Source organism: Podarcis vaucheri (genome assembly GCF_965113315.1).
Source record: "Podarcis vaucheri genome assembly, chromosome: 1".
NCBI classification, from domain to species: domain Eukaryota; kingdom Metazoa; phylum Chordata; class Lepidosauria; order Squamata; family Lacertidae; genus Podarcis; species Podarcis vaucheri.
In genome coordinates this window covers 97,282,454-98,369,488 of record NC_138759.1, presented here as the reverse complement: position 1 = coordinate 98,369,488, position 1,087,035 = coordinate 97,282,454, and the positions used below count along the sequence as shown (strand labels likewise).

The window sequence follows — 1,087,035 nt, the reverse complement described above, 5'->3', positions numbered from 1 at the left end:
ACAGTGATTGGATAGTTAAAGAAAGTGGTTACTGTTGCGTTCTAGTGGAGCTCTATATAAGCAGGCTGGCTGAACCCTTCAGTTCAGTTATGTTCTGGCCTGTGAATAAACAAGAGCTGTTTGAAGAATCGCTGTGTTGTCTGATATGTTCACCCACAACTTAACATTCAGGTTCTAGTGTAGAAAAGCACAATCCTATCCTTGAGTTACATGTGCTAGGTTGGAAAGGGTCAGTCCAAAAACTCTTCTGCCAGCATAGCAGGACCATAAGACGTTGGATGGTTAAATTAGGGTAAAAATTACATTTCATCTTTGGGCCTTTTCATACCTTCATATAGAAGCAATCAAAACAGTAGTATAATTTTAATTCCATTTTCTGTACCTTTTGAGAGATTTAGAAAAGTATACAACAGAGAACTACATTAATTGAAGCATCTCTCATAGCTTTTTAAGACCAAACGTTATCCCATAAAACAACTTTCCCCCTAATATTCTCCTGGAAAAGGAAAGCTTTTACCCTCTTCCAAAACATTTGAAATATTTGCATGAAGTCAGGCAGCTTTCATGTGGTTGGGTTGGGAAACAGGACTATGAAAGTCCTGCCTGTACTCTTACAGGGTAGATGAAAACCAGAGTAAGGCCTCATATGTCTGAAACAGCATCTCATTTTGGACAAACATTGGGCAAAACAAAAAAAGCTGAACAACTTTTGTGTCCAGATTTTAATTTTTTGAAATATGGCAACCCTACTTAGCACACCCGGATACCCATTTTTAGTTTGATGTAAACCCTAGGTATAGCTTCCTTTCTAAACAAGTACCGGTATTCTTATAGGGTTCCAGTCTTATGGAACTGACTAGTAATAATACACATATAGTTGTTAGACAACAGATTATCAAACAATAGCCACAGTGGAGCTGTCTATTTTCAGTCATGGAAGTCTCCTCAAATAAAGGGCACTTCTTCAATGTACAACTTCAAAACATGCATGCACAAGCTAAATTTATAAATATACAGAAGCCACTGGGGGAAGTTATCCAGAGGTTTGGATAAAGGAATTACATCAGCACTCAATGACACATTTCTCTTCTTGTTTCCATCTTTTATTTTCGAATCTGGTTCTGCTTGCACACTTTCCATAGGCATCTAGTTGGCCACTGTGAGAACAAGATGCTAGATGGGCCTTTGTTCTGATCCAGCAGCTCTCTTCTTACATATCTTATTATGTATGAGTCCTAAAGAGCATGTCTGGGCAATTTTAGGGTGGATGGGAGCAAACAAACAGACATTTAATCCATGTAAGAGATGGCAGCACTGTGGGTGGGAAAATCTGAACAGCCAGGCGGTATGTACTCGAGGCGGTTATACTTCCCCTGAAATACCAAGTCAGTAGCTTGGGAGTCCTGCATTCAGTGCTGCTGATGGAGATGCAGGTGGCACTGGATATGAGTAGCGGTTTTATCAGATTTGGCTGATTCGCCAGCTATGACGCTATCTAGACAAAGAGGACTTTGCCTCAGTAATTCATGTCCTGGTTACATCTAGATTAGTCTACTTGCAATCACTAGAGTGGGACTGCCTTTAAAGGCAGCTTGGAAGCTAGAAGTACCGTAGAATGTAGCTTCCTGGCTGCTAGAGGTGGCCAAGCAGATAACACATTTTACACATAGCCTGTTAGCTATATTGGCTGCTGATGCATCTGGGCCCACTTTAAAGTGCTAGTGGTTACGTCTAAAGCCCTGAATTGTTTGAGATGAAATTATCTGAAGGATTGCTTGCACTCATTTGAACTTGCCCAGACCTAACATCAGCCGCAGAGGTCCTGCTCGCAGCTCCACCATCCAAGCTGTTTAGATTGGCAGGCCAAGAGTTGAGGCCTTTAACAGCTATCACATTATTTTATTAGGTGGATAAAAAATACATTATATCTGCAATATAACAGATAGTTTTGTGGTGCCTGTATTCTTTTCATATGTACTGGCATGATATTTGGGAAGGAGTGTAATTATTATTAATTATTATTTTATTAATTTATGAATACCCAGCCTTTTTCTCAGAACTGGGGTAATGTTTGTCTGTTTCCCTCATTCAAGCGGTCCACACCCCCTCTCCCGTCCCCAGTAACCAGGAGAGACAAGATTGGCAGCTTGTTCCTTGACAGAGCTTCTGTGCTTGGCTAGTAGTCAAAAAATCTATCTGGCGAAGCGTTTCCCCTGTCACTTCTCCCCTATGCTGTGAAAACGCTCAGCTGTTGCATTTCTGTTTGCCGTGCGTTTTGCAGAACCCGAGCCCTGCCAGAACTTCTTAAAAGAAATCGCTAGGGCCGCCAGAGCTGGAACCTACGGCCCTCCAACAGGGTCTCCTGGACTGCAATTCCCATGATCCTCGGCTGCTGGCCGCGCTGGCTGGGCATGATGGGAAGCGCAGTCCAGCAAAAGAAAACAAAATCTGGAGGGACACGTTCCCGCGCCGCTGTCAACCGGGTCGGGATTTAAAAGAGGATCCTACGGGGGCGAGGAGGCGTGATAAAATCGGCAATGCCACTTTTTTGGGAGCGAGCATTAAGATCACGAGGACGCGGGGGAGGGGGTGTGAGAAAGCGACCTGTGCTCTCTTGACGCTGTAAGTCACTTGGAGAGGAGCCTTTCTTATAAAAGAGAGAGCGCGCGCAAGCAAGCAAGCGCAGGCGAGGAGAAATATATATATATATATATTTCGGCAGCCCGCCCGCTCCACTTCTTCGCACCCACTCGCTTCCTGAACAGCGCACGTCACCGAAAGCTTCGGTTTGACGCGCCCGCCCTCGCCTTCCTCCTGGGCGTCCCTTCCTTCCCTCGTCGGCTTTGGGTGCCGAGAGGGAGGGACGGAAGAGGCGGCCATCTTGGGCTCCGCTCGCTCGCTCGCTCGCCGGCGCTGTGCGCGTGTGTGTGAGAGGTGGGGGCGGGAGCGAGGCAGCGTCTGGGGCAGGGAGGGGCTGGCTGGCCGGGCTCCCTTTTGCGGAAGTGGGTGGCTTCGCTCCCCCAGAGTGGAAGGAAGGAGAGAGCGCGAGCCCAGCGGGGTCCTCCGCACCTTTCCCCCAGCGCCGTCTCGACCCGAAGGAGGATGGCAGGGCGGCTCCCGGCCTGCGTGGTGGACTGTGGCACAGGGTGAGCGGCGGCGAGGAGAGATTGAATGGGCGCCTTGCGTTGCTACTGCTCTTATTCTTATTTTCTTTGCATTTCTTTGCATTTCTTCTTTCTGCTGCTGATTTTTCTGCTGCTGACAGTTTTGGAGAGGGCGGGGAAGGGAGCCATTGAGATTAGCCTTGCGATTCCCTTTCATTCGGGGCTGTGAATGCGGGTGGGAGTGGTAGCTTGCCTTTTCATTTTAAAAAAGGGAGGGGGCGGCGGGGGCGGAAGGGACGTCGGTTCCAGCCCCCCCGCACCCCAGCGCCAGGCATCTTTTATCTGTCCTCCTCCCCACGCATGTCTCCCCCTCCTCTCTCCCACCCACCCCCAGCCCTTCCCCTCTTACTCATGCCTATATTAGCCTTCAACTTGTGAAAATATTAAGGGGAGAAAGGGTCATGTGCAGGAAGGAATGGGAGTGGGGAAGAGGTGGGGTCCCCCCTTCATTTTCCTCTGACTGGCCTTTTCTGAGCAGGTTGCCCAATGGCCCTCCTTCCTGCTTTTTTAAGCATCCAGAACTGTGTGCCTTTGTGGGAGGGAGTGGGGAGTCACACCCTAAACAGCACAGCTTCCCTCACCTTCCCGTTTTTTAAATATGTGGGATTGGCCCTTACTCATTCCTTTAGAGGCGTCGGCCTTCTGTGGAAGTGGGGGTTGCATTGTCTTTACCATCATAAAGTCGTTGAGGCTGCAATTCGCCAGAGGTTTTTTTTAAAAAGAAAAATATTATTCAATGTGTTGGTTGCAGCAGGGCGACCAAATATATTGGCTCTCTTCTTCCAGACTGGGAACAGGCTAGCTTCTGAAAATGGGCACTTATATATCCTAAGATCAGGATTTTTAAATTTTTTACCCTCTTTGCTTCAGAGAGAACTCATCCACCGTCAGTTCATTTCAACGGCCTGGTTAGCTCTTTCAGGAAGCAGTGCTGCTTCATTTCTTTCTGAAAAAGGAAAATGCACTTAGGCGCAGAGTCAAGATCAGCATAGATTCTAATCCTTATTTCTTTTAAATCCAGGCTGAGTGATCTGTAATTGTCTCCAAATCTGAATATGCATTTATACTATGTGGATTATTTAGAGTGGCAGTTTTGTTCAGCAGTGCCATGATTTTTCCATATGTGTCATTTATTCAGCCTTACTTCTCTCTCTGTGGGTGAAAAAAAAAAGTCCACCCTCTCTTGTGAGCAAGCGCAGAGGAACTTCCTTAGTTTTGTCAAAGGCTCTTCCTTCTTTCAGGCTTTTATACCTTATAAGGCAGTTTTCAGTGTCAAACCTGAACCAAATCTTTTTTAGAAACCGCTTTTCTTATTTAGCAATTGCCGGTTGGTGATAAGAGAGAAAATAGTAATGCTTAATACTTAATGTGTGCCTGTAGAAAAGAGCTTTATGGGATAGTTGCAGAGATTCTTTCTGCTGCTCTTTCCAGGAGGTGGTGAACAAAGCGTTGGAAGTACAACTGTAGGAAGCAAAGGCTTCCTCAAATAGATACTTTGTAGCCTTCGTGCCAGTGCCTAGGGAACTGGGTTTGACGGAAGTTCTCTTTTTGACCACCATTTTCAAATAACTGGAATGGGGGCGGGGAACTGAGATACTTTAGTGTGCAGATCATATATGCAGCCTCCAACACAGAAACTGTAACTTAACATGACTTATTGTACAGTTTTTATGTAGAATCAGTTGTCATTCCACCAACTGTTTAAAAAAGATGCCAGTTACAAATTTCCTTCATTGTTTCGAAAAACAGATTCTAGAATTTGATCAAAAGTGCAGTTACATAATCTTTTAAAATTGTGACCTTGTCTTTCAATTTTAAAAAAGAAAAAGGTTGTGGGGGGGAGGGGGAGGGCAGAACAACCCACATTTGATTATGGGTCATTCATATAAATGGAGCAGAGTATGTAAGATTGACAGCAACACATATTTGACAGTTTTTAAATTAAATATGTTATAAACGCCTTGAAATGCATTTTGTACTCATTGCATTTGAGCTGTCACACTTACCTAGAACATATCTGGAGGTGTGATAAATCTGTAATGCTTCTACAAAATGCAATACTTAAAATGACATGTAGGTTGCAGGTTCTGCTCTGAAAACTGTTTTCTGAAGCTTTCATTTTGTACTTGTAGAGGAGACCTCTTTGGGGCCTTGCTGGCAACTATAGGCATTCTTGAGTGTGAGTGAAATAAATGAGGATAACTGCAAGAGGACAAGGGGACGTAAGTCCAGATTCTACAAGGGGCCCTGAAAATGAACACATAACTGCCTCTTTGATTGCAGAGCACATTCTCTCTTAATTGGTAGCTAGCTATTCCTTCCATTTTTATGTTGTGATGTTTTACCGTGCGCAAACAATTTGTGCCCTCTTCACCCCTCCCACAGGGAGGTAACAAACCATTACCCCAGGTTTGGCATTGTGTCTGAACCAGGGACTGTGGTTTGTTTTGCTCACAGTACGATGGATCAATCAAGCACAACCTTAGATTATTGTGACAGGTGTAGAGAGAAACAAACCACAATCCCTGGTTCAAATGTAGCACGGAGCTAGAAATTGTGATTGGTTTCCGCTTGTACTAGTGAGGAGGAGCTAAGAGTACAATTTCAATCCTATACAGTAAGCCATGGGGGCTTACCATGATGTGCAAATGTGGCCAATAGGTTTGCAAAATTCAGACTTCTAGGTGCCACCTTGAAGAAATGTGGAAAGCTCTGAAAGTTTAATGGGATTTCCAAGTGTTCTTTAGTTGGTATCACACTCTTTCACTAATGCTGCTTTAATAACAGTATTGAAGAGTAACCTTGTCAAGGACAACACAATATTAATTTTTCTTCAAGGCCTTACGTGCCACATGTGAAGATGTGAAAGTCAAGGTGCACCCGATGCATTCTGCTCTTCCGTACTGTATTATATATGAGATACCTCACTCTGCATCTGTCTGCACTGTAAACATGGATGGGTTCCAGCCAGTTGGAGGCTCGAATGGTGGGAGGAGTGGAGATCTCATTCATTTTGCTTATGTGCAGTGCTTTGATAGAGTCATAGAATTGTAGAGTTGGAAAGTACCCTAGGATAATAGAGTCTAACCCCCCTGCAATGCAGGAATATTCAGCTGTCCCATATGGGGACCTGCAACCTTGGCGTTATCAGCACCATACTGTATCCAACTGAGCTATGCAGGCTGAAATCTAAAAGTTTGCAGAAAACTTCCTATAACATATGAATGGTTCCTGGTCCTGGTTCCAGCTGTAAAGTGCTGTGCGCTGACTAGTACAGCTGCAGTTTAAGGTGACTCATAGTATCACGGATGTACAGTGCATCAGTGTGATTCCCCCCAAAAACTTTCAGATGCGCACAGGGGACATACAGAAGTCCAATTATGCACTGGACATTTACTACAGACTTGAAATCTGGTTTCTGTTTATTTGATGCTCCTGGATGTTTGGGGACACACATTTTCCCTTTACTATTTACTGCAGCAAAAGATGGTGCTCCAAGTTGTAGGCATTGGGGTCCTAGTCAGCTAAGTAAGTGTGTATGCAAGTTCTTAAAAAACTTGAAGCTTTATTGTGTGACAGAAGTTAGAATCCTGCTGACCTGATGCATGTGATGAGTTATGAATGAACTTGGCTCAGTTCAGATATCACACCAAACAACAATTTGTACTAACTATGGTTTGAGGTTTCAAAGCTATGGTTTAAATTTGCTTGTCTGCTCTTGTTTTTCATTTCTTCGTGCCAAATTATATTTAGCATAAACCATGGTTTCTGATTATGGCTTATTGCAAAAGCATGACCTGTCAATTCAGACATCTTGGTAAACCATAACCAATATTTTTTTTCACTGAAGCATGCATAATTTGGAAAACCATACATCTCTAAGTACAACACAGGTGCTTAGGTAATCAGTTTTGATTTGTGCAATAACATGTATTTGTATGGTCCATCAGGATGTTTTTTGCACACCACATTAGTTCAGCTACTTACTCATAGCATGCTTAGGTCATTATACTGTGTGTTTTTATTCTCATTTTGCCTTTAGTATTTGCATTTGCAAATGGAAGCATCCCATCAGCTGTATTGTTAAATGTAGTTAGCATCAAATTGCTATTAAATGTTTCAGATAGCAAGCCTAACCATGTCTACTTAGAAGTAAGTCACATTGAATTCAGTGGGGCATACTCTTAGGTAAGTGGGCTTAGGATTGCTGCCTTAGTTACTATGCTGATGTGTTTGGGACTATGGGTTGTTGTTTTTGTGTGGAAGATTTCAGAAGTTGTAGCTTTTTCAGCAAGCCTTGTTATTTTGCTTATTAAAACATTTTATAAATTGAGTTAAATAAGCTGCAGCATAGTCCTGCACCCTTCTACTGATGCATGAGTCCTACTGATCTCAGTATCACTCAAGTGCATGTAAATGAAACAGAATTGTGACCTTTATTATTAAACATGACAGAGAATGTTTTTGCTGCAGAATAATGGGTTTGGGGTATACATTTTAACTCTAAAAGGGCTGCTTGTTCTATGCCTCTCCAAAGACCAGTTTTCCATATACAGTAGTAGTGAGTGTTGTGCTCCACCCAGCTTTAAATTTGAATTCATACAACTCAGGATGATACTTTGCAGCTAGGAGGATCTTACTTTTTACGAGTGTATGTGAAGTCTCAGAAAGAACAATCCTACATTTTGTCCATGCTTTAGGTTTTTGTAAAGAAGTATACAGTAAGCTACCATAGGAAAGGTTTTCATTTTTAGGCCTTGCAGTTATATTTCAAGCAGCAATGTAATTATATAGAGTCTATTCCTAACAGGTGATATTGAATTGCTAGATCAGGGCTCAGAGAGAAGGTCAGGTATTGATTTTCAGACAGAAGTTTCCCCATAGTCAATTCTAAACGAGCACAAGTGCAAACTTCTGTGTTTGAAATTCTGTAGCTTAATTGACACTCAGGCAAGAAAACACTGCTTTATTTTTGTAGTCTCATATACTAAAAAATGCATACAGCATGTAAAACAAATATTAAAATGTTGGACACATTAGACTTCTGTTTATCTCCCTTCCCTGAAACTCATAATTTTAGCCCAATTCTTTACTGGAAACTTTTTTTAAAAAGCCACTCGTATGCATCTCGAGGGTGAACAAACTATTCTCCAAGTCATGTTGAATATTTATATTGAATGGGTTTAACCATTACTTTCGTAGCTACGCTGAAATTTATTCCAATGCTGAATATCATTTTGCTCTGTAGTAAGAGCTGACCTTATTGCTGAACTTTGTTTCTTCATGTTTGTTATGAATAACTGTTCTAGTCTATGCCAGGCTTTTGTTTTTGGGAGTACTCATGGTAGCATAGTTTGACAGAAGGCCTTGGACACTTGTGAGGTGTGTTAGATTATATTGATTTATAAGCTGTCTTCAGTATTTTTAAAAAAATGTCTCAAGAGTTCTGTAAATAAAGTAAAAATTAAATTTTCTTGCTTTTGTGTTGATATGGACAGTGTGTTTGGCTTGCTAAGGGTTTGTTTTTTTAAAACTTACTCTGCCAAGGAATATTTATAGTTTTCTATAAAGTTGTAAGCTGACACAAGTTACTGTAACAGAATAATGGTCTTGGTTTTCTTCTAAAAATACAAATGTTTCAAACTGGTATTTTGAGTATAAAAGAAAAAGTAATCATGTATCACCACCATAGAAGTAAAAAACAATCAATCAATCACCCACTTTAGTTACTGGAATGACTCCAGCTTTAAAGTGCATTAAAAACAATGTGCTCAAGTGGAAAAATAAATTTAGTGGGTATAGTTATTCTATACCTATGGTATATCTGTATATTTACTTGGATGATATGCCCATAAATGACAGTCAGTATCTTTTGTGGTGTTCACCTGACAAGGCAGGTTCTCCTTTAGTAGTGTGTGGTGCTGTGGGTTAAACCACAGAGCCGAGGGCTTGCCAATCAGAAGGTCAGCAGTTCGAATCCCCGCGACGGGGTGAGCTCCCGTTGCTCAGTCCCTGCTCCTGCCAACCTAGCAGTTCGAAAGCACGTCAAAGTGCAAGTAGATAAATAGGTACTGCTCCGGCGGGAAGGTAAACAGCATTTCCGTGTGCTGCTCTGGTTCGCCAGAGGCGGCTTAGTCATGCTGGCCACATGACCCGGAAGCTGTACGCTGGCTCCCTCGGCCAATAAAGCGAGATGAGCGCCCCAACCCCAGAGTTGGCCATGACTGGACCTAATGGTCAGGGGTCCCTTTACCTTTTATGTTGCCATTTCCTGTCTGGAACTGTTATTTTAATCTCTTGCTTAGTAGTTTCCATTTTGGTATGATTAGTTATACAACATTTAACAAGTACAGATCTCAAGGGATTTTGATTAAGAACTGAAAGTGGGCTTCACACATTACACAGCTGGTGTATGACTCTCATGTTCTCTTTATGCATGACTTGGGTAACATCAAAAGCAAAACTCAGCATTGCTTCTGTGGGTTATGACTGAGGTTGATGACTGTCATGTCCACAGAGAGGAAATACAAGTTGCTTGCACTTCCTCTTGTACATTTCACAGAAATGAGGGCAAAGTTATTCTAAGAGAAATTAACCAATTGTATTCTCAAGTACATTTTCAATCTATCTGTATGTCTAGTTTTCCCCCCTTTTCAGTTTGTAGTTAACAACTTGACAGCAGCAAGAATAATAATCACTTGTCATTGGAAGAGTTCTGAAATCCTTTCAGTAGGGGTAGGTGATAGGAATGTGTGGGAGGTTGTCGTTATAGTGAAGCTGGCAAGTCATGGGAGCTTCAAGGGGAAGGAGAAATTAATTCAGAGAGATATTGATAACCCATACAGAATTTTGGAACACCAGAGGAACAGTCATGATTAATGAGGATACAGAATTTTCCAAAAGATAAGAAAATAGAATTGAATATCTCTCCTATATGTAATAGTATGTAGGAAGGCAATGTGGAAATGAAGGTTGTTGGAGGGTTAGCTGGGATAACAGTGGAATACTGATGATGATGATAGGGTTACTCAAAGACTTATCAAAATTGTTCTTGTGGAGTATTATAATATAACCTTGGAAGTCAATATTTAAAAAGTATAATTCAAAACCGAACTGTCTACCAGATTTTTCTAGATTCACATTTATTTAAAGTTTGCATACAAGAAGCATTTGGTGTGAAATGTAGAAGTGAAATTCAGTTTGTGTAGGTTTTGTAAGATTATTTCACAGTTACCTGAAGTTTTTTTTCTTTTCAGACCATGGCTGAGCACCAGTCCTACCCCTCTCTGGTCTTCTTTCACACTCTCCATGTGCATTTTTGCTTGGCTCTTGATGCTCGATAATGACTTGCCTCAATGAAGGAAAGAGGTGTATGCAGACATTAGTCCGTAGTATAAAGATAAAATTGGCATACACTGCTCCACCCACTTTTACCTATGTCCCCTACCTACCAGTAGTATATGGCCCTCATAAGGGTTCCCAGAAAGGAATGTGGCCCTTGGGGGGGGGGTTCTCAGCCTCTGTACATAGTTGATGTCTGGTAGTTGACTTACATAGTCTGGTTATGTTGTATAGTTGTTTTGAGAAGGTTGTGCTCTAGTAAATAGCACTAGGTGTTATTAGTGACATAAGTCCCGAGCAACTAACCTTCTATTCTTAGAAATTCTAAGATATAATACAAGTTTTATCTCATTTTGCTTTATGAAGAATTTCTGAAGGTGCTAAGTGTTTTCAGGTCCCTGAAAATACACACAGGTCCTGCTTTACAAACACAAATTCACTTATCCAAACACAAGGAAATAGTACCCAAACCTTGCTATTCCTTTCTCAGGAACGCATTTGAAATTTCCCCATAGGAAAAAATGGAAATCATTGATTCATTATGTGAACACTTGCCTAACTTGCCATTTCCAGGGAACACTCGCCATTTCCAGGGAATATGTTGTGTCCATAAAACAGGACCTGCGTACAAAACTGAAAGCAGGCTCTTTGAGTTAGATCTTAACATATGGGCAGGACTATATGGGTGCAACCAGAAGAAGAGATCTTAAAATGTGCAGTTTAGTTATGAATTGTGAGGATACTTAAGAGTGGTAAAGGCACTGAAAATAAGATGAATTTAAGAAACTGGAAGAGTGATGTAATGAGCGACGTCTTGAATAACAACTTGGTTTCTAATTTCTGCTTGGCTACCTCTTGGGGGAGCTTGGACCCAGTCACTCTCTCAGCCTAACATACCTCACAGGGTTCATGTGAGCACAGAAGTGAGGAATGGAGAGAAAACAGTGGAAGCTTCTATTAATCTTGCTGGCTGAGTCTGATGGGAATTGTAGTCCAAAAGCATCTGGAGGCCACAAGGTTGGTAAAGGCTAGCATATATCATAAAGAAGTCACCCTTCCAAAGGTCTGCTGTAGTAGTAAGTGATATTGAGGGTAACTGAAGTACTTAACACCTTTTAGGGACAGCTTTGTTTGCAAGAAGCATTGAAAACAAACTGGAGTAGTTTTGTACCCCAATTGTTTACACTCAGCCTATGCAAATATTAATTTCTTCCCTGGAGTGTATTTTTATTTGCAGAATGTAAATGGTAAGTTGTGTGTTGCTATACTTTGTTTATCCAACTAACAGATGACAGTGTATTAAAGTACAAAGTTACAGAACCAATCCCTCACAAATTCTTGCAAGAGATATGCCCCAATGCAATTGCTGTCTGTGTCAAAATTTAAGAAGTAAACAAATCACCAATGCATTCTAACACACAGTAGCATTTTTTTGTATTGACAGTTGCCAATTTGTTATGATAACCTTTATTTCTGTATATATAGAAACTTGAGTCTAATGGTTCCACATGTATTTCAGTTGAGGACCCTATTTCCGTATGTGGAAATGTATGCATGTTGCCTTCTTTGAACTATTTGGAGAAAATGTAGTATACAAATACAATGGAATTACAGTGGTACCTCTGGTTACGTACTTAATTCGTTCCAGAGGTCTGTTCTTAACCTGAAACTGTTCTTAACCTGAAGCACCACTTTAGCTAATGGGACCTCCCGCCGCCGCCGCACGATTTCTGTTCTCATCCTGAAGCAAAGTTCTTAACCTGAGGTACTATTTCTGGGTTAGTGTAGTCTGTAACCTGAAGCGTATGTAACCCGAGGTACCACTGTATTTTTATGGCTGGAACTATCTAAGCTCTGTAAATGTTGTTTTCATGATCCATTTTCAACCTTTTTTCAGAGTTACTACAGAGTACTCCAGAATCCTTAATTTTAGTTGGGTTTTTAAAATGTGTATGCCTTTTCCTTGTGATGGGATTACAGTGAAATTGAGTGAGCAATAGTTTCATTTTACATTTGCCACCCACATTTAGTGTTATTTATGTCATTAAATATTTTTGCCCCCAATGTTTTCTTCTAAAGACCTATGACAGTAGTACAACTCAGGATAGTAATACATTCACATTTGGGTAGTACAGTATTTATTTTTCACAGAAAAACTGAATAGATTTTGAGAACTCTACCATTTTAGCATTAGTGTGTGCAAATGGTAATAGGATTTCAGCCTCAATGAATTTTCAGGAAACTATCATTGCAGGTCTCACTGTAAGGACAATTATGTTTTCACACAGCTATTAGTTAACAAAGTATGTGCCAAACAATGACTCCTTAAACTACAAATTTGTACTGTGAAATATGACTACCCTGAACTCTATTAGTTTCAGAATTCTTTAGAAAAAACAAGTGTTGCTTCTCCCAGTGCAAGTTACTTGATTCTTCACTCTTTAAAAGAGTGTGTTCACATTAACAAATTGATGATTGTTAAAGTATATTGAAGGGGAAACACCCACAATATGATTTCTCCTGTTTTGCATGCTCCTGGCTGTTAGGATACTGTGACAGTGGCTTTTCTACTATCTGAGTCAGCTTGAGTGTGTGAAGAGAAAATAGCTACAATGCATCCCATATGTGCTTTAGCTGCTCAGTGTTTGCTGCACTTATAACATGTGAGCAGTTAAAAAACAACCCTCTTGAACAGGGGTCAGCCAACTTTTTCAGCAGGGGGCCGGTCCACTGTCCCTCAGACCTTGTGGGGGGGGGGCCAGACTATATTTTGAAGAAAAAAATGAACGAATTCCTATGCCCCACAAATAATCCAGAGATGCATTTTAAATAAAAGCACACATTCTACTCATGTAAAAACCCGCTGGTTCCCGGACCATCTGTGGGCTGGAATTAGAAGGCGATTGGGCCGGATCCAGCCCCTGGTCCTTAGTTTGCCTACCCATGGTTTAAGATAATGGCAATTAGCTATGTTATAGGACAGAAATTAACCTAATTATGATTGCCTTGTTCAGATTATTATTTATGCCCATCAACAGTTTAGGAAAGTGATTTCTAAGTTTATATTTTTCATATATATAATGTTTCACCAGGTATTCATTACATCACTGGAAATATTTATAATAAAGATAGCCAAGGGCCTATCAGCATAAACAACAGCAAATACTGTTAAAACATTTCAGTGCTGAGTCTTGTATTCCCCACCTGTTTCCCCAACAATTGCTTTTCCTTTCTGCCTCCATTCCCTTTGCTTATCGTGCTTCTTATTGACACTGTCTGATCCATGTAGGCATGAGTTTCTCTTCAAAGGGAGTCAGCTGCATGATTTGGAAGGCCCTTTGCTAATCAGAGCAGCTGATCAATGGCAGCCAGAAACGCTATCGGCAAGAGACACAGTGCTAGTAATGGTGACAGAATGACAATCAGGAGTCAAATTCAACCAACAGAAGACCTGTCATACTGAGGGTCATAAGCTAGTTATAAAATATATGTGTTTAAAAGAAGCAAAGCAAATATCTACTGCCACAATAATTACTGGGCTGAGTGAACTGGCCTGTGGGCTGTCTGCCTAGAGTTTCCTCTATTCCCTGTTCCTTTTATAGACTAACAAAGGATTTTTTGTCTGCAACTTTGAAGTATCAGTGTCTTTCTCCAGCTTCAACACTACTGACAAATGGCAATTCAAACAGTTTTAGTTCCTTGCTGTTTTCAGGCATCACGGTTTAGCTATTCTTTCAACTTCAAGAGGAAAAGTGCAGGTACAAAAACTGAAAGTTGATATTGATCAACATGTGCCATGGCCAAAATAAGGGGAAAGTTAAGGGCTGCAATACCATTTCTATTAAGATCATAAGAAGAGTTCTGCTTTGGCCTTCTGCCAAAGGCCCATCTAATCTAGCATCCTGTTCACAGTTTTCTTGACCTGGTGAATTAGACTAGCTTGCTCTGTGTATGCACTTCATGCAGAAGCATGCCAGTTTTTCCTCCTAGCGATTCTTGGATAATAAACATTTGATTTTTAATCATATTGGCTTGTATCCAACAAAACAGTATTAGGAGTGTATTAATTAAAGTTTATTAATTGGAATGGGTCTACTTAATTGCATATATCCCATTCATTTTAACTCACTTCATCCTATAGCATTTGTGCTATCAAATCTTCATTACATTTTGTTCTACCTTTACAGCCAGAATTAAATTAGTCACTATTCTCCAGTATAGTCATCTAATTGCTTGTTTAATGTGTTAACTCCCTACTGTATAGAGAGCAAGAGCCATATTTTAAGCACATATTTTCCCAACAGGAATGACCTGACTCTCTTTCTTTTTGGAACTTGAAAAGGTTAGCAAGACTATAAACAGGAATTGGTAGCTAGCATAATTTCATTGTCTGGTTCATGAATGATTTCTCTTCCATTTTGTGTCAGTAGGTTTAATACTGATTTGTATGTACCAATCTCATATTGCAGAAGGGTACTGGAGATACCTTATTTGTGAAAATAACTCTTGTCTCAGAGTGGGCTGAATAGTATACAACAAACATCCCTCTGTAGGCTTCAAAGGACTATGCAAATATAAATATAATCATTTTACTTGGTATGTCTTATAGTAATTATGAATTCATCTAAAAGTTAGAGAATCTGGAATTGGTGATACTGCTAACACCAAGGTCTGCTAAATAATAATTACTGTTTCCTACTGTAAACTGAAATGAAATTGGGGTGTGTCTCATTATTCCCTGAGTCATGAATGAGTTGCATCTTGCTTTGCATTCTTTGTATTACTGCATTCCTAAACTAGGTTTGCCTACATTGTTACTGAATAAAAATACTTAGAGTAGGTTTGATACAGTTTGAGATTTTCTCCCCACTGTTTAAACATGGAATTAGAAATCTTTTAAAGTATCAAGATTTGTTTATTTCCCCCCTTGTTATATTTGTCCTTGTTTCGCACTATGAACTGATGACCCACCTTGTTATTGTGGTATTGAAATTACCCTGCTGAAGATGAGATTTAGCTCTTCGAACAAGAATTAGAGTAGTAGTGTAGGCTCAGAAGTGAATGGCCAGAGTGCCTGCCAATTATCTTATTTATTTTCATGACTCATTCTTCTGCATTTTTGCTAAAGTTGCAATGAATATTTTTAGATTTGCTGAGTTGTACTGTTTGAGCTTAGACTTACTGGAAGTACATCTTAGTATTTTCCTTCCAGTCAGGATGTGTTTTTATGCTGTGGATCATTGCCTACATAAGCTATTAAGCACTCTTTTACATCTTGGTCTTCTGTTTTTGGTTTTCCTGAGCTTACGTTTTTAAAATGCTAAGTTATTGCTTCACCTATGTGCTTTTGTTGAATTCTGTACTCTTGCACTAACAGGCTAATCCTGTGCATGGTTCCTTGTATATAGGCTCTGTTTTGTTCAATGGCACTTTTCCCCAAATAGAGGACTATATCCGAAATGTACAGTGTCTTAGAATATGTTCAAAACTTATTCTTAGTAAGAATGTACATAGATTATTCTTTTGTGAGTGGCTTTGGAATCAGAAGGCATTTGTTTTATTGGAAGTTATTTTATTGCTCAATACAAAGTATGACACATCACAGTAGTGCTAAAACAATGAACGGCATTAAGGTCTTTCTACTCCCAATCTGTCATTTATGAGCTTCTGTACTTGGAAATGTGTTTGGGATGCTGTGCCCTGAAAATGCGGCAAGAAATAGCAATTTTAATAGGACCTTAATGCTAGTTCTTCTCAAAGGGATCACTCATGGGAGATGTTTCAGAAAGTCTGCATGAGAAAGAAATGAGACAGAAATTGGTTGGATGATCATTTTGCATGTGCTTTCTCATAAAAGGGCTATAAAATGCTTCATCTGCAGCATTTTTGGTTATCAGAGGCTGGTTATGAAAATCCAGTATTAATCCACAAACGTCTGATGTTCCAGATCACTACAGCACAAGCATATGAAAATTGGAAGAAATGGCTGTTGCTCAGCTTTATCTATGCATTTATTAAGATAAAGGGTGGAGAAGCCATTTTGTTATTTTCCATGTTGTTGCTGAGCAAGAGAAAGCTGGGGAGACCTGCGAAATCCCCTCTACACCAACAAATGAATGGCCCTATTTCTTCCTGTTATCTTGACCCATAAAGCACTTCCTTCTTTTGGCCTTATAATCACTATTCTCTTGTGTCCCATATCTCTTACGTGTAACCACCTGCCCATATCATAGTCTCATATAATGCCCCTCATAACCCTTCCCTATTTGCCTTGTTCCCTATTGTCATTCAGCGTACTTTATCTTTTGGCCCCTAGACAATTCTTGTCATTCTCTTCCCCTACATCTCAGTCCTAGGAAATCTCATGTTCTATTTTTTCACCTCTGTACTCCCACGCAGAATGTACTCAAACTGTATTTCAAATTCTGGCTGTCTTGGAGAAAACTGTTAATTTGTATTCATTTTGATCAGTTTTCCAGACTGGTTACAGAACTGAAACAGCCTTGGTCACCCTGGCGGATGACATGCTGAGAATGGATTGGGGATGTGGAGGGTGACCCTCTTGGGCTCTTGGTGGCTTTCCGTACCATAGACCAGAGGTTTTCAACCTTTCTGAGTCCATGGCTCCCTTGACCAACTACATTCTTTCAGAGGCACCCCTGTGGGACTCAGGAGCCCAGTTATGTCATCTCTCACTCTTTTTCAAACGTGCTCCCTTATGGATGCTTCCTTCAGCCGCCTCTCCCCTCTCCTAGGGAGTCCTCTGGGCAGCCACACTGGTTGCCCCTGGTCTCTCAGCCCCCACACCTCCCCCAAAGGGAGGTGGCTCCTCACGCTGCCCACAGGGGCCTGGGAAGCACCTGCTGGCCAGCCCCAGAAGCACCATTCACCTGGGGAGCTTATAGCCAGGGCTGCTGCAACAAACATCTGTGCAGGCCTTTGGGAGGCAGGGACACAAGAGGGCATCAGAGGAGGGAGGGAAGGAAGGAAGGAGGGACAGAGGCCAGTGTTGCCCCAGGGTGCCATGACACACAGGTTGAAATCCACTGTCATAGACCTTGTATTCTTTTGTGTCTTGCTGGGCTGGGCTTGGATGGCAGTTTTGATCTGGCTTCAGTCCATTCTGATCAGATATTCTCAGCTGGTGTTGCTGTTGTGACTTTTGCAACACCTCATACCTTTGGACTCCTGTGGTGCTGCAGTGTTCCATTCTGCCCCCATGCATCTTATCTTTTGAGTTAAACTTCTAGGTGAAGTCATCCATAAACAATTTTCTATAACGTTTTATTTTTGAAAAAGTTTATCTCAGTTGAATTACAGCAGAGACTCAACTGTCTCACATTTTACCTACTAATCCTAGAAAGTTTGTAGAACTCTTGAGCAGGTATCTGGAGACATTTTTGATACAGATGACTGTGAACAAACTAAAATTTAATCCATTCTATTCTATTCTTAATGTTGGTAGGAGCTTTTTGTGTTAAAAGCTATGCACTCTTGCTTCTTAGATAGGAAGATGGGTCAGATGTCTTAAAGAATATCTCAAAATTTTACTTTTTAACCTGTTGCATCCTTAACTCTACATGACAGGGTCCATGCACTAGAAATGATTTTTCTAAAACTTGAGTAATGCCTGCCATGAGCTTGTTGCAGTGACTACAGTACAATGAAGTTCATTTTCTTGTCTGGCTGTTGCAGAATTTATCATTCCTGTTAAGCAGCACCCATTCTAATTTGGACTTGGGCCAGTCTGGAGCACAGACTTTTGTTTGGTCTAAGCTGTATTTCTTCCTCTGTCTAAAAGTAAATAAGGTGAAAAGGGAGTAAAGCTCCTTTTCGTTAGTGTGAATGTATCTAAAGAAAAATATTTCCAAGATCTTAGCATGTGAAATCTTGTCAGTTTTAACATATAATCTGGCAAATATTGGTGTGGTTCAGACACACTCACAGTGTAGTCTATTCGTGGAGGCAGAACAAGACACCTTCCCAACTAATAGCTGTGTTTAACCTCTTGACCTGCAAGGCACCCACACCTTAGGTACTGTATTCATAGAGACTGTACTTGGAAAGTCCTTTGCACTTGGCCTCAATCATGGTAATTGTTAACCCTCACCTGGATTGAGTTGTTCACATATGTTGGTTATGAAGATAAATTTGGTCTAAATCATGGACCATCATTTGAGCTTCAGTCTGGCTTACCATGTGACCAGTTTGATTTATGTGATGCTTGGCGACATCTGCTGTAGTTTTCTGATACTTATGCAGGTTATTTGGGGATAGAGATAATAATATTAAGAGTAAGTAAGTAGGGCTGTGGGATAAAGGCAGAGTAGCATAAGGAGAACATAAACATGAACATAAGCCAGTTACATTAATTCACGGAGCTGGAGTAATGCTTTATGAGACCTTGACCTGGACAGCTTTGGGGGCAAATTCCATGTTGTTTTAGAGTCATGTTTGTAATAAAGCTCCTGTGGCTCTTCTGCTGGGAGTACAAGCAGCTGAATTGATAGTTCTTCTCTTCTCCCACTCCATTTCCTTGTGAATGCCTTCTGTGCTGGATGCACTGCAATGGACTTTGTTGGACTACAGGTATCTGTTACTTACCAAAAAGTGACAACCAACTAGTAGTTGGACTACCTGTATTGAAGTCCCATATCTGTGACGAATTCATAATGTGAGTCTAGGTGAGTCATAGAGTCATATAATTGTACAGCTGGAAGGGACCCTCAAGGGTCATCTAGTCCAACACCCTTCAATGGAGGAATCTCAACACACGGTCCTACATCTAATTTGAAACCATACCGGACCCTGATCAGCTTTGCAAATATGCTATAGCAGAGGCTCAGTATCCATTCCCATATATAAAAATGCACATTAGCAGCAGCTTTTCTCATGGTGCTTTTGTGAACTGGACCAAGAAAAGTGTTGCAAGGCTTTAGCTGAATTAAAATGATCATAGCAATGTCTAATAATTGCTACATTCATTTTTTAAAAATCTAGTATTGAAACATTCTCTAAATCACAAGCATTGTTTGCTTGAGTTAATATTGTATGTTTCTTACTAATGTTTATGATGAGCTTATGGGTTATTTCCCAGGTTACTAAATCCTATAAATATTCCACTAGGTTTGCATCACGATGCTTAAAATTGAATTTTAACAAATTTGATGGAGAAGTATGAGTTACCTGAGTTAAACATAATTGAATAGCATTTTTGAAAACAGGATTTTTATTTAGAAGCAGTTTCTGTGCACTGCCTGGAGTAAATGGCACATACTTAAAAACACTAGGGAATCCTGTTGTGATTTTTATTCTATTTTATTTTTTACATAGCAGACAACATGTGTGATCCTGTTGTAGATTATCTTCTTTCTCCATTGCTAAGGTCCAGTTCTCCACTCTGGACTGGTGCTGTGCTGATATTTTAAGCAGTCAGTGGTGCTGTGTGTAGCACAGTTGTTCCCCAAAAGGATATTTTGGGTGTTCCAACAGTAACAAAGCTCCCGCTTGCATTATTTGAAGGACTAAAAGCTATAGTAGGTACTATATTTTAAAAATAAACAGCAATTTATAATCTAAGAAAGTATAGGATATGGAGAAGAGGAAAAGAAGCAAGGCGTAAAGTACATGTCATTGATTGCCAGATGGTGAAGGCAAATTGGATTCTGGTAAGTGCAATGCAAGGAGGCATTTTAAAGACCTTTAAAAAGCCTTTGCCTTTGATAGGAAATAAAGGCAAATGTGTGAAGGAAAAGCAATTAGTTGTGCACCATTTGCAAAAGAGCAAAAGTGAAAAATTTAGAGAGCTGAGGTTTGATGCAGAGACGAGAGACAGAGGGAGAACAAGTTGTTAAATTTGTGCATGGTTGCCAGGCATTGCTTTGCTGTATGTTAAAGTACTAAGTACAGTGTGATCACTTAGATGTGAGCACATGAAGTGGCTATGATTCAGTAAAATATGGTTAATTGCTTATGATCTACAATAGCTCATTCCACATACACTTCTTTACAGCACGCACCACCTAAGTCCTGTGAAATGCTAAAAAAGGTATTTTAAGATCAAGGAAGCCTTATTGTCTTATAAGCCAACATTGTCTTATAAATATGGACACTGAAACCCTTGACTTGAATGGTGATATTTGTTCTTCATGGGAGGCAAGATAATTGCATTCCTTAATTAACAGAGTAAAGCTGCAGTTCTAGAAATGTGCATAGATCTAGATGGGTTTTGAAACTTGGAGCTAAGCTGATCACCTCATTTAGCAAGGGAAGCAAATTCTAAATGAAGAAGCTGCTAACCTTTTCAGCTACTTTACTAGCTGCAGCAAAACTCATAAAAACATGGTGGTTTTGTATGCATGTATCTTGAACCTTTGCCTTTGCTGTTTAGGATTTCTGCCTAGAACAATAATATTGCATTGAGCAGTCAATCTTCATAATTCATGTGGATTAAGGGTTGAATAATATAGCTTTGGCATCATGGTAATCAAGAAAGCAGTTATGTTTCAGGTATTCAAATCCTCAAATTGGTCTGGTGTTTTAAAATTCACAATGTCATCAGTGATGGGATATCAGTGGGAATATTTTTGTGAATCAGTATTTGTTTTTATGACAAATAAGTGTTGCCTTTCGTTTGGTGACTGGTAACGTAACCTATTACTGTTTCTTGGCCTTTACAGGTATACCAAACTGGGATATGCTGGTAATACAGAGCCACAGTTCATCATTCCATCATGTAAGTTTTATGTTTTTGATCAGTTTATATTTGTGTTCAAAGATATATCCAGTTCTTAGTTTCAAGAATAGGTGTATATTTTTAAATGCTTTTTTCCTCACAGTAAACATTGCAGCCACTTTGTTTCTTCCGTAGTCATTCTGCTACTGTGCTACGTGGAGCTAAGCCATGGTTATATCTGAATAGCCTCATCCACAAACTATGAGATGTAAGTTTTTAATGTTCTGGGTAGAATGGCAGCAAGACAACCAAGAAAGGAGTGAAATGGTTGTGATGTTTACTATGAGTACCTACACACTTGCATATTAATGTTTAGCCATGGTGTGGTTTAGCATTATGTATACAACTGATACAATGTCTGATGCAAATTACTGTGTAGTTTTCAAATCATTCTTGAAGAACAAACTCCAGAATAGCTAAAGATATTCTAATTAGACTCTAGCACTGCAGTGCTGAGTTTGGGAGGATCTTTCCCCAGCTGTTCTGTTTCTTGGCTGCCCTAGATTAGCAAGTGCTGCTGGCTCCTCTTGCTTTGTGTGCCTTATTCTTTCTATGTGTCCTGGGAAATTCACGTCTACTCATGGTAAAACTGTTACGGAACTCTCATATGATCAGTAGATGCCCTTTTTCAACTTTGGGTCTGCAGATGTTGCTTGGGATGATGGGAGTTGCAGTCCAACAACATCTGGGGACCCGAGGTTGAGAGAGGCTGCTCTCAAGAAAGAAAACTCACACCAATTTATTATTTCTGTCTGAAAGGAACTGCTGCTCAAGGGGCTATAATATCAGCTGATGAAATGAAAACATCTATTGCTCTTCCATCCCCAAAGGCCAAGTTCATGAATAATTATACTAAGTGCAATTGCTTGTTGTAATTCATGCTCCAGAATAGGATTATCTTTATTAGAAAAGTACTGATTTTTAATACTAATTTAAACAATCCCGGGCTGCTTTGAAAATGAGAATATAAACTTGTTCTCATCATTTTTCTGTATCGCACGAGAAGGCTTGTGGAACCTAGTCTTTCGGCAGGACCGATGGAGAGGCCTTGTATTATCTTTTCTCCTTTGATAGCCTGGTTGGAATGGCTGCTGATAGTTAGAAATAAAAACCTGGGGATTGGGTGGAAGGAGTCCTTTATTTAGTATATTTATATGCTGCCCATCTAGTCAAGTTCTTCATGTTCGTTATAGCTTGTAGTATCCTGAAGGGTGGCATTGCTGTCATCCTTCATAAGGAATGATGGTGCACACTGCAACTTGTAACATCTACATTAAACATGTAGTTTTGCATAAATATCTCACATAATTGTGGATTATTTTTTTTACTGCAGAGACAGGCTTTTTAACAGGTAGAAGGAGGTTGAGAAATTTAGCTATGCCTTTTCTTGCTTTCTTTGCTAACGCTGGAGGAAACTATTAGTCATATTTATATTCAGCCCCCCCCCCAATTTGTGATGGTGCGATATGGCTCAAAATGCCATTGATTGATTGATCTTTACAGTACTGAACATACTTGCAGTTGTGAATGAACTATTCCGAAGAAGTTATCACTGAATTTTCTTTTAAAGATTTTAAACTAGAGACTTAATCAGTGTGCACACTAATGCCCAATGCAGTACAAACACAACTTTATTTGTTATTAAAGCGTTTTATTCTTGCAGCACACAAATCCAAGACAACCACTTTCTTGCTGGCACAAGTCCCATCTTTTTCTTCTACCCCGACGTAATTTCCAGGGCACTGCTTTTCTAGGGCGCTGTTTTTCTTCTTTTATTATTTCTCTGAAGTTGCCCAAAATAATTCCACTACATCTTAAATTTGGACAAGGGCAAAATTATTCAGTGGAGTTTGGAAAGGCTTTTTGCATTGTTTCCCACCCCATCCCCTACCCAAGATCTGTTGCTTCTTCAAGTTGTGACGGTGATATCTTATAAAACTGAATTGAAATGACTGAAGGATACCTAAAAGCAAAAAGCAAACAAACAAATAAAACTTTCTGGCCAGGGCTATTGGCCCAGTACCTCAATTTTGTATTATAACACTTCTGCTTATTCAGTAAAAATGTGCGTTTAGAACTAAAATGAGAGATTTGTAGAGGAATATGCTGAGAGATTAATGCTATGTGGTAGAAAAGGAGGCCATGAGAAACCAAATGAGAAAAGGGATGAGAAACTAAATGAGAAAAGGGAAGCTGCAGAAATGTAATAAAATTCCAGTAACTTATAGAATTGGAGAGTTCCTGATAGATTTATGTGGCAGAAGCACACTGCACCTACAGATTACTTTCCTTGTGGGTGTCTTGAAGTCTATTCCTCGAAGTCATTTGAAATGTATCTATTTAGAAAGTTAGATTGTGTACCCACTAAATGAATAACCTCCTCCTTGGCAGTACTTGCAACAAAATGAATATCGCTTTGAAAGTTTAGGATACAAATCTGTCTCGGCTGACTGCAACTCTCTCTCTGCCCCCCCCCTACATTTAAGGTATCGCTATCAAGGAATCTGCCAAGGTTGTCGATCAAGCACAGAGAAGGGTTATGAAAGGTGTGGATGACCTAGACTTCTTTATTGGGGATGAAGCAATAGAAAAACCAACATATGCAACAAAGGTATTTACAGCTAGAACTTTTGCTACTTTTTAATAAAAAAAGAAACCACACAACCAATTTACCCTGCCCTAGAGATTTGCCTGCTCATTACAGAGGTTGTTTTATAGAATGATAATGCATAAAGTACCATAAAACAGTGATAATGTTGCAACTCGCAAGTCTCTGGTTGGAATGAATAAAATATTTTGTGGTTATAAGATTGCAAGTTTATTTAATACATTTCTGTCCTGGTAGTTGAGCCAATATCTCAGAGCAATATTTTAGAGAATGAAGAAGGTTGTGTTATACTCAGGAATGTACAGTGGTACCTCGGGTTAAGTACTTAATTTGTTCTGGAGGTCCGTACTTAACCTGAAACAGTTCTTAACCTGAAGCACCACTTTAGCTAATGGGGCCTCCTGATGCTGTCGTGCCACCGGAGCACAATTTCTGTTCTCATCCTGAAGCAAAGTTCTTAACCTGAAGCACTATTTCTGGGTTAGCAGAGTCTGTAACCTGAAGCGTATGTAACCCGAGGTACCACTGTAATTCTAAAGTTTGGAAGTCACAGCAGAGAAGGGCCATCACTTAGGTCACAGCCATCTTGCTGAAGAAATGGTCCCCTGGTCACATTCTGTGACTAAACGGCCACATTTGTGTGCAAGTCACTTGAAAAAAACTTAGCCAAATGTCATAACTCAGAACCAGCATGAAACATTACCAAACAAAATGGTTATCTCCCACTTGGACTACTGCAGTGTGCTCTATATGGGCCTACCTTTGATCATCCAGCTCTCTTTGAATTAAAAGAGGAACAAATGATCTTAATGTGAAAGATCCTTTTAGGCAGTGAAATAGCATAAATCAACATGAAGAAGATGAGTTGGGTCACTATTTTTTTTGGTGGGGCTCTTCACCTAAATAGTTTTGTGCTTGTCCTCCTCATTTAAGGAATCCAGGGTTTGGTTTTTTCAAAACTGTATAGTAAAAGTTACGTTGTATCTTAGTTACATCAACACTGCATCCAGAAACTAAATAATTATCAGTGGAATTTGGCCGTTACATTTCATTGTGAGTTTCCCAGAGGTTGCTAATGGGGGTGAGTGAGATGCTAGATTAAATGGACCCTTACTTGGATCCAACAGGGCAGGTCTTATGATTCTTTGTTAAGTTGATATTCAGCTGAGCAACATATCTGTGTAAAACATAGTTGGGATATAGAGTACTGTTGTTTTTATCTAGGATGTTTGAAAAGACTGAGATGTAGTCCTTAAATCCTACACACAAGAATAAGTATGTCGAACAATTTATACGCTGAGCAAATACCTTGCAGACTAGTTCTTTTGATCTTCATACAGAATTATATTTATGTAGCTCTAACATAACTTAAAATGCCTTAAAAAAACCCCTCTTTTAATTGCAACATTTTCAACAGTGGCCCATCCGTCATGGAATAGTTGAAGATTGGGATTTGATGGAGAGGTTTATGGAACAAGTAATCTTTAAATATTTAAGGGCAGAACCTGAAGATCATTATTTTCTGTTGGTGAGTACAGCCTATCTTCTATTTTTTAAGCATTCACAACCTCTTCTCAGCACATAGTGTAGAATAAATTTTAACTTGCAAGAGAGTTGAGGCAGAAGTAGCAGCTTGAACACATGCACGGTAGCAGTTACTGATTAAAGGAGTTTTTCTTTTTGGAGTGTTAAAAGCCACAGAGCTTCTGAATTTTGGATGACTGCTTCGGTTTCTGTTTCTTTTAACTTGCACCAGCACTTTCTAGAGCTGAATAATGGTGTCCTGGCAACTGCATTTTACATAAGTATTTCTCCAGTGATGCAACAGGGGTATATCTGGTGTTTGAGTAGAATTAAGACTGCTAAAACAGCTGCTGTTGCTTAGAGACAAGCATTAGTCAGTGACATTTGGTTTCTTCAACTTTTTTCTGCTGGGATTCTTAGAAAATAGGCCTTACGTGGCCTCAAACTCACATGAGAACATTTTTTATTTTAACAATGGGCCCAGGATCTATATGGCCCCTATGTCATATTTCAGAATTGGATGCAAATTAGCTTGTTAAATTTCTCTATTTTTATATAAAATGGTAAATGGAAAAATGAACACACAGGTACATTATTATAACAGAAGTATTGTTACATTAAACATACTTTGCTTAATGTAGTATAGTCAACTCTAAGTATAGGCATAAGTTCTAGGCATGAGACTTATTATCCAAAACAGCAAATGAGATGCTAAACCTGTATTTTGACTAGAAATGCCAGATTAATTTGTTCTTTGTGAATTCCGATATGAATTGGTCTAACTGACCAGTCCTTCTGGAACCAGAATGTGGATTGAAACACAGTTATTATTTGGATTTGTCATGCTTCTGAATTTGTGATATAGTTCATGCTCAAACACATCAAAATGTGTATAGGAATGGGTATTTTAAGACAAAGTAAGTTTGGTAGCCATTTTGCTTAGAAATATATATTTTTGGATAATTTGTTGCAAAATATTTAAATATTTAATATTTGCCAATGTTATATAAAATAGAATATTAATGTAGAAATGGGGCGGAATGGATGAACATAAGTGAAACTGACATGGGTTAGAAATGCACTGATCTGTTGGTCCTTAGTTTTGACTGTATGTATTCAGACTGCAAGTGAGGATTTCTATCAGCCTTCACCAACCTATACATGATACATGTATGGTGGGGTATACATACATTCTTCCCACTAGTTCATCCCCTCTGTCTTCAAGCAGCCTCTTACTTCTGCGGAGGAAGAAACCATAAACCATGTGCTGTGAAGCTCAAGACGTACTCTAATGGTGTTCAGGCCACATGAGATATTGAAATACCTTGCTATTCTTTCTTGTCATTCTTCTGTTGTTGTTTTTCTACAAGTACAACTCAACTGTAAAAAGCTGTGTTTCAATTGAGCTGACTGGATGATTTTGCTTTACAGACTGAACCCCCTCTAAATACTCCAGAAAACAGGGAATATACTGCAGAAATCATGTTTGAGTCCTTCAATGTTCCCGGACTTTACATTGCTGTTCAGGTGAAACATCATTTAGTTTACAGTTGAGAGAAATGTTTTAAGTAACGTTCCTTAAGAGGAGAATATGCAAACTGTTGTGCAGAAATTGGGATTGGCACCAGATTTGGAACCTATCATGTGGACTCTGACCCAAATGATCAAAAACTAATTTCTGGTTTAATCCTGCTAAAGGACAAGAACAATTCACCTTGTTCTTGGGGCAAAACTGGATGCCACATTGCGATAACCATGTTTAGAATTAAGTCTGCTGCCAAATTTCTTTACTTTTTGCATGGTTGGATTGGTGTGGGAGCTGAATCTTACACCATCTGAACTATTCTGCCCCCTAGCTTTTTATGCTGTTTTTCTCCCATGGGTGTTCTGGCACACATTATTTCCAGTCACAGAGAGTGGCTGCTTTTAAAAAAGTGATATTTGGTGGGGAAATATGAGCAGGTTGATTTCCCCACCAGCCAGTGCTATGCTTTAAATCAATCCCCGCCTGTCCTGTTTGTCAGCTGGCACAAGGTTGTAAGCTGTTGCCATCATGTCCAATTGTGATCCCAATTGTTGTATTGCAAAGAAATACATGAGCAAATAACAACAAGCTGTAATTATTCCACAAAAGGAGTACAAAAAACCGTGTTCACGCACTAGAAGATATGATTATGATTATGAATGTCTTAATCCTTTGAAGATACATCTCTCTGTTTCTGTTGGCTCTTCGAATTATGACACTACACTTGTGTGGATTTCCTGAACTTGCAATAAGGCTCTCTGTTAAAGCAAAGAGATATAAATAAATTTATAAACATCTATTCTAAGCAAGAAATGTCCCTTTGTAGACCTTAAAACAGAGGGTAATATTTAAAATTCATTAAGAAAAGTATTCATACCAGTGAAAATTCAATGTCAGACACATAAAGTTGTTCTGAAATTTTGTTTTGAAAAACAGATTATGTATTTCATAAACATACATTGCCCCACATTTAATCTCTGAATAGTACTTTCCTCAGGTTTCTTTTAAAATGCAACACAAAAGTTCATATGTGCATGTACAGCTGTTTAGATTTAGAGCAGTGTTGCCTTCTTTCAAAGGGGAGACAGCAGCAAAATTGTCACAGGAAGAATAGTTCTGTGTCTTAGTTTGATCTATGGAATAAGATGCATTTTGCCTCTTAAGAGAAAAGTCAGATAATGATTCAGAGACTTCACCATTCAGATCTGCATATATAGTTTACTGTAAAAGCTAATCTTTTCAACCTACTTCCAGAAAACAGCTATCGTCTTGTGTAGGCTTGTGAGGATGTGGATCCTTAACCTTTCTGTTTTTGAGTGTCTACATTAGTGTTTTAGTTCCTCCTCATTATGTTCTGTTGAATGCATGACTCTTCATTGCACTCCTTACTTTTATTGGCTGTGCCTAAATCCTTCTGCAGAAGATCTGCAGCAATAATATGACATTTCTTTGCTATAAACTGTTGAATTTAATATAATATTAGCTTAAAGAAAAGCTTTTCAGAAACACAATAATATTTTAGTACCCATAATATCCTTGGTACCAACACAGGAAAGATAAAGCCCACAGTAATTGATTGAGTATATGCGAAAATGGCTCCCTTGTCAGCTCCTGAAAAAGGGGTGCAATTTCTATGGGAAGCTCCTTTCAGAAGCCAGATCTTCTGCTGTTGCCTTCATGGTAACAGAAAGGAGCTGTGCTGCAGTGATCCCTATGTTACAAGGTAATGTGAGAAAGGGCCCTGAGTTTTTAGACTGTTTAAAACTAGTGTGGCTTCAGCTATATAGTTAGGTAGTTCCTATATATATCAATGCATATTTAGATTTTCCCAAAGCTTGAATTACAATAAATTTCCATTTTTCTGGTTAACTTTTGGGTGCTGCTGCAATTATAGAAAGTAAAGTCTACCAATTTTTGAATACCATTTTTAGGGTTTTTATTTCCAGTTCCTTTGTTCTGTTTTCTTACTTCTTGTTTTCTTCTGCTGCATGGTGCAATGTAACTATGTTAAATGGTTTTTGTCTGATGTGGCAATCTTTGCTTGAAGACTAGGCCTTTAGGCTTGTTGTGAGATACTAAATCTCAAATTGTTTCCTTGGATAAGGCCGTCCTTGCCTTAGCTGCATCTTGGACATCAAGACAAGTAGGAGAGCGAACACTGACTGGAACGGTTATAGACAGTGGGGATGGTGTCACTCACGTCATTCCTGTGGTAAGTACACATAAATATGGGTGTGGTTTGTGGAACACCACTGCTTCTAAAGCTATCACTATTATGGGAAGGATAGTCTTGGCAGCTCTGTTCAGCATTTTCCCACTGAACTAGGTGTTATATATCACACAAGATTGTGCTAAAATTAGCATTTAGGAACATATTCTTATTTTTATTTTGGAGACAGAAGTTAGAGAAAATCTGCTTTTTTTTTTTTTGCTTTAGGTTTATAATTGAACTTTGTAGCTTGTTGAAAGTTTTTAATAATTAAATCTGCAATGCTCCCAGTATAATATATGAAGGTATCCTTCAGCTAAATCTGAAAATTTTGTGGGGTTCGTTGCTTTTAAGGAAGACATGGCGATCTCTTTGGAAGTGATGCTGCCACCCCCACATTAAACAAAAATCATGCGGGCAGAAACTAAGCTTCCTGCCCTTCATCCAGTGTAGATTTACTTCCCTTATTTTCTTCCTCCTCCTCTGTCTTACAAGCTGGTGAAAGAGGAAGGCTATACTGTACCAGACTGATGATCCCCTTATATATCTCTGTCTACCATTATCTGTTTACACTATGTTAAAGACACACACCGTGTGTGTGTGTGTGTGTGTGAGAGAGAGAGAGAGAGAGAGAGAGAGAGAGAGAGAGAGATCTTCAGAATTATTTTAAGTTTGGATCCTTTAGTTGCAGTAGTGATAAATAGCTACCAAATTTCCCCTCTTTTCCCACAAAAATAGAAGAGCTTTAATACTTCCAGGATTCATTTCATTAGGAATCAGAGTGGAGAGATTGCTTTGTGTTGTTGTAGATGATGCTTTAATTAAGTGCTGGTATAAGTTATGGCATGTAGAAAATCCACCATTATCTGTTCTGTAAAGGGAAATATCCATGCAACAGAAAGTGTGCAATTTGAGATGATAATAGAGAGATGGAAACATGGGACTTGCTTGTCTTATTCAAGTGTTCACAAATATGTCTCTAAAGTTTGTATTTGGGATTAAGTTCATTGAAGGATTTTTTTATTATTATTATTTACTTTCAGGCTGAAGGTTATGTGATTGGCAGCTGTATCAAACATATTCCAATTGCAGGACGAGATATAACTTACTTTATTCAACAATTGCTAAGAGAACGAGAAGTAGGAATCCCTCCTGAACAATCATTGGAAACTGCTAAAGCGGTGAAGGTAATGTATATTTTAAAAAGCAAATAGATACTTAACGATTGGCTCAGTAAGACTCAAAAACTGACACAGCATATATATGTTCTTTGCCACTACTGGTATTAACTTTAACAATTCAGATCAGGTGACTTATATATTGGAAATCAAGATGCTATCTTGGTGGTAACAAATTGCCAGTAATCTAGTTAATTCTCTGGGCTAGGAGGGTATTCTAATACTAAAAAGTACTTAGTTTTGCATAATGAAAAGTCATAATTACTTTTCTTGAGACTTTTCATGATTTATTTTTTTTAGCAGCTCTATTATTACTGATGGATTTTAAATTCTAAAGTGTATGATGGTATGGTATGTAACCATGGCAATAGTACATTTGAGCATGCATTTTCTGGAGTTAGCATCTCCCAACTAAAAACCCCCCACCTAAGATAGTTTAGGCTGTCAGGTCCTAAGAATTTTTGCCTAGTGGTGCATAGAATTGTGTCTAGCGCTGAGTGCTAATTATCTTAAATGTATGCAGTTAATACTAACTGAACAATTCTCTGGTGTTTTCATTTGTTTTTGTTTTTTTAAAGGAAGTTTCATTCCTGTTCCATTTAAACTGATCAAATATAAAACCCTAGTAGATTTTTGGGAATTTCTTTTGTAACTGTCTGCATCTGATTTCCAGGAACGCTTTAGTTATGTCTGCCCTGATTTAGTAAAAGAATTTAACAAGTATGACGCAGATGGTACCAAGTGGATCAAACAATATACTGGAATCAACGCAATCTCAAAGAAAGAATTTACCATTGATGTTGGCTATGAGAGATTCTTGGGGCCAGAGATCTTCTTTCATCCTGAGGTAAACTGGTGCAGATCTTCATAACGCACACAGAAGTATACTTTCAGTTTTATCTTTAAATCTTTAAATACTGTTGTGCTTGAATGAGTCTTGTTCCCTTGTAAGTGTGACTTATGATTGCAGCTTTCATTTCATAATGTAGGGCAGGTAGTGCCTTTCAAAGTTGGAATTAAAAGCCAGCGTACTTCCACCCCCCTTTTAAAAATAACCTTAGAACCCAATTTCTTGGTGCTGTTAATTATGTTGGTTTTAATGTTCAACTGAATCTGTTTTTAACTTTTGAGGATTGTGAAGCTTTAAGGCATTTTCCCCTGCTTCTTAAATGATACTCAGCTGAAGAAGAATCTGAGGCTGGAGGTGGGAGGGGAGATCTAGCTGTTATCACTAAAAGCCACACAACATGCTTTGTATAATAGTTTCTCTCTTCCCACTTCAAATTTGAAACCACCAATCTGGCTTCTGTGGTGAGCTGAGGGAACAGGAATAAATATTTCTTCCAGCTGATTCCCATTTTTTCATGCTGAATAAAACTGTTTGATTCAGTGCTTAGCATCTGAGATGTGTAGGCGGTCTCCAAAGTGTTCAGTACAATGCAACAGCAGGGAGAATGGAAAGGGTAAAGGGATTGGATGGCTTACATTTTCCTGAATTCCTGTTCTTCAGTATCTGTATGTGGTTGTACTTGGTTTTTTACCCTTTCATTTTTTTATTAGTTTCAAATGACCTTTATTATTATAACATAGGACCTTTGAGAATAAGTGGTACTTTACAGAGGTACATAAGCAGGCAGATGCTGCCTCAAACCTACAGTGTAAAATAGCCATTGGGGAAGACTGTAGAGGCTGGTGAGGGAGAGACGAGAACAAAGATTATTTTTCAGAGTAAATGCTGAGTCTATTTTTTGAATTAGAATTTACCTTCAATTAAACTAGTGCTTCTTTTTCCATAGTGTTTCTCACATTGTTGTGTCTTAGTTTTTTCCATCTTGCTAAATTCATCTCATCTAGCTTTCTTAATGCTTTCTTTAGAAATCTGCAATAATCTACACTTGCCTCTAATATGTTAAAGAGAAGGCTGATGCTTCAGTATTATGTATGGAAAATGAAACCTGCTTGTATTTGTTTTTTTAAATGCTGCATTAAGCAATAAAATTACTTGTAAAGTAATCATCTCTTTGCTGATACATACTTCTGTTTTCAGTTTGCTAATCCAGACTTCACACAGCCTATCTCAGAAGTAGTAGACGAGGTAATTCAGAACTGTCCCATTGATGTTAGACGTCCGCTATATAAGGTTAGTAAAGCTAAATAATGTTTGTGTGTATGTGTGAGAAAGAGAGAGAGAGAGGTTTTTTCAGAATATATCTCTGCCTACTTGCTAAAGAGATCTCAGTTTTTCCGTTGAAAGCACAATAATGGGCTATGTTACAAGTGTAAGAAGCTGCCTTATGCAGTCTGACAAGTGATCCACCTAGCTTAGGGTCTACACTGACTGGTAGTGGCTTTCCAGGGTTTGTGGCAGGGTGGTCCAAATTTTCATACCGAGTGGGCCTTGGGACACGGGAGGTGCTGTGGTCTAAACCACTGAGCCTCTTGGGCTTGCCGATCAGAAGGTCGGTGGTTCGAATCCCCATGACGGGGCGAGCTCCTGTTGCTCTGTCCCTGCTCTTGCCAACCTAGCAGTTTGAAAGCACATCAGTGCAAGTAGATAAATAGGTACCGCTGTGGTGGGAAGGTAAATGGCGTTTCCGTGCACTCTGGTTTCCATCAAAGTGTTCTGCTGCACCAGAAGGAGTTTAGCCATGCTGGCCAGATGACCTGGAAAGCTCTCTGTGGACAAACGTCAGCTCCCTTGGCCTGAAAGTGAGATGAGCACTGCAACCCCATAGTTGCCTTTGACCGGACTTAACCATCCAGGGGTCCTTTATCTTACCTTTACCTTTTACCTTACCAAGTGGGCCACAATAATACTTAGACATGGAACCCCCAGACTGCACACTGCCATGTCACACAGGGGTTGGGGAATGAGGCTAAAAGTTGGTGCCCCCTCTCCAGTCCTTGTGCTGCCTTCCCAAAGCTAGGTAAGGGAGATGTGAGGCTCTGCTAGGGTCCTAGAGATCTCCCACCTCCTTCTCGAAATCTGGGAAAGCACTAACTAGGCTTTAGGAAGCAGGCTGGAGGACTCTGGGACTATGTCAGAGCCCTCATAGCTCCATTCCCAAGCCCAAAGCCTCACCCATCTTTGAGAAGGCAGTGCGAGGGCTGGGTGGGCATCAAATGTTGCCGTGGGCCACCAGAAAAGACATTGAGGGCCGCATGCTGGACCACCCTGGTTTGGGTCGAGAGTCTTCTCCAGGTTTACTAGAAGGTGCCAAGGACTGAACTTAGACCCTTTTGTGTGCTAAGCATGTGCACATTTATCCTGAGTAGCCCTTCACTAATGTATATTCAAGTGGATATTGTAAATAATGGAATTAATGGAATGAAATATATTGCTAAACTATAACTAGAAATAAAATATGAAAGGGTTAGGTTGTATCCCCTGCCGCTGTTCCACTATTATAAGCAAACTTCTGCTTGTGCAACAGAACTTCTCCTTCCCCTCCTACTCTCTGGTTGGAAGACCCTCTGGAGGAGGTTTTGAGGGGAAGAAGAGTAGTTGCATGGAATGAATTCTGGCATGATCATTTAGGAACCTTTGTTGTGTTGCATAGCTTTTAAAATTGGGCTGACTCAGAACAAACATATTAAACAAGTTATTTAATAAATTTCTAGATTGAAGAAAGTGCACTTTAAGTATCTAAACATCTGTAGTAATTTGTAATCTAGCCTTTCTTTCATGGGGTGCTCAGCTTAACACTGATTGTAAAGCCATAAAATTCTCAGGCTATCTGTAAAATTCCTATTTGTGAAATAATTTGTCTCAGTCTCTTAAATTGAGCATGCATGGCTCAAGCATTGGCCCTGTTCCTTGCTATGACTGTTTTGTAGTCATTACAGCTGCCTTCACTCCTTATTTTCAGAAACTGATTGCTAACATCCAGTGTTGTTAAGTAATACAACTTTTGTGTGTACAATTTAGAATATTGTCCTCTCTGGTGGCTCCACAATGTTCAGGGACTTTGGTCGCCGTTTACAACGAGACTTGAAAAGAACTGTTGATGCCAGACTGAAACTCAGCGAGGAACTGAGTGGTGGCAGACTGAAGGTTTGTTTCTTTAGTTAAGATGTTTCACTTGTATGTGTAGTTCGTTGTGCTAGTTTACATCACATCTCTAAATGGAATCCCATAAGAAAGCCATTAAATTGTGTCATCCTCATTTTGAACTGTACCAATCTCTTCATCTTTAATTACTGTATATACTCGAGTATAAGCCAATTCTTTCAGCACATTTTTTATGCTGAAAAAGCGCTCCTTGGCTCATACTTGAGTGAGGCGCGCCGTGGCGGCGGAGGGACGAGCAGCCCAAAAGGAGCCCTTTTGGGCTGCTTCTTGTTCTTCCGCCGCTGCTGCCACCACCAGGTTTGTGCTGTGGTGTACCTGCTTATACTCGAGTCAATAAGTTTTTCCAGTTTTTTGTGCTAAAATTAGGTGCCTCGGCTTATACAGTGTTACCTTGGGTTACATATGCTGCAGGTTGCAGACTCCGCTAACCCAGAAATAGTACCTCGGGTTCAGAATTTTGCTTCAAGATGAGAACAGAAATCGTGCTCCGGCGGCGCAGCGGCTGCAGGAGGCCCCATTAGCTAAAGTAGTGCTTCAGGTTAAGAACAGTTTCAGGTTAAGAACAGACCTCTGGAACGAATTAAGTACTTAACCTGAGGTACCACTGTATTTGGGTCTGCTTATACTCGAGTATATACGGTACTTTCCACATTTGTGAAGGTTTCATTATGATTGCTACAGGCACTTATCCTGTCCATGATCTTGAAAACTAGTAGTGGTTTTGGAGAAGCAGCTGTTGCCACTTTTGTGGAGAGTGGATACTCCTGCTTCAGTGTTTATTGCAACAGATGGATAACAAATAGAATTTGCCAGTTTCCTCAGAAAAATAAGAAGAAGCATTTATTTCAAGTCTGCTGGCCACATGAGGCTTATTAAATTATAGAACTGCTTTCAGTACTGTGTATTGTTTTTGGTTGGTGAAGAAGTGCTTATATTGGAAACTACCTTTGGTTACATAAGAAGAGCCTGCAAGATCAGGCCCGTGGCCCAGTTGGTTCAAGATCCTGTTCTCACAGTGGCCAGCCAGCCTGAAAGCAGGATTTGAGTGCTTTACTGGCCTGACCACTTCAACTTTACTGCCCTGTACTTTCCCTCTGGCACAACAGATTGGAAATGGCAAGAGGCGTGTTATAGTGGCTTCTGTGAGAGGAGGGAGAAATATATTGAGGGGTTTTTTAGGACTTTAGTACCTGGGGAATAAGTGATTTCTAGATTCTGCCTGTTTTCAGCCATGTAAACCCACAAGAAGTATCTTGTCGCATTTTGGGGAGAAAGGGAAAAGTTGACACTTGTAATATAGAGAACATTAATGGCTGACAATGATTTCCCAGGATTTCAGGTAGAGATTTTTCTTTTCACATATGACCCAGTCATTTTAGATAAAAATATTGGGGCTGGGACCTTCTGCATGCAAAGTCATGTGCTCTTCCATTGTGCTGAGAAAACATATATATATCTTGGAACTTATTCAGATTAGTGCATTTGAGAGAATTTGATTAAAAACTGTTTTGCCTGACAGTTAAATATTCTTAAAACTGGGGTTTTGCTACAGCCAGTGAAAAAAAATAAGTGTCTGTAATGGCATTTTATTTAAAACAGTACTCTGTACTGATTTTATTTTCTCTTGTAGCCCAAACCTATTGATGTACAAGTTATCACACACCATATGCAAAGATATGCTGTCTGGTTTGGAGGATCAATGTTGGCTTCCACGGTAAGTTGACAAAAGGAAAAAGAAATCTGAAGAGAACTTTTCTCACATATATTTTGACCTGTATTCACTGTCCATGGTATATGTTTATAGGACAAGCCCAATCATGGTGCTTTAAAAAGTGCTCCTATTTTTTTTTTTGGGGGGGGGATACTGCCTGGAACCTTTTATAAATAGACTTTCCAAAATGTTTGTAACTTATGAGGAGCTTCCTTGAAAAATGTAAATGCATGGGGGAAGAGCTTTTCGCACTGTCTATTGTTTATCTGTTCCTAATTTTTTTCAGAAACATCTTTTTAAGGCAGTGTTGTCTTGTGTTACATAAGCTATAATACAGGCACAAAACTGAGACAGGTGCTTTAATAACAAGTTTTAATATATCGCAAGTTTAACCTAAAAGTGACAAAAATATATTTTTAGTGAAAATATTCCCTTTTATCTTCTTTTCCCCCAGCCTGAGTTCTACCAAGTATGCCACACCAAAAAAGACTATGAAGAAATTGGTCCTAGCATCTGTCGTCACAACCCAGTTTTTGGAGTTATGTCTTAAATCCGACCTGCCATGAGTCGGATCTAGGGAGGCTGTGAGATGGAGGGTCTTTCTCAATACATGTTTGTCTGGATGGCCGGTATTAAGATAACAAAACATGACTTGAAAATAAGAAAAAAAAGACCAAACACAATTAAACAGGAATATTTTAATAAGTGTCTCAACATGCAGATGTAGTGGGAAGCCAAAATGATTCCAAGTGTTTTTTTTCCTTTCGATTGAATATTTGATCCTGTGCATAAACAAAACAAAAGAAGTGGGTTTTTGTTCTTTCTGTGCCCTCATATTTTGTATATTAATGGAATATCCAAGATTTGATGGGATTTGATGGTGTGTAGATAGTCAGCTCTATAATTCTTCAATTGTACTCTTACACGTGTACAATGAGAGAGCTTGTTTATATTTCATACTTTTTTATACGTTGAGAAAAATATCAGTGAATGAAAGAAATGTAATATTTGACAAGAGAAATACCAGTGACCAATTTGAGATGAATAAAAATAATAATAATGCCCACATGAAGCTTAATCATGTGAATCTCTAGTAACTTCAAATTATGACCAATCCTAAAACTTGGGTTCCACACACAGTGCAACTTGGCAAGTGCTTTTGGAACTAAGGAGCTAGAATCTTGGATTAACCGATGCCTGCTAGTGCTTTCTGATTACTCGGTGCATTTTCATTCTATTTCTTGCTTTGGGGGTGGGGGGGAAGTAAAGACAAGACTGTTGGACCAGTATTGCAGTTCTGTAGTGTCATTTCTAATTACAACCAAATATTCAAGTTATCAAAATAGGTGTATTCCACCATTCCAATAAAGACACAAAAATTCTTTTTAATGTTTGTCTGAGGCCTTTCAGTCTCATTGCTTGATCGTTTGAAGGTCTCTCTCTCTCTCTAGTTTGCCATGGCAATTATTAAATCAGTAATTTTAAGGAGACGAAAATGGAACAGGTATTGTGACACAAATATGAAAGTGGTGCATGTGTCTGTGATTTTAGTTTCTATTCAGCAGCATACAGAAGTGAAAATGAAAATTTAGCTTTCATTAACATTTTCTCATTATGTTTTGGTAAATAATGCTGCTGCATTTTGGGGGTATTGTTGATTTGCTACTGTAGGATCCAGGGGGTGAATTATATGGCTTCTGTATATACTGTTATCTAACAAGGAGCTGGTATGGCATGGCTGACTATACAAATATTTAGAACAAAATATGTTGGCCTTTGTGGAGCAAACGTAGCTGCTGATCAGTGTATTGCCAACTTAGTTTTAGCCCTGCTCATTCACCTTTTGATCAACTTGAGGCCATGGGTCCTGAGTGAGAAGGGAGATTGAAAAATTGGAATGTTCCCAAAAAATTAAATTGGATTTTTAAAGAGTTTTGAAATTTCTGTTAAGTGTGTGTTGGATCCAGGCTTCACAGAGGCTGATTTCTGCTGATGAGACAGTCACTTCATGGCAGGTGGGGAAGGCAAATTTCATTAGTATAACTTCATTTGCAACACCTGTGTTCCCTGAAAAGTTCTTTCTGCAAGATAGGAGACCTCCTGCAACAGCATGGGAGGTGGTTCTGGGAGTTGCAGAGGAAGGTGTAATATATGAAAATCACACACGCCCTTCCTGCAGCATGAGTCTCCACAGGATACAGGGGCTGTGGTGTGAGAGAGAATCACCAGAAATCAGGTGAAGGATACTTTACACAAGCAAAGCTCCCTTCTCAGGTGATTTCCATTTGTCCCACTGCCCCCTCATACAACATACTCCACACTGTTCAGAGGGCCCCAGACTCACTGGATAGGCTTTCCAAGAGCCACAGCGACTGCAGAGGGAAAGAAGGCCAGGGGGAAATGTGAAGTGCCTTCTGCTCAGGTAACTACCGAATATAATCTCTACTAAACAACAGGTGCAATGAACTACTTGAATAGCATTTCTGCATATGTTCTAGAAAGCTATTCCATTGGTTTGAACACTTTTACTGCATTTTCAAGTCTACAAACGAAGATGTGTGGATTTCTTCTACTGAAATGTACTTTAATGAATAATGACGTGAATATCCTATGTGTTACGTACCAGTAGTAAAGGATGACAGTGGAATCAGCTTTGAAAAACATTAATATAATTTTACAACTAATAAAATGTTGCATACAGATACTCAATATATAAGATTATTCATAATGCAAACTATTTAAACAACCAGGATATCAAATTGATTCCTCAGTAACGGTTGTTTCTTGCTTCCCGCAAGGAAGCTGTCAGCTAAGAGGAAACTATGAACCTTTTTTTAGGCAGAGTCCCTAGACTTCAGCATCTAAAGAGTTACCAGTTGGCCTTCATGCTTGTAGACCAGCACCTTGATCTCTTCTGTCATTTTGTGTATAAAAAATACTCAACCTTAATGCATTTTATGTGGATTTGTCATATTTGCATGCCCCCTGGGGCAGGAACACTTTAAAAAAATCATGGGAATGATCTGAAAACTTAATAAGGTACAAGTAGAAAGGAAGGTTCTGCCATGGCATGGCTGTACTGTACTGAATCTCTGCTAATAAGTTGTTTCTTAAGGGTGATATCTAAGTCATATTCAGACTCATTGAAATCAGTGGGATTAAGTTACTTTGTGTATGACTAATGTTGACTATCACCCAACATTATGCTAGTTTTCTGTTAATCCTGCAATTTTTTTTAAAAAAAGACAGGTAGAATTATTAACTACAGACTTTTTGTTATGAAAGGGTATTGACCCACTAGAAAAACATCAGTCAAGGACTGCAGTCTCTGGCTGGGTGAAGTCAGATTCAAAAGCATGTGGAGTTTGCAGCATTGCACAGTTGCTTTGTAGCATTTACCTTTGCCCCACCCCATCTCTGTGTATGTACCAACCCTTCTCTTCCTCATGCTGTGAGTCACCCTCTTTCTCAACACTGTGTTAAATTAGGCTGAGAGTAGTAGCTTCCTAACCAGGAGCTAAACTGTCAATGGATATATTGCCTAGTTAGAAGCCCATGGGAAGCTTGAATATTTCCATTGAAAACAAAACAAAAAATTGATTTCCCAGTGCCTTAATCAAATATCAATATTGTGCAGTATTCAGTTATCAAAAATGTGTGTACCTAAATTATGAAGCTAAATTGTTTTAATACATTTGATCATTTGGGCTCTGACTATCTCACAACTGTAGTGGATATGGAAGCAGAGTTTCAGGTGCTAGGTAATTGCTAGGAATTGGTATAGGAGAACAAATGTGATGGTCTGCGTGCCTATTGTGGTGCGAGAGAACCCCAAGCTTAAGTGATACAGTGATTTAACTAAATCCTTGTATGGGAAACTCATTTTCCTATAATAGGAAGGGAAGGAATCGTGTAGGTTTACACATGATTCGAAGGAGATTGTTGTGTATGTATAAAAATGCATATAATTTTTATTAAAGAATACATTATTATTTAATTACCTGCCCTTCATGCTAAGGTCCCAGGGTAGGGATTACAACATTCAAACACAATAGTAAAAACAAATTACAATCACAAGAATAAAGTGGGTCCTAAAAATACACACCTAAAGTGTCAAAAGTCAGGGTGAAGAGATGCATCTTCATTGGAAGCTGTATAATGAAGGTGTTTGATGCGACACAGGTGCACGACTTAGGGGCTACCACAGAGAATGCCCTAGGCTGCGTTGTGTGAGTTGTCTCTGTATACACACCATTGCTTAAGCTTTTGTACTTGTCAGTTTGAGATACAAAGAAGTAGCTTGAAAATGTGTGTGAGAGAAAGCGCACATTCTATATGCTTCCTGAATATTTATATATGACATAATCTCAAACATTCAAGTCTTGTGGTTATCTGGGACATGTTTGCATTCTTATGGACAAGTCCTAACATTGTGTGGCTGTCAGTGGCAACTTCAGCAAAACTGTTAGTGAAACTTCAGTCTTCCCTGCTTAAGAAAGTGAATAACACATCATACAGTTGTCATAAGGCATCATATGATGATGACAATAGGTGGGGTTATAGAATACGGCAGATAAGATCAGCACAGGCTGCCCATAGAATCAAAGGTATATATTGTTATTAGAGGGTTTTATTATGCTGAAAGGAATAACCCTTATGAAGATCTGTCTCTGTTTAGTTTCACTTGTGTATTCCAAATAAATGCAGACAAGATTTGGATCCTACTGACCAAACCTGTCACTTAAAGCTTAACTGGTTGTGTGTTGCAGAGGGTAGCTGATACTTTATTAATCGGCTTTTGTTTCCTGAGGCAAATCAAAATTCCATTGGTTTTTGCTTATATAGACTTTTTCTATAATACTGACATGTCCTATTAGTAAGGTCTGTGAAGAACAGTGATTACAAACCAAGTTTCTGTGCTAGAACATCAAAGTCTATGCCGAAAATACCTAATCCAAAACTATTCTTTGTTTCCTTAACTCTGTTAATTAAATTAGTGGGCATAAAGATCTGCCATATCACAATGGTACAAATATGCTGCTGTGTAATAAAATCTTGCTGCTCTCTGCTACAGGTAATCTTAACATTCATTTTTGTTGTTCATTTAATGGCTGTTTGAGCAGTGAACAAAAACTCACATGTGACCAAATCTAACACTGTAAAAAGCACCTATGATACAGTAATTAACAGTACATTAGAAACTTGATGTGGCTCAATAGACTTCTTTGAATGTCCTTAGTGTTTCCAAGGATACTAGATAATCACAGGTGTTAGAAAAACATTGTTTCAAGTCCCTACTGCTTTCGCTGAAAGTTTTAATTACCTAGTGGTATTTTAACAATCTATTTTCTTCTCCTCTCTACTTTAGGAATACTGACTTTTCCATTGTCTATAAAGAAAAAGGTTATGTTCATACTAGAACATTGCACACTGCTATCTTATCTGTACATATTTTGTAATATCTGCTGTGACTTTACATCCCAGCTGAAACTAGAAAATCTTGTCTGCAATTTTTAACCTCCTTCTAGCTTGAGGCCCGGTAAATGCAAAACTCTTGGCAATCTCAGTGAAGTTGTCTGTGCTTGTAGGCGAGATTGGTTCATCATGTTTCTCCTGAACATCCATATCTTCAAATCTATTAAATACCACTCCTTATGTCAATAGTGAGACCATCTGATTGTGTGATGCCACTTTTGGCTGACATTTTAACTGGTATAAAAAAAAAAAAGAAAATTGATAAGTCTTCCGTGTCTAAAAGGGTTTGGCATTCAAAGAAGGATACTGAAATGATGCTTCAATAATAAGCCTGAAATATTATACAAACTATTGACATTCACATTCTATTATACATCATGTAGCCCCTACCAGAGGTATATACCGTGTACTGTGTGGTAGCTTAAGGGTTTGGTTTTTCTCAACATGGATTTCATAGTTGTAGGTGTACATGCCCTGTCTCCCACCTCATTCTGTACATCTGGGGTGGGGAATCTCCAGATATTGGACACCAACTCCCATCAGCCGCTGCCATAATGGTCAATGGTCTGAGAAGATGGGAGTTGTCATCCAGCAACATCTAGAGGCCCACAGATACTCTGTCCTTGCAATGCATGGTTGGAGTAGGATGCTAAGACACTTGCCTCCGCACTGCATGCACGGTCTACAGGCTGGCTCACTGCGAGAACCCTCTCTTGACTTTCAACTCCATTTTCTCTTTTTCAGTTGCATTTCTCTAAAGCTACCAAGCTAACTTGTTTAATGTCTTGTGCAAAGCTCTCTTCTAATTTTTGGAAGGAATAGCTAAGCCTATCCTTACCTGTATGACTAAAAAGTACAATGTAAGGTGTGGGAAGACAAGCCATTAAGACCTGAGGTTTGTGTGTAGCCTTGTTTTGTCTGCTAAAACACTTAGGAAATAATGATCTGGCTATGTCACTGGTGCGTCTTCTGCAGGACAGGTTTCAAATATTTGTTATCCGTACCCTTGGATGTGTAAAGTGGCTTATCGTGGATTACCTTGTTCATTAAAAGAGCACTCCTTTCCTATCCTGGTTTAAAACATTTTTGTTGAGGGCCATTTCTCAGGAATTGCATGCTTGCAATAAGCAGAGGCAAAACTAGGTGGATTTTTCATCACTGCAGTATTACGTGGCACTCCATGTGCACATTCTAGCCCTACTCTATCCATTATCCCCTTCCCTCTATCCATTTTTGTCTCCTCTCCATTTCCCCCTTTCCAGTGACACAAATTGGAACTGACCACTACAGACAGCTCTCCCTACTTCCAACTCTCTGTCCGTTTCTGGTCTCCACCACTACATGTCGTCTTCTCCTTCCAGCCCCATTCCTGGGCTCACCACATGGCAGACCCATTTTCTTTTCTTTACCCCCTCCTTACACAGTGGCATGTAATGAAGAAGTGATAGCAGTTATCAAAGGGCTGGTCTGGAGAGCAAGAATGGGCCTGCAGCATTCAAAGGGTCACATAGTGGTCCCTGGACTGCATGTTCCCACTACTGTTTAACATAGACAGTACAATATTCATCATCATCTTCATCATCATCATCTTACGTATTTGTATGCCACCTTTCCAATAGTTAAAACCATGCTCAAGGGAGCTTACAACATGAAATAATTTACACAATTACAAAAGTTGTCAAACAAATAAAAGACATCTGAAAGTACACAACAAAATTGAAAAACTTCCACATACATTTTAAACCATAATAGGATCTAGAAATAAAGATACAAAGAATTAAATTAAATTAAATAACAAACCTCCCCACAACAAAACCCCCAGTCCAGGAGTCTGTTCAGCAGCCTCAGCTTTTATGGCTGGAGTCAGTCAGGGGCCTGCCCTCACAAGTCAGGAGGAAAAAGGCCTGCAAAGTTGGGAGCAGGCCTTCCAGGACTCGCAGCCAAACTTGTCTCAAACCTGTACATCTGGGGTGAGGATTTGGCCACTTAAAAAAACCTATTGGGTGCAGGTTTGTATCAGTTTTCCTAAGCCTCTGCTTCTGCAATCATATTAATTTACAATCTGAAAATTCCTGGATGTAGTTAAAATGCTAACTGTCCAAAATCACTTCAACATTATCATGCTTCACAGCGAAGGCTTTGATCTGTCCTCAGTTATGCACAGAACTCCAACCCTACCAAACATTCATTATTCATACCCCATTTCCAGTTACACCCTTAACCTGGGAGTAAACCCTATTCAACACAGGCTCTATTCAAGCATGGAGTGAGAAAATGGGGATGAGCCAGCATTCTTCACAAGTTGGAGGGATAACTTCTGAAACTGGGAGCCTTTTCTACTTGTGTAAGCTCCCCACATGATTTAGGGTTCTAAGTTGTATGAGGAACCTAAATGAACAGAGTGGGCTTCTCATGACAGACAGTCCTCATTGCCGTCATTATGAGTAATTCCAACCAATTGGGTACCATATTACCCAAATATGGTAAGAGAGTTACTTCCAGGGCACACATGCCCAGGATTGCATTTAGTGTGTGTTAACATCATTTCCTATTCTTTTACATTTTCAGTATTTCAGTATTTATTTTACTAAGGTTGGGAATTATTGTCTTGTGTAAGATGTTTCATTGCACATTGCCTTGGTGTCTCTGAGGTAGACTTTTGTTTACTTGGATGAAATGGACATAAGCCTCTCCACACAAGTGTTGAAGAGCCTGCCAAGAAATGTGTAAGAGGTTTACAAGCATTATAGCCCTATGTGGATTACCATCATGCAGAAGCGACTAAACAGTATAGGTATGAATTGAGGGATAGGTCTCCGTACCATAGCTACAGCACCAGTAACTAGGAGAGGAGGAATGGCAACTAAAAACTAACACAAAGCTTGTCTTGGTTGTTTGCATTGCTGAACTTCCCCATAAAGGTAAAAGGTAAAGGGACCCCTGACCATTAGGTCCAGTCGTGGCCGATTCCGGGGTTGCAGCGCTCATCTCGCTTTATTGGCCGAGGGAGCCAGCGTACAGTTTCCGGGTCATGTGGCCAGCATGAGTAAGCCGCTTCTGGAGAACCAGAAGCATTTACCTTCCCACCGGAGCGGTACCTATTTATCTACATGCACTCTGATGTGCTTTTGAACTGCTAGGTTGGCAGGAGCAGGGACCGAGCAACAGGAGCTCACCCCATCGTGGGGATTCGAACCACCGACCTTCCGATCGGCAAGTCCTATGCTCTGTGGTTTAACCCACAGTGCCACCTGCGTCCCTTGGACTTCCCCATAATTATCACTAAATAAGATGGCCAGTTGTATTCACCCACGGTGATCAAGATTAGTCAATGGCCTTATTCCCAAGTGGGCTTGTGTCTTGTGAGAATGCCCACCTTTTATCTGCTAATAAGCAGTCTGTGGCTTTGGTAGTTTTAAGGTCCTCTTTTGTGGAAAGTGGCAGAGAGGCACTCTGTTCTGTAAATTTAGTACTGAGCAAGTCTTTGGATGTTGCTGTGAATTTCTACCTGAACCTTGAAATATCCTTGTCTCCCCCACCTCCCAAAATCAGTCTAGAAGAGCTAATATTTCTAAAGATAGAAATTAGGAATTTTATTCTCATAAGTCTAAGAATAACGATGAACACCTCAAATCAAACACCAGTATCATGTCAAGGGAAATGGTAAATAGAAACCACTTAAAAATAGCAAAAGCATGTCCTGGAATAGTAATTAGTACTGCACAGGAAGGAGTTATGAATATATAGGCATAAGCTTTCCTTCACACACAGTTTAAGATAACGACACCTAGCTATGTTATAGGACAGAAATTAACCTAATTATGTTTGCCTTGTTCAGATTATTATTTCAACAGTTTAGGAAAGTGATTTCTAAGTTGATATTTTTCATATATATAATGTTTCACCAGCTATTCATTACATCACTGGAAATACAAATGCATCCTGGTCCAGATCTGTTAATTTTCTTATGGTATTTGCAAAGTAATCGCACTCAGAGATGTTAAAAGACTCCCTCCATCTCATCTTTCATTTCAGCAAGACCAGTGCTGCAATATCAGCAGCAAAGTACCTTGTGCTGTCTTCCTAGGAGGGAACATGATCCTGTGGTGGCTACAGTCCATTCTACAAGGATAGACCTGGAATGTAGTTCTGAAGGTCTTCTGTTCTCTCTCCTTGACCTTTGGGTTGCCCAATGTGGGGAAGGTTTTAATGAAAAAATGCCCTTTTTAAAACCAATGAAGTCAAATATCCAAGAGGGGAAGAAAGGGGAGAAGGAACAAGAAGGAAATTATATATGTGATGTCTGACCCTCCGTGCTTCCGATGAAGTGGACTTTTAGTTCATAAAAGCAACATGTCATAATAAAATTTGTTACATCTTTAAGGCATGGCATGACTCTTCATTGTTATTACTACCCATTGAATTCTCACCTCTCCTGAAAACTCATGGAAAATCCTAAGAGGTCAGTGGCTCTACTGTCAGAAGTACAGTCCTTAGGTTTCCTTTAGAAGAGAAAATGCTAGTTAAACCAGATAATCCTATAGTGAAGGAATGTTCTAAATTTATCTGCTTTGCAGAAAGCAAAACCTTCCTACAAAGAACAAAATTTGAGTAGATGGAATGCAAGTTCATGTTGAAATACTTGAAATACTCTGAAATACTTGAATACTCAATCCTATTTATAGTAAGGTTAAAACACTCTTCCAGGCACTTACCAAATCAGTAGCTAAAAAGATAGATGACACAATTAAAATATACCAGAATAGATAGACACCAGAATAGAGAGAGTGGCTGGAATGATGTCACATTAAATTATGATTAAGGATGGAAATTAACAAAGTTAGACAAAATGGCATAATTTGAATTTGAAATAAATCCATCAGTTCAAGTTGATACTTAATTATAATATTTACATATCATCCAATATCAAAAGTTCTCTGGCCCATTTTGTAAGTTAAAAAATGAAGAACAAAAAGTATTTTTAAACACCTTAAAAATGCAAAATCTAAAACACAATAAAACGGGCATAATAAAGCCAAAGTAAAAACCAGTGCAAGGGGCTCAAAACAAATTCTATCTATTGTCAAAAAGGCAAGCTTTAAAAACTCTCCCTTTGTCCATTGTAAGTGCTGTAACTTGATGGCTAGTCTCTTCTTGCTGCTTGGAACCACATCACAGAAACTGCCTTTCAATATTGGCGGAAATAAGCCTCGGTTTAGCTCTCTTTCACTAAAAAGATTGTGTGATATATGAAAATGCCTTCCTGCATAGCAGTGAAATGCTCTTCATGCTTACTCAGAATTGGGGCCTTCTGCATTTAGTAACAGTTCACAAGTACCGGTACATGTGCACAGGAGTGCTACTTTGGAAAGTTTTCATCACCATTCTAAATTTGGAGAGAATCCTGCAGGACAGGCTTGGGAAACACAGGCCCTTCAAATGTTGTACGACAGCTCCCATCAGCTGAAGCCAACACACAATAATCTTTACAATAACCCTGCACATAAGGCTACACACACATTTCAGAGAGAAGGGTGAGATTGAGAGAGAGCATATTGGGTTTACATAAAGCCTGTGCCTAAACTGAAATTTAAACTGGGATTTCTAAGGCACATAGGAAGGTCCTGTGCTATTAGCCATTTATTTATATAGGCTGCAATCCTAACTGCACTAATCTGGCAGCAAGCCCCATAGAATTCACAGGTCTTACTTCTGAGTAGACATAGTTAGTCTTGGACTGTTGTTTATTAAACCTGTATTCCGCCCAAAGGTTCCTAGGGCTGTACAAGCACCATAAAGCCCCAAAATAATAAACCAAATCTATAAATCCCCCCAACACACACATTAAAAAATCCTGCAGCATCTCTCTCTTACATCACCCAAATCCATAAACTGCTGAAAATAATCCCATCTTAACCAGATAGATGGTAAAAGGCGTATCTGGATCTCTACAGGGTGGTAGTTCTATGTCCAGGGAGCCACAACAATGGTGAGGGTCTTGTTTTGCGTTGCCACACCACAAGCTATGAATGTTGATGGAACAACAACTTTCCCATGGAATTTAAGGCATAGGAGAGCATGTAACAGGGGAGGTGATCCTTCGGGTGGAGCTGTATTGAACTTTGTAGACTGAAGTCTACAAAGCACCTTGAATTGGGCCTGGGAGCAAATAAGAAGACATGGGATAGATATTGCATGATCCCGTTTCAAACTGCCTGTCAGGAACCTAGCTGCCACATTTTGCACCAGCTGCAGCTTCTGGGTCATCTTGAAGGGCGCAATGGCAATAGTTAAATCAATAGGTCACCAGAACATGTAACGCCATAGCAAAGCGATCTTGGTCCAGAGAGGGCCCTAGTTGGCTAACCAGCCAGAGCTGGGCATAGGTGTCTATTGCCACTGAGGTCACCTCACCTGTGGCTTAAGCGACAGTGGTGCCTCCAAGGACACCCCCAAGTTACAAACACACTCCTTTAGGGGAAACACAACTCCATCCAGAACGGGACATTTTCCCCACTCCAGTGGGGGGAATTCAGTATTCCACCGTTCTGATCAAGCAACACAAGCATTTCTACTTACCAGACAGAATGATCTGCTTCTCCTCCCTCATGTATTGTTCTCCTGATTCCCCAGAGCAGATCTGGGGGAGGTGTGTGGGGTGCATGTGGGGAGGAGTGGGGTGAAGCCCTATTGTGCTAATGGGAGTCCTTGCTTCCACTAGCATGCTGGGTTAGTTGACTCTGACCCCACATTTCTGCCGCATCAGTTTTCAGCTTTGGTTGACTGGTCACCATCTGATGCACTGCTGTCTCCAGGCATTAGCACAATATCCGCAATGGCACTCCTGATGACAACATGTTCTAAATCTCCAACTGACAGCTCTCAGTGGCTTCACATATATATTGAAGAGTAACAGGGGCAGAGTGGTGCCCTGTGGGACCCCACAGCACAAGTGTCAGAGGAAAGAGCAAAAAATCTCCCAGTGCCACTCTTTGGCAGAACCATTGTAATACAGTAGCCCCAACCCACAGAACTGACACCATGATGGATGGCACTGAAGGCCACAGAAAGATGAAGGAGAACCAGCAGGGTCGTATTCCATCTCCCAAGAAATGTCACCCATCAGGGTGTCCCAGACCATTTCAATACCAAAGCCAGACCAAAGCCAGACTGAAGTGGGCCTAGGTCAGTGGTTCTCAACCTTTTTTTGGCCATGCCCCACCTAAGCATCTCTAAAATCTGATCCCACCCCCCACATATAATTTTTAATATTCAAAAAGTGAACTATTCATGTGGAGGAAGTCTAAAAGGGCATTAACTGTTAATAACTCATTCTCGAATTGCTCCCCTATGAGGCGTGTGTCCCACGTTGGGAACCACAGGTCTAGATAATCAGTTTCAACTCAATGTATTTAGAGTTGGCTGGTCACCACCCTCTTCAATCAACCCACCTCACCCCAAGAAGGGGACATTTACAACCAGACAGTAGTTACCTAGTACCTTAAGGCCCCGGGACAACCATGTGAAAAGGGGTCTCACCACTGCCACCTTCAGGAGTTGGGAGTCTCCCCTCTCTTAGCTGCCAATGACCTAGAGAGAACTAGACACTGCTACTTCAAGTGCTTATGTACCCCTATCCACCATAACACAGTAAGCTGTCAGATCTAATTTATATTAACAGAATGCTTTGCCGCTTTGCCACAAGGAATCCATAGCTAGGTTACAAACCCATGGAACCAGACACTTAGAGTACATGGTCCCTTGGAGCTGAGTCCCACTGTGTACAGTGGAGCTTACTCCTAGATAGATAGGCAAGAAGCTGCAGCCTTAGGCCAAGTTCTCAGGCCTAGTTTAGTTCTATTTAGTTCTGCTATTTAACTATATCCCGCCTGTCTTCCATTAAGGGACCCAATATATTAAAACTATATATATCTGCACTGTCCTCTACTGCCCATTTCACATACCGGTAGTTAAGGAATGCCCTCCAGGTCTCCAGAGATACTTGTGGGGAGGACACAAGTGACAGAAATGGAAAGGAGTGGATGGGAAACTTGCCTTCCTTGAACTGATACCGAAATCCAAGCCAAAGTGTTTAAAGCTCTAGCATTTCTTTTGTTTGTCTTGGGATATTTCTTAGGAATTTCTCTATTCTTCTCATTCAAGTTGTTCTTATTTGTTTTGCGTGGCAAGATAAAACTACCTGTCAGCATCAGTGAATTAGAACAGCCTCTGATTTTCTGTGTTTCTTTTGGCTTGAATGGCCTTTTCATTTAACAAAGGAGGAATCGGTTTTGCACACACTTTATAATCAAGCACTGCCTAGATTGTTGTGTTTTCTTTCGAAGAAAGATAGCTTTGGCCCTTGAAGCAAATTTGCACCGCACCAAATTTTAGTGAAGGAACAATAAAATATTTTACCAACGTTTTAACTGGTAGTGTTTGGGGCATGTCACCAGATCTGAAGAGACAAAGCATAGTATTCTACACTTCAAATCACTCTTCTAGATTTTGTATGCAGTGTATATAGTTCACATATAGGCCAGAAAATTGAGTTCTTCTTTGCCAGTAGCAGTAAGATAACATAAAAGTGGTTTCATTTTGCTTGTTTGGAAACAAAATTCCCTGAATGTATTTTTAATAAAAAAGGCTTATGTTGCAGATTGCCACAAAGGATAACAGACTGTTCTATCATGTATTTCTTTAAGGTTGTGTTTTACTGCTGCTATTATCTTATGGGTACCTTCGAATATTTTTTAAAAAAAATTGTGCCCACAATGTAGGTACTTTTTCTTACGATTTGCTGTCAAGTCAATAAATATTTGTGGAGCTCCATACAGATATTTGTATACAATGCTCCTTCTGAGCTCTGCAGTTGTAAAACCCATAATGCTAGATGTCACCAACCATATTATAGAACCTGATTATGTGTGATCATTCTGTGAAGCAAAAGAAACAGGACAGTGTCTGCCAAACAGAGTGGATTCTGAGAGCACAGAAGCTGGATTGTAGTTGTTTGCCTAACATAAAAAAAATGGTTGATCATATATGTTTTTAAGTTATTCTGAACCCTTTGATTGGAATACATCCCAAAACTCATTAATATAGCCCGGGAAAGATAGTGCATATTTTATGGCTTGATCAAACAGAGCTTTGTGTGTGTGTCCCAATTAGATGCAGGCCCAAAAGACCACATTATGCCCTTGAAATGTCATCTTTGCTGATAATAGGAGATGTATGAATAGATAATTTCTTGCCAGGCTCTTCCCTATTAATAATAAGACCACTGTCATATCAGTTTCCAAGACCGATGACTGATTTTACGTGCCAGACAAGGCTTTTAGAGGATGGCAAACACTTTTTATGAGGCAAGTACTCTGTATTATCCTTGCTCAAGATCTTGAAAACAAACATTAATAGTGTATCAAATTTCCTGCAGTGAAGGAGAAAAAGAGTTCTGTAGAAGCGTAGAACCTCGGCTTACGTTACCCTCGGGTAACATAAACTTCAGGTTGCAAAGACGGCAAACCCAGAAGTATTTTTCCGGGTTTTTCCGCGAACGCATGCACAGAAGCCCTATATTGTGCTGCGAGCATGCACATAACAGGCACCTCTGGTTGCAGAAACTTCAGGATTCAACCGGAACTCCGGAATGGATCCTATCCACAACCGGAGGTACCACTGTAGTAGGGTTGGCTAACTTGTCATTCTCCAGATGATGACAGACTACAACAGATGGTCACAGGTCAGCCATCCCTGGTGTAGAGATCCTTAAAAAATACGTTAAGAACTGTTCTGCACTGGTCTTGTAATCAGTATTCAAGAACTAAAGCTCAAGCCACATCTGGTAGAGAAAGGAAAGTCATTATAGGATATGCCAAGTGATTTGTGTAGAACATTCTAAGAGAGTTTTACAAAATAAACCATGAACTTAAAAAAACACACCATACTTTTATTTACAGTCAATTACAGTGTGCATTATATCTTTGTCTCAAAAAAGATAGACATAAGAAAATGGCACCCCCCACCGTACTTTGGTGTGCTCTGGTATCCCCTATCTGCAGAATAATCAACACATTTTGATCATTAATTGTAGCATTGTGGCGCTGTGGGCTAAAGCCTCAGCGCCTAGGGCTTGCCGATCGAAAGGTCGGCAGTTCGAATCCCCGCGGCGGGGTGCGCTCCCGCTGCTCGGTCCCAGCGCCTGCCCACCTAGCAGTTCGAAAGCACCCCCGGGGGCAAGTAGATAAATAGGTACCGCTTACCAGCGGGAAGGTAAACGGCGTTCCGTGTGCGGCTCTGGCTCGCCAGAGCAGCGTTGTCACGCTGGCCACGTGACCCGGAAGTGTCTTCGGACAGCGCTGGCCCCCGGCCAATAGATGTGAGATGGGCGCACAAACCCCAGAGTCTGTCAAGACTGGCCCGTTCGGGCAGGGGTACCTTTACCTTTACCTTTAACATACTTGGAATTGCAGCTGGTTGGAGCCCAATCCAATACCATGAAGTATCAGAATTCTTTGTGTTTGTTGCTTCTGGTTATTTATGAATAAAAGCAGTGATGTTGTTTGAGAGGAATTATTTGATGGTTTCCACTGTGAAGGGATCTCCAGTGTTGGAGGACAGATTTCATCTTGAGAGTATCCCTTTTAATATGCCTGCTGTCTTTAGTTACTTGGGGAAAAACAAAAGAGAAAACTTTTTAAAATGCACCAATTTTTGATGGCTCTCCCTTCTCCTTCAGCCAGCTCATGTTCTGAAGGACAGTTAGGAGTTTGGCACTGCTTCAGAGCGGCTTTTGAGTATGCTGGGAATTCAGCTATCAGTTTGGTGTTTCGTTTTGAATGCCTCTGTATCTCCCTGCTCTATCACCAGGGTTATGGGTGGCAACTAATGCTGCTAATGCACAAGTGCAATGGGCTTCAGTTTGTGCAACAGGACACCATTCTCCTCTCTTCCACCCTGTACCCCCTGCATGTCCTGAAAATTTGCTTGCTCTGGAATGTTATGGGACTCTATAGAGAAGATTGGGGGCATATAGAGGGCTGCAGGGGTGAGGAGAGGAAAGGGGAGTCTTCTGCTGGTACAGTGTTCAGTACTGCCATATATTTTCACATGGCCCCAAAAGTCATGTTTTGTTCAATATCACCCACTAGACAAATGTTTTTTTCTGGCAAATAAACTGCTTCATCCCTTGAATGAAGTGGAAGGGATTAAGCCCCCTTACATGTGATTCTTACAGCACAGTTGTTTTATCATGCTCACCCTGTGTTTTGAATCTGAAGTCCACATAAAAAGTGTTGCTTATATTGTGGCTTTTTTTGCCATTAAGTTGGATGGAAGGCCAAAGACGTTCAAGTGTACATGAGTGTACATTTTCATTGAGCCACATGTGTTTTGAACGGAATTCTTCCTCAGAGACACTATGGATATGAAATGCATAAAACCATACTACAAAACATTTGTGCACATTTTCAATACAGCCAGTTAAAAAAAGGAAAACCAAATCATACCTGTTTTTGTTGATAAAACAAAGTTATACAAGAGGACAACTGAATCATTCACCATTTTGATACAAAATGTTGGTGCAATTATAATTGTTTTATTTTGCACATTTATTTGCCTCCAAGAAGCTCAAGGTGGTGTAGGCTGTTCTTCTCACCCACATTTAATCCTTACAAGAACTCCATGAGGTAGCTTAGGTTGAGAGCTGGTGACTGACCCAGTAAATTTCACGCCAAGTGGGGATTTGAACCTGGATGTCCCAGGTCCTAGTCTAGGGGCAGGCAACCTAAGGCCCATGGGCTGGATGCGGCCCAATCACCTTCTCTCTTTTTTTTTATTATAAATGTTTATTGGATTTTCACAGATTATAGAAACACACAATACACAAAACAAACATACACAAAAACAAACATGTATAATTTCGAATCCTTCTTTTCTTATAACTTACTTCCCCGACTTCCCCATACCTCCCCTTTCTGTATCCCAATTCCCAAATTTGTTTCAGCAAATCCTCCCCCTTAATTTTATCTAACTTTTCCTTATTCTTTTCTTTTACTTATCTTTTACAGCTGTAATCCCCTATTTTTTATAACCGCAACATTTTAACACTCATTAATTTTACAATATTTCTTAAGATAAATTTTAAATTTCATCCAATCTTCTTCTGCCGTCTCTTTCCCCTGGTCTCGAATTCTGCCAGTCATTTCAGCCAGTCCCATGTAGTCTATCACCTTCGTCTGCCATTCCTCCAGAGTGGGTAGATCTTGTGTCTTCCAATACTTTGCAATAAGTATTCTAGCTGCTGTTGTAACATACATTAAAAAGTTCTATCTTTCTTTTGCACCAATTGGCCGACAATGCCCAGGAGAAAGGCCTCTGGTTTCTTAGGGAAAGTACATTTAAGTACCTTTTTCATTTCATTATATACACCTTCTCAATCCAGCCTGCGGACGGTCTGGGAATCAGCATGTTTTTACATGAGTAGAATGTGTCCTTTTATTTAAAATGCATCTCTGGGTTATTTGTGGAGCCTTCCTGGTGTTCTTACATGAGTAGAATGCGTGCTTTTGTTTAAAATGCATCTCTGGGTTGTTTGTGGGGCATAGGAATTTGTTCCCCCCCCCAAAAAAAAAGTCCGGCTCACCACATGGTCTGAGGGATGGTGGACTGGCCCATGGCTGAATACTTATACATGTATAGCCACTATCCATGGCAAAAATAAAATACAAATTTGAAAAAACAAAACATTGAAAAGGGCGTGGGGGAGTTTCCTCTGATTTCACTCCTTGAGGCTCCAGTGCCGCACAAATATCTGCGCTGGAGGAGTGGGGAACCGTCTGAAATAGTGTGAAAAGTTAGCTCAGGGAACTTCTGCTGCAAATGGAAGGACACCTTATAATGCAAGGCAGCACTTCTTTCAGGGGAGAACTTCTGAAGAACAGATCAACTGACCTGTGATGAGGGGCAAGAGTAAAATATTGGCAAAAAAATCTGTATAGAATATACCTACAGCTCTTCTAATTTACTTTGTTTTGAATGGCAATGTAGCATTAAATATTTCTGAATGGCATTATGCATTTTTTGGAATGAATCCTTGCAAGTATCAGGATGCGTTCTTCTCAGTTGGAATGAAAGCAGGTTTCGGGACAAATGCATCAAAACACAGAATTTCATAAGAAATGACAGGGCAGATATGGTTTGCAGCCGAGATCATGCGCACGCTACTTCCCAAACCAGCTGTGGGTGTGCACTGGATGCAGAGTAAACAGGAATGTGTACACAGCTTATGCCTTTGCCAGCACACCTATTTCAGAGCTATAGGGAACTGTTTGCGCCAGAGCATTTACAAGGAGAGGCACCAAATGGAGGCATAGTGTTGCTTGTTCCCAAGCAACGGTATATGCTGCATAAGCAATTAAGACTGAAATCCTAAACACACTTACCTAAGAGTAAGTCCCATTGAACTTCTAAGCAAGTGTGCATAGGAATGGAACTATACAAATGAGTTCTGATTCCATCCATGCAGACTGATTCACAAGCTGTTATATTACAATTTGCATTTCTTGTGTCATAGATTCCTAGAATTGTAGAGTTGGAAGGGACCACGAGGGTCATTAAGTCCCAACAACGCGCAATGCAGGAATCTTTTGCCCAACATGGGACTCAAATTCACCACCTGAGATTTAGAATCTCAATCTGTACTGACTGAGCTATCCCAGTGTTGTTACCTTTCTGCTGAAAAATTAAATAAAGATAATTTTTTAAAAAACAAGGATTTAGGAATCTGGTGTAAAGGGAATCCTTATGGCATTTTCCATGTGAATGGGAAAATTTACTGACCAGGTGTTTCTGTAGAGGATATTAAATTGTCTTTCTAAAGTTGAAATACCAGCACTTTTCAAAATATCCACTAGATGGTACTTTCCTACAAGAAATCTAATTTTAAGAATGTAAGCTGTGCAAAAGCGCTCTGGTGAGAGGAACAGACAACATCTCCATGTGACCAAAAATTGTAGAAATTTCAAAGAAGATTGAAAGATTCTTTCAATTTATTAAGGGTTGCTTTAATACTATACTATAAGGGTCAGTGCTTCTGAAATCACATGCCTACTCTGGATGGGCTATCTCCAGTCCAGCACAGAATTATGCACTTAAGCTCATTGATTTTAGAATGCCCATGATTTAGATTTTAGAATACCTATGTGAAGTTTTTGGCCAAGGATGATGTGAAACGAATTTAAAGGACAGAGGCTGACTATTTTGTGTATAGCATGGCTTCATATACTGCTGATATTTTTTATTATAAATAGCCCTAGGAATTATGTGAAAAACCTGGATGGTTAGGGTTATGAACGGTGTTTCTGAATATACAAATTTACCAACAAGTAGAACAATATGTCAATATCCCAGTAGCTCTAGGAGTCATAGTAGAATTGTCTTCACACACACACACACACACACACACACACACACACACACACACACACAGAGGCAACTCCCCATTTATGTGGGTGTTACTTTCTGAGGCACCATGTGTTTAAGTGAAATCACGTATATTGGGAACACCATTGGAAAAGCTCCCTCCAAACTCCTGCTCTCCACAGGCCTCAATGTTCAGTGCAAGGGCTTGTGGGATTGCACTTCCAAAGGCTTGTGGGATTGCTAGACACTCTTTTAGGGCCTTTTTTTTTGCCAATTTCAAAGTCACTTCCGGTTCGGCGCAATGCATGAGTGCACAGTCACTTGGACGTGCGTAAATTAGTTATTGCCTGTATATGACATGTTAAGGTTGTTGTCACGCTGGAGTTGGCATGGCCACCAACTGTTCTGAAGGATCTCCTGGCACCACCACCCCAGAGCTAAATTGGGCTGTGTATAAAGCAGGTACCATAAAGAAGGCTGATCGCCGAAGAATTGATGCTTTTGAATTATGGTGCTGGAGGAGACTCTTGAGAGTCCCATGGACTGCAAGAAGATCAAACACATCCATTCTTAAAGAAATTAGCCCTGAGTGCTCACTCGAAGGACAGATCGTGAAGCTGAGGCTCCAATACTTTGGCCACCTCATGAGAAGAGAAGACTCCCTGGAAAAGACCCTGATGTTGGGAAAGATGGAGGGCACAAGGAGAAGGGGACGACAGAGGACAAGATGGTTGGACGGTGTTCTCGAAGCTACAAACATGAGTCTGACCAAACTGCGGGAGACAGTGGAAGACAGAAGTGCCTGGCGTGCTCTGGTCCATGGGGTCACGAAGAGTCGGACACGACTGAATGACTAAGCAACAACAACATGAAGCAGGTGGGAGAAGAGGAAAAAGCAGAAGTCCTTGTGCAGAGTTTCTGCTGACGGGACTCAATAGTTTTCCCCTCGTCAGCATTTCAGTGTAAATTTCTCCAAATTTACACATTTGTATGCATTTCTGCCTAAGGGACGTTTTTGCAAATATAATCAATTTTTGTATGTTATTTTCAGTAATATATGCATTCTTATGCACATTTTACCAAAAAGTGTATTCATTCTTGGTACACATTACTTGGCTGGAGAGCTGCATCGCAAAATTCAGAGAAGTTCAAATTTCAAAGGATGGCTGTGTTTCAGTTTGTATGTTGTTTTGGAAAATGCAGGTGAGTTTGGTTTGTCTTTAAATGTGCACAGGGGAGGCAGCAGTGCCAGGCTAGGGCCCAGGTTGCTTCCTGGCTTAGGTGACCCATTCCCATCTTCTTTCTATACTTGGTAGGAAACAAGGTGGATGCATGCCCAACAATGGCAATGGAGACTACATCAGAGTTTGGGGGAATGTGCCCCTTGTACCAACAGCTGCCCCAGTTGGTGAGGTTTGTGCCATGCTTTAGAACGGCCTGTTTCTGTCTCCTGGGTTGGATAGTACCAGGAATTGAAACTCCTTCCCCCATCGCAGCATGGAGAATAACTAAAAATCAAGTTCATTTGATGCTAGGTCCCCAGCTGAGGATCGGTACCATTGAAAGCACATTCCCCGGTACTTCCTCTCCTGCCTTTTGTAGGAGGGGAAGGCTGCATGTGTGCTGTGCAACAGGAAAATAAGTGAAGGAATTGCGAATAGAACAGGCAGGAGCATTTAATTGCTTTGTTTTCATAATAGATTAAAAGGATAGTGCAATTTCCAGGTCATAACCAGACAATCCTTAACTTAAGGTTGCCAATGGAAAGGCAGAACATGACTACAGTGGTATCTCGGGTTATGAACTTAATTCATTCTGGAGGTCCATTCGTAACCCGAAACCGTTCTTAACCTGAGGTGTGTTTTTACTAATGAGGCCTCCTGCTGCTGGTGCACTGCCAGCATGCAATTTCCATTCTCATCCTGGGGCAAAGTTCATAACCTGAGGTACTACGGTACATCTGGGTTAGCAGAGCATTTGTAACCTGAGGTGTTTGTAACCAGAGGTACCACTGTAATGTGAAATAGTTCCCTTTTGTGTACAATAAAGTACTGGCCCTCCGGGACTAGAACTTGCTAGCATTTTGCATGAAGCATCAAAGTCTTGCGGTATTGCCTTCTAATCCCTTTTGGCATTTTTCATATTAGAATGTCAGGTGGATCAACGCAGCAGTTTCAACTGCAAAGCCATAGACTTTCTGTTCAGAAGGTTGTTTGGCAGCCATCAGTTTTCAATCTCTTTCTTTTTTTATTTGGGGGCCTTTGACAACTTTGAAAGATAGGAACTTAATAGCTGTCCTTCGTACTATGGAATGTAGATCACTTGTCATTTCAACTACAGGAAGATTATAAACCTCAGTACATTTTATCAGTGGAGTGGTCCTTGATACGTCAGGCTCTGGATAAAGAGGCAGCACCACAAAATGGCATATAGAACACATAAAACAAACTGAATTAAGTTTTATATAGTGACATTTTATTTATCTTAATAAAAACTCAAAATTGCCTGAGAAGCAGAGCTTGGAACTAAACAAAGCACATAAAATCGCCCTTTTAAAGTCTGTAAACTTTAAATTATTTTGAACTTGTAAGCAAGGAAAATTCACACAAAATGAAAGGCAAGCTTCCTTGTTGATAGCACTGTGAAGCACTGTGGTCTGTGTAATTATCAAGCCAGAGGCTACAATGATTCTGATAATCACTTAACTTTCCTATTAAATTACAGCACTGCAATTTTATGGCAAGCATTAAAAGTCAAGTGTTCACCTGTTGACCATGCTTTTGAATGATTGGATAATTAATCTCATTATACAGTGCTGTTTCGCCATTGTCCCTGCCTTTCAGATATTCTCCACTGGTGGCAAGAGATGTACTCCGATTGTCGTCAGGGACACATGCAAACTGAAAATTAGGTCCAGACCAAAAAACTAAACAAACCCAAACACATCCTCTTCCCCTCTACTATAGATAGGGTTTTATGCAAAGGCCTGTCATGATTAAATTATACTAAACTTGATTTGTTAATGCCTTTTAAAAACAATCCAATTGAGTAAATCCTATGATCAGCCTTTGGAGGAATATGATCGAAATTAAAGATGCAGGATAGTTTGGCTGCAGCCCAACAGAGTTGATAGGCATTTAAACCAATTGAAACCAGTGGTCTTAAGCTTGCTAAACTCTTCATTGGATTGAAATGTAGAATATGGTAAATCTTCCTTGATATTCAACCCAGTATGTGGGGCAAACCCCCCACTAGATGATTTTTGTATTTGTGAATTAAAAAAGAAATATATTTTCTAAAAGGCCTTCTGGTTACTACTCTAGTTGTATTCTCAGGACGGTTGTTTCAGTATTTGCATTGCCATCCAACTGTGTTTGCTTCAAGCTAAATGAAATTGAAGAAGAAAACATCTTTTGCAGCAGCTGTTATAGGGAACCACCAGTTGCGCCCCTTGATCCAATAAATCACTTTAAAAAACACACATGCTGCGCTCAGCTCTGTATGTATCTAAGCATTAGATACATTATTTACGCACCTTACCATTGACCAGAAATGATGCCACATGTACCTGTAGATACGTTGATTACGTCTTCTTGACAAATTTACTAAAGGGGCCCGGTCATTTCTAAACAAGGGTATTGTGCTGTAATCTACAACAGTATGGCAGCATTAGAAGGGCTCAAAAATAGATAGACGCTGGAAGCCAACTTTCCTTTGGTGTCCCATTTATCTTAGCCATAGTGGCGCTTTTCAAAAGTATGTGTCAAAGAGAGAGAGAAAAAATGGCCTTTTGAATTCTGGTCTGAGCCAAGCATTCATCTCTCCCATCTTCTTCGTGTACATTGTCATGTTTTGAGTATACTGCTTTAGGCTCTTTCCTAATGAAAATTCCTGCTGCTATCAGCATGTTAAGTCACTTCCAGGCAATGAGTTACCAAAGAGAGATAAGTTGTGTTGCCCACTCTCTTAATGCGGGTATTGAATTGTGGGCTATGCCTACAACTGAGGTGGATAGTGAGTATTTCACTAGTAGATAGGTTGGTCTCAAAGTACTTGAATTCCAGATGAACACTGGGGTTCCATTGAAAGCCTTCACATTCCATGGGAAAAATGCTTTTGAGAGCTGGATGACTTTTTCAGAATGGTACACAATTTCAGCGGATGGGTGGAATGCAGCTGCCTTCTCTTTGTACAATGGGGTCTTTAGATTCTGGCTAGTACTCTTAGTATTGGTGGTTTCTATTTCGCAGTTGGTGAAATTAAATGAATTAAAATTAATTAAAATGTTGCCGTGATCATACAAAGTGATATTGACAAGGCTCTCTCTCTTTTTTAAAGTAATCTACATTAGGGATTGTCAACCTGTGGCTCCAACTCCCATCAACACCCCTCAGGGCCAGTGGACAAGGATGATAGGAGTTGTAGTCTAGCAACACCTGGAGGAACACAGGTTCCCCATCCCTGTTCTCATTATTGTGTATTATTTATTAAATTTATATACTGCTGTTCAACAAGAGAGCCCAGGGCGGTTCGCAGAGACATGCACTATTAGTGTTCTAGAGAAATTCACACAATTCTATCGGTCCTGACATTTCCCACTCTTAACGGGCTACATACATATTTTACAATCAGGTATGTATACCTGCAGACAAAATTAGCATATTACATTTTAATATTGTACAAAGCATTACTGATACCAATGCCACCGTAGGAAATTTATCCAGTAGGACTCACGGCGTGCTGGTAAAGTAGTAAATTTTAAAGTGTATGCATGTTATTGTAAATCTCCTTCTAATCTGACAGGATGTCATAGCCTTCTGTTTCTGTAATATAATGGGGCAGATGACGTGGCTGAGCGATGTAGAGAGGAATGTGTCCGTTAAGCAAGGAAGGAGTGGGGAGGAAGCACATTGATCAGTTCCATTTATCAGGCTCCTTGTAGCCGCCAACCATTTGATTAAAGGAATAATAAAATAAATGGCAATGGAAAGACGTTCTGCTTGGTGCTTGTCATCTGGCCACCACAGAGTATAAGAAAACAACCCATAATGCATTTTATCAGCAAATCCCCTTATCAGCAGTATGCAGTTGCCAAATTGGATGAGAGCTCCTTTTTTTGTGAGTTCCCTAAGGCACGGGGAAAAATTAATAACTCACAAGAAGGAGGGATCTACTAAGTGAAACAATTTTATTTGGGGGCTTGCATATCCCAGCTGTTGCTCACCACAGGTCCATCGGCTGTAGGTGGTGCTCAGTGCAGTTCTAATGATAAGGTGCTCTGCGGGGGCATTTTATCTGAAAGGTACGGGGAGCGTGACACACATCTTGTTAATTATTTCTCACAACATCCCAATGGGGTAGGAACGATTTCATTTTCTCAATGCTGAGTATGAGTTAAACTGAGTCACGCAGAAAGAGAGTTATTTATGCAAAGTTATACTCAGGGCGGGAAGCTAGTTGTGCTTTCATCTCAGGACCAAAGAAGTAAGCCACCCCATGTATATTTGTGTGTGAAAGTTCCACTCTCTCATGTTGCCATAAAACTACTGTTAGGATGTACTTTTAATTGATAGTGTTATGAAGAAGAATCCATTGTTTCTATTCTAATGACAAATCTGAGAAAAGAGTAACATTTTGTTAAATAGCATAGTTCCATAATTTGCATAATAGGACAGTTTCCAACATGTCATCGGCCTAACACATGTGGCAGCCATACTCTGGACCTTGTTTTCTCAACTGGGCAGCAGGAGGGTAATCTGAAAGTGGGGTGGTGGTGGTATTGACATCAGTCCCTTGTCATGATCAGATCAGTTCCTGTTAAGATTTAGGCTTTCAGCACCTTCCCCCTCTATTAGGAACTATTAGGATGGTCTGCCCTTGGAGGCTGATGGATCCAATGGGTTTCCAAATGGCTCTGGAGGATTTTCCTGCTGATAGGACTGGTGCTTCTGTTGACGTCCTGGCTGACCTCTGGAATATTGGAATGGCTCAGGTCATTGACATGGTTGCTTTACTTTGTGGAGCCTGCTTGGCTCCCTGGTATACTCTAGACTAGAGCTTAAGGGGAGGAAACAAGCTGTGAGACAGCTTGAACATTGAGTTGAGGAAAACTCCAGTAAAATACTGGTGAGGGTATAGTGGCAGTGAAGGCAGCATAGAAGGAATACTTTGATGTTTCCAATGCTATTTTCTGGGGGGGGGGGAGAGAGGTGCCTTAACTCACCATGAAAGCCTCCCTTGTTCTCTAATAATGGCAATGGCACCCACTTGAGTTCCATTAAGTTCTGGCTGAACAGAAGCCCTGGCTATCTCCATAGCATCTTCATTGTGCTATCCAGAAGAGCCTTTCTGGGAAGTGTGGGGCCTTTTATAGTCTTGCCCAAAGGAGGTGAAAGAACTGGCGGTAGCTCTCAGTGACTTGTTTGCAAAGCATCTGCTGGGACCTTGACTCCACTGTTACAGCAGATGAATCTCGAGAGGTGTCTAGAGCATGGTCTAGTCATGCTATGTTGGATGAGTTTCAGTTAGTAAGGCTCGAGGACAAGGACAAGGTGTCTGGATCGGTCAAGGCAACCCCTTGCCCTCTGGACCCTTGCCCCTCTTGGCTGATATAATAAGCAGGGAAGGGACAGCTAGCTAGGAGGAAGGCGAAAGTTAATAGCTGCATTGGTGCAAACGTAATATATAACTCATAGTGAGGGCATGATTCTTTTTGTTTTGTTTTTTGTTCTTATAGAGGTATGCTAACTCAGTAAGCAGTGGCACCTTCATCTCTAAATATAATCAACTGCTATGCAGTGATTTATTTGAAAGTAAGGAACCTGATAAGGCATCCTGGGAATGACAGAATGGGATGCAGTAATTAGCTAGGAGTTATTGTTTTACTATCTTTGATACTGCCTTATCTGTTCATTTCAATGGTGCCTGGGTGGAAAGGTTAATAAATAAGCAGGCGTTGAAATATTTTCGATATTCTGATGGCACTTCTATCTCTATTTCATCTAACTTAGTGGAATTTTGCTTTCAGGCTTTTTGAAATGAATGGTGTACGGGATATTAGACAGTGAGCGGGATATAGTTTGAGGCACTGTGCTAAGCACTTTTAACTACTTTGACCGCTCTCATACTGATTCCAGAGGGCTTGATTCCAAAAGCCTCATCTCACTGTGTATTTTTGGGCATCAGTTCATACAGAGGCACAGCCTGCCTTGCCTGCCTTGTATCTTTAATACCAAAGCAAAGTAAAAAAATTACAATGGGCGGAAAGATGATATTTGATTAGATCACCTAGCCTAACCTGTCGTCCTGGAGCAAGATCTTCCACGATCAAATCTTCTTAAAAGATTAGACCATATCATGCTGATAATGTGTCTCACAAACAGATAGAAGAGGGAACAAGGTCCACAGTGTCAAAGGCCCTCACAGAGAAAATATAATTGAGTAAACAGATGCCTCAAGCTGAAAGAGATGAAAATCCCTTTGGGTAATTGGTCAGTCTGACAAGGAAGGAAAATTCTTTTCCTACACAAATGTGGCAGTGATTTAGACCCAACTGCCAAGACTTTTTAATGGAAAATATCATTAGTGCCCTACCATTAAATCCCCTTTTGCTGTTATCTGAGCTTTTCAGAAGAGGAAGAAAAAAGTCAGCCAGAAAAGAAGATTCTCCCAGACCTGAATAAGCTATTACTGCATTTCCACCTCCCGATGGCCACCTTTTGCAGCTAAATTCATTCAAGCAATTTTAGTACTTTGATATCAGGCTCACCATCAAGTGTCCTTTTAATTTAAACATTAAGTATGCTGGCACTTATAATTAAGTTGATTTCAGGCACAGTAGACTGCAGGGAAAAGTGTTCAGCAATGCATTTACACTTTATCCAAACATGTCCAAGACGTTTGACGATCTATTATATCATCAAAGCATATCTGAAGATCAGAGTAAGTACCTGAAGCAGAAAGTGGCACCAGTGATGCATCTTTTCTTTAATGAAAGACATTGAATGGAAATGCCTTGAAGTGGAAAATACATGCATAAATCTGTTAAATAGAACTGGTCTTCAAAAATAAATTAAAAGTAGAAAAAGAAAAAGAATTGCATTTTATGTACATGCTTCTTCCAGTCAAAGGAACATAGGAAGCCTCTGGAAGAGGCAAGTGTTGCCAACATTTCACAAATATACTGAATGCTGTACAGATTCACCTTTTCCACTGAAGTTTTCATCAACAGATAGTGGAGTAAAGTATTGAGTTACCAAGTACTGAGATACAATCTCCTATCCAAGCAGCAGGTGGAATAGTGTGTAGTTCTGCTCTCATGTGGCTCCTATCCATTTTCAATAATTATTGAGCTGGACACATTCCTTATGAACTGTGTCCTTAAAGAACAGCAACTCCATTGTTGGAATCTTCCATCACAAGGTACCACTGCAGTGACAGGTCTATTAAAGCTTAACTGGCCCTGTTAAAAGGCCAGTGCTTGTGTCTGAAAATGTCATATTGAACATAAATTTCAGAAGCAAGGACGTTTATTTATTGTATTGAATTTCCTTGCTTATCCAACCCCAAGAGTTTGGGGGTGGGCAATAATTTCAAAGCACTTTGGATCATATCTCTTCTGTACCAGCTTAGCACAGGTCATGAAAAGCCAAATCAAATGTCTCGTAAAGTGATGTGGGAAGGGTGCGATATAGCTTGGGGTTTCTTGTGCTAGGTTCACATCTTTCCAAAGGCGTATGTGGTTATGAGCAGAAAGGCCAAGGCTCAGTGGTTCAGTAGGGTAATTTTGGACACTGGCCCTTAAAGGGGATACCCTCATTTTAGATGGCAATGTGAATGACAAATAGTAAAGCCTAAAGACTTTATGGCTTTCAAATAATCTAGGATTAAGAGTGAAATGAAACCTGTGCACAACCAACAACAATCTTTAAATCTGATTAACAGAAACCTGAGCTGTACCTCCACACTGGTTTTGCTGTGCCTCTATGCTGTTAGGTAAATGTAAAGGGACCTCTGACCATTAAGTCCAGTCACGGACGACTCTGGGGTTGCGGCGCTCATCTCGCTTTACTGGCCGAAGGAGCTGACATTTGTCGGCAGACAGTTTTTCCGGGTCATGTGGCCATCATGACTAAGCCGCTTCTGGCGAACCAGAGCTGCACACAGAAACACTGTTTACCTTCCCACCGGAGCGGTACCTATTTATCTACTTGCACTTGATGTGCTTTCGGACTGCTAGGTTGGCAGCTGCCTGGTAATCTCTGCAGAATTTTGGTTCCTCCCTGCTTTGGTTTACAATGCATTATTATTATTATTATTATTATTATTATTATTATTATTATTATTATTAATTTCATCAACCTGCAGAAGAAATAAGGAGCTAATTTCTATCCACATCAATTGGGGAGGAGTTGTTCAAAAACTGAGAAGGCAGAAATGCTTCCTCTTTAGCTGACTAGATGACCCAGAGGTGGAGACATTTGAATTGAAAATCAATTCCAGTAAGAGCCATGGAAAAAGATAGTGTCCTCATCCAGGAAACAAATTAAAAAGGGGGGAAAGGTGGCGAGAGCCTTCAGAAGTCTTAAAACTGTCAGAAATATGTGTTTTGTGGTCATAGAATACAAATGACCAGTCGTTTAATGAAAGGGGATGAGCAAAAAAGAGTAGCAGTCTATGTCTCTCCAGATATCACTAGTCTGTATTGTCAAAGTTATTTAGCAATTTTACAGTAAGGATTTCTCAAGTGGAGCACTCTTTCTCAGCCATTTTATCTATTTCCTATGCACTAAAAGCCATTGCAGTGGGACACTTTCACCCTAACTCAAGTAGGGAAAATTATCATCACTTAACTGAAACAAAGAATTAAAAGACAGTACTTTAGTTGCTATCCAAATCAGAGTGTTTGAGAGACTTCATTTCCTGGTGCTATGAAGCATATGAAGGATATGTATAAGATGCATGTGTATATTAATTATTCAGATTTCAAAATGTTTCCTCTAACACTTTTTTGTACATTATTTTCACTAATGCATGCATTCATGGACATTTTACTGTACATTTCTCGCCAGGTGATCTGCACTGCAAAGTTTGGAGAGCTGCAAATTTTGAAGGATGGCTGTGTTCTAGTTCTCAGATTGTTTCAAAGAATTAAGTAGTCACACCTTTAAATGTGAATCCCCCCCCACCACATCCCCAGTGTTCACATGACATTGCGGCACAAAAATGTCATTCCGCCCTGCCTCCATTTAAACTGAATTTACCATTGCTAAGGGAAATCCAATGATTTAAAACAAAACAAAACAAGCTGTTAGAAACCTGTCTGCAATATCATAATGGTCCAGTTGCAGTATTAAGATCCCATCTGGAAGCTCTCTTACTTCTATATAATTTTCTTATCATCAAATATAGAACATTAGGCATTTATCTAGACAACACTTTAAAAAAAGCAGCAATGGATGGTTCAAGTTTCAGGTTATAACACAAGAATAACCTTTCACTTCCCTTGCTTTGAAATTCACTGTCTCTACCTTGTTATAATACTAACCTGCTTGAACTTTAGAAATAATTCTTTCTTGTTTTTGTTAATTAGCTAGCATCGTTGCCAACTTCAGTCTTATCTGAGCCATTGTTCTGCTCTATTAATCCTTTCAAGAGAGAAAGATAGAGACTGGAGTGGGCACCTCTAATCTTGTTAAGGCTTCAAAACACTAAATCAAAAAGTAAATAGATAGCTTAGAGGACAGGGGTGAAAAAGTCAGCAGGTTTCTAAATGATAAGTTTACAGCATAAAACGGAAAGAACAAATCTACCAGAATAAAAATGAGTTCACCTAACATTTTAATCGTTTCCCTCTTAATATCAATCCACATCCGTGTGATATTTCCTTTTTGCAAACTTTTATTATTATACAGTATATATTAAAGAAGGCTGATCGCCGAAGAATTGATGCTTTTGAATTATGGTGCTGGAGGAGACTCTTGAGAGTCCCATGGACTGCAAGAAGATCAAACCTATCCATTCTTAAGGAAATTAGCCCTGAGAGCTCACTGGAAGGACAGATCGTGAAGCTGAGGCTCCAATACTTTGGCCACCTCAGGAGAAGAGAATACTCCCTGGAAAAGAACCTGATGTTGGGAAAGATGGGAGGGCACAAGGAGAAGGGGACAACAGAGGACGAGGTGGTTGGACAGTGTTCTCGAAGCTACTAGCATTAGTTTGACCAAACTGTGGGAGGTAGCAGAAGACAGGAGTGCCTGGTGTGCTCTGGTCCATGGGGTCACGAAGAGTCGGACATGACTAAACAACTAAACAACAACAATATAATAATAATATGATGTTATTATATTACATTTGATTATAACGTGAAAATTCTAGTTAGTCAGCAAAATCTCATACCCTGTAGCATTTGTCTGACGAAAATAGTGATAATTCCATAGTGATAATTTTACTATTTATACCTCACACATTTTATTGGATTGCCCCAGCCACTCGTACAGCTTCCGACATATATAAAAACATAATAAAACATTAAACCTGAAAAAACCTTCAGATGGCTTGTAGGTTGGATAACTCCATACCCTCCAACATTTCTCCAATGGAAACAGGGACATCCTAAGAAAAAGTGGGACATTCCAGGATCAATTCAGAAACTCAGGCGGCTTCTCTAAATCAGGGACATCCCTGGAAAATAGGGACACTTGGAGGGTCTGAAATCTAACTGAATATGGAGAGAGGAAGGGGAAGGACTCTCTAAGGCAGAGGAATCTCTCCTTCCCAACCCGTACAAGAGGGGGTGGATTTTTCCTCCTCACTCCCAACTTCTCTTTCTCTCTTTTTAAAAAAAGTTTCTATATTCATTTCTCTTTTGGTTTCAATGGGAAGGTTCTGGCATAGTTTTTCCCCATTGTCATGTTCAGTTAGGATAACCTGGACACCCAAAGCCTTCCTTGTCTCACCCACCAATATATCTTTTTCATACCTTTCCATACCTTCTTGCTGTCAGCACTTGCAGTGGTGGAGAAATAGCAGTGAAACTGCTGCTGTCGCCACAAGGGTGTCTCTATGCCAGATCTCGTTCTCTTTTTAATTGGTGGAGAGGAGGAGACACCAGATCCAAAGCCCATCACTCACATTTCCTGGATCTTAAGATTTCTCCCTAATATCATTTTTATTCTACATTATTAAAAGGAATGCACTGTGGATTAGATCCCGTCTAACAATGACTGAGGAGCTGCTCATGGGATACTCGCACAAGTGGAAATGAGGATGCATTTTTTGCTGATTCCTCCTCCCCCCTGCAGGTGACCTATATCTCCAGAAAAGCATCTCTAGAGAGTTGGGTGACCATTTCCTCAAGTGGAAACCTCTGCTGCATATCCATTCTTTCTGTAAATGAAAGGAGCCCCTCCATTCACAAATGTGCTTTCTGGATCCAACTGTATGAATATTAATCTTCTTCTTCTTCTTCTTCTTCTTCTTCTTCCTCCTCCTCCTCCTCCTCTTCTTCTTTTTCTGTACCATATGGAGAACAATTATCCATTCTGATCAAAAGGAATGCATCTGGAAAGCAATTTTTTTTCAATTTAGTGTGCAATTTAAAAGCAATAATCGGCAAAATCTCATTTTCCCTCTTTCCTCGCACCAGAATTCTGAAGTGTTTTTGCATTACTATAGAAGAAATAAAGTCTTGAAACATTAAATCACAGCAGGGGTTGCCCCAGTTTTAGATTAACTCATCTCAAAGCAATCTAATTTATAACAAAGAAAATATGCAAAAAGTGATTCTTCATGGTGCCAACAAAACTCTGTTTGAAAATTAAAGGCCTTCTCCTTATGTAGAAATTGGATCTAAAGTTTCAAGCGCGGTAGACATGAGCAATGATCAGATTCAAAATTATAGTGGACATTTAAGGGCAATGGAAGTTGCCCACCCATAGTTTCAGGAAGAGATCTTTATCAGTCGTGCTACCTTTTTGCCATAAATAGGTGCAGTTTGTCACTGAATTGCAGTCCTTTAATGTCAACATTAAAAAGCCATTGCAGGAATGGAGCAGTGGTACAGTTAGGTGATTTTAGACTCTAGGTTTAATGTTCTCATTTCCCTTCTACCCCTTTACAGAGTAATGTGTAATTTCAAAATGCGATAAACCAGCCACGGGGGCCATCTTTCTCATTCTGTTGAACTGGGCCATGGACTTTTCGAGCACAATTCAAGGTGTTGGTGCTGACCTTTAAAGCCTCAGCCCTGTATACCTGAAGGAGCACCTCCACCCCCATCGTTCAGCCCAGACACTGAGGTCCTGCGCCAAGGACCTTCTGGCGGTTCCCTCACTGCGAGAAGTGAGGTTACAGGGAACCAAGCAGAGGGCCTTCTTGGTAGTGGCACCCACCCCCTGGAACGCCCTCCCATCAGATGTCAAGAAAATAAACAACTGACTTTTAGAAGACATCTGAAGGCAGCCCTGTTTAGGGAAGTTTTAAATGTTTGAAGTTTTATTCTGCTTTTAGTGTTCTGTTGGGAGCCACCCAGAGTGGCTGGGGTATAAATAATAAACTTATGAATATGATTTATTTATTAAAGTTCTATTAATGACACCACTGCAGTGGAGACCAGTTGCTTCTTCTGGAGAGCTGCAGTATTTATATCCATCTTATAGACATGACTTGATCTCCTGTTAAGACATTCTGCCAATGCATGGTTGGATTCAGCTTCTATCCTGATTGTTTGTTCATCACAATCTCATAAGGAGTCAATATGATTGCACATTGGTATTCAAAGACAGCCTGCACCACTGACTGGTATGTTTATAAAAATGTGAGATTTTCTTTTACACTGGTGGAACAATCCCTTTAAAGAAAAATGCTGCCACGCATGAAACCAGCCACCAACCATGGCTGGAAGAGATACTTAGGCTCCATCCAAACAGCAGCTTCCTGAGCTATTGGGTTTGTTATTATCAATATTTGTTCATTTATATACCACTTAGTGCCAAAATACATCTCTAAGCAGCTTGCAAGTATGAAAACCCATTATACCAGTATTTAAATAGAAACATCAATAATTAACACAATGAAACAATCCCACTGAAACAATACGGTAATTAAAGTCAGAGATTTGGGTTGAGAGATCAAGGGAATGCCTGTGTAAACAGGTGCATCTTCAAAAGCCAGCAATATTTTAATGATAAAGCTGAAACATCAGAAGGTTTATTTAAATGGCAACCATCTTTTAGTGCATTTGATAGAGGAAATCTGTTCCTGCAGGCTGCATGGCTGGTGCTATGTGCTGTGTTCATTATGCAGTTTCCTTTCTGCTGCCTACCTTTCTACATGCAAAAGGATTTGCCTTGTTGTTTAGGCTACTGGATCAGGGGAGACTTTCTACCAGAACAAAAAGGCACCTAGCATCTCAAGTGGCTGGACACTATTAGAGGGGACGGCTAGTGGCTGTGCATATAAAGAAGACCTGGAAATTCCCAGCGGAGACTAAAATTATAGTGGAGAATATGGCAGGCATCCTACCAGGCCACAAGCAGCCCTAGAACTCATAATGTGTATATAATAAAGGGAAAGGGCTGGACAGAGTCCTAGTGAGGTCAGATTCAGTTTTCATTTAAAGGCGAGTATATCTAATTCACACTTTCTGAACCAATATACAAACCGAAATTAAGACATGTTTCAAAATTTGCTCTTCAAATTTTGCAGTGCAATTCTCCGACCAAGCAATGTGTACAAAAACTCTCACACCAGTATGCATATAAATGCATGCATTCATAAAAGTAACATACAAAATTGCATATTGAGGGAAAATGCATACAAGGCAAAACTACACAGAAGAATGCATATGTTAGGAGACATTGGCATGGGACCACAATTTAAGGTGTTTTGTGAAGTCAAATTTTGTTAAGTAAAACTGTATATCTATATCTATATATCTATATATCTATATATATCTATATATATGAACAGTTATACTTTTTTTTAAAAATGGACATCCTATATGCATAATTCTTCAAATCAGAAAATATTATATCTACATTTACAGACTGGATGCGCCCTCATACCACTCCCTTGGCATCTGTTGACCCTACACACCCTCTAACCACCCACAAAAATCAGATGGCCTGCAACCCCCTTCCACACCACCTCACAGAGTTCTCTCCTTCAAACTGCACAGTGGTAGCAATATCAGGATAATCTCACAGTTGTACACTTTGATTCTTAACTTGCCTTCCAGAAGGGCTTGAGAATCAGTGGATTGTATTCTTTTATAGTCATGGGCCCTGGTGCCATTATTCCAACTTTACTATGCATAATCTGGTCTTGCCCAACAGTTCTGGTCATGACCTTGCTGTTGCAGCACTGCCAGCTTATTTGTATTAGAATACGTTCCACTGAGGTATGTTCTATAGCAGGAGTGGGGAATCCACATCCTACAACTGTCCCGATTTTCCCGAGACATCCCAGAATTACAACTTCTGATTGGATCTCAAAATATCCCATTTTCTACCTCTGGTGCTGTCATCAAGCTTGGGGTGGAGGATGAGCTTGCAACCAGCATTGGTGCTTGCTGTGGTACCATGCTTTCATGTGAGTCAGCTGACTCCCATGAGAGCGTGGCAGTGAAAGACACGCGTCCCAATTTTCTTCAGTTGGAGCGTATGGAAATCTGTGGTTCTCTTGATCTTGTTGGAGTCCAGATCCCATCAGCCCCAACTCTAAAGCTGCTATAGGAACTGTGGGACTCTAAAGCTGCTATAGGAACTGTGGGAAAACAAATTCAATCTCTTCTTGCATGAAGACCATGTAGCTTTGCAACAGTTGGTAAAAAAGAGTACAGAATAATCTACTGGTTTTCTCCTTTCCTCCCCCACAATTTGAACATACTGTTCCTCAGTGGCTGCATGGAACCACTTTTCAGCAGAGGCAAGATTGCAATTACAGATGAGGGTAGCACAGTGTCAGCTATCTTAACAGATCCAGTGTTGAAGTTGTAGTAAAGCCCACATTACACAGCCGAAAGACTTAACAGGCTGTAAAAAGAGGTGCATTGTCTATAAAGATTTAGGATTATGGACTGGAGCTTTCCTAAGTGTATTTCAGGATAAAATAAGTGGCTATTAATTATGGCAGTCTGTGTACATTATCTAGTGAGGATGTTCCTAAAACTACACCTATCAAAACTGGAAGGAGATGATAAGAGCTAGAGTGTTCAACTGATGCCCTGTGCTCTTAAACACTTCTCTTAAGACACTGGGAACTGCCCACCATTGCAAAAATGATGCTGACTTGAGTGGACCATCAGTTTGAGTGAATTGGCTCATTAAATACCTACAAAGCTTCTATGGCTGTCATGTTAGTTCTGCCAATGGCTTATAAAAGGGCTTGTAAAATATGAGCTCCATTCCTGTCTGTTCTGTAAGCTATCCATAGTGCACGTCTTACCAAACAACAGGCAATAAAGTTTTGGAACCAAGTTTAGGTTATTTAACTTACCGTATTTTTTGCTCTATAAGACTCACTTTTTCCCTCCTAAAAAGTAAGGGGAAATGTGTGTGCGTCTTATGGAGCGAATGGAGGCTGCGAAGCTATCCCAGAAGCCAGAACAGGAAGAGGGATCACTGCTTTCACTGGGCAGCAATCCCTCTTGCTGTTCTGGCTTCTGAGATTCAGAATATTTTCTTTCTTGTTTTTCTCCTCCAAAAACTAGGTGCATCTTATGGTCTGGTGCGTCTTATAGAGCGAAAAATACGGTAGATCAATTCACATAGGTAGTAGCTGATGCAGAGGGGTATGGTAATTGGATTTTGAAGATGAAAGCAGTGTACTGGTATGAAGAGAGGTAGTAAAAAAAAAAGGTGTATATTAATGAAGATAAAGGGGGAAGAGCCTTCCCCCTAACTGCTCTTTAATAATGCTTTGATGTAGACGAGGGATTATAATGTAAGGCCAGCAATTCTTGAATATCAGTTTGTGTCTGGATAGCAAACCACCCCAAACAGCTCCATTAGTTTCCATGAGACCTGTGCTTGTTTTCTTTTCCAGCCTTTTCTCCCTATGAATTCATTTATAATTTAATGCATAATATGCATGTCTAGAAGCCCCTCTGAACCCACAGGTAAATCGAATGCAATAGATCAGTGGTTCTTAATTGGTGATCCACGGACCTTAGGGGCTCTGTGTAACCCACCCAGGGGTCCATGGCACATATCTGTCAATTCTCTGGGACATCCCATTTTTGGAGCCATGCTATAGCCCATGTGTAGGCAAACTAAGGCCTGGGGGCTGGATCTGGCCCAATTGCTTTCTAAATCTGGCTCGCGGACGGTCCGGGAATCAGTGTGTTTTTACATGAGTAGAATGTGTCCTTTTATTTAAAATGCATCTCTGGGTTATTTGTGGGGCATAGGAATTTGTTCATCCCCCCCCCCAATATATAGTCTGCCCCCCCCCACAAGGTTTGAGGGACAGTGGACCGGCCCCCTGCTGAAAAAGTTTGCTGACCCCTGCTATAGCCTCTCAAAAGTAGGGGGCCCATGGTTTGGCCTTTGAAAAAACAGGGGGTCCTCAGTACTTAGGTAATTGGGAACCACTGCTTTAGATAGCTCCCCTCCCTTCCAAACTGTGAAAAGTCCCCGAAACACACTGTTTGCAATGTGTTTTATGACACTACGACTTTCTGTTCCAGTTTATTTCAGCTCAGCTCAGTGAAACTAAAAATACACATTGAATTGAGTTTAGAACAGTCTGACTGACCAGAGGATAATCCCTTCTACACGTTTTGCTATATATTATTCTTCTGAAAAGGATTAGTTGGGATGTTTCTCATAGCATGAGAAGATGAGGTGGTATTTGCCATCAATCAATAGCATTTTGCGGTGAAGTTGCCATTTTTTATTTTAAGAGAAGTGTTTTTAGAAAGTTTAGATAAATGTTCTACGCAGGAGGGTTTAAAAACCAAAATGCCACAGGTGAGGAACAGAATACAGTAATCTAATAACATCAATTTTAGCAACCTACATAAAGCTCCCAAACACTGATTACAAAATGAGAAATTACATGATTGAATTATGCACTTGATGTAATTGGGGAACAGAGGCTGTTTCCAGTCCATGAAGGCTTGACTTTGATTCTAATGCAATGCATGTATGGCAGTAGCTTCATTGTTCTGCTTAGAAACGTTCAAATGACCAAAGTTTTATGTGAAAACTTGTATGCATGAGGCAGTATTCCATTTCCAGTGGGGCTTTTATAATGGTAGACATGCCCGGTTAGAAGGTTATTGCCTTGGATCCAGACAAGCTTGCGGAAACAGTGCCCCTGGGACTCTCCCATTGGAAGAAAGGAAAAAAGGCAATCTTTTCCTCCAGTTGCTGCTCTGGAACAGTTTGTGTGTTGGCGTGGGGAAGCTGCAGGGGAAATATTGCCTCCCCCTTTCCTCCAGTGGGATGTCTAGATGTCTTCCCATCTCTTCTGAGAATGGAAGCAGGGCTTTCTATCTGTGGAAGGGGATCAGACTTGATAGCTCAGCTGGTTAGTGTATGGTGCTGATAATGCCAAGGTTGCAGGTTCTAATTCCCATATGGGATAATAGCATATTCCTGCATTTTGGGAACTCCCTTCCAACTCTCTGATTTTATTATTCTATAAAACTCTGAACGCAACCATTATGTTTATGGTTCTGTACCATCTACTTTTCTGTATTCTTTATGCTTTGTGAAAGCTCCTGCACAATAGTGATACATTTATTGTTCAGGAATTATTATTTTTTAAATAAGACAAAAGTCAAACTGGATCAGGCCAAAGGCCAACTTCCTGTTACCATAATGGCCAAGCTTGAAAGCAGGACCTGGGTGTCTTTTCCAAAGAACGGAGCACCAGCAGTTGTGGCAGTGAGGATTATTTACTAGTATTAGAGCCAAGGAATAAAGTGCTGTAAATCAGAAGTGTATGAAATTCAAGGCTTTCTTGCATTATAAAGATCTTATTTTCAAATCTATTTTATTACCCATGGTACTTAGTGATAGAATTCTGCCTTCAGACATGCTGTTAACCAATGCCATAGGCTTAATATATGGGTGTCTTTTTCAAACAAAATCCATCTTAGCTTCTGAACATGTCCATCCTCTCTAATTCTCTAATAGCCTTTTACTGTACAGCTATCCAGATTAACTCAAATACATGATATCTTCAGACCCCATTATGTTTAATTGTATCCGATATGCATTCATCTATTGAAATGCAAGGTACAATGCTACATCCCTGCAAGAAAAGGCTAAGAGCCTAGAGAACAGATGAATTTCAAATTCTAATGGATGCAAATTGATTTAGATGTCACTACAAAGATACTCAAGGCTAATAAAAAAATTACAGAGGATTGGAGAATGACATCCTTGTATATTTTTAAAATGCTGATTTTTTTTTCTTGCGCAAAATCTGGAATGCCAGTTATATCCTTTGCCAGAGGGAAGTCAATGCAATTGGTGGCATGACTTTTACAGTTTTTGCAAAAAGCTATTTATCATTAAAATGACTTGCTGCCACTTTTCCTTTTCACTTACACTTGTAGTATATTTATTTATTAAATTTGTATATCACCCTTCCTCCGAAGATAGGGCTGCCATACATCAATCAACAACTTTTGGGGTGTCCTGGTTTTTACTTTTTGAAATATGGCAAGCACATCCAAAGGCGATTCACAACCTGAAAATACATACATAATAAAAACAAGAACAAAAATAAGCCAATAACCCTCCCCCCAAACACATTTAAAATGACATGAATGTTAATCACCCCAAGCCAAAGGCCTGGTAAAAGAGAAATGTTTTCACCTGGCGCCTTAAGATATGTAACGAAGGAACCTGGCAAACTTTCCACATATAGGGAGCCACCACAAAAAAGGCTCTTTCTTGGGTTGCCACCCTCCTGAATTCTTGTGGAGGAGGCACATGAAGAAGCATCTTAGGTAATAATTGCAGGCTTCAGTTCTGATTTACTCTTTTTCTTATTTTCTAACCCATGCTTTAAGGACGTTTGCTGCTCCTTAAACACATACATTCAAGAACATTGGCTGTTTTGTTGGGCTTAAGAAAAGAAAGAAAAAGAAAGAATCCAAGCCATTTTTTAAGGTAACTTGAAAAACTGCTTTTAAGACATTATGGAGAAGTTGCTTCATGATTTCACAAGGACTTGCCAATCTTCAAATTACTCTTCACCTGCAAACACCAAGAATTAGTTCTCCCTCTAAGAGAATAGATATTATAGTGCCTCTGGTGTACCAGATATATGGTGATGCGGATATGCTTGATTAAGGCTCAGAAACCAAAGGTGGAGAGGGAGTATTTATGGGGGCAGTCATCCTTCACCCCACTTTTGCCATCTAATTCCCAATTAGGTTTCCAGGTAGTAATTTTTATAGAAAGCCATCTCTAAGTTCTGCCTGACAGTAGTATTTATTCTTTGTAGGTAGGTGTCATGGGTGCCTAAGGCTCACTTTGCCCATCATAGTAAACCATAGTTTGAAACAAAACATGGAGACCCTTTCCTGACTCCTGCTGCACTCCAGACAAAACTAGAAGAAGAAGAAGAAGAGTTTGGATTTGATATCGCGCCTTTCACTCACCTTCAGGAGTCTCAAAGCGGCTAACATTCTCCTTTCCCTTCCTCCCCCACAACAAACACTCTGTGAGGTGAGTGGGGCTGAGAGACTTCAAAGAAGTGTGACTGGCCCAAGGTCACCCAGCAGCTGCATGTGGAGGAGCGGAGACGCGAACCCGGTTCCCCAGATTACAAGACTACCGCTCTTAACCACTATACCACACTAGCTAGAATCATGTCATCTGAATTTAGGCTAGTGGTCTGTTTACCCAATACAAACTATGGGCGGTGAGCCAAGAACAAATCTTGGTTACTACTGCTCAGGATTTGTTTGGGAGAAGCAAACAAAAAGCCTGTGTTCAAATTATTCAAGAAACCAAATTATGGCTTGCTTTGAATGTGGTGTGGCAGCAGGAGTGCAGGAGAAGGGATGTGCAAACATGAACTAGCACTCAGCAGCGGAGCAAGCCAATTGGGTGCCTGGGGCCAGCTGCCCACCTGTCGGGGCGGGACCAGCCATCCATGGGGCAAGGCCAGCCAGGGGCAGGGCTAGCTGGGGCAGGACGCTCCACGGGGCCTCCAGAGTCTGCCTACCTCCTCCCACTCAGCAGCCCTACAGCTGAGGGGGAGGCAGCGGGCAAACTGTTTGGGGCAGCGCGGATCCTGTGAGCACTCAAGCCACGCGTCACTCCCAGGAGAGATGCGTGGCTCAGCCGCGCTGCAGGCCCCGTAGTGAGTACCGCCTGGCATTTTGTCATCCACCTCAGTGGTAACACCTAGGGTGGACCACTCCCACTGCCCCCTTCCTCTGCCCCTGCTAGCACTCTGCTTGTTCATATTAAAACCTAGCTTGGTTTTAAACTATGGTTTGGTGTGATTATTTAATGTGTCATTAAAACAGTGAGAAAAGTTCAGTCATAATATTTTAAGTATTAGCACATTAGCACTTTTTTTTTAAAAAAAACCCCTTCTTCCCTTCTGAAATTCATCTTCTGTCATAGCTTTGAACCTATTCCTTCTAGCCTGAATTAGGGAACAGGGGACGCTTTTACTGCTTCAATTATACAAATTTTATTTTCAAGCAACAGCTGTGTGAAATCATCTAGAGAGAGATTGCTTTGACTTGGAAATAACACCGTTTACATTATTACAGAAGAAATATTCTAGAAAGCCCTTTACAAAAATAAAAGAAATGCAATGCAACGTAAAATATTTAAAATCTCTGTAGGGCATGCACGGCAACTTTGATGCAGTTTCATGTTAATTGGAAATAGCCTCTCAAAATCCTCCACCCTTTTAGCGGATGCCAAAATGGTTGGGTGGAACCATTTCAATGAATATTCTCCAGGAGGAAGAAGAATTCTCGAAGATTTCCTTGACGGGCAGGGCTTATCATTCGCGGCGGCAGCAACACACCTTTCCTTGCTGTTCTCTCAGTTCATCTGATTTCTGTCATTCTATGGCATTCTGTTTGTATGTAGTGTTAATACATAGAAGATAGAAGTTGAAGTGGTGAAAACCTAGACACCAATCTTCTTACAAATACACAAATGAGTCGGGATACAAATCTTCTGAGTTTGCATCAAGAATAAGGATATTTCGGGGCTCCTCCTGAACAGCAGGAGCTGCCTTATACTGCCTCAGTCCTCCCTGCTTCTCCTAGTGGAACCTTCTACTCAGTCAGGAACCTTCTGTAGATGAAAGTAGCCCACCTATGCACAGAAGGCAAAGTCTGGTTCTAACCCATAGTGCTCTTTGCTTCTCACAATTGGTACACATCCTTGGGATCTTTTGCTTCTTTTGCTGCTCCAGTTTCACCATCAAGCTTTCATTTTCTCCTGCCACTAGGTATTCATGCGGAAAGTTTATTGAGTATGTAAGTGTCACTTTTAACTAAGTCGGTGCTGTGGCCACAGCAGACCCAGGGGATTGAACTGCTATGTGTAAAAATGCCTGTATAATCTCCTTTTCACAGGAGTTACAGATTCTCTTCAAGGACATTAAGCATTTAAGTGAAACCATGCAACGCTTGGCACATACACTTTAGTAATCTTCTGTTATATGATAGATGACTCCAGTAATGTCAGGTCACTGAACTTTATATAGCGTATGCACATTTGCGATTAAAATAAGTAAGTAATCACTGTGGATATGGAATTATCCACGGGCAAGGATAATTTCTTGCATGGGAGAAGCAGGCCTACTGAGTGCTGCAACAGGCATTAATGGGGATGTAATTCTGTTAGTTCTTTGCTGTGTGAATTAATTTGGCAAGAAGACTTGGGAAGAAAACACTCACCTTGTGTAAAGAAGAGCTCCAATTTGACAAGGCCCTGCAATAAATATTTAGTACACATAATCCACTGTGTCTCATTCCTTTTGCTTTAATTGGCGGCAAGAAATATGTTGCTTGTTGTGGTTTATTGCTGCTGTGATATTTTACTATGTCGCTTCTTACTGCTTAACTGTCTTCATTTTAGTAATAAGAGATGCAATTCAGCCAAGGTTAAGCACTTCAGTGGGAGAAATCCAAGCATGCACCTTACTTTTCCTTTGCAACCAGGGAGATCTAAGAACACTTAACTGTGACCTGATTATTCCAAGATTGTGACACTACCTGGCCCAACGATGGATAGGGGAGAAATTTGAGTCAGTTCTCTTTTAGAAATGACCTTTACTGAATTTGTACTTTTTGAATCAGTAAGCAAACTGAAACCCAGCCATTCTTTGAAATGCACAGTTTTCTGAATTTTGCAATGCATTTCTGCAGCCAAGTAACAAGAAACTTAGTTGGTCTCTAAGGTGCTACTGGAAGGAATTTTTTTATTTTGTTTCGACTACGGCAGACCAAGACTGCTACCTACCTGTAACTATCAGTGTGTATATCAGTGAAAATAGCGCATACAATAATGCACAATGTATCATATTATATCTGTATATCATCTAGTGATATCTTATGTGAAAGTGTAGTTTATAAATATTTGAATACATAAGTAAAGGCTATTAGGGGAAATTGTTTTGCAAAAAATATCTTTATTAGGAAAAACTGCATACAAAAATATGTATGCTGGAATAAATTCACACTAATATACTGCTGAATTTTCATGAGGACTTTTTAAAAAATGCAAACTGATATAGAAATGTGGAAAACCAAATATTTATTACTATTATTACTATTATTTATTGAATTTATACACCACCCTATACCCAGAGGTCTCAGGGCGGTTCACAAAAAAGATCAACATAAAAAAACCACAATATATATAATCAAAATAAAAACTACCCAATAACACCCTCCCAAAAAAGAACCACATTTTAAAAGGTTATAGGACATCAATCAGATCAACCAAAGATTGTGTTGAATATAAGTTTGGGAAAAGGAGAAGCAGAAGCAGAAATTGATTGATTTGCCCTTCCCTATGCCCCTGCCTTGATGTTCTAGAGAAGCATTGGAATAGACCTTGAAGCAAATACTTAAATGGTCTGCAACAGAATAACAGATTACACAAACTCTCTCCACACTAAAGCCATTTTGTGTTGCTGAGGTATGGCTATGGCATACGAGCTGCAGTTCCACACAGGATTTAACTCTGGCTCCATACAACATTTAGTATATACCCATTTTAATTGCATTATGCAAGAGTAACCAAGGTGGTGTCTTCCTGATGTTGATGGGCCAGTTTCCAACAGTCCCAGCCCCCAGAACCAATAGCCAGGGATGGTGGGAGCTGCAATGCTTGTCCTCACAGCAGTGGCAAGGTGTACCACCAACCTTGCTCTTGAATTAATCCTTTCCCGAAATGGTTTCACACACCTTTTACTGGATTGCCTTTCAATTATCACAACTTTTATTTATATATTTTATTTTAAAAAACTACACATTTCTGTGCGGATTGTTAAGGATTTCCCCTTTAACATCTACACAGGAACAGTCTGGTACAGACTTAGTCCCATCCCTGTCTAGAACTGAGATGGACCAGATTTCAACAGGTCCGTCCATCCCTATTTGAGAGGTGTGGTTCAGGCAACTTCAGACAGTAAATCTGCAAAGTTCAAATTCCCTGCAGCTTGTCAGCTCTGGGGTCAGTTGTATGGCATGTCACAGAAAGAAAGGCAGCCATAAATGCTTTGCAGCATGTCAGCTCTTAAAAGATATGAGCTATAACATTTCTGTGCTGCTGAAAGCTTGGGGAAATAATAAAAATATAAAGATTTAATCTTAAAATATATTTGCCAAGCAGACAGATCTTCCTACTTGCAATGCCAACTCCAGACTGAGAGCCTGATGTCTTACTATTGTTGGAAGCAGTTTTTGTGTGTGTGCCAGCTGGAGAGAGACAGAGAACTAGAGCCACCTGCCCTGATCTTCTTATTACTATTCGGAGGGGACAGCTTTGAAAAATGTCCTGAGGTTGGGGCAGAGCTTCTAGATATTTAAAATAAAATAATAATATAGGACCATCATAATAATCATAATTGAAACCAGAATAAGATAAACTGGTATGTTTAGAGCAGGATTGGCCCTCTAGATAATGTTGGTCTACAGTTCTTACTGAGATGCGGTTGGCGCTGTGGTCTAAACCACTGAGCCTCTAAAGCTTGCTGATCAGAGGGTTGGCGTTTCGAATCCGTGTGATGGGGTGAGCTCCTGTTGCTCTGCCCCAGCTTCTGCCAACCTAGCAGTTCAAAAGCACGTCAGTGCAAGTGGATAACTAGGTACCGCTGTGGCAGGAAGGTAAACAACGTTTCTGTGCACCCTGGCTTCTGTCCCGGTGTCCCGTTGCACCAAAAGCGGTTTAGTCATGCTGGCCACATGACCTGGAAAGCTGTCTGTGGACAAACGCTGGCTCCCTCGGCCTGAAAATGAGATGAGCGCAGCAACCTCATAGTCGCCTTTGACTGGACTTAACCGTCCAGGGGTCCTTTACCCTTTTTTTTTTACTTTACACTTCTTATCACCCCTAACCAATGGCCTTGCTGGTTGAAGCTAATGGGATTTATGAGCCAACAATAGATAGAGATCTCCATATGAGCTACCCTTCATTTCAGAGGCTATTTAAAATAAGTTTTATTTATTAGAATGATTTATATCCCAACTTCCAGCTTACCAGAAGAGCACTCAAAGTGGCTAACAACAGCCAAAGAATCAGGGATTTTTTTCTGCCCGAACTCACTGGAACTCAGTTATGGAACCTCTCTCTTATAATGCCATTGGCATTATAAGATTACAAGGGAGCAGATCATGGTGAGTTCCAGCACCTCTTTTTCTAGAAAAATAGCACTGTAAAGAAAGAAAAGCTCACATGAAGAAAATTATCTAGACTTGGCAGTGAAGGTAAGGAGAGAGAGAGAGAGAGAGAGAGAGAGAGAGAGAGAGAGAGAGGAGATCATTTGAGGAACTTCCATAACTGGGGTACAGCTTCAGAAAGGCATTTCATATGCCTTGACTAAATATGGGCTAACTTGACAATTTTGATTTCTCTCAGTTTCTCATTTTTCAAATTCAGTTTTCCAAAGCTTTTATGAAAATTCATTTGTATTTTAGTGTGAATTTACCCTAATATACACATTGTATGCATTTTTACTGAATACAAACAATTTCCCCTAATGTAATGCATTTTAATATGTTATTTTCATGAATATCTGCACCCTAAAATATGCAGGGTCTCTCTCTGTGTTACACATTGCTTGTCTTGAGAACTGCACTGCAAAATTCTGAGAAGTTGCAGCTATAAGACATTTCCATACTTAGGCTGCATTCAGATGACCCTTCCACCCATCTTCTCAATGTTTCCTTACCTGTCAATTTTTGCATTTTATATGACTTTTCACATGACATGAAAGCCATTCTGGAAATCTAATGGAATCTAGCAGACGTTTAGTGCTCATGTTTTTCCATAAAAGAATCCATTTGCGTTAACTGTGGAAATCATGGAAGTTCTGGGTTGCAATTTCTCCACAATTTTCATGATCATGCCACCACTAACATGATGAAATTTGGGGTAGTTTTTGTCCACTGTTTAAAATTTAGTACGGCATAGTGGTTATAGCAATCAAAATGCCATAGTTCCATCAGGACAGAAGCACTAACATTTATAACTAATGCAATAACACCGCCCCTCGTCTGAATGCAGCCTCAGAAAGAGATCCAGAATATCTAAAGAATATGCAGTACAATCCTATTCAGGAATGTGCCATACTATTTTCCTTAGGACTTACTCCCTAGTAAAAGTATTTCAGATTTCAGCCAAAAGATGCTTTGGCGGTTGACTGACTCCAGCTATTAGGAATAAGCAGGGCCCCTATCCATCTTGGTTCTACCATTGCTTCACAGCACACTGGGGGAGGGATCACTTTGTGGTAGTCCAATCACCCGTGTCTCATTTTGTAAATGTTGCTGAAACTTATTGGCTCAAGGCCTCCTTCCTTCTCCCCCCTTTCCCCTTTTCTCTTATTCCCTCCTGTTTGAAAACTGGAGGCTTGCCCAGCGCTTGCAGGCCCTTTGAACAATTCCATAAATCACGAGGAGATGCTTCACGGCCTGGGGCAGCATTTGCAGCATGGTTAATTCAATATTCGAAACCAGTTCTACATCACGGAAAATTCAATCTATCCATTCCTTGCAGCTTGCAAGTAAAACATGGTGTGGGGGCATCACTAGAATTTTATTCAAGGGACATATTCCCATTAACATTTTCCCACAGAGGAAGAAAGAATTTGGCTTGAATGCTGCTCATCTTCATTAAGTAATAAAAGGCGTGGGGGGAATAAAACAAAGCCCACAAAAGAATATATCAGATGCCTAATATCCACCTGTAATTCAAACAATGAAATCTGGCAGGGTTGGGGATTAATAATAATAATAATAATGTGTGTTAATTTGGAACGCCATTACAGTGGTACCTCGGGATGTGAACGGGATCCGTTTCGGAACCCCGTTCGCATCCAGAAGCAAACATTACTAGTGACAGCACATCTGCGCATACGCGCATTGCTTTTCGCTGCTTCTGTGCATGCAAGTGATATCATTTTGAGCATCTGCGCATGTGTGAGTGGCGAAACCCAAAAGTAATGCGCTCCGTTACTTCCAGGTTGCTGCAGAGCGCAACTCGAACGCGCTCAACATGAAGCATATTCAACCCGAGGTATGACTGTATTTTTTGTCCTGTGAAACCTTCTGGGGAGAAACACTTCAGGTTTTGATAGACCTCAGGTCAATCACATCCGTCTAATTCAAGAGTGAGGAACCTATGGAACTCTAGATATGTTTGGACTGCAACTCCCATCATGGCTGACTGTGCTGGCTGGGATCGATGGGAGGTGTAGTTCAGCAACATCTTTAAAGCCCCACAATGGCTACTCCTGACGCAAGACATCAATTTGCTGTTCAGCTTCATCATCAGCTTGATGTCTGTGTTCTACGAAAATGTATTATTTTCTCCCTACATTCATAGATACGTCCAATGAAATACATCAGCAGTTCTAGTTATGTGTATTAGCTCCTTTGGGATCAATATGGCAGCAACACTCTGAACTTCCAAAGTATTATACATTTGTCAAAGCTGCAGCACTCAGGCTTTGCAAAGTATATTCTTCTTGACCATATTCAACTGCGAATTTGTTTTAATAGCTGTATGGTTTAGCTGAGCAATTTTCATTATTTTACAGAAATGCTGAGCACAGCAAACAGTTTCCTAGTCTATCATTTGATCATTATTTACTCAAGGTAGTACTTTTTTCAGGATTAATGTCACTGCCAATTGCAGAAATAATAGATTGTCCTCAAAATGAGCAAGTGGGCTACATATTCATCTCATGAAGAGGAACAGAGGAATCTCATAGAAGTTAGCAAATGGGATGGATTACATTGATTTATTGATAATTCATGGGTGCAATCTTAGCTTCTGAAGCAGGCAGCAGTGCTAATACCAAGCACCCTATCTGGTTAAATGAGCATGTGCTTTTTGTGAAATATATACTCCATGTTTGAAAGGCACAGTGTCCTGCATTTCCAAAAGACTTCCAATTCCCCCTCCACACAGCATACACAGGTGGAAAATGTGGTAGAGGTGGTGGTGGAGGAGGCGGCGGAGGAGAGGGCCTTCATCAACAGTACAGTCTCTCTCTACTTTTTCCTCCAAACAGCAAGGGACACTAAACTCTCATTAACCAACAACTATGTAATGCCCACTCACTAAAAGGGGGGGGGGGGACACAATGACAGCAGAAAACAGTGCACACAGGTGCTCTGACACTGATCAGGGCTTGAAGTTTGCTAGATGAAGGTAAGCAAGAAGCAACCTGGTAAAAGCCCCAACGGTATGGATTTTGGATCTCTTTTTTCGTGGACAGGGCGAAGTTAGCTTTCTCTCACACACCAAACTAATTGTGAGAGGCAGAGCTCTTTGGATTTGGCATGCCACGTTTGAGCCAAAGGCAAGTTTCTGCAATGGTCTCAGAATTGAAAAGGAGAGGGTGCAATGTTATCACATCCTTTGCTCCCAAACCCATTGTGGGGACCTAGCGGGGGTGGGGTGGGTGGGTCTGAAAGTGTTGTTCTCTGGGTATGGCACTGGCTTCCCTTGCCAGTTAGGTACCATTGACCCTTTGGTGTTCATTCGTTTAAAAGGGATTGTGAAGGGTTATTGTTTTATCCTTCTGAAACCCTGTTTATACAGTGCCTTCCTGTCAAAAACAGGTGATGTTGAAATTGTGTTATGAGGAACTTTCTTCAGGTGTTATATTTTTGAGGGGGCAAATGTGTTCCTTCCCTTACTACTAGCTCGTCTCCAGTCACCCTCTCAGAGTTGGAGGGCAGACATCTTATGTAAACATGTGAAGTGGGGACCACTGGGGATGAGAACACTGGCTCCTTTCCATCATTATTTGTATCCCCTTCTCTGAGTTGGAGGGTGAACTTCTGAAGCAGGAAGCCTCATAGGTTTTCTAAAATGTGCTGGGAGCCTCCATGAGTATTAGAGGATCTCATCTTCAGAAGTTTGCCTTCCAATTTTTGGAGGACAACTGAATCAGAAATGGAGGTCTAAATTTGCATGGTCACCCAGCTGCTGTCCTCACATGTTTACTTAACATGAACACCTGAAGATAGTTTGGGAATTCCTGGAAATCTTGCATTTCCCCACGCTGTAGCATTTTTTAAGCACATGAATAAAGTTGGGAGACAATTTCTTTTTGTAATATGGGCTTTTCTCTTATTATGAAGTTGTCAAATCCATATGTAACCCATGCTGATGAAGGGCACATGGACAGCAGGCTTGCTATCAGTAGTTACGGTAGTTTCCTATAAAACCTGTTTCCTATAAAACAGGAAAACTGGTTGTTGGCAAATAGGAGATAGTGCCAACATTTTCTTTTGGGTTTGTTGAACCATTAACAGTTGTGAAGAAGATTGATTATTTCTAGCTTGCTAGTGCATTTGGAGTATTTTTATGCTACACTAAGTGGGTGTTGCTTGATACCAAATTGCATTTGAAATATTATAGCAACACCTTACTCAGAAATCAATCTGATTTCTGTCAGATTGTTGTGGGTGTTCCCCCACCACAGAACATTTTATTTTATTCCCTGATGTAAAAACTCTGTGGCATGTTATGTTTCTGAGGGGATTTATTGTGTGGTGCTCTGCAAATTGTATCTCTATGAGGGGAATGGAGAATGATGGGAGTTAAAGTTCAGTAACATCTGGAGGGCCCAGTTTTAGCAACTGTGGTAGTTAGAGGGTTCAACTAGATGCAAACTCAGGTTCATAATCATCACTTGGCCTGGAAGCTGAACTTGGGTGCCTAGGCCAACCCACTTTGCAGATGTTTTTGGAGAATAAAATGGGAGGGACAACATATAATACATTTGATTCATGTTCCCAAAGACACATGATTTTTCCTTGCCATTGTTCAAGGGTGGTACTGAATAACTCCTTTTGCATTGTAGTATAGACAATATACTACAATATACTATAGTGTTCTTGAAGCTACTAACATGAGTTTGACCAAACTGCGGGAGGCAGTGGAAGACAGGAGGGCCTGGCGTGCTCTGATCTATAGGGTCATGAAGAGTCAGACACGACTAAACGACTAAACAACAACAACAACATAGACAATATAAATAATTCAAATCATGATAAGGTCCCCCTTTTTTGTAATAGTAACAACTAAATAGTACCATTTTCTTTCTGACTTGCCTGCTGGGAAAATTAGAAGGTATTCCTATGAATTATGTGCTTTACATTTGCTGACCACTTTCATACATGGGTGAAGAAGGCTGGCTCCAAACTGTGCTTAACTGTCACCTCTCTCAGTCATTATATACATTAGTAACATCCCTTATCTGATGTGACATCACATTACTCACTTGGTAATACAGAAATATCAGGAAAGCATGAAGAGAGGCAGCATAAAGAGCAGGTCACACTTTAGTATGCCCGGACAGGTTGTTGTCTTATTTGTATGTCCTAAAGATGTGCCTGCAATGATGGGGCTGTCAAACACATCTGCTAATACATCTTCCCTCCTTTGATGCTTGATGTACAATGAAATAATGGTGCTAACACCTAGAATGTGAGGTGTGCAAGTGCCTTAAGTCTTCCTGTGTGACATGGACCCAGCTTCCACATGCAGTGCCATCTTGAAATGGCACAAGCCTGACACAAATCCATGTTTGATTGGCACATGTGCACACAACAGTTTCTGTTGCTGGTGTATATTACACAAACTGAGTTCTCTGTAATCAAAACAGATGATAAGAGACAAAGAGTGTTGCTTGTATCAAAGCTAGTTGTATGCTGTTGTTGTTTAGCTATTGTTGGCAGACCAGAAACAGAACAACTCCCTTACATTTGAAGAAAATCGGCCCTGTATAAGAGTATGTGCAGATATGACAAATGAATATTTTGGGTTCTTTCTGCATCCATAATTCTACAGAGATTGATTTCTTGCACAAATGTGGGAGATAAGACTTCCCATTAAGTCCACTATCTCACTCCAAATTGTCTTAGGAAAAGTCCCCAATGCAGACCAAAGGGATACTGTTTAAAGACTAAGGACCTTTGTTCAATTCACAGTGGCTACATCTTGGATAGGAAAAACCTGTTTTATCCTTTAGACCAGACTTTCTCAACCTTGGATCCCCAGATGTTCTTGAACTACAACTCCTATCATCCCTGACCACTAGCCAGGCTGGCTAGGAATGATAGGAGTTGCAACATCTTGTGACCCAAGGTTGAAAACAGACAGACCATTGGCCCACCTGTCTCAGAATGGTTTACTACACAGATTGACAGTGACTCTCTAGACAGCTGTCAAAAGAAGAGGCGCAAAACCATTATAGGCTGAGTTTCACATTACAACTGGTTTGCTATCTGGCACTGACTTAAGAGTCTAAGATTGCCTCTCACCCATTTGAGTGTGCCATACTGGATTAAGTATTGCACCGGAACTGGAGAGACATGAACTATTTAGCTGTGGAACTCACCTAATGATCTTGGGCACTAAGAGCTTGGGCCTAATCTACCTCACAAGCTGTTGTGAGACTAAAGTTGAATAATCCTCACAAAGACCTGGAATTCCTTAGAGAAAAGGAAAAATATAAATTAATCTAATAAATAAACAAGGCAAGGTTTGAAACAACAGAAAATAAGAAAAAATATATAGTAGTAGCTCTGTTTAGTTAAAATACAATAGAAATCTCTGAAAACTATAAGCGTTGAGAAAGCTGTGTGCCCATCACTCCTGTTGTGTCACCAGCTGTTTAAAGGTTTATGAAAATGTGTTGTTGCCCTCTCTGCCTTGATTCTTGTTATTTCTGTGTAAATGACTTCACCCAATTAAAATCTAATGTTCTGATTTTACTACCTGATGGCTCCTTGCTGTTAATGCTTAAGCAGCTACTGCAGCCTCTGGAAAATTATAACTGTTCAAAGGCATCAAAGTGTGATGCTTCGTTCAAATGAATGGAGCAAGATAAAGTGCTTTCTCAATGGTTATGAAGAGAACATGTAGAGTTTTCCCATAAGTACTTTGAAGCACCCAAGAAATAAATGTACCAATGATGTCATTGACCCTGTGATACTCCAGAATGCCCAGATCATGTGTAGTGAGGCCTAGTGCGGCTTGCAGGACATTAATTGCTTTTGCTTATTATCGGTACATCTTAGGTGTGATCTGTATCTATCTGTGATAAGGTAAAGGTGACATTTTTGTATTTGAACTGAAAACCTAAGTGTGAAATCCCTAATAACGCAGCCAAGGCTGGCCCAATACATTTTGCCACCTGAAATGAAGGACGAGATGGTGTGTCCTCCCTTCATCACATAAAGAATAAGAGTGGCTTGGCAGTTGAATGTTATATCAACACTGGTGATGGCATAACACCCTCTACCACACCTGAGGCAACAGGCCAGATTAGGTCATATGTCAGCAACGGAAGGGAATGGAGGAACAGCTGGAGGCTGCTGCTGACCCCCAGCACCTACTGTTTCACTCTGTCTAATGGTAGGGCTGGCTCTGAACACAGTCCCTCCAAGTGTCACTATTTTCCAGGGACAGTCTTAAATTTACAGAAGCCCTCCTGGTTTCTGATTTGATCCTGGAATGTCTCGCTTTTCCTTAGGTCCCTATTTTCATCGGATAAATGTTGGAGGGTATGTGAACACAACACAAAAAAGCACTCATAGGGAATAAACTGTATGTATAGGAAATAAAGCATGTATATGAATCACGCTTTACCTTCCCGCGGGTGGCGCTGTGGGTATAAACTGTATGTATAGGAAATAAAGCATGTATATGAATCACGCTTTACCTTCCCGTGGGTGGCGCTGTGGGTAAAACCTCAGTGCCTAGGACTTGCTGATCGCAAGGTCAGTGGTTCGAATCCACGTGGCGGGGTGAGCTCCCGTCGTTCGGTCCCAGCTCCTGCCCACCTAGCAGTTCGAAAGCACCCCTAAGTGCAAGTAGATAAATAGGTACCGCTGTGTGTGGTGCCGGCTCGCCAGATGCCGCTTAGTCACGCTGGCCACGTGACCCGGAAGTGTCTCCGGACAGCGCTGGCTCCTGGCTTCTTGAGCGAGATGAGCGCGCAACCCTAGAGTCGGACACGACTGGCCCGTACGGGCAGGGGTACATTTACCTTTTTATGAACCTGAAAATCCAGCTTTGAAGTAACAGAAGGGGATGGGATAGAGAGGAGTGGAGGGACACGCAGGAGTATAATACATAAACAGATTTACCCCTCCCTTGACAGGTCTACACTTTTTGTCCACATTTTGCGTAGATCTACATGTGTTTCTAGTATAATCCTTCTGGGTGATTAGTTTAAAAGGCCATTAAATTAGGTCAAGTCATTCGAGAGAGTGCTGTACGAAGCAGCTAATTTATTATATCAGCTCTATAAAGCCCGCTTCAAGGATGTGAAAGTATCATTACTCTTAATGACGAAGCAATGGCTTTGGATGAGATGATGAAGTCAAGGATGTTTTGTGTCTTTCCTTGCCCTCTTTAATCTTATGGGGCCAATTCGTGCAAAAGACAAATTGGTGTCTGGGTCGGTTTCCCTGGCCCTGGATTGCTGCATTTTCATGGCAGGCAGGGTTCCATTGCAGGAAAAGATTGTAAGAAGGCTCACCACGACAAACTCACTTTGGAAAAGTTTACAGTAAAATTATTGTGGAACCCACAAAATAAGAAACAGCTGCAATTCAACTCCAGCCCAAAGCAGACAGGCAAATATTCAGTAGTCATAAATATCCTGTGGTGGGTGGAAATGAAAAACAACATTAAACAACATTAAAACATTATTTTGAAATGATAATTAGTGAAAATTAGCTTGTAAGAACAGAAGAAAACCCCTGCTGGATCATAAAGGCCCATCTAGTCCAGGCATCCTGTTCTCACAGTGGCCAACAAGATGCCTATGGGAAGCCCACAACAGGACCTGAGTACAATGATGCTCTTCCCACCTGTAATTTCCAGCAACATGCTGCCTCCAAACCCGCTAAAAGAAAAAAGAAAGCAACCACAGTTTGTTTGCAGATTTCAGCAGATCATACATTACTGCCTCTTCCCTACTTTCTAACATCTTGCAAAAGCACAGGAAGATATGTGCATGGCTGCTGCAGCCAAGGCTGCTCACTCAGGAAACAGAAAGTGGAGCCAGCTTGGTGCTGATTCCCTGAAAAGCCTGTTAACAAACACAAGACTAACCTTGGAACCCCTGAGGAAGGATGACACATAATTTTGTTTTATTAGCACCTGGGAAGAACTAAGCAGATTTGGCCCATGAAGTTAAGTGGTGGTGCCATCTTGATAATGGTGGATGTGAGCATTTGGAGCCGAAATCCTACCAAAGATTTTGGGACTTGCTACCATTAAAACATTTGAATTATGGTGCTGGAGGAGACTCTTGAGAGTCCCATGGACTGCAAGAAGATCAAACCTATCCATGAGTTTGACCAAACTGCCGGAGGCAGTGGAAGACAGGAGTGCCTGGTGTGCTCTGGTCCATGGGGTCACGAAGAGTCGGACACGACTAAACGACAAAACTACAACAACCATTGAAACAAGCCTTGATTGAGAAAAGATCCGTGGACACTTATAGCTGGCTTCGCTCTTGTCTATTTATGGGTGATAACTTATAGCAGCTTCTGCAAAGCAATTGCTGTTTCTGGTTTATTTCTGTATGGTGATGTTTTTCATTCTGTATAGAGCGAGCTACGTTTCTGTGAGTAAAGCAGATGCTGTTTTCACTTAAGCCAGGGATGGGGAACTTTTGGCTTTCCCGTTGTTGTTGAACTACAACCACCATCAACCACAGCAAGCATGGCCAATGGCCAGGGATGGTGGGAGTGGCAGTTCAGCAATATCTGGAGGTCAAAAGGTTCCTCACACCTGATTTAAGCCATGAATATTGGCAGGGAACACTGCTCAGCAACATTTGCAAGTCTTCGTGCTATTTTTAATAATTAGGCTGCAACCATACATATGCTTAGATGGGAGTAGGTTATTCTGAACTTATTTATGCTCAAATGTGGAGAAGCCCTTACTGTGAAAAATGGCTTCTGTATATTTATGCTCCCTAGCAAAATCGGAGCGGGTGGCTCTTTGCAGCTAGGAAACTTCCTTGGAGACAATGCCTCAATTGTTTTCTTCTCCCAAATTGCCTTATCTGGTGGCTGGATTTATTTTCTGTGTCTCCTAAACTGAACTTGCTCCCCAGCTTTCTGCAGGGATGAATTTTGCTGCTGACAAGTGAGTTGCAAGTTTTCTGGATGGCCATATAGATAAAAGAGTTTAAAGAATGGCATATTAGGTATTTGATGTATGTGGGCTATAATTAATATGTCATCCGTTGTTTCCCTGGTAGGCATTTATCCTTGGAAATTACCATTAGGTAAAACCAATCCTTTTGTATAAACTGACCATGTCTTCTGAAAATGGTTAAGCTTTCATGGTATTATGAATCATCTGCTCATAATTTTAAAAATTCAACGGTATTGTTACAAATGGAGATTGAAGTCTATATTATTCTCCTCAGCTCTTTATTCATTTGCAAATCCAAGTCTCTCTCTTTTTTGCCCCTGTGTAGCTTGATGGCTTATCATAGCCATATGTTAGGAAGCTGTAATGCAGTAGTGATATGAGACCTTTATTTTCTGAAGCTTGAGACCTTTTTTTATTAAAGCCACTGAATAAAGCGAAGTAACATTCAAAACACGGCATATTTGGGAGATTCCTTCCCCTGCAGCCTCAGAATAATGCAAGCACATATTTCCTTCACAATGCAGGCAGAGATGGTAGCTTTGATTCACCCTGTATGCAAGATTCAAACAAGAAGAACCTTGGTGAGTGACTTTCATAGATTGTTCACCTTGAAAGAAGAGCCAAGAGAAGCCCTTCTGCTCCATCCCACTGCTGTTGGACAGTATTCGGTAATCTAAAGCCTCCAGGACCCAAGTCCCTTTCCATGGGATTTATCCAGTCCTACCCACTTAGGGCAAACCAATTAAAATTAATGTATTTAATTAAGTTAGTCAGGTCCATTAATCTTAATAGGTCCCATGGCTCTTTTACCTCAGAGGAGGAAGACCTCCCTTCCTCCACCCAACTGTTTTCCTCCCAGTGTCCCTTACTCAGCATGAGGGCAGATTCTGATGCTGCCAGGAGTATAGCATTGGTATAGCATGGCCAGGAGTAGGCATTGGTAAGTGAGTGGGTACTGGGCAGGTTTTGGCACTGAGGTCCACCTGAAAGTGCACTGAGTCCCACTGGTGGTCCCCAGCCCACTGTTTTGTTTTGTCCCCCCCCCTGCAATTTCTGGAGAATTTGGGAAATTGGATGCCAGATTCCAGCTGATTTCCATGGGAGGCTTTCACTTCTATCCCTGGATAATATCTCTCTCTCTCTCTCTCTCTCTCTCTCTCTCTCTCTCTCTCTCTCACAGAGTTGTGAACTATTCATACAATGAGGTGGTTACCATTCCATTCCCCCTCCAGCTAGCTTTCAGGCTTTCCCCCAATAGTCAAGTGAGCATTTATTTAAACATTTATTTACCACCCTCCATCAAAAGATGCTAGGATGGTGTACAAAAATGTGCATAAAATACGCACAACCTAAAGCTACTGTTTAAAACCAGCAAGTAAACATAGCAAAATACAAGAAGGCAAAACAGAAACAGAAGGAAACACCGTTTAAGAAATGCATTTACAATCCAAATGCAAATAGGAGGGGCTTTGCAGGTGCCACGAAGCTTGTAATGTCAGCGCTGAAGGAGGGCATTCCAAAGTCTAGTTGGCACCATGGGAAACACCCTCTCCTTGTGTATCTTTACTAAAGCAGTACTTGGAGCAGGGACTCTCCAGGAGTTCTTAATGCCAGGGTAGGCAGGGGTCTGTTGACACTGGGCATGTACAGTCCTCATTTGGCTGTTTTGGAGGGTATCACCCCCAGGGTTTTTCTCTGCCCCTGAAGATTTATTGTATTGTCTTCAAACCTTCTAGTTTGCTCATACCTCCCTCTTGCGGCTGTGGCCATTTTTGCAACAGCAGTCAAAAGAATTGAATCATCATTACCACGGTGCTTTAGTATAAGGCTGCCCGCTTGCTGATTTCCTAGATTAAGTGGTTGTTTATATTCTCAGTATGGCTATCTTGATTTCATTTCAAGGCATTAAGCTCTTTTGTTCATGGTCCCCCACCACCCTGAGCTGCAGCAAATTACTCAGCAATAAAACTGAACTAAGAAATTAGTGGAACCAATATAGTCCAGCTAGAGCTGATACCCATGAATACTGGTGCAGCAGGGACAGTTTACAAATCCCTAAGGAGGCATGTTTGGCTCCAACATTACAAGCTTTTCCACACCAGATGAAGACTTTTCAATTTGCAAAGGCATTTAAGCATTTTAGATATAGGTATTTAAGATATTCAATTATTTTTTATTTTTCCGATGCAGCTTTTTTGTTTGCTTTTGTTTTACAGGGCTTTTATTTGCTTGCCTGTTATTGTATTTTATTACATTTCTTTGTTGGTTTTCAAACTGCATTTCCATGTTGGGCATGGATTACTGTTTATTCACACTTTTGGACACCCTCCCTGGCATCTTTTGTGAACCGGCAGTTAAGAAATACTTTAAATCAATCATAGAATGATAAAATTGTAGAGCTGGAAGAGACCCCAAGAGTCTTATACTCCAACCCAGTACAATGCATTAGCAAAAGCATCCATGACAGATGGCCATCCAACTTTTGCTTACAAACCTCCGTGGAAAGAGAGTCCAATCCAGCCAAAGACATAGTGAATGTGGATTAAATGTCTTTGGCTGCATTGAGACAGCACTTTATACCATTTCCCCCATATTTGCTTACCTGATAAATTTATGTGCTTTTTGTGACCTTTCACACACTATAAAAGCCACTTCTGGAAATCTAGTGGATTCTAACAGAAATTTAGTGTCCATTTCTGTGTTAATTGTTTTCATTAAAGCTACATTTGCAACCCTGCTAGAAAACGGTGGTAATTTTGCATTGTAATTTCCCCATGATTTCCATGGATCACACCATGTGATGAAAGTTGTGTGTGTGTGTAATCAGACTTCTATAGCTGATGCATTAAATTATTAAAATACACAGAATATATACACCTATATACCTGCATAGCAGTGCTGTTTTTCTAGAAAAATAGGTGCAGGAACTCACCATGAATGCCTCTCTCTTTATCTTAGAATGGCAATGGCACCCACCTGAGAGATGCTGGAACTCACCTGAGAGGTGCCAGAACTGAGTTCCGGAGAGTTCCCCCTGAAAAAGCCCTGCTGTATAGTTATGGATCCGCGTATGCTACTCATCTCCTGTTCCTTCTAGTAAATGCAGATTGTAACATATTTTGAACCAAGTTTAGTCGAGATTGTGGGGATGCATGACTATGCGTCTCATGTCAGCTGCTTAGATCTTCTTCCAGTGGTTACAGCCAAGAGATCATCTGACTAATTTGTTATGAGTGGCTGCGCACACCATTCAGCCTGTTCTGAGGAGCGTGTTTGGTGGGGGTGCACAACAGCAGCTTGTGGTAAATGAATCAGTGAAAAGGACAATCACTTCCATTGGCTTTCGGTGAGCCATTGTGTGAATAAGTCCCTCCCACCCCTTGTCTATCACTTTGTGTTCCTCTGGAGTTTCTTGATGGATTGAGTTTGTTGACAACATTTAGTTATCAAGTCTCAATCTTGCCCTTTGCAATCTTGCTCAAGAAAACCAAATGTGGAAATATTTCCACCTTTTGTGTAGTGCCCTTGAGCTGCGCTGGGAAGCATAAGTAACTCCATCCAGTTAGAGCGGCACATCAAAAGCTAGAGAGAAAATCTTCATCCTATAACCGGCTTGTGTGCCCTGAGATTGCTGTAGGTTTGTAGGATCAGGCCTGCTATTTCTATGATGAGAATATAATGTCACAAATGTTAAGAAATTAGGAGTCCTGCTTCTCCGCTTTCCATGTCTTAAATGCTTTGGCCCGAGATCAAAGTTTTATAGAAGTATTTGTGACTAAGTAGACTTTCCCTTTTTTGCTTTCTGGCTTACAGAACCTTTGTAGTTTAGATTATAGCAAACGGGAGCTAATGCTGCAAGATCTGTTTTTCTGTAAGATGTTTCTGGGTCTATTCCCCTCCTGCTTTTTCCAAAGAGGAAAAACACTGAGAATTTGAAACAGCCTTGAAATGTTTCCCTTTCCATCAAGAAACACAACATGTCCCTTCAAAGCTTAATTGAGCAGCACAAAGCTAATTAGCTGTCCGAAGACATGCCATTTAATTCACAATCCAGCATTAATTTGTTCTACTGAATGAGCTTATCTAATATATAAACGCCTTTGCCCTCTGGCTTCCAAGGCAGCTGCAATGCACGAGGCAGGCAGATAATTCTTTCATTTCGCCATTGCTTGTTTCCTTGAGCATAAAACAATTGGCACATCAGTGGTAAGTAAAAAAAGTTTCAGTGCTCAGGGGGTGGGGCTGGGGGGCTGGGGAGAAGCTGCTTTGATAGCTGTATTTTTATACCTCAGTCTTAGCCATTAAAGTGTGCATTCTTCACTAGATGTTTCAGGATAAGATGATCACTTACAACCTGCTAATCTAAATTGTAACTTGAATGGTATGTCGAGCAAATGATTTCAAAGCCTTCCATAGATAGCAGCTAATTGCCTTATACTCTTTCATTTTACAAGGCAAAAAAATCCAGAGTATTTTTTTATTAAGTCTTTTATAACACAGGAGAATTGCTGCAGCTAATATGAAAGAGTGTTTTTTTTCAAAAATCATAATATGTTGTTAATCTTTGAAGCATGCAACAGTATTTTAGAAACTGCTAAATGAATTGACTGTGGCCCATCTATAGGAAGCCATTTCACTGTAATGTTATATAATATAAACACTGAGATTTGTACCTCAGAGTGTAAAATCCTTTACCAGAATCATCTTCTGCTAAAACTAATGGTGTTAATGAGTCTCTGTACTCTTTATGCTCAATCACGTGCTCTGAGTAGATTGCCACCGTTTGCAAAATTTCCTTCAGCTAATACAGTGGTACCTCAGGTTAAGTACTTAATTTGTTCCAGAGGCCCGTTCCTAACCTGAAACTGTTCTTAACCTGAAGCACCACTTTAGCTAATGGGGCCTCCCACTGCTGCCGTGCTGCCGGAGCCCGATTTCTGTTCTCATCCTGAAGCAAAGTTCTTAACCTGAAGCATTATTTCTGGGTTAGAAGAGTCTGTAACCTGAAGCGTATGTAACCTGAAGCGTATGTAACCCGAGGTACCACTGTAATCTATTCTTCTGACCTCAGTGTATTAGAGATGCATGGGCCCCTAGGGATGTGGGTGGCGCTGTGGTGTAAACCACTGAGCCTCTTGGGCTTGCCGATCAGAAGATCAGTGGTTCGAATCCCTGCAACGGGGTGAGCTCCCGTTGCTCTGTCCCAGCTCTTGCCAACCAAGCAGTTTGAAAGCACGTCAAAGTGCAAGTAGATAAATAGGTACTGCTGCGGTGGGAAGGTAAACGGCGTTTCCGTGCACTCCGGTTTCTGTCACAGTGTTCCGTTGCACCAGAAGCAGTTTAGTCATGCTGACCACATGACACAGAAAGCTGTCTGTGGACAAATGCCGGCTCCCTCGGCCTGAAAGAGAGATGAGCGCCGCAACCCCAGAGTCACCTTTGACTGGACTTAACCGTCCAGGTGTCCTTTACCTTTTATTTTGCATGGGCCCCTACCCTCATGCAAGCGACAAACTGCTTTAGCTGATGAGCAGAGGTGGTCAGTTCTGTAGTCTGGGTTCAATCCAGGTTCGCTCTGGGGCATTTGTGAGAATTCGCTGCAGTTCCTAAAGTTTCTTGGGATTGAATGTTAATCCATTCTGAATGTTGTGGTTCTAAAATTGGATCGGGGTCTCCTAACAACTCTCAGCACTTTTTACAAACTACAGCCCCCAGGATCCTTTTGGAGTTGTTATAAATGTTTAAATTGTTATGATACTTTTTAAAATGTATAGTGTGGATGGAGTCTGAGCCGTTGTGTTGTTATGATGTGTTGTGTGTTTATGCTATGCAAATTATACCAGAAACAGATGTGGAGGATTAATATTTCTTGTTGTGGATTCCCTAGAGAAGGGATGAGGTTTTGTTTTGTTTTATAACCTGAGGCCACATTTCCCTTGGCATAATCTGTTGTGGGTAATTGAGGCCAGAACCAGCAACAGCCAGCTGTGGGTAGGCCATCCCTTTCTTCCCCTTTTCTGCCAGTGTCTTTCCCCTCTTCCTCTTGTCAATTCAACAATAGGCCTATAGACCTTAAGCAATCTGTGAGGTCTTAATTTTCCAGGGCTTTCTCCCCAGATTCAGTATGTATAACACAGGGACCGTGCAACCCATTTCGCTGCCCGAGGTGAAACAAGAAATGCTGTCCTGCTCTGCCACCTCTGAAGAAGTGGTGCCATCATTGCACCAGTTTTCCATGAGAGCTTGCCGATTTTGGGCGAAATCATAGAACCTTAGAGTTGGAAGGGACTCAAGGGTCATCTAGTCCAACCCCCTGCAATGCAGGAATCTCAGCTAAAGCATCCATGACAGAAGGCCATCCAACCTCTGTTTAAAAACCTCCAAGGAAGGAGAGTCCATCATCTTTCGTGGGAGTCTGTTCCACTGTCGAACAGCTCTTACTGTCAGAAAGTTTTTCCAAATGTTTAGTCAGAATCTCCTTTCTTGTAACTTGAAGCCATGGGTTTGAGTCCTACCCTCCAGAGCAGGAGAAAATAAGCATGCTCCTTCTTCCATGTGACAGCCCTTAAGATATTTGAAAATGGCTATCATATCTCCTCTCAGTCTCCTCTTTTCCAGGCTAAACATACATACTCTGCTCCTTCAAGCCCTCCTCATAAGGCTTAGTTTCCAGATCTCACATGCTCCACAAGTTCTCACATGATTTGGGCAATATCTTGCTGGAAATCAGCAAATTCTTGCTTGAAGTCAGCACTTATGCCATGAGCTTGGGAGCTTCCACCTGCTGAGATGGCAACCTCACAACACTTAATGGTTGCGTCAGCCCTGGTATAGGAATGATCCCAGGGTTACCTTTGCTTCCAAACTGCTAACAGGGATCTTCTGCTCCACTTCTTGAGTCCTCATCTGTGCTTCCCTCCTTTGCTTTAGGAAGACAACCATCCTTCTTAAGTCAAAGACATAGGTCATCAGAATGTTTTCTGGCAGGGCCACTTTGGCTATTAATCTCCCACTAAGTTGTTATTAAGATTTAACAAATTATTAAAATCTAATTTTAGTGTTTTGGCCTTAAGTTTTATGGCTCCAACTCCCATGAGCTCCAGAAAGTACAGCCAATGGTCAGGGATGATGGGATTTGTGGTCCAACAATATCTGGGGTGGGGTAAGTTAGTCACACCTGCTATTGTATATATCCCTCTAATATCACAGGTACTGTATATCACATTGTACATTACTGAAATCAGACAGGGAGTAGAGGATACCTTTAATTGAAACAGTGGGATAAATATAACAAGGAGTCTTGTAGCATCCTAAAAACAGATTTCTGTATTTCATACAGAACAAGCTTGTGTAGACTCAAATTCATTTCACCAGAAGCATGAAATGTCACTCTGAACTGGCTGGTATGTATAAACATATATAGGAAGAATGGGGGGGGGGGGAGCAGTGAGGCCAGAGAGAAACAAAATGCAAGAAAAGGAGACATTTATCACTGTGTTAAATGTGTATAAAATAATTACAGTGACCATTCACAAAGAAGTGTTGATAAATATCCTGGTATTGTTAATTTAACCATCTGCTGTTGTGGGATACAAAGAACCTGTTGAGTAAGTACTTCCCAAAGTCAGGCCATTGTGTGAAATGACCCATATACAGTCTCTGGTCATATTGATATGTTTTTGATATCAATCGATATTGTTTACTCCATTTTTCTCTGAAATAGTTACTACACTTGGGAATAGGGTTGAGTCTCAATAAGTATCTGCTTCACAGTTATTAAGGTCAGAATGTTTTATTGTTGAAGTTGTTGTCAGGCGCTGCTCATGATTTTTTAAAAACAGGAACTGAAGCTAAAACTGTAGCCTTATGAGGCTTATGAGGCTCGGGTGGGAAAAATATTGTGCCCGGGAAAGGGAAGTGGTAGTCAACAGACACTCAAGGAATAGTTTCAGAGAAAAAGCTTTATTTCTACCATCCATGAACTGGTAGAAGGAGCAAGTGTGATAACTCACAAAAAGCATGCACGGGTTCACAGTCATGTGCACAGAGCATATATACCCCTTCCAGTTCCCTCCCCCTTTCTCCTCCTTCTTCCAGAGTCCTGCCCATGAGTTCCTCTGAGCATGAACAGAAAGCTGTCTTGGGACTCTTGGACTCTTGGCACCCTTCCCAGGAAAGGGGAGTGAGAGCCAAGGCGTCGAGGAGCCCTGGTGGTTCAGCATGTTGCAACCAGAATGAGATAAGATTCGTTTCTCAGGCCTGAGTATTCTTGGCATTGACAGAGCCTATTCATTAGCCTTTTAAAAAAAACATTTTGCCTATGCACAGCATCGTGTGATAGAGCAGAGGAAAGCTTTAGCTGTTTTGGATTTTTAGAAGACAAAAGGAATTTTGGGCAGTTTTGAAGCCTGGGGTGATTTTCACAGACAGGATTTGGGTATCTTGTCCCTTCAAAACAAAACTCTTTTATTAGTGAAACCTGAATTAAAATTGCATAGCTATGCCTTTTAGATATTTAATATTGAACACAACTGCAACATTCTTCAGAAAACACTGAGATCCCTTGTTCTTCCCAGGAAGGAAGAGTATTCTGTGGTGTACAGTTTTAATGTGAAATTTATGGAGGTTTTCTGTTCTGTACTTCACAGCTTTGAGATAATTTTTATTATGAAAGGTAGGCTATATTTTACTAAGGCCCTTCAGTAAGTTAGTTGGTGAGCCAATAATCAGCAGCATCCAGTTAATACCCTTAACCATTACGTTACGCCACTAAAGGATTACAGGGAGATTTTCCAATTTTATTTCAATTCCCTCCCCCCCTCCCCCAAAAAAAACTTTGTCGCATTTGAAAGATGAATAAAAGGGAATGATAAGATTATTGAAATGGTGTGATTTTTCATAGAAATTGCTTATAGAATATCCATTTTGCAACATCTAAGTAAGATTTTTTAAAATAAAAAATGCTATCCTATTTTCACCTATACAAATAACTTCCCTGCTCACTCTGCCTTCTGATAATCCCTCATTTTGTCATTAGCTTTAATAAATATTGTGTTTATTTTTATCTCTTATGTCCCTTATGAGAGTCAAGAGGGACTTTTTATTTATTAAATAGCCACATTTATTGCTGATGGATGATAATTTACAACTGCACTACTAGGAAAAGAAGAAATAAACCTTTGTTTTATTATGCTCCCAGAACTGATTACTGGAATAAAAAGGAATAAAATAACTCATACATCTGAGAGAGATTATTGCACTATCAGGCAATACAGCTGCCCAACTGATGAATAGGACTCATGAGCGGAGTTAATAAAAGCCTGAAGTTATTTGAAGCTCAAACATAGTAGGACAAAGCAGTGAAAATGTAGTTCATGATGATGTCGCCATCATAATAGAAAATCTGAAGACTTAGCAGGGCATTATGGAAAATAGCACCGCTCTATTAAACCCATTATAGTCATTCAACTTTTTGGATCTAATGGTTTTCATGCTGGTTTTGAGCGTAATAAAAAAGGTAATTATTTTAATACACACTTTTGATTAAAAGTATATAGTTTATGCTTAAACAGATGTAAAAACGCAACAGAAATGGGTAGCTTAGATGGAAGAATGTATGCAAATCAAAAATAAAGATGTAGCCGAGTGGACAAAGCTGCAATTCGGCAGTGAGCAGGCAGGCAGGCAGGTGGGTGAGCAATTGGTGGCGACAAAAAGCTAAACAACTTTGGGTAACTCCCCTCTAAAAAGCTCAACTCCTCTACAAAAAAGCTTGACAACTCAATAAATAATTGATTTATTAATTTGGAGTTCAAAAAAATAGGGATCGTCATAAAAATACGGTAACACCTCCCTACCTGTGATAGGTCGCCTCATGCTGTGCCTAGCGAATCAGAACACTGGCACTTTGGCAGCAGGGATTGCTTGCCTGCCTGCCAGCTACCAGCCAATATCATTGGAGGGTTTTAGAATCCCCTCTGCCTTTTGTTATGCAGGTGAAACCCCTGAGCTTCAGGAGGCCTTAAGGCCTAGGCTTGCAATGGCATGCATACAGCCTGGCTTCGGTCTACAGTGCCTGCATACGTAACAGGCATGTCCCCGACCTACCATACAATGCTGTCCTGATGCAGCATGTCAAACTTGAATTGGGCTACCCTTCTGTTTATGAAGGGTGTGGAAAGAGGCATTGTGTGCTGCCAGGTTTTCCAGGGAGAGTGCCGTGTACATCCTTAGCCAATTGAAATCCCTTGTGAGACCCCTTTCAGTTCAAGCTGATTCACTGAATTTTGAAGAGGCAGATTTTGCACTCGGGGTCAGCCCACCTGTGAGGCGTGAGGCAGTCAGCTCAGGCAGCAGAGCTGGCCTCCTCAAGCCTGGGTGCCCCCTTCACACCTGCCACCCTCCTCTGCATGCTTGGTTGAATGTCCCCCTGCTGTGTCAAAGGCTTGAGGTAAGGAAGACAAAACCTCTCTTGTTTATTTTTCTTCATATTGTACCCTGCTTTTGTTCAGTATCCACAGAAAAAAAAATGTTGTCAGGATTCCTTTTCCTGCTATATAAGTGGTTTTGCCAGCACTTATATGCCTTGGCACCTCTTCATATTAGAGGGTGGCAGCTGTGGCGGAGCAAACCACAGATCTTGTAGGCGTGGCCAGTTCCTCCACAAACATTTGGCTTTGTGTGCCAGGCTGAACCCCTCAAGACGGCTCATGTGTACTTGTGGTAAAGCTGCTCTGAGGCCTTGGGCAACAATTTCCCCTCAGTTCTGTTTCCTCCCATGCATAAATAAATAAATAAATAAGCTGTAACCTTGTGCCGTAGGCCTTACGGGAGAAAGCAGTCTCTGTGGCAGTTGTGGAATTCTTCCCTCACAGACATGTGTCCGTCACCTTCATTGCAGTTTCTGGTGAATGCTACTAATGCACCTCTTTACCCTGGCTTTTGCCTATTTTTACGACCCACCTTATTTCTGTGATTGTTTTATAGTGTTTTAAATAATGCTTTAATTGTTGTAACCTACTGTGGGACCTTAGAGTGAAGGGTGGGTAATTAATAGTAGTAGTAGTAATAGTAATAGTAATGACTCTTGTCTCCTCATACTACTTCAGACTAAGCCTTTTACTCACTCTAAACTCCATATCTGGGTCCCCAACTGTTGTTTTTCTTCCTCTTCCTGTTATTTTCTCTCAGCTGTTTCATCTCTGCCTGTGCTATATATGACTCAGTACACAAGAGAGTCATCTGTCTCCTTTCATCCTTAAAAATGAGCACTCTGCTTTCTAATGGAAGCCTGCCATCCCCTTTCTCCATTTTTGTTGTTGTTGCTAGCCTGGGGACATCAAAGGCACTAGGAAATGCTTAGCTTTTCAAAAGAAACATACTTCCACTAATCAATCAGGAACCATTTCAAGACCGCCCCCCCGCCCCCGCACTGAAAGGCCAAAATGAATCTCGGGGGGGGGGGCATTATGCGGGAAATGGACAAACATTAAGGTGCTGATGACAACATGCATATTGTACATGAATAGTTGACATTTTTGGTTTTGTTTATGGCAGGTGAGGTGGGGGTGGGGAATGCCCTTACTTTAACTTTTCCTGTTTTGTTTAATGTAAACATCAGCATTAGCATCAGGTCTTGAAATTTACAGTAGCAGATCCTCAGAGACTTGACCTGACCAGCCGACCAGCACCACCTCAGGATGCCTCCACTGTGGCAAACCAGTTAACAAATAATTAGAATTAGTTCCTTGGTACTTAAGGGTTTTCTAAAGCAACCTTGAGGTACTTTAGAGAAAAGAGAAGTAACGGGTTTGTGCTAAATTTTTTAGAAGAGGCACCTGAATAAAATGCCATATAATTAACACACACTTCCTTTAAGAAAAATCAAATCTGTCTTTGCATAGCTATGAATCTGTTCAAAAAGATCTGCGGTTATTTAAGTAAAGCGATTAAAAAAAAAAAAAGGCACGTAAGAGCTTTCTCTCTTTGTCTCAGTTTAAATCATTATCTTCATGGAGATATTAAAGTAATTCTTTTAAAAGGCACTTTTGCAAAAGAGGCTTTTTCTGTGACCATTACCTTGTAACGTCTTGACAAATGAGCTTTTGTTTTATACTTAATACATGATTAATATGAAATGACCTTTTCGCTCATCGGGCAAGAAATTGTCTTCCCTGTTGTTCCAGAATGTTAATAGCAGCAATGATGTCTTTTCATTTGACATTTTACCTAATGCATTATACAGAACACACTTTACAGACACACACCCCTCCAAAGCAATCCAGGAAAAAGTTAACGGTGAGAAGGAAAGATTACTTATGAATATGCTGAAGTAATTTTAAGCAGCGTCAGTAAGTCAGGTATGGAGAATCTTTGGTCTGCCACATGTTGCTGAACTGCAACACCCATCATCCACAGCGATTAGCCATGCTTGCAGGGGTTGATGGGAGATGTAGTTCAGCTGTAAGTAATTTGGAACTGGTTATCAATAAGTTGGGTCCAATAATTAAATTTACAGTTAATCACTAGAGCCTTATTTTGGCTGACTGGCACATCTTGAAAAATAGTTTTATAGACAGTTCCACAAAATGGCTGCCATGAACATATGGCTAGTGAGAAATATTTTTGGGATGTGTATGTGTATGCTCAGGTAAAAAAATGTCAAATGAGAAGGAGTCTTAACTCAAGAAACTGATAACACATTTTTACAGCCGTTGCCATTTATTATTACAGACATTTCTATGCCACCCTTCAAGAGAAATTCCCAGGGCAGTGTATATAATCATGGCTCAAATGTAACTTGAGGGTACATGGGACAATTCCCTCTGTTTGATTACTCTGATTGGTGTATCTTAGAACAAGGATGGAAAAACTGGCTCTCCAAATGTTAGTAATGGGTCCCATCATCCCTAACTATTAGCCATGCTGACTGGGCCTGACAAAATTTTGTTTATTTAACACTATTTATTTATTTCAGACATTTATACTCTGCCTTTTAGCCAAAAAGCCTTTCAGAGCAGCTTACAAAACTCAGTACTAAGGTGGTTCCAGTTTTCAGCTCATAATCTGAAAAGGGGGCACGCAAGGAAAAAGAAATGGGAGGAAAAAGGGAGAAGTAAGCTCAAGCACAAGTTCTTCTAGACAATAGTCAGATGTGGGGTTTCTTGCATTAGTTTCCCTGGTTATAATGCTAGCACTTATAGATGTCCTGATTTCTAATGCACCGTTTACATTGCAATACCTGTTGTGTTATGGAACTGGCTTTTTTATTGCTGTATCGCCATGTCATGCTAAATTTTCAGTGGCAGGACAGTAGTAGTAGTAGTAGTAGTAGTAGTAGTAATAATAATAATAATAATAATAATAATAATAATATAATTTGTTATTTGTACCCTGCCCATTTGGCTGGGTTTCCCCAGCCATTCTGGGTGGCTCACAATAGAATATTAAGAACATGATAAGACATCAAACATTAAAAACTTCCCTAAACAGGGAAATTACAGTGTGAAATTCCAGTGATTTTCCAAGTTCATGGGTTGCAAATGAATCCCCACCGCACCACGGAATCTACACATAAATGAGTGCCAAATTTCCACTAGATACATAGAAGTAGCTTTTTACATCTCATGAAAGAACACATAAAATGTCAAAATTATCAGGTCAGGAAATGTTGGGAAAATAGAGCTATATAATTCTGCCTGTACAGCAAGTTCTCACTAGTGTCAATGGTGTTCTGGCTGTGTTCACGAGGGCCAGAACACCAGTGTCAAGGGTGTTCTTGCCCTTCCCAGAAGCACTATTGCTTTCCCACTCAAATCCAGGATCAAAGCAGGTGACAATGTCCAGGCCAAGATGACAGGGCAGCTCCTGCCCCACTTATAAGATGATTCCCACAGACAGTCTGTGCAGCACCCATAGCTACTTATAACGTGTCAATAGGTGCCAACAAATTCTCAACTAGTTCAAAGATGCCTGCAGGATCCCTGATGGGAAATCTCTTGCCAGGCTCTTAAAACTGGAAAATAACTTGCCACATTTATGGGAATTACTCAGGTCATAGAAACTGACTGAGGTTAGTCACAATGCTGTTGTTGTTGCTGCACCTCTTGCAAAGTTGTCCATCTTTTGCTCTGAGAAGGAAAAAAAGAGAGTCTGTGGGTCCTCTGCCATCCCCCTATTTCACACACCTCTTCATTTACTTGTGTCAATGGAGGGAAAGCAAGCCCTCATCTTCCTTCCTACTTCCAACACCTAATGTGCGTCTGCACCAACAATAGAAAGGGGGGAAAGGAGAGAGACAGCTGCCAGGAGAAGGGAGAGGGAAGTGGAAGTCAAATGTGCAGTGTCCCTTAAATGCACAATCTAAAGGTCTTCCTTTAGGTTGTTATCAGAAAAAGGTACCGGAAAAAAAGAGTGCTCATGGAAGAAGAAGAAGAAGAAGAAGAAGAAGAAGAAGAAGAAGAAGAAGAAGAAGAAGATGCCGCCCAGGAGGGGGTCATTTGAATAGGAAAAGCTTTATGCATCCTGCCCCTTAAGGGCAGCTCTTCCACTGAGATGGAGATCACACAGCCACGCTGAATCATCTCTCACAAATCACAACAGCCTTCCTGGGCAGAGTGAGAGTCAACAACATCTAGAGGGCCACAGGTTCCCCATTCCTGTCTTAGAATTCTCTGCTCAGAGTTGTTCTTAATGAGAATGCAGATATAATATAAAAAAGAAGATGCCCAGCGTGTTCTTCAGTCAAGCTGTGATGCTGCCTTCAAACGGTTATCAGACCAGTTGCAGAATGTTAACTTTTTCCACCCAGTGGAAAGCAGCAGGAGCAAGTTACCAGGAGGGTCACAACTTGTTGATGTGAACCAGTTTTTGATACGCTGGTCTTAGAGGTCACTTGTGCAGAAAGGCTTAGAGTGCATCTGAAGAACACTCAAGATCTTTCTTTCTTTCTTTCTTTCTTTCTTTCTTTCTTTCTTTCTTTCTTTCTTTCTTTCTTTCTTTCCCTCTCCCTTTCCCTCTTTTAGAAGATTCCCTTTGGAGTGAAATTGATTGGACAAAAAAAGCTGTTTACAACCCAGTCTATTCAATTTTACCACTCTATTAGTTTGTGTGGGATAAGACGAAGCAGCTATAATGAGGAAAACAGACTGAACCGGCCATTCCTCTGCAGTGCAGCAAGGTTTCCCCATGCCATTACATTTGTGCAGTTATCAAGCTACCAATGGTGGAACTGAGCTAGTGCAGCAGTGCTCTTGTTGCTCTACCGACATAATAATCTGTATACAGCCTTAGGTTAATAGAATTGTGTCCATTTTGTGATGCGAGAGCAGAAAAGAGAGTCTTGCAGTGGAACAAAAAATGAGATGGGAATCTTTCACCAGGCCTGCTTGCCTCAGCACAATGCTACATTATTTAATGCAGTGGCACACAAGGCCAGCCTCAGGTGATTAGTAATGGCTCTGCTGCTGCTGCTTAAAATCAGTACATGCAAATTCTGGAACCACATATAAGTGTATGAAAGGTCTTACACTTGCAAAACCTTTAATGAGTTCAGTTTGCCACTCTAAATATGGAAATCCTATAGTCCTGCTACACTGAGCAGCTCTTCTGGTAGGGCTAATGCTAGCACAAATGTAGTCAACAGTCCTAATCTCAACCAGAAGCAGAGATTATGTACAAGATAATTTCTTGTACAGCAATGAGATGGACATCCTTATAGCATTCCAGGCCATTCTCCTGCCACCATTCATCAGCCCCTGCATTTGGCCACAAAGAAGGTACCAATTAAACCCCAATGTCCTCACCCAAACAAGAACACTCAGTGTGCAACTAGGACATCCACAATGTGACTACACCACCCAGTCCAGTCCATCATGATGTAATGGACAGGCACACAGAAGTTGTCCTAAACTCCATATCTCCTTGCACATGGTTTTGTATTGGAACATGCAGTTCCCAGATTGTTTGTGTGGGAGGAGGGGAAAGTTACGGCTATTTAAAGTGGTGTGGTACAGCTTTAAATGTATAGGGCAGATGTGAAATAAGTACAGTGGTACCCCGCAAGACGAATGCCTCGCTAAACGAAAAACCCGCAAGACGAAAGGGTTTTCCGATTTTTAGAGGCTTCGCAAGACGAATTTCCCTATGGGCTTGCTTCGCAAGACGAAAGCCCATAGGGAAATCTCCTGGGACAGCGGGGAAACGCAGCGCACCTTCTCCTCTGTTCCCAGACCTGTCCTGAAGGCTTGTGGTGGGAGGTCCGGGAACGGAGGAGAAGGCGCGCAGCCTTCCCGGGGCTTGCGGTGGGAGGAGGGTTTTTCCTCCCCACCGCCAACATTCAGAACAGAGCGCCCTTCGCGCGGGGCAGACATCTGCAGCCTGGGGAGCCCTGCAGGACTTCCCCGCAGGGCTCTCCAAGCTGCGGATAGCAGCCTGCTGCCCCGCACGAGGGGCGCTCTTTAGCAGAGCGCCCCTCGCGCGGGGCAGACATTCACAGCTTGGGGAGCCCTGCAGGACTTCCCCGCGCAGCTTGGAGAGCCCTGCGGGGAAGTCCTGCAGGGCTCCCCAGGCTGCAGATGTCTGCCCCGCGCGAGGGGCGCTCTGCTAAAGAGCGCCCCTCGTGCGGGGCAGCAGGCTGCTATCCGCAGCTTGGAGAGCCCTGCGGGGAACTCCTTCTTCCCCCGCCAGCCTTCAGAAAAGGTCTGGGGACAGACTGTCCCCGGACCTGGTCTGAAGGCGGTTTCCCTAGGAACGCATTAATTGATTTTCAATGCATTCCTATGGGAAACCGTGCTTCGCAAGACGAAAAACTCGCAAGAAGAAAAAACTTGCGGAACGCATTAATTTCGTCTTGCGAGGCACCACTGTAAATGGCTTGCTTCAAAAGTGTGAACATTTTTGCTTATAAATATTGTTTTATCCTTGCCTTAGAGCTTTTCAATGTGCTGCACAGGGGGGAATCCATATTCACTCTGATAATCAAAGAGAACTTGTTTTCACACAAGTCCCCTTTGAGTTCATGCTTATGTGTGAATTAGTCATTTAAAGATAATTCTGTGCATCCCCAGAGGTGTATCTCTCACTGCCTGGGAAGAAGATTGTTTCAATCTTTATGGGCTTATGTCCACAGAGTATTTCAAAGACAAAGAATAAATTAATAATTTAACAATCAGTGCAGCATTAAGGGAGACTATTGCAGCACCACTGAGGTCTCTGATGGAGTATCTTCAATGCCACTTGAGTCTTCACTAGTCATTGTAAACCACTGATTTCCATTTTCCTTTCTCTTTGTTTCTCAACCCCACGCCACCCTTTCTCTGCCTAGTACATATCATTATAAGCCTCTTTTAAGTATTAGTCAGGACAAATCCTCACTTAATAAATGAAGATATGTGAAGTTGCACACAGTGCCATTGCGCCACCCTTTGTGCAAGCAGAGATACAAATCAGGAAGTCTTGTTAGTTGTCACTTCCTGCTATGTGCAAACTGGGAACAATGGTTAATGGCTTCCAAACAAATCAACATGCACTTGTTACAACATACTGACATTATGCCAGAACCCATATGCATTCCCTGGGGCCAAGCAGGAATCCCAAGTCAGTCATGGGAGATTTTGCCATTCTCATGGCAATGAATCAAAATGGAGCTGTAGGACTTCCCCATAGTGATTGCTTTGGAAGACAGAGAAATGGACTCAGAAGCATGGGACCAAAGGGGGCATGTGTGGTCTTGGAACTCAGTTGTTTTCTCTCCCTGCAACTGCTTCAAGTTTAAAGCAACCATTGGGTATAGATGACCCATCAAAGGGTGTGCTGTTTCTAAACCCCAGCAAAAACACTTTGAAGGCTTGAGTCAGGACTGGAGCTTCTGCAATGTGTTCTGATAGGAAAGAGACTTATTAAGGATGGTGTAAGAGTGCATTTCTTAGATCAGCCTTCCCCAACCTGGCACCTTCCAGTTGCTTTGGACTACAATTCTCATCAGCCCTAGCCAGCATAGCCAATGTTCAGGGATGATGGAAGCTGTAGCACATGATATCTTAAGGGACTCAGGCTGGGAAAGGCTGAACTAGATGATTTTCAGGATGAAAATGATTCTAGAATGCTAAGAAAGTTCCTAGAGGCATGAAGGAAGGCAGTATATGCAACCTGCATATGGAAGTGGTTTGGAGATAGGCAGGTATCAATCAGACTCCATCTTTTCCTGATGGAAAAAATGAGGTTTCTCGCAATGGTAGAGCAGCAAAGATCCTATTCTGCCAATCTCCCACATCATTCCCTTCGAATGTCCAACACTTCAGTTTGGGGGAGCCCTGCCGGATGCTTACTTTAATGTCCTTTTGGTATCAAGCAAAGGTCTTTTTATTTCCACAGAACTTAAATCTTGATATAGCCTTTCATGCAGCATTGAATTTTATAGTGTAATCCTGTTTACTCAGAAGGAAGTCCCATTGAACTTAGTGGATCTTACTTCCCAGTACATGTGCTTGCAATTGCAGGCTTATTGCATTTCTCTTTTAATTGCTTTTGTTTCTAACTCAGTGGGTTATATTCTGAAAACAACATTGAGAACTGTTTTTAGAAGACAGCCTTTATATTGTAGTAATATTGGCCATTCAACTAATAATTCAGTTAATAATTACATGAGCAGAGCAACTTTGGCTTGTGTAATGGGACTTTCCTTCCTTGTCCCTCACTCCACTATACCACTTGTACCATCCCGAAATCTGCTCTGAAAGTTTGCGGGCATCCCTAGAAGAGATTTAGGGGGTGAGCAGGAAGAAAGTCTCATTGCACATGTGGAAATCCATTTGTACAAGGAGCTCTTTGGTGCTACCTTGAATACAACCATCAATCAATCAATCAATCAATCAATCAATCAATCAGTCAGTCAATCCCCATCCATCCCTACCCACCCCTCTATCCCAGTTTAGACCCTTGGAATGACTGCATATGGACATGCCATTACAAATATTGATAGCAATAATGTAGACTGTAAGCTCTCTAGTAGGGACAGCATCGCCTGTGCCCTGGAGATTGTGCCAAGGACCACAGCTGGCTAGCCATTTATTTGTGTTGCCATTTACATTCATTTTCCAGGAAGGGTAGGCTAAACAGATAATCACAGGTTAAAGGCTAAGAGAACTGCTGTAGTTTTTGTCTGATTCTTGGAGTGTCTCAGCGGCAGAAAAAGAGCCCTGGGCTTTCAAAGCAATGTCTCTAAATTATTAACTAGAAATTGCATTAAGCCATACCCAAAGTTTGCGAAAAAGAGCCATCGAAATGCCATTTAGTGTAGTTGCCCCAGATGGGCTTATTTGTTAACATCTTTCCACTTACCCCCGGCCATCTGCATTTCTACAGGGTTGTTTTAAATAACTTTCCTTGATAGTAAACCTGACTTTGAGCCCACCATAAGATTCAACATAATTTTTAGTTATTGAGGTTTTGATATTGCATGCATCTCTGTTGAATTGCACTCTGTGCGACAGAAGGCTCAAGCACCCATATTTTCTATAATTAGATGTATATGCTAGACCAGCAGCTTTTTAAAATGTGAAGGAAAAAAATTGGATGGTCTTTTTTTAAAGACTTCATGGAGGCTATGTCTGTGTTATTCCTCTGCTGTTGGAAGCAGCATGCTTCCATTTAACTATTGCTTGGAATTGTAAGTTGGGAGAGTTCTGTTGTACTCAGATCCTGCTTATGCAAAACTGGGACATCCCAGTTTTTCCCACAAGAGCATGGCGGGCATTTTGGGCACTATGATTGCATGCAGGTCACGTGACTTGCGAGGGAGCATGGCCAGGAAGATGCACCTCCTGGTTTGGGGATTCAAGATGTTGGAGGATATGGCTTCCCATAGGCATCTGGTTGGCCACTGTGAGAACAGGATTCTGGACTAGATGAGCTTTGGCCTATTGCAGCAGGGCTCTTCTAATGTTCTTATATTTTGTAAGCCAACTCGAGAAGTTCCCTTATAAGAACTGTAAAAGTGGGATAACATTTTTAAAGCCAGCAAAGGTAAAAGAAATATAAACACACACAATATGTTTCTTGTTGCTTTTCTGCATAAACATTATAAAAGTAAAAAAGTGCATAAAATAATGCTCTGCTGAAAGACGCTGTCAGGGAACTGACATCGGAGGAAAGGGAAGTGGTAAGGCTCCCAGAGACTGGGAGAGAGTCAACAGCCAAAGCAGGGACCAGCAGGGGGAGCGCGGGGTCTCTGGAGGAGGATCTCAGTAATGCTGAGAGAGACGCAGCAGCCCAGGCAGGAAGCAGCAGGGGAGAGAAAGGGGTGAGAGACACTTCGAGCGAAAATAGCGGGGAGGTGTCAGAAGCAACTGCAGGGAGACCCATGCTGCGCCGGAAGCTGCCACGTCGTGAGTCCAGGAGACGCGTTTCCGTTAAGGAACTTCTTTGCTGGAAGCGCTTCCGCAGACAGCCACTGTCAGACTCTACTAGTGACTAGAGCAGACATGTCTGAGGAGCTCTGTCACACACAGAGGTTTGTGGGGTCGCACAAACTCTGAAGGGGCACAATTTTAAGCACAAGCAGCTAACCATCCCCTGACAGCAGTCTGACAGTCTCTGTACGCTGCCTGTGCAGGAGAAAGCATCATGAGCAACCCAGCCGGAACCGGAGACGCAGGGGTTGGAGCTGGTCCAAGCTTGGAAGAAAGATACCGAGCGTTGGAGGTCCAACTTGCGCTGCAGACGGCGAGGCTCGAGGAGAGAAGGGCTCAGGATGCTGACAAAAAGGGGAGAACCACTCAGTTCCCCAGAAAGGTACCAGGATTGGTGCAGAAGTTTGGGGGGGGGACCCCAAGGATTACCATGCCTTTAGGACTGAGATGCAATATGCTCTGAATGTGCAGTTTGATGAGTTCCCTGATGAGGAATCGCGAGTTGCGTTCGTAATTGGGCATCTTGAGAAGGGGGCGCGGGACTGGGTTCGACCCCTGATGGCAACGCACAACGATATCCTAAAGGACACTATGAAATTCTTTCGTGCAATGGATATCATGTTTTCCAGCGATATTGAGGAAGGGTTGGTACGCAGACAGCTAATGGCTTGCAAGCAGGGAAGCAGATCTGTCCGTGAGTACTGGACTGAATTTACCATGCTGATTCACAGATTGGGGTGGGATTTATCGGCGGCACCCATTCAGATGCTATTTGAAGAAGGTCTTTCTTCAGCTGTGAAAGACGAGCTGGCCAGGAGCCCCAGGGCGGGGTCTATGGATCAGCTGACCAAATCTGCGCTGACCATTGGAGCGCGCCAGGAGGCAAGAGCCTTGGAGAGGCGGGAAGGGAGAGGGGAACGTTGGAAGGAGTTACGCATTCCAGACATTCCTGAGCCAGCTTTCCCGCCGGCAGAGCCGATGGAAATCGGAACAGCCCGCGCGCGCGCAGTTTCAAAGCCCAGTGAGGGGGCGAAGAAGGAGGGAAAGGGAGCCCGGAAATGCTATCTCTGCCAACAGCCAGGCCACTTTGCCAGAGTCTGCCCCCAGAGGAAGGAATGGCAAGGGATGGTGGGAGCTGTTGAGGGGGAAGAGCAGGGAGAAACGGAGCAGGTAAAAGCCAACGCCTGGTTGCCAGCAGGGCACTGCAGCCAGGCCAAAGAGCAGTGAAAGTGCCCCTTCCCCAAGTGCCAGTGCCAGAAGCTCCTCGACCTGCTCTAGTGATTGAAGTGTCACTAGAGCTGCAAAATGGACACCCCCTAAAAATAAAGGCGCTGTTGGACTCAGGCAGCTCCTGCAATTTCATGAGCAAGGAGTTTGCTGCTGAACACCAGATACAGACTATCCCTTTAAGCAACCCCCTGCAGGTGACCACGATTGATGGCAGGGAACTGTTGGGAGGAGGCGTCAGCTTGCAGACCGTCCCAATGATAATGAGGGTGGCAAGGCACACAGAACTGATAGCGTTTAATGTGGCCACCTTGGGAGGCGCTCCCATTATTTTGGGAATGAGCTGGCTAGCCCTACATGATCCGCTGGTGGGCTGGCATCAAAGAGTGGTTTCCTTCGGTTCCGCACACTGCTTAGAACACTGCAGGGCGGAAAAGGGGTCAGCAGGGGCCCAAGCCACCCTAGCAGGGACGGAAGTGATGGAGAAGGGGAAGGTGCCACCACAGTATGCTGATCTCAGCGACGTGTTCAGCGAGAAGGAAGCGGACCAACTACCCCCGCATAGGCCCTTTGATTGCCAGATCAATTTACTCCCTGGAGCACAGCTTCCTGTAGGCAAGTTGTATGCCATGTCAGACAGGGAGATGCAGGAGTTGCGAGCGTTCATTGACAAGAACCTGAAGAGAGGCTTCATCAGAGAGTCCAAGGCAGCGGGGGGTAGCCCAGTGTTTTTTGTGGATAAAAAAAACACGGACAAGCCGAGGCTGGTATGTGACTTTCGGGCCCTAAATGCAGTGACAGAGCCGGCGGCTTTTCCTATGCCCAGGATTGATGATATTTTGACCAGGGTGCGAAAAGGAAAGATTTTTACAAAGCTGGACCTAAGGGGGGCGTACAACCTGATACGTATAAGGAAAGGGGATGAATGGAAGACCACCATGTTCACCCCTTTGGGGGCATTTGAATACCTCGTTATGCCTTTTGGATTACAAACAGGCTCCGCGTGTTTTCAAGCCTTTATGAACCATGTACTGGGGCCTTTGCTCTACAAGAATTGCGTGGCCTTCTTAGATGACGTGTTGGTGTATTCGGAGAATGAGGAGCAACATGTGAGAGACGTCAGAGAAGTGTTGAGCAGGCTGCAAGCCAACAGACTGTGGGTGAAACTGGAAAAGTGTCAGTTTCATACCAAGGAGGTGGAATTCCTGGGGTACCGCTTGTCAGACAAGGGGTTGGCCATGGACCCCGGCAAGGTTCAAGCGGTGCTGGAATGGAAAACACCCAAGACCAAGAAGGATGTGCAGAGGTTCCTAGGGTTTGGAAACTTTTATCGTAAGTTCATCCGAAACTTCGCCCACCTGACGGCGCCCATCACGGACTGTCTCAGCAGCAAAAAGAAGTTTGTTTGGACGGGGGAGGCGGAGCGAGCGTTTGAGGAACTGAAAAGGGCCTTCGCCTCTGACGAACAACTTCTACATGTGGATTTACAAAAAAAGCTGAGGGTCGAAACAGACGCTTCGGACAGAGCCATAGGGGCGGTGCTTCTTCTGCAGCCGGGGAAGGAGGGGTCAGAGTGGCGACCGTGTGCCTTCTTTTCGCGAAAGCTGAACAAATCTGAGAGAAACTACATGGTGCACGACCGGGAACTTCTTGCGATTTATGAGGCCTTCCGGAGATGGAGGCATCTACTAATTGGTGCACAACAGAAGGTGCAAGTGTGCACGGACCATAAGAATCTAGAGTATTGGAGAACTGCGCGAGTGCTCAACCAAAGGCAGTTGAGATGGGCCCAGGAGTTCTCCAAATTTAACTTTGAGATTTGTTACGTACCAGGCCCGGAGAACGTTAGGGCGGACGCTCTCTCACGCAAACCTGAATATTTGGAGGGAGAGGGTGCACCCGAAGAGACCCATGTTATTCCCGAGGACCGCTGGGTGTGTGGGGCGGCTTTGGTGGGGCAAAGGGAACTGGTAGAGGGAACGGTGCAGGATGAATACGCCCAGGACAAACTCAGGGGTCTCAGGAGGGAGGGAGACAAACCCGGGGGTTTTGAGGAGAGAAACGGGGCGTTGTACTACAAGGGAGCGTTATACATACCTGAAGGGGAATTGAGGGAAAAGGTACTCAAGCAACTGCACGATAGCCCCACAGCAGGGCATTTTGGGCAACACAAAACCATGTGGCTGGTTACCAGGGAATTCTGGTGGCCCAAGGTCAGGGAAGATGTGCGTGAATATGTGAGAGGGTGTGACCGATGTCAACGAGCCAAGGGGGAGAGGCGGGCACCGGCAGGTTTATTAGAACCACTACCCACGCCGGAAAGACCATGGGAGGCAGTGGCAATAGATTTCATGACTGATCTGCCCAGGTCCAAAGGGAAGACAGCCATTATGGTTGTGGTAGACCTGTTAACCAAGATGGCCCACTTTATAGCCTGCTCACATGCGGTCACAGCAGAAGAAACCGCTAAATTGTTTGTGGAAAATGTGTTTAGGTTGCATGGTGCCCCCTTGAGGGTGGTTTCGGACCGAGGGAAACAATTTACTTCCAGGTTCTGGAGGAAGCTCATGAGCTTATTGCATGTAGAGGTAAATTTTTCCACTGCCCGTCATCCAGAAACCAATGGGCAGGCGGAAAGAGCTAATGGTGTCCTCCAGCAATATTTGAGGTGTTATGTGAATGACAGAGAGAATGATTGGGTGGAGAAGCTGGCGTTGGCAGAATTTGCCTATAACAATGCAGAGAACGTGTCCACGGGGATGAGCCCTTTTTTGGCCAATCACGGGTGTCATCCCCGAGCCTTCCCAGGGGGGGAGGGGGAGAACTGGAGCGTTCCTGCCGCAGAACAGTTCGTTGAAGAAATGGAAGCGATCCATCGCCAGCTCCAACTTAATTTAAACAGGGCGAAGGAGGAATATAAGAGGCAGGCAGACAAAACCAGAAGGGAAGGGGAAAGCATTAGGGTGGGGGACCAGGTGTGGCTGTCCACCCAAGGGTTACCATTTAAAGGAGGTTGTAAGAAGTTAAGACCCAAAAGACTGGGCCCATTTGAAGTCACGCAACAGGTCAACCCAGTGGCTTTCAGACTCCGGTTACCGAACCACATGAAGTTGCACCCAGTGTTCCACAGATCATTGCTGTCACCGTATATAGGGGACAGAGAGGGGAGGGTCAATAGGGGACCAGCTATGGAAGAAAAAGAACACAGCTACCATGTAGCGGAGATTCTCGATTCCAGGTGGAGGGGAGAGCAAGTAGAGTATTTGGTAATGTGGGAAGGGGAGCCGGAGTCGGAAAACACCTGGGTCAGGGCAGAGGAGGTAGATGACGAGGTTTTGATTGAAACTTTTCATCAGAGATTCCCTAGAAAACCCCAGCCAGTGGCGAGGTTCCGGAGGGAATACTTCGCCACCACCGACGACGAAGAAGAGTTGGAGGGGTTCGCTGATTCCGAGGTGGAGGAGGATTCAGCGAGTCGGAACGAAGACCGATGGAGGGAATTGTTCGAGACGTCTGAAGATGAAGAGGATGCTTTTAGGGGTTTCAGCTCCTCACCGCCCAGAGGAGAAAGTAGGGGCGGGGGAGAGGGGGGCCCTGGAGGGGAGGTGGATGTCAGGGAACTGACATCGGAGGAAAGGGAAGTGGTAAGGCTCCCAGAGACTGGGAGAGAGTCAACAGCCAAAGCAGGGACCAGCAGGGGGAGCGCGGGGTCTCTGGAGGAGGATCTCAGTAATGCTGAGAGAGACGCAGCAGCCCAGGCAGGAAGCAGCAGGGGAGAGAAAGGGGTGAGAGACACTTCGAGCGAAAATAGCGGGGAGGTGTCAGAAGCAACTGCAGGGAGACCCATGCTGCGCCGGAAGCTGCCACGTCGTGAGTCCAGGAGACGCGTTTCCGTTAAGGAACTTCTTTGCTGGAAGCGCTTCCGCAGACAGCCACTGTCAGACTCTACTAGTGACTAGAGCAGACATGTCTGAGGAGCTCTGTCACACACAGAGGTTTGTGGGGTCGCACAAACTCTGAAGGGGCACAATTTTAAGCACAAGCAGCTAACCATCCCCTGACAGACGCCATACTTTCTTAAAAAGCTCCTTGAAAGTTTTTGCTGTGGCTGTGCCAAGATTTGAACTGGCTGGTTTTTTTTGAAGTTTTTTTTTAATATTATATATAAAAAAGAAAATTGATAAATGTAGTGTCAGAACCAAAGCTGCAATGGGGACCCAATCCCAGGTGGAAATTGGTTTGCAGAATTGGAAAAATATGAGAGGAGGAAAGGAAGGCTGGCAGGGGAAAAAAATGATGATAAAAGAAGAGAGTGGACGTGAATAAGAGAAAGCAAATAAAGGAGTGTATAAAACCTCATAATTTATTATTGCTCTGCCAAAGGAGGCTGAAATGTATGACATAAACGTAAAAGAAGAAAACAAATCTCCTTTGCCTTTGCTGGGAGAAAAGTTTAATGGGCAGCATTCCTCAGAATGGCTCTTCTGAGTGCCCTGCACAGCAATATATATATATATAAAATTCGAACCATCATAACCATGGGAGTAAATAGAGAAGTGGTAATACATAAGGCAATAACGTGCTGGGAGTCTCCAGTCTTGCACTACTGTAATCATTTAACAATATTAGAGCTGGTCTTTGAGCATCAACTGACTTGTATATTTCATGTTGTGCATGTGGTCTGTGTATCATTTCACCCCTGCATCTGACAACGCCAAGCCCCAGTAGGTGGGGTGCAACATGATGGGATGTGTGTGTGTGTGTATCAGGATGTAATTTTCTGTATGAAATTTGCAAACCATACAAACACAGTTCAAAGCATACGTGGATGCCTTACCTGCAGTGTCCACACAGTGTGAGAAGCAGTGCCCAAGCTACCGAGTCGACACTGTTTCCCGCCCACACCATCCTGCAAGATTCAGATCTTCCCTAGGCAAGTTCCACCTATTAATTATTTATTTTGGAGGTGCTCCAATCATAGAAATTGCATTGGGAGTGAATCTGAGGAACACAATGTTATTTAATATATACCTTTCGTCACACACTGTCTGTCCTTGTAGAGGTCAGGTGTGATCATATAAAGGTCATTTGCTTGTATGATCAGATGCAAATTCCCGATCTGAGCACATGTTGTTCAGATTTATTAGTAGAAAGAAGAGCTACCAATGCTACATATGTAGAGATTGATTAATGGTTTCTATCTTGTGCTTCTACCATTGAAGGCAGTAGATGTGGGGTTTCCCAAGAGCCAAGCCCAATTAGCTCCAGCAAGGTTGCTTCGTCATATCTTCGGATCACATGCTGGGGTTATCTTAATTTTAGAAAAATTGCACATCAGAAAAGGACTTGGCATACACTAATCCAACAATATCAATCTCTCATAGATTAATTTGTTTACTTGAGATTATAGTATGAAACAAACTGAGAAATGGTTCTATATTTGATAAGTACCAGTGTTAGGGATGAAGAAACCACAGCTCTCCACAGGGCTTTTTTCCAGCCAGAATTCACCGAAACTCAGTTCCAGCATCTTTCAGGTGGGCGCCATTGCCATCATAAGAGAACAAGGGAGACATTCATGGTGAGTTCCAGCACCTCTTTTTCTAGAAAAAAATAGTACGGGCTTTCCAGATGTTGTCGTACTCCACCTCCAATCAGCCCAACCAGAATGGCAAATAAGCAGGAACTATGGGAGTTGTAGAACTACAACTTCTGAAGTGGCACATACTCCCTATCCCTGAGTGAGGGATAAAGTGAGAAGAATACAATAATACCATGCAGATAGGTAGCTCAAGCTAGTAAGCCATCCTGTAGTTCTACAGAATTGCTAAAGAGACGGTTTTCTATAATATAATCCAAAGGTTGTATTCATATGAAGTTAAGTTACTTGTATGTGTTTGGATTGTAAGGATAATGCTAGTTCCAAGACCAGCAGAATGCAAGTGCCGCTGCAAGTCTCTTTAGACATTAAAATAAGTCTGGTGTAACAAGATTAATTAAATTGCTAATCGTGTGGTGGTGGCTTTTAAATACTCAGCATGTTCACATTGGAAACGTTCTGTCGTTTGCCATTATGTGCCTCCCAAGGATCACCCAGTTCATCTTTCTCTTCCCCGCAGTAATGAATCACAGAGATTCATAACCAGGCCCTTGTGCTTGTTCATTAGCCAACTCTGAGGTTACAAATGTGATAGGAAATATTGAACTGCAGGGCTGACCTTCAACTGTTTGCCTTGAAATAATAATACTTGACATAAATACATTGCAATCCATGGATATTGGAAATCTGTACAATTGGCATTAGGGTTGCAGTGCAACCTCTGAGTGTCCTACGCACAGTATTATTAATGACACCCCAACTCATTGATTCCCACGTAATTTTTAAAGTGTTCCATCTCTTTCAGCTAACACGTGCCCCTGGACTTTATTACTAATAGGATCTTGCCCTGTTATGGACTCCACTCCTGTCTCAATTTGGGACTGCTTCCATCAAAGCCTTTGCTCTTGCTATCCCCTCTTGCCTTTGCCACTTTTCAAAGCTGATATTTTCTCATTTTCTGAACACCCAGCTCTCACAGCATACCCCCTGACCCAATGGGCAGCTAGATGATTCAGTAGGCATTTTTCAGTCGCTGAAGCACAAGTTGTGACTTTTATTGCTGCAGCGGCCACATTAGCCTGTGTCATAGAAATGGACACGACTGCCGTAATTCTAAGAATGTTCTGTTTCTTCCTTTTAATTTTAGCTTTGCTAACATGGTGATGGCCTCTGTTGCTTCTAGGACATAGTGACATATTTCATGGAATAAAATGAGTTGAGAAGATCTCCCTTTAGATGTTGGGGGGGGGGGTTTCCCTGCCATGGGCTGAACTCTGAGTACCTGGTTCTGATGATGACATGTCCTTTTCCCCTTGCCCCAAAAGACAGCTTTTGGGCTTTTCTCAAGTCATCATCTTTGTCTAGTTAAATCTTTAACTGCACAGCCAGCCTTTAAAAGATGCAATTGCTCCTGGGATGATTCCTTTTGCAAAACTGGGTGTGAGTCCAAAAAAAGCTTGACGAAGAAGAGGATCTGTATAGTTAAAGCTATGGTTTTCCCAGTAGTGATCTATGGAAGTGAGAGCTGGACCATAAAGAAGGCTGATCGCCGAAGAATTGATGCTTTTGAATTATGGTGCTGGAGGAGACTCTTGAGAGTCCTATGGACTGCAAGAAGATCAAACCTATCCATTCTGAAGGAAATCAGCCCTGAGTGCTCACTGGAAGGACAGATCCTGAAGCTGAGGCTCTAATACTTTGGCCACCTCATGAGAAGAGAAGACTCCCTGGAAAATACCCTGATGTTGGGAAAGATTGAGGGCACAAGGAGAAGGGGACGACAGAGGACAAGATGGTTGGACAGTGTTTTCGAAGTTACCAACATGAGTTTGACCAAACTCTGGGAGGCTGTGGAAGACAGGAGTGCCTGGTGTGCTCTGGTCCATGGGGTCACGAAGTCAGACACGACTAAACGACTAAACAACAGCAACAAAGAAGAGGATCTATAGAAGGTTTACCTCTCAAAGATAAGCTTCAGAGTGATTTCCAAATAACTGTTTGTATACAACTATAGAGTTGGAAGTCATTCAATACAAACCCTTCCTTTGAAACATCTGCCAATTGGCTATGCAGTTCAGACCACAGTGTTTAGGGCCACAAGCAGGGAGCAGAGAGGCTCCACAGGTATTAGTAGCACCTTTGGCTTTGGATGAGTGACTCTTGTAAGTGAACCACACCACCACATGCTGTGTAGGGGAGCCCAGAAAAAGCATCGCCTGAAGTTTCTTAATAGCTCGGTTAAGAGATGGCTGAGATGTTGAAGTTGTATATTTAATGTAATAAAAAATGCGTTTGGCAATGTTTGGTGAAAAAGATAGTAGATAGTGCTTAAAGAGTTAATGTGCTTAAAATTGCTGAGGCTGTCACAGTAATTAATGTTCCCAATAAACATGCTAATTAGTTGACATGGAGAGAAATCTTCCAGGGAATGTGTTGGACCCTTTCATATTATCCTGAATGCAAACACTACCTTATCATATCCTTGCCATTGAACATTACCTTTACATCATTTCTTGGGTTTAGACACTTGTTATTGACTATTCACAGAACAGCAAAAAGACTTAATAAAATCTGACAGTAGGCTGCTTTTCCTGCCTGCATAGATTAAGTGTGTACCGTGTTTGCATTTCAATTAGCTAAAACTAATTGAATAAATATTTTACTTTTTAGCACCTTATTTGGAAACTAGCTTGGAGGATGAAATAAATCTCTGACCTGGAATTACGCCCTGCTTTTAAAATAGATTATCACAAGTTTATTCTGTTACATATGTGATTTTTTTAAAATGTTATGCATGTGTGTGTGTGTATTTATTTATTTGAAAATATTTTAAAAATATTTACTAACCTAGAAAAATACAGTTTTGCATTACCTATTTGCTTTCGAGTTTTTTAATATTATAAAGAGCATCAATTTTATTTTTATTTTTCAAGTGCTCAAAATGGGTGCCATGTATCTTTCTCTCACCACCCTCCCCATATCTACTTGATTTCCCATTCTGGTTTTTATTGTTTCTTTTGACATGTCCATCCATTCTTGCCTAAGACTGTGATTGTTTTGAAGCAATGGCTTAAGCAAAAATATAATACCCCACAAATCAGTATAATTACAGAGGTGGCTTCTTACATTCTTTGATCCCCACCTCCTCCTTGTTGCCTCACCTCACTGTTCCTAATTTGTAAAGAAAAATACTGGGATGACAGAGTCACAGCTTGTAATTAGCTGTTTTTTAAGAAGCATTGACAATTCCTTCAAGGCATCTGTGGTGCCAGATTCATTGCTCTGGCCAACCTGAGCCACATCAGTATGTGCTTCTCCGATGGAAGTGTATTTACTGTGGTACCTTGGGTTAAGTACTTAATTTGTTCCGGAGGTCCATTCTTAACCTGAAACTGTTCTTAACCTGAAGCACCACTTTAGCTAATGGGGCCTCCTGCTGCTGCCGCGCTGCCGGAACACGATTTCTGTTCTTATCCTGAAGCAAAGTTCTTAACCTGAAGCACTATTTCTGGGTTAGCGGAGTCTGTAACCTGAAGCGTATGTAACCTGAAGCATCTGTAACCTGAAGCGTATGTAACCCGAGGTACCACTGTACATCATTCTTAAAATCTGTACAGATTGTATTTCTATTTTATGTCTCTTGACAAATGAGGAAGCCAAGGATGGTCTGTAGTGGTTTGTGGGGTGGTGGTGTTCATCTGGCTTCGCAAAGCCATGCCTCATGGCAGGTTACCAAGTGGGAAGGACAAGGCAGCGGGGAGCTTGGTGCAGCATTGGATTGCTCTGCTGCTACACCTGCCCTGTGCCAGACTTCTTGCTTCCTCGCTTCCGCACTTCCTCGCTTCCTCACAGCCACCATAACAAGCAGTGGCATACAGCATTGGGAAGGCAGGTGAGCAACACCATCCCACCTGCAAAGGTCTGACAGCCACTAAGAATTATTGTATTAAATTCCCAATTAGAGATGGAGAAAAAAATACAGTGGTACCTCTGGTTATGGACTTGATTCGTTCCGGAGGTCTGTTCTTAACCTGAAACTGTTGGTAACCTGAGGTACCACTTTAGTTAATGGGGCCTCCCGCTGCTGCTGCGCTGCTGGCACACAATTTCTTTTCTCATCCTGAGGTAAAGTTCTTAACCCAAGGTACTCCTTGAGTCTGTAACCTGAAGCGTCTGTAACCCGAGGTGTTTGTAACCTGAGGTACCACTGTAATTCTTTTCACATTTTTATGAGAACCCTGCCCAATTTGTACTTTCTAAACCATTATAGGAACTGAAACACAGCTCTTCTCTAAATTTTGCAAAGTAGTTCTCTGTCCAAAGAATTCCTATAGAAATGCTTACTTACGATGTGAAATGTGCTCTAGAAGATGTGTATATTCATGAAAGTAATGTACAAAAATGCACTTTATTAGCCCCAGCATGGAGTGCATTTGCAGTAATCCAGGCTTGAGGAGAAATGCCCAGGAAAACACGTATCAATTTTGACGCAGACTTTCATTTAAAAATAAAATAAAATAAAGCAAATGTATGTTGACATGTGGCAAGCCAAATTTAAGACTGGAGAAAGACAAAACACAGAAAACCTTAAAATTATAGCTTCATTCTTCCCATCCCAAATTTATTTCTTTGTTCTAGGCAAGCTAATTGGCCTACACATAAATGACCTGTTACCAGTGCTTTTTTCTAAAAAAAAAAAAAAAGGTTAGGGGTACTGTCATTTTCCTGCTCAGATTGAATTACTGCCCTTCAATGAGGCCAAACTTAGATTCACAAAATGTTTAGGAGTATGCATACCCCTGCGTTCCCCCAGAAAAAAGCACTGCCTGTTACCTTTGCTTGTCAGCATGTGGAAGGGAAATGAATAATTTGAATCTGTTAGACCCATTCACTGATGAAAAAATGAATTGTACATAATTTCTTTGGACTTTCCTGCCTCACTTTGACGTGCTTTGAAGAAATTCCACTTTGGCTTGAACAAGCCCAAATTTCTCAGAACGGCCCTGCTTTGGTACTTGATTTGGGATTCATCCAAATCTTTTGCACATTCCTAATTTATAGAGCTTTAGCATTTGCTCTGTCACCCAGAACACTACTGCACCTTTCTTTAAACAGAACTACTTAAAAATATTTATAGGAAGGTCAGCAGGGGTATAAATGTTATTTTATCCTCACTCCCAGAAAGCATATGTTGAGATGTATCCGGCGTCTAATATCTTATTTCAAGAGTTTTAATGGGAAAGGTAAAAGCAGTTTATTTTAACCCCTTGCACCGATATGTCAATGCAATGGAAAATATTTGTAGCATTAAAATGTAAATTTGCTTGATGGTACTTGTTATGGATTTCCGACTTGTTCAGAAGTAATTATTCTGGAATACCTGCAATGTAATCAATACCTAGTGGTCTGAAAATAGGAGTGATGACAGTGATTTGGTTTTGCTGCATTTGACAGGACTGCAGTCTATTCTCATACCTTTTAAAAAACATCATTTCTGAGATAGCAGTAGTGGTAATAGTCATATGGGCAGAATAACAAGTGGCGGAAGGTTAACGAATCTCTGTGAACCAATAAAGTATTCTGATGAGCTGATAAATCGAATGAATAACAGAATTCTCTGGAAGCTAGCCCCTAACTTGGAAATTACTTGTCATGGCAACAGGCAGGTATCACTGCTGAGATTACAACCTTGGAGCAAAGAGATTGATCTAATTTGCACAATGAATGAGTCTTACTTATAGGAAATCTATAGGCAGTTGGCAGTGGTGAATGGTTAAGAAATATAACTAGTTCAGACCTGGCAAATCTTTTTCAATTCTAAATTAAGAAGTAAGGACATTGTTTCCAGAAAATGCAGTGTGTGGCAATGTAAAGGTCAAAATATATTTTGCTTCTCTTTGGGGAGGCTTTTATATAATTACCTGTCCCCTTCATTAAACTGCACGTGAGGCCATTCAAGAGTTATCTGTCCTGATTTTTAGAGAGGACGTGACCTTCCTTATGGTGGAGCAAGGTACCATGGGAAGGAGCACAATTACCTATTCTAGTCATGTTCAAATGAAGACCATTAAAAGAACGTTTTATTCCTTTTAATTCTTATTTCTGTGAGCATGAAACAGGGCTTAAAGCAAGGAAAGGACCATCTGAAAAACTAGAAAAAATGATTAAATATAGAAATAGATTGTGCTTGTTTGTTTATGCTTGATATTTTTACTCCACTTTTCAGACTATCATCGTCTCCCAAAGCAGATCATGCAAGAAAAGGAAATTAGACAGGCCCTGCCATGAGACTTGATACTGAAAAAAGACACACAAGAAAAGGGAAGATAGCAAGGGGAACACATATTCTGATCAAGGGTCCACAAATTGTTTCTTTACAAAGCTCTTTGCTGACCATTCTCCACCTCTGGCAATCATCCTTTTGTCCATTTGCAAATGTATTCAGAACTTCCAGTGCAGTAAAGGAGAGGAATCTTCCTTCCAGGTAAGGCTACCTAATTCAGCTTCTATTGACTTTTTCCATAGTACACCATTTAAGTAGACACGTAGCTTTGCTAATATAAAAACCCCCATCACATTTCTTTCCACTGTTTTCTCTATTATTATACCTAATATATTAAATTATTTTGGAGCTCTTCATAATTCCTTTTGGATTTTGTCACCCTGAGCAACTTGGTGTCATCAGCAAACTTGGCTCCCTCACTACTCAGCCTAAATCCTACCATCATCATTCCTCAGCTTTTGCCATATGCTGAAGACACACCTTTTTATCTTGTCCATTGTCAGCTGAGGTAGTTTGTTTTATGGGACCCATCTCTTTTATTGAACTTGGACTGTTCTGTTCCATCTGGAATGGTTTTACTTGTTTCATAATTGTAATAGTTTTATCTTGTTTGTTTTTTTAAAAAAGATTCCGTATTATAGTGTTGTAAACCACCCTGGATTGTTGCAGTGAAGGGTGGGTGAGAAATCTTATAAATAAAAATAAATAAGATTAGAATAGCACATTCCAAAGCTGAGGTGCTATAAAGGTTGAGTTTGTCCTGCTGGCGATATTTATATAACATATTTTATTCATACATATACAAACACACATCACAAAGAATTGCAGCTGCAGGACTTTTATTAAACAGCAGCAAAACAGGAGTTAACAGAGATTGATGACCTTTCTGAAAACAAAGCAAACACAAAATGTAATGAATATTCTTTGGAAAATGTTGCAATCTCTCACATGAAGTAGCATGAATTGAGCAGGTCCAGAACTGTTTCCGAATAGAATAATTTACTATAGAAATATGCTAAACAAGATCAGTCCTAAAGTAAGAGATCCATAATTCTGTTTGGGCCTCTTCATTCACTATACAGATAGAAACAAAAAATGTACTATTTATTTAATTAAAGCATTATCATCCTCCATCTTGTTGAAAAGATTCCCATAATAGTAGGACTGATGGACCTGTCCATTCCATTTGCCCAGTGTTCCTTCCTGCACCTAATATTGACCAATTCCCTCCCGCTCCTGGGACTGTAGGCTTATATGATATAGTTTACATTGTTCAATAGAACACCATGTTACCCTTGGGAGAGACTTTTTGGAGGCTAGAGGGGCTGCAGGGCAGGATGGGTTGCCCGAGTTGTTTTCCACTTGCATAACCATTGGATACAAGCTAGGTGACTTTCAAGATGGCTGCAGAGAACTTCTAGCAGACTTACCACCTTATGCTGTAATTGTATACTATTTATTGTACATCTGCTGTGGGGAACAATTTTTGGCTCACTGACCAAGCCTGTGTAGACATCACTGAGACAGACATGAAAATATTGCTGGGAATGTGGGCTTGGGAGAGCACATCTTTGTTTGAGACTCTGTCCTGCCATTCCCAAAATCTCCCTGATACAGTGCATATGGAAGGTATTGAGGTGTCACTGCTGATGAGTGTAAGTTGCCCACAAGTCACTTCCATAAAGCAATGTGCTCAACACACAAGCCTGGCAGACCTTCATCTTGATATTGGTCACTAGCATCACATTTCTCCCATAGCATTTTGGAGAGGCAAGCCATTGCCATAGCTGCCTTGCCAATATGCATGTGAAGCTCAGTGTCGATGGAGAGATTGCTGGTTATTGTGGAGTCCAGGTAGACAGCACCATTTACCACCTCAATGCTGGTGCATGGGGTGCTGGCAACATCCTGACTCAGGATGTTGATCTTCATCAGGATGGTGGTAAGACCGAATTCCCTGCAGGTTTGGGCAAAATGGTTGATGAGTCTTGGAGTGCACTGTCAGGGCAGCATCATTTTCAAACAACATCTCTTGGATAAAAACCCATTGCACTTTGTTCTTGGTGTGGAGATGTCCCAGGTTGATCAGACCCCTGTTTCTCCTTGAATGGAGGTACATACCATCTTTGGTCAAACTGAAACCATAGGAGAGCAACAGAGAGAAGAATATGCTGCAAGAGAGTTGCTGCAAGAATGCAGCCCTGCTTCACACTGCTGTTTATTGGGAAGATGTCCGAGGATGAACCATCGTACTGGATGGTGCCATGCCTGTTCTCATGAAAAATTTACATATTTGGCTCTTTCAAGACCAGATGTCATTAGGGGTTTTGTGCATCAATCTCCATTCCGCTTTCATTTATGACATTGCTTTTTGTGCTTGTAACATCAACAGAACGGCTTTGTTTTCTGCAGTGTCATTGCATTTCCAAAGGGACAGAACCAATTCTCTGAGGGATTCTTATGTAGAAAGAAGACACATACATTCATTTTTCTTCATGAAGTACTGATTTGCAGAGCGGGAGATAGAGAGATGGCATACAATATGCAGCTGTGTCTGAAATGAACATAGCTTTCTTGGCTTGTGATTGATAATGGAGTAACACTGTAATCTAATTGGAGCAGAGAATGACTTTGGTGAAAGAGCACTATTGGTTCTGTAAGATCTAAAACCTGGCAGCTGAAATTGTTGGGGGTGCTATATGTTACTCAGCTGGATTCATTGGAAGAAAGTCGAACAACATCACTACAGAGTTCCTTGAAGTTTTACAAATACCCCCAACAAACACTAGGCTAAAAGATATTCATGAGATACCAATTCAGAAACTTGTCAGTCCATAAGATCTCAACCTAAGAGATTCTCCTGTTGCGCAATCTACCACCTCTCTCTGATGATTAGCTCTGAAAACAGAGATTGCTCCTCACACCTCTGCTCCAGTATGCCTCAAAAGGATGGGTAAATTGAAACTTACTTTCAAGTGAAAGCAAAGGAATTAGATGCAGTAGATATATCAAGCACTCTGCAAGGCAAACTAAAAACTGTATATGTTGTATACTATTCTGAAGAGAGCTGAACACAGAATGATAAAAGGCACAGGCAAGGGTTGGTAGACAGGCTATTAAAGTTTTGGGATATGTAGCAATGAGGGCTTAAAACAGGGGTGGGGACTCTTTTCCTGCCTGTGGTTCACATTCCCTCCTAGGCAGCCTTCAAAGACTCACATGCAATTGATGGACAGAGGCAAAAGTGGGTGGAGCAATGAATTCATTTTTTACCTTTGCACAGTGGGCTACTTTCTACACACACACCCGTAGAAAGTCCTTAATCCTGTTTTATTTTTTTTAAAGTCTGCATACTTTGTTGGGTGCACACTCAGAATTCCTCCAAAGTATGGCAACTTCAAAAATCAATCAGAGTTTGATCATTGGTGATAAATTTGCCTAACAAACATCCTGTCCCTTCTGTCTCCCTATACCTGCAACTATAGGGGATGCAATCAAATTATTTGCAGGTGCCAAAGTATGGCTGAGTTTAGTTTGGTGGGTTACAAATTGTGCAGCCTTCGTTTAAGATAAGGCCAAAAGTATACTGGGTGGCATTTAACTAATGTTTACTCAGTGGAGACCCATTGAAATCAATGGACCTAACGTAATCATGTTCATTAATTTCAGCGAGTTTACTCTGAGTAAAACTTAGTTGAATACCATTCACTCAGCTTGTAAAAACTGACAATATACATATATATTGTGGCAGGTGGAAAGCATTTGATGCCTAAACTTAAAGTTTAATTCTCCCTATTCTGAAGAATGAGTATGTTACAGTAGGGTCATGATATAGGAAGTATATATAGGAAAGTGTGCATAACTTTTTCATTCTACGGAAATGTATGTGAAAGTTGTCATAAGGTGGTCCAGTTGTCCAGATGGTACATGATTCCAGAAAGACTACATCAGATAAGCAGAAATTATAAATGCTGGAAATGTGAGCCAAGTCTTGGAAGCGACTTCAATAGCTGGCAGTTGTGCACAAGGCAAAACAGTATTGATTTCCGATTGAGAATATAAGAGAGAAACAAAAGCACCACTAGATTTAGAACATGCTTTATTTTTACTGACAAATATATATACATACAGCAACAAGAATAAATATATAGCCATAAGAACAGGTTAACAAAATTCAAGGCCAACAATAATCAGTAATAGCCCAAGCTTAAGAGGTTTAAAAGTAAAAGAAAGAAAGCAGAAATGTAATAGATTTGCACAGAATTGGAGTTTTATTTATTGACTAGTGGAACAAAAAGAAGAAGAAGAAGAAGAAGAGTTTGGATTTGATATCCCGCCTTTCACTCCTCTTCAGGAGTCTCAAAGCGGCTAACATTCTCCTTTCCCTTCCTCCCCCACAACAAACACTCTGTGAGGTGAGTGGGGCTGAGAGACTTCAAAGAAGTGTGACTGGCCCAAGGTCACCCAGCAGCTGCATGTGGAGGAGCAGAGACGCGAACCCGGTTCCCCAGATTACAAGACTACCGCTCTTAACCACTACACCACACAAGGTGAAGGACACCTTCATCACGTGATCAGTTTCGAATCTTCCATTCCTGGGTAAGGTGATTGAGAGAGCGGTTGCTGAACAGCTTGGTAGGTTTCTGGATGAAACATCGGCTCTGGATCCATTCCAGTCCGGCTTCCGCGCTGGTCATGGGACCGAGACGGCTCTGGTCGCCCTAACAGATGATCTTCGTAGACAGCTGGATCGAGGCGGGTCGGGGCTGCTGATTCTTCTAGATCTGTCAGCAGCTTTCGACATGGTCGATCACGAACTTCTGGACCACCGCCTCGCCGACGTGGGGATCCAGGGCACAGTCCTTCAATGGCTGCGCTCGTTTCTCTCTGGTCGGGGACAGAGGGTGGCGCTTGGGGGAGAACTGTCATCCCGCCACTCCTTGGTATGTGGAGTGCCTCAGGGTGCGATTCTCTCCCCGATGCTTTTTAACATCTTTATGCGCCCCCTCGCCCAGCTTGTCCGGAGTTTTGGGCTGGGTTGCCATCAGTATGCTGATGACACCCAACTCTATCTGTTGATGGATGGCCATCCTGACTCGGCCCCAGACACACTGATCAGATGCTTGGAAGCTGTGGCTGGATGGTTACGTGGGAGCCGGTTGAAGTTAAATCCTTCGAAGACAGAGGTCCTCTGGCTGGGACGGGACGATATGGGATTGAGGGGGCAACTCCCATCTCTTGCGGGGGTGCAATTAGTGCCAGCACCGTCCGTCAAGAGTTTGGGTGTAATCTTCGATACCTCCCTCTCTATGGAGGCGCAGATTACAGCTATAACAAAGGCGGCATTTTTTCATCTCCGCCAAGCTAAGCAGTTGGCCCCTTACCTCTCTCGCCCTGACCTAGCCACTGTGATCCATGCGACGGTCACCTCCAGACTGGATTATTGTAACTCGCTCTACGTGGGGCTGCCCTTGAGACTGACCCAGAAACTCCAGCGGGTGCAGAATGCCGCAGCGAGACTCCTTACGGGGTCCTCGCTGCGAGATCACATTCATCCGGTGCTATACCAGCTGCACTGGCTCCCGGTGGAGTACAGGATCAGGTTTAAGGTGCTGGTTTTAACCTTCAAAGCCCTATACGGCCTAGGACCCTCGTATCTACGGGACCGCCTCTCCTGGTATGCCCCACAGAGGAACTTACGGTCCTCAAATAAAAACATATTGAAGGTCCCAGGCCTCAGAGAGGTTAGGCTGGCCTCAACTAGAGCCAGGGCTTTTTCGGCTGCGGCTCCAACCTGGTGGAACGCTCTGTCACAAGAGACAAGGGCCCTGCAGGACTTGACATCTTTCCGCAGGGCCTGCAAGACAGAGCTGTTCCACCAGGCCTTTGGTTAGGGCACAGCCTGACTCCCTCCTTTGGCAATCCTTACAATACTTTAGTTTATGGTTGCCATCAATTCTGATTTTAATTAATTCTTATGATGTTTTTATAATGTTGCACTATTTTAGTGTTGTTAGCTGCCCTGAGCCCGGCTTCGGCTGGGGAGGGCGGGATATAAATAAATTTTATTATTATTATTATTATTATTATTATTATTATTATTATTATTATTATTATTATTATTATCATAGGTACTTACTTGATATATTATGTTTGGTTTTGCTGAGACTATAATATTCAATGTAATAGCACAGCTGTAAAGTATATTCCCTATTCAGGGAAGCTTTTAATGTATGATATTTTAGTGTTTTTTGGTTTCTGTGGAAGCCGCCCAGAGTGGCTGGGGAAACCCAGCCAGATGGGCGGGGTACAAATAATAAATTATTATTATTATTATTATTATATGTGTACAATTATTTATATATTGTTTATATTTAGTAAGGTTGAAATAATAACATTAGCAGCTTAATTCCAAAATCTAAGTTTGGGTAACTGTTGCATTTTTAAAATGTAGAGATCAGCCAATGCTTCTTTTCCCTATACTTCTAGAGGGTAACCTGACACCTGCTTAAAACCAGCAGAGACTAATCCAATTAAGTGTGCAATCTGCTCCTCATTCTGTTTTGAGACTACCTCCTCAAGTGATTTTTTTAATATCCCCCCACTTTTAGCCATACCCTCTTACTCCTAACCCTTAGCATTCAACCTGATTAAGAGGTGTGATGAACATAAAATCTTGCTCTGTATTTTGTGACATTTTGGTTTACCCTAATTAAAGTATTGCCCAAGTGTAAATTGCTCAAGGTGATTTTCTCTGTTGACAATAAACAGTGTCTTTTTTCTTTTAAAAATTATTATTAGAGCAAGATCCCCTTCCACTTAGGGCAGCTTAGGGCATATAAAATCATATTTTCATTAAACTGTAAGAAACAATTACAAAAGAGGCAGGGTTGGCAGTTTTAGCTTAAAGCAGGTTAAACACATGTAAAATAAAATACCACAACTTAAACAGTACTTTTGTTAAAAAATCTTATTGTGCGGCAAGCATAAATCTGAGTTTGTGCTGTCAGCATACATGTCTATTGCACAACTAATCCATCTTAAAAATTTGTGATGAGTGCACAAATTTTATTATTCTCCTTTTAATGCCCTAGTTCAGCTCATTAATTTTATATCTTTGATGACTGGCTAATGCTTACATTTGTCCTTCTAAATATGTAAATATATGACATTAAGTATGGAAAGTGGTGGGCATTTACATTTAAGGTATGAATAATGGTAGCATGTAATTTCTTTTGATGACCAATGGTTTCTAACAAATAAATTTGACTGACTGACTGGTTGACATAACTGATTAGTCATTTATTAATTGATTCAAAGTCAAGAAAGCAGTCCTAGTGACCTTAGGAAAAAAATTCTTTCCTTTTTTTGTGTGAGTCCTCTACTTGTAATGTAAATATTTATAGGTATCCCTAAGAGGTTGGCTAGGTTGAGAGATGGTGACTGGTCTCAACTTAGTGACCTGACTGTATATTCATACTCTGATATCCCAGGTCCTACTCCAGCACTCTGACCACTGCACCACACAACCTCTCCTGCGTGCTTGTTCTTCCAGTTAAAGGCTCATTTTGTCCTTTGATATGTCACCATTCTCAGTCATTCAAAATGAGCCTGAATTGATTCAGCATGTGAAATGTGAGGCTATGTATGATGTGTGGTGCCTTAATTTTAATGCATATGCACTGGGCTCATGGTGGTTAAGTATAGTATCCTGTGAGCAAGGAGAAGTGTGTGTGTTTTAAAGCATGACATTCAATGGTGTTTATCCATCAGTGAAATATACATAGTTGATGGAACAGGTTACCCCTTTTTCCTGCAGCCTCTGTGCACCTTCCAAACCTGCTCCAAAATTGGGGTGGGGGGAGGGCAGCACAGTAGGCTATAGATTTCATGTGGCTGAAACCATAAGCATGGCAACTCCAGTGCCCAACTGAGCATATTGACAATTTTTAAGGCCTAAAGCCCCTCTAAAAGTCAAAATAGGAGGAACATTAGGAGAGTGCTTTACTAGGGGATAAATCACAGGAATGAATGATTTCCTTCTCTCTTGCTAAAATGTAAGAAATTAATCTGGGAAAGCTGAATTGGGAAAAGGTTCTGGGAGCTCTTTCAGCTGCATCAAAGGAAAGTAGTATCTTGCTATGACAGGAGGGGATGATTTTCCTTTTTTTAAAAAAAATAATAGCGGTGGGGAATGCTTACTTTTTGAACATGCCAAGTAAGCATTAATTGGTCTGTGAATAATCGGCTTTTTAAGGGGTAGACTCCTCAGCACATCGTGGGTCATTCAAGCGTGCAAAAGATGTGAGGCAGTTTAATATTATTAATTGCTAGCTAGCTGATTAGATTTACACAGAATTGTCAGTCCTTACAGGCCCAAATAATCATTCCTCGCAAAATAAAATTTACAATGCTATTAAATTTATCCCTAGCAGGTTTTCCAAAGTGAAATCTCCCAACAGCAATAAACTTTTATTGCATGTTTAATTTATTTCTCCCTGAAGTCAGGAAATGTCTCAAAGACGTATGTTGGTGCTCATTGGTATTATTCCTTAAATATACATAAACATATTTAATCTATTTCTTTCATTTTGCTGCATCTCTTGAGATTAAGGCAGCTTCCAGATGTTGCTCCTAGGAGTGATGTAAGTGGGGGAAATTGCTCTGGTATTAAAAAATGCCTAATGATCTGCTTCTTCTTGAAGAACTTTGGAGCTACCTTGGCTGCTTATATGTGATGATATTTCCTTTTACTCCAACCTCTTTGTGTGAATGTGTAATTGCAAACTGTGGTGAGAGTGCTCATCATTTAAAAATTGCAGACTGGGAGTGCCTCTAAATTTCTTATTAATAGAGGGAGATATCAAATATTGGTCATACTCAGAACATGCCCATTTAAATCAATAGGCTTTAAGTTGCTTAAGTCCATTAAATTCAGTGGGTCTACTCTGAGTATGTCTTATCATCCATAGTAAGTGTTGGACTCTACTTGGGTTTTAAATTATTATTATTATTATTATTATTATTATTATTATTATTATTTGAATTTATATACAGCCCTATACCTGGAGGTCTTAGGGCAGTTCACAGAATAAAATTGTGTCACCCAAGTTAGCAAAAGCTAGAATGCAGAACAAATATTGCTGAACTGAATTCTCATCCAGCTACAGTGATATACACCATGCTTTAAGTAAATGTCCTGCATGTTTACTCAAGACCAAGAAGGCTTTGTTTTTGGCAAATTTGTATCAACAACAATTAAGAATTCTTGCAGAATCTGATTTCTCACAATGTTTTTAAAGCTCTGCTCCAATTTGCCTCCTGTAATTTCACCAAATTCCATAATATTAGGTGCAGCATAGAGCAAAATAAGCATTCATGTGATAAATACATTCATGAGATTGCACCTGAGAGTAGAACTGCATGCACAAATACATCTGGTGCTTTAAATTTAAGTGAACAGTGACAACTTGTATGTCCGTGAGTTCTAGTGTTGTGAGAGATGGAGAAAAGCAATGAAGCTGAATTTTGAAAGATTCAGGACAGAGACAATAAAGCATTTCTTAATGCAGCACATAGTTAAACTATGGAACTCAGTCCCACAGGAGGCAGTGATGGCCACCAACTTGGGTGGCTTTAAAAGAGGAGTAGACAGATTCATGGAGAAGGCTGCTGATGGCTGTGCTCTGCCTCCACAGCTGGAGGCAGTCATGCTGTTGAAAACCACAGAGGAGAAAGTGTTGTGATCGGATCCTGCTTGTGAGTTTCCCACAGGCTCCTCATTGGACTAGATGGGACACGGGCCTGATCCAGCAGGAGTCTTCCTATGTTCATCTCACTTAGCTGCCTTATACTGAGTCCATTGGTCCATTGGTCCATTCTAGCTCACTATAGCCTGCACTGACTGGCATTGTCTCTTCAGGGTTTCCGGCAAGGACTTTCCTAGTCCTACTTGAAGATGCTGGGGATTGAACCTGGGACCTTCTGCATGCAAGGCAGATGTTCTGCCACTGAGCCACTTGAACTTAAATGCATGTCTCTTGTCTCGCTTATATTAAATTGCATATCTCCTTGTTGGGCAGAGGGCTAGAATTGCAGAGCTGGAGGGGACCCCTGGGGTCATCGGATCCACTAGTAATTTTATGCCCACATCATTCTGCTTGCGATCCTGTAAATGTCTCAAGATTAGTGCAGGCTAGATAATAATAAGCTAGATATCTACCAAGATGTGATTTGGGAGGCATTCCCACTTCGCCATGAAGTGTGTCATCTTTTAAAATGGACTCTATTACTAATCTAATCGCTAAACTGAATGCTAAATTGAAACATAAAAATCAGCGGAGGTTCCCCCCCCCTTTGAGTGAGGGAATTAATTAGAAAATTATCAGTCAGAATGAACTGAAGTACAAATTGCTGAATTATGTTTGTTATCTCAGTCTTAAGACTGTTTTAACAGAAAAGATAAAATTAAATGAAGGCAGCAACCCAGTGAAAATCATGTTAGGAAAAGGACGCATGCTAATAGATTTCTTTATACCACAACACAGCTTTTAAAGAACTATTGAAGAAGGCAGAATTATCATCTGAGTAAAGAGCAGCTTTGAAGAGATGCTATCTATGTGGGCTTGCCAACAGACCAGAAGACAAAACCCTGGATTGGTCCAATGTCTTGTTTGGTTTGGTGGGCACATGCCAGAAAAGTGAGAAGGTTGGTCTTGCATCTCACGGCTTTACAACTAGTGTTTCCCCCCCTTGTGGTATGCACTGGTATGCAGAACCAATAACTCCCCTCCCCCCAAGACACTCAGCCTCATGGGGAGCCATGGCATGAACAGAGCCCTGCTTGGGCCCAACCACTGCTGCTGCCTCCCAGGGCTGGTAGAATGTATGAGTGCCACCCCCTGAGCAAGAGTGGGCAGCACAGCATCTGATGTGCTTCCCCTATCAGGCTCTGCTTCCTGCTGCTGGCCGTGTGCACCCTGGTTGCCTCGCTGGTGGTGCTCGTGATAGAGTACCGGCACCTTTTTTCTAGGAAAAGACCACCACCATTTACAGCTATGGGCAGCTTTCATGCTGGGAGTTGATTACAAACTTGGGGTTGGGGGGAGTGGTAGACCAGATCCAGCACAGATTCAATTCCTGGAATAGCCATGCTAGCTTCCTGGTGAGGTAATGGCCCTCTGAGTAGGAGCCAGTAAGGTAACAAAGAAGTGGCTCTGTGCAGGATGACAAATGGGTGGGTCACCCTTCCTCAACTCGCTGGTTGTTAGAAAGACAAAGGCTAGAGAGTTTGAGTTACGTGAGCTCGAAGGTAGAAGCAAGGCTGCAGGCTGGGCAGCTGGTAGACAAAGCAATATACCTGATTTCTGAGGGATTCCAAGGCCATGGCTGTTGGGGAAGCAAGACCCTCTCGCAATGCCAGGGACTTGGAGCCATGATCTAGGAACCTCAGGAGCTTCGTTAGGCTTGATATTAGCCTAGTGAACAACCATTGGATTGCAGCATCCCACCTCAGATATGGAAAGGAGAAGAGTGCAGCATTGACCTGTAACTGGCAGGCATTGTGAGTCTCTTGTGGCTGGACTCCTTGATAGTATGAGTATCCATCTCAATAAAGCAGATCCTTCTAGCAGTAAGCTGCTTTTCAGAGCCTGGGCCAACAACGGATCTCAGGGATGTTAGGCTTGAATTCATGTGTGGTTAATCCTGGGTGTAACCAGTAAAAGGACAATGATGGACTAGAGGGACCAGTGGTATAAAGCAGCTTCCCTTAGTGTTCTGGATCATTTAATGGTAAAAAAACACACTAAACTATGTTCCCTAGGTTGCTGACTTGCAGAAGAACAAACAAGACATAGAGCCATAAGCATGATGCTATAATGCAAGCTTGACTGGTGTGTGTGTGTGTGTGTGTGTGTACATTTGCCCCATAGTTTTTTGAGGAAGAGGGGGAAGGTTGTTACTGTTTTTGTTGAAGAGAAGGCACATGGCACAGCATTAAAGAGTTATGTATATTCTGAGCCATTGAACCATTCTTATGTGCCAGAACTCTCAGACAGTTGTACATCCTGAAAATTCCAGGTTACAGGAAGGAGTTGATGATTTTATAACAAATCACATCCACCATGAGTGTGGTGTGTATGGAGAGACAAGTGTTTGCTGAAGGTAATACGTTATAAGCCTCTTTTAATCAAACTGTGTTTCTACCAAAGGCACAGGTAATCTGACAAGCATATTATCTTTGCTGGCAGAAGCAGCAACATAGAAAACAGCTCTCATCAACTGAGAGCAAGGAGAGAAATGAGCAGGAAGCAGAATAAATCTTCCATATCTCTTAATATAAGATTCATTTTTTTTATTTTTTATTTTACTTTAGTTTGCAGTTGGAGCTATTTAGTACCTTGGAATTTCCTTGTCCTATTTGTCAGAGTTGAAGTATGAATGGCCCTGAACTTTTTTCTCCAGATTTGAACAACCGTTTGTGAGATAGAAAGCAGTTGGCAGCTAAGTGGCAATTCCGTCTTTATTGAGTGGCTTGGCTCATAACTGGCTATTCCTTATTGAATTTCCTGTTAACAAACACAACATGAAAGCACAGCCTCTGAGAGTGTAGATGTAAACTCATTCTCCTATAAAGCTGAGAGGACAATTTACAGCATGCAAAAATAATTTCTGGCATTTTAAAATTTTTGTATTCTTTATGCCTATTTTTGGCACAAGGGGGAGGTCAAAAGGAATTATCTAATGATTGTAGAAGTAGAAAAGAAATCACAAGTTATTGTCCCCACTCATTTTATAGAATTCCTCTAGATTACTTGTTTATTCAGCATTTATCCTTATTTGCTTACAGAAATCTTACAGGCTGCTTAGATTGAGTTCATTTTTTTATTGAGCACGTTCAGCTAAGTTCTACTTAGAGTTGACCCATTGAAATTAAGGAATCTTAGTCATGTCCACTGACTTCTGTGGCTCTGCTCTGAGTAGAATTAGCATTGAAATATTGTTCAGTGCACTTCCTTGTCATTTTCCTAAATGAAAAAAAGATCTGGTTTTGTATGGGTGGGTGTGGATTTGTGCAGTAGGGCAAAAAGGCACTTTTTGTTGTTTTTGTTGTTTAGTCATTTAGTCGTGTCCAACTCTTTGTGACCCCATGGACCAGAGCACGCCAGGCACTTCTGTCTTCCACTGCCTCCCACAGTTTGGTCAAACTCATGCTGGTAGCTTCGAGAACACTATCCAACCATCTCGTCCTCTGTTGTCCCCTTCTCCTTGTGCCCTCCATCTTTCCCAACATCAGGGTCTTTTCCAGGGAGTCTTCTCTTCTCATGAGGTGGCCAAAGTATTGGAAGAAGGCACTTTAATACACTCTAATTTGTTGTTTAGTCATTTAGTCGTGTCCAACTCTTTGTGACCCCATGGACCAGAGCACGCCAGGCACTTCTGTCTTCCACTGCCTCCCACAGTTTGGTCAAACTCATGCTGGTAGCTTCGAGAACACTATCCAACCATCTCGTCCTCTGTTGTCCCCTTCTCCTTGTGCCCTCCATCTTTCCCAACATCAGGGTCTTTTCCAGGGAGTCTTCTCTTCTCATGAGGTGGCCAAAGTATTGGAAGAAGGCACTTTAATACACTCTAATTGCAAATGCATTATCCCATTTAGGGACTGCCTCTTTAATGTCCTGGTAAATATGGGAAAGAGCAACGATGGAATTATACACCAATTCTCTTCATAGTCTCCATGCAGTCCTGCATATGGGTTTTGTGCCTGGGCAAAGCAACATTTAGCTCTAGAGCTAAACCACTTGGGCATGGACAGTACTTTCCCATTTAGCTTCTGACTGCAGCTGCAGTATGGCATGGAGCAATGACAGTGTCCCACACTTCTCCTAGGCTTCTCACTTTAGGCAGCTGAAAAGTAGGCAAGAATCTTGTGCACAGGAACATGACTAGGAAGCTGTTTTATATGGAATAAGACTGCTGGTCCATTTCATTCAGTATTGTCTACACTGACTTGCAGTGGCTCTCCAGGGTTTCAGGCAGGGAGGCATTTTCAGCCCTACTTGAAGATGCCAGCCATTGAACCTGGGATCTTCTGCATACAAATCAGATGCTTTGCAACTAAGCTACATATTTCTATTAATTTTCTTTTTATTTAAGAAACATACAATAAAAGCTTTAGTCTGTTTGTAGTGATCATCTTCCTTAAAATACACAATTTACCCCTTTAAGCATCCTTTCAGACAACCATAATATCTAAGGGGGGGTGGGGATTTTGCCACAACATCATGTAGACATGAAAGATCCATGCTGAACAAGCAGAATCTTGTGTGGGCAGAACTGCATTGGTCAGGTTTCATGGAGTGGAGAGCATAACCATTTTGAGGGAGAAAAGCATCAACTGCTAGTGAAAAACGGACTTTTTAAAACAACAAAAATAAAGATGCCATTTATCAAATGGAAACGGTCATGCCATAAATTAAAAAGTATTTTTAAAAAGCTAGCTTTCTTTAAAATAAGTAAATCAGTGCTCTAGATGGGATAGTGTATCACTGGCTAGAGCCCTGGTAAAATAGCATCAACCCTTGAGACTCAACATTTTTTCTTTGGACATCTGCCTAATAAAATCATTGCCTTGTGCTGAGTTATCTAGTGTCTTCCCTCCTCACTGGCACTTCCATCTGTGATCCACAGGACACCCCCACCACCACCATTTGTGCATGTCTTATTATTATTATTTGTTTATTATGTTTTCAAGACTTCTTCCTCGCAGTGATCATTAAATTGCTCTTTAAACTTCCTTGGATTGCCAAATAAGTGTAGCAATTTGATGCTTGAGCCATTTCAAGAGGAAAATTAGGGGCTAATTGGCATGCATGAACTGACACAATTTTTTTTCCTAAATAACTCTCATGCTAAATTATATATATATATTCAGTTAGGGCAGATGCACACGAAGTTCCTTGATCCTGGCTTTTAAGCTTATGTTTAATTCCTTGTTTAGATAATGCTCAAGCATTTCAGTACTGAGGACAGTCCTACAAATGTGGTTCTTGTCTTTATGTTGGCGTTCTATCTTCTACTCACTAGTCTTATGCTAGGGCCAACTGGTCTTGGCTCTGACTTAACAGCTTAACCTACTTGTTCACCCTATTCCAATGGCTCTTGGGACACATTACCTGCTATGACCTTGGCTAGCTATACACAGTCTTGGCTCTGACTGATTCTGATGCAACAAGTTGCCACTTCCACACATATCCTAGATAAGCAGTTTCATCACTCTTTCCTCTTTGATAGCCCAGTTCCCCTTGAGTATCTGAAAGTGTTCATAAGATAGCTATCACAGAGAGACATATGGGACAATGTGGAATCCTACCCATGCTTGGGAGTGAAAATGTGCTTTCTGCCCAGCAGCTAGGACATCTGCCCTTCATTGCAACACACTGGGTGTATTGTACTTATTTGTATGCTGCCTTTCCACAGTGAACTATGCTCACGGTGGTTCACAACACCAGAAAATTTGTATGCTTCACTAACAGTTACAAATTGACAAATCAGTTACAAATTGAAATAATCATAAAAATAGGCACGCGCGTGCGCGCACACACGTATGTAATATTCTTAAATGCAGAATCCAAAATACACAGCCCTAGATTTCACCCTTCATATTGCACCCTATGTGTGTCTGATTTTATGCATATACACCTTATTAAAAAATATGTTCAAAGTGTAGATAGATGGCCAGTTGTACTGGAGATGAGGCAGGCTTGCTTGGAAAGAGAGGAAACATGCTTTTGCTCTACATCTAGGACAGAATTGCGCATGTGGGCAAGAGTTTAGCCAATCTATTTTACAGAGGCTTCGGAATCATACTGCTAACAGATTAACTTGTGTGCAAGTGCCTGAGTATTTAAAAGCAAATTGCAGTTCTTAATCATTTGGAGCTTACAGTAATGCAATGAAGCTTCTTTATTTCTGTGGTAAGATTTAGTGCTCCTTGGGTCTCTATAATTTCCAGACTACCTTGAGATTTCGCAGTTCTGGATAGTCTGGTGCATCAAACATAGTATAATTTTCACAGTCTGGTTTATAAGACATCAGTGGAATAAATCACAAGTGCTGGATGCAGAGATGTCTGGCTGAAATGGAACAAAAAGTCAGAAGACACATCAAGACAGTGTGCAAACTGTGGGGGATGTAATGAGAATCACTCTCCTAGATAGACTATGGAAACATTCAAATGAATTTGACCTTGCACTTCAGACTTGTTTGGAGTAATCCAGAGTGGCAATGGGGTCGTAGCTGTGTGGATGCACTAGCAGAAATGCACTTGAACTACTTCTAGTTGCCCTGTCCCATCCAGGCAGGCCATGCACAGGGTGGGGCAGCCAGGTAAACTCGCCCTGGGTCTTGGAGGGAAAAGCTGGACGGGGAGCCCTGCCAGAGGCTGGCTGCATTTTTGTTTGAATTTATAACTTTATTCTAACAGGACTCCTGCCCTGGACCTCATGCAAGCTCTGCACAAGCCTGCACCCAGGTAAGCTGCAGAGATGCTGGGGTCTCTAGCTCTCTCCCACCACACTACCTGCCTCCGCAAGTAAGCATGAATGCACTTTCCAAATGCCATGAGAAGTAAAGATGGGCAGTGTTAGAGACTGGACCACCCCCTCTTGAGATAGCTATGTGTTTCATTCAAAATGTGGTAAGCCAGTTCTGCTTTAGGTGAATGCAGTCAAAGGCCTGCCCTGACAGCTGGACTGTTGCGAGGTATGTGCTGGTGTGCTAAACTATGCTCCTGTGGTCCAGCCTGATTTGCCAACCATTGCTAATTCTCATCATTAACCCCCACCCCCCAGGACTTGCCAGCTCTGCTTCCCTCCAACTTCCTATTGTATTGTTGTCTTGCTGTTATACTACATTTGTTCAGGAAGCCCACCATTTTTCTCAGCACTGCTGCCCATCTGCTGAATGAATGGGCACAAGCTTCTCCGGTTTGTCAGGACAAAGTGAAGGATGCCTCATAACTGTGTCATCTCTCCTGAGGTAGTGGAGTGGTTATAAATGAGCTAGCCAGTAAAAGGAGAGTCAACCCCATTTACACTTGTTCCCTACCTCATTAGGTGCTACTTTGAGAGCTTGTTTTTGTAACAATAGCTGTCAGGCAACAACAGGATGACTTTGGTTTAAATGTCTGTGTGAAGAACTTACGGGTGGGGGGAAAGTTGTGTTGAGAAGCTGCTCTTGATGTATTGAGACTGCTGAAAAGTTGTGAGGTGAGAAGTACATGAGGATGGCAAATGTGTGGTGTCAAAATTATTGATTAACTATGTGGGGTGTGTATGAATCTCTATCTCTCTCATGCTCTCAGACACGTATGAATGGTAATCCTTGTGCTAGAGCACATAAGGTGAATTACAACTAGGGAATAAGTCACACCTTAGAAGTGGAAGGTATTTAATGAAGTGACTTGTTACATTTATTTATTTTTTCACACCATCCCTATAACACTGTGTTGTTCCTAATGGTCTCAAGGCACTTTAGCTTGGTCAGCCAAGAGTTAAGGGAATTTGCTAAATCCACAGCAGCAACAAAGAAAAGTGTAGAAAAATTATTAGTGGCTATTATGGGATATAATATAGGGTACCTAGCAAAATGCAGCCTGATTTAATTGACAAAAAGTGTCAGTGAATAAAGAATGCAGATCAATAATTAATTTTACCTTCATTTTAATATTTTAGCCCTAGACAGATTTAGTGCAGGCTGAATGTAGTAAAAGCCTGATTTAAATTCTCTTTCTTTGAAGTGTTATGATGGGACTGTAAGAGATGCTTCTCTCCCTCTCCATATCTCCAAATTCCAATCCATATAAAAACCTCAGAAAACAGTCCATCTGGAAAGAGGCAGATATAACCCTGAACACAGACATTTAGTTCTGCATCTGTCATTGCCTGGATGTCTAAATAAAATGGGGAAGCTGCATATAGCTGAACAACCTTGTCAAAAATTAACATGGGGACATGAGCAGATTTTAGATGACTTTTAAATAAGAAGGTGATGTGTGACGGACCTTTTGGCTGCTAAATACAGAACTAGACACCAGGCAGTTTAAACAGAAGGAAATAACTGATGCAGGAGGACAGAATAATGTTTGGTGGTCATTATAACAGGTTCTGAAGCAACCTATTATGTCAGATTTGTGACCTGTATTGGCCAGGCTACCATCTGAGATGATGAGAGTGTTAAGTCTTTGGGGGGCATCTTCAGCCTTGGGGGAGGGCACCAACCTTCTTTAGGCCCAGGGACACACTTAGATTTTTGAGTGACCATCAGCCTCTCTGTTCACTTTCCCCCTTCCTCCCCTGGATCAAGCCCTTTCTTCTCTTCACTTTTCCAAGGAATCTGGGTAGCAGTCAGATCCAGCAGAACAAACCTGTGCCTTGGAAAACACAGAGGTGAAAAAAGGTGGAAATGAGCACCATTCTTACAACTTCCTCTTCTAGCTCTACGTTTTCCCCAGTGAGAATAGGGTAACCACCCTCACCATCTCATGACAAAGGGGACAGTGAGTGGGAGGGCTCAGAGTCTTTCTGGGTGACAGGGAAAGACACTGAGGGTGACATTGCACTCACAGCCACCATGTTAGTGACACCTGCCTTGGGATAGATGTTTTGATGTTATCTGTGGCAACAGAAGAACCCCATCACTCCTCCTTCCTCAGTGTGCACCTCTAAAGGGAAACCCATGCAACTCTTTTGTGATGCATGTGGAAGCTCAGCAAACTTTCACTTTGCATGTTACCCATAAAGTGTGAAAAGTTGACATGGAAGGGATCTCTTGCTATTGTGTGTAACACCTGAAACTGGATTTCAAAACTGTGGACCCTGTGCCTAGAGATAAGAGTGAGCATCTGCACAAACAGCAGACCTGCACCACCAAGCCAACCATAGCATACCAGCCACATATATGGTATGGAGCCAACACTGCCCCCCCCCGGGTTTGCAGGGCAAACAAACAAAAATAACTATAAAGCCTGTAATCTCTATGCATAGTTACCTGGAAGTAAGTGCCATTGAACAGTGAGAAATACTTCTAAGTAAACATGCTGGGAATGCACTGCAATCCATAGATGGACCACATGTTGCATTTTGTAGGCCATATGTTGTACAGGCCTCATCAAAGCAACACTATGCTGACGCTAGAAAGCATCTAGAAAGCATCAACTTCCTGACAGTAAGAGCTGTTCGACAGTGGAATTTGCTGCCAAGGAGTGTGGTGGAGTCTCCTTCTTTGGAGGTCTTTAAGCAGAGGCTTGACAACCATATGTCAGGAGTGCTCTGATGGTGTTTCCTGCTTGGCAGGGGGTTGGACTCGATGGCCCTTGTGGTCTCTTCCAACTCTATGATTCTATGATCTAGAAATGGTGTACCAAACACTCAGGAGTTGTTTTGTCCCTGCACTCTCCTGTTGGACTGATCAGTTCAGCAGAGAACATTGATCAACTGTACTACAGAACGCCAAATTACAGGGTGGGAAATTCAGCTTGCAAAATTTATGTCTTCCTGGATTAGTTTCCCCACCCTGCTCTTTAACGGATACGATGTGATATATATTGTGCCTTACACCTCAGGTTTTGCCTTCTGTTGCATTCTGCAATATTCATCCCAAAGATACTCAGAATGCCATTAAAGATATGCAAGAATCCCAGTAGGGAGTTGAGCTAAAAGTGCCCTGGCTGTAATTGCAGATTGGAAATATTCTCAAGCCTGCTTTGCATAATAGTTCAAACCATCTCTGGGCCTTTGAGTTTTGATGCAAACAGAGCATTAGTTTACACCAAGGCAGAGGCTCATGCTGCAAAAGAGCCTGACAGGTACATTTGGGCTAGGTTGTAATGACTGCACAGAATTGAATTTTAGTGCTTGCATTGTGTTTATGTATATGAGCATGATGATTTAGAGCACCAACATCCTGTATTTGTCTTATTATGAGTGTGAATATGAGCTTTGGCTTTTTATGCAGATGAAAAATAATCACCTGTCTTGTGCACCTTGAATAAATCATCCAACCAGAACTGCTATTGATGTTACATTGTCTTGCGGTTGTTTTGAATGTCAAAGTGAAGTTAGTATGAAAACAATTTTTATTCCACCCATTACCATTTACCTTAATTCCTTATCATAGTAAAAATATTCTCTTCAAGCTCCCTGCTCCCCAATGTCACTTGTGGATTTGTCAACAAAGAGCCATCACTTTACTTCCTGTTACAGTGGTACCTCTGGTTACAAACGCTTTGGGTTACAAACGCTTCAGGTTACAGACTCTGCTAACCCAGAAGTAGTACCTTGGGTTAAGAACTTTACTTCAGGATGAGAACAGAAATCGCGCCGTGGCGGCAGCGGGAGGCTCCATTAGCTAAAGTAGTACCTCAACTTAAGAACAGTTTCAGGTTAAGAACAGACCTCCAGAACGAATTAAGTTCTTAACCAGAGGTACCACTGTATATGCAATAGAAATAGATGAATTTTTGCCATTTTTCATTTCCTTTTTAGTTATTGTGTGGTCATTGTTGGTGGCCTAAATACTCACATGTGATGAGGAAAATCTACTTGCTGAGCAGCTTTCAAAGGTTAAAACTCATGTCCAGAGTCATTGCCATGCAGAATAATTTTCTGACAGGACCCTCATGTGAAAACTATTCCTGAAAATCATGGTCAAGAGAGTACAACAGATATAATAGGTGCTGGATCCAGACTTCATTCTGCTTCTCCCCCTCTTCGGATCCCCTTGTAACCTCTTTCTAGGGATGAAATAATTTGTCAATTTCAGTCTCATTTTTCTAAACTTAAATTCAGTTCTCTACATTTCACCAGCAATTTGTGATTTTTTTTTAGAAAAAATACTCACGAAAATTCTGCAGCATTTTAGTGTGAATTTCTCCTGCTAAATACATTTACGTATACAGCTTTGACTAATGTACAATTATTTGCAAGCAATTCCTCATAATATAATGCATTTTAGTATGCTATCTTCACTAACATATTGATATGCAGTTTCTCCAACACAGTGGTACCTCTGGATATGCACACCCCCGGTTGCGTATCTTCAGGATGTGAACGCGGCAAACCCAGAAGTATTTTTATGGGTTTCGCTGTGTATGCATGCACAGAATCGGTCCCTCCAGTTGTGCAAACCTCGGGATCTGACTGGAGCCCCGGAATGGATCCCGTCCACAACCGGAGGTACCACTGTATATGCATTTTTGTATATATTCTTTCTTTGGAGAACTGCATCGTAAAATTCAGTCATGTGGGAATTTTGAACAATGTGCTAATATGGCTTTAACTGTGAACTGAATTGAATTTCTTCTCAGTCCCTACCTCTCGCACAGTGTCCTGGATGAATGGAGGACCCTTCATGTCCCCAGTATGGGATGTGGAGGTGTCAGCTGCAGAGGGAGGGAGTACTCAGCACGATTTGCTCCTTCCTACTAGTGGGATTTTGCCACTGGATCAAAAGACTCCTGTGGACAAAGGAAGCCTTGAATCTGATCTAGTATCTGTTGTAGTTAAAATGGGCTGAATAGAAAATGTGCATAAAACACCATGTCGTGTGCACAAATGTACAGCATAAGCAGGGAAGTATGGTTTTACATAAATATTCCTAGCTTTCAAACAGTATTGGGGACTTTGCATGCATGTTCATTCATTTTGGTTGCATATGCACACCCTGCAGTTAATATGGGAAATGCTCACAACCATGCAGGCACGTGGCTGTCTGTATCATTTTTAAGAGTTACCACCAGTGCAGGTTGCTAATGTCAGCAGCGGGAACTCCCAGCCAATCAACAGACAGCCTGCATGTTGTGAGCATTTTACACATTCATGCTACTAATGTCACACTGGGGACTCATAGTGAGTCAGCAGCTGCACACTCAAATGATGCCAACTCTGGTGATCCTCTGTGTTGGCATATAATCTCAACTAATAAAGTACTGGGGTTCCTCTCCTCTTCAGTCTCCATTCTGCAATGGTGGCCTCTTCCTAGCCCTTCTTATCCATCACACCACCTTCCAGGCCAACACTGCATTTTAATTCTTTGCATTATTTGGATTACCAGCCCATAACAAGACGTTCAGTATTGATCAATGATCAGCCATTGCAGTTTAATTTGTCTAATGGTCAGCAAGAGCCATCTTGGTATATTGCCGGCTGAATTTGATTATATTTCAGACAGTATTAAATGAAACGCCTTTTGATCAATAAAGCAGGTGAAGAGCTTCAAGTTAGTCAAGCTTTGATTATATAGGCATGTACCACATATCTTACTGGAAGCTTATTTTACTAGGGTCTGGAAGTCTAGGTCAGTCCAGTCAATGCTAAAGATAAGTTGCTATGCAAGGGAACTCTAGCTTGGGAGCTACGGTGAAACTGCCTTAAAAGAGTGCAGATTGAATGTAAACATTTCTTAAAAACACTGTTGAAAGTACCTTCTTGGTTTAGATTTTCAGGCTTGTTGGGTTGCACCTCTAGTCCATATTTGATCACAAAGCAGGTAAGATGGCTCTGCATTAATCATGTGAAGCCACAGCACACGCCAGAATTTCCTGCCTCTCATTGGCCTTGCCTATCATCCCTCAGGACCAAGGATGGGGAACATGTGGCCTTCCATATGTTGGGCAACAAAGCTCCCCTTATCAATGACCATCAGCAATACTGGCTGGGACTGATGTGAGCTGAAGCCCCCAAACATCTGGAGGGCTGCAGATTCCCACACTCCTGCTATGACACTTAAGGGAATTTCCTTCCTGGGCACAGCATTGGATTACAAAAAGGTGGAGCTGGCATACACCAAATTTGTGATTAGATAGAAGAGTCATAATGCAGGTACCCAAGAGGTTCTTCTATGTTTCAAGCAGTGGAGAAATAAACACTACCTAGCATTTATGTAGTGCTTTTAGAGTTTTAAGTGCTTTCCTCATCTAAATCCATCCTTCTGTACATCATTTCCATCAGAAATTGAAGATACTTTTGTTTGAATTGGCTTTTAGCGTATGATATCATTTAGTTGCTGCTGGTCCCCCCCCCCTTTAAGAGTAGAACACCATTTTAGCCTCTGTACTATTGGTTTTCTTCATATTGGTTATTCAGTAAATCAATCAATCAATCAATCAATCAATCAATGTCATTTGTACATTTAGGATTATACTGTACTGTTTTTATCCATATTCTGGAAGCTACTTAGGGTCCAATAGCTGAAAGTCGCATATAAATTAAGTTATTATTATTAAAACACACCAATTGTTTTACATTTCCTTTATGAACAATCCTGTAAGGTAAGCAAAAAATGTGAATGGATGAATGACTTATGTACTTGTTCTTCCTGCTGTCTTGTAAACATGCAAATTTGCTTGGTGACAGTCTTAATTAATAGCACATTCTTGTCTGATAACAATGAATCACCTTAGGTTGGTGGAAAAGTACATCCTTTACATGCAGAAGATACCTGTTTCAATTCCCAGTACATCTTAATAGGGCTGAGAATGTCTCCTAAATGGAGACCCACTGTCTGTCATTGTAGAGAATACTGAGTTATGTCGACAACCAGTAGCTCCCATGCCCTTGTGCTTTAAATTGGTAGCAGACTTAGCAGCAGAGCTAACAGGAATGGATTTCTCACCTACAGTTTGTTATGAGCTGTTTGTCTCTTGCACCATGGTTCCGGCTGCAGATTTGTTATGCTATATTAGTAAATGTGACCTAGTTCACCCATCCTCTTTACCTTGCCTCTCAGTTTCCCTGCATAGTCTCAATGAGTTGCCCAAGAGATGATCTAGTTGAGATGAACATGCAGGGGGTGTTCAGCCGGCATGTCTGCAATGTTAAATACTGCATTTATAGCCTCACTCGGCAGCCAGTATAATTAGGATACTAGCAAAACATATGTTTTTTTTTACAGGAAATACTTTGAGGAGAATTACTGGGTTGTACAGATAAAAAAATGTTGATCTCAAGTGAGGTTTATAACATACATGATGGTGGCAGGGAGGAATCTAGCATGTGTTTTAATGTTATTTTGTGATCTCTGGAAAATCCCCAGAATCCAGGTGATTTGCTTTGTAACTGAAGTGTATATCTAAGGAGAACAGTGGGCTGTGAATATTTTGCTTCCTTTGTTTTGTGGGAGGGAAATACAGCTTTTGTGAACTGCATGAAATGTAAGGTTTTATTTCTACACTTAGTTCACCTTGTTCCTAGGAACAGAAAATACCACAATTTTACGATGGAAACATTCTGCTACAGGATACAAGTCAAACTTTAACACTGGATTCCCCACCCACCCCTTAACTTGCAGATTGTTTTGTTTTAGTAATTGGATCTAGTAGGGTGAACTGAGGAAGGGACAGTTCATGCATGCAAGTTAATCATGTACAAATAAAAGCAAGTTGTGACTTACATGGATGTGTGAATGCACCACCACAAATTACAGACCACAAGTAGAGTGTAGTGTTGTTTCATTCACACATTCAACTTTCATAAAATGTGGAGTGATGAGACAACTCATAGGCTTGGTTTAGACATAGACTAATTCATACCTATTCATAATAATTTATAGGAATGAAAGGCAATTTATAAACCAACTGATAGGTCCAGTTCAGACATAGCTGGCATCCATGGTTTCCCACAACATGAATAGTAATTTCCAGTAAATAAATAAAATGTTCAGTCTTTGAGCTTGCACACTCCTCTCCCCACCCTCCCTCTTTTACATGCCAGACGAGACAGATGAAAACTTCCATTTCACTTTTAACAACCACAGTTCCCTACAGTTATTTATTTAAGCTGTGGTTTGAGAACAAGTCAGAATCTGAAATAACAATTTGATCCTGGACTGTATCTAATGATAGTTTAAAACAAACTACAGTTAATAGGAGAACTATGATTTGTTTAAAAGTTGTTTCAACGGGTCAGTGCTTCTGGCTGTTAGCCAGAAGGTTGGTGGTTTAAGCCCACCCAGAGACGGCTGTGGGCAAGATTCCTGCATTGCAGTGGATTGGACCAGGGTCCCTTCTAACTACAATTCTATGATTATATAAAGTGGAAGCTATTGATCTCTTTCAGTAGAGGCTTGTCTCTATAGCAGGGAAATATGTCTACGTATTATGGCTAAACTGGACCACAGAGTGCCTCCTTAGGACTCAGTGGAGTTGAACCATGTTGATCAGATCTAGAAACATCCAGAAGTGGTGACCTGATTCATTAAGTTCTGCTCTGTGGATAGCCGCTACAAATGATCAAGAGGGAAAAATGATGACTAGTACTTTATAGGAATTGCTTTTCAATCGAAAGTGGTTGCCACTATCCCACCGAAGCTGGAAGAGATCCTTTCAGAAGTCTCCCATGATAATGAATTGAGCTAAGTAGAAGCAGTTGAATAAAAATTGTATGTAGCCTAAATTCACTTTGACATTCAAAACAACCAAAAGTAAATGTAACATTAATAGTAGTTCTGGTTGAATGATTTATTCAAAGATGTACAAGGCAGGTGATTATTTTTAGTCTGCATAAGCCAAAGCTCATATATATGCAATGAGGCAAGTACAGGTTGCTGGTGCCCTAAATCATTCTGCTCATATACGCAAACACAACACAGGTATCAAGATTCTATTCTATGCAGTCATTATAATATTGCCCAAATGCTGCTTCACAAGAACCTCTGCCTCAGTGTACATAAATGCTTTATTTGCATCAAAATTCACAGGCACTTCTACAGTCTAGAAATGGCCAGCACTATTATGCAAAGCAGGGATTTAGGATATTTCCAATCTGTAATTACAGCTGGGGCAGTTTTAACTCGACTCCCTACTGGATTTCTTGTATTTCTTTAATAGCATTCTGAGTATCTTTGGGATGAATATTGCTGCTTGCAGCAGAAGGCAAAATCTGAGGTGTAGGACACATTATAGATCACAACATATCCATTAAACAGAAAAACACCCCTTGCCCCCATGGTCATAAATTTTGCAAACCAGTTTCCCACCCTATAAACTATACATTATAAATGACTAGAAAACAACTTTTTTCAGCAGAACTTATCTCCTGGAAGGCATGGAGGCCTCCCCTCCCCTTTTTAGGGTGGAAACAAGATCTAGTGAACAGTTTCGCAGTTCTTGCCAATATCCCACTCTCATTTAAACCTAAGCAATCCCAAAGCTATGAGGTTGATGTGTTTAAGTTTCAAGTTCTAAAGCTGATTAAATGCATTTAGATACATACTGTCCACATGAGGTTCTTGTAAAAGTTCAAAACAGAATCCTTGCCTTCAAAGGATAGTTTTCCTCCTTTGCATCTCAATTGCTCATTTTTGTAAACCTGTAGATTATAAATATGGGTTTGATTTTTATTGAGGCTGAAGAGTGTGCTTTAAACATGATGCTTCTTTGGTGCTTGCTCCAGTACTACCAATAAATAATGCCACCAAGTGGCTGCATTCCGACATCATATTTTTAATTCTCCATGGCTCCTTCCTTCATACTTCCTGGCATGGTCATTCAGTGTGCTTTAAGTTATGTTTGAACTGTAAAACAATTATTTGAGTGAGCCCTCAACAAGGGATGGCAGACCAGGATCAAACTGTGGTTTGCAATCTTGGTTTGGAGGGCTTGCTCAAATCATAATACACACACAACAGTAAACTATGCTTTGATCAAACCAGTAAGTGATACAGTATGTTAAATTGCACACATGCAGGGAGAAGCTCAGAAGAGAGAAGTGGAAGGAACTTGTGAGCAGAGGGCTTCTTGATCCTTCACATCATGGTTTTGAGGATTGGAAATGTGAAATCTGAATGCAGAGAGTAATAACATAACAATTTAAAGGTGTATGGGTTAGGCACCAATCTTAGGCAGACATTGTCCCATTACCTCATCTTAGGAAAGGTGTATCAATGTCTTCCCTCTGAATTATATACGGAATATGTAAAAATGGATTACATTTGTGCATATCTAGGAATCTTTGTACTTTGTTTCTGGTACTATTTAACAGACAATAAGTATTAGGATAAGAAAGAGGCACACAGCCTAGGATAAAAGTCTCTTTTTGTTAAGCACTGCAATGCAGTGAACAGCAGTTTACCAGGTGTTTCACTACTGATAGTGCTTTTTTTCCTGGGGTGTGTGTGCAGGGGGCGCATACCCCTAAACATTTTGTGAATCTAAGTTTGACCTCATTGAGGGGCAGTATTTCAATATGAGTAGGAAAATGAGAGTACTCCTAAACATTTTTTTAAAGAAAAAAAGCACTGACTACTGATATCACAAAACTACATCTATATCAGCCTTTGAGAATCTGTGTCTGTTTCCTTTTTTCTTCCCTTGGTACTGTACTTCAAACCTGAGATGTCATCCAGAGTGTGGCATATTTGTGATGGAGTGTCACTATTACCAGCTCATTCTTTAATTAGAGGTCAGATATGCTGGCAGAATCTCTAGTGACTCTAACCCAATAACCAATGGCAAGTTTGATCTATGAGAGAGTCAATCAATATTCTCTGGGCCACCACACATTGGAATCCGATATCTGGTTTGTTTGCCAGTCTCTTCTCATTTGTCACTCAGAGAAGGCTACTTAACAAGTGTTTACATTTAATTCCTCTTTAGAACAGAAATACATTTAATATGTAAAAGTTGCTCATTTAGCTGGTATAGTGTGGATTGAGAAGTCCCTAGTTCAAATCTTGGAGAACAACTCAGCCTCAACCTATCCTCCCTAGTCAGCAATCTGCTACAATCATAGTAACTTACTTTGGTAGTATGATATTACTGGCCTATTCATTGCTGCTGCTACTTGATTGATTATAATCCTAAGGATGAATATTGGACGACTTCACATTTCTACTTAGCATGCCAGAAGTCTATAGGTTTAGGTTGGGGTGTGTGATACTTCTCATCACGCATAAAAACAACTATAATCAGAGTAATCAGTGTGGTGCCTGCAGATAACAGTGTCCCCACCAGTACTTCCTATGGCACCCACAAAAGTAACTATTTCCTCAAAATTTCGTGTTCATAGTCAGTTGCTGTTTACACGGGTTCAGCCTCTCCTACATTGAAGACACTATCCCAACAGTAGCGATTTTGGGTCATTCCATATCCCATGGCAGCCGTTTCCTACATTATTTCCTCCATGGTAGCTATTTTGTGATATGCTATGCCCCAATGGCAAATGGCAGCCATTTTATGACTGGAGCCCACAGCACCCCCCAAAATTCCAAATGTGCCCACTCGTCCAAAAAGTTTGAACAATATGAAGTACCTATTTTGTTTAGGAAGCATGTTGCTGAAACAAGGCTGTGTGTGATGGATAGTATACCAATTGTACTTGAAATTCCTGGACCATGATGTAAGTAGACATGCAGCCTCCTTAGCATGAAATACTGAAGTTTGGATACTATGATTAAAATGTGAACCTTAGCTCTAGAGGTCAAATGCTTGGTACAAAGTAGAGCACTTGACCCTGAGATAAGTATTTTAATTTTATGTCTACAGCCATTAGTTACTGTTCATAATAGCTACTATCTACTCTCTGACTTTTTATTTCAATAGGTGCTATCTGACAATTGAGGCATGAGCTAATGATAAGAGAATTTACATAGTCAATACGAATGCATCAAATAAATTAGAGGCTGTGCATTCATTGTGGAGATTTGAGTTAAAAGCCAGGAAACAATTGCTTATGCGGGAGTGAATGGGTGCTTTTTCTGATTTGACTGGATTTTATTATACTTTGGAGCCCTCAGCTGATGTATAAAGGTTCTGGACTGTGGGAGAAGAAAGTTTTAAAACACATCTGAGAGTGAAGCTAAGGCACCAGAGCACTTAATTCTCCTCATGGCCTGCTCATTGATGTCCTTCTTTGAATAATTGAGAGTAGCTTCAAACTCTGTGTTCTTTTTACTCTGTAGTCATTATCAAATAATATTAGGTAATTCAGAGAATGTTAGTTATGCTAAGGCAGCAGGCTTATACTTACCTGGAAGTAACTCATGGACATACTGAGTGAGAATGCATTAGACTACATTGTAAGTCTCATTGAACTCAACAGGGTGAAGTAGTTACAACTTGCATATATCCCACTGTTTCCTTGGGGTGGCGGTTATAATAGGATACACAGAGTGATCCTGCATAACCTGGAAAAAAATTCAATAAAAACCCATTCATTCCCATGCAACTGTATTACAGCATGGAGATTCCTGACCTTACATCAAGCACCAAACAATTCCAATTTCCATTCAGAATTGCCATACTACCACTGAAATACCTGGTGTCAGAATTAAGCAATTTCCCTCCTTGGATTTTGCTTCTTTGAAAAAATGATATACAAATCAAAACTGACATTGAAAAATACTATTTTAATATTTGCACATTTTATGATTTGTGCACATGAAACTTTTTGAGAAAACTAAGTGCTCTTTCTTTGGCTGCTAGGATTTAAAAAGCTCTGCTCCCTGTAGAGAGCTACAGTTTCCACAGTGGTTCAACCATCAGTCCCTCTTCACAGGAAAATATGTGAATTGCACCTCTCTGTGGGGCATAAGGGGTCTCCTAACAACTCTCAACACTTTTAGCAAGCTACAGATCCCAAGATTCTTTGGGGAAAACCATGGCTGCTTAAAGTGATATAATAGTGTCTTAAATGTATGGGGTGAATGCAGGTTGGACCCTGCCAAGGGTGCAGGCACAGGGGGGCACAAAACTGGCTCAGAGTGGCTAGGAACCAGTCTATCCATTCCCTGGGCCGCTTCTTCGTTGCTCAGTTGAGAAATCCAGTTGCTGTCATGGGCTGTCCTAGCAGCCCTGCAGCAGCTCCTCCCAGTGCTGTGAGAAGTGTGAGCAGAGTGCTCAGTAGGGCTCGAAGGGAAGAAGATAGAGAGAGTGGGTGAGAGTTGCAGGAGGAGGCAAAAGGAAGGAAGGGAGTAAGGAGACAGAAGGGAAAGCAGCAAGTGGAAGCAGGCAGGCAGATAGACTGACAGAGGAGGAGGGGGAGGAGCAGAGCAGACCTGACCTGACCCAACCCTGGTGGCTGCTATCTAGGAAGTCACTGGTGGAGCATGAAAGGTGACGAAAAGCAAACTTTCTGGTCCATGGTTTCTCCTGCTTTGGAGGTGCCAATACCTCTCTTTGCCAAGGGAGCAAGGGAACCTAGGTATGTTTGGCCTTAGAAAAACCCTGTAGACCTTTGCAATAAATATGCAAAGGTCTGATCTGCAGCCTGTACACTCAAATGTCTAAACATGGCTTATGCATTGCACTATACTTATGACTAAATCCATTCCTGACAGAGAAAGCATTATTTCCAAAAGCTGTTTCATACTTATGACATATACACATCCACCTGCATAATCCACATTCAAAAGTTTAGGAGGATTCTCTCAAATGATAGACAGAAAATCTGTACATGCCTGGAGTCATATTGGAGAGAAAGTGGGAATGTTTTTTCCTTTCAGATTTTGCGCTTGCTCCCACAAGCAGGGAGTCAAAAATATATAGCTTGAGTAAGCTAAGACATGGGAAGAGAGACTCCCTGCCAAGATAGTCAGAAAAGAGACTTAATGTTTAAATAAGGTCTGGTTTACACATTGCTTTGGATTCAGACTAAGTTAGCAATCAGGCTGAGCATGACTGGATTTCCATGATCTCTGTGCCAATTACAGCTGATGGCTTTGTTCCGAACTTCAGCCTTCTGACTTCTTTTGGAGGAAAGGGACTTTTAGTGTTTCCCACGGTATGGCACATGTCTCCCATGGAACTGGAGAACTGTAGCTCTGCTATTTCCTTTCAAGCAGAGAATATCATTGGCACAGTGACAACAAACTGTATTCTGCCAAAAGCAGCTGAATTGCCTATATAGCTCTGCTGGGTTGCTGGTCCCCTGGTGGATGAGTAAAGCTCTTTATTTTCCATTGGGGGATGTTCACAAAAATAGAATAGACACACACTCTTGAGGTACAGTACAGGACCTTACAAAGCAACTCCCACAATTTACCAGTGGTTGCAGTTTAATGCTAAAAAGTTATTTTGTACTCTCCTTGTGAGACGAGATCAAAATACTTGGGGGCAGCTATGATAACAGCATGAAAACACACCACATGTTTAGACCAAGGCATACAACAGAGGCATTTAACCCAATGCCAACAGAACATATTCATGTGAGTGAATGGCACAAAACAGAATGTGATTTTTGCCACTTCTCTTTCCTCCTATAGCCCCATCACCACAACTCTCCAGACCAGGGATGAGGGAGAAATTTCAGTTCACATTTAAAAGTAAATCAACTTGATTCACACATTCTGTAACAATACACAAACCGAAACATAGCCACCTTTTGAAATTCACATTTCTTTAAATTGTAGTTCTTCAGCTAAGCATTGTGTACACAATGTTTATATTAAGGTAAAATGTGTATACACATGCATATTTTGGAGAAAACATACAAAAATGCATTCTATTAGGGAAAATTGCTTTGCAGAAACATGTATGAATGCGAACTGATGTGGAAATTAACTACAATTGGAAAAATGAAAAGCTGAAATTCACCTATTCCTGATTAAGACCACCAAAAAGTCACAAAATCATGGTAGCCTTTTGAGTTCTCCAGAACTCTTCATCAGCCAAGATATTACAGAAAACAGGGAGTGGGGGGAAAGCAGGAAAATCTTACTGAAAGAAATGAAACTGACAGATTGACCCATCCTTACTCCAAAGCAGTTATTTTAGGGGACTACAAAATGGGGTACAGGAAGAGGAAAGAATTACAAAAAACACGCCCTCCTTGTTCCTCCAGCCAGATTTCTTCCCTGGACTAGAAAGCCTGCTGTAGACAGAATGACTCCTTTGCTTCATGGGAGGCAAAGTCTGGATCCTAGCCATGTGTCCAGTTAGCCAGAGGTTAGAAGAGAACATTTTCCAAATGGAAAAAAAGATGAGAGGCCAGTGGTTTCTTCTCAACTTTTATTTGCACTGTAGAACCAATGGGAATTTATATACCTATGATTATATGTGGCCATTTATTCTTTTCTGCACATTTTTGTGGAAGCCTTCATTCAGTGACCTCTATTTATATGGAGAGGAAATGCAATTGACTTAATGGAGTCACTCTAAAGATAAATTAGACCCCCATGTATCTCTGTTTGGGACTGAAGTCTACTTGGCAAGTACTATGCACATGGAAAATTAAATTCCAAATGGGAGATGTATGACTCATATCAATTTAAAACCCAGGCGAAAGTGGTAATTGCATGAATGATAACATTCTGCAATTACAAGTAATCACTCATAGGTAATTATAGATGTAACAAAGTTTGGATGTCTTTAGAAAACAGAACAGTCTAAATTTTGCATTGGCTTGCCTTGTTCAGACAAGAGAAGTGTGGAAAGAGTGCCGAGGGGGGGATAGATTGCAAAGCGGCTAAATTCTTTGTATCAATTTTCACTGTGGAAGATACTGAAGCAATAACCACATATGAGCAATAGTTTTACATGAAAGCACTTGAGCAGCTATGTCAAGTGGAGAGGAATACTGATGTTTTAGAACTAATTGGCAAAATACAAATTAGCAAATAATTCAGGTTGGATAGCATTCACTTGAGAGTTCCTAAAGAACTCAGATGTGAAATTGCTGATCTTTTAACAAATATATGCAATTTGGCATTAAAAACCAGCATCCTTACCAGAGGAACGGGGAGCAACCAATCTAACATCAATTTTTAAAACAGGGATCCAGAGGGTATCCAGGAAATTAGTGACTTCTTTGCCTACACTTTATCAGCCTAACTTCTGTCCCAGAAGTTTTACTTTCTAAATTGGTAGAAAGCTAATTATTAACAGCTCGCTTATTAAACATGTAAGCCAAAATCCCATACACATATCCAAATGCTTTCATGATTGCTTGGGAAGCTTTCCCCTACTCCAGTTAATGCATACATTCTGCCATTTGGAAGTTACGTTGTTCCTCCTTTAATTGTCACAGCATCAATCGCCACAGCAAATAATGCAGAAGAAGACACTCCCCACACCTACCCTGACATTTTGGGCCATATTTCCTTGTGATTTGATGCAATCCATCACAGTGTGATTCATGACAGCCTTGCTGCATTACTTGACAACACATTTCATCATTATTCCTTTCATCTTTCTGGCCTTTGGCAAAAGTTCTGACAAGGTCAAGGGGAAAGGCTTGTCAATTTCATGGATGACAACTTCCTGCTCTGAAAAGGAAGAGAAGCCTTGTGTATTTCACCCAATCAGAGTTGATTGATTCTGCCTTTCTGCCTGCTTCTCTCTTGACTCTGAAGTTCAGTGAAACTGCAGTGATGGCTAGCAAATTTTGGGAGGGGGAGCACTGTAGAAATAGCATTTGTGTTTTCTGTATTATTTCTGCATCAAGCAAGCACAGCTTTAGCACACCTGTGTATTTTCTTTGTACCTGTACATACTTTTGGACACATTGTTCTTCCCCACAGCCAGTTTGTGAGAGCCTTCTGGCAATACAATCTTGGAATGTCAGAGGGGTAGCACCATCTTTGAGGCCAGAAGGGCTGTGACCCACCAGAGTGCCTTCTTAACCATGTCATAGTGGCTTTGGAACAGCCCTCCAGGTTAGGCTGGCACATCCATCGTTTGGCACTAGCTGAAGATCTACCTTTTCTGCCAGACATTTGACATTGTAGGGCCATCCCATATATGAGCTACATTGGCAGCTTTAGCTGTTGATTGTGTTTGTCTTGTCTTATTGGGTTTTAAATTGTTGATACCCATACTGAGATTTTTTTATGATGAAAGGTCAGTTAGAAATTTTAAGAATAAATAAAATAAAATCCTGTACCACCTTCAGGGATCATCACTACCAAAATTACTAGCTTTTTCAAAAAATAAAAATAAATGTTCTTTGTAAGGTGAAACTGGAATTAATAAACTTATTAGATCAAAAATTTCCTTCCTTCCTTCCTTCTTTTAAGTGTGACCACGTAATTTGATTTTAATTATAGTGTTAATTTTGTAACTATGCTCTACTTTAAGAATCTTTTTGGCTGACAGGCAGACTATAAATTACTAATAAAATAAAATAGCTGCGTTAGCATTGTTTTGGACTTTTCAGGCAGGGAAGTGCATTAATGTATGCACAGTGCATTTCTCTCACTACTTAATAAGGAAGCCAGGTATTCCCTAGCCCTCTGGGGATCATATCTACTGAATCAGTAGTTCAAAATATCACCTGGGATTTTACTTGTAAAGAAATGCAGTTCTCTAAATGTCTTTCTTCAATTATCCCATATATAACTTAAAAATAATAAAAAGGTAAATTCAGAAGTCCTCCTGGGCTCACAGTAAGTGCTGAGCGAAAGAACATCCCAAATGATTTTTCAGTGGCAAAATGTTTTTGGAGTGGTGTAAATTTCAGGTGCATGAGAAGAAATTCACATCAGAACTACATCAGAAGAAATTTGTTTAGGACTGCCCAGCTAGCCATTCCTTACAGTTGAGACAATTAAGAATAGTAAAAAGAAGCAAATTATTCTACTAATTCAGAGCAGCAGAGCCACAATCAGTTAAACTAATAATATTGTGTGTAATTGTAAGTTCATTGAGCTTACAAGCCAACAAACCCATTCCTCTAGGACTGAGTACAGTACAGTCAGCAAAGCATAGTGGTATGAAAGCATGCGTTTCCTAAAAGTGATCTTCAGGTTTTACAAAGTGATCTTTGGGCTTTTCTGCTTCCTGCCAATTCTCTGTTTCCTGTGCTCACACTGTAAATAGTAAAGCTGCAGTTGAAGGGATAGAGACCATTCTATTTAAAGAGGCACCAGGGGAATCCCTCACTGGCATCACTCATGCAGTCATAAAGACCCTGCTCATTGCTCTTGATCCCTTGTGGAGACATCTATCCATATAATTCCAATGCAAATACAGATGAAAGCATGTCCAGTACGTTTTATGTGCTGACTAAAGCTTTAAAAAAACTTTAAAGTTCATCCAGCTCACTGGTTTTTCCTAATGCACAGTTTACAGATATTTAGCTATCATTGACTGGGACTCATTGTAGCTATTCTGGGTAGTTTGCTTATTTATAAGCTTTCTAACCTGGTCTTCATTAAAAATAACATCAGGATGGGGTAACATTTAAAAAAAGCCATAAGTTATAGTCAGCAAATGAAACTTTTAAGGGTGGAATTCAACATTGTGCTATGAATTGGGCATTTCAGCTTGACAGTTAGAACAACCCCCCTTCTCCTCTCCTCATGTGCTGGTTTTTTTTGGGGAGGGGCTGGTTCCCGAACCTCCCTGAGCCAATTTCAGGGTATGCAGGGAGAGGAGACGAAAAGAAAGCTCCATTTTTCAAATCATTGCACAAGTTGTTAGGTACAGGTTGTTAGGTACAGGTTAGGACTTGCGCCCTAAGAGTTGGTGTATTTGCAGCTAGTTCTTGCAATGCAGCCAATCTCTTCTTGCGAGAAGTTGGCAGATGTATTGCCTAAGCCTAGCCAAACCATTCATTTTGCTATACTATTGACACAACTCAATGTGACATGCACAGGATGTGTTGGGCAAAGTAAGCAGGAAAAAACATGCACATAACCACGTACTTATCATGATGAATTCCAACAATCGATAATGTTGGATTTCTTAGCATTAACAAAGTGATTAATAGCAATGGATAAGAGCTTTGCTGTTGCCAATGTCTTAGAATATTTGTTACTAATAAACTCAGCACGGTCATTTCCTAAATCCTGGGTCATTTTTCTGTGTTCATGAGGTGTTCAGTACTCCTCTGTTTTTTAATTTTATTTTTGCAGTTGACACCAAGCTTGGCTCAAGAGTTAATCCCACCCTGAGACAGCCAGATGGGGTCAGGGAGGCTCCTCTGCTTTCATTGTGACAGAAAGTAGCAAGCACATAAAACAAGGTTACTTATACCTGGCACAAGTAAACAATAGCAATATGCATGTGGAAAGAAAATCAAATTGAATCCTGCTGCTCTAGGTGTCTTCACCAAAGCAGAGTGGGTAGGCGAGATATAGGTAAAGGTAAAGGTACCCCTGCCCGTATGGGCCAGTCTTGACAGACTCTAGGGTTGTGCGCTCATCTCACTCTAGAGGCCTGGAGCCAGCGCTGTCCACAGACACTTCCGGGTCACGTGGCCAGCGTGACAAGCTGCATCTGGCGAGCCAGCGCAGCACACGGAAACGCCATTTACCTTCCTGCTAGAAAGCGGTCCCTATTTATCTACTTGCACCCAGGGGTGCTTTCGAACTGCTAGGTTGGCAGGGGCTGGGACCGAACGATGGGAGCGCACCCCGCCACGGGGATTCGAACCGCCAACCATGCGATCGGCAAGTCCTAGGCGCTGAGGTTTTACCCACAGTGCCACCCGCGTCCCACTAGGTGAGATATACCTGGCCTTAAATAAATTCAGAGTCACAAAGCCCTGGTACTGACTGGGCGACTAGTTTTGCAGGGCTGGGAGCCACCAGTATACAGAAAACCCACCACTTGCCTCAGTCACCTTGGATGGGTGACTCCACTCTGGTTCCAAGGATCACACTAGTCAGTACTCTTTGCCTCCACACTTAATTGTATGAGAAGAAAGCCACTAGGGCAGCCCAGAGCAGAGGTAGCCAATGTGATGCTCTCCAGATGTTGTTTGACTACAGCTCCCCTGACCCCTGACTATTGATCATGCTGACTGGGGCTGATGGAAATCACATCTCAAAACATCTGGAGGGCACCACCTATTGCAGCCACTGGTCCAGAGCATTGGGGCCAATTAGGACATCAAAGTGCTAAAGTTCATGCATTTCCATGCTGCTCTCAAGAAGAGCACATAAGAGTTGTGCCCTTCTCATTATTTCTTTCACAATATTTATATAGCACGTGGTTGTAATAAACCCTGAATGCGGTTTACAAAAAGAGAGAGCCCTTCTTTAGGTGAGCCTCCCTTTACCCCTCCAATACATTAGGATACCCTTCATTGTTCTTTCGTGCCTTTTCCCTCCCATTCATCCTGCACAGAAACTCTAGTTTTTCCTGCTTAGGATACAGTGCCACTTCAACCATCTGTCAGTGCAGGGTAGGCCAATAATAATAATAATAATAATAATAATAATAATAATAATAATAATATCTCCCCACCTTTTCAACCAATTGGGGAGCATAGCAAAACCTTTTTTTTTTAAATTGGCCTATATGTGTCAGCTGCCTCATTCAACCCTACTAGAAGGCCAGATGTCATGGCACCAAAGCAGAAGCCCTGGAAGAAGAGTAGCTCTTTAAAAAAGCACCCACACCAGCATCCCATTGGTGGGGGCAGATTCCTCCAGCAGATACCCTAGCCTCTATCCAAAGGATGAGGGAAAAGCTGCTTCCCTCTCTTTCATCCTTCTCCTCACAGGGTAAGCTACGGAGTGCAGCACTTGCATACATTTTGTTTCTCTGACATGGAAAAACATTAATATTTACTGGACAGAATCTTTCCGCCTTTAGTTTGGATACTGGCCACGTTGCAGGCACTGTTTCTACTTGTGCTAGATTTATTCTCAAGAAAACAGCTTCCAAATATTAATTGGCAGGATCTTGTACTGTAGAGCAGTCTGGGTTTGCTTCTGACATGTTGTGCATGATCTCTTTCAATAAATATACACCAGACAGAGCTTATGCAATTGACACAAAATCTTGTGGCAGTCTCCCATTTAGAACTTCACTGTAGATTATTTTTGCACTGTAATTATGATCCGCTTTCTTCACAATCTAGGCATATATTTTATAACCCTTTTCCCACCTCAACTGTCAGAAAGATTTTTCATTTTTTTGAAATAAACAAGCCCATTATCTGCCTCCATTCCTCAAACTCTTTTCCTGCAAAAGTTAGTACAGGCACTGGGATCTGCTCTATACCTTCCACTGTGAAGACAGATGCAAATAATTCATTCAGCTTCTCTGCAATCTCCTTGTCCCTATTTAGCACACTTTTTACTCCTTTGTCATCCAAGGGTCGTACACCCTCACTAGAATGTGTCCTGCTACAAATGTATTTAAATAACTTTCTGTTGTTGGCAGTGCTATTTTTATAGAAAAAGAGGTGCTGGAACTCACCATGAACGTCTCCCTTGTTCTGTTATAATGGCATTGGTTCCCTTGTTCTGTTATAATGGCAACTGAGTTCCGCCGAGTTCCAGCTGAAAAAGAAGCACTGGTTGTTGGTCTTAATGTTTTTAGCATTGCTTACTGTCTGCTTGCACTTTTGTGTGTTCTCTCCATTTGCATGAAGGAAGCATTCTTGCCTCTAATACCATGTTTTACTCTGCTTGTTAAGCACATCAGCATCCTTTCAACTCCTGTGGTACCTTTCCTGATCTGTGCTATACACTCCAATCGAACTTCTAATATTGTGATTTTAAACAACTCCCTGGCAGTTTTGACCATTTTGACTTTGCCTTTCAACTTCCTGTTTGCCATTCCTGTCATTTTAAAGTCAAATGTGACCATGCTGGATTTTCTTGGATATTGGTTGTTTACATGTATGTTTAGTTCAATAGTGCTATGGTCACTGCTCCCAGTTGGCTTAACAACGCTTATATCTCACAGTAGGTGCTTGATTCAGGGTCCTATGATCAACTGTTCCAAGGCGCAGACATTTAGAGTATCTAGAAATTTTACATCTTTGTCATGACTGGAACACATATGTAGCCAGTCTATGTGAGGATAGTTGAAGTCACCCATGACTACAAACAGCGCTTTTTTTCTAAAAAAATGTTTAGGGGTACTCTTATTTTCCTACTCATATTGAAATACTGCCCCTCAATGAGGCCAAACTTAGATTCACAAAATGTTTAGGGGTATGCATACCCCTGAGTCCCCCTAGAAAAAAAGCACTGGCTACAACATTTCCTCTTTTGGATGCTACTTTTGGACCTTGATTTCATTCCTCAGCTCAAGATCTCCCTGAGCATTTTGATCAAAGGGATGAGAACACATCCCCAGAACTAAACTATTACTGGGGTGGTATCACCACCCACAACATGTCTACCCCTTGGGGATTTCTAGCTGACTGCCCAATGCCCTCTTTGATGTACAGAGTGACACCACCTACAGTACAGCTTCCCTATAATGAATATACAGAGATACCTAGCTGTTTCCCACTTGTTCTCTGCATTCCACCAGACATTCAGGTCCCAAGTTAGAGGTTTCCTGCAGTGGACAGTCTATATATCCATCTCCCTCAGACACCTTGTTCTTACTAATTCACCCACTTTATGGTGAAGAGGCAATCTTCTTAGCTGTTTTGCAATGGTATAAAGATGTTTCCTTGGTCCTTTCTTGCCCCTTAACAAAATATGTCAGCAATATCTATAGGTGTTTGTGCACAACTTTGGCACTACTGGTTTAATGAAATGCATAGAATCATAGAATAGAATCATAGAATCATAGAGTTGGAAGAGACCACAAGGGCCATCAAGTCCAACCCCCTGCCAAGCAGGAAACACCATCAGAGCACTCCTGACATATGGTTGTCAAGCCTCTGCTTAAAGACCTCCAAAGTAGGAGACTCCACCACACTCCTTGGCAGCAAATTCCACTGTCGAACAGCTCTTACTGTCAGGAAGTTCTTCCTAATGTTTAGGTGGAATCTTCTTTCTTGTAGTTTGGATCCATTGCTCCGTGTCCGCTTCTCCGGAGCAGCAGAAAACAACCTTTCTCCCTCCTCTATGTGACATCCTTTTATATATTTGAACATGGCTATCATATCACCCCTTAACCTCCTCTTCTCCAGGCTAAACATGCCCAGCTCCCTTAGCCGTTCCTCATAAGGCATCGTTTCCAGGCCTTTGACCATTTTGGTTGCCCTCCTCTGGACACGTTCCAGTTTGTCAGTGTCCTTCTTGAATTGTGGTGCCCAGAACTGGACACAGTACTCCAGGTGTGGTCTGACCAGAGCAGAATACAGTGGCACTATTACTTCCCTTGATCTAGATGCTATACTCCTATTGATGCAGCCCAGAATTGCATTGGCTTTTTTAGCTGCCGCGTCACACTGTTGGCTCATGTCAAGTTTGTGGTCAACCAAGACTCCTAGATCCTTTTCACATGTACTACTCTCAAGCCAGGTGTCACCCATCTTGTATTTGTGCCTCTCATTTTTTTTGCCCAAGTGCAATACTTTACATTTCTCCCTGTTAAAATTCATCTTGTTTATTTTTGCCCAGTTCTCTAATCTGTCAAGGTCGTTTTGAAGTGTGATCCTGTCCTCTGGGGTGTTAGCCACCCCTCCCAGTTTGGTGTCATCTGCAAATTTGATCAGGATGCCCTTGAGTCCATCATCCAAGTCGTTGATAAAGATGTTGAATAAGACCGGGCCCAAGACAGAACCCTGTGGCACCCCACTAGTCACTCTTCTCCAGGATGAAGAGGAACCATTGATGAGCACCCTTTGGGTTCGGTCAGTCAGCCAGTTACAAATCCACTGAGTGGTAGCATAGTCAAGACCGCATTTTACCAGCTTCTTTAGAAGAATATCATGGGGCACCTTGTCAAATGCCTTACTGAAATCAAGGTAGGCTATATCCACTGAGTTCCCTTCATCTACCAGGCTTGTAATTCTGTCAAAAAACGAGATCAGGTTAGTCTGACATGACTTATTTTTCAGAAATCCATGCTGACTATTGGTGATCACAGCATTCCTTTCTAGGTGCTCACAGACTGTTTGCTTAATGATCTGCTCCAGAATCTTCCCTGCTATTGATGTCAGACTGACTGGGCGGTAATTATTTGGGTCCTCTCTTTTCCCCTTTTTGAAAATAGGGACAACATTTGCCCTCCTCCAGTCTGCCGGGACTTCGCCTGTTCTCCAGGAATTCTCAAAGATGACTGCCAGTGGTTCTGAGATCACATCTGCCAGTTCTTTTAATACTCTTGGATGCAGTTCATCTGGCCCTGGAGACTTGAATACATCTAAACTAGCCAAATATTCTTGTACTATCTCCTTAGTGAATGAATTCAACATGAATTCAACAACAACAACAAGAAGAGTTTGGATTTGATATCCCGCCTTTCACTCCCTTTAAGGAGTCTCAAAGCGGCTAACATTCTCCTTTCCCTTCCTCCCCCACAACAAACACTCTGTGAGGTGAGTGGGGCTGAGAGACTTCAAAGAAGTGTGACTGGCCCAAGGTCACCCAGCAGCTGCATGTGGAGGAGCGGAGACGCGAACCCGGTTCCCCAGATTACGAGACTACCGCTCTTAACACACTACACCCAAACCACCCAGTAATTGCAAGAAGAGAGAGTACACATGGATAATGATTGTATAAAGTATTGAATGGGGAGTTGGAAGGGTAAATTATGAAGGGTTCAATAGGATGCAGGTACATGCATGCTTTAGATCAAGAGAGCTCTTAAGACCCGTGTCTTACAATCCTTCAGCACCACTTTTTAAGTGGTTAGGTGGCAAATTTTTAATAATAATAATAATAATAATTTATACCCCGCCCATCTGGCTGGGCTTCTCCAGCCACTCTGGGCAGCTTCCAACAAAATATTAAAATAATGTAATGCATCAAACATTAAAAGCCCCCCTAAACAGGGATTTCCTTGTTGATGCACAAAATCGACAAAAAAATTGTAAGTTGACTACCCAGATATATGAGCTACTTCTTGTGCTAGTTTTCCAAGTGCATGTTCAGAAATACATGGGGTACATGTATTTTGTAAGTTGAGAAATGTTTGGTTTAACTTTGCCCTGGAAACAAGGTGATCAAATGCATACCATTAAGTTAAAATTACAGTTTCTGATCTTCATAATGGATTTGTAGTATGCAAAACTGGTATTAAAAAGTAATGTGTGTATTGGCCTTAAGGCAGGGGCCAACATCAGTATCAAGGCAGTATATGTATCTACCAGAAATTACGGCTTTTAAAAACAAAACAACAACCACAACTCTGCACCAAAGCCTACTTCTGACCATTATTTTGAAAAGTAGCCTGCCATGTGATTCTGAAGGAGGGTGTGCTGTGCCTTTCTCTGGATCATGGACAGAGGTTTTAAAACCTGTGGCTTTTAATCTGGTAGAAAGCAACATCTCAGAGGTTGAATCCATATGACTTATCTTTGAAGTTAAGTGATAACTTTCTGTACTGGACTTACACTGGTACCTCGGGTTAAGTACTTAATTCGTTCCAGAAGTCAGTTCTCAACCTGAAACTGTTCTTAACCTGAAGCACCACTTTAGCTAATGGGACCTCCTGCTGCCGCTGTGCAGCCGCTGCACGATTTCTGTTCTCATCCTGAAGCAAAGTTCTTAACCATTGAGCCATTTGACTCAAGCATTCACCCACATTGTGAAGAGAAGTGTAGCACTATCCTATTTCTCTGATTGAGTGCAGATTTGTAGTATGATTCTCTTCTCTCCATGTGGTTGCATCCTTGAGATGAATGGTGCCACATGTGGATTACATTGCCCATATCACCCCCAGAGAAAGCTATTTGGCTTCTGCTTTACTCAGCCAGGGCCTACTATAGTCTACATTTATTCCCCTGCAGAACACACAGTGTTTACAAGTTTTAACTGATGGAATGTATTAAAATTAAAGTTGTTTTCCCTTCTGTTTTTGATAGATGGAAAACCTGTTTGGCCTAATAAATTGTACGTCTTGTGATTATACAACACCCCAAGCTCTCAATATGGGACTTGTGGTGCATTTGAATAATAAATGAATGCATATGTTATTTCCCTTGACATTCTTGTCTTGCTTTTTTTTTCTGTTGCAGGTAGCTACATGCTAAATTGATCCTCCTTACTTCCTTTTCTTGCAAATTCTCTCATTAAATTAAATAGTCTGAAAGGAGCACCCATTAAACATTCATTCCTTATTAACTAAGTGGTCTAAAATGGAGGCCTCTGAATGCTTCCATAATTAATTGTGTAAAGCTGGAAACCAAGTTAACAGGGAGCAAAACAGTATTATTTGGAAACATTCTACAATTAACTGGAAAGCTATTTACTGAGGACCGCAGAAGCGGAAATATTTTTCCTATTCTGCAAAGGCCATTAAAAGAAAGCCCCAGAGGTGGAAAAAGTATTCCAGGTTCCCCCTGCCCCTTAAAAAAAGTAAACAAAGCCTAAACTTTGGATGTGCCCATTTTGGTTAGCTCATTTGGGGTTAAATATCTATTATATTTAATTAACATAATAACAATTATATATATATATATATATATATATATATATATACACACACACACACACACACACACACACACACACACATAACAATAATATAATAATATAAAATGTTGCAATTTCTTCTGCACTCAGTCTTCACCTCATGGTTTTAAATCAGGAATTTTGCAGTGGTATAACACTGCCCTGCCTCCAGTTTGGACTTAATGACTGATTTCACAGTATGGGAGAACCATCAGGGTTCACATACACACAACAATGGAGCAATACATGAAATGTGTGCTTTTTAAAAAAAACCATTTGTACAATTTCCTACACTTGGCGGATTGTAAAAAATCCTAAACTTGGGGGAAATTAAGGAAAACCTGTAGTAGATACATAAATTTAATATTGTATATTGTTGGGCTGGGTGACATAGCTGTCAACTTTTCTCTTTTATTGGGAGGAATCCTATTCGGAATAAGGGAATTTCCCTTAAGAAAAGGAAAACGTTGACAGCTATGGTGGGTGAAGGCATTAAGGAAAAAACAATTCATGGCAATGAGAGAAAGAAAAAAGCACCATGGAGGCTTCAATCCTATACACCAGAGCAGTGGCGTAGCGTGGGGGGTGCAGGGGGGGCCAGCCGCACCGGGCGCAACATCTGGGGGGGGGGCGCGCTCACACTCTCAGCTCTTTGCCCCTACCTGGCTCACTCACTCTCTCTCACTGCAGTGCTGGCTGTGCGAATCCGATCCGAGCCGCCGGGTCGCCACCCACTGTGGAGGGGAGGGGGGTGCCAGGCGTGTGGTGCGGAGAGAGAGCGAGGGACTATCTGGGGGAGGGACAGTGCAGCGGCCGCCCAGCGCAGCGCTGAGCGCGGGAGAGAACCACACCAGACCAGACCAGGCAGCAGCAAGAAGAAGCTGGCAGCGGCGGCAGGTTAGGGGTTAGGGGGCGCAAATTACTTGCCTTGCCCCGGGTGCTGACAACCCACGCTACGCCACTGCACCAGAGCTTTCCAAACTGTGTGTCATGACACGTTTGTGTTTTGGCTGCAGTGGGGTTGGAAAGGGTTAGTTTAACCTCCAGTTTTCTAGTAAAACTGAATTACTGTGTCACACAATTATGCAAAACTGAATTACTGTGTTGCCAGCTTGAAAAGTTTGGAAAGCTCTGCTATACACATTGCAGCCATAGCTCTGAAGCAAAGGCTTATTGAACTCAGTGGACCTTATGTCTGAGTTACAGAACTTACAGAATTGCAATGTAACAATTCAGAATTATTCAGCAGCAGCCAGAGCACTGTTCCGGGCCACCACCATCAGCCTCCACCAACAGGGAAATTACATATATAAAGCCCTATCCCCACACTTTTCTGTTGACACTTCCATAAATAACAGGGGCCTTGAGAGATATGTATACCGTAACTGATAGGGAGCAGCACGACTGAAGTGTGACAGGAACACAGCTTGGATGGAAGGATTTTCTCTAAAGTCATTATACTTACAGAGTAATGTATCTAAAATTTGCCATCCTATGAGAATGCAGGATGGTCACTGTTTATAGAAGCTGGGCTCTCTTCTCTGGGCACTGCAGATAGTTTTTCCTCATGCAGCAAGTTCTGTAATGCTGTGTGTCAAATACGCTTAGCAAAGTGCAGCCCATCTGCTGAGCACATGGCTAGAAATGAGCCAGCTTGCTCTGAATGGAACCACCAGCATATAGACACGTCTGTAAAAACTCTGACCTCCGAGACAGAGACTATATGCAAATATTGGCATGAGAAATAGCCATTTTATAATTAATTAATTAATTGATTGATTAATGTGAAAAACATTTAGCTTGCTTTTGAGCTAAAAAAGCTCCCAGACACAGCTACAGTCTAGTCAGGGAGATTTCTCAACTTCTGAGGTTGTTTGAGGGGAATTTGTTTGATTAAGGTATTTTATTTAATGTGCATTTCCCCTCTATACTTAATAGAAGGGTAGGAGCCAAGAAGGCTGGGCTGACATCCACTTATTTTGACCAATTTTGATGAAATTTTGGGAAACAGAAAATATTATTAACATTTTTTTAAAATGCTACTTTTAGGAGCAGAAGAAGTGGTCTTGTATCAAGTCAGATCATTGGTCCACCAAGTTCAGTATTGTCTATATCAACTGGCAGTGACTTTCCCCGGTTTCAGGCAGGGAATATTCCCAGCAGTAACTGGAAAAAGCGACCAGTGAGGTGCTGCTGGGTTCTGTCCAAGACCCATTGTTGTTCAACGACTTTATAAATGATGTGGATGAAGGAATTGAGGGGATGTTCATAAAAATTGCAGATGACACTAAATTGGAAAGAGTAGGTATTGCAGAACCAGAATTCAAGATGGCCTTAACAGATTGGAGAACTGGGCCAGAACAAAATGAATTTCAGCAGGGACAAATGTCAGGTTCTACACTTAGCTGCTCAAATATATGATGGGGGACACTGATGTGTGATGGCTCTATTTGATGATGAAGCCATCAAGCAATAGAACATGCATCTGTGAACCAACCCTGTGTGCCACCTGATCATTATCACACTATTCAATAAAATAAAAAGGAAGTTGCCAAATGAACTGAATGCATTTTTCAGTTTTAGTTAGACATTTCCTATGCATTATTTTTTCTGTGGGTAAGCCTAATTTAACTCAATAGGACTTGCATGTAAGCACACTGTCAAAGTAGTATTCACAACCTCAAGGCAAACTTGTATGCATTTCAACTCTAATTTGGAAAAATGACGTTAGGCCAAGGTGGGGTTAGGTAGGGATGAAGTCCACAGGATATGGATTTGGAAGACACATATATTCAGCGTTAATAATGTTCAAAGGAAATACATGCAAAGTAGATTTCATGCCTCTTTCAGCTTGGCGCTTTTAGGCTCAGAGCATAAATTGACTGCTGGTGGTGAAAGCATGTCGTTCTGGATTTTTTTTCTGTGGTTAAGTACTTTTTTATTGACATTAGCCGCTCTTCAGCTGATTCTGCAAACTGGGTATATAGTTCTGCAAAAGTCTCAAATTGCATACATATATGTAGTTCTGGAAGCTGTTACTGATAGTGGCAGGATGCTGCTGAGGAGTCCAAATACTGGTTGGAAATGGCCAGAACTTTACTGAGAACTTTACCATGGTATTGTACCTGTTTGCTGTTCCAGGGTCAGGAGAGAAAGGGGGAGTCATGTTCTGCTCATGGAAGTCCTTTATACACAGTTGGTTATCATTCTTTACGTAGCCAGCAGAATGCTCTGAATTAAAAGTAATACTTGATCAATTTGCTTTTTGATTTTGAAGTGGCACAAACTGCAGGTGCTTTTCAGGTTCACTGTGGAACCAAGATATACTAGGAGTAAAAAAAAAAGTCTGTTGAATTCCGCAAGGTCTCATTACAGCCAGGTTAGGATGACCAGCTTGACTAAGAAATGAAACTTTGTTTTTCATTGAACGTTAAGTTGACAACACTCATATGGCTATCTGAACAGTTAAACAGCCCCAACTATCTATAGAGGAGGGAGAAAGGTTGTTTTCTGCTGCTCCAGAGAAGCGGACACGGAGCAATGGATCCAAACTACAAGAAAGAAGATTCCACCTAAACATTAGGAAGAACTTCCTGACAGTAAGAGCTGTTCGACAGTGGAATTTGCTGCCAAGGAGTGTGGTGGAGTCTCCCACTTTGGAGGTCTTTAAGCAGAGGCTTGACAACCATATGTCAGGAGTGCTCTGATGGTGTTTCCTGCTTGGCAGGGGGTTGGACTCGATGGCCCTTGTGGTCTCTTCCAACTCTATGATTCTATGATTCTATGATTCTATGATCTTGTGTTAAAATGCCAAAGAACTGTGTTGGAAATTGCAATTCACATGAATTGTGGTTTAGCTGACATTTATTGTTTCAGTGAATAACCATATTTTGTCATATTTTTCTTCCCACGAACTTCCATAGAGATTCTTCGTTAAGGTTGCTGAATTAACATATTCTTGTTGTTTTGGTTTTATTTTGCTTTAGGAATGCTAATAATTACATTCCACTTGCATTTAATTGGGCGTTTGGGTTTTAAAGCTAGAGATGGTTTCAATTTGGGGTGGGGAAGTGTTTGCTGTGGCTTTGATTTAAGGTTTTTCATTCTGCTTTTTGAATACTAGTAGGAGGGCAAGGAAGACAGCTTGAACACTTAGAAAATGAGCTTCTGTGGTGTAATTTATCTTGGTCACTGAAACAGAGAGCTTTTGAAAACCTACCTAAGCAGTCTTCAGTCGTTTTGAGTGGTATTTTAGCCACCTAGTTTGCTGAATCATGTTTGTTGAAATGCACACGTTAGTAAGTCTGGTTTGTAGCCAGGATGCAGAAGAGCTATAACAATATGACACTGGTAAGCCAGCCTTGATGTTGACTGACACCATCAAACGCCAATATGTTAAGGGGGCTGGTGTACATTTGTGTGTGGCTGGCAAAACCTACAAATCTGAAGCAACAGCCAGTGTTAATGTAAGTGAAAACTCTGCAGCCATTGGGGTAAATAAACCCACAAGTTTGGTTGAATCACACTTTCCTTGGGTGTCAAGTGTTTGCATAGGTTTATATTGCTAGAGTACTAGAGTACAAGATGAGACGCTTGCAGGAGGTACATGATTACAAATCCACCCATGTTAGCAAATAAAATAGCAATACAGTAATGCTTACATTTGTGTGGTGCTTTTGTAGTGTTCTTTGCACTTATAAGGGAGTAACTGGAAAAAAATATGTCCTTGGAGGACTTTTAGTTTAGAAAAAGCTGCATAGTGGGGTGGTGGTGGTAGATGTGCATAAATTTATGTATGCTGGGAACTTGGTATAATCTATTAAATATGAATTATGTAAAGATTCAGAGCAGAAGAAAGGAAGTACTTTTCCACAGAGATATTGCCCAGGAGCAGCCAATATGGTAGGGCAGTACCGTGGCACCACCTTCCCAGCAGCGGCATTGTGCCACTTACCAACACTGTGCAGAGACAGGGAAGAATGGTGGTGTGGTCAGGAATGGGTGGGGGGCACTGGTAGAGGCAATCCAGTGCTCTTGCCTGTGTGTCCACATTACTATCACAACCTCAGCATCACATAGCCCTTATTTTGCACCATCACAATAAGCAGTGATGGCACTGTTGTTATGTGTCACTGTTCCACTACATTGTCTAGTCCTGGTGATGCCACTATTAGGCTGCATTCCTAACTCAGTTTGCCTGGGAGCAGTGGCGTAGTGTGGGGGGTGCAGGGGGGGGCGGCCACACCGGGTGCAACATCTGGGGGTTAGGGTTAGGGGGCGCAAATCCAAGGGTTAGGGGACGCAAATCCACGGGTTAGGGGGCGCAAATTACTTGCCTTGCCCCGGGTGCTGACAGCCCATGCTACGCCACTGCCTGGGAGCAAGCCCCATTGAATTCAATAGGATGTATAGTTAGGCTTGCACAAATTCAAGGAGGATAAGACCACCAGTGGCAATGAATTATGATTACAATAAGTTACATCCAGACTCAGAGACAGCATTTTGTAGGAGGGAGGGGCAGGGGGGCAGAAAACAGGAAAAAATGATTTCACTCTTCCTTTTCTTGTGGGGCACCTGAAGGCATCTGGCTGATCACTGTAGGAAACATGGTACAGTGGTACCTCGGGTTACATACGCTTCAGGTTACAGACGCTTCAGGTTACATACTACGCTAACCCAGAAACAGTACCTCGGGTTAAGAAATTTGCTTCAGGATGGGAACAGAAATTGTGCTCTGGCGGCGCGGCAGCAGCGGGAGGCCCCATTAGCTAAAGTGGTGCTTCAGGTTAAGAACAGTTTCAGGTTAAGAACGGACCTCCGGAATGAATTAAGTACTTAACCCGAGTTACCACTGTACTGGATCCAGGAGGACTCTTCTAATTCATACATTGGTGTGATAAACCTTATTGACTTGCAAGGTAGTAATTCCATATTTCATCCATTTTACAGATGAAGAGTTAATTATGTCAGTGTTATTTCCTGTGTCATGTGAAGTTCCTCCTAGTTCCTACATAGATCTTTTAAAACTGATATCCAATTCCATTGCAATGCTTTTGGCAGGAAGAGGAAATATTAATATTATCATACTCAAGTGTGGTTCAGTTCAACTTTCTATTTTTGCAACATTTTAGACCCTGTTGACCATTATTACTACCTTTTTTTTTGCTAGTTTTCCAAGCACATTTCTCTTTTTCATATCTTCTCATTCATCTCATTCCTACTGAACTGACAATGAGCTCAGTTGATTGTCTACAGTCTCTGCCTGCCAATTCATAGCACCTTAACTTGAATGTCCTGAAATGTAAATCCACTTTCTTCCAACAGAGCCAAGGGAATTACAAGCCACTTCCTGAATTGTACCTTTCTGTTGTGTCTCAGTGCTCTTTAGCTTGCCTTGTTATATATGCCTATAATGTCTAATCCAATTAAAATTATATTTCTGCCAAAAGAAAACTTCAGTTAGCACTGGCGGTTGCTGCAGGTGACAAATCCTGCAGGTTTCTTTTTCACATTCTGTCTACTGTTTTGTCTGTCAACAAGCTGCAGTCTTTTTTTCTGGAGTCACCGAGATACATGTCCAGTACAATGTATATTGTATTCAGAAGTTAGTGACACTGAGTTTTCTGGGACTGTAGATTTGGCTTTCCCTATTTTCCAATCTTAAATTCAGATCTCTATATTTCTTCAGCATTTTTTTTAAAGCTCCTTGTGAAAATTAATTAGCATCTTAGTGCAAATTTCTCCCAGTAAACACAATTTTTAATGCAGTTTTAACTAATATAAGCATTTTTGCAGTTTTCCCCTAATATTTTGAACTTTTGTATTCCCCTCCCACATGAATATATTCGTTTTAATACACATTCCCCCCTAACATGTGGATTTTTGCATGCATTGGCTGATTAGAGAACTGTAGCACAAAATGTGAAGATGTGTGTGAATTTCAAAGGATAGCTATGTTTTGGTTTGTGTATTGGTTTGGAAAGTGTGAATTAGGTAAAATTCCATTAAAATGCAAACAAAATCAAATTTCTGCCCCATCCTTAACTGGAACTCACTCCCAAATCAGTTGTTTATTGATTGATGACATCAACAGCAATCCAAGGGCATGTTTGTAATGTTTTGCCATATAGTCATCTTTCTGTTTTTCTCTGTAGGGAGACAAGATGCATTTGTGTAGAAGGCCACATCTTTCCAATCTTACATGACACGATAGACCAGATAAAATTCCCCTTTCTATACAAGTATGAAAAGTAAACTACAGTGGTACCTCACAAGACGAATGCCTCGCAAGACGAAAAACGCGCAAGACGAAAGAGTTTTCCGTTTTTTGAGTCGTTCCGCAAGACAAATTTCCCTATGGGCTTGCTTTGCAAGACGAAACGTCTTGCGAGTTCTTGCGAGTTTGTTTCCTTTTTCTTAAAGCCGCTAAGCCGCTAATAGCCGCTAAGCCGCTAATAGCTGTGCTTCGCAAGACGAAAAAACCGCAAGACAAAGAGACTCGCGGAACGGATTAATTTCGTCTTGCGAGGCACCACTGTAGTTCTGTCTTCCTTTGTTTTGGGTCTCTGTGTCTACCCCACTCCTTCAAACAAAATCGAAAGAAATGAAAATGCCATTGAATCTACTGCTTTGACACACCTAAATTTGGGACACTGCCTATTTATGAGTCCCCAACCCACCAATTGAAAACCAGTGAAGAAAACAGGTCAGTGGAAGGACAAACAATTATATTTACTTGTAAAGTAGTGAGATTTTATAATCCTTCCCCCACCTGCCACCCAGGCTTTTCCCTTCAGATTGACTTTCATTTCCCAGCAAAATAAATGGTAAATTTGGAATATAAGGTGTGTTTGCATCTGGATCCCAAATATACCGCTTATGTTTTCTATATATATTGCAAGGGAATACCCTCTTCCCATGCTAACTATAAATACCTGTCATTTTCCCTCTCCCTGTTTATACGACACCGAACATATATCAGAAGGTGTTGACCTGAAATAAAAAATACAACCCACCAGCAAATATTGAAAAAAATGTATTGTAAAGTCAAAGTGGTTGTGGAAAACTCCCAGATAAACTGTTTTATTACATTGGCAGACCAAGGGAACATTTCTCCAGAACTGACTGTAAATATCTGTTTCACTAAAAGCAGAAGAGAAAGAAAGAATCCTGGTTGTATGACCAGCATCCATTAGCAGGTTTCACATTTGTTTTTATTTTTAGGACCACTGGTGAAGACCATTTGAATTAGAAATAGCTAGAGTTGAGTAATATTTCCAGCTTCAGGACATTTACTCCTGTTCCATCTAGCTTGTGGGCTTCCTAACAGCTCTGCAGCTCTGCAAAAGGTTTTCTGGATTTTGTTTGTATGCGTTTCTTAGGAAGAAAAGGGGATTCCCCCCCCCCTCCATTAGTTAAATTGGATAATTTAACTAACAAGTTATACTCCCTTAACAAAACATTGTAGCGTATCCTGGATGTGACTATGTTACATAACAACATAAGAAGAAGTCTGTTGCATCAGGCCATGCATAGGCCCATCTGGCTTGACATTCTGTTCACACAGTGACCAGCCAGGTGCCTTTAGGAAATCCACAAGCAGGACCTGAATGCAATAGCACCCTTCACATTTGGGATTTCTAGCTGCTGGAAATCCCATTAATCAGTCAGTCATGTTATTTGTATGCTGCCTTTCCAAATTTAAAACCATTTGCTGGAATAGTTACTGGAAAATTTGGGCAGCATAATGAGTTGGGTTGGTACCATGATGGGCCTCTACATGCAGCCCTCAACAAAAGATGTAAAATAAATTAACCCTAGTTATCTAACACACTTCCCACTTCTGTTGATTCTCTTCTCCTGTTGCAGCCTCCCATGTCCCATTCCATGACATTCTGGAGAGCACCTTCAAGAGTTAGTTTTATTCAGGCTTTGAGGGTGATGGGGGCTGAAGCGTGAAGGTGGCACTGGCAAAGTAACCTTGCGTAAGGCTAACTCCCCTGGAGATTCTCTGGACATAACCCAGTGTTTGTTTTTAATTAGGCAGCATTTGTATGTTAATATGAACTTGGATATAGGAGGTCTGTTTGTGCTGCACCCTCTGCCATTGTGGTTGCTGATAATGTTTAAAGGCGGAATGGGAGACCTGTGGTCCTCCAGATGTTGCTCAGTGAGAACTTCTATCATTCCTGAACATTGTCCACATTGATGGGGCTGATGGAAAGTGGGGTCTAACCACAGCTAGAGCACCACAAGTTCTCCATGCCTGATCCCTCCCCCCAATTATCTACCCCACTCTTTATACAAAATCTTCCTTTTTTGGGTCCTGTTGCCCTCTTAACAGTCCTTAATGCTGTCTTGATCAATTTTGTTCAGAAAGGTTGGAGAGATGTCTTCTGTGCTAGTTGAGCCCTTCTCTAACTGGCAGTGGAATGGAATGGTGCATGTCTTAAAGGTCCAGAGGTATTGCCTTTCTCAAGGGCCCAATGTTTCTGTCAAAAAGGCAAACTTCATCTTATAATTTTGTAGTTAATCAAAGTTCCTCTGCTGCCTCAGTAGACACTCGAAACTGTCATGGGCTGAGGGTTATACAAACACACTGCCAGAGAAAATCTCTGTCATATAGAACAATGCACACAGGGCTGTAGTCCTTGGTCAGCAAACACTCGCAGCTGAGGTTGGCGAATGGGAGCAAGTGACCTGCCTTGAATCTATCACCAGTGTCCCTTATGTGTAGGGAATGGATGTGACATTCTATGATCATCTCCAAGACCAGCTTGTGCAGTTCTCTCAGGGCTGAAGGAGAAGGGGAGCGAACAACCTGAGGCCCAAGGAAAGGGTTATGGAAAAGGCCAGCATCACACCTTGAGAGCTTTTGGAAAGTTGCATTGTTTTGCTCAGCATTCCCCCACTTACCTTGTAAGGAACATGTGGAAATCAGGAAGGAGGAGAGGAGAAATGACCAAAAATTTCTATACATTATTTCTCTCTTTCTGCCCCACCTGTTTTTTCCATTCATTTTATGGTGGATAAGGAATGCTGCCATGCTACTTAATAATGTGTTGGTCCCATTGTCACCCCTATTAGTTAAATTTAGCTGTTGGAAGAAGTATAGAAAGCTATAAACAGAATGACCTCTTTTGTAATTTTTATATTTTGACCATTCGCGATAGCCTGGAAATGTAGGAGTGCCTTAAATATTGGTAGCAGCTCATCTCTTACATGAAATTTGGTTCATTGTTTTGGATTCTTTTCCACTATGAATGTTCTGTTGCAATGGGTTGAAGAGGCCAGCAATGTGCTGTATGACACAAAGCATGCAGAAGTTAGATTTGTTCAGGTGCTGCAATCCCCCACATGAGTACCACCATGTGTGTAGGAGCACAGATGTGTGTGCTAAGCTGTATCCCATCTCCATCACTCTCTATGAGTTGGAGAATCAACCTCTGAAGCAGAGTGTCTCCTGTGCTGTCAGTAGGGCATTCAGAACCATGCTGATAGTCTCCATAAATACCAGCGGCTCCTCCCACTTCAGACAATCAACTTGTGGATGACAATGTGACCAGGGTGGAGTTTCAGGCATTCACCCCTGCTCTCCCCCTTCAATGCTACTCACCTGGGGAATTATAACACCTGAATAGAGCTATAAAGAAGAATCTAACTATAGGTGATTGGTGTAAATAAGGGTTTGCTGAAATTAAAATAACCTCAAGTGCTTAGATAATGGCATAGCTTCATGATGCCCTAGTGTTTATGAAACACAATTACTAAAAAGCTTAATGTGGAAATGCATAATGTGAGAAAACCTTAGAATTGTACCGAGTACCATGAATATTTTCTGATCAAAGCATCAAACACTTAGTGAGATGTGTGGGTGACAGTATATCTTTTAATATATAATTCTAGTGGGTCAGAGTGCTACATTATTTCCCTCCCCTCAATATTGGTTGAAGTTAAACATCATGAAGCCAATTCTAAGCAACTGGCTCAAATTTATTTTGCTTTTCTTACAAACATAATCTAGTGTATGATCCTATTTATCTATGTGTTTGTTTTTAAAAAAAATAGTAGTCATCTGTTTGTGAGCCACAAGGAAAAGACAAATTAAGAAATTTTACTGAGCTGACACTTTTAAAAAGTACTGTGTTTCCCTGTAGTCACATGTACAAGCAGTCCATCAAATCACAAGGTCATTTGTTTGATAGATAAAAGGCAGAATAACTTAACAGACAGACAAAATAAATGGTCTCTGCATGCTCTTTGTTGTGTTATGGAGAGCTCAGATAAGTGTCATTTTTATAAATCGCTCTTACACCCACTCACACCACTTACCACTGAGACATTCGCCAAGCAGTTTACAAAGTAACATATAAAATATTATATTTTAATTTATTTATTCAATTTCTATCCTGCCTTCTGTATCCTGCCTTCTGTATCCTGCCTTCTGGTGATCTGCCAAGTGTGTGTGTATGTGTGGTAGCCTGTCTTTAACATATCCATTGGGAATAATCTTATTTGTTGTCTTACATATATCCATGGCATGTAAAACTTCATTGCTTTTGCTCTTCTCTTGTGGCATGCTGTCATCTTAGTACTTGTATACTATGGTCTTCTGTTTTTTTGCATGTCACTGTATTTGGGTTATGGAGTATATTGCTCCACTGGTAACAGGGGAGGCTAGATGATGGTCACTTCCATTGCCACTTCTTGTGAGGTACTCCATGATGTGATATGAGCAGAACCAACCTTAAGAACTTTGTGAGTGTTTTAATTTTTTCTTAATTAACACACTTCAACTTTTTTAAAAAAATTATAATTTGGCCTTCCTATTTCCTACTTTACCCTCACATGATTAGAACTGTGAGTCTAGATCTGAAGGAATGTAAAGTGGAAACAATGCCATTTTCTTTTGCCCCCCCCATGTAGGGATGCGGGTGGCGCTGTGGGTAAAACCTCAGCGCCTAGGACTTGCCGATCGCATGGTCGGCAGTTCGAATCCCTGCAGCGGGGTGAGTTCCCGTCATTCGGTCCCAGCTCCTGCCCACCTAGCAGTTCAAAAGCACACTTAAGTGCAAGTAGATAAATAGGTACCGCTTTATAGCGGGAAGGTAAATGGCCTTTCCGTGTGCTGCGCTGGTGCTGGTTCACCGGAGCAGCTTTGTCACGCTGGCCACGTGACCCGGAAGTGTCTGCGGACAGCGCTGGCTCCCGGCCTCTAGAGTGAGATGAGCGCACAACCCTAGAGTCTGTCAAGACTGGCCCGTTCGGGCAGGGGTACCTTTACCTTTACTTTATGTAGGATCAAAACTTGTCCACCCCCCCCCCAATTTCTAACACTAGTCAAGATTCTGAGGTTTTGCTCTTTGCCATTGGACGGGGTTACCAATCACTCAGAAATCTGCCTTGCACTTGTTCATAAAAGCTTATTGCTACCCCTTCTAATTAGAATATGATCAGTTGATATCAGTAGTTGCTAGTGTTTAGTAAGTCCATGGTCCAGCTCACAGAGCGTATAAGAAGCAATAAAAGGAAAAAATACTGCCTGAGAGCATTTTGTCGAAGGAAAGCAAAATAGCAATTGGGATCGTCCCTTGAGTGCTCCTTGCCTCTCAAAACTTTAGTATATTGGTTTGCTCATCTCTTTTGCTATCACATCCATTAGATGCATCATAATTTGAAAAATTTGACTTTGGCAGCGTTGGTAAGGAAGAACATAAGGCTTTGGAAGTAAGGCTGAGGCAAATATGTGTGGCAAGGGAACAATACTGGGAATTAGAGTATTAACAGCAGGGTACTGAGAGATCTGAATAACGATCAAGTGCTGCAGGGAATAGTCTCTCTAATTAGATGGCTGCAATGATGGTATTAGTGTCCTGCAGTTGCTGTTGATGTGTTTTAACTGCAGGGCTTTGAACAACGTAAGTTTTGGTGATGCTGTCCTCTGGACTTATGGGAGTTCTTTAAAGATTTTTCTGTCTTCAAAGGAAGCAGCTTGTTTGATGATTTATTGATCGATTAATTAATTGTATTTCAATTCTGCCCTTCTTCCAGGATGAACGAGCTTCTGTTTGGGAGGTGCCATAGCTCAGTGGTGGAGCAGCTGCCTTGCATGCAGAAGGAACCCAGTTCAATCCCTTGCATCTCCAGGTAGGGCTGGGAGAGAACCCTGCCTGCAGAGCCACTGCTAAATGGACCCAATGGTCTGAGGATATGCAGCTTCCTATGTTCCTGTTAGGGCTGTTGGGAGGAGGAGAGTCATCATTATGATTTCCTCCTCTGTACTGTAATGTGAAATCTAGGCAGCTGTCCATGGCTTTTGTATGCTCTCCAGTACATTTTTGGAATCCACTTTGTTATTTAGTTGCACCCTGAAGCCTATGATACGTTTTTTTCAATCTGTCCTCTTCCTCCTTCTGGAACAAGCCAACGGCAAATATGCACATTAGCAGGCAGCAAGCGAGGTGCAGCGTTAAGAAGAACTGAATTTAGTTAAGCGGCCAGTTACCAAAGAGGATTACAAGCACTATGAAGGATTAAAAGTTGCATTAAAGAAAGAAAGGACTAGAAGTGGATGGCATTTATCCAAAGAGTGAGCGCCACAACAGCCCTGCAGAGAATTTTAGGCAGCGTTTTATGGAATCCCATCCTATTGATTGGAGTTGTCCCTATGATGTTTTATCTTGATAAATGATCCACTTAAAGAGTCATTATCATTCTTGAGACCCCTTGTTAGGCTTATATTATAATTAGGTCAGATAAAATAAGACTGAGAGGTTAATCAGTGAAATTTATGCCTCCTAGGGACAGATAAATTAACATTTTGTAGAAGTCCATCCAAACACAATGCCAGCAAGTTATTGATCACGCTGTATGTCTTTGTCTGCTCCCCCTCCCACTCATCTCTTGTTGTCTAAAGAAGGATTTTATTTGACAGCTTCAAGGTGTCTAATTTAGGTGCCTTTTTGGGGAAATTTGCACAGAAAATTGGTTTTTGCCAAAGCATGAAACAAGACATAAAGACTCCAATAAAGTTCTTATTGGGTCTCATAAAATTCAGTGCATATTTAGTCCTCCTCAAACTCTTAGCAATGAATTTCATTAGCTTCAAATACTGTGTGCCACAGTTTGTTAAATATGAAATGATGTTTTTTCTAGTTCAGGGGAAAAGCATTTAGCCATTATCTCTTCTTGGGGGCAAAGGCAAGGACACGTATGATTAACTTCCTGCAGTTTACTCCATCCATGTCTGCTCACCCTTGGATCTCTCTGTTTGCTCATCCACCTGCCTGGAATTTTCCTCATTGATCCTCAGGACTGGTCAAACCTCTTGCAAATGGACTCATTGGAACTGGGCAGACTTTTGCTCTAGACTGCTCTTCCTGTTAGTACACGTGAAAGTGCCTTTAGGCAGCTCTTCATCCTTGAGCTAGGTTTTCCTGTGGGAACTCTTTTATCAATTCCTCTTGAATCCAGACACAGCCCTGCTTGGACTCATGTTTTCAGGAAATCAGCGTGCTTGTATTATTATTATTATTACTACTACTACTACTTTTCTATACTGTCCTTTACCCGAAGATTGCAGGGTGGCTTACAATACAAAAACACAAAGAATGCATACCATAATAACAAACAAACACTATATAGTATTATCAGCCTGTACTAGTTAAGGTTCCAGCATAGGCACAGCCTCATAGGATGTGACATGTAATTTCTCACAGAAGTGATATGGAAAATGTAGGTTTTGTTTCTCAGGTTGTCTGTTTTTGTATAGGCTACCACAAGCACACGCATTTACACACACAACGGTCCATTCTGCTTTGACATATCTGCCATGTTTAGTGCTGGTATTACAAATGGCAGTAGTGAGTGACATGTTACCAAAGTGAATTATGTCACTTTGCCAGGGAGAAATGCAGCCAAATTCTGTACAAATGGAATCTGCTCCAAAATATACAGTTCATGTTACGGGTGGAATTGAATCATGAGCAGGACATATCAGAATCCATTAACAGATCATTGATTTCTTTAAATTTCTTTTTTAAAAAAAATTCATGAGGTTTCTTTACCACTTGAGTGCAACAAAGCCTCAAAGCAGTTTACAAAAAGCTGATTTCTGTTAAGTTGTGAGGCTATGATAGGTCTTGCCACTTAGAGCTATTAGCGTGGCATGCAATGACATCATCAACTTCCCAAGGCACGGGAGACCTCTGGGCTTTAAAAGCATGGCCACCATGTATATAAACAAAGCTGAGGCTGTTCTGCCACATTTCTTTTGCTCATGACAGAAAAGGGTAATAACATTCAATTTTACTAAATGGGCAACAGAATTTCTTATTTATTCCTACATCTTCACCTGATGATTAGCATGGACAAAATATTTACATCAACATTCCCATTCATTGAATGTCTCATGTATAGATATGGATGGCTGTATGCATAATAGAAAACATTAATATTCAAGATCATCCTTGTAGATGTTGGGTGATAATCTGACTAAGTCATATTCAAAGCAGAGTCTGCTCTGAATATGACTCATATTTCATATCACCCATTGTGATGAGCTGAGCATGTGATATCAAGAAAATAAGTGCATCAAATGAAGGCAACCTCAGTGTATAAAGCAGGAATGAGCTGGTTTACCTGATTTTCATGAAGTTGAAAATAAAGATATTTGACTTGATTTAGCTCAGTGAAGAGCATTACAAGAGAAACAATGTCAACAATAAACTATACTGTCCCTCTCCCTTTGTCTCTGTTTGTCATGTTCATACTTACACCTCAGCATATGTGGCATTGATTGTCATGTCTACAAATATAGCTGCCTCATTTTTGGTGCATTTCTGTGCACCATAGGAACTGTAGAAAATGACCACAAGAAAGTCAGTCATGTTGTTGTAGCCCTTGTAAGAGAAATGGAGAAGTGGGGAGCTACTGCAGGGATTTGATCTGATTCTGCATAGTGTAAGCCTTATACCTACTTGAAAAGGATCAAAGGTATAATATCAGCATCCCGTTTTAACATGAGAACTCTGTAGTAAAATACAGTCCAGGTACTAACCTAATGTCAAGGGATGGGGCCATTTCAACACAGGAATGTGTATGGTGTGACTAAAGAACAGGTGGTTCCTTTCAGATTTTCCAAAAGAGAAAATTAGGAGGGAGTTTTGATGCAAGCATCTGGATGGGATGTCTCATTGTCTGCATATATTTCAGCTACTTTTCCAAGCACCACCTTAGGAAACTGAAATTAATTGATAACACTGAAATTGTGTGTATGTATGTGTCTGTGGTGCGTTGTGTTTGTGCAGTTAGGATTTGAAGGCTAATCTGTAATTACCCCCTGAGTTAGATTAATTTCAAGGAAGGAGAGAGTGTGCTGGGCTGCAGTAAATACTGATACAGTTTGCTGGTATTCTGTTCTTTTCAAAGGGTTGGTGAGTCGAGATCATTGGCTGCGCTGAGGAGCTGTCACATTCTCAGTGCTGGAGAGGTGCAGTGCAAGTGAATGGAAGCAGCATTTGAGCTCTCTGTGTGCAGAGGCTTCAGGAACCTGAAGAACGATGAATCAAATGAATACTCGAGTTTAAGGCTGAGATTCAGACTTGTACAAATCTGACAGCATCCCAGCCTCTAGAGCCATAAGCACTCGTAGGAGGGGAGAGAGAAAGAGAGAGAGAGAGCAACAGCAGAAGTCTGAGCGAGGACGGATTTCTAGCCATTTGCTCCATAACTCATTGTGGAATTGTGCGCTATCCTGGGTGCTGAAACATGAACCAAACTGCAACAGTGTCCCATCACGTCAAATGCCAGTCATCCAAGACGATCAAGGTATGGAAAATTCATTATTGTTGCAAATTGTGTGTGCATCTCTCTCTTTGTGCATATATATAGGAATATGTGGTGTTCATTATTTTGCATATTTAAGAAACTCTGACATATTTGCTTGACTAATTTTGATTGCTTGTGGATTATAAGAAGAGTATTGAATCTTTTGATTCTGGATTTTTTGAATAATGCTTGCATTGTTATTTCTAGTTTTCACTTAGGATAGCTAAGTTGGTGAGCTTCCTAAGTTTAAATATTAGCAATGGGTTATAATGATTAGCAAGTTTGGTAGGCTTGACAGTACTTTCTACAATGAGGGGCAAAACAGCCAAGGAAAACACCACACACACAGTTAGCAACCTGTTTGATTTTTTCCCATTAGTTTCTTGTGTTCTCTGAGTACTGTATGGAATGCTCCAGGCACTGGGATTTTGAATTCTTGTCAATCATTTTAATGGTAAGGTCAGATCAGTTGTATGAATAGATATGTGAGCCAAGTTGAAATGAAATAGAGTATAGTTGGCTTGCTGTTGGCTTGTTAATTGAAAATGTTTTTGGTGGCTGGGATAGCCTAGAGATATTGTGGAAAGCTGAACTTTTATTGATGGCCCTGTCATTCTGTGAACGGTCTTGACTGACGTGGATTGATCTAATAACAACATGAAATAAGCTCTCTCATCATTTTGTGTTCTCCTTACTCTGCATTTGAGCCACATGCATACATATTCGATGTGTGGCAAATGATAGACATTGCTAATATTACAGTGAAAAGGGCCGACAGAAGGACTGCAGTGGTTTCTGTATAAACCTATCTACCCTTTACAGTAAGGTAAATGTATAGCAGTGGAAATAACTTTTCAGGCAAGGCACAGACTTTTTGGTGGTGTAAGGATTTCTTAATCTATTTCCTTTACATTACAATTACATGTGTGTATGGGAGCCCTGCATAATGCTATTTTCTGGGCTGTATTATGGAGTCATTCTATCACAAGCAGGTATTTTATATATTTAGCAATATATATGAAAGACCATATAGAGCACAACATGGAATGCCAAGTTTGAAATTCTGCCAGAAGGGGCATAAAAATGCTATAGCTGCAATCAGGCTCAGTCTTACTTGGAACTACATTCTACTGAATGCAGTGGGACATGGAGTGTAACCCTATGCAATTTGCATTCAGTGATACTTACTCCCAAATAAGTATCTGAAGGACGGTAGCCATACTTGCAGGTAAATGTGCACACAGCTGGGCACCCTGTGATATGGCAAAATCCAGCGGCTTCCTGCATTCTTATGAACAGTGAGGATCTTGGCTCTTTAAAGAAATGAATGATGTAAAGTACGGTTACAATGAAACTTGTTTCTAAAACAAATTTAGCTTTGTTAGTTGTTTTGGACACAATATAGGAAACATGACATAATAAAATCCTATACAGTACAAATCCCAGGTGAATTCACTGGGGCTCACTCCTAGGTAAGTGTGCATAGGATTTCAGCTTTAATCTTTTTGTGTGCGTAAATGGGCTACATTTCCAAAGAGTAATTCGTAAGGTATGTGTTTCTCACAAGATTGTAATGATCAGCCACACAAGTTGTAATGGTATCTATAGAAACTAAATGACCACTTGTTTCATGTTTGTGTATGAAGGTAAGCAAAATCCTATGAATTGCATTTAAACCGATCATACTGCAGTTAAGATAAAGTCACCCTCCACTCATCTTAAGGATCTGCAGTCCTAACCCTGTGAGTACTAAACGAAGGCTGTGCAATGCAGTATGGGACCTGTATCATATCTGCTACAGCTGAAACTATTTTTTTCACTGTTGGCAGCAGTTATTAAATGCACTTGACCACATGCCAGGAAGAAAGCACAAAAATGTTAGTGTCACATTAAAAACCCAGATTGGTCAATATGTGTGTGTGTGTGTGTGTGTGTGAGCGAACGAGCGAGGGGGGGGGGAGAGAAGAAATAACATCAGCGAATTGTGTTTAGCCATGGACCCTTTGTGCTACAGCTGTCATAAGAATAACAACGCCCAAGATAAACCTTTTGATATTTTGCACTCTCTTTATGATGTCAGGTGTATTATGTGCTTTGAAAACATTTCAAGATACTGCAGTGCTAAGGAAATGGTAGCAGAAGCTGACATAAATATGAAGTTGGGATACAATATGCTTCAGTAGTTGAAAAAAACACCAGCTCTTTAGCATGTTTTCTTAGACGTAGTGTTTCTAAAAGAAATTGGGGGTAGGGAGGAAGTGCTAATCCCTTTTTTTCAGCAATCAGCTGGAATGTACTGCGAGACAGTGACAAAAACATTAAAATTGTACATGGAGTAGCTTAATAGTCTAGGCTGCAATCCTAAACACGTCTGTTTGGAAATAAACCTATTGAATTCAAGGGGGCTTACTCCCAGGCAAGCAGGGTTAGGAATGCAGCCTTTGTAGGTGTACAAGCTGGGGTGTCTGGCATGCTACTGGGCACTGTGAAAAGGTTTTGTTGTAGTACCCTTTAATGGAATCAGACTGGGGTACAGCGGGAATTAGGATTGTATCCAAAATGAAACGGAGAGAAGATAGGCATTGGCCATGATGAACATGAATTCTGGGTAGTTTGCTGTCTGTCGGGGCCTGAATTGCTGATGGAACAACTGGATCCACAACAGCATTGGAGCTGAGAGTTAGAAGATGCATGGTGCCTTCTTCCTTTTCCTGTCAGGGTTCTGCCTGCAGTGATTCTGCCCTGGCTCCACCACCTAGTGTTTCTGGAAAAGCTGTACCAAACATGTATGATCATTATTCCTTGTGTATCATGATATGCAGTCATGTGAGATGGATGTCCTGTGCCATTGTGATCCTGAGACTGTCATCATCACAATTTTGTGCATGGTGCCCTGTGTTCTCACCTTTTTCAAGCTCCCAGGTGCAGCCTCCATTCCACACATTCCATCCAACACAGATGGGGAGGATAAAGGGGGCAAAAAGTGGTAGAAAACATGGAAACAGACCATTCAGTGCAAAATCTGGTTGGGGGCTTCTGGCAAACAGTGCATGAGCAAAGGCTGATCAACTTAGGAGGATGGCATGAATTCAAATCTTAAGTTGCCACACTTTCCACAGACAAACCATAGTCAATGTTTCTGAAACACAGTGGTCTTGGAGATCTTTGCATGTTCATTAGCTTCAGTCAACTGTATAGCATCTTCCATTTCATGGAAATAAGAAAAGCAAGAGCAATCTTCCTCCCACAAAAAGGTCATTATTAGAATCTTTGAACTGCAAGTGAAATTTCCGGTTTGATCCATGTTTTATAAGAATAATCATTTCCCCCTGTGTAGCACTATAAAGCAAGTACTAGAACAAGGTGAAGTTTTGCTTTTACTTACGCAGTGCCAAGGCTGGCAGGCAGTTGCATATATTGTTTGAAAGTGCAACATGACACCTAATAAAACTATGGATACATTTTGTTGGGAGGCACCTTGAGACCGGATTATTATATTAACTATATTTTTGTGCAGACAAAACAGACCCTGTATCAGACTGGCAGTGGATTGATTTGCCAATTTTCATGCCTGTGTATTGCAAAAATATGAAACTGTGATCAGTTCTCAAATGGCGGGGCTAGATTTTGGTCCATATTTTGAAAGTAAAAACCTCCACTTTATGCTATTCAACAGCTTTGTAATATATGATTGCTGTTAGTCTGAATAGAAGCCCTTAAAAATGGTGCTGGATGCAGCTGATCTGAGAGTGGTTTGAGCTGTAATTGAACACTACAAGGGCTGAGTGGTTACTAGACGAAAGGGAATATATGCAACCTTGATCAAATATTGCAAGACATTTTGAATGTAATTTGGGGTTATTTTATTTGCATCTCTCACTTAATTTGCACATTTCCCAGTTGTATTTATAATCTGCCATGGTGGTGACTGCTGCTTTGAAGAAACTGACCCATAGCTCTTTTTCAAACTAAAGTACACTTGTTGGAACCTGACTTACAAAGGGCCCATGAGTCAACTCAGCACTTTATATATATAATTTTTGAAGCTTAAACTTAGAAGATGATTCCAAGAAAAATATTTTGCCTCAGTGCCTTTGCTAGACAGGGTAAGCCATGGTGAACCAGCTAGAGCCATTTGCCTGGCTCACTACAAGGCAGAACTATGGGCATTTTTTTTACTTTTTCTAAACATCAATAAATAAAATTCATTTTATTTACATGAAGAATAATGTGTGGCTCTGGGTTTCTTTATTTCTTTTTTAAACAGTCATTTTATGGTAGCATTCTCTTGCCTGGTGCCCTATAGATGTTTTGGATTATAACCTCAGCCAGCATTTCCAATAGTCACGGGTGATAGAAATTGTAGTCCAAAACATTCGGATTCTCTACTCTGTCAGTGAAGTCTCCTTCCAAGGAAAACAGGAGAGAGGATGCAAAAGCATTTCAGCTGACTTTAGATAAAGTTCCCACTCTCCTAATGAAACCCTCTCTTAACTGAGATTCATTTTACTGCATTTTCTGAAACTCTTTCAAATCTTAGAGAGCTAAGCAGCTCTCTGAATTAATGATTTTTCACTTAGATCTGTAATACAGAAAACTTTTTAGAGTCTAGCTGGGAATGCTAAACACCCACCTTATTTCTCTTTCATTACAACCTTGACTTCAGAAGCCACCCCTTGGGCAAATGACTTGTTTTTATTCTTTACACTGTTGGCTCATCTTGTAACACTGAAAGTAAATTAGATCCTGTCGCAGAATTTCACCACTGTTGGGTGTACCGTTATGCTTTACTAATGGCAAAATGGAAAGATTGTGTCACAGAGGGAGAGAACTGCTAAAGCTTTGCTCATCTTGTTAAAAAAAAATTCAATAGCTTGGGCTTGATAAATTCAACAACTTTGAATCTCTTGATAACATAAGTGTGAATATATAACATCTTACAAAGTGTGAACACTGCATAGTAGAAATATTTTCCACCTTGTTTGTGTTAAATTTACCTGGGAAAAAAACACAATGAAGATTTGTGCATTTCATACTTTTGACATTTTCCTGGTGGTGCTTTCTGCCTTACACCTCTTGGTGAATGGATATGACTTGCTGTTACATGCAGGAAAGTGGTCAAAGGGTACCCTGGAATAGGGAGTGCTTAGAGCAATTTACTAAGCTACTTTTCTTGTTTTGGTGTTGGAATCTTTAATTTTGCAGCGCTGGGAGACTTTCCTGTTGTTACTGAACACCATGCATTGTTGTTTCGTCTTTGGTTGGGTAGCTCTTGAGCTCACCCCAAAATGTTCCTTCTTTCAGGAACTGGATGTGTGATTAGTGCTTCATATAAGTCCAGGCATATGAGGAACACTAATCAAGCTGGAATAATGCTAGACTAAGGGGCATGGCATAGAACTGTAGCAGCACATCACAAAATATCCATTGGGAAAGGCGCATGAATTACTTTGAAATACTCACCTGCAGCTGCAAAAAGCCGGTAATGCAGAATCTGCTGTCTGGAGGAGCATTAGAAAGACTACTCTTCCCCCCCAATATATGCCACAAGTTTATGGCTCATGTATGCGTACAAGTTCAGAAAATCTGTACCAAAGTTATTAGCATATTTCTGATAGTAAGAAAGCAAGCAACTGATTGGATTGTAAACCAATTTTATTTTTAAGCAAAACCAGAGTCTGAAGTTCTGGTAGGGCAGCAATTTGGAAGCTTCTTCTCATACCAACACAGCTCAGCAGATGTTATGATAGGATGCACTTTAGATCTGGTCTCTGTCTTTGTGTCAGACTGCAGCACTTCTGCACAGATCTTGCACCTTCATTGTTGTTGTTTAGTTGTTTAGTTGTGTCCGACTCTTCGTGACCCCATGGACCAGAGTACGCCAGGCACTCCTGTCTTCCACTGCCTCCCGCAGTTTGGTCAAACTCATGTTGGTAGCTTCGAGAACACACCACAAAGAAAGTGGGTACATTGTGATTAATAGCAAATGCTAAATATTATTCTTGTGCAATAAATCCACTCCTACCCCAAATAAGTCAGACACTTACGGTAGTGGCCCATTTGGTGGGGTGGAATTGCCGAACTGCCCACACGATACTGCAGCTTTCTTAGGGTGCATTCAGATGTGGATATTATTGCATCATTCAGACCAATGTGGAAATGTGAAGCCCTTAAACCAAGACTGGAAAAAAGAGAAACAAAAACTGACAGATTTACCCATCCCTAGTGTATATATGCATATCTGAAGTGGATGCAGTCTCTCTCCCCCTCTCCCTCTCAGCTCCACAATTCTATTTTATATGCAAAGATTTGCACGAGCAAATCAGTTAAATGTATACAGCATTTTGGAAATACATGACCATTTCCCCCCACTCCAGCTGTTTAATAAACTGGAGCAGACCATTGCCAAAATGTACCGTGCTATAATGTAAGTCAATATCTGAGAAATAGCCTGATTGCTTGGTCCATTAAGAATTATTCTATACAGTGTGTAACAAATGTCACACATCACTAATATGAGCTAATGACATCAAATGGGAAGACTGTCTGAGCGCTTAGCACTCTAATGGCCTTGTATAGGCTTTACCGCTCTATTTTGTCCCAGCAGCGATGCAATTCCCTGTCGGCATTTTCAGCATTGGATAATTAGACTTTTCTTCTACTCAGTGATGCTATCCATAAACCTGACTCTTGCACACTGTAATGTCATTTGTCAGGCAGAATTTTCTGAGAGGTGAGACAATATTGTGAGAGACATGCCGCAATGTGCCTACACGCTTGGGAACACGGAATTTAAGGCTGCTATCCTAGGTGCACTTTCTAAGGGATGAGCACCACTGAACACAGTGCAACTTGCATCCGAGTAAATGCACCTAGGATCATGCTACACAGTCAGAAGAAACAAGCATATAAACACATACATTATTGGATTGACTTGAGCATTCAGTATCGGCAGCCTGCCATTCTCTAACTAAAACGGCTGACTGTGACAATCACCTGCGGTTCTTCCATTTCCCCCACTTGCTCTGTCATTTTGTCTTGCTTATCTCTTGTTGGCATTAACCAGGTCTGGTCAAAACATGCCCATTTATTGCCATGAGCCAGTGGCATTTTATTATTATTTTTATTTTGTTGCTGCCCTTCATCCCATACAATCATAGGGCACTGAACAAAACAACCGAAAACAACATAACAATAAAATTAAGATGTCTATTAATATGCATATTAAACTAGAGGCAGAGATCCTCTGACCAGGTGGGGGAAAATGTGGCTCTCTGGCCTCTCTATCACACCCTAGACCTGTTTCCAAGCCATAGCCTTTGCCATCCCTGCTTTGCACTCCTCTTAAGTGTTTTTGTCTGGCTGGAATGTGTCTTTGATAGCACCCCTTGCTTGCTTGCATAGAGAACAGAGAGGGGTGTGAGAAGGTGTTGAAAAACTAGCCTAGGACACAAAGGTAGAAGTTCTATCCACATTTGCCTCCGGCTCCATTCACCATTGGCATGTGGCTGCCCGGAAAGGAGTGTGGCCCTTAGGTTGAGAAAACTTCCCCATCCCTGCATGAGAATCTTTATATCTTGAGCTCCACATTGGGCAAAAAGGTTGCTACATTGCAGGGTTGGGCTGGATGGCCCTTGTGGTCCCTTCCAACTCTACTATTCTATGATTCTATAACCCTGATTCTAGGATTCTACGACTGCGTTTTAAGCTGATGTCTAAAAATCATCCACGAGGAGGAAACAAATATGGGGGTGCGTGCATGAAAAATGTGGCCACAAAACTGAGCTAGAGTTGAGGAAATGAGTGAATGTCACTCCTTTCACCTTTCTTTTCCTTCACCTTTCCTTCGCCTTTCTCTTTATCCCTTGGCTTCCTTTCCCATCTGCAGCTTCATCTAGCAGCATGAGGGTGGAGAAGGCTGTTGTAGCTACAGGAGTGCCAGATTGGTCATGGCAACTCCCATCTGTGTAACCATGTGATTCCAACCTTACTGCAACCCTGACCCAGCCCAGCCCCATTCAAGTTAGCAGCAGCAGCAGCGGCGGCCATGGTGGGTGGTGGGGGTTGGGAGGCTCAATGTCTCTGCCCCACCACACACACTGCTTGCTGCATCTTTATATCAAGGCTTTCACTACCCTTTGGTCTTTCATTTTCCCTACAGCATCTGCTCTTCCCACATGGACAAGGTGATTCAGGATAAAGGAGGCAGAATTCTAGGCATGTGGGGCACCATCTTAATTTTGTTTTTTTGCTCTAGAGAGCACTGCAGGTTACAAAGCGCTGTAGAAAAGTAATTTTATGGCACTGGGCTTTCCCCGAAGGCTTGCAATCTAAAAATTAAATGGACTCAAAAAAAGAGTTTGGAAAAGAAGGTTGTGATTAGATTCTGGGATGTATTTACATTGTTGTCCATGTCTGACTCTGACATCATTAAAAAAATTCAAAAGAGAAAATGGTAAAACCGTTCTCTATGCAGACACATCCATGCATGAAATCCTTCTATCTTCAAAATGATACAAGTATCTCTTGTATTTTAGAGTTGGACTCGATATAAATAAATAGAGATTATATTGAGTGCTGTGGTCCTTGACTGCATTCAGATGGCAGAGAAACATCACTGGGAACGCAAAAATAGAAATGGTATGTAAAAGTATATGAGACAGGGGACACCTAGAGAAGGGAAAGATGGCCTGTAAATAACTTGAAAGCTTGGCTCACTCCCATCACCTCTCTTTCCAGTGCTATGCTATACCTAATCTACCAGAGATCAATACTGCAATATATTGAACTTCCTACCCTTATCCTATGAATACACTGTAATCTATTTAGCATTTTAAGAGCATGTAAATGGTCCCACTGGCAGTGTAATGTGCTTAAGTGGATCCAAACTGATATAGGATCAAATCCTTATAGATCAACACTAGTTGGACTTTGACAAGGCATTTTTTTGTTTTGTTTTAATCTTCCAGTTGCTATCATGTCATTTGTCAATGTAAAGCTTGAGTATTTTAAACTTTCCTGGCTATTTTTGCAAACATATTTCCAATTTACTTTTTTAAAAAAATGACTAAAGCACTGTGAGCCCCCCTCACCCCTGTCAAATAACTGGAAATTTTTGCGCACTTAAGGATCTTTACTCTGGCCGTGTGCAATTGCTTGTCCTAGGCATGAACTACATGCACTGTGAGCATTGCCCTGGTCATTAATAGCTTTTAGATTAATAGCATTGGTTGAAAAAAAGGCTATTTTGAAGCAGGTAGGCACCAAATGTTTACAAAAGGTGTAACAAACCTTATTTAAAGCAAGGTCAGTAGTTTCTTAGGATGTAATCATAGCTAAATTTGCTTTTCACAAATCCTTGTTACCACTGCGAAAAATTGATACTATGTTCCTGTGTGATTTGTAGAAGCCTAATGTATGAGACTATATATAATTGCCTTTTCTAATGGAACTTATGAAATGACTCTCCAAACACCAGCCGTTCTTCTATTTCAGTCGTCATGGGTTTGGTTCCTCCCAGCCCCACAAAGCTGTTCCGCACATCATGCCTTTAGTGAGCACAAATTACCGATCAGTGTTGCTTATATGTGCCTACATTTTAAATGTATGAGTACATTGCATACCCATGGGCTAAGGAGCTGATGCCAGCCATGTCTACTTGGTGCCTGTGGTCTACAAAGGTGAAAGATGAGCACAATGCCTTAAACACAAGAGGTTTAGCATGCATTATGCAGGTCTGCAACATCTGGTCATATAAAGTTTATGCTGTACTAATACACTCCAATTTCAATTTTTAGACAGAAAATAGGATTTTTGGCATGGTAGAATTTCTACCTCAAACCCACTTGCTTTTGTTCCCTTTCTGGATTAGTCAAATGTGTGATCCCGCTTTGTTAGGGAGCATACAGTACCTCTATTTAGGCATGCATAGGGAGGGGGGCAGGAGTGTATTCACTGGCCATGCCCCCAGTATCCCTAGGTACCCCCAATCCCTACTGCTCCTCCAGCCTTTGAGTGAAGATCTGAAGGAAGATTCTAACATGCTTAGACACTGCAGAAGTTTTCACTCGCTGAGCAAGATCTGTTCATTGCACATGTCGGGAGAGGAGAGGTGGAGCCAGCATGCCAAGGGATGTGGAGAGTTAGGTTAGGGCCATCACATGCACCACAACCAATTGTCAGGCTTGCTATATAGTCTGAGCCCTCATGTAGTCTTTTGAACCCCTGACTAGGACTAATGAACGGGATAATGTTAAAAACACCCCAAAGCCAGTCAGGTTTGGCTATAGGATAACTTCACTATGGGATAGTGATGGCAACATGAATAAATAATCCAATGGTACCACCAGGAGTACTATTTCCCACTATTCAGAAGAGTCAGGAGTTTTTCAGCGCTGTTTTAAATGTTTGCAGAAAACAGAGCAGTTTGAGCATGATTCTATTTAAAATTATAATATGTTAAGTACCCCTTGCAGGGTTCTGTTCTGCCAAGGATGCAGAGCAGTTGCCAGCTGTACAAAAGAGTTATGAAAAAGGTTTAATATTCTTGTTATAGTTCCTCTGAAGGAAGGAACAACAGCAATTACATTAAAATATTATTATTATTTGCTTTCTTCTGTAGGCTAATTCTAATCTTACATTTTTTCCTCTGTAGAGAAATATCATTTGAGAAAACATGTATGAAAACATGTCACAGTGAAAGCTCCACATAGATAGTGCACGACAACAACGGTTTATGTTCATTCCCCTATAGCAAAGAGGGCCCCTAACCTTTATTTCTTTTTAGTCCAAGAGCTGCATCGAGAGCTGGCTAACTCTCTGAAGGCTGCAAGTCAGTGATGGGTAGGGCCAAGTGGGTGCAGACAGCACACCCATAACCATGCACATCCACACACATGCTAGACACACAGTGCACTCACCACATGTATACATCCCACAAAGATAATGCGCATTCACTGCCATGCCCTACATACAGCCACCCCCTTTCTACACATACAGTGCATCCACCCATTCTCATCAACCCTGCTCCTCAGTGCTTGGGCATTTTGGTGACTTTGGTGGTTGACAGCTGGTTAAAGCACTCTGGAGAGAGCCACCGGGAAGGGGGGGGCATCCAGCAGTTGTGAAACACTAGTGTAAGTTAGAGTACCCCAACCAACTCTCACAATGGTAGTGGTTTGCCCAGAGCCACAGTTGGAATCAGTAAAATGGATGAAAACTGGTAAAATCAGTAAATGTTTGTCAGGGGGACTGGCAAGCCATTAAAAATGGGTTGGTAGGCCGGTCTAGGGTGTGGCATCAACATCTCTGCTCTATAGGAATTCCTATGTGGAGCAAAAATGCTTTTGCTGGAACCAGTGCTGGTTTTCAAAGGTGTATATGTTGTGAGGTATATGTTTGAACATGTGTCTACCATGTGTATAGAGCCAGTGCATGCTCTTTTGCATGGAGTCAGGATTTGCACCTATTGTTATATATATATGTGGATTTAGATACATCTCCATTGTTTTGATTCGCAGTTGCCACAGACCTCCATTTTGAGTTAAGTGCCAAGCCAGCTGTGACATGGAGTGTATGAAAGCAAATAACCTGCACTTAAAAAATGCAATAGCTGCTGTTCTGGGGACAGAGTGGGGTCAAGATCATGGTGGATTGGGGAAGAGAGTTCAAGCCTTTGTGCCCTGCCATGGCTACAACAGCCCACACGTCCTGGGCCTTCAAAGCTGGTATTAGCCCTGTGGGGGTGGGAATTCCTATTGGTTCTAATGGAAGCTCCCTCACAGTACTTCAGAGCTTTGGGGCAAGGCAGTCTACAGCATGGGTAAGGAAAGGTTAACTCTCATCTCTACTCCTTATGGTCCCAGTCCTACTCAAGACATCCTCCCACCAAAGGGAGTTTTAAAAATATATTAAACAATGTATATTACTTGTATTCATACAATGAACATTGTGTTTAGTTTGAGTCTTAGTCCATACAATCTGTGCTGCAGAAATGAACTGCAGTGTGATGAAAAGAAAAAAGGGTCAAAATATTAAACAATCTATGGCCTTTTAAACTGTGTGTGTGGGTATTGTTTTTGTTTGTTCCTATGTTATGCATTTTTGTGCTTTTGTAATATAAACTGTCCTGTAAGCCTCAGATGAGGGGCTGTATAGAAATTTAATGAATAATAGTAATAGTAGCAATAGTACTAATAATAGTAACAACAGCAATAAATGAATAGATGCTGATAAGCCCATTTTTAGGGGGAGGGGTAGAGGTGAGATTGGTGGATTTTGCTCCTCTGCAGTATACCACCCTTCTGAGTGGAGCCCAGACCAGCCATCTGCAGATGATCAGAAATGCAGCTATGATCAGAAATGGATCATAGCTGGGACAGTGCAAACTGTGCAAATCAATGTGCGATATTGTTGCTGGGCTTTCTTGCACTACATCATGCCTGCTTCTCTAGGGGATTTCTACATTGGCAGTTGAGGGGGGGGGGAGCAGTAAAAGATGTGCTTCATTTCACTTCTGGTTTCTTGTCCAGAAACTGCAAGGGGATTTTAAAAGGAAAGGTCTACTATTACATCCCACACAGATGCTTGGAACTCGGTGTAATTGACTTTAGACTGGATTAATACAGACTCTTTTCATGGTTGCAGGTACTCTTAGAATTCAGAGGATTCAAAATAACTATGGGGCTAACAGTAATATACCTTGCAAAGGCTAAAACTTGTTTTCAGTTCTCAATATTTCCACGTCCACTTATGAATCAGTTTTTGAACTGCTGACATAGGTACGTGCCTCACATATGGGCAACAAAAGATGCAAAACACAATGAATTTCAACATGTCTACCAGCTTTTATTTTGTACCTGCCTTCTGCTTGAAAATGAAGTGTAGATGGTCTTAGTTTCCAAGGATGAAAATGGGCACATGGCTGGGTCACAGACAAGCGGGCTATAGGGTTCCTTGCTTTCCTGTCTCATAAAACTATGAGATGGATCAAACACCTGCCAGAAATTCTGCAGGAAAATTCTGCAACCACTGTTGTTTATCTCTTCCCATCAGTTCAACTCTCTTAGCAATTTAGTGCGAGCTAATAATGGAGACAGGTTACAGGTCCAGCTGCCATTTCTGTCCTGTGAGGAATGTAGATTGTAGTTGTACCCCCGCTTTCCTCCCATTATTGTCACTAAAGCATCTTGAGAGTCAGATTTATGCTGCAATCCTAAACATGCTTATTTACAGAGGGAAGGCCATAGCTCAGTGGGAAAGCATGTGTTTTGCATGCAAAATGTCCCAGATTCAATCCATGGCAATACAAGGTAGGGCTGGGAAAGACTTCATGGAGAACTACTGCCAGTCAGTTCTAGTTGGATCAGTGGTCTGACTGAGTATAATGCAGCCTCCTGTGTTTCTTGGAAAGACCCCTGCCTGCAGAAGTCAGTGCTTGTTTCCAAGTAAAATATACTTACGGCAGCTCTTTTAGGCACTGATCTAGATTCTCCTTTCGCACACTGCATGTTGAATTAAACAAGCAGTATGTGCAAGTTTGTAAGAAACTGGGAGTCAGAAGCAGGGGAAGAAGAAACTCCTAATTTAGTAGAGCATGGAAATGTGCCAGTTCTTTCCCACAGGGAATGGTGGGGAATATAAAGGAGCCTTAAAACAAAGTTCTGTTCCATATGAGAGAGGAATGGTGTTTTATTTGTCATCTTCACCCTTCAGCTGTTAAGACCCCACCACCTGTACTGTACATTTAAAGCAGTATCATGGTTCCCCCCCCCATGGTTCCCCCCATAAAAAAAATAATCAAAAAAATCCCAAGGGAATAAAAAAAATGATGGGAAGTGTAGTTTGTTAAAGGTACTGAAAGTCATTAGGATATCTCTATTCTCTTCATGAAGGGAAGTGGGTGGCACTGTGGGTTAAACCACAGAGACTAGGGCTTGCCGATCAGAAGGTCAGCGGTTCGAATCCCCATGATGGGCTGAGCTCCTGTTGCTCAGTCCCAGCTCCTGCCAACATAGCAGTTCGAAATCACGAAGTGCAAGTAGATAAATAGGTACCGCTTCAGCGGGAAGGTAAACAACGTTTCTGTGCACTGCTCTGGTACGCCAGAAGTTGCTTATTCATGCTGGCCACATGACCCGGAAGCTGTACGCTGACTCCCTCGCCCAATAAAGTGAGATGAGCACCGCAACCACATCTGCCACGACTGGACCTAATGGTCAGGGGTCCCTTTACCTTTATTCTCTTCTTGGAGCTACAATTCTTAACTCTGGGGAATTGTAGCTTCCTGAGGGGAATAGAGGACTCCCAACAATTTGCAGCACCCTCAACAAGCTACAGTTCCCACCATCCTTTGGGGGAAAGCCATAAAGTGGAATGCTGCCTCTTTAAGTGTATAGTGAATATGGGGTTTCAGTTCCCTTTGTCAGTGGACAGCAGCTGCATTTAAGCCAGGGGTTGGAAACCTCTGGGGGCATTTTTTCTCACTGGCATTGTTCTTCAAGAGCTCTTGCTTAGCCTTGAGCTGTGATAATGTGCTTGCTGATTGCATTGATGTAGAATGGAAAGACCTATGTGGGCATCTCTTGACTTGTGCATGACTGGTCTGCTGAAGACAAGTAGAGGCAAGAGTAGCATACTTGGCTCTACCTATGTACATTTCCCTATGGCTCCACCCACCACAGTCATGCAACCCTTAGAAGTTTCCCCATGAGGGAATTTAGCTCTTGGGTTGAAAAAGCTTCACCACTTCTGACTTAAATGAACTAATTAAATGGCTTAAAAATGGCAGGTTGTCTTGTGTGTTCATGCTGGAGTTTGATGCTCAAGGACAGGTAGTCTTACACTAGATCTAAACAGTTATAAAAAATGCTCTGGAAAAAAACCCGTTGTAAAGCTCGCAATGGAAAATATCAGGGAGTTGCTATTTCAGCTCTACAGCACCATTGGGTGACACAGTGTTATAATGCATTTATAGCGGTGTAATTTGACTAATGTAGTTGAGTCCTTAAACAGTTGGAGCATTTACTTTCGCAGCAAGAAACTATAAGATATTTTGAGTTTGTAGATAGTTTGCTAAGAGGGCACAAATTGAATTTTGAGAATTTCAGTTTATTGCATTTCTTTGCAAGATGCCTAGAACTGATGTTAAGGCAATGAAATATTTTCTTTGCAAATATAGTAAAGCAACACTACAGTGTTTTTGTGGACAGTAATATCAACAGTAATTAATATTGTGTGGAGACTGGTATATTGATCTGGATTCTTTTTGATTGCAATTTTCTTCTTCAAAGCAATATAATCTGCCTTGACTGTGAACTTTTCTATACTGCTGCTCAAGTATCAAATCTGTCCGTTTGCATTGCCTTTGTATCTGACTGTTTACACCTCTAAGTGCTATGGAGCTTCTTAGTGGGTTTTTTTTTGTTATTTCCTAACTCTTAAAGAGATCACTTCAGTAGCAATTAAAAATGTGGCTTTGATCTGTCAGATAAATGCAAAACTGTCACAGGATACAGAGATATTTCACAAACAGTGAATTTGTGAAAGGGATGGAGAAAACATTCTTCCAAACACTTGATTCCAGTAGAGGAAGCTATACACTTTAGCTGTGCATAGATTAACCCATATAACTCAAGCTATAAGGTAGCTGGTACTAGTAGTCATAGATATGTTAAAATACTTATTTACATAGGTACTTAGAGGTGTTTTTTATGCAGATGAATGTGGGTAAGGGATGGATTGTGGGTAAAAATGTACAAAAGTGGCACACTCTGAAAATAGACAGATTTGTTCCTAGAATGCAAAATTATATATTTTTTAGACTTATGACAGTTATTTATATATTAGATGTAAATAGGTCATCATCTGCCTTACTAAGCTGCTATTTTTTATGTCATTTTGGACAGCTTATGATCAAATGTATGTCTGGGCAAATGCTTCTGAACTCATATGTACCTGCTGTAACAAAACAAATTGCATTTGTTCAAACATAACAAAATACATTTTGAAAATATGGTTGCTTCATTGGATGGGAGCTATGGGTACTTCACAAATCCAATAATGCTCTTCTCCAAAGCACACAGTCAGAATCCATGACTTTGAGTTCAATTTGTTTGTTGTTGTTTGCACAGTTCTCTTGGTTACTGCCAAAAATCTTATGTACCCTACCTTTAGGTGATCTGCAGGCTGTGACCAATACTTTTGGAAGGATGTAGTTGTTCTGGCTTGTGGCACTCAGTGATGCTGTAATGCTTAGGGACACTAAGATGTTCTTCCTGACACTTGAGCAAGGATACTATGGAAGAAGGACCAGCGAGCCACACGTGAAGCTGTCTCTGTGCCCTGGAACACCAATTATTCAGTCTTCCAGCACACAGAGAAAACCTACATGTATAGACATTAGGATGCTACCTTATGCCATCTAATTCAATATTTTCTCAACTGCCTAGCAGAGGCTCTCCGGGGATTTACCAGGATTTCCTGCTCTACAAGGGGATATTGGGCATTCAGCCTGGGACATTGTTGTAGACACCACATGTGCTCAGCCACTAAGCTATGGCTCCCCACATAAACTTTGCTTTCCAGGTGTGTGGACAGGAGGTGCAGGGGCAGCGATATACCCCTGCAGTTCTATTCCATGCATGAGTCCCTTTATTGTGATGCACACGTGAAGGGGACTCCATTTTCCAAGTTCTAAATCCCAGCCATCAATGTTGATTAAGTATCTGTTCTATAGGTAATATATGAGGGTTCCCCCCAATGCCTACCATTGTTGAGTATACCTATTGTCTATTTAAGTCACTTGTGCTTCATAGTACTGCACAGGGACAAAGTTATATTATTTTGGCGAACTCTTTGGCTACAAATGAAGAGCAGATTCCTACTGGGGAACAGGAGAGGGAGATTTGGCCCTGTCCCCAACTCTATTTTTGTACAGCTCTTTAATATAATCAATTGCTGAGGTGGGAGGAAGCCTGTCTTCCTGATTAAACCATTTGTATCATGTCTCCTCTGCACAGCAGCTTTTGTGGGAAAGCATAAAAGATTGTTCAGCTGTAAGAAACAAAACAAAACAAAAACCTGGTATTGGCTAGTATAGTAACTCCCAAAAACTCATTTCATGTTGCTGCAGTGATGGCCTTCAAACATAAAAAATCATTTTGTAAAGATAAAAAATGGCCTTTGAATAATTACTTTTGCTATGATATGTGGTAGCAGTTCCCACACTGTTTCTTTTTGTATTTTGAACTGAAGGACACTTGTAAAACCTCAGTGTGTTTTTAAGGTGCTTGAGACTTCTCTGGATGGATAATTCTCAGAAGGAATACTGGATTCTTCTGTTCTGCTGATTTGTGAGACATTAGCCCTGCCTTAGGCTGTATACATCAAGACTAGCCAATGTGGTGCCATCCAGATGTGTTTGGACAGCAACTCTCATCAGCATGTCCAAGGGTAAGGGGTGGTGAGAGTCCAACAACAACTACATGGCATCCTGTTGGGTACTTCTTGGCTACAATTTACAGCCATGATATTGTTGCACCCCATCCAACTCTGAGTGGTGTGAGGTTCCAGGGGTTCTAGGCCTTGGGCTAATGCGGATTGTAGTTCAGCAACATCTGGCGGGCCAAGGGTTCACTGCTCCTAACTAAGAGACAAAAGCCCAGAAAACGTGAGTCATTCCCCTAGAGCTGAAACAAAAACATCTTTGGCCCTCAGGGTGTGTACAAATCATACATTCATAACACATCACTTCCCCAAAAGATTTATGGGAATTACTGTTTCTGCCCACAGAACCACAATTACCAGCACTCTTAACAAACTATTCCCAGGATTTTTTGAGAAAATGAATGTATGGCTTATTCCGTCCCAGTTGCGCTTCCAATGGAAGTGCATTTCATAATCAGGTTTCTATCATAGAGAAGGCTAGCAGAATGTCGGGGGATTCTGGAAGCACCTTACACAAAACCTGCCTGATCTTCCCAGAAGCTTGTTGAACTTTGCTAGATGTCAGATAGGCAAATGAACTTGTCAACAAGCAAGAGGTATGGCTGAAACAGTAAAATAATCAGAGTCAGAAAGAACCATTTGAGGGATTTGATGTTGATACTGAGCAATAAATCAATAATAACTGTACTTTTGTTATGCTACAGATTGTCTGGAAAGACCATAAATTTAATTAAAACTTAATAAGTGCAATCATTATCCAATTTAAATGTTTTTTTTTAAAAGATGGATCTATTGATTTTTTATTGGGGTAGATGAAATCACGTGAGTGATCAGATATGTTATATTTGTTATATTTTCTATCCACAATGAAATACTAAATAGAAATGTGTATCAAGCAATGCTGAAATCACTCTTGAACAGCCAGTAGATATTTTGGAGATTTAGTTTACATCAGTATTTCGAAGAAATACACTGCTCCTTGTGTAGCTGTATTTCTCTGTAAAGTAGAATGAAGCATGTGAAATTATCCTCGTAAGACATTGTCATCTGTGCTACACTGAAGTGATTGATGGGAACTTGACTGCTCGAGAGAGTCTTAAGTCTGTTGCTTTTAAAGTTTTCTCAGTTTATGTTGATAAATGGTCCTGAAGGTCCAGTACCTAAAATGAATTTTAAAATCATTGTTTAAATGTGAATTTTAAAATCACAATGCTTAACCTGCATCCTCGGACGCCTCAAGAGATCTGAGCTCGTGTTTGCTAAAAGTGCCAGATTAATTTCAGATCACCTAGCAATTTAAGCAGTAACAGTGGCAACCTGAAAAACAAAATCACCAAGTCTATAATAGTGAGCACTGCTTTGATCTATATTTTGTGTTTCCCCCATAAAAAAGCACCAAGAAACCCAGCCACAACATAAGAGTAATTTAATAAGGATGCTTCAGTGCCATGCCACATTATTACAGGGTTGGCAGTTTTCTAGATCAAAACTGAATTATTTTATGAGAGAGCCTTAGGGGAGCACATTCCCTCCATTCCCGGCATGCCTATACAGCTTGTAATGTGTTTGTGTGCATATATGGTGTCTGCTCTAAACAAACAGGCTTAAGTGGTTTGTTTTTTTCATTAAAGATGATTTCAGACATTGGCTGGAATTCAAAGAACTATAAAAGGCTCTGTGCCTGTTGCTGCTCTCACAGTCTCATCGCGGAGCCAGTAGAGGGCTGGTTTGCAGAAAAACTGTCACTGTGCCAGTCAGTCTGTTGTTAAGTGGGATGGAAATTGGAGTTGAGAGGAAGTTGGTGCTGGCCCAAGATATCTGGCTGCCTGCAGAAGAAGAGGCCAGTGTCACCCCCACGGCTGTGCTAGGGCAAACATTATAAGAAGTCTTGCCTTCACTTGTCCCACCCTCATGATGATGCCCTAAAGTATGGGTTTCTTGTCTAGCTGGGCTGGTCCTAGGGCAGAGGAGTGTCCTGACTTGAAGAATCTAGAATCAGTCATCTGCTAGGGAAGGGAAGAGAGGGGACACTTCTGAGTTAAGTGCCTCTAGTGCTACCTTGGATTCCTATTGTGGCTGCCTGCGGATCAATACCACCACAGTCACAGCATCAGACTGGGGTGGTGTTTTTGGGTGTGCTGAGATTATGCCCTCAATGAATTCCCAAAGATTAGCATCAGTTTCTGGCAATGGGCATTCTCACCACCGCACTCCATTTTGAGTACCTGGTAAAACTGATCCTTACATCGACCACAACTGTTTTCAATCCAGACCACCTTTTTGTATTGCACTAATGTTAACTCTTGTAAGATTAGCACTACAAATTCATCGCAATCACTTATGTGTTATATTACACGTGATAAAATAGAAAGCAAACCACCCGACAAGAAATCCCAAGATGAGTAAATAGCCAAAAGCTTCTTAGATTTATTTATTTTTAAACCCCCACACACTTAATGACTATCCCTGTGAGTGAATTGTAACACAGCACTGCAGTAACAGTTTATTTCCTGGACATGAAAATGATAGCAAGTGATACGCACCTTACTAAATGGCTTACAACATTTAGATTGTCAGTGGGTTATTTAGCAGTTTGTTTGCCGTAGAGTAATTCTGAATTGCTTTCCTAAATGTTGCATCCAACATACAGGGTGGGCGGAGGAGCTTGTGACAGAGCAGAAGTACTGAAAATGGTTTATTGCAACAGTATATGGCAATAGCTCAAAGGGCAAACCCAACCCCTGGACAATAACAGTTAACTCGCTGTTTACTTCTGGCAGATAATAGAAGCATTTCAGCCCCAGCTGGTGAATAATAAAAAAATAATTAATTTTATTATTTCTACCCAGCCCATTTGACTAGGTTGCCCCAGCCACTCTGGGTGGCTTCATATTTATTCATTTCATTTATATACCACATTTTTCTTCCAAGGATCTCAAGGTGGTGTACATGGTTCCCCTCTCTCCCAATTCATCCTCACAACAATTCTGTGAGGTAGGTTAGGCTAAGAGATGGTGACTGGCCCAAGGTCACCCAGTGGGCTTCATGGATGAGTGGGGATTCAAACCCTGGTCTCCTAGGTCCTAGTCCAACACTCTAGCCATTACATCACACTGACTCTGGAAAGAAAAGCTGCCAGCGATATTGTGATGCCAGTTGGACCACTTAGCTATGAAATTTACTGGATGACCTTAGGCTGTGTACTATCTCTCAGCCTCACCCACCTCACAGGAATGCTGTTAGGGAAAACTGGAGCAAGAGATGCTTCCTTGAGCAGCCTGGAGAAAGGAGAAGATAAAAATGAAACAAATACCCTACTTACCAATCACTGATAATCCTGCTTCATGTGGAAAATAGGAATCTTCCTTCAATCCTAGGCACATCCAGTAAATGCCTTTTAGAAAAACAACCTTGCAGCAAGAGTGTGGCAAGGTTACAGACCAACATTTTTGAAGTCTGGGTTTACTTTACATTGAAAATGATCCAATTATTTTAGGATGCTCTGACTCGATATACATGAGTAATGTGTTTTCCAGGAAACCCACACAATGAAGATGTATGCAGGTAAGAAGGTTGCGGCTGCCAGCTCAATTTCTGATTGAGACTGCCAAAGTTTTGAGGCTTGAATATCCTTGCATTTAGTCACAGCCTTACAGACCGCCCCCCACCCCTGTATTCTCAATGTGCTGAACAGCACGGTTCTCTGTAAAGGTCGTCCTTTCTTGCAGTGTTATGCCTACATTACTACAGTATTTTGGTTGCTCCTTAAATTATGAGAAGAGAAGCAATTATGCGACCACTCCTAAAGAAGACCTCATTGAACCCAGACGTTTACAATAACTACCACCTGCAAAAAATTCCCCTTCTTTGGGCAGGATGTTTTAGGAAGATACTAGTTTTCTGGACCCATTCCAGGTCTGGGCTCAGGCCCAGGTTTAGGTTGGAATTCACCTTGATCACTTGGCAGGTTATGCTTATTGGGAAAGGGACAACACGTTACTCTTGCTTGATTTCTCAGTGACTTTTGACACCATTGTCCATGATGTCCTCCTGCATTGGTTCCTGGGCCAGTTCCAGAGAGTAATATTGGGTAATTGTGCCTCAGACCCCTAGCAGTTACAACCTAGACTGATGCCTGCATGCAGTGGTGGACTGGATAAGGGCCAGTAAACTGAAACTGAATCCTGATAAGAGAGAGGCACTGGGGTGGGTGGTGCCAAGGTCTATGCATTTATGTAATTTGAAACTCTGTTTCCAAGACAAAGTATAGTTTCTTTTATAGCAAAATCTTGGATGTGATCACACACAGAGATTCCAGATCAAAGCTGTATCTTAACCTTGTTCATCAGGGAGGTCAAAAGGAAATTATAAAGCCTTTGAATTTCTCCCTTCTGAGATGCATTACTTTATGTTCCCTGTAAAAGTCCCCTACCCCTCCACCATTTTCATCTAAAATCATTAAAGCATTTTAGAAGCTCGGAAATGACAGACTAATGGCTTTGCTTACTTATTTTATTCAAATATCAATAATTGCGCATGTTGCCCTTTGAATAAAGAGGGCAAGGGGATAAATTGTTTGGAACACTGAAATTAGGGTCGAATCATTTGGCTAACTCACTGTGCCTACCTTCCAGCATCAGTCTGCATGTTCTTGTGTAATCGTAATTAAATTTATGGGGACTTTCTGTTTCATACAGATATTATTTCAGGGGTTGAGAACCTCAGGCCTTGGATTGGATGGGGCCCTCCATGTGTTTCTCTCAGACCTTTGGGACTCTCTCTTAGCTGCTCCCCTTTTGCTCAGGTTACACACCTCACAGACCCTCCTCAGGTGCTTTTCCCTGTCTGGAATATGACAGTGCCTCTTGCTTGCCTGAGTGTGGAGAGAAAGTTGTGTGGGTATGAGTATGCTTGGAAACCTCTTACCTTGGTGTGACTGGGATGTAGCCTACTTTACAGAGGAAAGAATTCAACACAGGTAAGAATATCATCCATTGCTGCCCACTTTGGTTCTGCCTGTCTTTGTTTAAGTTCCCACCCACCACAGACATCCGAGAGCCCCTTGGTATACAGCATTTGGGCTGAAATCCATTCTTTATACTATATACTTTATTCTTTATATGCTATATACTTTATTCTTTATACTGTAGCTGTAAGTCTTTCGAGAATCACATTTACAAACTGCAGGAATGGTAAACCTGCTTGGAAATAGCTTCGTTTCCACCTGAGTGTTTAAAAAAATTGTTTTGCTTCAACCGGACGTCAACAGTTAATTATAGGCATGGATCATAATTTTTCATGCCACCGATCAACCTACTTAGAATTCTAGTATATGAAAAACTGCCTGCTGTGGTTAACCCAAACATCTGACACGAGCAGAAACGCAGGTTGGTTTGGACAAATTCTAAAAGCAATGCAGCCTGTGTGCAGCATCATTATGCATCTGATATAATGTTTGGACAAGGCCTGCATGCCTTGTTTGAGCTATGTGGTTCTTATACTCAGATCCTCCAAGTGTCCCAATTTTCCAGGAACCTCCCTCATTTAGAGAAGCTGTCATGGTTTCTGATTTGATCCTGGGTTGTCCCACTTTCCCTTAGGATGTCCCTATTTTCACTGGAGAAATGTTGGAGGGTATGGAGTTATCTGACGCCCAAGCTGTTTGAATGCAATCCTGTATAGGGAAGTTTTTGTTAATGTTTAATGGTTTATTATGTTTTTATATATATTGAAAACTGCCCAGAGTGGCTGGGGCAACCCAGTAAGATGTGTGGGCTATAAATAGTAAAATGATCATTATGGAATGGGTTGTTCCTATTTTCATCAGAGAAATGTTGGGGAGTATGATATATGGTAACAAACTGTTTAATCCAGGCCTGTGAATGATGAATAATATTTGTGAAGGCCCTGTCTGAGTAATGTCCAAAGAGATGAGCATCTATCTTGGTGGTGGGGCAAGCACATTGGCTAAGCGGCTCGGGCTGCTGCAGTTCCGCCATTATTGTCTTGACATGCCGATCCATTTCATCTGAACTGGTTCTGTACCTAGCCAAACTGAAAAGCTCTTAAGCTCTATTTTCTTTTATTATTTTTTAAAATGCAGGATTAGTCCTACAGTTAGGCAGTGTGAAGCAGCCCGCTTCAGATGGCAGTTCATTATTATAAAAGGATAGCTTATATTCCTGCCTGATCATTGAAGTCTTCAGGGGAGTCAGTGCTAGTTGTCCACTATGGCTCAGATGCAGAGTTCATATCCACCAGTAGCTGTGCATTCAGTATTACAGGTCAAATTCTGTGGAACTGTCTCCTGACTGAGATCAGACAGCTACCCTCCCTCAGAGGCGGAGCTAGTTGCTCCGGCACCCAGAGCGGCGCACGTGTTGTGCACCTGGCGGCAGGGCGAACCGCCAATAGGGGCAGTGATGCCTGTGGTGAGCATCCCAGGGGGGCGTCGTGGCAAGCAGTGAGCATCCCAGGAGGGTTTTGCCCATGGCGATGTCACCCCTCCCCCAGGGATGACACCCAGGGTCCCCCCTTCCTCTGCTAGTGCCCTCCCTTACGAATTTCTGGCACTTGGTGATGACTTATAATTTTATTTTAGTAGCCGTTTTAAGTAAGTTTTTCTGATCTTATGGTTACTTTTAACCAATGTTTATTTAGGCTGTAACCTGTTTAGAAACTACCGTATGAAGCAGTACAGAAATTATTTTTTTAAAAAAATACGTTTGCCACACTTATGTAGGTGTACTTGGACTTCTGCTTCAGGTCTCAGCATTTTGGACCATCACTGAGATCAGGCATGCACTAGTTTAAAATAACAGGCCAAAATGTTATTGAACCACAGATGGGTGGCATAGCGAGAGTGCAGGCCACAAGCTGTTATAGTCTTTTTCTCCCATGAGAGGAAATGGCTCCACGATGCAACCCCCCCACCCCAACTTATGCATGATAAAAAAATTCCTTTATTAAAAGGAATTGCCATTTCTCTCTAATACAGTTTGCACAGTGCCAATCTGCAGTTCATATGAATTCTATGTATGGAATTGGTTATGGATGTTTGCTTCAGTTTTCTTAGCATTTTTTTTTACAAATAATTACACCAGGAGGCTAGTTTTTATTTGCTTTCTCGTTTCATGCCTTCAGTTGTGTGGGGCAGCTGAACAAACAACAACAACAAATTCAACCTTTATTTTTTTATAAGAGCCAACTTTCCTTGGAAAACCTTGGTAATGGTTCTACATTTTATGATTGCCACAAAACTCCCATCAAAATGTGTACAGGGGGGCTGCTATTGCTGTTGCTTTGGGAAGTACATAGCCAGTCTTAGAAACTATTTATGAGTCAACTTAAACCATCTACTGCAAAGGTAGGTGGCATTTGTCATGGTCATTTAAGACTTAGCCCATTTATATCTTTGAACATTAAGTCTCTGCCAAGAGGCTCAAGAACTTTTAGCTGTCTAGGAGCCTGACCTATTTGACAGTGAGGTGGGGCTGTCTAGAGCACACTATCTATTTCTAATGCACTCAGGTCCTGGTGGTATTGATCACAACAGCCAGAATAGAGCTCCCGCAATTAGCTGGCCTCCTCTAGACTGACTCTTACACCTGATTCAGCAGGCAGTTTAATTTAGGACCTGATGCTGTGCAGTAATCTCTCTCTCTCTAAAGTGCACGGTGTAAGTTGTGAAGAGAATACTTGGATCTCAAGGCTGGGGACAAAGTATAGTAGCACTCCTTGGCGGAGGGTGGGTGAGGGTGAAATGAAGGAGAAGATAAGCATAAGAGGCTGAAATAGTATAAGGGAATGTGCTTGCCATGGAAATGAGATTCATTTTTCTTTTGTACACAGAAGGTAGCAGCACACCTTGAAAATTACTGGGAGGGGGCACAGAGGGGGCAAAGTACATGAGTGGGATATTTATTCAGAAAGAGAAAAATAGGATTGCCATGAAAAGTTGGAAAGTTAGAGTGTTAACTGTAAAAAATGTTAAAACTGTCCTTTTCTTACTCTTAGACCCCAGTGTTCATTCTTTCCCCCATGAGTGCTCTTTATTTGACCCACACTTGATATTCTAGAGCAGTGGTTCCCAAACCCTGTCCCCCCCACGAGACCACTTGAAAATTGCTGAGGATCTTGATGGATCACTTTATTATTATTATTCCTGTTGTAGCAATTGTAATGGGCTGTGCTAGATGCATATTTAGTTTTCTTTTAACTGACACACCATGGACCACCTGAATGAAGCTTGTGGACCACAGATGATTTGTTGGTGGAAAAAAGAAGGACAAAAATGTATGAAAATAAGTAGAGATCAACTCTGTTAGGATACAATCCTATATGCACGTGTCTGGGTGTAAGTCCCACAGAACTCAATGGAACTTACTTCTGAATGGACATGTATAGGCTCACAATGCTAGGCATCTTGCCAGGACAAGACTCAAGTCAAGTTAGCAATTTTCAGGGTATAATTGTAAGACCTGATCTATGCTTGGCCCCAGCATATATGAAAAAGACCACCTTTAGTCATGTGCAGAAGGCCTGTCCCCTTTTAACTACAGCCACCTTCCACACCACTAATACCTCAAGGCTAACAATGTGATTTCTAGACAGTATTGAGCCTATTGTCTGTCTCAGTGTATATTACTTCTGAATATCCAAGCTGAATTTTTAGCTTTTGAAAGTACAAAGTGCAGACCATAGGAGCCAACTCCTAGAAGTTGTGGGAGCTTCGTTCCCCCCAATAAAACATTTGAGGGGGCCGCCCCTCCCCAAGGTTGATGGGCACTGCCATTCAGAAGGTATGTGTGCACTGTGTCATGTGATAGATTGTGTGGGGTGGGGCTTACCTGGGCCCCCACAATATTTTATTCAAGTTGGCACCCCGGTGCAGACCAGGAAAACAAAACCTTCCAAATTTTACCATTTAGTTTTGACTAAAGGCTATTGATTATTTGCCGTTGTTGTATCTGCTAGAATATCCAGTATCCAGGCTAGAACTGGATGTGTGAAGATCTCTCTCATGTGGTAAGCTGTGGAACTGAAGGGTGCAGTATCCACCTGAGTAGTATAATATCCCTAGTCTCTGGACTGTCCCTTTCCACCAGTTCTGGCCATTGGGTCTTCGCTTCACAGAAGGTGCTATGAATAGGTCAGTTACCATAACTGAGAACTGGCTGTCCTCAGACTGCCCAACCTTAAGCACTAAAGATAAACATAAGTGTGATGTGGATGAAATGCAAAATGAACAGAAAGGGATGCTTAATTGAGAAAACAAAAAGCACATTTGAGAGTCTAGAAGTTCATGTTTCACTGTTCAACTGTGAGACCCAGGAAACACTTTATGCTCTCATTTGATGAATGTTGCACTCACTGCAAAAACCTGTCTCACAAGATATTGGAAATGTTCCTGCAAACACTGCAGTATTTTTTGACTTTTTAAAATGGTGCAGTTGGTGGTTTTGTTGCTTAAAAACACATTTTTCAAACAGCCCATCTAGAAAGCTTAACTGCTCTAGAAAATAGTACTGCACCTCCATTATTATCTACTCTTTTCTTTTATTCTGCTGCTGTTAAAAATTGAAGCAGGTTTCATTTCAAGCGGTGTGACTAGTAAATCCCAGATATCCATATCTGGCATAGCTTCTGGAGGTTTACTGGAATCCCCACACCCAATGTTTAGATCTCATAGGTACAGTGCAGAGACCTTTGTCATTGCAACATCTATGGCAGCTCCTTACATTAAAAAAGCAATCATGATGGAAATTGGTCTGCTGTCTTTTACTAGCCTAGATTTATGAAACCAAAGAGCAATACCATTTAACTGGGAGAAAGTAACTCATAGTACTTTTCAGCTTTCAAATCCGTTTCTGTTGAGGAGATACTAGCTATGCGTCATATGTTTTGCTCAACAAGGTGAATCTGAAATTGTGGAACCATAATGGGCAAAGTTAAGGAAAAGCTAAGTCCCACTGATATCAGTGGGATGAATTTACACTTGTGCATTAACTCTACCATTCAGCTCACTTTGGTCAGACTCAGGCCTGTGTAGAACTTGTCTGAGGCCCAGGGTGGGAGTCTTGTTCTTAGCATGACAGCATAAGTGCTGGCGGGGGGCCCTAAGCAACTTAGCCCTCCAAGGCCCAGGGCAAGTGCATCTGGCTGCCCACCCCCACTGCATGGGCCTGGTCAGAGTGTGCCAAAGTGTGTGACTACTTGCCAAAGGGGAAATGATCCCAGTAACATTAGTACTTAAGAGACACATCAAATAAACAAAACCGTGCAGATCTAGGGACAGTGATAAACTGAACTAAAGACCAAATCCAGACTGAAGCATGTCAAAAACTTTAAAATCAGTGAACAAGCTGATTGACGGCTGCAGACAAAAAGTAGAAGGTTTTTTGAAATGAGCACGGCAGGGAGATGCTTGTATTATGAGGAAAGATATTGCATGTCATTTATTAAAAATAAAACTTTCCCAGCTTATTTTAACTCTGTAAGGGGGAAAACGTTAGCATATATGCACACCATTTCACGTTTAAGTGTGTATATGCTTATATAAGAGTATGCTTGGTTATAAGTAGTATCCATCCAATTATTTATGTAGTTCTGATAATATATCTAAAATCTATACATGACACTTTTACAAATACTGCAACTAAAATTTTTTTTTTAGCTGGGATGCCTAACTGCCTTTGCATTTCCCAGTGTCACCATTAGATATTAGATAATGTATGTTGGACTTTTCTTTAAATGGCAACTTTGGAGAAGACCCAGATGGCTTTATGCCTAATAGAGTGAACATCCATCCCCAGAAATTTGGCTGATTAAGTCATAGAATGGTTAATCTGAATTCTCTCAAAACAGCAAAATACTGAACATGCATGTGAAAAGCAACCTTTTGCAAGCCTATGGAGCTTGGCAAAGAAGGAAAAGTGGCATTTGAGAGGGCTTGCACAAGTCATTGTCAGCTGAAGAATTCAATTTGTCCCACAGTCTTCCTTGAGAAATTGAATTGAATGCAGCTTTCACATCAATGAAACATGCATGCAGTGGTACCTCGAGTTACAGACACTTCAGGTTACAGACGCTTCAGGTTACAGACTCCGCTAACCCAGAAATAGTACCTCGGGTTAAGAACTTTGCTTCAGGATGATAACAGAAATCGCGCAGCGGCAGCGGGAGGCCCCATTAGGTAAAGTGGTACCTCAGGTTAAGAACAGACCTCCAGAACGAATTAACCACCAGGTTTCTTAGCATATTAGATGGGCTAGTACAAAACAGTGGTCTATGGTGGATCTACCTTGTCTAAATTCTGGCTGCTCGTCGGCACGGATAGCTTCATCAGTTAACCAGCCCACCAACCTATTATGGAGCTGTTTTGCATATAATTCGCTAATTGTAGATAGCCGACTGATTCGATGATAGTTAGCTGGGTCAGATGTTGAACCCCTTTTAAATATAGGGATAATTACAGCTGTGACCTAGACATCAGGCATTATTCCCAAGTAGTCAATTAATGAAAATAACTGCCAACAGTTGTGGACCACCGGTTTGAAATTTACGGCATGTGGTGCTTTATTACTTTTTATTACTTTTTAACTGTGAGATGAGGTTCTTGGCTTGGGTTATGGAAACAAGAGGTCAGTGTGGTAAATATTCTGTTATTTGATTGGCCTCATCATCGTGAACAAAGTAAAGTGAGTAGTAATATTGCATCCATTCCTTGGGTCCGATAGTGCACGGGGTGGGGTGGGGGGCATTATATGCACTCTCTAGAAAATCTGATATTGTGCGCCAGAAAAAGCAAGTGTCCTTATCATAAGAGGCCTTTATTAGAGTTGACTCTTTTATTTATATATTTATTTGTATTAGTTTTTTAATTTGTATATTAGCTCTTTGATTTTTATAGTTGTAAACTTTCAGAACCCATTTTGAGTAGCAACCATCTAGCTATATCTGTATTTTATTGCATTTGAGTCCTTTGCTATGGCTTGTGACTGACACAAATAAAGATTTTAGCTAAAACTATTGATCACTCTCTCCATAGATGTTCATCAGAATCCAGCACTGTGTATCCTACAAGTGTGCTCGATTTAGAATACAGTAAGGAGCGTTAAACAAGCCAAGTGACATATGAACCCAATCTTATTCTTTTGTAAATTACAAAACATAAGCTCTTTGCATAACATTTGCATGCTTTTAAATCAAGATAATTAACATTTAATTTAATAGCAATTTTGTTTATGATGCTACATTCATATCCCATCGTTTCTCCAAGGACCTCAAGGCAGCACATATGATTCTCTCTCTCTCTCTCTCTTTCTCCTCATTTTATCCTCACAACAGCCCTGTGACGTAGGCAAGGCCGACATTCAGAGATGTGCCCACGGTCATCCAGTGAGCTTCATCATAGCTGAGTGGGGATTTGAATCTAGGTCTTCATGGTCTTAATACTACACCACACTGTCTCTTATTTGAGATAGCATGCACCACATATGATTGAACAAACCAAGCATAGACTTACAACCACATATTTGGGGCTACCAGGTGCCTATTCTGTTGTTGTTGTTGTTGTTGATGATGATGATGATGATGATGATGCCTTTGTGAAACTGCCAAAACAGGGGAAATTGGAAGCACCAGCACACCACTACATGTGGTTGGTGGGCTGTACTCAACTCAGTGGGCCACACTGTGGAAGTATTGAGACTTAAAGAGAGCCATTGAGATAGGGCTGCACAGTAGATTAGTTCGCAACATAATTTTTTGAGGATGTTATAAACATTAACAAATTGATTGAACCCTCACAGCATGCATCTGGAGTACGTAGCAGGTGGACAGGCAAGCAATTATATACCTTTATCCCCTTTTTCAAATCATGTAAGGCTAAGCCAAAATCACCCATCCAGTCTATTGTAAATTTCAAAGGATGTGTTATAAGCAGGATTTAAACTTGATCATTACTGTTCTCCACTTCAGTGGCTTGCTGAAATAGGCGTCTGCATTCCATGAATTTGTTCATTAGTTCTAGCAGGGTGCTGTCTCCAAGGCCTCCACAGAATAGTGCCTTTCACAAAGTAAAAGAGAGGAAGGAAATTGCATCAGTAAGGAAAGGTACTTGTGTACTACCTCTGCGCATAATTTGGACTGTTAATTCTTGTTCAGTTTTGAATCAAAGGAAAAAATAGGCTTGTACACTCGGCACTTGTTCATCTGGGACATTTTGCTGTGTGACTAAGGGCCACAGCACAATAACTGCACCATTTCTGCATGGGAGATTTAGATAGACAGATAGATAGATAGATAGATAGATGATAGATAGATAGATAGATGATAGATAGATAGATAGATGATAGATAGATAGATTGATAGATGATAGATAGATAGATAGATAGATAGATAGATAGATAGATAGAGACAAAGGAGAAAGTCACAACTGGAATATTCGCTTTAGCTTCATTGAGATGGACAAGACTTGCAGGAAAGTGGGGCTGCAAATGAATTATTACAGTTGAGAAATCCCAGAGCAATTATGAGCTGACCCAACCCTCTTCTAAATTAATTCTCGTCTTGGCTTGCAAAAGGTTCAGAGCAAGCCCACCCATCTGCCAAGTTCTCTCCCCTTACATTTCCCAAATTTACCAGCTTCTCTGGGGAGGGGAAGGGAGGGCAGAGGTGGAAAAATTTCAGCCAAGCTTAAAACGGAGGGCTACTTTAAAGTCATTTAGACATTGAGAAAGTAAAATCTGACTCATTGTTCACAAGAAGGAGTAATGTATTTTTAAAAATAACACTACTGTTTTACTCTTTAAACCAGTGAGGGTGGTTTTTTTTGTATGTAAAAAAGAAAGATGTGCTGACACTCATATATTGATAGAAGTGCTGTGGGTATCAGTGCAAATGGTTGCCAGGGGCGGGGAGGTGCTGGTAGTTTGCGCTGGTGAACACTGTGACAGAAAAAAGCACTGCGGTAAACTGTTCCTCACTCTGAGATTTCTGAGCATCGTTGGAGCCTTCATTGGCTTCTTGGGGAAGTGTAGTTTCAATAGAACCTGGTGTAGCAGAGCAGTGCGGCAGATCCACCATTCCAATAGTAGTGTCACTGCCGCTTATCAGGGAAAGGTAGCAGTGAGGTCAGGGCTACATGGCCACACTGGTGAAGCCAATTTCCCAACACTGTGTCCACACACCTCCAACCACACCCTACCCTCCACACCTCCCAAGTAAGTGGCAATGAGACCACTGTTGGAAGGGTCGTTGCATGGCACCATCCCAGCATGCTGGCTACTCCTGGTACTTCTTGTTGCTCCTGATTAATTTATTACAGGGGTTGGGAAACCTGCAGCCCTGTAGAAATTGTTGGACTCCATTTCCTATCATTCCTGATCATTGGTTGTGCTGGCTGAGGCTGATAGGAGTTTTAACTACAGCATCTGGTGAGCCATTCCTGATTTACTAGAGAACCATGCCTCCTTTCAGTGCTCATCCCATTTTCCTTCTTTTAAATTTCTGCAGCTGCTGGATTAGTGTCTGATATTTACCTAGTAGTAATATGCTAACATTTATAACTGCTACGAAACTTTTAAACCCCAATACTTAGTGATGGATAAGCTTAGCTTGACTCATTTCTCTGATTTTCTAAGGAGCAGCTTTGTGCTAGTTCCCATTGTACATTCATTCATTCATTCAGGGAGGTAGCAGCACCTCATCTACAACATGAAGCCGGAGAGTGGGAAAGTGCATTTCCCATAGAGCTGGAAACTCCTCCAGGGTGAATGAATAACACACCTTTTAGTGAGGCATATGATTTTATATGTGCATGAAAACAGGAGAGGTTCAGAAATGCTTGATTGTTTAATGCACCCTTTGTTCAGTTGGGGTTGAGTGCATTGGCCTCTGTTTCTTTGCGAAAGGCAAGTGCTTTCAAAACTGAAAGTTTCCCTCCAGTAAAAATAATATTGCCAAACTTGTGGTCAGCTCTCTGTGGAGGAACTCTAGAGCTTCCCTCTCTAGAGGCTTATAGCCCACACATTCTTCTGGTGCTGTGGCACCATGCAAGTGACCCCTAGGCCCATGTGTTCCTTGCGTAGCCCTGTCTGTCAATATCTTTCCCACTCGTGCGTGCTGCCTACTCCCTTCACAGTGGAGGTCATTTGGCAGAGTGGAATGGAAACGCATGAGCTGCGGTTAGCTTTAATTTCCCATGTGGGTTTTCTTGTGGGTTTGTCAGAGAATGATAACACAGAGAGCACTGAGCCACTAAGCAAATTCCACCAGCAGGTGATTCTGTGAATGAAAATAGCCATGGGGTGATGGGGATAGCACTTTAGGCTTAAAAGTCTTTATTATAGTACACTTTGAGCCATGTGGGACATTTTTGCAGATACCCTAATTTAAGCCATGGTGTGACAGAAATTGGAAGTGCCTTCATAACTCAGGTCACATCATGCCTTATTCCAAATCTGAGCCAATGCAAAATGTTGCAGATCAGTAATGGCATGTTGCGTAGCAAACAAATTGTTTCACATTATACTTCCCTGCATGACTCACACTCCCCCCCTCCCCTGCCACAATATTTTTTTATCTGATAGTGACATTTTGCATTGCCAAAGAAAAATGACAGTGGCAATATTTATCACCAAAGCTTTTTTCACACGTCTAAAATGTTAGCTTATCATTATCAGTTTTGAGGGCAAGAGTTAGTTCTTGTGTGTAAAAATACAACTGGTGCAAAAATATATGCAAATGATCTGGATAATTTGCAGTACTCTTTGGTCTTGAGTGAAAAACAAAGTAAGAAGGAGTAAAGAGAAAAATAAGGCATCTAATGGAATTATTTTATATGCCCTACTTTTAGTAGTGGCATTATACACCAGCTGAAGTTTATGAGTGGTTTTCAATGGCAGCCCACATAGATGGTACCCCAGTAGTCAAAGATGCAACTTGGCCAAGCCCAGCTGTACCTGAAATAGGCACAACTAGTGCACCATCCAAAGCTGGACAAAACCTATTAACCCAGTTCCTATGTGGGCTATTGTGCTGATGCACTTGGCGCTGTGTTTCTTTTGAAACTGCATGGTTTTAGGTTGGTATAAATATGATAATCTGTTTGTTCATAAAGCTTCTGTGTCCCCTTTGCAGCAAACTGTTCAAGGCAATAGACAATTAAACTACAAACAAACTGTTCATGACATGTAACAGACGTGGTCTTGAGGGAAGCTGGTAAATACGTTGTTTCTCCAACAGACTGGAACCTGGGCAATGAAGTCCCCACCCCACCCCAAAAGTGAATTTTTCTCCACTCCACTAAATATCAGGTCCCTGTTGACTGCATGGATTATCAGTCACCTTGGCCCATGCAGCTCTTAGAGTGTCATTAAAAAAAAACTGTTTTGAAGTTATGAATACTGCTAAATTATAAATCCTTTGTTCTAAATTCATTTCTTCAGGGGGGTAGATGGTATCAAAGGCAAGCTAGTGAAACGATAACTCTGTCAGATCTTTGTGTTCTTAGATTTGACAATAATAGATTTAACTAATAACATCCTTGAGGGTGATGCCAGCATGGTTGACTGCATTTTTTTTTTTAACGCTGAAGGAATTAGAAGAATGATACAAATACAATTAATGTAAGCTTTGGTCCCACTCTTATCAAATATAGATAGCATCATATTTTAAAGCTGAAGTAATTGTTGAAATGTATTGAAGGTGTGATGCATAATTAATAAATAACGGATAATAGCTATGTGAATGTAGACTTTGTTTTGCATTTAGGACATGAAACAAATAAATTGGCTGGCTATACTGTGCAATGACACTATGGTTCTACTATTTGTTCTGCACTAGTTCACACAGTATTTGAAGATTCCATTCTACTTTTTAATCGATAGATGAAACTTCTCTTGCAGTGAGCCCTTGCTAGTAAGCACCAGAAATGGAAGGAGTTCATTTTATTGCATTCTTCTTTTGGATAGTGTTTTTTTGCTGAAAGGAGGGACTGCAAGCACAGAAGAAGGCTGCCACATTTATTGTCACTTTTCAGTCAGTGCTACCACCCTTTATGATTGCTACTGCTGCTGCAATTTATCACTCACCCTTCACCCTAACTCAATATTATTAATAAAGCACAAGATCACACAATATTTAAAATAGCTTCAAAACAGTTTCAAGCAACATAAAATTTCAAAATTCAGGCAAGTCCTAAAAATATGCACCTCAGTGTCAAAAGCCAAGGTGAACAGGTTGTTTTCAGCATTTGCCAAAAGCTGTATAATGAAGGCACTAGGTGTACCCCTGTGTGGGATGGAGTTGTACAACTTAGAGGTTGCCACAGAGAATGCCCTATGAACTCTGTCCAACAGAGATGGCAAACCAGCTGGAGGCATTCATAGCCACTGAGCCTAAGCCTCCAGTGACAGTGTTGAATCCAGGAGCACCCCCAAAGTATGGGACTGTTTCTTCCAGGGGAGAGCAGTCCTCACTTCCCAGACATGAGGACTTGGAATACATAACACATCTGTCTATTGAGAATCCAGCTTCTTGGCACAACTCCAATCCAGCATCACCTCCAATTACAAGACTTCAGTTGAATAGAGCAAAAAGACACAGCAGCTTCTTTTTCTCTCCCTATCTTTCAGTAATTCTTCCTGGATTGTATAGCATAACATTACTGAAGAGGGCACTGAATACCGTTAGTATTTCTTTTAATCTATAGAAATGTTCATGTTTACCAGCTCAGGAAAACAAATTTTGGTGGCTCATAATGCTCGCCTCAAATACAACATGAGCAGCTGAGTTCTTCTCAAGTTTAGAATAAAATCTCATCCAGATAAACTAAATATTCCTTCTTTCCTCCCACCTTCCTTCCTCCATTTCATCTGCTCTCCTCCTTTTGATCACTCCATCAGTCTACACACCCACTTACCTGCCTTGCAGCCCTGGCAATGGAGGGGAGGAAGGGAGCTCTGCAAAATGGAGTCTGTGATGAGCTGGCTCTGGAACAGCATGGCAGGCATCAGTGGGTGTTGGGGGGGGGAAGAATGACTCCATATTCACTCCATTGCACTGCTAGCCATGTAAGTGAATGAGTGGGAGAGGGTTTGGGGGCCGGGAATTGGCAAAGGGATTAGACTCTGGTGCACTCACAGTGATATCACTGAGGGTGGAACAGAGTTTGATTTGTTTCAGAACTGGACTTGAAATAAGTAAAATCTATTCTCCGAGTTCTAACGAAAATGCTTTGAATCTTTCAGCTAGGTTCCAAGCCTGACTCAATGGGAATTTTCCTGCAGGCTGGTTATCTATTTCTCTGCATAATCTCTACTTATTTTCTGCAGGAAGCAAAAACCTGTACAATAGCTTACTGCATTTATTTGACTTTCAGGTCAAAGGTCAAGTGTTTGCCACAGGTTTTGGATGCCCCAAATATAAGGTTTTGAAATTTCAAACCTTGTATAACCACTTCAGAGGCACACATACGTTTAGCTACAATGACAGGAGGTTAGTAAGAATTACAAGGGAATACACGAGAAGAATAAGAGCCTAGAATTTAGGTACATGGGGACTGAAAGTCAAATAGAATCAAGGTGAATTACCAACTCAGTGACCGTTTTCAGCACCTGTGAGTCAGAATAATGATATTCTGATACAGCAAGATATTCTAGTTGAGTACTTGGGGACTTATTTTCTAGCAGGCTATTCTATGCAATCATAAGAAGGCTATGTACAATTTAAAGTGCAGTTTATTGCTGAGTTGGCACTGTGAATAATTTGGCAGTGCTGTCTGTTATGTATAATGTATTGCTTATGTACTAATATTTTTTGTATTTTATGAATCTTATGTTATGTGCATATATTATGTTATTATGAAACTGTTGTAAAACACCCTGTAGCCTTTCTGACAAATGGCAGCATATAAAAATTTTAAATAAGTAAACAAGAAGGGCAAATGTAAGCATTAACCAGAGTGTTATTTATATATTTAATTATTTTAGGCATTTATACACTTCCCTTTCTGCCAGAAAGGCTCTCAGAGTGGCTTACAAAAACCAGCACTGATGATCTTTTCCTGCAGGGTCACAATCCAGAAAGATAGGGCACACAAAGTTTTGTAGTTTTTTAGAGGACTTGTCATTTAGTGGCTATCTTTGAAGAGTCACGCACACTTCTGTATCAGTCTTCTCCGACTGTGCTACACTTCACACATATGTACAGCATTTGATGAATATGTATGACCTATCAATTGAATCTGTAAATGAGCACCATTAGAAAGCCTTTGCCTTTCAATGATGTATCAACTCCACTTGGATTTCTAGCTGTGATGGGTCACTCGAACACTAAAAGCATCACTTGCTGCTGCAATCATCCAGTGGTGAACACTTGGAAATGTTGTACGAACTGGCATCCGTATTATCACAGGTCCAAACTAGATTTGATGGTAATTCCATGAATGCAATTAGTGTGCACATTTTTGTTGCTGTTATGTAAATAGTAACCATCGGACAGTCTTAGCACTATGGTGGTAGGGTTGTGGAGTTGCAAACTTCCTTTCCCTGTGACAGTCATGATTTTTTTTAAAAAATCATCCTCACCAAAGCTTTTTTGTTATTTTGTTTGTTTTTTTTGCAATTCAAACAGTACTTGTTTGGTGGGGCTACCCTGCTAACCTTACCTCCGTCTGACTGACTCATGGCAGCTACCAGAATGAAGAAGGGGAGAGATGAGGTGCTGGTGAGGTTGGTATGATGCAAAGGCACCAATGGAGCCAATCTGGTGCTCCTGCCAACATATTTACACTGCGCTGATCTACTCAAAACCTTGCCCTTCTTCTCTGGTAACAACTGCAATGACTTCTACAAGCTGCTCCTATAGATGAGACACTGATATTGGTCTATAAGGACCCTGAATTGCTGCTTGGATGCTGCATGTACTATAGAGTGATGGTAGAAGAGGGTTCTTTGAATCTCCCTACCCCCCCTTTCCCCTCAAATTAATTCACTCTAGGAAGCATGGCAAACAAACATCTAAGAAGTGGTTCACATTAGTGTTTCTCCATCACTAAGAAAATGCATTAATAATGCATTTCAAGAGCCTCTGTAATTAGCTCTTTGGAATACAAATGTCCACAACACTGAGACAGAAATGGACCAAATGTTCTGCAGCCTGTAAATGAAAATGCACAACGGCTAAGCAAAAGTAAAAACCAGAACAAACACACATAGCATTTCTTGGTGTGTGTATAGAATATTGCCTCACGAAGAATGTTTAAAATAAATACAAATGTGGATGAATCTCAAGAAACAGTGCTCTTGGAAATGCATTTGGCCCTATCTAAATTTGCAGAAGAAGCTGAACTGAATAGCTTCTGAAAAAAAGCATTTATGCATTGCATTTATGTATGTGTGTATATACACACACATAATGTAAGCCCGAGGCAGTCATAAACTTTGCAAGTACAAGTTCGCTAAAGCATGAGAATAGTTGTAAGGATGCATTAATGTTCTGGGAAAATTCTCTTGGTGAGAATAGAAATCAGGTCACCAAACCAGTCTCTGATAATGGGTGTCCTGCTTGCATGTAAAAGCTACACATGAGAAGGGAGAGTGGGGAGGAACATGCTAAGCTCCTCCCCCCTGCATTGCATCCCCCTGACCCTTGAACCTACAACATTGCTGTGTTATATACAAGTTGTTGCACATGTACATGGGAAACCCCTCTGTGTGTCCACCCCCCCCCCCCAATGCACAATTTTTTGGGAGCAACAACATCTTGTGTGTGGAGTCAAACCTTGCACCGTTCCAAATGTGTCCCTAATCAAATCCTTATATATTCAACAAACACATCCTCACACAGATAGGTTTATTAGGCGAAAAGAATAACAGAACTAACCGCCAGATTAACTAATGTGAATTGACCTTATGGAGATATGCAGGCAGCACTTATAACTAATACATTCACATACACCTAAATCTAAATGAATTAGAGCCCTAATCAACAAAAGGAAACAAAGCGGTTTGAGAATAACCCTTCATCATGGAAACCCAAGAGTATAGTGATAGGAGCAAAGTTTTACTTATGCTGGCTCTCAATAGAGCAATCCTAGCACAATGGAAGATGATAGGACTGGTTCTTGAGAGCAGTGTAACAGGAGCAGGAAATGACTGGAGCTAGCTAAACATTGCAAAAAAACTGATCTTAAAATTTTGCAGATGTGTAGGAACTAAGAAGGAGTCTAAAGATGTCAAATGAAGGGTTTGGTGATGCATAAGTGGATGGGCTCAAAAAAGAAGACAGAACCAAGTGGAAAAATGTAGTTTTTAGGTGGGAAAATCTAGTTTATATCTGAAAGGTCATGACAGCATGTACGTTGAGAGGATTTTATTTCTGAAATAGCCCCTTGAATACATCATCTACTTGTAAACGAAGGTTCAGCATATAGTTTCCTGGTCTGACAGGATACCTGAAATGAACACCTGTTGTTTTGCCCCTCCTTTCAATTTACACCTAGTTGAGATTCCTGTCTAAAGTGAACCCCACGCCTGTAGATCAGTTACATAGAGTGCGTGCATTTAACATTCTTTTGACACTCAAATAGTCACATTATTCTCATTGTTACAACCCAGTTTTCCCAGGTCTGTCCAACAGGTAATGTAAAAGTTCAGAAAAGAAGATAATTGAGAGGTAGGTACCCCTAATGCAACTTTGGTCATTCCGACACAGTTGTGAGCCAAAGTGAAGGCTCGCCAAGGCAATCATACTAGCTGTCTAAACCAGATACCTTAGTTCTTACTTGGAGCTGGTCTAACTTTTGGCTGAAATTGCAGTTTTGTACTGTACATCAGTGCTGCTGCAAGCACCTGATATCGGCAGACCAGTGCCAGGTCGGTGGGGATCCCATCAGTGGTGTCCACCCTGGAGCTGTCCTTCTCTACCTAATATTAATTTTCAAAAAAGAAAGAAACTTGGTCATGTAGGGAAGGGTAGCATGCGGCTGGAAAGCAGGACATATAGGATGGATCCCATCTAATGTTCTACATGTAAATCACAAGGTGTTGTGCACGCAGAAGGAACAGTACTTGTGTAGGTTATTAGATTTAAACTGAGTGCACTATAGCTTTCAATTCAATGCTGGGATCAGATGTGAATGGCTATTTATTTTGTCAGTGTCCTCCTCTCACTGCATATGTTCCCAGATTCTACTTGTGTACACCACTTTCTACTGCTTCTCTGGACTGGGTCCTTTTATCTTTTTGTTAAGCTTGTACATTGTTGAAATACAGGCATTGCATTTGTTCTTTACAGATTCTCTGTGTTCCCCCCTCCCACGGTTGAATGGTGTGCTCCCCACAGAGCCATATCTTTACTCAGTTCTTATGAAAAAGCAATTTCTTTTATCCCAGTGCCTACATGCACAAACAATTAGAATGCTCCGTCGTTTGGCTAATTAAGAAACTACTGAATTCATTCTTAAATCTAATTACATCCATGTTGCTGTGGGGAAAGCTTGAAAGTCACACACACCTCAGATGCAAACGCACTTTCAAAGGAATATACTAATACTTTGTTCAATGACTTTATAGATGAAGAGGAATAGCCTTTAGATTATGAAGTTTAAGAAGAGCCTTCTGGATCAGGTCAATGGCCCATCCAGTCCAGCATCCTGTCCTCTCAGTGGCCAACCATCATTTTACTTGGCCACCTTGATGTATAGATCTTAGAAGATTGCACAATTTTTATTTTTATTTTGTGCTGGGTACTCAAGCTCTGTTCAAAGCAAGGTTGCAGCCCGGTTAATCTCAGTTTATGCATTTTGTTGATGATGACTTTTAAAAATAAATAAAGTGGAAATGTGGAGAAATGAACTTAAGACTGGGGGAAGGAAAACGAAAAGGTAAGAAACCAAAATCGACAGATTCACCTATCCCTAATTGCAGTTTGGTGTTGTCAATATTTTGACATCTAATATCTCTTGGTATTTATGAGGGACCAGTAATAAAAGACAGCAGTTCAACTTCAACCTGTGTGCTGCTCTTCGTACAAAAATCTGGTCACTCCACTGGTGCTTTCTACACAGATGGGTTTATGTTCTGTCTTATAAACTGGGAGGACACAGTAAAACTGAGGTCCAAGTGGATCACGCCTTTACTAGCAGAATGGTGACCTTTTTTTTAGAAAGCAATTTATACTGGAAAAAGAAAGAAGAGAGAGAGCTCACTGTTTTCTGTCACGTTTGGTGTGAATTTTAAACACAAACAGGACTACCAATTAATATGGGGAGTTCTGTTCCTCCAAGATTTCTTTCATAGTTTTTGTTGCTGACTCTTATCAATAGGCAGCACTTGGTATAAGACTTGTATATCAATGAAAAACCAGCAAGTGTTCCTGAGTCAGCACAGAGGCAAGGAAAAACAGAAGACCTTGCAACTTTGATCCCCTTGAGGAAAAACTGGTCTATTAAGATTATTCCTGGAATATACATTACAGTTCTTCTCATGCATGAAAATTCTCTGCCTACCCACCTAGAGTTTGTTGCGGCAGCCAACCACAGCAGGTGATTGTCAAAGCCTCACTACAATGTTGATGTTTTGTTGGATCCAAAATTTCTGCACATGGCACCCCATGCACTGGATGTTCCCACTGAAAAGAAAGTGGGAAGGCAATTTCTACAAATTCCATTTCCCCCTTCTGCAGCCCCCTGTAACTCTAGAAAAATCTGGTCTGGAGGGAACTTCTGGAATAGTGTGGTGGTGTGTAGAGAAGCACATGTGTGTAGGTAATGCACAATGCAAGGAGCTCAGCTTGTGGTACAGGTGGGCATTCCAGAAAATAAGCAAGTCATAAGTTGCCTTGGAAGGAGCACTCAAGAAACTGTTGAATTATTTAGTTCTGTGTACTACATTTTAAAGGCTTTTAAAGACCACTCCCCAAGCTCTGTAGCTTTGTCAGCAGATCATCATTCTCAATAGGATATGAATGGAAAGATCCGCAACAGCAAGCAATGCACTATATGGAAATACATGTTTAAATGGCTTCAGACCTTCCTTTCAGCAGATTTAAAATTAGAGGATTGAGACAATTTTATCTTTTAAGGTGTGACTTATAGGCTCCTCCACAGGTTACTTTTTCCAACAGTGAGATTAATTTCGCTCAGCTGCTTCAAACATAATGGCTTTGTTTGAAGCAGGAACTTTAGGCTTCTCCAGATAAATTTTTGACTTCATTTAATGGAACAATGGAGCCCAGTCCAGTATAACAAACTGCACTAGAAACTTCTCTTAGTTACTAAAGAGGTTTTTCAAGGGGCATCAATAGATTGCTGTTTGAAAAGCTCTGTAAATCCTTTTTTTAATGTACAGTTTTTTAAATTACTGCTCAGATTTATATCATTTTATCCTTTAACTGGTCTGTGCTTTTAAATAATTGTTAATACTGATGCTTTGGTGACTGAATCTGTGCTGTGATTTTAAGAAACGTTAAGCCTCCTTGGTTTTTTTTTTTAATAAATAAAATTATAGCATGATTCTGTGAATTTAGTTTCCCTTTCTTTCCTTTTTTTTTGGCTTTCTCTTCATGAATGTTTTCCCCACTATTAGTGCATGTGTTTGGTTTCCTTATTTGGAATTATTTTTTAAAGAATGTTTTTCCACAAGTGAAGTTTAAACTGGATTTTGTTTTTGTTGTTTTTTCATTTGTATAGTATTCTATGTACTATCATTTTGTTTTAAGTTTGGGTTTCTTTAAAAAAACACACCAAAAAAACCTTCATCTCTTTCCACTGACACTGCAAATACCTCACACTTTGAAAGGAAAAATGTGTGTGAAGGTATAAATTAAAATAAGGCATAGTTTGTGCACACAAATTCAAAGTTTGTCCACATAGAATCACAACATTCTATCAATTCTGTAGAGGTGCTTAGAATCTGTTGGTACATAGTACAACTGCTCCTGAAATGAATTTTATTTATTTATTTTGCAATAATTGCAGATGATATGAATGTAATCAGACTACTGAGTGAAGCTCCACTTATGGAATGCTCCTAGTGGAGAAAGGATGATTTTCACCAATATCCCTGCAGTCACCTGTATTCCCTATAGAGTTGGGGGATTAAGCAACCTAAGACGTGGGAATTGGCAAAAATTAGTTTCCCAAGTCCTTGAATGGGAGTTGCCACTGGGTCTTGGTCCCAATGCAAAAAGAAGAACTATTCCATTCATGGAAGGGTGCCAGTATAGAGCCAGCCACATGAGAACCTTAAGCCTTTGCTTGCTATTGTTGTTTTTAATTGAGATTCGCCTTGGGCCAGATAGACATTCTGACCAGAGTTTCAGTATTAGTAGACTTTGGTGACAGCCCTCAAATCTGCAAATAATTGAATAAGTTGTCTAGGCAGAAATAAGGGTCATGGTGACAATGAGAAGGCATAAGGTACTTTATCAGTTATTGGGTTTCATTGCTGTTAGAAGCCCATTTCAGCACTCTAGACTCCAAGAATATGCTAGTGATGAAGCATTATATTTTTCTGCATTCATGACAGGTACCGCATCTTCCCCACCCTTTTGTAGAGTTGTCACTGCTTGTTATTTAGACAGATAGTCTTGCCATTTAAAAATGAAGCAGGCTAATGGTTTTTAATAACCTATGGTGGCAAATTATATTGCACCACATAATATATGTGCCACCAAGGAGAAGCATAATGAAGAGATTAGTGTGACAGATGAAAGCAACATGTTTGCTTTAATAGAATATTGAGTGACTATTGAGTGGGGACAGGAACACTAATGCAAGTCGCTTATCAATTGCTGAGGTTTGTTGATAATGTACAAATGTTCTCTAGCATGAAATGACTAGTGGGAGTGTGGCCCACAAACAATGTGTCTGGATCCGGGATCATTGGTGAATTGGTGTGTATCACAACTTCTTGGTTTCCAAGTTTGAAGAATATACAGATATTTAGTACAGTACATAGTACAGTAGATATTTAATATATTTAGTACAGTACGTTTTATCCAGCTGAGGCTTTTGTAGAATTTGTAGTTTTTTGTTTTTTTTAAGGTATGTGTCACTTTTCGTTCACAAAAGAATAAATGAATCAGGAAGCGCATTGGGTGCTTGATAACTTCCCTCTTTTGACATTTCCAGACAAGAAGCGAAAATGTGCTTTGTTGAGTCTGTAGTGGCTGGTTCATCGTGGCAAATGAGGCACTGCCCCATCAACCTCAGTCTGCCTTCAGCCAACCCCACCTACCTGCCTTCTTACAACTGGGCCAGAGGGAGGCACTGCCAGTTAGCTGTCTCCTTCTTAGTCTCAGGGTTGCCCTTGTAGAATTCAGCAGGGAGGAGGATGGGCCAAAACTGGCTCTGGCTCAACCTACTCCTAGCCTCCTATCTTACACCCCACCAGTTTGAATCGGCACCAGACACCACTGCTGGTGCAAGCTATGGTACAATCCAGGGAGAGTGGCTTGCAGAAAGACCTGCTAAGCATTCATGGCTCATTCCATACAATCTGAGTGTGTAAACAGATGACCACTTACTCCATTACCACTGCCTGTGTCGCTGTACTAACTTTATTGATGGCTGGTCTAGTGAAGTGGTGAGCTAAATATTAAATGTTCAGCAACTGGGCATATGTTTGTGAGTTGGGGAGAGGGCAGGGGTAGGAATGGCTATTCTCTAAATTTGTCAGGAATTTATGATGAACCAGTTCCTCAGGGGGCTAGATATATCACATGACCTGTCTGTGTAATGTAACCATGCTTATTATCAGCATTGAGCTTTTTTTTGCAATGGGTCCCTCAAGTTACAGTTAAAGACAGTGCCACCAAACCCCCTTACAGCTTGCCAAGTTTGGGAAAGTAGGAAGAGGGAAACTGGAAGGAAAGGGATCAGGTTGTGGAGCAACTTTCCAAGGGAGGGGTTTACAAATTTTATCTCAAAAGTTCTCCAAAATGATTCAAAAACCATCCTATGTTCTGAATCGAGTAAGGGTTTAAAGGTGAGAGCAGCAGGTTGTATTGTTAAGATTGTGATCTTAACAAAACCACTAATGACAGCTGAGATCCTTTATATTGTCCAGTTAGTTCACATGTAGGTCAGTAGTGGACAGCATGGTGGGGCAGATAAACTTACCTGACTTCCTGGCATGTGAATCACTGCTGTTCACCAGAAGAAAGTAGGGAAGGGCTGTGGTGCAGGGATTGTCTCTTCTGATGCATTTTCACACTGTGCCACCCCCACCCCCCACCTCTGTGCCCCATTCTTTCCCAGTAATCAGCAGTAGTTAACCTGCTGGGAGGTCAGGTAAATACCCCTGCCCCACCATGCCATCTGATATTAACATTGGTGTTTGTTTCAATGATGAGACCTTATAACAAGATTTTATTTTTAAAAATATGATAATCCCATTCCACTGATAGCAGAGATTTTCTTTCTAAACCTTGCAACACGGGATGTTTCCATACCTCCTCTCTTCTAGCATACGAAGTGAGCAGGAAGGACCATATTATCACTTGCTTACTAGGTCTTTGAACAGACATCAAAGCTGCTGCTGATGGGCATAAAAATAAAAGCACGCACCACAAAAATAGCCTACTTTAAAAGAGTAGCTCACTATTTGAATTTCCCTGGCAGTAAGTAAAATATTTGCTATTTACTTTTACTCAGATCAAAAGAAAATTTATTTTCTAATACACACCATTTACTATCAGTAAGCTGCAGGCATTTTGTTTTCAGTAACCTGTGACAGTGGTGTGTTTTCTGGGCTTCATGGGATGCACATCAATGTAAATAAGCATGGTCACACTTCTTTATGGTGAAATATGTTGTCATTTTACTTTTTGCCTTAAAAAGGCAAGTATTTAAATTGGCATACAGTATACCCAGGGATATTTTTTAATATTCTGTAATTGTTTTCTTAGAAATATAGCTTGAAGGAACTGAGGGCAAAATTCCTTATTGTGATTTTAGACCCACATGTATGCGTCAGGTTGCCATCACATTCATATAAGACAGTGATTGCCAAACTCGGCCCTCCAGCTGATTTGGGACTACAACTCCCATCATCCCTAGCTAACAGGACCAGTGGTCAGGGATGATGGGAATTGTAGTCCCAAAGCAGCTGGAGGCCCGAGTTTCGCCATCATTGATATAAGAACATAAGAAGAGCCCTGTGGCCCATCTAGTCCAGGCACCTGTTCTCACAGTGGCCAGCTGGATGCCTGTGAAAAGCCCATGAGCAGGACTTGAGAGTGACTGCACACTCCCTACTTGTGATTCCCAGCAATTTGTTTTGAGAGGCATATTTTGAAGCATACATTTATGGATTGTTTTAGTGTTGCAAAAGCCCCCACCCTGGGACTTTTAATTAAGGGTGGGATGTTTTGATATGAATAACTGTGTAATGACTTCCTATTGGGGGCATATGTTGGAAGGTTGAATAGTATTTGAATCTTTCACACCACAGTACAAGGGAATTCCTCTGTTCTGGGTTGGACACACACAAATGGGGATTCCTCCATTCTACTCCACTTCTGACCCGTTATGCCCCCCCACCTCCTTTTGGCATGTGTATCAGTGGGAGCGCAAATGCTGATTGTGCGCAGGTGCCTGTAAGCACTCAACCACCTACCATAAGCCTTGATAGGAAGTCATGGCAATATGATTAACTCATTAGGCTTGCTTATCATGGAACTGAAGCTGTTAAGTTTGGTTTGGTTATTTGCATTGTTTTATATACACTGTGTTGTATATATTGGTGGGCTTTTGGGGTATTTGTTGATAGTATTTATAATTGCTTCTAATCATTTTCAGCTGTAAGCTATTTGAGATGTTGTGAGACACATTGAGCACAGTTTTGTGAAAGAGTGGGCATATGAAATAACAAAAATTGGGATGATGAACTCATTGTCAAGCACTTATCTGCTTACCCCAGCAGAAGTCTTGGTTTATGGAGAATGCATTAGAAAAAACACTAATGTATGTAATTCCTAAAGATGAAAAGAAAAGAAAAAGTAGAGGAAGGAAAGAGAGTGATTGCATTCATTATTTTCTCCTATCAAGACCATAGTGCCCAGTGTGCATAAAAGCTGTCGTTATATCTGAATGTGATTCCCCCCCATTTAAAAACGTTAAAGGAGATATGAAAGATAACTCAGAGGTTTGTACTAGCAGTGAAGAAAATATGTACCAGAAGCAGTGTGTGGGTGTAGAGCAAAAAGTACTTGGAGGGAAATAAATATGTGTTCTTATTTCGAATGCGCCTTTCCCCATTTACCTACAGGGAGTATGCTGTATTCAAAGTGTAAAAAAACACACTCACCAAACCATGAAATGCTTGGATCAATTATTCTGATTCTCCAAGCAGGAGCTTTATATTCACAGGAGAGAGAAATGATACATTTTGAAAAGCACTGTGTACATATCATTTTACAGTGGTACCTCGCAAGACGAATGCATCACAAGACGAAAAATGCGCAAGACGAAAGAGTTTTCCGTTTTTTGTCGTTCCGCAAGACGAATTTCCCTATGGGCTTGCTTCGCAAGACGAAACGTCTTGCGAGTTCTTGCGAGTTTGTTTCCTTTTTCTTAAAGCCGCTAAGCCGTTAATAGCCGCTAAGCCGTTAATAGCCGCTAAGCCGCTAATAGTCGCTAAGCCGCTAATAGCCGTGCTTCGCAAGAAGAAAAAACCGCAAGACGAAGAGACTCGCGGAACGGATTAATTTCGTCTTGCAAGGCACCACTGTACTGGGGTGAATACCTTTACAGTGATCAACTTCACCCAGTGTGATCGCTAATCTTTATGGATGACAGTGGAACAGTAGTACACTACACCATATGCCCATACCAAGTGAGAAATATTACATATAGAGTCCCAGTTCTCTATCCTTTTCTCCTCCCACTTGCAGTTGTGAGAAGTTAACAATATATGCTTTTGGCTCACCTGTGCACTGAACACACAGCATCTTGGAAAGTGTCCTAAAGAGCAACCCAGCACAGTGCTAAGTCACATTGATATCAGTGGGCTTTAAAGTGTACACATCCCTGCACAAAACTGTTCCTATTGCAAAATTATGGTTAAATATGTGAAAAATAATCTTAGGTGATGTGTGAGCATTGCTTTGTTTACTATAACTCTACTACAAGGTCGGTGGATATTAATAAATAATGACTGTCTGCTATGCAAAATCAATTCATTTGTAAATTGTAGATCAAAATTGATTTTACATTTAAGAGAATATTGGACAATTAAGTGTATAAATTGCCTTGATGTCTCAGGTATTTTTTCCATGATGTACTGTGATGAGCTAAGGCTTTGGGCACATTAATAACAAGCAGAAGAGGAGTGAGGGATGGAAATGACCAATTAGTTCATCTAGTCTGTCTCTTTCCAGCCAGGATTGTTTGACTGCCTTTCTAGTCTAATTTTAAATTTGCCAAGTGATGTGACTTCTCATTTCATCTGTGTCGTCACCTGCCTCCTTAGGGGAAATTTGTTCTTTGTGCAAACTTTATGGAGTTATGAAAATAAAAGAAATGAGGCCTTAAGTTGCAGCACTATACAGTATTTCCAGCTTTTCTCTGCAAAGAAACAATGTTGTAGATGAGGTCTGCATCCATTTGTGGTGGATTTAGGGCAGCTGCACCTCTGACTACACAAGCATATTGAAGTATAATAAGGGATATCAAACAATGGAATCAGGATATTTCCAGCCAAATATGGGGGCTTCATGAAAAGCCTGAGGAACCACCATATTTTTAAAGCCAGCTGGCTTATAAGCCTTCATGTTTTGTGTGTAAATCTCTGAAAATATACCCACAGCTTTGCTCAAACTTTAAAACCAACCACCTTTACTCTGCAATATGTTTCTTCTTCTTTTAATCCCTGTAGATCTCAGTTCACTTCTACATGTGCGTACTGAGAAGTAAATTCCACTGTGGAGTTTACCTCTAGGGAAGTGTGTGTAGGATTGCAGCCTATACTACTGGGGCTGGCTCTACCATTAGGCAAAGTGAGGCAACCACCTCAGCAGCAAATGCTGGGAGCAGCCGCCCCCGCTTTGTTGTTCTTCCTAAATTCCCTAGCTAATCCCCTCTGTTGGAGGAGAGAAATATGTGTGCAATATTGTTGCTGTTGCTGACCTGTTTTGTTTTATTCATATACTGGTTGCTTGCGGAAATGGCTTCTAAGCAGTTCACAAGTGTAAAAGCAATCATAGGAAAATATCCACACCTAAGTAAAATACTCAGTAAAGCGATTTCATCAAAAAAATTAATATGTAGTTACAATGTACAATAAAACAAGCACATTAAAACAGCATAACAGCAATTAAAGCAATTAGTTCAGGAGGTTCAGGTCAGGAGATCAGGAGAATGCTTGTCTAAACAGATGTATATACAAGATCCAGTGGAATGCCAATACTGATGGAGCCTCATATTCCATCAGGAAGCACATTCTGCAACACAGGTGCTACCAGTGAAAAAGCCCACATGTGTGTTAGAATGTGTTTTCGGCGCATGCTGTCTTGTGGTGTTTCATATCTTTCGCCTTAGGGCCAAATGGAAAATATGCTAAATGTATTGTATGAAGCTACATTTAGAATTTTCCTAATAAATTACAGGCATGGTGGTATCCCCAATTCTGATTTTTAGACCACAGTATTTTGTAAGGGAAAGTGTATCCCTTTCCTCCCCAACCAGTGAGCCCATGTGCTGTAGTGGTTGGAGTGTCAGACTAGGACCTGGGAGCCCTGAGTTCAAATCCTAACTTGGCCATGAAGCTCACTGGGTGGTATTAGGTCAGTTATTATATCTTGCAGCCTAAACTACGTCCTAGAATTGTTGTGAGAATTAGATGGGAAGAGTGAGAACCATGTGCACCACCTTGAGCTCTTTGAAGAAAAGATGGAATATAAATTTAATGAATGAATGAATGTGAACTGTACAAAGGTTATCCTGCAACATAGCTAAAAGGCTTAAAAATATTCCCATTGGCATCAGTGAAAACATTTTTTCCTACGTCTGTTAGCTGTGTTGGAAGGATTTTTGTCCTGATCTGAAGCCCATGTGCTATGATTGCGATCAAAACTGGGAACTCCAATTTTCTTTTTTCTTTTTTTAATGAAAGTTTAATGTAATGTAAAATTTAGTGCAACGTGTCGTTTGGCCCTGTGTTCGGGTTCTACAAACTCAGTCTCTTGCCGTTCTTGATCTAGCAATGTTTCTTAACCAGCTAGCCAGTGGTTTGGCTACATCTGTAAGCCAGCACCAAATTGCAATGTTGCCATCCGTCACTGGCAATTGAAATAAAAAGCAGGCGAATCTCTTTTTATTTTACAGGTAACTGCATAGTGTGGTTGAAAACCATTATCATACAGACACATGGATGGTTGATTCGAACACAATTTAGCTCTTCCTAATCAGCTTCGAAAGCTCAAAATCGTTATTAGTAATAGCTGTAATAATAAACCTTTCAATTCTTTTCTGTTGAATAATTTTCCTTCTCTTTTCCATATAATGTCCTCAACGTTTTGATTAATCTGCACAAAATTTTATGACAATTTTCTTTAGTCTTTCACAAGTGATCAGCAGCCTTCATCTTTTTGGAGTCATTTAATCCAGCGCTTAAAGCAGAAATCTTTTTGTTGTTGTTCTTTTACCTACTGGACTTAGATCTTAGCTCAGGGCTACACAGCTGCCCAGAAGCCTAAGCGGAATGGCAGATTAAGTTTATAGTTCAGTGCTAATAGAAATGAGAAATTTAGTAACCAATTTGGTGTATTAATCCCCCCCCCCAATCTCTGGATGGAACAAAATTGAAAGTGTGTTCTAATGGCACTCTTATTAAATCTGACTACCTGGGGAAGCATTGCAAAGCAGTGAAGCAAGTAGATTTATTCTGTAAAACACATGGTGCCTCCTGGTGGTTAAACCATGTATTCACAGTTACTATAAACTGAATAGATAATATAGCAGCAAAAGTGGGCAAATTCATTGTAATTAGTCTGCAGGTGGGATGAAAAATGTGCTATGCAGTGCAACATTTTTCACATTCTCACGTAGAGTCGGTTATCTTTGTCTGCTGGGCAGAATATATTGGTCTCTTGCTTTTGGATACATGGAGCACAAGATAATCCTGTCATCTGTCTGGACATGTACTCTGAATATGACAAAAGCATGACCGGCACCACCATGAGAAGTGGTGGATCTGTAAACAAATGATAAATAGCAAAAAACGACAGGACGATACACCACTCTATGGCCCCTGGTGCAATAATAATAATGTAACACCTCAGCACTGCGCCCTCACCCCACCAAAAGCAATTGGGGAACAAGAAAAGAGGAGATGATGATGATGCCACTTCTGCACTGGACTGCACTCCCCCCCCCCCAAACAGCTTTGGAACAATCTCTGCTGCACGATATGCAGCAGAAACAAGAGTTGTCATATCCTCCCCTTAAATTTAACTGAGATCCTTCTCATGCCAGCTGCCTGCTCCAGGTGCCAGCAGGCAGCAAAACAAACACAGCAGCAAGGCAATGAGTCCCATGTTTCTCCCTCCAAGCCCTCCTCCCCTGCATTTTAAAAAAGTCCCTCATGCAGCTGCCAGCCATGTGGCTGACTGGTAGAAAATGACTGATGTGTGATTACTATGATTATCCCCCCTCACTTTTTTTAAAAGTAGCTGCCTGCCTGCTACCCCATGTGTCTGGCAGGCTGCAAAACAAAAGACATGGAGCAGCAAATGGATGGATCCCATGCTTCTCCCTCCACCAGTGCACCCACATACTTTCAAAGGACTCTTCCATTACCAGAGCAGCTGCCTGCTGCTTGCCCCACAAGTCTAGCAGACAGCAAAGCAAAGAGGAGGCAAACAGGCCCCTGTGCTCCTTTCCCCCTTTTAAAGTCTCTGTGGACAAGAAATAACTTCTCCTCCCACTTTTCAAAAGGCTTCCCATGGGCAGTTGTAGAAGGGAAGGCACTTCTTAGCTCTGCCCCCTTTTCAAAAGTCCTTGGTCAGCCAAAGCAGAGGAGATGGAGCAGTCTCAGCCCTTCCTCAGCCACAACATCCTTCAAAACCCCAAAGCAGTGGCAGCTCTCCTACCTCTCCGCTCCTTTGCCTTCTCTCCTCAAAAACAACAGCCCAGGCAAATACTGTCTTCCAGAAATAAGGGGAGGACTTAAGTCATAGCCAAATTCAGTTGGAAGTGGATGGGCCCTTCCAACAGCAATCAATCAATCATTTTATATGAATGCCACCTTTCCAAAATTGAAACCATGCTCAAGGTGGCTTACAAGACATAAAAATTACATCATTACAAACATAACAAAAGTCATAAACAATAAAAACGCCAAAAAGTACACAAGCAAATTGAACAATTCCCACATAAATCATAAGAGAATTGAAAATAAAGACACAAAAAATTAATATCAATAACAGCAACAACCCACCCTAAGCAATACCCCCACCCCAACCAATGGTCTGTACTGCAGAGACAGAAGAATCATTATAATCATCTCTCTGTTTGCGTCAGTTGGCAACTTCTGGTTTCGAAGGTTGCCTGCACATTATAGGCTTCAGAACTTACCTTCTAGAAGAGCTATAGACTTGTTTTTTATTTTTATTTCTAAATGAAAGTTCAGAGTCCAAGATCCCTGCTAGCACGGGGCTTGGTGCACTTACTCCAATGCACTATTATAAATCCTGCTCTGCTAGAATCCCAGGGATTCTTATTGCCTATTGTTCAAACAATTTACTTATCAACCACAGCTCTCCCCCCATCCTCCCTCTTTTCCTCTTCCCCAACCTTATCCTGTATACAACACTAATGTCTCACATCATATGTACTGTAACTGGTATATAGAAAAGACTTTACAACCTGAGAAAAGAGAGAGTGCAGATACTTTTGTAAACCAAGAAAATCTGTATTTATTTTTTTAAAAAAACACAGCTCTGGCTTAATTCATTGGATAAATACACTGTCAGTCAGGAGTAGTCAGGCTGGATCATTTAAAAGAAATCAATTAGATGGGTAGCTGCACATTATATTTCATAACTTTCTTTCTCAATGGGCCAGAGAATTACTTTTGAAGAAAAACAAGAACACAGAGTATGATTTTACACAGCAAGTCTTATTTCTTGCAAATGTATTTGTGATCCACAACTTTGAAAAAATTCCAGCAGTATCCCTGCTGTTTCTGCCACTAGCTCTCTGGTGATGACCATATATAGTATCTAACTAAGTGGCACTCAGAGCAGTAGACACACTGGAGTAAATGGATTTTAAGTCAGTCATGATTAATTTAACTTCATTGGTCTCTGTGGGTCCATGTTGAGTAAGACTCACAGATCACTCCATAAAACTAGTAAACTTTTAAACAGAATAGGAACTGTAAGAAGACCCCTCTAAAAATACCCTACTACTCATTCCCTTCATACACTAGTTTAAAAGCAGGATTTAAAAGCCTTGCAGGAGAATAGGTTTTATGTATGTATTATGCATTCATTAATCATTTCTGAATAGCATCTTTCTCAGAAAACTTACAATTTCCCGTCATCGGAATGAGTCTCACGCTTTCCACACAGTGAATAAATATACGTGTGTTGACCTTGTTAAGTTCCACAGGCATGCCTGGGAGAAAAAAAGATTGAAAATATACTCCAGACAGCTAGAAACTGATGCCAGCTGGGGAAGTGAATGTATAAATGCATTGTTGATGTATTTATTCAATTAAGAAGTCTTGACAGAAGTCTTTCTGTAAACAGAAATTGCTACGTTTCAAATCATTCTGCCAAATAACTGTTTCTGAGTGAATTAAAAATGTCTGTTCGTTCCCTTATAATAAATTACTAAGGGCCAGACTAGAAATCCATAACTTTGTAGTTCCTTTTTTAAAAAAACAACACACAGAATTGCATCATATTTGCTTGATAGTCCTGTTTGGTTGATTCTGAAGTCCTATTCAGTTGGATGCCTGGCAGTTCTCACAATGCAATAAATAATAATAATAATAATAATAATAATAATAATAATAATAATAATAGGTTTGTACCCCACCCATCTGCAAGCATTCACACTGTACCTGTGGACACTGTGTGTGCATGTGTGCACACTATTTAGCACTAGGGTGTTGGGTGCAGGGTGGGGCCTGCTTTCTGCTAATATGTAAGGCTTATAACACATGAATATGGGTACAGGTGCATTGATTCAATGGGGGCTAGCTCACACTTTGAGCGTCTGTACTCATAGAAGCCATTCTGCACGCACAGTGATTTAGTTGGCCACAACCCAAGGTGTGCATAGCTGATCTATTGAACAGAATATGGAAAATCAGTCACATGATCTGGGCCAATGTGTGGTGTGTATTGAAGAGTTATGGCTTTGCACGGATGTTTAGCAATGTCAGAACTGGTGCAAGAATCATTAGTGACTGCAAAGGGCAGGTGTTCTTTGTTCCATGTGGATGGGCTGGATCAGGAAGAGATACCTTTTTTATCTGGTACAATCGGCAGAGCAAACAGAGTGTTAAGAATGAATAGAAAAGGAATTAGAAACAAAATGTCAAATGCTATTACCCAAGTCTCTACTCTCTCTACATTTAAGAAAATTGGTTGTAATTCTAGTTATTCATTTGTGTCTGTGTGTGTAAATATACGCTGAAGTTCCTGAAAAATGCAAAAGAGGAAGGGCTGAAGCTCAGTGGTAGAGCTTCTGTGTTGCATGCAAAAGGTCCCAGGTTCCATCTCCAACATCTCAAGGTAAGGCTGAGTAAAGCTATTGTCTGGAGTCCAGAAGAACTCCTGCCAATCAGTATAGGCAATATTGAGCTGGACAATACTGGTGGACCAAAAGTCTGCATGAGGAGCTTTCCCTATATCCCAAGATGTCACAGAAGAGAAAGACTAACTGTCCAATCCTGTGCATCTCTACACAGAAGTAAGCCCTGTCAATTTCAGCCAGACTTAATCCCATGTAAATGGGTATAGCATTGCAGCAGAAAATGATTAGGAGGTTATAATCCTTATAACGAAAGGATTAAATCTTTATTGGTGGTGGGGAGGGAGGTAGCAATATCTGTAAAGAACCCTGAATATTATGTGGCAGTCTCAGTGATCTGGGATACAGATGTCAGAGTAATGCAGCAAGCAGGTAGGAAGCAGAAAGCACCAGAATATGCAAGTGATGAAGCTAAGGATGCACAGATTGTTAGGACACAAGATGAGCCGGCTGGGTTGGACCAAAGGACCATCTAGCCCAGCATCCTGTTCTCACAGTGGCCATCCAGATGCCTGTGGAAAAGCCCACAAGCAGGTTCTGAGCACAAGAGCACTCTCCCTCCTGTGGCTTCCAGCAACTGGTATGCAGAAGCATCACTGCCTTTAGCAATGTAGGCAGAGCCATCAATAACCTCATCTTCCTAGTAGCCATAGGAGATAGTATACAGAGCTAGACCTCATCTAAGATTCTCATAAGCTCAGGTACTGGTCTTCTTTATTGTCCTATCTGCTGTAGTTACTTACGACCATGCAACTTCTTTGGGGATGAAATTTAAAACATAATTACAGAGAAGAAACTTTAAACATAATTACAGAGTGAAAGACCTATGAGCACAATGGAAACCATGGGCCCTGTTTGATAGCTGTGTATAATGTCCTGCTTTAGAAAGTAATTCAAACTTGAAATTTAGCTTTCCTACTTGGGTCTCTAAGTGTGTTTGCTGTCTTGTCATTTCATTCTGAAGAAGCAATCTTGTTCCTCTAAAGACAATACTTCTCAGTTTGTTCCCAAGGGCTTTAAAACTCATTGCTACAGAGAGGCTAGAATGATTTCAGTTATCTGCTATCCATCATGCTGGAAAGTTTGCTTTCGTTTTCACTTGAGGAAATTTAAAAGTGGCTGCTCTTGCATGCAGCTTGTTATAGAAAAATGGAAAGCAGGTAAGCAACCTTCTCCCCTTGCCATTTATTTAAATGTATAAAACAAAGCCAAAGCTGCAATTATACACCCAGTTAGCTGGGAGTAATACCTGCTGGATTCAATGGGTCTTACTTTTGAGAAGATTGTGCTATAAAAGCATGATCAGGAATAGAGGTACTACACATATTTTTTGGACTACAATTCCCATCAGCCACAGCTTGTGTAGCCAATGGTCTGGGTTGATGGAAGCTATAGTACACAATTCTGCATGGCTACCCTGATCTAGATGGCAAAATTAAGACTTTCTGCATGTTCATCCAGCTGCATGGTATCTGCTTCACAGTGTTCTTGCATCATGCAGCTGCAGTATTTAAGTGCATACCGAGCCACATGGCTGGAACCAATAAGGTGGGTCTTTCCCACTCGACTTGCTTCACCTGTGTAGTAGCAATATTCATACAGCTCTGCAGCTATGTGGGATAGCAACGTTCTGAAGCAGTTCTCATGTGACCATGAGTGAGATTGAATGGGCACTTAATTACATTCTGTATTTGATTTCAGAACAGCAGATTGAAGTGCAACACTGCAAACTGCTTCCAAAAAATTATGAGAATTTCAACAGAGTTAGCAATGCATTGAGTTGCAGTTGCAGTTGTAGTTGTTATTTGGACTTATTAGTCACTTTTTGAATGAAATGTAAACTCAAAGTAATTTACAATATAATACTAAAATTAAAACTGATATAAATCTAAAACAATAAAAGCTTAAAATATTAGTGCATAAAAAAAACAAATCCCACTCACCAAGAGGCCACGGTTTCTAAAGGCCTAAAGCCCAGTTGAATAGAAATGTTTTTGCCTGGTGCCTAAAAGTAGCCAGTGGTAGCTCCTGGCATGTCTCCCGGGGGGGGGGCATTCTATAAGTAGGGAGCCACTATCGAAAAGGCCTGTCCTCATGCTGACACCCTTTGGATCTCCCTCAGAGGAGGACCTTAGACGATGAACACTAGGTCTCGGTTAGCTTGTAAATTCAGTGTGGTTGATTCCTGCCACCCTTTCACTGGGTTATTTCAGGGCTGATCCAACATGAACTGGGAATAAGAGGCATGGGATGAGAGTAGCTACAGGCTCATGGAATCATGGTCTAAAATTTAATTTAAATACGTAAACATAATAAGAAAATCAAATAATATACATTTAAAAACACATTATAGATCACCGAACAGAAAACTGGTCCATAAATATATTCTAAACAGATAGGTCTTCTGTTACAATTGAAAGAGGCTTAAGCCCAGATTCAACATTCTCTGACTGTAGTTCTGGGGCTGGGGCATTAGTGTGAGAATTTTGTTGGTGAAAATCATTCCCTAGCACAACTAGTATAGCACTAAAGGACTTTAATTTAATGTAGCATTGAATTCCTCCCTTAGGATTTACTGAATCATATTGAAAAAATAGCAAAGCTTTTCTGAGCTGAAGAGCAGTCGCTAAGATTGCAGTGATGCCACTTAAGTTCTAAAATAACAGCTGTTTGAGTTTTTTCCCATCCTGTTCATAAGGCATGGATGTATTTCATGGAGAGCTCCATTTCCCTAAATTCTTCCTCTGCTCACAATTTAAACTGAGACTGTTGTGGGTTTTATGTGTGCCAATGGTGTGCCTTCATGAGCTGTATTTATCATAGTAAGCACTAAAAGCTCCAGCTATTGCTGAAGCGTTTTCCATGTAATGTTGATGATACCCTTTAATCTCAGTGAAACTGGTTGAGTTTTGTGCTAGAATTTTTGAAAATGGGAATGCAAATAACAGAACAAGTTACAGTTCTGAACAGTCAATTGCTCTTGGTTTTTCAAGTTTGAAAAGCAAGTTACTCTCCAAGGACGTACATTGTAGCATGAGGAGGTTGATTGGGTGTGGTACTTAGTTGGATCTTATCATAGATAAGCAAGAACCCTGCCCTGCAGTTGGGCAGGATGGCACCAAAGCCCTCAATTGAGGAAGGAAAAGGCCAGGAGAAAAGTTGCTTTGTTTGTTTGTTTGTTTGTTTGATTGATTGCTTTGTTTGTTTGTTTGTCCATGTTATGTGTGTGTAGATGGTTGAGTGGTTGAGAGGGCCTTGGGGTTTGCGACTTTGGTGCTCAATAAATGATGCCCAGTCCTAGTGGCTAGACAGTGTGTTGTATTTTCCCATTCTACCATTGTGAGAACACACATTCTTTAATTCTAAATACATATCCAGGTGATTTCTTCTTTCTTTTTAAAATAACTTTAAAAAGTTCTTCCGGTTCTGTGATCTGAAGCTGAGCAAATCAATTACTGTATTTATTTCAAGCATTACATACAGAAAATAAGGCTTTGAAGAGGATTTCTTGGCTTCTCTTGGCTGCTTCTTGTCAGATCACACAAGAAAACAAACCTCTCAAGAAGAAAAGAACTGAACCATGCTCTGTTGGGAACTCCCTGTCATTTCTGAAAGTGAATAAAATACTGATCGTTACGATAAAACCACTTCATACAGTACACTTGTAGAGTGGCAGAATGCCCTGCTGCCCCTATGTTCTAGACTACAGGAAAAATGATCTGAAGGAATTGGTATATAGCATCTGCTCTGTGTCATTCTTACTTTCTGGGCTACCACTTTAAAAAGTACTCCCTCTGTTTAAATGGGATTTAATAAGAACGTAAGAAGTGTCCCACTGGATCAAGTCAAACACTCATCTAGTCCAGCAGCCTTCTCTCACTGTGGCCATCCAGGTACCCCAAATGGAAGCCCACAACCTGAGGGCAGCAGCACGCTCAGCACCTGCAGTTCCCAGCAAGTGATATTCAGAGGCACACAGCCTTATCCTAAACAATAATGTGGACACTACCACCAGATTAGACATGCTGAAACAAGTACTAATATGAAATACAGAAAAAGTCATCACTGCAACACCAAAAGAGCACCCCTACTGACACACCTTTTCATAGTTTTTCTTGTTTCTTTTCTGTTGGTTTTCATTCAGACAGTTTACAAGGCACATATCTCATTATTCCCCTCCCCATTTCCCCATCTCTTTTGGAAATAGGTGTTGGTATGTTTGTAAGAGGCAGGTCTAGGGGGCAAAATAGGAATGCCAAACATGTAAGCGAATCTAGTTATGTGGGGACAGTGCTGGAAAAAGCCAACTCCCTCCTCTCTTTCAATTTATTGAATTTATACCCCATCCTTCCTCCCCAAGGAGCCTAGGGCAGCAAACAGATAAACAACTTAAAACAAGTACACTCTAAAACAGTTGAAACATTTTGAAAACAATTAGAATTAAAAGTATCTAAAAGCAGTTTCAGTTCAAAACATTTTCAAAGCAATTACTGTTAAAAACATGCTTCCATCCAATGATCACAGGGTTACCAGCAACAATAAGAAAAATGAAATCTAATATTCATTAACAAGTTTTCCACTTTAACAATATACAGTGGTGCCTCGCAAGACGAAAATAATTCGTTCCGCGAGTCTTTTCGTCTTGCGATGTTTTTCGTCTTGCGAAGCACGGTCCGTCGCAACTGCGCCTCTTCAAGCGGCTTTAAGAAAAAAGTGCAAGATGTTTTCGTCTTGCGAATCAAGCCCATAGGGAAATTCGTCTAGCGAAGCAACGCAAAACCGAAAAACCCTTTCGTCTAGCGAGTTTTTCGTCTTGCGAGGCATTCGTCTTGCAGGGCACCACTGTAATAATATAACAATTGTTATAATAATATAACAATTCCTTAAATTTAAGATTGGGCTGAGGAAGCAAGCTGCCATTGTTGTCACTAAAAGCTGGGTGTCTAAAAGAGAATTCTTTATAGCTGTTCATGCAACTTTGAGGGTTTTCTCATTAACTCCTGCAGCATAATGAGATTAAAAAGTGTCCAGCTGTAGTCCAGCATTCTGCTTTTAATAGTGTCCAACCAGATGTCACAAACAGAATACAAGGGCAATATAACTCTTTCCCTGGGTTGTTTCCCAGCAACTGCAATCCAGAGGCACAGGCCTTGCTCTGAGCCTGGAGAGAGGATATCACTTGATTATGATTGGTACCCATTGATAATCTTATGCTACATTAATCAATCCAATACTCTTTTGAAGCCACGTAAATTGGCAGCCATCATCAGTGCCAGATTTATGTATAGGCTAAGTAGGCTGAAGCCTAGGGCCTCTAAATCTAGGGGGCCTCGCCAGCCCACCTGCTCCTCAGCAGGCAGTCTCCCCTCTTCCAAAACTAGAAACCCAAGACTTCATGCGAGGGCAGGGCAACTTGGGCCTCTAAATCTAGGGGGCCTTGCCAGCCTACCTGCTCCCCAGCAGGCAACCTCCCCTCTCCCAAAATTGCAAACCCAAGACTTCATGCAAGGGTAGGGCTACTCAGGCTCAACAACTATGAGACTCCATCTAGATTGCCCTGGTGCGGGGGCTCACTTAGGAGCAACACGCGGGGCCCAATTTGGCCAAATTGCTCCAATTGCCTTAAGGTCAGTCCTGATGAGACTGTGCAGGGGTTGGACTGACAAGCCCTGCACTTTCTAGGTCCCTGGTGTCACTAGAGTACAGACTCAAGGACTTGTTATGGAAATAAAGGAAAGCAGTTTTGTCACCCCCCCCAAAAAAAAACAACAACCCCTGAGACAATGAACCCAGCCACCTTTTATTCACAGTCGCATAAGCACTACACTATAGCATGGCCATAAACCTGTACGTTCAACTGCTGAAATATACACCCAATATGTAGCAATGGAGATTTATGTTACTGCTTTATGAATGAACACTGTGTTTTATGAATGGAGTCTATATTTTGTGAATTACCTAAGAGCCACCAATAGGGAGCTCTAGAATCTGACAGCTAACCAATTGGGTACTACCAAACAGCGACCCCTATTGCTGAAAGCAGGTAACCAGCAGGGAACCCTTCAGCTCTGCCTTTGAACTGTTGACTGAATGCCCCCTGCTGTGCAGATAATGGAGAAAGCTCGCAAATTGCATCCCTTCTGGCATCCTGGCTAACTCTATTACACTGGTGTAAACCCTGGTGCACCAGAAGCCCAGAATAGCAGCAAAGAAAATCCACTCATACGTCAGCAACTGATAAGACTTGTCAACCAGTTCTTCCAAAGCCTTCCTAAATTATAAAGCTCTAAAATACAGCCCAAAAGAGAACAGGTCTGGGAATAACGAGGCATACAATGGGCACCACCAGTGAAAAGGTAGCTCCTGCGCTGTCATTTGATAGGGTGCCCACTTGCCCTCCTTCTTGACATGGAATGCTCTCTATTGGAATCTCCAGGTCCAGTACAAAGACCATAAGAAGGGAGAGCAGGTACCTTGAAGTTCCCAACAGCTGTTACTCAAGCAAGCAAGCACACAGGTCACCTTTGTCACAGTCAGGACGCCTATGTCCGGGCCAGGCCTATGCCCAGTCTTGTTTTTGTACAATCTTGTTCATTCTCAGTAACCAAAACTATATTATCAACATATACAAGCAGAAAAGTTGTTTTCCTTCATTTGCAAGGAATCGTACAAAACAAAGTGGCACTAATAAAGACAAGTTCCAGGGTGGCAACAAAAAGCAAAATAAAAATGTTTTTGCAGTTCATCAAAACTATCCAGCAATATCAAGTTACAGTGGTACCTCAGGTTACATACACTTCAGGTTACAGACTCCGCTAACCTAAAAATAGTGCTTCAGATTAAGAACTTTGCTTCAGGATGAGAACAGAAATTGTGCTCCGGCAGCAGGAGGCCGCATTAGCTAAAGTGGTGCTTCAGGTTAAGTAAGGACCTCCAGAACGAATTAAGTACTTAACCCAATGTACCACTGTATAGGAAAACTGGTGCTATTAACAGTAATCCTTCTAGTTGGTTAATTGGTTCGGCAACTTCCATGCACATGATGTGTGATGCTAATTATTTTCCCAGAGAGTTAAATGATAACTAATCAGAGACAGCTACAGTTGCAAATGGCAACAAAATATATATGTGAAAGGAAGAGGAACAGGTTTGCTCAAGTGTGTTGCAGGTAGAAATACTGCTTGTAATGAAGTGAGAGCAGTAGCGTACTTGCTCGAATTAACAAATAAGAAAGTTTTGAGAATTTAAATTCTAGATTAAAATTGATTACTTAATTGAGGAGGGGATTGTAACAAAAACACTGGGGGCTAATTTGAATAGTAGAGTGATATCCGGTGGGCAATCTCATCCTTTATTTCCAAACTGTGGCTGCAGACCAGATCACCTGTCAGGAGAGTTATGAGATTCAGGTGAGGGTCAGATGCCTTGTCAATCCCAGCAGGTATATAAGAGGACAACCGCCCTGGCCAGGCCTTTGCCTTTGGGTATGCATTTCTTCTTTAATGGATTTGTGTTTATGTTTTGAAATGTGTTGTAAACCGCTTGGATGCTTTTGAGTAACAAGCTGCTAGCAAGTCTAATGGATAACAGCATCAATAATCAGAATACCAGTGCAAAGAATTGTAATTATTTTATCCCATGAGAAATTATCCCATGGAACGGACCACAAAGATAGATTCTTTTCTTAGGGATATTGAATAGTTTTCTTCAGATGCTGTACCTGACTGATAATGCTCAAGGCTCACTGTGAAGGACAAAGTGCTTAGCACTATGCTAAAGAAGTTCCAGTGAGTTGGTGGGGGAATGTTCCTGACAAAGTCGACAAATAAAGCATTGTAAAGGCGACCTTCCTGAGGCTGTGATATCTTTGCTTCTTTGACAGTTTCCAGATGGTCTCCTACTTTTTCATCCTCCCTTGCTACTCCCCTTTAGACCTATCAGGGAGAAGCAGGTGGTAGATTGAAAACCTAAATAAAACATCGTAATAATCTTTCCCAAAAAGCTGTGTGTAAACATGAACCCACAGAGGCAAAAATAAAGCTTTGGCTGCTATCCAGAGGTGACTGGGGAGTAAAAACAAGCCAGCCCATGCAACTTAGAAAGATCCAATCTGCTACTCTGAGAATCCTTACAAATTAGGACATATGATGGCTCAAAATGCTTACAGAGAGGTTATTTGCTAGAAATTATTCAGCAGTAGTATAATGCAGAAAAGTGTCTTGAGCATTTTGCCTTTTTTTTTTTTAAAAAAAACATTAGTAATGCTCAAAATTGTTTTTGAGTGAAACATGAAATCCTTTCCTCCCTTTGCTTCCTGGTACACCATGATATAAGCTGTACTAAAACCTTTAAGATAATATACCTTTGCTGGGAAATATTACCAAAAATCTAATCTAATTCTGTCTTACCTTATTTCCTTCCCCATTTTCTATCTCATTCTAATCTTGTTAGCTGCTACTTTCATTTCCATTCATGCTTTAGTGCATTGTACTTCGCCTGGTGAGTTGCATTTCATCCTAAGGCACTTTGTTTGCAGTATTTTCTTTGTATAGTTTTTTTAAGCGCTCCCCCCCCCAACAAAACAAAAAGAAAATGCAGACATGCAGAGAGGCAGATTAGCCATTAGTCTATTAGACTACATTTGATACTGCCCTTTCATTTAAATTTCTTAGTTGTAGGAGGCTGGATTTAATTTGATCTTTGAATAATGTTGCAGAATCTTATGGCCACTAATGAAGCCTCAGTAGATATATAGAGTTGAAGGCTATTGTTATTTATTCACTTTATAAATCAAGCTTGTTTTGTGAAGCTGAATATAATCCAAACACTGGAAATGAGAAGTAATGATGGCATACATCATTGCTGCATAATTTTATTTCATTTTATAGCCTGGAAAATATGGTGAATTCTATAAAAGTGACAAATGACACAGTGCTGTAATAAATAGCTATAGTTTATGCATCGCAACTTGGCATATGGGTATAGATGGAAATTCTTTACTCCGGCAGAATGAATGGAGAATTAAACCACAGTTTCCTCATACAGAAAATAATCATCTTCTCAGACATTACTAATGTTTGTTATATCACCAGTGGTGTGGCACAGTGAGCTAGTAATCAAACATATGAGACACACTCCAGTTCATCAAGAGCAGAAGCATCTTTAGAGGCATCAGAAAGTCCCCCCCCATTCCCCTGCAGTACATGCATAAGCATCACTTGAGGCCATTTGTTTGTCCCACATGCTACTCTGTCCATTTGATCAAGGCCACAATTGTGTGGAGAAAGGAGAGAGCTGAACATGGATAGGGGAGGGACACAGAAGCCCCCAATTCCCCATAAACAACCTGTGCATCAAGTGCTTTGTTATGCTCTGTGAACATAACCTCTGCATTCAGGTGCTTCAAAGTGAAGTGAATGAAACCCATATTTTTCTTCTTCCAAATGGTGTGTATATTTTGATGCACATCAGCAGCCCTGATCCAACAGCTTGTTGGACCTGCATATGTTGATGTCTGCAGAATGACGTTCAGTTACACCAATCACTTTTGGGGACAGGGTACACAGGAGGAACTAAATCTAGTCTGCCACTTACCCTCTGAATTCCTGATCAGTATGGTTGCAGCTTATTTTACGTATATAACACCCAGGCTGCTGGATTGATCAGTAACCTTATGGGGGGTTCAGTCACCAAGTATATCTTCATGGGAGAACCCTAGCTGGAGCCATACATTACTAGTAATTCTTTATGTATGATTTTAAACACTATTTAGTCTTCCTGAAGTTTCCTTTGTAACAGAAGAAATTATATTATTAGCAGCCTTCTATCATATCCAAAATATTTTAAATCCACAAATCTCACATCCTTTTCTCTGCCTTCCTTTCTTGGAAAAAATGTGCTTTTATCCACAAATTAGACTAAGGACATGCACCAAAAACTAATTATTTCCTGTTCAGCATGAATATTTATATACAAAAATCATTATCTCAGGGGAAGCTAAAGTACCTCTTCTAGCCTAGAATGGTTTTGTAGTGTTCAACCATTTGAATTTGTGCCAAAAATATGCTTGCTTGGGTTTTTAATTGTTTAAAAATCCATTGGCTAAAGTCATTCAGTCAGGTAATTGTTATGAAATTAAATACATTAGAAATTGCCTGGATACATAAACTCTTACATGAGATTAGACATGGTAAAATAGGCCCAGTGACACCTTTTCAACATCCACATTCATGGGACAGGGCTTTGCTAAATTTCAAATCTTGTATCATGTTCACCAATAAAAATTATCCTAATGCCCTTGTCCGCATGCCACAGTAACCCAAACTATCGCTTGCAGGAACTATGCAAAAGTTTCAAGAGAAGGACTTGGAGCTACTTTGCTCACCCTCAGACTTTTTTTTTAAAAAAACTTCTGTGCTGCACTAAACGAAAGTTAGGTTGGCCTGTGCTAGATGAGTTTTAATGTTGCACATCAGAATCCAAAGCAACAGTTGCCTTAGCAAAGGTACTGTAATTGTGCAACAGATTCAACAAAGTTGCAAGCAACCTGCTTGCTTATTCCCTTGCACAACAGTATTGCACAAAACAGTTTGCCAACCAATACATATACAGTATGTACCACTAAGTGACTTTAATTTAGTGCTGCATTGAAGACAGGCCAAAATAGAAACAGACACTTCCACTGCTGGTTTATTAATGTAATCACAACAGTGGACAAAAACGACAGAGGGAAGGCCAGCAACAAATATTAAATGTGAGCACATGTTAATCACATAGACTTTGTAAACCACTTTGAGTTTCTTTGCAAGCAAATGGTATATACATTTTATGAAATAAATTAATTAAATGAATCAACAAATGCTTATGGGAATGGAGCCAAGCGGGTGGGATGTCCAAACTGGTGCTCAGTTTCAGTTACATACAAATCTCAGGTTTCTTCATTGGTTTCTAAAGGCAGCTTTCCCTTCTATCCCTGGGAACATTTAAAAATGCTTCTTTAGTGTAGAACAGGAAATGGCCTGCCCATACAATATGTGGGCACTTTTCTTATATCAATGTGACCCCTTTGCAGCCTTTCCAATATTTTCCCCTCTCACTTTGGCTATTTCCCCTCTTCACAGTTTCCCAGCATTCTGTGCCATTGAACACTTAGAGGGTTGTTTTTGAGGTTTCCCTTTTAGAATTTCCCATGTAAACTCATGCAAACCTCAGGGGTTCACCCAAATCAGTGTGTGTGTGTGTGTGTGTGTGTGTGTGTGTGTGTGTGTGTAGTGCCACTTTGTTTGCATAATGGTGGGCACCCTCTCTTGAAATTCAGAGATAGAATGTAAAATGATGATCATGCTTTGGGGGAGGGAGGTAATTGAAATAGGGTTGCCATATTTCAGAACGTAAAATATACACTCGCACAATTGTCGAGCGAGCTTTTTAAAGGAAACCACCAAAATTATTCAGCTTGGGGGGGGGGGAGCCTCCATCAGAAATAGTGGTTTTAAGCTTTTAGAGCTGTTTTCACTGCTTTTCCCATCATGTTGCCATACATCTGGGTTTTCCATGACACTTTGCCACGTCAGCAAAAATGCCTCCTAACACTATTTTTACACCTGAAAACTAGGACATGTCGGGAATTTTCCTGACAAATGGCAAGACTAATTGAAAATAAAGGAGAAATACATGATCAAAGTGCATTATGAATATAGTATCAGATGTAATTAATTGAAGCTATAATATTTGTGTACCAATCAATAGGCTGTCAATTAACTCAGCAAAACTAAAATTGAGAGTGGAGGTAACTTTCTCACAGGATGTTTGCACAGTGAATTGAGAGAGAGTTGGACTGAGATTTTTTAATAGCTCATGAAAATAATCAAAGTGTTGAAAATCCACTAGCAAGCATGGGATTTAGCTCTGGGCAGCAGTAACAGCAATTATCTTTATTACAGTTCAAGTGCATTATAAAAAACAAAAATTCTATATGACTTTTTGGGGGAGCAGGAACAATCTGGAAGGAGTATAGATGTCTATCACTGATTTATAAAGTCCATAGCCATAACTATCTACATCTGAGCAAAGTAGGGTGTCCTGGTATGCTCAGTAGCTTTCCTCCTATGCCTTTAAAAACAGTTTGATTTGCAGATATTAGAAGAAGAAGAAAACAGTTGGTCTGCATTTCAAAGTGAACTGAGTTAATTGGTTGCAGTCACAAACAGATTATAATGCAGCAACTAGTTGGATTACATACCTCAAGTTTTGTAATGCAGTTTTGGTAAAAACAGTTAATTCCAAAAGTTGCAAAAATGAAAAAAATACATATTTTAGGGAAATAACAAGTTCAAGATGCATAAAAGATATATGCACTTAAATTGCAATTTATGGTTGGTTTTAATCTGCAAAAACAAGCATAAAAGTCACTTAACTATAGACCACTTAACTATCAATATGTCTCAAAGTGCCTTATATTTTAAAAAAGAAAGAATCCAGGTACATAAATATGCAATAAACCCAATACCAGTAATTTAAGGGGGGGTGGAGGAAACCAAAGTACATATACAGCTCATTATCCATACATGTAAAAATCATCATGTCAGTATGGAATTTTTAAAAAAGGAATAACATATAACATGTGTTGTTTCCAAAGAAGTCCCATTTGCTCAATGGAACTTCCCCTCCATCTCCTATCCCTGACCTCCCCCCCCAAAAAAAAATCTGTTCCTGCAAGTTGAGAAACCCCTAGAGCAGATATTTTGCTAGGGGACATGCAGAGGGAGGAAAAGAAGGGGAAGTTCTGTTCTGCAAGCGCAGGTCCTTGTGTGAACTGAACACTTGCAGAACCGACATGGAATGTAAACAGGCTGATTTGCCTATCCCTAATGAATGCTTATCTCTAGGGTGTGAAAATTTTCACTGCTGGTTTCTGCAGGTCAAGCGACTGTTTAGAGCTGATCTAATCCTAATGTCACAGCCAGAGAGAATTGGCAGGTAGAAAGCTCTTTCACACTTGCCTTATATAGTAGCTGTTGTATAGCTCGAGATATGCACCACAGTATCTATAGTATTCTCTGAATCTTTATCTCAGAAATGTTGGACTTAAACTTCTACTTTATTTCTATAATGGCCATGGAATCCATGTTGGCCCATCCTACTTGCAACTTCATTTAGACAGGTGCTTTTGCAAATCCATCTTATCCTTCAAAATTCCCAAACCGTAGGTTTTCTCTCTGTTGGTCTTGCTGCACAGCAATGTGTAGAAAATGGAGACCCATTTTTCTTTCCAGACAGGGATATTGTTATCTAGAGTGAAGTTTCATTTCGCAGCATCTTCCATTGAAACTATCACTTGATAATTATATGAAATGGAAAGTAACCATTAATCAAAAAGGTAATATAACAATTTATCATAGTCATCCTTCTTCTTTCCCAAGTGAAGAACTGCACAGTTAAAATTAATCAGTCAAACTGAACTTCATCATGACATGTTTTTGCCCCTGAATTAAATGTCTAAATGTGTGATGCTCTTATGGCAGAATTATTGAGACCCTAAATTGTTACACTATCTTCTGTCATTATCAGAGATTATTGTAATCTCACTCCCTGCCAATTCAGCACAGTATAAATTTACTGCCAAATTTACATGTCTGATGACCCTTAAATGCACTGTGGGAAAGGTTTGTCAAAGTTAAGTTAGAGTTGGTTCCTAAGTGTCTTTTCCAACCAGATAAAGAAGTTATTTCTGTTTCTGCTTATATAACATTACTTACTGTTCTGCATCTGGCTTTAAAAGCAAATTCACAGGAAACTAACAAGTTCATTTTGAAAACCATCCAGACATTTCAAATGGGCATCTATCACAACTGAAACTATGTGGTGTTTAAAGGGTCCTGAAAATTCTGCATGGATATGCAGGAGCAACTAGCAGGACTGTGCCATTTTGGCTATGCCATAGCCACCTGCCCTGCAAGTGGTCCTGGCTTGTGGGAGAGGGGATATCAGGTTGGGTTGAGCAAAGAAGTCCATCCCGAGGTAAAGGAAAATAAGTAACTAGAGCAGCATTCCTGATATCTGGGAGTGCAGCTCCCTTCAGCCCCAGGCAGAGTGGTCAGGTATGGTGGTAGTTGTAGTCCAACACACCTGGAGGCCACTAGGCTTGGGAAGGCTAAATACAGGGATAGTGCTTAGAGCTCTGGGTCTGGAGTCATAAAGTCTTAGTATATCTCTTTGCCAGAGGATACTAATGATTGGGACTTGCTAAAATTGAAATGATTTAATTTTGCTGAAGAATTAGATGACAAAGCAGACACCTTACATGATAACTTTTGTCTCCTGATGAACACCACATACAGTATCTAAAATATCAAAACAAATTTTCCAGGCATCTGCTATGTAAATAGTCCTCTTTTCATTTCTCATCACATTGCTGCACCAAAAAAATTGTCCTTTTTAAGATTTAAAGCACAATTTTCTACACTTTCATTTTCTTTGTCATTATCAAAGATTGTAATATGTAGTATTCATCTCTTTTATGTATTTTTTTAAGGATAGCATGTTCAATTTTTTTTTAAAATAGTAATCTTTTAAAATGATATCTTCAATTGCTTTAAGACATAGCTGCATTCAGTAAAATCAAAATCACTTTAACAAAATGTATCCGCATATCATATTCATGAAAACGAAGATAAAAGTTTTGTACTCTGCCCTAGCTCTCGAGTTATCAGTAATGGGTATTCTATTCCAAAGATTTCTTCTGTATTATTAATTGTACCATTACTGCATAATTCTCCATTTCAAACTTCTTCTGGAGTTTTAAAATGTTGTGTTTTTTTGGTCATTTCAGTTTATTGCCTTACAACTTTTTTTTGATAAAATATTAACAAAAATTCAATTAAAATCTAGACTAGCAAAACCATCACCACCATCATCACTTCTAATATGTTCCAACCCAAATTTTTAGATCATCTTTGTGTGTGTGTGTTTGTATTCTTGCCTTACTAGTTCATTATTTGGTCCCCCCCCTCTAAATAATAAACAAACAAAAACTCTTGTAAAAGCTAACTATCAGTACTCATATACGGAAGCATATCACCAGGTGGAGTGGAGACACAATGCATGCTTCCTAGCAGGAGGGATACTATTGCTTCCTGTTGCTCCTTGTTGCATTTGCACAGTGCTGACCTCCCCACTTCTGTCGCTTCTTCCTCCTGATAAACAATAGTGACCCATCTGCTGGGAAGCTATTGTAATGGTCTATCCCACCTGATAAGCTATAATGCTCATATTTTATCATAATATATTCTGTGTTTCTAGCTGAGTTGGTCAGGTACTTAAAGGTGACAGAGCAACTAAGATGATCATATCTATGAGACTTAAGGATTCCTGAGGTTTTAAGGGGTCTCTAAGGAAGTTGCCTATTGATGTCCATGCCCTCTCCAAAATCATATTTTAGTTCATAAGTTAATACATATTTAAACATATATATTTTCTCCATATTTTGAGAAAATTTATTGCAACATTTGAATACATGCAAAAATCTAGTGGATATCTAAGTTCTGATTTCCACATTAATTTCAGGGATTAAAATACTGAAACAGAGTTCCAAGTGATGGAATACGTTAAATCCAATTGAGTCTTGCACAAAACCAAGTCTTTAGGGAAAAGATGGAGAATAGCCCTCTGTTGAAGATGCTTTAGCCCTGGATTTCCTGCACTGAGCAGAGGCTGAGCTAGATAGTCTGCAAGACCTTCTCCAGCTCTGTATTTCTAATTGAGTGACTGTCCCTGTATGTGTATTTTTCTACGGCTGCAATTCTTTGAACAGTTAAGTCCACAGAGCATAGTAGGCCTTACGTCTGAGTAAACATGCATAGAATTAGTCTGCATGAAACTTAATAACAGTCTCTATGTTTTTTAAAATAGAACTTATTCAAGTCTTAAATGTCACATTCTTATTTTCTGCTTTGTAAATTCTGTGAAGCTGCTGTCAAAACTTCAAGACACCATACATCAGTAAAATATAGTTCTAATTTGCCTTGTTCCACACTGTTGGCACACTTTTATTTTGAGAATTGATGACAGTATTAAGTTTCAAAATGGAACCTTGATTCTAATGTAAACAAATGGCACCATTATTTTATAGTGTAAAATTTCAGTAACTAGAAGCATAGAACCTAAGAGGCTGTCTTGTTAAAGAAAAGAAAAAATATTTAGACCATTACCTTATGAGACATATATGATGCAGATTTATCACTGTTGAGAGCATTTAGAAATATGTCTACCACCAGATGTTGGAAAAAGAGAAACGGGGAGAAATACTATCAAAGCATTTATATTAAAGTTCTTTTTGCCATGCATTGCTTGTGAACTGCAAGAATAGATTAATTAGCATACATATTTACCAGTACATGCTGAAGTGGCTTGTCAGCTACAGCAGAGCTGCTATGCTAGCTTCCTGGTAGGTGGGTCTCTGTTGATTACATGGAGGGAGAGGCAGCAGTGAGGTCAGCATGGTGCAAACACCGTGTCAGAGCCAATCTGGTGCTCCTGCTGCTGTGTTTGCACCACCTCAACCTCCCTCCCAGTAAGTAACAGTGACCTATCTGCCATCAAGTTACTGTAGTGGCTCTGCCCCACCTGGTGAACTGCTTCTGAATTTATGATTAGAAGATGCCCCCCCACACCTGATGAGTTAATATTTTTATTGATTTACTATGAAAATAAAAATAGCTGACCTTGAGCTAGGGAAGAATGATGTGAATGTGGAAACAGTCATCTGCAAAGTCATTCCCTGGTAGATGTGGACCTGTGTACAAAAATGGCAGTGCATGCATAGTTCCTGGGGATCATTGTGTGCAGCAACGGGAATTCAGTAATGGATTTTGTCAGGGGATGATTAGCTGCTTGTGCTTAAAATAGTGCCCCTTCAGAGTTTGTGCGACCCCACAAACCTCTGTGTGTGACAGAGCTCCTCAGACATGTCTGCTCTAGTCACTTGTAGAGTCCGACAGTGGCTGTCTGCGGAAGCGCTTCCAGCAAAGAAGTTCCTTAACGGAAACGCGTCTCCTGGACTCACGACGTGACAGCTTCCGGCGAAGCATAGGTCTCCCTGCAGTTGCTTCTGACACCTCCCCGCTATTTTCGCTCGAAGTGTCTCTCACCCCTTTCTCTCCCCTTCTGCTTCCTGCCTGGGCTGCTGCGTCTCTCTCAGCATTACTGAGATCCTCCTCCAGAGACCCCGCGCTCCCCCTACTGGTCCCTGCTTTAGCTGTTGACTCTCTCCCAGTCTCTGGGAGCCCTACCACTTCCCTTTCCTCCGATGTCAGTTCCCTGACATCCACCTCCCCTCCAGGGCCCCCCTCTCCCCCGCCCCTACTCTCTCCTCTGGGCGGTGAGGAGCTGAAACCCCTAAAAGAATCCTCCTCATCTTCCGACGTCTCGAACATTTCCCTCCATCGGTCTTCGTTCCGACTCGCTGAATCCTCCTCCACCTCGGAATCAGCGAACCCCTCCAACTCCTCTTCTTCGTCGGTGGTGGCGAAGTATTCCCTCCGGAACCTCGCCACTGGCTGGGGTTTCCGAGGGAATCTCTGATGAAAAGTTTCAATCAAAACCTCGTCATCTACATCCTCTGCCCTGACCCAGGTGTTTTCCGACTCCGGCTCCCCTTCCCACATTACCAAATACTCTACTTGCTCTCCCCTCCACCTGGAATCGAGAATCTCCGCTACATGGTAGCTGTGTTCTTTTTCCTCCATAGCTGGTCCCCTATTGACCCTCCCCTCTCTGTCCCCTATATACGGTGACAGCAATGATCTGTGGAACACTGGGTGCAACTTCATGTGGTTAGGTAACCGGAGTCTGAAAGCCACTGGGTTGACCTGTTGCGTGACTTCAAATGGGCCCAGTCTTTTGGGTCTTAACTTCTTACAACCTCCTTTAAATGGTAACCCTTGGGTGGACAACCACACCTGATCCCCCACCCTAATGCTTTCTCCTTCCCTTCTGGTTTTGTCTGCCTGCCTCTTATATTCCTCCTTCGCCCTGTTTAAATTAAGTTGGAGCTGGCGATGGATCGCTTCCATTTCTTCAACGAACTGTTCTGCGGCTGGAACGCTCCAGTTCTCCCCCTCCCCCCCTGGGAAGGCTCGGGGATGACACCCGTGATTGGCCAAAAAAGGGCTCATTCCCGTGGACACGTTCTCCGCATTGTTATAGGCAAATTCTGCCAACGCCAGCTTCTCCACCCAATCATTCTCTCTGTCATTCACATAACACCTCAAATATTGCTGGAGGACACCATTTGCTCTTTCCGCCTGCCCGTTGGTTTCTGGATGACGGGCAGTTGAGAAATTCACCTCTACATGCAATAAGCTCATGAGCTTCCTCCAGAACCTGGAAGTAAATTGTTTCCCTCGGTCCGAAACCACCCTCAAGGGGGCACCATGCAATCTAAACACATTTTCCACAAACAATTTAGCGGTTTCTTCTGCTGTGACCGCATGTGAGCAGGCTATAAAGTGGGCCATCTTGGTTAACAGGTCTACCACAACCATAATGGCTGTCTTCCCTTTGGACCTGGGCAGATCAGTCATAAAATCTATTGCCACTGCCTCCCATGGTCTTTCCGGCGTGGGTAGTGGTTCTAATAAACCTGCCGGTGCCCGCCTCTCCCCCTTGGCTCGTTGACATCGGTCACACCCTCTCACATACTCCCGCACATCTTCCCTGACCTTGGGCCACCAGAATTCCCTGGTAACCAGCCACATGGTTTTGTGTTGCCCAAAATGCCCTGCTGTGGGGCTATCGTGCAGTTGCTTGAGTACCTTTTCCCTCAATTCTCCTTCAGGTACGTATAACGCTCCCTTGTAGTACAACGCCCCGTTTCTCTCCTCAAAACCCCCGGGTTTGTCTCCCTCCCTCCTGAGACCCCTGAGTTTGTCCTGGGCATATTCATCCTGCACCGTTCCCTCTATCAGTTCCCTTAGCCCCACCAGTGCCGCCCCACACACCCAGCGATCCTCGGGAATGACATGGGTCTCTTCGGGTGCACCCTCTCCCTCCAAATATTCAGGTTTGCGTGATAGAGCGTCCGCCCTAACGTTCTCCTGGCCTGGTACGTAACAAATCTCAAAGTTAAATTTGGAGAACTCCTGGGCCCATCTCAACTGCCGTTGGTTGAGCACTCGCGCAGTTCTCCAATACTCTAGATTCTTATGGTCCGTGCGTACTTGCACCTTCTGTTGTGCACCAATTAGTAGGTGCCTCCATCTCCGGAAGGCCTCATATATCGCAAGAAGTTCCCGGTCATACACCGTGTAGTTTCTCTCCGATTTGTTCAGCTTTCGCGAAAAGAAGGCACACGGTCGCCACTCGGACCCCTCCTTCCCTGGCTGCAGAAGAAGCACCGCCCCTATGGCTCTGTCAGAAGCGTCTGTTTCGACCCTCAGCTTTTTTTGTAAATCCACATGTAGAAGTTGTTCGTCAGAGGCGAAGGCCTTTTTCAGTTCCTCAAACGCTCGCTCCGCCTCCCCCGTCCAAACAAACTTCTTTTTGCTGCTGAGACAGTCCGTGATGGGCGCCGTCAGGTGAGCGAAGTTTCGGATGAACTTACGATAAAAGTTTCCAAACCCTAGGAACCTCTGCACATCCTTCTTAGTCTTGGGGGTTTTCCATTCCAGCACCGCTTGAACCTTGCCGGGGTCCATGGCCAACCCCTTGTCTGACAAGCGGTACCCCAGGAATTCCACCTCCTTGGTATGAAACTGACACTTCTCCAGTTTCACCCACAGTCTGTTGGCATGCAGCCTGCTCAACACTTCTCTGACGTCTCTCACATGTTGCTCCTCATTCTCCGAATACACCAACACGTCATCTAAGAAGGCCACGCAATTCTTGTAGAGCAAAGGCCCCAGTACATGGTTCATAAAGGCTTGAAAACACGCGGAGCCTGCTTGTAATCCAAAAGGCATAACGAGATATTCAAATGCCCCCAAAGGGGTGAACATGGTGGTCTTCCATTCATCCCCTTTCCTTATACGTATCAGGTTGTACGCCCCCCTTAGGTCCAGCTTTGTAAAAATCTTTCCTTTTCGCACCCTGGTCAAAATATCATCAATCCTGGGCATAGGAAAAGCCACCGGCTCTGTCACTGCATTTAGGGCCCGAAAGTCACATACCAGTCTCGGCTTGTCCGTGTTCTTTTTATCCACAAAAAACACTGGGCTACCCCCCGCTGCCTTGGACTCTCTGATGAAGCCTCTCTTCAGGTTCTTGTCAATGAACGCTCGCAACTCCTGCATCTCCCTGTCTGACATGGCATACAACCTGCCTACAGGAAGCTGTGCTCCAGGGAGTAAATTGATCTGGCAATCAAAGGGCCTATGCGGGGGTAGTTGGTCAGCTTCCTTCTCGCTGAACACGTCGCTGAGATCAGCATACTGTGATGGCACCTTCCCCTTCTCCATCACTTCCGTCCCTGCTAGGGTGGCTTGGGCCCCTGCTGACCCCTTTTCCCCCCTGCAGTGTTCTAAGCAATGTGCGGAACCGAAGGAAACCACTCTTTGATGCCAGCCCACCAGCGGATCATGTAGGGCTAGCCAGCTCATTCCCAAAATAATGGGAGCGCCTCCCAAGGTGGCCACATTAAACGCTATCAGTTCTGTGTGCCTTGCCACCCTCATTATCATTGGGATGGTCTGCAAGCTGACGCCTCCTCCCAACAGTTCTCTGCCATCGATCGTGGTCACCTGCAGGGGGTTGCTTAAGGGGATAGTCTGTATCTGGTGTTCAGCCGCAAACTCCTTGCTCATGAAATTGCAGGAGCTGCCTGAGTCCAACAGCGCCTTTATTTTTAGGGGGTGTCCATTTTGCAACTCTAGCGACACTTCAATCACTAGAGCAGGTCGAGGAGCTTCTGGCACTGGCACTTGGGAAAGGGGCACTTTCACTGCTCTTTGGCCTGGCTGCAGTGCCCTGCTGGCAACCAGGCGTTGGCTTTTACCTGCTTCGTTTCTCCCTGCTCTTCCCCCTCAACAGTTCCCACCATCCCTTGCCATTCCTTCCTCTGGGGGCAGACTCTGGCAAAGTGGCCTGGCTGTTGGCAGAGATAGCATTTCCGGGGTCCCTTTCCCTCCTTCTTCGCCCCCTCACTGGGCTTTGAAACTGCGCGCGCGCGGGCTGTTCCGATTTCCATCGGCTCTGCCGGCGGGAAAGCTGGCTCAGGAATGTCTGGAATGCGTAACTCCTTCCAACGTTCCCCTCTCCCTTCCCGCCTCTCCACGGCTCTTGCCTCCTGGCGCGCTCCAATGGTCAGCGCAGATTTGGTCAGCTGATCCATAGACACCGCCCTGGGGCTCCTGGCCAGCTCGTCTTTCACAGCTGAAGAAAGACCTTCTTCAAATAGCATCTGAATGGGTGCTGCCGATAAATCCCACCCCAATCTGTGAATCAGCATGGTAAATTCAGTCCAGTACTCACGGACAGATCTGCTTCCCTGCTTGCAAGCCATTAGCTGTCTGCGCACTCCCCCCTCCTCAATATCGCTGGAGAACATGATATCCATTGCACGAAAGAATTTCATAGCGTCCTTCAGGATATCGTTGTGCGTTGCCATCAGGGGTCGAACCCAGTCCCGCGCCCCCTTCTCAAGATGCCCAATTACGAAAGCAACTCGGGATTCCTCATCAGGGAACTCATCAAACTGCACATTCAGGGCATATTGCATTTCAGTCCTAAAGGCATGGTAATCCTTGGGGTCCCCCCCAAACTTCTGCACTAATCCTGGTACCTTTCTGGGGAACTGAGTGGTTCTCCCCTTCTTGTCTGCATCTTGAGCCCTCCTCTCCTCGAGCCTCGCCGTCTGCAGCGCAAGTTGGACCTCCAATGCTCGGTATCTGTCTTCCAAGCTTGGACCAGCTCCACCCCCTGCGGCTCCGGCTCCTGCTGGGTCGCTCATGATGCCTTCTCCTGCACAGGCAGCGTACAGAGACTGTCGGACTGCTGTCAGGGGATGATTAGCTGCTTGTGCTTAAAATAGTGCCCCTTCAGAGTTTGTGCGACCCCACAAACCTCTGTGTGTGACAGAGCTCCTCAGACATGTCTGCTCTAGTCACTTGTAGAGTCCGACAGTGGCTGTCTGCGGAAGCGCTTCCAGCAAAGAAGTTCCTTAACGGAAACGCGTCTCCTGGACTCACGACGTGACAGCTTCCGGCGAAGCATAGGTCTCCCTGCAGTTGCTTCTGACACCTCCCCGCTATTTTCGCTCGAAGTGTCTCTCACCCCTTTCTCTCCCCTTCTGCTTCCTGCCTGGGCTGCTGCGTCTCTCTCAGCATTACTGAGATCCTCCTCCAGAGACCCCGCGCTCCCCCTACTGGTCCCTGCTTTAGCTGTTGACTCTCTCCCAGTCTCTGGGAGCCCTACCACTTCCCTTTCCTCCGATGTCAGTTCCCTGACAGATTTTCAACTGGTTAGCACTGCCACCTTTGACAGTACCGATTAGTTATTTAGGTGATCATGTCTGTGAGGAGGGGGAAGAATTTCAATTCCGTTTGCATTTTAATAAGAAGCTGCCTAATTTACACTTATATAACCAATATTTGAACTGAATCACGACTAGCCTTTGAAATTTCACTTCTCTGAATTTTGCAGTGCAGGTCTTCAACCAAATAATGCCTATGAAAGTGCCTTATTTTAAGGAGAAAACACATAAAAATGCATTAATTTGAGGAAATGACTTGCAAAAGTGCTTCTGGTTGCAGCATGCCTGTGGTTTCTGGGACCCTCAATAGCAGTGGTCTTTCCACCTCTTGTAATTATTAAATTTAGGATAAAGATGATCCTATTCCAAACAAAGCAAGTCACATCAAGGAGTGCAAGTCCCGACATAGCTGTTCTTACACTGGTCTGGTAACGTCTGAAGGAAGCAGGTTAAGAGGGTGAATATGGTCACTTCCCAGACCAGAATCACCAAGAACAGATTCCCCAATTCCAGGAGAAATAGGAGTTAAACTCACTCCACTATTGCTTCTCTTTTAACAGCAAGTAGCTTGTGTCTTTTGGTAATACTTTGCTTTAAATCTGTGGTGTGTAAGGGTTTGTTTATATTAAAACCTGTATTGGTCTTTGGATATGAGAAGTTCTAATCTGTGCAATTGTGTACAGAAATATTCTTCAAATGAATTCATTATTTACTATAATGGAAAACGTAGCTCCCATATGGTGTCTGCAGAAGTCTACTTTTGAATGCTAATGAGTTAACTGCATGCACTGAACATGTAAGTAAAAAGGTGCACTGGCCAGATTTCCCCACTAGGTTGTACAAACAGTCTATGAAATTTGCAAGTAGTAATGTTAGCTTTATATGCTTTCCGCATACATTACAGTGCACTATGCTATGCTGAATTAATCATTATTCTATAAAGGAAGCAAACAGATGGAGAGAGTGCTGAGTATCTGGCACAGGAAATGCTTAAACAAACTTTAGAAATCTTCGCATTAGGCCTTTGGGGTGTGGTAAAGCGCTGCAACCCCAGAGTCGTTCGCGACTGGACTTAACTGTCAGGAGTCCCTTTACCTTTACCTTTTTAAAGCATATATATCTGATAATATTCACCATGTAAATATCACCTTGAATTTCCAAGTCCTCTGAAATGAAGCTGAATTTCTATTAGAATAGTATTATAAGGCAGGCAACTCTGAAGTCCAATAGTGTATTGCTACCCCATTGAGTAAAGTCCATTCATTTAGGTGGGGCTTACTCCCAGGTAAATGTTCGTATGATTTCAGCCTTAATCACATAATGAAATAATGTGTATCTGAAGAAGTGTGCATGCACACAAAAGCTCATACTTAGTTGGTCTTTAAGGTGCTACTGGAAGGATTTTTTTTATTTTGACTATGGCAGACCAACACGGCTACCTATCTATAATGAAATAATTGAGGATATAACGCCTACCCCAGTTTTCTACATTATGGCCCCCCAAAAGGGGGTGGGAGACTAATGGGAAGGCAAGGCTGGGAATTGCAAGCATAGTGATTTTTGAAAGTGAGCAATTTGAGGATCAAATTTTTAAATGAGTGGTTCTTCAGACCTTTTGAAAATAAGTCCAGTAAGGGTTTATACCTTATCCCTTTATTTCATGTTAATGCCATTGAGTTCTGTAACTAGCTTTTGTTACCATCCCTTAGCATGGAGTTACTATGTCCTTCAAAGAGTGTTCGCTGCAACCTGGTTAGGGTCATGGGTGACTCTATTCATATCCAGACCTGGTTCATGGCTCTTGAGGAAAACTGCAGGAGCTGCAAGCAGTGTGAAGATTTGAGCTGGCATCTGAAGTGCAGCAGGCAGATTGTGGGTTTCTGATAACTTTCAGGCCTTTTCAGAGGCTTCATACTGCCTGCCAATCATGGCGGATGGTGGTGGCTGATGTTGCACTTATAATGTCTACACAGCTAGCTCATCAGACAAGATGCTGTCACTGGTAATACTGACTTTCTTACTGGAGAGATAATAATATTCATAGTACCAAAAGCCTGCTCATATTCTGACATCAATATGATCAAAGGAAGATATTCACATCAGCTAAAAGTGACTTAGGTATTTCTTACAGTCAGCAGTTGCCATATATTCTCAAAAGCATTGCACTAATGTGTCCAGCCTAGACATTTTAATATTTTAGGTAACCCACGGATCTGCTTATCTTCAAAACATAGGTTGCTTTTCCAATTAGTTGCATAAAAAGAAAAACAACCCCTCCATGTTTTGGCAGCTTCTGTTTTGACTCTTCTCATTTTCTTTTCTGGAAGAAATGTGGGACTTTCTTGTAGTAAGCATACAGGCTTTAGTACTGTAGGCTAATTTCTCCCCTCAAATATTGCCCACTGTTCTGGAAAGCTTTGTCATGCTTCAGAAATAGAACTGGTCCCCCACACATTTCAATGTCTTGCTTCTTGGTGAAGAGTGCACCAAAACCCCCTCGCCATGAGACTTCGATAGCCAAAGAGTGACCAGGAGTAAAACAACAGAAGGGAAAGAAATTATCATGGGTGGGTGCAGACTTTCTTTTTATGCATTTACTTTATTTTAGAGTTGGCTGTGAAGTGTTTATGAGTGTCCTTTCTTCCATTCTACAAATCCTTGATTGTTAAACCACTCTGGGAATTGTAACTTTGATAGGGGACTAGAGGGTCTCTGAACAATGCTCAGTTCCCTTAACTACAGCTCCTATAATCTAGAGAGGAAGGCATGGCTGAATAAAGGGGTGTGATAAGTACTTTAAATGTATGGTGTGAACGTGGCCTCAGTCTGTTCGGTGGACAGAGGATGCTCAGTAACTATTGGAGAGGAAACGGAAAATGAGGAACAGAAGCAGGAGGTCCCCATGGCTGGCTGGCTTGAGCAGTGGACAGGAGTCCTCCATGATGCAACATTTTGTTGCCAGCCAAACTTGTAAAAAACAAGCTCAGCATTGCTCAGTTGTGGTAAAGCCATTGGTATGGTGGTATAATCTTACTTCCATTCATTGAAGCATTTGAAGCTAAATGAGTTGAAGGTAAATGTGAAAGTTCTGTCCAATAAAAACCATCCTTACATATTCCTCTCCTCTCTATTTGGTGTCTGCTTTATGCTAATTTAAACAATCTAAAGGAAACCTTACACAGGATTTTAATAGAAAATTTCAGACTTGTTCCTCATATTAACTATTATTTCAGCTTTATAAGCTTGTGAAACAGACAAAGAAGGCATAAGCTATGTGTGGGACTTCATTAGAACAAAACTGAAAAATACATACCCTTAGATGCCAGGGTGGTTGCTTAATCCCCCTTTTAAAGCTGCTTTTTATTATTTCAGGTGGTGATTTAGTTTCAGAGTGTATTATGAGAAATAAAACTGTAGCAAGAGAATCCTAACTAGGTTTGTAAAAAGACCAAAGGCTCTGATATTTCCATATAATGCTTTGCTCTAAAACCTAATTTAGATAAAAGCAGACTGAATCCTTATTTGGCAAAAGAAGAAAAAGAAGAGGCAGCAATAAGTAGGAATGCAATGAAATGCCGATATCAAAGGAAAATGAGAACCGTATACTTTTAAGAATAGATTTTATAGCAAGGTTAGAGACAAGGTTAGAATTTAGAATACAGACTTGTCAAGATCTTAGTACATTTGTGGGTAGATGATCTTGCCTCCTGATCAAAATGAATAAACGTGCAGGCTTTAGTAGAACGATGTGCATAATTAACTAACTGTATTCACAAATACATATTAGCAAAACAGAGCCAACCATGTTCCGTCTTGCAAAAAGTGAGAATCTCTCATTGTGTGCAGTGGCTGGAGAATCCCGTCTATAAACATGCAATACTAGCCATCCTCATGGAGTTGTGGGTACAATCTGAAGTCCAGCCCACATCTTGCTTTTCTGCAAGGAGCAATGCTGTGAGCACAAATAGTGCTGCTTTGGATTTGTGTACCATTTCTTCTAGGGACACTGGCGTTGCCTTATATTACATTACCAGGGCTTCCCAGTTCTCAGGACCTCTGGTGGAAGCTTCTGTACAAGGCCATCCCTACAGTTGGTTATGTTTGAGGAAGGGAAGGGAAGAGGGCAAGCGCTTACCGTGTGCAGCAGGTTTGGCTAACCTTTCATTTGGTCCAAGGACTGCATTGACCCATGGGCAGCCCTCTAGGCAGTAAAAGTGGCTGAGGCTAAAGCATAAAATGGGTGGTACATTTAATAATAATAATGATGATGATGATGATGATGACACGTTTTGGGGGTTGGGGTCAGAAAAACCTTTTGCTGTCACAGAATCAGGAGACGCATTAGAGTGGTCAGTAAAAAGTTTTTAAGAAGTGTGATAGATAGATAGATGTTAGATGCTAGATATAGAGCCACAGAAAACCTTGGGCATCATAGTGACATACCCATGAGGACAATCATTATTTAATTTTTTTAATGGACAAATCTGGGGGCACATGGGGGACAATTTGGGGGGCAACCCCAGAGGAGAGTCAAATTTGGGGAGGGCTTGGAGGAACACATAAAACTACTGGCCATGGCTCAGCCACTCTTTGTGTACAAGCTTTAGAGAGATCTCTTTTGCTCTGGCCTTTGACACCTGAGACAAAGTTTTTAGGACCTACCCTATTCTCTTCATTGTAATCTGTTTTAACTGTTTCAGTACTGTAGTTTTAAATTGGTGTGACCTTTGCATCTCATGGTGAAAGGTGACAAAGAAATCGAATAAGAATATATTCTTTTTCATATAAACCCTGTCAATTTGGAATGCATCTGTTTATTTATTGGGGGAGGGTGGAGACATTCTCTAAATCAATCTGATGATAAAGAGCCAGTTTTAAATGGGGTATGTTTTTAATTATTGTAAGACAGTTTGATTTTATATTGATAAAGAAAAGCATATTGTACATTTCCAAATAAATATAACCTTACTCTTTCCTTCCTGGCATTTATTTCCCACCTTTCTTCCAAGGGGTCTGTTGCTGCTCCCTATTCTATCCTCATAATGACCCTAAGAGACAGTTACTGGCCCAAGGTCACCCTACTTGAACTTCATGGCTAAGTCAAGCCTTCTATCCACCACACAGCACTAGCTCTCAGTGTGACCAACAGAGTCCAACATTGCACCTCTGCATCTCTTGGTTGTACAGTATGTGCAATGCTTGCAGTACACTTACTTGATTGAGCATCTGTGGTAGACGTTGAATTATAATAAGCGATGTGGAATGGCATAATTTGTTCTCCGTGAACATAGTTTCTTGTCTCTTGACTCCTGATGTTTAATGCAGCGGGCTTCCTTAGCGAGGATAGCTTGCTATTATATCACAAATTTATAAAGCAGAACTTGAGGACTGTGTCACCATCAGCTTCTGGTAAGCCTTGCTGCTGCAGTTGAGCTTCTTGTTTATTAGTTGTTTTATTTATCACAAAGCTATAAGACAATTGTGATAATTTGTGTGCGCCACCTAAAGCATTTGAAATACAGGACTGCAAACAAGCCGCCTCTCAAGAAAGAGATGTTGATTATTTATTATTCATGACACATAAAACTACAGAGCATTAGGACAATAAAGACCCACTTTATGGGAAGAAATAAATACCAGTGGTGTAAATTCTTCAGTATGAAAGGACTGATCTCATAAATGCAGATTTGTGGAATGTTTACAGCTTCCACAGTAGACAACATTTATTCAGTTCACTTATCCTCTGAGGGTGATCTAATAGCCATTCAAATCAGCTCCACAACAGCAGTCTTGCTACATGTCTTATTGGACTTCACATTATACCCTGAATATATTTGTCGTCACCAGTGGAAACCCAAGACTGTTTAAGGACAGAGGCTGTTCAGATGTAAGTAAAAGGCTATAGTAGTATGAATACTGTTAAGAGCTTAATCTTATTTTTCTCTCCTTGGCCATCAAATGGTGAGGTACAACTCTTGGTTGAGGGCACAAATGGATGAGGTTTGTGTGCACAAAATCCCAGAGAGAGGATCCAGAAACAGGTGGAGTCTTTTCTGTCACGACAGTCAATAACTGGGTAGTTGCTGGCAGCAGATTACAACCTGATACCTATTGGATAGTGAAGTTTATTTAGAATCCTGTTATGCCAACGTAATTTGGGAAGGCGGAACTCAAAAGTGAATGCATACCCACATGAGCTAACTGCCTTAGTTTGTCATCCTCAAAAATATGACACCCTTTTGAAGGTTCACCATCTGTCCTATGCCAGTTGAATGGTGGAAAACGGGTAATTTCTGATGTGGTCTCTCTATAGCCTTATGCTGGAGAAGATAGGCACCAGGCAACAACCATCCAAATCATTTTTTACTGTAGGTATAAAAGCTCCTGTTTGAAAACTTGGAGAACTGCTGCCAGTCTGTGCAGACAATACTGAGCCAAATGGAACAGTGTTCTGATTTGGTACATGGCGGCTTCTGATGTTCATAAACAGGCAACTGAGCTTCCAGGGTAATCACATTCAGAAGTCCTCCTGGTAGCACTATAAGCATATCTTTAGCTTTACATGTGTGTGGAACCTCATATAGCATACTTGTGGAGCCCCCTGCAGCCATGCAGAATCGTATAAATGCATGCACCAGTATCAACTGATGATGTGCCACCACCATCCAGACGAAACTGGGCAATGCATACCCTTCCTCTGCCTTCTTTGCTCCTCAGCTGCTTTCCCATAGAGGTGTCCAGGCATTGCCAGCGATGCTTTATAGCGTTGGCTGTTACCAAAGAGATTATAGCTACTGTTAAGTTAAACAATTTAGGTTGCTCTTGTGACAACCGAGACAGTTTCCTGCTATGCTCCAGTTGCAGTGGAATTTACTGATAAAACTTTCAGCTAAGCTCCATTATCACTTTTAATGCCATCCGGATGGCACTGTGAGTTTATTTACACATTATGAATGAGCTAAGGCAAGCACTTTTTCCGGATCTGATGAGCTGTTGGTCTTACTTGAAAGCACAGCTGTTGAAGTGGAAGCCTACTTGCACATTGGTATCTCAGAGGAATATGTTCTTTAATTTAACAGTGAAATGGCTTAATAAACTGGCAATGATTGAAATCTAATTGAATTTGGTCAATTAGAAAAAATGCAGTGGGTGTGATGAAAAAAGAAAGGATTGTATTAAATATAGCATAGGAAAATTACGCTTTCATTAGCGATTGTAAATTAGACCTCAAAGAACACTTTAGTTACCACTGTTACACAAAACAAGAGAGTGAGATAAAGCTAAATTACACATATTAGCCATACTAAAAGAGTCACACAAGGATATATGACCCTGTGGCAAAAGGAGGGTAGAAGTCAATAGACAGAAATTGCTGGCAGCTAAAATAACTTCTATTAGTATCTCCTCTCTGTACTTTGCAGAAAATTCCAATAAAATTTACGTTGGTGAAAATGTGCAGGACAATTTTTTAAACAAAATTTGTTCTAACATAGTTATATTCCAATATAAAATTAGTTAATATTATTTATATTCACAGAACAATTCCCCGCCTTTTCTTTTTTAAGCAAGCAATGTTTTCCCCCTGGAATAGTTTCCCCTCCCCCACTTGATTACTTTCTCTGTTAATGGGAAATTTTCCAGCTTTGATTTTCATTTGCTTAAAATGCTGTAAATAACTTTGACTAATTGGTAACCATTATATTATTGTATTGCTAATTTTACGGGGGTTGTGGTGGATTCAGATAGTAGACTATAGGCTTCCTTCTCCTTCTCACCTCCCTGCAAAATTAACACTGATCATAACATGAATGCACTAATTAGATATTGTTGTGAGATATATAATGAAAATTACATTTGATTTCTTGATGTGGTTAGCAAATTAGAGTCATGTTGAGTGAAATGTGCTTCATATTTAGTGGAAGAATACATTATCTAGGCAGTCCATTGATGATACCCCTTGGATTTTTTAAATAGTTTTGCTAGTAGTATTTGCATTTGAACAAACAATCATCTGCACAGAGTATAAGCTTCTAAAGAACTTCACTAAAACACAAAGAATAGCAAGCACGAAGCATTTTTTTTATGCCTTCTGTGTTTGAAAACGAGCATTCTAGCCCAGTTCTGCACATGAAAGCAGGTTTGTGCAGATTGACCACCTAGTGAACAGGATATCTGCACAAACAAAAGGGTGCTGTACTAGAGGAAAACTACGCCCAGTATTTGAAGCCACAATCATAGCAGAGGGAGGGCAATGCTTTCAACCCAAGGAACACATCCCCTTCTGGGCATCCCTCCAGGGATGAGTAGGACCAGAGGCAAAAGTAGGTGGAGCAATAGATTTTGCCTTTGTGCAGTAGTCTAGTCTCTATGTACCCACACATTCCTCTCTGTCCTCCATCCAGCCAAGCAAGAAGCATGATCAGTGTCCAAGGGCACATTTCAGCCAGGCAAAAACATTCCAAGAGGGTGTAAAGTAGGACTGGTAAGGGGTGTGACCTAAGGAGAAGGAATGTGACTGAAGAGGAGATATGGCTTGGGGTAAGTTCTAAGGGTCAGACAAAGAGGTCTGGGGGGGCTGCATTTGGCCCCTGACTATAGGATTGCCATATGTCTTCTTTTTCCACCACACGTCCTCTTTTTCATGGGTAGAGTCCTCATAGTGATCCATAGTTAAAAGTAGAAGTTGGCAAATGTGCCCTCTTTTCCCCCTCTTCAAAATATGGCAACCCTGCCCCTGGGGCTTAAGTACCTTATCCCTGCAGCGTTAGTGGGGTGTGTGGCCTGGGGAAAGTTATGCAAGCTAGATAGAGGGGCCTGGAGGGGCATGCTTGGCCCCCAGGCCTGAGGTCCAGAACCACTGATCCATGCTGCTCTTGATGTTTGGGAGTAAGGCTGAAATCTGGGCATTATTTCCCTCTTTCTGCATCAATAGGTAACCAGCAGTGGCAAGGCTGACAGGGTGAGTCATCTGTTGCACATAGGGATCTGTAGATCAGGACCATAAAATGTTGTCCAAGCAGATATTTTATTAGAAAATGTATCTATTGGTGGTTTCCCCTTAGCAAAGTGTTTCCCTTTGCACATTTCTAAAAGTGGGGAAATTCAATGGTTTGCTCCCTGTATAGTTGAACTCTTAAGGCTGCAACTCTAAGGCTGCTAGAACACAAGCCCCATTTAACACAGTACAGCTTGCTTCTGATAGAATAGGATCTAGCACCTATCATTTTTCTGTCCCTGTCTTAGCTGGAAGATAGTTAGCATTTTGGCTTGTACCTATTGTTCATTCTCGGATACCATGATAACAAAGCAACAAGCAGCTGATTCTTTGGGATCCAGAGTTCATGTGATACAGTGATACAAGTGCCATGTGATACACTTCCATGTTAACCTCTTCAAAGATTTTCAGTGGTGTTCAGATGAGAATACACTTTTTGATAAAATGCTAATTTTATCCTCCTTTATTTTGGCTCCATCCAATAAAGAAGGCATCCCATTCCATGGACATTTGAGCCATCTCTGGAGGGGTACTCCAGCTGTCCACACTGGCAAAGGCAACTGCTGCTACTGCACCTTGCAAGTAATTGCCTAGTGTGCCCTGTGGTTGTTTAGCTCTTAAAGCTTGGCAAGATATGGGTATGGAGCAGTGTGAGAAGAAATTGCCACAGTATCAGGAAGAACAGAAAAGAAAGAATGCAGAGAGGCTCAAGGTAGGTACTGAATCTCAGATAATTTACAAATGGAGATGAATCCCCTTTAAGCCTCCCAAGTCAATTTGTAAGTGTGCAGTGCTGTAACACTACATCCTTTTAGTTTTCAAAAAGAATAAAGTGATCCGTAGCACCTTAAAGACTAACACATTCATCATGACACATGCTTTTGTGGGCTAGAATCTTACTAACCCTCTCTACCTTGAATAGTTTATGTTTTAGCAGGGTGGTTTGATTTTAAATCAGGGCAATTTAATTTTGTTTCCATTAGTATGGCTGTTGATTAAAAAAAAAAAAAACTCCAGTAATTTTTCTCATTTTATGTTTAATATATTTTCTGAAGAAGCAGGCATATTAATTGCCTGCTGTAACACTTACATCACATCGGTTTGTACTTTGAAAGAGTCTTTCTACAACTGCATACAATAATTCAGAACTTTGTCCATGCAGCACACAAACACATGCCCTTTGAAGTGCTGAGTTATCTGCTTAGAGCAGTACTTTTCCTGCCAAGGACCTCTTGCCCATTTAATTGCAAATAGATATCTCCTTGCAATAAACAGTCACAGAAGTGTCATGGGTGCATACTAGATATGCTCAGGGTGTCAGTGAGTCTCAACAAGTCTCGACAAGACTTTGTATAAACTGAGCATGTACTCTGAAAACATTTCTTAGAATCCTTTGCAACGTGTAGGTGCTCTGTGACAAAGCTTTTATAAAACCTATGTATGTCTTTTAACAGAGTGCATTATTTGCTTAGAGCAATTGTTTTAATATCTTCGGAAGCGGGGGGCTTGCTACATTGATTTGTCTGTCAATGAATTCTTTGCACATTTGACAGGGAACCTTTACTGCACATTGCAAGGAGTTCTTAGAAATCTGTCCTTTGCCAGGTTGCAAAAGACCCTGTGCTCATTATTACTGAGCCCCATTGTTTTCTCACATGAACCAAGACTATGGACTCAGCTATACAGCTGCAAATAAACAGTTTTAAGTGTGTTGTAAATGTGACAGTAGATGGCGACAGTGAGCTATGGCAAATTCAATATATTTTTCAAAATGTTTTTTTTTTTTAAAGCATTTTCAAACTGTTTTTTATATGTGTGTAGATTCCATCTAGGGCTAGAATAAATCCCCTGGCTGTTCACTACCAGGGAGTGATGGAAAGGTATATTTCAAGCAAACTTGTCTTGCCTTATTGAACTTGTCATTGAGGACACTTTAGTAAACGTACAGAGATGGGAGCAAATGTGACATGAATTCATGTCTAATTGGCTGTTTACATACAATCTGAGACACACACTGAACTAGTTTCCGTGTATTTCCAATGCTCATATGAAAATCATATTTCATTTCATACTAAGTTACTTTTTTAATGTTGCCCTGAATATGTGTGTAAATATATCTCTGCCCATCCTGCCTTTTATGATGTGATCTTTCCTATTCATCTCTTCTGTGCTTTCCCTACATCTGCTTGGGCTGGCATGTGCGTTATAATTCATAGGCTGAGTCGGATCATTGGTCCATCTAGCTCAGTATTGTCTACACTGACTGGCAGCAGCTCCCCAGAGTTTCAGACAAAGAATTCTGCCTGTCCTATCTGGAGATGCTGGAGAGTGAACCTGGGCCCTTCTGTGTGCAAAGCAGATGCAGGTATTTTTTCTTAGGATCGACATAACCAGCACCAGAACAATGTGCTGTTATGTTCCACAAGACCATCTGGAACTGAAAAGTTTCAGTTGGGAGGGGGTTGACCATAATTGTAATGTTTCTCTCCTGCTCTTATAAATGTGTGTTCATGAGAGAGAGAAAATGTTTCTTCGTTCACTTATTCTAGCATTTCAATTAGTTAAATAAGCAGAGGTTCACTTTTCAGTCCACAGTAAATGCTGTTGAACATTTTTATAGGCTTTCTTGACCGCGGCCAAAGTCTATTTTAAAGTTATTAAAATCTTCTAATGAGGCACCTTTCCAAGCACACCAAGAAAAGTACAATATTCTTTGATGCAGCATAATAATTCAATGAAATTAAGCAAGTAAGTGGTCAATGAAGCAAATGATTAAAAAGAGGAATGAAAAATGAATATTAAAACAGGTAAAATTGTATTTTCTACAACTGTGGCTTTGGAATTCATAATTACCATCTGCTGGACAAAAACATTAAAAATGACCTTTTGAAAATGCATAGGAGGGGCTTGTAATGGTCCTTCCACCTCTACCAGATTCTTTAAGCCTCTTGCTATATATCCCACCATGGATCATGGGAAATAAGATATCACAGCTGATGATTGTGAAATAATTCTGGATTCTGTTCTTGTACAAAATGAACTCTCCCTTAATCCCCCCAATAATAAATAAAACAAATGAATGAGCACATGGTGAGATTGCCATGCCTGCAATGAGCAGATAAGTAATCGTGCAACCCTATGCATATCTACCTGAAAGTTGGTCCCATTGAATTCAATGGGCTTACTTCTAGGTAAGTGAGTGTAGAATATGGCTTATTTTAATAAGCCAAGGGCCAGGAGGAAACTGTTCCTGGAACCAGCTAAGTTGATTTCAGGAATGCCAATGACTGGGAGAAACAGGAATTAATTGAAACCACATCTGGGCTGGCTAAATGCTGCGTTCCTAAGCATACTTTCTAGGATGCAATGGGAATAGCTTCTAAGTAAAGAGGATGCTATGCAGCAGGGCTGGTGCTATGGGGTTGTTGTGGGGAATAATGTTATTTTGCAGGGTTGAATAGAATTGTCATTTTAATTCCGAGTCCAAATAATCGTGGAAGAACAAGGATTGAGCCGTGCTGAACAACCCTAATATGATATTACCTAATGCGGTAATAATGTCAATGTGCACATGTTGTAAGGTATGAAGAATTTGATTTAAATATATTTGGGCATCATTCATACCACTAGATTGGAATCACCTGGGTGACTGCTCCACTGATCATCCCCTCTTAGTATGGCAGATCTGGATCACAGAAACAATTGTACAGCTCTAAAAAGGTATCCTGTAAAGCTAGTGGAGATCCATTGGGCCTTTTGAAATGTTCCAATAAACTTGAGCTGGATGCCTCTTATGAATGTTTCCATATGTGAGGTGCTTGATAAAATACCTTCTGTGTCAAGTGCTTGTGAAAATCATTTTTACGTGAGGGAAAAACTGACTTTTGCAGCTTCAGCCTATGTTCAGCTATAAATTCCTGTCCCTGACAGTCATACTTCGCTTTCTTGTGCTTTAGGATTTCTTTTTCTCTCCAGAAACCAGACAGGACAATTTAAGAATCAAATTAATAATTTTGGAGTGCCAGCTGATGATTTCCACTAACTCATAAGATTATCCAGAGAAAGCAATATAATTTAGGTGTACACATAACCAGTTCATCAGTCAGTCAGGGTTGAAGTTGAATTCTGTGCTTTTCCAGTGTTTAGATTCTGATTTTTAAAGAACCATATGTTAGACGCTTGAGCTATGAAAATTCTGAGACATAACTGTGATTTAAATTTGGGCAACAACAAACATTCTGTGAATAACATTTTCTTTTATAGATAGAGTCTTGGAAATTTAGGAGTAGGAAAAAATGTTCATTCTTATTCCATTAGATAGGTGCCTACGCCACACAAATAGATTGACAGCTACTTTTAAAGAGCTTTGTTGACTGCTTTGGCTAAGGATTTACCTCCTGGAAGTTTAATCTCCTGGTCAATTCTGATTTATTCATTCTTCAGTAGAGGCTTTCCTGCGAATAACAAGGCTATCTCTTGGTGTTTTTCCCTATCACTAAAACCAAGTGTATTAAGTATCAGGAATTCACAGTACATATATGAAATATTGCTATAAATGAAGACAAGAAGCCTCCAACCCAGAGTTTCTGAAACATTTTTTTAAAAATTCCTTCTGCTCAGTAATAAATGCTTCTAGGCTGTTACTATTTTGGGTGAGATTCAACCACTAACCTTCAAATTCAGGTTGTGAAATTAAAGTGGATTGGGTGGGAAGTCTTGTGCAACAAATCCACCTTCCTCCCAAAGATCAGACTTTTTGTGAAAGTACACTGGAAGTGTGACCGAAGCACTCACTTTGATGCATTGCCATCTAACCTCTCTGCAAAGAAACCAGTATGGATGCTCATTAAATAGCCAATGTTGTCTAATCTCCCTGCAAACAAAACAGAGTGACTGCTGAACAACAGAATTATGGCACAGAAGAGGTCGCCAAAGACCCTCATCAATTTCTTTGGCGTGCAGATACTTGAAGGGGGAAATCTGTCCTTGAGAGTCAGTTGTAGTTAGTCCTCTTAAGATCATTTGGTGGTTAGCAGATATTTTTAGTAGTACTGAAGTATCAGGCACAGATCCACTTTCTCCCCCATACTCTTCTCCCCCTTCAGAATTGTAGCACAGATACAGACCCTAGATTTAGTATACCTAGCAGAAATGGAGACTGGCTCTGTAACAGTGCTGCTGGGTAAGGGTGCCATGTGGGTGGGTGCCCATTGTGGTCAGCATGCTCTCCCTGTCTTTAGATTAGCCTGAAGGTAGCTGCTGGGACAAATGAAAAGATAAAATTACTGGTAAATTCTAGCATGTATGCTTTTGTGTGGTATGTGTGGGGAGTCTGATGCAGATACAGCAGCTCTTCAGAAAACAAAAAGGGTGTGTGAGCTTTTAACACCTAGGAACATTTCATATGAAGCACTTAAACAGAGCAACACTTAGAATCATAGAATCATAGAATCATAGAGTTGGAAGAGACCACAAGGGCCATCGAGTCCAACCCCCCGCCAAGCAGGAAACACCATCAGAGCACTCCTGACATATGGTTGTCAAGCCTCTGCTTAAAGACCTCCAAAGTAGGAGACTCCACCACACTCCTTGGCAGCAAATTCCACTGTCGAACAGCTCTTACTGTCAGGAAGTTCTTCCTAATGTTTAGGTGGAATCTTCTTTCTTGTAGTTTGGATCCATTGCTCCGTGTCCGCTTCTCCGGAGCAGCAGAAAACAACCTTTCTCCCTCCTCTATGTGACATCCTTTTATATATTTGAACATGGCTATCATATCACCCCTTAACCTCCTCTTCTCCAGGCTAAACATGCCCAGCTCCCTTAGCCGTTCCTCATAAGGCATCGTTTCCAGGCCTTTGACCATTTTGGTTGCCCTCCTCTGGACACGTTCCAGTTTGTCAGTGTCCTTCTTGAATTGTGGTGCCCAGAACTGGACACAGTACTCCAGGTGTGGTCTGACCAGAGCAGAATACAGTGGCACTATTACTTCCCTTGATCTAGATGCTATACTCCTATTGATGCAGCCCAGAATTGCATTGGCTTTTTTAGCTTGACTGTAATATGAAAGATATTCGAAGAGGCAATGAGTGATGCATACCAAGCATATGTTCAATGACACACACAAACCTTATTTAGATAGACAGGGGGCAGATTTAGGCAGACATAGGGACAGGTGACGTTTGGCCTTCCCCCTGGCATTCTGGTTTGCACATAACTTGCTGGAGGTAACACTGTTAGGAACAAAACTCAGCTCTCTATGGCCTTATCGCACTCTTATAACCTGAGTATCTCTAGACTATCTTACGTTGAGAATTATAAATTGTCAACTCTTTGGAAGCAAGGACCTATCCTCTTGTATGATAAAGTGCCATGCACACTGATAAAACTGGCGCAACTGAACTGGCTCGCTCCATGCAGCCCTTTTATTGGAAAAAGTAGAATCCCCCCCCCACTCATCCCTCATTTTAGATGTGAATGGGACAGCTGCATAAATAAATTCAGCTCACACACAGATTTCAGCATGTCTAGTTCGGCATTAGGTTGCAACACCTTAGACAGCATATATGTGAAAACAAAAGCATTTCAAAATATGTGAAGCAACCTCAGCAGTTCATAAAGCTCACTCTTTTCGTGTATGTGCTCAGATTGATGTAACTCAGCTGCAGGAGCTTTTGAAATGCTGCCATCTGCTGTCTCATACTAGCATTACAAGCTGCATAATAACTGAACCAAAATATTGCAGAGCTCCGTAATGACTGATCCATATTCTGTTCGGATTTATCATGCTGCTTCTTTGTTTATTACATGGTGGTATACAAATAAATTTAAAAATGTAAATACAATGTAAAACAAACATTACAACCATGATGTACAATTAGGATTAATAAAAACTTGTCAGCCAGCTATAAATATCGTAAGGGTGATTCACAGTTACGTTATCAACACAGAGAAGGCCCTCTTTTTTTGTACAGAAATGCTACAAACAGAACATGGAAGAAGGCCTCTTCTGATTATCACAGGCAGGTTAGTATGGAAGTAAGCACTCCTTCAATTATTTGGAGTCAAGCTTTAAAAATAAGCACCAGTGCTTTGATTTAGACTAGATAGTGAATACGGAGCCAATGTAGTTCCTTTAGAAATGACGGAATATGACTCCATCAAAGTATAATAGCCAGAATTCTGGCACCCAAATTTCTTATTTCCAAGAGTCTCAACACTCTGAACGCAACAGTCTCCAACTGTGGAATATATGATGATGATGATGATTTTCAGCATAGAATGTGCTTTTTATTTGGTAGTTTTGCTTTGATCCAGGGTCAGGTAGTAACTGGGATGCTGCATACACCCATTATTGCATAAGTTATGGCATTTTCAAAGCTTTCGGGCTCTTAGAAATATGAATTATATTGGCTCAAGAAGTGTGAATTGTTGCAGACTGAAGGTCCAAGCATTCAGTATATTTTAGAACACTACTTTCAAAATAGCTGAACTTGATATATTATGCAATATTGGCGCAGGCATTTGGTCTAAAGCTCTCAGTTAAAATACAGCATGCTGTATCCATGATATAAATGCTGATTCGTAACTTATCTTCCATGCACTTTCAGAAGTTCAAAGTATCCAGTTATTATAATTAAGTATGATTTTTTCTGGTTACCTTTTATATCCCAGCTTGAGGACCCTGATTGAATCTAATTATTTTTCAATTGAAAAGGAGATATTTTGCAGATAGATGCTGTAGATCAGGGCTCATTATTAAGGCAGCTCATTATTTTTAATGAGCAACTTCGTTATATTTGATTCTGGGGAGAACAAGACATAATTTTGTCGATGCAGGAAAGCTTGTTAAATTTCAGTGGCCAGACATGACTAGCAGCCAGAATTTGGCAACACTGATGATTAGGGTCAAAGAAATTACCTTGTAGGATTGTAGGGTATTTTTCTAGATTATAGATAATGGGGAGGAAAAAATCTTTCTTTCGGGCAATTTATCTTTATGGATTCAAATGCACACTCCCCAATTGCTCATTGAACAGTGATATTTCTAATAGTTGTGGCAAGAACTACTTGCAGCTACTTTGCTTCAGTTTATCCTGGTCTTCTTCTTAAACTTAACCTCTACATGCCTATAACCTCTGGTGGTTGCTACAAGTTCATCTAGTCTGCTAAGGCATTTCCACCAGAGTGGGTCTAGATCAGGAAGTGTAGTCTAGTTTAGCCTGTTTAGTCTACAGGTGGAAACTGCTGGGTCAAAGACCTACCAGTTTCCGTACTATTGAGTGATACCATCCTCATGCAATATTAGGCCATTGCAGACCAATATAGTTCAGATTACAACTGAGTTAGAAAAGCAAGCCACCGAAACAAAACAAAAAACACCAGGAACTAACTTGCGTGTAAAGTAGATTCCTCAAGAAAGTAATCAGTCCAAAACCAGAGGCTACAGGTCACATCACCTTTGATAATACATTATATGAATAAGGAGTTAAGCATGGGAAGGACTATCTAGAAAACATCTATGCAGGTTGGTAATTCAAAGCTTGAGGAATGATAACAGACACTGACAGTTGGGTCACCTTCATTCTGTGAATTGGTCATAATCTGTTCACCCTATTCAGTTCAACCCTGTTGCCTCCACTCCAACCCACTCCATCCAGGGTGGTTGTAAATCACAGGGAGAGCCTTGCATTGCTGGCAATCAATTCCAAAGTTGAGAAACCATCACCAAAGGATTCCCTCTTTTTAGAAGCTTGGTGTACCTCTACTTAAGAAGGTACTTGGAACAGGAGTTCTCCAAGAGATTTAAAAACACAGGGTGGCAGGCATGGGAAGAGGCACTTCTTCAGGTATTTTGGTTTCAATGTGTTTAGGGTTTTAAAGTTAAGCATCAGCTTTAAAGGTGAGTGCCAGCCCTTAAATTGGGTTCAGAAGTGAATAGGCATCCAGTGCAGATCTTTCAAAATAGGTGTAATATGAACAGGTACTGGCTGTACCTGTCAGATCCTATAGTACACTGTTTGCTCCAGTGCACTTCTTGAAACCAAAATACACAACCCAATGATTGCTGGAAATCAAATTGCCTAGAAATTTTGTGCAAGTAAACCATAAAAGCAGAAAAGCTTTACATCAAAGAGATTTGTATGAAAAATAGCATTATTATTATTACTATTACTTTGTTCTGCAAAGGCACTGATCCCTGGGAGACTTACAAATCTGCAGAATGTTCCCCAGTGCTGAATTTTGTTCTTGGATTTCTGAATTAGCTCACAGACCTACAAAATCACATGTAGCTAGATTGCTCTCTGGGGAGTATGCAAAGCTCAGTTTTCCAAGTTAGGTTTATCATTAATTTAAGAACCAGCCCTGATCCCTGAAGGGTTTATGAGATGCATAGTGGGGGAAACTGAGCATTATTCAAATATGAATATATAGGTTGCTGAAACAGTATAAGTATGTAAGGAGATAGCCAAACAGGTTCTGGATGAGGGCAAACTAAGCTCGGTGGGGCAATGACCCATTTCCCCCAGTGGACCAGTTTCCATTGTGCAAATGGAGGTATAGGTATTTCTTGTGTTGCATTCCTTTTTTATATTCCCACTTCCATAAAACAATATAAATCAAGGATGTAGAACTTGTGGCCCACCATCTGTTACTAGATTATCATCCTCATCATCCTTAATCGCTGGCTATGCTGCCTTGGGATGATGGGAGCTGGATCCAACAACATCTTGAGGGCCACAGATTCTCCAGTCCCTGAATGGTCCACTCATAAATGAGTGGTCAGAATTCAGTTTCTAAACAGTGATTGGGGAAGTACATGCTGGCTGCTACTGTAACTCTCATCAGCATAGACATCAGCATCACTGTCCTGGTTAGAGTTAATGGGAGATTCAGTCTGAAAATGTCTGGAGGGCAGCAATTTGTGAAAGGTTTCCATACTGTTGTTGTTGTTGTTTAGTCGTTTAGTCGTGTCCGACTCTTCGTGACTCCATGGACCAGAGCACGCCAGGCACTTCTGTCTTCCATTGCCTCCTGCAGTTTGGTCAAACTCATTAGTAGCTTTGAGAACACTTTCCAACCATCTCATCCTCTGTCGTCCCCTTCTCCTTGTGCCCTCCATCTTTCCCAACATCAGGGTCTTTTCCAGGGAGTCTTCTCTTCTCAAAGTATTGGAGCCTCAGCTTCAGGATCTGTCCTTCCAGTGAGCACTCAGGGCTGATTTCCTTCAGAATGGATAGGTTTGATCTTCTTGCAGTCCATGGGACTCTCAAGAGTCTCCTCCAGCACCATAATTCAAAAGCATCAGTTCTTTGGCCATACTGTAACTAAGTCTAAATGCACATTATAGCACACTCTTTCACTATTTCCCTTGGTTTCACTACATTGCTCTGTTGGCTCCCTTGAGTCATTTAATCGTAATTGTAAGACTCCTGGGGCTGCAACATGTCCTCTCATATTTAATAAAGTCCTAAACATAGATGCCGCTGTATTACTAATTCATTTCCATATCACATGATGAAGATTCAATATTATTATTTTAGGTGGGAATAATGGACTATTAAGAGAGAGACATTTTGGTGGGGGAGCTCTTGCTCTCAAAAGGGGTTGTGTGCATTTGTTGCCTGAAGAAAATCCACTTTTGAGAAGTCCACTATGTACATTTATTTGCTTAAATGTATAAAGCCACCAGCTTGTTCTTTATTTCTTTGCTGCTCAGAAAGAAAATGGAGTCAATGAAGTTTGTGGACTTGTTTCAGTACTTTAGATGCACATTTGATTCCAGCTTCTGTATTCCTGTTTTACATTCAATGAACAGCCATTCCTTAGAAGTGAACAAATCACATTAGAATATATATTCCTAATTATCAATACTTCTGCCCTAAAACCTTATGCATTACTCGTGATAAATGGATTACTCATGGTAAATGGAAATGTCATGTTTCTTGTCTATAGGATTTGTAAGTAATATGCACCGTGGCTATTATCTGTTTTCTTTTCATGGCTGTGCTCATTATTTTTATTTGCCTTGTTAGTGGCATTTGGATAAATTAAATGGCATATTTAACTCTAATAGCAATTAACATTCTACTTATAATCTGGTTTAGACAACGTCTTCTATAAATGAAGAATGTCATGTATCCCCTTCCCCTTCTCCATTCTTGGCAGTGGGTATATGCAATGAAAAACACACATATTGCCGAACCCATTCGCTTTAGTGGTTCAGAGAAACAATCCTTGTGCAATATTTATGGGAAGTGATAAAGGCTTGTTCCTAGACTTGAAATAATAGAAGGCACTTGTGTGAGTTTAAGTACATCAACAATTGCAGTATGGCATTCTGGTTCTCTCATTTTTCCCATCTTAAATTCAGTTCTTCAATTTGAGATTTTTTAAATGAGTAATTCCCATGAAAATTCATTAGAATTTAAGTGCAAATTTCTCCTTAAAACACAGTATTAAGGAGTTATTTTCCATTTGCAAGCCATTCCCCACAACACCATGCATTTTTTTTGTATGTTATCATCATGAATATCTTCTTTCCTATGCACGCTTTCCCCTAATATATCCATTTTTGTAAACATTGCCTTGCAAAATTTGGATAAATGCAAATTTTGAAGGATAAATGTGTTTCAGTTCACATATTGTTTCAGAAAGTGCAAAATCATTTAAAATGCATATGGAATCAAACTTCTCGCTCATCCCTGATGGGCACCTTTGGAAACAGGATGCTGTACTAGTCCCTGCTCTCTCTTGATAAACAGGAGTCTGCTAACTGTCCACAGGAGTCATGTATCTTTTTGGGGGGGGGGTGAGAAGGGAATGCACCATTATTTACTGAGGCACCTATCAGGAACAAAAGGCGCTTGGTAATAAGATTCTGATAAATCAAAATGCTGCGTCTATAGGGTTTCATTGAGTTGCAGATGGTTAACCAGACATATAAATCAAATTACATAGTTCTCTTGTTATTTTTCACAGTCGATCTTTCATACAATACATTCCACTTTCCAAAAACTTTAAATTTGCAAATTTATCTGTTCCCACTAATACTGGAAACAAACTAGCTTCCAGAATGTTTACATTATAGAAAATTTAAATGCCTGGTTGCATCATGGAAGCTATTATTCAGTCTGGCTTTAATTTACATATTCCATTTGTATAATTATGCTATAAAGAGTGATTTTCCTTCATTAGAATCTATAGGTATTTAATTAAGAACAGGTTGGAACTTATTGCTAATTTAAGTGTATATTTGTTAAATTTGGTATGCAGGCAGAGACCCTACCAGCCCGCAGACAGTCTCACCAGAGTGGTAGAGGCTCTGGTTATCTCTCAGTTGGATTACTGCAATGAACTCTACATGGGGCTACCTTTGAAGGTACAACTACAACTTTGAAGAAACTACAACTAATCCAGAATGTGGCAGCTAGACTGATGACTGGGAGTGGCCACCAAGACCATATAAAACCGGTCCTAAAGGATCTTCATTGGCTCCCAGTATGTTTCTGAGCACAGTCCAAAGTGTTGGTACTGACCTCGGCCCAATATACCTGAAGGAGCGTCTCAACCTCCATCATTCAGCCTGGACGCTAAGGTCCACTTCCGAGGGTTTTCTGGCAGTTCCCTCACTGTGAGAAGTTAAGTTACAGGGAACTAGACAGAGGGCCTTCTCGGCAGTGGCACACTCCCTGTGGAATGCCATCCCACCAGATGTTTGAGATACAGAGAATTACATAACTTTTAGGAAACATCTGAAAGCAGCCCTGTTCAGGGAAGTTTTTAATGCCTGACATTTTATATTTTTTAATATTTTGCTGGAAGCTGCCCAGAGTGGCTGGGGAAACACAGCCAGATGGATGGGATATAAACAAAATAATAACTATAATAATAGTTATTGTTATTGTAGGAAAGTACATGTGACCGTTTCTAGAAAGAGTTTTCTTTTGCCAAATTCCTTTAAAAAATTGAGGGTGATCAATATCACCTAAATTACTGATGCAAGGGCAGCTTTTGCATTTTGCCAAACAAAACTGAGGACACAGCTTAGTAATATTAATATCTGGAAAAAATAGTAACATCAACATGTTAGTCATTTTAGCTCATCCTGATTTCTGTAATAGTAACATTACTCTATATAGATATATATTCCTGTATCTTGTGTTTTGACTTGGGGGATTTGATTATATTTTAATATTCTACTATCTGTATATGGTATGTTTATTGTTTTGTTCTACAGTATTTTTAAACAGAAGTCATATATTTTGATGGATATGTTGGATATGTTTGTTGGATATGTGTTTTTGTTTCTGTGGCCTAAAGCTGCGGCAAATGATAGATAAATCCAATCTACTAGAAACAGATGCATTAAGTAAACATATTACTGTACTGGTGATGAATTGTAGCTATTGCATTAAATGTTCTTTTTACTTCCCTGTAGCAGTTTATGATTAAGAATTTTAGTATATCCTATTGCTCATCTAACCAGTTCTGTATTTCAAGAAAACAAGTACTGTATGTATGCTTCCTAAGCAGTGAAGGGTCACTAGATGGCATAGCACTTGGGATTCATATGAACACATGCTTTTATGATCTTTCAGTAAACTTATTGACTTTGTTATGCTCTCTTTATAGTAGAAAAAGGCTGTATTTGGGCTTTGGGTTCAAATCCATGTTCATTTCATGCTTTTACTGTACGAAACCAGTATCATTGTCATAATACCTGCCCTAATCCTTTGACATAGGGTGGTTTATTAGTCAAGGCATTATAACATCCTGGTCTCATGTAACCCTTGAGTGTGTGTGTAGAGGGGGAGGTTTTTCCTCTTAGGCTTATCATACCATTCCCCTTATGCACATACTTGACAATAAGTCCCACTGAAACTTTCTGAATAAATACAGTAGGGCTGGGCTGCATGTCTTCAACTTAGTGTTGCAGTGACTTCATGCAGTTATATGTAACAGCTGTTAGGCTAAAGCATTATAAGGAACTAATAGTTCTACTGTGAATATGGTTGGTGTTAGCTATACAAAAGTGACAGTAACACTGGCCTGTGGGTAGAAGCTCCTCCCTCACAAGGAAACATTTCTGTTTCCCTTCTTCTGATGTTCACAAAGTCCAAAAACTTTGGATTCCCAGTTTTTTGTAGCATTACTTAATGTTTACAGTCATTCAGACAGCAGAATGCCAAGTTTCCCTTGCAACTCAGTATTAAATGACATTTGATAACTGTCTTGTGATGAAGGCTTAAATGTGCTCTGCTGTTCTGGAAATCCTAAAAATAAAATTTCATTATTTAATTGCTTTGGAGAGGGTTGCCCACCATTTCTTTTTAAGTGCCGGACTGTGAGACTCCTTAGCTACAATCCAACACATTGATTTAAGTTCACCTAACTATTCACTGCATATGCCTCAGTCCCCCATATTTCCTTCCCAGCTATCTAGCTGGCAAGTGTTATTTTCTGCTGATCTTTGTCCCCTTGTTTATTGACTGATTTCCAGGCTTTTTAAATAAAATTAGTTCAGAAATTCCATAGGTATCTTCAGCAGAGTTATTCATGTGGCAGAATTATGTCATTACATTGACCTTCGGTTTCTCACACTTTCTGAACTTGGTACGAGACTTTTATTCATCTCTGATGTTGACAGAATAAGCAATAATATTCACAAATGGAAGACATTCTAGCTTCAAACTCTTGAAGATTGATAGGTAGGCATATTTTTTTGCCTTGCCAGGCAGTCACTTCTTGATATATAAGGTAAACTGTGTTTCTGTGCACTCTGGCTACCGTCACGGTGTTCCATTGCACCAGAAGCAGTTTAGTCATGCTGGCCACAGGACCCGGAAAGCTGTGGACAAATGTCGGCTCCCTCGGCCTGCAACGAGATAAGGCGACTGTGGGGTGCAGTGCTTAACTGTCCAGGGGTCCTTTACCTTTTACCTTATTTTTTTCAGCACATCATAAAAACTGAAAAGAAGCACATAGAAAGCATGTACTGCCAGATGTTGCTGAACTACAGCTCCCATCAGCTGTAGCAAACATGACCAATGGTTAGGGACAATAGAAAGCACAACTTCTATATGTGTATGTGCTGGCAAGAGTGTTAGTAAAAATCAATATCAATTTCCCACTATAACCTTATCTTCATCCTTAAGTTTTTAGCAAGTTAATTCATTTTGTTTGTGGGAGAGGATGAGTTCAAAATTCCATTTAAAAACCATTTACTTTGGTTACTTCTGTGCACATGAAGAGAGGCATTTATTTAATATTAATCATACAAGTGCAAACTATGAAGGATTAAAAATGGCTGGGGCAAAACCATCAGGAGACCATATTTTAAAAGGGTAAATACTGTTTAATTATCATATTACTGTGAACTATAATACCAATATTGCATTTACAGCTTGCATAACACTTATCTGCATTAAACCTTATGAAATAAAGTGAGATCTGCTTAGCTGGGTCATCTGAATTATGTGTGTCACTGAGGAGTTTGCTCTGTTTAGTCAAGGAGGTTGCAAGTTGTTAAATTTTTAATTTGTTGCAGACGAACTGTCAGGGGATGATTAGCTGCTTGTGCTTAAAATAGTGCCCCTTCAGAGTTTGTGCGACCCCACAAACCTCTGTGTGTGACAGAGCTCCTCAGACATGTCTGCTCTAGTCACTTGTAGAGTCCGACAGTGGCTGTCTGCGGAAGCGCTTCCAGCAAAGAAGTTCCTTAACGGAAACGCGTCTCCTGGACTCACGACGTGACAGCTTCCGGCGAAGCATAGGTCTCCCTGCAGTTGCTTCTGACACCTCCCCGCTATTTTCGCTCGAAGTGTCTCTCACCCCTTTCTCTCCCCTTCTGCTTCCTGCCTGGGCTGCTGCGTCTCTCTCAGCATTACTGAGATCCTCCTCCAGAGACCCCGCGCTCCCCCTACTGGTCCCTGCTTTAGCTGTTGACTCTCTCCCAGTCTCTGGGAGCCCTACCACTTCCCTTTCCTCCGATGTCAGTTCCCTGACATCCACCTCCCCTCCAGGGCCCCCCTCTCCCCCGCCCCTACTCTCTCCTCTGGGCGGTGAGGAGCTGAAACCCCTAAAAGAATCCTCTTCATCTTCCGACGTCTCGAACATTTCCCTCCATCGGTCTTCGTTCCGACTCGCTGAATCCTCCTCCACCTCGGAATCAGCGAACCCCTCCAACTCTTCTTCTTCGTCGGTGGTGGCGAAGTATTCCCTCCGGAACCTCGCCACTGGCTGGGGTTTCCGAGGGAATCTCTGATGAAAAGTTTCAATCAAAACCTCGTCATCTACATCGTCTGCCCTGACCCAGGTGTTTTCCGACTCCGGCTCCCCTTCCCACATTACCAAATACTCTACTTGCTCTCCCCTCCACCTGGAATCGAGAATCTCCGCTACATGGTAGCTGTGTTCTTTTTCCTCCATAGCTGGTCCCCTATTGACCCTCCCCTCTCTGTCCCCTATATACGGTGACAGCAATGATCTGTGGAACACTGGGTGCAACTTCATGTGGTTAGGTAACCGGAGTCTGAAAGCCACTGGGTTGACCTGTTGCGTGACTTCAAATGGGCCCAGTCTTTTGGGTCTTAACTTCTTACAACCTCCTTTAAATGGTAACCCTTGGGTGGACAACCACACCTGGTCCCCCACCCTAATGCTTTCTCCTTCCCTTCTGGTTTTGTCTGCCTGCCTCTTATATTCCTCCTTCGCCCTGTTTAAATTAAGTTGGAGCTGGCGATGGATCGCTTCCATTTCTTCAACGAACTGTTCTGCGGCTGGAACGCTCCAGTTCTCCCCCTCCCCCCCTGGGAAGGCTCGGGGATGACACCCGTGATTGGCCAAAAAAGGGCTCATTCCCGTGGACACGTTCTCCGCATTGTTATAGGCAAATTCTGCCAACGCCAGCTTCTCCACCCAATCATTCTCTCTGTCATTCACATAACACCTCAAATATTGCTGGAGGACACCATTAGCTCTTTCCGCCTGCCCGTTGGTTTCTGGATGACGGGCAGTTGAGAAATTCACCTCTACATGCAATAAGCTCATGAGCTTCCTCCAGAACCTGGAAGTAAATTGTTTCCCTCGGTCCGAAACCACCCTCAAGGGGGCACCATGCAATCTAAACACATTTTCCACAAACAATTTAGCGGTTTCTTCTGCTGTGACCGCATGTGAGCAGGCTATAAAGTGGGCCATCTTGGTTAACAGGTCTACCACAACCATAATGGCTGTCTTCCCTTTGGACCTGGGCAGATCAGTCATAAAATCTATTGCCACTGCCTCCCATGGTCTTTCCGGCGTGGGTAGTGGTTCTAATAAACCTGCCGGTGCCCGCCTCTCCCCCTTGGCTCGTTGACATCGGTCACACCCTCTCACATACTCCCGCACATCTTCCCTGACCTTGGGCCACCAGAATTCCCTGGTAACCAGCCACATGGTTTTGTGTTGCCCAAAATGCCCTGCTGTGGGGCTATCGTGCAGTTGCTTGAGTACCTTTTCCCTCAATTCTCCTTCAGGTACGTATAACGCTCCCTTGTAGTACAACGCCCCGTTTCTCTCCTCAAAACCCCCGGGTTTGTCTCCCTCCCTCCTGAGACCCCTGAGTTTGTCCTGGGCATATTCATCCTGCACCGTTCCCTCTATCAGTTCCCTTAGCCCCACCAGTGCCGCCCCACACACCCAGCGATCCTCGGGAATGACATGGGTCTCTTCGGGTGCACCCTCTCCCTCCAAATATTCAGGTTTGCGTGATAGAGCGTCCGCCCTAACGTTCTCCTGGCCTGGTACGTAACAAATCTCAAAGTTAAATTTGGAGAACTCCTGGGCCCATCTCAACTGCCGTTGGTTGAGCACTCGCGCAGTTCTCCAATACTCTAGATTCTTATGGTCCGTGCGTACTTGCACCTTCTGTTGTGCACCAATTAGTAGGTGCCTCCATCTCCGGAAGGCCTCATAAATCGCAAGAAGTTCCCGGTCATACACCGTGTAGTTTCTCTCAGATTTGTTCAGCTTTCGCGAAAAGAAGGCACACGGTCGCCACTCGGACCCCTCCTTCCCTGGCTGCAGAAGAAGCACCGCCCCTATGGCTCTGTCAGAAGCGTCTGTTTCGACCCTCAGCTTTTTTTGTAAATCCACATGTAGAAGTTGTTCATCAGAGGCGAAGGCCTTTTTCAGTTCCTCAAACGCTCGCTCCGCCTCCCCCGTCCAAACAAACTTCTTTTTGCTGCTGAGACAGTCCGTGATGGGCGCCGTCAGGTGAGCGAAGTTTCGGATGAACTTACGATAAAAGTTTCCAAACCCTAGGAACCTCTGCACATCCTTCTTAGTCTTGGGGGTTTTCCATTCCAGCACCGCTTGAACCTTGCCGGGGTCCATGGCCAACCCCTTGTCTGACAAGCGGTACCCCAGGAATTCCACCTCCTTGGTATGAAACTGACACTTCTCCAGTTTCACCCACAGTCTGTTGGCTTGCAGCCTGCTCAACACTTCTCTGACGTCTCTCACATGTTGCTCCTCATTCTCCGAATACACCAACACGTCATCTAAGAAGGCCACGCAATTCTTGTAGAGCAAAGGCCCCAGTACATGGTTCATAAAGGCTTGAAAACACGCGGAGCCTGCTTGTAATCCAAAAGGCATAACGAGATATTCAAATGCCCCCAAAGGGGTGAACATGGTGGTCTTCCATTCATCCCCTTTCCTTATACGTATCAGGTTGTACGCCCCCCTTAGGTCCAGCTTTGTAAAAATCTTTCCTTTTCGCACCCTGGTCAAAATATCATCAATCCTGGGCATAGGAAAAGCCACCGGCTCTGTCACTGCATTTAGGGCCCGAAAGTCACATACCAGTCTCGGCTTGTCCGTGTTCTTTTTATCCACAAAAAACACTGGGCTACCCCCCGCTGCCTTGGACTCTCTGATGAAGCCTCTCTTCAGGTTCTTGTCAATGAACGCTCGCAACTCCTGCATCTCCCTGTCTGACATGGCATACAACCTGCCTACAGGAAGCTGTGCTCCAGGGAGTAAATTGATCTGGCAATCAAAGGGCCTATGCGGGGGTAGTTGGTCAGCTTCCTTCTCGCTGAACACGTCGCTGAGATCAGCATACTGTGATGGCACCTTCCCCTTCTCCATCACTTCCGTCCCTGCTAGGGTGGCTTGGGCCCCTGCTGACCCCTTTTCCCCCCTGCAGTGTTCTAAGCAATGTGCGGAACCGAAGGAAACCACTCTTTGATGCCAGCCCACCAGCGGATCATGTAGGGCTAGCCAGCTCATTCCCAAAATAATGGGAGCGCCTCCCAAGGTGGCCACATTAAACGCTATCAGTTCTGTGTGCCTTGCCACCCTCATTATCATTGGGATGGTCTGCAAGCTGACGCCTCCTCCCAACAGTTCTCTGCCATCGATCGTGGTCACCTGCAGGGGGTTGCTTAAGGGGATAGTCTGTATCTGGTGTTCAGCCGCAAACTCCTTGCTCATGAAATTGCAGGAGCTGCCTGAGTCCAACAGCGCCTTTATTTTTAGGGGGTGTCCATTTTGCAACTCTAGCGACACTTCAATCACTAGAGCAGGTCGAGGAGCTTCTGGCACTGGCACTTGGGAAAGGGGCACTTTCACTGCTCTTTGGCCTGGCTGCAGTGCCCTGCTGGCAACCAGGCGTTGGCTTTTACCTGCTCCGTTTCTCCCTGCTCTTCCCCCTCAACAGTTCCCACCATCCCTTGCCATTCCTTCCTCTGGGGGCAGACTCTGGCAAAGTGGCCTGGCTGTTGGCAGAGATAGCATTTCCGGGGTCCCTTTCCCTCCTTCTTCGCCCCCTCACTGGGCTTTGAAACTGCGCGCGCGCGGGCTGTTCCGATTTCCATCGGCTCTGCCGGCGGGAAAGCTGGCTCAGGAATGTCTGGAATGCGTAACTCCTTCCAACGTTCCCCTCTCCCTTCCCGCCTCTCCAAGGCTCTTGCCTCCTGGCGCGCTCCAATGGTCAGCGCAGATTTGGTCAGCTGATCCATAGACACCGCCCTGGGGCTCCTGGCCAGCTCGTCTTTCACAGCTGAAGAAAGACCTTCTTCAAATAGCATCTGAATGGGTGCTGCCGATAAATCCCACCCCAATCTGTGAATCAGCATGGTAAATTCAGTCCAGTACTCACGGACAGATCTGCTTCCCTGCTTGCAAGCCATTAGCTGTCTGCGCACTCCCCCCTCCTCAATATCGCTGGAGAACATGATATCCATTGCACGAAAGAATTTCATAGTGTCCTTCAGGATATCGTTGTGCGTTGCCATCAGGGGTCGAACCCAATCTCGCGCCCCCTTCTCAAGATGCCCAATTACGAAAGCAACTCGGGATTCCTCATCAGGGAACTCATCAAACTGCACATTCAGGGCATATTGCATTTCAGTCCTAAAGGCATGGTAATCCTTGGGGTCCCCCCCAAACTTCTGCACTAATCCTGGTACCTTTCTGGGGAACTGAGTGGTTCTCCCCTTCTTGTCTGCATCTTGAGCCCTCCTCTCCTCGAGCCTCGCCGTCTGCAGCGCAAGTTGGACCTCCAATGCTCGGTATCTGTCTTCCAAGCTTGGACCAGCTCCACCCCCTGCGGCTCCGGCTCCTGCTGGGTCGCTCATGATGCCTTCTCCTGCACAGGCAGCGTACAGAGACTGTCGGACTGCTGTCAGGGGATGATTAGCTGCTTGTGCTTAAAATAGTGCCCCTTCAGAGTTTGTGCGACCCCACAAACCTCTGTGTGTGACAGAGCTCCTCAGACATGTCTGCTCTAGTCACTTGTAGAGTCCGACAGTGGCTGTCTGCGGAAGCGCTTCCAGCAAAGAAGTTCCTTAACGGAAACGCGTCTCCTGGACTCACGACGTGACAGCTTCCGGCGAAGCATAGGTCTCCCTGCAGTTGCTTCTGACACCTCCCCGCTATTTTCGCTCGAAGTGTCTCTCACCCCTTTCTCTCCCCTTCTGCTTCCTGCCTGGGCTGCTGCGTCTCTCTCAGCATTACTGAGATCCTCCTCCAGAGACCCCGCGCTCCCCCTACTGGTCCCTGCTTTAGCTGTTGACTCTCTCCCAGTCTCTGGGAGCCCTACCACTTCCCTTTCCTCCGATGTCAGTTCCCTGACACGAACTATGACACTTTTGAGCATGGCCTTGCTTGTAAAGAAAAAAAGAATTTTTTTAATGATTTGAATTACAAATATCTGAACATCAGACAGAGTTATGAATATTTAAGTATGCCAATTGGAATTAGACATGATCTTTTGAAAATATTCCTATTTGCAAAAAACCACACACACACAAAAACAAACCGTCAGAATTATACAGCCCTGACCTTTAAAATGAAATGAACAGAATTATTGTTGAGCACAGTTACATTCAAAGGAATGTAACTTACTAAAGCTTTCTGGGAAGTATGGAAAATGTTCAAGGTTGTACATTAGTTTATGAATGATTGTAAATAAAAACACATTGCTCTTGTTTTAGACAAGTGTCCAGCAGAGTGACAGCACATTACCAAACCAAACTAGGATGCCGCTATATTAATTTTTATTGCGGAGACTGGGCACAAATGTTTATTTTTTCATCAGTTAATAATACCAATGCAATTTCCAAAACATAAAATAACTAAGTGAAAAGCACATTTTAATAAAATGACAAATAAAACACAAAACATTACTGCAGCAGTCCAGAGATCAGTGAGAATGGTGGCCCCGGTGGTGGAAGCCCATTAAGGTCTCTGCCATCTGCGCTGCCAGGAGAGCCGCAAAAGGGAAGGCCCTATTGTTTGTCTTCATCTACTGGGTTAAGGTTTAGTTGGTTTGTTTTTAAGATCCCATCTAAAATTAAGGGCAAGGTATGGGAATAGAGGATCAAAAAGTGATTGGGGTGGTCTTCTTGTTGACCTTGTAGATTTAGCCACTAACAAGTAATAGCTTTTTGTTATTCAAGCTCCATACCATGCTCTGCATTTGTAGATGGGCTGTCAATAGCAAATTAGCTAAAGATTGGTCTCCAGTCACTCCATGATGGCTCCACAACAGATTTGTTGATACGCCACAACTGGAAAAAAAAATGTTTGAGCGTTGTTACTAATCTAAGACCACTTGTACCTCACATCATTTGCTTCTCCAGGACCTTAAGTGTCTCACATACTCATACTTATGATGGGAAGAGCATGCCTGCTGGGGCTTGAAGAGGAGAAGGCCACTAAACAGCTGAGTGGACCTTACATTATCAGCAATACAAAATGCCTTGCAGTGCATGTGCCACAACAGCAATGTGCACTGATTCTAATGTAAACCATAAAATAATTTTACTTAAGAACATATATATTTCCCAAACACCCAGCTGTTCATTATCCACAGTAACAACAGCAAGCTATCAGTGGGTACCACAAAGCTGTGCTGGTGGTTGAAATGGGCATATATAGAGATGGAGATAGATGGAGAGTTGGAATGGAGGGTAGGAATACTGGAAGGAATATAAGGGATATTAGAAGGAATAGAGATGGAAAAGTTGGAGGCTGCTTTCAACGATATGTTGGACTGTGGAATGCTCCTGTTCAAGGTAGCAGACAGGTAAAGGTAAAGGTAAAGGTACCCCTGCCCGTACGGGCCAGTCTTGCCAGACTCTGGGGTTGTGCGCCCATCTCACTCAAGAGGCTGGGGGCCAGCGCTGTCCGGAGACACTTCCGGGTCACGTGGCCAGCGTGACATCGCTGCTCTGGCGAGCCAGAGCCGCACACGGAAACGCCGTTTACCTTCCCGCTAGAAAGCAGTCCCTATTTATCTAATTACACCCGGGGGTGCTTTCGAACTGCTAGGTTGGCAGGCGCTGGGACCAAACAACGGGAGCGCACCCCGCCGCGGGGATTCGAACCGCCGACCTTTCGATCGGCAAGCCCTAGGTGCTGAGGCTTTTACCCACAGTGCCACCCGCGTCCCCCTAGCAGACAGGTAGGCATGACTATTTTCCAGATATTCCATTGGCCATGATATTTTACTTACATATTTTCAAAAATTAGGATAATTTGCTGGACAAATGCCTATCCATAGCAGCTGAGAATAGAAAACAACAAAGGGTAAGAAGAGCAATAATATGACATTTTCAATATTTGGTTATCTCGATGTGATTTGACTCAATTCTCAGCAGTTCCAATTCAGTTCTATAGTATGTAAATGACAGTCTGAGACACAGTTGCAAAACCTGCCCCACACCCTCTCCACAGCAGTGTTCTCAATTATTTTGTTTCGGTTGTTTTATGGAGTGAATAGCAGGTTGCAAGATAACCCCAGGGTCTAGGGCATGACCTTGACCTCTGGTAACTCAATCCACAGAGACCCTGAAGGAATGTGTGATCTGTGGAGGGCTGGTATAAGACTTTGGCTGTCCAAGGTGGAACACCTCCCCCCCCCCCGCATGCACACAATTAAGATGCATAGCACAGAAGACTCGCCAAGTTATTTTGGCACCTGAACAGAAAATTTCACAAGTACTACCAGGGAGTAATAGTGCATTAAAAACAAATCAAAAGGCAATCATTTGCTGCCCTTTCATAACACCCAAAACTGCTGGCTAAGACATTCGCTTAACTTGGTTCAGTGACCAGCCCTGATTCCATGTCTCTGTGTGCAACCTTCATCTCTGTGCCATATAGGCCTCTCTCTATCCTGACCATAAATGATCGGTGTTTTGCTAGTTTATGTTATAATGCATTGTGATTGTATGGACTGCTGCCATTCTCTCCAATAGTAGTGAATTTTTCATGTTTGCAGCACTGAAAGCCCTGTGCATTCTACAGTCACTGATTCAAGTCTAATCATTCATTATTCTGCTTTTCATCCTATTTTCCAATTCCCTATAGCTATCCATTTTTCTTGAAACATAATGAAGATGATATCTTACTTGAAATATTAACGTGTGTGTGTGTAAGAGAGAGAGAGAGAGAGAGAGAGAGAGAGGGAGGGAGAGACGAATTAATAGAATAGAATACTTCTAATGATAATGAAATCAGAAAGCTACAGAATTCTCAAGTCCTTTATTGAATATTCATGCATGCTCAGTAAATCCCAGTTTGGTTTCTGTTATTCTAAAGTGATAAGCCTCAAACTAGAAATGGGCAAACAATGATGTACATTTCCCCACTTAGAAAGAGTTTGTTTCAGTATTGGTAACAATGGAGACATGAATGTCATGTAGAACTACCGAATGTTTGCTATATTTTTTCCTTTTTTCCTTAGTGTTTAGTGTTCTTTCTTCAGTGTAAAGAACAAAGGAGAAAACATCTCGGGCATATATCTATTGGCTGCATACTTGCTTTGTGTTGTTATCTTATCATTTATCACTATTATGTCATTTCTGCTTAGGAAATTATACATTCCAGATGTATAACCACAGATAATATGAAGCATGGATCTCAGGAATATTTTGTACAGTAAGGGGCTAGATTCCTTTTATTAGAAAGTATCTGGGTTTTTAAGAACGTGTTTTGTTTAATTTTGCTAAGGGACACACTTTCTTAGAAAAAACAGCAGCAGCAGCAGCAGCAGTGTAATACTTCCATCACCAGTAACTGCATCAGGATCAGCACCTACTTCCAGCAATGCACCTTGAAATTTATTATTTCCCTGTCTCCCACTAGTAGGCTTATCTGTTGTAAAGAGCAATTACTTATACCTTGTGAGGTGCTCAAAGAAATTCTTAATTATTTATTATTCTTGGCAGTAGCATCTTTATTTAAACACTGTACTGGAAGAGCAGCTAATAGATAAGAACAAGAATGTAAATTTAAACGAGTACATTAATTACCCCAGTGATACAAGCAGTGACTGACTTTCCTGCAGTAATATAGATTTGGGTGAGAAATGAAATGAATATGCAGCTGGAGAAGAAATTGATGGTATACAGTCCAATCTTGAATTTGCTTATTCACACAAGCAAACACCACAGAGTTTAATGATGCTTAGTTCCAATGAAGTGTGCATAGGATTGCAGCCACAGAAATGATACCAAGCAGATACTGACTGCATGGACAGTTTTAAACTATGGTGGGACAAAATCCTACCCAGGCTGCACTTTTCACTGAAGAATTTGAACAATCACAGACCCGTTGCCTAGACATTGTAGGCAATTGTCACTTGCACAATACTAATCAAGTGACAATCACTCCTCCCCCTTCACTTAGCAGGTTCTGAGAGTGTCCATTCTGTAAGCAAACCTCTTTTCACAGCACCTTAGGAGTCAATCTATTACCTTCAGTGCAGGTTATACAGGGAGTGGGGAAATTGTTGCTCTCCACAGGTTGCTATACTCCCACAACCCCTGGCCTATGACCATTGACTATGCTGTCTAGGGTTAATGACAGCTGTAGTCCAACAAATATTTGTCACATTGACACATTAAACCCTTGGATTAAATTATGAAAGGGCCAGTGATAACTGGGTTTGTCTTTCATAAATTATAATGACTTAGAACAGTTTTAGAAATCTAGTAATGGAAATAAAAATATTCACCCCATGTTCAAAGCACCAGCTGTCTGTTAAAAGAAAGGAAAATAGAATCTATTTACTGAAAGACCTCCTAATCAGAAAGAGAAGTAATGGAAATGTAGAATTATCTTTGGTAGTGGTGATGGAGGGGATGTCTACTTACCTGATGAAAAGGTCAACAGACTCAGCTGTCTTTTGAACACCTGAAAAATTATCTCACATTCACAAACATTCTGACAAATATATTGATCTCCCAGAAGACAAAGTAACAAAAGACTGCAGAGCAGTGATAAAAGGTCAACTCGTCTTTATTTCAGTTTAAAATGCTAGCAAGACATACATCTTGTTAGGTCTCTTTAAAGTTTAATACAGCCTACAATCTTATGTACACTTAACTGAGAGTAAGCCCTGAATGTACCATTAACATCTGAGTAAGCAGGCATAGAATTACAACCACCACCAAATATAATTCAAACGTTTGAGTAAGCAGAGACTGTACTAGTGTTGCGTCTGACTTGTTTTCTAGGGTTGGAAAACAAGACATTTGCTTTCTGTCTAGAGATCCTCTGGGCCATGGCATTTGATTATTCCAACTGCTTCCTTTTCTAAAATGAAAATGCATTCTTTGAATAAACCGACCGGCTAAATATTGAAAAGTTGAGTACTTTAAAATCCTATCCACATTTTTGTTTTCATTTCTTCAAACATAGCTCCAGAACCCAGCCCTCTTTTGACAACTAACAATCAGTCATGTTATGTATGTATACATATCATCATTAATGTTCTTGCCTTCTATTTTGTTATGTGTCCTGCCCTATGGTATCTATGTAGACTTAATGCTCCATGGTTTACTGTAATGGGTTTGCCAATGGGGTAAACAAGTAAGTTTTTACTGCAGCTCAGTTACAGTAGAATGTGGTCCTTTCCTTAATAAAAGGTCAGGGAATCATTTACTTTGCCTCCAGAGCAAAGTGAATAGAAGCCTTATTGTGCTATCTCTTATGAAATAACTCAAAAACCATGGAAGTAAGAAGTGTAGCATTCAGGTCAAAGTCTCTGTGTGTTTGAATAAAGGCAGAAATCCCCATTGGAATTCAGTGGTGTAGCTGGGGCACAATTCCCATAAATGCTTGAAGAACAGTTTAAAATTAATTCAATATAAACTTGCAAAAAAAGAAAAAAGCAGAGGACCACTGTCCAGTGGAGTCCAATGGAGAAGAAACCCTTAGCTATTTTACGTCATTTATTTCGGAGCGTATACCTACATGGGCACATTTAAATGTTTCTAATAATAATCAGTTATTGTGTAAAGCCGTGAGTATCCTAGAAATATATATGCTTCTATGGAATAAGCAAATACAGGGTTAGGTGTGAGGGATGCAGGCCTGGAATCTTCTCTCTGTAGTATTGTTCTCTAAAGCAGGTACATTGCCTGAAACTTCAATGTAATTCAGTGCAATGATGATGACTTTGGGTAGTACTATGGTATATGTCTCATCAATGTAAGCATTGCAGCTTGCCAGACAAAATTATTCCCCATTCTCCACTGCCTGTACACTGGGGTTCTCCCAATACACCTCAGAGCCATTGGGGGGGGGGCATCACAGGGGAGCACCACAGCGGTTGGAGGCAAAAAATTCATTTGCACAAGTGAAAGCCCTTGTGCAAGGCTTCCACTGTTGGGAGTTGTTAGGTAAATCCTGCCCTGTATCTTGTAGACATATCCCATTTAGTACAAGGCACATATTGGACCACATATATTGACCACATAATTGCACATAATATTTGCAGGATCACATAATGATTACAAGACATGTATGACTGCAACTTTGGCTTGTGAGAGTTCATTCACAAAGCTACAAGGCTAAACAAATGTTGCTTTGAAAACCTTGTACAGATATACTCCTATTAGAAGTACTTGTGAATTGCAGCTTGCACATGATGTGGGAGGAAGGCAATTTCATTTTGACATACTAGGCTATAATGTAGCTACAAAGAAAGAAAAGACAGTCTGCTTCTATGCTTCCCTCCATCCAAGGCAGGAATAACGGATAATTGATAAAATGAACTTATGGGATGCTCAATTTTCCTAGGACTTTGGTGATTAGGAAAATCTGGAATTTCTTTTCCCTACTTGTTCAGGTCATTGAGCAGAATTCCCCTACATTCCTCCACAATACTAAATTGATAGGCAAATATATTGAGGAATTGCTGGACATTAAGAAACATTATTTATACAAATGTAGTGAATTTGGTATACATAATTGCAATATTTGATTTGATAACATTCTATTTTATAATATCTGGGGGGGGGGAATGAAAATATGGCATGCTGATTTGGAAAGATTTGGAGAAGGTAATTCTCAATATTGGCTACTCAGCTGTTCATGTGTTGATCCCATATATGATGTTGGCCTCTGTTTAGTAGGGTTATTGACTCAACTTCAGCTGAGATGAATTTTCTCACACTAGCTGAGTCGGCAAAGGTTCCTGACATTATCCCCTTGCTGTCCTCTGCTTTAAAACCTGACAAGGAGTCTGCAGAGTGAAGGGTGGGAACAAGGTGTCGCTTAGACTGAGATACCAGGCTGCAGAAGTATAACAAGAATCCTGCCTCCATTCCCTACCCTATCAGAGAGCCTGAAATTGTGCTACTTGTTCTTGTCTGTTTCTCGTCATGAAAAGTGCAGTCATGCAATGACTATTGAAAGCTCTAATCTCTGACACTTTCCTGCTGAACGGTGCTTTTCAATATCTTGTAGGAATACATGAGGGACTGAAGGTTCAGATCATCGACTTCCCATATAAAGCATTACGCTCTTGGTTCGAGGGCGCCTGTTACTTTTGTTCAATTGATCTCCAGTTTTAACACATTTGTACAACATGCTGCACTTCTGCAGCCAAACATCTTGTAATAGTCCTGAATTAGACTAGAACATGGTCACAAGAGAAATATAATCATGTACAATGTGAATTCATGTTTTACAAGTCATGCAATCTATTACCATACAGCTGAGGTCATTTCTGGAAAGATGGAATAATGAAAAATGGCTCTTTGTAGTAAAGTAAAATGAAACCACCCAACTGATTCTGGGATGTAATGAACGTCCCCAGTATGAGTTTGGATGGGATAATACTAAAACCTGACTTGATTTTAAGGTTTTCCATGTGTTTATATTCACAACAGATCAGCAGTGGTGGTGGGAAATATTGAAACTTTAGTACAAGGCCTTGGTTGGCAACTAATCTAGTTTTATCAGCCAGCCACTTTAGTTGGGAAAAGGAAGTCCCCCCTCACGAACTGGCTCGCTAATATGTCTACCCACTTTTCAGTCCCTCTGTTTGTTACACTAGGGAAGAAGGAAGAGATAGAAAGATAGATACATGTGAAATAGAAGCTTATAAATAAATATAGAGATTGGGGAAGCAGGGCTATATAGGGGCACTTGGGAAGTGGTCTCTTTTTCACACATCTCTTTACTGCTCCCTGCAATTCCTGCTCTTCTTTCTGGGGACAGTCCAGTACATCTAGCCTTTTTAAGACACTGGAGCGACTTGATTAGGAGAGTCAGAAAATGTGAGGTGATTTTAACCTGAATGTCCTTTTTGGCATGTGCTGTTCTTTCCATACACCATCAAATTGGTCCCAAATAATGGATAGATATCCCATACTGGGATACTTTAGTAATGTATGACAAAACCATTTTCATTATTATTTTTTTACACAAATATTGTTAGCCACTGCTTCATAGAATCACAGAGTTGGAAGAGACCACAAGGGCCATCGAGTCCAACGCCCTGCCAAGCATGAAACACCATCAGAGCACTCCTGACATATGGTTGTCAAGCCTCTGCTTAAAGACCGCCAAAGTAGGAGACTCCACCACACTCCTTGGCAGCAAATTCCACTGTCGAACAGCTCTTACTGTCAGGAAGTTCTTCCTAATGTTTAGGTGGAATCTTCTTTCTTGTAGTTTGGATCCATTGCTCCGTGTCCGCTTCTCCGGAGCAGCAGAAAACAACCTTTCTCCCTCCTCTATGTGACATCCTTTTATATATTTGAACATGGCTATCATATCACCCCTTAACCTCCTCTTCTCCAGGCTAAACATGCCCAGCTCCCTTAGCCGTTCCTCATAAGGCATCGTTTCCAGGCCTTTGACCATTTTGGTTGCCCTCCTCTGGACACGTTCCAGTTTGTCAGTGTCCTTCTTGAATTGTGGTGCCCAGAACTGGACACAGTACTCCAGGTGAGGTCTGACCAGAGCAGAATACAGTGGCACTATTACTTCCCTTGATCTAGATGCTATACTCCTATTGATGCAGCCCAGAATTGCATTGGCTTTTTTAGCTGCCGCGTCACACTGTTGGCTCATGTCAAGTTTGTGGTCAACCAAGACTCCTAGATCCTTTTCACATGTACTGCTCTCAAGCCAGGTGTCCCCCATCTTGTATTTATGCCTCTCATTTTTTTTGCCCAAGTGCAATACTTTACATTTCTCCCTGTTAAAATTCATCTTGTTTGTTTTTGCCCAGTTCTCTAATCTGTCAAGGTCGTTTTGAAGTGTGATCCTGTCCTCTGGGGTGTTAGCCACCCCTCCCAGTTTGGTGTCATCTGCAAATTTGATCAGGATGCCCTTGAGTCTATCATCCAAGTCGTTGATAAAGATGTTGAATAAGACCGGGCCCAAGACAGAACCCTGTGGCACCCCACTAGTCACTCTTCTCCAGGATGAAGAGGAACCATTGATGAGCACCCTTTGGGTTCGCTTCAGTTCATCCATAATGAGAATTGTATTTTAACATTACATGTACAGGTGTTAGGCTTGCGTGCTCGCCCTTCCCTCTCCTCTGGCATGATTGTGATGAAGAGATAATTTACCAGCTACCCACTACATCCAAAATCAGGACACTGATCAGTGAAACAAGCCAGGATCATGATCTATGATTGGATCCTAGTTCAAATTAGTTAGAGTTTCTTGTGTTTGGAAATAATGGGGAAATCTGATTCATTTGGACAGCAATCCTAAAGTACCCAAGGATAGGGAGGTCTGAAGGAGCTTCAACTGCCTTATTCTACACCCTGCCAGGCTTGAGCCAACAGGGGAGAAATGAGGCCGGAAAATCTTTGTCATACATTTCTGTGCATATATATTATTACTCTTGAAAACTATAGTAGGGAAAGTGAACATGCTTCTGAGTGTTTCTAAATTATTTCCTGCTTTGAAGGCAGGACTGCCAATCAGGATGGCTTTTAGTCCTTTCGACCCAACTGCTTATGGTCCCTTCCCGGCATATACTTGATATTATACTCTTTTGGCCCTACTGCCTTTGGAGCTCCAACTTATGTTGATACAAAGCATTGGAATGCTTTGCAATGGCAGGGAGTGGATCTGAAATCTGATCTCCTTTTCAGATGTTGGAGAGGGAGATCCAATCTATGCTAACTCAGTTGGTTAGAGTGTGGTGCCAATAACGTCAAGGTCGCAGGCTCACTCCCCATATGGACAGCTGCATATTATTCCTGCATTGCATGGGGTTGAACTAGATGTTCCCCAGGGTCCCTTCCAACTCCCAGGGGCCATAGTATTGCAGCCTTAAAAGTGGGTAGGGGAAGCATTTGAACCTGGGGCCAGTGCAGGTTCTAAATAGAAAGCTAAACTTGATTTAATGTTATGTTCAAAAAGAGCCATTGATAAATGTTTTCCCTTATTCCCTTTCAAATGAAATGCTGCTGTTGTTTTTAAAGTCATTGCCTTGTAGATGGTTTCAATAATGATCACTTTAATTTGCGGGGGGAAGGGTTTGAAACCAAACAAAACTGCTTAATATTAACCTTGAGGGAGTGATTGAGAAACAACTGCTGGAATCATTCATCACTTAACATTTCCAATAGCAAGCCATTAGACATTTCTGCTCTAGACCCTTTATCTTCATTGTTACCAGATGTTGATTGAAGGGGATACTTTCCCACATTCTAATTAAACCATTTTTAACCTCCTGTTCTGTAGACCTGAAAGCTTGGAAAGCAGAATGATTACAGACTTCTGCTGTGGAGGCCTAATCGATAAGCCGTTATTCATTTGTCATTTTTTTTATAATCCAAATGAAATGCTCATTATATATATTACAGAGCAAATAAAACATCTAGTATGTAAAACCGCTACAGTGCAAGGGCACTAGCACTAATGATTGCGGCTGTCATTTTGAGGAAAGATGGGGCAGAGCAGTTTTATTATTCAGTTCTCAAGCATTCAAGTTTTGATATTCAATTATTTTAGTGCAGTATTGCATTATGAAACCCCTAATTTTAATTCTGATATGTTGTAAAAAAGCCATGAGATCAAAATATCAACGTTTAGTTGGGGTGTTAATACTGATGGCAACTTAAATAGTGTACTCCAGCAATTACAACTGAATGAGGTTGGTTTGAGAAAAATGTGGTAGGTCAAACATCTTCCTAAAAGGTCAAGCTTCTGCCACATCAGCAGCTCACCTCTCCAATTATTGCATATGCAGATGGTTGGTGTGAAAAAACCCATTTCTGAGAAGTTATAAATCTTATTGCTTCCATTTTAGTAGTATTTTTGTAAAGTTATATAAGAGTAAGCAAGAGCAAAGGAAGCTGCAAAGGAGACTGAGGTGAAGGAAAACAGATGAGATAAAATGGAAATCCTTGTTAAACTGAGTAGCTGAAATGCTGACAAGGCTTCTGCTGCTGAGAGCTTTGTGCCTAGGAATCCCTCACCCCGCCTGCCGCCGCCCTTACTTCAATTTGGCTTTTTCTAAGATAACTTTCACAATCTAGTATTGCAAAAGAAACCATTTATCAAGTCAAGTAGGCCTTGGAGAGGAAGGTTCTAATTGCTACAAAGTGATTCTGGCCATAATAGTCATGTTTCTCTACTGGCAGACAGTGAGCATGGCTCTAGTTCCAGAACTCTGACTGATTTATGGATATCTTCTCTTGTAGTGTACTGCTGCAGTGGGGGCTGTGAAGGTACAAGGGGTTGGAGAAAGAAGATTGTTAGGATCATAGTTGAGGATTTTTGTTTTTGTTTTAACTGCTGTAAAAGGCAGGTGTCATCCTAAGTGGCAGGAAATAAACCATGTCTAACCAGAAACTATACATACCCAAGAGTTGTACAGAAAGCAGCACCAGCAGAGTCACACTGGTGCAGCAGAACTCTTCCGTCTGTGCACATCCAAAATCTTCGCTAAAGGGTCCCTCAATGCCCTCTGGAGATGATTTTGAGGGTGCACGTGGGTAGAGCCTGCAGGGAACTGTCACAAGTCTCTTGCATAAGTGTAATGGGAGTAGTAGTAGATAGTAGTAGATAATGGGAGTGTTAGATACAGGCCCTAGTTTCTGGCACTATTGGAATCATTCACAGGAAAACATTGTGACAATTCAGCTATATTCGTTATATTCCTCTGGCACAGTCCTGACAAAGCATATGGTAACATGACATGAATTTTAAGGGAGCCTTCTTCAGTCTTGTGCTCTCTAGGAGCTCCTTCAGATGACCTATCTATTCAGGATTCATCCTGATTTGCTTGCACAAAGCTTAAAAAGTGGTTACATTATGCCAGGTCTGTCTTGGCCATACGTTTGATTTGTTTATGGGGTGGTTATATGACAGTGAGCATTCATCCTGCATTCATCTTTATGTCCTTGCAGGGTGTTTACATGTTTTCCTCTTAATCATCCACCCGGTACTTTTTCAATGAATTTCTCCATCACTTTCCCATCTGCAAAATGACTGAGGGTTTTTTCTTTTTTCCCTAAAGTGGAAGTATTCTGGGGCAAAATAGCACTTCAATGCCAGCCTAAGTTGTAGTATACACTTGAATCCCTCCCACAAAATGTTTACAGTCTTGGATGAAAACTCCCATCAGCTGTGCTGACTATGGCTAATGGGAATTGTAGCCCAAATGATTTGGAGGGCACCAGGTGGTGAAAGGCTGTTTTAAGGTGAGTTATAGCCTCATAATGATGTTCCCTGTAATCCCAGCTCCTAGCAATGTCGCAGTAGAGCATAACATATTATGCTTAAGGGGTAGCTGATGATACAGTGTGTGCTGAATTTTGCTGTGCCTTAGTGCAAAGGACCGGTTCTATTAAAAGTACCATGTGTCAATGAGCTTATTTAACACTCAGGTGCTTTAAGTAATATTGAAAAGAAGGTTCAATATCTCCCAGTGGAGCAACAAATGCACAAGCACCTTTTCGCTTTCTTTGATTTTTTCCCCTTAAACATTGTCAATATGTCTTCTATAAGCCAGGAACTCTGTAAGCCTGTACTGAAGTCAATACATTACTGTCTCTCTTGTATTGTGCTGATCTAGTTTTATGGACCTTCCTTACCTGTCTTGTAGATATAGGACTAACTGTACTAGGACAATTAAACTGATCTATCTGTGGAGGACCTTTGACTCACAAGCTATAGTTCATTAACTGCCATTGTGTTTTGTATTGTATTTAATTACAGTTATACTTGGCATATATCAGAGTGTCCAAAGCGTTTCTCATACAATATCCTATTACTAACATTTACAACATTTTTGTAAGTTGCATGAATATTGGCTTATAGCAGCACAAATTCAGCGCAGGAATACCTCGGAGACCACCTCACTTCCAGACCACCACAATAAAGTGAATACCACAATAAAGCAAGCCACCCTTTTTTTGTTTTTATTTCCCAATGCATATAAAAGTTATGTTTACACTAAACTGTAGAAAACCATACAGCTGCAGGGGCAAGATGGGAAAAACCCAGCTCCAGCCCTAGCCAGCTCTACTCCCATGGCCAGAAGAGGGGTGGGAGTGACAGGGGGCTATCTTCCCCTGGAAGAGGCTAGGCTCCTGCAGCTACACCCATGTCCTCATAAGGAGCAATAGCTACAAATGCAAGAAAGTGAAGTGCAATAAAATGAGGTATGCCTGCTTTTATCAGGAGAGAAACACGCCTTAGTGAACCGTTTCCAACCAAAATCAATAGAGCTGGTAAGTCTGTCATAGATCTAGCTGGCATGTAATGGGTTCTTCCCAGTGACATCAGCAGCATAATTTGCATTTCAATGGAAACTTTCAATAGTACTAGCCCATCTCATTCCAGTGTTTGGTTTCTCAATCATTTCCTGTATGATCACTCTTTAGATGCCCTGCAATCTGTTCCATGGCACAGTCTCCATTAAAATGCGTACCTTTATAAAAAAAATCAGCCAGTACTTCGAACCTATATTTTAATTATTAATTCTGAAGTCTTAATTTATCAAACAGAAGCTGTAAGTGGCTTTTGAGCCTAATTAAGAGAAGAGATCCAGGTATTAAAAAGCTATCACATCTATTTAAAAACAGTCTCACGATTATCCCAAGGTAGAGATATTTCAGAGCCTGCACAGCTGCATTCAGGTTAAAGTTAATTACCACAAATACTTCAAGGAATTGTGTTTATAAAACTGGATAGAAAGCAGTCATGAGAAGCCAGCTTTAGCACTAATGGAGCAAATCCAAGCAAGGATATTATTTAAAAGAATAGCTCAATGGGTGATAATAACCAAGTAAATCATACTCAGAGTGGACCCACTAAATCCATTAATTTTAGTTGTTTTATTCTGTAATCTCACTCTAGCTTGAAAGAGAGATAGGAAATTAAAGTGGGAAAGTCAAACTATACTGCTATACCTCCCTACCCCACACTGATCTGTGGGGTGAATTATGCTCATTTCTGTAAGGCTGTGGGGGCTACTTTGCACCTAGGGCGATAGTAGAAAACAAATGGTAGAAGGAACTGTGCAAATACAAAGTATGAATGTGGAGCTGAGAGACATCTTGATGCAGAGGATACACTTCCCTGCCCCCCAATTATTATTATTTTATTAAAGGTACAAAAATAACTAACACAGCATGGGAGAAGCTTGTACAGAACTTCATGGAGTTGTGTTTCATCTTCAGCTCTACCAAAATGACAAGACTTCAACGGTTTAGAGACTGGGAACAGGTTTCCCTTTGCATCCTCTGAGATTTTTGTGAGGGCTCAATCCCTTTGACAGGCATGCAACTTCAAGCAAAATTGCAGATAGCTAAATATAACTGGTACCAGGAGGTACATTTTAAAAAAAGGGAGAAGTGCACATAATATGCATTGGTATTCAACTTAAAGCCTCAGTCCACACATAATGCTAAACCATTGTTAAAAATTAACTATTGTTTTTGCAAGAACGTGTAGCATGCTGGTGTACACTACTCAAAAGAAATGAATTACTTCAAATCTGCTCCTTCCATTTCCACGTGGAGAAAACAAACAAACAAGTGGCCTGTTATATTCAAACCAGTACTCGTGGTTTGTTTTTCTCTCCTTACAAACTACAATGGTAAGCTAAGAACAATGGTTTGTCACTGTGGTTTCTCAGCAGAGAAACAAACAGCCATTGCTGGTTCACGTATGAGAGCAATCCAGCCTCTGACCTGTTTCCTCCCCGGTGCGCTGAAGGAAGGAACAAGGGAGGAGGACTGTGGGGATTTTTGTGCAGTATGCACCAGAATCCTGCACATTCACTTCAGAGCATAGTTTAATGTTATCAAGGCAAGATCTGCTATTGTTAGATCTATTCCAGTATGTTTTGTGCCCTGATTTTTGAATGGGAACTGTCTTGGCTGCCCTGGTGCATGTCCTTTATTGGAGGACAGAAATGGGAAGTGTGACATTGTAGATTCTCTTGGATTTATCTGTAGGATTCATTACTATCGGTCACGGTATCTTTCTGTCATGGCTCACTAGGTGGGAACTTGGGCTCCTTACAGAGGAAGGGCAGTAAATAAAAAACTGGGAGTCCTGATTTGCTCTGGCCCTGGTGCTTTTGGGGGGCAGGCGGGGTAGTGGTCCCAGAAGGTGGTGCTAAAGGAATGCTGTTCGGCCCTGTTGGCCTTTAGGTTATAGGGTGCCATAGGTTCTATCCTGTTTCCCCATGTGCATTGACATCTGTATGAAACTGCTGTTGCCAATGAGCTCCATCTTGCTGCTGCTTCAAGCAAAAGCAAAAGCTCAGGTACAGAGGTGAAAAAATTATATAGTGGTGCCTCGCAAGACGAAATTAATTCGTTCCATGAGTTTTTTCGTCTAGCGAATTTTTCGTCTTGCGAAGCACGAAATCCCATAGAAATGCATTGAAATTCAATTAATGCGTTCCTATGGTCAAAAAAAGTCCAAACAAAGCCAAATTTGGTACAAGAGTTTATTAAGTGCTCTTTAAAGTCACACATACTGTAAAGAGCATTTCGAAAATTGAAGGAACAATAAATCAAGTTTCTAAACATGACAGAAAAACATTTAAAAATCAACAAAGTGTACAGTACATTTTCTAAGACTCTGGGGGACAACTCGAAGAAGGTTCCTCTTCCACTCTTTGCTTCTTGCTGAAGAACCTGTCCATGGTCTGCTGCTTCATCCGCCTTTTCAGCACCTCCCTGAAAGATGACATGACCCTCTTATCAAAAGTGTTCGCAAGGTCACGTGTCAGGTCCTTGTCAGGGTGGTGCCGCTGTGCAAAAGCCTGCACATCTTTCCACTTCTGGCAAATGTCCCTCAGTTCTTTGGAGACCTGCTGTGGAACATAGCCCTCCGTCGTCACAACCTCCAGAAACTCCATTGCAAAGTCTTCAGCCACAGGAACATCAGAACTGGTAGCCTCTCCATGCCTGACCATGCTGTGGATTCCAGATCTTGTCTTGAACCGGTCAAACCAGCCTCTGCTTGCCTTGAAGACTTCTGGCTCGCCTGAGGTTCCTGGCTGTTCCCGGACGAGGCCTGCGTGCAAGGCCTTGGCCTTCTCACAAATGACGGCCTCAGTCACTGTGTCCCCTACACGCTGCTTCTCTTCTAACCAGATGAGCAGCAACTTCTCCACCTCCTCCAGAACAACTGGGCGGTTCTTCACGATCCTGGTGACTCCCTTGGCTGCATCAGTCGCAGGGATCTTCTCCCTCATCTTCAGGATGGTCCTGATGGTCGATAGATTCCTCCCGTACTCCCTGGCAAGGTCTGTCACATGCATTCCACCGTCGTGCTTCCGGATGATCTCCTTCTTCATTTCCAGCGTAACCTTTGCCTTCTTCCCCTCGCTGGCCTCTGCAGCAGCAGTCTTCTTGGGTCCCATGACAGCACAGCTCCTACCTTCGCAACCCCCCCCCAAAAAAAATCAGTGCTTCACATCCAAAAAATTCAAAAGCACCCAGCCACCTACCACACAGAAATTCAAACCCAGAATATTTTTTTAAAAAAACAGCAGAGTGGCCCAATGGTCACAGAAAATCATAAAAATGCAGAACACCAACACCAAGTCCTTGAATTCCAAACACCCCAACCCAAAATCCAACCCCCCCAAAAAAAAAAGTTTTAAAAGTTTAACTTACCAAATGGCTGCAAAAGACGTTTTGGAAAAGCTTCAAAAATCACCAAAGTCTTCAAAAACCTCAAAAAAGGCTACCACACCGCGTGCTATGAGTTGCTCCTCGAAGTCAAGTCGCAACTGCACCTCTTCAAGCAATGCACCCTGGGTATTAACGGTTTTAAGAAAAAGGAAACAAACTTGCAAGACGTTTTCGTCTTGCGAAGCAAGCCCAAAGGGAAATTCGTCTTGCGAAGCAGCTCAAAAAACGCAAAACCCTTTCGTCTAGCGAGTTTTTCATCTTGCGAGGCATTCGTCTTGCGGGGCACCACTGTAGCTGCCATTGGCTGTTCTGTGTATGGTAATCAGCAAAGAGAGCTACTCTCACTAGCTAAGCATTGTGGGTTCAAACAAACAAATTGATAAAATGCTTATATGAATGATTCAACTTTGCTTGCCATTTGTTTTGGCCAGCCTGCAATTTTTGCATTATAATTAATTAATTAATTAATTAATTAATTAATGTATTTATTTATTTATTGACAGATTTCTATTCCACCTTTCAGCAAAAAACATCATAGGGTGATTTGAACCAAAATCATGAAAGAAAAGTTAATAGTAGTAACAGCAGCAACAGCAGGAACAACAGCAGCAACATAATGGTTGTTCTAATTTTAATGATTTTCCAATACATAAAATGAAACTGAGTGGCTAAAGCTTGAAAATGGAAGAAAAGTCACTATTCAGAATTTAAACTGAGCTGCCTGACAGCTATAACATAGGAAAAGATAACATTTCTCATGGCATTGTATATTAGCAACCTGATATCATTTCCAGGTTTTGCCTCTATTTGACTAAAGGGGCAGAATGTGATAAGACATATGAAATGCTGGGGTTTTTTCCTTTGGCATAAAGATAAATATAATTTTCCACCCAGATATTGTAGCTTTTTCTTTTATTTTGCAACCAATCAAATTGGGTCAGCTTATAAAAGGCAAGGGTTGCATCAAAGGCTGCATCTGGGCATGTAGGCTATTTATAATTGCAATTGGACACATTGAATGTGGCATATTTTGGATGTAGTAGCACTTTAGAATTTTGTATTCTACAAAGATGAGAATGAGAAAATCACACGGACAATAACTTTAAGGAATGAAACTCCACAAGATCAAGTACTTAAAAACCAAGTAGTTTTAAAATGGGAAATAAATACCTATTTATCTGAAAAATAATACGCAAGGCAAATATTAAAATGTCTACAGTAGGCTTCCCCAAGCTAGTGCCTTCCAGATGTTTGGACTCCAGCTCTCATCAGTGCCAGCAAGCACAGTCATAGTGATGGGAGATCATGGAAGCTGTAATACAAAACATCTGCAGAGCATCAGGTTGGGGAACGGCAGTTTTTAGTATGTCTGTCCACATCAACTTCTGTAGGCTATAGTGTTTCCTTACAGAAGAATCAAACAGTTTTATGCAATTAACAGTCACTATACAGTGGTACCTGGGGTTACATACGCTTCAGGTTACAGATTCTGCTAATCCAGAAATATTACCGTGGGTTAAGAACTTTGCTTCAGGATGAGAATGAAATCGTGCAGCAGTGGCACAGCAGCAGCACCATTATCTAAAGTGGTGCTTCAGGTTAAGAACAGTTTCAGTTTAAGAACAGACCTCCAGAACGAATTAACCCGAGGTACCACTGTAATTGGAAAATCACAGTCTGATATGAACACAGGAAAATATACACACAAAATTACATACTTTGGTTTGCAGTCCTGGGTTTAAACCCCATTGAATGTAGCCACATACTTTGTCATTTTGAATTGAATAGGACATACTATTACTAAACTTTACTTGGATTGCTCTTTTTCTAATTCTTTTTCTTTTAACTATGTTTCATAGGTTAAATGGAAAGCCTTATTTTCTTTTGATCAGCAGTGCAATTTAAATGTTAGAAATATCACGGATAATTACCGTAATGTGTGGAAATGGGAATGTTATTGTGCAGCCCTCGCTTCCAATCTCCATAGTTTACCAATGCACATACTTAGCACATTCAGGCTCTGCATGCAGGATATGTTAGCTGGCTTTTTGCATGGTATGAGATTACATGGGGAAAGCTTCTGCACATTTAAATGATAGATATGTTGCCTCTGTTCACACCTTCACACGCATGATTTAACACATAATTTTCCATGGTTGCCCAGTATCACACTGTTCACAAAGAGTGAGGCTGTTGCTAAGGCCTGTCAATTTCTAAGCCCTGAAAACAAAATATTACATTATTTGATGACATGATCTTAAGGATAAGATTTATTTATTTATTTGCTGCAAGTCAACTATGAGCTCACACACGTATGCCTGTTAAAGCACACAAGCTACTCTTCGGCCATCTAAACCAGCACTTTGTTGATGTGTCTGGAATATTCATGGCCACGATCATGAATTTTACTCAGACTATTCTGGACTTGGAGAACAAACTGTGGCTGGAACTTCTCTCAAGCCCAGTGACGTCCTGCCCTTGCCCTGCAATATTTTAAATCCTAGCTAAAATAACAGAGCCTGCAGCTCCTTTGATAAACATGAACCAAGCAAGAAAGCAATCTCCAAATACCCAAGGGCCAGCATATGCCACTCTTTTGATTAAACTAGATCTATTTTAAGAGAGAGGAGCATTAGAGCCCTAGCACAAAAATAAACATGCAAAATGTGTTCTTTCTTTCTTAGCTAGTTACTTTTTCTGCCAGAGGTTGGTAATGAAGCCAAGGCTTTGAAGTCGCTGTCAGAATGGGTTCCAAGTTATTGTGGGTCCTTCAGCAACAAAGTATGCCAACAGTGCCCTTCAGCTCTCTATATTGGACAAACAGGCCAAATCCTACGCCAGAGGGTAAATGGACATAAATCTGATATCAGGAATCACAAGACAGAGAAACCAGTAGGAGAACACTTCAGTCTCCCAGGACATTCTATACAAGATTTCAAAGTAGCTGTCTTATTACAAAAGAATTTCAGAGATAGACTGGAAAGAGAAGTTGCTGAATTGCAACTTATTACCAAACTTAAAGCCATGGAGAGACCTGGTCTGAATAGAGACATTGGATTCTTATCTCATTATACATGATAAAGCCATCTCACCCATTGCTTTTTCCTGTAAGACCAATTGCAGTTGTTAACAGTCGTCAACAGGTTTACCACACCTATCAGGCAATCACCCGTTCCCACCACCCTTCTGAGCAATACCCCTCCCCACCCTCTCACTATATATAAGGGTCTGGTGTATCTGAAGAAGTGTGCATGCACACGAAAGCTCATACCAATAACTAACTTAGTTGGTCTCTTAAGGTGCTACTGGAAGGAATTTTTCCCTTTTTTTTCTTTTTTCTTTATTCAAAGTAGGAGTAGGTGAGCTCCCTTTTGCCCTGCTTTCAAAACTAAGGACAGTTTTCACCGTCTGCAGGCAATGCCAAAAACAAAGGATCCTCAAGAATGTCTCTTTCTAATCTGATTAAATTAACCAACTAAGTTAATTTGACTAACTTTCCAGTGGGGACATAATAAAGTTTACAACACGTTTTTCTGAAATACTTTTTTGATGTGTCTAGATCCAGCCTGGGTCTCCTCCAAGTGTTAATCAATCAGATACAAGCCTGCTTTTATTCTGCTTTGCAATTCATATCCTTCCATTTGGCTACACAGCACCCTCTGGGAAGCTTCTTGCACTGTAGAATCATAGAATTGTAGAGTTGGTACCCCCAGGGGTCATCTAGTCCAACCCCTTGCATTGCAGGAAACTCATCTAAAGCATCCACCACAAATGGCCATATCACACGTAAAGTGACAGGAGCAGAATACATCACAATATAAAAACTAAAGTCATCAAAACTACCACCAACAACATAAGACTACATACATACCATTCACTCAAAGCACATTTTATAGCACACCCCCTCAAAAAAAAAAAAACACCCTGGGAAGTATAGTTTACTCCTCCTGGTGCTACAGTTTGCAGCACCTATAGCAAGCTGCAGTTCCCAAGATTCTTGAGTGGGTTTGCTTTAAATGTGCTTTAATTTTATGGTGTGTATGCAGTCTAAAGCAGCAATAAAATGACCTCTGCTTCCAGATATTCTGTAACTGGCATATTAAGATATACCAGGTCATGCTCCTCAACAGAGCTGGCTACCAGCTTCAGGGGGGCCTGGGCGTCTGAAGTGGTCATTTTGATATTCCACAATACTCAAAGAGATTGAGAGGCATGGTGGAAAATTAAAATGGCAGCTCTCAGAACCAGTTTCCTTTTTGGGAGAAGCAGGGTAGGAGTCAAACTTGCATGCTACTATGATGCTGGGATCTTGGCAGCTTCCTAGGATGCCAGATGTTGATGCCAGGCCTGCTCTCAATGCCTACTCGGTAGTTGCACCCGCCATGTGTAACACCCTCCCATCAGATGTGAAGGAAATAAACAACTAACTGTCTTTTATAAACAACTATCTGACTTTTAGAAGACATCTGGAGTCAGCCCTGTTTAGGGAAGTTTTTATTGTTTGATGCTTTATCATGTTTTAAATATTCTGTTGGGAGCTGCCTATGGGTGACATACAAATAATAAAATTATTATTATGGTGATTACTACTGGAGTGTTTAAAAGTTATAATATGTAGGAGGGAAAGGGCTACCCTCATGGACATTTCTTCAGAGGGAGTTTCACAGTGATGGGTGCTGCCCCCAATGAGAAGGCCATGTACCTTATCCCAACCACCAGATAATAAAGGAACACGAAGAAAGGCCTCATATGCCACTCTTAGTTACATGGTGTGAACAGCTCTAACATTTTTTACAATAAAAGAAATCACTCAAGTGTGGTCCAAATAGCCTGTACCCCATGACCCTGGTTGCTTTGCAAGGGGTGGGGCTTCAATGCAAATACAGAATACGGAGTGCCACATCTACTGTTCAGGAAATCTTGAATGCTTGGGCTGTGCTGTACTAGTTCTTGGGATGTTTTACAGCCCTTATTTCAATATGAAATCTAACGCTAACAATCTGCCGAAGAACCAGACCTCTTAGCTTCTTCATTACACTCATTGAACATTTTTGTGTTAAAGAAAAACATCTCCACCATATGTAGTTGGCAGGATGGACTGATGGATAATTGAGCCATGTACGGACTTATCATACAGTGCAAACCCATTATTATTATTTTTACCCATACCATATCATATTTTTGAACCTCACACTTCTGTGGGCTCTTAGCAAAATAATTACTCCTGCCTCAAGAGAGATTATCCTGTCAACATCTTGGGGGGGGGGTAAACATTCCATTTCAAAGTCATCACTGCACAGAATTCTAATTAAGTTATAAGAAGAACAACTAAAGGTTCTCATTGTCCTTTCACATACTGTAACACAGCCATTGCTGGAATGTAACATGACACCAGGCAATGGCAGTATGAAAGGGGTCTTTGAACCTGCTTCTTTTATCCTGCTCTGTTCCTAACAGGGTGTCTCTGCTCTAATTCCAAAGAGAATTTGCTTCAAGGTCCATAATTGCACTGGGGAGCTGAAGCCTCATAAAAATGTAGAGCATCCTCTCTCTTAAGTCAATATGCATTATCTGTGGTAGCAGCAAACTGATATACCAGGAGGGAATACTTAAAAATCGCCCATTTGGAAAGGCATTAAAAAATTGTTATTTCTTACTGAAAACAGAACAAATTTTTAATTACTGGAGTTGTATAGCATTGAGGTTTTTTTCTATCTCTCTCCCTCTGTATCTTCCAGAATATTTTCTTTACATCTGTATCCATAGGAGCAAACTCCAGGGGGCTGTAGGTGCTTGGGCACCCACAAAGTAAATGAACAAAGCTGGCAGGTGGCAGGTGGCAGCAGCGCTGCCTTCAAGAGAGAAGCGGTTCAGATCTGCCCTCTGCAGCTAGCCAGCAAGGCACCCTATTCTAGGGGTGAGGCTCGGACGTGGAGGCAGAGTTCAACCCCCCCCCCCTGTGGAAAAGGGAGCCTCACTGGCTGTGGAGAGGAGGAGTAAGAGGAGTTGTTGCTGCTGGCCCCTGCAATGCATACATGCGACGTAACACTCAGACATGTGCATGTGACATGGGCACCCACAATCCTGAGGCCAAGATGGCACCCTTGTCTGTATCGGTTAAATATCTCCAAGGTTGAAATAAAGCCTACACAATTCATTCACATATACAACATCAACTTCATCATTATCACTTTTTATATGTATTCTGCGGAATTGCCCTGCGGTCTTTTGATGAAGGACGGTGTATAAATTTAATAAATTATATCCTGACTTTCCACTTCTCCTCCTCATGTTACCCCTGAATGAGATCACAATTCCTCTTCCTGGAGGAAGGTGAAAGCTCTGCTACTAATACAGCAACTACAACTGCATTAATAGAGAAATGCCATTTAGTAGATATATCAGCCACCACTGAAATAGCTATCTATGCCAAAATCTTCTGTAGTAATTAAAAGGTGTTTTGCAGCAAAAGAAGCTGTAAAATATGGTGAGTGCTTCATATAGCAACCTTTCCTGCTTTCCACTTAAAGATGCATATTCTTTCAAATCTGCTAATGCTGCTACTTCTTGGGAAATTGCTTTTTAGAGAAGCATAGATTTGGTGGGGGTTGTGAAACAAGAAGTCTAATTCATTCCTTGCTCTTTTAGGAGACCAGTTTTTCGATTGGACTTACTCCCAGGGAAGTGTATATTGGATTGCAGCCTTCTTAATAATTACAAAAGGGGGTTACTGCTAGGGATGTCTGAGGATTACATTCAGTTTAAGTGAACTGCCTTGATACGTACTTTTGGGACTAACAGAGGGATCAGAATGGAGCTATTCTTCAGCTTCCACGTTTCTCCAAATTCTACAGTACAGTTTTTGGTTCTAAAAAACCATACCAAAATGTATATATAATGCATATTTTAGGTTCAAATGTGTATACAAATGCATCTTGTAAAATAAAGAGAAAGCCAGATTTGGTGGGATGGAGCCCTGCTTGGATTGGAGAAGGAAAGCTGGATAGATCCTCCTATGCAGGGGTGCTCTGGCCTTTGGGATCTGGATTTGGGTCAGGGGGAGAGTGGCGCTCTGAAATATCTTTTGGACTTTAGTTCTGACTCTGGAGAATGGGCTGACCTGTTGAGAAGGAATAAAGACATTGTTAGGTTGGAGTTTCCCCGAGAACTACTCCTCAGTGCCAAAGGAAGGAAATTAAGAACAAGATCAGCAGAAGATAAAGTAAAGAGCATGTATAAATACGAAGAAGATCTGCAGAAGGGACATGGAAGAGAGTTAAGAGCCTCGGACAGAAGGTCACCAGGTTGATGGACCATATGGTATTGATAGAAAGGACTGACAGAATCTGAGACCAGGGAGAAGAGACGGTGGAAGAAGATTGAGAAAAAAAAGTTTTAAAAAATTTATTTAGAGAAATGTTGCAAAATTGAGTGTTAGAAAAATGTTGGAATGAAAATATAGGGCTTTAATAGAAATGTTATAAGGAGTTAAGTATAATTTTTTTTTAGGGTTTTAATGGTAAGATAAGGTTAAAATAAATTAAGATAATTAAATGACAGAAAACAGTGAAAGATGGAAAGGATTTGCTGAAATAATTAATAACTAGAACACAAAAAGGGAGGTGTGAGGAGGTCGATGAAACAAGTTAATGAAAGATAAAGATATGGAAATATTGGATGTGTTTTTTAACAGTTTTTGCTTTTGTTTTTGTTTTGATGTATTGTGTCTTTTGTTTTTTATATGTATTGTAATGTATTGATTTGTATTGTTTATTTTTCTCTTTCTTTTTACTTTTTTCTTTAAATCTTAAATTTTTAATAAATATTATTTAAAAAAAATAATAAAAACATAGTGACAGAGAGCCTAATACTAAAAATAATCATTATAATAACAATTCACTTCCCCACACTTTCACAGGCCATAGATTGTTTAATAGCCATAGGCCTGGGTAGAAGGGAATGTTTATGCCTGCCGTGATGGTGCCAGGCAAGGCTCTCTGGGGAGACCATTCCACACTTGGGAAACCACCATGGAAAAGGCCCTTCTCTTGTTGCCACCCTCCAAACCTCTCTGGTATAGAGGACATAGAGAAGGGCCTCAGATGACAGGGTCTGGGTACAACACTGCAGATAATTTTAAGCATCAATGTAGAGGATGCTTGGAGCAGCCATTAAGGGAAAGGTCCATGCTAAAAACTGGTATTCTAAACTCCATTGGCTAAACAAAATGTATATGATAGTAAACAGTAGTGTGGAGGTTTAGGCTCCAATCCTAAACAAACTAAGCAAGTAAGACTGTGTAAACATTAGCAGCTTAAAATGCAATTAGGTTGTTCTTTTCCTCAGTTTGGATCAAAGCTGGTTTGGGGGGAAATGCATGAAAATGCAGCATTTCATAAGAAACAATAGGACAGATACAGGACAGATATAGATTGTGGCTAACATTGTGTGTACACTACTTCACAAACCAGCAGTGTGAGCACATTGGATGGAGAGTAAACACAAGCGTGTACACAGCCTAAGTCTCACTGAACTCAACCCTTTCAGAGGTCATACCATATGCATTTCTGTTCCTTATTTTCTAAAATTCAGATTCTTTCCAACATTATATATATATATATATATCTCTCACACACATACACTCACACATATATACAGCAGATCATCAGGAGGTGGCAGTAGTGTTTGCTGAAAGAGTTTGACAGAAACTGGAAGTGGAAAAGCTCTGCATGAATTCACATAGGCTAGTGTTTTCAAGTTTCCCAAAGCAGATAACAGTAGTCTGAATTACAAAGACTCTGCACTTTAATTGCATCTTTTATTGACTAGTTGGTAAGCTTGGTAAATAATTTATCATTTTAATTCAGGAGTATTAGAAAGCGCTGCATACATTTGTTGAAAATGTATTAAGCATCAAGGTCCTGAAAGATTTTATAGGACAACTGACTAATTTTATCTTTGATTACATTTCTCATCTGTGGGTCTTCAAAGGCTCGAGCTGAAGTCCCTCTCAGGCCTCCTGCTTTGCAAAGATGCCACCTAAATGAATGTGCGTCTTTCTTATATATAAAGCCAGACAATGTGGGTGATTTTGAAATGGTGTCATCATAATATTACTGAAAACTGATGTGAATTTATTTTGAGGTATTGGACTATGTCTCTAGCTATGTATTTAAGTATATCCATTACATGAAAAGGGAAACTCAGTTTAAAGGGGGAGAAGAATCCAAATGTGATCCCTATTTCAACTTACTTAAGTGTCAGGGAACTGACATCGGAGCTAGAGGCGGAGGGAAGGCTCTCAAATGATGCTGGAGAAGGGCCCAGCAGGGAGAGAGGCAGCTCCGCAGATGGGGAAGCAAATCAGCGCAACACCAGGGATATAGAGGGGCTGATGGGGGAATCGGCGAGAGGGCTCCAGGACTCTTCACCGGACACCAGCGGGGAGAGCACGGGTCCTCTGCTACCCACGCCCACCCTGCGCAGAAGACTTCCGTGCAGAGAGAGTAGGAGGAGACTGGGTGTCAAACAACTTTTATGTTGGAAAAGATTTAAGAAACGCCCACTGACGGATCCTGCTAGCGACTGAGGCAGCCACGAAGTGAAGGGCTGCCCAGACTGAAAGGTTTAGCAAGGCAACAAAGCCTGGAGAGGCGGCAACTTAGACACGAGCAACCCATACACATTACATTAAGTCTCATTTTTACATTTACAACATAAGTAATCTGGACCAGACAAATTCATGGAGGGTAAGGCTATGCATGGCTGCTAGCCACGATAGCTATGCTCTACCTCCACATTTGGAGGCAGTAATGTTTCTGACAACCAATTGCTGGAAGTCACAGTATGGGAGAGGGTTTCTGTGCTTGGGTCCTGGTTTCAGGTTACCCACAGGCATCTGGTTGGCCACTGTGAGAACAGGATGCTGGACTAGATGGGCCATTGGCCTGATCCAGAAGAAGCTCTTCTTTATGTTCTTATAGTCTTGAAGGCTTGGCACCGACTCTGCTACAGCTGCTTTCAGCTGAAAGCTTCCCCACCCCCCATGAAGTTTAAGAAAATCACAACCAAGCATGAAAGTTCAGGTATGATTTATTAATGATCTGTGAAACAGCACAATAGAACCCCACACTATAACATATAATCTGAAGTTAATGAATAAGTGAAGAGGTTGGAATACTGTGATTTCGCATACCTTGTAATAAATGAAAGGTATGAAACGAAAAGCCATGTTGAGACTTTAATCTAGACCTAAATGAGTATGTGTGAAAAAGAAGCAGTGTTTTACACTGTTCCCCACCCTACATGGGTTCATTAGAATATATGGAGAACCCTTGGATTTACAGTTCTGTGCTGAGGGCTCTCTCACTGTGAAATTGGCAACTTCACCACTTCTTTACAGACATTATAATAAATGTGCAGTTGTTGTGCACAGGTCAGGAGAGAAGCCTGTTGCAGCAATATCACTCCCTCTCTCAAACTGTCACATAGCTTAAAATACACATTCCCTTTTAGATAATTCTAAATCAGAAAAGATTTTCTTTACCACTAATAGAATGAACTACACACAACTTTTGTTTTTCAACTTCCAATTCAATTTGCAATGCTGCCTGCCAGTATAATTAAGGGAACTTTCATTTTCAATCTGTTCAGGGGAGCATCTACAGTGAAGTAACAGCTGGACAGACACAACAGCTTCGCCAACATCCCCTGTATGCAAGCGATTTCCCTCAGTTGTGTTTCGTTTTTCTCACATAGGCAGAAATACGGTTCAAAATGGCTCCTTTGAACTCCACATGTAGAAGAATCAAAGTATGTCCAGCTTGGGAAGGGACTACATTTAAAACATGGGAGGTTGTTTTCTGTGCAAGTAACAGAGGATATTGTAGTTTGTCCCCACAGCCCTGGAATGAAGGCACTGCCAGACACTGAATGGGTTTCAGCATGTGCCATTTCCCCCTTCATGATCTACATCCTTCTTAACTAGTCCGCCTCCACAAACTCAGTGTGAATATACTTGCTAAGAAGACAAAAGCTTGGAGCTGCCTTATATAACTGTGACTGTTCCCTGCCATTTTCAACCATCAATGTCAGTGAACGGAAAGATGTGCAAATGCCTGATAGGCATGCAGAAGAGATCGCCTGTCAGAAACTTGGCCAGAAAGCCTTGGGTTAAAAGAGGCCACTGAATTATTTCCCCTGTCCCCAAGTGCACAGTTTGATCATTAATTCAACAAGTCACACTATCTGCACACACACACACCACATACAACCTTGCTGAGTAGAGCAGGAAAGTCTGAAAGGGCTCTCAGTCACAGGCTTCTAAGCACCTTCCTGCATCAGTGCAGGATAGTTCCAGCTGAGACTGAAGAAGGTGCATTTGGCACCTTCTCCCCTCCCCAGTTTGAGCCTCTTGCATTATTTCTGAATGCCTGAAGAGGGCAATGGTGTGGCTAAACCTCATTTGGAAATCGTCCAAGTTATATATATATATATATATATATATATATTAATCAACAGATCAAAAGTCATAAGGCAAACATACATTTTTAGTTAAACCAGATCAAAACAGTAGTTTAGTGTATGGTGCTGAGAACTGTAGCTTCTGATATTATGCCATTACTAGTCTCAAAACTTGGTAGCCTAAATTTTACAAAACAGCTGCTCAGTCTCGATAAATTTAACATATCCCAAATGAGCATCTGTTTTCATTTGGAAAGAAACGTGCCTACTGTTTTGTATCTACCCCTTTAGCAATGAAAAATAGATTTTCGTGATTCTTCAGGACATCTTTATTCATCACATCCAGTCACATCTTCAGCCTATTTCTTTCTGCCTATTTTGCTCTGTTTCTCCTGTCTTCCCCCTCCAGCTTCTGGATCTGGTTTGGGACGCACCTTATAAAACACAAACTTATAGCTAATAGAGCAGCACAACACACGGCTTATCTCAAACATAATGCAAGGATTCTGCTACCTTCTTGTAGCAGTGGGACAACATCCTTCATTTTGTATTCTTTCATGCTGTGTCATTGATGTGGTAGATGGTACCCCAGAATAAGTGATAGCAAAAAAGAGAGAGGAAAAGGAGAGGCTTGTTCAGATAGTTGACTGATACAGAAGAGAAGCCATCAGCTTATTCAAGGATCTTCTACATGGCAGACGGGACTCTAGAATAACTGATGCCTTGGTGACTCATACTGGGAAAGGAACAAGGGGAGTGTGACTGTATTTATTCTGCCAGATGGTTCAGTGGTATTAACAGTCCTATCACCCAGGATCTCCCTTTGGAGAGGCTGCCTGAGTTGGGAACTGGAGGCATGGTGTCTCAATGATTCCAATCCAGTCAATTGGACATCGAAGCACAGCATATAAATGTCAAAAATTAATAAAAAATGGAAAGAGAGCAAAAGGAGAGCGTAGATGAGATTCCATGTCCTTCCTTATTGAAGGTGTTACCATTTTAGAGTCTGGGCACCAATTAAGGTCACTGCAGCATAGTTTCTTCTCATGACTCATGTACAGAGCCTTGTGTGTGAATCTATTTTGACATCCCTCTCTTGCAAGTGTTTCCCCTGCCAGTAACAAGCATTCAGATGAGTTGCAAGGGCCATGCCCATGCACCTTGGAACTTTTGACATGAATAAAACTGCTTTTTGGCTCCTGGAACTTTCTCCCAGAACTAGGGTGGACACTTACACACCATGAAAAAATGAGGAAATGTGTCATCAAAAAAGGGACAAAAGAAGATGCAAGTTTATATATTATTCAAATGTGTATATATAGATGCAAATTTAGGAATAATTAGTGTAATTTGAAGCAGAAATACAATAAATCTTGCCATGGTGGGGGAGACTCTGATCAAGTGACTTGTGTATATGCTGTCCAGGTACTCACTGTTGCTGGCAACATCAAGGGCCCTCCTTTCACATGATAGAAAAGGCACTTCTGGAAATCTAGTGGAATCTAACAGAAGTTTAGTGCTCATTACCATGTTAATTGTTTCCAGATAAAAATCAATTTGCTCAGGAAATTGTGAGATTTTTGCATTGTAATTTCCCTGCAGTTTTCATCTTAACACCATCACCACTCATGTGTTGAAAATTAAGGCGGTATCCTGGCATACATTTCTTTGTAGGCATTTAAAATCTAGCATGACATGGAGGTATTTCGATAAAAAACCCAGAGTTTTGTAACACAACAGGTACTGTCAAGGCAATAAGCAACTATTTTACTTTTAAAACCCAACTGAAGGCGGCCATGTTTAGGGAAGTTTTTAATGTTTGATGCTGTATTGTTTTTAATATTCGGTTGGAAGCCACCCAGAGTGGCTGGGTGGGGTATAAATATATTATTATTATTATTATTATTATTATTATTATTATTATTATTTACAAGGAATGTTAGAAATGGGACAAATGCTAGCATTATAACCAGTGCAACTAATGCAATAAACTGCACATCAGAATGCAGCCCCAAGTCCTCTGCTGGAAACTTGCACTGTACTTGCAGATGCATATTTTGATATTTGCACTTCTGCTTGTCTTGTTGTTCCTTTATCTTCTCCATCTATGTCTTTAACTTCCACATATTATCCAAAGGCCTTTTAGAGCCCTAAAATATTGTTTCTAGGGCATGGACCCGATACATTGTTTGTGTTGCCACAGCTTTTTGTGCTTTAGTGAAATAAAACCATTTTAGCTTTTGCAGCATACTTGGCAAATCTTTTCCTCATGACAATTGCACAATATCCCGTCCCTGGGAGAAGGGACAATGGCTGCCGTACTGTTGGCTGCCCTTTTCTTTCAACCTGGCTAGAGATGAGCTTCAGGGCAGAGGACCATGCTGGTTCAGCATCAATTTCTTCCTAGAGCCCACACAGAGAGCCATAGAAATATATTTCCTAATAGGAGTCACTGTGGTTAGAAGAGCACAGGCCATTTATTAGTGAAAGCCACACCAAGCCTGGCCCATTCCGTTTTTGTTCCAGGTGCCTTCAGATCAGTCACTCTGTTGACCTAACCTCATTAGCGAGCTTTTTCCTTTGCTGGTGAAGATGAATCCCATGCAATGCACAGTTTTTAAAAGGAGCTTATAAAGCCATATAAAAGGCATTCCCAGGGCAACAACTAAAATGTTAAATTAGGCTTTGACAGCAGAACATTTTACTCCAGGTAGATTTGAAAACTATGCCACAAATTACCGCTCATAAAATTTTCCCTAGTCCTTATTTGCATTTTATTATGGCACATATGGAATGCACATCCAGGCTTACTTTATTTCAAACTGCAAGGATCTAACACTTTCATGATATTTTTTCATGCTGATGATGAAAAGAGGAATAATTGCAAACGGGCATGGTTTGACTGCAATATTAGTGTTGGAACTTAGTCAAGTTGTGTAGGGCCTGTTTTCCCATACTGACTTGATTGGCAACCAACCATGCCTTTTCTCTCTCCCTCATTTTGGTGGATAAACACTCTGAACTCCAGGAGATAAATTATTTTTACACCTCAAGAGGAGAGGTACATAGCACAGTGCTTCCAATGATTGAATGGCTACATGAATGAATAAAGAATGAGCAACAAACAATACTGTATAATTGACATAGCAATTCTAATCACATCTAAGTTTAGAATGACATTATGAAGCCTAAATAGCATCACTTAACTGCACTCTGAAAGCTGGTATTGAAGAGTGATCTTTAAAGTGAAAAACGTTATAGAAAGTGCTCAAGGAAGGAACCACAACTGATCTACAGCAAGGATTAGTGTCTTTCAGGATTGTTAGTTCTGTTTTGCATTGCTTTAACTGGCTTCTGTTGTGCAGCTTTTAGTCAAATTGAAATGAGCTTGTTATGTACTGAGCTGAATAGGATCCAACATGCAGCAGTCTGATTGGTCCACAGGAGCCACCCAATCCAGCTCCAGGTGGAAGTGAATCTGCAACTTGATTGGCCTGCAGGAGAATCCCGGAATTAGCCAATCACATGGGGCCCATTGTGTAAATAATGTACCATATAAAGCAGACATTCTGGGGGAACTTCCATTCTTCCTCACCACTATGAGCTGAATAAATAAAGAGCATGAAATCCACTCTTGACTCTGAGTATATTTCAGAGCTTATGAATGAAGAACTTGTGAACTCCAGTTTTTGTTGGATTACAACTCCCATCAGCCCCAGCTAGCATGGTCACTGGTCAATGATGATGGGAGTTGCTGTCCAGCAACAATTGGAATGCCAAATGTGAAGTGTTAGGGACTGGTTTTTCAGAGTGGATGTCTCATAAATCTGTTAGATATTCTAAGAGTGCCTTCTTCATCCATTCTGTAAAGGCCAGCCTGCAATATGCATTGGTTACATTAAAACTGTTGGCACTGTGGTCCAAACTACTGAGCTTCTTGGGCTTGCCAATTGGTTCAGATTTGTGCAACGGGGTGAGCTCCTGTTGCTCTGTCCTAGCTTCTGCCAACCTAGCAGTTCGAAAGCATACCAGTGCAAGTATATAAATAGGTACCACTGCAGTGGGAAGGTAAACGGTGTTTCCGTGCACTCTGGCACTCGTCACTGTGTCCCGTTGTGCCAGAAGCCGTTTAGTCATGCTGGCCACATGACTTGGAAAGCTGTCTGTGGACAAACACTGGCTCCCTTGGCCTGAAGCGAGATGAGCGCCGCACCCTATAGGAACATAAGAACTGCCACACTTGAGCAGAGCAAATGTCCATGTAGTCCTTTGTGGCTTCCAGTATGTGTCAGCTAGATATTTATGGGAATCCCACAACTGTCCATGGAGCCTTTAACCTGAGAACCTATGTGACAAATCTTAATGTATAAATAATGGAGTAATAGAAAGGCATGTAGCATTATAACTATGGAATCCAGTTCTTTAAAAACTCACTGAGTGTGAACCACTTTCCAAAGTATTCCAAGACTGTTCTGTTCCTTGTGGCTTTTGTTATAGCCAAGGCATAAGATATCATATGTTGATTGCATATAAAGTTTTTAAGTATGTTCTATATTACACTGATTTTAAAAATGTAACTTACATTTTTATGCAGGCCTAAGAATAAAAGGAGTGAGATAGGAATCCAAGTATGTAAATGATGAATAAATAAATCAGTGTTGAAAGGTTTAGTATTTTAATTTAGTCTATTTTAACATGGCTAGTACATTGGGGAAAAATGACACTCATATTAGTAACAAAACAGTAATCATAATCTTTGTCATTCTGGTTTCAAAGTGGGCTTTCTGAGACACTGACAAAACCTGATTTGATTAACATGATTCTCAAAATCAGCCTCTCACAATAGTAATAATAGGCTGTATTTTGTATTCTTTTGTGTGTGTGTGCTATTAGCTTTCAAGATGTCATTTAAAGTAATCTAAACATTCAGAATATTGAAAGTGAATTCTTCTAACAAGATAATGCAAGGATCTGGCAGCTATAAAGAATTATTTCTTTGGGGTATAGTAAGCACATTCCATCTCTAAACCTCTTGAAAATGTTAATTAGCACCAAATAAAGAACAATGGAAAATGTCTGCATTCTTCCTTGGAGACTAAGATTTGGGACAAGTCATTTTGCACATGACTGGAATACTTAAGTGTATAGAGATTTAAATATCTGATTTTAATAGGTTTCATCCCACTGGGAGAGACACTTTTGATTATCTATGACCTCTACCAATTATCGTGATTCTCCCCATAGGCCAACCATAATTTTAATAACTCATCAAACTAAGCCTGAAGGTTCTCTAAAATGCCAAATATGTACTTGAACTTCTTTTGCTAGTTACAGAGCTAGTAGTTGCTACCTGACCTTTTTTCACTCCAGTTTTTTTTTAAGTAGTCTCTTTCAGCTCATTAAAACATTTAACTTTTGAACAAAGGTAATGTAACAGCTCCAAACTGTATACAGATGTGAGCTTCTTAATCCACAGAAACTCATTAATACAGAAGAATGTTTGAAGACAGATTGTACCAGATAATGTTGAGACTATACAGACAACCAAACTACATTGCTCATTTGTATTATCTTGCCATCTTGGAAGGACAATTTCTGTTTTTGCTATGTAAGTGATTGTGCAGAGCTTCTACTGATGGTCCTCAGCTGAATCCTACCCATGGTTAAATTTAGAAGCAGTTGATAACCAAGATTAACCATGGAGGTGTTTTGCCATTGAGAGACTGTGAGGAGGTTATGATTCAAGAAACTACCATTGTATCTTCTTACCTAGGTGAGAGTTTTATCAGGGGCTGATGCTGTCAGTGCTCTGTGACATTTCTGTTTTGCAATGCATCCAAGGATTTTGGAATGCATCCCCTGGTGGAAGGAAGTAGAAGGGGAAGCTGACTAGGGTTGGATGAATTTATCCCAGCAGAGATCTTGTGAATACTTAGCACTGAGGTGAGTGTTCCAACTAAGACCATCAGGTTCAGAGGCTAAAGTTGCCTAGCTCCAGCATGGAGTGAGTGTAGCAACCTTATGGCCACAAATTCCTGTACCAAATTTTGAGAGCATATTGCAATGAGTCCATGTTTTACAGAAACAGCCACATTAAAACCAGCCAGTACTTGATAGTTCTGTCTTCATAAGATTTCTACTCATAAGATTTGCTTATTAAAATAAAAGTAGGAACTTGTGAAATCCCTTTAGTGTCATGGAGCAAACAGATACAGAACATTTTCTCAACCCTTGGGAGAATAAAGAAGATGGTGCCCACTTAAGGTGTCCTACTTAACAAATCTTCAGTGTTTCTGGGGGAGAACATGGAAAATAATAATTTGTGAACGTGGTCTGGATGCTCCTTTCTTTTCAATGCCCTAGTTACTTTCACCATTATTTCAAAAGGCTTCCAGTGTAAAATATGTAAGTACTAGGAGAAAGGAAGGTAACAGAACATTTTACCAGTTTTGAACTATAGAATTCTTTGAAGGGCTGAGACAGAAGCTTGCTAGCAAGCTTTTTCTTTTTCTTCTTTTTCTTTTTGGTTTGGAAGAAAGATTTTCATGTTGTATGAAAGATTTCATACAATTGCCACCCTTGTTAACCATTTTCACTACTTGCTTATAGTCCTGGCAGAAGCAGTGGTTGCATTCTTTGCTGGACAAAAAATATTGATTTTATTGTTGCTGCTGCTATTTTACAAAAAGCAGCATGTTTCCTGCCCTCACTCAGATTTGGCTTTTGCTGAGATATGGCTATGTGATGATATATGAAGCCTAATTGGAGTGAGGGAAATGCTTCCTGTACCTACTATGGTTTCTTGCTGGTTAAAAGAGGGATGATACCCACCCCCAGTTTGCCATCCCACCATATATCTCAAGAGAGGCCTGCAAATAAGGGCATTTTGATGCAGCCTCAATCCTTTATAATAACAAGTCTTTCTATTTGTACAAGCAGCTTGAGAAAACATATTAAAAAGGCTGCCGTTCCATATAAACCACCTCATTAAATGTGTATATGTGTGCTTATTGCAAGTAGGGTGTGTGCATATGCTGTGAGCACTATCCAATGCAAGTGATTGTTCACTGCACTTTCAAATGATCTGTGTTTTCTCATGCTGTAGCAGGGTGCTTGAAGCATCTCCCTGTCATTTTCATTTCCTTGTGAGTGGTCACTGCTCTTGAATAACTATTTGCCAAACATTCAGCTGCTTGTAAATAGCTCTTTGGCTTGCTCATCTTGCTCATCTTGGCAGACAGAAACAGCCTGTGTTAGAGATATGCAGACACTGAGGCTATGTGCACATTACCATTTACTCCGGGTCCAGTGCAATCCCACCACTGGTATATGAAGCTGCATATGCACGACGTTAACTACAATCCATGGGTATCCTGTATTTTCATGCAAAATACTGCTCTTTGATGTGTTTTTCCTCAAGCCAACTTCTGATTTGAAAACATAAGCCTCGGATAAGTTGAGGTGACATTTCAGTCCCGCATTGCGCATGCACAGACAACAGCTTCATTGAATGGGAGTTGCACCGACTGTTCTGCACATACACACCATTCTTCACACACATGTAGCTCTGCAGAGTGGTCCCCACAAACCTCCTGCGGCAACCTGAGTTCATCACAACAGCAGCACCCATTGGCATTACAAGACTAATACTTGGAAGAGGGGTGTTCTTTTTTTGAACATTTGATGCAATGCACTTCAGCTGTGGAATGCTTTTGAGAAGAGGGCATAGAAGGGGAATAAGAAACGAAGGTGTATGATGCAACCAGGATATGGCCTGCAGGTGCATGAGGTCCCCACCTTCTTGAGACTGAGCAGCTCTGGATCTGATGAGTTCCTTAGAACCACATGTATGCCATATTGGATTACATTATGGATATAAATGTAAGGATGCAATACTCTGCATCATATTGTAAAGCACATGTCTTTAGCACTGTCGTAATGGTGCCCCCAGAGCAAATGGTTTTGGAAGGACAGCGCTTCAGGAATACAGCTCCCTGCAGTGCATCAGCAAAAGTGGTAGCAGAGTTTGTTCATCACTGACTGTTCCGCAGTGTTATTTGAATGGTATCCAGTTTTCCAGTGGCCTTTCCAATAATAGTGGTCAAAGAATACTTTAAAATAGAAACGTCCCCATCTATTGCAATTATCCTCTCCAGAAAGCAGTTATATTTGAGAACACAGGTTAATTTTCTGAGAATCTCCATAGCTTGAGTACAATTATGTTTGTGTCAGTTTGGGTCATTGTCGGGGGAAACCAGGCTTTATTCTTCCTAACTAGTCAGGGCACAAAAACTGAGTGTTAAAATGGCATATTTTTAAAAGGAACTTTGCACTCTGTTTAGCCATTTATTTCATTTGCAATTAGTGAATTTAACTGAAATGTAACTTGTGTATTTTGATTTAGATATATGTAAACATGCATTGTATAAAGAACAAACTGATAAAAATGAAGAGTATATCTGTCCAAAATGAGACAATTTACCAATGATTTTATCAACAGGCTCACAATAAGGAATAGTCGCTTTCTTACCCACCCCATCTCTAGCTCCTGAAATGATATGAATATAAAAAAGTCCTCAGTTTAATTTAAAAGATAGGGTTCTAGCCTCCTGGCTGTGGGGAAACATGAAAACATGACCCCAATTAACCTTAAACTCTCAGACAAGAAAGCTAAAGAAAATGAAATATATATCACGCCCCCCCCAATTATTATATTTAGAAGTCTCATGGATTACTAGGAATCTAATTCATTATTCCTGAAAGTTTCACAATGTAGGAAACCAATCTGTTATCAAAATGGAGCAAAATGCAGACACTGAATATATAATGTTTCTGTTTAAGAATATAAAGGGTACAGTCTTTATATGAGACTTTCTTCTAAGTCTATTTAGTAGGCTTAACCTTAGTTTTAGGCAGCAAAGCTCACTTTACTGAATGTGTGGAAGTGAAAGGTGGTCTATGGCCCCCTGGCTCAAATGCATGTCTTTGCCAGCTATGTCTTCACTTACCACCATACATTCAATGGAATATATGAAGGGGGAGCCAACATGTACGGTATATAGCTGCCTTCATGTACAGCTGCCCATGTGACAGGCAATCCAAACTGGACACACACACCAATATTCTGGAGGATCCTACATTCATACAATTCTATGTAAGTAAGGTCCTCTTTTAGAAAGAAAATGTGCAGAGGCCAGGGATATCACACCTGGAAGAGCCATACCTGCTGAGGGTGGGGCCAGAAGTTGCAGTTCTGTATCTCTCTCAATGTGTTCACTGAAACCAGGGGAGGGGGGAACTTTTGAATCAATTCTATCCATTCTTAAGGAAATCAGCCCTGAGTGCTCACTGGAAGGACAGATCCTGAAGCTATGGCTCCAATACTTTGGCCACCTCATGACCCTGATGTTGGGAAGGATTGAGGGCACAAGGAGAAGGGGACGACAGAGGACGAGATGGTTGGACAGTGTTCTCGAAGCTACCAGCATGAGTTTGACCAAACTGCGGGAGGCGGTGGAAGACAGGAGTGCTTGGCGTGCTCTGGTCCATGGGGTCACGAAGAGTCGGACACGACTAAACGACTAAACAACAACATGGAATAAAAACGAATCAAAAGCTCTTTGGCTTTACAGTGGGGTGACAGTCATAGTGTGGAAGCCGGGGAGAAAGTGCAAAGTATTTGTCCAGATTTCTGTTAAGCATAAAAACATGCCCAATGTTTCAGAGACAGAAGAGATTGCCAGATGTGCACCTTACCTTATTTCTAAATGAAACAATGGCCTGGTTTGCATTTGCTTCGCAAGACTGCGCAGATGTGCCGGGTGCCAGACAGGGGCTCACAACCACTTCACTCTTCCCCTGTCCTTTTATTTGTTGCACCATGTTGTGCAACACCAAGATTTCACTTACCATGTCATACAAACCAGGGTTTGTGGTTAAGTTATCTTCTCACTGACCATTAGCTGTAACCAAGAACTAACCAGGGTTTAGTTGGTATAGTAGCCAGTTCTTGTTCCTAGTGTTTGTTTTTAAGATAGTTAATTTCTTATTCCAGGCTGCATCTTTATTGGAGCTATTTTTAACTCTTTTAATATGTGAAACTGTTTTGAATGGTTTTTACCCTTGTTTTTTGGTTGCAACTGGTTTAGTTGTTTTATAATTGCGTATTTTGTTGTAGCCCACTCTGGGACCTTGTGGTGAAGCGTGGGTAAGAAATCTAATAATACATGCTTAACTGACTGTTCACAGAACCATTCTTGAAGCTGAAATAATTATAAAACCGCTGTTTTAGTGCCACTTGGGACTCTTTTCTTAAGACTGTTTTATCAGCTGAAAATGGAGGGGCTCTGTGAACTGGCTGGATGAATTGTTCCTAAGTTTCCTCCTTGAGGCTCTCTAAACTAAGGCTCGTCTTTAGCCACAGGCAAAGAACAGCAGCCCCTTGCTGCAGTAGGGCGAAGCATTTGTCTATTGCACATAATTCTGACAACTTCCCTTACGTTTTGATACCTTGTTGCAGATGAACGTAGTTCCTGATGCCGTCTGCTCAGTTGGCTCCCACATTTTTCAGCTTTTGTTGGAGGGTGATAGCCAAAAGATTTTGACTTGAGTTATTAGCTATTTTTGGTTGCTAATATAGGGAATGTGGTTGGAATTATTGGCCACAGATAGTTACAGGGTTTCCCCCTTGCATTTTAATTTCATGTAGGTGTGTCATTAGTGTTTTGTGTGGAATTGGGAGTCCTGAGAAAATCCATATTTTGCTTAATGTCTAAGGCTGGCACTCTGCCTTGGATTTTTGCATTCAGTGTGTGGGCTTGATGGCTGCAGCAAACTGACCTTTCTGCAAATACCATGGCCTGCTGAGCTGATCAAAAATCCATCAGTTTGAGAAGGCTTTCAACCAATTTGTCCATATTACTTCCACAACATAGGATAAGAGAGAAAGTAATTTGGAAACGTTAAGAGCAAGCGCACCTATGCTGGAGCAGGTGATAAGATGATGGAGACCTGAGCTGCAATGCAGTTAGGCACGCAATTGGATCTGTCTTCAGCAGATCTTATCTTCGTTTGCCTAATAGCAACCTTTGCCCTCTGCATTAAGAGCCACATGTGAAACTCAGTAGGGTTTCAAAATATAGCTGTAGCAGTATAGTTGGGTGGGGTAGGCAGGAGAAGATAAAACATCCAAACAGCTTCTTTGGCTAGCAAAGGACATCCTAAATTTGATTTTTTGTTTCTTTGAAGAAATTTGTTCCTCCACTCCACTAGGGATGGAAAAGGAATCTGTTTTAAAGAGAATTGTTTTTTATTTCATTTATGAATCACTTCCTGTAAGGCACCTCAAAGTTTATACACAGTCTTTGGCAGATGCAAGCATAGTGATCTTTGCCTGCTTCAGACCAACTATTGCGTCAAGTACCCACTTATCATTTGTGCATTGTTTGAGCCACTTGTTAATTGATTTTTAAAAGCCTACGTATATGCAATTGAAATGTGTGCTATACAAGTAACATGCAGAAAAGGGTCAAGATTCATGTGTAACTGTATTTCTGCAGCATAATTCCCTGTGAGTTCTTACAGAGTTATATGTACTGTTGTATTTATCGGATTACTTTAGGAAACCTGATGCATACATGTACCATTATACATATAATAATGCTTATAACACATGAGAATTGTTTCTATTTTTAGCAGAACTGGATTTTCTAAACTCACTTTTTATCAAGATCAAGGGAATTGGGGGGAAATCCATGTGGATAAGCCTCACATTTTATATTTTCTGAAGCTTCCAGCTCTTTACGCCAGTTATATCATATCTCAAATTGGATTTGAAAATCTCTTCACTTTGAGAAACAGACATTAAGTACACATTTCCATTGGGCAAGTAGAACTAGTTATTGGATTCTTTGGGACCTGCAACCTCAATATACAGCAGTGTGGATTAACAAGTTGTCCATTTGCCAGTTGAGTAGGGTTTTTTGGGGTCGGAGGGTGATTCTCACCAATTTTGTTTGTGTGTGTGTTTACTACTCCACACTGCAAAAGTGTACAGCAATATGGTTTTGCACTTTAGTCTCACTCTAAGTGGATGTATCAACTTACTGCTGATCAGAACTGACAGCTTTGTGTGGGCTGGCTTGGATGTTAAGACAGGCTGCAGTAGTGAGTACTCTGAGGCATATTGACAGTGAAGGGTTGCTTACCCAAGCTATCTCTCATTGCCATCCCACTTTGAGAAGGGAGTTTTTCTAAAGCTGTCCAGGTAGGATGGGATGTAGCAGTCAGATGCCTCTTTTATTCACCTGTAAGGTGAGTCACTGAAACACTGTTCGCAAATCCGTTAAATGACTGATTCAGCATGTGGACTCACTTGGCTAAGGAAGAGAGTAGGAGGTTATTTCAGCTCTCTCTGTAAGTCTGCAGGATGCCCACATGGGTGGAAAAGTTATGTGTAGCTGCTACTTTTGTACCTCCTTATTCGTTAAAAAAAAGCCATGACCTTTTAACCCCTTTTATTGTTTTGTGTCTTCAGTACTGGGAGTGCGGCAAAGCTTCCATTAAACCTAATTGTAGCAAATGAGCAACATAACCAAAGAAAATGTATTCTGTCTAGATTCCAAATAAGACAAATTTCAGCCATAGATGTAGAGCCACTAAATTTGTGGGAGCTGCGGGATGCTGCTCCTATTCCTAATTAACACAGCAAGCTAGCACAATTTGAAATCTGTTCTTATCCAAATATGAAATAGGTCATTTTTTTAGTTCAAAAAGATACAGTGGAACCTAGGTTTTTGAACGCCTCTGTTGATGAACGATTCGGAACTCATACACCGTAAACCTGGAAGTAAATGTTTTCATTTTCAAACGCGCCTTGGAAGTCAAACTTCCAAGTCGGCTTCCGTATTTAGTTTTTCATATTATTTTTTTCGTTTTGAGGCTCCATATTGAGTTTTTGAACATTTTGGAACTTGAACAGTCTTCCGGAATGGATTACGTTCAAAAACCGAGGTTCCACTGTACTGAGACAGAGGGATTGTAAGTAACTGGTCCATGGTTCCTCCAGTGAATTCAGAGCTGAACTGGCAAATCAGGTGGTGGTTTATGGCAGTTAAAGAGGGGGAGGAGAGATAGGCAGGTAGTCTGACAAGTGGAGGGGAGGCGATCAACACAGAGGTAAAGAATATATTTTCCAGTTCCTGTCCCATTTTCAATTTTACCAATACATAATTCTTAGTGTCTGGATGTTCAATACTTACTGCTTCCCCAGCCTCTAGTTCTTCTGCATTCCATCCCTCACTCCGCAGCTTCTGGAAACCCATCATATGTCATTGCCCACTCCTACCTAATCAACATTCATCACCCAGCCCCAAGTTGCTTTTCTATGTTGCTGTTTTTTAAAAAACAACAACAACAATCCATCCATTTATCACTGGCCCCTGGCCCTTTCACCCATTCTTAAATCACAGGCCCTTCACTTAGGCTGCACCCAGATCCCAAAAGTTTGCCTTTCATCAATGCTGGCAACCCTAATTCTGATAGAATGGTGCATTGTTTTCTGCTAGGAGATGGTTTCCAGACTGAGCCCAAGTTGCGAAACCATAAGAAGTCAGAACGCTACATTAACCCTCCACGTAGCACCTGAATGACACAGTAATATACGGTACCTTCCTAAAAGGCATTTACATAATTTTTCCTTTTAAAGTTTGCTGTAGAAGCTTCATGAAGATGTGTTGATTTAAAGTTGTGTCTTAATGTCCCTGATAAATTTGGTGCTTTTTATTACTGACAGGTACTGTGCGTTTAGTTATGTAACAATAAATGTAAGGATGTAAACTTGTTTTTTTCTGAGTATTATTACCTCCACGGCCTAACAATTTCATTCACCTATTCATGTACATTTTGGAGATATAGTTAAAATACTGACAGTGTCGTACACTGTCACCTACCTATGCTTTTCTTATTATTTGGGACTGTATTTCTTAGCCGCATCATGCAATATGAATCAAGATGGAATTTATGTATTAGTTTTCAGCCGGCTCGCCTGCGGGTATGTAAGTAATAAACCAATACGATACATCAGGAAGGGACAGATTCTTATAAGTAACATTTAATCACATTTTAGAGCAGAGTTTATTCAATTGTGAATTGGTTACATAGTGGAGAGCAGTAATGTTAGGTAAATATTTATAGACGGATGAAGGCGATTCGATGGAATGGTAGACACCTCTCTCTCTACATTACGTTAGAAAGAACAGCCCACAATTAAGTTTAAAATATAACAGACATTCCTATCATCCAAGCCTCCTCTAGGGGTTCATGGGGCAGAATAAAGTACTTCTTTGCACAATGGATAATTAATCTATGGAGTTCTGTTCCATACAAACTGATGAAGACTATTAGCTTAGATTGCTTTGAAGGGGAATTCATAGATGCTGGGCATATCACTGACAATTTACATAAAAACGTAATAAGGGTTCTGCCGGATCAGACCAAATAAGCATTTGGTCCAGCATTTTGTTCTCACAGTGCTCAACCACATGCCCATCGGAAGCCCATAAGTACAGCAGCAACGCTACCCACTTGCATGGCTCAGCAACTTGTATTCAGAAGCTTGCTGCTTCCAACAATGGAAATAGCAGCCCATGATAGCCTTGATGGCCGAATTGAATCTACTTGTTCAAAGGCATAGAATACCAGTTGCTGAGAAACAACAGTGGGACAGTGCTATTGTGTTTGTGTGTGCGTTTGGTGAATATATATTGTGTGTGTGTTTAAACAAACAAATGTGTCCATTCATAAAATCCCACAAACTCAAAAGTTTGTCAGGTATTACAAGTCTTGAAGTGCCTCTTATCCCACTGCCTGATTTTTTAAAATGTTACTGGCGAATTTCCCCTCAGATCTGCAACTGGTATGATGAACCTGGGACCACAATGTGATCATTACACATCACAAAGCATGCATACAGCAAATGATGATGATGTGCTCTACACTGAACTTCCCCCCCTTTTGTACTGTATTTCCATTATGTACATGCAATGGAAATTTCATACAGCCACCTCACACATTGTAGCCAGCGTGGTGTGGTGGCTAGAACCCCAGACTAGGACCTGGGAGACCAGGGTTCAGATCCCCCACTCAGCCATGAAGCTCACGGGGTCACCTTGAGTCATCAGAGCCTCTCCCTCAAACCTAACCTCCTAGGGTAGTTGTGAAATCCTTGGGGAAAAGAGGTGAGATATAAATGCAAATAGCAGTAGTAAATTTACTGGGTACAAGCCAGTGCAGACTACTTTTCTCACATCTACTGTAATGAGTTAAGCAGCCCTAAGGGACAAAGCCTAATGGAATGGTTTGTCTAGGATTATTGCCTTTTCTGGTATGAAGGGTCTGCCTTCAAATTGTCAGGCAGGATTTTCATTCCACTCTTCTGCATTAGGAAATGGAGAAACTTTGTTGTTCCTCAGCCCTCTATTATAATTGCATTTAGCGCTACTTCAATGGTTACAAAATAAAATGAAAATATATGATTGTAGGGGAAAGTTATTATACCAATTCAAATATAGTAAATTACCCAAATGTGAGAGCTAGGTAAAAATGTGCACTTTTGCTTACAAAAATGCACTGTGATTATGGCCAGTCAATCCCATTTTCCAGAGCTAATTCATTTAGAATATTTTGAAGGAAAAGCAATAACAGTGGAATATTGAACTACTGAACTTTCATAAACAGTTTTAGCTTCATATGAAATTTATGTTAACTGAGTGAAGGCTGGCAATTCTGAATACCTTAGAAAGATTGTTTTGTCAGATAAGATGATAATAACATCTGAAATAAATATGAACACTTGTGAAATGATAGCAGCTTGATATATGCTGTATTCCAATGTGGGCATCAGTCACTTTCAGCAAGAAGATGCTCCCTCCTGAGAGATACATGCCAGTGAAGGGGATCCAACTGTACCTTATTGCTTTACTCATTAGCTTCTCTGTTGCTGCTCTCAATTTTCTGGCAAAAAGCCTCCTAGGACAGTCCATCATCATAATAACAAATGACTTGATTTGAAACGCAAAGGCAGCTGAGCTATTCATACCGGACCATAGCCACAAGGAGTGGATTTAAATTAAAACGCTGAATGAATACATTGAAGCAAATGATGTTTGCATATTATATTATTGAACTACTTTGCATATATTATGTATTTGCGGGTTTCAGATTTGGCCACAGCATGTTTGCTTAAGTCACAAAGCCAACTCTCAAAGCCTCTCCCAGTGCTAATGGGCTTTCTTCTTGCCCATAACCCCAAAGGCTGGGGTTATTCTGTTGGAATTGGATTTTAGTTGCTGAATATGATGGGAACATTACTCCATTTGGCTGTTAATCAGTCCATGGCCTTTTAAAGTGATGAGTCTGTGTGTTGTTGTTGTTGTTATTGTTGTTGTTGTTGTGTGTTCTATATTGTAACACCCCCCCCCCGTAGTCTCTTGATGAAGGAAGGTACAGTATATAGATTTCATAAATAATAATAAGTCTAGCATTGGGATGAAGGTGGCAGAAAGCAATGAGGATTTAGATAATAACCACTCTGCCAAATAAATTATAAACCCTCCAGATGTTGCTGGACATCCCTGACTTATTGGCATTGTGTTGAAATTCAACAGTGTAGGATGGTCATAGATTAGCCATCCATGTTTTAGCAGAACACTCTAAATAGTGTGAGACATAGTAGGCACAAAGTGGCCAGAGAAACCACAAGGACCTCACTACATCTTGTCTACTACTACTTTTTCCAATGGAAAATGCTTTGTGACTCATTACTTATTTTTATGATCTGTGGAATCAAACCCCAAACACCTGTTGTTTGATTCTACAGGGTCCCTTCCTCGTGGTGTCTATTTATGAACTGTCAGCTTTGAGTTCTTTGGCATTTCTTATGTTGTTAGAGGAAATATCTGGAGCTTTGTGGAAAGCCAAACTCATAATACTTGCTTATAAATGTTGATTGGTATTTTGTAAATTGGATGTTTAGGATCTCAGAGACAATTGGAAAAGGGAGAGTGTTCTGTTCAGCTAAATGGAAAATTGCATTTGCTTCTTTATGTTATGTTTCTTTAGATTTAAAATTGAGAATGGTCCAGCAGATATCAATGCTTCAGGATATCAAAGACTCCACAGTGCCTTTATAGGAAGGAACTGGCTGCTTCAGATGGTGCAAAGATGGCAAACACCATATGTGATATTGAAAAGGATTAAGAGGAAGGAAGGGTGGAAATGACAACCTTTTTCTTTCCCATCCCCAAGGTGTTCCTGAACTGTGCATTAGAGGGCTCAAAAATAAGGCTGGCTGCCAGTCGTGAACATTATTACTATACAGTAGGTGAAGAGCAACTGTGGAGACGCATTCATATTTCTTCTCTTCTCTTCAATGTGTTACAGAGTGCTTCAAGTAACTAATTGCAATGTGTTTTTTGTACTGTTGCTGTCCACCAAAATCAGCCACTATTGTGAAACTATTCAAATAATTTCCCCTTCTAGGTTGGTCCACTGAATCATGTGTGAAGTACCCGTGCCAGTTCTGCACCTTTTAGGAGTCTATTTTATCACAGCTTTCATTTCTGGTGGCAGCACACACCACAACAGGGATGTTTGAATTGGGTCTGGCATACAGATAATTCCCAGTGAATAAATAAGTCCCAAATAATGTATGCTTAGGATCATAGCTTCCATGTATTTGAAAGAGTAAGGGGGAGGGGGAATCCTTAGATCATATCAGCTTGATCTTTGAAAACTGACAGACAGCTCGTCTTTGACTTTCCAGCATCAATATGCTAACATTGACCTTTTGTTTCCGAACAGTACTTTAGAAATGCTTGTGATGACACCCTTCCATTGTTATACAGAATGCCAATATCTCAACGCAGAATTTACCTAGATTCCTCCCTCCGCCCCAGTGAATTGATATTCATTTCTCAGAATGCATGTAACTGTTTATGCTTTTGGTAAATGTGTAAAAGACTAGCAGTCCTGCACAAAATGGATTTTATAATCCTTGTGTCTGTTGCACTCTCACTGCCAAAGAAGACTCAAAAACCAGCATATTGGCACAGTGGTTATGTTTATTGAAAGCCAGTTAATAAGGGAAAGAAGGTTTGTCTATTCATCATATTAAGGGGAGCACCCCTCTTATAATGCCCTGGGCATGTCAGCTGTTGTACTCATTTGATTAAATGAACTTCTCCCTTCTTGCTAGATGAACCTTGGGGTGTGAGGGCTAAGCATGTACACCATGAATCTGCAGCCAGGTGTTCACCCATGTGTACCTGTCCATCCCTGGGAACACTATGGAGAACCCCCCCCCCCAGTCAGTATAAGTGCTGACTGCCCAAAACCCAATATTCCTCATTGACTCGGGGGGCAAAGGATTACATCTTAATTTGCTCATCTGCTCGCACTAAATGTCAATGAGAAGAAATTGATCAAATTCAACTAATTCCAGTGAGACCACATTGAGTGATTTAATTAAGCACGCCAATGCCAATCAAACCAGGTTAACCAAATCAAGGTATGAGAACTTATGCCAATCATATATATTTTTCCTCAGTTCTGTGAGCAATTGCCAATTAGACTAGATAAACCCAACTGAGCAATGGAAATATTGCCAATCAGATGAGATTCACCGATTAAATGCGCTAACAAATACCCTGCAATGTGAAGTAGGTGAAAAAAAGGGAGAGGGATAATTCTCCCCAAACAATTTCTGTGTGGTGCCAGCTAGCCCCAGACCACACTGTACAGGGAGAGTATCACTGAATAGAAAGGGAACAGTGAAGGGTTGGAGCAGCCCAAAATTGTTCCAGCCCACTCTCATATGGCTAGTGACTGCACCACAGGTGACCTCTTCACCCACTCCCCTTGAGAAATTTATTTCAGAGTCTCCTTCAGGTACAAGTGGCAGTGGAGCAAATTCACTGTTTCTGAACACAGTGAGATCTATGGGATGTGGTTCCAAAAAGTTTGCACAGGATTGAGCAGCACCTCCCATTTCTCCATATCAGCCATGATGTTCTGTAGTTCATCCTGAGAGGTTTAGTCCAATGTATCAAAATCCTGAAACTGCTTTAAAGAGTTTAAACATGTTGGGGTTGGGGAATCACCAAAGCATATTTGTAAGTAGAGGGGGGGGGGAGTTATATGGAGCAGCAGAATTACTTAATTGGCTACAACCCAAAGGTTGCCCAGACTATCCCAGCTGAGTTTTGTTTTACTTTCCTTCATCATCCAAGACACGAAAGCTCATCTGTACACATCAAGCAATTGCATCAATTAGCTATATCACATATGTTCTTAACCTGTAGTGTTGAACATATTCAAAATGGGCAATCCCCAAAATCTCTAACAAGTAATTACATTACCTAGCATGCTGTTGGCACAAAACCAATGGTTAGTAGCAGCAGTAAAAAAAAAAAAGAATTGGAGTGAAGACAGAGGCCTATGATTTTTATATGTACTTGATTATTTCTATAAGAAATGTTTCTACAATGAAATGAATAAAGATTTGTATAATCACCACACATGGATGGAATTCAGCCTTTAAATTTTGGATCCTTCATATTAGAATTTGGTAATAAGCAATAAATGTGAACCAAGAAGCCATAAATATTTAATTGACTTTTCTACCATTTGTAAAATGTATCATGGAACACTAGCTATATAGTATGCTATCATCTAGGGAAAAATGGATTTGGCTAAGTCCTTAATGTGTGTTCCTGCAATGTTTCACTTAAGAAATGTATATCATCTTCCAACCAGAACAGTTTAAGTGTTCAAACCGTCCCTTTTCGGTAGAGCATACAGTAAATCAAACTAATTTGTTCCAGTTGGTAGAAGATAACTCAAGCCAGGACTGATCATTAGGATTGTATGGGATATTTTCAGTAATAATAATTACATAGTACTCCTACTCTTTCAAGTCTGATTCAAAGCTTATTAAAGTGTTGGGACATTAAGAATAGAGGCTTGCCGCTAACAGAAGGCCTCACTTCAGTGTCTTCCAATTCTGCAAATTTGAAGGAATTTTGCATTCCCCTTGCCTAGTGTGACAGAACCATACCAAGGAGAAAAGCATGTAAGTGAGAGGGAGAGGTTGATGGGCCCACACACTCTTCCATATTGATCATTAATAAATATCACTATTCCTTCAGAGCAAGGAACACCGGAAGAAATGAGCACCACTCTTCTTTAACATAGGAGGCTATGAAAAGTGGGTAACCTTCCAGTTACAAGATGCTACTTCAGCTGCTGTGTCATGAACTACTGGTTGCCCCATAGCATCTAATGCTGATCCATAGGGTTAGCACATAAATTAGAGTAATGTGCCTCTCTGGATTCCCAGTACGTATTTACATTTTTTATGTGTTGTGATGCTTGGAGACCTTTGGGTAACAACAATGTTCTGTGTGGAAATTGTCTTCAGCTGTACGTAATGATAGCAGGGGTCTTGGCTGCCATATGCATGTCAAAACCCTTCCTTGGCACCAACCAGATTATCTTGCAATATGATCCACTGAAATGCTTTGAGAAATAAAAACTATAGCAAGGTTGTCATGTGCCCATTTCCAAAGGCATGAAAATGTGACTTTGCTCTTGTGATTATGACACATAGTTATATCTTGCTGTGACGTATTGTTACATATTGTTTGCCAGTCCTGTGGTGTCTGATGTGGAAAGAGAGGCATAGAGGCTCACACGCCTTGCTTTGGGGTCAACAGTTTCAACAGAGCTTTCAGAACTACAACAGATGAGTGGACAGTCACTTCAGTTGCTTTAATATATAAAAAAGCAAGTGCAATAATAGTCATACTACTTATGTATGTCAGCCCTAATGTGCAAAAAAATTAGTTTTAAATCAGTTGTTAATATCTTCAGGTTAAAAGTCTAAATCAGCCTTCCCCAACCAATTTCCACTCACTTTAGCACCAGCCAGCATCAGTGATGATGGGTGTTGTCGTCAATCCGTCTGCAGGATTAGGGAATGCAGCTCTAAGTAATAACCTGCAAAACAGCAACAACAATAGCACCATTGCCCCAAATCATGGGTAGCCAACATAGTACTCTCCAGTTGTTGTTGGACTACAACATTCATCATTCCTGACCACTGGCTGTGCTGGTTGTGGCTGATGGGAATTGGACTACAACAGCATTATTAGGGATATGTACATTCTTTCACTATTAAGGTGCAAGGAGAAGAAAGAAACTCCAAAAAAGGAGAAGAAAGAAACTCCATTATATTTCATATTGTAAAACAACAAATCAGTGAAATTTCAACTAACAGTGCATATTTCAAAGCAGGCACAATTTGATGAATTACAAAGTTTGGTCTGCAGAGTTGTTCCAGACTTTATTGAGTTTCTCCAGTGAGAAACTAGAAGGTCGGTTTAATTACGCAAATTGTGCTCAGCTCAAATCTTCCCCCTAAAGTCAGAATCAATTTGTCTCACATTCCCTTGGGAACTGGCAACACACTTATTTGCCAGTCTCACTTCAAGAAACGGTATTTAAATATTGAGCAACATTTCAGCAAAATTATTATCATAAAATGTCACGCTATTCTTAGTATACCAGTGTATTAAATATTCAACTACACAACACATACAAGAAGGTAATGCCATCAGGAATCATTAGCGCATTTATTTCACTGTCATATTCTATTGACTGAAGAAGCTATTCTGGGGTGGGGGAGGAGATCTAGTAATTGAAAGAGTAGCTACATGGAGGGAAAAAATAATAGGTCCACCCATATTGCACACGTCAAAAAAGTAAGTGCAGTTGATCCAAATGAGACACACAATTTGCCTTAAGCCACAACAGTTTTTCCAAGACTATGACCAAATGTTGCTAAAAGCTGCCACTGTTGTTTAACAATATAAAATTAATAGAACGGAACAGGTGGTACCTGCCACCAAATGTTGCATTGGACATGCAGCCTGTGGATGCCCTCCTCCAGGATTTTTCATCCCTTTCTGCTCCTATTTTTTCACACACCTGCTCCGTAATAGGAACTCAGCATTCCATGCTCGCTGAACAGCCTCATTCCTCACTGGGCTGTTTTTTAGGTCTTCCCCTGCTCTTAAGTTTTTCCCTGAATATTTTGCTATCCTACTGCGATTTATTTGGTCACTCTTGTGTATGGATGATCCCACTTTTGCTACATAAGAAGAGTGAGTTCACTGTTTGTATATAAAATTGGATAGGATAATGTAAAGTGCAACAGAATTTACAATCTATATGCACAAAGATGGAGAGAGGAGATAGTACCTACAAAGGAAGAGTGGCAGATGAAAGTAATGGAATACGCAGAATTAGCAAGCTTAACCAGCAAAATTAGAGAGCAAGGAGAGAAAAGTTTTAAAGATGAATGGAAGCCATTTGGAGACTACCTAAAAAAACATTGTAAAAATGTTAGAACTTTAGTCAGTTTGGAGTAAACTCAGCAGTTACAGTTTATGAGTAGAATTGGAATGTTTGAATAGTTAGAAAAAAATAGAATATGCAGCAGGAATGGGAAACTTTGGGGAGCCATGGAAGGATGGATGGGAAGTCGATGGAGTATTATGGATTGATGTAATGTATCTATTTTTCTTTCTTCTATTTCTTTCACTTTTTTGTTTTATTCAGTTCTGTATTTTGTAAATACAGTATTCAGTTCTGTATTTATATTTTATAAATTCACACACACACACACACAATACAGTATTCAGTTCTGTATTTTATAAATTCACACACACACACACAGTCTGTGCCAAGTGCATGCCAGAGCTATTGAGTGGCGATTTGAGAAGATGGCACCTTCTTCCCTTTCGGCTCCTGGTGCTTCCTATTGCTCTATGCAATACACACTAATTTCAGACTCTTCTTGCATCGGTACATGTTTATAAATAGGTTGAAAGATTTGAATCAAAGAAAAATCCTAGTCAGAAATCTACATGTTCTGCCCTGCCACATGCTCATCAGTGCAGATTTCTTTGATCCGATCTGTTTAGAGCACTAACAGCTATCTGCTCCTGGGGACAGGTGGTGGTCTGATGTAACTCAGACTTATGTTCACCTCTAATGCTGTTACCACAACTCCATTGGCATGACTGGACCTGCGTAACAATTCACTGTGCAATATTCTGATGGAAGAAATGAGTGTGTTCAAAGGCTGTTCAAGGAGCAGAGTAGCAGCCGAACATGCCTCATTTTATGTCTGGAGGAATCCCAGACATGGCTTTGTTGCCTCAAATAATTCCGCTGGTGCAGCCACCCAGTTTCACACACTTCTTGAAGCTAGAATCATTGGATAATGTTAGCCTTTCTATTCTGTGTTGAATTTAGCATTATTAAATCAGGCATGTTTTAGTCATAATATGCAAGCAATTTTGTCCAACGATGCATACAGTGGAAAGCATACAGCACAGGCGTGTGTGTCATACTTTTAATTAATGTTGTAAGGGAAGCTCCTCCCACTGAATTGCGCTATAACACCTATGTTACGTGACATTAAGAATGTGCAGTTGCATCATTTTCTCTTTCATTTACCCTAATGCAGTATAGCAGAAGGATTTCAACAATTCATAATACATTAGTGACAATTAAATGCTAATGTGAAGGGATGCAATATTAGCTTGTTTCCACTAAGAGCAAATAATATATTATGGATGTTATAATTCTGGGTTTTTCCTGTTGTTCTTTCCCATTCCTTGTGACTTGGCTCAGAAGTGACAGAACAAGCAGAATTGCACAATTCTTTGATGTGAAATTTGTTCGGGGGAAAAAAAGTAGGCTGGGGAGGGAAGAGTAATGAAGAATAATATTTTCCAAAATATGACAACAAAAATATGCCTGTCTGTTTCACCAGTGCTGCATACATGCATCTAAAGCTTCTTTTAAAAAAACAGATTTTAGGGTAGTTTAAAGGACACCCTTTGTAGAATCTCATTCCTTAAATTATCTTAAATCATTATTTTCTTACTATGTTAGTTTAATTGAGGATAGGCCATTATGCTAATTTATTTTGCTTTCCCACTTTTCTCTTAACAGTTTATAGTTGCTTTATTGAAAAAGTAATTACTGACTTCCAATACAATAACTGGAAAATGGCTTCTTCAAATAACCCAGATTGTCACAGCAGCATCAGCACAGTAAAATCATTTTTGTGCGAGAGAGAGAGAGAGAGAGAGAGAGAGAGAGAGAATTTCTTTGATTTCAGATGGACCTTAAATTACTGCAGAGGATCTATCAGTGTTGAGATAGTTCTGTTGCCATTATTTGACCAACAGCATCCTGGGATTTAGCAGTTTAAGACAAAAGGTCATCACCCAGGGAAATGTATGAGAGGCCACTTCTTTGAAGTTTAAAAATTCTCCTCTGGGGGGGAAAAAGAAAAAGAAAAGAAAAAAGACAGCTCACTGAGATATCTCTCAAAGGAAATGTGCTAGTTACAGATAGGTAGCCGTGTTGATCTGCCATAGTCAAAATAAAAAAATTCCTTCCAGTAGCACCTTAAAGACCAACTAAGTTAGTTCTTGGTATGAGCTTTCGTGTGCATGCACACTTCTTCAGATACACTTCTTCAGAGTGTATCTGAGTGTATCTACAGAGTGTATCAGAGTGTATCTGAAGAAGTGTGCATGCACACGAAAGCTCATACCAAGAACTAACTTAGTTGGTCTTTAAGGTGCTACTGGAAGGTTTTTTTTTATTTAGGAAATGTGCTGTAACTGTTCTCTCCCCACTCCTATTTCATTTTAAAATTTGAGATATGGAATAGTATGAGGTTCTTTCCCTTATTTTTTATCTTAGAACGTTGATATATTTCATCAAGAGAGTTTTAAATATTTGAAAGAGCACTGCTGGGTGAAATGACTTGGTGAAATTGTGCAAGTGCTATATATTAATGACTTAGTGTTTCAAAAATGAGGAAGGCAATGCTTTTCAAATGGGTATCAAAGCAATGTCAGCGTTTCGTTACTGGAGATGTGCACTGTTACAGCTGATGCAAAGCCAATCTCTAAATTGCTCTGCATTTGCAAACTGAGAGGGAGAATAAATAGTAGAGAGAAGAACATTTATGTAGTCTTAAGATGAGTAGAGACTAAGATCTAATTCTTATGTCGCCCTTGCTAAATTCTGTAATTTAGCATAGAGAAGATGAGAATATTTCCAGAAAGCATTTGTGGATCTTCTGCTGCCATTGCACAGTGTACCTGCATCTGCAATCTTTTTCTTTAACATTTCATTTGCTCTGGCACCATCTGTTTCTCCCCTGAGAGCCGACACCATCAGAATGAGCAAGGATTGGATTGATTTATGCATACATACATACCCCACCTTTTCCCTGACAGGGACTCAAAGCAGCTTACAGGTAAAAATAAGAACTGCTGAAAGCCTGGAGTGGGGGACAATCAATCAAATATAACTAAGCATTGATAGAATTAGAACTATATACATATATAAAAACTGTTAAAAACATACCAAGGTATTGTTGACAGAAAAGAAAAGAACCACATGTGGTCAAGGTGGCAACAGTGCACTGACCCCCCAAGGAAGAAAGAGTGCTAAAAGTGCTTTCAGATGTAAATGTTCTCTCCTGTGTGAAAGAGATCTTCCCCTTATGAAGGCCTAAACAGACGGAGAAGAAGATTTATTCTATACATGTAACATTATTACATGTGGGCCTGCAGGCGTTAGCCTCCAACTCCCATCAGCCTCAGTCAGCATGGCCAATTTCTCCCCACATTCTGTGAGTATCAGCTAATTAGCTTTTACTTGGCACAAAGAGTGTGACTTCCTGTCATATTTCTGTCACCTTGTGATGCCATTTCTTTCCTGTCAAGGAAAATGCAGTGTCATTATATGTCTTGGATGAACAACTCTTAAGGAACATGCATTGGATTAGTTGAAGAAGGTGACTTTAACAGTTCCAAGCTGGTGCCTTCATTCCTTTTCTTTCTAAACCGGTGCTTCAGTGCAATTGAGTCCTAAACTAATCCTGACACATAGTTCTTATCCCTGGTTTTGTTTAACCAAAAGCAGTGGATTTGAGCAGAGAAATAGAGGGCAACATACCATTCTCCTCTTATACTTTTATTTTCAAAACTACCACCACTTAAACTCATTCTCTCTCCATGGAAAAAGATATTCACACCATTCTAGGGATAGTGGCAGAATTTGCAACAAGCGGACTGAGCATTGAACTGGCCCATAGTCAACTTGTCAGCTGTCTTTTTCAAAGTATCTATTAGAACTTGGAGAACTGATAAACGTTTGAACTAGGTGTCAAAATCAATACCTCATTGTGCACTAGCAGTTTTTCCAAAACCCTTTACTTTGCTGGCATAAACTACTGAAATTATATTGCAAGCAATATGCATGGAGGTTCAGAATTGTGGCTACGGGCAACATTGATTCTTGATTTCCTTGCACATAACAGTTTTATCGTGGTGGTGCTGAGTTGTGATGGTTCAACTCTTGATTATTGACTTATCTGCACTGATTTAACTGAGTGTGCATTATATGCCACTCTTTTCTGCAACCAAGCAATTTGAATGTACAATGTATCCTATTCCTATATCCTACAGCAGTCAAGCCACTCGCTCCCCCCAGTGAATTGTTACTGGTAAAAGGAAATCAGTAACATTATTTCAAGGGGTCTACTCTTGAGGATGATTAATTTGGCTGCAACAGATCTTTAAGCTGGAGACAATCCCTACTTATTTCAAGTGGTCATAGTGTTTTCTGTGGTTGGTTGTGGCTATTCCGCAGCAAGGAAAGCCAAGAGGCATCCCCAGCTGGATAAATGGGACTTTACCTTGAGTGAATTGTGTTTGTCTTCTTTTAACTGTCTTTATCTAATATGCAGATTATCTTGAGACAGTGGTTTAGAAGGTAATAAATCAATAATAATAATAATAATAATAATAATAATAATAATAATAATAATAATAATAATAGAGAAAGACACATTTTCCTAGGTAGTTTCTATTATTATTTTGTAGCTGAAGCCTGATGCTGCAAAATGGCTTTTAGGGTGCATTCATAATAAGTATTGGCTGAAATGAAGCCTCTCCCAGCAATCTGTAGAATGTGGCTTGAAGAAGCTGCCTCAGCAAGGCTCATGGTAGTGCTAGCCCTGCTGCCTGCAATCTGAACCATTCACAGACGTGCATCATGTCCTGTAGGGCCTTACTTATAGGCAAAACAGCACATAATTAGATTAAATGGTTGGTGCTTTCTTTTTCATTACCAGTCCTGTAAGTAACTCCATGTTTCTCCTGTATTGTTGTAATGGACTTCAAGAATACACTCTGCTCTCAGGTATGCAGACCTTTTTTTAAAAAAAAAAAAAGGCTGAGGGATTGCCACAGTTACTGATGTCCCCGAGGGCTCAGTGAGGTGCACATTTCCAAAGTCTTTTTTCCCACCTACCCAGCTTGCACAGATGGATTTTAAGGATTCTGATCACTTGAAATATCTGGGGAGAATGATTAAGGGGACAGGAGGAAAGCTGCCTTCTTGAATTCTAATCAATCACTCCTCCAAGGATGATTTAAGCTATGAGGAGTATATAGGCTTGAGACCCTGTATGACAGTAAGCCTATCTGTGGCACTGTGGAAGGCTAGACCGCATGAGGGAGGTTGGTGGACGTAACAAGCCATCCAAAATGGAAGTGGGCAGCAAAGGCAGCTAGCAATGGAACTTGCAACCAAAAATGCATTGGCCAATCACGGCACAAAAATTGCATTGGCCAGCCACAGCTCCATTGCTCAGGTGATACTTGCAACTTGCACTGAAAGCTCCTATTGAAATGAATCGTGCCACTCAGCAGTTGCTGATCCAGACTGAAATCAAGGGTGCTTTATGGGGTGCCTGAGAGTACCATTGCACTTGTGTCAATGGGGGGGGCAACGTCCAAATGACTTCACACCAAGTGCTGGAGGGCAAGGGGCGAACTGGAAAGAGGTGGCCCTTTCCCTCCCTTGTCTGAGGCCAGGGGTGGTCAGTAGGAGACTGGATTTCTTTATTACTGGATCCTGAAATTTGTTTGTGCACAGGTGTGTATTGTAGCCTCCTCCAAGGAGCTGTGCAAATAACAGCACATGCAAAATATATCAGCCATAGTGCTAAATTGCTGAAGTACAGGCACTGATGAGCAGAAAGCCTTTCACTATTGGAGATGGAAGTTACCCATTTTCTTCCTCTTCCCCCACCCAATGATTCATCATGGATCTCTGATTTGTTTCAGCTGTGTACTGTAAGTGCAAGAATCAGTACAGTCAAATAAGAGTTGCAGAATTTGCACAACAAAAGCTTGTTTTGATTTTATCGCTTGTGTGGGCTCTGATAGCCTGTAGCCATCTTGCAAAACAAGCAAGGATTTGATGGTGATAAAGCACAGTTACTTGAATTCGTAGCAACCTGGAAGTTATTCCACTATCTGTCACTTTTGTAGAACCAAACTAGATGATACATTAACTAGGTATCTATGCTCTTAAATGCATGGTTCTTTTTTTTTTTACACAAATTGCCAATGCAGGGCCTCTGGCCCAGAATGGGACCTTAGCATGCAGTTTAAGGTATTCTCACCCTTTGCAGTCTCCATCCAGATTGCCCCACTATGCATTGAAATGTGTATTTGAAAGAAACCTCCTTTTGAAATGTGTTGGACTGAGCAGGGGCAGGTGATCAAGACTGAGACCATGGGTAGGACGAAGCAAAGCATTAAAGCCCCATATTCCCTAGGCCAGGGCCCTGATCTGTATTGGTGTCACTGCACTGGAGATTTCTGTAAAGCAAAAAACCTAATCCTGCGTATAAGGACATAGATACTTAGCTATTGTACCATCTAGTTTAGCTTTGAATCATGGGGGAAAGGAACATTCAGCTACGCTGTGTTTGACTTCACCTTCCCAACACAGTTGTTTTCTGGGAAACCTTAGCAATTTATCAACAAACAGGTGGATTTAGAAACATAGGGATAAACTTTAATACAGGGTCTTTTTTCTGCAGAGTAAAAAGAATAAGAAATGCATTTGCTCTTCCAGGTACCAGACTCTCCCACCTTCTCAGTTATTAAGCCCAATGAGGTCTACATATAAAGTTAAGTGGCCACAGATTTTATGTTATTAACTTAATAATTGCATGCTATTCTCTATATCTGTAATTCCCATAAAGTCCATTATATACATAACACAACCAGCCTTTATGGCACCAATATTTTTGTCTTAAGTGCCCAGAAGACAATTATATGGCAGTTATTATCTCTTTCATGGTAACTTATCACTTCAGGAATAATGGCTATCGTAAACTGTAAATATTACAGTTGGTCTTACCAAAAACACAGCTTGAAATAATCTATTTGTCACATGTACAGTGTATATTCTATATGTGAACTATGCAGTTGTTGGTAGCAGTGTAGAATGTACCATGCCTTGTAAGAAAGTCAAAATAAAAAAATTCCTTCCAGTAGCACCTTAAAGACCAACTAAGTTAGTTCTTGGTATGAGCTTTTGTGTGAGAAAGTATTATTTATGCCCTTGAATAGTTGCAGCTGTATTATAATTAAAAAACAAATAATGTAACAGCTTAGAAATATGTTCTGTTTTTGTTTACATTTTTGTTTAAATTGGACATTTGGTAGAATGGGCTAGGACTTTGCCTTCCATGGAAGGAACGACTGCTCCAGCCACAGAAACGTTTTGATCTAGCAGATGAATCCTCTCTATCTGGTCAACACCTTCTGAAGGCCGCACCCGCTCTTTAGGCCATGCCCCAAACTTTGCAACCCCCTCGAGTCCTTTTGTGCTGCTGGAATGCTTCGTTGATGGGAGAGAGCAAGGGAATATCCAGTTTTGCATGACCGGAATGTAGCCCACTGTACAAAGGTAAAAGTCACACCCATATCCCTGCCCACTTTTGTCTCTAGTACCACTCACCACTGCCATGCAGCCAACAAAATTTCCCCATGAGGAAATGTGTCCTTCAGGCTGCAAATGGTTCTCCAGCTTTGCTTTACATATTGAAATATCATTGTCATAAATCTGAAAACTTGTCCATTGTCTTTTGGCATCACTTTAGCATTGAAAAACTGAAATCTAGATGTGTAACCACACCTAGATGGCAAGTGTTAGACTGCATAGCTTTTGTTATATGTTGAAGCTTTTTTTTGCACAAATATTAACATGGCAGAACTAATGTTCTGCAACCTTGTCTTCATTTTTATACTCTTTTCCTAAAGAATGGGGTATTTGGATTTTTATGTCATGAATGAACTGTGAATTATATTGATGTGCTGTATTGCTTTGACCTTTTCTACATAGTTTAATGTGAGTAGCCATTCCACTGTGCTGGCTTTTAACTGCTTTATTATCCTCCTGGGAACAGGTAGTCTGAAAGGCAGGCATTTAAAAAAAAGTCACCCTCATTTCAGCATTAGTTGGCAGCCTTTTTTTATTTCACACAACATTTTTGTCTGAGTTTCACATCTGTTAATTGATATCTAAAAGTGGAAGCCTCTTAGTGGGGGATAAGTTATAAAAGAAGGAACAAAGTATGTAGAAATTTGTCATTGTCATATGATATATATCCTCATCTGATATGTCCTAAAGTGCCACGGTAACTGGGTTCCCATGTGACACAGAATTCATTTGCATATGACAAAGATAACAAAGTGGGAAATGAAATAAAATTTCAATCATTCTCCATTTTGGCCTGGAGATAAGCCATCTTGTAGTGCTGCTCCTTCGCCCTTTATAATGAGAGTATGCCTGATGAAGGAGAGATATTAGGTATTACATTTCTGAAAGGTATAAAAGTCGTGTGATATCATGGATATCTCATCTACAATATAGAGTTTCTGCATTTAAGAAATGTGAGAATAATAATGAATGGTTGGGGGTTTTTTTGCTTGGTATAGTTGGGGAAGGTAGGAGGGGTTAAACAGACTGTTTCAGCTTGAAACCTCTTACTTCAGAAGAGTGCTGGCTGCAGCCCATTGGGACTGGCAGAGCGGGTGACAGAGAGACCAGTTGTAGTGCCAGAGCCAATGACAGTTGTTGTTGTTTAGTTGTGTCCGACTCTTCGTGACCCCATGGACCAAAGCACGCCAGGCACTCCTGTCTTCCACTGCCTCCCGCAGTTTGGTCAAACTCATGTTGGTAGCTTCTAATGACAGTTAGAGCCATCTAATTCTGGTTTTACCTTATCCTCAGTGGCGTAGCGTGGGGGGTGCCAGGGGTGCCGGCCGCACCGGGCGCAACATCTGGGGGGCGCAAGTCCAGAGGGAAGGGACAAATTCCTTCCTCCGCTGGGCTCCCCCCTGCGCCGCCAGCCTTGCGCTCTAGCGCACGCGCCCCCCGCCGCTGCTGCGGCTGCGCTCCACTCACTGCTCGCAGAAGGAGCAGCCGCTGCAGCAGCGCCAACGCCGCCACCGACGCCTGGCCAGGCACAGGCAGCCTCCGCACCCCGCCGCCGCCGCCATCCCCTCGGCCCAGCCACAGGTGGCGGCTACTTCTGCTGACTGGGAGGGAGGAGAGCTCTGAGGGGCCTCGCTGCGCCCTGCGCTCCCCAAAACCCTCCGAGAGGAAGCTGGCGGGCGGGCGAGGATCTCCTGGCAGAAGGGGGCGCCGCTGGCTCCGGCTCTGAGCCGCGGGGGGGGGGGGCGGAGCACGGCTGGAAGCCCCCGGACCCGGCCGGGAGGAGGAGAGGCGCTCGCCAAGCCCGGATCTGGAGCTCCACCTACAGCCCAAGGAGAGGAGGGGGCGGGGAGGCGCCCGAGGGGAGGGGGCTTCGGCTGCCTCGGCCCGCGGGGGCTCCGCAAATAATAAATTTAATAAATCCCTGCTGAGCCCTTGGGGGGGTCCTTCGCTCCTTCGCTCGCCCCCAGCCCCAGTGGCGTAGCATGGGAGGGTGCAGGGGGGCCGGGCGCAACATCGGGGGGGGGCGCTCGCACTCGAGTGCTAAAATCCACGGGTTAGGGGGCGCAAATTACTTGCCTTGCCCCGGGTGCTGACAACCCACGCTACGCCACTGCTTATCCTCCTTCCCTCTGAGGGCATTACACTGTTTTAAAGCAGCATTTAAAGCATCATTTAAAGCAGCATTACACTGTTTTAAAGAGCCATGTCTTCTTAATCAGTTAAGCCTTCTCTCAAAGAATCCTGGGAGCTGTAGTTTATCAAGGGTGCTGGGAGTTATTAGGAGACTACTATTCTAATAATTCTGGCTTCTTCATCTGCTGCATTTATGCACTGTTACATTAATCCCATGTATATATGGAAAGCTTCACATTTTGTCACCCACTTCAGAAATAAAGGTGTCCCTAAGGTGACCAAATCTATGCTGCTCATATACTTCTCATTGCAAAAGATTCATGCAATTTGCACTCCCCACTACCAACCAATAGGATACCTTGCAGTTGTATAAAAACATTGCCATCAGTTAGGATTATAAATTCACAGGAAATCTGTCATGTAAAATATATTTTGATTTAATTGTGCTTTTCATCAATGTTAATATGAAAATGAATGGCTTTAAATGCAGCAGATCTTTCTTGCAAAATATGAGTACCCATCCCATCAACAGATCTTTTGCGAAGCTGGTATCATTAAATGTACATGTTATTACACTGAACATAGAAATATGAAAAAGGAAGGATACTTATTTTAATGACTGCTAGAATTTTTAAATGCATTCATTTTAATGTAAAATCATTCCCTACAGTGTGTGTTATAGATCTCTGTAATGTTTCTGAAAATTCCTCACACAGTTCCTTGACAAATGTAAAAGACTTATGAAAATCGTTCCAGATGTCTTAAGTGGCTTGAAGGCGCCACTGAAATAAAATCTACATTTATTCTCATCATTGCATGCTTTAATTATCTATTTCACATTTGGTCTTCAGAGCAGACCAGAGAGGCTTTTAATTAACATTCTGTCTTTACAATAATTACATATATTTGGTAAGTCTATGTTTAGTGAAGCTTTAACATTATTGGGCTTTAATATCCAGAAAACATATTGCCATCTTCGGTAGATAATAGATCCTCTAAGCAGTATTGTTCTGCTAACTAAATCAACTTGCTGAATTGATTTAATCAGTTTTGACATATATTAAAATAGAACTGTGTTAGATGGTTACAGGTGAAATGGATGGAGCACAAGTGATATTCCAGGTTGTTTTGAGATTATTTAAGCACCACCAAATATTTGGAAGACAGTGGCTACAATCAAATGGCTATAAAAGTGCACATGAAGAGTACGCACACCATTGTCAATGCAACAATGCACATACTCCAGCTACCATCCCTCTAGCACAGTGGTGGCGAACCTTGGCACTCCAGATGTTTTGGAACTACAACTCCCATCATCTCTGACCACTGGTCCTGTTAGCTAGGGATGGTGGGAGTTGTAGTTCCAAAACATCTGGAGTGCCAAGGTTTGCCACCACTGCTCTAGCAGCATTGGGTAAATATGATTATATTATCAGAATACAAATTTGGCCAACACGGAGGTCTCTGTGGCCAACATCATGCTGTATGAATTTGGTTAATACTGGCAAGATAGCAGTTTGGTAGGTGATGGGGTGTTAAAGAAAGAATTGAAAGTGGAAAAAACAAATATGATTAACCTAACAAATACTATCTAAATAAAATTTGACACAAATGTGGTTTTTTAAAGGTAAGAATTATGTTTTTCAACAACAAAAATGAAAGATGTAATGCCACACATACACTTTTTGCATACCCTTGGTAAGTCTTAGGTAGGTTGCTGAAAAGGCCAGGTGTTTATATCCTTTGCTTTGTTATGTTTTATCCCGCCCTGGAACATGTAGGCACATTGGCATTTACTGTACAGCAGACTGCTTATTTTTGTGAACTGCTTTGAACACATAGTTTATTTGGAGGAAATGCAGTGTATAAACAAGTTGACTTAAATTTATTATACATAAATGAATGCAGTGCTGGCCACTGACTTTCCACCACCTGTTTATCATTTTTCTCTCCATGTTGCTTTGTATACCAATAGGATGGCATCTAAAGTGATGCACCAATGTCACCTTTTAATACTGTATGTGTCTGAACATTCCAAAACCGTCCCTGAAACTCTGGGGGACTCTCTTAGTTGTATTTAATGTGCCAGGAGAAGTTACAGCTGGAATGGAAGTGTCCTGGGTGCATATTATGGTATGGGTCAAGGAGGTCATTATACTGTATCTACAGAAGGCCTTGTTTTATTATTATCTTGGGTCATTTTTATGCCAAATATTTCACCCAAAATGATGTGCATTCTCACAGCTGAGCTGGGCAAGAGTGAAGGTTCTGCCATGTATTAAATTATGCAGGTCTAGTTTATCCTCCTGATGATGGTTTTGAAATTTGCCCTTCAGATTTCCCAACTGTAGACATAGCTCCGACTTCTTTAATCAATTCCTAAATGACACAGAAATGCCACATTTTATTTTCAATCCTATTTAGCATGGCACAACATCTAAGAATTCTTTGCAGACTATCAGCTTTAATTGTAGGCTCTATGTTCCTAGGAAAATAGAACAACTGTGTTATTTCTGTGTCTGTTATCATTATGAAAGGCAGAGGAAAAGAAGCCCTAAAGACTATTGGAAAGAAAATTAGATATTCTGCACAAAGGCTTGTTCCTTGGATTCAAGAATATAAGAACTCATCAGAAGACAAAATCAAAATGCTATTTAATGGCAGATGAAATTAAGGCTTAGAAGATTATGAAATAGCTAAAGATCTGAATATTCACATACAGAAGCAGTGGCATATGTTTGTTCTGGTTCAATCCTTAGCATATATGGGGAGGGGGAGCCTAGGAAATCCAACTTAAACCCTAAAAATTCTACCAGTGTAGGAGCTAGGAGGACCAACAGGTTGACTTAGTCTAAGGCACTTTCGCTACAATCAAATCCAGATCATGTAGCTCTTGTCAGATAGCTGGTTGTTCCCATTTGTGTTCTGAACCATGAACATAGGAAGCTGCCTTATGCCTAGTGAAACCTTTCTTCTCTCTACCTCAGTATTGTCCATGTTGACTGGCAACAGCACTTCAGAGTTTCTTTGCTATTTTGCTTTTAATTTAATTTAACATTCAGTCTTAATTGAAGAAGCAGTATAGCTCACTGACAGATCACATGGTGTGCATGCAAAAGCTCCCAGTTTCAGTCCCTGACATCTCCAGAAATACTGAGAAAGGGCTGTGTTTAAAACCCCAAAGTGCTGTTGCTGGTCCATGTGGACCATACTGAGTTAGATGGACCAGTGTCTCACTTGACATAAGGCATAAGCTCAATTTTACGTACTAGGCAACATGTAAAGTTAGTAATTTCAACTAGATGTTGACATTGTCCTTGTTTGGCCCCACTGTCAATTAAAACAGATGGGTGTTTTCAAAACTATCATTCAAAAGGACAAGGATTTCCGCCCTCATATAGTATAGCAGAATAGAGACGTGCTAAATAAGGCTACTGTTTCATGATGACTTTTCTGCTACACTGGTCACATATTTTGACATGCTTGCTCTGCTCACACTGTTGTGTCAATAGAGGAGAACCTTTCTGAGACCCCAGATTAACTGGCACTTGCTCTGGCTCAATGACACTATTCCCAGATCAACTGTTCAAAAATAAATGTATCTCTGAAGCTTCAGTATCTGCTCTATATATCTGTATTGCTGAGAAATAAGAAACATTCACCATGTGATATGGACACTTGCTGAAAAGGGATATAGGATAAAATTATCAAAATAAATTACATACAGAAACTCTGCTACTGTTCAGGAATGTTAAAGAGCCTCTTATAGGCAACATTCAATTCATGACAGCCTAAAGCTTTCCTAGCCAGTATAAATGTTAAAATGGGACGAAGAGATCACAGAATGCCATGATGGCTCCTGATATTAAGGGATGTGAGTAGAATGTGATATAGCATCTGTTGAAGGTTTGAATCCCAAATCAGAACAGTTGTATATGGATCATTTATGTCTGGCAGCCCCTAATCATCCCCTCTGAGAGTGTAGGGGGCCATTGTTCCACTTACAGGCAGAACACATTCAAGGGTAGGTACCAATAATGTATTGCGTATATACAGCATTTTACACCTCTCTTCAGCTTAAAAAGTGCCCAGAACAACTGAGAGCAGTAATGAACAAGTCAACCCCTGTCAGGAGGCATGTAATGTAAAAGACACAACATAAAAAGGATAGGAACAGTGGAGGAAAATAGGCAGATGCAGATGATACTTCTTAATGTTATGAAGTTCTTATAATGACCAGCTTGAATCAAAACACAGAGAAGAGGAACCAAATGGACCTATTCTCTCATCACATAAAGGAGTAGTTTGCCACCCCATCTCTCAGCTGCAGCCAAGCCAGAGGGCTGCTACGAGATAACAATTGATGGAGGGAAGCACCTGGTTGGATCCACACTCTCAGGAGTGCTAATTGAGTGGGCCTCATTTCCCATCTCTCCCTCTGCTACAACCAGGTAGAATTTGTATCAATATGGCTACCATGAAAGGCATAATCACAATGATTATGTACATGTCCAAAATGCATCAAAACCTATTCTTTATATACTGAATATATATTTATGAAATTCAGCAATTACAAACTGCCCTATGTATTACAGAGGCCATAAATCTCAATAGATTTTTCAGAAATATATTCCACTTTTCAGCATAGCATTCACCAGATGCAAGTATGGCAGCTTGCTGTGTTTGATAAACTTGTGGTACATTGCTATCTTGTTGACAACTTGCAATTAGATTGCACTGCATGTCTCATCAAGAGCAGGTGCCTTAGAAATAATAGAAGCAAATTTGACCTTCAGTGTTGGAGATCTTGCAGTTCTAGTTTGTGCAGCTCAGTAGTCAGCCTTGAAACTACTTGAAGGTAGAATCCTGGACTATGGAAATACGCTTCTATTTCTGTCAGGGGCAGTTTTTACAGCAATTTCCCTCATGTTTTGTTTAGTGAATAGCATATTTTTAATCTACTTGCTGGTCTCTCTCTCTCTCTCTCTCTCTCTCTCTCTCTTCCATTGCCAGGTATAAATACTGCCACTCTTTCTTCAGTTCGTTAGTATTTGGCCCACTGAAAATAATTCCCTAACATCCAGACACAATGAAAGGAGCTAGGAGGAAGTCCCGAGGAAGTCACTTCCCGAGGAAGTCACCATTGTACCATCTTCTTTTTCTGCCAAGACATGAAGATAGTATTACCTCTCCTCCAACCCCCAATTCTTTCTGGTCAAATAAAACCATAGAACTGGAGGGGGCTACGGGATATCTACTAATCCAACACCTCCTTAGTGTAGGAATTCCAAGCTAGAGCATCCATGACATTTTTTAAGTCATTGTTTTGTTATACTAAATATATCACAGCATCTCTAGTGGAAAGATGCATCACCACAGTTCTTTTCCTTACTGTGCAGGCTACCTCTGTTCAGCAAAAAATATTTATTTTATGCATCTCTTAAACTGCTGTGTCTAGATAAATATACTGGTAATGTGGAATCACTTCATTATGCTGGTATTCTATAGCCCTCTTCAGGCATTGCTTTAATGTGTTAATACACACAGAAGAGTACAGTCCGAATGAGCACACTAGCCGTTCCCACCATCGCTGCAATTTCCATCCTTTTTAACTCAGCTGAAGCAGGGTAGGCAACATGGTGCCCTCCGGATGTTGCAGGACTACAAGTCCCATCATATCTGATTGTTGGCCATGGTGGTGAGGCATGGGACTAAGGTACATTATAGTTCTACAGTGTTTGGGGAGTATCAGGTCAGCTATCCCTGTTCTAGAGTATACAGTAGGCAGTGGAAGATGCACAATCAGTGTCTTGGTCAGTGCACATGGGAGCTAGAGGTAAAACTTGGTTAAATAGTATGATAAGGAAAGACTGGGAGAGTTTCAGGATGTTACAACCCTAATTCATGCAAACAGGCATTGTATGTGCAAGTAGTGGGACATGATGTGTTCCTGTTGCTCGCAACCCCAGTAGAGTCTGGAAGAACATATATGTGCTTTGGTACAGTTTATTTAATCAATCATGTGATACCTAGGGCAGGGGTCTGCAACCTTTAAGACAAAAAGAGCCACTTGGACCCGTTTCCGAAAAAACAACAACAACTGGGAGCCGCAAAAACATTGCAACATTTAAAACAAATATAACACTACATATATTGTTTCTGGCCTTAATGCTATATATACAGGATCGTGCAGTCAGCTGTCAATCTCAAGAAAAAAGGACAAATTAATAGCTAATTAAAATATTTAATTTACAACCAGGTAACCAGGTTAATGGGACTTTTGCTCCTGAACCTCAGTGCTCAGTGTCTGCACATCAGGGCTGTAAGACGTCACCTTCATTTTCACACAGGCTTGCAAGCTGTCATCTGTGAGGCGTGATCGGTGCTTGTTTTTAATATAGTTCATGTTGGAGAAGACCTGCTCACATACATATGTGGAAGAGACCACAAGGGCCATCGAGTCCAACCCCCTGCCAAGCAGGAAACACCATCAGAGCACTCCTGGCATATGGTTGTCAAGCCTCTGCTTAAAGACCTCCAAAGAAGGAGACTCCACCACACTCCTTGGCAGCAATTCACCAAACTTTCTCCTGCTTAAGTTTAAAAAGGGGCTTCAAGCAACTAAAAAGGGGCTTCAGGCAACTAACTCCACGTGGAATTCCACGCGACCGCGACTGCATAATCAAGGCCACAAAATGCCAAAGAAAATTAACCAGGGCCCCAGTGAACCATAAATCATAATCAGTGCCTGATGTAAATAATAATTAATAATGAGGGCCCAATGTCATCCTCGTCATTATAAAAATAATCCCTCTCTTCGTGCCGCCCAGCCTCCCAAGAAAAAAACCCCACTTCAAACGGTCACAAAGCACAAATTCCACGCGACCGCGACTTGCTATGCCCAATAATCAATGCCCCAAAATGCCATAGAAAATTAATCAGGGCCCCAGTGTACCATAAATCATAATCAGTGCCTGATGTAAATAATAATTAATAATGAGGCATTCGTCATTATAAAAATACCGTATTTTTCGCCCCATAGGACGCTCCGTCCCATAGGACGCACCTAGTTTTTTGGGGGGGAAATAAAGGGGAAAAAAATTCCCTTTATTTCCCCCCCAAAAGCAGGTCGGGGAAACCGAACCAGGTCGAGGAACAGCGGGATGGCGGCGCTGCGCCTCCCTGCTGTCCCCCGAGCTTGTGGGGCTGGCCGATGCCTGCGGGGCGGCAGGCTGCTATCCGCAGCATGGGGAGCCTTGCCGGGAAGTCCGGCAAGGCTCCCCACACTGTGGATGTCTGCCTGGCAAGGGGGGCGCTCTGATTTAGGGCGCCCCGCCCGCCGGGCAGCAGGCTGCTATCCGCAGCGTGGGGAGCCTTGCCGGGACCTCCGGCAAGGCTCCCCACGCTGCGGATGTCTGCCTGGCGAGGGGGGTGCTCTGCTTTAGGGCGCCCCGCCCACCGGGCGGCAGGCTGCTATCCCCACGCTGCGGATGTCTACCTGGCGAGGGGGGCACTCTGCTTTAGGGCGCCCCGCCCACCGGGCGGCAGGCTGCTATCCGCAGCGTGGGGAGCCTTGCCGGGAAGTCCGGCAAGGCTCCCCACGCTGCGGATGTCTGCCTGGCGAGGGGGGCGCTCTGCTTTACGGCGCCCCGCCCGCCGGGCGGCAGGCTGGTCACCTCCGCCCCTCGCCTCCGCCCCTCGCCTCCTCCCCTCGCCACCGCCCCGGAGCCGCAGCAAAGGCTTTAAAGAGCCGCATGCGGCTCTGGAGCCGCAGGTTGCCGACCCCCGACCTAGGGGAAACCATTTGGCAAGGGAAAGAGAATTAGCACCTTCACGGCATGTCACACTTCTACCTCCCAGTAATATTGCAACTAGTTGAAATGTAACCAGGGGTTTGTGATTGAAACCAGTTGATTACAGAGTAAACCAACTGGACAGAGCTAAAATATGTTACTCCACTTCTGCCAAGAAGAGTTAAACAAAAATGCAATCCATTAACATAATCCATCAGCATACATTATTTTTATGGCTATGTATGCCTATAATGGTTAATCATTTTAAAATTATTCCCAACTTTTCAAAGCTTAATTTCTGTACTATTCTTGGATAAATTAGCAAACCTGTTAATAATAGTAAAGTAAGTTTGAACCTTTCATATCTTCTACATCAAAGGATATATCTGCACAATATTAGTCAGTGGATGAAATTTGTGAGTAGGGCTTCTTCTGACTCACAAAGCTAACGGATGATGCTTTTTAAGCACAGGAATGTATCAGTTCAATCACTGTGAAATTCCAGGAGTACATGGTGTAACATCCATTAAATCGCTGGTGTACATGGCTATAGTTAAGTGTAATGCTGAGTAAATACATTGGAAACAGTTGACCAAACACTAAGAAATAGTGGAGTATAAAGAGATGTGCAATTATGTTTGCATCTTAATATGTTTAAGTAGCATTCTGATTCTTTTTGTATTTTCTAGAAGTATACCCACAGATTTTGGTTCTAGGTAAGGAGAGGAAGAAATGGAGGAGGAGGAGTGAGGTGAGGATAAAGGGGAACCAAAGAGGAAAGGAGGAGGAGGAGGGAAAAAGGAGAGAGACTTCAGGTAATAGTTTATAACCGATCTAGACAGATCATGTTAGGACATTGTTGTCCCACCCCCTCTCTCCTTGAAAGAGACTTGATCTCTGAGGGAGAAGAAGAACCCCAAAAGAATGTGTAATTCAGATCTGCATTTAGGACTGCACCACCCCCTCTTCTCCCTCCTATTGCAGCAGCAATGCCCTCCCTCCTCAACTTTACAGTGTGGGTTTTGACTAGTCACCTTCTATGGGCTGAGAAGGAAGCTTGGTGGAGCCCCTGGTTGGGACTGCATTTTCATCTATGTTATACTGCAAGGCACACCTGTGCTCTTTTGGGTCAACTGGCTATCTGAAGTTCAGTGTGGGCAAGTAAAAGAAGGCAAAATCTTATGGCACTGCCACTCTGAAGCATTATTGGGTTAAGGGGCACCTTGAGGTTTCCACCCATAGCGTGAGGCTTCAGGAGTACTTTGGGGTGCACTTACGGTCTGGCTCGAACACCTTAGTGGTGTGCAGGTTGGACTTCACTTACCCAAGGCTCACTTAGCAAGGAGGCAGAATCTTCTCCTACTCCTTGGCTGAGGAGTCAACAATGTGATAGAGTCTGCTTGCCTATACTTAATTCTTTGGTTGAAGTTGCAGAACCTATTGTTCTGTTATATTTAATAATTACAACTTTTTCCTCCAAGACGGTGTGCCAGATCTTTCAGGGGGCAAAGCAAACAGGTTCCCATAGGGTTGCTAAGGTCAAATGCTGCATTTCTGAGGATCAAAGAAGAAATGCAGATAATCCATGGGAAACTGGACAGCCAGTGTTGTGTAGTGGTTAGATTGTCAGACTAAGACCTGGAAGACCAGGATTCACATTCCCACTTGACCATGAAGCTCACTGGGTGACCCTGGGCCAGCTACTGCCTCTCAACCTAAGCTACAACACACGGTTGTTGTGGGGATTAAATGCAAAGGGGGAGAACCATGTATACCACCTAGAGCTCCTTGGAGAAAAAGTGAGATAGAATCATAGAATCATAGAATCATAGAGTTGGAAGAGACCACAAGGGCCATCAAGTCCAACCCCCTGCCAAGCAGGAAACACCATCAGAGCACTCCTGACATATGGTTGTCAAGCCTCTGCTTAAAGACCTCCAAAGAAGGAGACTCCACCACACTCCTTGGCAGCAAATTCCACTGTCGAACAGCTCTTACTGTCAGGAAGTTCTTCCTAATGTTTAGGTGGAATCTTCTTTCTTGTAGTTTGAATCCATTGCTCCGTGTCCGCTTCTCTGGAGCAGCAGAAAACAACCTTTCTCCCTCCTCTATGTGACATCCTTTTATATATTTGAACATGGCTATCATATCACCCCTTAACCTCCTCTTCTCCAGGCTAAACATGCCCAGCTCCCTTAGCCGTTCCTCATAAGGCATCGTTTCCAGGCCTTTGACCATTTTGGTTGCCCTCCTAGATAAAATCACTGAGATTTGGAATAACAGTCTTTTTGCTTAGAGTGAGAAAAACAGGAAACAGCAAGACACAATTATATCAGAGCAATGATTGACCATCCTCTCAAAGCCTTAGCAAATCCTCAGCGAAGAGGCTTTGGTAGACATTTTAATGGATCAGGATGTTAAATACAGTGTTTGCTCTCCAGTAACCTAGGATTTTAAATGAATAGGCATTCTTTTAATTTGTGTTAGAAATACACAGTAAGCAAAATTATGCATATTTATTTTTTGTTGCATCTTTACAATGGAGACATGTAAGCACATGGTTAACTCTGTAATTTAAATCAATGGTATTTAAAAGTATTTAACTTTGGCTTGATTGTGACATATATATTAATAATTCACAAATCATCAATAGTTGCTTTATTTAGGACATATATGTGTCTGGGTGATATGTGTCTGGGTGTCATGGGGAGAGAAGACAGTGATGGGTAGGGTTTTGGTATAAATTCAGATTCAAATATTGTCACAGTCATAAATCATAATGGGTTGTCTTGGAGAAGTCACCATCTTTCACCCTAACCTCCTTTAAAGGCCTAACTATGAATGCAGTTATATAAAATGAATGGTGCAATATGATACTGTTGATTATTAATGCTACAAAAATTTTCAGTTCCCAAAAGGGGGGGGGAGTCAACCCGTGAAACATTCCCAACTTTTGTGGATGCATGGGTCTCCCCACCATCACAAAAAAAGAATCTTAATTATGGATGGCTGTCAATCATATCAATGGAAAACTCTTGTATTACTTTGCAAGGTCATATATGGAGTAAAGTGTCATGCCCCTTTCTTGCCTTTATCTCCTCATTTGGTTACCTTGGAATGTCTTTCCTTCTGGAATTCATCAGAACTTAAACTGACTTTTTATGTTGACCTTTGGCATTCTGAGCAGTTCATCTGCATTTCTTTTCACAGATAGGAAAAATCTGAAGGGTTTTAGAGAGCTCTGCTACCTAATGTGTCCCTCCTACCTTGTTCTTGAACCATCTTCTCTTTGCCTTTGGTACCCTTTTTTGGAATAATGCATTAAGACCTAGCCTTTAAATCAAATTCTAAAAGGAACCAAGCCCTTCTTGATCTCTTGGTACCATGATGACCATTGGCTTACTTGGCAGTTGTGAAAGAAGTAGCAAAGAAAGAGTGGGGTTTGAGAGGCTAATTTAACAGCCGAGCATCTTGATTGCTTCTGTTTCCCCTAGCGTCTTTCAGACTAGTCATCCATATCACTCAACAACTGTGTGAGTATTCAAACCAGATTTTATGCTTTTGAATTATTATGAGTGGATTTATTTATTATGGAAACTGAATCACAGGTAAACAAAGAAGCAATTTGAAAAATTGTATGGAATTAAATGTATTTTGCACATAAAACTGGAAATAGAATATAGCTTTCAACCTATTCTGCTGGTGGATTTTAAGATCTGAACATAAAATATAGTCATTCCATTGTTATTTTAGAAGTAGACTCTCTGATCTTTTTCTATTTCTTTTCCCATCCCATTTAAGAGAGCTGCATGTTAGGCCTTGTTAAACTTCTAAGTAGTAGAGCAAAAGTCCATCAGTGTGAGCACCTTATTCCCTTTTGATGGCAATCAAGGCAGATGCCCCAAAACTAGATAGATTTTGATTGTCCTCTACAGGAGAATCGTTATTTTGTGCCATTGAATCACAAAGCCACAGCTTTCCTCTGGGAAACTAATATACAGGCAAATGGAGAGAGGGGAAATGGCTCAACAGTTCTAAAGAAAATTTCAACCCTATGCCCGAGTAGCTGCCTTCTGCATCTTGTGTCTATGCAGTACATCTGCCTTGCACATTCTTATGGAGTGAGAAGTGGAAAATGAAGGTGAAGAGTTTTGCAGATTGACAACCCAGGCATGTGTGAAGAGATGCTCTTAGATACTGAGAGGTGTGATAGCATAGTAAGTGCTATATTATCAATCATTTTTAAAATGTGTATGGTTTTTCTTAAAAAAAGGTTTGCTTTTATAGTTACACCATGCTGAGAAGGAAGGCTTGTGAGTGTTTGAATGCATGTATGCTACATTTATCGTAATGTAAACCTCTGTGAATGGGAATCAAAGCTACATATTTTGGTACATTTCCTTTTGAAAAATGCACATTAAAGCTGCAAAACTGAATTCATTTAAGACACTTACACACCTTATGGAATCCCAATGAATTGATGTAACGGAAGCCCCTGGGGCATGTCTTTAACATATTCAGTTTCCTTTTCTTTATATGCTATGTATAATAGCAGCATAAGTACACACTTATTACACTGGTTGAATAGATTACTTCCTGCTGGCATTAAAAAAAAAATACAGGGCTTCATTAGGGCAGATCATTATCATAATGTATTAACTATGATACATCTCCTGAATGATGATGATCTGATGGGCTATCAATGAGCTACATCATTATTCTGCATTTGGCTGGTGATGTATTAAAATGATGCTTCATTACTTTGAACCATTTGTTGCCACCACAGTATAATATATCATGGGCGTGACATCACAATAGCAATCTTCTTGGCCATGCTTTGTGAGTTTGTGGCATTAAGCTCAGCAATGCATTCTTATGCGCTTTTTCGCATTCATAGATAATGTTGCTTTAAAAAATTCTCAGTACAGGAATAGAGGAGTGATAGATGGCTGGTCATGGACAAGAGCTGGACTTGTCACTTAACTGAGTCAACTTGACCTAATAGGTAGGAAGGAAAAAAGGAAAGGCTTCCAATTTAAAGGATCTTTTCTAAAAGAGAGCACAAAGTGCTAGGAGTACTTGCACATTTTGTGATACAGTATGTCATTACTAGTTGGCAAAACTCACCACCCACTAGGCTGAATAAGATCTATCAGCCATACATGGTGATTGAATAAGCCTCCTAGTTCTGCTAGCTTGTTTGGACTGGAGTTGTTCAAGCACATGACTGGCCGCAATCTACAATCAGTGGGATGTATTCCACTCAAGAGTCACAAAACATGCAGGGCTGCATTAGTAAGCAAATTTTCCAGACTGTCAGCATCCAGTGATATAAAAGCTGATGTAGTTTACAACATGTAGCCCTTAACAACTTGGGACCAGTTTACCTATGATATCGCCTTATCCCATGTGCCCATTTGACTGCTTCAGTCAGCGGAACTCACACTACTACAGGTGCCACGTAATACCTATTCCACGTTTAGTGTGGCAGCATCTGCACTTTGGAACTTCCTGTCTAATGAGATCAAGCAGGCACCTTCACTGTACTCCTTTCAGTGTCTGCTAAAAACATTCTTGCTTAGATAAGCTTACCCAGATGCTTAGAAAATGGATGTAATGCTTAAGAAGTTGAGATCATTTTAATCTGTTTTAGTATTTTAACTTTTGTATGTTTTAGAGTATGGTTTAGTTAAAGAATGTTTGTCCTTTTTATGTGACCCTTTAGCCCTGGTAGTCAATTTGTTCCTTTTCTTTGCTGAATCTCAGCAAGAAACCTATCAAGATGGAACAAATATATTGGCTAAGTGTACCTTTTTAATATGGCAGCTTTTATCAATTTTGCAATAGAGTATATGGATTCATATTAGACCTTCAATTAGCCTACACATTAACACCAGCACTGCAGCTTTAGATCTTTAATTTAACTCTGCAGGCAAAGGAATATGAATGATTGCAAAATTGCTCCTTCAATGAATATTTCTTTGTTGAAACTTCAGTATTCATTGCCAACAAAACAAAAGAAGGGCAAACATCTTGGATTAAACATCCTGATGAATAGAATATCCCCTATGTGAATAGTGTCTTTATATAGTTTAGTCACTAAGTGACACCGGACAGATTTGTATCTGGGTGGTGTCAGGCATTCCCCGGATCTGTTCTGCTATTGCTTAAGAGAGACAATAGGATTCATATCTGACTTTTTGGCGGGTGCATCCTGTCAGACTTCCTTGGCATCCCTGTTCTACCATAGAATGTATGTGGTATTGCATGCCCATTGATGATCTGTAGAGCTAAACAGTAGCAGTTGTAATGGTTCTCTGAATAATGTGTGAAATCAGCTTATCCGATGCCCTTATTGAAACAGAGATTGTGCTGATCCATGTACTAATCTCTGCTAGTGTACAGAGGATGTCAAAGACCTGAAGAATTTGTGATTCACAAAGCCAAATACCCCAGACCAGGCTTGCATACCATTGGGAAATGTAGAGAATAGTAGTAGAGCACAAGGAAGGGAAACAACTTGGAACAACTTCCTCCTTTTCTGAGTGAACAAGCAGAGATCTTGCCCTGGGTGTGTATTTGTTACACCTGTCTGTAAGAGTGTCAGTAGGTTCTTTTACATTGGTCAGCCACGTGGTGCCCTGAAAATGCATCCAGAAAGGTGTATTGAATCCAATAATTTACACCCACACCAAAAATTGAAGTCAAACCCAAATCATCAATTTATTACTGGAGGGTGGGGGATGAACATTCAGTTATACTTTAAACAACTTGGTGGCAATTCAGTAAGCAATTGATGCAGTAACTGAGCATGGGTATTAATCCATGGGTATGAATGCCTTGAAAACAGAGAATAAGAATGCTTATATGAAAGAAATTGAAAAAGAAGAAGATCTGGAACATGTCTGTTTGGTATGAAAACTCCAGAAAACAGAACAGAGTTCAAAGTTGCCTATGTAGTACTCTGAGGAACATCTTCAGCTGCTAAGTGATGATGATGAATCATAGCTGTCAAGTGTCCCTTATTTGAAGGGACAGTCCCTTATTCCAGCGCCATGTCCCACTGCTGTCCCTTATTGATGGATGTCACTTAAATGATGTCCCTTAAATTTCAAAGGAAGCAGCTCCTCTCCCTCCCTCCCTGCCAGCCAGGAAGGAGGAAGGCTCCAACTGTGTTGCTTGGCTGTGTTGCTCACCCAATAAGAAGTCTAAGAACGACTGGGGGTTGGAGCTTGCATGCCTTGTGTGTGGCTAGTTAATGCAAGCTGAGGGGTTTTTTGAATGCTGGACGCCATTTTGTTGCATGTGCTGCTGCAAACTTTGCAGTGCAAAGCCAGGCCGGGGAGCCATCTTAAGTTGAGGCTGCATAGGCCTTGTGGTGCATGTGATTCAGATTCTATTCAGTTGAACCTCTGGTTACAAAGTTGGTTGGACAGTGTTCTCGAAGCTACCAGCATGAGTTTGACCAGACTGCAGGAGGACAGGAAGACTGGAGTGCCTGGAACAGGTGAGGCTGTAGGTCCCTTATTTTGGCTGCTGGTCCCTTATTTTCAAATCTGTAAGTTGACAGCTATGTGATGAATGTGTGTGAGTATGTGCATGGACATGCAGAATTTCAGAACCAGAAGCTTAGGCTAGGAACTCCATTCCTAAGATGTCTGTTCTGCCCTGCATCCCCTTTGAGTTAAGGTCACAACAAAAGAAAAAGCTTAGTAATAGGATCTCTCACTTCAAGACTTCTCAGCCTGGTGCATTGCACTTGCATGTATCAGTGATGATGATGATGGTGGAGAAAAAGAAAAAAGACTGATGAAAGGACCAAAACCTTCATTTTTTTCTAAGATTTTGCATCTCAGATATGTGTATGGAAGATCTCTGTCCAGTATATGAACCAAATAATAGGCTATCATGGGCTGCCTTGTTACAAGATAATAACAATTTTAGAACAGGATCTCCAACCATAGCTGCTTGTAGCAGTTGTTATGATCAACAGCTGCTACAGACACTCAGAGTCTTCTGTGTATGTGTTTCTTATGAACTGCAGCTCAGAAGTTTGCATGTATATGATTAAATTATCTCTAGGCAGAGGAAGTTGTCATAAACATTATAACTGAACATTATAGAAGCATGCCCAAAACTCTTAGAATATTGCAGCTAAGTGAAATCTACACTTTTTTTAACCTTTTAAAATATTATTGTAGGCAATTAAGTCTTTTTACAGCAATGTAATTATGACAATACAATTACAAGAGGCTATAGATAATCAAGACTTTATAATGTGATTACAGTTTTATGTATCTAAATGTATTGTGGAATATCCAAACTATTTAAATAACCAGACATTCAGATAAAATGGAGTGCTGTCAGTAACTTACACCAATATCCCTTAACCATAGTGAATACACTGTAATTGGCCTGTCATATCTTCAGCATCACTGAGGCTTGGCTTATGGACATGCAACTGTGATGGTCCTACTGCATTAATGTATGACTTCTAAAGTTACTCAGAGACCACACTGGATTATTCTTTCAAATATATTTGTCTATTTATCTTTATAAGTCTTGTTTTGAAAATAATTAAAATCTATGCCTTGGAATGCCTGTATCATTCCTTTAGAGTCTCAGTGTCATCAAAATAAATTAAAATTTATGAGAAATTGAATTTCACTGTATTGCATGGTGTATAGTATTTCTGATTATTTAGATACTTTGTACAGTTATTTTAACTTGCAGTGCTGAACTATATTATTTGTGGCTGTTGTAGGTTCTGAATAATACTACTTTTATTATTTTCTTTGGATCCTCAGTATTGAGCAGGTGGGAAATCTAATTACCCTAACTGTGCAAAATTGCTAATGACGGGATAGCACATTATTATTGTGTGTGTTGTGACAGCAGTTATTGTGTGTCAGAACAAAATTCCATTCCACAATGGAAGACATTTAGGTGCAATAACAGATAAAGCAAAGAGTTTAATTTACTTATTGTTAGTTATAGTACATTGCTTTGGAGCTAATTCAGCCATGGAAAAATAACAAATTCAACAACAATATGTTGCACTAGTTTAGTCCATGATGCAATGTCGGTCAGGATGATAAAAACAAAGTTTTATGATATTTCCTTCCTTCAATTGATTTCTTTGTGTTTATAAACCAACCCTTCATTGTAATGATTTCAGGGATGGTTGCAACATAAAACCTACATAAAACAAATCAAGATCATGTCAAGAGTGTTAATCATTTCCATAAAAATATTTTTAAAATGAAAAATAAGGGCCTTGCCCCACCCTCCGACCCTAGGAGTCTTCATAAGGGAGCTGGTCTGGAGGAAGAACTGTGAGGGGAGAGACTCCATCAGGCAAGGCCTCTTTCCACCTGCCTTGCCCTACCCTCTGCTTCTCAGTTTGTATTGTATTATTTTATGTACTGTGGCTTGCTGTTGTTTTGTTGATTATAGTTTAGAAATTATTTATTATAACTGTTGAGTGGATTTCTGTTTAACTTTTATATGTTATTATTCTTTAATACTATTCTAATGATTTTGAATGTTACTTTTTGATGTAGGTTGCTTATTTTAAAGTTATGTTTTATTATCACATTTTTGTATTTCATTAGATTGTTATAAGGTGTACACTTTTTGTTTCTTCAGCTTGTAAACCGCCTTGGGTATTGTAAGATAGAAAGACAGTATACAAATTAAAAATGGTGATGATGAAATGAAAATGAGTGAAACTATTCAAAATAATACAGGAGACTGTGAGCACAATTAGCAACTGACCACATTATTTCAACCTCATCCAAAAGCCTGGGCAAAGAGCTGCATCTTTAACTGGCACTGAAAGGCAAACAGTAGTGGCACCAGACACATCTCAGAAGGTAGAACATTGAGCAAGAGCGGTGGCACCTAGAGAAGGCCCTTTTCTGTGCCAATACAGCATGTAATTTACTTTGCAGTGGGACAGTAGATAGGTATCCCCTGCTGTTCTTAAAGGTAGTGGATAGCTTATTGGAACTGGGAAGTTGTGCTTTCTTTTACCATGTAAGCATATATCAGGAGGGTTGACATGTTATGTTCTTCTTCCTCTTCTTTTACTGGCCCTGATATAGAGGCTTTCATAGCTGCCCAGCACCAACTATACCAGGAAAATGCCAGACTTGTTAAATGTCTGTGTTTGGGAGAATTGCTGTCTCTCAGCCTTAACCCAGACTTTTATATCTCCTCTTAGAGTGTGAGAAGAGACACCGAGAGTGTCTTCAATCTGTTTCCTCCCTGATTCTACAGGTACCCCACACCCCTTGTCTGCTGTGTGAAGCAGAGCTCTAGATAAGCCACACAAGAGATGGAGGGAAGTGAACCAGAATCAGGAAAGGAACTATTGGGAGGAACAGGGACTGTTTTGCCTCCCATTGCCACCAGAGATTTAAAGGTGTAAGGGTGGTATCCAGGCTGCAAGACAAATCCCATGAGAAAAGGAAAGGAAGACTAGTATAATCAATATTGGAGGTCATATTTGCATTTTCCATCACTTTATTTGATACGTCTGGGAGACTTTTATCTGCTAAAATATTCAGCAACCCTAAGCATTGAACTGACCCAATTAGTCTGATTCTCTTGGGCTAAAAGCTTGGCACTGCTGTTTGTCCTTCTAGAAGTGCCTAGCACACTCTTAAGCACACTGTAGTACAAATACCCCCTTTCCCCAGCTTAAAAAGATACTGTTTATCATGTGAGTTGGGATAAATATACTAGCTACTGTATTAGCAACCAAGGGGGATAGAGCTTTGCTTCAAGGAGCCAAAGACTCTGCAGCTGACACCTGTAATGAAGCTTGTTGACATCCATCACAGCAAGAGCCTTCTTGCTCTTTAAAAGCTAATTGCTTGTAGACACCTGAGCTTCTGCCTCCTCCATCTTTGCATGACCCATGAGATAGATATACACCCAAGAAATCTGCCAAACAGGTGCGTACATGCATATGCCCATAATTCTGTCCATGCCACATTTGTCCAATTAGAATTCCAGCTGATGGCGTTCATTTTCTACTGGGCCATCTATGGCACACTAGAGCCACAGGTAGTTCACCTCAGCAAGCTAACAGTACTGTGTCTCAGATCATTTATTATTGGATCTGAGAAGCTGCCAGAACTGTTAATGTATGTGTGTGTTTAATTCTTTTTTAGAAGCAAAGCCGTCTCATTACTCTGCAAATAAGTCTCTCAATGCATTGTTTCATACATAGCTTACTTTGATCTGAAGTAAACAGCCCGACAGAGCTGTATATGCTTTTGAAAGAGGTTTTGGAATATTTGATCTGGTGCCTCAGCTGTAGGCCATTAGACTCCTGAAGCCTGTTCATCTTTCCCTTTCTGATGCCATAGTACAATATGCTACAGCTGCGTGTTACTGTTGGGTGTTAGTGGGATTTTGGTTTTTTTACTGCTTTCAATTGATAGCTGCATTCAATACTTTTTATTAAAGGAAATATATAGCAGAATTATTTTAAATGAATGAAACTTCTTAAGGCACTGTATGCTTGCACATTCAAAGAAGTAGGAGTGAGTTTCGGTTCCTGGTATTGCACTTCTTCTGTAACACTCAAAGCTAGCTGCCTCCATACAAATTTGGGTTACTGCCTCCTCTTCCTTCAAACTGTGGTATAATAGCCCCCTTTGTTCAGGACAGGTATCTGTCCTTCTGGTGGGAACTTTCAGGAACCATAGGAGTATAAAGAAAATATAAAACTATTGCACAAATTGCCTTCCATTCACGTAACTTTGCACCTGACTTACTGTTTGAACAATCTCCATTTTACATAATGTCACAGCCATCCTTTGCCCATGCATTGGTAATTTGAATGTTGGATTAATACAGTTGTTGTATGTGGGGCTACCCTTCAGAGGCTGCAGCTACTGCAGAATGTGGTGTCTAGGCTGCTTGTGGGTGGGGGCAAACTACAGTCAACACAAAACACTTTTTCTGCAGGATTTGCACTGGCTCCAATCTGCTACTGGGCAAAGTTCAAGGTTTGGGTACTAATGTATATGACCCTTATATAGCTTGGAACCAGGATACTTAAGAGACTGCCTAATCCTTTACAATACCCATTGGGTAACTGCCTTTTGCAGGAGAATCTCTCCTTTGTTCCTAAAACTGCTTTTTAAAACTTTTTATGGCTATTGTCAGCTGCCCTGGACTCCTTTGGAAGGAAGAGCGGGATACCATAACAATTACTTGGTAATAACAATATTTTAGTGATTTAGGAATTACCTTTCACATAAGTTTCAGAGTGATTTGCAATCACACAACAAAAACAACATAAATTGGTTTTCAAGCAATGCAAATAAACATCCAAGACAGAGACCTAAAAATAATTATGCTCTCCACTCTCATCTAGATGCAAAAGCTCGTCAAAGCTAAAACAAAAATAGTGGACACTTGTCATACCTCAGCAGAGATCCTGTTTCACATAATGGAGCTGAAAGCTTTGCTCTGAGTTGCTAAGGAGCAGGCTTTTAATATTTTCTATTGTTTTAGAGGACTTAGGAATACTTATGTGTTCTTGGGGTATATGCAAGGCCCATGAAGGTCACTCAGAGCTGCTAGCTGTAAGGAGTAATAAATCCTGTATCTTCTTCACAATCGTGTATTGTCTTAGCTTGGCTAAGGCTTAGTCAGCATTTCTGTCTCCTCATTCCAGAGATCATTCCAGAGGCAAAGATATTTCTGTCCTCAAGAAAGACATTGAGTGCCTCTTGAGTTTCTTGACCAAAGTTTGCTTCCATTCTGCTTCATAACTCTCTGGCCTATCATCCTCAGCATGTACCCTGGTTCTGCCTCAAAATGACCTGAATGACAAGCAGCAGTCAGACATACTAGATACTTGAGAAAATTGAGTTTTTTCCCCATCATGGAAAAATGTAGCTTCACCTGCTAGGTATCTTTGTACTGAGCTTCCATTAAAGACATAGGAAGGGGGCCAGACCAGAAAAGGTGGTGACCCAAATTATATTGGGTATGTATATATAAGGCATAATATAATCTCATTGCAGGCATACACTCCTGCAACCACAGAGGCACAGCTGTCTATAAGCCATATCACAGCAGGGTCAATAATACTGAGCCCCGTGATGATAGTTTTCTGCTGTTTTCTTCTAGAATTTTACTTCACAGATTTTTATTGACTCTAGCTGAAAAGATCTGAGTTGCATTGTGTAATTACCTAGCAGAACTACGGGAATTGCCTAAAGGGTAAGCTATATATCACATTCATGGCATTTATTACTTTTCCATTCCATTTCTTCTCTGTATTAAATAGGCACAAAAACTCTATTATTTGTCAACAGCAATGAGTTAGCAGCCAGCACAAACCTGAAGTGCACAAGAGATTTCTGATTCCCAGCTTCTTTGAATAATGTTAAAACTCATCATTGCAAAGGTATGGAGTTTCACTGTTTAAATTCAACTGATTGCAATGCTGTGAAGTGTTTCAGAGTAAAGCATCCCTCCAGTCCTACTTGTCATTGCTGGCAGTGCCACTAAAAATACAAGGGACAGTGGAATATAGATAGGAATGCTTTTAATTTTCCGAAGAGTTAAAATGTTTAGAAGAATGGGCGCCTAACAGCTTTTTTCTTTCCCCTGCAATAAAGTGTCTCAGGTCTTGGGTCCTTCTCATTTATCACTTTATTGCTACCTTTTCTTGCTTGTGCTTTAAATGAAGAATGGTGGAGTACCCTTGTAAACACCTATGAAATTGGGCCCTTGACTGCATGAACAGTGAGATTGCTCTGTGACAGCAAATGCTAGAAAAGTACAGAAGCTGCTGAATGTGACTTCAGCACTGGAGATTGGACAGCATCCACCATCACGGCTGAAGGCAATAGCATAGCTATGGAGGCATAAGGATCATCACATGTGCAGCAGAAGAGTGAGTAGAAGAATGTTGGGCAGCAGAAAAGTGTGATGGAATGTTGGGTGGAGCTACTGGAACTCTTATTGGTGTTCTGTATAAAATGACTTGTTCTGGGTATCCCCCCCCCCACTAAATAAATAAATAAATAAATAAATAAATAAATGCTTTTAACTTTCTGTAGAATGATTGCATGGCACACAAAGCTCTGCCACTTTGTACCCTCTAGCATTCACTGCCAGAGCTGGCTGCCTCACGTTCTGCTTAATGGCGTGTTCCTGATAGGAAATACTGCCTCAATTTCCCATTGGTCAAGGAGAAATTGGATGGATAAGTAAACCTGTTCCTAAGCGTCTCCTCCTCAATATGGTGGCCAGAGAGCCAGGAGATGCCCTGGAGAGCCTCTTCCCTTTCTGCTTTAAACAGTCTTCCTTTTCCCCATCAAGGGGACTTAAAGGTTGGGCTGTGTATAGCCCCTACTCCCTGTCAGTATTTCCACTGCCACTATTGCAGAGGGCCACATGAGCGGATGATTTCATTTCTTATCACTGTGTGTGTAAGCAGAAGTCAAGCTGACAAGTTCTCTGTCCAGCTAGAAAGCTAGAGAGGATGTGTGGGAAGGAGCTCACACAGAATGCCATGTTTCTTTTGTTTCTTTTGCTGTAAATAATAAAATACTTGATGTCATAATTCCTACACAATTCTACTTTCACTGACTCTGCTCATGTCTTTTGGATGTGTGCCAATGCTTTATACAGCACTCCACCAAGGGAAACTCCATCCACCCCATGACTCTGATTTTGGGGTATCATGTTGACCCACCCTGCATCATTCTGGGTTCACTGCCTCACCCCAGGTGTGACTTTAAATGCAAATCAGATTTATCCCCAATCCCCACTTAAATTGCAGCATTTAATTGTCCTTCCTGCAAATTGCAGTGAAGTGTTTCTTGGCCTATTCAACAAAGCCTGATTTTAGCAGAGAAGCTGGCTAGCCACAGGCCCTGTAACTGTCCCACTCCCGCAATTGAGTGGTCCATTTTTGCTTAGTCTTCATGTGTAAGACCTTTATGATTACTGTATACTAAAAAAATCAATATTTAGACATATGGTGCCTAAGACTGTAATTCTGTACATGCATACTTGATAATAAGCTATGTTGAACTTAGTGGAACTTAATTCTGAGCAGATATGTATAGGATTGCATTGCACTGTGTGTTGCTTAGTGAGGAGGTAAATGGGAAATCCTTGGATCATATATGGGAAAATGATAATTGAGCATCATTTCTGATTTGTATAAGCCACAAAAACCTCTATATTTCAAATTATAATTGGTTATTTGTTGTACAGATGCCCAGGAATTGACTAGGACTGAAGGTGACCCTGATGAGCTTATAAAAAGACATTATTGTTGTAGTTCTGCCCACTGGATCTGGTTGATTGAAGCTGCTCACCAGAGACAGAAACTGTAATTTTTACCTTCCACTACAAACCTTTTCAATACAGGCTGAGAATAAGAACTTTCTATCCCATACCAATCTTTGAACCTGTTCTGGAAGTGCTTCCCCCACACTTGATCAGAATTCCCGCATTGAGTTGCATTGCTGTTTTCTATAGCTTTGGCATGATCTTAGATGGTTGATTCTTTCTGCCAGACCATTACCCCTTAACTTAATGAAATATTATCCCATAATGGCATTTCTACATACTGAGCTCCAAATTGATTTGTTATATGCCACCTCCTCTGTCATATACCATTTGTAGCAGAGTGGGTTAAAACTGACTTTTTAAGGTGTGTCATGGGCCTTCTTTTTCTAAGCACATTCATTTCCTCACTAATTTGCATTTACAATGCAAGGAGCTGCTGTTCTTTAAGGTACCTGGACACCTTACACTGCATCTATTTTAAGTTGTAGGTTTATTATAAATGACACTGTCAGCATTAGGGGCACTGAAGTTATAATGCTCCCTATGAGGCATATGATTTCATTATAGCATGCATGGAACTATGGAGAATATATGTGGCACTAAGGCTTAAATTCACTTACTTCTGCATACTAATTGGTTTGAGGCAGAATCGGAAATGAATGAATGACAGCCATATTAAAAATGGGCTCTTAGATTTTCATTATTTACTAGCGAACCAGTTTGCCATGAATAAAAGAGAATGAGAAAAATGGATGTTTACTGCTTGGGTAGCTTGCAAAGATGGAAAGCTACATTCATAAGCCAAATGCAAAACTTGATTGAAAATTGGATGGCATTTCACACTATTTATTGAGTCCGATTTTCAAGCCGGATCCAATAAAGAATATGATCCCCCCCAACATAAATTGTAAGAGGAATTAATTACAGATGCTGAAAGTAGATTTCAGATAGTGAAAACCTACACATACATACTCAGAATTAAGTCCCATTGTGTCCAGTGGAGCTTACTCCCCCAAAAGCAGGCTGTGGTCTGCAGCAAGAATTTCTTTTATTTATATTATGTTATTATTTATATTTTAGCTATGTATATTTTATTAGATAACTATCTCTGTTTTGCCTTTGCTAAGGATTTAAGGGGGCCCTTTTTAATGTGTTGAACCTTTGAAGCTTGTAGGTGTCTCCCCAGCTCTTTAGGTGAAGGGCAGATGCATCTTGACTCTACTGTGCATATATCTATATATAGATATAGATGCATAAACATGGACACAAATTGCCAGTGCAACACTTTCATCTCAACCTACTTCCCATAACTGTCTATCCAAACAGTAAATATTTCTGTGATTATTCTATAATACATAAGGTCTTCTGTGAGAATAAACATTCTGATATATATTCTCCTCTCCCCTTCCTTTAAATAATAATAATAATAATAATAATAATAATAATAATAATAATAATATAAAAATAAAGAAATTGTGATGGCCATTTTTGTAACACAGCTTTGCTACAGAATCTAGGCAGGACAGGGTGCTGTGTAATAGATTGATACATTTCACAGCAGGCAGAGAACAGACCAGCAATATGTAGGGAAAGGAGGGTGGATAAGGCAAGTGTTACAAATATTCAAGCAATCCTATTTTAAAAAATTATTATTTTGATATCTCACTACTATATGGGATTTCCAGTTTCCTATTCAAGGACCACAGCTTAGGACTATGGTTGGACGTGGTATAAATTAGGTTCTTGTGGTATGATTAACTTACACAATTTCAACCTTGCACAGTTGAAAGCCGGCTGATTGAAATCATGTGAGTTAATTGCATGCAAGTCAGAGGGTTAAAAGCTCTTTGTAGTGGGTTTTCCCAGTGCAGAAAGAGCTTTTATTCCCTCAGACTTGCTTACCGAGCTCTGGGATTCCCTCACATGAGGTCTGGGATGCCCTGGTAAGATCTTACAGGACCTCGGACGGCCCCACAACATCTCACATGAGCATCCCAGAGCTCAGTAAGCAAGGTGGAGAGTTAAAGGTTCACTGCCTTCCTTGGAAGGTAAGAATGCTCACACAGGGGTGATTAAAACAGGGGCAGTTCAGATATATGTGTTTTTGCATACACACACCAGAACATAGACCCCTGCACAAAATGTCACTGTTCTCTCTCTCTCTCTCTCTCTCTCTCTCTCTCTCTCTCTCTCTCTGTGTGTGTATTTACACACACACACACACACACACACACACTTATAAGTCAGTTTGGCAATCTCAGCCCATGAACTATCTTTAGGGTTAATTAATAGTTTCATCTAATTCATACCAGTAAGTTTAGAGTTTCTACTACAATAATTGGAAGAAAAAAATCACACTTTTTTCCTTACTTCCCTAACTTGCTAACTCTCTAACTTTCATCAAATAAATCAGTTTTATACTTTTAATAAAACACCAACTCCGTTCAAGTTCAAAACAAACCTGTACATTGGTTTAAGAGGTTCTGAGACATGAACATCAGCTCAGCAACTGTAGAGGCTTTATGGCGAGTGATTGTGGTCTCGAGGTTAGGAAGAGTGGATTGCTGTCTGATCTCGTATGAGTTTGATGGATAGCTTTGGCAAAGTAATCCCTGGGCTTTGATTCCCTATTTATAAAATAGGAATATTAATGTCCTACCTCATAGGCTTGTTCTCAGCAAACATACTAAAAATGCCATAGACATGATGAATTGGAATAATATGCAGTTTATTCACCTTCTGACATGCTCAACACATCTTTATTCTCTGTCAGTGTATATCAAGATAAGAGGTAGGGAGCAAGACAGCTTTTGAAGTATATCTGACAGAACATTTAGGGTCAATGTTTTGAATTTTGCCTGATTAAGCCATTGAAAGTGACCAGGAACATTAGTATAAATTAATCTGAGCAAGGAGCTGCAGACTGGAAACTGCCAGTAATCTCTGAGGGCATCATGATATAGAACAGAATCAAACTTCACATTATATAACACATAGTCTGAGCCTACATAGGTGCTTTTCCTTATTCAAAATGAAGTGTGCACACTCCATCTGGACTGAGAGTGCAGTATGTTTTGAGTAGGGGCCTAATCATTCTCTAAAGCTCCCACTTTGTGCAGCTGTTATCAATAATGAAAAGTTCTCAAAAGCTTTTTATTATTTTTATTTTTATTTTTATTATCAGTAGGTAAGTGTTGTGGGCTGTGTGTGTGTGTGTGTGTGTGTGTGTGTAGATAATGTATGGGTAGGGAAGAATTAGCGCCCGCCCCCCCCATGTACTAAAGTTTCAGTCCATGTTACCCACCCTCCATGTTGACTTTTGTATAAGAAAAATGCATTTAAAAACTTGTTCATAATGTGCAGTTTGACCCTCAGAAAGTCACGTCTGCCCTGGTTGTCACTTTAGAACACATTCTGTGATGTCTTTAATCTCATGAGATCCAGTCATAGTAGTCTATGACTACACAGTAAGCCAGACCTAATAATTAATGTTGCCGTTGTTTGATTATGGATAACATGCACAGCAAGAAATATGTAAGAATACAGTGCTGTACATAACACTGTGTTGGGTGACTTTGAAGACTGCTGTTGCATTTCCAAGTGTCTTTCTGCCATGAATTGGGTAGGTGTATTCATAAATAGAAAAGGTGGTGGTGTGTTTTTTATTTTAAAAAATGCATTACCTTTGTGTGTGTTATATTCTGTATAAGAGGTTTTGCATTAAGTTTCTTTAATACCAGCATGTGCTGGTATGCCCTCACCTGCCATCTTTTAGATCCCTGAAATGTTGATATTCTTTTCTAAATTTTTAAAGCCCATCTGATACTTCAGAAGTCGTAAAACAACAGAGTCCAACAGATAACTGGACCTAGTCGAAGAGTATTTATCATGCACACTTTTAATAGTGGCAATAGCTAACTGCTAGAACCTAATGGGAATGATAGATTCTCTGTCAGTTGGAAGTCTTTTTATCAAGATCCGGTGACTTTTATTAAAGAGCTGCTCCATTTCATAGGGCTGATACAGGAATTTTAGGGGACATTTTATGGTCTACATTACTCAAGAGGTCAGACTCAATGATCACAATGGTGCCTGGTGGCTATAAATTCTATGAATAACAATACAGAATAATCTTGTGCTTCAGGTTTGCAACTTTTCTGTAAAGCTGGTTGAGCATTATTATCTTCAGTAACTAGAGCAGAAATAAGTGTCTTTCCCTCAAAGGTACATAAGGGAAGGATTTAGACTTTCAGTAGATGGTAAAGATTCTGGATGCTGCTCCTTAAGGAGCTATAGTAACATCACAAGGACTTCATTTTCACAAAAGGTGTTGAAGTTCACTCAGGGACTGACTTACTCAAAGTGTCCTGCTTCACTTATCTGAAGACCATTTCATATACAGTCTGAATCTTCGCATACTTTCCCTTACTTCAGAAAATCCAAGATCCACTTAGGTACTGTTGTACTCTTTGTTGCTGTTCAAGACAGCTAAATATTCATTTTAAAAAGGAAAGAAAAAGATGTATATTTTTTTTAACACTCACACATATATACTGGCATTTGGAAATTAAATTGAGGCTTATTATACTACTGGGTTAGTTCCTTGGCTGATATCAATAAAATGCTCTACTGTTTTCTATTTTTTGAGGTGGACTTTGCTTTAGCATTTCAGCAAGCCACCCTCATCAATAGGGGGCATATCAGAACTTGAAAGAATGTTAGACAAACTCTCCTCAGTATTATTCAGCAAAAAAGTATTAATTGTGGGTATTTTTAGTTAGTCTTTAGAAATTTAAGAAACCATAGCCCAAATATATTTATATTTGAACATGCAAATGTTTATTTGTATGCATTGGCTAATTCTATCTATATAATTCTGGTTAATCTCTCTAGCACACGTGTTGTATTATGCTAGGAATAGATAATGTGATCACCGCTCCCCAAGGGCATTTGGAGCTCAGCGCAATGATACACATGTGCCCCCACCCCTGTGCAGTCAGAATCTGATGTAAATGACAGAATGTTAAGATATGCTATCTGCTTCCTTTCTTTAATGTACATTGTTAGTACAACTAGAGCAGTTGTTACCTACTAATGACTGTTCAGTTTATATATTAAAATGTCATATACTTAAGAACATGTTACTATGTGAAACACTGGTGTTTCAAACTAATTATAGGTTGTGAAATTTCACCATGGGCAAATGACAGTTGTTCAAACTTGAAAAGTGTGAGCATGAAGACATTGCCACATTGTGCTCAAGCTAAGGTGCACTGTGCTTAAGTCAGGTATAAGTAAACCATGTGATCTTCACCACAACTATAAGAAAAGTCAGTACACCTGCCAACATATCTGGTTCATTTGACAAGCATTGGATTAATAATTGAGAAAGTGTTCTTGACATCCTCCTAAGGCAGATTCATCCATGCGTGTACTTGAGTCAATGAGTCAGCACTCAGTGACCTAAGCTAAATGTGAGGGTTGCAGTTTAAACTGAAAATTGTTGTAGTTGAGGCAATGGATGATTTGAAGCTTCTTTCTGCACTGTTTGGCTGCTTCACAGATGCATTGTCCTCTTGATTCTTGTCCGAGTGACCAGCTTTCCACATGAATTCATCTCAAAAGCATTCTAACACCAAGGAAACTTGTCCCTGGTGGAATCTAATTCTTCAGTACTATAAATTAAAATTATCTCAAATCATCCCTTAATATTTTCTCTCTGTCTCTCTGTCTGTCTGTCTGTGTCTGGGTTAATATAAGCAGTTGTCATTCTGGAGACACTGCCAGTGTCTGCAAAAACTCAAAGGCTGCATTCACATGGCAGTTTATTCTCTAAATATGTGTTCCCTTAACTGTTAATAATACTGGAGCTTCAGGTACAAAAGTGGAATATGGATCACATTTAGCATTCAAGAACACACTTTTTGCAAACAGGTTTTTTTCCCCCCTGGGAGTAAATAACATGGAACTTTGATTCTATTGATACTTAAACAATGCACACATAACCCCAATGCCTGGTGTGCAACAATGGACTTAGGTAGCTAGAATGTCTAAGAGTTAGCAGCTGGTAGTATTTGTTTTCTGATTTTTGAAATCTACTTTCCTGTCCCCCCCCCCATACCTCTCACAGAGCTTTTCATTTTAATTCTATGGTCCTGCATTCTCTTAGTATCTGCACAGCACTGAAAAAAGATTTAGCATCCTTTTTACAAAACTGTTTCTAAAACCTGCCTTCAGCTGGTGTGACTCATTCAGAAATGTAAAAGAAAGGTGGACACATAATTGTCACTTGCCCTATCCCCCCCCCCCCGCTGCCCCCCATCCAACTTTGATCTTCAGGATGAATGAATCAGAAGAGAATTTTAAAGTGGATTAAATGAACTTAGTTTTAATCATTTATTGCAGTATTGTTTTTATGGCATCCCCCCTCCCCCGATAAAGGGTTTATTGTGGTACATCACTTCAGGCGATGGAAATAGCATCTATAGCACCAATGAATAGAAAGTTTTCTTAAGAAATGTTACAGTTAATGGCTGCCATCGGGGGGTCCAAAAATATGGACAGAAATAGTTTTATACTGTTAACTTACTAAAGAGAGTGAATGCTATAAACTGAGAGGAAGATATCACCCAGCTTTTGGTGAGGTTCTTTTGTTTGTGTTTTGTTCCTTGTTGCCAATTAAAAAGTTGAAATTTGGCACATTCAGAGATACAAGAAATATTTTCAGCATGAAGTTCATATATGGCTTTCAGCATGAATGCATCACTATCATCCAGCCACCACTCATTTCTGCTTCACAAATCATTAAAACTGAGACATTGTAAGGACTCAAGCAGCATTGCTCTAAACTTCAAGCAGTGTTGCTCTATTCAGCTTTGCTGTTTGTCGCTGCAGGAAAGTAGAAGCTGTGGTCTGTGCCCTTGTCATTTCTGGCAATGGCTCCCCATTTTGTGACCACTATTAAACAATTGCCTGTCATAAGCACACAGACTTCTGACGGAGAAGACTATATTATTGTCATTCTGTTTACCCCAACGAAGAGCTGCAAGAATCAGGCTTGTAGCCAAGATAGGGCTTACTGGGACCAACTCACCTCTCATATGGCTAAAAGTCCCCCCCCCCGCCTGTTTGGCTGTCATTTAAAAAATGTGGTTCCTGTGCAGCTGGTAGAGATTTGCTAGTATGCAATAGAGGCAAAGCTGCAAGGTAGCAGTGGATGCTGACATGTGATCAGAAAGCTGATCCTAGGAATTGCGCAACATGAACCAATAAGAGAAAGGATAGAGCATGACAAACTGCAAAGGAGCTTCAAAGCTTTTTCTTTCTTTCTTTCAGCATAGCCTGGAAAAGTTGCAGCCTCTGTCTCCTTGCATAGTGCCCCCAGAGGGGTTAAACATTTGCCACTGCTTTCCTGGTGGGAGAAATCTTTTGGCATTGATGTTGTGGGTGTGGTGGTCATCTTGCACTAAGGCAAAAGGAACAGAGTACCATTTTATAGGTTGGATTGTCAAGATTTTTTTTTTTAAAAAAGAATAGGACTTTGGGGAGTAACGTGGGATAATTTGTTCCTATAACCACTTTTTAGATAAGGGTAGTCTTTTTTATCAGTCTTAACAATCATATTTTCTCAATCTGGAGCACAGATTAGTTGGCTTTCCATAATTTCTCTCTTATTTTCTTTTTCTTTTGGAGACTTGAAAATAAGCGTTGTGATGAATGTCTTTATTGCATTTGAACCATACCCTTTCCACTTTGTGCTGCATATTTGAGGTTTTACTCTACATGCCCTCCAAACAACAACATGGGCATCTGGTTAGCTGCTGTGAGAATAGGATGCTAGACTAGATGTACCACTGGCCTGATCTAGCATTATTTTCTTGCGGTCTTATGTTTGTGAAGTGGGTTACGCTAAAAGACAGAGACTTGCCAACAAGCCCACTACTGAGTTTGATTGCTTAATGGGATTTTAAGCCCAAGACTCTTGGCTTTCCAGCATTCTAACTATTGCACAAGGAAAGGATCATAGCCTAGTGATAAGAGCATCTGCTATGCATACAGAAGGTCCCAGGTTCAATTCCCAGTATCTCAAAGTAGGGATGCCCGAAACCATGGAGAGTTGCATCCAGTCATTGTAGAGGATACTGAGCTAAATGGACCAGCTGACAGTGCTCAAAGGACTTAGCCATATAAATAAGACAATTTTTAGATGTGCATGCCCCAAACAATGCTTAATTTCTACCAAAAAGCTATTCTGGATCTTTTCCTTTCTGATCTGGTAGCCTTTAATCACTCGGGTTAAAACCAACCCTAAATGGTTAGACAGACCAGCTGTCTACTCCAACTTTAAGATGGCACACTCCCCACTTTCCTGAGTGGAAAGAAGAGATACCAGGATTGGATTCCATTTGAAGGGAGAGCACTGGAGGCTTATGGTGTTTTTGCAATAGTTACTTGAAAATATATAAGGTACAATTCAACATTATGCTATTAGAAACGTTCAGACTTCACAGTGAGGTCAGGGGAGATCTAGGTTAGTAACCCAGAGCAGTGGCCCTGCATGTGTGTGAAAGTGAAACTTTTGAAAGCAAACTTTAAAAAAAACTTTCATCAAAACCTTTTTACAAACGCATATCATTACTGTAGCAAGCTCTGGAAAGGTTCACATTTTTCCTCTCAAATTTGTTAGGTTTGCCTTTTGCCCTGGATGCTTCACTCTGAATGAGGATCCCATGAGGATCTGCAATTTGATATAATATACTGAGTGACTCACAACATCAGTGGAGACTCATCTTCTTCTTTTGTTAGAGTTCCACCCCTGAACTGTCTGCTAATATTCACTCTGATTAGAGAAGCATCAATCAACCATCCCTTGCTATTAACCAGCAATCTGTCTGCCAATATGCTCAATAAGATAGATATGAAGTGCTGTTGTGATTCAGCTGTGCACTGCACTTATTAGAGAGAGGTCTGTGCTTTTGAGCGGGGATCACGATGTACAATTCAACAACGTGCAGATCACAAAATTCTTGCAATGTGAGCTATTGATTCAGAGCAGCATTGTGAAAATTGCATAATCACTTTATGTGAGCATGTTCCAATAATGAGTGATGCTACTGGGCTCATCAGTCAGCTGCAGGGTGTCTCTGTCAAGGCCAGCACTGAGGACAAATATTCTATTACACAATAAATAGGCCAGTGCTGCTGAATGTCATTAATCACACATACTTCATAATGGTTTATATTGTCAGCATTTAGAATGTGAGAGAAATGGATGGTGATTGTATATAAAAAAAATGATAATTGTGGGGAGGTGGGATGCTTAGAGCTGAGTCTGGATTGGATTGCTGAATTGGATTACATGTCGGGCCACCCTTAAAGGCAATCTGGAAGCTTTAATTGTACTGAACTCAGCTTCTAGAATTTTGACAGGTATAGCCAGACCACGCTGTATCCTACTTTTTTTTTGAAATGTCTGCCTATCTGCTTCTCAGCCAAACATAAGTCAGCATTTATCCTTTAAAGTGCTGCAGGTACCAAATACCTGGAGGAGTCTCTTTTCCCTGTCATCCCTTCTGCCTTCCTGTGTCTTAAGATCTTCTGCAGAGGGTCAGCTCCAAGTAGTCTCTCATGCACAAGGAAGATGGCTGCTGCGGTGCCCCAACCTTGGAATTCTGTCCTCAGGTTGCAGGTTTCAAGTTGAATAAGATGAAAACCAAGGTTCTAGAGAAAAATTTAACTATGAATGAGAGAGAGAAGTTTCAGAAGGACTAACATTGGTAAAAAAAGTGAAATACTTAGGGGTTAACATGACTGCTAAAAATGTGAACTTAATTAAGGACAATTATGAAAAATGTTGGACTGAAGTGAAAAAGGATTTAGAAGTATGGACAATTTTGAAGTTGTCATTGCTAGGCTGAATGTGCTGCCAAGGATGTTATTTTTGTTCCAAACATTGCAAATTTTGGATAAGATGGATTGTTTCAAGAAGTGGCAGAAGGATATTTCTAGATTTGTCTGGCAGGGCAAGAAGCCCCAAATGAAATTTAAGATATTAACGGATGCTAAAGAAAGAGGTGGATTTGCCCTGCCAGACCTTAAACTTTATTATGAATCAGCTGCTTTTTGCTGGCTGAGAGAATGGCTGCTTCTTGAAAATACTGAAGTGTTGGATTTAGAAGGTTTTAACAATGTATTTGGTTGGCATGCATATTTGTGGTATGATAAGGTAAAAGTACATAAAGCATTCAAAAATCATATTGTTAGAAAAGAATTGTTTAATGTTTGGATAAGATATAAGGATTTGTTAGGGGAAAAAAACCCAAGATGGTTGTCGGCCAATTGGTGCCAAAGAAGGACAGAACTTTTTTTATGTATGCAACAACAGCAGCAAGAATACTTATTGCAAAGTATTGGAAGACACAAGATCTACCCACCCTGGAAGAATGGCAGATGAAGGTGATTGACTACATGGAATTGACAGAAATGACTGGCAGAATCCGAGAACAGGGAGAAGAGTTGGTGAAAGAAGATTGGAAGAAATTCAAAGACTACTTACAGAAACATTGTAAAATTAATGAATGTTAGAAGGATGTTGGATAGAAACTAAGCGGTTTCCAGCTGTAATGTTTTAAGAGATATGAAGAAAAAAAAGGTTTCACAAATGGGTAAAAGTTTAATGGTAAGGATTTGCTGAACTAACAAATTGAACTGGAATACAAAGAAGGGAGGTATGAGGAGGTCCGAGGAAATAAGTGTATGGAAGTTATGTTATTGAAAATTAATGTGTGCTTTTAACTGCTTTTTTATTTTGTATGTTTCTTTTTCTTTTTTTGTTATATTTTAAAAACCTTCAATAAATATATATTTTTTAAAAAACCAAGATCGTTGTCACCAATGGAAGTGAAGGCACAGAAAAAACTCAATATGGAGGCCAAATGGCCGAAATATTGGGAAATTCTGGAACAAGATGGAGAGAGAATAAAATTGCAGAGCTTTGAAAAATTGAAAAACAAAGTGCGAGATTGGCTCCATTATTATCAAATAATGGAGGCATACAAATTGGACAAAAAAGTTGGTTTCCAGGTGGAAAAATCAAAATTGGAAACAGAATTGTTAGATCCAAAAACTGAGAATTTGTCAAGAATGTATAACTTGCTGTTGAAATGGAACACTCAGGATGAAACGGTGAAATCAGCTATGATTAAATGGGCACAAGATGTTGGACATAACATAATGATGGCTGACTGGGAACGGTTATGGACCACAGGTATGAAATTTACGGCATGTAATGCCCTAAGAGAAAATTTAATGAAAATGATTTATAGGTGGTACATGACACCAGTTAAGCTTGAAAAAATCTACCATTTGCCTGATAATAAATGTTGGAAATGTAAGGAGACTGAAGGTACATTCTTTCACCTTTGGTGGACGTGCCCAAGGATTAAGACATTCTGGGAGATGATTTATAATGAAATGAAAAAGGTATTTAAATATACCTTTCTGAAGAAACCAGAGCCCTTTCTCCTGGGCATGGTCAGCCAAATGGTGCCAAAGAAGAACTTTTTTCATGTATGCAACAACAGCAGCAAGAATACTTATCGCGAAATATTGGAAGACACAAGATTTACCCACCAGGGAAGAATGGCAGATGAAGTTGATGGACTACATGGAATTGGCGGAAATGACTGGCAGAATCCGAGACCAGGGAGAAGAGTCAGTGGAAGAAGACTGGAAAAAGTTTAAAGACTATTTACAGAAATACTGTAAAATTAATGAATGTTAGAAAAACGTTGGAATGAAGTTATATGGCTTTAGTAGAAATGCTATAAGGAACTAAGTATAAATAGATTAATAGAGTTTTAAAGGGAAGAATATGGTTAGAATGTGTTAAGACAATTATATGATAGAAAACAGAGAAAGGTGGGAAGGAATTGCTGAAACAATTAACAGAAGTGGAATACAAAAAGGGAGGCGTGAGGAGGTCGAGGAAATAAGGAAAAGAAAGACAAGATGTTGAAATTGGATTGTGTTTTAAATGGTTTTTGTTTTGTTTTGTTTGTTTACTTTTATTTTGTATTGTATTGTATTTTTTTCTTTATAGTTTTTTGTAGTGTTGTGTTGAATTTGTTGGAAAACTTTTAAATAATTTTTTTTTTAAAAAAGGAATTCTGTCCCCAAGACATGCCTGGTTTCTCAGTGCTTTGACCAGGCATTTCAGCATTTTAGATCGTTGTTGTTCGTTCTGCGTTACTCTTCAGTTCCTCAGGTTTTGCCTTACCTTGCATTTTGATAGCTTTATTTCCTAACTTTAAAGAGAGTACTCTGTACTGATGGATGCACTCAACATGTTTTAGAACTCTGAACTTCCAGAGTTTTAAACATATGCAGGGGGGCTTCTTGAGTCTCTTTGTTTTAGCACTTTATCCTCCAGCAAACAAGGGGCATTCACACATTACATTCAATGAGTGTACAATCTTGCCTCCCTGTGTACACAAATAGTTAAGTTGGTGACTCATACAGTTATTCACATGTAATATCCAGTCAGTTTACAGGCTGTGTACCTATGCACACTATAGCTGAGTTGCACAAATCAACATATGTACACTTGTCCACATACGTAAACGGTAAAGGTAAAGGGACCCCTGACCATTAGGTCCAGTCGTGACCGGCTCTGGGGTTGCGGCGCTCACCTCGCTTTATTGGCCGAAGGAGCCAGCGTCCAGCTTCCAGGTCATGTGGCCAGCAGGACTAAGCCGCTTCTGGCGAACCAGAGCAGCGCACGGAAAGACCATTTACCTTTCCACCGGAGCGGCTTTCAAACTGCTAGGTTGGCAGGAGCAGGGACCGAGCAACAGGAGCTCACCCCATTGCAGGGATTCGAACTGCCGACCTTCTGACCGGCAAGTCCTAGGCTCTGTGGTTTAACCCACAGCACCACCCGCGTCCCTTGTCCACATATGTAGAGACAGCTTATACATTAGTTCAGAGTAATGTGTGAACAAGCCTAAGGAGGGCTACAAAGAAGGGAACATCGATGTGTTCTCCATTGCATGATTGTCTTACTTTGAGTGAACAGATGCCTGATGTGAACTAAAGCGCTTAGCTACTTTTTCCTTTTGTTGGAAAGTTCCAAAGGACCACATTTAGGGCCTGATATAATTAGCATTTTTCAAGCTTTTTCTCCTTCAAATGATTCCATTTAAAAGCCATAGCTTTAAGGCAAATAATGAAACAAAGGCTTTGTTCCACTTAGATTAGATTTACTGAACATGTTTTCTAACCCTTCAATCTAGGCTTCAATCTTTTCTGACCCACCTTCAACCTCAACCTGTAGTGTGGGAACCATTTTAATTTCTTCCTCCAACCTAATATGTCCCTGCCTGTTCTATTCTCTGTAAAGTATATGTCTCTCTTTGTTTTTGCTTCTTTCCTTTTCTTTCTGCTCTTTCAGTTTGACATGTCCCTGGAAAACCCCCCTCTTAAAATGAGAAATTAAAAAGGAAAACACTAGTAGCCCTGCACCAGATCTTGGGAGCACAATCAACTTGTAGGTTCCACAACGAAGATAGACATTCATTATTATGGACTTCTTCTGCAGCAATCTCTTTTTCTTATACCATCAACTGAAACAGTCCATATGTATTATATTATACGGGTTGTAGTCTAAAGCCAATTTAGCTTTTTGCTTTAACAATTAAAATAAATCAATACGGTTTTGCCTCTGAAGACTATTTTTACAACACTTTGGACACATAATAGGTTGTGATAATTTGTCATTTTGAGCACTGGGCATAGGTGCCCTCCTCTTTTTGTTGTTGTTGCTTCCCTTGATATCCTTCTGCTGGTTGTCTTAATTCCCATTCAGGTATATGCTCCAGTCTTTATGCTTGATGCCTTCTCCAGAATGCAGATCATTCATGGTTCCATGCTATGGGGAATTCTTAGCATGTACAACTATATGCACAAAGGCTTCCTCCCTATAGACATACTCACTGTATATGCAGACTTTGGAAGATAGGTACTGCTTATTCAATACAGGTGTGCAGAATGCACAGATAGAGCTAATGTATTTCCGGAAACCAGGGGTGGGAAACCTGTGGTCCTTCTGATGCTGTTGAGCTGCCCTCAGCCAATGGTTAAGGATGATGGGAGTTATACTTCAACAACAACAGAAGAGCCTCAAGTTCTCCATCCCTGTCATTAGCAATGCTGAAGTAGCTCACCATTGATTGTGTAAGATCCAGTTTTGGATCAGGATTTGATAGGTGGTGTTTCCTTATAAAAACACAATAATCTATGAATGAGCATTCTTTATGTTACTGTTTTGCATCCTGCTCTCCCTCCAAGTTGTTCATGGCTGTATATAAGATTCTCTCCATTTCTATCTGCACAATGAGCCCATGTCTAGTTTGAGAGGCAGTGAATGATTCCATGTAACCTAGTAAGTTTTTGGGTGTTAAGGATAGATTTGAACTTCAGTCTGTTTAGTCTAACCACTGCACCACGCAGAATATATGTCATTTGCTTATGCCGAAAGAACAAGAGCCTTATCTTTGAACATTGCTCTGCTAAATAATGAAATATTCAGTAATGAGTTACTAATGTTTTGGCAGAGTAAAACTCTGTACAGTGATGGGCTTTATTACTGGCAGAGGAAGGAAGTTGCTTGTAATCTAAATAGTTAAATTTAATTACAGTAAGATCAATGTGTTGTGTTTTTTTTTAAAAATGATGCAAGTTAATAAAGTAATAAGGCACAGCATATTTCAGACTGCCATTTTCTGCATATTTGTAGCCTTCTTAAAGGAAAATGAGTCAGAATAAATTTGCAAAACTGCATGACATTTATTTACTGAGAAGTTTTACAGAGTGTGGTTTCAGCTTTTTAAAAATTACTGCATATGAAACATGCTTGCAAAATAAAAATGGTGGATTTTTTAAAAAAAGTTTCAGATACTTTAGATATAACAAGTTTCTGAAAATATAATAATAATGGCTTCCATTAAAATATCCAATAAAACATGGAAATAACATGTTTTAAATACCCTTTCTTGTTTATCACCTATGCTGTTTAACTACATGAAGAATCACTTTAAACACTGATAGAATTTTACTTGTATAATTTAATGTATTCATCAATGACATTTCCATACTGCAGCACCAGCCAAATACTCTCAGCAGTGTATTACAAAACATGCAAATGTAATAAAAACCTTAAAACAATATCAATGTGCGATGGAAACCAACACAAAGCATCGTAAATCCAGCAAGGGGGAAGTGATTGGTTTCTGAAACCCTGGAGAGCCACTGCCAGTCATGGTAGACAATACTGGGCCAGATGGGTCATTGGTCTGACTCAGTATAAAGTAGCTTCATATAAGTTGAATCCAGCTGAATCATTGTACATGCAGAATGACTTCAGCAAGCACAACAGAGCTCTCCTCACCCTGCACTGCCACCAAATGTGCTACAGAGGGTTTGAGTAACTCCCAGAACAGATTTCAGGCCCTAGGCAGCAGGAGAGGGGAGGGAAGTCCCATTGTACTAGCAAAAGTAATTCTGCACATGCAATGATTGCAGCTCTAAGCTTCTGATTGGCTGCACCATTTGTATGATTTGCAATACTGTCCATAAGGTAATGTCTTAAGCTCCAATAGGTGTTAGCTTGCATGTGCCTCCCATCCTACAGAAATGCTCACACTTTGTGTTTATCTTGATACAGTGGTACCTCAAGTTACATACGCTTCAGGTTACATACGCTTCAGGTTACAGACTTGGCTAACCCAGAAATCGTGCTTCAGGTTAAGAAGTTTGCTTCAGGATGAGAACAGAAATCGTGCTCCTGTGGCATCGGCAGCAGGAGGCCCCATTAGCTAAAGTGGTGCTTCAGGTTAAGAACAGTTTCAGGTTAAGTACGGACCTCCAGAACGAATTAAGTACTTAACCTGAGGTACCACTGTATTTCCTATTCACCTGTTCTGCTAGTAGCTGTCATTCTTCCCACAATGCTCATGGGATGATCCATGCCACAAGGTAGAATTGTTCCAAGTGGAGTATTATGGGAGGACATGGCTATTGGGGGGGGGGGGCTGCTGAAGCACCATGTTTGTTGCTTGTAGCCCCCACAAAATAGGTTTGTTTTACAATAAAATAAAAATAGTAAATAAATTAATAAGTCTTCTACCAGTTACTAGCGAATTCTGATCCTGAAGCATGTGAATAATTCAAGCATCCCCAGAAATTTGCAAAGCGGATTTTGGCATTCTCTCTCACTGTTCTTCAACATAATATTTGAACCAAGAAGTTTTCTTTGCGTTCAGTGGCAACTCAGTCGTCCATTTTCATCTAGCACAGATTCAGATGCATTGACTGGATGCAAGTCTCATTTGTATTTTCTATATTAACTGTAATTTATTGGTTATTTATTTTTTACTCTCCTTATAACTTACATGAAACATAAAGTGGATACATGAGGGAGGAAGAGCCCTATGGGTAGAAAGGGAAGGATCAAACTGACTACATATTCTGTGGATGAGAAATGTCACTCATCTGCAAGTTGCCCAGCACATCAAGCATATGTCTTTCTATGAGTAATCCAAATAGCCTGATCAACATTCAGTGATGCCTACAGCAAGCTGAGAGTTCATAAACATACAGCAAAATCAGCTGTCTGTTGGGATGAGTTAAACCCCCTCCAGTATCTTAAGACTAGACATTTAGCAGTCAGCAGGACACTTAGCATCCATTCCTGATGATCAGATTTCATAAGATCAGGATGGGTGCCATCAAGAGTATCTGCCCAACATATATTGCATTATCAAGCACAAAATTGAAAATATATCCACCCCAAGTGAAGTTACCACCAAAGATCCCTACCCTGAGCCTATGTTATGGCTATATTTTCCAGAATTTGAGATAAGTTGTTTCTACGAAGAGATGCATCATGAAGAGGATGCATGAAGAGGATGCACACACCCATACTATAGGAGAGGGGCATGTTGAATTTCAGACCTTCACACACAGAAGGGAATCTTCATAGGCTTAAATGGATCCCCTTTCCCTTCTGGCTGTTGGCTACATGTGAGTAATGCTAGCAGTGATGCCAGCAGCATCTCCCCAAAAGTTACAGGGTGATGAAGCTGAATCATTTAGTAAGCACTCTTAGACATTATGGCAGGAAAGGGGAAAGCTCTCCATGGGGATGCCATTCCTGGCAGCATTCCTGTGGTTGGTTTGCCATGCAGCCCAGTCTAAAGTTCCACAAAATTAAATATTTGTGTCATAAGCTGTTATTTGTCTCATTCCATATTTTCGGGGGGGGGGGGGAGCTTTGGTTGCAAACACATTGCCAGACTTAGCACAGCACTACAGGCATCGCTCTGTCCTACCACAGTTAAATGTGAAATGTAGTTAGTTTGAGAAAGTATTAACAATGGGGGCTTTTAAAAAAAATAACAAGGAATAAATAAATCCAGCCCACGTGTTGCACAGAATGTCTTTAAGTGAGAGAATACAGTTGACATGATGAAACTGTTCTCTTGTTTTGTGAACCATCTGAACAATTGTTTGTGGACCTCTGTTCCAAACAATTTTTTTTAAAAATAGATGTGTCATGTTGCTGAAAGCTAATGCATAACAGGCCACAGACAACAACTGGGAGGCTCATAATAAGGTTTCCTACGGCATGCTGATTTGTGAGCATCACATACTGTTTTGATAGCTTTGAATGCTAAGTAGAAAGAATAGAAGAACCGCACACAGGAGGAAACCAAAGGCAGTTACTGTGTACCACTTGGCTCTCATGAGGATTTGCAGCAGTTAGACATAGAGTAATCAAGAGTGATCGTAGGAACATAGGGAGCTTTGTTCCATTGAATCAGACCATTAGTCCACCTTCCTCGGTATTGTCTACACTGAGTGGCAGCAGCTATCCAAGATTCCAGACAGAGGACAGCCATAGCTGGAGAGCCAGACAAACCTGGTAGAAGGCATTTCTCAGCCATGGATGCCACCTGAGCCTCCTTTGACATAGACAGTTCAAAGAGTACTCCTAGAATAGAAAAAAAATTGTTGCTTGTATCTCACTCATCTTCACAAGAACTCAGCTGATCATGCAGTTTAAGCAAGCAGTGGAGTCCTAAAGGCCTTATAGTTTATAATGCATATTACATTACAAAGCAAAAGGTTATAAGGGGTGCCACAGAGCACAAAACGTAGGACCTTGCAATGGGGATCTCTGATTACACCAGGGCTTCCAGTGATGCGTACGGAAAACCAAGATGCATAGATCCTATTTTTACTTAATGCTGAATGTGTGGAAGTTGGAAGGAGGCACAAAGTCAATGAACACAACCCCTCAATGTTTACACTCTAGGCATTCCCAACATCTGAGAAGAGGGTTAATGTCAGTGTGCTGGATATAGAGATGCTTGAATCACTTGACCTTAACTGAGGTCTTTATCTGCTAGACTAGTTATCCACCTAGACTCAGTTTCCCACCAGCTTTTACAGTTCCTGAATGATTGAGCACAAATGCAATTCTTGCCTGGGAAAAACATATCAGAAATACATTTTGAAATAAGGATTGATTAAAACTAAAATAAAGGTTTTCAGATAAAATGTGTTTTTTAAAATACCATTTCTACAATGTATTTCAGTGTGATTTTTTGGTGCAGGTTAATATAAACCTTACAGATTAATGAAGAAATTGTCTGGAACAGATTTTAAAGTGAACAGGTACAAAGTGTTACAGGCTGGAAGTGGACTGATTTTCCAGTCCCTAAGTTAGAAAACACAACTTTGAATAACCAAGAATGTAGTCCTTTTTATTTATTTATTTTACTTTTATTTTACTTAAAACATTTACATCCAGCCCTTCCATGTGCAAAAGCTTCCTTCAGGGAGGTTCACAACATTTAAAATTATGATTTCTTAAAACAACAATATAAAACAATCAGCTGAGGAGAGACATGAGCAGCAGTTAAAAACAAACATAAAAACATTATCTGCCACAGACAATGAAAGCTCATGGAAATAACATGGACTTTAGTAAGTGACAAAAGCATAATAGCTCACACTGTTTTATACTGATAAAGCAGTTTTTAAAATATGTTTTAATCTCCACAATGAAGGAAATACAAATGAAAAGCTGACTCTGTGCTGAATTGCAGTGAACTCTTTAGAGATCCAGGAAATGGCTGGGGATTTAGAGGAAAATAATTTCACAGAGCCCAAGACATTGTGAATAAGGTGTTTTCTTATAGAAGCATTTCAGTGGAAGAATTCTGCTTTCCAAAATAGTGTTTGGCAATGCAAAATGTCTTCTTAATATGCATGTTCCTTCCCAGAGGCTGGGAGTATGTAGTGGTTTCAGATGAACCCCAGTCTGAAGCAGGGTACTTCAAAGGGTTTTGGGCCTTATGCAAAGTAAAGCAGGTTCTGTGTGAAAACACCCCAAGTTGAATTGGGGATCCTTGAAGAGCTTTGTGGTGCCTTATCTACTTAGATGCCAAAAACAACAAAACTAAAAACATGTCTGCAATAAGTGAAAGCCAAGCCTCTAGCTTCATTATATAAGGAAAATGTGGTGTGTGCATGTGCATAGAGCAAATACCAGAATGGGAAGAGGGAGACCTGTGTTGTGACTGACATGACAAACTTGAAGGTAGATAGAATGGTTTTATCCAATCCTGGTGATTCAGGTGAGGCAAGTGAATGTATTTTCGTTCTGAACCTATTTACCTGTAATTTGGCATGCTGTATTCCCTGTGGAGGGGTTAGTATGCCTGCAAATTCCACTCACTTCTGTCAAAAGTGGAAAGTTACATTTTTTTAAAAAATTCCCAAGCTGAATTAAAGGCGGGATGTGTAGAATAATGTGTCATTTCCCCACAAAGCAGACTTGCATGATGTTTGGGGCACTGTGGTGGCCACAAAATGCAAAAGAGTGGCCATGCTACCAACCTAGCTCCTGTTACTTACTTTCCCCCAGAATTGTTGAAAACAACACAACATCCAAAGTTAGAAAAAAAGAAAAGAATGCATTCTGTACTTGTTTCACAAATTGTAATTTTACTTAAGGTATGCAGGCAACCAACACAGAAACATTGTTTCATTAACAATAGATAAGTTGAAAAAGGGATGGGGATGGAATTTAAACACATTATGATTACTAAGAAGTGAACAACAGAGAGATTTGCGAAGTTACAGGCTGCACACAGCAAACTGTGGTAAATGGTTTCTAGTGTTAACAGAGTAATTACAAGAGTGAAGTTTGACCAGCTTGCAGCCCTTTCAATGTCAATGAATGGGGAAGAGCCATTTTACACAAACAACACTTATTTCTGAGTAAATATGCATAGGGTGGTGTACAGAGGATTCTAGGTGCCAAATCATATTCACGTTCATATGCAGCTGAAGGCTACATTTGACCGGCAATGGACTGTGCAGACAGAACAAAAACTTGCTCCCCATCCATAGAAATCTTTTCTGTTCATTTTCTCTTGCGATATGAACCTAACTTGGTGGGAAAAGATGGTGGTGTCATTATTGTAATGATGTGTAGGGTGAGTGTCTCCTTTGCCTGCCTGCCTTCCCTGAACACCTAGGCACACTTGCACTGCCTTACAATGGATAGGAAAGAAAAACCAGTTGATCAACAACAGCTGTTGTAGAAGATAGATTTCCTGTTCTAATGATGTTGCTCAGATTATTAATTTATTTAATAGAATTCCAAAGGAATTCATCTGTTAGCTGTCAGGATTCCACAGGGCCCGTAGCTTGCTGTAGGCTACCAGCATGCTGGTTGCCTGTTAACAACATCCAAGGGGGCCAGCTGACAAATAGCTTTGTTTATTTGTGTTTGGATTATAGGGTTTAATCTATTACTTGGTTGAAGGGATCCAATATTCTGCTACTGCTACACATTCTTTAAAGATTCAAGAGATGCATTGCTGGCATGATTTTCTTTGTTAGCTTTTTTCAGTTCAAGTTCTTAAATCCCCCGTCTCAATATGTGTCATGGACCAGCTGGATTAAGAGGAATGGTGGGAGCCACCAGCTAGGGACCCCCAAGGGGAAGAAGGCTCAGAGCCTAGGGGATTGGTGATGGGGTGGTGATGAGTGGTCAGAGGGAGAAGAAGGAGCAGCCACACCGGGATGCTATAAAGAGTGGCTTCTGGTGAAGGTGGTGCCAAGTGATACCTTGGAATAAGACATTGCACACAGAACCAGTTTGGAAGAAACTACCCATTTCTCTTGCCTGCTGTGGGGCAGAACTAAAGTCCTGCTGCCTGCAGCAGATGGCAGAAGAGAAGTTAACTGAAAACACTCACAAAGCCACAGGGTGGGAACTTTGAGGCTGTAGAACTTTTAAAAAGGCATCATTGCTGAGTAAAGAGCTGACCCACTCAAATACTTAAACCAGATTAAGAGAATGTGAATGAAGGGGGAGGGAGAATCTAAGGATGACATCAAGGAGCTTATATGCCATCTGTTTTGCTAAGTAAATATTTTAAGTGCTTGCATAGAACAACAGGGAATTAATAGACATAGACTAGTGTGAAATTTTCTTTGCAGTGGATCAGCTTTATGGAAAGTATTTAACTAAAAAGCTCCTATGTTGTTGTTGTTGTTTAGTTGTTTAGTCGTGTCCGACTCTTCGTGACCCCATGGACCAAAGCACGCCAGGCACTTCTGCCTTCCACTGCCTCCCGCAATTTGGTCAAACTCATGCTGGTAGCTTCGAGAACACTATCCAACCATCTCATCCTCTGTCGTCCCCTTCTCCTTGTGCCAACATCAGGGTCTTTTCCAGGGAGTCTTCTCTTCTCATGAGGTGCCCAAAGTATTGGAGCCTCAGCTTCAGGATTTGTCCTTCCAGTGAGCACTGTTTTCCTTAAGAATGGATAAGTTTGATCTTCTTGCAGTCCATGGGACTCTCAAGAGTCTCCTCCAGCACCATAATTCAAAAGCATCAATTCTTCGGCGATCAGCCTTCTTTATGGTCCAGCTTTCACTTCCATACATCACTACTGGGAAAACCATAGCTTTTACCATACGGACCTTTGTTGGCAAGGTGATGTCTCTGCTTTTTAGGATGGTGTCTAGGTTTGTCATTGCTTTAATACAAAGCTATAATACAACTCAAATAACAACTCAGGGCTTCTCCTGTCTAGGTTTGTCATTGCTCCTATAGTTATCCTATAGTTAAAAAGTTTTTAACTCCTACATTTAAAAAGCTCCTATAGTTATCCCTTTATTTTTTCTTATAAATGGATGTTTGGTTCAAATGCCATTTTCTTTGTTTTTCAGAAAACATTGTAGTGGTCAGCAGAGTGGTGCTGTCTGTCACTGTTACTCTGGTATACTTGCAAGCTAATGCCTTAAAAATGGTTTGGGGATTGCAAAGATAAAATTAAATTCAAAATGATGCTTCCTTGGGCAGCTGTTCTATTAAGTTTTGTGGTACATTTAGAGTAATTTGTTCTCAACTCTCTTGATTGCTGCCTGCAACTTGGCGACTGTTGCGTCACCATACCAATTGCATTCAATCCCTCAGTCCTTTTCATTAAAGCTTTCAAATTTTCACCTCCGAGAGTTGAAAGTGTTGCTACTATGTATGTTATGAGAGAATGAAAAGAGTAATTTTGTATTATCTGTAACAACTTCTGTTAGTAAGTGCACTATAGATTCCTTGGACAGCTGCTGACTGTTCTATGCAACAAGGCAGAGCAGGCTGCTCCAAGCAACATAATTTAGTGAGCTGGATGAAGGCAGATGCTGATGTCTGTTGTGCAGCAAAACGTTTTAATGTCAAGTGGGTGGTGCCATTTGGGACACGAAACTATATTGAAGCAGACTTGTTCCTCCATGGTCTTCTAACGATGAGAAAAGTAGAGTTCTTCCATTAATGGAAATAACACTCTGGATCCAGCCCAATGTCAAATAATAAACAAGCAATATTTAATTTGGATGTTAGCTACAGTAAACATAAAACACTCAACTCATTCAAAAAATCAGGTTGAGGTACATGGAGAAACTGCTGCTAAGTAAAATAATAAGCAGGGGGCTTTTAAGGACACTTGGAAACATACCTTAGGGTTTCCCAAGATCATCCTGCTGGTCAACTCTTCTAAAATACAATTACTCTACCTACCAGATAGGTTTAAGTCATACCAAGATATTCTGTTGGCATTATTGAAGTTTGGATAATTTTGATGATGAACATGCTTATGCTTGTGATAGTGGTGGTGGCTTCCATTTATATATTCTGTACATGTGAATACATGGGATACGATAGTAAGACCATTTCTGATGAAGCCTTCCCTAGACCCAGGAGAGCTTAATAACTTCAGATCTGTAGCAAATGTCCCCTTTCTGGGCATGGTCATAGAGAGGATCATTGCCAATCAAATCCAGGTACTCTTGAAGACACAGAGTTTCTAGATCCATTTCAGGTTTCAGGCCTCGTTTTGGTACAGAAACTGCCTTGGTCACCCTGTATGGGAGGGAAATATGCACAGTCTTGAGCATATTTAGTCAGAAGTAAGCCCCACTGTGTTTAGTGGTGCCCACTTCTCTAAGATTGCAGGTATTCCATTGTTTTCAATTACAGATCCTACTAATTGTTGGTGGGCCATGTCCTGAAACTGCTACACAACTCAACACTGTTGCCATCACTTCCAGAAACTAGGCTAATGCACTATATTTTATGTTGGTTATGTTATTTCTTTTTGCTTTCTCTCTACATATGACTAAAAAAATATCCTTGCTTCCAGATATAAACCAAAGGAAATGGCACCACACCATTGGGAACGTGGCTTAGCCTCTAGATCAGGATGCTAGGTATATTTTCATAAACCTGATTCACAGTGCAGTATACTGGAGCTTATTTTAATGTTAATCATTCCAATGTACTGTTTGAAAGACAATGACAAAAATTGGTCTAAGACAAGAGAGAGAGAGAGAGAGAGAGAGAGAGAGAGAGAGAGAGAGAGAGAGATTATCATCTCATTAACAAATCTGGCAGTATTATAGGGACAGCAATCACATACAGAGTCTCTTTGGTAACCTGGGTTTCTAGGCAGCAGGAGAGCTAATGATGTTGGCTTTAAAATGTATGTGAATAGCCGTATCAGTACCATCATATAATTTCAGTAACACTGTTTAGCACAAGGAAGTTTAGTATTAACTATAGATAAAAAGAACAGAACACCAGGGAAGATTAATGTAAATGTCCCCTTAAAAGAAAATGAGCTTGTCGAAACAAAGAAGTGGAATAAAATGTCCCATAGTAGCCTATTAGCAAAGCAATAAATGCTGCTGTTGTTCATTATTGATGTTACATATAATTTTCTCAAGGCAAAAGATCTCCCCCTCCCCGCCTTTTGTTCCTCGCTCTCCAGCAAAACACTTAGGGATAATATGAGTTCTTGAGCCACTTGGAAGGTTTAACTCGCACAAAACACCACCATTGTTTAGCTAGGTTTGCTGTGAATCTTCAGCCTTGTTCTGAGTCCAACTATACATTAAGCATGCTTGGAAGACTCTTGTCAGTCTAGCCAGGTCCTTCCTGCACTCTGCCTTTGCTGCCTTGCTTACGCAGGTGCCATTTCAAGCAGAAACATAGGGAGCTGCCAGGCTATTTACCCATCTGGCAAAATATTGCCAACACTGACTGGTAATGACTCCAGGGTTTCAGGCAGGGGCATTTACCATCCCTACCCGGAGTCAGCAGAGATTGAATCTGAGACCTTCTGCTTGCAAAGCATGTGCTCTACCACTGAGCTGCACATGTTCCTTTCTTGGTAATTGGTCTTTACTATTTAGTCCTTGGAGCAACTGTGTTCCAGAATGAGAACTGTGACTTCTGCGTGGCTTCCAGGTTAGGTCTTTCCAAGTACACCCAGCTAGCTGCTTCCACGGTGGATTCTGGTGCAATGCAAGAAGGTGCTGTCAGGAAAAGGACAAACAAATCTCAATCTGCTTTTGCAATGAGTGTCTCACTGTACCACCAAAGAGGAGAAGGATTTCAAATTCATAAACTGAAAACAGTTCTAGGGCCATATTTATACAGACATCCTCAATCTCTCTTCAAAAGACAAAATAGAGCCAAAATATGTTATATTAGGAAAAGACCTACTAAACAGTGGCAAGTTGGGGTAACTGCATGGAAGAGAAGAGGCGTTTACAGAAGATGCCCAGGTTTGGGAGGAGGCTGAGGCAATATGGCTTCAGTAAGCCCCTCTTTTTGCTGCAACCGTCCACTTGCCCTTCTGCTTCTAATCCCAGTCTTCACCCTTGCTCAGAATCGACAGGCAACTGAGCAGGCTGCTGTTTTTTCTGCTTATTGTTATTGCTTGCTGGAACTTTACATCTCTGGACCAGAGGAAAAGGATAGAAGAGCAGTGGGTAATTGACAGGAGGAGCAGAAACAGGGCCAGGGGTCTCTAATGGTCAGCAGTCGTCTCCCTGCTTCAGCTGGTGCTTGGTGATGCTGACTCCTGATGTCATCCCGGCTGTTAAATAAGAATGACTGAAAAGATAGTTGAGTCCTCTGCTTTGAATACATGATCCCTGAGCATTATATACCTTTGGAAACAAAGGAAGATATATTTTCTTTTTCTGTCTCCATTAGGAGACAGTCTCCATTAGGGCAAAATCCCTTTACTAAACGCACCCTGCTGAAAATCAATTTCCAAACAACATCATAACACTTTTAGGATGCTTTACAAATTAAATTTATTCCCAAAGTGTCATTTTTCAAACATTATTCCAGATGATGGTTGCACGACTACCTTAATCAACAGCTGTAATGCAAGTAGATAACAGTCAAATGTAAACAGCGAGAGCGATATCATATTTGCTCCTGTCAAAGATCAGCTTAATTCATGTTGCTGTACTAATGTCTGAAAGTCAGCTAAGCAAGATAAAACTTAAAAGTATTGAATTTGAATGACTTTTATGTAAATCCCAAGTCACTTTTCAAATCTGCTTTTTTAAGATGCAAGTTTGTGACACAGAATCTTAATCTTGTCTGGCGAAAAAAATATACAATTACAGTTTGATGGTTTTTTGGTTTAGCATTGTCAGCACAATCACGTAATGTTATGTCAATACAACTCATCTTCTGAGTTGACGGCATGCTAGTCTTAATCCAAATTTGCACAAATTAGTTTAGACATCCCATTTATCTGGCATTTCTCCTTTGGGACTCTGTTCCTTCATGGTGTTCTTATTTGGGTTTTCTAAATTTAATTTTATTCCCATTTTCTGTGCCCTTGGACTCTAAGGTCTGCAGCTTATGTTTTGGATGGTACATTCCAATGCTCACACACTTCTCCCCCACTTCCCAAAATCAAGCATTTAAATCAGTTCACTTTGTGAACCCCCACCCTTCTACTCTCCCTTCTGTTTCTCTGTCACCCAGTCTTTGAGGCCTATTCTCAATCAAGGCTACCTGTCTTTCTCTCTCCACTTGCCCTTCTCTTGCCCATGCACCCTATCTGCCTTACATGTGAGATCCATTGCCAACATGTGGCATGACTGCACACATGCCAGTGTTCCTTATTCAATGTGTGTGTGTATACTTGTGTTTCTATTGCTGTTATTTAGTGTACATTAAAATAAAATCCATATTTAAAAATACACTGTGGGAGGTTTTTAGACCCATTTTGGAGAGTTATAGGTATTGCTGCCCATACTGTGAAAGCAGCAAGATCAGTATACCATCTGAAGGCCAATCATTTGAGGCTAGTTTACAAGTTAAGCCTTCCCTACAGATAGGACATGAAAATAAGTGTTCTCTGCTTTGTCCTGCTACAGGACAATAACCAAAGGTGTGGCTGCTTATTTCAAATATCCTCCATCCTTCCTCAGTTATGGAGCTCCTGCCCAGATGCTCTCTCTCCCCCCCCCACCCCCACTGCTTATTGTTTCTCCTGGGCTGTTTCCCAATGGGTGGCTCCTAGTGCTAATAAATCATTGCTCCTCTGCTACAAGTTGCAAGCAGAATCACAATTGGTTTTTTGCACATATTGGGGATATTGTACTATTTATGTATGTTCATCCTTATATATGTTCTGTCCAAACCGGTGGGCATTACATAGGTGCTATGTGTGGGGAATGAAAAGGTCCACACGAGCAGCCATTTGAGAAGAACAAATCTGAGCAATAAAAAAATTATTTATTTAATGCTAAAAACTAAAAAAAAGTGTTTGTCCATTATTACCCACAAAATTGCAAATAATGAAGTGTTTAGCATTTCTTTTAGGCTAGAAGTGTAGACAGAAAGTGTTTCATCAGAGAGGAGAACCCCACTTTGCTAAGATGGCAATGATTGGAAAGGGTCCCCCCCTTTATTCTGGAAAATTATGAGAATTGAAGAACACATGCCAGCCAGGCAAAAACACACAAGGAAGTTGAAAAGCAGGACCAGTGAGGGGCGTGGCCTGTGGAGAATTCCAAGGGCAGACAGAGAGACCAGAAGGAACTTATTTGGCCCCCAGACCTGAGGCTTCTCACCTCTGCTACAATGCACTCTTGGCTGATGCACTCTGGAAAAATGTTTTGTGTGTGTGTGTGTGTGTGTGTGTGTAATTGCAGCAGTTTACACATTTTAAATTTTAGAATTAAATTACATGCCTTTGGTTCTCAAAGAGTTGAACCGTGTCCGGATAAAAATTTATAAAAGAATGATGGATAAGAGACAGACATTTGCTTCCTCAGACAGCTTCCATGTTAGTTAATTAACCAGGAGATGGTCTCAGTCAGTGGCTAGTGTTGGATGCTGAATAAATTTATGAGGTGATTAATATGCAGCACACACAACCCCAAAGATTTTGACACACTTTTGAATCTATTGTGATGTTAAAATACAGATCTTGCCATTTCCCCCCCTTTAGGTCCATACGCTGCAAGCATATCATTAGCATAATTACAATCTGTCACATATAAAAGATAGCACAAAGTTAGTGTTCCACAAATAGTTTGCACTGAGACAGCTGCACTTGAATGGCTTAAGATCTGGGAGGACAATTCCTCCAAGCATCCCTTTAAGAGATGCTAAAACAGACCTCGCACAGAGTGTTCTCTGTGCATTATGGCCTGCCATTTCCTGAGATTCTATACTGATAGCTAGTCTTTATTTCATTTTCTTTTCTAGTGTCTTAGTATTCCAGGGTTGAGGAGAGTGCAAGTTATATCTAGACTGGCAGACTCTTCTATATATAGCCCATTGTTCTTCAGTTCTCTGGGAGTCTGTACTCCATACGTGGCATCTTCTCTCCACATCTTCCAGCACCTTTTGTTTTGAAGTTGACCTTTTAAAGGGAAAAGATTCCACTTCACTCCTATGCAGTATCTTATGCAATTTTTTTTTTTTAAAGAAAGATTGCAAGCTATTGTCACTCTATAAGCTGCTGGCTGGTCTTACTGCTTTCAGATACTTCAGAAGTCTCCTACTCCACTCACCTCAAAGCTGCCCCTGCAAGATTGTACAACCTCCCAATACATGGGATGGTAGGAAACAGTTGTTGCCTTCTCATCAAAGGGCTTCTAAGTGTTTTGGAAAATGTTGCAGTGTGCACAAGTTTTGGGACGATGTCCAAGGCGGCTCATAGGCACAAATGTGATTACCTCTTTGAATACAGAACCTTTTAATGTTAAGTTTAAAGGAGTCCAGTCCAGAGTGATATTGCACACACAAGAGCAATAGTTTGGGAGGGAAAGATTCAGGGTGCTTCCAGGTTGTTGCTATTTTCAGGTCGGATTCAGTCACACACTGGCAAATTTAGGTTGTGCAATTATAGTTGATTGGAAGATATTGCACAATAAACCGACTTCCCCCAAACACTGGGTAATTTGCAATAAGGAAAATGAAGTAGAAAGTGTGGGGCACCACTTGCTTTGGCACAGCATCATCTAGCCTCCCTGGAAACAAATCAGGATGATTGCTGAAACAAAGGGTCATCTGGAAGCATCCTTCATCTTTGCAAATGGAGTGGTGGTGGTGGTGGGGATGATGCAAATAGGAAGAAATTCACTAACACCCCTTTGTTTAACCAGAAAGGGGTCAAAGCTTTGTGCATGCTGCAAGTGAATGCATGCAAGAACCCCCGGAAGGTGGTTGAGAAGCATCTAAAGGTGCCTCAGCCACCTCCTTCTTTCCCTGCCTGCAGGTAAAGAAACTTACTTTGGGGCAGATGAAAGTGAAAGGCAGAGGGGGTACCTGTGGCAAGTGCCCCCCTCCCAGTTGTCTTTTCCCACTACAGCTCTTGATATCATTGGCTGGAAACTGCTACTGTGTACCCCACTTGACACACTTTCCCACTGGATATATTGGGACTTGTAGGCAGGAGAAACAACAACATTCCACTGGGATGCAGAGCGCCTGCAGTTGCCACCATTTCTGTCTTTCCCTTCACCTGACTGCAATTAAGGTGGGGTTTTTTCAACCTTTAGGCAGGGAAATGAGATGTGGTAGCACTAGCAATTTGCAGGATCAGGATAAACATAGCTCTGCACACCCTGCTCATGGTCAGCTGCAAGCATGGTTGCTTTCACTCAAATATTTCTTGCAAGCATTCAGTCAGGCATGCTTGCAGTTGCCATTTCTGAGTGTCATGTTTTAAGAAGGACACTGACTAACTAGAGTATGTGCAGACCAGGATGCTGAAGGGTCTGGAAACCAAGTATAATGAGCAATAGTTGGAAGAAGTGTGTTGAACCTGGAAAAGAAGGCTAACTATAATGGAAACACTGTTACAGAGAAGCTGAAGCACATTACCACCCCCCCCCCCAAAAAAAAAGACAGGGTCAGAACTGATAGGTAAAAATGACATGCAATAAGATTTTAGGTAAACATTCAGAGAAATTTCCTAATTAGCAATCTTGCCAGAACCCAGAAGGCACCAAATCTCCTCCTCCTGTGGTGGTGGGCACCCATAGAAGCACCCCTTGGTTTCTGGCTCTTCAGGCAGCTGCCTCAGTATGTGTCATGGACAGGCCAGCCCAGGTTGCCAGAAATGAACCAGTTTTGAACTGAAATGATTCAACCTGAACCATATTGGTCTGCTCCAGTTGCTATGCAGCGATGTTGTTTTGGGACGATACAGAACCTTCCTATAGTAAGTGATAGCTGAGCATTGGTCTACATATTACATTTAACCATGAGAAGTCATTTCCCTATTATTGGCCCTGCCTACAATTTTCTCTGACTACGCAGAGACTTTCATGCCACTGATTACAGCAACATTTAGAACCAGTGGAATATAATTTCTATGGGTAATCCACATGGCAAGAGATATTAGGGAAATTTTGCCATGTAGAAGTGGCTCATCACAAGAATAAGGAAACATGTAGGGCAAACGTTTGAAATGTCATGATTACTGCACCTTAGAAATATCATAGTGATAAACAGAAATGACTTCTAACTAGTGCTCCTGTAGCTTGTACAGCATGAAAAAAGGATATCATCACTGAGTTAGCTCCCTCTTAATAGTGGGCCTTTTCTGTGGTAATAACATTTCCAGGAACCTCTAGTTAACCCCCTTTACCACCCTCCCAGAATGCCATTTGCTGAAACATGACATTTTGGCTGCTATCTCTGTAGACCAGCTTTCACTTTTATAGAGATTTTAGCGTTCAGGACTAAGCTGCTGCTCCTATCAACCTGCTTTTGCACTTATCACCCACAGACCATCTTGTTTCCAAGAAAATAGAACAAACTACTGCTGATCCCTTTGCAGTATTGGTGCAAGTCTTTCCAGGAACGTGATGAAAGGCATACTACCTGTGTTGCTTTTGTCCTTTCTGAATGTATTCTTGCTTATCATATTTGCAAATGATGTGACCTTTTCTAGTTAAGGTAACAAGAATATAAGATCCAGTTCTTAGAATTCCTTAGCCTTGGTAGCAAGGAGATTCCCTGCACTGCAGATTAAATAGTGTGTCCTTTTGATTGTATCTGGTGATTCCATCCTAGCTAATGCTGCTATCAAACATTTACCATTAGCCATCTTCTTGGCACCTTAGTAGATGCTGGCTTAAAAAAGAATTGAAAAAGGCTTGTATCTTTGTCAGGTCTGATTGAAAACCCCAAGATTGTTTGCTTATGGCAGAGTTTCAGATATTTTATAGATACTGTCACACAGGACCACTCATGCCTTCCTAAAGCACAGAATTTAGACCACAGAGTTACTGCTTCTCTTGCCATACTCAAATTACAAAAGTTCACCCATTGCTCTTCCATAATAGAGCTAAGCTTTACAATTTATCTGAAAGTGGCTTTGGACACCATGAAGAGAGGGCCGTGTTTTTCTTATTTATTTATTTATTTATTTATTTATGAACAAATTTAGAAACAGCTCAACATTCAGAAAATAACCAAGCGGTGCAATTTTGTGCCCCTAACAATTTTGTACCCAGAGAAACTGCCCCTGGGTCTCCCCGCAAGCTACACTGCAGCTTCTCTTCTCTTACTCCAAGTGTTATTTCCTTGCCCAGTCCTCTCCAGCTCACTGCCCAAAGAGAGACAGGGTGAGTGAGCAGGTAGAGCATTCCAGAAGTAAGTAGTGAGCAGCTGGAAACATTGGTGACTTCTGCCTCTGACAACATGCATGCTTGCCTTTTCATTTTGGGAGCGGTAGTGGTCAGCTGCCCATAAATAGAGCTCTAGTAGAGCAATGGTGGGTCTCTCATTCCTCCTTGGGGCACCACCACTGAGATGATTCTCCATCTCCACGATGCAAAGAGAGATGATGTGTTATCTGTTATTACATAAGGGAAAGAAAGTCAGTTTTGCTCATATTTTAGTGCAACCTACCTAATTCAAATGTCCTGAAACAATACACAAACCAAAACGCAGCTCTCATTCAGAATTCTCACTTCTCTGAACTTTGCAATTCAGTTATCTAGCCAACAAAATGTGTACAAAATGCATGTATTAAGGAAATGTGTGCATATAAATATATACTGGCAAAAATAAGATAGAAAAATGCAACATATTGCAAGAAAAATGTGATATACTGCAGGGAACTGCTAGGAACAATGTATATATTGGGCAAAATTTGCATGAAAATGCTGATGAATTTTCATGAGGACCTTTTTCGTTTTTTAAAAAATGCAAACTGATGTGGAAATGTACTTAACATTGGGGGGGGGGAAAGGAAAGTGAGAGAAACAGAAATTGACAGATTAGCCCATCCACATCTATCACTCCATCAGAGTGTTGCAGTCACTTCTTTATCCCATTCAAAGCTAGCACTTTCAAAATTCTGTGACTAGAGAAAATGGCACAATAATGTTTCTTTTACTTGCCAGCTTGACATAAATTTTAGCACAGAATGATAATTTACTTTCCCATATTGTGTGTGATGTGTGCACTCTACCAGCATGCAAGTTTGTGAATTCATCTTTAAAAAGACCAGCCCAAGCACAAAATATATTCAGCACCTTTGCCACCAAGAGGGGGGAAAACAAACATTATATTCGGTGGATAAAATAACTAAAAATGGTATTTCATGAGTGGCTGCCCAAATAGAATTTTGTAAGCCTGTTTTAACTAGAATTCGTTTTTCCTCCCTTGAAATAATAGCACTGTTAGGGTCAGTTCATATTTTATACTCAGAGTGGTTTGTTCTATTTCTGTTTCTAATATAACATATTAGGGCTTCTTGAGCAGTTAATATGCATCACCATATCTGGTCATTAATTCTTCAAGTCTTCCCTAAACCAGCCTTTTGTGTGTTGAAGAATACTAATACTATTTTGTTAGTTCCCTGCGAATCTCTTCTAATGTACTGCAGGAAAAAATGTGCTACATGACTGATTTTGGCATCTGCGGTATTTAAATTGGCTTATTTTTGCCTTACACAGCTAATAATTTTTATGAGATTCCTATACCAAAACAAATGCGTCTCGCTGTATGTTCAGTAAATCAAACCCATTATTCCTTGTCAGCCCCTTTTATCAACCTGCATTTCCACATGTTTCCCTTAGTAAAGCCTCTGTGAGGTGAAGAAAGTTACCAATGCAGTTTGGCATGGTATATTGAAAAGAAAGAAATAATGGGTACCTTTCATATTTAGGAAAATATGGGGGGGAATCCAAGTGTTCATAATTAAAAACTAGATTAAATGATATATGTAATCTAAATGGCCTCGGCCTTATGTACCTGAAAGAGCATCTCCACCTCCATCATCTAGCTTGGACACTGAGGTTCAGCTCTGAGGGCCTTCTGGCAGTTAAATCACTGTGAGAATTGAAACTACAGGGAATCAGGTAGAGGGCCTTCTCAGTAGTGACGTCTGCCCTGTGGAATGCCCTCCAATCAAATAAATAACTATTGGACTTTTAGAAGGCATCTGAAGGCAGCCCTGTTCAGGGAAGTTTTTAATGGTTTATGTTTTACTGTGGTTTTAATATTTTGTTGGGAGCAGCCCAAAGTGACCGGGGCAACCCGGTCAGATAGGCAGCATATAAATAAAATTATTATTATTATTATTATTGGAAGCATATTCTGGTGGTTCATGTATTTTTGAGAATTTATACATGAATTCAGTTGACTATGTGGAGTCCAGGGATATTGTTAGGGAATGGCCTGAGACCCAGGTCTCTGGTACTGGGTCCCAGATATCCTTTACCTCCTTCTTAAAAACTTTATTTAAATCTTGGGTGACAGCAGGGATTCATAATCTGTTGCTAGATTTCAGCTTCAATTATTTCTGCCCATTGACCATGATGGCTTGGGCTGATGGGTACTGGAGAACCCAGGTTCCCCATTCATAACTTACAGAGTTGGGTTGGGTTTGCTGCAAAATGCAGTGCTGGTGAGACCCCACTTAGTATTTTACCATGCGCTGAGACTTACATCTGTTTCTCTAAATATAAATCATGATATGCAAATATTTGCCACAGACCTGTGCCCCAAATCTTTTAGCTTCCTAGTGATGAATCTGGTGGGATCAAAACATCTGTTGTGCTTTTCTGGGCTGAATCAGGCATGCTAAGCTAAGGAAAAGTAAGGATATGCAGCAGCTCATGCCTATTGCAGATGGGATATTTGTGGGATTGAATTCTCATCCCCAAATAGTTAGAAGAATGCATAGTACAGAGAACTTGTGCACTCTGGTGCATTTAATTCAATCTTGAGTCCCAAGGCTGCCATCCTGCTGGAATGCAGTCGGACTTCCTTTTGAGTAAACATGCAGAGAATTGGGCTATCCAACTACAGCCTTCTCTACAAGTACTCATGAATAGGATTGAGCTGGGAATTAATCTTTAAATGCATGGAAGCAAGTGGTGCCTTACACTGGAGAGAAAACAGGGCAGACAGAGGTAGCTGAAAGGTATGCTGTCAAACCATGTAAACCTCAGATTATTTCACCTGCAAGCAATGGAATCTCATAAAGTTGTGAGAAGATGTTAAATGGGTCTTACGAACCCTTCTGAGGATGGCAACCTTTGTTATCCTTCAGGTATTATTGCATGTAAGTAGTTAGTTTATACCATGCTGTTCAGAGCACAGTGTGCAGCTGGCACAATACAAACCATATTAATTTCATGTGCATTTTTACTAGGTTGAGGCTCTTATGCACAAAAGAAGCTACCACCCCAGGCAAAATAAAATCCCCTTTATCTGAAGCTTGGCATCCAAAGGTAAATTGACTTCTCTCAGTGCAGTTCCACGCCATTACCCAATTTCATGTGAATTTCATGTAAGCACTATTTCCATTAAAAGTCTAAATATTATCTTAATATTTTTGGCAGTCCTACAAACTACTCTGGCTATAAATAACATGATGTTGCAGTTTTGTCTCAAAGGATGGGTGTGTGTTTTAAATGCTAGAAAGGACTGAATATACTAAGGGAAGAATTCAAGATAGCACTATGGCAATCATTCCATCAGCACAAGCTTTCCAGCTGGAATGATCCCTCCCTGCCTGCTGCTCTAGGGGTTCTCCTGACACCCCACCCCTGAGAGCCCATTTCAGGGACAGAGCAGCAGGGTGACAGGGCAGCAAGGGGGAAGCCCAATTGTGCTAGCAGAAATCCTTGCACAGGCTTCTACCAGAAAAACTAGTTAGGTGAAATAAAAGTGTTGCATCAAAGGGAAATCCAGACAGCTCTTTCTTCCTCCGTTGATATTTGTTATAAATGTGCTGAAATTTGCGAGGGAAGCAACTAGATACATTAGTCAGCATTTTGTAAAACCCTGTCCTGAATTTATTGCCCCATCTGCAGAAGGTAAATTGGGTGATGGGAACATTTTGGCATCGCCATTTATAGTGGCAGGTTGTTTTTTTTTAATTATTTGTATGTGTCTTGCCATAGCAGATGATGTTGTGGGGAGAAAGGTCTTTTTTGCAGTCAAGAGCAGAACTCCTTTGTGATAATGTAGCATTATTTCAGGGCATTCAGGGGGTCTGCATGGAGCTGACATGGCCTCGTTGCTGTGCTGGCTGTCTCCTACTGATGTCCACTGGTAGAGGTGCTGCATCCTTCCACGCTTCAGTGGTGGTCCATGTTGGAAGCTGATAGTGTGATACCTCTGTATGTAAATAAATACATACATAGAGCTTGGGTAAGAAGTAGTTTCCTTCTAACTACCATACGCCAGCTTTTCCAGCCTCTATATCTAGCAACAGGCTTCAGGAATGGCATATGCATCTTAGATTCAGAGACCACCATTCATAGCTTCTGCCTGGCTCTAACCATATGTATAATCAGTGGAGCACATTTTAGAATGTAGCAGTTTTAAGTAATCTGATTCTTTCTAACAGGCAAGATAGAATTTGTTATCATTAACACTAATTGAGATGTAAATTAGAACAGACCTTTTTTAAAAAACAACAACAATAACCCTCCATCCATCTTGGTTTGCCACACCAGTGGAGATGTATACAGTTGTTTCCAGATGCATACTTGGCCTACTTATAAACCCAAAATGTTTCCCTCAACAGTGAAAGCAGTGTCCCTTCATCAACACATGTCTTTTTTATATGAAAAACGTAGACAGGACCAGTCCATCCGTGAGCCAGGGTGAGCCCCTTGTGTCAGCTGGCAATTGACACAAGATAATATCAACAAGGCAACTATCTGTAAACAAACAGTAAAAGTAGTTTCTTTCTCAAATAAGTTTTATCTTAAACAATTGCAAACACAGTAATAAAGAGTCCACTTGTGGTATACCAGGCATCCGTTTGGTAATCAGATGTTTCCTCGCTTAAGAGCTTAGTCATCAAGCTTTGTAGTAACTAATATACAAGAGAAGAAAGTATGTAAACGACTTCCTGCAGGGGCATATCTGTCCTCATCTGCATGTTTCCATTGGGAGGAGCATAGAAAGAGGACGATGTCCTTCAGTTTGTTAAACAGATCAGGAGTAGTGGCAAATCAGTGCCCCCCCCCAAGCCTCTCTGTTGCTGTTTTTGCCCGTTTTCAGAGCTGCCCACCACCATCTTGTGGACTGCCTGCTACTGTGGTGGCTACTGCATCTGCCACTGCTCCCACCAACTGAGCAGCTGCAACCCCAGCCCAACAGCCACTGCCTAAAATGCTAGGATTACCACTTCCACATTTCCGTTGCAGCAAAGTGACATGCCTAAATGCCTGTCTGGGTTGGCAATGCCTTTATCTGAGGAAGCTCTTTCCTCAGAGCAAGGCATTGTGATTGGGAGAATGCCTATCTGAAGCACTGGCGGGGGAAAAGGGGGGGCTCTCCCCCACCCCACGGCACGATGTCAGCAGGGTGCCATCACTGCTGCCCCCACACACTGGGCACCACACCCCCGCAGGTGGCACACCATGCCCCCGGGACACGCACCATGGCCCTGGGACCCATGCCAGCCACGCCCCTGCCTGCTCTCTGTCACTGATCTGAAGTCACAGTTAACTACTGTGAAACCTTAAATAGCATTTGCTGCTGCAGAGTGTTTCCACGGCCACCCTGCTCACAATGTATTGTTCCATAGAAGACCCAAGGTGTGCCTGCACTGTCACTGCTAGTGGCAAAACCCCCAAAACTAAACTAAAGCAGAAGGAGGCTGCTGAGGTCAGTGCAGGAAGAGGACAAGGCTGGTCTACATCGTCTCAGGCAGAACAATGTTTTGCACTAGCCTTGACTGTAGGAGAGTACAGAAATACAGAGCAAACACTTGTTTTGTGCTTAAAGGTCATCTAAAACATGAGATATTCTGAAGGTAGCAGTTTTGGCTATGCTATGAAAGGAGTTTGATGACAGGAGAAATTCATTGTTATAGAATAAAATTGTCATGCTCTTGTGGCTGTAAAAGTTGCAAATTTTAACCGTTGCAAATGTGCAAACATTTAATGGTACATACCAACAACAACAACGATCTAGAGATGTAATTTAGGCTGCACTCCTGTAGACTGTTATCTGGAAATAGGTTACATTGAATTTACTAGGTTTTCATATCCTTTTACCCCTGGAATGGCAGTCAAAGAAAGCTGGGTGCACCCGATTGAAAAAACAAGGAGATGGATTGTGGAAGATTCACTTGGCTGTCCCATGTTCTTCTAACCTACCAAGGCCACAATCCAGCTAAAATTAAGCACTTTTAAACCAATATTAAGGAAAGTTAAGCACACACTTAAACCTCTCCCATTGAATCTAATGGAATATAGAAGTGGTTACAGTTGGCCAGATTATGCCCAAAATGCTCTTTCTTTTTTAAGATGGGAATATATATACTTATAAGTAGGAAATTTCTGTTTCGTAGCTATTAAACCCCCTGGGTTTTAATTGTTTTACTCCTGATCTTTTGACTAGCAGCAGATGTGTGGTTTTAGGAGTGGAATTATTATTATTCTTTGTAGCATATGTAAAGGTAGAATGAAGTATTTCACTTGTATTAATCAAAATCAAGGTATTTAAATCATCTCCTTTAGATGCTCCAACATAGATTTAGCTCTTGGCTATTCAGTGTGCAGTGTGGAGACATTTTCTGGCCTGGCCATTGGCTTTTGCAACCAGAGACCTTTGCAACTCTATCCTGCCCCCGTATCCCATAAAGAAGGCAGGAGAGTTCATAGTTAGATGTTTGATTGCTTGCTCGTTTATTAATTTTAAATATTTATACCCTACCTTCCCAAAATGGCCATTCTGGCTTACAAATGTAATTAAACATGAGGACTTGGTTCCAATGGCTTTCTTCTATTAGCAGAAAAACTCTTCTGGTCATAAAATGGCTGTTAGGAAACTAGGAAAAGACCAGGGCATCAAAAAAGTGACTGTAAACCAGTGGGTCTTAATGTTTTGTGGGTCACAAACACTTCTGAGAATCTGTTGAAAGCTGTTGACACTCTCTCCAGAAAAAGAGCATCAAGTTCGCATATCCCTTGAAACCTATCAGGTTATAGTTAAGAACCCTTTCCCTCTGTTCATGCAAATTGCACAAATTGTTGAAGCTCTTTCTTGATTTTTGTTTTGGATCACTTTATATAACTCCAGCCTGTATCTTCCTTACTGTAACAGAGCCCCTGATGTTTTGTGATGTGGCAGTGCAATAATTTTCTAGCTACCGCTTGCCCAAGAGTTCACAGAACCACACTAATGTATTTTCTCTTTCAGCTCATGGTTCTTTGGATCCAAGCCAAGCACATTAAAATACAAATGGAAAGAGAACATTAAAAATTTGTGAGGGGGACTACATACGGTAACTTGTCCTAGGTCATGAATTTGGATTGTGATAGAATGGCAGAACCTCTTAAGGACAAAATCTCTTTAGGCAATACTCCACCTCTCTGGCTCTAGAACAGATAAATACTGGTATAATTTTCAAGCCTAGTAGAATGTTGAGAGTACTTACCAAACTCACCTCTACACACTTTATAACAGAGCTCTGCTCAAATGGCCCTAAATATTCTCCACCCTAATTCTGAGTAGAGAATTCTATCCTGGAGGAAATAAAATTCTCTTTCTCTAGAATGGGTCTCATCATTAGAAGTTTTTTTGGTCAGTTTTTTTTTTGCAGCTGATAGCAGAAGAATTCTCCGCAAGGTCTAACACTGAGTTTTACTGTGACATGGCAGTGCTGTTGAGTGGTAGCCACCAGGAAAAAATAGTAGAGAATATCCAGCCAACAAGTGGATTTCCTACCCACCCCCACCCCCTGGAATGGGAGATTTTTATTTTTTATTTTTTTAAAAAAACATGTCTTAAGAGAAATTTCAACTCCATTCTATAAAACAGTGACCCTTTCTCCCCAAAACCAACAAGGTTGTTCCTGTAGTGGGGAGTCACTTAAAGCTTTTCCTCGCAGAAATGGTGGTCCACATTTTAATTCTGTCCTTTTGCATGTGACTATTTGACATATATAGGTGACATTTGTCAAGGTACATGATTCAACATATAAAATTCAAGACTGAAACACTCCCTTTCTGTCTCTGTTACACGTCTGAAGTTCTTACAAGGCAAGACCATTTTACAAACAGGCTACATTGTGTTTGATGTGAAAACCTTTGGAAACATAGAATTATCTTGTAATGTTTTCACTGATACTGTAATCAGCTAAAGGACAGGCACATATTTTATTACAAAAAGAAGCAGTAATTCTGCTCAAGAGTTCAGAGAAAAAGAGAGCAACTTGACAGCCCTGAACTGCGTAAAAGAAAAAGGATAGACTGAAATGGCATTGTACAAAACAAGGCTGTCGGCTTTTGTGGCAGTCACACGAAAATCCCCACAGTTGTTGCAGTTTTTCGATTTCAAATAAGTTTCAGCATTTGGACTTAGGAGACCAATGTCGCTGTAAATCTAGGCAGATTTCTGTAGTATTTGGGGAATATTGGTTAGAAAGAAAAAGTCAAAGACTTCATCATTCATCATTAAACAATGAACTGAAATGAAATGGCGATTAATCCAATATGATAAATATTAAATTTTACGTTAACGTGCTAGACACTTTTAACTGTGCAGATTTATTTCCCTTTGCAAAGTTTTTACCACACTGTTCAAAACTTTATAACTGTAGTTCTTTTCTAAGAGTAAAACTTACTAATGGCACATTCCCCAAGGTATATTTTATTCCCAAGGACAATGCTTGGAGATTTTAAATATTAATGCATATTAAACAGAGACTTTTAAAAATTTAAGCAATATCCACTGATTTTGAAGGGCAAGATCCACAATCACAATTAGCTATTGGATTGATGTTTTTTTATAGCAGCAACTTCCACTGCCAAGCACACATGGATCCTATATTAATTGAATTATTAAAATTATTTAAATCTGCCAACTCATGCTAAAGAAACTCAAGGCGGCTTAAAATGGAAACAAAAACAATCACTGAAGCATAGAATGGCAAAGGAGCAAGACAGAAGCAATGAATAACAAATACAAGCCAGCAGCAGAAGCACATGATTTCCAATACAGTGTCACAAATGGTCCCATATACTCCCAGAAATAAAATTGTCTTAACCAGAAGGTAGTAGTTTGCAATTCTCCAGCTAGGAGTTTGAAAGGCTTGCTAAAGGGACCACCAACTTGGTTCAAATGGTAGGGGATCCTAAAGTAGGAGCTTTGAAGCATATCACCCACACCCACACATATATATGAGAGATTCAGTTCCACTAAGGTGATGTTTATTCTTTTTTTGTCATTTTCTACTAGTGCCTGGTCATTCACTCACTTCCACATGTGTGTGTGTGTGTGCACGCGCACGTACACACACAGAGGATTGGGAGTGGAAAGCTGGGCAAAAGACTGAAGAAGAGGATCATATTATTGTGTTAACAGGTTTATGCATGATGCAGTACACTTCTCTGACAGAACACAACAGATTGAGGCTGCAATACTCAGTGAAGTTTGTGGAACTTACTTTCAGTAGAGATGCATAGGATTGTACTGTAAGGCTGTGTTTCCTGTACCCGTGGACTGGGAAGTGAGGTCTGTTGAACTTAATGGGAGTTAGTGCAGTGTTAAACCAAACAGTCGCTCTAGCACCATGATTGGCCTCTCTTCTCCCCATGCAGTCCCTAAATCAGCTTTGGGGAGGATTTATTCTTGTGCAATGGCACAACCTAACTACTCCTACATGGAATTCAACCCTACTTTGTCTAAAAGAGTTCATGGCACTTTAAGACTTCACAAGTTTCTTGAGGCTAGCAAGAAGGCAGTATCATCTCAGATGGAATTTATTCATTCATTTGCTCACTCTCTGGAATCTCATTCTCTTTGGTATATATCACATGGCTATATATCACAAGAATTTTTGAAAGAAAGGATCCTGTGGTGTTGATGTATTTGGGTTCATGTTGGATCTCAAGGGATATGTTTAGCAGTCTGAAAGAAGTGATTGTGTACCATTTGGCATTATGGAAGTTGAAGAAGATTCAGGATTTTTTTCAAAGCAAGTTAGATGGCTGCAGGATATTTGTTATGGAATTTAGAATGAGTCAAAATTGTCCAGATGATAAATTCTATCATCAATATTCAGTATCTCAGGTGCAACTGAGTATTGTGCTTTCTGTTACTTACCTTCCAGTTTTCCAACATGGTCACAGGGACCATTTTTGCTATCCTAACTATTTGATTTTTTTCCAGCCCAAAGTAAGTCTCTTATCACATTCTTTCCTATTTTAAATTTGCTGTGCTGTAATTGTTTACATAATATTCAGATTCATGTAATGTCCATACTCAATTTGTTTAATGAAGCTATACTTAATCTGATTAATTTTATTCAGTTAGCTTTAATTTATTCACATGTTTAATTACCGAAGAAAACTAAGCAAAATAGTAAAATGATTTCAGGGATTTTTTTTGTTTTGGTAAGTAAGCAAGAAAAGCAGTGGAGACAGCCAAGGTGACAAGGTCTCTGTGTTTTTTCCAGACATGTTTGTGTGTGACCCAGATTAAAGACAAACAACAAATTGAATTGGCAAACAACAAATGAATGAATTCATATCAAAACAACAGAACACTGGCTGAAAGGCCCCCAACAAAAAGAGGCAGACAAGTAAAATTAGGCTACAAGCTATTACATACCCCAGGAATGGGAAACCTGCCCCCTCCCCAGATCTGGTGGACTCCAATCAGCCACATGCAGCATGGACAAAGATCAGGGTTGATGGGAACCATAGTCAAGGAACATGTTTAGGGCCATGCCTGACATACCAACATACCTTTACAGCAAGGACTGTCAGCATGGTACCAGTTGAGCCCACAGAGGCTTTCCCTGGTACCCATCGGCTTTCCCCCCACATTGAAAGTAGGCGTCAAACAAGCATTCTCTTGTAGCCAGTAATATAGCTGTGTTGTGTCTATGGTTATTTGCCCAACGTGGGGGTCGAACCACAACCCAGAGATTAAGAATCTTATGTTCTACTAACTTAGGTAACCCGCAGCATTATCCATATCTGTAAAAAATTATAATCTATTAATAACACCCCATATTTATTTGCATGTGTGTTTGTTGCAGGTGATGATGTTTTTTCCCATCAGTGCTACCGCCTGCCCCTCCCCCGTTTCTGCCGTTATGTTGCATTGCTTACTGATTAAACAATGCATTCATAAGAACAAAGTATAACTAGAATATAGCATGCAACAGTTACACATTTTTCACCTTGAGTGAGAAAATGAAGCCACCAGAATGATGCTAGTCACTTTAACATGGGAGGGGTGGTTGTAAATGGCTTGTGATTACACTGAAGAGCAAAAGTAAATTAAATAGGACTCTAATAGATTACAGGAAGACAGATGTGCGTTCTTTTCCTCCCAAAGCAGGTTCATGGATTGTGCACTTGCTTAGTCTGCCTGACATTTAGATTTTGCACAAATTCAGTGGTTTATAAGAAAAGCATCTGTTGTTGGAATTATAATAGCAGCTGGATGCAATAGGAATGGGGAGAAAAAGCCTTAATTGTTTTCAGGAAGTGTACAAGAATGCCAATGAATGGACTTTCATTCAGTCCATAGGCTGGAATTCATAATATTATTAAATTTTCCTGTTCCTAAGGAAATCTTCTACATTGAGTATTTCAGATGTGCGGCATGAGCTTAATAAAAAAAAAGTGACTTCAGATGTCATAAATCAAGAGATTAAATGTAAGCTACATTCATGGAAAGAATGCAGTATGTATGCCTACTGCCTTAAATTGGCTGTTCTCAATCTCAGAGTCACTGTTCAAGGCAACCAAGTCACTCTGCTGAGGCTTAAGCTGATCCATAGGATGGGCACATAGGCTTACAATTTTTTATTACTGGGCTCAAGTTTTCATTTTTAAATTCTGGCTTGTGTTGGTATCATGCTTGTGGTATATACTTCATGCCACTTATATCCTTGAATATTGCTACACAAAGCAGGCAAGTAAAACACGTTATAATACTGCTATATTTTAACAAGCAAAGCAGGTAAAAGTGAAATTTATAAACAATTGTTCATTATGTTTGCGCCACTTAACCTGTGGACTCTGAAAGGGAAACAGTGATTGATTGAGAACAATCATTGAAAGTAGGTCTATAATTATAATTTGGAATCAATTATATGAAAAACGTGTGCAGTTTTATAGGCAGCACAATTTTAGCCTGTGATAAACATGAGAGAAAAATTGGAAGTTTGAAGTAGTTTCCTGCATTGTTTTCTGCTGTGTCCTGTATTCATTGTGTGCAATACTTTTTTCTGCACTATTGCAGTTCACCTTCCACCAAAAACTACTCCATTAGTCTAAATGATCATTTTGGCAAAATTATGTGGCATAACTAATTTGTTATGTATTGTGCTGTCATTAGGTTACTCCACCACATTCATTTCAATGCACCGACTCGGACCCTGCAATCATCGTCTGAAGCTCTTCTTTGTGTGTTTCCTCCATGTAAGGTGGATAGGGCAGAAACACAACAACGGGCCTTTTCTGCAGTGGCTCCCCACTTTGGAATGCTCTCCTCGGGGACGCTTGCTTGGTACCTTTGTTATATATCTTTAGATGCCAGGCAAAAACATTCCTCTTCTTCCAGACCTTTAGTTACTGAATAATCTATGGCTTTTTAAATTGTGGGGTGGGAGGTATCGTTTTTGTTTGTTGCTATGCTGTGCATTTTTGTGGTTTTATATTGTAAACTGCCCTGTGATCCCTGGTTGAAGGGCAGTATAGAAATTTAATAATAATGCAGCGAAGGAAACTCAAAACAACTGGAGGGGATGTAATAGTTTGCAGACTGAAAGCAGTAACAACAGCAAATACCAATTGTACTTGTTGGATTGATTTGTGTTCCAGACATGGGATGAATAAGCAAACACTGGAAATTTTGCTCCTGTTTCATTGGAATTCTCAGACATCCTTCATACTGTACATCTGAAGGAATTACCACTTTGTCATGTTTAGCTTCTAGCACTGAAGCATCCCTCCTCAAATATCTCTGTTGTGTGCATTTTCTGCTCAGGTCCTTAGACCTATTTGACTGGCTATCAATGTCATACTGTTCACTCATTGCTTAGTTTTACTCCGCCCTCAATTAGACAAACAGAAACAGTTTCACCCTCACCCTAAACTAGATGTTCCCCAGCTCCTATCAGCTTTTCCCTGGGGGGCAGGGGGCAGTTTAAAGCTGCTCCACAACCTTTTTTCCTTTTGTTTAAGTGAGCACCAGTTTCAGCTCAAGTTGAGCCTGTCCCTTTTGTGCAAATCAGGTTTGATGCAAATGTTCCCCCTTGCCTGACAAATCCCAACCCATTTCCCCATCCCCCCCCAACTTGTAATAAGGTTAGGTCACATTTATTGTTTACTATCACTGAACTGTTTTGGGTGAGCCACAATGCCCAGAGCAAGAGGCCTGACAATGCCACACCCTTAAAGCAAGTATTAGACTTTCTCCCCTTTCTTTTTCTGTTTGCCACATTTGAATCCCATCATTCATTAGATCATATGGGAGGTGGGGTTATGCCCACCTCCAAGTGAGAGTGACTGGGGCAAAGATACCCACTGAGTTGCATTTGTCTTGTCCACACCTGGCTATTTTACAGTCTGTGTGAATACATTCACCCATTGCGACGTCTTCCCATGCAGTCGCTGTGAACTTTATTTAACGGGACACAACAAGGAAGGCTTCTGACATTTCCAAGAGTGGACCTTTTGGTTGTCTGATAGCAGCATCCTGTAGTCTTCTCATGCAACACCCATTACAAGCTCTGAGCTTTACTTGCAGAATGGATGCCACGAGATTGATTTAGAAAAGAAGGAAAGATAGCCTTTCCATTTGGTGCATAACTTTTATGTACTCATGAATTTTACACACTTATGCTCAAGTGTATAGAAGTGGCTATTTCTGGGTAAATTATGCAGCACTGAGATTCATTAAACCAGTCCCCAATTCCCTGCCACACTAAACAAGGCCCATTAAACGCCTAATGGTGTTTGTGGCCAACAACATTAAAGCTAGAATGAAGGGAGGAACTCCTCTGCTTCTCGAAGGTCACCGTATATGATAAGGATGGCTGGGGTCAGTTAATTTCAACTATCAGTTTATTGTATCGGGGATTTCAAGCGACAACTTACTGTATTATTCACATAGTATACATTCACCATGGCAACAAGAGCAACCAGTGGCCTGGATGCTGGCTTTAAGATAAGGAATGTGGAAAGAAATAGTGTGAATTTTTAACACTGAACACTGCACTAAATATGAAATTAGATTTGGAACATGGTTTTCCACAAGGAATTAAAATGCACACCAGTGACTGTGGGCAAGTAGCATTCGATATTGGCACAAGCATTCTAAGGTGTTTGTGTTTGTTTGTTTGTGTGTGTGCATGCGTGCGTGCACACACACCCCTTCTCCATAGGCAACTGTAGAGAATGCATCTGTGCCCATGGTATTACAGACTCCATAGGTTCCTAAAATATTTTTTTTTTCACATACAGTTCCTCCAGATGGCCTATTTATTGAGCTTTGTCCTGATCTGCTTATGTGGATGTCAGATTGTATTTAGTCTTCACTGAGCATTTGTTCCGATCTGTTTGTGGGGAGGTTATACAGCAATTAGCATTCATCTTGTGCTCATTTTTATTTGCTTGCAGGGTGTTTATACAACTTCCTATTAATCAGCTGTCCATTCCACACTTGTCAATGCATTTCCCCATCACTTCTCTAATGGCAAAAGGACAGTTTCTTTTTTTAAAGTGGATTTGCTGTGCTAGGGAGGCAATGCGGTTTAATTGTGCAAACAAAGGTTTCCCGTTTTGCACTTGAATCTCTCATCTCTTGCTTTTCTTTCCACCCTTCCATTTTGTCTACCTTCCATTCTCTATTTAAATTTAGATTGTAAGTGCCTTGAAGCAGAGATCTTATCTTTTTATGTTTCTCTGCAAAGTGCCATGTTCAATGACAGTGACTAAACAAGGCAACAAACAAACCCCTTGAGCAAATACAAAGTGTGTGCATGTATTTTCTTTTTTTTATAAGTGGCAAAGCCACTGCTACATAACCAATTTAATCTTAGAGCTATATGCCAGATATGGGAGTTTAAAAAGTGATTTGCAATGAGGGAACTTCCAAGTAGGGAAAATATGTGCATGAATGTAAACTAAAGAGAACCAGGTACATGTCTACATTCCCCTGATGTTTTGAAAATACAGTGGTACCTCGGGTTGAGTACTTAATTCGTTCCGGAGGTCCATTCTTTACTTGAAACTGTTCTTAACCTGAAGCACCACTTTAGCTAATGGGGCCTCCTGCTGCTGCCATGCCGCCGCTGCACGATTTCTGTTCTCATCCTGAAGCAAAGTTCTTAACCCGAGGTACTATTTCTGGGTTAGCGGAGTCTGTAACCCCAAGTGTCTGTAACCTGAAGTGTATGTAAGCCGAGGTACCACTGTACAGCAAAACAGAATGTTGATGGGAAATCTTGATGCCAGTGGTTGAGCACATGCTACGCATGCAAAGGTCCCAGGTTCAATCCCGAGTATCTCCAGACAGGATTTCTGTTTGAATTATGGGGTGCTACTGCTAGGCAGTGTAGATGGTACTTAGCCAGTCTTTGGATGCATTGTGAGTGTGGGGTTGATAAACTCAGGAGCACCCGCCTTCCACACTCTGATTGCTAGTCTGAGTGACAGGGAGACATTTGCCTGAATATGCAAAGCTGAAACTTTGGACAGGGAGCAGAGACACACACATGCATGCTTCACCACCAACAATGTTACACTGACACCAATATTGGGCTTTCCACTGTACACAGTGTTGGAACTTGATTGGCAGAGGTGACAGTTTTAACCATTTTTAATTTTCACTGCTATGGTATCAGACCTCCCATATCTCAGACAGGCTGAAATAGATATATGGGGAAATGCCTTTGGGGGGGAAATGTGAAAAAATGAACTTTTAATAATATTAAATCAAATTTACTGAATGATTCCATTTTTCCATTAAAGTCATTTTAATTAGGGTGCATTTATTGAAATCCTGACATAATTCTTGGTATTTAAGGCTCCATTACATTTAGATGTCATATCGTAAAAACTTAGCTCGCATGTGCATTTATTGATTTCCAAATTTCATTGTATTTAATATTATCTTAGAAGCTAATTAATCTTTGAATCCCTCCTTATGAATAGTGTCTGAACTAATATAACTTTGGATTTGTGACCAGGAATAATAATAAAAAACCTTGGATTAGGAAAGTATTTCGCTGATTACACCATGTGGTATACTCACGCTGTTCAATTTATTTCATTTCAATGTTTTACATATCAAATCTGTACATCAAACATGATGCTGAAATAAGGAGCACATACTTATTTTGCAAATTTCAGCAGTCTGCAACTGTATATGCAAGCCTTCACAGTTTTTTGTTGAATCAGTTAAAATGTACACTCTAACAAACAAGATGGCTGTCATAATATGGTTCAGATGTCTTTGGAAGTAATATGGTTGCAGCATCATGTCTTCAAGATTCTGATTATTTTGCCACTTAAAAAAATGGTTTCCTCTTTCTGGTTGGATGATGGAATTATTTTAAAATTAGTTCTGTATAGTTCTGTGGTAGGGCACATGCTTTGAATGCAAATTATCTTTGTTTCAGTCTTGTGCATCTCTGAGTAGGGCTGGGAAAGGTTCCTGCTGAACCCCTTGAGAGCCATGCCAGCCAGTGTAGACTATAAGGTGCTATGGAAGTCTCCCTGGGAAAGGCTATCGCAGAGCTGGAGTGCCACTACCAAGAAGGCCCTTTCTTTGGTAGCCACCACTCCCAATTCACTTGACAGTGGCACCCAGAGCAGAGATGCAAAATAGAATTTTAAGGCAGGGTCTTAAGGTAGGCATATGTGGGAAGTAATATTTATAGGTTAAAATGAGCACTTTAAATTAGACCAAAGAAGCCAGCACAGCTGTAAAGCAATGATGCAATATAATCAGAATTTACCCTCCGGGTTAACAATCTTGCAGCCCTATTTTGTACTGTTTCCCGTTTCCAGACCATATAATTCTGTAAATTATCTTCATCCAGATATGGCTGCAGCTCCCCAGAGTCGTCCGCGACTGGACCTAACGGTCAGGGGTTCCTTTACCTTTACCATATCAGCTGGCTGATAAAGCCACAAAAGCTACTTGACAATGACAATGTTGGATCCAGAAGCACCATCAAATTGTGAACTGGACCCTTTAGGGGAAATGCAACCCCTTAGAGAACAGGTTGAGTACAATTTACCTGAATGGGTAATCTACTCACCAGCAGTATCTCTAACTTGCCTGGAATGAGTATCAGATTGTTCGCTTTCATCCAGTCCACCCACAAACTCACTTATGTCTGATGGAAATGGGTGTCATCCAGAAACTGGGACAAACCTAAATAATTCATCCCATTTATTTATCAGATTCAGAGTTTCTCTCAAAAAAGAAAAGTCAATTCATAATATATGCTCTCTTTTCCTGGAATTATCATATAAATCCTCACACTTCCAAAACAGAATAGTCACTTCTGAGTCTTGGGTCATAGGCAGTCTTATCCCTTGCATATAAAACAAGGCTTGCGGTGGAATTCGGCCTATATATTTTAAGTTGCCACACAGATGCCAGTGTTTCCTAGCTAAGAATAAAACTGTGGTCTGCGCTGTATAACCTTGCACTCTGTGGGGAACATTTCCACCAGCTGTACAATCATAGCAGCCCAACTGTTTTGATTAGAGCAATGGTAGTTTTGCAGGTGCAAAAGGAAACAAGCAATTTCCTAAATTCTTTCAGCATTGCAGGGCGGGTCATCAGCCCTTAGAATATTGGGTAGATGTATCAACATTATTTTGTTAATATCTAAAGCCTATCCTGTCTTGAAGGTTCTGGAAGGGCTACAGTTCAAAGTCACAAATAAGGCCCTAGTTGCATTTTACATTTATCTAAAGCACTATCACACCACTACACACTTCATCCTGGAAACTGTGGTTTGCAAATATATGTGTATTCATAGTGGAGAACATTGTGTTTTCAAAAGAAGTACAAACGTTTGGCATGGTAAGGTCATGTGCAAAGCTGCCACGAGTATCCTTCTGCAACCTAGTGCTCTGAATATCTTAGGCATGGGCAAGAAATTTGATTCAGTTTGCATGTAAAACTGATTCTATCAGACTTGCACTTTCTGAATCAATATGAGGACTGAAGCACAGCCATCCATTTACACTTTCCTGAATTTTGTGGCGCAGCTCTCCGACCAAACAGTGTTTACAAAATGCAGGCATGGGGAGGGGAGTGTGCATGGAATGAATATATTAATAAAAATGACATGCAAAAATGCATTATGTTAGGATAAAATACTTGCAAAAAATGTATGCATTAGTCAAAACTGCACATAACAATGTATGTATTAGGAGAAATTTGGAAGAAAATGCTGAAATTTTTTCATGAGAATTTTTTTTAAAAAAAGAACAACTGCAGAAATGTACAAAACTGAATTTATGTCCAGAAATTTGAAAAACAGAGAGAACCAAAACTCACATGTCATTTCGCCTCTGGACTCTATACATATTTATTTAGAAATACATCTCATGGAACTCAATGGGCCTTCAAGAGGAACCATAACTCAGTGGTTGAGCACATGATTCGTTTGCAGAAGTTCCAGGTTCAGTCCCTGGGATATACATTTAAAAACACACAGATCGGGTAACAGGCACTTGGAAAGGGCTGTATCTTGGAAAGTCACAGTGGACAATACTGGGCAAGGTAGCAAATAGCCTGATCTGGTGTCATATAGCTTCCTATGTTATACGCAGTGCCATTCTAGACACATTTCCACAGAAAAAAAGTGTCACTATGTTCAACAGGGCTTACTCATAGCTGAATGTGCCTGGGATTGCAGTCTGATGAGTTCCTTGGGAGTAAGCTCCAGTGGACCTATTTGAGAGTAAACATGTTTGTGCTCCCAGTTAGTTACTAAGCATGTTCCGCTATAACAAACTAGCCATCATAAACTCTGCAGGATTTACTTCTGAGTACGCAGGTGTTAGATTGCGCTAAGAAAGTCATAGATGTCTGGCCTAGAAAGTAGGCTGCACTGGGTTTGTATATTTTCAGAGGGATTTAATTTAGTTTGAATATATCACTGATGACTGGAGGCAAGCTGCAATCACCATTCATTCTTTGGTGAAATCATACTCGTTTACTACTAAAATATTTATTGATCTCTTAAGCAGTAAATCATAGTGTACTTGGTTTTTTGCAGGATATATATTTTATGAATATGGTGGTGATATTAAAGATCAGCACAAAGATCTAGTGGATAGAATGTACTTGTTATTTTTAAAAAAAAATATATTCTTAGAAGATTGTACATATTCATCAAACTCTGTGCCTATGCCTTGTTACAGCCTGTGGCATTCCATATTTTGTCAGTTCCCATGAATACATACAGAATAAATAAGATGTTAAAGAAAGGCAAGGACTCCTGGGATGTTTAGTGTGATATTTTTCCTTAATTGGCAAAGAAATAATGTTGTAAAGTTGATGTATTTGGTTTTCACTGGTTCTGTGAACTGTCACAGATTTCTGAGAAGGAGAGCATTCTGTTATGTTTTAGAAACAGAAGAATGCTACCTACTTCAGATGTTTTTAGACATCCTCTCCCTTCAAAAAAGATCCACAGCCTAGGACTAGATTGCAGTGTTTTGCTACTGATTTGCTACTGATTTGGCTGTTCATACATGACTCGTTCCATAGTGCTTAATAATCACAGAGATTTTTTCCCAGGTCTATAGTCAACCAAAATTTTTGAAATTACTCAACTCAGAGCGGCTGTACAGTGGTGCCTTGCAAGACGAAATTAATCCGTTCCGCGAGTCTCTTCGTCTAGCGGTTTTTTCATCTTGCGAAGCAACCCTATTAGTGGCTTAGCGGATTAGCGCTATTAGCAGTTTAGCGGATTAGCGGCTATTAAACGCTTAGCGGCTAAAAGGCTATTAGCGGCTTAGCGGCTTAGAAAAAGGGGGGGAGCGAAAAAAATCGGAACACTCGCAAGACGTTTTCGTCTTGCAAAGCAAGCCCATAGGGAAAATCGTCTTGCGAAGCAGCTCAAAAACGGAAAACCCTTTCGTCTAGCGGGTTTTCCGTCTTGCGATGCATTTGTCTTGCGGGGCACCACTGTACAATGTACATGGTTATTGCATTAGGCACTGCTACCCCAGTACACTCCAGTGTTTCCTATCCATTTTGGAGCTGTTGTACTCACACCTTGCTTGTGGACCTAAGCAGAAGAAGACCAGCTGGATCCAGCTAATGGGCCATCTCGTCCAGCATGCTGTTCTCACGGTGGCCACCCAAATGCCCATGGGAAACCCTCACACTGCACCTGGGAGCAAGAGCCCTGTCCCCTTCTGTGGTTTTCATCAACCAGTTTTCAACAGCATTGCTATCTCCAACTGTGGAGGCAGAGTATAGCCATTATACACGTTCCATGAGCATCTGCTTCGCTACTGTGAGAACAGAATGCTGGATTACATGGGCCTTTGGCCTGATCCAGCACAGCTTATCTTTTGTACTGATCTGCCAATAAATGCTCATTTTCATGCAACCCTTGTCTTGCTAGAAGAATATGAATTAGCTCTCAGTAATGATGCGGTTGATTCTTGCCTCTCACCTTTCCAAGTCCTGTTAAATTTCCCTTGTTTCTATTCTTTTTCAAAACAACCTGTATTTGAAAGTCTTTTTACTTCCCAGTTCCTATCCTCTCCCTCTGCAAAACATAATTCCCTTAGTGCTCCAACTGCAGCCGAACCTCTGTTGTATTGCTTTCCGTTCCCCACACATTTCTCTGCTTTTCTTCTTCCGTAGCTTCACAAATATATTGGTGGCAATGCATGTGGAAGGACAGTATTTGAGGGGAGATAAAAAGGTAAAGGGACCCCTGACCATTAGGTCCAGTAGCGGACAACTCTGGGGTTGCGGCGCTCATCTCGCTTTATTGGCCGAGGGAGCCGGCGTACAGCTTCCAGGTCATGTGGCCAGCATGACTAAGCCGCTTCTGGCGAACCACAGCAGTGCACGGAAACGCCGTTTACCTTCCCGCCGGAGCGGTACCTATTTATCTACTTGCACTTTGACGTGCTTTCGAACTGCTAGGTTGGCAGGAGGGAAGAGATCTGACCATAAAAAGGGCACTAGAGAAACTTGGAATACAATAACCGAAACATCCTTTCCCCCCAAAAGATGAACTATGGAGCATGGTATTAAAAGGGGTGGGAGAAGCTTCTTCTTGCGCCTTCTAACCTTCGAGTTAGTGTCATATATTTCTCAGTGGAAGAAAGACTTGGATTATTCATTGTACCAGAAGACTAGATAGCTTTTCTATATTCTACACCACATATCTAGCAGCATGAGCAAAGCAAAGTCAGGCAGGTCAAACCTAAATATATTTTTGTTCAGCTTTAGGATATTTTGGGTTTGCAGTGGAGAATATGAGCAGACTACAGTTCTAAAATTGTTCTGAGGATCTTGTGGGTATTTCTGCACCAAAATGGTGGTGCCTTCCCTGTTCACAATCAAAGTAATATAGGAGTAATTGAGAGCAGGTTTTACAGGTAAGCTCCAAATTACCTACTCAGTGATTTCACCCATGCTTATACAATTCTGTTATTCGAATGGGGATTTGCTCAAGTGCTGTTGGTGTGTATTATGGGTGCATGTAGGCTTACTCTCTTCCAAAGTAATGAAAATGTCACTGTTAGTAGATACAACTTCATTATGCCATTATTATTATTATTATTATTATTATTATTATTATTATTATTATTATTTCTGCAAACATTACACTAGCAGGGAACTCAGCAGTAGAGGGAGGGAGAGGACAGACTAAGAAAAGGGAGAGAGGTAAGTACAACAGGTGATAGAAATGTACAGATAAACAAATCTGCTTTAACTTTTGCATCTAAAACCATTTGCATTTAATCTAATTGGATGCCATGCTTTTAACAAAGTTGGGGATGGATAAGATACTATATCATCATAGTCTTCCAGAAATTGGTTTCTTTTAATTATTTTTCAAGAAATGAGTATATTATACCCTTCCCCAAATGCAAGGCTGTGCCATGCAGCTTAATAAACAACATACATAATATCCACACCATGCAAAAGTTAAAAGCTAAAAACATTTCTATCAATACATTAATAATAATCATCATCAAATTATTCATAAATTGTTTCAGTCATCCTCATCCCTCCCTCATCTTCAACTAGGTTGCCATTCCACCATACATGGGCAAAAGTCACTCTCCAAAACCCCCAGCACAAATTGAAGATTATCAAAGCACTTACCTAGTGTACATAATTTATGCATTTAAAAAACAACAACACCTTTCCATTTATTAGATTTTACAGATTATTGACAAATGCAGCTTCATTTTTCATTAAATATAATATTAATGAATTCAGTTTGTTCAGTTTATATACTACTGTCTATGTCTGTTAAGAATTTGCCATGTTGCTATGGATAGTATTCAGCTCCTACAGCTTGAGGATGTAGACATCCTGCCTGGAGGTCTGAGACCCACTACTTGTCAACTAAATCTATGACCAACCTGGGTAATAATAATGGCTAGAATGGATTTGAAGAGTTGGATTTTGGAGGTAGTCAGTTCATCCTTGAGAGGGGATGTGGTCGCCACTGTCCTTAAAGAGGTCCCACTTGCTACAGGTCCCACGGGATTATCTTTATTTGCATAACATACTTCTTCAGAGCCAGTGTGGTGTAGTGATTAAGAGCAGTAGACTTGTAATCTGGTGAACTGGGTTCGCGTCTCTGCTCCTCCACATGCAGCTGCTGGGTGACCTTGGGCTAGTCACACTTCTCTGAAGTCTCTCAGCCCCACTCACCTCACAGAGTGTTTGTTGTGGGGGAGGAGGGGAAAGGAGAATGTTAGCCGCTTTGAGACTCCTTTGGGTAGTGATAAAGCGGGATATGAAATCCAAACTCCTCTTCTTCTTCTTCTTCTTCTTCTTCTTCTTCTTCTTCTTTCGAAAAAAAGAAAAAGTGTTTCCATATTTATTCTGGGTGGTTTGTGGTTGGTTTCATTATTGTCTGGGTAAAAAAAATGAAATTGCTACTCCATTCCAAACATTATTGAATGGAAGCGCAACCATACATTTATTCTCTTGGCTGTAACCTAAGGTTTGTATTGATTGCACGTTGATTGCCTCATGCTAACAACTCTGACATTTAATCTTGTGAATATGTGAGTTAGGCTCACATTTGCTAATATTGCATTACAGGGATCCATTTTGGTGCTTAGCTTGGCTGTTCATTAAATTTTTGCCAATATTCTGTTATACTTATATTATTTCTTTTAACTCAAATAAAACAATACGAGTAGAATTAAGTATTGACAACATTGTAATAAGCAGCCAATGCAAGTACCAAAATGAAACTGTTCTTGAATTTTTCATATTAACTCTGCTTGGAAGGACAAACTGTGGATATTTTATCACTGTGTCTAGAAAGACAAATTAATTGGTACGTTTCATTTACATTTTGTACGCGACAGGAAAAGGCATTTTCAAACAGTTTTAAAATGCTCTCTTCCTGATAACTTGATTGGCCATTATGCTTTGATAATTATTGTCTTTCTGAAACGAAACGAAAACCTTTCTACATTTCAGTCAGTAATCATTCAAGTTCGACCTTTTGAAGCTGATTTTTTGTTTAGGTTTTGATAAAGCAGTTTGGAAATGGGGATTCCTGTATTTGTCAGGTTTGCTTTCACACTGTCTTGTGAAAAATGCATTTCTAATATTCACCCAACTCTCATACTATCCAAAATGTTTTTTCTCCTGATTTACATGATTAACTTATTTAATGAGGCAGAAAGAAGGTCCCATCCATTGTACTTAGTCACGAGCAATGTGGCACTGAATAAACAGTAACAGCACATTAATCTCGCTGACTTTTCATTATTATGCACTAACAGGAATAAATTAGTATCTGATTCCATTGTTCCACAGCATTCACCGTGTCTGCTTTAAATAAGCAAGATATGGTGTATTAAGAAATTTGTTCCATTGGTAGATGGCAAGACAAGGGTAGAAATTTACTGAACTTTGCTTTTAGAGTACTTTCTTTTAATTGTATCTAATTTCTTGAAAGAATTTTAATGATCTGTCTGCATCACAAACCCCATTTTGGGTTTGGGGACAGATCAATTTGATGTTTCTTTATATAAAAAATAGATTTCAAACATTTAAAATGGTTTTTGTTTACAAAAAAACTGTAAAGTTTCAAATATAGCTTTTTATGTTTTGTTTTTACAAACACACTTTTTAAATGGAAATCTGAATTTAATACAAAAATTTTTTTAGCATCTACAGTTAAAATGAAATTGAATAATGATGACTATCGGACACTTTATTAAAGGCTGTTTTTGAGGAAAGAAATAATCTGATATTAGTCATACAGCACATCCACTGAAATAATTTCACTTAATTGATTTCAGTAGTAAAACACTGGGTATGGCTTAGCTGAACAGGCCTTGGCTGAGGTAAACATGCCATACCAAATTTCAGAATCTCCCACAAGAAAAAATGCTTTTCTGTAGACCTTTCTTCCGTTCTTCTCTCATATAAATGATGCGCCATTTGCAATCCAGGAGGTTGTAGAGTGCTAATTACTCTCAACTAGATATGACCAGAAAAACAGCTACAGAAGATAGAATATAACAGTGTTATGTTCCAGAAATATTCTGGATATTGCAGAATTACAGTTACTGGTGCTAACTGTGGTTGGTGAAAGGCTGGGGAAGAAAGCCATGATGACTAGTCAATGCATATCAAAAAAATGGAATTAAATCTTAGCGTGTTTCTGCTGACATTAATACTTAATGAGTCATTTAGTGTGCCACTTGTCTAATCACAGGGATGATCTATTAAACAAGGTGTGAGAAAAGTGCAGAACGTGTCAGCTTTTGCAATCAAATTATCATGTAATTGTAGTTCTTAAACTCCATATTTCTGTTCCCCCACAAGATGAAAAACAAATATTTCAAGAATCTTACATTTCTTAACCTTTCCCCTTTCTCTGATTCAGCTACATATATGGCAATTAAAAATCACTCCCCACAAGCATGCACACACTACAGTGCGATAGAAGTAGCCTAGATGGCTTGGATAAACTCATCCTCTTGCATGTAAACTTCATAGGGCACCCTCGGAAAGCACTTGTAGGTGCTCCAAAATGCTTATGGACTTCTAAGTATTTACTGCTTTAAAAATAGATATTACTAGTATTGCTATATGAAGAGAAGCTATTCATATTTCACCTTCATTCCAGTCACAGCTTTCCACTCAGACAGGGGCTACTGTTTTGGGGAGAAATGTCAAAAGTAGCACCTATGTCGTTCCTTCAATTTCATTTTAAATGGCAACTGTTTTGAAGAAAAAAAGAAAACCCTGGGCATGGGTGTTTATAATGATATGTATTTCCATTCTTGACATGTTCAACTGAAGTGAATTGTAGGTCCTTCTGGATACTTGAACAATTTTGGGAACAGTAAATATCCCCACCAAGACACAAATCCTATTTCATTTCCTATTGCCTTCACTAGACATTCTGTCAGCAAAAAAACTTTCAGAATGCTGCCATAGTTGATAATATGATCATTCATTCATTTGTAGAGTATGAAAGATGACAGTAACATTCCATATAGAGTGCCGTAGCTATGATAAATTGCCCGAGGGCAGTAACTGGAGCTTAAGGATGTCTCTTATTAACTTTTAAGACTATTATTGTTAGAAATGACAGGATTTTGAATAACCAGTTTATCTGGCAGAAAAGTTTATTTAAGATGAAACTCTAGCTTTAAGGGCAGCCATAGCTATACTTCTTGAATGACTTCAGAATGGCTCAGCTGGTAAGCAAAGAATTTATTGATGAACAATGTAAAATAATAATGCTGGTCCCCTCCCCAACCCCCCCAACCCTTCAGGTTAATTGATCAACATACAAAAAGTGAAAAATTAATATTATTCTTTTGTGTCACACCTGAAGTAAGCATGTACTTTGTTTATGAAGCGTGGAAACCTTGCTGCTTTTTGAATGCTTGGTTTCCTGGGAGTAGTCTGCGGGTTAGGCCAGGTGCTTTGCTCCTCTCAGTAACCTACATATGCTCACTTTGTCACGGCTAAAAATTGGCCGCTGTTTCTTTAATGCTAAAAGAACTGAGTCAGCATGAGAATGAAACTTGTGATCATTTTTGCATGTTTCTTGCCACACACCACCACTAGAGGCCTAAGCTATAATTGTTGCTGTTTAGTCGTTTAGTCGTGTCCAACTCTTCGTGACCCCATGGACCAGAGCACACCAGGCACTCCTGTCTTCCACTGCCTCCGCAGTTTGGTCAAACTCATGTTGGTAGCTTCGAGAACACTGTCAAACCATTTCATCCTCTGTTGTCCCCTTCTCCTTGTGCCCTCCATCTTTCCCAACATCAGGGTCTTTTCCATGAGGTGGCCAAAGTAGTGGAGCCTCAGCTTCACGATCTGTCCTTCTACTGAGTACTCAGGGCTGATTTCCTTAAGAATGGATAGGTTTGATCTTCTTGTGGTCCATGGGACTCTCAAGAGTCTCCTCCAGCACCATAATTCAAAAGCATCAATTCTTCGGTGATCAGCCTTCTTTATGGTCCAGCTCCCACTTCCATACATCACTACTGGGAAAACCATAGCTTTAACTATGCGGACCTTTGTTGGCAAGGTGATGTCTCTGCTTTTTAGGATTCTGTCTAGGTTTGTCATTGCTTTAATACAAAGCTATAATACAATGCTCAAATAACAACTCAGGGCTTCTCCAACCTGTGTTTCATGTTGCTATCATCTGTCTCTGTATCACCTTTGTATCACCCAACAGCCCGTGAAATAAGCATTGTCTCCTTTGCAATCTACACAGAGCAATGACAAAAAAAGTTTAGAGAAAGACCAAGGTGAACATTTATAAACAATTTTTTCAAAATGGTGTTTTTATGCAGCTTACGTTTCAGAAAAAAGAGCATCTTTGGTCTCAAAGGTAGACTGTATACGTATGTATAAATATCTAAGCAGCATTCTGGCACATTCTCGCATCGTGTTCCTGAGAATTATGAGATTTGCATATTCTATCAAGAGCAGAGTTATAAAAGTAGCATCTATTTACTGAATAATGAAGTTGGCGAAGCTGGCTGTCACTGCAGAGAGGCATTATATCAAAAGGAGCTGGGTAAATTGAGAACCACTGAGGAAAGAAGCTCTATATCATTTCCCTTTAGCTGACAGGTGCATTGCACAGACACTCTCCCAAAGGCAGCTCTTGGGGTTGCTTCCTCATTGCTGTCTGCAATACACGCGTTACCCTTACCAATTAGTTCCACATTCCACTCAAGGTGTGTTTGCGACTGTGATCCATCTCACTTACTTTCCCTCTGGAGTTTTCAAGTCATTGATTAAGGGCACAAAGAAAGAAGATATCCCTCTCCCAGAGTTTATAACCACGAGAAGTGCTGCTGTTTCATTCCTTTGATTACTCATGTTCCCTCCGTGGAGCTTCTCAAAGTGACACGAGCTCTCTTTTTCACTAGCTTGGTTCTGCTCAGTGTTTTGTCACTGCTCTTCCTTGGAGGCTATGTTTTGCTTCTGTGTGTTGGGTTTCCAGTCACATTCCTCCTTGATAGTTACTGCCTTCTCCTGTCTCACCACCACAGGCTCACATGTTTTGCTGTGTGAAATTCTGCGTTTTGAGTCTGCATGGTTTGGCCTTTGGTCTGACCAGCGTGATAGCTCTTTAAAAGACTTATATTAAACAATATTGGAATAGCTATAATAATCTAATGTACAGAGCCCCCTTTTAACTACTGCATAAGAGGGGAAAGATTTTAATAAGAACATAAAGAGTCATGGTAGAGGCATGTGAGATATATCCATGTGCACGTCTCCTTTATTGTTATTATTTTTTCCCCAGTGAAATGAAGCTGCAGGAATTTTTCAGATGTGATTGTAGTTGCAATGGCAGGGTGAGAGTGCCCAATCCTTAATTGTGTCACCTGTCCCCACATTACCACAATTAAAATCATCCCCCCCCATTAGGGTCAATATATAGGCTCCAGATCATTTCACCTGCATGAGACAGAAGAGCTTGGAAAGGGTTGTTTTGATTGTCCTTTTGGGGAAAGGATTAAGTATCTCCTCTTACCGCTTTGCAGCAAACCTGCAACCTTCCTCCTCCCCTGAGCAGTTTGTCCCAGGGGAAGACTAGGGTTAGGCAGGAGGGCTGCTTAGCCCAATTAGGAAGGTGTGGGCTAAGTCACCCATTTGGGAAGTCTGAGTAGGAATTTAATGGGCAACCCCTGACTGGCCTTTAGGATTCCTCTTTTATGCTTACATCACACTGTCAGGTGATCTGGAGTGGCTCCCCACCCCATTTAATTTGCATTAAGTCCAGACAGGAAAGAGAATTTAAGAATCCTTAACCGAGTAATGCCTCAGGTGTCTGTCTAGTTACCTTCCAGCGCCTTTGGCTTGGGGAGTCCTTGGAGTACCATTTAGGCTTGGCATGCACACCAAGGTGAATGCTGGGGAGTGGAGTCAGGTTTACATACCAAGGAGGGATAATCTTTTTCCAATCCTCTCCTGTGTGGCCACATATTGCAGCCATAAACATGCCCAAGAGATGACAGGGAGCAAACCCCTCCTTAATAGATAATTCTTCTGCCTGGACAAATTTGATTTGGCTAATCTGGTTGATTTGTTTTTGCAGGGTTTTCTAATTTGCTATATTTCAAGTTTGTTATATTTCTCTAATTTGTTATATAACAACTCTTCTTCAAGAGTGTGATGGCAATAATCATAACAGTTTCAGGCCCAATCTGTGTGGAACTGCTTTGCCTCATGGTGAGTGGCCTGATGAAGCTGGAAATGGGGGGTGGACGGAATTTTACCTATGTATTAGATCCCATGGGGGTTCCCTCAGTGAAACGTATTACATTCTTTTTTTAGGCTGAATAGCATTGAATGTTTATAGGGTGTATAGGCACAAGGCAGGATCAACATAGTCAAAGGAGCCCCTATGAGGGGCTTGAGGGGAAGATTAGCCATAGAACCTCCCAAGCTCAGGTTCCTGGTTGGAATCCTCACCCTGGTTTCCCAGTGAGACCCTGGAAGCTGGGCTTTCACCACAACATGTTTCAGTACTGGACAATTCCCCATTGTATGGGTTTGGCATGGTTCAATCCCAGAAGATTCCATTCCCAGCAAGGGGCGGGTGGACTGATGAACTGATCCCGGCCCTACTGCCATGCCAGTCCTCCTCGCTGTAGTCAATAAAGCCTATGCCTGACTACTAATTCCAACATCTGGCGTCCTGTCTCACCATTTGCTGCTCTTCAGGGTTATGAAATGCACCTACCAGGGCAGTTACTCTTAAGATTCTAACTAGCATGCTTCAACATCCCCCCACCCCATCTTTAGCACAGTCTTATCTCATACAGAGTACTTGTCTGGCCTATTGTGACTTATAATATCCCTGTTGTGATTTGAGAAGACATCCTAGAAAACATTGTAATATTTCCTGTAAATATTTATTGTCAATTCAGTATAAAGAGGGTGGGTAAGAGTAATATCTTTGTACTAGATGGCTCTTTGTAATTAATATGGATTGCATTGCTTTTTTGACTAAAGCATAAATACACTACACAGATGAAACACTGTAAAACTTCACTATAGAAACTTGAAAGCACGAAGATTGGAATAAGATTGCTCACATGGGTCTTTTCAATAAGCTTGAGAGTGTGTTTTCCTGCCTGCTTGAGGACATAAAATAAATATCTTGCTCTCTGGACACCTTATTTATACTACTCTCAATTAAGCATGTCACAACTCAGACAGCTTTGCCTTAAATCAGTGAATCAATCGCAACTCTTTCCTACTCCACCCCTTTTAAATTCCAAAGATACAAAGTGAAAACATTTTCTGATGGAAGCCTGTGCACTTGACTGAGCTTGTATGTACTTGAAAATATTTGTATTTTTAAGGTATATGTCTATGAGGAGTTTCCCATTCAGTTAAATGGCACATGCTTATATACTTTTATGTTCGGAAACATCTCTTGCTTTTAAGTGGAAGTGGAAGTCTGCACTGTATGTGTACTGAAGAATATATACAACCTATGGTTTAGGAATGATATTCTGCTCCCAGCCACATATCCAACTATCACCTTAGTGTCTCTACACAATCCACTTGAGAAATGATAATTATTGCCTGTGTGAGAAGTAGGTAGAAGTAGATTTTTATGACCACTGCCTGAATTAACTTTTCCATTTCTATAAGCTTGCTGAAAATACAGAGGCAAGTTCTCAATTCTCTTTCTTATTTGAGGTTTGATCTTTCATCTTTTCCTTGCTGTAGTTCAGTATTTCTAACCAATGCATATTTTCATTGGCCACCAGTATGAGCAAAAAAACCTTTGACTATCTGGAGGTTGGGGGGAATTAGTCAAATGATTGTCTATAGCATGCTGCTTACAGAGAATGTAAATATGCTTTCACTTTTTCATATCACCTTCCTTTCATATTGCCTTCCTCTTTCAAGAGAATAATATATTAAAGTTTCACACAATTAGGGATGGGGAAGAAATTGCATTCAGTTTGCATTTTAAGATAAACCTATCTAATTTGAACTTTTCAAAATAATATTTGAACCCAAACTCATCCATCCTTCAAAATTAGCACTTTTCTGAATTTTGTGATGCAGTTCTCCAGCCAAATAATGTATACAAAAGTGTGTATAAAAATGTGTCTAACATACAAATACATATTATACTAGGGGAGGTTGCTTTGTAAAAATGTGTATAAAATTGCATTAAAAATGTGCTTATTAGGATAAATTCTCATTAAAATGTATATTATTACAGTGGTGCCCCACAAGACGAATGCCTCGCAAGACGGAAACCTGCTAGACGAAAGGGTTTTCCATTTTTGAGCTGCTTCGCAAGACGATTTTCCCTATGGGCTTGCTTTGCAAGACGAAAACGTCTTGCAAGTGTTCCGATTTTTCCCCGCTTTCCCCCCCTTTTTCTAAGCCGCTAAGCCGCTAATAGCCTTTTAGCCGCTAATCCGCTACGCCTTTAATAGCCGCTAAGCCTTTAATAGCCGCTAAACCACTAATAGCGCTAATCCGCTAAGCCGCTAATAGGGTTGCTTCGCAAGACAAAAAAACCGCTAGACGAAGAAACTCGCGGAACGGATTAATTTCGTCTTGCGAGGAACCACTGTATTATTATTATTATTAAAAATTATATACTGCCTTTCTTCAAGAGATCCCAAGGCGGTTCAAAGAATAAAATACAAGATAAAACACAAGTAAATAATTAAACCCAAACAACAGTTGATGAATTTCCATGAGGATTTTTTTAAATTTTTTTTTTTACAAAGTATTATGGAAATGTATGGAAATGAAGACTGGGGAAAGGAGATATTGAGGAGAAATTAAATTGTCAGATTTGTCCATTCCTAGCCACAGCCACCAATGGATCCGTGAATATTGGTTCAGGAAAACTCTGGAGTGGACAATCTGGATACATATTTGGGGATTTGGATGAGATTCTTCTTTTGCCTGCTGCATTATGCCACATTTCAATTGCTCTGTGGTTTTTCTTGTTGGTTCTGCCAGAGCATGAAGTGTGTAAATATACAAACTGAGTTACATAGATAAGAACTACCACTACCTTTGAAAGTTGTAGTAGATGTAAGGTTGGAGTAATGGGACAAGCTGTAGATCCTGGGGCCAAGTGTGTGGGTCAGAAATTTCCCCCCGTCCCCTGCTTTACAGTCCTAATTCTAAAAGCTTTGGATTCTAGCCAACAATGTCAAGCCATTTGTGCAAGGGCTTGTGTTTGCACATTGGAACTTCCCCTCTCTTTCCCCCTCCTCCTGCACCTCTCATTCTTTTCCCCAACCCTCTTGTGCAAATGCAAAATGTCCTGCAGTTTCCATGAAATGAAAATGGCATGACAATATATTCAAAATAAAAAGGAAAGGAAAGATGAAAAAAGAAAGGCAAAAGGAAAGAGAAAGGTTGAGTCAAGGTTTTAAGCTGTATGGAAGGTGAATAAGATGAGTATAATCACAGAGATGGAAAAGAAAATGGGTTCTCCCCTCCCCCCAGCAAAGCTCATTAATCAAGTCTCTAGATTTAGATTCTCTTAAACTCTAATGAATACAGTACATACAGACCACTTAGGTGAGTCAGTATCTGGTTATCATAATGAGAGGAAAGAGAACTAATGGTGAAGGTAATCTCCAGAAGAAAAGGCACTGGGCATGTCCAATGATCTCATCTGTTGACATCATGTCCCAGATTCTGGCATTCAACCTGTATATGGGAGGTATGGTACCATGTATTATTCTTATTTGAAGTAAACCCACTAGAAATGGTGGGCTTTAAATAATTCATGTCTACTAATTTCAGTGGGTCTTTGAGTATGACTTAGCTGAATATCACTTAAGAATAACAGACAGAGGTAGGAAATTAAAAGATCCCTATCCTGTTTCAATACAACCACTGTCAGGATGGAAAAGATTGTATATCATGTAATAATCTGAATATGTAACAAAATTCAGTAACAACAAAATGTAGGACATTTCAGGAATGTCAAATATTTACTAACTGAGATGTGTTGCTCTCTAATATTAAATACACAGCTTTGAAATGTAAGAACAACCACATTTCAAACCAAATTTGTTTAGGTGGCTCTCATCACAAGAAGCTTAAAGGTAGTTTATTTCAACCTCTACCCAACCCCGAAAGGTAGCATAGGAGTTAAAGGACACTTGTGCGTCAAGACCCCGAGGCCTCCCAATAAAGAGACTTGGACACAGTATATTAGGTTAATGATTAATGGGCAAACTTTAGGCCACAACTTTATTGGTTACAGAATGTGAGTGGTATTGGCTTAGGCATTGGAATTGAACTGACTATATCTGACTCCTGCCCACCCGGCAGGGAGTCTGGTAAGGGTCAACCACCAATAGGGGGAGCCCTGTCGGTGCACTTCAACTTGAGCTCCCCCAGGGTACCCAATGGGGTTGTGGCATGGCCCTAGCCCCTACCCGGGCTTTGGACAAGATCCACACCCCCAGATCCCTTTAACGGAATACCCTTAAAAATGGAGGGGCAGGTGATGGCCACACCTCCCCTCCCCCAAACCAAGTTATACCAGATCCTAACCGCCAAACCTTACAAAAGTTGTGACGATTGCTATGAAGTAGGTGAAAACCAAATGGCTAGTGCCAATTTGCCAGGTGGAAAAATTCCTACCAGGCCTTTCAACAGCGACCAACCGAGGTCCATAGCAAGGCCAAAGTTGAAGAAGTAAAAAAAAAGGGGGGGGGGGAGATCCGCGAAGCCAAGCCAGAAAGGATGTTCCCTGGTTGTGCTGCAGTTTAAATTGAGTAAGCCATGCCCCCCAGCTGACGGGAATGGTCAGCCGGGGTTCGTGACACAGCCGGGGCTGATCCAGTCCCCTTTGTGAGTGGGAGACCATGTGGCCTGCTTGCAGCACCACCCCACCCAGAAGTGGTGCGGCCTTCTCTCAAATATAGTGTGTCTGTTAGCTCTTTCTAGCTGTGTTTAGTTCAACAGATGTTCTGTATAAAATAAAATTGTATATAGGCTGGGAGTATCTGTTTTTAAAAAAAGATTAATAACTTGAAGGCTAGTACAGTACATTTGATTCCCCTCCAGCATAAAATCTGCATAAAATCCAATTAAAATATATTGCTAATCCTGAATGAAATAGGAGTGTTCATGTAGCATGGGGCTCTGAAAATAATATTGGTTTAAAAGCATTGTAAACTGTCCTATAGCCTCTGGGCTACGTTAAGGTAAATTTGAAAGAAAGAAAGAAAGAAAGAAAGAAAGAAAGAAAGAAAGAAAGAAAGACTTACTATATTCCTATTATATTACATCTGTACATTTTAAATTCATTGTCATTTGTGCAAGTGAATTTACCAAGAGATTATATTCAAAATACAAATGTTTGAATCTTGCATGTTAGTTAATAGAAATTTTAAATGATGGAATATAAAAATCAGGCAGCATTGTAGAACAAATGACATTTTTCTCCTGATTATCAATGAAATGAAAAATTAAATCAACAAATTACCCACAATTCCTTTCCTTGCTTCAGCTCCTCCACTCCAGATGATAGCTTTAATTGCTAGTTTGCATCCTTGGTTCTTTGTATAAATTACATCACTGTTTGTATTGCCTTTGCTTTTGCCTTGGCTTCCTAGGATTTCAGTGTATCAAACACCATTTTATGGCTATTATCACAGACTGAAATGTACAGTAGACACCTGGAGGCATTTTCTTTTCCCACCATCTTTGAGCTTTGTAGAAATAAGGCCATCTGGCCTGTAGGACTAGAAGCATCAACATGTGCTCATTAAATTTGTCTCAGTCCCTCACATTCAAGCTGCTTCATATTTAGGTACGTCAAGAATTTAAGTCATTTTTTCACTCATGGCTTACAAGGAATTTAAAACATGTTCCTAACTTAGGATGACGTCCTATGCATATAAATTTGTGTTTATATTTATGTTACTGCTACTAATCACTCAAAAGCTTTTACAAAAGAGCCATGGTGGATCAGATTCTCTCCTCCACGGGTGGGGAACCTGTGGTCTTCCAGATGTTGCTGGACTGCAACTTACATCATCCCTGGCCATGCTGTCTGCGATTGATAGGAATTGAAGTCCACCAACATTTGGAGGGCGACAGTTTCTCCATTCCTGTTCTAGTGTTTCAAATATTAGTAACGCAGGTGCCTTTGAAAAGCTGACAACCAGAGCATGAAGGGAGAAGCATTCAGATTCTTTTATCTGCTTATATACTGTCATTTGGTTGACTATGCACATATTGATACATGCAAGATTATGTGTTCTTTCAGCCTACAAGGTCAGCTTTTGGCAGCCTTTTTCACATACACTGTGTGTCAGGGAACTGGGGGCTGAGAAGGGGAAATACAGAGAGAAGCCTCCGATCGTAAGCAGCTGCACCTCGTCAGAGGGGGAGGATGAAGAAGGGTTGTCAGGAAGCAATGAATCAGGGAGGGGGGAGCAACTTCCGGGGTTTAGCTCTTCACGTAAAAGAGGAAGGAAGAGGGGAGGGCTCCAGAAATGGTTATGCTGGAGAAAAGCAAAGGAGGGTCCAGTCTCGCCAACTGACACCAAATAAGCCGGACATGCTTTCGAGAGCTCCGTAGTGTAAATAAGATAATGGACTCAATAAATCCTGTAAAGCTGGCTGGAGGCCTGGGCTGTGATCTTTTCTAGCACCCACCAATCATCCCTGACACAGTGTGCTTTCAGTTCCTTACTTATCCCAGGAAATTATTGACATTGCAAAAGCTGAGCATAGTGACTATCCTTTAGGGCTGTGGGAGAGGGTGAATATGGCCCTCCATACCTCTTCATTTGGCCCTCAGAGCTCACCCCAGGCCACACCCCTCACAAACTCTTGCTTTGCACCCCAAGTGTTTTTAGATGGGTGGAATGTGTCTTCAATAACATGTATCTTTTCTGGATGAAGGATAGAAAGGAATGTGTAAGTGTATATACTAAATGGCCTGCTATAAGAAAGGTATCTCCATTGCTCTGCCAATTTTGCCTCTGGCCCCATCTGCTACTCAGAAGGTTGCCAAGAAAGGAACATGACCCTCTGCCACACACAAGAAGTTTCCCCATACCTGTGTTAGAAGAGGGCTGTGGGAATCCAACCTAATAAAGATCACTATGCACCAGATGGATGTGCCACTTTCCCACTCTTCCAGCATTTATTTTTCTTCTAACTACACTCATGTCCAGTAAAGAAAGATCCAAATTCTTATTGGTTTTGATAATATTTGGATTCCATAATATGGTTTCTACTGGCTGTAAGGAATATCTTGGTCCCAATGTTTGGCATTGGCTTCTTTTCCTTATTAAACAAACTCACTATCTTCTGAGGTTTCACAGGGTGGGGGAGGAAATATCTTCTCCTTGCATTGTGATTGTCATCCTTTACCACTCTGCTCTTGTACATGCAATTAACATTTGTGCTTAATACCTACATGCAGCTTTTATTTTTATAACCTATTGTGAAAACCATGAGACTCTTTTAAAAAGACAGCAACGGAGTCTCATGGAAGTGGATAATGAGAAAGACGTTAGCTATTTATACCAGATATTATTTCATGTAAATGTGACATTATCCTTCTGCTCTTTCTTACTATTACTATATGTTCATTGGCTATGCAAATATAATTCACTCATTTTTAATGCTCTTGGGACAGTAGACAGAAATATTAAAATATTGATATTGTTTGCATTTAATTTTGGTTGTACTGTAATAAATCTTATATTCAACTGGAGCTAACTAAATTTAGACCGCAGCCTGACCTTTCATCAGTGTTTAGTGCATAGTGAACTCCAGCACAATCCTTGGAAAGGCCAACAGATTATTTATTCCATTTTCAACCATGTTAAGTAATTCAGATGCGATAAATTGCTGTACAGTACATGATAGTGTTTGATTATTCCTTTCAAATATTATAGATAAAACATGGTTAAGCTTTAATCGAGTATTCCAGTGTTAGAATGATTTTTTAAATATGGTTTCCCCTGTATCATCCAAATACATCTTCTTCAAGAACTTCTATTTGATGGCTTGGGTATACTGAAAGCAACAGCTATGTGCTTGTGTGTGACAGAAGTCCAGGATTCTAGGTCTGCTGCAGAGCCTCAGTCATTTTCAGCTTCCTACAGTGAATATATGAGAAGAACAGATTGATTGACAGGGAATTTCAGGGAATTCCTGCTCCAAACCTACAATGTGTGCCCATGAAAGGATATTGTGTGAAGTGGCCCTAAATTTTCAGTGGGTAATCACATCTCATGAATAATGTTGAAACACTTCAGCTACTTCAAAGTAGGAAAGCAGAATTCTTCCCTGCCACTCAAAGAAGTCCTCTGCAAGTGGTAAAATAGATTTATAGCCATGGTGATCATCTTTGCTTCCTTTACACAGTTTTAACATGACATGCTCTAATCCACATAGCAGCTGCACTGAGCAGGAAGTGCACTAGGTAGGATTAAAAACCTCGTCAATAAACAGAAGTGCTAACCTGAAATGGAATCTAAGATTGTATGCAGTAGCCGGCTTTTAAAATTCAGGATAGATTCACTTTCTTTAAGGGAACAACCTTGGTTTATATTTTATTCATAGAGACATCCTTACCATATTTTCTTGCATGGTTCCTGCTGTGTGCAGATATGAATGCAACGGCTTTGCATCCGCTTGAGTCCACCTGACTCCTGCCATACGTTCTTGAATCAGCAGTCTGCAGTACACTTAACTGTGTTATGGTGGCTATTATTTTCCCAGTGCTTAGTGGGCGGCTACCAACCCTCTGAATCTGAAGTGCTAAATTAACACCTTGCTTTAGAGCGGAGCAACAGGACTGCTGTAAGAAAATGCCGCCATCTCAAATATTTTGTGTGCAGCAGGTGTCAGACACCATTTTCAGTGTCTTAATTGTAGTTGAAATGGCAAGATTATGGCAAGCTTGAGATATGACGGCTTTTGTTGTAAACAGGAAGCAAAATGCCCTATACTTCCCCCTTTTCCCATGCAGAGAGAGGGGCATAGGAAGCTGGTCTATCTACTGAGACAGACCCTTGGGCCATATAACAGGCTGTGAGGTTCTCCAAGGTTGGACCCTTGTCTGAAACCTTGGAGAACTTCACAGCCTGTTATATGGCCCAAGGGTCTGTCTCAGTATATAGCCCTATATGAAGATGCTGGGGATTGATTCTGGACACTTCTGTACAGATCCTGTACCGTTGAGCTATGGTCCTTTTCCATACAGAAGAAGGTAGATGAGCTTTTATTTTGGGTGATATTAAGGAAGTGCAGGAGGGACGTGGGTGGCGCTGTGGTCTAAACCACAGAGCCTAAGGCTTGCCAATCAGAAGGTCAGCAGTTCGAATCCCTGCGATGGGGTGAGCTCCCGTTGCTCGGTCCCTGCTCGTGCCAACCTAGCAGTTTGAAAGCATGTCAAAGTGCAAGTAGATAAATAGTACTGCTCTGGCAGGAAGGTAAACGACGTTTCTGTGCGCTGCTCTGGTTCGCCAGAAGCAGCTTAGTCATGCTCGCAACATGACCCGGAAGCTGTCTGCAGACAAACACCGGCTCCCTTGGCCAATAAAGTGAGATGAGCGCCACATCCCCAGAGTTGTCCGTAACTGGACCTAGCGGTCTGGGGTCCCTTTACCTTTTTAAGGAAGTGCAAGGCCTATGCTTCCTGCTTATCATGCACATTGTGATTTTCTTGTGCACGGCATTTGAATTTCTATGAGAGCATTTGTTGTGAACACTGTACATTTCAGTTTAAGATTTGGCTTCTATTCACCAGTTTTCCATTAATCAGTTACATTTGCTAACAACATGAAGATGAGAATGTGTGAAAATAGGTGCTCCTTGTTAAACAAAGGGCACCAAAGTGAATTAGGTGTAATTCAGAAATGTATCTAATTTTGAGAATCATAGCAAACAGTTTTATCACTTGATAGTCTATAGTTAAGGAGACACTTGTACTGAACTGATTCTACTGGTAGGGGGATGATGCGTTTGTAATACTCTCAGATGATATTCACCCATATGTAATGTTCAATTTGCTATGGTTGGTTCAGAAACATAAGCTATCAGATTTGGAATCATTGCATTATGAGTTCCTGCTGCGCCCCCTCCATTATGGTATTATAGCATGAGAATAATGTGGGGAAATTGGTAATAGATTTATTACCTGTTAAAAAACAATGAGGAAAAAACACACGCTACAGTGAACTCACCTGATCTATGGCTACCAAACTGAGATGTGGATCAGAATGTGGATCAGATGTGGAGAAGAGTGGAAACTGCACTCTTCCGAATTCTGCAAGGTAGTCAAACAACGCATTTAAAAATGTTGTTTTTTCCTTTTCGTACTGCTTGGAGTGGTCAGAAAATGGCTGCTGTTGTGCATGGTGAAAATGGGGTAACAAGTAATGGAGGGATGGGACATCTTGCTGTCCTGTCCCTCTCTGGAAAATTGTACAAGGAAAAGAAAGCCGACCCCAATGGTACATTTAGAAAGTTGGCCCAGTTAACAGAAGATCTTTATTTTTAATAATAGCTTGAAGGTACATTGTCGCCTGCAGCTCAGTTTAAAATCAGAAATGTAGATAAGAAACATGACTTCTCAGCTAAAACTGTACCAGCTAGAAGCTCTGTGCCTCAGACGATAAATGTACTTAAAGGTGAAAGAAGACGCTTGGCCTTAAGAAAGAGCTTGAGCAATTAAGGAATCCTAAACCCACATAGCTGGGAGTCATTTCCATTGAATTCTGCAGGGCTTGCTTCTGAGCCAACCTGCAAAGGTTTGTGCTTTTTAGCTAGATATTCCAAATCTATGTGTTTACAGCTTTTGAATGAGAGGAACAGAAGAGGCAACTTTTTAATTCAGTCAAGATTGCTTTTTCTCTATCTCACAAAAACTAATCATGAATACCACCATTGTCTCTCACTTTGTTTCCTGGCTCAATTAAGAATGCTGGTTTCATCTTCACCCAGTACGTATCCTTTCAATGCACTGAAACAGAGTTATGGAAAGACTAATGATGTTTTTAATTTCTTGACCTTAATTTCTCTATAATAAAGGTCACTTCTGCACAGCATGTTATTGAGGACTCTGTGCTGATCATTCATGCAAGGTTCTCACAGCATCCACATGATGTCATCGTCAACAAAATGCCATCCTATATTCTCCCCCACTCCACCCAATTTAATCAATATTTATTGTGGAAACAGTTAATCCTGTTAATGGTGCTGAACAATATTTGCATGCAAAATAAACTATCAGGTGTAGATATCCAGTGTTCACCCTCAATCATGGAAAGAGGAACATGAAAACTCCATAGGACTGAGATTATACATACCAGGCAATCAGTAAGGATGAAAAATGGTATATGTGCCACTATTTCTGTCTGACAGCTCACATAAGAAATTGTCAATTTCTTCATAGGCTTTAGGCTTCCCCATACTCCTCCTCTCCCCCTCCCTCCCATTTCTTCATTCTCTAATCATTCTTACCATCTGAAAGATGATTAAAGTTTATTAGCTCAGATGTCATAATATGTATCAAAAGAATTGTCTTAAATGAATGTTGCAGACAAATGGAGTGTTAGGAGTGTGGGTGGCATGAAACAGAATCATAAATCAATTCATCTGTCTTATTGCTATTGCCATCTGTCTTTCGCTGTTGCCTGACTCTTTCTACATCTAATATGCAGAAAGAGGAGTTTGGATTTACTGTAACCGATTTGATGAGTTTGATTAATCCAGAACCATTAAACCTTTTTCTGTGCTCTTTTAGTTCATTGTATATCTCAAACCTAGCCAACAGACCACACAGCAGAATGATTAGATGGCAAGAGTTACTAGATCACTTATTATTTTCACATCGTTTATAATTTATATAATAAGCATAATCCAAAGAGTATCTTAAAACATATCACTGTGTTAATTTTAAATTTAAATACATGTTTGCCTTTGAGGTGTAAAACAATTAGCCTAAAATATACAGGAGTGGAATTAGGATATTTGTTTAGGTTACCACTTGCCTAATTATCTAAGCCTATGGGCCGAGGCCTTCCTTGGGGAAACCAGTGAAATGCATGCCAGTATAAAACTGTGTTCATTGGAAACTGCTTGCAAGAAGGAGGAAGGATGCTTATGTTAGATAGCAAGAGGCTACAAATTAAGCAAATGCTTGCTTCTTTTCTTGTCAGCATAGAAACCTGATACAGTGGACCCTCGAGTTACGTACCGCTCTGGATATGTAACTTTCGGGTTGCGAACGCGGCAAACCTGGAAGTGTGTACTTCCGGGTTTTGCCACACACACATGTGCAGAAGTGCTCTGCGCACCGCACACATGTGCAGAAGCGCTCTATTGTGTTGCATGCATGCGCAGAAGCAGCACTTCGAGTTACAAACTTTTCAGGTTAAGTACGGATCCCCAGAACAAATTTAATTCGTATCCAGAGGGTCCACTCTGCACATAGTCAGATAATTGACCCAATATTGTTTCGTATACTCTCCATTGACTGGCAGTGGCTCTTGGGGATTTTGGACAGGGGACATTCCAAGTCCTAACTGGAGATGCGGAGGATTGAACCTGGGATCTTCTGCATACCAAGCAGATGTGCCATCATTGAGCTACTGCCATTCACCTTAGTTCTTACTTATTTATGTCTCCCTCAATCACCTTTGTATCTTTATGAAGGTAACTTCTCATACTGTGTAGATAACTTTGGGACAAAGTTGATTCTTTGTGAGGGGAAGTGGCACTGTGGGTTCCTTAGGACTATTGGATAACTGGGGTGGGGAGAAATATTTCTATATCTATGCTTATTTAATATTTCAGCAGATATATTCTGTCTCTGTTTCAAATGGAAATTTGATGATTCCACTGACATCTACATGTGTCAAGAATAGTGATATCATAAGAGTTTGTTGAGAACATGAACATGAATATGAACAGTTTATAGAGTTCAGATGTATTAGGAAGCAAGTGGCTTCTTCATTGACTCAGAAAGTACGATGAGACTCTGGATATGTGCCTACAAACTAGCATTCAATCTACATCTCAAGTGCATGCACAAAAGTATGTTGCCTAGAAAAGCCTAGGATTTTGCAGAGAAGCTTCCAAGCTTTAAGGAGGAAAAATCTATGCAGTCCTGAGCTTGCCTATCCCAAACATGAAGAAGCTCCAAAATCCTAATAGATACTGTTTATTAGCTTCCGTTTTCTTGACTTCTTTTCCATATGGCTTCTGCCCCTACTTGGAGTTTTGGAGATACAATGGATACTACTCTCCAATGACCAGCATTGGGCACAGCCCTTTTTTCTTTTAATACAAATCCCTCTGAGAACAAAGGGATATCATCTAGTGCCATTGCTCCCAGAGTGACTTTTCTATGCTATTCAAAGTGCAGTAAGAAGACCTACACACTAGCTACTCCAGTTTGTGAGCAGTTAGATGATCTCCAAAGGTTTTTAAGGGGAACAAATAAAACAGACGGAGACAACACTGGAGCAATTGGATCTCTTCATATTGGGACTTTAAATTCTAAACCAGGCTAAAGATGCATATTAAAAAATTGTTTATTAGGAAGAATTCACGCTAACATACTAAAAAATTGCCATGAGGATTCTTTTTAAAAATTACAACTTGCTGGAAAACGTGGAGAACTGAATTTAAGATTAGAAGAACAAAAAATTGAGAGGATAAAAATTGACAGATCCTTCTATCCCTACATGTGACTCTGCTTTGGGAGTTCTGTGGATTCCTCTTCTATCCCTACCCTTTAAAAATGTGTGATTGAAGTAAGTGCTCTTGGAAAATAGTAAACTGTGATAAAAAGCTAGCCTAGTAAGTTAAATCAGAAAGATCCCCGATCTCTCCATCGCTTACCTCTCAAGCTTTGGGTGTTTACCCAATCCACTTAGTATCTTATTCAGCAAGTGGGGAATGGCCAAGTGTCATCCCCCCACTACATAAATATTTTCAACACAACAACCATAATGTCTTTGTAATATGTGAGCAACAGGGGTGGGGAAAACCAATGAGAACAGATGGAGCTTTGTTTGTTGTTTAGCTGCAGAATTCCACTTTCAAAACACTCCTCTGGAATAAAAAGTTCCAAATACACTGTAATGGTTCTAGGGGTTCCTCGTGCGTAAAACGGCGCTACACCTGGCTGGGTTGCCTGAGTGAACCCTTTCTGTCTGGACAGCCACTCGCCCGTGGCTGTCTCAATCGCTGGCAGAATCCGTCAGTGGGCGTTTCTTGAACTTCTTCCAGCAAAGAAGCTCTTTGACGCCTAGTCTCCGCCTAGTCTCCCTGCGCGGAAGCCTTCTGCGCAGGGAGGGTGTGGGCAGCGGAGGACCCGTGCTCTCTCTGCTGGTCCCCGGCGAGGAGTCATGGAGCCTCCTCACCGATTCCCCCATCTGCCCCCCTTCTCCACTGGTGCTACGCTGATTTCCTTCCCCAGAAGATGTGCTGCTTCTCTCCCTCCCGGGACGCTCTCCGGAACCCCTCTGGAGCCCTCCCTCTCCCTCTGGCTCCGATGGCAGTTCCCTGACATACACATATACATGTATCGCTAATTTGGACTCTAGGCAAAATCCTTGAATTTATGGAGCAACAATTTATTTTAGAATGTGAATCTTAAGAGAGGAATAAAGATTTATCTTTTCTCACAGAGTTTTCTGTTTGTGTAAATGTCACATTTATTTTCGCATGCATTCTGTTCTAGTTGAATAATAGTTAATAGGAACGCAAAAGGAACTGTTGTCTTAATTTCGGGTGCATTCACACTTGCATGCACTTTTTAAGCCTCCAGTTTTAAATTAAGGTGCAAAAAAGGTCAGAAGCAAAAATGTGCCAGACTTTCAAGCTATTTTAAAAAGTTCCATTGTAGTAATGAATAATGTTAATTGGGAGTTCTGCAAGTAACTCATTTAATCATTAACTCTTGATATTATGAACATTAGGACATGTGTGTCTCTCTGTTGTTGTTTAGTCGTTTAGTCGTGTCCGACTCTTCGTGACCCCATGGACCAGAGCACGCCAGGCACTCCTGTCCTCCACTGCCTCCCACAGTTTGGTCAGATCCATGTTTGTAGCTTCGAGAACACTATCCAACCATCTCGTCCTCTGTCATCCCCTTCTTCTTGTGCCCTCAATCTTTCCCAACATCAGGGTCTTTCCCAGGGAGTCTTCTCTTCTCATGAGGTGGCCAAAGTATTGGAGCCTCAGCTTCACGATCTGTCCTTCCAGTGAGCACTCAGGGCTGATTTCCTTAAGAATGGATACGTTTGATCTTCTTGCAGTCCATGGGACTCTCAAGAGTCTCCTCCAGCACCATAATTCAAAAGCATCAATTCTTCGGCGATCAGCCTTCTTGATGGTCCAGCTCTCACTTCCATACATCACTACTGGGAAAACCATGGCTTTAACTATACGGACCTTTGTTGGCAAGGTGATGTCTCTGCTTTTTAAGACGCTGTCTAGGTTTGCCATCGCCTTTGTCCCAAGGAGCAGGCGTCTTTTAATTTCATGACTGCTGTTACCGTCTGCAGTGATCATGGAGCCCAAGAAGGTAAAATCTCTCACTGCCCCCATTTCTTCCCCTTCTATTTGCCAGGAGGTGATGGGCCCAGTGGCCATGATCTTCGTTTTTTTTATGTTGAGCTTCAGACCATATTTTGCTCTCTCCTCTTTCACCCTCATTAAAAGATTCTTTAATTCCTCCTCACTTTCTGCCATCAAGGTTGTGTCATCTGCATATCTGAGGTTTTTGATATTTCTTCCGGCGATCTTAATTCCTGCTTGGGATTCATTCAGCCCAGCCTTTCGCATGATGAATTCTGCATATAAGTTAAATAAGCAGGGAAACACTATACAGCCTTGCCGTACTCCTTTCCCAATTTTGAACCAATCAGTTGTTCCATATCCAGTTCTAACTGTAGCTTCTTGTCCCACATAGAGATTTCTCAGGAGACAGATGAGATGATCAGGCACTCCCATTTCTTTAAGAACTTGCCATAGTTTGCTGTGGTCGGCACAGTCAAAGGCTTTTGCATAGTCAATGAAGCAGAAGTAGATGTCTTTCTGGAACTCCCTAGCTTTCTCCATAATCCAGCGCATGCTTGCAATTTGGTCTCTGGTTCCTCTGCCCCTTCGAAGTCCAGCTTGCACTTCTGGGAGTTCTCGGTCCACATACTGCTTAAGCCTGCCTTGTAGAATTTTAAGCATAACCTTGCTAGCGTGTGAAATGAGTGCAATTGTGCAGTAGTTGGAGCATTCTTTGGCACTTCCCTTCTTTGGGATTGCGATGTAGACTGATCTTCTCCAATCCTCTGGCCACTGCTGAGTTTTCCAAATTTGCTGGCATATTGAGTGTAGCACCTTAACAGTATCATCTTTTAAAATTTTAACTAGTTCAGCTGAAATATCATCACTTCCACTGGCCTTGTTATTAGCAGTGCTTTCTAAGGCCCATTTGACTTCACTCTCCAGGATGTCTGGCTCAAGGTCAGCAACCACACTACCTGGGGTATACGAGGCATCCATTTCTTTCTTGTATAGTTCCTCTGTGTATTCTTGCCACCTCTTCTTGATGTCTTCTGCTTCTGTTAGGTCCTTTCCACTTTTGTCTTTTATTATGGTAATCTTTGTATGAAATGTTGCTTTCATATCTCCATTTTCTTGAACAGATCTCTGGTTCTTCCCATTCTGTTGTTTTCCTCTATTTCTTTGCATTGCTTGTTTAAGAAGGCCTTCTTGTCTCTCCTTGCTATTTTTTGCAAATCTGCATTCAATTTCCTGTATCTTTCACTATCTCCCCCGCTATTTGTAAGGCCTCGTTGGACAGCCACTTTGCTTTCTTGCATTTCCTTTTCATTGGGATGGTTTTAGTTGCTGCCTCTTGTATAATGTTACGAGCCTCCATCCATAGTTCTTCAGGCACTCTGTCCAGGTTAAATCCTTAAACCTGTTCCTTACTTCCACTGTGTATTCATAAGGGATTTGACTTAGATTGTATCTTACCGGCCCAGTGTTTTTTCCTACTTTCTTCAGTTTAAGCTTGAATTTTGCTATAAGAAGCTGATGATCTGTGCCACAGTCAGCTCCAGGTCTTGTTTTTGCTGACTGTATAGAGCTTCTCCATCTTTGGCTGCAGAGAATATAATCAATCTGATTTCGATGCTGCCCATCTGGTGATGTCCATGTGCAGAGTCATCTCTTGTGTTGTTGGAAAATAGTGTTTGTGATGACCAGCTTGTTCTCTTGGCAGAATTCTATTAGCCTTTGCCCTGCTTCATTTTGAACTCCAAGGCCAAACTTGCCAGTTGTTCCTTTTATCTCTTGACTCCCTACTTTAGCATTCCAATCCCCTATAATGAGAAGAACATCCTTCTTTGGTGTCATTTCTATAAGGTGTTGTAAGTCGTCATAGAACTGGTCAATTTCAGTTTCTTCAGCACCAGTGGTTGGTGCATAAACTTGGATTACTGTGATGTTAAAAGGTCTGCCTTGGATTCGTATTGAGATCATTCTATCATTTTTGAGATTGCATCCCAGTACAGCTTTCGCCACTCTTTTGTTGACTATGAAGGCCACTCCATTTCTTTTACAGGATTCTTGCCCACAGTAGTAGATGTGATGGTCATCTGAACTGAATTCGCCCATTCCCGTCCAGTGTGGTGCCAGTGTGGTGTAGTGGTTAAGAGCGGTAGTCACGTAATCTGGGAAACCGGGTTCATGTCTCCACTCCTCCACATGCAGCTGCTGGGTGACCTTGGGCCAGTCACACTTCTCTGAAGTCTCTCAGCCCCACTCACCTCACAGAGTGTTTGTTGTGGGGGAGGAAGGGAAAGGAGAATGTTAGCCGCTTTGAGACTCCTGAAGGGAAGTGAAAGGCGGGATATCAAATCCAAACTCTTCTTCTTCTTCTTTTAGTTCACTGATGCCCAGGATGTCAATATTTATTCTTGCCATCTCATTTTTGACCACATCCAACTTACCAAGGTTCATGGTTCTTACATTCCAGGTTCGATGGGAAGGTAAACACCTTTTCTGTGTGCAGCTCTGGTTTCACCAGAAGCAGCTTAGTCATGCTGGCCGCATGACCCGGAAGCTGTCTGTGGACAAACCTCGGCTCTCTCAGCCAGTAAAGTGAGATGAGCGCCGCAACCCCAGAGTCGTTCGTGATTGGACTTAACTACCAGGGGTCCTTTACCTTTACCTTTTTGAGAGAGAGAGAGAGAGAGAGAGAGAGTTAGAATTGTTGCATCTTAAATAAATGCATGGCCAAAACCTCTATCCTGAAACAGCCTCCATTTGTGCTCTATGCAAATGAAATGTGCTCTGAATTGAAATTAATTGTCATTATATAAAGATGAAGAGTCAGATGGGGAAATGGGAGGTGCACATAGACCCCTCCTTCCTTAAACATAAGAAGAGTCTTGCTGAAACAGACTTCAGTCCCATTTGGTTCAGATTCTTTTTCCACAGTGGCCAGCCAGATTTTTATGGCAAACCCACCAGCAGAACATAGAAGCTCAACAGCACTTCCTGGTCATCTTCCCCAGCAGCAAATATTGAGATATCTACTACCTCCAATGGTGGTGGCACTCCACAGTCATTAGTGACAGAGAAGAAATCCATTTTAAATGGATCTATACATGGAATTTGGTAGTTTAGACACAACTGAACTTTCCGCACATTGGGCTGCCTCTTTATCAAGTGCGAACTTACATTCAAGCCATTCATGTGTTAACCTTTTTAAAAAATAAAAAAGCCTGACTAATTATAGGCATTATTATATGCAGACCAATCAAAAACAATATGCATAAAAGAGTCAAGCTCCATGTGATAATGTATTTCTGCAAAATAATTTTATAAGTGTTTTCATATGAGTATTTTTACATGTTTATATGCATTATATTGCTCCTTACCATCCACCACTGAAAGCAGCATAGGAGCCAACTCCAGGGGGCCCTGGGTGCTTGGGCACCCACAAAAACATAATTGTGGGGGCCGGGCACCCACAAAGTCAATGAGCAAAGCCAGGGAGAGGCAGCCACACAACCTCTGCAGTGCTGCCTCCAAGAGTGCAGTTCAGTTTCGCGCTCCACAGCCAGCCAGCAAGTCACTCTTTTTTGAGGGGGGAGCTTATCTGTGTTATGGTGGCAGGCACCCACAATCCTGAGGGCGAGATGGTGCCCCTGGAAAGCAGTCTAGATGGGAGTACATGTGCAGACAAAGCGGAAGTGGGTCGTGAAGTCACTTCCTGTTGCTGAGTGCAGGCATTTGCCAGTGCTTGAGAGGAGATGGGGAGGAGGATAAAAAGAGCAGCTCCCTCTCTTCTCCTCCACCTGTTTATGTGTTGGTAACTTAAGAAAACACAGAGTGTATATGCATATAATATTATGGATATGATAATGTATGTAATAACTGCTCATATTTTGATTGAACCAGTAAAAATGATAACAACTTCTCAGTAAGATCCCTAGTAGTCATCAAGACCTGTAACCACTGATAGCCTAATTAATTTAATCTAATCCCCCTTTAAAATGGCCCAGCCTCTTGCACTGCCTTGGCATCGGTGAGGAGAATACAGTTGAAACAAGTATCTATGAAAATCCTCTGTGTGAAGGTGATTCACTCACATTGAGCACGATCAAATCCTATGTTCTTGTTGTTTTAAGGAAATAGTGTATATTAAACTGGAATAATGAAACACTTTTAGCAGTCATTGATGCCTTGTCTGAGCAGATCCTTTAGAAATGTTTTTAAATCTGAGCAGTAAGTAAATTATAATGCTATGAATCCAAATGCAGCTCCTATGCATAGCCCTACTAGGTGTTGTAAACAAAGAATAGCATTAGAATACAAATCAGATCAAATGAATTGTTCTTTCCTGTTTAACTGGCAATCAAAGAAGCAACCTCTGTGCATGATCTGAAATGAAAACACTTTCTTCAAAGTAAAGAGTCTGCGAATATACTGTGTACTCACTCAGTAGTCACTAATGTGTGCTATACACACAGATGCACAACATTTAACTCAGACACTTCTTATTTAAGTAGGCTTATGCCATTGACAGAGCTGGCAGCGGTGGAATACTTGACACTTCTTTTTTTCTTTTTGTAAAGCAAGAATAGCAGTTCCATATTCTCTATAATCTCAGTAGCCTTACTCAAGCTATGTGCAAAGCAAAATCTCCTCCTTGACTTACCTTTTAATTAAAAGGGTTTAAATGAAATGTCACGTGCTTGTACAATTAAAATTATATGCATATAGATAAATAATACACCCTACATCATTTGCACGACCCCAAAATAAAAACATTCGTAGGGTCACTGGTCACATTATTGGTGTTCAACCCGTGCACTGCCATTGCTTCAGGAATGTTAGTCGTGTAGTCAGTTAACACCAGGATATGCATATGCCTAGCTACTGTTTGTTGCTGTTGTTTTTAGCAGAGCCACCAGGTCGATAGCTACCCTGTCAGAGGTTCCCATACCACCAACAAGGAAAGTAACTGTCCTGCAAGTTCATCTATTAGCTACATTAACCAAGAGTGCTAAAAACACACCAGGGGTTTAATATTGTACATTGGTCATTGAGAGACTGCAAGTGGGTCTTTGGCAACAGTATTTTTCTTATTGGCTCCACCCCCACTTACAAAAAAAGGGGAAATCTGGATTAAGTAGGGACAAAATACAAAGTGACATTTTAAGGACAACAATGTAATGTGGACCCTACAAACAAACTTGCATGCAAGAGAAGTATTGACACCCTGAAACTCCAGACAAGAAAGGCAATAGTGAAACCTTGACCAGTAAAACTGAGGCAATACTATGTGCTTTCAAAGGTCTGGAGTCTGGCTACAGGGGTTGAAAGGAGCAATGGGGGGGGGGAAAGAAGAATTCGAGGTTTTATGAGAGGGGGAGGACTTCTGCTTCTGCACTGGGGTGTTTCCCCTTCCTCTTCACCGGTGCATCTTCTAAATATGTTCTGAGGTCTTCCCCAACCTTCTGGAATAGGTTTGTGGTGGGAGAGGTAGAAGGTAGAAAGTTCCACTGCAAGTGGAAGTTATTCCGCTCATGCCTAAATACCACCCAAATACCACACTGAGAGCCAGTGTGGTGTAGTGGTTAAGAGCGGTAGTCTCGTAATCTGGGGAACTGGGTTCGCGTCTCCACTCCTCCACATGCAGCTGCTGGGTGACCTTGGGCCAGTCACACTTCTCTGAAGTCTCTCAGCCCCACTCACCTCACAGAGTGTTTGTTGTGGGGAAGAAAGGGAAAGGAGAATGTTAGCAGCTTTGAGACTCCTTAAAGGGAGTGAAAGGCGGGATATCAAATCCAAACTACTACTACTACTACTACTACTATTCTTCTTCTTCTTCTTCTTCTTCTTCTTCTTCTTCTTCTTCTTCTTCTTCTTCTTCTTCTTATGTTTCATGTTCCGCTGCAAGTGTTAACTAATGCAGAAAATATAGGGTGCTTATTTATTTCTGTATTTATTTTATTTATATACTTCCCTTTATCAAAAGATCCCAGGGTGGTGTACAACATTAATAAACATATTTTACAGAGCATAATAATAAAACAGAATACAAAACAGAATAATAGACAGCATAATAATAAAATAATCATTAAAACATCCCCCATGACACATTTAAGAGGTCAAATATTATTTAATGGCTGAAGGCCCGGGTAAAGAGCATTCCCCAGAGCATCTGAATGGTCAGTGTGTTAATTTTGCATGAATTGAAACTTTAATTGAATTGTTACATACTGTACTTTTAAAATTTCATTGCCATTTGATCACAATGTTTACCATTTTTTCTTCCCCTGTGTTTGTGGTGTGTGTGTGTGCATGTTTGTACAGAGATATGTTCCATCCAAAAATAACACTTCTTGCATCTGTTAAAGTGAAGTTTAGTCCACAAAAGCTTACACTACAATAAATATGCTGATCTTTTCATTGTTTTGAGTGAATTTCTATCTAACTGTGGAAGTACATCTGGATACAAAACATAACATGTGCATATGTACTTGAGTTCCTTTTGCAGCTGAGAGGAACAGGTGCTGTGCATCTGGAGGTTCTGCTGCACGAATTGCATCTAGGCCAAATGTAGCTACTTAAGTTTCAGGCACTGCCAGGCTGCCAAAGGTGATAAATTAAATTCTCCTTAGGGGTCCAGAAATGAATTGACGGATTGGTCTACAGTCATAAGCTGGGTCAATGAGGATATTTGCTGAGTGGTTGAGAGCTTCCACCTCGTTGGTTCATGGACTATGGTAATGTGAAGATTACCCCATATGCTAAATTCATTCTGTGCAAAAGGGTCAGTGTTAATCCTTCTGGCAAGTGATTTCCATGCTTGTATAGGAGCTTTGATAGTGAGAACATTTTAAGTAGGCAGATTATAGAAGCACTTATTCTTCTAAAGGGAATGGTTGGTCATCTTCTTGTTTGTGTTAAACCTGCCCAGACCATTTTTGAGTGCTTGCTTACAAAAAACCTTCACCAGTCTGGTGTCCTTAAGATGTTCTGGGCTATAAATCATGTGCTGGCCACAGCTCATGAGACTTATAGTCCAGGATATCTGGAGCTTAACAGTTTAGTGAAGATGAATCTACTAGGCCACTTGCTGCTTCCTCTGCCTCTTCCCTTCCCCTGTGCAGAAGGGCAAGAAAGATACCACTTGGAAGGTGATGGGATAGTACTGATAGACGGTTTCTTTCACCCACTTGGAACCAGGCCTGAAACTACATGTTAGGAAGATGCCAGGGAACTACGTCTTTCCCTCCGAAGTGCCCCTCAGGATGATTCATCACTCTTCTGTCCCGAGTCGCTACTGAGACATATATCCAAAGATATATGCACACACAAACATAGCAGGGTTCAAAGGAGAAGCTGGACTTGAGGTGTATAATACTAAGCTAATTTATTATGTACAAGATCAAGTGTTAACAGAACAAAGAAATCATGGCTCCTCTCTCCTTCTCGTCCGAGAGAGAACGGAAAATGCAAAAGCATAACATAACGGAACATTGTAACTGAACTTCCGTTCTCATGACTCCAACAGTGTGGAACGTCAAATCAAATCAAATATCTTTAATACGGTCAGTGACCAGGAAGCAATTTATAAAATATGACATTAAGAGTAGTATTGTGCTACAAGTAGCAGTAAAAATATGGCCAATTCTCAGAATTGGTGCTTATATTTATGACCAGGTTTCGAGTTTTAAGTTTTTAAAATTCAATTCAGGAGTCGCTACTGTTTATTATCGTTCTTTCGATGTTTACAGTTTGAACTCCTTTGTAGACATCATTGCTCGTCTTATTCTTGTTGCAATGTAACAGTACTTTGCCACAGAGCTGTTAATTTCGGGCTCTTTGTCAGCTAAGAGGTGTCTGATATAGGTGTCGTTCTGTACTACGAGGTATTTTCCTCAGAATTGGTTCGATCAGCTCTTTTCTTGAGTCTCGATATAATGGGCAGTATAAGATGACATGCCCAATAGTTTCGATTTCATTGCTGTTACAGGGACATAATCTTTGTTCGATCGGTATTTTATTGTATCTTCCCTCTAGAAGAGCTGAAGGGAGAGCGTTAAAGCGGGCCCTGGAAAATGCCCATTGGTGTTTAGCGTTGTCTAGAACTTTGAGATAGTTTGCTAGATGGGGCCTTTGGGAATTGTACAGTGGTGCCCCGCAAGACGAATGCCTCGCAAGACAAAAAACTCGCTAGACGAAAGGTTTTTTCATTCGCGATTTGCCTCGCAAGACGAATTCCCCTATGCGCTTGCTTCGCAAGACGAAAACGTCTTGCGACTTTGTTAAGCCGTTTAAACCGTGCTTCGCAAGAAGAAAAATTCGTTAGACGGCAAAAATTGCGGAACGAATTAATTTCGTCTTGCGGGGCACCACTGTATAGAAGTTTATAAGTTATCGGAAGTTGGTTAAAGTCATTTTGGGTTTCAATGTCCCTGAGTCTTTCTTTGATTATGTTCTTGGCCCTTCCCCCTTCTAAACTTAATAAATACTCTGGGGAGAGACCATATGTGGCCAGTTTTCTGAGAATGCCCTTCAACCAGCTAGATTGGAATTTGTCAAGAAGCATCAGGGAAAGTAGTCCAACCGGCGAGTTGTTAAGTCTTAGCCAAGTGCATAAGGTTCTTATCCATACTTTGGCTTTAATGCTGTATAAGCCCGCTTCCAGTTGTAGGGTGGCGTTTGGGACGCATTTAGGTGTTTGCAGGAGTGATCTAAGGAAATCTGATTGTATCTTCTCTTTTTTTTAAATATTTATTAGAGTTTCAAAAAAGAAAAATATAAAATACAGAAAAAAGAAATAAAAATAAAAATAAAACCATTATACAACAAATCATATTCCTTTTGAACTTCCATCAACGTCGCTGACATCATTCATAATTATCCTTTTAGTACACATTTCATCTTTTTTTTTTCATATTGCCAATTATTCCACCCCTCCTCATAATCTCTGCTAAACAATATTTATTAGTACTTTACAGAGCCTCTTTAAATCCCACTAGCGTTATTTTTACACCATAATTATTTTCCAGATAACACACAAATTTCTCCCAGTCCTTTATAAATTTTTGGTCCTTAGTATATCTGATTTTCCCTGTTAATTTATCCAATTCAGCATATTCTGTCAATTTTGTTCTCCACTCTTCTACCGTTGGGACTTCTTCCTGCTTCCACTTCTGGGCTAACACAATTCTGGCAGCTGTCACCGCATACTGGAAAAGTCTACAATTGTATCTTCTCATATGGGTCTAGATTAGAGAGAGAGACGAGTGGTGCGCCGTATAGGATTTGTGCTGTTGGTTTTGCAACGAATAGTTTAATTGTAGCAGGAATGAAATTTCCTCCCGTTGTACGATGGAATCTTAGGATTGCCGTTGTACTTTTTTGAGCTGTAAAGGAGCTGTAGTTTATGTGGGCAGTCTTCTTCCTTGATGCTTGGAATATCACTCCTAGATATTTAAAGCATGTCACTTGTTCAATCTCCTGATTGTCTAACACAGACATGTGATGAAAACAATCACGCATCAGCAGTGGGAAGGAATGAAATCCCAACACACCAAAGGATCATCAGTGGGAGGAAATGTTCCATATGTCTATGGGATTGCTCTGTAATGAAGTTCTAGTGCAAAAAAATGGAGGTCTTCCATTTATCCGGTGCAAAAAAATATAGAACTTCCATTTATCTGGACCAGTGTACCCAACCCAGTGTTTTTAAGCTATTGTTTTAAGTAGAACCCTTTAATTAATTGAATCATCTAATTAGATGAGGATGGGTGGGTGGCTTAACATAGTAGTGAGTAAAAAGGAACAAATATACCTAAAGCAAATTGTATTTAGATTTAATATGTGGCATTTTATTCTGATGTTTAATGCCACATATGAATTTGAAAACCTGGACCAGCCTAAAGAAAGACATCTGCTGGGAGATGCCACTGCAAAGTGTTTAATACATGAACATACATATAATTTCCCTCACCTAAAGCTATTTTGGCATCATTGTGATGGCCTACTGTACTTTTGCAAATTGCTTTGTCTTTCTTGCAGCTTCACCATTCTTCTTGTCAATTGCATGTCACTGATAATGTCACTTTTAGCAGTGATGCTGCAAATGCTTAGAATTTCTGATAATTTCACAAGGCACTGTCCTTTAGATAAAGGAGGAAGGAGAGTGTGTGGTTCTTTTTACCTTTGTACAAGTTCCCTAGTGTATGATTTCCTTGAAAATGGTCCTTTTGTGTTAAATACAAGGGCATTCGCCCAGGGAGGGAACTGTGCACTAACATTAGGGAAGCAGAAAATGATTCTGCATCTTGCAATAATAAGGGTGGGGTTGAATTTTTACGTGTGTGTTATTTAGTTATTTTAAAGCTTCCTTCAGAAATGTACCTACTGGAATTTTCTAAAGGTTACAGTGACAATATCTGCCTTATTGCGCTTGCTGCATTGCCTTTCCATTATGCATCAGAAATGATCTACTGTATCCTGTTATATTCTGTTTATACACTACTTTCCATCCAATACTGGCTCCCAAAGTAGCTTACATTTTTTTAAACAACAACAACAAAACTATGGATATATTGTTATGTGTGGGGTAGTTAATGACACAGCCCCACATTATTTCATTGAGGGGTAGGGACAGAAAGATAATGCAAACAATGAAATTAGAAGCTGAACGAGCTGAAGATGCCAACCCATAAAATTTCATCACAGTTCTTTGGTTCTGCACATCATCTAAGAATGCTTAACTTTCACTTGTGGTTGGTCTTTCTAGAGGGTTAAATGAATAATACCCCCTGCTTGTGTTTAATAAATTTTCTGCTTGCTTTTTCTAGAAGGTGGTACTTAAGAGATCAAATTATATGTCTTGAATTGTCTATAGTTCCTTGGGTTATTTACCATGATTCACTCAAAATAACCATTTCTAGATTATCAGTTTCCAGCTAAGGCATACTCAAAGTACACCTATTAAACTCAATGAGCTTATTTTAACCATGTCTATTCTGAGTATGATTTAGCTGGATACAACCAAACGGCTTCTATCATGTTTGTTATCATATTTATTTCTCTCCAAATGTGCTTAATATTTTATTCATTCATCCATCCTTCATTTATCCTGCATTTTCTCAAAGGATCCCAGGGCAGAATACGTAACTCTCCACTCTCTCACAATAACCCAGTAAAATAGGTTAGACTGAAAAATAATGAATGGCCAGAGATCACCCTCTAAACTTCATAGCTGAGTGGAGATTTGAACTGAAAGTCTTTGTGGTCAAAGTCCAACACTCTATCCACTTTACTATAGATTAGTTTCCTGATATGATGCAGATGAAGCTAATTTAGCATAATGGACTATTACAGACAACTACTGGTGTTTCATTTTAAATATAAATTATTTGTATACTAAGGACCAGGAACAGTTCTCATTAGCAGACTTTTTCCAATGTTCATGGTTTTAGGATCCAAGACAATGTCCAATATCGTATAAAGTATTAATAAAATATGCTTGGATTATATTAGCCTAATAAGGCAACTCTGAAGGCTTTTGTTTCCGTATGTTTTAGAGGGTAACCTATGTGATTTAAATGGACAAAATTGTTAATGACTTACCTTACTGTATTATTGATATATATATATATATGCAGGTTTTGGTGTCTTCGGGTGTCTTCCCGTGTAAGAGTCGGGGTGTCTGTGCGACGTTTCGACGAGGTCTCACTCGTCATCTTCAGGCTGGTGCTTTCGGCTTCTTGTTACTGGAACAACAAGCAAATATATATATATTTGCTTTCGTAGATTTTCACGGGTACAGGAATGCAGGTTTTGGTGTCTTCGGGTGTCTTCCCGTGTAAGAGTCGGGGTGTCTGGGCGATGTTTCGACGAGGTCTCACTCGTCATCTTCAGGCTGGTGCTTTCGGCTTCTTGTTACTGGAACAGAGCAGAATCTGGTGTTTGAGTTCCTATAAGTACTGTTGAGGGGTGTGGTGTATAGCCTCCAAAGTTCTAGGCAGAGAGGAAGTTCCTAGATTAGTGTGCCTTTTCTTCTTTTGTTCCTTAATTACTTGAGGGATATCTTGAGTGATTTCATGAGTGATATTCTGAATACCACTGGGTGGGTCATTAAGTGTAGATTAGTTGCTAAAGCTTTCGTGTCTTGACCTCTTGAGCTTGTGAAGAGTTTTTCTGAGAAGATGGCTGTGCTGCATTTAGTTGTGCTCTGGCTTGGCTTCGTGTATAGGGGCGAGCTGTGATTTTGTGCCTTGTGCCAGCCAGATCTGTGTAGGGATTGCAGGGGGGTGCAGCATCCGGAGGTGCCACTATAGTTTGGCTACTGGATGGAGTCTGTAATATGTCTGTGGAGAGGGTCTGGGTTTGGGTCTGGTGTGGTTGATTGGTGACGGCGTTCTGTGTGCCTCTGGTTCTGGTGTCGGTTTTTGTGGGGAGGGCTAATTTCCAGATGTCTGGCAGGCGGGACGTGTCGTCACGCTTGTTCATGTTGTGAGGGTGTTTCTCTATCTCGATGGCTTCCATGATTATTCTCTTGTGGTGATGTTCCATGTTAAAGAGCAATTTGGAATCTGCAAAATTAATTTCGTGTCCTGTTTCTTTCATGTGTTGGAAAAGAGAGGAAGTTTTTTCTTCTTTTTTGACGGCATTCTTGTGTTCTGCGATACGTGCATTTATTCGTCTGTTTGTTTGTCCAATGTACGTGGCTGGGCAGACTTTGCAGGGTATTTCATAGACCCCTTGGTTTTCCAGCTGGATTTTGTCTTTTGGGTTTCTGAGGATATTGGCTATTTTTTGGTTGGTGCAGAAGGCTGTTTTAATATTGTGTTTATGGAGGATTTTGCTAATTTTGTCTGTAGTGCCCTTGATATAAGGAAGGAGGGCCATGCCATTGTTTTCTTCTGTGTCTTGGTTTTTGGGGGGTGTTTCTTTTTGGATTAGCTTCGTAACCTTGTTTTTCTGGTATCCATTGGCGATTAACACATTTGAGAGATTCTGTAACTCAGTTGTCAAGTGGTCTTTGTCAGCCAGGCGTTTGGTTCTGGAGATGAGAGTCTTGGCTACGGAGTTTATTTGTGCAGGGTGGTGGTGTGATTGTGCATGTAAGTAGCGGTTGGTGTGTGTTTTTTTCCGGTAGATAGTGTGTCCTAGGGAGCCATCAGGTTTTTTGTAGATTAGGACGTCAAGAAAGGGGAGTTGGTTGTTGTCTTCTATTTCCATAGTGAATTGTATTTTGGGGTGTAGGCTGTTGAGATGTGTGAGGAAGCTATCTAGTTTTTCTTTCCCGTGTGGCCAAATTACAAAGGTGTCATCAACATATCTGAGCCAGAGTTTGGGTTTGTGTTCTGACTTGTCTAAAGCATTGGTTTCAAAGTGTTCCATGTACAAATTTGCGATGACCGGTGAGAGGGGTGATCCCATAGGTGCTCCTTCTATCTGTTTGTATCTTTGTCCATTGTGGACAAAGAACCAAACGCCTGGCTGACAAAGACCACTTGACAACTGAGTTACAGAATCTCTCAAATGTGTTAATCGCCAATGGATACCAGAAAAACAAGGTTACGAAGCTAATCCAAAAAGAAACACCCCCCAAAAACCAAGACACAGAAGAAAACAATGGCATGGCCCTCCTTCCTTATATCAAGGGCACTACAGACAAAATTAGCAAAATCCTCCATAAACACAATATCAAAACAGCCTTCTGCACCAACCAAAAAATAGCCAATATCCTCAGAAACCCAAAAGACAAAATCCAGCTGGAAAACCAAGGGGTCTATGAAATACCCTGCAAAGTCTGCCCAGCCACGTACATTGGACAAACAAACAGACGAATAAATGCACGTATCGCAGAACACAAGAATGCCGTCAAAAAAGAAGAAAAAACTTCCTCTCTTTTCCAACACATGAAAGAAACAGGACACGAAATTAATTTTGCAGATTCCAAATTGCTCTTTAACATGGAACATCACCACAAGAGAATAATCATGGAAGCCATCGAGATAGAGAAACACCCTCACAACATGAACAAGCGTGACGACACGTCCCGCCTGCCAGACACCTGGAAATTAGCCCTCCCCACAAAAACCGACACCAGAACCAGAGGCACACAGAACGCCGTCACCAATCAACCACACCAGACCCAAACCCAGACCCTCTCCACAGACATATTACAGACTCCATCCAGTAGCCAAACTATAGTGGCACCTCCGGATGCTGCACCCCCCTGCAATCCCTACACAGATCTGGCTGGCACAAGGCACAAAATCACAGCTCGCCCCTATACACGAAGCCAAGCCAGAGCACAACTAAATGCAGCACAGCCATCTTCTCAGAAAAACTCTTCACAAGCTCAAGAGGTCAAGACACGAAAGCTTTAGCAACTAATCTACACTTAATGACCCACCCAGTGGTATTCAGAATATCACTCATGAAATCACTCAAGATATCCCTCAAGTAATTAAGGAACAAAAGAAGAAAAGGCACACTAATCTAGGAACTTCCTCTCTGCCTAGAACTTTGGAGGCTATACACCACACCCCTCAACAGTACTTATAGGAACTCAAACACCAGATTCTGCTCTGTTCCAGTAACAAGAAGCCGAAAGCACCAGCCTGAAGATGACGAGTGAGACCTCGTCGAAACGTCGCACAGACACCCCGACTCTTACACGGGAAGACACCCGAAGACACCAAAACCTGCATATATATATATATATATATACACACACACTATCATACATTTAGACACTGAGCATAGGAGGTTACCTTGTAGCAAGTTATATCATTAGTCTATCTAACTCAGGAATGTCATTGAGAAGACTCTTTGACCAGGTGCCTCTCATTGCTAGCCAGCTCGTGGTTTGCTTGGCCTGATGGTCTTGGTCCCTGGTTCCCTGCCCTGCTTCACACTGTACTGTGGAGAGATGGTGGGGAAATAGTCTCCCTATCAGCTCATCTTTTTGGTGGGTGGCAATTGGAGCTTCTCCCTGTTCTAAAGGGCAAGTCTGGGTTTGAGCCAGGGTGTTGCTGCCCAGACACTGACAGCAAGACTTTTGGCATTTCCTTGTTCTCTGCAAGAATTCAGCCCTCAGGTGTTTAGATCATTGTTGCAGATCTTTCTGTACTATTAATAAAATTGTGACCAATTCTTTTGCTCAGTCTACATTCTGAGGTGTGCAGGCAAAGGCCAGTACCACTTCAGAGAGAATGTCTGTAACCCATTTTAATTGCTCTCCATTGTAAGAAATACCTCATATACAAAGTGAAGTCATGTTAAAAGAGAATTTCTGTTAAAATGGTAATAATGCATGATGTTATTTTAAACTCCCTTTAGATTAATATGCCGTCAAAGAAAAAATAATAATGTCTGGTCTTATGTTCAGCTCAATGCTGAAGCCTAGCTAATACTGTATCCCACCCTGTGTCTTAGGAAGTCTTGTTCTGGACTTTCTAATTATCCTCCTCCTTCTTTCCAAATTAATTTCTCTCTTCTGTAAATATGCAATATGTTTAGTTCACTTTTCTTGTATGAGCACAGCTGCATAAACAATGCAGTTGAATGAGTTTTGGAAGTAATCTAAATGTCATGTATAAAAGCATTCCCTGCGTATGGGCAAGCACCCATCCAACCAGCAGAAACACCAAAGCAGCTAAGCATTTTTTAAAATATCAGTTTGAAATGGACCTGCTTATCAGCTATGAGACAGAAATAATAGCTTCCCCCAGAAAATACTATATATGAGGTAATTATCCTGATATAGTTACTAAGAGAACCTGTTGAATCAGGCCAATAGGTCATATAATCCAGTATACATGCTGCATTGCTCATACTTCTTCTTTTTAATGTGCTTGAAGTGGACACTTTTCTTTTGAAGAAAAAGCCACCAACCCAGATTGGGATCTGTGTTAATTTTCTGCCAAATATTTCTTCCTCCCCAACTAGTTGATCCTTAAAGGGGGGGGGGGAGTCAAAATAAAAGTGGTCAGTTTAAGCAGATTTTTTTTAAAGGTGCGATTTATGTAATATGTAGTTTGACCTTGAGTTACCTCATATAAGTAACCTGTCTCACTTTGGGCATTTGACCAGTCAGAAAAGATCTGGTCAATTGACCAGTCAACTATTGGTCATGGATTTTTAATGTGTTCATTTTGTTAGAACACAAATATGACACTTTCATCACCAACAGGTTTGAGCATATGCTAATTGTAAAAATGCAGGGCAGTTAAGAGTCTCCCTTTTCCTTGCATATCTTTACAATGTCCAAATCAGAAAGTTCAGTTCTGTGACTGATGGGGAGCTTCTGGATTGCAAAGTGGACAATGTCTTGGGTGGGGAGATATAAACATTTGGTAAATTACATAAAATAATACATACATTTTTGTATTCTGTTCTCTTCATTTCTGAACTTTTGAAGATATATTGAACTCTTATATTGAACAACTGCCACTGTTGGAAACAGACATTCCTTTGTTGCACCAAGAATCTTTCCTAGTGACCTAAGATGATGCAGGCTATGCTATAATCAAATTCTTTTTTCCAAGTAATGATATACATTGCAATTGTCTGTGACTTTTGTGTGAACATGGTACATGACTGAATCAAATAATGATCACCCGATACTTGGCTCATCTGACTGCTGTCTGGCTTTGTATCACTTTTTCTTGTCAAAAGATGATATAGTATTGCTTCTGAAAGTATAAATTATTTATTTTAATGAGAGGCAAATGTCATGTTAATGAAGCTGTGACTTCCGAATCCTCCAGTAATAAATTATTCCTTCCAGCGCTTTCCCAAAGACACACAGTCATGTGTGCTGATTATGCATTTAGGGTAAGGACAGCTATTTCCGAACTCTGTCTTAGATGTTTGCATTCATGCTGGAATGTTTGTCAAAGTATTTAATAAGTTTCGTGATTTTCCAGGCTGGGAACCTCTTGTGCATAATGTCTGCACTTAAAAACCCCCACACAAAATAGGCAAGGAGATAAAAAATATAAATTAGCCCACAATTGAAGCTGGAACAAAGCTGGAACAAAATGTGGGATAAGCTTGAATGAAATATGTTCTTGACTAGAGGGAAATGGTTCCCCACCCCATAAGGTCCTTCAACTCTGTAAATCAACCCTTTCCCTCCTTCTACTCTAGGAGTAGGAAACTGTTCCACTGAAACTAGTTGACACAAATTTCAATTATGTAGATAAGCTGGAGTTCTGGGGCAATGATGCACCTTCATGATATTGCATTCACTAGCTTGGAAGTCTGTCTTTCTTGTTTGAATGTTTGTTTGCTATGATGATAGCAAAGCCTGATGGCCTTCCAGGGGTTAGGATAAATGCATATACAGTGGTACCTCAGGTTACATACGCTTCAGGTTACATATGCTCCAGGTTACAGACTCTGCTAACCCAGAATTAGTACCTCAGGTAAGAACTTTGCTTCAAGATGAGAACAGAAATTGTGCTCTGGCGGTGTGGCGGCAGCAGGAGGCCCCATTAGCTAAAGTGGTGCTTCAGGTTTCAGGTTAAGAATGGACCTCCGGAACAAATTAAGTTCTTAACCTGAGGTACCACTGTATCTTTAAAGGGGCAATATGTCATACATGGACTGAAATATGAACATTTGACCTGAAGCAGTGAGCTCAATTAATTTTCATAAATTGTTGTTATAAAACTCAGTTCTTTTATATCAAATGATCATAGGTTGGACACAAAGTTCACACAGGCCAGTGGGAGCATCTCTTGAACATAATTTTACTCATGGGATGAACCTGCTGGTGAAATTAGGAAGTAGGATTTGGTTACTTCCCCTCCCAGTGTGGCCCTTTGCCCCACCTCCCACACTTTTGTGAAGGGTTCCTTAACCCTACAGTGAATAGGCAAGTGGAGATACAGCAAAAGTCACTCTACACCTGCCTGCAGAACTCCTTTGCTAAATCAAGAACCTTCCATTAATGGAAGGAGCCTTTCCATCTACAGAGGTGGTTAGGCTCCGACCCATAGTGTTTTGTAAGGATGGGACGCAGGAATAGGTTTTATTAATCAGATCCCAGTCTCCTCATAGACATTAAAGAAATTCATGGCTAATGCATTTATTAAGAAGAAGAAGAAGAAGAAGAAGAAGAAGAAGAAGAAGAAGAGTTTGGATTTGATATCCCGCCTTTCACTCCCCTTCAGGAGTCTCAAAGCGGCTAACATTCTCCTTTCCCTTCCTTCCCCACAACAAACACTCTGTGAGGTGAGTGGGGCTGAGAGACTTCACAGAAGTGTGACTGGCCCAAGGTCACCCAGCAGCTGCATGTGGAGGAGCGGCTGCATGTGGAGGAGCGGAGACTCGAACCCGGTTTCCCAGATTACGTGACTACTGCTCTTAACCACTATACCACACTGTGATTAACAACAAAAGCTATATAGAAGCTCCACACTGAAAAGAAGCATAAGTCTGAATACCGGATGTGAGTGCACAGGCAACCTGGGAACACCATGCTCTTCAGTCCCTTCTTGAGAGCTTCCTAAGAGCTTCCATTAGCCACTACTGGGAACAGGTTGATATAACAAATGGACTTTTAGACTGATATGTCAGGACTCTTCTATAAAATCAGCCCTCTCCCACCATATATTGAATCTATGCTTGACCATTATTAAATTAATATATATAATGTTAATACGTGAGACTTACTTAAGTCTTGCGGGGGAGCCAGTCTAATTCTTCACTTCTGTGCATGCTTATTTAGGACTGAGCTACCTTGGATTTAGGGTGGTGCAGGCAGTTCCCCTGCATAGGGCACCAAGCTATGAAAAGATCCATTTTGGGCACCAATTTTTGGCCTCACTCCGGGTGCCATATTACCAAAGATTACCAAAGTCGGTTCCTGGACTGAGTCAGTTAATGCAGTGTAGCCCAGGATTAGGCTCTAAATCTATATCTAGAGGATTTGACAGAACTTCTAGATCATGCACTCACCAGGTCATAAGCGGTATATACTGTCCCAACACTTGGACACTATCACCCCTCTTGCTATGATGCTCTCCATAGTCATTGGGTTATGTATTCAGAGCATAAAAACCCTGAAAAATAAACACAGTTATTTTAATCTACACAACCTCACTGGGTCAATGCCTGCTGTGGTTTCCTTTGGGCTGCAGATATATGCAGCAAAACAGATGCATGACAGGGGTACCAACTTGAATAAAATATTTTGGGGGGGGCAGGTAAGCCCCGCCCCACATAATTTATCAACAGACACAGCACATGCACACCATTTGAATGGCATTGCCCGTCAACTCGGGGGGGACGACTGGCTCCCTCAAATATTTTATTGTGGGGGCCGAAGGGACCTCGGTCCCTAGGAGTTGGTTCCTATGATGCATGATAATTGTACATTCATGCAAATTCCTACACGGAATAAACTTCATTTGTATTGTATTGGGAATTTGCTGTGTGTGGTGTCTCTCAAATATCCTTCAGAGTTTTCTTATTTTGAAGCTCATTTATATGCTCTCTTGGATTGTTATGAAAAACGAGACAATGCCATTTAACAGCACATATGCTCAGAAGGAGTTATTTGTAGAAAATACCTCTAGCTTTTTAACAACTCCTACTGAAACATTTAAAAATCATTATTTTTGCTCTGGCAAACAGCTTTAATAACAGACGCCAACATAGTTTTTACAGTTCGAATGCTATAATTTTGCAAGCTTTGCCACCGACAGATTAAAATATTTATGTACAGTTTGGCTACCTGTTTAGTGCTGTAGTGTAAACACATCGTTAGATATGAGGATTTGAATTGAACAGAAGTGCACTTCAGCAGGCCTGCTACATACAATCTGCCACATTCACATGTTAGCAGCAAATTGATCTCTATGGTTAAAAAAGCTATCTTCTAAGCGCAAGGTAAATGCCTTCTGATATGTCGGATAACCTCTAGGTCCCATTCGGCCCTCTCTCCCCCGTCCAGCCCATTACAATTGCTGTGCCCATGAAGATTGTTATTGAGCAGAGTGTACTCTGCTCTCCCCTTCAGCATTTCCATTACTGAGTTGTGTTAAGCAGGTAAAAGTGGGGAAACAATCACAAGTTAGAGCAAAAACAAGCTGGCAGAATGATGGACATTTGAGAAAAGAAGCCACTGGCATATGATAGGGATGCAGGAGTGGGGGCTATTTAGCGCTCATTTATAGGTGAATCTCTCAAAGTCACACTTTCTGAAACAATATGCAGACCAAAACACAGCTATCCTTCAAAATTAACACTGATCTGAATTTTGTGATGCAGTTGTCCAACCAAATAATGTTTACAAAAATGCCTACTTTAGGGGGAAGTGTACATAAATATGAACAGTTAGTGAAAATAACATACACAAATGCATTAGGGAAATTGCTTGCAAAAGTATGTATGTAATAATAATAATAATAATAATAATAATAATAATAATAATAATAATAATATATTATTTATACCCCTCCCATTGGGCTGAGTTTCCCCAGCCACTCTGGGTGGCTCCCAATCGAGTGTTAAAAACAATACAGCATTAAATATTAAAAACTTCCCTAAACAGGGCTGCCTTCAGATGTCTTTTAAAAATAGGATAGCTCCTTATTTCCTTCACATCTGAAAGGAGTGCATTCCACAGGGTGGGCGCCACTACCGAGAAGGCCCTCTGTCTGGTTCCCTGTAACTTAACTTCAAGCAGTGAGGGATCCGCTAGAAAGCCCTTGGCACTGGACCTCAGTGTCTGGGCAGAATGATAGGGGTGGAGACGCTCCTTCAGGTAATCAAGACTGCATACGGAAATGTGATTATTAGGAGAAAACACACTAAGCTGCTGATGAATTTTCATGATGAATATTTAAAACACACACACACACACAAATTGCTGCAGTAATGTGGAGAATTGAATTAAAGATCAGAAAAACGAGAAACTGAATTAACCAAAACTGACAGATCCCTCCATCTCCAGTGCTAAGCATCTCTTTAATCTTGATGCCTAGAGTCTCTTCCCACCCACCTCTCAGAGTTCTAAAGCACTTGCATGACTAGGTTCTTTACAGAGGGGATGGAGAATGATTGGCCCTCCAGATTTGTTGTACCACAATTCCAATCATTCCTCATTGCACATGCTGGCTGGGGAGTTCAATAACATTTGGCGGGCCAAAGCTCAGCCATTCCTACTTCAGAGCTTTTAAATTAAAGCCCTGTGTCTCTTCCCTTCTAGGAACTAGCTCTTTGTTTCTGAGTATTGCATGCATTTTAATACATCACAGGAAAAAAAAGAATGGCCAGTCACCCAGAATATTGCTCTTATTAGCCAGTACAGCATACATGCTATGATACGTGTCACCCTGCCACTTATTTCATCTAGTGTTAACTAAGATAAATGTTGGCACTCGCTGACCAGAAGCAAGTTAATTCTGGCATCTTGTCCAACATGTATGTCTGATAGTGCTTGAGCTACAGTACAAGGAAGAAATATAGGATATCGGCATATAAGTAGACATTCTAAGAGGTACGAAATAAATTCAGACAATAACAGATGCATCAGACGCTGCACTAACGAATAATTGCTTAGCATGTAGCATAATGATGGCAATATTGAACCTTGTGGATTTGTTAGGTGGCTGAGCTGAGCACATCACTTCAGTAGAGCTCTGGTGCATTAGTCTGATGTAGGTGTAAAGGAATTAAAGAAAGTCCTTCTCTGGGGCATCCTAAAGGCAAGGCACCTGTGTTTGCTTCTAATGTCAGGTACAAACCTTTGTAAGTGGAAGCATTCCAAATATCAGTCACCAAGAGCAAGACAGACTTGCCCATTTCCCACTCCACATGCCTACAGCGCAACCATGCTTATCTGTAGTATCCAGGTGCCTACTCACAAATCAATTTAGATGAATGATCTGCTAAATTTCCTTTGCTTTCTTCTCCATCACTGACATGCTTAGGTATAGCACCCCACAGAGTATAATTGCTGGATAACAGAAGAACTATTAAAATGATATTATATTCAAAACCATTTATGAAATAATTGAGTCATTTGTGAATTAAATTATTGTCAGTTGGATAAAATCAACCGCCCATCTATATTATATCCTTATTAAGAGCACACGAATGGTTGCAGCAATCTTGACTGCTGGTTGGAGTCTGCTAGAGAGACAACATGCATTCCATAAATACACCATAGGTGAACTAGTTTAGCCGTTTGTCCTAGGAAGACCCTAAGCTGGTTCACCCCACAGCTGTCAGTTAGCTCAGATCCTAAAAAGGTGCATTATATAAAAGATGTTTTCCATGCTGACACAAATGGATTTTTGGTGGGAGGATAAAACATTTCAACATTGCAAATATATATTTGTGTCATTCATTCCTTTAGCTAGTTATTAAATCTGACTCAAATTCTAAGGAGTATTCCATAACTTTGCTGTAACTAAGCATTTAAATCAATCATTTATATTCTTGAAAGCTAGAAGAAAGTCAAAACCAACTTATATATATGAAATGGATTCTGTTTCAAAGCTGTTCTTTTTGCCAAGAGGGCATCTTAGAGCCTAAAGTTGTCCCAGTTTGTACAAGTGTCTGTTTACATAATCTGAAACACTATTTTGATTCTGTATACTTAACCTAAACAGGTCCAACTACATCCCACCATTACAAAGTTTGAAGTCTTAAAAGTTAATAAAATGGGAACTGTCTGTCCATACTTTCTGAAAGCTGCATGATTTGTCTACATGTTGGAGATGATAGACAGCCACATTTCAGACAGATGCATTGCAAAATGTCTAACATGCAGTAGTTCAAAGGATTTCCTTGTGGGGGCAAAATTTGGCTGTTTATAAAGGTGACTATAGACTTGTTTGTGGCTGGAGCACCTTTGTGTGTGTGCACATTAGAGAAGCTGATGAGGTTACCAGAAATTGCTGGAGAGAAGACTGTAACTACCTTAATATGACATGCAATTTTTTTTCAGGCAACAATATACTTCATTAGATGGAGATGTTGCTCTAACAAGCCAGAATAAAACGACCAAGTACATGTTTGTATCATTTTGACAGGGATTATTTTGTGGATAATAACAGACAAAAATACAATCCCACAATATCCTAAGCAGGGGCGGAGGAAAGGGGGTGCGGTGGGGGTGGGGCGCCCCGGGTGTCACTACTGAAGGGGTTGACAAAATAATGGGTGGCACTCACTGTGGGGCCTGCAGTGCACCTGAGCCATGCAGCTCTCCTGGGAGTGATGCCTTGGGCACCCGCAAGCTCCACGCTGGCCCAAACAGTCTGCCCGCCACCTTCCCCTCAGCGGAGTTTGTAACCCGAAGTGTTTGTAACCCGAGGTGCCACTGTACTACTAAAGTATGTAATTCTTGTAAATCACGTGAAGTGTCAGTCAGTGAGGAATTTAGGGGCACTCTCCAGATGCATATACAGTGGTACCTCAGGTTACAGACGCTTCAGGTTACAAACTCAGCTAACCCAGAAATAGTACCTCGAGTTAAGAACTTTGCTTCAGGGTGAGAACAGAAATCGTGTGATGGCAGCAGCAGCAGGAGGCCCCATTAGCTAAAGTGGTACTTCTGCTTAAGAACAGTTTCAGGTTAAGAATGGACCTCCAGAATGTGGTACTGTACAGTGGTACTGTACTTGACCACCTTAGCTACAAACTTCCTGCTAGCTGTTTATTATTCATTTACTGTATGTGTAGCACATTTAGCACACACAGTCCTTGGCTGTGTGTTTCATTAATCTTGAAAATTAGTGCTATGGATTCACTAAAACATCAAAATCCAATTTTAGAATCAGGGAAATGGAAAGTTAAGAGATGTTGGTTTTCCCAGCTGGACAATCTTTCTAAGTCTGGGAGGCAAAAAATAAGAAATAGAAACAGAAAATAAGTAGTCAGCTTTTAATAAACACGTTTTTTTCATTGAGATATATAGGTAAGGAACAACAAATTGTTTCAGTAACTTTTGTTTCCAAGATACATTGTAGATGGATGGTGTCAGACAAGGGTTTAGGAAACTGAGCTCAACTTTTTCCATAGATATGCTTGGTCTTGGGATACTGGCTTGGGGCTTGACTAAACTCCTGATTATTGCAAGGATATGTGTGGATTAGATTATGCCTAACTGCTCAGTATTCAAGTGCTAAATAATGATTACACAGATATCATTGGTTCAATAGGCACTGAGTATTCAGCAATTTTTAAAACTGACCAGATCAGACCTGCTTCACTTTCGTAGGCTCTTCAGGTGCTGTTGGACTACAACACACATCATTGCTGCCTTTGGCCATGCTATCTGGGCCTGATGGGAGTTGGAACTCATCAACATCTGGGGGCCACCTGAGTTTCTAAAGCATGAATATGACCTTTAGGAAACATATAGGACTTTTATTCTCAAAATAGATTTTGCTTTCAGTGAACCCTATAGTGCACATTTCAAATTAAATTAACTCATGCACATCAGCTAGTCTCTGTTGCTCCTCCCCCTTCAAAGTAGAGACATAGGTGGACACAGGATCTATTTATTTGAAAGAAACTCTGGACAGTAGTCAACTCAGAGAAGGTCAATTGTTGACATTAATGGATCTCACTTAGTCATGGTCATTCATTTTAATGGGTCTACTCTGAGTAAAGCTTAGTTGACTACCACCCTGTTTTCTACTTGTATTGTAAACGTTGGACCCCACCACCCCTCTTTCTCTGTGCAAAAACTATTCCACCTTGCAAAACAATATTTCTATCGACATCAGATGAGAAAAAGCATAAAGAGCCAGCAATGCCGTTGGCACTGTGCAATTCTGTATAAATGGATGACAGTCGGAAACAAAACCTTTCCCTTTCTCAGAAAGGCTACTGGATTGCCGATGAGTCCCCCTGCTTGGAATGTTTCATTTCAGAGACGAGATCAAGGGGCTGATTTGTAACTTAGCCAGTTTGCACGAGCGCGTGCGTTTGTGCATGTCCGCAGAAGTCACACGCCGAAGCATAATAACTTAACAGTTGATGCTCAAGGCAAATCTCCCCTCTCTCCTCTCCCGCCTGCTCCTCTTCCCCACCTTTTCCTTTCGTTCCCCATCAAAGCGCTCGATCCACCCTTGGAGCGAACGCCCTGCCCTGCCCTGCCTGCTACCCCAAGGTGACGGATTTAGCCGCGCGATTGGAGGCGGCATTCTTCAGAAGTCGTGCAAAAACCGGGAAGTGAGAAAGGCGGAGGGGTAGGGGAAAGAGGCGCGCTCTACAGCAGCCAGGTAGGCAGCAGCAGCAGCAGCAGCAGCAGCGTCCCCTATGCCCGGGATTCCGAATGGTCCGCTCCAGCTGAGGAGGGAAAGCGAATGTGCCGTCTGAGGGAGCCGCGCTGTGCTCCTTTCCCCCTGCGTTCTCGCTGTGGCGCCGGGCTGCGGGATCCAGCTGCTGCTGCTGCTGCTGCGAGGGGAAGATAGGGCGAGCGGGGGAGAAGGCGAGCGCGCGCGCGCCCTGGGCTGCTGTTCTCCTCCCTTCTTCCACCTGCCCTTAGGGAAGCACTTCGGACTCTGGGACCACCGGTGCCACAGCCACTCGCCGCTGCCACTGGATCTCCTCCTGCTGCTTTTTTTTTGGGGGGGGGGCATACTGTAGGAATGCCCGACCGTGCCGGTGAGGGGAGCCAACCCGCGTCCCAGGTGGCTGCCGCTTTGGGGCTGCCGTGCGCTCCTTAGTCGCCCGCGCCCTGGCTTTGGAGCTGGCCGCTCCGGTCCTCTTTTGGGGGGCGCGCTTTTTCTCTCTCGCTTCCCTCAGTTCGGCTTGGGCTTGAGGGGGTTGGAATTGCGGTAGCCGGAGGAGGACGAGGCAGGCGGCTGCTTCCCGCGCTGCCCGGTGGGGCTTTCTCCGCCGCCGCGTCCCTCCGCCGGCTTTCTTTCTTTCTTCTTCTTCTTCTCCTTCATCTTCCGCGTCATCTGCTTCTTCGCTCGCGCCGTGGGAAGAGAGCGGGCAGCTTTTGTCATGCCAGCGGGGCCGAGGGAAGCGGCTCTCGGACTACAGGACCAGTGAGAGGAAGTGCCCGCGTGTCTCTCTCTCCCCCCCCCCACTCCTCCCCGACCATGACAGCCATGAAGGAGCAGCAGCAGGCGCCGCCGAACCCGGGCAGCCGGGGGAGCCAGGCTCCCCAGCAAGACCAGGTAGGACTTGGCAGCAACTCCGCCGCCTCAGCCTGTGGGGGGGGGGGGTATCTGTGTGTGCTTTCCTGGGAGGGGGGTGGCTTTCGTCCACCATTTCCTGCCCATTGAGGACCAGCATGGCAGCCCAAGTTGTGGCAAATAATTGGGGGGAGGAAGAAGAAACAGAGATGAGAGTCCGCTTTGGCGCGCGAGCCTCAGCGTCCAGGAAGGCACAATATGGGGCCAGGTGCTGTTGCTTCTGCTGCCGCCGCCTCTTCCCCTGGAAAAGAAGACTTTCCCACTTGGCGGAGACTGTTGCTTATGCGTGCGGAAAGGATCCTTTCAGCCAGGCTGCAAGTGATGTGTGTGTGTGTGTGGGGAGGATTGGCGGGCAATGGCTGGGGGAAGGAGGTGAGGTGGGTGGGGTGGGAAAGGGAGCCATGGCCTGAGAGAGGAGGAAGGGAACCTGCGTGCATCTCCCTCTCGGGCAGGCAAAGTCCTAAAGGGAGCCCCGGAGCCCTGCTTTTAGATGCATCTAATAACAGCACAACCCACTGACCTTTATGGGGCAGAGAAGATTTGGTGGGGGAGGGGAGGGTGCAGTCAAAGGGAAACAGAAGGCTTTTGGCTTCGATGGCGAGAAGGGAAAAGATGCAGAGGTCTGAAGACAAGAGTCCAGTGTTATGCTCCTCTTTGGAAAAGACTATCGGATGAAGTAATAGGTGTGTGCAAGAGAGAGATGATATGGCTGTACAGGTGCAGAGGGGAGGAGAAGACACAGCACTAGGAAATTCAGGGAGATGAGGAAGAATGCAGACCATCATATTCAGAGCCTTCCGTTTTCATCCTAAGGAATGTTTGCTGTTCTCCCTTGGTTTTCTGTCTTTGGTTGTGGGCTTCTTTTTCTCCGCAAGTTGCACTAAACAAAGACAGAAAATGTGCAGGCTTTTTATAGATGCGTTGTGTTTACATCAATTAATGGCCCTCAGAAGAGGCTGCCAGCTATCAGGTCACTGGTTAATAGTGGCATTCTAGAGAGGAGAAAAGGCTGGCTGGTGTTACCAGAGATGGTGCTGTGCGCTCAGTATAGACACAAGGAATCTGTGAAATTCTCTCTGCTTGTCAGTTACTCTGTTGCCAGAAGCAGGGATGAAAGGAGTGAAATAAACTGGTGTGTGTAGAGAGAGATTTGGGAGTGAGATGCAGAAACTTGTGCCAGCCCAATACCCGCAACAAGAAACAGAAGGAAAATGTTATTGATTCTCTAGAGCTCCGTTTGGGGTTTTCATCATTGCTGCTTGTCCTTTGCTCCCGGTTAACACTTGCAAAAGTATTCACTGCCATACTACAGAGATACTGTAGTGGTATTTTATTTTTTTTACTAAACAAAGCAATTACAAAGTATTCAGTTGTCAAAACTGTACTTCATATCATGACTTCTAACTTATACATATTTATCTCCCCCCCCTTTTTTTTTCTGGGACGCTTCATGTTTATATTAGTAATCTTACTGCCTGGAGCACTAAGATGTCTCTACCATTTTTAAGGTGGAAAGGAGCAATTTGGAGCAATTTGCTTCTGAACTGTAAAGTGTGGTCAAGATGGGAATGTCTGTTTACAGATATATCCTTTCAGTATTCACATATCTTAGGTTTCATTACAGTAAGCATCTGTATCTTACAGTAGCTCACGAATCACAGAAACTGTTTCATTAGCTGTCAGTTTTCCTGCGAGTTCTCCATGCACCCCCCACTTCTTTTCATTAACCCGTGACACTACCTCGAAAGGCATTGCAGAGTTTGAGAAAGTGGGAGGAAGAGGGGGAACATATTGGAGATTGACATAGGCACATCTGCTCTAAGCCATGTATGGCTAATAATGACAAGTAAAATGAATGTTTTTCACAAAACATATTTCAACTTGCAATAAGATTTCCCCCCCATTGTATTTGTGAAAACTATTGGACAAGATTTATATATCTCTGTCTCTCTATATAACATTTATTACATATTCAGTATGTTTTATAATGTCAATTTTCTCAGTAGAAGATCTTGCACTGACTACCTATTTAGTTTCTTTTCTGAATTATTCACAAAAAGGTAATGCCCAAGTTAGATTTTAAAGTGTGGCCCTCCATCTCAAATTACATGGCATTGTTTCCTGAAACACTAAACTTAATTAGTAAGTTGCAGCTTTGTTGTGTGAAGTCTTTTAATGTTCTGAGTAAAATCAATGCATTAATTAAACTTGTTTGGGAGAGGGTGATTGGGTTATTTCAGTCAGTACTTAATGCTTATGTGGAGGACAGATTCATGTGGCTTTTTGAAATTTTACAGAGTTCTGTATTGAATAAAATATTACTACTTTTGTTCCTTGTAATTAATTTAATTGGGTTTGCAGCCTGTCCTGCTAAAATCTCATCTTACTCACTGCTGTCCTTGCATTGCTATGTTGGTCACACTTCCATTTTTCAAGCTAAGCAGCTGTCACTTTTGCCTAGGCCATGTAGTGACTAATGCCTAGCTGTGGCAGCATTCGGACACAGGTGTCTCAATGCAATGTGAAGGGCTGTAGTTCATAGTACAGCATTTGCAAAAGGTCCAAGCTTCAATCTCTGGTTGGGCTGGAGGAGGGACCCCTGCTTGAATCCCTGGAGAACCACTGCTGGTGAGTGTCAGATAAGATAGAACAATTGTCTGACTTGGTATAAAGCAGCTTCCTATGTATAACATGCATATAACTTTCAGCTTCTGCAGATCAGTAAACACTCACAACTTGATTCCAGTTACTATTTTGCTGGTAAATCCATGTACAGTGGTACTTTGGGTTACAGACGCTTCAGGTTATAGACTCTGCTAACCCAGAAATAGTACTCAGGTTAAGAACTTTGCTTCAGGATGAGAACAGAAATCGCATGGCAGCGGTGGCAGTGGGAGGCCCCATTAGCTGAAGTAGTACCTCAGGTTAAGAACACTTTCAGGTTAAGAATGGGCCTCTGGAACGAATTAAGTTCTTAACCCGAGGTACCACTGTCTAAACATAAAAACAGCATTACTGCTATTGCTTTCTTCTGTATTAGATAGAAATAGGGAGGATAGGGAGGGAAAATAGTATTCACACTGAAATAACCTGCCTAGTTGGTGATATTATTCAGAAAGGTGAAATCGCAAGCAGAATAGTTGAGTTCCTCAAAGGAGTATCTCCCAGGGCTTTGTAGGAGCCAACTCCCTTTGCTCTCCCAATAAAATATTTGAGGGAGCTGCCACCCCAGTAGATGGGGATTGTCATTAAAATAGTGTGTGCACACCATGTCATGTGACTGATTATGCAGAGTGGGGTTTACCGGCTCCCCCAATATTTTATTCAAGTTGGTACCCCTGCAGGGCTGGGTTAAATATCAGCTGTGATTTACAGTAAATAAATGCAAAATGTAAAGTCCATCACTTTTTATTCCCATAAAATATATATGCTGATGGAAGTCAGATGTTAGACCTGTGCTAGACAACTAACTGAACATACAAAGTCAGTATGTTGTTTCATTAATAAAAAGCTTATTTAGGGCCAAGCTAGACATAGAATCTTAGAATTGTAGAGTTGGAAAGGACCATGATGTTCATCTAGTCCAAACCCCTGCAATGCTGGAATCTTTTGCCCAAGGTGGGATTCAAACCCATAACCCTGTGATCAAGAGTCTCATGCTCTACCAACTGAACTTTTCAGCAGCCAGAGATCCGTGATGAGGATTTTCACTGCTACTTTGAAGAGCAGAAAATTATGCTGTGAAAGCACGTGCTTTCCCAACACCATTTCCATCATTTAAATTGTGCTTTCTCACTCACCAAAGCTGCTGAAGCTACCATTAACTATGCAGGGAAAAACATAAGGTATGTTTCCCCCTGTGAAAGTAATGGCAGCACACTTTAGACTAGGAAAATGGTTAGGCAAGAGAGGTTTAAATACCCATTCCCCATTGCTCTCCAAAGTATCTAAATAGAACTTCTTGCTCTTGACATATTTGGAAAACAATAGTTTACACATCTCATGGAAAGTACAGACAAGAACAACTAAAACGATTAAATGACTCAAACACCCAAGTGTAAAGAGATTTGAGATTTTACTTGGGAGCAGGGAAGATGACTAGGGTTTAGTTAGAAACTTGTAGTGATTCATATGATTATCAATGGTAGAAAGAACCTTTTTTGCTCTCACAGGAGCATGAGAATGTGGAATAACTTAGGTACAAATGATTAGATGTCACACAAATTATTGGATGTGACAGAAGGAGTTATGTGATTACATCTCCTGAAAAGAAAAATAGAGGCAATATTATTGATTGTATCAGTGGCGTGGCCAGTTTGGATCAGGGCAATAGCACTGGGATTGGTTTAATCTTCCTATACACCATTTCTTGGTTCAATCCCAAATACTACTTGTTTCCCCTTGCAGCTTGATCCACCAAGTTAGATTTATGCAAACAGACAGGTTCTCCCTTCTGCATTTGAATTTCACCCCAGGGCTCAAGAAAATTTCTTGGTTTTATTTAGACATGTGACACAATCCTTCCCCAGGTACCGGTAGTTCCAGTTTCCATATATTTGGGGTTCACAAAATTACTCCCCTCTCTCATACCATGCCAGGCCATTACAGAAGATGAGGTATGTGCACACTTCCTATCTAGTAAACTCCTCCTGCTCAGAGTGATAGTGGGATAAGTGGAGTTGGTGAAGATGAAGGATGTGCACACTCATGCCCCCTTTTCCTGAAATGGCACACACAGATGTGCTCGCATTCAGGGAAGTTGGCAAAACTGGCATCTGTTTTGTTCTCTAAATATCCCTTCACATGTCAGTGCTATAACCACGTGTGGAATAACTACTCACATGTATTTTCTTCAAAATCCAATTTTGCTATGACCACAAAGTACAGAGAGGCAAAACTATAGAATCCCAGCAGGGATTTATCCTTTCATCTGTTAAGAATATAAGAAAATGAAAAAAAAATCATAGGGGGAAAAATCACAAACTGTTGAGGCTCCTGAAATATACTTGCAGGTCACTGTCAAACTCAACTGTTTGTTTTTAGCCATCTGCAGACGTGGCTCAAATGAATGCAAGATTTTCTGGCAAACCATAAGAGCAGGAAAGCATGGCTATTGTCCTCTCCTTTCCCCCACCCTCAAATGAAAACTGAGGTTCCTAGGATACCACATTCCATGCCAGATTTAAGACTAAAAAGATACAGAGAATGCATGTAGAGGGGTGTGTGTGTGTGTGTGTGAGAGAGAGAGAGAGAGAGAGAGAGAGAGAGAGAAATGCTGAAAATTGGAGAAAACGCCAATTTTCTGTCCCCCCAGTACACCCACACTCTGGCAATACATCCCAGATGTCACAATAACATTTCACATACACAAAAAGTCAGCTCATCCTGTTTTACATCTCCGACTTTAACGGAATTATTTTTAAAAAACCACAGAATACCTAAATGCTTCTTTCTGAACCTAAATTAACCTTCCTCAAATCTGCTTGAAGAATTCATCAGATGGCCTTTATCCGCCTCTCACTTCTAGCAACTTGCCACAATATATCAAACAATAGCTCCTAATGAGCATAAGAGAAACTACAGCCATTCAATATAATGTACCCATGTGGGGTGCTAGTTGATGAATGCTTCTATTTTGCCACAGATGAGAATACTCACATAATCCCTACAGGTATGAACACTGTGAGAGACTAGTTTGTTTACAAAAAAGCAGTTAAGCGGTACCATCTTGTAGAGGTTATTGCTGTTTATGCAAACTATCTGAAGATTAAAAATAAAAAAGCATTCAGTTCATTGATACGAGTAATCTATTCTAATGGATCCTAATGATAATATCAAATTTGCATACATCTTATACATATTTTAGGCAGATTTCCATAGCATGTGAAATATACATTGTATGTTCTTTGGGCATAGGATTCATTCATAACTCAAGGCTTTCATTCTCTTTCTCCCTTTTTCTTTCTCTTTCTGTCTTTCTCCCTCCCTCCCTCCCTCCCTCCACACACACACACACACACACACACACAGAGTAATTTGTTGTTTAAAAATATCATAATTTTTAATTTCTTTTTAAAAATTCTATCCTGTCTTTCTTTCTTCATGGAACCAATAGAGACATAAGCAAACAACAAATTTCCGTCTGTCTTTCTATAGGCGGAATTCAGTGTTCAGTGGTACCTTGGGTTACATACGCTTCAGGTTACATACGCTTCAGGTTGCAGACTCCGCTAACCCAGAAATAGTACCTCGAGTTAAGAACTTTGCTTCAGGATGAGAAGAGAAATTGTGCTCCGGCAGCGCGGCAGCAGCAGGAGTCCCCATTAGCTAAAGTGGTGCTTCAGGTTAAGAACAGTTTCAGGTTAGGAACAGATCTCCAGAACGAATTAACTACTTAACCCGAGGTACCACTGTAGTGCTAAGCACATAGCTCTATCAGCACATTTCTGCTTGCCTGATGGAACGATTTGCCCTCTCCTCCCTCCCATATACTGTTTTAGGGGTTCTCCTAAACTCTCTACAGTGCTTATACTATGATGATGATGATGATGATGATGATAATAATAATAATAATAATAATAATAATAATAATTATTATTATTATTATTATTATTATTATTATTATTATTATTATTATTAATAATAATAATACCCCGCCCATCTGGCTGGGTTTCCCCAGCCACTCTGGGCGGCTTCCAAAAGAATATTAAAATACTGTGATACATCCCAAATAATTACCGCCCAGTCAGTCTGACATCAATAGCAGGGAAGATTCTGGAGCAGATCATTAAGCAAACAGTCTGTGAGCACCTAGAAAGGAATGCTGTGATCACCAATAGTCAGCATGGATTTCTGAAAAATAAGTCATGTCAGACTAACCTGATCTCGTTTTTTGACAGAATTACAAGCCTGGTAGATGAAGGGAACGCAGTGGATGTAGCCTACCTTGATTTCAGCAAGGCATTTGACAAGGTGCCCCATGATATTCTTGTAAAGAAGCTGGTAAAATGCGGTCTTGACTATGCTACCACTCAGTGGATTTGTAACTGGCTGACTGACCGAACCCAAAGGGTGCTCATCAATGGTTCCTCTTCATCCTGGAGAAGAGTGACTAGTGGGGTGCCACAGGGTTCTGTCTTGGGCCCGGTCTTATTCAACATCTTTATCAACGACTTGGATGATGGACTCAAGGGCATCCTGATCAAATTTGCAGATGACACCAAACTGGGAGGGGTGGCTAACACCCCAGAGGACAGGATCACACTTCAAAACGACCTTGACAGATTAGAGAACTGGGCAAAAATAAACAAGATGAATTTTAACAGGGAGAAATGTAAAGTATTGCACTTGGGCAAAAAAAATGAGAGGCACAAATACAAGATGGGGGACACCTGGCTTGAGAGCAGTACATGTGAAAAGGATCTAGGAGTCTTGGTTGACCACAAACTTGACATGAGCCAACAGTGTGACGCGGCAGCTAAAAAAGCCAATGCAATTCTGGGCTGCATCAATAGGAGTATAGCATCTAGATCAAGGGAAGTAATAGTGCCACTGTATTCTGCTCTGGTCAGACCACACCTGGAGTACTGTGTCCAGTTCTGGGCACCACAATTCAAGAAGGACACTGACAAACTGGAACGTGTCCAGAGGAGGGCAACCAAAATGGTCAAAGGCCTGGAAACGATGCCTTATGAGGAACGGCTAAGGGAGCTGGGCATGTTTAGCCTGGAGAAGAGGAGGTTGAGGGGTGATATGATAGCCATGTTCAAATATATAAAAGGATGTCACATGGAGGAGGGAGAAAGGTTGTTTTCTGCTGCTCCGGAGAAGCGGACACGGAGCAATGGATCCAAACTACAAGAAAGAAGATTCCACCTAAACATTAGGAAGAACTTCCTGACAGTGAGAGCTGTTCGACAGTGGAATTTGCTGCCAAGGAGTGTGGTGGAGTCTCCTACTTTGGAGGTCTTTAAGCAGAGGCTTGACAACCATATGTCAGGAGTGCTCTGATGGTGTTTCCTGCTTGGCAGGGGGTTGGACTCGATGGCCCTTGTGGTCTCTTCCAACTCTATGATTCTATGATTCTATGATTCTATGATTCTATACATCAAACATTAAAAGCTTCCCTAAACAGGGCTGCCTTCAGATGTCTTCTAAAAGCCTGGTAGTTGTTGTTCTCTTTGACATCTGGTGGGAGGGCGTTCCACAGGGAGGGCGCCACTACCGAGAAGGCCCTCTGCCTGGTTCCCTGTAACTTGGCTTCTCGCAGTGAGGGAACCGCCAGAAGGCCCTCGGTGCTGGACCTCAGTGTCCAGATATAACGATGGAGGTGGAGACGCTCCTTCAGGTATACTGGACCGAGGCCGTTTAGGGCTTTAAAGGTCAGCACCAACACTTTAAATTGTGCTTGGAAACGTACTGGGAGCCAATGTAGGTCTTTCAAGACCGGTGTTATATGGTCTTGGCGGCCGCTCCCAGTCACCAGTCTGGCTGCTGCATTCTGGATTAGTTTTAGTTTCCGGGTCACCTTCAAAGTTAGCCCCACATAGGCGCATTGCAGTAGTCCAAGCGGGAGATAACCAGAGCATGCACCACTCTGGCGAGACAGTCCACAGGCAGATAGGGTCTCAGCCTACATACTAGATGGAGCTGGTACACAGCTGCCCTGGACACGGATTTAACCTGTGCCTCCATGGACAGCTGTGAGTCCAAAATGACTCCCAGGCTGCGCACCTGGTCCTTCAGGGGCACAGTTACCCCATTCAGGACCAGGGAATCCTCCACACCTGCCCGCCTCCTGTCCCCCAGAAACAGTACTTCTGTCTTGTCAGGATTCAATCTCAATCTGTTTGCCGCCATCCATCCTCCAACCGCCTCCAGACACTCACACAGGACCGTCACCGCCTTCACTGGTTCTGATTTGAAAGAGAGGTAGAGCTGGGTATCATCCGCATACTGATGAACACCCAGCCCAAACCCCCTGATGATCTCTCCCAGCGGCTGCATGTAGATGTTGAAAAGCATGGGGGAGAGGACAGAACCCTGAGGCACCCCACATGTGAGAGCCCAGGGGTCTGAACACTCATTCCCCACCACCACTTTCTGAACACGGCCCAGGAGGAAGGAGCGGAACCACTGTATGACAGTACCCCCAGCTCCCAGCCCCTCAAGACGGTCCAGAAGGATGTTATGGTCGATGGTATCAAACGCCGCTGAGAGATCCAGCAGAACTAGGAAACAGCTCTCACCTTTGTCCCTAGCCTGCCGGAGATCATCAACCAGTGCGACCAAGGCAGTTTCAGTCCCGTGATGAGGCCTGAATCCTGACTGGAAGGGATCCAAATGGTCCGCTTCTTCCAGGCGTGCCTGGAGTTGTTCAGCAACCACTCGCTCAATCACCTTGCCCAAGAATGGAAGATTTGAGACTGGGCGATAGTTGGCCATTGTGGCCGCATCTAAAGATGGTTTTTTAAGAAGCTGTTTAATAACCGCCTCTATATGGGTAGGATTCATCATGGCTGTTGCATAAATATTCTACCTTTCCCCTCTGCAATATGGCTACTAACTATCTGTTTGGCTTCTCATCACAGCCCTTTTCTGGCAAAAGATACACCCCACTAATTTCTAAAAAACAAACGAGGCAAATAAAATTAATTTCCTTATATACTTTAGAGCTTATATCTGGATGCCTGTGGGTGGTTTAGAGATTTTTGTCTAACTTTCTGTGTGCTTGATGATTCGGTGCAACGTGTCTAAGGATGTGTGGCAGAAATTGCTGATGTACAAGGTGAAAAGATTTTATACTGATAAAGGATGGCATCCAACGGATATCTGCTGACAGAAAGCATCTGTCATAGGAATGGGGGAGTGAGACAATTTTTAGTGATTTTCCCCATGCATTTCCCTTGTATTCACCCTAATTTGCCTCCCTAATTTGAGGGTGAGAAGGAATCACTGAAAATTCTAATTCCACTGACAGATTCATTCCATTAGTGGAACACACACCACTGGCTATCACTCCCCAAATAGTGATAAGGAGAATTGAAGTAGTATCTCAAAGCTATGTACAGCTTGCTTGTGTATATTGTTGTTGACAAAAAAGTGTTTTGAAAGTCCTAATTCTTCTTATTCTCCATTCACAAAAATAACCCCTTGCCTGATTTTTTTATAACTCAGATCTCAGACAAAACCATGTACAGTATCATAATATATGCTGGGTATTATGAAAAATTACTACTGTGTAGTAGGCGATGATTCTTCACACCTTCAAGCTAAAGGTGGTAGCGGTGAATATCCCAATCATGACTAACAGAAGAGGATATGCTGATGTTAGCAGAGAAGCGGGTGGATAGCTTACCAGTTAGTATTTGTGCCTGGTAAAGCATTCATGTACCATGTTGTCCTTGTTCCAGATTTATGCAACATAGGTAGAAACTCTCACAAAATGTGCAAATAATATTTTTGCAGTGGCAAACCTGGTTTTTATTAAAGCTACAATATACAGGGTGACTTTATTGAGTTTTGTGCTTTTGATACTTGGTTGGTTTGTGGTGCCTTTTTGGGCTTTAGTCCTTGCCCATGACTTTTTGACCCTTCATTTACCTACAATTGCCTTCTTTCTCCCAAAAGAAAATTTCAACCCAACTTGCCTAGTCAAAATGCAAAGGAAATAATATCTCATTCTTTTGCTTCTAGCAAATTGACAGTGCTATGCAGAAAGACTCTGCAGAATGAAAGAATCTTTGTGTGTGTGTGTGTGTGTGTGTGTGAGAGAGAGAGAGAGAGAGAGAGAGAGAGAGAGATAAACAAACAGACAGACAGACAGACTGTGATGGAGGGGAATCATAAAAGGGGCACTGCATTTCTTTCTTCAGGTTAAATATAAACAATACCAATTAATAATGAGCATGTGGTTAACACAATGCATTTCCTTCATTATTTCCACATTAAAACGAGTTAATTTAAAATGCCAGTTTGCTCTGTTGGCCAAAATATAATTTATAATATTTAGGAGCACCAAGTATCTTGGAAGTTTAAAGTTGAATAATTATTCTTTGGTTTAAAAAGCATTCCCTTTTCTCTCCCCCTCCCCTTCCCCAATTTTGTATCAATGCTGCAATGGACACTTACTTGATAAGCCTCTTTGGTCTGAGTGGGGCTTGATTCGGAGTAAATATTCATTGGACTGCACTGTAAATTTAACACATTCTTATAATGAATCTGCTGCAGAGGAATAAACATAAGCAATACGTAGACTTTTATAGAATATTGTTGTTTTAAATCCCTAAGGTACTGTTGTTTTGAGTCAAATGTTTAGAAATATAACAGTCATATTTAGATTTGGTATTCAGGTTTTGTTTTTCATTAGTTCCTATCTAATGGGAGTGTTCTCTTTCACACTGTTGCAGCACACCCAACTTTTGTATCTCCCTCTTAAAGTTTGTTTCATATATTTTATTTGCACTGAAGGAGTTTGATAGAAAGTCTGCTACAAATGTTGGAGGTTATGCACTGTTACTCTTTTGAATCCTTGCAAGAGTTGGACATAATGTGATAGCAGATTTCCACTATTAGAAGGTCTGTATTGCTTTTTGGGACTATGCAAGTAACCATGAAACATGAGCTGTCTCAATATCTGTCCCTTTTAACTTTTAAACATGCAGTTCTTTTATGTTCTACTAAGCTAGATCGAATAATATTCATGAATACAAGATAATAAAAAAGAACAATGCTGATGGTGACTGATGATGATAAATTACTGCATTTGTCCATTACAAAAGACAATTGCATGGCCTACTGTCTTAGGAGCTGAAGCTAAGAACTTCCTTAATCATCCTTAACATGATTAAGAAATGGATCATGACAGCTTCTCTGGTACTAATATCTCAGTACATCTGCTAAATTGTTTTTGATACTATTTTTGTGATCAAGGGATAAAGTGAAAACAAAAGAGAACTTAGCGCTTAATATTTTTCAGATAATGTAGTTCAAAATTTCCAGCACATGAAGTGTGTAATATTTCCGGACAAAATTCCATAATAGGGATATTGCCATAGTACAACATCCTCAAGGCATCTCCCATTTCTGTCTTATGGATCCTGCCTAATGCCTACCTGAGACCTACGGGTATAGGGCAGTATATAGAATCATAGAATCATAGAATCATAGAATCATAGAATCATAGAATCATAGAGTTGGAAGAGACCACAAGGGCCATCGAGTCCAACCCCCTGCCAAGCAGGAAATACCATCAGAGCACTCCTGACATATGGTTGTCAAGCCTCTGCTTAAAGACCTCCAAAGTAGGAGACTCCACCACACTCCTTGGCAGCAAATTCCACTGTCGAACAGCTCTTACTGTCAGGAAGTTCTTCCTAATGTTTAGGTGGAATCTTCTTTCTTGTAGTTTGGATCCATTGCTCCGTGTCCGCTTCTCTGGAGCAGCAGAAAACAACCTTTCTCCCTCCTCTATGTGACATCCTTTTATATATTTGAACATGGCTATCATATCACCCCTTAACCTCCTCTTCTCCAGGCTAAACATGCCCAGCTCCCTTAGCCGTTCCTCATAAGGCATCGTTTCCAGGCCTTTGACCATTTTGGTTGCCCTCCTCTGGACACGTTCCAGTTTGTCAGTGTCCTTCTTGAATTGTGGTGCCCAGAACTGGACACAGTACTCCAGGTGTGGTCTGACCAGAGCAGAATACAGTGGCACTATTACTTCCCTTGATCTAGATGCTATACTCCTATTGATGCAGCCCAGAATTGCATTGGCTTTTTTAGCTGCCGCGTCACACTGTTGGCTCATGTCAAGTTTGTGGTCAACCAAGACTCCTAGATCCTTTTCACATGTACTGCTCTCAAGCCAGGTGTCCCCCATCTTGTATTTGTGCCTCTCATTTTTTTTGCCCAAGTGCAATACTTTACATTTCCCCCTGTTAAAATTCATCTTGTTTGTTTTTGCCCAGTTCTCTAATCTGTCAAGGTCGTTTTGAAGTGTGATCCTGTCCTCTGGGGTGTTAGCCACCCCTCCCAGTTTGGTGTCATCTGCAAATTTGATCAGGATGCCCTTGAGTCCATCATCCAAGTCGTTGATAAAGATGTTGAATAAGACCGGGCCCAAGACAGAACCCTGTGGCACCCCACTAGTCACTCTTCTCCAGGATGAAGAGGAACCATTGATGAGCACCCTTTGGGTTCGGTCAGTCAGCCAGTTACAAATCCACTGAGTGGTAGCATAGTCAAGACCGCATTTTACCAGCTTCTTTACAAGAATATTATGGGGCACCTTGTCAAATGCCTTGCTGAAATCAAGGTAGGCTACATCCACTGCGTTCCCTTCATCTACCAGGCTTGTAATTCTGTCAAAAAACGAGATCAGGTTAGTCTGACATGACTTATTTTTCAGAAATCCATGCTGACTATTGGTGATCACAGCATTCCTTTCTAGGTGCTCACAGACTGTTTGCTTAATGATCTGCTCCAGAATCTTCTCTGCTATTGATGTCAGACTGACTGGGCGGTAATTATTTGGGTCCTCTCTTTTCCCCTTTTTGAAAATAGGGACAACATTTGCCCTCCTCCAGTCTGCCGGGACTTCGCCTGTTCTCCAGGAATTCTCAAAGATGACTGCCAGTGGTTCTGAGATCACATCTGCCAGTTCTTTTAATACTCTTGGATGCAGTTCATCTGGCCCTGGAGACTTGAATACATCTAAACTAGCCAAATATTCTTGCACTATCTCCTTAGTTATTCTGGGCTGTGTTTCCTTTCCTGAATCATTTGCTCCAAATTCTTCAGGTCGGGCATTGTTTTCTTTATCGGAGAAGACTGAGGCAAAGAAGGCATTGAGGAGTTCAGCCCTTTCTGTGTCCCCTGTTTGCATTTCACCATCTTCTCCTCTGAGTGAACCCACTGTTTCTTTGTTCTTCCTTTTGCTACGAACATACCCATAAAAGCCTTTTTTGTTGCTTTTAACCTCTCTAGCAAGCCTGAGTTCATTCTGTGCTTTAGCTTTTCTGACTTTGTGTCTACACGTGCTGGCTATTTGTTTGAATTCCTCTTTGGTGGTTTCCCCCCTTTTCCATTTTTTGTACACATCCTTTTTTAATCTTAATTCAGTTAAAAGTTCTTTAGATAGCCACCCTGGCTTCTTTAGGCACCTTCCATGTTTCCGTCTCATTGGTATTGCCTGACGTTGTGCTTTTACTATCTCCCTCTTAACAAACTCCCAGCCATCATGAACTCCCTTTCCTTTTAGTATTGCTGTCCATGGGATCTCACCCAGCACTTCCCTAAGTTTTATGAAGTCGGCTTTCTTAAAGTCAAGAAATTGAGTCCTAGTATGCTTGGCTGCTCCTTTCCGCTGTATAGTAAACTTCAGAAGAGCATGATCACTCGCGCCTAATGATCCTTCCACTTCTACCCCACTAACCAGGTCATCAACATTGGTTAGGACCAGATCTAAAATGGCTGTTCCTCTTGTTGCTTCTCCCACTTTCTGGACAATGAAGTTGTCTGCAAGACCAGTGAGGAATCTGTTTGACCTTATGCTCTTGGCTGAGTTTGACGTCCAACAAATATCTGGGTAATTGAAGTCCCCCATTACTACTATCTCCCTTCCTTTTGCATGCTTGGCCATCTGTTCCAGGAAGGCATCATCTATGTCCTCCGTTTGGCTTGGGGATCTATAGTAAACTCCCACAATGAGGTCTCTGTTATTCTTTTCTCCCTTAATTTTGACCCAAATGCTCTCACTTTGGCTTTGAGGTTCTAAATCTTGGATCTCTTCACAGGTATACACATCCCTGACATATAACTCCACTCCTCCTCCTTTCTTGTCTGGTCTGTTTCTCTGAAATAGATTGTATCCCCCCATTATTACATTCCAATCGTGGGACTTATCCCACCAGGTTTCAGTGATGCCTATTATGTCATATTTAGTTTGCTGTACCAAGAGCTCAAGCTCATCTTGTTTATTTCCCATGCTTTGCGCATTAGTGTACAGACATTGAAGTCCATTAATCATTCCCCCGTGTCTCTTATTTAAGAATTTTTTCCTCCCACCACTAGGTCCGGGTGCTGTTTGCTCCATTTGGTCTATGACATTTGGATGATCATCTTCATTAATTGATAGACTCCTACCTTCAGGAGCACTGTCTCCCTCCCCCACATTAGTCAGTTTAAAACCCTCCTGATGAGGTTTCTGAGATTTTTGGCAAAAACATTTCTCCCAACTGTTGTGAGGTGCAGCCCATCACTTTCCAGAAGTCCATCTTCAAGAAACTGCAGTCCGTGATCTAAGAATCCAAACCGTTCCTGTTTACACCATTTGCGAAGCCAGCTGTTCACTTCCACTATTTTCCCCTCTCTCCCTGGGCAGTATATAAAAGGGCAGTATATAAATTTAATAAATAGTTGGCAACCATTATACATCCAAATCAATGGTTGAGAATTGAGGGTGGAGGAGTGGATGGTGAGGTCAAAGGGTCGTGCCACAGTCCTTGCTCAGCTCTAAAGACATGGTGTAGGGAAGTTCCTTGTGTAGTCCACTTGCCCAGCCCAAACCCCCTGGGTGTCCCTTACTGACTTCTGGCTGCTGCAACCTGGAGCAGGCCACAGCTAAGGCAGGTACAGGGGGACTCCCTCTGCTGCTGCTATTCAGCAGCCCAGAAATAATATCTGCCAAACCCTCCATGCAGTGTAATTGTTAGTTCCATGCTATGGCAAATTATGAACCCCACTAATGTCCCAGAACTATCTACTCACATTGTTCATTCTCTTTAAATAATGATAGTCCTTCACATTGAGCTAGGGATGATTCTGAAAATGAATGCAATGTCAGTATATTTTGCTATTCCATTGTGCTTCCTTCTTTGCTTCCCACCGCATTCTCACTCACTATTTCTCTCAGTTCCCGTGATAAAATATTTAACTAAAGTTAAATTAGTTCTGCTTGCCATCTACTTTATCTGATATTTAATTTACTAAACAAGAGTATTTCAGTTCTAACCAACTGTTACAAGAAAAATAGAAAAGGAAACGGTATGCTATTCATACCTTAATTCAATAGCTATCAAAATCACTATTATGAAGATTAAATATTAGAATATATTCTATAATTTGGAACTTATTTTAAGAATACATTGACACATCATTTCATAATAAATGGCCAAGCATTCTCTCATTAGGAAATTGGCTGAGTAAGTTTTATGTACTAACTTGATAGACATTATTTGACTGTTCAAAATGAAAATTTGGTATTCGTGTTCAGGATACAATTCAACATTTAAATTTTGAATACCATATTGGTGACCAGGGCTTTTTTTCAATGGGAACACAGTTCTGGCACCTCTCAGATGGGCTCCATTGCCATTATAAGAGAACAAGGGAGGCATTCATGGTGAGTTCCAGCTTTTCCTTTTCTAGAAAAATAGCACTGTTGGTGACCACATACATTTTTAAAGTGGGGAAGAAAATTCAAAATACTTAACAATACTTACCATCCTTAAGGACTGATACATTGTGAGCAGGGACTTAGTCTGGGGGATGGGAACAGTGGGATGAATACATGGAAGGCGGACTTTGTAAGATATGGCCAATGTGGTATCCATGTAGCCAATGGAAAGCTAGTTTGAGGAAGGGCAGAAAGAGAGCCCAATTGAAGCTCATGCTAACCAGCGCTTGAATGAAATTAGTTACAATTCTATATTTCATGTTTAAATAACAGCTATTTTAATGAGCCTAGAAAAGATGCAACATACACTTGAATACTAAGTTATCATGCTTATTAATATTAACACTACAGTGGTACCTCGGGTTAAGTACTTAATTAGTTCCGGAGGTCCATTCTTAACCTGAAACTGTTCTTAACCTGAAGCACCACTTTAGCTAATGGGGCCTCCTGCTGCTGCCATGCCACCGTCGCATGATTTCTGTTCTCATCCTGAAGCAAAGTTCTTAACCTGAGGTACTATTTCTGGGTTAGCGGAGTCTGTAACCTGAAGCGTATGTAACCTGAAGCGTATGCAACCCAAGGTACCACTGTATTTTCACTCAGTTTATATATCTGTACTAAGCAGAAAACGTACTGGAAGAAGCTGCCCTATGAGACCATGATTGGATTGAAACTACAGTCAGAACCCTGTAGCCACTCAATTATTCACTGTAAACTGTATTCTGTTTTCCAAATTATTAGGCTACAATTCACTCCAATGTGGGTACTGTTGCTTTGCAGGAAGGATAAGCATGGGCCTCAGTGGAGCTGCCTTCCTGCCCCCCGTTATCAGATTGTGAGACACACTTTCCAATGCCTTCATATATAGAACATTGGGCATTTCTTACATAACAGGGATTTCCTATAATACATCTTGTATACAGTTGTCACTCTGCTCTCAGGTCACAAAGTATTCCTGCTTCAGAACAGCCCTGGATATGCTAAGAAGAAAAGTGCTCTCCATTGATCAAGGTGCTCCCCCTTCAGTATACGTGACGGAGTGTCTCCACCCCCGTCGTTCAGCCCGGACACTGAGGTCCAGCTCCAAGGGCCTTCTGGTGGTTCCTTAATTGTGAGAAGCGAGGGGCAGAGGGCCTTCTTGGTAGTGGAGCCCACCCCGTGGAACGCCCTCCCATCAGATGTCAAGGAAATGAACAACTCTCTGACTTTTAGAAGACCTGAAGGCAGCTCTGTTTAGGGAAGTTGTTAATGTTTGATGTTTTATTGCTGCTGCTGTTGCTTCTTCTTCTTCTTCTTCTTCTTCTTCTTCTTCTTCTTCTTCTTCTTCTGTCAGGAGCCACCTAGAGTGGCTGGGGAAACCCAGCCAGAAGGGCAGGTTATAAATAATAAATTATTATTATTAATTATTATTACCACTACTACTACTCATAGTATTTTTCAGTTAAAATATAGCCAGCTATTTTCTCCATCATGTGAATCCCTAGGCATATTACTTTGAATTGTTGTAACTGAACAATGTATACACAATTTAAACAGTGCCAGAGTTATAAAATATGCAAACAGAGGAATAGACCAATTTATTGATCATTTGGTAAAAGATGAATCCCTCCCCCCACAATGGAACACTGGTCTTATTTTTTAAAGATTTGTTGAAGTTTGTATTATTACTTAAAATACTTGTAAGGCAGAAGTAGTATTGTAAATCACAATTCAATTCCTTTTGAAAAGAAAGTGCACACCAGACAAAACTGAAAAATAATCTTCTCACTGCATGTAATGCATTCATTAGAAGAATATATGTTAGATTTATTTATAGCCGCAGTATTATGTATATACAGTGTATATAACATTAAATATTATGTTTAAAATCTAATCAGTTTAAATACAGTAGAGTTTAGCCACAAGCACTTGGCAGGGATACTTCTCACCTCCCATATAACATGTCAAGTTTCTTATTTAGGAAAAGTGAAAGTTGAACCAGTTTTAAGTGTGTAATTTACTGCAGCTTTTAAGCATTGCTGACTTGACTTGCCAACACATGGCACATCTTTTTATTTTATTTACCCCCAAGTTCAATAAAAAATGTGTGCTTGCCATGGTAACCTAGTATCTTAACAGCACATGTGCCAAGATAACAAACACCCTGTGAAAAAAACACATGGAAAGCAATATATCATGTCAGCATGGGAACATTTTTCAGCATGTAAAAGAAAAAAAAATATCCTTCCCTTCAGAGTATTATTCTCCCAGAGGTTTAGTGGAATTTCTGTTACACTTTCACATTTTGTGGATGCATATAAAATCACACTTTCCCTCAGATTTACAGTGCAACATTTCAAACCCAAGTACTAAAATTGTCAATAATTTGGGGAATATCTTAATTTTTCTCTTACTACTTCCATAGTAATGGAAAAGTAGCTTATAGGTTCACTATAAAGGTACACATTTTGACTGTTTGTTCAGTCCTTAGCCAAATCTTCTTCAACAAATATTTACGGGAGTGGTTGAGTAGGAAGGAAAAGCTGTTTCATATTAAATGTAGTGGAGCATTTACATCCAAGGTACAATTAGTTTAACACTATCAGAGCTGTCTTTCCCATTGGGTTTACTGGCATGTTGTGCCAGGGCGCTGGCCTCTCAGGGGCGCCCCAGCGAGTGGGGGAGCTGCACGGCTTTGCCGGCAGCCTCCCCTTTCCCTCCTGCACACCTGTCAGCTGCACCCCATCAACCATATGGCTGGCGGGCGTGCAGCTTGCCTCCCAAGCCTCCGCGGAGGAGAGCGATCCCCGCAGAAGCTTAGGATGGAAGCTGCGCCCTGCCAACTATATGGCTGGTGGATGTGCAGCTTCCTTACCAAGCCCCCGCGGGAAGAGAGCGATCCCCGCAGAGGCTTGGGAAGAGGTTGACAAATCTGGGAAATGGGGGGTAGGGCACCGGAGGGATCTTTGCAGCACGGCGCCAGATATGCTTAAGACGGCACTGCACTCTATCCATTGCCCTACAGAGGCTTTCTCTGGGTCCTTCCAAGTTAGAAGCTTCATGCGTTATTTCTTTGGCTTGTCTAGATCAGGCATAGGCAAACTCGGCCCTCCAGATGTTTTGGGACTACAACTCCCACCATCCCTGACCACTGGTCCTGTTAGCTAGGGATGATGTGGTCCCAAAACATCTGGAGGGCCGAGTTTATCTATGCCTGGTCTAGATCTTCCACACATAGTGGTTCTGAAGCAATTCCACTTTGCACATGTGTCACTCCATTCTGCTCTTCATTGGCTTTCTCCCACAAAACAATTCAGGAGGCAGCCCAAACCAAATTGCCCCAAAGTTGCAAAAAACAACACACAGAATATATCCTGCTAATCCTTATCCAGAAACACAGCCTCCCTTTCTGGTAAAGTTCCTTGGATAATCGTTCCTTGATTTACCTGCTGCAATCATCTCTTGATGGCTGCATAACTCTCTCTAATCAGATAATCTAGCCTTTGTTGTAACATAAGGTAGTTGTCAAACTACCGTAGTGTGGAAAATATAATAAAATCCCTCTTGTAGATATTGTGGGAGGTGCCTCACCATTCTTTTCCGTTTTCTCATTTGCACAGAAACTATAGCAATGCTTGGAAGGTTTGGGAGCATTGGAGCAAATTATTTGCATATAGAAGGTCCAAAATTCACTTCCTAGAATTTCCAGGTAGTGCTGGGAAAGAATAGCTACCTGAAATGCTGGAAAGTAAGATGGACCAACCGTCTGTATATGTTCGCTTCCCATGTTCCTGTATCTCATTTTATTAAATGGAGCTGTGAACAAGCTTTTCCCCTGTGCATGCCTTTTCTTCACACATCAAGTTGCCACACTGAACTCCTTCGCTCCTTCCTTCACTACACACTGTGGTTAAACCAGGAAGGATTTAATTAAACATAGTTTTCTGTTTTGTCCAAAGATAGTTACGCTAAAATAATTTTGTTAGCCTTTAATGTGCCAAAAGACTCTTCATTGTTTAAATTGGAATGTTTCATACTATCCCCCCCATGGAGGGGGCAAGATTTTAATCTCAATGTTGGTAGTTTTAATATATCCTGAGCTCCCAAAAGGCAATGATTTAGAACTGTGAGTACATTAGGAATAACATTTTTGGTTTGGTTTTTTAATCCATTTTTTTAAGGTAATCTGATGATGTGCTGTCAGACGGAATGATGTGCACATATGATTCTTTTGAATAAAATATTTTTAACTGAAGCTGTATTAAAATAATATTTATTGTTAAGATTTTGGATTTGGCCCACAGATCTAATCTAAAAAGATGTTGCCTATAAGTTTTGCTGAACTTTTTGATATGAATTATTCAGCAAGTGTTTTTTTTAAAGAACGTTTTAAAAACTAATTATAACTTTGGATGTTCCAGTCTTTTATGAATGCTTATTAGAATGGAAGTTGATTAAACTGTGGTGAAGGAAAATTCATTCAGAAACAGCTGACAATATTATCCTGTTAATGATTGATGACGCATCTTTGAGAATTGCTTGCCGTATAGAACTTTGGATGTTTATATTCTAATAGTTTCCCATAATGGCTGTAAGCCTGTAGACAGTAGGAAAATGGAAATATCATATAGAAAAGCCTTCAGTGTGTACTTGCTGAACATTTCTCCTTCTGTTAAATAGATCATTTGAAATGTGTGTTAAAGATATTTAGCTTTGTCATTAATGAATTAATATTACAGAACTCATTATGTTCTCCATGGCAAAGAAGTAGTTCAAAACAGAAGAGTTCTATGTTAAGGGGAATAATACATCATAAATAACAGTTTGGCAACTGAAAATTTTAACACCCATCTCAAAGAATATCAAGATTTTATACACTTTGATATCATTCATAATCCCAGGAAGTAAATCCATGGTTGTTTTTAAGTTATAGCCTTCAGTAGCTGAACTCGTGATATATCCTTAACAGTTTTGAAGTTGGTGGTCTCATTTTCTGATATAGTTTTGTTCATATGTAACTATGTGGTGTCTGATGATAGCTCTAGATCTCTACTCTCTGTGTCTCAGTATTTGCTTCCAATAAAATTTATATCCTAATATAGTGGCACATGTGTGTGCATCATCTGCTAATTTGCCCACAGCTCAGCTCCCTAGCTGGCCAGGTGGGGCTCGCTAGCTCTGGGAGGACTTGTTTGATTCCTTTGCTTGAGTAGGCTTGGAGCAGGTGTCTCATCAAGTCCAGATGCTGCAATCAGTAGGCATAGTATAAAAGGGCAGCAGAGGCGGGGTGTTGTGTCTGCTCAGCTGCCTGTGTTGAAGGACCTCAGCTTGGATGCTCTGTGAAACTGTGCTTCGGTTTGGACTTTGGGCATGTGGCTTGTCCCTGGACTGTCCCTGGACTGTCCCTGGACTTGGCATATTGACTTCCTGTCAGGTAAGCCAGGGGTTCATGACAGTGACCAACATTATGTCTCCTCTTCTCTCTGCTTGTGGATCTTCATCTTTAAGCTGGACTTGGATAACACAGTCTTCAAAGAGAGGATACCTTCAAGCAGAGTACTGTTCTCTGACAGTAGGATTGTCTAAATCCTAAAGAAAGGATTATCCTCTGAAGAGTAGGATACATGGTCAGCTAAGTATCATTTGACTATCCATTCAAATATGAATAAATGGCAGTGAATATTTAACTATACTGAAGCTTATGTGATACTTTCCTGCAAAATCTTACATTTGAAACTTTACTGACACCAGACAAAATGACATCTGGAAAGCAATGCCTTCAGGCATTACCCAAGAAATCAATCTAATATTTTTCAGGATATCTTAAATTATGATAGCAGGGAATTGTCACTAAATGAATCAAAGGTGGGGACAAACCCTTCCGAGAGCTGGAGGGTTTTCACTTCATAAATTTTGAAGTGTGTTTTCTAAACCTCCTTATTCAATCCAGTCAGAGTTGAATGCTTAGAATTAATAGACTGTATCTAGACTGAATGGAAACCAACACACATACTGGGATATGTACCATGGAGACCAGATGTGCAGTGCTTGCCCCTCCTCACTGACTGCTCCTGAATAAAAGTATGCAGATGTGTCTGTGTAATAATGCTCATAGGATATTGTGTCCAACAGTAGCAATACTCAGAATAGACCCATTGAAATTAATGGACATGACTAACTTAGATCCATTCATTTCAGTGGGCTTACTCTGAGCAAAGCTTAGTTGGGTGCAAGCCAGAGTATATCCAAATAAATCATGCTGAGAGCAGACTCATTATAATTAATGGATGTAAGTAACAACAGGGTAGTCCTGCCTCGCAAGCAAGGTGAAGCAACCTGCTTCAGGTGGAACTGTGAGAGGAGGATATATGAAAGCAGGAACTGGTGTTTTTCTGCTGCAGCAAGGAGCAGGGCAGGGAAGAGATTTGAACTCTACTCTAGCAAGCAAAATGTATTGCGCCAGCAGTGTGAAAACAGCAGCAACATTAATTATTTATTCCTTGTAATTATTATTTTTAAGGTGTTGTAATCTCCTACATTAGGGTCTTGTTTTTTCCATCTGTGATGTGTTGTTCACAGAGCAGCTACAGTGATATATTTGAAAACATTAATAAAGCAATTTTGATGCTCAGTCATGAGGTGCTTTACAATTGCTAATGTTTACTCAAAAAATGGGGGGGGGGCATCCTGTATTGGGGAATTGTAATCCTGCAACTGTTAATATTTATTTAAACCTTTGTTTCGCTGTTTGTCGTGGTAAATTCTGTAGGCGACAGTATTGATCCCACCCCGTCTTAGGAGTAAGCAAAGCGTGCTGTTTAGAGAATACGCTTGAGTTTGAAAAGATCCACTTTAAGAAAGATTGATTTTGGGGGTACAATATCTTTTATATAAAATACTGTATTGGTTCATTTAATTAGAGTTCAGCTGAAATTACTAGTGCCATTCAGTTTTGCTGTTGGGCTTTTTAAAGTGGTGTCCATGTTTCATCTCCACCGCCCCTTTCCAAAACTCTGGCAACTTTTATGAAAAAGAGATTTGGAACACTGCATTTGACTATACCTTGAAATGCCATCATTTGCTATGAAAGTCTGGTATAGACACCAAAAAGTTCAGAATTGCATGAACCATTTATTTATATATATTTACATGCCACCTTGCTAAATAAAAAATCCTTCAGGGTGGCTTACATGTCAAAACATAAGTACACAAACTATTACTGAACAAATTAGCCCCTCTTAAAGTCCCAAAGAACAATTCAGTTCACAAGTTCTATAATCAGTAGTAAAAGTTCCCCACAGCTGAATAACATTGATTGGCCTTCTAAAAGCCACCAGAAAATTTTCCCAAAAGTTTGGATATCAATAGGTAAATAAAATAAAAAAGCTTTCTCTCTTGAACCTGCCAATTTCATTGACTCAGGTGGCAAGCAAACAAGGAGGGTTTCTTTTGTAGATCTTAGAATGTAGGCAGAAAAATATAGGTGCAGGTGGACCGTCAGGTAACTCAAACCCAAATCATTTAGGTCAGGCTTCCTCAACCTAAGGCCTCCAGATGTTTTGAGGCTACAATTCCCATCATCCCTGATCACTGATCCTGCTAGCTAGGGACCATGGGAGTTGTAGGCCAAAAACATCTGGAGGGCTGAGTTTGAGGAAGCCTGATTTAAGGCTTTAAAGGTTTAAACCAGAAGCATATTAGTAGCTGCTGCCATTGCCTTATTTTTGAACACAAAACTTACAAAATGTGGAAGTTCAAAATGTCGCCACTAATAAATGCTAACATCTGCAATATTTCAGTGTAAGCTTCAAGCTATAACTACATATTTGTCTTTGAGTGGTTTTATGCACTACCTGCATGGTAAGGGTTGCCAATTGTTCCTTCTAATTAGGTATGGGATAGTCCCAACATTGGTGAATGGGTGATAAATAAAATGTCAAATATAAATGAACGACTAGTATTTTTAATAGCCTTAAATCTGATGGTGGCTGAAAACTCTGTACAACACTAGCTTTTCTCCCAGCTGGCACTCTTTCTGAAACTGTTTTAATTGCTGATTAAAATGTTCAAATCAAATTGTTATGTATATACCTAGCAATGTTTCTTAGAATTCCTGATCTCCACCCTCTCAGGGCTTTGTGTATAATTTTATTATTTCCCCACAGAACTGCTTTCTGTTCCTTTCCAACAGCTTATACAATATTGCTGATCACATCACCCATACCTCTGTTATGCTGTATTTTAGCTGTTATGGTATAGTATAGTTGAGCTCACAGCTATAGTAATTTTGAGGCTTTGGGGAAGAAATGAAGAGAGAGATAAATTGCAATTCTTCTTGAAACATGAGCTGCAGGGTTGACACCTTTTTCTTACTGATTTAATCAAATTGAAATAGCAAGGTAGTGGTATTCAGAAACTCATTCAACCTTCTGTGAAACTTTCAGGATATTTTCCCTCTGAGGGTTGACTGAGGAAGCTTGCAGTAGCTCCTTTAGAGCAGAATCAAGAATGCTGGTTTTAATGTATAAATCCTTAAACAGTTTGAGCTCAGGATACTATATGGATTTCCTTTTCCACATTAACGTGTTAAGATATTCCTTGGAGCTCCTCCTTTGGCTTACAAGCTGTTGGATAAAAACAGAAAATATGTGTTATGGAATATGTGGAAGATTGTGTTATGGGGAGAAAGTGGCATTCAACAGATTACCTCTATGATGCTTTATTCAGGGGCTATATATAATCCTGAACCTGTTAAATTAATATTAATCCATCTAACATGCACTCTTTAAGGAGTTGATTTTGTTTAGAAATGTGTTATGTCATCAGGAGGAACTGTGAGCTTCTGGTAGGACTCAGAGTGTGAGGAAGTACAGTAATTAGGGTGGTGGGATCCCCTTATAGGCCATCAAGATAAAGTGAGCTATCTCCCTTGGCTACTAGCCAGTTCTTTGTTGTTGTTGTTTTAAAATAATATTTATTACTTTTCCAACAATTTAAACACTACAAAAAAGAAGAAAAACAATACAATACCATACAATAAAGAAAAACAATACAATACAATACAAAAACACTACATAACACTAACACATAAAACTAACAAAACAAAACAAAAACCATTTAAGACACATCAAACAATTTCAATATCTTATCTTTCATTCACTTATTTCAACGACCTCCTCACACCTCCCTTTTTGTATTCCACTTCTGTTAATTGTTTCAGCAATTCCTTTCCATCTTCCTCTGTTTTCTATCCTATAATTATCTTAACACATTCTAACCTTATTTTTCCTTTAATACTCTATTAATCTATTTATACTTAGTTCCTTATAGCATTTCTACTAAAGCCATATAACTTCATTCCAACATTTCTCTAACATTCATTAATTTTACAGTATTTCTGTAAATAGTCTTTAAACTTTTTCCAGTCTTCTTCCACCGACTCTTCTCCCTGGTCTCGGATTCTGCCAGTCATTTCCGCCAGTTCCATATAGTCCATCAACTTCATCTGCCATTCTTCCCGGGTGGGTAAATCTTGTGTCTTCCCACTAGCCAGTTCTTTGAAGTCCCATGTTGGTTTTGCAGTCAATAGCTAGGAGAGTAGAAAACTCTAGTGATGTCATTATAAGATGTTGAAAATAGTATATAAACTCCAGTTGTGTCCCTGTATAGTTTCAGATCCTGTCCACAATGCTTATCGTCTTGCCACAGGGTTCTTTTTGGATTCAGGTAAGCAATAAAGGGAACACCAAGCTAGTTAACTGAGCTTTGTTTCCTTACCTGTTATTTGCCTTACCTGCAAATAAGTATGTTAAAGTAACCAGCTTGGTGCTCCCTTCATCACTTACCTAAATCCAAGAAGCATTGCTTGGTCCTTGGCAAGACAACAATCAAATTCTGAAGAAACTGTGCTTATTTTTTTTAAGTGTACACCTTAGCAATGTACAGAAAATGTCTTTCTGTTTAGGAAACATTTATTTGATCTCTCTAGGCTGTTCTTAACACTGCATGTCTTTGACACTTCTCTGCATACTAAGATTGGGCTTGTGACAGGAATTCTTTTTGTTAATCAATTGCAGCCATAAGGGGGCTTGATGCAGGTGGGGCTACCTTTGCTACCTATGGCAAATAGATTCATGAGCAAACGGGTGCTTATTCTCAATACAATTGGAAAACCTGGCATCTAGGAGGCTGTGAATATTTGTTTGGCTGATGATATCAAATCACTAGCTCTTAAGTGACAAGACCACCCAGATTTGTGGATTGTTCCACAGCAACAGACCTCTAGAGACACAAAGCGTAAGCTCCACCTGGGACTTTTTATATACGGTATCTTTGCAGATGTGATGAAATGCATCAGAGAAGTATAATAGTGTAGTTGACAGTGAGCAATTGCATTTGTTCACAAACTTTAGAAATGAAACATTGTTCTAAAATTTAACTTGCAAATTGTTTAAGCTTGGGTTCTGACACCCAGTCAGAATCTGTACATCTGTTAAGATAAAGTTGTTATGAGTACATTTCTCCTTCAAACACTGAATACACTCAAAGGAGAATTTGTACTGATTCAGCCTGTACTACCTGCCAGAGCATCTACTTGAAGACTTGGAGCACAGCTGCTTTTTCTTCTCTGCCCCCAGTCTCCCCCGAGAATAAATGAGGGAGGAATGAAAAGAAAGCTGCAAAATCAAGAAGCTGCATCTGTCAGGCTTTTGTCTGTATTTGTGCTATTTATTGCTTTAGTTTCAGAAAACAATGATGTGCAATCTCTTTGCTGTATGCCGACTGAACACATTATTTTCAAATGTGGTACAGTACTGTGACCCCACCCACCCAAGGTTCAAACAACAGTGATTGATTTGGCTCGCAATAATGAGTTTATTATTAGGAAGCATGAAGATGTTGTATAGCACCCCATTCAGCATGTTCAGGAGGGCTGTGGAAGTCAATTGTTTTGCCAACCCTGTTCTCTGGATCCAGCCTACAAAGTTTTAAGTAGGGAAGGAAGGAAGGCAATAATAACCTGGTACAACGTCTTCCAATTTTCTGTGATGTATATGTAGTATAGTCTTAACCCAACCTGGTGCTGCCAGATGTTTTGGACTACAACACCCATCAGCCTCAGCTTGTCAGCTGTGGTTGATGAGAATTGCAGTATAACACATCTTGAAGGCACCAGGTTGAGGAAGGCTGGTTAATAGACATAGTGATACTTTTAATAGACTGTTAGGAGAGAGTGAAGGGACACGGGTGGCGCTGTGGGTAAAACCTCAGCGCCTAGGACTTGCCAATTGTCAGGTCGGCGGTTCAAATCCCCGCGGCAGGGTGCGCTCCCGTTGCTCAGTCCCAGTGCCTGCCAACCTAACAGTTCGAAAGCACCCCCGGGTGCAAGTAGATAAATAGGGACCGCTTTATAGCGGGAAGGTAAACGGCGTTTCCGTGTGCTGCGCTGGCTCACCAGATGCAGCTTGTCACGCTGGCCACGTGACCCGGAAGTGTCTTCGGACAGCGCTGGCCCCCGGCCTCTTAAGCGAGATGGGCTCGCAACCCCAGAGTCGGACACGACTGGCCCGTACGGTCAGGGGTACCTTTACCTTTAGGAGAGAGTGAAGATGCACCCATATTCAATTTCAGATATCCTTTGTGAGCATCTGCTCAGCAAGAGTTTTGCATGGGGACATACAGTTGTCCAGGTATATTGTGGCCAATTTCATATAACAAATCTCGGGAATTCAAACCACTGCAGTTTTAATACCTACTATAATGATCAAAAAGAATGCATAAATGTTTAACTTTTTGATGGCCCGACCTAACACATATCATAACATCATTCTCCAAGTCATACTGCACCCAGAAGGAACCCTATTTCTAACAAGTTATTCCTACAGTCTCAACTCTTACCGAAAACCTTACACGTTCTGTTACATGAAACATTTACTACCACCTGAATTAGAAGGGGAACAGGTCTGATTTGGGTAATATTCTCACATCCCTGAGCCAGATTGAGCCATTAAAGGCAACTTCAATGTCCTGAAATCCCATTTGATTCCCTTTGTGTGTTAAAAACATAACCCTCCTAGCTTCCGGTTGAATCTCATTTAAAATGTGGAACTAATTAAGTGGCAAAATACATTTTAGTACAGTACTATAATCTTAGCTAATGGCCTGGTTCACATGGCATGGAAAACCAAACTATGGCTTACTGGGACTGTCTGAATGTGTGAGCCCTGGAGGGGAGTTCTTAGTCTGTTTGCTTCTCCTGGTATTTTTATTCCCACACTGCACTGGTTTGGCTTAGCAAATTGTCTGAATCTGGGTACATAGTTAATCTTCCTGCTTGCTAAATGCAAGCTATAGCCAAACTGAGGAGATAGATTGATATTTTCAATAGTTCGTCTTAAAAGGTCATTGAATTCCGTTAGCAGTATACATGTCTCTTCAGAGGTGAAACTCACTGAGTTGAGTGGCGCTTATTCGGAGGAAACTGGGTTTAGGATTATAGCCAAGCATGCAAACTATTTAATACATCTTAGATATTTTTTTCTTTATCACTACATTGTTATGCTGCTATAATTTATTTTTTAAAGACCTTATAATTATGGATATTCCTGTCCTTGTACTTTTGTTGAGCCTTTTTTTTCTCCAAACACTGAATCAGGATATGATGGGGGAAATGGGACTAAGTTGGTGCATGACAGTGCTGGGAATCTGAAATGCTTGGTAAGAGTTGCTTCTGTGATAAAGCTTAATTAAAATGGATGAAGCAAGAACATGTTGAACTCTGTCTGATATCCTGGCACAGACCTGCTTATTTCTCAGCAGCATGCTAGAAATCAGGCAACAAGTTCCAAAGTTTCTTTGATGTCAGTATCTACCTGTCTCAGGGGCCTGAGAAAAAATCATGGTCTGGAACATAACTTTTCCATAAGCATTGTTGCTAAGCCCTTGAGCGCAGCTGCCTTCTCTGTGTGGATTCTATTTTAAAAATCTTAAATTCAGTCCCCATGGCACTTCCTTCACAAAACCAGATTGTGCATCAAAGGATTGCCCAGAGCTTTCTGATAGAACTATTTGTTGAGACTGATTAACACGGTTGAAAGTGCTGCATATGAATAAAGAGCATGGCATAAATACTGTACCTTCAAAGAGTTCACTACAACCCTTTTGTGTTTCCAGAGCAACGAACAGTGAGATATTGGCACCAGCCTTCATTTCATTTCATTTCATATCATTCTGCACTAATTTCATATTTGGATGGGTTGGTTTTGAACCTACTCCAGTTGCTATTGCTGGAAAACTAATGTTGGTTTATTCAGAATAGAAAGAATACCAGTACCATGATAAGTTTCACAGATATAGTATTTTTAGGCTTAAAAACATTTTTAATTTATCATAGAATCTAATAATAGCTTTCCCCCCATTTGGTTGGATATTTAATGAATGTCTTGGAAATATACCCATAATCAGCTTAGGGCCCAAATATCTGAAAGATTGCCTCCTTCCCCACAAATGCTCTTGGGTTTTAAGATCAGTGGAAGGGATACTTTTGGTAGTTATGTTGAATGAGTGGTAATAGTAAATAAATAAGAGTGGGGCCACCACAGAAGAGTCCTTATATATATTAGCCACCCACTGACCCTCTGAAGGTAGGAGGGTACAGAGCAGGTGCCAGATGGTCACCAGAAGAAAAAAATGGAGATATGAATATGGGAGAAGTCAACCTCTCAGACACTCTGATTCCATGTCATTCATCTCTGTCTTCAGCCTGAGAATTTCTATAGTTGATTTTGCATCTTGCATATCTTCAACACTTTTTCAGTCTTCATATGTGTTGATCAAATCACCACATGAAAGGGAATCTACATATGCTTGCACAAGGGCACGAAAATTTCCTTTTGCTCTTATCATTTGACCTATGCATATGCATGCAGGTGTACTTTGCTGGCCTTTAAAGTGTGTCTGTGTCCAAAATTCTCCAAATAATTTGGAAGAATTAGGATGAACAGATTTTTATAAGTAGTCCTATAATGAGTTTTTGGGTGCTAGACACCCTAATATCATGGGTCCAGTAGGTGTTCCCTTTGGCACACCAAGCCTTAATTAAATTATAAACTATGCTAGTCTCCTGTGTGAGTTGATAGCTAGATCATGTGTATTAAGCTGCCCTCTCTAATCTCCTGGAGTCAGCATGTGTTGAAAGCTAATTGAGCAAGGCTAACCCTCATGAGATGCCAGCCTTTGGGTGGGCCATTTAGAAGAACAAAGGATCAAGGGACTCTGTCTGAGATAGCCAAAGAATGGGCCTCATCCCTCCCTCAACAGATCAAGGCACAGAGTTTAGTGAGTTAGGATTAGGAGTTATGTGATGGAGAAGCAGAAAGCAGAAAAGGCAGAGCCATGGCTGATGTCCATTTGAATCCAGGGCTGTCCCTATAGAGGAAGCAAGACCTCACTGGAGCATAATGCTGGGAACCCCTCAGGTTCTATATCTATGGAAATAACCATATATCATAAAGACACCACAACATGAACCCTGGGTAACTGCACCTAGAACTTCTTAGAATTGGGGGTGGTGTCTAACAATATTCACCACATGTTACAGGTCTTCAAATCACCCAATTCCTATCAACCAGAACAGTGGGGGGGTGTTCTTTTTTCTTTTTTAAAAATGCAATTTCTTGCATTTAAATGCAATTTCTTATATTCTTAAGAAGTTTAGGATCATCAATATGTATTAGACATAGTTTTGCTTCGGCAAGCCACTTGGTGTAGACAGCAGTCTCCTAAGGGTGAATAAATTGTTCAAATCACCCAGGGACACCCAGATAAGGTATATTGTCATACAATATTTTTTCTTTTTTGTGAGCAACAAACATTATTTTTTTTTAGTGTGGGTAGGTAATGAACCCCAGTCATATATGTTTACTCAGAAGTAGTTGTCCTGTGCTTTACAGCACAGCCCTATACATATCTACTTTAACGGGACTAAGGTAGCTATGGGACTGTACCTCTTTCATGCAATTTTCATGTCTTGGAAACATTAATGAATGTGTAAGGACTCTTCTCTTAAATGGAAGGCTTTGTAACCCTGTGATATGAGTTACAAAACATTACTGAGTCAGCTGACGGGGTGTTACAACATCTGGTTAGACTTTCCTAGCTTTCCCCCCCTGCCATAGCAAGGCAGGTGGTAAGGAGGAGAACACTCCAAAAGCAGGATCATCCTGCCAAAAAACAAGACATTTAGCCATAATATCCTTTCACTCTTTGCAATGGTGAAACAAACAGATTTTAAACCAATAACTGCATAGTTTCTTGTTGTTGTTGTTTAGGCGTTTAGTCGTGTTCTAGTTTCCTTAAAAAATCATAGTCACACACAATGACATTAAATAGATGGCTAAGTTATGGATGGGTTATTTCAGATATGCATCTGAAAGAATAAGGGTTTTTGAACATGTTTTTCTGTTGCTTCATATGTAGTTAGGGAGAAAATAAATGATTAGAGGAAATTGATTTACATGTTCTGAACACATTGTTTTGTGAAAAGATGGAGGGTCTTAGCCTTCCATGCTTCTGGAAAACAGATGAAAGGCAACACATTTAAAAAACAACCCTTGCCAGATCAGTGTGAGATCTTGATCTTGTTAAAACAAATAGGGAATGTGTCGCTGAATTCACAAGAGCTGTAATTGATATATATCATATTTTCAAATCATTAGAAGTCTGAACTAAATGCCTCAAGGCATTTATCTGTTATCTTTCTCCCCTAAATATGAAATAATAATTTATTGTAAGCTCACATGTGTTGCACTTTTTCATTATTGCAAATGCCATCCTTAATAAAACAGTCAGTGTTCTTATTGTTTGCTTCTAGAGGCAGATGTGTGTTGGATGCATTTTCCCATGCTTTGATCATATTAGGCTGGTATAAAGTCATTGCACTACTGTACTGAACCTTTTGAAAATTGAACTCTGCTCTGCTAAGATAGAGGTCATTTTGATTATTTTTGTTCACTATCTCAGAAACTAGCTACTTGGTACATTTTCTCAAGAATCGTATTTTCAGCTGGCTCCCAGTGACAAAAGTCCATCATTACCTTCTAATCTTACCTGTCACTCAGTGGACACCAAATATGGTCAGTCTCTCACACATACAGTAATAAAGCGTAGTCCAGGTAAAGAAAGAAAAGCAATATTGTGATAAGTATACGTGAAAGATGCACATGAAAGAATGTACTTTGTGTTCAGTTTCTAATAATGGACTTCAATAAACTGATTTATTATCTTATTAACTGGTTCTACTATTATCTAGATAAGTGCCATCCTAGTTACTGATGATAAAGTAAATGCTTTCTTCCACCTCCCTTACTAATTTGCCTTTTGCCAAAATTTAAAAGCAACTTCTCACATCACTTCAGTACCTGGTGATTTTCTAAAGCAGTTTGACTTGGATCAGGTGTCTGTCAGTGCCTTACTGCCTTTGGGTCCCCAAACTTACCACAATGCCTGTAACCCAGCTTTGTTCTGCGATATTGTGGGAAATTAAGAGAGTGGTTAGATGCAGCCACCAAGCAATGTTTGGAGCACTGCCACCACAGTCCACTGACAAAGGAGGGGATAACTAGAAGATACCTAGCGTCCTCTCAAACCTGGAGCAGACCCTCTATGCCAATTGCTTTCCTATTATTGAGTCCAGTTGCATCATGCTATAAACCTATTGTAACAGAAATGCATCATGAAGTCCTTGCCCAAACTTTGGTTTACAGTAACTTCTAACCCATGTTGCTATTTGAGCCTGTGCTGAGATGTTTCACAACGTCATCATTTGCCAATCTGTTGTCTCTGGATGGAGCTGATGGCAGTTGTCATACTCAGGATAGCACCAGGTTGGGAAAGGCTGCTATGCATACTTTCCTGGACATAAGTCCCATTGTACTCAGTGGGTCTTACTTCTGAGTAGACATGTAAGCAGTTGGCAAAATAAAATAAAATAAAGGTTTCAGGTACTGGTTCACATTTGTATTGATGTTTACCTTATAATTCTTTGTTATAGCCAAATTATTGTTTGACCTCATCTTGCCTAACCTTCAGAAGTTGCATTAAATCCTCAAATCAGTTTTAGTGTAAAAATCTGTTTTCATCATGTGAAAATAACTCTGGTCTGAAAGCTGTTTCAGTGCATCATTGATATTATGTCTGCCACAACTTCAGCAGAGCATTTTTATCTTTTTGTGTTCCATAATTTCTGGTAGTCAATAAACTGCAAAGGTTATTGCAGTAGCTTCGGACACCAGTGCGGTTTTATGGAAACTGCTTTTTGCCTAAATTAAGCTACAATATATGTAGAGGAAGCTAAATATACAAATTCTTATGAATATTTAAATAAAGAAGGCTATGGAGATCAATGCTGAAATCAATGCTAGAATGCAAAGAGATGCTTTGAGGCCTTCACAAAAGAAACAGACCTTGAACTAACTAAAAATCAGAATTTGATGTGAAAAAAGGAAAAGCAGAGATTTTGTATAGATGTATAATAATTTCCAGTGCATATCAAGTAGCTACCATTTATGAAGGATTTTCTTTTATGAAATAATATTTCTCAACTGCACAGTCTGCTTCATCTCTCACTTGATAACATAGCTTCCAAAAATGAGAAAATGTTCCAATCATTCACTGAATATCTGACTGTGAATCCTGCAAGATGTAGTACCTTTCTTTTTTCCTGGATTATTCAATTTCACCTAGCTGGGAGGCAAGGGATTCTGACTGATTTAGGGATTGTTGTTTTAGGGTAATATGGTTTTAGTTAAGATGTGGGTTCCCCGCTTTTGTAGTTATTTGGATTATACTCTGGTATTTTAGTGTTAGGACTTAGCATGAATGGTTGAATCCAGTGTTGTACTTATCTCAATCTTTTTTCTCTTTTTTTATAAGATATTTATTGAGATTTTCATAGTGTTACAGAATAAAATAAAAGCAGAAGAAAATACAAAATAAAAATAGTTAACAAAGTAGAAAAAGGAAAAAAAAAACAAATCCCTTCCAAGCATACGAATACAAATTCAAAAATAAGAAAAAGATACAGAAAAAAATACAAAAATACACCACAAACAATTAAGAACATTTAAAAACAAATTCATTATTCTCCAATCCTCAACTGTCATTACCTTCTTTCTTTGACCTCCTCCTCCTCCCTTTCTTTGTATCCTAGTTATTAAATTATCCCAGCAAATCCTTTCCATATTTCATAATATTCTGTCATTACATTACCCTAAACTGTTTTAATCTTATCTTTCTATAGGAAAATAAACCTTAAAGCTTAAAACTTAAATCTTATCCTTACCAACTTCTCATAACCATAATATTCTTTCATAATTCTTTAAACATCTTTACTAAAGCCGAGTAATTTCATTCCAACATTTTTCTAACATTCATCAATTTTATAAAACAGTTCTAATGGTTAAAAAAATAAATATACAAACAGATCCAATCTTCATCCAACGTCCCTTCCTCCTGGTTCCGGGATTTGTCAGTCCTTATTATCCCATCGATCTAGCCCATTAACCTGGCAACCTTATATCCGAGGCCCTCAAGTCTCTTCCATGTCCCTTCCGCAGCTCTTCTTCATATTTGTAACTGTATTTTCCCTTGTCTCCTGCTCGTGGTAACTCCAGCTTGGCAATGTTTTTAACCCTTCTCGACAGATCAGCCCCTTTTCCATATTCAACACTGAATTCCATATGGTATTTAAAAGCATGTTTCAAAGACCCTCCAAAATTAAGAGCCCCCACAATCCCAAACATCTCACGGCCCATTGCCAGATTTGAAAAGTCCAAACATCCCAGCATTGGGGGGGGGGTCAATCCAGCCCCCCATTTCCAAGCCAAACCAAACTTTTTCTTTCCAAATCTGGCTTTTTCCAAGTTCATTTGTCAAATCCGAAAACTCATATTCCTGTTGGGCCTGTTCTGTCAGGACACACTCCTGATTTAATTCCTGGGTGGGCTCCACATATTTTCCCACTGTCTGTTCAAAATTTCCCACTGCCTGTTCAAAATTTCTAGTTGAAGTCGTCATCAAATTCACCTTCTAATGTAACTGTTCCAGTAGGGCATTTGTTTTATAGAAAGCACACAACAAAGCTTCTGAATACATTGTCCTGCAAGGTCAAATGCCTATTCCCCCGATTGTAATCTGTAACAGCTGCCGGCTCCCTGGAGTTGGTTACAGTTTCACAGTCTCCCTCTAGGGGGAAAACTTCTATTTGTTCTTGCAACAAAGTTTCCCTTTTTGAGATACTTTGTCAATATTTATTCCTTTAAAGTGCGAAGGGAAGCAGTGGAATCACTATGTTTCTCTTCTTTTAGCTATCTGTCAAAAACGTTTGTCTCTGGTCAATGAACTTCAAACGTCAGTCCTGACACCCCGCTCCACGATCAGGACGGAGGAAAGTTGCTCTACTTTAAACTCACTTTAAACAGTCCGAAAAAGATCCCCCTTCTCCTCCTGCTGTCGAAGGGGGGTTCCACAATTTTAAATGATGAAATCCAATCCTTTAAAGGCGATTTTCTGAGCTCTAGTTTACGTTGTCTTTGCTTTATTCTGTCTACAAAAGAATGGAAGGCTGACTTCCTGTTTAGACCTTCCCGTTCCGTACCAAATTAAAATAGATTTTAAAGATCCAATTCCTTTCTGCTCACAAGTCCCCTTTTAATGTCCAGTTGTTCAAAGTCTAAGTACTCACGGGTGTTTATTTTAGAGTCCAAATTGTCCCAGGAAAAAGGCAGCGCTCTCCGGCAACGGCTATGCGGCTTTGCTCCGCGGAAATAGCAGTTGACTCACAGCACCGCGCCACTTCCCCCTCTTCACTTCGGAGCCCGTTAGTGGGTTCCTTAGCGAGTTGGGGGGGCGCTAAAGGTGCCTGCCGAGTCCCATGGTCACAGGCTTCATCCACCTGTGATTTTTAAAAGGGTCGTCGCTTCACCGTAGCGGAGAAGACCCGTTTCCCGCGGAGCTAGTCCCTCCAGTTCAGAGGGAGTCCATCATTGCCGATGGCGCCACCCCGGAAGTCCTCAATCTTTTTTCTCTGGGACACACTTTCAGAATCAAATTTGCGCCACACCAAATTTTTTATTGATAAGATTACATAGTCTTCTTAAAAAAAAGATAGCTAATGTTGCTTTCAGAAACAGAATATGGGGCCCAGGATCTAGCTAAGCCCTTTGTAACTTGCAGACTATTTCAAACTTGGATGTGCTTTCTGGTACTTAGCTGAGTACTTTAAATTGTAGACAACTTTGCAGAGGGCACAATATATTATTTTAGGCTTAATCTGGAAATATTGCGACCTTTATTTTATACTGCTGTTAAGCAGCTGCAAGAATTGAACATTTGAAACTATTTTCTGGTCAGGGAAAAAGGTGGGATGTATAATAATAATTTCCTTTAAAGGTAAAGGGATCCCTGACCATTAGGTCCAGTCATGATCGACTCAGGGGTTGCGGCGCTCATCTTGCTTTATTGGCCGAGGGAGCTGGCGTACAGCTTCCGGGTCATGTGGCCAGCATGACTAAGCCACTTCTGGTGAACCAGAGCAGTGCACGGAAACACCGTTTACCTTCCCACCTGAGCAGTACCTATTTATCTACTTGCACTTTGACGTGCTTTCGAACTGCTAGGTTGGCAGGAGCAGGGACCGAGCAACGGGAGCTCACCCCGTCGCAGGGATTCGATCTGCCGACCTTCTGATCGGCAAGTCCTAGGCTCTGTGGTTTAATCCACAGCGCCACCCACATCAATAATTTCCTTTACAGATGCATAAAAGCCTTCCCTTCCTTATATGGAGGGAAATGCCCATGTGCACATTTGGTCCCTGTATTTTCACTGGAAGTTTTTGTGCTTCTTTTCTGCACGTTTTGCCTTCTGGGATTGTTCAAAATGAGGGAGGAGGAGGAGGGCATTTTTTAAAATACTCGTTTGTTTGGGATTATTCAACACAAGGGATATGTAGATGTCACCGTTATAATTGTCCAAGTGTAATGAAAACTCATTTTGCTTTCCACAAAATGTCTGTTTCATAGTAGCTGTTTTAGAAGCCACTCTGAGATGGCAAATTGCTTTACAAATTAAAAGTGTTGTGTAAATGATTAGTGTAGTCGTTTTACTTTTACTTTTAGAAGACATCTGAAGGCAGCCGTGTTTAGGGAAGTTTTTAATGTTTAATGCTGTATTGTGTTTTAAATATTTGGTTGGGAACTGCCCAGAGTGGCTGGGGAAACCCAGCCAGATAGGCGGGGTATAAATTATTATTATTATTATTATTATTATTATTATTATTATTATTATTATTATTATTATTATTATTATATCTTCTTGCAAGCTTTAAAAAGAATTGAGTTATTTATAGAACTTGCTTTTATTTATACAAGACTGCAATGTTTTATTAAAAGGTTACGTTTAAAGATCTTATCCTTGACTGCTTTAATCCATTAAAATTTGAATATTAAAACAGGAAGTAGACAAGACAAGTGAAGCATGTATACTTTAAATTCATGTTTAGTTCAAAAGGGGGGAAAAAAACTATGTCAAAATTATAATTAGAATATGCCCTTGAAATGGCCTTTTTGAGTGTTCTTTATTGAGAGACGAGAAACTTAGTTTAAAATTCCCAACACTAGTTTGGAATTGATCCAGAGGTTTTGCTCCAGTCATGAAGGAGCTTCAGTTCAGAGAAGGACCCCTTCTGTATGTGAAATAACTTTCCTGAATATAAACTCATTCTAGACATGAAATGAAAGCTTAGAAATCCAAACCACTATGTGCAAACTATTCGCAACATTTTGTACCGTATTTTTCGCCCCATAGGACGCACTTTTTCCCCTCCAAAAATGAAGGGGAAATCTGGGTCCATCCTATGGGGCGAATGCAGGCTTTCGCTGAAGCCTGGAGAGTGAGAGGCATCGGTGCGCACCGACCCCTCTCGCTCTCCAGGCTTCAGGAAGCTATCCGCAAGCCTTGCAAGCCCGGTGAGAGTACCCGCGGGCTCACAAGGCTTGCGGGCAGCAGCCTGCAGCCCCCACGAGTGTCTGCAAGCCTCGCGCGCCCGGCAGGAGGTCCCACCGGGTGCGCGAGGCTTGGGGCGGCAGCCTGTTGCCCCGAAGCACGGGGAGCCCTCCGGAGGGCTTCCCCTGCTTCGGGCAGGTGAGCGTAAGGCTTGGGGCGGCAGCCAGGGCTGGGGGGGAAAATATTTTTTTAAAATTCATTTCCCCCCCAAAAAATGAGGTGCGTCCTATGGGCCGGTGCGCCTTATAGGACGAAAAATACGGTATATTGCAATATTGCAATTAATGACATAGTGTGTAGAATGTACCAAAAGAATCTGTTCCCCAAAATAATGGATAGCATTGGTGAAACTGATTCCTGTCCCCTTACAGTTCCCTGCAGGTCCCCAAAGTTTGGAGGGTACCTAAGAGCAGATCTAAGCTGATGTGGGAGTTAGGAAGGGAGGAGAGGAAAGTCTACTGAGTGGAAGTCTACTCTTGTGACAGTGGATGTTACCCATTATGCTGGTACCTCTCACCACTCATCATCTAGCCGGTCCTTGATATATGGCTTCTGCCATGTTTCCTAAGACAATATTTTACTAGGATTATTTCAGGAGCTGAGGTTAAAAGAAAGAAGGAAATTATTCCATTAGCTCCTGATATTTTAAAAAAGCTTAACTTGATGTATCTAGTACTACACCGTAGGTACTACTCTGAAACAGTATGGCAAAAATTATGACTTTCATTAAATGGGGCAGGCAAAGTGGGATAACGTTCATGTGACAAATGCACCTATTCCCAGAAGTCTCGTCTGAAAGGAAGCTGCCTTTGTTCTTTATGTCCAATGTGTGTGTCCTAAAGTTAGCAATTACCTGAGAGCTAAACATAATAATAAAATACCTGTATACTACAGCTTTGTGCAATTCTAATATATAGGGTTGTATCCAATGAAGTTGTCCCATTTGTACAAGGGATATGGTACCTAAATGGTTCTGTTCACTTTCACAAGTAATAAAAAATGGGCCTTTCTAAAGATAGCTGTAAACAGCAATAGGTCAGCACTTTGAACTTTAAAGACAGACTCTTCCCAGGTAGTCCCTGACCAACATAACTAATGCACAATTTCCCAATCATATTAGGCTTAAGTCTTGCATTTAAGTCTCATTGAAATAAATGCAGACAGTTAATCATGACTAATTAAATTCCATTGATTTCAATGGAACCTTAGTGTGACATAACACAATCCTGGTGTTACTGGTTCACCACTCAAGTCTTGAGCAAACATACTATCCTTTTAATACTGATAAATATTCATATTTTATATACAGTGGTACCTTGGGTTAAGAACTTAATTTGTTCTGGAGGTCTGTTCTTAACGTGAAACTGTTCTTAACCTCAAGCACCACTTTAGCTAATGGGGCCTCCTGCTGCCGTTGCACCGCCACTGCACGATTTCTATTCTCATCCTGAAGCAAAGTTCTTAACCTGAGGTAATATTTCTGGGTTAGCGGAGTCTGTAACCTGAAGCGTATGTAACCTGACGCGTATGTAACCCGAGGTACCACTGTATTACCTATTGATTTATGCTTTGGCTAGAGTTTATTTCTGTGCTGCCTTTTGGCAAAAATAAGAAAGGTCCATAAGGTGACTCACAGAGGACAACATGCAAATACAAAATTTAAATCAAAAAAATCTATTTTTTAAAGGCAACCTACCAGAGGTACTACACTCCTCTAACACCCCATAACGCTGAATGTTGCAGAGATTGTTAGTAGGGGTGAAAAGAAGCGTCTTACTCTACAGTCTGGGAACTTGTTTACAACAAGTTCTTACAACTAAATATTTGATGCATTTCAATGAAGAAAGAGAATCAAGTCTGATATTTTGTATGTAGAACCAGTGGTTTTGTTTTGCTATATGTTGGGCACTGGTTCAAAATATTAAATAGAATAAAATTCAAAGTCAGTGGCAACCCCCTCCTTTAATGTGTAGTATCTGCTGCAATCCAGTATCCAGTTATGCATAAATAAGTCCAAGTGACATCAGTGCACTTATGTAACTAGGAGAAATACTGCATTCAGTTTTAGAGTGCCAAAAACTTCCTAACTAAACTGTGATGCAAAATTGCACGTACATAGTGTACTTAGCTGTGCTGTGTAATTTAGTATTTTATATAAGCAACTCTGAGTGAGTGGAAGCATCCTTCTCCCCTAATGGAACAATAAAAAACCCTCAAGTTCAGCATAACAAATTGTCACTGAGAATCTCACTCTTATCTTGTGTATGAAACTACAATTTAGATATAATTGTGAACCACATAAATGTCATTTTTTGCATCGGGAAAGACTTTTAAAATTTATCCAAGGCCCTTTAATATACCGGTAGTTAATTCTGGTGGCAGTGTGTTGTTACAAAATTTTGTCAAAAATGAAATTTCAGAGATAATTTAGAGACATCTAAAGACAAGACAATGGACTGAAAGTTGTTTAAATAAAACTAGCAGTATTTATTATGGGGGAGAGGGTGTTGTGTTTCCTACTTTGCACCACAATTTTGTCCAGTGCTACAGGGTGGTGAGCAGGAACACGGGTTGAGCTGGCTCAGTGTGGTCATCTTGGCTGCATCTTCCCATTTTCCCAGGCCATTTGATGAAGCCTTACATCCCTTGATGAGAGATTTGGTGTAAACTGGAAGGACCATGCCCTCATTGTACACAAACTGTACACAAACTGAAACTTCTGTTTCACTCAGGCGAATGCGTCCTTGCCCAATTGTCTTCACTCCTTTAGTGTTCAAGCTGTCACCTTCTTTACAGGTTGCTTGCTTTGCTATAGGATGGTTGTTCATTGCTAGTTGAATTGGGTTTGTATCTGTGTTCCTGACTAGCTAGTCAGTTCCAGAGTTTTTGCCTTCCTTATAGGAAACATTAATTTTATCATGCTCAGAAAACTAGTTCTGGACTGCCTCTGGGCATCAAACAGGGGCTGCAACCTGGGCTGAACAAGAATGGGCACTTAGCACACCCTTGCCTTGGAGCATCCTTAAAATGTCTTGGGAACAGTGGTTCACTTCGGGTCCATTAGGGGGGCTTGGGTTGGTCATGGTGGCTGGAAAAAGCTATTTCCTTCTCTGTGCTGGCTTTGTTCCCTGTTCATTTGTTCAGTGGTCAGGTTGGGATGTATTATTGGCATCAGGACATCTTCCAAAGTTATTGGATCCCTTTTCTTGGTATGTGAAATATGGATAAGAACCACAATTTAATAAAAAGTAGCAGTTTGAAAGCACATCAAAGTGCAAGTAGATAAATAGGTACCGCTCAGGTGGGAAGGTAAACGGCGTTTCTGTGCGCTGCTCTGGTTCACCAGAAGCGGCTTAGTCATGCTGGCCACATGACCCGGAAGCTGTATGCCGGCTCCCTTGGCCAATAAAGCGAGATGAGTGCCACAACCCCAGAGTCGGTCATGACTGGTCCTAATGGTCAGGGGTCCCTTTACCTTTTCCTTTAGTGGTCTGACAAATATTGTGTGCAGTCTCATATTTCCCGTCCACACAACACTCCTGTGTCTGGGCATAACACATGATGGCAATATTTTATTATTTTACTTTTATTATAGAATTTCCCTTTTTATAGTCTGTATTGGAATATGAAATATTAAGGGTTCAAATAAACACATTTATTGATTGGTATAAAGAATGGGCTGAAAATTGATGGAACAAAGCACTTTGTCCTATGATTTGGGGGGGGCAAGTTTATCTATAGGGACCGATTTATTGATGGTGGCTGGGGTTCTTTTTACTGCTCGGCATTCATTACTTATGGGCACAATGGAGATGGAGATGGAGAGTGTGTGTATATAATAGGAAGCTCCATGGGCAGAGGCTGGTGATGATTTTTTTCACTCAGACCTCTGCCTCATCCAACTCCTCCATCCCCACACATGGTGTGCTGGAATGGGGGCTTGGATTGACACCAAATTTAGCAAGCAAATTATTGCAATATCAGATGCACAATTCCTCCCTTTTATTATTGTGTTCAGTAAGTGCAGATACTTTTTGAGTTTTTATGTATCTGGTAGTTTGAATGTTCTGTCCAAACTCTTGCCCCAACAGGTGATTTTATAACTGTCCAAAGTTCTAGTCTGGTGATTTGCAGAGAAGACTTGTTGTCCAAAAAAAGCTGATAAAATGTTTACACGCTGAAGTTCTTGCTTATTGCATTATTCAGAGAAATTATTCAATAGGGAATTGGTAGCTTATGGTAGTATGAATTGCTCCAAAAAGAAAATAACATAGGGATAAAAGTAAAAAGAAATGTGATAGATGTGGTATTTGGACACAATATTATATTCTTGCTGGCACCTAGAGAGGCGAGAGACTGTGAAATAGTCTAAATGCATTCACTGCCAGTTTGTGACTAATTACCATTTTGGTGTGAAAATGGCTTACTATTCATTATTTTTAGGAATTTCAGAAAGACTTGCTATGTTAAGCATATGCAGTATTAATAGAAATGGGAACTGCAGATGAAGAGAGATGGTCTTTGGCATGAATCTAGGTAACCTGCAAATAGCTTTAGGGAGCAGATGATTAATTAAAAAGATGAAGGTCAGGAGTTCATACAAATATTAGCTGAGTCATTCAGCATTCTTGGCTGTTACTAATCTATTTAGAACAATGAAGTACATTAAAAACATTTTATATTGGTGTAATTCCCTTGATATCATAGAAGGTTAATTTATTACAAGGGATATTTATATATGAAAAATGATTATACAACAGATGTACCTAAAACTGCTTGGTTTAATGTCTTGGCTTCTTCCACCTTCCCCAGTAAGTTACATATTGTATCTGTAAGTACTTTCAGACTATCTGTTATGAAATACGGTATGGAACTATGATAAATAAAACAGCTAGAATTGAAACCACAGCATTTTACCTTTTTGGAAGTACCGTAGTTAATTTTTGTGTAAATTCACAAAAGAGTTGTTTTCAGTATAGCAAGACTAATGGGTTATATCCAGCATTAGTAATACTCGGAAAGTAGACTCATTTAAATCAATGGACTTAAAATAGTTTAGTCCATCAATTTCAATGGGTCTACTCTGCATACAGTTCAAAACTACCTAAAAAGTACTTCTGTGTTAATTTTGGGTGACCACTTGTTATGTAATTGGGAGTGGGTGTGCACTGGTGCAATTTATTCTTCCTTTAAGTTGTAGACTAAAGAGGGAAACTTCAGAGCCAGAAATTAACCAAAAAACTCCCCTATCAGAAAGCCACACCTTTCTAGATCTGAAGTTTGCCCCCCAAATCTCTTTCACACCCATTTAGAATGGCTTTAAGGTTCCTTTTCATAGAAGTGGATGAAATTTACAGCCAGGTCAGCCCCTGTAGAGTCCCAAATATAAATAAATACATCCAGGTATGCTAATGCAGGATGCTTTTAAATGTACAGTGGTACCTCGGGTTAAGTACTTAATTCGTTCTGGAGGTCCGTTCTTAACCTGAAACTGTCCTTAACCTGAAGCACCACTTTAGCTAATGGGGCCTCCTGCTGCTGCCGCACCGCCGGAGCTCGATTTCTGTTCTCATCCTGAAGCAAAGTTCTTAACCCGAGATACTAGTTCTGGATTAGCGGATTTATATACCACTGTATATAAATCGTAATTGGAATTTACAGTCTATAACGTACGCATTTTCAGCTAGAATTGACAGAAAATTTACAAGCATAGCTACCCCTTACGCTGGAAGGAAGCCTGCCAAATTGCGTGGATACAATCAGAGAGGGCAATGGTGGTTCTGGGGGGTGGGGGGAGACAGGAAATTTCCCAAGAAATTTGTGATGGCAGAAATGTAGCTCCTCCCCTAGTAAGGAGACTATGTCCCAGGTCATTGGTGGGGCTGGATTTCTGCCACCTATGGGGATACAGCTTTTTCCTAACCCAGAAACATCTCTCAGTTGACTTGCAAAGAGGAAGGCTGGTAGTCCGGAGTGGAGAGGACCAAGGATTTGCAGGAAATACTGTGGTGGGGAAAATGTCAGTTTCCTAGCAAGGACCTTGTTACCATTACTGGTGGTGGTGAACCTATCCTATGCCCTTCCCCTTGTACAGTTTATTTTTTTTAATTCCTCCTGCAACTGATTGGGATTGGACTGCCCTAGGAACATAATTCACTAAGATTGAAAACTAGATCAATTAATCAACATGAAAGATTCCTTCACTTCTCTCCCCCCCCCCCGCCCATTTGTTTATTGAGCTCTGGGTATTTCCTAAATTAGCTTGGTTTCATTACTCTCAAAAATAAACAAAACCGTTGTACATTTTTCAGTCAGCTGAGACCACTGATTGTCTTAGAAGCTTTGTGAGGCTCTGAACTAACCTGAAATACCTTGTTAATGGTTTGATCCAAATAAGAAATATGAGAATGTTTCCCAAATCACCCAAATCTACCTTTAAATAAATACTCTGTTTTTAATCTGACCATTGTCTGGATTTTTGGCTTTCAGTCCTACAGCAGATGTTTCCAAATTCTCTGTGGTTCTCTCCACCAGTTTGGCACTCAGCTATGGTCTTTGTCTTCAGTCATTGAATAAACAATCATTATCCCATATATTCACTAAATGTATTTTTAACCATCATTCAGACATACATTATATTACTTAATACAAAATCAATTCAGATTTATTTCAATTTACCTATACTAGACCATGTCAGAAGCACTTGCAAAACCACACACAGGGGATGATCCAGTCAGTCACTAATCATTAAGCACACATAGTTGTGTGAAAATTTCAACTTACTTCACATTGTTAATCTGCCAAATATGTTTCTTATGCTGGAAATGCATCCCTCTACTCTAACAGAAAATTGAGGGGGCCCTTAATCTGCTTCTCATATGGTTATACATTGGCCATCATATATAAATGTGGCATATATAAAGAATAATAATAACTTAATTCCAGGAAGATGCATATTATTAGCTTTCTAAGGCTGCAATCCTGTGCAAAAAGCACATTCAATACAATAAAATAAAAGGATAAAACCTTTCTACAGACATACAACCTGAAATATGCTCTTAATTGAATTAGGTTGCCATTATTCACCCTCCCCAAACTGTACAGCTTGACTAAGTGCCTCCGTTTCAGAACTGGAAGGAGATTAAAATATGTACATTAATTTTGATACAGAAGAGATAAGAAGTAGCAAACACCTCTTTCTTATTTTCCATGAAAACTGCTACATTGCCTAATACAGGCACGGCTGCTTGCTCCCTGTGTTTTAGGGGGCTGGCACCGCATAACATGCTCACATCACACGCGCACACGTGTGTTGCATACGTGCCTTGCAGTTTGCGTGCATGACACGGGCATGTCACATGGTGTGTGCAAGTGATGTGAGCATGTTGTGTGGCATACATGCAAAGTGTTTGCACATTGCTATGGGATATTGAAGGAACCTATCCTCCTCCTTGAAAATTTTGGGGGAGCAAGGTCCTTCAGCCCCTGCTAGCTGGTCCCCTGGCCTAATACAAAAGCATGATTTTGAAATGAATTGAGGGCATTTGCTTTTTGCGCTGAGGCAACCCACTAGGTTTGAGGATTTTGGCATAAGATCTTTGTTCAGTGAAATATTCTGACCTTAAGTATTCTGACTTGCATATGATAAACCTATTTCTGGACAACAATAACCAGTTTTTTGTTTATAGTAAGTTATTATCATGCAATTGGTCATGACTTTTAAAAATGAAGGAAATTAATAAAATCTGTCTGTCACTGTGGTTTGCTAGTTTGTGAGAAGTGATTTAATTATCAATTTACTTATTGTTATTTTAGAAAGCTTGTGTCTAAAATTACCTCATATATTATTGTGTTACCAAGTGTAAGCAATAGTTGTTTCTGCAGATCAGTGAGATATTTGTAATGGTTTGGCAAGAAAACTTCCTCCCAAATATATGTTGTGTGCACATCTGTTACATATAAGAGTGTGGGGTGGTCACATCCTTCTATGCCATGTGGCCAACAGAAGGTTGTCTAAGGGTGAATGTAGCCCTTAGACCACAAAAGGTCAATCACCTTGATCGAAAAAGTTTCTTCCAAAAAGTCAATTTTACAAGATGTTTTCCTTCATCATGGACTCAGGAGAAAAGGAAAGAAATATTCTCTTCCTTTGGGTCAATGTGTTTAACCTTTAAATGCACTTGTACTTTACTACTATGGAAGTTTTCTTGCCAGCAGATAGCTTCACTGCCAATCTGCCCCTGCATATTCTTCTAATGGACAAAAGACACTTTTTCTTCAAGTTTGCTCAGTGGAATCCAGCCTTCTTGAGTCTTAATAGTCAGCTTCTGGTGACTGGACATTACTATTCTTGGAGTAAACATTACAGAAAGGAAGGCATGCACAAAGAAACATTTTTATTAGAAATATAATGATTTTTTAAAACCCAGCAAAATAACGTAATAATTTTGAGTGTAACACTGATACAGTAAAATGGTCTTGAGAAAACTCATTATTTGTGATTTTTTTAAATGTGAGAGCTTGTTTGACATATGAGAATAGGCTAAAGGTGGGAGGAACCACTTTGGAGTGATAATTTCATCCCAAAGCATTTGACATCTATATTGACATTGAGTTATACAGGGTTACAACAATTTTAGGATACCCCAAGTTCAATAGTTTTCTTTGCAGATTATTTAATGTGTTTTACCATTCAGATTAATGGAAGGTAAAAAATAACCTTATTGGTTTCTGTTAGTGGCATGCTTCTTGGGAGAGATACTGGGTTGTATCCAACAAAGTCATGCTCAGCGTATCCATGGGCATGACTAAAGTTCATTTTGTGTTGTGCAACATATTTTTTGAGAAACCATAGGTTTTGATACTGTGCTAGCAGCTGCTGCATTGGCAAGTGGTTGCCAGAGCAAGGACAGCCCATCTTTCTATGCTTGTCTCTAGCTTTAAGTTTTGTATGTACAAAGAAAATGAGATTCCATGGGTTTATCGGTATGCATTCTATACACAATGCATACATACACAAACGATACAGAAATCATTTAATAAATAAATTAGGCCAAGAATCAAAAGAACAAGAACACAGTTTATTATATATTCTTTACAAATCACATCAAAATACGCTTATTTAGACATCTCCGAAGCCAATAAAATAGTCAGAGACATTAAAAATGAGTAGCTGGAACCTCTGCTTTATGAAATGGTACTTAAAAATTTGTTCTTCTTGCCCTAACAGTTGGGAGAGTAATGCAGCAACAAGCAATATTAAAAGAATTCATAGTTGCAAACTGAACAACTAACAGTAGAATACACACACAAGAAAAACAAATACATTTAATGAACTTCAAAATTTGCAGCAGTGAAGAGATTCACTGAGTTGCAAATGTAAACACACATGAATTTCAATTAGTCCTTTGCAAAGTTGGGGAAATTATTTTGTTTCAGATTTTTCTTTTCTTCTATATTGGTTACAAATAGTATATAATTTACTGAAATAGAATGGGCCTGATTGAAAGATATTTGTGTTGAATAGCATGATCTTCTGTCCACCCACACTTGCGATTGACGCTTCTCACTATTGATAGTGGACATGACTGGATGTAGACACATCGAAGAAGCGATTCAGTTAAACATGCTGTAAACTCATACAGGGAAATCCGGTAGGGAAAGTGCCATCTGGTGTCAGTGTTATATCACATATATAGCACTTATAAAACACTTTCTTTACCAATCTAGTCCCAGGCCACATTGGCAGTGTGGGGAAGGTTAGCCTGTGCAACCCCATTCTTCAGGCACTGTTTTGATGTGTTGCAGGGGTGTCATCTGAACACCCTACAGTTTCACAGTTATGGCCTCAATTTTACAAAGTGAAAGGCACTGTCTTTGTGTTTTTAAACACATGCAACAAGATCTGTCAATCTCAGTGTCTTTCATTACTTCTTTGGCTTGGTAACTTTCATACACTTCTTTGTAGAACAGGCAAGCTCCCCCTTCACCACCTTTCTAAACTCCGTACACCAAATCAAACTTTAAATCCTTCCCAATGATGTCTTTACAATCATCTTTTTCATCACCTGTTTATGTCTGCATTTGTCAATACTGAATAGAGAACTCCAAGGGAGGTTTTAAGGTGGTATTTATAGTTCTGGGAATCTGCAAGGCCATTGCTGTAAGGCAGCTCTATATCAATGCAAGATCTACAAATCAGTACCAGCTTTTAGATAGGTGATCGTCTCCTCCTTTAAGCATGATAAAAAGGGTTGAATAATGGCCAGTATGTGGGAATGGTGATAACACAACAGTCAGGGATACTAAAATGTTAGCATTAGTGGTAACTTTGTATCTGCTTTCTGATGATTCAGAATTGTAGCATAAATATTTTTGAAAGCATTAGTCCTACTATATTATTAATTCATGTTGAACCTGAATAAAAGCAATGGGGTACCACATTTTTAGGATTGGGACTTAATTAGCAAAGACAATAATGGCCATACTTTCCATAATGGGTGAATTGTGTGATCAGATTTTTCAGTATATAGTTTGTAATGATATGAATGATGCATTATTATGCTGTGTAAGTTCTGTAAAGGAATTGAATATACATAAACATGTTCAGAATTGCAGTTTTGGTGCATTTAATATATTGCTTGTAATCATAACCAATAACTAATTTAAACAAATTTACATATTTTCTATAGCCATGTTTTGTTAATGACATATAAGAGAAAGTATTGTATAGTGTTGGAATATAGTGTTGTTATTGCAGAGTCCTGTGCACAACGGAATGACGAACAGTACGTGCCACATGCTTAAAGTTGCTTTATTTTCAGTTCAGAGTTGAGAAATTACAAACATGCATCTTGCCTCTGCTGGAGCAGAGAAGCAACCGTCCTTCTCCTCGGAATAACGAACACCGAGAGAGCAGTGAAAAAACAGGAAACCAGTGTAACGTCACATCCAGCTTCCCATTCCCGTGGGAAAACCCAACAGTACTCTGACTGTGGAATGTAAACATTGTCTCGTGACAAGCACTTTGCTGCACAGTGAAGAGAGCAGAAACCAACATCCTCCCCCTTTCCGTGAACATCACTGGGCAGCGTGTTCGTACAATATCAGTACAAACCCAACTTCTGTACATAGGTACAGTGTTGATCCCTTGATACAATCTTGGACAATACATCAGCAGGAATTTCATTACCTGGCATATAGGACACCGTTACGAGTCCCTTCTGAATATGTTCCCTAGCATGTTGCACCTTCAATTGCAAGTGCTTCATGCTTTGCTTACAACCTTCCGAATTCAGCAAAGCCAAACATGCTTTGTTGTCCTGGTAAACCTGGATTGGACATTTGACAGGAATTTTCATGTCTTTGCACAATTGTAACAACCATTCACAATCCTTAAGTGAATAAGACAGTGCATTCAGTTCAGCTTCACAAGTACTTAAGCTAATTTTTGCTTGCTTCTTGCATGACCAATCAAATAGACCCTGATTGTACATGTAGCAAACTCCAGACGTACTTTTCCTGTCTGTAGTGTCACTTCCAAAACTTGCATCTGCAAAAATCTCAAGACCACCAGACTTCTGATTGTTAAATCTTAGTCTGTAATGCATAGTGCCTTTCAAATAGCGTGCTACGCGTTTCAGAGCTTTCCAATCCTTAACAGTAGGATTGTTAACTTGTCTGCTTAGCAAATTACAGCTAACAGCAATGTCAGGTCTTGAACATCTGGCAATGAAGTTTAGCTTGCCTAGCACACTTCTGTACAGTGTAGTGTCAGAAAATGCTTCTTCAGTGTCTTCTACCTGATAACCTGTTGTCATCGGTGTGTCTACAGGGTTAGCATCCATCAGGTTCAGTTTGCTTAACACATCAGCAATTTTCCGTGACTGGTGTACTAGAATGTTACCACTTTGATCTTTCTCTATTTCCAGAGATAGGTAGTTGTTTACCTCACCAAGATCTTTCATGTCAAAGTGCTCTTTCAGTTGAGCTAGGGCGTTATTGTACATTGTGACATCTTTCCAAAAGAATAAAATATCATCAACATAAAACAAACAGTACAACTTCTTTTGCCCCTCCTCTTTGACAAACACACATGGATCAGCTTTCCCTTGTTGAAAACCTAGAGAAAACAATGCTTCAGTGAGTTTAGTGTGCCAACACCGTGCACTTTGTTTGAGACCATAAAGGGACTTCTTCAGAGCACAAACAAATCCCTGTTTTACCTGTACGCCATCAGGTGGAAGCATATAAAGTGATTCACCTAGAGATCCGTACAAAAATGCTGTATTCACATCGTGGTGACTAATGTGTAGATTCTCCTCTGCAGCTAGCTTGAGCATAAGCCTTATGCTCTCATATCTCACTGTGGGTGAGTAGGTCTCGTGATAGTCTTCACCTGGTACCTGTGCAAAACCTCTGGCTACCAATCTGGCTTTGTGTCTGACTATCCTGCCATTTTGATCAGTCTTCGCTTTGAAGACCCATTTGCTTCCAAGCAGTTTCATTCCTGGAACTACTGGAACTAGCTCCCAAGTTTTGTTCCTTTCTAAGGAATCAAGCTCAGCCTTCATTGCGTTTAACCATGGCTCAGCTTCCTTAGAATCCAAATCCTGGATTTCTTGGAAATTTGAAGGTTCAAATACCTTCTTGGAGCTTTTAACAGCTGCTACTGCTGTCTTAGCAAATTCATCAGCAAATCTCTTTGGAGGTCTGCCTTTCGTGGCTCTTTGTGACCTACGAATTAGCCTTTGGTCTTCAACACTCTCCTCTTCCTTCTTAGGAGAAAAGTGACCTATTGTGAACAATGGTTCTTCCAATTCCTGATCAGAGCTTTCAGAGGGTCGCATAGAGGCTTTCGCACTCTTGAAATCCTCTGAATCACCCGATTCAGTTTCAGACTCAGAATCAGAACCTTCATCAGTGGGTGTGGGTTGTTGTTGCTTATCCTCAGTCTCATCACTGTCATCAGGATAACATTGAAAAATTCCCACATTCTCCCCCCACTTGGCATTGTACTCAACACTTCTTGTGAGCTTAATTAGTTATATGTCAGGGATGTGTATACCTGTGAAGAGATCCAAGATTTAGAACCTCAAAGCCAAAGTGAGAGCATTTGGGTCAAAATTAAGGGAGAGAAGAATAACAGAGACCTCATTGTGGGAGTTTACTATAGATCCCCAAGCCAAACGGAGGACATAGATGATGCCTTCCTGGAACAGATGGCCAAGCATGCAAAAGGAAGGGAGATAGTAGTAATGGGGGACTTCAATTACCCGGATATTTGTTGGACGTCAAACTCAGCCAAGAGCATAAGGTCAAACAGATTCCTCACTGGCCTTGCAGACAACTTCATTGTCCAGAAAGTGGGAGAAGCAACAAGAGGAACAGCCATTTTAGATCTGGTCCTAACCAATGTTGATGACCTGGTTAGTGGGGTAGAAGTGGAAGGATCATTAGGCGCGAGTGATCATGCTCTTCTGAAGTTTACTATACAGCGGAAAGGAGCAGCCAAGCATACTAGGACTCAATTTCTTGACTTTAAGAAAGCCGACTTCATAAAACTTAGGGAAGTGCTGGGTGAGATCCCATGGACAACAATACTAAAAGGAAAGGGAGTTCATGATGGCTGGGAGTTTGTTAAGAGGGAGATACTAAAAGCACAACGTCAGGCAATACCAATGAGACGGAAACATGGAAGGTGCCTAAAGAAGCCAGGGTGGCTATCTAAAGAACTTTTAACTGAATTAAGATTAAAAAAGGATGTGTACAAAAAATGGAAAAGGGGGGAAACCACCAAAGAGGAATTCAAACAAATAGCCAGCACATGTAGACACAAAGTCAGAAAAGCTAAAGCACAGAATGAACTCAGGCTTGCTAGAGAGGTTAAAAGCAACAAAAAAGGCTTTTATGGGTATGTTCGTAGCAAAAGGAAGAACAAAGAAACTGTGGGGTCACTCAGAGGAGAAGATGGTGAAATGCAAACAGGGGACACAGAAAGGGCTGAACTACTCAATGCCTTCTTTGCCTCAGTCTTCTCCGATAAAGAAAACAATGCCCGACCTGAAGAATTTGGAGCAAATGATTCAGCAAAGGAAACACAGCCCAGAATAACTAAGGAGATAGTACAAGAATATTTGGCTAGTTTAGATGTATTCAAGTCTCCAGGGCCAGATGAACTGCATCCAAGAGTATTAAAAGAACTGGCAGATGTGATCTCAGAACCACTGGCAGTCATCTTTGAGAATTCCTGGAGAACAGGCGAAGTCCCGGCAGACTGGAGGAGGGCAAATGTTGTCCCTATTTTCAAAAAGGGGAAAAGAGAGGACCCAAATAATTACCGCCCAGTCAGTCTGACATCAATACCAGGGAAGATTCTGGAGCAGATCATTAAGCAAACAGTCTGTGAGCACCTAGAAAGGAATGCTGTGATCACCAATAGTCAGCATGGATTTCTGAAAAATAAGTCATGTCAGACTAACCTGATCTCGTTTTTTGACAGAATTACAAGCCTGGTAGATGAAGGGAATGCAGTGGATGTAGCCTACCTTGATTTCAGCAAGGCATTTGACAAGGTGCCCCATGATATTCTTGTAAAGAAGCTGGTAAAATGCGGTCTTGACTATGCTACCACTCAGTGGATTTGTAACTGGCTGACTGACCGAACCCAAAGGGTGCTCATCAATGGTTCCTCTTCATCCTGGAGAAGAGTGACTAGTGGGGTGCCACAGGGTTCTGTCTTGGGCCCGGTCTTATTCAACATCTTTATCAACGACTTGGATGATGGACTCAAGGGCATCCTGATCAAATTTGCAGATGACACCAAACTGGGAGGGGTGGCTAACACCCCAGAGGACAGGATCACACTTCAAAACGACCTTGACAGATTAGAGAACTGGGCAAAAACAAACAAGATGAATTTTAACAGGGAGAAATGTAAAGTATTGCACTTGGGCAAAAAAAATGAGAGGCACAAATACAAGATGGGTGACACCTGGCTTGAGAGCAGTACATGTGAAAAGGATCTAGGAGTCTTGGTTGACCACAAACTTGACATGAGCCAACAGTGTGACGCGGCAGCTAAAAAAGCCAATGCAATTCTGGGCTGCATCAATAGGAGTATAGCATCTAGATCAAGGGAAGTAATAGTGCCACTGTATTCTGCTCTGGTCAGACCACACCTGGAGTACTGTGTCCAGTTCTGGGCACCACAATTCAAGAGGGACACTGACAAACTGGAACGTGTCCAGAGGAGGCCAACCAAAATGGTCAAAGGCCTGGAAAGGATGCCTTATGAGGAACGGCTAAGGGAGCTGGGCATGTTTAGCCTGCAGAAGAGGAGGTTAAGGGGTGATATGATAGCCATGTTCAAATATATAAAAGGATGTCACATAGAGGAGGGAGAAAGGTTGTTTTCTGCTGCTCCAGAGAAGCGGACACGGAGCAATGGATCCAAACTACAAGAAAGAAGATTCCACCTAAACATTAGGAAGAACTTCCTGACAGTAAGAGCTGTTCGACAGTGGAATTTGCTGCCAAGGAGTGTGGTGGAGTCTCCTACTTTAGAGGTCTTTAAGCAGAGGCTTGACAACCATATGTCAGGAGTGCTCTGATGGTGTTTCCTGCTTGGCAGGGAGTTGGACTCGATGGCCCTTGTGGTCTCTTCCAACTCTATGATTCTATGATTCTATGATTAATTGTCTTAGAGTCAGTCATCATTATTCTGTAAGAACCTTTCTGATAACCTAGAAAGATACCATGCAATCCACGTTTGCCTAACTTGGAGCTTTGTGGCGAGTGAATCCACATGTCAGAACCAAAAATTTTCATGTGTTTGATGTATGGTTTCTTGCCAAACATCTTCTCATACGGGGTACAACCAATCGCTGAAGATAACCTGCGATTGTAACTGTAAACAAAACATGAGAGAGATTCGGCCCAATAACTCTCTGGAAGATTTGCATCATGCAGCAAGGTTTTTAACCCTTGAAGCAATGTTTGATTTGCCCTTTCGCAAAGTCCATTCTGCCATGGCGAGCGAGGACTGGACAAATCGTGTTGAATTCCTTTCTCAGTCAGAAAATCTTCAAACTGCTGAGAAGTGAATTCTCCCCCGCGATCTGTGAAAAGAATTTTTATCTTCTTACCATGCACATTTTCCAACCAAGCACAGAATTCCTTGAACCTTGGAAAAGCCTCTGATTTCTGCTTGAGATTGTACACGTAAATATACCTGGAAAATGTATCAATGAGAACCATGAAGAACCTATTGCCACCCAAAGAGGGCGATAGTGGACCGACTAAATCAGCATGAACAATCTGGTATGGTTCTGTAGCTTGCCTACTAGACACCTTACCTTTCGCAGCCATTTTCACCTTGTTTGCTGCGCATGCCTTGCACTTCATGTGGTACTTGCAGGGTTTAATAGTCATACCTTCAACCAAGGCAGGCATTTTAGATACTGCCTCAAAATGCAAATGACCAAATTTCCTGTGAAAATCATGAATACATCCTGCATGCAAACTTTTGTTAGAACCTGCAATGCAACAAGTATCATTCTGCATAACATCATCATAATACAAAACAAACAAACGATCAACACATTCAGCATGCAATACATAATCGTCTTTCTTTGTGATGGTGCATTTCTTGTTCTTGAAGGAAACGTCAATGTTGCGTTCATTCAGCTGCATCACACTTAGAAGATTGTGTGTGGCATCTGGAACGTAAAGTACATCCTGTATTGATAAGTCCAAACTGTGAAGAACAACAGTTCCGTAGCCTTGACTGGGAATCGTGTGGTCATCCGCCTGGTGAATCGCACCTTCCTGCGGTGTAAAAGACACGAACAGTCTCTTATCGTTGCACATGTGGTGGGTAGCTGCTGAATCAACAACGAAGAAAGATCTAGACGTCTTCTGGACCTTTGCGACCTTTGGAGTGAAGCGTGAGACCATTGCCTTGTGCTGCGTTGTCCTGGACACCGGACCTTTGCCTTTGCTTTGGCCTTTTCCACGCGATGAGCTTCCGCTGCGCTGCTCTGTCTTGGCCTTGGGATATCTGCATTCCCTCTTCATATGGCCTAGACGTCCACACGAGTAGCATTTCTCTGCCTTCAAAGCTTTGGCGCCCTCTGGTGGTTCCACTGCACTCTGGGATGACGTCTGTGAAGACTCCCCCATACCCATGCAGCTAGCACCCCGGCGATCTGCTTCATTCTGGATCACGGCAGTAACATAGGCTACTGTGAGCTGAGCAGTTGGTTGAACAGCAATCTGAGTGGCAACGGACTCCCAACTTGGACCCAAAGAATGTAGTATCATGAAGGAATACACAGCCTCTGGAAAGTTGAGTCCTCTCTGTTGCAGCTCATGTCTCAGATTCTGCATCTCCATCAGGTGTATACGCACATCTCCACCTTCAGCAAGAGCCATATCATGCAGCTTGGCATAGTAGTACATTGAGGAACCAGCTTCTGTCCTCAAGTGAGCCTCTCTTAAAGAGTTCCAAATTTCCTTGGCTGTGGTCTTTCCACGCAACAAACAGAGCTCTTCTGGGGATACTATCAATGTAAGCGTTCCCCTTGCTTTGGAATCCTTAGCAGTCCATTCAGCTGTAATTGGAGCTGGGGGGTTGTCTGTAATAACATTAAACAGACCTTCTTTCCGCAGAATTGCCTCTGCATATAGCACCCAGTTCGCGTAATTATTCTTATTGAGCTTAGGAATCCCAAAAGCATCAACCAGCTTTGCATCAGCCATCATTGCTGCTTTAATCGAGCTGCGTCACAGTACTGCAGCTTTTTTCAAAAGCACTTTTAAAAAGTACTTTCGCTTTCTCAGCCATTGCCTTAAACTGTATCGCGGCAAAACGGCTTTAAAAGTTCAAAGTCCAGCCATAAAACCATAAACTAGAAACTGGCAGGCTGCTCGGAGCATGAGCACATACCTTCATCAATCAAACTTGACGCGCAGAGCAGATAACGCGATCCGTTCCTCTGTACCTCTGCCGGCATTCTTCAGTTTGATTTACGTCTTTCTGGGCCCATAACCAAAATGTTGTTATTGCAGAGTCCTGTGCACAACGGAATGACGAACAGTACGTGCCACATGCTTAAAGTTGCTTTATTTTCAGTTCAGAGTTGAGAAATTACAAACATGCATCTTGCCTCTGCTGGAGCAGAGAAGCAACCGTCCTTCTCCTCGGAATAACGAACACCGAGAGAGCAGTGAAAAAACAGGAAACCAGTGTAACGTCACATCCAGCTTCCCATTCCCGTGGGAAAACCCAACAGTACTCTGACTGTGGAATGTAAACATTGTCTCGTGACAAGCACTTTGCTGCACAGTGAAGAGAGCAGAAACCAACATGCAGTATATTAATTTTCCAGCTGGCAGAATTCAGCAGCTAAGTTGCTTATTGGGGCAAGATGAATTGAGCATTTAACACCAATCCTGGTCCAACTGTAGTAGGGTGCCAATTAGAGCTCAATTCAAAGTGCTGGTTTTGACCTATAAAGCCTTAAATGACTCAGAATTGTAATACTCAAGGACTGCCTCTCCTTCTATGAACCCTGCAATCATCATGAGGTCTTTCTTTGTGTGCCTCCTCCGTGAGATGTCTAGAGAGTGGCAACATGAAAATTGGTCTTTTCTGTGGTGGCTCCCCATTTGTGGAATGCTCTCCACAGGGAGACTCTCCTGGCACCTTTGTTACGTGTATTTAGGCACCAGGTAAAAACTTTCTACTTCAATCAGACCTTTGGCTGATTAAACAATTTATGGCCTTTTAAACGTGTTGGTGGGCAGCAGGTAGTATTTTGTGCTTTTATGTTATAAACCACCCTGTGATCTTCGGATGAAAGGTGGTATAACAACAACAACAACAACAACAACAACAACAACAACAACAACAACAACAACAACAAACAATTTAATTAATTGCTTGCAGAAAAAAACCTGCTTTCAACTACATTAACCTAGAAAATCACAGGAGTAAAGTGATGAAATCTTGGATTATTATACTAGCATACTGTCCTGTCTTGCCATTTTCATGCATGAATTATAGTGGAACCGAAGCATGCATGTGCAGAATGGGTGGGGGAGTAGCAACGTCCAATGGTATTCTTTTTTGTGTAACATCATGCCCACTAGTGTGAGTGGAATTTAGTATTACATGCTAGAATATCGAACATTATTTAAATGTCTCCACAGTCTGCTGGCACCAGTGGCATTTAGTTACACTGATGTTGTTTTATCGTGTATGTGCATGCACACACAGTTGGGCCCAATAACAAAATTTGAATCTCCACATTTAGTCAGTAGTTTATCTACTATTTAGTAGGATTAGAAGTGGTGCAGTATACCCCAGGAGACTCCGTCATTGTGCAAGGACCCCTGAAGCAGCGCCGTAGCTAGGGGGTGGTGAGGTGGGCGTCCCCCAAGGGGACAGATGGGGGGGGAATCAGCTAAAAATATGTCCATTAAAATATTGATTATTGTCTCATGAGAAAAGGTTTTAAATAGAGGGTGAATTGAATGGGTGGAGGTTGGGGGAGAGGTGGAAAGAAAAGCTAATTTGTCCATGGCTAGGGGGTGCAATCTGGACCGTTCTGCCAGGGGCACAAGATCACCTAGCTATGCCTCTGCCCTGAAGTATGAAGAACTTTAAACTTTTGCATGCTACTTTCAACCAAGCAGTCCATGTAGGCCCTATGAGTCTGAAAACCACTTGCAAGCTCCATATCAAACTTTTAGGGCTCCAACAGAATTTGCAATTTCCCCCTGTCCTTAGCAAGTCTGCCTCCTTGCTAGCCCCTGTATCATAGCACAGATGATAATTTTAGTTGGTTAATTGGTTCTTTGGTCTATAAGAATGTAACAAAATTTGTGTTAGCTCTTTGTTTTCATAGCATGTTAAAGTGATATAACAATATAAAATCTAGCACAGACTTTCTTATTCTTCTCTTGCTGTCTTTTTATGATAGGCAGAGAGAATTAATTTTATTGCAGGATTTTATTTAGGTCTCTATTGCCTAGTGTGTGTAGGAGTTGGGGCACACACAAATCCTAGAGGAAGCTATATTCTTGGAGTTCTAGAATTGCTACTACATAATAATGTTGATTTTTATGAGTAATACAAGAGCAGCTTATAAAACATATCATGATATAAATAAATGATGTTCAATTTAAAATGGAATGACCAGATCCTCAGGCAACAAATGTTTATTTGGTTCTGAATAGGACATTTAGCACTGCACACTAAAAACCATGTGTATTTAAACCATTATGGCCTACACCACTTCAGGTGGAATTATAGTAAATTGCTGTATTTTATTTCCCTAATTATCTGGTGAAATGCTAGTTCATGTTGTCCTGAAGTTTATCTTCAGTACATTAGATCTCTATTCATATTTTGACAGCACTCTTATACCCTCAATTTGATTATTGTTTTGGTGTGCATGTCTGGGGTTGGTGGGTAGGTGAGATTTATTTGTTATTTAGAATGAATTACACCTCTATAAATAATTAAATTAACTCATGAGAAAGAGCTCTGATAACTGAATCTCATACTGTTTGGTGTGAATTGTGAAATACTGTTTTTCTACCTCCCTCCAGGAACTTGGAAGCAACAGCCCACCACAGAGGAACTGGAAGGGAATAGCAATTGCACTGCTGGTGATCCTAGTCGTATGTTCACTCATCACAATGTCTGTAATTCTTTTAACACCAGGTAGGATTTATTTATCATGTACTTACCCTATTATTGAACCAGATGTATTGTATTTGTTTTGTGGGCCCAAGAACATTGAGCTTGCAGGAGTCAAGGCTGTTGATACAATTAGTAATAGACAGGACAAACCACTTGGGTTGAAATCAACTTTATTTATTACAGATGTCAGAAGATCTTGTCTCTAGGCATTGGGCTTGCATCCCAAATCAGTCAACCTGGTCCACTGGTTGATAGTTATGTTGGGATAGATCTTATATTATGGACCACCCTATGGCGCAAATACTACTGCTCTGGTGAAGAAGGCCCAGCAGAGAATTTATTTCCTCAGACTTTTAAAAAAGAACAATCTGAGTGAGAGACTGCTGGTGTCCTTCTACCGAGGCTCCATAGAGAGCATACTTACATACTGTATTTGTGCTTGGTTCTCCAGTTGTACAGCTAGGGAGAGGAAGGTGCTCCAGAGGGTCATAACCACAGCCCAAAGGATTATTGGTCGCCCTCTCCCACCTTTGGAAGAACTGTACGGTTCCCGTTGCCTTAGGAAAGCAAACAACATCCTGCAGGATCCATCTCACCCGGGATACAGTCTGTTTGCACTACTGCCTTCTGGCAGGAGGTATAGAAACATCAAGTCAAGGACAAATAGACTAAAAAACAGTTTCTATCCAAGAGCTGTGGCCTTTTTGAATGCTGTAACTCGATAGTGAGACCTGGGAGTTTGTGATGGGTGTGGGTGTGGGTGTGGTTGGAAGGTGGTTTGTTTGGTTGTTGCTGTTGTTTTGCTTTTGTTGTTTTTAAGGGATGGCATCCAATTTCGTTGCACTTGTGCAATGTTGCACTAGTGTAATGACAATAAAGAATCTATCTATCTATCTATCTATCTATCTATCTATCTATCTATCTATGATGCACATCTGAGACTCCTGAGAGTCCCGTGGACTGCAAGAAGATCAAACCTCTCCATTCTTAAGGAAATCAGCCCTGAGTGCTCACTGGAAGGACAGATCCTGAAGCTGAGACTCCAATACTTTGGCCACCTCATGAGAAGAGAAGACTTCCTGGAAAAGACCCTGATGTTGGGAAAGATGGAGGGCACAAGGAGAAGGGGACGACAGAGAGAGATGGTTGGACAGTGTTCTCGAAGCTACTAACATGAGTTTGACCAAACTGTGGGAGGCAGCGGAAGACAGGAGTGCCTGGCGTGCTCTGGTCCATGGGGTCACGAAGAGTCGGACACGACTAAACAACAACATGATGCACATCAAATCAAGACAGTGCTTTGAGAAGCCATTAGGTCTCTGTGTGTGGGAGTCTGCAGCATGTCCACCTCCATCTGGTGGTCTGGACAGAGCACCCCTATGCTGGGGGTACCCCAAAACATGGGTTGTGTAGGGGAGGTAGAGTCATGCCTGTCCCTTCCAGCTAGCCCAGGGGTCCAATTCCAATGTCTTCTCTGCCTGAAAGTTCTGGTAGTTGCTATGAAGTAGACAAAACCCCAGACAGGCCCAGTTTATCTGCAGGCAAATTCCTCACTGGCCCTGAATAGCAAGGTCCCTGGAACGTCCTGACCAGGGCAACCATGGAATAAAGGGATGGGAGGATGGGAGTTCAAAAGCCGGCTGCACTGCATAGAGCAGGAGCAACCAGTCTTTGTGCTTGAGCAGCACACCTGACTGGATACACCCAGAGGTGGTCTCCAGTGAGGTGTGCCACCCCAAAACCCACCCTGAGACAGCCCATGTTTGGGCAATTTAAATTTGAAAATTTGATTGACTGTCCCCACGGCTGTTGTGCATTGGCCACATGGACAGAGGGTGCCCCCTCCCTTCTGCTGTGGCTTGCCGCGGCCACACCAGACTGCAACCTCTGCTCCAGGGAAGATAATCTGGCATTTTCTGTCCCTTTACATGATTTTTTCTTTTTGTATATTTTAAATACTGACTTCTTTACATTCAAGCCTATGCATAATATTCACAAAAGAAGCTTGGTGAAAGAAGGTACATAGGATAATGATCTTTTCATTTGTCACAATGCTGCAACAACAACAACAAACAACAGTGTGAAGCTTTATGACTGCAACTAAGAGACAAAACAACGGTAAATTACTTGTTTGGCTACACTTAGTCCTGTTGCATCCTGGATACAATCATCTCTTTAAAAATGAGGAGAAAATCAACGCAGCCTCACAGTATGATTTTGGTGGTGGCGTGTTTAGCAGGTGAAGGTTGAGTGTTTCTTCATTGATTCCTGGAATCTGGTGACCAACAAACATATATAGCACACTTCTTAACTTAAGTGTTGGCGTTAGTATTATTGTAAAGTCAAGGAGAATATTCTGAAGCTGTCTCTCCAGCTCTCACACACACTCTTCAGATATAGTTATGTAGCAATGAGCAGCTAGAGTTCTGATATCCAAGCAAAAGTTACGGGAGCTTGTTTGTGAACAAAATTTTAGAAGAGCAGAAGGAGTAGGGTTCTACTCTGCCTGCCAGTCTCACTATAAGGATGACTTGGTCCCAAACCAAACTGAAATTAGACTGGCACCGTAATAATCAGTCTACAGAAATGTCTGCATTTGTTCCACCTCAACGTTGTCAATCACTTCCCTAGAAAGAAAGTATTTGTGACTGAATGATAGTTGTTACAATGAATTGGATCCAGGACTGGCTTTTTCAGTTGTTGCTGTGCCACTACCTCCTTTAAGGTGACAGGCACCAATCCCTCATGCAAAGAAGCATACTCAACTTTCGGGACCCAACCAATCAAAATAGGTTATTTTGCAGCAGTACACAGAACACATACAACTGGGCCAGTTATAAACAAGAATCTGCACCTGAGGTATGTAGATAATTGGTCTGATTTGGCCAAGTAACTATGGGCTTTGGGTTGTGTGGTCAGAAACTTGTTTGATTGATAGAGGACAACAAAATCTCTTTATAAATATCTCAGTTATAGTGGTTCTAATCCTACCTATGGAACAAAGTCCAGAGATTAGCATTGAGAGAGTGCTTTTTCACAGCCTGGGTTGCTGCAGGGCACTATTTTGATGTTATTTAATATTTACATGAAGCTGCTGGAGATATCAATAAAAGTTTTGGGACAAGGTGCCATCAGTACAGTGATGACATCCAGCTCTATTTCTCCATAACATCTGAATCAGGAGAGGTTGTGCAGGACCTGGACTAAGGCCCGGACACAATGGTGGGATAGGTGAGAGAAAATAAACTGAGCTTGAATACCTGCTAGGTAGAGGCACTGCAGCACAACTTCTTATGATGTGTTGTTAACAGAGGACACCTTTATCAATGGCATCTTTACAGCCCAAACCCTGATTTACAGATTTGAAAGAATTTCGGTGATGGGATGAAGAATGGAAGAAACAGCAGCAGAACAATTGCACTGTTAGGCATAAAGCAAAATAATTATCAAAACTATAACTATCATAGCTTGTGTCTTATCGAATCCCAAGGAGCACCAGTTTGAGGGCCTCAATACAGCATTTACTGGATATAAGTAGTTCACTAGGCCTGCTAAGGTCTGGAAGTCGGCAAGAAGGAATAATAAAACAGATTGCAGGAGAACACTCCAAGTACTCTAGTTGTATGTTTGATGCTCAGTCTTCATGATTGCTTAAGTCAGATTACATGACCACATTCCAGCCCTTGAAATAATGTCTAGCAAATTAGGGATAACTGTAGTGCACACCCAGTGTTTCATGGGCTGTAACAACTGTGGATGAGGGGTATAAACTCTTTCCAAGAAGGACTGGATCATTGTCATGGTGAACATGACTATGAACACTTTCCTGTTGGGCAACATTAGCTAAATCTCCTGCTTAATTTTCTGCAATCATGATTTTGGATTTTGGTGGAGCTTTTAAACAGCTCAGAATTCTATTCTGGCTTGCAATCTATACTCAGTATCTATATCTTCAAATTTTAAAATCTATCAGCCAGTTAATGAATTGGGAAATGTCATACTGTCAATGAATAATTCAGTATAATCTTGAATGGAGATGGAAAATGCATAGCCTATTGTGAAATGTGAGAATAAACATTAAGGAGAAAGGAATATGCTCCAGTAAGAGGCAAGAAATATAAAGTATGCATATGAATTCACAAAGGTATCAAAAGAAAAGTTGCCCTGGTTACAGAATTCAGAAAGTTTTTGCAGTTTGAAGGGGAAATACTTTTACTGCATTGTATAAACTGCACATTGTGAATTTGTGAGATTTCTGAAGCCAGAACAACATTTATTGAAACGTTAGACAAAGGTAGCAACACGGATTTAGTACAAAAAAAATAAAAGGTTGGACAGTGATGTGATGTGAATTTTCCAGCTTACATACAAAAAGATACATCATTTTTCAAGAGAATGTGTGGCTCTCAATACCATCTTCAGTAATGTTATATGGTAAGGTATATTTTCAAAAACATGCAACAAAGCCAGCTTTTCAGAATCTTCAACAAAGCTGCTACATCTGTCTAATGGTTTAAAGGATTCTCCCCCACTCTCAGTGGTTTCATGAGATTCTTTTAGGGTTTTTTAAAAAGTGCCAGTTATATTTAACATTTAGTGATTTTCAAATAAATTTACAGAATCCTGATTTGAAGATGATTATAGCAAAGAAACAGGGAGCTCAGAAAATGTTGCCATAGAGAGGGGGAAAAAAACACCTAATTAATTACATGTATTGTGAATATTAATGCTTCCTAGGGACCAAAACGATCAGGTGGCAGGTAAGAGCTGTTTGGCAGGGGAACAGATTCCCATGAAAGGTGGTGAACTCTCCTTCCTTGGAGGTTTTTAAGCAGAGGTTGGATGGCCATCTGCCATGGATGCTTTAGTTGAGATTCCTGCATTGCAGGTGATTGGACTAGATGACTTTTGGGTCCCTTACAACTCTTAAGATTCTATGATTCTGTGAAATTCCAGTAGACTACTAGCTTCTGCTGTTGACCACTACTAAATGAAGGAGGGAACCCAGTAGCCTTACTGGAGGGCATCCAACCTTACTGGAGGCAGTGGAGGCACATGAGCAGTGTGGTGGCAAATGGCTGCTGACTCAGTAATAGTGCATGGTATCAGCATGGCCACTGCCTCATGACATCCTTTGGAAATTGGGGCCTGCTACCTTTTCTAGCAGCATTCAGTATTGGATTGCTAGTGCATGGTGGAAGGCGTATTAATACTGTTGAAGATGGGATGTAAGGGACAAAACTGCATGTTTTTTTGGGGATTCATAAACTATATTTGGACTGGAATTAAGGCTTTCAAATGAAGAGTTGTTTGCTTCAAAGGAAGTAGGATTAGTGCAAATGCGGATGAAGTGTGGAGTTCAACATTTTTTATATATTGTATTTTAATTTGGTTGTATATCTCTATATATTCTTTCTTTGTTAACTTGTCATCTAAATGTCCAAATATATTGGTAAAGGTAAATGGTATATCATCTCAATTGGGACTTGCCAGTTTCAGCTGTTTTTATCCCCTCTGTAAATTCACAGAGAAACTTAGCAAACTTTCTAATCGTTCTTTTACTCCATTGGGCACCAACCTTTTAGGGCTTGTGGGCCGATTTGCAAACCAGAGGAACCACGCTAGAATGTTTCTTTCGGGCCTAATTTTTTTTGGGGGGGCACCCTGTGGGTACCAGGAAAGACAAGCATGAGCTTGTAGAAAAGGTTGTACTTGTCTGTCTTAAGCTCTTACAGTGAAATGCTGTGACCTGTGTTTTGAATACCATATATCTCTATGTATTCTGCCTTTATGGAGAGAAAAAATAGCTTCAAGGAATAAAATAAAAATAAAAATAGCAATTTCATAAAGGAAAGCTGAGAAGAGAGATCTGCACAGCAAGTATTTAAAGGTGCAGATTACTTAGATTGGTAAAGAAAAAGCGTTTTATATGTGTTGTATATGCAGTATAACACTGTGGCACTAGATGGTGCTGTGGAGTCCCATCTTTCCCTACTGGATTACCCTGTATGGTTTACAACGTGTTTAATTGAATTGCTTCTTTGACGGGTCTAGATCCAGCCTTAGTCTTGCCAAAATGGGGGTGGGGGATAGAACAAGAACCCTGAACAAATTCCAGATGGGGGAAAATGTGCTCAGATTATAAAGTGACAGTGAGATTCAATATTTAATTTGCAAGTTCTCTCTTCTACAATTTACCTAGTAGTCTATGGCTTTAAAATGTCAGGAAAGATGCTCAAGCAAGCAATAATGTCCCCTGGACCACGGCATCACCTGCAGCAGGTGATATGGTTGCAGAACTGGAAGAGGGAACACCGTCACTAGTTTCCTGCCTGCTTTGACCCTGTAGCTGACTGTATCCATCCAGCAACCAAAGGGCTTTCCCACATACCTGTAAATGTAAATCTTGTAGGAAGCTGTGCTTTCCTGGAATTCCACAGAACTCACATATGTATATGTGTGAGATTACAGCCAGCCAAAATTGTATGTGATTCCCCCGCCCCCCAATAATATTTTATCTGGCGCTGTAGGTTAAACCGTAGAGCCTAGGACTTGCCGATCAGAAGGTTGGGGTGAGCTCCCATTACCCGGTCCCTGCTCCTGCCAACCTAGCAGTTCGAAAGCATGTCAAAGTGCAAGTAGATAAATAGGAACCAATCCGGCAGGAAGGTAAACGTTTCTGTGTGCTGCTCTGGTTCCGTGCGCTGCTCTGGTTCGACTTAGTCATGCTGGCCACATGACCCAGAAGCTGTACGCCGGCTCCCTCGGCCAATAAAGCGAAATGAGCGCCACAACCCCAGAGTCAGCCACGACTGGACCTAATAGTCAGGGGTCCCTTTACCTTACTGTTGCTGAAATAAAAATCTGTATTTTTCATGAATGGGAAGGATTCAGCTTTCAAAATAGTCTGGTGTTGTGTGAAGTCTTTGGTAATCTAATCTGGGTTTTCTATATTAAAAAGTGTGATTTGCTGTTTCAATTTTCTTTTTTCTTTTTCTTTAGATGAACTGTCAAATTCATCAGAAAGCAGATTGTCTTTAGAAGACCTCTTCAGAAAAGAATTTATAGTTCACAATCCAGAAGCCAAATGGATCAATGGTATGTTGCACATACTCTTTTTAGTACTATATAGAAAGATCTGGGAATGGGGATATTAGAGGGGAAATCAGTCGTTGTATCAACCCAACTCTTAATGTGATGATGAGGTCTACATGTGAGAATTTTCTTCATATCGATGTTTGGTCTGAAGATCTGAAAAACCTATGATTTATCTTGTTGTGAAACGTCAGGTGCCCAAGTATCCAAATAATTCCAACATAACTGCATCTATACAAGAATTATGAAAAAACTTATTGCATTTTGGTAGTGATTGTTGTCAATAAGCTGATGTATGGCTCAAGAAACTAAACAGCTTGCAGACCATCTTATGTGAGATGGGGAAAAGCTGCGAGTTTGGTTGTGAATAAATCTCCTGGAACAAGTTTGGAACTGGGGGAAGGTCCTGATGTATAAGGAAGATTAGGCACAGGTAGTGCAGAGAAGAGGATGCTGAAAGAAACATATAATTGACTAATAAAAAATTCTCACAAACTGATATGCTTACATGATAACTGTATCTGTTGAAGTTGCCTTTTCTTAACACCTTTCTTAAAGGTGTATTCTTTTGCCTCTGGGTATTGAAATAATGTTAAAAATCAGTACAGCAAAACAAAAACTGTAAAATCACATAACTTTAACCTATGCCATTGCTTTCTTCTCTGAATCCATCCATTACAACCTACAGCAGTGATTGATAACTGGATCTGGTGGGTAAACTTTGATAGCCAGTGTGTTGTAAAGTGCAATATACAAATGTGGCACTAGATGGTGACAGTGAGCTATGGAAGATTCAATTAATTTTTTTTCCAAAACTTTTTTTTAAAAAAACACACACATTTTCACAGCATTTTTTATGTGTATAGATTCTACCCAGATGTCCTTAATGATGCCAAAAGACTTGAGATTTGTCAAATGAGGTCACTGTTATCATTATATAGCCCTTATATCACAATATTTATGCACTAGGCCGTATATACAACTATTACTACTAATAATAATTTATTTATACCCCACCCATCTAGCTGGGTTTTCCTAGCCACTGTATATACTATTGCTTCCTCCTGTCTTACCCACTTGCTTCTTCTATCCCTAGACCACTACAGTGGTGCCCCGCAAGACGAATGCCTCGCAAGACGGAAAACTCGCTAGACGAAAGAGTTTTCCGTTTTGGAGGTGTTTCGCAAAACGAATTTCCTATGGGCTTGCTTCGCAAGACGACAATGTCTTGCGAGTTCCTGCTGGTTTTTCCCCTCCCCCCTTTTTCTAAGCCGCTAAGCCGCTTATCAGCTGATCCAATCAGCAGATAAGCCGCTAAAAGCCACTAATAGCGCTAATCCGCTAATCCTTCAATGGGCTTGCTTCGCAAGATGAAAAAACCGCTAGACGAAGAGAATCACAGAACGGATTCTTTTCGTCTTGCGAGGCACCACTGTATTATATTTTCCTGGTTTCTCACCTTCCTCCTTTCTTTCCTCCTCTCATCTTTTTACTGCATCTATTTTGATTCAGTGGTGAACTGCCAAATTCTGCGGGAGATGTAGTATTGAGTGGTTCCAGGTGTTGCTGCTTAAATTGTTCTCCAGGGCCAGCTACCGAGGCTGTTTCTCATTTGATAGACAAAAAGGTTGGCACTTTTACTATGTTGTCTTTCTTAGGACCTTATGAATAACTGCCTGTAGTGCTCATTAAGTTTGTAGGCAGTATTTTTTGTTGGTAGTTTAAAAAAACAGCAACGGTGTTTAGATGACAAGGGATGCTGTTAATACAATGGAGACCTTGAAATATGGAGTAGACAGATTTGAGTAGTTAAACTTTGAGGATTTTTGTAATTGATTTTGTAGTTGTTTTCTTGTTGTTTGTTAATGCTCCCCCTGAAAAAATATATTTTCAGAATTTATCTTTATGACATATTAGGGTTGGGAACTAATACTAGATTATGTATCAACACTTTGCCTATGCTCGCTCCACCAATAGATACAGAATGGCCTTTGCTTTTATGTTAGCAATAAAAACTAGAACTACGTGTTTTGTAGATTTTGCACATGTTGTATCCATAACAATGGCTGAGATTTATGCAAAATATTGGAAACCTGTTTTTCTAATACTATTGATTTCTGTAAATGAAATTGGGTTGTACCCAATAGTTGCACAACTGAAAGATAGGAGCTGCAGCTCATTGGGAAATATTCACATGAAGCAGGAACTGAGAATGGTTTTCAACAGGGAATGGGAGCATGGGTTAAAGTTAGGGCCAATATATTGCCAAAGCTGTAGTCTGAGGTACATGTGTTCAGAATTACTTATGCAAGCTAACATTCTTCAGGCAGAAAAAGAAAGGTATGATAAAGAAGCCATTCTGAAACACCAATGTATGTTGTAATTCATTGACACGTCAGGATTTCAATAATGTTGTAAAGCAGAACTGTAAGGCTTAAATTAATATTGTTAAAAGGATGAAAGTCCCTTTGGAGACAGCAAACATTAGTATTAAACTAAGTAAAACTGGTCTAAGTGCACTGGCTTAAATATGAATAATCTGAGCTTCAGTTCTAAAGTAAAGAACTCAAATGCACCACACACACACACCTTTGAGCATTTCTCCTAAACCAAACTCATACATGCTATAATTCACACATTGTAGTCAGTAGATGGAAGTGCTTTGGAGAATTGTATATGGATATCGGTTTCTCTGCATCAGTTGCTGTAGGGATGAGAAGGGTTGTCTGTGTGTGATGATATTGTATCTATTAGATATTAGAACAGAAATCTAACATACTAGTATGTGGGCCTTGTATTTGTCTTTTGGATATTATTCTGGTTAGTAAGATTAAATAATAATGTGAGCCTTGTTTCGTAAACATTTCTTTCTAGGCTGTAAATACCATATGCTGGAATATACCCTGATTTAGTCAGGCATGTTGGGAATCGTCTTACGACACTTATTTATGAGAACTGGATGAAGGGTTGACAAGAAAAGTGCAATAATTGGTACACGACTGAGATAATATTTTGTAAATTCAGATTTTGATGTTCATACTTTTTTTTCTGCGCATTCAAATAGTTATGGCAATAACACTTAATTCTTATTAAAAAATAAAGTATACTATCAATTCAGTCACTACCTTGTGGCATATCATCAAGTGATCATGACACTGACATGAAATAAGTTCTCATACTGATAAATTCAGCAAAGTGTTTCTCGGTGAGAGTCTCATATACTAATGAGTACATTATATTTCACAATTCTATATTTAAGACAGCAGCAGCATTCATTCTTTGCAATATCATTTCACTGAGTTTGTAACACTGGTATTTTCACTGTATCTCAGTCACAATTATCTTGGCACGCTAGAACCTCTTACACAAAATGGTATGTTCTTAATTTCTACACAAATTTTATAGCAGATTTTTGAAAGAGCTTCCCTTTCCCACCACCCACAAGTTGGTTACAAGTGCTGATGCCTAATGCACCAAAAGAGAGCTATTGAAAGCCTGGTTCTGCATGAACAATCCCTTGAGAGCATGTAAATGGGCTCTCTGGATTGTGGCCTATGTCTTTTATGCTATAATTAAATTCTATCAGATCAGCCACTGTTCTCTAACATGATTCTGAAAAGAGGTCTAGATGTCTGTCAGGCTTTTGAAGATGTTAAATGAGAGTGCATCTACTTTTAGTAGTATTGATTTTTTAACATTTAATTTTGAAAAAGTGAAAATTTAAAACGCTGCCAGTGAGTGATACAAAATGTGTTAAGATTAAGGGCACATTGAAAGAGAAGTATAGGCTATGCCACAGAAGTAGAAATGGGAGGAAATGGCCTTAATTTGCTTAAACTACACTGCTGCATTGAATTATGAGGTATTAAAATGGTTATCAGATGGTTTGGAATTACAAAAAGGCAAGGCTATTAAAGGAATGCATGAGAATTCAGTTGCAAAAATCTTTGTAAAGTACAGTTAAATTGGCATGGACATGGGGTAGTATTCTTGGGAAAAGTGATGTGTGCTGGATCTTGGGACCCCATAATTCATTCAAGTGTTGGTTCAGTGCATGATCCATCTTAGGGCTCCTCTAATTAATTTGAAAGTGTCAGATCTTTGGAAATCACTACATAACAAGAACAGCGACTCTAACTTCTTAATATATATTTTTACTTTAATAATTGTTTAAGCCATGAAAATTCATCATTGGTTATACTTGTTGAAACACTGTCATATTTATTTTCTACAGGCATATTTATGGTAAGGTTTTCCCCCTAAAAACATACACAAATGCTGCACTATTTGAAAGTCATTTTAACTAGTAATCTCTATACACATTAGTCTCCTATGCCTACAAAGGAAACTGGCCAAACTTCAAGTTCTATTATTATAGTACTGTATCTTTAGCCACCCACAGTACTAGCCTAACCATGTCTACTCAAAAGTAAGCCCAACTTAATTAAATTGGGCTTTCTCTCAAGTAAATTGAGTTAGGATTGTGGCCTGAATGCTTCTTGTACTCAGAAGCTGTTCTTTTGGCCAGGAATATGTATGTGAATGTTTTCATAAGATAGTTAATTGATCAGATAAGGCCACAGGCAAACAAATTGGCTATTTAATCAGCATTCATTCCAATACTGACTAATCTCCCTGTAAACAAATCAGGATGAAGGCTCAGTGAACAAGTCACCAGGAAGTTCCCTATGCACAACAAAGCTGATTGGGCAGGGAAGCAGAGGACAAGAGGCATAACAAGAAATGGACCTCATATATTGCAATTATGGGGTAAACTCAGCTTGATTCTCATCTGAGAACACAACAGAGTGCTTTGCTGTTGTTCTAAATACACTGGAAATCAGTGCCATACTCTTCCACTTGTTTTGTGTAAGCACTGCAGCTTTTCACATGGAATGATCCACCTTCTCCCTTCATACTTTGTTCAGGGGGTCCCTCCTGACCCCCCACCACCATAAACCAAATTTCAGGGGGTTGCACAGGGGGATGAGAGTGGGGACAGCCATGTTGTGCAATTGCGGATTTGCTGATGAAGCTGGATAGGTGAATCACCACCACTAGTTAAACACCACCAATGAATACTATAGGACAGAGCTTTCCAAACACATTTTAGACATGCATAATTTCATAACACAGTAATCCAGTTTTACTAGCAAGCCAGAGGTTAAACTAACCCCTTTCTAGCCTCAAGGAGCTTTCGTGCAACACACCTACTCACTGCAGCTGACACACTAACATGTCGCAACACACACACATTTGGAAAGCTCTGCTATAGGAATTAAGTCTGAGTAAACATGCAGAACTATGCTGGCAACTGCTATACCAAACACATGCTAGAAAGCAAATCCCATTATGCACACTTCTGAGTAAACATGCACTAGATTTGTTTAAACCTCTCATAAATGTTTTAAGCAGACACCGAAAAGACTAAAGTGAAGGCACCTTCATCTTTTAAATGCATGATACTTAATACTTAGTGTAAGCAAGTTTTATTTTTTAATAATTAAAGGGACACTTTTGTGGACTTACACTACTATGTTGATATTTTTGCAGAATGGGAAACTAAAAAAAAAAGGGGGGGGACCTGAATTCAATTATAGCAGCTACCCAGTTTCTTGTTTCTGATTTAATATCATAATTATCATAATTGTTTCTTCTAACAACATATACTATTGCCTAATTTGCAGGTGGCCACTTTGTAGGGATGGGGCTGAAATCTGAAGAAAAAATTCTCAAGTGTTGTAAGCAGAATTCAGTTTAACACAGCCCACCTCAGACAGATCTCCCTTCCTCAGTTCTACTCAGATGTCTGCAAGCTATAAGAGAAAGAAAGAAAGATTAATAACAATAATAATAATAATCATGAAGGTGGAACAGGGTATCAGCCTGTAAAAGACTGACTTGTCCCAGATGGTTTTATGATGTGAAACTTGCTGGGAGGCACCCACCCACTGACAACCCTGAGTCTTTTTTCAGGATGATCTCTCTGCTACACACATGCAGTAGCATTTTTCTCAGGTGCAACACTTCTAAGCAACATGTACACAGATAAAATAATTGAAGGGCTAAACTGTGAAAATTTTCTGCTATGGGCGAAAAACTACTTCGCAAAGGAGGTTGTCGTGCTCCAAGGGTCCTCTTCAGTGGGTGGGCATACCACCCATGGCAACAATTTCACCAAGTGCAGGCAGTAAGGTGTGTTTCCTCTGCCAGTGGTTATCTCCCACCTTTCTAACAAAGGTAAAGCTGTATTATTCCCACGGTTTCCCTCGACTTGCAAAAGGAAGAGAGCCACTGGTGTGTTGTTGGTTTTTTTGCAAGCATTTATTTTAAGTGCTTGCAAAGCCCTTGAGGTTCTGTGCATATTTGAAGGGAATGCTTGCAAAATATTAATGATTTTGGAGGCAATGGGGAGATGCTTTCCCGTCCCTACTTGACTATTAACAGAATTGTCTTGCGTGCAAACAACTGCATTGGAATGTCCTTGGGATGTACTGTATAGGAAGAGAGGAAAAGCAAAAGAAATATGTTGTTTTCCCCTTCATGTCACATTCTACTCACTCTTTCCCATCATTATAACTTTTGCTTGTTATAAATATCTTTAGCCCATGGGTGCATCTTGCTGCACAGCAAGTATTCAAAATTTTATTTACCAAAGTCTGCTCTGCGGAAATGAATTTAGTCCCACTAGAGCAGGCATGGCCAAACTCGGCCCTCCAGATGTTTTGGAACTACAACTCCTATCAACCCTAGCTAACAGGACCAGTGGTCAGGGATGATCGGAAATGTAGTCCCAAAACATCTGGAGGACCAAGTTTGGGGATGCCAGGTCTAGAATGCATGAGAAGAGTGGCTCCACCCCACTCCCGGAATGTCCAGATACTTTGTCTTCTTCCTCATGGCTATATATATTCAGAATTAAAGCCAGATCTATTTCAGAATTAAGAAATCTGGAACCAGCAGGTAAGGCAGCAACAAGAAAGTCAGGGCTAGAAAAAGAATCATAATCACTATCACTTGCTCAGATGTAAGTCTTACTGTGTTTAATGGAGCTTGCATCCAGGAAAATGGGCTTTGATTTAGGGTTAACGTTGTAATTTATTGTTCCTTTAACAGCTGCATGGCAGGCAAAAGTTCAACAAATCAAAGCTTTTCCAGTACAGAAATACAATTCTGGAAAAAGCTTCACTATGACTGTACTGTCTCTAATTTTGTGTTATGCCACACACCTATGGCAACCATTCTGTGACTGGTGCCTACACCATTCTCTCAAAATTCAAAATTAGCCGAGTAGCCTAGAAAACAGACAGGAGTAAGGAGGATTCACAAAGAAGCGTGCTAATCTGCATTTAGTTAGTTATGAGCAAGCAGCTCTAAAATAAACTAAGTATAGTCTGAATACAGGTGCATATTTCTAAGAGTCCCAGCATACAGGGTGGAAAGTTTACAGGAAAAGTAAAATGTTTCCTGATAAACATTAAGGACGCAATTGTTGAAAGCACAGTGAGAAGCATGGAAGAAGTCATGGAGCTAAAAATTATTAATGTGGCATCAGAAGGCTGATCCTGTAGAGCTCTTTGTGACAGTATGTAGAGGATGAGAAAAGCAACAGGAAGGATGATATATTGGCAGGCAAAGAGAGCGAAAGAGAGCTTTTAGAGGATGCAGCAGATCTGTGAGAAATGATTTTGGCTTTGGTGTAGTCAGTAAGCAGACTGTAGCAGGACCTCAGGATGGGAAACCAAAAAGTTGGACTGCAGATAAAAATGTAGGGCAGGGAGCCACAGGGCCAGGTGCACAAGCTTCAGGCCAAGATGGATGGGAGAGCTTGAGTGTTCACTTTACAATGGGAATGAGGAAGGATAACAGGATGCATAGAAGACAAAGCCCAGGGATAAGAGATGGAAACACACGGATCTAGTAGGCAGTCAGAGTACATTTATCTAGTCAGCCAAGCAGCCAGAGCATTCATAAATAAGCACCATAACCTGCCAATTGCTGTGGCATGAAGGAAAACATAGACATTGGTTGTGAAAATTGAAGAATACAGACTTCTAATCCTGGAAAGTTTCCATGAGCCCTTGCAACAAAGCAAAACCATGATCCTCTGTTTAGCGATTAACATTCAGGTCCAAATCTTTTATATCTTGTTTTTGAATATGCCAAAAAACGGACCTCTCTCATACTATCCTGGTTCTGTGTGGATTTTTAAAGCGAAAAAGCTAAACAAATCACACAGAAAATTTTAAGAAACATGTTATAGATCCTACTTATGAGGTTGTCTGAAGGTTGCTTTCTGGTCTCCTTATTTATCAGTGTAAAGCTGAAACACCTTCAGAGCATGGCACCTGCACTGCACTGTCTGAGAAAGCTTTGAAAAAAATGTTCCAGGAACCAGCTGCATGTCAACTTTCATGATAATTGCTTGATTAAAGGAATGTTGATAGCTGCATTAAATACCTTGGTATTCTTCTCCCCAAAGATTTGATGCAATTTAAAAGATGCAAAGCGTGCAAATGGACTTGGTTCGAGCAGATATGAGCAGCAAAAATGAATGTTGTGCCTAAATTTCTACCCCTGTTCCAGAACCTTACATTTTCTATTGAACTACTAAAGGAATAAAGTCAATGGTAAAAACAATAGTCACATTACTAATGGGAAGAACAATGCACACAAATCATAGTGAAGGCAAATTAGGTATACCCAACCTACTGCAGCTGCTGTCGGTCTCCTTCCTTGGGCAGCTGCTGGAGAATGGGCAAGGAGGCTACTGCCAATGGTGCCCAGCCTCATGGGATGTACCAGCTCTGCTTTGAGGTGCAGGCAGAGGACAGGGCTCTGTCCTTTTGGGGAGAACCCCAAAACAGTACACAAGAGCCAGAGAAGGGGGTTATTTCAGTTGGTAAGCTGCAATGCTTGCAGAGACAGAATGAATGTAAGAACTCAATACTGAATTCCTCCCCAATACCCTATCAAATACGCTCAATATGAACAATGGAAAAAATCCAAAGGCCTATATAGGTTACATAATTTGTTTAATAATAATGTATCTTTGAATAGAGTTCAATTGGTGGAGAGAAAAACTGTTTACAAATAAAAACTTTCACTAAACTTCTCCTCAGGACGTAACAGCCAGTTGAGATCCTTAACTTTTAATTAAAGTTTCTGTAAGCCTCTGTAGGTACTCTAGAAGGTTCTGTTTCTATTATTTACAGGGACCTCCTAACATGTGTTATGGGTTCTAATATGAGTTTGAAAGCAGTATGGGACGCTAACAATAATACTGGTACAGCAGAAGATCAAACTTGACAAGCACTGTGGCAAAAGCATCCAATTAGAGTTAGAGATTATATATTTCAGAACTAACTTGTAACAAATTGCTTCATTTGTCTGTTTAGCAATAACAGGCACTAGAAAAACTCAGTTTTAGTTTGCCCATTGAACTATACTGCTCCAAACCAAATTTTAAAACCCTAAGGCTGAATTTCAGTACATAGAATTTGCCTTGGTTGTGGTGAATGTGAGACATAAGTTCTGAAACCAGGCAGAATTTCTTTTGTTAACGCTTGTCTATCCATAAAGGAAAATATAATATAAAGTTAAACACTCTTTAAACAAAAACTTGAGTCTCTGAGGGTCTTAAACAAAAAAGTCAATAATTTCTTCTATAAATTTCTCATTGGGATAGGTGTTAAACTTTTCTTTATGGACACGCAACGATACAAGCCAAGCAATTAAGTAGGTAAATAAATATGGGGACAGCGACAGTTTACTTAGAGAAGGATCTGAAATATTTTCCTTGAAGCTTGAATTTATTTTATTCAAGATTATTTTATTCAATGTTTTAATGTGTTGTAAACCACTCTGAGATTTTTTTCTTTAAAATACAAGGCGGTATAGAAATGTAATGAAAAATAATAATCTTCATCTTCACCCTGTCCAAAGTGCTAAAATCGTTCAATTGTGTATATTATAACTGGGAGGCAAAGAGCTGTGAGGACATTTTATTAGCAGGGAGCTTTTGGTGTGGTCCAAGAGTTCAGTAAGGCCCATGCTGGATATGCCAGATTATTACAGGTGAATTTCTTTGATATGTCTTTTTACCCACAACTCTTACCAAGTAATGGATTGATCCCCAAAGTTTTCAAATTTATAAGGTTCCTGAGTGGAATTGGCATGGCTCAAAAGTTATTTTCTTCAGTGCAGTGTATCTGAGATGAATGTAGTTTCAGCAAACTCCACAGGCTGGTTTTCATTACTGAAATGAGTCCTCGTGTGGTAATAAGATAATCCAAGTACGGAATGTAGATGGACTGCTGGTGGAATTCTTCTGGGATTAGTTAGGGTGAATGACAGTGCTTCCATGCAAATGTGTGCATGGTTGCTTTAGCATTGCTTTGATCTCCATCTGACATGGGGAAACCGTATAGTATAACAACAGCTGCACTCTTCCATTCACAAATCTGGCCAATCATTGTACCAGTATGAGGAAATAGCAGATGTACAGAATGAGAGCATAACAAGCATAGTTTGCCGCTTGTCTGTCCAACTGGCAACAACATTATTTTCAGGTGAGTGGCAGTCTTCTAGATTAAATAATGTTCACTTTTTCAAATGAGGAGGGTGGTATTATTCCATCTGAAATGGATTCAGAGAGCAGTTGGCTGACACAGACTCTAGTTTGTATTGGCAGTCCTGATTTTTGCAACAAATGTCCTTGATGTCTTTCACAAGGCCACAGACTTTGATCCTCTGTTAATGTAATTTTGAATAACCCCCATATTACGTCATAAATTTCTTTTTAAAAATTCTTCAGCTATAGACATACATGGAAAAGATGGGGAAATCACTGAATTGGTTGGGGAAGTTTTTATAGTTGTGTGGTGACCACTTCAGTCCTTACTGCACCATTCTCTTACCATTGCTGATACATAACAGAAGGGAGCGGATGGCACTGTGGTCTAAACCACTGAGCCTCTTGGGCTTGCAGATTGGAAGGCTGGCAGTTCGAGTCCATGTGACGGGGTGAGCTCCCGTTGCTTTGTCCCAGCTGCTGCCAACTTAGCATTTCAAAAGCATAACAGCACAAGTAGATACGGTGGTACCTCGGGTTAAGTACTTAATTCGTTCTGGAGGTCTGTTCTTAAACTGAAACTGTTCTTAACCTAAAACACCACTTTAGCTAATGGGGCCTCCCGCTGCCGCTGCGCCGCTGCTGCACGATTTCTGCTCATATCCTGAAGCAAAGTTCTTAACCCGAAGTACTATTTCTGGGTTAGTGGAGTCTGTAACCTGAAGCGTATGTAACGTGAAGAGTATGTAACCCAAGGTACCACTGTAAATAGGTACTGCTGCAGCAGGAAGGTAAACAGCGTTTCCATGCACTCTGGTACTTGTCACAGAGCCCCATTGTGCCAGAAGCGGTTTAGTCATGCTGGCCACATGACCTGGAAAGCTGTCAGCAGACAAACGCTGGCTCCCTCGGCCTGACGAGAGATGAGTGCCGCACCCAATAATCAAGTCCAACTGGACTCAACCATCCAGGGGTCCTTTACCTTTACCCTCATAATGGTACTTACACTATAGTACAGAAGCTGCTATCACAATCTTAGGGGGCAGGAAGCGGGAGAATTGTGGACATTAAAAGCATATGTCTGGATGAATCCCTAGAGTTTGGGGATATATTTCTGCAAATTACAATGTACTTGTCTCATAGCCAGTTCTGCCTGATATTTGACAGAGAGCTTCTATCACTGCCTTGCAATAATTTTTTTCTGGACACTCCGCTTAGACAAATTGCCTGCAAGAAATGCTGCTTAGGCATTACACCCCACACTTGGGTCTTGGGTACACAGATGCAATTTAACCCTTGGTTTGGAATATGTGCTACAAAAACAAAATAAGTACTATGAGATTTGGTTGATGATGTTTTTGATGGTCTGACTTAATTACATTTTTAATTTACTGCTGCAAAAGTTGGACGTGGTGCACATACCGAGTAACATTAAATTGAACCACTGGCAACTGGTATGTTTTTGTTTATCCCAGTCTGACAAAGTTTCCAGGCAATTTGTGGGATATATTTGCCAACTAGTAATGACTATAGCAGCCATGTCTCTCTTTGCCAAATAAGTAAATGTAGATTGATTTACATCCATTAATGGGGCTACACAAACTCATATTCTCTCTAGTGGGATAATTAAATTCTGGGAACTTTGTTAAAATAAAATTGCTAAACATTGAAATCAAGAGAAAAAACCAATCAGGTTTTGGACTGAGTTGGAGTATTGGTGTTCCACACTGATTGGGCCTTTATTTCTATCCAAAGTGTTTGGTCTCAGTGTTTTGTTCTTGATGGCCTATTATGAGAAAACTTTCAATTTCTAACGTTTTTCAGTTTTAAAACTGGGCTGCTCTCCCAACCTCAGAACTCTCTCTTGCAGTTGCATAATGCTAATGTATACTGTAATGTATGGAATTTCAATTGTCTATGGACTAAAGATTGTATTATTTTATTATTAATGTATACCATTTGGGGATATTTAATTAAAGGAGTTCATAAATTCTATAAAACGAAGAGTGATTCCCAAAATTTTAGTTATTGTTGTCTGATCCTTATGGGCATCCCCCTTTAAACCAATGTAGAACTGAGTGCTCAGAAAAATACAGAATCCATTTACAAAAATCACATTTACAAAATGGAAGTCTTGGCAGTCTCATCTTTCCTTGGTTTGCTCTCCATTAATTCCCCCCACAATACTATTTGATATAAAAAGTCTCAAACTGACTTAACAATATAAAATCCAAATGGATAAAACTAATTAAAAATCAGAAAACTGTACAATACAAAATATCTAAAATACTAATCAAACAACACAATAAAAAGGACAAGTTCTACCTCACCCCACTGTAATAACTACCACAGTAGAAGCTAACCCAACCACCAATGACCTGAGTAGATATAAGTGTCTTAGCCTGCCACCTAAGAACTAGCAGTGATGGAACAGCATAATACAATTACGGGGGGGGGCCGCACAACTGAAAATTATACTTTAAATTATATAAAAGTTTAAATATTTTAAAAATTTTCCCCACATGATTTTTTTTTTTTTACTAGTGCAATAGGGTGGGCTTGTTTCCTACCTTACAGAGGAATCTTTTCTTATTTCTAGAGATTGTGTCCTCCCTCATGGAGAGCACGTGTTGTGGTGAGATCACCTAAACTGCCTCCCTGTTGTGGGGCAGGACCGTTTGGGTAGCCACAATACCCCATTGGTCGCCCCTCGGTTGCTGGGGCAGAAATTTGGCCTGTTGGGTTGTCTATTGGCCACCAAGGGGCGATTTAAGCTTCCCGTCGCTGGGAGTTTTCTCTTTCTTGTAACGTGCATCACCTGCCCTTCCACCCTGTATTTAGGGCTGTTCTTTGGCCTTGCTATGCCTGTCTAGGGGGTCGTCTGTTTTGGAGCAGGGGCCCAGTAGAAATTTTGCCATTTGGCTGATTGGCGGTCGCCATTTGGTTTTTGCCAAATTTGTGTAGCAAATTGCCACAACTTTGTAAGGTTGGCGGTTAGGCATTGGTTCAAAGTTTTGCGGAGGGGAAGTGGTTGGCTGTGCCTGCCCCTCCATTGCTGCTGCTAGGGAATTCCGTTAAAGGAATCCAGGGGCTCACCTTGCTTTTGTCTGATCCGCTTTCAGGGGTTAGGGCCACACCAGAGACCATGGGAACTTATGGGGTGAACTGGAGCCTGTATGTTTTACTGACCTCTAGTGGAGTCCAGTTGTCAGTCCTGCCCTGCCACTGTGCAGGATCAGGTAGTTGGGAACCATTGCCTAGGCAACCACTCACATGCTATAATTCAATAAAGTTGTGGCCAAATTATTGCCAAAAACCTTAAACTAAAATTCTATGTCTATTGTGCATTTATTTTTGGGGTGGTTTTGGGGGTCTTCACACACAACTGTCATTCATCTAGCTGAATATTTTATCATAAGCCTCCCAGATCACTGTGATGATGACAGGCCTTCCTGCTCAAGCCCTTGACTCACAGCCAAGCTCCTCTGTTGCACCTGTCTCACCCTGGGTGATGAAGTGGGGGGATTGATGTTGGGGCGGGGAGAGGAAAGCCATGCCTTGCCTCAAAGGCAATGGCCGTGCATCAAACGGCAGGAGCAGACCAATCCCGCAAGAAGTAGCTCTTGGCTTCATGCCAGGAATCCTTGGTGAGGCAGGCATGTGTGTGTGAGTAGCTGGATTTTCCCAGTCCGCTTTTAAAAGTGCACTGTGTAGGTGTGGCTTAACGTAAGAAAAACTTCATGCTGCTGTGCAGTGTCACCTTGCAGTTGCTGATCCTGGAATCCTCAGCCCAGGAGCTTATCCCTGAACTGTGCTTAGAGGGCACCTTGAAGCTCATCTAATCAAAGTTGTTTTAACCCTTGGCACGTTTCTGGTGCCTAAGTGTGTCTGGACTTATTCCTGCTCCTACCTTGTTGAGTTTGCACCATCTGTCCACTGGAATAGAACTTTGTTTCTTTATGTAAAGGAAAGTACACTTGTTATTGTTCTTGGGTAGGAAAAGGACAAGTGCCCTCTATTTGAGGAGCTGGTCTGTCCAGGTCTAGTTTCAAGATAAAATAATCCAGAAAGAAGAGCAGGAGAGCTGAAGTTGCACATCAGTAATTAGCACCTCAGAAGCAAATTGAGCAAGGCACACAGGTCACCTGATGTATGGTGTATTTGTATTTATGCCATTTATGTCTAAATTTGCATCTATACATATGCCAGCAGGCCTATGTAGTTGTTAAAAGTTTTATTGAGTAGCCTGCCATTTCACTGATAGTTCGGTACTGCTTTGAATTGTTTAATTTATATAGATATATATTGCTATGTACCAGCAATTCTGTGTACCACCATGAAAGGGTGGTATGGAAATACATTTTATGAATAGATAAATAAAAATTAGCATGTGTGAAGTTTCAAAAAATACAAAATGGGCACCTATGGCAGAAATCTATTCATCCACCTGGGAAAACTTGTTATAACAAATATATATTTTTGGTGATGCATAGGAGGCCAAGTTACTGTGGAAGGATGAAATACACATTTTCTATAAATCTGCTCCCCTGTACACACACCCCCCACTCAGCATGGGAGTCTATTCTGAGTGGTGTACTTTCATATATTTTCAATGGGGCATTCCCTAACTTGGGGGAAAGGGTGGTGACTATATGAAAAATACCCCTTAAATCCCTGTTCAGGTGACTGTGTTATTCACATGTGCATCCCCACAGTATATAATATTTCACTGAAACGGTTTCCACACTCTGGTGTGGGTGTAGGTGGGTGTGAAATGGCCCTCACTACTATTGCATCAGAATTATTTTTTATGAGTTGTAGCAAGAAGTTCTGAGTACAGTGGTGCCCCGCAAGACGAATGCCTCGCAAGATGAAAAACTCGCTAGACGAAAGGGTTTTGCGTTTTTTGAGCTGCTTCGCAAGACGAATTTCCCTATGGGCTTGCTTCGCAAGATGAAAACGTCTTGCAAGTTTGTTTCCTTTTTCTTAACACCGTTAATACAGTTGCGACTTGACTTCGAGGAGCAACTCATAGAACGCAGTGTACATAGTAGCCTTTTTTGAGGTTTTTAAAGTCTTTGGTGATTTTTGAAGCTTTTCCAAAACTTTTGCAACCATTTGGTAAGTTAAGCTTTTAAAACTTTTTTTTTGGGGGGGTTGGATTTTGGGTTGGGGTGTTTGGAATTCAAGGACTTGGTGTTGGGAAAGGGTTTGCAAGAATCTGGAAGCTTGTGGTGTTTTTCCTGCATTTTCATGATTTTCTGTGACCATTGGGCCACTCTGCTTTTTTTAAAAAAAATTCTGGATTTGAATTTCTGTGTGCTGAGTGGCTGGGGGAACAGTTGGGGAGGGGTTTGCAAGAATCTGGAAGCTTGTGGTTTTTTTCCTGCATTTTTATGATTTTCTGTGACCATTGGGACACTGCTGTTTTTTTAAAAAAATTCTGGATTTGAATTTCTGTGTGCTGGGTGGCTGGGGGAACAGGTGGGGAGGGGGTTTGCAAGAATCTGGAAGCTTGTGGTTTTTTCCTGCATTTTTACTATTTTCTGTGACCATTGGGCCACTCTGCTTTTTTTAAAAAAAATTATGGGTTTGAATTTTGAAATGCTCTTTACAGTATGTGTGACTTTAAAGAGCACTTAATAAACTCTTGTTGTACCAAATTTGGCTTTATTTGGACTTTTTTTGACCATAGGAATACATTAATTGATTTTCAATGAATTCCTATGGGAAACCGTGCTTCGCAAGACGAAAAATTCGCTAGACGAAAAAATTCACGGAACGAATTAATTTCGTCTTGCGAGGCACCACTGTACAGCCCCTCTCCCACAGATTAGAGCCTTGTGTTCTGGTTCTTCTGTGGTAAATTCACCCTTGATTTTAGAATTAGGAATTATCTGTGTATTAAAAAGTGTGTGGGAGAGAGTCAACTAGGAATAAATGAGTGTGACTCAACCTAAATTAAGGACTTAAAAAGTCCTGTTCATTAAAAGGACTGTAATCGATAGGATTTAAAATGCTGTATTATGGCCAGACTTTCCCCAACATTTTCTTAAATTAACACCCTAATCCTAACTTAATTTACTTAGAAATAAGTAGCATTGATTTAGATGGCATTTACTTCGAAGCAAACATGCTTAGGATGCCTGACCCTCAAGCATTTTAAATAAAACACTTTGTCGGGATTTCTGTTAGAGTTTCAAGGTCAAAAAAGTTAAACATAAAAAGTATTAGAGTTGGGTTTTGTGTGTTGTACTTGCATCTTAGAAATATGGGGCACTTTAACATAAGGAATGACAGAAAACCTTACTTCCAAGAAATTCTGGCTGCTCTTGGCTGTTCAACAGATTTAATGCCCAGTCGTGCTCTCTCTCTCTCTCCCTCTCCCCCCCCCCTCCAATTTTGGGCAACATACAAGATAATTGAAGCTCAACGGAAGCATTTTGGCAGAGTTCAGAGACAAGAGTAACAACACACTTTAGTCAGAAACACAATAAAATACTGTGGGTTAAGAACTATGTGACTCTGGCAATAAGATTTGAGATGAAATTCAGTGCACACAAATGGGAAATGTGATACTTTGAGAAGAATAATATAAATGAAGACAAAAACTGGTCCTAAATTGAGTGAGTGATACATAAAGGTAAAATGTCCTGGTACCATTGCAGACACCACCCTATTGTATTTAGACTAATTAAAACTAAAGTTAATTTATTATAGGAGTTTTATTTGATGATTAAATGCTTACATTTGATTTGCACAATTTTGCATGATGTTGGTCGAGTATGAGCCCAAGTTTCCAGGTTAACAGTTTAAATTAAATCAGTAGTGACTTTAGGTCCATTTTGTTTAGGGTGGCTACTTACCACAAAGAAACAAACAAAATACAAAGGAAATGCATCCAAAAAAGAGAACACAGGATGACCCAGAGTTGCATAAAATTTGTACACATTGATTTATATGTATATTTGGAAATTTAGAAATAATTGTAGAATACAATTTTATGGGTGACCTATGTATCTGCTCAGTTTGCTGCCCAGGTGTTAACTGTTGATACACTACTTATACCACCATCATCCGCTGCTCTCCCTTAGAGTTATTTATCTTTAAACCAGCCTTGGACGAGACAGCTCTTCAAATAGAAGGCTGTTCTCTGACAGCCTTTCAAACAGAGGACTGACGTCTGTAAAACAGAACACATGTCCACCCTAAGTTTGATGGCTTTGGTTTCCCTACCAATTCAGTCTCCCTGCCACCACAAACCCCAGTCATTTAAATGGCCATTGCCAGATTAGAATGTCATTGGAAATTTAACTACAAGTAACAATCACTATGGCTTGATTCAGCCTCTTATATTTTCTTTCTCTTCTTTTTTGGCACTAGCATGGGACTTTGAAGAAACGAATAATGCCCATTTATATTTTTAAAGCTTTATTTTAAAGAAATATACATGTATTTTCCTTAAGAGATCTGGCTGTTGTAAAGAGATTTGGATGCAGTAAAGGCTATGTGACATTTAGGCAGGTAGCAGAAGCAAAATATATCTGATTCTACAGCATCACACTCCCTTGCCTGGGAGTAAGCTCCATTGAACTGCATGGGACATTTGAGGGGGGAGTGCCAATACTGTGTACCTTTGAGTACCCACCCCAAAGCACTTATTGGGGTTATATTCTTGCTTTGTTTTTTAAAGAGAATGGTGAGTAAGTGATGTTTTTTTTAAAAAAATTCTGCTGCCATTACCTGCTGCCATTTATAATAACGTTGTGAGGCTTTGGAATTAATGGGCCTAGGCATAGTCCTTAGTATAACAAAGGAAACAAATGGGTTGGCCCCTTTCTCACCTGGCTATGTAGTGATAAAACCAAAGCGTAAAGTGTGTGAGTGAGCTGGCTAGAAGCAGGCAGAGGCCAGGTAGTGAGAGCCACGCTTGATTTCTGCTTGAATCCAAAGCTGTGACTATGGGAGAAGCAAGATTTTCTGGGATGTTAGTCCTGCTGTGAGCCCATCCATTGTAGGCTTGGGCTTTTTCTATATGTGTATACGTATAGAACTATACAGGCTGGCATTACAAGTGTGCTTGCTTTTTCCTCCCTCCTCTCTATCATTTATAAATCTTCCCTGATAATAAGTCCACTAAACTCAGTTAGACTTACTTGTACTTCAGATACTCATATAGCATGTAGTTTAAAACATGGAATCACAGTGTTTAAATTAGGTTTCTTCCAGCTCAAATTTTCAGGGATTATCTACGCCACTGCATTCTTGTCTTTATTCTATTTTCCTTTGGCTGACAGGTAAATAGCTGTTCCATTAAACTTATCCATTTCATGGCTAACTTGAGATCAGGCTTTTCTTGACAGCAACTAAGATTTTCCCCCCCTTAAAGTATATTGACAAGTTACACCCCCACTGCTGTTCCTTGTTATTTTTTCGGATGATACCATACCTAGGTCTAGGGCGGTGGTGGGTGGGGGTGGGAATAGTTTATGCTTACTGCCCAGACTCTTCCATTTTTGTTCTACATGATTATCGAAAACTACATGGATGAAAGAAAGAAAGAAGGGCTTGGTGTGGATAGGGAACAAGAACAATAAAATGGTATTTGTGGTCAATTTCCACAGGGGTAGCTGCAATAGCCAACCATACAGAAAATTTTCCTCATGTAGTGTCTATGTTTATTCAGTCCAGTAGGCATGCATTATAGTAGATATTGTTATGTTTAACAATATCAAAGATAAGTCGCTGTGTGTTCATGCATGTGCACAGACACACTACTTTTAATCACCATGTTGTTAAGGTGTGTTCTTGCATAGTTGCAGGGAGTGGCAGCTGGTAACATGTTGACTTGGTAGGGCTGCAGTTTTCAGACTTGCTGTTTTCATTGCATTAAGATTTGTAAAGTCCTTAAGTAGGAAACTGTGACATTCTCCTCTCTCCAAAAATTTCAATTATTTTCTGCACATGCTTCTATGTAAGAGGGCCCCAGTATGATTTTCAAACATGATTGACTCTATACATCCATGCCTCTTATTTAGTATTAAGCCATATGACATGAAATAAGTTTTTGAATTCATGATTCCTTCAGCAACACATTCATTGGCACTAACCCACACACAGTTTTTTTTTAAATGTGAGGAAAACATCCTTCCTCTTGTATGCAATTTTTATCCCCTCACAATACAACAGATTTCTCAAACACAATATCTCCAACCAAACATTGGTAATTCAAAAAAATAGTCAAATCCTATTCATTCACCAGCATTAAAGTCTTCTACATAAAAAGGTAGTCATAGCAACATTATTTTTATATATATATATAAGAAAGATAAGACATGGCAAGCAGGTGAAATCCCCTCCCCCCTGCAGAATATTCAAAAAATCATTGGTAATGCCCAGGTTGACATAAGTTCTCTATTTTTGCCACCAATATTCTGTGTAAAGGCAATGAAAATGCTAGGCTTGGAATAAGTTATGCAGCATAGATATGCTTGTATACAGAGCATAATTTGCACAATCTTCTCCAATATTCATATTTTGGGAAGATCTGTGGAAGAAAAAAATAGCCTTTTATAATTTTTGACCCCATATTTTTGGATTTCCATTCACAGTTGTTGTTCTAGATACTTTCATAGAATACCTGGGCACAATTTTTATTACATTTCCCGTGATGGATAGATAAATACTTTCCTACATTGGGTTCCTACTTGTTTCATAAACTATTCCTATCACATGAACATTCCTATCCTATTCATAAACTATTCCTATTACAAACTATTTATTTGTAAATTTTATGGCACAAACTGGATTAATTCATCAGTTTCTAAACAACATTTGCCACATATGGAACATCTGCAGCTGGTTCTGGGAGGCCGTCATCTTCCTGCGTAGCCAGGGGAGGTAACGGTCACCTGGGGCCACCCACCTCAGCCATCTTCATTTGGGGGGCAGGCCTTGCCTACAAGGCCAACTGGGGCAGGGACATGGGGGCTTCTCCCTGCCTGCCCCTGGTGTATTTAAGAGGGCAGGTGCAGGCCACCCTCTTTGCTGATCATTACTACCTCAAGCTATTTGCTCCATAAATATGGTTTGTTTTAGTAACTTGGTGGTTGGGGGTATGGGTTGTTGGGTGCATAGTCCTGTCATGCAGGACTAGAAGTCCTTTTGGCACACTCCAGTGCAGTTTGTGACAGAAGATCCCTAAATCCAATAGTGACAGGATTTTTACTTTTAATTTCTGTATCTTTCTTGATAGCTTTATTTTCAATTGCTTACAAAACAAACATTGTGAGGGACATTACAAGTGTCGTATGTGGAAAACTACTCTGGGATGTGTAAAGGTCTTATCTCCTGGGAAAGCTGCAGAACTGAAATATTATTTTGTCTACAGAGGTGACTATAACACAATAGAATCTTCTATTGAAGCAAGAAAGGAACTGGACGTAAGTCTGTGTCCCTGAATAACAAACCTCTGTAGAGACGTTAAATTTTGGAACAAGAATGTTTTGGCAGCTGAACAAGACAGAAACCTGAGAAACCAAGAAATAAAAGAGTAGATGACTGAATACGACACGGAAAGAATAATGGGAGGAGCAACAAAAGATTAAAGAAAATTAAAGGCCTCTATTAGATTGGATTTTCGGCGTTAAACATCATTAAGACAATCAAATCCGAAGAAAACAGCATGATGGACTGAGATAAATTTGGCTGTGGACTTAAGATCTCCAGGCCGACAACATACAGACAAATGGACATGGGGAATCAAAACCGGGGAAGGGAGGGGGAACCTTAGAATCCAAAGGCTTTGTAACCAACTTTTTGAATTTCTCTATACTTTCTATCTTATATTCTTTATAACTTTGATATTTTACGTTTCTGTTTTTTCTTTTTTTTTAGAAAGGGGGAACTCGTGGAAGAAATGAGAGCGGATCTTGGGGAAAATTTTGTTCTATTATAAGACGAGGAGTGATGCCAAGATGGTGTAAATTTAAATTGGTTTATGAGTATAATATATTAGGTTTAATTGGGGATGAGAACTTGTGGAACCAACTTAGATAAAGGGGAATACAATCGGGAGGGGAAGGAGGAAGTCCCAGAAAGAAGGTTATGAAAAGAAGGGTCTAAGTTAGTTTCTCTTTTTCTTTCTTTCCTTTATCTTTCTTATTTTCCTATTCTGTTATTATTGGAAATTTTAATAAATATGATTATAAAAAAAAAAAAAAACAAACATTGTGAGCCATTGTGTACTGCAGATTGTTGTATTAAAAATGTTGTGTAAATTGTGTCTCTTGCATTTGTAGTTACAAAACAACCTTTTTCAGTCTTGATGGCTTGTATTTCAGATCATACTGTATTTGTACAGACATGATCTAATGCCACAAGGCCATAGTTAAGCTTCTTGTGGCTTTTTTATTCTTATCTAGAGCAGCTTGAAGAGTGCTGCCTTAATAGATTAATTTTATTGGCTCAACTGTACATCTGAGGCTTTTTCCTATTATTTTCCCCAAGGTACTGTTTTATCTGTTGGGGTAGTGATGGAGTTTAAATCAAAAATAAACAAGAAATGTGCCAAAGCTAAGGAAAATCAATAGGAGCTACAGGAGTTTGAAATCCTAACATGTTCTTCAAAGTTGTTTGAACAAACTTTCTAAGCTGTTGAAAACCATTTATGCACAGTTGAAGTATCCAAATGAACTCAGGTTGCAAACAGTACCCAAGAGAGGAAGGTTCCATATAAACTTATACGTGTAATGTTTGATAGTCAGCACTCCAAGGTATCAACATTTCAGTGATTCTAGTGCTCTACAGCAAATACCAGGACCAGGAGTCTGAGTAGCTAGGTAGAAAAGTTTTTAATGTTTTATTATTATTTTTTATGTGCTGGAAGCTGCCCAGAGTAGCTAGGAAAACCCAGCCAGATGGGTGGGGTACAAATATTAGTATTATTATTATTGCTTCCAATTTTAGTGTATATTATTTGCAACATTTTCCACAAGGTTCTGACCAGCAGGAGCGATATGATTAATTGAACTATATTAATCTTCAGTTAATATGAAATTTAGATACATTTTCTGAAAGCTACTTTCAGAAAGCTACGTGCCCTTTATCGGGATTTCTATAGCCTGTCCTGTTTACCCCACCCACCTGAGAAGCACAATAAATGATGTGCACAATAAATTTAAAATGTTGTGCCAAATGTAAATTAGCATGCATTTGTCTGATCTGATTCTACTTTTCTCCTATCTTTTGTGGATCTAGTGTAGTCTTTTGATATTTCTCTCGCTGTCTACTTAATTTGCTGGCTAGGGAGAAGCAAGGTGTGAAATGTTATGAGGATTTAATCAAACTGAAGGCTTTCTGACTATCTGAAACACTCATAGAATAATTCAAGTTGCTGTAAAATTTGGGTTATTCTGTAAGCACACACTGGGTGGCTTATGCAGGCCTGACATAATTTTTGCTTCTGTCATCCTTGTGGTTGGGCCCTCCCAACAGCTTGGTAGCAGCAGGTGAGTAGCAAATAAATCTTGTGCAGGTGCAAGCTCTGCCAGTTTTATTTGGCCCACCATTTTAATATGTTGGGGCCACAAATGCATTTTGGAGGAACTAAAATAGTGGACACCATCTATGGCCACCCAAGCTCTAGTACTGAGTACTGGATCTGTCCATTGTGATAGGGAAAATCTATTCTAAGCACCTTTTACTTAAATTACTTACCTGGATGAAAAATCTAAACTGACCAGGGAAAGAACAAAGGCTGCTGTATCTTAGACCATTGTTGAAAAATATAGACTTCAAAACCAATCCAAGATTTATGCAGCTTTCATAGATTTTTGTGGCACCTTTGGTCGATCATGTGATATTGTGGAAGAAACTTGTAGAGTTATGAATCGATCAACGCTTGGTGATCTTAATACATACTTTATATATTCCTTTAACATCTGTGAAATCAAACTCAATGCCAAAGGTCACCTCTCTTCCGACATCCCTAATATGAAAGGTGTAAAACAAGGGTGTATTCTTGCCCCCTTTCAATATATTTTTATCAGATCTTCCAGTGCACGTTCAAACAATAGAATCACATACCCCCAAAATCAATCAAAACCCGGTCCCAATTTTAATGTATGTGGATGATGCAGCCTTATTATCACTGATGTGGATAGGTCTGAAATGTCTTTTACTCTCCCTGGTTTCCTGTTGTGAAACCAATAAACTTTTAATAAATTATGAGAAGATTCTGGTCTTCTCTAATTCTCAGAAATTAGAGAAATGGAAAATAAGAGGGCAAGAAATCCAGCAAGTAAAGATGCACAGTTATTTCAGAATTTCATTCCAGAGCAATTCATGTTGGTCAAACCACCACACAAGTGCTATAAAAAAGGCTAAGTGAACCTCCTCAGCAATAGCTCACTTTTATTTTCAGAAAGGTAACCAAATTATACCAGCTGCTATTCAGATTTTTGGATGCAAGCATATAATAATGATTTAGATAAGATACACTCTAGTTTCTTGAGACATATCCTGGGGCTCCCAAGTTAAATCAAGTATGAGACGATGTGTGCAGAACTAGGTATACACATGGTGGAATATTGGGTGTGGACTAGCTCTATAAAATCCTGGTTGCATTGCCATTTTTGTTCGTGTCTGCTTTCTGACTTAAGGACTCTTATAATTCCAGATGGTTCCAACTCCTACATAGCAAAATTAGATCTATTGGTATTGACTTGGAATTCTTGTATAATTCAAGTCAGCAATATATTTATCACAATATTCAAACTAGATTAAGGGACATTGAAAAACAAAACATCAAGTCAGCTGTAAACAAAATTTGTGCCCCTAAGTTCTACGGTTTAAATACAACAGATAACAGGATAACTTATATTTCAGAATTAATAATTCCAGTCCAATGCAGGGCCTTTATGTTAGCCTGACTGAACACTGTCCCCTCAGCTTTTGTCAAAGGCACATATTTAAACATCCGCAGAAACAATAGACATTGTGGATGTTCTTTGAATATGCCTGACACTGTTGAACATATTCATTCCTACTGTCCATTGTACAACCAGCTATCTCCTTTTCTGAGTAATTGAACATCACGGCACAATGAAAATATCAGATTCTATCTGTCTGACATTAACCCGGAAGTAACTGCAAGGGTGGTTGAGTTTTTGTTAGTAGTATCTCTTAGAGTGGTGAATTGCACTATTTAGCAGGAAGAAACTCCAATGAAAATCCTCGTTATTGCATATTTTACATGGCTGTTATTGTGTATATTTTAAAATTTTATATATGAATGTTTTATGATGGCCTATATTTGTAATAAATAAACTGTGGGAGGCAGTGGAAGACAGAAGTGCCTGGTGTGCTCTGGTCCATGGGGTCACAAATAGTCGGACACGACTAAACGACTAAACAACAACAACATATTTGTAATGCCTTATAAAGGTTAGGCGAAGGAAGGAAGGTTTGTCCATTTTGAGTTGGCAGCCGGTTAGATGGTGGGCCCATTTGAGGCCATGTTGTTCCTTGATTCTGAGCGTGGTTATATGTTTTCATTTTTTTGTTTGGGTGAGAAACTTGGGAGTTCCTGTACACAATATGCTCTTTTTAAAATATATTCTGGGAAGGAGAAGTAGAAATATGATACAAATATCATAGTAAAAACTTACATAACCACTAACTGAAATTACTAGAGTAAATATCCCTAAGAGAAAACGTTTGCAGTAGCAGTTTCAGTAATTGACAAAATGTTTTTTATTAACCTCAGTGTTAATTCTCCCACCCTACATGTATCAAGCCTGTCAATTTGTCCAGTTTAGCTATGCAGTTAATATTTCAGTGAGATATTTTCAAACATTGCCTGCCATTAGAAACCTGGACAAACCTCAGTTGTATAAAAACCCTCCAAAATAGTAGTTTTATTTGCTCATTATACAGTCTCGTTTAGGCAAATGAATGTAGCAGCTTTCAGGAAATGTTCAGTACAGGTTGCTACCATATTTTGTTGAATGGTATACATGTTCCTAGAGTACTGTTCAATATTATGAAAATGATTCTTTAAAAACAGTTCTTTAAGATCGTATTGTGCACCTAGTGGAAAGTGGCTATAATATTTTACATCTTACCACATGGCCCAATGAGCCCTCAGGGCGGCTTACAAAATCATAATCTGTAAAAAAAGCAATTAAAAACAGTAACATTTAGAGTAAAATAACTCCACAATTACAGCAATAATTAAAATCCACTTAAAACTACAAACAGTAACACGGCTGAATAAAATAAGTACTGTACAGCAGCCCTCTAAGTGCTTGAAGGAATGCTTTTTTTTATGGATATCACCAGTTTTTGCAACATCTGTCCATACAAGCTTCCCTAAGGAAGAAACCCTTGACAGAACACAATCCCTGAGAAAGCTCTATTCCTTAACCCTGCTAGTTAGACCTCAGGAAATTTGGACCTTGGTCTCTTCTGAAGACTCAGTGTAGTGGAAGTAATTTCCTCAGGTAACCTGACACCACTCAAGACAGGACACACATTTCACCAGCTATAACTTCTTTATTGATTTTAAGGCTTCTATATTATAAGCTTTTGTTACTAAGCACTATGTATAAAAATATCAAAAACGGCAACAACCCCCACCACAAAACAACACACCAACCCAAGAGTCTGTTCAACAGTCTGGCTTCTGTAGCTGGAATCAGAGCCCTGCCTTCTCAGACAAGTTGGGGAAAGGCCTGCAAGGCATGGAGCAGGGCTTCCAAGAGTCACAGCAAAGACTTTCTCCCCCCCCCAGTGTTTTGCTATGTTCTCTTTATTGCACATAGTTCTTTTTGTAGAAGAGGCGGGGGGGGGGTGAATAGGGCTTTAATGCATAGCAAGCTTATTTCCCTTACAGCTAGGATTGTCAAGAGCTGGACTTTAATGTTGTGCCCCAAGGCAGTATGCACATATTATTGCACATCTACATCTATTATTGCACACATTGGACACTTGATACACTCCCACCCACCCCCCACATCACAGTGCAATTCTATGTACACATTATTGGAGGTCTGTCCCACTAAATTACATAGGACTTAAGCCCCTTTAGTCCAGCATTCTGTTCTGGCAGGTAACAGGTAGATGAAACACTCCTCCTCACCCTTAGCAGGGTTGGCTGGCCCACAGTTGATTATGAGCTGTCTGTATTCCACGTAATGTTTGCCCACTGCTGGTTCGTTATGTTAAAATAAATAAATGTGGCCCATTCCTTCCGCGTTGTATCTTACCTCCTTTTTTTAGTGTGGTTAACTTTGCTACCATGTTTTCATTTGTTAAATTTTTTTTGTATGTTAATTTTTCTTTCCTATTAAAATTGATTTTTTAAAAATAAATGCCGTTTAAACAAACATAAAAAATTCTCTTTTTAAAGTAGTGTATTTTAAGAGGCTCTGCAGTATTATTTTCCCCTCCTGCAATTGCTCAAAATAACCAGATATATAGCTTCTCATGTGGAGTGATCACATGTGGTCTGAAAAATGTGGTATGATGGATTGCTCTCCCTGTATGGTGCCCTTGATACTAGCTGCTACAATGAAGAAGATCTATGATGTGTTTCTTTGTCTTATTCTCTCTTTTGGGTCTGAATAGAAGGAAAACTCTAGATTAATAAAATAAAATGAAACATGAAAAGAGACATTATCCTGTGAGGAAGAAAAGATCGTTAGCCAATCATTTTGGAACTTTTATCCATTTCTTAGTGAAATATAAATGATACCACGTGGAACAGAGGAAGGAGGAGGCATGCAGCTATAATACTAAAGCACTTCAACAAATTCTTGTAAGCTTCACATCATTTAGGACAGTGCTGTGATTCATGAGCCAACATTACTGCAAAATATACTTTTATATTGATATATTATAAGTGCCCCATGTCTAGTGCTGTGGTACTTCATTTTCCTAGAAAATATCAATTATAATGTATTTTTATACAAAAAATGGCTGCAGTAAAAAAATGGAATTCCATAAATATGGAATAACATTAAAAATTTGAAATTATATAAAATATTAAGGAGAGAAATCAATATAAATTTAGTGGATTTATCTAGAGTACCCCATCCTTCTAATACATACATATTACACAAGGCAACTAACAATAATTGAAAACATAGGAAGATGTCTTAGACTAACTCAGACCTTTGGTCCAAACAAGCATTCCTAGTCCTACCTCAAGGTACTGTGGATTAAATCTGGGACCTGCATGCAAAGTAGATATACTGTAATCAATCAATCAATTTATTGTGTATAGCCAAAGGCCTTTACAATGTACAACAGGGGGCAAGAGCAAAGTTTCCCTCTGAAATCACACAACATAACCTATAAAAAAATTACAGCATAACAAAATTACAGCATATAGTTTTGAAATTATAGTATTAACATATCCAGAATGGAGCTTCTGCAAGAACAGATTTGGTTATCAGGTATGTAGTTTGTGGATCTTTATCAGCTAAGAGTTCGGCCATCACTTCCTGGGGGGATTGGCTTGAGGAACAGTTAAGAGTAGGTGATAAAAATGATTCTCTTTGTTGTCCAAACAAAGTAGCTACAACAACAAAGACATTACAAAGGCAAGCATAATGTGCACAATAAATATTCCTAAAGAAGTAAAAGGAAAAACAACTCCTCAACCTGGTTAAAAGCCTTCTGAAATCCAGAAAATCTCTCCCAATCAGATAAGAATTAACACAAGGAAAGCAGTAAAACTTTTGTTTTGTTTTGTTAACAGTGTAAAAAGGCACTGATTTCCATTCCAACCTATGCTCATCACATGCAGCACAGTTTCTCTTCCACTTCAGCTTGGCTTCTGACAAAAGCTATGTTAGTATGCTGTGGTGAAATTTTACATAAATAACAATATTATGTTTGTGTGATTCCACACCATTCATTTCAATGCAGAGGAAGTGCAGTGCAAATGTGGATGGGGAGATAGGAACGGGGCTTTGGTGAAACTATGTGCCAATTACAAAAAAAAAAAAGCCTTTAAAAGAGGTGAGGTGCACTTTTAAAAGAGGTGAGGTGCACTTTGCTGTAACGGAGGAAAATAAAAGCAAGATCTTTTTTCAGACAATTATATGAATACCTAGAGAGGGAGAGTAGGATCACATATGCACAGCCTCTACCTATTATTTATAAGGCCTGGAAGAGCCTCTTGTGGACAGCTGCAGCTTGTGGTTCTTTGCATGTGATGAGGAATCCTGGTTTTTCAGGACTCCTGAATGTGTGGAAAGAGTTGTCCGTGCAGGTGTATGTGTGAAGGTTCTTTGAGACTTGCTTGAAAACTTGACAATGCAAGTTATTTCTACAATAAAAATATGTGCAAATACAATATTTAAGCCAAGAAGGAAGGAAGGAAGGATAATCTCTGTTTTAAAGGGTTTTGTTGGAATAGAAAGGTATTTAATAGGTACCCAAAAGACTATCCGATATTTGATGGGCAGGAGTTCCAAAGGGCGAGTCCTGACACTTTACTTTTGTAATGAGGTCCAACCTGTTCTCTTACCATAAATTAATACAATATCTGCACAGTGCTAAAAGGTGAGTGCATGCTTTTATTATATCAGCTGGTAAATTTCTATACACTCAAAAGCATTCCCCCTTTAAAATCAGCCCAACAGCTCTACTGAAAAGAATATTTTGAAGTGAAAAAGATTGGGTTCTGCTTTCCCCTAATAGTATGCTGCTGACATTCTGGCTGTGAGAGGCACCACGGAGGAAGAAATTTTCTAAACAGGAGGTGCTTTGTAATTTTAGAAGTGATCTCTGTCATGGTAGGAAAGTAAAGTACATACTACCAATATATCTAGGCATTGAATTTTATGTTCCTTTTAGTTGATCACTGAGATTAATCCCTAGTTTTCCTGCTAACTTGTCCCTGTTGGCTCCTTTTACACAAGCCAGCAGAAACGACACTTATGTGCAATGATTTATTTTGCATCCAGGAACCACATGGGTTGTTCCTTCCAGAAAAGAGACAAGAAGGATGGCCCAAGAGTTTATGCAGATTTCTTCCATACTAATACAGTGGCACCTCAGGTTACAAACAGATTCCGCTAGCCCGGAAGTAGTACCTTGGGTTAAGAACTTTACCTCAGGATGAGAATAGAAATCTCGCCGCGGCAGCACAGCAGCAGCAGGAGGAGGCCCCATTAGCTAAAGTGGTACCTCAGGTTAAGAACGGACCTCAGGAATGAGTTCGTAACCAGAGGTACCACTGTAATTCCAACTGTTATGTCTCAAGCACTGGAGTTTAGTTGGAATCTTGGCCTTGGCCTGAGGAGACTTTGATCCAAATCTCCTCAAAGCTATATATGAATTTTTCTGAGTAGCTGTTTCTAAATTGAATCCCCCTCACAGGACTGTTTTGAACATAAAAGGGTCTAAACCTCATGAATCTTTGGAGGAAGGAGGAAATTGGTGCTTTTTTTTCTTTTAAAAAATGTTTAGAGGTACTCTCATTTTCCTGCTTATACTGAAATACTGCCCCTCAGTGAGATTAATTTAGATTAACAATTGTACTTTAGAGGTATGCATACCCCTGCGTCCCCCCCAGAAAAAAGCACTGGAGGAAATACAAATGTTACAGTGATTCTGACAATAACAACTACATGCAGGTTGCTCACATTTTGATGCCTGCGTTATATTCCTCTTCCTATAAATATAAAACTTGTAGCTTATTTAGAAAAGGGGAAATCTAGATGTTGCTTTAAATGGCACTTGCACATTATCAAAATGTCATACCTTTTAAAAGGCATTTGTTTTGCACACTTCAAATGGAAAAATGCTGCATCCAAGTCTTGCTGGATATTACTTTACTGTTTACGAGATTGCATTTAGCATAGAATTTAGCATAGAATCATTGAAAATAAGAAGTGAAGCATAAATAAAGCGGTAATCGTGTTTCTTTATTAACTTGTATACTATTTTGTAATTTATGCTGAACTTAAAAGCAATAAAATACTTCAATATCTAGGGTTATTAGCACTGGCTGTTGAGATCATTCACCCACAGAGGTTACAGCTGAATCATTTTCCTTCCATCATCATTTCTCAAACAAGGCTATGTCTCATCATTACAAGGAGACTGCAAAAAACTCAGATGAAGGTGAAGCTAGAATGGCAACTTTTAAAAGCAGGATTTTTCAAGCTTTGGGCCCTTCCCCAGAAGATAACAAGTTCTGTGTAATGAAATGAAAGAGTGGTGTTGACACCATTGGACTTGCTAGAAGCAAATACAGAGGAACAATTCTCTTTATACAAAGGCATAAAATGTACAAGGTCTCAATGACTAGATCACCAAAATACAAATGCTTTTTATAAAGTGAAGGAAATTAGGAGTTACTTATTTGCAAAAGAGAAAGATTACCGGTAATCATGATTTTATTATATTTTTAAGTTAAAAAATAACGCTTGGAATTATGCTAGAAGTCTTATTATAAAGCCTAACTGCCATTTAATATGGCCAAGAAAAAATGAATACATGCTATATTAGGAGGCCCTGAAGATTTTTTCCATCCCACAGGCCAGAGACTCATCCCCCATGCCTAAGATAAGAATGCATATTGCTTTATGCTTTTTTAAAAAATGGAGCTGTGCAATATAAATGATGAAATATAGAGATCTTATATACATAAAAGCTGAAGGACTCTTAATTTTAAAAACCAATGTTGAGTCACCCTTATGAAGAGTTTTAAGGTGAGGCACTAAAATTGCAAAAAGAAATATAGTTATTGGTTAGATGCAGCATTCATTTCTTATGTGTTCATTGGAGTAAATTGCATCACTTGTTCAGCGCTTGCAACTGCACAAGGGCTCCTTGCCTACTAGATTTGGCTGCACAGAGCAGCTACTTATGTAAATTACTGGTTAACATCCCCTCAGCTTTAGCTGTTGCATCGTAGTAGGCAGCTGGCTCCATGCTCTAAAGCACTGCATTCTAGGAAGAGAGTGAGGAAGTGGAGACCTTCACAAGGAAGCTACAAGGCAGCGAGCCAAGAATTCTCTGTCAATTTCAATTTGATCAGGAAATGATAAGGCATATTTGGATGCTTTCCTAGCAGCTATTTAACTCCTCCTCCTCCTCTTCAGTGTTCCCACAAACTCATCTTAGCTAACATGGAGCCAGCCATCCTGTAAATTGAAGAGGACTGTGGCAGCAGTAGCTTGCAGGTTTTAAATGTTTCTAAAAATGTGGATGCTAAAAGGCAGCTGTACACATTATGTATGGACATTTTAAGTGGACCTCCTTGGCTGAGGTTTGTACCTTCTGTAACTAAAAGTAAAGTAATGGAGGAAAATTTTTATTGAAATTATTGATGTCCTCAGTGCAATAATTATAGCAAACTGTGAAGTGGGAAGCAATGAAAACTGAGAGCCAGTAAAAAAAGAAACTGAATAAGTCAGGGAATGCTGCCAATAATTTGACGAATGAAGATTCATGAGGGCAGGAGGCCAGATACTTAAAAGCACTCTTTTCTTTCTTTTTCTTTTTTTCTTTTTGAATTGGCAGCACCGAAATCTCAGCCAGAATCTGTGACCTTCCATGCATCCTATGTTCTGGCAAGGTATGGAACACTGTGGAGTCTAATTATTAGGTTATTAGATTCTTCTAAATGATCGTCTTGATTAGATCCTCAGCTGCAGTAATCCACATTTCACTAGCTCATAATGTGTGTTGTAATTCATATTGTAAAAGCTATAGTGGCCTCTGCTACTTTCCAGAAAGGAAAAAAGGTGGAAACAGAAATTGCAAGTACAAGTAAATCTGATTTAAAGATGATTGTAGTAACTGGAATTTTGGAACTTTGGGGTTCGATTCATAAAAAATATATTCCTCTATGAAGATTCTGTGAAGTTTATCATAATTTTCTCTCTGGAGTTGTACTCTTGTTCTTTTTTTATTATTAGATGTGCTTCCCTTCCAATGAAAATTGCCTTTGGGTTACATGCAGAATTCTAAATCATATTCCACTGGCAGCATTCGGTCACTGAAAATGTGAAAAAATAATGAACTGGGTTTTTTTATGCAAGCCAGTGACGCACTGACCACATATGAATTTAGGAAGTTTAGACCTCCTAAACTTGCTTGTGCTGATGGAACAATCTCCTTAGTGCTACATTGAAATCCACCCATAATTTCTATTTTGCCCTTCCTTCCAAAGGAACCCAGGGCAGCCAACAACAAATCAGTATATACAAATAACATAAAAACAAAAGCATATTTAAAATATTTAAAAATTAAAACATCTAAAAACATTTAGAAACAATGATTGTTTTGAACTATTTTTTTATTCAGAGTAGACTCATTGAAATTTATGGTTATGATGAACTTGTGTCCGTTAATTTCAGTGGGTCTACTCTTCATAAAAGGTAGTTGAATACAACCCATTATGAACATTTTAAAACAGTAGCATGCCCTCACAGTTGATCATATTGAAGTTGTCAGGAGCAGTAAAGTTCAGCTATCAAATGCCTGGGTGAACATGATTACTTAAAAATCCCTCTTGAATGTTAACTATGAGGGAGACAGACATACCTCAGACATTACTTAAATCAGGAGCTGCCACCAAGAAGGCCCAGTCATGCCTACTGGATAGCACCCAGTGGCCATCCCATTATATCTGAATCAGGTGAGGTTGTAGATGTGCTAGAACACTGCCTGGAGGTAATGAGAAGCTAGATGAGGACAGATAAACTACAGCTGAATTCCAATGAGATTGTAGTACTGTTGATCGTCCTCCTAGAACTTTGCCACTTCAAAACTCCATTGGCAAATTACATAAATTAATGCCGTATTAAATCTAGGGATGAATGGATCAGTTCTAGTCAGTATCACTTTAAACATTGATATTTTCTTGGTCTGTTATGCCCTGTTTCCCTGTGATTTTTTTCTTTTGTTTTTAACTTCAGCAAAATTGGGAGGACAGAAACAATCACAGTTCTGCATAGTAGTCTGAAAGCAGGACTGCCTTTAGAAATCTTTGAAAATATTTTCCATGCGGGTAGCTGCTACTGCAAGCATGTTAGAAACTGGCGTGCCCTTGTTTGAAAAGTGACAGCAGGTATCTCTGGAAAGGATGGTATATGATGACATGCCATCCTTCAAGAGATCATGCATATGGAAAATAGACGGCTGCTCCCCGTATTCCAAATTAGTGTATTAAAAAAGATTTTTTTAAAAAAAAAAACACCTCTGAAGTAGAGCTGAGAATTTCCTATTCTTTCAGTAGTAAATATTCAATAATACTCAATTAAACATTCACTTTTGGCTTTTTTTTGGTATCTCTTAAGTTGTACATGGTTTTGATAAAATTTTGTATGGAGCTGGACCTCTACTTTGTTCTGAAATTCTTTTCTGTTGGATTTGATTTCTGTTTCTGTACATTGCTTTGAGATTCCTTTGATTATAAAGTGATAAAGAAATTTTATTACAAAATAAAACAAATGTATCCCTATCTCTAATGCATTATCCTACTTACTGATAAGAATTCATCTTTTCTAACACCTCTGCTCTTGGGGTTTATTTTGTTTTTCTTATTTGTTCTTACTTCTCTAGATCTTGCTTTAACCAAGAATGGAAAATCAAGTGTGACAGAAAGTCACAAACTCCTGCTGAAAGTGAATGTTTGGCATTTGGGGAAAGGGAAAGTTTAATTGTTTCTCTTCCTCTCCTAGCGGCTCACACCTTTCAAATGTCACTCCTCACTTCCAATTCACTGGGTTGTATGTTTAGTTTTTATTTTACTCCTCTTGCCACTACCACCTTTCTCTTTTATTCATTTGCTAGAAATGGCACTGTTTAGTTTAAACTACAACATGTATTTGATTTCAAGCCTTGTGAGAAACAGCTAGCATATAGGATGAACAAATTGGAATATTGCTATTTCAAGCATTTTTTTTCAGAGTCACAAAACAATTTGACAATTTAATCTTCGAGTTTATTATTTTTGTAATTTGTCTCTTTAGAGCAGCAGCAGCCAATGTGCTGGACGCCAGATGTTTTGGACTACAACTCCCATAATCCCTGACCATTGGCCATGCTGGTTAGGACTGGTTGGAGCTGTAGTCTACAACATCTGGAGAGCAGATGTTTTGACTACCACCACACCTGCTTTTTTCCAGGAGGTACTCAAGGGCATACAGTACTGTCACCTCTTTTTTGTTGTTGATAAAATGTGGCACTTACTGTAACAACTTCATGGTGAATACCAGCACCTGTTTTTCTAGAAAAAAGCACTGGAGATAACCACTCATTTACAGCAAGGCAATACAGTGGGGCAGTATTTCAGTATAAGTAGGAAAATGAGAGTACAGTGGTACCTCAGGTTAAGAACTTAATTCGTTCTGGCGGTCCATACTTAACCTGAAACTGTTCTTAACCTGAGATACCACTTTAGCTAATGGGGCCTCCCGCTGCCGCTGCCACACGATTTCTGTTCTCATCCTGAAGCAAAGTTCTTAACCCGAGGTACTATTTCTGGGTTAGCGGAGTCTGTAGCCTGAAGCGTCTGTAACCTGAAGCGTCTGTAACCCAAGGTACCACTGTACAAATATGTCTACCAACTAAAGCTTTTGAACTGCAAGGAAAAGAAATGACATTTGCCCCAGCACCAATATCAAGACATGAGTCAATGTAGGGTAAATATGAACCTGATGTTATTAATACAGCCTATCTGCAAGGTGGACTATGGCCCACCAGTAGACCATTGCAAATCTTTAAGGCTCTTGTAAACAGAAGCCACACCCTTGAAAATGACCTGGGCTTTGCAAACATAAGGGTTTGTACAACTTTTTATCCATTTAGGTATTTTCTTCAATGTAGTCAGAATGATTTTTGCCAAGTGCAAAAATTGGATCACTGTGTCATACTATTATTCATACATTTGGAAATTGGAAAACTTAACTATACAGTACTACAAAACTGAGAATGTATGCTATATATGTTCTAAAGATGTGTCAAGAAACTGTTCCTAGAAGGGTTCATACCCACACTTTATGTGCTCAAACACAATTTTGCCATTTGTACTCTTTGACTATTCTGCTTAATGGCAACTATAATCACTTGATTATATCCCTGCATCATGAAAGAAGGTAGATATCACTTTCTAGAATTTAATGTACATTCATTCCTTTTATCTTTTTGCTTTATAGAAATGAAGACAGGAATCAAATTGGTACATTACAGTGGCAGCATTGCTCTTATTCTCACAGCTATGCTCATTTTTTTTCTTGTACCCATGGATAAAGTTCTATCTATATATCTACTATGTGTGTCATGAAAAAAGAGAATCCATTCCAATCCCTTCTGAGAAAAATTACTGTGCTATATATAATTAACAACATTATGCAAATGCCTCTCTCTATAAACCAGGCACTAAACTAGCTTGACTAAATACTGTAGTTTGTTATAAGGTTCCAGATTATATACCCCCAAAATACCAGAGATCAGCTAGACATTGTAATTTTGTACTGTTGTCTGTGGTAACTACTGAGTATGCTTAGGGGGGTTGAGACATGTTTAATTTCCAAGCCATCTGTTTTTCTTTCTTCTTTTGGTAAGCTGTTGTATCCTATACAGCTACATTATAGCTGTAATGCAGTAATTAATAGATTCCAGCAGTGGGAATGGAAACAACTTTTGCCAATTTCTCTTCCCCACTCAACCCCTGCCCACATACAATTTGCCCTGGAAGTTCCTGCAATCCTCCAGAATATGTTTTGAGGCAAATTGGGGAGCTGCAGGGAAGACGATGGATTTTCAACAAAATTCTTCTTTCCCTGTTTTGCTTTTGGGTGCTTTTTGTAAGTAGAGCGAGCTCAGTTGGATTCCACCCATTGTGTTTAAGAAATTTACTGAGCAGTTTAGAATGAGACAAGTGTATTACCTTTGTTCAGATGGCCTTGTGTAATGAGGAGACTCACCAGCCATGTCATTCATGGCATATTAAAAAGACTGGAATGGAGTCTTTAAAGACAAACCTTGTCAAGGGCATGTTATATGGTACAGTTCAAAAATTATTCATATTGAAACTAACACAGTTAAATTCAGTGCAAGGCTAGAAAAGGCCATGTTAAAACACTTCGAATTTGATATGGAAATCCCTTCAGCATTAGTTTCATGTTGTAACTCCATAGTTTCAGTGAGGCTACAGTCAAAACTCTGTTTTCAATCATTTATCAACTCCCCCCCCCCCAAACTATAAGAAGTGTGGAAGAAACTTTTTATGTACTCTAGATCTTGTTCTTGTATACAAAATGCAGTAATTGATTGTGCATGAGTAAATGTTGGTTGTACTGGGAATCCTACTAAATACGGATGCAGAGGTCATTATTAATCATTCATATGTGGCATGAAGTGTTGGCTTGAGAGTACTGCTGTGGAGCACAATATCATCAAAGGAGCAAAGCTAGTGTTGTATGTTCCCACTGGCTAGTTTATGCATTTGGCAGTCACCACTTGAAAAGGGTACATGCCTGAGTAAGGCTTCTGTTAACGGCATACTCAACTTATGTGAACTATGGGAGCTGGCTACAAGACCAATCATCCTTTTGTTTGTGGAGTATATTTTCTATTACACTCAATTCTCTTTACTGTTGCTTGCAAGTGTTTTATGTAGTCCCATCACTCCAGCATCTAAGAGCCTCTCTTGTTTCCTGGTGTGTTGATTTTGTGCAGTGAATGGTTTGATTTCCATATAGCTCCTCACCATGGCAAATGCTATGAATGAAAAATTTATAGTAGGCAATACAATAAGGTGCATGCAGGCACACAGTACCATCCCTGTTCTTTTGAAGTTAGGGAACAGCAGCTTATTGGAGAAGCCAGACTGTTTGATCAGTTAGATCCACCCATGAAGAGCAAAAACATTGCCTTAACTGTAGCTGACTTTCAAGGAAGGAAGTCTATTTATTTGGAGGCTGACAATGTCAGCAGATTGTCATTTGTGGGGTAAATTCAAAGCCGTGTCTGGGGTAAACTCTTAGTAGTACTGCTTCTTTTCTCCCCTATCACCCTTAAGAACATGATACATATAAATCCACACAACACAGAAAATTTAAAACAGAGGAATGCTTAAGTTTTAATTTTTTAAGCAGTACTGTTTGTCAGTAATACAATTCTACAACTATGCATTGGATTGAGAATTAAAAAAAAAAACCACAGCAAATTTCTATTTGAAATTTTCAGTCTGCTGTGTTATTTCAATAATATGTTGTATCTGTTTAGAGTAGCGTGGTTGTGCAACTTTCTAAATAAATAGTGTGTAGATAGCATCATATCACCTGAATAACAGAAGAACATTCAGGTTTCATAGGTCTGGAGTGGGACACACTATTAAAACACTAGTTGACTTTGTGAGTATGTCAACTGAAGGTTAACAAAATATGTTACCCACAGTGGTATGTTTATCGTGGAACATCACTGTACCTTTTGTGATCAATATAAATCTATAAAGATTGGGATCTATAGCATAGTAAATCTTTAGCACTGGCAATTATTGCTACTAGTATAGTAGTTACAAGAATTCATGATATATTAATGGAGATAGTGTGAAAATACATTATAATTGGAGATATCACAGAGTGCAAACATTTGATTTAATTGGGTCAAACTAACAGGGGGCTCTTTATCCTGTCCCCAAGACAGTTGTACTATCTGCATTCAGCTCTGGTTTACAAGCAAATTACAGTGTGTAACAGAATATTGTAAGTTAATTGGTCTCTTCAAAGGTTGTGTGCTGAAACTGTGCTACACCTGGTACTCTGTATCAGGTTTGACTGGAGTTTAAAACAGGCAGCTGTATTAATTTTGCTTCCTAAAATTTCCTCAGTACCTCAAGATTTATTATAACCAAACTATATTACAATCCAGTACAATTAGAATGCTTCATTACACCCCACTGAAATCAATATGATTTCATTTGTTATGTAGGACACCACATTGTTTTAAAAACATTTTCAGAGTCCTAGGAATCTAAGGTAAAATGAGGTTTGCTACTCTCCAGAAAAACACAGATTCATGATGTCTTAGTATTTTAACATTAATGCATATTGGGAATAAGTTGGAAAGGTGCATATTGAAGAGGGATTTGTTTACTTTTATATAAAAATATAAATATTTAGATTTATAGTTGTCCAATCCCAAGGCCTGAGGGCACACAATGAAACATTATAATATCAACATTGAATAACATTGCATCTTTAGCTAAAGGCATTTCTAAAACATGTCTATTATGTCTGGGCTTGCCATTTGTAGTTGGATTTGGGAATACTAAGTGGCAGATTTTTCAAAAATACAGATCATCTTCAGTATCCATTGCTGAAGGAAAGGACACAATTAAAACAAAGTCCTTTATTAGGCACTCAAGATAGAAGAAGAACAACAACAACAACTAGAAGAGCGAAATATAAAGTTAAAACATGTGGTGTACAGTATTCCATGCAGGGGAAAAATCTTTAAATAGTTTTCATATTTTGATTAATAAAAGGATGTTAATAAAATGTGGCATGGTTTTATAAGTATAGAACAAATTGCTTACTTTTGTTTTCATCAATGACATTTTAACATACTCTTGTGTTTACATTTCTTTTAACAGGGATTAACTTCCCTCACTGTAGTTTTGCAGGCCATTAGGGTATTTCACTATGAAAATATTATATATCATAGAAGTCCTCCTAGAAAAGTTAAGAAGGATGGGTCCATAGGATAGGGATTTATGATAAATGGGGCAGGAGGAAATAACTCCAGAAGCAGCATGACATGAAGGTCAAGCACTTTTCAAGCAAGCAGCACTAGCAGAGATAGAAGGGCACAGTACATTACCACAGCATCCCTCCATCAAGGCAATGTAATTGGAGAGCCTTCTTAAATCATGCCTTCTGATTCGAAGCTAGACCTGTCAGTCACAAAAGAGGCCTCCCTCCCCATCCCCATCAGGCTCCTGTTTTGGTTTGAGCTGCTTTAGAGAGATCCTGAATCTTCATTAATTGATACAGTTCAGCTTGGTATTCAGATGAATCTGGTCCACAGCTCTAGAACAGCTTCTCCCTCTTGAAGAGGTAAATTGTAGAGTTACTTATTCCATTGTGGTCCATCAACTTCAGAGCAACAGTGAAAATCACTTTTTATGATATTTAGTAAAGAAGTTCAGAAAAGAATAAGAATAAGAAATGTATGAGCAATTTGATTTCCTTTTATTCTTCTGACTCTACTGCCATGTGTAGGGAACAAGCAGGAAATCTTATTGCACAATGCGTCATTAAAAAAAAAAAGTTGTCCTAAGGCACTTCTTGCTATCAGATGATAAAGGAATTCAGAATTCCTCTTGCAACTGGGAAAGATGTATAGTATATCAGGAATGGAAGCTATACAGTGCTACTCAAAATAGCTCTTGACAGACCTTAATATCCTCCTGATGATTTAATGGCATAGTTCAGTTGTGGAGATATTTCATCATGGTGGAGTTCAATTTTTGCCTTTTATTGCTCTCCCTGAGTGATGATGGCCAACTTCCTGCTGCTGCTAGTCAAAATATGTATTGGTTTCTAAGGGAGCTATGTGTGTGTGCAGGGGGTGATGTTCAGAATTATAGGAATCAACTCTACCTAAATAAGTTCAGTAAATAGGGTAGTTCAGTAGAGAGCTAGAGAAGGGAACAGGAATGGGAACAGGAGGAGAGTGATGCCTTATCATTCAAGTAAAACAGTTTATGGATATTTTATAGCCGTCCTGAAAATGCGTCTAGGTTGTGATCGAGTAAGGCAAAAGTGCTCATGCATGTTTGGGCAACAGTGGTAATTGTTGGAGTGTGGGTGGGGGAGAGCCATTGCCAGCCAAGAACTAACTGCAGAAGGAGACAGTGCTTCCCCTGTGTGGGAGATGCTGCTCTCCATTGTTGGGAAGGACATGTTTTTGAGCAGTATGATGCATGAGAGGAAGAGGCGAAAGTCCCTTTACAAAGGTTAAGTCCTTCTTTGTGACTTCTGTTGATAGAACTCATTAGTTGAATCCTGTCCAGAAAGTTTTATCCTCAGACGACACTGGCTTTTTGCTTCCTGACTAGTCCCAAAGAAAATAACAAACACAGGGTAAAGGCAGGGTAATGGGGGGGGGGGTGTCTCGCGGAAGCTAAACAAGTCTGACTCTCACAGCGACCCCTTGATTGGAACATCTTGGAAAAGAATAGTGTAGAATAGCTTCCTGGCTGCACAAAGTGGGGACTGAAAGTTATATGAAAGAAACTTCCTATCAGGCATTAACTCTTACACAAAAGGCAGTCTTGTTAAGGACAGGCCTAGATAGAAGGGACATTAAATGACAACAAATACAGGTAATAAGCTGTCATCAGACATCACAATATAATTTTTCCACTAGAGAGCAGTCAACTTTCTAAAGTGTTCTGAAAGAATAAAGGTGGAATTGTTTGCCAAGCAATGTAAATCCAACCACCTGGGGAAGGTGTGTGCTGGATGATGCTCATAGTAACATTTCCTGGAGTTAATTAGTATCTAAATAGGAGCATCAAAGTGAATATTTCCATTGGTCTCTGAGTAACAGAAGTCTTTGCAGTATTCACATTTTTCTATGAATGTTCTGGAGGCAGACTGTTGGGTTTTTTTACTGAAAGAATTCCAGCCCTTCAAATACATCAAAATATGCAGTAAAGAAATCATCTTTAATTGTGGGTTGCTGACATGAGATTTTATGCACATGCCTGGCCAAGTCGCATCACACATTCAGCATAACCCTGGAGTGATGGATCTCCTTTAGCAGTGATCAAGAATGTAGTGTCTTCCTCAAGTAAACCTTTCTCGCATAGAGCTGTAAACACACCTCTGGATATGATTATTGGCACCCCTAAACAAAATCAAAGTGACAACTTTTGGGAGGGTTTTGTTTTGTTTTGCACCTTTCTTTGCAATAATTAATCTATGTCCTCTGGAAGAGTGTTAGCTTTTGCGCCAGTGCCAAGCTCGAAAGAACTGGGCTTTCCAGAACAATAACCTTAGCATGCCAGGAGTCAGTAGATGCCTTCTGCTCTGCTCTCTGGCTTGCAAATACTGTACAGTATCTACAAACAGAGCATTCAGGTCCATATCCTGAAGCTCAGTTGTTTGCTTAGCCCTGCACGGTCTTGCAAAGTGATGTTTTCCGCAGCAATAAAAACAAACAGCTCCATGCGCCTGGCAATTCCTGGGTCTGCTCTTTCCGTTTGTGCTGGAGTTTGCAGGAAACTTCCTTACTTTTTGTATTCCTATAACTTTCTTTTTCTCTTGAGCACTGCGTGTGTTTTCCTCTCTGCAGCTCCAAGAGCTTGCCTCTTCTTCTTCAGCTGCATAAATGACAACAGCCTGTCAGCCTGCCAGCCCTCATCTGGTCTGATCTAATATCATAAATAATACAATATCTAATGAGTGAGTCACCCATGCCTCCAAATCACAAGTTTGTAAAGCAGCTTTAATTATGTAACATGGGGATCAATTATTTTCCTCTTCTGTTCCAGCTCTGGTTGCTTGTCACGTTCTTTTTTGGAACACAGTAACAATTGTGATATTCTGCTAGTCAGCCTCTCAGTAAAAGGTTGGGAACTCTAGAAAACCTCCCTAGCTTCTTCTCCAACCACATGCAGAAACAGAAACAGTATGGAATCTTTCATCTTTTGCATCTGCACCACAAACAATGCTATAAACGTCAGTGCCTTGCTTCTGCTTCCTCCTCTTGCTGGCCGTGCTGCCTGGAAACAGCAACTTTCCTAAAGGCACTCTTTCTGCCATAACCACACTGCTCAGATACCAGTGTGGAATAGGCCCAACTCTTGACACCATGTGGCATCCTAGATGGCAACATAGCATTAGAATAGCTCATTGTACAGCAGGCTACTCAAATGATTTCACGCCTCCCTGTTAACCATGCACCCCAGCAGACTTCTGCAGAACTGTTGAACAGTTGCTTTATTAGACAGTTAACAAACAGGAATGGATCTGAGCGTTGTTCCTCCCACCCCTGCAAAACTCAGCTGGTGAAATAAAAGCACAAACACAAATCCCATTCAGTGAGTCATAGGAGAGGTGATTGTTATAGCCAATCTCCTTTAAAACATCTACACACCACATACCATTGATAACTTTATTATCAAGTACAACAAAGATATTATGGCTGTCACATAGGATGTTTTAAGAAAGACTTATGGATGTGCCAAGCAGTGTTCATAATGTATGTGTTGCATACAATCTGAATTACCTGAGCAGATGGACTGTTGCTATATTAGAGATAGCAGTGACCAGAAATGTGTGGCATGGAGATTGTCCTTGTGTTTTGGGCAATCTGTATAATAAACCTAATTCCAAATATTATTTCTTGTGGCATCCTAGATGGCAACATAGCATTAGAATAGCTCATTGTACAGCAGGCTATAGTTAGGAAAAAATAGGGATACTAAGGCACTTCATGATCACAGATAAGCCAGTGTTAGAATTTCTACTGATTTCTAAGATGCTCTCCAGATAACATCTGAACTTGGGTTGGCACTGCCCACTGATGCATTCACTAACAAATGCAGCCACACTCATATGACAGGTTCACATAATGCTACCGTGAGTCTCTCCCCCCCCCCCCGTCCAGAATACATGATTATTCTTGGCAAAACAATTCGTGTCACATCACTACACATTTTCCCATGCTGTGAAACAACCTTTTAAGTCTTTAGAAAAAAGAAAGAGGGTGTCAAATAAGGCATAAAAATCACAAGTCATAATCATTTTTTTGTGAATGGCAGAGCACATCACTTGAGCTACATTCTCACCTATTTAGTTTTCGGGATAGATTATGTGTGTACCATTTGACAAGACCAAATGTGCATGAAGTGTGAATGAGCAAGCATAGTGTTTTCTAAGAAGGCACTAAATATAAATTGGAAACTTCGGATTCCAGAAGTGTACTTTTGGGTATCTCTGTTTTGCTGTCTTCAGTAATGAAATTTAAAATCTTGCCTTTTAAAAGATTTGGTGGTTTTTTGGTATGTTTCAGAAAGAAAGGAGTGTTGAGCCTTCAAGCTGATGTTTGTTGGTTGTTGCTGTCTGCACAGGAAGTCTAAAATTAGTGGGAGGTTTTAAAAGATATAATAAGTATTACCTATTTTTCAGGGACATTTTTACGTCTGCTTATATAATAGGCAAATGACAGAGTTAAAAGCTTTTTTGAACATGTTCATCAAAGTTATTAAAACTTTATTTTTCCCCACATAAATTATATAAATAATAATGCTAAATTCAGTTTATTTCTGAGTCTTTTTGATCAGAATGGCCCCGGCCACTTTCAAAGAGACAGTCATAAGGCCTCTCCTTATCAAAGCGTCTTTTGACCATGAAAACTATTCCAACTATGAGCCAATTGCAAAGATACTCTTTGGGGGCAAGTTGTCTGAGTGAATGGTTGCTAAAAACACTTTTGGATGACATGGATGATCTAGATCCATTTCAGCCAAGTGTCCAGCTCAGTTTTGGCACTGAAATAGCATTAGTCACACTGATGGATGACATGTTGGGAGAAAGGCAAGGCAAATGTGCTTCTTTTAATTCTCTTAGTTTTCTTGGATGCTTTTGATACATACCTTTAGTCACTGTATCCTTATGGACTTGTTACCTGAGGTTGGAACTGGGGGCACTGCTTCATTGGTTCCTTTGGTTCCTTTCATTCCTGGATAGTCGGTTCTAGAAGCAATGCTGGGGGACTACTGCTCTGTCCCAAGACAGCTATGCTATGGGCTTCTTCAGAGCTATATTCTGTCTCCCATGCTGTTCAACTTCTACTTGCCACTGCTGAATGGGGTCATCTGGGGATTTGGGGTGTGGTGTCATCAGTTTGCTGATGACACTCAACTCTATTTCTCCTTTTCATCAAATTCAGGTGATGCTGTCGAAGTGCTGAACCGATGTCTGAGATCAGTAATGGATTGGATGAGGGCCAGTAAGCTGAAGCTCAATCTCGATAAGACGGAGATGCTATTGGTAGGTGGTTTGTATGTTTTGGGAGATGCTGTGTAGCCTGTTCTGCATGGGGTTGTATTGCCCCTTAAGGACCAGGTTCATAGGTTGGGGGTGGCTTTAGACCTGACCGTAACTAGTGGTTTGGTGACACAGAGCGCCTTTCACCAGCTTAATATAGAGATGGTCTAGCCACAGTGATTCTCACTCTGGTAACATCCCTTCAGGACTACTGCAAAGTGCTTTCCATAGGGGTGCCCTTGAAGAATTGTATAAAATTAGAAACTATAGTTAATACAAAATGTGACAGCTAGGGTTACTAACTAGAACCAGACATATGGAAAACATTTCCAAGTCTTGAAACAGCTTCATTGGCTCCCAGTCAATTTATGGGCTCAGTTTAAAGTGTTGGTTTTAACTTTAAGAATTTAGGACTAAAAGTACCTCAAGGATTATCTCTTTCTGCACAAACCTCCCCAGGTATTAAGATCTTTGAGGCATTTTTCAATACTTTGAGCTATTTATAGCAAGGTGGGCTGTGACCTAGGATAGGTACTTTTGTAATGCTTTCAGATAATTTTACAACAAACTGTCATAGTTATATGTTTGTATAACTCTTTTCCAGTGCAGTCCTATTCTCTTCAGCCATACAGATGTAACTCAGGAGATAAGCTAGCCCACAATATTCCCTACTGAAAATGTGTTGGTTTTGTTTTGTATATTATGGACTTCTATACCTGAGAGAACAAAAAGATTGGAAAGATTGATTCCTTTTCATTTTGTTGCATATTGTTTTTGATTTTTGATAGAAGCCTTTTGAGCAGGGGTACCTATGAGGCTAGACATACAGTAGCCCTGTGCCTCTTGATGTTTATCGTTAACAGTGAACACAATTTTAGAGGTGGTGACCCTCATTTGTCATACTGTCACCAAACTGTCATTTCTTCACAGGTTCCCCTATAAGCCTGAGCTGCGCAAAATGAGCAGGACCTCAGGTAGAAAAGCACAGCATCCATAAAGAAACCCTCAATTTTCTAGTTGAGAAAACAAATCATTGCTGATTTTCTGAGAACTTTCTTTTTGAATCAGGCCAAACGGCCTGATGCAGTCCAGTATTCTGTCTTTAGCAGCAGCCAGGCAATTGCCTCTTTGAAATTCACAGATAGGGCCTGAGGATAATGATTTTCTTAGCATGGGTAGCCAACACAATGCCTGTTAGAAGTTGTTGAACTACAATTCCCATCAGCCCCAGCCAATATGACCTATAGGAAGGAATAATGGGGGTTGCATTTTCTTCATTTATTAAATTTGTTATCCTATTTTCATTATAAAGCAATCCTAACATTGTAATCCAGCAACATCTGGAGGGTACAATATTGGCTACCCCTGCCCCTAGTTTGTGTTGAGGAGCCCAAAATCAGGTTCTGGTACTACTGCATCTGAACGTTATTGCTGGTAACATTAATCAGTCAAATCATTTTAAAATCAATCTTGGGTAGTGACCATTACTACATCTTACAGACAGTGGATTCCTTAAATTAATTTATATGCAGTCCAGTAAACAAATGTTTCATTTTGTCTGTCTGAAGGCTGTACATTTTCTTGGCAAGTCACATCTCTTCCTTATGTTCTTATGGTAATACTTAGTCTTAAAATTGTAATGCTAAAGGTTTATTCACATCATATAAGCCAATGAAGCTGAGTGGCAGGGAAACTGTGGCATATTCTTTGGTGTGGGGCTTTGGCAACCATGCAACCTGTGGAGATGTGGGGCTAAGTCAGGCTTCAGCAATCATTGCACTGTGCTAACTGAGCTTAAACCAACCTCCTATCAATTTAATCAATGCTTACACATGCAAACACACTGTGTGCTATGATGCAATGATACACTATATATACATATTCATTACATTGAAGATTGGTGCATGTTGTTAAAATCTTTATTATGCTGTACTGTCATTGTAAATTACATCTGGTTTATATTTATAAGGTCAGCTTTTCATTCTCCCCACAGCTGTCTATAATGCTTTGCATTATGATTCATACTCTCTAAAACCATCACAAATCAGCTCATATTTAGATGAAACTTGTCACGTAAGCTTTTCAAGTCAGTGCATGGGCATAGAATGCCCATGCTTTTAAACATGATTCTTGCCAGTCACACTATGCTGCTCACTGTTAGACAGGTCTCTTTTCCCAGCTAATTAAAGGGCTATTTATTTTTAAATGTTATTTCAAAATAGGTTTGCATTTGAATCAGAAAGAATCCAAATATTTGTAGGGCCTAAGCCCAATATTAGTCACCCTTCATGTTTATTGTTTCAGTTGCACTGTTCCTCAGCATAATTTATCTATAATTCAACAAATGGGAAGATCTCTGGCTTTATGTTTGGAATCAAAGGGGTGGTCAGCTTTAGCTGGCCAGTTAGTGGACATCATAACCCAGATTCAACTAACTAACCCATTGCAATAGCAGAAGCCAGTGCAAGGGTTTTTGCTAGTGCAACAGGGCTCTCCCCCTTTCCCTGCACCGCTCTGAAATCTGCTCTGGAGAGTCAGAGGGGAAGATCAGAAGAATGCAATGCTGAAATCCTCTTCTTATTGACTCATAATTATAGACCAATAAGAGGATGAAATTTCATCCAAGGTTTACGTTTGGGTGTAAAAGGTTGGCTGGTGTAAATACTGGTCAGGGAAAGTACCTGTTGGAGCTCCTCAGTTAGAGTGGAATAGCAAGAGACTTATGAATAGGCTAAGGAGAGGATCAGGGAAGCCTTTTGGAAACCAGGATAGAGAAAGAGGCTGGCATCTGAAGGATAGCTGGAGTTCTAGCCTAGGAGCCAATGTTACTTAGATGTCCACATGTTTCCTGTGTTTTGGCTTAAAGCATGCTTGGATGGGGCTCGGAGAGAACTAGCTACTTGATGCAAATGAGTTGCCACCAAGGGTGTTTATCCCATTGCCAGAAATCATCACTGGGTTGCAGCAGCAGAGGCAGAAGGCTGTACAGTACAAGTATTACAAGTATTATGCCTATGAAAAAGGAGACAGTCTCTTTGAAACAAAAAGGAAAGGAAAGTATCCGTAAGTGTTTAAATACTTGCCAAGTATCATTTCTGGCTACCCTTGCCCACTTCCCTTACTTCCCCCTCTTATTGAAGAAAAAATGCCCATAGTTGCTCTGTAGATTTTTAATTTTTTTTTAATCCATCATTTTGTCAAGTGGCCATAAAATGCTTCCATTATTCTGTCTAGGAAGTGTTCTTTATCACACAAAATGTCATTCATTGGATTGACACTTTAATAGACATTAATAGTGATTGTTCATGATTACTATACTTACTCTCAGCACTTGCTTAGTACTTATGTATATGCACAGCTTTATTTTAGTATCTTCAACACTTCAAGGATTTTTATCTGTTCACACTCACTGCAATGAGGTTTTCTGCTTTATACCGAGGTGACTGTGACACCAGGGTCTCTGTATGACTCTTCAGCAGACATCTTCATTGTTTGCAAACATCATACTTTCGACAATGAAAAAGAATTGACTTTTTGTGTCATTCCATTTTTCTCCTCTAAAACTTTCTATTCAAACATAAGGGGAAATGACAACTACAAAGTAGTTTCTTGAAATACTATAAAAGTTTCTTGAAATAACCAATGGATCTACCCTTTCCTATTCATCTGATTCTAATGTGCAAACATATCAGCTGCATATCTTTTCAGAGTACAAAATGGCAGGTCACCACACCAAGGAGCTTACAATCTATAATTTGACAGAGAGAAAGTAGCGTAGGAAGGCAGGTGGAGGCTGAATTGAACAGGGAAGCAATTAGCAAATGTTCCAGTTGCAATTGCTTAGGCTTGGTTGCAGGCCATCAGGTACAAGGACCAGAACAACTAGACTTCACAGAATACATGGGTTTTGAATGAAGAGAGACAGAAAAATACGCAGCATGTGGCCAGAACACGTGGCAACAATTAATATACATTAACAGAGGTTTTGCGTATTATGTTTCTGCTCAAGAAAATGTTACATCATTGTACTTTTTCTGTAAATTTCTTCCTTCTGCACTGTTTCATTTCCATGGTATGTAAAAAAGGTAAAGGTAAAGGTACCCCTGCCCGTACGGGCCAGTCGTGTCTGACTCTAGGGTTGTGCGCTCATCTCACTCTAGAGGCCAGGAGCCAGTGCTGTCCGGAGACACTTCCGGGTCACGTGGCCAGCGTGACGAAGCTGCTCTGGCGAGCCAGCACCAGCACAGCACACGGAAACGCCATTTACCTTCCCGCTATAAAGCGGTACCTATTTATCTACTTGCACTTAAGAGTGCTTTTGAACTGCTAGGTGGGCAGGAGCTGGGACTGAAGGACAGGAGCTCACCCCGCCGCGGGGATTCGAACCGCCGACCATGCGATCGGCAAGCCCTAGGCACTGAGGTTTTACCCACAGCGCAAGGATTTTAAAAAGCACTAAACCACTATTTATGAAATATGCTAAGGTGGCTTTGTTGAGGTTGAATGATAAAGCCACAGTAAAAGTTTTCTCATGTTTCAGTGTTTTTGTTTTTATTTTAAAAAAAGATGGATAGAAAGATGGATTGAAAATCAGTGTGGCATAATGGTTAAAGTGTTGGGCTAGGACCTGGGAGGCCAGGTTTCAAAATCCCACTTGGCCATGAAGCTCACTGACGGCCTTGGACTAGTTTCTGCCTCCAAGCCTAACCTACTTCTCAAGGTTGTTATAGGTAAACTCCTTGGAGAATTATAGAATTGTAGAGCTGGAAGGGAACTCAAGGGTCATCTAGTCATCTAGTCCAATACCTTGAAATGCAGGAATCTATGGCCCCCATCTAATTTGAAACCATACTGGACCCTGCTTTGTAAATGTACTAGCAGTTTTATTGCTGCACCACTGGGAGAAAAAGGTGGGTTATAAATACAGTCAAACAAACAAACAAACAAACAAACAAATAAAAGCAATGAAATTGTTGGATGTTCTTGTAAATGTTTGGTTACGTAACCATTTTCTCATGCAAGTGCAATCGGAATTCATTCTTGATTAACAGCCATTTAACCAAATAAAGGTTCAAGGGTTAAGACCATATGGCCAATGTTGCTGCTTTTTTTACACAGTACAATTGAACTTGTTTTACACAAAGGAGTAGGATGTGGCTATACTGATTTGATGAAACCACCTCCATTAGCAAGGTCAGAAAGACTAGAAGCACTCAGCATTCCAATTATCTCTGGACAAATCAACAAAATTAGATGCTACTAATGAATTCATTACTTCAACCTAAGCACATTTTAATGTATTGGATGGTCAGTGATGTCTTTTCTTCGTTGAATAGGTCCATTAATTAAGAAGCTATTGCGTGAAATGTTTTGCCTTTGCTGATCCTTAATGTGTTTTTCTATTAACAGATACAGAAGTGGTGTATAAAAGCAGACATGGGCATGTTGTTAAACTGAATGTAGAAACAAATACAAGTACGTTATTGCTGGAAAATGCAACTTTTGTAAGTATTAACTCTTTTTACGATTACTATGGCAACAACAAGTTCTATTATACAGTCACAGACCTAGTAAAATTATTATACTATGTTTGGCAAAGAACCACATATCTTAAATGCATACCAATACAGCTTCTTTTTTTCTCCCCCTCCCCGCCTTCATTTCAAACTCCTGAAGCTTAATTGTACAGATGGTTAGCAATGTGACATGGCGGAACTGCTCACCATACTTGTGGAACATCTTCACCTTCTTTCCAGGCAATTCTAGATATGTAGAGCAGAGCAGATTATGGACACGTAGACACTGGTTTTCCATGATTATAGCATTAATTGATTATTTCTGTCCTTTCTCTGAATAAAACTGCTAGGTTTTCTGCTTATACTCCACTTGAAGATAGTGATGTGATTTTTATAAGCTTTGGCTGCTTTATAAGCTATGCTGTTCCGAGGGTGGTGGGGGAGATGGAATGGCCTAGCCACTATCAAACGTGACCTGATAACTGGTTATATTATTGCAGTCTGCTTAATGTGGGTCTTCCTTACTTGGATCTGTCTTCCATTTGTCTGTAAACAAGATGTGAAAAACGTTATTACCAAGGATGCTAGCTCTTCTTTTAGTGTGGAACACATGCCACCTGTAGAGAACTATGCTGACTACCAGTTAGTTTCCTCAGATAATTCAAAGTGCTGGATTTGGGTTGTGGCTACCTGAAGGACCACCTGCTCCCACAGAAGCCTGGCCTTTGGTAGTCCTAAGCAGGAGTCATCACTCTGTAGTTAGGTTGGTGATGATACAACACAGGGCCTTCTAGTTCTTGTTGCTTCTGAAACTCTCTCCATTGACCGTGTCATTCAGGCTTTATGAATTTTAGAAGACAACTGGAAATGATTATCTTTCTCTTAACTTTTAATGAATTTGATTGGTGCTGCTGATAAAATGAATGTGCTGGTTGTGTTATCTGTTCAGTTTTGTTATGGATTTTTATTCCTAATTTTTAAAACAACGTTTATAATATTAAAACATATATTTATAATGTCTAAAGAATCCTTGTGATTAAGTGGTGCAATACAAATATTTTAAATAAATAATTTTGTTTTCAAGTAGGTTATTAGTAGATACAACAAAGTCTTAGCATCATAGAATTGTGGAGTTGGAAGGGACCATGAGGATCATTTAGTCCAACCCTTTGCATTGTCATATAAAACATATTTACGGTAGTTCAGGACGTGCCCCCAACACGGGTGGGTGGAATCTGTCACTTTGGGTTTCTCTCCTCTTCTAATTTTTCCTGTTTTAAGTACAGGTCTCCACATTGCCACATCAGTTTGTGATTATTATTTTTAGTTCTCAAGAAAATTCACCAGCTCTTAGTGTGAATTTATCCTAATATACCTATGTTTATATGCAGCTTTCCCTAATGCACACATGTGCATTTTTATGTCCCAGGTAAATCTCCTTCCACTATTTGGATGGTGATGACAGGCCATTCGAAAACCCCAGAAAACCATTTCCAGTTGTGCCCTATAAATACTAAAGAAAAAAGATATCACAATAGATTTCCCACAATATAAAAACAACAGTGTCCCATTTCCCAGTTTGTGTTCCTATTTGTTCTCCTCATTTGACAAGATTTCCACTTTCTGAAGGAAGCCTTCTTGTCTGTAATAGCTCCCTTGATTATGATTATTAACTATGATGCTGGTCTGTGACCGTATTAATAAATTCATTCATTCATTCATTCATTCATTCATTATTAACTATACAGACACTCTCATTGATGTATTTCCTGATTTGCATTATACATTCTAGCTGAGCTGGTGTTAACGTACTTTTGAATAATGCCAAATATTCTGGAGATATTTGACTTTCCTCATTTTGACTTTCATCTTCCTTTTTACCAGTCCCCTCATTTTTGGGGACATTTAAAGTAAAATGTAATGGTTGGACTTCCTTACGTGTAAGTTGAATTTGATAGCACTGTGGTCACTTTTCCTAGTCAGTTCAACAACACTTGTATCTCACACCAGGTTCTGGGCACCACATAAGATTAAGTTCAGTGTCTCCTCCCATTGTCAGTTCCATAGCCAGCTATTCTGGGGCACAGTCATTTAGAGTATCTAGAAATCTTACTTCTTTATCATAACTAGAAATTTTACTTCTTTATCTAGAAATCTTACTTCTTTATCATATCATAATTTTATCATAACTTTATCATTTCCCCTGTTTAAAAGATCAAGAGGCTGTTTAGACAGCAGAAATATTACTAAGTTCAGGAAGATGCCTCCCCCCCCACTATAAATTTAGTTTTCTTCATCATTGTAACAAATTCCTTCTCCTAGATGTATAGCCCTGAGCAAAGATGTAGAGGCTGGCTGCTGGGACTAAAATGAATATAGTATGAGGAGCAAAAGTGAAATTTCTGTAATATCCCTGACAGTAATCCAGTGTTGTAGATTGAGGTTAAAGGTAGGTCTTGGTTGAAGGCTACTACACAAATGAATGTATTTTAGAAGTGAGCCATTGTTTCTTAAACAGTGGATGTGGTGCAGTTTCTCTCCCCCCCCCCCATTTCTTATGTTCAGTTGAAAGGGGGGGGGGAGGACACTAACTGTACTTTAAAAGCAATTAAAATTGATGCAGTAGTAGTGCATAGCAAATGAGACTGTTGAGCAAAGATTAAAGGACCAGCCACACAACAACAGCAACACAGGGTATGTATTTAGTCAGGAAGCACAATTACCGGTAAACAAGAAAGGCTGGAGCTAAGTTGTTATTGCAGGCCGATCTGGAAACTAATTCAGTATCTCAGATATTGTAGAAATTTACCACTTAACTTGTGGGAAAATTAAAACAATGTGTCCTTAATTATACTGTTTTTTGGTACATGAGTGTGTGCTTTATTTGCTTGGAAAAGAACAGATACTTTTGGCAAACACAAATGTCAAGAGACATGTTAAAGTTGTTTACTGAAGCGGGGCATGGAAGTTACATTCTTTCTGTTCCCCTCATTTCATTGCATGGTCCTCTAGTCTCAGGGCCACAGTGGACTGATAGATCGTTTCAGAGTACAGAACTACTTTTACTTTCAGCAAAAACTAATGTTTGTATTCCTAGAATACGTGAAACAATAAAGGTTGAGAATGGAGGGGGTGGGAGTCCTTCTTTGTAGTGTTTTATCTTTCTGTCTCCATTTGACTATCACCCCTGTCATCTGTGGTACTGGCAATACTTGTGGTCACGGTTGTCAAGTGCATTCTTGGGCGCAGAGAAGAGGCTGGTGCTGCTTGTCCAAGGAGCATCGCACCCTCATGTATCACTGTCAAGTAGAGAATTAAAACTCAGGTCACGAAAGGCACTTTTTCGAGAAAAGGCAAGAAATTCAATCTGCAACTCGTTTTACACAGTTTTGCCCAGTCCTGCTGTCAGTAGAATGAGAATCCTCTTATCTGAAAAGAACAAACTTTTACTTTTTAAAACGACAACTAATTAAATCTATGATTCCCTTTTCATATTTTTTAATGTAAATAAAATTCTGGGGATACTCCAGATAAGTTGGGAAAGAGTTGTGTTAACAAAACAACAGAATATATACATTAGTTAAAGGAGTAATCACATGTTGTTGTCTTTACATGTTGTTGCCAACAACTCTGTGTTTGATAATCTCCAAAACAATCCCAGATATACTTGATGGAACTACATAATTTTAAAGTCGGTTGATGCAGCCAATCATGCACCACAGAAAGCAAAATCAGACATAATAGATGATTTCCTTTGTTTTTATTTGACCTGCTAGCATATATATCTATATTTGGGGGGGGGGTGTTTGTACTGTAAGAAATGAAGCATTTTGTTGTTTTTATTTGTTTTGTTATTTAAACTGCTCTGTAGTTAATATCCTTAAAACTACTTCTGGACATTGTTCTTGAATTTGCTGCCAATCCACTATATGTTTCAGTTGCCAAATTATTTAATCAGGGATTTGCAAGAGAGCCTAAAACTGAACTAGGCGTACATGGAGAGCTCCCTTCAGGGTTCTATAAATTGTTCACCTTGTGAATTTTGAAAATATTCCAAATATTTATTTGCTGGGATGACTCCAGGCAAATATTTTTATATGTGGGGTGGCATTATCTATTTACTATATATTATATAACAGTAAAATGTACTGTTATATCAGGAAAATCCAGCTCCTTGACACTTGAACTATAAATATATGCACAAAATGATACAAAAACTAGAAAAGTGCTTACTTTCGAGTGACCATGTGGTCCAGGCTTAGTATGAAAAGCTGGTAGATCTCATGAGGCTCCTAGGGCCTCCTGCCCCAGACCTCTCTCCAATATGCACTCTGACGAACATTAAATGCTTTTAATCCATGAAGGAGTTCTATCAAATCATATAAATCCCAGAACTGCTCTTTGCTTCTGTTTTCTTCGAGATTGCTTCCAGCCTGAATTTAAGTATTTGGGAGATCTTTGGTTTAAGCTGGTGTTGATACAGCATTCAATTTGAATACTTGTCCTTTCCAAGTCTCAAAAATGAGCTGTGGGTAGTCCCACAGAGCAGTAGAGTAGTAACTTCACTAAGGTGTGCATGGGGGTCCATATGTAAAGTTTTCATTAGGGACGGTTCTCCTGCTCCAAGTGATGCCCAGTTAGAGCAGCTATGAGTCAGAGATCACAGTTTTACAGCAGTCTAAAGTCCAAACAGAGCAAAAAAAAAACCCCAAGAAGCCAGGCCAAAAAGCAATCCAAAGTCTAAACACAGTGGCAACACAGGACGAAAGATCTAGAAACTGTCTTAGGGTAGCAGTTTTCCCCCTTGTGGAGCAAGCAGCTAGGTGGCAGGCAAAGACAAGTGAGGGGGCTAGTTCAAGGATGTTGTACTAGTCCTCTGTGTTTGGAAAAGGAGACTTTTAAACCTGAGTTTTCAGAGCCCCACTCAGAACACAGCTGCACATTACTTACAGATTTGCTTTGCTCACGAGGAGTAGCTTACTCACAAGTATTCTTTTATTTCCTTATATGTCAAGTCCAGCATCTTGAACTAGCTCCGGAAACAGCTACACTAGAAACACAATGGTACTAAAGATGCTGACAGAATTTATTTATTCAGGGGTGGGGGTGGAATGTAATATGAGAATTCCAACTCCATGATGTTAACAGCCAGGTTGCAATATTCTGCCCAAGCTGAAGTTTCTTGACGATCAATGGACTATCTAGAAGTCACTCAAGTACGAATGACTTTGTCTAGAACTTAGTCTTCCATTCCTATGATTTCATTAACTTTGTTTTATTTGAATTCATTGTCTTAATTTGTGATTTTTTTTTGTCAAATATGATAATGTATTTTAATGTTATCTTGATGCTCCTTTGGAACTTAACAAATCTATGGGACAGTTTTCAGGGGAGGAAGAATCATTTGCAAGAATTAGCAATGGTTTCTTTGTTTTGTTAGGAACAACATATATATGCTTAAATAGATTTGAAAGAGAAGTTACTGAATTACAATTTATTACTAAACTGAAAACTATGGAGATACCTGGTCTAAATAGAGATATTGGATTCTTGTCTCATTACCTATGCTAATGCTATTTTTGGTCATCTGCATACTACCCCTTGTTTTTTCCTGTAAGACTAATTGCACTCGTTAACAGTCGTCAACAGGTTTACCAAACCCATTGAGTCAATCATCCATCTCCTACTTCCCTTCTGAGAAAAACCCCACCCTCCCACTATATATAAAAGGGTCTGGTGACTTCTGTTTCAGTGTATCTGAAGAAGTGTGCATGCACACAGAAGTTTATACCCAGAACAAACTTAGTTGGTCTCCAAGGTGCTGCTGGACAATTTTTAATTTTGACTGCGTCAGACCAACACGGCTACCTGAATATATTTGCTTGTTTAACTTAGTATTATGATTTTTGACAGTTTACTTGCAGCAGTTCACAAAATGTTGTTTAAACACATTAGTAATTCATTGGTAATGCCAACAAATGCTCTATTTTGTGCTAATAAACTCACTGCTGTGTATTCGATATTGCCCATTCCGATGGGACAAAGCTCCTGTCAACCTAGCAGTTTGAAAGCACGTCAAAGTGCAAGTAGATAAATAGGTACCGCTCCGGTGGGAAGGTAAACGGCGTTTCCGTGCGCTGCTCTGGTTCACCAGAAGCGGCTTAGTCATGCTGGCCACATGAACCGGAAGCTGTACGCCGGCTCCCTTGGCCAATAAAGCAAGATGAGCGCCGCAATCCCAAAGTCATCCATGACTGGTCTTAATGATCAGGGGTCCTTTACCTATGGGACAAAGAGGGGCATAAGCTCATGCGCAAGACATTTCCCCACTATACTTTCCATTTTAGTTGTAATATATAATTCAGCTACAGATGAATACTCTTTCCATCTTCCCTGCACTATTGATGTGCCTTGTGCTTGACCTCTTTGTTCTTCAGATGGGAAGTATCTTCATATCCACGTAAAAAGAAATCCCTTCAATGGTTCCATTGCTTCAAGTATGCTCTGGTGCTTCCTCTACATCAGCTCCATTAAATTCTTTCTGACACCACCATTACCTCTTGATTAAATTATAGCCTTGAATTCAATTGGGTGTCATGTATTCTTATCTAGACATAAAGTGTTATTAGTTTGATAATGTTCCCTTCTCCTTTTCCATTTTTGCCACACCACTGAGGATTTTAAATCTTCTGTAAAGCATTTTCTTAAATAAAAAGTAGGTGTTGTGTAAAATGTTTGGACCAGGGGGAAAAAAAATCTCACTGCATGATATATGTATCTGTATTTTTATCAAGAAATCATGCTGCCTTCTTGCTTCTTGCATCAATTGCTTTTAAACTCTCTTGGTGTTTTTAATACTGTACTTTAATACTTGTTATGTTTAATACTTGTTTTATTTTAAGAACATCCCTTTCTCTGGGGTCTTTTAAAATGTAATATATATATACAATGTAATTGAAATGTCTAAGACAAAGCGTTCTTCATGTAACAAACTTACCAACACTGTGTTCTTTTCTTAGGTAACTTTCAAAGCATCAAGATATTCAGTCTCCCCAGATTTAAAATATGTTCTCCTTGCATATGACATCAAACAGGTAAGTTAGCAGTTGGCCAAAAATAAAATTAGAATACATGCTGGTTAGAAGTCTGAGCATAGTAATATGCAGAAAATTATACTTAAAACATCCTCATATATGAAACAATATATATTTAACTCTTTTCATACTGATGACATCCTGTGTTAATAGGATGGATTCAAAGTGTTGGTCCCATTTGCTTTTTGGATTAAGCTTGTTTTGGTTAGAATTTCTTACTACTGACATTTCTGTAAGGTTGTCTTGATGTATTAACAATTCTTTATTACATTTGGATAACTTTTTTTTTTTTACAGTAGTGTAATTCTGTGGGTTAAACCATATGCCATTCCAAAGATCCATAATCAAGATCTATTGCTTTTAAAAAATTATGGGCAATAGGGGGCAATGTCTGGGATGGGGGGAATTGGATCGGGATGAAAACTCTAGGGAGGGCAAGAATGTGTGTATATGCAAGATTGACTTTTCCAAGGGATCTAAACAACTTGGCACCAAATCGCTTATAGACATAGTCAGGTTTTTACGATCAACAGAGGGGGCCCTCTCCACAGAGGCACATCTGGCATCTTCATTATCTAGGTGCCCTTTGACAACTGAGTTATATATTTTTAGGATTCATCCTACTGAAAATTGTTGGAAATTGGTTTTAATATTGTGTTTTTAAATTGATGTGCCCACCCACCCTTGTGTCCTTATGGTTATGGGAGGATAATAAATCAAATAAATAAATATCACCATCATTAGTTAGGTAAAATAATTAATATGAACCTTGAAAAATGCATAGAAACATTAGGAAATGGCATGGTAGAACTGTGCTACTTACCTGACATCTCTCTGGTCTTAGGCTGACAAATAAAGAAAAGAATTAAAATATGAAAATTATGAGTATGCTAAGGTGGAATTGAGGGACGCGGGTGGCGCTGTGGGCTAAAGCCTCAGTGCCTAGGGCTTGCCGATCGAAAGGTCGGCGGTTCGAATCCCCGCGGCGGGGTGCGCTCCCGCTGCTCGGTCCCAGCGCCTGCCCACCTAGCAGTTCGAAAGCACCTCCGGGGGCAAGTAGATAAATAGGTACCGCTTACCAGCGGGAAGGTAAACGGCGTTCCGTGTGCGGCTCTGGCTCGCCAGAGCAGCGTTGTCACGCTGGCCACGTGACCCGGAAGTGTCTTCGGACAGCGCTGGCCCCCGGCCAATAGATGTGAGATGGGCGCACAAACCCCAGAGTCTGTCAAGACTGGCCCGTTCGGGCAGGGGTACCTTTACCTTTACCTTTAAGGTGGAATTAAAGTGTCATTAAGTTAGAGGTCTGTGAGCTGAGCTTTTATTCTTATACATACAATATAGGTAGCAGACCCTTGGATAATGGCCACTCTGTTGAAGATATTTCAACTTGCTTAGACCAATTGCACTTCTTTTGGCCACTTCGGAATGCTACAAGAGATTGCATGTTTGAATAGGCTGTCATGTTTAAAAAAACAAAAGCAAAAACTGAAAACAACTTGCTACCAAATTCTTTGTCAGGTTTTAGCATGTATATGTGTGTTCTTTGAAAAACAGGATGGAACTTAGAACATATACTCTATACCATGATAATAATTTTATACCCCGCCCATCTGGCTGGGCCTCCCCAGCCACTCTGGGCAGCTTCCAAGTGTATATAGCTCATATTGGCCAAGCAAATTCCCTAGAGTGACATGAATGAAATGGTTGTTGCCATTTCACCCCCAGTTTTGCTTATTTCTCCATTTACATGGTTACAGTGGATTGCATGTTAACAAATTACAATGTGTGTCAGCAGCATCACCATTGCTGCTAGCAGGTCAAATTTGCCTTATCATGTTCTGTTGTACCTTTTTTCCAAGAACATCAGAGTGAGTTACAAATCACAGAGTTAGTTTCCTGTCCATAATTGTCATTAAGTGAGGTAATTGTCTTCAAAGTCACACTAGTCTTCAAGAGATGTCATTTGAATATGAAGAATCTTTAGAAAAGGTGGACTTGCTAGAAAATAATATCCCACCTTCCCTTCTTATTTCCTCCTAGTGACAGTTTAGAAATAGAGATTTCTAAATAAAATCTTATAGTTCCTTGGGTAATACACATTACAAAGAGTGGACAGTTTTTACATCAAAACTATTGCATGAAGACGACTGAAAAGTTTAAACAAATTGAATAAAAAAATGAGGACACACGTTCCACCCAACATTTGCCCTGAAATTGTAATTAGAGCCATAGCTATTTTGATGTTTGGATTAAAAATAAATGCAGAGTTAAATTAAATAGTTGAATATTTATTTTTATGTTGTCAGCATTTTCTTTAATCTATTTTCTGCTTGGAAAGTCAAACTTTAATTAAATTTGAAGTTGTTTCAGCACAATTAAGAATATCCTTTATTCATAACGAGATGTAAATTTGCATGAAAATAAGCTTTCTTTGAATACAAAAGTAATAATTGAATGAATCATTTAAATCATGCTGGATACGATAGAATAAGGAAAGTTGTTAGATGCATGCTTTTGCAGTTGTTGTGATGTTGCTCTATAAACTTGGACTATTAAAATAAGTGTATGTTAATTCTTAGTGGGAAAAGTTCACTTCAGCTTTTGTATCCAGAACTGAAGTTATTCCCCCGCCCCCCAATACAGATGTTTAGCTACATTTTCCATTTCAGGAGCATTATGTGACCCAGAAAAGCAGCAAATAAGCAAACAGGACACCAGGTGTTGCTATGAAAAAACTGACCAAATCTTGTATTGACTGGAGCAGGCAGGGTAAGGACTAGCATGGCAGTAGGGTCAGGATCAGTTCTTCATTCCATCCACCCAATGCTGATGGAATAGAATCAGCTGGGATTGAACCATACTAGACTTGTTCCTTGGGAATTGGCCAGTGTTGAACCTTGTTATGGTACAAGTCAAGCTGGCAAGGTCTCGCTGGGTGACCAGGGTGAGCATTCCAGCCAGGCAGAGACCTCACCCTGAACTTGGGTGTACTATGGCCATGTTGATCCTGCCCAATGCCATTTCCACCCCTGTACAAAACAGTGTTCTTCCTTCTAACAAAACAAAGCCATAATTGCAGATCCAATCACAGTGACACAACTCCTGCTGCCCCCAGGGAACAAAGACCTAGTCTAAGATAGATATAAAAAACTGCACAGGACAATGTTCTGGGATTTTAAAATTGGTCACAACTTTATTGATTCTAGATGTAGGTAGGCTTTGGCTCAGACATCAGGTGTATATCTGTTCTCAGCCCGCTGTTGGCGGGGGTCTGACACTTGAGCAGAGTCAAAGTTGGAATGGAAGGACCATCTCAAGGCAAGGGTTTACCTAGGTAGCCCTCTGAGGCTGCTGCTGGAAGCTCTATGGCCCTGAACAAGCCTAATAAAGCCTAAATGTAGACACAGTCACCCTAATTGCTATTATAAGTAAGATCGGCAGTGAAAAGGTGAGATAAAGGATTCAGATTACTGGAGCCCAGTTTATGAATTCTTTAAAAATCATCCCTCATATGTGTTTATGACATTCTGCTTTACTAGTCATGGAATACTTTGATTCTGGTTATAAAAGTTTTCACACATGAGCTACTGATTAATTAAACTGTTCAAGTGACTTTGAGCACGACAGACATCATCCCACAGTCCTTTCCTTTTCAAGGATTTGATATGAAATATTCAGGTATCTAGGAAATATCTCCAATTAGGTAGGGCAGATATATTATTGTGTTTCCATTCTTCAGATTAAGTGTGATAAGATTTCAGGAGTTTTTATCATGTGGTCTGTACACGGATTGGCAAATGAGGCCTCTGAAGCAAGTTGGAAATGGTAGATCTTTGGTTATTAATCCTTTGTTCACTTTCTCTCTTCCCACTGTCAAACCATGAAATAATTTTTTTAGTGACTCATTTCACACATAAAGTTAAGCCAACCTTTGGCTTACAGTTAGCAAGCTAGCATGCTGGTGCACGTTTAGAACAGACTTTGGTTAATGTTCATGGTCTCTTCCACAACTGCAGAATGAAAATAAAATGATGATAAAATACCAGCTGATACTTCACTACAAATTTCAATGTCTGTCAACTTGGGAGTTGTGGCATGATACTTTTGTGGTTGTTCATGGATTAAAGAAGGAATAGGCAGGAGAATTGGAGTTCAATAGCGAGGAAGCTACCTCCTCGGGAGATGTTCTGTACTTCAGTTTTCTACTTTAATATGGCTGCTAGCCTTCCTTTCATACACACCTCAGTAATTTCTGTTTTAATTGCTCAGGTTCTTATAATTACAATTTGAGAAAACAGTTTTCAGGCTGTAACTTGGTTTTAGCTTCTTTTCCCAAACACCCCCCCCCCCGATAGCTACTCGTCATTTGTCAAAGATAATTTTTTACAAAATACATCTATTCACAGTACAAGCATTTGCTTTCAATCATATTGACAGGCTTACTAAACTGCAGAATGCTCTCTGAAGAATCTTTGAGAAAAATACCAAAACCCAGTAATAAATTTCCAATTACGTTGCTCAAGTTCAACCATTTTGGTTGAACCTACTTAAATAGTAGAATAATTTGTTTATAGAAACTATTTATAGCATGCTGATTTTTCCATCCACATAATTCTGTACTGTAATAGGCTCATCAGTTTTAGCAGGTGGCGGTGATGATTGGAAGGCCAGGTGAGCATCACGAGACCATTAGAAGACTTCTGAGCCTTTTTATTCCTTCCACTTCACCTCACCCACTATAGCTGGTATGTGAGCAAGTGGCAATGCTAGACCTAAGGCCTCACTTTGCTTCAATATTGGTAACACTGTGGTTTCAGTGGAGGACTGTCAGACTTTGAGTAGCTAGCCTGAAATCCAAATTAGTCCAAGTCCTGTGCAGACAAGATAGATAGATAGTGCAGACACTATGAAGTATGGCACTTGCTTAGTCTTCACTAAAAAAGAAAAGAAAGTTTCTTGGAGGGCCAGGGGTACATACTAAGGCTTTGCAGAGACAGGTGAACACTTATTTATGGGAGGCATCCAAGTGCAATGGGCAGCAAGCCAGCAGCTCTCTCTTCAGATAAGCTGCTATGCTGGTATAAAATGTAAGGTGCTTAGGTACAAGGTGGCCAATCTACAGCTCAAAATATCTAAAAATTTTCAGACTTTACAGTGGGAGTGGGGAAGGAATGGGATAGTATTTTCTTACCCCATCCTAGCAGAACTGGATTCTATTTTGTAGTTGAGGGGTAGGGCTGGGCCTATCTTCTGCAAGCATTCTAGCAGCAAAACATTTATCAAGAAATGTTTTCCACAGCAACAATGTGACTAAAGCCAGCAGCAATATTGCAAATGCCCAGGTAAGTTAGTTAGACTGGCCTTGTTTGTGAAGGGAAATTTTCCTTCATTCTTGATGCACATCTACTGCTGCCTCTAAGAAGTGGCCAGCTCCTTGCTGTTCTTAACTGGCCATAACAATGGCATGCCAGGCAGAAATCTGAGTCACTCCTTTATCACAAAAGGCAAGTTCAAAAAAGCCATCCATACACTGTCTGTCTTAAAACTAGGTATGCCAGAAGAGGCCAACCTCAGAGCCCTAAAACTTGTCTGGTATTAAGATTCTCAACTGAGATCCTTCTGTATTTTCCTACACCAGAGGTTGACAGAAGGTAGATCAGCATCTAATGGCAGATCTGATGGCTATTGACAATAGTTCAGCAAGGGTTTCTGAATCCCAAGGGAGACGTTCATGGTGAGTTCTGGCACCTCTTTTTCTAGAAAAAGAGGCATTGCCTATGAGTATTCTAGCTAAGACTCTGAAACAATTGCCGAAGATAAGTACAGTGGTGCCTCGCAAGATGAAAAGAATCCGTTCTGTGATTCTCTTCGTCTAGCGGTTTTTTCGTCTTGCGAAGCAAGCCCATTGACGAATTAGCGGCTTTTAGCGGCTTTTAGCGGCTTATCTGCTGATCGGATCAGCTGATAAGCGGCTTAGAAAAAGGGGGGGAAAGGGGAAAAAAACCCGCAGGAACTCGCAAGACATTGTCGTCTTGCGAAGCAAGCCCATAGGAGATTTGTTTTGCGAAGCACCTCCAAAACAGAAAACCCTTTTGTCTAGCGGGTTTTCCGTCTTGCAAGGCATTCGTCTTGCGGGGCACCACTGTACACTATTTGCACATCACAGTAAGTGGCCCAGGCTGAGATCAGTTAACTGGAGAGATGGGATTGCCTCATTTGCTATGGTACTATGACATTTTGTAAACTGCTTGGGAAGGCTGTATACCAGAAAGTGATTTATAAATACTTAGAACTAACCAACTAACCAACTGGGTCTGCCATTAGAGGGACAATTGTTTCCTGTTCCTTTGCCATATTCAACATGTGGCCTAGTTGTTACTATTTAGTCAAACTATCCATATTAGCATAAGTGAGCTATTTCTTGCTTGACTTTCCAATGAAGGAGAAGTGGAGGCTGGTGTCATATTTTTTGAAGTACCAATTAGTTATATAGTGGCCACACTTACCAAGATACAGAAATGTGAAGTACGCAATTACAATGGCTGACTTCCTAAAACTACTAATTGATTCATGGTTTCTCCAGTGTTGTTTTCCTCTTGGTTCTGTAAGCTAAAGCACAAATGCTTACAGATCCTGTATGTCTCTCCCCTGGGGAAACAATAAGTTGAACAATGATTTCGATATTGGACATTCTATCTCCATAGATACCACAGAGATTATCTGAAGTTCTGTCCTTGTTTTGTAAGCCATGTCCTTTGACATGACCTGTTTCTTTCAGTTGTGCAGACAGTTTTGACAATATCAGGTTTCCGGGGAGGACAGAATAATTCAGGGAAGAATGACATTATTAGTGTAATCAGTACTGTAAATCAATTAAATAATAATTTATCAGCCACTAGCCAGTTCAATAAATATGTATACTACCAAAACTTTATGAAAAGTGCCTTTTTTGAAATGCTGATGGATTGCCATCCTATAAATGTCTACAAGAATTAAGTCCATTAAGTTCAGTGACATTTACTTCCGGGTAAGTGGCTGTAAGATGCAGAGTAAAGCTGCAAGTTAATGCTAGAACTAAGTCCATCTTGAATGTTTCAAATTTGCTATTATATTAGCACAAGAGAATAGTAACACTTAAGAATCAAAATTTGAACCCCTGCTATAGTGCATATAGAATGCAGTAGAACCTCTTGCTGTTTGGCTAACTAAGCAAAAAAATAACAAAATGGTGTATGTTAGGCCTGATATTCAAATAACACATTCAGTATCAAAATTGAACTAATAATTCTACTGAATAAACACTTTTGTTGTGTTTCATAGGTGGGTAGTACTGAAAATTTGGGTATTAAAATGTATTTCAAATACTGTACAAACTAAATGGTATTTCTTAACACTCAGAAAATATATTGGTATTTTCTGTGGGAATTACCTTTTAGCCCTGCTGTGTTTTGCATTTGTATACTTTCTCGATGTTTTAGATACAGTGGAGTTGGCTTCTATAGCTGTTCTATAGGGTTTTAGTAGTCTTTTACTGATGGATCATACTGAGTTAAGTTTGGGGAGCTTGGCTCATGCATACATACCACACTCTGGGAGGTCAGATGAACAAAGTCTGCTGATGAATAAATCAGTAATTTACACAGGATATCTACATTGTCATATAGGACTCTGAAAAATGATTTTACACAGTGTGTTTGAAAGCCGTTACGTGATATAATTAGAATTGTACATCCATTGGGAATCTGAAGTCACTCCTTGATCCTCTTGATTTTCAAGAGCACCACGTTGAGAGTCAGGGGAGCTGCTGTTGGTAGGATTCAGTGGCGCCACTGTGCGTGCTAAAGTGTTCTACAAAATCCTTTTCATCAGAGCTCATTTTAACGATCCCCACAAACTCTTTCCCTTTATCTACAGGCACAAAGCCAGGCAATCCTGGAAAATTGCCCTCACTAACAGCAGCATACCTTTCCATTTTAATGTACGAAACATTTTTAGCAAATCCAATTTTTTTAGAAAATGCATTTTAAATTAAATATGTCAATAAATACTGTGTTGTGGTTGAAAATCTGCAGTAGCTTGCTGCAGAGAATGTGGTGTGTACTATGTCTTGTGCATTAAATATTTAAACAATATGCCATTAGTATTGATGAATTTAGCTGCAAGTGAACACTTAATCTTAAAAAAATATTGAATCACAGTATTCAGAATTTCAATCTTACTGACAGCCTATACAGAAGCACCATGGGGTACTAAATAGCAGAGGTGTACCTAGAGGCCCTGGCACCCCCAGCAAAGAGCCCCTTCTCCACAAAAAAATCACAATTCCACAATAGCCACCTTAGCAATTACTCCGTTTTATGTGACCCAAGTCATCAAAGCATCTGGAGTGAGGACAAGGCAAGGATGAGCGAGGACGAGGCTAGGAGGGCAACCACCACCACCACATGCCTTTGTGCCACAGTGCAAGAAGGACAGAAAGCTTCTCTCCCATGTTTGATCTCACGGCAATATCAGTGGTGCGTCGGCACTCACATATATGTCATATATTCAGTAGTCTATAGTCTGATAGGTGAATTTTGCACACACCCACACCCTGGGTGTGCACAGGTTTCACTGACCCATATGTATGCCTCTGCTAAACAAACTTGATAATTTTTGCATTTAAAGAAGAAAAACAACTGTATAGCTTTGCTAACATTCCTTTTTATGCGTACTTTGGTTAGTAGCATTCTTTAATTTTATACAACCATCTAAAATAACTTTTGTATTTTGTATTTATTTAATGTTCTTACTGCATTAAGAAATAATAGTAATATATATCATTTTGTAAATTATCCATACTCTAGTAGTCTCCAGATTAGACAACCATGGGATATGTGAAACAACCTTTGAAGACTGTTGAGAAACAGCAGTTAGTGCCTATACAATGCTAGCTGCACTTTACCAGTCTGTTCTGGACTATTAAGTGAATGACCAGAGTACTTGAAGTACCACCTGCCTTCATCTTTACCTAATCATATAACTTCACTGGAGGGCTTTCTAATGACACCACTGTCATCCATGGTGAGCTGAATGACTGCCAAATAAAAGGTTTTTATGTGTCTGATGGCACCCCAGTCATGTAACACTCTAACCATAGGGGTTATTTTGCTTCAAGTACAAATATGGTTGAGCAGTGATGGTGTAGGTTGGCAGCATGTATCAACATCTAGATTCTAAAACATTAGTTCCTCAAGCCTGCTGCAAAATTTTGTACACACCCTTCTTTTTCTTTTGGAATTCCCACAGCTAAACTGTTTGTGACATAAATTCCACTGGCTTTGTGTAGCAACCTCACTCATTACTTAGAAAGGACCATGTTTACAACAGGATTTGGGGGTATAATAACTACTTAGAGATTTTTGAAATATTAAGTGGCATATAAATGCTTTCAAATAAAGCAATAAAATAAGTGATAAAAGAATTAAAATTAACAGGGCTTGTATAAGTGGAGATTTTATATCTTGCATCAAACATAATAAGCACTCATACAAGGATGGAAAATAGTGTTATTTGCTCATTATAATTTAGTCATAGTAAATCCCCCTGACCATCAAAGGTGAACACAATCAAACAAACTGTTGGCAATATTCTTCCTTAATGAGTAAACTCAGCAGGAGCAGCAACAGCATCAACAGTTGTTAGTAGACTGAAATTATAAGTCTCCAAAAAGGTCAGAAATAAAGTTTGCAGGCAAGATAGAGTGGGTACCAGCTACATTAATTATTGTAAGTGTATAACTGAAGTATAATAACACGTTTTGAGGGTTTAAAGTAGATATTTCATCTCTGAAGAACAAGCATTTTACCTTAACTATGACTGCACTTTTCAGTCATATCTGAGCTCTTGTAACAGACACACTGTTCTTTTCGACTTCTGGCACACTGTCATCAATATGACATGGATTAATTTGTAAGTGTATAATTTGATATACACTTTAACCTAAGCTGATAGAAGGAAGGATATTGTCTAATGATTTTCAAGCAAAGGTACATTGGCTCCCTTCCAGCCCAAATTGGAAATCTATGGAAGAGTGCATATCCTGACTAAAATTCAAGTCAGAGAAGTAAATTTTATGGATAATAGTTACTTTATTTGTTCAAGTTACGTAAGAGATGCTACTCATGGTATTGTAACATGATTGTTTCCCAAGGCTGTGCCTGCCCTTTCCTTTCTCTCTCTGATACACTACACTGAGGGATGATAGATTATAAGGAAGTAGGTGCCCTTTTAAAGCAGTAATGATGATATAATGGATTACACAGGGCAGAGCGTAGCAGAGAAACCACAGTAGATCTTTATTGGATTGATCAGTCATTTCAAGTGTCGTTTATATTTCAAGTGTCACTTATATGCTTTCAGTACACATCCTCAACATCTCATGGACAGGTGCAGATCACATTGCTTATGGAATGAACCTCTGGCCTGCAAACACCTATTCTGGATAGCAGATTTCAATGCCAGAGTTAGGGTCAATCATCACACATGGGACAATTGCACAGGGCACTTTGGTATTGGCAGCGCGAATGAGAATGGACAAAGTCTGCTTGAGTTGTGCTCGTTTCACAGCTTTTGCATCACAAACACATTCTTCTCTGCCAAGGCAAAATGGCAAGTGTCCTGGAGATATCCAAGGTTAGGCCACTGGCACCAGCTGGACTTGATTGTTACGAGGCAATTGGCATTGAACTGTGTTCATGTCACATAGGCTACCACAGTGCTGATTGTGACATGGATCACTCCCTGGTGGTGAGCAAGATCCTTCTCCAGCCAGAGACGGCCTATAGCACAAAGCAGAAAGTGTGGCCTCAAATCAACACTTCCAGAGCAGTCATACTTGAACATTGTGAATGCTCCTCTGGTTCCATCAAACCAGCACTACTGAAGTGCCCTAGAGACAGTGTCAAAATCAGCTGGAAGTACATCAAAGAGGCAACCTATAATACAGCTATGCCCTTTTTCAGCAAAAGATAGCAGCAGATCCTTGACTGGCATTAAAGACATTGAACCTGTTGTCACTGCATAGTGCTAGGCTGCTGCGAACTACAAATGTGTGTCCTGTGAGAGGACACTTGCTGCACTGAGAAAGGCAATGAGCAATGCTCAGCAGATTGCCAGACAATGTGCCAGCGACTACTGGCTTAAGCTGTGTCAGAGTATTCAACTTACTGCTGACTGCACGGTAGAATTCGACATTGCGGTATTACAACAATTTCATCTGCACAAGCATATTAGCTTGCTAGTTGAAGCCATCTCCCTGACACCCCCTGAGCCAATTTTGGAAGGTGGGGAAGAAAGATTGGAAAGGCCCATTGTGCAAGTGGAAGCCCTTGTGCAAGGGCTTCTACTGCTGTGGTTCATTAGGTGAATCTCACTCATAGGATCTGGACAACAGATCTATAGATACAAAAATGCTTGGAAAATTAGGTGGGTTTTTTAAATAGGAATTCATTAAATATTCATTTTCCAAAAGGAAATAGTTGCAGCTCAGTTTCCCTAAAAGAAGCTAGCTCAGTACATGTTCATCCAGATGAACATTTTGGTTCACAAAAAAAGATCACCCATAGCGAAAAGGAAAAAAAGACACCAAAATTAAATATAGTATTGAGAATGTTACAAGCTGCTGTGCTGAAGTGTAGGGGCAAAAGTAAATTAGGGGCCACACAGAAGTAATAAAATTTCTGACAGAAAGAATGCCAAGAGAACTGGAAAAGAACTTACCCAATTTAATATGTGCCAGCCACACAGCTGTTAGACACAGGGCATAATTCATTTTGTTCCTTTACCTGTACTTCTTACTGCAACCTGCTCCTGTTGGAAGAGTGCAAATATCTTCAGCAGGAAAGATACACGAAATGCTTCAGATTTCTTCCCTTGAATTGCTTAGCAACAGTGATTAAGGGACTAATCAGTCTTACTAACAGCAGTACCTATATATCTGCCTCATTATGTTGTTTGCCTGGCACCTAAATATATGTAATGAAGGCACCAGGCAAGCCTCTCTAGGGAAAGCATCCCACAAACGGAAATGGCTTCTTAAGGAGTGGTCTTACCATTGCCTCCTTCAAGCAGGCAGGGACCACCCTATCTTGCAGGGAGCCATCAATCACCTCCCTGACCCAAACACATCCAGTACAACAGCACTAGACAGTGCTCCGGACACCCTTGAAGTTATCTGCTGTAACAGTGGAGTCAAGCTTCCAGTGAATTCAAGCAATTTTACCTTCAAAGTGCTTTGCAAATGAGCAATAGCGAGCTACCATCACTTCTGCAACTTCCTTCAGGCCAGATGTGAAAATGAGCTTGAAATTCTTGAAGCTCTACCCCAAAATGAACCTAATTCATCTTTAGTTGGTCGGGGTGTAGTTCAGATATTGTTGTTGATATTTAACTGAACAAGTTCGTTCTAAGAACTGAGACTCAGGGAAATAATTTTAATTAAATATCCTACACCCACCTCCTTTAGTAGTTGGGCTGCAGCCTGGACTAGGCCCTATTTGATTGCTGGCTCCTAAAGTGCACCTCCCCCATGCTGTGTCTGATGTACACACCAAGTTTTAGGGAGGCAGTTTCAGTATTGCATTCCATTGAATGTGTATAGTTGTCTCATCTGTAGTTGGCTGTGGAATCCCATATGGGTGGCCAAATCATGGGTTGTCTGTTATTTCCCCCGACATTTTCACAAATCAAGATCCACTGTGGCTTTCACAATGATACCCTCAGCCTCAAAGAAAAAGCTTGGAAGTATCTTAAGTACTGTAGCATAAAATAGTAGAGTGATTAAATCCTGGCACTTTTTCCCTCTCCTCTTTTGCTTCATAGACAACAGAATAATAGTTTTACCATGTTTTGGGTCCTGTGAAAAACAGGGATTGTTCTGAAGTTTTTCAAACTCTGCCAAAACAATTTATTGAAAGAAGAAACACCCAAGAGCATTTCCACACTTATATTCATTGTTTATTTCAACCACACACTGCGTAACAGATCACTAGCATAACATGCTGAGATATCCCATGGAGAGGAGTTAATGGAGCTTGATGCAAACAACAATAAAATTCAGATCTTAAGTGCTTCAACACCTTAAAATGTTCAGGCTAGTCATATTTTCTAACATTAAGAGTTCTGTGTTGTAAAGCAAACATTGTGAAATTATTTTGGTACAGGAGGTTTCTCTTATCTTTATTATACAGTGGTACCTCGGGTTACAAACACCTCGGGTTATAAATATTTCAGGTTACAGACTCCACTAACCCGGAAATAGTACCTCGGATCAAGAACTTTACCTCAGAATGATAACAGAAATCGTGTGGTGGTGATGCGGTGGCAGCAGGAGTCCCCATTAGCTAAAGTGGTACCTTAGGTTAAGAACAGTTTCAGGTTAAGAACAGACCTCCGGAACATATTAAGTTCATATCCAGAGGTACCATTGTATGGACTGCTCAGGATTGCCTATTGAATTTGTTTCATGAAATGAAAATCTGATTTCTATTGTATTCTTCTCAAAGATAACTGACAGACCTGTGACATGCCTCAGATTGGCTTGGAACTAAACCTAGCCATTTCCTTGAGATTCTAGGACATTTGCAAGACAGTCTAAATTAGGAGACCGTCTCCATATATCAGTCACAGTTTGTACAAATTTACAAGCCTTTCCAATTCTTGGCTGCTAAATGTTAAGCAGGAGGAGACCTCATGTGAGCTCCGCTGGTCACGTGAAGCTAACCTTCCATGAGTAAGTACTGTGTGTCTGTGGCCTCCATCCTTGACTGTCAAAGCCTAGACTAATGTGTTATCTACTGGCTGTGCAAGTTTGTTTAACAGATCTATGGCCACAGAAGGCATATGGTTCCCTGCAGTTTTGGGGTGTCCTTGTAAGGCAGGCAGTGCTGGTCCACCCATGAGGCGGTGTGAAGCACCTGACTCAGGCAGCAGAGGTACAAGAAGTGGCATCCACCTCACTGCTTTGTTCACCACCGCCTCATGCCATTCTGGCATGTGACATTTCTTTGAGGAACACAATACTTTGAGGAATGCCCTGGTACCTGCTGAGTTCAGCGTAAGGAGGGTATGGCGGTGGTGGGTCTGGTGGTGGGATTTAGAACAGCAAGTGGGGCAGGAGATAGTAATTTCCATTTCTCTTTGGATGATGAAATTGGATGGGCTGCCCCTGAGGGCAGAGATGGAGAACCTCAGAACCAGGAGATGAAGACATCTTCCAGGTCTCTCCGTCTGGCCTTTGGACCACACCCCTCAGCAGCCCTGCTCTACACCCTCCTTGGCTAGCTAGCTAGCTAGCTAGCTAGCTATTGTCTTGTGATTAGAATGTAAACTAATATATAAGGTAAGAATCACATCATTGCTTTATCCAATTTTATCTCTGGTCTTCCACAACTGGTATGTGGTCTAGGTAATTGCCCATGAATGAATAATACCCTCAGGCCAACAAAGGTCCTGGGGGTCTATTATATGGAGAGAATGGGTAAGAGGCCCTCAGCAGGATGGAGGTTGTTTTTGTTCTCCTACTCATTATTTATTCTTAGCATTTCTATGTCTAACACAATGTTCTCTGAGGAGCTAGGAGTTCACAAATGCCACTTTCTGTATCCTATATGAAGTCAAGTGGAACGATGAATAGGGAAAGGATACAAGATCCTTCCCTTCCTGCCAAAAAACCAACACTAGAGATTTTGTCCAATGTCCTGTGTGGCAGGAAGCTGGCCATGTTTTCAGCCAGAGATCACGAGTGCTTGCAAGTTGATCTTGGATTACAAAAGAGTATACCAAGTTTGCAGCTAAGAATTAAAGTAAATTCCAGAATTAAAATACCTAGACTTATTAGAACATAGAAACATATAAGGCTGCCTTGTACTGAATCTAGCCAATGGTCCATATAGCTGAATGTTGCCCACACTGAGTGGCAGTGGCTCTCTGGATTTTTAGATATCTGCTAGCATAGCCAAATGATTTGAGTACCATAGTAGGAAAATACCTTGGAAACTATTTCGTGTTGCTGTGAAATAACTTGCACTAGCACAAATCTTGGGACTTTGTTCAAGAGACCCTGTAGAAAATATTGAGCAATGCTTTGCACAAATGTAAACACACCTCTAAATTTAATTCTGTGTTTTTAACACAAGGCTGTAAAAAAATGCCTTTCTTCTCATGGAAAGGAATATATGGACACCACCTGACATAGATTTTTATTTTCTGAGTTGGATTTGATGGTGAGCTGAAAAAGCTGCTTTCCCCCAGGAGTTAATGACGGGTTACCAAGATCCGTTCTCTTCTTATATTGTCCCTAGGGAACGCTTTGCACCTATGACAATTAGAGCGAAGTATTGTGAAATTGCTGAATTGTACAACTTTTCTCTGTGGTTTCTCTTAAGTTACAGGTGTGCTTTTCTTTATCTGAATGGTTGTTATGTGTATTAAGACTAGTTTTCCAATAAGCTGGATATGAAACGTCTCTTCCTTCACTTTCTCCTTCTCCTGTTTACACAGTAGAGAGCAATAATTGTTTTATTGTTTCACAAAGGAAAATATTTCTATATTGATTCATACCTGACCGATCGATAGAAAAATAAAAATAAAGTTTCCTTCTTCATACCGGGTGGTTTCAAAGGAAGTTATTGACAATATAATAACCATCTCAAAGAAAGCATTACATAGAAAATGTTCAGGTAGTCTTAAATGCTTTTGAATAACAAACAACAATAATCACATTCACACAAGTTTTTCTCCTGTTAAAGGTAAAGGTAAAGGTACCCCTGCCCGTACGGGCCAGTCTTGACAGACTCTAGGGTTGTGCGCCCATCTCACTCAAGAGGCCGGGGGCCAGCGCTGTCCGGAGACACTTCCGGGTCACGTGGCCAGCGTGACATCGCTGCTCTGGCGAGCCAGAGCCGCACACGGAAACGCCGTTTACCTTCCTGCTAGTAAGCGGTCCCTATTTATCTACTTGCACCCAAGGGTGCTTTTGAACTGCTAGGTTGGCAGGCGCTGGGACCGAGCAACGGGAGCGCACCCCGCCGCGGGGATTCGAACCGCCGACCTTTCGATCGGCAAGCCCTAGGCGCTGAGGCTTTTACCCACAGCGCCACCCGCGTCCATTTTCTCCTGTTAGAGAGCATTAATTTTAACCTCAAGGTGCTGGGGACTGAACTTAGGAACTTCTGCATGCAAAGCAGAGCCATAACCCTTCAATTTGAGACAGTTATTATTTCAGAGATGGATATAGGTGGGAAAATTGCCTTTTATGAAGTAAAAAAGGTACTAGGTAATCAGGAAAAATTGAATGCCTAGATACAATAGGCAGAAGTTTAAATGCAAGTGACTTGAGGTTTGGACTATCACTGTAACAAGGAAATAATTACTAGATACAGCCTGAGGGGGTTACTATTCCTGGGAGGTGCCAGGAAGTACTGGTAGTTAAGAGCAAGGTCTACTCTTTCTCATCTAAGGAGAAGGAGGCTGCAGCCAGTAACAGCTTTGTAAAACCTTTATTCAGAGATTAGAATGTTCAGCCAAAAGGCCTAAATGCTGCCTAGAAGCCATCGCTGCAGAAAGGAGGAACATGGAACGAAGGGTTTGTGGGACCCTAAGTATGTATTAAAAAGTTAAACTGAAGTAGCATTGTGTTCCCCTCCCCCTAATAAAATCAGGCCAGACCTACATATCACACATATCCAACAAACATGAGTTCCACAAGGACTGATGCTATCAGTACAAATGGATCCTTTCAGTACAAAAATAAATCTTCTCAACAATTCCTCAACAGTTGAATTATTATTTTAAAAAACAGGATTTTCTTTATTTTATTATTTAATATTTAATATAATTATTATGAAATATTAAGGAAAATTGGGCAAAGATAGGTACTGGAACAGCAGGATCATATAAGTGGTAATATTACGCTTTTCTTTGTGTTCTCTGTTCACAGTAAAAAAGTCTTTGTGATTGGGAAAAGGAGCATTTTTTAACAGGAACCTTTTATGTTGTTGGGATATGAGTACATAATGCAGATACAGAAGGATTTAGCTACAAAGGGGTATGTTGTATTCACCTTTTAGTGGGATCAAAACCAGTTCTTGAGTGTGACATATAAGATGGGGAAAATAATAAATGAAACTATCTGAATTAGTTATAAGAAGGGAGCAGAGAGAGCTGGATCATCATTATTAGCCTTGTCGAGTAGTATAATGGCCTATCGACTACCCACTGTTTATTTGCAGACTGAAAAGAACCCAAACTAAAAACAGGACTTGGAATGGAATATGAAACTATATTTCTAAAAGTATATAACAGCAGGATAAAAAGATAGGATGAGTGGTAGGTATTTTTATTGATTGGAATCCTGCTTTCCTATTGATATACCCTGGAAAACATATTAAGAAAGGAAGCGTTTGATAGGGATGCTATTGCTACCATAAAAAATTACCTTGGGTTGTTTTGCAGAAGTACGTAGTAGAATCTAAGCAAGCTGCTGTGAATAAAAGTAACAGAGAATCCAGTGCATGGTTTCTCTGTATATAAAGTGTGATTTTGTGCTTGCCTGGTGAAATAAGGATGAGAGGGTTTTGCTTCTAGCATGCTGTGAGAATTTCTATCCCAGAGAGAAATACAGGGAAACATATAATTTTATTTAAGGATTTCAAATGCCCACATTAGAGTGTCTTTTTGAGGTGATCTAAGTGAAATGGAAAAATTGCCTGAACTCCCCTTGCATCATGCAAAATCCAGGGAAGAGATATCTGAAAAGAGTAATGGATCGCATGTTGTCTTGGACTCTCGCTTGGAGGCACACTGTTTTATAGCTGTTTCTTTTCATAGCAACGATTATGGTATCTGACTTAAATAGGGCTTCTGCCGTTATATTTCTCTCCCATTATATGCCAGAATAGTTCCAATCAACACAAATAATGGCATTTCATTTTAATTCATAAAATAATGTGGCTAGAAAGTGGTGTTTGGTAAGCATTAGAATACAAATGTGGGAAATTGGTACTTGTATTAAGAACATTTTTCTTTTATTGGGATTGTTTGTTCAAGCCTCCTTGATCTTGCTTGGGATTGAATTAATACATCCAGATCCACCCCCAACTCAGCACAAAAATTGTTCTGTCCTGCTCTACAAATCCAAATCTTTGGTACTCCTAATCACTTGCACTGGCCAATCCTGCCAATTCTCATGCTCCAGTATAGTAGCTCAACTTTAGTTGCTTTTTCAGCACTGCCATATGGGGTCTGTGGATGCCAGCCTGGCAAGAGTATTTCTCCCTTGTCTGCCTGCCTGCCTCTCTATGCCAGTGCCTGCTTGCCCGCCTGCCTGCCTGGTTTCTCTGAAGTAGCAGGGCTGGGTGACTGACCAGAGTTTTTTATATGCTACTTTTCCCCTACAAGGCCTACCGACACAAACAGAAGACAGACTACTAACACACAGAAAACTTAGCACAGATTATATCCCTCCCACCTAAGTACAGTGATTGGAAAGTGTTGACTGAGCTTCTACCCCTGGATTGGAAGCTTTCAATGAGTGAAGTCCAGTTCCCCTACTACCTCTCTCCCCACCCTGACATTCCCCTTATATGGTGGTGTGATTAATAATTGCAACACTTTGGAGACTGTGGGTGATATTCAACTAGGTTTTACTCTAGAACAGTTGAAATTATTGGACCAAAGTCAATCACATTCATTAATTTCAATGGTTCCACTCTGAATTAAATTTAGCCACCCAGTTCAGGAGTCATTCAGGTTGAATAATAAATATTAGGACTGTGCAACCAAAGTCAAATGATATTAATTATGCAATGGTGGCTGTAGAAAAATATAAATGTTGTACACTTGTATTGCTACAGATATTGATGTCTTCTGAGGCAAAGGAGTAGGGTTGAATGGTTGGATCTTACCTATGATGGGTGCAAGTCTCTGTGGAAAAAATGGCATATACTCAATACATGTTTTGGAGTTTTATTATACATTAGCTTCAGATGCCATGCTTGATAATTTTCTAGATGTGCATGTTATTTCTAATTTGAAAATCTAATGGCCTTAGTTGATGTTATCATCTTGAGCATAATGTCCGTTCGATGCAATGAAAAATGTAGTTCATCCAAGTTTAAATTATTTTGAGAGTCAGCTACACATAATGCACAGAGGCAGAAAGCCTTATCTGAAAGGAACACTTACTTTGAAGTTGACATTTCTTTTATGTAGCAGTGATTGCAACTGTAGATATGGAGTAAATGGCATATTATGCAAAGTGAAAGTTTAATTAGAATGAGAAACTTCAATTGAATATTTCTGTTTGATTAATAATCTACCAGCAGATAAAATATCATTTACTCATTTGAAATTTGATGTAAACAGTATGGCTGATATCGGGAGAAAAATACTTTTGACTTCCCACCAATCTTTGACGTGTGTGCGTGTGATATTTGAAGTTTAATGTGTTTAGGAGAGGGATCAGCATTTGCTCTATGGAATCCATCATGAGCAGAGAAGAATTCAAAATTGTAAAGTTAACAATAACAAAGCGTTAAGATTACAAACCGTGATGTCTTGGGCAGCCCTTAGTTTAGTAAAATATCATTAAATATGATGGTTTAATTGTTGAAATGGAAAATAGCTCTGTATGTGTATTGCTAAAAGGGTTTGGAAAATTCCATTGAGCTAAACTAGGAGCTGTCTAAGTGCCACCAGGTTGATAATTAACTTTAAGTATCTCTGCTGGCCCTCCGTGTGTCTAACTTAGATCACATGTTATTCTGTTGCAAATCTCCATTTTCTGGGAGCCTTTTTTTTCTTCAAGCCACAGAAGACAAAGGTGTGGAGAGAAAACAGCCTTTAGGGTAATGGAGTCTCTGGGAGAGAAAGAGCTCTATCAGCTCAGATTATAACAGTACTGTATTTCATATTTGTAAGAAGAAGAACCTGTACCTGGACAAGCATATGATCTTATGCAACTATCTGGATATAGCATAATTATTTTATGTTCTCTTTTGAAGAAAGTTCTGTTAGTAAAGCTTTGAAGCCCTATTTTGGGACTGGACAGTTTTTATTCTAAGAGGAGTCAATTTTTATTAATCCTGTTGCTTCAAGCTGAGCAATATTAATATCTGCAATAAAGATTGACATTGTTGTAAAGGCTGGTAAATTGTATCAATATGTACCTATACTTATGTACCTATATTTGTGCCAAGACAATCATTCCTTCAGGGTAAGCATTTTGGCTCCTAGACCGAATGATTCCTCCTCTCCTCTCCCCTCCATGTGCTGTTCTGGAGACTCTCCTTACACCCCCCCAGAGCCAATTTTAGGGTGTGTGGCAGGAGGAGAGGAGGGTCAAATCCCATTGCATAAGTGACAGTGCTTATGTAGAGTTTCTGCTAATGTGACTCATTAGTTAAATGTTCCCAATGTGTATCAGAACCTTAGAATATTTATATATTTTTTAAACATCATACCTATATTACATCAAATCTATGCTGTTCTTAATGGCAGTAAAAATGAAAATCATTCTGCTACAAATCAAAGTATGTGACTGTATTTGTAGAGAATAGAATGCTTTGCATAATAATTTTGCTGAATGTGCTGAAAAATTGAGGTGTTTAACTCTTCAATAGAGAATTAGATGTATATTTTGGTAGATCATGGGAAATTAGCATTCCATATACTTAGTAAATGGTAGATTTTTACATCATGCTGAAATTGAATATGAACATATTCAGTATTCAACTTTAAGCTCAATAGTGAAGGTTTCTAGAAGTGAAGTGCTTGGCAGGGGGTTGGACTCGATGGCCCTTGTGGTCTCTTCCAACTCTATGATTCTATGATTCTATGATTCTAAATGTTATCAAAGTGAAGAAGTATACTAACTACAACACCACTGAGTATTTCTACTCAAATTATTATATCATGTCTTTTGTTGCTCTTGTGTGTGTGTGTGTTTAAGAAATGTCTTTTGCAACTAATGTTGCCTGAAACCTGATGATGATTCAGCCTCAGCCTTTAATCAGTGTTGAAACATACACCCAACTTTTTAAGCTACAAAATTATCCAAATAGTGCTTTGATTTCCTTAATTTCCTTCTTTGGGCTTCAGAAAGCTGCTGCTGGCAGAACAGATTGTGGGCACTGTAGAGGTGTGAAAATATCTTGTCTCAGCATCTTTGCATCTGTGAAGATTTGATTTACCTCTTAAGTGCTTATCTTTTCGTTTTGCTACTAATTCCCAAGTGTTTCCCCAAAAATGACGCTGCAGCAAACCTTTCAAATTGCTTCCTTCCTTCCCTGAGCTGCATACAAAGACTGTGAGTCCCAGTCTCCAAGCTGCGTCTGTGGACCCAAACACCACACCAACAGACTGGGGAGCGCTGGAGCATGAGTTATTTATATTGTTCTTTCTGGCTGATTATTATTTGTTTTCAGTCTGTACATTTATTTGTTGATTAATGGTGGAGTTGATTTAGCTTGTTGATTGATTGATGAGTGTCATAGGCCTCATCTGGCGACTTCCACCAGTTAAAACACCTCAGAATCCTTACTTTTAAAACTGATCAAAATGCAGAATAGAAACATCTGAAACAAAATTATTTTTCGATTTTATTAATGTAATTGGGCTTTCTTTACCTTTGATATAATCATACTTTTTTAGATTAATCATATCCAGAGATCTACAAATACTTGCTGAGTTTGGCAGCCAGACAAAAAATTGCGATCTCCAGGACTAGAAATCTTTCCCAGTGGGAAGGTCTTGTTCCTGATGTCAAACAATGCAAGGACAGGTACTGCTGTTTCAAGTTTGGTGTGTGTGTGTGTGTGTGTGTGTGTGTGTGTGTGTGTGTGTTCCAGTGTGAGAGGGGACCCAGTGCAATTGTAAAGCCAGACAATATGTTAGTAGAAGTTAACAAAGCCAAGTTAACAGGCCTACACTGGTCCAGAACTGGTCAGCTAGAGGCTTGCTGTGTCTGTGTAGGTTGGTTGTTCTGTGAAGCTATTACAGAGCCAAGGCAACAAACATCTGCTTCCAGACTCACTATTGCCTTTTCAAATGGTTGTCAGATCTTTTCAATTACTTTGCCTTGCTTCTTAATACACTATAGGATCCCCATTTTGGGGGGGGGGGCGATATGTGGCAGGTGTAAGTATAGGTTAGTAGTTGTTTTTTTTTTTTTTAATTTCTTAAAGTCTTTGACCCTGCTGGCTGCATATTGGCTCTGGAAAGGAAGACAGCAGTGACTAGTGCTGCCATACCTCTGGCAGAGCCAGTGCCTTTAACAAGTAAATAAAAGGAGGAGGTGAGAAAAGAAATTCCCCATCACCATTTGATTCCTTTCTTTTCAGCCGAAGTGGCAAGGATTCAGCTCAGAGACAAACTGGAATCCTGTGCTTTAAGACATCTTAGACAAACCAAGTGAAGGGATATATTTCATAAGCCCAGCTGCAGACTCCTGAAAATTCTAAAAATCAAATTGCACATATATTTGGAATGTTGTTTTGTTTTGTTTTTATGACAGTCTCAGTGACTTGGGTCCTGAGAACATTGAGCAGATGGAAGATACTGGAAGATGGCTTTTTTGTCCACAGTTCCCTCTGCAATGTTGTTTATGAAATTCCCGCCTCCTCATCAGTTTCCACATCACATATACCCCATCCTATGATGTTCAGGTCCTCCAAATCATCTAGGGTAGCAATAGCCAGTGTGGTGCCTTCCAGATATTGTTGGAATACAGCTCCCACAAGCCGCAGTCAACCTGGTCAGTGTTCAGGGATAGTGTGAGTTGTTGTCCAACGTTGGGGAGGGGGGACTACATAGGGCACCTCTTCTCTGAATAGACTTTTCCATTTGCTGGGGGAAAGGCAAAGTCTGCTCAGAGCTGCCTTCTGCTTTTATAGCATTTAGATTCCAAGGCAAAAAAATCCTTCACAGTGTTATAATTTATTTTAGGATGAAATGATGTCTTTGCCTTGTCCTTCAGAAATAAAACTAGAGAAAATCAAATTCGTAGAAAAAGGACATGAAACTACAATTAACAGATGAAGCCAAATACTCAGCCACAGAGAAGTCACAAAATGGAAGGAAAGAAACAAAGTGGATATAAATATCAGAAAAGCAAGAAAACAAAGGGAGTCACTCAGACAATACCGACAGATTCTGAAAATTACAAATCACCTACTTTAACCTCGCCATGGGATTTTTCACTGAAGCTGATAATAAAGCAATCAGTCTGCAGGCACCTAGAGGATAACAATATAATAACATGCCCTTATGAGATGTATGTTAGAAGAAGCTGCCTTTTTTGCTACGTGTTTTTGGCTGACAAGTGAAAACTAAGGGACATTTAGATTTCAATGAGAGATTTTGCATCATTCCAAGTAAGAATCTCTTTGAAAACTTGTGTGTGCCCATAACCTCATACAGAAATACAAGCAGAATAATTATTAGTTATCTACCATCAGTTTTTTATCAAACATTACCTCATGGTTTTCAGCTCATTTATTATCTTCAAATATCAAATGTGTTCTCTAATCATTTGTTAAACATATTTGCATGTTGCTTCTTTAGCAACGCTCTCATTTTTTTTTAAATTACAAAAGAAGCAATAACAAAGCATATGTGAAATTAAGGCAAGAAGTTAAAACACCAGCTGTCCAGTTAAAAACATGGGTGCATAATACAGCTTAAATTCTAAAGAAGGTGATATCTGTTCACTGGAAGATGTGTAAATGGATGTGGTTGATGTTCTTACATGGCCTAATAGAATCCGGAGGTCCTGAGTTGGCTTCTGAGTTGGTTAGAGGGCCTAGTTCCTTAGGTTTAGGAAGCTGTCTAATCGTTCCATACTCTCTTATGATTATTGTTAACATGCATATTATCAATTTACATTTTGGGTGGTTTTTTATGAAGTATCAACAAGCTTAGTTCTAAATCAGTCATTCTATTTATCTTCCATAGTTATAAAGATGCAATGTTATCTGGCATTTTGAAAACAATAAAAGGTAACTAAATGCCTAGTTGACAGGTGTAATAACCAAAATGGGTTTCAGCACTTATTCTTTAACAGCCATGTATTTACTGCCTATGCAAAGTAATGATTTTAAATTGTTGAGCAGATCATAATTTCAGTCATTTTTCTAACTGAGGTGGAAAGATATTGAGCAGCCTTCTGGATAGTATATGGAAATAAATGCACTGATCCATTTGTATTGTGATTTTCACAATAAGTGGCACATAAAAAGAATGGTACCTCATAGAAGTGCATTTTTGTGTACATAGGATATTAAAACTACAGTAACATTAATATGTAATCATCTTAAATTTACAGAAAGTAGAAAGACATGTGAGTAACAAACTATAGATTTTTAAAGCAATTGTCACAATTTTAATCCATGCCAAAGCCAATGTAGAATAATGAAAGTCATCAGAGATTTTGGTACAGTAGTATATGCTGCCTATTAGATATATTTAACTGAGCAGTTTGAAATGTGGCATAATATAGGATTCCACGGCAAGACCGCCTTTTCCAAGCACAAACTGCTTCCTAGAGTGGCTGAGATTGATGGAGCAAGGAAATGATTTACTAGTATCTAGGTTTCCTGCTGATCTTGTCATTTCACCTGCTTGCAGTAATATATTTTTCATATTATTTTAGAGAAATATCAGTGGAAACATAAGGGCAGTTCCAGGCAACTTAGAAATACAGTGGTGCCCCGCAAGACGAATGCCTCGCAAGACAGAAAACCCGCTAGACGAAAGGGTTTTCCGTTTTTGAGCTGCTTCGCAAGACGATTTTCCCTATGGGCTTGCTTTGCAAGACGAAAACATCTTGCGAGTGTTCCGATTTTTCCCCGCTTTCCCCCCTTTTTCTAAGCCGCTAATAGCCTTTTAGCCGCTAATCCGCTAAGCCTTTAATAGCTGCTAAACCGCTAATAGCCGCTAAACTGCTAATAGCGCTAATCCGCTAAGCCGCTAATAGGGTTGCTTTGCAAGACGAAAAAAACGCTAGACGAAGAGACTCAAGGAACGGATTAATTTCGTCTTGCGAGGCACCACTGTACAGAATTCCCCCTCCCCTTAACCCTGTTCCTATGCTAACCCAATCACAGCAATATCCCCTCTTTATCCTGCCCCTGTGTAATGAAAGGGGACAGAGAGATAGCATTATTCTGATAACATTTTTTGCATAATCTAACAAAAGTCACCTGAAACTAAGTTCCATTGAAATCAACACAGTCACAAATAAAGCTGCAATCCCACATTTGCTAACTTGCAAGATGTTTCCTTTGTTGATACCATTTGATCACAGTAATCTTATGGAGTGGCTGAGGGATATGGGGGTTGGGGGTCACTTTACTTTAGTGCTTCTTTTCCTACCTCCGGGGAAATTTCCAGAAAGTAGTTCTGAGGTGGGGGAACTGCTTGCCATGAGAGCTTTCCTGTCACATCCTGCAAGGTTCCATTTTGTCTCCCACGTTATTTAACGCCTACATGAAGCCACTGGGAGTAGGCAGCTGGAAATTTGGAGCATCACCCAGCTTTATCTCTCCATTCCATCTGAATCAGGAGAGGCAGCTGAGGTACTAGATAGGTTCTTGGAGGTAGTGATAGGCTGGATATGAGCCAAAAAACTGAAGCTCAGTCCCAAAAAGACAGTGGTGTTATATGTTCCAAGTTCTTGAGTCCTGGAGGTGAGAAGATGGTTACAGGTGAGGTTCTACTTCCCTGGAAGAAGCAGGTTTGTAGCTTGTTTACATAGTAGTATTGGTTATGATTCAGTTGAAGCAATTTCTGAAATACAGGTTCAAAGTATCTATTTTATATAATGTATGTCCCCATTCTTACAGCAGCATATTTAAGAATAAACTGTGAACCAGTTTTGTAGGAAATTTAATTGCACATGGTTCTACATGATACCATCAAATAGTGTTTTTAATAATGTATAATGAATTAGCTTGAACTTACTGAAAAGCATGAGAAGTTTCATTTGATTTGATGAGTAATTTATTTTTATTAAGACTAGGACAAGAAAACAACTGTGAATTAAAGTAATAGTACTTTACCAATTTTACAACTCCCACCAATTAAATTGAATTTTGTAAGGGGCTGATAACATGCATCTCCTCATTACATATATAATTACTTTGGTTTAATCATTTAATTATTCATATTGAAATAATGGATGTGAATTGATTGTCAAATCAGTGCAACCTTCATGAATTTTGTAATGTGTCCCAATCCCCCAAAGCACTGCATTTGCTCAGAGCTCTACATACCCTGTAACAGGAGCCTGTCTTTATTTATTTGGAGAGAGGGGTCATAAAAGGAATGGGGAAATCACATATTTACAGTTATTTCCTTATTGAGCTACTTAGGAATAGAGGGCTCAGATTTGATGTGGCTACAAACTTTGTATACTATATAGCAGGATGGAAAAGGAAATACTCAGGAGAGCTGCAAAGGGAAAGGGATGCTTTCTTTGTCTTAAAATATCCCTGTATAATGCAAACACACACCTCAATCCTAATACTTTCAGTTTTTTACAATATGTAAAATAAGGTATAAGATCTCTCTGCCCTGGCCCCCAAGGTTGAGCTATGAGGAGTTGTCAGATGTAAGTCAGTACTCCCTCAATAGATTGCAGATTCTTTAAGCAGAAGCTGGATGGCCATCTGTCATGGATGCTTTAGCTGTGATTCCTGCATTGCAGAGGGTTGGACAAGATGACCCTTGAGGTCCCTTCCAACTCCCATGACCCTGCAATTCTATGATTCTATGAGGTCCAAATCAATCAAAGCACATCAAAGCTAGGAAGATCTTGTTTCTCAAACAAAATCCCTACCAGGAAACCTTTTATAGCCACCTTCTCCCTAGCCTAGGTGGGTCAGGCTAGCCTAGAGTCAGAGAATACCGTATTTTTCGTCCCATAGGACGCTCCGTCCCATAGGACGCACCTAGTTTTTTGGGGGGGAAATAAAGGAATTCCCCCCCTGTATTCCCCCCCCAAAGCAGGTCAGGGAAACCGAACCAGGTCGAGGAACAGCGGGATGGCGGCACTGCGCCTCCCTGCTGTCCCCCGAGCTTGTGGGGCTGGCCCATGTCTGCCCGGCGCGAGGGGTGCTCTGCATCAGGGCGTCCTGCCCGCCGGGCGGCAGGCTGCTATCCGCAGCGTGGGGAGCTCTGCGGGGAACTCCTGCAAGGCTCCCCACGCTGCGGATGTCTGCCAGGCGCGGGGGGCGCTGTGCTTCAGGGTGCCCCTCGCGCTGGGCGGCAGGCTGCTATCCGCAGCGTGGGGAGCCTTGCGGGGAACTCCTGCAAGGTTCCCCACGCTGCGGGTGTCTGCCCGGCGCGGGGGGCGCTCTGCTTCAGGGTGTACCTCGCGCTGGGCAGCAGGCTGCTATTCGCAGCGTGGGGAGCCTTGCGGGGAACTCCTGCAAGGCTCCCCACGCTGCAGATGTCTGCCGGGCGCGGGGGGCGCTCTGCTTCAGGGCGCCCCTCGCGTTGGGCGGCAGGCTGCTATCCCCAGCCTAGACATCCCCGCGGGACCTCCCGTAGGGCTGCCTAGGCTGCGGATGTGTTCCTGAAGCCTGGAGAGCGAAAGGGGTCGGTGCGCACCGACCCCTCTCGCTCTCCAAGCTTCAGCAAAAGCCTGCATTCGCCCCATAGGACGCACCCAGATTTTCCCTTCATTTTTGGAGGGGAAAAAGTGTGTCCTATAGGGCAAAAAATACGGTACTTCACTGCCATGAAGTTACTCCAAAGTGTAGTTCTTATATGGCAGTGCACGGGGCAACTGCATACAGAATGGAAGATGTTCAGTTCTAGCCTGACCCTCCTGGCATTCTCACACAAGTTGTACAGTTCAGTCCTTTAGGTTCATTTTCTAGGGTCCATCTGTCATATCATTGCACAAATGAACAGATCCACTCCTTGCTTGATCATGGTATTGATCACGCAAAAATACATGAGATGAAAAGGGCTCAGACTATTTCCTATGAGATACTCACTTCACAAGAAAGTCTTTTTTTCTGCCTGGATAAGGGTCAACAAACTCAAACTCACTTCACCATACAGACCCTTTGTCATGTTTAAATTGAGTTTGAATTTATTATTATAAGACTTTTTCAACATGGAGGAAAACATGCTACGGGAAGTCTACCTATCTAGCTAATTTGACCTAGTTCTCAGTGTAAACTTCCCACTGATATCCTAGATGAGATTGTTTATATTCTCCTAGTTCTTCCTCTGTAGGTCCTTTATCTAGTGTTTTTGTTAGACTTGAGATTTAGGGTGAACTCACTCTTTGCTCCTAAAAACTAAATCTGTCAGCAACATTACATTGTTTTACAGTCCTCCTTGCTAAACCTGTTTGCACAGAATGAGGCTGACAGAGCCAGAATGTTTCATTCCCACATTTTGGCAGATGAAATAAATATTGAAAATATCAATAAAATCATTCTGATGTTCATTTTATTGGCAACATTGCAAAATCCAAGGATTAAATGGATTATATATTATTAGTTGTGTTGAAAGTACTTATAGACAGAAATATTGAATGAAAAGTACACTGAATGACCATGTTTGCTGAAAGTCTGCTACCATGTTGGCATAGGAAGTACTAAAGAAGTTAGTATAATTTAGTTAATACAGTATAGTTAATGATAGTTAATGATAATTCTAACAAGAATGATGATGGGATCTGGTGAGTTCAGAGCTTGTGCAATATTGGCTATAGAACATTAATGGCAGCTCTCCTACACATTTGATAAGTGGTTGAATAAAATGTGGCACACACACAAAGCTTCATTGGTTATCTCACTTTTGTTTGCCATTGTACTGAACGGTTACTAAGAAGGCTGAAACTGCTAATAGCAAATTCAATAAATGTATCTCATACTATTTCATCAAAACAAACGAGAAACAAAATTAAATTATTTCTATTAACCAGGCCCTACTACCTGAACTTCATATAAATGAAACTCACTGTCTCACCCTGCAAAGGATTGTGGGTCAATCAACAAAAAATAAATTCAAAGCAATGTCTATTTAAGTTATATTCTGCATCCAGCAGAATAACTTCATTATGTAGCTATAAGCAATGAGTTTATTCAGCCCATCCATTAAAAACTTACAGTTAATATTACTAAGGATTTTCCATACAAATTTAGTGAACTACTTATAATGTTGAAACTGGTTTTTACACACACTGATTTTTCCCCCAGATAGATGATTGCAAATTATTTTTCAAGGGTAATCAACGAAATAGATTTGCTTTATCCTTGAGTGCTTATCAACTCAGTTGGCAGAGTAACCTTGGAATTCCTCTTGGCATTAAACATTATGAAATTGTTATTGGTTATTTAATAAATATAAGTAGTTTAAAACATTCCTGGATACTGTATTGCAAAGTGATAAGTGAAGTAGCCACCAGTGGATTTTGTATGTATTGATAAACATCCTGTGACAATGGAACGCGGCTTCATAAAATAGCACAATAATGTGTTTGGAACCAATCTCACTTGATGGGAACAAGAAACCAGCCTGTTGACAGATGGGAAATTCAGATTCTATAAATACATCAACAAAATTATCAAATGTTGAAAGACAAAGGAACATGAGCAAAATAAAGTTAATTCCCTTGAGCCCCGTATTAATATAGGCTGCACCATCTGCACTATCAATTTGTGCTGAAATACCTATGACCTACACATTTGATATAATGTATTCAGGACCAGCTAACATGAAGGCACAACAAAACATAGACAGTTGTTCTATTCTCTAGAAACTCATGCTCTGAGAGTTTAAATCACCTTTGTCTCTGGCTTGACAAGGCAATAAATAAAGGAAATGAAAAGAGTTGGTGCCTTCACAGATGTTTCAAAAAATATAAGAGGTTCACAGTCTCTAAACATCTTGCATCATACAAACTGTATAAGGTGTAGGTCAGCGATGGCCAACTGGTGTCCATGGACCAGATGCAACTCCAAAGAAATTATTCTGGATGCTGATAGCCATACCAGAATTGTAAAGAGTTACACTCAAAAGTAACAGTTACTTTCTTGGATTTTGTATGTAATATGCAAACATACATATTGATATCTAATTCTATGACTGAGTGTATATGCTCCATAAATATGAAGACCTTGCTGTGAGATGGTGCCATTTTTATTATGGAGTTAGATGCTCTTGGTCCCTAGACAAATGACTGGAGTAGCCTCTGAGATACAGCAGTTTTGACATTTTGAGTGCATACTATGCAGAATTAGTGCACTAGAGCGGAACTGAGCTAAATCAAGTGTCTTCATTCCACCAGAGTTTTCATAGAGAGTCTTTGAGCCAGATATGGAAAAACTGCCCCACCTCCATATTGTTGGATTAAATGTGTGTTTATCCTTGAACATTGGCTAGCAACATCTGGAGGGTCACATACACTAGTATAAATATTTATGCCTCTGGTATAAATTATTCATTCTAGCACACGAAAACTCCAGAATAACACACAGCATGTGAAATACCTTATGTTGCTCACTTTGGGCATATGTTGTTGTTGTTGTTGTTTAGTCGTTTAGTCGTGTCCGACTCTTTGTGACCCCATGGACCAGAGCACGCCAGGCACTGCTGTCTTCCACTGTCTCCTGCAGTTTGGCCAAACTCATGCTGGTAGCTTCGAGAACACTATCCAACCATCGCGTCCTCTGTCGTCCCCTTCTCCTTGTGCCCTCCATCTTTCCCAACATCAGGGGCTTTTCCAGGGAGTCTTCTTTTCTCATGAGGTGGCCAAAGTATTGGAGCCTCAGCTTCATGATCTGTCCTTCCAATGAGCACTCAGGGCTGATTTCCTTAAGAATGGATAGGTTTGATCTTCTTGCAGTCCATGGGACTCTCAAGAGTCTCCTCCAGCACCATAATTCAAAAGCATCAATTCTTCGGCGATCAGCCTTCTTTATGGTCCAGCTCTCACTTCCATACATCACTACTGGGGAAACCATAGCTTTTACTATACGGACCTTTGTTGGCAAGGTGATGCCTCTACTTTTTAAGATGCCTTTTTGGGGGCATATACAAAATAGCATAACTGGCCTCTTTGTGCATGCTCCTGTTTGGAAGTGGTGCTACTCTGTGAGGCCACCTTGCAAGTTCTAAGTCTCCACAAAGCTTGCACAGAGCTGACCTTTTCAACTACTGTTACCCATCTTATTTCATAACAGTGGTACCTCAGGTTACATACGCTTCAGGTTACAGACTCTGCTAACCCAGAAATAGTGCTTCAGGTTAAGAACTTTTCTTCAGGATGAGAACAGTAATCGTGCTCCGGTGGCATGGCGGCAGCAGGAGGCCCCATTAGCTAAAGTTGTGCTTCAGGTTAAGAACAGTTTCAGGTTCAGAAGGGACCTCCAGAACAAATTAAGTACTTAACCCGAGGTACCACTGTATTGCTACTTTGGGATTCTTTAAGTTTGGCAGGGCTGGTTCAACACACCTGATTCCAGCAGGAGTAGCCACTGGGGGAGGTGCAACACCATGGACAAAGCCTCCTGGCAGTGGAGTCACTGCCAAGTACTGGGATGTTAATGGGGAGGAGCAGGCAGGCACACCAGCAGGATACATTCAGCCTTCAGAATGTTATGTGCTCAGTGTTATGAACCAAGAAGGGTAAGGGTCAAGCTCACAAGTGGCAGGCTGCATCTCTCCCAGAACCTTGTCCACATCCTCAGATTGGGTAACTGAAATCTATACAGTTAATTCTTCATTTAACAGAAACTATGGCAGCTTCCTGATGTACTAATTTCTTCTTGGGTGGGTGGGAAAGAATCAAATTATCACGAACCCTTTTGTGGGATGTCCTGCACAACGAAAAAGAGGAAGCAAAATTAAAGACTTCAACAGAGGTTACACTGCTGAACAAAGTTGCTGCAGGCATGGCATTTGAATGTGATTCAGTGGCTCCCTTCCTCCCAATTTCTTTGTAAAAAAATAAGTAATCCTGTCCTGGTGAGCTAGCCCCTTTCTTTCAGATATAGGAAGGCCATGATTGCCTCTTAATGATGGCTGGTTTTATTCTGTTTGCTAGTATAAAAGACTATTCCCAAAACCTGGGGTGGAGGGGGAGCTGCTATACACTTTTATTTCTGCATTTCTAAACACTGCATACCTGAATGTACAAAAGAGACCTGTTGAAAAAGGAACTGTTGAATAGCGGAATCCCAAGAGAATAACAGTTAGCTCCATTTCTGTGCTGTAGATAAACCGAAAATGTTTTTGAAGATTTTCGAAAAAGGACTGAATACTTTGAAATGCAATGCAGAGCCAAGTCCTTTTAAATCAGATCTGCCAGTATAAGAAATGTTTTAAACTATATGCACCAAAGGTAGAGAAAATATGCTATATTAGACAAAGGAGGATGTTTGATTTGTTGGCTATAAGTTGTACTATCTCTAAAATGTCTAAAATGTCTATTGATTTTCTTTAAAAAATAGGCTTTCAGTTAAAAGGGGTTATAAATCTGCCAAGCCCGATACCTTCCTTTAAACATGTTTATTTTGTGTAGGACACAGTCCCATTGTGTGTCATTCACTGGATATAGCTACACATAGACATTAACTATAACGCACATTTCCTTATTTCAAATTGACTCATACCGAGAAACTTCCCATCAGCTGCAAAGTTCTTTGTTCATTCTGAAATGAATATGAAATACTTTTTGACTGCCCTTAGATACCATTCTAGCTTATATTCCAGTAAGTCCTTTTTCATTAAATGGGTCCCTACACTCCAGCATGCTTATTGGGAGATTTGGCATGGCTATGTGGTCATGCAGAGTTCTTAGTTCTTTTGGCTCAGATAACAATTAAGGCTGCCTAAAATAACATCTTTGGATTATGGTAAGCTCTGATTCAAAAATATCAGAAATGGCTGCTGAGCACCAGCCCTCTGCCACTTGGCAAACTCTCTCTGGGATGGGGCTTCAGTCTTCTTCACTCAGTGACCAGCTTACTCCCAGGCAGCAAGATCTGTCATAGCTTAGCACTGACTTCTTTTTCAATATCCTTTCTCCAAGTCGGGTATTTCAGATAATGTCTTTCTATAGTGCCTTTCGAGGAGTGTACTGGGCTCCCTCTCTCTTCTTGCCGGGACATGGGCCCCAGACAAACAGATTTTTCGTTCTTGCCCTTGGACTGGTACCAATAGGCTCTCATCTCTGGCATGGCACAAGCTTTTAAAGTTACATGTAGGAAAGGAGAACAGCCTCAATCAGTTTGAGTCCAGCTGGAATCAAAGAGGTACAGGTCCCTAGAAAACTCATTCCCCTCTAACTTTGGCAAGGCACAAGCGTCTAAAGTGTCGGGATTCAAACCTGCCTTCAGGAGAAACTGGCCACTCTCCAGGCACCCGGCTTGAATCACCAGTGGACTTCCCTGTCTGCATTCCCGGCAAGATCCAGGCAAGGTCGCGATCGGCGATCCTCCTCAAGCGTGAGAAGAACACACCACTCTTTCCTGCCCCCCCCCAGGGGAAGGGGAAAGAGATAGACAGAAACGTATTTACATGCCTTTATTTCTGTCTTTGCAGCGTTACAGAGAAACACGCCTGCTCTCTTCAAACTCCAACAGCAGAGAGACAAACTCCTCCCATACTTTCTGTACAGCTCATATTACACTGTGAGCTAATTCCGGTGCTTCGCACTGTGAAAAGACTGTCCCTTTGTTTCCCACGGAACAGTACCCAACATTCCCATTATGTTTTGCTTCCAAGCTAGCAGCAGCTCATGGCTGCATTGCTTCTTTTCCGTAATCTGAAGGAGAACAGACAGCCCTAGTGAGCTTAATATGTGGAGAATAACTATCACTTGCCATTCTATAATACAAAATTTAGTATTGGAAAACAGAGCACAGGATTTTGTCTCTAGTGAAGTATTGTGCTTTGTTGGTAGGGCAGTATGTTATAATGTGTTTGAGATCATAATGAAGTAATCCCACAGCAAAGGCATAAGCAATGCTTGAAATGAGTAAACCTGCTATCATGACTTTGTATTGCATTATGAAGAATTAAAACACTGTCATTAAATGTGTAAATAGCAACAAAATACTGTTCTAAAAGTGACTAATGTTGACACACAAAACAATAAGAGCAATAAAATGACCCAAGGGTCAATAATCATATCTTAAATTGAAATGACTCAGGCTTGAAACATGGGTGTACCAAAATACACAAGTCTTCTAGACCATCCTAGCATCTTCTCTACATATTTCTTCTCCGGTTTTACTAATGAAATGCAGAATACAACAAGTAAGCCATTCTTGACTGTTGATATATTATTCAGCTACATTTATGTGGTCAATTGCTTTCAGGGCTAATAAGTAGAACACCGAACTTCAGTGCTTAGTTTCAGCAAGAACTGTTAACAGATGCATGTTAAGAACACCTAAAAGAAGAGCTTGCTGGATTAGGCCAATGGCTCATCTAGTGCAGCATCATGTTCTTACAGTAGCCAACCAGAGGTTTGTGTGAAACATACAAGCAGGATCTGAGCACAAGAGCATCCTCCCCTCCTCCATTTACCAGCAACTGGTATTCAGAAGTATGCTGCCTCCATCCAGGGAGAAAGAGTGTAGCCTTTGATAACTTTATCCTCTTTTAAAGCCATCCAAGGTGGTGGCCACCACCGCCTCTTGTGGGAGCAAGTTCCATGCATAAGGAGGTTGTTGTGGTTGTTGTTTTTTGGTCAGTCCTGAATTTTCCAGCATTCAGCTTCATTGAATGTTAAAGGATTCTAGGGTTATGGAGAGGGGTCAAAACTTTTCCCTATCCACTTTCTTCATACCATGTATAATTTTCTAAACTTCTATCATGTCACTTCTTACTCACCTTTTCTCTAAACCAAAAAGTCTCAAATGCTGGAACCTTTTCTTGTAAGGAAGATGCTCCATCCAATTCAGCAATTTGGTTGCCCTTTTCTGAACATTTTCCAACTCCACAAAATCCTTTTTGCAGGTGAGGTGAGCAGAACTGTGCATGGTATCCCAAATGTAGTTGCAGAAGGCATGTATTTTAACAACTAAAACAATCCATATCATTTTAATATTATTATTTAATTTTAGTATAGAAACATTTAATTTAATTCATATTATTGGTTGTGAGATAAGAAGCTCTGGTCTGGAAGCTCCTTAGTATTTCCCAAGAAGCTGGAGTAATTATATTTAAATTAATCTGGAACCACAAAGAGAGTAATATATTGGAAATTAACCCTGGTTCATCTCTAGAAGGGTCATTTTAGAGCTTATTACCAGGAATTAGTCAATAAATATGATCTTAATAATATTTTGAAACTTATAATTTAATCCCTCCGCTATTATGTAAACTGTCATGAAAATAATCTTCATAATGGATAAACCAGAGTCCTGGTTAATGATACCAGCACTATTACAATTTATTCTAAATATATGAGCAATATGCCTGATGTTGATCCTTCTTTGAGCTGGCATGATGGTAATTAGCAAAATCATATTCCCACTTATTCCAGATTAACATAAATGATACATCCGTCTTCTGATTTTACAACCAACCATATGGTTTAATGCTGACGTTTTCATACTTGTCATTATGCAATGCAGGTTAGGCAATCATTAAAACAGCTTTTCCTTACATTAGGCAATTACATTGGGGTTGTTAAAGTATGGTAAAATAGTGTGGAGGAGTTCCTCTCAAAATACCATTGTTATTCAAACTCCTCTGTTAGTGAACAATCCAACCTTCCTCCTCATTAAACCTGGCTTGGGGTGGAGTGTCCTTCCACCCAGTTCTCCTGCCTAAGCGGGCCCTCTGCAGGCTGCTGGTGCAACACTCCCCCTTCCAGCTGTCAAATGGGTGGGTGGACAGGAGTGCTGTTGGCAGAATGCCCACCAGTGATAGCAGATGGCCCTGAAGTGGAGCAATTAAAAGTCTGGTAGAGAGATGGGCAGAGCCAATTTGAAATCCATTAGCTCCTGAGCTGGTCACAGTGCTGTCATGTGACGGCATCAAACCCAATGGTCCTGTTACCCCACTTTCTGTGTGGTCCTGCCACTCCACAGAGCACCGCTGTTGGGAATGGGAAACGATTGTGCTCATAATCTGTACTATGTTTCATTGCCAGGTGTAAGATATTTGAAGACTGTCAATCAAAGGAAGAGGAATAGAGCAAGTTCTTTTCTGGTTCCGCTTCATGCAGTAGTGGATGACATAGTGAGCTCTGGGTGATTCTACCACTACAGCTTACTTGAAAGGGGAAGGGAGGCAACGGGGAGGTTGGTGGGTGCAAATGGACTGGCTGGCTGCTACTGGCTTTCTGACTTTATTCTCTATAGATACAGGATGATGCTCCATGTGCTGCAGGCAGCCTTCTTTCTTGGGATACTGCAGCTTTTTCCTGTGATGTGTGTGCTTCGGTTATCACATCCACATAGCTCCTTCTGCTGCCTCCTACCCTGTAACTCATCCCCTTGAAGTTCTGACCCTTCTCATGCAAGTTGTCACTCGACTTTCCCCCTTCCCTACTATACTTTTCCCTCCCTAGCATATGTGACTCTGGCATCCTCATGCTTTCTCACAACTTGCACTTGTACAGTATCTTCATTTTCTTGCTGCAATCAAACAACTCTGTTTTCTTTATCTATTGAATTTCTAGAGGGAATGCTTGTTGTTTTGCTGCTGCTTTTGTTCCTTATTTTCACTCTATGGGGATTTCTTCCTCTTCCTGCAATTTGTACTCCGTCACATTTTGTGGTAGGGAGGAAAGGAAAGTGATGGTCTAGAATTAGAACCTTTTTTCATTACAATCACTTTAATTAGTGCTACACTGAATGATTAACAAAAGTTGAACTTCTTAAATATGGTCTCAATATTTATCATCATCATCATCAGGTTGTTTCATTGAAAAATTTAGACTGAACAAAATCTCCTCCATCTCTGCTAGAAAGTAATTTGTAATTCACACCTGTGAATGTTGTCATGGGCGGTGCTTCTTATATCACTTGACATTAAACTTATTTCCATATTTTATGGTTTGGTTTTATTTTTCTTGCAGAGACTCCAAAAGAGGCATTTTTTTACAAGATAATGTAGTAAAAGAATTTCCATTGACAGTGATATATGACGCTTTCAAATGTGGTAATGGGAAACATTTTTTGAGTAATTCACTCATCTCAAATGGTTAGGTACTAAAAGAGAAATGATTGAAATATGCATTCAAATGCAGGACTAGGGATCTCAATGCTGGTAGAAATAGTAGCAAGCATAGTTGGGTTTCTCTAAAATAGTATTCATCTGCAGTGTGTATCACATTTGAACTTTTGGTTAGCTACATTGAGTTTAATTGATTGTGAATTAATTAACACTCCAAAGAAGATGACTTTTTTCATGAGATAATTAATCTTAGTGAAAAATGATAAGTAGTGCAGCATAAGCCTAAGCAGATTTTCTAGATGTGCTTTTTCTGTTTAGTCTTGGTTGACAGCCTTTTTTCTTGTTTTTTCTTGTTAGATGAATTAGATGTCTAGAAATCTCCCTCTCTTATATTTATTTTGGCTTGGCAGCATATCGTTGTTATGGTAGCAATATTTCACAGCCAAAAGTGTTAATACTATCCATAAATTCTGTCCAATGATATGCAATAGTTGCCATCAATCATGAGAAGTAATTGATGTTGATTGAATAAAATAAATGTGATGCTTTAGGAGGTTATGACCTTGTCATTTAACTTCATTGTATCTGTTTGGAATCACCTCTCTTACTACTTTTCTTTTCTTTATTTTTCTTTTCGAACTGGTGCTATGCTTTAAGACACCCAATAATGCTTCTGTAGGAACCCACATAACTTTATAAATTCCTGGAAGTGAAGGTAAAAAAACTTCTAGTTTGCACTTTTTAGGCCATCAAATTGAATCAGTAGACAAAATGGCAGAGAAAAGCAAAATAGTCTGTTTCTTGCAGTGTTTTCTCTTTCAATGTTCTTATCCCTGATTTTCTAATTCATATTGATTCTTTTTGCTAGGCTGGGTAACTATTGGCTGGGTGCTATTCATAAGAAGGAATTCTTGAATAGCAAACAATATCAGAAGTGCCACACTCCAACTGATCTGCTAGTAATTCGTACTGATGCCATCTTGTTTTACTCAATGAGATGAATATATTACAGTACTGGCTGATAGTGAACTGGTCCCTTAATAATTTGATCTTCTAATTTCATTCTTATGTTGAAACTTCTAACAGTTTCTAAGAGGATTATTTGTGTGATCTTTGTATTGCAATTCTGAGTGCTGCTTATTAGTAAATGAAATAGTTCTCAAAACAAACAATACTTCAGGGAGAGTACAACCACTTCCAAACCAGGCAGCTGACCAATTATCTGGATTCAGGAATTGAAATTAAATATAAAGCAAGCAGTGTTATATCCAATATGCTATGTAAGGTCATAAGGACATACACGATTTTCCATTATCCATTTTCTCATCACAACAATCTTGTGAGGTAGCGCAGACTGAGAGACATTGACTTCCTCAAGATCACTCCATGAGCTTAGCGATATTTGCTCTGAGCGATATTTGAAGCTCAGTTTCCCTGGATTTAGTTGAACACTCTAGCCCAGAGCTTTCCAAACTTTTCTTTTTTGCCCCTTTAAAAATATATTTTACATAACAAATTTAAATTCAAACAAATCATTCACCTCTTCATTTAGGATTCCCTGAATCCTTTGACTTCCCGCCGCCCTTCCATGGTTACCATTATCAATCTTTTTTTCCAACTGCTTATCATATTTTCTCTAATTTGTTAAAAGAATAGCAATCCATTTTTCCATGTTTTTTCATACATTATAAGCATTACTCAAATACTGTCAGGGTTTTTAGTTGTTTACAGTGTTCTCTTAATTCCCAGAGTTTTCCAAACTTTTCATGTTGGTGACACATTTTTCAGACATGCATCATTTCATGACACAGTAATTCAGTTTTACTAGAAAACCAGAGGTTAAATTGATCCTTTTCCAGCCTTGGGACGAGCTAACACTAACGTGTTGTGACACACAGTTTGGAAAGTTCTGATCTAGCCACTACACCATGGTAGCTCTCTATTTGAAAAAAGGTCCTCAAAACTCTTTTAGTTCATGCATTCTGTTCTAGGTGGATTGAGACAATATAGTATGTAATGGGCTAATGTAGCTAATCACCTCCCCAGTTAGATAAAATAACTTACATTTTATGTTTTTCAGTATAGAAATATGAATGAGACCCTACCTGCAGTACAGTGGAGCCCAATGGGTTGAATCCAGGCTTTGTTCTCCACAAATGGAAGGGCTTTCATCCATGAAAGGCTTTTGATCTGTCTGATAAACTCTATTAGCAGAATGGAGAGGGAGGCTATTTTTGTTGAGTGCCTTCCCAGTAGCTCCCTATATTATTGAATGTCTTCTCCAGAAGATCCTTCTGAAATAGTGTGATGCTGAGGCTGCAGGAGAAAGGGGAAATTGGTGAAACTTCTTCCCCTCTTTCTGTTAAGGGGAGCATCCTGAGTGGAATTCAATTCAGTGAATGTAACACAATGAACTTTTATGTATGCTGCTTTATGTCTATTGTCCAATACAAGAAACTCTGAGTCCTCTGAAAGCTTCCAGTTGGTACAGAAACAAGCAGCTTGAAGACTGGTGAATAAGCCTAATAACAAGACATGCATGGAGCAGTATGTTTGTGACTGTACTCCATGGGAAATTAGGAAATATTAAGGAGCTTCCAGACCAGAGCTTACAGTGGCATTTAAATGCAAGCATCCTATTGAGCACTGCCTACAATTCTAATTTATTGGAAACATGTAAATTATTAGAAACAGGCAAAATAAAGAATGCCAGCTTCAGTTTAGGCCCCATGCATTCTCTCTGGCAAGGTATATGGCATTAAATCTGTTGGTTATCAATTTTAAGTCTTATAACTTCATACATTATTTCTGTGCTGATGAGGGTGCAATATGATTTCAGCATTGAAGAGTCTTGGCACTGGAAACCAATATCCATATGAGAATTCTCAGGTTCACCAAAGGAGTGCTTGTGTGTCATGGTTCTCTCTCTAGAACCCAACATTTGGAGATTCATGGGACTATTTGCCCCAATACCAAGCCAAGGACTGCATCTTATATTGATAATGGTGCTTCAACATAAAATGAATTTAAACTTTATTGATGGTCTTACTAATTTATTTAGTAGATGCACTGTGAACCGGAGTGGAGATTTTCTTCTTACTATCTATCAGTTCTACATTGCCATAGGCAACTGACATGCTGCTACTAATTCCAATTTATTAACTGCATCAGATGTTTTAGTAACGGGAAAGCTACAGTTCTCCCTTAGACAGAACAAGGAAAAAAATAAGTCATTTTTATTGCTGCTTGAAAATTTTCTGGGCAAATTAAGTACTGATTCTATTTTCTTTATACTGCAATCTTAGCAGTGTCAGATATCTATAAGTTAAAGCTGAGTAAGTATAGAATATTGCTTTGTTGTAGGAATGGAATGGGCCAATAAAATTTTGTGGGTGGGTATTTTGTCCATGGTGTAGGAGTCTAGTTTTCTAAGCCAATACCAAAGGGTTTAATTGCCTATTTCATGTTAGACTCAAAATATATCATTAAGAAGTTACTCTTCTTCGTATCATTATAAAAATGGAACAGCATCATATCCTATCAGCACTTATATATGTAGATTTTCAGGTGCAATTCTTTCACCACAGTTATGTGGAAAAATTGATAGTGGAAACTTGAATCAGGGGGGGGGGTGATAATGCTTCCTTTGTGATCATGTGTTTATGTTTGAGTCTGTATTCTGTATAATGATTTCAGATCAGAGGCAGAATTTGCAATCCCACCGAGTCAGGATTAATTGGTACCTTGGCATCTCCTGCAGCTCCATCAATGACATTTGCTGAAACAGGAATGTTTCAACCTGTGCTGAGTTTTATAAAACTGGAGTGCTAGTTTGGAATCCTCTGGGGTCAGGGTGTTTATGAAACTGTAAATTGCTGAGTTTGGGAGAGGTTTCAGATATGCCAGAAGAGTTTGTGGCTAATTTACAATTTCAGCTCTGCCCACCTAACCCAACCCTCTTCCCTATCCTTCATCCTTTTTGTACTGGATTATTCCATTCCCCCACCCCCTCTTCCTAGAATAGTAAAAACAAAAATGGCCATGCATTTACATAACTATATAAACTATAGTTAATTTAAACTTTATTGTTTTTCTTTAAGATGTAGATTATCACTGATTTATTCCCATATACCAGGGGTGGGGAACCTCGGACCCAGAGGTCAGATGCAGCCCTCCAAGCTGTAGCCCACAGCACTCTGCCCAGGCCACACCCCGTCCCCAGCCACACCCCTCATTGGTAATGCTTTGCTCCCTTTTTTTAAGTGTTTTTGCCTGGCTGCAATGCGACCTCGAACTCTGATGATGCCCCTTCCTTGCCTGGGTGGAGGATAGAGAGGGGTATCTTGGCCTTGTGTAGAAAGCAGCTTGCTGTACAAAGATAACATTTACATCAATCATTCCAGCCATTTTTCCTCTGGCCACTGGCATGTGGTTCCTGGATTGCTGCCCGGAAAGAAATACTGCCCTCAGGCTGAAATATGTCCAACACCCCTGTACAAGACACCACCTGATATCTATCTCCCTCCACTTGGCCTTAGGATCTGTTTATTTCTTCCAAGAACCTTGAAATTATTCTTAGGGTTGCTGAGCAGTCGCAAATCTTTTATTTAAGGACTTGCCTGCCAATCAATCAATCAATCTTTCTCTTTCTCTATAATAAATTTGTATATTCTTTTATTCTAAGGTTGTCTGTTGAGGGGTTGCTAATTCCTTTTAGTATGGTATTAGGGAAATGTAATTTGCCCCATTGTGTCCAATGGGATTTACTCCAAAGTTTACAGGATTGTTTCTGTAGACTGCTATGGTTGTCTTCATCCTTGGTACTGCTAGGTGACTGGACAACACGGATGTGTCTGCTACCGGAATGGAATAAGCAAGCGTCAGCTGCATGTCACAAGTCAATGGAGATCAAATAACAGGGAAATTGGATCAGAGGCTAAGCAACAGATATAGAGGATGTGATCAGGGCACTTGAGTTGCCTGGGTAAAGATTAAAGGTGCTTGTAATCGAGTGAAATCAAAGGGTAGAGAAATTGAGAGTGGGTGTCTACTACAAATGTTGAAGTGCCTTAAGATACAGATTTGGTAATCTCTGTTTAACTGACTGAAAATAAAAAAAAAATCATCACAATATATATATATATTAAACAAAACTGCAGGGAAATGTTATAATTCTTTTATTCCTTTTTGCATCAGCAGCTAATAGCTTCTTACTTCTATAACACATATGTCTGTCCATTTTACACCTACTACTAAACCTCTAATTAGATAAACACTCTTTGTATTTAGTGAAGTTATTTGCAAATACAACAGAAAGGTTTGATGCCTTCTCTGTGTGTATCAGTGAAGTACAGAATCATAGAATCTTAGAATTGTAGATCTGGAAGGGACCCCAATGTTCATCTAGTCCAACCCCCTGCAATGCATAGGGTACTGCAACCCTATATTCAGTATGACACCATGAAAAGGAGGCACCTTGACTTAGTTTAATTATTGTAGTAATGCTTTGAAATAAACAACTGTTCACACTGAGAGCTGAAGTGTAATTCTAGGATATCTATAACATCTGCATTTTTTTAGTTTATAAGTGGTACTTTCAGCAAAAGCCTCATAAATATTTAAAAGATTTTTCACTAAACATAAATGCAGATTAATTAAATGGAATATAGAATACCTTACTGCATGTATATAAAATATAATTTATTCTAAAGCACATTTGACAACTAATACTTTTTAAAATATAAGTTGTTGGCAACATAATAGCAGCCTTTTAGAAATACTAAATATAAACATGCAAATGTATGTTATTGTAAATACAGTAAGTTTCTTATTTCCATATTTAAACCTAGAAAGATCACCATATTAAATTATGCATGTAATCTTCCTTTGACTTTAATATTTATATTACTGATGAGACTGTACTAATTACCTGTTAAATCATACCTGCAGTCATCCTTGCAAGTATGGCTGCTTTTCTATGATAGCTGGAGTTGTTTTTCCATGATGTTTTTCCATATGACTTGAGAGTTCATTTGAAAGCCGCAACCGTGTGGGCATGATCAAGTGAGTACACTTGGCCTTTGTCATCGAACCTTTAACTTCCTCCCATGGGAATGCTATTTTGCATTCCATTGACCCAAATGATTGCCCCACCAACATGTTGTCTCATTCGACACTGTGCTCTCCTCACCATGTGGGGACGAACCAGTTTCCACACAGACTGGGGTTCTTATAATGAACATTTACTTAAACTAATCAATTTCAAATTTAGTGGCTTTATGTTGGTATCACACCACTTTAAAGAAGACAATGACTTTAAAGCCTGCCTCAGAATGTCATTGGAACTCCAGTTCGTTAGCATAATTGCATACATAGATAGCTGGCACTGATGCATACTTGAGGTTCCCGACCCCTATGGTTGTAATTTCATGGGCAGTCATTTAATTTTATCCTGATTCTGATTTTTAAGCTGTATTTTAATCAATTGTTTGTGTTTTAATGTATTTGACATTTAATGTTAGCCGCCCTGAGCCCAGTCTTGGCTGGGGAGGGCGGGGTATAAATAAAAATTTACTTACTTTAGTTGTTGGACTGCCAGTTAGAGTGTTGGACCTGGGTTCAAATTCCTACTGAGGCATGAAGCCCACTGGGTGACCTTGGACCAGTCAGTGTTTCTCAGCCAACCAGGATTGTTTGTGAGAATAAAATGGAGGTATGGGGAGAGAAGCATCTATACCACCTTGAGCTCCTGTGTTGATGTTTGCGTGTCCAGAATAGGGTGTCAGAGCAGTAAATGACAGAGGCTTTGATGGGTTGAACAATGTCGCAACTTTTATTTTGGTTACAACAACCATGGCAGAGTGCAAGATCCATTCATTGTGCAGCCCCCTTGCTGTCCAGTGTCCAGGGCCCCTAGCTAGTCCCTAGTCTAGTCCCAGGCAGCTTGGGAGTGCTGCAACCCAGCACAAGGCAACATCCCACTGTCCCTTAAGGCAGTGTTTCCCAAACTTGGGTCTCCAGCTGTTTGGGGACTACAACTCCTACCATCCCTAGCTAGCAGGACCAGTGGTGAGGGATTATGGGACCTGTAGTCTAAAAACAGCTAGAGACCCAAGTTTGAGAAACACTGCCTTTAAGATCTTCCACTGGGGAGTGGGGAGCTGATCCCTTGCTTTACTCAACAATAGATCTTGGCCAATGCCTCTACTGCTAAGGGAAATTGTGAAAGAAAAATATATATCAATATAATATAGCACTGTTGTTGTAAGGAATGCAAAAAGCCCACAGGTAAAAGTAACCAGTGTCTGACTAATACCATAGCACAGTGTATCTTGAGAAACAAGCAAAATAGCAAAATGAACCAGATAAACAAAAACAAAGCACAACCTCTGTAACTAGGGAAGGAGACTGGGGAAGTCTTTATCACACTGGGCTGGGCCTATTTTACTAGACCATGAGCCAACCAGAGAAAAGCTAATCCACTCCCAGGCCTGCCTCCCCTCCCCTGGGAAGCCAATCTGAAGCCAATTACCCACCTGAAGTTGGGCTTGTCCATATTCCAACCCAGCTGTTTCTCGTTGCTGCAGTGGCTATACAGACATGCTTGTTTGAAGTCAAACAGCAGTGTTTCCCACCCTCACTGTGCTTGGGTGCAATTTGGGAATTTCCAGGTAAGGTGGGAAATTGTATCTAGAGTTTCATTCCAGAAATTTGAGTGTCTTCTTTTTTGTAGTTGTTCTGAGCTGTCCATGTATTGCATATATTAGCCTCTATTGTAATTGAATGCTAATACAGTTCTGTGCTTTATTAAATACTGCTTACATATCAACATTCTGGGGAAAATATTTGAAGTACTTAATTTATAATGTGTCTGTAGGTTTGAAAACATCTCATATAGGAATTATTTTTAGTTTGTTGGTCTACAGAAATAGTTTTGATGGAGTATTGTCCTTATTAATTTGTGGTTGTAGTTCCCTGCTTCAGCTGAAATTTAGATTAAGCTTTGGAAAACCTTATTATAATTAGTAAGAATTCAGTGTAACAAATGGGTTTTTTCCCCTGGCCAAATATGTTTGGATAAAATAATTATTCTGAATCAAAAGTACAAGCAGCAGGTTTCCAAGGGCAGTTATTTATCTTTACTGCAGTTTCCAGGCATGATTCATAGTGGTTTTAGAACTAAAAAATGTTTTAAAAGGTAGAATTATGGATGTTAAGATCCCAAGGGTGTTTGTGTTTATTTGTTTGAACTGCACAAACAAGAAAAAAAATCTAGGCTACAATTCAGCACAAAAATCATGTGGTCTCCAGTGACACTTTATCCTGACCATATTCACACACATGCAAGTACCTCTCTTGACTTCTCTTTCCGTGATTATTTAATGCTTCATAACTCACACAGCTGAATGTATGATTCCACTGGGAAGTATTGTGCTCATGATAATGTTTGAAAGTTCAATCTTTAGTATTTGATCTGTGGTGCATATTCAAAGATGCATGTCACTGAATGGTGTTATACTCATTAAGTGACAATAAACATGTACTTGTGAACTGGAACAAAGAGTACTAACAGCTAAAGATAGCACAGCTTAGCGCAGACCAAGCCCACTTATGCAAGCGTGCCATGTCAATTTAGACAATGGGATATCTAACATCATGAATAAAAGTTTTCTTCTCCCCAAGTTTTCCATATGTATCCCATGACGGTGCTCATGTCTACTTTTTCTCCTTGTTTTACAGGTTTTTCATTACTCGTATACGGCTTCATATGTGATATATAACATACGTACGAGGTAAGATGGTGTTATATCGATGCTGTTCTGTGCCATGTAATGGTGCAAATGTGTTCAAGTAAAATGTTTACCTTTTTTCAAGGGAAGTTTGGGAGTTAAACCCTCCGGAGGTAGAGGATTCGGTTTTACAGTATGCAGCATGGGGCGTACAAGGCCAGCAACTGGTAAGACAAATAATTTTCATATTTATCTGCGGTTGTGCTTTAAAGGGGCTGTTAAGTGGGGGGATAGAATATAAAGGAATGATGGTTATTATTATGGATTTCTAAGCATTTAGTCCTTTTATATGTTCTAATCCACTTGAGGTTTCCTTTCAGGATCTACTTGAGTAGACTGCACAAACATTTGAGAATAAGGAGACAAAACACTAGATTTCAGATTAAATAAGAGATACAACTTTATTCATTAATTAACCTGCAGTAGGTTGCGATATATATATATACCTGTCTACCAGCATCCCCATGAACTTGTGATGTAGTTGGTTGAATGGCACCTCTGCCCACACAGTAAGCCACGTATCCTTCACATCTCACATACAGTGACCATCCCTTTGGGCTTATTAGTTTTTCTTGTTGAAGTGGACAAGTCCCTGTCCTTATCCTGAGCTCAGTAGCTCTGAGAGACAAGTCTAGGGATTCCACATTTACTGTCTAAGTGACATCTCTTGAGTGCTCCCAGGGAGGAAAAGCGAGTATAATTGCAAATAAATATAAATACAGGTGAAACTTGGAAAATTAGAATATCGTGGAAAAATTCATTTATTTCAGTAATTCAGCTTAAAAGGTGAAACTAATATATGAGATAGACTCATGCAAAGCAAGATATGCCAAGCCTTTATTTGTTATAATTATGATGATCATGGCATACAGCTGATGAAAACCCCAAATTAACAATCTCAGAAAATTAGAATATTAAATGAAATCAGCAAAACAAGGATTGCAAATAGACCAATATTGGACCTCTGAGAAGTAGAAGCATGCATATGTACTCAGTACTTGGTTTGGACCCCTTTTGCATCAGTTACTGCCTCAATGCGGCGTGGCATGGATGCTATCAGCCTGTGGCACTGCTGAGATGTTATGGAAGACCAGGATGCTTCAATAGCAGCCTTCAGCTCTTCATTGCTCGGTCTCATGTCTCTCATCTGTCTCTTGTTAATGCCCCATAGATTCTCTATGGGGTTCAGGTCAGAAGAGTTTGCTGGCCAATCAAGCACAGTAATCCCATGGGCATTGAACCAGGTTTTGGTACTTTGGGCAGTGTGGGCAGGTGCCAAAGTCCTGCTGGAAAGTGAAGTCAGCAACCCCATAAAGCTTGTCTGCGGAAGGAAGCATGAAGTGCTCCAAAATCTCCTGGTAGACGGCTGTGTTGACCCTGGACTCAATGAAGCACAGTGGACCAACACCAGCTGATGACATGACTCCCCAAATCAACATAGGCTGTGGAAACTTCACACTGGACTTCAAGCATCTGGCATTGTGTGCCTCCCCATTTTTCCTCCAGACTCTGGGTCCTTGGTTTCCAAATGAGATGCAAAAGCTGCTCTCATCAGAAAAGAGATTTGAGGAGCCATGTCATCAGCTGGCCCAATCCCAGCTTTCTTGCCATCCAACAACGTTTTTACAAGTTCTTTTACAGGGCTTGTTGTGAAATGAAGTCCAAATGTTGAAAAGAAAGGAATGCCCATCAGTGGAGGGGGGGTAGGTCAAATACTTTATTGAGGTGGGTCGAAGGGACCTGGGCCCCTAGGAGTTGGTGCAAACACATACATATTCAAAAATGAGTATGTTTTATTGTTGCCTTGGATTGTGATCTTGGAGCTGGGCACACACATGCAGCTTCTGATAAGATACAGAAATTTTCTAATAGTCTATACAGCCAAGCACTTGGTAAGGATATACTGCTTCATGTATCGTTAATCAAGATTGCATGAATGGTGAAAAATGCCTCTGGTTAGGATGCATCACATTAAACAAATAGGGGCAGGAAACAGTGCTGAAGGGAGAAGTAATTGCATCCATCTGGAACATGATTGGTAATGTTTAAATAATTAACTATGCTAATTTATCAATACATCAGAGCATAACGACAAAATTAAATATGTCGGAAATATGAGGAGAGCAGCTGCACTCTTGACAGAAAGGCAGGTAAAAGTACAGAAGACATAAAGGTTTCCCTATATATGCTACAAGATGTTTCCAGGAAGAGTGGGCTTATTTCTTCACACTTGGCTATGTAACACAGGCAACTAACAATATAATGGAACATAACCAAGAACACCCCTTGTGACTGACTGTTGCTTCATCAAATTGCATATCCCTGAAACATTTGAAAAAGTGTGTGTGTGTGTGTGTGTGTGTGTGTGTGTGTGTGTGTGTGTAAAAGCACTGGAAGCAAAGAATGATTTTGTCTAATTGTTATGTATGGAAGGGTAGGGAAGAGAAGTATTTGAACAGATAAACAAGATGGCTGGGAATTAAGATTCCTGTGGAAAAAGGAGGCTAATGTCATGCATTTTGGTTAAAGGTAGACTTGAAATCATAACCTTAAGCAATTGTCTAAGAGGTGCACGGTTGTGTTGATGTAAAATATCAGCTTGTGATACTGTAACAGTGCAGTATGACCTATTTTAAAAATTGTTTGGGTGAATATAAAACTTTAGCAAAATGTGTATCTAAACTAGTTAAGCAGGATTCACCTAACCAGTCCCATCAGCGGAAGTGCCACAGGAGGATGTCCATTTGTACAACGGAGCTTCCTCCTCCCTCTGTGCACCCCAAAATTATTTCTGGTACCTGAATCCTGAGCCAAAACTGAAACCAGATGTTAAGGGTGCTCTGGTAAAGGGGTCCAAGGAAAAACTTTTGTCCAGAGGCCCAGACAGGGGTTAACAGGCTTTAAAATGTCACAAGTGGTGGTGTAGCAGATCTGCCTTCATTTGATCTGAACATGGGAGGATCCTTTAACCCAGAATCAACCCTAAAGGAGCGATCACCCAGCAATTGGGCTAGGACTTACACCTGTGGTCAATAAAGTTGTGGCTATATTTATCTCAAGCTCTTTTCCTACCTTTACTTGTACTCTCACACCGCCTGTCCCCAGTGAACCTGGGCTCACTGCGCCTGGTCTTGCAATCCAGACAACCAGCTTTTATATGTATATGGTGGTAAGTTACCACTTGGCAAATGGTAATGCCACATTAAGCTATGGTGTCTCCATGTTACCTGCTCTTTTTGTCTTTGGTTTTGTTTGCTAGCAAAGGGGAGTGGGGACAACTTAGAAGATGTGTTGCAGAAAGTATTGTCACTTTTTAGGGAACACTAATAGCTCAGTTGTCCCCAAAGCAAGTTTTCAAGGAAACAGTTAGCTTCTTCCAATCTTCACTCCACAGCGCTGAGGCAGTTGATGAGTTACAGGGAAGACAATAGCAAGCCAGGTATGTGCTATTTGCCTTCTATATATTGTCTCAGGAATGGGATCTCTTCCATCCTTCCAATCTTCCTTTATCCTAAAAGGAAAGCATATATTTCTTCTGGTGCGAGTTCTGGCTTCTTCCAAGAGCATTTGTGGTGTCTTAAACATTTCGGTTTTCATTGGTGTTGCATATTTATTTTCTAAACTCTGATTTTGTGAAAAGAATTAATTCTGCCCTTGTTTATTTTTTTAAAAGTTCACTTTTCTATTAAATCAGATCAACACATGCTATATTACAGTCAAACAAAGGATAATAAGAAAGGAATAGCATAAATATAAGACATATATAGTTGAATAGATACAAATACCAGCTTTTCAGGCAGCGGTGGTAATTTAAATTGGGAAAACAACACCGGAGGAAAGGGTTCACTTTTTTAAAAAAAATCCCAATGCAATTGCTCCATTCCAGTTTGGAAAATTGGATTAGAAGAAACACCCAGAAGCAGATATGAATATTTGTCTCTCACAGAGACAAACCACAAGCCTGAGTTTTAATGTACTGTAATGCTAAACCAAATGATGGCTTCGGTCCAGTAGTACAGGAGCAGTTCAGAAGGAGGAGCAAAACAGCCATGAATTTTCCTGTTAGTAACCACATTCTCATGCGCCTATGTTTAGCCATAATTTGACTTAATGTTAGCTGAAAACCAGGTCTACTTCTGTTCACTTTTTAAATCTTTGGAAATTCTCCAAACAACCTGTGTAAAAAGCTTTAGCGTCCCTGATTCTTGCACTTGCTTTCATCCTTAGGAATCATGGTGGAATAGCACTCTGGATAAATCATTTTATTGTAGAAGCTTAAAACCTATTAGTTATATAACATATTCCAACTTTCAAAATATAGTTATCACACAATGCAACACATCTGGTGTGTGTTGTTGGTTTTTTTTGGGGGGGGAGATACTGAGTTACATGTTTATATCACCACAATTAGTATTTAGTACCCTTGGAATTTTTAGAATACTCTGTTGGGATTTTTAAAATTTATTTGCAATGCAAAGAGGGGGAAATATGACAAAGTTCATGAGCCAAGTGGGAAATTAATTAATGATAATGAAGCCTCTTTATAAATAAATATTTTAAAGGTGCTATTTTTATTTGTGGTTGCTTTTTTTCAAAGCCTTTTGCTAAGCTGCTAGATGAAACAGCATTAAATCATGAATAGAACTATCAAAAGATTTCCTGAATACTTATTTTTCATTCTTGTCCTAATGAGACAAATAGTAATAGCAGTGACAGAAAGATAAAATGCTTATTGAATATATTATGAAAACCATGTGTTGATAACTGAGTTGTAATTAGGAATCAACCCCAGGAATTTTTTTTAGTGGATGTGGGTAAAGAGTTTCCAGCCATGCCGCCTAATTGCATTTGTGTGCACTTGTCTTTATATGTGACTTATTGGGGCATCTGAGGGATTATTTGTGAGAAAAATGCATGGTAAGATGACGAAGGCTCATCTAATAAGAACCCTTAAGGAGTCTGCAACTGTTCCTTTCAGATACATCAAAGCCAGTTTGGTGTGAATTCATCATTTACTTACTTAATTACCAGAGCTTCACATTTTAATATAAGCATTGACTTTCACAAGAAAATAACACAAAGCAAGCAGATCCTTGTTGTAGCAGCAGAAATTCTGCAATTCCAGCAATTCCTACTTTGGGAGGCTAAATCTGTATAGCTGCCATTGCAGAGGAAAATCAGCTTTGAATGCGGACTTTGTTGCATTCTTTAGAGACCTGATTTCATTTCTGCATTGATTCTTGCCCCTTCACTGCCTCAATTCTTTCAAACTGTGTCATTAAATACTTCCTAAATTTGGCAGGGTGGGTCACTGAATTCCAATCTAGGTGGGGTTTTTTTCCTGAGCAGCAGAAGTATGTTCAAGCCACAATTAAATGCAAAAAGCTGCATCTGCCTGACTAAACTCAGAGCATCCCCCCATAAACAGTATTTTTTATTTGCTTCAAACTGCATGCCATACATTGTCTCCATAATGATGACTATGTTTTGGCTACAACAACAGTGGCCTGTCTCATATCCAATTCCAAAGATTTGGAGTATATTTACTTGCACAAGCATTTCTGAGACCACCTGGGACCTGTTTTATGTTAGTTCTTGCCACAACTCAGCTTATTCAAAAGTATGTCTGTATGTTGAGGGTGGGGAGAGACATTTCTAGCTGTGTTCTGATGAATATGTGTCATTCCATGTCCCGGATATGTGTAACCAATGAAACACCAATTGAGATGTAATAGTCCTCTAGGTAATGTGCAGTTGTAAAAATTATAATGCTAAAACACAACTGTCAGATAGATAATGGCATTGCTGCAACTCAAGCAGAGCAGAAATAATACAGAGCCCTTTCCCGTTTTCTTAAGATTCTATATGCCACACTTATCCTAGCTACATTTAGGGGTTTTGCCCAATGAGCTGTGATAGACTAATGAGATTCTGAGAAAGAAACAAAGTACCTTTAATGAACCTATCTGAATACACCTCTCCCACTCCCATATATTTTATGCTTCTGTTTTAATTAAGGACTCCCACTGTGACAAGCTGTAATTGTATCATTCACATTGCTTAGAAGAAGTACCTCTGGTGAAAGGGTGAAATAATTGCTGGTATTTATTATGATTGCGCATTGTTATTTGATAGTTGTGTCACTGTCGATGTTACATGTAGGTTTTGAACACAAAACTTACAAGACATGGACAAGTTTTCTGCTATCTCTGTATTTCTGAAGCAAGAGGAAGATTTGATGATCACACTCCTTTTCAAGGTTAACCATTTAGATCACTAGGATTTGATGACATGTTTCAGAAGTTAAAAAGTCCTTCAGGATATTTTTATTTATTCATTTATTTTATTATTATTTGTATCATTTATACCCCACCCAACATCCAGAGATTTTGTGACCGGTGAAAAGAATATCAGTCTTAAAATGTACACTCCCTAATAATTAGGAGCAGAATAAAATGCACCTAACAATTCATCACAGAAACTGTAAAAGAACACTGTCATTCCAGCTGGGCATTATTAACTTTCAAAGGTATGACTGAAGAGCCACATTTTAAGGTACATCTGAGTGAAAACAGAGTAGATACTTGCTAAATTTCAAAAGGGAGAGCATTCCACAATTAAGGTGTCACATTTTTTCCTGTTTATGGTGCCTTTTTATTATTACCAGGAATACTGTGATTATAAGTAAGGATATGATGGGTTGCCCCAAATATACTAAGGATGAATGTCGAGCATTCACTTTGGTCTTAAGATAAAGGTTGTAATTCTGGGGGTATAGGATATAACAAATCCAGATTCAGATTATACACATTCAGATTCAAATCCAGATTCAGAATCTAATTTGATTCAGAATATAGCTTCTTTGGAATTTCAGCTTTAATTGTATCGATGTATGTTTCCAGCCTGGGGCAGAAAAGTTTGAAAGTGCATGTCAAATGATGGCTGAAAGCTTAGTGATGAAAGTTGTGATCTACACAGCCAGCCTTCCTTTGTCTCTTTATCTTTTACTCTCCCTTGTCTAGCATGGCATATGTATTCAGTTAGTGATGCAAGGAGTGAATGTCTGGACTGTGGATGCAGTGGTTGATCAGCAGAGCCTAAGTGGTCACATCAGCAGGTTTGGATTGCTGGCTTAGGCTGTGATTCTATACACATTTTATTAGAAATCTTGTTTCATTGAACTCAGGGGAGTAGCATCTGAGTTTGCATGTCTAGAATTATCTGCACATATTAAATACAGGTGGTGGCCATTTTGTGTGGTGGTTCTCTTCCCAACCCATGTGTGCACCAGCGGAGTGTGCATAAGTGTGACCCACCCCATTATACCCCACCCTGCCCCCTTCTGGGTCCAAAAAGACCTGGTCGTAAGCAATCATGCTTCAATTGGACACACCTAAAATGGTTACCACCTGTATAAAACGTTTGGTCCCTTCTTATTTTGTTACATTGGGTTTATAATTTGATACCCACTTATCTTGGATTAAGCTTCATGGAACTCAAGATGACTTCAGCATACTTCTGAATATATGTGTATAGGATTGCATGGTAAAGAAACATGTTAATAATTATTCCAAACTTCAAAGAAATTCATGTTTTATCTCAATGTTGAGCATTGCATATTGATGACCAGGACAACATGATTCTTGTCCATTTACTTGTGATGGATTAATTTCATCCACTCTTTTTGAGGTTGGCTCAATTATATACACAGGAACAGGGGAAAAAAACAAATGGATATGCAACTAGCTCATATGGGAAAACATCTTGAAGGCTTTAAATCATTCAGCTAATTAGCTGGCAATATCACATCAAGGAGACATGTCATATAGGCTAGACTTTTAATGTAATGGGAGCTGAAGAATTGGATGTTTAGTTATTTGTGTCATGGATGATAGAGAAGCTGATTACCTGAATATAAGCAGGATATCCTGACAACATTTATTCCTGGAAATCAACATGGAGTATATTTCACTTTGTAACCATCCAGTAATTTCAATAATAAAATGATCTTCATCATGTTGCAGTGGACTTCACCATTTAGATTTGCCATGCTCCGCTGACCTTGTTCAGCTCACTTCCTTTTGATGTTTCTATTTGTTCTCCATTTTTAGGAAAATGGAAGAGTCCAAACTAAACAATGAGATCCTTTATTACGTCTTTCAGTATTTACACACTTGAGGTGACAATATTTTTACTGACCCTTTTATATTTTTGAACAATCCACATTCTGTATAAAACTTGATTTTAGTCTGATGGAACCAAAGATTCTGCCGCTTTTATTTTGACTTAATAAATACCCATTTTGTGAACATTTTACCTGCCTGTGAAATGTGCTCCCCTTCAGTGATCTTTTGGGTTGATTTTTCACCACTGTTTGACACACAACTTCTTTTCAGCACTTTGTTTCACTTTTCTGTGGGCCCAGTACTAGTCCTGTCTTACAATATTATATAATACACAAAAGTTAAAAAATATAAGAAATAAGACAATAAAATAAACAAGCACGACTGACAAGAATACAAGATTAATATTCTCAGCAATAAACTATGGTTAGAATATTCCCATATGTTTATTGCAAATCACACAAAAAAGTTTCAGTGAGGTGTGAATTCTTGTGTACTCACTACATCAAGACATCAGACATTTGTTATTATCTATTAGTCTAGAACATTAAGTTTAAGGAGGTTATCAAACCTGGTGTGCAGAGGGTAAATTGTCACAAAACCTACTGATCCTTGAAACGTACAATGAATAATTCCATTATCTTTGATGGTGCATTGTACTTATCCAATTGCAATCCTCTTTTGCCATCAATCAGCTGATAAAATGCTGACACTGACCTTTAAAGCCCTAAATGGCTTGGGTCCAAAGTACCTCAGCAAGAGTCTAAATAGTTTTTACTGCATTTGTGACTTTTGTATTGAAAGCCATTTGGTGGGAGTAATCTAACGGATGGAACAGTGTGATAAAAAATCTTTCTCCTCTGCCATCAACCTAGCTAAATTCACACTTACACTCAGCCTAGGAATCCCAAGGGCCTCTTCTGTGCTTTTGATGCTGTGCAAAAGCCTATGCCTATTCCTCCCTCACTTTCTGCATACCCTCCAACAATTTTCTGATGAAAATAGGGAGATGTCCCATTGCATAATGATAAGTTTACTATTTATACCCCACACATCCTATTGAGTTGACCCTGCACTCTAGGCAGCTTCCTATATTAAAAACATAATAAAACATTAAACATAAAAAACATCCTTATACAGTGGTACCTTGGGTTACATATGCTTCAGGTTACAGACTCCGCTAACCCAGAAATATTACCTCGGGTTAAGAACTTTGCTTCAGGATGAGAACAGAAATCGTGCTCAGGCAGTGCGGCTGCAGCAGGAGGCCCCATTAGCTAAAGTGGTGCTTCAGGTTAAGAACAGTTTCAGTTTAAGAACAGACCTCCAGAACGAATTAACTTCTTAACCTGAGGTACCACTGTATAGGGCTTTCTTCAGACAGCTCAGGTGTTGGATAACTCCATACCCTCCAATATTTCTTCAATGAAAATAGGGGTATCCTAAGGAAAAGCGGGACATTCTGGGATCAATTCAGAAACCGGGATGGCTTTTCTAAATCCCTGGAAAATAGGGACATTTGGCGAGTCTGTCTCTGCTCAACATTTTGCCACCTCCAGTGCCTAAATACAACCTATCTGTATTGACCTCCTGAAAAGGAATATGACTTTCAGCCATTTTTGTCCTTAATTTTGGGTTCAGTCTTGCTCAGTTTGACTGTGTACTGATGTTCCCCTACTGGGAACAGGGACACAAAGCCAAGTGCAGCGTGTGACTGATTGAAAGCCCCTTTGCAAATGGCTCTGCACTACTCTTTGCAGAAGCTGCCTGCCTTTCCTTATCCCCCCACCCCCGCTACCTGATGTCCCATCTTATAACATCCTTAGACTACCCCAGATTGCTTCAGGTTGGCCGGCCCTGAGCTCTATCAACCCGTGCTGGCCAAAGGTGGGATCTACCCAGATTAGCCCAACTCAGTTTTGGATTCGGCTAGATCCCAGTGCACAGTCCTAATTTCTATGTTAGCCTATAACCGAAATGCTCTGGGTAGAGCATGTAAAAATGTAACATGAAATGTAACATATAATGCAAAACCATGGAAACACAGTTACAATACAAAATTTGCCACAGCAAAGATGAACTTCAAGAAGCCTGGGGTTAGGCAATATTTAAAAGCATATGAAAAGCCACAAAAAGGGCTGCTAAGTAAAAATAATTTTGAAGAAATTCTGAGAGAATTTAAAAAGACCTTGTGCAAGAAAGCACAATGCCTGGCACAGATGTAAGTACACCTCTACATTTCAATAGTCTTTCTCTCTTCTTACACAGTGGTCTTGAACAGAGGCAGAAAAAGTTCTTTTGCATGCAGAAGAGGCCTTCAGCTTACAGAAGGGCACCTGCTCATTCAACCAGTTGATTCTTGTGAGTGTGTCTAACATAAACACCATCCCTGAGCGATCTCACCTCATGGCATAAAGCTTATGCAGTACTTTTAGAGAGGAAAAGGCTTGAAGTACATTGTGGCAGAGAATTTCCTTTGTCCTGTATCTGCAAGGGGTGTGTTTGTCAAGAACTTGTGAGGTAACCTGATTGCATAATAATAAGCTTACTGTTCCTAGATGAGTACTGATTGCTTGAGTTTAAGAAGACAATGGAGCCAAAATAGGTTAGAGATATCATGCTATGGTATTCTAGCTCAAACGCCTTATATAGTCTTTTAACTTGCCTTTTTATATTGTCTTTGGAGAGAGAGAGTGAGTGTGTGTGCATGCACATGCTTGGAAATGGTGATGCTATTCTCTTCATTTGATTAATGTTTGCAGTGGGCACTAAGAATTCTTCTCCTTAAAGCAGTGGTTTTCAGCTGGCGACCCACAGCTCACTGGGGAGACTTGAAGAATGTTCAGGGGTGCCACAGCCAACCTTTCTTCCCTCCTCTTCCTCCTTGCCACCGCCATCCCCTTTCCCTTCCTTGTTCCTGCCTACTCTCACCAATCCACACCGCCTTCTCCCAGATATGTCCTAGATTCTTAGTCCTCCCCCCTGTACAATTCTGGTGCGCTATGTAGAAGCTCCTTTCTGTATCATTCCCTCTTCATTTTCCTCCCTGTCTCTCTCTCCATGTGTGTGCACTTACCTCTCACACCCTCTTCTTTAAAAAGCAAACAACCCCTGCCACCCCACATTAAAGATAAAATGTACATGCTTCTGCAGAAACAGTAGCTTCTCTCTCTATTCCCCCTCCTAGCTCTCCTTCTCCACTGCATCAAAGGCAGAGGGGGGTGGGGAGATCCAGACCAAACACAAAAGTGAGGTCAGGCAGGGCACCTTTGCCCCAAAACAAAAATATGCAAAACCACTAAATGGCAAAACAACACAAGTTTTTACCTGGTACAGGGGAATCCTCACTTATGCACAATCAGCATGCACACTCCCACTTACACATTGAAAATGGCACTAGAAAGGGGTGGGGCAGGGACAGAGTAGAGAGGATCCCCACTTACTCTCATCCTGGCGATGTGCACAGCAGTCCAGAATGAAACCCTGCTTGGCAGGGGGTTGGACTCGATGGCCCTTGTGGTCTCTTTCAACTCTGATTCTATGATAAGTGGGGATTCCCAGGGGAGCCACAGAAAGAACGTGGCTGGTCAAGGGAGCCCGGGACTCAAAAAGGTCGAAAACCACTGCCTTGAAGTACCGGATCTCTTGCCAAACCATGAAATCAGCAATTCCATTAATGTCTGTTCAGATAATGGCATGTGAACCAGTAACTGGGTCCCGAAACCTTTGTTTTTATCATCATAGAGATGACAATTACTTTAGCTGGATGATTAACGTTTCATTTTATTATGAAACTATAAATATACAGTATCATGGAGGCTTCCTTACAGAGGTACCATGTTAATGTGACTGCACCCTTAATTCTTCACAGTATCATAAAAATGTGATTATGATAAACTCTTAAGCCCCCTCTAATCCTAATTTCCAAAGATATATTTATTAAATAACAAAATGGTACATGAATGGGACTGCCAAAGGATAAGAGCTCTGTGATGTAACATGGAAATATGCATGTGTGTGCATGTATTTGTGTCCCAGCTTGTAAATATTTCAAATTTACTAATCACTAAATAAATTGCAATCAAAGGTATTAGTCTTCACACAGGGACAGTTAGGAGAAAAGCTTTTTTAAAAAAAGAAAAAAGAAGGATTTTCATGCAAGGTAATATAGCCTGGTTCCACCTCTTGCCTTTTTCAATTTATTTCTTATCTTCATGCCAAAAATCAGGGAAAGCTTTTTAGGCACAAAGCCACCAATAAATTTATGAGAACACACTTGAATCTATATATGATACCATGTAAGCAATTTCTCTTTCAACTATTTTCAGGAGAACTGCAGTTTCAGAATTATGCTATATATCATCATAATATATAGGACTGCACTTAACATTCAGTACTTGCAATATAGTATTGATACAGTGAAAGAAATTACAGAAAAAGAAATATATACCTCACTTTGTTTTGATGCTTTACCCTACAGGGCTGTTGTAAGAATTACAACTTGATAATGTTTGTGAAACACTTTAAAAACCGTGAAAGTGCTATACAGATGTGATATCCCTCTCACACCCACACACCAGAATGAACAAACATGACAACCATATGAGGTTAAAGGGCCATAGCTTTATTAATAACATAGCAAACAACAACTTTGAAGTGCTGGCAGTGCAAATTACACTCAGACTAATTTGGGTAAGGAAAACACAAGAAATTCTTCTAAATATTATATACGACTATAGTGGTGAGCTGACAGTCAGATATCTAAGCTTTGGAAGATGCACAAAATTTATATTGGATTGAGCACTGTGACCTGAATAATACAACTTCCTATACCTATTAGTGACATTTTTGCGTAGTCATCTCATGATTATAAATTATATCATATCAATTAGACCAGTGTTTCCCAAACTTGGGTCTCCAGCTGTTTTTGGACTACAACTTCCATCATTCCTAGCTAGCAAGGCCAGTGGTCAGGAATGATGGGAATTGTAGTCCCATAACAGAGGGCGACTTTAAAAAAAATCCTACTTAGTCTTTGGCTTTAGTTTCTTGGTCAGGTAGCATATTTTTCCTTGTGTTGTGCAGGTTGGCAGTGCAATTCAAGCCAGGTAATATAAATGGATGAGCAGCCAAAAGGGAGCAAATTCAGCTGGCATGGTCCAAGAGTCAGCCATTCTTAGCCTGCTCCCAAAGAGGAGCGAAGTGAGTACACACTCTTCCACCACCACTCATGATTGTGTTTAGGAAGGAGAGACCTTAACCCCACAATCCAGGGTTCAGTCAGACTTTGGCTTAGCTGTTGCAGCATGCTGTCCATGCTAAAAGGACCATGGAGGAGCAAAGTGGGTGCAAGATTCTCTCCAGTAGACAGCATGTTTATGTGGATCTGATAAGCATAGCTAATAGAACTTATAAGTTTATAAGTTTATGAATGCTTTGCATCTTTTCCAAGATGATGCAGGAGTAGAGAAACAGAAAACAATTCTTTCATTGAGCAGATTGGTATCTGAGATTAGTATTAAAAATAAATAATGAATATTATCTTCATTAGCTCTATAAATAACATACAGTACTACTTTTGGGTGCAATTCAACAGTGCCCACCAGTGGAATGGACACAATTGGTGGAATGGATTTCTCATCTTTGGAAGATCTTCCAGGGCAGATTTTGGGGGTACAGTGGGGAAGGAGAGGAAGGTGAAGTCCCACGGCACAGGTAGAGGTCTGCTTACACAACATTCAGTCTTAAACCTGTGAATCTTATACCTTGGGGCTACAATCTAATATACGTAGTAATATTTTTAGAAAGCTAGAGAAACAAGCAACACTTCCATTTCATGCCTGTAGGTTATGTAGCCTTTCATTATTTTAATTATTACTTGAGTTTCACATCTTTCCTAAAACTGGATGCTGTCACTTCTTTTATTTAATATTTGTAGAACTACTGATTTAACAGTCCTCTCATTTATTTAACAGTGCCTCTCATGGATTTATTCAAAAAGTTGAAATCATTTAAAGTCCTTCTAAATACATTCCTCTTGTTTAGAAATTGGGTCATTCTGTACTTTGGGATTAGGATACACTGAGTGCTGTATAGACCTGATTGGCCAGAGAACAATAGATTGATAGAAATGTTCAAATAAAAGTATAAAATGTGTGTGTGAGATAGGAAAGAGTGTATTGCTTTGAGCTTTAGGGGGCATGTTTCTTTAAACCAAAATTGCTTGACATTCTCTGTGGGAGTGCTGTGCCCCAGAAGCCCTGAGTGTTTGAGCTGAAGGAGCAAAGGTCATACTGTTATGTGTAAAGATGAGAAGGTTTTGTGTTCTCCTAAACTGATTATAGTGATAGATACCTATGTATTTTTAAAGTGTCAGAAGTGCATTGTTTTTTACACTATCGCTAGTATGTTCTTTTCTGTTATGCAATTAATTATAAAAAGTAATTAAGTTCTGTGGAAACACAGCTGTTTGTGGCTGCTGTTTACAAGAACATAGGAAAGGGCAACTTTAATGAGTAACTTTGAGTCCAAAAGAGAATAAAATAGTAAGAGACTGTAAAAGATACCTTATACGGTGTTACCTCAGGTTACATACGCTTCAGATTACATACGCTTCAGGTTACAGACTCCGCTAACCCAGAACTAGTGCTTCAGGTTAAGAACTTTGCTTCAGGATGAGAACAGAAATCGTGCTCTGGTGGTGCAGCGGCAGCAGGAGGCCCCATTAGCTAAAGAGGTGCTTCAGGTTAAGTACAGTTTCAGGTTAAGAACGGACCTCAGGAACGAATTAAGTACTTAACCCGAGGTACCACTGTATCAAGTATAAGCTGACCCGAATATAAGCTAAGGCACCTAATTTTAGCAGAAAAAACTGGGAAAACTTACTGACTCAAGTATATGCCGGTTCACCACACCACAAACCTGGTGGTGGCAGCAAAGGCGGTGGAGGAGGAAGGAGCAATCCAAAAGGGCTCCTTTTGGGCTGCTCATCCCTCCGCTGCTGCCTCTGCTGCTCGCAAGAGCAGGCATAGGAGCCGCGGTTGGGAGAGGCACAGTGCAGCGCAGCACCTCTCCCAACCATGGCTCCTGTGCCTGCTCTTGCGAGAGGCGGGCGGCGGTGGCGGGACCAGCGGTGAGAAAGGGCTCCTTTCGGGCTGCTCGTCCCTCCGCCACCGCTGCCACCGGCCTCACTTGAGTATAAGCCATGGGGGGGGGGGGCTTTTTCAGCATTAAAAATGTGCTGAAAAAGTCGGCTTATACTCGAGTATATACAGTAAATGAATAAGGGAAGGAATAAATGTTTTTAAAAACCTAGGAAAAAATAGCCACTTATTAGAGGACCACCATTTTTGGTCTAATGCTGTAACACTTCATGGCCTGTCCATAAGGGATCCAGTATACAACCCTTTGTGTATACTGTGTACACAGTGTCAAATGCCTGTGTGGAACTATAGTTTTTTATTCTGAAATGAGAATTCACAGTTCTGGTTTGGAGTGCTAGTATCCATATTGGAGATATATGCTTATTTCATTTATGATTCTCTTCACACGAGGCATCCCAAAGCGAATTACAATATAATGAAAACATATAAACAGTTACAATATTTCCATAAATACTTTTTTTAAAAGTATACAGAGAGAGAGAGCAAAACAACAAGAACACATGCATCAAATCAATTTATATGCATATGGTGGCTGGTGGACCCTGGAATTAGAATGGTAACTAAAAAGTCATATATGTGGGACCAGTTCTTTTTTCTGGCGGTATGTGCTGGTACACAGTACTGGCACCTTTTTTTCTAGAAAAAAGCACAGGTAGATTAATAAATATAATTATGAATGGATATGTTTACCAGATATCTGGAGAGGAGGAACTGATCTTAAGTGGCAAGGGCAGAGAGGGAAAGCCGAGCACATCATGGGGCGAGGTTAGGAAATGACTGCACATTCTCCCTTCCCTTCCTGTTTCTTGTGGGGCTACACATTTCGCTGCTGGGTCCCTCCACTGGGACGTGGTTGGAGCTGGAGCCCGGCTGCAAGGGAGGGAGAGGCAGAGGGAGCTGCTCTGGTGAGATGGGTTCTGAGGGGATTTGCTGGGCCCAGCTCACAGAGGGGCGGGATATTCAGCAACTAAACTGTAAAGTGCATTAGGTCCACTGTGCACTAACAACTCTCAGCTCCACTAACAGATTGAATATTTATGGTCCAACAATGACAGCAGGACAGCTGACACAGCTGGGTGGCCGTAACACAGGTTGTAGGACTTCCAGAAAACTAGAATATGTAAAAAAAATTTATAAAAAAAACAACTAGAATATAGAGACGATGAAATAGCAAAATAAGCTTTAGCTTGTGGATATCAGCTATGTCCTTCAGTTTCAGTCCTATTTCAGCATACAGCCTACTATCTTGGTCCTTCTCACGAACAGCATGAAGCAAAACAACAATTGCTATGTAGATGAATGAGAATATTTTGGAGTTGTGAGAGGGCCAACAGGGTGAATGTGAATGTGCGTTATTCAGCTTCTATCCATTTCCACATTCTGGTAATGTCTGGAATCTACATCACAATAAAAAGCAGTAAATGGAAGGAAATGGCTGGTGGAAAACTAGAAAGAGTTATCCTTTACAATACAAAATATTATTAAACTGCATATTTTTTCCCCTGCCACTGAACTTGAAAATATTCATTAGCTTCTGCATTAAACCTTTCCCCCTCTTACTTAATTTAGATTTACATTTTTGAAAATAACATCTACTACCAGCCTGATGTAAAGAGTAGCTCATTGCGACTAACATCGTCTGGAAAAGAAGGAATTGTATTTAACGGAATTGCAGACTGGTTATATGAAGGTAAATTGCACAGATGCAACTTTATTAGAAATGCAGAGGACATACATGCATTCAATTTTTCTGAGAACAATCTGTTCATTATAGGACAATGCTGTTGATTTTTCTTTTTAATGTTTTCTTGCAAAATTGTCTGCATTATAACAAAGGGATGCCTATATATAAGCTTTTGTTTGTGATCATTTAAATTGTCAAAATCCTTCTTATTTTCTTGTTTCAAGAAGAAAACTATTGTATGGGGAAGGGAACAGAACAAGAAAATACATTATTTTGCATAACAGCCCTGAAAATTACTCCACCTATTTTTCATTGGCATATTTGCAGGAATTGTATATGATTATGCTCAACTTATAAATATGACTATTAGTTTTGCATTGCATCACAAATATTATACTTTGGTTGCATATAACTATTCTGATGCAAATAAATATAGGGATGCAGAATAATAAGGGACCCAACAGTGCCCTGGAAGTAATCCGTGGTTATAAAGACAAGCATTAAAAATTGTGGTTCATGCAAGGCAGCTAAAAAGCTGTTGGCATTTTACATTTCTTCCTGCAGCATCTCAGTTTATATTTTTCACAAGACTATGGAAGGAGATACAGCCACTTCTATATATATATATATATAGAGAGAGAGAGAGTGTGTCAATGAAATTCTCAGGTGTCTGTTTCTTTCATTCATTAAATCATCCCACCAGTGGTCTTCACTCTGCAGCCTCTCCAGCTTTCCACAGATGAAGACTAGGTAAAGATATCATGAGGTTACTCCTCCAATTGAGTGTTTTCAGATCAGGAAGTGTGAGCAGCTAAGGAGACTGCAGAAAGGTTTACTGGAGAGGAAACAGACACACCACCTTGGGTCAGCTCGAAAGAATAAAGTAAGCTGAAACCCCACAATCACAGAAATTCTAAGTATTCTGAGAATGAGATCTACAAAAAAGGAAAAGAAAAGCCTTTTTGCAGTAAAAAAAAAAATTTTTTTGAGATATTGAAGAACAGATTTCAAAACAGTACTAATCTAGTTGAATATACAAAATCACAGCCTCCTGGCTGTGCTATGGCCTAACTGGTACAAAATTGTCTGTTTGCTCTGTTTGATTTATTTTTAACAGTAGGAAGTTTGCCAACAGCAGCAAAATGTGTATATAAAGCAATCTTCAGTCAGACTTTAGACGACAGTGGAGAAAGTGGTGAAGCTGTTGTGGGCAGCCAGTGGATTGGGATTCTTCCCTCAGATTGGGATCTGAATTATATATGGAAATTGTTAATTTCATGGGTTTTAAGAACATTTTCCCTCCCCTCCCCCAGAGGAGCTCCTTCATTCTCACATAACTCACTGGTGGTCACCTGATGGAGAGAGGCTGGCATTTCTTATGATAAACGACTCATTGGTACCAAACATGGTTATTCCCCGGTTTACTGGATTCCTGTATCCCAGAGGAAAACAGTACCCTTATCCAAAGGTAAGGAAACTTTACATACAATCTTCATTACTTGCATAAGGTACAGTGGTGCCTCGCAAGACGAAAAGAATCCGTTCTGTGATTCTCTTCGTCTAGCGGTTTTTTCGTCTTGTGAAGCAAGCCCATTGACGGATTAGCGGATTAGCGCTATTAGCGGCTTTTAGCGGCTTATCTGCTGATCGGATCAGCTGATAAGCAGCTTAGCAGCTTAGAAAAGGGGGGGGAAGGAAAAAAAACCAGTAGGAACTCGCAAGACATTGTCGTCTTGCGAAGCAAGCCCATAGGAAATTCATTTTGCGAAGCACCTCCAAAACGGAAAACTCTTTCGTCTAGCGAGTTTTCTGTATTGCAAGGCATTCGTCTTGCGGGGCACCACTGTATAGTGTTCAGTGTTACCAAAACAGTTATTTCAAAAAGGAAAGGAAGCCATTTTTTGTTGTCATGGTTTTTACAGAAATTACTGTACACACTGTTTTCTCAAAAAGCTACAAAAGCTTTGTTCTTTTCTGGATTAAAGAACAAAGCAAAAGCTCTTTTGTTTAGTATAGGACAACATAATATATTAATATAACTACATATGATGCACATCAGGAGGGTTTGGGTATTTTTTACAAGCATTTGGATCAGCAAGATTTCAAGGATTTTTTTTTGCTGTGAATATTTGAATTCACCTATCAATATTAGCTAATCATAAATAAAAACTAATATAAACATAACAAGTTAATAATATTATCGTGTAATAGGATCTGTTTGACAGTTACAATTATTCCATTTAACCAAATTAAATTGTTAAATGATATGACAGTGCCTACAACTGAATGGCAACACTATTTTTACTTAATAAATCAGTTGATATCCTGTTTCTTTTCAGTAGCAGGAAAATTAATCTCTAGAATCGCTTTGTTAGTTTTCTTTAGCAATGTCTTATTCTATAGTGCCAAAAGGAAAACAAAATTAAAGACAAGCTGTACAATAAAATTAAGCTTTGGGAAGAGGAAATGAAAGTCTAGTTCCATTTATCACAGGCAATGCAGAATTATGGTAATAAAACCTTTACCTTTATTTAATACTTCTGTTAGCTTTCAATTCACCATAATTAATTATGAAGCTAGTGATCTGGTAATATTGACAAAGGACTTTGTTATTGCAGTACAGTATTCCACTTCATTACTACGGGAATATTTATGACTGCTGCTGAGCCAAAATAGGGTTTCCATGGCACTTTTTACAAATGCTTTCATCCCATACAAAAAGCACCAGTCCTTTTCAGCAACTTTGACATCCCCTTGTGAAAAGTGTTTACAAGGTGATGGGTGTCAGGGAAGACAGAACACATCCCTCTTGTTTAGGCAACATTCCCTCATCCTAATCTCATAATATATGTAGTTGATTCAGTGCAACATTATTGGGATGGCATTACACATTCAAATGGGCATTTCAGTGAAAGGAATGAAATGCATTTGGATGACATCCACATTCAGGTTCTGCCCAAATACTGCCATGCAGCTGGCCATCTATGACTTGAATTATTTCAGTGAAAACACATATGCAATGAGAAAAGAATGCCAGACTGCTTGCTTTCTGCAGCAGTGATGACACATCCATCGCCCATCAGAATAAGGACAATCTGAGAGATTCATTTGCCCTCAGTGGTGTCGTGAAGTGGTCCTGATTGGCTCTCTGATGCCTTGATAATGTAGTCACTATATAATTCCTGATTAGCTAGAATCAGTCAGCGACGAAGAAGATTTAAAAACACACACCAAAGTAACACCATGGCAGCAGGATATTGGGGCTGCAAGCAAGTGATAACTAAGGTTAGGTGTTTTTCTTTCTTTTTACACAGCTTAACTTGATAGCCTGATCTCCACTTTTACAATGTTTTGTGTATGCAGTACACATCTTCCCCAAACTACAAAGACAGGAGTCAGAATAGTCCATCCAGAAAGTAAATGTTTTCAATAATAGTTGTTCTTTCCCCCCCATTTTAGATTAAAATCCATGTTTTTAAATCATTTTATTCTGGATATGTAATACATTCCACCAGGCCTACAGGAATATATTTTTTCTTGTATGCAGTCATTCATGGCCTCATAGCTGGGAGCATAGGGTTGTGCATTCTCAACAATTGGTTAAGACACATGAATTCAACTAATGTATGTATTCGATGACAATTGGTTAGCTATGCTATCCATCTTTTAACATTTTCACATAGAGCTGTGGTTCTTCTCTGTGTCTTTGCAAATACATATCACACTTATTCATCCATTCTTTTCAAAGGCAGGAGAAATGAATCCAACAGTCAAGTTATACGTAGTCAATCTGTATGGACCAACACATACATTGGAACTCATGCCACCAGATGGCTTTATATCAAGGTAAGCAGTATGTCATCTGAAAATTAACTATCTGTGACTCTCTACATGCACAAATAAATTGAAGTTAATCTCGGTTTAAGTTAACAGTCCTGAAACAGTTTTCTGGAAGTAACATGTAGCTGAAAAAAACAGCAGGACTATCAGCTTGGGTTTAAATAGACTGTATCTTTATTATAAGGCTTGTAATGGCCAATGCATTACAATGCAATGGAACTGAAGTACAATCCTTTCTGCATAATAACTTGGTCCAGATTTAGTGGTTGTCATAAACAGCATACTGGGTGTGAGATGCATGGGGCCCATAGGATCTAAGGCAGCTCACAAATACCCTTAAATTTCGAACTGAACGAATTTAAAGTTACTGGTGTTAATTAGATTATTATTCTAATATAGCTTTGTCATGTTAATATTAAATATAAATATGGATCTATGATTTCTACATAGTACATAGTGAAGACACAGACATCATATTTAATTAAACGTCTTCTCTTCATAATCATATTTCACCTCCGATCAGAAGGTATGTAGTTGGATACAGGTATATCATCAAACTCAATTTGGAGCCTCCCCTACAAAAGGAAGAGGATTTTGCACAAGGGACCATTAGAGAGTATGGCCACCTCTGCTCAGGTTCTCTTGACATCATAGCCAACCAGTATCAGGAGACTATAGCCACTAAGTTACAGCTTGCCAGTTTCTGTTCCATCTCTTTTCTTACTTGGAAACACAGATAATTCTTTGCATATTTAATGCCCAAAATTGACACTCTCTTTAAACTGGTAATCCCACTCATAGGCTTGTATTCCAATAAAGTTTTTATAGAATTCCTAGAATATTGATGCTTCCCTTCTCTTTTAAGCACAAAGTTCTTTATAGAAACTGACCAATCCCAGAACTAGAATCTGTAGCCATTACTTTAGTAAAGCCCATCCAGGATTCTTTGAGGGAAGCCAAGCCTGTGAAAGTGGTAGAAATGTGCACATATAGTGTAGATGTGACCTGATTGTACCATACCCAAGACTCAGTCATACCTGGAAATGCTTCTAACTCATCCTTCTGGCTCTGACTATCAAACATGGCTTTCTCTAATCATTTCAACCAAGTGTAGGCACATAAGTAATATCCCACCAGCTGGAAGATTGCAAGAATGCTGCAGATCAAAGTGACAACAGTCTTGTTTTTAAAACTGTGGTTCATACATTCTTACTAAAAGCTCCATGCATTTGATAAATTCTTTTTGAGTTGGAGCTCGTTTAAAAATCCATTCTGCTGTTACTTTACAGAAGCCTTGAGGACCATGTACATTTCTAGGAAAATCCATTTTATCTATGAAATCATGCTCTGGTTACTGAATATTGCTGCTCTAAAGCAGTATAAACCATTCATATATATGGTGTGTGTGTGTGTGTGTGTGTGTGTGTGTGTGTGAGAGAGAGAGAGAGAGAGAGAGAGAGAGATTGTCCAATTTCTATCCTTTCTTCCCCCACTCCACAGAAATTGTGTGTTACTGTATATACATTGAAAACAGTCCTTACTCTAATGACTGTGTATGTTAAGATTTCTTTCTTGGTCTTGCTCTGTGCTGCTGGGGTTTGGATGACCCAGGTTGGATTCTGACAGTTTTTTATTCTAATAAATGTATTAGAATGCATTTTAATACAAACAATTTGAATCATCAAATTAAAAGGGGAAAAGCACCAAAACATACTTTCCCAAAGAGATGGTATGTGATGCATAGAAAGATGACTTGTTAAAGTTCATTGCTAATCAAATAGGAGCTAAACATCAGGTAGAATGGGTAGTAAAACATTCCTAAATGCCACAGATGTCAGGGCATATTCAACTATGAATTCATTCATTCATTCAGCTATGCTGTTCTGAACTGTATCTCTCAGTCTTCAGTCTTTGCATGCACATCTGTAGAAATACGTGTGTGTGTGTGTGTGTGTGTGTGTGTGTGTTTATACCTATATCTATACATAGTGTGATTCATCATTCCTACAGTTTGGAAATATACATATATATATTTCAGTAAAAACAATAATGAATATTTAATCAAAACTACATTAATGTCATGTTATCCATATGCTATGATCTAAAATGTGCTTAGAGTTGCATTCTTGAAGCCACTGTCTTTTGTGTAGCATTGTATAAGATAATAGAGTTTTGCTTCATTCAGTACAGTACTTGAAAATTGCATCCCAGGTTCCTAGAGTAGCTTAAATTAGGGGTGTGATGTTTCTGAGGCTTTTGTGTGGAAGAGAAAGGTGAAAAGTCAACACCCCTGAACATACGGAATTCCCTGTAAAAATGAGAGAAAATGTGAAGATATTCCCTGAAATTTTGGGGTGTGTGGATTGGGAGTGATACTTACCTTAATGTGGTTACAATGATGCATATCCTTCATTTACCTTAACCCCGCCCCCAGTACTAGCACTGAGTGTCGCAGCCTCCTCAACAGCCCACATTTCCCATAGAAGGTCTGGTGGGTAAGGAGTCTGCTCGTAGAGTATGATAGGTGATAGCTGTTTGTCAGTAGCCACAAATAATATACTGAACTGCCTAGACATGACAGATTGTACTAGGTGGTCTTGGTAACAGTTTCATCATGGCAATCTAACAAGGATTTAGAAGGAGAGAGCATTTTTCTGGAGCACTGATAAAACCGATTTAGCTACAAATGTTTGCAGGCAGGCAATCTATTTGGCAATACAGTGCTGGGGATTATTATTATTCTTTTCTTTTTTTCCATGGACGCAAGTATCTGTGCTGCTTTGTCGGCTACCCTTTTTGCACAGAGTGTTTGCAGAATGTCCTTGGCATTTTACATTATTTCTGACTACTTCATATCACTAAAAACACTACTGTTTGTTACAAAACCTAAAGCAAAACTGTAAAACATAAGGCAACTTAAGTTGTTAAGAGCAACATGACAGCCAGTAACCAGTAAACCAATTGTTATGTCAGTTTTGTAAAATACAGTACAGTGTTACCTCAGGTTACATACGCTTCAGGTTACAGACTCTGCTAACCCAGAAATAGTGCCTCTGGTTAAGAACTTTGCTTCAGGATGAGAACAGCGCAGCAGCAGTTGGAGGCCCCATTAGCTAAAGTGGTGCTTCAGGTTAAGAACAGTTTCAGGTTAAAAACGGACCTCCGGAACGAATTAAGTACGTAACCAGAGGTACCACTGTACAGTCACTGTACAATAATTTCACTATGTATGTTTTGCATGTTGAATCTGAATGCGGTCTTGGAATGTGGTTTGTTACCAGTATAATGCTGAGTGGAATAATGAATCAGTGTCCTTTATCGCAGTGCGCAGGATGTAATTTCACAGCTTATGTGGGAACAATATAACCACTGTATTTTTAAATGTGTATCTGCCATAGAGAATATTACATAATGATGGTGAAGTGGGTCAGCAATACTAAAACTGTCGTGCGGTGGTTAAACAGACCTCAGAACCTGTCCATCCTTACAGTGTGCGAGACGACAACTGGTGCTTGTAGCATGGTATGCAATTTATTTTTGTTATCGTTTTCATAGGATAGATTTACAGTTATTGTCCCTGTATGCAGAGCACATGCTTTTGGTCCTTATTTTTAATTTGTTTGCTTGTTTTCCTGCCAGTGCCAGAGGCCAATTTATTTCCATGAGTTAGAATTCACCTTGGGGTTGAAATAATGTGGAACACATTGTTCTGAATGGAAAAACACACAAACACCTGCTCCGCTGCCATGCTTTTACTTCCTCTCAAAAGTTGGGCATGATAATCTAGTAGGGAGGGCTGCTGGGTGTGTGGAGAGGAAGCATGAGTTCCACACAGATTTCTACCTGCCAAAACTCAATACACCGAGGAAACATTTGGATTCTCAGTAGGGTCTTTGGAAGCACTTATCAAACAGCAGCAGCAATAATTGGCCCTTTAGCCAAAGATAAATCTGTGTTCCAGCAGTGTTAGTAACCACAAGAGTACTCTTCATTATCAGAGTTATTGACATAAGTGTGATTTATGTCTAAGCAAAACATTTGAGTTCAACTCTCAGAGTAAGGCTGAGAATCATAAAAAATAGCAGGAGATTTAGAACTTCAGCCTTACTACTGTTTACATGCACTTTAGAAATGTTTCCTAATAACACACTTTTTGTAAATATTATTCAAGCACACATTTGCTCACTTTTTTCACTGAACAGTTAGCTAATCTAAATATTTCCTTTTGATGTATAATTGTTAAGCAAAAGAACCATAAAATAAATATTCAGTCATGATGGGCTGAAATAATTAATAAAATCAAACATTATTTGATATTGTGTGACAGAGCTATGTTAAAAGACACTGTATATAGGTGTATTGTTCATTGTTTGTATGCTTCCGATATACTAACATTGAAATGCTAGCTATCAAAATAACACATTCACTCCCAAACAAATGACATATGTTTTTAAAAGCCTTCCTACTCAAATTAGTGGTGACCAATCCAAAACTTTCCAGGAGTTAAATCAGAGCTGAGTACAGAGTACATGCTATTTAATTTACCTATTCAGTTGTTTATAAGGTATAACAGGCAATTAGAGGAACAGATAAAACAGTTACGGTTATAAAAGCAAGTAAAACCATTATTGCCAGAACAGTACAAAATTAGCAAAAGAAGGTCCCATAAATCAAAACCCCTTAACTGTCAAAAGCCAGGAAAAAGTGATGTTTCTTCATCATACAGCAAAATCTATACAAAGAAGATGCTAGATGCAACTCTATGAAAAGGGAGTTCTGCAATTTAGGGGTTCCACAGTGAAAGCCCTCTTCCAGGCCACTATTCCCTGCGCACAGGGGTAGGAGTGTGTGTGTGTGGGGGGGGAGAGAGAGAGAGAGAGAGAGACAACAAAGAAAGCCCTCCTGCCAGTCTTAGCACCTGAGAGGGTCAGTAGCTAATTTAATCTTCTTTAGGATACCACTTCATTTATTTATTTTAAAATATTTGTATCCTGTCTTTTTTCCGAAGAGCTCAAAGCACCTTCCAAAAGAAAATAAAAACATAAATTATCCAGAAACATGTAAAATTCTTAATTATACTTTACAACCTAACATTGAAACAGCAGCAGGATATAATAACACAATGCATCAATTTTAAAAAATTCAAATATTTACAGTTAATACCAATTCCAGCAGTTTACAGCCATACCCCTTCTAAAAAGGGGATGTTTTTGAAAGGTCACTGCTGAGGAGACAACATGGGTTTCCCTTGGAATCTGGTTTGAAAGCCTAGGTGCAGCTACCAAAAAAAGAGTCCTCCCTCAGTCTCAAATAAGCATATTTCTGGGGATGTTGAGACACACAGGAGAGCTTCCAAAGATTAGCCCAATTGGCTAGCAGACTCCAGCAGGGAAAAGTGGTTCTTCAGCATCCTAAACAAAGGTCAGCAGCAGCACTTTGATGCCTGGAAATAAATCAAAAGGCAGTGTTTCAACAAAGAAATTGCATGCGTGCTCTCTCTAAAAAAGGCCATCTTAATTGCCTGTGTTATAGGAACTATGTGGTTCAAAGTGCAACCTGCTGCTATTCCTGTTTGTGTGGCATTTTAACTAGGTAACAGAGGAAAATGCAAAATGCAATGATTTTCAATTAGCAAGATTTTGTATATGTATTTTATAACTTTATATATATTTCTTTTTAGAAATATGAGTTTACATCTGAAGTGTGGCTTTCTAAACAGGTACTTACATTATTAATTGCTTTGAATGGAAAATGTGTATCATTAATACGTTAGCTGTTAATAAAATGTTGGTAAATGTCCGCATTTTAAACTAGACTATGTCGATCCATTAATCTGAAAAAGAATTAAAGATTAATTTAAGAGAAGCAAACAAAATGGTTTTTAAGCATTGGAGTAACTGCAGAAGTATTACCAATTCTGGAAGTACACTGAACTCGCAAGGGTATTGGGATGGCATTTCAAGCAGATATTCTGGAACAGGTGCATAGGAGCAGTGTCAGGTGTATACAGCTGTCAGATCTTAATTAATAACATTTAATGTACCAGGCAAGGATCACAAGGCTTTTCACATGTATAGTGATGTGATTCCACCTTAGGAGTATTCCTCCCTATTTCTCATCTTAGGGAGTTAGCAAGATGAATGGTAGGTGGGGGCCCATAAGTTATCTTGGACTTAAACCACTTAGGACTTTAAAGGGAGCCACCAATACTATCAATTGTGCCTGGAGGTAAATTGGTAACCTGTGCAGCTACTACAGGATTGGTGTAATATGATCCCTCGGGCAAGCATAGTGCTTAACAGAAAATTACAGAATTCTGATTCTATTTCATTTTTATAGAATGAGGAGCCAGTTTTTTCTAAAGATGGCAATAAATTCTTTATGACAGTTCCTGTTAAGCAAGGTGGTCGTGGTGAATTCCATCATATTGCCATGTTTAATGTTCAGGTAGGTTTATTTCACAATTTCAAGCTCATAATTGCACAAGTCTGTAATTAATTATACCATTGCTTAAATGTCTTATGAAGCGACGTACGATGCCTTGAGTTGCACGCTACTCCGAATATATTCAGATTTTAGTCACTGATTTGTAGGTATTAACAAAAATCGTAATCACAGAACACTTCAAATGATGCATAGTTCTGTCCTCTGAAATGATGAAAAGCATCCTCCCAGCAGGTTGATGTGGTGATTTGATTTGGCAAGAAAGCTGGTGAATGACTAAAGATCCCTTTGCTGTTTCATGAAAGAGCACTTGCAAAGAAGCCAGTGAATGAAGCATTTGGAACCATTTTCAGTATCTCAGGGCATTGTACTCAGTGCTTTTTTTGTTTGTTTGTTTTGTTTGAAAAAAGATGCCAGTACTTTCCATGAAGTTGCTACAGTAAGTGCCACACTTTTAACATGGGGGGGGGGAGGTGGCAGTAGTAGGGTGCAGAAAAAAACACTGGTTGTACTTACTTGGAAGAAACAGAGACCTGGTCTACACATTCAGCAGAATGAGACGGTAGGGTGCAGTGTGTGGTAGTATGGTGAAATGATATATTACTAGTTGGAGATCACATTTTTTATTGCTTCCTTACATTAAAAATGTAGCACAAATAGGAAAACCAGCAAAAAAAAAGGCAGAGAGCTGAGCTATAAGCGTTGTGAGGCATTCACCCTAACATTAAGAAGAATGTTTGATCAGTGCAAGCATTTCTGTTTGCTTGCCAAAATAATCTCCCCTGTCCTCCCCACATGCACTGTTCTGGGAGTCCACCCTCCCCTCCAGAGCAGACTTGGAGAGGGGAGGCCATGGGGCCATATGTGGAGGGTTGTTTTGTTTTGTTTTTGCTTTGTACGAGGTCACTATCAAAAGTGCTATTGGCCACCAGTAGTTTAAAGAACCACCTTCATTCTGCTGCAAGTCTAGACTCAGCCAAAGTCTGTTGGGGAATGTGTCGACTTGACTTTGAAGTGTATGTGCTGGATTTGTATTTTCAGTGTGTTTCCCCACTGCCTGATATGTTGCTCCTATATACCATGCTATTGATCTTGAGATTGTAGATTTTAAAGTGCACATTTATTGTACTTTATACATTTGTACTGACAGAAATATATGACAACTGTCTGTGGCATTTCATTTAATGTTTCTGTAGTAATTAGAGGAACATTCTGTGAAATGTCATGGGATTTAAAAAGCCATGGGAAGCCACAGCGGCTGTACTGAAGCTTTGCGTGATTATTGTGATCTGTCAGTGAATGCTTCTAATGCTTTCCCCTGTGTGTTATACTTTGGATAATGCTGGAACACCTTATTTTCTTTTTATTAAGTTGATTACATTTTTAATAGTAATTAAGAGATATTCTAGCATTCTTTCCATAGGTAGGGTGAATCTCAGTTGTTCAGATCCTATTAACATTTACTGAAATGTTAGTCCTTCTGAATGGAATCTCATAAAAATGTGTATGTATAATGCTTGGAACCAGAGATGTCTTTATAACACAGAGTTGGTCGACCAGCAGGCCTGGTGCCTGAAGCCAGCTACCCATAGAACACCTCACTGGGGATCCTGCCATCTTCCATTCTGTGGACGTGACCAAGCCAGCATAGATGTTGCTGAAGCAAGAGTGTGAACATGCTAGGAATGTGGTCTTGGGAGCATACATCTTTGTTTTAGACTCTGTTCTGCCACAATCCACCTGATAGCTCATTTGGTAGAGCATGGGAATAAGAATAAGCTGCCCATCTGTTTGAGTTGCCCCAGCCACTCTGGGTGGCTCTCAACAAAATATTAAGAACATCAAAAACTTCCCTATACAGGGATGCCTTCAGTTGGCTTCTAAAAGACAAATGGTTGTTTATTCCTTGACATCTGATGAGAGGGTGTTCCACAGGGTGGGTGCCACTACCAGTAAGACCTTCTGCCTGGTTCCCTGTAATTTCACTTCTCACAGTAAGGGAACTACCAGAAGGCCCTTGGAGCTGGATCTCAGTGTCCAGGCTGAACAATGCAGGTGGAGATGCTGAGGCCATTTAGAGCTTTAAAGCAGCAACACTTTGAACTGTGCTCAGGAACATACTGGGAGCAAACGAAGATCCTTTAGGCCCGATGTTATATAGTCCTGGTGGCCATTTCGAGTCACTAGTCTAGCTGCCACATTCTGGATCCAAGTCTCCTTCTTAGCCTCAGGGTCATGGGTTGGAGCCCCACATTAGGCAAAAGATTCCTACATTGCAGGGGATTGGACTAGATGACTTTTGCGGCCCCTTCCAACTCTCCCATTCCATGATTCTGTGGCAGCCCCACCAAATTCTCACAGTTTCTCCATTCCATGTGAGCCTCTCATGGCCCTATCACTTGACATTCCAGGGAGATCTTCAAGAGGAGCAACAGTTTTGAGGGATGCTGGGGGTTGTAGTGATGGAAAACCTCTTTGCATTGCACGACTCATCTATGTCTGGGACTGAGAGAGAGAGGTGGGGTCAAATTGCTATCATAGTTAGACCACTGTTTACCTTTGCTGCACTAAACACTAAGGAAGAAGTAAGAAAACTTTTTTTTCCTGGGTTGATATTACATGATCCTTTTCAAAAGCCACTGACAAAGGAGGTAATTATAATTCCCTTTCAGTAACTACAACACTTTCAAATGGTTTCCCGCCCTAACTAATTCACTGTTGCTGCAATAAGAAATAAGGCTGCTTTAAATAGGACGAGGAACAGTGTTAGTTCGTGCCTTCCACGTGGGGCTTGTATGATAGAATTCCATGCACATAGGTGCCTTATATCTTGGATAGGAAGAGACCAGTAAAGTTTTGGCCCAGGCCTCAGAGAAGCTTTGTGTAGTCCTGATAAAAATTAGCATCATATATTGATTTTATTTGAGATGCATAGGAATTAAAATGTATATGGAATGTATGTATACAGATATTTTAAAAATGTATATGGAATTTAAAATATCTGTATACAATAGAATTCTATTTTCATTAGACTTTTATCACATAGAACTAGGTACAAAAAGAAACATATTCCCAAACCACAAAGTGAGTAGACTTACTTAAGGTTAATTTACAGACCACATTTTCTCTGCTATTTCTTCACTGCTGTCCTCTCACGTTTGCAGTAGTCTCACATGAGTAATGTGAACACCCTGCTGTGTGAACAAGTAGCTCACATGGTGCGGCTGCCTAATTTTCATGATCAGGATAGCACTACAGTATACTTCTCTGGTGCTGGAAATTGCTCTAGTTCCTCTGCATAGGTAGATCACTTTCATGAAGAATAAAAAGAAATGACTGACAAAGTGTAACATTGGTTCAACTGAATCCCACAGGAATAAGCTATTTTAAGGGCACATAGCATTGTGGCTTGTAGCCAGAGTGTCACTGAGGATTGAAGGAAATTAATAGCGAGTCATTTCAGAAAGACACAAGGCTTGAGCATATGTGTCAGTTCTGCAGTTTCCAGTAAATGCATGGTTGTGCATAAAAATAAGTTGCTATTATATCAACACAAGATTATGCCCTTGAATTTTTTCATAAAACATTTTTTTTGCAGCTTGGGTTTTCTGACCATGGTTGGCTTAAGTGTCCTTTTATCCTTTAAGTGACACATTTGGCCCACTTCTCAAACGTGACCAAATGGAATGCATTCTTTCCCAAATCTCTTCAAGAGTCAAGAGGGACAAACCCAAAGATATTACCAGCTCTAAGTCCACTTTCTTCCACAGTTAGTTTGAAGGGAGGAAGGGAAGGACAGGACAGATTTTGAAGCCAATTAATATTCTCCATAGTTGCTTTGGCAGAGAAGGCTTTCCTTCACACCCAGGAGAACATGGGAGACAGGGATTTCCCACTCCTTGTGTACATCAATTGTCAATGAGTGCCATTTCAATTCACTATTTATTTCTTTTGTCTCTCTGTGTACATCTGCTTGTCTTCAAGATACCACAAGCATTTCTCTTCTTTTTACTTTTCTATAAGAACATAGGAAATGTCTTGCTGCATTAGAATAAGACCTGCAAGTTTAGCATTCTTTGAAAGAATGTCAGCTACTGGCAGATCATAGGTAGCCCCCCATAAATTGGTCAGTTCTTTTCTTGCCATTTACCATATCCAGACTTTTATAGATTAAAACCTTGACGAAATGAATTAGCACACCACATGTACACACACACACACTTGAACTTCATATTAGCAGCCTTCAAAAATGCAGCCTGGCTTGTATCCAGGGATGTTTTTCAGGAGCAGATAGAGAACTTGCTCACAGTAGCCCCTCCCCCCATTCCCCTCCCCCAATTTCCACATCTTGCAGCAGTTCCACAATACCCCATGAAATGCTGTTCCCAAAGGTCCTGCCAGAGTAGCATTTTTGCATGCAAGCCAAGAAAGCCCTCATTGCACAAACTGACTTTTGATCATCTATCTCTGGCTCAAGCTAGATATTTATGCTTGGAATGCAGTGCCTTTCATGCACAGGATCATGATCACCGTCTTCCTTATGTGCATTTTGTGTACATTAAACTTGTACATTTGAAAATGCCATTATAATCATATTTACAGGTAATTCAGGAGGCAACAGAAAATCATTTGGGGGGGGAGAGAGGAGTGGGGACATTGACATTGACATACCTATTATTATTTTTGTTTATTTTCTTGCAGACCAAGAGTGAACAATTTAGTATAAGACATCTGACATCAGGAAACTGGGAAGTTATCAAAATCTTGGCATATGACGAATATACGCAAAAGATGTGAGCATTATTTTTCTTTGTCTGTTCAGGTAAAATATATGTGTTATCAAGCTAAAAAACTGTTTTATTGGAAACCACATTAACTATTTCTTTAATTTTCAAGCACTACCATAAGATTTAGCCCTAAATATAAATGGAAACTTAAATTGCAATCCACCCTGCTTTACACTAGGCTGGTGGGGGTGGGGGGGAGATATTGGATTGGGCAAAGGACCCCTCTTTCCAGCCCTGTCAGCCTCCATTAAGCCATGCCAATCCCCAGACAGGGATTGCAGTGCTAATTCATTTCATCTGTCAATGTAGTGAAGAATCTTTCTCAGATAAAGAGCAGAGATAGACTGTGACATCTTCTGGCTGACTACATTGACAGAAATAACAGAAATTAAAATAAAAAATGGGTTTTTCTAGGCTCTAATAAATAAGGAGCATAACTTGAATACAACTTGTAAAGCTAATATATTGGATTACATTCTCAAATCTCCTACAGATTAATTGTGTTCCTTAGAATACTTAGGGATAAATGTCAGATATCGTCAGTAAGGATGAATGTGCTGGGGGTGTTTTGCTTATAAAAGGACTTGTCTGCCACCCTCGCAGTATTATCAAGGGAAAGAAGCATTTTCGAAGGTTGAGTAAGAAATGTTTCTATGATTGTAATTCTTCTATACGGTAGGCAGAGCAATCCAAACTGTAGGAAGCCAGCATAATTTACATGCCTATTTCAAACTCTGTTCAGGGGCAGGGCTGCTGCCAGCTGAGCCTGCCCAAGCCTGGCTGAAGGAAAACAACCCTTTAAAGTGGAGTTTGAATTATACCACCCTTTTTTGCTAGTGTAGCTTCCACCAGGTGGGTAGGTCAAATGAGTCCGAAATAGAGGTGGCCCTGTTTTGCCACCACTATGCTACTAGAGCACCCTTTCTTCAGCAGAGCCGGGATCTAGCTCTTACAAAGGCATATATTATTTGGCTGAGCTGGGATGAGGCACTTTAGCCAGCATATCCCTGGCTGAGCTCAGGCATCCTATCCCTGTTCTACTCTTCCTGGTGGATCTTTGGTTTGGACTGCTCCCTAGGTTTGTGAGATTCCCCCAGGTAATTTTCGAAGAATTTTTATTATGCTGAGGTTTCCACATCATAATATGGCCCTTTATCTGTACCTGATGTGAGAATGAATTAATCTGCCCGGTTAAGAGAACACATTATTTATACATTATACTATACACAGAGAGAGACAGACAATTTTAAGCTAGGTCACATTCTATTCAAAGCAGTTCAGTGCTATTGGCAATAATGTTGCAATCTATCCCTTAATTGTACCAATAGATTTTGAGATAGTTTGTCAAAATAGGAAAATAGGGAAAAAATGCATTTACAAAATATCCTCTACTGCATATATCTGCATATATCTGCAGCTGCAGTTATGATACTCATTTTGTTTATCTTTACAACAAATTACTATTATCTCAGCTAAAGGTATTTAATTTTCTTTTTCATTGCCAGTTATTTTTTAAGTACTGAGAGTTCACCAAGAGGAAGACAGCTACATAGGTAAGCAGAACAACAGCAGCATATTTTCCAACTGATTGACAGGACCTGTGCCTCTTTGTTTATAAAACCTGTTATCCTTAATGTCTGAAGGAATAGCATTCTTATTCATGTGCCATCAGTTACCTGAGAAATAGACAATACGATTCTGTGGTCTTACAAAGGATGTTATTTTATATATGTGATGTATGTTGTGATAAAACGAATGCCACTTTCAGTCTCTCTTCTGATCCTGATACCGACTCTAGTTAATGTTTTGTATACATTGAAACATTTCAGGAAAATAGAAATGGGACTGGGGGAATGAAGTAATTTGTAAAAAGTTTGTACCCTTTAAGCTAGTTTCCTGTGATACTGGTCCTCATAGTCAGTTGTATCCAATGCTAATATTAAAGTAGACCCATTGAAATTAATAGACATGACAAACTTAGGTTCATTAATTTTAATGGGTCTACTCTGATTACACCAGCATTACATACAACCTAATGTATGCTTATGTTGCATGCTATCGTAATGTCTTCTTGTATATATTTGTTAAATGTTGACATGTGCTTTGTCAAGATATGCATATATATTTGCATTTCAGTGTGTCAACGATTGAATTGTTGAATCGCCAATGCCTTTCATGCAACTTCATGAAAGATCAGTGCACATATTTCAATGCAAAGTTTAGCCCATCTATCAAGTATTTCATTCTGCAATGTAAAGGTAAGCCAGCCTCCTCAGTTTGATGTTAGTTGTATTTCAGTTTATTTTAAACACCAACACTTTGCCTTTTTATTGTCCATTTGTCATCTTGCCATAAGCTTCATGCCATCAATCCATGGAAGTTTATGGAATAGAGGTGGGAAGGAGCTGGTGGCAGATGTGGTAGTCACAACTGCACAGCCCAATACTACTCTGTTTATTTAAAGAACTCAGACCTTGCAGAAAATAAATAAAAATATGTGGCATAGGCTAAGAGCATAACTGAGAAGAGAACAAGAGGGAAGGTAGAAGCTATAAAAATGCAGCAGAGTAATTGTATGCATTTTTTCTCAGAAGTGGGTCCCACAATAGTCAATGGAAGTTTATCCCAGGATTGCAGCCATATGCAATTATACAACCAATAGCAACTGGAGTATGATAATATCTGGAGGGCCATAGGTTCCCCCTTCCTGTACAAGAGTATGGACACTCTGCAAGCTCCGTTCCAGACTCATCCAAAATAGTGGTGGATAAGCTCCTTGTAGCTCAGCTCAGAGCTGGTTTATGTAACTAGCTTTCTTGGACAATGCTTTAACATTTTTTATTTCCAATCCCACCCCCAACCCTGCTAAAGCTCAATGACAAGGAGATGGAAAATATGTCTAGAATTATATATAAGTGCATATGTATATGTATTGGTAGAGGAAAGACAACAGTATGTATATGACATTGAAGCCTAAGCCATGGTTACAGGGAGCCACATTTGCTTTCTGATAGCATAGAAGATTTCCCAGTTCTCAACCTGATGCCAAATTTTGTATTTGATAGAAATAAATATTACCAGACTCTACTAAGTCCCTAAAAGATCTAAAATGACATAAGCTCTCTATAGCCCATTTAATACACAAAGCTAAGGCAAACCAAATGTGCAGGTTCTCAAGACTGATGCCCCCTCAGTCCTAATGCTCTACTCAGGCCTAAGCCATGGTTTGGCTTAGCGATATGTCCAAACCCAGGCTCATGGTTTGTGTCACTCCAAGGACACCACAAAGTGTAATCAAGGTTTGTTCTTGGTTTACTGCTCATAGTTTGTCTGGAAGATAAAAAGCACAAGGCTGGGTTCTGATGTACCCAGCAGAGCAGGAGCAGGACTGCGGGAGCAGCAAAGCAGTCTAATCTTTGCTGCTGCCATTTACATGTTTGCTCATTTGCACTAAACCATGGTTTCGCTTAGTATTATGTGAGAACTGGTCCTATAGCCTCAAGTTGCCTTCATTATCAGGAATCTCAGGAAAGTGCATAGGAACTTGCTGCTGATGAAGAGCAGTCCACAGTTGGAAAGAAACAGATTCAGAAGCCAGCTTGACTGTTGGACAGTAGAAATCGCAGCAGCAAGAACATAAATTGAGGTCAGGCTGTCCTTGACTGTGATACTGTTGTCTGGGCCTTGAATCTTGAACTGAGCCTGGGACACATTACTTTTGAGTTATTTCCCTAAATCTCTAACAGCCTCCAAATGACTTTGAAAAGTGCTGAATACTCACTGTTCTCTTTTGAATTTAATAGTAGCTGCAGGTGTTCCATACTTTTTATAATCAGACTATTAATCGCTCTATGTGTCAGTTTCTCAACTGTAAAATTGAGATGATAATAATAATAGTACCTCAAAGTTGTATTATTCGCCATGAGACTATCCTAGTAATGCGCTGGCATTAACGAGACTACTCATGGGTTTAGTGTTGAAGAACATGCATTAATTGTTTGGAGGACTGAGTGCAGAGCTGCTAAAGCGCATCATGAGATGCTTGCTTTCTACTGAAGTGCTGATGCCTCTATATTTTATAATTTTATGTTTAATAATTGTATGTGTATGTTGTCTGATGTTATAGGACCTGGTGTTCCAGTTGTCAGTGTGCATAGTACAAGCAATCCTGAAAGTAAGTCTACACTACTAGTTCATTGTGGATTTTCTCTCTTACTTTTAGACCTTTGCAGAATTAATTTATGAAAACCCATCTTAATTACAGCCTAGCAATAAACATCCCTGTAAGTGATAAGAGTAGAGGAAAATTAATCAAGTGACTATAACATACCAGGGATTTTGCAGACTGATGTTATACTAGATGTATATCTTTTAACTCCTGTTAATGCTTGCGTTAATTAGGTGGCACAATGGCACGATCCCTTTCACTAACTATGCAAATTGAGTTCCTGTTACAGGGACTCGGTTATATGCTTTGAAATACTTTAAAGCTGTAATCCAATTAGTTTGGATTAAGGTGCTGTTTTACGAGTGCTACTTGTCTAATTCAACCTACGTTTATTAAACCAAATTTTGCTTTTCTTAATCTTCTGCAGTATTACAAAACTCTTTAAAAATGTGCAGTGTGTTTCTCCAAAACTGTAAGATATATCCAATAAAAAACCCACCCAGACAAATTCCTGAATATTCTTTCTACTCTAATAACTAATTTCCACAGATGATATAAAAGTACAAGCCCAGTAGGGTTGGGAGTGTGTGAAGTGACAGATTACCTGCCACATCCAAAACCCTGTTGGCTCATCCTGGCCAAAGCAGGAAGTATGGACAAGCTTCCCCAGCTGGATTTTCTTTTTATTTCTTTATCCCATTTGGTTTCAATGTGGGGCCAGGCTAGTGTAGATGTGGGTCCCTATACTGGAACCTCTGCTCTACACTTTTCTATCAGTGAACAGGCACCTGCTCTCCTCCTTAACTTCTTTCAGCCAGCAGAGCTGGGAATTTGCAGTGTTCTCCTTACCTTTTTATTTGAAATCTCAAAAATAAATATCAACATTTCATTAATTTTAGCACTACTGTACTGCTGGCATTTAGTTTGAACATTCTTGGCATTAAATATAATTTAATTTCAAATGTATGGCTGGAAAGACTTCAGTCCATTCCATGCAGCTGTGCATCATTTGGATAATGTAACTAATGCACTTTAATTGATGAAGGCTTGGATCCAGATGATCCCTTGTTCAAGTCTTTTTGATATTTCTCTTTAAAGTACAATATTTTTGTCTATGTTAACTGGACTAGGCAGTTGTCAGCATAATGGTTTGATACTTGTACAAAGAAGCAATGACTGGCTCTGATCCTTTTTAGAGTCTCCATCTGCAAAGGTTCAAAGGAAAGATTTCGTTTGTTCAGAGCATTTTTTAGCAGAAAATTGGATAATGTCTAGAGATCATTGTTTGCCATTTACGATAAAACCAATGACGTATCTAATGCCTGAATGCAAAATTAGATAATCTCTTCTATTAATAAAGCAGAAAATACACGATTGAAGTTTACTTCAATTACTGTATCTGAAACAGTGATTACAATATTTTGGTTGACTGCCCAGAAATTACTTCCTAGCTAGATTATCCCTTGTTGCCCTAAATGAGGAGAGATATAAAAAATGAAAAACGAAGATTGAAGCTGAGAGAAAACCAATCAAATATTTATCCAGATACAGCTGGATTAAAAAAATAATAATTCAAACCATGTTGTAATGTTAAGGTTCTGTGGCATTCTGAATTGAGCACTGGAAAAATGCATTACTAGAGTTTAACTTCTCTTTTCATTCTGGCACGCTGGGCAAGCTATTCCCTGATGTATAACCTTTTCTGCACTGGTTCATTTAATTAAGGACCATAGGAACAAAGGACTTTGCTGTATGCCAAGTCAGACCATTGGTCCACCTGGCTCAGTTTTGCTCACGCTGACTGACAGCAGTTCTGCAAGATTTCAGGAGCCTCTCCCAACCCTACCTGGAGATGTCAGGGATTGAATTCTGGACCTTCTCTGCGCCCCTGAAAATCACCTGCCCTGTCCTGGATTCAACGGATACTTTGTTCCCCCTTAGCCTAATTTGGGATTGAGGTGGGGAGGCTGCAGGGCAGTTCCAAACACACCTCAGCCAGGTCTGGCCGACAGTAGTTTAGTTGTCCATCCATACCCCAGAGAACTGAAAGGTGGAAATAGGAAAATACTCAAGGCAGTCATTTGTGGCCTTACTCAGCTGAACATCCCTTCTCTCTATATTCTATAGATAATATTATTCCTGATCCACCCAAGAACAGGCTCAATTAGGTAACCATCAGTATTTAACAATGGATCAAATTCAGTTGTGTTACAAATTGAGCTAAAGAGTGTTCATAGTGTCCATTATATAAATATGTTTTTAGAACATGCATTTGGTTTGGATTCAGCCTCCTTAAAAATATGGATTGTTATTTTTATACTATACCGATTGACACACGCATATGCGTTTCTTTTTCTTGTCATTTGCTCTTGCAGAATTTTATATACTAGAAAATAATTCTGTATTAAATGAAGCAGTCTTAAAGAAAAGAACATTCAGGACGGAAACTAAAATGCTTCACATTGATGACTATGGTAAATATATCTGAATGCTGTTGAGAACCAAACAGAACATTTTCAAATAATATATTTTTTCATCTTTGAAACTACCAGCCTTTAATGTTTTACTCTTTTCTTAAAAGAACTTCCTTTACAGTTGTCATTTCCAAAGGATTTCACAGAACGGAGTGCATATCCTGTCCTCTTAATAGTGTGAGTATAAATCATTAAAATTAGTTAAACTGATTTATGAAATGATTTGTTTGCATGCTATTCTAGGTCACATGAAATTGTCATTGTATGAAGAGCTTCACTAAACATCCTGTAAATTATTTACCGGTATATATCAATAGATATGACCATCGTTCCATTAGGGCAAATATTTAATCTTGCTGGATGGAATTCCCTCCCTCCTCCCATGTGCTGTTTCAGGGACTCTCCCAACACCCCAGAGCCAAATTTGAAGGAAGTGCAGGGAGAGGAGAAGCTGTTGTACAAGAAGAAGTAATTGAGAAGGCTTCTGGTGACAGCATTCATTAGTTTAATCCTGTCCAAAGATATAGATACAGCTGTCCATAAGAGGAGCTATCTGCTTGGTTCACATCATGCACTCATGCGCACACCACCTTCGGAAGGGATCAGATGTTAAACAAAATAACCACTTGATTATCCCAAGAATAACTTCCCTGAGGTGGATGGTAGATTTTTCACAGAAACTGTACAAATGTTGAGAGAAAACCAAAGGGATCTACACAAGTCACTACTACCACTCAGGATATTGCAGTTTCTCCATTTCTGAGCATGGAAAACATTCCTATACGCTTTGACCATTGCAGAGATTGCACAGGTCCCCCCCCCCCCGTTCATGATAATAATAGCCAGAGCCGTAGCTACAAGGGTTGGGGGGCTATCTGGGTTTTCGAGGCACCATTGAGGCTCGGTCTGTGTTTGTGCGCACACACAAATGTGCACAGGTGTGTGTGTGTGCCAAACTGGGTATTTTACCTGGGTGAAATTTCTTGAAGGAAAGCTTTTCAGGTTAAAAATAATTTGTCCTAGAATCTTTGCAAGAGAGAATGATTTTGATTGTATGTAATAGCTGAAAAATGATACTAGATTTTTAAAATTGTAGTGAGCACATACCACAATAATCTGCTTCTGACTTTTTAAGCATCTGATGCATGTGTGGCAAGTGCCCTCCAGATATTGTTTACCGTATTTTTCGCTCTATAGGACGCACTTTTTCCCCTCCAAAAATGAAGGGGAAATGTGTGTGCATCCTATGGAGCGAATGCAGGCTTTCGCTGAAGCCTGGAGAGTGAGAGGGGTCGGTGTGCACCGACCACTTTCGCTCTCCATGCTTTGGGCGGATATCCGCAAGCCTTGGGAGCTCGGCGGGAGTTCCCGCTGGGCTCCCAAGGCTTGCGGATAGCAGCCTCCAAACCCGACCTGATTTGGAGGCTGGCGGTGGGGAAAAGCAGCGCTTCTCCCCACCACCAGCCCCACAAGCTGGAGGGACAGCGGGGAGGCGGAGCGCCGCCTTCCCGCTGTTCCCCGACCTGGTTTGGAGGCTGGTGGTGGGGGAAAGCAGTGCTCCCCCCCCCACGCCAGCCCCAAAGAGCAGGTTGAAAGGAACCCAAAGCCTCCAGAGCCCAGCGGGAACTCCTTGAACGCACAGAACGCACCTTGACTTAGAGGGGGAGAACAAGAAAAAAAAATTTTTTTTTCTGTTCTCCCCCTCCTATGGTCCGGTGCGTCCTATGGTCCGGTGCATCCAATAGAGCGAAAAATACGGTAACTATTTCCTTGTTTCATAAAAATCATGAATTGTTTGATAGTAAAAAACAAACAAACCTCCAAGCAGTTTACCAAAAGATAAAAGACTAAAACCAAGAATAAAATTACAACTCTACTTTAAAACATGCAGAAGTTAAAATACTAAAGCAAATTAAAATTACACCCACTTTCTCACTAAAGCTCCCACCATCCACAGCCAGCCTAGTCAGTGGTTGGGAGTCATAGTTTAGTAGCACCTGAAGGTCACTGTGCTAATAGAATTCATATATGATCATGGCAGCAGAACTGCACTGGCCATAATAAAAGTGTCTGATTCAAAAGTGTGCAAAGAATTCATTGGGGTAGCTTATATATATTTATCTAAATATATTGTACCATTTCCCCACAAGCTTAAAGTGGTCAATTCTTTAAAAATGCAAAAATTAAACAAGGCAAAATTAAACCATTATCAATCAAAAGATAGATAGAATCCTAATTTCCTTTGAACTCTGCTCTTGCTGGTGGAAAGCAGGAAGGAGAAGATATTTTTTTGCAGATTTCCCTTTCCCCATCCACTTTTCTGTTTCCTCCAAAATGTTGCTCTGGAGCACTGGGAAACCAGAGCCGTGTTGGAAGTGGTATTGGGAGTTGCAGGCAGGGAGGCAGACCACCAGCAGGAGACTCGCTTGGATCAGAGTCCTTACCAGTGGGAAAAGGAAAGGGGAGGGTTCTGTTGTAGTTAAAAATCAGCTGGTTTGTATGAGCTGCTTTTCACACGTGGCCTTCAGTGTGGAGCCGAGGGCCCACCACACAATTACCTTTTTAACACAGATGTGCTATTTGAAGGCTGATATCTTACAGGAAGTAGTGGGAGTGTTATGGAAGGCATCCAAGCTTAAGAGATCTACTTAGTTCAGATGGGGAATTAGAATGGCTTCTCAGACTCCATCCATCATCAATTAATCATTTGTATTTGCATCAAGGATTCCTAACTTACTGTTTGGTTAGATAGTGGCCTGGTTTCATAATTTTGCTTTTAGGGGCAAGTGCTGTAGCTCAGTGGTAGAGCACAGGCTTTGCACGCAGAAGGTTGCACTTCGATTCCTGGCATTTCCAGGAAGGACTGGGAAATACCAACCACCTGAAACCTTGAAGAGTCACTGTCAGTCAGTGTCAACAATATTAGGCTAGGTGGACCAATGGTTTGGTTCAGTATGAGGTTGCTTCTGATCTTCAAGGCTAGAGAAGGCCCTTTTTGGCAATGTTAAACCATGGTTTAATGTTATATCTGAACTGGACCACTTTTCACTTATTATGATATTTTACTTTTACCCTACTAGATGATATGGCTCATGTAGTTATATCTTGGTCTGTATACCTCCTTGCATAAGCCCCATTTGTAACAGCTCGCTGATGACTTGTCATCCTCTTGCTCCAGTGTTGGGAAATGGCAAACAGAGCTGTGTTATACAGTCTTTAGCCCACCTGCCAAATTAGCATTGCTCAGATTGCTAAGTATAGCACATTTGAAATTGAAAACATCGTCATCTAGATTCCTCGGCGTGTCTTTTTCTCATAAAGCTCTCACAGTGCAAAGGAAATTCTGGTTAATGAAACTGGAAGTTGCACATCTAAACTATACATAATGTTACAGAATGTTTTCAGATCCCTCCCCCCTCCCAGTGTAGCAATATGAAAAGAAATAGCAATTAGCAAGGAATCTCATTAGCATGAATGGGAAGTGCACAGAAGAACCTTCAGCATCTGCTAACCTTTGATTATTGATAAGACTGAATTTATCATACTCTCCCCCCACCCCTTTAGAACACCTAAAACTGAAAAGAGCTGTCTGCACTTGTGGGTTGTGCTGCTTTCAGGCAATTTGCCTCATATACGTTTCTCCCAATATTCTGTTTCTGCTGTCCATTTAGTTTTCCTTTTTTCTTACAATATTTAAATTATTGCTAGTACAACTGGGTTGCTACTTAGTATATGTGGGTACTATTTGCTAGTATACTAGTTATGAACTCTTTTAAAAAGCTGAAGAGTTTCTACAGTTGCACATGTCTGCAACATTAAAACACTGTTGAGCAAATTAAGTTACGTCATAAAGTATATGTTAATGTATGGTTACATAAATCGTTTGTATAAGATGAAGCATCCATAATGATTAGTAAGGCAACAAAACTACTCTAGATTTGGGTTGTCATGTGTCCTACTTTAACAGAAGATAGTCCTCTACTTGAAGGACTGTATAGTCCAAGTATAGTTTTAAAACAAAGAATGATAAGAAGGGAGGGCTGGGGCATTGAAATTGTCCACCAACAATTAGTACTTGGGCAGAAGGCTGGTGAGATGTATTGTATTTCTATTTAAAGTATTGCAATTGTTACTAAATTTGAATCTAAATATGCACATTTTAAGAAATCGGTGTTCTCTTTAGTCTTCTGGTGACTATTTTCTGTTCTACTCATTTTATTTATTTCTTGGATTGCTAGTTGCCTTTTGACCTACGGGTCTTCAATTGTAAACCAAAGAGCTACAGTTTGAAACCTCTTCAATCCAGGATGATATTTTAAGACATGCACTGATTTCCAGCAGTGTCGGAAAACCTCTGTTAGTCAGTTCACATGTGACCGTGATATGTAGAATGGGATATAGGAGTGAACTTTGGTTTCACACAAACATATTCCGTCTTCCACTGTGCGTATAATCTTTAATGAGACTCAGTGGCGTAGCGTGGGTTGTCAGCACCCGGGGCAAGGCAAGTAATTTGCGCCCCCTAACCCGTGGATTTGCGCCCCCTAACCCTAACCCCCAGATGTTGCGCCCGGTGCAGCCCGCCCCCCTGCACCCCCCACGCTACGCCACTGATGAGACTGAGCCTTTGTTTGTAATGGCCTAAACAACTAGACCCAACTCGTGCTACTCTGAGGGATGGGGTAGGATGAGTTGTGAGGCTATAGGGTGAAGGGAGGTTTGAGCTAGCTGTGAGGGTGTAGCCAAGGGGGAGAGGAGTTAGCAAAGGGGTTGGTGAATGGAGCAAGCAGGGGTGACAGTATCTAGTGTAACTGTATATGGGTTGTCAAGCAAGAAGAAAGATCTGGGAAATTAATAGTTGAGACAACTGAATTAACAGAAGGGTACTGGAAAAGTGTTAATTCTGAGAGTGCAAGCTTCACACTCCACCCATCTGACTCAATCGTAAAACATGGAAATAGTTATATTTCTGAGGCAGGGGGTTGCTTACATTGTACCCTCAAAATGTTGCTGGACTTTCCACATCTCTGACCATTGGCCAGTCTCACTGGGGCAGATAGGAGTTGTAGTGTAACAAGTTGTGGGAGCCACCATATTGGCCTCCCTGTTCAAATGCAATTATGTTGTGCTCACTGCCAAGGGAAGAAGAAGTGGGGGGAAAGGAACACATTGACACTTCTATGTTGTTCTAACAGTAAACCATTTTTATTTTCTTTCTGCTGAACCCCTTACCTTTTCAGTTATACATTTTCACTGCTGGTGTTAGAGAAGTTATTTTTAGAAATCTCTTCACAATATAATGAAAAGTCAATACTAAAAGTCTGTCAGGAGAGACCTTCTGGGGCTGATTTAATTTGTCTTGGATCTTTCAGAAGAGCAGGAGGTGGTAATCCTCAATCCAATTTGCTGGAACCTCTACCCTGAAAGTGCCGAATTAGTATCCTCTTATAATTAAAGATAAGCCCAAATTGTACCTGAGAATACAGAACTTACTTTGCGGTTCACATGTTGCTTGTATCCAGAATGAATACAGCATTAAGTCCATTGAACTGTGTACAGACTTCAGCAATCTGGTTTGGGGTGGGGGAAATATAGATTGGCACTTAAAAACACCAAAAAAAGGTCCAAAGCAGTGACCTTTTCCTCCTTCTCAACACCAGAAGTACCTGCTCTAAATATATATATATAGTCGATCCTACGTTTATGTAACTCTCTGGTTACGTAAACTTCGGGATGCATGCACGGCAAACCCGGAAGTATTTTACTGGGTTTCACCACATGAGCAGAAGCAGTAGACGGTCTGCGCATGCGCAGAGGCAGTCCTCAGGTTGTGAAAACCTCGGGATCTATCTGCAACCAGAGGTACCACTGTACAGTGGTACCTCATGTTACAAACACTTCGGGTTACAGACTCCACTAACCCGGAAGTAGTACCTTGGGTTAAGAACTTTACCTCAGGATGAGAACATAAATTGCACGCCGGTGGTGTGGCAGCAGTGGGGGGCCCCATTAGCTAAAGTGGTACCTCAGGTTAAGAACGGTTGCAGGTTAAGAACGGACCTCTGAAACGAATTAAGTTTGTAACCCGTGGTACCACTGTACTGCTATTTCAGATGCAGAATCATGTTGTTTCTTTTGGGAAATATCTGGGGAATATAAGTTAATTCTGAAGTCCCTCGTGTAGGAAACAGCAGAAAAAAATGGGTGACTGTCTGAATTCAAAAGTGTGGGGGCCTGACTCACTCTCGGAGCTCCCAACAGAGCTTAAAACAGAAATAAGTGCAGCATTTGCAAAGTGTGGGGAATATGTGTGGTTAAACCTTTATATTCCCCAGTATTAAGCACTTACAATTGTACTCTCCCACCTTGGAGTGAATAGACCACAACCTTAAGTTTAAATGCTTTACTTGTAGTAATGAGAACTCTGTGCCCCAGCAGAAACAGCATGGATAAGGTATTCTTAAGTTACACAATATAAAAAGTATATTCGGACATGGAGTCATTGCTTGGGAGCTCCAGTTTCATGCATCTGGTGAACTGCATGGTTCTAAGAGAAGAACCAGTCCAAAGGAGAGAGGTCATGACCAACCTGAGTCTTTTCTAGCAGTTAAGAACTCTGGGATCCCTAACCCCTTTCTTACTGACAATTATGTATAGATATGTTTGGCTGCATAAATTTCCCACAGTTTCAAGTAGCAGTGATATAGATGCCTTTTATGATGTCAATTATCAAAGCTCTACATTGTGAAAGTGGTAGTTCTACAATTAACATAAGGTCCTATCACACCAGGTCTCTGTGTGCAATCTCTTTTCGTATGATGGTGCACATATGGTAAACAGTTAATTTCCTTTCAGATGATATTGCAGAATGCTTTATTCCTGATTACAAATCAGCGTAGTTCGCACCTTCTTGGATATTGAAGGGCTGGGAGCTTCAGACAGTTGTATCACTCTTCGAAGGTTTAATTTCTTTCAGCAGTCCCCCTTTACAATAACACACCTAACTGAAAGCATTTTCGAAACTCTGCCAATGTTCCTTTTCTACACCGTTTGCAGTTTGATACAGTGCCGCATCTACTGTAGCTTCAATTAATTTAAAGCTCCACGTCTAAATGGGGCATGTTATGAAGGGCTCGGGGCCATTAGATATAAGTGGACAATATTAAGGATCTGTAGCCCTCTTCATGCGTTGCTCACATATAAAGAACATAAAAATATTAGGTGAGCCCTGCTTGGGCCTATTTTATCATTCTGTTACAACAGAGGCCAGATGGATGCTTACGGGAAGCCCACAAGCAGGATAGGAAGTCAAAAGCGTTCTCCTGCTTGTGATCCCAAGCAATCGGTATTCAGAGACATAATGAAAGCATCTTGATTGTATATTTAGCTACACTGAATATAGCTTCTGCAGCAGGGAGCTTTATCTACATACAGAGGCATTCTGTGTGATTTAGAAACCAGAGTAATCCTGGGTAAGGCATGAGGAGGGCTTCCTCCTTTTAGAATGAACACAGTATTGGCAATTATACTTTTATCAGTCTCAAAGAAAAGTCATTTCTGTATCAACTTGTTATTGAAAAAGGCATTTTTTTTGGGGGGGTGGAGTTACCCAAGTGCTCATAAGAATGAGAAGACAGAAGATAGCCAGTAAATGTAAGCATGGCTGAATCTACCCCCTCCATACACTTAGTAATACCTGAGCATCAGTTCAGCCAGTATTATCACCTTCTATTTCTCTTCAGGCAGCAATAGCTACAACATGGATTGCTTGAATATGCCTTATTGGTTGGAAATAAGTCATGAAGTCTTTCTGAAAGGAGGGTGAGGAAGGGCCTGGCTTGAGGCCTGTGTATTGCAAGCCCACAGGGCCAAAGGACATTGTCATACGAGTTTCTGACAATCAGCATGGTGCCTTTGAACGGCTCTTAACTACTTACATGGAAGACATATATGGAAGGCCCATATATTCATGACCTAAAACAAATAGTTGAGTTGTATTTAGAATCATACTATGTTATGCGTATGCACTGCTTTTAAGGCTTTTATGCCAGTATAATAATAGAATCAACACAGATTCAGGTGAGAGAGGTCATAGCAAGGAGCTATGTTGGGATTCCTTTACCAGTCAACCTGGGCTCTAAGATCTGCAGAGGCAGCATTTTGTGCCCTGTGGATGGAGACAGCTCATTGTATGGGGACACAGCATAGAGCTTTCTCTATGGTGGCACCCTGACTATGGAATTCCCTAGGAGGGAATCCATGTTGCACTAATAAAATAATTCAATCAGTGCAAGCATTTCTGCTTGCTAGACAGAACTACCTTCCCTCCCTCACATGCTGTTTGGGGCTTCTCACAATCCTTCAGAGCAAATTTGGGGGGAGGAGAAGAGGGAAGACCAGTTGTGTTAGCAGGAGTCCTTGCACTGCCTTCAGCTAGTGTAGTGGGATACTTGAATCTGACCCCCTACCTTTAGGGGAATGTTAGTGTACATCAATAGACTTCCAGTACCAAGTCAAAACATTGTGTTTTTATATTTATATTTTTATATTATGTTGTAAGCCAACCAGAATAACTACTACTACTACTACTACTACTACTACTATTACTATTATTACTGGTACTGCTACTATATGTTTGCAAGCAGGCTTTCAGTGGTAAAAGGTAAAGGTAAAGGTACCCCTGACCGTTAGGTCCAGTCACGGATGATTCTGGGGTTGCACGATTATCTGGCTCTATAGGCCAAGGGAGCCGGCGTTTGTCCGCAGACAGCTTCCGGGTCATGTGGCCAGCATGACTAAGCTGCTTCTGGTGAACCAGAGCAGCGCACGGAAACGCCGTTTACCTTCCCACCAGAGCGGTACCTATTTATCTACTTGCACTTTTGACGTGCTTTCGAACTGCTAGGTGGGCAGGAACTGGGACCGAGCACTGGGAGCTCACCCCGTTGCGGTGATTCGAACCTCCAACCTTCTGATCAGCAAGCCCTAGGCTCTGTAGTTTAGACCACAGCGCCACCTACGTCCCACTTTCAGTGGTACTGATTAGTATCTCCAAGGTTTCATGATTTGAGCACTATTCTGCCTTTTGCAGTTTTTTTTAATCTACTACTTTATGCTACCTTTTGTCCTTTTTGCTTTATTTATAGTTTATATTTTTATCTGCAGTTGTTGTTGTTTGTAAACTGCCCAGAGATTCATTTGCATGAGAGGTGGTTTAGGAACAATGAATAAATAAAGGAGAAATGATCCCTATATTATTAGTATTAATGTTGTGAAGTCTCGTCCTTTACAACAACTGACTTTCCCAGAAAGGCTTTAGGTTTTTTCTGTCAAGCAAAGTTCAGATTTGTCTTGGCTGACTCCCTCAGCTACTAAAGCCTCTCTTTTTGTTGCAGCTGTTTGATGTGGTTGCTCTGAAGGATGCAGTTTCCATTTGCGTTGGTCCAATAACTCCCTTGGGCCACTTTTAAAGGGTGTAGCATCAGATGTGAATATTCAGTAAAGACCCACCCCCCACCACCTTGAGCCATTCCTCCTTTTTACAGTATAATTTAGTCTACTCCCAGTACACTGATTTTGTGGACTATTTCAACATAAATGGTTTGGATATTTCAAGGAAAGTTGTAAAATGTGTATATATTATATTTCCACTATAGCAGGTTACCCTCTAAATTTACACATATTGCAATTGTCTGTAGTTACACCTCTCTCTCTCTCTCTCTCTCTCTCTCTCTCTCTCTCATTTTGATGCATACACTAAAATTGCTAAGTAGATTGTAAATTGCTAATTCTTCAGTTTGGTCCTCCCATTCTAATATGCTTCATGTTCAGCTTCCTTTAACTACATTATATATACTGTACTCTATAGATTAGAGAGATGTACCATAATTGCCTGGAAGACTGATTATTATCTCTCTTCTATATAATTAGGATCAAAGTTTAACTCTCAGATCTTTGATTTTCCTCATTAATGTCCACCTTATTCATTTAGAGATTTGGAAGATACACTCCCTGGCTGCATAGGAAATAATTAAGTAGAGTGAAGGCAGCAGCATTTAATCTGTATAATAAAAGTGAGAGGTGATCATCATTCTTTTCCTCTCTCTGACACAATTAACCTCTTTCCTTGAAATGTGTAGATAATGCATCTTAAATGGTAGCATCCATTGTTTAATACTGTTTGAAAATTTGGGTTTAGTAGAAGTGAATCAGCACATGTCTCCAGTAATCTTAACGATTAAATCATCAGGATAAGCTACTGTTTCTCTGCAGTAGGTAGAATCCAATTGGTGCCCATCTCATTCACAGTGGAGGCGTCCACTTACGGAAGAGAACGGAGGCAATTTTTGTCAAGCCCACTTTTCCTTTGCAGTCCTCCAACTCTCTGGATATGAGTTTAAGCTGGGGCTGGAGGTAGAGGGGAACTAGTAGGTAATGTAAATTATTTATCCCCCCCCCCTTTCCAGCTCCCTTCCATGAGTACAAGGCCACCCACTGGATTGCACTCTTTTTCGCCTCCCTTATGCCAGGGTTGGGGAACCAGTGGCCTTTTAGGTATTGTTGAATTCCTATTCCTATCAACTCCAGCCAGCATGGCCAGTGATCAGAGATTATTTTAGAATGTCATATTCACTGTGGGTTTTGAAATTTTGAACTGCTTTGGGTAGCCCAAAAGGCAATATATTGTTAATTTTATGATTATGTACCCCAAACCTGCACCCCCAAAACTGGAGGGTCATGGGTTCTCCATCCCTGCTTTATGCAATTGGAAAACAATTCAGATCTGGCATAATTTCAGTCATTGGCTACCAAGCTTCCTATAAAAGATTACTCATCATCATATTGGAATTTTAAAACATGATACAGTGAATTTTAGCTGCATAGAACAGCAGGATAGAATAACGCAGACTATGCTATATTAAATATGAACAGCAGAAAGTTCATAGGAAAGCAGAACTATCCAGCTGCAATTTTACTTTAAATATAGCACTCTTATACTTATTGATTTCCTCTGGTCTGTTTGCCGCAAGGATATTCTTAGCTTTGATCAATATGTGATGCATATGATAATGGAAGAACGCATGGCTCAGTATAAAGTTACAATACATGTGGTATTTTCTATTGCACAAAACTGTATAGTCTGCAATCTAGAAATATCGGTGCATAAAAGAGAACCCACTGTGTACAGTTGGTGTTGTCCTTGGAGGTTTTCTCTAGGAACAGAATGAAGTAATTATTACGTTTTGGATTAACAACATGGCAGGATGGGAGAATCATCTATTTTCATAACTTATTTTAATACATGCAGATTTACATTTTATAATGTCATGCTATTTTTTTTTAAGGCAGAGGTATAACTATGTAGTTGATTAAAAGGAAAGAAGAAAAACTTCTGGGAATGTATATTTGAAAACAAGCCGGACAACCATAATGATGTAACTTACTGCATTTGTAAATGCTGCTTGGAATGGGTTTGCAGGCATGTGTTAAGATTAATATTAATGTCCAGTATTGGAGATATCCTTAGGAGCCACATATGGTCATAAGGGCTGCATGCAATGGGAGGAATGGTAGACTAATCATTACAGGAAAAGCAGGGGTGACTAGGTGGTATTTTCCTTCTCTTCCAGCTCATTTGGTCAATCAGTCCTTGGGGCTGTGGTGGCATCCCTCTTAGTCTGAAGGTGGTTATCTTAGATGGTAGCTCCATAAATAGGAAGGGCCTGGTCATCTAGGACTTGATCCTGGGTGAGGGAGCTGACTTGCTATGCATTACACAGATAAGGTTAGATGAAGTGGGCAGGGTAAATTTGTCCCAGATCTCTCCTCCAGGATTCTCTCTATAGCACCCATCCAGGTGCTAAGGAGGTGGATTGGGAATCAGAGCTGCTGCGGTGTTGAAGTTCCATCAGCACAACCAGGATTCCAATTAAACCATCTGCCTGTTTATACTTGAGGATAGGTGAGGACAGAATGGGAATTCTGCTGGGATATTGGCAGAGCTGGCTCTGCCATGAGGCAGACTAAGGCAGCAGAAGCCCCCAAGTTGGATGCCCCACAGGTGCCGCCCCTGTCCCACCAGTGCAGAAGTGCTGCCAGTATCAGCCGAAATCATGTGAGCTCTCGCCTGAAATTGTGGAAGTAGCAGGCAGGTAGAGAATCTGTACCAGTGGTATGCCAGTGGCAACAGGAGTAGCAGGGCAGGGGAAAGCAGCACTTCCTATTTTGCCTCAATTGGCAAAACAGGATGTGCTGCCCCTGGGTTCAGGTCTCCCCACTGCCCAACAGTCTCCTTGCCTGAGCTAGCTAGAGTAGTATTGAGCACAGTAGTCTCTCTGATTAGTGGTTAAATGACTTCAATGCCCATGTTGATGCCAACCTTTCGTAGACATTCAGAACTTCATGGACTACTTGGCCTCTGTGTGAATTTACCAACTGATATTGGAGCCCATTCATATTGTAGGACAGATTCTTGACTTGGCTTTTTGGTTCTGTATGGGGTGGTGGTGAGCTAGGTATGGACTTGGATTTAGGGTCATAGATTTATTGTCATGTATAGCTTCCTACCTTGTGGGGGTTTAGGCTTAAATAAGCTCCTAAGATCACAGTGGTACAGGACCCATTATAAAGGTCCAAAGATGGATCTAAATCATTTCCTAACTGCTCTGAGTGAGTTTTCTGCTATATCAACCAGTGATTCTGTCAAAGTCTCGGTCTGTCTCTGGGATAGGAAAATGACCTAGGTGGTTGACAGAATTTCACCCAAACTGATGGGTTCAGGCAGCTGATAATGGAGCCAGCTGCCTCCTTGGTTTTTTGGGAACTCAGGGTGATAATGTGGCAGAGACAATTATCTGAGCAACAGTGGGAGGAAAACTCAAGACAACATGACTGGACATGGACTAGAGCCCATGTTGTCCTCTTCTGTGGTGATGAAAAAACCCCCACACTTTTCCTCTACCGAGAGTCACCTAGCTAAACTACGGGTTTTAAAGAGTCTGTTGCATCAAGAATTGAGGGAAAGGATGTGATTTCCGATTTTTACAGTATAGCTAGACATTTTGCAGATAAAGTTGCTCACATCTACTGTGACTTATGTGCCATGTTTGTACCAGATCCTAATTATGTATCTCTGACTCCTGCATGTCTTGTCGTACTTGATTCATTTCATTTGTACAGTCTGAGGAGATGGGCAAGATTAAGTGATCCCTGCCCTTCCTGGCACAGGAAGCTAAGTCTGGTTGAGTGGGCACAGAGAATGGGGACTGTCTATTTGTCTATTTAGCCTTAAGGTGGCTGTCATGAAACTTTTATAGGAAAATCTCTCTGGGTGGGTTGGATAAGTTTCCAGCCAGCCTCTGCTCTACTCTTCTTGGGGAAGATGCTTGAAGGTGTTGTGGCATCTGAGATTCAAGGGTGATTGGATGAAACAGATTTAAATGGGGCTAGACAATCTGTCTTCAGGCCTAGGTTTGGGGTTTCAGGCAGCTTTGGTCCTCTTGGTAGATTATTTGTTCTGGGAATTAGGCAGGTGGAGTTTAGTGAACCTCAGTCCTATCTATGACAGAAGCTTAACAGGCTGTGACAGGAGAGGGGCTATACCCAAACTCTGGAGCACCTTGCTTCATGAAATTTCAAGGGTTTACTCCCTTGACAGCTGTCAGGCAAATAATGCTTTAAGCAAAAGTTTTCAATTATCTCTGTTCTGCCTCCCTCAATTGATTTTTTTAAAAAAATACAACTGCTTTATTGTTAAACTAAGATTTTTAAATGTTTTAAGCTGCCTTGACAGATGCATTTGTGTTAGAAGGCCAGGTTAAAATTCTTATATGAATAAATTAAACAATCTTTGAATTTTTAAATAGTGACATAGTAGATAGTAGTTACACATTTTATTGTCAATCTCTTTTGCATAGCTGTTTCAGGTTCATTTGCATAAGAGTTTATTAAGAGAAAGGAAGATAAATTGAATTGAAATTGCAAGTCTTAGAAGATTGTGTTTTGCTTGTTTTGTTTTGTTGCTTCATTCACTATAGCCTTTTGTATATAGTAGCCTTCTGTATATAGTGATACAGTGTTCAATAGACAAAAGAGGCTGGAAAACTTCATTGCATTCTTGATTGGTACAAAGGTGAAGATGCAGGGTCCAGAACTGTCAGATCTGATACTAATTGTAGTAATTGAGTTCATATTTCCCTCAGAGCTCCAAGCAGAAATTATGGTTTAGTCTTCAGATTTCAAATACCAAGTGATGGGCTGCCATTTCCCCCCTTGAATATCTATTGTGTGAGGGACTGCACTGCTGGAAGTCTGCAAATTACCTGCTGAGGTCCATCATTTTGCTGTGTAATTGGTATCGCCTGTATATTTAAAAGGCACATCAGCTTTGGCAGATGTTCTGAATCATAATACATCCTGCTAACACTGCAAGTTCATAAGATATATATCATTAGTATCTGCAGGCACAGACTTGGTGGGTGTCAACTTTGTAGACCAATGAAGAGTTATAGGACTGCACTGTTGGAGGATATGGCTAATGCAGAAATAAAAACATGGACTTCATAAGGATTAGGGACAAGAGGAAAACTAGTACCTGCCTAAAATCAATGGGTAGAATGCTTGGGTAGAAGTGGTCAATAAAAAATTGGAAGCAAGGGTATCTTCTGCAAATGTCCCTTCAGTGGTTGAACTGTGAAATCTGCAGAAATCTGCATTATCAGTTGAGTGGGAACTATTTTTTGCTGCTCTTTCATTTACTAGAACAGAATGCACTTTTATTTTTGTGGGGATTCGGATGGGATCTGGTTTCTGCATGTGTGTATTTCACTTCTTATTCCTTTATTACTCAGCGCTTGATGAATGGCTGCGAAATATTTGAGCAGCCTCCATGGGGAGAAAATGTAGCATTTGATATAACAACGGGTGATAATATAAGTTCTGTCTGGGTTTTTAAATGCTGAAATCATTGATTGATGAATATGCACAGGACATGGATCAAAAATTTGGAAGGTTTGGAAAGTAAATGCCTGTAGTATCTTTAATCATAACCTCACTGGAGGTAATGGGCTGTTTGTTTGTTTTCCTAAGATTTTATGAGGCCAGGAACTGTTTATGATAGCCTTTTCAGCTAAACAGTGGGGAATCAATTCTAATAGATAGATAGATAGATAGATAGATAGATAGATAGATGATAAATAGATAAGATAGATTAGATATAGTGTTCAGTATTTATATCTCTGTTAGTCCTGTGAAGCCATGTTAAATCCTCCTCAAAAAAAGCAAAGTGTCACATCTTTAGATGCAAAGAACCCTAAAAAATTAAACAAAGAGGTAATAACAACCCAAGATGTTATGTAATGGGTAAGAGATAAAGCTCCTGTAATTCACATAAACAACAGTTTTGTAAACAGTTGTGATCTGGAATTATGTTCATAAATGGAAACTTCTTTATTCTTTGGAAGTAGTTTAAAAGATTATGACCTAGCGGGACTTACTGTCATGACCATGGCATCATGGAATGAAATATGCTTGTCTTGCTGTAAATTGGCAAAGCAACACTGTCAGTGATCTCCTCCATGTTCCCAGAAAGAACAGTGATTGAAGGGAATAGTTGTAATTTTTAGTATGTTCCTCTCTGTCTCTTAAATTTAGACTCCCACAGTGATTATTTTTACTCCACTCTTCAAGAACCCTGAATAGTGAGCTCATAGATACTGTCCAATCTAATTTCCACACAAGGTACAAGCAAATATACATTTATTTTAATTCTACTGGCATATATAGTTTTCACTGACATATACCACTTCTTGATAGATTCTTGGTTTTATGACATGTGTGGCTGGGGGAAAATAACAAACCTTTCTCAAAACTGACATTTCATTGTCATTGGAAAAAAATATGAATAGCAGCAGTGTTGAATGAAAATAGTCAGTAGAAGTGTTTCACCCCATCCTAGAATATTTGTATTTCCAGTCACAAAATAAGTTACAGTCGTTTCTGTATCTTACTAACTTGGAAGGAGAAAAGAGTTTTTCTCAACAGCATTTCCTAAATCTCCTAGAGGTTATTATAAAATCCAATCGGGCATTTGCCTGTCTGGGGAAGACTGTAAATTTAATAAAGAAAAATAAATTATAGTGCAGGAATTTGGCCATTCCATCAGTTTCAGACCTGTGTGGTTATGAATCCTCCAAATAGCTGTTGTACTTATGCCTAGTAAACTCATCAAAACTATGGGAGATTATGTAAGTGGACGGAAGCAAGTGCTGTGAGTTACTCACACATTGTCTTTCTTTGCTTATCGGTTTCCTGTGCTAAAACCTGTACATCTTTTATGGGGAAATCACATATTAACTATCCTGGGTAAGATGCACACGAATTGCGAATGCGCAAGTGGACAAGGAAGGAAGGCACATCTATTATTCACACATAGTATTTTGCTGGTTTTATTTCACATGCACAGCAAATCTGAAAATATGCAACTGGAAATCGGATGGGTTTTTTTTTCTAAAAAAAGAAAGATGGTTCACAGGTGGCTGGTTGTGCAAGTTTAAGTTGATTGTTAGATGTCACCAAATGTACTTTTCCTCCTGCACCACCAGCCACCTGCAAAAGTAGTGTTTGATTGGAAAATGAAAATAAAACTGGCTAAAATGCAGGTAGGCTGCCTTCCCTGAAAACACTGCAGCAAGTAAAACAGTTGGGCTCTAATTGTATCTAAAATGTTTTTGTCCAGGTGGTTTTGTACAGGTTAAGATTAATTCATGCCTTTTCCCTGGCCGCTGTTACCCTCCCACTCCATCATATTCTGCGTTCAGTCTCTTTATTTAAAAGTGTCAGGTTAAGTATCTCTCATGAAACCTTGGGGAGATGTTTTCAAAACGGAGAAGTAGTCTGACATGGTACAAAGCATCTTCGTGTGTGCCTTCCTTCCTGGCTATGAGACGAGTAAACAACGTGTTAATCTTAACAGCTTATTTCTGTACAGTTCAAGCAGTTATTTGTGTTTACTGTTCCCCATAAGTGATAACAGCAGTGGTTAATGTGCTGTTATAGATTAAACTGACAATAATTCAACCGGGTTGCGTAACTCCTAGTGAACTCTGCCATCTAGGTTAAATAAAATATTGAAGAACTTCAAAGTGCATCACATTGTCAATAGCCTTCGTTTCTGTCTGGTATGTTGGTATTTACAGCGATGAAGCTCCAGGCAGCCAGTTGGTTACAGATAAGTTTCACATTGACTGGGATTCTGTGCTTGTCAACTCTGATAATGTCATCGTAGCTCAATTTGATGGAAGAGGGAGTGGATTTCAAGGTCTAAAGATTCTGCAAGAAGTCCACCGTTCTTTAGGATCAGTGGAAGTGAAGGACCAGATAGCAGCTGTAGAGTACGTATGTGCAAAATATTATTCTATTTCCTATATTCTATTCTATTCTATTTGGGTTGATCCAGTGTTTATTTTGGAAATGTATATCTGCTGTAATGGATCAATATAAAAATATTTAATGTTTGATAGCAAGAAAATTAAATAAAATTCACTGAACCATTGTTTTGGGATTTCCTGATAAAGGAAACTTCAAGGTCTAGTCTAACTGGGCTTTTTAATTGACTAATTAAACATCACATAATGGAGAATGGGCTCCATATGTTATGCATAAAAGGTTAAGATGAATCAGACAATTGCAATGTATCCCAGTTATGAAGAGTACAATTCTGCTTATCCCACTTCTGGACTAAGGATCCCGTTTCAGCATAATAAATCAAATTGATTTATCAGATCCCACACTCATTTGACAAAGCTATTTAGGCTGTAATACTATACAGATTTTCCTGCAAGCAATTCACATTGAACAAAATTATCTTAAAATGTAAATTTGTATCCCTAATCAGTGTAATAGCTTAATGAATAATCCTGCTTAAGATATACAAAGTCTGAATGAATGGAAAAATTGTGTTGTGTTATTTACTAATAGCTAAAAACACATCAAATTGTATTACAACAGTATTCTTATGAAGGCCCACCAAGTCTTAGAGGCTATCATATCATGCCATTTTGGGTAAGCCACACCCACCTTCCTAGGGCCTGACACCATATATAATGTCAGGAGTATGGAGGTTTTGGTTGCTTGAATGCTTTTTTTCTTTCCTGGGATCCCACATTTAGGAACAACAAGAATTGTGGCCTAAGCTCACAAAATGTCTTCTTTAATATTTTATCCTGCTGTGAACACTGCAGCTTTTATTTTTATGTTGAAGATTGTTACAACTGCAGTATGTATTATTAATGGAATCAAGGAAAAATGTGGAAGACTTAAACAAAACAAAGCGTAATTTATTTAATATCCTCTTTTGAATTATCTGCAGCACAGTAGTCATAAACACGAACATTCTTCTTCAGGAAATAACTTTAATGAAAAACAACTTTTTTGTAATATGATATAAACTTCCTGTTACAGATACTTGATAAAGCAACCATTCGTTGACTCCAAGAGACTGAGCATATTTGGAAAGGTAACATTCTGGAATGAATATGATGTAGCAACTTGCTCCTAATAGCATTTCGTCGGTTTCTGATTCTTCTATGTTTTAATTTTGTTTTTATTACAAACAATTACTAATAGCCCCCTCTAGGAGTGGTGGTATTATCTAGATTAAATTAAATTTGGTTTCAGGCCTGGAACTCTCACAGACACTGCTTTGATAACCCTGATGAAAAACCTATGCCAGGAGTGGTATGTAGGGGGAGGACTTGGGTAACCTTCTCCATAGACACTCTGCAGTTGGGACAGGTGGGTCTTGGGAGTAGGGGCATTTCCAAGAGGTGATGTAATGAGACTTTTGCTTGGCTTTATATTAGGGGTCCTGCAAGGGTTCCATTATTTCTCCCACTCCTTTTGGCATCTATATGAAGCGGCTGTGGAGGCAGCATCAGTATGGCTATTAAACCCAAGTGTATTTATTTTTCACATCCATGTCAGCTGAAGCACTAGAAGTCTTTAGAGCAGTGCCTATACTTCATGATGGAATGGATAAGGGTCAGTAAACTGAAACTCAGTCCAGCTGATGTTGGGAGATGCAGGGCCATTGTCTCAGGCAGGGTGTGCCTGGATAGTGATAACTACAGTTACCCATGCTGTGAAACCTCCAGGTACGGCTGCTTCCAGGGGGCTACTTTTGAGGATGATTTGGAAAATTCAGCAAGTTCAAAATACAGCTGCAAAGCTTTTGAAAACCAATAGGCTGAACCATATCAGAATGATTCTTAAACTTCTGCATTAATTACAAATGTTTGTGAGCACAAGGCAAATTACTGGTGCTTAACTTTGGAATGGGTAACCTGTTGCCCTACATAGGCTGCTGGACAACCACTCCCATTAGCCATGCTGACTCAGGCTTATGGGAATTGGAGTCCAACAACATTTGGAGAGCCCCAGGTTACCCATTCTTGTTTTAAAGTCCTGCATACTTTGAGATCAGTGTAACTGAAGGAATGTGCATCTGCCAGTCCATGTTCAGACGTCACCACCAGCAGCCCTAGTCCAAATGGCCCCACCATCATGTCAGATAGGTAGTGACTGGGACAGGGCGTCTTAGGATTTCTTTCCCCAAGAGGTTCACCTGAAAGTTTCCCATTATTTTGGTGATTAATACGGGTACCTTTTTATTTGACTTGTTACTGTTTTCATTGTGATATTCTGAGTGCTATAGAGTGCCTGTTTTCGCCCAAGCTGGTGGGCTGCATCTTTCCTCCTGGAGCAACTGACGGCCCGAAGAGGAAAGACGCAGCCAACCTGCTCAGGCAACTTGAGCCAGTATCACAATGTGAACACCATACTATTTCAGACAATAAAATGGATTACTGCCCAGCTCTAATGCCAATTTTAGGTGAAGCTAGGAATGCACCCTTGAGTGCTAACTTCAAAACAGCAAGAGTTAAGTGCTACTGTAATCTGAAAAGGAAAAAAAAGAAACGTTGAAACTAAGCCTGTGGTTTATAACAGAATTCAATATATCCAAAGTTAATTACTTTAAATAATAATAATAATAATAATAATAACAATTTATTATTTATACCCCGCCCATCTGGCTGGGTTTCCCCAGCCACTCTGGGCGGCTTCCAAAAGAATATTTAAATACATCAAACATTAAAAGCTTCCCTAAGTACACTTAGGTTAAGTACATGGTCAATCTGCCTATGGAAATCAATGAGACTTGAAAGTATGAAATTTGACTTCATTGTGCCTTTAATACATAACATTTTCCAATATTTTTGAATCAAACAGTTTCATTTTTATATTTATGTTTTCTGGAGATGCTTGGTTACAGAAGTCATGGTAGAAGTAAAGACTAACTTCCTGCATTTGCAGTCGTTAGCGGTCATCAACAGGTTTACCATACCCATTGAGTCAATCACCCATCTCCTACTTCCCTTCTGAGAAAAACCCCACTCCACCCTCCCGCTATATATAAGGGTCTGGTGACTTCTGTTTCAGTGTATCTGCACTGCACATATATTCAGTGCATGCACACAGAAGCTTATACCTGGAACAAACTTAGTTGGTCTCTTTATTTATTTCGATTGAGTCAGACCAACATGGCTACCTACCTGAATATAGAATCCTGCATTTGAAGTTATCCTGCATTTAATACACATCTTTTTTAAAAAACCTTCCTCCCAAAAATGCAAATAGGGCTTGCTATTACTATCATCATTCCCTTTTTAATACATATTTTACATGCAAACCCATTCACAGCCTATTGTGCTATGAGTAACATCCTTTTTTGTGCCATCTGTTCAAGATATCCTTTGTTAGTCTGTCAGCTGTTGGATGCTATTGCCTCTGGCATTAAATAGAAGAGCCAGACAAATACTTTCACCTTTAGCAAAAAGTTAAATAGATTCTCAACCATCTCTCTTGCTCTGTCTCAAACCGTGTTTAGAACTTAACCACAAAAGAGTTGTAGTTTTCAGATATCGATGTTTGCTTTTTTTTTGGATGCAAGAGATGAAGCAACTCTTTTAAGACATCTACTCTTTGTGCCCTTCCTAGTTGTAAAGCTCATTGTGAATGCTGTAACAATTTGTGACCGCATACACATATACAGTGTACTACAGACTGCACACATTCAGTATCAAATAAAGTATCAATCAGTATCAAATAAAGTATCCATCAGTCATTACTTTAGCAGTCCAGGAAAGTTATATCTTCCCCATTTATTGATGACATTTTATTTATATCTTTAATTATGTGGCCATTAACACACAACCTTCATATCCAAAAGCAAGGTTCCTGCGCTACCACTTCAATCGATGCTTCCCACCCCCTTGTATAACATAAATAGCCCCCCCCCTTTTGCCATCTCTGGTTGGGCTATTTTATAAGCCCATGGCACATTCCTATAACTTTCATTGGTATGCAGCACTCAGCCAAGCTCTGAGACGAGCAGTGCTTTTTTTCTAGAGTAAAAGGTGCCAGAACACACCTCCCTCAGAAGGATATATTCAGGCTGGGGATCTCCTCGTGAACCAGAGGCAGCTTCTGTCAGGCTGCCCATTCCTCAACAGAACAGTTTGCCAAAGCCACACACACCCCGGCACATGTGAGCCAGAAGCAGGATAGGGAATTTGATGAACTGCTCCGCTGAGATGCAGCCAGCCACACGCCCTTGAGTGGAGCAGTTTAAAGAAGCTGCCTGCCCACACAGTCCATCTGCGGTATGAGGGCCAGAGTGTGATGGCTGCTTCACCAGCAGTATATCACTGGTTAAAACTCTGCCACTCCTGAGTCCCCCAGTGCCCTGGTGGCAGAGGGGCTTAGGAGCAGCGACAGTTTCACTCACGATACACTGCCATGTGAAGCCACTATCACGCTCTGGCCCTCATACCAGTCCTGGGTGATGTATCAATACATCGTCCAGGCCTATTGCTGAGGTTGCTTAACTGAGGAGCTTAATGAGGTTCCCCCACGCATCTCTGGCTCACGTGAGCTGGAGCAGGGCTTGCTCAGCTGAGATATGGCTTCCTCACACATCAGCTGGGAGGCCGAAGAGCCTCAGCAAAGCCCCACTGTGCCTCTGCCTCTCCAGAGCCCATAGAGGATATCTCATTTGGGGTCCAGGGAGGGTTCCTCATGAGCCAGAGGTGCAGTGGGGTTTTGCTGACACTGTCAGGTCTCTCCCACTACTTCCAGGGCCGGGCTGAGAGGTGTCAGAATGTTGTTCTAGCTGGAAAAAAGGCCTGGTTATGTGTACATGGAGATAAATATTTAAATTCCTAAGTGTATTTTTATTCATTAAAATGCATTATTAATGTATTTAATGTGAACACTATATCACAAAATTTGGAAAAGTGCAAAATCCAAAAGATAATTATGTTCTGATTTCCACGTTAGTCTGAGAGTGGCAGATCAGATCAATGAAGTAATGAAATGAAGGAATTTCTCCCCAATCTTTTTATTTGTATTTTATAGTTATAAGTAATTTATTTTACAAATCTTGAACTGTGTGCTTTGCATAAACTTTGTTTATCCTGGGTTATATAAGATTTTATTGTAGTTTTCAATTAAATAAATGATGTTATTCTGAAGTAGACATACACAGAGCACAGTGAAAGTCCATATTGTCAAGGACTGAAAAGATCCTCTGCACATAATAATGATTAATAAATTATTATCTGGGTTTAAAAGGGATGGATTTCTTCCCACAGAGTAGGGAATGACACAGGCTTTTTGGAGAAACCTGCTGTTGGTTATATAAGTCTTAAATTGGGATTGCTAGACCTTGAACTCTATCTCTTAGAAGTGTGGAATCAATTGGCAAGCATTTTATACGGAAACAAAACAAGCAGGCTTTGTTTTTTTTAAAAACAAACAAACATCTATTTAAACACAGTTCATCTTCATCCAACAAAGAACAATTTATAAATTTTGAGTGAGGCAGGTGTTGGCCATCATAACCTGCTTTGTGGGCATAATGTTCATTGTGGTGAACATCTGACACTGGAGATAATTTGTGAAGAGCAAACCAGTGCTTACTTTTTAGAGCCTTATTGTATGTTCAAAAATATCATTTGCTACAGCATTCCTGCAACTGCCTGAGTTTTGATAAATTGTTTGATTCCCTCTTGCATCATAAACCCCTTGCACAAAAGCATGTGTTGGGGAGAGATATCTCTCCTTATATGCTATTTTTCTAGATATACTCCTCCCTCCTTAAAAAAAGTAAATAAATTAGATAAATATTTAAACATGAACAGTCTGAGAATCAACCTAAGGTGTTATATGGATTGCCATAGCCACATTCAGTGTGTAGCCAAAAGCCAAATAATTTCTACACACACACACAAAATAGTTCCCCATCACCACTTTGGAAGGCCCATTCCCCTGAAGAAAAGTGGGGAGGGGGTTATATTTGCTTATCATTCACAGGGGAGTGGGACTCTAAGAACTTTCACATGACATACCCTTTTCTTAATTCTTACCTTAATCTGGGGTGACTGATTTTCTCTTCTACTATTGCTTGAATGCCCATTGTGATATAGCCTTATTCCTTAAGGCATTTGCAGAAGGTGGGGTGGCTCTGATCTGCAAAAGAAAACAACAAGGTTCAGCTACCTCATAACCCCCGTGGCTGTTGAGAAATCTTGGATTCCCTCCTAAATATCTCATAAATATTTAGAGTGTATTTTGACCCTGTCCAGCCCATGAAATGCCAAGGAAAGCTGGGACAAGTGCTGTGTCTCATCATTAACATCCACCCCACACCATTTCCACCAATGAATAAATATATCAAATATTTAAGTACATCACACATCTCCTGTAACATTTGATTCTGGACTCCAAATATTTATTCATAAGTAAATAAGAAAAAAACATGACTTAACCTTTGAATAATAGGGCTTATTCACTGCCAGTCACAGTCAACAATACTGAGTTAGAAGGACCAATAGTCTGGCTGTATAAGACATCTTCCTATGCTCCCCAAGTCACCATACTACTGAGAGGAAGTAGGAGGCTAAGATGCCATTTTTACCACTACATATAAACTTTAAATAATTTCAGGGCACTCTGTTGTAGTGAATATTGGCTCAAAACACCTTTTTAAGACAAAAAAATGGCTTAAAACAGGTTTGAGTCTCTCTTTAATTGTCAATTTATAATTCACAGAAGATCAGAAGGCCATAGAAATAGATGTAAATGCTACGGTACTGCATAACAAAAAACCTAGTTTCATTAAGGCAATAATGGGCACATTTTAACTCACATTAGGTTGTTTTGTAGGGCTATGGAGGATACATTGCATCAATGATTCTCAAGTCCAATGAAAAGCTTTTCAAGTGTGGAGCAGTGATTGCACCAATTACAGACATGAGATTGTATGGTGAGTATTTTGTACTATTCAGTTTGTCTACTAGGCAGGTACCCAATTTCCCCTCTGACGGATTAAAAAATAGCAAATTTTTTACACTGGAAGGGATTGTACCCATTCTGCACCCATGAAGCCTTGGGTTTAGTTATGTGTGATTAGGTCCCTAAATGTTAACTCATTTAATCTGGAAACAATTTAACAGAAACAAATAAAAAAGAATCCTGTTTCCCCTGCAGCATCAGCTTTTTCAGAAAGATACCTTGGCCTTCCATCTAAAGAAGAAAATGCTTATCAGGTAAGCAAGTTGTACTTTAGATATTTATGGTGTTGCAGGGGCGCTTGAAATGCAAATCACTCGTAGAGGTGTACAAGTGTGTGTGTTTCTTTCCTAAAGGCATCCAGCGTGCTACACAATATTCACGGCTTTAAAGAAGAAAAGTTGTTAATTGTCCACGGGACAGCTGATAGTAAGTAGACACACAAATAGTTCCATTTACAGTTGTAGCTAGTGACGCAGCTAAGTTCAGTGAAAGAGAGGCGTGTGTGTGTGTTCTTTTGATAATACTGAGCTTTGTCTGTCCCCAGAGAGCCTGTTGTCAGAGTCAATTGACAGTTTTACATCTGAACAGATGACATTTCTTGTAACTGAATATCTGTAACTCTTAGCAGCTGTAGGTACCAATTTGTTTAAATCATATAAAACACCCATGTCATTGGTAGATGGCAACATATATTAATAAATGACAGCATCAATATTTAATCAGCTTTCAAATTATTATTGATTCCACCATTGGCAAAATATAAATGTTGCGGGGGTGGGGGGACTTATAGCATACAATAGATCGTAGTGGATTAATTTCTACAGTGCATTTACAGTGTACTTCCCTTCACTGCTAAGCAATGCATGATTTCTTATATTTATATGGTCAAACGCAGGCTTAACTAGCATGGGAATAATATTTCCAGAGGAGTGGGTTTTCCAACACTGTTTCATGATGTTGGAACACCTTGTCCCAGTTCAATGGATGGGTACAACCATTCTCCCTCATTGGACAACTAAAAAGGCTGTTCATTCAGACAGTCCAGCTGAAGACCTGCATTGTGAAGGCAAAACTAAAATTGAGTGGAGGCAGGATGAAATACATTTTCCTGGAAAAATCAGCTAATTCTAAGAAGTTCAGTTTCACTTAGGAATGGTGAATCAGAATCTAATTTGCCTTTCTTAAACCAATACACAAATAAAAACAAACTATCCTTAAATGTCCATACTACTGTGAATTTTGTGATGCAGTTCACCTATCAATGTGTCTAAAAATGCAGATATTACCCAAACATATTAATAGGTATATCCTATATATAATACATATAAAGGAGTCAAGGCCCATAAAATACATGAATGAATGAATACAACTGAATAAAAATACTTAAATGCAATATAATATTGTGTATATAATATTATACATATAGTATGAAAAATTAGACAAACCAGTAAAAAAATTATTCACTTTTTAGATCAAAGAGTGAAATAGGAAAAATCAAGCCTGGCACTGAGATGTTTCAGAGAATTCTATCCCTAACTACTATGCTATAGCTGTTCTGTTATGAAGAAAGAAGATATTTCTGGAAGTGCTAGGAAAGAATATTCAGCAGAATTACCCACTGTATTTGTGTGTAGGGCACTCACACACAACAGCAACAGAGAAGATGTACTTGTGGCCTCACTGATAGATCCCCGTCATTACAGTGTCCCTGACCTTCACGTGTTAAGTGCAGGAATATAATAAGGTCCTTTGTATGAGCATATTAGATTGAAGCCTGAACAGGATGGCAGCTAATCTGTAAGATCTGATTGACATTAATAATGCTTTTTTGCTAACACATGTTATTGTCCCACAGCTAAAGTTCATTTCCAGCATTCAGCAGAATTAATTAAACATCTAATAAAAGCTGGAGTGAATTATACTATGCAGGTATGTAATGGTCAGATATCTCAATAGTGCATCCTTCAGTATGTTTTAATTATGACCAGTCTTAGAATTTTTATTATTCTTTTCCTTGCAAGTATACAATATATAAGAAAATAGCACCATGTTTGTCTAGACTATGTATAGTTGAATAACTTCAAAAAATGAATCTATGCAAAAATAAAATAAAAAATAGGGAGTTAGATCCAGACTGATTTCTGCACAGAGGACTCTGCACTGCAGGAAGATGGCTTTAGTGGTATCAGAGCTTGAGCATCTTGGCCTCTTTGATACTCTTTTAAGTATTTAGAAACACAATACTATTTCTATAGTGACATTGAAAGATAAGCTCTGACCTCTTATTGATCAAAGCTAATGACTTAATCATACTTCTATGTGCTGTTCATAAGTGCATTATTCCTATCTGTTATAAGGTTAACTTGGAAATTAAAACTCTGCTTTTGCTGGTTAGAAAGGATGAAATGCTCGAAATATTTTAGAACAATATATTTGGAGACACCAGTTAACATGTGTGACTGGTTGTTTAAGTAAAATATGTTCGTTAAACCTTTTAATTATGAAATGAGGTTTGGCAACTGTACAATAATAGTTGCTTTCATTTCCTATCAGCTGTCAGTTAAGTAAAACTGCAAAGGTAGCCCAGCATCATTATCAATACCCAAATATTACCAGTAGCAGCAATATACAACCCCACCCACTATCTGGGCTCCATGTCATTAATATTGCTAGTACAGTAGTACCTTGCTGTGAGTCCGCCCCGTTTAGCGTCCTTTCTGGGTTACTTCGAGGTTTGCTGCTCATGCACGCGCAGAAGCGCTAAATCGTGCTTTGTGCATGCGCAGAAGTGCAAAACCGCTCACGTGTGTACACAAAACAGCACTTTGTGGAGCATCCAGGGCTCCAGAATGGATCCTGGACTCAAAACAAGGTACAGTGGTACCTCGGGTTAAGAACTTAATTCGTTCTGGAACTCTGTTCTTAACCTGAAGCACCACCTTAGTTAATGGGGCCTCCATTTCTGTTCCCATCCTGAAGCAAAGTTTTTAACCCAAGGTACTATTTCTGGGTTAGCGGAGTCTGTAACCTGATGCATTTGTAACCCGAGGTACCACTGTACAATAAACCTTTGGATTAGTTTTGAAGTCATACTAGATCCACATTTTTAGCAGGTTGTATATCAGGCTGATACAATAATTGATAGAAATTAAATATCTATTCCCCCTAAACCATTTTGAAAATCCAAATCAGAAAGGCCATTTTAAATAAATATATGTAAATACTTTTATTGCTAAAGCTTTCAGTGTAGGTGATGAAATGCTGATTTAAAATATCAGGAAAATGAATTTTAGTTTGAATTTTATGAGCTTTCAATGAAGCCATAACATTGCCTAATGCCTAATTCTGTGTTGATGCAAAAGCATTTAAAACAAATCAGAGACCCCTATCATTTGGTTTTTAAAGCCTATTTATTTTTACATTTCCTCACCCAGATCTACCCAGATGAAGGTCATTACATCACAGCAGAGAAGAGTAAATATCACCTTTATAGCACAATTCTCAGCTTCTTTAGTGCTTGTTTAAAGGAGGAAGCGCCAATTTTATCACAGGAACCAGAGGAAGATGAATAAGGAAGCTATTTGTACAGAACTGAGGAGATTTTCAGTGAGGCTCACTGAAACCATAAATAAAAGTGACTGTGAGAGAACAGATTCTACAGAAGCCCAAGGGCAGCTAAAGGATATACCAGTGGAGCAGCACATTTGGTGACAATGAGCTAAGAAACTGGGATTTGAATACAAAAGTCCAAATGTATTACCAAGGGACAAAACGTATACCTTTGTGGAAGGCCAATGGTCAGATGCAGTTTCCTGGAAGAAATTAATTTTGCATAAGAGTAGGGTTAGTGCATGTTGATTCTGTTAAGATTCACTGTTTGTTCTGTACGTAGTTGCTCTGTTTTTATTTAAAATGCACATGATTTCTCAATTTCAGCATAATGCACACCTGACATAAATATTGATATTTGCACAGGAGAGCTGCAGCCTAACCAACTATTGCAACTTTTCAATTAGTGCAATTTTTTCACTGTCAAGCTTCAAAATATTGAGAAAATATCATTTTGTTTCAATTTACATTGGGAAACAATATCAGATTAAGTCTGATAAATACACATATTAGTTTGTTTCCCTTCCCTGTAAAAGTTTTTCAAGCATTCACTATTTTACTGTACCAACTATAATTCAATAAGCAGAAATTTGGTAGTATACGCTTGGACTTTATGTATATACACAAAACTCCTTCCACAGAAAATGTCTGTGTGCTTGAACAATTTTTTCAAGCCATGATTACAGCTATGTTTAAACCAGTATCAACAACTAAAATAGTTTCCCTGGTTAAAAGTTGTATCTTTTCATTTACTAAGAAATATTTGGGTTGTGTTTTTTCGTATTGTTTACAGTAGTCAATAGTTTGCTGGTTACACTCTAATTTTAGAATATGCTACTTTGTCACATGTAAATTAGATACATGAATATTAAATTATAGTTTCAGATAAAGAGATTTTATTAACAATGTAAGCCATTTGAGTACTACTTTGATGAATCATTTGTGAAGCTGGTTCTTGCAGGTGGGCTGAGATTCCATTCTGAACTTCAACACCAACTTGTGATAGCACATCACAGAACAGTCTGTCAGTTTTTATTTGGTGTGTCACAGCTGCCCAGGCTGTTACATGAAGATTTAAATTCAGCCTGGGAAATGATTTGTTTTATTTCTAAAGGAGCCTTCTGATGAATGATTTTAAAATTTTTTATTTTATTCAGGTGAAGTCCCTGAAATGCATCAAATGTATTGTCAAGGTGAATTACAGCCCTACAAATCACACTATGAAATAAACAACCCACTCAACTTTGGCCATCAGAATATTAACTTCTACGATTGAAGTTCTGTATTCTCTTAATTTTAGATATACATTCTAAGATGATGTTTCATCCAAAGAAATTTGCCAATTTGCACAAGGTAATTTGCTTGCACAGCTAAACTTTTGTCTGCCCCTCATGTGGACACTGAAAAGTTGGCCGGGAAAACCCAGCAGAGACTGGGGGACACATGGCGAGGGAGAGGGAGAGGGAGAGGGAGGGAACGTTCCATTGGGCAGGCAGAGGCAACTTGTGCTAACGGGGCAAGTTGGTTAGGTCCAAGCCAAATAATTTTTTGTTGTCCCTAGGAGTTTTGATCCTGAGTATTTCACTTTCGTTTTTAAAAGCACTCTCTATGCACTGGGGGTTGTGTTCCTTGTGGAAGCAGGTTACAAGTGCCATAGCATTGTTTCAACACTCAAGATGCTCTAGCTATATCTTACTGTGCATCAAAAGAAAGCCCACCTTTTAAGTTGTAAAGAAACAAAATTGTAGAGTTTCTTGAGGCAGCAGAGTTGCCTGAAATAATTTCTAGCGCTTTCTCCTCCTGGGGCAAAAATGGCCAATGTGGTATCCATTTCTCCACTCCCAATAAGGTGGTAAAATGGGCCAGCCTGGCTCATCTTTATTAGATGAGCATCTCTTTGACATGCATTATTGTTGTACCAAACACCCTGCATATGAAACCCTCAAAGTGTTAGAAGTTACAACTTCTTGTGGTATACTACTCTAATGTGCTCTTCAAGCTGGTCACAGAGCTGTCTCTTCAGGTCCATATTCTGCTGTTCATGGCATCAAAGAATGGCAAGAACATTCAACCAACGAAAAGAGAAATGTGGTAGATGAATACATGGAAACTAGTCCTATAGCCCTATCCTTTAATTCATTGGGATGATGAGCAAACACAAATTTGTCTCCTTTTTTTCTTCACACAATACATTTACAAGACTGCACTTAAATGCATTAGCTGAATGGCCTTGATAGCTTTTACCACAATGTTGTGCATTTTGTTTCCTTTAATATATATATATATATCCTACTTTCCTTCTTAGAAAAGGAGCTGCTCAAGGCAGCTAACAAACAGCAATAATCCTGCAGCACTCAGATTCAATTCCTTAAGTGTGTCTAGTAATCCACTATATGTGGGGAAATACTTACCGGTACTTGAAAATATCCCACTTTAAAATTTTATTTGTGTCAAAACATTTTACTACCTGACATAAGGGTCATATTTTAGAAATCTGATCTATAGACACAATATTTTAAATAGCTACAATTACTAGATAAGGGATAGTTTGCAAATCAGGTATGCAAATCAGGTATGCCAATATGCATAAATAATCAGCAGATGTCACAGTTTACAGGCTTTCTTCATTAGTATTGTCTCCTGTTTTGAGTACCTTGCAGCATTCACATTACTTTTTTTGTACCTTAGTCCTGTGCAACTTTTGAACTACCAAATCAAACATGGCCTGCTAGCCATAGGTTAGTACCTTGATAATAGTTGCATCTTTGCTTCTTGCCTGGGATGCCAGGGCCCATCATATGAGTTTGGTTTCTAGGCTCATATGATGTACAAGAGTGCGATAATTTCCCCAAGATGCTCCCTAACTCATTTACAGCTTAGATCTGGGAGGTTTCATTGTAGCTCCATGCCCTCAAATCATGAGTTTTACTAGCAATGGAGCAAATACTCCATTAATGCCTTAGGAAGAATAGGCAACAACAAAATAGAAGTGTGTGGGGGGGGAATGAAAATAGGATGGAAGATGGTTTTTGAAAAGGTGTTCCAACCAAAAACAATTGTTGGTTTGTATTGGCATCCTAGTTCCATTGCTCAAAACTAAACAGGCCTGAAGAACGTTCAACATGCTAAGCTGAGTGCACCATGCCAGCTATGTGGAGCAGCCTATTGGGAGGGTGATTCCCAATAAAAAAAGAGGGGGGGGAGTCCTTATCAAGTACCTGGCAGATCACTATAGATGGCTGGAGAGCTACATTGGGTTTTCTCTCTTGTATATGGTTTTGCTAGGGCACCACTCAATAGGAACAGCCATTGATGCCTTCCAAATAGTTTTGTTTCACAAATAGCTTTAGGTTTGAGAGTTTGCTATCGGAGCCAGAGGCAGCCGCTAAGATGAAAAGGGGGAAAAAGCAGGCAGCACAAGATAATTACATACACATTCATCTGGACCTCGACCATAATTTGAAGGTGCAAACAATATAGATACTATCAAGTAAGCAGTGCTGCCATGTATCTATAACACCATTAGGCTTTTCCTATTGATCCAGAGCCTAGTGGAAACCACTGATGAATTCAATTCAGAATGCAAAAGGTTAGGCTATAATATTTGCAAAGGCATGTTATCAATCTTGTCACTGAGGCTACCAGTGGTGGTGAACCTGTCTTATCATGAAGCATGTTCTCTTAGTGAGCTAATTATCCCCACTGTTGACATATTTGCTTATTTATACAATAATTTATCTGCACACCACTGTAACATCTGGATATATTTGCATAAATTAAAACAATATATTAATCATTCTGGAAAGAAGGGGGATGAAGCTATATCCAATTTCTTCTTTTCTCATCTGGGCTGCTCCAATTGTAGGAAGCTGCCTTATACAAAGTAAAAATATTGGCCAGTCTGGCTAAGCAGTGCACCCCAAAACCAGTCCTGGGCAAACCTGTGGACCACGAGTCCTGTTACGGATCCAGTCCCAAAGTCTATTTAGGGTCTAAATAAATACAGCTGGGAGGGTGAAAAGGAAGGGAGAAGGAGGAAGGAAATGTTGCTCTTAAATTTTCCCCTTTCCCAACTGAGAGCAGTGGGGTAAATTCTGTGGGTCCTCCTTTGCAGGTGGCTTCTCTAGCACGATCGGTGCCTCTGCAGAAGAGCTGCTCACCAGACACCTCAATTCTGCTTGGCACATATTGCTCCTTTGCAAGCAATTTCTCTTTAGGGAAGCCATTTGTAATGGAGCATTCTGCACCATGCTGGGAAAGAAAGTCAGGTGGTGGGCTCCTACTTTTTCTGGGTGAGCAGGGTATTTTCAGAGGTTCCCCCCCTCACCCAATGCCTGTCTTTCCTTCCTGCCTGATGCCCCACTCATTGACAGCCGTGGATCATTCTGGGCCAGCCATCCAACCTGACTTGTAGCGAGCCATGGCTGCCTGTACCTGACTTGTCCTGCACCTGACTCCCTCAAAAGGTGCTTGATTTGGCTTGGGTCTCAGCTGAATCCAGGGCATAGCCCTAGTTTATACTGACTGAAAGCAGCTCTTTAGTACCCCGGACCAAGTTCTTTCTCAGTCTTACCTATAATTGCTAGGGATTGAATCTTGTGGCTTCTGTATGCTAACCACATCCCCTGAAATTGAGCTACAGCCCCTCTGCTCATAAAAAGTAACCTTAGCTGTTCATATCTGAGCAAAATGTTTCAAGCCACTATGACAGGTAAGTGATGTTTGTGAAATCAAGAGCAACTGGCCAAGGAGCGGAAAGTGTATAGATCACAAACTTATTTTAGCACAACCTCTCTACAATAATTACAACTTTGATAGATCCTTCTCCTCCTGCATATAAATTTAGTTTTTGAAGATAATGCTTAAATTTGATTGTGTTTTAACTATTTTGGAGTTTAGCCACTATCTTTAAACCATTGCAAGTAATGCAATATAGTAAAAACTGCTATTTCCGACTCCCTGTATTGGCTATTCTATACACAATATGAAGGGTCCTTTCAAAGACTACAATTCCAAAACCAAATGCTGACTTGTCCAGTCCTAAATCTTGCCATACCGGCAATTAAGATACAATTCACAAATTAACATTCATTGCTGCAATCACTGCAGCTCCAAATCATCTACACTACACTGCAAATCATGGTTTCATCACAGCTTCTATGCCACCTTAAATACAAGGGGGTTGTCAACCAACTTTTACTTAGAGCAGTGTCATCAAAATTAACATGACTAAATTGGGCTCATTAAGTGTACTCTCAGTAATGAGTAGGGGACTACAACCACTATCATTTCAAGAGAAGCATTTCCCAAGTTTAGACGAGTCACTAAGTGATAAAATGCCACATGGGTGTGTGAATTTACATATATTTTGATAACTAATATATCCATACTTATGTATACTAATACATTGTAGCCTGTGTATATATAAACTCAAACTATTCAGGGATATGCCTAAAATGTGGAGTGTTAGAAGGAGTTAAATTTAAATAGGTGGGATTTGACTAATGAGTGTAAGTCCCATGAAAGGACTTCTACTTGCACAACAGGCTTCTCCCCTCTTCCCCCCCCCCATGCCCCATGAAATCAGAAGAAGCCCAGGAACTGTGCCTAGGAGGAGGAGAGGGTGGAATCATTGCATCTGACAAGCCACTGAGCCTAGGGCTTGCCAATCAGAAGGCTGGTGGTTCAAATCCCCGTGACAGGGTGAGCTCCCGTTGCTTGGTCCCAGCTCCTGCATCAAAGTGCAAGTAGATAAACAGGTACCACTCTGGCGGGAAGGTAAACAGTGTTTCCGTGCGCTGCTCTGGTTTTGCCAGAAGCGGTTTAGTCATGCTGGCCACATGACCCGGAAAAACTCTGCAGACAAACACCGGCTCCCTTGGCCAGTAAAGCGAGATGAGCGCTGCAACCCCAGAGTCGTCTGCAACTGGACTTAACTGTCAAGGGGTCATTTACCTTTACCTTTTTAATGGAATGGCTAAGAAAGCATGACACTAAATTCCTCCCAGGGTTTTACTCTTTTCAGCATCAGTATTGGCAAGGTTGTGCCTTAGCAAGAATTCAGGAAGGACACTTAACAGAACTGGAGCCGTAGCAGAGAAATCCTGCTCTGTTCTATTATGAATGTGTCATTTGAGGATGATGGCACCCAGTTTGTCTAATCAAAATTGTGCTGAATTTTTATTGTTAATGCATGTCTTCAGTGGCGTAGCGTGGGGGGTGCAGGGGTGCCGGCGGCACCGGGCGCAACATCTGGGGGTTAGGGTTAGGGTGCGCAAATCCACGGATTAGGGGGCGCAAATTACTTGCCTTGCCCCGGGTGCTGACAACCCACGCTACGCCACTGCATGTCTTAGATCCGGGTGTCACATTTGAAATTCAGAATTGTTAGCATTATAGGTATCTCTTGGTTCTGGATCCTGAGTTTATAATATAATATGCAGTTTACAGATATTGAAAACTTAATTGTCCTTGGGTAGAATAATCTCATGACCCTCTTGTGCCCAAAGCTTTTGCAGCTACTTAGGGAATTAAGGGGCCTGGCAAGTAGCTTCAGCATGCAGATACACACAGCTCCAATACTAAGGGAGGAGAGCTGATTTAGCTGAACACCCATGGGCATCATTAAAGGTGAAGTTCAGAGGCTTGCCTTCAGGGCTGGCATGGCTAGGGAGCGCCTTTGGTGCCAACCTGTAACACCTGCCTGGCATTGTGGCGCCCCAGGAGTGGGTGCAGCAGGATGGAATCCCTAGCCCTTCAGTGTTGGCAGAGCTGGCTCATGCACCATAGACCTTTGTTTCCCTATACAGATCCATTTGAGGTTAAATAAATAAATGTGACCCTGTGCACCTAACCTTTCTGTCTTGCCTATTTATTTTCTTGTGTGGTTGCAAAACAAGTTATTCTGTTGGAACAAGATTGCAGCTGTCCATCAATATAATAAATAAAAATCCTAATGTATTTTTTTCCTGAAGTAGATGACTGCAGAAATTGGCAGATGAGCACACAGCTAGGAAACTGAAGAAGCATCTAGCAGTCATATATCAGCTTTGTGCGATGCACTTAGAATGCTGCTCCTGCTCCATCTTTGTCCCAATTAAGCGGCCACCTTAACAAAATGAAGTTTGTTTGCACATTATCATGCATGACCACCCAATGTAGCTGCAGCTGAAATAGTTCAGCAGAAAAAAATTAGGCAATGCTCTCTTTATTGTAGCATTAAATTGATTAACTTGTCATTGAACATAGTTTTAAAATGCATCAAAATGTTTCCAAATAAAATATGCAGCCGGACATTCCCATTTGCCAAGTGGGGAGTAAAAGCTGCAAGCTATTTGTGACATTTAACAGTCGCATTAACATCCCTAATTGTAAATGACAGGGCAATTAAGCTTGAAAAATATCCTAACAAAGTGCCTTGGGCAATTACGAGTCTTCCATCTGATATGTGAAAGACTACATTCTATTCAACATGGAAGCAAAGGTTTCCAATATGGTTTCCAATGGATGTCTGACTGGATTGATGGTTCATTTTCCGTGCCTTTTCTAAGCAGTTGTGTCTAAAAAACACTTTATCTAGTTATTTCATATTGCTGTTTGAAGAGGGTGAGGAAACTCATGTAGGTTCGCCACACACATATATATGTCACATATATATAATGCAAAGGCACACCACTTGTGAGAAACCTACCCTGCCCCCAGAAACCTCAGTTTGTATGTGTGAACTTTTCGAAGTTTTATGACTAGCAGCAGTAGTGTAGTTCCACTATACCAGGCATAGTCAAACTCGGCCCTCCAGATGTTTTGGAACTACTCCCATCATCCTTAGCTAACAGGACCAGTGGTCAGGGGTGATGGGAATTGTAGTCTCAAAACATCTGGAGGGCCGAGTTTGCCTATGCCTGTACTACACAGTGCAGACACAGCAGAAGAGCCCAATTGCTGCTGCCACTGGCCCATTAGTCCAATGCCAACCACCTTGCCCCTTGTGCCTTTCAATAAGCAACAGCAACTCCGCTGATCTGAGGTCAAGCATTGCAACACCCCTGCTGCCCACTACTGGGCTCAGCTTATCCTTTAAGAAAGATGCTTATAGACGGGCAGCTTTGTCTACAAAATGTGTTCACGCGAAGCACTAACGTTAGCAAACTTGCGGGCCATGCCTTTAAACATCCATCAGGGCTGTACCTAGCAGTGGATGTGGTGCTCTGTCAGTTAGCAAACCGACCAATGGAAAGAAGAGAGATTTGCAGATCACCCAATTTCTTCTGAAAAAATGAGAAACAGATTAGATCAAGGGTAGGCAACCTGCAGCCCTCCAGATATTGCGAGTCCACATCTCATTCCTAGCCATTGGCCCTGCTGACTGGAGATGGAGGGAGCTGGGGTCCCAAGAACATCTGGAGGGACACTGGTTCCCAACCCCAGGGATACATGATTCTGAGATGCGTCAAAATTGCAATGCTGTAATGCACCCTGGAACAAATAACCTTAACCTTGCTGACATGAAGCCTTTGTAAAGATGCCAAGGGCAAAGAATGGGTAGAGCAAGGGATGAACAGAATTATGCTTCATTCTAACCCCCTCCTTCTTTTGATACTGCATGTAGAACTGGGTGGAACTTACACCACCCAAAATGCAGGTGTAATTCACCTCAGAGGAATCAATGGAAGCAGAGAAAGCAAACATTTGCACTGCCCTCACACACAGACCTAATGCTGGCCAAAAGCAGGTAGGAATAAGCTTAATTTATCTCTTCCTCACCTGTCGGGCATATCTGTCCACTTAGGATTTCTCTGTTCAGTTGGATTGCTTCTTTTCAGTTGGAAAGGAGAGCCACATACATTGAACTTAACTGCAAAAAAAGTTATCGGGGCATCTGTTTGTGCATTATGGTTGATTTCTAAAGGCTTCCAAAATTATTTATTTATTTAATTAATTTTATTATTATTAATTATTATTATTATTATTGGAAGTTATAGCAAGAGACAACTAATTTACTTGGTGGCCGAAATGTCATCTACATTGTGTTTAAGGACAGGGGTTATACCAGCTAATTTTCTTGGTGCATTTACGTGAATGAAACAACATTTGCAATAGAAAATCATTTTAAAATGCTTACACCATGAAATTACAAAGAACTGCAGGAGTCTGTAAGTAATGAAAACTTCAATAACAGAATTAAGTATAGTGACTGTAAAATAACAGCAGAAAAACAGTATGTCAAATAGTGCAGGAGGGATTAAATCAGAGGGTTAGAACAAGTCGCTTAGCTTGGCTGTAACTGTTATCGAAAGAACCCGTACCAAGAAAGGTGAGTTGTTTTGGCCCTAGAGAGGAATTTCTGTTCAGAAAACTATTCACAGCTACTTCTTTCTGTTGGTTACACACACATACAAGACTTGCTGGATGCAAAGACCCAGGTTTGGTGCAAGTACTCTTTGGTGAAAGAACCCCAGAAGAGATTTAAAATCACAAAATAGGCAGCAAAATAAAGCATAGCAATATGGGTCATTTCAAGTTCCTTCCGAAGCTTCTCTGTTCCCTAGCATTGAAAAAGACCAAACATTTGGTAATTTACTTACAAACTCTTTAGAGGTCAGATTTGTGTGTTTTTCCATACAGCATTCAGGGGGGAAATACACAAGCAGTAAAACTTTGCTTACTGACAAAGTGGTTAAAGTTCCTAAATTATTAATATAAGAACTCAATAATGATTGATGAAAGCTGAGCTGGAGCAATCACCTCAAACCTTTTCACATGCTGAGGTTCTCAGGTAGACTGAGGGAGGTTTAATTACCTAGTTCCTCCCAAGATGAGATGGACATAGCTAATCCTGGCAGGACATCTTAGTCTATGTATTAAGACCTTCATGAATTATATGAGGTCGGTTATCCCACACTTTCTTCTAGGTTTTGTATGTTTGATAAATTCATACTCTAGAACCAAACTGATATTTTTTTAAAAAAAAATCATTTATTTGGTTCCTGTTGGTGCTCTCTTACTAAGACTGCCATATGAATTAATTTCCTTCATTTTTCCTTGCTAATACATAAGCTTTAACTTTTGATTTCTCCATCCGAAATATAAATGGCAATGAGAAATATATTTTCTTGATCAAATACAGTACCTTTCTTTCCACAGTCTAAAGAAAGTTCCCCCACACTGTGTGAAAAGCAATTAGCTCATCTCTGAATATTAGCAAGTAATCCTCACTAGAAATTGAGAACAATTCTTTATCTAATCTGTCCCAGTAGAATACAAGAGCAACACTGATTAAAGATGTAATGCAATGTGTCAATTATTTCAAAAATCCCTCTACATCATGTTAGCACCCACAGAAGGGAAACGGTCCCAAAGGAAGAGAGGAGGGACACACAATGACATTCTTACCCTTACAGGGAAAAATATGCTCAGAAAAGCCTTAGCTGTTCAGTTTTACAACTAGACATATATCACTGCATTCACTTAGCTTCTGTTGCCTTGTTGCTGCTTACTGAAAATAATGCCCTTCTAATGTTCATAGAGACCATAAAATAAACATTTATGAAGGTGAGGTTAATAGCGTATGGCAAAGGGTTCTATGCCAAACCCTCCAGGAATGGTTCCCATTCTAATGGTGATTGTTTTAGAAAAACCCTTGTGACTTTCTCCACCTCATCTACTTTCTATCTGGGTCTTTTGTATTCAAAGCCATATGGCTGAAAACCTTTCCTGCCTCATTTTTTATTTTCATTTCTTACATAGTAGATTTAGTTTGGCTTCCTCATAGGTTTGCTTGTTTCTGCAATGCTGCCTCATCTCACAGAACAGGAGAGGTTTATCCCACCTGCCTATAAGGACCATGTGTTTGCAAAGCACAGATCTGTGCATCTCACAGCTAACTGCTACTTACTTAATTTAAATCCCAGAAGCCCAGGGTGGCAAATATGTCAATACTAAGAGAATATAATTATACAGTGGTACCTCAGGTTAAGAACTTAATTCATTCTGGAGGTCCGTTCTTAACCTGAATCTGCTCTTAATCTGAGGTACCACTTTAGCTAATGGGGCCTTCCACCGCTGCCACCATGCGATTTCTGATCTGATCCTGAAGCAAAGTTCTTAACCCAAGGTACTATTTCAGGGTTAGCAGAGTCTGTAATCTGAAGCGTCTGTAACCTGAGGTACCACTGTACCTTCTGAAAAACAAACTTCCGCAAGCAGCAACAAAAGCACACACAAATTCAGAATTGCCAGGGATAGGACTTTCAGCTATCCAAAGCAGGAATGCGTTTTCAAATTCTCATAAAAGTTAATGATGAGGGAGACAGACACACTTCATTAGGGAGGACATTCCAGAAACAAAGAACCACTAAAATTTGTGAAAATTTAATAAAAATATTATTTAAAAAAAAACAGAAACAAAGAACCACTATTGAGAAGACCCTGGCACACATCACCACCTACTGGGTAACACCAAGTGGCAGCCCCAACAGCAGGGCCTCCCCTGAGTCTCACTCCTGCCAGCAACCATACTGCAGCATTCTGTACTAGCTTCCGGATCAAGTGTGAGTGGTGTCCCATATTGCACTCATTCAACGCATGGCCTGCTGTGGCCAAGCTTTCCCAGTCCATGACTAGTAATAGCTGTCATACCAGCCCAAGCTGGTCAAAAGCACATCTAGCTCCCAGTGACAAAGCTGGACCCAGACGCACCTTGGGACCCCCAACCTACTCTTTTAGTGGGGAAGGGCAGTCAGAATGAATTACTCAGATATGGGAATCACTCACCCACAGTGCCTCCATCTTGCCAGGATTCAAGCTCAGCTTGCTTTTCCTCATCCACCTCACAGCTGCATTAGCTAGTTAACACAGCTGCAGATCTTTATAAGAGGTTACAGGTGGGAGAAGTGCATTTGACTAACAACATATGCCTCTTCACAGGTGAATTCTATTGAATTCAGTGGGGAAGGGATGTCTCCCAGGTAAGTGAGGATAGGCCTGCAGGCTAAATTCAGTCCTAACTTCCCAAGAGTTGTGAGTCATATTGAATTCAATACTTCTAAAGAGATATGATTTGGATTGTGCTGTAACACCATTAAATGCAATGAATTCTTTTTATTATTGCATGCCACATATGACTTTCACAACAAAAGGCTTTAAACCATACACACAATTAAATGTGTGCAATGTGATTTCTTGCCAAATTATTATATACAAATCAAATCAAATCTCTGCATTCTTTGATTTGTGGGTTCCTGTTTTCTTTTATTGTTTTATACAACTGGAATACTCTTTTTGTGTTTAATTTTATTTTCCAGTAAACCCATATTTGGTTTGTTGTCTGATAACTGAAGACATGCCCTTTTGCAGAAGAATAACCTGGAGCCGTATTTAAGGAAAGGGAACTGTGTGCATTGGGGTCGGATTGCTACTCCCACTCTCATTTAAAACAACCAGATTTTGGCTTAATTTTAGGTACAGAGCCATCAATGTTCTTAGGTTAAAGGCTGCATACAGTGATGGCACACACAGCTCGAATTGTGTTGAATTGGAAATAACATCTTTCTTGATTGAGAATTCTTACCTATTGGGACTGACATATCTAATAATGAGATAGTTGAGCTGCATCCCTGCTATGCAGTGCCATGATGATTCCACATGTCGGCTGGTGTTTTTTTCCTCACCACCACCCTGGTTAGTTACTAGAATAGTGGTGGGAGTGCTAATGTACAGCTAGCTTCAGCAGGTGCCTTACTTAAACATTTGGTCTAAAATTTGCTTCTTGGAATACTAACTGCTTCATGCATAGCCATGGCCGTTGTTAGGCATTGAAAGTAGAATGTGTGCATGAACACCCATACCCCTTAGACACTACAGCAAGTTTCTCTTGCAAAGTGGCGTAAGACGTAAGATTTGAGGCTGGAACTGGGCACCTGGCAGAATCTGCCGTCTCTAACCTACAGTGGTGAAGTGGTGGACTTGACTTTCAAGGGGAAACCAAGGAGAGGTGATGATATTGGTGGGTGGTGAATATTTTTGTGGGGAAACAGTTAGGGCCAGAGGCGCCAGATTGGGAGGGCGATGGTGGAGGTCAACATTGCGTGCATGCACAGAAGCTTCCCGAGCTTTGGGGAGGAGGGGCCAAATTTTAATACCTTAATACTCTAATTTACTGGGAACATTTAGGGAGCTAGCCTAGTCAACCCCTAATTCACTGGGTGGTGATTCAATTACCTCAAACACTTTCCCTCTGACTTGGTGTCTAGAAATGTGATTTCTAAGAAGCAGGCAAGACAGAGGAGACCCTTTCTGAACCAAAGTAAGACACTTAGGTGCTGAGCATTTGGATGACTGTACTGCGAAAGTGTCTACTGTTTTCCTACAAGTGAAGAGGATGGGGACCTCACAAGCAGTCACTTCCTAGGCTCCACCTAAGTGACCTAGGCTCTGTCCAGGTTCCGCACCAGGTCTAGCTACCACCAGCTGCCACTAATCCACACTGAAAAGATCACTCCAGCATTTTATTAATTTACTGGACTTTATATTTTTTTGCACACAATATATGCCATCAGTAGGGTGGGGGGCTGACAAAATAGTGTCTATTGTCACAGGTCAACAAATCCTGCTCCTGCCTTGTAATTATCTCTGTGTGCACCATTCCTAAATATAACTAAGGCAAGGTGAGTCTGGAATAACACTTGCTGCATTCTGCTTTCAATATTATTGTTATTATTATTAAAATCCCATCAAGAAAAGCTGTGGGTGAATTGAAATGCCTCTGGCAAAAAACAAAACACAACATTCAACTTACGGTAGGGCTAATGTAATTGAGGCTTCAGGTTCCTGTTGTCTTTGAAATGGTAGCATCGTACCAAAGCGGTTAACTGCATGGCACAGTTCACTAGACTATTGAACACCACAGCTTTGTAAATCAGAAAACAAATTCCAGACCCTGAGATCTCCCTCTGCCACCACATTTTTTGCCACAGAAGGTTTTCTTATTAAGTGCGTATTGGCATGTTTTGACGGATATCAACGAAGTCCACATACCCACACCCGCTTTTTAAATAGCACCTGATAATACACAATGGAGATAAAATGAATTGAGATTAAAATAACAGAGTCTGGACCTGGAGAGCGGCACGGGAAAACTCAGGCACTATCTATCTTTGAATAGACAAAAGAATCAGCTGCGATTGAAGGTTGTGACTTTGCTTTTCATCTTAGAGTGACTCGGGCTCTTTTTTGCTAAAGTGCTTTCCCCTCTCTTAGAAGCCATTAATATTCCTGACAAAGATGTCAAATCCTTCAGTGTGTGTGTTTGACATTTCTCATGCCAGTCCAAGCTCACCAAGTGCTTTTTTTCACTTCTGTCATTTCTGGCCACTATCAATGCCGTGTCAAGGTATTGTCACAATGGTTTTTACACAACGGTGACCGTATGCTTTCTATAGGGACACCTGTTTAAAACTGGTGAAATTATCAAGAATTTTAAAGTTTGATTCTATAGCTTTATAAACTGCTGAGATGTTTCCTTGCAATTGAGTGGTGGATAAATAATTTTGAGAAGTTTCTTCTTTTGTATAGTCAGGGAAATGGGCCTTGAACATCCAGCTGTTTTTAGCCTTAGAGCCAGTCTACAGTTTAAAATGATTTCTTTGTGTGTGTGTGTGTATATATATATATATATATGTTTTGGTGTCTTCGGGTGTCTTCCCGTGTAAGAGTCGGGGTGTCTGTGCGACGTTTCGACGAGGTCTCACTCGTCATCTTCAGGCTGGTGCTTTCGGCTTCTTGTTACTGGAACAGAGCAGAATCTGGTGTTTGAGTTCCTATAAATACTGTTGAGGGGTGTGGTGTATAGCCTCCAACGTTCTGGGCAGAGAGGAAGTTCCTAGATTAGTGTGCCTTTTCTTCTTTTGTTCTTTAATTACTTGAGGGATATCTTGAGTGATTTCATGAGTGATATTCTGAATACCACTGGGTGGGTCATTAAGTGTAGATTAGTTGCTAAAGCTTTCGTGTATTGACCTCTTGAGCTTGTGAAGAGTTTTTCTGAGAAGATGGCTGTGCTGCATTTAGTTGTGCTCTGGCTTGGCTTCGTGTATAGGGGCGAGCTGTGGTTTTGTGCCTTGTGCCAGCCAGATCTGTGTAGGGATTGCAGGGGGGTGCAGCATGCGGAGGTGCCACTATAGTTTGGCTACTGGATGGAGTCTGTAATATGTCTGTGGAGAGGGTCTGGGTTTGGGTCTGGTGTGGTTGATTGGTGATGGCGTTCTGTGTGCCTCTGGTTCTGGTGTCGGTTTTTGTGGGGAGGGCTAATTTCCAGATGTCTGGCAGGCGGGACGTGTCGTCACGCTTGTTCATGTTGTGAGGGTGTTTCTCTATCTCGATGGCTTCCATGATTATTCTCTTGTGGTGATGTTCCATGTTAAAGAGCAATTTGGAATCTGCAAAATTAATTTCGTGTCCTGTTTCTTTCATGTGTTGGAAAAGAGAGGAAGTTTTTTCTTCTTTTTGACGGCATTCTTGTGTTCTGCGATACGTGCATTTATTCGTCTGTTTGTTTGTCCAATGTACGTGGCTGGGCAGACTTTGCAGGGTATTTCATAGACCCCTTGGTTTTCCAGCTGGATTTTGTCTTTTGGGTTTCTGAGGATATTGGCTATTTTTTGGTTGGTGCAGAAGGCTGTTTTGATATTGTGTTTATGGAGGATTTTGCTAATTTTGTCTGTAGTGCCCTTGATATAAGGAAGGAGGGCCATGCCATTGTTTTCTTCTGTGTCTTGGTTTTTGGGGGGTGTTTCTTTTTGGATTAGCTTCGTAACCCTGTTTTTCTGGTATCCATTGGTGATTAACACATTTGAGAGATTCTGTAACTCAGTTGTCAAGTGGTCTTTGTCAGCCAGGCGTTTGGTTCTGGAGATGAGAGTCTTGGCTACGGAGTTTATTTGTGCAGGGTGGTGGTGTGATTGTGCATGTAAGTAGCGGTTGGTGTGTGTTTTTTTCCGGTAGATAGTGTGTCCTAGGGAGCCATCAGGTTTTTTGTAGATTAGGACGTCAAGAAAGGGGAGTTGGTTGTTGTCTTCTATTTCCATAGTGAATTGTATTTTGGGGTGTAGGCTGTTGAGATGTGTGAGGAAGCTATCTAGTTTTTCTTTCCCGTGTGGCCAAATTACAAAGGTGTCGTCAACATATCTGAGCCAAAGTTTGGGTTTGTGTTCTGACTTGTCTAAAGCATTGGTTTCAATGTGTTCCATGTACAAATTTGCGATGACCGGTGAGAGGGGTGATCCCATAGGTGCTCCTTCTATCTGTTTGTATCTTTGTCCATTGTGGATGAAGTACGTGTTGGTTAGGCAGTGGTTGGTCAGGTCCAGGATGTATATTTGGGGGGGTTGTATTTGTTTTGAATGGCTGTCAAGGCTTCATTAATGGGCACTTGAGTGAAGAGAGATACAACATCGAAGCTCACAAGTAGGTCATCGGGATGTAGGTATTGCTTCTTTATTGTTTCTATGAACTGGAAGGAGTTAGTAACGTGTGAAGCGATGGATTCTGCATAGGGCTGAAGTTGCTTAGCGAGAAATTTAGCGAGATTTTGTAGAGGTGAGCCTATGGAGCTGACTATTGGTCTGAGTGGTGTTCCTTCTTTGTGTATCTTGGGGAGACCGTAGAGTTTGGGGCATCTGGATGATTTTTCTCTGGGGATGATTCTTAGCTGGATTTCTTCACTGATAGGAGAGGCTTTTATTTTGGATTTGGTGGTTTTTTCCAGATAGGTGGTGGGATCTGTTTTTATAGGTTGGTAGGTAGGGTCTTGGAGTAGATTTGATAGTTTTGCTTGGTAGTCCGATGTGTTCATCACAACAGTGGCGTTGCCTTTGTCTGCTGGGAGAATGATTATGTTGTTGTCTTTCCTCAGGTTGGTGAGTGCTTTCTGTTCTTCTTTGTGTAAATTGCTTCTGGGTGGTTTGCTGGAGCAGAGGATGTTGGTGACTTCAAGTCTGATTTTATTGGCTTCATCTGGGTCGATTTTGGTCAGGCTAGCTTCGACTCCGCATATGATGTTTTCCGTGGGGATGCGTCTCGGGGCGACTGCAAAGTTGAAACCTTTGGAGAGTACTTTGGTTTCAGTTGGGGTGAGGATCCTGTCTGATATGTTATGTACTGTTTGTTTCATGGGTTGTTGTGGAGGGTGGCTGGGCTTCTGGCGTTTCTCTAGTTTGTAGAGTTTGTTGGTGTGTCTGTCTGTCTTATGTGAGGTCTCAGTTTCAGCTCTCCAGACGGCTAGTTGTTTGCATTTGTCCCAGAGTGCAGGGTGGATTTTGTTACATAGTTTGAGGTGAAGAGTGAGCAGATCTTTGTTGGTTTGGTTTAGTAGGTATCTTTTCTTATGTATTTCGTTTCTGATTAGGGATAGTTCAGTTCGTTTCAGGATCCTTTCGGTAGCTGGGGTTTTAGAGTGGAATTTAAGTTGGAAGCATGTGGGAGTTAAGTTGTTGTCTCGGCAGTTGCGTAGGAACAGGAGATCACATAAGATGGTGGCTCTTCGGATTTCTAGTTTCTCGTAGGTTCTTGTCAGCTGGAAGGTTTCCTCCCCGTAGAGGTGAGATATTTGCTTTCGTAGATTTTCACGGGTACAGGAATGCAGGTTTTGGTGTCTTCGGGTGTCTTCCCGTGTAAGAGTCGGGGTGTCTGTGCGACGTTTCGACGAGGTCTCACTCGTCATCTTCAGGCTGGTGCTTTCGGCTTCTTGTTACTGGAACAGAGCAGAATCTGGTGTTTGAGTTCCTATAAATACTGTTGAGGGGTGTGGTGTATAGCCTCCAACGTTCTGGGCAGAGAGGAAGTTCCTAGATTAGTGTGCCTTTTCTTCTTTTGTTCTTTAATTACTTGAGGGATATCTTGAGTGATTTCATGAGTGATATTCTGAATACCACTGGGTGGGTCATTAAGTGTAGATTAGTTGCTAAAGCTTTCGTGTATTGACCTCTTGAGCTTGTGAAGAGTTTTTCTGAGAAGATGGCTGTGCTGCATTTAGTTGTGCTCTGGCTTGGCTTCGTGTATAGGGGCGAGCTGTGGTTTTGTGCCTTGTGCCAGCCAGATCTGTGTAGGGATTGCAGGGGGGTGCAGCATCCGGAGGTGCCACTATAGTTTGGCTACTGGATGGAGTCTGTAATATGTCTGTGGAGAGGGTCTGGGTTTGGGTCTGGTGTGGTTGATTGGTGACGGCGTTCTGTGTGCCTCTGGTTCTGGTGTCGGTTTTTGTGGGGAGGGCTAATTTCCAGATGTCTGGCAGGCGGGACGTGTCGTCACGCTTGTTCATGTTGTGAGGGTGTTTCTCTATCTCGATGGCTTCCATGATTATTCTCTTGTGGTGATGTTCCATGTTAAAGAGCAATTTGGAATCTGCAAAATTAATTTCGTGTCCTGTTTCTTTCATGTGTTGGAAAAGAGAGGAAGTTTTTTCTTCTTTTTTGACGGCATTCTTGTGTTCTGCGATACGTGCATTTATTCGTCTGTTTGTTTGTCCAATGTACGTGGCTGGGCAGACTTTGCAGGGTATTTCATTAATGAAGCCTTGACAGCCATTCAAAACAAATACAACCCCCCCAAATACATCCTGGACCTGACCAACCACTGCCTAACCAACACGTACTTCATCCACAATGGACAAAGATACAAACAGATAGAAGGAGCACCTATGGGATCACCCCTCTCACCGGTCATCGCAAATTTGTACATGGAACACTTTGAAACCAATGCTTTAGACAAGTCAGAACACAAACCCAAACTTTGGCTCAGATATGTTGACGACACCTTTGTAATTTGGCCACACGGGAAAGAAAAACTAGATAGCTTCCTCACACATCTCAACAGCCTACACCCCAAAATACAATTCACTATGGAAATAGAAGACAACAACCAACTCCCCTTTCTTGACGTCCTAATCTACAAAAAACCTGATGGCTCCCTAGGACACACTATCTACCGGAAAAAAACACACACCAACCGCTACTTACATGCACAATCACACCACCACCCTGCACAAATAAACTCCGTAGCCAAGACTCTCATCTCCAGAACCAAACGCCTGGCTGACAAAGACCACTTGACAACTGAGTTACAGAATCTCTCAAATGTGTTAATCGCCAATGGATACCAGAAAAACAGGGTTACGAAGCTAATCCAAAAAGAAACACCCCCCAAAAACCAAGACACAGAAGAAAACAATGGCATGGCCCTCCTTCCTTATATCAAGGGCACTACAGACAAAATTAGCAAAATCCTCCATAAACACAATATCAAAACAGCCTTCTGCACCAACCAAAAAATAGCCAATATCCTCAGAAACCCAAAAGACAAAATCCAGCTGGAAAACCAAGGGGTCTATGAAATACCCTGCAAAGTCTGCCCAGCCACGTACATTGGACAAACAAACAGACGAATAAATGCACGTATCGCAGAACACAAGAATGCCGTCAAAAAGAAGAAAAAACTTCCTCTCTTTTCCAACACATGAAAGAAACAGGACACGAAATTAATTTTGCAGATTCCAAATTGCTCTTTAACATGGAACATCACCACAAGAGAATAATCATGGAAGCCATCGAGATAGAGAAACACCCTCACAACATGAACAAGCGTGACAACACGTCCCGCCTGCCAGACATCTGGAAATTAGCCCTCCCCACAAAAACCGACACCAGAACCAGAGGCACACAGAACGCCGTCACCAATCAACCACACCAGACCCAAACCCAGACCCTCTCCACAGACATATTACAGACTCCATCCAGTAGCCAAACTATAGTGGCACCTCCGGATGCTGCACCCCCCTGCAATCCCTACACAGATCTGGCTGGCACAAGGCACAAAACCACAGCTCGCCCCTATACACGAAGCCAAGCCAGAGCACAACTAAATGCAGCACAGCCATCTTCTCAGAAAAACTCTTCACAAGCTCAAGAGGTCAATACACGAAAGCTTTAGCAACTAATCTACACTTAATGACCCACCCAGTGGTATTCAGAATATCACTCATGAAATCACTCAAGATATCCCTCAAGTAATTAAAGAACAAAAGAAGAAAAGGCACACTAATCTAGGAACTTCCTCTCTGCCCAGAACGTTGGAGGCTATACACCACACCCCTCAACAGTATTTATAGGAACTCAAACACCAGATTCTGCTCTGTTCCAGTAACAAGAAGCCGAAAGCACCAGCCTGAAGATGACGAGTGAGACCTCGTCGAAACGTCGCACAGACACCCTGACTCTTACACGGGAAGACACCCGAAGACACCAAAACCTATATATATATATATATATATATAATCAGAGAAGGAAACATTTGTTACCCATTTAGAAACTGTGAAGGATAGTTATTCTAACTCCTCTCCGCTGTTGGACAATATAAATGAAGTGTTCTAATGGGTAACTCGTCAAGGTTAATGCAGATGATGTGGCAATGCCTCTTGTTTTTCTTGAATTGATGGGATTTAAGTGCCGATGGGAACTTTTTATTATTAAGCTGTGTGCCTGGTGGGAGTCATGACTGGAAAGGAATAAATCTCCATCCCTGTGTGCTGTGATCCTGATATCTGTCTGTCTTCAGACTAAGTGAAATTTCATCCCTGATACCACTCCATGTAGTGAAAACGCATGCCAAACACACGTGTGGTCATGATCTCACATAACTGCTTCATTGTGTGCTGAAGCCTCGTGTTCTCAAAATATGTGCAGCACATGTACACACACACACTTTCCATGGGGACAGGAATCCTAGCTGACAAGGCTCGCATCCACAACATACACTTGAAGTGCATTTAAAGTGCACACGTTCCTCCACTGAATCCTGAGAACTGTATTTTCTTAAGGGTGCTGGGAATCGTAACTACCATGTATTATCAGGCGTAACGTGCAGTTTAAACTACTTCTGAGTATTGAGGCAAATGCTGCTAAACCTATTAATACATTGTCTGGTATTGGACACCAAAGGGCACCAAAAGCATTTCTTAAAACTAGGCAATAGGCAACAAAATGACAAACGAGGTTCAGTGTGAAAGTGTAAAATCATCACTTGTAGAAGTGGTTCAGGGTAGAAGTACTGAAACATGATTCACAGTGGCACAAAAATAAATAAATAAATCCTAAATTAACACATAAACAGATGGGATCTGAACATGCAGTCAGCAACCAAGAAAGAAATCTTAGGGTGGTGATGGATACAGGTAAGTGAAAAGCATTAACTCAGTGTGTGGTGGCAATGGAAAAGATAAATTGCATGCTAGAGATTGAAAACAAGAATACCAGTATCATAATTCTTTGGAATACCACCTAGTGTTCTGGTCAACCCATCTCAGAAGGATGTTGTGGTGCTTGACACACACTCCCAAGATTCATCTGAAAGCATTTTAAAATACTACTTTTAAATGTGCCTGGGAATTGCACCCTTTTTTAATGAAGACCTCCTAACTTTTTTTTTAAATTGATGTTGTGTGTTAACTGTTTTATTTTGGTGATAAGTATTTATATTTTGGTTTAAACATCTTATGTAAACTGCTTAGGTATCATGTACATCAAGTCACATAAAATAGTATTAATAAATAAATAACTACCCCCAGGGTAGTGGTGGAAAACACACAGTGGGGCAGCTTTGGATCTATGAGACAAAAGGCCTAGGACACCTTATGGCAACCTGAAGCCATATGGGGAAGGGCCATAGCTCAGTGGCAGAGCACATGTAAAAGGTTCCAGGTTCCATCACGGTGCCTCTGGGAAAGGCTCTTGTCTGACACTGTGAAGGACCAATGGTCTGACTTGGGACAAGGCAGCTTCCTATTTTTGCTGACCACCCAAATCCCTGCCAAGCCACGCTGAGGCTGTCATAGTTTTAATAAATGTGATTTATTCACATATTTACACCTAAGTTTAGATGAAGGGAGTTCAGATCTTACAGCATGGTTATCTTAAGAGAGGATTGTTGCCCCCAGCAGTGCAGGGGAGTCCAAAGTATCTCTCCCAGTCTGCCTTCAGCCAGCCTGCCCAAGATGGATATCTGTCTTTTTTCTCGTATTCCAAGCCTTGCGTCAAAGGCCCCAACTTCTTCCAGTGACATCACACCCAGTTACTCTGGCAACCTTCCAACCCCTCAGTCTCTGTTCACACCTCTGGGCAGGGGGGAAGCACAGTTCTCTTGCACTGCCAATAGCCCTAATGGCCTTGTATTGTTTCTTAATGGCCCTAGCTTGGCCAGGTTGGTTTTGCATAGGCTAGCTCAGGAATTCCTCTGCAGCTGGTATTGCCCCATTCATATCCCAAATAACCAAAATCCTATCATTTATCAATTTCTAGAGTTTAGGGGAGTTTTCCCCTAACCCTATGTTTATATATTTCTAACCTTACCCCCCACTGGAACCAATGGGGAAGGTTTTTTTGTTTTTGTTTTTTAAAGATAACCATGCATAAGAAGATGGTTAAGTCCACAACATAGGAGTGTGTGTGCATGCGTGCACACACATGCACACACCCTCCTGTACATCCTATTTGACTACCTAATCCATTTGCAAGAGCTCTGGCAAACATCTGCTTTCATACACCACACAGGCTTTTAACAACTGGATTTAATATCATTACTTAATCAAACAAGCAACTCTTGAAATCTTTCCTTCCATCCTCCCCAGTTCATTTAGATGTTGCTGAAACTTAAGCTACTGGACTGAGAAAATGAATGCATGACCCGAAATCCCAGTAAATCTACTCTCAGTGGCTTTAGTGAGACCACTTTGCATGAGGAATTGTAGGAATATGTCACTTCCCACGAATGCCCGTCAAAGCATCATTCCCTTGTACCATACTTGCTTGCTTCTCCCCATTTTTTTAAGTGCAAAAGCTCACTTACTTAAGGGATTAGTATGCCTTTGAAGGACTTTCTTTCACACAGAGGGATCAGGGGAAGATGAAACAGGTAGACTTTTAAAAGACGCTGCTCATCCTTAAGCTTCTGTCAGTTTCAGCTCCATTATCTCTTTGGTAAACATCTCCTGCTGATGTCTTTTTCCACTGACAGCTGTTTCCCCCTGTCTCGAACACAAAATATTATACAACCTCTGTAATATTTCAAGGCTGTATTTTTCCACCCCAGCTTCTAAAAAAATAAAAACCTGTGGGCATGCCCTAGTCAAAGGTGAGCAGTTTCAAGTCTCTCTCATTTAGTGGGGAACTTATTTCTTTTAACAAAATTTATATTCTACTTAATAATTTAAATAAACCTCTAAGTGGTTTATACAAAAAATATAAAACATTCGTTTAAATAAATACCAATAAAGTCAACAGACAAGTAGATGTAACAGAACCCACCCATTAACATCAGCAGGGCTTAAACTATCTCTCTTGTTCAGGTATCAATGGCAGACAGAGACACAGGTTTCCTCCTCTACTTCCATGTGCTATACCAGTATGACTTAGCTGAAAGTGGGACATTTTTGGAGGGGGAGACTTTACAAATAACAGAAAAGATGTTTGTTGGATCAATGCCAATAAGAAGCAATTTTATATATCTGGTGTGTATTTTGATTAGGGGGCTGAAGCCTTAATCCGGCCTTCTAAAATAGATGGCCACTGAAACTCTTGTTGTAAAAGGTAAAGGGACCCCTGACCATTAGGTCCAGTCGTGACCGACTCTGAGGTTGCGGCGCTCATCTTGCTTTAGTGGCCGAGGGAGCTGGCGTATGACTTCCAGGTCATGTGGCCAGCATGACAAAGCCGCTTCTGGCGAACCAGAGCAGCGCACGGCAACGCCGTTTACCTTCCCGCCGGAGCGGTTCCTATTTATCTACTTGCACTTTGACGTGCTTTTGAACTGCTAGGTTGGCAGGAGCAGGGACCGAGCAATGGGAGTTCACCCTGTCGCGGGGATTCGAACCGCTGACCTTCTGATTGGCAAGTCCTAGGCTCTGTGGTTTAACCCACAGCGCCACCCGCATCCCCCTTGTTGACCAAGCTGCAATTGGCAGGTGAGATGCAGTACAGAAGTTTGCCTATGGCAACCAGGCAAAGTCTGCCAATGGCACAGAGCAGGAAGAAGGAAAGGTGTTGCCTAGGACATGTTCTCCTTTCCCCGTGCTGAGTCCGGAGTATAGTGTGATGGCCCTGTATCGCATGGGCAATCTGCAGCCCTAGGGCCTGACTGAAAACTAGCAAGCATTCCTTCAAGTTGAGGCAAACTTGTGTAGCAGAGAGGTAGATCATCAAGACTCCAAAAGAAATGGAAAACAAGTACAATGAGCCTGGAGGAACATTTTACACCACACAACCCACTACCATCTCACGCTTTTACTTTTTTTTTGGGGGGGGGAGGTTGGTGATATATCAGCCCAGCGACAATTACAACACCTCTGTATTTCATTACTCCAATCCAGCTGTAGTTGTGCACAGCTAGATAACATGCAATCAGTACTAACCTGGGGGGGGGGGGTTGCACGTATTTACCTGCATTAAAAGATGCATCTTGGCAGGCTTGTGAGGCCATAATGAATTTCCTAATGCATCAAGGAGAGATATTAAATGTGTTTGGTATGGAAAGAGGTGGCAGCAGAAAAAGGAAAGGGAAGATGGTGCCCCAAAGCAGTAGCAAACAAGAGCACAGAGGTAGAGGGGGCATTAATGCAACATTTTCTTTTCTATAGGTGTATTGGCAAGATGGGAAGTAAAGGATAAAGCCAAGAGAGAGAAGGATGGAGAGATGAGGGAATAAATTATTTAGCATTATAAACTTGTACTTTTTAATTGTAAGCAAGGATGTATTGGGGGCAGGAAATGATGAAAGTAATTTCACTTGGAATGTCAGCATTTTTAAAAATAATGTACGGTAGGTGTGTGTTGAACTCAAATGAGGGGGAGAATTCCACTCTTCAAGACCCTCGTTTTCAGATTCACATTGATAGACAGCTACTGTGTTTGCTTCCTGAAGTGTACATTTGCATGCACATATAGGGCACCTTCAAAGCTAGAAGAATTTCAGGATAAAACAAATAGCACTAAATGCGGAGAATTGTAGGCAAATGGTGGTAGTATTTGAACAGCTTCCTTGCATTTACAGAACCAAATTAGATCGACTAAAATAGCTAAGCATAGCAAATGTACTGTTCCTGGGGAAGTTGAGAATATTTGCCTGCTTTCAAATTGCATCATTTTATTTTTATAGAACTCCCCAGAAAGCTTAGCCACATAATGTCGAAAGGACTGGGGGTTTTTCTTGGTAAGGAAATTGTATACAAAGGCTTTCTCTCGCCTTAGCCTCTCCTATCCAAATATGTGGATACTTGAGTTCACTTATCTTTTCCATTATGGCTTCCAATGTATCCAGCCATTCCCCCTCTTGCCTCACAATAGAAAGTGTTTTAAGTTGTAAGACTCCAATTGAGAAGATGGATAGCAGTTTTAAGCGTTTTAACTGCGAACAGGCGTGCAGCTCAACCTCAAACGACAAACCAGCTCAAAATCAGATAGTCTAAGAAGTTGTGTGCAAAACGTTTCAATAAGCTCTTGTAAATGGCCATCAAAATGGCTTTGATTTGGATACTAAAAATGAAATCCTATATGAATCTAGTCCGCAGTAAGCCCTGTTGAGTTCAATCGGACTTACTCCCAGGTAAGTGTGTATAGGATTGTATTTTTAGGATAGGGGTTAACTTAAGGAAGACCATGGAAGGAAAGTTTGCTGTCCCCTTTTCCCCACAGCAGATACCTGCACTACCAAGAAGCTTCTCCAGGAGTGAGGTGGTCATGGGACCCTTCTGAATAATGTGGGGTGAAACACAGGTGGTGCTGAGAGTGGTAGCAATTGCATCAAGAACCTAAGAGCCCTGATGTGGATGAGGCCAGAGAACCTTCTAATCCAGCATCCTTTTCTCACAATGGGTATCCAATTGTGTATGGGAAACCTGCAAGCCAGGATCTGAGTGTAACCACACCTGGTATTAAGGCATACTGGCTTCAACAGTAGAAGAAGGGCAAAGCCATCCATATACCAGCCCTAGTTGGTAGCCATGAAATTGCTTCTTCAGCTAATGTACTGCACAATCCTATGCCTTGCTATTTGAGTGTAAGCAGTGCTTTGTTTCTAGAAAAATAGATGCCGGTACTCACCGTGAAGTTGTTACAGTAAGTGTCACACATTTTAACACCAACCAAAAAAATTAGGCGCTGGTACTGCGTACCCTTGAGTACCCCCTGTAAAAAATGCACTAGCTGTAAGTCCTATTGAGTTCAATGAGATTTACTTCCAAGTAACAGTGTATTGGGTTGTAGCATTAGGTGTCAACCAAACCACTCAGCAAAAGCAATATTTCCAGCCTTCTGTAAAACGGAAATACCGTATTTTTCGCTCTATAAGACGCACCAGACCACAAGACGCACCTAGTTTTTGGAGGAGGAAAACAAGAAAAAAAATATTCTGAATCTCAGAAGCCAGAACAGCAAGAGGGATCGCTGCACAGCGAAAGCAGCAATCCCTCTTGCTGTTCTGGCTTCTGGGATAGCCGCGCAGCCTGCATTCGCTCCTTAAGACGCATACACATTTCCCCTTACTTTTTAGGAGGGAAAAAGTGAGTCTTATAGAGCAAAAAATATGGTAATCATGTTTTCATTGTTCAGTGTGAGGATGATTAAGTGATAGTTGCAAGGTACCTACACATTGAAAGATATGTAATAAAAACAACAAATGCAATGGGGGTGGTGGAAGAGATCAACTTTTCTTCCTCCTGATTTGTCAAAATAAATTTGCTCCGAAGAGTCAGTTGGGGGTGTATTCAATCCTTCCTTGGTGGATCTGCTAGATTCCATCTGGTTTTTTCTAAATGCCCCTCCAAGTGTTGCAAGTCTTTGCATCTTGCAGAGTTCGAGGAGCCCAGAAGAAGGTGGGGTCATCGAACCACCAACCTCTACACACTTCTAGAGAAACAACAAAGCAGCAAAATGGCAGCAAGCCAAGCCAGCATTCAAGCCTTGTCTTGCATAAGGAACATTAGAAATAAAAATATATTCCGGGCAAGAGTCAAATGGATCTGCAGAAATGTTCCTTTCTCCAAGAGATGGCAATCACTCAGGTGGTGAGAGATACACCTAATGTTCAGCACTGAAATTCTAGTATCTTGTATTCAGTGGCAGCTGTCCTTGACATAACAGAGCAATGATTGCTACAAATCATATGTAGGGAATCTTCCTTCCCTATGAGCAATAAAACAGGCCAGAACTTACAAACCTAGGTATGCAGAATAGAGTATGGAGGAGCATGCCAACGAACCTCGGACATTCGTGCCCATAACATGTTGTTTAATCTGCCATTCATATGCCCACACAAAATTTACCTTTTTTTTTAGACCAGAGAAAATACACAACTGAGATATACGGTATGTACATAAGTAGCCAGAAACAGAACTTGTGCTGTGGAGCTGTTGAGCTCCAAGCTTGCTGTCAATTATCTTCAAGAGGCCAAAGCAGAAGAGAAATTACTAAGCATTCTTTTGCAGAATTGCCAGTGCTGCTTTGCTATTCCCCCCACCCCACAGTGCCGCAGAAGAAATAGAAGCTAAGTCGTTTATATGCAGCAGTGCTGATGACAACTAAATTTAATTAATCTGAAACTTTAATTAAGTTTATATGAAACAGTAAAAATGGAGGTAATGAAATATTGTTTGGTCCCTTGATTTGTTTGATTTCATTTTATTGATTTGCATGCAGTGATTTATAGGGAATCAGCAGTTCTGGCAAGAAGCTGTACAATAAATCAAAGCCGGATGAGGCAAACGGGAAGTTAATATAACATTAAATAATTGGAAATGTTTCTCATTCTATAAAAAATAGGGCACAAGGATACTGAAGCATGTGACAAAGTGGGTCTTCCATCATGCTGCTACCGGTATGTTACTACATTATCGGAGCAAAAATGTTGATGTTTTCAACACATTACAGAGCAGCGCAAATGTGTTCTGGTGTGATATGTAGCAGGAGGAAAGCACCTTTGTCAAGCAGAAGCCTGTGGTTCAAAACAGTGAAATGTGACTCATGTTACTAATCCTTCTACCCTAGACCTAAGCAAAAACAAATTGGGTATTATGTAAGATTATCACCCTGATTTTCAGCACATTTACCGGTAATTGTATAAGTTCATTTCTGGTGTCAGATGAGAAGAAGCCCCTTGGTATAATAATTGGGGAAATGGCATCCACTCTGGATAGTTCTCTTATTTCGGATTGACTTGTTTGTCTGGGTCAAAAAACAGTTTAAAAATAATCAGCCACAATGAATGTGGCAAATGTATGGGATAAATATTTTAAATTTGAGGTGTGAATGTCCTATTTTGGCAAGAGGGCCATGGTAAGGTGTTGGAGACGAAGGGGGATTGCAGTCTGTTTAATTGGAGGGTGAGCCTGCAATGTTCTAACAGGCAAGACGCTGCTATTGAAAACACCTGTTCTGTGATTTGTTCTCCCCCTTTACTTGTAACACCTGGTAATTTAGCTGTGTGATATGATACCATTACTATACTGCGAGTTTCTCCACCCCTTTGAAGGAAACTCAAAATGTGATGGCATTTGATTGCATAGTGATTTCTTCCCGACATTACAAAGGGGCGCCATTTATAGTGCCATCCCCGAACCTGTTTTTCAGCTGGCTTTTGTTTCTGCATGCATTTTTCAAGGTGACATTAGGGTAATTCCCATGTTGGCAGAGGAAGAAGCTACAGCACGATTCCTCAGTGTGTGACCATGGATTTCTACTCCTATTCAGTTCCTACAACAGGCAGAAACCAAGCTGTAGAGTTCCTAAGCCACAAAAAAGTAACATTGGAATGGTCCTTAAATGTGTCAGATTGTTGGAAAACTGCTCCCCAGACCGCTTCCGTCCCTCGGTCATGGCCGTGCCCCTGCTTTCGCTGTGAGAGAATGAAAACAGTAGAACCAAACCCAGCTGTGATGCCTCCGAAGCCATAACACTGAATCATACTCATCAAAGTGCTTAGGGCTGCAGATGCAAAAGCCAAGCATTCACCTTATATCAAAGGCATTCAGTTGGCAGGTGAATCAATATCCTTTCTAGAGGCAGCGCTGCAGATGAATCAACAGTTTCCCTTCATCTTTGCCATGTGAAAATATTGCCGGTTATCGCTTTCAGTGCACTCCCTATGTAATTATTGACCTTCACCCCTATTTTACTGGCCCAACCCTTCTTCTAAAAATAGCTGAAGTGACCACTAACTCAACTTTATTGTGTTTTGACAGCAGGTTTGTTGACTGAAATTAATCAATGATCACAAACTACCCATTAGTAAGCTTCTTTGATTTGGTGGTTTATTTGGAAGTAAAAACCAGCATCAACACTGACTTCAGGGCTAGAATAACAGGTTGAAATTGAAAAAGACATCCTGGGTCAGATAAGCATGCATGAAGGTAGAGCTGTAGATACAGATACACAGCAAACTGGTTTTGATTTCAGGGAGAATACCTTCATCCACCTGAACATGAAATGTGAAGCTGTATTGACGTGGTTAATGATCCTGGTTTCTGTCTGTATATTTCCTCAGTGTTTCCTATGACATATAAGTATCTCGTTACCTGAAAAGTTGATATTGCCTATCAGCCATGATGATCACTGCAGATGGTGACAGCAGTCACGAAATTAAAAGACGCCTGCTCCTTGGGAGAAAGGCGATGGCAAACCTAGACAGCATATTAAAAAGCAGAGACATCACCTTGCCAACAAAGGTCCGTATAGTAAAAGCTATGGTTTTCCCGGTAGTGATGTATGGAAGTGAGAGCTGGACCATAAAGAAGGCTGATCGCCGAAGAATTGATGCTTTTGAATTATGGTGCTGGAGGAGACTCTTGAGAGTCCCATGGACTGCAAGAAGATCAAACCTATCCATTCTTAAGGAAATCAGCCCTGAGTGCTCACTGGAAGGACAGATCCTGAAGCTGAGGCTCCAATACTTTGGCCTCATGAGAAGAGAAGACTCCCTGGAAAAGACCCTGATGTTGGGAAAGATGGAGGGCACAAGGAGAAGGGGACGACAGAGGACGAGATGGTTGGAGTGTTCTCGAAGCTACAAACATGAGTCTGACCAAACTGCTGGAGGCAGTGGAAGACAGGAGTGCCTGGCATGCTCTGGTCCATGGGGTCGCAAAGAGTCGGACACGACTAAACGACTAAACAACAACAACAAATTAGCCATGATGACTATGGTTGAAGGCAGTAACCCTTCTTGACAGCAGTTGCTGGAAGCCACAGTGAATGGGTGAGTGCTTTGTGTTCCGGTCCTGCTTGCCCGTTTCCCACAGACATCTTGTTGACCAAAGTGAGGATCGGATGCTGGACTAGTTGGACCATTGGCTTCTTCCAGCAGGATCTTCTTATATTCTTATGATTGGCAGTAACTTCCCAGCACAGGTCTTTATCATCACCTGACACATTACCCCTTTTAATTTTATTTTCCTATTTTTGGGGGCTGGAGATATCATGGATGGAACCTGAGACCTTCTGCCTGCCATACATAGGCTCTATCTGTGAGACATGGCCCTTCATTATAGTCTTCCCAAGAGAAGCTACATTGGAAGTTTAATTAAATACTAGCATTACTGATTCCTACTAATCATCCATATGTGCATGTTATAACTGAGTTAGGAATTATAGGCCATGAATATTCCACTGAGAATTAAAGGGGAATGAAGAACAGAGAACAAAATATTGTGTTCCCCCTTTTTCCTCCAGCCCTCCGCCTGCATGTAACACGTCAGATACTGCAGTCAGAAACATGCATACAGGCTTCTGATGAAACCCCAGAGGATTTGCAAGTTCAGTAGCAGCAAATGCTGTTGTTTTCTTCACCATCTCGCTCATTTAAGATACTCCCTCAAGCAGTTAATAGTGTGTGTTTGTTTTGATGATTAACGTTTATGCCATTTAAATTATTTGGTTGGCAGGTAAAAGCTGCTGTCTTTGTGCACTCAAGAGTGCAAAGGCAATAGTACAAATCAAATGAGATGTGGAAAAAGTTTATCTTTTGTTTTGCGAAAATGTTCATTAGCAATGGCTGGATTCCTTTTGCACTTTAATAGAATTTCCTACTCGGTTTTCAAAATGAAACGTAAAACTTTCTTTGCCGTTGAAAATGTACCTCCCATAACACAGATATTATCATAACACAAACAATGCAAAATATGGAAATGATGGGGTGAGGCCTAAACAGCCTTGGTCCTGTATACCTGAAGGAGCATCTCCATCCCCATCGTTCAGCCCGGACACTGAGATCCAGCGCCAAGGGCCTTCTGGCGGTTCCCTCATTGCGAGAAGTGAGGTTACAGGGAACCAGGCAGAGGGCCTTTTCGGTAGTGGCAACTGCCCTGTGGAATGCCCTCCCATCAGATGTCAAAGAAATAAACAACTATCTGGCGTTTAGAAGACACCTGAAGGCAGCCCTCTTTAGGGAAGTTTTTAATATTTAATGCTGTATCGTTTTTAACACTTGATTGGAAGCCGCCCAGAGTGGCTGGGAAAACTCTGGCTGGGGAAACTCAGCCAGATGGGCGGGGTATAAATAATAAATAAATTATTATTATTATTATTATTCACGACCAGGGGACCAAACGTGGCCCTCCAGATCTCTCTGTCCAACCCTTGGGCACATCCCTCACCGGGACCTTGCTTCACACTGGCCGTACATGTTTTGGCTTAGCTGGAATGTGTCCTTGAACGCTGATGATGACTTTTGCCAGGATGGAGATTAGAGAGGGATATGTGTGTGCAGGCACTAGTCTCCTGTACAAGATTAAAATCTTATATTCCCTGCCCCATCCACTTTTGGCTCCATCCACCACTTCCACATGGCACATTGCCCAGTAGGGAATGGAGCCCTGAGGCTGAAAGTGAAAGCTGCACAAAATGCTCTAGTTTTGATATTTCCTTCAAAAGTAGCACATTCAACATGACTTACTGAAAGGCTGACATTCTTTCAGTGCCGCCTGGCACCTTTTTGTTCTTCTGACGGTTGCTTGATTCTTCCTGGCACCATTTTCCTTCTTTGCTTCCACTGTCAGCGGCTTCGCCAAGCTATGTTGCTAGCTAATCTGGATTTTGCTGTGCCAAAATTTGAGTGCGGCGACAGACCTGGATTTTCTTTAAATAACATGTCAGAGGTGGTGTCATCACACAACCTGCAAAACAAGATGGATTTAACCATTATTAATTGATCTTAGCCAAAATGCCAAGCAGTGATTGATTTAATTATTTTTAGTTAACTAATTTATACCCTACTTGCCAGTCAAAGAAAGGCCTCTGTAAACATTAAAAAATAAAGTAGGATACAGGTATCAAAATAATAAGCCAAGTAATAAGATTTGAAACAACCAGTCAGATAAAACAACAGGAAGAAGCGTCATGAAAAGCAGACACTTCCATTAAAACAGGTAATTGAAGCCTTCGGGGGGGGGGGAGGATCCTTTTAAATATTTAATTATATCAGTATATGCAGGTCACTTTCTATGGGATTAGCCCTCCACCTTCCAATGTGACTCACAATGTATTTAAAAATATAAAATTGATCAAACATTTTAAAGCCACAATCTTAATAATCCTGGAAGTGCTACTGCCTAACACCAGGAATATATATTTTGCACTTGGTGTGATGATAGGATAGCTGGGGACAGAAACAATTTCTGAAAATACAGGAAACCTTCCCTCCAATAGCTATACCAGTGGAGGACACATGGGGCACCGCTGCACCAAGTTCAGTCCAAGGGGTTTTTTGTGTAGGCCCCCCCATATAGATAGATAGATAGATAGATAGATAGATAGATAGATAGATAGATAGTAGGTAGATAGATAAAGATACATAGATATATTAGGCTGTCATTAGACTGAGATAATGAAAGCTGTTTGTGTTTCTTTCTAAGCCTTTCAGACATGGGTCCTTCTTTAGCTCAGCCCTTGAAGAATGTAAAAATAAAGTAATTTAAAGTTTACTTTTCTAAATCCCAGAGGATGAGAGATCTTACAGAACCCAGTGCAGAAGGGGGTAGCTTAACAGCTGTGCAATCATGGGAAGATTTCAGTGAGAAATTTTAGAGAAAAGCCTCTTTTTTTTTAAGCCAATGAATACAAATGCCAACGGACAATTTGTGTACGGCTGTGGGGGTAGGGGTGGGAATGAAGGCTATGGACACACATAAATTTGCAAATAAACATTAATAACAACAATCTGACATAGCCAGTTATGTAAGAACTTGAGTAGAACATTGGGTTTCAGGGCATATGCAGACCCGCTTTTAGGAAAGAGGTTGTGAAAGGAGCATCTTTGGATTCCTGTTTTGGGTGGTTCAAAGTGCTGGGATGATGCCTTACAGAGTCATGGGAATCCAAGCCAGCCTCTGACTGGAGATGAATTGTAATTTGGTCCAATGGGGAGAAAATATTCATATCTGATGTAAAGGGTATTGATGGATAGCCAACCAGAAATGTACTTAGTCTTTAACTTTCATTACAGAAGAACTTGCACTTTCAGACCAGTTGAGTTATTGGGGGGGGGGATTGATTAAACTCAGAATATGCATTGGAGGTAAAGACCCAGGGTACTGCTTATTCAGCATGAGTGCCAGATCCAAGATGCTGCAGATGGTACTGTTGTTCTGCATAAAAATATGTAGGGTGGGTTTGTCACAGTAGACCTCTATGTCTCAGGTCCAATCCTTCCTTCATTCAAGATTAAATCTTGATGACTGAGAGAATTTGTATTTTATTGGAATTTTTCGCAACTTACATTGGCCACCTTCAAAGTAATTAACAAGATCTGCTAATCACCTGGTGCAGGTAATTTGGAACAGCCTATCCATAGTTATTAAGTGTCTTTCCTTCCTCCCAGTCCTAATGTCCCCCTTCCCCAATCTGTCAAATATTGATCTTCTGGACTTGTCTTCCTTCTCCTGTGCCAACACATTTTCATTCAATTGTCAGCTATGTGCTCGGTGCAACATCATCAAATTAAATGGCCATGAAGGCAAATGGAGGGCAAATGAAAACAGTGATAGAATGATAGAATTGTAGAGTTGGAAGGACCACAAGGGTCATCTAGTCCAACCCCCTGCAATGCAGGAATCTTTTGCCCAGTATGGGGCTTGAACCCATGATCCCAAGAAGAAGAGTCTTTTGTCCTACAAGCTGATTGCAAAGAAGAGGAAGACTGGGAATAGCAACTCATAGAATAGAATTAAAGCAGTTATCACTTTTTAAGCTCAGCAGACACTTTCCAACACAAGAAAAAACGGGTTGGGAAACAGTTGGGTTTCCCCCCTTTTTCTCAGCCCTATTTTAAACACAGTGACCCCATGATTGCTATTGCTGCTATTGCAGTTTAGTTGTATTACTTAGAGAACTGGTGTAATAGTCTATGACGGACCGGAACTATAAAACCTGAAACTTCCCTATCTGGATTGTTCCAAGACACCTTTCCTGCTGTAATTCAATCAGATAAAGGGAAAAGATAGAAACAAAAACATTGCTTTTTCACACCTCATTTACTTTACGGTTACAGTAGGAGAGCTCATTGACATAAAATGTAAGATGCCCTGTTATCTTCCTCCCTTGCTGGTGTCCTCCCAATGGAACAGAAAACAATGTTCATTAAAAGAGTAGACTGATTCGCCAAGATAATTTTAAATTATTGCTCTCAGCACTTCTTTTATGCTCATAGCCCATCCCCTGTGGGTTGAGGAGATGCTCGCAGGTGGGAGGGGTATAACTCACTCCAGTTTCTGAATGCAAATGATTAATTCTGTTGCTGAAAGAGATGGCATGAACTACTGATGTGCTAATGAAAAATGAAAATCTGCATGGATATGAGAGGCACAAGGAGTATTTGTTTCCTGGGAGCAATGTGTAACCAAGGATGACCTATGGCACTTTGCCTTAGTGAAGTCTGAGCAGAAGAGCTGGTACAAACTCAGAGTGCCAGAAAGTGGTATGTAGGGTTCCAGTTTAAATATGGGATTCTGTAAATACTGATCTGAGCAGACAAGGGTATACAGCAACTAAGCGTTCTGGTTCCTTTGCTTTGTGGTAGATGAAAGAAAATCATTAATAAATTGAACAGTTGTACCTACAGGCAACCTTGTTGTTATCTTAAGGGTGAGGGAAGTGAGTGTAATGGCAAACCTCTGCTTTTGTAGTGAAGACACATCAGACTTTTAAATGACATCTTCAAAGGCAGGGAAGGCAAATCTTGGAGGTATATTTGCAACTTCACTGAAGCCGTCCAGCGCTTTCCTGATCCTGATTTTAGACTGGTTGGTGTTCAGACTCTGACAGCACATGCTTTCTTCGGTGCTCTTTGTGCTTACTCATCAAAGTCAATTTCCTGATTGTGTTTGAATGAAGAATTTATTTGTTTGACCTTGTATTCTTTGGGATCACAGTGTAATCCCTGCTCAACACACTGTTCTGGCTTTGAGCTTCAACTACTGCCAATTGTAAATCATTTACTACTGAGAAAGTTCAGCTTAAATCTGCTTTGATCTGAAGTATTAAAGTCTCTCAAGATTATCATGTTACTGTGCAATAAATTTCCAGTTGCTATAAGGAACCTACACATCTTGTCCCAAGGATTCATGCTGTTAACCTATGTTTTCCATTATACAGGATGCAGCATGGGTCCTTGTCTGCCTAGAGGCAGGCAGAATCACTTATACCATGACCAAATACATGCAGGCTGGGCAGGCCTTGCTCCTCAAAGGCAATGAGCAGCATCAGCAGCCCCAACCTCTCCCTTTCTCTATATGTGAAAGAAATTCTGCTCCTTGGTCACAAGCGGAGAGCCAAGGTTTTGGCTTCAGCATGGCCATTACAAACTTCCTGGCCCAGCTTCTGTAGAAGAGCTGCTTGTTATTGCTATGAACAGAAATTAAGCACTGAACGACAAGGCTGAGCAGGAATTTTACTCATATGTACAACGGAGACTTGGAGTTGTAGAGGTTTTGCTTTCCTAGTAGCAATACTGCAGTTAGGAACTAATGAAGATATAATTTGTCACAACTTCTATTGCAATCAGGGGAGGCTTTGGTCTGCGTCTACAGGGGGGATGGGCACTCAGGGGTATCAGGCTGTTGCATTTGTGGTCTCAACCCCAGTTCGAGAGCTGGTATGGCCATCATATTTCCGGGGAAAGAACAGATTTTATGGGTCTGTCCAGCCCTATTCCTCTCCATGTCCCCAAGCCCCACAGCCTTGGTGAGTGAGTCTCCCAGTGCCTCTGTCCTTCTCCTCAAAGTGCTCACCAGTTCAGTCTCAGGACCAACACGTAGCTTTAAAAGGGGAAAAATATTCTTATGTGGCAAAAAAATAAATATTTGGCAAGCAGAAACCTCTCATGTTGTATCAAGGGTGGAATGACGAGTGCTGGACTGATTGACTGTGTCTAGAGGAGCTGGAGCCTGGCCATAAATAGCTCACTCAACAAAGCTTCTACCATGACACCATATGGCCTTACAGCCAGCCCTGTCCCATCTCTTGGCATGAGGCCAACGGGAGAATTGGTCCTCTCCCACTTTGTTTAAAGAAAGAGAGAAAAAGCAGAAGGGCTGTCCATCTATGGGAAGACTGCTCCTTCTTTCACTGCTACTGCAAGGACATTTTTTTAATGCCACCTGGATGAGTGGGGTTTTTTGAGGTGGGATGGGCAGAAGGGCTTGTTTACGCACACAGCCTGAAAGACCAGAGGCTTGCTTCCAAATGAATGATTTAACAGCTATATCTGGATTGCATATTAACTTTTGCGTGTGTGTGTGTGATTTTAATAGACACGCACATGCCCCCTGGAAACAGCCAGGCTAAACTGTCAAGCAGCCAGTCACTTTCAATCAGCTAGATGGCATCTCACAGCCTCTTGCTCCAGGGAAAGACCTCGTTCAAAACAAGGCACATCTAGTGGGATGCAAAGTGCGCTGAAGAGACTAAGTAAAAGACAGAGCCATGATTGAGCTGCACTTGAGATGGGTTGGTAGGCAATGGATGCGTATGCCCGACATCTCAATTTTTATTAGTTAAGGCAGGCATCTGTTTTGAAAACAGGAATTTTTGTTTTGTGATGTACTAAAACCTCAAATTGCCCTGTGGTGTTTTGCAGAGGGCAGGATGATTCTTACCGATGCTGAGGATGATTAGTTGGGCACATAACTGGCAAACTCTGACAACAGAGGGAGGAGATGATATAAATATACATATTAAGATCTCTGGAGATGGTATATCTGCAAGCATTCTGATAAGGCAACAGGCTGACTGAGTGTTCCTTCTGATGCCAAAATTAGTTTACTGATGTACCTCTCACATTTGTGCCTGCAAAGCATTATGCTGCTGCCTCCAAGGCATGTCACTGGTAGCAACCTCCCGAAAGAAGCAAATTGCACATGATTTTTGAAAAGCGGGAAAGAGGGCAGGTTGATTGTCCCACTGGCATGGTAAAGTAATTAGACCCTAGGTCTGGAATGCTATTGTTTTACTGCAGCAGCAAAGAGAATGCCAACTGTCTTTATCTGTATAGCATAAGAAAACACTATATTTGATTTGGTAAACAGGTTGATCCAGTGATCTCTGTATTTGGCTCCCATAGGTGCAGCACCCTCTCATGACCACAAGGACAACCTCATTCATGTTGACGGATGAAGGGGCTATTTGATTGCAGAGAAAGGCATGAATGGAGCTTCTGCTTCCGTAGAAATGAATGGGAAAACAACACATCCATTGATACTCACTCTCTGCCACTAATTGTGTGAGCATGGGTTTTTGGATTATGGCAACTTTCTTTTTTATCCCTAGAATTTGAAACTCATTCAGAAGCAACTTTTGATTAATTTCATTGATTAAACTGGAGCTAATTCAAATGTAACCCTCCTTCCAAGTAACAAATATTGTAACAAAGTATTTATACTACAATCTGTACCCATTAGGGAAATCATGAATGAAAAGCTAATAAAATTTATATTTATTCACATTTTATGAAAAGCAAGAGCAACTGAAATATGCAATGCCCCAAGTAGTGTTTGACTGTTTGTATTATTATTTTGATCTTACCCTCTTGGGATTTTTATTATTATGATTATAAGTCGTGTTTCATTAATGACATTTCAGGCTTCGCTAAGTCTGTAGGGGAGAACTTAGCAATATAGTAGCTAGCAGATATAAGAAGGAAAGTAAATGGATAAATGAAGATCCCATGTTGTACAATATCTACTGAAAAATGTCCGATCTTTACGAGCACTTTCCAGCTTTATGCAATATAACATTCACCGTATCAAATTAACTAAGAGCATGATCCTAGTGTATTCATGGTGCGTTACATAAAGCGCTATATAAACAGTTTATTTCAATGTTATTTAAAACTTGTTTGCACATTGTGCTTTAATTAGTGCTGCTGCTTGAGTCCATCATGGAATGCCATAATATGTGAATAGTTAAACTGGGATAGTCCGATTACTGCAAATTAGAAGAGGCTACTGATTTCGTTCATTGCCCTACTGTGGTCGCGAATGCCATTCCTAATATAGCTATGGGATCTTGGGAACTGATTAACGCAAAGCACCAATATATTGCAGATGTGTGCCTGGAGGCTTGTTTCGCTACCTCATAGTAATGAAGGAACCTTCTCTTAAGCATTGCAACTAGTGAATCAGCAAACTTGGGTTCAATGGGATTTATTTATGGGTGATCTACAAGTGAAGAAACAAAACCTGGCACAGGCAGTGTTTTCCTTTTCTGGTAAAAAGTCAGGTGCCGGTACATATCTTCATAAAAATGCCATGGGTGCTGGGGGGGGGGAGCAAAAAAGAGGTGACAGTACTGCATACTGGCGAACACCATCACACACAAAAACCACTGGGTATAGGTTTTCTGGGATTGTACTTCTACAGAAGACACAGATGAGTTTTCATAACTGAATAATGTCCATGTATACAATATGTGCAGAACAGTCCATATAAACATAATGCCAAGGTTGCAGGTTTGATCCCCATACGGGACAGCTGTATATTCCTGCATTGCATTGCAGGTTGGACTAGATGATTCTCAGGGTACCTTCCAAATCTACAATTCTATGATAGCACATCATGTACATTGTCCTGAGTACAGCTTTCCCTTTATATACCAATTATTTGGAAGAGTTCTATGTGGCTAGGGAAACAATTCAGTGATGTGGTCCTTTAGCTATTTTCTGAAGTAGTGGCACATGGTCTATGGCTCTTACTCAAAACTTGGACCTTCTGTGCTCTACCCCTGAGCTATGGCCCATTCCCTAAGCCTGGCGTGCCTTATCAAAGTAATATTTGATTTCCAACAACAGTAGTGAGATTTACAAATGTGCCTTGAGACCACAGAATTGCAACAACTGGCATTTATAATGTATTAAGCAGACAAAATGGCAAACAGCTGTTGCCCTAATTTCCCATGTACTGCAATGCAGAGTAGTCCACCCACACGTCCATCATATTTTTGTATAAACCTGCTTTCATTCTACTAAAAAGACACACAACTCAATAGAGTAATGTACAAATATTATAAATGCCAACATGTAAATAATAATCTATGTTCTGGCCACTGAAGAAATGTACACATATCCTTAGTCCTGAATGAAAAACAAAATGGAGCCTCTAACATATATTTTATACCACTTCAACTTTTCTGGCTTCCCTCAAAGAATCCTTGAAATAGTAGTAAGGTGCAGACAATTCTCAGAGATTCCTAACCACCAGCAGTGCTTGCAGAACTACATTTTCCAGGGTTATCTGAGAATTGTAGGCCATGAATTAATAACTGATTCTTAAACTAGTTTAGACCAAACTAAATAATTCAATTTAGCTCATTCCATTTTCATGGTATCAGCCTGTAGCTACCAATGTGAAAAGGTTCTTTGCAAATGCTTTACGGCACTCTCTGCACTAACAATTTTGCAAATTCACAGAACAGCCTTTCTCACAACATAACAGAAATGGCAATATCCAGGGAAAGTGCTTGGAAGGACTGGGAGATATCCTTAAAATATTAGCACATCTGAATGATGCTGAGTGTAGTCATTGAAATAGGTTTGGGGGTTGAGTCCTGTCTAAAAAACCCAAACCCTGTTTATGCATTAAGATAACTTCAGAAATGAAAAGTTTGCAATTAATCTTTCTTTTGTTTACATTGCCGTTTGCTTTCAGAGCTATAGGAACAATTAATGCACTATAACTTTTAACCTTAGTGGATATCTGTATAATTATGGTAAAAATGGATACCAGTCTAGTCGTTGAAATCTGACCTACTTGCTCTAGGTGTGACGTTGGCTCTTGATATTTATAACTCCAATATGAGATGCAGAATTTAATGGTGTTATGCCAAGTTCTACCCACTTAGGAACTGGTCCTTTGAGTACACTGTCATCTAAATCAATCACCATTATTGGACTCATTTACGATGAGCTTGCCCTCAATCTATACTCTTTCGGCAGCAATGTCACACAGAGCAGGCAGAAGACAGAGGGGACCGTTGACATTTTAAAGGGACTGTGCTGTGATGTCCCATCAGATTTCTTCATACACCTGAATCTCATTTTCCATGCACCAGAAGCTCTTTCAATTACAGGCTTAGCAGATGATGTACTGCATTATAATGATGGTCTTCTGGAGTTTAGGGATGTGGGGCAGGAGGGGCTTGGTAACTACAGTGATTTCTTAAAAGGGGGAATCTATGCTGTCAAATAAAGAAGGGAGAAATGTTATGATTTCAACATTGAAAAGGGGTCCTGAATGAGCATAGTAATGTTCACAGTTCATGCATATGGAACAGAACAGAACAAAACAAAACCTAGCCAGAACAGTGACTCTGAAAGTAAAGACTTGGCCCACTTTGTGACACAGAGTAAATCACAAACTCCAGAAACCTCACAAACAGCCATATTGAAGGCTTGCTGAGCCAGAACAAGAGGTTTGTGAACAAGTATACTAGTGCAGCATCACAAAACATGGATCTTTTCAACATTTTCATCATGGTGCCGCAGGCCTCTGTACAGCCACAGAACTGTTCGAATTTTGACAAAACTGGAAGACCCACAGGAAGGCAGAGAACACAACCATTAAAATATTGCTACCTCTTCTGCTGCACTTAGTACTTGTGCTGGTCAATTCTCCCTGCCAGCCATCTCCATAAATTCATGAGAAAAAGAAATTGTTTGAAATAACGTTGAAAGGGAAGAGAAAATTTTGGTGAAAACCTCATGGGTGGGAAAGGGATGCAGAGTTTTTGTTGTGCTTACCATACTTTTGAGGCAACCAAGGGCTGTTTGTGATGTCATTTCTTTCATGCTGAAAATTATCTCATCAATGGTCCACTCTGCCACCTTACGGCATACCTGCACGTCAATCAAAGCCCAGGGCAACACATTGTGACATAAATAATTCCATGGGGCTTTACACAGATATGCACAGCTGGGGAGGCTGCAGAGTGCTGGAGAAGTGTTTACAGCAAAGAAAAACACATGCACCATCCTTGGCAACCTCACAACAATTGCCTAAGCTCATAAACCTGCAGCCACCAAAATTATATATAAATAAGCAAAATGGAAGCCTCTCTTGCAGAGGAATAAATGATCCATGATCAAACCACCTGTCTAAGCAGCCTTATGTATTTTCTGTTTCCGTCATTCAGTTGTCTTGATTTTTTCTCCCTTGAAAATATTTTTATTTTGCTGTTGTATCTCTTCGATATGAAAAGAGAGGTAGTCAATATGGTTCCTTTCTGATGTTGTTGCACAACAGCTTTCATCATTCCTAACCATTGACCATGCTGGCCGAGGCTGATGAAACCAGCAACACCTGGCCAGCACCACCTTCGTTACCCTTGATCTAACCTCCCCACCTGTTCCACAAGTGTGCTTTTCAGAAAAGAGGGTGAATTTCCAGATGCCTTTCTCTCATGGCAGAGAGGAATACAAAAATGATCATGGATGGAGCATAGTCAGCACATATGCGCCATCAATAGAGTCTTTTCAGAACTCTTGGAAGCTGTCAAGCTTTTTTCTGAATACTAGCTAAAGGAAGCTTGTAGATATTGAGCCAATTCCAAATCTAGCCAAGAGGAATTTGCCCATTGATGCCTGGCCCTGGAGTTGCCCATGTATTATGTATCCATTGTATATCAATTCCACGTGAGATCAGGCAAGCCCTATCACTGTAAAATTTTAAACAGGCTTTGAAAACCTCTCTTTTCTCCATTGCTCTTGCGGTTTGACTTTAGCAGAGCAACAGAACAATGGCGTTCCTATTTTCATTTTGCCTATGGTGTGCCCAGTAGAATGCTAAGCTGATGACTGTCTGTATGCTAGCTGTTTTCAAGATTATTAAAAGTACGAGTGAAGGAAGAAGTCATTGAGTCCACTTTTTGCAATGGACTGACCCCATTCAATACGACCAATCTTGCTTGCAGATCAGAATGTAACCTTCAGTCAGATTTATGCTACTCTGGTGTTTTGGTGCACAAAATATGTACTGTATTTTTCCGTGTATAAGACACCCCCATGTATAAGACAATCCCGATTTTTTGAGCCCCAAATTAAGAAAGAATTAATTGCAACATTCTGTGTATAAGATGACCCCCCATTTTAAACTTTAAAAAGTTGGGGAAAAATATAGTCTTATACACAGAAAAATACAGTATATTATACTAGAAATGTGTGCAGATTGCGTAATTTACAAGAAAATGCATTGGAAATGTGTTTTTAATGCAAAAAGTATATAAAAAGGGAATACAATTTAAATGTGGACCTCTCCTGTGTTCTTAAAAAGAAAAAAAATCTACACAAAATTGAGACAAGGTGGACTTAGAAGTCATAGAATCATAGAGTTGGAAGGGACACAGAGGGTCATTTAGTCCAAACCACTGCAGTGCAGGAATCTCACCCATGGTGGGCTTGAACCACCTAACTTCTGATTAACAGCCAGATGTACTGACCCATTGTGCCACCTGACTGTGACTGACTGCCAGTGAAATAGAAATGGGGCAGAAGTAGGCTGCTCAATCCACCCTTATTAGAATACTGCTAAAAAATTAAAACACCATGGGGGGGCAGTTTGATGAGGCATTTGTGAGGTGTCCCCTCCTAAAAAGTGGGACATAAATGCATCAAATCAATTACAAAATATTGAGGACACTCTCATTTCATGAGAGTATGCTTTTGGGGGGTTGGAATCTGTGGCGCACATCTCAAACCAATTGGGAGTGTGGAACAAGATACTTCACTTTTGTGAGGAATTCTTCTCTACCAGAATGCAAGGCAGTAACAAAATATGAGATCTATAGAGTCCCTTTGCATATATGAATTTATCTTAACTTTTCTGCTCTCTAAACAGCAGCTCCTCTTGCATAGGATAATTTTCCAAAATTTGTGGGCATTTTTTCAGTCAGCACAGGAACTTGCTTTTAGGAGGAAAGAGGGTTCTCCTCTGCTTAGGGCAAAGCCCTTTGGACTCTGGCCATAATCTATGAGGTTTCACTAGCCTCGCATGCAGGGAGATAAACCCTTCTAGTGTATGCATATATCTATCACCGTAACTTTATTTATGTCCATGCCAGTCAAGTCCTACCATATTCAAGTGACCCGGTTATAAATACGAGTCAAAGCTGCCACTGTATATTTATATGTAATTAAATTAGGCAAGCTTCTAGCCTGGCAACCTTGACAACATTCTTTCAAGCTGGCCCTTTTTAAGCTTCCAGTTACGTGAGGACTCCTTGCAAAAGGTTGCAGTGATATAAATCAAAATGGTCAGCAGGCCAAGCATGAAGGTGCTCAGAGACCATCTCGCTGTGATTTCTGCGACAAGACCTTCTCTCTCCTGCTCATTTGTCATTTCCCTCTGGTCTGGGAGGGCAAGGCTTCAACTACAGTATAGCGGCTGCTCTTGCCGCTCCAAGTCCCCAGAGGGCACCACTCCATTTGGTGCATCTTAAGGGAACAATCGGTGGTGGTGAAGTTTGAGAGATTAATACACCGTTCCTTTTTTGCCACTGTGATAGGCTTTTAATTGGTTTAAACTGACACGTTTTGGGGTGTTTTCTTGTTTCCTCCTACCGATTATCTACATGATTTGAGTCAGATAATGGAGGGCCTGTTAGCTAAATTTGGAGATTTTTGGTGATACAGTTGTACCTCGGGTTAAGAACTTAATTCGTTCCAGAGGTCCGTTCTTAACCTGAAACTGTTCTTAACCTGAGGTACCACTTTAGCTAATGGGGCCTCCTTGCTGCTGCCACGCCACTGGAGCACAATTTCCGTTCTCATCCTGAAGCAAAGTTATTAATCTGAAACACTATTTCTGGGTTAGCAGAGTCTGTAACTTGAAGCGTCTGTAACCTGAAGCGTATGTAACCCGAGGTACCACTGTAGTCAGGTTTTACCAGGTGCACAGGGAAATTTTAATTCTGAAGGGAGGAATTCCACATTGTGCTTTTCCAATAGTTCCATCAGTGCAAACGTTTCAGCTTGCCCAATGGAACCATATAATTTCCCCCCATGTTGTAATCCGCCTTGAGCCTTGCTGTTTGGGGGGGGTATTGCCTCACCTAGCCTCTTTATGTGTAAAGAAGGGAAAAGTTGGAGAATTTACAGCCTTCTATCGTCATGCAAAGGCATAGCTGTCAACGTTTCCCTTTCTTAAAAGGGATATTCCCTTATTCCGAATAGGATTCCTCGCAAAAAAAGGAAAAAGTTGACAGCTATGCGCAAAGGTCTCCAGCCCCTCCATGCATACTATTTACCCCCTGAAAATAGTGCCAGCATTCAGCCCACTTTGATCCCAATATCACTGAAAATACCTCCACCAAATACTTCAGCCCAACACAAGAAAGGATGCATCTAGGAAATAGTCTGAACATTTCTTGTCACAAGTGGTCCAGGTGTCTTATATATTCACAAGGTATCTGGCAGCAAGCCAGTCTTTACTTTGAAACATACAAAATGACAAGCAGAGCAGATATAAAATAGCTAGCTGACCTCCACTTTGAATGAAGAACGGTATACACCTACACCTATTTTCAATGCAAACTAAAGCAACAACGAAAACATACCTAGCCAATGTGTCACCAGGGGATGAGCAGGCAGGTTCAGGAAAGATGAAAGAAGTACCTTTTTTTAGATGATGCTCAAACATATTCAATATGCTTCTTCACCAACTCACATAGTGTACTTCTCTTTCATTTTGAGATTTAGCACTCCCGCAATCTTATTAGGATGGGAAACAGAACCAGTGTGTGAGAACAGCTTCTCACACTTACCCTGGATCTTCACGAAGCTAATGCTCAGAGGGAGGGTGTGCTAACATTTGAAGGGGAGGCCCATAATACCTGTGAAAATAAGGCCACCATGTTCTTTTCACATTAACTGCATCACCTTTGCAGAAGGGTTTCATGTGCATGGAAATACACGGATAACCAAAGTTTGATGCTACTGTGCAGATTTACTCCTATGTTGTTTCACTTCCCTCAGTGACAGATAGGTAGCCGTGTTGGTCTGCCATAGTCAAAATAAAAAAATTCCTTCCAGTAGCACCTTAAAGACCAACTAAGTTAGTTCTTGGTATGAGCTTTCGTGTGCATGCACACGAAAGCTCATACCAAGAACTAACTTAGTTGGTCTTTAAGGTGCTACTGGAAGGATTTTTTTTATTTTCCCTCAGTGAGTTTTACTTGCACAATCTGGGCTGAATGAAACTGAGCTTTCAACGTGGGTGGCAAACTTCCATGCACCTGCAATCTGCAGCTAGCAGTCAAAAATTAATATTTTTGTACTAAGCTTAGAACACTCTAATAAACTCCCTGGAATCCTTTCAAGCCATCCCTAAAGACTACTTATTTATAGAGTGAAACTGTACATATTTCCCACAAGTTCTCGACAATAAGTAACTACTTGTTTATGTAGAACACAGGGTTTTACCACTACCTCATATCAACATTATGGTTCTCTTTATCTGTTTTTTTCCAAGTAAAAAGTGAACGTACGTCTTTCACACTACAGTGGTACCTCGGTTTATGAACTTAATCTGTTCCGGAAGTCCGTTCTTAAACTGAATCTGTTCTTAAACTGAGGTGCGCTTTCCCTAATGAGGCCTCCCACAGCTGGTGCCCTTCCACCGCTCGGTTTCCATTTGTAGACCGAGGTAAAGTTCACAAACCGGGACACTACTTCTGGTTTTGTGGAGTTCATAAACCAAATCGTTGTAAACAGGACTGTTCTTAAACCGAGGTACCACTACAGTGGTACCTCGCAAGACGAACGCCTCGCAAGACGGAAAACCCGCTAGACGAAAGGGTTTTCCGTTTTGGAGGCGCTTCGCAAGACGAATTTCCCTATGGGCTTGCTTCGCAAGACGACAGCCCATAGGGAAATATCCGGGACGGGTGGGGCGGGAACGCCTCCTCCCGCCGCCGCCGGGCTTCGGAACGCTGCTCCGAAGCCGGGCGGCGGGGCGGGAACACCTTCTGAAGGCGGGCGGGGGGCGAAAGTCTTTGTCCCCCCTGCCTGCCTTCCCAGGGGCTTTTAAATCGCCCCGGACAGCGGAGAAGTCCTCCGCTGTCCCGGGGCGATTTTAAAATGCCGCCCGCCAGCATTTTAAGATCGCCCGGACAGCGGAGAAGTCCTCCACTGTCCCGGGGTTTTTTTAAAATGCTGGGGGTGGGAAGAAAAGCCCTTGTCCCCCCCCAGCCTTCAGAAGAGGTCCGGGGACAGACTGTACCCGGACCTAGTCTGAAGGCGGTTTCCCTAGGAACGCATTAATTGATTTTCAATGCATTCCTATGGGAAACTGTGCATCGCAAGACGAAAATCTCGCAAGACGAAGAGACTTGCGGAACGAATTAATTTCGTCTTGCGAGGCACCACGGTATATACTTTTTCAAGTATTCTTCATGTGTAGAATCTACATGCTTCTTCAAGTGGGGTCTGTGCATTGGCACAGAATTCTGCACAAGGAAAGCTGCTCAGGTGCGGAAGGTTCCTAAGCAAACCTTTCTGCACTGAGATGTTATCTGATAATTTTCTCAGTGTTACTTGATTCTCGTTTTGGGTTCAATATGTAGGCAAGCTAGAGGAAAAGATGTCCATAGTTCATGTGTAGCGTTGCATGTTTTGTATGGAAGGTGTATCAGGTTCATACTCTCCATGCAATGTTGGCAATTGCTCCTCTCCGAAACTCCTGGAAAGTCCCTGCTAGAAAATGTAGATAGTAGGAACACAGTGACAGAGGAAACCACCTTATATTGAGGCAGACCATTGGGCAATCTAGCTCAGTATTGTCTATATTGACCAGCAGTGGCTCTGCAGAATTTCAGAAAGGGGACACTCATAGCCCTACTTGGAGATAGGGATTGTCTGCATGCAAAGCAGATGCTCAGTCTCTGAGCTATCACCCTTCCACGATAACTGAACTAGGCAGTCTAATGGTCTGATTTGGTTTAAGGCAGCTTCCTACTGACCTCATAAAAATATATGAATCTGCTTTATACCAAGTCAGTCACTGGTCCATCTAGCTCAATGCCAGTAACAGCTCTCCAGAATTTGGGATAGGGGTCTTTCTCTGAATTACTTAGAGGTGCTGGGAACTTTTGCATGCAAGTAATTTGTGGCATCCAACTTTGTACTCAAAGTAAAACCACTGAAATTAAAGGGCCTAACTTAGTCATGTCATTAACTTCAGTGGGTCTACTCTGAGTACACCCCATTTGCTCTACCAGTAACACTGAGCTTTAGTCCTTCCCCCAGTTCCTTGCCTTCTCTTCAGTATCTATAATTTTTTGTTTCATACTGTGCCAGTGGTGTGCATTTGGAAATGATGGCATTTGGAGGGATGCTGGAATTACAGTGGTGCTTCTGAATAGCTCCTCATTTTACAGGCATCTTTGCATGCTTAACATGGTCGAAGAAGATCCATTGATTTTCACCAAGTCCATTCACAGTGCATAAGGGTAAGCACAGGAACAAGGATTAAGATCTAATCTCTCAGAATCTGAACATTCAGGTACATTACTCCTGAAGGAGAGTGCCTTTTCCTTTTGACCTCTGAGAGTTTAGCAGCAGCTGCTACCATTGCTAAGTAGCATCTTTATTCCCATCCTCTTATCTCTCTTGTGCTTAAGCTACTTCAGACCTACAATCCATAGCAAAGTTTGCATGTACTGAGGATACTAAGGAACAACTCACACGGGCCTTTTAGTCTGCCAGAAACCGGGTTAGTGTGCTTGTGGGGCACAAGGTGAAAATTGCCACCTGAGAATTTCAAGCTAAGCACAGATTGGAAGCAGTGTGTGCTTCTGGTGGGGATCCTTTCAAGACCCATTTCTCCACAAACTGAGTAACTGAAACAGGTCCTGGTGGGGTCAACTGGGTTCATACCACCCAATCATCTAGACAACATTTGCTGATAAGTCAGTTCCATTATAGCAGCAGGAATCAGTGACCCTCCCATTAGCTCCAACTTGCATGGCTAATGGCTAAGAGTGATGGGAGCTGTGGCATATCAATATCCAGAGGACTACAGGTTCTCCATCACTGATGTACAGGATTATAACCCTAGGCTGCAAACACCAACAAACTTACATGAAGCTAAATTCCACTGAGCACAGTGGGACTTGCTTCCAAGTAAACATACACAGGACTCCATTGTTTGGCTGCACTTACCCAGAAGTAAATCCCATTGAAGTCAATGGGACTTTCTTCTGAGTAGACAAGGTGGTGAATTTGATCTTTTATATGTGTATCCCTATTTTTAATTGGGACTGAAAAATGCATTGCCGTCTCAAAGCTATTGTAATGAAATGATTAATAAACTGAGCCAGAAAAATCTCTGGTTCAAATCTTCCGTCTTGTTTTGAACTCTTAGGAAAAAAACAAGTAGCTGCTTTCTACTGGTTCAGACCACTGGCCCATCTTGATCAGTACTGTCTACTGGCAGTAGTTCTCTAGGGTTTCAGATAGGAGAGTCATCCCCAATCCTCTCTGGAGATGCTGGGGATCAAACCTGGGGCCTTCTGCACGTAAAGCAGCTGCTCTGCCACTGAGCTACAGCCCTTCACCACCGAGCCTATGACTCAGTAGACCCTAAGGCAAGCTCCTGCCTTTCAACTGCAGCCTCCCATCTGCAAAACATGGACAAATGTGGTGACCTACGTCCAAGCCTGTTGTGCAGACTACTCAAGATAATGTATCTGAAGTATACTCAAAAGTGCCACGTAAACATGAAGTTGTGGGTTGTTGTTTTTTGCTTTTTTAATTACTATTCTGGCTGGTGCCTAAAATGTGAAGTCTGTCTCTTTCATGATTACAATATGACAATCCTCCTTTTGTATGGCATTCACTTTGGCACCTCTCACTGCCAATAACTCGACTAGGTACACTGAACAAGGTCTGAGCAATGAACACAGGAGAAAAGGGAAGCATAAAATGTTCTGCTTCTAAATAATCCGGGGAAACTGACGGCGCACTCTAATTGCAGAGACTGGGGCGGGGTTGGAGAGGAAAGTAACACACACACCCCAAATCATCCTTCCAGAAGTCTTAAGCTTCTGGAATGAATTCAGAAACTTCAGTATTAAAATAACTAAATGTCTATTTTATAAGGCATATGTAGCCTCCCTGGGTGGGCATCCACTCAGCTCCATCTCAATTTCCCATAACACTTTCACAGCTGGTACTTCCTAAGACATGCCAGCCTGCCCATTTAGAAAATTGAAGCGAGATGTGCAAACTATGTGAGCCTTTTATATCAACATTAGCTTCATGTGGGCATATTTTTATGGACCTTTTTAGCCAGCCACAGAAAAAAGGGCTTTTTCTGCATTTCTCTTATAGACATTGGTGACAAATAAAAATGCAGCCAGAGAATCATTCTTGCCATTTCTGAATCACAGCTAAGTGGAGATGAGGGAGCCTTGGCGAAGAATTGGATGAGATCAGCTCTGTTTGCAAATGTGGTGTATGTATATGCACATGATCGGGAAGAATTATTGCATAAAGAAGAGCAGCAGCTTTGCAATTTTTAATTAAGAACAAAATGGTATAGCACTTAGTTGTAAATAAAACCTTTAAGTGGTGTTAAAGGGGAATTATTTTATACTGGGGCCCAGACCTGCGGAATCCAAGCTCAACACACACAGAGAAATACAATAACAGTGTAATGCACCACCAAGATCTACTGGGATGAGGGAGTTTAATGTAGCAGATTTGGGGCTTTCCAGGCTGAGCTGGATTCAGCTGGAAATGCATCAGCATTACGTGGGGTTCAGCCAGCAGAACTTATACCAACCTAAGTTCCCAAAAAGGGGCATTCTGAGTGTGGGGCAGGGATTGGACAGGGCAAGGAGAGACTTACACCTATTTCAAACCCCTTTTTTGCTGGGTCACATGACCTAGCAACTCAGCAGAACTTAGCTGGCAAAAAAAGGTGGTTAAGTCAAATTCCTCCTGAATTAAGCTTGGCACGAGGGTAATTTATGCCTGTGCAAATTTTGCTGGCACAGACTTTCTATGATTAGAATTGCTCTTTAAGAGCCCTGAACATAACAGGAGTTACTTCTGACTAAACTTGCATAGGATTGGGTTCAAAACACAACACAAAACAGGAAGCAGAACATCAATTACTGTCAATACCAGCCTAGTGGACTCAAAAGGGTTTCACTTTGTACATAAAATTCTGAAGTAATGGCTTGCCATGTCTTCTGTGAAGAAAGTCCTAGTCCTACAGTTGCAACGCAGAGAAAATTCAGCACCTTCTTGGCCTGCCTCAGTGACACAGGTAGCTTCTTCCAATATGTGATGCCATTGGAGATAGTGAGTGGATGAAGGGGCCGGTCACCTGGGCCTTCCCCAGAAAATCTGTAATCCTTGCCAAGTGCTTATCAGGTGGGAAAGATTCAGGCAACTAGCTGTTATCTCTCTGAGACTAAAGATCTGCCGCCTGTCCAAGTAGATCATGCTGACCTAGATTTACAAATTGTTGTCCTGGTGAGGCATCTTGCTGGATTCTCTGCCTCAGGTTCTGAAATAATTTGGCTGACCTTGGGAACTGTGCATGAGATACAGGGAATTTTGGGAGGAGGACATGTCCAATCTGCCCTTCCATCTCAGAGAGCAAAATGTCCTGGGCTGGCCTTGAACCTGAATGAGCACAGAGCGGCAGTATTATTTGTGACAGTATTCAGAACCATACTGTCTTTTGTTTAATTAGCATAAGTTAAGTAATTTAGAAAATACAAAGCTTGCTAGCTACCCTTTCATAGTTCTTTGAAAATGAAAACTTCCCCCTCCCACATTGTTTAACACAGAGCCCAAATTGGGTTAGCTTAAACTATTGTCTTTCCCCATGACAGGCTGTGATAAGACTGTATTGGTATGCATACTGACCCTTCGCATATTCATTAAACATCTGTGAGATTTGTGCCTCCAGAGATCTCTTTGTTTCTAGACCAAAAGAAAATGGATACTTAAAACATATGCAAATTCTTTATGGACTCAAAATACCAAATGAATTCCCAACTATCTTGTAATGCATTAGAAATCCATAATCATCTTATTACACAGTTGCGTCTCATGGGAAGAAATGTAGACCACAATTAATGAAGCTTTGTCATTCTCCGTGTAAATAAAAACTAGGATATCATACAACCTCCTTATGAATTAGCTATTTCAGAACATGCTCTCCTTTTCCCAATGGGTGTCATCTTTTGGAATCAAAATCTGTTATAAACCCTCTGAAATATTCAGGAGCTAATAGTGGCTAATGAAGTGCTGGAACACATTCCAAAATAATGGCAGAAATGTCCCAGCCCTTTGTAAATGCTCGGATGAGTCCTGTGATGTCGTTCATTAATCATATGTTGAAATTGTGCACTTAGTCTTTCTTCCTGTTGTACAAGTTAACATCACCCATTCAACAAGTATCATTTGTTAAACTAATACCGAAGAACAGTTAATTAAGGAAATTTCTGTGTCACTGCTGTTTACACCATTACCAAGGGGGAGGGGAATGAAACAGAAAGATCAGCAAGGGGGGAGAGGAGATGAACTGGTAAAAATATGATGTTAATTGAGGTTTAGCAACATATGGCATTGTGGAATTACATCTCTGAATTTCTTATTATGAGACATACAAGAAACAGTCCTTGGCTTCTGAAATTTAGGAGCCTCCCATATCCCTCTGAGATGGCAGGTGCCCACTCTCTACATTTAACAAATTAGGATACTGGCAGATCATGTGTTTAAATTAATAAAGTCATGGCTCATCTTTCAATCTACAGTGATACCTTGAGTTACAAACGCCTCAGGTTACAAACGCTTCAGTTACAAACTCCGCTAACCTGGAAGAGTTACCTTGAGTTGAGAACTTTGCCCCAGGATGAGAACGGAAATCGTGTGCCGTTGGCGCAGCAGAAGCAAGAGGCCCCATTAGCGAAAGGACGCCTCTAGTTAAGAACAGTTTCAGGTTAAGAACGGACCTCCGGAATGAATTAAGTTTGTAACTAGAGGTACCACTGTATTTACTGTTATGTGCCTTCATACTTACATTCCAGGTTCCTAGGCAATATTTTTCTTAACAGCATTGGACTTCCCTTTCGCTTCCAGGCATATCCGCAACTGAGCGACCTTTCAGCTCTGAATCTACTTGTACTTGTCCTCTGCTCTTCCTCAGTAGCACGTTGGACACCTTCCAACCTGAGGGGCTCATCTTCCAGCATCATAACTTTTATATGTCTGTTGTCTTTGTCCATGGAGTTTTCTTCAAACCTATCCATTCTGAAGTAAATCAGCCCTGAGTGCTCACTGGAAGCACGGATCCCGAAGTGAGGCTCCAATACTTTGGCCACCTCATAAGAAGAGAAGACTCCCTGGAAAAGACCCTGATGTTGGGAAAGATGGAGAGCACAAGGAGAAGGGGACAACAGAGGACGAGATGGTTGGACAGTGCTCTGGAAGCTACAAACATGAGTTTGACCACGCTGTAGGAGGCAGTGGAAGACTGCCTGGCATGCTCTGGTCCATGGGGTCACGAAGAGTTGGACACGACTAAACGACTAAACAACAGTCTTCATACTGGGATGTATGGGGTAAGATAACTGGAGATGAACTTAAATAACTGTAGATGAAATTGCAAAATGATGTCTAGATCTGCATGGAACAAGCCAATGGCCCAACTAGTCCAACACTCTATTCTCCACAGTGGCCACCCAGATGCTTGTGGAAATCCACAAGCAGGACCCTAGCACAAGAGCCCTCTATCTTCCTGCAGTTTCCAGTAACGGGTATTCAGAAACACTACACTCCCAAATGTGGATGCAGGACACAGCCATCCTGGGTTTTTGTTGTTGTTTAGTCATTTAGTCGTGTCCGACTCTTCGTGACCCCATGGACCAGAGCACACCAGGCACTTCTGTCTTCCACTGCCTCCCGCAGTTTGGTCAAACTCATGCTGGTAGCTTCAAGAACACTATCCAACCATCTCATCCTCTGTCGTCCCCTTCTCCTTGTGCCCTCCATCTTTCCCAACATCAGGGTCTTTTCCAGGGAGTCTCATCTTCTCATGAGGTGGCCAAAGTATTGGAGCCTCAGCTTCACGTTTTGTCCTACCAGTGAGCACTCAGGGCTGATTTCCTTAAGAATGGATAGGATTGATCTTCTTGCAGTCCATGGGACTCTCAAGAGTCTCCTCCAGCACCATAATTCAAAAGCATCAATTCTTCAGCGATCAGCCTTCTTTCTGGTCCAGCTCTCACTTCCATACATCACTACTGGGAAAACCATAGCTTTTGCTATTCGGACCTTTGTTGGCAAGGTGATGTCTCTGCTATCAATAGCCACTGAAGTTGTATCACTCTCTTTCATCTTCAAAACTGCCACATACATGCAGTATGATTGTTCGTGAATGTGGTTATCAGTCCAATCATGGGGTGGTGTGGGATTACATCTCTGTTTTGTTATTATGAAGCAGACATATGCACATGCTAAGAGAATAGTCAACTACATAACTCTTTGGAACATAAACAAATTTATTTGGGCAACAAACAAGATATTTTGCTCCATATAGAGTTGTTTTTTCATCCCTTCATCTGTCTTGAGGCAAGGCCTACATCTCTAAAAACCTTATTGGAAATGAAGATTAACTCTGATGACAGATGTACTACGTATTTATCTCAGCTAATTAGCTATGGAGTATACTTGTTAAAGAAAAGCTGGATGCTCTTTTGCACTGGAAAATGATGAAGTGATGATGTTTCACAGCTTTCTTAGAAATTGCTGCTTTCTTTATTAGTTAGTCATGCATGAAAAGGGAAATATTGCTAATTAATTCCCCAAATGCCAAAATTATGAAAAGACAAATCTCAACATTCAGCGTACCCCCCAAACAGTTTGGTTTTGCCACAGATCTCTTATGTTGGCAATGCTAATGCACATTTCTTTGGTCCAGTGTTATAACAAGTGTTCAGAGAATACACATATGTTGTCTCAGTAATCCACAAGACCCGTCCTACTGTTAGGAAGAGGTAGAAGGCTACATCAGGAAATTTATTTTAGGTATCATGAAAGGACAGCAAACTGTTTTTAAATTTATTATTGTTCTCTTTTTACAAGCCAGTCCTTGGGGGATTTTCTGCATCAATTGCCAAAATAATTTGGCATGCTTTGGATACAGCACAACTTAACTTGTGTGTGGTGGTGGGTTGTTGTTGTTTAAAAAAAAACACATTTCCCACTCCAACTCAGGCAGCAAAATGCCTTGGTCTGGGCCTTTGTTTCTCATTTTAGGTGGAGATCCATGCAATATTATCTCTGCCATTTGTGTCCCAAAAGAAAATCCATATAGTGCACACACAGGAGCCTGAGTGTAATTCCCAGCAAAATGTCACTGTCTCTTTACTGTGCTTCCTAAAATAATAGCAAAATGAGGTCCTGAAAATACACACCAATGGCATTTGGATCATATTTATCAACCTGTGCATGTGGCCGCTTTTGACATTTTAGGGTTATGTGTGTGGAAGGGGAGGGCAGAATAGTCCTGTGAACTATGAGAGGTGCCAAGTTAATCTCTGGTTGCCTAATAAAAGGCAGTGGCTCAGCATCAGCACTGCACTAGGGAGAAGGGAATACACTAGTACTGAAGGTCAATGACATATTAACAGCCGTTCCTGCCACTGTTTTCCTGCTCATTGTGAAAATGAATGTTTATAAGTGGGATGAGGGATGCTCTGAAACCTTCCCCTCTGTCAAAGAAGGGTTTTTTTCTAGAGAAATTTTGATGACACCCATTTCCTACTTTTTAGTGCCTGTCTGTAGTATGACCAGAAGGTGACAGCAGTGGTTGGCATATGGAGGAACCCTACTTAGATCCCATTTTTCATCTTTGATGGCAGGCGATGTAGAACAGCAAACTGAAGTGGGGCAAAGAGCAGTGGCAAAGGGGCACACCTTTTCAACTTCTAGAGAAAATGTGCAATGTCTAGAGCCATCAAAATGAACCTTGAAATTTAGCAGCTAGACTGGTGACTGGGCATAGCCACATAACACCGGTCCTGAAAGACCTACATTGGCTCCCAGTACATTTCCGAGCACAATTCAAAGTGTTGGTGCTGACCTTTAAAGCCCTAAACAGCCTCGGCCCAGTATACCCGAAGGAATGTCTCCACCCGCATCGTTCAGCCCGGACACTGAGGTCCAGCACTGAGGGCCTTTTGGTGTTTCCCTCACTGCAAGACGTGAAGCTACAGGGAACCAGGCAGAGGGCCTTCTCAGTGGTGGTGCCCACCCTGTGGAATGCCCTCCCTTCAGATGTCAAGGAAATAACAACTATCTGACTTTTAGAAGACATCTGAAGTCAGCCCCGTTTAGGGAAGTTTTTAATGTTTTATCATGTTTTTAATATTCTGCTGGGAGCTGTCCAGAGTGGCTGGGGAAACCCAGACAGATGGGTGGGGTATAAACAATTTATTATTATTATTATTATTATTATTATTATTATTATTATTATTATTAGCAGATTTTCTCATCCAAATTTCTGAGCAAGAAATACAAAGGCAAAAATCAAATTTGCAGTTTGAATGTGACATTGTTAAGGATTTGTCCATGATGGACTTATATCTCTCCACTATTGACCTTCCTGTTTAGTGCACTGTCCCAGACTGTGTTTGGAATATACATACAAGGCAGATTTTGGGTATGCTGCAAACCTCTAGAAAGTACCACCTATGTGTGTGCACCCAAGTAGTTACCGTATTTTTCGCTCTATAGGATGCACTTTTCCTCCTCCAAAAATGAAGGGGAAAAGTGTGTACGTCCTATGGAGCGAATGCAGGCTTTTGCTGAAGCCTGGAGAGCAAGAGGGGTCGATGTGCACCAACCCCTCTCGCTCTCCAGGCTTCAGAAAGCTTTCCGCAAGCCTTCGGAGAGCGGCGGGAATTTGGGGAGCGCAGTGCCAACTCCCGCTGCACTCCTTGGGCTTCAGGCAGCTATCCGCAAACCTTCGGAGCACTTCTTCAAAAGCAGTGTGCAGCCTCTCCCGGCTGGAGAGGTTGTGCGTGGCTAAAGAGGAAGCCAAGACAGCCCGCGGGATAGATCCCACTGGCTGTCTTGGCTTTTTTGCTCTTTGGGCCTAGGGGAGGGGATTTTTTTTTCTTTATTGCCCCCCCCCCCAAAAAAAACCCCTAGGTGCGCCCTATGGTCTGGTGCACCCTATGGAGCGAAAAATACGGTAATTATTGTTTGAGAAATGACATTCAGAATTCATGTCTAACACTATTCTTAGTGCATAAAGGATGAATCTTTCCAAATCTTTCTTAATATGCTCCACTGTGTTTGCTCTTTATACCATGTCAGCATTGTGATTCATTAACATCGTCTGTGGTAAAAGGGCATCTTTATTCTCTATAGAGCAGGTCTCCAAGGGCCAGTGTCTTTTAAATGCAATTGCTGTTCACAGCAATGAAAAGTTGCTGGGACATGTTGCCACAAATGGAAGCTTCCTATGAAACCTGGAACGAGTCCCCATTGTAACAATTATACTTTACTCTATGACCAGCTGGCATATTTTCTTAATCTTCTTAAAATGGATAGCTGGCTTTGGTTTCCTGGCGAGGGACGGTTACTGTTGAGGAACTTCATTTTAAAAAAAATCCTCTTTGGTCTTTTGCTTCAAGGTGCTTGCTGCGGCAAATATATTTTTATCACTGTGAAATACGGATTATGAGCATTGCTATCATCTTTAACAGGTTACATTGCACCAGAGGTAACTACAAGTACATTCTATCCGGCCATACAATCCGAGAATGTAGCTTGCATTCATAATAATATCGTGCTTGAATGCCATTGTTTACTCTAGGACAAGCGAGGGAAATATTTTTCAGGAAAAAGGAATTCATCAGAAAAATGCAAATAAGATCAATAAATACACAACTGAACTGAAAGCCCTGCCTTAAAGCTATTCGAAGCTCAAACTTCAAAATCTAGCTGCATCCTCAAAATTGCATGTATGCCATTGTTAACTGCATGGACACCATTTGCAAATTTTTCAAGGAACAGAAGTCTGCCTCTCTGCTGACACAGTTCCCTCTCTGCATTGATCTTCATGCAGCAGGTCTCCTTGCAAATGAAAGAGCTGCAATCTGCATACTGCAATCAAGGTTCTTTCCACACTCAGATGTTCCCTGCTGAACAGGGAGATCCATCACCTTTGGAAAATGGCTATGCCCCCATGACAATCATCAACTGATACATGGCCTGTCATTTTAGTTGGTGAGCTGGCATCCGGGTGGGGGGGGAGTTTTCAGACAAAAATATACAAACACATGCCATGTTCCTGCATACACCCCAACACATTCATGCTTAAGCCATTACACTTCCTCTGTATCAAGGTCATTATGAGATACCATGCAAGGGGAGTAGAAGATAAACCACAGGATGAAAGATGGGAAGAGTTCCAACCTTTGGCGTTTATTCGTATTAGGTTTACATATACTGAATTTATCACTTCCTTCAGCAAAAAGTCCTGATTTCCAACAAGAAAAAAAGAAATAATAAAGATACATGAACATATTTAAAGTATGGTCTGAATAAAATAATTCCCAATCATTGGTGGTGTTCAAATCCTGGGTGGAAAGGGAGTCTTTGCCTGGGATTGAAACAATACACAGTTCCATGCTGTTGTGCTTCCAGGCTCAGTAGATTAGAGGTAAAACTACTCTAATATGCATTAGAGCGGTATTAACTAATACGTGTCCAAAGTACACTTTCCATACAGGTTGACCACTGGGCTTCTAATAAATTATTCTACTGGACTGCCATCTTTCTTTCTTCAAGCATTTATCTCCTTCCAACTTCATTCGGAAGTTCATCTGAGTCTCCCAGTCACATCTCCTTTCCCAGTTTCTGTAGCCCCCCCCACTCCCCACAAGAGGGAAGCCATCCATCATTAGCCTACTTAACATATCTAACTACCAGTACTTTGAATGGTGGGTTTGTAGCATTTGCACACTCCATTTATGTCAGAACAAATCATGAAAACTGAGGTGGGAACACCGCGTTGCATGTCAGCAACCTAGAAGACACTGGAGAATTGGCTCGGCAGATGCTTATTTATGGCAGTGACATACTATTTTCCCATTTATTCTTTTCTGCCAAGGCTAGACATGATTTTGTTTTCAACTCTACCATTATTTTTGATAGAAATATTTAAAAGAGGTATGCAAAAATAAGCAGTTCATTCCTAGCCTAGTTAAAACCTTGTGAACTGGCTGCCTGTAACTCATTTCTTTCTCACTTTTGATTTCCTGAAGTTGCTCTATACCCTCTTCTTCAAATAAAGTTATAAATTGCTAGGAAAATTGTTCATTTTTTAGTTCTGTCCTCGGTGACACGTACAAGTTTTTCTTTTTCCTAGGGCAGTAACAATAAATAAATGTTTGTCACATTTCCTGCAATTCCATCTTTGACTGAAACTTATATATTGCATTATAAATACTGTCTTACATTTGGTCCCAAGTGCATCTCTCCTGTGGAAATGAAACAGATAGTGCAGTCATTATTCAACTTAATTTGCAATGTTTATTATCCTCAGTGGAAATGAATGTGTTAGTTACAACTACAATAAATGACCTCTGGGTTCCTGAAGTATGTGGAGAAAACATTTTAAGCAGTAAATAAGATTCCCCGCCACCTCACCATCTACCCTTCTTTTTAAAACCACTGCAGTCCAATATTTATATACACATGCTTTCCGATGTGGTACTATTTTCAGGTCCCAGGTCATTTGCCATGACTTTCTAATGATGCAGCCCTTTTGGGATATGGTTGGCTTCTTGAGTTAGACTTGGACTCTCGATACACAGAGAAGATTAAGACTTTCCTCTGTGACTAAGCAATTGTGCCTCTAGTCCAGAACTACTAAAGGTAAAGGGACCCCTGACCATTAGGTCCAGTCGTGACTGACTCTGGGGTTGCGGCGCTCATCTCACTTTATTGGCCAAGGGAGCTGGTGTACAGCTTCTGGGTCATGTGGCCAGCATGACTAAGCTGCTTCTGGTGAACCAGAGCAGTGCACGGAAACGGAGCGGTACCTATTTATCTACTTGCACTTTGACATGCTTTCGAACTGCTAGGTTGGCAGGAGTAGGGACCAAGCAATGGGAGCTCACCCCGTCGTGGGGATGCGAACCACCAACCTTCTGATTGGCAAGTCCTAGGCTCTGTGGTTTAACCCACAGCACCACCTGCGTCCCAGAACTACTAGTTGTTACCAAATTCCTGGTTTCCAAACAGTTATCAAGTTATGCAGATTGTCCGTTGCTGACTGTGCATTGCTCCATAGCTGAGTTCATGTCCCAGGCTAAATCCCTGGTATGTCTATAGTTAAAATATGATCACAGGCAGAAGGCCTGGGAAAGAACCTGAATAGGCACTGCCAATGAGAGCCTTTATTGCTGAACTAGCTGGACTGATGGTCTTAGTATATGATGCTTTCATAAACTGTTAATCCAGCCAGAGCCACTCATGCAGCATGAAAACAATCTTCTTGCCATTTCTGATCACTTGACTGGAGTTTCTTTGACTGGAGTTTTATATATAATGGGCTCTGTCCCTGGGCCCATGACAATAACCCAAAAGTTATGTGACATACTATGCCTACCACATACGGGTAATAATGATGATGAATAATTAAGAGGAAGTTTCCCTATATGAACGCTGGAACTTCTCATAGAATCTGAGAGTTGGAAGGGATCCAAGGTTCATCTAGTCCAACCTGCAAGTTCTCATTACTTGCAACAAACTTTTCTTCCTCTTGGGATGAAAAAAGAACTTAAAAATGTAGCACTCAGAACATGAAGTCACTGGATCACAACGCAACACGTGACATTGAGGGTTACAACATGACAATCATTGCCTTGGCTTGGCACTGGTTTCAATTATTTGTTTGATGTCACGGAAATCTGATCAATATGTTAGCCACACATGCTCAATAGCTTACTCTGATCATTTTGTAATACCTGTCATTAGATTACCGATCACTGTACTGATTGCTATTCTTTTAAAAGAGAAGAACTAAATTGTCAGTGTCTTTTTGTCAGGAATGTTTTCCACTCCTTGTATTTAATTTAGTTCTCCAAAGATAAACTCAATCTGGTGTCAATCTAAATAAATCCCTTTGATTTGTCTGTAGGATGTCATCGCTGTTTCACTGTCTGAAAACTACAAAATAACACAATTTTCCTTAATTATCTTTGTTCTTGTTCTGTTTGAAGACAAAGATTTAATCAGACAACTATATACAGTAAGCGGTTCTCTTATCGCTTCTAAATTATATTTCCACACAAAGGGACACAAGAAGCACATAATTAACCTTACTCTGGGTCACTTAATATCAGGCCTTGAGCAGCCTTTCCGAAACTGGTGTGGGTGGTGACTGCTGTCAGGTATCTGTCTGATTCAATCAGCAGAAATCAGTCAGCAGTGCAATGCAAGAACATGAGTTGTGGTAGTGAGTGATCAAAGCAAGCCAAATGTCAGCTACAGGATAGTTTGGCCTTTGGATGTGTTAAAACCTTCCTGCTGTTTGATTCACTGTTGCCTTTTCTCTGTCCGCAATTCCTCTTAGCCATTGGCCGAGTTGCAGTTATGACAGTGTGGTAAAGTGCTGTACAGTGGTACCTCGGGTTAAGAACTTAATTCGTTCTGGAGGTCTGTTCTTAACCTGAAACTGTTCTGAACCTGAGGTAACCACTTTAGCTAATGGGACCTCCCGTTGCCGCAGCTGCACAATTTCTGTTCTCATCCTGAAGCAAAGTTCTTAACCCGAGGTACTATTTCTGGGTTAGCAGAGTCTGTAACCTGAAGCGTCTGTAACCAGAGGTACCACTGTATTAGAATGCTAACAAGACAGTTTGGCTTGCGTAAGAGGAAGTTCTGTAGGGGGAAAAGACAGGACCCCAGGGTATGAATGGCAGTAACCAGCAATAAAGTTTAGGAGGTATGAGAAGCTAGAGGCACTGGTTTTAGATGGGCATGTAATAACTGCACACGGAAATGTGTTTAATAGAAGAAACTCACAGTAAACTACTGTACTGGAGAATTTCCATGAGAATTGCCTTCAGTGCAAATTGCATTACAGAAATGTAGAGAACTGAATTCAAGACTAGAAAAATGAGAAACAGAGAACACAACCATCCCTGCCTCTATCATGTCCTCCCATGCGAGGGACACAGCAAGGAGGAGGCAAGGCATCAAAAGGAGGGGAGGTTCCTATTAGACACTGAAGTGCAAAGAAGCAGGAACCTGAATAGAACCTGAGGGAATATAAAACGTGGAAGAGTCAAAAGCAGAGGAAAGAAAGTGTCAATATGAAACTCCCTCTTGTGGAATTCTGTATATAGGTCTAAGACAGAAGATGACCTGTGTTTTCTTGAAAGGAACTGAGTAGAAACACAAGGTTGTTTGGACAGCAGGGAAACTGAGTTGTAGGGAAACCCAAGAGAGGACATGATGGAGGGGCAGAATAATACCCATTAGCCAGTTTTTCCCTGAATATCTCTTGTTTTCTATATTTTGCAGTCAAGTGTTTTGGGTTGGATGCAGGGACTCATGGTGAAGGCTGAGTATACACTACTCCTCCCTATTTTCTTTCTGTTTTTCTGTTAGCTTATCTATGTCCACTTTAGATGATGAGCACCTTTTAGAGTGGTGCCTCAGTGTTCAAATGTAATCTATTCCGGAAAATCATTTGACTTCTGAAACGTTCGAAAACTGAGGCACAAAGGGTGGTCTGCCAATTCAATAGAGAGAATTGTGAAAAACAACAGATACACACAGCGGAAGCTGTTCAACTTCCGAGGTGCGTTCAAAAACGGAAGCATTCACTTCCAGATTTTCGGTTTTCAAAAACCAAAACAATCAGCAATGGAGATGTCCGAAAACTGAGGTACCACTGTAGTAGCAATCTGTCAAACCTGTTCTTTCTGATGCTCCATGTGCATAGATGGCACTCTAGAAACATAATAATAATAATAATAATAATAATAATAATAATAATAATAATAATAATAATGGAGTAACTGTATGAATCTGTCTTGATATACTTCATAACTCCCAGTGTTATTACACAACAGAAAATCCATGCTGCAGAAGGTAAGGTTTCTCAGATCACATATCTTAATGTCAAGGGCTTTAGATTCCCAACCATCCAATGATTCATTGAGTTGGTAATGAGAAACCGCAAGAATAAAAGCCAATATTGATCCAGGTGCAAATGTTTTGCTATGGCAAGGACAAAACATCATGCATATAAAATCTCCTCACCATTTCACATTGTCGTCAAAACAATTACAATCCCAAATACTACACACATTCAAGGATGAATACTGGGAATTGCTATGGGTGTGCTTCCTTTTGAAAGAAAGGAGAAAGAGCAATAAAGAGAAAAACATTTTTAAAAACTTACTCTTTAATAAATCATAGAAAGAATAGTAATTATGTTGCTCTCCTGGATGGTTGTGTGCACTCTGATTTTTTTTAAAAAAATATTGTTATGAAAGTTTGAAGCTTTTACAAAATTGAGGCTGCAATCCTTTCCCCACTTACCTGGGAATAAATCCCACTGAATTCTGTAGCATGTGCTTTTGAGCAGATAAAGAATCTGGTGTTAGTACACCCAGCTTCTCTCACTTAAGAGCCCTCCTCCTCCAGCTTAGATGTTGTTGTTGATGATGGTGGTGGTGGTGGTGATTATGATGATTCTCCTACCCTTCCTCTAAGGGGCTCAGGGCAGTGTAAGACCCTGGTGTCCTAGTTCCAGAACAACCCTGTGAAGTATGTGAGGCTAAAACAGAGGCTGACATAGGGTCAACCAGTGTGCTTGCTCTGTCAGTGATCTGATATCCTTAGTTTAAGTCCAACTACTACACAAAGAGATGCCTATAAACTCCCCAAAGGAACTGGGAAGTAATGAAGAAGTTAAGTGTGCTGTTCAGCTCATCCTCAGCCCCCCACACTTTAAATGTGGTGGTAGACAATGCTTCTACTTCCTTCATTCTAGTTAGCAGCAGTTCCAGAAGAGGGATTATTGACTCACCACCCACTCCTATTACCTTTCCTTTGTGACAAGGAAGAACATGATTCTCTTCCACTTAAGTAATTAATTCCTCTTTAAAAAACACAACTTCCCTCTGCTCTCCCTCTAACGTTATATTTCAGTTTCTAGCTTTTAGGGTAAGCAAAAACCATTCCCCTGAGAGTAACATTTATGGCAGTTTGACAGCTGTTGCCTAAAACAATTCTTGTTTCCCCCCATAATTATAAATCAAGGACAAAACTGATTGCTATTCCTTTTCTTGGCTTCCATTTTGATGCTTCTATATATATTTAAAGGAAATAGAAGGACAAGGCACACACTCTGTGTGTTTTCTGGTCTGCAATCTTGAAAAAATAAACTCTAATAACTTGGCCAAAGGGAAAAAAAAGTTTGTGTGATTAACTAGTAGTATTTGAAAATCCTCTCTGCCTTGACAAATGTTAAAAGGTAAGTTGCATACCACAACTGGTTTTTTGTTTTTTGTTTTTTACCTATTCTGGGCCTTAATTAATCATATTTTGTTTGTCTTAACATTGCTGTGATATACTGTGAAATAAAATTGTGTGATCTGCATACATGAGCCTTTTAAGTTTCTAAGCTACTAATATTTTTATATTAGCATGCCCTTGTAAAAAGGAGTGGTCCCGCCCTTGAATAAAGAAGCTTTATCACTAGGGCTTTGTTGCTCTAAATGTAAATGATGGATACAATCCAATGGCTTCGTGTACTACTGCCACTGAGTCTCAGACTTACAGGGTGACCTTGAGACAGTCTCTCAGCATTTCCATGGTTCATTTTCTCCCATCTGCTTTATACCTGTTTCACAGGACTGTTGTGAGGCTCAATTACTGCCGGAAGCCCTATTATTTATGTTTGTAAAGGACTTTGAAACCCTCAGATGAAAAGTAACTTCACACAAGCATTATTATTATCATTATCCCAAAACATTTAATACAAATTGATGGCAACACATCATTCACTGAGTGAATAGCGTGCAGTTAATTTCTGTGTTCCTGGGGAGATTAAACTCCTAAAATTCAGCTGCACTCATTTATTATTGGGTTGCTTGTGCTGGTGAAAGGGGGGGGGGTAGAATCCCTAATGTGAAATGTGACCTTTGTATTGCAGGTGAAACAAAAAAAGTCTCTTTAACAAAATCAGATTTCTCTCTACGGATGCAGGCAAATGAGCATTACAGGTGACCTTTGTCTTAATGAGTATATAGTATAATTTTTTCTTTGAGCCTGTGCTCAGCTGGAAACATCTGATTTGGACAAATTAAGGTTATAAGATGGCTGCAGTTTCAGTTGTTGTTGGGTTTTAGCCAGGCCCATTCCTGTAAATGAATTTCTTATAGGCTGGGACAGGCTTTGGGACAAATTCTTTCTGGGCAGCAATTCTTGAGCTGCATCTTATATCTTTGGGCATGTAAAAGTGCACATTCCTTCCAACCGAAGGATAATTTTAAACTGTAGAATTGACAGCAACGCACTCAACTTATTCTTTTTCTCTTGGCTTCTTCTTTTCTGTCACAGAATCATGGAGTTGTAGAGGACCATGAGGGCCATCTAGTTCAACCCCCTGCAATGCAGGCATCTCAGCTAAATCATACATGGTAGATGGCCAACCAACTTCTGCTTAAAAACCTCCAAGGAAGGAGAGTCCACCATCTCTCGTGGGACACAAAGAAACACTCCCTCCACCCTCTCCCCACTCCGATGTTTGCACTCCCTATGGCAGACACAGATACCAACTCAGTCCCCATATCTACTTTTGCAACAGCACAAAACAATGTCATGCACAACAACACGAGGAGTTCGTTCACTTGCTCAACCTTCCAATGGCCACAGTGCCATTATCTGCCAACAGTACTCTTCAGCACAGGAATAATTGGTCAGTCTCTATGCAAAAGCATAAATGGGCATGAATCTGCCACCAGAAATGGCAATATGGTAAAGCAGGGGAGCGGCATTTCAGCCTCCCAGGACACTGTATAACTGGCTTTAAACTGGTTGTACTGGAACAGAGATTAATTTAGCTACCCATCTGGAAATTAATACTGGTCTCCACACACTATTTTTTATACAATTACATATTTTTTTTTACTCCTCCACTACATAGAATGGGCAAAATATCTTAAATAATGCAAATACTCATTATGTCGCTATATTCATGAAGGTGGCTATGGAACTCCAGGGTTAATATTTAAATTTAAATATAATGTAATGTAAGTGAAGGATAACATTTTTAATTAAGAAAGCTGAAAAGGACCTCAGTTGTTTTTGTTTTTAAGACTCACACTTTAAGATATAATGTTGACAAAGGCATGCTAATTAGATATAAGGACCTGTTAAAACAAGATTTTGAGTCACATACCAGAGACTGACAGATTGATAAGATGAAGATGGATAATTAGAATTTTGAAATTGGAACCAATTAACAAGAAAGCAGAACATAAATAAAAGACATTACCTCTAGAAACCAGAATGTGGGGAGTCTCTGGAAATCAATTAAATTGAATTGAATTTGGAATATATAATTGGCGATGATGTATATAATCTGATATGACTTGATTTGATTCGTTAATAATTGGAAAATTTTTATTGGAAAATGAATGATAATTATTTATATATATATAAAAAGATAAAGGGCTACTTTCCACTGATCAAACAATAAAGCCAAAAGTCCTGACAACATTACACTTTTGGGTTATCAAAGGACAAGATGAAAAGTTCTTTTTGGCTCCCAGTATAGGGTTTGCTGACAACTTGCAATAATTTCCCCAAAAGTTCTGGCAGCCTATAAATATATTTTGTCATTTTACAGCCTAATGTGAACAGATGGAAATATATTTTTGAAAGGAAATGGGTTGACCCCAGCCTGCTGCTCATTAAACAGTAAATCCATGAACTCAACTGTCAGAGAAAGTTTTGCATATTCTCTGACTTCATCCACGCAGCTTGAAGATCCTGGGAGGGCAGAAAGATAAGCACTAAAGGTAACTAACTAGGTGGCCCATTATCAGAAGAGAAAAATTGAAAGCTGAATACGTACACTAATTCTGAAAAGATTAGTCTTTGAAGGAAATGCTGCTAATATCACCCTTCAAATCTTTGAATGAAGATAAGCATGAGGTCAATGTTTTCTTTGACTGAGATGGTTGATTATTTTCTTCCTAACAGTGAAGTTTTGTTTTTTTATCTCTAACAAATTAAAACTCCTATAATTTCTTTCTTCTTCTTTTTTTTATAAGGAAATGTCATGGCGTTAGCACCCAAAGATATCTGAAAAGTATTCTGAGGCAGCTTTCCATTTTGTTTAGGTTAAAAATCGATGCAACACTCAAAAATTAGCAGACTGGCAACTTGAATCAGTGCAACTCAGTGACTATAGTCTTGGACATGGAAGGCACCTTAAATTCTCCTGTCAGCTCTGAAGTTTCCTCAGTGACTCAGGGCAAGACTCTGGGCTCTCAGTCTAATCTACATCACAGAGTTATTTGTGAGGCTATTTATGTTGTTGACTGTTAGGTGACTAACACAGAGCAGTCCCTAAGTGAATGTCTGTAAAGTCTAAAGGCAAAGAAAGGATTTCATTGCTAGCACTACAAGGGGTGTGTAGGGGTGTAAAAATGGCAAGACTCTGTCCCATGTGGCCACCCTCTGAGCCTCTCTTGGAAGGTACACACAGAGAAAAGACTCTGGCGATGCCTGTAAGATCCAGTTATTTTCTTGTTGAGATTGGTATTGTGATCCTGAGCCATATTAAGAATCTACAGCAGGGATAGCTAATGGGATAGCAGGAGCAGATTGAGAGAAGCATAACTAGTTCGGTCACACCAGGCACATAGCCTCAGAAGTGCCAGGGCTGGGAGACACCACAGAGGATGCTGCTGAAATTTTAGGCCCCAAGGTCCACCATTTGTGCCGGTCTCTGGATTTTAAACTACAACTCCCATCAGCCTCAGCCAGCTTGGCCAATGCCTGAGTAATGGAAGTTGCCATCCAAAACATCTGCATTGACTGATCAGTACTGACAGCAGAGGTAGATTTAGGGCACTGCAACCAGTTCGCTCATAAGTGCTGGGCTTTGGGGAAAGAGGTGTGTGTGCTCTGATAGGGTCCCAGAATCCTCTTGCCTCCTTCCCAAAGCTTAGTTAGCGCATGCCCAGCTATGGGATGGCAGCAGGAAGGATCTAGTACTCGTGCCTCCTTCCCAAAGCACAACACCTCACTTATACAACTTTGGGAAGGTGGTGCAAGAGCAGGAGGGGGGGCATCAAATATTGGTCTTGCACAGGGCATAGTCCCTGCTGAGAGGGAGCTTCATAGAACAATTGGGAGCGCATGGTAAGCTCCCAGTTGTTCCTTTACATCCGCATCTTTACCACCCATATCTGATGACATAAAAATGACATCAGATGTGGAGCAGGTTGGCATATTTCTGAGGAAAACCACCTCACAGGTAAAATTTGGACCTCCACCCAGGTCTAATTAGCACCATAGGCTGGAGGTTTCCCCCTGCTACACTAAATCATGGTTTAGTATGATGACAATGAGCCACATTGAGCTTTCAGTTTGTGCACTGACTCTCGACCTTTCCTCCTCTGGAGTGGTCACAGGAAGGAATTCAGAAGCTTTCTTTTTCAATTTCAATGAACCACTGTTTATCCACATTTTAAACCATGACTAATGCCAACTATGGTTTATTAATACAAGCCAACTTGTTCAAACCATAGTTAATATTAACCACAGTTTGCATAACACAAGAAGGTACAGTTAATCTAAACCAGGAATGAAAGCTTTCAAGTGCCTTCTCTTCACAGTCATCCTGGAGCAGGAGGGAACATGAAAGCCTACAGTTCACTGTGGCTTATCAGATAAGTCCAATATTTTTATTTCTGTCTTCTCACCAGGCCCTTGCTGACACCTCACATGCATGTCAGCGGGCGTGCTGACGTCACGCCCAAGGGCCCCGGAGCAAAAAATTGTGAGTGCCCCACCCCTTCATAGAGAATGTTGTGGGGGCTGGGGCACCCAGCCCCCCTCCCCATCCCAAACCTATGCTTCCCACTAATGTATACTGTAATTACTCCAGCCTTCATATACAGAAAGTGGTGAGAAGCAGCAGCACAACATACTCCATTTTGGAATTCACAAGATTCAAGAACAGGCTATTCACCTCTTCAACTTTGCTATTAGCTCACAGTTCATATTGAAAGGCACACATTCCTTCAGAACGTAAGACACTTGAACAGGCTGGAATGATCAAATACACCCTGGTGGCTTTTTCTATTGCACATTCGTTGCAAAAGGGAGTGCTATTTTTTTTTTACACACCTAAAAGGTTATTATCCTTTCAGATGCCAAGTCCTGTGAAGTCCTCCCACGACAAATGTTCTGTTATTAATCAAGTTTGGCAATGCTGCAATATGTCTCTCCTAATAATTTCAATGGATTGGACTTTCAGTCATTTATGTAATGTTTAAGTATCCAACAGTGCAATCCTATGCATGCCTAATCAACTGCCATTGATTTCAGTGGGACTTATTCACAGGTAGCTGCGTACAGAACTGCAGCCTATATTTTATAGGCTTTATTTACTGGAAGCAAACATGGTGGAAACTAGTAAGGACCATTAAAATTAATGGGTGGTATTTAACAACATTTTATCCATAGCTGCTAAAATTTATAAACACATTATTTTTATTAATTATAATAATATCTATATCACACCTTTCCAACAGTGTTGCTTAAGGTGGCTAAAGAATTAAAGGAAAATGTACCAAACTGGAAACTAAAACAGATTTAAAAACTCTGTGAAAAACACACACCAAGGAGATAAGCAGCACACATGAAACAAAGAAGAGCACAAGGTGCAGGTACAAGCAGCAGAAAGATTTGCAAAGTTCACCTGCTTTTACAAAAAGAAAAGAATTGGTGTTGGGTGAATCAATACCTTGGCTTTTTCCGAAACAGACAGACCCAGATTAGTAAAAGAGCTAGCATAACTAAGAACTATTATTTTCTATTCTCTGAGTTGACGAGTAGAGCCATTGAAATTGACATCAATAAGCCTTGCCTATTCATTTTAGTGGGCCTACTCTGAGTTGGAGACATGGCCTATTTCCAGAATCTCAGTCATATTCCAATCATATGCATGTTTATTCAGAAGTAAATTCCAATGTATCTGCTTGTATCCACACTCACTGCTTGTTATTTCCAGGGTTGCAGCCTAAAGTATTAGCTCTTTGTAATTAGCTATTCCTTAACATTTCTAACCAGCTTTCCAATCAAGAGGATTCCTAGTGGCTTTCAGACAAACTGAAAGCCGTAAAGCTAAAATACATACAAATAAAAATGAAATGTTATACTCAGTGATTGAATTCAAATCCAACACGTTAAAATAAATTATAATGAAAGAATACAGATATTAGGGTTGCCATATTTCAAAAAGTGAAAATCCGGACACAAAAGTTGTTGAGCATCTTTGGGCAAAGTTGTTGATGGCCAAATCCCAGCAATGTCTGGGAAATTTCAGACGTATGGCAACCCTATCATAGATTACTTTCAGTAACAAAATCTATTTCACATTATTTTGTCACTGAGGCCAGAGTGGGTGGCACTGATTATAAATTTCCCATGCTTTGTCTGTTTTTTTTTTTTTTACAACTAATTTAAAACAGTTAAGTCATGAAATATTGAATGGCTGCATTACCTTAGCAATGAAAACACCATGGGAGATATATATGAAGAAAAGTGACAAGATAGCAAGAAGCTCATTTTAATGGAAGGGTACTCTCCATTGTACGTTGTATATTTTATTTGACAAATCCTTTTGGATTTGTGAAGTCAACAGTTATAGTAGTTGTTATGGCCTAAGGATGCAGACCAGGTCAATGGAGGGCTTCAGTTCATCTCCCATTTGCTATATACACCTAGCAAAAAGGTACTGATTATTGTTAGTTCAGCCTACACTCGAGTAGGACCCAGTAGGACCCAGGAACACAAACATCCTGTAACCATCACTTCCCACTCTGTGGAGTCAAAACATATACTGTCATGTGAAAGACAAAAATCCCATGACTGCAATCATGGAGCAGGAATTCTAACAATTATGTGGGTCCAGGAGGCAATCCCCGCTTCAGGAGAGAGGGGCAGTTCCAGGTGCCTTGAAGGAAGTGCTGGTGCAGCTGCTCCTTAAGAGCGCCTCTCTGGATCCAGAAGATTGCAACAATTACTATCCCGCCACAAATACTCCCCCTTCCTAGACAACAACACTTGAGAGGGTGGTGGCTATTTAACTCCAGGCTCTTGTAGATTAAATGGATTATTTAGCTTCAGACCTGCTGAGGGCACAGAAATAACTTCAGTCAGCCTGATGGAGTGTGACCTTCTGGATTCTCCTTGACTTCAAAGCATGCTATTATGTCTGGGAACAAGACACCAGGAGCACTGCAGAATGGAATTCGCTCAGCATTGCTGGCAGATGTCATGAAAGTACACATAAGAAGAGCCTGCTGGATTAGCCAATGGCCCATCTAGTCCAGCTTCAAGTTCTCACAGTGGCCAGCCAGATGCCTGTGGGAAACCAGCAAGCAGGATTCCAGTACAAGAGCACTCTTCCCTCCTTTGGTTTCCGGCAACCAGTAGTTGGAGGCAATGCTGCCTTCAACAGTGGAGACACAGCAAAGCCATCATGGCTAGTAGCTATCAGTAGCCCTCCCCTTTCGAGAATTTGTTCAGTCCACTTTTTAAAGCCATTTAGTTTGGTGGCCATCACTACCTCTTGGGGGAACAAGTTCTATTGTTTAACTATGTGCTGGGTAAGGAATACTTTATTTTGTCTCTCATAAACCTTTGAATATTTAGTTTCATTGGTTCTAGTGTTATGAGACAGTGAGAAATTATGCTATGCATAATTTCATAAATTTCTATCATGTCACCTCTTACCTTTTCTCTAAAATTTAAAGTTCTTCGTAGGGGAGTCGGTCTAGCAGAGCCATAATCTTGGTTGCCTTTTTCTGAACCGTTTCCAACTCTACAATAACCCTTTAAAGGTGAAAATATGTTGCAATGTGAGTTCTTTCGACAATTGGCCATGTGGCAGAAGAGTTGCTTTAGATTTCATTTTGTGGGATTCATGGGAATTTTTGGGGGGTGGCAGCAGAATTTATACAGGTAAGGCAAATCAAACCATTAATTTCTCTACAAAAAAATTGAGAAGAATGTCTGTACATTTTCTCTCATATCTCAGGTTCTACAAATGTTAGAAACTTCTTATACATTTTAAGATGAAAGCTGGGACTTGGGAGGCTATGGTTCTGATGAAAGAGCAACATCCCACCTCCACCGCATCCTCTGAAGATGGCCATGGCGGGCTTCATGTTTGTATGCATAATATGGCCACCCTGAGCAATGACTTTCCCCCATTATGTTAGGAAAGTGGGAGCTTCAGGTCATTTGCCAGTGAAGATGAGATGGGTACACCGGGCATGAAAACTGCCTAACAATCAGGAGCATGAAAAATACTAAATAATATATATGGATAGAAATCTGGCAGCCCCAGCTTTCCCTTTGCCAAGAACACTGCAAGGTCTTACTTGAAATGCAGTACCTGCAATTCAAACATATAAAATTGATAAGGGTTGTAAAAAGATTCAACAAATTCTTGCCAAGAGTGCCAATAAATATTGGATGTATCATGAAGCATCCACCCCATTGCTAAAGTTTACTCATTAGATTCTGAAGAAAGTTTGTCCCTTTCTATTTTTTTTAAAGTTGATCCAGCCATATTGTGTATTTGCAATTGGCTTCAAGGTTAATGTGAATGAAGATAACTGAATTGCTAAATACCACCTGGAGTGCACTTACTGGGGCTGGAGGCATTGAAAGAGTGTTAGTGGAAGAACAGAAAAATCTTTCCAGATACATGGGAAAACCCCTTCCATCTGCCACTGTCATATGAAGTTGGTGATGGTATATTATGCATTCAAAATTTGAAGTTCTTAAATTGTTTCCCCAATTCCTGCTCTGAGGCCTTCTGTTGATCGACCTGACATTGTGAGGATTGTTGCCCAAGATATGTTATGGAAATTAGACACACAGAGGTTCTTGTGTTGTTGTGCCGCATTTCACAGCATTGTTGTTTTTCTCCCAGTTGGAATCCCACTGTGGATTGCTGTTAGAAATACAAAATCCATCCATACAAGAACATTCATCCTCAGAAGAAAAAGAAAACACCAGCCAATCTGTTCACCCACTATTCAGAAAGCCATTTGGATGCACAAGCAAAATAGTTGTCTCTGGAATTTGAGAAGAATGTGATGATTTAGTTGTCATACAGCTGGTAATGAAATCTACTTCCTTCTGGCTCTCCAGGGGTGGCAACAATTGCTTGAATATTGATGTGTGCCTTTTGACTATTAACTAAACAAATTTACTTGTCTGACATCTAAGTACCAGTAAATACAAATATTGTGTTTTTAATGGGCTTTGATAATGGAGCAGTATTATCTGACACTATGTCTGGATTAAAATATGCACCAAACTGTCTTAGTTGCTATTGTGTCTCTTGAAGGTTATCTTTGCATGTCTACGTTGCATATTGATGTATACAATGTCCAAAAATTCAATGAGAGGGAACATTACATGGTGGAAGCAATACAAGAACCCCTGTGGAAGAAGATCTGAAAGATAACATTTTGGTAATTAGCTCTTAAGAGGAACAATGGAATGCTGGCAGCTCTCCTAGAAGCTAAAATCAAGATTTCATGGTATTTACAGCTAATTAATTGTACAACAAATGCTATTCAGAGAGATTTGCGGGTGTCTCTTGAATAAATGACTGTGTTTGGAGAGAAAGTCAGAATATTTCATGGTAAATTAATTTGGGCATTTACAATGCTATTTATCATCACTGCAGCAACTATTGCACTTAATGATAAGTGGGCTTGTGCATTATCCCGACCTTATCAAGTTGTTTGTACTCATTTCATAGTGATTTACTTTTATGGACTCCATTTTGGCTTCACTGACTAATTGCTTATGTCTCTCTTATTGGAAACTGATGACTCCCTTGTTCCAACTTTTTTGCTTGCTTCTGTGTTTTGAAATTCATGCTGGTCAGTTGCACCCACTGAATTGTCTTCCAGGTCACGAGATATGCAGGGAATGTCATCCTTAGGTTACCGTAACTTCCATCATAGAGCTTCAGTATGCTGATGACAACGTAGTGTGTGCACACTCAGAGGATGACCTCCAAACCATCCTAAATATCTTTGCAGAAGCTTACGAAAAGCTTGGCCTATCACTCAACATCCAAAAAACCAAAGTGCTGCACCAACAAGTACAAAATAATCCCTCTGCAGCACCACAAATCCAACTCAATGGTGTAACATTGGAAAATGTCAATCACTTCTCCTACCTAGGCAGTTATCTTTCCACAAGGGCCAACACTGATGCCGAAATCCAGCATCGCCTGAGCTCTGCGGGTGCGGCTTTCTCCCGATTGAAGTGCAGAATGTTTGATTACCGGGACATTTGCAGGGAAACCAAAATGCTTGTTTACAAAGCTATTGTACTACCAACCTTACGATGTGCTATGGACCACTTATAAACACCATCTCCAACTCCTTGAAAGATTCCACCAATGGTGTCTCCGAAAAATTTTACACATCACTTGGGAAGACAGGTGAACTAATATCAGTGTACTGGAAGAAGCAAAGACCACCAGTGTTGAAGCAATGATTCTTCAACACCAACTTCGTTGGACTGGTCATGTTGTGCGGATGCCTGATGATTGTCTTCCAAAGCAACTACTCTATTCTGAACTTAAAAATGGAAAGCGTAATGCTGGTGGTCAACAAAAGAGATTTAAAGACTGTCTCAAGGCAAATCTAATAAAAAATGTAGCATAAACGCTGCCAACTGGGAAACACTGGCCTGCGAGCGCTCCAGTTGGAGAACAGCCTTTACCAAAGGTGTCATGGGCTTTGAAGACACTCGAACTCAGGTCGCAAGGGAGAAACATGATAGGAGGAAGGCAAATCCACACCGTGATCAACTCCTGCCCAGAAGGACATGTGGATCCAGAATTGGCCTCCACAGTCACTTACGGACTCATTGTTAAAACTGTGTTTATGGAAGACAATTTTAATCGGCTACGAGTGATTGCCAAAGAAGAAGATGATCATCCTTAGGCCTCATTTAACTGTGGCCCCAGTTAATGAAAGAGAAATCACCTATGTGGCATTGCACATGGCTAGCACATTGTTGAAACCAAGCATGAAGTGTTAGCAACCTAAAGCATGGCCACCGCCACATGTAATTGCCCAGGAACAAGTTGAAATGAGATGTTGGCTGCATGCAATGCCACATGGCTGTTTGTTTATTGTCTGCCTGGTGTCGAATTTTTAAACTTCAGTGTCCCCATTGCAGGGAAAAGGTCACATTCTGTGGCAAAGGAAAGGTCTTGTGTGTTATATAATATAATATATATATATTATATATATATAAAATATATAATATGTAAGTTAAAGAATGCTTCCTTATAAACATCAGGCCCAAGGTTTCAGTTTGGAGGCTGGGACAGAGCTCCCATGTGTGTTTCTATAAGATATAATATTTCTGTACTGCTTAATTAAAAGAAATCTCACAAGCAGTTTACCAAAGTAAAAACAAATCTTGAAACAAGTTAAAGCACAGGAACCACACAACAGATAATCGTGCAGAAGGGTACAGTGTCGCTGGACAAGGAAAGTCTGAGCAAACAGGGTTTTTATAAAATGATGAAAGCACCTAACAATCTGTGCCTCCTGAATAACATGGGAGGGCATCCTAGAGTATTGGTGCAAGCACAAAAAAGGCCTCCCTTTCTTTACTGCCAGCAGATGACACTCAGCGAGTCACAGCACTATCCGTAAGCTTCCTCTGACAATCTTAATGATCTGCTGGGAAGACAGTGCATTAAGTAAACTGGCCCTGAGTTGCTCATGGCTTTATAGGTTAATAGCAAGACCTTGAAGATGGCTCAGTAGCTAATACGCAGCCAGTACAGTTCTTTCAACACAGGCATAATGCTTGCCTCCAACCAAGGTGCTGGCTGTTGAATTCTTCACCAGCTGCATCTTCTAGACCAGTCTTAATAGTAGCACATAAAGGGCACTACAGTAATCCAATCAGGTGGTTACCAGTGTTGAAATCACAGTGGCTAAGCTACCCCTATCAAGGGATAAAGGACATGCACTTTGCTTTAGAATGAGCTTTTCTGAATTTGTATAAACGCTTACTTATAACAGAGACCCGATTTGCACTATGCATATAAAGCAGTGACATACCAATTTAAACAGAGCCCCTCATAGAGCTACAATGCACAGAGTGCTTGTTAAACCACTGTAGGTCTGTGAAGAGAATAGGGAGTTTCATAACAACTCTCAGCACCCTTAACTAACTACAGTTCCCAGGATTCTTTGGGAGAAGCCAAACTGTTTAAAGTGGTATAAGAGTGTTTTAAATGTATGTTGTCACCACAGGCATCCGCTATGAAAGTGTCTTGTTCTATGTGGAGGGCAGAAATATGAAACTTGAGCTTTAAAATACAAGGCCCCCGAAGTCTGTTTTTAAAGGAAACTCTGCACACTGAATCATAAACTCCTCTGGTTCTGTAAACTCAAACAGGAAGTCTCATTAGGATGAGATTAGACATCGCTTTTTCACCTCCTCAGCACAACCAGAGAATGTATTGCTCCTCTGGCACCATTTAGGGCAGCAGGAACATTCTTAATGATGCTAAAGCTGAGTATCCTACTATTTTATTCTTTAAATAAATCTGGCAATGGATGCACAGAGAATTGCTTCCAGTATTACACTTTTTGTTGTTAGGGGCAGGCGCTTCTTTTCTAGCTGCTAAAGACCCCAAAGTGATGCTCCAAAGCATCTAGCTGATGGCTAGATTTGTCAGGCAAGACAAATGCCAGTCACTGGCATTGGGTGTCCCCAGAAGGAGCTGTCCTCAACCCTGCTGACACTTGCTTTTCTTTGAATGAATGTAACAGGGATCCCAAAGGAAGGGAAACGGACTACACGGCTCACAGAGCACTTCATATCTCTCAGTACTGTCCACATTCTTTCCTGTATCACTTGTCTTTGCCACCAATAAGGTAAAGGTAAAGGTACCCCTGCCCGAACGGGCCAGTCTTGACAGACTCTGGGGTTTGTGCGCCCATCTCACATCTATTGGCCGGGGGCCAGCGCTGTCCGAAGACACTTCCGGGTCACGTGGCCAGCGTGACAACGCTGCTCTGGCGAGCCAGAGCCGCACACGGAACGCCGTTTACCTTCCCGCTGGTAAGCGGTACCTATTTATCTACTTGCCCCCGGGGGTGCTTTCGAACTGCTAGGTGGGCAGGCGCTGGGACCGAGCAGCGGGAGCGCACCCCGCCGCGGGGATTCGAACCGCCGACCTTTCGATCGGCAAGCCCTAGGCGCTGAGGCTTTAGCCCACAGCGCCACCCGCGTCCCTTTTTGCCACCAATAGGAGGACTAAAATAGTATGTGCATATTCATACAGGTACATGGATTACACACAATTTCCTGACTAATCAAGGGTTTTCAAGATTATAGGGACATGGAATCATGACACTACAGTGGTACCTCGGGTTACATACGCTTCAGGTTACAGACTCCGCTAACCCAGAAATAGTACCTCAGGTTAAGAACTTTGCTTCAGGATGAGAACAGAAATCATGCTGCGGCGGCGCGGCAGCAGGAGGCCCCATTAGCTAAAGTGGTGCTTCAGATTAACAATAGTTTCAGGTTAAGAACAGACCTCTGGAACGAATTAAGTACGTAACCAGAGGTACCACTGTACCAGCATGTGATGGCTAAAAACAGGTATGAACTTACAAGCAGAGGTAAAGGAAGGCTCAAAGAGCCAGGGCAGCCAGGAAACAACAGCAGGAAGGAAGAGGAGGAATTAGATGAAGGAAAAGGAAGTGGAGAGAGAGGGGAGGTAAAAGGTGGGTGGGGGGATGGAGGAGGAGCAGGCAATGACCGTGATCATTTGAGGTGTACTGTGTTGTATTGGCTTTGCGCTCTTGTAGCCATCAAAATGTGGATCACCAAAAACTTGATCATATCCCATTTTGCCGCCTGCTTGCTTGTATGGAGAGATTCCAGGTTCCTTCCCCACAAGTGAGAGGAGAGAGAGCTTGGTATGAATGTTTTCTACTGAGGGTATTTCTGTATTGCTGTTTTCTTTGTTTGGCAATATTTGTCTAGGTTCTTCTAGGTCATATGGTGCAGACATAACAAGTGGATTGTTGGTTAAGGATGTGAGATTGACTTAAAGGGGGGGTTGCGGAGTGTTGATAACGTGATTGGAGAGTGTGCTGGAAGAGTATCTCGCCATATAGTGTTTGCATGCGTTGATTATGGAAGGGTGTGTTTCAGTTGTGCTAATTGTTGTAATTATTTTCTTTTGTCTAGTTGCAAAAAAAGCTGGTAATTATGTTGCTCTAAATTGTGGAGTTGTGATTGGTATGTTTTGCAGTGATTTTCACATTCAGTGTTTTATTCTGATGTTTAAGAAGATGCCGTTTGCTGTTTATTGCGATATTCTAAATTGTTTGCCTTTGTGTGTGTGTTATCTTATCATTTGTTACTATGTTTTAAAATACATTGTAAAGCACATTTTATTTTTCTTTAAAGTTAGTAGTATATAAACTGACTAACTAAATAGTAAGGGACAGTGCTGTTTGCCACTGTGTGAGGACTGTTGCATTTATGAGAAAGGAACCCACAGATGTGTATAATGTCTGTCTTAGTTGATCAATGCTCACCACAAAGAGGGTTCCTGGCACTGCAACATTTCTATGTCTGTAATTGCTAGAGCTGAGTCAAAATTCCTCAGAAGACATTTTTCTGAGGTGATTTCTGAGGGTTGTATCCAAAGTAGCACCAGCAGAGTTCTGCTGTCACAGTGTTATTTCTATTTTCTTTCCTCCCACTGTGCCCTACCCTAAATCTTCTCTGGAGGAAAGAGTTGATGCTCCAGAGTTGATCTTCAGACTGAATAGGGGGCTGCAGGAATGAAGAGAGAAAGGTTCTGTTCCACCAGTGTATTAGTATTATTTATTAAATTTGTATAATGCCCTATACCTACAGATCTCAGGGCGGTTCACAAGATACAACCACAGTGTACGTCCTTGTTCTAGCAAAACAGGCACACTAGATACCACGTGGAGGTTTTCCTTTTCTTCACCCCCTATAAAAGAAGACTACTTTGTAGAATTTTCCCTTCAATGGCACACAATGCCCAGAATGGTGCTTTGTGGAGGTTGCAAAATGGAGTCAAAAGTTGTTATTGCTATCTTCTGCAGAAGCGCGGGGAGGGGAGGGCGGAATGGCAGAAGGAGAAAGAAGCTGTGCTTCTGCCATTTGTAAGGGTCAGCCCCACCTCAGAGAAACTGTTGTAGAAATGTAATCTTTAAATTTCCTGGATAAATTTAATCTTTAAAATTTAATTTTTAAAAAATGCAATTTAAAAAAATCTATCTAAAGCTATCAGTTCCAACAAGCTAGTTCCTAGCAGAGGTGCTAAATGTCCTTCCATAAAATAATTTCTGTCATAGCAGCTTTTTCTGGCTTGTATCTTCCCTTATTTCTCTGCCTGCCAGATTATTTGACAGTGTTTTCCTCTCTTAAACATGGCTGAATGCTCACCTCTGAAAGTAAAGTCTCTATATTATGTGGCAGGAGGCGGCATTTTTTTATTTTTTTCTGAAGCCCCTTTCCACTGGCATTTGTCATCCCAGAAATTTGGTATCCCTTTTTAATAACCACAAAATGTGCTGTGCTTTTAAAATATATTTTAAAGCAGGTCTTGGTGCCAATTGCTGCATGACTGAGTCACAATTTTGTCCCTTTTCTGTGAACTGGCTTTGGCGGGCAGGTTTCCCCCTCTCATTTACTCTTTACTGCACTGTGGGGCAACGCGGTGAGCAAAGGGTGCAGATGGTTGGTATGGATAAATAGGTTGATTTGGTAATATTTTGGCAGGTAGGTATTTGGGAAGGAAGGGTTGTAAGATGAGAGGGTTAACACTCTTTTGGCACTCTTAGGCTAGCCCCTCTGGCTTGTGCAACCTGTGGGGCTAGATACAGAATACTTTTGGGGCTACCCAGTGCCACGTACCCAGAGTTGTGTGCCCCTGGCCTGGAGTCAGGAAGACTTCCTAGTCACCTTAACAGAGAAGCTCAAGTTAAGGGGTTTTGAGCAAGTCATGCCCTAGCCCTGAGCAAATGGGGCTACCTAAGTTTGGTTGAGTGATGGTTGCTCCTGCAATACTGTTGTACCCTCTGCAGAGATCTGGACTAAATAAAACATGACCTCAATTCAACCCTTCATACTTGTATCTTGCTTCTTTTTTTACCTACTAATATGTTGTCGGTGCAAACATTATGGCATTGTTATTCAAGCAGTGCTCACTTGGCTCAGTTACAAATTGTCATATTACTTCTTTCTCCCTCCTCCTCAATATGTGACATACTTTCATGCATTAAGTTCCTGTTGGGAACGAGAACCACGTAGACCTAGTTAAGCAGTTCTGATTGCCGTACATCTGTGGATCCCTCTTCTTACTACTGTTTTAACCAATCCCCTGTGCAATGAGATGCAAAATACATGCACAATATCACCACATCAGCATCTTGAAGGTAGTAACAAAAAGGGCATGTGCAAATTCAGCAAGCCCTGCATGCATTCCGCATATTTGCAGAAGGATGTTGTGGGTGTGAATATGTTCACACAAAAAATGGGGAATGTTCTACATAAATGGTGATAGATTGATAGATTGATAGACTGGCTGCTGGCTGGACTTGAGGCTGAGGCATAAATAATAGAAGACAAGATTTTGCAGATGTAAGCTGAACCCCTTTAATAAGACATGCCCATAAGTTATACACTTGCAGACATCCATATGCTCATTAAAGACAGACTCTGATTATTCTTTTTGCAAATACACATAGTTGATGAAGGTGTTTTGTAAGGGTGCCAGGAGGGCTGTTTTGAAAATGAACACTGAAAGTTGGGGGAAATGGATTGTTTCACTGTACCTTTTACTGAAGGATCATTCAATGCAACATCAGTGGAAATGCACGTTTCATTTTGATATATGTGTCTTTAAAAAACTCTGTCCAACATCCAAGAAGAATCACTTGCCTTAAGTAATGCCCATTCAGGAACATAATGTTCATTTGAGTGTAAAGGATAATGGAGAAAACAATCAAATCCATTTGTTTCATATATAGGGAATTTCTGGATTCATAGAACTACAGATATTCAGTGCTGTGAATTTAATATTTATTCATTTTAGCAACCAAAATTTACAAGGTATCATACTACTATCATGCTACTGTTGAAAGTGAATATTTAAGCATATAAAATAAAGTTGAGGACTTTGGGGACAATCCTATGAACTCTAAGGCTTTCAAACAAATATTTGGAACAGACTTCAACTATTGATAGTGTGCTGGCAGTACAAGCTAATGCACAGTGTTGCGACACTATAACAAGACTGACCTGAAATGGAGGGAATAAGGGGTGGGATACTAACTGGTATAATCTTAACTACTGTGAGACAGAGGGATTTGATCCAGACCTTGCCTTTTGTGAATGGAAAGGGCCTTCTCTCACTTCCATCAATGGGACTGGTCCACTGGATCAAAAACCTTCTATGGCAGGAGGTGACTTTTAATTTTTGTTATTACAGCCTTGCCCACATATACAAGATAGATCAAAATGGAGCCAAAACTCCAGAGAGAAAGAAAGAGATGCAGGAAATGGAGCCCCACCCACCGCAAGCTTGTGGCACAATTCTGTGACCTGACTCTTTGAGTCAGGAAGAGCAGAGTGAGCCAAATGATGTACAATGGCAACAACTTCTTCCTGTATTGGACGTGGTATAGAAACTAATGGACTTCCCAGGTCATAGCTCACACAGTATTAGGCACTACATTACATCTCCAGTTGCTAACAAATCTAGCTGAGGTTATAAGTAGTAAATTATCAGTGCCCAAACGTTCGTAGAGGAAGATGTTTGCAAATGTGTAACAGTATGTCTTCCATACTGTGCAATGGGCTGTGCTGTGGACCTGTCCTGCAAGATATATTGGAAACTCCAAATTTTACACTTAAGTGATTAATAGCTTCATAGCTGCGTTGTCTCCCTAACTGCAGAAGCAAGCTTATGAAGCACACACTATTTTGCACTTTCTACATTTCAGAGTGTGATTATTTCATACATTATTTATGCAAGATTCATGCTGAGTCTTGTAAGGGTCTAATGCTTGGCTCCAGGGTTAATGGGATTTCTCCGCCCTTTCCAGATTACACTTGTTAGCTGGATGTATAGCCATCTGAGCTAAATGCGCAAATATACTTTACATGTGTAGAGCACATGGACTTGAGCAAAGATTATCTGTGAAAGACTAAAGTATAGAGTCTGGACCAAGGGAGTGTGACCAGAAGGTAGATTGGGATCTACAGGTAGATTGATGAGAGAAGATCTGCAAGCATTTCCGTTCAGTTGCAGTTCATCCTCCACCAAAAGCTATGTTATCCATCTCACTTTCCAGTATGGAAAAACTGCATATTTTTTGTTATTTATATAAGTTACATATATTATGTTGTCATTATGTTATGTTATTTCACTCCACTCATTTTAGTGCAAAGGTAATGCATTGAAAATGCGGGGGTGGGGGAGCAAAATCTGTTATGTATCATTTGCAGACTGAAAAGTAACAACAGTTAATACAGATAGTATTTGATAGACTGATTTCTATTCCAGACATAGTGTGAATAAGTAACACCAGCAATTTCTGCTCCCATTTTCATTTTCATCGGAAGTCTCTGACGTCCCTGGTTTTGGTACTGATTGCCAATTTCTAGGCTGAGTGTATACTCAGGTGTATCTTATTCCTTATTCTGTAGCATCTGTTCAGCTGCCTGAGCCACAATTTTGCACGATTTCAGTTGGTAGACCTTGGGGTTCTAAGTAAAAAAGCAAAGTAGATCTCACAAGCCTGAAGTCTCCCCACCAAGCGTCTATAGACCACTAGATTGTAATGTAAGAACTTGTAGAACAAAACTATGTTGCTAGATAACAAGCAGTCTGAGACATAGGTGCTCTTGCTAGCGAGAGAAATCTGTCATTCTGATGCCATTTGACTTGTGTGGGAAAGTCAATGTGAAGTAATGAATAGAGTATTGGACTATTGAGATCTGGCTTCTGAATAACCATGAAGGTCCATGTGGGAGAAAGGAACCCTTATGTGACCCTGGGTCCATAAGGAGCCATCAGCCCCTTCAGAGAGGCTTACAGTTGCATGCAAGATACTAATATGATTAAACATATATCTGGTGGGTGCCCAAAAAGAGTTACAACAAACTGGGATTGATGCAAATCCTCAACAACCTATTGATAGATTGGTCTTCTTCCTTTTGTTACCCTAAGCTGCCCACAGTAAAATAATATCAAATCTGAATAACTTGAAAATCTATGGGTAGGATTGACTCACAATATTTTGCTGAATCTTGGCTTGTTAGTCTTTAAGGTGCCACAAGAGCTTTGTTATTCTTTTCCTTAGGCCATTTGCTCTTTTGAAGCTACAATGCTGGTTCTCTCTCTCTCTCTCTCTCTCTCTCTCTCTCTCTCTCTCTCACACACACACACACACACACACACACACACCACACACTTTTGTGTGCTTAAGATATTAACTTTATCCAGCAAGACGTGACAAGATAACAAAGGAAGATGCAGCAGTATAAAAATTGTTATTAGCTTTTGCCTTCTAGAAGAATCCCAAAAAGAAGAAATATTGCTTTATAGAATTTACATATCTGCAATGCTCTCAGTCACTGAGACAGCTCCGCAATTACTTTTTCTACTCAATTTAAGCTCTGACATTTGGTGCAATGTCTCACAAAGGGATGCAGTAAAATTGGCTTGGCTGAGGAGTAAGAGGGTGGACAAGCAGAATTTAAAACCCAATCAAGCATTGTGTACTTGATATTTTTTGACACCGCTGAATCCTTTTGAGGCCAGAGTGTCGTAACCTAATTATCACTCAGACACTGCCCCTGCCCCCTCACTTGTGCTTATTTCATGAATAGCACCTCTGACTCCACTGGCTGTTTGTCAAGTAATGAAGAAAAATAGGGCTGTCCTGTAAGACTGAAAGAGCAGCTCCATCAGGCTTGATGCGAGACTAGGCTATGTCTCATGCTTTCTAAGTTTCAATCCATTTCAGCACATTTGCTACTAAAACATTCATGATGATGATGATGATGATGATAACACAATTTAAATTGTTATACAACGAACCTATGGCAATCTCTTCGTGACTTAGTCATGTTTAGAAGCATAAGATCTTGTAAAAACAGCCATCAAGATTTAACAAATCAACACATACATAGGAAACAAATGAAAAACTGAATCACCAACTGAGGCAGGGCAAAACAGCCAGTGTTGCTGTATCTGCAGAGAGAAATACATGACTAGAGGTATCAGACCCTGCTGTATACTATAGAGCTTGCCAATTTTCCATGAATGTCTAATACGAAACACAGTGCTAGAAAGCAACCATAACATTTTATTTTCTGTGCACTACGGTGTTGTATTATTGTCATTCCACAATTTTAGTGGCCACATTTATGAACTTTTATTTTCCTTTTGCGGTTAGTAGATATAAAGCTGATCTAAATAATGCCGAATGAACTGTGAAATAATGGCAAAGAACTGCAAAGCTTCAGATGTGTATGATGTGCTTAGCATGCTACGAGAGTCTTACGTTTTGGAGAACTACTGCCTCAAAGTGAAAAGATGAAAAGATTTTGCTGAAAAGTTAGAAGGATAGTCTCCTCCTCTGTGGGAGTAAATGGACTTTCCAGGCTATGATCCTTTCCAAGCAATGTTCCAGCAGCTCTGCTGTACAGTAGCACCCATTCATGGATATCACAAGCAAAGTTATCACCAGCATTTTTGAAGGTTTTTATACAATTGTGCTTAAACTGGGTATCTGACAGGAGCAGAAGAAGAAGTGACACCAGAAGAATGTAGGGTTGCCATGTTTCAAAAAGTGAAAACCAGGGGTGGGGCGCAGAGCTGTTGAGCTTTCTTCTTTTTCAACCAAAGGTGTTGAGCCGTTTTTAAGAAAATTTGGCAAAAACAACACTGCCAACATGGCTTGCCATACGTACAGACATTTCCCCAGACATTTATGCCAATTTCCATCCAGACACTGCTTCCAACTACAGTATTCCAGGTATGTCCAGGAAATTCCGGACTTATGGCAACCCCAGAAGATTGCATATACTACGTACATTGTTGGTGTTACTCTTCCATAACTATAAGCCACCAAGATTATAATTTATAGACAGAGGCAGGACCTTCACCGGAGGATTGAGGGCGCCCACTCATAACACCACCTGACATCCTGACATCACCCCTCTGAACACTGAGGGGCCTGGGCCCCTTCAAAAGAAAGATTGGGGGCCCCAGTGCCCCTGCCTCCAAAAGCTGGCACCCTTATAGCAAGATGTTAAGACAAATACATTACATTGAAGGCATTTTTAAAGCACAGCAAATGATAAAGACAATGCACACTTATAATGGGACTAAGCAGCCACATTATGCAATAGTATAGAATTAGAAATCAGTGGTGAAGAGTGAATGAAGACTCACTTTGCCTGCAGAATTAGCCATGTGTGCTGCATTAAGGTTCAGTAGTACCAGGAATGGCCAGCATGACGGGATGGTGCTGTGGTGCTGCAACCCAGGTAGCTGTGTCACTACTGCAATGAAGAGGGACAACCACGTGGTCAGGGTTATGCAAGCAGCCCCCAGTGAACACCAGATTGGCTCTGCTAGTGCACCCATGCAGCCCTGATCTTGCTGTTGCCATGCTCCCACCTCATCCAGGTAAGCACTGCTGTTGGGAGGCCGATAGCATGCAGGTAAGGTGGTGCTGTGATCTAAACCACTGAGCCTATTGGGCTTGCTGATCAGGTCAGCGGTTTGAATCCGCATGACAGCATGAGCTCTGTTGCTCAGTCCTGCTTCTGCCAACCGAGCAGTTAGAAAGCACACTAGTGCAAGTAGATAACTAGGTCCTGCTGCAGTGGGAAGGGAAACAGTGTTTCCATGCACTCTGGCACTTGTCACAGTTCTCCATGTGCCAGAAGCAGTTTAGTCATGCTGGCCACATGACCTGGAAAGCTGTCTGTGGACAAATGCCAGCTCCCTTGGTCTGAAGAGAGATAAGCGCCACACCCCATAGTCACCTTTCACTGGACTTAACCGTTCAGGGGTCCTTTGCCTTTTTACTTTACCTAGCATGCACTAACCTACTGTGCCACCCACTCCTGCATCGTGCTAGACAATAATAGCAATCAAACAAGTGAGTAGGGAGGCAAAAGACTTACCGTAAATATTAGTATTTGATTCACTTGGGTGCTAGAGAGGGATGCTAATATAAAAACAGAGATTGGAGTACACCTGTGCATCTCCCCTCCCCCCCCCCAAATGATCCAGCCCAGTAGCCTGTTTGGCAGAATCTGTGCATTATGCTGCAGCCAGACACTCTTGTGGGAATTTCCGAGACAAAACAAAGTAATGACATTAACTCTTGGGGTTATTTGTAAACACTGCTGCTGCATGCTTTTCTGCTTGTCCTGTTTGAAAACCAAAGTACCAGGATCTTTAAAACATATAATTTTCCTTGAGTTGCCATAGGGAAATAAAATGACTCCCTGTGATCTAAAGCTAATCTAATGAATCTAGCAAGCTTTGGTTCAGTCTGGCAGCGGACAGTTATTTTCACCCCGCTTGATCATCACTTTTATTCCTTTATTCTCAACAGATGCACTTTCACTTGTTTAGTAGTAGTACTTTTTCCTCCACAATCTAAGCGACGGAAAGAGGGAGCATGTAATCTGACTTTCACTACTAGTATAATTAAGTCACAAAGAAGCATATTTAAAGCTGCATTAAAAGATCCAATTTAAGCTTGCAAAAGAAAAGGGAAATCAATGGGGATATAATGCTGAAAATCTATCCTTAATGCAGCATGCTTCGTCTTCAATACGTCCTGCTGGGCTGAGCTTGAGCAGAGCATTGAAAGGAAATAGTAATGCCAACTGCATATTCATGTTCATCTCCAGCAGCATAATGGGTGCATCCAATTCGTCATGATGCCACAATGAAGATGGCACAGCAGTGGCATGGATTTATGTCACCTTTACTGCCTTCGGAAGTTGGTGCTTCTTGCTGGGTGGTATTTGTCAAATGAAGCTGGCCCTTGAATCACTCCCTGTGGGAAACTTGCAACATGAAAGAACGAAAATATTGCTTACAGAATGTGCATGGGTTGGGAATATACTTCTAGATACTTTGATTCAAGACCCCGATTTACATTGTACTCCATCATCGCCTGCTATTCTACCAATGTTCTACTTGAACATTAAAGCAGCAGTGGGAAGCCTCAAGCCTGTCAGACAAATTAGGCCCAGTCAGGGCCCTAATTTGGCTCATGGTGCCATTTTCCCCAAACTGTGCCCAACCAATGTCAGGTGTGAGGAAAGTGAACAAATGGGAGCCTTTAAGTGTGGTCTAGATTGTCCCTTGGAAAGTGGGGCTTGAATCTGGCAGCAAATAAAAGCCCCACTGAGACTGCTTCCACTTGGGAGCTCCTGAGGGGTGAGGTCTGGGGGTGAAGTCAAACCATGGCATTAGCAGCACCAAAGTGACCTCCCCAGGGCACAAGCCTGGGCAGTGTGTAGGGAGGTCCTGGGCTGCCTAGACAACAAGACCCTCCTCTCAGCCTTGCTGATGTGGTCCAGAGGGAAGCAGAGCAATACATTTGGCACCAACGTGGCTGCAAAAGTTGCTAGAAGGAGGAACACATCATCCAACCATCTTAGGGACCCCACTCTGGATTTGTGTAGGGTTAACTCTTAGCCTTTTCTTTTCCCAAAAGGCAACTGAGGTTTAGGAAGAGTTTTCCTTCTCCTAGATGAGCTACGTTTCCCAGGTTGAGCCCCATTTGTTCCTCACTTCCACCTTTAGCAGATACAGAAACCGCCTTCTTGACCCTTGGACCCACTATTGGTCTCATCTGCTCAATCTGCCAGAGCCTGTCTTCACATGCAGGGAAAGTCCCTAGCTTACTGAAAGTTTGAGACTCATCAGCTTTCCTCAACTAGTTTAGCCAACCTGGGGTGTGGCCGCTGTTGCATGCTGACAGCTTCTAAGAGCCACAGGTGAGAGCTGAGTGCAGGGTGGGGACCAAAGGTGGCCAAACTACTTGAGAAGGAGCATGAAGTGTCCCCTCAGAGGTACTACACCCCATAAACCCCCACCATTCCCTGCCAAAAGTGGGGGGTTGCAATAATTCAACTGAAGACGACAGCAACCACTGCTGGGATTGGCTGCACTCCTGAGTTTCAGATCAGGAGTCCCCGAGTGCAGCCAATCCCTGCTAAAAGTAGGGATCCACTATATATTTTTAAAAATTAAAATAAAATTAAACCCTTGCTGTTCATTGGCAGTGGAAGAAGTTTTGTGTCTAAGTATTGTTGGCCTATAGTAGCATCATATATTTGAAGTGATAATTTGTGGAATGTCTGTCTTAGGGCTGACAGTAGCAGATTCAGACCATTTTGTAGTTGCAGTTGTGATTAAATTTGCCATTAACTACAAGCTATATAAATTCATTAGTATCTATTAATGATCAGAGCCTCTGGCAATATCTGTGTAACTCATTCTCCTGAGACTGAGCACTTTGCCTTCATTACCGCTCTGTTGATATTTTCATACAATATGCTTTTGTCTTATTTATTTATTTATGCTATCTTCTTGATTAATCACATGCCAGAGGGGCATTCCAGAGGGGTAGCTGTGTTGGTCTGTTGCAAAAGAACAAGGAGTCTTATAACTCCTTAAAGACTAACACAACATAAGCAATGCTAAACCCAGGCTTGTTAGACCTCATAAAGGAACATTAGAAAGAGGCAATTGCCGACATCATTTCTAACTCCTCGTGATAACAAAAGACATCACAGTGTGACACTACAACCAGAGGTGGATTTTTGGTATGGTGGGTCCATGAGCTTTATTCAGGCCGCATCTGCACTATACGTTTAAAGCAGTATCATACCACTTTACACAGTTATGTCTTCCCCCAAGGAACTCTTTACACCCCAAAGAAGTGTACTTTGTTAAGGGTGCTGAGAGTTGTTAGGAAACTCCTAAACCACTCACAGAGTGGTTTAAGGATCAATGCCCCCTCCCAGGAAACTGAACAGGATGATGCTGTTGAAACTAATTATGCTACAAATAATAGTCACATTTATATTGCTTCCAAAGAGATTGGGCATATGTGTTTCATCCACTTTACTTCCATGACAACCCTGTGTAACAGGTGCATAAATTAGTTTAGCGAGACTGGCTATCTGGATAAGTTTGTGGGTTTAATCGCTGATCCCCTCAGTCAAAGCCACACATTCTAGTCAGTGTATCACATCACAATGGCTCTTTGAAACATCTGATATCTTACACGCCTGCTAAATGTTTGGTGGGCTGTTAATTGTAACACAATACCAATTCATTCATCCACAATATTTGCATTCTTCCTAAAATATAAAGGTTGTCTCTCTCTATTGTAACATTCTTGCAAATTGAGAAATTTCCTCTCCATAGCCTCTCTTTTCTTCCTTCATGTGATGCTTTCATGTGGGAATACCTTCTTCAACTCTGGCAGCCTCTCAAGTAGAGAGGTGTGTTTCAGGAGAACTGAACATGCCCAATACATATGGGGTGCTAATGGTTCAATTAGACCAGGCATGGCCAAACTCGGCCCTCCAGCTGTTTTTGGACTACAATTCACATCATCCCTGACCACTGTTCCTGTCAGCTAGGGATGATGGGAGTTGTAGTCCCAAAACAGCTGGAGGGCCAAGTTTGGCCATGCCTGAATTAGACACTTTAAACCAGCTAGAGCAGCGGTGGCGTACCTGTGGACCTCCAAATGCTATTAGACTCCAACTCCCATCATTTCTAGCCAGCATGGCCAATGGCCAGAGATTATGGGAGCTAAAGTCTAACAACATCTGGAGGGGAACAGGTTCCCTATCCCTGAGATTGTAGTTTGGAGATAACTACATGGATGCAAATAGGCAAAGGAAGCCGAGCTCATTCCACTTCAAAATTATATATGAAAATCAGTATCCTATCCAACTCAAGAAAGATGTCCAGTGTTTCAACAGTATTTCGAAGCAAAAATGTTCTGTGCTTCCCTTGCCAAGAATAATGGTCAAAGTGATGGATGTGGCAGCTTGCTATAAAAGGTCTCTTCTAGTTATTATCCTTTGTCATGTGAATTATCTGCAAAAAAGAATTTGACTATAATTTTATGTTGTTAAATCCAATTTATCACTATCATTTAAGATTATATGGTAATTTATCATCAAATACTATCAATTGCAACTTGACACGTCATTTGAATTCCCTCTCCAGTCTTTGCCTAAGGATCCTTTGAATATGTCTGCCTTTAAAACAGAAGCAGGGAGGTATGATTGCTCTGTTTTGAAGTAAGAAAAAGGCTTGAAAATGAATGATGATTGTCTATATCTTAAATCCAACAAAGGGAGTGCAGCTCTCAGTGAATTCAGTGTAGGCTTGCTTTCAGCTTTGCAGCCACAGCTAAACTATCAGCACATTCACTTTGACTGATGGCAAGCTGAAGGAAACATGGATCAGCCCATGCTTTCCCGGTGGAACAGGCATCTTCCTGACAGATGAGCTTTTAGGTAGAGCAGGACATTCCTCAAGACTCACCCCTCTGATGTCAGAGCATGAGGATAGACTACTAGCCTTCCTTGCTGTGGTACAATGGCTATAATCCTTGTCAAGCATTCACTACAAAGGATTAACCATCACTGCCTGCCATACCTTCCTATGAAGTCCCTAGCGAGTCCTGCCCTGTGCTGTCCACATGTTATCCTTGGGTGAAACAATGTTCTTGGATGGAACAATGTTCTCCTGAAAGTCCAGAGTTTCCACCCACAGGAAGAGTCTACCCCTGGTGCTACAAGGCAGGCTCCTATGATCAGTTAATACAATTTTCTGGATGTGAGGGGGAACCTCATCCTCATCGTTTTTCCTTGGTTCATATGATGGAAAAGATGCAGCCGCAGGAAGAGCATTTGCTTGAATGTAGAAATTAGATTGCCCACTGAAAGAATCCTAAACTTAAGTTTCAAGTGTTTAAGACTGCACACCTGAAATGGTGGTAGCAACAATGATTTCTTTGATGTGACAATATAATACCAGCAGAAAGCATGATTAGATTTTCAAAGATTAGAAGCTGCAGGGAGATTGGAATTTAATAGCAATATAGTTTGGGAAGCCTCGAGGAATCTCTGTCCTTCATGTTGAAATTCTAATTTGAAATTAGCAAGCTGTTTCATCTGCCAGATGAGAGTAATTGAACTTTGGTGCACTAGACATGCAGAACAGAGAAAAACCTGCCATTTGTTTCCCACGTCACCCATTTTATTACCTTGAAGATCAGAGGCACCAAAAGTTAACACTATTTCATATATGTATGTGTAAAATGTATTTCCTTCAATATTTTCCTTTCCATCTGCCCTCAGAACAAGTTCTGACCATGAGGAAATGCTGGAGTGAGAAAATGTGGCAGGCCACCTGTGGAATAACATGAGCAACCTGAGGACATATCTAAGGTTACGTAGGATAACTAGCAGAGAGGAATATGTGAACCTCAGTCCTTGAAGTGAAATAATATCATCTTAGCTTTTCAAAAATGCTTCCAGAAAAATTTATATTTGCTACACTGTGAAGTGGTGTAATATTAAAATTGGTTTGATCTCTATACAGAAGATAGCTATTTAATGCTAACCCCTGAATCATGCTGAAATGTGTATTTGCTTTTAAACTACCTATATAAAGCCAATTGCACTGTTGGTGCATCATGGGCAGAAGTTATTTAATCAACAGCTAATTCTTGATGAAACTCATTGACGATTGTGAACTACATGACCAGTCCACCAATCAAGCAACTTCTTTCTTGTTGAACATTTTCTCTATTTGGCTTAATCCTTGTGATGGTTTACCGTATTTACTCGAGTCTAATGTGCCATCGAATCTAATGCACACCTCAATTTTCAAAACCTTGAAACCAAAAAAGGATGGGAAATTTAAATGTGCCATCGAATCTAATGCTATGCTGCCCTCCATCATCCCGTACTCATAACTCCCACCAGCACCACCTGAAGCTATCATTTCTCCCAGTAGGAGAGCTCTACAAGCCACATTTTTAACACTGGTGGACCAGGTTATGAGAAAGACATACTTCCCTTCAGTTGTTCAGTAGGGGCATTAAGCTCAACAAATAGAACCCAGTTAGTTCATCGCAGCCTGATGATGACAAGGAGAGGCAGGCTTTTTCTCTGGTGCCACTGGTGTTGTGGAATGTACTCCCTAATTAAATATGGGAGGCCCCATCTGTGCTGGTATTCTGCTGACTTTTGAAGCTGCTTACACATGCATGCCTGTGATATCTTAACCCAAGCCTCCCGTTTTGCTTTAATAAAACAATATTATTACACATTTTAATAATGGTTGTTCATATTTCAATAGGATTGTGTATTTTAATTATGGACTGTTTTTAATGAGTCTGTGTTTTAAGCATTTTATGGAATTGTTGGGCATTAAGTGGTATATTAATTAATTAATTAATTGCAATTATAATAGCAACACCTGAATTAAATTAGAAAAATCAGCAAAAATCAGTCATACTTCTTCCACTTCTCTTTGCTTATTAGTTACATTTAAAAATACAAATTATGGACAGCATATAAGAATTGGGAGACTGATACACAACAAAACAAAGTGATTTAAAACCTACTAATTACAATTATTATTATTTTCCTGCCAAAGACTCCTGCCTACACTTGACAGTATTTTCTTGGCTGGCATAAATGTTTAAAAGACTGAAGATTATTCTGCATATTGATTTTCCTTCATACTCCACAGATAAATCAATAGGATGTGAAGATGAGGCTCCATTAAAATGATTTCTGGTGACATCAGTTTTCTCTGAAAGTTTCCGACAAAATGACCCTTGAATTTCTCTATAAGAGGTCATTTAAACAATAACTACAGTAAAATATTATGGTTCTTTCACTTTTAGATCGTAATTTGTTGTGGGTTTCTTTGGTGGGGGGGGGGATGTTGTTCATACATAATGCCCAAGAAGCATTTGTTCTCTTGAAAACACAAAGCAGTATGCTTAATTAGGAAATATTTAAATAACCAAACTGCCATGCTTTTTTCCAGGTGCATTATTATTTTAGCACACTACATGGATGAGTCTACTGTTAATGATGGTTACTCAGTGGCTGCTTTTTGCCAGAAGAGTCATTCCCCTGCCAAAATGAACTGAGATTTCATAGTGGAGATTGAACAACCCCACATCATAGCTGTCAAGCGTCCCTTATCCCAGCGCCATGTCCCGCTGCTGTCCCTTATTGATGATGTCCCTTAAATTTCCCGGGTTTCAAAGGAAGCAGCTCCTCTCCCTCCCTCCCTGCTGGCCAGGGAGGAGGGAGGCTCCAACTGTGTTGCTTGGCTGCATTGCTCACCCAATAAGAAGTCTAAGAACGACTAGGGGGTGGGGCTTGCATGCCTTGTGCTAATCAAATCACCTGCGTTGCCTGGGGACTTGCCTTTGCTCAGCGCTTCCCAGCGGAGAGGTGACGGTGGTTTTCCTTGAGGCTTGAGGCTTTGTTTGGCTGCTGGCTGGGCTTTCTGCCTTTGGCTCGGAGGGGCTCAGAAGTTGAACATACCTGTGCCCGGGAAATCCCTTATTTTGGCTGCTGATCCCTTTTTTTTTTTTTTTTTGGAGGCTGCTGGTCCCTTATTTTCAAATCTGTAAGTTGACAGCTATGCCCCACATGCTGCAAATTCACCTCCCATTTGGGGTGGTGACATCATCACCACACTTATTCTCAGAGGGGATTTGTGGACTCTGAGCTACTTAGTTCACCCAGTTTTGATGATGTTATAGTGACAGTGGTGGATTTCGTTCCTTCCTCCCTTTCCTTTTTTCTGTCCCTGGAATCACATTCTGTGGGTAGAAAGATTGCCATAATTCTTGCTCCAAGCACCACAGTTTTAGTTTTAAATACAGGTGCCACCTCCTCGACTTTCACAGGTGGTAGCTTTTAAAAAGTATAAGGAAGAAGGGAGGGGAAGTCATTGCTGCTATGACAAGTACCCTCAGAAACCAGAAAACTCAGATAAAGTAGCTCAGGCCACACCAACTTCCCCCACCAAACCATGGGAAATCTAATTGCCCCCTGACCATTGACCCTAGCCATTATATAATCTTCTTAATTTATTATTTTTCTGACTTGTTTTTCTTGTTTGACTTCTTTAAGAAATGTTATTTTGCAAAGTTAAGGGTGGTGAATCTGTGGTTCTCTAGATGTTTGGGGTACTGGTTTACATATCTGCTTGATATCCAGTGGCTTGTGTGCCTGAACAAGCCACCCCAGATGAAACACCACAGAGAAAGTGCTTGTATTCCTTCACCTCATGCCCCAGTGCTTTTAACAGCACCAGCTCTCACATTCAGCTGCCAGTCTAGTGCTGAGGAAATCAAGTAGCATATTGAATGTGCCCAGCTGAACCTACCTTGTGTTGTTAAGTCTAACTCAGAGAAAAGGCCTTGAAAAACCATTGCACAGACTTCATATCCTGCCACCCCAAACAGCTCGTGGCAAAGAATGCTTCCAGAGACAGTGGTAAGACTAACACAACTGACAGCCTGTCAGATGCGATGACACATTGGCACAGACAAAAAAAGCCATGGAAGAGTTGCATTCGGAACATGTTTCCTGAATTCTCAAAAAGTAAATATTTGTTTAGGAAAATAAATATCTATAATGAAGCCTTTCTAGGAGCTGCCTAGAAACAGAGTAAGTGAAATAGGGACTACTTAACGAATCAGTGAATTGTCTGTCCTCAGCTCCACTACACAGGGTCTGGAAGAAGAAATGAAGAGCTCTACTCACCTAAGTACAAAATGGGTGCTTTTTAAGGTAAGCCAGGAAGCACTGATTATACAATTGTGGAAGGAGAACGGGCCCGAGATCAATTAATTAGCTATTTAATAACTTGGATGGATTAGCGCATGATGGTTTGGAGAAAAGTCCATTGGCCTCAGTTTATCGTTTTATCTGCTTCTGCTCAGGCTGCAAATGATTTTGCCATCTGTTTTCCGCTCTGTTGTCTTGCAGTCTACAAGATGTGCCCTTTGGCATTTTATTTTGGGTGGGGAGAAGAAAGTATCAACTCGATTTCTGCTTGTGTGTTGACGCTTGCTGCTAGTCATTGGCAGGAGTTCTTACTGGTTTATGCAACCACAGGGTGTTCAGACAAATGACTTCTGCTTAGCTTTCATTGTCCAAGAAAAATATTGCATACAATTTCCTATAAAATATAACCGGAGTTAACTGCAAAGTCTGGAATGGCTGCCTTGCTTCTACAGCCTGTTACAAGATTGATTCTCCTACTGATTGAAGATATGCTTTCATTCTTATGACATATGGATTTAAATGACCAGGAAAATCTTGTTTTTATGTCCCATATTTTAAAAAATATATAAGGAAGCATAATTTAAATACAACCATCTTGAGTTGTCCTTATTAGTGTTATAAGCTTCAAAATTAGTACTGAACTCTAATGTATTTTAGAACCTAATTTTGTGTAGCCATGGGAGTATAGAGCCATGGGAGTATAGAGCCACGGGAGTATAGAGCCATTGACTGAGAATGAAAGAGGCATGAGTAGTGTGTCATATATGGATCAAGGATTTTTAGCGCCCACTTTCTGTTCCAGATCCCCATGATCCCTGTGATGAACCCCTATATTCTTATTGAATGCAATAACAGCATCTGAACTACCCTGGGATTATGCATCCCCTACAGTGAATCCTAAATAAACAGTTATGAGCTATTTTGTTTCTGTATATCTGTTAAACAAGATGAAAATTGAGAGGATAACGGGCATAATTACTGATCACTGTGCACATTCACCAGGCATCACAAAGAATGTGCAAATAATCATTCCACGAAGAGGGAATTGTGCACATTTACCAGTCAAGGTACACAAATCCCCAACAACCCTTGGGAAATGTGTATATCTCAGCTGAATTTTGTACAATCTCCAGCTGAAACAGACATCAAAATTATTACAAATTTATGAATATTATCCTAAATGACATGCACAAGGCAAATTAAATTAAGATGTTTACACATTTCTACTCTGTGCTTTTTAGCTGTCTTGTAATTCCCATTCAGTGTTTGGGGATTTTCAAGGGCATACAATATTGATTTCTATTAAAATATTGTTGACCTATTTTCCTATTTAGATAATGAAGAACCATCATATGTTACACCATCTGAATATTTAACATTCAATAAAATGAATGATTGACAAAATCGGCCTTGCCATGAGCACTGATTCTGACAAGCCATAGTGTTGGTTTGATTATATGTTCCATTACTTTCTGTTATTAACAGGTTGTTTCCCTTCCCCTTTTCAAATGATCTCTATTATTATTATTATTATTATTAATTATTATTATTATTATTAAAAACTCCTCCTGTTAACATACAACTCATACATGGTACTTTCAGCAGTATTGAGCAATAATGTATTATTGCTGATGGTTGAGTAAACACACACACACACACACACACACACACACACACACACTTAACATAGGATGTCATATTTCATGTATTAAAAGGAACCATTAGGCATTGCACTATTCCAGCACGAAGATAGAGCTGTCATATCTTCCAGGAACTGGTGATATCATGGATCTGACTACAGGGCTGGAGGGCATCAGTGTAGAAAATAAACCCATTTTTTTAAGCATTTGGTTATTAATTGTTTTAAGGTTCTAATAATAACATTTCCCCCCCCCCCCCGGAACAATTTCAGCTAGACTTTGGTACAGAGCTTGAAATACAGTGATATTCACATGAACACCCCGCTGGCAGCACATCCAGTGAGCATGATATTTCAACTGAGGGCATACAATTCCCATTAGAAATGTTGCAGTGAAAAATATACAAAATGGTCCATGATAAAATGCTTTGGTTTGTCTTAATATTTCAGTTGAGCAAGGCAGACAGGCAAAGTCAGCAAGAGAACCTGCTCCAACTGGACTGCTCCCCCCTCCGGCCAATTATACGTTTTTATCATTTGTTTTAGTACTTTACAACTGCAAACCGCTTTGGCAGAAAGGCAGTATATAAATGTGATCAGTCAATCAATGGGAGTCTTTATGGCAACATGACATTCCAAACAGACAATTCCTATGTATCTGTTGATGGGGTTCGTTTGGCTAATATTCTGCACTGCATGATTTTTTAGCAGCAATTGCTGGGCTGGAAGGAGTTGGGCATGTGTAAGTGGGTCTTCTCAGTGGCAGCACCCTAACTGTGGCACTCTTGCCCAACTGCACATTGCCAATAAAAAGGATGAACTAGGACAATGATTTGCATATGTATCACCGCAATGCTTTAGAGGGTTTACAGAAAACAGAGTGGCCGTTGCTCCCCTTCTGAGTTTTCCGCTCTATTGTTACATTAGAAATAATGAGACATCTTAAGTCTTCATTTGTGCTGGGTGTCAGATGAAGCCAAAGAATATTCCTTTTAATCAGGAATCCTGCAGCTTTTTTTATTTATTTCCTTTATTCCAGAGCATGGTGATTTATTTAGAGACTATGGTAAGAGATAACATAGCATCAAAGTGATCCCCCCAATCATCCAGCCAAGACGTTGCATGTTTTCTGTGGCGATATGAATCTTCAGTATTGGATCCATCAGCAACACCCACAGGGAAGAAGAGGTATTCGCGGAGGGTAGCAGAATATCTTACTGTATAGTGTGAAAAGTGGCTAGAGACATTCCAGGTATTTACAGGTTGCCTCCGGCAGTAAAACCCTGGAGCCAGCCTCATCTCTCTGTTCTTACATAGCCAGGCTAGATATCTCAAGCTACAAAGATCACATATGGCGTGCAGAAGAACACAAAGCAAATAGGAACCATCCATCCTGCTTACAGTGAATAAAGGATTTTAGACTGTCAGTTGTCAGAAGGCTCTGATAAACTGTCAGATTCTGCATTGTCAGCACAACTGCTGTTAAGAATCACTGAAATTACTGAAGATTGCCTGCCTATGCCATGCAGGAAACCAAATCCTTGCCTCGTCAAGCAAAGCAAGGTTTACCCACCCCATCCCAAAACAAGTTATTAATTAGGTATTCTCTGCCACCTCACTATCGTCTACTTGTTGCAGTGCCCAAGGGCAAAAATTTCCCCAACAGAGCTCCACTTAACAATTTGTTTGTAGTAAAATGTGTATGCAAGGGAAGCATGTTGCATTGCGTGAGAAGCGTATTCTGTTCAGCGCATTGTGCGGACAGGGTAGAAAAGGCCGAAAAATCAATGGCTGCAGTCGTGCTTTCATGCATCAAGTTATAATGTCTAAGCCAGGGGTCAGCAAACTTTTTCAGTAGGGGGCCGGTCCACTGTCCATCAGACCTTGTGGGGGGCCCGGACTATATTGGGGGGGGGGAGATGAAGGAAATTCCTATGCCCCACAAATAACCCAGAGATGCATTTTAAATAAAAGCACACATTCTACTCATGTAAAAACACCAGGCAGGCCCCACAAATAACCCAGAGATGCATTTAAAATAAAAGGACACATTCTATTAATGTAAAAACACGCTGATTCCATCCGCGGGCCAAATTTAGAAGGCAATTGGGCTGGATCTGGCCTCCGGGCCTTAGTTTGCCTACCCATGGTCTAAGCTTTTAACTCTCAAATATGTGGCATTCTGGAAACAAGAGACCTCAAAGAGACAGATAAAACTTGCATTAGCAAACAAACAAACAAAACAAAACAAAACAAAACAACCTCTCTCTCTCTCTCTCTCTCTCACACACACACAAACTTACACACATGCTAGCTGGGATGAGGCTTTCATGTTTTCCAATTTTCTTTCTGCAAAGTTTCTATAAGGTTGTCTGGGCTTAGTGTCTCTAAGTCAAATGCTACCAACACACATGAAGATGACTCAGAAACCTCAATTAGTCCTAAATGCAGCAGCCAGATTACTGCCTGGAGTTCCCTTCAGATCTCATATAACCCCCGTTTTAAAACAGATGCACTGGTTTCTGGGTCCAGGTCCAGGTGCTCAAAACTTGAAATGACTCAGGCCCCAAATACCTCAAAGACTGCCTCCTTCCCCACAAACCTCTTTCAGGTGCCACCGCCCTCGGAATCTCAGAGGGTAGTGGGCCAGGAGAGGGCATTCTCTGTGGCAGCCCCTGAATTGTGAGCATCCCTCATTATGCAGCTTCTGGCAAATGCTTAAGATGCTCCTCCTTATCCTGGCTCTTGACTCTTAGATGTATATTTTTTAGGACCCACCTTATTTAGGGAATTTGCTTTAAACTGTTTTTTGTTATTATGTTTTAATTGTTGTTACCTACCCCGGAACCTTAGGTTGAAGGGTGGGTCATTAATTGTAATAATAATACTAATAATAATACTTACAAAACTTCATGAATTCGTTAGAATTAAAAAAATGTATTAGAAGTGTCTGCTTGTGACGTAGTTTCCTTCACAGGCCCCTTCCATTGTGCAGTACTATTTCATAATAAACGAATGGAACAGTGCAGCTGTAGTAGCACATTCACTGCACCAGATCCATAGAATCTAAGCACTTCTGCTCTCCAGGAGTACACTACAAGCTTCTTGCCCTCATTACTTATCTCAATGGATCAGCTCCATTCTGCTCCACCCAAGCTGGTTTTAGTTTGCTGGGCCTACAATCCATGGCAAATGAAGATATTCCCCATGGTCCTTCCATACCAAGTGGTAACAAATCAAACAGAGCCCTATGCCATCTAAGCTGCACCAGCCTTTTGGCAGAAAAGTATCATTTTGTTCCGACCGCAGACTTGCTCAGACAGATTGATAGAAGAGCTCATATTCAGAGGCAGCACTAACAGTCACTTCAGCTGAACCAGGGAATTGATGGGGAATGGAGTGGCATGCGGCAGAAACAAGGCTGCACACAAACCAGGCACTTAAAGCATGTTCAAAGCACTTGAGAGCTCCCAGATGATCCCGGGAACTATAGTTTAAGGATGCTGTGAATTGTCGCTCTGAAAGGGTAAACTACAATTTCCAGGATTCATTGATGAAAGCAATTTGCTTTAAGTGCATGGTGTGTACAGAGCCCAGGACACAATACTGTAGCAAAAATACTGTAGCAAATATATTTGGACAGCAGCCCTACTATACAGTGGTACCTCAGGTTAAGTACTTAATTCGTTCCAGAGGTCCGTTCTTAACCTGAAACTGTTCTTAACCTGAAGCACCACTTTAGCTAATGGGGCCTCCTGCTGCTGCCGCGCCGCTGAAGAACGATTTCTGTTCTCATCCTGAAGCAAAGTTCTTAACCCGAGGTACTATTTCTGGGTTAGCAGAGTCTGTAACCTGAAGCGTATGTAACCCAAGGTACCACTGTACCAAATAATATTTATGAATAGTTAATTCAATTTCAAACAGCTGATTATCTGGACCATGTTCATTCCTTTTCATTTATTCACATGACTAGATCTTTTTGTGTTCAAAATTGTTCTGGGAACAAAGTACAAATTCCACAATTGCACAGGAAATCATTCCCTTTAGCGACACATTTGCTTTGGTGCTCTTTATTTATTCATTGTCCCTTTAATGAATAATCATTTACTCAGGTAGAAGAAACGGTATTAAAGGCTACTGATTGACCATCCACAACATCGAATTTGTGCTATATGATTAAGTTCTGAAAGTAAACACTATAATGCATTCATGATTGCTGCATTTAATAGCTTCGATGAAATCTACATAATACAGAAGCTCAAACGTTGTCCTCAGTACTTCTCTAAGTTGTATGGGATAGGGCAGCTTGCTCAGTTTTCCCAAAATGTGACTTAACTATTATGGCTATGACAGCTAGTGAGCTGTTGTTGTTGTTAGAACCTCCAAAAAGAAAAAGAAAAGTTGCCTGACATTCCCAGGCTTAATGCATTTTTAAAATCCTTATAAGATAATTTTGTTCAGGAGTTCTGCGGGCCCCTTCACAACATGTCTCTTTTCTGCTGGTGGTTCTTCCTCTCCCTCCCCAATTGTTAACTTCTCTGCTTCCTCTCCCTCTTGAACTTTGCCTCTCACAATCTCATGGGCTCTTCATTTCTCTTCACTTGTTACATTCTTCCATGCATGAGGCCAGAATTCTGATGGTCAGGGGAGCTGAGCAGCAATGTGGATATGATTTAAATCAAAAGCAAATCAAATTGATTTAAATCACTAGTCAGTAAGACTTGATTTAAATCTCTTTTTTAAAAAACAGAAAGGGATTCCTGCTGGTATAATCTTAATATTTTCAACCAGATGAAGGTTTCATTTTTGGAATAATAAATTTTCAGAGTAGTTTTTACAGTTATATCAAAGATTACTGATAGACAGATAATTATGAAATTATTGTGAGGTTTAATAAGTTAACTGTTTATATTTGGACAACTTTTTTTGCTGTACTTCATTGGAAAGAGAAAAATAATCATTTCCTCAATAACAATTTAAACAATTTATTTAACTAAAACAATAATATTATAGCATATGTATCCATGTTTGTTAACTGATGTGGTTCAACATTTTTAAAAAACAAACCCTTAGTCTGAGTTTCAGCACACATGAAAAACTTAAAACAAATCCTTATTTCCTAATGGCCTTTGGACTATAATGTACCGTATTTTTCGCTCTATAAGATGCACCAGACCACAAGACGCACCTAGTTTTTGAGGAAAAAAATATTCTGAATCTCAGAAGCCAGAATAGCAAGAGGGATCACTGCACAGTGAAAGCAGCAATCCCTCTTGCTGTTCTGGCTTCTGGGATAGCTGTGCAGCCTGCATTCGCTCCATAAGACGCACACACATTTCCTCTTACTTTTTAGGATGGAAAAAGTGAGTCTTATAGAGCAAAAGATATGGTAACTTAAGTAGAAAACTATTTTTGGAAAGATTTTTTCCCTCCAAAAGCATTTTATTTTAAAAATCCAATTTAAATTAAAAAACCAATTTAAATTTAAAAAATCTGATTAAATTTTTAAAAATCTGATTATTATTTTTTAAATCATCGATTTTTATCCACCCCGCTGAGCAGTTACTACAGCCTGAACAGATATCAAATATTAAATAAAGCCCTCCCCTTTTGGGTGCTCAATTTCTTCATAACTTGGGGTTGCACCCAAATTAAAGAATCCTCCTTTTCTAGTTCATTGATGGACTTGTTTCGGCTACAAAGCTATCAGAGGGGAAGTGGGATTGCAGCTACTCTCCCCTTCCACAGCCTCCACTTGTCCATTGTTTCTGTATGCATAGAACTTACGCAGGCAATGTAAGCACATATTCTCCAAGTACACAAAATTGCTAACTCTGGGAATGTAAGGGATAAGGAAGAAGGCATGGGCCCACTTCTCCCTACCTAACATTATACAGCTTCAGGTCTAGAGAAAAGGGATTCCATGCTACCTGTCTAGCATTTGTGCAAAAAAACCCCACAAAAGTTAAGTCCATGTTCCTATGTGATTACTTTCACATAAGTCATAAACATTTCTACTCCTTTCCCTTTTTTAATTTATCCCTTAGTGGTGAAGCTTTTATTGAAATCTTTTTCTTGTGTGTGTCTGAAGCTCCAAGCCTTTGGACTTTATTGTGTCCCCTGTGTGGCTCCATGTCAGTATTACACTGTGAAAACATTCCCATTGATCCAATCCTTTGATTATCTGAGCGTTTCAGATGTCACATAGACTGTACAGATAAATGAATCTGTACTGTAAATGGCACAGACTTTATGTTAGCGCTGAATGATTTGAAGGCTGGCTTGATGAGTAAGATTTGTCTTTCTCCAGATCCAGAGACTGACTGTCTTAAAGTACTCAAAAAATCATAAAAAAGATCTATTCTTGTTGATGTGCAGTATTTGGATTAGAAGCTACAATTATGATATAATGGGGAAAAACTGATTTAAATAAATACAGAATACAGAATATTTGTCACTTAAGTGAAATGTTGAAGCTGCAAAGAGATAGAGGGAAGTCAACTAAAAAGCAGGGATTCAAAGTAGTTTTCCATGCTTTAGGGTATGCCGCTAAAGGAATCCAGGGGTCTGGGTCCTGTCCGAAGCCTACGAAGGGGCTAGGGCCATACCATGACCAGGGGAACCCTGAGGTGCTCAAGTTGGTTCATGGCGGCCAGGCTGCCTCTTCAGGAGTTTACCCTTGCCTGACTTCCAGCAAAGCAGGCAGGAAGTCAGATATACTCTTGCTTGCCAGTGCCTAAGCCAATAGCGCTCACATTCTGTAATCAATAAAGTTGTGGCCTAAATCCTAAGGGAGCTGGGCATGTTTAGCCTGGAGAAGAGGAGGTTAAGGGGTGATATGACAGCCATGTTCAAATATATAAAAGGATGTCACATAGAGGAGGGAGAAAGGTTGTTTTCTGCTGCTCCGGAGAAGCGGACACAGAGCAATGGATCCAAACTACAAGAAAGAAGATTCCACCTAAACATTAGGAAGAACTTCCTGACAGTAAGAGCTGTTCGACAGTGGAATTTGCTGCCAAGGAGTGTGGTGGAGTCTCCTTCTTTGGAGGTCTTTAAGCAGAGGCTTGACAACCATATGTCAGGAGTGCTCTGATGGTGTTTCCTGCTTGGCAGGGGGTTGGACTCGATGGCCCTTGTGGTCTCTTCCAACTCTATGATTCTATGATTCTAATTCACCCACCAACATTAACTTTAATCTCTGTGTCCTTGTGTCTTTATTTCTCAGGAGTGGGCTTGGGGGGCCTCGAAGCTCAACCTGGCGTATAGAATATTCAAATTACTGTTTGTATCCTTTGAACAATTTTGTATACTTGACTAATTCTGTTTCATTTTTTATTATGTATTCCTTTTAGTTTTTTTCTTTTTATATTTTCAGTTTTTTGTATTTTGTATTTTTCAATATTTAGATGTAATGTTTTCATGCTTTTCTGTAATTTTTAAAAATGCAATGAAGATTAAAAAAAAATAGAAGCTACAATTATGCTGCTATTAAATGTCCAGCCAGATGGTTCTCAGAACTATTTATTTCTAAATGATTATTCATTAAAGGTCTCCCCCCCCCTCTAAACCCTCTCATATGAGCATTGCAAATACAGTTGCAGGTTTCGCTGATCTTGTACCATGCATTTTGCCACCCATTCATTGCTATTTTTCATCTAAAATGGGACAGGTTATGGATTGCGTTTCTGGGTCATGGAAAATTTTAATGGCTCGCGATAAACAGGCATGAACAAGTTTGAATTTTAGGGAAATACTTCAGCTACAGGCATTGAGGTGCATGTTAATTGGTTTCATTGCCAAGAAAAATTGCACTGCCAATCATTATTACTAACTAATGGAGGTTGGCATGACACTGTACTAAAATAAATGATTATTCTTGCTAACTAGCAAATATTCTGTTTTGTGGTGCATTATGTAACAAGAGAGGCAAAGTGTAAAGGTACAGGGCACAGAGTGACAGAGGAATTTAACAAACAGTCAAAAAAAGATAAAGATGACAAATAATTAAAAGTGAGTGGATAATTGGAAATCACGACTGCAGAGCATCAGGCTTTTGTCAGCTGCCCCCTTTTTTTCTTTCATAACACTTAGCCCTCATAAATCTTTTCTCATTAATCATTACCACTTCTTTTTAAGCAGTGGGCACAGAACTTGACTCTATTTTGGGGGGGGGGGATCTTAAATGTCTTTCTTTTTTTTTAACCCAACAACTCTCATTCCCCAGTATAATAAAGCCCATTTATTTCAACACAAATGCCTAGGAGTTCAATCCTTTTTCCCAAGGGGAAAACATGTCGCTTCTGTTAATATGTAAAATAATATGTTGCTTCATGTGAAACATCAAGCAGCATACCCTTTCCACCAGGGAAGCTCTGTCCAAAATATATTGGTAAAGCTACCCCTGCCCGTACGGGCCAGTCTTGCCAGACTCTAGGGTTGTGCGTTCATCTCACTCTAGAAGCCGGGAGCCAGCGCTGTCCGCAGACACTTCCGGGTCACGTGGCCAGCGTGACGAAGCTGCTCTGGCGAGCCAGCACCAGCGCAGCACACGGAAACGTCGTTTACCTTCCCACTATAAAGCGGTACCTATTTATCTACTTGCACTTAAGGGTGCTTTTGAACTGCTACGTGGGCAGGAGCTGGGACCGAAAGACGGGAGCTCACCCCGCCGCAGGGATTCGAACTGCTGACCATGCAATCAGCAAGTCCTAGGCACTGAGGTGTTACCCACAGCGCCACCCGCGTCCCCTTATTAGGTCATTAGATATTGCCATTTTCAATTTGACCAGAGCCATTTAATAGTTTAAAGGTAAAGGGACCCCTGACCATTAGGTCCAGTCATGACCGACTCTGGGGTTGCGGCGCTCATCTCGCTTTATTGGCCGAGGGAGCCGGCGTACAGCTTCTGGGTCATGTGGCTAGCATGAATAAGTCGCTTCTGGCAAACCAGAGCAGCGCACGGAAACACCGTTTACCTTCCCGCCGGAGAGGTACCTATTTATCTACTTGCACTTTGACGTGCTTTTGAACTGCTAGGTTGGCAGGAGCAGAGACCCAGCAACGGGAGCTCACCCCATCGTGGGGATTCGAACCGCCGACCTTCTGATCAGCAAATCCTAGACTCTGTGGTTTAACCCACAGCGCCACCCGTGTCCCATTTAATAGTTTACAGTACTGATAAAATATGGGTCAGGTGTTACTCTCCATTCAAAAATACAAGCAACTGAATTTATAGTAGAAATTTTGAATTACTAAATAAAATGCCAGGCTTGGTCTCTCTAATATTCTATAAGTGATGGTTTTATCCAACATTGTCTATCAACAGTGTTTAGCCATCAGTTCCAAGTATAGCTGGTGTCTTTCCCCATCTGTTTATGGCAGCATGGTTGTTGGGTACTACCCAGCTGTGATGTGCCTTGCAGTGCTGAACGAAGAAGTAGCATTGCCATGAGCAAAATAGCTGTTCCACTGGAGAAATATCACTGGGTTTAGTAAGCATATGTCACAGCTGTGAGCGGGTTTCTCAAAAAAGGAAAAGGAAAAAGAAGAAGGGGTGAATTTCCTCAGATGGCATCACTCCTTGTCAGTTAAAACAAGACCTCCCTTGTCCACCAGAAGTACTCTGGCTCACTCTCACTTGGAATAAGAAATCTTCCTGCAGCGACATCCACCATGGAAACAGCAAATGTATTCCAATTCACCCCTCCCATATGATACATGTCAAACATGAGGTGCTGAATTTCAAGTAAAAACAAAGCAAAATCTGTGGTATGGAGATGGAGATGGATGGAGATGGTATATGAGATAAACACCCCAAAATAAGATAATTCCGGTCACAAAAATTAAGGACAGGTAAGCCTGAATCTTGTGACTTAAGACAATTTCAAGCAATATTCATTTCCAAACAAACAGGGAACAGAAACAGCAGGGAAGAGGTTGTCTTCCTTTAATGATTAAATTAAGAGGTGGGGTGGTTTGCAGATAAAACAATGAAAAACCATTCCAAATATAAAAAGCAATGCAAGCATTTAAGTTAAAAATCAGTTCCAGTACAGATGCAGACAGGTATAAAGGTTTTTAGGCTGGTTAACACTAGGTGTTGACAACAACTCTGTTTATTGCTGCTCAGCAGGCACCCAAGAGAGCTGCAGAGCAGTAGGGAGCCACCAACAAGGATGAGAGGCCTTATTTGATGGAGAAAGCAATACAGAGTGGAATACAAACATGATTAGCATGCTCTCCTTGTGGTCTAGTCTTCTGATTTATGCCAGCCCTTCTCATGGAAAGAGCTACTGCTTGAGCTGGTTCATTAATGACAGCTTTAAGAATCATACTGCCTTATGCTGCAAAGCTAAGTAAACTGTTAGACTTATGTGAACTCTAAGTTAGGTGTGGGGAAACTGTGACCTTCTAGATGTTGCTAAACTACAACCCCATCTTTTCTGGTCATTGGCCATGCTTGCTAAGGCTGATAGAATATGCAGTTCAGCAACACCTGGTGGGCCAAATTTTCCCCATTCTTGCTCTAAGACAATAAACTCTTAAGAAGCAACTATACAAAGCAGCCATATTTATATTCTTAATCACGAGACCAGTAGGCATGTTCAGAATAACTTCATATAGCAGGAGTGTGTAAGGGAACGTTTTTCTTTCTCATTTGATTTTGATCTTCCATTTCTTTCTAGAGTGATTATTGATTTTAGGATGTGCACTTGGTCTTTTTCATTCTGTGCTGCAAAGAATACACAGTTTGGGTCCTAGCATTATCTGTATCCCGAGACGGTTCACATCAGGCCGCCATAGCTTAATGCTTGCAGTCTTAATAAGGTGGACTTTTAAATTAAGGGCATTAGGTTGAACATGAATCTCCCATGGGCAAGTTGTTATTAGAAGAAATGGGATAATATCAGATATCCTTTGTACCGCTCACTTCCTACGAACTAAGCAATTATGAAAATATTGAATCAATATTCTATTACTTAACAGTATTATCATGAACTATATTTATATTCTTAATCATAGTTCCTTCAAAAGTGTGGTGATAAGCACTGCAAATGACTTCAGAACAACTTCATATATCTGAATGGCTTGGAAGGCTTCCAGAACACTGCAATCAGCCATGGCTGCTTGAAGAACTCCCAGTTTATCAGTCTTGCTTATCTGAAGCTCCCTAGGCCAGAATACTAAATTTATTTTTATTTCCTTAGGAAGATTTATACAACACTTAGTTTAATAAAACCCTCTAAGCAGTTTGCACAAACTATTTGTTATTAGGGGCTGCCAACCCTGCTGGCTTCGCTCACCAACCCTCCCCCCCCAGCCATCAACCCCTTGGACAACCCCCTCCCCCGCACCAGTCCGACCCACATCCCTTTACACCTCACCCGTTCCATTTCTGTTGGGTAATTTTACATGTAAGCACAACTATTTGGGAGTAAGTTTATTAAGACCAATGAGATTTGCTTTCTAATGAGGCTAGGAAGAAAAGGGGTGTAAGGACCTCTTTATAATGCATTTTAAGGTGTAGATTTAAAAAAAACAACTTAGGTGTGCCTCTAAAATGTAAAGAATAATTGTGGAAAAACAAGTGCATATACCTGTATTATACTGGTACCAAGAGAAGCCAGGTTGGCTGCAACTGCCTCAAGCACACTACAAATGCTACACTGTGGCAAACACTTGGGTAAGTTTTTCCAGGCAGTTGTAGTGCAATAATTTATTTGATATTTGCATTGTGTTTATGTTACTATTTATGTTGTTTCAGTAAGATGTATCATATCATACATTTTTCTGTTAAAGAGGCCTGCCAAGCAAAATGTAAGCCATGATGATATATAAAGTTTCTCATCTCCAGGGTTGGGTTTTCTCCAGGATAAATAAATACTAGAGGAAGTTCAATAAATACTCAGTAAGTGCAGCATGACATAAGGATAGGCTGACTTCCCTTGAGACTTGGTATCTGCTGATGTACTTTCCAAACCATTGTTTGAAATTGCTATCATGCAAGTGGCCACATTTTGCACTACAGTGGTACCTTGCGTTAGATACGCTTCAGATTACATACGCTTCAGGTTACAGACTCCGCTAACCCAGAAATAGTACCTCGGGTTAAGAACTTGGCTTCAGGATGAGAACAGAAATCGTGTGGTGGCAGCGCAGCAGCAGCAGGAGGCTGCATTAGGTAAAGTGGTGCTTCAGGTTAAGAACGGACCTCTGGAATTAATTAAGTACATAACCAGAGGTACTACTGTACTTGTTTTCTGGACACTAGTGGCATTTAGCTGACACGGGTGCTTTTCAGATTTGATTGCATGTTCCAGTTAACCCTTCCCTCTCAGCTCTATTATTTCTTCATTATTTCTCTCACACACATGCAGGCTTTCTGTGAATGGCTCCTGAAAAAAATATGAAAGGATTTCCTCCCACTGTGTGACTCCCATGCCTGCTCAGATTGACTCAGGAGGGTGTCAGGAGAACCTCCAGAACAGCACATGGGGGTCAGAAAGGGGAGGTACGGTAATTCCACCAGGCACAGGAATTATCGCTCCATTTGTGCACATGGAACATACATTTACGCCCCCTAAAATACACGTCTGTGTTTTATGCACATCTTTTCACCAGAAAATCCACCACAAAAATCATAGAAGTGTGTAATCAGGTTGTTAGTTATGTTCCAATCCACATATACTCTAGGACTTGTGAATTATATTAGTTCACTTGAAAATATAAGCTGCATGAATTTCTCCTGCCTCCCTACCTCTGCCTCCAAACATATACCTATGAATGCTTTGATAAAGACCCTCTTTAATTAGTTCAGTCAGCTGAGACAGCCAATATAAATACAGAGATTTGCGATAGTCAGACAAGGAAGATCTTTAAAGCATAAATAGTGCATACAAAATGACTTATATCCACTCCTTCACCACCTGCATCCTCTGAGTGCACATTCATTTGTGTTGCATAAACTGTGACACAGAACATCTGCCTCTGGGGAAGAAAATCCCAACCGTGATATATGCCATTCTCTTTAACTATCTGCTCAGTAGGATGAAGTCTGATTATAAAGAGATTAACTAGGCTTAAGCAGACATACGAAAACAACCATGAGGGATCCAAAAACTTGTTCTCACTAGTGTGTGAAGTAGCCCTATCTAACTAAAGCTGTGTTCTTCTCTCCCCAGCATGCAACGGATATTCTTTCACACAGGATGCCTCAGAATGTTGTGGGATTGCAAAGCCAAATTATTTCCCCGGTTCTCAGACCTGCTCTTTAAGGTGAGTGTTTTACTTTATTTATTTTGGTTTTATTGCACATACAGTTCAGCCTACTTAAAAGAAACATATGAGACAGACAATGACTTTAAATAGCAGGATATAGTTACCAGATTGTACTCCTGGTAGTTATTCCAATTGCTATTATCTGAGGGAAAATGCTGTGATAATTTAAGTGCAATAAAGTAATTCAAGAGAAGGCAGCACATCCAATACTTTATAGTGAGCAGAATCATGATGGAGTTTGCAGAGTGAATGTTAATTCAAGCACCTTATTGTACCTCTGGTTTTCGTTAAAAAAATGATTGTGAGTTAGTTAAGGAACATGGCAAGCATTATAATAAGGTTTTGACTTGCTTATGGAACAGGAATGGGCCAATCCAATGGCATGATTCATTATTAATCAGTGTTTTAGATAACCTAGTTACCTAAAAGCTACATAAATAGTATTATGTTCTTGCCTATAAATTGATCCGTACAGTTTTGTGTGCTACAGTCAATAAGCTACCATCTCTTAATTATGGCATAATTCTGGATAAAGAAGAAATCATTATCTGTTTACTGTGGACATTGCATACAATCAAGATAGAGATTACTCTCCAACATACAAAATGAGACCATCCAGACAAAAGAAAATATTCTGGTTTCCGGTACATACTCAATTCCATTTTGAAACCTATGGCATTTTGCAAAATGCACAGGCCACATCCAGTGATGTCTACCCACTTCTGCATTTGGGCTGCAGGTGGAGTAGATGAAGGAGAAGCCCCATTGTAGCCTGCTTATGCTACACTGGACTTCACGCTGTAACTCTGGCTGGATTGTTTCAAAAAAATTCATGTTACAGGGGCTTAGCTGCCTCCACACCGTAGAATAGTAAATGGGATATTTGAATGACATCATGAACAAAGCACACACACACCTTCTTATTTTCCCTATTGCTTATACCAGGCAGAGGCAAACTCTTTTTTTTTTTTCACCCCATTGCGGGTATTCGAACCGCCGACCTTCTGATCGGAAAGTCCTAGGCTCTGTGGTTTAACCCACAGCGCCACCTTTTCCCTTTACACGCCTGAGTTATCCTTAGACTGAGAGAGAAGACATCTACAGCTGTAGATGCAATATACTTCGAACTAGTCACACATGAGACTGAGGGCTGCTCCGGATGACCTGCTTATTCAGCATTCATCCTGCTTTGCTTGCACAAAATTTACAGAGTGATTAGATGATATCCATACACTCTGATTTGTTTACCGGGCAGTTATATGACAATGAGCATTCATCTTGCATTCGTCCCGATTTGCTTGAGGGGTATTTACTTGCCTTCCTCTCAATCATTCCTGCATCTCATACTTTTCAACGCCTTTCCCCATCACTTTCCAAACCACAAAACATTTTATTTATTTTTATTTTGCGTATTTTTAAATAGGCAAACCTAAAGTTCTGGAAGGCACCTGAATCCCATCTCCCAAAATACTGACAGACTGGTGATCCCCTGAAAGAGAGGGCTCGCCTTTCACACACTTTAAGAACCTTTATATTAGAAGAGAGTATTTTTGCGATAGCTAGGAAAGCTATCAAAACTCTGCAAGCAGAACATAAGAAGTGAATCATTTACAAGTATCTTCAAAACCAGGAAGATTCTGAAATTGTAACACCTCAGGTTGTGATCTTAACAGAAACCACACATTCTTTAGCTAGCTATAGTTTGAGTAGGAGGCCTCATAAGGTAACCTTGTGCACTGCAGGGAATAGTTGCTGCTGAAAGGCTCTGCCATCTGTGTCAGTTCTGTGGTAATTCCCTTGCACACCACTTTTAGCAGATGCTACCTTTTGAATAAGATATAAATTGAAGCCCTGACCAGGCGTAATCTCTAGAATCCCCTTTGGTGTTTGTTGCAGCAGGTATAAGATTATTCTTGCAGTCTGTGCCGTGATAAAAAGAAGTATAATTTGGGCCATCAATATTCACTTCAAACTGCCCCCAGTTTAAACCTTACATATACAGTGGTACCTCAGGTTAAGAACTTAATTCATTCTAGAGGTCCATTCTTAACGTGAAACTGTTCTTAACCTGAGGTACCACTTTAGCTAATGGGGCCTCTCACTGCTGCTGCACTACTGGCATGCGATTTCTGTTCTCATCGTGAGGTAAAGTTCTTAACCCAAGGTACTACTTCGGGGTTACCAGAGTCTGCAACCTCTAGTGTCTGTAACCCGAGGTACCACTGTATAGGGCTTCCTTTCATATTTCCCAGTGGACTGTAGTTGCATCACTGATTTTAGAAGGAAAATTCACCAATATAGTACAGGAGAATCGCCGCAGTAAACTTGCCTCTGCACTTAATCCATCAATAATGTAGTAAGAAGGAACAGTCATATTGTAGCATTATTAAGGGGAGTGCAACCACTCCCCCACCACTTACAAATTTGTCAGAAATTTCACACACAGAGAACAGAAAAATGGTCATATTTTGTTGGTGTTATATGTGTGTATGTATAAAGGAGAATTCCTGGATGCCAAGAACAAAGTCTGGGGCAAGTACTCTTTGGTAACAGAACCCCAGCATAGATTTAAAGTCACAAAATATGCAGCAAAGTGTGGAAATATTGGCTGTTAGATCTTTAAAATATGTGCCCCTCCAAGTGAGTTGCAAAAATGTCCCCTTCAAAGGTTTCCTTCAAAGTTTCCCAGTTCCCTCAGCATGGGAAAAAAGACCACGTGTTTGGCAAATAAAAGAATGGTTTACTTACAAACGCTTCAAAGGTCAGGTTCACGTCCTTCGGAAAAGTTGCACAGGCAGTAGAACTTGGCTTAGTTACAAAGTGGTGAAAGTTCCTAAATTATTGCTGTAAGAGCTCAAGAATTGCTGATGAGAGCCAAGCAGCTCAAACCTCGTCACACAGCTGAGCTTCTCAGGTGGACAGGAGTGCAACAATAAGCTTGATTACCCATTTCCTCTTAAGGTAAGGGGAGTGACGTAGCTAAGCCTAGCTGAACAGCTTGCTCTATGGTATTAACTCCTTCATGCATTAATTAGATTTAAGCATGTTTGTTATATGAGGCTGCTAATCCCCCCCCCAATGTGTGTGTAGAGGTGGGTTCAACAGATTCAACAGACCATGCAAAAGGCAGGCTCCTCAACTTGCAGTCAAAGTAGGTCTTTTTCGACCTGGCCTGGAAGGGCAGGGCCCTGACTGACTCCAGCTGCAGCTGCTAAAGAGGCCAGAGGCCCTCTTGGCTGGGAATCCTGGAAGACATGCTCCCTGCCTTGCAGGCCTTTCCCCACAATTTGTAGAAATTGTTCAGTTTTGTTGCGTACTTTTTATGTTTTATTTATTGTTTATGACTACTTTTGTTTGTAATTATATAAGATGCCTTGAGCATGGTTTTAACTATGCTAAGGTGAAATTCCTATAAAATTATGTATGTATGTATCTATGAGTTTGGGGACTGATACTGCATTCCTGCACCCCAACGCCATAGAATTAATCTGTGGTACAGAACAACAACAACAATTTATTATTTATACCCCACCCAAAAACATGTTGTTCTCTGAAAGGGACCAAGTTGTTGGTTACTGGGGAGAAATGACACTGTTCTCCTCAGGAGACTTACCAGTAATTCTGTAACAAAGACAGATGCATGGGACTGTATATTGGTCAGTCAAGAGAACAAGGGAACAACCAGGGTTATTTAGAAAAGGCTTTGCTACTATAGCAGTGTGATTGCCACTAGCAGCACGCAACTTTGTGCACCCGGACACATACAATCATTTTTTGTTTGTCAAGTGGCATCTTTGTGGTTCAACTGCTGATCGTGTCATTGAAAGAAATAATTTTGCTGGCGCAGTTAAAACTGGATCACAGTTTGGGGCATTTTGCAACAGGCATCAGTGGACAGTGAATCAAATCCTAGGTCCCATAAGCAAACATTCCTGTCATATGGGTAAAATGCCAATAAGGAAGAAAACCCTTCACCATACCATCTTACTGATCCCAGAAATATATATATGGATTTCATGTCACCTGCTTCATTGAGTCAGGCAGATTACAGAGCAGCCCAGGTTGAAAATCCTGCCCTCACCTTCCCCTGCCAATCTATTTGCTATAGCTACACTTCAAACAAAAACAACACAGGCTGCCTCAATTCTAGAATATCATTTCAGAGTAAAATACAGGTGACAACCAATGCCACACAGCACACTGTTGGAAGTGTATCTTTGGTGTGAGTGTGCGCGCACCACCCTAGCATTTGGCTTAAAGGCTTGAAAAATATCAGCAACATTCTACATTGCAAGGTTATTGCAGTGGTGGCCAAACTTGGTCCCCCAGCTGTTTTGGGACTACAACTCCCATCATCCCTAGCTAACAGGACCACTGGTCAGGGATGATGGGAACTGTAGTCCCAAAACAGCTGGAGGGCCAGGTTTGGTCACGTATCTGTTGCCAGCACAGCCCTCCAACCTGCAACTGGGCTCTAACACTGAACTAGATACAGTCATACCTCATGTTACAATTGCTTCGGGTTGTGTTTTCAGGTTGTGTCCCACGGCGACCCGGAAGTACTGGAAAGGGTTACTTCCGGGTTTCGCCGCATGCGCAGACACACAAAATGATGTCACATGCATTCACAGAAGCATCGAGTTGTGACCCACACAGAGGCGGGTTGCATTCTTTTCAGGTTGCGAACAGGGCTCTGGAACGGATCCTGTTCGCAACCAGAGGTACCACTGTATAGCTTCCAGCTGAGAGCCCCATCAAACATAGCTACCAGCTGCCATTGCTGAGGCCATAAGAGGGAGAGGAAGGCTCATTCTTGCACCCCTCTAATGTGCCTGGATAGATACCGCTGCAGCTCAGAGCCACTGCTATGTTTATGGAGACAACTTGTCTTGTATTTGTATGAATCTAATTATTTTTTTATATAAGCTGCCTTGTGGTGTGGAGGGTACTTTGCCCTGAAAGAATGAATGTGATGGATGAAAAATCAAACACACCCACACCCATAGGTTTGTTGCATTCTGCTCTCTCAACCCAACTTTCAATACGGGGATAAAAGCAGTGGATACCACTGCAGGGTTGTTGTAAGCTGTTCAGGGTCTGATCTTGTATTCAGAGCTGAGCTGTCATAAGCCAGCACTTTCCAAATCACAGTTGCTTGAAACCTTCAATGTGGAGAACCCTCTGCTTCGGAATTTACATTCAAATGGAATATTTTAAAAAACGTTTCACACTAGATAAGAAGTGAGAAAGTGCATGGATTCTCTTTGCTGCTATTTGGGGTTGGGGTGCAGATGTTAAACACACTGGTCCCCAATTCTACCTACATTGCATTGCTTCATGGATTTTTTTTCCAGCTTCTGAGTGTGATCCAGGAAGTGACTTATCTGGGCAATGATACTGTTCTGTCTGTACCCTTTTAATCTCTATGCGTTTCTTCCTGCTTCCTTATTTTCCACCTACTTCATTCCATGTGTTGTCAGCCCCCTCCTCAAATCAACATTCTGAATCGTTATGGGGCAGGTTTGCAGGGCTTCCCAACCTAGGCTTCGCCCATAATTACATTGTATTTCTGAAACCCTTGGGGTTCTCCCCAGTTGTCCCCCACTTCTCTCTAGCGTGTAGATGCTGCCATTGTAATTGCATATATGAAGGCACTCTCCTCTAGTCTGGGAAAAATGGGTCCAAAATTGAATCACTATTTTATCACAGAAACCTTGCTTCCAAATGTAAGAACCATATCCTCATTTCATCTAAGCGTGCCAGCTGGATACTCTAGCTATCTATTTTCTGCTTTACAATTTTCAAGAATCGCTCCTGAAGCAGGTGAACTTTTCTAAATGTCAGCTGAAGGTCCACTGAATCCCCAGTTCACTTTCTTCAAAGCTAATATATGTACATGTTATCTTGACCTGATCTTCTATCTAAATGCATCTTGCCATTTCACAGCAAAGTCTCTTGTTCTCTATAATTCTCTGCAGCTCCATTGTTTCTAGGTCATCTTCTGTTGTCTGTTGAAAGCTGACCCTTGACTTAGCCAGAAGCCTAGCAGCAGTATAAAATAAGTATTCCTATAGACTGTGCTCTTTAAAAAGCCACAAACTAAGATGTTCTCTGTGTTCACTGTCAGGTTCTATAATACATATTTGACAAGTACCCTAATTATGCAGCCTTCAGAACACTTGCAACCATGTCGTTGCGTACCGCCCAATAAAATCCTGTTAAGATTTTATCACCTAAAACAGGGAAAGAGAGGGAAGGGGCAGGCAGACACTAAAAAATAGATAAAGGCATCCCAGTATTTAACTGATTCATCCACTTTTAGGTCAAGTTTATTTCAATGGGAGAAACTTAAGCAACATACTGTTATAAATTGTGGGTGCTAGATTTCCCTAAATTCCTGGAGAGTTAAACTGGAAATCAGACTCTTAATAGTTGGCCTCAGCTTCCTGTGTTCAGGTGATTGCCTGAGCCATTAGAAGAGAACAAAGACAGGGGGATGGGACATAAGCAAAGACAGTGTGCCAGCTGGCAAATGGTGGGAGCTGTACCCTGAAATCTAAATCAGCACAGAGTAGAATTTAGGATTGCTGTTGGGGATGATATAGGATGGACAAAAAGTGGCATTCAGTTAAATGCCGCAAGCTACACAGAGTAGGAGCCATGGCTGGGGTCTATTTAGATCCAAGGCTACAGCTATGGAAGAAGCAAGATTCTTTTGAAGTGTAATGATGGGAGGCCCTCCATCACTGGCTCAGATTGTATATATGTGTAAATAAACCATGTATCATAAAGACACCACAGTCTCCGCTGTGCCTTATTTTCCAGAAGGAAACATAGACCTTGGGTAAAGGTAAAGTACCCCTGGACAGTTATGTCCAGTCAAACTGGACTATGGCGATCATCTAGCTTCAGGCCAAGGGAGCTGCCGTTTGTCCACAGACAACTTTCTTGGTCATGTGGGCAGCATGACTAAACCACTTCTGGCGCAATGGGACACTGTGGCGAGTGCCACACCACAAGGGTGCTTGGAACCCCTGGAATCTTGCACGGCTCAGAGACTGGGGTGGCATGCAACAATACTTAATTCTCCCACTAGAAGTGACGTTGTGATGGGAAAATGCTTAACTATTTATCCATAGGGCTTTCTTGGTGGCTTGAAGTATAACGTGAGGCTCTTTTATACCAAAATGTCAGTGAAACACAGTGACAACATTAAACCTATCCTCCAATTTCTCACGTGCTTTCTGCTTCAGAGTACTTCAGAATTTTAGTGGAGCACAGGGCTCAGTTTACCTTACAATTGTGAGGTAGCCAAGGATGGATAAGGGGGGTTGAATCTCTTCGGCTCCCCATACCCTTTAATTCAAGAATTGGATTTCAGACTACTATCAGTGCAATCCTATACAGTACATGTCTGTTCAAAAGTAAGCTGCTTTACTCCCAGGTGTAGGGTGTGTGTGTGTGTGTATGTGTGTGTGTGTAGGATTGCAGCCTGCAGGGTTTTTCGACATGTACTAAAGCTACGGCGCTTACTGCTATATTGCTGTGTTCTCTGAGGACCCTCATCAGCATTTTAACCAGCTGATAGAAGAGTTCTGTCGAAGAAACCTTTTGCAATCAATATTTCATAGGAAACTCTGAATTCTCATTGAGCCCAAATTGCATATCTCAAACAGCCTGAGTTTCTGAGAGCACCAGCAAGGCAATCTGTTCTTATTGCTACAGAGTGAATATGTCATTTTATGCATAGTAGTAATTTTGTGCAGAAAGCTTACCTGATGTCCCAGCTTGTCCCAAGTACTAAAAAAAGAAAAGAAAAAAAGAAGGTATGGTCACAATATCTTTTTATTCCATCTAAACACCTGAGAAATCTCACCATCCTTTAATATAAAACGGAAAGGATACCCAACTACTAGAAAGAAGAACTTTTATAAAAGAAAGAATGTGGAATAGTACGAAAAGAAAGGCATATTCCTTGAGTTAAAAATAAATAAATATTTCTGCAAAAGCATGCAATCATATTTGGTCCCTAAAGCAGCTATTTCTTATATGTTCTTTCTCTGTCACTCCTTTCTCTGTTTCAAGTATTCTAGTGTGGTAATTCTCAGTCGAGCTGTCATAGAATAGGATATAGCCCAGTACGATGCTGAAGCAGCCTTTTTTTTGAGGGGGGGAATTTAATATATTCATAACAGGTTAGGCTTAGCATATATATATATATATATATATATATATATATGCTTTCGTAGATTTTCACGGGTACAGGAATGCAGGTTTTGGTGTCTTCGGGTGTCTTCCCGTGTAAGAGTCGGGGTGTCTGGGCAGACACCCCGACTCTTACACGGGAAGACACCCGAAGACACCAAAACCTGCATATATATATATATATATATATATATATACACACACACACACACACACACACACACACACACACACAGACACATCATGAGTATTAATTACTCATTAGTCACCTGGAATCTCTTTATTTGAAATGTTCATCTGCCATTTCCCCCATTGCAAGGAGTGAGATTACAGGGAACCAAGCAGAGGGCCTTCTTGGTAGTTGTGCCTGCCCTGTGGAACACTTCCCCATCAGATGTCAAGGAAACTACAGTGGACGCTCGGGTTGCGAATGTGATCCGTGTGGGAGGCACGTTCGCAACCCGCAGCGCCACGTTTGCGCACGCACAAGTTGCGATTCAGTGATTCTGCACACGCGTGAGTGCCAAAACCCAGAAGTAACCTGCTCTGGTACTTTCGGGTTCGGCGCAGTGCGCAACCCGAAGCATCTGTAACCCGAGGTATGACTGTATCTGACTTCTAGAAGACGTCTGAAGGCAGGCCTGTATAGGGAAGTTTTTAATGTATCTGATGTTTTACTGTGGTTTTGTAATTTGTTGAAAGCTTCCCAGAGTGGCTGGGGCAACTCAGTCTGATGGGCGGCCGATAAATAATAAATCATTATTGTTATTATTATAAGCATCTGGCCAAAGAACGCCCCCCCCCCAGAAAGATACAGACTAGAAGCTGTTGTCCCTGCTCAGTTGCCTGTCAATGCTGCCTACTTCCCACTCCTTGCCAACTTCTCCAAGCCTCTCCCGTTACATTTCACTCCAAAACCCCATCATTTCCCAGATCCTTTAAGCCCCCCATATTTCCACAGATCATTTGTGTCCCTCCAGCCCTGCTTTATTCAACCCTCTGTTGTTTCGAACTGCCATTTTAAAGCCTGCCTTCTCTTGTGCTCCCCTCCCCAACTTCTTTCAAGTCCGGGACTGTGATGCAGCACCACAAACCCTCCAATCGGAACTGCACATTGAAAACCGTAAATCTGTATGTATATGAGAATGTGTGTTTATGTGTTTACTGTGATCGACAAAACAGAAGGGTTTTGGGTTTTTTTAATGTGGAAAAAGGTTAGGGCTCCTGTCATCATCAGCTGCTCTGATAAAGATTAAATGATGCCATTTCCAAAGTAGCAGTGATAAAGCTTTGAGGATGGAATGCTTTCAGAAGGGCTTTATTCACTGAAGTCAAGCATTGCTCTAGGTTGAGACTAAGGACATATTAACAATGCATGTCTTCAACCTGCCACCTTGGAAATGGCATCATTCTCCTTTTATTAGAGTAGCTGATGAAGGCAGAAACCAGAACATTTTGCAACATTTAAAAATGCTTTGTTTTATTAATCAGAGGAACATAGAGATTATTTTAATGCAAGATCCTGAGTGATTGTGTGTGAAGTACTGTTTGATGCTTTTAATCTATCTATCATCCATCTATCTATCTATCTATCTATCTATCTATCTATCTATCTATCATCTATCTATCATCTATCTATCTATCTATCCCTATCTATCTGTCTATCTATCTATCTATCTATCTATCTATCTATCTATCTATCATCTATCACATTCCACCCAACAATGTGAAAAACTGGAGCACGGTCCAGCCTGTGAGAACAGAACTGTAATACCCACCCTAGTAGGAAGCAGTCAACACAAGAAGGATTATGCAAAAGCTGTAATTGACAACTAATTATTGGCCTGTCTACTTTTAAAAAGTAAGTACAGTTTAACACACACACATACACACAGCTTTTTCAGGAGTTTGTATCTTATATTTTCTAATAGTAAATCTTTTGAAATTTATTAATAAACCAACCCAAAGTGCACATTATTCAAAAATTGTATATATTTAACTCCTAGCATTTGATACTGAATAAATATTCTTTATTAGAAAACTACAAATTGTGTGGGAAATGGCATCTTAAAATCCTTGGATCTTGGTGTGTTGACACTTTTTATATACGCAATAAATTTTCACTGAGCAGAAATAAATCTCCAATCCATGCAGCAATGTAAGGAACCATAGATGCCTAAGGCCTTCTCTCTCAAAAGGCTATAAATTTCTGTCACCTAACTTTTTCTTTAAATAAAAGAAACCCAACAAAAAACCCTCTCTCTATTTCATTTAGACAGAAACATATTGTGGCACGATAACAAAAGGCATCCATATGCTTGGCAAGTTAATTAGTGTGCCAGACATCTCGTGATCATATTCAAATCTTAGTTCATCTAATAAAGATTAAATATATCTTGCTGTTCACTATTTCCGCTAAGCGCCATCTGAACAAATGGTGTGTACTTCGTTAAACACCCACTCACAAAACATTAGTTATCTGAAGCTGATCTAATGCCACCTCTATATCACTCTAATGTCAAGCATTATTCAACAGTTACTTCTTTGCATTCCTAGATGGTAAAATAGCACTTTTTAAATACTTTAAAGAAAATATGTTGCTTCACAACTACTGCTACTGTTCAGCCAGTGCCTTAGGACAACCGTTTTTGCAACTTATACTACAATCCAAAGAGCTAGGAAAGTCGTCTTATACCGAGTCAGACCACTGGTCCAAGTAGCTGAGTATTGTGGTTAACCCATTTTTTTTTCAGGTAGGGGGTACTCCCACAGCCTCCTCAAGATTGAATCTGGGACTTCTTGCATGCAAAGCAGATGATCCACCACTGAGCCATAACTCTTTCCTAGTATCAGAGGCTAAGGCTGAAGCATCTCAGTACAGTAGTACCTCAGGTTACAGATGCTTCCGGTTACAGACTCTGATAACCCAGAAATACTACCTCAGGTTAAGAACTTTGCTTCAGGATGAGAACAGAAATCGTGCTCCGGCGGCATGGCAGCAGCAGGAGGCCCCATTAGCTAAAGTGGTGCTTCAGGTTAAGAACAGTTTCAGGTTAAGAACGGATCTCCGGAATGAATTAAGTTCTTAACCCGAGGTACCACTGTACTGTTGGAAAATATAGCTGTTTTCCTCATGCCTCTACCAGAACTGTATCAAAGCATCAGTAGCCATTGCAATGCCAAAATTGGCTTATACCATAGTGTACAGATACTCTGTAGTGAGAATCCTGTATTAACCATGGGCAATGAGTACATTATGCATAGAGATGTAAGAAGGCAGTGACTTCTATTCCAACTTGTTTTCATCATAATCAGTGATGTTCCCGTTCTTCTGCATTTCAGTTTTTGCCGTAATTTCCATTTCCTTTTCAGTTTTCAGCAGAATTATTCAACCTATTATTATAAATTGATTTTACAAATATATTCCCAAAACTTAATTGCTCATAATTTTCCTTTTGGGAAAATTTTTTGTTCTTCGATGTACACAATCTCTTCTGAAAAGCTTTTAAAAATGCTGATCATTAGGTAATCAATGCAGCCACCTGAGCATTATGATTTACATACACAATTTGATACCTTTCTGCAAATAATAAAATGCTGCACATGAAAATGAGCAATAACAAACTATTTAACTGATAGTTAAATCATTACTCATACCTAGCAGCATATTTAAAAGGCTATTGCAAAATTTTAATTACTGTACAGTAGATCTACCTATCTACTGATGGACTAATATAGAAGCAGACAGAAACCAAATCATTCATAGCTTTGGGTGGATGGCGGAATGACAGAATCCTTCATTTATAGTGGTGGTAGCTCTAACAAGATGTAAGATTGATTGATTCAGTTGTGAGGTTCATATAGTCATTTTTCTCTCTAAGCCAAGGCTAGGGATATTTGAGAACATCTTCAGTAAGCAGCAGATGGGACAGCTTAATAAGGATTTTCAGCTATTTAGAAATGAGAGGATATAATGTAAATATTTATTTTTAGTTTTTCTGTTCTAATGGAATGAGTTCCACAGTGAATAGGCAAGGCAGCTAATGTCTTTGGTCACCTAGGTTTCATTTTCTGCTGCACATTCAATCCATATAGTCTAAGCTCCTAGAGTTCTTTCAGACTGACAAGAGACACTTTGATTGAGGGGATCCTTCCCCTTCTTCTACATTGCTGTACACTGAATTTCTGTACCACTGTTTTGCTATTCTGATGTTGGTGGTGTGTTTTTTTGTGGGGATTTTATTTGGTGATTCTATTGTAAACTGTATTCATTTTAATTGCTATATTTTTTTGTCTATATGCACTGCACAAATTCTGCCCGTGAAGTTCCCTAAGGAATATGCATTCCCCAGTTGTGGACTGTTAGAATTTGTGTCCTATTTAAATATCTACTGGGTGTGTTTAAATTGCATAGAAAGAAGATGTATCACAAAAGAAGATGCAATTTTCTTCTGCAACAGTTTAAAAGAGAGAGGCATAAATACCTTCCATTTAACTAATAGAACATGAAGTTTCTCAAATGGTTTTCTTACTTTTTTAATGGCTTGTTTTCTATAGATAGCTGGTTGAGGATACACTGTCAAAAATGAGATGCTTCAATGCTGCCAAATATTATAAATATTCATATTTATGAATGAAAAATGTATGTCAGTTACTATAGGCTTATGTAATGATTGGCTGAGATCCAGCAGTTAATATGCACACATTGAGACTTCCTCTTCCCTGAGCACAGTAACTCTGTGTATGCAGAGCAGGATATTCCTAAAGGCACATGAAACATTCCCTTATTAAACAGAAACAAAAGAAAGGCCCCTGTACATGCAAAGCTTTGAATTACCCCCATCGTTCAACACCATCTTCAGTAAGTGAAGGAATTTTCTTCTAAGCAATTTTCTTCTACCATGGAAAATGAACAGTACTGCACAGCTAGTTTCGATGGTGGCCTTTGGTGGGTTCTCCCTTGGGTGAAATGAAAGGCTAGTCGCAGCATGAAATAGGATTTTCACTCACAAGCAGTTCAGAGCTTTCCCCCCAGTCTTTTCATAGTACTTTCCTCAGAACTGGTGTCAAATAATTGACCTTTCCCATAACATATGCCAGGTAATATTTTCATCTATGTGAGCACTTATTGAATTCCAAACAACTTCCCAGTCTGCTCTGCTTACACAGTCTACTCCAGATGCCTCCTTATTTTACTAGTCGACTATTCTATGCATGGACTCTACTTCTTCATTATATAGCTTAACCTTGTGCTCATCGGAGACTCATTAGGCAGTAACAGAGAAACCGAATCGCCACATCCAACCTACATCCGGAGCCAGTGTCAAGATACTCAAAGACTAGGTGTTTGCAAAAGATGGACTTCCATTTTCAGTTGCATTAACAGGCACAAACAATGGATTCCACCTATCTGAGACTGAGCCAGTTCTGTCTACACTCCATTTCCTTCATTACTGTTAATGGCTCACTTTGTTTAAAAGATGTAACCATAAGATAATATCTTATTGCTTTTATGAGCACATTTTGGTCAGCCACAGTTCAATGTCTTGTTTTTACTCTCAAAGCTACATACTCATTCTCCAAGTATGCAGCATTTTTCATACATCACTGGGAGTGGGAGGTTGACAGTTCAACAAAAAAAAGTCCACCACAGATGCTGTAATCCCTTATTACATCACAGATGGTGGCATATGAATACAACATTGATGTATATGTATAATGCAAGAAAAAAAATAAGACACATGATTCCTGATCCAGAGCCCTGCATACACTCCTCCACACATACACACAGAAGCCCTAGTACACCACACCTCTCCTCTCATTGTGTTCTAACATTGGAGAAGAAATCCAGGAGGTGACAAGGAGAAAAAGGAGAGAGAAGCTTTTCGAGCCCATGATCATCCCAAAGGTCATAAACCACAGTTTGTGAAGCTGCAAATGAACATCTAAACCAGACCAGAGTTTACCCAGCCATGAGGACATTTTCTTTCCTCCTAACTACTCAACTGAGCTGAATTACTGCAGGCAGGTAAGCTCTGGGAAAGCAAACAGATGTCATAACATTGCAGTGGATCATGTTCCCCCTTCCAGGAAGACTGAGAAAATAAATCTGTTGAAAGTTCAGCTATCTTCTACTCAAAACACAAATACGCATAACACCACAGAAGAGGCAAGGACATTTCAAGATAAACAGAGTTAAGAGCTCAGCAGTGTTTCATATTCAAGGCTACAAGAGCAAAGCAGATGAGTGCGAGGCCTCCATTCAAAATGAATGGATAAATATATGCGAGTAGCTCTCTCAGCGTGGGTTTTTTTTTAAAGCCTAACACAGAATTTTCTGTATGATTCAAGGGCAGCAAATATAAACTAAAGCAACAAATGAAGGGCTAAAATAAATTAGAATATTAATTCTATGGAAAATGGTATCATTCTCCTTAGAGTTGAGGATATATTATTTGTCTGTGGTTACTCAGTTCCATATGCTTGCATGGGAGAGAGTTTCCCCAAGCTAGTTTTTATTTCACTTCTCTCCCCTCCCCCCTCCAGTGGTGCTGGCAACAATCACTGAATATGGTTTGGTGTGTATTTTTATATCTAGCTCGTCAGCAAATATAACCCAGTAACCACTTCTGAAATTGATGGAGTTCTGCTTATATACATCCCAACAGCAGAATAATTGGCCTATAGTTCCTCCTCTCTTCAGCTTTATGTTTGACAATATATAACACTGCCATGACAGCAAACTTTTTTAAGCAGAGTAATCCACATATCTGAAACATAGTAAAAGTTTACATCCTACACTCAAGGGAAATGTAGGACAACCAAAAAAGGACATGTATTTATAAGGGGAAAGCTGCTAAAGAGAATATCACATACAATATGAAAAGGATAAAGTGTTCACAAGCATTTCAGAGAAATCACATCCATTAGAAAAAAATAAATACAAATGCCTTCAGGGCAAGAAAGAAGAAACAAAGGGGCATTTTTTATTATCCTTTATTACATCACAAAAAGGGACATGTATCCCACTCCCTTTTCTGGGTCTCTAAGCTTTTAAGTCCCTCCCTCCTGGAGTATCTGTTTTGACCTTCTTCAGATGCAAATACTGTCTTGGCCTGACCATTGTTGCAAGCTCTAATGCTAATAATCTGCTATCCAGATCTTATTTGAAGACATATAGCTTAAGACAAGCATGGTGGCATCTTGAAAAGGGATGGGAAGTGGAGAGAGAACTGAAGAACGTTTCCTAGATAAAGGTAGGAGGAGAAAGTCATTAAGAGCTCATGTTGGTAAAATTGCAGGTTCCGAGTGGTGGAGAAAGGCAAAAGACAGACTTATCAGAATTTGTCATCATGGCGTTTTACTGAAATTAAGAGAACTTGAAAATCAAAGGAGCCAATTTTAGAGAGGCCATGGAAAAGAGAATCATTTCAGAGGGTAACTTCCTTGTTTTGTAGTGCAAGAGCAGATGCTGTAGTGTCAGAGGGTGAAAGAGGGCAAGGCAAGGAAGGGGTCAAAGAACACTTTTCAGCCACTACAAAGGGGCTTCTGTGCATATTGTACCTAATTCGGAAACTAGCCTATGAATCAAACCAATGGGCTTTTGGTATGTTAACTGTTGTTCTTTAAGAAAGCTTAGAAATATGTTTTAAAAAACTGTCAAATAATTGCCTGCGCATGATTGATGCATTTTATTTCAATAAAATGCAAGAAAATAATATGAAAGCCTCAGGGGACAGTGTCTTTTGGCATATGCTCTTCTTGCACATTTCTAAAAAATGTGGTGGTACACACCATCTCGAGGAGTAAGAAAACCGCTAAGACTAATCGAAACTGTCAGAAATGTGGCACTTCCATTTAAATCATGGAATTTACATTTTGCTGCATTATTACTGCATGATCCTAAGGACATCCCACTGAGTTCAATGGGGTTTACTATTCAGTATGCGTGCTTAGGATTGTGGCTCTTGAACAGATTGACTTGCAAAACATATGCCACCACATTTCCACAAAACTCAAAGGTTTCCATTGGGATTTTTTTTTTAATCAGATGTCAGTTTTCTTACCTTGGTGGCAGTATGATATAGCAAGCCCAAAGTGGTTGTTTTTGCAACCCCTGGAATGAGATCAGGGGGAGATCAGGGGAATGCAAATATCTGTCTGCATGTAATAAAACCTACTAGTGAACTACCATAGTGCACCGTGAGAACAATAAGAAGAGGACAAATAGGGGGTGGGGGTGGGGAGAAGGACCACCTTGGCACTTTAAAGCAAAGAGCTATGAACTGAGAGGAGCAGATGAATTGGAGAACGCAGGGAGTTATGAACAGACACCTGCAATTTAACTCTCCCTCCCCCCCCCCACACCTCACAAAGCCATAATGGATGTGAATACAGCTCAGGACCACAATATCTCAAGGACTCTGCCTTAACAACTTAAGAAAACTGCAGTGATTTGAAAGCAAACTTGAGAAATTTCACTGTTTACTCCACTGTTCCAGGTAGACTTGTCCACTTTTGTTAAGGCCTCTGGAGTTGCGCCTTTGACAGCCATTTCATGTTCAGCCATTATCAGATAATAATGTTATCTGCAAATCAACCTGTAGTTTGAGTCCTAGGAATACCCCAAACTAGTCTGTTTAGTGATCAGTTGGCAACCCAAAATCAAGGCACAACCAAAGTTCTCTGCTTCAAATCTCCCCATGGCTTGACAATTTTATATTGTCACACCTGCTTTGCATGTGTGGAAGATCCCTGATTTATCTCTGGGTAGGGCTGGGAATACTCCCCCCCCACACACACACACCTGAAACCCTGGAGAGCCTCTTCCAGTTAGTGTGGACAGTACTGAAGTAGATGGATGAACAGTCTGAATCAGTATAAAGCAGCTTCCCATTTTGACTATTCGGCAATGAGGCAGCTGCCTAAGGCAGCTGAATTTGAATGTCACCAAAGTGCAGGCAGCAAATGGTTAGTTACTGAATTTATTATTCCTATAATGTTACTGTCAGGAAGAGGAAAGTAGGGATTTTCTGCCTCGGGGGCCAAAATAACTTGCCTGGCCTTTGGTACTATGCATCATAATTGGGACGGGAGTCCCAATTTGCTCTTCACTTCAGACAGCAACACGTTTTCATCAGGCTCTGTGGAAAAGCTTCACTTGATATATTTTTGCCTGTTTTGAAGTCCACACTGTCTTATACAAATTAGGCCATTGGTCCATCTAGCCCAGTAATGTCTACATTGATGTTTCAGACAGAGCAGATATCCAGCCCTATCTGGAGATGCTCACAACTGAACCTGGGACCGTCTGCATGCAAAGGAGATGCTCTCATCACTGAGCGATGGCCCTTCCCTAAGCTCTACTTTCAGTGCCCTCCCATGTGCTGGCTCTGCTTCAGACCTAACTTCAAGCATTTCATGTGGGTTAAAAAAGCGACATTTGTCTTCAGGTCCTGTGCTCAATGTCTCCAGGTGTGGTGTCTACTACCTTTGGTTCTTCAGACTTAATATTCACTTCTCCAGATATCTGCAGCAATCTCCTAAAATCAAATCCTCATGATAGTTGATCAGCATTTTAATGTAAATTTCTCCCAATCAAAATTTTTTTATATGCAGTTCTGACTAATGTACAGATATTTGCAAGAAATTTTTCCTAATGTCCTGCATTTTTAAAGGCTATTTTCACTAATATATGTATTTTTATGCACACTTTTCACTAAAATAAGCTTTTTTTTGCAAACATTGGTTGGTTGGTTGGAGAATTGCATCACATCAGAGAAGTGGAAAAGACTACTGTATTTTAAATTTGTTACAGTCGCTTTTAAATGCAAACTGAATCAAATACCTCTCCCTATATGTAGCTATCCTTTTGAATTATTCTGGCTTTCCAAATCCCAGGGGGAGAAAATACATTCTGTAGGTATTTTATTTATTTATTATTTATTGAATTACTATCCTGCCCTTCATCAAAGGGTCATGGAGCAGTTTACAATATAAAAAACAAAAATACGTAACAAGCTATACATTATTTAAAAGAATCACACCCTATATATATATGAATAGCCAGATTGTAACAAATGACAGCTGTCAATTCTACGGTATGTAAGTTATGGAACTTCAGGCACCAGTGACTTGAAGGGTTGGGAGGTGGAAGGAGCCATGGGCAATGGGGGCCTAATGTTATATGTCCTGTATCACTAACTGTAGTATCGGGTAGTGGGAATGGGGGTGTCATCCACTGTAAAAAATAAACAACAACAGCAACAGAATGCTGAGTCTAAAGAAATTTATGTTATTTTGCTTTTCGATTTCCAGCACCATATAGTTAAGGTCAAGGTTAAGTCTGAAGGGGCAGCGAGGGTATACAAGGGGGCGGCACAAGAGAGATTTCCAATGCAAGAATTATAAATTGCTGGCAGAAACTTAAGAGGGAAGAGCACTACTAACAAGAATATCTCAAGTCTGCTTTTAAATAACTGCAATTCTTTAAAGTTGACAGGGCAGGAGGTTATTTATTGTTATTACTCTTATTTATTTCATTCCTGAATGGCTTCCTATGAAGCATCTCAAAGCAATTTCAGAAGACAATAAAACACATATAAAACAATGGCACTTATAAAAACAGTTAAAGCATTTGCGTATTTAGAAAGAGTTTTGAACCATTGCATCTCTCAAAACACAGTTCCACACATTCTCCTTCATCTCCTCAACAGGAAGAAGAATAAATAAGTGGGAAAGACAAATAAGTCACTGCTTAATCATTTTCATGTCACCAGAATCTTTTTACAGATGAGGATATGCCAAAGAGAAAATGTTCCTCTCCTCCTTAGTGTAACTCTGACTGTAATGAGATCCTTTCAATGGCTGGTGGCGTGAAAATGATAACAAATGCAGAATTTCCATGTCCAAAGCAGTAATAGACATTAAGGAGGAGGAGGAGGAGGAGGAGGAGGAGGAGGAGGAGAGAAAGGGAAGGTTTGTTGTCCATGTATTCATACTAAAAGGACTGTTGAAGCCTCAGTCATTAAAGTGACTAGACATTTCTCTCATTTCCACAGGTGCTAATGAACAGAAGGCTGGAATCTCTGCTTCTTGCCAATAAATCTCTTTCAGTTCGGAGAGATGTGAATCACTTTCATACAAGACAAAGTAGGATGGAAAGAAAATGGAAAGAGAAAACGATTTTTGGGATAAAGGTGCAAAAATACTGAACTCTTTCCCCAGAAACTAGAATGTAATGAAACGAAGTCCTATTGAGTATTGGCTTCCTGATACATTAATGAAGCCTGCAGAACATCTTGAGCTGTCATTCAAGGTGAAATTGGAGACATCTAAGGCTGGTGAAACATCTTCTACGGGAGAAGCCAAATACAAGAAAATATAAGGGGATGGGGTGAAATAACAAGATATTCAAGCAATATTTCAGAAGCTACCTACTAGCCGAGGTGTGTGTATGTCACAGGTACTGTTAGAAACCAGAATCACCATTCTCACCATTGCCAATGTGGCCTTCCAAGAAATGCAACAAGGTGAAATTGTGAAAATAATGGGGAAAGAGTGGTCAGAAGTGATTAAAGAATAGCCACTGAGGAGAGGAGAATGGATGATTGTTAATTTGGGCATGAAATGGGGCTGAGCATTTCTGGTTGTTTCTCTACTAACATAAAACACGATGTATTGTTTTTTAAATGACTACTGTTAAAAGCGCTGGTGTGAAATGTGTAGTTTGAGCCTCAGTCACATCCTGGGTAACCACTAAAAAGGAATACATATACTGTATTCAGTTTTATTAGTCTGCAAAGGAAACATTCTGCTTAAGGTTTAGCTGTTTTGATGGAAAGAAGTTTCTCACACTGAATCCGGGTGCCTTCTTGCAAACTAATGTTGAATACTGATACTTCACTGCCTCTAGGCCTCAGACCAGACTGGAACCTACTGGATCAAAGCAGCAACCATGATGGGACATGGATGGGACACCGAGAATTGTGTTTTTACCTAGTATAAAAGTAAAACCCATCTTATTTTTCCCCCTCTATGCGAATCTTTCCTCTATTTTCTTATGTGAATCTCTTGTTACTCAGCAATGGGGTGAAAGCAATACAGGTTGTTATTTTTTATAGTATCCTGTCTTGCATTCCATGTCACCACACCCGTGGCCTGCATTTTGCAGTGTTCCTGGGTGCTTTGGCATTTTTGGCTGGGCATGGGAAGCTGTTAACAACAGCCAGCAGCCAGGAGCTTTTAAAGAAATCAAGGTGCAATAGGGCCTTTAAAGGGTAAAAGGAAGGACTTCTATAACAAACAAAATAAGTGAGTGCAGAAACCTCAGGTGTGATTAGTAGCTGGTGTCTCTGGCTTCCTGCTGGAGGGGGGGGGGAGACATCATGAGGCAACTTGTCTTGTGGGGCATTCCCAGACAAGGATGTGCAGAATGCTGGACAAATGCTTAATGGAAAGAGAACAACACAATCCACCCTGGGCCAATGAGGTAAGCTCAGTCCATGCACCTTTCAAGATTTCTAATGCAACCTGCAAATGAGGCAGAAAAACAGAAGCCTCTATTATGGGAGAAGGAAGTCGCCTCTTAACTAACCTTAACTAATCCCCTTCCATAACAGATTCTGCTCCTGTAATAAGAAAACACCTGATACAATACATCACATAATTCTGGATTACCCTCTTCTTGACACCCTTTGCAGAGATCTCCTAGTGACTCCCATACAGCTTAAAATACCGATTTAAAAAGAGTCTGTAATCCAGTATTTGTTGAGGGATGATTCTTCTGAAACTACCAGGATTGTTTTGGGGTATTTAGCTGAGATCGTTAAAGCAAAATCTAAAGTTGCCTGATTTATTCATTGGTGGTTATCTAGTCTTTTATATATTGTATGTGTTTGGATCATCAATGTATTTGGATGACTTTGTATGATTTTATTGTTTAAACTTATGCCAATGAAGGCCAATAACAACAAATAACCTGTTTCTAGATTAAAATGTCTGAAAAATTATCCTGCTTTAGGGAGCTGCTCTATCTCCCTGATCATTTTCGTTGCCCTTTTCTATACTCAGTCCTTTTATGAGCTTGAGATTCCTCTCAGCCTTAGAAAACAGAATTCTGGACACTGTCTCATAGTGGTTGCTTCTTGCTGTTTTCATATTTGTAGTTTTGGCATACTTCCCCTGATTAACCAAATGTCCTCTCTCATGACCAACTTGGACAGCCTTCTTAATATATGTTTCAATTTCTCCTTCCCCCTTTCCATAAGGCTGTAAAATGCACAGTGGAGCAATGTGATTGCTCCCTGGTTTCCTAGGTGCCTCACTCCTTTCCATCTTAGCAAGCACAGAAATCTCACTGACCCTTTCTTCTTCAATTTGCTGCTAAGTTTACACATTGTGCTTCCCCGTAATTCTCCCTCAAACAAATGCTTCAGTGCTCAATTTAGTAAATAAAAGATTTATCTGTGAGCGGAAAAACACACGGTGATCAGCAGTCATGATGAGTGGCTGCAGGAGAGGAGAGCTAAAAAGGAATAGACCTGCACATAAACTACAAGGGAAAACAAACAATGTTAAGAGATGGATTTCAGAGCTGGTCTTTCAAAAATACCATTACCAAACAGCAATAATGGCTGTGTGTGTGTGTGTGTGTGTGTGTGTGTGTGTGTGTGTGTGTGTAAAATACTCTGGCAGTCTCTTTATCCTTAAACACCAACTTTCAAATGTACTAGTAGGCATGGAACAGGAATTTAAGCCCAAACAGAAAATGAACTAGATGTGAGTTTATATTTTTAACATATAGACAATATCAGCATCTGATACTCCTATCTCCTGGAGTGAGGTATTCCACTGGGCCCACGCTGGCAATCGTTGAAAGACTTGAGTGAGTTAAAAGCAAATCAAGGAACCCACATGAGGCAAGCCCCAGTTAACTGCAACTCCATTTAATATAGGCACACCAAACAGAGCTGCAATGCTAAAAAGCCAATGCTCTCCCATAACTAGGTTATGGCCTCTGGGACCAAGGCAACTAAAAAAATCTAAGCTACAAGTGTCAAGCAACAGTAGCTGTTACAGGCGTGCGACCTTAAGCAATACATTGTTAAGCTAGCAAAAATTTACCATTTGCCTGACAATAAATGCTGGAAATGTAAGGAAACTGAAGGTACTTTTTATCATCTTTGGTGGACATGCCCGAAGATTAAGGTCTTCTGGGAGATGATATATAATGAAATGAAAAAGGTATTTAAATATACCTTTCTTAAGAAACCAGAGGCCTTTCTCTTGGGCATTGTCGGCCAATTGGTGCAAAAAAAGGATAGAACTTTCTTTATGTACGCAACAACAGCAGCAAGAATATTGATCGCAAAGTATTGGAAGACACAAGATCTACCCACCGTGGAAGAATGGCAGATGAAAGTGATTGACTATATGACATTGGCGGAAATGACGAGCAGAATTCGAGACCAGGGAAAGGAGACTGCGGAAGAAGATTGGAAGAAATTCAAGATTTATCTTAAGGACTACTATAAACTTGATGAAGTTTAGAATGTCGAGATTCTATAGAGAGAAAGGGTTGCAGTAATATAAGATTAGAATAAGAAAGGACTATGACGAATTAGAGTTGGAAAAAACATTTATAAGTTGCTATAAAATTTGGACATGAGGATGCAGAAAGGGGAGGTATGGGGAAGTCCGAGGAAAGAAGTTTATGAAATGATATTATGAAATTATACTTGTTTGTTTGTTTGTTTTCTTTTTTGTGTTTGTCTGTTATAAAAATTTTTGTAAAACTAATAAAAAATATTATAAAAAAAAAAAGCAATACATTGTCTCATGGCACCTTTTCTCAAATCTTGCCCAGGGATTGGCTAGTGAATATGCATAGCAGTAGCAGTCCTATCAATCAGTTCTCTGTCCATTTCTGGCCACTCTTCCACTGAAAACGTAAGGCTTCAAATGAAACAACCACACTGTTGAGGTTCAAATACTCAAGAGGCTCATATGCAGCATAGGTATCACACAATATCCAGCTTCTTGCTCCAGCCTTCAGCATAGGCTACTTCAGTTATAATAGTGATCATTATCAGTAGTGAAGACATATATAGGGGGAAAGCTAGGAGAGCTGGTGAACTCAGCTCTGTGATAAGCAGTGGGCTGGCTATTTGGTTGAAGCGGCATCTCAACCTTGAGTCCCCAGATGTTGTTGGACTACAACTCCCATCATCCCTGACCACTGGTGCTGGTAGCTCGGGATGATGGGAATAATAGTCCAACATCTGGGACCCAAGGCTGAGAAAGTCTGGGTTGAAGGGTCCTGGCAGGAATTGTAGATGGGCTACAGAGAGAATTGCCACATCAGAAGAAGAAGAAGAAATAATAATAATAATAATAATAATAATAATAATAATAATAATAATACTGCATATACTGCCTTTCATTTAAGTAGAAATATCAAGGTGGTTCACAAATAAAAGGCAACATCAAATAAAACAAATAATTAAATAAGCATATTTACTGTCACTGACTTGCCTCATTACATTGCAGGAAGCACTTAAGTCTTTCATGAGACTCTGTTCATTTCCCTCCAATTCTGTTATCAGAATTGGTCAAAGTAACCTGGTATTGCTGAACACAGATTACAACCCCTCCTGAAGGCTGAACCTGTAGATTTATCTCTGTGTAATCACATTGTAACAGAGTTGCACAAATTTCATTTGCACTGTGCTCAACACAAATCAATATAACTACTGTACTCAGTTTCTGTTCCAAAAACTGTAACAGAAGCAACTTCTCCAGGACATCATTTATAGCAGTCAAACCTAGGTTGGCATGCCCTTGTATCTGTGTGTCCTTCTTTGCTCATTTTCATAGCACCGTTGACCACTTCCCCAAAATAAAATGCATCGCTTCTGCTCTTTTACAGCTAGTGTAAGGAAAGGAGAAATCAAAAATCGCTTTCATGTCTTCAAACTCCTGTCCAGGTGCGGAATGAACATGCAAATGGCAGGCAGCGATAGAGTCCACCTCCTGCCATCCACACATTTAAATGCAGGCCTGCAAAATGCATTCACGCATACATTCATACACATGGTGGCATGGCTCCATGTGATCAGGAAACCCAAAAAAGAATAGTTCACTTGATGACTTGCCTACATGAGCACTCTTAAGGCTTGTCTACACTTCCAAGCCTAGAAGGCATGGGTCTGAGTGCTTCTCCACTGGTCTGAACAGTTTTCTGTTAGCCCCACTGGGAAAACCCACTCTTTAGAAATGAAGTGGAATAAATGTCAAACTGCAGAAAACCTGTTTGGCATTTGCTCCAATTCAGTGGTAAAGATAGAGTTTTCCCGCAATGAATTGGCAGGGCAAGCAGAAGTCTGGATGAGCCTTTAATACATATTGCAGAAGTGTGTCTTGATGTATGTAGGGGAGGGAGTGGTGGGCTTCCACCTGCACACTCATCCTATGCATGGAGAGGAGCCCTAATGACTGGATGGGGTAAAAGTATTCTGTGAATAGGATTGTGGAGACAAGCAGTTCTGAGGAACACCAGCAAGGAACTAGCAGCCATCTTAGAATCACCTGAAGGAAGCATTCTAAAGGGTGTATTGTTCCACAGTTCACTCTGCTGTGGCATCATTTTATAAGTCTGCAGAACCAAAGATACACTTAGTTTGAGCCATTATTTCTCATCTTGGCACTCCCTCACCACCCAAAATATTTGCTTCAGGACCCAGCTTGATTATTTGAAAGTGGCCAAAATAATATTCCTCCCAGGAAGGCAACAGATAAACAGGACTTGGCAGTACAATCTGAAGCATGGTCTCAGTTACTCTGGTGTATCATCTGATGCAATTGTTCTTTGATATCTCAAATGTGTTTTGTGGGGACAAGATTGCAGGAAGATACAGACAAATGTGCACATTTAAGCAAAGACCTGGATCGTCCTGTACACAGAAATAACTGTAGCTGTCAACCGGGAATAAAAGATCCTACCCACTAGAGAAAAATAAATAAATCTTCAGCAACTTCCTAATGATGAGTTTAAGCACAATACCTAAGATCTCAGGACTTGTAAAAATCAATCAATCAAAATTCCAACTCAAATGCAAGAGCAAATCTGGACATGATTCTAGGTCTGCCCCCCCAAGTTCTCTGCATGACTTTAGGCTCAGTCCTTTTTTATAAGGAAGGTTTCCAGCAGAAATAGTTGCTGAGCACAAAAATGTTAAAACCCCTTTTTCCAGGTGTTGATTGAAGCACAGTTTAATCTTCTTGGATCTCTGCCCTCTGCATCACCAGACAACTGTAGGTCATGGAATCTCAGCAAGGATTTCCCAGAGCAAAAGTGTTTGCCCAGCCAGACAAAATCAATGCAAAAATAAAAAGGCCTAAAGCTCAATCAAAGGTTTCTGGGCCAAGCACCAAAGTGAGTGAAGGAGGAACAAAAGAGAGAGAAACGTAGGATTACTTTAACCACAAATGCATAGTACGGAGAGTTCAAATTAATCCCAAAACAAGGCTTCTGATCCACTTGCACTGCTGTTGCACACCATCCTAGAATCAATGTGCTACTTGTTTGTCTGCTTTGTATGTCAAGTCAAATACCAGAAAATCCAAACTGCCATCCATTTTTGTATTAGGAACATCCAGTACATACAAACTCATATTCTTTTACTGGCTTTATTTATCTATCTGATTTGTCAGGGGTTACAGAATAGCAGCAGAATAATAGTACCTGTTAATTCAATATTCAAGGCAATACAAATCGCTAACTCCGTAACCCTCTTCTTTGGTGAATCCTGTTGGTTGATGGCTCCTACGTTAGGCTGATTGCTGGTTAATAGTCCATGAAGACTGGCTCCTGTTTCACAGCCCTCAACTGTCCCAATTTTCCTGGGACATTCTGGAATTACAGACACCATCCCAGCTTCTCATTGGATCCTGGAATGTCCCATTTTCTCCCTCCAGCGTTGCTGCCTCTGGCTGGAGCTTGCAAAAGACACACATTTTTTGGTGCTGCGCTCTCGCACAAGTGACACTGGGTATCTCCCATGGATATTTGGAATGAAATGCTGTACCAAACAGTGCTAGGAGAAGTTGAGGCAAGGAAGCAGCGAGACAGCAATATGGTTTGTACGTAACTGGAATTAGCAGAGGCAGAAAAAGTAGGTAGAGAAAGGAGTTTCTAGCTAAAAGCAATAAACAAGAGTGAGGTTTTAGAAGGACCATAGAACACTGGAGTGCATGGCAACAGATTAAGCCTATATAGACTGTGGAGAACCATTTCATCTATATTGTATATATATATACAGCGAGAGAGAGCTATTTGCAACAGAACTATCTGCATCACAATACGTGGGAAAGGAGAAAGGGGGTCGCAAATATGTTCAAAAGGTAACAGGAAGTGGACTGTTGAAATCTCTTTTCAAAATGCAGATACAAATTAAAATTATGAAGCAAGCCCAGAAAAGAAATCAAGTACTTCCACTGCTCAAACTCCTTAGCTTGAAAAACTGTACAGATGTAATCATATAAACTAGCTTTCAAGATGTCAGATTTCATTACTTATTTTAAATATAGGAATTAATGGAGCAGGTTTTCCGCAACCCATCCCATCCCACTTTAATGATCCTTCTAGCGAGCGCCGAGTCTCTCTCTCTCTCTCTGTAATTGAACTGAAGTTTAGAAATCTGCAGTGATTTTATTTACTTATTTATAAACTGAAATTCTTATCCTTATTATCAGAGTGAACAGCCTTGTTATTGATCAGCTGATTCATACATTGCTTGGTAGGAAGAAGATATTGTATGTGAAGACTTAAAAAGGGACACGAAGAACGTAGCAAACCTGCATTTTCAACTGCATGGCTCATCGAAGTGATGCAAGTGATCATACATCTGCACTAGATTTTCTGGCCACAATGCAATAAATGAAAACTTTTTAAATTCTGTATTCTCGAGGAGCTACACCAGCCTTAGTAGGGAGGGAATGTGCACACAGTCTCACATACGAGCTTCACACCATTGCTGAAATTAGGCATTCTTGTGGCACCATGCACTAGTTCTTTAGTAAAAAAAAACCCGCTTCCACTTGAAAGGACTGATTACTTTGGAAGGCATAACTGCTCAATGATGGCTTGTACTTTATTCAATTGCTCTGTTACCTTCTACAGCAAGGAGTCATGCCAAATGCCGCAGAGCAGCTCCCTCTATTGAACCAGGTAAACAGACCACTCTAGGCTTCTGAGAGAAGGTATCTAACGGCTTGGACTCTTTTGAGGACCCTTAAGGAAAAATGAGAGGCACCACAAAAGAAACCAGTGAGTAGTAAGTGCACTTTTCCTGACGGCATCTCCAGACTGCAGCAAGAGCTCAAGTGGTACCCAAGAATTAAATCCATGTGAAGTGGGGAGAATAGCAGTTTTGTCTCTTGTCAAGTTGCACATCCTTAATAACAAGTGGTGATATCTTTGTGCTGGACGAATTCAGAGTACACTTTTGAACCATTTCAACACCACAGTTAGAGAGAGAGAGAAATGTCTGAGCTTACTGAAGTTCAGATGAGAGGGGAAGAGTTTTGGATGCAGAGTACAAACACTGGCAAAAGCTTTCCAAGACATCAACAACAACAACAACTATTTATCTGGATTGGTTATTTTGCAAGTGAAGAAAGCCATTCTAGAAAGCTAGAATGGTTCAACCTTCAACAGCTAAAGAAACAGGAAAAGCTGTTATTTTTCTGAACTTGACCAATAGCTCTGCAGGAGATTGAACCAACTCTTTTACCAACTGAGAAGATAAAGTACATTAGAAAAGACCATAGACTGCTCATTACCACAAATAATCAGAAGTCTTAAAAGGACAGCATTTGTGCTGAAGGATATTATTCTCTTGTGGTGCATTAGAGTATATTGCTTGCTAATCTAATTGACGTTAGATGAAAAGGACACTATCGGGTTATTTGGAAGGCAAATTCTGATGACTCGAGACTTCTTCGGGATTCATCTGCAGCCGACAAAAATCAGGAAATAGACTCATTAGTAATCAAAGCTATTAGAACAGGAAGTGCCATGGCTCATATCTGATTTTGCTTCTACTATTCAGTTACATACCCCAGGAAGGAACATAAAACTGAATGGCATTTGTGCAAAGGAGGCTGGGGGAAAGAGTTGCTTGCTGATTATGATGGGATTTATTTCAAGTTAGTCAGGGGCCCTACAGTCTTGCAAGAAAACAATACCAATCACTAACAGGTGATAGCAGAGATATCCCTGGTGCTGTGTTCCTGCAGTTTACAAGAAGGAAACACTTTTCTCGTTACTGAAGTGCCTGCTGGCCAATAAATTAGTTTAATGCCAGGCAAGTTAAAGATCCATTTTCAACTGGGGCTTCAGGAAAGATTCAAAGTAGTCAAACTGTGATGAAAAGGCTGGGGAAATATCACAGGGCCAAAGGAAAAGGAAAACTGTATATTATTGACAGGGAGACGTGAGCAGGAAAGAAGGCACATGAGGGCTGCTCAGGCCTTACGGTTGCGAGCAGAGGTGGAAGAAAGACCTTGACAACAAAATTGGATTTAAACTGCCTATGACTTTATTAAAGGGCTAATAACAAAGGAGTGGGTCAGTGGGGTCTTAGAAACAGTTGTAGTTATCAAATTCATTTTGCCCTGTTAAATAGAAGCACCATGAGACAGGTGCAAGTACACCCTGCTCCTCAACCGCAAGGCCAAGCTTGACACATGATAGCATAAATGGCTTGCCCCAGACAGCACTGACAGGCAAGGTCAGAGGAACATAGCAAGAGCCAGCTGGAACAGGCCAGTGGCCCATCTAGTCCAGCTTCCTGTTTTCACAGCAACCAGCCAGATGCCTGTGGGAAGCCTGCAAGCTGGACATGGATGCAGCAGCACACAGCCCAACTGTGATTACCAGCAATTGGCATTCAGAGACATGATGCCTCTGACAGTGGAGGCAGAACATAGTCATCATGGCAAGTAGCTGTTAATAGCATATCTTCCACGATACAGACCCACTCATTTTCATTGGCTTATTCATAAGTGATTCTCTATGCTACTGTAATGGTCCTTTAGATTTATGGACTTGTGGATGGGAAAACCCCTTTGTTTCCTATATGGGCTGAAATGTGTATTTATTATTGTTGTGGATTTTATGGGGGTGGGGTGGTTCAATATTTTATTGTTTTTTAAAAAGTGTTTATCTGTTGTGGTGTAAGATGCCTGGCATGATACTGAACAAATAATAGAATATTTCTAAGAGTCATTTGAAGGCCAACTATCCAAATTAGATTCAGAATAAGAGATTCATTGGATGCTTCAAGACTTCATACAACCTGACCTTCCTGCTTATTATCTATCATAGGGTTGCCATATTTCAAAAAGTAAGAATACGGACACAAAAGTTGTTGAGCTATTTTAAAGGAAATTCACCAAAATCTACACGTCCTCATTTCAGCGATTTCCACCTGGACACTGTTTCTAATTGTCGAATCCTGACTATGTCCAGGAAATTCCGGACCTGTGGCAACCCTAATATCACTTTGTGCACTAAAACTCATGCACAGTAGGTCAGTGTAAATTGGAGCCAGTCTTGACTATGGAAAGTCAGCTAAAAATGTATCACATCCCTCAGTAGAGAGCCAGGAGCCACCATAAAGATGCAATTTGGAGATTTGAATTTACAATCCAGAGACAAAGAGAGTGGGGAGGGAGAACCCCAAATTGACCCACCCCTAACTTTGGTGAACTTCATAAGCCAATAAAATGGACTCTAAATACCAAAGTATAACCACTTCGGGAACATGTAGGGACTTTGACATCAAGATAGAAATCAAGGCCAGCCAGGCCACATCCAAATCAACTGTTATCAAAGGGAGTTATCACACACACTTAGGGTGGGAAGCATCAGAAGACATGAAAGCCCTGCAGAGGGACTTCTGCCTGAACAACAGAGCTCTCTCCTCCCCTTGCACACCCCACCAAAATTGGTTCTTGAGAGTTAGGAGAACCCCCAGAACAGCATGCATGGAGAACAAATGAGTGAGGGGGTCTTTTAATCTAGGAAGCTGAAATGGTACATTCAGATGGAACATTCACAACAGCATGGCATTGAATTCCACCCCTGATCTGTACCACACTCTTTTGAGGACAACTCAGAGCAGCTGGGTTGGGACTAGAGAACAAGAAACACTGATGTTACAGCTTACATAGAAATGAAAGGCAATGGCCGCAGCAACTCCAGCAAGTCATTCTCCACCGTCATAACATGAAAACCAAAGAAAACGATCAAGTTTAAAAGAACAGAATTGCCATGACACTTATGGAAGGGTTGCCTTCTGCAGATTTTCTTTTACAAACTGGGATTATTTTTAAAATGCTCCCTATGTTTAAGGGCTAAGCACTACTTCATGCATCCTCTCCTTTGTTCCTCTTGCTTTTGTAACACTTGAAGTGTTCTGACCTGTAAATTACTCATTAAATGGAAGTCCTGAGGTGTTTTTGCTCTTAAGCATTAATCACTATGTTGGAGAAAATAAAAAGATCAGCAGGTTTTCAGTGTTTGATTTTGCCAAGTAGCCATATGAGTGTAGATTTGCTCTCAGTGACTGGATTCCCGACAAGTTCTTGCTTAGGCTAGAAATATTATAATGCTTATAAAATCCCAATGTGGACTCTTCTGTTTTTCTCAGGATGCTGAAATATCAAGTGGTGCTTCAGTGACAGCATTAAATCAGCAAGCCTATTACAAAAAAAATTTGGCATTTTCTGAAATGTAGCAGCGGCATGTTCAAGTATATGGCACTTCAAGATGTCGAAATTAATAAGGGAGGCAAACCAACTTTGTAATGAAAGAGTGGCTTCGGTAGCAAAGGGTTTCCTTAGATAGCTGCGGTTTCATGTTAATTAATGTTGGTTTTTGGATTGTAACAGGTAAGACTGACAAAGACATGCGATAAATTGGTTCCAGGTTTGGGGCATTAGCTTATGTCTCCATATAGTGAATGAGCTAAAGTTCTGATTAAATTCTGTGATGTACTTTTTTTGTTTTTGATTTAAAGAATACATTCTGCAGTGGGAAATTTCTTTCTCCTTCCCCTTCCTCCTCCAGAAAATAGTGCTGTAACTTATTTTTTTCAGTTTAGACCAATGCAAGTGTTAAGGGAGAGAAGTGCATTGTTTGTGAGATACAACCAAAATATGGAGTCTCCCTCTCAATATTCCTTTTTTACAGGCTGATTTACATATATAAAATCCACCCCAATAGCTCTGCAAATATTGCAGATATTGTCCCTCTGCTTGTATCAGCACAACCCAGACAATATATTCTCCTTATTCAAGCAGTAATAATGTTGAAAGTAAACTAAACACAGTGGGTTGTATCCAATGGAATCATCTCATTAGTGCAGTTTTCATGAGGACTGCAGAAAGGAAGGAAAAGATTAAATCGTGGATGGCCATCTGTCATGGATGCTTTAGTTGACTAGACTAGATGACCCTCAGGGTGCCTTCCAACTCTACAATTCTATGATTAAATGCAAACACAGGGTGGGAAGCGTGTGTGTGCATCAGATCTGTGTTAAGATGATTTGGGGCATCTTCCCGCAAATCAAAACATTATAATAGTAGCCCCTGCCCCAAGTAAGGTCAGGGCTCGCATGTCTGCTACTGTCGCTCTGCCCTTCTGCTTCTGGGCTGTATACTGCCCTACATTTTCATTTCTCTAAGTCACTTTGCAAGAAGTGAGGCTATCAAAAATGCTGCCTGCAAAATACCGAATACCTCTTTATGTTGTTTTTGAAGCACAGAAAAGGAGGATCCTTTAAAAAAAAGTTAAAAGCTTTTTCAAAAAGAATCCTACAGTATTCTGCTTTAACAGCAACAACCTCAGCCCCATAGCTCCTCAAAACCCCAAGGTTAGCATTCTAAAGTTTGCGTGTTTAGATCTTTAAACCTCCCCCATAAATAAATTCAGACAAGACTCAAATTTTGGTTTGGTTTTTGGCAGAATTTAGGCCACAACTTTATTGATTACAGCAAGTGAATGGTTGCATAGACTCTGGTTCGACTAGCTCCCTGCACCGTTGCAGGTAGCGCTGACCCAGGGCACCAGCATAGGTCAGCCTAGGGTGAACATCTGGATAAGTGGAAAGCCAGGAACAGGCCATCTCTGCCACCCAAATGCCCCCCTGGACTCAGGCATGGGCACAACCCCCTCACAGAGGTTGACCAAACCAATGAGTCCCTGGATTCCTTTAATGGAATATCCTTCACATAGGGATGGCGAGAGTGTTCTCCCATCCCTATCACCTGAACCAGAGCCTATCCGCAACCTTACAAGTTGTAACGATTTGCTACGCGGCAGACGAAACCCAAATGGCACCAGCCAATCAGCCAAGTGGGGAAAATTCCTGCCGTGCCCTTGTCCCAACGACACATGACACACGGCGGCATATCAATGTCAAGCGCACAACCCCTAAATATAGGGAGAGGTGGGCGGGTGTTCCGATGCACGCACCGAAAGAGGAAGCTCTGGGTCACGTGCGTAGGTATATATAGGTCCCTTGATCCGTTTAGCCTGCATCCCATTGGCCTGATTAAACCCTGCATCAAGGGACCTTCCAATTGGGTGTGGTGGCTATCTAATCATTCCCACCCACAACACAGGGTTTGGTTGCCAGGTCCCACTGTAACACATGCCCTCTTTAAGGCAGGACCCAAACTCTCACACAGTAAGGCCTATCAGAGGCCTATCAAGAGGCTTATAAGGGTTGTTGGAGGAAACAAAGAACCACCAGGGAGAAAGCCCAGTGTGAAGCTGCAAAGTTTTGTTTTTTTTAAAAGCACACACATGAATACACATCACACAACCACCTCTTAATTATTTTCAGGTAAGAAAAAGACAACCCCCTGCTCCTCTCTCTCTTAAAGAATTATGGAGGAAAGTGGATCCCTTTCACTTCTCCCGCAAAACGTCCCCAGACCTATTTGTCTGCAGTTTGACTTAACCCACCACTCTGCCTGTAAATTTAATCTACTTTGGCCACAAGAGCAGAGGGAGTTATACTTTTTCCAATTTCCCATTATTGTGAAAGGGGACACACAGAGCTCTGTCTTACACAGAGCAGCTCAGAATCTGAAAAACATATTGAAGCAGAGAGAGCACCATTCTTGCTGTGGATGCCTGTTCACACCCTTGCAAAAACATATTTAATGTCATGTTCAGTCTGATTCTGAGACTGAAAACAAATCATTGCCATCCATAGCTCATTGCAGTAGCCCATAGTATGCCAGCACCAGAAATTTCTATGGATTTTGCTTGTCCATCGTGTCTTCTCCATCTTTTTACATAATTACAAATAGAGTAGAAGTGAAACACCAATACATGGGACTTGTGATATATGAGTTCAGTATATGTGTAATTGCACCTTGCATTAACAGCTGCTGCTTTACTGCATCTCAAATGATGGAAAGCCTGTAATGCAGTGATCATTGCTTTAAAATAATGATGAAAAATAGCGATGTGCAAGGCATTATCCATATGATTTGGGGTCCAATTTGGTGATCTCAGTCCATCCCCAATTTGGTTCAGTACTCCCACCAACAGTAAAACCAACAATGCAGATTGGAAAGTTCAATCTATAGTGGGCAGGATTTAAATGGTGACCAGGCCTACAAAATGAAGCAATTGGAAGTGTGAAATGCACCACTGGATTTCCCCTGTACTAGTCCTAGATGCTTTGCTTGGATTCCCACCCCCCAGGGAATTCTTTTTTAGAAAGTTCTGTAAAACTAGAGAAACATACTGGATAAGAAGCTGAGTTTCTATTTTATTAAGTGTCAAGTTTAACAAAGAAGGGTGGACGGACAAAAATGGATTAAAAATAAAGAAATTACAGAAAGTGCACACAATAACTATACACATAGTGTCAGCTCACACTGAGAATACAATAGCCATGAATATCCCTTTCTGAAAATAAACAAATAAGTCAATATAAGCCCTCCAGATGTCCAAATAGGTATCCACATGAAATTGGCATTTATTTAAAAAATATGTTCCAATGTAGAAACAGAGCTTGAACCAGGATGCCAAATTTCTCCTCTGGCATGAATTCACCAGGTGACCTTAGGAAAACTGCTCTCTCTCTCTCTCTTTCAACAATAATTCCCTTCTTCTTCTACAATATGGGTATATAAAGAGCCAAAGCACATGCAAACCTGTGTATGTTTCTCAATTATTTCCCCTGAAACAAAAAGCTGTTATAGCCATGTGTAATCTTGGGAAAGTGGAGCATGGGGAAGGGTGCTCAACCTTATCATCTTGGGCAATTTCCCCCTTTAAATTGTACTCCAGACCCTAAGCTACTTGCAACTGCCTGTAGTTCATCTTTAATACTGACCTATACCTTGCAAGACTGTTATACAGATTTCTGAAATGGTGTTTGTGTGTGTGATGTATGCTCTGTACATGCAGTAAATACTATACACATGATTCATATTATTATTTTGTACATGACAGAACCCTTCCTGGAACTAGCATTAATGAGATGCATTAATGCAAACAGCACTTTTGCTATATATATGAGATGAGATCAGCATTCTTTAGTTAAAATGATGCTGCTCTGAAAAAAAAAAAGATATGAAGAACAGGAGTGGATGGGTATAATGCAGTCAAAACAAATTAAATAATGACTTACAGTTATGATAGAGGAAGAGGCCCAGCTGACAGAAAACATGCTTATAATAATTCTAAATGAAATCAGTTGAATGTAGAGAGTTTACTAGCATAAAAAACAGGATGGATGAGGAATGCATCTGTCTGCTTTTTATTATTATTAGTTACTCCATGTTTAAATTTAGGACATTGTCCCTTAAAGCACATAGGGTGAGGGAGACAAGTATGCCAGCCCTCCTAGCTAGCAGTTCTTGCCATCCAAACAATGGTAAAAGGGCACAAACAGGACTTCTGTGAGCCTCTTCTATTATTGTTGTGTGCAGAGTTTCTTGAACTCTCCCAGGACACAATATCCTGGGATGTTGATGTTAAAAACCTGGAAGTCTCCAGAAAATTGTGACATCAGGAGGGTACCTAAGAGCATCTCTTTAAACAAGGGATTTGATGTAGGAGGCTGGGTGATACAAGGGATAATGCCCGAGCAAACTGAACTTAAGTTTTCTTTCCCTGACTCCTAAATTGCATGCATCATTAAAATGACAGGATAAGTGTGATCTGATAGCACTACTAATTTGCTAGTCCAAACACAATGCATTACATGATGCTGCATTAATAAAGAAGACAAACAAACAGCAACAATGATTTTTGCTAATGACTCGTCAGGTTCAAGATAATTGGAACAATGTAGGCTTCAAGATAGGGGAAGAAAAACAATGAACAGACATCCTAAAATGAGAATTGTGTAGTGGCAATAATTTTTCATAATGACAGGTTAGCAGGCTGTCAAGATGGTAGTAGAGAGAGTGGATGCTGACTGTAGTTTCATTAATTAGGGATGAATTAAAGGAGGGTGGATGTTGTCCTGTTGTGGCTGGACAACAATTCCCATATTTCCAGACCATTGAGGAGTTTGGATTTGATATCCCACTTTATCACTACCCTAAGGAGTCTCAAAGCGGCTAACATTCTCCTTTCCCTTCCTCCCTACAACAAACACTCTGTGAGGTGAGTGAGGCTGAGAGACTTCAGAGAAGTGTGACTAGCCCAAGGTCACCCAGCAGCTGCATGTGGAGGAGCGGAGACATGAACCCGGTTCACCAGATTACGAGTCTACCGCTCTTAACCACTACACCACATTGGCTCTCTATTGGCCATGCTTGTTGGGGCTGATGGGATTTCCAGTTGAACAACATATTTTGGGCCATAGGTTCCTCATCCCTGTTCTAAGTTTGAAGAGACATTCATTGCATCCTATTCCAAAAGCATTTTTTCAGGGCCAAGACTGTGTTCAAATTACTTTATCATTCTTAGACCATATGGCTGCCTTCTCTTCACCTACATCAGATTGTTTGGGCTGAATCTTAGCAGGCTTTTCTACCAATGGTTCCACTATTATTTGGACAGATGGCCAATCATTTCCTGTTTTGAATTCAACAGGATTATATTTTGCTTTTGTTGGGATAAACATTTGAATCTATAGTTAAGTACCTCCTCTAGTCTCTCATGTTTCTGGCTCCAGAAAAATCTGGGCACTGAGTTTTTCTGCCTTTGTAAGATAAATTGCTCAATGGCACATTTTTCTGAACCACAACTTCATCTAGGCAATGCTTTGCGTTGTTCATTAGACAGCAATTTCTCCCTTCAGTATTTTAATCTACATTTGTTGGATTCCAGCTTTTACTTTCCCGTCTGTCAGAAGCTGTCCCAGTTTAGGCTATGACAGCATCTGTTTCTTCATGCAATGATCTTTCTTCAGAGCTGATTAGCACCTGTTTTGCTGATGGATCTCCTTGCCAGCTTTAATAGCCTTGCTAATTCCTCTAAGGTAACACGTGCCTTTGAACACATTGATTTAGATTGACATGATAATGACTTTAATCTGCCGATAATTTAATAATGCACTAGACATGTCTGTGTCCTGGGTGATTGTGTTTGTCAATTGGTCATGTCATTTAGCAGCAGTGTGTTAACTGGGAAGAGAAACCAGCAATTCTGCAAGAGCAATGTATTTTAGGCAGCAGCACATAATTCTTATTCATCTGAGCTTGCTCATCAATTTCCATTTTCCCTCTGTTAAATTGCCTACATCAAAAAATTACTAATCTCTGTAGACGGAAGGAGACAGTGTGGTATCTAACTTTCTCTTCAACTGGGGGGGGGGGGGGCTTCTACATACCAAGGATGAAATGTATGATGCAAATATTCCCCAAACTAGCAAAAGTTGTTCACCAAAGGCAAAAACTCATGAGTAAGGTATTGGTAAAACTTATTGGTGTTTCGCAACTTTCTGACTAGTTGCAGGACCTTAGCCAGACCTAGCAGAGTCAACGCAGAATCCACGGAAGCAATTGGTGACTTGGCTGCAGACAGGATAGACGAAGCAGGAACCAGGAAATTGTAGTTAGGTGTTTATTATATACAGTGGACTATTTACAGGAACAGAACACGGATCTTTTGCTAGCTCTCTCTGATACGACTCACAACTCCTACACTGACACTGAACTCTGAACACTGAAATACTGAACTATCAGTTAGTAGGCCATTAATTATCACTCCCTTGAGAGAGAGTGACCAATTAGGGAGCGGTCTCCATGTCTCTGTTATCACCAGGCAGACCTTCAGATTGCCTTCTGGCTGTCTGCCAAACCTTACCTGACTCTGTGTGAGTAGCTGCCCGTACAGAGTTTCCTAACGTAACGTTGGAACCAAGTGTTTCAGTTCTGCAAAGTTTTAGTGTACAGCAGATTGCACTTGGATCTCCTAGTTTTTCTTTGGGTTCCTAAAGATTTTCTAGGTCAGTCTTCTTCAACCTTAGTTTCCAGATGTTGTTGAACTACAATTCTCATCATCTGACCACTAGCTAAGCTGATTGGGAATGATTGGCATTGTAGTCCAACAATATCTGGAAATCCAAGGCTGAAGAACTCAGCTCCAGGAAAGGGATAGGGAACATGTCACTTTTCAGAGGTTGTTGGACTCCAACTCCCATCAGCCAAATCCAAAAATGTACATTCACTCAGAAGTAAATTGTACTGAGTTCAACAGGATCTATTCCCAAGTAACCTGTATAAGGACTACATATTTTCTCAGTATTTATGATCATAAGTTGTGTTTGTTTTATGCTTTGTTGGATTTTATTGCTGCATTGTTCCTGGCTTGGTTTTATTGCTAAATTGCCTTTGTTGTGTTTTTAGTTTTGTTTGTCCTTTTGTATGTCACCTAGAGAATAGTTTTTATTATATGGCTCATAAATGGAAATAATAAATGTGTCCCCCCTTTCTATAATTTTCCACTTCTTTTCTATCTCCATCTGTTACATATACCAAGATTTAAACTGTAGTAGGTGCCAGCTCTATGTGGGAAACAGATATCTGAAAGGTTCATTGTACATTGAAGTATCTTAGTCATAAATACCATTCTGGTGTGCAGTTATTATCTTCCAGTATAAAGATTGTCCACAGATTTGTCTTTGGTAAACTTGACAGTGTTCTGCTTGAGGATAACAACAATTGTGTAATTTACTTATAGTTGCAGACTTCCACACTCAAACACTGGAAGGATTGCTGGAAGTCATCTGTACTATTGATTCACTCAGCACAGGAATACAGTAAGGAATAGCAAACTAAGTGGTAAAAAACCAGTTGCCTTGCATTTGTTTCAGTATATTTCCATGATTTTGGAAGTGGCAAAACAGAAAATCCTGTTTTGAAAAGGGGTGGCTTTGTTTTGTTTTGTCATTTGGTATCACATTGCAGTTTGGAAGATTAAACATTTTCAGAAATGAGTGCTTATTGATTAAGGGGCTGGAAACAGTGTGAACAGTGCTTGAATGAAATTCCAGAGCCCGATAAGAGTAAATAGGACTATATCTCTTAACACAAGGAAGGCAGTTTGAACCGCAACATTAGTCTTTATTTGGTCCCTCCGGCATCATGATTAACTAAAGATTTTAATATTTCCAGTGTTCCATGCACATTAATCGGTTTGCAAAGTTTATGCAATCATTCATTTTAACAGCTCTGCCTTGCCGGTCTCCAAAGTGAGTGTCACCAAGGCAACATGCAAGATGGACTGTGCTAGCAGTTTGTCAAGAGGGGTGGCAAGTCAGCATGCTGCAGGGCCTCTTGCAAATAACTTGAGTTATCATTGCCACTTGGAGCTAATGTGGTCTCTTCAAAATCTACAGCATGGAAAACTTCTGCCCAGAAGAACAAAACTCCAGAAGCAGCAATGTCATTGTAGATATCCATCACTTATTATCACTATATACGAAAGAGCGATGGAAGCATGGGTATTGTCATGTAATTGCTGGTTTATCAGAACCTCAAGAGTTTTGTGATTCTGCAATGATGGATTTTTACAGATTCCACACCAAAGAGAAAGAGGTAAGACTCAGGACTGCAATTTTATCAGCATAAAGGGTGTTGCCTGTGGCTGACCACCATTCCCACTCTCACTCCTCCAGAAGGCAACAGAAAAGAGTATCTTGAAAGTGCCCAGAAATCAATAAATTTATTGATTCAATAGACTTTGTAAGGAGCAGCTTAAAAAACAAGATCTGCTATATATGTTGGAAAGTTGGTTTCTTTCATTATGCATTTGGGCACCTCCTAAGCTATCAAAAGCAAATTTTGAAGGGTGGTGTTTGTCTATGCTTGGATACAGTTGGACGCCATTTTGAAACAAGATGGCAGTCCCAACCTTCCAAAAATGAGCTGTGTGGCTGCCTTGAAAAGATGCCTCATAGGAAATAAATTACTATGAAATTGTGAGTGAATGCATGTATCGCTCTGAAATAAATATCCGGTCTTCTAATGGTCCTGGTTCACTAACATTGCTATGCATGTTTAAGATTTCAGTCATTCTCAGAGTATAATTGTCTTACTTAAATGTCACATGGGTTAGCATAATACATCAGGGATGTATTCTGAACATAAATAGGACACATTATTTTAGAACAAGGGGTGCCAACTCAGTGCCCATGAAGGCTTTCAGTTAGGAAGAGTCTCAAGCCCTCCTAAAATAAACTTCTCCCCTTTGAGGAACCTGTCCCCTACCAGGAAAGTTTGCAGTACTGGGGACTTCTCTAACTTAAAAAGGCAATTAAGAGGTGATACCGTAGAAGTTTAGAAAATAATGCATGGCATAGAAAAAATGGATAAAGAAAAGCTTCACTCCCTCTCTTGTAGCAGATAAAAGAGGTAACAGGAACTACTTGTCCATGCAGCGCAGTTGAACTACAGAGCTCGCTCCCACAGGAGACAGCGATAACCACCAACTTGGATGGGCTTTAGAAAGGATTAGACAAAGTCTATCCATGATGGCTATGCTCTGCCAACCATGTGGGGGGGGGCAGGGGGAGAGTGCGCTTGTGCATGGGTCCTGCTTGCAAGTTTCCCACAGGCATCTGGTTGTCCACTGTAAGAACAGGATGCTGGACTAGAATGGACTATTGGCCTGATCCAACAGGCTCGTCTTATGTTCTTTTGGTTAGGGGGTAAAATGTGCAGATAGCTTCTAGGTGATTGCTGTGGCCACCCTGTATATTTTTCCTGGCACTGGGGAATGGTCCCTGTTGCTATTAAGCAGCAATATCTGTGTGTGAGAGACAAAGAGACAGTGTGTGTGCAAGTGTATAAACACACGTGCATGGATGTGTACATGTGTGTGTATAAAATCAATATTGTGTGATCTCCATAAGAATAAGAAGAAGAGTTTGGATTTGATATCCCACTTTATCACTACCAGAAGGAGTCTCAAAGCGGCTAACATTCTCCTTTCCCTTCCTCCCCCACAACAAACACTCTGTGAGGTGAGTGAGGCTGAGAGACTTCAGAGAAGTGTGACTAGCCCAGGGTTACCCAGCAGCTGCATGTGGAGGAGCGGAGACACGAACCCGGTTCCCCAGATTACGAATCTACTCCTCTTAACCACTACACCACACTGGCTCACACCATAACCAGGACCAGCTGGATATAGCTGACGTCCCATAGTAAGCATAAGGGGGAGAGGAGGGTCCAGTCTCTTTAATTTTGCATTATGCCATACTTATCATGGCAGGCATTTTACACTATGCCATTTTACACTATTTTACACTTCTGTTGCAGAATAATAATGTTTTTCATCTGGTGAGATTTGGTCTTCAGAGCTAGCCTTTGTTAAATAGTTGAATTAATTAAGAAATGGATTTATATTGAAAAACTTCAGTTTTTGACATAACTGCCTGCTAAATTATCAGTCCTTTTTCGGACGGAACAGTAGTTGTTTTTTTCTGTCCTTAATAATTAGCATTCAAGATCATTTATTACAGCTGCACAGTTAAGGCATTTAATGAAAGGCAGATGGGCTGATGCACATCAATTGTCACCTTCACAAGTCTTCACATTAAAATGATTCCTGTACATAGATCCAGTCTATCCTGGGTTCTCTCTCTCTTCCGCCCCCCGCCCTCATCTTCCAAATTTGTTGCCTTCCCCCACTTTCATTTTCCCGTTAATCTCAATGCATTATCTTTTTTCTCCTTTCTTTCCCTGCTTCTCCCCACCAGCACTCTTTCTTAAATTCAGCAGCAGCACACAATATTTTCCCTTTTCTAGTGAAAACTCATTGAAGAGGACATCAGAGGGCTGTGCGGCATGACTGACTGCAACAGAATGAACTGCCTGAAGCCAACTTCATCACAAGCTCCTGAAACAATGGAGAGGAGGAGGAAAGCAGGTAAGGGTTGACAACTGTCCCCTTCTGTGTTGAGACTTTCCTAGTACTTCAGCTCAAAGAGCCTCAAGGGGCTTTCCAAATATGTGATCAAAACATGGGACCTGTTGCCGTCTCTTTAGGGCCCAATACTAGGGCAGGATAAGTAAGTGGGAAAGATGGTGGCTGGGGCAATTATTGGCAGAGTACTTCTTCCTGCCAAGGACAGGAACTAACCTTTTTTTAAATTATTGTAACATTGCTGAATTAAATGTAGTGATGCAAATATAATTCTACCTTTCATCTGCCTGGCAGGCCTTCTTACATTAGGCTGACAGTGTAGGAACTGCTACAGTGCGGCTCCTTCTTAAGCCGCCAAGATAATGCAAGAAGATTGCATCCAACATTAACCATACCAAGACTAAAAAAGACTGTTAGGTCCAGTCACGGACGACTCTCGGGTTGTGGCGCTCATCTCGCTCTATAGGCCAAGGGAGCCAGCATTTGTCTGCAGACAGCTTCCGGGTCATGTGGCCAGCATGACTAAGCCACTTCTGGAGAACCAGAGCAGCACACTGAAATGCCATTTACCTTCCCGCCGGAGCGGTGCCTATTTATCTACTTGCACTTTGGCGTGCTTTTAAACTGCTAGGTGGGCAGGAGCTAGGACCGAACAATGGGAGCTCACCCCATCGCGGGGATTCGAACTGCCGACCTGATGCCCTAGGCTCTCTGGTTTAGACCACAGCACCACCCACATCCCATACCAAGACTAGACCCATTGAAATTAGTAGACATAACTAATTTGGGTCCCATGATTTCAATGGGCCTGCTCTGTGTAGAGCTTAGTTAGATGTTACTCAGGAACCTATGCCACCTGGGATGACCCTAAGCATGCTTCTAAGCATTCTTTTGATGCGAAACCCTAGCATACAGTAGTTTGGAGCAGCAGCATGGACATCTTCATGGCTGAGGTTTTCTTGCCATTTCTCGAGTGGTGCAGTGGTGCTACACTGGCTCCTGCCTAGGGACTGCAAATAGCTACTGAAATCACTCCCTGGGTCTTACGTTGTGCCTGCCTGCCTCACAACAATATGATTACAATGGCATGGCATAGCAAACAAACACAGGTAAAAGTGCTAATTACATAGGTCTGCAATGCAGCACATAGATTATAGCAGTCTGTGCTTACAAAATAGGTTAAGAACCAGACTTGAAAATGTGCCTTTCATTCTTAACTACCATTTCACAATCCGAACCCATACACTGGAACTCCTCTCCCCCCCAACCCCCCCCCCAACCTGAGTGACAAGCACAATAGCTTTCCTTTCTCTTATTGAATTCTCCAGCTCAAAATAACAAAGTAAAAGTTTTATCTAACCTGAACTAATGAACCATAAATCATTTAAAGCATGCAAACCTAGTTTTGAAAAAGGAAAATCAATAGCAACCCATTGAGTTTCCAAAGTAGATTTTTCTGCATGATGTCCTTTGGATCTCATTTCCACAACACAGAGTCCTTTGCAAGAGAGAGGAGATGGGGGGGGGGGAGAAGCCTACTTTCATCAACACGTTGAAAAGGCATCGAGATGAGCACTGAAATCTCAGAAAGGTAATAACAAAATGAGGGCTATATTTTCATACTATATTCCCCGAAGGTGCTACAACACGTAGATGGATGAACATATCAATCAAACCTTTGCACTGTCTGAGAAAATGAAGTTCAACCAGCTTGTACTGGGAGTGGTTGAAGAGGGAGGGAGAGACCCAATGCTACAACCTACACATGATCAATTAGAAAGGAGAGGTGCTTCACCTTTTTAAGGGAGAGCCTCCTCCTTTGGTCCTTTAATCAGAAGTGCCGAACCCCACCCCACCAATCCGTTCCAAAACCCAGCTGTGAGAGATTAACCTGCTCATGACCTGGCTATGGATTTTGTAGGCTGAGGCCGATCTTGCTAGGCTCTCTCCAAAAAGGATGCTAGGGTAATGGCTGCTCTTCTGTGATACACCCTCACCATACGCTGAATTACTTGGTACTAGAAGGTGAGGTATCCTATGAGGAGAATGAGATCTTGGACTAATGGATTACTGAGCCCAATCTAAGGTGTTGATATTAACTGTCTACAAAGCCCTGAAATGCCTGGGACCTAGGTATATCAGCCTGCCCAGGCTCTGAGATGGGTGGAGGGTCTTCCCCATTGTCCCACCAGGCAGCTGTTACTTACTGCAAGGGGAATACAGGCTAAGACAAATTTCAGTTGTGGAACTCCCTTGCCCTGGACTGCAGATGGCTACATCTTTGATGAGTTTCCATCACCAACTTAAAGCACATTTATTCATCCAGGCTTGATTAAGCCTGTTCTGGATCTCAGGTTCGTTTTGTACTTTGGTATGGTCCTAGTTGAATCTACGATGTTTTTAATAGGGTTTTATTGATTTAAATTTAAATGTGTGTTGTATTATTGACCATTCTAAACTGCTTTGTGGCTACACAGTGGTGAAAAGCAGTCTGCAAATGATGCAAATAGATCTATAGTGATATCACATCTATACCCTACAAACAGTGTGTTGTCAATTCATGGGCACTCATTATGCATGAGATCAATCCATACAGTTGTAATCCCTTCCTCTCAATACTTGGAGCCACGAACATATGCCCCTATTACAATAAAGAAACAAAATGCTTACAAAATACTTTAGAGATCAATCACTTAAGATCTCACAAGTTCTCTTGACATTCTCCTAAACACTTTAGCAAAACATCTTTAGCTTCATTGTCTGCTAAGGAGCTTGAACTGTGAATCATGATCTGTCTAACAAATAACAGGAAGAGGTCACGGATCATATACACTGAAGTAAGCCCTATGAGAATAGCTACACTTATGTTAATTAATCTATTTCCTCCATATATAATTATCATGCAAACGGTATTACCTTGCTCAAGGCTTTTTGTAGTATATAAACATCTAGTTGATACAGATGAAGCTTCCTACAGCATAACAATCACTCATGAGGAAATTGCATCCAATAAAATAGACACTTTAAAACAGTAAACCTCCGGGGAGCTAACGCTTAATGGGCCATGTGAAGTGAGGAGTGTACCCAAAATTGATGGGGATATTTGTGAGCCATTTAATTTATGAGCAATTTGGTTAATCAATAAACAGGTATATGTGTACAATCAATCGTAAGGGTGTTTTTTTTGTAAACAAGGTCAGCCCTAGTACATTTCTGCTGTTGCCTTTCTTAATTGCCCTTTAAACAATAACATTTAAACAAAAATCAAATCCACTCTCCCAACTGTTCAGTACTGATAAGCAATAAAAAGTAATAGAACAGATAGCATTAAGCACTCCAAAAAAGGCATTAGATGCTGATGGACTGTGTGCTAATTGAAAAGTGGCATTATAAGTTCCAGTCCACATGACTGCACAATTTTGGAACGTGATGGCTATCATCACATTTTAAAGTCCATTTGCATAAGGAAATAGGCACCATAATGGGGCAAATTTGCTTATAACATCCTTCTGCTCAGAAAATAAAGCCATCACTTAACTTAATTGATAATAATAGTGGTTTTATGAGCATGGCTAATGACAAATGCATGTGATTTGTAGGAGAATTTTTGGATTATATTAAAGATATAAGTGAAGTGAATGTGCACAATCACATCTTTTTACTCATGTCACTGTTCAGTTGCAGTCTTAATATTTCACCAAAGAAAGTTCAAATAATAGGTTCAAATAATGGGTTTTACAAATAATATCACAGAATATCATTAAACCATGCCAGACACATCCTTAAAAAAAAGAAAACCAAACACCAGTACTTTATTTCACAATACAGTACAGTATGATTCCTTATTGCTATTTCCCCTCCCTATAAAATCCCCCCCCCGAAGTGAAGCCCAGTATTTTGGGGCCTTCTTCCTGGCACACTGCTCTGCATTTTGACTTGCCTCATTCCTTTACACAGCCTTTCGAGTTACTCGTTTCATGGTCCATTCAGTGTTATGACTTTGTGACTTATTGTTTTCTTTTACATCTCAATAAAATAACTTTTTTTAAAAAAGTGTCAACATAATACAAAGTGACAAGCTGGCTTCGTCTCTTACTACTCAGTGTCTAAGAACATTTCACATTGAAAATGTAGATCTGCTCCAGAGCAGTTAAAGGTACTCAGCAGCCCTGTTTTGTGAAATTGTAAAAGTATGTGGAGGGTGACAGAGGTAACCGTGAGGGAGCCAATTTACATGTTTGTTTATAAAAGTATATTCCATTCTCTCATAAAATATCAGGGGTAGGGGTAGAGCAATATAAAAACACTTTTTTTGAAAATCAGTACAGAACAATCATTAAAATGACTGGCTACTCAGAAAAGAAATCAAGCAATTGCACAGGGCTGCCGACACAAAGAAAATCTTCAAGTCACACATGAAAGTGAATTTAACAAGGGTGCCTGCACAGTCTCTGAGTCTTCCTCTGGCAACACTGAAGCCGGACTTGTGGTTGAGGCCTGTTGGGCCTCTGTAACATGGGGTACGACTAACAGTGTTTCTCTGGGTCAGGACTCTGGACCTAAGTTGTTCAGGGCTTTGTATATCAACCTAAGAACACTGAACTTCTACTGATGAAACCTCTACACTGGCTGTACATGTGCAAACAGTGGTGTCATATCCTTGTTGGCCATCTGTCCCCATCAGCCGACTGGCTGCTGCTTTTGCTTCCAGTCCAGGACCAGGGGCAGCCCCACATTGAGCACATTTTAGCAATCCTGTCTCAAGGTTACCAATGAATGAGCTACTGTGGCCATGTTATCATACCGTCAGAACTGTAATTGGCCCCTGAGCTTTGTATGTTGTCTCTCGGCCCAGTATACCTGAAGGAGCATCTCCACCCCCATCGTTCTGCCTGGACGCTGAGGTCCAGCGCCAAGAGCCTTCTGGCGGTTCCCTCACTGCGAGAAGCAAAGCTACAGGGAACCAGGCAGAGGGCCTTCTTGGTAGTGGCACCCGCCCTGTGGAACACCCTCCCATCAGATGTCAAAGCGATAAACAATTACCTGACACTTAGAAGTAGCCCATTTAGAAGGCAGCCCTGTTCAGGGAAGTTTTTAATGTGTGACATTTTAATGTATTTTTAATCTTTGTTGGAAACCGCCCAGAGTGGCTGGGGTACAAATAAATTATTATTATTATAATTATAATTATAATTATAATTATAATTATAATTATTATTATTAGACGAGGACAGTTTTAATGTAATATCAAACATGACAAAATAATATGATTTTTTTTAAAAAAAAGCAGGGTGAGGGAGATCCCTCAATCTAAGACAGGGCTCATGGGGGCACATAGAGGCACATGAGGATATCTAACAACTAGGGATACTGCTGCAGACACCATAGACACCACAGAACCAAATGCACACTGCAACCTATGCCATTGGCTACGACAGATAGTTTAATTATGGAATTCACCCACACAGGGGATGTCCTCCAAACTAGATGACTTTAAAAGAGGATTAGACAAATTCATGTAGGAGGGGACTGTCCAATGGATGCTAGCCATGACGGCTACATTCTGCCTCCACAGTCGGATGCAGCAATGAATAGCAGATGCTAGAAACCACGGTAGGGGTGAGTGCCCTTGTGCTGAAACCCACAAGCATCTGGTTAGCCACGGTGATAACAGGATACTGAACTAGATAGACCATTGGCATGCCCAGCAGGCTCTTCTTCTGTTTCAAGCCTAATTTCAGCGAAGGTTGGGACCCTGTGGGAAGGCCTCTGTAAGGCACATTTGTACTCAGGGGCACCACATTGGTGACTCCTGATTTAAGCATCCTCCCACACACAAGGCAAGCCACCATACTGCACATTGTGGCAGTAACATGGAAAATACATCACATCAAATCACATTCTGGATCAGATTGTTATAGGATGCCTTTGTTGTTTCTATTACTTGTAAACCACCTTGTTTGTAGCTGTATATAAATGCAGTATACAATTTAAAAGTGAAACTAAAGAAAACAAAAATCAAAGCTTGTTTCCCCATCTTCCCTAGGATGACATACGGGCCCTTCTTTAGAACAAGTTCATCTGAAATTGTCAAAAGTAAGTTGTTACGGAATCTGGGAGCCACGTTGAGATTAAAATTCACAGAACTGCTTTCTTGGAAAATGTATGTTTGTGAACTAAGCAACACTTAAAATTTTACAGTCTGAGTCCCAGCCTAAACAAAGCTGTCATCTTTCACTTTACAGCTACCATCAAACCACTACATTTCTTTTCCCCCCTTTGATTTAACAGCCCCTTTTCAGAAAGCCCCCCAAGTGGCAATGCATGCAAAATATTTTGCAAAAAAACAAACACCCCTCCACACTCAATAAAACAATAATAACAATAAAAAACCGAACAGCAACAAAGCAAAACAAGCCACACACCTACACATATGCCAGTTTCCTACCTAGTTAAGTGGCAGATTGCTCCAAACTGAAGGCCTGTCTAAATAATGCAGTCTTCCCAACCTGTTTCAGACCACAGCCCCCATCAGTTCCAGCCAGCATGGCCAATGGTCAGGGATGATGGGAGGGAGTGCCATGAGAGCACCAAGGGGGCTATAAACCTCCCCAGGTGACCTTGGACCAATCACCATCTCTCAGCCACCCCAGCTGCACAAAGTTGTTCTTAAAATGGATGCGGGAGGAACAGGTCCTTGGATGCAAGGTGGGATAATAATAATAATAATAATAATAATAATAATAATAATAATAATAATAATACAGAGTAAGGCTCTAATTACCTTGAGAATGCTAGCTTGCCCAACTGGGATGGGATTTTGCCCCGTGGTGGCAGCAGTGGCTTCCTCGCATTTGCTTCCTTATTTTATCTCAAAAGTACCATGCAGTCTTCGAGTTATCAAAAAAATCTCATTTTTGAGAAGTTTTCCATTCATATGGTTTTTCTTGCTCCTGAGAGCTATGTTGCAGCTTCTTCCAGGAAAGAGCACAGAGAAGAAAGGGAGGAAGCAAAGGCTGCTGGGAACCTGCCAAGCTCCACCCACTGGAACCTTGAGCTCAGGGCCCAGGTTAACCCTTCCATGCGCACAGGTGTGAAATAGTAACTGTACAATAAAACACCTCCTAGGAAGGAAGCATGGCAGTGTAAGCAGGGGCACCAGCCAGCAGAGCCAGAAGCAGCTTTTAAACTGAATAGTAAGTGCCCCTGCTTGTGGGAATCAAAATCTGAAAAGTGACCAAAATAGCCCTTCTCCTTTGCCAGTTTTCCAAATGCAGGTGGTGGCATTTGAGGGATTTTATTCCAGCCCAACTTCTAGACAATAGTAGAAAACTGAGCAAGTCCCCCCCCCCCGCCCGCCCGTGGTAGATATCAGTGGGTTAGTAGAATCATATGGAAGTGGGAAGTCCTTTAACCGTGCAATCCTATGCACATCAACTCAAAAGTAAGTCACACTGACTTCAGTGCGGCGTTAAAGATGAAAACTGGCTTTGAATTGGACTCAGACACATCCTGGGAGTCAACGCAGAGTGAATGACAATAGAGTTACATGCTCTGAATAGCTGGGCCCCCGTCATCAGCCTGGCCCCAGCATTTTGCACCAGCTGCAGTTTCTAAAGCCTTTTCAAAGGCAGTGCCACATATAGCGCTTTGCAGTACAGTCATACCTCATGTTACGTTTGCTTCAGGTTGAGCGTTTTCAGGTTGCATCCTGCGGCGACCTGGAAGTACCGGAAAGGGTTACTTCTGGGTTTCGCCGCTCACGCATGTGCAGATGCACAAAATGACGTCTCGCGCATGCACAGAAGTGGCGAATCGCAGACGCGGGTTGCGTTCCTTTCAGGTTGTGAACGAGCCTCCAGAATGGATATCGTTTGCAACTAGAGGTACCACTGTACAGTCATACCTTGGGTTACAGATGCTTCAGGTTGCGTTTTTTCAGGCTATGGGTGCGCCGAAACCTGGAAGTACTGAAATGGGTTACTTTTGAGTTTCGGTGGTCGCGCATGCACAGAAGCACTAAATCGTGCTTTGCGCATGTGCAGAAGCGCCGAATTGCAAACCCGCACATGCGCACACACGGCGTTGCGGGTTGCAAACGTGCTTCCCACACAGATCACATTCGCAACCCGAGTGTCCACAGTTGTTGAAACAGATTGCAACCAAGGTGATGCGATGGTGGTCTTCGAGCCACAGCCATAGCCTGAGCAGTCAGGATCACCCTCAGATTGTGAACCTGCTTCTTCAGAGGGAGTTCCTTAAGTCCACCCTACCCAGAGCAGGCTTTGTCACGAATCAGCATTTTGTGCAAGGACTGTAGTTTCTGCCTTTTCACAAAATGTGCATCTTCTTTGATCCGAGCACCCTCTCCACTGCAGCTTGACGTTTGCAATGTTCGTTCAGAAACAAATCTTCATTCTTGAATCCTCTTGAGATGTATAGTGTCAACTTGGCTTTCTTTAACCCTGTTGTCTCTAATGCTCCACAGCATCTGCTGTTCTTCAGGCACCCAGTAGCTGTGCCCACGTACAGTCTGTCCAAGTCCGCCTGGAGAGTTCGGCAGCACTGAGCAGTTAATAGCGCCTGCAAGGTGGCTGCACTTCTTTATTTATTGAGGAGCTTTTCTTAGTCTCAGCATTAGATGCAGCTCATTTAACCAGCAGAAAATCCAACGATTACCAGATGTTATGTTGTAGGAGTGACTAATTATCAGGAAACATGACAGCCATGGACCTTTTGGGAAGAGTGAAAGAAAAAAATGCTTTCCTAGGAAAAAGTGGCATGTATAATTAAGGGGTAGACTTAAATAATCCTTATAGATTTGGGGGGTATGATAAATCGTGTAATCCACACAATAGGCATTTATTTCAATGGGTTTCATTTGCCTTTTGCTAATTTCCAAACTGATAGGCTGTTGCCTATCAGTGTGGGAAATAATAAGATAGGTGGACCAATAGTCAGATTTGATATAAGGTAGCTTCCTGTGTTCATCTATCAGCTTTCTGTGGAACAGAATATTATATATTTTTCAAGTATGCCTGTCAATATTACCGGTATATTACAAATAATTGCTGATGTTGACTTATATAGGAGGTTACATAAATTACCTTAACACTAACCATTCACCAAATAAGTTGTAGAAATGAAATCTGGCATATTTATAGTTAACCTATGAGCAGTAGTAAGGGGAAACAGCACCTAAATTTCTAATCTCAAACCAAACCAAACCAATCATTGCTCAACAGATTTGGTTTACTGAGTCATATATCACACTTTGGTTTGTCAACTTCGGGGAACGTTAGTCTGGGATAACATTTATGGCATTCAGAAATAAGGAGAATGATGCTCTCTTTTTTTGTAGAGGCAGGAATTGTCTGTTTCCATATGGATAGGATGAAATGTCATTTCTCATTTTGCCATCCCATCGGGGTGCTCCCATTTTGGCAACTTTTTCAGCTGCTGGCAAAATTCAACAAACATTTTTCTTTCAGGAGCCTTTTTCTTTCATCAAACTTTTTAAATTATCTGCAAGAGGCAGAAAGCTGTTTGGGGAGGCAAGTTGCTGGCCACCAATGTTTTCAACCAAAGTGCATTTCTCAAATGATGCTTCTAGCAGTGGCTTGTTGAATATAACTCCTGGCCAGAAAGGATTCAACACAGTTCAGCTTACAGCTGCAGCTCCAAAATTCATTGTTTAGGGGCCCAAACTGATTTGCCCCAAAGCAGTTCATTCCCCAGCTCTTGTTTTCACCCACATTTTCATTGGATTATTTTCAATACTAATAAACCATAACTTAAAAGGAAGGTTGTTTGGGGAAAATTGTTAAATTTGTAGATGTGAAGATACTCAAAATACAAATTTATTGTATTGTCTAATTTGGTTTTACATTATAATTCTTTTCATCTGCTAAAGGTGTGGCTAATAAAATGGATATAAGCTGGCAATCTGTTGTAATTTGCATGCAGCCACGTGTTTCCTGGGCAATTGGACAAATGTTGGTTTCATAAGCAAGCAACAGGGCCACGTATACTTAGGAATTGATATAGAGGAAATAAGTTCTAGAAGTGATCCAAAAAGTAAATGATTTCAAGTGGGAAACCTACTCAGAGGTTTAAGGTGAGGTGAATATGAAATGGCATATTCCCTGATGGACAATTATCTCTGAAGGACAAGAACAGCAGCTGAATATGGAACACTTCAAAAGGGTGGAGGGATAGGAGTTCAAATAGGTTGGACCATTGGAATTGTGGAAAGTCTTATTTTAGTCAGTCGCCATACAGGAGACTGACTTGCAAAAGCCCTGTTAAAATAATAAATAATTGAAATACATAGCTCCCTCACAAGGAAGACAGAAAATTCCTCTTCTAGATCAGGCTAACCTGTCTGAGAAATTTATTTGAGGATCTCTTTTGTGTTCGCAGTAAATACCCTGGCATATCATGAAATGGAAATGAAGACCTTAAAAATGAAATAATACACCAAATAAATAAAGAGAGTGCTGGTGGCTGTGCATGTGATAGCATAAGGTCATATTTAATTCAGTTGGGGTTCAGGGAAGTATGAAAGCCCAACTTGATTAAAATCTTTGGGCTAGATCTCAATCTGGTGTATATCAAGGATAATACTTAGCCCAGTGTCTCTCTCTCTTCATGTAGACAGTCAGATTTGGTGCACAAAGCAGCTTTGGCCCATACACACATTTTATTGCAATATTTCCCTGCATAATACAGTGCTAGAACATCACACATACAACTAGGGAGTGCAGTATTTAAATGAAAGGCAAGAAGAAGGTCATTGACTATTAACTCGTTCATAACCCAAGTTCATAAGATAAACATGACTTCTAGGAATGGTTTTGTTTGTTTGTAAATTTTAAGGATTCCATATATTCTAAGCACATTTTAAGGCCAGCTTCACAAGTAAAAATGTGAGAGGCCCCTCAAATGTGCCCTGAAGCCCAATTGAACTTTTCACATATTCCTGCTGAATGCTCAAAAACTTTGAATGAATTTGCAAGTATAAGAACATAGTAATAGCTCTGCTGGTTCAGGCCAAAGGCCATTAAGTCCAGCTGTTCTCACAGTGGCCAACAAAGATGCCAATGGGAAGCCCACAAAGAGGACCAACAACTGGTATACACAAGAATCATGAAGCTAGGTTTTTTGGTAGTAATTACAGACGTGGGTGGCGCTGTGGGTTAAACCACAGAGCCTAGGACTTGCCAATCAGAAGGTCGGCGGTTCGAATCCCCATGACAGGGTGAGCTCCCGTTGCTCAGTCCCTGCTCCTGCCAACCTAGCAGTTCGAAAGCATGTCAAAGTGCAAGTAGATAAATAGGCACCACTTCGGCGGGAAGGTAAACGGCGTTTCCGTGCGCTGCTCTGGTTCGCCATAAGCGGCTTAGTCATGCTGGCCACATGACCCAGAAGCTGTACGCCGGCTCCGTCAGCTAATAAAGCGAGATAAGCGCCGCAACCCCAGAGTCGGCCACGGCTGGACCTAATGATCAGGGGTCCATTTACCTTTATGGTAGTAATTCTCAAAAAGCACAACATATTGCCATGGCTCTCATCTTCTCTAACAGTCCCAATTCTCCATCTCCCTCCCACAAGAGCCTCACTTTGGGGAGGGGTAGTGGGCTACAGTAGCAGAAAAGTCTCGGAGAGAGCCCTCACCTTTCCTTAGCTGCAATGGAAATTATTCACAGGGCTTAATTCCCAGTTGGGGATCATGAGGTAGTTTTCCTAGCAGAAAATTAAGCTCTGTGTGTCATTTACAGTTCAAATATTAATCACTGCATAAGTGATTAATCATCAAGTGATTTACAAATGAAGCTGCTATGAAAATATCCCAAGGATTTTGGAGCGTCAGCTAATCTTGCCTTTATCCACTGAGAATGCATTGAAGAAGAATGAAACTTTAGTTTGTCCTAAAATGTGTGGGAAAGCGTTTCTGAACAGAACAAGCTGAAAGCCTGGGTTGCTTTCAATGTGGCTGAATTGAGTAGGAATCTTGCAGATACAAGCTGCAGTCTAAAACTTGTGCAGTTAATTAAATAATTCAGTTTAATATTTTTTAAACTTTTAAATAAATTGTACATTTCACCTTTTTGTGTCTGCAGCGCAGGCACAAGATGGCTTAGAGCAAACAGGACAAAGCAATGCAACAGTAAAAAAATAATGAAAAGTTTAATTAGAATTCAAATAAAGCTGATAATGGTACTGTAAAAGCCAATAGAAGCACTAAAACATAACCCTAAAATGTCTTAATTAACAAAAAGTCTGCAAAAACAGCCTTATTAGCTAATTTTAAACATGGGTAATGAGGGAGCTAGATGCATCTTTCTGAGAAGATCACTCCATAATCTGGGTGCTGCATTCAAAAACGCCAGCACTCCTGTTCCTACGATCTAAATACCTACCAGTGTTGGGATAGCAAGAAGTGCTCAAAGTTCTTCAAGCAGATTCGTGTGGAAGGACATGAGTTCTGAGATACCCCATCCTTAAACTGATAAGGGCTTCAAAAGCCAAAAGCCAGCACCTCGAATTCACCCTGGAAACAAATTGATAGCCAGAGAAGCTATAAATTCAGCATAGTATGATCTATCATGCTAGTTCCAAAAAAGAGAGTCTGGCTGCTATATTCTGCACCATATTCCTGACTGTCTTCAAGGGCAGCTCCACACAGATTGCCTTACAGACCAAGGCACCAATAACATCACCAGCTCCAACTTCTTCAGGATCCCATTTTTTCTTGCAGAAGGTGAACCTGGCTGTGCCAAGTAGATCACTGTAATGAACTCTATATAGTGATGGGTCCAGTAGATCTCACTGTTTCATTACAAGTGCAACCCTGTCCAAACAGATGCCTCCTCTGGCACCATCAGAAGCAAAGCCAGCCCGAGATATTTTGCTGCCTCAGGCACCTGCTACCTGAGATGGTCACCTTGATCTGCCCAATGGTAGGGCCAGCTCTAATCAGAAGCCCCAAAAAACCCTTTCCATCTTACTGAGATCATTCTTATTTCATGTACCTAAATAGACTGCAAATAAATTTCTAGAGTGACACCACAAGAAAGAGAAAAGTGTTGCAAGGAATAGATGGAAATTTACCCATCTTTCAACGAAATCTGTTTCTTTGCATCTATATTACCTCTAATAATCTTTAATCCTTTTGCAAGATTTCACATTTCCAAGCTCAGACAAAAATCAACTAGTTGATATTATAATTCCTAACAGAGAGCTATATACCGTATTTTTTGCTCTATAAGACTCACTTTTTCCCTCCTAAAAAGTAAGGGGAAATGTGTGTGCGTCTTATGGAGTGAATGGAGGCTGCGCAGCTATCCCAGAAGCCAGAACAGCAAGAGGGATTGCTGCTTTCACTGCGCAGTGATCCCTCTTGCTGTTCTGGCTTCTGAGATTCAGAATATTTTTTTTCTTGTTTTCCTCCTCCAAAAACTAGGTGCGTCTTGTGGTCTGGTGCGTCTTATAGAGTGAAAAATATGGTATTTGTTTTATCAATAAATAACATTTTGACAGACAGAATTGGTGAGAGATCAGAACACAGAGGAGTGAAAATTAATTGAGAACTGAATCCCACCATTTGCAAATAATGTTCTCACTCACAGGCATAGTTAAGGATACACTTTTGAGTGAGTCACCTTTCTTTTAGGCAGGGGTTGCCAACCTTTTTAGGCCTGTGGATACATTCAGATTTTGGGAATGGGTGCTGTGGGCACTGCCCCCTCTGGTCACTTCTCTTTTTCCATCCCTCCAAATTCCCTTTTCACTGAAATCTAGCTTGCCGAGGAAAAGCCTAGTCTAAAAATGTTCTCCTTGATATTTTCAAGCTGTAAGGATTTTGTTGGTTGATTTGTAGGGCCATTCAGTCCTATTGACACATACACACCAAACACACTGAAGAGGGACCTATTTTCAACTTCATCTATTGTTTGTGAGGACATGGTTAAACCTGTTGCCATTTAGATAGCTGGATCCTACAGTATGTCTGATTCTACTGGCTATCTGCTCAAGGCAAAGCAAGTAAGTGAAAGGCCTCACACTTATGTGTGGCATTCTCATCTTAGTTAAAATGCAGGCAGAACAAAAATCATTACAGCAGAATGCCAAGTGCACAGCAACTTGGGAAATCACGCAGAAGATTAGGGGTGAATATATGTATTCACAATGGCTTTAGGAAGGTTAATCAGGTATTATGGGCTGTACCAAATAAGTCAATTTCACAGTTATAGTAAAAGGGGGACTTTGATAAATGCACTTTAAATGAACTGGAGCACAGGATCAACTTCTTCAGTGGGAAACATTGCACTGAGCAGTACCTTACAATTTCACCGCTGTGAATTTTGTAAAGGCGGCACATCCTTGTCTCTTTTTCCCTTTCTGTAATGATTTAGACTTCCATGTTTTGTCAAAATATGCCATTTTTAATCACACACAGCTCAGTATGGTATTAAGTTACACAGTGTACTGTGCTAAACCTACGAGATAAAATGCAAATAGCACCAGACGGCCACTGTTTAAATCCGCCTATAAGTGAGAACAGATTTTATATGTTTCAGTTTAACTATGTAGTAAATTCTTTCTCTATAACTGTTCACTGGAGTCATATTCGTAATAGGCATTTATGGAGTAAAAGGTAACATGCCAGTTAGAATTGAGATTAATGATAACAAATTCTGTTATACCACTACAACATGCATAATTTACAATACAAGAAGATGTAATTGATGTGACCGTATAGGGAATAATCTTAGGCAACAGCTGGCTAGCCTGACCCGATCCTCCCACCTGTAGCTGCCACATTGCGAGCAAGAGCTTTGCTCAGCAGTAAAAACAGTTGCAGCCTATAATAAAAGGTAAGTGAAAACTACATCCCCCAAGTATTTTCATTTCCATCCCAGCCCCCTTACTACATATTCTTGCTGACTTTGGGGACTTGGAATAAAACCTTAAGAGCCATAAGACCTGCACTGTACACATAGTACTGTCACTATCCTCTCCGACTATCCTCCCTCATCCTTGTCCACAACAGAGACGGGTTTAGGGTCGCATTACTTGTCCCCCCCCCCCACATGGTGCAGGGGCCAAGAGGGTGCCTTCTCGTCTCCTTCCCCAAGCCTATTAAGTGCTGGGCTTTGGGAAGGAGTTGTGAGGGCTCTGACAGGATCCTAGAGTCCTTCTGCCTTCTTCTCAAAGCCTAGTTAGCCCAGCTTTGGGAAGGAGGTGGGAGATCTCTAGGACCCTGCCAGAGCCTCATGCCTCCTTCCCAAAGCCCTGCACTTCCATTACCAAGCTTTGGGGAGGTAGCTTTGGGCTGGGATGTGTGGGTCAAATTTTGGCCTAACACAGGGCATCATATTACCAAGGTCCCTGTCCCCAAGCCTCTTATATGGTACATCCTAATGCAAAGGGATGTCCCTGTCCAGGAGAACTGGCCATCTTTCAGTTCTAGTTCACGGGGACATGCCAGGTATAAGGAGTGTAGTACCTGATCCAAAATTCTGAAAGTTGCACCACAAGCTTTATAGGTGGTGGGGTGGTCAACCAAAGTGGAACAATAGCAAATCAGAATACTGCAGTAAGCAGATTGGTCTTATCTATATAAGTCTTGGTCAGTAGCTTTAAGTGATGCAGAAGGGCATTGTACTGGTTTCAGCTGGGGCCCACATTCATCCAGGATGGTGAAGGTTGGCATGGAAAATTTGGGTACTCTTCTAGCTGGCTTGGCCAGTCCCTCATTTGGAAAGGCATGTGGAATATACACACAGCCACAATTGATGCTCATTCTGTCTTGTGCTTAGAAGCCAGCCTCTTGAGACTGACTTCCTAGCCGGCTACTGTCCCCTTTCCAGCCTTACCATTTGGAGGGATGGTTGAGTAGTGGATGGTTCTTAACCTCATTAACAACTGGATGTTATTAACTTCACGCTCTTCTTTCAGACTGGATTGCTGTCCAAATATGTCATTGAGTCTGAACCTATTGCTGACAATCTTTGGTTTTTTTTAAAAAAAATCAATCATGGTAATTGAACCCTATTGATCCCATCGTGGTCTCTTTACAGCCTTTGATATAGCTGATAATGAAGTGGCACAGTTCTTGAGTTGCCTTGTTTAGCTTCAAAGAAGAAGAATTAATAATCATATCCCCAGGATATTCCCTGTGTTATCGGATAACCCCATAGTTTATTCAATGTGGTTATAAAACGAGTAGGCCACATTGTATGGACACAGAGTTTGATGTCATACAACGTGAGGCAATGGCTTAATAGTGGACACTAGTGTTTAAGTCTGCACGAGCAATAACTCACTCCCATATACTCTTACTGGAGCCTGACAGCAACCTCAGTGTCTGTGAAATAACTGTCTAGGACTGCTGCTATTTACTCCTTCCTCTCACCTTGACATAGTTATGCCTGCAAAAGCCATCATACTACTCTGACTTGGATGATAACAGTATGGGGTCTCCTCCTACATGTACAAATTTCATCCTTCTAGAAGCGAAAATGAAGTTGCACACTGGCCATAAGTGAAAGTGAGGAATAAACAAGGGTTTTCTAAAATGCCAGTCAGTTCTTCTCTACTATAAAATAATACAATCACACTTCGGCTTCAGCGATGCACAGAACTGTGCATGCAATTATGATGCATCCATAATGCATTCCTTGTCGTGTTGTATGTGTTTCATTTTGCGTTTGCTTCATATCGCTGCCTTTTTGTAGGTTATTCAGCAGCAAATCTTTCCCCAGAAGGAAAGCCAGGTTTGAAATCGTATTACATGCTTCAAAAATACATTGTTAGTGTTCAGATGCTGTAAAATACCAAAGCAACATCCAAACAGCTTGAGGTCATTTTGGCACCTGAAAGTAGCTGTGGATCAACTTACAACAGTCAAGAAGAGAGGTTGGGGTTGGCTGTCAAGAATCCCAGATTTCTTTTAGCATGCAGCTAAAAAGGCAAGGGCTGGGGGAAAGTGAGTGTAAACATTTAAACTATGAATACGGAATAATAAAACATTATTCAGAAAATGAATAATTCAATAAAAACAAGTAAGTAAAGATAATAACGATGGAAATGATACAAAAATAAAAGTCAGAGGCTTAATTCTGTCCAGAATTTTGACTTCCATTACTATGATTTCATGAACATGGTTTCAACACAGTCCCAGTGTTGACCCAGCGTAAATACTGATTTTGTAGAGCTGTGCCACTAAAGGTTTGGCACATCCTGTGAAGAAAAATCTCAGCTATCAAGCCACATAAAGCATCTACAAAAGCCCAAGATCAGTTTTGTATCATTTTACTGTTGTTAGCCGCTCTGAGCCCAGCTTCAGCTGGGGAGGGTGGGATATAAATAAAATTTTATTATTATTATTATTATTATTATTATTATTATTATTATTATTATTATTATTATTTTGCCATACAAGTCTGAGTTCTGCATTTGAGCACTATCGCTTCCATGTGTTTTCATCCCTGCTGATAAGATTGAAAACCCAATGCCCATGTTGGAATACCTGTTCTTAAAAGACTAGAATCACTATCAGAGGCTTGGTGGTTTAGCACAACTTGTGGTAATATAGGGCTTACTCATTGGTTGACAGTGAGAGAAGTCAAACGGCCACAGGCAGCCACTGGCAGTGAGAAGAGAGGAAGTTCTAAACCAGGCATAGGCAAACTCAGCCCTCCAGATGTTTTGGGACTACAACTCCTATCATCCCTAGGTCAGGGATGGTCAGGGATGATGGGAGTTGTAGTCCCAAAACATCTGGAGGGCCGAGGTTCCCTATGCCTGCTCTAAACCCTTACAAGCCCTGTGTGCCTGTTGTGGGAGGCAGCTAAATCAGGAGATGGCTCACACAATTCACTTCAGGCATCTAGCCAGCAGCACTACCATGGGATTAATCACTGTATACTAACAATACACTGCACAGTCTTGAATGTCTTAATGGGCCTTTGATCTGATCCAGCAGAGCTTTCCTTATGTTCTTATGAGCTAGCACTGCCTTGGTTGCTTCCAACAGGTGTCTACCAGTAATGGTATGAGTTCCCCTGCTTCTTAGCTGCATCTCAGTGGCAGCCTACTGTTTCACACTCAACCTGAGCTCAGCCTCAGTGACAGAGCATCTGCTTTACATGCAGAAAATCCCAAATTCAATGCCCAGCATCTTCAAGTAGAGTTGAAAGGGAGTTCTGCCTGAAACCTTGGAGAACTGCTGCCAGTCAGTGTAAAAATAATAATAATGCTCAGTTAGATGGACCATCAGATTCCTGCTTCATCAGTTGCCACTGGGTTTACTAATTCTAATGGATATCTGATGCATTTTTGTTTTGGGAGTTCGTTGGTTGGTAAAGGGCGACGACGAAGAATGAGGCCGGGGAAGGCTGGCACTGCAGCAAAAGGCTGCTAAACACGCCCCCTTCGTGGCACCTGATTGGGTGGCCACCGGGGGGGGGCGTGAGCGCCAGCCAGGTGAACTGGAGGCAGGGGGCCACGCCCCCTGCTAGGCGGTGCTCGGGCTCCCGACCACAACCCCTCCCCTCTCAGGGAGGAGAGTCTTTGCTGATTTCTGTCACTGATTGCCATTTTATTTATTTTGCTGGAGAGAAGCGGAAGCAGAGAAGAAAATGGCAGGCATGGTATCGTGGAACATCATCACATGGATACAGAAATAGAAAAACTGATTAAAGAATCTCTTGCAAAAAATGTCCTAAGATGGGGAAATGATCATCACTGGTACATTATGAGAGCAATTGTTATCTTTCTATATGGCAAACAAATGAATTTGATCTTAATAATTTTCCTTGTCCGCTTGTACTGTAAAAATACTGGCCGCTTGCCCAGGCTTTCTTATGCTGCTGTCATTCATACATAATATTTTACAATCTCTTGCTTATCTGTTTTAGAGGGGAATGGGCATTTTGTTCTTTTCTATTTTGTGGCGTATTGTGTCCTTGGCTCCCACTTCTTATGAAGTGGCAAGTTGGTTCCTCTACTTGCATTTTACTTAAGGAGATTTCTTTTCAACTTCAAGCTTAGTGTGTTGTCCTTTTCTATACGCATAGTGCTGCAAGAGTGATTGTCAAGTGTTGTGACATTTCATTTCTGAAAAACAGGAGGGATGCTGTTTTGAAAACAGAGAGAAATGCTTACAAAATGCCTACTGCCGGATGTGGGAATCTGACAAATATAAGGGTATGATTTAAAATATTGGTTTAGCACAGGCAGGGTGTTATGTACTGCTGTTACATATTTCCTTTCTCTGGGGAGCCAAAAACTTGAAAATCATAATGGAACTTCCCTTCCCTGGAAAACAACTGCCGCCTCCTCCTGGTTCTTGCACTATATGAAAGTTAAGAGGCTGGTTTGCATGTATGAACTGGCCCCTCATTGTATATTGCAGTTATTTCAGAGTCACTAACTCTAATTTTTTATAATTTTGGGGAAAAGGAAACTGGATCCAAAGAACTACACTCTAGAAAGCCTGATGTCAATACAAGGCCAAATTCTGTAAGATATTATTAAATGATTAGCATATATGTATCTGGAAAATAATGCAATGGTTAGTGAATGCTAGTATAGTTTTATTGAGAACAAGCTATTCCAGACCAACTTTTTTTGAGGCTTTTTAAAAATAGGTTTGTTCTCTTCTAGTGGATTGTTTCAGCAAAGCATTTGACAAAGTCTTTGATGACACATTTGTTGACAAGATGGTAGTATGTGGGCTGGACCATACTTCCCTCAGATGGATCCCACAGCTGGTTGAGCAACCCAACCCAATTAGTGCTTATCAATGGCTCTGGGTCAAAGCTGAGGGAGGTCTCAAGTAGGGATGTCAGAGAAATTCTCCAAATTCTTCACATTTATGCATTGATATGTGGTGTTTTGACAACCTGAAGTCTGCCTCAGAACAAGCCAATGAATGGAAACTGAAGGGAAGCAGATTTTGTGAGAAACATTGTAATGCAAGTTGTTCAACAGTGGAACAGATTTTCTTGGGAGGTATTAGGCTCTTCTTTGCTGGAGGTGTTTCAGAAGAGGCTGAATAGCTGTTTTTCAGGGATGCTGTAGTTACACTTTGCACTGCAGATTTTTCATTGAACAGGATTTGAACGAGAGGATCTCTAAGATTGTAACTCTTAATTCTGTGATTCGAAATATAGTCCTCTTAGCATGGGGAGATTGAAAAGGCAAAATTAGGGGATGAAAGATACATGGGAAAATATTAGTCATTGTGAGCCAGGATAAAACAAAATAATTGAATAATGAATATGCTTGCCATCTCCCGTAGGAAATGACAAATCACATTCCACTTTAGCTTAATCTAGTTATTGATAATATGAGTTCTAATCATGGATATCTCTTACTAGATAAGACAAAGTGGTATTGGTGTGAGGTAGTGCAAATTTTAATACATGTCTTTTTTTTTTATAAAATTTTTATTGGGTTTTCACATTTTATATAGACAAAGACAAAAACACGAAAAACATAAAAACAAACAAACAGAAAAGTAAAACAACAAACATATATAGTTTCCAAAAAAACTTATTTTCTAACCCTGGTCATTGACTTCCCCCCACCCCCTCCCTTGCATCCCTATTCCCAAATTTGTATCAGCAAATTGGCATTTCCTTATCCATCTTAATATTAGTCCTTTATATATATAAAAAAAGCAAAATTAAATTTATTCTAAGTTGGACCTCAGTTCCCTTCCAACGATTTCCCATTTTGTCTTAAATAATAATCTTGTTAGCTAAATCCCATAGTCTTAAGTGTTGTTGAAACTAGATTCTTCCCTCCCTCCCTTCCCCGGTTTGTGTCCCTTCCGAAAACATGTCCAAAATAGCAATTATTAGCCCGGATTCATTACGTCCGAGGCTCTCAAATCTCTTTCAGTCCCTCTCCGCCGGCCTAGTTGGCAATCCTTTATGTCGGTCTTCACGTCTCGAAAGAGTTCTTTCACAGTCAGTCCAAAATCTCTTCCCATATTTGCAAGCAACTGCTGAGGAATTTCCACAAGGCATGAATTTTGAACATAATCAAAGTCAGAGTCTATGTGGAGGCCCCAATTATATTTCTTTATTTTAAATTCCTTGATTTCATAAATACATGTCATTTTGTCTTTGCATATGAACCCAGTTCAGAAAAGGTACTATTTTTCTTATACATCATTGTTGTCATCTTTCAGTTATATTGAAAGATGTTGGGAAAGTGTACATAAAGGTGTTGCCTACGCTTTAGTGTAACATTGGCAGACCCATGTGATAGTTGGAATATCACTTAATCTAATGTACGGTAATAATAGTAATCTATCTTCTCTATAGCTGCTCTACATAATAGACTATTTTGAGATTACTAAGGTAAATTTCCCTTTCATGTTTGAGGTGATCAAAAGCTTTTGAAAGGGAAGATACTGTTTTGGTGTAATTTGTATTACCAACAATAAAGAGTCTATGAATCTAAGGTGAACAACAAAACTTGTTGAAATCAGAGGGACATTGCCATTTGATATCCAAAGGGGGATAGTCATTGCATTTCAAAACTCAGACACAATGTGCATTTAGCAAAATGGAGGGAATGGAGGACCAAAGTACCAAAAAATAAGAATCTCAAATCTCATTGTAGGAAATACTTACAGAGTTCAGTGTTTCATTGCACTAGGTCATGACATCCTACTATAACCTATCTTTTGATACTGCAGGATTTTCTACCTGCATTGCATTGCATTCTACCTTTTAAAAAAAATTTAAGCAAGTAACATATTTGGGAGTGCATGAATATTCCGCTTATGTAATGTTCCCATCATGCTTCTGGTCCTCTCAGCATACATAGCTCCAAGTGTCTGCAAGGGAATTAAATTCATAGAATAGAGTGGTACCTCAGGTTAAGAATTTAATTCATTCTGGAGGTCCGTTCTTAACATGAAACTGTTCTTCACCTGAGGTACCACTTTAGCTTATGGGGCCTCCTGCTGCCGCCACACTGCTGCCACACAATTTCTGTTCTCATCCTGAAGCAAAGTTCTTAACCCGAGGTACTATTTCTGGGTTAGCGGAGTCTGTAACCTGAAGCGTATGTAACCTGAAGTGTCTGTAACCTGAGGTACCACTGTATCACATTTAGCTATATAAGCCTATGAAGAACAGTAAAGCATGTAGGTTTCAAATAGAGGGAAAAGGTTTCATATTTGTGAGTTAACTAAAAGTATATTAGGATGCTTGAATTTCTCCCCCACCTCAAATTGTATGGTGTGATTAGAGTAATGAGAAGCTACCATGCTTGAGGAAGGCACTTGTGTGAGCAGATTCTGTACATGCTTTAACACCCATGTTTTTCCTTCAATGGTTCATTCCATTGTGGAATAGTGGATGGGCAGGACACAGTCAACTAGAGGCATTCCTAGAGTATTTAGCAAACTGAACCTTAAGAGTGCAATCCAATGCATGGTCAGGCAGGAATTAATTCTTCTGTGCTCAGTGGAGATAGTGTGCTTGTTACCAAGGGCAGTCTAAGAAAAAGGGGACAGTGGTAAACACCTACACTGGCATATGTGTCACCAATGGTTATATTGCTGGACACAAGGTCAAACCGTAAGCCAGATTTTCTACAGTACATTATCATTAACCTTGAAATGGTTGCCAACTTCATGAGGTAATGATGACCCTCACCTTGAAAAGAGATCTTTCTTCTTCTCTGCTAATATTCTGAAAAAGCAATGGCTTTAAAAATGCCCATCCCTCACATAGCAGAAGCACTAAGATCATGAATTCCCTACATTCGGGTCCAGTTGCCTTTGCAGACTCAAGCGCTATCTGAGGTACCTACTCAGTATTCTGCCTGGTGTATTATGCATGGCTATAATTAGGTGAGTGTTCAAACGAGTTTCGCGCAATGACATTTACTGAAAGTGTCTGCAGCACAGAATGTCCTGTCAAGTTGTTAATACAAAATGCTGGTGATTTATATGTTTTATTACCAAGTATTCATCTTGGTAACATGCTGCAGTGAGGACTGAGATGCTCCTTTTATTATCTCTTTTGGGGAAGGGATGAGAGGGAGATTCCCCCACCCTCCAGTATTTTATTTGAAACCCAAACATCTCTGCAAAGAAAAATAACAATGAAAAAGTCAACCATGTTGCAACAAAGTGTAACCTCATTTATCTTGACCTCGGAAGTGCACATTTGTGTTCCTTTTCTATAGATCAGGGGGCGGCAAGGTTTACCTTGCCTGGGCCAGTTCACTCCTGCAGAGATCACTCCGTGGGCTGGATTGTGTCTGCGCATGCGCAGACGCAATTTCCAGCGCCACGGAAGCGAGTCCCTGCTCCGTGCTGTGCCAGTTTAGCGCAGTGCACAGGGACTCATGGAGCAGGCGGCTCGGTTTGGGGGCGGCTCGTGGGCCATTTAAATTACCCCTGTGGGCTGCTTGTGGCCCATGGGCCACAGATTGCTGACCCCTGCTATAGATGTTACATGCTCCCAGATCAGGCTGGAGAGTTCATCAGGCTTTTCTTCCTCTGCCCTTGCCCCTTCCTTGTGATTCCTTAAAGCCCATTGTTAAGTTGTGGGTAGACATAGCAGACGACACAGCGATTCTTCCAAAGCAGCTCTTTATTTGTAAGCTGGAACAGAACTGAACTGAAGGGCTCAGTCAGCCTGCTCCAGTAGCTTGTTACTGTAACAACTTTCTAAAACTATCCAATCACTGAACGTCACTTTCGATCCTTAATTTGCATAACTATCTACAGTATCTATCCAATCACTGAACGTCACTTTCAATCCTTCATTTGCATAACTATCTACAGTATCCCCCTGCTGGCCCAGGGTGAGAACTTCAGTACATAACACCCATTGTACTGCTGTGCTGTGAAGGAGCAAAGCCAGTCACCTTTATCTTATGGATTATTGTTTTATTTTTTTAAAAAATCTACCCTGCCCTTTGCCACAATCAGTCTACAAGGCAGTTCACAATGGGTGGCAATTGACTACATTTTGAATGGTCATCGAAATTAATAAACACGACTAAGTGCGGTTCATTTCAGTGGTTCTACTCTGAGTAAAACCTAGCTGAATACCGTGCAATCCGATTATTTAAAATCCAATAGTTGAAGGCAGGTAGGGGTGGAAGAATGTGCTGCTTTCTCTTCTCCCAGTTTCTCATATTTTTTGAACTTAAATTCAATTTTCTGCATTTCTGCTGCAACCTCTGACCATTGAAAATTCTTTGGCATTTTAGTACAAATTTCTTCTGATAAACACAGTTTCATATACTGTTTTGAATAACGTTAAGTTTCACAAGTAATCAAATATAATGCACCACAAACATATATACATTTTTATGCACACTTCCTATTATTATTATTATTATTTAGTTGGGCTTTACATTCTTTTCTGCTGCTTGTAGCTGTGCCTCACACTCCTCTCTGTTTAAGTACTGTTTGTTTTTTTGTGTGTGAGTTTCATTGTGTATTTTAATATGGTTTAGTTTCTGGTTTGATGCAATTTCCCTTTACTCTTAGCCATCCTGAGCAGTATTCTGTTGGAAAGGTGGAATATAAATATTCTTAATAATTAATAAATGAATGAATAATGTTTTTTATGAATGTTGGTTCAAGAACTACATTGCAATATTTGAATAAGTGTCCATTTTGAAGGATGCCTGTGTTCCAGTTCTCAAACTTTTGGAAAGTGCAAAATTTGATAAATTCCACTTTAAATGCAAATGTCTCCCCATCCCTAAAGAAAACACAGTACTTAAAATTAACAGTAAAAGACATCCGATGCCACATCCAACAATTCCCTGAACACTGTCTCAGGCACAGATGGTAGGGGAAGAAGGTTATTATCCACATCCGACAATTTTTACATATTTCTTGTAAACCACTTGGAGGTTTTGTTACAATAAGGCAGTACAGTATATGCATTTTGTTAAATGAATGAATGAATGCACTCATAATAATTGTTTCCGAGCACAATTTAAAGTGTTGGTGCTGACCTTTAAAGCCTTAAATGGCTTCGGTCCAGTATACCTGAAGGAGCATCTCTGCTCCCATCATTCTGCCCAGACACTGAGGTCCAACTCTGAGGGCCTTCTGGTGGTTCCCTCGCTGCGAGAAGCAAAGTTACAGGGAACCAGGCAGAGGGCCTTCTTGGTAGTGGCACCTGCCCTGTGGAACACCCTCCCACCAGATGTCAAAGAGAACAACAACTACCAGACCTTTAGAAGACATCTGAAGGCAGCCCTGTTTAGGGAAGCTTTTAATGTTTGATGCATTACTGTATTTTAATATTTTGTTGAAAGCCGCCCAGAGTGGCTGGGGAAGCCCAGCCAGATGGGTGGGGTATAAATTATATTATTATTATTATTATTATTATTATTATTATTATTATTATTATTACTATTGCAGCCTTTGACCCACTGGCGGAGGATGGGGTGTGTGGTGGGTGCGGTCCGCCCCGGGTGTCATCCCAAGTTCCCCAGCATTATGCTAAAGGAACAATGTTAAGCAGCAGCAACAAAAAGAGATTGGGGAGGGTGGGAGATGATGCAGATGGACACCATATCTAGTAGCAGAAAATCTCAGGTTGCAGCAAGGCCTAGCACCAGGAAGAAGCAATGATGGTTCTCCCTTTAAAAATGTAGCATTCATCAGTAATTCAGAGCTAACTGAACACACATGACCCTTCTAAAGCAAACAGCAACAGCAAAGAAAAATGTAGTTGTTTACATATTAGCAGAGATAGACATTCATTTTAGGTGTTCCAGTAGAAGAAGAGTCAATAAAAGACAAATCAGGTAATTTCTACACTAGGGACAGTCTAACCTATTCAAGTCTACAGAACACCTTCAACATCTTAAGGCTATTACAGTTGCAGACTTGGCTTTTCCATCATCATGGCCATCAACATTCTTTCTCCCACCCCTTCTTTTTGCTTAACACTCAGCTTAAATAAGAGTTCTGGTAAACTCAAAGCAGCGCTTTGTGATGCTTCACTTGCTCCTAATAAAGGTTTTAGGCCAACATGGCTTCCTGCAATCTTTGCCTTCCTTTCTAGAATATCAAATTTAGCAGTTCAGGCCCAGGAGAAGAATTCTAGACCTGGAGAAAAGTGATTTTGACTGTACCTGTGTTTTTTCAGTAATGGCTGAAAATAAAGGCATGTTGGTGGGTTGAAGTGTGTGAACTGCTTGTATTAACATTAATCAAACCTGCAGAGGAAAACCCAGTACTGCAGGAACCGCCTATGAAATCAAGCCAGAATGGAGAGAAAATATCCCTGAGAAACAACCCCAAAGTCAAGGTAAAACAGCTGCAAATAAAGAATATATTGTATTTTTCAATTCTTAATAAAGTCAACCTACTGACAACCAACCTGCCAACTCCATCCGGCCTAGGGGGCCTGCACTACCACTACAGTTTAGAGGCCTGAGCAGCTACCGTTAGCAATGGACAAAATGGTTTTAAATGTTTTAATTGCTTTTAATTTGCAGCACCTTAAATGGTGGTTGTTGTTTTTTATAATATTATATTATTTCATTATTTTATTTTTGCTTGGGGTGGGATAAGCATTTAGTCAGCGCTATTGTTTCTTGCTTTGTTTTGTTTTGTTTTGTTCTGTTCTGTTTTATTATTATTATTATTATTATTATTCTGTTAAATTATTATATAGTTTGTATTTTGCTTTTTAAGGGGAAGGGTCATGGCTGCCTGGGAGTGGGCCTCAGCCAATAGATTGGGTGGGGCAGGTTCCACAGGGGGGGATGTATTGGGACACCTGATCTCAGTGATCACGGGCAGGAGGAGGAGTTATGCTAAGACCAGACCATGTCATTACCGAGGAGGCAGGTTTAGTCGTTGTTTGAGGACTATCCCTGCCTCCAGGTCTGGTCCTGACCGGAAGGATACAGCAATCAGCAAGGAAAACCCACATGACCTGAAAGTGTTGCTGTGCAATGCCAGGTCAATGATGAATAAAACCACTGCCATCCACGACCTGATTGTGGATGGAGGATTTGACCTGGCATGTGTGACAGAGACCTGGTTGGAGGAAGCAGATGGGCCTGTCCTTGCCGCTGTTTGCCCACCAGGTTTCTCTTACGCACAGGGAGGGGGGGTTGCAGTGATTTTCAGAAAGTCATTAGTCTGCACCAGGCGTCCTATTGGGAAGACCCAGTTTTCTGAGTGCATGTTCTGGAAGTTGGGCAATAGGGGCAGTACAGGATTCCTACTGGTGTACCGACCTCCCCGCTGCACCAAGGATTCCCTGCCTGAGCTGCTTCAGGTCGTGGCGGATATGCTCCTGGAGACACCTAGCTTGGTTGTCCTGGGGGATTTTAACATCCATGCCGACACGACCTTACAAGGGGCTGCTCAGGACTTCGTAGAAAGCATGGCCTCCATGGGGCTGTCCCTGAATAAGTTTGGCCCAACTCATAGCCATGGACATGCCTTAGACTTGGTGTTCACCTCTATGGATGTTGGTGATCTGACACTAACTAAAAGCGAAACAAAAGAAGTGCCATGGTCAGATCACTTCCTGGTGCAACTGGACTTCTCTGCAACCCTTCCCCTCTGCAGGGAGGTGGGACCAATTCGGATGGTCCGCCCCCGCCGCTTAATGGATACAATTGGCTTCCAGAAAGTGGTAGGGGATGCTTTATCCCAAGTTGATGGCCTTTCAGCTGATTCCCTGGTGGCACACTGGAATGCGGAGTTAACCAGGGCTATTGACTGTCTGGCTCCGAAGCGCCCTCTCCGATTGCATAGAGCCCGGACAGCCCCGTGGTTTTCCCCGGAGCTGAGGGTGATGAAACAATCGTTGAGACGGCTAGAGTGCCGGTGGCGGAAAACTCATTCTGAATCAGACCGGACACGGGTTAGAGCTCAACGTCGAGCCTACCAAGTGGCAATGGTGATGGAGAAAAGGGCCTTCTTCGCCGCCTCCATTGCATCTGCAGAAAACAGCAGCAGGTGGCTTTTTCAGGTGGTTCGCAATCTATTGGAACCACCTGTACCACCGGGGCCTGGTAGGGACCCCAAGATCTCCTGCAATGCTTTTGCAAAGTTTTTTGCAGATAAAATCGCTCAGATTCAGAAGGAGGTAGACTCCACCGTGGGAGCAGGGCTAGGGCGGGAGAGTGCTAGAGTTCTGTCTGGTCCTGTTACATGGGATCAATTCCAATCTGTTACCTCCGATGATGTGGACAGGCTGCTTGGACAAGTGAAACCGACCACCTGTCTCCTTGATCCTTGCCCATCCTGGCTGATAAAAGCGAGCCGGGAAGGGCTGGGCGATGGGTTCTGCAGGGTGGTGAATGCTTCCCTCTGTGAGGGAGCCTTCCCAGACCCGCTGAAAGAGGCGGTCATTAAACCGCTTCTTAAAAAAACATCTTTAGACCCGGCCAATTTGGCCAACTATTGCCCAGTCTCAAATCTGCCATTCTTGGGCAAGGTGATTGAGCGGGTGGTTGCTGAACAACTCCAAGCACACCTGGAGGAAATGGACCATTTGGATCCCTTCCAATCGGGATTCAGGCCTCACCATGGGACTTAAACTGCCTTGGTCGCGCTGGTTGATGATCTCCGGCGGGCTAGGGACAAAGGTGAGAGCTGTTTCCTAGTTCTGCTGGATCTCTCAGCGGCCTTTGACACCATCGCCCATAACATCCTTCTGGACCGTCTAGAGGGGCTGGGAGCTGGGGGCACTGTCATACAGTGGTTCCACTCCTTCCTCCTGGGCCGTGTCCAGAAAGTGGTGGTGGGGCATGAGTGTTCAGATCCCTGGGCTCTCACTTGTGGGGTGCCTCAGGGTTCTATCCTCTCCCCCATGCTTTTTAATATCTATATGGAGCCGCTGGGAGAGATCATCAGGGGGTTTGGACTGGGTGTTCATCAGTATGCAGATGACACCCAGCTCTACCTCTCCTTTAAATCAGAACCAGTGAAGGCGGCGAAGGTCCTGTGTGAGTGCCTGGAGGTGGTTGGAGGATGGATGGCGGCTAGACAAGACAGAAGTACTGTTTTGGGGGGACAGGGAGCGGGTTGGTGTGGGGGATTCCCTGGTCTTGAATGGGGTAACTGTGCCCCTGAAGGACCAGGTGCGCAGCCTGGGAGTCATTTTGGACTCACAGCTGTCCATGGAGGTGCAGGTTAACTCTGTGTCCAGGGCAGCTGTCTACCAGCTCCACCTGGTACGCAGGCTAAGACCCTACCTGCCCGCGAACTGTCTCGCCAGAGTGGTGCATGCTCTAGTTATCTCACACTTGGACTACTGCAACGCGCTCTACGTGGGGCTACCTTTGAAGGTGATCCGGAAACTGCAATTAATCCAGAATGCGGCAGCTAGACTGGTGACTGGGAGTGGCCGCCGGGACCACATAACACCGGTTCTGAGAGATCTGCATTGGCTCCCAGTACGTTTCCGAGCACGATTCAAAGTTTTGGTGCTGACCTTTAAAGCCCTAAACGGCCTCGGTCCTGTATACCTGAAGGAGCGTCTCCACCCCCATCATTCAGCCCGGACACTGACATCCAGCGCCGAGGGCCTTCTGGTGGTTCCCTCATTGCGAGAAGTGAGGCTACAGGGAACCAGACAGAAGGCCTTCTCGGTAGTGGCGCCCGCCCTGTGGAACGGCCTCCCATCAGATGTCAAAGAGATAAATAATTACCTGACATTCAGAAGACATCTTAAGGCAGCCCTGTTCAGGGAAGTTTTTAATATGTAACACTGTACTGTTTTTAACACTGATTGGGAGCCGCCCAGAGTGGCTGGGGAAACTCAGCCAGATGGGCGGGGTATAAATAAATTATTATTATTATTATTATTATTATTATTATTATTATTATTATTATTATTATTATTATTTCCAATGCTTATACAAGCATGTGATAAGAATGCATTTGATGCAATATATACGAAGATTATAAACAAAGATACAAAAGGATAAAAGCTTAGTAAATACAACCTTCCACAGAACCTGTTCAATTCAAAAACCTCAGAAGGCTGAATCCATGAAGTATAAGATAGTAATAATAGTCAGATGTAAACATGTATTAAAAACATGGCAGGTTAAGCGTGATCTGTTAAAATAATTAATGTCCTTCAGTGAAGTTCTCTGAATCCTTTGAATGCCAAATGCATTTCAGCCTGGTCAGTGACCCTTAGTGGCACAAGTTCTCATACAGAAGTTCTGTATACATGAGCTCTAAATGCCCATAAAGCAATTTTTAAAAAACATACTTTACCCATATGTCTTCAGTTCCTATGACTTCAAATAATATGCTAACTAATGTCTCAAGATACCACGCTTGCAGATAGCAAGGTGAATAGTCAGCACCTTCAATGTTAAGAACAATTTATAAAACAATATATTAAAAATGTAACCCAAAGGAATGATATAATTATTTGAAATACGTAAACTCACCAACTCATGTATACATTGCGTTTTTGAAAAGTACAGCCCACTTCTCAGTTTTCATAAATGCACACCTTTGTGATGCCATGGAGAGCCTTCTGGTAGTCAGAGTAGACAATACTCTGCTAGTTGGGCTCTTTTTTGAGTTTTCCCCTTATTTTTGCTTAGGAGAGAGAGGGCCTGTGACTGAGTGAGATTTCCTAGCTACAAGTAAGACGGGCGTCCTGAGTTTTGGCTTTTCTCTTTTTAAAATTTAAATGTATATTTCGTGTTTGTTGCAAACTGAAAAGTATAAATAATTGGGAAAAAGAAAGAAAGCTCCGGTCTGAAACCCTGGAGAGCAGTTGCCAATCAGCAAAGGCAATACTGGCCTAGATGGACCAATGATCTGACAAAGTATATGACAGCTGGTTACGTCATATATGTTCAGCTTTTGAATACTGACCAGAGATCGATATTTCACACCAACCTGAACAAATATAAATTAAAATTCCACTATGTTCAAAGATCATTACTCATCAGTACATATTTCAAGAATCATGCGCTTTCAGAATAAAAGGCAGAGACAATAGAGAAATGGTTGTTTCTTATGTGATTCTTGGATTCTTACCATAATAATAATAATTTATTTATTTAATTATGATGTATTATTTATACCCCACCCATCTAGTGGGGTTTCCCCAGCCACTCTGGGCAGCTTCCAACAAAATATTAAAATACAATAGTCTGTCAAACATTAAAAGCTTCCCTAAGCAGGGCTGCCTTCAGATGTACAGAATAACAATTTGACTGTTCTGATTTACATAACTTCTACTTCTGGGGCAGGTTATAATTCATAAGGAGTGGAAACAATCTCAAAAAGTGTCATGATCGATATATTTACACACCCGGTGCTTCTTTTTTTTAAGGGTTTGGCAGAAAATGGGTGGTTAGAAGCACGTTTTACAGTGGAGACACAGATTACTTTTGGATCAGTTTGAAATGAAGTTATTTTGATGTAAATAATAAAATAATAGAACATGATCTTGTAAAGAAGCTGGCCGTAGGATAAATGCATAAAAAAGAAAGCATTTGAAGTTGAAAACAGCATTAAAAAACATTGTTCTGTCACATTCCGTTTGATTACAATAGGCCATCTTTCACTTGTGTTGCACAGCAATCAGGGGAAGGCATTGTGAAACTGCATGTACTGTATGTCAAATAAAATCCCATCTTATTGAATTTCACAGATAGGAATGAGATAATGATATTCAGAAATAGGTTTCATTCTAGGCGACTGACACCTGTTTTTAATAAGCTTGCCTATTCCAAGGTGACATCTCAGAGTAACATGGAGTTTTAAAAACATGGCATTTCTCTATAAGCAGATGTCACCTCAACTTATTAACATAACTGCATCCTCTTTGTTCTATAGGAGTGTCCCCTAGGACGGTATTTTTATTTCCTGAAAACACATCGCATTGGAGCTGCTTTTGAACTTCTCAACATTTTTCAATACCATGAACTATGGCATCTTTCTGGATATGCTGTCTAAATTGGGTGTGGGAGGCACTGCCTGGCAATGGTTCCACTCCTCCTTGGATGGGCAATTCCTGAAGGAGGCCATTGCTCAACACCTCTACAGCTGTGCTATGGGGGCTCCACACAGTTCTATTTTTTTACTCATGTTGTTCAGCATTTATGTGACTGGAAGGACAGATCCTGAAGCTGAGGCACCAATACTTTGGCCACCTCTTGAGAAGAGAAGACTCCCTGGAAAAGACCCAGATGTTGGGAAAGATGGAGGGCACAAGGAGAAGGGGACGACAGAGGACAAGATGGCTGGATACCAGCATGAGTTTGACCAAACTGCAGGAGGCAGTGGAAGACAGGAGTGCCTGGCGTGCTCTGGTCCATGGGGTCACGAAGAGTCGGACACGACTAAACGACTAAACAACAACAACCAGGAGTTCAGTCTGATTTGGTCTGAGGTGTCATCAACGCGAACACATCCAGATTTACCTCTTTTTCATCAGGTGGGATGCTATAGACATTGAGAAATCAGTGCTTGGATGGGATGAGGGTGAAAAACTTGGAACTCAATCCAGACAAGACAGTGGCAGGACCAGGTCTGAAAGGATCAGGTCTGAAATCTGGGTGCTTTTTTTATCAGAGTTGTCGCAGACATTCAAGGAGCCTCTGTGATTTGAAGCACCTTTTATCAGATTCATCTTTGGCGCCCTGATATTTAGACTGCTGCAATGTGTTAGAAATGGAATTGACTTTAAAAGAAATTCAGAAACTGAAGTAGGTTCAAAATGGGACCCATAAGCTTATTAACTGGGGCTGGTTGCTTTGGCCATTTTTCACTTCTGCTGTATGAACAACAGTGCCTCCCGGTTCCAGTATACAGTGGTACCTCGGGTTACAGACGCTTCAGGTTACAGACGCTTCAGGTTACAGACTCCGCTAACCCAGAAATAGTACTTCGGGTTAAGAACTTTGCTTCAGGATGAGAATAGAAATTGTGTGGTGGCAGCATGGCAGCAGCGGGAGGCCCCATTAGCTAAAGTGGTCCCTCAGGTTAAGAACAGTTTCAGGTTAAGAACGGACCTCCAGAATGAATTAAGTTCTTAACCCGAGGTACCACTGTACCATGCTATTTTTATTCTCAAAGATATAGGAGCAAGTTACCAGGTTTGTTTTGTTCTTCTTCTTGTTTTTATTATGTATTTTGTGTTTTTATCTTGTATTTTTATACTGTGAACTGCTCTGAGATCTTCGGATGAAGGGTGGCATACAAATTTAATGAATAAGCAAAAGCAAAATGTCACTTTCTCCTGTAAGTGTCTACCCAATCCTTAAGATCTACTTCAGAAGTCCTCTTCTAAGTGGCCCAGCCAAATGAAGTGAGGGACTTGTCTGGAGAGGCTCTTTTCAATAGGGACACCCTGACTATGAAATAGCATCCCCAAAGAGGTGCTTTCCCCACCTCCTGAAGTGGACTTGGCCTCATACCCTGACACAAATCTGATAGTCTCCCATGAGCTTCAGCCTGAGAGATGTTGTTTTCCAAAGCATTGAATCATTGTCCAGATTGAATCTTCTGCTTAGTGCACACCTCTAATATGTACTGAAGCACTAGTATGTGCTCTCTTTAACCTTTGACATAACTCAAGTATGTGCTTTCTTTGACTTTTCCTTTGTATCATTGTAGGTCATTTCGGTGTGGTCACATAATATTCAGGATATTACCCAAACACCCTTCCCTTTCTCTGTTTCCTATTGTATTCTTGGCCCACTGCACTACAACTCTACTGCACACATCTAAGGTGATTATTCTTATTTCCCTTTCTCTTTCAAAGCCTTGACAACACTCCTGGTGCCATGTCAGAATATAAATTGGGGGCTCAAAAAGCTTCACCTACCGCTATTGTTTAACTTAACAGCTGCCTGACAGCAAGCTCCTTCTCTAAGAGAAAGCAATTTCCTCTCTGCAGTTCAAGAACAATGGACACCAGTGGGGAGGGATCTGACATCTGATGACACTACCAGCCAAGAAAGTGGCTTCAAAGTCAATAATTTAACAATGGGAAAAATAAACATTTTAAACACCACAGTACAAATTGAGAGAACTTCCCCTCCCTGTCAGTCCAGGGCTTTCTTTGATAGGTGCTCTTTTTAAAGTAAGCCTTCAGCAAAGTGAAATGTGGACCCATCGTTTTGTAGTAACCCTGGTAAAACCTGAATGTACTATTTGAAAGAGCAGCACAGAATACGACTCAATTATTTCACAACAGGAATCTTTTAACGGTTGTATGAATGACTGCTTCTATTGAGTCAGCCAGGTGGCATATTATTTTATTTCCTATATGTTTGTGTGTGTGTGTGTGTGTGTGTGTGTGTGTGTGTGTGTGTGAAAAATAAAAAGTTGCTCTCTCTGCTCTTTAATTCCTTTTTTGTGTTTCACAGAGTCCTGTGAATTTTGAAGCATAGCTGTATTTTGGTTTGCATAAGTTCAAAAAAAAAGGTGGAAAATAGGTTGTTTCTCATTAAAATGAAAACAAAATGGCATTTCTCTTCCATCACTGATTACAAGTCAGGCTTCATATTCTCAGAAATGTGGAGTGGCCATTTTTCCCTTGCCCCAGGGTCAGCACAGAACTGAATCCACGAGTGTGCCTTCATCTGAGGTTTTCAGAGATCTATGCACAGGGGTTGGGGGCTGCCAGAACCAGAGAGTCAGAAGGGTAGATTGCTTTCTCAGACTGTCAAATGCAGAGAAGTCTACCTCAGCCCCCTAGCTGTGATACATCTCCCTAATCTCATATCTGACAGTTTTAGATTCAGTCAGTGTACTTGTGTGTGATCATTTATATTTCTTTGTTTTACTCCCTTCACCAGAATGTCTCCTCTGATGCAAAGAAGTGCTCCAAATGGTTTTTGTTTTTTTATGATACCCCATGCCTTCAATTGAAAATGCCAGATGTGAGGGTTGGAGGAAGAGGGAATAGCACACCTAAAAATCTGTTTTAGATCCCTGTAGCATATACTGTATCTCACAGTCTCAGATGCAAGCAGGTAGTAGTCATATTTATTTTGAAGTTTCTGGGAAGGCAGTATGGTAAGGTTTACCTGCATCGGAGGTCACATGCCTATGCTAGACCTCCTGTCCCCCAATCTAGCAGTCTCAAATACAGGATAGTTGTGAAAAAACTGCTACAGATTCCATGACTGACTGTAATTTTGGCAAAGAATGACAAATTAATTCCACACCCTTTGAAAACTGAACCAAGTAAAATTTGATGGTGTCCATCCCAATATTTGTAGTGATCAAATGCCACCTATTGATTTGTGCTGAGTTTCCAACATAATACACTAGCAGCTGAGAATTAGCAGGGACTGTACCAGAATCACAGTCCCTCAGCACCGACAGAGAGACAGAGAATCTGCCTCTGTTTCTAAGAAGCAGCTAGCTGCTTGGATTCCCATTTCATTAAGGACCCAGATGCCCCTAGTCATCCTCATGGTCCCTTGACCTGAGCTCCAGTTCTAGAGTCCCCCAGTGTGGGCATGCAAGGATTGAATTCTTTTTGGCCATGGCATTTCTTATAATCTTCATATTACCATTGACAACCTTGGGTGTTGCTTGGTGCTTTTCTTAAAGCTCTGCTACTAAACTCACGAATCCTTTAGCAACGCATTTCATTTCAGGGTGCTTCTATCCTTCATGTTTATGGAGTGAAACCCTGTGGGGGAAATGATCTAAACATTCCTAAAAGATTCTGAAAGCACCAGTCTTTAAAAGAAAAATAAAGCCCTGGAACATTTTAGCAATTCAGCTTTGATACATAATATCTAGGGACTTGAGTCATGAAGTTTTAAATACACGTGCCATACTGTGTATAGGTTTCTACAGCCACATATTGTGCTCTTTGAAAGATGCAATATAGGGACGCTATTCTGTATATGCATCTTTTGCTATGAAGATTGCATGCTTTTCAAGCATTCCCACAAGACCTTCAGATGTGCAGAGCCATAAAACCCATGTTATAGTCTCCTCCAAAACCTCTCTGGTTCACAGGAAAGAGAAGGTGCTTCAAAATCAGTGCTATGATGTCTCTCCCACCCCTCTCCTACAAATTTCAAGGAATATTCCTTTCAAATCTTCATTCATTCGAATAACCCCATGGATTTTTTAAAGCAGCAATAATATAACAACTTGCTTTAAAGGAGCAACATGCACGAAGGAGGAGAAATACCGTATTTTTTGCTCTATAAGATTCACTTTTTTCCTCCTAAAAAGTAAGGGGAAATGTGTCTGTGTGTGTTATGGAGCGAATGCAGGCTGCTCAGCTATCCCAGAAGCCAGAACAGCAATAGGGATTGCTGCTTTCACTGTGCAGTGATCCCTCTTGCTGTTCTGGCTTCTGAGATTCAGAATATTTTTTTCTTGTTTTCCTCCTCCAAAAACTAGGTGCATCTTGTGGTCTGGTGCGTCTTATAGAGCAAAAAATACGGTAATTCTGGGAGATGCAAGGAGTCTACCTTTACTTAGAGTTGTTATTGAATGTTGATGGTCTAATGCAGGCCAAACATCTGCAGTAAAGTTGAAAGAATTTCATTCAGTTAGAATTGGACACTTATCTGTGGGGAAATGAATTGTACAGGCTCTGCTTTTAACTAATGTGTTTATGCTTGAACTCTGTTGCACCATACCATTATAGTAATCCACCTTATAATTTTGTGTGTGTGACATAGGCTAGCCATGAGCCTCCTTCTTCTAAAACAAATAGGTTTAATAAACAGTGCTGCTCATTTCCCAGTTTGCACATTTGAAATACAAGATGCAATATCAGAAGCACCGTCAACCAAAACAACATAAGATCAGACAGCAGAAAGATTTTAAATATTTTAGACTTCTTCTTGCTCAAATATCTTTAATGTTTTATTCAGGACTGGGAATCCAAGCCACCAAATTTATGAAGTTTTAATTTCTCTCCCCCCCCCACACCCCCACCATGAGAGAGAGTGTCAAACCCATGCTCATTTCTGCCAGAACTCAATGGGACCTGGAAGTACTAAACCTCGGTTACATCATGCAATAATGGTATAAATTCGTAACTGGATACAGTTATAACTGGAATGGCAAAGGCATAGCAAAATAAAAAGTGAGAGAGAGAGATTAGAATTTGATTCTATTGTCAAGGCAAGGTAACCGTGTTAAGAACCTACTAGTCTTCAAGAAACTGGATGGGATCCAGTGTCCCCTTTTGGAACACAAGGGACTGAGATCCAACAGAGGCTCCTACTGGTGGAATATTTATTTTTTTATTTTTTTGCGGGTTGCCTTCTGCTCACATGTAGATAGTGTGGGTGATGGTGGGGAAAAACAGGTGGCACACAATGTAGGATCGGAACAGGAGGCTTAGACTCACCCATGTGTTTTCCTATGAGCCTGGAAATGGCTATTGTTGACTGCAGGAGTTATGGCTATTTCATTCTTACACAGGTGTTGAACAAATGTATTTTAAACCCTGCCTGGCCAAAATTCCTTAAAAATGAAAATGGCTCCGTGTTCTCCATTACTGTATTTTCTCCTGGGAACACAAATCAGACAAGGGCATATGTGTGTGTTTGTGTTTATTTTAAGTATATTTCTCTGTGGAGCTGAACTCACACTGCTGAACTCCATAAAGCTCTACACCTTAAGGTTTAATCCCTGGCTAGTATGATTACATACATAGTCTTCTTGTTCCTGAGTGGTGAGACATTATAGAAGTTAGTCCTCAGGATGAGACCCAGAATAGATGGTGCAGTTGTCATGTGATCATCAACCTAACCAGGGTTTATCTTTAAGAAAAGAATACAAATAGTAGCTGTGAGGAACCATTTCCTGTTAAGATTACGGTGCTTGGTGAGGTGAAGCATGTATACTATTTCCTATCAAAAGCCATTCCACAAATGCTGTTTTCCTGGCATATTTCAGGAGTAAATGGCAGCTTGCAGGGAGGGATTCTCAGGAGGGAAAGGACTTGAGGGAAGAATCAGATTCTCCATCTGTATGTGCCATTGTCCCAATCCATGACTACTATTTCTTTTTCTTACCCTCACCTTGCCCACCCAAGAGCAGAGTGGCATCTATCCTAGGTCTTAGTTTCCTTTTGGATGCTGAAATCTATTGTGTCCTTGCAATATTTGGTTTATTTACAATTGTACAAACAAGGTGCTTTGGGATGCAAACAGATACTCTTAATACAAGCAGCCTGTATCATACTACCAGAGGGAAATTATGAAGTTCTCGGGATTCCCCCAGGCCACATCCTTGGTTTTCAGCCAACTTCAGCTAGAAATTCCCAGCTCTCTCACTTTTTTGTAAATTTGTAAAACAGTCACTCTCTCATGCACATACCCTGCAGATTCATATATATCACTTCTGCAGGTGAATAATCCATTTAAAGAAGCCTCTCCTCACAATTAGCTCCCATTGGAGGAATCTGAACAGATTATCTCTTACTATTGCAAGCAATCGGTTTTTAAAAGGGTGGTCTGTCAGCAGCCATAACAATATTTGACCTTACTAAAAGGTAAATATGATTCTATGATTTAATGTTTCCTCCCAACATTTGTAATGGGGCTATATGAAGTATGTAATGTGGGCAGCTGCCAATATATTATTTTTAAAAATAATAATCGTAGGCTTATGAGACCCAAACGGGGGGGCGGGGGAAGAGTACAGATCATGAGCTTTCACTGATTTGGCAAAGTATGACCCTGTGTTAGTATTTTCATACTTTCTTAGGCAATTGTAAGCACTTGAAAAAAATACGGCCTAGATCCTTTTCCACATGCAAATCCCATTTCTTTTCCTGTAATACTTATCCACCCACTCCCATACTGGCAATAAATCTGTGTAATTTTATGTGTGTAATGTATGCACATCCAGATGCTTGGTTCCCACTAGTGACAGCGTTAGAGCTGGTGACAATCCTTATGCATCATCACTGCCTCCTTCTGCTTTCCCAACCAGTATCCCCAGGTGGAAATATGGAAAGGAGTGACAGACTGCGCTGTGCTAAGGGAAAAGAAGACTTCTTTCCCTCCGGCACAACTTGGCCTCATTCTCATTTCAAATTCTGGAAAAGGGGGAGGGAGGACATGACATCAAGAGGAGCATTCCCCCTATTACTTATATGCTCACACCCAGGAAAGGTCTGTAGGTCAGTGGTAGAGCATCTGTTCTGGATTCAAAAGGTTCAGTCCTTGGCATCTCCAGGTAGGCTTGAGAATGTGCTCTCCCTAAAACCATGCTGCTAGCTAGTGCTGACAGTACTGGACTAAATGAACCAATAGTTTCATTCAGTATAAGACAGCTTCCTTGGATGCTAGTTATTTCCTCTCATATATTTCAGGAAGTTGAGAAGAGAAGGAGGCTTAGAGGAGACTATCACCTGAGGGGGACATATGTTGGTGCTTAAAGGTAAAGGTAAAGGGACCCCTGACCATTAGGTGCAGTCGTGACCGACTCTGGGGTTGCGGCGCTCATCTCGCTTTACTGGCCGAGGGAGCCGGCGTACAGCTTCCGGGTCATGTGGCCAGCATGACTAATCTGCTTCTGGCGAACCAGAGCAGCGCACGGAAACACCGTTTATCTTCCCGCCGGAGCGGTACCTATTCATCTACTTGCACTTTGATGTACTTTCGAACTGCTAGGTGGACAGGAGCAGGGACCAAGCAACGGGAGCTCACCCCGTCGCAGGGATTCGAACCGCCGACCTTCTGATTGGCAAGGCCTAGGCTCTGTGGTTTAACCCACAGCGCCACCCGCGTCCCATCTGTTGGTGCTTACACTGTGCCTAAAGTCAATCCCTGGTATCTCCAGTTTGAAAAGATTCCCAGATTAAAGGGAAATGGCTGAGGCCTTAGATAGCAACTGCCAATCAGGGAATTCATATTGTGAATTACACCATTGGTTCATCTAGCTCAGGGGTTGTCAACCTGGTCCCTACCACCCACTGGTGGGCGTTTCAGGATTCTAGATGGGCAGTAGGGGGTTTTATGGCACAAGCTGAATCCTCCTTCCACCGAGCACTGGTGGGCGGTAAGGAAAATTTACCATCAAGAAAGATGCATTAAAAGGTTGACTACCCCGATCTAGCTCAATATTGTCAGTTCCATATGGAGAACAAGGACCGCAGTTGCATCCCAGACATGGTTCTTATGTAATCTAGAAAAAAACTGTCCCATAATGTATGATATTTAATAAGGAATATATAAGTAAATGTTTAAATGAATAGAGGAAAAAATGAATGAGCAAATGTATGCTGGTTGTATATAACATGAAAATATAAAAATGGGCCTCTGAATCAGTATCAGGAACTCCCAAGTTTTCTTCTTCTGTAGAACAATTTTGCTAGGGGTATGCATTCAGTATAGATGAATTCTGAATTCTGAATCCTGAATGGAAGTGAGATATTTTCAAGAGATTTGGTGGTTGTTTGAAGTGTAGCATTACAGGCATTCCTCTTCTTTAAAATATCAAAATTTAAAGACTGGTTGCATAAAACTGCCTGCACCTTTAGCATGAAATCTGCCAGTCTTCGACCATTCAGAACAAGGTGTTATGCCTGCAACTTTCATCTAAGTACAGCCATTTCCCCTTGTAAGTCAATGGGGAGACATATAAAGCTTCAGGTTTTCTGAAGTGAGATTCTAATTTGGACCCACATCCCCTGAATTGATCTGAGCTAAACCAACCCACTTTCTCAAGTGGGATCTGAACCAAATATTGTCCTCAGAGTACACCCCTAAAAATTATACTCATCATAGCCATTTTTTGCCATTATGCACAACACAAAAAGCGAACTTCCTAAAAACAAATATCTCCCTTCCCCTTAAAAAAAAATCCCTGAATAAAATTATTCACCAATAGCCAAAACTGTGGTAATGAGAAATGTGACACACAGGAATATTTATGACATGCAAAGGCAGAATGTATGAACTTGAAGGAACTGATGCCTTAGGGGAAAGGAAAATCAGTCCACAGATCAAGGTGATAGCTGGGGACTTTGATATAATTTGAAACTCCCACATCACAGGATTCGAAATGCCCCAACATGAATAGCGATCAAAGTAAAATTTCTACCCATTTCAGCTTCAACTCATAACACAAACAGGCCATAAAGAATAAAAACATTGTCACTGGATACCATTATTTGCGTTGGCTTTTTGAAACTTAAGAAACTAATAAGAAAACAAGAAACAGTCCTTTTTTAAGTGAGTGGGGAGTGCAGGCAATATATTGAGGATGCTGTTTTCAGGAGTTCTTTTTTCAGATTATAGTGGGACGGCAGCAGGTGGTGAGGTGATTTCATGAGAAGAACTGCTGACAGCCATTGCCTTTATATCAAAGGAGGAGGGGCATCCCATCCCAACCCTTTAAGCACTGCTGGGAGGAAGAGATGGAGACTGATGCAGGTGCACAGTCGCTTATTGCATACCTGTCAACTGCTCTGGGAAAATAGGGCATCCTGTTTTTGCTCACAAGAAGACAGCAGCCCAAATGACCACTGTGATCTTGTTTGATTACGGGCCTCACTTTTTCCAGCAGGCACCCAAAAACATGTGTTTTGGTGCACTATGCAAGATCACCACCCTGAAAAACTGCTTTTCTGAGACGGTGATCTTGCACAGCACCCCAAAACATGTAGTTTTGGATGCTGTGCCCAGAAAAAGCTCTTCTTGGGTGGCTGCGATCTCGCATGGGTCACATGACTCATGTGGGAGGGGGGTCCCAAAAGATGTTGTCCTGGTTTGGGGCTGCTTCATATCTGAAGGTATGTTATTGAGCAGTTGTCCTGATGTAGACACAGACTGCTAATGCCACCAGGGCAGCCATTCAGCCACCAATTGTGCCCTTGCATGGAGCTGGCTGTGGCATCTCTGTTTGCTTCTGTCAGCACCTCACTGGATTTAAAGCATAGACAGGATTCCCTTTCCCCCTTGATTGCTATACAAAGGCTGTCAGTAGTTTCATCAAGCAAAGTGCTAACTGACTACTGCTGCAGAGGCAGTTTTAGGGTGGCGAGGCCAGTTTGGCTGCATTGGGCACCACACTGCAGGGGACACCACAGCAATGCTATAGAAGGGAGTGAGAGAGGCAGGGGGCTGCCAATTTTTAGTGCCACACAGGGTGCCACTGAAATTTGAGAGCCCCAAATCCCCCACTGACTACTGTACTGGGCTTTGCATGTGGAATGTAATGCAAGGGTCAAAGGCCTACACTGCATCAGACTCAATTGCATATTGCAAAATCACAATGTCACCTGAAAAGGACTTGCTATAGCTGCTTTATATACCTTACATAGAAACGCACCTCTCTGCTCACTCTAAAGGGCTCTTGTTTTGTGTTTCTGAAATTGGAATCTGGATAGTATTAAGCTGATCTATGTCATGCATAGATATATTAACTGGGTGCAGGCGGCTGGTGAACACATGCTGAGCAGAGTGATTTCTGCCAATGCCATCCCTTGATTGCTTTATCTCTTACACATGGCTCCAGGCAGTTTCACATCGAGACCTGCTCAGTATGAATGTCTCATTTGCCTCCAGACTTTTCTCTGGTCTTTCTTCCACAATATACTCTAACCAGTAGTAGTGGTACGATGACTGATACTTTGAAATCTCTCAATGCAACAGGAGTTAAGGCAGTCATAGGCAGTCCTTGCCCATTTCTCCCAACACCCAGACCTGTCATCTCCTCTTCCATGATGTGCTGTAATTGATTAGGGCTCCAGCCTATACCACACAGCAAGCAGTAAGGGTGTGGGTCACATATGTAGGATGAGAATAGACATGTCTTATCTTCTGCTGGATCAGGATATTTAAAAAGAGATTAACAGATGTCTTTTTGAGGAGGTATTGGGCAATGTGGCTTCCATGTGCTCCCTTGCTATCCTGGGGGCCTCACTACTGCCCTCCCTCTCTGCTGCCATGGTGCTTGTTTGCTTGCTATTGTCTTTTTTATATAATAATTTTTATTAACCGGCCAATCAAATCAAATTAAATCACATCACATAAATTCCGAATTACAAAGCCGAATTTTAAATTTTGTTGAGGGGACCCATATTTCAAGATCCGAAGGGGGGTTCTGATCATCTTGCTACTGCGTTAATGTCCAAATCAGTCCAAACAGAGTTCATAATTCTATCCAGTCTTATCTTGCTGTTTCCACATCACATCTTGTTCATATATTTTCTCTTTTTTCTTTATGATCTCTTCTGATAGTCTCCTTAAGCCGATAAACACCAATAATAATCCTGTGTGAATTTTTCCGTTCTTCCAATCCTCAAAACGAGATGGTTTCCATATATCATCACCTTCATAGATAACATCACTCTTTCCATCATTAATTACAGAACTGTGGTTCTTAAGTCCCTCTGAGGAGTTTCACCCACAATATAAAAACAGCTCTATATCTCTATTTCTCCTCTCAGACTTAAGTCCTCCGACAGAACTTCCCAATATGGCGACGGCATTTTTAACTGCGTCATTCCAAAGCCCTTATACATTCCTCGCTTTTCTTAAAACATCCTTTGGTTCAAAAGTTTATCTCCACACAGCCTTAAATCCACAGCTTAGGTCCTTAAAACGACCTTTCTGACTTGTGAGGGGAGGGGATTCTTGTTTAATCACATAAGGAAAGAAAGGAAAGTCCCCCCCCCCACATCAGTCATCAGTCCCTTTGCCATACCGAGTCTTGGCGTATCTTCTCATAATCTATACTTGTTCCTCCAACTCGTCTTGTTTTATCAGAGATCTCTTCTGTTAGCAGTCTTTACTCCCCCTCCTTCCTTGAAATATGTGCATTCGCTTCATCCAAATTGTTTCTTTTGAAGTTCTTGCAGCTAGTGGCGCGGATCAGAGACGGCGTCCAGGAGTGCCGAAATCCCACAGGAGGGCTTTGTGCCTAGTGCCCCCATCCCCACAAATTCGGGGCTGGTATAGGGCACAGCAGGCAAGGCAGTCCCCCCCCCCACCATCCTGGGGGGGGGTAGGGAGGCTAATTACTCCCATCATAGCCTCCAAATTACCTTGTGTGGGTCGGAGAGATGTTATTGTCAGCCATCTTCTGATGCGCCCCTAGTGCCCCCCCCCCCCGTTTGCTTGCTATTGTCAGCAGTGGTGACTGGTGCCCATTGGACTGATAAGTTAGAAGGCAAGGAGACCAAACAGCAGGGGCAACCAGAGCCAATGACAGATAGAGCCAAGTCATTACAATTTTGCACCCAAACTCCTCCCTGCTGGATTCTGCAAGGGCATCACTGACAGGAGGAGAAAGCTGACAGTCAGGGCCCTCTGCCTGGGTTGGTTGTAAGTAGGAAGGTAGGCAGTGGGGTCTGGCAAGGGCAGTCTGAGATTGGTGGGGTGGTGTTCCATGTGCCTTAGTCACCGCTGGTTTTCGGTGCTCTTCTTCCTCCCTCCCTGCCTAGAGAAGTGGGCAAGAGTGGGTGCCTGTATGTGCTGTGAAGCAGAGTGCTCCACCAACCATCTCCAATGCTCCAGTTGCCCTTTGGTTTCCATACGTCAGCTCCTTCACTATTCCTGAGCCCTCGGGGGCTTCATGCTGTTGAAGTTGGTGACGTTTACTGATGTTTTCCAGTGCGTTGCTGCTTCAGGCTCTCTGACCAAATGTTGCAATATGTTGACATAACTCTCTGCTCTTTTTCTTATACTCACCATTAAGGCAGCAATCCTTATCCCACTTAGTTGAAGTAAGCCTCGTGGAATTTAAGAGGACTGGCTTCTGAACAGACATGGTTAGGATTGCAGTCTAAGACTGCATGCACACCATACTGTAGATAGAGTGCTGGGAACTGTAGCTCTGTGGGGGTGAACTACAGTTCCCAGGCTTCTTTGGGGGAAGCCATGCGCTTTAAGTGTACGGTGCATCTGGAGCCAAAGCTTCTTCAAGGTCACATCCATTAAGTCAGGCTTCCTCAACCTGGGACCTCCAGATGTTTTTGGCCTACAACTCCCATGATCCCTAGCTAGCAGGACCAGTGTTCAGGGATGATGGGAACTGTAGCCTCGGGACATCTGGAGGGCCAAGGCTGAGGAAGCCTGCATTAAGTGCTTGCAGGCAGCCCTGCACAAATTACAGCACACCCAGCCACAGCCACACAGAAGAATTTATTTGCTTGCTTGCTTGCTTGCCTGCAACATTCTATATTGTGCATAAACAAAAAAATAATCTACAAAATTGAAGAGGACAGGAATATTCTCTTCCTTTGTAAGTACTTATCAGTACTGTATCTGGCAAGGTTTAAACCTGAGATACAAATTATGTTATACATGGCTAGTTATCCTAAGCACTCCCATCTTTGCTTGTACAGACTCGTCATTCCTAAAAACAGGCTTCTTCATCAGCAGCAGGGGCTGCAATGCTACCCCTCCTATCCTCCAATCCTTGGCCCTTCTGCCAAGTTCGCTCCAAGTGATAACTTTGTCCTTCAGGGGCAGCCTGCAAAATGTGCCTTTTGCACTGCAAACAATGGGGAGAAAAGCTCATTGGAAAATTGTGCCAGATTGGAGACGCTGAGCATCGCCGGTGAGACCCTTTCCCAAAGCTCTTCACATAATGGCTGCCTGTGATTCGTGGCAATTGAAGTGTATGTCTCTCTGTGGGGGTCTTCTGAAATGGAAGAGGCGGCATAGTGCAGGGCAGGCAGGTGTGCTCCCAGGCAGCTCCTCCAGAGTACCTTAAACCTTGACGAGGCCTTCGGTGGAACAAAGACTCCCCGCTGGGTCTAATTTCGTGGCCATTTTGAGATGTGAATTGCAAGTAGCATTATCAAATACACTTGTGTGATCTAAACTGGCATTTAAGACCAGGCCTCTATGGGTGGGTAGACGGTACATTAACCCACCGCCACCAGAAGAATCTCTGTGCTATCTCTTTGCAACGCGGTTCCTAGGGTAAGTCTCATTTCAAAAGCTGTGGGTTCATCTGTTCTGTAAGGTAAAGGGAGTTCACGTCACTTCACTTCACTCAGCAAGTGTTTTGAAGTAGGCAGGCATACTTAAACACATGGCTTAAAAGCTTCTTGTGTTTAAATGCAAAAGAGGAAAAAGAAACACATTTAGTGTTGAGCTGAAACTGGGTAGCTGGGCTGGTATACATTTTGATGAAGATTATTGTCTCTCAGTATGTAATTTCTGATTTTTCTCACCCCTCCTTTTTTACAGTGGGCTGGGTGGAACATGTCCTCATTGCTAAGCCATTTTTGTTTCTTAGAATCCTCATTTTAAAAATACTAATTCACACAGTAAGCAAGAGTGGATACCGCATACAGTTGTATCCACAATTTATTTGACTAGCCAGGACAGGATACGGCTGCATATCCAAACTCACTTTCTGTTGTAAGTGCAGTGCAGATGGTCAATATCTTTTTGTGCATTCAAAAGTTGTCCAACCACACAGCATTGCAGACTGGAGGCGGGCAATTGTTGTCCCAATCAGTGCTGTTTTTCTAGAAAAAGAGGTGCTGGAACTTATCAGGAACACCTCCCTTGTTTTCTTATAATGGCAACGGCATCCACCTGAGAGGTGCTGGAACTGAGTTCTGGTGAGTTCTGGCTGGAAAAAAGCCCTGGCTCCCATTTTCAAAAAGAAGGAAAAAGAAGACCCAGGTAACTAGTTACTGTGAGCTTGTTCAATCATTTGGCAGAAAATTGCTCATCATTGGCAAACAGGTGGATGAAGTTTGTACACTCCTCTGTGGGAGACAACCCAGAACAATTAGACTTTTGCTTGTCTGAAGACTATGAAGTCTTCTAAAAGAAGTGATTCCTTTTTCAGCACTAAATGGTTGGATTTCTTTCCTTATAAATGGGAAGATTGAAGAGGAATAAGATAATTATAGCTGGGTGTTGTTTTTCTCCCTTATTGTTCAGCTCTAGTGCCTATTGAGACTGTATCTTGGCGCAATTCAAGGAATTGAGTTAATCTATAAAACTGTATCAAGTTTGGGCTCCTGGTTATTTTCAGATGGCCTGACAAACTATGTCTCCTCAGGTTATGTTGAGGTCAGCCAAAGAACACTTACTAGCAGTCCCAAGGGGGACTATCTTTAGTTGACTTTTTCTATATCCTTGAACAGTAATTTCTGTTGATCCACATCTGCTGGAAGATGGAGGGAGATGCCAGCGATGGATCCACCAATCCAGAACAAGTATTTGTACTCTATAAACCCAAGGACACTCCAGGATCCACAGTGCTGGAGAGGGCACACAGGGAAAACAATGTTGATGACCCTCTCTGTTTCAACATTCTGTAGTGAGACAAGGAGTGCCAACTGTGTCAATTGTAAGCACCCCCAGAAGATTCAGGAATCCATCTGGTTTCACTGGTCTCTGGGGTCAGACCATCTTCAGGGGTCCCCCACTCCTACAGGAGGAAGATACTGCCCCCAGTCCAAACATCACCAGGAAGTGGTCCACCCATGACAATGGAACTTATTAACTCCTCCAGTTACTGAACCACCACAAGTCTGTACTATATTCATATTTAAAGATAGGATATTCAACATGATAATGTTCATATTTAAGGTCAGGGCATACAGTGTGATAGTTTTATTTAAGGGTGGTATACATGATATAATAGTATTTTTATTTAAATCTTTATATTTTAAGGTGGTGTATATATCTTTGAACAAACAAACAAGAACCCTAATTATGTGATATGATGCATATGCAGCAAGGGCATTTTGGCACTGGTTGCCTTTTAAAAAGCTAAATACAATTAGTTGTTATGATAATTGGCAAAGCAATCATCAACAATGCCAGATTGCAAGGTATGTCACATTTTTTTGTCCTTAAAGGGCAAAACAAAAAACCCACCCCTGAGAAATAGACTTGAGAAAATTTGGATTGCAACTCAAATGAATGATAACAGAAAGAAAACACATCAAACCCTTGGAACAACAACAACAAAATGTATGTCACACCATTTTCCTGTTTCTTCTCAAACAGCATAAGGAAAGTTAATTCACATGTATCTAAGCAATCCCCAAAGAATGGAGGAGTGCTTTTCATAGAACACTTAGATCTGGTGATTGTCAAAGGTAATTTTGCCAATGACTTTAGTAGGAATAGAAGAGGTCGTTAATAGTACAGCAAGTTTAAAAATAAATAAATTATCAGTGTCTTTGTCGGATGACAAAGGAATTGTCTATAAAAGTGTGCTTCATTAGATGTACAACATTAGATATGTCACCATTGCATACTTGACTTTGACATTTTAGCAATTATACCATCATGCTGGCTGTGTAAAACACTGTCCTGTGCTAAATGCAGCCAACTGTCCTATTGATTCTGATGTAAATATGGGCTTGTCTGCCAGAGTTTGGCTTTCTTTATTTGTGTCTGATACATTCAATGGCTCATCTGTTTTTCTAAGATCCCAGATCCCAAATGGTAGATGCAAGATGCAAGGTATTATCTTTTTAAAAAAATAGTAGCTAGGCTGAAATGAAACATTAAAAAAGAGACAAGTGGGCTTAGGCATTAAGCTCTTTATTAATAATAAAATAATAAATGAAGATTCTGTTGCAATAATTTGAGAAATGGAGCACTGTCTGATCAAAAGAATCTTCCACTTTTTATTGCTGAAAAGTGATGGGGGAGGAGGGGAAATAATTATTGGTAATTTGATATGGTCTTGGAGAAAAAAATAAAAATTACACACAGAGATGAAGGAGGAATCCACTTTAAATGGTTTTATATACAGTATATGGAATTTGGCAGTTCTGACTCAGATTAAGATTTGCCACATTGGACCAGTTCTTGTATCAGGCATCTGCTTAGGTCTGAGTTGCTTGTGTATTGTCTAATTACATGCAAATCGATAAAAAATATGTATATTATATGTATCATATGTAAAATTGTTTTATTATTTAGAAAAAATATAGAACAATTAATTTAAAAGACATTTTAAGCTGTGTGCCTGATAAAATTACTGGTAAAGCACACAGGAAATAATTATTAACAAAACAACAAAACAAATCCGTCATGTGCATATAGTTTAGTTATGTATATATATTTAAAATGTTTAAATAAATGTACAAAAGAGACAAATTCTACCCGGTACTATTTTTCTGCTATATTAGTATTAATATATATATGCATGTGTGTGTGTATGTGTGTGTGTGTGTGTGTGTGTAGGTCTATATGGTTATAATAGTACAATATATATTAATACATATAATATACTAAAATTGTTTGTATTATTTGCAGAAACAGTAAAAAACATTAACTCGCTTTCTAGTGAGATCAAGGAATAAGAAGGGAATTAGAAAAAAATCCATGTGGAAAACATGGGGAAGGGTAAGTATCCAAAATCATTCACACACATTCCCAAAACAATATATTTAGTATTGTAGTCCTTGCACAGGTATGTTCAACCTCTTCTTCACCTAGTCTCTTTATCTGGCACTCTGGCACTCCCTTCAAGTTATGCAATGTTCATAAAACTACGCACTTCTCTGTAGCTGCTCCCAGACTTTGGAACTCCCGTCCTAGAGAAGCTAGACTGGCTGCCTCCTTGTTGTTGTTCTGTGGCCATGGGAGTAGCAATACCTTCTTGAGGTATTAATGCTGTGAGCCCCTGAATCATAGGTTCAGGTTGAATATATGTGTAAATAAACCATATATCATAAAGACACCCCAGTCTCAGTTGCCCCTCATTCTGAGGAAACCAAACCCTGGGTAAGCGCCTGGAATCCCTAGAATCTTGCATCATTCCAAGATTGGGGTAGTGTGCAACAATATACAGTGGTACCTTGGTTTACGAACTTAATCCATTCCAGAAGTCCATTCTTAAACCAAAGCATTCTTAAACCAAGGCGTGCTTTCCCATAGCAGCGGGGACTCAATTTACAAATGGAACACACTCAACAGGAAGTGGAACATGTTCTGCTTCCATGGCAAAGTTCACAAACCAAAACACCTACTTACAGGTTTGCAGCTTTCTTAATTCAAGTTGTTCATAAACTAAGCTGTTCTTAAACCAAGGTACTACTGTATTTAACTTCCCTGCATTAAATAAAGCAAGGGTGCCCTAGGCTTTATCAAGACTGTCAAAATCAAAATAAAAGCTTCTGTGCTATGTATTATTAAATAATAAGCCACAATTCATCCATTATGAAAACCTAAATCCAGAAACTCAGTGGGAGCTGTGCTATTGCTTCCTATCAGGACAGGTTGCACCCAGTGGCTGTAGTCTTGTATACAAATTGCACTGACAGACATATGGTATTTTTTGACATTGTGTTCCATGGAGATATTATCTTAGAAGTTGAAACAGTTGAGCTGCCAGATATATTTTCTTGTTGGCTGATAAGGTTTGATAAATATGTAGTGTCACCTCGTTTGGTTTGTTATTCATCAAAAGACACAGATCAATCTTTTTATAATCTATTTCTGTGTTATGAAAGGATTATTTCTTCTTTAAGCAAAGCTTTGAAAAATGATGACATTGTTAAGATGTGCCATTAATGCCTAGGATCTGTCCCTGTCCTCTCACAATCTTTGTTTCCTGTTAACATAGCACTCACTGTTTAGCTGATATTAGAAATGTTAAATCTCAAATTTAATACACCCCCATGCCCTCTATCCATGGCTGTGCAACATAAATATATGTCACACCTAGCCCCGACTTGGTACCAGAAACAGAGTCCTTGGATGATGAAGCAGACACTCCACAGATTGAGGACCTTGAGGAGCAGCAGTGTCCCCTGAAGCTGGTGCCAAGGGGCTCCTTGTAGGACCTTCCAGATTGTGACCAGCTGAAACTATCAGAGGAAGGGGTGGAACCATTCCCCCCAATTCTCAAGAATGCCTGTGCTAAAAGGGTTGGGTCTAGGGTGAAGAGCAGCAACATAGTTTAAGCAAGCTTCCCGCCTCCCAGGTCAGCCATTTAAGGAAGCCTCCATGCCCCTTCAGCTCACATGAGCCAGAGCGGTATGGGGGCTTGCTCAGCTGCAGGGTTGGTCTATGTATTTTGACTGCTTCCTCCTCCCCTAAGGTGGGAAGGAGAAAGCAGTTGAGATACATTCCAGGCATCATGATATCTGCATCACATTTCACAGTATTTAGCTGCTGATCTATCACAATGTTGAAAACGAGATATCGCCCAGCCCTAGTCATGGCATGGTCAGAAAAATTCCCCTTTGATTATCTCTGTGATGGTCCTGGCATATATTGAAGGTTATCTGCTAGATAACCTGGTTCTAGGTTGTACAAGCTTTATATGTTAACTACAAGACATTGAACGGTATGCTGATGACAACGTAGTGTGTGCACGCTCAGAGGATGACCTCCAAACCATCCTAAATATCTTTGCAGAAGCTTACAAAAAGCTTGGCCTATCACTCAACATCCAAAAAGCCAAAGTGCTGCACCAACAAGTACAAAATAACCCCTCTGCAGCGCCACAAATCCAACTCAATGGTGTAACATTGGGAAATGTTGATCACTTCTCCTACTTAGGCAGTTATCTTTCCACAAGGGCCAACATTGATGCCAAAATCCAGCATCGCCTGAGCTCTGCGAGTGCGGGTTTCTCCTGATTGAATTGCAGAGTGTTTGAGGACCAGGACATTCACAGGGAAACCAAAATGCTTGTTTACAAAGCTATTGTACTACCAACCTTATTATATGCTTGTGAAACATGGACCACTTATAAATGCCATCTCCAACTCCTTGAAAGATTTCATCAATGGTGTCTCCAAAATTTTTTACACATCACTTGGGAAGACGGGCGAACTAATATCAGTGTATTGGAAGAAGCAAAGATCACCAGTGTTGAAGCAATGATTCTTCAACATCAACTTTGTTGGACTGGTCATGTTGTGCAGATGCCCGATGATCGTCTTCCAAAGCAACTACTCTATGCTGGTGGTCAACAAAAGAGGTTTAAAGACTGTCTCAAGGCAAATCTAAAAAAATGTAGTATAAACACTGACAACTGGGAAACACTGGCCTGCGAGCAATTGGAAAAAAGCCTTTACCAAAGGTGTCATGGGCTTTGAAGACACTCGAACTCAGGACACAAGGAAGAAACACGCTAAGAGGAAGGCATGCTTGGCAAATCCATACCGTGATCAACTCCCACCCGGAAACCAATGTCCCCACTGTGGAAAGACATGTGGATCCAGAATTGGCCTCCACAGTCACTTACAGATTCATTGTTAAAAACGTGTTTATGGAAGACAATCTTACTCGGCTACAAGTGATCGCCAAGAAGCTTTATATGTTAACTCCAAGACAATGAGCACCAGGTGAGATGTTTGTTTTATGAATCCAAAAGTTTTAAAGTGTTATTTATTGTAAATTACAACAACAACAACAAAAATATTGAGTGTTGATTTGGTTATTTTATAGGGTTTTAAACAGTGTTTCTGGTTCAGGTGTTTAGGCTGTGTTTGGCACTCTGCAGGGGATTCCCACAAAAAGAAGATGGAGAAACCATTAATGACTAGCTTGGGAAAGCAACTGAAGTGTGATTGAATGGAGCTACTTTTCCATCCAAAATTTGTGATTATGACCCCCCTTCAACCTCAAAGCCCTTGGGAACTACAGGTAGAGTCTCAAGAACCTGGTCCTCCAGATATTGTTGGACTTCAGCTTCCATATATTTACGTGAATCAATCCCCCCCCCAATAATATTCTAAAAATGCCTCTCACCCACCCCGCCATCCACTCAATTTCATCACCGACAAATAGTGTGGAGATTTTGCGTGGTTGAATTCTTGAGTGCCTTCTGGACCACAACATTGTCCTCTGTAAATTTGTGCTACTGCATTTGGCATCTAACAGATGCCTACCTACTTAAGTTGCCCCATGAGTATAATACTTTGTGGTTTGTGTTCAGCCATTATTTTGTTTTTAATTCTAGTTGTCCTTCAATCCAGGATGTCTGTGACATGTTTATTTCTCATAGTTTTGATTTATATGGCAGTATTTTTCGCTTGTCTTTCCCTCTTATGAAATTACGTTGCATTGATTTTATAAATGCTGTTGAGATATACAACCCTTACAATTCATGAAATATAAAGCATTTCCCTGTCTACAAGGGCTTTTTCCCCAGGTATCATGGCAAAGGGTACAATAACTGAGAACATTCTTGGGTTTATGGTTTATGCAGTTTGGGTACATTCACCCATTTTGGTGGGAAGAATTGTATAAATGAGAATCTGACTGCAAGGCTGCACAATATGTGCAGTACCTCACTGGGGGCATAATTACTACTGGGGTGCATTGGATTTAGACAAATCTCAATTTCTAAACTGAGGCAGGGTGTCTTGATGGGATCTGTATGAGTTGCACAAGTTGAACCAGGCACTCCTGATGTACTTTCTGGCATGTCAGTGATTTAGACATACAAAAATGCTGTAGACAAGAATCTACTGAAACTGTCTATAAGCTTGCCTTATGAGGAAGATGTTTGTGTGTGAAGGGGTCAGGGTATGAAGTAATAATAATAATAATAATAATAATAATAATAATAATAATAATAATACTTTTTTATCTTGCCATTTCTAAACATGGGGGGAGCAGGGAGTTCCCTAGTTGCCTGGCTTCCTAGCCTTTGCATGAGCAACACAACAACCTGTACTATGGAGCAATGATGCTCGAATAAGCCATCCGCTATTCACGTTTGCAGGAATGAATTGTAGGTTTCCAACCCAATAAAGTGTGAAGCATAAGCCATTGGTTCAAGGCAGCTCCTTTAATTTATTTTAGTACCTGAGAAAAAGTCATTCAAATCGAGCATGGTTTTATATGCTAACATCATTTCTATAAGAAGCTGAATATTCTTCCTTGAATTTTTATATCATCCCCAGGGCTGTAGTGCAAATGTGTGGTTATTGCACTACTAAACCTTTTTGAGTGATCACATACTTATCTTGCTTCCCAGTAGTAGGACTGTGTGATGTTCTCGTAGAGAACTGATATCGTATTTCCCCCCCATCTCTAAACAGTACCTTGGGATAATTAACCATTTCTTTTTACTGTAAGTTGTGGGCCTCTTTCTGATAACACACATAATTTTTACTTTTACATAATTTGGTTCCAACAGGAATTAGCCTTAAATGTGCTCAGTTATCACAGTGTAAGAGTCAAAACAAGCAGGGATTTGAAGTTAGAGTATTTAATCCAGTACTGGGCCAGTATTTCAACCACTGGGGTGGGGGTGAATAGAATATAGAGGTGGAAAGTGAGAATATTCTTCCATGATGAATCTTTTTTTTTTTAAAAAAAAAGAGGTAGTTTCTTTTCTTTTCTTTTCTTAGTAGCAAAGTTCTCTGACCCTTTGCAGTGCTCCATTTTCTCTCTAGCTTTCGGTGTTCAGTCTGCCTACGTGTGTTCTTGTACTCTAAGATCACCCTAAGGGCAATGCAAGTCAGTACCATTTACCTGCATGGTGATCTTTGATCTCATTCTCTCTGTTTTGCTTTTTCATGTCATCATAGGCATAGGAGGTCCCCCCCCCGGGGGGGGGAATGCAGGAAACCACTTTTGCCATACTTGGACTGTATTGTCACCCCCTACAGAACTGACCTGCAGGGTACCTGTGCTCTGCAGGTCATCTCAAACATGGGTGTAATATCTGTGAGTCTTGACATTTGAACTGGGATATGGAAGTACAAGCAGACGATTTTGAAGAGGAACTTAAGAACTAGAGACCATGCAGTTTTCAGAACTTCCAAGTAGGAGCCATCTACCTAATGGACTACAAACTTCCAGTCAGCACCAAATTCAGCCACGTCAGAGATCAGAGACCAGATACCAGCTGATATTATTCTTGTACTAAAAAAAAAAATCCCGCCCCCCATTTCCCATCAGTTAATGAGGAAAGAAAGTTAAATAATCAAAGGGAAGAGAAATGTTGGAGAAATTCTCATGACTAGATTGCCACACTTATCTTACTTTGAGGGGATGTTTGTGAATGTTCTTTCTTCATTTCACTAATAATCTCACCAGTGGTCTGCACTTATCAGCCAGCCTGAATGCTCATGCTTCAGTCAAAGCCCGGATATGGCAGTCAAAAAGAGTCCATATATATAAAAAAATCAGGATAAAGAATACATATCATAATACAGACTTCCAACAGATTTATAGTCCCCCAAAAAACCGAGGTATGGAACCAAATATTATGATATGTATTAACACACTTTAGAATGCATATAATTTATTATATTTATGATTTATGGCATTGAAGCACCTTGATCTACCTTGACATATTATTTGATATTACCAGCTGAAGAAGGCGTTTACTCCGAAACAGGGCCCTGTCCTGGTCACCACTACTGAGTTGTACATCTGATTCACACTCCGGATACTCCGTTTTGGCCCTATTTGATCCTTTATTCTGTATTCTTTATCCTGATTTTTTATATATATATGGACTCTTTTTGACTGCCATTGAGACTTGTATAAAACAATTGTTGTGCACTGGTATTTCATGTACCTTTGTACCATATCACTGTATATTTGAAACTACATTATTTCTGTATTTAAACGTTGTATCCAAACTTACCATCACTTTAAAACCATCGTACTTACATGTTATATTTAAATTTACTACTAGCTTCAAACTGTTATTCTTAGCAGAATATACACGTTTTTCATTTCAACTCTTGAGTAGGAATTATTCCTCAAATTTAAAGTTGTGGCCAGAGTTCTTGGTATATCTTTTTTAGTGCATTTCCAACAAGAACTCCAATTTCTTTAACAATATACACATGTGACACAAGATGGCGACAGTGAGCTATGCAAAATTCAATGTATTTTTCAAAACGTTTTTTAAAAGAAGAATTTTTCACAGCATTTTTTTATATGTGTGTAGATTCCACCTTGGTTTCAAATGCCTTGTCAGCCATGTTGCTCACTGGGTGACTCCTTATCCAAGCCTAACTCACAGGTGGTTGTGAGGATAAAATGGGTGAACTTCAAATCACTCCTGTGGTTGTCTTCTCTTTCTGCTGTTGTATGGAGAAATAAAACAGCCCAGGTTTGCCTGCAAAGCGGCACACCCTCCCTTGAGAGTCAGCCAAATTTAACTTGGTTGGGTCTTGCTTCTAAGTAAAATAGGATCAGGCTGCAAGTTTTCCTATTGAAAGCTTAAAGTTTATGATAGATAGTTGTATTAATATTTTCTTTCTGCATCTATTTTGCTGTTCTGTTTTTAACTGGTGCTGATTTTCCTAACGACTAGTTTTTCTCATCTGTCTTGTTATTTTTGCATTCCTTAAAAAGAACTGTGTAACATAGAAAGTAAGTAACAATACAAAACAAAACAAAAATAAAACAAAACCTCAACCCTAAAAAACCCAAACCCAGATGGAATAACTAAAAAGGCATACAGTATCTTAAAAAACCTTCCTTTCATTTCTATGGTAAATATTTACTAACCTACTGTAGGAGTTATCTACTGTTTCTTGAAGCTGTGAAGAAAAGATTAAAATTTGAAAAGAATTTAATGATCATAAGGTAACTACCAGCCATCTTCAGAGAATGCTGAACATGATTATTGAAAATATGTTGAGTATTTATTTGCAAGATTGCAAGGAATAATAAAAGGACTTCAGAAATTTTGCTTCTTTTAAACAAAATGCCAGATACCATTTGCATGGTAGCCAGGATAGCCAAAGAATTTTTATGTGCCTGAGTCTGTCACTTTCTAGATAATGGTATGGACATTCAGGGTTACAGACACTCCATTCCATTTCCCATCCAACTGGGTTTCCTCCACAAATTTTACCAACTGGCACCCCAGAGAGCTGAGATTAGTAATGGTACATACAAAATATTCAGGACTCACTGCCACTTGCTCCTATCAGCTCCATGCCCAAGAAGTATGCTCAGTCTACGTTTGGCTACTTTTGATGGCTATTTTGGACTTCCTTTTTTGGCAGGGGGAGTAGAGTGTCTTTGATTTTCCGCTGATTTTAATGGGAAATTTTAATTCCATTTTCTGGGAACAGTATTTAAAAATAGGCTGTTTCCTGGTTCCCACCGAAAAGCTACAGGGACAATTAGATTTTTCAGTCTACTCTTTTATACCCATGTATACACCACAAGTGTGGTGTAGTGTTAGGAGCAGTAGATTCGTAATCTGGGGAACCGGGTTCGCGTCTCCGCTCCTCCACATGCAGCTGCTGGGTGACCTTGGGCTAGTCACACTTCTCTGAAGTCTCTCAGCCTCACTCACCTCACAGAGTGTTTGTTGTGGGGGAGGACGGGAAAGGAGAATCTTAGCCGCTTTGAGACTCCTTCGGGTAGTGATAAAGCGGGATATCAAATCCAAACTACTACTACTACTACTACTACTACTACTACTCTTCTTCTTCTTCTTCTTCTTCTTCTTCTTCTTCTTCTATGTGTTGCCATCTTCCTTTTTGAGCCCCACCCTCCTGTCTGTTTTCTTCTTTTCAGTCAGTCAGCATTCTGTGGCCATTAGTCCTTACTGGACTATATAGGGAGATTTCCTCTCTCATTAGCCCCCCCCCCTGTTTTTTATACTTCTGTAGACATCCCAGGTTTGCTGATAACTCTCTTGTGTATGTAGGCTACATCTGCATGGCAGGTGACTTGAATAAAACTACCTTTAAAAAGCTTGTTAATGTTTTCTCCCTGAAAATGCTTTTGTTCATGAATACTTCCAAAAGATTGTTGAAAAGGTTTCAGAATTCTTCATCTTTCCTTTGTTTATGAGTAGTGCTGTGGAAGCTTGCAGTATATCTGATGAATGCTATTCACTATAGTTGTGGGCGATCTTGTTTTTAGAAAGCATGCATTCTTTCCATTTGGCATATTATTTCTTTCCCTTTGATAAATGAAACACACTGATGCCTTCCATACTCTCTGTAGAGTTGTTTTTTTTTTGGGGGGGGGAGGGCCATTTTTGATGATACATAGATAGATGATAGATAGATAAATGAGAGAGAGAGATAATAGATAGATAGATGATAGAGACAGATATAGATAGATAGATGATTTATAGATGAGAGAGAGAGATTATAGATAGATAGATAGATAGATAGAGAGAGAGAGAGAGAGAGAGAGAGAGAGAGAGAGATGATAGATAGATAGATGATAGATAGATAGATAGATAGATAGATAGATAGATAGATAGATAGATGATAGATAGATAGATAGATGATAGATAGATAGACAGATTGATGATAGATGATAGATAGATAGATAAATGAGAGAGAGATATAATAGATAGATAGATGATAGAGACAGATATAGATAGATGATAGATAGATGATAGATGAGAGAGAGAGAGAGAGATTATAGATAGATAGATGATAGATAGATAGATAAATGAGAGAGAGAGATAATAGATAGATAGATGATAGAGACAGATATAGATAGATAGATAGATGATAGATAGATGATAGATGATAGATGGATAGCACCACTGTGATGCTTGCATTGGGAAATCCAAGTTGTCTTCTGCCCCCCCTTTCTTCTTCTATCTTCTTTGTTTCTACTAGCTGATAGGTCTGGGGTGACAATATGTTCTCTTGAGTGGGGAGTTCAGGGTTGGTTGGTTGGTTTTACTTAGTGGCTGATTATGGTCTCTTTGGCCCATACATTCTGTATATGAGCCAGTATTGCCCCTATCATACTACCACCAACTCCCATCATCTCTGAGCTTTGCTGCCTGGGCATGATAGGGAGATAAGTTCCAGCAACATCTTGAGGACACAACATTGGTTACCACTGCCATAAAGTAACTTAGTGCCCTTGGGTATAGTGGAGGAGGATGTCCTTTCCCTAGTGTCAAAGTAAGATCCAGCTGCCAGCTGGTTTCTGCACATGGAATAGGAGTGTGGGTTACCATCTAATCTTTCATTTCAGGCAGCTAAATATCTTCGGTTGGCTCTGCTCACAAACTGTTTTGTTCACATGAGAGGCAAGAACAATTGCATGGAGGGAAGTGAAACTATCATCTCTGTGACCCCCTGTCCCCCTTGCAGACCTGCACGTTGGCATGGGAACCAATTCCTCCTGGTATGATCCTACACTATAGGACATATCAGTGGAATTAATTCAATCACATGGTCAGGTGTCCATTTGTCTTACAATGGACATCCTTGCTCTGGGTAGACTGCTAACTGGATGAGAGAGAACTGTGGGGTGGGTCTTATTCGTGTGGCCTGTCTATGCACACAGGGCTACAGTATTATAAAGCAGCTGATGTGCGAACCTATCCAGCAGTAGGAGGGAAACATTATACAGACTCCCAGAATGATTGAAAAGTAAAGTGGTACCTCGGGTTACATATGCCTCGGGTTACATACGCTTCAGGTTACAGACTCCGCTAACCCAGAAATAGTGCTTCAGGTTAAGAACTTTGCTTCAGGATGAGAACAGAAATCGTGCTTTGGTGGCGCAGCGGCAGCGGGAGGCCCCCATTAGCTAAAGTGGTGGTTCAGGTTAAGAACAGTTTCTGGTTAAGTAAGGACCTCTGGAACGAATTAAGTACTTAACCTGAGGTACCACTGTATACTCATGTATGCATGTGCATACCACACATGCATGCGCACCTGCATGCATGAGTACACTTTTTAAGCATTCTGGGGGCTATATAATCTTTTCTATCCTACTGGATCAAAAATACCCTACCAATGAGTATCAAACATGAGCTGATGGTTCAGGGATCGATAATGTAGATGTTTCTGTGATCCATGAAGCATAGTTTAGAATGTATCAGATACTTTGTTTATGTTAGGATATTTCCGTTCCACCTTAAAAGGGAACAGGCTTTGAGAGTCACAGAGTCTGCGTATTTCCTGTTCACAGGATGTTTATGTTTTGCTATTGCTTTCGTTTCTCTCTCTCGGTGCCTGAACGCTGAAGCAGGCGGTCATGTTTTTTCTCTGTACTGACTAACACAGAATAAACTCTTAAATAATGCTCTCCTGTGTGCATCTTTCGCTGTGCATTATCTGCTGATAAGAGCGTGCATCAGCCCTGGAATGTGGCAAGCTATTTCTGGAGCTCGTGTCGCTAATTGCTGATACTGTGTGTCTACGGGAGATCGATGGACGTCCGGAGGCGACGTGGGGCCATGATGGACTTTGTCTCCCTGGCAGTTTATACATACAGTTCAACCCCAAAGGGTTCTCAGAGTAGCTAACACCTCGCAGGAAATTAAAAATACCCAAAGAGAACCAAAATAAGTGATTGTGTCATTTTAATTTAAAATAGGTTTTATAACTAATACTAGGCCCATGAAAATTTCAACATGTGATAAAACAGCATGTAATAGACCCTGGTCAATAAAAAGTCCTTATTATTTGCATATACCAAAACCAAATACTAGATATTGCTATGTGTTTACCTAATGGCCATTTACAATAAAATACCTTATGGTGTGCCATGAAAAGAGAAGAATGTATTGAAAGGAGGATCCAAGAATTCATATCAAATATCAGTGTAAGAATTGGCAACTTGTGGCCCTCCATATTTTGCTAGACTCCTCTCATCAACCCTGACCATAGGCCATGCTGTGTTGCCTGCCAGTGTCTTGAGGGCCACATGTTACCCATGCTTTTATTAGTGAACATTTGTTTCAGTTCTGTTCCGTATCCTCCTTCTCTTAAAGGAAACATAATGTGCATTTGGTAAATTTACAGAATAATTGAGATGTAAAGTTTTACACATGTTTCTGCACAGGAGTACATCAAGCCTGCTGACGGGACTCAGCAAACATTCAGTAAATAACGCCAGTGGGATTTATTGTATGGAATTAGAGAAATGCAATATATGAATCAATAAATAACAATGTACATATCACATAACCATTTCTGACTGACGGTTCCCAGCTTAATCAAAGGAACTCATAAGGGCCTGAAATAATGCAATAGGAGGAATACTCATTGCCAGGCTTCCCTACTTGGTACATAAATTATAGTGGCAGGAATCATACATCAAAACTGGTAATAGGTCGGTCTGCTTAAAAAGCCTCCTTCCATTCCTAAGCATGGAATATGGCTTTTACTTTTAAAGCACCTTTAAAATGTGGTACTTGGTTTGAGGGCAGGAATTCCTTTTTACTCAGCAAATGTTTTATTTCATGGGTCAGGTTTCCCTACAGTAATTTTGTCATTGAGAGCCTGAAACAACCAATCTCTGAAACACTGTAGAATCCAATTTACTCTAGAACTTCAAGGCACTCACTGGCACTGTCAGTGAGCCCCACTTTCAAAGGAACAATGAGCTCACTTTGAGATCCAAGTTGTTCCTCTGGATCAGTGTCCTCACCTGTCTCATGGCTGACATCAAATATGATGTCAGGTACAGGGGACATGGGAGAGGAGAAAGTGGTCTCCCTGACTGTTTGGGATCCTTGTTGAACCTAAATAGGTCCATGGTCTGGAGGTTCATCTCTTCTAGTCTGTAAGTACATCAAGTAAACAGACTATGGGTAATAGCCAACATTAATCAGCTTTCATTTCAGTTAGTCTGTTGCATATGACTTGGTTGGACATCACCCAAATTGAAGAAACAAAAGAGACATGTGAGGCACTATTGAGATAAGTGCAAATCGAACAACAGTATGGCTTGATACTTTGTAGAACCTCCAGTAATTTCATGGCAGTTCCCATATGGACTCTCAAGAACTGCTAGACAGATCAGGAAATGCCCTTTATATTTACATGCAAAAGTAAGCACCGGCCAAATCTCACTTGTTCCAAATTATACTTAACCAAGAGATGGAGGGAGAATGTTGAAGGATGATCTAACTATATAACAACCTCTTTAACTTTCATTTTGTAATCAGATTTGAGAAACATTTAAAATCAATTTGCATCTACCAAATCAATTATTTGGTTGTACAAGGCAGCTTGTTGAATAAATATTTGGCAAATACTTCCAAACATAGTTACTGGCATGGACGCATAGCTAACAGATGTTAAAATTAAAGTCTGTTGGTTTTGTGGTATAATTAAATGTCTCTTTAGTTATGCTGTCAGAATTGCCACCAAATTCAAAGTGTCCTCAACCCTAGGGTGGGGGGAGAGAAACCAGAAAATCCAAAAAAAGCAAAAAGATAACATGCATGCACCCAGTGACCCCTGCAACAAAACCCATGCCAGCCCCTCAATCAGAAACTGCCCTGGACACAGAATTAACCTGTGCCTCCATAGGCAGCTGTGAGTTCAAAATGACTTCCAGGCAGTGCACCTGGTCCTTCAGGGGCACAATTGCCCCATTCAGGGGAGAGCCACTGAACTCTGATGGGTAGATATGCATCACCACAAGCTGGCTTCTCCCATGTTATTGCCTTTAATTTTTCAAATAATTCTTGCATTTGAAATACTGGAAGTCACATATTTGGACAGGCCGTGTCAACATTCAGAGGAAAACTTACAGTGTGATAATAATGAATATATTATGTGTTCATTGTCATATAAGGTGGAAGAAAGAGGGGGTACACTACATGCACATTTTCCTATGTTCTTCGTCAGGTCCCACAGTGTTTATATGCTCATTTTCAAGGCACTATCATATATCACTATGGTTGTACCAGTTGTCTTCCCAGTGGTGTAGGAGGAAGGTGGATTTGCTATCAGATGCAGCTCTAGGGGAGCGTGACCAGTGCAGTTGCACTGGATATGAAGCTTTTGAGGCGCCACAGTGAATGCCACTACTGTTATGTCCAATGAAAGGCGAGAGGCAAGGGGGCACTGGATTTTAGTGTCATACAGGGCACCATGGAAATTTGTTATGCCAAGGTCCACCACTGTTGCCATGGTTACACTTGTTAGCTATCTAGTTTGAAGAGAATCAGTAGTGTCTAATCACATCAAGGCATCTAAAATCTGGTCAAGTTAAACACAGTTTAAGTCACAGTAGGGAAGGTCAGATTGAGAAGGCAAAGCCTGGACAAGGAAGGAAAAGCCCATGTCACAACATGACATGTTAGGTCAAGACAGGGAAAATGTAACCAAGGTAAGGCAAGTGAGGACAAATGATCTCTTATGCAGAGGGCAGATAAGAACAACGTAGGGACCCATCTTGAAGGGCCCATAGTATAGTACTATATACATTCAGGACCCAAGGAGTTTAAAGGCAACAAGAAAGTTGTTTCTGGGGAAAAGAAATGTGCTTCCTTAAACAAAAACAGTTTTCAAAGATGCCCCATTTCAGTAGAAATACCTTTTCCTAATGCAAATGAAACTTTGTGCACTGAAGTAATTGAGAGTCAAAGTTAGAGTCCCTTTCCCCTGTCTTTTGATCTGAACCTGATCAAGATGTTAGGCATTTCATAGTCTCTCAGCAGGGGAGACCTTGGAAGGGAGGCTCTAGCATGAACTTCAAAAGAGAAATGAGAAGAACCCGCTGCAAGTAAGTCATTTATTCCTAGCTGCTATCTATTTGTTTAACTTTATATTTCAAGGAATTATTGCAGTCTTTCTTTACCCTTTTATGTCTAGCTAAAGAGAAGAAGAAGGAGCATGTGCTTTATGGACTGCGAAAGATTCCAAAAAATATGAATTAGGGGCCATATGGAGGATTTACTAGGAAGTCAAGGCAGATGTACTAAATGAGCCATCTTCACTGCATGCTTAAATCAAAGAAAATGTTAAGAAGGAAGGAAAAGTAAGATGACCCAGGAAGCAATGGTGCAATTACATTTGTCAAACACCTGAAGTTCAGATTATCTTTGGACTGCAAGTGCCAGATAGATAGATAGATAGATAGATAGATAGATAGATAGATAGATGATAGATGAAAGAAAGAAACTCGGGTGGAGGGGAGATAGATTATTTGCCATTGGGCAATTCACTAATGCAGGACATGAACTGCTAATTACAAAGTCTGGCTCATCTTTTGTTTCAACTGAAACAAAGTTAATTAAATTTAATCTCTAAGATGCTGGTTTGAAACAGGAAGGATTCTTCAGGGAAACGAAATAGTAAAAAGTTGTTCTTTCTGATTTCAAGCAAAATATCCAACCAAAGAGCTCCATTTTCTCCTCCTGCGTGCTCTTTTATGGTAGCATGTTCTTCTCGGTTATATTCGCCCTCCACCATTTCCTAAGTATTTGTCCTATTTTCAGATTGAGAGTGTGTCCATTAAATGGATTTATACCAACCTCATACACTTTGCAACTAAGGGATTGGTTTTACAGCACTTAGGAAGAACTTCTGGATGCTTTCCAAGTAGCAGAAAACAAAAACAAACCTGCAGTTTTTTAAAAAATTACCTGCAAAGGCTGTACTTTGGAATGTTCAGTTTTGCTGTCTGGCATGGTTTAAATGAGAAGTTTGGAAGGAAGGGCGAGTAAAAGTCCTTTGCCAGCAGCAGACAACTTTTGAAAAGCAGGGTCAGTTTTTCAAAGCTGGAGCTTCTTCTTGCTCCTTCTTCTCTATGGGTGCACTGTAGCGCAGCAATAGATCAACAGGGCTCCTTTTCCTCTGATGTATTGTTGCAATATATCATAAGAACTGTGTCTGGCAGGAACATGAATTTCAGACATGGACCTATTTTCTGTGCCTTATTTGAGGACAATCTTAAGAAAATCAATGTGTGAGTTTCAGAACTGGCAAGAAGAGCTTAAGAAACTCCGTGATACTTCCAAAATGGTTAAAGGGTTCACAAAATTTTTAATCAACTCTTAAATGTAAGTGGGACATTATAAAGCTCCTATAAAATAATGAATCACTATAAGGTTGACCTTGGGGCTTCACTGTAGCCTCATTGCTTGAGTGTCTGAGGTAGCTGATTAAAAAAGAAAATATCATGCGCCCTCCAAATCTTTTTGGTCAAATCCACACCAAACATTAAAAGTGCTATAACAGTCATGGTGTCCACTAGAGTATCCTAGGAAGTGTAGTTTGTTAAGGGTGCTAAGAATTGTAGCTATGTGTGGGGTGGGTCTTGTAACAACTTTCAGTACTCTTAACAAACTACAGTTTTCTTTCAGGGAAGCTATGGCTATTAAAGGTAAAGGTAAAGGGACCCCTGACCATTAGGTCCAGCCGTGACCGAATCTGGGGTTGCGGCGCTCATCTCACTTTACTGGCCAAGGGAGCTGCCATACAGGTCATGTGGCCAGCATGACTTAGCCGCTTCTGGCAAACCAGAGCAGTGCACGGAAATGCCATTTACCTTCCCGCTGGAGCGGTACCTATTTATCTACTTGCACTTTGACATGCTTTCGAACTGCTAGGTTGGCAGGAGGAGGACTGAGCAACGGGAGCTCACCCCGTCACGGGGATTCGAACCGCCGACCGTCTGATCGGCAAGTCCTAGGCTCTGTGGTTTAACCCACAGCGCCACCTGCATCCCTATAGCTATGGCTATTAAAGTGGTATAAATAAGTGTAGGATGTAGCTGTGACCTTTCCTACCCTCAAATGAATTCTTTGTAGAATAATGAAAATCTAGACATATGCATGGATGCTCATAATCTGATCAGAATTCAAATGTTTCTCCATAGGAAAACGTGCTAGCATGGGACTCCACTAATGAGTCCCATTGGTGGAAGCCCAGAACAAGGACTTCTGCTTATGCAATGGGGCTCCCAGTGCTTTTCTTCTAGAAAAATAGGTGCCAGTACTCACCATGAAGTTGTTACAGTAAATGCCACACCTTTCATCAACAACAAAAAGAGGTGCTGGTACTGTGTACCCTTGAGTAACTCCTGGGGGGTAAAAAAGCACTGGGGCTTCCCCTATGCCCCCGGATTTTTTTTAGGGAGGGTGGTAAGGAGATGTCCTAGAAGAGCACATGGGAGGTGGTGGTGGGGAATCACTCCATATGGCAAGACAAAGTGGTTTTCCTGATGGAGCAATTGCCTTAGAGCAACCTTGAATTCCTTCCTTGACAATGTTGGTCACAACACTAAAAGCCCCTTTCTTGATTAGTGAAGTATAGATCATCTAACTACAGATTAGCTAGCATCATAATGTATGCATAAGAATGTGTGTGTGTGTGTGTGTGTGTGTGTGTGTGTGTACACCCCCCCAAAGGCCCATCTAGTCCAGTATCCTCTTCTCACATTGACCAGGCAGATGCCCATGAGAAGCCTGTATGCAGGACACAAAATCAATACCACTCTCACCACTTGTGATTCCCAGCAGCTAGTGTACAGAGGTATACTGCCTCAGACACTGAAACTGGTACTCGGCCATCATGGTTAGTGGACGTTGATAGCTTTTTGGAGAATCAGCACAATACCTCCATGACATAAAAGTAGCCATAAACAGCTTCTGCATAGGGGATTATTCACACAAGTCCTCTAATACATGTAGGGCAATATTCATAAAGTCAGCAGAAGCTCACAAAGAGCTGCACGGAAGAAGTTATCGCTGTGATTGGCATCTTAATGACAAGATGCCCAGCCAAATGGTGTGTAGATTCAAGGAGCTGTCCGCTTTTGATGTTCTTGGGGCATTATTGTTCTTCAAGGCAAACTGAATGATTGATTGGAAGGTACTAAGCATCAGGTGTGCTGGTGGCTGTATCCAACTCCCCACAGAGTCAGAGTCTTTTGGCAGGGAAGGACAATTCTCTACAGGTGAGTGATGGGGAAGAGGGTCTTTGTTAGTATCACTTCAGATGAGAGATGGGGTGGAAATGAGTGTCAGGTTTTTTGGCTTTTCGCCTATTGTTGGATTGTTCTTATTCACTGGACACATCTACCTCCACATGATTATTGGTTGATAAATGCTTGAGTGTTTTACTGAAGTGAGAGTTGAGTGGATGGAATGCTGTTGTGGGTGCAAATGGAGTGTGATTGTAGAATGATTGAGTATGGCAGCATAGTTCCTGAATTCCAGTTTCTATTTTATGATTCTCAGCAATCGTATTCTGACCGGTGGGGATTCAGACTAATAGAGGTGCCTGGGGAATGTTTTATAAAAGTTCTAGGTCTGCTCTTTTGCTGTAAGTTTGCTTCCACCTGACCCCTATTTTTATTTAATCTCTTTTCTTCTTCAGCCAAGGGTTTTCTTTTTGTTTGAAGCACCTTCCTCCATTCAAAAAGTAGTGCCAGAATACAAAAAGCTGGTCGTGAGCCTCTGAACCTTTGACATTTTTCTTGGCCTGATTGGAAAGAATAAGAGCTTCACTGTAAGTAGAAACTTTCTACAGAACACTCTCTTAAAAGAAATGGGGGTAAGAATAATCAGGATAAAATAACTCCTGACTTAGTTTGCCAGTCCGAACATTTGCAGTGAAGAAGAACTTCTCCCTGCTACCATTAAAGGTCTGTTTTGAGTCATATGTCACTTTGGGCATAGCTGCAAAGTATTTGCCTGGGAGGCAGCACGTTACTTGCCAAACCGGACTATTTTCACAGAAGAGAGCAGTGCAAATGCATGTGAATCTTTCTGACAGTGCCAAATGGTTCCATTTCCTCTGCAATTCTGTGAGAAACAGAGTATCATTTTATACTTCGAAGATTAAACCGTTCAGCTTGTTTTTCTGTAGTAGAAAAAAGGTAAAATGTTGTTTTCTTTTTGCTCTGTCCTTGTTTCATTTTGTTTATCAGATAGCCCTCATTTCATATCACTCGTCTTTAGTCTAAAATATCACTTTTCCTGAGGAACCTTATGGATGCCTCAATTTCAGACCACAGCATCTCTGTAGTGTTCTATAGGCAAACACATTAGCTTATTTGGAGTTGGTTTTTCTCCTCTGGACTTCTTGATATGTGCCAATCCTGTTTCAGGTTTTTCATTGCATATGTGATCATTTATCATCTGTTGGATGTAATTCAATCCAGTACATGGAACGAGTGGCTTTAGGGCTGTGCATTACTTGTAATTCTAAAGAACTACACGTCACTTTCTTCACCCCTAGATGTCTGCAGACATTGCCCCAGGCAAAGCAAAGGTGAAATTCTCTGTTGCATTGTCTGGAATGTTGCTTTGAAGAGCTATCCCCAGAAAAACTGGTCCAGGGAGCAATAGCTCCCTACTTACAGAGCACTCTTTCGGCAAGAGGGTCCCTTGCAGGTTTTGCTGGGGAGGGCACTTCAAAGCAATCCAACCCAATCACTCATAGACAGGGGTGAGCCCAACCATCATTAGTAAAAAGAAATGCATAGCATTGTCACTTAGTGGAGAGGTTGCTGTCTAGCTGCTGGAGATGCAGATGGTACCTGTCAGGGAACTGACATCGGAGGAAAGGGAAGTGGTAGGGCTCCCAGAGACTGGGAGAGAGTCAACAGCTAAAGCAGGGACCAGTAGGGGGAGCGCGGGGTCTCTGGAGGAGGATCTCAGTAATGCTGAGAGGGACGCAGCAGCCCAGGCAGGAAGCAGAAGGGGAGAGAAAGGGGTGAGAGACACTTCGAGCGAAAATAGCGGGGAGGTGTCAGAAGCAACTGCAGGGAGACCTATGCTTCGCCGGAAGCTGTCACGTCGTGAGTCCAGGAGACGCGTTTCCGTTAAGGAACTTCTTTGCTGGAAGCGCTTCCGCAGACAGCCACTGTCGGACTCTACAAGTGACTAGAGCAGACATGTCTGAGGAGCTCTGTCACACACAGAGGTTTGTGGGGTCGCACAAACTCTGAAGGGGCACTATTTTAAGCACAAGCAGCTAATCATCCCCTGACAGCAGTCCGACAGTCTCTGTACGCTGCCTGTGCAGAAGAAGGCATCATGAGCGACCCAGCAGGAGCCGGAGCCGCAGGGGGTGGAGCTGGTCCAAGCTTGGAAGACAGATACCGAGCATTGGAGGTCCAACTTGCGCTGCAGACGGCGAGGCTCGAGGAGAGGAGGGCTCAAGATGCAGACAAGAAGGGGAGAACCACTCAGTTCCCCAGAAAGGTACCAGGATTAGTGCAGAAGTTTGGGGGGGACCCCAAGGATTACCATGCCTTTAGGACTGAAATGCAATATGCCCTGAATGTGCAGTTTGATGAGTTCCCTGATGAGGAATCCCGAGTTGCTTTCGTAATTGGGCATCTTGAGAAGGGGGCGCGGGACTGGGTTCGACCCCTGATGGCAACGCACAACGATATCCTGAAGGACGCTATGAAATTCTTTCGTGCAATGGATATCATGTTCTCCAGCGATATTGAGGAGGGGGGAGTGCGCAGACAGCTAATGGCTTGCAAGCAGGGAAGCAGATCTGTCCGTGAGTACTGGACTGAATTTACCATGCTGATTCACAGATTGGGGTGGGATTTATCGGCAGCACCCATTCAGATGCTATTTGAAGAAGGTCTTTCTTCAGCTGTGAAAGACGAGCTGGCCAGGAGCCCCAGGGCGGTGTCTATGGATCAGCTGACCAAATCTGCGCTGACCATTGGAGCGCGCCAGGAGGCAAGAGCCTTGGAGAGGCGGGAAGGGAGAGGGGAACGTTGGAAGGAGTTACGCATTCCAGACATTCCTGAGCCAGCTTTCCCGCCGGCAGAGCCGATGGAAATCGGAACAGCCCGCGCGCGCGCAGTTTCAAAGCCCAGTGAGGGGGCGAAGAAGGAGGGAAAGGGACCCCGGAAATGCTATCTCTGCCAACAGCCAGGCCACTTTGCCAGAGTCTGCCCCCAGAGGAAGGAATGGCAAGGGATGGTGGGAACTGTTGAGGGGGAAGAGCAGGTAACGGAGAAACGGAGCAGGTAAAAGCCAACGCCTGGTTGCCAGCAGGGCACTGCAGCCAGGCCAAAGAGCAGTGAAAGTGCCCCTTTCCCAAGTGCCAGTGCCAGAAGCTCCTCGACCTGCTCTAGTGATTGAAGTGTCGCTAGAGTTGCAAAATGGACACCCCCTAAAAATAAAGGCGCTGTTGGACTCAGGCAGCTCCTGCAATTTCATGAGCAAGGAGTTTGCGGCTGAACACCAGATACAGACTATCCCCTTAAGCAAACCCCTGCAGGTGACCACGATCGATGGCAGAGAACTGTTGGGAGGAGGCGTCAGCTTGCAGACCATCCCAATGATAATGAGGGTGGCAAGGCACACAGAACTGATAGCGTTTAATGTGGCCACCTTGGGAGGCGCTCCCATTATTTTGGGAATGAGCTGGCTAGCCCTACATGATCCGCTGGTGGGCTGGCATCAAAGAGTGGTTTCCTTCGGTTCCGCACATTGCTTAGAACACTGCAGGGGGGAAAAGGGGTCAGCAGGGGCCCAAGCCACCCTAGCAGGGACGGAAGTGATGGAGAAGGGGAAGGTGCCATCACAGTATGCTGATCTCAGCGACGTGTTCAGCGAGAAGGAAGCTGACCAACTACCCCCGCATAGGCCCTTTGATTGCCAGATCAATTTACTCCCTGGAGCACAGCTTCCTGTAGGCAGGTTGTATGCCATGTCAGACAGGGAGATGCAGGAGTTGCGAGCGTTCATTGACAAGAACCTGAAGAGAGGCTTCATCAGAGAGTCCAAGGCAGCGGGGGGTAGCCCAGTGTTTTTGTGGATAAAAAGAACACGGACAAGCCGAGACTGGTATGTGACTTTCGGGCCCTAAATGCAGTGACAGAGCCGGTGGCTTTTCCTATGCCCAGGATTGATGATATTTTGACCAGGGTGCGAAAAGGAAAGATTTTTACAAAGCTGGACCTAAGGGGGGCGTACAACCTGATACGTATAAGGAAAGGGGATGAATGGAAGACCACCATGTTCACCCCTTTGGGGGCATTTGAATATCTCGTTATGCCTTTTGGATTACAAGCAGGCTCCGCGTGTTTTCAAGCCTTTATGAACCATGTACTGGGGCCTTTGCTCTACAAGAATTGCGTGGCCTTCTTAGATGACGTGTTGGTGTATTCGGAGAATGAGGAGCAACATGTGAGAGACGTCAGAGAAGTGTTGAGCAGGCTGCATGCCAACAGACTGTGGGTGAAACTGGAGAAGTGTCAGTTTCATACCAAGGAGGTGGAATTCCTGGGGTACCGCTTGTCAGACAAGGGGTTGGCCATGGACCCCGGCAAGGTTCAAGCGGTGCTGGAATGGAAAACCCCCAAGACTAAGAAGGATGTGCAGAGGTTCCTAGGGTTTGGAAACTTTTATCGTAAGTTCATCCGAAACTTCGCTCACCTGACGGCGCCCATCACGGACTGTCTCAGCAGCAAAAAGAAGTTTGTTTGGACGGGGGAGGCGGAGCGAGCGTTTGAGGAACTGAAAAAGGCCTTCGCCTCTGACGAACAACTTCTACATGTGGATTTACAAAAAAAGCTGAGGGTCGAAACAGACGCTTCTGACAGAGCCATAGGGGCGGTGCTTCTTCTGCAGCCAGGGAAGCAGGGGTCCGAGTGGCGACCGTGTGCCTTCTTTTCGCGAAAGCTGAACAAATCGGAGAGAAACTACACGGTGTATGACCGGGAACTTCTTGCGATTTATGAGGCCTTCCGGAGATGGAGGCACCTACTAATTGGTGCACAACAGAAGGTGCAAGTACGCACGGACCATAAGAATCTAGAGTATTGGAGAACTGCGCGAGTGCTCAACCAACGGCAGTTGAGATGGGCCCAGGAGTTCTCCAAATTTAACTTTGAGATTTGTTACGTACCAGGCCAGGAGAACGTTAGGGCGGACGCTCTATCACGCAAACCTGAATATTTGGAGGGAGAGGGTGCACCCGAAGAGACCCATGTCATTCCCGAGGATCGCTGGGTGTGTGGGGCGGCACTGGTGGGGCTAAGGGAACTGATAGAGGGAACGGTGCAGGATGAATATGCCCAGGACAAACTCAGGGGTCTCAGGAGGGAGGGAGACAAACCCGGGGGTTTTGAGGAGAGAAACGGGGCGTTGTACTACAAGGGAGCGTTATACGTACCTGAAGGAGAATTGAGGGAAAAGGTACTCAAGCAACTGCACGATAGCCCCACAGCAGGGCATTTTGGGCAACACAAAACCATGTGGCTGGTTACCAGGGAATTCTGGTGGCCCAAGGTCAGGGAAGATGTGCGGGAGTATGTGAGAGGGTGTGACCGATGTCAACGAGCCAAGGGGGAGAGGCGGGCACCGGCAGGTTTATTAGAACCACTACCCACGCCGGAAAGACCATGGGAGGCAGTGGCAATAGATTTTATGACTGATCTGCCCAGGTCCAAAGGGAAGACAGCCATTATGGTTGTGGTAGACCTGTTAACCAAGATGGCCCACTTTATAGCCTGCTCACATGCGGTCACAGCAGAAGAAACCGCTAAATTGTTTGTGGAAAATGTGTTTAGATTGCATGGTGCCCCCTTGAGGGTGGTTTCGGACCGAGGGAAACAATTTACTTCCAGGTTCTGGAGGAAGCTCATGAGCTTATTGCATGTAGAGGTGAATTTCTCAACTGCCCGTCATCCAGAAACCAACGGGCAGGCGGAAAGAGCTAATGGTGTCCTCCAGCAATATTTGAGGTGTTATGTGAATGACAGAGAGAATGATTGGGTGGAGAAGCTGGCGTTGGCAGAATTTGCCTATAACAATGCGGAGAACGTGTCCACGGGAATGAGCCCTTTTTTGGCCAATCACGGGTGTCATCCCCGTGCCTTCCCAGGGGGGGAGGGGGAGAACTGGAGCGTTCCAGCCGCAGAACAGTTCGTTGAAGAAATGGAAGCGATCCATCGCCAGCTCCAACTTAATTTAAACAGGGCGAAGGAGGAATATAAGAGGCAGGCAGACAAAACCAGAAGGGAAGGAGAAAGCATTAGGGTGGGGGATCAGGTGTGGTTGTCCACCCAAGGGTTACCATTTAAAGGAGGTTGTAAGAAGTTAAGACCCAAAAGACTGGGCCCATTTGAAGTCACGCAACAGGTCAACCCAGTGGCTTTCAGACTCCGGTTACCTAACCACATGAAGTTGCACCCAGTGTTCCACAGATCATTGCTGTCACCGTATATAGGGGACAGAGAGGGGAGGGTCAATAGGGGACCAGCTATGGAGGAAAAAGAACACAGCTACCATGTAGCGGAGATTCTCGATTCCAGGTGGAGGGGAGAGCAAGTAGAGTATTTGGTAATGTGGGAAGGGGAGCCGGAGTCGGAAAACACCTGGGTCAGGGCAGAGGATGTAGATGACGAGGTTTTGATTGAAACTTTTCATCAGAGATTCCCTCGGAAACCCCAGCCAGTGGCGAGGTTCCGGAGGGAATACTTCGCCACCACCGACGAAGAAGAGGAGTTGGAGGGGTTCGCTGATTCCGAGGTGGAGGAGGATTCAGCGAGTCGGAACGAAGACCGATGGAGGGAAATGTTCGAGACGTCGGAAGATGAGGAGGATTCTTTTAGGGGTTTCAGCTCCTCACCGCCCAGAGGAGAGAGTAGGGGCGGGGGAGAGGGGGGCCCTGGAGGGGAGGTGGATGTCAGGGAACTGACATCGGAGGAAAGGGAAGTGGTAGGGCTCCCAGAGACTGGGAGAGAGTCAACAGCTAAAGCAGGGACCAGTAGGGGGAGCGCGGGGTCTCTGGAGGAGGATCTCAGTAATGCTGAGAGGGACGCAGCAGCCCAGGCAGGAAGCAGAAGGGGAGAGAAAGGGGTGAGAGACACTTCGAGCGAAAATAGCGGGGAGGTGTCAGAAGCAACTGCAGGGAGACCTATGCTTCGCCGGAAGCTGTCACGTCGTGAGTCCAGGAGACGCGTTTCCGTTAAGGAACTTCTTTGCTGGAAGCGCTTCCGCAGACAGCCACTGTCGGACTCTACAAGTGACTAGAGCAGACATGTCTGAGGAGCTCTGTCACACACAGAGGTTTGTGGGGTCGCACAAACTCTGAAGGGGCACTATTTTAAGCACAAGCAGCTAATCATCCCCTGACAGTACCCATGGATCTTTAAGCATGACATTAAGTCCGTAAGTAACATGTGATGCTAAATCTTCAGGAATTTTGTCAGCATGAAGAACTTCCTAGTCACTATTGAACTGCTATGCAGCTCCAGTCAAGCCATGTTTGCTTGGGAGCAAGCTCAATGGGATATAGCCCCAAAAGTTTAAACGGGACTTCAGCTAGTTAGTTCTTAAGCACTAAAGTCTGAGAAGCTTGTTTTTTTCATCCCTTCAGCATACAAACACATGTTTTGTGCTTGACAAAGGAGAAGACTAACAGGTCCTTTCTCAAAGAAGCATGCAATGTGAGAAATGAAGATAAAAACCGTGGAAAGAACAAAAGAACCTGAGGAAAAGAAAGAGCAGGGAATAAGAATATACAGTCAAACTCAAGATCCTAAATGAAACACTACACCATCATAATGTGTACCATCATAATGTGTTCTAAATTTTGCATGCAGGCAAGAAGAGCACATTTCCTAAGAACAGTCCTCAGCAGTAATTCTTCTGAAAATGCTTACTTGGCAGTTGCCAGCCCTTCAGTGACATAGGAAGACAGTGACATACCCCAAAGGCAATATGACGGAATAGGAAGTTATGCTGCCTTTGCACCTTCAACCACTCACAGCACAGGTGAGGTGGGAATTTATTTCTAGACAAACATCATTTCAGGTATCAGAAAAAATGAATCTATTATGTCTTGAAATTCCACTGAAGAGAGTAGTGAATAAAGCCCCAAATGATCAGGAGCAAGACACTTGATAGATCACCTTTTCCAGTAACTCCCATTGTAGCCTTTAAGATTAGCTGGGGGGACCCTGTAGGTGCAGCAGTGACAAGTGTTGCCTGGTAGACAATGGAATGCAGCAGGACATTCACCATCATGGCATCTCAATAAATGAAACTCCCACCTATTGGACATACAAATAGTTTCCTTTCCTTTCCTCAAGTGTTGATGCATTCCAGCTTTGGAAAGAGCTTGATGTCATATGGGCTATTCAGAATTCATTGTGATGTCTGTTGCTTAGCATGTTTTATGACGTAAAATGTATGGTATTCACTTTTATGTATTAATGCATACTGCTCTATAATCATCTGATGATGTTCTGAAAATAATATGATACTTATAATAATGATAAGACAGTAAGCTTGGAGCTGTTTAAATTACCAAGGAGAATTTGGTTACAATAGATGGGAATGCCTGTTTATAAACAGGCAAGGAAGGGAATGAAGGAACATGAACACAGGAATTTCTTTATCCAATTTCATGTTTTAAGATACATGTTATTTATTCCAAAACATGTGCATGAAAAAAAGCATAACAGTGAGTTATTTTCCATAGATGTCAAGGGTACAGAAGGAAAGGAGACTATTATATTTAGTCATGTGTCATTTGCTCCCTGAATCTGTACGCTTTATTTGGAATTAAATCATTTAAAACCAATGTTCTGTGACTTGCATTTAGGGCTAGGTTGTGAGATAACAGCCGAAGGATGCCTGCTGGATCACAAGATACCTATGCACACATTTGAGTACGACCCAAACAGAGCAAATTGTTTTGGACAGAAGATCTATCATAAGTGTCTTTTGAGTGAGAGTCACATACTGCCATAAAACATCAGATGGTCTAGAGACTTTGGTAGGGTTTTGTTAGTATTTTATATGGGCAAAATAATGCAGTGCACTTGCTTCTGCTGCACGTTTAATCTTGAATCATATTTTGAATTCATAAGGAAAACATAGGACATCAAAACCTGGAGAGCTAATTTGCACGTATTTGGTCATTAATATACTGGACACATTTGGCTGTTTGCAAATGTCAAGACCTCTGGCTATAAAATATGCCAGCTTGATTACTTTGAAATATTCTTGCACCAAAGTCTCTTTGACTGGATGCTGTAAATCACTTTTAAGAGGAACTGTTATAGCTACGGAAAGCTCAGCTTTCATATTGTAACTGGGGGGATGCAAACAAACAACTGCGGAAAAGTGAGGTAAACCAAGAGAGAGCAGGTATAAGCTTACATATCAACATGCCCATCTGTGTACTTGTGGTAAAATAAAATAAAGATCGTTGACATAAGTGACTGGGTACATATATCTTTTCCCCTTAACCTGAAGTTATCTCCATTTTGGTTTTGGAAAAGGGCAACAGAAACGAATAAAGGCATGAAACACCTTCTCTATAAGGAATGACTTAAAACATTTAGAGGTTATCTTGTGTCTATTTTCTCCCCCTCCCCTTCCTTCCTCTTTCCTTGCATACACCGATTCCTACATAGAAATACAGTGGTACCTTGGGTTATAGACACTTCAGGTTACAGACTCCGCTAACCCAGTAATAGTACTTCAGGTTAAGAACTTTGCTACAGGATGAGAACAGAAATTGCGTGGCGGCAGTGGGAGGCCCTATTAGCTAAAGTGGTACCTCAGGTTAAGAACAGTTTCAGGTTAAGAACAGACCTCCAGAACAAATTAAATTCTTAACCCGAGGTATCACTGTATAGGAAGCTCCCTTACACTGCAGCAAATCATCCATCCACCTAGCTCAGTATAATCTATGCTGATTTATGGTGCCTCTCCAGAATTTTAGACAGGGTACATTCTCAATCCTAATTTTGGATGTCAGGGATTGAACATGGTATTGAACCTGCCATGAAGTAGAAGATTCACCACTGAGATATGGCCCTTCCCTCCTTTCCTATTTTGAGGCAAAGTATGATTTGCTGGAGCATTCAAATCAACAAAATATGGATTCTGCTTGCTTGGACAACCAGGTGTCATGGACTGGCAGGACTTCAGGAAGGAGGAAGGGGAGGCAGAGGATCCTGGCATGGGGTGCAGCTGGGAGTGGGTCACACAGGAGCAAGCTGGGGATGGGGAAAGGGAGGGTAGTGCACACAATACTCACAGGGTGGACAAACACAAACCCATGTCTTGCAAAATGTAACAATCAACACAAATGCAAACACAACACGCTGGCTAATAACTGGTAGTAGATATATAATTAATTACAGTGTCATTCAAAATATACTAATACACCACTGTTCACTGTTTCGGAATAAAGTATTCATCAGCTGGAAATGGAATAGAAGGCATTGCTAGCAATGAATGACAACAAAACTGAGCAACCTGCATGTATGTTATACAGTAAAACAAAAAATTATAAAGAGGTACATACCGAATAATTATCAATGGGAAATTTTCATACTAGTGGGAATCTTGCTAGTGGATCAGTACTCACTGCTGATGCTTACAACACAAATGCATAGGACATATAGAGTTGACCACAGGTGTTTCAAATAATAAATTGAAGACAATGTAAAGAAACTTAAAGGGACAGTACATCAATATGGTATCACGATGCAAAGGCAACCCATAAAGTGACAGATTTAAAATGGCACAGATTTTGATAGTATGAAAAATTTTCATACTATGACTTTATTCTGAAACAGTGAACTATTCCGGATACACTGTCCTCTTGAGACTTCCTTTTAAGATTTCTGAGAGACGTCTTCCTTTGAGACTTTTATAGGCCATCTTCTTTTGAGAGACGGCTTGGCGTTCCTCATTATTCATTGACTTGTTTGACTCCTCATTTGACTCATATATATACAACTTACAGTCACTTGTATATTTTGTGAGATGTAATGTAGGATATATACATTATTTTGAAGTGGCGTATTAGTATATTTTGAATACTCACAGGGTTACAGAGGATGATGAAGGGACAGGGGCTAATGCACAGGAAGCCAAGCAGTGGGACCCCTCACCGGAGCCAGAGAGGCCCCCATCCCCATGAACACAGCAGGTCCTAAGAGGTAGGGTCACATGCCTCATCAAGCCCAGATGCTGCAGTCAGCAGACACAGTATAAGAAGGCAGCAGAGCTGAGTTACTGTGTCTGCTCAACTGTCCATGTTGAGGGACCTCGCCTGGGATTCTCCTTGGACCTTCATGGGTTTCTACTTCAAGACTGACTCTGGACCGTATCCTGGCTGCTGAACTTGTCTTACTTGGACTGACCCCGGACTGCATGTCTTGATATTTGGACTTGGCTTGTGTGGATTGGCTCCTGGACTTGGAACTTTGTCGGGCGGATTGGCTTTTGAACTTGGAACTTTATTGTGTGGATTGGTTTCTGGACTTGGAACTTTGTCTTGGCACACTGTCTGCCAGGTAGGCCAGGGGATCAGAACAGCAGGGTCATCTAGGCTTCTAATTTAGACATCTAGGCTTCTAATTTAGACTTCTTAAAAAATGCTCCAATAGAAAGTTACTATGGGGAAATAGATATGTGTGCTTGTGTTAAGTGCAGGTGTGAAAGTCAATCTCTCTCAGTCCCTATGTGTTTGTGCTAAGCTGGGAGGAGAGGCAAATCCAGGGCCCCAAAGAGCGCACCCCCTCAGCCACCACCCACCACTGCTACCTTCAGGCAGCAGCAACAGAGGGAAGGGCAGAAGAGATGGGGGGCAGAGGCAGAGGAGGCAGTGACAGAGGTTGTCATTTTCTGTTTTGCCTCAAAATGTCCTGGGCCAGTCCTGATTGGCTCCACCCGCTTTTGGCATGCAAACCGTTTGGCCAATATAAGGTGTTCCTCATCCTGATAAAACTTCACTGATCTTTTTCTTCTTAGAATTCCCAGGCCATGCTCCATACGTGACTGCTAGTAAGATCGCACTATTCATTAGTTAAAAGCTTAACGGTGATGCAAGAAATATATACTCAAATATACAATTCCTAGCCTTTAAAGCTAATTGTAAGCTATATTCACTTTTGAGGGACTTGCACCAACAAAAAAGTGTGAGGATGTGGTTCAATGAATAATTGATTTTTCGGATTGTCACTCCATAACTACAGCATTGCTTTGGTGATGCATTTCATTCTGTTTGACATTTCAGCACTTATGTAATCTAACACAGATTTGTTAGGTTTCGGCAGGTTTCCTGCCCCTGAGATCAAAATAATACAAGCAACCAGAAGAATTCAAACATTCTTCTTGACAAAAGTAAATTAAGAGCCAGCAGGATTTTATGCTGTAGAATAACAGCCTAAAATGTCTTTTTGGGTTGGAAAAGGATTGCCTAACTACTCTGATTAATGTGCCTGTCAAAATGCTGAATAGATTATTAGCTTAATAATTTTTACTTTATGGGGTTTTATTTTTCTTTTAAGAAAAGCACTAGTTTCTTAATATGCCAAATATCCTAAAGTATATGTAGAAAAACCTGATTTATCTGAACAGTTTTGCATATTCATCAAAGCTATCCAATACTAATCTGCAATGTGGTTAACTGGACAAAAGGAAATGTGATGCATTCAAAAATAATAAGGTTCCTAACATAATATGCAGGTGGAATTCTGAGAAGCAGAAGGTCCAGGTGCTTGTTTGTTTAAAGCCCTTTTAACCTGCCCTTCAACTGATAGGGCTCCCAGAGCCGCTCATGAAAATCAGCGATAAAGGCAATCCCTTTCCACTGGCTGAAAGAAAAAGGAATGGGGAGGGAGGAGAGCAGAAAGCAAGCCAGGGTACCAGTTCTTAAAGTTCTTATAATGACAAGCTGGAAACTGTTTGGGTATTATGACGGAATGGTTGCTGCAGCTGCAGGAGGCTGAGGGCAGCTGGTCTCTAGATGAGCAACTAGCCCTGTTGCTCTTCTCTTCCTGAGCTCTGCTGCTAGGTGACTTTTCTTTTTTTTTTTTTTTTTTTTTTTTTTTATTAAGTTCCTTTTATACACACAGAAAGAAAAAGGACAAATACATTCAACAAAATATCCCGTCACTTAAGTACAGAAAAAAAGAAAAAAAAAAAGAAGAAAGAAAAAAAACAAAATACAAACACATACAACATAAAAACTGTTGACTTCCTTCCCTACTGATTTCGGGTTCTTACTTTCAATAGTTTCTTTTTGCTGCTGGTATTTGTTTTTGGTTTGCAACATCGGAAGTTTTAGATCAAACCTGCTGTATTTGGTAGGTTTTTAAAATTACTATCAAAATACACTATAAACTTGTTCCAGTCCTCTTTTAACTTTGTATTTTTGTAATTTCTGATTTTTTGTGTCAGTCTTGCCAATTCTATAAAGTCGTATAATTTTAGTTGCCAGTCCCTCACTGTTGGGAGATTAGTGCTTTTCCAATTTTGGGCAATTAACATTCTGGCTGCTGCGGTTGAGTATTGAAATAAGGTTTTGTCTTTTTCTTGGATTTCTTTCCCCACCATCCCTAGTAAAAAGGCTTCTGGGTTTTTGGGAAATGTGTATCTAAATATCTTTTTTAGTTCGTTGTATATCTGATCCCAAAATTTTTTAACTTCCTCACATGCCCACCACATATGTATAAAATTACCTTCTTTTGTTCTACATTTCCAGCAAGCCTTGTCTGCAGTTTTGTACATTCTATTCAATTTTTCTGGTGTCAGGTACCATCTGTAAATCATCTTTTCTAGGTTTTCCCTAATTGCCGCGCTCGCCGTAAATTTTAGTCCCTCTTTCCACAATTTTGACCATTTTTCATATTCTATATTATGTCCCAAATCTTTTGCCCATTTAACCATAACTTCCTTGACTTTATCATCTTTAGTCTCCCATTCCAGTAATATATTATACATCTTGGATAATATCTTCGATTTGCTCTCAATTACTTCAATCTGAAATTTGGACTTCTTTTCATTCATTCCTATTTTCTTGTCCTCTGACCATTTTGCATTTATTTGGTGATACAGTAGCCATCCCGATAACTTTTCCTTTAGTTCTTCATAAGGTCTTAGTTTCCAGCTATCTTGAGATCTTACTAATAAATCTTCATATGTCAGTTTTTGCTCTTCCATATTTGGTTTTTTTAATGATAAGATATTTGTTGGGGATAGCCACCAGGGGGTTCTCGCCTCTAACAATTTCTTGTTTCTTTCCCAGACTTCATATAGAGGGCCTCTAATGATGTGGCTAGAAAAACTCTTGTGTACTTTTTCTTTCTTTGACCAGAGGTAGGCATGCCAGCTGAGTCTGTTGTCTGCCCCTTCCAGGTCTAACAAATCTGTGTCCTCTAGGGTTATCCAATCTTTAACCCAGCAGAGACAGGCCGCCTCATAATATACTTTTAAATCTGGTACTGCCAATCCTCCTCTCTCCTTTCGATCTGTTAATAATTTAAATCTGACCCTTGGCCTTCTTCCCTGCCATATGAATCTTGACAGAGTCTTCTGCCAATCCTTAAATATTTTAAGTCCTCTAATGACGGGTATGTTTTGAAATAAGAACAACATCCTAGGGAGAATGTTCATTTTTATTGCTTCCATCCTACCCAGCCATGAAAGCTTCACCCTATTCCAAATGTCCACATCTTTTTTCACTTTGTTCCATGTTGGTATATAGTTGTCTTCAATTAAATTTATGTTTTTGGATGTAAGCCAGATTCCTAAATATTTTATTTTTTTGGTCACTTTGATTCCATATTGTTTCTCTAATCTTTCCTTCACATCGTTTCTCAGGTTCTTTATTAACATTTTTGTTTTAGTCTTGTTCAGCTTGAAGCCCGAAAATTTGCCATATTCCTCCATAATTTCCAATACTTTGCCCATGTTTTCTTGCGGCTCTTCTAGAGATAACATCAAGTCGTCCGCATAAGCTTTTAATTTATACTCTTTAAATCCTATTTTAATCCCTTTTATCTCTGTTTTGGACCTTATTTTGTTCGCCAGGACTTCCAATGCCAAAATGAACAGGAGCGGGGAGAGGGGGCATCCCTGCCTTGTCCCTTTCTCTATTTTAAATTTATTCGTAATACTGTTATTTATGATCAGCTTGGCATGTTGGTTTGAGTATATAGCCTGTATTCCTTTCAGGAATTCCCCTTCGATCCCTGCCTTTTCCATCGATTTTATTAAAAACCCCCAGGAGACGTTATCAAACGCCTTTTCTGCATCTACAAATATCAAGGATGCCGGGATGTTGTTATTAATCTCCAAGTATTCGATTAGATTGATGACGTGCCTCACATTGTCTTTCAGAAATCTATTTGGGAGGAAACCTGCTTGGTCCTTGTGGATTAACCTTGTTAAACATTTCTTCAATCTGTTCGCCATGATGTCTGCGTATATTTTATAATCGTTATTTAATAACGATATTGGCCTGTAATTCTTCATACTTGATTTGTCCATATCAGGTTTAGGGATTAGTGTTATAAAAGCTTCCCTCCACGTCTCGGGTATTTTCCCTCCTTTTAAAATATTATTCATGGTGTCACAGAGTGCTTGTGCTAGTTGACCTCCCAAAACTTTGTAATATTTAGCCGATAACCCGTCCGGTCCTGGTGCCTTCCCCAATTTTGATTTCTTTATCGCATTTTCAATCTCCTCCACACTTATAGGTCTATTTAGTTGGGTTCTTTCTTCTTCCGTAACAGTTTTCCCTGAGCTATTCTCTAAATATTTTTCTATTTGGACTAAGTCTTCTTCTCCTTTCTTGTATAATTCCTCATAAAAATTAAGAAAATTTTTTTGTATTTTTTTTGGGTCAACTATTATTTCTTCATCTACCATTATTTTGTTTATAACATTCTGCTTTTGTCTTTTTCTTAGTTGCCAGGCTAGGAATTTTCCCGTTTTGTTCGCCGATTCGAAATATCTCTGCTTCATTAGCTTAATTTTCCATTCTATTTCCTGGTTCGTTAATATTGAATATTGTCTTTGTAATATTTTTATTGATTGTAGACTTTGTTCGTCCTTCGGATGTTCTGTTAATTTCTTCTCGTACTCCCTTAATTGTTTAAGTATTTCATCCATTTTTTGTTGCCTTATTCTTTTCTTGTAATTACTTTGTTGGATAAAGAAACCTCTTAGGACCGCCTTGCTGGCGTCCCAGACTGTTTCTATGTTTATTCCTATATTGAGATTCCGGTCCCAATACTCTTTTAGTGTAGCTTTGGCTTTTCCAATCACCTCATCATTGTCCAACAGAGAATCGTTCAACCTCCATCTGAAACCTCCATTTACTTCTCCTTTTAGTTCCAAAGTTATTGAGTTATGGTCGGAGAGGGTTCTCGGTTGAATTTCACATTTTCCCACTCTTAGGGTGATTTCTCTTGAGGTCCAAATTTGGTCTATTCTTCCCCAACTTTTATGTACTTCTGAGAAAAAGGTAAACTGTTTTTCTGTTGGGTGCTTGTATCTCCATACATCCGTTAGGTCCATGTTCTCCTCCAAGTCTTGGAATGATTCTGGTAGCTTTCCTTGTTTACGTTTTCTCTTATCTGTCTGTCTGTCCATTTCTAATGTCGGCACTGCATTGAAATCTCCCAATAATATCATCTTATTATTTCCTAGTTCTAATAATATCTGTTCCAATTTTTTGTAGAACTCTGACCTGTTTGTATTGGGGGCATAGATGTTTATCACGTCAATCTTTTCTCCTTGATAATTTATTTGAACCCCTAGTATTCTTCCTTCTTCATCCTTATAGGTCAGTTTGGGTTCCCATTTTTCGTTGACATAAGTTACCACTCCCCTTTTTTTCTCACTCCCGGAGTTTATGAATTCTATTCCTAGGTTCTTATTTATTAATACATGCTTATGCTTTTTGACTACATGGGTCTCTTGTATACAAATGACATCCACTTTTTTCTTCTTCAACACATTTGCAATTTTATTCCTTTTTGTTTTTTCATTCAATCCATTTACGTTCCATGTTAAAATTTTAAGATTCATTTTTACTTTCACTTATTGAAAAGTCAGTAATTTGGTTTAAGTTTTAAGTTTTAACTAACTTAAATTCGAGTGTTTTGGTTCTCTACTTCTTCCTGATCCTCCTCTACCTCTTCTTCCTTCGCTTCTTCCTCTTCATCATCCCCCCCACCCTCTCCCACCCCTCCCTCTTTTCCCCTCCCTCCCCCGGCTCCTCCCTCCCCCTCCCTCCCGCTTCCCCCCCCCATATCTCTCCAACATCCCCCCAAGTTCTTTTTCATATCTGCGAAGGAATTTACTGACTTCCTGAGTCTCTGTTATTTTGAATCTTTTCCCTTTGTAGTAGAATGAGATCCCTTCAGGGAATTCCCATCTATGTTGTATGCCATTTTTTTTCAAAGTGTTGACTAACTGTTTGTAGCCCTCTCTCTTGCGGAGGAGCCTGATTGGTATTTCTTTAAAAATAATAATTGGTTTCCCGTCAATCACTAATTTCCTCTGATAGCTTTCTCTCAAAATTATGTTTCTCATCTCTATCGATCTGAAGATCACTAAGCAATCTCCTGGAGTCCTTTTCTGTTTATCTTGCTTCGGTTTTATTCTTATTCTAAAGGCATTTTCTATGGTTTGTGCAACTTCTTCTTCTCTCAATACTAGCCACCTCGCCAATTCTTTTGTCATTTTCCCTTTTATATCTTCCTCTCTTGCTTCCCCTATTCCTCTAAATTTCAGATTTAACTGCTTTTGCTTCATTTCCATCATGGCTAGATTATCTAACACTTGATCTTGGCTTCTGTTTAATTCTTCAAGGTTTTCCTTAATTTTTTCTACTTCTCTTCTCTGGTCTTTCGTATCTTTCTGTATTTTCCTATTTGAGTCTTCTACAGACTTTGTTCTAACTGTTAAGTCTTTGATTTTGTTTGAAAGTTCCCCCACCACAACCTCTATTTTTTTATCAAAAGACTCCTGCATCTCTCCTAGTTTTTTTTCCATGTGGGTTTCGTTCTGTCTAAATTCCTCTTTTATTTTCAACCATAAAGCGTCTAAATCCCTTATTTCCTCTTGCCTTGAGATTTTCCTCTCTATTGGTGTTCCCACCGGCTTTTTCCCTTCTCTCCCCGCCATCCACCCGGCCTTTACCGTCCCTCCTCCTCAATCTTTAAGGTTAAACCAACTAATGTTTCTTTCTCCTAACCCCTTGGGGTCGCACAATCTAGAAGGAGGCGCACGATCTAAGGGGGATTTCCGTTAGCCTGCTTCTTGGACAGGTCAAAACATTGAAATTCAATAAAAAGGGAAAAGGGAGAAAAAGAGAAATTAAAAGAGGGGAAGGGGAGAAATGGGGAAGAGGCTGAAAAAAGGAGAGAGTCAAAAGAGAGATTATAGGATATACAAAAGCAATCGAGGAAATTTTGAGGTTCTTTCTTCTAATTTAGCTTCGGCCACTTGTTTGACCCACTCCAAAATTCTGATTTTAACGGCAGTCCGATGTTCAAGCTTTGTTCAAATTGGCGTCTCCGTGGGGGTAGCCCGGGCACACCCGGGGGATAGACGGGAAAAGCAGGGGGGAGGGGGAACAAACGCGAGAGACGAAAAAGGGGAAAAAAAAAAAAAGGGCAGGGGGTAGGGCAGTGCTTGGGGTCCTATAAGTATCTCAATCCTTCTACGTTGTTTAAATGGTCTGAGGGGGGAGAAGGAAGTAGCTAGAGTTCAGTCCCAAATTTCAGCTGGAGTGGGATGAGGGACGGAGCTTCCGCCGTCTTCAGAAAAGAGATATTCTCCGAGTTAAACAAAAATCAAGAGACGTCACACCCTCTCGTATTTCTAGTTAGCGTTAAGTCCTGGGCAGTAGTTTAGTTCGTAAAAGTCCAGCCAGGTTTCCAAACCATGTGAGTGAACCAGGTTTCGCAATTTCTGCTTATTCACTGCCCAATAGAAGGTAGGGGCTGGCGTACGTGCACAAACTCACATAGTGCTTCCCCCCCGCGTCCGACAGCGAGGGCTGCGGAAGCTGGCAGGAGCCGAGGAATAACAGAGAGAGAGAACAAAAAAATAATGGTTTGTTGATCAAATGATGAAAACCCAACTGCTTCATGCGGTGATATTCATCTATAGACCACTCCTGGGCCACTGTCTGTCTGGGATCACTGGCTCAGATCGGTGAATCTCTGATGAGTTCTGGAATTTTCACTGAAATGAAAATAGCAATGAAATGATATTCCACAGCAGGCCTTCCAGGCTCCTCAGACCACCAGAGCCCAATTCAGACCAGCAGAGCTCATTGGCCTCATTGCTGCTCCTCTTGCCATTGTCTCCTGCTTGCCCACTCTATCCTACTAGTGTCAGTATGGGGCAGAAGTGATGAAAATGAAGAACAACTTCCACTGGCTGCACAGTCATCTGCCCTGCTTTGGATAGTAATGGGGACTGAGGTCAAAGTCACCGTGAAAGCAAGTGGGTGACTGCATGGAGAAGGAGAGGAAACCACCTGAGGGCATCCTCTAAGCACTTCCCCAAAAATGGAGCTGGCACTGAACCTTATGGTCATTTAGATAGTGTTTGCTCCTTTCTTTCATTGAGGTAGGATGTTTTTGTGGTTTGTTCTGTGTCAGAAATGTAGTTAAGATGCTAACCTGTGAATTTCTGGTTTCCGTTTGACATGGGATGGCGTTCTATTAACACATGCTTTTGTAATTTTGGAATGAAAAGTGGTTCCTCGCTCTTTAAACCAAGATGTACCTTTGGATCCATACTCCTGCCATTCAGAAAGAGAATTGTGCTCATGGGAGGACCCTTACTATCAGGTCATTGGTCCATCTAGCCCGGCAGTGTCTGCACAGATTGGCAGGGTTCAGTCATGGGTCTCATGCAGCCCTACCAGTAGATTGTCAGGGACTGAACATAGGACCATTTGCACACAAGCCAGATGCTCTTTGAATGAGCCATGTCCCTTCCCCTCATGGAAGGACCCGCTCCTAAGAGCACAAGTCCCCTCTTGTGAAAAGAAGTGCCTTCCAAGTCTAGCACATAAGTGGCAGTCTATACAAATGTGAAGAGAATGTATTGAGGAAGCAAACAAGCAGGTGTGGCCTTGTATAGTACAGCAGGTATGGGATCTAACCTCTTTCTATTTCAACCAGGGCTGGTACAACATGGATGTGAGTACATGGTTTACAATACAGAGATGCCCAGGAGGTTCTGAAGGTTCTGGCTCCGGGCATTTTCTTTCTTAGAATGTCAGACATTTCTGAAGCAGAGCACTGAAGCACACAGACAGGCAAAACTCCCTGAGACACATAACATGAAGAGGAGAAGTGTGATCCCTATGTTAAAAGTTGTACTTGTTTTGTAGCTTTGCTTTTATTTTATTCTCATATAGTGCCGTAGGAATGACAGACTTAAAATAGGGAATGACAACACAGATCTGTCTTTCTCTTGGAAAAACCTTCAAACAGGCCTAACACTGGGGAAACTTCTTAACCTTGCGTTAAGGATGCGTCTATCTTCCGAGCTTAAATGATGCATGAAATGGAAACCAAAAAAGGAGGGTGTTAATCCCTCAAGATGCTACTGTGTGAGTGTTGACGTGTTTGGCTATTTACTGAAATAATAAGCACACACAATTCTGAAAGCTCAGAATGATAAAGCCAGAGAAGAAAAACAGAAACTCTTTCCCATTATTTTTTAATTTTATTTGCTAGTATGGGATCCCTAGGCAATCCTTGAAGTTAACTGTTTTGTTTTGGTTTTTTGACAGCAAATGGCTCTTCTCAAGTTATTTTGCTAGCTGCAAAATGATGTTTCCAAAAGAACTATATTGTGGAAATTAATTCATGTTCCTTTTGGGCATTTCCCCTTCAAAAAACATATATTTGTAGAATTATTAGCATTTATTTCTTATGTTAATGTGTATTTATATGGGGTGCTTTTGCTATAGCTATAGCACGTCATTTAGTGCTACAATTTTATCCATTGTTTATTGGATTGCTGAACACCTCTGAATTGCCAAAGCTGAACTGATAACATTAATTTCTAACTGGTGTTCAGATACAGTAATCCAGGTGCTCAAAAAGAATAAAGTCTAACAATTCATATTTTGCTGTTTGTTTTTAATTATATTTTGCATTAAAAGGTCACCAAGGGTGGAACTGAACATCATGCTAATATGATTGCTCCATCAGGCAAGCAGAAATGCTATGTCTGATGGTACACTCTCCCCTCTCCTGCTGTGCACTGTTCTGGGGATACTCCTGACCAGACCCCCCCATCCAAATGGGGCAAGAAGAGGAGGGGCAAGCCCCTTTGCACGAGCAAGAGCTCTTGCACTGGCTTCCACTAGTGCACTGGGTTAACTGAATCTATCCCGCAAAGTATTGTGAAACCATAGTGGACTGAATAAATTAAAATGAAACACCTCCTTGTGTACTTAATTTGGGGAACCAATATAAGAAGTTTAAGCTCTGAAATTATAGAAGCTATAACTGAGCCACCTCTCTCCCAAGTGACCTCTGTGGCCTGTGGTGGTGGTGCTTTTTAATTAGCTTCAGTTGGTAGGCCAGCTGTGATGGTTCTTGGGCTGTGATAGTCTGGCTACATTGGTCCATGAATCAGCAAGACTTGATTACTGTAACACACTTTATGAGGTTCTGCCCTTGTATCTGGCCTGGGAGATTCAATTGGTGCAGAATGCAGCAAAAGCAGACTTCTGGCAACATGTTACTCTGCTGCTGAGAAAGGTGCGCTGGTTGCCCATTTGCTACTGGGCTAGGTTCAAGATTTTTTGGTGTCAATTCACCAAGCCTTAAGCAACTTGGGCCCAACGTGTGTGTGTGTGTGTGTGTGTGTGTGTGTGTGTGTGTCTATGTATTGATTCTTACTAGGCTAGACCTTATCAACAGCCTTGTTAAACTACAGTCCCAGGGAGCCGTTGTTGTTGTTATCTCTTCTTAGTTTTAAAAAAGTCTCAGGTTCACAGGATAAAATATAAACACACGATAACAAAAACCAGACAATTTAAAACTGCGTACCATAAAAAATACCCGGAAGGCCCATCTAATAACACAGTGATGAGGGCAGGTTCTACCCACTCCACTACAAGATGAGCATCACCCTAGAGGCCAACTTAGTTACTTAAAGCCTGATACTAATAGGGCTGTGCCCTGGATTCAGCCAAGGCCTGAGCTAAATTGGGCCAATTTGCATACACACCAGTTCTGCAGAACCAGCAAATCTAACCAGCAAAATAAAAAAACAAGAGGAAAGAGTATTCAATGGAGACTGGAAAATGTTTGTAGAATATATGAAGAATCGCTGTAAATGGGTTAAAACGTTAGCAGGTTTAGAGTAAATTCGGCAGTATGTTTTGTTAAAAATGAGAGAGAGAGGTTAAGGATTGACTACAATATGCAGTAAAAATGGATATTTGGAGGAAACCATGGAAGGGGGGAGGGAAAGGGAAGTCAAAGATCAACGTATAGTTACTTTTATTGTGGAAAATTTGTAAGATGAAAAATGATTTTCTTCTGGCCTTTGTTGAGGTGGGTTGAGACAGCTAGGGATTGCTGATGGTTGGGTTGGATGGTCCAGAGTGATCCGCGACTGTATTTCTCAGGGGAAGGTCGGAGCCTGAGGCTACCTGACTTTGCTTCCTGCCTGATACAACCACACCCTGTAGGATTACTGCCTCTGCCTCCGCTCACTTGCTGGCAGAGAAGCTGTTTGCGAAGGAGCACCCTGCAGAACTGAACCCTCCTGCTTCGGGAGAGGGGGAGGACACAATTTGCAGAGTGGTAGCCTGTTTGTAGTTTGTAGAGTGGTTCTAGCCATTCTATTCAAGCAATCATATTTCATAAATAGGGCATTGTGGTGGACTTTAATAGAATACATCCAGTGACAATGGCTGATGTATTCAGCAACAGCTTGCAATGGAAACATTTTGAATTTATCCACTTTTGTGATTGTGATATAGTGTGCAATGCCAAACCATTTGTCATTGAGTTAATGGGCTGTAGGCTGCATCCTTTAACGGGCAGTGTAAGTTGCAATTTTTTTACACTGAATTGCACTCCTTATTCTAGGTCGGAGGCAAGAAATCAGTGAATAAGATGACATTGTATGCTTCAAATAAAAGCATCATAAATCCTTAATCTGTTTTTAAAAGTAAACATTTGATTCACTCACAAGCAGCTATGGTGAAGCTCTAAAACTTTTTAAAGTCTTGTGCAAACATCCCTCATTTCGAACAACAAAAGTAGTCTGTGCAGAACCTGAAATTACCCTGGAGATACCACAAAGAGCTATTAAAATGCTGCAGCTGCATCAAAACAATTCAAATGTTAAAAATAAAATTCTAACCCTAAAAGGAGCTGTGAAACATATTTTGAAAAGATAAATACAATATGAAGTGTCACTTAATTATTTAGCATTTCTGAAGCACATTTATTCCAGTATGAACAGGAGGTCTGGCATGTTGCAACTATTATTTCTCCTTTTTAAAGGAAAATATATATACATGGTACAAAGATAACATTTCTCTAAGGAATTTCTTTAAAGTTATCTAGTTATTTGCATATCAGGTCATTGGATTAAAGCACATATGTACTTTTCAGTTCAAAGGAAGGAGAAAAAAGCCTATAGGTATCCAGTGCTGATTTCCCTAAAGAAGTCTTTAGCAACCTCAGTATTTCTCTTTTCTTATGTTTGTGACCCACATACAGTGCCTCTGCTTTAATAACAAGCAAGTGCAACATAAGCTACAGGATTCTACAAATTCGCATTATAACTATGGCCACCCAAGACTGGCATATGGTGCACAGGTAACTTTGCTGCATGTGTTCATGGGTGTAGAGTAAAAGCAGCATCTTGTTCCCGGATTGGTGTGCATGCAAGATGCACCTTACCGCACTGAAACTGAGTGTGCAATTCCAGGCCAGCTTGTGCTTTCTGCAGTGCCTTGAGAGCACCAATCACTTGTTTGGGGGGTAGGAAGATTGATTGTTCCTTCACTTTGAATGAAGACGAAAAGCAGGGTTATAGACTGTAATCAGCACCACAAACTTAGATCTGAAACAGGGTGTTATCATCCATCCCCTAGCCATCTCTCAGTGTAGTCACTATCATTAGGGGAAAGTTTGGAGGGATGTTTCTGGCTGACAATCCTGTTTGTACAATACCACCCTGCCTCTAAGGTGGGGTCATCTTTGCTGGCCCCCATTTAGGATAAATGGCATTGAACAGTTGGTGTCTGTTATGCCACCAGGGCCTCAGGTTGCTGTCTTCCCAGATCTGCCTGAGGGGTTAGCTTGAGTAAGTCTTCCTTCACCATAATCCTGCCTCGTAACTAATCCACGTACCCTACCATGACCACCACCCCTCTGCTGTCTCAGCATTGTGCTCCTTTCTCAAGAGGTAGCCAAAACTGTTCTTTGTACATTGTGGCAGAACAAATGGATGGACAGACATGCATGTCCACAAAAACAAACAGGTGACCACTTGCACTGGACTCATAACCCAGTTCTATCACTTTGTGTCCTCCTTTCCTGGCCCCTCTTCCTCAAGGAAAAAAAAATCACCTTAAGGAAGGAGTAACAGGTGCTGAAGACTTCCATCAACAGCAATTGACCCACAAAACATTGTTTTGTGCTAAGGATGACGGGAGCCACATAGTTCTAGAAAGAAAGGATGCCCCACTGAAGAGGAGGCCCCACAGTGACTTTCATGGGGCGGCAAGGCTGCAACATTTAGTAGAATAAAAGTGCCAACATGTATGGCATCGGTGTATATAAAAGCTTCAAGGTTGTGAACCATCACATTATTGTCATGTGTTTTAAAGGCAGTTATGAACATGCCACTGCAGTACAGTTGAGTCTCATGGGTGGTAAAATTTCATGATAATCCATGTAGGTTGTTTTAAAGTATACAGGAACATAAAGGGGATTAACATTCCCTCACTTTATTGATGAAGGGCAGAGATTCTGTGTGATTTATTGGGATGACACAGAACAGAAAAGAAAAGATTTCGCAAATCTGTTTACCTAAAACCATTTCCCCAAAGGCTGGCCACAGAAACATTGTCAAACAAATCACGAGCTGTGATAGAAAGAAAATAACAAACACAAGACTGATAGCCTGACTACATGATTTCTAGGGAAGAATAATTTTTAGTCTCACTACAAAGATGAGTTAATAGATCATGGAAAGACCCAAATGGCAATAGTCTGCCCCCAAACTATCAGCAATTTCCAGACTAAAACTATTACAAATGTTCATGATAACCTATTGCTCCACCACAACTTAAAGCTATGCATTAGAGAAGGTAGTTTTGACCCTGACCTTTCCATTATTAGCCATCAAAATTTCCCTCCTATAGCTATCCATTTTATAGCAGAGTTCTTTATAAAGTGCACCAAATTATCTATTGTGTCATTCCTGAACAGATTCTCTTCTACACTGACAGGCTTGCTGTTTACTCTTAGCAATAAATAGCAGGAAAGTGTATAATGGAGAATGTATACCTATTCCCCGCCCCTGCCCCCGTATATATCCAACATGGCAGATGAATGTACAGCAGTTCTCTCATTCATTATCACCATCACTAAGACTTCTTTAGCAAAGTTGGGCAAACCACAGCCTTTGGGCTGCATGAGACTCTCAGCCTCCATCTACAGTCCCCAGCGCCCTTGCTGTCACTGCCACAATCATCCTCCTGCTGGACAAAGAGAAGGGAGCTGTTTTAGGGGATGCAAAGTGGGGAAGAGAAGGGAGAATGCTCCATCAAAGAAAAATCCTTGTGCTAATGGAACATTCACCTTAGTGCTACGTTGAATGCAGGCCAATGAATGAAAGAGAGAACAAATGGATGGACAATGAATGGGGTCCATGCTTGGATGGGCGGGAGATGCATTTGTGAGAAAGAATTCATCACCACACTCTTCTGATCATTTCATCAATGGAAGCGTTTGTGCTTGCCAGATGGAATGATCTTCTTTTCCTTCCCCTCTGTGCTCTTCCTGTGACCCTTCAGAGAGGATTTGGGGGAGACACAGGAGCACAGAAAAAGAGAAGTCCTCTTGCACTAGCAGGAGTCTTTAAGCTGGCTTCTGTGCTGCAGTGCTGGATTTAGGGTGGAGCAGGTGCTTCCCCAGCCCAGGGCACCAAGCCGAGGGGGCACAAAACTGAGAAAATCCATAATTGGGAAAATCCATTTGGGGACACCAAATTTTGGCTTCACACAGGGCAACATATTTTGAAAGATTACCAAAGTCTGCCCTGCGTGCTGGGTTAGTTGAATCCAAGCAAATAATCTTTGAAGCAGTACAAAACACACACACCAAAAAACCTTAAAATGCCGTACAGTGGTACCTTGGGTTAAGAACTTTATTCGTTTTTAACCTGTTTTTAACCTGAAGCACCACTTTAGCTAATGGGGCCTCCCACTGCTGCTGTGCCACTGCTGCATGATTTCTGTTCTCATCCTGAAGCAAAGTTCTTAACCCGAGGTACTATTTCTGGGTTAGTGGAGTCTGTAACCTGAAGCATCTGTAACCCGAGGTACCACTGTACTAAAAAATGGTAGGAGAAAGCTTGCCAAATGTTAGGTTTCCAGAAAAATAATGTCTTCAGTCTGGTCATTCTTCATCCAAGCTGACTAGCTCAGCCAGTTACCTTATTATTTCCAAGTCTCTTGAAATATACTTTTGAACTGTCTTCAATAACAGTGGAAGTCTGTCCATATGGAAAATAACAAGATCTTTAGCAGAGAGATTTCAATAGTTCTTGTGCCAGGGGTTCATTGTGTAAGAGATCCACTGTTCCCTTTTTCAACAGTGGATTGATAAAGTTTATGTCAAATGCCTGTTTGGATGGTCATCTGTCATGCATGATTTAGCTGAAATTCCTGCATTGGAAGGGGTTGGACTAGATGACCCTTGAGATCCCTTCCAACTCTACAGTTCTGTGATTCCATGAATTCCATCTGTTGTTGATTATTGTGATCAATTAGCCAGGTATGTGATTAAACAACCAGACAAGCTGCTCACCATTTGCGGGAGAAGCAGATGTTCCAACAAGCAATGGCAGAAAGGCATTATAAATCCCATACCACTTTACAATTTCTCCAGTAAGAGGGAACAATAGTTAACAACCCGGCTTAACGAGTGTTTCCTTTAGGACCTCTACTGGTAGACCTTTTTTTTTTTAAGGTGAAATCCAGTTCCCAACAGACTTCCAGTTGAGCAGCATGGCTTCCCCATTCCACTTCTCCCCACAGCCCCTGCATACCTCTCAAACCCACTTCATGGGCTCCCCCATATTTGAAGGATTGCAGGTGGGAGAAAAAGCAGAGTAAGTGCTATGGCACGAGTGGAAGTCTATTCCATTTGTGTTCTGCCACCAATAGATGTCACCCATAGTTTGCCAAATATTGTAAGACTGGTTTTTTTTTAAATGTTTCAAAGGCATAATTTATTAAAAGTAACTTAGTTCTGTGAATACTTTGATGGTACACAAAATCTTCAAAAGAATATGTATACTATGTGAGTAACATTGTGAGACTTTTCATATTGTGCTGTTTACCTTAGTGTCATCTTTTTTTAAAAGAACTTACAAGTTAAACTAAGTGAATTATTAAACTGAATTTCTGAATACAGAAACCGAACCAAGCTGAGGTACAGAAACATGCCTTGGGCAATGAATGGAGTTGGACTTTAAATTTAAAAAACAAAACAACTTTGCCTCTCTAGAGTCTAATACTAAGTTTTGAAATGCTAAATCAATTATTAAATCAAGAACCGCAACCTGTGTGCCTTTTACTCTTATGACAAGCTTTGTAACATTTATTGTCTTTGTTGGGGGAGGGATCATTTTTGGAAAAGAAGAACATAACCCTGAGTGGTTCAGGAAGAGAGAAGGAACGACGGTCAATAGATTTTTGTTTTAATGTGCTATCTTTAGTTTGTTTTTTTCTCTTAGTTTTATTCCCCAAAACATTCTGCAGAAACTACGTGTGACAGTAATAAAGAAGCATTGTCTGCAATGGGGTTCAAAGGTCAGAAATGAGGAGTGAAAGCTGAAACTAAGGGCACTGACTTGCATCGCTGACGTCAACTGAAATTTGATAGATGGCTTTGGTGACAAAAGAGCGGGGGCAAAAGATGAATGAGGGAAATATTAATTGGAAAAAAATATGGTCTGTGGCTTCTTTTAGGATCCTGTCTTGCCAATTAAAGCAAGTAGACAGGAACTGAGGAGTATTTGTGCAATAAAACACAATCTCTGTCCCTTCCTGAAGCCCCTTAAAAATAATATCTTTAAATTATCATTTAATAGTTGCATGAATTCTAGAACGTAGAAGATGTACTCCTTAGGTTTAATCATTTTTCTTACCATTTATTTCTCCATTTAACTTTTAAATTCCCTCTATCTTACTCTCAGATGTTTGAGATAAAGAATCAATAATATAACCTAGGCAGGTTGGCAGTATGAAGCATCTTGGTCTTAGTCACCTTTCTGTAAATCCTCCTGCTGATTAAAGAAGAGGCAGCAGGTAATTTTGGATGGCCATGTAGTTTTCCCATTGCACCATTTGTAGTGCTGATAAGACTCAATTAAGGAGGATAAGATATAAGTGAGGTACACACCCACACCCCAGGTGTACAAAGAAGCTATTCATATTTAAATGCAAACTATAAAGTATATTGTAATGTGATTTCATGGTAGAACATATTTAAAGAAGCCATAGGTTAAGAGAGTGAAAACCCAGAGCAAAAGAATTTTTTTTTTAGAAAGGGAACATTACAGGAGTCTTCAAATTCATTGTTTAAGCAGTGTAGTGCCAGCTCACATGATTGCCCCCACACCACCAGAATGCAATGCAATGCAATGCAATGCAATGCAATGCAATGCAATGCAATGCAATGCAATGCAATGCAATGCAATGTGAGTGACATCTTTATTAAGGCCTCATCTGCACTGTACATTTATAGTAGTATCATGACAAGTTGAGCTTGAATCCTGGCAAGATGGAGGCACTGTGGGTGAGTAAGGAGGTCCTGTGTCCATCAAATTGGTCAGCTGCCTACCCTGGCTGGGGTTGCACTCTCTCTGAAGGAGCAGGTAAAGCTTGAGGGTGCTTCTGGACCCACCTCTTTCACTGGAGGCTCAGGTAGCCTCAGGGGATTGAAGTGCCTTTCCCCAGCTGCAATTGGTTTGACAGCTGTGGCCATTTCTGGACCAGGAAAGCCTTGCTGCAGTGGTTTATGCATTGGTAACTTCAAGACTGGATTACTACAACACACTCTATGTGAGTCTTCCTTCAAGCTTGGTCCAGAAGCTGCAATAAGTGCAGAATGCTGCAATTCAGTTCCTGACAGGAGAGAGGCCTTGTCAGCATATAACACCTGAGCTCAAAGATCTGCAGTGGTTGCTGATTTGCTGCTGGGCAAAGTTTGAGGTGCTACTTTTAGTGTATAAAGTCCTTAACAATTTGGGACCAGTTTACCTACAAGATCGTCTTACCCTATATGTGCCCACTCAACTGCTCCATTCAGCAGAACTGGCGTTACTGCAGGAGGTCTGGGGTGGGGAATAGGGGCCTCCTAACCACTCTCAGAATCCTAAACAGCTGGGTGGGCTTGTGTTCTGCAGGCATAAATGAACTTGAGTTCATGTAAATTCTGCACCATCCTGACTATGAGGAATAGCTTAGTGTAATATTATTATAAGAGGCATAGCCATTGTGGTGCACTCCATATCTTTTGGACTACGATTCCCATCACCTGTTGGCCATGCTGGCTGGGGCCAATAAGCATTTCAGTCCAACAAAATCTGGAGGGTACCATCTTTATAGCAAGATGTGTGGATGTGATATATCTGTCACATCATGGTTATTCTTTTCTCTCCCTTGCTTCACTGATTTCCCAATATCGGGACCAATTTTGCTGATGCTCATAAAGTTTGGCAGTCTCAAGGCTTCCCAACTTTGGAAACGTTTGGGTACAATTTGCTGGCTATGTGCTATCACTGCTGGACAGAGCTGCTGTAAAAGTTCAATCAACAGCTCAGCTAAGCATGAGAGAGAAAGCAGCCCACTTTGAAGTGTGTTTCTTGCCACTCATAACAAGCCAAGACTCCCTCTAATGTTGTTGCCTTGAGCTAATTGCAGATGTTGCTGGACGGATACCTGGAACTAACAAAACTGACTCAACAGGGAGCCAATTTTCTCAGAGTGTTAATTTAAGGATGTGGTTTCCACTTTTTGATCTTAATCTTTTGTTATAAGAGCAACAGTGAAGACAAACAAATAAAAATACATACCCAGTCCCTGAGACAACTGACCACATGAACTAGATCTAAGAGTGATGCACCATCAATTTGCATGAATATATCTAATAAGACTGTGTAATATTATATTAAAGTATTCTAAGAGCTTTGACTTTCAGTGGATTCAAGGGAATTCTTCTTAATTCTGGAATGCACCACAGAAGCTTAAAATGCCCACACGTAACCAAAACAATCCAGTCAAATTTTGGCAGAGAAGCAACCTGCAGTTTTTGTGCCTGCGTTGGCTACAGCTCCTGTGTTACTCTGCAATAGCAATTAAAACTTCATTAATATTTAATCCATTTTGATAAATGACTCTGTAATATAGCTATAATAATGACACTGGGTTTGCCTTGAGCTCTAATTTATAATGTCTGCCTACTCACTTCTTTACTTTGTTAGGAACAGATTGGGAATTAAATTACGTTGTCCAAGTATAATGCACTGTGTGCCTGATGAGCTGTGGCCCCTATTCACATATCCAGCATACTCCAAGAAGTGTTTCGCTGGGGAAATTACATTCTCTGTCACCGCTATATTAATCGGAAAATGCAGTTGGTTCACCTGAGTGCTGTGTGTATGTCTGAGTAAATAGAGTATACAATGAGATGGCAGTTGTGTTCTTCAGGCCCATAAACTAGCACCATCTAGCACTCTCACATTTTCCCTTCGCTTCTGAGTTGCTTGGGGAAAAGCTGGCAAGGAAAGATAGCCTGGTAGGATTTTTCTTTTTCTTCTTTTGCAAACTTTATTGAGAAAGATTCCAAGAGCTTTGGGGTAAATATATTACAAAGCAGGTGTGTGGGCGTGATTTGAATGCTTCAAAGTGCTGAACCAAGTGTTAAGAGCAGCGCCAAACTTCTAGAAACTTGAGGAATTTGTCACTCCACAATGACTGTCCATGAAAGTCACTGCTGTTTCTTTCTTAGAAGCACCCGTCTCTTGAAGTGTGATCAATCTTGACAGTGCCAGGAGCATTAATCGCCAAGTTGCTCTTTAGTTTTCCTGGATAGGATCTATTATTAGACATGACATCACAGCAGCCCTCGTGACACAGCGGAAGGTTCACTCGCAGATCGATGGGAGGATATCTGTCATTGTCTGGAGGTGCCCAAACACAGACATTTGCTGAAGTGCAGCATAGTCCAGCTTTGCCATTAATGCGAAATGAAATTACAGGTACTACATACGGTATGCAAAGTAGTCTTGGAAACCAAACAGCAAAGGTAAAAACTTGCATTGGGGCCCATGTCCATGAGGTAGTTCTTCCACTTCTGTGGAAATCTGTGTGGAGAGCTTTCCAGTGTAAGCCATTGTGGCCTGCCAGTTCCCATGAATAGCCTCAAGTCTATAAGCCAACACGGAGCCTGCACTCATACAACTTAACAGTCAGGTCATTCACACATAGCTAAGCCCTTCCATGCCTCCTTCAGGAAAACTCAGTGGCTTTTTCTATTCTACTCTCCTTGCAGTCTCCACTCTCTCTTCTCCCTGGAATAACTTTGGTTCCCATTTAGAAGCTTCTAGATACTCCTAGGAGGGGTACAGAAAGACCTTGCCTATGGACTGTTGGCATTTAAAGAATTTGTCTTTTAAAATGTCAACAGAATTTCACACAGGGCAAAGCTATATAAAGGTGAGGGTTTCATAACACTCTTACTGTTATGTACTGAGTTGAATAGGGTCCAAAATGCAGCAGTCTGATTGGTCCTAGAACAATAGGATTCAGAATGCAGCAGTCTGACTGGCCCTAGAACAATAGGATTCAGAATGCAGCAGTCTGTGATAGAAAGGACTGACAGAATCCGAGATCAGGGAGAAGAGACGGTGGAGGAAGATTGGAAAAAAGTTTTTTAAAAAATTAATTTTAGAGAAATGTGGTAAAATTAATGAGTATTAGAAAAATGATGGAATGAAATTATATGGCTTTAGTAGAAATGTTATAAGGAGTTAAGTATAAATAAGTTTTAGGGTTTTAATGGTAAGATAAGGTTAAAATTAAATTAAGATAATTAAGTGACAGAAAATAGTGAAAGATGGAAAGGATTTGCTGGAATAATTAATAACTAGAATACAAAAAGGGAGGTGTGAGGAGGTCGATGAAACAGGTTAATGAAAGATAAAGATATGGAAATATTGGATTTGTTTTTAACTGTTTTTGATTTTGTTTTTGTTTTGATGTATTGTGTTTTTTGCTTTTTTGTATGTATTGTAGTGTGTTGATTTGTGCTGTTTGTTTTTCCTCTTTCTTTTTTCTCTTTTTCTTTAATTCTTAAACTTTTAATAAATATTATTTTTAAAAAAACAGAATGCAGCAGTCTGATTGGTCCTCGAACAATAGGATCCAGAAGGCAGCAGTCTGATTGGTCCACAGGAGCCACCCAATCCAGCTCCAGGTGGAAGTGAATCTGCAACCTGACTGGCCTACAGGTGAATCCCGGAATTAGCCAATCACGTGGGGACCTTTGTATAAATAATGTATATAAAGCAGACATCCTGGGGGAACTTCCATTCCTCCTCATCACTATGAGCTGAATAAAGAGCATGAAATCCACTCTCGACTCTGAGTATATTTCACTTACTGTAGGTCTTGAGCCTCCCCCCAGCTCTGACTCCCCCTGACACAATGCTTGGCTCTTCCCTGATAGCTGCTTACAGCTTAACCCGGACAGGGCTGCTTATGAACAATATGTTGAGAAAGTTTGTTATGCATTATAAAATCAGCACCACAGGTACTGAATGCAGCATACTGTAAGCAAAGGCCCTTGTGGGCATCCATCACTGTTCCATAATATTAACAGACCTTCCACTCCATCTGGTTCTGACAGCCTGTTTGCAGAAGTCAGCATGTATTGTATACCAAGAATATCAGAGGACTTTCGCTCTGCTTTTTATGAGACGTTACTTTGTATGCTTGCCTGTGGCTTCCAGATGTTACTTGATTAGCTTTCATTTTGTTACTGCATCAAGTTGACTCATCTCAGTGCTCCTGAGCTGTTAAGCCATTTCCCCCTTTCCTCCCATCTCTGCACCAGGTCCCTGTCACTTTTAAATTACTCTTAAGCTTCTAGTCCTTATGGTTAAAGGTCACCCCTGGCATCTACTCCTTCATTTCCCTATTGTACATACTATTCTCTCCTTTTCCTCTTCACACTTTGCACATTTCCTTTCCACATGTCATGCTTCCACAGTCTCTTTTTCAGAGTCTGGTGAGGACACTCTAAATGTATTTAGGAGCATTTAGGAGCCCCTCTTCCTTCTTAGTGCATCCATTTTCAAACTGCTGTCTGATGGTTGCAAGTGACACTACCACTGTGACTTAGATAGGAGCCGGAGTTGAACAACATATTAAGGGCACCATGTAGGCTACCACTGTCCTAAATCTTAGATTCTTGCTATAGTTTACAAATGATGAATGAAATTAACATGCTCCACCTCACAAGATTGGGCCATGATTGGTAAATACAGAACCAAATATAGTTTTGCATCTTTCCCAATTCTTGTTTCGTGAACATCAGGAAAACAGGTAAATAAATAAATAAATTCCTACCTCATTTTTCACTTATATATTGGCCAAAAAAAATTTTTTTAAGTGCTAATGCACACAGACCAAATCTCATTGCAGTAATTGCAGTGTTCTAAGACTCTCCAATTCTGGTCTGCTTTTAACAGGAAAATGATTGTACCATTCCTTCCTGGTTTTCTTTTTGCCTTTGCCACTGTGATTTACCCATTTCATTAACTGAAAACACAGCTCTGCTGTTTGCTGCTTAAGCCATTTGGAGTATGAAGAGCCTCGGTGGGATTCATCTTTTGACAAAATTATGCTCTTTATTTTTCTCGCCACATTTTCAGTGCAATTTCAATCATTTTAAGTAGCTATGATTAAAAGCTGTTTCTTTGAAAAATCAAGGTACTACTGTAGTTTCAGTTTGATATAGTAATCCTCCCAAGAGCAGCAGGCCCCCAGTTTTTAGAAAGAGAGAGAGAGAGAGAAGGTGGGTGAGTGGCCCTTCCCATTTTGGTCTCTGATCCCACCCACAACTGGCTTCAGCCCCTTCTGTTACTGCCATATAGCTTCTAGCCCATGCCCCCCTGAAACAGTACTATCCAACCTAAATAGAATCTTCAGTGTACCAAATGAGGGATACTATACTGATGCTTAATCCAGACAGCCTGGAAATGTATCTGGCTGAATGGTCCATCTGACTGAGGTGGTAGGATGTTTAAAGTTCTGGATGGGATCGCACACTTTCTTAAGAATGGAGCTCACAGTTCTGAGTGCTGTTTTGGAGTACCTTACTCTGGACACAAAGCACTCTTTGCCAGCTCAGGCTGGTGTTGGCCAGAAGTAGCAGGCTTGACTAACGCAATGTGTCCTACATGGACTGTCCTTGAGGACCTCCTGCAAACTTCACAAGGTTTGAAAGACACCAGTTTGGCTTTCAAATGGTAACTTGCTGAAAAGCTCTACTGGACGTTCCTCTCTATTTCTGAGTAGAATTCAAGGTGCTTATTGGTTGTTAGGAATTGGAGAACTTCTGAGAACATTTAAGCCCCATGCAGGAATATAGGAAAGTGCTTTATACAGAGGCAGACCATTGGTCAATCAAGACAGTTTCCTAATCCTAAAAAACCCCACTCTGAGATGTTAAAACTGTAGTCTGCCCAGGGCACAGAAACTGCAAGTTCCAGTTCTGTTTTCAACTCAGGTTCTCCTGCTGAGGCTTTAAATATTTGGCTGCTGTTCCATGAACTTTAGACTTCAACTAAATACAACAGAACTAAGAAAATAATTACATGTGATAACTGAAACGGCAACCTGGAAGTGTGTTAAGCCAGTATATTGAGCAGAGAAAAGACAAGGAGACAGAGGAGTGAAGACAAGTAGAAATTGAACTGTCAGCATGTTGAACAGTACTAACATTTAAATGTGCAGTGCTATTGTAACTCTTGAAAGCACACAGTGACAAAACAGCGAAGGTTGTTTAACTTACAAAACCTGAGCAGGTGTGCATCCTTCATGAGTGACAAGATGAGTGAAGGCAAGATCTACTCCCATGTTACCCTCTTCAGCAGGGATCACACACGTTCAGGCTTTGATCCTCGAAGGCCGGCCACTGAAGAGCGCTGTGTCTAATGTATGCATATACAAGAGTCCAATTAATTCACGATGCTACTGTGTGCTGCAAACATTTGCAACATGGTAATCTTACAAATGGGATGCGGGTGGCGCTGTGGTCTAAACCACTGAGCCTAGGGCTTGCCGATCGGAAGGTCAGCGGTTCGAATCCCCACGGTGGGGTGAGCTCCTGTTGCTTGGTCCCAGCTCCTGCCAACCTAGCCGTATGAAAGCATGTCAAAGTGCAAGTAGATAAATAGGTACCACTCTGGTGGGAAGGTAAACGGCGTTTCTGTGCACTGCTCTGATTTCACCAGAATTGGCTTAGTCATACTGGCCACATGACCTGGAAAAACTATCTGCGGACAAATGTCAGCTCCCTCAGCCAGTAAAGTGAGATGAGCACCACAACCCCAGAGTCATTTGCCACTGGACTTAACTGTCAGGGGTCCTTTACCTTTACCTAATCTTACAAATGTGTATATGAGATGTTTCTATACCAGGTTCAAAAAGACTGCTCTGGGCAACAGCTCACAAACATTAAAATGTTTATTTATTTTAAAATCATATTTCATAAAAGAGAATTAGGTATATTATTGTCACCTAATACCAAATAGGCTGTTGTTGGTAAAAATAAAAACGATCCATATCACAAATAGAGACATATTTTCTCGGTATTAACATTTGAATTGCAGAAAGCACCCCTTGGTTGTAGTTGTTATTCTTCTAATTAAAAGGAAGAGAATGCAATAAAAATACACACATAAATGGAACCCAGTGTTTGCTTGTTTGTCCGCTTGCTGGATCACTTTCTTTTACTTTTAAAACTAATTGTAAACAAATAAGGCACAGTTCCCGTGAGAGGCTTCATTTTCTAGATGTATCTTGCCTTTAGTGAAATACAAGATCTGTGGATGGTTGAAGATCGTTTACAAAATAAATGCATTCCATTATTGGTCGGTTTTAATCTTAGGGAAGGGGACTGATGGCACAGGCTATAATCTGAACTTGTCTTTATCTTTTAAATTACGAAAAGGTGTACCACTCCTTGCCAGCCTCTACCATGCAAATAGCTATCGCACTGTGAAAGCTGCCAGGACATTAATCAGCCTGATTAGAATTCTGAAAGCAACTGGACACTACCAAATGAAACACAAGGAGGGGGTGCCAAAGGGAGGCACTTTCAGAGCAGCTTTCAGAGCAAACCATACCATTTACTGCTTCATTTTCATTTTTATCTGGATCTTGCTGACCCCTTCTTGTAGAATACTCTGTTCAACCTTTCAAAAAAGAAAGAAAGCAATTAGTTAACAGAGAAGGATTCTACTAAAATAATGATGATGTTGTCCGAAGATTAAATTAAGATACTATTCTCATTAAGGTACAGCACATATGCTTGGGCGAATCATCCATTATGTATCTCATTCCAAGATAATGAAGGCTAACCATTTCTTTTTAGAACTTGCTGCATCGTTAGGTAAATGTTTAGGAAGGAATGTGCCCATTTTTGCCCTAGCAAAAAGAGAAGGAACAGAGGTGTGAGATGTGATCAGTTCTACTGCTGAAACCAAGGAGGTCCGGCCTGAGCAGTGTCTGGATGGGAGACAATCTGGGGATCATAGGTAAACTGGAGGGAAGGCAGGATAGAAGTATAAAGAGCGACTGCAATCATATGGCATCACAACTCATTGCATGCAAGTAGATACTATCAATGGTAACTAGAGACCTGTGGGTATAGGGAGGTATACAAATTTAATAAATAATAATAATTAGATACCAGAATCAGATGCCCAGTTGACCTTGTGTATACAGTATTTTATCAAGGAAGAAATAGACTCCCACTTTGGGACACAGGACCTTTTGGGATACGACTTTGGTCTAGCATATGGATAGAAGAGCATGTGCTCACTTGAAATAGCTAATAAATAGCTGAATATCATTATTAAGTACTTAATATTATTGGAAACCAATTAAAAGCAAGTAGATTAGATAATTTCAGTGCATTTTTTCTTTAAAAAATAATGTTAGGGGTACTCTCATTTTCCTACTTATATTGAAATACTGCCCCTCAAGGAGGCCAAACTTAGATTCACAAATGTTTAGGGGTATGCGTCCCCCTTCGTCCCCCCAGAAAAAAAGCACTGGATAATTCTATGGTTTTTCTCATGTAATTCTGATCACAGATTTTAAGGATCACAAGTAACTTCACAATAGGCATTTAAAAGAGAGAAGAAGGAAACTATGAACCTATGAGTCTGATTATTAAATATCCAAACAGTAAATATCATGCAACAGTATTTCTATATATATATATATATATATATGATTTAGCAATATGTACAAATCAACTTGTTCTTGGAACTGGTTTTTAGTGTATATTCTATATTTTAATAGGCGGGTGTATTCCTGCATGAGTCTTACAACACTTCAAATCATTCAGATGTTAATCTTTCCTTCTGACAGGCATGACAGGTGGCTCAAGAGTGATGGTCATATTTGCTAGCTGATGTTAAAAACAAATAGTCTACCATGGAGCCGACTTTCTAATTGGTATCCATTCCTGCCAGCTGACTCAGAGTAACCTTTGCAAGCACAAGCTGTTAAAAGTGCAGTCAGCTCTATCCATCTTACATTTAGTTCCATAAAAAAAGGTATCAAAGTGACATTCAGCCCAGTCCACAGCCTGGTTAGACTGAAGTACATGGATTAAACCCAGATTAGTTCTGTTGGTATCTTAGAGCTTCTTCCCACATTGCATTTTTCTGTGTGTGTACACATAAGTTTTGCATAAACATGTGCCTAAAATTGTAACAAGGAGCACGTCAGACTCTTGGAAATTAACCAAGTTCTTCTGGTGGTGGTAGTGGGAGCAATATTGCAGCCCATTTTTCCAAGTCAGTCTGAGAGTTCAGAAAAATTACCTCATCTAGCCTTCTCTAGAAGGGTGGGGAAGAGTAAATAAGTTGCAGGAGTGAATTTCAAGGAATTGAGTTTACTAAATTGTGCAAGAAATCATTACTGAGTTTATAAAGCAAAAAAAAAAGCTTGCATCTCATTAAAGCATCAGGAATAATCAAACAAAGGAGAACAAAAAGAGGGAGAAAGAAGAAGAAAGCAAAACAAAACAAAAATTAAAAATGCCCCCAAATTCTGACTCCATTCTATTTGTTCTACTTATTCTACTGCTGTTCACAGAGTTAGCTGAGAATGGCTGGTAATTCCAGGAGTACTGGGGACATGGGTCAACTATGGTCTGTTCCATATACTGGCATATCTTGCTTGGGTCATTGGAACTATCAATTCTTCATTAATAAATTTGATAAAATAAACTTTGTCAACCGCTCTCTACAAAGGAGCTTTTTCTAATACGGCACAAAACCCACTATACCAATACACAATGATAGCATTTTACAAATGTTTCCAATATATTGGTGCAGTACAACTATCTAGAAGTCTTTCATTTACAGTTCTAACACAGCAGTGAAGATCTTCCATCCCACATGCCCAAAGAGGTTAGTTTCCAGCTGTAAACTCTGTAGTGCAGTTTGCTATAAGTTCTCATTGAGAATTGCTGTTTCCTTGGACCTTTTGATTTCAGACGGCATGGGCAAAGGAAGTAAAAAGGGAGATGCTTCCTTTGCCAGCACAATTTGCCAGCACAAACCATGTGGCGGGGGAGGCGAGTCTTCACCTGCCTTCATGAGAGATTGACAGGTGAACAGTTCCACCCACCTGTCAAAGTGACTCTTGAGGATTGGGGGATGTCTAAATCCAGCCCATCAGCCATATCCACTTCTGCACCCAGGTTTTTTAAATCACAGCAGGTAGCTTCGTTTTTGACACCGAGTGCCCCTGCTTCCATGCTGGGTTTGATGCTGGGTTGGAATTGTTTACCTTATTTTAGCTGCTGAATTCTGTATTGATTTTAAGTGTTTGCTGGTTTGCGCTGGGCTTTTTTTGCATAAGTGATTTCTTGGCTTTACCTTTTATTGCGAATTGTATTTTATTGTCAATACGCACCACCCAGAGAACTTGGCTGGGTGGTGAGTATACAAATGTTATCACCATCACCCTCATAATCTTATTGAGAATCAACAAACGATGCTATGGGATTACAAATAACAAATGAGCAAGATAGGGACTAGTTCTGTCTTTTACTGTCTTTTGCTAGAGATGTGCAGAGTGCACAATATAGGAGAAATGGAAATACCTCTAAATTGGGTATTAAAAAGATGTAAAAGAAAGGTGTGTTCTCCCCACCAAAAAAATAAAAAATAAAAAATAATCCACTACCAATAGTATCTACCACCACATAGATTGAGCTAGATTTATCATTAACACAGTAGCAGATTTTAAACATATATTTTGGAAATGTCCAATATTCCGCACAATATGGAACCTGGTTAGGGAAATGGCAAGATATTTGCTACCATTAGACATTTTCCTTTTGGGTTACTTAAAGAATTCAATTACAGATGTCAATTTGGTGGTTAATCTTTTTGCTGCTGGCAAGATCTGTATAGCAACAGATTGGAGAAAAAATAATCCTCCATCTCAGAAAGGTTTAATAGAGTTTTGAATATTATAATACTCTAAATTAACATACCACCGAAGAGAAAGTAATGGGAGACAACCAAATCAGTTTCCAGAATGACAGATTCTATTTGAGATGCTCTGGAATAACAAGTTTCAGACAATGCGCCCCTTTTTTCTGTTTATATTTTATTGAAAATTTTCTGTGAGGAAATGAAGGAAAATGAAAAAAGAAAAAGAAAGAAAAACATGAAATTGTAATACAATATGATATATATAAGTAATACAATTATTCCAACAAGTGTAAAATTATTAAGTCATTATAATTTTCATAAATACATTCAAAATATCATTATATTTATCCATACAAAATCTGCATCTAAAAGCAATCCATTTGTATGTTGCAAGAGTTGTCGTAACGTCTATCGTTTATCAAAGAGGGCCATGGAAATATACAATGAATCAACATCAATCTCTTGGCAGAAGTAAGGAGAGAGTCCATTTACACTGACCCATTGTCAAACCCCCAAATAGTTGGTATATGATTTTAAAAAATATTATCACCTAACAATTTTATTTTTCTCCCTAAAGTAGTATTTATGCATTCTGACTTTATCCATAACAGGCAAAATTATTGTGTCAAGCACTGAGGTGGGGTGTGTGTGGAATTATTTGACTTTTGATGAGCATGAACCTCCCATATGAACCATGTGAGCCATATATTTAGAAAATATCTAGAAATTCTTTTCCTTGTTCCCACTATCTTGAAGCGTGGTCAGTGGCGTAGCGTGGGGGGTGCCAGGGGTGCCGGCCGCACCGGGCGCAACATTTGGGGGGCGCGTTTGGCCGGCCCTCCTCGAGGAAGCAGGAACCCCACTGTCCTCGGACCTCCTCCGAAGCCTGGCGGTGGGGCGGAGAGACCTTCTCCCCGCGCCAGCCTTCGGATGGCTGTCCTGAAGACTTGTGGTGGGAGCAGTGGCGTAGCGTGGGGGGTGCAGGGGGGCCTGCTGCACCTGGCGCAACATCTGGGGGGCGCGGAAGAGACTCGAGTGCTAAAATCCACGGGTTAGGGGGTGCAAATTACTTGCCTTGCCCCGGGTGCTGAGAACCCACGCTACGCCACTGAGCGTGGTTGGTTACCACCTGAGATAGGACCTTCTCACAGCTGAAGTGAGATTATAGAACTGTCTGCTGAATAGCGATGTTGCTGAAAGTCATCGTACCTGAACCAAATACAAGTTAATTGGCTCTCAATGCTCACATGCAACACAAACTGGCCATTATTTCTCTCCCCCAAAAATTGTTCTGCAGCTCAGAATGCTGTAAAGTGTATTCTGTATCCACTTGGGAAAGTTTTATGCTGTTGGGTTTGTTTGTTTGTTTGTTTACTGATTTTAATGAATACATGATTACTGCATAACTTTTTTATTTTACAAGTCACTTAGAGAATTTTATTGATATAAGCTATAAGAATAATTGTCACAATGTTTTTCAAAGTTTATGTGTTTTCAGAGAATGCTTTGTAACTGAAGTCTGTTAGGCTATACATAAAAAGAAGTAAGCAAGGAGGACTTTTCAAGCTCTAAGTATCAATGGGCACGTCAAGTGATGTCCCCCATGCATTGAGGAAGAGGTTCTGCAACACTGCACTTGCCTGATTAAGGGGTAGGAAGCGTAAAGGTAAAGGGACCCCTGACCGTTAAGTCCAGTTGTGGACGACTCTGGGGTTGTGGCATTCATCTCGCTTTACTGGCCGAGGGAGCCGGCGTTTGTCCGCAGACAGTTTTTCCAGGTCATGTGGCCAGCATGACTAAGCTGCTTCTGGCTAACCAGAGCAGCGCACAGAAATGCCGTTTACCTTCCCGCCGGAGCGATACCTGTTTATCTACTTGCACTTTGACGTGCTTTCAAAATGCTAGGTTGGCAGGAGCTGGGACTGAACAATGGGAGCTTCCCCCCTCGCGGGGATTCGAACTGCCAACCTTCTGACTGGCAAGCCCAAGGCTCTGTGGTTTAGACCACAGTGCCACCCACTTAATGCTAAGCAAAACAACCCATAGCATATGCAGAAGCTTTCATTACTATGTTCCTCTAAGCTACATTTTCTTGACCTCTTTGTGGAAATTCAACAACAACAAAATGCCTGCCACTAAACAGGGAAGCACCCATGATGATGATGATGATGATGATGATGATGATGATGATGTTTGTGTGTGTGTGTCACTATGTATTAGAGAGGCGTCCCCCCCAAAAAAAAATCAGTTCAGCACTAAAGTGCCTTAGGTTTTAGGGAATATCTCCTTCCTAGTTCTTATAAGAGAATTTTGCCACAATGCAAATAGTTGATGTGATGTTCTATTCATGTTTATTTTTAATTTCTTTTTGTTTTTCACTTGTTTTTCCCTTTCTATTATATTTTTTTCATTTTTATGTTTTTCTCTTTGTTGTAAACCACTGTGATGTATCTTTACATATTTTTATTCATAAATAAATAAATAAAGATGGTCTTCAGGTTCATAATGATTTTATTGGTTCTATGAATCCTATTGCCCCATATGAATGGTTTCCCTTTTATCTGAACATTTTAATAATATCCAATACCCCCACACCCCCTATGGCTTTCATTGAAATGTTGCTGTTTTCCAAATGGCCCAGAGGCACGATTCTGATTGAAACATCCTAGTATGGTGTTGTAGCAGATGCTTCACAGTGGGCCAAAAGGAAAAAAATGTTTAGACGGCTTGCCCTCTCATCAAGAAATCTTCTTTAAATGTCATGAGTCATTCTAATTCTTGTCACACAACCTTTATCCTGCAGGATACCAATCACTCATAAATCAAGCCAAGGTTTTCATAAGGAACTGAGGTTATACAATATATCAAATAGGGTTTGCTGTGATAGGCGGCATAAATTGGCAGATGTCTTGGCAAAGTTAATCTAAATGAATCAGTGCCAGTGTCTGGTGTGCTAGACATCTGTGATTCACTGAAGGGTGGAGATCTGCTCTGCACAATGACAAGATGTTTGGTGAGAAAAATAAAAGGAAGTTGTTTATCTTATAAAAGATTGTCATCTGCTTTGTCGATTTAAATTTTTTCTTTAAAGAAAAGGATTCAGCATGAAAGCTCCTCCCTCTAAAGAAAAAAAAAGCAAGCCTAATATTCAGGCATTCCACTCTATCTCTTTTCCCACTTTATTCTATCTGTTTACTATAGAAGCATAATGTCTTTTGAGCAGCCTGTTTAATCACTCATGGGTTTGTCCTGTTGTCAAGGCTGCACCCTGACCTTCATTTGTCAGCTTCTGTGTGTCCCACTCAATGCATATTTCCCTCCTACTCCTTTTTCTCCATCACCAGTTTGCATTGCATATTATCAGCTCATTCTCTGCTTTTCAGAGATTGCTTTGTTAAAACCCACATGCGACTATCCGCAGAAGAAGAAATCAATGTCTCTTTATGTAGACACTCCACCTGAGATTCTTTCTACTTCTGAAAAAAAAAATCACAAGTTTTGTGTCAAGTTTTCTTCTGACATTCAATGACCTTCCCAACCTGCCGTTTCACACTCTCTCTCTCTCGCTCTCTCCCACCCCACTTTTTCAGTAGTTTCTTACTTGTGGGACAGAATAAGAAAACATTTTTGAAGGGGGGCACTGTTCTGCCTCTTAACAGAGATTTGATGAGTGTTAATTCCAATTTATTTAGTCATGTAAGATTTGCACAACGTTATTAAATGAATAGCTGCAATGGGCTACCTGCCAGGGCCCCTCTGGATTTTGGCCACTTTCACATAGGAGATTCTAAAATATGGTATTTATTGGGGGCAGTATCTGGGGCTCACCATTACAATACAAGGTGGTACAGGATTCCATTGCGATTATTTTTTTTTAGACACAAAAAAGTTTCCCTCCTGCTCCAAGCGCTGGTAGAGCTACAACCAGCAGGAGCAGAGTGGCAATGAGAAGCCTGTCAGAAAGTAGTATTATTCAACAGGGCCTTTGGTGTGTGTGTGTGTGCGCGCACATGCGCTATCATCACTGGGCAGACTTGTGCCCAGCCTCCAGACACTCTGAAGTGGCCCAAAGGTATGGACAGAATGCTTCAGCCCATTGTGAATAAACATAGTCATACTATTTCTAAGACTGTAATCAGTGCTTTTTTCCTTAAAAAATATATGTTTAGGGATACTCTCATTTTGACTCAAGAAAACCACCATTTTATAGTTCAAATCGGGGAAAATAAATACAGTAAATAGACAAAAGTACAAAGAACATGCATTACCTCATATAACACAGCTGACAGCTCACAGTAACTTCCACATTGGCATGAGGTTTTGTGCACTAACATTTTCCCGATTCCTCTGCTTGCTGTTGGTGTCTGTCGCCAGATGTCGTCCTTTCAAAAACCATGAATTTACATACACTGAAGGCTTAAACAATGGAGGGCCTACCAATTTCATAAACATTAAGTTGGCTACAGGGTTTTAATGCAATGAAGCTCTTGTTGGAGTCAGTATTAAATTCATCTGAGAGAAGCCATGTTCACACTCACTTGTTGAAATTTGGATGTACTTGATTGTGTTTAAAAGAGGCATAAGAGATGATGGAATCTTATTTTCTGAAAGGTACTCAGAAAAGTAGTTTTAGTTTCTTCTCCCATTAGATTCACAAAATGTTTAGGGGTATGTGTACCCCTGGGTCCCCCCAGAAAAAAGCACTGATTATAACAAAGCTGAGCATCTGTTACTGAAGCAAGTACACATTCTTGCAATTGCCTCCACTTCTCTTTCCTTCATCCATGGTTTCCTGTGTCAAACTTTAAATGGTAAAGTCCTTGGGGCAGGGGCCAGTTAGTTCACTTGTACACTATAAAACACCATGCATCATCATAAAGCACCATACTAATTTGTATGTAGGCTTGTAACTGTAGCACTGTGAATACATAAATCTTATTCAAGGCTACAACTTGCTTTTTATTGTGAGAATGGATTCAGATTCATTCTGATTCTGTGGACTGTCCTTCTGAAAATTGGCTGCCCAGATAAATTTGTAAACATCATTCAGCTCCTCCATGATAATATGATAGCAACAATCACAGATAACAATGGCTCTCAAAGTGAACCATTCACAGTGGGATCAGGTGTTAAGCAGGGTTGTGTTACTGCACCAACTCTATTCATTATTTTCATTGCCATGATCCTACACTTTGTCAAACGGAAACTCCACACTGGAGTAGAAATCATATATTGAACAGATGGAAAGCTCTTCAATCTGAGCAGGCTGAAAGCAAAGAGTAAGGTTACCGTAACTTCCGCCATAGAGCTTCAGTATGCTGATGACAATGTAGTGTGCGCACACTCAGAGGATGACCTCCAAACTATCCTAAATATCTTTGCAGAGGCTTACAAAAAGCTTGGCCTATCACTCAACATCCAAACAATCAAAGTGCTACACTAACAAGTACAAAATACCCCCCTCTGCAGCGCCACAAATACAACTCAATGGTGTGATGCTGGAAAATGTTGATCACTTTTCCTACCTAGGCAGTTATCTTTCCACAAGGGCCAACATTGATGCCAAAATCCAGCATCACCTGAGCTCTGTGAGTGCAGCTTTCTCCCGATTGAAGTGCAGAGTGTTTGAGGACACTCACCGGGAAACCAAAATGCTTGTTTACAAACCTATTGTACTATTAACCTTACTATATGCTTGTGAAACATGGGCCACTTATAAACGCCATCTCCAGTTCCTCAAAAGATTCCACCAACAGCGTCTCCGAAAATTTTTACACATTACTTGGGAAGACAGGCGAACTAATATCAGTGTACTGGAAGCAGCGAAGATCACCAGTGTTGAAGCGATGATTCTTCAACACCAACTTCGTTGTACTGGTCATGTTGTGCAGATGCCTGTTGATCGTCTTCCAAAGCAACTACTCTATTCTGAACTTAAAAATGGAAAGCATAATGCTGGTGGTCAACAAAAGAGGTTTAAATACTGTCTCAAGGCAAATCTAAATTTTTTTAGTATAAACACTGACAAATGGAAGACACTGGCTTGCGAGCGCTCCAGTTGGAGAACAGCCTTTACCAAAGGTGTCATGGGCTTTGAAGACACTCAGACTCAGGACGCAAGGGAGAAACATTTTAGGAGGAAGGCACACTTGGCAAATCCACACTGTGATCAGCTCCTGCCCAGAAACCAATGTCCTCATTGTGGAAGGACACGTGGATCCAGAATTGGTCTCCACAGTCACTTATGGACTCATTGTTAAAACTGTGTTTATGGAAGACAATGTTACTCGGCTACGAGTGATCGCCAAAGAAGAATACCCAGAAATGTAATGAAATGATGAACGATACCCAATGGTTAAATCCACAATACAAATCTATGCATCGCACTCATACTATGCAGATATTCAATGTCTTGTCCAACAGCTACTCCACTTTAGCTAGTGATAAAGCTTGACCTACTACAAACAGTGAATGTGAGCCTTACAGGGTTGAATGCTTTTGCATGACCATCAGTTCTCAAGACTTGTCCCGGTGCTCTTATTTACTTAGTGCAAGAGAAAGGCTCTTTTATATAGGCAGCCGATTAGAGTTCCAAACTGAGCAACACTATCCTAAGAATATTTCTTCCAGGTTCCTTACTACGTGTCTTTGAAACAAGTAAATGTGTGTATGTGCAGGGGCTGAGGAATCCACTGAGACCTACGCCATGGCTACCCAATTTTGATCTAAGTTCCAAGCTTAGTACATGCGAGAGCCAGGACTTGGGAATTTTTCACTGCTGTGCAAACGTTTAGGCACAGAAGGCATGATCAATACAACTCAGAGCAGTGCATTCTAATGTTCTGATGTGGTGTGCTCAAGTGTGTGATGTTGCCCTCCAGTTGTTGGTCCATAGAGATGATAAGTTGGTACAAGCAGTGGATATGTTACCATTTCTTTACTCAGGCAATAAAGTCCTACATTTCTGAATGTGAAGGACCCAGTCTTTAGTCCCAATTCCCTAAGAATGTGTATTATTTATCTGTTGCCTGCAGTGCTAGGTTCTGTTAATACAGGTTTCTGTTGAGTCTCACTTCTTTGATTTATTATATGCTGAGTTGTAAGTTACATACTCACTTGCAGTTGTGGCTGGCAAAGAGGTGAGGTGGGTTGCTTTTGTAATATAAATAATTTGCAAGGAGCAAAAGCCACTGGCATAAATCCTGAAACACATTCCTATAGTATGTAACAAATTTCCAGAAAGCTGTAGCGTAATATGAAGAAATCTACAATCTCAAGGGATGTTCATAGGTCAAGATGAGCAAAACGATGCATTAAATAGAGCCAAATAATCCCCTGGTTTGGTTTTCCATTGCACACTAAGAACTAGATTTGAAGCATGAATCATAGATCCCAATCCTTTTATGATATTTCATTACTGAAATAGAAAGAGAGCTTCAGCATGTGCTCAGCATAAAAAGCAAAGTAAATGATAGGAAAAATTAACCAGGAGATGAAGAAATTATGGAGAGATTCAGATAATCACACTTGTAAAGTGTGTCTGTCATGATTTTATTAAATAGTTTGGTGACCAGAACAAGAATATAAGAGGAATGGCATGTAAAATGGGTTGAGCTTGGGCCACATTTTATTTAAGCAAACATTCATACAGGGAATGAACAGTGTAGAGAACTAGCCTAAATGAGCCATCCCTGTCCAGAACAGGGGGCACTACAGAGTAAGGACACCTTTACCTGGCCCAATGGATGAGAAAGAAATTCAGTTTTGTTTGCATTCTAATGAGAAACTACCTAATTCATACTTCTTGAATCAATACAGGAACTGAGAAAACAGCTATCCTTTGAAATTCACACTTCTGTGAATTTTGCAGTGAAGTTTGCCGACCCAACAATGTGTACAGAAATGCATTATATTAGGGGAAGGTGTGAATAAAATTGCATATTTTGTTGAACAAAAAAAATTGCATTAGTTTGGAGGAGCTTGATTTCTCAAAAATGCGTATATTAATCAAAAGTTTGTTGAAAATCCTTGTGGGCTGTATACAGGTGCTATGTATTTAAATTTATTTATTATTGAATTTATAGACCACCCTATACCTGGAGATCTAAATAAATCATGCTACAGACATACCTAAAACAAGAGCTGAGAAATGATAGGAAAAACATACTGTGTTCATGTCCTACATGTGGGCATCTCATAGGCATCTGTTGGCCACTTTGAGAAAATGATACTGGACTAAATGGTCCTTTGGCCTGATTCAGAAGGACTCTGCATATGGTTTCATGCATATACAGGAAGGCAATACCTGTTAGAGTCACAAACACCTCTATGGGTAAGAGCTAGATTCCTGAGAGGAGACTGATGCAACTACAAGAAAGCAAGCTCTGTTTGAGTTACCTACATCACTCACACCCTCTTTTTCTTTTTGGATATCTGGGACATTCTGCTTTCATGCTGCCATTGGTTCCACCATAGGATTCATAAGCACCAACCTGCTTGCAGCAATATATATTATACTGGCAGGTAATCACATTCCAGTGAAAGGTTATGCTAAAGCAAAATAATTGCTCTGTGTGACCTTCCCATGTATGTGGCTTGAGGGATCATTTTTCAAAGCTGTCTGCCTTTGAGTAATTGCAGCATACATTAGGCAGCAATCACTCCATATCATCCGAAGACTTTCCCATTGATATATATTATTCCTAGTGTCACCCCAGCTGATGTATAATCAATTGCAACTTAACTATGGTTGTGGAAGATAAGCTTGCTAAGCCATTGCAAAGATGGAAATGTTCAGAAGCAATCACCGTGGTTCTGCCCTTTCTCCTCCTTCCATCATTAGACTTTCTAGGTTAAACATGGAGTCATACCTGTTTTTTTTTACGATATTGATAGCTAGATACAATTTGGTAATGACATCTGCAGCTAGGTAAGTTCCTTCATTAGGTGGCCAGGTGAAAAAGAGGGCAGGGGTCCTTACAGCTGTTGAAACTGAAATTTCTGGGACCCTGTAGGAATTTCAGCTGAGATTACCTTGGCATATAAACTGTTGATTCCCTTGCTGCTTAATCTCTTCATTGTGAATGCTGCTTGCTCTTTGTGTTTGTGATTTTTGCAGCTTTTATTAGTACGATTGTTTGCATTGTAAAATGGCTGGATCACTGCTGCTTTTTCTGCTTGCTTTGTCTATGGATCCTTTGCATAGTAGGTATAGTTCAGCTATGCAAAAGCCAGAGGTTTCTACACTTTGGTCTCTCCATCCAGGCAAACAAGAGTTCAATGCAGGCAAAAGAACTGTGTGAAGTGGGGCAAGTGAGGGGTGTGGTCTGGCCAAAGGAGGACCAAGGGCCAGAGAGAGACAGAGAGGGACCTGGAGAGTTGCATTTGATCCCTGGTCCTGCCATTCCCCATCCCTGCCATCTGGATCCAGGGGTGATGGTGGTGGTAGACAATGGTGGAAAGCTCATGCCCTGTAGGCTTCATCTTGCCTATTTCCAGGATGCCTTTCCAGGATGACTGGGGGGACCTCACTGGTTTCACCCTTCAACTCACCTTCATGATAAAGTTACCCTCATGGGTGCTGCAGGGGGTGCCACAACTATGATGTAGAATGGACGGTGGGGGTGTCAAATTTAGGTGTCACACAGGGCACCACTGAGATTTGAGACCCCAAGGTCTGCCACTGAAGTAATGACTCACATCTGCCATTCATGGGTGCTAAATTCTGAGCCAAGGTGGTGTCTTCTAGATGAGGAAAGGGAAGGAATCTCCATCTTACCTCCTCATTAATCTTCTGTCCACAGTAACACAGGGAGGTGATATAGCTGCAGATCCCCTCAGAACCCACGTTAAAACAACTGTGGCCTTTATTGACAGTGTATGTTTTGTTTCTATCTTCATTCCAACTGTGGTGGCAAAACAGATTATTCTGTGGTGACTCCACTAATTTTGAAGTTAATCCACTCTTCATGGTATTGTGCAGTTCTTGCTGGACTGAACAAATGCAAAATTATTATTATAATTAATTAATTATACTACCTTTCACCCAAACCACCACAGGGTGGTTTACAACGTAATAGCCCCAGTGAATAATTCCATATCTGAATGCTCAGAAACCTGTCAAACATCATCTTCATCACTAAGCACACAGTAAATCCTACTTATGAACAATAGGGAAAACGTTTAGACTTAAACTCCTGGGGGAAATGTAATACATACTGGGGAAATGTTATATGGAGGATATCTGGACATCTTTGTTCTGAACGGCAACATGTCATTCTGCTGATTGCATGTCTTGCTTGATTGTATGTCTAATGCTGTGGAAAAGTCTTCTAAACATGTATATCCCCAGAGGGCTGCCTCCCATGTTTCTGTCTCAGTGTTCATGCTAGCCGTGAACACTTTTGACTGAGTGCTGCAAAAGGTTGCCTCAAAAATTAACACTGTAATATATCATAGGATGCTTTTTTAAAATTTATAGACAGAGAAAGATGGTGGTCATTCTCTTTGCTTTCCTAAGCAATTGAAACATTGTTAATGTTTTAATTGCACCTCAAGTAACTGACTCTTTACTCTGATAAGTCTCCTGGACAGATGACAGATCATTCGGTTTGATGAGACTTGTGTGTGCATATGCTTTAAAGAGAGCATATAACAGATCTAGCTATCAGTCAGCTTACCAGGCTACAGGCAGTGCTTTAATTGAACAGATATGTGATCTATTATTTAACCCCAATAGATTAGGCAGTGTATCAAAGGAAGTAGACACCTGTATCCTGTTGCTTAGAACAGATGACTTGTGGATTATCTACCAGAGGGTGGGGCAGAATATGTGCTATGCTGGGGGGGAGGCAGTCAAAACCATGTAAACTATTTAAGACCAGGATCTCAATGACATTCAAGTGCCTTTCTGTGCTCACACTGAAGTGTGTTATGGACTCTGACTGAAATGTGTGCATGCACCAGCGATTGTAGAATATTGTCAGGACCACACTAGGACTGTGGCTAGCCATAACCAAATCTAAACTGAGAGGGGGTGTATTGAGCAACCAGGGGTCCTGGAGGTAAATGGATGGAGGATGGATGGTGGCTAATGAATTGAGGTTGAATCCTGACAAGACAGAAGTATTGTTTTGGGGGGACAGGGGGCGGGTGGGTGTGGGGGACTCCCTGGTTCTGAATGGGGCAACCGTGCCCCTGAAGGAGCACTTGTGCAGCCTGGGAGTCATTTTGGACTCACAGCGTTCCATGGAGGCACAGGTCAATGCTGTGTCCAGGGCAGCTGTCTTCCAGCTCCACCTGGTATGAAGGCTGAAACCCTACTTGCCCACAGACTGTCGCACCAGAGTGGCGGTTCCCTCACCACGAGAAGCAAAGTTACAGGGAACCAGGCAGAGGGCCCTCTCAGTAGTGGTGCCCGCCCTGTGGAACACCCTCCCATCAGATGTCAAGGAAATAAACAACTGCCTGACTTTTAGAAGACACCTGAAGGCAGCCCTGTTTAGGGAAGCTTTTACTATCTGATGAATTGTTGTATTTTAATGTTATGTTGGAAGCCACCCAGAGTGGGTGGGGTATAAATAATAAATTATTATTATTATTATTATTATTATTATTATTATTATTATTATTAACAAATTGCTGGATGTGGAGTAGGGCAACTGAAGACAATCGAGAAAACTCGCCAAACTGGGGAACAAGAAATTAGATCCTAAAGTGTAGCAAGCAGAGTTTGGGAAGTGTAAGAAATGAGGTTTCCTCCCCCACCCAGAATTCTATTATTATTATTACTATTATTATTATTATTATTATTATTATTATTATTATTATGCAGTTATTAAACATCTTTTCCCCTTCACCATTCATTTCTCAAAACCACATTTGTTTCATGATGCATACATTCATTCCATATGCCCCTGTTACTTACACCAGTTTTCATGTATTTCTTTTTCTTCTACTGAGTTTTTTTATATTTGCCATGCAGCTACTATTCTGGTGAGGATGTGTGTATGAGCTGGCTGCTCCCCCTGCCCCCAAAATATTCCAGAACAATACAATGTGTAGGGAATTTGGGGAAAAGAAAATGGTAGGAGGCACCATGAGGCAGCCACTGACTGACTAGTCCTCCGTTTCTGCTGGAGAAAAGTCTTCACCTCCACCCTACCTAGTCTGGATAGGTATAGATAATAGAACCTGTTCATGTCTGTAAGTTACCACACTTGTATCAGATATATAAAAATTGAACAGAAGTATCCCCATCAATTCAATGGTTTCATTTGTCCCCAAACAAATGTGCAGGCCTAAGCCTATGCTGTTGGAGCCGCTCCAGATCTAGGGGCTGCACGCGTCCACGCAAAGGGCACCCCCCATTTTAAGCGGGGAGCGGTCAATACTGCTCTGCTAACCAAGAAAGGTCAGAGAAGGCTAATGACTATTGTTAAATACCAAACCTGGCCAATCCACAGAACGTTAGACTCAGTAGAATTTTTCACAATGGTGTTTCATACGTCAAGGAGGTTTTAGGGGCTAAACACAGAAAGTCCCAGGAAACAAGGGTCCTGGTTCAATATAGATCTACAAGCAACACGGTGCTGCTTTTCTCCCATCTACATTTGTCCAAAATCAGGAAGAGAGAAGTGTAGCATCTCTCCTCATACACAGAAGACATTCCCACACAATATATTACAATGGCCCAGTTTAGACTGATACAAGTCCATTGTTCCATCTAGCGCTGTATTTATTGTCAGTTCTGAGAAGTGGCAGTACTCTAGGTTCTCAGGCAAATGGCTTTCACCCCACCTGCTACCTGTTTTAACAGGAGATGTGAAGTATTAAATCTAGGATTTTCTGCATGCAAAGCATGTACTTCACAACTGAACTATTGGCCCTCATGATGCTGGCATGTCAGCAACCATTCAAACAGTTTCCACAGCGACAACAAACTATTTGCAAAAAACCAGGCTTCTTGTTTAGCATTCAGTATGTTGGGTAACAAATAAATACTCAATTTCAAGTGCTTAACTCAGTCGGAGAGCTGTAGCCTGGGTCAGCCTGAACCCACTTACAGCAGAGCTGTCTGGAATACTAGAGGAAGCCTGGTTAAATTAGGCCATGGCTACCCTAAAAATGTAGAACCATCTAATCTGCTCCTTTCTCCCTCATTTGTAAATAATAACCTGCAACACCCAGCACCATCTAGGAACTTGTAAGTATTTAAAGGGTTGACCAAGGCTGGGCTTGGGGCAGGGGCAGCTCACAGATGCCCTTTATCCAGGGTAGCTAACCTGAGGTGCATGCACACGAAAGCTCATACCAAGAACTAACTTAGTTGGTCTTTAAGGTGCTACTGGAAGGAATTTTTTTATTTTGACTATGGCAGACCAACATGGCTACCTATCTGTAACTGAGGTTCTCCAGATATTGTTGGACTCTAAGTCCCATCAGCCTCGGCCCATATGGTCAATAATCAGAGATGATGGGAGTTGGAGTACAGATGCCTCATCTGTACCCTGTATGGTCTCTTCAGTGTTGAGCAGTTCTGCTGATGGTTGGTGCTGTTTTGTTCTCTCTGGGTTTAACTCACCAGTAGTTTCAGTTTAATAAAAATTTTATTGCCTTTTTTTAAAAAAAAAAAAAATTTACTGGGAAGGTTTATATACACCCCCACGCCCAAAGTGAGATGCTGTCACAGACTAAAGGTTTTAGAAGAGGACGCACTCTTGTTTAGATATAATAGTGTTTAAATGGTTGGGGACCAAAGGAATGACCAACATAGGCACCAAGCGAGACTCCGAAGGGACAGCATTGTACAGACTGGACGCCACCTCCAAGAAGGGGTTTTCCCCATTTGGTAGGGATCTCATTTTGTAGGGGCACCCAGAAAATAGAAGTGAAAAGGTTCCCAGCTCAAGAAACATGGCAAAGGGGTGGGAATTTTCAAGGAAGAGCAGCTTGCCCTTCCAATGGGCCAGGCATTTCTCAGATTTGAGACTAATAGTGATATCCAAGGAGCATGGACCAATATCAAGCCTCTATCTCTTGGTTCGCACATGAAAGTCAAACCACACATTTCTCTTGAAATATCTCCTTTATCAAAATCTGAGCCCCAAACTCATTTAGCAGCAACGTTTTACTCATAAGAAGCTCCTGTAGAATACCAATCTACATTTTAATTAAGTTTTAGTCAGTGTAGACTAGTTAAAATGAATGGGCTTAATTTAGTCACATTAATGTGTCTATTCTGAGTAAAACCTAGTTGATTACCACCCAAGGCCAAAATGGTACAGTCCTGGGACAAAGCTTTTGCAAAGCTGTAATATTAAATCAAGCCAACACTGTATTTTGCAAAAAGAGCTTTCTCTCTCCTTTTTCTTTTGTTGAAAAAAAAAAAAACAGAGATCACCACCAAAATTGGCCAAGGTTAGTAATGTGAAAGAGATCAGAGCAGCAACAATTTCCACCCTCATCACTTGAGGTTGAGGGGAAGGCAGATACCTGACCTACATTTTAGAAAGTTTGATTCCTGGAAGTTTCTACAAAGTTTCCTGGGCTACACACTTTGTTTCATCTGAAAAATCAGAGGTCCTAAAATTCACTGGTGGTCACACCACACTGTGCAGATGCCATGACCTTCACTTTGCTTTGCTGTTCCCATCTTAAATGCAAGTTGCTCCGTACAAGAAGAGCAAACACCATTCGAATTTCACAATTATAATGTAAGCTATTTGGTAAAGCCATTCTTTTGTTTCTCGTCCCCATTACTTTTTCCTCCTTTGCTAATCCTGAGAGAAAGTCAAATGAACCAATGTTTACTCTTTCCCAGCCCTCTTACCCTCCTACCGACATCTCTGGTGAATCCATAATGTTGGATCATCACATTCATTTCCATGGCAACAGGTGCTGATGCCATAAATAGAGGTTTAATTTCAGGATTAAGCAGGAGGCAAAAGCTGGATAGTGAATTGAAAATTCTTATTCAAAGTCAAATATGAAAAGATAATTGCAAGGTGTAGTATTTGCCTTCTTACATGAATAGTCTTTTATCCAAATAGCAAATATTCACTTTCTGGAACCCTGATCCTTTCTCAGAAGGGCATTTTTCTTCTTGAGAAATCCTGATTGGAGATGATTAAATATGCCACTATTTATCTTACTTTGGATTATTCTTGATTACATGATACCCATCTGTTTTTCCGTATGAGCTGATAAGCTAGTTTGATGTTATAATGCATGAGAAAGTGATACTTAATTATATGCAGAGGCACTTGCATATTATAGATCAGTCACACTGTAAGATGCCGAATAAGTATCCTACATTTATAGGAAATCCAGAAATTGCCAGAATTTACCGAAGATCTATATCTGATCCTGTCTTATGGTCACACTTTCCAGATTTACCCAAAGTGAGCTGAGGGGGCCTTCAGATGACTCTCGATGATTTCTTAAATGTTTCTGCAATCTAATACAGAAAGTATAATCTGACCGAAGAAATGCAATGGTATTTAAAGTTATTCACTGTGTGATTTACATTTAGGCTACAGTCTTGTTCACAGTTCTCTGGAAGTAAACCTTACTGAAAACCAATGAGAGTTGCTTCTATTTATGTATAGAATTGTGCAGTTACATTCAAAATATTATGGGACAGAACAGATGCAACAGAAGATATTCATCATTGAAACTATCCATTCTTCTTTACAGGGCGAGGGGCGGGATACACAAGCCATTGGAAACTTGGTTTTGATTGGACCAGTAGCATTGGGCTGGATCTAAAGAACATAGGAAGCTACTTAAAGACTAAGTCAGACCATTAGTCTATCTAGGTCAGCATTCACTACACATCAAGTGAATGATGTTTTGGACTACAAATCCCATCAGCCTCATCAACGTGGCTCATGTTCAGGGAAGATGGGAACTGCCTTTCATCAACCTGTTCAACTTCCATAAAGGCATGGACGACTGTCACCTGTGAGGGAAAGGTCTGGATCTGAGGATTGGGGAATGCATTCTCAGGCTGATCAGCTTCTCTCTGAAGAAGAGGAGGAGGGGGAAGATTCACCCTGTCCTGTTTCCAGTGGTTTCAGGAGCAGAGAGAGAGAGAGACACTGAGCAGTTTCCACAGGAGTTGCCTAGTTACAAGATAATGGAAAGAGAAACAGAAAGGAGGGAACAGCCAGCAGAGATGTCATTAGAGAGTGTGGGAAACCCCCCTTCCCCAAGAACTAGGAGGTTCATCTGTATTAGAAACAAAGAATGCAGAGAGGATGAGGAACTTCTCATTGGCACCCAGGATGTTGCTGGGGACAGAATGGGAAGGATTTATAGTAGTCAATTGCTCTCCTTGTGGAGAGATGTGGCTTTTTGCTTGCAACCAGATGACTGAATAAAAAGGACTATAAAATATAAACTGCTTGTTAATTCTTGCTGTGAAGTTACTAAAGGGAGGGGAGGACTGTCCTTAGTCCCACGTGCAATGGAACTTCCTGTCCCCTCATACCTGCATGTGTCCACATCCTCCCCAAATTCATTCAGGTGGTTTGGGAGAATGCCCGCAAAATATTTACGGGGTGCACAGGGGTAGGAGATGGGGGAAAGCTCCAGTATACAAGTGTAACTCCTTGCACTTGTTATTTGGATACCACCTCCATATATTTCTACAACTACTGACAACAAAATGGAATAGAGACGTGTGCAAAATACCGTAAACTAATTGCAAAAGACTGGAGGGCACCATGTTAACTACACCAGCCTACACTGATTTACTGGCAACAAGCCTCCAGGGTTTCAGACAGGAGTTTTTATGCAGCCCTAACTGGAATGCCAGGAATCAGCCCTGAGACATTCTGCATGCAAAGCAAGTGTTCTGCCTCTGAGCCACAGATGTCCCCCAGTGGATTTAACGTTCTCCATTCACACTGTTTTCATTATTACTGAAGCTGCTGTGGGGTGGGGGGGGGGGACACAGGCACCTAAGTGAAGCCTCTTTTTTCCATAGTGGTGCTAACAGCAGGTGATTTACATCGGGAGTAACAATGCAGTGGGTTGTTTGTTTTTAAATGCACCTCTGGAGCCATGACTCTGTTCAAAATTGGATCACCACTGCTTCAAAGTATACGTTAAAAGTGAGAAGATCAAGTCAAGAATTTTCTTCTTGATATCTGTTTCAGCCTTAAGGCTGCAACACAAACTTATGGGCAAAATGTATTTTTGGGGGAAATGGGTTGTCCACTTCAATTCACACTCTTAATGTAGCTTGCTGGAGTTTGGAGGCTTCATATGGCTTGCTTTTTTATTTTATTTTTCTTGACAGCACTATTCCCCCCATACATCACTTTGCAGTTCATCTGAAAGATGTATTTATGTGACTTCACTTTTATACTTTGAGGTCTTTGGCAGTGGGGAGGGAGTACTTTAAAGCAACTGCACAAAGGTTTACAGAAAAGATTAAGCCCGGTCTTTGATATTTGGAAGCCTTTAAGCTGCTGGAGGTAGCAAGGCTTTTCAAAGGATCTATATGGTTCCAGGTTATATATTTGCAATCCTGATATACTGACAGAAGGACACTTACATATTTCAAAATCAAATATATAAAAAAATCCTCTGTAAAAAGAGGCGGTGAAAACCTGCCCTGTGACTCAGGCATTCACTGCCTCGTGAATTCTCAGTGTCGAAGTACCTGTGGAGCGGACCGTGTTCAGATTCAATATTCTTCCTTAAACTTTCTCTTTTTAAAAGTTACGCTTAGAATATCATTGGGGATGATCCTCTTGCAACAGAGAAACATGGAGAAAATGGAACGTTAGAGGGAATTTGGAATGGGGGTGTCTTTGTCAGGGCTGGCCCAAGACATTTTGGTGCCTGAGGCAAAGGGCAAGATAGAGATCTCCCTTCATTCCCTATTCAGAAGTCAACTGAACTATTGTATCAGAGGGCAGCTCAGGGGGCGCAGGGCAGGTTGTGCTGTATGCACACAGCTTCGTCCTCCATCATCTTGCAGCTGCTTCCCACCCACAGCTGCTTCAGTAGCCTGAGGCAGTTACCTCACACTGCCTAACGATAGGGCCAGCTCTGGTCTTCATGAACCTTCCATATCTCAATTTAGTCTTTCCCTTTCATGCTCAAAGCAATAGACGTTTCTTGGAAGGCATGGAGAGGGATGGATGGATAGATGACAAAGTTTTGTGAGGCACGCATGGACCTCTTTTTCTCTGGCACTACCTACAAAGCACCTTTGCAAGTTCAAAGCCAGAGCAAAGCTTATTTTCAATAAACCTCTTGCAAAGCTCATTGATAACTTGGTAACATGTTTTAATTGTGTTTTTAATATTTTCTTGGAAGCTGGCTAGAGTGGCTGGGGCAACCCAGTCATATGGGTGTGATATAAATAATATTTTTATTATATTTATTGTGAGGGGCTCTGGTTTGCTGTCTCTTACAAAGCTCATGTTGATTGTCTTGATTAACTCGCTGATAAGCTGAGAACTGTCTTCACCATCAAGTGTCCTTCATTTTGTAAATTTGAACAGCTGTTAGCCTAAAAGTTAACATGACAAACCTTTATTTTAAAAGGAAGTGGTTAGATGAAAACAAAAATTACTGGAAAACACATAAGACTCAGAAGTGGTGTAAGTATAGGTTAGAGAGATAATCTATCACCCCCGAAAGGTGAAACTGACAGGCCTATTTTTGTTTTGGAGATTTATTTGCTACATTTGTTATTTAACTGTCCCTGAGTGGTAACTAAAGGGCCTATCGAATTTTCGACCAGGTTCTGATGCATATGCCACTTTAGAGTAAATGGACTATTGCTATAAAGATTGGAATGTTGGAGTTTTAGGACTTATGGTATATAATCTATTTGAAGTTAGAGATGAGGTGAACAGAAATGTATATCTGCCCATACGATTGTGCACAAGTTAGCGTTGCTGCAAAAGTATTCCAGAGGATCTTCACTGGATTCTTGTATGCCCGTCTTAATCCCTCACGTCGTTCAACTTGAACGACTGGCTGACGAAGTGTCAGAAAAGACTAAGTAGCTAATTCTCACAGAAAATGACTTTGAGCATGACTGTAACCAGCACCGAGGAATGCCAAACTGGACCACTTTTTCTGAGATGGGGCATCAGTGACTGAAGAATTCTTATGAGCTTTTCCCACAGCAAATCCAAGCCCCAAGGTAGAAGAGCAAATTTAAGGGGCTCTGGGCAAGAGAAACTTCAAAGGTCCCCCACCAAGAGGGCCAGTTACACATCACCAGAGAGAGAGAGAGAGACTGAAAAAGAGGACACCAATTTGCATAACACTGGTGTACTCTCATTTCTGTAAATTTTAGAAATCTTTATCAGTGATTAGCCAGTAGAGGATTTTCTTTGCTTGTGTATTCCATTCTGTAGGTCAGGGTGAGGGCCAAGTCAAATAAGTCAATTGAATTGGTCAACTGTGTGGGAAAGGAAACAGGTTCGCACAGATAGCAAGAACCTTGAGGCACTTTTCAGGCAAACAGAGTTTCTGGATAATCTGCATCACTCATTTAAAATTCTGGGGCACCAAGGTGACACCAAGAAGGCCTTCCTCATCACCTGAAGACTTGTAGGACAGCGGGAGAGGTGAAATTAAAGCCACTTTTCCTCTCAGTAGGATAGGCTCACCCAATTTTGACAGACTTACGGTAGGTGCCTCATAACTATTTTGGAATATTTCCCACACATTGGTTTCATCTATCGGAGGCAGTTTAGGGTGTTGCGACAGGTGTGTCTGCACTGTTTGCCACCCTGCAGGGGGCACCAAAACAATGCTGTAGAATGGAGCATGAGAGGAAGGGGGGGGTCAAATTTTAGCACCGCACAGGGCACAGCTGAAATTTGAGAGCCTACCACTGCCCCTATGCAGATCACAAATTATAATTAATAAATTGGTCCTAGCTCTAAATTGGTCCTAGCCTTGTGTCTTGCCTGTTTAATCTGCTCTCCTCACGTGGAAGAATAGAAAACCCATCCACAATCTAAAATTACAAATGGGAAGGTCTTCATCTGATGCAATAAAGCTTGTAATGTCACTGCCAGGCATTCTTTCGTGGGGGTGGCTTTGCAAAGTCAGGGTGCCACCACAGGAAAGGCCCTCTCAAAAACCAAAGCAGCACTCCTAAAGTTTAAGATTAGAGGCACAAGCCTTGAAAAGAGACTTTGAGGCAAGTTAGAGTCTTGGGACACCTTTTTTTTTAAAAAAATGTAAATCAATGTTGTTTTTACTTTCTACTTAGTGTATGATAACAGTATCTCATTTATATGTATATTCACATGAACTTTTGTACACATTCAAAAACTGTAGCCCTGCACTTTTTTGTCTGGGAGCAAACCTAAGACCCATTAAACTAACAAGTGATGCATATCCCCGTAGAGTGACAATAGTATGGAACTGATTATATCAATCACGACAATTTAATAAAAATATGAACTTCCTTAAGGATTTCAGATCTTAGGCCTGTTGGAGTCGGAACTTAACAGGTTAAGTTTGTCCCATGATGCCTCAACATTCTGACGTCAACTTTAGAAGCTGGGAGGAGTTTTCTGTTCTCTCTTGGTTGCTGAGAGGAAAGGACGCGTTTTGCCATGTCTGCAAGGAGTCCTGGAGAGTTTTGAGAAATGTCGCAATAAACAACTGTAAATAGACACAAAAGAAGGCTCTGTGTGTCTGTGGGAAGCAACGTGACAGCTTTGACCGCTGTGTTCACTCTGCTAGCCGTGACCAGAGGAAGCAAGAACGCGCAGCTGAAGGAAGCGTGCCGGGCTGTTGTTAAAAGCTAAGTTGGGTCGTAAACCCATTAGCCGGTCACGGTAAATAAAAACATTCACAGGTTATGGAAGCCATAAATCACCGCTTGTAAAGCTGTCGCTGGGGCTGCTGGAATGCTTTGAAGTTCTGCGTTCGGAGGCAGTGGCGCTGACGGAAGCGGGGCCTGTGTCTGAAGCAAGCAAGCAAGCTGCGAGACGCTGTTGCTGGATGCTGTGTTGCCAGGAATCGTTTCTCTATGGACAGAAAGCCTGTTGGAAAAAGGCTACTTAGAGCTGAGAGCTGTGCCTAGCGTTTGAAGGCAAGCTGATGCCGATGCCTGAGACAGCTTTGAGTCCTGCCTGAAGTGGTGAGGCAGACGATCTCAGCTGGGAGCTAACCTGCTAGACCGGGAGCTGGAGAGCGGCTGTTTGTTTACGTGAGTACGCTGGGCCCCGGGGGAAGATGGCAGAAGGACATGATTCATACTCTGTACCGTTCGAAAAATTGGACGGCAAGAATTGGGAAGAATACAGCAGGAGGCTGAGGGCATGGCTGGTGGCCAAGGGTCTTTGGGAGGCCGTGCAGGGACCCCCATTGCCCACACCAGGGGCTGGAGCTACAGCAGCTGAAATAGCAGATGCCCGGAATTCCCAGAGGAGAAATCAAAGGGCCCTGGGAGCAATCATCCTTAGCCTGGATGGCTCACAGCTACCTTTGGTTGAGGGGCTGGATAATGCTTGTGACGCTTACCAAGCGTTGGAACGGGTGCACCACAGAACCACGGCTGGGGCAAAGATACACACCACCAGACGCTTGTTTGAGATGAAGTTACGTCCTGGGGATAGCATCAGGAAGCATGTAACTGATATGCTGGCCGTGTTTAACAAGCTGCAACTGTTAAATGTCGTTTTTCCAGAGGAGCAGAAAGTGTACATTTTGCTCAGCTCTCTGGACAAGAGTTATGACAATCTGTGTCTAACTCTGGAGTCTATGGATCCACAACAGCTGACGCTGAATTACGTGTCTGGGCGCTTGCAGGACGAAGAAGAACGACGCCAGAAAGAGGGCAAAGCTGGCACCGGGAGCTCTGGATGTAAGGGCGGAGCCAGGCCAGTGGAATGCACAGTTCAGGCTTTTTCCACTCGTCGTTGCTACGTGTGTAATTCTCCAGAACATCTGCGAAGAAATTGCCCCCACCGGAGCAAGGAGGCAAGGCAGGATGTTGTCAAGGTCAACTCACATGGGAACCAGTCGGGTTACCATGGAAATCAGCCTGGGAAAGGAGCCAGGCGAGCAACTGAGTCTGGTGGACGTGACGACCAGGGGAAGATTTATCAAATAACTGCTAGTATGGCATTGTTTGAGAACAGCTGTGAAAAAAGCTCTGAGTTTTGTTTTGTTATAGACTCTGCAGCTAATCATAATTTGATTCCAGAGACACCTGCTGTCGAGAAGTGGGACTGCACGGCAATTCCTGCCGGGAGAACTGTACTGTTTGCAAATGAACAGAGAAATAATGTGACTAATGCTGTAAATTTGCATTTTTGTGTTTTACAGGAAACGTTGGAGTGTTGTACTGTTCCTGGGATGCAACGCTGTCTTTTATCTGTGCCTTATTTACTGAAAAAGGGATTTACGGTTTGTTTTCAGGGTGAAACCTGCACAATCTCCAAAGGAGGGAGGATGCTTGCCAAGGTTAAAAAGGGGCAGAATGATCTTTTCATTCTTAAAACGTCTCTGGAGGGTGAGGGGAAGGTTGAGAAAGCACAAGCCCTGTGTGCTGAAATTCCCGCTCATGAGCAATGTGCCCATCTCTGGCATGCTAGAACAGCTCATGGTTCTGTAGAAGAACTACAGATTCTACCCGAGGTCGCTAACGGTTGTCACATTGTCGAATGTGGATGTGTCATAGATTGTGAAGCATGCAGACAGGCAAAGGTGAAAGGGTGCAGTTACCCAGTACACACTGAGAGGGTACACACCAAATCCTTTGAAATGGTTCACATAGATCTGATGGGTCCTGTAAAGGAACCAAGTCTGGGAGGGTCAAGGTTTCTGCTGACAATGCAGGATAGCTTTACGCAGAACACCTGGACTCACGGTCTAAAATCCAGAGAAGAGGCAGCACAACTGATCAAAAGTTGGGTAGAGGAAGTGGAACTAAGGTTTTCCACCAAAGTGCAAGCTGTCACAAGTGACAGAGGAGCTGAGTTTACAGGATCTGCTTTGCAGAGGTTCTTTCACAAGAAAGGGATACGTCACACAGTGACTTCACCCAATCAGAGGGGGTGGGCTGAGCTAAGATGTGAAGCTCTGGTTAAGACTGCAAAGGTGTTGCTGACAGATTCTGGGTTGCCACCAAAGTTTTGGCTGGAGGCAATCAGGTATGTAAGCTTCACCTGGAATCGTACCTACAATTCAATGGTAGGTGACACACCATTTGGTTTGTTGCATGGCAGAAAACCCCAGATTCATTTTTTGCGCAAGTTTGGTTCGCACGCGTCTGTGCCAGTGCCTGAGGCTTTGCAAGGGCCAGATGGATCCAAGTTCCGGAAAATGATCTTCTGTGGGTATGAGCCAGCAGCACGTGCATGGAGGTTTGCTTTCCCTTCAGGTGATCAGAGTAAGTTGCTGATCAGCAAACACGCTGAGTTCTATGAACAGGATGTAAGGTCAAAGACTCCTGTTGGGCGTGATGTTCTCTCAGAATGTCTTTCAGATTCTGAGGAGGAAGAAGAGACTGAGTCTGCTGATGACGACCAGGTCACAGACCAAGGTCTGGAGCAGGGTGGGGCATCTCCACAAGTTATTAAAAGGGAGGTCAAGAGTGAGCCTAGTTCTCCGGTAAGTGTAAGGGAGAAGATTCGAAGTCGTTATAAGTCAGAGGGGGAATCCTGGGATGCTGAGGACACACCTGCTGGTGATGTTGTGTCAAGGGAAACATCTGAGTTTGTGCCCAGACGGTCAAGTCGCACAACGAAGGGTATTCCACCTGAAAGATATCAGGCCACTGGTGCGTGGATAAGTTTCGCACAGTGTGAACCTGAGAGTTATGTGGTAAATCCGCATGTTTTGTCAGAATGTGACGCAAGAGGGGGTGTTGGAGTCGGAACTTAACAGGTTAAGTTTGTCCCATGATGCCTCAACATTCTGACGTCAACTTTAGAAGCTGGGAGGAGTTTTCTGTTCTCTCTTGGTTGCTGAGAGGAAAGGACGCGTTTTGCCATGTCTGCAAGGAGTCCTGGAGAGTTTTGAGAAATGTCGCAATAAACAACTGTAAATAGACACAAAAGAAGGCTCTGTGTGTCTGTGGGAAGCAACGTGACAGCTTTGACCGCTGTGTTCACTCTGCTAGCCGTGACCAGAGGAAGCAAGAACGCGCAGCTGAAGGAAGCGTGCCGGGCTGTTGTTAAAAGCTAAGTTGGGTCGTAAACCCATTAGCCGGTCACGGTAAATAAAAACATTCACAAGGCCTTCTGGCATTTCTTTTTATAACCTGTCATATATTCTAGCTTCTTGGTTTTAATATGAGCTTTTAATGACAGAGGTATTTGACAGGGCATTTATCAAAGTGTGGGGAGTTTTCTTATTATAATAGTAATTAGAGTATGATCAGCGCCTGGTTCAAAAGAAATGGCAATTAACTTGTTTTTATCACTGCCATGACATGCACCTTTGTGTCACATCCTTGATTGTCATTTTGTATCACTGTTAGTGTGTTTCTAATTTCATGTGTACAGTAAATAACTATAATCCAAAGTTGTTTGGGGGATTTAGACATAAATGTCTTTCGTTTAATGTGATTGCTTTCTTTGAGATTACAATACAAATTCAGCCAGGCCAGAAGGAATGATAACACTAACATTAAAATGATGGATGGCAAACAACCTTGAGAATTTCCATTCCAGCATAATTCTTTGGTGATGACAATCAGTCCATTTCCTGCCCTCAAACATAGGAAATCTGGAACAGCTGAAAGGCCCAGTGTAAGTCGAGTGTTGTTTTATATACTCTTTATGGGCAGTCATTAAACAAGTCTAACATTTACCCTTAATGTTTATGCCCTTACAAATACAATAGGCTCTGAATTGCCTGTTATTCATAAAATGTGTCCTGTTATAAAGGTCTGCTAATAACTCATCAAAATCGGAAAAGGAAATCAGGTATGAAAAACCACAGAAAAACCCAACTCAGGCAGGGTTGCCATATTTCAAGTAGTAAAAACCAGGACACCCTGTATTTCCCCCTGACTGGATTGACTTGACTCCTGGACAAAGCACCACCTTTCAGAAATTTTCCCTGGACATAAATTCTGCCTTTGAAATCCTGGTAATGTATGGCAGCCCTAACTCGGGTGATATTTATAATGAATTCTGGCCACAGGCAACCATCAGCATATGTCCACAGATTAATTTCATATTTCAATAAGGCAGTCCTATTAACTCTCTTTAGCTGTCTCAGTACTAACAGAGGGTTGGGTTCAGAATTTAGCCAAGGAGGAAAGTAGCAGGGAGGGGGTGTATACAAAGTTCATTGGTTTCAATTGGCTCCAGAAAGTAAATCTGCCTTGGATTGTGGCCAAAAGTGAACAACCTCTGGGCATACTTACTTACTTACTTACTTACTTATTGCTTTCTCAGGGTAATATAACATCTTGATTGGGGCAGAATATTAGGACTCCATAAGGAAACTAAAGACAGAATTCATTAGCTGGACCATAAAGAAGGCTGATCACTGAAGAATTGATGCTTTTGGATTATGGTGCTGAAGGAGACTTTTGAGAGTCCCATGGACTGCAAGAAGATCAAACGTATCCATTCTTAAGGAAATCAGCCCTGAGTGCTCACTGAAAGGACAGATCGTGAAGCTGAGGCTGCAATACTTTGGCCACCTCATGAGAAGAGAAGACTCCCTGGAAAAGACCCTGATGTTAGGAAAGATGGAGGGCACAAGGAGAAGGGGACAACAGAGGACGAGATGGTTGGACAGTGTTCTCGAAGCTACCAGCATGAGTTTGACCAAACTGTAGGAGGCAGTGGAAGACAGAAATGCCTGGCGTGCTCTGGTCCATGGGGTCACGAAGAGTCGGACACAACTAAATGACTAAACAACAACAACAATCAGATTTATATTATATTATATTAATCTTGCAGTCACCTGCTCTTTTGATACTACTGTATTATAGTTCACCTGGGTGGTCTGCTTCTCAAAGTCAACTTGCACCCTCCAGGTAAGCATGGAATGAAGAACAAGCTTGGGGAGGAAAAGCACTTTAAAATGAGCCTCAAAGGCAGTCAGGGATGCAAAGTGCTTCCAAGTGCTGAAGCCAACGAAGCTTCTGAAATGAGAGATAACATTCAGAGGGCTCCCATGTCTGGGATGCATGCAGGTGTGGCTTTTATTCTCTTTTGTTTAGCATATGTGCAAGGTGACTTCTGGGTCAACTCTGACAAAAATCAGACAAGCTAGGCACAACACAAGCTGCTGAAGGTTTACGGTGTTTAAAAACAAACAAAAAATAAAACAGATGGGAGACCAGGTAGCTTAAAGGAATGGTGGAATCTATTCTTCCTCTTATCATAGAATCATAGACTCTGAGGATCATCTAGTCTAACCCCCTGAAATCCAGGAATATGCAGCTACCATATTAGCTGCAGGGATATTAGCTGCAGGGATTAAACCTGCAATCTTGGTGTTATCAGCACCACACTTCAACCAATTGTAAGAGGATGATGAAATAAGCATGGTATGGAAGTTCATTTTATTTTTTTAAATGGCTTCTGGGCCACTTATGTTACAGAAGTGGTATGCCAGGCACTGTTTGCAGCCTTTCAAAGTTCTCTTTTGTGCCTGTTTAGGAGAGGGGGGCATATAATTGTGTAACTGCTACATTGCCTCACTTCATTACAGTGCAGGTAAACTGTAGTGACACTGGAATTAGGAGGTCAGCTCCCCCCCCCCGCCCCCAATAAAAATGCATCTATCACTCCCTATGTGGCCAACTGCTGTGCTGCAGCAAGCAAAACCCATCAGCATATGATCCCAGATATTTTGCAATTCTCCTCTTTGGAGTTCAGGACATAACCATAACTTTTAGAACGTTGATGCTTTAAAAAACGAACGAACTAACTAACTAACTATCTAACTAACTAACTAACTCTATGCTACTTTATAGTGTCTTCTATGTACTCCTTATTTTGCTTCTTTAATGCTGGCCACTGACCATAACAATAGGGATTTGGGCTGTGCTCCACCACACCAGCCGCCTCTGCCTTAGACCCTGGCAAAAAAGCGGGTGGTGAGAATAGACAAAGCTGAGATAGAGGGGGAAGTTGCCTGACCTGATATGATGCACATCATGTGATCCTGTGAGTGCTTTGTAACAAAGATAAAGATCGGTTAACCCTCAGCATGGAAGGGAAGCAATTGCTTGCTTCAGTTAAATTGCTCTGTTTGTGAACCAAGAATAAATGTGCTAGGCTGAGTTGGAGGAAAGGCATTTCCTAGTCGGAAGCCTTTCCAAGCCAGTAGTTATCCCTTCCACACACACACACACAAACCTCCATGTGCACCCCACACAAATAATCACTTTTAAATAATAGTGTAACTGTTAGTAAGACTCACAAAAGACAGCCCCGGCAGCTGGCCCTCATCACTTTGTGGTTTATCATCAGAGTAATTGCATTTCAGTTATGGATTATTGCTATGCATCATACAAATGAGATGCCTCAATGATGTATTGATGGAGAAGCAGGGGTTGTCCAGGAAGAAAAAGATTGAGGAAGTCAACAACTCAATTTTTGTATGTGAAAGAGAAAAGATGACTCAGAACGAGAGAGGGGAGGATGTTATTAACTACTTCATTTAAGCTGCTGGTGGTGATGCTGCTGATGAATGAAATTTCCACAGTGATTTCTCTGTCATTAAAGCAGTCTCTTTCCCTCTCCCTCTACGAAAGGCCCTCAAATTGCTTTCCTTTTTTTAGAAGGTATTGTTCCTATCCAGAGTTTCTTAAAAAAAAACCCAAAACCACAAAACAACACTTTCTAAGCAGGTCCATTTGAATCAACAGTTAAAAACTGTTTTCCAGGCTGAGAGACACTTCGGTTGATCACAGAATCCTTAGCTCACTCCCTTCCCTACTGGAAAACTGTAGGCAGTTTTCCACTGACCAATTCCTCATGAAACCCACATACATTCAGGTTCACAGTGTCCATGAAGAACGGTAGTAAGCCAAGAGGCAGCAGAGGCAATGGTGGTGGAGGTGGTGGAGTGCAAGATTAATGGTGGTGGAGGTGGTGGAGTGCAAGATTAAATGCAAGTTACAAAAGTCTAACATACAAAGAGCATTTCAAGAAGCTCTTGGCAAGCCTCCACCTCCAGCAGTCAAAATAAAAGTTTCAAAAGTTCTTTTTCTTAGGTCCATAGCAGCAGCCCCATGCACTAATCTGAATACTTCTTAGTCTCTTACAAGTGGTCCTGCAATTAACTTGTATTTCAGGGGTGTTGTGTGGCAGACTTCTAAGGGGGCATAGGCAGAATAAACAAAGGTGGGAAGTGCTCCCTCATGTCAGAACCACTGGGTTAGACTTCAAAGGGGAAACCTCATTATCCCGTGTTGGGACTGTCTTCCCCACAAACACCAGTTTCCTCTTTACAGTTTCTATTTAATTGGTCTGGACAATATTACAATTTTATCTCATCTGTCACAGCTCTTTAGAGTGATACTAATGACAACTTCATCAACATCAAGATGTAGATTTGCCAAATATTGCATTGGAAATAATAATAGAATATTGTGCACCTAAATAGATATACATTTCATTGGCTATGTGAGGCACGGGAGTAGGTTTTTGTGCTTATATTATGAAGAAATTGCTAATCTAGTTAAATTGCCCCTCTTTTACCATGCTGCTGTTTCCAAAAGAACTGACCAGTTGTGATCTAAACACCAGAGTAAATGCTTTTATTTACTGTATTTTTATCCTGCTTTTCAGAAGAGAATTGCCCCACACCCCAAAAGTGGCTCACATGAACACAGAGAGAGAGAGAGAGATGGCTGCCAAAAAGACAAGACACACAAGAAAAGGAAAACGGGTGGGAAACCCAGATGAAGAAGACCAGTTCTTCATGGTCAGAACAATGAGGTGACTGTATATACCCAGCTGAGACCAGGCCGTTCTTACCTTGCTGGTTCTTCCTTAAATAGCGGTTGGTTCCTTTGGCCAATGGATGGAGCTACAGCTAGATGGGGAGAGGCCTTTATACCATTGCTCCTGCCATGGTGCTGAGCACACCCACAGCTGCCAAGGAAAACTCCCATTGCCATCAGGCTTGTTCAGGATGCAAACAGCAGCCTATCGGGATCACAGTCAGAGTAAAAGATGCTTCCTAAACCCACACCACAATCTCAATTCACATTCTACCCCTGACAGAAACTGTAACTCAGATACTAATTGTGTGAATGATGTCAGGGGTAACTTGGCCTTTAGGAGCTGTCTGTTGGCTGCAATAAAAGCTTCCATTTCATACAACCTCTGCAACCTTAATCTGTAAACAAATGTTCAACAAATGAAGTCACTCCAGAAGAAATGATCACCTCTGTGTATTCTACTTTAGATACTCATGGAAGAGATTGATGGAGACAGCTAGGCACCTGGACGATACTGACATTCAGCTGATAAATATTGGGGGCTGAGTTTTTGTTTCATTTCTATCCATTCTAATTTACAGCATCATAATGAGCTGTATGCATGGAGCTATTGAATTCACATTTGGTGGCAGTAACCACCCTGGAAGGCTTATTAGTTTCATCATCCAAATACCCTGAGCACTCTAAACAGTTCAGCAAAATTGGCACCATCTCCTTCATTTGGAATAGTGCTCACAATTCAGAAGTGATTTAAACTGGCATGTGGTCCCTGTCAAAGCAGCACCTAAGCTGAGCCACTGTAATTCGTCTCAGTTTCATGAGCATTATGTACACCCAGCCTGGGGAAGAAATAGAATTTTAATCCATGCCAAATTTAACTGCCAGAAAGTATAAACAAGGACCTGGAATGGAGAAACCCACCATTTATTCAGAAGTTCATGCAGATCAAAAACGATACATACTTAAAGTTCTATTGGTGGTGCTGAGCTCATTTATATATTTCCAATGAGCAACTCAGTTTTTTCCTATTGATTCCTATTCCACTGTAGCGATGGACAAATCTTCCTAATTCCACCCAATTTCATTGTTGCTGGCACTCAGGCATAGGTCCATGCCTCCTGTTTTGTGTGGATTTTTTAAAAGAATGCCTTAAAAATTTGCTTTGAAATTATATGTATTATTGTATACATTGCTCCATGCCTTTCCCTCCAAAAATCCATATTTTTCAATACTGTTCAATGTGCTTTCCCATAAAATACATATTTTACATGTCCGTTAACTAGGTGATCAAAAGAGTCATTTATCACAAAGGCAGCAAGCATTCAAGTAACAACAACAACAACAACTTTTTATTTATACCCCACCCATCTGGTTGGGTTTCCCCAGCCACTCTGGGCAACTTCCAACAAAAGATTAAAAATACATTACAGCTGATCAATACCCATTTTTATGCATATGAAATGTCCTACATGCCTCTTCCAGGGACTAGGATCATTGTGGGATAAGCAGAGACGGTCTCTTCATTTGCTTCAACTACAGCATAGCTGGTGTGATATGTAAATAGAACCTCCCATCCATTTCCCCCTTTTTCCTGAACCGCCTGGATTTATACATCTACAGTGGAACTTTCACCCTCTCTTCCTCCTGTATGCCTTTGCCCTTTTCCAATTGCTCCAAATGGTTAGGGGAATGCCAATAACAGATTGAGGAAATGCATGGGTAGGAGACAGGAATAATGGTTCTGTTGCAGAAGCAGAAATCTTTGAATGCTTGGAACATTCGTGTAGCACTACTTTGGAAACAACAATTTCTTTATAGCAGATAATGTGAGACTCAACAGTGCCTTTCCCTTCCCTCCATGGGCTCTATTTTTACTCACCAGAAAAAAGAGTATTTTCTGATAATGATACTGTCTTGTTTCGTTCACCAGACAAAATAATAATACCAAAGGTCAACCCTCATGAGAGATATCTTGATGAAGCAATCAAACCCCTAAAATAGCCACACACTTTCTGTTTCTTTCCATACTGAAGCAAAATAATGAGACAAGAAAATGTATTCCTGATAGTAATGAAGGCACTTTTACACAGAGGGCAACTCTCATTTCATCTGAAGATAATATTTATTTCCTCCTCGTCTCTGTGTATTTTCAGATATCCATATTAGTCCCTGGTTAGATACTAAGCAAGAGGCTTATCCAGACTAATCTGTGACTTTTGAGATCATTCTTTATGGTCTAATCCAAACTCGTTTTACCTCACATTTTAAACTCAGAGATGTGTAAGAGATCCTGGATGGCCCCAGGGGCATGTCTGGAACCTAGCGAGAAGAACCAGAAATATAGCTTGGAGGACCATGACATGCCACAAAAGCAGGAACAACTCACCCAGTGGGGTGGAGCTACAACACTAGCTTCCTGGCAACAGTGGCACAGCTGCTCTTTGAGAGGAAGACAGGGAGGGTCAAGGTGGCAGTAAGGTCGGTGAGAGTTGAGCAGATCCCATCTGGTGCTCTTGATGGTGTGACCGCACTAGGCGACATCAACACAATTGGTACAAGCAGAAGCTCATGAAGTGTGCGCAGAACAGATATCCAAAAAAATGTGCCACCCTGGATAGTCACCTGAAGTTAAAAATAGATTGATCAAGTAATTTCATTTATTGTTTTCTTCCTTTGCCCTGTGTACTCCCCAACCTGGTGGCCACAGTTTCCTGTCATTCCTTTTGCAATTTCATTTGTCTCAAAGCTGACCCAATACAAGCTCTTCAACTTCCGCTGCTGCCCTGATGCATAAGATTAGAAGCCAGGAGTTTGTCCCAAATGGTCCACAGCACCTCACTTTCCCTTGGTGCTGTTATGGATCCTATGCTGTTGAGGTAATGTTAGAAATTCACCCAGAACGTATTCCTCATACTGGTTGCGAAAATGCCTGGTGTCAGCAGCACTACTTTTAATTTAGTCAAATATATGGGTTGCCTGTTCTAGGAATCGTACAAGGGCAGGCACATTATATGAGAGATGTTTATGCACTGCCTATTCAGAAGGAAGCATCTGTAGACACTTTAATGGAAAAATAAATCTGGTGGGAAGAGCAGGGAAGTTGTTTCTTTTTGTGGTGTTCAAGTAAGCTGATTCATGTGTCAGCTCTTCTTTCCCCCCACTCTAGCCAGCTTTGCATTCTTGAAAGAATGTAGAGGACAAACCAAATGACTTTAATATCCTCAGCTCGTGGTGCTTCGTCCATTTAAACTTGTTGAGATGGGGAATGCTTTTGTGATTATGGCTATTACCACTCTTCTGTGATACGTTCACGTAGAACCCTTTTCAGAAATGTGAGCAATGACATTCATGCCTGTGCCTGTAATTTCTCTTATGCCTGTGAGTTGACTGAAGAGTCATTATTGTATAAGGATGCATCAGTCAAGGATAAATATAAAATTGCAACTTTCTGTCACATATCCGTATATTAGATGTGTTGGATATCCATGTTGAAATAGGATATAAAAAGAAAATACTCCTTAGTCAGATTGATAGGGCAAGTCCTTCAAAAGTGAGCCATCCAGAAATGGGCTAACTCTTAAGCATTCACACATTGGGTTCACTCTTTATAGATCTACCACCACAGGTGACTCTCAGTAGATAGTTTATTCCTGTGTCTATGCTCTTCTTTTTTATGTTTCCAAGATGCAATAGTCACTTTACAGAGGGTGTTCAATGTGCTGTCTCAAATGATGGGGAAATGGGGGGGGTGTCATAAGACAAGGTTTGCTATCTCGCAAATTGCACTCCAAATCTGACTTCATTGATTTTCAGCTGATACTCCAAAAAATTTAAGATCCACCTACTTTGGGCGATTTTTGTGATTTCTAGGCAACCGTACTGCAATTTCTCAGAAACTGATAAACTTCTCTGACTGTCTATTGACTGACACAATGAATTTCCCTATCATGTACTGGGTACATGACACAAATTGATGGTTCAGCTCATGTGAGAGAAGTGGATCAGGCAACAGTTTGAGTAAGCAGATAAACATCAGAAAGAACAGCATCCACACCCAAAGAAATCCAAAAATGGCTGGTGGGTATGGCATTTAAAATAACATATAAGTGCTATTCTTCTGTTCCATTAAACTAAAGGAAGGAAAGAATGGAATTAATAAAATATTAGCACAAAAGAATTTATTAATCCACTACAACTCAAGGAAGTTATATCTTAACCCACTTGTTTCTCATACTTCACAGTGAATTGGAAAAAACAAGTGAGTTTGGATAAAACTTCCTGGGGCAATGGCGGATTAAGGAATTCTTTTTGTGTTGATTTTGTGCCCTCAAAATCATGAAACAGTAGAGGCTTGTAAAGAGTGGCTTTTTATCTGTTAATTGGCAGAAATTCAGGAGAAGTGGAATACATTAACTCGGCTAGAGGAGAATAAGCATGCGTAAAGAGCTATAAATTTACATTTAACACAGACCATTTTTTAAAGTGTCAGACTGTACAGTCTTCTTGTCAAACATAGTGTTTAATTATACTGCAGTATCAGCCCTGGATGTATTAGTCGTCTGCCACAGCCACTTGCTATTTCTCCAGAACACGAGTCAGTTCACAACAGTCAGTTGACTGGTTGAGAAAGAAGGTTGAACAGAAGTATAACATGTGCCCAAACAACTATGGGGTTGTCATGCTACCACAGAACTGCCAGAAATGTGGGCTGCTCAGCAGTGAAGTAAATTTGGGTTGAATGAAGATCTGACTATACAGTGGTACCTCAAGTTAAGTACTTAATTTGTTCCGGAGGTCTGTTCTTAACCTGAAACTGTTCTTAACCTGAAGCACCACTTTAGCTAATGGGGCCTCCTGCTGCCGCCGCGCCACCATTGTGCGATTTCTGTTCTCATCCTGAAGCAAAGTTCTTAACCTGAGGTACTATTTCTGGGTTAGCGGAGTCTGTAACCTGAAGCGTATGTAACCCGAGGTACCACTATATAGTAAAGCGGAAACATGGTTGCTCTTCTGTACAATGCATCTTCTAGTTCTCATGCCCAGCTGTAACTAAGCCTAAGTATGTGCAGCTGAATCAACAACATATTGAATTTTAGACTGTGAGGGCTGCAAAGCAGGGATGTATCCTCTTATATTCTGTAGAGCAGGGATGGGGAACCCCAGCCTACATGGCCAATGGTCAGTGATGATAGGAGCTGTAGTTCAACAATAAAACAATGAACAGGGTGGTGATGCAATGACTATTGAGATCGACACAAGGTAATATCACCAAGGCAACTATCTGTAAACAAACAATAAACGTCCATAAAAATGGTGAAAGTAGTTTCCCCCCACAAATTTGTTTTATCTTAAGCAATTGCAAATGCAGTAAATAAAGAGGTCACTTCTGATATACCAGTGGTTCAGTGCTCGGACGTCGTTCTGGTAATCAGATGTTTCATTGCTAAAGAGCTTAGTCTTTGAGCTTTATAGTAAATAATATACAGTGGTACTTCAGTTTTCGAACATCTCAGAAGTCAAACGTTTTGGTTTTCGAATGCCAAAAACCTGGAAGTAAATGCTTCTGTTTTTGAACGCATCAAACGACTTCCACTGAGTCCCCCCCCCCCCCAATTTTCTCTATTGAATTTACATACAGCCCTTTGCGTCTTGGTTTTCAAATGTTTTGGAAGTCAAGTGGTCTTCCTGAATGGATTATGTTCGAAAACCGAGGTACCACTGTACAAGGGAAGACAGTATGCAAACGACTTAAAGCAGGGGTATAGCTGTTCCCATCTGCATGTTTCTTTCGGGAGAAGCACAGAAAGAGGATGATGTCTCTATCTTCCGATGTCTTCCATCTCTGCCTCCAAGCACCTCCCCACATAAAAGGATGCCTTGCTGGCTATGCATAAGAAGAGGAAGGAGTAGCCAGCATGTGCATATGACATCCTATGTCTGCGGTGTGGTGGCAGGCACCCACAATCCTGAGGACAAGATGGCTCCCCTGGCTCAAGATGTATTTGTGTATATGTTGTGTAAGTGTGTTGGAGGGTCAGGAGCTCTGCTCTGGTTCCTACTGCTTTTGCTCACCATTTTTAAAATTGCCGTTTTAGACTAGCTCAGCCATTTAGCCAGACGTTCCTTCCTGACAAAAGACCAGTGAAGTCCTGGGTGTATTATGGGAACAGGAGGCTTTGTCTCAAGTATAAACCACAGGTTTCCCCATACTTATCTGAATCAGGGCTATTCTTTTTTTTTACATCACGTGAAATATCCAGCAATTTTTCAAAAAATGGAATTTGGATGGGATGCTCACAAGTGCCTCCTGCATTAGTAAATTGGCCATTGTGTTTTAAATATTGCTTCTAAAGCCACATGTCTTCCTTTAAGAACCCTTGAATATGGAATAATAGAGAGAGAGAAAAAGCAACTAGTCTTGCAATCAGTTTTCCAAAATGATATAATCAGCCATGACAATTTTCATGTAATGATCAAATTTAGGTTCTGAAATTGTTTATTAAAGAAGAGGACTAGAGAACAGTGTGTGTGAACAGCATGAAAAATGGAACTGTCTTATTGTTTGATTGAAACCTTCATATCTGAAATGCATAACACACCAGCCTAGCTATTTCAATCAAATTAAATATTTTATAACCATTTTCAAGCTAACCATTAATTTTACATGTATGAATTATTTATCCTGTGCCAATGGTGATAGTTTGTTCAGTTCTACAAACCAACAAAAAAACCCAATACCCCACTCCATGATATCTAAAACTCCCCAAAACTCTAGTATTTTGTGCATGCTGAGATGGAAATTGCAGGCCAAAGACGGAAAAAGAAAGGAAGATGGAAATGAATTGTGCATAGATTTGTAGAGACATGGTGAGAGACAGGGGGGAAAAGAATCATTAAGCCATAATGTTATTGATGGACGAAGCGTTTTTTGTGCTGTTTGTATTTCACATGCTATCATCTACAAAGTAATGCAGAATAGCTGGAGGCCATGACCTAGACCAGTCCATCACAACTTGTGATTCACCAATCCTGGTGCAAGACTCCCAGCCATATATTCCCCTCCCAGAGATTCAATTATCATAGTTATCTTGGAAGTTATGAGAATTGTAGCTCTCTGAAGGGAATAGGGGTCTCCTAAAAACTCTTAGCACCTTAACAAGCTGCAGCTCCCAGAATTCTTAGGGGGAAGTCATAACATTTCAAAACGGTATGCTGTATGGTGCAGATTGGGCTTTAGGGAGGAATTCAATGGTGGAACAGTGGAGAAACACTAAGGTGATAGTTCTGTCAGGGCAAGCATCTCATCTTGCCAGATGGAACAATCTCCTTTTCCCACATGCCATTGGGGGGGCAGTCTACCAATCCCTCCCCTGAGCCAGTTTTTAAGTCTTTGCACAGGGCTTCTGCTGACAAGACTCAGCTGAATGACCCTTAGTCATTCCGACTGTCTTGAGGTAAAGCTCTCCTCCTATTTACATGAGAGGGCTGATGGCCCTGTGCTAGTGGTAGTCAATGTTTTGTGAATTTGACAGCAGGAATTGGATGATAGGGATGCCTTGGAAATTCCAACATGAACCAATGGCCTTCAGTGTGTGCAGACTGGAACATAGTTATCCATTGGCTTTCATGTTTTCCAAACTGAAGTGTAGGTGGGTTCAGGCATGGCCCAAGACCAGATTGCAGCTCAAAAGAATTTATTGTAACAACAGGAACAAGTCTGACAAACAAAGTCACTTAAGGTATACAGTGGTACCTCAGGTTACATAGGCTTCAGGTTACATACGCTTCAGCTTACAGACTCCGCTAACCCAGAAATAGCACCTCGGGTTAAGAACTTTGCTTCAGGAAGAGAACAGAAATTGTGTGGCGGCGGCACAGCGGCAGCAGGAGGCCCCATTAGCTAAAGTGGGGCTTCAGGTTAAGAACAGTTTCAGGTTAAGAACAGACCTCCGGAACGAATTAAGTTCTTAACCTGAGGTACCACTGTATATATACCTGAAGCCGGCCCAGGCAAAACACATACCTTGCCTGTTATAGGTCGTGTTAATGTTGCAATTAGCAAATTACAACACTGGCCATATTTCAGCAGGGATTGGCTGCCTGACAGCTACTAACAATGTCATTATAGGATTTTATAATCCTCTTTCTTTTGATATGCAGATGAATCTCCTGAGCTCCAGGAGGCCTTAAGGCCTAGGCCTGCAATGCATGCATACAGCCTGGCTTCAGCCCACAATGCCTGCATACATAGCACAAACATTTCTACTCAAAAAGAGTATCAAAATACAATTAAAATGGCCTCCCTTCCTTCTTTTTAAACTGCTTTCTTTTCTTAGAAAATACATATTAAAACCTATATTTTAAAATGTAGTGCAAATTTTTGTGCAGCTTTTTATTTTAAAAAATAGTTTAATGCTGAAAAATACAGCAGAATTGAATTTTGGATAAGCACGTGCAAATGTGGCATGGACTGGAAGCAGACTGATTCGTCCACCCTTGAACACATGCACGAGGAGAAAATGTGTAAAATTCTGTTACCCTTAGAAGAGCATTTACTGCTCTTCATTTTGAAATGATGCCTTCAGCCTATTTGGAGTGAAAGTATAGCAGGATTCTCTATGCCCAGCTGACATGAGTTTGTGGTACTGGGGATGTGGAAGATATAGTGTACTGTGGAGGTGGAAGACATAGCATCTGTTGTATATCAGTGCCTATTTTGGGGGGAGACCTTTTGAGAGCAAGAGCTGGCTAGACCCTGATTGATATTCTTTGTGATCTTTTGGCCAGAGTGGTGCATGCTCCAGTTATCTCCCGCTTGGACTACTGCAATGCGCTCTACGTGGGGCTACCTTTGAAGGTGACTCGGAAACTACAGCTAATCCAGAATGCGGCAGCTAGACTGGTGACTGGGGGTGGCCGCCGAGACCACATAACACCAGTCTTGACAGACCTACATTGGCTCCCAGTACGTTTCCGAGCACAATTCAAAGTGCTGGTGTTGACTTTTAAAGCCCTAAACGGCCTCGGCCCAGTATACCTGAAGGAGCGTCTCCACCCCCATCATTCTGCCCAGATGCTGAGGTCCAGCGCCGAGGGCCTTCTGGCGGTTCCCTCATTGCGAGAAGCAAAGCTACAGGGAACCAGGCAGAGGGCCTTCTCGGTAGTGGCGCCCGCCCTGTGGAACGCCCTCCCATCAGATGTCAAAACGATAAACAACTACCTGACATTCAGAAGACATCTTAAGGCAGCCCTGTTCAGGGAAGTTTTTAATGTAGGATATTTTAGTGTTTTTTGGTTTCTATGGAAGCCGCCCAGAGTGGCTGGGGAAACCCAGCCAGATGGGCGGGGTACAAATAATAAATTATTATTATTATTATTATTATTATTATTATTATTGCTGTCAACTTACAGATTTGAAAATAAGGGACCAGCAGCCTCAAAAATAAGGTATCAGCAGCCAAAATAAGAGATTTTAGTCAAACAGCTCCCTTTCTTTCCCCCATAACTGTCAATCAAAGGAGCCTCCAAAACAAATCCAAAAGCCCCCCCTCCCGCCACCGTTGTACTCAACCAGCTCCCTTCCTTTTCCCCCACCATGTGCCCCCGTTCCAGACAGACCTTTTCCCCAGCAAGGGTGAGTGGGCTGTTGATGACGTATCCATCCAATTCTGAGCACAGGTATGTTCAACTTCTGAGCCCCTCCGAGCCAAAGGCAGAAAGCCCAGCCAGCAGCCGAACGAAGCCTCAAGCGGTGGTTCCCACAGCGTAGCAACCCGGCAAAGGGGATACAGCAAGGAAAACCACCGTCACCTCTCCACTGGGAAGCGCTGAGCAAAGGTGAGTCCCCAGGCGACATGGCCGATTTGATTGGCACAAGGTATGCAAGCCGCACCCTCCAGTTGTTCTTAGACTCCTTATTGGGTGAGCAACACAGCTAAGCAACACAGTTGGAGCCTCCCTCCTCCCTGGCCAGCAGGGAGGGAGGGAGAGGAGCTGCTTCCTTTGAAACCCAGGAAATTTAAGGGACATCATCAATAAAGGGACAGCAGCGGGAAATGGCATTGGGATAAGGGAGTTTCCCACCAAATAAGGGATGGTTGATAGCTATGTGCCATGTCCTGCAAAAACACCAACCACAATTGCATCTTGATGTTGTTATCAATCCTTGTTTGCAGCACTGCACATCTCTGCCACCACCAGATGCGTGGTGCAGCTGTAGTGGCAGCATCTGGTCATATCTCACAGAATTCTTGTGGGATCTCGTGAGAACTCCCCAATATCTCACTGGAAACTGCTATAACCACATGGCACTAGTAAGCGACGCTTCGGTAGGGGGAGGGACTATCCCTTGCCATTTTGCCTCCGGTGGCAAAACAGGATGGGATGCCCCTGAGAATTATTATTTGTGCTATGCTTTGACCCTGCATTCTTGGTGTTTGTCCTAGCAGCCATGTAGATTTGCTACCAGTATTTGTGATTATGTAAATTTGTGTGCACTTTAATGTGCAAGAATGGTATGACTGCCTGTCTTACCAGAAAAACAAGCAGGGTTGTGCACGATGGCTTCCAGTTTATATGCATAGTAAATATCTACATAATCTTTACATTAAAAAGTAGACTTATAATAATGGTGCATGTCTTTTTACAAATGAAATCTCTCTCACACACAAATACACACACACACCTCTATAGAGAGATACGTTCATGTGTGAAGAAGCTTTGAGCGCAAAGCCTATGCTGATGATATGACACTGTACTAATGCCCTGGTTAGCGGATAAAAACATGACTCTCCCTCCATCTAGCTCCTTCCAAATACAGTCGTACCTTGGAAGTCAAACGGAATCCATTCCGGAAGTCCATTCGACTTCCAAAACATTCGGAAACCAAAGCGCAGCTTCTCATTGGCTGTAGGAAGCTCCTGCAGCCAACCGGAAGCCATGGAAGCCCCATCGGACATTCGACTTCCAAAAGAACATTCAAAAACCGGAACACTCACTTCTGGGTTTCAATCGTACAGGAGCTGATTCGTTTGGGAGTCAAGACGTTTGTGATCCAAGATACGACTGTATAGATATTCTATGTACTACCCATGCAGGGGCCAGATGGATTGCATTAGATGTAGCCAATGTAATATTGGCCTCTGGAAAACTCCAATCAACCGCAGCCAGCAGAGTCAATGGACAAGGTTGATGGGTGCTGTCGCCAACTGCACCAGAAGATGTACCTGAAGACACACCCTTGGATTAAATATTTAGGCCTTTCAAGTTTGCTTGATTCAGTTCTGCATGTAGGGGAGTACTTAAGTGTCAGGCACACATTTCGCCGTCAACTAAGCTTGTGCTCTAATCTTTATTGTCATTTGAGTTTTGTTTCCCATTTGGGGTTACTTTTGTTATATGCAAATCAAGGTGATTTGCAAGGCAAGAAAGATTCATAAATAAATATTTGAACAGTGGATGGTTGGAATATACACAATGATATAAGCAGCCTGCCAAGGAAACAAACAACTCCCAAAATGTCAGTCACCAGTGAAGTGTACTCTAACATACCATGCAAATTTCTCTCCCTTTACCAATATGCAAAAGAAGAAGAAAAGACTAAGCCCTTGATTCAACATCTTACAATATCTTCTAAATAGTAATTTTGCACAAAAATTTGGTGCCAAATTCTTGACTCCATGTTAAGGTTTTTTGTTCTACATCTCAGAAATGTGACTGGCTTGGCATGCCTTAGAATTATTCAATACAACGCCAAACTAAATTACAGCTTGTATTCCTATTATTAAACACACACACACACACACACACACACACACAAACAAACACAAATAGATAATGAGAAATTTTGTGAAGATGTATTCAGTAACTGTTGCATGAACAAAATTCCAAATACTCATTTTTATAAAGGGGACTTTTCATTAGAGTTGAGAGCTCTGCAAACCAATATAGCAATCAGTGTCTCTGTGAAGATGTAATTGAAACTCTGAAATAAACACAAGTCACTGTGGACAAACTAGGCCATGGCAGGCCATATGGGCATCCACCCTCATTGCCCCTCTGGGAATCAAATCTGCCAAAGAACATGCAATCAGCACACTGGAACATTGACAGCATAACTGTGTAAGGTGATCTGTTCTCACCTCCCATCTTTTGTTTGTTTGGGTACAACAAAAGCCCAATATACTATTTGACCATCCTGGGTATTCATCTGCTCAAGGTCCATATCTGCCTATCTTTGAACCTGAGTATGGCTACAGCGGATGCAGCCCTGATTCTGAATTAGGTTGTTCGAAATCTGTGATAAGAAGTTATACAAATGAACCTGCTTTGAATTGTCTTTTTAAGAAGCCGGCAGGTCACTTTAGGTGTTTGTGTAATGCTCATATTAAGGGGAAGGGAGAAGGAAAGATTGGCAGATAGGAAGAAATTTCTTTATATTGAAGTGGTTTACAATATAATAGCATATATAAAACAGTTACATGTGTAAATATAGTTGAAAGGATTGCATATAAAAACAGTTTAAAACAACAGCAGCCCATAAATAAAATCATAAAAAGTAGGGGAAATTGTTGTATGGGAGAAAGAAAAACAAGCAAACACAAAAGTCAAATAAACTAATAACAATAATAGCAACAATAATAAAATGGAGATCCAATGACTCATTGGAAATGGATAGAAAAATCAATTTTTAGTCTCCAAACTTGATTGGTAATGTATCTAAACTTCCAAGTACTATAAAATCCATGTTTGTAAGTGTGGCCATTGTGTGTACAGGATTGTATCCTAGAAGCATTTTCAAGGCTGTGTGCAACAGGGACTGAAATCAGAACACAGGTATTATAAAGGTATGGACAAGAAAAAAGTTAATGGAAGAAGAACTTATAAAAAATAATAATACTAAGTCAGTTATTTGTGGTCAGGTTCTTTGGTGCATTAGGAGTAGATAATCAGCACTTATATACTGACTGCACTGAAGAAATATTATGGTGAAAGAAAAGATCCTTTTCTATATAAGTCTTGATCAATATGAAGCCATTTCATTTAATAGCCAAGATTTTACACCACCATTTATTTTCAGATTCATTGAGTTTTCTGGCTAGTGCCTTTGTTGATTTTTTCAACTCCCACATCCATAAGTAAATGCAGCGATACCCAAGACCAAGACAGAGAGAAAAATATTAACTTGCTGATGCCCAGTGAGTTCCTTTCATCCACTCTGTATAGTTTTTCCTGGGTAATCAGGCAACTGTGTTGCATTCAACTTTGTTAAGCAAAGGTGTGAAATAGTAATACGTAAGCTATAAAAAAATGCTGATTGAAGATGACAAGAACTGTGGAAGGCCAAAAGAATTCCTATTCCTATCCATTTACAACCCCACCTTCACTGAAAAGTTGCTTTAACAAAGGACACGCACAATGATACAAGTTGCAAAAGGGCCCTGAACAGAAACTCAAGAATTAAGATGGTAATAATGTATGGAATAAAAATATATTATTTGATGTGCATATACAGGTGTGAGAAAACATAGAAAATCTCAAAGGAAGTCATGACACAATTATATATACATATATTCTGAGTTAAGCAGACGTTAACATTCTTTTGTCAAAGGTTTTCTAGGATACAATAGATGTAGTTGTGTTTGAAACTCACTTAAGAAAGCTTATGTTTCTGGGCTTTGCTGCTGTTATTGTCTGTTCCCTAGGTTGGCATAATGTACTGTATTTGTTCACACTCTTGTTTTCACTCTGTTATGCTTCAATATGGAAGATTCGTCGAGCACTGCTCTTTACCAAGTTATGTAGAAGCCTGTTTTATCCAGGTGAAACTTGTGGGAGTTAGATAATAGACGTGTGTGCAAAAGATTTGGACAAACACTGAAGCGAGAAGTGAAGAAAGCCTGTGTGGAAACATCCAGGGCTTGACAAAGCAGGATCTTTTCTAAAGCACCCCACCCTGAAGGAGAGACCTCCAAAGAGATTTGGAGATTCAGATGTTTTGAAAAATGTGCCTTCAGTTTGACTGCTAATAGGGAAAGTTTTCAAACTTTTTCTGGATTGTTGTTGTTTAGTCATTTAGTCATGTCTGGCTCTTCGTGACCCCATGGACCAGAGCACACCAGGCACTCCTGTCTTCCACTGCCTCCCGCAGTTTGGTCAAACTCATGCTGGTAGCTTTGAGAACACTATCCAACCATCTCGTCCTCTGTTGTCCCCTTCTCCTTGTGCCCTCCATCTTTCCCAACATCAGGGTCTTTTCCAGGGAGTCTTCTCTTCTGGGTTACCCTGAGCCATCTCCAGTTCAGTGTATAATCCAGATTCCAAGATTTTCTGTTTAAAACAAAGCTCTGTGTTCCCCATTCAGTTCTATGGAGACTTCTTCTTTCTTTTTTTACCTAGAATTCTTTTTCACTTTCAGGAATCACTGTCAGGAATCCCTCTGGAGTGGATAAAATCTGCCAAATTGTAGACATGTAAGTCCAGGGAACTTTGGTGGGGTGTGAAGAGATATTCACTTTCCTTCATATCAGGGCAGTATCTTTACTGAGCCAAGAAAAGCTCCCAAAGGTATACATTTCATATGTCCAGAAATCATTGTACATATTTTTTTTAAGAAAAGGAAAACAAACTGAAAACCCATCCAGTGTCATCTACCAGGTAACAGTTCTCACATGCCCTGCAGCACAAAGTCATGGAATGAGACTGTGGGGTGGATCTCAATGATGGATTTATGTATAGGCTAAGTAGGCTGAAGCCTAGGGCCTCTAAATCTAGGGGGCCTCGCCAGCCCACCCGCTCCCCAGCAGGCAGTTTCCCTTCTCCCAAAATTGCAAACCCAAGACTTAATGCGAGGGCAGGGCAACTCGGGCCTCTAAATCTAGGGGACATCGCCAGCCTGCCCTCTCCCCAGTGCCACAGTCTTCCCTCTCCCAAAATTGCAAATCCAAGACTTCATGGCAACTCAGGCCCAGCAACTATGAGACTCAGGGCTTACCAGTGGGGTCCAAATTGAAGCAGTGGGGCGCAACTTGATTTTTAATTTATTTTTTTTGTAGAGCCCCAGTTCACAGCCAAAGTCTGCGAAATCTTATAGATATAAATAAAATCCATCTAGATTGCCCTGGTGTGGGCCCCCCCTTAGGACTGGCTCGCGGGGCCCAATTTGGCCAACTTGCTCCAATTGCCTTCTTGTCAGCCCTGGTGAGACTGTGCAGGGGTTGGATTGACAAGCCCTGCACCTTCTAGGTCTCTGGTGTCACTATTCAGAGTACAGACTCAAGGACTTGTTATGGAAGTAAAGGGGGGCACTTTTTGGATATCAGTTTTGTCACCTCCCCCCCCAAACCCCGAGACAATGAGCCCAGCCACCTTTTATCACAGTCACAAAACCACTACACTACAGCATGGCCATAAACCTGTACGTTCAACCGAGTTACCCCTGCCAGGTAAAGTTTTTAGGATGCATCTCACAGAGCAGGGTTTATTTTCTGGTCATAAGTGGCACATGAACAGATATACAAAAAAGTGGTCCTGAGCCTTGTAGAGTTTTCCAGATTAAAACCAGATTAAAACCTGTAACTGGGCCTAGAAACACACAGGCTATCTGTGCAATGGAACAACACAGAGTGCTCATAGTTGCACTTGTGAAAACAGTAAAGAGCCACATTTTGCAAGAATCAGAGAAATAATCTTGACATAGACACATCTAAAGTCAAGATACATTTTGTAGAAATGACTGCTATGCAGACACATGCTTCATTGTTTTTTCAGTGTCATGTGTGAATGCTGTTTGTGTACAATCACAATGGCATAAGTGGGACATTCCCCAATTTGCAGAGTGCTGTGTGCACAGAAGACCTGCAGGGTTCTGAATAGGGGCCAACATCAACATTTCTTCAAAAAAAAAAAAGGATTTTCTTTTGGCATTAAATGGATTACATTTTTGCCGGGGGTGGGGGACAATGGAGATTAGAGCGTATCTGAGGCAAAATCATGTTAAAATAGGATCATTGATGTCTGTGAGTCTGTTCCATAATAAGCGGTGAAAGGAAGGAGGCAATAATTTCCAATCTGAAAAGAAGATAAAGTACACCCCAAAGGGAATTGATGTACCAAATGTTTTCAGGATCGAGAATGCGAAAACTGTCATAGGTGTGAAGTTTTAAAGTCATCGCCACTGATTAATTCCTCCAACATAACACACACACACACACACACACACACTGATTTAGACATGGGAAAAGAGTGAACATGAATCCATTAGGAAGCAGAAAATATGGCATAGCTATGAAAATCAATGCATTTGGCAAAACTGAAAACAGAAAAAGGAGAGGCGTGCAATCATATCTCAAAAAGGCACTGTCAATTGAACAACCATGAAATACAACTGTAGCAGCAATAGGGTACAACACTGTTTTCTATTCAGTGCTGGAAAAAAGGCAGGGTGGTATTCAATTTTATAGCAGCACACAGAAAATAAAGGTATTCATAATACTGATGATATGTCGTAAGAATAGAAATATAAATCTTTAGAATAGTAAAAAGAAAAGAAAAGAAAAAGGGAGGGAAAGCAATTCTAACGCACAATTTCTTTCGGATTGCATTGCCTCAAGCTAACACCATTCCATTATTATTATTTTTTGAGGTTCACTAAAGAAAATGGGGCAGCAAGGTGATTGTTCTCTTAAGCACCCTTAACAAACTACAATTCCTAGGATCGTTGTTAAGCACCCTTAACAAACTATAATTCCCAAAGGTTGTCTTTTTCTGGTTTGCCTCAGGCAGCAAAATGTCTTGGACCAGCCCCCCCCCCCGGACACTTGTTGAATGCAGTATGCGTACACACCATTTAACAAGCTGCTTCCCCCCCCCCACACTGTTTGGTTGAAACGTTCGAAAGCTCTGCCTGCACTAACAACACCACAACTGTAAAAAATAAAATTTTCAAAAATGGTTTGCTTGTACATTAGTGGGAAGGTCTCTCAGTCCTTCAGATGAGCTTTTCAGAGTTAGAATAAGAGGAATCAGTGAAAAATCACCATCCCTCTTCCAGGAGGCACACCCAGTGGCGTAGCGTGGGTTGTCAGCACCCGGGGCAAGGCAAGTAATTTGCGCCCCCTAACCCGTGGATTTGCGCCCCCTAACCCTAACCCCCAGGTGTTGCGCCCGGTGCGGCCGGCCCCCCCTGCACCCCCCACGCTACGCCACTGGGCACACCCCACAAGTGCAGTTGCACTCACAGGTCAGTATAAGCTATTTGCTTCCATAACTTAGTGCCTTAATTGTTGCTGCTTTGTGGTTTGAAGTGGACTTTTTAGAAAGCAATTGGGATGAAATTACAGCTCTTGGTGAAGATAAGACATTATCCCACTGGCCAGGCTCACCGCGTGGAGCTCCTTTCCTGGCAGAGCTGGGTATACGAACCAGTTGCCCAAGTCAACTAATTCCATTCTGTTTGAAGGACCTGGAACAAAGGCCAGCTTCCTATCCCCGCTCTGTAATAATTACATGTGCTTCGCATTACAAGATTGCAGTATTTCAGTATGACAGCTTTCAATTGACTGTGCCCCCCTTTGTCTTTTATTCCTCTCTCTGTACTTGCAGCCCCTCTATTCTACTCTTTCATGCTGCTTTAACGAAGTTGACTGCCACATCTATTAGCCTTCCCCATCAATACATTAAAACATTCTTCTGAGAAAAAAGCGCTGTTAAATATTACCTTGGTTAGTAATGTAATTGAACAGGATGATGACAGCGCATAGACATTGTTAAGGTTTGTGACCTAATGATTTATGAGGCAAGTTACAATTGCAGACACATTGATTTCAGTAACTAGGCCATGAACAAGAGCAGTGAACAATTTGCTCATTTCTTTATTGTTTTAAAACATCTCGCCCTATGCCCACCTCATATTATGTTCATCACATAATTGTGTCTTTGAAAGCTTGCTGACTCCCTAGGGGAGTCATGTAGGAAGTGGTGTTTGCCTGAGAAGGTGAGCTAGTACAGGACTGGTCACAGAGGTCAAAACAGTTTGCAAAAGTACACTAGCTTTCTTCTATTGGAACAGAGAAAACAAACAGCTTCTACACTCCGTTCAGCAAGCATGGGGTATTTTCAATGTGCAAATGCCCTACTTCCTCACGGTATACCTACTGATTTCCTCACCATACAAGATGAGTTATTCAGATGTAAGTTAGTACAAGGAACACTGGAAAATTCACTGCTGGAACAATACTATGAATGCATCAGCATTCACTGAAGTCAGGAACCGACACCCTAAGCAAAGATGGAGACCATTTAGCCCTCCAGATGCTGGATATCTGGACATGGGGATGGAGGAAATGTATCCGGTTCACATTCTAATGTGAACCTACCTACTTCCTGGAACAATACACAGACCATGATCTTTTGAAATTGCGCTTCTCCAGATTTTGCATTACAGATCTCCAACAACAAAAATGCATTAAAAAGCAAGTATTAGAAAAAAATTGTTCAAATATTGCATTGGTGAAAATAACATACAGAAATACCATATATTGCATAATGTATGTATACTTAGCTAAATTGTGTATATTAAGTGAAATTTTCCCTCTTTGCCTTGGCATTTTGAACTTCCTCACTGTCTCACTTTGTTGGGAAGGTGGCAAACATGAACATGCTAATTCACCTTTTCCTTTACCAGGACCATGCAGCATGGGATGGTGGCAGCAATGGGCTGCCTTCCCTTCGTGGAACTGGAAGGAGATGCTGGGAATAAATAGGGGCTATGACTTAGAACAAAGAGTTCACTGTACATTCTCAGATTCTGTTTACAAATTATACTCATTTTCTCTATACAGTTAGTCAAATTGGCTTCACACCACATGGAAATATAATTGCCTGAAATCAAAGCATCTTGCTCATCTGCTGTCAACTCAAGTCACTGTGAGGTATAGGCAATGGATCCCTCATATTTGAGGCTGCCATTTTGGGGGAAATGTTACATGTTTTAGAGAGCTTTGAATGGGCAGCCGGGATGTGTGTGTGTCTTTCATGTGAGTTTCTTTGACCAAGTGCCAACATATAAACTCCTGAAATCTGAGACATTTTTGAACAGATGGATTAAATACAAATCCACGCAAGAGACAGTGAACACATTTTATATCCTAAGGGCCAAAATATCCCATCAAATTTACCTAAGCCATATTTGGTATGACTTTGAAAGGAATCAGAGCAACCAGATGCTGTCCTCTATCTCTCTAGTTAGAGGCAAAAAGGCAGAAGGCTTGGGAACGGCATATCCCCAAAAGCTTAGTCTTTTTGAGCTTTTGACTGACAGTTCATAAATGGTTGGATAACTTTTTTCTATGCACAGTGTTGCTGCAGTGTAAGCAATGAACTAGTCAAACATGCTGAAAATTAGACAGCTGGACAGTTTAAATTATACACGTTCGCTGCAAATTTCATTTCCCCATCTTCTTTCTCTTCTGATGACCGAGAATAGAAAGGAACCTTGATGATGACCTATTTTGAAAATTGCTTGCATTAAATGGCAGATGCTTTGCATTTTTTTGTTTTGTTCATACTCTACATTTTATATGTGCAAGTGTTCATTTCTCTGCCCGAAACGATGCCATTAGACAGAGGATCTCCACAGAGGTGATTCCAGGCTACATGGCAACAATTTGCGTGGCAAGGAAGTGATCATATGGCAGAGGAACATGAACTAGCACTCCACAGGTACCGGGAACAATCACGTGTTCATATATCATATTGCCACCATTTTGCTACAGAGTTACACACAAGGGTTTTACACACATCATTTAATTGGCCACAGAATGACCTTCTTTGTTTTGGCATCTACTTTGCCTACTCAAAAGTATGCCTAATAATGTCATGTTTGACTGTCTTTCTGCTACTAATGTGTAGATGTCAAAGGCCTATATATTCTATGTGACCAGTTTGTCAAGGGGGAGACCAATTCCCTGTTCATCTCCCTCATTGTTGGGGCCATCATTCTTTGCCTTTAAATCTAAGGAGCCAGGCTCCATGTCAGGTCTATAACATTTGTGTATGGGACAGGGGGGAGTAGCCATATGAGGAAACTGGCCTTTTAGGTGATTACTTGCTCAAAACAACTAAAAATAAAATATTCTAGGAATAGAGTTATCTTTCTCTCCCTGCTATTTTCTGAGCCTGAGTCTAAAGAAAAGCACTCTACTGAATCCCAAGAAAAAGAACAGATAAGCGGGAAAGTAGAAACTGGGGTAAATGGTTGCCCAGTTACACCATTTACACAGATGTAATTTTACAACTGAAGAGGGACCCAGCATTGGTGAAGTAGCAGATACTATTCACAGTGAGTTGGGGGATTCTGAATACCTGGGTCAAACATCCACACTGTACACTTTAATTAACAATATACTTTAACAGTCATGGTTTCCCTCAAAGAATCCTGGGAACTGTGGTTGGTCAAGAATGCTGAGAACTACAACTTTCAGCATTCTAAGATAAGAGGAATTGATTGTTAATCCACTTTGGGAACTGTAGCTCTCTGAGGGGAATAGGGGATTCTCCTAACAGCCCCAGCACCCTCAACAAACTACAGTTCCCAGTATTCTTTGGGGGAAGTCACAACTGTTTAAAGTGGCATTATACTACTTTAAATATATGGTGTGGATGTGGCCCCAGGTTCCATGTGGCTCAGGTATAATGAAAACTTTAGAAGGAGAACTGTCTTGAACCCTTCCTTGGCCTGGAATATGCCACAGGAGGAGGTAGGGTTGATAAGCTTATTTGTGTCTTGGGAAACTAACTCAGAACAGTGGCAGCAACCTATTTAGTTCAGGTCTTTTATTGTGGGTTTTTGGATTCCTTATGAAGAGCCAGGGTTCATATAATGTCTTGGAATTTGAGGTCTGTGATTCAAGAAGTTGTCCATTCAAAACTAGCAAGAGAGATGGGAGGATCAGTTTTCTGCTCCTTTCATTGTTCTTTCTTTAGGATATCTTAAGATATCTCTGTTTGGAGTTGTTCCAAAACATCTCCTGTGAAATTACAACTCATTCATCACTTGTCTTACCCTGCTGTGTCACCTTTGCTTCCGTTGAAACGGTTGCACACATGGTGCCTCACTGTGGTCAGAATGTGCTTCTGGGCAAGTGTGACATTAAATATGCTTTATGTCTTCTTCCTATTCATCCTGATTATTTCAATCTACAGTCATCCCTTGGTTTTTGAACAGCTTAGTTCTCGCACGTTTTGGCTCCCAAACATCTCTAATCTGAAAGTGAATGTTCTGGTTTGCAAACTATTTTTGGAAGCCGAATGTCTGATGGGGCTTCCTCAGCTTCCGATTGGCTGCAGGAACTTCCTGCAGCCAATCAGAAGCTGCACTTTGGTTTCTGAAGGTTTTGGAAGTCGAATGGACTTCCGGAATGGATTCCGTTTGACTTCCAAGGTACGACTGTATTCAGTTTTTCTTCTGAAGGCACTCATTATTTGAAACTTTTCTCTTTGCTGGTAAGATGAAGTCAGGTAAGTATTTAGATCTCATGAATCCACTGGGTAAATTGGCAGAGGAGTTTGGATTTCCTCTGCCCCCTGGGGAAAAAAATCTGAGGACCTTTCTCTGTCTTAAAGTTCCTGGGTGTCAAATTAGAATCACAGGTTCAGCACTACTGAACCTTATTCAAAGTTGTCTGGTTTAAGGATTAGGTTGCCATGTGCCATACAAGATAAAATATTGTTGACAGAGGTGCAGGTTTTAGTTTTTCATTTGAATTTAACCTGCAAGATTGTTGCCCTAGGCTCAGCTTCTTTTAAAAATAACCAAAAACATTTGGGATGCATCTTTGGCACGCCCAACATCATTTACTTGTGATCTTATTTGTCTACATTCTTTTAGACTTGGGCAATGGCACTTCCTTTTCGCAGAGAGTATTATTTTTCTTGACGTTGAGCTGCAGACTCATTCAAATGCTGGTGCTGGTGCTGGATGCAGGTGTCTATTTCCAGGGTACCTGGTGTGCTGAGCAGTGGTATGACACCAGGAAAGCTAATGGAGTTACCAGGAACTTGATGTTCTTATTTTTTTAAAAAATAAAAATAAATCACTAATACTTGCAGTTAACATCTGGGCTGATGTTTTTGCAGATAATATTTTGGTATGATAGCCAAGGAAATGTATAGGTTATGAATTGGTTGTCATTCAAAACACCAAGGATGAAATTCAGCATTCCATCTGCACTAGCATATCAGCTTGCCAGATGCAATGATCAACACGCGCCTCCCCCTGCACACTTCCTCCTCTGGGGGTTCTCCCACTCCTGAACCAATTTCAGGGGTACAGGGTGTACATAGAGGGAGCAGAGGGGGAAAGCCCCATTACACACATGGAAGCCCTTATGCAGGGCTTTCACTGATGTGGCTCTTTAAGTGAATCGTGCCCTAAGAGTTCTGAAGAAATTCTAGGCTTTTGTGCATCAGTTCCATAATCACAGCATTCTTTTTCATTACCTACCATGTACCTCAGCTCAATGATAAGAATCCAGGTGTCTTTAAAATTTTAGCTCAAGAGGCAAAGGCTAAGCCAGATGCTGTGTTTGCATGGCCATGGCACCATGGAAAATCAAAAACAGTGAGCCATAGACGCTTCCCCTGGCTCCCAGTACATGTACTACTTGTGCAGTTTTTGAATTCCATTTTTTCAGAAAAGGGGGAAGTTGTCTGATGTTTGACTTGTACCAACAGAACATATTATTCACTTCTCTGTAGAGTTTAGGGAATCAGGCTTCACAAAGGGATCTGTTGCAGGAAATTGGCTGGTTTGGCTTTTTATTCCATGCTGGATCATACTGGGAACTTTTGTATTAGGAAAATGCTTGAAGGGTCGGCTACAAAGCCCCCACAACAGCCCAGCTCATGGTGCCCATTGTTGCCATTGCTGAATTTGGTTACCCACATGGCTCTGATTGACTGCTTAATGAGCAATTCTCATTGAAGAAATCACTGTACTGTTCATTCTTTTCATCCAGGTGTGATTGTTTGTTTCTCATTCCTGACCTAACCATATCCAAAGGTTAAGGGAAGACATGACTGGGACCTGGTCTGAATAGCTAGTATGATGCTATATACCAAGAGATGCACAAAACATATTAATGTACGTGCTATCCCACAGAGAACACAGGATCTTTCTGCAAAATTCGCATTGTGCTCTTTCATATAATAGTACTGACCCCTTTCAACAATAGCATAACCTTACAGTATTGCTAAGCAACAAATTGAATGTGACACAAACTTTCCCTTTCCCCCCCTTTTTGTTTTGCATTCTCTTTTATTCTCATAGAAGATGTGAACTGCACTTCAATATCAGGGCTCGTGGTGCCCACAATGATGGCTTCAGAAAGGTCACCCAGTAGGTAAGTCAACATTGCAGCTTTGAATTTATTTTTCCCTTGGCCTTCAACTGTCTGTTCCTCTTCTAGTCCTCTGGTTCCCCGATACATACAAATATAAGAACAACATTTCCTTTTTATTTATTTCTTGAATGCAGAAAGTCCAAGGTAATATAGTCATGGAAATACACTGAGTTATCAGAAGTTCAGAAAAGCCAAGTCAGATTTAATTATGTATTTAACTCTGCTTGTACAAAGGAATATACATTCCCTCTCCTCTCCCAATGTGCACCCCCTCAAATCTGCTTAAGAAGGCTAGGAGGAAACACAAAACAGAGAGCACCCAGGGAGGAGAGAGAGACAGAGAGAGAGAGAGAGGAAGTAATACTGCACAAGCAGAAGTCAATGCGTGAATAAGGTGACTTTGTTGGATACACAACCCAAATATTTTGGTGTGGATATCAGCTCTAGTACAGTTGTACCTTGGATCCCAAACACCTTGGTATGTGGACATTTTGACTCCCAAATGCCACAACCCCAAAAGTGAGTGTTCTGGTTTGTTAACGTTCTTTGGACCCCAAACGTCTGATGGGGCTTCCCTGGCTTCCGATAGGCTGCAGGAGATTCCTGCAGCCAATCAGAAGCCGTGCTTTGGTTTTCTGAACTTTTCGGAAGTCGAATAGACTTCCGAAACGGATTCCGTTCAACTTCCAAGGTACGACTGTATTACATTTTAGTGTTTTATCCACTCCTTGTAGATCTGGCTGAAACCCAAGAGGAATTTCCCTTTGCTACCTTGACTTCTTCTCACCGGAAAGGTTTGCACAGGAAACTCACACTGGGAAACTCTTAACAAAGTTTTCAGCCCATACTTCCAGAAATCGGCTTTCCGAGTCAGACTATACACCCTGCACCCCACAGAGAATCTAGCACCTTAATGACAAAAGAGAAACAGGCAGGGAGGGGGTGAGAATGAAAGGAGAGGAAAATATGTTCACCACATGTCAAAACATGAACAGAATAATAAAAGCAAAGCTACATTAGGGCTATCAATAATTTCTTCCACTCAAATATCTGAACTGTAATAAGAGATTACTTTCTGATATCACACAGTTGGCAGTGCAAATAAAAAAATGTCACAACCATTGATCTTGCTATCCTAATTATTTTGCCTGCATGGAAAGAGAATGACTCAAGTATAGGCAAAAGGCACACACACGGTCTTACTGGGAAGAACTATAACATTTACTGTAAAGTATAGTCGTTCCTGTTTACATGTTTTTAGTCTTCTCTTGTTAGGTAAACAGCAGTAATGGAGAAAACCTGATCAGTCTCTGGACGGGGGTGGGGGGGTGGGGAGGCAATGGAGAGGGGAAATTTAATACTTTCCCTCCCTGCTACAGATGGGAGAGGCAGAATCTTATATGAAGCTGCTGTTTGTGTTCCATTTTACATTCTCCTTGGTATCAATAGAGGTTTCCCTTTAAATGCAAACTGCAACTTTGTAGAGTGATTTGAGTAAGGACTGTGACTATACAGAGACTTCTTAGGATTTCCCATGACTGCTTTTTACATAACAAACAGTCATAGTTAATGATTTTTGCACATTAACTTCATATATAGTTTGGCTACCTGTCACTTCATATCCTCCCCCTTTCCTCCTCATCTCCTGTGCCCATGGGCGTATGCCCATGGGCGTAGCCAAGGGATGGAAGTGGGATCCACAAATATAACTGAAAATCATTGAAAGTAGTCAATGATCTGCACCCTGCAATGTCCTATGCCCAGGACACAAGCCTGGCCAGGACGCAGACTGAGGTCATTATGGGCATGCACACTGGTATCTGTTTACATGTAAGCACACCACACACACACAAATTTCTCAATCCATCAGATTTGCACAAAACAGCAACTATGTGTATGTGTGTGCGTTGCAGGCTTGTCTAAACCTCCTACAGTGTACCTCCCACTGCTCCCTATGCCTCAGAGTCCACCTTGTTCTGGCCTGAGACCAGTGGCTGTGAATCTCCAGACCTGCCCCCTGCCTGGCAGACAGGTCTCTTCCACCCGGCTCAGGAGAACTGGGTCTTGGCAGACCACAGTTACAACAGGCTGTGACCAAGGTTGCTCAACACCTTAGACCACCAGTTGTAAGTTTTGCAAGTCTTGTGGCTGAAGAAAGTAATGGGTTAATCTGGACACTGGGAGAATTGAAGGACTCACTGTTGGGTCCAAGTGTTTTCCTGATTTCTCCTGCTTGGTTTCTCAGGTGCTCACCATCCAATCTGGCTAGGATTTAGTAACACAAAACCATTCAGTCGGTAGTAATTTTCAAATCAATTCTCTTTATGACATCGAATGCATTGTGTGTTTTAGCACTCATAAAAGAAAATACCTTATACATTTCAAAATAATGTCTGCATTATCCAGAGTTGCCCACAATTGGCTTTTGAATCTGATCTATTTATTTTCTGTAAATTATAATATTTTGCCATGTCATAAAATGCTCATTTTGTTGGCTGTAGGTAATGTCTCTTGCATAAATACATGTAATTGTTTTAATGCCTTGCAAGCTGCCATCACCTGATTGAAGAGCCCGGACAAATTGGTTTGGCTTATTTCATGCTAAGATTCTTAGCAGAAGTTGGAGGTGTGCCAAAGGACTAAACTACCCGACAGATGTTAATTGTATATTAGGTTACACTGCATGACTCCATATTGAAAATTACTTGAATTGTTACAGTCACTCAAAAGTAATAGGCTGTGTTACCCACAGAATATCCCAAACTTTAAAAGTCTTCCTGGACAAGAAAGTTTGATAGTGAAATACTTGCATCACGTGGTATAATTGAACTGGGGAAATTAGGCTAGAATATTGACACAAGCATGATCCACAATCCTATTCCAAAAGGAAAAAGAGCTTATTCTTTAAAGAGCAAAGAAATATGGATCATTAAGCAGCTGTGATTTTCCTCTAAATTACACCACGGCATCACCCATAGAGTGCAAGAGCCTCTTTCCCCTTTAGAGTAAGGTCAGCCTAGAGCTGTCAGCTCCCCCCCCCCCCCCGCACTGGGAAAATGCAGCAAATGAAGATCCCAAAATGAAGATAAACTACTTTTGGGGAAGGGCAATTTAGATGAGGGAAATGGTACCCTCTCCCAGAGTACCACTTTTCAAAGCATCCCCATAAGCCTGCAAGTACTACAATTCGCAAAAGGGAAAATGATGGGAAATCTTCCTCGCTGGCTTCCCACATTTCTTCTGGCTTGGTTCTAAACCTGTCATGGTACTTTTAGGCACGGATGTCAGAAACAAAACACTTGAATATATGAAGAATATAGTCTGTCACATGAGACACCAACTAGTCCACCTGGTTGGTGTGGTCTACACTGACTGAAAATGTATTTTTCAGGGTTTTAGTCCTTCACAGCTATACGTGGAGATGTCAGGTACTGAATGTGTGATTGAAAGCATGGATTCTACCTGCTCAACAGCACCCTCTTCCTCAGAATGTGCAATAAGTTGGAAATTATAATGCTCATTTGCCCATATTAGTATAATTAGTTAATATGACTCTTTTAAATGTTTTAGTTAAAGTGTGGGGAACCTGCAGCTCTCCAGATATAATTGGACTATAATTTCTATCAGCCCAGCCAACGTGGCCCAATGGGCAGGGCTGATAGGAATTGGTCCAGTAATATCTGGAGGGCTGCAGGTTCCCCAACTCTGTTGTAATGCTGCCCTCAGTTGAGGAAGGAAGAAAGAAGAAGGAAGAAAACTTCCCAGCCCTGTTTAGGGAAGTTTTTAATGACTGGTGTTTTAATGTATTTTTAATCTTTTGTTGGAAGCCGCCCAGAGTGGCTGGGGAAACCCAGCCAGAAGGGAGAGGTATAAATAATATAAGGAGGAGGAGGAGGAGGAGGAGGAGGAGGAGGAGGAGGAGGAGGAGGAGGAGGAAGAAGAAGAAGAAGAAGAAGAAGAAGAAGAAGAAGAAGAAGAAGAAAGGATAGATAGATGATAGATAGATAGATAGATAGATAGATAGATAGATAGATAGATGATAGATGATGATAGATAGATAGATGATAGATAGATAGATAGATAGATAGATAGATAGATAGATAGATAGATAGATAGATAGATGATAGATAGATAGATAGACAGACAGCAAAAATCCCAGCTCAGAGAAAGCAACATTTTTTTACTGCCACTTGTAGGGTAGAGTTTTCCCTCTAATTATAATATCACTTACTTGAAGTCTCGAAAAAATTAGCAGGTAGGTAAGCTGCCTGGTTGTTTGACATCATCATGTGGCTATGTCACAGTGCAGTCACTAATAGTTAGACACTACAGCATATAGGCAAGAAATCCAAATAAATCTGGGCAGCAGGAGAGCACAATTGGAAAGGGCCAGAATACAATAGCAGACAGAACAAAGCGGGACCTGGCTTGCAATCCAATTAACAGAAATCCAATTTACAGGAAAGGTGAAATTTCCTTTTCTCTCCCTCTAATTCTGACCTCATTAAATACTAATGCAGCAGCATTGTGGAAGGTGATTATGGTGAGACTGAAACATTACGCTATGCTAATGTTGAGGAATAGCCACTCCAAGTGTTCTGTGGCTGGAGGCAGAATCTGAAGAGAATCCCTACTTGCTTGCTATGATAGGTGACAGGGCTAGCTGTGAAACTATGAAACAGCATAATTAAAAGCAGGCCAAGCACCCTTGGTTGTCTGGGTTGGGCAACGGCACTCAAACGGGCCCCTCAGTAGCCCAATCTGGCATTGCCAGGTCCAGTGCTCTCCTTGAGAGGTTCCATACACAGCAGCCTTCACCTCTCTGCTTTGCCTGGGAGCCTCTGAGCTTTAGACGTTTTTCCAGCCACTGCAGCAAATCCATCCACTATTGCAGGTGGTAATTTAACAACAGCAGCAACAAAAATAAGTGAAGGGAGAGGAAGAGAAGGAAGGGGTTGACAGGGACCCAAGGGATGGTGGTGACATTGCTCTCAGGCACTGAAAATAACTGGGACAGCACTGGTGGCCAAATGGTCAAAGTTTGGCAGAGGGCCTGGTGAAGAGATTGCTAAGCCTCACACTGGCAGTCAGCTTCTTGGTCTTCCTCAAAGACAGCAGAAAGGCTGGACTTCTCCATTGCTGTCACACTAATTTTAGTCCTGGATTGTTGTTGTGGGCCTTATAGGATTCAGTGGCAACTTAAGCATAACAGAGCTGGATCAACAACATAGATGGGAAACAGAGTCACCATACCGGTGAGGTGAGATAGTCATCCCCAATGGCAGATCTCCTTTGCAGCCTCCTTTTACTCCTCTGCTGCCTTCGGCATGGGAGTAGATTGCAAAGGAGTCAGGAGGCTGCAGGGGAAGAGGTGGCAGTGTGGGGTTGCAGAAGAGGAGGCAGCAGTGGGAAGCCACACAGACTGAAACGCAGTGGCGTAGCGTGGGTTGTCAGCACCCGAGGAAAGGCAAGTAATTTGCACCCCCTAACCCGATAGTCCCTCGCTCTCTCTCCGCACCGCACGCCTGGCACCCCCCCACACAGTGGGTGGCGACCCGGTGGCTCGGATCGGATTCGCACAGCCAGCACTGCAGTGAGAGAGAGTGAGCCAGGTAGAGGCAGAGAGCTGCGAGAGCGAGTTGAGCCCCCCCCCCCAGATGTTGTGCCCGGTGCGGCCAGACCCCCTGCACCCCCACGCTACGCCACTGCTGAAACGTGTCATGTCTCAAGGCCCAATTGTACATGATGTTAGCCACATGTTTGAAGAAGCCATTTCCCAACCCAAATCACATCCCTGCATTGGTTTTCCACTGGAAATTTATTTTGCTCCCCAAAGAGCTGTTCTGCAAACCACACTGATTGCTGTCCCACTGCCACTGGGGGCCTGAGAATGTCCTTGGGATTGCTGTTTCTTTGAGAAGCTCAGTATTCAGAGCAACTGTAACGTTTGTTGTGAATATAGATGACTCTAACAACAGATTCTGGGTTCTTTAATGTGTAGAATACATCCAGTGGTGTTCATGCATTATTCACTGTAGATAAAACAGCAACAGTCCTTGAGCTTGGGTGTTATGGATTTATATGATGAAGTAAGTAGACAGAACATCTATTGATATGTTTATTTTGTTGTTGTTGAGATTCATTGGAGTCTTGTGATAGTACGGATAGGAGATTGCACCTCAATGAATCAAGAAATAGAAGTAACTGATTGGTATTTGCATCCAAAGTGTGTTTTCCAGTATAATGTCTTTTGGTGATTTTGTACATGATGTTATGTGCATATGGGTCACCTTGATTTAAAATAAATTTTCATGCACTTAGCTTTACATAGGATCATCTCCATGATCTCTCTATTTCTTTCAAACACTACATTTATAGCTCAGGTTTATACTATGCAATAACAAACAATTCTGTTGTTTGCTTCATTGGCTGTCCTGGGTTCCATTGGTAATGGGGTGGACATTTCATAAATGTATACACAAACATATCTACATAACAAGTGCATGAATACAAGTGTGCTTCAGGTGGATAATTTATTCAATAAAACAAATTCATTACCATTGATAGAGGGGGTCCTAATTGACATTCCTAGTTCGGATCGGAGGATCCCTCTCCTTCACCCTTCTGGGAGGGGGAAGTAATGTTTCTTCATTTCTAACAGTCCCTGCCCTCACTTTCATCCCAGTCATTGTGAGACTGGCAAATTGTCCCTCCTTGCCCTCACTGGAATGGTCTGCACAAGTATAATGCTGTTAAAATATCCACATTTATAACTCATTCACATTTTAACTTTGTGGATTCTAGTTCATTTTGGGTGATATAGCTTACCTTAGTCATAAACAACACACACCCAGTAGAATCAGTGGGTTCTTCTATGGGTCTACTCTGAGTAGGCGTATAGTTGGCTATCATCCTTTATTTATTGTGTTTGCGTTTTAATTGTTTTATTCTTTTTGTATACTGCCCTCGGAATATGATTGGTGGGCGGTATAAAAAATACTGATAAACAAACAAATAAAATCAACTGAAGTTTTCAGTACCTTATTTACCATTGGGCCACAACTTGCATTATTTGCATATTTGACTCTGATTTCTTTGTCTTTGGTGAAAACTTTATTTCCTGCCAGCTTTATACAGAAGCTTTAATTATTTTATTTTTGGTACTGTGTCTTCATTTCTACTGCTGTGTTTATTCGGGGGGTGGGAGGATGGAAGCCATATGATGCATTCCGGCTCCAACACTGAACCTTTGGGGTGGAGAATTTAAATAAATAAGCAAACATCTGCAGTAGAAACAGTTTGATGAATCCAAAAGTAACAGATCGAGATTCAGCCGGACATAGATTTCAGCATTCTAGTCATAAGCATTTGGACATCAAGGTTAATAAAGGAAATGTTGACAGAGCCATAACCATGATTGTGTGCTAATACCAATTAAAATGTCTTGTTTGCCTACCACATATTTAAATGTTCACATCCCTTAACCAAGAGGAAGAACTCCTTTGTTAATCGCTTCTCTGTGCATTGTGAAATAGATTTCAAACAGAAAAAGACTATCATATAAATACTAGTGTCCGATTGAAATTTAATCTTTGCTTGACTTTGAGTCAGCTGCTCAGGAAATATGATTTTAAATTAATCAAAAAGATCAGTTAAAATATTCATGATTTTTTTTTAAAGGGATCTGTAAGAACATCTACCTTTCCCATCCCAAAACATGTTCCACAGTGCTTTCATTTCAAGAGAATTCTTTTTATAATGTTTGAATAGATTAAGCATAGGTTTTTGTATTATTAAAAATTTTGAGCACAGCTTTGAGTGGGGAAAGAATCAGCTGTCAAAGTACAGAAGTTCAAATGTATGCAGATTGCTCCTCACAATTTGCAATTTTCTGAAAGGTGGGATTTAATCTCGTGGTTGAATAAAGCTTTCTGTATTAATAATGAGATGAGAATGTCTTTCTGAGGTGATACTTAACATTTGCCTCTGGCTGGTAATTGTGGGTAATGCAATATAGAAAATGCATCATTCTGGAAATTCTAAGCCAACAGTCCAGGGGACAAAACATTATACATAGTGTGTGTGTGTGTGTGTGTGTGTGTGTGTGTGTGTGTGTGTGTTTAGGACGTGTGTGTGTGCATGCAGAAAACCATTAGATAAATAGATATCTGTATAGGAAATATGCATCTTATTATGTGAATATTGATTATCCTGGTGTTGTCCAAGCAAAAGAAAAACATTGCCACCAATGTTTATTGCATTATCCTCTCCTTTCTGGATGGTAAACACAGTGCTCACAAGTTGAACATTCAGATTATCAGCTCCTGCTCCTTCCTCTTCTGTAGTCAGTATTCTAAGGTTAATACTGAACTGTATATTTTGCAGAACTGTGAGCTGAAGCAGATGGAACCAACCTTCAGTAAATAATAATAATAATAATAATAATAATAATAATAATAATAATAATAAATGAAGTGGGCAGTAAAGTGATAACTTCCATCTCCATAAGAGATGAATGAGCAGCATTTATTCCCATTGTTGAGACTATTATCCATCAGCATACCTTTATGCCATTAACACCCTAATTGAATTGAATATAAGATGTGTGTTCTCGTGTCTGTGTTTGTTAACATGCAAGGATGCTGCACACAGCATGCACATGAAATGTGCACAATACCAGATGGATAGTTAGCTGGTGCCTTCATCTTTGATAAAGTTCAGGCACCAGACGAGGAAAGATGCTTGGACTCCATCAAAGCTGAAAGCACCAGCTAACTATCTGTCTGGTATCGGGCACATTTCATGTGCACGCTATGTGCAGCAGTGACCCTTCATGGTAGATTACTACCCACCCACCTATGGCACCCATCTGAGAGAATGATGGAGACAACATCTGGAAGGAAACAAGTGCCCTTGTGACTTAGAGCTGGCATGGTGATTCTTACTTGAAGGAATCTTACAAACCGACAAAAGCAATGTCTTTCGAGAAAGCGTGACATTGCGCCATTAGATATGCTGTTTGTGCCAATGTAGGCCTGAAAACTTTATTTTGTTTAAAGTTTAGCTTGACAGGTGTTTAGATGTATAAATCATCCTCATAAATTATGTCCCCCACTCCCGAACAGCTTTTGCGTCTGACAACAAACAGAGAATAAGGATGTCACCATTTATCTAGGAGAGTGATGAAAAATGACACAACTGAGGACCTTGCCTGCCCTTGGAGAATACCAAGAGTGAAAGGGAGAGGAGAAAGTGAAAGTTAACTGCCCAGCCCCAGCATGTAGCAGGAAGTGGGGATAGTTGCCCTTTTTCTACCACAGAGATGGTGCAATGCCCATTCAAGTCATTTGCGCATGATGGCAGCTTACAAGCTGCTTTATGTTCCATCTTCTAAAGATGCACTTGAACTTTCTGTTAATTTATATCCATTAAATGGAATCGGCCGCTCACATCTCATCATCACAAGCCTACCACTGCTGTTTAAGTCCATTAGATATTAAGTGCAGACAGGAGGGGAAATGTGCAAATCCTCATCATTTCAATAATGTGCTCCAGCCTCATCTTGCTTGCTTTCATTTAGCATTACTCAGTGTTCCCATTTGGTATGTGACTTCAGGAAACACTGCAGAGGCATTTTTCCCAAGTGCAAATGCAATTAGTCTTTTCCTCCTATTTTGTTCTTCTTTTCCGGACAACTGCTGCAATGTAGAGGGGGTGTGCATGTGTCTGCGCATACAAGAAAAGGCTGGGGGAGATGGAATTATTTATTATTTAGCCATACCATTGTTGAAGCTAGTTCCCAGCAAAAGAGCTGATTTGATCAGTTAGTTGAAAATGAAACTTATTTTAATGGTCACACTCTCTGATTTCTGCCTCTCACACACATGCTTGTTATCAGAGACTCCCAATGGCAGAACAAAAAAGTACACTTGCTGAATTAAGATTACCTCAGCATCAAGTTCCCTGCATAGTGAGATGGGTCCCTTTGATTCAATTGTTTTAAAGTTTGGTTTTTAGTTGGGCTTATCACTAAAATTTGTATGAGGAAATATATTTTACCAGCAATTTAGTACAGTCCACAAACAGCATTATCCCTTTCTGCCCTAACCAGACCAGACAACAGCACCTTTACTGGACACAGCCCCAGTGTATTAATGCCCCCACCCCAGGCCCTGAATTCTTTCTTTCACTGTCCTAGCTTAGCTCAGCTCAAGGATGTGGGGACACACCTCATAAGTGGCAACTACTTCCTTTTGGCTAGATGTTGTGGCTTAGGACAAATGCTTTGGAAACCACATCAGCCAAGTATTTGCCTAGGAGAGAGTGGGAGCTCTCCTTCAGACATTTGGCTTGTTCTAGCTCAATGCTAGGACTTGGGTCTCCAATTTGTTCTTCCCAGGGAATAATAGATTCTTCTGCAGCTAGTACAGTGGTCTTCCTTCTTGCCTCTTTGCCACACATCATCACAAACACGGTTGGGTTTTGCTTCAGACATCCATGATCCAGGGCCAATCTCTGCTGTGGGAAATCAGACATTGCTCTACTACAACCCCTATCATTCCTGACCATTGACTGAGTTGCAGTCCAACAACATCTGGAGGGCCACAGGTTTATCCAGTGCTTTTTTCTGGGGGGATGTAGGGGTACACATACTCCTAAACATTTTGTGAATCTAAGTTTGGCCTCACTGAGGGGCAGTATTTCAATATGAGTAGGAAAATGAGAGTACCCCTAAACATTTTTAAAGAAAAAAAAGCACCAGGTTTACCATCCTTGAATCGGGGTGAGTAAGAAATTCAAGGGGCTCTGCAGAAAGGTACTCTATACCAGCCTTTCTCAACTTTGGGTCCCTAGATGTTGTTGGACTACAACCCCCATCATCCCTAGCTGGTAAGACCATGGTCAGGAATGATGGGAGTTTTAGTCCAACAACATCTAGGGACCCAATATTGAGAAAGGCTGCTCTATGCCCTTATATCTTCTGCCTCTCTTGTAGGACTTCTCTGCCACATTCAAAATGGGGTGTGGCCACCAAGCTATAGGCTGTACTGGGTATTGCTGTATTTGTGAATAAATCAAAACAACATGTCTTTCTGAAGGGATCAATGCATTCCAATGCAGAGAAAAGAAGGAAAGGTCTGCCTCCTACAACGGCCTGGCCAGGAGCTAAACGGTTGTTGCTTCAGCATCGTTAGCATCATTTGGTTGCTTGCAATTGCTCTCTGAGTGCAAAAATCATTCAAATGAAAATGAAAGACAGTCTGGTGTTGCTCATTCATTAATTTTCGCAGCAGTTGGTGCCCTGCTGGCATTTGAAATTAGCGTTAAGGAAAAGTTCAAGAGATTTAGCTTAGTTCGTGTTTACCGCCATGATTTTTGAGAAATGTTTCAGATAGATTAAATTGCATTAGGGAAGCTAATTGCAGAGCAAAAGAGGGGAATATTAAATGCTAAACAGCAGAGCTCACTTCAAAGCCACAGCATTTTACCAGCTGGATAAACCTACCAATGGCATAAAAAGATTACACTAGAACTAATAAAGTGCCATGACGGTACCTGGATATCACCGCACAGTACTTGAATCCCAAAAGCTGGAGCCCACTGGAGTGTTAAATGACAAATGGAAAAAGAAGGTATTTTGTGCTGGTGTTCATTACACAGCTCCAAAGCCGTCTTGCCTTCTCAATGGAGAAAGCTGCTGTCTAAATAAATACTCCCCCTGTTTTGGACTTTGTAATCTTTCAGGTTTCTGACAGAATTTCCAAGTCCTTCAAAATGTGGAGAGGCCTGAAAGCAAAACGAACATATTTCACAAGAAGTGCCCTTGCCTGCCTTTCCTTTTCAAGTCACGTTGCTATCATTTGTATCAACAAGCTCCACCAGTGCACTCCACCAGTGCACATTTAGGATTAATTATGGAGTGCCTGTGAATGAGCACAGGGAATATTGCTTAGTAATATTGGCAAGAACCTGGGTGTTTCTCAGAGTTCACATTAGGACAGGGATGGGGATATTGGCCATGTGGGTTGGCATTGGTAGGAGTCGGAATCCATCAATATCTGGAGGAACACAGGTTCTGCCTTAGAACAGTGGTGTATCATGGAGGGGGCCACAGGGGCACAAAATTTCAACACTTTAATGTCTCTTCTTTTCATATTTCTATGGCTGCAATATATTGGGCGATGTAGACGCCGTTAGGCAGCTCAGTGTGTATTCTGTCCATTTCCCCCCAAGTGGCCCTGCACATTGGCAACCCACGCTACGCCACTGCCTTAGGATATGAAGTCACCTCTTAAAGAGAGTTCAACATCAGCAGCACTCCTCAGACATTAAAGGGGAAAGAAACTGAACCAGGCCTGAGAGCTTTAGCTTTCTTTCACTTTTGCTGGTTTGGCAGGCAAAGATGAATGCTAAGCACAAAACAATCTGCCTTAACCTTATCTCTTCAGTATTGGCTACTGTTTCTCCTTTGCAAATTAGGGAAGTGGGGGTACAATTTCCAGCAGAGTAGCAACAGGGAAAAGAGTGGGGTGCTTAACCCTCTCCCCTGTACACAGAACCTCTGCCCCCAGTATCTCTCTCACACACATCCCATAAACCAGCAACCCAACTGCCAGCTCTGTATTTGTTATGCGGAACATGAAACTCTGTCTGGGGGAAAGGTGTCTGGGGGAGGGGTGGCACCGTGAGAGGAAAATACAATGATTGGAGAGCGGGGGATATGCTTTAAATATATTGTGTGTATCTTCTCCTATCTTGCATTTCATTCATGACAATAGCCACAACATCAGTCATGCAGGGAGTCCCTATGTCAAGATCAAGAGCTCTGTTAAAAACACCTATGAGCAACTGACATAAAAATTCTGCTTCATATGTGTGGGTGGTGCATTCACATAGCTCTGGATAGCAGCGGCGTTTCTCCTAACACTATTAACAATGCAACGGTGGTTCAGAATAGCACAATACAACCCAGAAAGACAGCAGAGAATTAAAGCAAAGCTGGTGGATGAAAGTAATAAAAATAACATTTCACCACAAACATAATTCATGGCCTACCACACAGAAGGAGGGGAAAAAACATGCCAAAAGAAAGCTTTTGCATTATCCTTGTATTCAAAGGTTTACTGGACACATTGTTAGGAAAAAACATGCCCAGAATTTGGTTTTGTTTTCTTAACAAGAACATAGTCATTCCTAATACTTTTTTAAAAAAAAAAAATGATTCTCAGAAGGTGTGCGGTAAAATACAAAGAGTTGGAGAAGAATAGAAAATGGGGCTTATAATTCATTTTATTCCAGTGAAAGAGAAAATGCGCAGCACGGGGGTGACCTAGGAATTGTCAAAACACAATGCTAAGCTTCATAACACAATGTATTGGGATATTAAAATCAAGCAGGCAAGTTATAAAATTCACACTGGAGTCAAAAAGGAAAAGGATTTTTTTCCAGGCTTGCATATATAATTAGTGGGGCCACCTACTGGGTGTCCTTCTGAGTGCATTGCAATTGAATGTATACACAGGGATTGCACCATTAATGAAATACCGATGCAGCCCATTTCAAGTTTATGTCTCCTCGGAATATATATCTATGCAAACTTATGCTGTGCTGTGCTTGTGTGAAAACTCGCCACAAGCAGGAGGGAGGAAGAAAGGTGCACAATAGAGAGACCTGGGAAGTGGGGGAAAGGAAGGGACATACATGAAAGAAGGGAAAGAAGATGATCTGGACAGGGGAACCTGGGGAGAGAGGAAGATGGAGGAGAGAAAGACTATGCATCAAGAACAGGGCAAAAATAAATAATAATAGTCTAGTAGCACCTTAGAGACCAACTAAGTTAGTCTTGGGTATAAGCTTTCATGTGCATGCACACTTCTTCAGATACCTGATTCTAGATTCAGGTAGGTAGCTGTGTTGGTCTGATGCATTCGAAATTTTAAAAAGTGTGCATGCACACAAAAGCTTATACCCAGAACTAACTTAGTTGGTCTCTTAGGTGCTACTGGGCTATTTTTTAATTTTTTATTTCGGCTGCGTCAGACCAACACGGCTACCTACCTGAATCTAAAGGGCAAAAAATGAAAAGGAGAGCCTTGTCTGGTTCTCTGGTTGGATAATGAAACAGTGAGGTGGAATGTGTGTGTGTGCTTTGGAATCCAGCAGCCAAAAGGTTGGTTACAGCCCTTGGCTGCCAGCTAAATAAGATGTCACCAAAGTGGTTGGAAACTAAATGCTCTTCTTTCTCAAATCCATTTGTCATACAGTGCCACTCATCTAGAATAAGGAGAAAGCATATGCATTGATAACAGAAATTTATATAGCAGCAGACATGTACTGTATATGAACTTGTTTTAAGAATACACTTAAAAAGAAGAAGGCAAAGCAATAAGTAAGTGGTTCTGGATGCTGTAAAGAACCCTAGAAAGTATGAGAGTGGACACCAGTCTAGAATGAAGAGTCGCTTGGCACATTTATTGTGGCATCAGCTTCCATAAGCAAAGAGCTGCTAGAGAATATGTAGATCCAACACCTTCCACAGGGGTATCTTCTTGAAGACTCAGTGTGTGAGTCTGTTGCAGCAACATCCATGGTATTTTATCCTAATAAGTTCTTTTTTGGAAATATTATTCATGCTTCCTCTGAAAACTGAAAGTGCTATGAAGGATAATTAGGGGCTGAGAAAGCCATTTGGCCTTAGTGATCTGTATTCCACTTCCATCTTTTTAAAAATGGAAACAATTAAAGCAATGTCACTGGAGCATTTGCCCATGATGATAACGTGGTTCTATTATACCATAACCTTGCAAGCCCTGCTCATGTTGCCCCACTGAAGCAGCGCTTGCCCTTAATATGCCAGATCAAAGGATGCTTACCCCAAGGTAAAGCTGAATCCCTGACTTCTGGCTGGACGTATTTGCTGTGCACATGGATGAGCATTTCTAATAAATTATGCATCCCTAATTATGCTTCTCTTCGGTCCTAAATATGTAAGGAGGTGGAGGAAGGAGCATAGGAAGCTTCTTTCTACTGAGTCAGACTATAGGTCCATCTAGCTCAGTATTGTCTGGCAGTGACTCTTCAGGGTTCCAGACAGAGGACATGCCCACCCTGACCTGGAGCTGCCAGAGCCTGGGACCTTCTGCATACAAAGCAAATGTTGGGCCACTAAACTATGGCCTTTCACCATGTACAAGTCTCTGGAATTTAGACCTTTGATCTAGCAGCTCTCCTTCCTAAACCCTCCTGAACTATGTATGGAGATGCTCTACATCAGGGCAATCATTCTGGAACATTGGCCTTATTGACCAGAGCTGACAGGAGTTGTAGTCCAACAGCGTCTGGAGGCACCTCAATGGCTACCTCTGGTGGACAGCATCTGCATACAATAGACTAGGGATGCAGGCCTAAGAGTAGACCTAAAACAACATCTAGCATCCCCAACATGGCACCCATGGATACCATGGTGCCTCCTGGTACCTGTGAAGGAACCCTGATTCTTTCAATGTTTTATTTTAAACTTTGTGGGGGGAGGTTTTGGAGGGATTGCCGGGGGGTCACATGCTTTTCTTTGTCTGCATTTGTTTTGTGTTAGGCCCATAAAGAGCTTGTATGAGGCTTGGGGTGGGAGTCTTGTTCTTGTACGTCTGGCAGACTCCTGGTACCCCCATCTCCCAGTTGGTGTATGGTCAGTGGACTAGGGGGACTAGGCTAGTCCCATAGATGTTCCCCTAGAGCAGGGGTGCTGGGTACTGCTGCTGCCGGGCTGGATTGGTCTGCCCTGCCACCAGGCGAGCAGGCCATGCGAGGGCAGTCTTGGTTATCCAAGAGAAGCTTAAAAATGTTTGTGGTTGCTTCCTGTTCCCCAGGTACAGGGGGTGAACGGGGCTTCAGTCTAGGGTTGCCACCTTTGGTTGGATACAATATGGGACACAGGGATAGAAAATCCCGATCAGAGCTTTTTTTTGGGGGGGGGGCGGGATAACGATTGGAAGCCAGCTCCTGGCCATTGGCAACGAGGGCTGGGGGTGGGAAGGCAGTGAAAAGCATCCTGAAAGCCGCATCCCCACTCAGCTCCTGCCTGGTTTCCTTTTCCCCTACAAAAAATTTCACCACACGCCACTGGTTTAGCCTTCTGAGGCCTGGGGCGAGTGTACCTGTTTGCTCCACCTTCTGCAAGGCCTGTCTGTAGGTGTTACATCTTTGGGCATCACCCAAAGTACTACATCTTCTGAGCATCAGACCATATTTTCTGATTTGAAATGGGTATTTTGTGATGCTCACGTCAGTTTCTTAGATTTCCAAATGTGTCTTCAGACCTTGTTATTGTCGGGCCCATGGGTCATCTTTTATCCAAGTCTATTGGGGTCAACACCACTTTCAGGCCTTTGGGTAAGATGCCCTCTTTTGTCTCCAAGGCATCTTTGTTTTCCCTTTCCCTCTGGGACAAGTCCATACAACCATCCAGAGGCTAAAGAATGCTGCTGCCTTCTCAGTCGTGCCATTGCTTGCATGTTTGGAGACTGCAGCTTCACATAGGCAGTGACTGCAAAGCGATTGAAGGGCAGAACCAGGAGTCTTTAGAGGAGAGGTCAGCAACATTTTTCCGTTGAGGGTCACATTCTCTTGGCAGCAGTCTGCTGTGGGCACATACCAGCAGCAATGAGAATCAGAGATATGTTTGGAATAAATTACAGTGGTACCTTGGTTTAAGAACAGCTTAGTTTATGAACAACTTGGATTAAGAATGCTGCAAACCCGGAAGTAGGTGTTTTGGTTTGTGAACTTTGCCTTGGAAGCAGAACATGTTCCACTTCCTGTTGAGTGTGTTCCATTTGTAAATTGAGTTCCCCGTTGCTATGAGAAAGCACACCTTGGTTTAAGAACACTTTGGTTTAAGAACAGACTTCCGGAACGGATTAAGTTCGTAAACCAAGGTACCACTGTTATCATCATGGCTACCTCAGATTATCATTCCCAATCATATATAGGTCTACTCAGAAGAAAGCCCCATTCTGTTTGATGGGGATTGCTATCTAATAAAGGTTTCAGAGGATGGTTAAAGTAACACATACCAGTGCAGCTACTGTTATAGAAAGCAAGGGAAAGTAACTCACTTACTTTCCAGAAGAGACACTTTTGGTAGTTTCACCAGCCTCAGAAATTTGAATGGTGGGTGACCAGGAAGAGGGCTTTCTGGTGGTGGGGTGGGGACCTCAACAGATGCTGAACTATGGCAACTCCTGACATCAGGAGTTCATAATATTTGTTCATTTGGGGGGAAATTACACTGTTTAATACAATCAATGTCTCTGAGCGGTATACATAAACACCAACAAAAATACAGCAACATTCAATAAAATTTCCTTAAAATAAAACAAAATACAGCAGTAGATCAAAATTAAAATTGAGCAGTGTACCAAATTAACAACAACAACAATAATTCAGAGTCCAGGGAAGCTTGAGTAAATTTGTAAATTTTTATGAGGGATTTAAAGGTCTGCACTAGGGGTGGTGGTGCACTTTATTCCAGTAAGTCTTGGTCCAGGTAAGCCATCGCCCTCCTTTCAATTGCATGACTCCACCTGCAGATGTGCACTAGCCACTTACACTTTGCCACCTACACTTAAAGTATTTTCTAAAAGCACTGATAGCAGGTTGGCTTCTTCTTTTTCTTCTTCTTTGGTGATCACTCGTAGCCGAGTAAGATTGTCTTCCATAAACACGGTTTTAAAAGTGAGTCCATAAGTGACTGTTGAGGCCAATTTTGGATCCACACATCCTTCCACAGCAGGGACATAGATTTCCTGGCGGGAACTGATCATGGTGAGGGTTTGCCAAGCGTGCCTTCCTCTTAGCGCGTTTCTCCCTTTTGTCCTGAGTTCAAGCATCTTCAAAACCCATGACACCTTTGGTAAAGGCTGTTCCCCAACTGGAGCTCTTGCAGGCAAGTGCTTCCCAGTTGTCGGTGTTTACACTACATTTTTAAAGATTTGGCTTGAGAGAGTCTTTGAACCTCTTTTATTGACCACCTTTTTTGTTGACAGCACACCACTGCTGTCCCAACCGTCTTGCTTGCATCAACATTTGCTTGGATTTACTCCTTGATGATGAAGACAAATCCCAGGTTTGGTAGACATCACTTCAAGAGATGGTCAACATCTCTCTGTAATCTCTCTTTTTTAAATTATTGCTTTAGACATTTGGCAGTGCTGCACTGCTGTTAGAACCTGGTACTGTTTCTGTCTGCTGTTTTACTGCCATTTCATGGTTTGTATGTATGCCATTTTAAACTGCAGTTTAACACAGGGATCAACAATGTCAAGGCTCTTTTCATGAGAACTAATACAGAACTGTTTGACCCTGCTTCTTATCAGGGTTCTTCGTGCTATCTTACAAGTTCCTAGGCAGTTGTAATAGCTAAGAAGTTTATTGGCAAAAGGGCAACAAGGTTGTAAGGTGCCTTGTATGAGTTTTAAAAGAGAACACAACAATGAAAGTCAACGTGATGGTAAGAGGTCAGCAATAAAATACACGTTGCACTTTTTTTTGAAAAATGAAATAATCAGAGCTGATCTATGTAGACAAGAAAATAAAGAAAATCTCACCCAGAGCCCAAAGTTTCAATCTATTTGACTGTGGAACAGAAGCCCAATGCCAATGCATGCAAAAACCTGGGTTGTTGCATGCATATCTGCAATCAAATTATCAGCAATGATGGAGGGATGGGTAACAGACAACACCCTCCTGCTTCCTGTTTTGGCAGATTCTCAGACTGGATGCCAGGAACCTCACACATATCATGTATTTGTGTGCTACTTTGAAACTACTTAGGTCAGCAAGCTGATGCCCTCTTGGTGGGGTTTTTTAATGACAATTCCCATCATCCTCAGTCAGCATAGGGCTGATGGGAGTTGTGGTCTAAAACACCCTGAGGATGCCAGGGCTGGTATAGGTATACACACTTATGCACCTAACTGGATCAGGCACTGTTGTTCAAATTAAAACACATGGTAGATGTGTTTTAGATGGACTTGTAAAACTTTGAACATTAGGAGAGTCCCAATGGATCAGATCAAATGCCCATCTAATAAGCATGATGTTTTCCTTGCTAGCCAATCAGATGCCTCTGGAAAACCTGCAAGCAGGATACGAGGGCAATAGCCCTCTCACATTGTTGCTCCTTAGTGATATTGTTTCTGATCCTAGAAGCTGCATTTATGACTAATAACCACAGATGGCCTTGCATTCCATTAATTTGTCCAGGTTGTTTTTTTTAAAAAAGTCATTTATGTTGGTAGCCATCAACACATGGGGTGTGTGTGAATGTGTGTCAGGGGAAAAGTTCCACATCAGGTTGTGCAGCAGTCACAGTATTTGTCCTGTATACTTACTTATAAAGTTTGGAAACAGCTCAATATGTTTCAGGTTCAATTCAACATTCAGGTTCCAAACTGATCTGCCCATTCCGAAACTCTGTTTTGTCTCCATTGAAAAATCTAAAAATAGCCATAACTTCCCACTTTTCCTGTACATGGATGAAATTTGAAGGCAAAGGAACCACTCCAAAGTGGATGAAGTATGCCAAATTTCCGGCAGCTCTATCCATAGGTTTTCATTCAAGGAACCCTTAACCTTTGAAGAAAATCTCTCAAACTTTTTATTTTTTGCCAGAATTGGATGCAAATCACAGGCATGGTCACCATTTCTGAGAGGATAAAGCCTGCCAAATTTCAGAAAGATAGGTGCAGCCTTTATCCCAAAACAGCAGACTTGGCCTTGTTTGTTTGTTTGTTTGTTTGTTTGTTTGTTTGTTTGTTTGTTTCTTGAGGAGATAGAATAACATTTTCTCCCCTGGGGTTTTTTTTTTAAGGTGGGAGTGAAATCTGGGAACATGAGAAGGATGTCCCTTGGGAAGAAACCTGGCACAGAAAAATAATTCTAGGAGTTATTGTGCTGTTGTGATTTAACCTTCCCTTTTTTAAAAATGGGAAAATTTGTTTTTTCCTCACACACACTCTTCCTGGAAGTGGCTTCAAAAAAAGAGAAGGGGGCAAGAGAGGAAGAGGGAGGGAGGCAGGAAAAGAGATAGGTTGTTTGTAATTGCTTGTTAAGAAAAATAACAATTGAGACAGAGGCTGACCCCTCCAATAGTCTAACATCTTATGACTGCTAATGCCCTGTGGAAAGACTGTGCACTTTAATATCCCTCCCCCAAATCACTGTAATTGGAGTGCAATGAGACAATAATTCACTGTGACTGAATAAAAATATAAGATTCAAAACACAAACACAAAAGATTCCTTCACCTCTCCATCCCCTCACTTCTCCTATATATCCCATCCCCTCTGAAGCGTTGGACACTTGCCAGTCAGCTTGGTTTTGCATCTCAGAAATAAAAGAAGGGGAGTTAACGGCCTTCCATTTAACTTTATGGGGGGGAAACTTAGGCAACAGAGCTAATAGGATGATTGGGCTCTGTTGGAATGAAACCACGGCAGAATTTCCCTTCAGGGCTCTCCCTCATCCTCCTCAACACACCTTGTTAGCAGTGTGTTCAAACTCAGTAACGTGAGAAACTATCCCAAATGACCCCAATTATTTGGGTTGCATACAGAGATGGTGCACACCCCTAGTTTCACAAAGGAACTGTCAGTAGACGTTGAAGCCTCGTCAGGCCGTTCCATTTCCCTGATGCCAGCAAGATCCATCATATTCTTGCCTTTGATTATGCTAAATGCAGCACTCTCCTTTAACTTATTCAATGATGGTGACACACACACAAAAAGCCCCGATAGAACTTGTACCCAGGAGGTCATGCCTATACTGTACTGGTCTTGCATCCCCAATCAATTCAGTACTTATACATCATCTATCACTATCCTGACAGTTCCTTTCCTTGCTATCAAGGTCTGCTGTGAATCAATCTTCCAGAATTCATGTTGGCTGCCTCAGTTGAACATTGAAGAGTTGCTTGTCCTAATTTTTTGATGGGTCTTCACTCCCTCTAAAAGATCAGCTTTCTAGCTTGGGGTGATCCAGACCCTGTACCAGGTTCCTGGGTGGTGTCTCTGGCCCAGGGGACTTGTCATTTGCTTCAATTGCTGCACCAGCGGTGCTCTGTCCCAGGCAAAGAAGATGTCACTACTCTTATTGTAATGCTAACTCTTCAGTAAATTCCCAATTAGATTACTGCAATGCACTTCACATGAGGCTGTCTTTGAAAAATGTGTGAAACTACAATGGATTCAGAATGCAGCAGACAAGGTTCAGTACTTTGAGCCTGTTAATCTAGATATGCATGGAACACAATGTGCATTATCCAAAGTGTTGGTATTGGCATACAAACACCTAAACACATGCAAATCCTTAGACCAGAGTCTTCTGTACCAAGCTCTCTGTGTACTGAGATGGTCAACAGAGGCCTGCTCTCCATAGTTGGATGTTAGGAAGGTCTTGATGGAAGAGTGGACCCCAGGCTTTAGAGGTTCCTCCCAGAGAGGTACACTGGGCATTTTTCTTTGTTATCCTTTTGAAGGTAAGTGAAAGAAATATTGTTTAGGGGGATGTTGGGGGCGGGGAGGAACAACGATGAAGTTTCTCATGCATAGTTAAATTAACAATGCTCTTAATTGAATGTAGTTTCAATTTTAATGGTTTAATCTACTCTGTTGATCTCACTGGATCTTTAGATAGAAAGGGGGTATATATTAAATACATACATACATACATACATACATACATACATATCAATGTACTAGTATTACTACTCCTACTAATAATAGTTATGCAATTTTCCAGTGGAGGAAACTGTCCAGGTGGCCTACAGAGTATGGGCAGTATCCAGCTAAATAACTCCATTTCTTTTGGCTGTGTAACAGAACACAATCTCCCTCTCCTTTCTCTTTGTGTTCCCCAATCTACAGTGGTACCTTGGGTTACAGATGCTTCAGGTTACAGACACTTCAGGTTACAGTCTCTGCTAACCCAGAAATAGTACCTCAGGTTAAGAACTTTGCTTCAGGATGAGAACAGAAACCGTGCGGCGGCAGCGGGAGGCCCCATTAGCTAAGGTGGTACCTCAGGTTAAGAACAGTTTCAGGTGAAGAACGGACCTCCAGAATGAATTAAGTTCTTAACCTGAGGTAGCACTGTATTATGGAGATTCCACAAACTGCCTGGAGCAGATTTAGGGCACACAAAGAGGTGGTTGAGGAAGAGAAGGGTGTGAGGAAGTTCTTTTGCTCATCTAAAGTGCTTGCGCTATCGGATCTATTTAGTGAATCTATTTAGCTGACAAATTGATAGATTAGCTAAATACATGAAACGTAGCTAGGAAACATCAGAGGAAACCTGGGTGGATATCATCACATTTAGAAGGAGAAATTGTGAAGGAATTCTAAGCATTTCTTGTTAATAGCAGCCTTTTAAAAATGCAACATGAAGCTTTGTTGTATAGTATTTGGTGTTTTTAAAATCACCTTGTCAACTACTTTCCCGGTGCCATTCAATTCCATTCCACTTTCTCTGGCTTGTCAGCATGCCTTGTTTTATTTATTGCTTAATTATTATGAAATAGTAATAACAAAAAATGACAAACGACAATATAGATTTTCACTCATAATGTACCAGTGTTCCATTTTGCTAAAGTGCTGTAAAAGATCTATTCCTATTAGCTACGAATGTGCTGACTGAAATAGTTGAAAAGACCAAGAGCCAGGCAGTAAATTAAACAAAAAAGGGGGGAAAAGAAAGAAAAACCCTCTGCAGATGCAACAGCTTATCTCCTGTTCATCTAGCTGCTTTCTGTATGGAAGCTACAAAAGGATTTTACATCAAGGAAAGTGGTCAGTTGCATTCACTGGACGTAATGCAATGGTGTGAGAGGAATTAAATATTGCTGTTTACAGTCTACCTCTCCACAATTGCCTTGAGCGCCACAAATGGAAAACACTATACTGTACAAAACATGAAGCATTCTTGAAAGATACATAAATCATATAATGACTGATGTCTTGTATGGCTGGACCCAGAATTGCAGCCTGCCTGTCATGATGTAGGCTCATTGCCATTAATAGGCGAATGGTGTTTAAAATAGATGGGTAGCTAGGCTTAGAAGCTTTTATATGTGTGGAATCTAGGTGCAAGGGAACTGTCCAGGAAAGTCTTCTGCTCTGTATCCTTTCTAGAAGGAGGAGAACATGATCAAACAGTTGTAGTGATATATTTCTGAGGTGCAGCGGTCCATCATTACATGCTCCCAAGAAGAGTCCAAAAATGCAGTCAGATGTGTAACACACACACACACACACACACACACACACACTGCATAGTGACCTGGGAGTAAGCCCTCTTTTAGTCAATGGTGCTTACTTCTGACTGCATAGGTTCAACTTGTACAATAGATGGAGCTTTAACAAAAGATCTTCAATCTTTAACTTTTAATGAGAAAATCTTACAAACAAGCAATACTTCTGGTTTGAAGTAGGGACCCCATGAAAGAAAAAGAAAACCGTATGCAGCCTCTGCTTGATTTCCCCTCCCATTCTCTGTCTTCCTATGTGATAAAATTACAGTGGTACCTCAGGTTACATATGCTTCAGGTTACATACGCTTCAGGTTACAGACTGCGCTAACCCAGAAATAGTGCTTCAGGTTAAGAACTTTGCTTCAGGTTAAGTACGGACCTCCGGAACGAATTAAGTACTTAACCTAAGGTACCACTGTACTATATTTTTTATGAAAGTGTTACTGGAAACTCTGGTATGATTTCATTTCCTTTTTATTGATTCATTTTTACATCAATATATCACCTTTCCTCCAAGGAGTTTAAGGTGGTTACGTGGTTCCCTCCTCTCCGTCTTATCCTCATGACAAATCTGTGAGGCAGGTTAGGTTGAGAGACAGTGACTGCCCCAAAATAACCCTCTGACCTTCCTGGTTAAATTGGGGTTTGAAGCCCTACTCTGACACCCTAACTACTAAACCAAAGTAGTTCTCAGCATCAACTATGCTGCTTAATGAAATATTGAGGCTAAGTTTTAAATTACAAAGACTGGCAAGTTCAGACTCAGAAGGCTGAGGATAAATGTCAGAATGGCAAAAGGAACGAGGAAGAAAGAAGGAAGTATGAAGCCAGATGAATAAGGACTAGCCTGAGGGATTAGAAAGATAATGGAAGGTTAGCGAGTTGAGGGAGCTTAGTACATATCAGAGAAGGTTCATGGGAACATGAAGCAGCCAAATAATTATGAGGCGTGTTTTGACATGAAAGCAACAGAAATCACAGGGTAGATATCAAAGACACATCAAAACCAAAGCGTTCATAGATTCAGGAAGCCATGCAGCCACAGAGCTTGAAGATCTTTTGATAGAAGGTATCTCTGTAGACAAAGAGGAACGAAGCAGCACATGATTTGGTAAAGTTCCGCAAGGTCAAGGAAGCAGCTTTCAAAGAGACTTTGGATATCACAGTGAATGAAGGTAGGACAGATGAAATCAAGGTATTAGAAGCAGGGAGTCCTTAGGCCAAGTAAATCCATTTATTATGAAGCGGCCAAGGGCAGGCAGGCATCTCCCTGAAGCCACCTTTCCAAGATTTTATCTCTCCAATTATGCTCAGTATGGTCACTGCCCTTCAACACAGCATCACCAGCTTAGTACGACCACGCAAAAAAGAAGTACAGATGCACTTCTAGTATATATTCCACCAATATCCCTATTATTTTAGGTTTACAAATAAAACCAAAAGTCTTTGAACACTGTAGTGCCCTGACAGTTGCCATACAAAGTTTCTGGAAGACGCAAAACAAAAAGTGCCCTAAAATATACACCTGGACTTGTTTCCATTAATTTCTATAGGAGACTTTGTGGTTTTTAAAGTCATAATTACGAAAAATTGTAATAATCACATATAAAAGAAACAGTACACAAGAAGTAAATAAGGAGGCCATTTGCAGGATAAAGGAAGTCTTTTATTTTTATGTTATGTTTTCTTTGTGTAAGGGGATAGGAGTTTAATTTTGATAATTAAATTGTTAATGGTGGAGGGTTTCTTCGTATGTATGAGTTGTTGTAGACTATGTTGTAAATAAAAAATAATTTTTAAATAATATTAAAAAACAAACCTGTGTCAAGCTAAATTTGCACGCAGTTTCATAGCGTGCACATTTACTGGGACAACTGAGTTTTAAAACAACAACATCAAAGGACTAATCGAGAAATATTTAAGTTACAGATACATTTTGCAAAAGCTCAAATGGCTTCCCAAAAGCTGAAATGGTTCTAGGCACACAACACAGAACTCCTGGTTACCTTTAAAGCCATGAATAGATTGGGCTCTAAATGGCTCCTTCTTCCTTCTCTTGCATGAACTGCTGAGAAAGATCTTCCCTGCATCTCAGTGATGGCTGAGGTATGACTGGCTCAGATGCAAAAGAGAGAGTGTATTCCTTAATGTGTGGCTGCAGATCCTTTCCCAATGCAGAAGTTACAAAGAAATAGAGCTGAGCATCAGCAGCATAAATTGAGAAGATCAAAATAAGCCAAAAATGACAAGGAGTGATAGATCTCTGTTTCTATCATCTATTTTGTGGAAGCAACCTCCCAGAAAGACGGATGATTTGTTCATCACAGAGAAAGCAGCAGCAGATTTGAGTCAACTCTGCTCTCTGGAATCTTCATGTAACGTTCAACCTAATAATTCATGCATCAGCTCCATGGGGACATCCATAAGCCGTAGATGACCCCTAGGGCTGAAAGGCCTGTCCATAGGTCACAAGAGAAGAAGACAGAAGTGACAGATATACCAATTGCTAGAACTGGCTTGCACAACTTTTTTTTTGGGGGGGGGGATTTGATATCTCGCTTTATTACTACCCGAAGGAGTCTCAAAGCGGCTAACATTCTCCTTTCCCTTCCTCCCCCACAACAAACACTCTGTGAGGTGAGTGAGGCTGAGAGACTTCAAAGAAGTGTGACTAGCCCAAGGTCAGCCAGCAGCTGCATGTGGAGGAGCGGAGTCACGAACCCGGTTCCCCAGATTACGAGTCTACCGCTCTCAACCATTACACTACACTGGCTCTTAAACCACGCTAGGTAGAAAGCTTGAGGCAGAAGCAAGACAACACAAGGCAAGTCTGGACTAAAACCCCAGCAGCAATCATGGGGCCAATACTCCACAAAGGCCTTCTAATGAGAAGAGTCCCAAATGCCTAGGAGACATAGGGTCCTACCAAACATACTCTAAGGCAGGCATGGCCAAACTTGGCCCTCCAGATGTTTTGGGACTACAATTCCCATCATCTGAATGAGAGTCTTGTTAGCTAGGGATGATGGGAGTTCTAGTCCCAAAACATCTGGAGGGCCAAGTTTGGCCATGCCTGCTCTAAGGTAAGGGGCCATTCTGAAGTTTTGAGGGCTCTCATTCCAAGGCAAAACGTGACACTGGCTTACTGTGGCTGTAGCAACCACTACTGAGACAATACATTCAATACCTTCAATAGACCACCATGCACTGCTGGTGATCTATGTTCAATGTACTTGGTGACAAGTTTCACAGGTGTACTCATGAGTGTGCTGATTTCAGTGACTTGATTCTCCAAATGAACACATCTGGCCCTTGGGGGAAAACCCTGTGAATATTATCTTGAAAGGCAATTATCAAAGAAGTACATATAAAAACACTTTGTTGCAAGGTCAGGTCTTTTCTTCTGAGCTTGTGGTCTCTCAGCAGCGGGGCTGTGAATTTATATCACAGAGAAGAGGTTTGAGGGGCAGGTCCATGTATAACAGCTGTGCCTATAATGACAAACCCCGAGCAAATCTCTGAGCTCTTTGAAGAATAGAATTTCAAGGACTGTTTCCTGCGGTAAAACAAAGTTCAGCACATCCTAGCCTCTCTTTTTCATATTTTAAGCCTTCTGCTCTTGTGGCACTATTGATTCCCAAACCTTGCTGCATCACTTGCTTAATGAGAGCTTGTGTACAGTCGTGCTATTGGTATTGTGAACTTCCCCCTGATTTTCCCCAGTCTATTTTTTAAATGCTGACCCACAAACTTTCTGCATAGCCAAGCAACTGTCTTTGTTGAAAGCATAGCATATGGTGTGCTTAAGACAAGGTGCCAAATGCCCTAAGAGTAATTAGATCCATGAAACCAAACAGTCTGTGAGATTGCAAATGAGCATGCATACTAGGTAAGCTGCCATGGACAAGAATGGCCAGTTTGAGTGTACATCATGTGGGTACCACAACTTGGATCTGCTACAGAAATTGATGTCTGGGGGGCTGATTCACATGCCATCTTCTAACGAGGGGACTCTTATTGGCCACTGCTTCCCTCCGCCTTTCATGGAATTTTGCAGGAGGAAGCAAAGTGTCCTTTATCACCATGCAAGACAGCAAGTGGATACTTTCCTGGGAGAGTTATGGAACACAGAGAAACAGAAACCAGTACTAGAGCTTAGTCCTGCAACATAAGAACAGCCCTGCTGGATCAGGCCAAAGGTTCCATCTGATCTTGCATCCTGGACTGGATCAATGTCAGTGACCAGATTCAAAATGAGCACATCTGCTCCTTGATTGCAGAAAAGCTGAATTAATCCTTTGCCTCTATCTTCAAAATGGAAGATGTAGGGCAGATCCCAGTGCCTGGTATAAATCTCGCAGGAAGGGAGATATGCTTCAGATCATTTAAATTCCAGTAAAAACCAACAGGCACTTATTTTAAAAATGCAAGCTGAAATCTTTACTCCCCCCCCCCCGAATGTTTTTATGGCTTGTAAATACAGGGGAAGAGGTGGCATATCTGAAAAGGGGTTTCTGACAGTTCCACAGGGAAGAAATTTTTGATTTGATTTGATTTTTTTCAAAAACAATAATTAGGAACCTAGAAAGCTGCCGTATACCAAGTCAGACCATTGGCCAGTCTTGTCTTGCTCAGCCTTGCCTATTCTAAATGGCTGCAGTTCTGTGGGGTTTCAGGCAAGAGCTCTCCCAGCCCTTCCTGGGGATGCTGTGAACCACAGCTGGGACATTCTCTGCGCAAGGCAGATGTTTCCAATGCAACCATCACATTAGCCAAGTAACAACATGTGGATTTCAGGTTCTGGAGGCACTGCCCCTCTTCCTTACCTCCACTCTAAAAGTGCTCCTGCTCCTGGAGAAAGCAGGCCGCCAAGCAAAGGTCGAGGTAACGTCCTCCTTAAGAATGGAGGGGGAAGCAAGGGGCAGGCAGGGAAATGGGCAGAGCATCTTCCAGGTGTGCACCGTGGAGTTGTGATTTTTATCTTTAACAGTATTAAAATCCAAATCCAAAAACAGCTTTGGAATTGTTTGACCAGAAGATTGCAACCATATTAACAACCCAATCCTGTGGATGCCCTACTATCTTTAAAGGGGCTTACTCCCCAGTAAGGGCAAAGGACTGAAGCATCAGTAGGGCTTCCTGCAATCAGATATTTCAATGGAACCACCTTTGATTATGGGGAAGACCTTTGAGCTATTTATACACTACAAAGAGATTAACATTGTGCACTTTATTTGCTAAAATATGGAAGTCAAGTAAACATGATAAATTAGATGCAGATTGATTTTAGGACACTGGGAAAATTTTCAGTTCAGCAGCTATTGGAGAACCCACATGGTGGGGAGGTGCATGTAGCTGAGGACAACCTGTCTCCCTTTAATAGAGCGAAAAATGCTAGACTAGCCATTGCTCAGTGGTAGAGCATCCAATTCGCAAGGCACTGGAAAACTGGGGGGAATGACATCCTGGGAAGCCCTTTCTAGTTAATATAGGTCATGGATAGGCAATGTGGTCCCTTTCAGGTGTCACAGACTCCAACTTTGTGTGCTCCCCAAGGAGCTGATTCTTCAGTTACAAAGTACGGTCCATAATGATCACAACAAAACTGTTCAGGAGTGGGGCTGGGAAATAGGAAGACAGTAAAGAAAAACCAAAATGTCACAATCTGGTAACCATGCTGTCTGAATTCTCCATGAAATGTCTGTGAACTAATATAGGGTATGGTAGAAGTATCTACACACACACGTGCGCGCGCGCGCGCACACACACACACATTTTCAACTGGTGAAGTGAAATGGCAGAATCAAATATGCCTCTTCTCCACTTGAAAACTGTGTTCCAGAACAGGCCATGCATTAAGGAAGGTCATGTAGCCGTGGCTTTCAGCTACTGTATGATTCATTTGCACTGTGCAGTATCATGAAACTTATTTGGAGAGCAATTAGCTCTCCCTATTTCTTTTTGTTCATATTTTATTTTTTGAAAAAAATGAAATTGAAAAGAGCTCTGAATTATTATTTTTTTAAATAAGAACAAATGAGATAAGTATTTGGATGGAAATGTTTTCCCACTTGAGGATGATTGATAGAGAATAAAAAGCAGAAATTAACTTCTCTGGCAGCTTAAAACTTCTAGGGAGACCTTTGTACCAGAAAACTATATAAATGCAGCATGCGTAAAAATCAATGTCAAATGCTTTTTTCTTTTTCTCGGTAAAAGTTCCAGAATACTTTTCATGTCTAATATGTAATATCCATATCAATACCAGAGAAAACTAAAATTAATAAGAAATATAGCTTCTTTGGAGAACTTAATGGAATCTTTTAAATGTAAAATCTATTTTCATTTATAACTGCTGGTCAGACTGGGTTGGGCATAGGCGTTTGGATGAGAGTCATATGTTCAGCAGTGAGAGTGAAGGCATAATCTTAGCCATTTCTATGACTGTTTAGGAAATCAGCCAAATCTGCAAAGTGCTGCTTTTTATCATGCCTACAGGATTTCCAGGAAGTCCAAAAGCTGCAGGTTTTAAGAAAGCACAGAATTCACTTCGCTAACTGCTCATTCCAAATGTACATTGATATTGTAGCATGGCTGGCTTCTGATAGATCCCTCATTGCATTCTCTCATACAGCAAAACTCAATGTGCAGGGAGGGAGGGAGGTATGAAGAGCCATTTCTCCTCAAAACATTAAATAGATTATAAATATTTGAGACCAAAAATAAATATTATGAGACCAAATGCTACCTAGCAATCAAAATGGATTATATGAACCCATCAAAGATATCCTATGAATGCACAAAATCTATAATCGAGCTCATATAATCAACATTGTTATGAAATCACTGGCTAGTTTTCAATAAATTGCCAGCATCTCTGGGCCCACACTCAGCTGAGGAATTTGTTTTTCACACCAAAACTGGGCTTGCAGTCCCTCCACACACACATACTCTGCAAGATTTCTCTATTTCAGAAGCCTACTTTAGAACCACAGCACTTTTTTTGTTCCTATTATTAATGATTTGGGAATCAGAAACCCTTGTCACCCTACTACAAATTATTGAGAAGTCTATTGATAGGTTCCGATCTTGGTTTTGTTTGAAGGAAGGTCACCACAGTGGCTCAGTGGTAGATCACATGATTAGCATGCCAGAGGTCCAAGATTCGAACTGTGGCACCTCCAGGTAGGACTGAGAGAGAACCCATCCAGAATCTTGCCAGTCAGTATAGATAATATTGAGCTTGGGAGGTCAATGGTCAAACTCTGTCACCTCACCACCCTAGTTACCATCCCACCCATATTGAAAAAAATACTTTCTTTTTACAACCGCTCAGCTTTAGGGGAAGGGCTGTAGATGCATGTTAAAGCACTTGCTTTGCATGCAGAAGATGCCAAGTTCATCCCCAGCATCTGCAAGCCGGGCTGAGAACGTGCCCTCTCTGAAACCATGGACAGCTGCCACTGATCAGTGTGGGCAATATTGAGCTCAATGGAACAGTGGTTTTACATGCTATTAGACATCTTCCTGTGTGCCTAACTCATTCCTGACTTTCTCTCCCTGCTATATCATTTTATCCTAACTCATTTGTCCTGCACCAGACTAATGGTCCTGCATCCAGGACAGCCCTCCTACAAACTGAGCCTGAAGATTTGGACTGATTAGGTGGACATATGTCTCCTTGTTTATTCTTTCAGGAAGAGCTAGCTGCATTTTAAACGTCTGCAGTTCTGCTACCTTTCCATTATGATTTATTGAGTAAGTTTGAAGTCCATACAGCATATTGAGCACAATTCCTTTGCCGCCTGCAGACATGTGTAAGCCTCCCCACCCTCCCTGCGGCATGTTCTTGTGCTACCATTTCGTGGCATCAGCCTGCAAACCACCATCTGGTCAGATTTTCCTGTATTCTTTCTGGCAGGCTACCTGAGATTAAAATATTGATGAACAGGAAGGAAAACTCAGCTGTGCAGTGCGTGTGTGTTTCTGCTGTGTCTTCTAATCAACTTCCCTTTTCAAATGAAGGAAGTCTGCAAACATTCATTTTTGGACATTATACAACATTACCATACATCTCTCACTGTTCTGAAATAGAGAGTTCTAGACTTTTATATGGACTTTCTTAGGTTGCCGTGCTAAACACCCATCAGGAAGTCAAGCATATGAGCACATGGCAGCCTGTCCATACATAAATGTCAAGAAACAGATACACTAGTGTAGGGCAATAAAAGTAGTGCTCCCCCAGCAAAATATGGTGGTCCACCAGTGTTTTTAAAAGCCTCCTGTTTTTGCAGTGTTAGGAAAGAACAAAAACTAACCTATGATGGGCCACCATTAGAGGAATGAATTTAACCAGTGTGCATGTCTGTTTCAAGAGCCAGTGTGGTGTAGTGGTTAAGAGCGGCATCTATATTACAGATGGGAGACAGAGACCGAAAGTGACTCATCCAAGGCTACTCAATGAGTTCATGGTTCTGATGAGAATATAGCTGCAGACTTGCAGCTCTGTGCTCCTCCAGCACTCATATGATTAGCCATTGTTAGACAGTGTACTGGAGTAGATAGGATTCCAGAAAGAATTCTTATGTTCAAATTTCTGGCTCATTTGCAAAGTAAGAAACACTTCTGTGCAGATGTGCATTCAAATCTCAGTGGAACTGATAAACCTTGTTTGCCATTCATGCAGCCTCAACAGCTGATCCCCTCTATTTTGATTTTCAAGTCATTCCACAAATGAATACTTAAGAATGGCAGGTCTACACCATGAAAAGAAGAGCCTAAATTTAAGGAAAGCAGTCTGAATAAACAATGCAAACCTTTCACCTTTTTGTAATTGCATCTTATTGACAATTCATTATGGGTTTTTAAATGTTTGATTGCTGTTGGAACTTGTTTTCGGAGCTATCTAAGGGTGATTGTGCCCTCCTAGGTTTAATTGGGCCCCATGGGAAACATTTAGTCACATAAATTAAAAATGAAACATCAGTATCTAAAGGTTAATTATTAAACTTTAATGGCTTTCAAATTCCTATATAAAAAAAACACCTGAAAATGTGTGTGTGTGTTTTTAAAGGAATGTAAAACGTTGACACTTTGATAAAATCCACTGCTTCACACCTGGCAGTATTACACTGCACACCGATCTCTTGTGGATTAATTAATTAAGATTTTCTGTGGCTAGAATTACACATGTGCCTGTGCTGAATTTTCTACCCTTTCCATGGAGCACTTAGGTGTCCTTGAAAAACATAGCCACAGCTGCATGAGAGCTGGTAACCCATGATGTGGAACTGTGGAGCTGGGGCTTGAATGTTAATGAAGCAGGCCATCTTGCTCCCTGCCTTGCAGGCCTTTTCCCACCTGGTCTGGGAGGGTGAGGCCCTGACCAATTCCAGCTACAAAAGCTGAGATGACTAGAGATAATCTTGGCTGCCCCTTAGTGCAGACCCAAGTCATCAAGCCTGAGCTTCCATCACCTTTGCCAGTCATGAACCACCATTGGTAGGATTGGCAGCAACAGCAGGAGATATATTCTATGCTTGTGCTGCTATTTTATTTTCTTGTTAATTATGCAGTTTTAAATGTGCATTTTATATTTGACTTGCTCAAGTAATGTTTTCATGTTTAATATATTTTTTGTAAACCATTTCCCCCCCATAAAAATATGAAGATACAGAAATGAAACAAAACGAAATGAATAATAATAATGTAGATATCTGGTTCCGAAGAGCAGAACCCATTCAGCCAACTGAGAAGGTCCAGCAAGCGGACTGGGGCAGAGGAAGAAGACAAACAGAAAGGTGTGTTGGGTTCTGTTGCAGATCAAAATTTCATGAAAAAAATAGCAGTTGAAAATAGGTCTTTCAGGACCCTGGACAGAGCCCATAGAGCAGGCAATTGTTTTCCAGTGACAGTTCACTCTTCTATACTACCTAAACCTGAATATCCTTTTCAGAGTACACCAGGGTTGAAAGTTCCACTGTAAAATTTTTGGAGGGGCAGCTAGCTTAACCTGAAAAGCAGCCAACTGTATAATATATTGCCTAAATTAGAAACGGTTTTGAACTTTGAGGTATTATCTAGTGGCTTTATACTTCCAAAATCTGCCAGCTAAAATGTATTTATTCGCATTTAAAAATGGTATGTACCGTGTTTTATTTCAAAGAAACTGTCTAAGCAGTTTATAACACCCTAAAACTATGGCAAATAAAAACCAAATACAGGAATCACAATAAGCATTTCACATTTTAGAGCAGCAGAGATAAATTGGGTAAGATATCCTCTTAATCATCAATATAAGCTGAAACAACAAACATATGGAGACTATCAATACTACCAGGATATCCAAAATACAGTGGTACTTTGGGTTAAGAACTTAATTCGTTCGGGAGGTCCGTTCTCAACCTGAAACTGTTCTTAACCTGAAGCACCACTTTAGCTAATGGGGCCTCCTGCTGCTGCTGTGCTGCTGCCACATGATTTCTGTTCTCGTCCTGAAGCAAAGTTCTTAACCCGAGGTACTATTTCTGGGTTAGGGGAGTCTGCAACCTGAAGCATATGTAACCTGAAGTGTCTGTAACCCAAGGTACCACTGTAGAGAAATACAGTGAAGCAAATGAAGCCCAACTGCCATATATATGGATTTCATAGGTAGATGAAGCACTCTGTCTTCTGATTCTTTAAGGATTTCAAAACCTGCATTTTGAAGAGACTGTTTGTTTGTTTGTTTGTTTGTTTGTTTGTTTGTTTGTTTGTTTAATTTATATACCGCCCTATACCCATAGGTCTCAGGGCGGTTCATAGATTATAGGAGCATGCAAAGAAAGAAGAGGAAGGAAAAGTCTTGTCACACAACCACTATGCCACTCACACAGTGTTGGCCAAAACTCATTTAAAAAGCTAAGGCTCAGTAGAGCAAACTGCAGGAGCTGAACTATGGGAAGAGCAGCATTCAAGGTGCAAAAATTCAAGGAAAATGCTCAGAAATTTAGTCAAAATGAAATCCACTGGTGAATATTGCAGCAGCAGCAGCAGCAGCAGCAGCAGCAGCAGGAAATCAAAGGGAGATCATCACAGTTCCAACCATGCCACTTTTAATCTCATTCATTTCAGTTGGATAGATAAACACATTCTTAATTGAATGAACAACTCAATTGTGCCCACAGCCTTGCCTGTATTTATGAACCATATTTTCTCAATTTTGTTTAGTGGCAAGTTTTTATATCCAAAAAGTTCATATAACCTGAGATAGTAGGTCTAACAAAACAACTCCCCGCTCCAACCGGCCCCTTGCATATGAAGCAATTATTAAATAATTGGCCTTCTCTTGTCACTGAAATAATTGTATTTTAAAGTTATTGGTCTTGCCTTTCAGTTAACATGATTTCCTGCTCAATATGAATATAAGTTAATTCAGCAGGTTGGGAAAATAAGTGTCATGATTACTGAAAACATTTCTAGACAAATGATGCAGTTTAGCTTTATTATTGTTGTTATTATAAATCTTTGGCAAGACTTCAGCTGGAGCCAGCATATTTCATACCATTCGCCTAATGAAATTATAGGTGTCGACATTTTACAAGGTCCAGCTAAATCAAATGTCTGGGCTAGGGAGGAGTTTCAGGCTTATTCCAAATATACTGAAAATATGAACGCTATGGATGGTGTTTCCTTGCTTTTTGATAGTACTGTTGAATTAGTTCAGTATTAGGGCTCGTCCCCACTTCCATTTTTCTACGGTGTCTAGAAAGCACAGTTCTGAGCAGTTTTCCACTGGACCCACACTTTCTAGGCATGGGTCTGAGTGGTTTTCCTATTGCCTCACTCCTTTCCAAGGGAAAACCCAAATTGCTGTTTGCTCTAAATGGTGTTGGAGAGCAGTTTTCCCTGGGGGGAAAGCAGCAGAACAAGACAAAGTTTACTCTTAGTGGTGGCTGGGTTCCCCACCCTCTTAATCTTGAGCTGAGAATGGATAATTTTAAAACAGATGGTCTGCTTGGTGTACTCAAATTAATTCATTTTTAAAGAGACCTCATTCTCAATTAGAAAGACACCTACTCATCAAGATATACTCAGGCCTACCTGCTCCCAGGGCTGCGTCCTGTTATCCCCTGCTTCAAGCGGCTGTGTAAAAACAGGGGCAATGGAAAGGGTCTCATCTGTCCCCAAAGAGCTGCCAGGCATAAGGAAGACTTGGACACTGCTGCACATTCGTGACACATCTAGAATTGTTGGGTGTGTTATATTTCCCATGACACCCAACCACTTAGACATGATACATTAAAAGTTGACTGCTCATATCAGGGGTCAGCAACCTAAGTGGCCCATGGGGGTCATTTAACTGGCCCACGAGCCGCCCCCGAACCAAACCGCCCACTCGGCGAGTCCCTGCACACTGCTCTAAACTGGTGCAGCGCGGCGCAGGGACTCACTTCCGGGGCGCCGGAAATCGCATCTGTGCAGATGCTGGAAATCGCAGGTGCACGCGCGATCTGGCCCACGGAGTGATCTCCGCTGGAGTGAACCAGCCCAGGCGAGGTAAACTTTGCCAATCCCTTGCTCAGATCATGGTGCACAACTTATCAGCAAATGATCCTGTGAATCCAAGGTGTATCACTTGGTAGATTTCACATTCATTTTTAAATTAATTTATCTTCGCTATTTTCTGTAGTCCTCAAATTGTCCTTGCTGGTTAGGCTAGCACACCTGAATTGTTTATGAAGTATACCTCACCCTTCAATAGATACAAGGAGAGAATTTCCTCTACATATATAATAAAGAGAGGAACTGCAGAATCCATAATTTATGGTGCAGCAGATCTCACAGCATTAGTCACTAGTGAAATTAACCACCTTTCCTCTCTTCTCCCAACCACTGATTTAAGTGCTTACTTTGAATAATCCTTGGCCAATATTGTTTCCATATCCAATTTACAGCCCTCAGATGCTCGATGATGATGAAATGCCTTATAACCAATAACACCTCTCTATCAGTCAAGCTTCATCTTAAGGAACTCAGCCTATTTCATTTAATGCTAGCAGCATCAATCAAACAGTTTCTCAAATGAAGTGAATTTTCATTTATGTATGAAATGCTACATTACTTCAGCTTGTAGCTGCAGAAGCAAACTGATTTCTTTTTTTAAAAAGAAACTCACTTCTGATTGAGTTTATTAAAAGCAAAGATGTCTTCAGGATGAATGAAGATGAGATCTGAAACATACATCCTATGTAGTTGTAATTAAAATGGGTAGCTCTGAGATCTCGTACACCAGTGGTTTGTCACAACAACTTGTAAAGTTGTATAAAAGTCTAGCAAAAAAAGGAGAAAGAATTGCAACCACTGTCATGATCAAGTAGAGACATGATAAAGGTAAAGGGACCCCTGACTATTAGGTCCAATCGTGACCGACTCTGGGGTTGCGGCGCTCATCTTGCTTTATAGGCCGAGGGAGCCGGTGTACAGCTTCCGGGTCATGTGGCCAGCATGACTAAGCTGCTTCTGGCGAACCAGAGCAGTGCACGGAAACACTGTTTACCTTCCTGCTGGAGTGGTACCTATTTATCTACTTGCATTTGACATGCTTTCGAACTGCTAGGTTAGCAGGAGCTGGGACCAGCAACGGGAGCTCACCCCGTCACAGGGATTCGAACCGCCGACCTTCTGATCAGCAAGTCCTAGGCTCTGTGGTTTAACCCACAGCACCACCTGTGTCCCTAGAGACAAGATAGACGTGTATAAATGATGCATTGAGAAAGTGGTTAGATAAAAGTTTTTTATCCATCACTCATAACAATAGAACTTGGGGACAGCCAATGAAGTTGAATGTGGAAAGATGCAGGACTGTCCAAAGGGGGATACTTCTTCACACTTGCACATGTTAAACTGTGACATTCACTCCCATAAGACATCATGATGGCCACCAATTTGCATGGCTTTAAAAGAGGACTAGACAAATTAATTGAGGATAAGGCTGTCAATGGCTACTTCCCATGGTGTCTGTTTTCTTCCTTTTAATGTCAGAGGTAGTATGGCTCTGAATAGCAGTTGCTAGGAATTACATGTGGGCAGAATGGGAGGGAAAGTGCAAAATTCTGTCCCCTACCTCCTGCTCTGACTGCAGCAAGTCAGCAGGGTCATGAGTGCAATGGTTGCTCCACCCCAGAATCTCCTCCATCCCAAGGGTAGGATCATCTCTCCTTATGGTACCCTGCAGGTAGAATCCTATACTACAGTGTTTCCCAAACTTGGATCTCCAGTTGTTTTTAGGCTACAACTCCCATCATCTTTAGTTAGTAGGGCCAGTGATCCGGGGTGATGGAAATTGTAGTCCCAAAGCAGCTTATATAAATGGTTTAATGACATGCCGAAGAGCTGATGGGTTTTGTTGCTAAACAAAATATATAGCTGGTAAATAGAGCACAATAAATACAAAAACACTTTAAATATATTTCAAATGACCCAAGTAATACAGCAGTAGCAGATGTATCCCCTATCTGCAGAACACTTCATGCTCTGGATTAATCATGTGTATTCTATAGCACTCAGGCTAGGAATTAACAGAATGATCCTGTGTATGTTTGCTTGGAAGTAAGCTCCCTTGTTTTTCAGCCTTAGGCTGCAGGTCCACACCAGGGAAGACATCTCATGGAACTTCTGAGTGGACATGAATAGAATTCAGCTCTAAGACAAGGCATATCCCACATGGTGCCTTCCAGATAATATTGAGCGACAACTCCAGTCAACCCCGGCCAACATTGCCAATGATCAGGAGTGATGGGAATTGTAGTCTAACAACCTTGGAAGGGAACTGCATTAACTACCACTGTTTTAACTGCACACCAGAATGGAACTGAATCAGACCTGAGGCTTCTGAGAATAACATCAGGACAGAGGGACTAAAATGATTGACAGAAACATGCACACCCTCTTTCCTTAATAAGCATTCAAAAGTTTTATTGCTGGAAGAAAATATTATCACAGTAGCAAGGAAAGCTTCAGCTGAGTGATAATTTAACAATCATATTTTGTCCATCTGGTTATTAAGGAAATCTTCTCTCCTCCATGCCCCCCCCCCAAAAAAAATCCATGAAGCCTTCATATTTTAAAGAAAATGAAATAACCTAATTTTAAAATGTTTATCTTAGGTTTTCAACATATTCGCCATACAGTAAGCCTCAGTGATTTGGTTCTGTAATTAAACTTATTGATGTCCTGAATTGATTTGGCAAATGGATTTTTTTTTTTCAATTTGACCTTCTCAGCCTGCTGATTCATGTGTGAATCATACAAATGGTTGGCTTCATGCATTATTCCCAAGGAACATATGCAATACCCAATGGATAAATCTCTGTACAACCTATTCTATGCCTAGAATTTTGAATCATGAACACATAAGAAATACATAATCAAGCTCTTACAAACCTAGACACCCAGAGTGGCTGGGGAAACCCAGCCTAGAAAAACTAGAGTTTCAATCTCGCAGGTCAGATCAATTGCAATCAGTCATAGTATGGTGGTCACCGGAGGTGGTTGTCAAAGGTTGTAATCAGGTCAGGCACTGGTTTTGGGTGCTATCAAAGGGCAGCAAATAGTAACAGAATTTTAAATTATTGTATTTTTACTTGGATTTTCTGCATCAGGTGCCAGTATACTATGTCCCTTGATTTGGAGAAGACGCGTCATTCCTGTTCTGCCTTAGGTATCAAAATGCCTTGGGCTGCCCTGAATACATGGGGTTTGATGTGTATACAGAGGTCTGCATGGGGGCAACCAGCAGTGGCCAGCAGGGCAGACAAGGTAGGGTGGCATTGGTCCCAGTACCAACCATTGCTGCCAGATGGAGAAGGGGCAAGAAGTTTAGCACAGTGTGGCTGCAGCAACAGGACTGTTGGATTGGCTCTCTATTGCACCCATGTCACACTGAGCTCGCTGCAGCACCGCCTGTCTGTAACCAGCAGCAGTGCTCAGTTTTCGGATGCCAGGTGAGCAACACTGCCCTGCCTATGTTGCCCTGCTGCCTACTGCCAGAGGCAATTCTTTTCCTTTCGGTCCTGGATATATTCCATAAAAGCTTCCCTGTTGCATGCATGAAAGTTCAGTCAACACTGAAAGGAAAAGAAATTGATCTGTTCAGATGAAGAGGCATGTTCATCTGACTAATACAATCTGCATTAGATACTAAGGCTGAAGAGAAAAGGTACTGTAGAAAGCCTATTCTTTTGGAATGAAAGGAACTCAGCAGGTGGGGGTTGATCAAGCTCGTCACATTTGACACAGAGAGACACCACTAAAATTATATCTTAGAGAATGCTGTATCAATATCATGAGCACCTAAAAGGAAGAGCAATTAGGGTGCCTGGATTAAGCGTAATAACTAATAATAATAATAATAATAATAATAATAATAATAATAATAATAAATTTTCTTTATATCCCGCCCTCCCCAGCCGAAGCCGGGCTCAGGGCGGCTAACAACACTAAAATAGTGCAACATTATAAAAACATCATAAGAATTAATTAAAATCAAAATTGATGGCAACCATAAACTAAAGTATTGTAAAGATTGCCAAAGGAGGGAGTCAGGCTGTGCCCTGGCCAAAGGCCTGGTGGAACAACTCTGTCTTGCAGGTCCTGCGGAAAGATGTCAAATCCTGCAGGGTCCTTGTCTCTTGTGACAGAGCGTTCCACCAGGTTGGAGCCGCAGCTGAAAAAGCCCTGGCTCTAGTTGAGGCCAGCCTAACCTCTCTGTGGCCTGGGACCTTCAAGATGTTTTTATTTGAGGACCGTAAGTTCCTCTGTGGGGCATACCAGGAGAGGTGGTCCCGTAGATACGAGGGTCCTAGGCCGTGTAGGGCTTTGAAGGTTAAAACCAGCACCTTAAACCTGATCCTGTACTCCACCGGGAGCCAGTGCAGCTGGTATAGCACCGGATGAATGTGATCCCGCAGCGAAGACCCCGTAAGGAGTCTCGCTGCGGCATTCTGCACCCGCTGGAGTTTCTGGGTCAGTCTCAGGGGCAGCCCCACGTAGAGCGAGTTACAATAATCCAGTCTGGAGGTGACCGTCGCGTGGATCACAGTGGCTAGGTCAGGGCGAGAGAGGTAAGGAGCCAACTGCTTAGCTTGGCGGAGATGAAAAAAATGCCGCCTTTATTATAGCTGCAATCTGCGCCTCCATGGAGAGGGAGGTATCGAAGATTACACCCAAACTCTTCACGGATGATGCTGGCACTAATTGCACCCCCGCAAGAGATGGGAGTTGCCCCCTCAATCCCATATCGTCCCGTCCCAGCCAGAGGACCTCTGTCTTCGAAGGATTTAACTTCAACCGGCTCCCACGTAATCATCCAGCCACAGCTTCCAAGCATCTGATCAGTGTGTCTGGGGCCGTGCTGAGTTTTTGCCTGTGCAAGGGTAAGCAAAATAAGGTTCACAATACAACACACACACTCTTTCTGAATGGTGCTTTCCACCTATTTTCAGCTGCTTCCTTCCCTAGTTACCAAACAAAAAACAGAGAATTCCTCTTTAGGGATCATAGTGTTGCATTGGGCACTGAGTCAGGTGTAAGATATTATGATGTTGTTGTGATGCCAAATCAAGGTGAGGACAGCAAGCGTGCCAGCAATCTGAGCAAGCTTCCTAAGAATGCTGCATGACCAATCAGGCAGCGTTTCCTGTCCTTATTTTGAATGAGCAAACACTTGCACCCAAGTTTACAGCCCCCGCCCCCATGCCAATATGGGAGTGTGCATTTCATGGTGGGAGATCCCCCTCCTGCAATAAAAGCACCTTCTTTCATCATGCGTCAGGTCCAATAATAAAGATGACAGGGCATGTGAAACAAACAAACTAAGTTCTACAGCTATCATGTTGTGTATAGTTAGAACAAGCTTGTGTAAGAGACAAATATCCACTTCACAAATGGGGAAAGGAAGCAGAGATTGATGCTCATAATGACACCTTGGCTAGGCAGAAAATTTAAGCCAGGTTCAGGCTGAACACTGAAATTTACTAGTTTTGTCTTATGCTCCTTATTTGCAGAGGGAGTATAAGGTCTCAGGAGCACTCATTTAGTGTGCCAGAGTCCCACAGCCCAGAGGAAACACACCAGCAGAGGACATGGTGGAATGCTGCCACTCACCTGACCTCTGGTCAGTCATGCTGCTATTATTTACCAAGGCAGGGGTTGGCAAGGTGATAAGGTTGGCAGGGTTGAGCTCTGCGAGTGCAGCTTTCTCTCAATTGAAGTGCAGAGTGTTTGAGGACCGGGACATTTGCAGAGAAAGCAAAATGCTTGTTTACTACTAACCTTACTATATGCTTGTGAAACATAGACCACTTATAAACGCCATCTCCAACTCCTCAAAAGATTCCATCAACGGTGTCTCCGAAAAATTTTACACATCACTTGGGAAGACAGGAGAACTAATATCAGTGTACTGGAAGAAGCAAAGATCACCAGTGTCAAAGCAATGATTCTTCAACATCAACTTCGTTTTACTGGTCATGTTGTGAGGATGCCTGATGATCATCTTCCAAAGCAACTACTCTATTCTGAACTTAAAAATGGAAAGCATAATGCTGGTGGTCAACAAAAGAGGTTTAAAGGCTGTCTCAAGGCAAATCTTAAAAAATGTAGCATAAACACTGACAACTGGGAAACACTGGTCTGCAAGTGCTCCAGTTGGAGAACAGCCTTTACCAAAGGTGTTGTGGGCTTTGAAGACACTCGAACTCAGGACACAAGGGAGAAATGTGCTAAGAGGAAGGCACGCTTGGCAAATCCACACTGTGATAAACTCTTGCCCGTAAACCAATATGCCCACTGTGGAAGGACGTGTGGATCCAGAATTGGCCTCCACAGTCACTTAAGGACTCATTGTTAAAACCGTGTTTATGGAAGACAATCTTACTCGGCTATGTGTGATTGCCAAAGAAAAGAAGGTTGGCAGGAAGCAAATGCAGCAGGAGGAGCTCATGACTGGCTCTACTGGTGCATTTGCACTATGCTGACCTAACTGCTGCCTTGGTCCACCCCTTCTACCTCCTGGTAAACAGCAGTAACACAACTGACCAGTGGTCTGCTAGGTGGCACCCCCCACCCCACCCCACCAACTGCTACTGAAAGACACCATCTCTTTTCTCAGAAATATCACTTCCTGTGTTTTCATTTATATGCTACTGAAGAAACCAGAGGTAAAGGAACATTCCTGTGCTGCCATACTCTTCTTTGATGACAATGTGTTTGCTTGCTTAAATATAAAAATAGCATCCATTCTTAACATTTCTGTCTACCAGTAACAACAACAACAAGGAGATGTAAGAATGTCATCCCATACAATGAAATTAAACTACCCATTCTGTGGCTAAGTACGTTCTGAGAAGAAACAAACAACTTATTTGAATAATCAAACACACCAAAAATGCAGCCTAAAAAGTGCACAGATAATGGTGAGAGGTTTGTTTTTGTGAATTTTGAAAGAATGCAAGGACAATTTATATTAGCCTATTAGTATTAATGCAGTGATATTCCAAGTGAGTTCAGCAGACTCTAGTTAAACATTAGAAGCAAGAACTGTTGAAAGATTCTATTTGTAAGGTTTCAAGTGCTCCCTAACCTTGCCCTCTTGTTGAACTAAAAGCACTTTGTTAAAGTAGCATTCAGATGCCATCCTTTATGATCCTTACTGTTTTTAATTTCTTATTCCTGTTTTTTAATATTAAAAAAACAGGTGTACTAGTAACCAGGCAATGATTTTACATTGGCCTTCCTTGGTTTTGATGCTTAATGGGGAATGAAGGGGAAGGTAATGCCTGTAGTGGTTGGTGAGGCAGCAGAGGAAGGCAGTGTTGATCCTCTGACTTTCCAACACCAAGCATTGCTGCCGTTTACCAAGGAGAGGATAGGGTGGAAAAATGAGGAGTTCAGTGTGGTACAGCATGGCAGCAGGAGCATTTGTACAACAGCAGCAGCAGCAGCAGCAACAACAACAACAACAGATTTTTCACTGTGTCAGCACCCACACTTTAGAACTCCTTGCCTGTTGACATCAGGCAAGCATCCTCATTGTATTATTTTCCATGCCCACTATAAATATTTATGTTTAGGCAAGCCTACCCAAATATGTAAAATGTTGGCTTGCGGTTTAATCTGTTTCAGCTTATTGTTGGTTGAAATTATTTTCTCAATATTTTAAATAGTTGTTTTTACTGATGATTTCATTGTTTTATGCTTTTTCTAAAATGCTCTGAGGTTTTTATTTTTTAAAAAAGTGGTATATAAATTTTATGAAATAAATTAAATAAATCCGATGGGTTCCGCCACCACACCTGCACCACACCGACTCCTGCAACTCATACCTTCGCATCTCTGTAACCAGCAGCCTCCCTGATTGAGCATCAACTGACTCTTCGTCTTCTTCGTTGTCTTTTTTGAAGGAATATTTTGAGCTGCGGGATCATTTCCTTTCTTCCTTCAAAATTTTATTTATTTATTTATTTATTTATTCAAATGTTTTTGTTTTTTTAATCAACCACTCACATTATAAAATATCAGAGTGGTGTACAAAAAGGCAAAATAGGTATAAAATAACAGTATAACAACAAATGATGATCAGCAGACAATGATTAAAAATATCAGTCAGAAAAAGCCTGGCTAACTACAGTGTCTTGAGGATATATCTAAAAGAGTACATTGTTGTGGCTTCCCTGATCTCAGCTGGTAATAAATTACACATTAAAGGTGCCATAACTTTATCCTCAGAAGCCTTACCAAGTTCTGTATCACTCCAGACTTTCCACTGGGACACCTAACATACTATTCAATAGTCAATAAGGGTACTTAAGGAAACATGGAAATCCAAGAGACATAAGAGACCCAAATGTAACAATACTCATCTCAAAGCAAAGTGCTCTTCAGGAGAGTGACTATCCTTGCCAATGACTAACCAAATAACCATGGATCAACTGATGATGGAAGAAAGAGCACTTTCTTCCTGAGATAGGAAATTAAATATCTAGTGCTGAAGACTCCAAAATGGGCATTGAATAGCAAGCAAAATGGGTCTTGGGCAGGGGTGGCTAGCTTGAAGCCGATGGGCCAAATATGGTTTATCAAAGTTGTAATGATGGTCCACAAGGATCAAAAAAAATCTGCAGTAAATTGGCAACAAGGTGGGGAATGATGCCCTCATTTTTTATTATTTTTTATTATTATTATTACAGCTTAAGCATTCCCTTACCTTTATTTTGCTTCCCCAAGTGCCCTCAGGTACTTTTGTCCACTGTCAATGAGGGCTAGTTAGTACACCCCAGAATGATTCCTGATCCTCTTTCATTGTCGTTTCCAGGTGGGCTAATAGCAGCTGATTGCAATGCCATTGGGAGATAGAGCAGCCACTAGCTGAGGTCTACACCCAGTTATTTACCTTCAGCACAGGGACTTCCTGTAGCTTTGCACCAATGTCTGGTGAATATAAAAATTATTCAGAGCAGTCAAAGCACAAAGCCGCAGAACGAGCGCCAAGCACTTTGCCTGCTCTTGAAAATGATGGCTAGAGAACATCTCTCTTTGGTGGGCACTGGCAGGAAGCTACAGGAAGCATTGTAGCAGATCTTCCCAGCCCTTGCATGGAGGGAGAGGGTGAAGAAAGCTCCTATGGCAGCAGTGGTGGCTGCCTTTAGGCGTGTGTGTGTGTGACTTGCTGGTCCTATTCCCCCTGCCTGTTACGGCTGGATTTGCATGTATGCTTATCTGCCTGGATGTATGTGTGTGTATGCTATGTGTGTTCTGTGAGTGAGCTTGTAAGTGTGTATGCATGAGTGCCAGCACGCGGCCCTCAGAGAGGTGAAGACCACTAGGTGTGACTTTCGGTCTGAAAAAGGCTGCACACCCCTGGTCTACAGAGTGTAGTGTTTGCATCATTTGGAACAATGGTGTGGGTAGGAGGAGAGAAAGAAGATGGTATCTGATGGCTATAGAAGAACATGGGACAGTTCTTCAGGTGACGCTGTTATGACAATCTCCATTTGCTGCTGAATATGCGTCAACACGTGAGACGCGGGTGGCGCTGTGGGTTAAACCACAGAGCCTAGGACTTGCTGATCAGAAGGTCGGCGGTTCGAATCCCCGCGATGGGGTGAGCTCCCGTTGCTCAGTCCCTGCTCCTGCCAACCTAAAAGGTTTGAAAGCATGTCAAAGTGCAAGTAGATAAATAAGTACCGCTCCGGCGGGAAGGTAGACAGTGTTTCCGTGTGCTGCTCTGGTTTGCCAGAAGTGGCTTAGTCATGCTGGCCACATGACCCGGATGTTGTATGCCGGCTCCCTCAGTCAATAAAGCAAGATGAGCACCGCAACCCCAGAGTCGGTCATGACTGGACCTAATGGTCAGGGGTCCCTTTACCTTTACCTTTATGTGTCAACACGAATGCTCATGGGGGTATATCCTGCATCAGTGTGATGATTCTAACACTGGTTTGCATACCTTTCCTAGCTGGTTCGCTAGACCCAGAGATAAAAGCAACGAAAATTGATGGCCTCATTTGCATGAAAATTTAAGTACATTTCACAAATTAATCAGCTGCAGGATATGAATTCTTCTGTGTTTCTGTTGTGTTCTTTAATGCAAACCATAGCAGGGTAAGGTCTTGTTTATCAAGGACTTTTATTTTTAATGAAGATGTTGTCCTGTGGGCATGTAGTGAACACAGAATTTATACACAGAAACAGAAGCTAATGAAAAAAAAGCAATATGCTTCCCTGCATTGTCCCACACTATAAAGCATCCCAAGGGAACTTGGCTTGTAAACATTACTATGCACCATGAATTAAATACCCAGCACACTGCTCACATTTTGCATTTCAGATGTGAGTAGCACTGCTCTTGGCAGATGCATCACCTTCACCAAGGGGGGAAAAGTCACTAGGACTCCAATTCAAAACATGCACAGAATTATTTGTCTAAACAACTAGGAGATTAAATATGTTTGATTTTCCTCTCTCTTTTCCTTGTGCAAATCCTAGATGTATATAAATGTGCCAAATCCCAAAATCATTAATAATCATTTCTATCCTTTGAGTTGATGCTACTGTTTTTAAGTGAGTAGCAAGCTGCATAAATAACATTCAGACTTAAAGCCAAATACTGAACCAGAATTACAAAGCAGATGGGCATTACTAAGCAGACCCTGATATCAGTATCAAAGAGCTTTTCCATTATATTCCAAACTCAAAGATCATTTCCACATTAACATTATTTCCATATCAAAAATAGGTTTATTATAATACAAATAAAAAACTATAGCTCTATTAGCATTTCAGTCGCTTAAGCCACATTCAAGGTATAACTCTGCAATGTCCTTCATCATCAGGCTCAATATATTCGGTAGTCCACTAGGAACCTGCTAACTCAAATGCTTAACTTTTGAAGTTCTCCCTGGTGTCTGTGGCTGCCAGAAAAGGGCAGTTTGCCTCAGTGTCTGACGTTTCAGTATTCAACCCAAAAGATGAACCTTGACTTACTGTATAGCCTTTTCTTCCAGGTGAGCTTTTGCCTTCATCCTCCCTCTGAAGGCTCCTTTCTCTGATGCTCTCATGTTGATACAGGTCATGCTTCTTAAGGCTAGTAAGCGTTTAGTCCACCATCTAGCTAGACTATAATGTATACCCATTTCCCCAGGCAAGCAGAGGCTGCTCTACCATAATTTCAAGGAATGGTCCATACTTCTAATTCTACTTTGCACATGGAGTTTCCCCCAAGCTTTTCCAGAAAATTTGGATGTGAGTGTGGAGGTAGAGACTAGCACAAATAATTAACTGTTGTTACAGAGGGCCAATCTATGCACTTATCTGTCTGAAGATCCTTCACTCCATAGAAGAAAAGGCATATGTTAGCGCCAGGTTTGTCATATTATCTTATATATGTGCTGGGGCCATTGTCCGCTCCTCAAAACACACAAAGCAGATCCTCTGTCAGTAGAGCCTTAGCTGTATGTAAAAGCCAAATAAATGTATTTCCTCTGAGCAAAGTGACTCCTGTCATTTGCTGATGAACATTCCTTCTCCTTTCTGGGCTTCACCTCCCTTATGTTCATCCAGTTGCTCTTCACTGGGCCATGTGGCTCATTGATTGTACAGGGTAGAATTTCCAGATAGGAGCAACAACTGGATGAACACAATAGTTGCATGTGCCAAGTTTATCCAACCTATGCCATGACTAGCATGCTGTGGACACACCTGCTGTGGGCTGGTCAAGTGTGTTGGTGGGAAGAGGTCCTTGATGCAACAGTACAAACATCTCCCATTTCATAGTTATTTTCCTTCCTTTTCCAACTTCCCACTTGATTTTGAAAGCTATGCATTTGCTCTCTCCAGTACTGAAGTTGTTGTTGTTGTTGTTTAGTCATTTAGTCGTGTCCGACTCTTCGTGACCCCATGGACCAGAGCACGCCAGGCACCTCTGTCCCCCACCGCCTCCTGCAGTTTGGTCAAACTCATGCTGGTAGCTTCAAGAAAATTATCCAACCGTCTCGTCCTCTGTCGTCCCCTTCTCCTTGTGCCCTCCATCTTTCCCAACATCAGGGTCTTTTCCAGGGAGTCTTCTATTCTCATGAGGTGGCCAAAGTATTGGAGTCTCAGCCTCAGGATCTGTCCTTCCAGTGAGCACTCAGGGCTGATTTCCTTAAGAATGGATAGGTTTGATCTTCTTGCAGTCCATGGGACTCTCAAGAGTCTCCTCCAGCACCATAATTCAAAAGCATCAATTCTTCGGCGATCAGCCTTCTTTATGGTTCAGCTCTCACTTCCATACATCACTACTAGGAAAACCATAGCTTTAACTATACGGACCTTTGTTGGTAAGGTGATGTCTCTGCTTTTTAAGATGCTGTCTAGGTTTGTCATCGCTTTTCTCCCAAGAAGCAGGCGTCCTTTAATTTCGTGGCTGCTGTCACCAACTGCAGTGATCATGGAGCCCAAGAAAGTAAAATCTCTCACTGCCTCCATTTCTTCCCCTTCTATTTGCCAGGAGGTACATTTCCCTAAAAGTTAGGGAGGGGGTATGCATGTTAACCTTCACTTTGTGAAGGTGGCACAGCCCAGTCAAGAACAGAAGACCTCTTTGCCAATTTTGCCTGCTACTTTCTGAAGGTGACATGAATGTATTGCAAAGATTCCCATCCCCCATCAATATCCTATAAGAAGATTGGACATGATACCAAGTAAATCACACAACATGGGGTGGGGTGGGAGGATCAGTTTGTATGCACTTGGCAAAGTTATGCAGGTAAACCTACATACATAAGAGAAAGATAGAAAGAGAGAGAGGATTGACTACACTAGCTCAGTGCTCATGCGTGCATAGAGGAATGTGCATACACACTTGCTCTCCTGGATCAACATATCTATCATTAAACCATTCCAAGGTGGGGGGAAAGCACTGCAGTTCTTTATACTGTTTTTAAAACCTCTTGTGAAAACAAAAGATAATTTTGCAAATTAAAACCAAGTCTTTAACTTAAAGGTGTACAGCTGGAGGAGGAGGCGGAGGAGGAAAGGACAGAGGGTGAAGAAAGAGCTGTGAGTGGAAGGTGAGCCTTTCCCCATCATTTGTGCCCACTGGGAAACTTAACAAACCTGCTTTACCTGGAGCTGGGATGTGGAAACACAGCTGTGGACAACCTAAGGAAGTACCACCCAGCCTGAGGAAGTCCCATCCATCTTGTCCCTGCCCATAAAAAGCAGGTCTAGAGTGAGAGATTGGGGTAATGTCCACTTTCTCCACATACTCTTCTTGTTATGAGACTTTTGTGGGTGAGTTGAAAGTTTGTTTGCACTCTGGGTGAGGCTGAGAGGGAGGGTGTGTCAGAAGGAAAGTGAATTGATATTGATTTATATATATTAGTAACTTAGTATTGATGTAACACTTCTGCATTTTTGTAATATTTTGTTTTAAGTTGTCTGTTGTTGCTTGCGTGTTTTGTACACCGCTTATATTTTAAATATATAAGTGGTATAGAAATTAACTAATCAATCAACCAATGACAGCAAAGAGATTTTATTAGAGCCAGACTTTCTGGCTTAGCTGAATAAAGTAATAATGTTAATAATAATATTTCCAGCGCTATTTTTCTTGAAAAAGAGGTGCCAGAACTCACCGTGAACTTCTCCCTTGCTCTCATAGAATGCCAATGGCCACCACCTGAGAGGTGCCGGAACTGAGTTCTGGTGAGTTCCTGCTGAAAACAAAAAAAGCAGGCTGCACAAGAAGAAAACTACCATTAGAGGAAACTACTATATGTTCTATAGTGGAAGGTGCTGATAAATAGTCCTTAGTTTAGAAAAGAAGCATAATCATTTGTGTCAAGTTTGTTAATAATTACCTGTCTGGAGTACATGCTCAAGGCAGTATAATTTCTACCCAAAAATCTACATCACTGTTAGATTTGCCAATGAGAGATTAAACAATGGGAGAAATGAATGGATGGAAGAATTCTATAGCTAGTTTCAAATACTCAGAAACAGCCCAAATTATCACCATGTTTTTTGTTCCTTTTTTAAATCTGTAAGATACTTTTAGTTCGCCTTTTGCTGAAATAAACACAGTTGTGTCAAAATCAACCTTTTGAGGGGAAAGAAAGTAACTGTAGAAGGCTCCCTCTGAATTCAGAGCATAGAATGGGCAGGTCATGAAAACAGCAGCCTGGGATGGCAATCACCTCTATGGGGCACCTATGGGCACCCCATGGGGATAGACTTTGTTGGGTCCTCAAGCTTCTGGGGCTCAACTTTTAATACCAAAGCAAAAGAAAACCCAGTCAAAGGAGGTTCCCTGGTTCCACTGTGAGAACAGGCAGGCAAGCACTGTACAAAGCAAAACATAGGAATTCCTTGGGGCTATCAAAGGGCGTTGAGCTACTGCGTTCTAAACAAAGGACACACAAGGATGGGAAAAGGAAAGAAGCGAGCCCCTTTTAATTACAGTGGTACCTCGGGTTACATATGCTTCAGGCTACAGACTCTGCTAAACCAGAAATAGTGCTTCAGGTTAAGAACTTTGCTTCAGGATGAGAACAGAAATCATGCTCTGGCGGCGCGGTGGCAGCAGGAGGCCCCATTAGCTAAAGTGGTCTTCAGGTTAAGAACAGTTTCAGGTTAAGAACGGACCTCCGGAACGAATTAAGTACTTAACCTGAGGTACCACTGTATATAAAAAAGAGATTCAGTCTTAAGTCACAGCCCTGCCCTCCCCTCTCTCCCCCATCTCTGTTTTCCCAGCCTTTCCACGGTTCTTGCTGAGTGGCTGCTACAGGCTGTCTCTGCTGCCCACCTGCTCTTCCTGTTCCCTTCTGCGAAGCAAATGAAATATGTTCAAATGGCCTTTCATCCTCCCACATACTTGAGCAGTCTCTGCCCTCTCCTCTCTGTTCTAGCTGAAGCTGCTGGTTTCTCCGAAGAAGAAAACATCAATTTACTCTCCCGGGGAGCCTGAGGCAGGGTTGGCGAGAAGGGGGCAGCTAGTGCGGGACACAACTCTGGCACCACCACTTTGCAGTCATCTGAAGCAATTATTGGCCTTCCGCTGGCAAGCAAATCACTTTGTTGTGCAGAAGGTTATTGATGGTGGCGGTGGTGAAATATTAAAGGCCGCCTCTGTCAAGATCGTTCTGGGAAGAATAAACTCCTTGCCTAAAATGAAGAAGACAAATTTAGAAAGTGTCTTAACAGCAGGAGGAGAGCCCTGCTGGATCAGCCCATCTAGTCCAGCATCCTGTTCTTACAGGAGCCGACCAGATGTCTGTGGGGAATCTGAGCAGAAGACTGCTCTCTCCACCTGTGAATGTCAGAAATTGCTATTCAGAAGCAGACAGCCTCCCAAATTGGAGGCAGTACATAGCCATAGCGGCTAATAGCCACTGACAGCTTTATCTTACATTTATTTTCTTTCTAAAATCTACAGGAGAGCAGGTTAAGTACTTAATTCATTCCGGAGGTTGAAACTGTTCTTAACCTGAAGCACCACTTTAGCTAATGGGGCCTCCTGCTGCCGCCACGCTGCCGGAGCAAGATTTCTGTTCTCATCCTGAAGCAAAGTTCTTAACCTGAAGCACTATTTCTGGGTTAGCGGAGTCTGTAACCTGAAGCGTATGTAACCTGAAGCGTATGTAACCCAAGGTACCACTGTATTTTATAATGCAGAGCCTTTCTGGATGGGGGGGGGGGAAATTGTATCAAAACTGTTAGAACTAAAGAAACCCATTTTGATTAGCAGCCAATCTTGTCAGTAGGGTGTTGTCAGGGACTGGGCAGAGGGGAAATGGTGGAGAGCGCCTCCCCAGCCTGACCCTTCCAGAGAAGAAGGAGACAGTTCAGAACTACAACAGGGGTTGAGGGAGGTTACAGCTCAGAGGCAGATGAGGGGGGAAGCTAGGAAATAATGGGAGAGGAGGAGAAGGAAGAAGTACCAGGGGAGAGGCAGCTGATGGACTCAGTGCTTTAGAAAGCATTCCAGGACCCCCCCCCCTTGAAAGTAGGAGAGCAAAGAGCTCAAAGGCAAAAGGCACTTTCCGTCACCCACAACGATGACTCATGAGGAAGTGGGAGAGACGGTGGAGCAACACCATTACTCCAAGAGGCTGCATTTCTAAGCCTCTCTCTGTGAGTATTGAATAAAAAGCATTGGTAAGAACTTTCCTTGTCTTATTCATTTCTGGCAACCTACCATGGGGGGTTGGATCCTCTGACGTCTGACAGGTGTATGGGAAGGAGCCGCACTGTCAGCCCTCTCCTGACAGCAAATGATGGGTGTAGGACATCCATGCCTGCATCATGGTAGTAACCATGGACCCTCTAAAGTGCTATATTACAGGTTACAGGCATTTGTTTTTTTAAATGAGTGGGGGGGAGAGCACAGAAACCTTTCAATTTTTTATGTGGCCCACACATACCCAAGTGTGTATTTTCACTTCAAGTATGATTTAGGTTGAAGCAAAAGCAAGTGTCATGGCTCCTCTCAAAGAACTCTAGGAACGGGAGCTGTATAAGGATGCTGAGATGTCTTTGCTGCAGATGCCTTGGCGCTCCACAGAGCAGCAGTCATTTCTCCACTGGTCTTTGCCTTTAAATAGGTTTTGAACGGGTTTAAATGAGTGTGGAATACCCATTGACTACTTGCCTTTTAATAAGCTTGTAATGAAAGCTACTTGAGTCAACAGCAAGACTTCGGGGGGGGGGTTAAAGCTGGTCTTGTATTCTAAATAAAATCATTGAGTATAAACAGAAATATAATGATTCTATTATGTATGCTTATATCAAGTGTGATACCTGGGGATCCCTGACTTTAACTATTCCCAACTTAACATCCAATTAGCGTACCTTAAAGGCTTTTATTATGAAGCAAGGCAAAGTTAGAATAATTATCTCTGTACCCATTACCAAGGGCATGTTTATATTCATATGCCTTTTTGGGGGGAGAATTATCTGGAAGTAGCACTGCACAAGAGATTTTATGTGATTCATTAATGCTGTGCACAGGTTTCTTTCCCAATTTATTAAGGAAATATCAGCATAACCATATGGAATTAATTTTCTTGAAAAGTGCTCGATCTGAGTGAAATATTAATAATGATAATTTCAGAAGCATGGCTTTTATCGTCCCTCCGGACTTAAGGGACTTATGAATTAAAACAGGTAAGATGTGCCCCACTACAGAGACATACACAATGAATTCCACAGAAGGAAACAGAAGGATCTCAACCTTACTTCCTCTCTCTCCCTTCTCCATCCTAGAATGTCTTACTTCACAGGCACAGAACTAATACATGTCCCATTCCAGAACCTTTAAGGCTTGTGGATATTTTATATGCCCCACCCTTTCATTTCACTTTTAAGTGATGTGCCCTAACTACATTTTCATGAAGCTGTGGCATAACCCAGAGAAACACAAGTTTTGTCTTCTCCCCTTGATCAAGGCCTACACAACTTGTGACCCATCAACTCAAATGCACCTGTGGGGCTTGCCAAGCCCCCATGAGATCATAAAACGAGGCTGGCCAGCTACTTGGCTTTGTTGGACACATTTTTGTACGGGCAATTCTTAGACTGAGACCATGGCAAGGTGCCAAGCAGATGGCAGGACCAGGTCCAACATCAAGGATCTGCATGGCACCTGCCAAGGGGTGCACACCCTAGCAGGAGGACAATTGACAAGAGCCCTCTGGGGACTCTTCCTTCCTTTTCTTAATGGCTCATCTCCCAGGTGATTACCTCATCAGGAAACTTGCCCAGCTTATCTTTTAACCCTTGCTGGATACAGGGATTTCGGAGGCTTGATTAAATTCTAGCACTTACTAGATCCGGGAATTTAGGGGAGTCTGGTACCTGTAAACTCATGACACTATTATAGACCTTCCCAGAACATTATTCCGGGAACAAAACAGCTGCATTAAATGCTAAGGAACCTGTAATCCAGTTGCTGCCCTTGTTTGTTATCCTTACCAAGTGAGAGAAGCTGCAAGGGGAGGGATAATTTCTTTGGGGCTTAGCAAAGAAGCAAAATGACCAAGCAGCTAGGAATCTTTGCAGGGTAGTAATTTATTTGCAGATACCTAGCTAGATTTAAGCTTTCTAAATCCTTGAGCACATACTATATACAAAACTGGAATGCTCTGTAAAATAAAGCAAGGTTATCATTTCATTTTCAAGGTTACATTAACAAGGAAAACTTGTCATCTAAAGTTTGCCCTCCTAGCACCAGGCATATGGAAATCATATCTTTTTGTCACCGCAAAGAGACAAAATGTTGAAGAGAAAATGAGTATATTTGAAGAGGTCTCAAAAGTCACTGATAACTGTGCCTAAAGCTCTATGTGACAAATTAAGCTGAATATGCAAACAGAATTTCAGGTGTCTAAATACAAATTTGTAGGTATTGTGGTTTTGTTTTCCTTGAATTCAGATGACTGCAGTATCTTATATCTTGGGTCATTACAATGTCCTGGGATGTCAAGTATATCCCATCCTGGGGGAAAAATGTTTTTCTTTTTCTACAACTGTTGTGAAGAAAGGCTTATAGAAAGCGTGCATAAAATAAATGGTTTTGTACATATATTAGAAGTTTTTTAGGCTCCTGATATTAGACATCCACCAACAATGTTCAATTTCCACTGCACACTGAAGACATTTAATTCTGATGAGCCTTGCCAGAGTCATGTATAATTGTCAGTCATGTATACTGTTGGTGCTGTTGTTGTTTGGTTGAAGCAAATATCTAATATTGCATTTTATGTTGTTATATCTGGTATTGTCAGGCTCCAGGGACTCATCTCCCCCCCTCCCCTTTGGCAGTAGATAAGCAGAACAAAGTGAAAGGAGTCTCCCAATTAAGGGTTCTACCCACTTCCCTAGTCACCCCCATCACTTCTGTGTCTTGCAATCTGATCTCGCAACCACTTTGCTTTCTCTGCTGCCACCTTATCTGCTCGTCCTGACCTTGGGCTGGTCGGATGTATGCTTTCCAGCGAGAGAGAGAGCATGTTAACTTTCTCTCTTCCAGTTCTTCTTCTCCTAGCTGTTCACCACCCAGTTCTTCCCAACTTCTGTCTTCCAAACTATGTCCCTCTGCGAACCGCTGTTCCAAATCTATACTGTCCTACTGTTTCTGGGAAGATTCGGGATCCTGATCAGGAGTGGGGGGGGAGAGACTCCCTGACAGGTATATTGTGTGTTTTAGCAAGTTTATACACCATTTTTACACTTTCATAAATATTAAATGGTCTATACAGATTCATAAATAAATACCCCCCCCGACTAGACACAACAGGTTACAAAACTAAATATATTCCAGCTATTTTTTAAAAAATTAAACACATGTACCCTTCATGTTTCCTTTTCCCATTCTACTGGTGAATCAGCTTGCATTCCAAGCTCCGTGCTAGGCTCCCTCTGCCCTCTCAAGATTGTGGGAGCTCAGCCATGTCCCAACAGACTTGGGGGGGGGGCTTGTACAGCTGGCACCTATGACTAACATAAAGTTCCCCAAATCCCAATGCACACCCAGTTAATCATCCAACATATTTCAATGAATTTCCTGGTCACTTTCCCAACCATAAAAAGTTAGCAGGGAGGGGATTAAGTGAATTTGATGTGATAAGGGCAACAGAGTGCTTGAGATTTCATTGCACAAACCTGAATTTCTGGTATGTGCTTGACTCTCTCCTGGAAAATACTGATCAAAACTGGCACATTTGAGCATCTCTACCTTTCACCCATTATTCCATATGTAGCTAAGCAGTATGGTGGATCGCAGGGTTTTAGCAAACCTAGCTTTGCTGCCAGTTCTGGCAGTGCAACATATCAAACACTAAAAAACTAACAGAAGGGGGAAGGAAGGCTGAAAGGATTGCAGAGCACCCAGCTTACATTTACCTTGGTGGGTACCAAATTTTGGAGGGCAAGGTTAGCATATGGAAATTGGGTAGGTCCCATGGCTTAAAAACACCCTGGAAATATAGCCTACTGGGTCCTATACACTGGTAGCAAAAGTTTCTAGCGGAATATTCCTGCTGCGTCATTCTGTACCATTGTTGTTTTTCAGTATCCTGTGTTGTGACAGCCTCGATCAGGGACAAAATAAATGAGAAACAGAGCTCGATCTCTTCCAATGGAATTGGAATGGAATTGCAACTTGTATAGTTTTGATCCTCGAAAGTTATCAATCCCTGCATAAATGACTGTATAAGAGATACACGCTTGAGCTGCTAATTCTTTTATTTGAGGTAATATCCTTGAATGGATAAAAATCAAACATGCTGAGGGAGGCAGGTGCCACTGCAGCTGCAAATGCCACTGTGAAATAGATATTATCATGGTTGCTTTTGGGATGACCCTGTGGGAAATGAACTAGGTTTGATAAAGGTGGCTAGTGGTTGTGTTCCATAATGAAAACTGCATTTAAACTCAGGTGAAATTTCTATGCAAATCGAATCCATTCAGCTGGATTTGAATGGAGACATTTCAAACCCGTTTAGGAGAAATTCAGAATGCATCATTATTCCTGCCATTCATTTTCATACAGTGCCGAATATTGTTAGGGTTTATAATGGCACATTATCATGTAAAATGGGACACAATTGCCCTGCACATTATCATTATGAGAGAAACCATATCTTGCAGCCTAGTTGCTTAATGTGTTTCAACACAATGACATTGTTTGTTACTGTGGAATTCCTATCTTAGTTTGGAGGGTGTTTTTATTTTTTTTGTTATTCTTATCATTTCCTAACCTCAGAATTGGATCAAAAAGACATTTCAGTCCTATGTTGTTGTTCTTCCTGTGACAAAATGAAATCCATCTTGCATTTGAATTATTGCATCAAGGGTGCGATATGAAAACAGCAAACCACAAGTTGCAAAGTTATTAAGCCACAGCACTAACACAGCTCTGCAGGCAGGAGGTGGGGGCCTCTCCCTCAATTCGCTGGTAGTTAGACAAAGGCCAGAGTTGAGGTACATGAGGTAGAAGCTAGATGCAAGCTGGGCAGCTGAGAGTCAGAGCCATGCCTGATTTCTGCTGCGATCCAAGGCCGTGGCCATGGGAGAAGCATGACCTTCTTGGGATGCTAATGCTGTGAGCCCCTCCATCATAGGCTCAGGTCATATAGATGTGTATAAAAACCATACATCATAAAGTCACTCTACTGCCTCTTATTTCAAGGAAACCAAACCTTGGGTACCCCTGAAATCTTGCACCGCCCAGAGTTTGGGGTGGTTTGCAATGGAAAGGAGGTGTTTGTGGGTGGGTGTATACCTTTATGCGGCATCCCTATATTGTGCAATTGGCAGTTATGGTTGTGGCCAAAACAATAATCCTGGCCAACCTTTAGTCCAGCAACGTAATGTCTGGGTTTAGTTCATGGTGCTGATGCAGTAGGCATTCCGCTCCATGCATATGGATTTTGTTGTTGGTGCAGTGATTCATAGGCATAAAAAAAAAACCTTGTGCAAAACTCATTCAATATCCACTAGCAGACCAATCTGTCTCAAGCCCAATTTCAATTATTGGATGAGTGCTAGTTCTCAGTGGTGCCAGGGTTAATTTTTAAAGGCTTTTCATTGTTCAGACTGTTGTCTGGGGCCCACACTGAGAAAAATTATCACCTCATCACTGCATCACTGAATCACTGAAATTAGAGATTGGGGATGGTAGCCAATCTATCTCTCTGTGTCAATGAAAGATTTATTATCTACTGCACATTTTCTTCTGCTTTGTTCCATTTATATTTTAAATTCTTTAAGTGATTTGGCAGCTGAAAGGGGCTAACACTACACATTGCTTTCAGTTCCACAGCCTAATTAATCTGTGCCACGGTGGCTTTGCTAATGCTCAATCTAAAGTGTCTGGGTTCTTCTCTTAAAAAAGAAAAGAATTGTCCCCTTTTGCATAGTTATTGCTCCAGAAGTAACAAAGGCAGCTAATGGTTTCCCCCAACCTACAGCCTATTTTCATCTCTACACTGCATCCATGAGCTAGTTTCCACAGCTGTGCATTGATATACAACCAGCCCATGAGATCTGCCCAGGTAGGTGTTCACCATACACATGGCAATGAGCAGTTGAATAGCTCCATCTCCACTGTGGTGCAGACTAGAGCAACATGGGTATCACTACTGTGCTTGGCTCTGCATTAGATTAGGAGCAATGATTCAATACCATCCCATTCTTTCTTTAGAACATGGTTGGGGAACTGGATCCAACCCCCATGGACTACTTTGATAGGTCAGCAGGGCCACCTATCTGTCAATCCGCCGTGATTTCAGGTGAAGTGATTTGGAAATGGTTTCCTTTGCCCATACAGCTTGATTTAGAGAGGAACAATATAGTTTGCATCCCTTCCTCTGACATTAGAATAGGTCAGCATGACTTGTGTGACCCACCAAGTCACAGGCTTTCCACAAGCCATGTATCCTTGTTGCGAGGGGCTTGACAGCCCTCTAAGTTTTGCAGAGCCACACAGGCAGCAAAACTGGGCAATTTAATGAGTTCCTTGTGGCTCATTGTACATGGCTGGTGGACAGCATTTGCAGGCCACAAGTTGTGTAGTCTTGCGTCTTTCCTTAGCTGTGGCTCCAAAATATGCACACATAGCCACACAGATGTACGATGCCCCAAGTATATTGCAATAATCAAATATTGAGGTTACCAATGTATGGATCACAGTGGTCAGACTATCTCTGTCCAAGAGCAATCATAGCCATAGCTGCTGTAGCAGCCCTGGCTGGTTAAAATGCTCTTCTCTGGAGCAAATATGAATTTAGAAAGCAAATAAAACTCGTTTCCATCAGCTTTGTTCTGATTCACGTTTTATCATTGGGATATAGTACTTGTCCCCAAATAAATGTCCAGTAAGTGTTATTCCATCTATTTAGAACAATATAATATATGGATTTGTGGTGTAGCCCAGAGCAATGAGAAGATTTCATGTTAACGCAGATAATGCCAATTTTATTCTGTACACCAGAAACAGCCCAAGACAAGTTTCTCCATGTAACTGTGTAAATTTGAAAATTGCAAACTACACCTAAGGGTATCACGAGGCTTACTCCTACATCTGTGCTAAAAAACCTATTTTGCAAGAAGTCCAAGGAATGTCATCTTGCCGCCTTTTAATACTGTTGCTCCCTAAACTATAGTGATTGATTTTGTTTGGTCTGGCAAACACAAATTATCCCACAATCATTTCTGCCTGCCAACCATGCTTACATTGACTTGCCTCTGCTGGCTGGGCGGAGGGAGAAAAAGGAAAGATTGGTGTGAACAATGGAAAGGAGTCGAAACAAATAAAAGGTAGTTTTTTCCACCTCCTGTGCTGAGGAAAAATTCTTCAACTTTAATTGTCAAGCCAGAATAGCTTTCATTTGCTGGTGACGTAAAGTGAATTTAAAATAAATAAAGAGGGCACTTGCTCATTCTCAGAACGTGGCCTCCAAACTCTTCATAATGTGCTTCTTTGAGCCATTGTATGTGGCTCTGCTAGTTCTAAATCAGAAGAGACTGTACAAATGGCATTTCTAAATCACTTTAAAATAGAACATGATCAGAGACAGAGCAAATGTGAAAGCCTACATCTACCTCCTTGAAGGTGTTTGAATGTGAAAGCCAGCTGGATTAAAAACTACAAGATAGCTTCTCTATACCAGCAGCAACATCCAAAGAATGTTGGATGTGTTCGCCCACTCCCAGATTCAGCAAATGGACAGATTCCTGTTTCTCCCTCCCAAGAAAGGAGCAGAGACAAATGGGTTGTGGTTTTAATTACTGGGGAAATTACTTCCATCTCAGATCTCCTAAACTGTAAAGTAAAATCTGCTAAATGGGGTCCCAGAACTCTTGGTTACCATCCTTATTTACTAAAATCACAATTTTTTGTGTGCTTGTGAGTCTCTTCTTGAGCTTGCCTCAGGAATATGGCTGTATTACCTTATTGTGCAAAGATATATCAATTCTGCGATATATTTATGCTTGTATTTCCCAGGCATGCCTTTCTTTTGTGACCATGTCCAACAGCAATTTATACCTGGGGAGAAAGTAAATGGACCAAATAATATGGGCTGAGCAATTTGCCTATCAGTAATGCAAGGATGAAAATATTCCTTGCAGCCTCCTTTATTTTGCTGGTGAGCAGAGGAAATAGTACACCCACACAGATTTCAAACCTCTTCCTTTTCCCCGAATAAATTCTAGAGCAGCATTTCCATAATTTGTAGGTGCTGGAGACAAACAGCAGAGGGGCACTGTCATCAACTTGACCTGCTTTCTCTTCTGACCTACATCTCCTGTTCGCATTTGACTAGATATTGTTAATGGCGCTGGTGTCATACCCCCCATGAGATACCTCCTCTTCTGAGGAAGATCCAGCAGAGAAGGATCTGGAGTCCTGAGAAACTCAGGAAGAACCTAGAACAACAGCCAAGGAGGAGCTGGAAACTTCTGTGGACACTGGCAGGGATCCCTCTCCAGAGAAATGGAGCTGTCTGAAACTGAGGTAGAACAACCCTAGAGCACAGTGGTGCCTCAAGAGGCAGGCCAAGACAGTCACAGTCAGGAGGACTGTAAGTAAAGGGCTTCTCAGGAGTGAAGCGCTTCTCAAGATGGGCACTCTATGCGGCTGGGCCCAGGGTGAGGTTCTGACAGCTCTGGGTTCAAAGCCTCAATATGAGGTTGGAAGAGCTGCTGGAATAATGTTTTGCTACCAGCACTGTGACTTGTCCCTCAACCTGTGGCCCTGCTGACCTGGATCTTAGGATGCCTCTTGCTTCTGTCATTGTTGGGATAGACTACTGCAATGCATTATACATAGGGCTGCCTCTGAAGACAGTTCACCCTTCACTGTACCTGCTCTGCACCCTGTGTGGTTTGGCCTGACCAAAATGAGTCCTTCAACTCGGATAACGCCTGTTTTTCTGCTGAAACAGCCAACAGAGTTCCCCCAGAAGTTGTGGGCTACAACTCCAATTGGTCCCAGCCAACATGCCAAGTGGTCAGGATTTGGGGGTCTTGTCAACCAATATATCTGCAAGGTACCACATTGGCCAACCCTGAGTTATTGCATGTAGTTTTGATTGCAGCAATGTGCAGTTCTGCTAGATTTAAGACTGATTTGTCTCACCCATATTAGCATTCTACTGACATAGCTTATCCCTCATGGCTTCTTTTCTCTCTCTCTCTCTGTAATTCACAATGTTAGGGGAGCATTGAGTATGTGGCTAAATCAGGAGCCTTCAACTTTTTCAGACCCACTTTTAAACCAAACATGTGTTTGAGGACCCATTTTGTAATTTTATTTTAGCATACATTTATATGGTGGTAGTTCTGCTGCTGCAGCCCACCTTTTTCAAGCTGGGGCCTAATGGTGGGTTCTGAGCACTGTCCTAAATCCCACTTTCAGTGCTCCCACATGAACCATAATATATTTGAAAAACTGCAGAGAATTACAATTGTGAGTCAATTCCTTTTAACTCTTACCGTTTTCGAAAAAGAAAAAAGTTACAGCATTGTCATCCATGTAGTGCACACAGTGTATTGTTGATTACCTCTGGGAACTTTTGCTTTTTCCCAAAAGTTGCAGACCCAGGCATTACTCTTATTCAAAGAAGCACCTAGTTACCAGAAGTGGGCCTACTGGAGTCTGCTGGGTCCTCGGTGATGATTGCACAAGGGAAAACTTCCTGATTCTTTCTTCTTTGATTAAATGAGAGAATAAAGTTCCCAGATTTTGCTGTAGGTAGAAATGAAGCAAGTGCCATTTAGTGTCAGACTTCACAGGCTATTTTGCAGCTTCTTGAGGGTTTTTATTATTATTCCTTATACTTTTACAATAAGAACAGGCTTTCTTTTTCCCTTGCCAACACTGGATCTGCCCATACAGGTAAGGTCACCATAATGTGTTATTCAGTTCTACAACGATTTAGATAATTGCATTCTTTGTTAGACTGCCGTAGAATTTCTAAAGTTCAAATTCCAATTCAGGTCAAGGTTACGTATTCTAGTTAAGATATAACGAATGACTCATGTGGCACACAGAGGCTGTGAAGGGGAAAGATGGTTTTATTCTCGTAGAACTGAGGGGTGGATACAGTTAATATCAAAAGGCCTAAGAAGTAATTCAAATGTGCATAAAGGCTACTTATGCATCTGTAGTATCCCAGAACACATATATGGGGAAGCAGTCAAACTTCCTCCTCATCAAATCCTCCCTGCACATAGAAAACTTGCACATCAACCCAAAGACTAGTCATCTCTATGGAACATTACCTTTCCACACACATGGAGATACAGATGGTTTGAGTGCACTTTCAAGACAGCAGTCCCCTGAATTCATTCTACAGCAGTAGTCACACAAAAGGGCTATATATGGTATATATCTCATACTGTAGACCATCCTCTTCCTTCTTAGCTTCCCCTAGCCACTGAAAGTTCCCTTCTGTCTCTCTACATATTACTCCAGGTTTGTTGGGACTAAACCCCACCATGACAGCTAATGTAACAGAGTGCAGTACACTCTCTCTAATCTTTTGTGCAAATCATACTCTTCGTCTTCCTGAAGCTACAGAATCCCAAGACTCTGTATGTCACATAACATATCAAATATAGAGCTGAACTGAGTTTTGATGCATCTATGGAGCTCTGTGTGAGATCATCATCCAACGTGGAAGTCAACAGAAAAGCTCCAGCTTGCAGAGACTAAGAGCTCATCCATATTGTCATTTAATGTGGATAGTAAGCTTCCTGTACTTCCATCAATTCTTTGTTGTCTATATGGCATTCCCCTCCGTTTGGAGTATCCTTGGTAAGAGGATCCTTGGCCTTCCCACACTTCCCCCTCCCTCAGTCTGGATTTCCTCTTACCAATGATACTCCAAAAAAGGAGAGTATGAGAAGTCCACATTCAGGAGAATGTCATATGGACGACAGATAATGAATGGAAATATAGGAAGCTTAGTATCCACATTAAACAACAGTATGGATGAGCCCTTACTAGCATCTGCAGCGTATATCAGGGCAAATGGACAAAGTCAAGCAGCCCACAGGTTTTCTCCATATCAGCTATGGAAGTGTGTCTCATCTGTTTGCCTGCTGTAGCCCATATAATATAAGTTCTTAATTACGGCCATTACCGTTTCACTAAACAATTTTCTCCAGTGCAATGTCATGCTTTTTTTGTTGGGACATAGCACAGAGGTTATAGAGACAGAGTAAGAATTTTATTTCCATGGTTGCTTCTTAAAAACAATGAAGTCCATCACTGATAAGCAGCAGCAAGTCCTATTCTCCAGCTATTTTCAGCTACTTTTGAGCAGTGCTGCATACATCTAGACAGAAGGCCAGTTTGAAAGAGAGGGAGACCCCCGGAGTCTAACAACTAAATTATTCACAATTTTTTGCTCAGAAAGA

General features: G+C 40.9%; 2 protein-coding genes and 8 long non-coding RNA genes across 14 annotated transcripts; 5 read left to right on the top strand and 5 right to left on the bottom strand.

Moving 5' to 3' along the window:
* The first annotated feature begins 2,954 nt into the window (after positions 1-2,954).
* ACTR3 (actin related protein 3) lies at positions 2,955-37,456 on the top strand. The gene is made up of 12 exons (XM_082199251.1): positions 2,955-3,146; positions 21,185-21,240; positions 23,727-23,851; positions 25,266-25,376; positions 26,804-26,899; positions 29,002-29,109; positions 30,150-30,293; positions 30,958-31,131; positions 32,332-32,424; positions 34,213-34,338; positions 35,987-36,070; positions 36,522-37,456. The coding sequence occupies exons 1-12, from the start codon at positions 3,103-3,105 to the stop codon at positions 36,615-36,617; spliced, it is 1,257 nt and encodes a 418-aa protein (XP_082055377.1). The 5' UTR covers positions 2,955-3,102; the 3' UTR covers positions 36,618-37,456.
* On the bottom strand, positions 37,258-46,982 carry LOC309519318. The gene is made up of 2 exons (XR_014213792.1): positions 43,151-46,982; positions 37,258-42,370 (listed from the first exon to the last, which is right to left on the bottom strand). It is a non-coding gene; the product is annotated as an uncharacterized lncRNA (long non-coding RNA).
* Positions 46,983-77,607: 30,625 nt separating this feature from the next.
* LOC309519174 lies at positions 77,608-95,043 on the bottom strand. Of its 2 annotated transcripts, none has more exons than XR_014213720.1 (2): positions 94,828-95,043; positions 77,608-78,894 (listed from the first exon to the last, which is right to left on the bottom strand). It is a non-coding gene; the product is annotated as an uncharacterized lncRNA (long non-coding RNA). The 2 variants fall into 2 exon arrangements; XR_014213721.1 differs by having other exon boundaries at positions 77,608-78,081.
* Positions 95,044-125,450: 30,407 nt separating this feature from the next.
* On the top strand, positions 125,451-715,004 carry DPP10 (dipeptidyl peptidase like 10). Of its 3 annotated transcripts, XM_082198124.1 has the most exons (28): positions 125,451-125,548; positions 181,649-181,744; positions 185,027-185,425; positions 536,650-536,764; positions 543,746-543,841; positions 593,855-593,949; positions 600,981-601,055; positions 646,989-647,041; positions 647,124-647,205; positions 663,894-664,014; positions 665,322-665,476; positions 667,757-667,854; positions 671,247-671,370; positions 673,529-673,567; positions 674,188-674,295; positions 678,994-679,085; positions 680,585-680,632; positions 681,216-681,337; positions 683,206-683,253; positions 685,623-685,721; positions 685,829-685,898; positions 702,917-703,111; positions 704,181-704,235; positions 710,004-710,103; positions 710,328-710,386; positions 710,486-710,558; positions 711,988-712,061; positions 713,567-715,004. In XM_082198124.1, exons 3-28 carry the CDS (start codon positions 185,366-185,368, stop codon positions 713,702-713,704), a joined length of 2,394 nt encoding a protein of 797 aa, XP_082054250.1. In that variant the 5' UTR covers positions 125,451-125,548; positions 181,649-181,744; positions 185,027-185,365; the 3' UTR covers positions 713,705-715,004. The 3 variants fall into 3 exon arrangements, with proteins under 3 accessions (XP_082054250.1, XP_082054249.1, XP_082054251.1); XM_082198123.1 differs by lacking the exons at positions 125,451-125,548; positions 181,649-181,744; positions 185,027-185,425 and adding an exon at positions 476,581-477,521; XM_082198125.1 differs by lacking the exons at positions 125,451-125,548; positions 181,649-181,744; positions 185,027-185,425 and adding an exon at positions 477,726-477,747.
* Positions 596,886-601,039, bottom strand: LOC309519395. Its single transcript, XR_014213833.1, has 2 exons — positions 600,959-601,039; positions 596,886-597,260 (listed from the first exon to the last, which is right to left on the bottom strand). It is a non-coding gene; the product is annotated as an uncharacterized lncRNA (long non-coding RNA).
* On the bottom strand, positions 709,205-755,022 carry LOC309519305. Its single transcript, XR_014213786.1, has 3 exons — positions 754,890-755,022; positions 745,722-745,941; positions 709,205-709,307 (listed from the first exon to the last, which is right to left on the bottom strand). It is a non-coding gene; the product is annotated as an uncharacterized lncRNA (long non-coding RNA).
* A 53,444-nt stretch (positions 755,023-808,466) lies between these two features.
* LOC309519289 lies at positions 808,467-832,801 on the top strand. The gene is made up of 3 exons (XR_014213783.1): positions 808,467-808,571; positions 823,392-823,485; positions 832,760-832,801. It is a non-coding gene; the product is annotated as an uncharacterized lncRNA (long non-coding RNA).
* An 81,547-nt stretch (positions 832,802-914,348) lies between these two features.
* LOC309519398 lies at positions 914,349-932,169 on the top strand. Of its 2 annotated transcripts, none has more exons than XR_014213834.1 (3): positions 914,349-914,407; positions 928,386-928,453; positions 932,053-932,169. It is a non-coding gene; the product is annotated as an uncharacterized lncRNA (long non-coding RNA). The 2 variants fall into 2 exon arrangements; XR_014213835.1 differs by lacking the exon at positions 932,053-932,169 and adding an exon at positions 928,543-928,630.
* An 18,440-nt stretch (positions 932,170-950,609) lies between these two features.
* Positions 950,610-970,561, bottom strand: LOC309519387. Its single transcript, XR_014213830.1, has 3 exons — positions 970,384-970,561; positions 966,794-966,932; positions 950,610-950,669 (listed from the first exon to the last, which is right to left on the bottom strand). It is a non-coding gene; the product is annotated as an uncharacterized lncRNA (long non-coding RNA).
* Positions 970,562-1,023,707: 53,146 nt separating this feature from the next.
* LOC309519293 lies at positions 1,023,708-1,024,905 on the top strand. Its single transcript, XR_014213784.1, has 2 exons — positions 1,023,708-1,023,782; positions 1,024,517-1,024,905. It is a non-coding gene; the product is annotated as an uncharacterized lncRNA (long non-coding RNA).
* Positions 1,024,906-1,087,035: the final 62,130 nt, after the last annotated feature.

Excerpts from the sequence above, each read along its gene's own strand:
- ACTR3 (XM_082199251.1), top strand. The coding sequence starts at position 3,103 with ATGGCAGGGCGGCTCCCGGCCTGCGTGGTGGACTGTGGCACAGG. Across the intron at positions 30,294-30,957 it reads AAACTGCTAAAGCGGTGAAG|GAACGCTTTAGTTATGTCTG; the intron begins GTAATGTATATT and ends TCTGATTTCCAG. Across the intron at positions 34,339-35,986 it reads TGAGTGGTGGCAGACTGAAG|CCCAAACCTATTGATGTACA; the intron begins GTTTGTTTCTTT and ends TTTCTCTTGTAG.
- DPP10 (XM_082198123.1), top strand. The coding sequence starts at position 477,444 with ATGACAGCCATGAAGGAGCAGCAGCAGGCGCCGCCGAACCCGGGCAGC. Across the intron at positions 593,950-600,980 it reads TGCTGGAAAATGCAACTTTT|GTAACTTTCAAAGCATCAAG; the intron begins GTAAGTATTAAC and ends TTCTTTTCTTAG. Across the intron at positions 673,568-674,187 it reads AAGTGTGGCTTTCTAAACAG|AATGAGGAGCCAGTTTTTTC; the intron begins GTACTTACATTA and ends TCATTTTTATAG.